Genomic DNA, 1153433 nt, shown 5'->3' on the forward strand with positions numbered 1-1153433 from the left:
TGTACTGTTATATCCAACAATGCAGCCCATGCATTTCTTTCACTATTACTCTACATTTAGCAGAGCTGTTTCTTGTCCTTGCAAAAACAGCTCATTTTGAGGTTTTATCGAAAATAACATGGCTCGAGTATGTGCACTGTTTTGAAAACTCCCATTACTTCTAATACATTCAACACATTCTCTCCCAGTAAAATGACAACAGTTAAGTTCCTTCAACTGTCAGCCATTTGTCACTCTTAAGTAAATAGAAAACACTCTACCCTCCACTTTCCCAGTGATGAGGTACCAGCATTCTGCAGATCTTACTGGAAAACCCAAATTCAAGACTAGCATTGATAGTTCTGCAGTTGAAAGTTAATTGCTTTGTCGCAATAGTGTATGCAATAAATGGCATGTTGGAAGGAAATTAGTTAGACCAATCTAGCATAGTCTCACTGTCACATTTTAGTCTAAGAGCTTTATGGGAAGTAGTATCTCTTGCTGATCCCTTTCAGGGAACAGGGAACAAAAACCACACAACTTTGGCTGCTAAGTAGCATGAGGATGAAAGTACACTGTTGAAATGCAAGGTAACTAAAAGCTGAAAGCTGTTCACTCCAAATATATTCCCTGGAGTTCCAAAATGGAGCAGTTCACATTTTGTAATCAGGGCATCTGAAAACTACTCGCATCACTCATAAAAGAATCAGAGTGGTAGCCGTGTTAGTCTGTATCAGCAAAGACAATGAGGAGTCCTTGTGGTACCTTAGAGACTCAGGCCTGGGCTACACTGGTGGGGAAAGGGGAAGAGGGAGAAAAATCGATCTAAGATATGCAACTTCAGCTACAAGAGTAGCGTAGCTGAAGTCAATGTATCTTAGATTGAATTAAAATTACTTGCTTCGCATCCTTGCGGTGCTAGATCAATGGCCGTGGCTCCCCTGTTGATTTTGCTTCCGCCTCTCACACTGCTGGAGTTCAGCAGTCGACAGGAGAGCGATCGGGGATCGATCTATCGTGTCTACACTACACGCGATAAATCCATCACTGATAGATCGATCGCTACTACCCGATCCGGCGGGTAGTGTAGACCCTAACAAATTTTGGCATAAGCTTGTGTGTTTTAGACCACAAAAGCTTATGCCCAAATAAATTTGTTAGTCTCTAAAGTGCCATAAGGACTTGTTTTTTCATACGAGTCTCAACTACATGAGCTAAAGTACCAGGCCTATTAAGTAAGAGGCAGTTACAGCTGCATTCATTAAGCTGCTGTAAGAGCCACACACCATGTTAGCATGGATTGCATACTTCCTCCGACTGGGAACATTCAACCCAAAAAGAGGTCCCCAGCGGTGCAAATGCCTGTGCTAGCTACAGTTTGTCACAATGCTGGATGGATTTAGGGTGACGCCTGATTTTGTAGGTACAGTGCTGATATTTGGGACTTTTTTCTTATATAAGCCCCTATTACCCCCTCCCCCAACCTCCTGTCCTGATTTTCACACTTGCTATCTGGTCACCCTGGCTGGATTGTCACTGGAGATTGAAACTGGAACCTTAAAGCATGAGCCTCTGCTGTTTGAGCTAAAGGAAGGTCTATTAACTGGCAGTAGCAGGCTCAGATGTGATCTAGCCTCTATAGGGGTCAAAAAGCCAAACTGTGTTATAGTATTACTCTCAAGGACACTCAAAAGCCATCAACCTCTTATTAAAATCCAAAGCTATGGGGACAAATTCACTGTTGTAAGCAGCCTGCTGCTCTCTTGCTGCCAGCTCTGAGCTTCCTGTAGCTCAGTCTCTCCACAGTGTATGTGGCCACTTCCTTACTCATGCAACTTCCCATGTTGCTGGCTCCTAGATGACTATGTGACCTTGAAAACTGAGAATATTGCCTTTTCAGGGCTTGTCCCAGTATCCATGTCAGTTTTACAAAAATTGTAGAGTGCCAGGTTTTCCAAATCTCTAAAGTGGTCATGTGCCAGCTAAGTTGAAGCTAACAGCAGGATGGCTATGTAGGTCGGCACTTTCAAGCTTGCCCCCACTCTTGCCATCATATGTTGCTTATCTGACCTCTCCCTACATGAGTCCTCAATCCAGCCCTCCCTAATGTGTACATTAAACTCCACTGAGCCTATCGCTGCACCATTGTCATATGCAGGTAGCTAAGAACCCAGCCAGGGCCAACATCACCACTCTTCCCTAATCCCACCAGAGTTGCACTCTGGAATGTGTTGGTGCAGAGAGGCACAAGAGGAAGCCTGTTTCAAGATGGGTGGGAAACAAGGAAAGGTTATGATCTCAGGAGGAGAAAGGAAAGAGGAAATAGATGGGAGGAAAGATGGAGGAGAGAGAAAGAATTGAGTAGGTTTTTGGATTGGGGTCAAGTGAGGTGAATAGGAATGTGTGGGCATGACAGGTTGAGTGAAGGAGAGCATGGCAAAGAGGAGGAGAAGTGAAGCTCAGAACTGCTGTGGTCTGACAAAGTTCAGATGGCTCAAAGTGCAGATCTTTTCTCTTCCAGGCCCCTCTCAGCTCAAGCCCCACATTTTCCATTGCTATCTAAACATAACCCAACTCACCCCATGACCCACTGCAGCCCCACTGTTTATTAGGACTATCCCCTCACCCTGGGCCACTACTCTCCTACCATGTGCACCAGCATTTATGAAACATGATACTTAAACCATGTTGATTCTTATACTGTAGATGCAGATAAGTAGGGGAGAGAAGTGGTGGACCTGCCTGATCTCAGACTGTGCATCCAAAAGGGAAAAAGCCATATTCCTGGCTTCTTGAGGGGCCCCTTTTCAATCTACTTGCTGCCCTTTTGGGCCAATTGAAAGAGGAAAAGATACCTAATAAACAGCTGACAAGTCTTAGGTCAATGTAGAAAAGAGAGCAGATAGGATTACTTAATACACATTTAATTATTACAACCAAAACATCTACTCACCCTAAGCAAATATTCACTTTTTGCAGAGAACTCAATGAGTATGTTTTTAGATTATCAGATAACTGCCAAAGAACAAGTACTGATTTTCACAGACTTATTCACCAAGGAAAACGATAACCCACTCTGAGTGATCTGTGAGACTTTCAATTTAAAAGTATATTTAAAAATAGTCTTCAACTAGTAAGTGTGTTGCATGAGAAACTGCCAAAATTGCTAGACATCATTAATAAGGGGAGTTTCTGTCTACTAATTTTACCCTGATCTATATCTTTGCCTCTCCTGGAATGGACAGGGGGATTGTTTGGCTTAGTCATCAAGTCTCGGTTTTATATTTCCTTGCCAGCAGCTGATGAGTTTCGCGGGTTGGGGGGAATTAAATCAGTTCTATAGGATTATATTGACTTGCCTTCCTGAAAATTGATATTACTGCAAGGAATACAGGCAGGGAGAGAAGCAGATGGGTAATATCTGACAAATAAAATTCTAGATATTGCCCACATGTTTCCCTCTCCACATTTCAACTTCAAAGTATTGCTGCTGTCCTAAAGGTTATTTTGGTGATATTCTTCTTTGCAATGAAAATCCACTCAAATAGGAGCAGTATTCTGTCCATGAGCAGGTGCAGCAAGGTGAGAGTGGGGTTCAATTCACAAGATGCTACATTTCAAGTTCATATGTTTGGAGATCAAAGTCTTTAGCATTCATATGATGGGCTCCTTTTATTACAAAGCAATTCTACTTGATAAACTATATATGCTTTGTGTTTGTTTTTAAATTTATTTTTCAGAAAAAATAAGACAGTAAAATAGAGAAACCAAAGAAGCATGTGGGAAAGACACTGCAGCATAACTGTAAATAAACAATGTATGCAGAGGTTCAGTTAAGAACTTATGCTTTGAATACCAATGGTGTGTTGGGCTTCCAAACACCTCTTCAGGTGTGGATGATACTCCAGTGCTTGCATTTTAATTTCTAGTCATTCTCTCTATACATTTGTATTAGTTAGATTTAGTGGCAGGCACATTTTTGAACAAAGTTATGATGTTCTCTAAAGACTTCTTTTATGAAGCAAAAACTTCACACATAATAAATTGGCAAAGGCACTTAACAGGGGCTTTATAACAGGATAGTCATATAAGGCCTGATTCAGAGCCCACTGAAATCAAAGGGACTCTTTCCATTGACTTCAGTGACTTTGGATTAGGCCTTATGCCTTAGTCTAGCAAAGCACTTATGTGCCTAACTTTAAGTATGTGAGTAGTCAATGGGACTGCATCTCACTGAAATCAATGGGACTATTCACACACAAATTTAGGCACATGCTTAAGTATTTTACTGAATTGGGCCATAGTACATTGCATCTTTCAGGATTGAGTCCTTTACTGCCTGTCATACTCTCACTAGCATCTATAGGACATTTAGACTATGGGATCAGACTCATGCTCCAGGACTACACACAAACAGGAAACTCTGTATAGAAAAGTTATGTGATCTATGAAAAACTTTTACATCTTCAGAAAAATGTAACACTGCATAAATCCCTTAATTTTATGGTGCACTTTTTACCCAGAAAAATATTTTAATTTGACGAAATCAATTGTGAGTAAAAAGATCCAAATCATTTCTAGTATTTTAATGTTAGTACTTTAATCCAAAAATGTTAGTACAGTTTGTGGTGTTGTATTTATATATATTACATTAAACTACAGTTATTTTTGTATTAGTAAGATTTACAGCTACAGAAGAAAGAATTGAACATTCAAACAAAATTAATGAGTTGCTGATTATGATGTAATTGAGAACAGAATTTGGCCCTCTGTCTTTAATTCACTCTATTGTACCTAAATTATTTCACCATACTGTGATTTGTAAAAATCACACCGCAATCTTTTAAATTACATTCCCAATAAGCATTTCACATAGATTTAATAATGCAGTTATACAAAGGATAATGTCCATGGCATTCCAATATACAAAGCAATAAGTGGCGCTTGTGTTCGATTAAACGCAGATGCAAAGCTGAGGCATTTGATCAGTGGAAAAGAAAGTGCTGTGTAATCCAACACTATTTACATTATTTCTATCTAGTGACCAGCTAAAAAAGATACAAACTACATTATAAGAAATTATGGTTAAACTTGTATATCGTTCTTTCACATTTGTTTTTGGTTGTTCTTTGTACATTTGCTAGTTTGATAAGCAAGAATGACGAAGCTTGTGGCTCAGCAAAGTGCCTAGGAATCATAAATAAATAAATAAATAATAATTTAAAAAAATAATGAATTCTTTAAACTATTGGTGAGTTTGTCAACGGACTTAGTAAATTCAGTCCCAAGCATCTCTACCAGATAGCTATGATGCCAGGAAAGAGAGCATTTTAAAAGGACATTTGAAGACATACTCCAAAACGACAGACATTAAAGTCATTCTCACCTGTTTTGGAGCAGCTTTCATGTAAGACTGCACACTTCATATGACTGTATTGGGGAATCTTGGAGAATAAAGTCAAGAGGAGGAAAGGCCTTATTGTTGCCCAATTGTATAATTATTCATTGTGACTAAAAAACACAACTGGATTTAGTTAGTTCCTGTCACAACGTCATAATGTTGCACCAACAAAGCAGCCTCCAGGTCTGTCTCATACAGAACTTTATCAGCAACCTCAATACTAGGCTTGTATATATCCCTACAGTAGCAGAAGCTCCTGAGCCAGTGAGCTTTAGTTCTTCTTGCATTCTTACTCCACTTGACTTGGAAGTTAGAAATTATTGTGGAACAGTACTACTGAATTGTTGAGGAGGAAAGACATGCAAAGGAAAGAATTCTGAGGGCAATAATCTCTCTGACAGGATGTAATGTTGTCTGCTGGTTAGAAAATGGGTCTATGACCCAGGATTTACTCTGTGATCTGGGACACACCACACTCTCTGTGGGTCATTTTACTCATTTAGAAGCTGTGTATAATATTGCTTATCTTGCAGGGAATCATGAAGTTAAATGAATTAATTTAACATGTGTTGTACAGCAGACCACTCAACCGCACAGCACCTCCTGCTTGTTGGTCCAGGAATTAGCTCTTTCAGCTTCAGAGCACCTCCCTGGCCAGTGTCTCACTTGCTGCCATCTGCTTCTCCCTTTCTTCAGGTACCCCTTTAGTTCAGGCTCCATGTCCCTCCTGGCCCACAGTGCCCCTTCTCTGGGGTACTGCCCCACAGCAGTGCCCCCACACTAAGGGATCCTCCCTGGGGAACCACCTTGCCTCAGTGACCAACTGCCAGTCACAGGGGCAAACCATAGCCTAAAATGGCTGCTCATCACTGGCAAGAGGGTTTGGGTCTGGGTCTGCTGCCTTTCCCTGGCCTAACTGCACTGTTTCAGCCTCAGTACCACCACAGGCCCTTTTAGCACAGACTCAGCCTGGGGACTCACCTGGCCAGAGTTCCCCAGAACTGCACTGTTTGAGATACCCTTCTCTAGCCAGGTCCTTCCCACTCTGAGTTAGACTCCCCCATCTAGCTCCTAGCCCTTTCATCGGGGTCAGCTGGACCCTAACTGGGTGTGGCCACACCTGTGGCTGCCTACCCAATCAGCCTCCCTCAGTTGCTTTCAGCCCCAACCCTCTCCAAGGGCCGGCTTTTAACCCTTTCCAAGCCCGAGCAGGGTCACCACCCTGCTACAACATGCTATGAAATTCTTCGATGAAAGGAATACCAATCATTAATATATTGCCACTATTTTAGCAATGTGTCAGATTTCTGGGCCTAGACTTTTAAAATAGCCAGATTAAAGTAATGTCAGTTTAAGGGAACTAAGAACCTGTTTTGTCTGGAATTTATCCTACAGTGGATTTGATGAAAACCAAATTTGTTCAAAATATTTAGCTTATATTGTGGCAAGCACAAGGCTTTACCCACAGATATAGCTATGGATCTGATACAAAGGCATTCCTTACATCTTCTGGAACTCCAAGCCAATGAAAATGTTGAAGAAACTGAATCATATGGAGGAAATTCTGCTGCTGGAACAGCTGGATAGCAAGTCATGTGCTATCTTTATGGTCCTTTATGATTGGGGCATTAGGTATATTACAAATCATTTCTTTGTGCTTTTGTTTGACAACTGGGATACTCAAGCAACATCCTAGATTTGTATACATGGTGCTGGTGACAGGACATTCTCAGAGGGATGTCAGGTCTCCAATTTGCTTCTCATACTTGGCCCAGCAGAACCCAAGTTTGTTGACCTTCAGGACGTGCTGCAAGGCTTATCTGTTCACTTGGAGTTTGTAAAAGGTGGTGGATTGAGCAGAGTATGTTTAGTTTTCCTTTATTCTAGACTCAGTTCTTCTGTGATTTTTACATCAATTATTGTTTTATTTATTTATTTATTTATTTATTGTTGCCCTAGAGAGACAGTGCTGTCACAATTGTTAATCCCTCTCCCCTCATATTTAAAGGACTTGTGCCAAATCCTTTTCTTCTTTGTGCTTGTCCTAATTTCAAGAATTTTTTTTCTGTTCAGTAGTAATTCTCTACATGGACTATAGATTGGCTAGCCCTATATCTGAACTGCAAAGAAACAGCTGTAGCCAATGAGGATCTGTGCTAGGCAGATGCAATGGCTGAAGATTTTTTCAGGATTTCTCTGCAACCGTGACAGCCTGAAAGTTACTTTTTGGTCTTGGGCTAACCAGTTCACGTGCATATGGCCTGTTAGCTGTTATTCAGATAATATGATCCTTTCCCTTATAAGTTGTGGATGGTCTTATGAAAAAAGAGGTACTCTTTCATAAATTACTTCTCTTTTTACAGATATTTGCTTATATACTGCAGATCTTCCAATTTAGAGCCACTTTTGAAACTTCTATTTTTCATGCTCTCATCCACTTACTGAGTTTATAATATATTTGTTTCTATATATATGGGTAATGAGGTATATGACATAATTAAACTGTTAGTTTTGCAGTGTTCGGTATATCCGATGCAATAGAAATTAATACAAATACTAAATGAATAATACCATGTATTACATTTTAATAAATATAAAGTATGTGTTTATATACATATTGGTGTAGTAATTGTAATACATGGTTTTAATTTTCTGTTCTAGATGTATCTGTATCAATTTTGTGCATCTCATACAGATCTCGAAGATGCTGCTAGGTTTTTGTGCCTCTTTAACCCTCCATTTTCCTGGTTTCAGCCAGGAACTTCTAGCTGGGAAGAGTGACAATGGCCTTTGGAGATCTCCTAGATCAGCGTTTCCAAAGTCGTGGGTCCTGACCCACCAGTGGGTTTCAGGAATAGTCTATGTGGTTTGTGCATGCCCTGGAGATGTTCTCCTCCCCTGCAACCATGTTCTCACTTTCCCTGGACATCAGGCAGCAGCGTGGGGAGCAGGATCTGGGCAGCTGTAGTGTGGAGGACACGGCTGGAGGCAGTGAGCAGACAGTCAGCAGCCTAGTAATGATTGTGGCTCAGCCACAGGGAGAGAAGCTGGTTGGGACAGTGAGAGCAAGGGGCTTTGGGGAGCCAAGCAGGGGGCTCAGGGGCCAGGCTGGGAAAACAAGGGCAAGTAGGGGTCTGGAGAAGGGGCAGTAGGGTAAATGGTAGGTCCTCCCAAAAAAGACAAAATGCAAGTGGTGGGCTGCCTTACTAAAATGTTTGGGAACCTGTGTTCTACAGATGAACTGCTGCAACACAATGATCATTTTTAACTTTTCTTTCCCAGGGTTGCCACCACCACACTTCTCATTCAAACTGACATGTCTCTCTGTCAAAATGTTGCCTCTAAGGCAGGCACGCACGTGTGCGCACACAAATGGAGAAATTCAACCCTGCTATGACTCCATTGATGTCAGTGGAGTCATAGCAGAGGGAAAAATTGGCATTAAACATCCTTAATGTGGAGAAAATGAATGCTTGAGGTATGTCTGTTCTTGTGTGTATGCCATACATCCATATGATTATGGAAAAAGTTTAAAAGATTGCCAGTCTGTGAGCCAGGAGAGGTTAATTAAAGCCAATAGATAATTTTAAAAGGTAAATAATTATGGCAGCAAAAATATATTGAGACGGTGAGATTTTTTAAGCCAGTCTAAGAGAAGCTGGAAGTACCTATCTTTGCAGCCATCTATCACTAGTACTAGAGATGGGACATGTCAAAGATGAGTAAATACTTGATTTTTTTATTCATCCTTCAGTGATACTCAAGCTATGCATGAGATGATATTTTCTTGCAAACAGGGCCACATTTTGATATTCACAGCAAGTTGTACCTTACTCCACAAGCAGTCCCTATGAAATCAAGGTACTATCTTGACTCTCAATCTAGCCCAAAATAAATAGTTTAGGATGTACCATGCTGGTCAAGGTGGGAAGGCCCAAGACATTAGATCTTTATGACATCATATTTTTTATTCTATCTGATATAAGTGGCCTATAACATGGTCTTCAGACAATGAGAGAGAACCTTAGGATTTGGCCAAGTGGGAATGCCACCTTGGTAAGGACTTTAGAATTTGGACTAGTGTGTACAGATTGTCACTCTCGTATGCAGTTCATTTTGGCATTTTGCATTTTGACTTAAATTTGGGACATATTTAACCTGGTCCTCTGTTGCCTCCTAGAAGTTTGGAGTCAGCTGCCAGATTCCATTGCGTGCCCAACAGCTTCATGAGCCTAACCTATTTTGTCATTTTACAGTGAAGATTGAGCCTAAGAAGTGAAAAGCAGTGAGGTTGTGAACTCAGAGGGAGTTGTGCACCAGTCTGCAGTTCTGGCAATGAGCCCTCTGCAACTCCATGCTTTAAAACTGAATAACTTCTTTATACATAATCTTTACAACCAACAATATGCCTATTGTATTATCATTACAATGTATTGTAACACAGCCTGTGCTCCAGCTGTTCATTTTGTTTACAACATTAGAAAAACCCTTCATTACAAAGTCTTGCATTTAAACAGATACCATGGTATATATTCTCCCCATGTTAGGAGTGTATAATTCTATTAACAATAATAGGAGTTACATGTGCACATTGGTGGTGACTTAGATCTCATGCTCAAGGGGCTGGGGATGAACAGACCTCCTCGCTTATGTCCTTTTTGTATTATATATATATATATATATATATTCACACTGTGACGTTATGAGTGTGATATAATATCTCATTGAAAGGTGACAGGGCCAGAAAGAGTTAATTAACTCATAGACTGACCTGACCCATGGGTGAACCTTGAGGACTGGTTAGGAAGATATGTAAATGAACAGAGCTTTGAAATGCAAGTCTGCATTGTTAGAGGTAGAAGGGGAGATGTTTGCTCAGGTCTTATGATGTAAGCAAACAAGTCTCGTCTATTGCTATAGTTTTAATTCAACGATCAGAAAAGGAATATTAACATTTATGATGATACTTGAGTGAAATAGTATTATTGTCTATGTGTCTCTTTGAAGGTTGTGGTAACCTGTATTTGAACTGTTTAATTAATAAATTACTCTGTGCTAAGTGCCAGGATATTTGGGAGAAGGAGTTAAGCCTATTGTTTTCTCAGGCCGAAAGGCTGCTGGAAATGTATAAGAACCCTGGGACACGATTCCTTCTTCATCTCAGATCTGCTTTGGGTTTCAAGAGGGGGAAACCTTAAGCCACAAGGATTGAGATCCCCAGTCACTGACTGGAGTCACCCTGAATATGGACCTTGGACTATAACCTATGGACTATTTCTAAAAGAACTTTTGGCAACTACAAGCTCCTCTCTACTGTGTATCTGAACCTCAAGAATTGAATTCAAGTCTGTCTATATATTGATCTTTTAACCAACACTCTCTCTCTTTTATTTTTTAATAAATTTTAGCTTAGTTAAGAATTGGCTATAGCGTGTATTTTGGGTAAAATCTAAGATATAATTGAACCTGGTTATGTGGCTGATCCTTTGGGACTGGAAGAACCTTTTCTTTTATATGATGAAGTAAGATTCTCAGGAATCATCATCATATCTGACAGGTGTGTCTGGACGGAGGCCTGAGGCTGGGCACTTTAAGGGAACTGCGCGGTTTGGACTTCTGAGTAACCAGTAAGGTACTAGAGAAGCTGTTTTATGCTGGTTGGTAAATCTAAGTATTGGAATAACCACCAGCGTTTGGGGTTTGTCTGCCCCGTTTGGTTTGCAGTTCACCCTGATTGAGTGACCTCAGCTGGCTCCCACGGGCAGCACCGTCACACACACATACACACACGTTCAACAATTTTAAAAATCACTGGCTTGTAAGGAAAATGTTTACCATTTACATGCTGTAAGTAGCATAGGTGGTATATTATTAATATATGGAATTAATTGCATTGGCTTTATTGTTGGAGGTTATTTGCACTCTCCTCTGAATGATAAAAAGCCAGCCTACTCTTTCCTAAAACACTATGTCAGCAAAGGCAATATGTAGAGTGCCATTTTATTTATGTAATGCTGATAAACCACCACACAATTCCTCTTCCAATCTCAGTAGTGAAGTGCTGTCATGTGTCTGATTTTTCTCTTAACAAAGAGCTTTCCAGTTTTACTAGTACATAATTACAATATATGCATAAATCCCAGTCTAGTGCCCAATGTAATTAAAGATATTTCTTCAAGAGGAAAATTCTGAGGCTAAAAAACCCTGCTGAAACAAGAAATCCTTGACTAAATGCATTTTTATGCATGAGTCAATCTTCAGAAATATTTCTGAAAACAATTATTAATGGTCTGTTTAATGGAAAACATCTTATTTGGTTTTTTTTTTAGTGTGGGAGAGAAGTTTCTCAACAGTGCCATCAAAGCTGTCCACAATGACTTCAAGACAATGTAAAAAAACCTGCAGAATGTTTGTGCACCCTAGTAAAATGGAACCAGAACCATTTTACAATGATTAGCTTTAGTAAATTTCTAACCAAACTAAGACATTCATTTAGCTGGACATCTCATGTACCCTTGTGGTAACGTTGTAAGCTAAGAAAGAAGCCTTGAGAAAATATTTCCTCTTGTAAATTAAGCATACTAGGGACATAGAAGTAATACTAACTTGTTTTTTCTCATGTTTTTTTCCTCTTCTTTTGAGAGACAGCAGTTGTGATTCTGCCAAAGTACTTGCAGATACTGTCCCACAATCACTTGAAGATAATGCAGCAACCTAATATGCCCAGTACTCAGACAAGAGTGGGTCACATGTTTAGCACCAGTGCAAATAATCAGAAAGCACTGCCTGGCATTGGACTAAGTATTGCCTCATTCCATTTACCAAAGGAGCACTGGATTAAAGAAACTCCTCAAGAGATGTACAGATCAGAAGAGAACAGAAGAAATAAAAAGATATTGTTTCTTAATTGAGTTCTTGATAAGGGGAAAAAAATCACTATTCAAAGGGAAAAAATAAAGTGATGGAACTTCTAAGCCTTGATGCATTTTTAATGTAGGGAGCAGAGGACAGGAGGGTATGGAATAAAAGTAAGTGCAAGCAGAGGAAGGCCCTTCTGATCTTCCATTTTGCAATCATCTTTGCTTTATTTATTATCACTCCTTATTTCTGATTTAATTTCTTTTAACCTTAACTTTCTTTCATTTAATCTTTGCATAATGTTTCTGCTATTCTAGTGTAATAGTAAGGCACTTTCTTTTAGTTCAGGAGCAGTGCAGCTATTCAGCCTCTGCTGAGAAAGTGTGACCAAGCTCAGCACCTGGTCGCATCTGTTCATAGTGGAAACAAAGGACCACTATATGGTTTGCAGTTTTCTTTATCAGAATATCCTTCCAATGACCTTTGGTCTAACGTTGTGTTTATATCTGGTCTTGCCTGTCATATAATCAATATTCCACTTTTTATGTCTAGAATTAGGTTCGTGATCAACTTTAAGAATTGGGCAAAAAAGAAAGTTATTGTAAAGTGTGTCACATCCCTTTACTGTCCAAAGTGTGAGAGTTTGCTTGAGTATGGGGGGGAAATGAGGAAAGATCTCAGGATTTGGGCCCGAATTAGTACCATCATCTGATAAAGTATTTCTTAACATACCCATCTGCAGTGTTGAAATCACCCCCTACCTCAAACTTTTGCTAGAGCCTGCGGATTTTGTGGAGGAAGTAATAAACTTGCTGTCCCTTACCGTGTTTGAGTTGCTAAGATACTCTGTTCTTGGCAACTGTAACCCCCACACACAGGGCCAGTCTTAGAGGCAGTCAATCAGGGCCGTTGCCCTGGACAACAACATCCAGATCCACCAAATCAGCATCTGGGAAGGGGTGGGGGCAAGTGGGAGCACTACACTGAGGGTTAAAAAGAAGAGCTGAGCAGCCAGTCAGTTTATGGGGGCTCCAAAAAAGTTTTCTTCCCTTGGCAGCAAAATGCCTAGGGCTGGCCCTGTCAGACAACACTAAGGACACCATATTTGTCATATTTCTCTTGTTTATACTCAGGTGGATGCAAGCTAGGTCTGATCTTCATTCTAGGAGTTGACATTAGGGACATCACAAGTGTCCAACTCTCCTGTTCTAACCACTGTTTCATCTAGGCAAAGATTATCCTACCAGGGAAAAGAATCAGCAGCAAAAACTTGGCAGAATTTTTTTTTAAATCATCTAAATTTTCCGCATGGTCTAGCTAGGTAAACTTCCTAACTGCAAAGCCAAGATACCAATGAGCTGGTAGAACATTATAAATCATTTTGTGATGGGGCGTCTGCCCCACACTAGCCCATAAAGGGTTAATAGAATCCTAGGGAGGCTGTGCAACAGGCAGCCAAGTGGGGAGGACCCTAGGGAGACTGCAGGAGACAGCCAATTGGAGAGGGCTATGAGGAGCAACCAATCAAGGCCAGTCTGGCCCATATAAGAAGAGCCACAGGGCAAAGCAGTTCAGTCACTCCCTGAAGCTTGGGGAGAGGGGATGAGTGGCTGCCTTGCAGGCAAAGGGCAGCAAGCACCTTGGACAGGGCAGTGCTGGGCAGAATCAGGGGAGCGACAGTCAGCTCCTGGCTGACTGCTGGGGCCCTGAGACAAGGGTGGAGAAGGTGCTGGGGCTGCAGGGACGTGGCCCAGGGAAGTAGACTGCGAGGTTTGATGGAACACAGCGTGTGACTGCCATCTACAGGGTTCTTGGGCTGGGACCTGGAGTAATGGGTGAGCCTGGGGTCCCCCCACCCATACTTGCCTCTGAGGAAGTGGCTGGACAGTGGACTATGGTTCCCCTGGAAGGGTGAGAACTGAGGGTGACACAGCTGGAGGGCTGTGTCCTGAAGAGGACATGGTGTTTGTTGGAACAATTCACTTCCTGGGGCAGAAGTGATAGTGGTGAGAAGTCACCAGATGAGGGTGCATGGGCAGACTAAGTTAGTTCCTAGGACAGCCAGCAGGAGATGCCACATTGACACACACTGCCTTCCCCAACTGAAAAGGTCATCATGGTTCACTGACAAACTGCACCAAATGAAGCACACAGACATAACAATACTATTGGTGTAAAACCCTCTCTGAACGCACTTGATATTTCTTTTGGACACTACATTGAAGGGATCCCATACAAAACCTCAAGTGAAGAGAAGCTTGCAATGCAGATGAAGATTTGATTTGTTGAGTAGGGGACAAGTGCTGCCAGAACTTGTTGGAAGAAGCAAAGATACTGGAGAATGTACTAGTCCAGATGCCCCCAGAAAGCAGCATGCCTGCTGGGGCCATCTCTCTCTCTCATGAAGGTCCCCATTACAACTGAGTCAAAGCAAAGAATCTAATATGTGATGGATGCTGCAGATCACATGTACACACAGCAATCTAACATGCATTTCAGGTTGCGTATGCCAGCTCTTTATAAGGAGCAAGAAATACCTTGGCATACACTACAAAAGAGTTGCTCATGCCCAATGTCAGTAATTACAGTATCATCTTCGTAACAGGCTCAGTTCTTGAATCATAGACACCATCTTCACTTTTTTTTGCCTGATTTTATACCCCATTACAGTCTTATCGCTCTGCACTGGTGGCAGATTGCTTGGGCTGTAATTAGACACTATGAATTAGCAAACACTGTCTTGTTCTTTTCAGAGTTTATTTCATGGAGGAAGAAGAGGAGGTAAGTGAAGAGACAGTGGACCTATGATACTGTTACCCTCACTACAATTTCTCAGACTGGCAATGAGCAGTATACTAGTCCGTGTATGTTGAGCTAAAGCACAATATTTCAGGCTTGCTCTCTCTCCCCCCACCCCTCTACATTATCAAATTTTATTATATATATGCATACATTTAATTCATCCTTGCAAAACAGTCATTAAAGTTAACCAGCTCCAGGTACAAAAGTGACTAGCCTGCCCTTTACCATTACGACGGGTGTTATTGAACAATTGAATGGTATTTTACCCACCTATTAAAAGAATTACTCACCCTGAGAGGTGACAAGTAAAATTTTGCAAGAGTGGCATAACAGATCTTTGCTATATTTCAAGCTGGAACCATCTTCCTCTTCCCCTCAAATGTGTATATAATATTAAAAAACCCTACATTGAAGTTACATTTGGAAAGTCAGATGCTCAAAAGTTAGGAAGGTCCAGAATTAAGAATGCTTGTGCAACCTGAATTTGTCCCCCATCTGTGTATGCATTATGATGCTGTCTTTAATTACATGATCACACACTTTTTTCACAGGACCCCTGCATCACTGACTGTACAAGATGGACAGTGCTCAGTGAATGGGCAGCATTTTCTTTTTATCCTCATTGTTCAGTGTGTGGCCTCATGGATAACTTACTACACACTATTCAACCCTGCACTGAATATAGAGTTATTAATTTCCTTATGGGCTTTTCTATGGTGCTTTCATAGAGGTATGAGTTCTTTACAAACCTTATTGAATTTATTATCACAACATGCCTATCAGGTGAGGTGGCATTATTATCCCCGTTTTACAACTGAGGCAGAGATTAAAGTCAAGAGTGTCAAAAATATCAACTAATTTTGGGTGCCCAATTGGAGATGCCTATGATATTATTTTTTTTCAGAGCTCTTAGCATTTATACATTCAAAGCACAGTTCATTGACTGCATTTGCAGCTGCAAGTGCTTGGCACTTCTGCAAGTCAAACCCTGGCTTCTTAAATTGGGTACTCAAAAAATGAGGAACACAAAGGGCATGTCTACATTGCAGCTGGGAGTGAGCTTCCAGTGTAGCATGGGCAGCAGCTCAGGCTAGTCTCTGAGTACATACACAGGGGAACTCAGCAGTTTTGTACTCAGTTGGTTAGCCCAGAATGCTGCCCATCCTACCCCAGCTATACTATTTTTAGCGCACTAGCTCAAGCAGAGCTAGTGCATGTCTAGCTAGAAGCATGGTCCCAGTGCAGCCTGGATATACCCATACTGGCCGTTTGTGAAAACTGTTTTATTCAGCATCACACAGAAGCTCTGTGGCAGAGGCAGGGATAGAATCCAATTCTCCAGGTAAGTATTCAGGTGCCTTAACCATGAGACCATTCTTTCTTATCCTGCAATTCCCAGATTCATTCACTACATAACCCTGATTCATTTCCAGAGCCCCATGCAGCCTGTGCACTTTCCTACCTTTGATGTACTTGACTTTGCAGCCTTAACTTTCAACACAGAGATCGAAATCTCTCTCTCGGGTGGGGGAGGGGGTGAGAGAGAGAGAGAGAGAGGAGTGATGGGATGGACAGCCAATACTCAACTTGAGCCACAGTGAAGTCATCCCTCCTCCAGTGAAGTCCCTCCTCCAATGAAGTCATCCCTTCTATGACAATTCCCAGAATAGATTCTGCTTCCTCCAATTCAGTAGTAGAGACAGAACTAATATTAGCATACAAGAGACTGTAGGACTCAGTCATTGAAAATAATATTCAGTAATCTGTTTAATATGGTGACTTTTATTATATTCCTTATTATAACATTGTGTGTGGAATATTAACAATTGCTGTCAGGTTTATAATTATCTCAATGGTTTCCTGACTGTTAGAACATCCTGTTCTCAGCCTGGACTCCATGTAATTTCTCCTCTGCTTGTATGCTTCTGCTGTCATTTCTTCCTACTCACCCTCTCCATATGTATGCTTCTTCCAATCCTCTTCCCTTACTGTTTTCTTTGTTTGTCCCACTCTCACGCCTTCTTTCACACTGTCCCTTAGGCTTTGAACAGCTTCCCACTTCTCATCTGACAAGAGCCATTCTATTCAAATCCTCCCTTAAAATCCACTTCTTTCAAGAAGCCTTCCAGTACTTAACTATTCACTGACATCCATCCCTACCATCTTGTATTAAATTATCCCCTTAATTGTTGTCTGACTGAATTACACTTTAAGCACCTAAGGGTAGGGACCTCATCTTATGTACTTCTGAAGTGCCATGTACATTTACAGTCTTCTAAAAATACAAGCAGAATAATTTTGGAAGAACTGCTTTAAGAGCTGGTAGAAAAATACTCACATTGGAAGCAAGTTATAAGGCAGCTCTCCTGAAAGCCTAAAAATGGAGCTTATCAAATGCTGCAACAACCTTTCCCCAAACATACAATCAAATGTATAATTACATTACCTCTCATCGTGTTCTATGGCTGTTTTGTATTTGCTTTTCACAATCATTCATGCAATCAAGTTTCACTTGCACACTGGCTGCAGAAAATAAATTTTAGTCACATATCTGAGTAGCCACAGAAGTTACATTTTCACTTTGCAGGCGTGAATATTTTGGCCATAAGTGTTGTATTAGGACAAAAAATACCATGTGATTAATCTTAATCACAACTAACCAATAGTGCAAATAGTGAATGAATATTCACAGGTAACTGACAGATGGGGGGGGTATGTCTGTCAAATTATAAGCTCCATTTTGTTTTGTGAATGCCATTTTGATTGTAACCTTCCCTGTAATCATTCATAAAATATAGGTTAGAAGGGATGAGTGAGATAATCTAGTCTGACCTCCAGTATAAGCTTCTGTAACATTTATTTTGCATTGTAACCTCCAGTATAGCCAGTCTTATACAGGGAGTTAGAATAGATGATCAGGTATCTTCCAGCCTTGGAATCTAGGAATCTGTGGTTAAGATTAAGGCATCCAAATGGTGTTGCAAGACAATCAAGTCCAGACAAAGACATTCTATTCTGGACATTGTGTGCTCAGACTTGGGGATGGGACAATTTCTAAAGAGTTAATGTGAAAGAGCTATTAACTCTGAACAATTCTTCTTTTTGCTGCCAGTAGGAAGCAATGGACTTGACATAGAAACCTCTCTGCAGAGTGGGCTGGAATCCCCCAGTCTAAGTAGATGGCTGGAATTTGCAGTTGCCCAGCCTGACCAACTCACTACAGAACAGAGACTTTATTGATAGAAGCTGCTTCTCTGAGAAGAGTTGTTGCAGCATGCTCCATTGTGGCCTGTCATGGCCCTGCAGGACCATTGCACTCCACACCCTGTGGGTCTTTTCAGTCAATTACCCAGACCAGATAAGTTAAACCCCTCTTCATGGGGAATGGTTTAGTCACTCAGTCTGCAGAGGATAAGTCACTTATTTAGCCACTCAAATTCACATCCACTTCAGATCCATGAAAGACTCCTGGGCAGTTTCTTTCCCTATTCTGCAGGTTCCAGGCTTTCTCCCAGGGCTGGGTTGTACTTCAGACCAGGGGTGGCTCTAGACATTTTGCCGCCCCAAGCACAGCGTCATGCCGCGGGGGGCGCTCTGCCGCTCGCCGGTCCCGTGGCTCTGGTGGACCTCCCGCAGGCATGCCTGTGGAGGGTCCCCTGGTCCCGCGGCTCCGGTGGACCTCCCGCAGGCGTGCCACCGAAGGCACCCTGCCTGCCACCCTCCCGGCAACCGGCAGAGCACGCGCTCGGCTTGCTGGGGCCTGGAGCCGCCCCTGCGTCAGACAATCCCTTTCTCCCTTTTCTTAACATAGGAGTCTCCAAGCTTTACTCCTTAGAGCTGGAGTTGTATTTTAGGCCAGCTATAAAGCCTCAGGTAACTTCTCCTTCAGCTGGCCCTTTTCCCAGCCAGCCCTTCCACCCTCACGTTAGGAGGGATCAGGAGGCAGACTTTCCCCTACTACTATCTTATCTCTGCTAATAGACGGCCCTGCAGAAACCTTCTCACTCCCTGTAGCACTTTCCTTCATTCCAGTGCAGCTATCTGTAGGCAGCATTTATACTGGCCCCTTCCAGTTTATTTCTTATTGGTTGGGTGATTCCTTCTAATTGCTAATTCTTCCTAGGACCCCTTTCCACTTTTCCCATATCTGCTCAGGTGTTGTGTATCAGACCACCACAAACTCTTAAAGGGCCATGTCACATGACAGGGAGGACTGACCAGTAAGGAGCTCCTTAAGGAGCAGACTACCCCATCACAGGAGATTATTCCACTGACACATGCAGAATAACAGGCAAAACAGGCTTAAGAGCTGTCTGTCCTAGGACTCAGCCCAAACTTGGGACTCACAAGGTCAGTGAGGTCAGACTCAGAGGGATTGCATTTAGGAGATGGTTTGTTTCCTAATATCTGTTACTCCCGTGCTGTTTAAAAGTTAATGTTTGTGGTTAAGAAATTCCTTTGCTAAGTCTGTTTGCTTGTTTGGCTGCCACAATGTCCATGAAAGCCTTAACTGGAGCTCTCAGCCAGCTGAATTCAGGGGAAGGGAACACATCTAAGGAACTCGATGAGAGGGCTAAGGCCCCAGTTCTAGGATCTAGGTGGCTGGACAGTAGGATCTCACTGCCCAAGAAGGGTATCAGACATGGGAACTGCTCCTGGGGTTATACTTGAGACCCCTAGAGCCAGAAACAGTGACCAATCATTACCCAGGGTACTTTAACACATGTGGGCTTCAGTGGTTGGATCTAGTCACAACAGATGTGCCTAAGACTAGGACAGGCCCAGGTTGCTGCTGTTCTCTGTATTACCATAGCAGCTAGGAGCCCCAGCCAAGGACCAGTACTCCTTTGTGCTAGAGACTGCATGAACAGAACAAAAAGACTGTCCCTGCTCCAAGAAGCCTACAGTCTAAGTTGTGACTGAAATCGATCGATTCAGAGGTTTAATTGAATAATGCACACATTCAGTGATATTGTAATAACTTGAGGATACTGCATGAATAGAAAAAGCTAAATTTATTAGATAAATCATGAATTGTCAACTATTCACTCATCCCTCATTTGAAAGAGGCTCTGTTGTGCTGTTGCAGAGCAGGGCCAATAAGAAAAAGTAGTAATATATTTTGATTAAGAACTAGCATGAGTGTGTTTGCCATAGGCTTCTCCCTGAAGACCTGTCAAATGACATGCACAAGTCTTTAGATGGCAAATGTCTCACTTTACTGAGATTTGTCCTTTTTTCAGGACATTTAATATATTTATGGTGCCAAAGCTATGCTCATCAGATAGAAAAACTAGACAAGAGGTAAAATTTTCAAAAGTGCTTAAGTGACTTAGGAGCTTAAGTCCCAACAAATTACTTCGAGCCAAAACATCTGTGATAAATGAAGAACATAGGTGGGGTGAGCTCCCTTTGATGGACACCCAGCCAGCCAGTTAGCTGTAAAATTCCTTGTGGTAGCTGTTCTCTACTTGCTTTACCTGTAAAAGGTTAAAAGTCCCCCAGGTAAAGAAAAGAAAGTGGGCACCTGACCAAAAGAACCAATGGGAAGATAGAACTTTTTAAAATTGGGAAAGAAACTTTCCCTTTGTCTGTTGTTCTCTCTGGGCTGAAGAGATGGGCAGCAGGAATGCTGTGTAAAGTTTGAACAAGATATGAAAACCATATCTAGAACTACTTTTAACAACCCAAATATGTAAGTAAATTATGAATGTTTAGGAAGATGCAATTAGGTTTATTTCATTTATTTTTTAAGGCTTGTGGATGCCTCTGTGCTAACCCCAGATGCTTTTGTTTGCTTGTAACCTTTAAGCTAACCCCCAAGAAAGCTATTTGGGTTGCTTATTTTGAAATTGCTCTTTTAAAATCTAGCAAAAGCATAAGTTCAAGATGTAAATTTAATAAAAAAATACCGTTAAGAACATGATTGGATTTTTGGTGTCTTAAGAGGTTTGTGCATATTTGATTAGCTGATAGCAACAGCTGATTTCCTTTGTTTTCTTTCTCAGCTCTTTCCTGGAGGGGGAGGGAGGCGAAAGGGCTTGAGGGTACCCCAGAGGGAGGAATTCCCAAGTTCTTCTTCCTGGGTCCAAGGGTTTTTTTTACATTTGGCTGGTGGCAGCATTTACCAAGCCAATGTCAGAGAAAAGTTGTAACCTTGGGAGTTCAATACAAACCTGGAGTGGCCAGTATTAATTTTTAAAATCCTTGCGGGCCCCCACCTTCTGTACTCTAAGTGCCAGAGTGGGGATTCTGCCTTGACAACATCCAAGTCATTTTTTAAAATGGGACTTAGACTCTTAAGACATTTAGGCCCAGATTTTGAAAGACGAGGGGTTGCTGTGCTCAGTGTGACAATACCCAATTGATTTAGGAGCTTAAATCTAATTTTCAAAAAGGGTTTAGCATTTAGGAGCCAAAATCCCAATGACAGTTGATTTAGGAGTCAAAATCCCATCAACTGTCATTAGGATTTTGGCTCCTAAATCCTTTTGAAGATGAGATTTAGGCTCCTAAATCAATTAGGTGTTACAATGTTGTGCACAGCAATACCTAATTACCTTTAGAAATCTGGGCCTTAGGTGCTTTTGAAAATTTTACAAGTGGTCTGTGCCCCCAAAGAGTTTGAAGTCTACTTTTAGAAAAGACTCAGAGAAGGGGCAATGTAATAGTGGGTGGGGAATGAAGGAGCAAGAGAAGGGAGTTCATCAAAAGATAATGCATTTACTCAAAGTCATTTGAAACAAGTTTACGAAAAAAAATTAAAATGATATAAGTTCTTCTTCAAATAGTGTCTCCTTTAACTCAAGTGGTATGTTTCTAAATCTAGAATAGAAGACTGAATTCTGTTCTTTTGCGCCATATAGCAAGACGGTAACCATATCAATAAAGTCACACAACTGCTTAATAAAAGGTAAAGAAATATCACTTTATGAAGTTCTGAGAAAGTTGTGAAGGGGAGATAATTTTCTTGAACATCAAGACAGTTTTTGGTAGAATATGTGATTTACATGGGAGAGTATAAAATATTTTTTTAATTTAATAACAAAAGCCAAAGAACAGTGGTTATAGATCAGATAAATGAGAGATGGCAAGTATAATGCCATAGACCCTGTGTTTAGCCCAGTACTTTTCACAGTGTATTCTAATCACAGTGATGTGGAAGATGGAATATTCAGCAAGGTCTGTGGTTCACATGAAACTGGCAGAAGTAATCAGTACAATAGAGGAGAAAGACACATGCTACTGCATTCATTTGGAATTATGGGTGCTCTGCAGCTCTGAATGTCAGGCCATTGATGTCTCATGTTGGATTAAAAAAAAGTGGACACTTTCAAAAATGTAGGCCCAATTGTGCTGTTCACAATGTGGTTGCTCGATCATACAGCAGTTGGAGAGAATCTGCTTTTGCACCAGTTATAAAGCTCACAGTACAAGAGGGTTAGGTCTCAAAGAGTCAGTTCTAAATTAATCTAATATAAGAAGCCTGACTGATGTCACCTGACTTGGTTGGATTCTTCCACAAGAGTCTTAAGTCTATATAAGCACAAGCAGAGGGAACCCATGAACTTTACTCCTAGGGGAATTCTGCGCCACTGCATATGCTCAGAATTTATGTCCCCCGCAGATTTTCTCTCTACAGAAGATACATTCTGCTGGAGAGATGCTGCAGTTATGCCCACCCAGGGCTGCTGTGGCACCAGAACAGATCACTGACAGTAGCAGCCAGCAGCGTATGGGTATGGGGCGGGGGGACAGACAGAAGGGACACACCTGGCTACTGGGGGAGGTCACTGGGGTGATGGGTTCAGAAGGGCTAGTGGAGGACATGAGCTTAATTTTCTTTTTCTCTGTGTGGCCTCATGTGTGGCCTCATACAACACTACACACACACTCCCTGCCCCTGCACCTTTATATATTATTATGGGCTTTATTATTTTTTTTCTATGGTCATTGCAGAGGTATTTTTTCTACACCTTATTATTTATTATCACAACAACATGCCTATCAGGTGTGAGGTGGCATTTATCCCCCTTACAACTGAGAGAGAGATTAAAAGAAAGAAAGTCAAAAAATCATTTTTATTTGCCCAATTGGAGATGCCTATGATATTATTTTTATTTTTTCTAGCATTTATACATATACATTCATTCAAGTTCATTGACTTTGCATTTGCAGCTGTGCTTGGCACTTGCTGCAAGTCAACCTGGCTTTCTTAATTTGGGGTACAAAAAATGAGGAACACAAAGGGCATGTCTACATTGCAGCTGGGGGTGCAGGGCCACATGGGAATGGGGGTAGGGGGTGCAGGGACAGATGGGGACAGGGGCAGATGTGCCTGACTGAATAGGAGAGACTAGGGGTCAGCCAGGGTCTGCATGAGGAAGGTTCCCAAACAATCCCTCTCCCCATCCAAAAAAAAAATTCTATTCTATACTTCTCCCACACACCCCCAACAACCCTTCAGGTTCACTCCCAGGCTCCTTCTCAGCAATTACTTCCCCCTCCTTCAGCTCCTCTGTTACCCCTAACCCTCCCCCAAGCTTTTGCACTGCTTCTGAGGCATGCAGGAAATACGTTTCTGTATTGTTGTTTAAATGAATTACTGAGAATTCTGTATTAATATGCCTAGTAAGGAATCTATTTGTCAAAAACATGTTGCTGGAATCTTTTTTGTTGTCTGTATTGTTACAGACATATTTGCTAAAATGTATTTTGAAATAAGTTACCAAAATAATTGAAACAGGCATGATTATATTGTGTTTTAACAAATAAGATATGCAAAATATTTTAAAATTCTGCACAGAAATTCCCCCAAGAGTAGAAACTGCATAAGACTTTCCACAAGTCTTGTCACAATAAGAGGGAAAAACAAAGCTCTTGTGGTTGAACTGAGTTTATTTTTGAGTATCTGTTCCTTCCTCTATAATCATCAGCACCTCCCTTCCACCCAATCACCACAACAGGGTGCCAGTATTGAAGCATCCCTAAAGCCCATTTGTGAGGTTTAATTAAAAGCATTTAAACATGCTAATATAGGTATATCGATGAAGCATTTCCCATTATCATCTAAGGACTCCTAGAACTGTGTCAGACATGGTGAGGTTAGACATCATTCCACTGCAGCATCAGCATAAGATGGCAGTGGCTTCTTCTGGAACAGCCAACCAATCAATTCCGTAGTATAAATCCAATCTTGGCATGCAGCAGCACTAGCTTTCTCAACACTATCCACACATTTCCCATTTCTGCAATTTAGCACTTGCCCAACTTATGGAATCACTGAGGCAGCTGCCTGCCTGCCTCACCCTCAGCTGCAGCAGTCTGGCATTGAGCCTTTATGGAAGTAGCTGTATCCACCCACCTGAAGAGAAACATCTGCATCAGCTTGTGGTGAGTCCTTCCAGGACTCATGCTGCACCACTCCTTCAATAACAGCTTCTAGAACACGATGGGGGTGGGCAGAAATGCTACTTGTATTTATTTCATTTGAAATGACTTAAGACAGTAGTAGAATTTGTAACAGTGCTGTTAATAAAAGAACTCAAGCACTCAGAAAAGGCAAATGAATGTTACAGCGTATAAGCCCTAGACACACAGGTAGCCAGACTCACCTGGGAAGGCCATGTAATGTGTTTTAATACCAAACTATTAGTGTATTTTAATAGATTTAATTAGCACTATTTGTAGGATGTGTTATTTTACTTATGTTGTAGTTATGTTACTGGTTGTGCTAAGCCTATGAAGCTACTCAATGTGAATGAGATGTTTCTAGAATATTCAGTCTGATGTGAATATTGATAAAGCTGGTAAGTGCTGCACCTTAGGTCCCGATAAACATGACTTCATAGTACATTATTAAACATTACACTATTTAATATGGGCCAGATTTTGACCCATGTGCCCTCAGGATCTCCAAAGCATGTACAGAGGGGAGGGTCTTCTCCCCAATTTAGCAAAGGCCACCTACCTCCTCTGCAGCCATCAAACCTCACCCCTCCCAAATTGAAATCCATGGCTCTGTGCTCCTCTCCTCTTCCTGCCGTATATTGAAGATGTGACTTGAGAAAAACTTAGAAATCCCATTGTGTGTATTGGGGATCTCCCCAGCAGAGTGACAGATGGAATGAGTGACCCAAAGAAACACTGAAGCCAACTGACTGTGCCAAACTGAACACTGTCAGACAGTTTCATTGGGGGATGAGATTATGCCCTGCCACCCCATGATTAAGGCAGCTGGGAGTAAGTGGATAAAGCACAGTCCTGTGGAAGAGACTTCAGCTATGCTTCTCTAACTGAGACCAGGCTGGATGATTCAATTGAGCTCAGCTCTTTCTGGGAAGGTACTCTGTTCACCAAGAGCTGAGAAAGGATCAGGGGGTGTCTCATTGGCTCCACTGCAAAAGAGGATAAGAAGATGAGCTTCTGTGGTGGAGGGACAGAAGAAAAGGTGGAGGAAACTGGAGAGAAAAGGAGAAGAGAAAAGGGAGCTGTAGAAAGGGTTAGAAAAGTGTAAGAATACACATGGAGATAGAATAAGGATAATCAAGAACAGGGAAAGAAAAAACAAGGCCAGGATTTAAAGGGGGAGAAGACAGAAGACAACTCAACCAGCTGGCTTGTTAGTAAAGGGGATAGCAGACCATTCAAGGAAGGCAACCTGACCTGTAACTAGCTCCCATTTAAATCTTGGGAAGAGTGTAGGTGGTAAAATAGACAAGGGCGGAGGTGGATTAGTTGTAGCCAAAGAGGATGATAACAGCTGTATTTACTGGCTCCCATAGATCAAGAAACTTGTGCCAAGACAAAGCATGAGGTTTAATTAGTCACATAGTCTTTGTTTGTGTAGCTCCAGATGTCGATGGTTATAAAATTGTCCAGTTTTACAGCCAAAGTATTTGTCTTGATGACCTCTTGCAGCAGTGAATTCCACATGCTGATTACCTACCTCCTCTCAAAAGGGGACTAGGCTGGGGCCATCTCTAGGAGTGACTGGCCCCAGTTCAGGAATTATATGAATTTACTATTTCTTTGCTTAAGAGTATAAGATTTTATGTAAATTTAGCATAATAAATATGAAATTTGCCCAAGATTACCGACACAGTTCTTTCAAAACACAACAGAAAAAGGTTTGGTCTTCCTTCCTTCCCCCATTATTTGGGTCAATGAAACAGCCTGTGGAGTTGCACTGGTGTAACTGGGAGCAGAATTTTGACCACTGATTATGAAACCAAAGCAGTGACTGATGTAGGGGGGAGGGATAGCTCAGTGGTTTGCACATTAGCCTGCTTAAACCCACAGTTACAAGTTCAATCCTTGAGGGGGCCACTTAAGGATCTGGGGCAAAATCAGTACTTGGTCCTGTTAGTAAGGCAAGGGGCTGGACTTAATGACCTTTCAGAGTCCCTTCCAGTTCTTGGAGATATACCTATTTATTATGTATAAAATGGAAAATCCATGTCCAGTGGTCAAAGAATAAGGACAAGCCTCTGTCTTGTCTATTTAGATTGTAAACTCTTTAGGGCAGGAATTGTCTATTACTATTTGATTTTAAGGCACCTAACATAAAGGAGTCCTGATTTCAGCTGGGGCCTCTGGGCAGTTCTGTAATATAAATAATAATAAAATCATTGAACTATGCTGAGCTGTATTGTCCTGTGCTATACTGGGATGTGCTCTTCACTCTGACAGATCAATGAAGGTAGTTCAATAAAGAGATTAGTCCAAAAATCCCAGAAGTTCACTAATGTATTTATTTCAGATTTAAGCATGTACCCTTCTATTCTGTCCTTCAATGTATTTGGTAGCCGGAAGGCAGGAGTCTTTGCAAAAGTGTGTCATATAATTTGCATAAAGCCACCAGAATGTCTCCATTAAAATAGGTTTTAAATGTCATCATGAAAAAGTGAAAAACATATTTTTAAATAGTCATTAAATTATTCTGCCTTACCAGACCTAGTAGTATGTAACTGGCTAGCAAGTAATCAAGGTGCCTAACCTAAAACCCGATGATGTTAATGGGCCTCTTTTCATTGACTTCAGTGGCCTAGAAACCTGGCCTAACCACAGGTAGGCAATACAGTAGTCCTGTGTTCAGAAGTATCTGATAATTCCTGAGCCCATTTACCCTTTCCCCAATGAGGATAACCGCACTAAATACTGAACAAAGTGCAAAGGGGGAGGAGGAGGTGACCAAAACAGCACTTTGATTGGTATCTTTATGACTTCTTTTGAAAAATGCAAAAATAAATCCATCTACAAGCAGTGGGCGAACTACAATTTTTCATGTAATATATCAAATGTAAAACGAACAATAAGAGTGCTGCATTTGATGTAATTCAGATTCTCAGTGAAGGGTGGTAAAGTAGTTCTTCTCCATATTTAATCTAATAAAAAAGGCTTTTAAAATGCTAATCACATGTTTCACCAGATTATACCTTCCACAGAAGGCTTAGTCAATGAATCAACCAAATGTTTTCTGCCCAGAAATGTAAATATCTACATCAACAATGCTTAGCTAGAAAGACGACATTGAATGGTACATAATAACTTTGAGATACTTAAATGGAAGGTACTATAGAAATACAAAGCACACTACATACATTGGTGAATTCAACCCAGCATTATCTCCACTTCTCAGATCTGGAGACCAGAGTTGTTGAACATAAGAAACAGAGGGACACTATAGAGTAACTCACTTCAAAAGTGGCAGCCTTGAGCCTTCATTTGAGTAAGGTGGTGTCATGATGGGAGGGAATCAAGGTACATGGAGGAAAAAATTCCCTTAGTTGATTGATGACCAATTTTTTATTTCTATTTTTCATGCACCCCTGAGATTACTCCAGGAGATTCTGATATGGTTGAGAGATGCAGACAGGCTATGGCAGTATGGGCCTTAGTCATTAGAAATATCAATAGATTAATATACTGTGACCATGAGAACTGTTTGCCAACCAGTTTGGCAAATTCACCAGACATCTAGATTACATCTACACTACACACCTCTTCTGGCTACGCATATGTAGCTACACACTGCAGTGAAAAGCTGGCTGTGTCCACACCACAGTGTGTAGTTTCACATGCCAGTGAAAGGCTCTGGCATGGAGAGGCAGCAGTGAAAGGCTTCAGTAGCTTCCTCCTGCCAGAGCTTTTTCCCTGCTGCCAGAGTCTTTTCCTGTGGTGGGGGAAGGCTCCAGCTGTGGGGAGCTGCCAGAGCCTCTCCATTGCCTCCCTGCAACCAGAGCATTTCCCTGCTGCCGGGGTGTTTCTGGGGAATGGCTGCAGCAGCTGTGAGGCAGCCAGACATTACATGGATAAAAATATCAGTGTATTTGGGGAGGCACATCTTGGATGATTAGAGACCTGTTTATGGTATGTACTTGGAAACATACCCACACCCCTCAGGCTTATACCACTGACATAGGGAGGTGTAGGAGAGAAGTCCTGGAAGTTAAATCTAGATTGCTAGGGAAAAGACTTAGGTCCAATTCCTCTATGGTACCTTTTTTAAAAAAAGCTTCCAGTTTCATGCACGAGGCCAACCAAATGGGGTGGGGAGGTTCTTCAGAGTTTCAATGAAATGATGAGAAGATGGTATAAACATGAGCCATTTCAATTTATTAGCCTGAGGAATGCTTTTTGGAGAAGGAAGAGCCTGAGCTCCACCGAAGAGGAGAGATGGGCTCCACATTAACATAAATGGAAACGCATGACTGGCACAGAAAATGGATCACTTTTGGGGGGGAAGGGGTGTATTTAAACTAGGAATTGGGAAAGCTGGCAGGTCCTGAGGAACACTCAGGTCAAAGACATCTGCCAGGGAGATAATACAAATGACCTCTGTGTTCAGTACAGGATAGGACAGATTTTACAGCTAACTGGGAGACCAGTTTGGTTACATTGGTGCAAATAAGGCCAAATGTGACCTCATGAAGTTAAATTCAGAGCTAGTATAGGTAGATAAACTCCTTAGTGAAATCAGCAGTTGCACTCACTTAAACAAGACCTTAATCTGGCCCCAAACATACAGAGTAGCTGTTAAAATCCAGATCTGCTGCTGGAAATCCTGCAGGCAGGGAAGATATAGAACACTACTAGGATTTACAAACCCCATACTGAGCACAGACAGAAGGGAGAGGAGAGTCTTCCCTGCTTACAGGCAACTAGGCTGGGCACACCCCAGCACAGCTGCCAGTACTGCCAATCCTGGAGGCATGCACTCACAGCTGGGACCAACATGGAAAACAAGCCCAGCTATAAAGGAAAGAGAACAGATTGAGAGAGCACTGGGGAGGTAGAAAGGCCTGAGGGATCGCAGAAGGCAACAGCTCCCATGCCAGAGTGACTCTATGAAACTATCTAGGAGATAAAGGAAGACTGCAAGCCCTGGAGTTTAAGGGCTGTGTAATGGCATCAGCACAACCTCTTACAGGCACCCTCTTTCTGATCAGGGGTGAGCCAGATTTTCATTCAGTTCTTACAACAGGGTGGCACCCAACTCTCACAAGCACCCATCAAGACCAGTAGTTGTACAAAGGGTCTTCAATGACTCAGTCCTCTGGCTGAGTCACACACACTACCCCCCCCCCTTCTGGGATGTATAGTCTCTAGTTCTTCCACATGGCTCTGGTATTGGGCCATGGCACCAAGGTATCCTCCCCAGTGGCACTGCCTTCTTTAATAGCCCAGCAGGACAGTACCTCAGTACCTGCAGTTCATATCCTTTTGACAGCCCTCCCTGAGCTCAGTCTTCAACCAGACCAGTAGGGCCAATCACGGTACCCTCACCTGGTCTGGCTGGGTCCTGGGCTCAGTCTGCCCAGACTGACCTGTCTATGGTCTGCTGCTCTTCCAGCCAGCTAGGAACAAAGTCTTTGTCAGCCTTCCCTGGGCTCAGTCCTGCGTCCAGTGAACTATCCATGGTCCTGGGCACCTTCTGGGCACCTAGTTCTCCCTCTTCAAGCTCCAGGCAGTAACTGACAGCTTGGCCACTGCTGCTTCCTTTTATATGGCGCCTATCACCCCTGATTGGCTGCTTCAGTAGCCCCTCTGATTGGCTGCCTGGAGGACTTCTCCTCTTCTCTTTTCTGGGGCTGGGTGAGGTAGGCCATGCAGCCTCCATCAGGGGCCCTCTGGACCTAGTCCACCCGTCACAGGCTGATTGACTCATGTCAGGTTAAGTTGATGGACAGGGCTAATTTGAGATGAATAGAGGAAAAACAGTTAGGAGAAAACTGGGACCTCTAAAGAAACTGCCTCTAGAGCTCTTGAAAATGTGGTGCTAGAAGTGGGGTTGAGTTTAATAATTGTCTCAGCAAAAAAGGGAAGCTCTGGAGGTCAATCAGCTTCTGCTATGGCTGTCTAACTCAAGCACAGCAACAACAGAGGCAGCAACAACTGTTCAAACAGATGGCATTGCACCAGCAACAGTTGTTACAATGGACGGTGGACCTGGATGGTGGACCTGGTACCAGCTGCAACTCCTCGTGTTCCCACCACTATGGGGGGTGTTTCCCCTACACTCCAGGGAACCACTCTTTCTTGGCACCTTTTGCAAGAGTGACCATGGCCTCTCAATGGCACCCAGCCCAGTGGGCAATCTGGCTTGCTCCACTCCTCGCTGTGGACACCCAAGCAGCATTCTAGGGACTTGAAGATGCAGCAGCCCAGGACTTTTAACAGGTAAAATCTACAATTTTACACTTACAAAGTTTGTGGACAATACCAACCTGGGTGGGACTGCAAGTGCTTTGGAGGATAGGATTAAAATTCAAAATGATCTGGATAAACTGGAGAAATGGTCTGAAGTAAATAGGATGACATTCAATAAGAACAAATGCAAAGTACTCCACTTAGGAAGGAACAATCAGTTGCACACATACAAAATGGTAAATGACTGCCTAGGAGAGAGTACTGATGAAAGGGATCTGGGGGCCATAGTGGATCGCAAGCTAAATATGAGTCAACAGTGTAACACTGTTGCAAAAAAAAGCAAACATCATTGTAGGATGTATTAGCCGAAGTGTTGTAAGCAAGACATGAGAAGTAATTTTTCTGCTCTACTCCGTGCTGATTAGGCCTCAAGTGCAGTACTGTGTCCAGTTCTGGGTACCACATTTCAGGAAATATGTAGACAAATTGGAAAGAGTCCAGAGAAGAGCAACAAAAATGATTAAAGGTCTAGAAAACATGACCTATGAGGGAAGATTGAAAAAAAATGGGTTTGTTTAATCTGGAAAAGAGAATACTGAGAGGGGACATAATAACAATTTTCAAGTACATAAAAGGTTGTTAGAAGGAGGAGGGAGAAAAATTGTTCTTCTTAACCTCTGAGGACAGGACAAGAAGCAATGGGCTTAAATTGCAGCAAGGGAGGTTTAGGTTGGACTTTAGGAAAAACTTCCTAACTGTCAGAGTGGTTAAACACTGGAATAAATTGCCTAGGGAGGTTGTGGAATCTCCATCACTGGGATTTTTAAGGGCAGGTTGGACAAACACCTGTCAGGGATGGTCTAGATAATACTTAGTCCTCCCTTGAGTGCAGGGGACTGGACTAGATGACCTCTCGAGGTCCCTTCCAGATTCTATGAAATGGGGGTTCGGGGAGAGGACAAAAACTCAAGAACTTCTAGACTCTCCCCAAACCTCTAGAGAAAGCAAGGCTATAAATAGTAACATTTTCTCATGGTGAATTTTGCTTACTTTTTTTTTTATCCTCCTTGCCTCCAGTTTTTAATGGTTTACTCTCACTCTCTCTCTCTCTCTCTCATGGCAAACAAGCAGGCACCATTGACAGATGTGGCTACTGTTGGTGTAAACAAACAAACCTGGTTCTGCTTTAGAGCAAGAGTTATTGTCCATGTATGCATACAGTTTTGAAGCAGATGCAACAGATTTTAAGTCAGGACATTTTTTCCCCCTATTTCCCACTCTACTGTAGAGAAGAACATATAGCGGTGTCTGGGTATACAGTTAGCATTTTGTGAAGTAGTCCAGTTGATCACAAAGAAGAGCTACAAGTGATCACCATTTAGAAGCTTCAACATGCATTTACAAGGACCCTAATCTAATTACCTCCCAGCCTAGAAGGAAGAAGTCCCAGAGAGAGAGGCAACCCCCTTCATAGGCATAATGAAGACGACAGACTCTATAGTCAATCCAGAAGATGTTGCAGAACAGCATTCCATAGGCCAAAATGAGACAGCCTCTCTGCAACCAGACCCAGAGGGGCTAACAGGCTTCTTGGATTTCTGCATGGAGCAAAAAAATTATGATACTTTGAGCCGGGTCATTGAACAAGAAGCAGTGATAGACAATGTGAAGGTGGACCTCCTGAGGGCATGGCCATACCCTCATTTTTTTCATTAAGACAGACTTGTTATATCATGTAGATAGTGTTTTGCATTTTCAATTTTCACCAATTTTCACCAATAAATTATGAGGTTTTTTTATTAAAGGAGTTTGGTTTTTACTGCTTTATACTAGTTTATCAATCTACTCAATATTTTGGGGGGTACTTTTTTTAAAAAACATGAATGCGTTATGCAATTGTTATGTCCTGGAGCTCTGAGATTGAAGCATTTCTACAGTGTAAAACATAGAGCACACACGGTGGAGGTTGGAAAAATCAAACAATATTAATATCACACTATGATTGGCTCACAAGGAGATACTGCCCACCTATTTCTTTGAGTCCATTTAGTGTGGTGCTGAATTTAAATAATCAATCCTCTGCAGATAAAGATCTGGTAAAAAGGTAAAGATGAGGTGAAAACACAAATCTATGCCTGAATATCAACAAGAAAATCAGTGCTTAGAAAATTTCAAGAAAAGTAGACTGGAGTGAAGAGGATGCATTGTGCTTCAAGTACTGCAGCATTGAGGTCAGTGCTCGTGCTGACAGAATAAAGGAGCATGTCGAAAGCAAGCTTAAAGAAGAAAGTGAACTTTGGGATAAACAGTCACTGTGGCTTTCACTGCGGCTTTAATGAAAGAAAGAGAGAAGACACAGCATGATTGTGTCAATGAATTTGTGCATGCTCTTTGTTTTGCCAGACAATCACTGTTAATTATAGAGAGGCCTCTTGGTGACTTTGTGAGATAATACTGTGCAGCAGCAAAAACTCTTCCAAATGCAGACAACCTCATACGTAAGTATCTGAAATAAAATGATGATATTTTAGTATCTAGACCGATGGAACAAACTGATGGAAATGTGGTGTCTAGTCTGATTTTTGACGAGTCTCCTGATGCTTTGGACTGTCCAATTCTTGGCCTTTTGTTTTTGATTTCAAAGTGAATAAACCTACATTGTTTTGTGCTGATGTGACATTCATCCTCTCTGCTGATAGCCATTTTGTCAATGCAGCAATAACTGACATGTTTGCTATGTACCAACTAACTTGGGAAAATCTGGCTACAACACACACAGATTCTGCTTCCTACATGGCTAAATTTGCACAGGAGATTAAACTCAATCAGAAACTGGAGCTGCTTGTACTACCTGCCCTGCTCACCTAATTAGTGTTGCACTGTCAGTAGCTACTGGTACAGAAGAAATGAAAGAGGTGAAATCTCGCATCATTGGATTTGGAGCCATTTTCAAGCATGCAAACAAGTTTAAGGCTTTGTTTTACACAGTGCGAGATGAGTGCAAAGCCAACTGCCGATTACCCCTGGTGTACCACATAGGTGAATGAGCTTGTATTTCACTGCCTGTCTTGTAAATAATGCATGGGCTGCGCTAATGTGTCTCCTGAAGCATCCTGAGTTTGTTGATTCTAAAGCAGAAAATCTGAAGCGACTTGCAGATAACCAAAATGACCACCAGATTCTGTGCACCAAAGTAACATTCATTCATTGTTGAAAACTTGGAATCACCATGTGACACACAGAAAACATTGGAGTTTTCTCTGATTGCTGCCAACATGTTTGCCAAATCAGATGTTTTCCAGATCCTGACAACCAAAATCTCAGCTGAAATGAGCACAAAAGCTTCAAGAGAAACATACAGTGAGAAAACCCAGCTGTTTTTGGAAATCCTTATGACCTGAGAACACAAGAAAACCAAAAAAAGCATTCAAAACCAATGCTCACAAGAAATGGGAGATGACTGTAGCCCATAAACTGATCCCCAAAATGTTTGGTGCCAAAGATTCTTTTTGGAATGTCATCCAGGTGTTGCACCCCTTCTTCAAGGTGAATTTTGCAGCAGACTCTGACTGTTATTCCAGAATGTTTCAACTATTTGCCACTAAAAATGGAATCTCAAATCTGAACATGCCTAACCCTGATAATATGAAACTAGATGTGCTGGCTTTTTGGACCAGTCATCAAAACACATTTCCCATCTCCAGCAAATTGGCAAGGTGAGCTTTGGGTGTACCCCCTGGATCTATTGATGCAGAGCACTTATTTTAAAAGTTGGATTACCTCCAAGACAGCAAAAGGCTCTATATGAGTGAGGATACTTTGAAAAAAATTATGCAAGGGTATACAAACCAGGATTTCTGGAAATACTCCTAGCTCAGAGAAACAAAAAATACCTTTGTACATTAAAAAAAGGTTTCAATTATACTGTAGTAAAATGTGTACATTATGAAAAGTCCCCGTCTCTCCACCCCAGCCCCCCATTTTTTTTAATTCTTGTTTTAACCTGATTTCATCCTGGTTTTAATGTTTGGAAAATAAACACTGACAAATTCCCAGAATTTTTTTACAAATAAAAACTGAAAATGCAGAACACTGCATCTAGACCAGGACAAGCAGAGGCATGAGAAATGGATGCAATTACTTGTGCCCTAGTTATATCATCTTGAGCTCCTACATTTAGTGCACACAGTCCTATGTGCAGGACACCTTGGGAAGGATAAGACAAAAAGTCTAGGATCCTGACCCAATACTTTTGCCCAGAGTCCTTAAAGAAGTTGAGAATTTATGTGTATCACGCCTCAAATGCTAACTAGTGGTCACCAAAGGAGTCCCATGGACTCTAGTAGTACCCTTTCCCTTGATGAGATCTTCTCTGAATGAACAATAATCATTCTTATATGCCCCCTAGAGAAGAGTACTTCTGGACACCAGCATATCCTTGTTATCATGGATTTGGTCACCCAATAGCCGGAAGTTATATCATTTCAGACAATGAATGACAAGACTATCACTAATGAGCTGCTGAAGGTCTTTGCCTGGGTAGGGATTCCCAAAGAGATCATGATGGACCAGGGAACAGGATTTACAATCTGGATAAGAGAGTTCTGTGGCCTACTAAAAGTCAAAGCATTATACACATCTGTAGGGTCCTACCAATTTCACAGTTGTAGGGTTTTAAAAATCACAAATTTCATGATTTCAGCTATTTAAGTCTGAAATTTCATAGTGTTGGAATTGTAGGGGTCCTAACCCAAAAAGGAGTTGTGTGGGGAGGTCACAAGGTTCTTGTAGCAGGGATTGCAGTACTGGTACCCTTACTTCTGCACCGCTGCTGGTGGCGGCACTGGCTTCAGAGCTGGGCAGCTGGGGAGCAACGGCTAGGGAGCAGCGCAGAAGTAAGGATGGCATGGTATGGTATTGCCATTCTTCAGCGCTGCAGCCTACAGAGCTGGGCCCTCAGTCAGCAGCTGCCACTCTCCAGCCGCCCAGCTGTGAAGACAGCAGGGAAGAAGTAAGGATGATATGGTATGGCATTGCCACCCTTACTTCTGTGCTGCTGCTATTGAGGCGCTGCCTTCAGATCTGGGTGCCTGGCCAACAGCCATGACTCTCTGGCCGCCCAGCTCTAAAGTCAGCGCAGAAGTAAGGGTGGCAATACTACAACCCCCCCAAAAATAGCCTTGTGACCCTCTGCAATTCTCTTTTGGGTCAGGACCCTCAATATGAGAAATGCTGGTCTTCCCCATGAAATCTGTATAGTATAGGGTAAAAGCACACAAAAGACCAGATTTCACGGTCTGTGGCGCATTTTTCATGGCTGTGAATTTGGTAGGGCCTCAACATATCTGTGTACCATCCATAGACAGATGTCCTAGTGGAAAGACTTAATCAGAAAAGCCCTGGAGGTTTTTCGCCTTCCTCTGCAGCATGGGGCACGGGTCACTTGCTGGAGGATTCTCTGCAGCTTGAGGTCTTCAAACCACAATTTGAGGACTTCAGTAACTCAGACATAGATTAGGGGTTTGTTATAGAAGTGGATGGGTGAGATTCTGTGGCCTGCATTGTGCAGGAGGTCCAGGGGTGGCTCTAGACATTTCGCCGCCCCAAGCAGAAGTCCTTTTGTGCTGGTTACAAAGTCAGATGACTCACTACATTTCTGTATAGACTTCAGAAAGGTGAACAGTTTCAGAATTTGATGTCTACCTCATGCCTTGGGTGGACGAACTCAGACTGGCTGGAAGAAGCCCAGTATATCACCACTCTGGATTTAACAAAGGGATACTGGCAGATTTCCTTAACACCAGACTCACAGGAGAGGTGACACTAAAAATCAGTGAATCCTGCAACTACACTCCCTTTCTTTTCCTTCCTTGCACAAATCCCAGGTGCTTCTCCATGAAAGTAAGGGAAACAAAATAGATATAGTTTTTATGGTCTTATGGTGTGTAAAGACTAATGTATCTTTATAGCCCTGGAATGAACAGACAGAGCTAAACAGCATTTAAAAAATTCTACTCTCTCTCCTCAGAAAAATACTATGAAATAGAAATAGTTATCAATATGCTAGAAGTTTTTAAACTTTGAGCTTATGTTTTTAAAACATTTTTTAAGTTCTACTGACCTCTGTAGACACTAAATAAGAGCAGAAAATTCTCACATCTGGAGAAGTAGGTAGTTATTTATACATATTTTCCCCTTGTTCTCTATTTAATTTTTAATAAATTATTCTTTTTAAAGTTGTTGCGCTATTATAACTCTACACATGAATGATATAATTTGGTCTAAATATGATGGGACTACTTAGCTCATGGACAATGTAATAAACCTTAATTTAACCCAGCAGTAGCCTGCTCTATTAACTTCTATGTATATTACAGTCATTTTGTTTGTATCAGTCAGTCAGTGATGCTTTTTAATGCAGTAGATTTTTTTTTTTTGGAGGAATATTTACTTGTATTGAAAAACATGCTTGCATAATTTCCAGAAACAGATTCTTGCAACCACTTGTAGCTTCTTCACGAGTGACTGATCTATGTACTTACCATAAGTAAAAGGATTTGAATTGTAAATTTCAGCTTGCAGGCTACTAAACCTCATTGACTCTGAGCAGCACCTTGAAGACCCTGGGGATGTTCCTTTAGTTTGGCATTTGAAACTGACACAAATAAAAGACTGAAGGCCAACAGACCTCATAAATCACAGCTACAGTGTCAATGCCAATCTAACAAAGGGACTAATAACACACAACTACTGCAAAAAATAAAGACAGCCAGGAAAAGATTTTATTTTAATAGCTGGTATTCAGGATGGCTTACCTGAAGCAGGCTCTTTCTTCTCTTCCCCATCGCTTTAGGGGTACACAGTCCCTATTTTTCAGGCTGGTGAAATGGGAAGGTTGCCTAGATGCTGATGAAGAAAATGTGAATTTTGCCAGAAGGGATGAGCTTAATCAGACCCACAGCGAGGAAAAAGAGGAACAAGACGCTACCATGACTCTTGAGTTTAATGTCTCCCACCAGGATCCAGAATATCAATCCAAGGCTCACATGCAAGGTGCCCAGATCAAACTGATCACCACTTGGGAAGCTGGATGGAATGTTACCAATGCTATTCAGGTAAAATGCTTACCTATTCACATTAATCATAATTCTAAACACTTACTCTGTTTTGTTTTGCTTTAACTATATCATCATTTCACAACACTCAGAATGTTTTTGATTTCATCTCAGATGGTGGATTAATTTATTACTGACATATTTAAACTTTTTTTTTTACATGAAACTCACACTTTAAAAACAGGGAACAAAGGTCAAAAGGGACCTTTTGGGGGAAGTAGGGACATTATCAAAAGAGAGAAAGATTCTGAAAATAATTAAACAAAGTGAAAATAAAGAGATGTGAACTGCTTCTGTAGGTTTGGAATTGCCTTTCCATGTGTACATTTGTATTCAGAGAAAATCACCAAGTTAAAGAAGGTGGAGATAAATCTGAGATACAATATGTAAATATCTCACAAAACCAGAGACAATGTATTTAAGACCAGTTTCATCCCAGGTCTAACTTAACTAATGACTATGAATTTGGACCAAAGAGAATAATAATAAAATAACACTTTTTATTAGATATCAAATTTAAACTTGGTTCCATAATTTTCTTGATGGAAAAAGTGTTTTTTTCATATCCATAAATTTGTTTTAAAAACTGCTTTTTCTCTCCCACCTCCTTTTCATCTGAGACATCATACAGTAAGAAACAAATGTCTACAGATATATTTCACATTTAGCATTGTTTATGCACTAATCAGTAGCTCACTTGCAAATTTTCATGACACCCTAAATATGAAAAAAAAACCCATAGTTCTTCCACTGTTGTTGAGACTCTGATAACTTTAATGGACATTTTCTTGTTCATCCTCTTCTAACCCTCCCCTCAATCTTTTTTGGGGGGAAAAAACCCCAAAACATTGTCTATGTCTCAATGAAGTTTCCATGCTATATTTAATTTAAAATGAATACAAATACAATAACATTTAAGTCAAAGTAACATATATTCTAAATGTGTTTAACTAGGAACATAGACTTGCAATCTTAATACAACAATGGAAATACATTTTGGTGACAAGTCAGTTCTTGCAGCCCCTCAGCATGGTCTGTCAATCAGCACAATGGGCTGGGGGTGAAATCCTGGCCCCAGCACAGTCAGTGGGAGTTTTGTCATTGACTTTAATGAAACCATTTCACTTCTGAGATCAAGGGACTTTGTTTCTAGACCCAGGTTTATCAATGCCTTATTGTGTGACTTTTGGCAAATCACTTAACCTCTCTGCCATTGTTTCCGCATCTGAAAAATGTAGGTAAGAATACCAGTCGCTCAAAGTGCTTTAAGACTCCTGGATTTATTTAAATATAATATTGTATTACATATTATTAATTAGTATAGATTCCAGGATAGAACTAGATATTTAGCAATACGGTAGCAATTCTACTTACATATGGCAGATTATTAAAAGATTTTTTTAAAAGGACAAAGTAGCTAATCAGTTCAGGAAGAAGGGCTTCAGTCAGGGTCTGGCTACACTGCAGTAAATATCCTGTGGCTGGCCCAGGTCAGCTCACTCAGGCTTGCGGATGACAGGCCGGGGTCGGAGGGCTGTTTGGGCTGTAAGGCAATAAAATTGCAGTGTAGACATTTGGTCTTGGGCTGGTGCCCAGCTCTGAGACCCCACGAGGCAGGAGAGTCCCAGATCCAGGTTCCAGCAGAAGTCTGAACATCATTATTGCAATTTTATAACCCCACAGCCCAAGCTCCGCAAGTCCGAGTCAGCTGACCCAGATGAGCTGTGGGTGTTTTGTTGCAGTGTAGACATACCCTTAGTGTCTACAGCTTTGAACCCTGCTACTTAGTCTGGCTTGGTCCAGTATTTAAAACAGAACATCACAGCAACAGGGGGCAAGCTACAGTTTCTGTGTTTTGTTTATGGGGGAGCATGAAGGTGGCAAAGTAGGGAATAATTATTTATTTACTAATATGGCTGGAGTTTTCTAATGGATATATTGTATGAGGGAAAGTGCAACAGAGCAGGTGTGAAATGCATTTTGTGTTTTCTTTTCTTGAACTTCTCTTCTCTTTATGTCTGGTTAGGGGAATACTATAAAATAGGTATCTAAGGCAGAAAAAAATATTGAGTTGGCACAGATCACTGAACATATAAGAATCTGAGGGAATTTCTATGCAAACCTTACAAGAGAAAAACCAGGAGTTATGAACAGATTGATTAAAGCAATCAGAATGCTCTTGACAGGTGGAAACAAGCTCTGTTAAAATGGGAATGACAGTTGTTTTTGCCTTACCCAGAGGAAAGGGCAACGGTGTTTTGCATGGCAATTAGAGATAAATGTTTAAGATGAATTTGAAAACACTCTAAGCAGTTATTTCAGTGCACACAATTAATCCACAAATGAAGTTATATTATAATCTGGAGTTATTTTAAGGATAAGTAACTTTTTGGTCATTATGAAATTCAATAAAGGGGGCTTTTTTAGATTGTCTGCTTATTAAATAGCATTTATTTGCATTGGAAATGTTTAAGTTTTTTCCTTCAACTGAAGAATGTGAAATTTTGATGACAGCATTGTTTATGTAAATGATTGTTTCAGACATTTAAAGTTTCCAAGGAAACGTTTCATATTCTTCCACTGTACATGCAAATGAAAACCTGTGTGCAGTTAAAACTACCTTTAAGAAAAGACATAACCCAAAATTATAAGATAAAGGGATGAAGAAAAGTATACTCTGGCAGAGCGGTTCAAGTTATACTTCTAGCTAGCAATAAAATGGCAAACTTTTACACTGGTTTTCACAGTAGTCTAGATTCTAACAATATGGTAGTACACCTCTACCTCAATATAACGCTGTCCTCAGGAGCCAAAAAATCTTACCATGTTATAGATGAAACTGCATTATATCAAACTTGCTTTGATCCACCGGAATGCGCAGCCCCGCCTCCCCAGAGCACTGCTTTACCGCGTTATATCCAAATTTGTGTTATATCGGGTCGCGTTATATCGAGGTAGAGCTGTACCAAAGGAGTCTTTACATACCAACAGCATGGAAGAGGAGTGTATTCAAAAGAGATGACATGGTGTGCCAAAGAAAAATAATGTCAAAATAAAAGTCCCACTAAGCCTACTGTGTCCTGAAGTAGTGCAAGCGGCCAGAAAACAGCTATGAGGAAGATGTAAAATAAAGTATCCCATCACTACTTTAACTTATAACCCAATTGAGATGGACTTCCCCAGAACTCTCAGCAGCACACACAAAGCTCAGGGCTCCAGAAAACTCATCTGCCCTACCAAACAGTTTCAAAGTGCTTTCAATAGTGTGAAACTCACTCCTTTTTACATTTAAAATATAGTTGGGATGGGTTCCCCCTGGGTGCCACCTGGAACTGGGGTATCACTGAGCCTTCTGACCCACCAGCCAGGGCTCCCTCTCACACGGTGTTGCCATGACAAATTGCAAAGCCCCTCCAAGCTTGCACTTTCACCAGCATTCACACAGATAGGGACACACCCTGCTGCAGTCACTTGCAGGCTCTCTAAGCACCAGCCTCAGACCAGTGTTCCCTCTAATTTTTTCCATCGATGTGTGGAATGAATTTTGTTATGTTCACCAATATGGAGGTGATGTGTGACGTGAGAACAACAAAATTTATGTAGAAGGTTGGGGCCGAGGGGTTCGGAGTGTGGGAGGGAGCTCAGGGCTGGTGGCAGAGGGTTGGAGTGCAGGGGCTGAGGGCTCCAGCAGGGGGTGTGGGCTCTGGGGTGGGGCTGGGGATGAGGGGCTCAAGGCTGGGGCGTAGGGTTGGGGTTTGGGGAGGTGAAGGTGAAGGTGCCATCTAGAGGTGTGGGCTCTGGGGTGGGGCTGAGGAGTTTGGCATACAGGGGGGCTCCCCAGGGCTATTGTGGGGAGAGAGGACTCCCCCCAGCCCTCTCTCCCTGCAGCAGCACCTGGGCTGGGGGGAGGGGCACCTGTCCCTTGGTAGGTTCAGGGCTGGGCTGGGTCAGGGCCAGGGGAAGGGTGCCTGTCCCCCAGCCACAGCAGGTTCGGGGTCAGGCTGGGTTGGGGTCGGGGGAGGGGCACCTATCCCCTGGTCACAGCAGGTCTGGGGCTGGGCTGGGTCAGGGCCTGGGGAGGGGCACCACAGCAGGTCCAGGGCTTGGAGAGTGGCATCTGTCCCCACCGCAGCCCTGAGCACCTGCATAGCACTTTATAGGCAACTGCATGGCTGTGTAGCCACACAGCTTAGAGGGAACGTAGCCTAGGACCCCAGAGCAGTACCATCCTGCCCTGGTCAAATCTGGCCAGTATATGGGTTTAAACCCAGTCCGCCTCTCCCTCAATGTGAAGAGGACCATACACACTAGTGGTAACCAAGCTGAGATTTTCCCTAGACACCTTAGTCAAATGCACAGTGGTTTGGATTAAAATATAAAATAAGTTTATTAACTAGAAATTGATAGATTAAGTGATTATAAGTGATAGCAAACAGATCAAAGCAGATTACCTAGTAAATAAACAAAACCACAACTGAGCTTAATATACTAGATAGGTAGGATATGAATTAGCAAATCCTCACCCTGAGTGATAAACAGACTGGCAGATTCTTAAGGCACAAGATGCCTTGGCTTTCCAGCTTGGGTTTCCCAGGTTTTCATACACAGACTAGAAATCCCTTTAGCCAGGGAACATCACTTCCCCCCTGTTCAGTCTTTATTCCTCAGGTGTTTCCAGGTGTGTTGTTATAGGAAGAGTGAGTTCCCCTTATGCTGTCTTTTTCCCCCTTTTATATTTTCTTCCCACTAGCTGGAAAGCTCTTTTGCTGTGACCTGGGTCAAACAGCTCCCATTGTATAGTGCTATCTCTGAGAGATTTCTATTGTACACAGTTCCTGGGGTAATACTTGTGCGCATTTCCTCAGTAAGCCATTGTTTGGTTTTTTTTACTGTTGTACCTGAAAGGCTGCTTGTGGGTGTTTTCAACCTCACAACATGTTTCAGTAACACATACATAGCCAAACTTCATAACTTCACATACAATGATAGCACATACAGTCCAGCAAGATATTAATGTCGAGCAGATCAAGACTTTTAGAATGATATCTCAAGGCATACTTTGTACAAAACATATCCTAATTACATCAGAATGGTGAATATTGGGGCGCCTGTGTGTCACAATTGTGTAATGTATAAATGTTCAATTACTGAAAATATATTAATCATGTATTCATAGCCAGAGCCTTACCTCGTGTAAAGTAGCACAACTTCACTGAGTTCAATGGATCTCTGCTGATTGACAGCAGCCTAAGACCTTATTCTATATGTTTTGTAAAATGTATTGATTATATTTTATACCTGTCTCATGTAACAATACATTCCAATAGACCCAGTATTAAATTGTATTACATTTGTGGATAATGATGCCATAGTCAGTATCAATTTTGTATTTTTATATCTGGTTTATATATTCATTTGAACTTGTGACTATAAATCAGGGGTTTTCAAACTGGGGGTCATGGCCCCTCAGGGGGTCGTGAGGTTATTACATGGGGGATTGTGAGCTGTCAGCCTCCACCCCAAACTCTGCTTTGCCTCCAGCCTTTATAATAAAGTTAAATATAAAAAAGTGTTTTTAATTTATAAGGGGGGGGTCACACTCAGGTGCTTGCTGTCTGAAAGGGGTCACCAGTACAATAGTTTGAGAACCACTGCTATAAAGGATTCATACAGTTATAACATCTCTAGCATACAAACAAAAGGAATCCATGGATCCAATTTTAATATTTAATGTTCTCATTAATGAGAACATAGTTTCCATATAGGGGTATATGATGATAATTTTTTATCTGTGACCTTTTATGGTGTTCACCTGAGTAGATGTGATAGTTGATATTTCTCTTTCTTCCATGGTTTCAGCTGCCTTCATCACACTAGCAATAAGGTTAAATCTTTAGAGACACTGAACACCACAAATGAAATGTGCAGAGGACCTGCACCTCCAAGGACCAGGGATCAGGTTTGCACAGACATTCAGGCCCACTAGGGCTTACCAGCTGTCCAGTTTTCAACTGGAACACCTGGTCAAAAAGTGACCCTGGAGCTCCGGTCAGTACCGCTGACCAGGGCATTAAAAGTCCAGTTGGTGTGGGGCTGGCAGGCTCCCTACTCCGCTCTGCATGGCTCCTGGGAAGCAGCCATCATGTCCCTCTGGCTTGTAGGCATAGGTGGCTCTATGTGCTGCCCCCCTCCCCAAGCACCGGCTCCGCAGCTCCCATTGGCCAGGAACCATGCCCAGTAAGCGTCGCTCGGAGCCTGCGATGCTCATTCACTCCCGCACTCCAACCCCCTACCCCATCCCTGAGCCCCCTCCTGCATCCCAAACCCCTCATTCCTAGCCCCACCACAGAGTCTGCACCCCAACCCCAGAGCCCTTACTCCCCTATTACCCACCCCCTTCCCCAGCCCTGATCTCCCTTCCCCACCCTGAACCCCTCATTTCTGACCCCACCAGGAGCCTGCACCCCTAACCCAGACCCTGTACCCCTCACACACCCCAACCCCTTTCCTCAGCCCAGAGCCCCCTCCCACACTCCAAAACCCTCATCCCTGGCCCCATCCCAGCCCCACCCCCAACCAGAGCCCTCACCCCCTCACACACCTTAACCCCCTGCCCCAGCCTGGTGAACATGAGCAAGTGAGTGAGGGTGGGGAACAGCAAGAGACAGAGGGATGGGGGATGGAGTGAGTGAAGGGCGAGGCCTCGGAGAAGAGATGGGGAAGGGGTGGGGCCTCCAGGAAGGGGTGGGGCAAGGGTGTTCAGTTTTCTGAGATTCGAAAGTTGGCAACCCTAAAGCCCACAGGGTGCCTATCTGCATTTTTAGCTGCCTTTTAAATCTGTCCCCAGGTCCTTAATTGCACCACAGAATCCCTACATGGATTTTCATCCTTAAATTCAAGTAGTTTACACACCTGGGCTTAATTTATACCCCTTAGAACTCCACTGTAGAGCTTGGCCCAAATTATTCATTTTCCATATTCAAAGTTCAAGAACAAGGGCCCACTTGCGTATTTCTGGCCAGAGCAGTAAGTAAAGCCACTGCAGCGTTTGGGCTACACACTGAAATTAGAGTAAGTCAGTCATACTTTGAAAGAACTTATAGAAGCCTGAGCAACAAAGATACAACAGCATTTCCCAACATGGGCTGGTTTTGAGAATTCAGATGGAGAGGCCTGCTGCTGATAGAAACAACCAGCTTTCCTAGAGTCTGATCCAGAAGCAGCCAATCAACAAACATTTAAGTTCCCAAAGATGGCCTGCACAAAGCAAAGCCCAAACCCAGAGTAATGTGCATGCAATGTACAGATGCCAATCAACCTGAATCTACCTCAACCAGCCCTGGCAGTATTGGCCCCTCCCCGCTTTACAGGTTTGCACTCAGAGTACATCTCTGATCAGCAATCCTAACAAAGTTTGGGGCCCGGAGAGCACCTTTCTCAAATCAGAGTTGTATTACAATCTCTGATTGAATGTCACCATTATGTAATACATTGTCAATATAACATCACTTCAGGGATGAGGGAACCGTGACTTGGGGCTGTGTCTCTGGTTCTCTTTTCCCCCTGGTGAACAACAAGCCAGTCACCTCCCAAAGCCAGGGCTCTCTCAGTCAAATTACCAAAACAGACTGTTAAGTTCAACACCACGGCTCCCTTGGGCTTGATTTATTAAGATAACAAAATATTCAAAATAAAAGTTCTCAAATCCTCATCAAGTCCATGCTCCCAGTCTTCTTGCTGTGGGTCTCCCAGGCCTTCCTTTCCTGGGGCCTTTTTCCTGAAAAACTCAGGGTCCCCTGCTGGAGTCTACTTGCTCCCAGCCAATGTTCCCTGCTTTAGCAGGCCTCTGCCACTGTTGCAGACTCTGCAGTCTCTCTCTCTGCAGCTTCCTGCAGCTCTTTACAGGAGAATCAGCTCCTCCATACCCAGCTGATACTACTAAATAAATGCCACACTCCACTGGGATGCCAGGCAGGGCTAATTGTACAGGGATGGTAAGTTCCAGGCCTCCAAGCCTTAAAGGGGCAAGCCCACCATTACATACCTTCTATTAGGGCAAGGATTCTGGACAGCTCTATGTCACCCCACAGATGCAACCAGTTCAGGGGGCATGAGTATTGTCAGGGGAAGGAGTTTTGCCAGGGTATTCCAATGGTCTGATTATTTCCAATCACTAGAGTCACTCATAAAAGCCACTACGCAGTCCTCAGGATTGTGCTACCCTGTACCATAGGCCAACTCCACTATATTCTAATATGCAAATAGGAAAGTTACATAACCCCTCCCTACACAGGAACTCCAATTATGTTCAGGGTTTGGCTTAAACCTAACCATTCCATTGGTAACTCAAATTGTTTTGGCTATGTAGTTTAAGTCAGTTATCAGAGGTCTGATAAATATTGCATACAAGTACATTGAATTTAAAATGCAGGCTCAGTTTTAAATTTGAATATCTTTATTGTTGAATTAAGACAGATCCTTTATTTTTAATGTATTTTATGTGAATAAAACTATCTAATGTTACATCTTTTTGATAGCAGTAGCTGGAAGCAGTGTTATGATGAGGGGCCTGTTGGTGTTTCTATCAGAAATACCATCTTTATAACATCATCTTTCTTCTTACTGTATGTGCAATGTGCCTCAGGCGGCATGTGCCCAGGATTCATCACCAAATTTGGTCCGCTGGTTGGATCATTAGCTTTCCCGGCCTGGGCTGGGTACTGACAGGGAATGCAACGTGAATGCTGATCCATGCCCCCCACATTATCTTTAAAATTAAGGATCTGAGTTTTAGAGGTACTGAATACCCACAGTTCCCATCAACTTCACCTGAAGCGTCTGCTACTCAGTACTCCTGAAAAGCAAGCGTATGATGTGGGCTTAGACTCAGAGTACTGGTTACTAGCCTTCATGTAATTATTCTTAGTAACAATAGCTAAAACATTGCAGTATATCGTTCCATGGCATCAAAAATCTCTTTCCAGTTTTTGATGTTTTTTGTCACGCTATAGCTAAAAAAAAACAAACTTGATTTTCAATAGACATTTTGCAAGTGCCTTGTGTTCCCTGTAAGCAGAGACCTTTTGTTGTTTGTTTACTTTTTATTTAAACGCTGAATAATTTAACTTTGAAAATCTACTACTGTACACAATACCTGGTGATGGGGTGTTTTTTTTAAACATTTCTTTCTAATGACTGCCAAGGTGCAATCTCTTCTCAATATACATACATAAATTGTGCTAATGAGAGCTGTGTGTGTGTTCCAAGAGGAGACTATACTGCAGAATCAGTAAATAAGCATATTGTATGAAATCTCATTAATCTCACTGAGACATATTAACTGCTACATCTCAATGCTGAACTGCAGTTCTTCTGCCATGGCTCACCCTGTGGTGTGTCTACACCCAAGGTGGCATGTAGAGTACATGTATTGCATGACCCCTCAGCACGGGTATAAACAGCAGTGTAGACAGCAAGGCACTGCTAAGGGGAGTACAGTAAAGACATATCTTAAGATATGGACCCTACACAGCTCTCTACATGCCAATGCAGTGCCTCCCTATCCATCTACACTGCTATTTTCAGCAGCATAGTGTCCCACTGCCAGAGCCTTTCCCTGCTGCAGTGAAAGATTCTGACAGGGACAAAAGGGACTGCAGCATGTAGCTACACATGTATCTTTCATGTAGACAAGACCTGTGCTTGAAGATGGGAAGGAGGAGACCATCCCAGGAGGCGTTCTTGAAGAGAGTGGACCTAATCCCAACTACCTTGCACTCGGTAAACTCATTTACATACAAACGGGCCTAATCAAGGTTTCATGGACAATAGGCAATGCCAGATTTTTTAACTTTGAAGTGCTTGAAGTGTGACCCATTGCAGTTCATAGCTTCTTGTGAGGAGGAATGAAAGGGACTTATGTAAAGAGCATGCTACTGATAGAACAATCTTTAGAATATCTTGCGGCCAGGATAAAGATTCCCTTTTTATATGAACACATAGTCAACATGAGAAGAGGGTGGCAGATTTAGCCCAAAATAGTTAAGGTAAGTAATGGCTAAAATAGATTTTCATCAAATGGGTGCAAAATATTGCAGTAATAGACATTTTATTCTATAGGCATTACACCATTTAAAATTGTAAAAATCATAAACAGGACAAACTAGTGTTCACGTACCATGACAAGGGTTTTGCACGACAATAAATGTGCTGTGATCTATAGACAGAGTAAGCTTGGATTGAATAGATCACTCTGTCAAAGCCCCAAACTTTAAAGAGACCCTCACTTCATTCCAAAGGGTTTCCCAACTTTGGAAACACTAGTGCAGAAAAGAGATCCTTCACTCCCTCAACCCAAGGAAAAAGCTGATCCACATTTCCGCTGCAGAAAAACAAAAGTCACTGTGATGCCTACATTTCTGGCTGATCAGTCTTTTGTAACCTTTGTAGGAAGCTGCATAAAAATGAATTGGCACTTTTTCTCCCTCTTATTCACAGTTGGCTCCAGGCTTTTTATAGTACTATAACAGGCAAGTTTGGATTTCTGTACCTGATATTTATTTTACCTGCTTCCTTTTACAGTTGTGATACTCAAGAAACTCCTCTCTTATTAAGAATGTTGTGGCCCATCTAGTTTTCTTTCAGATGAAAGCCAAAATTACAATTACTTGTTCCTCATACGCAGTCCTCCAGCTATGCTATAAAAACACCTCAGATATGTATGTGTGCACACGTGCACTTCTGCAGGCCAAAAACCACATTGGTACACAACTACATTTGATTGAAGCCATAAATCTTTTTACTGTCTGAACTTTATCCTATCTCAGAGAACTAATCTGTTTTAATGAACAACTTTTAGACACACAATTCATTCCTCTTAAGAGAGTAAAACTAAAGAATGTAGATGCCAGAAAACAGTGATAGACAGCAGAAAGGCTAGCACTTTTACAGCCAAGAATCTTTTCCTGCTCTATAGTAACACTCTCCCCTACAATTAACAAATTGTCTGTGGGAACTGGGCAGTGAACAAGGTCTTAAAATAAAGAAGGGTGACCCCTAGTGTTTGTCTAGAAATAAAGATTGATTCAAACCAATAATCTTCCCCATTACAGAAGTTGAAGTTGAAGAATTCAATGCTGTAAGTGACGTGCACCTAAATTACTACATTATCTATTATTAGTAGAATTAGTATTAGTGCTATTATTAAAAGAATTTCCAAATGGCAAAACTTCGTCCCCACCATGCATACATGGTTAATCTACAATTCACCCCAGGTGTGTAACTCTAGCAGCAGCAGATTCACTGGAAAAGGCACAAGCTCTGCCTCAATGAGCAAATGGAGCTATTCAAGAAAATAAGAAAAAGCCCCAAACACTGATTATGCACTTTATTGAGGATGACAAATTGTACTCTAGCCTCAGCAATAGTGAGCTGTATGAAATGCACCTAAAGCTAAATGGAAGAAGTCAAAGCTTTTTTTCCCGACAGTGTTTCTTACTTGGCAGAAACATATCCCTGTCTGCTTGGCCAGTAGCACCAGTTATGCCATATGGAAAATATAGCTTTTACCAAACAGCCAACTCAACATCTGAATCTAATATATACTTCACAAAAACATAAATATATGAATCCAAGTGGATGAAACAACATATATTAGCTCATATGCACATTATCTGTACATTCATTTTCTTTCAGGCTATTTCCTCCGTTGAGACAAATTATAGTACAAATAGATGTTTTTGTCAGCCCCCTCAGCTACCATTTTGGTGGCTGTATGGTGCCAACTGCTGCAAGAGCTGCAGCCCTTTCTTTTACAAGAGAGCTGCCCCTCGTGACAAACACTTTCTTATCATTCCATTTTCCCCTCCAGAAACAGGTTTTGTTCAAGCTGGGTCCACCCTCACGTACGACTCAACAGTCCCTCATATGAAGAACATCCCTTATTTTGATACCCAAATGTACCTGTGTTCCACATGGACCAGCTGTTCTCCCTTAGATTACTGTAATCTACATATATGGATCTCAGAAATCATGAATAATTCAACTGAAATGAGAAAAAAATGTGTATGGATAAAACAAAGGATGACTCCAACATCCTTTTAACTTTTCTATACTAATAGTCATCATGCCTCTCATTTTCAGTCTTTGCCCCACATTTGGGTTTTGGCACTGAGCGGGTATTCCCTCTCGATTTGTTTTAAAATCTCCTCAATATCTCTTCATGACCTTCCGCAGCTCGGTGCTCTTCTTATGAAACTTAAGAGTTTAATTGGGATCCCAAGTCTAAAGCCTGAAAAATTACTTTTCATGGGGTGTCTCATTAGGGATCTCCATTCCCATTCTTCTTGTTTTTGCTGCTTTCTGATTTTTCCACCTCTAATGGGTAGTCACCCACCCCCAATTTGTTGGTGATCATCTCAGATTTAAAATCCAACCTAAAATATGTGCACAAAATGTAGGCATCCCTCTTTGCTGCTCGGGGGGGGGGTTACCTTCCCTCTACTATCCCCTGGCTGTGGGGAGCTCCCCCCACCTTCACACGCACACACTAACTAGGCAGGATAAGCTGTTGCACTATTTGTATTTTCTCTCCATGGCCCCACACAGCCTCCTGTCTCCCATCTATCCCTACATTCACTTACTTCCCATATTTCCCTCAGTTTCCTACCCATCACGTTCTCTGTCTCTGCTATGCCACATTCCCCTGCTCCCCCAGTCTGCCTCTTACCCTCACATTCCCCTGCATCTATCAGTTTCCCAACTACCACCCATATCCCCCTCCACTCACCTCACTCATCCTCCTGCTCCATCCACTTTCCCTTGATTCCTCATAATTTCCTGTCCTGTGCCTCTCCACTCCCAGCTATACCCCTCCTCCCAATCTGTTTCCTGTCACTTTCAAAGTCTCTTGTCCCATGTCTGGATCTCATAATGCTGACTACCAGGCTACCGTCTTTCCTGAGTCCAGCCTGGCTTCAGCCCCTTTGGAAACAATGGGAGAGGGAAGCCAATGCTGGGGGCAGTCTCACCTCCACCTGCAAACATTAACGAGACATAGGAGCCAGCATGCTGAGGATTCAGTCCCAAAGACAATAATGGGAGATGACAGCCATTCTGGAGAAAGGCGAAACTTCACAAGATTCAAAGCAGACATTAGACACTAATGTGAACCCCTAAAAAGCCTAAACATTGCAAGACTGGCAATAAAATCATGAGAGCTGGCCATACTGAGGTCTGCAAAGGGGCAGATCTCCCAGCCAGACTTAGAAGATTCATCTGCATCCACTTGCAAACCTTTGCATAAAAAATTAGAATGATAGTTGGATTTGTGATGGCCAGGAAAACTGTGTGGTGAATTGCCTGCGAGGTGCAAAGTTTGTGGACCTCTTGAGACATCTAGACAGACTTATATGTAGTGCTGGGGAGGAGTTGCTGGTCATGGTACATGTAGGTAACAATGACATATGGAAAGGTAGGAGAGAGGTTCTGGAGGCAAAATCTAGGCTGTTAGGTGAGAGATTAAAGCCGAGGACCTTCATGATAGTGTTGTCTGAAATGCTTCCAGTTCCATGTGCAGGGCCAGTAATACAGGCAGAATTGCAGGGTCTCAATGGGTGAATGAAATGGGTTAATGAGACAGTGATGTTTAGAGGGAGGATTGAGGTTTATTAGGAACTGAGGAACCTTTTGGGAAAGGAGGAGGCTATACAAGAAGGATGGGCTCCACCTAAACCAAAATGGAACCAGGCTGCTGCCATGTAAAATTAAAAGGGTCATAGAGGAGTTTTTAAACTGAGGGCTGGGGGAAAGCTGACAGGTGTGGAGGAGCACACAGTTCAGATGCATCCCTTGGGGAGGAGTTATTAAAGGGGATACTCTATATCCCATTAAAGAGGACAGGATAGAAGTTGATATAGTACAAATAGATACCGAAGAGAAGCCATCAGACAAAAAAGAGCCCCATTCAATTACGTCACTTGAAGGCAGACAACTAAATACTGATAATTTTCATAAGCCCTAGTGTACAAATGCAAGAAGTCTAAATATTAAGATGGGTGAATTTGAAAGCCTTGCATTAAATGAGGATATTGATATAATAGGCATCACAGAAATTTGGTGGAATGATAATAATCAATGGGACACAGTGATATCAAGATACTAACTATATATAAATGACATAGTAGGTCACAGTGGTGGTGGGGGCGGTTGTGGTTGTGGTTAGAGAGGCTACAAAAGCAGAAAACTCCAGCTAGTCCTGGAACCCACAAGGGGAGAGGTGATTCTTGATTTAGTCCTAAGTGGCACTATCCAGGGGGTGCCATGAGGGTCCACAGGGGACTGCCCCCTCTGTGGTGGTTGTGACATCTAGTGGTAAGGGTCCCCAAGGCTGCTCTTTCTCTCAGGGCAGCAATGCCATGGGGCACGTGTCCACAGAGGCCACCCTTTCTCTCAGGGAAGCAATGCCCAGTATCAATAGTCCAAGGCATTAGCCTCTAGTACCAATACTACTAGACAGCAGTGCCCAGTGGCAAGTGCAGGGAGGGTAGGGGAACCCAAGCCCATCCTACTCCACCAGGTTCTTACCCAGGGCTCTATGAAACCAATCACCCCAAAGGAAGGTTCAGGTCTGCATGTCTCCTGACACATCCCTTGGGTTGCTTCTTACCCTTAAGCCCACCTCAGGCATCTCCTCAGCTGGTAGCAGCTCGGTGTCCCCTTCTGTCCCTGCAGTCAACTGGTTCTCGGCATCATAGACAGGGTCCTTGGTCTCAGCCATCTGGAGTCTTGCAGGAGCCTACAGCACACATTCGCTCTCCTCCTCAGCCAGACCGGACTGAGCCAAGCTGAGCTGCTTCCTTTTATATGCTCCCTCCACTGGAAGCCACCCCGTCCCAGGCACACAGAATCTAGTCCAAGAGGTGAACATGGCTGAACAGCTCATAATTGTGACCATAATGTAATTAAATTTACTATCCTTGGGGGGCAGGTGTCACTGGGCATTTCACACATTACTGGAGCCCCTCCTTCTGGCTGCGTCTGGGGATTAGCTCTGCTAGGTCAACACCCCTTCCTGCAGTTGCACCCCATCACTCTCTCAGTCTCACTCTCTCAGAATTCAACTGCTCCCACTTTCTGGCTTGGCCCTCTAAGGATATTGCATGCATCTAAGTCTTCTCTTTCATTGCAACCTTAACCATGCCACTGGGTTCCAGCTCAGGGACCCTACAAATAGCAGTCAAGGTCAGCACAATCTTATCCCTTACTACTGTATCCCTGGGCTACTTTCTACTTTGTCGTCTCACCTTGACAGTAACTGAGCATCTCTCTTTCTGCAGCCTGCTTCTACTCTCAGCTACAGAACTTTATACAGGCTCTCCTGTTCCTATCCAGCTGAGCTCCCTCATTACTCCCTGTCTCTTCCTCCAGGAGAAGCCTAGATGGTTATTAGGCCCCCTTGGCCATTTTAACCCCTTCAAGCCTTGTGTGGGGTTGGACACCCCATCACAGGGGGGAAATACCAGTGAAACCCCCCACCATAGCATTTAACTTCAAAAAGTGGAACTACACAAAAAAGAGGAGGCTAGTTAAATGGAAATTAAAAGGAATAGTCACAAGAGTGAAATGCCTGAAAGCTGCATTAAAAAATGTTAAAACACCAGAATACAGGCTCAAACTGTATGTATACCCCAGATTTTTTAAAAACAGCAAGAGGATCAAAAAAAATACCATCATGGCTAAACAGAGTACAAAAGACAGCTAAAGACAAAAAAAAGGCATCTTTTAAAAATTGGAAGTAAAATCCTTCTGAGGTGAATTGCAAGGAACATAAACTCTGGCAAGTCAAGTGTAAAAGTATTATTAGGCAAGGCAAAAAAGAATTTGAAGAGCAACTAGCAAAAGATACAAATACTATCAGATTCAGAAAGCCTGCTAAACAATCAGTGGGGCTACTGGACAATCAAGGTGGTACAGGAGCTCTCAAGGAACACAAGGCCATTGCAGAGAAGCTAAATGAATTCTTTACATCAGCCTTCACTGCAGAGATTATGAGGGAGATCCCCACACCTGAGCCATTCTTTTTAGGTGAAAAATCCGAGGAACTGTTCCAGACTGAGGTGTCAGTAGAGGAGGTTTTGGAACAAATTGATTAATTAAACAGTAACAAATCACCAGGACCAGATAGTGTTCCCCCAAGAGATCTGAAGGAACTCCAGTATGAAACTGAGGAACTACTAACTGTGTTATGTAACCTCTCACTTAAATCAGCCTCTGCATCAGATGATTGGAGGATAGCTGCATTAATGCCAATTTTTTTGAAGGCTCCAGAGATGATTCTTGTAATTACAAGTCAGTAAGCCTAACTTCAGTACCAAGCAAATTGGTTGAAACTATAGTAAAGAACAGAATTACCAGACACATAGATCAACACAATATGTTAGGGAAGAGTCAACACAGCTTTTGTAAAGGGAAATCATGCCTCGCCAATCTATTAAAATTGTTTGAAGAAACAACAGCCATGTGGTCAAAAGTGAGAGGTAAATAGCGGGGTCCCCCAAGAATTTGTACCAGGACTAGTGCTGTCCAACATATTCATAAATGATCTGGGAAAAGGGGTAAACAGTGAGGTAGCAAAGATTGCAGATGATACAAAGTTACCCAAGATAGTTAAGTCCAAAGCTGACAATGAAGAGTTACAAAAGGATCTCACAAAACTGGGTGACTGGGCAACATGGCAGATGAAATTCAATGTTGATTAATGCAAAGTAATACACATTAGAAAACAATCCCAACTCTACACATAAAATGATGGGGTCTAAATTAGCTGTTATCACGCAAGAAAGAGATCTTGGAATCATTGTGGATAGTTCTCTGAAAACATCTGCTCAATGTTCAGTGGCAATCAAAAAATGTCACAGAAAGTTAGGAAACATTAGGAAAAGGATAGATAATATGACAGAAAATATCATAATGCCACTACATAAATCCATGGTACACCCACACATTAAACACTGCATGTAGTTCTGGTCAACCCATCACAAAAAATGGTATATTGGAATTGGAAAAAGTATAGAGAAGGGCAAAAAAAATGATTAAGGTGTATGGAACAGCTTCCATATGAGGAAAGCTTAAAAGGGCTGGGGCTGTTCAGCTTAGAAAAAAGATGAGTAAGGGGCGATATGATGGAGGTCTATAAAATCATGAATGGCGTGAAGAAAATTAATAAGGAATTTCTACTTACCCCTTCACTTAATACAAGAACCAGGAGTCACCCAATGAAATTAATAATCAGAAAGTTTTAAAAAGAAGTACTTCTTCACACAGTGCACAGTCAACCTGTGGAACTCATTGCCAGAGGATGTTGTGAAGGCCAAAGGTATAACTGGGTGCAAAAAAGAATTAGATAAATTTATGGAGGATAGTTCATCAATGGCTATTAGCTAAAATGGTCAGGGATGCAACCCCATCCTCTGGGTGTCCCTAATCCTCTAGAACAGTGGTTCTCAATCAGGGGTATGCAGAGGTCTTCCAGATGGTACATCAACTCATCTAGATATTTGCCTAGTTTTACAACAGGCTATCTAAAAAGCACTAGCGAAGTCAGTACAAACGAAAATTTCATACAGACACTTACTTGTTTATACTGCTCTCTATATAAACACTAAAATGTAAGAACAATATTTATATTCCAATTGATTTATTTTATAATTACATGGAAAATGAGAAAGTAAGCAATTTTTCAGTAACGCTGTGCTGTGACACTTTTGTATTTTTATGTATGATTTTGTAAGCAAGTAGTTTTTAAGTGAGGTGAAACTTATGGGTACTCAAGACAAATCAGACTCCTGAAAAGGGTACTGTAGTCTGGAAAGGTGAGAGCCACTGCTCTAGAAGCTGGGATTGGATGATAGGGGATGGATCAGTCAATAGATTGCCCTGTTCTGTTCAGTTCCTCTGAAACATCTGGCACTAGCCACTGTCAGAAGACAGGATACTGGGCTGGATGGACCATTGCTCTGATTGATATGGCCATTCTTATGTTCTTAATTCTCTTTTTTAATTGACAAGACTCCACAGTGATTGTTTTAGAAGTAGTAGGATTTGTATTATAGTATTACCTACAGACCCCAGCCAGGGATCAGGACCATGTTACCCCTGGTGCTCTACACCAAAGATGAAAAGACAGTTCCTGCCTGAAAGACCTACGTTCTAAGTGTACTTTGACTTGAGACTTTTTTATTTTTTAAAGCAAGCCTAAGTCTTCAGCAGACATTTGATGTACCATATGCCAGAGCTGGCAGTACATAACATTCCAAATTCAAAAGGTAATAACTTTTATAAAGTAGATGCTCCGCAACCCAGTGTCCCTGCTTATGGCTCTGTAACCCTCATTCCCATTCCTGTTTGATCATTTGTTGTCCCCTGAAATTAGTTTTAAAAAAAATATTAAAAGAAAAAAAAACCCTCTACTTTGGCACTGAGTGCTAGATCTCAGCTAGGGAGTCCATTAAACTAAGTTGTATTTCTTTCCTGTTTTCTGATTATTTTTCCCCTCTTTATTTTAGGATGTTCATTTTGTTAAAATATTCAATGTTGGCCCCAGATATAACCTACCAATTTTGATGCCAATATGACTTTTTTGTTGCTTGTTGAAGGAAGAGGCCCAACACTGGGCCTATAACTCATTTGCAAACTCAGTTTAGAGCAGCTGCTATCACTCCATAATTTCTTATCCTAAAACTGTGTAGAGTAAGAACAGCTGCTGTGTTTTATTTCAGAGGTGGCTGTATTTAGTGGTGGGTGAGCTCCTGCCCTTTGAGGTCTGAGGGGGAAGAAGGAGAAGAGGATATAGAGAGCTTCTGCCCTTCCCTATTGAAATTGCACAGCCAGATCTTTCCCTAGCATTCCAGAAGAGATGTAGCAACCATGGCAGTGCATACTGACTTATCAATTCACAAAATACTTTAATAATAATTAATGGGAACAAAATAACTTTACAGCTATATGCTTTTCATACAGATGATTCCCAAAGTACTTTACAGACTGGACCAAACTCTCTCTAGCTGGTGCTGCGAGGAGGAAGAGGGATGCTGCCAGTATATCCTCTGCTCTAGGGATCATGCTGGCCAGGACAGGTTTCTACTGAGGGGTGCCCTTAGTTGGGGGGCTGTGCTGGGAAATGGAGCAGCATGGGCTGTAGCTATGCACTATATCTGGCCAGCTAACCTTTATGATGCACTCAATAGCCCATGCTGATTCCTGTCCAGGCCAGCATGGTACCTAGAGTGGAGGATATACCTGGCAACATCCATCTTCCTCCTCACTGTAGTGGCTAGAGAGGATTTGGTTCAGTCTATGAAGTACTTTGGGAACCTTCTGGATGAAAGGCATATAACTGTAATGTTATATTATTCCTATCCATTATTATATAAGTATATTATGAACTGATGAATTTGAATCAGATGAGTGGACAGTGATACCAGCTTGCTAGGTACAACTCACTTTCAAAAGTGATGGCTGTTATGGGTGTAATTTACCTTCCTCTTTATTCTCTTTTCCCTGCTTCCATATGCAATGCATAATACCATTTCTCAAATTCCTTTAGCTACACTATCTACTGTGCCTGCCTTCTCCTCTGGGACTAAGGGAAACAATGTATTCTCCTTAACAAGTAATTTGCTTGCACATTATATTTTGTGGGATTCAGTATATTCTGACAGAAAACTGGGAACTTTTGCACCACTAGCATTTTCCATGAAATCATGCAGCATTAAGCCACGAGCATATTATTTCAATTTTAGAACAAATATTTAAAACCAGCATACTTTTTTGGTGGAGAGAAATTCTTGCATTTAACAGCAGCTATCACTTCTTGTTGAGACATTTCCTTTCTCCCCCTCCCCCTTTTAATCTCAGTGGAGACTCTCACAAATAATCCTGGCTATTCATGGAAGAGCGAACTCAGTGATTATTGTATCAACCAAATGGACGTACACATTTTACAATGAATGCAGACCAAGCACAGGGCCGGCTCCAGACCCCAGCACGCGAAGCAGGCGCGTGGGGCGGCATTGTCCCGGCAGGGCGGCATTTGGCTGCGGCGGACCTTCCGCAGGCATGACTGCAGAGGGTCCCCTCTTCCCGCGGCTCCACTTGAGCTCCCGCAGACATGACTCCGGCGGGTGCGCTGGTCCCGCGGCTCGGACGGAGCTCCCGCAGGCATGCTCCACCGGAGCCGCGGAACCAGCGCACCCGCCGCAGACACTTCTGCCCCGGCCGCGGGACCGGGGAAGGGCAGCGAGTGCGCTGCCCTGCTTGGGGCGGCGTAATTTCTAGAGCCGCCCCTGACCAAGCAGCTTATTTCCCTCAATATCCTCCAATACCATTCCAAGCAGTCTATCTGCCTCATCACAATCTGTACCTGTTTACATGAGCTGAAGGACTGACAGACCAACAGTTCTGAACAATGTTCTCTCAGTACATGAAGTAATTGCAGGCATTAATCACAGAATAAACACCTGTGTCACTTTCCTCCCTGAAACTGGAAGCAGGTTTGTACTGACTGAGAGCAGAAATACCAGGAAAAAAATGGGATAGTGCTAGGAATTAAGGGTCTAATTAAACTCCCACTGAAGTCTTTCAATTATTATTAAAAAAAGCTGGATTCATCCATAAGATTATACCAGCCAGGAACAAACTGAGGTTGTGGAGAACTGCTCCTTGTGTTTTCAAACTCAAACTCAGTGTGTCATGGACAAATTGAACTGAGGTGGCAAAGAATGTGACGACATGTTTTTCAACTGCTTAAATACCAATGCTAGGAGTATGGTAACAAGCCAAAGCAATTGGAAATTCTCATTGATGAGAAGAAATTTGATATAATTGACATTACTGAGTCACATGACTGGAATGTTAAAATCACTGATTACAGCCAGTTTAGGAAGGTTAGAGTGGGTAAAAGAAGTGGTGTGTGTGTGTTTATGTGGAGGGATGACACTCTATATTAAAGACACCATTACCTGTTTCAGAGTTATTGATAAATCAGAATAATGCTTATGGATCAATATTCCCAGTAACTAAACCCAGAAAGGATACTGGTGGGGGCTGTTATAGACCACTGAATCAAACCAGAGAACAGGACGAGTTGCTTCTTAAGAGCTTCTCTGTAAAGTGTTTAAAGAAACCTGTGCTTCTTATGAGGGACTTCAGTTTGAGGGACATTCCAGAGATCTCATGCAACCAGTAGTAGAACAACATTAGAGTTTCTAAAAATTACATTTGGTAATTTTCTAACACAACGGGTGTAGCACCCAGTGTGAGGTAATTCAATTCTGGACCTCATTATGATACATGAAGATGAATTAATCATTGGCTCCGATTACATTCATTATGGGCAAACAGAGGACAGTCTCAAACAATCAAATATATATTCCTGGTACTTCCAAAGGGCTAATTCCCCAAAGCTGATAAAAATTAATAGCAAAAATGATTGGGAAGAAAAATGTCGACAGAAAAATGTGAATTAAAAGTGAGAATTGTTTAAGAAGACTTTATTAGATGGCTAGAAAGCCACAATTCCACACACAAGAAAATAACTAAAAGTCCATCCTTGTTCAGCAAGAAAGTGAAGGGGCAATTGGCTGAGGAAACCTGTGGTCTGCTGATGAGTAAAGATTGTATACTCCTTGGGGATGGGGTCATTGTTTTGTCCTGTGTTTGCAGAACACCTAGCACATTCCTGGTTCACGATAGAGACCCTAGGCACAACAGTAATATAAATAAATAAAAAACAATAATATATGTAATAAATCTTGACATAATGGAGAAATTTCAAAAAGCTGGAAGACTGCTAATATCCTGCCTGTATTCAAAAAGGGTAAATGGGATGGAATGATTCTAGGCAAAATAATGGAAAAGCTGCTATAGTATTCAATCAATACAGAATTAAAGGCTAGAAACATGGAAAACAGCTCATCAAACAAACCTGCTTTCATTTTTTGATGCAATGACAAGTTGGACTGATAAAGATAACTGTAGATGTAATATACTTTGACTTTTGTCAGGCTTTTGATTTGGTAAGGCACAACATTCTGATTAAAAGATTAGCACTGTACAATACCAATAAAGCACACAATCAATGGATTAAGAACTGGCTAACTAATAGATCTCTAAAAGTAGTTGTCAATGTGGATTAATCATTGAATGGGGTGTTTCTAGTGGGGTTATGCAAGGATCAGTACCAGGCCCAATGCCATTCAATATTTTACCAATGACCTAGAGGTAAATATAAAAAGACTGGTGACAAAGATTAGCAGAGTGGTAATAATGATAAGGACAGGGCAGTACAGATTTCGTGGTAAACTGGGCCCACTCAGACAAAACATGTTTTGATACAGTCGTATGCAAAGTTATGCATCTAGGAACAAAGAATGCAGGCCACACCTACAGCATGGGGGATTGTATCCTGTGATTCAGCGACTTTAAAAAGGATTTAGGTGTCATAGTGGACAAACAACTAAATATGAGCTCCCATTGTGATGTTGTGGCAAAAAGAGCTAATGCAAAGCCTGGAGGCATAAAGAGAAGATTACAGAGGTGATTTTACTTCTATATGTAGCCATTGGTAAGACTGATACTAGAATACTGTCTGTAGTTCTGGTGTCCACATTTCAAAAAGGATGTTGAAAAATTGGAGAAGGTGAAGAGAATAGACACAGTAATGATATGAGGGCTGGAGAGAAGAGTAAAAAAACGCAATCTGTTTAGCCAGGGCCGGCTCTAGTTTTTTTGCTGCCCCAAGCAAAAAAAAAAAAAAAAAAGCCTCCCAGAATGCCACCCCTGGAATTGTGCTGCTCTAAGCACGTGCTTGGTTTGCTGGTGCCTAGAGCCGGTCCGGTGTTTATCAGAAAGAAAATGGAGAGGTGACTTGATTATGGTGTATAGTATCTTTATGGGGAGAAAACAGCGGACACTAACGGGCTCCATACTTTAGCAAGAACTAATGGCTAGAAGTTAAGCCAGAAAAAATCATGTTGGAAATAAGGCAGACATTTTTAATAGTGAGAGTGATTAACCATTGGGACAAACTACTAAGGAAATGGTGGATTCTCCATCTCTGGCTATCTTCCCATCAAGCATGGATGCCTTTCTGGGAGTATACTTTAGTCAATACAAGTTATTGGGCTCACTACAGGAGTAACTAGGTTCTATAGCCTTTGTTACAGAGGAGTCAGACTAGATCAGTGGTTTTCAACTTGTGGGGTCCGCACTCTGTCTAAGATTTACAAAGGGGTCTGCACCTCCATTGGAAATGTTTAGAGATCTGTAAATGAAAAAAGGTTGAAAACCATTGGACTAAATGATCTAATGGGTCCTTCTGGCCTTAAAAGCTTGGGGGGAAATGAATCTCTGGAAGCTTGAGAGAGGACTACATAAAAATGCTCTTTCTGCTATTATTTCCAATGGGCACAGTTATCACTCAGACAGGTTTCTGAGTCACAAATAATGCAAGCTAAGGCAAGAATTAAATTCTTGAAATACCAGCATAGAAAATGTGTACGTATATTTTTTCTTTACAGAACTAAATTTAAAATTGCTAGTGCCCTGAGTTTCTTTTCTCAGACATCATTTTGGAGATCCAGAGTTGCAGAGCAGCCTTCATCCCTATTTAAAACAAACTAAAGAACAGGAAGGCTAAATTCAAGTTGTGCGACGTGATGCTGTTGAAGTTACTGTTTAAAAATTAAAAATAAAATAGAAAACCACAAGTCCCTCTACAATGATGATGCGAAAGCCACTGATATGTCCAAGTAGGTTGTTGAAGAGGCTAAGAAAACAAAACAAACCCAGGTACTATTGCAAATGGCTCTGTTCTAACTGCACAAGGTTAAGGGATTTGCTGTATTTCAAAACCTAGCTCTGGTTCAAATAAGCGCTTATCTATATTTTTATATAAATAGTGTGGAAGTGTATGTTTGTGTAAATACAGGAAAAATAACATATCTGAGGGGATAGCCCTAAACAACTTAATCTAGCATTGTATGACAGTATATTGGGGGGGGGGGGTCATAGGTTCATCCCCCTGCCCTTCCAAGGAGATGCCTAACCCAGATTCACATAGACACCCAAGTATATGGTTGCAGAAATATTAGGATTAGCCTATTATACTACTTCTATATAATATTTGCAAATGTTGGACGATTTATTAGAGTTAACCTAGCACCTTCATAGCATTCTGGCCTTTTTGCCATCTATTCTGATATTAAGCCAATACAGCTGATATTCTGAGCACCTGTTACTAACTAATTTATCCATTTATTTGTACTTACTTCACTTCCTACTTTATTTTTTCGTTTAATTTAGCCCTAAGGTTGAACCAATTTTTTACATCATTCTTTTTGTTCCTTTCTCACTTCATTCTCTTCCTAGCATGATTTGGTCTCTTCTCTTTCTGCCAGGTTACCCTCCCTATGAGGGATACTGCTTTGTTTTTACAGGGGTGTGGTACCTTATAGGCTGAAATGGCTTGTAAAATTAAGTAGTCAGTATGACATGCATGACAAAGCCCTGTTAAGGCTGCAAATTCAGAAATCTGGAGAGTTTCTTTAAATGACATAACACTAATTTGTATATTTGGTGAATATGTATCACCTTATTTACATAACTGACTAGGGCAAACTAGTGAGCAGAACTAATGCCTGACAAGTTTGCAGCATTGAATAAGCTGTAGGATTGCCATGCTCCTGCCTGACTCTGTCATCTCTTTGGACTGGCATCCAGCTAACTCTGACCCTGGCTACTACTTGTCCTGGACTTGGCAGGGAACTGTGACTGGGTTGGTGCCTCTGGGGGTGGCTGGGAGATCTGTCTGCTTCCTGATGGGAATGCTCTGGCTGAGCTGATGGCCCCTAGCTGGGGGGCTGAGTTCTGAGTTCCCCATGTTCCCTTGCTTTAATCAACTTTTGCTGGTCCTTGTTGCAAAGGCTGTCTAAACGCCAGTCTAAACCGCAGTGTGTATTCCACTTTATGCCTATCTGCCTATGGCCCCATTACAACAGCCAATGATCATCAGGGTTTCGAGATACACTAACCCCCTTCCCTTCCATTAGACTCAACCCCTATATGGGTGTCTGGGAAGTACGGTAGCATAGGAGCTGTTACAACACCCTTACACCATGTGAGGTTTTATTTATGTGGGAGGAATCTTCCATGGACAAGTTAAGCTTTTTCAGGTTGCTTTACAATGAAACAGCCTTAACAAATCAGAGAATCTTGCCTGCTATCTCTGCGGTTATATGACAGTGTCATTGAAAAAGTGCTTACTGGAGCTATCTTTTCCTTTGAAACTCCTATTTTTAAACTTGATGACATGTAGAAAGTGTCCTTGCAGTAATTATCACTTGTAGTGAGTTAGGAACAGTAGATTGAGGCTGAAGCCTGGTCTACACTAGGCGTTTAAATCGGTTTTAGGAGCGTAAAACCGATTTAACGCCAAAACCGTCCACACTAGGAGGCACCTTATATCGATTTTAATGGCTCTTTAAACCGGTTTCTGTACTCCTCCCTAACGAGAGGAGTAACGCTAGTATCGGTATTAACATATCGGATTAGGGTTAGTGTGGACGCTGATCGACAGTATTGGCCTCCGGGAGCTATCCCACAGTGCACCAGTGACCGCTCTGGACCGCAATCTGAACTCGGATGCAGTGGTCAGGTAAACAGGAAAAGCCCCGCGAACTTTTGAAATTCATTTCCTGCTTCCCCAGCGTGGAGAGCTCATCATCACAGGTGACCACGCACAGCTCATCAGCATAGTTAACAATGCAGTCTCCTGAGAATCGAAAAAGAGCCCCAGCATGGACCGCTCGGGAGGTACTGGATCTGATCGCTATATGGGGAGAGGATTCAGTGCTAACAGAACTGCGTTCCAAAAGACGAAATGAAAAAGTATTTGAAAGAATTTCTAAGGATATGACGGATAAAGGCCACTGCAGGGACTCAGTGCAGTGCAGAGTGAAAGTTAAGGAGCTCAGACAAGCCTACCAGAAAACCAAAGAAGCAAACGGAAGGTCCGGGGCAGGTCGAAAAACATGCCGCTTCTATGCTGAGCTGCATGCAATTTTAGGGGGCTGTGCCACAAGTACCCCACCCCTGACCGTGGATTCCGAGGTGGGGGTTGTAATCTCTGCCATGTCTGAGGATTATGCAGACGGGGAAGATGAAGATGAAGAAGAAGAGGAAGACCTAGCAGAGAGCACACAGCACTCCGTGACCCCCAGCAGCCAGGAGCTTTTTATCACCCTGACGGAATTACCCTGCTCCCAGCCCTCACAAGCAACTATTCCAGACAATGACGCCATGGAAGGGAGCTCTGGTGAGTGTACCTTTGCAAATAGCAAACATTGTTTTTTAAGCAAGCCTTTTTTAATGATTGATTTGCCCTGAGGACTTGGGATGCATTCAGAACAGTATAGTTACTTAGAAAAGTTTGTTAACATGTCCGGGGATTGAGAGGAAATCCTCCAGGGACATCTCAATGAAGCGCTCCTGTAGGTACTCCAGAAGCCTTTGCAGAAGGTTTCTGGGCAAGGCATCCTTGTTCCGCCCACCATGGTGGGACACTTTACCATGCCATGCATGTAGCAAGTAATCAGGGATCATTGCGTGGCAAAGCATAGCAGCGTATGGTCCCGGTGACTGCTGGCATTCAAGAAGCATCCGCTCTTTATCTTGTTCTGTTATCCTCAGCAAAGTGATATCGTTCAGGATAACCTGGTTAAAAATCAGGAATTTAAGTAAGGGGGGTGGCCATTTTTCTACTGGGTTCGTGGAATGCAGCAGCTTAAAAAAAATGCTTTCCTGCACGTAGTGAAGCGGGGGGAGGGGAGGAGTGAAATGCCGATGATCTTTTGTGTTTGGTCACCGGCGATCTTCCCCAAGCTACCAGACATGCAGTGGGTGGGGGGGAGGGGGAAGGTTGTTGATTAGCAGGGAGCTAGCGTGGTATTAGCCATGCGTTGGGGGGGAGGGGTAAATCACTGAGACAGTGGCTTACCATGGCTGCATGCAAGCTGAATTCTGATGCCTGGACCTGTGTCAGTGAGATCTGTAACTCCAGAGCTGCAAGCACTCACTATTAAGATGAAAAATGCGACCTTGTAGGGAAATCACATGTGCTAGGTGAATAGTGATGTTCACTGTGAAACAGTATAACCATTGTTCTGTAAAATGTATCTTTCTAAATATTTATCTCCCTCATGCAGCTGCAAATTTTTCAACCATCCCTCCTCCATCCCAAAGGCTAGCACAGATAAGGCGGAGGAAAAAGAAGACGCGAGATGAGATGTTCTCGGATATTATGGAAGTTACACGCAATGAAAGAGCTCATCTGAATGAGTGGAAGGACGTGGTTTCAAATTACAGGAAAGAGGCCAGTGAACGTGAGGACAGGAGGGACAACCGAGATGAGAGGTGGCGGCAGGAAGACCGGCAGGAAAATCAGCGGTGGCGGGATGCAACTCTGGGGCTGCTGCGTGATCAAACTGACATGCTCCGGCGTCTTGTGGAGCTTCAGGAACGGCAGCAGGATCACAGAGTGCCTCTGCAGCCCCTGTATAACCACCCTCCCCCCTCACCATGTTCCTTAGCCTCCTCACCCAGACGTGCAAGAACGCGTGGGGGGAGGCTCCGTGCACCCGCCCACTCCACCCCCGTGGACAGCCCAACCAAAAGGCTGTCGTTAGTCTGAATTTTTTTTTAATGGCCTTCTCCATCCCTCCTATCCTCCTCCCAAAGCACACCCTTACTTCTCTCCCTCTTTTTATAATGAATCAATAAAGAATTCATGCTTTTTAAATGAGAGTGACTTTATTTGCATAAGTAAGCTGTACTCGAAGGGGGAGGGGGAGTTGCTTACAGGGACTGAGTCAATCAAGGGGGTTGGGTGTTCATCAACAAACACAGCAGTCACACTGTACCCTGGCCATTGATGAAGCTCGTTTTCAAAGCTTCTCTGATGCACACCACTTCCTGGTGTGCTCTTCTAATCTCCCTGGTGTCTGGCTGCGCGTAATCAGCGGCCAGGTGATTTGCCTCAGCCTCCCACCCCGCCATAAAGGTCTCCCCCTTACTCTCACAGAGATTGTGGAGAATACAGCAAGCAGCAATAACATAGGGGACATTGGTTTGGCTGAGGTCTGAGCGAGTCAGTAATGTGCGCCAGCGCGCCTTTAAACGGCCAAATGCACATTCCACCACCATTCTGCACTTGCTCAGCCTGTAATTGAACAGATCCTGACCACTGTCCAGGCTGCCTGTGTATGGCTTCATGAGCCATGGCATCAAGGGGTAGGCTTGGTCCCCCAGGATAACGACAGGCATTTCAACATCCCCAACTGTTATTTTCTGGTCTGGGAAGTAATTCCCTTGCTGCAGCCGTTTAAACAGAGTAGTGCTTCTGAATACGCGAGCGTCATGAACCCTCCCTGGCCATCCCACGTGGATGTTTGTGAAACGTCCCTTGTGATCCACCAGTGCTTGCAGCACCATTGAAAAGTACTCCTTCTGGTTTACGTACTGGGTGCCCTGGTGCTGCGGTGCCAAGATAGGGATATGGGTTCCATCTATCGCCCCCCCGCAGTTAGGGAATCCCATTGCAGCAAAGCCATCCACTATGGCCTGCACGTTTCCCAGAGTCACAACCTTTCGTAGCAGCAGCTTAGTGATTGCTTTGGCTACTTGCATCACAGCAGCCCCCACAGTAGATTTTCCAACTCCAAATTGATTCCCGACTGACCGGTAGCTGTCTGGCGTTGCAAGCTTCCACAGGGCTATCGCCACTCGCTTCTCTACTGTGAGGGCTGCTCTCATCTTGGTATTATGGCGTTTCAGGGCAGGGGCAAGCAAGTCACAAAGTTCCATGAAAGTGCCCTTACGCATGCGAAAGTTTCGCAGCCACTGGGAATCGTCCCACACCTGCAACACTATGCGGTCCCACCAGTCAGTGCTTGTTTCCCGGGCCCAAAATCGGCGTTCAATGGATAGAATCTGCCCCATTACCATCAGGATCTCCAAAGCGCAGGGGCCCGCGGTTTGAGAGAATTCTGTGTCTACGTCCTCATCACTGTCATCGCCGCGCTGCCGTATCCGCCTCTTACTTGCCTTGGTTCGAAGGTCCTGGTTCAGCATATACTGCACGAGAGTGCGCGAGGTGTTTAAAACATCCACGATTGCGGTATTGAGCTGAGCACGGTCCATGCTTGCTGTGCTATGGCGTCTGCACAGTTCTCCAAGCAAAAAAGGCGCGAAACGGTTGTCTGCCGCTTTCAGGGAGGGAGGAAGGGAGGGGTGAGGCTGTACCCAGAACCACCCGCGAAAATGATTTTTGCCCCATCAGGCACTGGGATCTCAACCCGGAAATGCCAAGGGGCGGGGGAGGCTGCGGGAACTATGGGATAGCTACGGGATAGCTACCCACAGTGCAACGCTCCAGAAATCGACGCTAGCCTCGGACCATGGACGCACACCACCGATTTAATGTGTTTAGTGTGGCCGCGCGCACTCGATTTTATAAAATCTGTTTTACAAAACCGGTTTATGCAAATTTGGAATAGTCCCGTAGTGTAGACGTACCCTTAGATCCTGCTTTATTTGGACTCTCACTTTTCATCATTAACTCTTTTGGACGTATGGTAAAAAACTGACACCCTGCTGCCAAAGGACACTGGTGAAAATGTTTTTTAAAAGGAATGTCAGTAATAAAACAGATTCTGGAGAGACAATGGAGGCAGTGCCACTTTTTATTTTAACACATACATTATGGAAGTATCCCAAACGCTCATATCTGGTTACTAATCATCATCTGTACTGAAAAGACTACACAGCCAGTTATGGCCAGGAGGCTAGAGGCTTGCTGTTCTCCGTTATCAAGAGAATGCTAAAGGAACAGTACGTCCCTGAGTCTCTGAGCATCATCATCCATAATCATACATTTAAAAAATAAAAGCAAAAGTGGGAGTTCGGACACTATCAATTGGGGAGAAAAACTTGGCTTACTGTGGAAATGTTCAGTCTAAACTTCCATTTATCAACTCCAATCTAGCTTCAAGGTACACTGAATTGGCAACCTTTTGTGGATTATTTTAAAAAAGAGTAGACAGTTTATCCAAATCCTGATATTATTTCTGTGTATCTGTTCTGCCAGCTTTTCCAAAGAGTAATTAGGCCTGAGTTCAGAAGACAGAAAAATGTGGCCTTGGTCACAACTGTGTCCCAAGTTAGCAACCAAAGAAAAATCATCAGATATAAATAAATAGCAAGGGCATCTTAGAAGTTAGTTATGCCATGCTCTGATTAAAGTAACAGTTAAATAAAAGAAAACAGATAACTATGGGGAGAGGCTGTCAGTGGCTGTGGGATGTGATAATGTTGTCTGAAAGACTTATGCTTTAGTCTGGGATAAGGAGAGTTATATAAATGTTAATGGACTAAATTCAGCAGAGGAGAAGCTATTGTGTGGGGAAGGCCTGTTCTGATACCTACCTGTGGCTTAATTATATTGTCATCTTTTTGGGTCAGCAGATATGCTTGAAACTCCCAACTGCACCTTGGGATTCCATAATTTAAAAAAAATAATACTATGAATGCAGAAGAAAAGAGATAAGCTTATTACACACTAATGAACTAAGGAAACAGCATTGCCTGCATGCTGATACAAAAAATGACTCCATGTCTAGATTCTTCTACTGATTTTCTTATGAACATGGTTTCTTTAAGATGCTATCAGACCCATTCTGGTATTGGGGCAATCCCTGTAGATTGTTTTCATAGTCAAGGAAAATTGTTCTTTGGAGAAGTGCCTGACCTGCAGCACTCAATAAAAAGCATGGACCAGAAAGGGGCATGCTCTCAAAAGATGCTGTTGCACATGAACCTTTTGCATTTTGTGGATAGCCAGATTTGTAGTCTTTTCAATAAAGATGAGTAGTGACCAGAAATGGGGGAAGCTTTGGACATTTCCAAAGAATGTGTGTTAAATATACATAAGGGATTCTAATCGTGTTGCTCAATGTGCTTCTGGAAGTTGCTCAGGTACTATGGTAATGAGGACTATATAAGAACCTGAATAGAACTGAATTAAGACACTGACTACAGTCACTGTCTGGCTTTGGAAAGTCCTGGTGACTGTGAAGAGTGGGATGAACAGGTGATCAAACATTACAATACTTCAATAAAATGGCTTTCCCAAATACTTAAAAACACTCTCCCTCCCTCACCCCAAGTAAAGTGTAATCAACAGTCTGAGCAATAATAAGAGATGTAATGCATACACAGTTAAATACATCCTTAATTGTACCCATGTTTTAAGAGTAATCCTGCAGTCTTAATTCAATTGTACTTTAGAGGTTTCTGTACCTACAGTAAAGTCAAGTAAAACAAATACCACTGGTGCACAAAATCAGTGATCTAACTTGCTTAGTAACTTAGTGTAAAGATTCCATTGTAAGTTGTTGGCTGCCCATCTTTCTCCTTTGTTGACTGTCCCCTGTAGTCATTGACTTACAATATATGTTAGTTTATGGCTGGGAGACGAGAAGGAGATCGCCTTGTATTACTTTCAATAGTTTACCGTTAGTTTCTCTTCTCCCCTATCCCTGGACCTCTTATCTAGAGCTGTACTTACCTTCTCTTTTCTACCTTTTCCCCTTACAAATAACATACAAGTTGTTCTTATCCCACCTAAACCTCATGATGGACCTAATCCTGAGGTCTTTAAAATTCCCACTGAAATCCACAGGAGCTGGCCTGAGTAAGGACTAAGGCCCTGATCTTCAAAAGATATTTAGATGCTTAACTCCCATTGATTCCAAAGGCAGTTGGCTCCTAAACACCTTTGAGAATCTGGGTGCAAAGGCCCAATTACACTACTCTTACTCATTTTGAGTAATATCTTACTCTCAGCGTAATCACTGAGTAAATTACCACACAAACTGAATAAGAGTGACAGAATTAGGTCCTATGTAAATAATGAGGCACATATTCTGCCACTTTTACTCATGCTGAGCACAAATGAAGACCTTGATCATATAAACACTTATATGTATGATTAATTGTACACGAGACTACACATGTGAGTAACGTTAAGCATATATTTAAGCATTTGCAAACCATGAGATTTAATCTGATTACTTTGCATATAGCCTCATTGATGGCACATGACTCTAAGCAAGGATCTCATGATTTGGGCCACCGTGCCTGGTTAAATGTGTTAATACTTACATTTTACTCTCACCTATAATGCTGTAAGACATAATATAAAATAATGTAATGAATTTAGCTTTATTTTGCTTCCCTTCTATTTTATTTTAATTACCAAGAACACACAACACTGATGAGAGTGTGACAAATGTACATTGTATATCTTCAACTTTGCCACCTGGGAAAAAAGAGAAATGTCAGGAATTCCGTTTAGCTTAAACTGAATCTTTTGTATGCATGCCTATTGGGTTCAAGAATTTGTAGTTTTGTATGGATCTGAATTAAAAAGCAATAAAAACACATTTGCAAAAGACAATGAACATGGTGTTTCATGAAACTGAAGTGTGGGACTGTGCATTGGATAAAACTAATATAATCCAATTCCTCTGAGAAAATGTTCAAAGAAAAGTATGTGTATACCCACCATACATTTTTAGACATATTAATAAGGCCAAACTTTCTAGCCATTCAGCTACAAGAGTGTTCACTTCAGGAATGAATACAACAGCAAAGAACCCATAAGGTTTCAGACTGCTGCAGAAGTAACCCATTCAAACGCTAATGGCATTTTATTTCCAGATGACTGTTAACTATGACCCCGTATAATCTTTAAACCAAAGCCGCGTGTCATTATTGGATTTGCCTAAGATACTATTTTAATATTTGGATGAAATTTATACAGCAGCTGCTACAGCTGTTTGATTTTATTATTGAACCTGCTCCATTAATATGCATGTTGACTGAATAACTGCCGATGAGCCTTTTAAAATATGCTCCTAATCACATCAGCATTAAATATTAAACAGGAACTCGTCTCTACCATTTGCTTGCATTCTCTCTTTCTTAGCTTATCAGTACATGTGTGTCTGGGCGAGCAGTTATTTCTGCTGATAACTTCATTTATCCTAAACATACACTTTTTTTGCTATTGTTATTTAGAATTCTCCCACCATGGAAAAGGTGATACTCAACAGATGCAAGTTTGAAAGTGTTGCTTCTAGTAAACATTTTGCCTCAAGGTTTTTTGTCCTATCTTTTCTTTCTTTCTCTCTCTAGGGAATTTTTGTTCTAGGATTGCCATATGCTCTTCTCCACAGTGGATACAGTGGGCTGTTTCTTATTATCCTGGCTGCAATGTTCTGCTGCTATACTGGCAAAATTCTAATCGCTTGCTTGTACGAAGAAAATGAAGATGGGCACCTCATAAGAGTGAGAGACACATATGAAGACATTGCTAATGCCTGCTGTAAAAAGCGATTTCCCAGACTAGGCGGCATAGTTGTCAATGTGACCCAGGTGATGGAACTGATCATGACGTGCATTTTGTATCTGGTTGTTAGTGGGAACTTGCTGTCACATAGTTTTCCATATTTACGAGTGACAGAGAAAACTTGGTCTGTAATTGCGTTTGTAACATTGCTGCCTTGTGTGTTTATCAAAACTCTAAGCATTGTTTCCAAACTCAGCCTGCTGTGCTCCTTAGTCCATTTCATTATCATCTTCATAGTGATGAGTTACTGTCTGACACAAATACATCAGTGGTCTTGGACAAGATTTAGACTCTCCATTGAGTTTGAGGATTTCCTGGTCTCAGTGGGGGTGATCATTTTCAGTTACACTTCACAAATATTTCTTCCTACTCTTGAAGGGAACATGAAAAACCCAAAGGAATTTAGCTGTATGTTGAACTGGACTCACTTTTTTGCTTGTCTCTTCAAGACAGCCTTTGCACTGACTGCATTCCTGACCTGGGGTGAAGAGACAAAGGAAGTTATTACTGACAACCTGCCATCATCCCTGAAAACCCTGGTGAATTTGTGCTTCTTAGCCAAGGCTCTTCTGTCCTACCCACTGCCCTTTTTTGCAGTCACAGAAATACTGCATACTTGCATATCTAGCAGTAATCGTTCTAATTACAGAGCCCCTCTGTTTATTGTAGTTTTAAGAGGCTTGGCCCTCTTGTTCACTCTGCTGATGGCCATGTTCATACCACATTTTGCTCTGCTGATGGGTTTAACAGGCAGTGTAACAGGTGCTGCTATGACTTTTCTTCTTCCTTCTCTTTTCCACTTAAAACTTAAATGGGGAAAGTTAGTGTTCTTGGAGAAATGTGCAGCCATTTCTCTTTTTATTGTGGGTTTCCTTTGCAGCTTAGCGGGTATAGTCTGCTCAATAAAAGGGCTGATTGAAGCAGTTGGAAGAATGTAGAAAGGCCATCTTGAAAATCTGATAATATACTCTTGAGTATTACCGCTGCGAATGTAATTCCAAAATTAATATATCATACAGCAGAGACTTTCAAGTTTGTTTTAATATAAGAACTATTACTTGTTTTTAAAATGAGAAAAGAAAGAAAAACAACTTGGTTTACAATTGAAATATTTTGTCATTGAATTGAAATGAGAGTTTCATCTGCTCTCACGTTCAACATTAACAAGAAAAACAGAAGCACTTTTAATAGACCATTCCCACTTTTAATTCACAGTTTATTTATGAGTATATCTGTTCTAGCTAATCAGTGCAGTTTTCCTGGAAGTCAGTTTCTAAGATTCCTTCCCCTGCAATGCAATTATCCTATTGGTTTGATTACAAGATGTCTTACTATTAGAATGAAGACGTTAATCTGCAGTTCACTTTCTGTATTAGGCAGAAAATTTCTTTGATCTTTTTATTTTATCTGACTAAATTAAAAGCTGAAATGAAGTAAATCAAGTTCAACAAACAGACACATAGTTAACATCCGGTATTACTTGCCATCATCTTTAATTTTAAAAGATATTAGCTTAATAAAGAGATCAGCATTGCAATGTATTTCACTTTAGTGAAAAGTCATCATGATAGGAAGCAATCTAGTCAGGGTACTTTAATGAATACATCTCTTATTATACTAAAGCTATGCTAAGTTAGGAATTAAAGTAATTATTTGAAAGAAGAAAATTAAAATGTTCTTTATGAACAGCTTCATGCAACCCTTTATTGAGTCATATGAAAGAGAATCTGATCCAACCATATGTTGGCATGCACAAAGTGGAAACCTCAACAATAACTGTTTAACTGCAATATTTTTCTTTATAATATCTTAGCAGCAATGCTACTGGCCTGCAGGAACGACAGTGGCCTCTCAAGGGTAACTGTTCAATGATAAATGATGCACGATTAAGCTTAAGTGATCAACACTATTGATAAGACCAAGTATGTCAGTCTGTTCCTTTGTATTCTTTCTGGTAACTAATGGAATAACATACACTTGTCAAGTTTTGGGCATTAAATATAGGACACTAATGAATTATGAAAACAAAATTGCTATATAACAAAACCCCCAGCACAAACAAGAAAGCAACTAGAGTCTTCTAGCATTTGTGTATTCTTAAAAACTATGGGTCAAATTCTGCTCTCATTTGCTCCACATTTACACCAATTTAATTCCATCGCCTTCAGTTGAGTTATTCTGTATTGATGGAGGTGTAAATAGGAGAATATTTGTCTCTATCTACTTTTTAAAAGTATAGTCTTTTTATTTTTATGTAGAATGACAAAAAAAAAGTGCTGCTCACTGAAGTAGTTGAAAGGTTATTATTACCCCCAATGACATAGACAAAAGGATATTATCCCTTGGATGATGCCAATGAAAGGGTATCATTACTTTTTTATGTGGAGAACATTCTCAAATAAGTAAACATGCAAGAACGGTATTAGTTATATTTTATCCTTTATGTGTCTGAGGACATAAGAAGGTAGTTTGAAGTGTTGCATAAGAATTCTTGAGCTTAGTTTATTCAACAAATCTCCAAACCAAATTGCACAGGCTTTTTTTTTCTATCCCATTTTCTTTTATTGCTTTCTGTCTTGTATTCTTCAGAGATTTCTTAGAGTTGCCTCAGTGAATGTACCACTCGGAAGTCTTCACATGAATTTGAATATTTTAACTGGTTGGAAAGTAGTAAGATTTTTTTTTAAAAATTTACAAAACAAAACCCTCAGTTTTTCTCAAAAGGTTTTGCAAACACTTTGAAATGTTTAGTTTTTGGACAAAATGCCCCCCAAAATGATTTTGTTTTTGTTTTTTTCTAAACTGAAAATGGAAATATTATGGTTCAGTTTTTTTTGTTTTTCAGTTGCTGTTTGTGTCCCCTCCCTCGCTCTTATGTTGTCCCTGAAAATGTGTGGGGGAAAAAAGGAGAAAAAAAAACCACCCTGAAAAACCAATACACAAAAACTTTTCAATTTCAAAAAGAAAAAGTTATCTTGGTACTTACAGGGTCTATCACCATACAGCTATTTGGGACATTTAAGGGATATGGATACACTATATGTCTGTGAAATGACTAGCACACAGTCGGGCACTGAATAAATACTAATAACTAAAATCACTGCAGCTAGAGAAAACAGACAGACAGACAGACTTACTTGGTGTTCCAATCCGCTATCCCGCCAGTCTTTTATTAAAACTTGTTTTAAGAGCCAACAATCAGCATTAACTGGAACATCCATCAGAGTAAGTGATGAGAATCAAATTGCAAATACAGTCTTGAAAGGAAATATCTACCAACCCTTTTCCTCCTTTACTAACTGCACCTAGCAGCATCTGTCCGGTAGCAAGATTCCAAGTTCCCCCTTCAGTGATGATATCATTAGTACCAGCTAAAACAGTCTCTCCCTGTTAATTTTGAGATGGTTGTGGCATCATCAGCGGGTTTAAGGGAAACAGAGCCCTGAACTCAGCACTTGGCACATATACATCCTAGTTGGGGAAGATACTTAAGCACACAAAAGCCACTGGGACTACTCACATGCTTAAAGTTAGGCATGTGTTTAAGTACCTCCCAGAACTGGAGCTATAAATAGGAACAGCTTCCAAACATTTTCTTTGACTTTGTAAGAGTATTTTAATGTTTAAATTTACAGGACCCACTGAAGTCAATGGGAGGTTTGTCATTGACTTCAGTGGAGCCAGGATCACACCTACAATTCGTTAATGATGTTCTGTAACAAAAGCTTTGCAGTCCATTTTAAATCACTTCACTTCCTAACTGGGAATTGTTTTCCCCACCACTATATTTCTTTCTCCTCTTTCAGCAATGAGATGTGTTCCCTGCTGCTGCTAGTGATAACAGAACATCAGCAATAGATCAGGAAAGGATATTAAAAGGCCGGTGTTGAGGCCAGAACCACTTTATTATCTGTTCACCCCTGATTATAATGCATTTCGCTTTTCATTCTCTGAAGTGAATTCTGAATCACACATACAAAATTCATTCTACACTAATCAGTTACTCTGAAAAAATGCAAAAAAAAAAAAGCGTGTGGAGTAGAAGGAAATAAGGTATGTTGTCTGTGCATTAAAGACTAGTCTGCTACTAAATCAAATTTCAATATTCAGTACTCCCATTCATGAACTATAAAACTTTAAAAACTGGTGACTGATTGCTGAAAATCATTTACCCTGTTCTTCTGCATTATTATTAATAACTGGATGATCTATCGCTGCTAGAAAATGTTTAATATTCCAAATTTCAGTTGAAAAGGAAATGAAGCTCAAAAAAGTATTCTGATGGTATTTCAAGATTTACAGTCCTAGGAGCTCACATGGGAAATAAAATGTTAAGAAATTGACTGTGTTCTGTAGTAGTTTGTCATGTATTTGAAAATACACCATTTGAAAACTTTTAAGTATTGTTGTCCACTGTTTAGCTATCTGTAGCTACTTGTGAGCTATCCATCTAGGGTATGTATATGGCCCACATTGCTGTAGTGCCTGAGCACCTCAGTCTTTTGAGAGAATCGTAAAAATAATGTATTTATCCTCACAATACTTCTGTGAACTAGGGATTATTATCCCCATTTTACAGATGAGGGTGCAAAACACAGAGAGATTCTACGACTTGCCAAAGGTCACACAATACTCTGTGGTGGAGCAAGAAATTCAACATCCCAGGTTCCATGGGTTTCTAATGCACTAACCAATAGACTATCCTTTCTTCCAGCGGTGGGGTTCTAATATCAGAGACAGCTCCCCTTCCTTCCTCCTTCTCCTCTGACAATTTATGTCCTCCTGAGATTACGGTATATAATATGGTGGACTATATAGGAGGTTGGTCCACACCATTTATGCTAATGTTGCCCTTCCTACTCAATCTTTTCTTTTCTTGAAGAAATGAATACAAGAGGAGGCGGGAGGAAGGGTATTTTAAAGGGAAATAGGGAAGGGAGGGGAAGAGGAAAAGAGGAGCAGAAAGAAAGATGGAGAGGAAATAGAAGCTAGAAGAAATAAAGAAAAAAAGGAGATGGATAAGAACCCAGAGACCGGGAAATGGTAGAATAAAGATGATGAATGGGAGAAGAGGAGGAACGAAGAAGTGAAAGGAAGGGGAGGACAGACAGCGGGAACAAGGAGGGAAACAGAAGGGCAGAAAGGGGAAAGGAAGGGAAGAGAAAAGTGACAAAAGAAGATGAAAGAGAAGACAGGGAGCTGCCTTCAGCATTAGAATCCCACCACCCTAAGAAATTGATCACAGGTACCTGCTAGTAGTAATTCAAGCTTTGCTGCCTGGTGAGAGCTATTTCCTGTATGTGATCATTTCTCCATTTGTTCAGTCCCCCAAAGCACTCACGAGCTTGGAACTTTTAAAATAAAATCCTTGCTAGCTCTCTGAGTTGATCTCTGTGTTTAATGCTCTCTGTTTTCCAAAGGCTTTTGACAAACTGCTAAATAAAAATGTTCTAAAAATCTATATTTCTCTTCAGTCTATTATATATCCCTTCCTCCGAGTGCTCTTCCCTCTCCTCCCCACCATTATAAGTTCACAAATACCCACTGGGCCCAATTCATTGTTTTCCTGATGCACCATAGACAGCACAAAAGGACCATAAAGCAGGAATAAAGCCCCTTGCAGTGAGGCCACTGGTGCAGGGAACCTCTCTTAGCTGGGTGCAGAGCCAGCACTGCACCCCCGTAAAATCCCCGGACTTAGAGAGTGTTCTGGCCAGGCCAGGTGCATGTTGAGTGTGAATGTGGTGGTCCTATTTCTCAGATGCCACAACATCTGTAAGGGCCATGGAAGCCAGGGAACAAATTAGAGCAGCCCCTAGGGTTGTCCTAACATGAACCAAGTATTGAACTAGTCTCTAGAAGCCTCAGAATCAAGGCTGCAAAAAGCTGTGGAGGCAGGGACTAATTCCCTGCATAGAGCAGATAATATACACACAGGAGTCCAATTATATAAAGTGGTGCATTAATTCAAATGTACCTAAAGATGGTCACATAAGAATGTTCCTCAGAAACTGATGTAAGCTTCAATGTGAAGTGGAATTTACTGTGCACAGCCCTACCATAAGTTACAGTGAAGTGTCTAGGTCAAAGATACCAACCACGCAGCTCCCAGGCTGAATCCAGACTAGCTGATATATATTTATATGGCCCACATGACAGGTTCAGATGTTGCAAAATATGATTTTTTTAAAAAAGCAAGTTTCTAGTCCTCATGGTTGCAAAGTTATCCTTCCAGACATTAAGTTGCCTTCCTAAATCTGCAAACAGCCTGAAACGATGGCCCCGGGAGGTGTGAACTTCCTCATTCCTATCAGTCACGCTGAGAAATTGACTCTAAAGCATAAGGGTGACAACTCAAACGATCAGAGATTAATAGTTTATGATGAGGTGATCAAATGGAATGAGAAATGGGGTGGAAATGAATCTTACGGGGGAGGGGGAGGAATTAGGGAGTTGCTCCAGGAAAGGAAATGCAGGTGGAAGAAAAGAGGAGAGACAAAAGAAAGGTAGGGGGAAGAGAGAAAGGAGGATAAGGAAGTAGATGAAGCAAAAGAAGAAGGGGTGGTAGTTCTAATTTCCTACAGTGTGAAACTGAGTGTGATTTACCTAAAAATAACTGACATTTAATTGCTACATAAAGGCAGTATCTTACCCTTGGTCTTGTACAAAACTCTCATTGACTTCTGTGGGAGATGCACTGTGGACTGAAGGAAGTACTTAAATGTAAATTTATGCCCTGCCCCATGGACCAGCATTGGAATTCTCTCTCTCCTTAGAATGAGCTTGACACATCTGTTCTAGTCATAAAATAGTTTTCCACTCCTGGTTGAAATAAGAACACAGAGAGAAGCAGCATTACTAACTGGTAATCAACACTGAACAAAAGGCTGCAGCAGGCCAGGAACCCACAGAACACATGGGCCAGTGTCCATGTCCGCAGATTGCCACTCATTTTTGGTGCTTAGCAAATAATCAGTTTGTATAATAAATACAGTAATAATGTAATAAAAGATAAGATGAAGGCAACAAGATTAGAGGAGCACACTAAGCACACAGGCCACACTACAAGCACCAAATTCTCATTGCAGCTGCCTCAGGGATACTAAGCCTCACTTGGACAGCTGCACCCCCACTACCATCTGTGACTGGGATCTTTGTACATAACACTCAGAGTGAGCTACCCAGGTGCATGAGGAGACATAACTTCCATCAGCAGAAAATATCTACCATAGCACCTTTCAGTGGGGTTAGCCACCTACCCCAACAGATCTAGAGAGCCACACATCAACATGAGCACCCTAAAGCAGTTGCTAGTGATGTAATCTGCTGGTAACTAGTCACAGCAGGTCACACAATGCCACAGATGGGATTGGGTGGCCCATTAGGGAATCAAATGGGAGCACAGAACATGCATCAAGTCATCAGTTGTTTAGTAAACACTAAACCCACCTCTGAACACTTGTCAACTACAATGTGGGAGGGAGAATTATGATGAATGATCATTTCAATAAAAAATAGCTGACTCCTTATATCATCTCCAGTCATTCAGTAACCACTCCTTTCACCCTGCAGTGGGACCTATATGCCCAACCTATAGCATCAAGGTAACAAAACCATGTCACAGGCAAGGATTTAACTGCAGCATAGCATGACAGCAACTAGCGGATCCTTGAGCCCAGTTCTACATTGTAACCGCGTACACTAATCTATATAAGAGAAAAGGCATTTTCCACACTGGGCATGCTCCCTTTGCTGCTACTTTAACATGCTCTTTGAAGCAGAATGGGGCTTTACTTTGTGCATGCATTGTTAAAAGTTATGCATCATACAGACTGGCATCCTGCAGATATCCACACTTTGCAGGTAAGTATGACCCTCATCTGTATTCCTGTAGGTTATCTGCACAGCAGCTGTGCATTTCTCGGCAGTGCTGACTACACCCCTGATAGTCTGCACTGTGTGAACTTTACTAGCCTATTGATTTGACACTACTCAGTTTACATATTTCCCCACTGCTGAGCACCATGAAGCAGATTACACCCCTTGAGTATAAATGGAGATCCCAGAAATGTCATTTTCTTATGCTCTCCTGAACTTTCTCATTTGACCCAAATGGAAAAATCCACAGTCACTTTCACCAGTCAACATAATCCTACTGAATTTAAACCTTTGATGAGTGTCTAAGAGTTGTTCCAGGGTGGAGCCAGAGGAATAACCAAGCAAACTATGGTGTTCCTTTGTAAGAGGTCTGCTCGGTGGAATAAAAACAACACAATTCTCAGGACTGGAGGCTGCAAAACTTCCTGCTTTATTCAACTGTATCACAACAAACTGAGCATGGGGCAAAAACTCCTCCTCATGAAACAGGAAGTAAGGGAAATGTAGAGCATGGCTCCATCCCCTAATGTTCTTCATCACCCAGTTAACCTCATGATGACCACTCTTAAACTGCACGGCAAGTAAAGCCAGGGACTCTGTAGGGCTTCTAAGCACCACAGGTCAATAAGGGGCAGGGCAGAAACCAGAGATCCTGAAGAATCCTAACACTCCATGGACCGTGTAAGCAGCTCAGAAGTACATCTCATAAATAAATGCATAAAAGTAAAGTGTCAAATTGCACATCCCAAAATTCTGCTCATATATTCCCACCCTGTATACCAGAAACCCTCAAATGCCACTTCTGGGTAACGGCTTGCATGCCTAACCTCTCTGCCCATCCAGGTAAGTTGACATTATCTATGACATTGCTCCTCTGGTGCATCTCAGCTGCACTAAAGCTAGCAAATGCAGCCCAGGAGGAGCCCCCAGATGTTGTGTCAGGGGAGCCTTGTATAGTCCAGAAATGCCACAGCAGCTCTTCAACAGCCCCCATTCCAGCTCTTGTGGGGGGTTTGCCTGGGGGAATGGAGAATGACTAGGGCTTCTTTATTCCTTGGTGATCCCTTGTTGCTGGAATGACTCCTTGCAGTTATTGCCATCCAGCACAAATTAAAGACTTCACAATGCTCTCACTTGTGCCAGAGACCTGGCAGCCTGACAGCACCAGGATCAAGAGGCCACAAAGCTGGCCTTTACACTCACCTCCTCATCTGTGTGGAGTGTAGAGCTGGGTGAAATTTCTCAACTGAAACTCACCCCACCCCACCTAAGAAAACACAGATTTGGGTCGACTTAGACTTCTGCAAAATGTTTCAGCTGGAAAAAAAATCTGGAAAAGTAGAAATGCTCAATTTTGACATTTTTCTAAACAAAATGTTTAATTTTTAAAATGTGTAATGCCTTTTGTTTCAAATTGTACATGGATTTTATTTTTTTTAAAAGAAGGTTAGTAACCCCCCCCCCCAAATAATATACAATATTTTGTTTTGGTTCAAATGAAGTGTTTTGTTCAACCCAAAACAATTTTTTACTTATTTGATATATAAAATAATGCAAACAATTTTTTTTTGTTTGGTCACTGAACCAAAAAAAAAATCAGTTATTTGCACAATCCTAACTGAGGGCTCCTTGGCTGCAGCTGAGGATCTTGCTCTAAGACTTCATCTTTGGCAATGCCAGGGAGGCAGAGTCTACATGTGTTGACTTTGCCTGGATGAGTTGGAAGGCTGAGTTGAACTAATGGATACAATATTTTTCAGTCCAGGGTCATTGCATTGTATTGCTTTATGCTGTTAAACAGTTACAGTTTAAAAGATGGCTGCATCTCAGGGGTGAATTTCTAATAACTTCATTCACCACTGAACTGTAGTCCCCTTGGAATGGAACATAGCAGTGATCATAGAACATGCAGCCTTGCAACAAAACAGTTCAGGATAGCAAATGACAAAGAATATTGTATCCAATCAACACTGAAAGGATCATTTAGGAAGACAGCATGGATGTGCCCAAATTTGAATTTAGCCAGGACACAAGAGTTACCAACCCTGTTCTTACAAAAAGTGTGGTAAGATCTTGACTGTTCACAAACAATCAATACCTTGCTTTTATGTGACTGTGTATGTCCAATACCACCTGGTTAGAAAACCTATGGATTCGCCATGATCACATATTTCTGTCATTGAAGATCTCACCAAATGAAATACTACACACTGGAACCGTGAGCTCTGAGGAGAAGTCCAAAGTCAGAACTCAAAGTTGTGGAGGTCTGAGGGAATATGATGTTTCACCTCACAGTCTACCATATAAATCTTAATATTCAGAAATGAGGTTTTCGGAAAAATACAATTTCATTTCAAATATTATATGCTAGTTTAAAGCTCTTGACAAAAGCAGGTGGTGAAATTATCCAGAGCTGTTTTATAATAAAACCTACTATATGAAAGGCAGAACACAGAGCAATCTGCTGTTCTAATTATATGCTCAGAGCAAATGCAATATCCGCAGCTTCAATAAACATTGACCCTTTAACTGAACGTGCCCTAAAACACATTAATGCCCGTCTGGGAAATAATCCAATCATGCCAACAGGGGAATGAGTGTGAGATTGGCAAATGAGGGCTCATCCACTTTAGGTTGTAAAGGCTGTTCCCTATTAGCTTGTTGCTGGCACTGTGTAGCCATCATAGCTTTTTGCTTCTTATTTCAAAATTAATTTTAAAAACCAGTGGTTATGAAGTGTGTCAGACTAACATTGCCATTGCAAAATGAAGTACTCTTGGGTTAGAGCCTAGATCTACTGTTCTTATTACATCGGCACTGGCTGGCAGAGGGAGGAGAAAATTATATTCACCAGTTTATCCCTCTGAAACATTAAAAAAATATATATCACCCTGAAGAAAGGTAGGTCATTTTGCCCCTTTCTACCCTCCCTTTTGGGTATATGCTGGGTAGGAGGAATGCTTTAGTTGTGGTCAGAGCTTAACAGGATCCTCATCAATAGGGGCTGCTCAGGGGTTGTACTGAATCAGCCCATCTCCAGACTGCCTAGCCAATAGCCTCCACTGTTTGGGCTTCACTGGCCGTCTATAGCTTTCCTCATGGACTTTTCACTGCTGGCTATTCCACCACAGTCTGTGCTGATGGAAGCCAGCATAGACCTAGGAGTGAACGTTGCCCACTGACTACAATGAGAGTGATATGTACAGTGCAGCCAATGGTAATGCAAGCTTTTTCCACACTACCTCATCTGTGCAATTTACTTAGAGATGGACTTAAGCCTAAACCTTGGATTCAGATACCCTCAAACTTTCCAGTTCCAAACTTTGCAACTAGCCCCTCTCTCAGTAATGAACCAAATCAACCCCCCAGAACTTTGTGGACCCACTTTATTTGTATTAATGTACAGTACAGTACAGTAGTGCCTATAGACCTCACCTGATATCAGAAACCAATTGTGCTATACCAGGGGTAGGCAACCTATGGCACGGGTGCCGAAGGCAGCGCACGAGCTGATTTTAAGTGGCACTCACACTGCCCGGGTCCTGGCCACCTGGGTCCAGGGGGCTCTGCATTTTAATTTAATTTTAAATGAAGTTTCTTAAACATTTTAAAAACCTTATTTACTTTACATACAACAACAGTTTAGTTATATATTATAGACTTATAGAAAGAGACCTTCTAAAAACGTTAAAATGTATTACTGGCATGCGAAACCATAGATTAGAGTGAGTAAATGAAGACTCGGCACACCGCTTCTGAAAGGTCGCTAACCCCTGTGCTATACAAACACTGTACCATCAGACTGTAAGAGACAGTCCTTGCCCCCAGACAGCTGACAGTCTAATTACACAAGACAGAGAAAAGGTGAGAAAGGAAACAGGCACAGAGTGGTGAAGTGACTTGCCCGTGGTCACAGGGCAGATAAATTGAAGAACTAGGAATAGAAATCTGGTTTCCTGACTCCCGGTACAGTGCACTATCCACTTATTATACAAGTGTCTAAAATACAGCTATAGGCATCCATGCATCAGAACACACTGTCTCCAAACTCTAGACTTAATCTTTTCCAGAGGGACTACCTCTAGGGAGAATGGGAAAGCTCAGACCTTAGACCATTCAATCCACAACACTTTCATTGAGATTGCCTATCAAAGGTCACACCTGCCCTGTAGCACCCCCCTCTGACCACAAGTAGCATTGCTGAGACCTGCCTGAGCTTTTCCTTAATGCAGGCTCCCATTAAAAAGTCCACACCAGACCAAACATTCAAAACATTCCCCCAGCTGAGGTCCAGTTTATGATGTCCAACACAAAGTCTTTTAAAAGAAAATTCATATCCTCAGAAGTCTTCATCCCAGTCCCAACCTGGGCACAGCCCATCCTCCCTGATGGTCTATCTTTCTGCTCTCCCAGCACCTCTTGCCTGGAGTTTGGCCTTCTCCACAGGCTCTCTCAGCTGGTACCTTCCCCTGCTGACTCAAGGCCCCACAGAAGCCTCCTTATTCTGTGCATGGTCTGCAAGTTATAAAGCCCGGAGGCCTTCCCTTAAGCCTAATTGGGCAGTCCCTAATAGGTCCACGAGCACCGGACTCATTCTTGCAGGGGCCAGTCACTCTTTGACACTGCCAACAAAGATGTCAGCTGATGCTAACTGTGCTAATTTGTTTGAATGTGGATTGCCCACTAGGAACTGAAATAAGACAACTAACTCATTTCATGCATGCTCCCAAAAAGCCACCAGATGTTAGTTGCTTACATCGTGGATCTTTACTTTGAATGCAATGGTTGTCATGAGAGTCAAATACTCATCGGAAGTGAAAGTACAAACAAGTGACAAAGAGGTTTTTATTTTTCCTCACTTGCACAGGGATCCATCTGTGGGAAACATCCAAACACATGCCACATGAAGGCCTTTTGCTAAATCAACATTTCAGCTCCGACTCAGTGACAGCACTCCGTTGTCATATTTCTTTCCTGATAGAATTCAAAGCCCTGTAATGACACAGGGATATATAGATATTAGACCTTGGGGAAGATTGATGATTTATCTGTAGTTTGGTGCACGTTGAAAGACATTTACATCCAAACACAAGAATGATCTGGGATTTTTTTCTCATCTTCTGGTGTTAGTTGCTTGAAGAATTCTCTGCATTTGGGTTTAACTCTGATTTTATTCATTACATTTTGTGATATTTGATTGTCATGCAGAACCTTGTACTCCAACTGGGGTAGGACTGTGATCAATACAAAAACTGATGTATTACTGTTTCAAGAAAATTCTTGTTCAAATTGATGTAGACTTAACCAGGGTCTAATGAAATAGCATGAACCCTTGAGGTCCAGTATTCAGAACATGCATAAGTTCCTCTGCCCCCTATCCCAGCATCTGGCCACCTTTATACATAATAACTGATGGGTAGAGTGTGACTTGGACTTTTCACCCAGTCCTACACAAGACATATGAACTAGTAAAAATCCCCCATCCCCATTTACCCCCGTGTAGAGTATTCACACATATAGGAGTCAGCAAGTGCCCTCCACCCACATTTGAGCTGCCAATGAATGTCATGGGGTGGGGATGGGTTGATGTCATCATTTGCTGCATAGACAGAATTGAGAGCAAGATGGGTGTCACTGAAGCACAATGCCTCTCAGGACTATTCCTGGCCTAGTACAGCTTCTGAATCAGCTAAAGGTATAATTTAGCCTGACAAAAATCTCAGTCTTTTTCCTGTCTTAAAGTTAGAAGAACTCCAGTGACAGTGAACATATTACTATTTTCCTATCTCAACTTTTTCCTGATAAGTAGGGGCTAGATTGTGCAGACTCATACATGCTAGTGAGCACTACTCAAATAAGTAATCCCACTGAATATGTAAATCCTGTGGCCTGAAGTTCTAGAGGGAAAGGATCTTTCTGCTCCCTTTGGTTTGTGAGCAGGGTTAAGAAGGCTGTTGTATCAGCCAGGCAAGGTACTAACAAGCTTCAACAAGACTTGATTTTTAAAGTGGAAACCTCTTTACCAAGCTGCTGCTGCACCCTCTGTAACTCTCCCTCTGCCCAGGGGCGGCTCCAGGCCCCAGCACGCCAAGCGCGCGCTTGGGGCGGCAAGCCGTGGGGGGCGCTCTGCCGGTCGCTGGGAGGGCGGCCGGCGGCTCCGGTGGACCTCCCGCAGGCGTGCCTGCTGAGGGTCCGCTGGTCCCGTGGCTTTGGTGGAGCATCCGCAGGCATGCCTGCGGGAGGTCCACTGGAGCTGCGGGACCAGCGGACCCTCCGCAGGCACGTCTGCAGGAGGTCCACCGGAGCCATGGGACCAGCGACTGGCAGAGCGCCCCCCGCAGTGTGCTGCCGTGCTTGGGGCGGCGAAATTGCTAGAGCCACCCCTGCCTCTGCCTCCTCAACTCCTCCCCCCTCCTTCCTGTTTCCTGTCCTTTCAGACTCCCAACAGCCAGTGCTCCCAGTTCCAATTATTACAAGCAACATCTAAACACCACAAAGGCCCACAGAGCTGCTTCATCTTCATAAGCAATTTACTCAGAATTCCAGATGGACAAAAGCTCTAGAGAAGAGAATGCTCTCTGTCCCTATCTAGTGGTGAATAGGGTGAACTACGTGGCTACAAAGAGCTTCATTTGCATAAACTTTCTACACAACATGTTTCTAGTGACACTTTGGGAGCTACACAAACTCAAGACTGCTTGTGTACTGGAACTGAATGGTGACAGGAGAAAACAATTCCTACTTTGTGGCAAGGGCTCTGCTCCAGAGTTCTAGATACTACTGGTTCCCCTCCACTGAAGATCCTGAGCTGTTGAAAGGACTTTGCACAGAGAGATGATGCAGACTGAGGGCTTTGTGGTAGGAGATGAAAGAGAGCCAGAGATGACAAGAACTGGTGCAACACAGAGAAGGTTCTTTGCTGAAGTGGCACAGGACAGCACCAGAGCTGAGTGAACTCTGTTGAGCCCCCTCCTATTCAGCCACTAAATAAAGCTGAAATCCCACTAAATGAAGCTGAAAGGATTAAATGGTGGCACCTCAGTACAGGACCGGCAGCACTTCCCAGGGACTGGAGCCAGGCTTGCCTGCAAGCACCTTGGGAATATGCTACCCATAGACAGCAAACTATGAGTGGGGTTTTGCAGATGGGGAAGGGATGTGGAAAAGAGATATTTCCCTCCAAGACATTCACACTGGTGGGTGGGGAACCAACTTAATAGACTATTGCCAAAGTTAACATAGGGGAGTATTTTACTTACCCATTCATATAGGTTTACTGTAACTGTGCTTCCCTAAATTGATAGTGTATTCTGTTTGCCCCTAATAAAATTATTTGCTTCATACGCAGACTCAGTGCTTGCAAGTGGGGAGGTATTGTCTATTAAGGGAGCCCAGGGATGGCATTTAGTGATCTGAGCTTGAGCCAGGGGTGTTTTGTTAATTTTAAGAGGAACACCTAGCTGTGTGAACCCTGCCCTTGTGGCCACCGACAACACCTGGCAAAAAGGTTACAACTATAATAGAAATATTAGTGTGAGATAATTGCTCACTAATGTGAGTAAGGATTGTACAGTCTAGGCTTCATTCATATTTTAACATCTATATGAAAAAAATGACTCCTATAGGTCTAAGTGACTAACAATCATCCCCATTATTCAATAACAGTGTTTAAGTTTATCATATTTAAAGTATTTTTAAGCCACCAGACTTGGGTACTTACTTCATGTTTAAGTGTGCACCCATTAACTGAGAGACTATGTCAAGGAAAAAACCTAAATAATTGGCCTAAATACCAGCTGAACAAGGTAGGACTTTACTGGGGGAAATGTATTAGCACACAGTCAAGATGCATTTTTCCACCTCAGTCACTACAAAATATAAATTCCTTTCTGTCATTTATGCTATGTTTGCTTTTCACGCTTCAGTTAGCTTGGACAATGAAACAAAACTGGTTCATTTCATTCCGCGTTTCTAGTCAGTTTCATTTTCTGGTTCTGAATCATTAGGCCAGTTCAATGTTTTTTGTTTGGGATTACAAAATCAGAGAGGTTTTCATTTATTCACTATTTAAAAACTGTTCTTCACTGATTTGTTTTTAAAACAACTTTCTACTCAAATTAGGTTTTCTAAAACAATATCTTTTAAAAAAATGAAATTTGGAGGAAAAAAACACTTGACTGTCCCTTTTCTAACCTCATTTACCTTTTCATATGTGTTTTTCTTCTTTCCCTCACTACTTTTTAGATTGATTTATTCATAGTTTACCTTTTTGCCATGTTACTCAGCCTCAGCTCATTTGTAGTTCTGTCCATGTCTTCTTGCCCTCTGAATTCTTTCTGTCCATACTTTCGTATAAAATGCTACATTCCTCACTCTGATTTATTTACTTTCTGTAGATTGAGTCCATGTGACTGGTATTTGGATTCACCTATATGTCACTGTCGGCCCTAAATGTTAAGGAGTCAGATTATTTTGATTAATATTCAGATGCAAAGGCACTGTCATTAAGATAAAACTCTTGTAAGTTAGAACTTTTCTGAGCTACAGTTCATGTATATGCTGCAATCTATACACATAAATGAAAATCAATAGAAAGTTAATGGAAACAAAATACCTTGGGGTGCTTCAGATGCTGCATATAGCATTCTGATAGAGGAGTAGAACAAACATTTCAAGCAAATGGCTAAAAGCCATGGATTGTGAGTTGCAGAAGAAACGGTGGGTAAAATTCTTCATATGATGCTTATCTTGAACACTCTACAGACAAGATTCAGATAGGTTTAATGTGTTTTCATGTGCTCAACCATATAAAAGAACCACTGTCCAGAGAAAATGTGTGGGAAACATCCTCACTACAATGACTCACCTAGTTACAAAAAAGACTGTAGATCTTACCTTTATCAGAGTCATAGGATACAAATTTTCAAAGGGAAAGTAATGAGCTACACAATCAATTTTCTACAGAACGGCATAGCAATTTCCTGCCTAGGCTCCATACTGTAAAAGTGCTTGATATTAATTTCCAGCAAGCAAAAGAATAGCTGTCAGTGACCATTTTCTAGCCTTGCAAAATTCCCCAGAAGGCTCTAAAAGTTTTCTAATGTAACGTTGACCTGTCTAAAAACCAAGGTACGCAACAAATTTAACAAGCACACTCTTGCATACTTCTGATTAAAACAGGCAATGTTTATTTCTGTGTTATATCTCAAGAAGAATGTTGCGATAGTAAAGTAGACCTTGTCCCAGGCCCTTCGCTTTTAAAAATCAGAAAGCAGTAATCAGTTCCCTTTTCGGCTTTCATGCACAGAGCTCAACTCAGAGCATTAGAGAACCTTTGTCTCAAATTCTTAGCATATGCCCCTTATTTAAATCCTTTAAATAATAATAATAATATCCCCAGGGAGCAGAACAGAATTAGAAGTCTGTGAAACCTTAGCCCCAAGTCAATTGGAGTTATGACATTGACTCCAATGGGTCCAGAATTTCACCTTCTATTTCTCCCTTGCCCATGTTACACTGTGTGAAATGGCTCATGACCATGACTGTCTACCTCAGGGCAGACTGTCAAAAACAGGGCAGATACCTCAAATGGGTTGTATGTTCTATAACTAGATTTTACCAAGCCAGTAACAAACATAAACTCCTGGATCACGATACCAGTCTTACCATGGAGTCACAGACAGCCCCCTTAGGCTCTCCAGTCTATCTTGCAACCCAGAAAAACTGGATTTAGTAGTAAATGGTCACTTACACCCCAAAAAAGAAAAAGAAATAACATAATGTTCAGGTGCTTCCACTCCCAAAAGACCAGTCACTTACCCCAGATCAACTGGTACCCTAGATCTTACAATGACAACGCCTGCAGCCAATTCTGTAATAAGCTATCTAAAGGTTTATTAACTAGGAAAGAGAAATAAGAGTTATTTAAAGGTTAAAGCAAGCAAAAAATATGCACAAATGAGTTACCATCTAAATCCTTTATGTTAATTAAAAGGCAAATTAATATAGTCATGATGCCATAATTGTGATAATTTTGTTTTAAATTAGGAAAAAGACTTGTATACTGGGGCCCCACAAAATCTAATAGCCCCGGGCACACAGGAGAGTTAATCCGACCCTGAGTGTGTATACATATAAACATAAACACACTTATTTTGGGACCCAGATTATGAACTCTTTAAAACAGGGAGTCTATGAGATTACTCATGGAGTCACTGTACATCAGTGGGAATGAGAGATTCATAATCTGGCCCTGTAATATCAAGAAGACTGAATTCTACATAACAATTTGCAATGTTCAGACTAGGTCATTTAGATTTCTTTAATCTGTCATTCTAATTACCCCTAGACTAAGGAGTTTTTCTATGTTCCACCTCTAAAAACTGTATTCATCAGTTTTCTTGATATATGAACCATTCTTGCTTCCTCTTTACATTTGAGCAGTTTTTCTCTGCAGATCATGTATTCCCATATTCTTTGTTTTTTTCTCATTTCAGGCTTCAGAAACCATGCTTTGGCTCAGAGTGTCTGTAGTGTACACCCTTTTGCCAGAGAAGTAATGGACCTTCACATCATATTTTATACTTTTAACATCATTTTTGTGGATGTAGCTGCGCCTGGCATTTAAACAGGCTGACTATGAATTTATGGTCTCTTCCAATATGAATTACAATTATTTTATTTTTTGTCCTTAGAGAAATTAAGAGTTTTGAGCATGTGGATCTACAAACAAATATTTCCTTTTAATATCGCACATAGCTAACGAAGTTTGAAAAGAACCATCTAGAACTATATCTCACAGGTTACTAACTCTGAAGCATACTGTTTGTGCTCATGAAGTATTCACTGGCAGATTAATAGTTCTGGGTTTCAGTATTAAAATACTGAATTTTATCTAATGTATCTCATATGAGGCAGAGATTTAAACTTTTAAAAAGAAGCAACCTGTGCTTTTGTCAATGCCCATTCTATTTGCTCTTCTAGCAACTCCACTGAGGTTTATTTGCAGATGTTACCCTGGGACTAAACTATTTCAAATAATTGGTAAGGTTCATCCATTTTCTTGGAATGGAGAGCAGGCAAAGACCTGGCAGGTCACCTTTTCTACCCACCAGACAATGGCAGAACATCCCATACTTTGAATTATGTGCTACTTTCAGCAGCAGTTCAGAAAGAAGAACTATGTATCTGAAAAGCCCACAAATCCATTAAACATCACAGAGCAATTTCCATATGTCTGGGTCTCTGTGATAGGGTATACAAATGCCATAGTGGTCAACATGGGATTAATGAGCTATTTCAGGAGGTTGGGATAACTGGGCCTAAAAATTTACCCTAATTGGAAGGTCAGGTGTACAAAGATCAATCCACCCTGTCCCACCTTGCCTGTGACAGATGTCAGACTTGATGGAAGGAGCTTAAAAGGAGAGAACACTGCACAGTTGGAGGCAGGCCAGACAGAAGAGCAGACCTTCAGTCCTCAGGTCCTGGAGAAGGGTCTGGTGAAAGCAGAAGCTTCTTGAATGGCTGCTGCCTGATAGTTCCCTCCCTGAACTATACCATAGACTGGCTTGCGAGCTGGACTGAGGCCATGGCTTGCCAAGGGCTCTCTGAGGAAAGAAAGCCCTACAATGTCCATGTGAGAGTTTATTTACGTTGGTTTCTTTTCCTTCATTGACAATCCTGGAAGGGATGGATTCTGTCTCCTATGAACAACCCTGTGTGGCAGACTGCCTGGTTGTTGTGGAGCAGAGGATGGGTGAGTACAAAGGCCCTGTCCCAGCCCTATGAGTGCCCTCAAAGAGGAACACAGTGACAGTCTCTGTTGGAGGGAGGAAGGATTCCGGGGACAGTGCAGAAGATAGGGTGACCAGATAGCATGTGTGAAAAATCAGGACAGGGGTTGGGGGGTAATAGGTGCCTATATAAGAAAAAGCCCCAAATATTAGGACTGTCCCAATAAAATCAGGACATCTGGTCACCCTAGCAGGAGAGTAGTTGTGGGATATCTACACTGTGAAGCATGGTCCCTGATGGAACAGTTGAGTTTTCAAGTAGAAATCCATTCAGGAATTACTGCTGGTTGAACCAGGCAGAAGTAGCTGTCCCTGCACAGTTGCAAACCCCACTTCCAAAGGGAGGATTTTGCAGAAGCTGTCACTGGAAACTACATGGCAGCTCAGGGGGCCAACTATGTAGATATTCTTGGCTCCTACTATTTTCTAGAGATCTGAGATTATCTTGACAGAACTATGGATTCAGAGGTTGGAATCCATTACCTGCACCCCCATTATAACATTCTGAGAAAATGCCAAGAGTGTGAAAAAAAAGCATTTCCTAGCTCCTATATAAGATTTTCCTGATAGGCCCATTATATTGACCCTCCCCAGGTACTGAGGCTTGATGTGATGGGTCATGCTACAATGACCCTAAGAGCTATGCTGGTGATGATAGAACTTCTGCCAGATCTACCCAAGCCAGACAGGTCAAAGGGGAGGAACCAGGCTAAAGGAAGTCCACCAGTACTCTCGGTAGGTGGTTGTGAGTCAGGCTAACAACTTCTCCATGTAAAAATGTTACTGAAACAACCCAGAGGCAAGATGAGTCTGTGACAGACACGCAAATAGAAGCATCAGCTGTAGAGAAGCACAATCTGCTGAATGTAAAACAATATAGTACCTGGCAAACCAGCAAATCCAGCTGACACTATAATGATGGAGAATCAAAGCCACAAGAAAGTTTTTCATCTGAAATGGAGTAGCTTCACAGGTAAGGTTAACGTAATAATTAGGTGTTGGGCTGTTAGGTCACTTTAGACCACAGGTAGACTGATACAAGTTATTAAAAATTGAAAAATCTTTGGCGTAAATATACTTTTGATTGAGATGAGGTGACCTGGATGAGAGAAAATATCATCAGAACACATGATTGTTTATCTTTGGGAAAAGAGGATGATATAGGGGAGGTTTAGGATTAGTATTGAGCAAGGAAGCCACTGAAAGCACTGAAAGCATGGGGACCTATAAACTCAGGAATACTGACTGTTCACATTCTGACAAACCAGGCAAAAGTCATAATTCAGCATTATGTGAAACAAACGATAGCACCAAATGGGTCAAAGACTGTTTCTATAAAAGATTGCAGAGTGTCCTTGACAAGATCAATATATAAGACATTGTTATTCTCATGGGAGATTTAAATGCATAATACTGCATATGAACATATTATTGCCAGACATGGCATCCCAGGACAAATTGACAATGGAGAATGTCATATTAAACTTTGCAACCTATGTAGTCTTGGCATTGGGAGCCCACTATTTCCATGGAAGGAGAGACAAACTGACACAGAGATCAAATGATGGCTGCACCCAGAAACAACTTGACCATGTTGCCAATAGTAGGCACTGGGAGAAGTTCATTGTTGTATTCCAGGGTATACACGAGTGCTAATGTTAGCAGCATCACATTACTGGGAAAAACAAAATAAAACTAAAGAAGGTATCATCACACAAGGCAGAGGGTATGTATATTAGAAAGTTAGTAGAGTCAGCCACTAATGTGCATTTCAAACTACAGTTCAGTAAGAGACCTGAAGTTAGACACTGATGAATGACATAGAATAACAAACAATAGCAGTTTTTCAAAGACGCAAGGGTGAATGCAGGCAGGACCACAGTGAGGGTGAGAAGATCAGAAGCCTGGTCTACACTAGGCGTTTAAATCGGTTTTAGGAGCGTAAAACCGATTTAACGCCAAAACCGTCCACACTAGGAGGCACCTTATATCGATTTTAATGGCTCTTTAAACCGGTTTCTGTACTCCTCCCTAACGAGAGGAGTAACGCTAGTATCGGTATTAACATATCGGATTAGGGTTAGTGTGGACGCTGATCGACGGTATTGGCCTCCGGGAGCTATCCCACAGTGCACCAGTGACCGCTCTGGACCGCAATCTGAACTCGGATGCAGTGGTCAGGTAAACAGGAAAAGCCTCGCGAACTTTTGAATATTTCCTGTTTGCCCAGCGTGGAGCTCCGATCAGCACGGGTGGCGATGCAGTCCGAAATCAAAATAAAAAAAGAGCTTCCGCATGGACCATGCGGATGTGATCGCTGTAAGGGCAGGCAAATCCGTTCTATCAGCGCTCCGTTACAGAAGATGAAATTCAGAATCCTTTTTTAAAAATCTCCAGACAGACGCCATAGCAGGGACTCAGCGCACTGCAGCGTGACAAGCGTAACGGAAAGCCAAAGAATCAAATGGATGCTCATGGACTGGAGGACTGAAGCTATCCCACAGTTCCTGCAGCCTCCGAAAAGTATTTGCATTCTTGGCTGAGCTCCAAATGCTTCTAGGGTCAAACACAGTGTCCGTGGGTCAGGGCATAGCTTGGCAATCTACTCACCCACCCCCCACCCACCCCCAGAAGCGAAAGGTAAAACAATCCTCTGACTCTTTTACATGTCACCCTATCTTTACTGAATGCTGCAGATAGACGCGATAGTGCAGCACTCAACACCAAAATCCTTGCTGCCGGCCATGGGCGGCTGATGGTACAAAATGATGGAAATCCATCCTCATCATCAGCCTCAGCTGATGGTACAAAAGGACTGGTAACCGTCCTCGTCATCAGCCTATTGGCCCTAATTTTTCTGGTGGATGGATGGTGCAATATGGCTGGTAACCATCCTCATCATAGCAACAGGGGGCTGAGCTCCATCAGCCCCACCCTTCATGTGTAAAGAAAAGATTCAGTTGCCCCTGGACTAGCAGTGGGATGCTGGGCTTCTCTCCTACACACTGCTTAATGTCCTGTCTGGACTATCATAGCAGCTGGAGGCTGCCTTCCACTCATTTCTCACTAACAAGTCAGTGTGTCTTATTCCTGCATTCTTTATTAATTCATCACACAAGTGGGGACAATGCTACGGTAGCCAAGAAAGGCTGGGGAAGAACGGAATCAACAGGTGGGGTTGTTACAGGAGCACCCCCTGTGAATAGCATACAGATCATAATTTCTGCAGGCTCTGACACAGAGCAGCTGTGCTCTCTGGTTCTATGATACGGTGGTTCTCTAGTACACTTGCCTATATTAGGCAGCACTGATTCTATTTTTAGATACCAAAAAGGAGGGATTGACTCAGGGAGTCATTCCCAATTTTTGCTTTTGCCCCTGGCTGATCGGCCAGGGCACTTATGACAGCAGCAAATGGTACAAAACGATGGAAGGTGCAATATGGCTAGTAACCAATCTTGGCTTTTGCGCCCTGGCTGATCGGCCAGGGGCACTAGCAGCAAATGGTACAAATGGACTGGTAGCCATGATCATCCTCAGTTCCAATTTATGGAAGGGTTTGGATGGTGCAATATGGCTAGTAACCATCTCTGCTGTCATGCAAAAGCAAAAGCATGCTTCTGTGTAGCGCTGCTGAATCGCCTCTGTGAGCGGCATCTAGTACACATACGGTGAGAGTCACAAACGGCAAAACAAGCTCCATGATTGCCATGCTATGGCATCTGCCAGGGCAATCCATGGGAAAAAGGCACGAAATGCTTGTCTGCCGTTGCTTTCCCAGACGAAGGAGTGACTGACGACATTTACCCAGAACCACCCGCGACAATGATTTTTGCCCCATCAGGCACTGGGATCTCAACCCGGAAGTTCCAAGGGGCGGGGGAGGCTGCGGGAACTATGGGATAGCTAGGGAATAGCTACCCACAGTGCAACGCTCCAGAAATCGACGCTAGCCACGGACCATGGACACACACCACCGATTTAATGTGCTTAGTATGGCCGCGCTCCACCCGATTTTATAAATTCTGTTTTACAAAACCGGTTTATGCAAATTCGGAATAATCCCGTAGTGTAGACGTACCCTAAGAAAGAAGAACAGCTCCAACCAAATACATGGAAGCTTGTTGAACAGAGGAGAGAATTAAAGAAGAGAATTCAACAAGACTGAGACAGCAGCAAGAGAGATATTCTGCCACAAGAAGATGCAGACAAAGAAGTTAAAAGATCAGCCAGAAGAGAGAGTGGATGGAAAATAAAACAAGAGAAGCTTAGGAGGTGTACAAGACAGGGGATTCTAAAAAGCATTTTCTAGTATCTAAACTGACATTACAATTCTCAAACCATTGTGGTATTGTGAAGGCTTGAGATGGTACAACTTTAACCACAGAGGAAGGATAGAGAGCTCATTGGATGAAACATTCCCAGACTGTGCTTAACCAGCCAGAACCACTAGCACAAAATGAGTGATGTAAAGAAATACCAGACTTACCTATATCCCTAGAAGTGATTGCCTCTGAGGAGGTGACTAAGGATGGAATACTCAAAAGGAGTTAGGGTCCTAACTTTTGAGCATTCTACCCTAAGGTTATAAAGCCAACTGAAGAACAGTAAAGCACCAGGATATGATCAGATAGATACTGAAATGTTTAGATGTGTCCTGAAGACTAGAGAAGAGGGGTTACCCTCAAAAATTCTTAAAAGAGGCACCAGCTTATTTGTGATAATTGGAGAGGGGTGACACTTCTATCTAGTCCCATTTCAAAGTAAACTAATACACTGTTAATGGGTGACAGCCGATACAATATTTTGTTGCTGTGACCATAGCAAGAATTATCTATTTTTTATCTTGACTGTGCAGTGACTTGCGCATAATTTTACTGTGACAAAATTGCAGATAATAGAGAATGCTGTCAACACCGGCAGATGTGTGATTGATGGAAAAGGGTACAGAAGAGTTAATGATTTAATCTATCTTGAAAGTACAATAACTGCTAATGGCTGGCTCACTAAAGAAGTGAAGGCAAGAATCAGCAAAGCCCATGGACCATTTTCCAATTTGTCAAACATCTGGAAGAGTAAAATGAGATTGGACAACACTATTGTCCTTCCAACATTACTGTACGTCTTGGAAACGTGGCAGATGGAAGCACACAACAGGAAGCTGAAGGCACTCTACCAGCATCATTTAAGAAGAAATCTTGGGAATTCTTTGGAGAGATCATGTAAATAATGTGTAAGTGTTGTGTTGTTCTGCACTGGTCAGCAGACTGTGGCCTCAATAATCAGACAGAGATGGCTATGATGGTTTGGCCATGTCATGAGGCTACCCCATGGCAGAAGCAGAAGGAATGTCCTAGCTAGGATCCCACCTGAAGGGAAAAGAAGCCATGGAGGACAAAGAATGACCTGCCATAGAATGATGGAAAGGGATGCTGTTATGATGGAGACAACTCACAATGGAGTCAAATGTTTTTCCAGACATCAGTGGGGGAAAATGGGTTGCCTCATGTGCTACTGGGCACAGGACATTGTAAATATACATTACACACACACACACACACACACACACCTATACTCTAAACACTTTGTCCAATCTAGTCTTTATTTACTTAAAGCAATGTGGCTTACACTCCTTCCCTTGGGAGACTATTCTACAGACTGGTAGGCTGCACTGTAATTTTTCCTGTTGGACAGCTTTATTCAGTCTAATTCTATTACTACAATTACTACTACTGTGCCTTTATAGCTGGAATGTATGGTATGTTCTACTTACTATGTGTATATTGCTTACTATTATCTCAGTGCCTTCTAGTCTTGGTCATGTAAAAAGTTTATGTCCTTTTTGCAGTACTGCTAATACTGATATTACACCAAGTGCAAGTTTTATAAACTTGTATTGGCCAAACTACTGCTCAGATTTTCAACAGGTCCTTAATGTTAAACTCCTGAATCTATAAGTAGGCATTTTAAAAGTGGCCTGATTTTCAAAAGTGCTTTGGAATCAGCAGGAAGTGCTGGGTGCTCAGCAGTTTAAAAATCAGGAGTGGGAGTGGGCTCCACTATCTGGAAGTTCCAAACTCCCACCTCTTGTCTTGGGGTGGAGACCCTCTTACAGCATTTGGGGATGCAGATGCTGATAATGATCTCTGAAGTGAGGCTCCACATAGGCCTCCTCTTTAGAACTTAGGAGCCTTGATTTTTAGTGCTCATGTTTGAAAAGTTTGGCCTAGACTTTTCAGATAGAATTCTGAACAGCTTGTGACTATATGGAGTATTAGTCAACACTAAATTTGCCCCGTTAAATACAATTTGCCAAAATCCTGTGTGAGCCTCTAGCATTAATGGATTCAGTCAATTTAGCAATAACTTCTGTTTTCATGGTGGCAATGTTCTCATTTATATGCCTTAAGATTATTTGTATTCAGAAATATTGTAACATTGCAGCTCTGATTTTCTATTACTGCTATGGAACTCGACCAGATCATGCTTTTTTCTGTTGTTGTTGTTGTTGCTCCTTGATTTTTCTCACATATACTGCAACTCAATTTTTACATTCTTTTCACATCAGTCAAGTATTTTTCTAGAAAGATGTACTTCGGGCTTTATTATTGAGTGTGATGTGTTATTTAGTCTCTCCAGATCTTTTGTGGGATGTAACAGCTTCCGTATGAGGAGAGATTAATAAGACTGGGACTTTTCAGCTTGGAAAAAAGATGACTAAGAGGGGATATGATAGAGGTCTATAAAATCATGATAGATGTGGAGAAAGTAAATAAGGAAGTGCTATTTACTTCTTCTCAGAACTCAAGAAATAGGGGTCACCAAATGAAATTAATAGGCGGCAGGTTTAAAACAAACAAAAGTCAACCTGTGGAACTCTTCACCAGAGGATGTTGTGAAGGCCAAGACTATAACAGGGTTCAAAAAAGAACTAGATAAGTTCATGGAGGATAAGTTAATGGAGGAGAGGTCCATCAATGGCAATTAGCCAGGATGGGCAGGGACAGTGTCCCTAGCCTCTGTTTGTCAGAAGCTGGGAATGAGGGACAGGGGATAGATCACTTGATGATTACCTGTTCTGTTCCATCTGGGGCACCTGGCATTGGCCACTGTCGGAAGACAGGATACTGGGCTAGATGGACCTTTGGTCTGACCCAGTATGGCCGTTCTTATGTTCTAAAAACCACGTATGTTCTGTAAGTATTTCTCCTGTCCTCTTTTTCAGACCTTTCACTCTATAGCACTCTAGGAATGAGATTTAATTCATTATATGTAAAAAGTAACCAAAAATAACTGACTTCAGATTTCTTCAGCAAGTTCCTTAGTTAACGTATTATAAAATGCTCTGGCTGTTATGTATACAAAAGGCAGTACAGATCCTTTGGGACCCAAAAGGAGCCTGGGTAGGTCCTGGACCCAGGCAGCAGTGGCTTAAATCAAATCAACAAGAAAAAAGGCAGAAGCCATAAATACAACATGACTGAGTCAAAAGGCCCTTGGTCCTCAAGGCCTCCATCTCTAGCTATCTCTCTTGTACTTCCAAGAAGTTATAAGTTTCTCAGAGGAAGCCTGGTGCTAGCTCCTCTGTCAGGGAGTTGTTACTCCCTCCAAATCTCAAGCTCTTCTGCCTCTTACTGTCTGTTCCTCCCTCTTTATACTTGGCCTTGATCTCATTAGCTACAGCAGCTGGGGGCATGTCTGTAACACTTTGGGAGGTTGTGTTACCACCTGCCCTGTAGCCCGGTAGTGTTTCTGTGTTGTGTAGCTCTGACACCAGCATCCTGCTTACAGCACAATGGCCTCATCCTGACTTCCACCAGTCTGGTTACTCCTTGCAGGGTGACACCAGCAGACCGACCAGTCCCAAGTCCAGACATGGCCTTACCATGAGGCAAACTGAGGCGGCTGCCTCAGGTGCCAGACTGTGCCAGCAGACACTAGTACCTAGAGTGTAGAAAATTGTGTCTGCTGCTAGTGCATATGTATTCTCTCTGCTCTAGATGCACAGAGATGGTAGAGTGCTGTGCTGGAGGAAGGAGGGAACAAGAGACATAACAGGCAGGCAGGAGAAAAGGTGAGAGGGAATAACAGAAAGTAGCAGGAGCTGCAGGGAGAGAGAGGAGGAGGAGCCTCTTATGTACCTCTCTAGCACCCCCAGGAGCCTGGACTGATTAACACCAGCTTCTCAGGGAGCTTCCTGTTTCCTGCTGCTTCCCTGAACCCACTTGAGGAGAACAGTCAATCAACTGAAGTAGTAGGAGCCAATTAGGCCCTTCAGATGCTGATATCTTCCCTCACTGAGGCCCTGCTACCAGCCTGCTTATGTGTCCCCTTCAAATGAATGTTGAGAGCCACTATAGCTGGCACAGAACAGCAGTCATGAGTGAAAGAAGAAAACACCCCTCTGGGGCAGCATTCAGAAAAAGAAAGAGAGCAAAGGAAGATTTTCTGTCTAAGCAGGAAGGAGCTCTCCTGAGATACATAGACACAAATGTTCACAGTGAGTTTTCCGGCCCCAGTGAGGATGTGAGTGGTGAGGAGATGCCTGATCTTCAAGTTAGTCAGAGTGCAGGTGACCTGGCAGCTACTGCAGCATCCATATCTCCATCTCAAATGGATGTAACCCTGCACATTCCTGAAGAAAAGTGTAGCTCAGAGAAGAGTGTGGTGGAGGCACAAGAAACAGCTGCTGCTGAGTTTAGTTCCTTAAGTCTAGATGATCCAGGACTGTGGACCACCTTGAGCAGTAGCTGAGGGACTTCCTTGTACTGCATGGGCCATGGCAGGTGAAAAAATTCATGTTCCCCAAAGACAATGAAAATAGAAGTTTCCATCCAACACATTATTGGCATGAAATCCCCAATGGTGACAAAGTGGAGAGGCCATGGCTTATGTACTCAAAAACCCAGAATGCTGCATACTGTTTTTGTTGCAAACTCTTCCGGTCTAATGTTCCAGCCACATTGGGTTCTACAGGAACAAAGGACTGGAAAATCTGGCTAGAAGTCTGGCATGCCATGAGAAGGAAGCAAACCACCAGAGAGCATTCCATCGGTGGAAAGAACTTGAGATTAAGGTTAAAGGCCACCATAGATGATCAGCATCAAGGGAAGATTGCATCAGAGTCTCTTTACTGGCAAAATGTTCTGAAAAGGCTCATTGCCATTGTGAGAATGCTTGCTACCCAAAACCTAGCACTGCGTGGCACTTCAGATCAGCTGTATGTTCCAAACAATGGAAACTTCCTTAAAATTGTGGCGCTGATGGCTGAGTTTGATGCTGTACTCCAGAAGCATCTAAAAAGAGTCACCACCCAAGAAATGTACACACACCACTACTTTGGAGAAACAATTGAAAATGAGATCATACAGTTACTGTTAACAAAAGTCAAACAGAAGATTGTGGCAGATCTGAAGTCAGGAAGATATTATTCTGTTATTCTGGACTGCACACCTGACATCAGCCATATGGAACAAATGACTTTAATGGTGCATTTTGTAACAGCAACAGAACCTAGTGAAAATGTGCCTGCAATGGTGACTGTCAGAGAGCATTTTCTAGAATTTATTGACATTGATGATACTACAGGAGCTAGTATGACAAATGTGCTTCTTTAAAAGCTGGAAGATATGGGAATTGCAATAGCTGACATGAGAGGTCCGGTGCCAACGATAATGGTGCCAAATGAGAGGAAAGAACAGAGGAGTGCAGACACGGATCCGAGAGTTAAACCCTTGAGATTTTTTTGTCTCATACAGTTCTCATTCATTGAACTTGGTGGTCAGTGATGCAGCATCAGCTTCTGGTGAGGCTGATGAATTTTTTAATGTAATTCAAAGCATCTATGTATTTTTCTCTGCATCAACTCACTGATGGCAAATTTTGAAGCAACATCTGGGAACATCCTCTCTGACACTAAAACCACTGAGTGCCACACGATGGGAAAGTCAAGTGGAGGTGATAAAGCCTGTCAAACACCAAATTGGGAAGATAGATGATGCCATAGTTGCCATTATGGAGGATAATGCTATGACAGGAACTGTTCGTGGGAGAACAGTGGCAAAGGGAAATGGAATCGCCAGAAACATACATAACTTCAAATTTCTGTGTGGCTTAGTGTTGTGGCATGACATACTGTTGTAAGCAAGAGACTCCAAGGTGTTGACCTTGATATATCTGGAGCAATGGAACAACTGGACAAAGCAAAGTCATATCTACAGTCTTCCCAGTTTCAAAACGTTCTGAAGCGTGCACAGAAGTTGGCAGAGGAACTTCACACTGAAGCTATTTTCCCACCCATTCAAGAATACAAGAGTCACCAAAGAAGAAGACATTTTGATTACGAAGCATGAGATTATGTAGGGATATTAAAGAAGGTTTATATTAGACATGGTTTATATAAAAAATGACTTATTGTTAATTGATGCCTTATAACTAAAGGTCTATGTTAGAAGTAAATTTGTGATTCTAACCTGCAAGCCACCAGCTGTGTCTGTGTGAAGCCTGCTCAAAGAAATACTTTGTATAAAACTTGTTAAACATTAATTAACTCTAAGTAAGCCAAAACAGTAGCTGTTATAGTATATAGAGACCCCCACCCTCTGTAAGTTTTCATCTCACTTTATTTTTGATTGTTAAAAGACAGGGAGTCTCACATAAATTGGTAACACCCGAAAAGGTAAAGAGGCAGTGAAATAGATGTGATTAAGATAGAGAATGTATGTGGATCAGTGCCTAGTTTAAATAATGAATGAATGGTTAGGGAGTTACCAGCCTGAAGAATTCAGTGTCCGCGGAAGAAGGTGTCAAGTGGGATCAGCCAGATGACCCCCCCGGAGGGCAAACTGGAATCTCAAAGGAAGAAAAAACAAACATCTAACAACATGGAGCCAGCCACCTGCTGATTGATTTAGCAACAGCAAAATGAAGCAACTCCCATGAACTAACATAGGGAAAAATCCCTATAAAACTGGACTCTGAAGACTAAGGACTTTGAGTCTATGGTTCTGCTGCCAGCCTCCAGGAGCATCAGGTGCATCTGACACAGACTCAGCTCCATCCTCATGACTAAGATACCTGGCCAGTAACTTGGCATGAGCAACGTCTAGGCTGGTAACTATAACATCTATACAGAACCTGAATGAATGATTGTGTGAATGAATATATGTGTGTGTGTGTGTGTGTATGTGTATAAGGAATAAGTAGTGATAGAAATAAGTATTAAAACAACGTTGCTTACTGTTGTCTTTTGTTTTGTTATGGTATTTACAATAAATGTGGCATCTTTGCCTTATTCCTCTTAATAAGATCCTGCTGGTTTTTATTATATTGGTATAACAATAATCCCTTAAGAGATCCCAAACAACAATTCAAAGTTGAATTCTTTAACCAGGTGCTAGACTGTGCAATACAGTCAGTTGAAGAACATTTCATGCAGCTCAGGGAACACAGCAGTTTATTTGGGATGTTGTATGATATTCCAAAACTCCTCACTATACCTGAAGAAGACCTACACCAGCAGTGCAGGGCACTAGAGACAGTGTTGACACATGAGGACGTGCGCGATATTGATGCGAGTGATTTAGGTGATGAACTAAAAGCCCTTTTAAGATACATTTCAGTAGGATCAACTCCAAAGGCTTTTCTGGAATATATGTGTACAAATAAGATGGCTGCCCTCTTTCCAAATGCTTTTGTTGCTCTGTGCATACTTCTAACACTTCCTGTAACAGTTGCCAGTGGAGAACGCAACTTCTCCAAGCTGAAGTTAATAAAAACAAACTACGCTCCACAATGACACAGGAGAGGCTGATCGGCCTTGCAACCATCTCAATAGAACATGAGCTGGCCCAGACTGTGGACCTTCAGGAAGCAGTTCAAATCTTTGCAACCAAGAAGGCATGGAAAGCACCACTTTGATTATTCAAACTGATAAAAATGCCAGTGTTTACTATGCAGATAAGAAAAGTTACATTTGCTGTTCAGGTGTTTGAAAGTTAAGTGTTACTTAAAATTTTTGAACAAGGCATTTTAAATTGTTAGTTCTCCTTTATCGGGGTAGGTAGCGGAGCAATACCATGAGAGGAGTAGAACAAGAAGAAGGCAGAATTGCGACCTTTCAAAGTTTTGGCCAAAGCAAGGAGGCATGGGGGCGTCATTTGAGCTCCCCGCCTCAGGTGCCAAAATGTTGTGGGCCGGCCCTGCCCAAGTCTCCCCAAAACTGTCTTCCCTGCAGCCTTCAGTTCCTCTCACTGGACTCTCAGAGAAGTTTTCAAGTTTGCTGCCTCCAAAGAGATGGAACATGCACACACCTGTTAGTTTGGTTGAGGATTTTACCATTCATTTTGAAACACAGCAGTGAGATGGTTGTGTAATACAAGATTAAGTTTATTAATAAAGAACAGATATTTAAGTGATAATAAGTAAGACTAGAAGAGATAGGTATGGTTACCAGTAAAACCAAACAAAACTCGCTTCCTCGTGACTACAACTTAAATTTCAGCTAGTTACAATCTTTGTCTAAGCAGGTTTCTGTTCTTTAGTCAGTTTCTAGCTGCCCAGGCCAAGAAGATCCACTCTGCATGAACTCAAAAGATACTGCTTTCCCTTTGTCCCCTAAGTGATGTATCCCCAAAGTCTTTCAGCAGTTCCTTATATCCTCAAAGTTTATCTTTATTTTCAAAGTCCTGGGGGGCTCAGTTTTCTGTGTCCACCAGGGAGTTGACTCCATGTTAATTTTTTCAGTCTCCTGTGATTCTACAATTTCTTCCTGAAATCCCTGGCACAAATGAATAGCCCATTGTTCTTGGCCACACCTGGCTTGATTTGTAACTGAGCCAAAAAGGTGTTGGCCATTCTCCTTTGTCTGGAAAAAACCTGTTTTGCTTCCTTCGTCTGTTTGCAGACTCCAAAACCTAATATCAGAGAGTATCTATAATTTCACATAGTGCCATTACATACAATTCATGGTGATATTAATGACTAGCCTGTTATTAGTTTTCAAATGATATATTACAAGACACCTTTTAGAAACAGGTGTATGAGATGTATTGAGCTGGTCAGGCCAGCTGAGTTTTACTGTTACATATCAGGGAGACCCTGGCCATTAGGCATTGGCATGTGCTTAAGGTCACAGTGTCTCTTCATAATTGACATTTCTCACAGCTGAACGAGGGCTTGTTTTGCAGTCTGCCGCTAGGGAGGGTTCTTAACCCCTTCCTGCCTGTGTAATGTGGGGTTTGTAGACACACATCACAGAACCTTTCTAGTGATGGTTCTTCATATCCCATGTTCCCAACCAAAAAGAAAAGAAAAGAAACCACCAAGTGGACACCGCTCAGGAGCTCAAGGGAACAAGACTGAAACGCAATGCTAAACTTCCAGTATAGCTGTGCTGCACTGATGTACGCCCCATTTTAAGCATTAGTACTGGAGGTTGCATTAAAGTAATTACACTTGTGTTAAAATCCCCATGGTGTACAAGTCTTCTGGCCTGGAGTAGGTGAACTGCACAAAATAATGATTTAAGTAGACCAATCTGCTGCTTTTCTGAGATTCGTTTTCCAAGTTCCCTGCTGGATCTCTGGATTCCTTGAAAGCCTCCTGTTGCTAACCTGGTCCTGGGGAAAACCCTCAGTCGAATACATTTGACTCAGATAGGTAACCTAAATCTCTCCCCAGAGTGCATTTCCTAACTGTCTCCAAACAATAAGCCACAGTGTTACGTGATGTTAACTCAAACTCAAACACACTCAAAACCACACATATCCTTTCCTCCTCTGTCTGTCAGAGCTATAACCCAAAACTAATCACTTTGCCAAATTGCTTTCCAGGAGGAATTGAACCTCCCTATTTTCTAAATTAACTCATGTTAATTAAAGGGAAATTCTTATTTCTTCTTTTAGTTGACTGAAGGAAAAGTCCTTAGGCAAAATCTCTCTGGAAAAATGACTTTTTGTTTCATCACCGTCCTTCTATTGTTATTCACATTGAAATAGCAATGTCCTTCAATAATTTTCAATCCCAAAGCCCCTCTTTTAACTTCACAAAAATCTCAGAGGAGATTTGCTGCCCTCTCCCCATCTCTGCCATCCTAGCAAAATTCTGCATGTGACAGAAGGAAAACAAATTAAAGCTGCCTCGCTAATTGCGACCATCCCCCAAGAGAGAAAAGGCCCCTGCCTTGACAGTCTAAGGAATACTCACTAAACTTTAGGGTGCAACTTGAGACTCAATTGGCAATCTGAACATTGGTTCTGAGACAGACACAGTCATATCAGTCAGTGGAGTAAACAGTTAAACTTCCTACATGGTAGGCTCCCTAGAGGTAACTGACTGAAGGATATAACTTGCAAGCTGTTTCAATTCACTGGATGTGTGCATATTAAATCACTCTAGTTACTGGAGACATAGGCTGATAATGACACTTGGCAAATGTGAGTTCCATTCTGGTCTTTGAGACTGACTTTTGTACTAAGGCTGTGGTGGTATCACTGTGCATGGAGATGTCAGGCAGAGGTGTCTATGTTACATTACTCCCATTTCTACTGTAATGAATCAGAATGCTCAGGGGCATGTAAAGTGAAAAGTTCCATTCCTAATAGCTCCTTCCAAATGCTGGTGGCTTCTACGTTGTATATCCAGCAGAAAACTTTGCTGTGGTCCTATTAAAGTTTAGACATCACCAATTCTTAATCTTCTCTGTAACAGGACATTTCAACAAACTTTACTCCATGAAGCTAAAGAATCAAAAACTCCTTTAAAAAAAAGTAATTAAAGCTTTTCATTTTTGTGCTTCCTGACAAGATGGTCAGAGATGAGATGAGTAAGGTGTGGGACTGAAAATACTTTCAACTGTCTCACTACTGGTCACACAGGAAGTGAAGCAGTTTACAGGATCAAATGCTTTTTTCATTTCAACAGCTGCGTCTTGCCCTGTTTAGAATTAGAGGCATAAGGGCTATGCATACGTATCCAGGGAAGCAATATAAGCTGTTGCATCCAAGGTTTCCTACAAACATGGAAAAGACACCCCCGTAAACCTTGTTCCCAGAACTGGGCAGGAATGCAGTTCAGTGGTTAGAGCAGGAGCAATGGAAGTCAGGATTACTGGCTTTTGTTCCTTCACTTTTTTGAAGGAAGTGGTGTTAGAAGCTAAAGCAGGGAAGAATAGAGACTTCTGGGTTTAGCTTTTATATTGCATAAATATTAACTTTGAAGGAGGCTAGGACCCAGGTTCTCTCATAATAGCTGTAGCATATTTTTGCTATCATTTTTCCCTGGGACGGTATAGAGAGGATGTGATGTGAAAAGCTTAGGCCCCTCTGTGCCCTATTCACTATATACACTGATAATATAACGGATTTTTTTGTAAATCTCAAATCACTCACATCCTATTCTTTAGTAAGCCCCATGTGTTACAACCTTCTGTTTCCTCAAGCTACAGACAAATCCTATTAGAAGGAGTGGATTAAACTGGGCCTTGACAGATCTGTGCAATTCACAGATTGAAAGGGACAAATTTTCACATTATACTGAATAATGCTACACCATGATCACATTAAGGTTACATGATTTCAAAGCTTTTGGGTACAACAGTTTTCACACACACATGAAAACAGGTAAATTATGCAACTAAAAACTCAAATGGTTTTCCTTTTTGCTGTGAGCAGCCATCTAAAGTATATGCAATATAAATAAACACTACAAATGCAGACTGTGTTAATGGGAATTGGCAGATCAATGGCAGCTACCCCAAGAGACAGCAACAAATAAGGGCCTGATCTCATCCTCTGGCTCCATGCACCAAGGGGATCCTCCTTATATGGATCTGCCTCTACCCACATGGAATGTGGGGGGAGAGGGGTAGGTCTGATACCTCCACAGAAGAATTCCACTTACCCTTCCCTTAGGCCGCATAGAGGATGAACATGGGAAAAGGGGAGTGTAGTGTATAGGGAAGTATCCCTTAAAATATGTTGTGAGCCAGGTAGTGGTGCTCACTGTGTTATGTGCGTTAGTAGCTGTCAGAGCAACAGTATTTATGAAACTAGGCCTTGCATGTTTGTGTGATTTCTTCAACTTTTTGGTGTGCAAATTGAAACAAGACATAATCGGTGACAAGGATGGGATCCTAATCCAAGAATAGAGTGGAATACAGAATGACTGCAGAGGCCAATTTAAAGTGAATCTAAAAGAAAACTGTGTCCTGCAGCTCTGGAAATGTAAATAGCTTGCTCATAAGAAGAAAAAAGGGATATCATAATTGCTGTATCAATGGAGACAGCAACTAAAGATGCCAGAGAACTGCAATAGCAGCAGTGTGTAATCTGTGCAACAAATAAACTGGCGAGTCAAACAGAAAACACACCATAATATCATGCAAAGACCATGTGCTTTCATTGTGGGAAATAACAATCCAGTGCAAATGGAAACCCAATGGACTCTCCAACAAAATGGGGCACACAGAAAATGTGCCAGCTTAGCGCCCTCACCGCAAAAAATCATCACAACCACTACCTGTCATGGGGTGACTGGCCCTTGATGGTAAGATTGGGTCATGGCATTTGTGCCTGCTCAGCACACCTCTTAAGATAATTAATTAAGCCCAGAGCAAGGGCATTTGATTTGAGTACCTTTCCTAGTACCTATTGTGGCTCCAGAAAAATGGTGGGCCTAAGCCTGCCTGTAACTAAAGGACCTCCCACTTAGCTGAGGCGAGAGGGGATAGTGAACCCAGGCCACAACTGAATACTAGGGACAACAAATGAAAAAACAAGGATGGGAGTGAAGGCCATAGGGCAAAAATCAGGTAGTGGAAATGGGACACCAAGCAGAGAGCCCCCGGCAGTACCCAGTGCTCCTCAGAGTATCCTTCCAGTAAGGGAGCTTAACTGTGGTGATTAATCCCAGGTGTAGGAAGGAAGGGGGCGGGAAATACGTAAAGGGAGCTAGAAACTCAGTATGAGAGACATTGCAGAGAAGGAAGGCCACCCCTATAGAGAGAGACTGACAGGGAGCTGATCAGACTGGAGGGGGAGAGTTCCAAAATATGGAAGCTTGTTACAGGCTAGAAAGGGACCAACTAGGAGCAAAATAGGTTCCTGTAGAGGGGAAGGCCTGAAGAGACGGTTTAGGGAATCTGGTGAGGTCCTGCTGGAAGAAGGGAGTAGGCTGATAAGACTGAGGCAATTGACCTTAGCTTATCCTCAGTGCTGATTCTCCCTCACTTAAATTCAGCAGCAGTCTTTTCAACAAAAACCTATGGCATATGAAGGGGCATCATTCCCCAGCACTGCCACCACGTCCTGATTTCCTTTAGCGTCAAGCCCCTCTTATGGAGGTACTTGCTCACGGGTCTGATTTCATTCTTCTCCATTTTTCAGATCAAAAACTGGTTACTGATTTAAAAAAAATACCTGAAATATCAGCAGTTTGAACTGTGAAATCTGTTGGGTCCTAGCATGTCATTGAATAGGTCAGGCTAGATTCTTTCTGAATCACTACTACCTCTCAGATCTAATTTGTATCATGTTATATATTTAGTGATAGTTGTGTTCATATCCTTTTATTTTATAATATATAAATATATTAAAGGGGGAGGAGTATGCAGACTATAGGAAAGAGCAGTATCCCTTTAAATAGTTTGTGAGCACTTGGGAGGTGCTCACTGTTTTATGCTGCAAGACACCAGATAGAGCTGCAGTATGAATATAGCTAGCTCTGGCATTTTTGTGTAGCATGAGTAAGCATAGCTATTTTGGACCCAACTGTGCCTCTGTAGTTTCTTATTATTTGTGTTATGTAAAAAGCAAAAAACTACAAGGAATAGGTAGGGAGGGGTGGATGTACTGGGTTGAGGGCAATGTGGGTGAATACGGTCTATCACTAGCCCTTTGGAGATTAGGGAGGAGTTATAGGCTATATTCATTTTGCTGAAGTCCCTCCATCATGATGGCAAAACATCTATTGAAGGGGGCCCCAGGGATAGCTGTGGCCAAGGGGGTCCTGAGAATGGAGAAGAATTGCTGCAAAGGATGGTCCTGTGGCCCTAGGGATCTCTGAGATTCACAGGATTTGTAGCCAGATCCTTAGTTTCTTCTATGTGGGGAGGAACCTCCTCTCACTCCGAGTGGAAGATTGCAGAGGAGACTTGCTGGGGAGACCCTGCCATCTTTGTGTATTACCAGATAGAGGAACAATCTGTCCCTTGTATTGGGGTGGGAGAAGTTTGAATAGGTGACCATCAGCACAATTCATTTAAATACCTAACAGTAAATCCTTCCCCATATTTATCTCAATCCACAAAGAGTTTTCAAAATGGGATGAATAGTCACAGCTCTGTAGCTGCAATGTAAGTATGCAACACCCACAGATAAAGTGGAATTACCCAAGGATGAAATACAATCAGGATATGAAAATTAATAGCCTCCCACTGCTGTCAGTTAAGAATGAATCCCCAAAGGGGGAAGTAGATAATTTTGTTAGGTTCTTTTTGGTAGCCATTTGCTTCACCATTGCATCAGTCTGGCACATACTGTATGTACAAGGAAGCAATTTACTATCTATCTTTGAATGTGTATGCTAATTCGCAGCTATAATGTTGCATTAGTGTATTTTTACTGTATGTATTAATATCAGTGTATTTACAGTAACTATATATGCCTGCCAGCTGAGGTTCCGGCCTTCTGTGTTTACCCATATGGAAGTGTGTCATGGGCATGTATGCATACTCACTGTAAAAAGGTAAACAGATTACATTTATATGCAGTACATATGCAGCCTATGGTTTCTGTGCTAGTGACAACAGAGCCTGGGAGGAAGAGAAGAGAGTGGTACTGAGAAGCCTAAGCATCTAATTGCAGAAATCAACTCATTAGTACCAGCCGGAGCAGCAATGAGCTGATTTTTCATGTTGTTTTTTCCACTGCTTCACTTTTGATTTTTCAGCCCCTCATGTATTTTTATACAAGGAAAAATATATAAATAACTCTATATAAGTCAAGAGACAAAGCACAAATAGAATGTTAAAAGCCGGAACAGAAAGCTCAAACAAAGAGGCTTCCTTCAATGCTTGGCAGTGAGAAAATGTTTTGCAAGTATTTAGGAGTGGAAGGATTAGATTCTTATTAGTAGATGTTGGTGAAAGTTGATTTCACCATACACAAACTGAAAACCATTTCCATCTAATGAAATTTACAGACCGGCAAAAATAAGAAAAATGATGCTTGAGAACTTAGAGTTTGATTTAAGGATATTTATTATATGTTTTAACATGATGTTGAAAATTTGTATTGTAATGATTATAAAGCTTTAACTTTGTGAAACTCATTGTCTGCCATTAACTACTGGTATTTATTACCTGGCAGCTCCCCCAATAATTTTCTGCAACTGAAAATTTAAAATGATAAAAATTGAAAAAATGCTTTAAATCTGATACTATGAGCTGAAATTGTATTTAAAAAAATTAATTCTGCCAAGCCTACAACTATTGCTGGCCCACCAAAGAAAAAGTCAGGAACATATGGTTCGTGTGCCTAGAAGTGCTTTTTCTAAGCTATTTTTCTTCCTCAGGGCTGCCGCCACGAAAATGACTACTTGAGAAGTGCCTGGAACTATTCCAGTACATATCCTTTGCCATGAAGCCTACAAAAAAAACGTTAGTAGTGATTTCAGCTGGTGTGCTGTGACTACTGCCTATCATGCCAGCCAGTATCATCACATTTCCTATTACTCCCATCCGTTGTACCCACCTCTTGTCTCTCATGTTATAGATTATAAACTCTTCAGGGCAGTAGACCATTACCCTATTTGTACAGTGCCTAGGACATTGGGGCTCTGATGCATGACTGGAGCCTCTCGGCACTGATAATGCTATCTTCTTGCTATTTTCCTAATGGCCTGAAGATAGCCCAAATTCACCCTGGGTGTAACTCCATTTAAAGTAAAAGGAAGGCCCCAAAAGGGAGTTGGGTCTGCAGTGAATTTTGGCTAAAAAAAACCCTCCAACTCCGTAGTGCCTGGACCTTGTGATCCAGCCCCCCAAAAAGGCACAATCCCCACAATAATAATGTGGGGAGTAAGCAAGAGAACCACATCTGTTACTTACTGGAAGAGGATACAGAGGCAGTGCCCCTCCAACTGGAGGTGTTTAAGTTACCTAATGCTGCCCAGTGTTTCATGAGCGGACAGAACAGACACATCCATGAGTTTCCCAGTATTACCAGTCCCAAGCACTCACAACTCATGAGATTTTTAAGAACAGTTAAATTGTGTGTGTGTGTATTTGTCTGGTGGTTTTCTGAGCCTTGAGAGTGCAGAGGGGTCATGTTTTCAAGCTTTTCTCAGGAAAGCTAAAAACTTTTTTTTTTTTTTAAGATGAAAGCTGAGAATCTCACAGCAGTCTAGGAGCTGGGGCTTTAAGAAAAAAGCACCAAATATCAAAAGTACTTCCGGAGCTCAGGATCCTTCCTGTAGGAGGTGGGATGGGTGGGAGCTGTCTGCTGTGTTTGTCTAGGAACATTCACTCATCCAGTCAGCAAAATAGCAACTGAAGAGTAAGGCTGACTAGCGGAGAGCTTGTGAGGTTTCAAATTTGGGTTTTGTCCCAGTGCAGTATAAAAAACAATTGAATGTTGTTTCAGAAATAGAATTGTGTTGAAAAAAGTTGGGGTTTTTTTTAAACCTAAATATGATATTTTCTGTTTGGGACTAGAGAAGTGAGTATGCACCCTGATGGTTTAGATACTGGCCTACAATGAAAGAAACCAAAGTTCACTTCCCTGCTCTGCTTGAGTCAGTGGCATCTGGGTTTTTTTTTTTTTTTTTTAAAAACACCTTACATCTGAAATCAGCTAGAGTAGAGAACTGAACCTGGATCTCCCACACCCCAGTTTAATGCCCATGTCACAAGGATATAGAATGTCTTCATGTTTCAGTGAAATTCAGTTTAGTCAAAAATGCTCGAAGCAGCTCTACTGCAGAGCCATCATATTGGCTGTTTGTGATGCTGATAGATGAGCTCAGGCCAGAGCCATAGGCCAATTCAGTTGTGTGTGAATATCAAAAGAAGTTAAATATATTAGTATATATTCAGGGCAATTCATTTGTGCTAATAAAGATCCAAGGAGATGTTGATTGCATTGTTTTTACCTATCTATATCCTGTTGTTTACTATTACATTACATTTACATTATGCATGTCTGGTAATTAAATAACCCTGTAAGAGTGTATTCAGGTGTTAGAACTTCATGAAAACTAATAGAATGTTACTTGTATTGTTTTCACTTATCTATTCTTATTATAATGTAATGGCAAGGGTATATCCCTGTAACAAAATAACTGATCAAATGCAAATGAAGAAGAGTGCTAAATTCAAAGCAATTGGCCATTGTGTGAGTAAAAACACTTAGCAGATTGTTATCTGGAGAAGACGCTATAAATACTGATTCAAAGGAAGATCCTTTATCTCTGAACTGTTTGGGTACTAACAGGGCAGAATAACTGAACGAGAAGACGAAGATTCCCCAGAATTATTCTGGGTAGCCCTGGGAGAAACTTTTGTGAAACTAGCAGCCTGTTACATTACTGCTACTGTTTGGAGTTACAAACTGTGATTTACCTGTTGTTATATTTTACCTGCTTTAACCTCTTAATTACTTTCATTCTTTTTCTTAGCTAATAAACATATCGTTAGTTAGCACCCTGAGTGCTCATTAAGCCTGATGAGTTATCCCTCACCCTGAGTACCTGAGGCTCCATGTCAATCTATCAGGGCTCAGCCAATCCAAAGGCCAAGGTCTAACCAGGACACCCCAATGCCAGGGATATGGGCTCCCAATGAGAGCAGCTACTCCAGTCAACTCAATATCATTACCCCTTGGGAGTATCCCCCTCTGTCTGGTCATTCTGACAGACTGTGCCTGTGCCACCCCAGTCCAAGACCCAGACCCAGCTTGTGCTTACTCCTGCTCCAGCATTGTTCCAACCCCATTCTTGATTTCTGCTCTGATCCCTGACTCCAGTCCAGCCTGGCCACTAGACCTGACCACTGCTGTTCCAATCATCAGACATGACTGCTGCTGCTCAGTTTCTGAGGTAAAGAGCTAGGTAAAGACAAGCCGTTGCAAAACCACCCTCTGGGGTCAGTCAGAGAGGAAAGAATGGAGTACAGCTTCCATGTAGCTATCAACTGCAGCTAGAGGCTGCAGGCAAAAATAGATAAACCTTCAGCTAATGATATCAAAGACTGAAAAAAAAATCTAAAGGATAAGCATGAACATTCAAGCATTGTCCATAATTAGTGGGAGATAATCAACTGAACTAGTATAATCTCTAAAAGCAGCAAAGAGTCCTGTGGCACCTTATAGACTAACAGACGTATTGGAGCATGAGCTTTCGTGGGTGAATACCCACTTCGTCGGATGCATGTGTATCTCTGTGCCATTCTGAGACTTAAAGTTAGAGTGAAAAGGGACAAAGAACTCTAAGTACTTCTTATGACAACATGACCTTCTCCATAAAGGGAAAATTAGAAATAAGGCAACAGACTGCACAATTGTTATCTTGAAGAGATGACTTCTTGAGTAAGAGCCTAACTACTGCTCATTTGAGGGATGCTAGCACTTTACCCTTTTCAGAGAGACAATTAACAAGCTCCTTCGTCAGGAGATCTTTTTAGCTTTTACAAACCACAAAGGGTGTAGGTCCAGCTGCAGGTTGCAGAAAGAAGCTTTAAAATCTACCAGAGAAGATGCCACATGTGTACATACCTGGATGTGCTCAAACTTGACCACAAAAAAATGGATGTGAAAAGTGTCTATTTCTGACCCAGATATCATAGTCTGGGAACCACTCAGAACATGAAGATGATTCCTAAGTAGATAATGCTTGGAAACCACCACATCTCTGGCCAGGGACAAAAGATTATTATAATGTTCTGCCATGACAATGACAAACTGGGCTCCCAGCCATAATAATATATGGAGATATACCCATCTCATAGAACTGAAAAGTCATTGAGTCCAGCCCCTTGCCTTCACTAGAAGGACCAAGAACCAATTTTGCCCCAAATCCCTAAGTGATCCCTCTCAAGGATTGAGCTCATAACCTTGGGTTTAGCAGACTAATGCTCAAACCACTGAACTATTCCACTCCTCCCCTGGAAGGTATTCTCTCTCAAGCCTGAAAGCCAGTTGGGTCCATCAGCCTCTGTGGGTGGACCACTTAGCTAGATCCTCCACCCAAATGGAAGGAATGGTGAGCCCTGACTTCAAACTTTACCCAGGCCTAGGTGTAGAGAGAAAAATTGACCAGGATGGGTTCCTGATTGTTCTGGCAAACATAAGATCACAAACCAACTCCTGAGAGTTCACATGGCATGGATATTGAAGTCATCCAGAATAATAAGTCAAGATGACACACACACACCCTCCCCAAGGCTGGACAAACTCTCAGTCAGGAATTCAGAGGTTCAATAGGGTGTCTGGCACATGCAAACTATTCCCAACTTTGCCCCACTATGGTTCTCACACACAAGCACTTTCCAACTGTATGGTGTGGGTGAGTGTTTTTTTCCTTCTGAACTAGTAATCTCTTACATCTGAAATCATATGTAAGTGACATTGCAAGAGCACCTGTCTAACACTTAGATATTTTATTTACTTACAGAATAGTTATTTTCCAAAAGTGGAATGTAAAACAAACAGTTATTATTAGGATAAATTTATTAGAGAGTCTTTATGCTGTGTTTTAAAACTCCTTTTAAAATGCACTGCAGTGCCACTGTATTTTGGAGAAAAAAATAAACACGAGCCTCACTTGAATAAGAAAATATGCAGTGTTGTTGTACCCATGTTGGTCCCACTATATTAGAGAGACAAGGTAATGTCTTTTATTGGACCAATTTCTGTTGGTGAGAGACAAACTTTCAAGCTTACACAGAGCTCTCCTTCAAATCTAGGGGAAGAAGATAGGAATAGGGAAGTGTTGGCAGATGTAGAATCTGAATATTCAATAAATACTGAGCAGAAACAGCAAGTCTCTGTGTGGGTTTGTATGTGTGTGTTAATTATACTAATTAAAATTAGAACTTTCACCATTAAAGTTTTCTGCAGCTGTGTAGTGCTAGCTGCTATTGTTAGTGTACACAGAAAATACTCCAACAGAGGGCACTAAGAATTACTCATGAGCTGAACACCCACACAGTCTTGTCACATTAGAAAGACTGCAGACAGCATAACTAATAAAGTTATTGTTCTCTTTTGAAAGAATAATAGCATGTTTGAAGAGAGCATATTAACCCTGTTGTAGAGTATTGATTGCATTTGGTAGTAAAGGAAATGAAACAACATGGACTGTCTTTTAATTCTTACCATTTGCTCTTGCTAGTTTTAGTCTGTGCCAATTTACACCTATATCTGCGAACACTGAAAATGTATCACCCATAACCACAAAGACAGTGTTATTTTCATAGGCGTTGTTTCAGCAGCTTGATGCTTTTAAGAAAGGATGTGTACTTTAACTTGAGGAAATAACTATGGACAAGAAAGAAATCCTCATCTGGAACTACCCTAAAGCCAATTTGTCTTTTCTTTTTTTAAAAAGAAATAAAAAAGGACAAGGACACACACTCACACGCGCACACACACACACACACGTCAAATCAATACACATGTCCGAAGATGTCAGGATGATTAGGTCTAGAGATTTTCAATTAAGACCATGTTACAAGAAACATGATACAATTATTATTGCAATCTCCCAGGAAATACATTAATTCTATACCAGTGCAGTAGTAATGAGCAAAGTACCTTCTGCAACCATTTTCAGATGTTTTACACACACACACACACACACACACACACACACACACACACACACACACACACACACACACACACACACACACACTGTAATACCTCTTTATAAAAAAGGAAAGTTCCAAGAGAATGAAGCAAACATTTGGGACTGTTTTGAGATTTAACTTTTTAAAATATTTAATAGGCTTCCCATTTATTCATCAGTATATAATGCAGTGGTGGTCAGGTTAAAATAACTATATTCAGTTACTCACAACAAATTTATTAAAAGTTAACAAAAACAATATAAAATAATACTTACTTTATGCTAGAGTGCAAGTTTAAAGGCAAGAAGATGTTTGAATCAGCAGAGTGGTGACTGATGGACATTTCATACATCCGTTAGATATATACCAATATATAACAATCAAATAAAGTTTTTACTTTTAATGAACATCATTTGAAATCATCCCTTGTGCAGTGATCTAGTATATATAAACCCACTCACCTTTTCTTGAAATACTGCCTTTAAGAGTATGATTCCTTGTAGTTTTATTTCCATCCCTTTCTATAAGACTATCTGTAAAGACCTTTGGCATCTCATCAGCCAAACAGCAGATGGAGAAAGGCCTTCCTATGTGCTCTGTCAAGGGAATTGCAAATTTAGGTGGGGTTTTAATAGACATTGAGGATTTACTGACATGCCATAGATTGCACGCCTTCATTCTACCTATTATTTGTGCCTTTCTCTTTTAATGGAAGTGAAAACAATTACAGTGCAGAAAGATATAGCTTTTCTTTGTGTGTATCATACCAAACTCTGAATAGCCTGACAAAGGAAAAATGAAGTACAGTATTTACACATCAGATGATAGTAATTAAATTAGTGTTTTAAATCTTTTGCTGAGCTGATAGAAAAGTTTACCAGCATCAAGAAAACTTCAGTATGCTAATAGTAATTTTATTAAATCATAAAATGTATCTGTAAATGAGCACTGCGTTTCTGATAAAGATGGTCTTGAGAACCAAAGAATGTGCATATTTCAGCAAGGCATGTGAAATGCAAAGGATACCATAAGTAAGCTTCACTAGACCTGGTATCCAAATTGCAAGAGTTTCAGAAAATCAACATAGTTATTTCAGAAAGTCAGCATATTTATAGCCTCACTAACAGGTACTGCATATGAAATAGCAGACAAGGAGGTAGCAAAGATATTTCTCACACAGCCATAAAATAGATTCCCTAAAAGACTTTCCCAAATGGACTAGATATTTCTAATTATATAGAAGAGGCAGGAAGAGTTTTCCCATGGTTGCTGCAGATGAAGAGATGTCAGGGATGAAATCATTCTTTTGCCTGCATCTCCAAACTGGAAGGGTAGCCATTTTATAAAACTGTGTATCTGATCAGCTAGACAGTGGGGGCAACTTTTCAAAGAATTAGTTGTCCACTTGTTGGAGGTCACTTTTCTGTGCTCCCAGAAAGCTGCCAAGTTTCTAAGGCAAGTTGAAAATTTGGCCTGTCAGGAGCGTGTCCAGTGTTCAGGCATGCACAAGTGTTACGGGCACTATAACAAGGACAGCCTGAGGCTGGCTTAATAACAGAAACAGATCAAAACAGTCCTCAGAGTCCCAAAATAAAGCCCATTCCCACAGCACAAGAGTTCATACTTAGTGCTGGCATCTTCTGTCAAAACCAGTCAGGGTTTCTAACAGGATCCTCCTGCTCACTGGGCTATGGCCTCTAAATTACTCTGGCACCTGGGTCTTTTCCTACAGGAGCTTTTCTCACTCCCTGCAGTCTTGTGCATGCATATTTCTTCCCTCCTAGCTCTGCTCTCACTGAGCCGCTCTCCAACCCTTTATAACCTATGTGCCCCCTTCTTTCCTCTCTTTATAACCTATGTGCCCCCCCACTGGTCCTACTGGAAGCACCTGCTCTAGCAGGTGGACCTACTGTAATCACACGGAGATATCTTGAAAAGGGGCTTCAATATATCAGCCTAGTTCTAAGACAGGGATTGACAACCTTTGGCACGCAGCTCGCCAGGGAAAGCCCCCCGGCGGGCCGGGCTGGTTTGTTTACCTGCCGCGTCTGCAGGTTCGTCCAATCGTGGCTCCCACCTGCCGTGGTTCGCCACTCCAGGCCAATGGGGGCTGCGGGAAGCGGCGCGGGCTGAAGGATGTGCTGGCTGCCCTTCCCGCAGCCCACATTGGCCTGGAGCGGCGAACCGTGGCCAGTGGGAGCCATGATTGGCTGAACCTGTGGACATGGCAGGTAAACAAACCAGCCCGGCCTGCCAGGGGGCTTACCCTGGCGAGCTGTGTGCCAGAGGTTGCCAATCCCTGTTCTAAGATCTCTAACTCCCTTTCCCCAGGTGCTAGTAATTTCTCCTGATTCATCCTCCCTGAGAACCTTTGGACTGGCTGTCAGGTTCTAGAGCCCCGCATGGAGGTAGAGAATTAAGCTCTACCCTAGCAACCAGGCCAGGTGGATCTCAATAGCTCCAGCCCCGGAATGTAAAAGATTGAGAGTCTCTCTACAGCAAAGAGTATGTCTAGAAGATGCAAAAAAGTTTCAAGTTAGGGCAACTGAATTAGTTTAACATAAAAGAAACATCCCCCCAATATCCATCTAGACATATAATTTCACACTACTTGTCTCTTGTCTTAGATTGTAAGCTCTTCGGGGCAGGCCAGGGACTACCTTTTTGTTCTGAGTTAGTACAGCACCGAGCACAATGAGGTCCTGGTCTATGATTGGGACTCCTCAGTACTACAGTACTATAAATAATAATATTAGTTGGTCATGATGTAGCTCCTTCTTAGGCTATAACATGGCCAGCTAACATCTGGGTTTTTGGAGGAGAAGTAGGAGGTTCCAAACATGATTAACTTGGTTGAGGTAACTAAATTAATCCCACCCCACCCCCAATGATGCTAGTGCTCTCTCTGGTGGGCCTCCCACTGCATCTCCTTCCTGCCTTTTGTCTTTCATTTGCCACAGATAAAGTGTTTCCATTTTGTTCTTGACTCCCCAAGCCCTGTATGATAACCTGATGCAACTGTTAGGTAAAAAGCAAGTCCTTACTCACCTCTCCAGCACCCGAGTTTGTGCGGAGTTGGTATGGGGCTCACAAATCTGTCAGAGACCAGACAACAATTCGTTGATCAACGGGCTCACACCATCCTTAGCTTAAAAAAGCTTCGGAGTAAGTGTGGCCGGTTTATTAGGGGTGAGCATCAATGTTTATACACAGAAGTAAACAAAGTGATTAACAGATCATAATGGTCATGCATAATCAATCAAGATTCTACAGGATAAAACAGGTTAAAATGTAAATTAGAAAAGACAAAGGAGGAGATGGCTACTTAAAGGGGTGGGGGTGTCATGAGTAGTTCGCAGGTCAGAGCTTTGATTAAAAGTTTCAGATAGAGACATCAAGTCTGGGTTAAGTTTAAACTCATGAAAAGTTCAGACTCAACACAACCATCAAACCCTGTCTGCAGTCACCCTGCAACTCCCCACTGCCCCAAGATGCAAGGGACACTTTAGTGTCATCCCCCCAACCTTATCTGCTGCTTCATTTGAATGGGCCAGCCAAGCAACCAAGAGAGGGGACCATGGAGACTTTCCCTAATCTACACCTCCTGGCTTGCACTTGCCAATATTTTCCACGATCTAAATCCTCCTAAACTGGCCCTGCGCAAATCTGAAAATAAGCAATGGGTGACGAACCACCCTTTCACTACCCTGTTTGTTAACACAGACACATCAGGTGCCTCCAACCATTCCCCTTGAAAATTCTATGCAGACACATCTGCTTGCTCCCCAGATAGGTGTGCTTACTGAGATTTATAGTCATGCAAGCTTTTTAAAATCAGGCCCTAGATGTAGAGGGGAATAAGGAATAAGGAAAAAGGTACTGCAACATGAAAGGTGGCAGCATGCAAAAAAAGCAAAATATTTCAGTATGATTAATTTCACCAGGACATGAAGGCAGTCGAGTAAGTGCATTCATCCTCATGTATCATCAGATAATGTTTCTTCCACAATCCAAGAAATTTAAAATATTACCTTTTTTATGTTTTTTTATTTTATTTTATTTTTCAAATCAGGAATAGTCTTGAGGGACACTCAAGTTAGCTGGATGGCACAGAGGATTGGATATGAGACACAAAGGCTTGATCTGTAAACCACTGGATCAGATGCAGCTAAGGTCAGTATTCAATGAAAGTCACTGCACTCTGATGACTGTTCAATGGCTATGTGAAAGGAGCTGATGCTCTCAGGTATCTACATCACAAAAACTACCATCATGGTTGTGGACAGTCTCTGCAAAGGCCACAGATTGAATGGCCATGGAAACTAAAATACTCTCCCACCCCCCAAATATTCCCAGTAGCAATGCAGATGAGGGAAAACACACATTGGTAGGGCAGTTTGTGGAAGCTTGCATTTTTATTGCCCATGTTGTGGATAAACAGAGGACTTCAGTCTCCCAGGGCTGTCAATCTGTCATCTTTCACACACACAGAGAACAGGTATTGCCTTATAAAAGAAAGAATGCTGCAAATAGAAACTCATCATAAATCGGATTTATTTTTCTATATAAAAGAGTAAAAAGCAAACTTCATATTTGGAACTCTATTTCACTTCAGAAGTCATGAAAAAAGAACATAAAGTAAAACTCAGAAAGTTTGTTCTTAGAGACAGGAAAAAGAAACATTTAGGTGTCTGTATGGGATATGATGGTTGATGCAAGTTAAGTACACTAGTACAAGAAACAGTTATATGATTCACAGAGCCGGGTGTGCCATCCATCAATGCTCACTTCAAGGCACCTAGAACTTTGAACACAGCAGGATTAGGCGATCACAAACCACTTTGGAATCTGTGCACAATGCCAGGCACTCTATGTCCTTTATATCAACAATGGTAAAAACCTTGCATGTGCTAAAATGAAATAAGTAAATGAGACTACCTGGAATTTATGAATGGTTAGATAATTTTGTTTCTCTTGGGGTGTGTCTACACTGCGATTAAACACCTGTGAGTGGCCTGGATCAGCTGACTCGGACTCACGAGGCTCAGGCTGCAAAACTGTGGTGTACACATTCTGGTTTGGGCTGGAGCCAGGGCTTTGGGACCCTCCATACTTGTGAGGTCTCAGAACTTGGTCTCCAACCCAAACCCGAACAGCTACACTGTAATTTTACAGCCCTACACCACAAGCCCTGTGAGCCCAAGTCAGATGACCCAGGTGTTTAATCACAGTGTAGACATACCATAGGTCATAGCAATGACTCACTCTTTGTTTACAAGAAAGGGGTTTTCCAACTTTGCCGAATAGATGTCAATTGATATAAGCCAATCCAATAACATCTCTTCTGCAGCTGATGTACATTCAAATTTCATTTTAAATGGTTCATGACACAGCTCTGTGATTTACACACCACACACAACTTACAATAAAAACAATCTTTAACCAAATTTTTGAAAAGTAGTTTCAGGTGTTACACCTGCCACTGAGTCCTCCTGCCATTTTTTTGTAGTTTTGCAATCACATTTTCCTGGTTTTTAAACATATTTTTCTCTCCCTGTTTCTATGTAAGAGACCCCGAACAACAGGGGAAACTTGCTAGCAGTCCAATCGTAGGAACCCTCACTACCAGACTGTGACAGATATTGCAACCCTATTCAGTATCTTTGGGGACAATTGTATTAAACTTATGAATGGGTTATGTATGATTGTGTTCTACTCCATGGAGGGAGGGTTACCACAGCTGCTCCAAAAGGCGATTACCCCTGGGACTGTAAACAATTGCAGAGAAATTCCACCCCCTTGGCTGGCTTTTATATGCTTATTCAGACTGGGTTTCCAGAGACCAAGAGACAATGGGATTTGGATATGAAAAGCTGAGTTTAACTACTACTGAATTTTTTTTTTAACTGCAAAACCCAACTGATGTCAGGGGACAACTAATAAAAGAACAGGGACAGGAGTGCGGTCAGAGGGTCAAAAGGAGGGAGCCTGATGGGGACACCAAGGCCTGCATTTTGATTCAGCAGACAGACAGGACCTTTGGTATTAGGTGGCTCCAACTCTGGAGGGTTGGAAAGGACATTGGCCTACCAGATTCCCCATGTGGAAGATTGGTGACTCCTGGTATATTTAGTAAACTTATGGGACTTTTTATATGCTTTCTCTGTCATGCTTTTGTCCTTAATGTAAACATACTCTGAGAAAGAGCTGTGTGGTAACTTAGAACTGCTGGCAATACACTGTTCATACCCATAGGAGAGACAGCACAGCACAGGGGCTGGCCTTTAGGCAGACTGTGGGGATATCACAGTGCAAGGCAGGGGACTTTGTAGCCTTAAAACTACTGTTCAGATGGGAGGGAGACAAGGGTCCCTGCCTAGAGACAGGTGATAGTTCAGTGTCAAATTAGGAGGGCGTATCTAGTGGGGGCCCAGATGGGTGTCAGGTATTGGGTCTGGTACATGTATAATGGAGAGGAGACTATGCTTATAAAATTTACAGATGACACCAAGGTAGGAGGGATTGCTTGTACTTTGGAGGACAGGATCTGAATTCAAAATGACCTCGACAAATTGGAGAATTGGCCATTCAACAAGATGAAATTCAGTAAAGACAAATGAAAAGTACTACACTTAGGAAGTAAAAATCAAATGCACAACTCCAAAATGGAGAAGAACTGGGTAGACGGTAGTGCTGCTGAAAAAGGACCTGGGGCAGGGGTGTGCAAACTTTTTGGCCCAAGGGCCACATCTGGGTGGGGAAATTGCATGGAGGGCCATGAATGTGGGGCTGGGGCAAAAGGTTGGGGTGCAGGAGAGACTGTGAGGTGTGGGAGGGTGCAGTGTGCAGGAAGGGGCTCAGGGCAAAGGGTTGGGGTGCAAGAGGGGTGCAGGGTGCAGCAGGGGGCTCAGGGCAGGGGGTTGTGGTGCAAGAGGGGTGCGACAGAGGGCTCAAGGCAAGAGGTTGGGGGCTCAGGGCAGGGGGTTGGGGTGCAGGAAGGGGTACAGAGTTTGGGAGAGGGCCCAGGGCAGGGCGTTGGGATGTGGGATGCAGGAGGAGTTTGGGGTGCAGGCTCCGGCCTGGCGCCGCTTACCTGGAGTGGCTCTGGAGTGGCAGCAGTGCACTGCAGGGCTAAGGCGGGCTCCCTGCCTGCCCTGGCCCCGTGCTGCTCCCAGAAGCAGCTGGCACCATACCCCTGTGGTCCCGGTGGGGAGCAGACAGCTCCGTGCGCTGCCCTTGCCTGCAGGCACTGCCCCCCGCAGCTTCCATTGGCCAGCAACAGAAAATGGTGGCCAATGGGAGCTTCGGGGGAGGTAGCCTGGGGATGTGGGGCCACAGGGACTTGGTGTCAGCCACTTCTGGGAGTGGCGCGGAGCCAGTGCAGGCAGGGAGCCTGCCTTAGCCCCACAGCGCCACGGGGCTGGCAATCCCTTGGGCTAGATCCAAAGCCCTGATGGGCCAGATCTGGCCCATGGGCCATAGTTTGCCCACCCCTGATCTGGGGGTTACAGTGGATCACAAATTGAAAATGAGTCACCAATATGATGCAGTCAGGGCCGGCTTTACAGTTTTCGCCGCCCCAAGCAGTGCACTGATTTGCCGCCGCGGGCGGCGAGGGCAGTCCGTGTGCCCTTAGGGCGGCAGGCACGTTTCCACGGCGGCGGCAATTCGGCGGCAGCTTCTATGTTTAGCTGAAGCCGCCCTGGACAGCTAAACATAGAAGCTGCTGCTTCTGAATTGCCGCCACCGCGGAAATGCGCGTGCCGCCCTAAGGGCACACGGACTGCCCCCGCCGCCCACGGCGGCAATTCGGCGCGCTGCTTGGGGGCAAAACAATAGGGACTGCCGCCCCTTGCAGAATGCCGCCCCAAGCACCAGCTTGGAAAGCTGGTGCCTGGAGCCAGCCCTGGATGCAGTTGTTAAAAATGCTTTTATCATTCTGCGGTATATTAACAGGAGTGTCATATGTAAGACACAGGAGGTAACTGTCCTGGTTTCCCTGGCACTGGTGAGGCCTCAGCTGGAATACTGTGTCCAATTCTGTGCATCCTACTCTTGGAAAGACGTGGACAAATTGGAGAGAGTCCAGAGGTGAGCAACACAAATGAGAAAAGGTTTAGAAAACCTGATCTATGAGGACAGGTTAAAAAAGGTGGGCATGTTTAGTCTTAGGTAAAGAAGACTGAGGGGGCACCGGATAAGTCTTCCAATATATTAAAGGCTGTTATAAGGGGACAGTGATCAATTGTCCGTCATGTCTCCTGGAAGTAGGACAAGAAGTAATAGGCTTAATCTTCAGCAAAAGAGATTTAGGTTAGATATTAGGAACTATAAGGAAAATAAGCTCTGGAATAGGCTTCCAAGGGAGGCTGTGGAATCCCCGTTCCTGAAAGTTTTTAAATGCAGGTTAAACAAAAACCTGTCAGGGATGTTTACTTGGTTTACTATGTTTACTATGCCTCAGTGCCAGGGGTTGCACTTGATGACTTCTCAAAATCCATTTGAGCACTACATTTCTATCATTCTATGGCTAAAGGTCTGAGAACTGACTGGACCCTCCTGGAGTGGAGCATGGAGGGAGAAACAGGTGCAGCTACCACTGAAACTGAGACATGGATCTAGTAAGGGTGATATGGATTTTGATGGTGATTATTCGTGGTTGTAAGTACTATGCCTGATCGTGTTTACAGGATTGGGCCCTAGCTGATTGTATAAGGGAAACTATGAAAATGACTAGACTACGTGCTGTAAAATGCACAAAGTAAGCGGGTGGAAAAATAGAAGAAAAATATATTTCTCTCTAATCTTTCAGTTACAGTAATCTTGTGTGTTACTTGTAACAACAGAAGGTAAAATTTCAGACACAGTGTGATTTTTAAGTTGACTGTATTCCCTTTTGAACAGACTATTTAGTGATTCAGAATTAACAGATCTATTCATAAATGCCAGGCAATCACTTTTTATCTCATACCATGGCTAATTACACCAGTAGGGGAGGGAAGCAGGGGTGGGGCTTTCCTTGTCAGCTACGCAAGCACAGATTTTATGTGAATCCATATCTTGTTTAAATAAGGCCTTTCCACTTACCCACATGTGGTTCAGAGGAATCCTAACCTTTTGTTTTTAGGAATTCCACATTTTCTGATAATCATGATCTTCCCTCCATAGTAAGCTAGTGGTTTCCTCAAAAGCTAACACCAGTGCTGTTTCATTCTGATTTCTATATATTCATCTTTTGCTCTATCCTGTATTGCGGTTTATATTATCCAGCAGACAATGGTCCAACTCTACCCTCTTATGTTGCTGTGTATGTAATAATAACAATAATAAATTATGAATGGTAGCGTTTAGGGTCCCAGGTAGAAATCAGGACCCCACTGTGCGGGTACATCTACACTGCAGCTGGGCAGCGTGATTCCCAGTACAGGTTAGCAGACGCATGCTAGCTCTGATTGAACTAGCGTGCTAAAAATAAGAGTGTAGATTTTGCTGCATTGGGCTGTGGCTCAGGCTGGCTGCCCGATTCTAAGCCCACCTGACCTCCTGGGCCTGGGCTTGGGTGGCTAGCCCGAACCACTACCCATGCCACAACATCCACACTGCTGTTTTTAGCATGCTAACTTGAGGAGACCTAGCACAAGTCTGTCAACCCATGCTGGGAATCATGCCTCCCAGCTGCAATGTAGACATCCCCAGTGTGCCCCTGCCCTGAAGAGCTTGCACTCTATGTGTAGGAGAAGAGATAACAGGAAGGAAATGACAAACAGCCAGAGGGAGTCAGTTATCAGTCATACAGCAAGTGAAAACCACTCTCTCCCACATGCCATCAAAGTCTGCAAAGAAGGTGCACCTCTGTAATGCAGCTGAGGCACTGCAGTGTAGGGAACCAGAGCCGTATGGGTCAATGTAGGCTGGAAGTAGGAGGCAAACCTGCAGAAGTGTAAAGGTGTGCTCCGAATTAATTTACAGCACCAGGTAAGGATGATAATGTTACACTGTCTGTAACAGGTTAAGTGATGCCTACTCTGCCTGCTACAAGAAGCTTCCATTACCATAATTGCTCTTGAACCAGGGCCTTCCATTCTGCAGCATACAGTGCTGTTCCCACGTCCACCATTGTTGATTTTAAAATAGGTAATAATGTTTTAGGAGCAGTTTTCAGTATCAGATGGTGATAACTCTTAACTGACAGAAAAATTCCTTGAACATGCCATCTTACTACAGTAAGGAAAAAATATATCTAGAGTTCTTGAAATGCTATGTAAGGAAAACCGAAACCTGTGCTCTTAGGCTTAATCCTACTTCCACTGAAGTCAAAATAATTTTTAAGCCAATGGGGATATATTTTTTAGACCGAGTATACAATAGTGACTGGTAAAACAGTTTTTTCTAATAAAAGCTATCATTCCCTCTCTGCAAAAACAATAGAGTAAAATGCAAATTTCCTAAGGAATTCCACTGATTCCATTCTACAGGGCTTTTGCTTTTCAACACTCTCCACTTGATTCTGGCTCTACTAAGGTCAACTTTATTATTCAGTCTTGAATAGTTTTGGTCTTCCCTGTGCTATTTTCACCTTTATTGCTGACGCTGTGTGTCAGGTTATGCTCTAAAACATGGGAGATCTAGCAGTGTGGCAGATGGTGGGGAGGGACATTCCAGCTAAAAGACAGCATATACCTAGATTTTAGAAAACGTAAGTTTTAAATTTAGAAGTTAAAAAAAAAACCTGACAGAATATTTTTAAACGTGACTCCAATATGCTGATGTATTGCAATTCAGAGTGAGTCACTTGACACTCAGCAAATACAAAGAAGACATAGTAATTTAACTGCCAGTAACCTTATAGGGTAGAAATTACAGGGTATTTTGGATGTCAGACACACACACACACACAATTTTTTGGAGTATCTGGGACCCTTTTCAATTGAATAGTCTATTTTTAAAAGGGTTATTGAGGAAAATATTTTAGCTCTTGAAAGGAAAGAACGAAACCTTGCTCTTTAAGGCTGATATATGAAAGCCACACTGTACCTTGCAGTAAAAATATGTAGTGTTCAGGCAGTAATATTCTGAAGGCAACCAGAAAATCCTTGTTGGACCCAAAAGACAAAGTCCTTATGAATTTGCAAAAATGATCTGTTAAGACTTTCTGGACTGGAAGAGAAGTTTAGCAGTATCTTATAAAAGACTGTTCTGAGAGAGAAAGATTATCTGAAATGACATTAGCAATCACTATACAGGAAAGCAGTAATGAGTTGTGAATCTGCTGAGTATATATTAATGTGACTTGAGTTAATTTCCCTCAGGGTTAAAATCTGCCTAGAATGATAGACAAGATAGCACCCATGAATTGTTAACAATAATTTCTTCAAAAATCCTTTTATAACTTTCAAAATTTCAGTTTGTATAAGAGGAAAAGGAAGAAATAGATAAACATATTCTACATTCCCAGTGTTAGAATCTACTTAGCAGTACCAAAGAGAGCGGGGGGCACTTTAACTTAAAGAGGGTTGGCCCTTTGTATCCATCCCTTATTGCAAAATAATGGATGGAAGATGGAGTCACACTTGGACCATGGGAACCCTCCTTTGTTAGGCCACTGCTGACCAGCAGAACTGCTACAGAACACCAGTTTACAGACATGGGCCCCAGGATTGTTTTCAGCTTGTAGTCAGTGGGGTTGCACTGGTAAAATGAAGAACCTTCTGGCCCTTGTCATTAATCATGTTCTCATCCCTAGAGTATGGACTGGTGGGAGACTACAATTTTCATCCCCTGCTATCATAAGTATGTGTGAAAGTAAGACGGAATCGTACTGGCTCCTTGGGCCTCTTTTTTATTCAAATCATGGCCAACCCTTTGTTAACAGAAAGAACCTTTAAATAGATAAATGTGCCAGAGGAATGGATAATGCTTTTTATAGTGTCACTAACTCCAGCTTCTTTGTGCTCGGTGTCATTTTCTTTAGATAATTTTCTATTCAGGGAGGCTCTGCAGCTATCCTGAGATGTATCAATTTCCAATTAACCAGAGGTGGAAAGCTGAAAGAATTTGGATCTTATAAAGGAGGTCTTGAATCTGTCAATATAACTGTAACAATTATTTTAGGGAGAGTAATTACTCTCCTCCAACCCAAATCTAGATTTTTTTCATTTCACTAATAGGCTTTTAAGTTATCTATATTGGACATTTATGCCTCTATGAGCCAAACAAAGTTACTACCAATCCCAACATGCTTAAATGCAGCCAGTTCCAGTGTTACTTTTGATTCATAAGTTTTATTTCAATTTAAGGTTTACATTAAATAGTCTTCTTTTTGGAGAAGAGTTCACCAAAATGTGGTGTTAAAGACCTAATAGTCATCTCCAGAATGCTATTTGCATTAAAGGAGGAAGGGCTGACTTCTCAATTGATTGTACTGCTAAATAATTCATTTGGCCCCCAAGGCTCCTTAAAAAACTGATCACTGGATGTAGCACCACTGGATGAAATAGCGCTGTGAAAGGTTTGAGGCTATGGACAACTTCGATGTCATTACTTTCCCTCGATAAATCACACCTTTCAAATGAATGTCTCAGGATTTTTTCTTAATAATGGGGCCAGGTTGTGACACAGACAAATGCATTTCTGGTGTCTATTTTGTCTAAGATGTCACTGCTGTGATCTTGTAGTCGTTTAGACTTTATATAAAAGAGCTGTGAGAAATATATAAAAGAGTTTGACATTTCAGATTGACCAGTGCTCACAAACAGTCTACATTTTGAATGTTCAAAAAAGAACTAAGTAAGTTAATGGAAGATAGGTCCATCAATGGCTATTTAGCCAGGATGGGCAGGGATGCAAAATCATGCTCTGAAGTGTCCCTAGCCTCTGTCTACCAGAAAGATCACTGTTAATTCCCTCTGGGGCACCTGGCATTGGCCATTGTCAGAAGGCAGGACACTTGCCTAGATGGACCTTTGGTCTGACCCAGTACGGCCATTCTTATGTTCTTCATTCTCTCATTGTGTAAAACAGTGGTCCCCAACCTTTTTTGTCTGGCACGTGCCAGACGACAAGCCATGGAGGACCATGGCGGTGGACGAGCATCTGCTGAAATGCCGCTGACAAGTGGCGTCATCAGGGGTGGCTCTAGGCATTTTGCCGCCCCAAGCACTGCAGGCAGGCTGCCTTCGGCGGCTTGCCTGCGGGAGGTCCCCGGTCCCGCGAATTCGGCAGCAGCCTGCAGGAGGTCCGCCGAAGCTGCAGGACCAGCGGACCCTCCGCAGGCATGCTGCCAAAGGCAGCCTGCGTGCTGCCCTCGCAGCGACCGGCAGAGCGCTCCCTGCAGCTTGCCGCCCCAAGCACGCACTTGGCGTGCTGGTGCCTGGAGCCGTCCCTGGGCGTCATCCAGAGACATCGCTGCCGAAATGCCACCAAATTTCGGTGGCATTTCGGCAGATGCTCGTCCGCTGGCCAGTACGCAGGCGCACTTAAGATGTCCCGGCGGGCGCCATGGCACCCACGGGCATTGTGTTGGGGACCCCTGGTATAAAACATACAGAATCACTCCAATCATGGTTCCATTGAAGTCAATGGCAATGGCAACCCCCTGACTGACTTTTATGGAGCCAAGATTTAAGCCTGGTCTTCCCAAACTCAAAACATATTGACCTCTAGAATTCTTAGCTTGATGTACGGAATTTTAACTTCTTAACTGTAATAATATCTAGCTTTTATAGAACACTTTTCATCAGCCGATTTCAAAGTGCTTCACAATCTTTAATGTGTTTATCCTCACAACATTCTCCACCCCACCCCCAGAGAGGTAGGGAAGTGCTATTATCCCCATTTTACAGATATGAACTGAGACACAGAGAGACAACATGACTTGCCCAAGATCACTCAGGAAGTCTTTGGCAGAGCAGAGAATTGGACATGAGTCTCCCAAGTCCTACACTGGTGCCCTAATCAGTACACCAGCCTTCTTCCCTATAATTAGATAACTATAATTGTTAATAGGAGTTGCACAGTGAGAAGTCAAATTCATATTATGACACACCTATTAGGTCACATTTACCCCTATTTCAGCTCTGTCTTAAGTGAAGTTCTACCTGCTTACACAAGTGATAAGTATGGGAGATGAGTTTAAAATCTCCTTAGAATGCTGTTTGTCTGAACCACAATATTCTAGGGCTTAGAGTTGGATGAACAGTGCAAAACAATTTCTGAGCATATTGATTTGATTTCCAATGCATTCACTCCTTACATGTTTATTTCTAAGTTCACTTTCTGCAAACAATTCTTCACATTCTTCTGGCATGAATTTTAAATTTGCATGTGCAGGTACTTGCACAGAAATACATACACACTCATCTACTCAAGAAACAGTAACAATACCAACCAATCACAACTAACCAACACAGCTCAAACAGTGAATATCTAATATAAAATATTCAAAGACAACTTTTATAATCAATCCATAGAGTTTAAAAAATGTACACAAAAATACTTGAATAATTTTGAATAATACGCAAATTAAAAGCTATCAAAGTTTGCATATGGATATTCTGTGAGCAGAGACAATGGCTACCTTTATAGAATAAATTATCCATTATTAAGTATTTACTCAGTTGAGAGATAAAAAGTCAATGGAGTGTGACTTTCAAAGCATTCAGTGTTGGCTTAACTTTGCTCCCACTGAAGTCAATAGGATAAGAGTGGAGTCAACACTGAGTTCACTTGAAAATCCTACTCTGTATGGCAAACAAAAGAAACTTGGAGTTTTTAGTTATACTAACAAAAGTAAGAATCACAAAGGTGAAGAGTTGATTACAGTAGGAGACTGGGAATCAGGACTCCTGAATTTTACTTCTGGGTCTGCCAATGATTCATTGTGTGACCTTCAGTCACTCATTTATTTTCTCTGTGCCAATGTTTACCAAGCTGTTGTGGAGTTTAATTAATTCATGTGTGTAAAGTTCTTTGGCATCCTCCACTGAAAGGTAGAAGAGAAGTGCAAAGTATGTGTGACCCATGGACTTCTTGGTGCCAACTGACAGAGGGCTCAGAGGTGCATAGGGATTACAAGGATCTCCTGGGTCTGATATCTACATACAAGTTTCCCAAAGAGTGTCATGTAAGGTCTCTAGTGAAAGCCTGTGTCAGGCTGGTCTGTATAATCATTGTGAAATGTATGCATGGATAATATGTAAAGAGTTTTTCATATATACTGAAAATTATGTTCTGCAGACCTGTGACTTGGGGTTGGTCACCAAAAGGTATTAAACAAGGTTCTTTCAGGCAAGAGATGTTTTATCTATCAGTCTAGCTAGATGTAAATTGAGTATGGTATGGTCCACAAGGGACACCCATTTACAATCTGAGCCAAATGCTAATGAAGGGATTGTGAAATCTTCCAGAGAGGGAGTTTACAGGAAGACATAAACCAGCAGAAGGTAATCCTGCTTACAAATGAAGACAACAGATTTTTGGACTATAACTGGAGGAACAGAGTTACACTCTGCATTCTTTATCAAGAGGACAAGTTGAGAGAGCGGCTTGTTTCATCGGAAAAAAGGATCACATTCTGAAAAACGCTGGTGAGCAATACTAGATTCTAGAATGCATGTTATGATTTTATTTTATATGCAACCCTTTGTTTCCAATACTTCCATCTACTGCTATTACTTGAATCTCTGTTCTTTGTTAAATAACTTCTTGTTTTTACTATAAACATATCTAAGTGATGTGTGTTGAGCAGCGGGATGATCCTGAGATAAAACTGGTAAGCTGGACGCCCTGATCGTAGGGGCCCTGGGCGCCTGGGACCCTTGCAACGAACGCATGCTTCGGACCTGTGGGGTGGGCCGTCGCTACGCGCAACTCATGAGACGCCTAATGGTCTCGGACACTATTCGCTGGTCCAGAGACATTTACACGGAGCACATCACCGGCCACCGCCAATACCAGGAGTGAGCGGGCGTGACTCTGTGCATACGAAGGGGGGACGAGACCCGTGGACCCCCCCGTCGGACTCTATCCCCTAAGCCCCGAACCCACCAAACTGTACTCCACCATGTGAGGGTCGTCCCAACCCCATTATTCAGCCTGCTTATTCGTGCCCATGACTATCTGTAACCTGTTTGTATGAGTGATGTACCCTCACTGTTTACTGGCTGTATCTTGAACTCACCCACCGTATACCCCGCATTGGGGACATGACAGACTGTGTATATGTATATGCTGCCTAACACCAAAATGCTAACATCCCCCCACAACCTGTATGTAACCCCCAATGACACAATAACTGATGCATCAAACACTTTGTATCGTTTATTTTAAATATTCTCTAATAAAATTTAAATCTGTTCTTATCAGTTTAATATCTGATATGTCCTTTATTTGAGGACTGTATATTAAATTGATTTTTGGAACAGGGAGTTGGAATAGGAGCTTGCTCCATCCGCTCCACGCATCAGCCTGGTATTGCAGTACTTCCGGGCACGGTGCACCTCCCCCAGGGAGAACATACTGGTTTAAAAAAACAAATCAAAATTCTTTGTGCTCTGTAAAGCTCTGTGCTTCTCGGCTCTTTGAGCTCAGATGGGGTGAGTAGTCTCTTGGCCTATCCAAGGCCGTGATCAATTGTCTTGATATTATTGGTCTTTTGGCCTCGAGATGAAAACCTGGTCTGTGTCTTGGGAACCTCGAAGAAACATTATCTGAGCTCAGGTCGAGTGCGACAGACCTTAACTTTGCCATGTGAGGGTCATTCTATCCCCATTACCTGGCTTGCTTATTTATACATGTGACTGTCTTTAACTGTTGTATGCGTGATGTACCCTCACTGCTTGCTGACTGTATCTTGAACTCGCCCACAGTATACCCCACATTGGGGACATTGCACACTGTATAAGTTATGTGCTGTCCAGTACCAAAGTACTAGCATCCCCCTATACTCTGTATGTCACCCCTGATGACCAATAACTGATGTTACAAACTCTCTGTATCATCTATTCTTAAACATTTTCTAATAAACATTTAAATCTATGCTGTCCAATTCCTTTGGGAACAGCAGATCTGTCAATTCTGTGAGTACCCAGTGGAACAAGGGCTGGCCGCTCCAGAGGGATGTTTGGAGGAGTCAGGGGTTGGAGTCTACCTATTGTTACTGGTAAAAAGAGAAAGGGACTTGAGAAGGCCTGGACGGTAATGCTTGTGTTACCAGAGGCTGGTGCAGTTGGGGAATGGCTTCCTCACACTAAGGGGAGGTAGTAGTGAGATGCCTCACAACCCATGAAGGTTATTTAATTGATGGCAACATTCACCCCCCTTCTTCCAGAATCTGTCTGGTGCCTTTACATAACTGTTTCAGTCAGCCACTTTCCCTTCATCCCCATTTGTCAGCCAGACAAGATTTGTCACTGTGTGGAGATATGGAAGAAACTAAATACTACCAAATCTGTATTAAATTAAATGTTTACAATGGAATTGAAATTTCTATTTTCAACAACACATGTTCCAAAACTGAATCTTTACCACTGAAAATTAAGCCAAGTTTTGTCCAGAATTTGAAAAATGGAAGTAAGGAAAAGCCCTTAATAATCTGCAGACTTTATATTAATTTGTTAACAGCATATTAGATCTGGCATTAGGAGAGGCATATTAGTTTTGCTGCCTACTCCTTATGCAGTATATCTTCTTAAATGTAATATTACAAAATGTTATGTACAGATCTATTGAACAGTGTTTTTCATTTATCACAAATACATACACCTACTTTGCTACCCACTTTTCTTCATGGATGAGTGGCCAGAACTCTGGATGTCTGTAATATATCTAATTATACAAGAATAAAGTATAAATTACAATTTTAATTTGCCCTTTCTTGCTTCATACCATTTAGAACATTCAGACCTTTCTCTTTGTCCAGACAACTACAGCTCTTTTCCATGCCCTCACATCCCATTAGATTACCACACCTCCTCCTCTTTGATATCCCAGACAATCACTTTCTAATCCACCCAAAATGCAACTGCTACCATGATCTTCCGGGACAGAAAAACTATCTAGATCACTCTGTTATTTTAATCTCTCCAGTGGCTCCTTAGTCTTCATTGCTTCAAATGGAAATGTCTTGTGCTTGCCTACAAGACCTTGCATAACTTTACTCTGCCTTACTTTTCTTTTGTTTTCTCTCATCTTATTGGCCCTTGCCCTTCCATTCTACCAGTGATTCCAGCCTTGAGGCCATTTGTCCTTTTCTCCCACAAGCCTCTATGCACCCTTTTTCATATTGCATCCTACAGAAGAAATGCCCTTCCTGAGCTTGTGCACAAGATGAGTGCATGCCTTCAACTGAGTATCCAGTGTGATTGTATTCTAGTTATCCTCATCAATCCTCACCCCATATGGTCCCTACTTTTTGACAACCTCCCTCTGTTATATCCAGAATTTTGGCTCTGATCCTGCAAATATATGGAACTAACTTTCCTAGATAGATTCATAGATTCCAAGGCCAGAAGGGACCATTCTAATCATCTAGTTTGAACTTCTGTATAGCACAGACCATAAAACTTGCCCAAAATATTTCCTAGAGCAGATCTCTACAAAAAACATCCAATCTTGATTTTAAAATGGTCAGTATACACCACAATCCTTGGTAAATCGTTCCAATAGTTAATTACTCTCACTGTTAAAAAGTTATGCCTTATATCTAGATGGAATTTGTCTAGATTCAACTTCCAGCCATTGGATCATGTTTTACTCGTTTCTGCTAGATTAAAGAGACCATTAACACATATGTGTTCCCCATGTAGTTACTTACAGACTATAATCAAGTCACCCCTTCTCTTTTTCAAGCTAAATAGATTGAGCTCTTTGAGGCTATCACTGTAAGGCATGTTGTCTGATCCTTTAATAGTTCTCATGGCTCTTCTCTGAATCCTCTCGAATTTATCAACATCCTTCTTGATTTGTGGGCACCAGAACTGGACACCATATTGCCTCAAATAACCTTTCCTCATCTACTCAAGATTCCTTTATTTATTCATCCAAGCATTGCATTAGCCCTTTTAGCCACAGTTTTATATTAGCAGCAAAGAGTCCTGTGACACCTTATAGACTAACAGACGTATTGGAGCATGCGCTTTAGTGGGTGAATACCCACTTCGTTGGATGCAAGAGTGTTATACTAGATGCTCATGTTCAATTGATTATTCACCATGACCCCCCAAACCTTTTTCAGAGTCAGTAGAACTGTTGACTTCAATAGGACTAATCATGTGGGTAAAGTTAATCATGTGCACAAGTATTTCCGAGATCAAACTTTCCATTTATAAACTCTTTGGGAAAGGGACTGTAGCTTTTTAAGTCTTCTGTGAAGTACCCAGAACACTTTGGAGGCTATAAATTACTAAATAAACAGGAAACTAAAATGTACAGGAAGTTACATGTGTAGTTAAGGTTACAGAAAAATTGCATTGTTATATTGTGTTTGAAAAATATTAATTAAGCCCTGTGATAATCAATATGCACAAAGGAGTATACTTATATATGCAACCTTAAACTAGGCTATAACGACACACGGGCCCTCAGGGCACATGTACATGCCCCAGCACACTTGTTATGGCGCTTAGGCCCTTTTAAAACTGGGAGCTGTAGTTGCAGACAAATGACAAGGAGCAATCATGTGACATACAGGAAATTAGGTACAGTATAAGGATTCTTGCCTTAGGGGTAGGGGCAGCAGATAGAAGAAACCCAGGGTCAAAGAAGTCCTGGGTTCTCCATAATAGCCTGATAAGGCTACTAAGAGGGAAAGGTGTTTCTCCCTTCCAAGCTGATGGAATCTGAAAATACCTCAGATGGTTAGTAGCCTGTATTTTGAGTTTATTTGTTTCGTAACTCTTGTTTGAAAATTAAGTCAGCATAGAGGAAAGGGTTTGGGGCTGAGTTAGGAATTTTATTCTACCTTCCTCGCCAGTGAATTTGCACTGAATTTGTATGGGCACTTTGGATTTTTGAGTGCTTAATCATGAAAAGTTAATGCTCTATTAATGTAGTTCTTTGTATGGAATTTCCTATGTTTGTAGGGTGGTGATGGGGCGAGTTAAAAGAAAAAGACTAAAAAAACCCCATAAAAGTTTCAGTTTCCAGGGCGTTGAAGCTCTGTTGGCTTGCAAACAACTGCAAATAGCACTTATAAATTCCATAATTTAGAAGTATTTGGCAAGTCAGCACTGAAATGTCACTTAGCTAACATACCCTAGGAAGTCCACATAAGGGAGCCCCTCTCTTGCTGGTGCCTTTCCCAATTGCTGAGCTTATAATGTGCACCAGAGTGAGGCTCCTTCTGTAGAGGTCTTCCTGGAACTTGGGTGGAGGAGCAGCATTGCAATAGGGCAACCATATTTTGCAAAAAATACCTATCAGCTGTTTAGCATCTTTGTTTAGACTATTATAGCAGCACCAGACTGGTGTGTATCCTAGATCTTTGACACCGAGAAAGTGGTTTGGGGCTTATGAGGAAATTTCTCACTTATCCTTCACTAGGCATTGTGGGACAAAATTCACATGTCTATGTCAGCTTCCTCCAGTAAAGATACCTTCTAGCAAAAAAATGTTTCTGGAGGGGGAATGCAGCAGTACAAGTTATCTACAATGTCCTTTCTAGCCAGGGCAACTGGGAGATGTGCAGATCCATCATATTCCTGTTGCAGCCTCCGTTTGTGGGGCTTCTATGACACCTGTGGCAGAGATTAAAATTGCCCTCTCTGCCAAAACCCACAGGGGGAAGGCAGCAGTGGAAATTCTGCCTTCCCTTAGCCAGAGGTGGATTCCCCCACAGGAATGGTGGCCCTCACTAGATTAGAGGGTGGAATTTGCACTTCCTTGCATCAGCAGGTGGGTATGATCTAAGCGCATCTGATTTAGACGATAAGACAGGTAGAAATAAAAAGCCCCCCAGTTAGAGAAATTTGCAAGTCAACTAAGTAGCTATGAATCCACAGCCTGTCACTATACAAAGACCTCCTGCTATACACACAGTCAATGACCAAACAAGTCAATGATAAACCAAGGTTCATACATATAGTAAAGTGCTTTTTTTCATAATCAGGAAAAATATTCTCCAAGTCCTGAGATAAAGAAATTCATCCTTTGTGAAAGGGGCTATTTAAAAAAAGTTTTCTTTAGTTTGGCTGTGTCACAGTTTCCTGAGTTTCCGATTGATTTAGTGGCACCCAACAGTGCAATGGAGGGGCTTTAATGAGAAGTACGTAAAGGATGGGGAGATCCAGCAGAGTTCTGGAAACATTTAAGCTTTTTCTAGTTTGGGGAGATTTATTTTGCACCTTAGTTGGAGACTGTAATAATCTGGGATTAAAGATGGTGGGTTCCTCAGGGCTCCAAATGCAATGCAGAATCCCCCTCCAGGGGATTTTGGGGGAAAGTCATCTGAGAGTTTCTCTGCTGTTTTAGTTGACCTCAGGCTTACACTAGACATCTGGTCTCTTAGCTCAGAAGATTTTTTTAAAGAAGTGCAAGCTGTAATTTTAAACGTATAGTACTTTGCTCTTAATTCAAAGTAAAAGGCAGCAAACATTCACAGCCATAACAATGTAAAAGCAAGAATAATGAATCCATTCCCATCATGCTACTAATGATCTCAAACCTGATATGTCAATGTCAGTATTTTTAAGTGTGCTTATTACACATTAAAAAAAAAATCTCTCTGAGCCAACATGGATTTGAGCACCACAGACTCTCTGCTCATACCCTGGGGAAGGCCATATACTTCATAGTTGCTCTATTCACTGGTGACCCCTCCTCTCAGTTAAGAAGCAGAATTCATTCTGAAGGAAGAAGGTCCATTTATTGCTCCGTAACCTGAATAATGTTGACTGTTATGAAAAGCCTTTGAGTGACTGGAAAGAGAGGAAATCAGAAGACTCCACCATTGGAAGATGTGAAAACTAGTTTGGATAAATCACTTGTAAATATACTGTACTTCAGGTATTCATTGGCAGTGGAATGGATTACAGGCCCCAATCGGGCAAGTGGATCTACAAAGGAGGACCCCTGTGCTAGTGTGGCAATATGAGATCTGCCAGTATGGGTTCAGGGGTCTGCCACAGGGATCCAGCTGCAGGACTGGGGTCTAGATGATCTAATCAGTCTTTTCCCTTTACAACTATATATTATCATAATATTATCTTCAATTCAGGTTTTTGTATATATACAAAACCCTGAAATAAATAAACAAATAAATAAATATTTCAGGGTTTTGTATATATACAAAAACCTGAATTGAAGAAAATATTATGATTTAATTTAAATCAATACATTCAAAATTAGAGCTAACAAAGTGTCTTTGGTTCTCCTTGCTCATAGGAACTGCAGTATATGTACCTAAAATCAGTAGATGGCCCATTGTTTCTGCAACACCTAGAATACCAGCGCAGTTAGATCAGAAGTTAATGTGTCACGCTCATATAACTCTGAATTTCTCTGGTTCTGTCAGTTTAAACAAAGACTCAATGTTCTTTGAAGCGCAGCTATTTGTATTCCATAGAAATACATTTGGATTGGTTTTCAATCACTCCACCCAAATAAAACATTTACCTGGGCACAATAATCTGATTCCCCTACACAGTAAAAGTCTTAAAAGCCAATACCTCCTTTTTAGAGAAAAGTCTTTGTGCTGGGCTTTCTGTGCATTTCTTGAAAGCTAATAACATTAGCCCTGATCCTGAGAAGACTTATCAAATGACCAGGGCCTAGAGTTTAAATTACAGCTATACTGGTGAAGGTTAATTGTATTCCAATTCCCTTTCACAAATCCAAAGGTCAGGAAGAGCAGAAGAAATCTTGGCATTACCTCACACAGGACCTGTGAGAATATTTTATTTGATTTTTATTTACATGAGTTCACACTTTTGTGTGCTTTGTATTCAAATAATGAGAAAATAATCTGACATGTTGTGTTTCACCTGGTTTTGCTGTGAAATCATCTGTTTTTCAGGGTACAGAGGCAAACCTATCAACTGGCACAAGTTGGCTGGAAAGGGTTTTGAACCATAGTAAGCCTTTTGATGAACCTGGGCTGAATTTCGAGCCTGTAACAAAACCTGTCTGTTTTCAGTGGTTTCAGGTTTTGTTGCAATCATTTCATAACATCCCTAATTATAACTTACTATGCAAGTAGGAAAACACACTTCAGTAAGCAAGTTCACATTTAAAAATTGGGGGGAAATGTCATCTGGTGTAAATAAATGTGAACTCTGATGCCTTTACCTATCATTTCAAGTATTTTTAAAGGGCCTAATCCTGTGCCCATTCAAGTTAGTAGCAAAACTCCCATGGCATTCAGTGGTGCAGGAGGATCAGGATTTACTGCATAGCATACATTAGGTCTGGATCTTGTAAACTGCCACATTCCTGCTCTGGCACAGTCTTGTTAAAGTCAATGGGACAACACGTGGGAGAAAGGATCAGGCCCCTTATATAGTACATATGGAGATAATCGAGTAGACGGTTTATTCCAATGCCAATGCAGTTAAATAAGACTTAATGGCATTACAAGCTACATGTGTTGCCAGAGAATGTGTGTATATACACCCCCATCCCAATGATAACTGTATATAATAGACTGGCTCCAAACTGTGTCGAGCTTTGCATCTGGGGGTTTCATTGAAATAATACCCTCCTCCCCCCAGTACAATATTTATATTTTGAAAGAAGAGGAACTCCAGCCAAAGCAAATCACTGAGAGCGTGGAGTAAGGCTAACCCGTGGCTAGGATGATTCCGGTCTGCCAGTACAGGGGCGAGTTTGTGATCCAGCCTCTTTCCCCTTTGTTCCCCTTGCTGGAGAAGAAAACAAACCGCGATCGCCCGAGACAGAAGCGTTCCCCATCTCTCTCCTGCTGAAACTGCACCCGCTGCCCGGGAGAGGAGGCTGCTGCACGAGAGAGGCCGGGGCCGGCGGCTCCCGCAGCAGCTGGTGTGCCAGTGGCCGCCCGCCAGGCTGCATGTCCGCGTGTCTGCAGCAGGAGGCGCTGGCGGGCCCCGCTCTGGCGGCGTCTGGGCTCCGGGCTCGAGTCCCACATTCCCCCTGCCCAGCGCTGGGAACCGGAGGGCTTGACGTGCGCGCGCGGCTCCTCCCTCCCCTCTCGCAGAGCGGCAGCAAAGTAACTCCGGAGTTACGGGGAGCAGCCGCTGCCGAGCGTGGCCGCGCCGGGCTGGTGCTGCCCTCGGGGTGGTTCGGGGGCGGGCCCGAGGGCCGCGGAGGAGGAGGCGGGGGCGGCCGCAGCTGGCGGGGGGGTTCCCGGCGAGCCCTGCCCGCGGAACGTGCGGCTCGGGGCCAGCCCGCCCCTCTTCCCCAAACTTCTCCAAACTCGCCATGGAGCCGGGAGCCGGAGCCGCCGCCTGGCTGCCGCTGCTCGTGCTGCTGGCCGGCCGCTCGCCGGCCCGGCTCGGAACAGCCCGAGCCCAATTCGCGGCAGGTAAGTGGCCCCGCGGGGGGTGCCCTGGGGAAAGAGCCCCCCGCTGCCGCTCGGCGCCCACGAGGTGCACTGTTGCGCTGGGGGGAGGGGGTGTGGTGTCCCGCTCCGGCCCCGGCCCGGGCTGCTTCCCCCGGGGGATCGGAGCAGCGGGAGGGGAGCTGGAGCTCAGGTAAGGAAGCCCCCCGGGCGGCTGGCGGCGGCGGCGCCCTGGAGGGGGCGTTGTCTCGGGGTTCTCCCGCCGGAGCTGCGGGGCTCGTGGGGACTGGGCGATCCAGCCCGGCTCGGTGCGGGACCGCCTGGGTTCGCCTCCAGCAGCTCCCTTCCTCCTGGGCGCGAGGGGGCTCGCACCCCCTCCCAGCTCCGCACGGGGAGAAGGCAGGACTTGGGGGGCTCTCGGTGTCCAAGGGGATCTCACCGGCCTGCGCCTCCTTGCTGCGGGGCTTGGAGAGCGAGCGAGCGACCTGGGCATTTAAATGTCTCGTAAACTCTCTCCCTCTCCTCTAACCAGTTTCCCAGGTAGCGTTTGTGCCGGAGCTGTTGCTGCTCCCTTTGTTCTGGGAACTTTCTCCTCTCCGGCCCCAGCGCTGGGGGAATAGCTCCCTATGTTCTGGGCATTGGTGTAGTCTAGTTTCTTTCCTTTCGGGCTCGTTCTCTACACACAGCAGGGGATCTGGGACGTAAAAGCAGATCAGCCCGAAGTTTCCTGCGGTGGGGCTGGGCTCCCGGTCGTCTCCAAGAAGTGTGATTAGGAAGGGGTGGAAAATCCCAGCTGCAACTCTCAGCTCTGGAACGCGAAGGGGTGGTGGCGGGTATTTGACTGGGTTGTAACAATCCCAGTTTTAACATAGCTTTAGCCCCCCACGTCCAGTCTTCCCCCGAAAGAGAGGGAGGGAGCTGCCAAAACAGATTGGGCCATCGCAGTCTGATTTTTCTAAACAAAGAAGCTGCACCCTGAATCAGGCTGATTTCTTCTTTCCCCTTGCATTCGGTTGCCTGTATGTGTTGGGACAACTTTCCGAAGCGCTGTTGGTTTCTGCTGTCTGCTCCTCTGTGCGGTGGTAGCCCTCATAGTTTACCTGGTAAATAACAGGAGGGGTACGGTCCGCGCTCGTCTGCCAAACTAAGAACTTTCCTGGCCAAGCTCCCACCTTCACATGTAACCACTTGAATGGTGCCTTCCGCTCGGGGTGGGGTCGTTTGATTTTGCAGAAGAGGTAGTCAAAACGATGAGACCCTGGAAGAGTTCACATTTCAGAGGAGTGTATAGATTTTTGCTGTTCTTAGGATAACTGATGCGAGTTTACAACACCACCACAATGAAAACATGTGGGGATTGCCCAGTTTAAAAAGCAAAGCAACACCAAAAGGGGGGTGCAGGTGGGGGAACCCAACCAGGGAGAGAGAGGTGAATATTTAGGTGGCAGCACATGCACAGTATGAGGTTCAGTCAAGCAAAGATGATGAAATACAGCATACAGAATAAAGGAGATTCTGACTATGTTAGACAAGGAGTGATATATGCGGAATGCAATTGCTGTGTTTAGTGTATGGTCGGATAGTAGTATAATAGTAAACATGCTGCATGCATCTCTACTGTAAGATGGAAATCACATTTTGGGCTGGTTTCTTCTTGTGAAGCATTACATACAAGAACTGTACAGAAGATTCTTGTTTCATCTCCCCTTGTCCTCTGCCGTCTCCCCCCCCCCCCCACCGTTGGGTGCATGAGTTTGAAAAGATGTTTGAGCCCTATCCTATTGGGACCTTAGTTCATTGATGGAAAATTTGAACTAGAACATTGCTGTGATTGAAGGTATATGTATTCATGAGAATATGAAATACTGTTATCATTGCAGCTGAAGTGTAAAATTTTAATTGTAAGAGAAAGGTGGTGTTCTGTTCTCCTGAATACAGTTCTTCCTCTTTGTTAGAACCTTTGCAATTTTCTTTTAATCAAGAAAGATAAGGTGAAGATGGAAGTTGTGCTGATATGCGCGGCTTGTGTTCTATGTGACTGACTTGGAGGTGTATAATAATTTCATATATGCTTACAGAAATTGTTAGCAAAGGTAAACATTGATGTATTATGTGATAAAGGTCTTCACTGGGGAAAAGAAAAGAGGAATACAAGATGTGCAGCACTTGTTTTCCTTACAGTTGATATTACAGGGCTGGCTAAATATTATGCTAAGGCAGAAAATACCTTTTATGTATGCATCATACTATAGAAATTAGACTGATAATTTGGCTATGGCAATATGAAATGACACTGACTTGACAGTGTCATATCAATGTACTATATATATATATCTTTCTACTTCAAGACCCTTGCTTTCACAAACTTGTGTATTTGCATAGAAATGTGGTCGCTTGTGTGTCCTAGGCTCCCATTATATTTCATGTCTTAGAATGTGTTTTGGTATTTAACGGAGACCACAAAAAGTTGTCAGTACCTTAGAATTTACAGGGAGTAGAAGAGAATGTAGGATTCTGACAGTAGGTAAAGCCTGAGTGAGTTGAAGAACTGCATCTGGAGAAAGACATGGGATTAATTTATTTCATCTACTGAGTATTTCAGTAGCTAATGCCTTCACGTTCTAGTGCTAAGCATAGGATGTGCTGATGTATCATACTGATCAGAACTCCATCAATTAGAAGGCTGCTCAGTCAGACGCTTTTAAAGGTTAGAAGAAAAATAGCATGTTCTGACAACATCAGCTACAAAATATGGAAGTTTAAGATTTTATGTTTATGCATCATAATCAAGACACTTGTGGCTGAAAAGTCCTGTTAAATCACCATGTCCATCCGCCTGTCAGTGCAACTGTTTTTCCTTACTGTGTATTTCCTGTATTTTCTTAATCTAGTTTTGAATATCCCAGTTTTAGTAAACCTATACACACTTATTCTTTCGCTATCACAAGCCAATCCCTGAAGCCCCTTAATTACTTCTGTTCTCTGAATTCTCTTCAGAATTCTGACATCTTTCTTGTACCAAAGGGTTCAAACATATATGTAGTACACAAGGTGAGGGTGTACCCCTGCCATACAGACTTTCACTCTAGCCCACGATGAGATGCCTCTGTGTATGCAGCCAAAGACACATCCACTTAGCTGCTGACTAGCACCCCAAAGTTTTTAGCAGCATTACTGCTTTCTGAGTACATTCCTTTGACTGATTCCTGCTCCCCTCCCCATGTATTAGCCTGCCATTTTCAAGTTAAAGCTCATTCTAATTCCACTCCAGCTTCCTTTGTATTTGTATTCATACTTGCCGACTCATAAGAATTTAAAACAATGTTACTATTCATCCTTTCTTCCTGATTATTAATAAAGATGTTGACTCAGTTTGGGTCTGCTACCAATATCTGAAGTACATTGTAGAGGTGTCAGTGGGGTATCAGTCAGAATGATATTTTCTTTTGTTTTATGAGTCCTTCACACTGTTATGAACAGTGGCCAGATTCAAGACAGTTTAAGTTAATATTCAGGTTGGATTGTGTGATATTCTATATTACAGGGCTGGCCAAACTGTGGCCCACAATCTTGATAAAACTCCAAATGGGTTTTGTGATGCCTGCATTCCCTCCCTATGTATTCTAGAAAGCACAGGGAAAGGAGATGAGGTGGAGCAAGTTAAAGAGAAATGCAGGGAAAATGAGAACAGCAAAGAAAAAAGAGCAAGATGGATTTTGAAAGGAAATAGCTACAAATGGAAATTTTCTCTGTCATAGAATCCCCAGCCCCATCATACATAAATGACACATGGTAGGTGTCTAATTTTTTTTCTTTGCAATAGTGCAGGCAGACACATTTTTAACAATTCCTGTCCCTTAGTATGCTGTTTCTTTATGCTGATGTTTCTTTCCATCCTTCTTCTTTTTTAAGATGTAATGGGAAATGGCCCTTCAACTTGGTATGTGCCTGTCACACTCTGGGCTAAAACATTCTGGCAGTGCCTGAAGTTCACAGAAGTCTAGCTATTTCATATACAGGACATTCTTCAATCAATGATTTTTGTAGTTCAATAAGGAACTGATCAATTTTACAATTCATTATAAATAGATGCTGCTTACTGCTGTTATATAGTAGCAGTTAAGACTTCTTAAATTTTTGAAAAAAAAAATTACTGGCTTTCATCCAGCTTTAATAGCAATATAATTATATTACCTGATGTGATATCCATTTCAACAGTTTATAATTTTATATTATGTTAAATACAACACATTAGACTAAAATTCCTAGAGATGGATCAGCCTTATATGCCTAAAGCTCTGAAATTTAAAATTTTATCTCACAGAACATGTTTTTAAATAGGGACAATTAAAACAACTTAAATATAAGGTCGTTGTATTTTAAAAGGTCAGGACTTTGTAAAATATTACAAATTTAAGGAATGATCCTGCAAACTTTACATGGCAGTAGTCTCTACAAATTAGGACTCTCTGGATGAGCAAAGGCTAAATGTGTTAGGATTGCAGGATTAGGCCCTTGATTAACATGTTCATTTAAAGTTTTAATAGAATTTCTTTCTCAAAGAAAGAACTTTACTATCTTCGAAATCTGATACAGTAGAGTAACAGAAGTGTTATTTCTTTTATAAGGAATTTATAATAATCTGAGAGCTAACCTTGATATAGGGAAACATACCAAAATATTTAGCTAGGCTTAGTAAAATGAAATTGTTAATGTTTCATTTTTATCTCATTGTGTAAAAGGTTTAGGCAGTTACTAAAATATTTTTTAAAAATACTAAATTAGGAATTAAAAAGGTTTTTGAAACTAGAGTGACCCTTCTACTATTAAAGCAGCTAAAGTCTCGTTGGTATTTTCTTACTGATTATGTTCAAAGTTGTGTGTAGTATACAGTCAAATGTTATATATACACAGTCTGTATGTGTATATAACATTTTAAAGAAGATTAAGATTTAAAAAAAATAGTTTAAAAACTGATAAACTGCTTAGGTGATGTTGTCATGGACTATATTTGCATTCTCCTTTGTATGTTGGTATTTCTTGTATGTGGGTTTGTTAATCCAAGGCCCCAATCTTGCATAATTATTTGGAGTAGTGGGGCCAAAATTAATGGACAAACTATTACAATTGTGAGCTGTGGATTAAGTTCCAGAGTGTAGTTTGTATTAGCTAGACATTAGTGATACTTCCCGATTAGTTTCCATCTATTAAAACTTAAAAACGTAGATATAATCTGAAATAATGAAATAGTTGCTTTACTATTTGTGGTGCATGCTTTTTTCATTAACATAGGTCATATGAACTGGTGGATGGGCAGAAAATGAGGCATATAACATTAAAAAATAATTTTGGTTGTAAACCTTATAGCAGAAATTGTATTTCACTGATCAAGTGTAGAGCCCAAAACATATTCTTGCTGCTCCTATGTTGTACACCTTGTTAGGTGGTAAGCAGGAGGGGAGAATTATTTTCTCTGTTATTGCACATTGAGTGTATATGACTTTGAAGAACTATTAAAATGCTGTTGAAATAATAGCAGAATAAGCAATTTATACAAATGCCTAAGAATAAAAAACATGTTGCAATTAGAGTTGCCAGTTTTGGTTGGACATATTCCTGGAGGTTTCATCACATGACAATCTTAATTCCTGGAGATTCCAGGACAATCCTGGAGGCAACATTAGCTGCAATGTTTCCTAAAATAATAGGCTCTTTATGCTTGCACAGCAGCAATATTATGTTAGAGGCCAAAGTTTATAGTTCTAGTTAAACAATACCCACCCACCTCCCAGGTTGCTTGTTGAATATTTATTTAATCTTTTATATGGGTGCTGAGCAATTCAGTAGACTCTTAATCTTTTTTGAATTGTGGAGGGTAAGGTCACAGTTGACCATTGTGAGGATTGTTGACATACTTAAGGAGTTCCATTTACTTTGTTTAGCACTTGGCAGGTAGTTGTGCAATTTAGTTGCTTTTGTTTGTTCAGAATGGGGGTGGGTTGGGGAAATCGATGTAAAAGTTTAGGGCACTGACACCATGGATTGGTTTGTATCCAGAGGAACAGTGGTGTTCTTTGTTTTGCCTTTTGTTCTTCAAATTAATTTCCACAAAAGTTCTAGGTGTGCTTTTTCTTAACGAATCTCTAAGTGTGTTTAAATGGTCCATTTGCTCTGCTGTGTCCATTTCCATAGCCAAATCCCTGTCTGAGAGTCAAGATTTTGTCTTACTTTCAACAATTCACCAGCAGTTCTAAAATACTGAATAGATTGAAAGATGCTTGCTGACACAGACAAATGAAAACAAGAAAATTCAAGTTAAGAACCGCCTGTCTCCCACCTGGCAGCAGTACGCAGAGCTGAGAATACACTGAGGTTGTGGACACTATGCCTCAGCGCTCTTTGAATTTAATTGCAACCTCGTATGACCCCCAGCTGTGTAATTCTGCCTTTGGTCCATTTGCAGGATTGGGACCATTATACTATGTATTAAGGGTGAAATCCCTGTATTTTAAGAGTGAGAGTCCTCATTTCAGTAACTTTTATCCCAAATGTAAAAGTTCTTTTAGTGAGTGTTTTGGTTTATTGGCTGTCATGTTTTTAACACAAAACAAATACTTTCAGCTTTCCAGAATCAGTGAGAGATTTTATCCAGCAAAACAAAGAAAAAACCCTCAATTTTTATAGACTCAAAAAGTACTTATCAAAACTTTTAAAATTTGTTTTCTGGGAACACACATTAGTTTTTACACTTAAAAACAGTTTTAAATCTCATCTGAGAAAGACAGAATATATTGATTTACAGCTGTTCGACATGCCTTGAGAGAGGATTTTTTTTTTAATGAGTTTGGTTGACATAATACCATGGCAGTGCATATTGGCATAGCCATAACCCTGTTTTGTCAGTGAAGCAATTGAGTAACATATTTATGGAATGATTATACTATTGAGCTTGGATCTAAGCTTGCTATCATGTAAAGACTACATTCTTGGTAGTAAGTGGCTGCAGGATTGAGCCCTGAAAGATGTGAATTTGTAAGCATGTGGTTTAATACTGCTACAATTCCCAGAAAATCATACAATTGTCTAGATTAATTGAAAAATGCAATATTTTTTTCCCACTCTCCCAACTGTCTCACTTTGGGTACTTATGAATTATGCCTTTGTTTTAAAGCCAAATTTTCTCTCTTCTGTAATTTAATGGAGGCATATTCATGTTATTTTTACTGTACATTGAATACGATATTTACACTGACTGGTTGAGTTGTATGCTGTGTGTGTGTGTGAAATATACATATAGATATCACATTCCCTTACTGTAATAACAAAGCAAAACCATACTGCTGGCTTTGAAGATAACTAACTGGCAGAGAAAAATGCCATGACAAAACAAATTTGATTCTAATTAAAATAACTTCTAACAGCTTCTGATAAATTATGTCCTTTGTGGAGTGGAAGCACTAAATGTTATAAATGTAGCTTTTAATTATGATTATTGCTAAGTAGCATTTCCATGTATTATTTTTCTGTAGTTTTTAGTAGCTTGGCTTAAAATACCTATTGACTTTAAGTGCATATATCATTCAAAGGGTATGTCTATACAGAAGCTGGGAGTGTGCTGGTATGCTAAAAATGGCAGTGTGGCCACAGCGACTCAGGCTAGTCAGTTGAGCACAAACCTGAATGACCCTATGGGTAAATACTCATGTGGCTAGCCCGTGCTGCCATCTGTGCCACTATAATCACATTGCTATTTTTAGCATTCTGGCTGAAGCAGAGCTAGCATCTGCATTAGGGAGCAAGCTCCCAGCTACTGTGTAGACATACCTTACAGTTGATAAGCACAAGTGCCTTAATACTTGAACGTTTCACTCGGTGGTTCCTGATATCCCATCACGAGTGGCAAGTGAAAAATACAAAAACTGGGTCATTTTCATCCTGTATCTGTTGGTGGTAATAGAACAATTCTTCCACTTGTAACAGCTTGTCATTTGGTATCTTTCAGGCTTTGCATGGTGATTGGGGGATTAAAATCAGAATGGGAGACTAGATATATCTTTGCAATTCTTGAGGCTTCCTCCTGATACTGTCTCTGTGAGAGAGCACAGCTGAATTTCTTTCTCACCTTCTTATACAAATACAGGGATAAGTCTTTGATTTTTAGCAGTGAGACAGCAGTCAGTACTTAGAAGGGCAAGTCATCAAAACCTAGTAATGTAAAGTGTAGAAGGCAATTTTATATTTTGTACAATTGCTAACCTCCGATTTCCCTCTGAAAGCACAATTTCAGTATTTTCTCTATTTTCCTTCCTGTGGAGGAGGGCTTCTTCAGAGAGATGAATATTACCTTGTTGTAAGTGACCTGCAAATAAATATATATATAATAGGCTTCTGCCTCTTTACTGCTTTAGAGATGAAAAAGGCCTGAAAGATGTGGGTCTGTTTGTTCCCCTCTGCTTGTTTTTTTTTTTAACCTTTAGAAATACAAGGAATGACAACTTTGATCTTCCCAGGTTTTGTGGGAGGACTTCTGAAGGGCCTTGGAAGATAAATATTGTTAATTCTTGCACCTTAAGTGAAGGAAGAAGATGTTGAGTCATAGATGTCCTTTCTGTGAACTGTTAGTCACTGAAGTTAAGCAGCTATTAAATGGCAAAGAAATAAAAATAAAAAATAATTAATCCACAGTTAAGGTTGCTTGGTGATAGTTCATGCCCTTCCAGAACATGAAGTACAGCAAAACTCAAATTTATGAAAACCAGGAAATACAGAATTAAGGAACATGTCCTTGTAATGTTACCTCTGCCCCCCTAGAGCAGGCAATAAGCACTGGGAATTATCTGCATATACTGCAGCTGCATTCAGGGTGTGAACTGGTGCTTATTGAATGGTGGAGGCAGTGGGTGGAACAGGTAGCTAGAGATTTGTTTTTTCGTTGAAGAGCCGGGGATTAGCTTGAAAAGCCAGAGCTGTGATTATGATATGAAGAGATCAGGGTTTGTGCCCAGTACGTATCTGAGTAAAGGAAAGGCAGCATGGGTATCTTGACAAGCTATTGCAAAATTGTACAGGTTGTCTCCGTACCAAGGTATGGGGGTGGAATGGGGGAAGTGTTTTTACCACCATAATTAGATCAGTAATGATGTAGGATATGAGAAGTCTCTGGGTTTAGTAATGGGTAAGAGAAAGTATGGGTTTAGATGGTATCCTGTGAGATAGTGTGAAGAGTTGTTAAATTTCCCTAACATGGTATTTTGTCATGAAAGTAGACTAGGGGCAACTCTACAGTTAAAACGCTGCAGCAAAGATTCTACCTACATGGATGGGAGGGCTTCTCCCATCAGCACAGGTACTCCACATACCCAAGAGGCAGTAGCTATATTGACGGAGAATTCTCTCATCAGCCTTGTGCTGACTACATTGGAGGTTAGATAGGTTTAACTGCATTGCGCAGGGATGTGAATTTTTAACATCCCTGAGTAATGTAGTTATACGTACCTAATTTCCTAGTGTACACCTGTCCTAAGTGGTTGAGTGTAGGGTAGGTTCAGGTTGCATCTTTCCTTTACAGTGACAATGCAGAGTGAAAGTATGGGTGTTTTGGAGCTCTCAGAGAGGGCAGAGTTAAGGTTGTGTGGGTGTGTACTTTAACCCCGTGTTTCCTGGTTTTCACAAGTCTGAATGGTGTAGTTCTGGAAGGGCATGGACTAATGCTGGGCAACCTTAACTCTAGACTGTAGGCCTATTGTGAGCAAGGGCATGAAACAATGAGCAAAGCATGAATTTACAGGAGCTTTGTCAATATGTAAAAGATGTAGCTAGTTGAAAAGAAATAGTAGGATAGTAAATGTGTGATAACTTGCAGCTGTGATTTAGCATTTAATGCAGCATGTGAACAGCTCATGATCTAGGTGGGAATTGGCTAAAAAAACTGGTAGACCAACTGTAAAGTGTGTGATACGATGCATTAAATGTAGACGTTTATAAACTGATTCATGATTATGTACATTGAATGTGTGGTACATCTATACCCACCCCCACACTTGAGTCTGATTAATTCATTGGAGCTTTGCTGTATGCCAAATAAAAAATCCTGAGTGACCTAACCTGGAGTTCTTGGGAAGCTGATGGGAAAGATCTCGGAGGAAATCCCAAAGTAGGTTAATAAAGTTTTTTTTGCCATTTTAATTTTATAGTTCTGTCAGCAGACAGAAAAATGGGGTTGGTACGAGGTGGTGGTCACTGAGGCAATAGTAGTTATCATGTACGTGTGCAGTTCAGACACTCCTTTGGTAAAGTAATACCTAGTTCTTACATAGCCTTTTTCAGCAGTAGGTTTCAAGAAGAGAAACATCATTAGTTTCTCCATCTGTACAAAGAGAGTAAAGCATAGAGAGGTGAACTGACGTGGCCAAAGTCATTCAGTGAGCTAGTGGCACAGCTGGAAATAGAGCTAGGTTTTCTGAGTTCCAGTCCATTGTTCTCTCTAGTAGACCCACACAATTGCTATGTGATTCCTAAGTGCTCTCCCTTCCTTTTCTCCCCCCACCCATCCTTTGTTACAGTGGAATGGTAAAAGTGGTCTTGCTTTGAAATATTTGGAGAATGTGTTTTTCAACAGCTGGTGAGAGAAATCTCAGGTCTGGTCTACGTATGTCTCAAGAACTTGGCAGTTTTATTACATGGTGGTTACGGTAATTTTAAGCATAGAATTGTAGAAATGTAGGCTGGAAGCGACTTTAATAGGTCATCTAGTCCAGTCCCATGAACAGAGGCAGGATTAAGTATTACCTAGACCATCCCTGACAGAAGTTTGTCTATCCTGTTTTTAAAAATCTCCAGTGATAGAGATTACTAGTATCAGAGGGGTAGCCTCTGTCTCTCTCTCTGTCAAGAAGAAGCAGCAAGAATCTTTATAGACTAACAGAGATTTTTTGATGTTTTGCATGTGCTGGGTGAATACTTACTTCTTCTTGCAAGCAGTGGAAGGGGCAGGGCAGGTGTGTATATATAAGCCAGCAAGAAGCAGGCTAGAGATAACGAGGTTAGATCAATCAGGGAGGATGGGGCCCTGTTCCAGCAGCTGAGGTGTGAAAACCAAGGGAGGAGAAACTGGTTCTGTACTAGAGATTACTAGGTAATTTGTTCCAGTGCTTAACAGCCTTACCTCTAGGAAGTTTTTCCTTATGTCTAACCTAAATCTCTTTTGCTGCAATTTAAGCCCATTATTTCTTGTTTCGTCCTCCGTTTATAAGGAGGACAATTTATCACCCTGTTTATAACAACCTTTTACATCCTTGAAGACTTACCATGTTCCTCCTCAGTCTTCTCTAGACTAAACAAACCCTTGTAGATCATGTTTTCTAGACTTTTAATCATTTTTGTCACTTTCCTCAGGATTTTCTCCAATTTTTCTGTGACTTTTCTGAGGTGTGTTGTCCAGAACAGTATGATCTATTGGTGTGTGAGCCTTGGAACTGCTTGGCAATTGCCTAACTGGAGAACCAAACTTTTCAGCTAATAATGTAATTTGGCTTCCCCCAAATAAATAGTGGGTGGCATGCACTCTGTTGGGATAACTCGAGCATTTGAGACCCTGGTGTGATTATGTCAGTCCGGATGTGGTCTTCCTGTGAGCAAAAACAGTTGTGAAAACATGTAAACTTCAGGAAAAGCCGTTTCTTTCAGGAGGCTGTATCTTAGGAACCACTTAGTCAGATGGCTCCAAATTTGGATCACTAATCAAACCTCAGACCCTCATGGGGCACACCACATTTTAAGGCAGTCTGGGCAAAAAGAAAGCTTAGAAAGCTGATCTTAACCTTAGCTATAGTAGAATTGGTGCTCCACTGTAATACACAGTATGAGTGAAGCCCACTTCCCTTTTCCATTGCTCAGCTTTCTCTTCCTTGGCTCCTATGATTAAGTCACTTCATTAATTCTCTAGTTTCTTTTAAGCTAGATGGGACTTGAATTTCTGATGTTAAAAATAAAAAATAAAATCCAAGGCGGAAAAATCCCTTTGAAAGGAAATCTTCCAAAATAAACCTGAACAAACCTTTCAGCCTTTCCTTATACAGTTTAAAGAAGCAAAAAGGCACAAGCCCAACTTTTTTTTGCCCCCTGCTACAGATTACGTTATATTGGTAGTCCATCCTAAATTGTACCAGGAACTGAATTTGGTGGTAATGCACAGAACTATAAACTAGGGCCTCAATGCTTATGTACATGAGTAGTTGAGGGTGGGCTGGGCTGGGGGTGGGGTGATGGTTCAGCTCAGTAGGACTACTTGTATCAAGTTATTCACTGGCAGGATCAGGACATAGCTGTTTCCCCACTCAAACATCTTTCAATTTCTTTTTTAGTCTAAAAGATAACTCTGTTTTCAAAGCAAGGAACAACTGCTTTAGTTGTGGATGAAAGCAAAGCTCTTTTAATGAAATAACCCATTGGATTGCTGAATGGGTTGAAACAAAGCTCAGTCTGAAAGGGAACATAATTTCCTTTGTTGAAATGACATAATTAGACTGGTGCAATATAGGTAATATAGGGTGAAGACAAAAGGGAAGGAGAATTCCTTTGGTTACAAGTTTACTATTTAAGCCCTGCATAAGACCTTGGCAATGGGTAATAGGTAATATAGGTAATAGGTAGTATTTTTAGTATTGGTGGTGAGTGTCAAAAGCAATTTAAATCAATAAATATGTTAAGACTGTTTAGCCTGTTTGTTTTTCTTTGAGAAAGATGTTGGTTTAAGCCTTTATGCTATCTTGCGTAAGTGGGGGAGAAGATCCCAGGTACTTCTTAAAGAGTTTATTCTCTACCTTGAAACATTGCTTTGAAGTCCTCCTGTATCCACTTGGGCTAAGGACTGGGTGGGATTCTTTTCAGCGCCTGTTCACCGCTCTCCATGAGGTCATGCTTGAGTAGCTTGAGGTATGGACTGCTTTCATATTCACAGTCCCTCCAAATAATGAGTCAGACCCCACAACTGGTTTGTGTGCCCTATGGTTGCATAACAGCATTAGGCAGCTGGGTCAGTTTATACACCATTTAAACCACATTCAAGCATATGTACTTAACCGTTTTTTTGGGTATTCCATACTTCAGCTCTTTCCTCTATATTAGTGTGTTTCATTTCTGTGGCTATGTCTACACTACTGTAGCTGTACTGATGCAGCTATGTCGCTGTAAGATCTCTTGTATAGCCACTGTATTCCGATAGGAAATCTCTCTCATTGATATAATTAAACCAGCCCCAGTGAGCAGCGGTAGCTATGTCTGTGGGCCTCTCCCACCGACATAGCACTGTGCAAACTACCACTTATGCCGGCGTAACTTAGGTTGCTCGTGGGTGTGGTTTTTTTCACACTCCTGAGCATCATAAGTTTGCTGACATAAGTGGTAGTGTAGACATGGCCTAATTAAAGCTACATTTCTGCTGGTGGTTTATTTGCATTTCTCTCAGTTGTGGAATAAGGAATTGTGTTGAGTGGTCAGTAAGTTTTTTGGGGGTTATTATCAGAGTATGCTCATTTAGAGCAGAGAGAGTGTGCCCACATGTTTCTTACAAACATTCAATTGGGTAGACATTATTTGTAAATTGACAGAAACCTTGTATGTTAAAATCTAGAGTTTGTGGCTTGTGGGCTACATGATCCTGTGAATCTGGAAGAATTGAATATATAATTATTAATGACATTTGTGGACCTTAGAAATACTGACATAATATAGATAGATGGTTGTGCACAATAATAGTATCCAGATGCTAACTATAAACATCTCATCACTGACTACTGAGTACAGAAATGAAAATAAGTATTAGGTTTGTTTGTGTTTCAAAAGGCCATATTTCATGGAAAGTAAAATATGGCAAAATACTTTCTTACAACTATACTGTCTTGTCTTCTCTTAGTTACTTACCCAAGAAAAGGATCCTAAGATAAACTGTGAAGGTCAGCATAATTGTGACAATAGAAGTTAGTATGATTAGAAAAATCTTTAAAATGGAACAATGTGCATGGTGCATTGAGCGGAGAAATCTGTGTTTGAGTATGAAGCAATCAGCTTCATTACTGATGACTAAGAAGCTTTAGGCAATCAAGAATTGAGGAAAATACTACCAACCCCTCCCCCCCCCCCAATTTAATTAGCTTATATTGATGGTCCCTGGAGGATCCAACAAGTAATGAATAAAATGAGTAAATGTTTAGTTATTTTCTGGAAGAATATCTTGATTTGTGTTGAGGCTTTATCAGAGTGCTGGTGCTGATTACATAATAGATATTTAATTCATAGTTTTGGCTACATAGAAATCTGCAGGCAACTACATGTATAATGTTGTAATAAAGTAACACAACAAAATTGTAAAATGGAAAAAAATTCAAAGCATTATTTTGACTGAGTACTTTGAACCTCGGGACAAATAGGAATGCCTTATTTTGACTCATAACGAAGGGTTGTTAAAGCATAACAGAGAAAAAAGTTGGGGGAGTGGGAGCGGATGTGCAAAATACCTAGCACACTGGGGCCCCAAAACCTCTGTGTGTGTGTGTGTATATATATATATATATACACACACACACAGTGTTTGTCACAGCAAGTCACTAATTATTATGCAAAGTTCATGGAGTCAGGCTATTTTTAACAAACTATCTAATTTTGCAATAGAAATTATTTAAAACCATTTAAAATCCCAGTTCACTCTCCCCTATTCCTCCACACTTGCCATACATTGCCTTGTAAAATATCACTTAGCAGTGGACTAGCTGGGGTTCACAACTCATGTTAAAGTAGCACTCTTGCTTATATTTATTGAAATAAAACTGAAAGGGTTTGGAGAAGAGAGAATCTGGAATTATGAAGGGAAGGAGGATGAGACTGAATCCTGAAAATTTACTATAAAGGTCTTGAGGTAATCAATTGGGTTTTTGTCCATAAAGCACGGGTGACTAATAAGATTAAGATTTTAAAGGTGGACTGCAAAAGCAGAAACCAACGTAACTTACATTTGGGCCTGTTACTGCTCCTTTGACATAAAAAGATGGGTTGAGTACTTCTTTCCTGCCTATTTTTAATATATCAAATAACTCGTCTTGTATTACTGTGATTGTCATCTCAGTGCTCTAGAGTCCAAGAAAAAAAACACCCAGATTTTCTCAATTGTGAAGTAGAATTTCTCAGTTATGAAAATATATACCTTTTTTAGCTGGTGGTGGTGATTTTCTGTGTGTGCATTTTGAAAGTACCTAATATCTTATTTAGGTGACTCTTATCTCTCTTTTTAGCAATATAAATTTTAAATGTTGGCTATAGATCTTAAATTGGATGTAGATGTTAAGTTGTAGATTTTTAGTTTATAAACAGGCCCAGCAGCTATTTGATGGATATATTTTTTATACTTGTTAAGATATACAAATACAATATTTTTTTCAGGTATCCCTGGAGTATTCCTATTTCCTCTAACGTGTGGTTGGTAGTTTCCTGTAAATAATGGAGCAATTTGTTCTCAGACACAAAGTTAACTAATTTTGGCAGATGGGAGGAAATGTGATTCCTGTAATAGCAGAGGGAGAAAAAGTGCATACGAACAGTTGGTTAATTGTTACCCAATAGCCATTTTAAGAAAAAAGATAGAAGTGTTACACTAGCCATAAACAGAGGCTTTAGAGACAGGCTGAACTGCTGCAAAAGGTAGAATGGCTTGGCAAATTGGTAATTACAAGGACCATGTGTCAGATGGAAATACATGATGTAATTACATGAACTATTAGTCTAGTGAATAGAGAACAAATTATGTAATGTGTAACTTTCATATTGTTTTTCAAAAGTTTACATATGGAGGCTTGGAAAATCTACTTTCCCTGGTTGAGTAGGAAATGGTCCCTAGAACTTGCTCCCAGTCTCCCTCCCTCTTCTGTTTCCCCACCCCCCCCAAGCTGCAAAGCAAACTTTCCAAAGACAAAACAAAGTTTAAACTGATAGTGTCATCTGCAGACTTAGGAAGACAGACCGCTCCAGGGCCTCTGTTGTTGTTTGGACCTTTTGTAAGCTACTACAGAGTGAAGACTGAAAAGTATTGTCTGTTTTCACTGTTACTAACCAGAATTAGAGCTCGCCAAAACTTGGGATTTCCTGTTCATGAGAAATTGGAAAAAAAATTGGAAACAAACACACACACACACACTTTCCAAAATTCAATATGTTTCTGGGATCTGGGCAGCTGTTCACTGAAATTGACAAGAACCATGTAAATTTTAGTCAGAGGCTATGAGGATTACCCCAGCCTTGTTGGGGCTGCCCTCATGGGATGGCTGTCCTGGAGCAATAAACCTTGGAAGCCCATTTCAAGACTTCTGGTCTCCCAGGTCCATGGCAAGGAACTTGAGAAAACTGGTTTGAGCTGTGGAGATGGGAATTGAGTCCTGGTTAGAACAGGGATTTCTAGGGCTTCAGGCTCCCCAACAGCCTGCTAGGAAACCAAAGAAGTTTCCAATGGAACCATGCCTATGATTAGGTGACAGTTCATTGAACCTGAGATGCATCCTCAAAACATTTCAGGTTTGATGAATGGCATTTTCCAGTTAAACTTTCACTGGAATGGTCCCAACCAACTCCATTCAGAACTTTGTCAGTTTCACTACTGTCCATAATCAGGTCAGTTTTCTGTGATTTGGAAAATCTAGGAGTAACAGCCAAGGGAGGCACTGGAACAACTTACTGTGTAGGAAGATGCAAAAATCAAAGTAGGAGCAAAAGAAATGTTTTTCAGTAGCTAGAAAGCTGAGGGGAAGGGTAGAGTTGCTCCTAAATAGTGGGTGTCTCCGTTTTGTTTATATCCATCTGTGCCTGTTAGGTTTAGTCCTCTGGCTACTAGATGTCTGATAAAATTGTCCAGTTCAGGCTGGAGGTGAGAGGGAGATACTAAGTTTTAAAAAAAAGTACTGTGTGTAGTATAGATTAGGGGGTCCCTCATTCTGTAGTGAGGTCCGGGCTACTCTTTCAATTAAAGATGTGAGCAAAAAGCTCACTGATGAGAAGCAAAAAGCAAATACATGCACTGAAGTTTCTGTCCTCCATGCATTCTTCTCCCAGCGAGTCAACCTTGTGGCCTTTGTGTGAATGGTCCCTTTCCTCCCTTCTGCCACAGTTCGGATATCTCCCTGCCCACTGCGGATGCACATAAACTCTCTCCTGGGGGTTTCTTTATCTTGGGGTTGGTGGTTGGGGAAGGAGGGTGTGTGGGTGTGGAGAACTAGCCACTTCCCTGAATAGTGCTGTAAGGTCAGCTGTGGTGGCATCAGGGAGATGGAGGAAAGCTGGAATGAAGCTTCTCTCATCCCAGTGGTGGCAGGGACATGGGTAAAGAAGTTGGTGGAAGAAGAGGTCCCCTCATGCAGGGTTCCATGGTGATGACAATGGATGAGGGAGGCTTCTCGGCCTTTTGGCTAAGATCAAGTGTGAGCTGGAAGTCAGAAGTCAATGTGGTGCTGCCACCAATGGCTGCAGGGGCACAGCAAGGGGGGACAGCCTCCCTTATCCTGTATTGGCCCTGACTGGAGGAGGCTGCAATGCCACTCAAATTTGGGGCAGCCAGGTAGGTAATCTAGAGCCCTCTGCTTAGCAAAATTCTAGTTGTGCCCTGAGTGGTTGTACTGAGAGCTCCTGCTTGGGAAAGAGGGAATCTGTTCCCTGTGTGGAATCAGACATGAGCTGTTGCCTCCTTCCATTTTTGCTCTGGGTCCCTGCTATTCCCATTAGGCTGAAGCAGACAGACTGCTGTGGACTGGACACCTTTGTACATTTGAACAGGGACTGAGGGCCAAATCTGGATGATGAGTTTGTTTGACACCCCAGGAATAGAGAGAGGTTTTGTGGTGGTGAAGTGGGAGTGGAGAGAAAATGCATGGGATGAAATAGAGAATGTAGGTAGGGGTAAATAAAGAAGAAACGAACACAAGACAATTCAGGAAAAGATGTGATATGATTATGATGGCTGAGGAAGAAAGGCTGTTCCAGATCCTTTAAAATTACTTGTTTGTTTGTTTGTTTATACATATTTTAAAAACACCTTGTAAATTACACATATGGTTATCTATGCAACTTTGTATTCCTGTTTGTCTTACTAACTGTCCCCATTTTAGTACTCCCTTCCTTCTCCACTCAGCTGTTTCCTCTTGATCTTATTTACGCTGTAAGCTCTTTGCAACAGGGACTGTATTTTGCATGTACAGGGCCCAGCACACAGGGGTCCTGGTTAGGGCCGCTGTGTGCTTCCATAACAATTAATAATAATAATAATAGCATTGATCTGAAGAAGGACAATGATTCCCCAGCATTGCATCTCTGCCCACTTCACTCTCTGCAAAATCTTGTTATTGGGAACAGAGGAGAAGGCTGCAGTAACTGATATCAGATGGGACCAAGGCTAATTTTTGTATTTTTTCTTTCATATTCGTATATTTAAAATGGCCCCAAGTATTTTAAAAAATTAAGTGAATTACAGTCTTTGATATATATCTCCTTACAACATGCCTTTGAGTTAGAAGTGCTCTTATCCCCATTTTACAGATGGGAAACTGAGGCACAGAGAGGCTATATGACTTGGTCATGCAGGAAGTCAGTGGCAGATCTGGGTTCAATTTCTTGCTCTCCCATGTCCCAAGCTAGCATGATAACTAGTGAACCTTCCTCCCTTAACGAACAAGTAAAATAAAAGTCCATGTGAAATGGGGCTATGTAAAACTTAAATCCAGCATAGAAAGCTGATCCACATATATAAAGTGAGCATTATCAGAGACCAGGATAAATAGTGTCTGTGGTATAATAAGACCTACTTGTACCATATCCAGTTTAAAATAAATTTAAGGGGATGCAGACCGAGCAAATACTAATATATCAAACCTTTAAAAGGAGGAGGGAGGGGGAAGGAATTCAGTGAGGTAAATGTAGAGGAACACATTCAACTTGAAATAAGTGTATAAATAGCAGAAAATAAGAATTAAAACAAGAATTGGTTGGGGGAGTTGAGCCAAGGCATCTACAGAGATGTCCACCCCATGGAGATTAATATCACACTATATACAAAGACTGTGATCTGGAAATGAGATTAAAATAAGAATTTACCGGAAGAGGGGGATGAGCCATTGCATCTTCACAGAGGTGTCCGCCCCCATGGAGATTAATATCATATAGAATAGAGGAAATCTGATTTGGAAAGGAGATAAAGAAGCATTAACCAGAAGAGGGGATGATCCTATTGCACTTGCATAGTAAACAGGCTTTACTTTCTTTTAAAGGCTACTACTGTCCCTTTTAAAAAAATATCCCCTCAGGGTAATTAGGGCTTGTTACTTTTAGCGTGATTAAAAACAAAACTAAAATTGATTGTTAATGTTGCAAGGAAAATTGCAAGTACTTTTCTTAAGCAATGAAAGATCAATACCATTATTAAACAAATGTGTCAAACAATTTTTGCCTTCATTTTATAAACGTCTTGAAAGCATAGAGGCGTTTCAGAAATTAGAATACCTGTGGGGAAAAAATTAGGAGACTTTCTAAGTTCTCCATCCCCTGTAGAAAAAGCTCCAGAAACCTGAGTTCTGAATGTATTCGATCATATCTAAAATTTAAATGTTACATTGTACTTTTTCTAGAAAGATAAGGTTGCGCTGTATGCTTAGGCTTAATTTTGCTAAAACTTTGTTCTACTCAGACATGTCACCCTTTGTACTTTGTCACACTGGGCATGTCTACACTGCAATAAAAACCTGAGACTGGCCCAAGCCAGCTGACTTGGGCTCATGGGGCTCAGGCTGTAGGACTGTTTAATTGCAGTGTAGATGCCTGAGCTCAGGCTGGTGCCCAGGCTCTAGTACGCTGAAAGGTGGGAGGGTCCCAGAGCTCAGGCTGCAGCCCAAGCCAGAATATCTACACCTCAATTAAACAGCCTGAGTCATCTGGCATGGGCCAGCTGCTGCTATCTAATTACAGCGTAGACATACCCACTGTTACTTAAAATGTTTCTTCCTTTCCCTTTAACTCAGTGTTTCCCAAACTTGGGACGCTGCTTGTGTAGGGAAAGCCCCTGGCGGGCCAGGCCGGTTTGTTTACCTGCCGCGTCTGCAGGTCTGGCCGATTGCGGCTCCCACTGGCCACGGTTCGCTGCTCCAGGCCAAAGGGAGCTGCTGGAAGTGGCGTGGGCCGAGGGACATACTGGCCGCCGCTTCCAGCCGCTCCCATTGGCCTGGAGCAGTGAACCGCGGCCAGTGGGAGCTGCGATCGGCCGAACCTGCGGACGCGGCAGATAAACAAACCGGCCAGGCCTGCCAGGGGCTTTCCCTACACAAGTGGTGTCCCAAGTTTGGGAAACACTGCTTTAACTGATTCAGAAATGTTCATATGTAAACATTTGTTCTTTATTCTGCTCTTCTCAGTCTCTTATTTTTTTGCACAAATATAGCCAAAAGTACTTTGACACCACTTCCTTCCCAAATCCAGTTTTGATCAAGTAAAATGCTACCCACTGGCTTAACAAAAAAAACAAGACCGTTTATTCAGAAGAAAAGTTTCCTCTGACAGCTCTCCTTGAATGGTCTCAGAGGATTGGCTTGCAGCCAAACTCGTACTCGAATTCTGAGCTCTCCGATTCGCATTGTTTTATGTATGAGTCTTCGTGTGACACAGGTGCTAGCTGGGTGGTGACCTGTACATCTAGGCTGTGTCTGCAGTGTCATTTTTCTAAAACTTCTGTCCTTGCTGCAGCATCGGTACCGCTCCACCAGTAGTAGTAGCAGTGGGAGTGCTAACATATATGGAACACTGGCATTTTTACCACCATATCCTCTAACCCTTCCAAGAACATGTCTAGATGACATGGTGTAAAAATGCCTGTAACTATCCTTTAACAATACAGTGGGCTGGGAACTCTTTCCACTGATTATTATGAATTCTTGAGGCAGGTCTAGTGAGCCTTGTCCCTGGTTCTTGGGTTTCTCCTCGCTTCTCTCTCAACTGCAAATAAAGCATTTTCATGTCAAGATAGATATCTCAGGGTAAAATCTTAGTGGAGACAAGGTATGGTACTTTTCGCCTCAACATAGCTAATTGATATAATCCCCAAATGAGGGAGTATAGTGTTGACCTCAGTGAGCTATGCTGAAGTAGAAACTAGCTGTTGAAGTCAGAACTTTCCTCTTAAGGAGGCTTGAATCCAAACTTCCCAGTTGAGAGGCTTGAATCCAAACTAACTCCTCTAAGGGGAATGATTCTTGATCCATGCAGTCTCTAACTAAACAATGTAGAAGTCTGTTAAATGATTCTTGCTGTCAAGGCTGGCCTCTACTTTCTTTAAAATTACCTTTCAAAGTACTGAGTATCCAGAGAGGCCCTCATAAATCTACTAAGGTGTTAATTCTAATCTGGAGTGCAGGTGTTTCCTAAATCCTTGGAGAGGGGGGCGGGGGGAGAGCTTGCTTAGGATATTATGCTTATATTCTACAATTCAGAGATAGCTATGTGAAGTGTGTGGATTTCATAAGGATGCTCTTTCAGAGTATTCGTAAGGGAGGTTTGTCTACATGGGAACACTCAGGATGTTAGGACTAATTAACTAAAGGTGTAAAGTTAAAGCACATTTAATCTCTGAGTGTATGCTCTCATTCAGAAGTCAAATGGCCGTAGTTCACTTTAGTTTAATGCCTCTTCAAAGGGGATTACTTAATTCATTTTAATTTTTCGGTGTCCATGTGGAGATGAGAGATGAAGTCTAGTTTGAGCCATTTCTGTGGCTGTATTTTCTCTGAGGTGATTATATGGAGACATCAACATGTAAACAAGTGTATTGTATGGGGGAGAGCTAAGCTAAAGAATATACTTTTGCATGTGATAACTTAACTTGCATGTTATATTAAGACCAACTTTTGGAATTCTTCAGAAGAACAATTTCCTCATCATTCTAATGGTATTTTCAGCATTAACTATTTAGAAGCAGATGAATAATAATAAAAAATAATGTTGCAGATATATTCCAGAATATATTGTTTGGGTTACTCTGAACAAGGCCACCTCTATTATTTGTATTTTGTGGCCAAGGAATTTTTTTACAGAATTTACTCTATGCTGCAGAACTGTGCTTCAGAATTGGAATTTTCATTTAACTTCTCTTCCAACCCCAAAAGCTCCCCAACTGTTTCTAGTTGACATTGTTGTGAATGAACTGTAAAACCCCCCACAAAAAACACCAAAACAAAAACAAACTTAAGATACATAGTGCAGTGATGTCTTCCTGAGTTTGCAGAAGCCTTGGCACAATAGTTCAGCTGTCCTGTTGATTTGTTGTGATGTTAATCCTGAAACCTAACCATGACACCACTTTGAACAAATACTATCTTTCACTGCTGATCATTTTAACAGAAACGTTCAGCTAATGTGCCCATTCAGCAATCCCAAAATGTACCAAAAAGGTACCCTTGTACCAAAAGCTGCAACTGTTTCCTGCCCAGCAACCAAAGCCTCCAACTTTCCTCAAACAACATCGGTACAAAAATCTGCAGCATATTGACCACTGCAAGAGTAGGTGTGAAAGACTGACAATATCCTGTAATTTACCGAATAAACTTACGGAATTAAGCTTTGTTGAGTTTCATTAAGCCTTGTTGAATTAGGGTTAACACCTTTGGAGGACATTGTATTAAAAATACAGTTGTGTGGTGGTGGTGTGGACCTGGAGGTACTTTCTCTAGTAGGGAGGGGATGCTAATAAAGTTTCTCCATTATCAGCCTTAGAAGCCCCCTGGAGAGAGATACATATACTGGTTCAAACTGGATTCTCCAGAGACCCATAGACAAAGGGAAAGATTTTTGGCTTAACCCCCCCCGAGTTTAGGCTGACTCGGCCTTCTTCCTGATCCGGCAAACAGGCAGGACCCTTGGTCCATGGAGGACCTCAGACCATTCTGTGGGGTTGGCAGGGCTTGATCTACTGAGGCCTGATGGGACTGGGTACTAGTTCTGAGCTGAAGTTCTGATGAACTTGTAAGCGCAAGGAAGCCTTAGGGTGGGGTGTTGAAAGACACTTTCTAGAGTCCGTGTGAGATTTGGGATGAACTCTGGTAGGCTTACTAGCATGCATGCAGGTTCTTTTGTTGTTTAAATGTTTTCTCTGCAATGCTTTTTACCTTTAAGAATAAAGAAGGTTTGCCTAGAATACTAGAGAGCCTCATGGGGAGGCACTGAGAAGGGGAAATTCCTTAAGATGTGTTGGTCACCCCAAGGGGATTTTTGCACTGTCCTTAAAAATGTGTAAGACACAGGCCATGTCAACAAGAGGAACACTTAATTGGTATAGGGGTCCTCCTAGTGTGGATGCAGCTATAATGGCAGAGCTGTGCTTTGTATGGTAAGCCCCTCCTGCCGCCCCAATGAAATAAACTATACTGATGAAAGCTCAGCCTTGCTGGTATAACTAAGGCCTGGTCTACACTGGGGGCGGGGGGGATCGATCTACGTTACGCAACTTCAGCTACGTGAATAATGTAGCTGAAGTTGATGTACTTAGATCTACTTACCGCGGTGCGCCTCTCGACGAGCTGGAGTACAGGAGTCTATGGGAGAGCGCTCAGGGATCGACTTATCGCGTCTAGTCTAGACGTGATAAATCGATCCCCACTGGCTCGATCGATGCCTGCCGATCTGGCCGGTAGTGAAGATATACCCTAAGTCTTCACTAGGGACTTCCACTGGAATAGCTATGTCAGTCAGGGATCACAACTCACTGACTGGCATAGCTGTGACACCAGAAGTCCCTAATGTGTGATATACTATTCTGCAAGGGGAAGATTTTAATCAGCACCAGTCCTTTCTAATAAGGCCAATAAACTTAATATTTCATTTTGCTCTGTGCTTTGAATCCTTTTTCAAAATACTAGACCTATTATGTCTTGTAGATTAGAACACACACCTTTTAAAGCATTCTCTTGAACTGCTGGGAAAATGCTGTAACTTTAATTAGTGTTCCCTGCATTCTTTCATTTCATCTAATTCTGCAGATGCAGGCAACCTGTTCAGAAAATGTTTTGGCTAGTCCTGTAGTGGTTAGAGTAAGTGCTGTGGTTTCTAGTTTAAACTTCTCTTCACATTCCTAAGGAAGTCTCTCTCTCATTCTTGGTTTATTTAAAAGAAATCCAACAAAAACCTTTCAAGACAAGCTTTCAAGCACAGTATTAAGATTTACAACTCACTAGTGAAAACTGAATTAGTTAGCATAGTTCTAAGTTAATTCAGGTTAATTCACTGTAGTACTGTGTGTATGTATACAGCGTTGAGTACTTTTTGTTTGAATTGGTGTAGCAGCTGTATGTGCTGCCTGAATGAGATGATTAACGCTGCTGACAGTATAAGATGGAAGGAAAAACCTGAGGAGCAAATCATGTTTAAGTATGTAGCCAGTTGCAATATGATACCAGTCTTTAAATTCCTAGAGCCAGATTAGTATGATTTGGTTTATTCTTGCAAACAGGGGCCTTGGGGCTCTCTTCATTGTCAAGTGGTACGTTGAATTCACAGTTCACTATTTAGCCTTATGTGTTATGTATATTATATACAGCTGAACACGGAGGGCAAAAACATCAGAAGTGTGAAGATGTGTTTTCAGGCAAAGTTGTGCTAAGAGGCTCTTAATGTGCTCAATGTGGTAATTTACAGAGCAGTTTGCTGCTGAATGGAAAAATTTAAAAACAAAATACTGTTTAGAAACAATCCTGGCTATATGTAATTATTTCCGTTTTATTACTGGGGGCAGTAACAAAACAAGATACTTTTTAGGCTTCATATTCTTATTACTTACTTGAAATTGTAATGCCTGTTTCATGGAAGTTTGTTGCTGTGGATATTATTGTGTATGAATCGGGGAAATAAGCACCAGAATCAGATCAACTTTTAAAAATAACCTTCCTTTATCTACACGTAATCCCTGGTTCATGCAAAATGTCCATAGTAAAATGTGTGGATAAAATGCTTTCCACATGTTTCTATGAGAAAATAGATTGCTATGGTGTATATTATTTGTATTTAAAAAATTTATTTTGTATTCTGATTCTTGAGCTTTTTCCCCATTGCTTTTACTATTGAAAGGAAAAAAACAAACTGGCACCTAATCTTCAGAGTTTTGCTCACCAGGTGGGGAGTGCAGGGAGCCTAAACCACTGAATTCCACAGAATTTAAGCTTCCTTTAAAGTGTGTCAGGGAACACTTACATGTGTTTTGGTTGTGAAAGTTCGTGAATGTCAACTGAATATATGCTGGTGCAATAATGTCTTCCTATGTCTGTATTGAGAGAGCTTCAGTGGTTCTGCTACTTGGCAAAGCTATGAACAGCAGCAGTATGAAATAACTAACTCTGGTTAGTTTCACGGCTGCTCTTCAGAACCTCTTGGACAAAAGTGACATGCTTTTTGTCAGTTTCAGTTTCATGCTGCTGTTGCTTGGGAATGCTATAAGCAGCAGCAGGAGGCAGGCATTAGAGTTGTAGTTAGTGGGGAGGACCTTTCAAGCAGCAGCAGCTGTGGGTTAGGTAGGATAGCAGAGACGTTTCTCTCTTGCCTGCCTCTTTTTCCCCCACTCTGCCAGAGCAACTATGAGACTGGAGGACACCCAGCTTCCCTTTGAAGTAGCCATCAGGCTGAAGACTGAAAGCTCCCTTCTTGCTTTCTAGTAAGGGATGAGAGTGGAGTTGAATTTATTAGATTGCTGGTATCCAGAGGCAGATATGAAAGCCTGAGCTGATATGAAAGCAAGGTCCAGGGATAGTATCCATGTACAAATCCCAGCATTCTCTATTCTTCTCTTTGTCTGGTGGAGGGAGACTAGGCTTGTCTTAAAGGATTGATCCTGGAGACTAGTAGGTTTAATGCTCTCAATTAGTAGAAGCCCATAGTAAATTTCTTTGTTTACCATCTCTTTATTTGATAAGATTTGTCATTTTAAAATGACTGTGTCCTCTGCCTGCCTACCAGATTGTTTTCTTAACACCATAAGATTAGGGTATGTCTTCACTGCAGTGTTAGCTTGGGCGCTTACATGGGATTTGCCTCTAACAACCCCATTCCTGTTCACACACAAACTTTTCTCACCAGAGTCTGGTGGTGCTTACAGGGGCGGCTCCAGGCCCTAGCACGCCAAGCGCATGCTTGGGGCAGCAAGCAGGGTGCCTTCGACGGCTTGTCTGCGGGAGGTCCGCTGGTCCCGCGGCTTCTGGACCTCCCGCAGGCTCGGCTGCGGGAGGTCCGCCGAAGCCGCGGGACCAGCGGACCTCCCGCAGGCAAGCTGCCGAACGCAGCCTGCCTGCCGTTCTTGGGGCGGTGAAATGCCTAGAGCCGACCCTGGGTGCTTACAATCTGGGCTAGCTGTTTCGTCAGGGGCTGTGGCTAAAAACCCAGGTTCTGCTTTCAGCTGGGTTGGCAACCATCCACTTTGCAGTGGGGACACAGGCTAAACCACTTGAGTGATGATAGTTTTCTAGTCCCCCCCCCCCCCTGTGTTCAGGACAGACACATTCTCTCGCGATTCACTAGGGAAGAAGCGAAGCACAAAGAACCACGGGATATGCCCCGCAGAAGTCCTAGTGACACACATGGGTGAGTGAGGCACCTGAGGGGGGGACGGGACGCTAACTAACATGGGGTTGCTCACACCTGGCCTAGGCTGACCCAGTTGCCAGTCACCCAAGTTAATGTTGTAGGTGAAGGCATCCTAAACCCTGTGTTACAGCCACTGTGGCCTCTTTTTCACAGTTTATTGATGCCCCTTCTTAATTGGTTGCTTAAAAGGTTGCTGTCAAACAGTATGAAGCTTTCTTATTGGACTAAGAACACTACAAATACAGTGCTGCTGGCTTTTTTTCAGTCAATGAAATAAAAGGTCAGTGTCAGGAATTTGACTGCCCAGTTTTGGATAATTTATTTAACTATAGTAAGGCAGTCTGTTAATTATACTAGGAAATTTACTGAAAATCTTTTACTAAGGAGAGCATGGTGTAGTTACAATACCTGCCAAAATATAAACCATGGAAGAGAATGTTCTTGTCACAGCATAAAGGATTGTCTTCACTAGAGATTTTAACCTTGAATTGATTGTCAGGAACATCTTTCTAAAGGCTAGTCTGGACACTCCTCAAATGTCTGTTCTAGGATACAAACATTTGTATTTTACCCTAGGTCTGTATTGCCAGAAAAAAAGTTTAGGGAATGTCTAGAAATAGCCCTTATTAACGAGATAATTCGCAATCAATGAACATGATAGGGTAACAATACTGTGGCTAGGTCTTCATTGCAAAAAGGGCATGTCTTTCAACACTGACATAGGCCTTTTGTTAGCTATGATAAACGGTGTGTTCCTAACTCCAGTTAGCTAATTTGAAGTAAAATCCTAGTGAAGGCAAGAGTTTGTAGTAGGTTGAGATAAAAAATTCCAGGGGTGCGTAGGGTTTAACTCAACTGATAATTTATGTGAAAACTAGACTGCCTTGTCTTCATTAGGATTTTACCTCATGTTGCTAACTCTAGTTTTTTTCATAGGGAAGACAAGTCTACAGCTTGTGTGTGTACCTCAACCTTAACCAGCTAACATGTTAAAACTACAACTGCCTTTCCTACACTAGGATTTTAGCGTGTGTGTTAACGCATGTTGAAAACACTTTTACTTTTGTGGACATGACCTAAAAAGGGGGGGTGTTTGCGTTTGTGAGAGAGTGTCTTTGGCTACATCTACACTATGAGCTAGAGGTACAAATACCCTGCTTGTGTACACATACTGAAGCTAGCTCTTATTGAGCTGGCAGGAGTATAAATAGCAGTATAGCTGCAGGAGCACAGGTAGTAGCAGCAGAGATGTGGCTGCGCCATGCAGAGCACAAACCCATCTGAAACCATCGGAACCTCTGCTGCCACTATCCATGCTGGTGTGGTTACACTGCTATTTATACTTGTGCCAGCTTAACGAGAGCTAACTCCAGTATGTGTACACAAGCAGGGTATTTGCACCCAGAGCTCGTAGAGTAGATGTAGCCTTGCAGTGATCCTCTTGAATGCACAGAAATTGTTAGACATCTAGGGAGAGGGAGACAGTCTGTTACTGATGACATTATTTTTATGCTGAGAGACTTAGAAAGGGCAGGTTAAAAAAACAGTTAAATGAAATAATTTTATTTTTACAGAAGGTGATTTCGTGGGAGGCCTCTGACAAAATAAATACTTTGTAAAGGCTAACAGTGTGATTTCTATCTAGGAATTTAGGGCTAGTGTTTTTTATAATAAATAATAGGTGCGTATACAAATGTTACCCATTCTTTGTATGTTATAAGCTGAACAGAAGAAAATTCAGTGGTCTATACAAATATTAACCTGTAAGTGCCAGCTAATTGGAATAAATTTTCCTAATTACATGCTTCAGTTGTAATTATATGGCTGGTATTTATTATTGGATGGCAATAAAGATGCAAATGATCAGTGTTTATTATCTGATTATTATTCTTTTAATTGTGGCTCAGAGACTGTTGTCTGAATTCTTGGTCCTATAAATATTATATAGAGGCACAGACTACTTTTTCTAATCATTCTTCAATTTTTATGGGTTTCATGTACATTATGTTGCATAGATACAAACCAGATTCCAATTACAGTACTTCTGAACAATTTTTTTTCTTGTGGGAGGAGAAAACAGGGTAGTGTTGGGTGATAAGGAGCCACAGTCTATTAGTTGTATAGTACAAAAAGTGGCTCTTTGTAACTGTTGAGTTTTATTGTTGATGTGTTTTATGCAAAGATTTGAAGCAAACTATGCTAATTAAAGTCATTTCGATACTCCTATTAACAGAAATATGTGGAGAGGGAATGCTCCATATTGCCTTTTTGTGTTACTGGCAGTATCGTCCATTAGCATCCTACCATGATTGTGTTTACTAGAGCCATTGGGAAAAGCCATTCACCAGTGGCTGCTTTGGCCTTTAAAAGTTTACTTTACAGAAGATTAGTCAGGAAATAGCTCTTTTCATATTCACTCCTGACCTTGGTATGCATGATAGTATATACTTTTGACAAGCTACCCATGGACAACAATAAAATCACTTTCACAGTCTTGTTTTTTCTGGCTTCATTCTTTTAAAATAATATCCTGTATCGTGTTGTGATTCGGAACTTGGCATGTGACCCTATGCTTCGGGTTTCAAAGGCTTTTTGTGCTTTAAACCACCACACCCCCAACACTCTGATGTAGAAAACTAGCTGATACTTTTTTATGCCATTGGGGAAATTGGAGGTAGAATATATCTAGTGGTATGAAAATCTTTTTATTGTGTTCCTTTTGGGGAGGGGCATGAGGGTGGTTTTTTAACATTTAATTTAATGTTAATTTTAATTTTTTTTAATAAACTATAGCATCAGTACTGATGCATAGGTCTGGGTTTCAGATTGTAAATTAATGTGGGGAAGATGCAGAGCTATTTTGCTGATTCACCTTAGAAGCCAGGCCAGCTGAGTCTCTTGAGATCCAACATGGTGGTATGAGAGATTTAGTGGCTCTCTGAGAAGAGAAGGTTATAAAGAAATAGAAATCTAGCTGAGAAAAGTTTTTGTTGTTGTAAGTGCAGTCTGGCTTTTGGGCTTTCCTTCTTTAGTTACAAATAAAGGCAGACCACAGGAAGGGGGGTGAGTTTTGGAAATTCCCTATTGTGTGTGTGATGTGGGAGGGCTACTGGTTGTGTGTGACATTTAAGGTCTCCTTTACATTGGGAAAATTGTGTTAACTAACGATGCTAAATATGATTTTGCCCTTTGTTGTGTTTTTAAAACATTAGCTGGCTGTGGTGAGAGTTAATCTTGTTCTTGCCTAGTCTAGGTGCTAATTTAACCCACACACCTCCTGGGTGTGCTGTTCTGTCCCATATAGTGGCACCAAGATCACTTAGAGAGCAATTAATGAGTCTGCTCCGCCGCCTCAGCTACCAGCCAGTTGGCTTTTAGCTCATGCAGTAGAGGCTCATGCACTAAGCTCCAGAGGTCCCAGGTTTGATGCCAGCGACCGTGGTCTGTCGGCGTTACACTATGTTGTGGTCAGCAGTGTCACTGTTAAAATGTATAGTCATACCTTTAGAGACTCGCCTTTAGCGAAGATGGGCTCTCTTCCCTAAAAGCTTATAATCAGTGAAAAGATGCTGGAAATCGGATGCTGCAGGTAGGAAAGGGAACGGTGAAGTTTAGTGTGCGATAGTTAAAGCAACAAAATATCTTTCTTTAATTGTTAAAAAATGCAGTTTCCTGATAGGGCATTCTTTAACCAGTATTTCCTCAATTCTTTTTACAAAATCACTTCTAGAACTACAACTCTAGATCTTCTAAAATTCTTCTTATCTTACTTGGAGATCAAAATTACTCTGGATCTCCAGGATCCTTGATTTGAATATTGCCCAATGCTGTAGCAGGTATATTTCAAAATCAAGAATGTTAGGCTATCTTGTCAGATCTCTGTTAGCCCTGGTCTACACTGGGGACGGGGAGGGAGGGTCAATCTAAGTTACGCGACTTCAGCTATGTGAATAATATAGCTGAAGCCGACATGCTTAGATTGACTTACTGTGGTGTCTTCACCGCGGTGAGTTGACTGCTGCAGTTCCCCGTCGACTCTGCCTGCACCTCTCGCGGCGCTGGAGTACGGGAGTCGACGGGAGAATGCTCGGGGGTTGATTTATCGCGACTAGACTAGATGCAATAAATCGATCCCCGCTGGATCGATTGCTGCCCACCATATCCTTAGACTCCTGCATCAGACTTTTCTGTTGAAGAAATTCTAGTTAGTCCTTGAGGATAGAGGTGGCTCAAGGGCTACAGACTTGGGCCCTAATGTGCCTCTTCTTAGTGTCTGGGAACGGAAATTTATCTGTCTTATTTACTGGAGTCTTTTATGCTCATGAATATGGTATATGAATGATTCAAAACATTAATCAATTTGACTTCATAACACCCTTCCCTCCACCCCTCCTTGCATTTTACAGATGCGGAGCTGAGGCCCCGAGAGGTGATGTGATTTGTCCAAGGTATCACAGTAGTCCTGTGGCAAACACAGAAATAGAATTGAGATCTCCTCAGTCCAAGTCCAGTGCACAACCACCTCTTTCCTCTCAACAGGGTTTCAGTAGGCCTCACAAGAGGCAGCTGTCCTTTATTTTAATGGGCCAGTTGTGCTTTTGTTTTGGTTTATAGATTATTAATTTTTCTTCCTTTTCCCCTCCAGTTGCTTCTCATTCTCTCAATCACCCTTTGTAGCTGCTGGAGGAGGGCTGAGCTTCAAACTGCTCTAGATTTGCTTTCTGTTCCTTGATCTGTCTTTGGACGCCCTAGTTCACCCTTGTAACTTCTGCTGTTCTACAAGTAGCAGACTGAAATTTACAAGACTGTTAGGAATTTCTTGGCTACAGTGGCCTGTAACTTTTAGGTAGCAGCAGGGAATCTGATGAGATTCTATCACATTTACTCTGCTGTTTCTCAGAAATCAGCGAGCAGCCAAGACGTGGAGTGAGTCTAAATTGCATTGTTTGGCACAGATGCTACATTTACATGCTTAAACTGGCCAAACCAGTTAAAACAATTTGTGCGGATCCTATTATTAATCATTTATATAGTATTGCACATGTAAATGGCACTTTTGTAAACAAAGAATAAGACACATTCCTTTGCCCTGAAGAGTTTACTATCTGAGGGACAAACCAGTGCATGGATCAGCAGTTATCTAAGGAGGGTGTGGAGAATGTAAGTGAGGAAAATGAAGTAGGAACTGCAGGTATCTAAGCACATTAGAATTCATGGTTTTGTTTTCAGGTGTCTTCAGTATTTTTAAATAAAGTGGTGTAGGGAAACTCTACGTCCCACTGTAATGGACTATGTAGTTAGAATTTCTGTCAGGGAGTAGCAATATGTGACTTATTGGGTCAAGATCCATTGTCATTTAAAGGCCAAACTGTGTACATGCAGCAAGGGGAGTTTAGATGAATTTAGGAGCTTCTTCGCCAAAACATTTAAGGAAAAGGCTTTTTATCCTATGGTAGCTACTGGGGGACGACATAAGACAGTTTTAATTTTCGGGGGCGGGAAATGTGTGGGAAGCTGTTCTTCATGGAACAAAGTGGCAAATTTTACGGGGCAACATTAAATTTCATAAATCCTCATTAAAAGCTGCAGTCAGCCGGGCAATGATTTATAAAGAACTATACATTTTTCAGTAGACCTCCAAAGAAATCTCTAACTTCTATTCACTTCTGATTATGGATCTTTGTTTAGTTTTTTTTCTCATAGTCCAAAGATAACTCGTTCAATAATACGCTTCAGTAAAATCAACTTCAAGGCTCTGGAATATCTGTCATAAGAAAGCAGAAATTAGCTGTCTTTAGGCAGGAATGCAGAGTTGGGTTACCCATGCTATACATGTAAATACTTGTGTAGCGCCCCTCTCCACCAGGTTACCTCCTTTAATGCCAATCCGCTTACAGGTTTTGATGGACAGGTCTGGGTTCTTTTGGATCCCACCACCCACTCAGCAGGGTGAATCTTCTTTCTTTTTTTCCTATGAAATTATTTGGCGGTGCCTCCACCCCCCTCGTTCCTTCCTGGCAGGGTCACCAGGGCAGCTTGGGCGGAAAATTCTAACTCCAGAGGAATCTCCACTTACTTGCCAGATAGTTGGAGACTTCTAAGAAATAACACAAACACACAAAAATACATTCAACACAATAATTATATTAAAAAGGAGACAAATACAACATAATCGGGTGAAACGCTATTTTTAGGATCACCGGTGCCCACACTGAAAATACCCATGACTTGATTTAGCAAATGTAAAATTACTGTCCCGTTGGTACGCGTACTTTGCTGGGGCCCTTGATGACCTATAACCACAGAATTCTTCTCTGCAGTGGTTTAGCAGTGTGGCTGACTGGGTTCAGTACAGCCCAAAGGACTCACAAGTGGGAGAAGGTGGTAAATCACTCCACAGGTGTAATATGCAGGTTATAAAATCCTCAAACTCTTACTCCCTGGCTTGAGGACACAGTTCAGGGAGTAGCGTGTCCCCAAAACAGATTTCCTGACTAACTAACAGATGGTGCACTCACAAACTCCATGAATGATCCTCAGGTTTGAAGATGAAGCTGGACTCCTCAGTCACTACAGAGGGGCTGCTGTCTGCTGGCAGGGGTCCTCCTCAGGCAGGAATCAGGCTGCATCGGTCCCAGGATTTCCCCTCACCCCAGGGCTCAAGGTGTAGGTTATACAACTACACTAACATCCAAACTATAGCCTCCTAGCCCAGCCTCCAGTCACACACTCAGCAGGCAGCTTCCCTGGACTAGCAGCCAGAGCAGAGCTGACCATGTGGTGATTGGTCTCCCCTAGGGAGCTGGAGGGTGAACTCAACCTGGCTGGGGAAACTTCCCAGCAAACGCTACACCAGTGATCCCCAACCTTTTAGTCTGGCAGGTGCCAGACGAAGGACCGTGGCGGCAGTTGAGCATCCACCGAAATGCCGCCAAATTTCGGCGGTGATGCCTCTCGATGACGTTGCTTGTTGGCGGCAAGTGGCGTCATCGAGAGGCGTTGCTGCCGAAATGCTGCCATAATTCGGTGGCATTTCGGCGGATGCTGGACCGCTGACCAGGATGTGGGCGCATGGCTCCCGCGGGCACTGCGTTGGGGACTCCTGTGCTACACATTGGGAATCATCAGTAGGGAAGGAAAAAACCCAGCTGAGGGATCTGCTGTCAGGTCCCTAGAGGCCTGTTCTCAGGGGGAAACCCTGCATGCAGGCCTGGGACTCACCAGCTCCCCACACAGCCAGTCCTCCCTTGCCCTGGCTGGCTCCAGACAGACTCCAAAATGGTTTCTCCCCTTTCCTGAACTCCCTGGGAGGGTCATCTCACTCCCTAGTGGTTGCTTGGCAGACTCTGAGTTTGCCTTGGCTCCCCTTCCCTGAGCTGCCGGCAGACAGAGCTCCAGGAATCTAGGTAATCTCCTTGGGGGTTACACTTCTAACAAATAAAAGGTGGTAATACTTGGTAAGACATTTATAAATATATCTTTTATATAAGAGTTAAACAATTAAAAGAAGTTATAAGCATGTTACAGACCTGTAGTATGTGTTATGGTGATGGTAAGTACATCAGACAAAGGCATTATAGATGTTTATAAGTCAAGATTACAAGCAACCTATTGGAATTCATAAAATATACAGATTGGTCACTTATCTATTAATCATTTATTACCTTTATAGACTATTTATAAAGATAACCCTAATATTAAGTGTGACCAAAAAGGTGGCTTGGTGCATTATTTTTGTGCCACTCTTTCAGCCATCTGTTTACTCATGGTGTAGCCTGCAGAAGAATCCGATTTTCTCTTGTCAGTTCATGTTGAAGCTTCTAAATGGTGATCACTTGTAGCTTTTCTTTATGATCAACTGGACTACTTGAGAAAATGGTAACTGTATACCCAGACACACATGTTCTTCTCTACAGTAGAGTGGGAAATAGGGGAGAAAAATGTCCTGACTTAAAATCTTTTGCATCTGCTTCAAAATTGTATGCATACATGGACAGTAACTCTTGCTCTAAAGCAGAACCAGGTTTGTTTGTTTACACCAGGAGAAGCCACATCTGTTAATGGTGTCTGCCTGTTTGCCATGAGAGAGAGAGAGAGAACCATTAAAAAGTGGAGGCAAGGAGTATTTAAAAAAAAAAAAAAGGCAAAATTCACCATGAGAAAACATTACTATTTATAGCCTTGCTTTCTCTAGAGGTTTGGGGAGAGTCTAGAAGTTCTTGAGTTTTGTCCTCTCCCCAGACGCCCATTTCATAGAACTGGAAGGGACCTCAAGAGATCATCTAGTCCAGTCCCCGGCACTCATGGCAGGACAGAGTATTATCTAGACCATCCCTGACAGTTATTTGTCTAACCTGCTCTTAAAAATCTCCAATGATAGAGATTCCACAACCTCCCTAGGCAATTTATTCCAGTGCTTAACCACTCTGACAAGAAGTTTTTCCTAATGTCCAACCTAAACCTCCCTTGCTGCAATTTAAGTCCATTGCTTCTTAAGTCATCTATCCTTAGAGGTTAAGAAGAACAATTTTTCTCCCATCTCCTTTTAACAACTTTTATGTACTTAAACTATTATCATGTCCCCTCTCAGGCTTCTCTTTTCCAGACTAAACAAATGCAATTTTTTCAATTTTTCTTCATAGCTCATGTTTTCTTTAATCATATTTGTTGCTCTTCTTTGGACTTTCTCCAATTTGTCCACATCTTTTCTGAAATATGGCACCCAGAGCTGGACATAATACTCCAGCTGAGGCCTAATCAGCATGGAGTAGAGCGGAAGAATTACTCCTTGTGTCTTACTTACAACACTCCTGCTAATACATCCCAGAATGATTTTTGTGCAACTGATTGTTCCTTCCTAAGTGAAGAACTTTGCATTTGTCTTTATTGAATTTCATCATATTTACTTCAGATCATTTCTCCAGTTTGTCTAGATCATTTTGAATTTTAATCCTATCCTCCAAAGCACTTGCAATCCCCTCCCAGCTTGGTATCATCCGCAAGCTTTATACGAGTACTCTTTATGCCATTATCTAAATAATTGATGAAGATATTGAATAGAACCGGACACCGAACTGATCCCTGCAGGACCCCACTTGTTATGCCCTTCCAGCATGAATGTGAACCACTGATAACTACTCTCTGGGGACGTAAAATGCGACAGAGTCCTGTGGCACCTTGTAGACTAACAGAAGTATTGGAGCATAAGCTTTTGTGGGTGAATACTCACTTCGTCTCTGGGAACGGTTTTCCAACCAGTCTTGCACCCACCTATATCTGAATAGTTCAGTCCCAAGCAGGAAAGCAAGCAGGCACTGTCCGTCTGTCCTACTTGCTGTACGGGAGCTGCTTGTGTGGCCAGGCTGCTGAAACAAAGGCACCTGCCTTGGTAACTAGACCAGTGAGAATATCGAGAAGGAAACCAAAGAATTTAGGTGACAGAGATGTGTATCCCTCCCCATATTATGAGAAAACCATACTATATTCTCTGGGGGAGTCTTATGCTTCCTTCCGCTGCTGCTTTCTGTGCTCTGGTCTATGGACTCAGCCCAAGAGCAGGCCAACTCATTCCTTACAAGGCACCATCCTTGTCTGCCTCCTGCATTCATCTCTACCTCAGTGCACTTGGTTTTGTGTTCTCATCTCCATCTGCCTGTTTTTATTTGCATGGGAAGAAAAAAAGCTGGCAATAAGTTTGAATTTCACATTTTTTTTACCAAAGATTTTGATTTTCGTGACAAATTGTCAACTTTGTATTTTTGTGAAAACCGTTAAAATAATACAGCCTTAGTTGTGTTTGTGCTTAAATAGATCTGATTGTGGCCAGCAGGTGGCAGCAGAACACGAACACACACACGCGCGCTCTTACTTTGCTTTAACTTGTATCCCATGTACTCTGCCCCTCTCTGTTTCCACAAAATTCAGGACTGTAAAACCTCTTTAATATTTACTTATCTTTCTGATTATAAATATTTCCCCTCTTGATTTGATTACTAAATGATTGCCATTCAAAATGCTCTGGAAAACTGTCTTGATTTTTCAAAGATGGTAGCAGCCCAAATTATGAGAAGATAGGTTACAATTTATATAGAATATTCTAATAGTGTCCTGTTGCTACAAAGCATTGAACAATTCTATGAGGAAATGCTGTTAAATGTAGTTTATGTAATGCAGAGAGAAAGATAGTGACTTCAGTTAAGGTTGCATAAACATTTCCATGCTAGCTTCCCCTTCTTCCTTGATTGCAACTTCACAAAACTTGAACCTTTTCACCTTAAATTTTCAAGGCTTTGTCTCTTCCCAAAGATTAATAATTCTTAATAAAAGTTTGAGCAAAAATAGTTGAGCTGCTTTGAGTATGAGAAAATTTAGGGAAAATTATTCTTTACTTTTTATATTTTTTTTCTCAGTTTCAAAGTTGAAATAGTTCATAGAATCATAGACTCTCACGGTTGGAAGGAACCTCAGTAGGTCATCTAGTCCAACCCTGTGCTCAAAGCAGGACCAATCCCCAACTAAATCATCCCAGCCAGGGCTTTGTCAAGCCTGACATTAAAAACCTCTAAGGAAGGAGATTCCACCACCTCCCTAGGTAACCCATTCCAGTTCTTCACCACCCTCCTTGTGAAAAAGTTTTTCCTTATATCCAACCTAAACCTCCCCCACTGAAACTTGAGACCATTACTCCTTGTTCTGTTGTGTAGCTGAATTTGTGGGGGGTTGCACATGTAACCTTAGCTTTGACATATCTTGACTATGTACCTTAACATTTGCTTAACTTAGATTTTTTGCATTGAATTACATATACTTAGTAATTTTAATCACTTTAAGAAATATGCTAATGGAATAACTTAAGTTCTCACATCTGTAGAAATAGTTGAACTGTTGAGTGGCGTCTATAGTGTAATTGTTGGGGTCATGGGAAATGGTTTTTTTTTTTTTTTAAATACTAGTAAGGACTTTGAGCAGAATCTCAAGTATAATCCATTTACCTTATGTCCTTTTCCCCAGGACCATTAATAGTTTATTTGCACAAGAGCAGGGCAACTTGACACTGCAATTTTGCTAGTTACTCTTTCCTCTCCATTTTGAAATTTGAGTTGGCCCAAAAAAGGCCAGGCTTGAAAATCAGTTTACTGTATCTGTCATAGCTTAACACTTAATACTTGCTGAATGTTCTTTGTACAATCAGCTGTGGAATGTATTACTACAGTTGAATGCACGCTATTCTCAGACGTTAAATACAATGTAATGGTCAATACAGAAAAAAGGGGCTAGTTTTGCCTTGTTTATGGCCCACATTCTGTTGATATTTTTGTAAAAGATACTTTTATTTTGAAGTGTAACATTCAGTGCTTCTGCCCAGAAATGTATTCTGTACTTATCTAGAATTAAAATCCTTTAAGATTGCAACTTGATCATGAGTTTATATTCTCTTTTATAACACTTCTATTTTAAACAAAAACAAGATTTAACATTGGAGTGTGGGGAGTTGGTTTAAAACAAACATTAATGGCATACATTTAAGGATTTTAGCGATTATAAAGGTTTCAATCTGAACTTTTCTGTCACTTTTATTGTTTTTCTGCTGTGTGTAGGAAGAGTGAGTTATTGATACCTTGATATTTAATATAATATAACAATGCTGTCAGGTTCTCTACTTTCTAGGGATCTCACTGCTCTGAACTCAGTATGCATTTTCAGACAAGAGAAAAGGAATGTAGAAAATACTTTGGCAAAAAGCAAGTAACAGATATACAAACAGATGTTTTGGAATGTTAAATTTTCCTCTTTCTATAATTTACAATTCTATAATTGAATAGTAACCTTAAAACAAAGGTGAGACTCCTTTTATTCTTTATCAGCTTAATTACTCTGTTCTTAAATTTGTTTCTAGTTATCTTTAATGCTCTATCATTTGAGAGTGTGCATGGAACCCCACAACTTTTGCCTGAATATTATATAACACAACACTTTAAATTTAGTTGACCATTTTCCAGCATAAATTAAGTATTCTCATTAAGATAAATTCAACCTCTGTCACTTGTGAAATGAGAGATCCTACTCACCTCTCAGTAAAAATGATGAATGTCATTTGCAAGGAAACTGTTTCCTGTTTTTTCTCTTGTTTAGGTAAGTCCTTTTTATAGTACAAACATGTACTTTACACTTGTGCTATTGTAAATAAGGCTTTTGGTGTAAAATTGAATTGCGATAAATAATATTACCGTTCTCACTTGAATAGTTCACACCAGTTCAGATGGTGCCACCCTACCAGGAGCTGGAAATGGTACAACTTAATCTGTTGATGACATCAAAAGGATTGATGGCTCACTGCAACTATTGTTTCTGCCGCCCGCGAGTGAAGGATCAGTTCTCTTGCTGGTGGCTGGTAAAGCAGATCTAAGGAAAGGCTATATTTATCTCTGGTTTACAAAGTCTTGATGTGGATCAAGAATTACTTCTATGTGCAGCTGCTACGCAATGCACTTGTTACATTTAATCCTCACTGCAACATTAATTATGGGAGGGTTTACGGTTTGCATGTCCACAAGTACTCTTTTCCCTGACCTTTTCTTGGGTTGTTGTGAGCAATCTGATGTTGCTGTACTTAAGAGAGTCTCTCCCTTCAATTACAAATATACAAGTTAAAGTAGCATACCCTTTAATCCTGACCCATAGGTAGCTGAAACATTTAATAGCAGACCATTAACAAACTTGATCTTTCTGAATGCACTTCATGCTTTAGAGACATTTTTAATTCAGTGTGTTTGCTTGTGGGCTGCTTATTTTGGAAAATACCCTTAACAACAGTTTGGAATCTTCAAGCATTTAGTCATATACATTGTGGTTAAAACTTTGAGTGTTTAATTTAGCTAGGCATGGAAGCTGTTTGACTTCCATTTGTACAGTAACTGTAAATAGATGCAACCTTTTGGAAAAGGTTGAAAAGTACAGTTGCAGCAGGAAATGATGTACCCTTCCACTAGGAAAACTAGTCTGAGAAGAACTAATAATGATCACTGTAGTAAAGGTTGCCATAATAATAGCTAGGTCTTGCATAGTGTTTTCCAACAGTAGATCTCACAGTGCTTTACAAAGGAGGTGTAGGTATCATTATCCCCATTTTACAGAATAAGAAGCTGAGTCCCAATCCAGTGCTCTATACACTGGGCTACGCTGCCTCCCTTATAATTCCTATTATATCCCCTATTTTCAGTTGATTGTACCTTTCAGAATTTGACACCTTTTGCATGTGTGTTTGCTCAGAAATGATTTGTTTTGGAAGGTCTTAGAAAAGAAGTTCAGTTATTTCTGTTTAGAAGATAAATAGAAACATATTTTGAGTACTGTACTTCAAACAACAAAAAAAAAATCCCCAAATTGCTATCTCTGAATGAAGAGCTCTGGCACAGGAGACATTGGGAATAAATACTCTTTAAGGTGTCTGGTATAAATTTACTTTGGTTTAGCACGATATGAAAACTGCCATTTGCACATTAGTTCCTTTTTGGGACTTTTTTTTGCACTTCCATTCATGTTCTGAGAAGTCTGTGCTATGCTACACCCATATTTATGACTTACGGTTTTAAAAAAGCAGCAAAGAATCCTGTGGCACCTTATAGACTAACAGACGTTTTGCAGCATGAGCTTTCGTGGGTGCTTTGGCCCCGGGTCTTATCCAAAACTCATTTAAATCAATAGATTTGCAGGTCCAATATTTCATGGTCCATTCAGGTCTTGAAATGGGAGATTTCTTACCAGTAGAAGTGAAGATTTTCGAAGGGGAGGGTTGTCATAAGACTTGATTTTCTACTTGAAAGTTTCTGAAGTGTGGCTCTAAAGCTGATATTTATATTTATAAAAACATTTTTACCACACTATGATTTTCTCATATAGAAATATAGTGTCTATATTGGGGCTTTTTATCTGAAGAACTTAACACAAGACTTCTCAGACTTTTTTTGTATTCTGTCCACACAGAATTGTTCATCAAAGCTATATCAAGGTAGACTTCATTGTCTAAAGTTTAATCGTTAAGGGATTAATGAAACATCCCTCTGGTCTGACTTATATATTCTTTTCTTGATACTTTTTCTGCTGTGTGTTTTCTTGTCCTTGTAGTCATTGCTGGTTTTGGTCATCTGTCTAGTTTTTGAGATGAATATGATGAAACTGTACATCAATATGAAGATATTTTCCCTTCCTGCCTTTGCCTGGGGCTCTCTTGCTCTTAAGAGGTGATTTTTCTGCTGTTCCGAGTGTTAGCAAGGCACTTAAATTCTGATGGACAGAGCTATAGAAAGCTGTCTAGCATAAATTTGAGACATAGGTTTGACTGCATGAGAGCACATTTCTAGGCCATTTAATTTGTCACACTGAACTTGCTGTAAAGCTTTTTATATGAATCCATGGTGGCCAACCTAGCATTTATGTCAAATTTCATACTAACGTTATAGGGGATAGGTAATGGGATACAGAACCTTTCACCTTGAGGACACACATTCACATCTGGTGTACATTCAGTTGTTAACATGTGACCTCTGTTAGGCAGCTTATGTGAAATGAGAACACAAAAATGCCATCACAATTAATACTAATTAACAGTTTTGGTCATGGAGGCCAAGGAATGGACATGGTGGCTAAATTTCCTTCTTGCCTGTTAGGCAATCCCTTCACAAACAGGCACACTAACAAAATGGAATGGGGCAGTTTGCGCTTGCATTTCCTGTGTTGCCTTAGTATTAGAGGATAAATGGAAGACTCGTACGTGTTCTCAATTGTCAGGCTAGCCATTGTGAACATTAAATAAAATTTCAAAACAAATAAATATTGCTACCACAAAACAATTAAGAACTGGGTTACGTTAATAGCTAACACTGAATTCCAGTCTTGTAAAACTTTTATTGATTAAAACAGTAACTTTTGAATCCCAGGAAGTTTTCCATACACCAGGTATACTGAATTATTAAAAACTGGATTTGGTTTCCCTATGGAGTCTGTTTTTTGAAGATGCAAGAGGAGAAAACAAAATCAAACCCTTTTGCTATCCAAAAGCCCCGAGAAGAATAAGGAAATAATCTCCTATCTAGATACTTAGAGAGTGGACAAGAACTTGCATTGGTTCATACACAGGAGGAAAAATCGTATAGCATAACTGCCCCTGCTCCCTCTCTGCCCCGGCACCCTGAAGAACTGTTCTGTTTCCTAAAGCTCATTTAACGAAGCTATAAAGAGTAGTAATTTATGGGCTAGGATCCAGATTGTGATCTTGGGTACATAAAATATAAATTCAGAGTAACTTAGTTGAAGTCAGTGAGATCAGAATCTACTCCTAGGTGTTTAAAAACACAGCAGTTCTCCGTTGCATTAATTTTTATACTTTTTATTGAGCTCCTGTAGGGTATCAAAGGGCTTATTGGACAAAAACCTGTGTGCTCAGAGGCCCCAAGAGTAAAGACACGGAGAAGGAATATTTTGGGTATGAGAGTAGCGGTTTTTAGAATTGTTAATATACTGATTATAGATTTAATAATATAGTTGAAATAAAACTCTGTTAATGGGATATTTTTGCCAGGCTATACTCTGACAAACAGTGACCCCTTGATATGAATAAATTGCCAACTGCAATATTCCTTCTTTTGGACTTTGTCATGCTTAAACAGGAGAAGGCTAATCCAAATTCAAATTCTGAACATTAGAGGCCTTACATTAAAAAAGCTTTTAAAGTATATGTGGGAGGGGAGGAGGAATTGAGGTACCTGTAATCTGTCATGCAAATGAAGATTACTTTTGAGCTGTTTTGGTGTCCACCAGGTGAATACAGGACTCAATTGTGAGACTAGTGGTATGCAACATTTTCAAGGCCAGGGAGCTTCAATCAATATTTGAGGGCAGATTCTCTATCCTATTTTGATTGTTTTTCACCATCCAGACAGCCAAGAAGGAGTGGAAATCACTTGCATTTTCCCAGTTAAAAATTCTTCCACTCTGGGTGAATTCCTAACAGGTATAGAGCTGGCTTCTGTGCCTCCCTCCTTGCAACCTAAAGGATATGGGGTCCTCTTGGGGGTGGGGAAGAGGAGTGGGTGCAGTGGACTGTACGTTGGTTATCTCCAGCTGGCAGATGGTCCTTTGGGGGATTCAGATTAGCTGGTATATGTTAGGGTAGCTTGGACTCTGCTATACCTGCACCACAGGCAGAGTACACAAGAAGCCAAAACTGGTGGTGGTTTCTTGGCTTCTTTTTTAACTCTCTTCTGGGCTGCCCTTGATGGCTGTGTAGGGGAAGGGAGCCATCATTTGCTAAATACTCCCCAGACTCAAACAGAGCCAGTTGAGGTCATGTCCTGTTCTTCCTGCGACTTCAAAAGCCAGACCAAGGAAGTGAGCAGTGGAGCAACCAGAGCTATACTTACTCTTCTTTCTTTGTGATGTAGCAGACAGCCTGCAGAGGAGCAGCTGCAGCAGGAAAAGGACAGCAACCCAACTAGCATCAGAGTTGTTCTTGGTGTTACAGGAGAGAAGCCATGCAAAGCTGCGCCCTCGATTACCTTCCCTTTGAAATGGGATAGATTAAAAATCAGAATCTGAGGACCCAGCTCCAGGAACACATTTTAAATTGTAGTTAATTTTTTTTCTTTTTCCTAACACAATTGCCTTTGAGGGCGACAGGCTGGACCCTGTTGTGTTAGGTAGTGATTAGAGTGAGGTGATAGACTTGAAAGTTGGTTGGAATGCTTTCAAAATGGGGGTGGGAGAGGAGGAAAGGGAGGTGGTGACAGAGGTAGGAGCATAAAATCGCTTGCTCCTTTTTTGCTTTAAACAGCAAAAAGTTACCGGCAATTAGAAGTGAAACTGGGCTAGGGTGAGTGAAGGTATTGGGGGCAGTATTCTGTTAGCAGCTCTGAAGGCAGAAACTAGTGTAAGCATTCGGTATGTGTGAACAGAGTGCTCAGACATGGGATGCTCTTTGAGAATACAGTATAAAAGTTAGATATAAGTAGGATAGGATTGTAGGAATATTAGATTGGCAAGTATTTAGGAGTGACAAGTGTGTATTAGATATAAAAGTAAGGTAGAGCAGTAATGCAAGACCTACAGGCTAAGGCCTGCAAGGTTTCAGCTCAGCCACAGTAGGCCTCAGGCTTAGGCTGATTTGACATGAGTAGGTGATCCAGGGATGACCCTATGCCCATAAGATTACTGTAAAGGATGTGCCAGTAGGTGATGATCCAGGAAAATATATCACAATGTACCCATCTAGACCTCAGTGTACCCGTTCAGACTGCAGGATACCTGATTGTAACATCACAGAAAGTTCTGTTCTGGCTGGGTGTTACCATGGGAACATATGTACATAAATGTCCATGAGAAAAAGGGGAACTAACAGGACAACCTATGAAGAGCTAGGCACCCCAAGATTTATGTGGTGTGGAAGTATAGATAAGGAAAAGTAGGTTGGAATCCTCATAACAAGATAAAAGGGTTCCCTTGTATGGATAGGGTGGGAAGACCCCAGGAAGAGCCATCCCTCTATTGATGACCACCTGCTGAGAGATCCACCAGACTCTATAATATCTTTGGGTATGTGAGGATGAATACAGCGTTGGCTATTGCTTGGGATCTCTCAGGTTGAGAAAATGGGTATGTGAGTGTAACAACTTACAAGTAAAAAATCTTGTTTGCATTATAACTGTTTCTGGTTACTGTATTTGTTGTTTGTGTGTTCCTAGAGCCTCCAAATCTAAGGGTGATTTCTACCTTATTGATTTAAAACCGTAGCATCACAGGAGCTGGACTCACTGTAATTTACCACAGAACTATCAATTCATTCAATTAAATAAAGGCTACAGATGGTTTTAAAAAAATCTTTTCAAAAGGCAGTAATGAAGCAAACTTGTGTCTACATTACATTTTATGTAATAGGTGTGATGTTGCATTACAGGGTAATATGTTTTTGTAACAGTTGTCAGATTACTTTTTTCTCCAGATTTTGCTGGAAAATGCTTCTGACAGTGTTTGCTGGTACTTTGGAATATCTGTACTCTGCTTAGCTGTCATTTTTATATGCTTTCTACTGACAATTTACATTGTCATAGTAGTTACAGGCCACTTTTTTTTTTCTACCTCCTTTTTTCTTTTGGCCGTTCCCAGCCAGGAACTGTTATTCAATTGACTCAAGTTTCCAAATTGTTTTTGTTGGGATATATAAATTTGACTTGATTGCTTTACTAAAGGTCATATTTGTTTTTCGGCAGGTCTTTTAATACTCAAGATCATGGCATTGTTGCCTGTGGCAAAAGCTTAGAGAACATTTTTCAATGTAGAAAACTAACCCAGGAGAGGACCAAGAAATTGGATTTAATTTTTTCAATTCATAACCTTATGTAACCTGTGTTCTTTCCCCTTCTCCGAAAACCCACAATCCATTCTCCTGCACTTACGCTAAGAGAGTTTTTGCAGTTTTTCTGCCGTGAGTTGGATTTACTCTCCTGTTGAAAGGTAGAAACTGGTACAAATATAAAGTTAATATTTTTGGCATCATAAAGTGATTGCTTTTTGGGTGATATTTTAAATTATGTAGTGTTTGAAAGATGCTATAATGTTTTGGCTTATTAAGCAAGGTTTTTTTTGTAGTTTTATAAGATAACTATGTGAAACTGCCAATGAAGTGGTGATAGTAAGACACTAACTAAAGTTTGCGAAGGTGTCATGTTTCTCAAAAATGATTTACTACCACTCTACTTGCATCAGTTAGAATTTTACTTTGTGTAGTATTATTTTCAAAAGACTTATACTATTGTATGTTTTCACACCATTGTAAGACTTGGATATTTTACAGGCTTTCTGTGTAAATTGAAACAATGTATTTGTTCTTAGAGTTTAGGTTTTTCTTTTAATGTTTGTTTTAAATCCAACTGGACACTTCCTTTTAAAATAAAAATGCAGAAAACTGAAGCTGTTGTATCTGTAACAAGGGGCTTTTTTTCCAAGGAGATTATTTAACAATGAATAGGTGTTTTACATTCCATGCATGTTTACTTAATCTGACTGTACATCTTTGGCGCAGATTTCAATGGAGTTATCTTCCAAGAAGTTTGACTGTACTAGTGAGCTGTCTGGAAAAAGATTGCATTATCCTGCTGTGGTTATATGTAATACATCTGTCATAAAAACATTGTGAATCACTTTCCTCCCAGATAATTTGCCATTTCTATGTGCTACCCAGAAAGGAAAAATTATGTCTTCGGGTATAGGTAATTCTATTCCCAAACTAACAGAAAAACAGCAATAACATGTAGAGCTATATTGACTACAGGAGACTCACAGGAATCTTGTTGGTGGATGCCAGTATTTCTCTAGGCTTGGCCTGCAGGAGGTAGGTAACAAGAATAGGGGACAGAGAGTAGCTTTATTCATAAAAGGGAGAAATAGAAGATTAATGCTACATATGACAGAAGGCTCTTGATTAGGCTGTGGTGTGGAGGGTGCCTTTCTTAATCAATTTCTGTGTATCAGCCAGCCATAAATGTTGTGCTCTGTATAAAACAAAAGTCAAAATTTGGGGTGTGCTTTAACTGGCAACAGCTTTTGGGGGGAAAAAGGCTGCCTAGGTTCATTTGTATCCATTTTTTATGACAGAATTTTTTGTTCCTTGTTATTCTTTAAGCTTCCTCATGGGCATCTTCTTGATGAGTTATGGTTAATTAATAAGATATCCATGGCTGATTTTATGAATAGATAGGTGGTGTATATGTGGAAGACCGGTTATGTTACAGGTATCTGTCTCTCAAATTAATTGAAATGTCAATTGCCTGTCAGTTGCCTGTCAAATGAAATGTTTTAATTAAATCTAAGATCTGAGTTCTGAAGCTGAATGTTATAATTGAAGTAACTGACAATAAATGAAACTGATCAGTTTAATTTTCCTTACATTGGGCAGTGTGACTGGCAACATTGATTCTCTTTCATGGAAGGATCATGTGGCAAATGTTTTCAGCTTTCAGCAGCAAAATAATTGATCTTTAAAATGGGATCATTCTAATGTTTCTTGAAAATAAATAAAAACACATTTTAAAATAAATTCTGAGTAGCCTTTTTCGTGTAGTCCAGGTTAGTGGATACATAATTATTCAAAGCTGTGACTTACTATGGCCTTGCTGGGGGAAACTAGTGGGAGGGAAAGGAGAGGAACAGGCCAAATGACAGCTAACATCTGTATCATCTTTCATTGAGATGATCCTCTGTAGAAAATAGTGTTGCTGGTTGGTACTTTTCCATTAGTTGAGACAGCAGACAGGCAGTTGTGCTGTCTTTGCACTGAATTCTCAGTTTTGCTTTTTTTTGGTCTCACTAGCGGGACATATGACAATGTAGAATATTTGCTTCTACTCTCTAAAGTTGTGTGTGGGTCTTCAGTATATCCCCTGACCTTAGTGGCCGGGAGCTTCTAAAGTTGAGGCTGAGCGACTCCCTTCTCTCAAATCCATTTCACTGGGCTGTGATGATTATAGTTTGTTCTACACAGACTGGGCTTATGTCCAACACTAATGAATAGTTAGATGCTGTCTTGGTGACACTGGCCATATGTGTTGAGATTTAATCAATTTAGCATTTTTCCACTGCTAAATATGTACAGTCAGAATAAATTACTTGACCTTCTGTCTCTTTTCTGACAAGTAAAGGAATCATTTTTAAAGTGTCCCCAAACCTCCCAAAATAAAACAAAATGTGATTTAAAGGATGAGGAGAAAGAGGTGTTTAATTTTCAAACGTCATTGGTTAGATGATATTGTAGTCCTGAAAGTATAAACCAAGGTTACAAAACCAAACTTCTTGGAGTTCTTGGGAGAGAATACACTGTAAAGGTTTAATAAAATTAAGCATGTTGGTTTTAAAGGGAGAGTGTGAAAGATGTATAATATAATAGATGTGTAGGCATTAGTATCACATGGTGAAGGTGAAGGGTGTGTGATTGGTTCAGTTTTCCTGAAGAGGGGGACTTGCCTTCAAGAAATTTTGGGAACACTGCTTCAACACAAGTAGGGGTGCTGCTGTTGGTGGAACCAGCCTATTTCCTATGACAAGCAATGCCAACTTGCATAAATTCCTCCTGCCCCACTCTTTTTTTTTTTTTTTTTTAATATTAGTGTATGTGATTGATGTATTTTATTGCTGATTCTGACAACTGGCATTATTCTTCTGAGATGAGGTGGAGGGAAATTGTCAGATTGTGTAAGTCCCTGTGGAGCCTGGCAGCGCAGTTACATTGGAGAAAGCAGGGAATACAAATAATGGGAAGCCGATTTTTCCTGCCTTCTGCTCTGCCTGTGTCTCTGAGAATCTAAAGAAGTGTGAGGACATGGGATTGTTAGGGAGTTAATGTGCTATGTCTTAATGCTACAGTACTGGGGCTAAACAGATGGTGTCATTAGCTTACAATGGAGAGGGACTATTTTTTGTTAAGATAATAGGAAGAAGCTGTGGGTGCTGAGCCAAAAAGCTTATAAATTGATGGGACCTAAAATATATTTAAAACTGTGAAATGTATGGTTATGATTGTTCATTGCTAATTACAGCCCTTTTGATAAAAGAGACTTACATGCACCTCTGGAGGTAGCCTTTAATGACCAAAAAAAAAAGTGTGTCCAGTTATTTTTAATGTTTAAGCACAAGTGGAGGAGTAGAGACATGAAAAGCAAACACTCTTCCTTCTCTTGGCTAATAGTGATTACATATCTTTGGAGTGACAGAAAGCATGGAGCTCGCTTGCTTTTACTCCCTGCATGTGTGTTAGGAGGCTATCAGAGAATCTGGGCATCCTGCAAACATCCTTTAAGTCCGTGATCCTGTTAGTGGTTTTTTGTGTGTTTGTTTCTCACATTAACTTATTTTGAGCTTGGTTATGCCATATATAATATATAAAATATTATATTATAAAATGTAGTTCACAAAAGTTAACAAGAAAAATGTAACTAAGCAAAGGAAAATAACTTGCTCTGGCCAAGTGCTCTATTTGGACTTAACATTTAAAAAAAGAGAGCTTCTCTGAGTTAAGAAATAATTGAAAAAGAGGTGGGTAGGTGGGTGGGTGGGGGAAGACAGTGGTTCAGAGGTTTCATGCTTGGGAGAAAATCCAGTTACATCTTGATCAAGTCTTAGATCCCTTTCTCTTCCACACTTAATAAATAATTTCACCTGACACTTTGGCTAATTATCAAAGTTGTTGGTTAAATATTTTTCCTTTTGCAGCCTATCTGTGCCTGCTTGATCTTTAATTGGTCTTTTCCATGAAATGTGATGTCACAATTCCATATGTATGACTTTATAGGACATTAAATTACAAGAAATTTGGTTGTAGTTGGAAGGTTGGGAGGAAAATATGTTCAAATACATCTTACAAAAGGCAAAGTATAAGAGGGTGGGGAAAATTAGCATCAGAAGTAATTGCAGAGATTTGGTTAGTAAGCTTTTGTGATCACAGCAAGTCTCCAGACCCTGACATAGAATTTACTTATCCTTGCAGCTGGGACAACCAAGCAGTTTCTGTCATCGCTGTGACTAAGGGCTGGTCTACGCTGGGTGTATGTGGGGGATTGAACTAAGATACGCAACTTCAGCTATGCTATTTGCCGCTATTCAGCTCCCTCATCGACGCTGCTTACTCCTCCTGCCGAGGTGGAGTACAGGCGTTGATTCACGGATCGATTTATCGTGTCTAGATGAGACGTGATAAATCGATCCCCGATAGATCGATTACTACCCGCCGATCTGGTGGGTAGTATAGACCTTAGTTCCTGCCGCTATGAAAGCCATTAGCTTGTTCTGTGTCCTGTCAGCAGAGGGTGACTGGCTTTCTTCACTCGCTCCAGATCCTCTACGAAGCCTCACAAAATAGCATTTTCCTCAAATAACTGCATTCTATTCTTCTAAACATTACCTAATTTATGTATTCCACATTTGTTCCTCTTACGCTGTTTTCATTATTTTGTTTTGCTGTCTGTCTTGGGATCATATTCTTACAAGGATGGATAACTTACAACAGATCATTCAAATTTTGCCTCAGAAGTGTCCACTAGAAAAAAATTTTCTTGACTGTATTTGTTTTAAATTATTTGGCTAACTTCTGTGAATAATTTGGTCTGCAGCTGGTTTGAGCAGTTTATGATTTTCCAAACTTCTTGGATACATAATTCATATGGTATATTTCTGTCTCAGACTAGACAAATAATTCTTAAAATCAAGTTACCAGTGCATATTCTTGTTAATATTCAAAATTTGCTTTCTGTAACTATTCCCTTAGTATTTTAGAACTTGCTGCTTCTGTGGATGTTCCTGCAAGTAAACTTGTTTAATAAAATACTGACGCAAAGAAAACATGAGGAGTTTGATCACTAAGTGAATGGCTTGTCTCAGGAAAAATTACTTTGCAATATTCACGCAGCACTAGATCTGGATCAGCTGGTAAAAAGAGGAAAGATTGTTAATGCAAACTCTTTAAGTTCAAACTACAGACTACTCCTGTAAGTCTAGGGCTAGCTATCTGCTTGACATAAACTTTTGTCATGTTGATTATATCCTTTAGATAAATAGCTTCTGGGCAGTAATTGTTAAATTGCCAGGCACCCATATTGGCTTAATAAAACCTGCTCAGCAAACATGCCAAACCAGCAAAAAAGGGCAAAAATTGGGCTTGTTTTTGGCTTAATTGGTTTGTGAGTTGCCTGTTGGCTAGTTTTTGGCTTGTTGCTTGTAGCTTCTTTTTTCTGATCGGCTCCTGGCAAACAGGGGCAAGGAGCATAAGGCTGGGGAGAGAGTCGGGTGCACAGCGGGACCATTGCAGTCCCAAAATGCACACGGGGGGATCTAGTCATATAGAGCATTGGGATTCTTAGGGATTGGCTTGTTTTGGCCTTGTTTTGAAATGGGATTAGCTTGTTTTTTGGTTTATTGTGAAAGTAGGGGTGCTTGTTTACCGCGTGGAAAGTTGGCAACTGTGCTGCTCAGGTGTGACAGCACTTGCGGATAATGGAAGAAGATTATAAAGTTTATCACTTTCTATACTGGCTTCATAAATTTGTCAGAGGAGTATTCGTATTAAACAACATATCGGGGGGAAAATGCCAGTTGGTATAGTTGTCCCCTTTTACAAACATTTCCTACTTTTTAATGTTGTATATAATCAGAAATGTCATAGATATTGCTCTCTTTTCCCCTCTTATTATTGCCCCCTTATTTTGAGGGATGGGAAATACATTAAATCTAAATTAGAGTCATAGATGCTTTTGAAAATTTCTCTAAGTCACATTTTAAGTGACTTTAGGCCATGTCTACACTTACAGTCTTACCGCAGTACAGCTGTACGATACAGGTGTGCTGCTCTAAGAGAGCTCATTTTAGTCATGTTATGCCGATGGGAGAGGGCTCTCCTGTCGACGTAATAAAACCAGCTCAATGAGTGTCGGTAGCTGTGTTGGTGGGTGAGTCTCTCCTGCTGCCAGCGTTGTGCACACGAGCGCTTATGCCAGCAAAACTTATGTCGCTGGGGATATGTTGTTGCTCAGGGGTGTGAAGAAAAAGTTTTGCCCACATAGGCCATGACTACACTAGCACTAGCACTTAAGTCTCCTAAATCTCATTGAAAGTCAATGAGACTTAAGTTCTTTTGAAAAATGTTACTCAGTGCCTTTAAGTAGGAAATCTGCAACCAGTGGGGGGGAGAATGCACATTTCAATAGCTAAATTTCTCCTGGTAGGTAAGGGTTTACAAACCTGAAAATCATTTGATAAATGCATACTTATTTGCGGAAAGTACATATAGAATATTCAAATTTAGTTAAATAACTTATTTCCTTTACTGGCCTAGGAAAGAGTGACAAGGACAGAGTTGGGTAGTTTTATTGGTAGTTTTAGTGTTCTAGGTTGAGAGTCACTGCATTAATTAGACATTGCCATGACAAGCTGCTGTTAAGTCTTTAATGCTTTTGATGTTTGAGGGCATTATAATGAATTCCAATTAGGGTATGTCCTTGTATTGGTCACCTCATTACAGATGTTCTGTTTTCACTGATGAAATTGCCCTTCTGTACACAAACTCAGAATGGAGGTTTATATGTTGATAAATATTAACCAGAGAAGAATGTGTTGGTGCCACTGCTTCAGTTATTAATCTCATTTTCCAGTGTTCCATTAAATTTGAAATGAAGTTTTTATGAATTTGACTACGTAGAAAGGTGGAATATCACTGCCTATCATGCTGGCCAATTCTGTCTCTTTTTTTACATGTACTCCCCCATCTGTTTGTATCCATCTGTCATCTCTTGTCTTACACGTAATTGTAATCCCTTTGGAGCAGGGACCATCTTTAAGTTCTGGTTTGTACACTACTTAGCACCAAGGGGTCCTGATCCAGGGCTGAGGCTTCTAGGTGCTAACAATAATGCAAGTAATAATAACTGTCAGCTTGAGTATAATTTTTAAGTAAACTAATTGGGGGTGGGAGGGTGTGGGGGACATTTTTAGTAATTCAAACTGATCTTCATTTAGACCAAATGGAAAAAACACTGGTACTTCTAGTGCAACTGGTCTTTTGTCAGAGGAAGATGTGTGTCCTGTGGGCCTGTGCATGTTACCTAGTTTTCCTTTTTGCCCCATCTCCATGGATGGGCTGATTAAATGGATGTTTCTGGAGAATTTTATTGCATATCATACATTTTCAATGCAAAATGGTCAGTCCCTGTCTGACTGACTGACACTGCAGTAAATCAACCTAAGGTATGTTGACTCCAGCTACGTTATTCACGTAGCTGGAGTTGTGTATCTTAAGTTGACTTAGCCCCATAGTGTAGACTTGCCGTGTGACTTTTACTCTGGGAAGCAATTCTGTAAGAATGGTAAAGTGGGGTTCCATGATTGTGGCGTTGATTCCATGTCAAGTGTGCTCAGATTATAGGTTGTAAATTTTTTTCTATTTGTCAGCCCTACACACTCAAGTTAGGATCTGCCAGTTGGAGTGGGATCTCAACTTTCATACACAACTTCTTCATCAGTAATAAGTGTTCTGCAGGCCAAAGTAGGTTCTCAGTTACACCTCTGCAGCCCCATTGTCTTTGCATTACATATGTACATGCACAATAACTTGACCTATAATATTTTGAATACCAGTTGGCATTGATGTTGTTCCATGTATTTTTCCAATGGAATTATGGTTCCTTATGTTTCTGTCACACAGTACAAAATGGCTTGGAAGATGTTGCACTCTACTGGATTAATGATCTCCTAAAGAGTTCACATATGTTGACAAGACAGACCAGTATTAATCCGTAATTTTTGATTTGTTGTCTTTTTCAAACATTTATCTGAAATGCACTAGTTGTCTCTTGATTTTTAGTGCACAGCTTATAAGTGTCTGAGCGATTGTTTTTTTTGTTTGTTTGTTTTGTTTTTTAATTTGGTACAAAAGCCAGATAAAGCTGAAGTTTGACAGACATTGACAAAATCCAGGCAAACGTTCAGGGCTGACGCTCTGTCCTAAACTCACATTGTTCTGCTTTCCATCTCCCCCACACTCAGTACATGCATGACATGAATACAGAACCAAATTTCAGCTTTACATTAACATTTGTTAAAGGTTGTGACACACACTTGAAAAAGGCCGGGCAATTACAAGTAATTTATTTTGTATTTGATTTAATATAACATGTCATGAGACTAGAGATGCTGAAGAGCAAACGAGGGCATGTCTGTTTTTATCCCTAAGTCGTTTTATTAAAAAAAAGGTATTGTAATATATGAATGAATAGACTGATTAGCTACAAGAGTTCCAGCTTGGCAACAAAATTTGAATGAACTACATTTGAAACTCGCCTTGAATTATGCCTATGGTTGCATAATACACTTGTTTTTAATCGCTGATTGACTTTAAAAGTGAGTGCAAGTTGTCTGTTTGGAACAAACACCTGAGTGTTTTCACTTTTTTTGATATATTTACCAATCACTGGTAAATATTTAGAGCTTGTACAGCACATACATGTGTTGTCTTCAAAGTCTGCTTTTTTAGAAAAATGTGGGTATTTTTAATTCATTAGATTTCATTGCTGGCTTCTAAACAGTGATACAAAACCAAAGCTGCTCAGTGTTTTGGGGTTTTGTTTGTTTTGTTTCCGTTCAATCTGACTTCAGTCAAGATGAAGAACTAGTTCAAAAAGAGAAGACTTAGAAGTACTTAGAAATATACTATACAGAGCCAAAACTTCACAATGTTAGTTTTAAAAAAAATCTACACAAAGAGTCACCTTAAAACCAAAACAGTCCCATAAGAACGTCCCATGATTACCGAAGTCCGGAAGATGGCACATCTTTCAAAGCTGGAAATTTTAGTGAGTCACCTAATGCTTCCAGACCATGGTATTCTCCATTTACATGTGCTACTTTTGACATTTAACTGCGCTTCCATTGCAAATAAATTAGCTTACTGTATTTCTTTAACAATGTGCTTGGCACTGTGTATGAACAGTATGACGATGATTCCTGCCCCAAGTTGCTCACAGTCTAAAAGACTGACACAAAAGAAAAAAATGCAGCGAGAAGCCCAGTGGTTCATTTAATGTGGTGTTAGGGAATAATTAAAAAAAAAATTGGCTCATGTAAATGTTACTCATCTGTAATTTCCAGCCTTGTCAGGATTTTTCTATTTGACACTAGAGTAAAATTAATGTCTTTCTAGTTTGATACATCTGAAAGCTTTGAGGTTATGTATGGAAGTGAAATGTCTATGGCCCTCATCCTGCAACTGACTCCTTGTAGGCAGACTGCAGCCCAAGCTCCGTGCAGGTGTCCTCCGATACAACCCCTCATAGGCTGTGGCTACACTTAGCACTTCAAAGCGCTGCCGTGGCAGCGCTTTGAACCACTAAGTGTAGTCAAAGCGCCAGCGCTGGGAGAGAACTCTCCCAGCGCTGTCCGTACTCCACCTCCCTGTGGGGAATAATGGACAGCGCTGGGAGCCGCGCTCCCAGCGCTGGGGCTTTGACCACACTGGCGCTTTGCAGCGCCGCAATTTGCAGCGCTGGAGAGGGTGTGTAATTTGTAAGTGTAGCCAAGCCCATAGTGGAAGCAGTTATACCAGTATATGGAGGGAAGGGAAATAAACTGCTGGTGTTAGGTACTTGTCTGGGATATAACTGTGCCCACACTACAGGCGTTTGTACTGCTTTAACTAGACAGGTAAGACAGTTATACCTCCTAACTGACATGGTTACACTGGGACAAAATCTAAGCATAGCCTAGGCCCTAGTTGCAGGTTTAGGGGCTTTTGGAAGGAAATGAAGAAGCTATAGTGAGTTCAGTGGTAAGTATCTGATCTTTGGATTTCGCAATCTCTTTTACAGTGACAATTAAGGCTCACCTTTCATGACATCAACTATGTATTCCTGCCATTTGCACTTAAAGGTGATCTTCAGAGGAAAAGTCAAGAATTGTTTGTGCTTTCTTTCACCATAATGCATACAGGATTATTGAATATTTTTATTTTCTTGATGTTTGTGGAGAATATCAGGTTACGTTTACTTAGTTTTTGCTGGAGGACTCAGTGGTCAACTGTAGAACTAATGGGATTGTAATATCTCAAGAGACAAGAGTGAAACCTGCTAGAAGCAAGGGGAGATTTAGACTATTTATTTAAAACTTTTTTGCTTTATCAATGATTTAAATTTAATTACATTCCTGATGAACAGCTGGGAGAAGTCCTCCTCTTGTCCAACTGTCCAGTCTTTTAGGGTCTGAGAAGTCTTCTGGCAAAAGCGGGACAGACCAGGTATTTGACTGGCTTGCATAGTCATATGTTCAAATGGATGACGTTTCTTGGTTTATCTGTAACGTGATTGCCACATCTGATCAATTACAGTCGAACCCATTTATCTCGACCTCGGTTAACTTGCCAATCGTATTAAGTCGACGTTTTAGAAGTGGAACCGCCAAACTCCCTCTTTGTCTTATCGGTTTCTCATCGGTTATGTCGATTCTTTAATCTCGCCGAACCCTAATATCTCGAGCACAGAAGAGCGCCGAATTTGCCAATTACCGGTAAACTACTAACTCTGGCGGCGGCCCTGCCCAGCTCCTGCCCCGGCCCCGCGACTCCCCGGCCCCCGCGGTTCCCCGCGTGCCCGCCCGCCCGGCCCCGCGACGCCCCGGCCCCCGCGGTTCCCCGCGTGCCTGCCCGCCCGGCCCCGCGACTCCCCGGCCCCCGTGGTTCCCCGCCCGCCCGGCCCCGCGACTCCCCGGCCCCCGCTTCGCCTTATCTCGATCATCGGTTATCTCGACGCCTTTTGGCAACCCCCTAGGCCGGCGACATAACATACGTTCAACTGTACAACATTTCAGGGAATACTCTTAGCAGGGGCGGCTCCAGGCACCAGCACGCCAAGCGTGTGCTTGGGCGACATGCTGCAGGGGGCGCTCTGTTGGTCGCCGGTAGGGCGGCAAGCGGCTCCGGTGGACCTCCCACAGGTGTGCCTGCGGAGGGTCCGCTGGTCCCGCAGCTCCACCAAAGCCGCGGGACCAGCGGACCCTTCGCAGGCACGCCTGCGGGAGGTCCACCGGAGCCGCCTGCAGCCCTCCTGGCAACTGGCAGAGCGCCCCCCGTGGCACGCCGCCCTACTTGGGGCGGCAAAATGTCTAGAGTCGCCCCTGACTCTTAGCATCAATGGGCAGGCAAACCTCTGTTAATTTTTGTGAAAATTTTGGGGAACCTGGAAGGAGAAAATGGGAGACACATGGCGTCTGGTTAGCAGACCCATAAGCTGTAATCAGATCTGCAGTTGTCTGTAGCTCACAGGAAGTTTGACGGACTGTGACATTAACACCTTCTAGCATACTGGCACTTCCCATCTCATCTTTGTCCTTTGTCTCAATTGAGTTCAAAATATTGGCACTCTAGATGACAAAAATTAAGGCGCAACTGGGGAGGAAAGATGGGCATGGGGGAACATGGGGCGAATGGCACAGACCCCTGGCATGGCTAAAAACCATTAACAGGGAGAACAGGCATGGGGGAAATGTTCAATCAGCAGGGGGAGCCAGAGGGAGGAGAGAATGAACGAGTTTCAGTTTTCCTCCCTCCTAGCTTGCTGCCCTCCGCAAAGTCTGCTCCATGCTGTGGGGGAAAGGATGTCAGCTGTCTGTCTGTTCCTTCAGTTTGTGGGGAAGAAAAGGTACTTTGGAGGGGTAATAAGAGACACAGAGCTCTGGCATTTTGGGGGGAGGGAATGGGGGTATTGGGGAATGAAGGGGCACACAGAGCTACTGGCATGGGGGAGGGTGCAGGAGGTGGGAAAGGGGGGGGGGGGATACGAGTCCCGGCCTGAGGGAAAGGGTGGGGGTCACAGGGAGTCCCTGGACTAGAAGAGTATGGGAGAGTGGCAAACAAGGAGCTTGTGGGGCAGGGAATGGAAGGATGCATAGAGAGACCCTGTTGTGTGCAGTGCACTCAGCCTACAGAAGCAAGAAAGTATGTTCCTTTAGTTCTAAGTTGGTAAACGTGTGTGTGTGTGTGTGTGTGTGTGTGTGTGTGTGTGTGTGTGTGAGAGAGAGAGAGAGAGAGACTACCTCTATATAAAAGCAGAAAAGATGCACAGAAAACTCTGTTTTCTCTACAAGTCATCTTTAAACATCCACGTGGGCAACCATTGACTGGCAGGATGATGGAATCTATTTAGAGGTTGTTGATTAATATTGACTTGTAAATAGGTATTGGCTGTGTTTGGAAATTTTTTAAAACATTCCAACAGCTTATGAGCTTAGTTTGGATGAGTGTAATTAACATCCATGTTTGGCTGCAAGGTTGGGGTTAGTATAACTGCTGTGCATATATTTACATTGGGAAGGATATTTGAACCTTATTGCATATTCTTTTCTTAAAATTGTCTTTATCCTGCCCTGCTTGCAGAATGAAATACTTTCTCTCCATTCCCTCTGATTCTCAGCCACAAATGGTTTTTTTTATTCCTTTCAGTCTGTTAATCTTTCATAGTAAAAGAAATGAGACATAGCAAGAGAGGAGGGGAGAAACACACCAGCGCCAAATGGAGTCCAATTAAACTCAACAAATCATGGGAGAATACTCGCTAACGGAACATTAATCCACACATAGACACTTCATTCAGAAGTCTCAGGGCTTGAACAACAAAAGCATGCTTCTGTTTGGAATTCTTAAAATTGTATAAACCAACCTCAGTGCCTTCTGGAGGCATGGCAGTAGTTCAGTCAAAATGAAACCTCTCCGGCTACTCAGCTGGAGGGGAAAAAATCATCATAGCAAGATGGTGAGAACAAAACACATACTCCTCTTTAGAGCGCTTTCTCACAAAAGCTCCTCTTAGGGCTAGTCCTACTATGGCTTAAACTGTGTTAATAACAGCCATGCTGAAAGGCTACCAGTAGTCCTCTGAGGATGTCTCTGGCGTGATTTCAGAGCACTGTTAAAGCAGTAACTAAGAAAAAAAATTCCCTAAACCCCACTAGCTAAAATTAAGCAAAGTTGATATTAATCAATCTTAAACCAATCTGAGAGCATATCTAAACTATAGCTCTAAGTCGAACTATGTCCTCTGTCAAATGATGTCCACATTACACCTCCTGTCGGTGATGCGGGTCCTCACCAAGAGTGCGTCCAATGATGGAAGAGGGGCAGTGTGAGGGCCTTTCCACTCCCAGGCGGGAGCAGGGAGGGGCAGCCACCCAGGCCTCTTGCCTCCTTGAGCAGGGAGTCTCTGAGTAGCAGCCTGGCTGTAGCTGACTGGCTTTCTTGTCAATTTCACAGCATGGAGCTGTGAAATTGACAAGACATCCAACAGCCAATATAAGTAATGCAGTGTCCACACAGACCCTGTGTCACCCTAACTACACTGACAGAAGCTCTATGCCTCTCTTGAAAGTGGAGTTATGTCGGTGCAGAAGGGCACTTATCAGCAGGACAAGGCTGTAGTGCAGGGATCTCAAACTCAAATCACCACGAGGGCCACATGAGGATTAGTACATTGGCCTGAGGGCCCCATCACTGACACCTTTTCATATAAAGATACAAAAGCCCCCTCCCCGAGGCTTGTAAAAGGAAGGAAGGCCAGTTATGCTACTCATAGAGGATGAGACCCTCCATTTACATCAAGGAAATCTTTGTGACAGGAATTGCAAGTTACAAGGGTGGCGATGGGTGGCTTGCCTTTCCAAGCAATCTCAGATACAACCTGGAACTTTTACTGAGTGAAAAATTCTATTTTATTACTCTGTCCAGGAGTGGACCATTATCAGTTGAGTAATAAGCCAGTTTCTCCATTAGTGGCAGGGAGTCTTAAAATGCAGGTGAATTTGGATGGCAGTGAGTGCCTTTAAGCACTGTTTTATGGCAGTTCATATTTTGGCCAGAATATGGTCACAAACCTTTTATATTAGTGCTTTCCATTTAAGAAGAAGAAAAAAACCCACCCTGCTGATTGATTTGCTGTAAAGTGCCACTTTTCATTGTTATCTCTGCTTGTCTGGACATGTGAGTGGGGGTGGGGTTGGCAAGTGCAGTGGTTCAGCATTTACCCCCAACTGAAGCAGCAGTTAGGCTAAGAACCCATCCAAATACTTTGTAATATCCTTCATAATAACAACAAAGATGACAGTCTCCATCAATGTAGGACTATAGGCTCACATTAGGCCTGATTAAACTATGGTTTTAAATTTGATTTTGGATATTAGCATGAACAATAGGCACAAATCATGTGACCGAAAAGAATGAACTCATGAGAAAGAAGGATTGATTGTACTGTTGCTGCTTAGCGTATGTGCAACGTGCCTCAGGTAGCATATGACCAGGATTCATCTCGGAATTTGGTCCTCTGGTTGGATCATTAGCTTCCCCGACTTGGGCTTGGTACTGACAGAGAGTGCTAAGAAACTGTTAGTGACCCAATTCCAATGTTATCTTATTTAAGGTTTGGGAAATAAAGAAAACATGGTGAATTTGGCACCAGGTGCAGTAAATAATTGGTTAGAAAGGCTTCATCCAGTAGTTGGGGGGGTGGGAGGGGAATATGGCAAAGTGAGATAAGGGAAGAACCTTGAAGAGAGCAGCGTGCAGCCTTAAACTGCTTCAGGTGTTGTTAGTTAAGGTCCAATAACTAGCACTGTCCTCACTTACTTGTTATAGTGTATTAACTCCTCCCCCCCCCCCCAGGGCTTACCAGGGGTTCTTTGTTAGAGCTTTTCCTAACCCCTCTGGAGTCATACCATGATGAGAAGGTGTCTTCTGGGCCTGATCCAGTTGCGAGTATTCACCCAATGCTTATAACTAAGGCTAAGTTTTTGTCACGGTTATTTTTAGTAAAAGTCATGGACAGATCGCAGGAAATAAAAAAAAAAAAAATCATGGAAGCACAGGGGTGAAAGTAACTTAAAGGATTTACTGGTAGGCCGGAGTCCTGATCAGGGGCATGGCCTCAACCGGAAGAGGCGGGCCCTTTCAAGATTTAAAGGCCCTGGGGCTCTGGCTGTGAGCCCCAGGGCCTTTAAATCATCCCAGAGCTACCAGCTGCAGAAGCAGCTGGGAGCCTCAGGGCGAATTAAAGGGCCCGGGGCTCCAGCCGTAGTGGAGCTCCAGACCCTTTAAATCACCGTGGGAGCCCTGCCGCTGCTACCCTGGGGCAGCAGGGCTTGGGCAGGGATTTAAAGGGCCTGGGGTTATTTTAGGATGATTTCATCCCATCCATGCTCTCTGGCCAAGCCATACTGGAACAGTGTTCATAGAACCTCATTTAGAAACATGAAAGCCCAGTACAGACACATGACCATACCTGGGTTGATAGGGCTGTTATGTAACAGCAAAGTTTTAACAGACGGGGGAGTATTTGTAGCTTTTCACTATAGTCCAGTCAGGCCACTAGCAAAACTTCTGGTCACTTTTGGTCCTGTGGATAGCTGAATGATTTAAATATAAATATAATATAGTTTGCATGGCCAGTACTGATGTTTATGATAAAACAAGGCAGATGTTAAAAACCTAATTTGAGGTTTTTGCCTTACTGTCTGTTTCCCTGTCTTCTCTGCAGGCTGGGCCAGGTATTAAAGCTCTAAGTGCTTTAATGGAGGTAGTAGCCTAGGGCTCTTGAAGCATTGCTAATTTCAAACCTTGTAATTTAGTTAAATAGAAACTTAACTGTGTTTAGATGGATGAGCTGCCAATTTTCTATTCCAGCCCAAACATGCCAACCACCCGTTATTTGTTGTCTGTGCTATAGCCTCCTTGCTGTTTAAGTTTGACAGTTTGCACATGATTGGCATGGCATTACTTTCCTCAGTAACAAGGTTCTCTTCTTTTTTATTGGCGCCAGTATAGCAGTGGTGGGCGGCCTGCATGTTGCATGTGGCCCATCAGTGTAATCTGATTGTGGGCTGTGAGACATTTTCCTGACATTGACTGTCCGCAGGCACGGCCCTTCCCCAAGGAACGGCAAACTGCCACTGGGAGCTGTGGGGGGCTGTGCCTGCGGATGGTCAGCATCAGCATACTGTCTCGCGGCCCGCAGTCAGATTACCCTGATGGGATGCACGCGCCCCACGGGCCGCAAGTTGCCCACCACTGCTGTATAGGAAATAGTACATGTGTATCTGGTCATTTGGAGTTTCAGCAGTATGGGATTCACTGTCTTATTCACTGTGGGTGAAACTCTCACAAATGTGGTGGGTCTACACAAAGTCCTCAATCACTTGACCTTGGTGTGGCTGCACGAATGAGAGGGGAGAGGCTGTGGATAGTTTAGTGTAGACTGTACCACAGGGAATAGGCCAGGGAGAGGGACCACAAGAAGTGCCCCTAAGTGGATCCAGCAGTCCTATCACCTACATAGAAGGATTTAGAGGAGCTTTGGCAACTATTTCAGACCATAAATTGGATTTGTGGCAATGGAAGGGGTTATTGAAACCTTGTGGCTTTTCTCGGGATTGGCAGGAGTGTGCATGCATTCCATCTCCCAAATCCACACAGTTCTTTGCAGAAAGCCTGAATAATCTGACTGTGTTTACACTATCTTTTCTTTTCAAGATTATTACTGGTGGAGCTCCAGTGATGGTAGCAATGCTGAGAGCATTGGTGTAGACTGGGCAGTAGTGTCGTCACTACTGTGACATGTTTGTGAAAATGCTGGTGCCATGTTTGTTAGTAAAAGCAGCAGAGAGTCCTGTGGCACCTTATAGACTAACAGACGTTTTGGAGCATGAGCTTTCGTGGGTGAATACCCACTTCGTCGGATGCATGTAGTGGAAATCTCCAGAGGCAGGTATATCTAAGCAAGCAAGAAGCAGGCTAGAGATAACGAGGTTAGTTTAATCAGGGAGGATGAGGCCCTCTTCTAGCAGCTGAGGTGTGAAAACCAAGGGAGGAGAAACTGGTTTTGTAGTTGGCAAACCATTCACAGTCTTTGTTTGATCCTGAGCTGACGGTGTCATCTGCAAATTTGATACCATCAGCTCAGGATTAAACAAAGACTGTGACTGGCTTGCCAACTACAAAACCAGTTTCTCCTCCCTTGGTTTTCACACCTCAGCTGCTAGAAGAGGGCCTCATCCTCCCTGATTGAACTAACCTCGTTATCTCTAGCCTGCTTCTTGCTTGCTTAGATATACCTGCCCCTGGAGATTTCCACTAAATGCATCCGACGAAGTGGGTATTCACCCACGAAAGCTCATGCTCCAAAACGTCTGTTAGTCTATAAGGTGCCACAGGACTCTGCTGCTTTTACAGATCCAGACTAACACGGCTACCCCTCTGATGTTTTAGTGCTTGTCCCCCCCAATGAAGTTGCATAGGTGGTTGGGGGAATGCAAAGTAAAATGCTAGTGTAGATAATGTATTGAGGTGAAGGCTGTGCGTGCGAGAGACAGTGCTTCACTATTTAGAAATAGTTTCTTAAAATAGCCAGGATGTGAATAAGAGTAGCTTAGAAGGGATGATTACAAAATACCATTTATCTTTGTTTGGGAACCATAGCTTCCATTAAGTTTAATTACTTACTATACAGTGATAAATAGAGGGCAGCTTCAAAACAAAGATGCTTTCTAAATGAAGAAACATGGCATTTAAACATGTTTTTAAATGTTGAATAGTGTTTTTTTTTAATTTGTGATAGTAGTTTGAAATTAGCCTACTGCACAGTTTGTGCATTCATGACCGAACATTCCTTTATTGATCTTACCTTCGATATTAATAATCAAGGATGGAAAAGTTTGTCACCTACTAGTGGATCAGGGATGTCAAAAAACAAAAGTTTCACTGACAAAGGCGCTGCTGTGGACAGCGCTATATTGGCGGAAGACGCTCTTCCTCCAACATAGCTACTGCCACTCGTTGGAGGTGGTTTAATTATGCCGGCAGGAGAGCTCTCTCCCACTAGCATGGAGTGGCTACGTGGGAGACCTTACAGTGGTGCAGCTGCAGCAATGCTGCTGTAAGGACTTTAATGTAGACAAATCCTAGTTTGAGGCCCTGCTCAGTTTCACAGCAGGGAGCCTACCAGCAGTGAAATTGACATTCTTGTCAGTGTCACAGCTGCCTCCATCTCAGAGCAGTAGGATGGGGTTGACAGCTGGGGTGAGGGGCGGCTGAGAGCCTTGCATGGGGCTCAATTTCACAGCAGGGAGTCTACCAGCAGTGACATTGAGCCCTGTGCTGCTTCTCTCAGCTGGAAGCAGCCATGAAATTGACAAGAACAAGAGCTAGCAGCTGATGTATAATGCAGCGTCTTCATGGACAGTGCGTCACCCTAACTACACCAACATAAGCACAACGCCTCTCATGGAGGTAGAGTTACGTCGGTGTAGAAGTTCACTCACTTTGGTGGAAGTAGCATTCTAGTGTAGACGCTGACATAATTAGGTCAACATAAGCTGCCTTACCTCTGCCTAAAATCTGTAGTGTAGACCAAGCCTAAGTTTCTGCTATCTTGTCACTTTCCTTACAGTGGCAGTGTAGGCAGGAATTTAGAATTTGCAAAGTTCAGTTTGCAGCACATAAGATCCACCTCTTTGCTTCCCTCTTCCTGCCCCCCAACAACTTTGGCTTTGTTCTTTTTAAGTGTATAAAGGTTTCCTTATAATTGGGCTGGACTGTTTCTTTACACAAAATGGCCTAGAAAAAGCTCATTCGTCAGCCTATCAAATGTTGAAAGTGAATCAGCATGGATAGCCCCTGCTATGTGGTAGATGGGGCTGCTTTTGCTATGATTCTGGCTCTTCCTGGCCCATGGGCTTAGGAACTACCATGGGACTCAAAATCTTCTTTCCCATGATAACTAGGGATGGCCTTGTAAGAACTGTTACCTTGGCTACTGAATAGGTTTACTCTTTTGTAATTATTTTTAATCTATTTGAATCCTTTTTAATACCTCCCTATCATAGGTACACGAGATAGTACTTCTTCACAGGATTGTCAGTTGAGCCAATACAAAGAGAGAATCAGGACCTTAGAGAAGATACTGTGCTCACTGAAGTCAGTGGAAAAAGCAGGTCCTGAATAAACTTTCTTTGGATACAGATAACTAAATTGCTATATATACTTGTTCATTAGCATGTTCGTTTATAAGCCGACCCCCCAAGATGGTTAGGTAAAAATAGCAAAAACTGTATGACCTTTTCATAAGCTGACCCTTTATTTCAGGGGTTGGCAAACTTTGGCTCCTGGCCCATTAGCGTAAGCCTCTAACGGGCCTGGATGTTTTGTTTACCTGGAGTGCTCACATGCACGGAGCCCCTCAGCTCCCAGTGGCTACAGTTTGCCATTCCCAGCCAATGGGGCTGTGGGAAATGGCGCGCCACTGGCTGGGAAAGGCGAACTGTGGCCACAGGGAGCTGAGGGGCTGCATGCCTGCAGACGCTCCAGGTAGACAAAACAACAATGTATTAGATATTCAATTCAGGGATTCCATAGACTTTAAAATCATCAAATTTTGGTGTAGACCCGTTTATAAGCCGACCTCTGCTCTTTGATGCATCATTTTTTACCAAAAATATTCAGCTAATGAATGAGTATATTGGTAATTATGGCCTGCCAGTCAACTTTTTACACATCAGTTTAGTAATTTAAAAAAAGAATTAAGAATAACCCAGAAAAGGAAATGTAAGCCTGAACATGTCTTTAATGTAAAATATTTATCCACAAAAGCAAATAAATTGATAGTTTATGGCAATCTAAATGGAGTTTCTATTAACTGGAAGAACTGTGTGTGTGAAAGTCAGAATGCATGAGACCATGGATGAAGAATAATCTGTAAGTGTGAATTTTTACTGGCTGTTTTTTTCATCTTTATAAATTATATAAATCTGCCTTCATGTACAGTACAAAAATTATATTATATGCTTATGTATGTACATGTACCTGAACATCTGTTTAGAAGACTTAGTTAATTTTTTTTGAACATTGTTTACTATTTTGTCTGATATTCAAAATGCCCAGGAATTCAGAGACACAAAATAGGTGAGGTAATATTGTTTGTTTGACCAGCTTCGGTTGGTGAGAGTTGCAAACTTTGGACCTACGCAGAGCTCTTGAGGTCTGTTTACATGCAGTTGCTAAAGCAGTAAAAAATACTACCTCAGCCACCCTGTCTCTCTGATATCGTGGGACCAACACGTTTGCCCTAACATTGCAAACAGAAAGAATTTGTATGTTTGCTAGTTTGCAGGGTTCATCCTAAAATTTAGAAGGAACACTTTGAGTTTAGGTTAGCGTAATGTTGTTGATGTACAGTCTGACTCTGTCGTCTTCTCCTTTTGTAAAATGTACATTTGGGGTGTGTGTATGTGATTAACAGTATATAATAAAATATACCTCAAAATACACAGCATATAAATGTTTGGTCTCTGTATTGACGCTGACTTGAATTTGAATGCTTTCTACAATAAATCTTTTATTTTCAATTAGCCATTAAGGTTACTGATTGTTATTTAACGGATAGTGTATTAATGGACTCCCCCCCCCCCCCCCCACTAATTACTGAAATTAGTGCCTTGCAAATGCAGTAGTCAATCAATGAATGAATGAATGAGTGTTGGATCTTGAACTCTCTCTTCCTCCCTCCCTCCTTAATTGCCTCAACAGTTTCAGTAAATACACTACTGTTCTGAGTCCTCCCTCTCAGGCAGAGAATGGACCTTTTCACTTTAATTGTGTGGTTCAGCCATACCTCTAGTGCTGTGTTAGGACCTGTCTCTGTTCTAAATGGTTCCAAGCTGTAAATTAAATATTTTGGCACCAAATTCAACATTTTTGCTCAACTGTTCCCATTAACTGTTCCTTTCTGATGCTAATATTCATGGGAGAGCAGGAGCTCTGATTGGCATCTTTTTAAATAAACACGCAATAGTTTGAGGCTTCGTCAACACTACAGAATTAAATCAACTTAAGTTACATTGATGTACAGCCGCTGCAGCAATTAAACTGCTGTTGCACGTCCATGCTATGCTCCTTGTATTGCTAGTGTGTGTCCACAGTAGCAGTGCTTTCATCAACGCAGAGAGCAGTGCACCGTGGATAGCTATCCCACTGTCTACCTTGCTACTATCTAGCGTGGGGTGTTTTGTGAAGGTTTTGCAATGCCTCATGGGTACAAATGTATCATGAAGGGGTGGCTGGGGACATGGATTCAGTGTCTCATGATGCAGTTTTCTCCATTCCAAGGGTGTCCTATTACGTTTGACACCACTTTCAAAATCTCCGCTACCCTGCACATCTGCCATCTCTGTGAGAAGCATGGATCCTGTGCTGCTCTTCAGTATTGTGCTGAGCGTTATGATCACAATGCATCTGATCCTGCAGTATTTCATGAGCTGCGAGTCTGATGATGATTCCTTGGTGGCTGCCTTGCTTTGCATCATGGAAAGAAACAATTCAAGATTGCTTTTGCCATTCACGGAGCAGCTGCACATGGTGGACTGCTGGTCTTGGGCCTGAGGAACAAGCACTGACTTGTGGAATCTCATTACACAAGTATGGGATGATGAGCCGTGGCTGCAGAACTTTCGGATGAGCAAGGCCACATTCCTGTAACTGTGTGCGGTGTTCACCCCAGCCCTCTGGCGCAGTGACACCAAAATGAGAGCTGCACTGACAGTGCAGAAGTAAGTGGTGATTGTTTTGTGGAAGCTGGCAATGCCAGATTGCTACCGATCAGTTGGTAATCAATTTGGAATTGGTCAATCCATCTTGGGGGTTGTGGTGGTACAAGTGGGCAGGGCCATTAATGGTATCCTGCTATGAAGACTGTGACTCTGGAAAATGTGTTGGAAATAGCTGGTGGTTTTGCAGCATTGGGGTGATAGATGAAACACACATCTCTCTTTTGGCACCAAACCACTTTGCAATGGAGTACATCAACAGAAAGAGAGACTTTTTTTATGATGTTACAAGCACTTGGGGATCACTGGGGTTTTCACCGACATCAGTGTGGGCTGGTAAGGGAAGGTGCATGGCACATTGATCTTTAGGAAAACAGGCCTGTATAGAAAGCTGTAAGCAGGGACTTCCTTTCTAGATGTAAGGATTGCCATTGGTGATGTTGAAATGCCAGTAGTGATCCTGGGAGACCCTGCCTACCCCTTACTCCCATGACAAATGAAGCTGTATACTTGCCTCTCGACAGCATCAAGCAGCACTTCAACCACAGGCTCAGCAAGTGCAGAATGACAGTTGAATGTACCTTTGGCTGTTTGAAGGGTCGCTGGCACTGTCTGCTCAAGAAATTAGACCTCAATGAAGACAATATCCCCATGGTCATAGCTGCCTGCTGTGCGCTTTATAATATCTGTGAAGCAAAGGGAGAGATGTTTGTGCAGGGGTGGAGCACGGCGGTGGATCAGCTATCTGCTGATTTTAAGCACCCAGATATCAGGGCTATAAGAAGGGCTCAGTGGTGGCCGAGGGGAATGAGGGTGGGCTGGGCTGTTAGCTCAGGGAGGCTTTGAAGGAGTATTTTAACAATGAGCCACAGTAATATGTGTTGCTGTAGTATGCTGTGCCAGGCATTTTTTATTTTTTGCACTGTGCTATGAACCTTGTAATTAGTGATCTGTGTGTGCTAATATAACAATGCAAATGCAACTGTTGATGTTATCTTTGAATGTTGATCACAACCACCATATGTTAGAGACTAATAAAGATGAATTAAGTTTTCAAAAATAGACTTCTATTCTACACCCATGCAAACATACCTGTTTAAAGCAGAAATAAACTTCATATACATGGGTAAAAGTATCTTTAAAGGAGAAGGAACAGGGAATTCACAAACACTCACACCCAGCTGAGAGAGTCTACACTGGTATATGTGCAGCTGTTGTGTGTGCTCTCCCGTGCAGGGGAGTGGCTGGGGTATTGCCGTGGCCCTGGAAGATATGTGGGAGTAAGTGTAGGGAGGTCCTGGAAGGCTGTTCTCTCTGTGCTGCAAGGGGAGGGCAGCATGGCTGTGTTCAGCCTGAATTCCATCAGGGACTGCAGCTTGGTCTGTTCCCTAAGCAGCGCTGTCATCTCTTGCTGACCATTTCTCCGGCCCTCACTATCCCTCTAAATTTTGTCACTGATAGTGACCCTCCAATCCCTCCGCTTGCAACCTGAAGCACCAGAGGCTAGCAGACATCCTGGAACATGTCTTCCCTTGACCTCCTCTTTCTCTTCCTTATCTGGCCAGGCTGCTCCACTGGTGTGGATGGAGAGACCCTCAAGGGCACTTTTGCAGTTGCTAAAGAAACAATTCACAAGAGGTACTGTTGTGAGTGCATTCACTCTCCTTGATTTAAAAGCACAGCATTCCACTTCCGCTTGGGATTCATAGAACATGGTAGCAGTCCTAGCCTCATGAGTTTGGCCCAGGGAGGAGGAGGTGAGTCAGTACAATAAGTTACTGGGCGGGGGTAGCACTCGGGCATCAGTACAGGTGGATAGGGCAGTTGAACTGAATGTCTGCACTGTTTTCCAAAGGTGGTGATTTTAGCTAATACCTCACTCGTTAGGGTCACTGAGGCTGAAAGAGAACAGCTACTGCATGTGTCTGGATGCAGAGCGGGTCCATATGCTGCTAGCCTGTGTGCTGCAATGGTGCCTGCTTAAGTAATTGCTGACTGGCATGGGAAAGTGTTCTACCTGAAGGGGAAGAAGTAAGGCAGCCCTCCCAGAAACCTTAGGCAGAGGATTGCAGAGTACCTCCAGGAAAATTTCCTAGAGATCTCTGCGGAGGATTCATGGGACATCCCGGTGCACATAAACTGTTCTGCAGAGGCTCCTCTGCCTTGCTGAACAGGGGAATGAGAAGCAGCTAGCAACTGTGCCTCCAGAGGTTATCTCATTACCTCTTCTAGCCTAATTAAAAAAAAAAAAAAAAAAGTATATGAAAAGATGTGTCCCTGCTATGTTGAAGCAAACAGAGTACTTACCAGAGGTCCCCTCTCCTGCATCAGGCTCGCCAGTACTGGACTGCTGGTAATGCTTGACTGCTCAGGAGTCAAAAACAGGTCCTGGCTCGCCAGGCCACTGGATGCCTGTCCCCCATATGGTTTTGTGGTGACAGATAGTGATAAGCACACCCATTTTCGAGGGCTTTATTTTGTTCACCTTTGGGTATTTAATTATTTTTTATTTTTTTTATTTTTTATGCTTACTGACCTTTAACCCGGGGTAGCTAAAGGGATCCCATGGTTAATTTTGGGAGTGGGCTTACTTTTTATATTTTTGTTTTTACAGAGTTGGTGAGCAATTTTAACAATAATTTTATTTAATAACAAATTAGGCTTAACTGTGGTGGAAACATATTGCATTTATTTATGTTTGTAGCTGTTAAACAAGGACCTTTTTTGTTCTTTTAAAAGATTTAAAACATTTTGTGTTTAAGTGATGCTAAACTAATAATTTGCATTTTAGTACATTTTATGGCCGAGGCAGTTTTAATTTTTACTTTTATTTGTTGTTTATATAGCAGCCAGGAGATGGTGTTTAGCCACTGCCACATATTTTATGTTGCTTTTAGGTTTACCAGACCTATTTGTATTAAATTTATAGTATTATTTGCCTCTTTTTTGCAATTCTCCACCAAAAATGTTATGCTTATACAAAGCACACACGATTTTTTTTTATGGGGAGAAGGCAACACACCTCATTGATTGAGAATACAGCAATTTGCATATGCTTTTTAGTTACACATACACACACCGTACACACTGTCCCACCAGTCGATGTTATAGTTACCGTCTGGATCAACCCAGTGGCCAGCTAGGTTGATCATCAGTAGGGAGGAGCTGGGTTCCGTCGGTCGTGACACGATGCTCCGGGGAAGTCTTGGCAAACCCAAAGTTTCATGGCAAGGCACCCTGTTTATATAGTGATTTTCCTTTATTGGGATCAATGAGTTTTGCTTTGTTATGCTGTAATTAATTGTTGTTTGACAAGTGCTTGTTTTTTAATTTTTGTTTTTTATTACAGCTATTTTGTTTCCATTGATAGGTGACTGTTTTATTTTTAGGGTCATTAATTTGCCTTCCTCTGACATTTCAATAGGAACATGTTGCAGCCTTTTGGCGCCCTTGTGTCTGTCTCTGGTTCTTTTCTAGTACATTTGGTTCAGCGATGGCCTTTGCACTTATTTTTTAACACACAAATTTTTTATTTACACACAAAACAGAATTAATTTACACAACATTTTGAACAGGAACATCAAATTGCAATGCAAAAGAAAGACAATCATTGCATTCTTTTCCTGATTTTTAAAGAGCTAAACCTACAACAAATTGGTGACCCTCAAAGGTCTGTCACTGCCTTGAAATCAGTCCAGATACAGATTCTGGCTTATGTATTTCTACCAATGGTCATTTAGGCCATTCCTTTTTTTCATTCAAAAAGTTGGCTGGCAGGATATGATCAAATCACACACCAATACATGCGACATTATTCTTCTTTATTTTTTATTTTAAATTATATTAATACAAACATAAAATCCTACTACTACATATGCACCAGAGCGACTGTTTGCCTCCCTTGCCGACTGGTAGCTCTTTGTAGCTCTTCTCCACCATGCCCCAAATGATCTGGCCGTAGATGTCAAAGTTCCTACAGCTGGATCAGAGCTGTGATTGCACAGCCTTTTCTTCCCAGAGACCCTGGAGATCCATCACCTGTGGTGTAGTCAAGGCAGGAGCGTGTTTGCTGTGTGGAGCCAGCATGGTCAGCTGGGCAGTTGCAATGTTAGATCTCCATGACTAAGCAAACAGGGAAATGGAATTTCAAAAATCCCCAGGGTTTTAAAAGGGGAGGGGTGTGCACCTGTGTATCTGGCTGCTGGACAGCGGAGTTCAAAAGTGACCAGAACAGTCACAGTAGGGCATTGTGGGATATTTCCCGGAGGTTATAAAGTAGACGTAAGCAATGCAGTGTCTACATTGACATCGTGTCTCCCTAACGATGTAGATCTAAGCACTATGCCTGTCGCCAAAGTGGATTTATTATGTTGGTATAGTGGGTGAGTTAAACAGCATCAGGAGGAACATTGTAGTGTAGACAACTACACAGTTAGGGTGACGTAAGGCAGCTTATGTGTAGACCAGGCCTGAGGTCCCAGCTTCTGAAATGCTATTCGTGCTGTGTGTTGCAGATGTTGAGCATGTGTTTTGTGCTTGAATGCTTGGGGTGCATTGTTTATGCTGTCTTGGTTCTTACAAGATCCTATTTTTGGACTTGTCTGTATTTGTGCTGATGTAGCTGCACTAGTGCAAAACCCATGAACTCGACATATTGCACTGCTTGAAACTTGGATACCCTGTGCCAATTATTAAATTTTTCTGGTGTGTTGCATCTGTGTTGAGGTTTTTGCAATCGTGCAGCTGTGTTGTTGATATACTGTTGCGAAAACCCCAGGGTAGACAAGCCGTTAGGTTCAGGGCTTCTATTCTGGGCATTGACTTTTGATTTTCTTCTAAACCCTTAAGACAAGGTGGGGAACCTGTGGCACACTGCTTCATTTAATTTGGCCTGTGGCAAGTCTCTGCACCATGGGCCAGGAGCCCCGAGCCTTGGTGCCCCTGCTCCCCACCCATGGGGCTGGAGCCACAAGTGCCGGATCGCCCTGCTGTGGGGGAAAGCTGGGGTTGCCAGGTGTTAAAAGTCCAGTCGGCTCTGCGCAGCTCCCAGAACCGACTGGCATGTCCTGCGACCCCTAGGAGCAGGGGCAATCAGGGAAGCTCCGCGTGCTGCCCGCGCCCCCAGCGCCGACTCAGCAAATCCCAATGGGAGCTGCAGGGGCGATGCCTGCGGGCATGAGTGGTGCACACCGCGCAGAGCCCCCTGATCCCTCCCCCAGCAGTGTGGAGCCAGGGCAGGCAGGGAGCCTGCCTTGGCCTATTTGTGCCACCAACTGGGAGCTGCCTGAGGTAAGCACCACCCGGTCGGAGCCCAACTCCCTCGTCCCAGCTAGGAAACCGCCTCCCTCACCGTAACTCCTTCCCAGACTCCGCACTCACACCCCAACCCCCTCTCCAGCCCTGAGCCCCCTCCCGCACTCAAACTCCCTATCTGAGCCCGCACCCCAAAAGTCATCCTGCACCCCTGCCCCAGCCCTGAGCCTGCTCCCACACTCCAAACCCCTTGGCCCCGGCCTGGAGCCCCCTCCTGCACCCTGAACCCCTCATTTCTGGCCCCACCCCGGAGCCTAGGGGAAGCCCTGAGCCTCCACACACCCCCCACACACATGGGGCTTTGTGTGGCCTGCGATTGATTTTTTTTTTCTTTTTCCTGTGGGTCAATGGCCCTTGATAGAAAAAGGGTTCCCCATGCTTCCTTAAGATCGTACTTTCACTTTCAGGCAGTTTTTTCCTTGTAAGCGGCTCTGCTCGCTAACTGCTGGACCTTCTCTTTGGTGGCATCCACTGTTGCTGGGCTATCTGAGCTCTCTCAGGAGACCCTTCTTACCTACTATTAATGAATAGGCTTTGGGAGAAGGTGGATATAGACCTGCAAAAAATTTTTTTGTCCTCTTCACTTGAGCTCCCGGGACTCTTAAGGGGTGTGTGTCCTGGTTAATTAGCATGACCTTTCTAAAGCTCCATATTAGCTAGCCCTCCTCTCCCTGACTGCATTTCTCCCTCTGATTGCCCTACCCAGCCTTGTTGACTGGAATGCCTTACTGCCTTCTTCTACACAACTCCTCACAAGTTGTGTCATGAGGTCCTCATCTGCTCACTTTGATTTCATGGTAGTGAGTTCAACTGATTCATTGCTCTTCTGGGTCAACTGTTTGGCTGGAAAATCCTTCCCACTGCTTGAACTGAGTCACAAGAGAAGTGTACCTGCATATTAAGTGGGATCATTCAGTGACTGGAGTGCTCTGTTTTTTTAACTAACATGGTGGTTAAAATCCTGGAAGCTGCGAGGACCTTATCTACACTGGGGCTCCTATCACTGCAGCTGAACCACTGGTTGCACTGGGACTAGAGATGATCAAAAAAGCCTTGACTTCTCTCAATATCCTTTCATGCCACTGTCAGCCAGCTGGAAGGAGTACAAATTCTCCATATTGAATAGCCTTGGAAAAAAGGTCCCAGCTGTGGTGCAGAAGTAGCTTTAAAATAGTTCAGTAAGGCACTAAGATCCAACCTTCAAAAAACATCCATTTTCTTCTTCTGCTTTTCGGTGACTTGATCTAGATGTGCTGAATGACCTTTTAAAGAATCATACCTTTTGACTTAAACGGTGCTGTTACCCTACTTCTCCCTTAGGCTAGTTTATCCTCAGTCTGGAACAACACAACTCTTTAAGCATATCTATCAAACTAAGCCAATTTCAAGATATACCAGTAGGGGTGTTGGCGGTCCACAAAAATATTGATAGATAGGAGAGCACACACATATCCCTCAAGGCAAACACGTTCATCCTCGAATCACTTATAGTCTACTACTAGTGGGAAGGAGCGGGAGGCGGAGAGACCATTTTTAATGGGCTTTTCATCCTAAAGAAATGTGTGTTTTGTACAGGGCCTTGCTGTTGAGCCTTTAAATTTGTGTCTGCAGTATTTGTTGGCTCTTCCACATACCCTACCCTCTGATTCTTTCACATTCCCCGTCCATCCCAGTGAGCATGCCACATTGTATGTGGCCCAGAGGCCATTCCAACTTCTCAAACCTCCATCTCTCACCTGGCAGCACTGTGGTGTCATTAAGCTGGTTTTAAGATGGGCATTTAGGTCTTTTATGTGCTTCGTGTACTAAATTCAGCTTTCACAGGAAACCATTGCCTCATTAAAGGAAAAACAATTAAGCCTGGGGCACTTACATATAGTGTTTGGAGACATGGACTGACAGTTTAGTGCTAGTAGGTCATGATCTCATATTCGATAACTAGTTTCAGCAGATACAGTGTTGGCAAGCTAATGTAGTCAGTTGGAATCCAATAAATAGAACAACAGTGAATGAAATAGCAGCAGAACAGCAAAAGCAGACATGTGAAGGAGACAAGTTTGTCCTAGTTGATATTATTTGAGAACCTGTTTCAGTAACTGAGACCTTGATCTCTCACAGAAATAGAGGTATGACTTTGTGGTTAGAAACCTTTCCTGAATGTGCTTTATGGCGCAAGTAAAAGGTCTATTAATGAATTGAAATTGAGAGTTGGCTACTGGTGGGTAATGTCTCTGATGAAAGCCCCTAGGGCATCAAAGAAACTCTGGCACTTAATGAGTGAAGAATATTGTGTAACATGAAACACGACGTTAGAATATTAAGGAACAGATTTTTATGCATTTTTTGCCATGAAGAGTGAATAGGAAAAGATGGTGGTTTTAGCAGTTATTGAAGTGAAGGATTGATAACAACGAGTAGAGCCAGAGGCATAGGCAGGTGCAGTGTATACTTTTCTACCACAGCCCTGCCAATCTCTCTTGAGTCTGACCTGCGGTTTTGCATTCTGGACTGCTTAGTAATAGAGATAATCATCCATACCACAAAAACTCTCCACAGTTTGGCAGGCATCTGCTATAGATTATACTACACTGAGACCATTTAACTCTCTCATCTTTAGCTCAATTAGAATCCAGATCCTGCATTAGCTGTAACGTGCCAGCTGTTCCTAACCTGAATAGTGCATGGTTTTAATTGAATTCTTTGTCAAATTAAATTTTCGTAATAATGCCGAATACTTGACTGCTTATGGCAGCTCGCGGTACATTCTTTGTGAATATAGCAAACAGATGCACCATATTATGATGTTCATCTTCTTTGAATTGTATTTTACCTCCATATTACCTTTATGGCCTTTTCGTGGCTTAGTCTGAATACTTATCTATGGGTCCCTGATTCATGCTGAATATAGCATCCATATCTATAAAAGAATGTCAAGAGAGGGCTTGTTTAGCCAGGGATATAGATCAGCGTTAGGTAGCAGCAGAAAATATAGTTATTTGGAAAGCCTTATTCACAGCCTAAAACTGCTAATAGACATAACTGTAGACCAGTGGACTTTGGGTATTGATTTATGCACTTTTAAATTTTATTCTGAATAAATAACAAAAGAGTTTTAAATAGAAATATCCTCGTTGCTTTTCGGTGTCCTTTCAGCCACACCTTGGCTAAGTGTTCCATGAGATTGAATCTGATTAAGTGGTGCAGAAGTAGTCTCTGCCTTGTTTTTAAGTACTTTGCTATCAGACTTGTCACGAGGCTTGTACTAACAGTACTTTGGGAAAAAGACTATATTGTCAGCCCTGCAGACTCCACTTTAATAACAGTTTCTTAGATGCTGCAACCCTACACACAATATTTAAGTAATGGCAGTAGAAACAGAAAAAGAAAGTTTTCAGAAATCATGGTGAAGTCCAAAAATTAAACACTTAATTTTTTTGTCTGTAGCCAGCAGGGCATTATTAATCTTCTAATTGAGTTCTCCTATATAAAGAACTGTCACTTCACTTAAACTTTAAACTTGCAGGTTTTTTTAAAGGGGTTGTTGGGTAATTGTGCAAGAGGAGAAATTAGATTAACCCATTTTTCAATATGTTACTTTTCAAAGCTTTCACCATATGGGTTCTTTCTCTCTGTGCTTAGGTGAATCTTAAGCCTGGTAGGAAAAAACCCTCACCCATTTCTCCCTTTACCTCCAGCCCCCAGCAAAATAACTTCAGATCTTATATGGGCTTATTTTCTACTTCATTTTACTGCCTCTCCCTTGCAATGTGCCAATAAGGCAGGTTTCATTGACCTTTTACTGTTGCCAGCAAAAGGGAGCTCAGATAGCACTGTGATTCACTTTCTTTTCTCACCAAGTGATTTAAATGGATTACCTTGCCTCTGGGGCTGTCTGCATTGAGAATTTCCCAACTGGTTTTAAAACTGGCCAGAACTGTAGTATGGTCCTGGTGGTAGGCAATCTGACCTGTTTTCTACTGAAGAAACTGGTTCAGTAAAAAATGGGTAAGGCAACCTTTAAGATGGCTAGAGCTATGTTGTTAGTATGTTAGTTACCACTTTTAAATCCAGTTAGAAAATTTCCCCTGGGTAGACAGGTTTTACTTGGAGAGCCCCACCTGCTGTGGAACAGTAGATTTGCAATCACCTTGAATCTATCTTTCAGGTACTCAGGGTGGCACACCTGAATGAATAATACAATTTTCAAAGGTGGTATAGAGCATTTCCCAGAAATTGAGGGAGAAAACGCGAACTCTGTGAGAGCTGAGAAGGTATTTCATACATGGTGAGCAGGGGTGCTGGAAAATTTTTTATAGTGGGAGTGCTGGTAAGGAAACCATGTATTTGGGTTGTTATTACTACTTCAAGCCGTGGGAGGGGGTGCGGCACCTCTCCTAGTTCCAGCACCACTGGTGGCTAGTGGCTCAAATCCTTATTTTGAAGGGCCTCAGTCATAACTGGAAACTCTCTGGCCACAATAAAATTATGTGAGCAGTAGCTGCACTGATTGCTACTGGTTTCATGGTTTCGTTTCAGACCATTCAAAAGATGCCTCTTAGATATCTTGATCAAAGCATCCATCCCCACAGATAAACATCACTTACCAAGGGAACTCTTTCCTTATTAATGTATCCTCTAGAACACTGTCTGTCTGCACTCCAGCTTTTAATTGAGTTGGTAATAACTGTTGCGGGGCATGGATAGCTCTGAACTAGTTTTGTGCCCCCACATGTGACTACTACTATGTAGTGATCCTGGTGTCCGAGTGCTTTACCCCAAGACTGTTTTTTCACATGGTAATTCAACCTCTTACCAAAAGACAGCTTTTTAATGTAAATGGCAGCCCTGAGTTTTCCTGCCTTTTTTAATATGATTTGATCTTCAGGCACTGGCTTTTCATGGAAACTAGTTCTCCAGCTGAAACTGTGTTTTGTTCTCTCAAAGAAGGCTTATAGCTCCTGTTAATTAGTTAACGGGATGAACAAATGGAAGTGCGACTGAGGCATGGTCTACACTAGGAAATTAGGTTGATAGAACCGTTGCAGAGGGCATGAAAAATCCATACCCCCGAGCGGCACAGTAAAACCAACGTAACCTGCTGTGTAGAAAGCACTCGGTAGACAGCAGAATTCTCCCATCAACCTAACTATTGCCTCTTGGGGAGGTGGAGTACCTATGCCAATAGCAAAAGCCCTCCTGTCTGTGTTGGTAGCATCTTCACTGAAGCGCTACATCAGCACAGCTGCAGTATTTTAAATGTAGACACGTCCTTCTCAACTGAAAGCGATGTGTTTTTTTCCAAATAAGCTTTTGACTAATAGGGGAAGTAGTAGTCAAACTAAGGCTATGTCTAAACTACCACTTATGGCGGTGTAACTTATGTTGCTCAGGGATGTGAATAAGGCCTTGTCTACACTGGCAAGTTTCTGTGCAGTAAAGCAGCTTTCTGCATTGTAACTCCTGAGGTGTACACAGTGCCAAGCACTTAGTGCGCGGAAACTGCGCAGTTGCAGCACTGTTTTAAAAATAATAACCCACCCCGGCGAGTGGCGTAGACCTTTCTGTGTTGGGGCTACAGTGGTGCCAGTGTAGACACCCTGGTCGATTACAGGACTGTGATTGGCCTCTGGGAAGTGTCCCTCAATGCCTATTCTCGCCTCTCTGGTCATCAGTTTGAGCTCTACTGCCCTTCCCTCAGGGTGAGCCCCACTCCTTAAATTCCTTGGGAATTTTGAAAGTCCCCTTTCTATTTGCTCGGTGATGCATGCAGTGGTCTCCGTGCATCTTTCCAGGTGACCATGCCTGCTCCACGCACCAGGCAATGCCTTGCTTGGAGCAATGCCGAGCTGCTGGACCTCATCAGCATTTGGGGAGAGTAGGCTGTCCAGTCCCAGCTGCACTCGAGCCATAGGAATTATGATACCTATGGACAGATTTCACAATGCATGACCGAAAGGGGCCATGACCAGGACACAATGCAGTGCAGGTTCAAAGTGAAGGAGCTGTGGAACGCCTACCACAAGGCGCAGGAGGCAAACCGCTGCTCCGGTGCTGCGCCCACAAGCTGCCGGCTCTACAAAGAGCTGGGCGTGATACTCAGTGATGACTCCACCTCCACTGCGAAGACCACTGTGAATACTTTGGTGGCTCACATGCCAGTTGAGAGTGGGCTGATCCATGAGGAGGAAATCTTGGATGAGGATGTGGAAGGGGAGGGGGACTCAGAGGCAGAGGACAACTCAGAGGTCAGAGATGCATGCAGCCAGGAGCTCTTCTCTACCCAGGAGGAGGCTAGCCAGTCACAGCTGTCGGAGCTTGGCGAAGTGCAAACAAGAGAGGAGGCCCCTGGTAAGTGGCTTTGATTTTGGGAATTGCTGAAGCAAGTTGTTGGGGGCCGAAGGGTTTCAGAAAGCAGGCGTGTGTCTGTATGATGCGTACCACCACATGCCTAGTCTGAGCGGTGGAACAGGGTGTTGTGTGACTCCCTCACTTCATGGGCAACTGCCTCACAGATCTCCACAAAACTCTCATGGAGATACTGGGCAATCTGCTGCCACAGGTTCTTTGTCAGAGCTGCTTTGTTTCTTGCCCCATTTCGGGTAACTTTCCTGTGCCACTCTGCCATCACGGGGTGGGACACCATTGCTGCACACAAGCAAGCCGCATAAGGGCCAGGGTGGAAGCCGCAGTCTTGGAGAAGACCTTCCCTTTATTCCCTGCTGATCCTCAGCTGTGAGATCTTCCATAATGAACACAACCTGTGAAAAGTGTGGGGACAGGTCCAGCTTCCCATAGAGGCATCGCCAGTGGGCTTTTAAAGGGCCAAAAGCACACTCAACAGTCATTCTTCACTTGCTCAGCCTGTTGTTGAACGGCTCCTTGCTGCTGTCAAGTTGCCTTGTGTATGGCTTCATAAGCCACAGCATTAAGGGGTAAGTGGGGTCTCCCAGGATCACGATGGGAACAAAGTCCTGGCTTGCAGCTTCCTGAACAGGCCAGTGTTCCAAAAGATGCATGCGTCATGCACCTTTTCAGACCAGCCTGCGTTAATGTCCGTTAAATGCTCACAGGGATCCACAAGTGCCTGGAGAACTATAGAGAAATACCTCTTCCGATTAATGTACTCAGTGGCTAGGTGGTCTAGTGCCAGAATTGGAATATGCATGCCATCTATTGCCCCTCCGCAGTTAGGGAAGCCCATTTGTGCAAAGCCATCCACAATGTCAGGCACGTTGCCCAGAGACATGGTCTTTTGGAGCAGGATGCAATTAATGGCTCTGCACACTTCCATCAACACAAGTCCAACGGTTGACTTTCCCACTCCAAACTGGATAGCGACCGATTGGTAGCAGTCTGGAGTAGCCAGCTTCCACAGTGCAATCACCACATGCTTCTCCAAGAGCAGGACAACTCTTCATTCTCGTGTTCTTGTGCCACAGGGCTGGGGTGAGCTCATCACACAGTCCCGTGAATGTGGCTTTCCTCATCCGAAAGTTCTGCAGCTACTGCCCATCATCCCAGACGTGCATCACAATGTGATCATAGAATCATAGATTATTAGGGCTGGAAGGGACCTCAAGAGATCATCTAGTCCAACCCCCTGCTCAAAGCAGGACCAATCCCCAAATCCCTAAATGGCCCCCTCAAGGCTTGAACTCACAACCCTGGGTTTAGCAGGCCAATGCTCAAACCACTGAGCTATCCCTCCCCCCAGTGATCCCACCACTCAGTGCTTGTTTCCCGAGCCCAAAAGCGGCATTCCACTGTGGTCAGCACCTCTGCGAGTGCCACAAGCAATCTCGCGTCGTAGCTACTACATGTGGCGAGATCAGTGTCAAACTGCTGTTGCCTTTGTAGTTAAAGGAGTAGCTCTACTGCCACTTGTGACGTGTTAGTGAGAACGAGCAGCATATTTGTCAACAATGCGGGATCCATTCCTGAAGACCGAAGAGGCAGAGCAGAGCGCGCAGTACACAAACCATTGAAAGATGGCACCAAATGCAGACGAAAGCACAGGGATTGCTGGGATGCGAAGCAATGCATCATGGGGCATTGGGACAGGACTGAGGAGATGTCCTGTGACCCCGTCCGCCTTCCCACAACTCTTAGCAGCAGAAGAGGAAGAGATGCTCTGTCGGATAGCTGTCCAGAGTGCACCGCTCCGAATACCGCTGCAAGTGCCGCAAGTGTGAACACGCTATTGTGCAGGCAGCTGACAGTGTGAACAAACAGCTGTTTCCTTTCAGTGCTCTCTGAGCAGCGCTGTAACTCTGCCAGTGGTAGACGTACCCTAAGCCACTCTGAGTGACATAAGTTACACTGGCATAAGCGCCTGTGTGGACAGCGCTATGTCAGCAGGAGAACTCATTGGGGTGGATTAATTTATGTTGAAGGGATACATCTCTCCCGTCAGCATAGAGCAGCTCCATGAGAGATCTTATAGCAGCCCAGCTGCATTGGTACAGGCACTCCACTGTAAGCTCTCTAGTGTTGTCACAGCTTTAGAGTGCTTTATTCTGTTACCCTGATTCTGCCCTAAGAAGAAAACTTGGGCCATTTTTTCTATCACCCAAAAAAAGAACTCTGTATCAAAAGGCAAATTGTATATTAAATGAGTAAATATAATATAGTTTATTGTGTTTCTTATTAGCCAGAAGGGGCTCTCTTAATTTGAAATGCTGGGATTCCACTTAGAGGAAAGAAAGCAAAATTGCTTTTAGAGTGATTGGGGTAGCAAAAATACTTACTGCTAAAAATTCGAGTACTACTGTTTTTAACAGAAGCAGCAAAGAATCAGCAAAGAATGTTAAAAACTACTGTTTTTAACATTTCCTGACAGGCTGTCACATTTAAGAGGACTGATGTTTGTTTAATCTAATGTAATGTGGGATCATGAGAAAGTAAAGACTGCAAAAAAGTGTATTGTATAGTTGGTATAGAATTTTAAACATTTTCTGTCAAATCTTAAATATAGAAATAAAGAAATCTTAGACCTCAACTCAGTCTTTTTAACTCAGGAACTTCTAACTGAAAAAACGGGGGTACCTTACCAGTATTTTACTGTCATATTTGTGTTGAGTTGTTTGTAAGGGTTGGATATATTATTTTTCAATACAAAAAAGAGACTATATACTATTGTTTCTGGAGGGAAGAAATGTATGTTAGCAATTACTTTTTATATAGAAACAAACCAAACACAAGGTCATTTTTAACCTTACAGCTTTCACCACGTTTCCTTTAAATTCTCATTTAAACTATAATTTTCTGGCTCTGTGGAGGTTATAATCTTGTTTACGTTGTCTATTTGACAGGTCTTCAGCCACTAGCAACAAAATTGTGAACACCAGCTCCATCCTTAATTCACTCTTAGGCTGCATCTACATTAGCCTTTCTCTGAAGAGGCTACTACCTTTCTGTAAATTGAAAATATTTCCTTAATTGTGGTCCTGGAAATTTATATTGGTTATGAAGCATGTTGCACTTATAACACGTTTGATCCCCAAATCTTCAAGTATGAATAATTCCTCCTATTCCTTACCTACAGCCAGGCATATAGTAATGGTTGTTTTAACTGCGCATACTATCATCCATGGGCTGCTGTGGAAAGAAAAGGCCAGATGACCCAACCATTCTAGACTTAGCAGATACCTTTTGTTATGTCTGACATCTACCCAGGTTGGGGAATAAAGTCCAATTCCAGATATGAGCTTTGGGTGTTCTACTTGGCTGAAAGTCCATTTGGATTGGTGAATAACTTTTAACTGTGTGCAATAGTGGCTTTTATTACCTGGATGAAATCTCTAAATCTGTGGTGTATAGCAATCTAATAAGAACATAAGAATGGCCATACTGGGTCAGACCAAAAGTCCATCCAGCCCAGTATCCTGTCTACCGACAGTGACCAGTGCCAGGTGTCCCAGAGGGACTAAACCAAACAGGCAATGATCAAGTGATCTCTCTCCTGCCATCCATCTCCACTCTCTGACAAACAGAGGCTAGGGACACCATTCCTTACCCATCCTGGCTAATAGCTATTAATGGACTTAACCTCCATGAATTTATCCAGTTCTCTTTTAAACACTGTTATAGTCCTAGCCTTCACAACCTTCTCAGGCCAGGTGTTCCACAGGTTGGCTGTGCGCTGTGTGAAGAAGAACTTCCTTTTATTTGTTTTAAACCTGCTGCCCATTAATTTTATTTGGTGGCCCCTAGTTCTTATATTATGGGAATAAGTAAATAACTTTTCCTTATTCACTTTCTCCATACCACTCATGTTTTTTATACCTGGATTATGTCCCCCCTTAGTCTCCTCTTTTCCAAGCTGAAAAGTCCTAGCCTCTTTAATCTCTCCTCATATGGGACCCATTCCAAACCCCTAATCATTTTAGTTGCCCTTCTCTGAACCTTTTCTAATGCCAGTATATCTTTTTTTGAGATGAGGAGATAATAGAAAACATAGCTGCATACTGAGGGTGCCACAGAAATTGAAATATTCCCTGCCATAGTCCATGAGAAATAGCACTCTCCTCAATATTTTACAATTTTCCATAATCTGTGCCTCTTCCGGTAAGCGTCTCTTATACTAAGCAACATGCAAGGGGATTTGTGTAGATGCTGGATGTTGTAATGTAGTTGGAAGTGTTATTTGTTCGTTCTTCTCTACCATTTACTCTATAATATTAGCTATGAATCAGACTGAAAAAATTGTGTTAAGGGGTGTAATTCCTTTCTCACGATCAAAGCTCCTGTATCCTACATGCCACATTGCATGTTATGTAGGAGGGATCCCTGAATTGTGGTAGAAACCCTTACCTTATGCATAACTGTTTCTCCAGTTCAGTACAGCATCTTATTTTGATAATAAATTAAGTTTATTTTATACTGCCCCAAATTTTAATATGTTACAAGTTTTCATATTGACAATCAGTAACAACACTGTAAAAATTGTCAAAAGAAAGATGAAGGTTTTCATAGCTGGGGAGAGGGCAGTTGCTACTTTTTTCACCCAGGAAAGCATGGGAAGTCCAGTTTGGGATTCTGGAAGGCATGCATCTTTTCATTCCCTCCTCTTTTTGGGCAAGGTATAGGCAGGTTAAGTTTGATGTGAGTGGAGTTTGAACCCCTTATTCACCAATCCAGCAAACCTTGCCCCACTGTTTCCTGCCCCAGTAATTTCATGCTGTTTTTCATGCCACATCTGCTACTATTATTACCATGGTTTCTCTGCTAGAAGGCTGAGCTATTAAATAGGTGGTTGTGTTGACATTTTATAGTATTAAGCTTCAACCTACATACCTAGGTTTTTTATGTGGTGCCAGTTGTGTGACATCTGAGCACACTGGACTTGATTTTTTTATCATGTTAATAGCCCGTAAGAGTAAAAATAGAACATCCTAAATATTTTTCTGCCTTATTGTTTGTACCATTTTAAAGCCGATTAGATACTTTTATTTCCCTGGCTGCATCTTTACTAGCAAACTTTGTAGCTGTAATTCATCACTGGTACAACTCCAACGTAGTGGCTGTGAGCTGTTGTGATTAGACGTTTTATGTTCTGGCACACCAGAAAAACTGGTTACTAGCAGCAGTGTCCTAACAAGTAGCTGTTGCAGCAGTCCAGAGTTCAGTGAGTCTTATGACATACCTTGGATTCAGGATGAACTTTGAGAAAAGCAAACTGGTTCCTTATGAACAATTATTCCACCTGAGAGACTTTTTTCCCTTCAGAAAACAAGGCATGGTGTACCAGTCCCTTAGCAGAGATTGTACAAATGAACGAGTCTAGAAAAGGATAGTGCTGATGCAGTGAAGGATGACACAATTCATAAAAAGAACAGGAGTACTTGTGGCACCTTAAAGACTAAAAAATTTATTTTAGCATGAGCTTTCGTGAAGTGAGCTGCAGCTCACGAAAGCTCATGCTAAAATAAATTTGTTAGTCTTTAAGGTGCCACAAGTACTCCTGTTCTTTTTGCGGATACAGACTAACATGGCTGCTACTCTGAAACAATTCATAAAGTTGGTACTGTAGTGGACTGTAGTACAGTCCTAGCCATTACTGCACTTAGTACTAATATAATTGCTGTGGGACCTAAAGGTGAATGGAATGCTTTAAATGGTAGATCTTGGGGAAATTTTCTGACATTGTTTGGGAATTCATACACTGGTGAGAATACAAACAATCTTTAACAAGGCGTGTGTGGGGACTTGGGGGGAGAAATTATATCACTGCAGGGCCTCTGGGAAGTAATTTATACCTGATGCTGTCCTTTGGGATTGGAGTATAATTCTTGTTTTGCAGTCAACCTAAGATCCAAGCAAGAGAGGGCCACTGGACAAAATCATAGCACTAGCTACTGGAGTGAACGACCACTGACTCCTTGCCATGTGACTGCCTTGTAACTTGTAAGTGACTAATGGCATGTAGCTGAGGTCAAGAAATTTGTCTCATAGCAGCTCACCTGTGTGTGTCACTCTTACTGCACGCATCAGCCTTCTCTAACTCTAGCCTGAGCGATTTGGAATACTCCTCCCATAGATCAATTTGATAACAAGAAACTCCAGAGATCCCTTATCTTTTGCACTAGGTGCCCCTTCCTCCTTTGGGCCACAGATGCATTCATCTTCTAAGAAGGAAGCATCATGTATACCTTCTATTGGAAGTCCTTGGTACCAGTTCTTGTTGCATATCTTTCCCTTTCTGTTGCCCTCAGCTGGCCATGGAGATTTTTCTTTTTCCCTGGAGGTCAAAAACACACCCCTCATCCCATGGTTCAGAGAGAGACCTTCTTTTGTAACGTCTCTTTCTGTTCGCTGGGTTCACTTTCTGATTCAAGAAATGGTCTTCCGACATAACGTAGGTTTATCCAAAGTTGTTGTTAGTACTTTGCTGAGGTTTTTAAATCAGTGATTTAAAGGATCCATTGTAATATTTCTTCCTGGTGTTCTTGTTACCCACCAACACTGGGGTAACTTTGAGGGTTTTTTGTTCTGTTGTTCAGATCCTCTTCCAGTGTGTGAATTGGTGTAGCTAGCTCCATTCAATAGTCCTATGCCAATTCAAACCAATTGAGGATCTAGCCCTTTAAGTGTAAATTATTTTATGTTTAAGAAAAGAAAAAATCAGGATTGAGAGCAAATCCAACCCTCCCACTCCAAATTGACAACATACCACAATTTGTAATGCATGAATGATGTGATATCTCAGTGGCAGAAAACTTAAGTCTCAAATAATCTTTTGCTCTGTGGTATTGTCAGTGAATTAGCTGTGTTTATGGACTTCAGAATAAATTGTCATAAATAAAAGGTGAAATTTCTGTAAAAAACTAAAATACTGGTAATGGTGGCATGCCATTCTCGGCCAACTTTAAAATATAAAGAGCCTCAAAAGGAGGAAATTGTTTTAGGAAGGTGGTGCCTTTGCTTCTAAATGGAAGACAGCTCTGGGGGTTGGTACAGTGTCAAGCTGTTTTTAAACTAAATCACAGTACAGGAAAATTAAAACCTTCATTTACATCTAATGTCTCAAGTAAAATGTTCTGCTTTTAAAACTGGTACTGCAGATCTGGCTATACATGCAGCCCCATTAGTTTTCAGGTGCAGGCGCAGTGGCATATAGTAGTAAGCTGTTGCAGGTTGCTTAGCACTGTACATGCATTTCTGTTTGCACAGACCAGTGAGTAGGAATCATGAGGTATTGGCTAATATGGGCAAGGTGTTTTTACTCAGAAGAGTAACTGGATCCAGACCTACTTAGTACTAGGAGAGTCATAAAACACAAAATCCAAGCTGTGAGTTATTTTATTCTTCAGGTTTCAGAGTAGCAGCCATGTTAGTCTGTATCCGCAAAAAGAACAGGAGTACTTGTGGCACCTTAGAGACTAACACATTTATTTGAGCATAAACTTCATCAGATGTATCCCACGAAAGCTGATGCTCAAATAAATGTGTTAGTCTCTAAGGTGCCACAAGTACTCCTGGTCTTTTATTCTTCAGACTCATGCCCTGCTCGCCAGCGCAGCCACTACCAGCACTCTTTTTTTCCATTCCCTCCATCCCCTTTTTTCCTCATTGCCATAACATTTTGGGGGTGAACACAGTGGGCCAGATTCTCATCTACGTTAAAGCCCTTCTATATCATCCTGGCAGTGTAAATTAACCCAAGTAAGTTACTTTAAGGGCTCCTTTACAGTGCCAGAGTGGTCTAAAGATGCTACTTATGGTACATGAAAGTCTGGCCCAGTGTGTCTCAGCAACTGTTATTCCTTGCTTAATCGCTGGAGGGGTGTATCTGTGTTGGGTGGCTGAAAGTTTTCTTCCTGACATGAAAGTTTTGCATTATATACCCGGTATTTTACATCACCCCATCCTGGCTTGCATAAAGAGATGGTATCGTTCTTTAGCATAATATGTGTTCTGAATTTGTATCAGTGTTTACATTATTTAATTTTTAAAAAAAAATGAATGCATCCTGGTTTGCCTTATTAATGGCACACGTAAAAAACAAAGGAAATCAGACCAGAAGATTTTTGGTTTTGAAAGTACCAGTGAAAGCATTCGTTGACTAGAATATCACATCAGCCACTTACTGCAAATGTGTCTGGATGTTTGTTGAGAAGATCGCTGATTGAGATCCCTCTCTCTTTAATCCTGTCAGTTTACAGAAGGATGCTGCTGCTTATTCAGATGTGGAGAAAAATAAAGCTTTGTTTGGAATCTGTGGAGGGAATTTGCTACATAATCTATGTGGCATTTTCCATACACTTTCCCAGTCTTAATAAATAAAAGTAAAATTCAGCCTGTGTTTTCTTTTGTCCCTTTGCAATCAGACCATGCTGTCTTTCTCTCCTCTCCCACCCATGCTTCCTTTCAGTTTTTTAAAGTGGCTGAAGTAAAAAGAAAGAGAGGAACAAACAAAAACCCTGCTGCTCTAAAAATATGCATGTGCAGGAGGGATAACCTAGTGTTCACCACGTCTTTCCCGCTGAAAAACTTTGTTAAAAAGTTGTCATCCAATCTGGTTAGCAGTCTGCACTTATCTGTCCCTCATACCAATATTTTCTAAGCCAGGGCAACAAACTAGTTATTAATTCATGTTTTTACATCTGTAACCCTTCTGCCGGGCCGAAACGATAGCAGCAAGGGCCAGGTTCAATACATAGTGGTCCCTTCCCCGCAACATAATGCAAAACCAGCTCGAGCCCCCACCCAGTGACCTGGGAAAATCTTACACACACCCCTGGGCGCCTCGAGGAGGCAATACTTCCCCTCTTGCAAGCACAGAGTCTTGGTGTAGCAGAAAAGGTTTAATTACATGATAAACAACAAGCATTAAATTGGGAAAATACCTCAGCTAGAGTTCATAGGTCAAGCTGTGAGCAAAGACCCACCCCAGCAAATTGGGCCGTGTCCTTCTCTCGAGGCCCTTGAGTCCAGCAACGCCCAAATCACCCACAGTCCCAAAAGTCCCACGATCCAAAAGTCTCTGTCCCGGGTCAGTGCAGCCCCAGAGTTCAAGAGTCTCTCTGCAGAGGTCCCTCTACCCAGGCTGGGGAGGGGGACCTCTGCAGAGAAAGGGGCACCTTACGTGGTTTCGGGGCCAACTGCCCTGCCTCTTCATGGGGTTCTGCTTCCACTAGTCGTCCCTGCAAACAGCTCAGCTCCACTTGCTCTGGGGGCTGCTCCGCTCTGCCGGCTGCTCTGGTCCACCAGCTGTCCTGTGAGCCACTCCAGCCGTCCTCGCGAGCTGCTTGGCTCCACTCACCCAGTGGCTGCACCAACTGCTCCACTCCGCTCTGCCAGCTGCTCTGCTCTGCGGTATTGCTTCAGGCTCCCCCACTCATTAGCACAGTACTCAGTGCTCTCAGCTCAGCAAGTCCAGCTCTTCAGTGATTCCAGCTCTTAGTGATTCCAGCTCATAGTAGGGGAGCCCCAGTGCCAGTGAGTTCAGCTCAGTAACCTGTATCTAGACTCTTAAGGGAATCAAAAAAATTAACTCTGACATTCCACAGTGGAGAGAGGCATAGGGGGAACTGGTGCTTCTGGCTCACACAAGAAGCCTGCACCACCAAGTACAGATTCTGTCCCCAGCCTCTCTCTCACTTGACTGGGTTTTGGAACCCATGTCCCTTGTCTAGCAAGTGCTATTTAGTTGACAATGAAACCCTCTATCATAAGACAGTTTTGTAGTTCCTCATTTACTTAATCGGGATGACAACATTTTATTGCTCCTGCCCCAATAACAACGAAATTGGGGCTCCCATAGCTGTGAAAATAACCATCCCAGGCTGCTGTGCAGTATGCTAAGTGGGGTGGGAGTGCCAATGCAAATAACTGAAATGCTAATGCGAATACTTGAAACTTCTTTCTGCACTCCCCATAATCTACCACCAGATGTCAGGGTAGAGCTCATCCTGACTCTGCTTACACATCTTTCAACTAAAGATGAGTGACAAGATAATTCTGAATACTTCAAGGGAGAAATGTATTAGGTTCTCTGAGTGGGGCACTTTGACTTTTTACTCATCTTAATTTTGTAGCTGACATTTTCCCTTTTAGAATTCTCTACGTCAGCCACAATGCTGAAGGCTCAAATCCTGATGCAAAGCAACAGATAGGTCCAGAATTGCAAGGACACTCTTCCCCTCAGCTGCTCGCTTCAGAATGATGGTGATAATTGTGCCTATAATGTAAACGCAAAGAATAGTATGTCACCAAGTATATGGTAATTTGAGATCACACATGTGAGGTGTGCAGTTATGAGGTAAAAGGCCAAGTTCTTCCAGCAGTTACCTCAGATCATGTACACAGAGTGAGGTGATCCACTGGTTAGTTTTGTGTTGGATAGAAAGGGTTGGGCTTAATAGTTTAGAGCCATGTGGTGGTTTTTCTACAGTTGTGAAATTGGCATCTTCTTTGGCCAATCAGAGTACTTTTCCGTTATTAATCCTTATGCTGAGAACTGCTGCTGCAATTCCTGTGTGGTGGCAATGTTCATTGACAGCAGTGAGGTTTTCATTATATGCTTGGTATTTTATATTTTATAGAAGTAGTTGAACTGGTATATTTGGCTGTATTTTTCCACTTTTTCAGAAAATCTGCTAAACCTATGCTTTTCATGGATAAGGAGTAGTGGATAACTTAAGTGTCCTGTGATATCTTCTAAAAGTTGCATTTCAGAATAACATGAACTGACCATTTCTTCAATTAAAACTTGAATAATTTACAGGATGTTTGTGAAGTTAAATTCATAGAACTAAAATGGAATCCTCCTTTGCTTACCTTCCAAAACCACAGTGCCGAATTCTTTGTTTCAGCTGCTTCACTTAAAAGCAGCAAAGAAATACAAATGTTTCTATTTTAGGTGCGGTGATGTCATACAGTGTTTGGAGGGAAAAATACCAGAACCCTGAGTCAGGACTTGGCACATACATATCTTTCAGGTTAACCTTAAAAATATTTTGTTAAAGAAAATATCCACAACTCCTCCTCCCCTTTTCCCCAAATTCTAGTATTTTGAAATGGTCTCTGAATAGGATATATTTCTGACTATATATTCTTTATAGTGTGGGGGTGTTGCGTTTTCTTGCATTTCTTACATTTTGTGTATTGTGTGTGAGTGGAAAAATATTTCTTAAACTGAGTTGTGGGACTCATACAAGTTAATTATGTTTATTGGATGATCAAGAAGCATTGTAGTCTGAGACTACCAAAACTACCATTACAAAACATTTTGAAGAATTTGGTAGAATCATAATTTTCTGGAGGAGTTATCTTTCCCTTTTGTTTTTTTCCTTTCACATGAATAATTGTCTTTCAAACAGAACAGGAGGGAGAGTTACATATCCCAAGTATGATTTGAAAATATTTACTCTGTTAAGAATATTGATAGAGGTATAATGGATGAGGGTGGGAATCCATTTCTAATGATATGCTAACAAATTCTCCAGCAGTTAGTTCCCTTTTAATATATTAAGCAGTACTTGCTAATGTTACTAAAGTTAAGAATCCCTAACATACTGCATTATGCCTGAGTGTTCTCAGGAGTTCAAGCTCAAAGACCACTGTAAAAAATTTATTGTGGACTAAATGTAACATAAGAGAGCAGTTGGAAAGTGATAGTTGGACTTCAGCGTTTTTAAGCTAGACAGGCTTGGAGGGGGGCAGGAAGCAAAAAGGTGATTATAGCATTTTCACATAATTGGGCTCTATAGTTTACTAAAATAAACGTAAACTTCATGGTGTTCTTTATTTTAAAATGGCTTGTTTACACTGAAGACTGGCTACTGTATATATGCACGGTAATTAATTTAATTTCTAAAAATACACTTCTGTGTTACTCTGGTTGACTGTAATGCTTCACTATAATGAACTTGATACACGTTGGCAAAACAGGATGAACTGGGATTTCACCATTAATTTCAGTTTAATTTTACTTGTAATTTGAGGCTGAACTAATTTCTTATAGATTTATTATTAGTAAATCTTTCCCCCATATTTTTGAAACCATATGATTTATTATAGTAAGAGAAGCTAGAAGAACAAAAGCTATCCATTCCCAAAAGACTTAGATTTAAACAAACAGGAAGAATTTAAACAAACAAAGTAGGAAAATCTAATGTTCACACACATTCTTAATGTATCATATCTGAGAGAGATTAATTTCTGTATAGATGTGTGCAGGGAAAATCAGTTCATTTTCAAAGGGAAGTTGCAGCCAAACTATGTAAAAAGAAAATATTTGCTTGGAATGTTGATTTTCCTGATGTTTCATGTGGTTTTTAAAATGGAATGTGTGAGAAGGGGGTAGTGGTGGCAGGCAAAAGCACTGTTTTCAACCCCAGGCATTCAGAAGCCATGCATCAGGCCACAAGAAATCATAAGACTATTGAATAATGCTGGGTTCTTCTTATGTGTCATCTCTGTGTTGAGAGTTTTCAAGCCTTTAGGGTTCACATCTTGAAGCTTTTCTCCACAGCCATGAGGGCCAGGAGCTCTACTTCCATAATTTAAAATAACTCAGATTCTCATTTAATAACATCTCACCAGGAGATGGAGCTTAAAAAAACCCATAAAAAATCATGAGTTGACAACACAGGGAAAAGCACTCACAAAGCAAAGATTAGGTTTACTGATTAACCAGTGGACCTTGGTGACCAAGGATATCAGTTTAGCAGGATTAAAAAAGAACAGATATTAGTATGGATAATAAGAATATCAAGTGATATAATAGTAAATATTAAAAACTAAAAATGAGTTTTGGAAGGGATATAAAACGTCATGCTTTCGGATATTAGCCAACCTCTACTGGGGAGTAGAAAGACACTTCCCTGGTAGGGCACAGCATCCTATAATTGCCTAATGTGTCACGCCTTCATCTGAAGGTGCTGGCATGTTGCACTGTCAAAGAGAGAAAAGTGGATTGAATGGACCATTAGTTGCATTTAATATGGTAATTCCTATGTAGTTTAAAAATATTGAGCCCCCTTAAAATGGCTGCAGTTTCACTGAGGCCCTTTCAGAACATTCGTATCTGCTGTGCAATTCTCTGTAGGAAATTATGCTTTAATTGATGGGTTAAGAGAGGAGACCAAAGCTCATTTCTAGGGTGGTATAGAATCCTGAGATGCTGACTAGCACATCCATTGATGGCGAAGCCTAGGTTGGAATTTGGTTCTCTGCCAAAAGTTAGTGATAGTTCCTGCTCTAAGGAGTGAACAGGAAAGAGTGAATGTAGGCCTTAAAAGGAGCTGTTTAAAACAAACAAACAAAACTAAATACAAGATTTAAAAAAACATTAATGGTGACTCCTAATACATACTGCAAGCGGATGAAGCACATTTTTTTTTTAAGTATAAGTGAAACTCATTAAATATTGCAGATACATTTGATGGTGTGGGGATTTTTTGGTTACTGTTTTATTTTGTAACACCTATTTCCCCCTCCCCCCACTTTTAAACTTGGAAAAAAGGGAGAATATTTTCCAAAAATAGTATTGTTCTATCTTGCTGTTTGGTAATCAACCAGTGCCCAATCCTGCCAACATTTGTGTATATGAGTAACATTTCTTTGGTAAATTGAGTTAGTTACTCCCTTAGTCATCAACTGCCTAATAAGTAAATGTATTCCTTAGATTGGGTCCCTTATTGTTCAGAGAAGGAATTAAAATGTGTACTTCTGTTATTTTATCTTACTGTAATGCTTTGGAGCCCTTGTCATTGACCATGGGCCCCATTTTGCTAGGTGCTGTACAAACACAGAACAAAAAAGACATTCCCTTCCACAGAGAGCTTACAGTGTAAGTATAAGACAACAGTATAGAGATCTAAGTATAAGGGTACTCCATACTACCCGCCGGATCGGCGGGTAGCAATCGACTTCTCGGAGTTCGATATATCGCGTCTCATCTAGACGCGATATATCGAACTCCGAACGCGCTCCCGTCGACTCCGGAACTCCACCACCGCGAACGGTGGTGGCGGAGTTGACGGGGGAGTCGCGGACTTCGATCCCGCGCCCTAAGGACGGGTAAGTAGTTCGAACTAAGGTAGTTCGACTTCAACTACGCTATTCGCGTAGCTGAAGTTGCGTACCTTAGTTCGACCCCCCCTCCCCCCAGTGTAGACCAGGCCTGAGACAACAGATAGATGGATACAGATAAATTGGGAGTAGAAGGAAACAACGAGACAGTATTGGTCAGCATGATAGGCAGTGGTCTCAGCACACCAACGACCCTACAATTGTCAATTCTTTTTTGTAGGCATCATGGTAAAGGATGGTTTAGAAGGAGGCAGCTTTGTGGATGTTTAGGCCCAAGCGTGAGGGACAGCATGGAAGAATGCATGAAGGTGCTCTTTGAAAACTTAATAAGAATCATGGAGGCTGGTGTCAAAGGTAAATTAGAGGCAGGAGTGGATATTTCATTACTGAATGAGAGATGATTGGGCCTGGGGATCAGCTGTGAAGGATGTTATAAGTGAAGACAAGCAGGTTATGACTGATACAATGGAGTCGGAGGAGCTGGTGAAGGGATGCAAAGAGAGGGGTGACAGCGTCAAAGTATTGGGCTAGGAAAATGATCTTTGCAACAGCATTCTGAATGGATATTAGCTGGGCAAGACTGCATTTGTCAATGCCAGAGGAAAAAAAGTTCCAGTAAGCAAGACACAAGTTAATGTGAGCCTGGAGAGGAGTTTTAGCTGTGTGGATGGATAGGAATGGCCTATCATAGATGTTATATGGAAAAACCTGCAAGATTAGACAGTCTGGATTTGAGAACCTGGAGGAGAGGTCAGAGTCTAAAATGCAGCCCAGGTTCTGGCCCTGACTGACAGGCAGGATGGTAGTGATACCCACATTGGTCAAGAAAGGAATATACATTTAGACATGGGCAGTGCGTGAACCACCAGCTGGCGAGGCTAGCCTCCAGCCCCGCCCCTTCTGCCTGGAGCTACACCTCTGGAGCCCCACCTTCTGCCCCCCTCACCGGAGGCCAGAGGTTCCCCCCCCCCCGCCATTGACCTAGTCCCGCAGCTATCCCTCAGCCCCAAAGGAGAGCTGGGAGGGTGAGTGGCGTGCAGCCCCAGCCATGGAGCACTGGGGAGGATGGAGCTGGAGGACTGGAGCCACAGTCAGGGAGTGGTCACGGTCCTGGCTGTTCGGGGAGGCAGAGTCTCCCCCAGCCTATGCGACCCGCTGCCCATGCATTTAGAGCTCTGTTTTAGCTATGTTGAGCTTGAACTGATGTCTAGACATCCACGAGAAGATCTCAGAGGCAAGCTGAGCTTTTAGTTTGGACAGAAGAAAACAAGTCTGGAGTGTAGGTAGATCTGTGAGCTGTCAGCATAGAGATGACAGTTCAATTTGTGTTTGCTGGTACGATTACCAGAGATTAGGGGTGTAGAAGGAGAAGAGAAGTGAACCAAGGACAGAGCCTTGTGGAACACCCGCCGAAAGGTGGCAGGACCTTCAGGGGGAGATGAAAAGGATCCTTTGAAGGACCATGCTGAAAGAGTGATTATAGAGAGAGAGGAGGAGACTTGGGAAAGGACAGTCACTCAAGCAAAGGGAGGACAAGATTTCAAGAAGAGCATGGTTCACTGTGTCAAAGTGACCTGTTTTCATTTCTTTACATCTTCCTTCTCACGCGCCTGAGTTATGTGGTGCTTGTTGCCTGCTGATTTGGAAATACACTGTAATTTGACATGAATGAACAAGGAGCTGCCCCACCCTCGCAGCCCCTTTCACACCATTGTGTCACATATAGGATGACAAAAATCAAGCCTTTGGTCCCACTTGAAGGCTGCATGATTTTATTATATGCTGTGAATATCTTTTTGGTGCTTCAATGTGTCCGTTTAAAATCAGCACAAAGTTGTTATGCTTGCAACTCTCTTTATTGGATCTGCATTGTGTGTGTAAGTTATTAAATATTGATTTTATATTAAACATTTTTACAGCTTTTTTGGTTTCTGATCTTTATGAAGCATTTCCCTGTTATATTGCTCCATATTATATACTGTATTTTAGCCACAGAGTTGTATATTTAGGAAAACTAAGAGACTGGTTCTGTACTTTTAGACCACAGTACAGAACAAGAAGAGATTCTCTCCCAATAAGGATTTTTTATATATAGTGACAAGTAGTACAAGCTTCAGGGCACTTGTTGTCCATTGAAATAATTTTCATTTATTCTATTAGGTGAATAAAATAAAATAAAATTTTATGTTTTTCTCTCTCTCCCCATTCTCCCAAGATATTTCATTCACCGGCCCAGATGAAACTAACCAACTTTTAGCTCATTCTTGGTCTTACATATACTTCTAGCAAATATCTTGCGTTCTTCAAGGAACAGCATTCACATCTCTCCTTCCCCCAACTCCCTTTTCCATTCCCTTTTTTCAGTAGTGGCAGACAGGAAAGAAAATATTGTGGTTGCAAAAATAACCAAATCACTGCACAGTGTCAAGAGTATTTAAAAGTAGTCCTATAATATGTATGTGAACACTGGATTACTGTGTAAATTCACTAGCTAGCATGAAAACATGCCTGAAGAACAACCCCAGAACCTTGTTATTTTTTTTAAAGGGTGTAAGGAATACAGGAGGTATTAATTCTTTGCATTCCCAACAGTCAGCCGTAGAGCAAGACTTGAAATGTGACATCCTTTTCAGAGGCTCACTTACCTCATGGTTGCAGGGTAGGTGCCAAGTTACTAAGCTGTCAAGTGCTGCTTGAAAGAAAAAATACTATTATAGGTTTAAACAGTTGACTATTGCTGCTGAGGAAAAATGTGGGGACGGGTTGCCACTTCATGTCTAGTTCTTATGCCAGGGTTGGAGGAGCATTATCAGCTGAGATCCAGACAGTGTAGGGGAGACAACTCCAGGGGCATGAGGAACTATGTATCACCCCTCCACCTGCTATCCATATGAGCTGTGGGAAATCTTCCAGGGAGGGAGCCATCCCATAGACTGAAGCTGGCAGGAACAAGTGCAGAAGCACTGTTAGCCTGGACCTTTGGACAATGACAGTATCATCAGACTACTTTCTACAGTGTTTTGTTCTGAATGTTCTTCCTTTCCCCTCTGCTGCCAGGCAGCTTGCTCCTGCTACGCCTCTCTCCCCTCCCTCAGTCTCTTCCCTTCAGCATCACTTGTCTTGCCTTCCTCCATTCTTTCCTCCCTTATCCCTTTACTGGTATCTTTTTGCTGTTTGCTCTAATGAATCCCTTCCTGTGTTCCCTTCTCTTCACTTAACATGAAGAATAAAAGAGAATGCAAAATAACTAAGCCCAACCCAAACATGGTCAAACAAAAACAGGAAAGAAAAATTAAAACCTTATGGAACCAACGTGATGGTCACAAACCATTGCTTTTTTCCACATGTTTCTGTGTTCTGTCACATCCTGTGTTTGCCTTATCTATTTAAATTGTAAGCTCGATGGGGGAAGGATTCTCTTTTCTCTGTTTTTTGTCTATCATGATGTGGCCTCAGTCTTGGTTGGGGCCTGTAGGCAGTACCATCATAGGCGCCGACTCCATGGGTGCCCCGAGGCTCAAGCACCCACAGAAGAAAAAGTAGGGGGTGCTCAGCACCCACAAGCTGTAGTGGTTCCTGCCCCCCTACTCCCGAGTTTCGTCTCACAGGTCTGCTCACAGCGCATGCCCTAGCCCCAGATAGAGCTTGAGTGTGGAATTGATAAGTTCTGTGCTGCTCCCAGCATGCCCTTGGGCAGGGAGTTTGTTTATAAACAGAGGCAGGGTGATTAAGATGACAAGAGGCTTGTTATTACATTAAGTTAAGGATTGTTAGATCATCCTGAAATCATTGCCAGGCACTCCATTTAAAAGATAGGAAACAAAGGGTAGGAATAAATGGTTTGTTTTCAGAATGGAGAGAGGTAAATGGTAGTGTCCCCAAGGAGCTGTACTGCGACCAGTGCTGTTCAACATATTCATAAATGATCTGCAAAAAGGGGTAAACAGTGAGGTGGCAAAATTTGGAGATAATACAAAACTACTGAAGATAGTTAAGTCCAAAGCTGACTGCAGAGACTTACAAAGGGATCTCACAAAATTGGGGTGAGTGGGCAACAAAATGGCAGATGAAATTCAATGTTAAATGCAAAGTAAAGTAATGCTCATGGCAAAATATAATCACAACTATACATACATAATGATGGAGTCTAAATTCACTGTTACCCGTCAAGAAAGAGATCTTGGACTCATGGTCACTATGCTTCCAGAGTACTGCAAATTTATAAGAATCCTTCTCACTGTGCCTGTATCATCCTGAACTGTGGAATGCTCATTCTCCAGCTTCAAAATACTTAAAACTTATCTCCAGTCATCAATGAGACAGACACAACTGAATAATGTAGCTGTCCTTACCATGCATCAAGACCATACCAGGGAACTAGATGTAAATAAGATTGCTGATAGTTATCCAGAAAGTTACAGTGAGACATAATGTCTTTAAACTGGGACGTTAGTGAAGACCGCTTGTAGGTGATTGGAACGTTTTTAATATACTGTTAATTCATGATGATGTAATTATGTAGTTCATAAAATGTAATCATTAAAATAGTAAAGATACCAAAGATAGACACATTCAATAACTAGAATATGAAATAAGTGTATAAATATGCTGAAAATACCTTTCCCTCCCCCAAATGGGCAGTCTCTCTCCCCACCCCTCTTCAAAAGCACCCCTGGCAAAAACAAAAGTCAGTGAGTGTAAGTACCATAATACAAATAATTATTAATAATAAAGCAATGTAATGAAAACTTGCACAGTGCCTGCTCATATTGTCTAGTTTCACAGTCGAAGCTTTCAGTATAAGCATGAATAGTCACAAGGTCATCTATTAAACTACTGCACAGCCCTATCTTGACATTCTTAGAGTTTCTTCATTCAAGCAGGAGAGGGGTTAAACAGAACCTGAACCTAAATTAAAACCAGTGCTATTTCCAGTTTAGTATACTCGTAATAGTGCTCCAATTTAAACTAGACTGCAAATTTTGAGAGAAACAAAAATAGAACAAAAATTGCACGTTTTAAATCCTCCCATTTTTATAACTCCCTTGAGACACACAAAGTAACTTTTTGTCTAGTTCATGAATTACAGTAGAGCTGGGGGATTGTGGTTGTAAACCCATTTATCGGAAAATAGAGTAACAGCTTTTTATACCAATTTGAAATAGTCTGGGTGGGAAAGATCAGAAAGCTTGAGTTAAATCTCAGTACCATCATCAATTTCTTGCAACACAATCTGACACACTTCTCTCTTTCTCATCTTGCTAATTACTTGAAGTAAAAGGAGCTGTTTGTCTCACTGATGTCCTAGTTATAACATATACATGTTATGTACTTATTATGTGCATAATTTATATAATTGACCCCCATCATCCCTCCAGCTTATGAATGACATGGGATTTATGGGTGAACTGCAAAGCAGAAATGACATGTTAATCACAACTTTTGTTCTGAATGCCCTCATTAATTGGGCTTTGCAAGGGTTTCTGCACAGAAATTTTATCAGAGTTCCTAAAATGCTTTCCCTAACGCATAAAATATTTTTGGTATATCCTAGCTCATTGAAGAATGGGACATTGATGCCAGTAGTGGTAGCACATGTGATAAATGGTATATTTAATATCACTTTAGAGGATATCTTTTGTGAATTAGTAAGTACCAAAAGGGAATGAGAGGTGGGCAGGGAGATGGAGGAGTAATTTTAGAAAGATTGTCTGTTTTCGTATGCCCACAAACTGGTTAGTGTTGAAAGTCTCTGTAAAAAGTTGGACTTTAACTCTTATGCATTTGCAGTTCACATTTAAATCAGATGCTAAAATGGGGTCTTGTTTGTTTATATGTTTGCTCTGCATGTTGACTTTGAAAGCACAGTTTGAAGCAAAATTCTTCCATCCAAGTGAATCATGCCAATGACTTTAAGAATACATAGCCCTATATTTTTTGTTTTGGAGAAAATAGCTATTTTAGTACTGGAAAAATGTGTATTTAAATAGGGAATGTTGTCTACAATGATTAGAGCAGGAGATTGGGAGTCAAGGTTCTAGTCCCACCTCTGATATTTACCTTGGGCTAACATGTATCTCAGTTTACTTCTCTGTAAAATTAGGGTGCTTGCCCATCAGACAGGTGTGTTGAGATTTAATGAATGTTTGGAAAGCACTCTGATGAAAGGTGCAATATAAGAACAAAATATTATTGTATTACACCATTTACATTTAACTTTGATATTCTTAAATGAGTAGATTTGCAGTGTGATTTATTTAGAGTCCGAGAAAGAAATCCAGATTTCTTGTGCTAAAATAAGAAACTAGTGCCTAACATTGACTATGGGTGGACGTATACTTAATGCAAACTGCTCTCACTTTCACTGTGGCTGCCTGCTCCTCCTTTGTTTTGGAGACAATACATTGAAATTGTCGTGAATTGTTCTCTTGATGAGCTCAGCATTTTATAAAATTAATACCCACTTTTTCTCTTACATTGGCTTTTGTGTCTCAGTGCTTTCCTGGTTCTCTTCCTCTCCTGCTGTCATTTCCTTACATGTTTCCTCCAGTGGCTCTTAATCATCTCATCTTCTTTCCTGAACTGTTGGTGTCTCCTCAGGGTTCTGTTCTTGGCCCACAACTCTTCTCTCTCTGACCTTAGCTCCTTTGGCTTCAAGTATATCCCTTCTGCCAGTTATCCTAGCTTTCTACCACAGAACCCTCTCATTCCATCCATTTGCTTGCTTCTAGCTGCCGTCAGACACCCAAGATGAGATGTCAATCTAATATCTCAAACACAGTCTAACCCAAAGAGAACTTTTAATCTTTTTAAAAAAGATTCTCTCCTAGGCCCTTAATTTTGATGTATCTTTGACTCCTCTTTTAAAGGTTTGACGCCAACTCAGTGAGCAGAAAACCTACACTGGGACTGGGATGAGCAATCATACTTCACGAATAATGAACAGCATATAATGAATAGTTTGTTTACAGCCTATGGGCTGAAATTTGTTTTCATTAGCTATTCTGTGAAAATTTACTAATAATGAATTATTTCATAGAAATCCATTTCAATTTACGAATAATTTATGAACAGAAAAAAGGCTAAATTCTTTGGATAATTTACTGGCACTGAATAATTGAAGAAGTAAGTTTCATGGTCATGGGTACAGATTTGCTAAAAGCCAATGTGATCTTAGGGTATGTCTACACAGCAAAGAAAAACCCTGGCTGGCTCCTGGGATTATTTTATTTCTGTGCAGACTTCTGGGCCCAGGCTCTAGTCTACACAGCAATGAAACAGCCTGAGCCTTTCGACCCCAAGTCAGCTGGCATGGGCCAGCTACGGGGTTTTCTTTTATGTGAAGACATAGCCTAAGGGTAGGTCTACATTGCCCTGCAGTTTGGACTGTGGGGTGTTGTAAATAGCAGTGCACACAGAATGCTGCTCTGTAACTACCCCTTGTGGACTCTGCAAGCGTGAACTAAAAGATTCAGAGTTCATGTTAATGTAGTCTTGCTACACGTTTCCATATTTGGAACTATGGGACTGTGTAGACAACCTCTTAAAGAACTTTTTAAACAGCTCTGGAAATAGCCAGTTTTGCATTCACTGGTGTTCAGTAGGAAATTTCCTCTTTCCCCTAAACAGTGGCAGTGAAGCCATTTTTCTCCAATGTAGGCAACTGTTCAGATGTCACCTGATGCAGTGCTTTCTTGTTGAATCTGCAGACAGATCACTCCAGTGCTCTCAGTTGTAGCATAAGTAGGATCAGGTAAATAATCCTAAAAAAATGAGGGCTGAATCAAAAGTAAGGTAGGAGAGACCCAACCTCTCCACTTACTCCTTCTTTTCCATCCCCACTGACAGTGAGAAAGGGCAGTATGTCAAGATGTCTTTGTGACACTGCACCCCATATTCTTCATAGTAACAGTATATCATTATAGCATAATTTTGATGTATTTTATGAAAGATAACTTGCTAAATATGATTATCCTGTTTGTATGCATGTATCATTTTTGTATCTGAAGTTATGAATATTGACTATCTGTACTGTAAATGTAGTTACACCTGGGTGATGCCCACTAGATAAGATGCTTTCAGTCTAGTGGGTGGGGAAGGGTTTATTCAGGGCAATAGGCAATTAAGAAAAACAATAGACCTTAGGAGAAGCTTAACCTCCACCTGGTGAGCCTTCCTGATAATGCTACACACAGCCTGTAAGAAATGACTGTGATGACTCTACAAGGACATATGTCCAGGGCACATGATGCTGGACTCCATCTTGAGATGTCAGTATTTTTCCACAAACTAGTCCAGGAACCAAGCTTTGAAACACAGGGTTCCTGCCATATGCTAAATCTGTATAAATGAGGGAGTGACGTCATCTGGGGTTCTTCACTCCCAACACAAGACAACTCCTGGAAACACCTGAGAAACAAAAACTGAACTGGGGAAGTGCTGGACTCAGGCTAAAGGGATTTCTAGCCTGTGTGTAAAAGGCCTGGGGATTCCAAGCTGTAAAGCAAGTGCAGCTTGCCTCTTGAGAATCTGCAACCTGCTTGTATCATATCTCAGGGTGAGAAATCACTGTTTGGCATCACTTATAATCACTTAAAAATCTATCTTTTGTAGTTAATAAATTTGTTTTTGTTTTAATATAAACCAGTGAGCTTTGACTGGAGTGCTTGGGGAAAATCTCTGCTTGGTTACAAGTATGCATTGCTCTCTTCACATTGAGGGAGAGGTGGACTGGGTATTAAACCCATATACTGGCCAGACTTGACCAGGGCAGGACGTTACTGTTCTGGGGACCTACTCTGGGAAGCTGGTGGTTGGAGAGCCTGCATGAATGCTGGTGAAAGTGCAGGCTGGAGGGCTTTGCAGCTTGTCACAGCAGCACAGTATGAGAGGGAGCCCAGGCTGGTGGGTCAGAGGGTTCAGTGGTACCCCAGTTACAGGTGGCACCCCAGGGGGAACCAACCACAGTCTTATTGCTGCTTTTGAAATGTATGTTTTAAAAATGGAAAAGATAAGGAATATGACGTTTGACATTGTTGATTCTGAGAACTTTCTGCCCATAGTTCTACATCCATTTATTTTAAAACTTTTCTACCACTGGCTTCTGCTATGAGGTTCTGTAAGTCTGATGCCAAAACAATGTACCTGTTATGAATTCTGGCAAATATCTACTTTGTTACTACAGGGTGACTTGACAATAAGCGTTTCCTACAAGATATAAGTTATTCCACATACGGGTGGGGATTTTGTCTTCGGTTTGCTTTTACTAAATGTTATGGCATCAGACTGAATACAACCTAAGCAACACTTCTGCTTCATACATGACTTGGATTTAGAACCAATCAGTGCTCTATTTAGAAAGATGGAAAAGAGCCATTATTCTGTTCCTTCAGAATATTTTGTGTGGTGGCACAAAATACATCAAAGTAAATGTATTTATCTCTTCAGCAAACAATTTTCCTAGCTGATATCTAATTTTATGTCCGTAGGATAGTTTCACAAGCTTTGGAACACCCGGTCGAAAAGGGACGCTGGCGGCTCCGGTCAGCACTGCTGACTGGGCTGTTAAAAGCCTGGTTGGTGGTGCTGTGGTGCTAACGCAGGTTAGTCCCTACCTGTCGTGGCTCCACGCTGTGCCCTGTAAGTGGCCAGCAGGTCTGGCTCCTGGAGAGGGGGGTTGCACGGGGCTCCGCGCGCTGCCCTTATCCCGAGCACCAGCTCCACACTTCCATTGGCTGGGCGGTGCCTGCGAGCGAGAACAGCATGCGGTGCCTCCTGCCCCCCCTTGCCCAGTCTACTAGCGCTCGACCTGCTAGCTGCTTCCTGGGTGCATGCAATGCAGTGTCAGTACAGGCAGGCAGCCTGCCTTAGCTCTGCTGCACCGCTGACTGGGAGCCACCTGAGGTAAGCCTGAGCCCTGAGCCCCCCCCAACCTAGAGTCCCCTCCTGCACCCCAAAACTCTCATCCCCAGCCCCACCCCAGAGCCAGCACCCCCAGCCAGAGCCTGCACCCACTGCCTCAACCCGCAGCCCCATCCCACATTCTGAATCCATTGGCCCCACCTCCCAGCCTGGAGCCCTCTCGTGTACCCCGAACCCCTCATCCCCAGCCCCACCCTAGAGCCACTGCCCCAGCCCAGTGAAAGTGAGTGAGGGTGGGGGAAAGCGAGCCACTGAGGGAATGTAATGAGTGGGGGCGGGGCCTCAGGGAAGGGGCAGTGCAAGGATGTTCAGTTTTCTGCGATTAGAAAGTTGGCAACTTTAGATTGCTCAGGTCTAACTAAAGGTGTAAGTTGACCTCCTGAATTTATACTTGTGGTGATATGTAGGAATATATAAACTCATGTGACTTTAAGATTCCAGGTTAAGTTAGCAGGTAGTTTATATTTTTATATGTAAAATATATTACTTGGCACATTTGATCTGAAAATCATTAAGATGTTAAGTGTGAAACCCCACCATGCCCCTTCCAGTTACTTTTCAGTAGAGCCACACTTCAAAAGCATTTTATTGTTCAGAACCTCCATACCTTACTTGTTCTATTTTGGAATAGTAAAACAAACGTGACAGCTTCAAAGGGAACTATTTCTCGATAGAGATGACTGTAACTAGAGGGTTTGAATAATTTGACCTGGACTCCATTTCGACTGGGGATTCATTCTTGAGCTCAGTTTTACTGCCATGAACTGACAGCAGACACATGCCTGTTAGATTAAACTGGAGTTCCATGCATGTACATGTGGTATCACAAAATTTAATGAGTTCCTACGCAGCCAGATGGGAGGGAGGATCAAACCCTTTTTTTACATTGAAATGGAAACTTTGGGGAAACCAAAATAACAGATCAATCCAAGATTGGTATCTAAGTAGTGGTAATGGAAAATTATCCTTTTGTGCCACATTTTGTTTTGATTGTGCTTATAAAATGAGGTAGCTTCTACAAAAATGGCAAAATTGTTAAATTCCTATTTCTTTTCTAGATATGGTGCAATTCTCTCAAACTTTTTCATAGTCTGAAAACTGTTTGTATTAAATGCTCCAGCATCCTTTCTGGCAATGGGCAGTAAAAGTCCAATCTGGTTTTATATTTTTATTTACATAAGCCATTGTATCAAACTAAAAATATTTTATGTGGCTATACTGTCTTTTTCTTTGAATATGGAACCAAGGTCCGGATATGTTAAAATGCATTTCTATTGTTCAAGATGGAAAAAAAAATCTTACTTTTCTGAGAGCTATTTTCATAAATAGAAATGTCTGGTTTCTTTTCTCTCTGACCTATGGCAGAAGCAGTTGCTGATATAAACCAGTGGGCCTGAAGTGGGTGGAGTAGATTAGATGTTCTTGTGCCTTGTGACACATGACAGCCTAGTGTTTCCACTTCTGTCATATGAGTGCCACCTTACTTCATTATAGTCTGTTTCCATGACAGCAACATCTTTCTCAATTTTCGTATGTTATCTATTGCCTTCCTCTTTTTCCATCTTCCATCAAGTAGTATCCTGTCAAGGGTTTGTCTAGAAATAGTTTTTGACCTCTGTACAACATGCTCAAACCACTTCAGCCTTCTTTCTTGAATCATTGTTTCTACAGCCTGTTGGTCAGTCTTTTGCATCACGTCAGTGTAGGTGTCTGCTGGAGGGATAAAAGTAACCAAGTATTTTCCACTAGCATCTATAATGGAATGCATTCAACATTCCGGTTGTGGGCTCAAGGGGTCAAGGCGCAGGACAGGAAATATAAAAGCCCAACCTCAGAGCTTACTAGAAGTACAGCTGCTGGAGAGGCCAGACGCCTGCAGCCTAGCTCCTGGTTGGGAGACCCTGGCAATCGGCGGCCAACCCGGAGACTACTGACCTGCTGACACTGACCAGAGCCTGGAGGAGTTGCCAAGCTACCCCTCGCCAGGTACCCTGAGGATCCCATGGTGTTTGACCCCTCAGAGGACACCATCCAGACCCAGGTACCTTTAGATGGGGAGTTAGGAAGTAGCCCAGGGGCAGCCGACTCTAGTCTGGCTGCAGCACTGCCAGAGCCTATGTCAGTGTGTTGTGGCCAGGATCCCCACTGACTCAGAAGCAGGCCTTCTGCCGCTGCTAGGGCCCCGGGCTGGGATGCAGTGGAGTGGGTGGGCCTGCATCCCCCTGCCACCTGCTTGTGGGTGTCAGTCTCCCCCTCTTCCAGGCCCTTTGGAGCCAAGAGTCTGGACTTGCTGTCTACCTGCCTTTGCTCTGTCCCTGCCTGAGGGCCTAAGCCATTTATGCTCTATTGCCCCGCCTTGACCCAGGGCTCATTATGTAAGAATTGCCCAGGTCCTGTCTGAGGACCTGAGTCCGTGACTCACTACTGCCCACCGACCAGGCTTGAATAACTGTTTTGTGTTTTGCCTCTACTGCTGTCATGGCGAGAGACTCCCGTGGCCAGGCTAATTCCCCGTCACAACTGAAAGGAAGTAGCAAGGTGATGTGGTTCCCCACTGCCCCGGAGAGGGACGAGCCCCGGCCAAACCCCTCTACAGTGTCCAACAGAAAAATGTCATTTGCAAAGTCAAGATCTTGAAGTTTTCCCTCTACTCCGCATAACTCCTGTATCTTCCTTTGACATTTCTCTTTGCATCATATGATCTATCACAATGCAGAAAAGAGGTGATAAGATGCAACCCTTCTGTACTTAAGTGATTATATCAAACCAGTTGGTCTCTCCACTGTCTATACTTGCACAGCATTTTGAATCTTTCTGCAGCATCTTGATCAGTGAAACAACCTTTCTAAGGCCATATTATTGCAACATCTTCCATCGTGATTCTCTATGAATATATTGGATCAGGATGTGTGGGCCTATGGTTGTGAGTCAGGCTAACTACCCGTCCATATTTAAAAAAAAAAAAAGTCTATTTCAATTACACAGAAGGAAATCATGGCCTTGCAAACTCATTGACTCAGTGATTCTGAATGGAGATATGAAGATGGTGGATCAAAACCATGAGAGAGTTCATTGCCTGATATAAGAGGTCCTAATAGTTAAAACCAAAACTACAATCTGGTACTGGAATGTGAGAGCTATGTTTTACACTGGGAAATTGAGCATGTAGTTAGAGAAATGACTTTGTTCAGTATTAATATTTTTGGAGTGAGTGACATGAGATGGACTGGATGCTGAAGACTCCATGTAGACAATATCGCAGTACTCTATTGAGGAATGATATCCACAGAGAGGAAGTTTGACACAAAGACAGCACAACTTCTACAGGAATAGCAACTGATCAACTCACGAATTTATAAAAGCACGTTTCATTACAAATCATGCTAAAATAACTATTATCCAGTGATATACACATACCAATGATCATGAGAAGCAAGCAAAAGATGCATTCTACACTAAGGGGCAAAACACAACACACAGCTGCAGGCTGCGCGCTTGCGGGCGCCAAAGTAGTCCAAGCAGCCCAGCGAGCCGCACTCTGCTCCCCCTCCCAGCCCCCATCCCCACAGGGAGGGTGAGTGACGCTGGCTGGGAGAGTTTTCTCCCAGCAGCGCGGCTGCGCTACACTTTATGCTTCAAGCGCTGCCGCGGCAGCGCTTTGAAGTTTAAGTGTAGCCATAGCCTAAGTTGCAAGACATATTAAACCAGGTTTATGCTTATGGTGTTGGTCTGGTTATAAGTGATATGAATGCCCAACTTTGTAATGACAGCCTCAGATATGAGCATTTCATGGGTAAAAATGGAATTTGAGGGGTGTATGGACAAAGGTGAAAGATTCATTGAATTGTGCAGCGTGTATAACCTGGGCATGGGGGGGGGGCACTTTTCCTTTATTGCGGGAAACACAAACTGACATGGAAACCAAATGATGGAATTACTGAGAAACAATTGGACTACATTTCCATAAGTAGACAGCGAAGAAGATTGCAGCTGGATACATAATCTTTTACAAGCGCTGACGTAGGAAGCGACCATTATCTTGTCATTGGACAGTTAACTTATCTTTTTATTTAATTCTAACAAGAAAAGAGAGATGGTATTTGATGTGAAGAAACTCACCCATGAATCTAGAGCTCACTTTAGAGATGTCACAACTTCTCACTAGACAACTTCACTTGGACCAAGAAGATCAAGGAACAAAGAGTGGTTACAGCCCCATACATGGAAATCGAGTAAAGAAGAGACTTAAAAGAGAAGCAAGCTCAAGAGAGACAGAATGAAAAGCAATTCACGCTGTACTGGGAGTATGTAGAGAAAGACAAAGAAGCAAAGACGTTATTTTGGAAACATAAGAGATAATGACTTGACAAAAAGAGAGAACCCAAAGAACCTTCTGTGAGAGGTGGCTTTAAGAAACTGTTTCAGGTGTGTAAGCAGTTGTCATCACAATTTCTGAGTCAGTGGTATCATAAAAGTGAAATATGGAAGATTAATAGTGGAAGTAGAACAAAAAGAATGATCGTGAGAACATTTTAATGAAGTACTCCACCAACAAGAGCCAACAGTTCCACCTGATGGATGTGAAGAATTAAATATTTCACTGCTAGAAATTTCAGAAGCAGAAATAGAGAAAGCAGTTAAGCAGCTAAAAAACAGCAAAGCACTGGTCAAGATGAGATCGCTGCTGAGCGGCTTAAAGCTGGTGAGGATGTGGTAGTGCATGTGGTACGTAAACTTTGTAATATGGTTTGAGAGTGAGAGAACTCTGCCTCAAGAATTGGAAGAAAGATGTGATCTGTTAATTACTAAAGAAAAACAGCCAACTGTTTTTTGATAACTGTCAAGAAATAACATTACTTTCAATACTCAGAAAAGTATTCTGCAGTATATTGTTGAATAGAATCATATTGGTCATGGAAAAACTGTAATGAGGAAGCAGGGTTTAGACCAAAAAGATTATGTAGTGGCTTCAAACTGGAATTTTCTTTCAATAACTTTATTCTGCGGATTATCCCTAAGGATCATGGGCTGAAAGACTCGTACATTATAAACTAAACTTGTTGACTACATTATACAGTAGAGTGATTAGGTTGCTGCACAATATATGATAAGCCATTAAATATGGCTTCTTTATTAAATCTTTATTCATTTCTTTGTCTGTTTATATGCCATAACCTGTTCCAGTAAATGGTTGCTAGCTGCAAATAAGACAGTCATGAAACACATCAAAGTTCAACAGAAACTTCATCAGAACTTTTTAAGTTCTGATTTCTTTTTAACTATTAGTCTTTCTTCCCTGTCTCTAACTCACTTTTATAGGAGATCTGCAAATTGGAGTATAAAACATCATTAAGTTTAGTATAACTTGTTCAGTGTCCCAATAACATGGCTAAGATGGGCATTCTGCATAGTAGAGCTTAACTTATTTGTCTAAAGTTAAATGTAGGATAGCCACCTTTCCTTATAAGTGCAACAAAAACAAAAAAACAAAAAAAAAAAAAAAAAAATAAAATATAATTAAAATAAAAAATATAAAACAAATACTAAATACAACATACATGATAATTTAGCACATAATGGGAAGAAAAAGTCAGAGAAAGAGAAGATAGTTCTCTGAAGATGTAGATGTTGTCGTGCAGAGAGTGTGCAAAAAAAAAAAAAAAAAAAAAAAACAGGAAAAAAAGGGAGAGAAAAAGAGAGATAATATATGAGAATATATTATATATATTATATAAATCCTGCATACAGATAATGTGTGATACTGTGCTCAGATCCTCCTCAAAAAAAAAAAAAAGAAAAAAAAAGCTAGAAAAAAAGAAAGAAAAAAAAACTAAAAAGATAGAGGGGGTCCCATATGAGAGAAGAGAAAAAAAGGCTAGGACTCTTCAGTTTGGAAAAAGAGAAGAAAGGAAGGGGGGGGGGGGAGGTATATAAAAAATCAAGTGATGGTTGAGAAAAGTGAAGTGAAAGTTATATTTTTATTTTTATAATAATACAAGAAAGAAACACAAAAAAAAAAAAAAAAAGCAAATTTAAAAAAAATAAAAAAAAATAAAGTTCTTTCTTCTTCGCAGCGCACAGTCAACTTGTGGAGCTCCTGAGAGGAGGAAGAAGTAGGCTAGCTACACTATATATAGGGGGGGACTGGAATGGATGGTGGGCTGGTGGTCTATATGGCTATTTAGCCAGGCAGGATGGAATGAAATGTCCCCCCCCTCCTCTGTTAGAGGGGGGGAGATGGATGGCAGGAGAGAGATCATTTGATCATTGCCTGTTAGGTTCACTCCCTCAGGGGCACCTGGCATTGGCCACTGTCGGTAGACAGATACTGGGCTAGATGGACCTTTGGTCTGACCCAGTACGGCCTTTCTTATGTTCTTATACTTAAGGTTTCCCATTTTTTATAAATGAAAACTGGACATGCAGTGGATGTTGGCTCAGTTTGTCTTCAATTCTCTTTAAAAAGGAAAATAGTTGAGATCCAAATTCTAGTTTTTTAGCTAAAGTTAGTAATGAAAATGTTTACATGACTTTTTTTTCTTTAGCCTCAATGAATAGTTGATTTGGTAGGTTTCTGTGGGATGTTAATATTCCCCTGCAATGATTGGCTCTGAAACACTAAGTATCAGCAGAGTAGTCATGTTAGTCTGTATCCACAAAAACAACGAGGAGTCTGGTGGCACCTTAAAGACTAACAGATTTATTTGGGCATAAGCTTTCGTGGGTAAAAAACCCCCACTTCTTCAGATGCATGGAGTGAAAATTACAGATACAGGCATAAATATATATTGACACATGAAGAGAAGGAAGTTACCTTACAAGTGGAGAACCAGTGTTGAAGGCCAATTCCGTCAGGGTGGATGTGGTCCACTCCCAATAATTGATGAGAAGGTGTCAATACCAAGAGAGGGAAAATTGCTTTTGTAGTGAGCCAGCCACTCCCAGTCCCTATTCAACCCCAAATTGATGGTGTTACCCCAGGTAGATGGAAAGATGTTTTAAAAACCATGAAGTATGGTGCCCAGCTCTGCATATTTTATTATTTCAGCCTAGGAATCCTTACTGGTTTCTAAAGTAATTGGCATGGTCTTAATACATCATAGTAGCAACCAAGGGTTAGCTTAGACCTTTCTGGTTGGGAGAGTAAGTGGTGCTCTCTCTTCCTCAGTTCCTCTGATCATTTGGAATGCATCTCCGTCTTGGCTCATTACGCTCATTAAATATTTATATAACAGTAGTGCTCAGAGACTTTCATTAGGATTGGGACTTTTCTGTTTGCATAGCTTGTAGCACAAGAAAGTAGAGACAGTCCCTATCTCAAAGAATTTGCAGTCCGAGCCAGTTAGCATAAGTTGTCGTTGCCGCTGTCTGTGCCTTGATCTAAGGTACCTTATTAGAAATCCAGTAAGTACACATTAATCTTTTTAGAAATCCAGAACAGGCTTGGTTGGTAGATGTAGATGGTTCCAATGACCTTGGAGTACCAGTGCTATGTATCTCTGAAGTGCCTAGGACTTGAGCAGAGGCATTGGAACTAACACTCACAGTTCATCCCTGGCCTCAGTATGGGTGAGTTGATTCAGGCCCAGGGTAGTAATGACGAGTGAATTGTGGCATATACCTCTGCAACAACGGAAGGACTGTGATAGCTTTAGGCTATTGGAGATCAATAGGTGGTGGTGTATGCTGAACACTCAGCTCTGTTCCTAATCCACGGAACCATAGTAGCGAACTGTGAGATCACATGGCATTTGCTGTCCTGTTCGTTTTCAGCTGCTAAATGACATGAAAAGAAAGTAGGAATATGTTAAATATTTCTGTTTTTCTGTGCAAGCAGTTGCTGTTAGTTCCACAAAGAGGTGGAAAAGTGATTTGCATTCCTGAATTGGAAGACGGTGGTCCACACTGTGGGGAAGGTTGAGAGCCCCATGCCTATAATACACTTTTCACTTATATCAGCAGTTGTGCTGGAATGGGTTTAAATGTATCAATATATCTTATCAGTGACTATAAATAGTGTTCCACAACTGGGGGCTTCCTTGCCATCCTTCACCACTCCCTCAAGTACACCTTCTGTTATTTCATCACAGTGTCTTAGACAGGTAGGTCTTTTAGTTTCTATAATTACTATATTAGTGTGTGAGTGCTTGATTAGTGAACAGAGAGGGGCAGATCTGTATTTGTAGTGTCTTGGCCATATTTCAGGTCATAGGAGGTGACATGCAGGAACGGGAATAATTTCTACTTTACCTTATGGTTGTATCATAATTCATTATTGTATATTTGCATTTGACTTCTACTTTGCTTTACTCTGAAACATGTATTGGTCACTGTTAGACGCAGCATATGAGCTGAGATGGAGCTTTTCCCCTTTTGGTATGGCAGCTCTTATATAAAGTGGATTTTGTAGCAGGTTGATAATCCATTCGGATAGCTTTTCTTTCGTGTATATGATAAATGTGTACCTACTGGCTTTGCTGATGCTGCAGTGTTGTGCAAAAATGACATGGTCTGTATTGTTTGTGAACTGAGACACTAGTTATTGTTAATCAGAATCCTGATACCTAACATTAATAGCGAGTCTGAAGGACAGCAATTAAGATAATTCATCTTCCAAATGAGTCAATGTGATATCCATTGGTAGTTTAAATTTATATACCGAGGGCACGTAAACCATTAAAAAGGGTAATGGGTGCCCTGAAGGCATGTGTTTCAAAGCAGTATGTCATTTTGGTGCTGTGGCAGTAGACAATGATAACTTCGCTTTAAGGGAAGCTGCTATTCATTTATCAATTAAATGTCTATGGAAATGTTCGTGTTTGCTGTAGAATGATCACAGCAGTCTATTGGAAGTTAAATCAAAGGCTAAGATTTGTGTGTTAAGACTTTATGGCATTATCATGAGAGATGCTAATTAGAAAGCTTTCTTGGTGGTAATAGGACACTGGAGAAGAACTTTAAAAGGTATTAATGTTTCTTTAGAGAGACAAGGTGGGTGACGTAATAATTTTTATTGGACCAACTTTTGTTGGTGAGAGAAAGAAGCGTTGAAGCATACACAGAACTTTTCTTTAGGTCCAGTAAAAGATATGACCTCATCCACTTTTCTCTCTAACATCCTGGGATCAACATGGCTACAACAACACTGCATACAATTAATGTTTCTTTGACGCACACACACACAATTCTTCTTTTGTGCTTTGCCATCCCTGATAGTGACACAGGCATAGCAATCAACTCGGTGCAGAATATCATTTGTTACTTTGTTTCTTTTGTTGTTGTTGTTCATATTGTCAAAGTGATGCATGAAAAGCATAATATATATAAGGTTTCACTTAAATGGAAATGGAGCTGAATTCAGATTTGTGAACAAGGCAGTCCAACATGTCAGACAAGGAAATGAATTCCAATTTAGGTTGCCAGTAGATGATGATGATGTCTTCTTACTGCATTTTATCTACCTCTTTGGTGCTGTCCATACTGGGTGAAACAGTTTTTAATAACTGTTGGCACAAGCAGAGTCCAAGCATGATTTTGACAGATATAGAAAGGAATTTTTGTGGGGGCTGAGGGGGGCGTCAAGTTGGCTAAACTGTGTGACAGACCAAAACTTCTCCGTTCACTGCCTATTCTGATATTATGGTTTTATAACATGGGTCCAACACACAATTCTTAAAATTCCAGGAAGACTGTCTGCCCTTGTTAAAACAGACAGTTGTGAACATAGTTGTCACTAGCATGGTGATGGTCCTAGTGTGGATAAGACTTATGTCCAGGAAGAGTGTGTGTGTGTGTGTGTGTGTGTAGAGGAAGATACTACATAAGAAATACAACTAGCAGAAGTTTTTGTGTGGATAATATCTGCTACAAACCAACCAATGTCTTGAAATGTATTTGTTGTTTGCAAGGAATTTTGAGAGATAGTTTTGAGACTCTAGGTGTTTGCAAAGTACTCTCTTAAATGCGTTGTTATTCTTGTATGGCTCATCTACATTGTGTGGTATTGTTTCTAGTCACTTGTTAGATGACTGACACTTTTTAAACAAAAGCATAACAGGTAGAACAGCAGGAAACCTGGCCTCCCGGGTAGGGATTGGTTGAAAGCTTTTTCTATCAAAACTGTTTTAAGTGGAAAATTGGATTTTGCCTTAACAAATATATTTTTGCCAGAAGTGTTTGCTTTCTATGGGAAAATCTTCACTTTTCATCAAACTCTCCAGCCAAAAATTTTCAGTGGTAGGCCAAAAACACTGGATTTTTTTAGTTTTTCTGATGAAAAGTCAAGTTTCCTGCAGGAAGCGCCACCCCCCTCCCAATTTTTTTCCCAACAAGCTCTACTCCTAGGCTGTTTTTGTGTTGCAAATGCAGTAGTAGTCAGGGTGGTTTGCAATCCTTCTTTCTTTCTCCAGGAAAAACAAAAATAAAAAAAAACCAAGCGCATGGGAGGATGCCATTGAGATGGAATGGAAATGACACATTTTTCAGATAATCCTGAATTTACCATAAATGGAAACAGAGTTTTTAAGTCACAGCATCAGGTCCTGTTTTCAGTATTGTATCTGAAATACTTAACACAGACTCTATGGCCTGTTAGAAATTGTCTCTAGTTTATTCTTTAACAGCAGGGATTTGTGTTTGCAACAGTAAGAATTGTTAATCATACCAACATACTGACTCAGGCTATGTCTACACAGGGATAAACAACCCATGGCTGGCCCAGGTCAGCTGACTCAGGCTCACGGGGCTTGGTCTCGGGGGCTGAAAAACAGTTGTGTAGATGCTCAGGACCCTGGGAGGGTGGAGGAACCCAGAACTCAGGCTCCAGCCCTAAGCCTCAACACCTACACAGTGATTTTTAGCCATGCAGCCTGAGTCAGCTGACCTGGGCTAGCTGCAACTGCTTTATCCTTGTGTAGACATACCCTCAGAAGCCAATGAGGCAGATATGAGTTTGCCCCTTAAATACCTCTCACTTATTTTCAACTGCCAGATACTTTTATAACCTTCTTCCTAGGTCCCTATGGCTTCTCTTAATGGATTATATGCTGCTCTGAGTATAAAGATGGTCATGCTCTGTGTTTACAGTCTCACTATTTCTTGGAAATAATCAAAGATCATCTGTTCTGATCTTGCCTCCCATTTTCAAAGCCAAGCAGCAAATCCAAGGATTGTTTACCCTAGATGGAGATAACAGCTGCTGCAGAGCTACGTGCATGGCATCTGTTGTTCCTATTGTGAAAAATACCTCTCCTTCCCCAAAGTCCCTTTCATCCTCTACTCTCTTTCTTGTGACTCCATCCTTCATCTCTCCTCTCATGTTCTTCTGTCTCTTCTTTCCTGCCCTACTCTCACCTTTTTCACCTTGATCTTCATAAGTGAAGGAGATGATTTGAAAACCTGTTAAATAGGACCATTACCAAACAGTAGATTTTTATCATGCTGAAAACTTTGTTGTTTTTTTAAAACCCCTCCTCCCTAACTCCCCCCGTGCCCTACTCCTTCCCTTTGTCCCTTCCCCTCACAATTCCTGTAGTTTTGGTGATGGGCACTGGATAAAGATTTTAGATCCATCGTTTATGACCCTGAAAAAGAGCCTTCAATTTGTGTTGTGTTAGGCTGGGTTGGTTTAATAAAGTAAGAACATCAAATCCACTTTGAAGAAATCAAAATATTTTTTCAATTCTCAGTGACTGTAATTATACTGTCAGAGTGCTTTCTCTTTCCTGTACTCTTTCCTTTCCCTCTGCTTGAACTCTGTCGATAAGGTTTATTCACTGTTTGGACTGCGTAGGCTGTCAGTGCATCAAGGAAGTTGTTGATTGCACCTTTACTGTTATTAGCCTTGTTCTTTGCTTTGTATTTTTTTCCCCTCAGTCTAGATGACATGTCACTTTTTATGCAAACACTGAATCAGGTTCTACTTTGACTTCAGTAGCTCAGTCTGATTTCCTGCTCCTGTAGAATGAACTGTTGGGGGAATTTGGCTGTGGGAAGCAGAGAAAATTTAAAGAGAATAACACTGATGGATGAGAGGCTTGAGATTTTTAGCTTTGCACATAAAAGCTTGTGAACTATGTCATAGACTGTGTGGGCTCTATGGCAGATGTGCCTAGAAGGAACACCTCTATTTGAATTTAAAAGGATTTTTATTTGAAATAAATATAGAATTTGTAATTAATAAAATATTTGGTTTTCTTTCTTTCAGGGGGATGCACTTTTGATGATGGCCTGGGGCCCTGTGATTACCATCAAGACCTATATGACGACTTTGATTGGGTGCATGTCAGTGCTCAAGAGCCTCACTATTTGCCACCTGAGATGCCTCAAGGTGAGAGCCATGGCGGTGATGGTACAAGTTGAAGGGAAAGATTTGTGGCTTGTGTTTCTTTGTTGTTTTGAGAATTTTGAAGTTTCCTTAAAATGCGCTTACAGCCCTTGAACTTCCCTTAAAACTAGTTAACACACAAGCCTGCTTTAGGGGAAAAAAAAAAAAAAAAGGTAAATCTTCTAAGTGCTGGTCATGATTTTAGCTGGGTGGACTCCTGATTATTCCAATGAGCATTACACAGCCAGAACCTGTGGAAGCACTTTGCAAATATACCCCTTCAAATGTCAGTAAATCTGTTTGTTCAGTCTTCAGTCTTCCTTTTAAATACACACAAGAACTTAACCAGCTTCTGCTAACTCTGTCCTATTTAAAAGAAACATGACAGAATTTTACATTTTAAATGACATCTGATATATTTAGACTGAATCATTAGATAATATTAAAAGGCGAAAAAAAGATGCTTACAGAAAACTGACTGCTCATCTGAGGATAATCAGAAGGTGATTTATGGAAATATTTCCATTGTTAATTACTATTGAGGACAGGTAATGAATAACTGAAGAGGTACAGGCTAGATGACCTTGCGTGCTCACCTTTGATGAACAGCTTAATCGGTGCTTCCCAGACAGGATGGTATGCAAAGAAAATGAAAGCGTTTGAAATTCAGCTACATTTTCCAATTAATAGGACATTAAGTAATTAATCATGCAGAGGAGGAGAAAAGGTCATGGCCACTCTATTTGTAGCTAACATAGCTTCCATTTAGGCATGTGGGGAAGAGAAGGAACCTTGCCATTTACAAGCAACATAACCCTTTTACCATTTCTTCCCCCTTCATTTATTGCTTGTTGTGTTTTAATGGTGGTTATAGAGTATATGTAATTTTTACTCCTGTAACTAGTGGCTAGCTAGGCGTTCGCTGTTTCACCCTGCTGCTGTTAATATATGGGTGCACATTACCGTGCCCATATCTTGTAAAATAGGCAGTGGTGGCTCCAGGCACCAGTGTTCCAAGCACGTGCCTGGGGCGGCAGAAGTCAGGCTGCCTTCAGCGGCTTGCCTGTGGGAGGTCTGGCGGTCCGGCGGATTTGACAGCAATTCGGCGGCAGCTATGACGAATCCGCGGGACCGGGGACCTCCCGCAGGCTTGCCGCCAAAGGCAGCCTGACTGCCGTGCTTGGGGCGGCAAAAAAGTTAGAGCCACCCCTGAAAATAGGCTCATGTGTTGAGCAAGTTTTAGAGTTGATTTAACAAAATATGTGATGATGATGCATATCTGCATATAGGAGAGTAGATGTTAGTTCTTAAGACAGCATTAATTGCTGATGGTGTTTTTGTTAGTGTCCAAAGTAGTGCCCAAAGAACAAGGCTTGAAGTTGGTTGCCTGTTCTCAGCTTCATGTTGCGTGATTGCAAATATTGAGCCTTTTAAAATGGGGTGGAATTATATTACTCATAATATGTGTTCATATGGCAGTTTAAATAGCTAGGTTTTGAAAGAGTCTGAATGACAAGATAGCTCTTGTGTCTCCCTAAATAACATGTCAGCCGTACAATTTTCAACCAGTTTGACTCTTTGCTCCCTAACCTGACACCTGATGTCTGTTCAGTTTTGTGACAGACCAATTCACCCACTGCATTCCCATTGTGTGGAGTATAGTTTCCTGTCCAAATGTCATATAAGCTATAGAAGTATTTTTTTCTCCCACTTACATGTTTAAGCCCCCTTTATTTAATCAAATGATCAGGTCTTTGTACAATGAAGGGCGAGAGGTGTATCACAAAACAGGGTGATCATACAAATGCAGGCAAGACTGAGTTATACAATGCCACAGTTTAGTATGTTAGATGTTTAAAAATCTGCGGATGATTTTGGGGAATTAGTACCCAGTTTCAAATACTGGCTCTCCAATAAGGTTACTTTGCAATTTGATCAGAAGGCATAAACTAGGATTAAGTGGTTCTGATTTTTAAAAGATCTACACCACACCGGAACTCCTACACTCAAACTGTTTCAAGTTTGAAATTAACTGGAACATTAGGATTAGGGTTTTACTGTGCAGTGGGACTTCTGATGATATTCTTAAGGTATTTATAATTAAACTATTTTTGAACACCCAAGCTGCAGCCACGTTGTCAGACTGTCATACGTTCATTATTTTACATCTTTGTGGAATGTTTTAAATGCTACATCTTTTTTAAAGACAAGAACTAAAAGTACCAAAGCATATGTAATAGCAGATTGTTCATAAATATTGAGTGAGGCTAATGTGACTGAACAACTTTCTTTCACCCCTGTGTTACCAGTTAAATTTGGCTCAGGTTTCTAGAAAATAGGTGACTGCCTTGATGCCTTTTTGACGCATGTAAAATGAGTGAGTTTGATTTTTTTTTCAGTAATGTTTTTAATGAATAGATGCCCCCATCACAATAACTACCATCAAAATAAGCGAGTGTAACTAGATTAGGAGGGATTGAGGGTTTAGTTACTGAGTTGGGATAGCAAGAATATGAAGAGTCAGAATTAAAGTAGAGTGAAGTAGACACTTCTTTGGTACAGAGTGGGAAGTCAAATGCAAATGTGGCAGGTGGAGTGGTGCAAGAAACAGAGAACTTATCTTCCAGCTGGCTGAAGTTGCTGTTTATAGGAGCAGCAGGAGGTCTGTTTGAATAACATGGTTAAAAGAAGCTAACCCTTCCTTCATTGTATCCTTGTCTTGCATAAACAGCTAAGTGGGAAAGAGGGTGCTCTGCAAAACCAGTTTGCCTGGGTTACAGGTAGGGAGTAAAGGGGAGATAGAAAGAGAGGAAATAAACTTTAGTTCAAATGATGGCTCCTAGTCTATGAAGCTGTACCAGAGAGGTGGAGAAGTGGCAGTGATTCTCATTGTATCTGGCTGTCATGCTTGTAAACACTAGCAGTACGAAAAATAGCCACCGAGTTCCAAGGGCTTCTTTATTTTCTCTCATGCCGTGGTCTCACCATCAGTGAGAGTGGGTGCTAGAAATGAGCAACTAACTGGCTTTTCAGTTTGGTGGCTTAACTGAAAAATCCGGAAAAACAAATTGTTTTGGATGTTTTGTTTTGTTTTTCTCACTGAAAGTTAAAACTGAAAGAATTTAAGGTTGGGGGTAGAAAAAAAAACGTGAGTACAACAAACCATTGCTTTTGACTCCTAAGTGTTTTTTTCCACATCTTTCATTTTATTTCCAGGTGTGTGTACTCTTGTTTTAAAAATGAATCTAAAGTTTGAAATCTTTTTGAAATGAAAGGTTGAAAAAGTCACAATGAAATGGTTCGGCTGTCTTGAAATCTTTTTGGCCAAAACTATTCATTAAATTTGACCCAAATTTGCAAATATTTTTGATCAGCCAGAACTATTCATCCAAAAAAATATCATCCAGCTGTAGTGGGTGGACGAGCAGGAGATGCCAGCAGGGCGAGGAAAATGCCTCACTCTTGTCAGCATTGCAGAAGCACCCTCCTAACAGTGGTTGATACCATGAAGCACCCTGTCTGGCGTCCTTTGATGCTCTCTTCCAGTAGCCATCCAACTATGGAGAGGTAAAATAATGAAGCAACAGGAGGAGAGAGGGTGCAAATAAAGTTAACCTTCTGCTACTTATGTTTGAAAAGCCCTGCTTTTCTATAGCTCTTCACATGCCATGGATCTCTCTTAAGGGTAATAACCAGCCCACTGCTCTGTACGGTGAAAGGGTTCGATGCAAGAAAGCTGTGCATGGGGAGTGCATGACAGAGCTCTGCACAGTAAGTGAGGTGCAAGGCGAGAATCCAGTGATGCTCCGATCCTCCCAAGCTCCCCACTCTTTAGGGTATAATAAAGCTTATAACCATTGACTGAAGTACTCTTCATGGAGCTGCTCTGTGGAGTTGGGGGAAGGATACCTAATTTTTTATATCTTCACTAAATCCCACACATCTGCCAGGTGCCTAGTCTTGGCTACTTTAGTGGGTGCTTGTTTAAGGCTTTACCACCTGGCTACCTGAAAAAAGAATATTGCACATGCTTAGTGTGCAGTTTTAAGTCCTCCTGACTTTTTCAAAATGAAACATTTTTGAAACTAAGCAAAGACCAAAATATTCAGTGAGAATTATTTCCAGGCCAAATCTCAACTTTCAAACTTCTACCGTTGTTTAAGATGGTCAGGTAGAGTGTGCGTGTGTGTGGAGTGGATGGGGGAAGAGATTTTTGTTTTTTCTTCCCTCTCCCATAATTCTAATGGCTGAAGAGATTTTAGTCAAACTTTACAAAAAGCTCTCCACTGGACAGAAATCAAGCATGGAAAATTTCAGACCCACAGGCAAATGTTTTGGAATGTTATGAGCATGTAAAAACAGGTAATAATGGAAAGTATTTTGCAACCTTAACTATGGTATTTGCTACCATCACACCAGATATAATAACCTCTTTTGAATGAGTAATGCAGCTTCAGACATGGTTTTTTTATATTGATCTAGACTGCATTTTTCAAATTGTGATCAAAGGGAAAAGTCTGTTATTTCTAGTATGGGAAAATCATATATGCATAGGGTGACCAGATAGCAACTGTGAAAAAATGGGACGGGGGTGGGGGAGTAATAGGTGCCTATATAAGAAAAAATTCCAAAAAACGGGACATCTGGTCACCCTATATATGCAGCATATATAACATTTTATTAAATGTAAAGGGAATAGTTACAGGAGATGGTCACCTGCAGTTTCAAATATTAGAACTTGTAAATTGTTTGAGCTACAATTTGCATGATAAGGAATATGGACTTTATCATTAATATCAATGGGAACATTATCTAATATGGTCAACATCCAGTTACCCCTTTCTGCTTGCAATCTGTATCCTTATCTAGGATAACAACTATTTGAATAGCACACCTAGAATATTGTAGTAGTTGAGCAAGAAGGCTGGTAATTGGCAAAAATATAGGCATACACAGAATTTCATTGTGGTGCAGTCAAATGTGGGTTGTTGCTATGATTGCAAAGATCAGTATGCTTAAACAGTCTGGGCTGCATTTGAGTCATCAGGATTACTCCTTACAAAATGTAATGGGTTAGTGATATCAGCGTTGGCTCCAGGCACCAGCACTCCAAGCGTCCTGGGGTGGCAAGCCACGGGGGGCGCCTTGCCGGTCTCTGCAAGGGCAACAGTCAGGCAGCCTTCAGCAGCATCCCTGCAGGAGGTCCGCTGGTCCCGCAGATTCAGCAGCGGGTATGCCGAATCCGTGGGACCGGGGACCTCCTGCAGACAAGCCGCCAAAGGCAGCCTTCCTGCCATGCTTGAGGCGGCAAAAAAGCTAGAGCCGCCCCTGGTGATACGCGGTGTAAAGGTCTCCTTTGCAGGTTTTACACAGCTCAAAATGTGGGTGAGATAATTTTTGGCTACACTTGCAAATTTGCAGCGCTGCAGCAGGGTGTGAAAACACACCCTCTCCAGCGCTGCAAATTGCGACGCTGCAAAGTGCCAGTGTGGTCAAAGCCCCAGCGCTGGGAGCGCGGCTCCCAGCGCTGTATGTTATTCCCCACAGGGAGGTGGAGTACGGACAGCGCTGGGAGAGCTCTCTCCCAGCGCTGGCGCTTTGACTACACTTAGCGCTTCAAAGCGCTGCCGCGGCAGCGCTTTGAAGTACAAGTGTAGCCAAAGCCTTTGACAGTAAAGCATTGAGAACATAACTATTTTTCAGTGCTTCTGGACTTCTGCATTTTTTGTGTAATGTCTTACTTTATTTGCATAAGTGCAACTGCATGAAGTTGGGTTGAAAATGGGGATGGAATAAAGAGGGAGAATTCTGTGAAATGCAGGGGGCAAATTGTAAACTGACTTGTACTCCTTTAAAATAGAGAGAGAAAGATGGGGTGATCTTTTCCTTTGATCTACCTGCATGTCTTTTTATAGCTATTAAAGCAAATATTTTCTACTTGTCTATCTAGGTGAACTCTTAAGAACATATATATATATAACCATCAGCTGTATAATTAAAGTATACATTGGAAACATTAAGAGCCATTAGTGGAAGATGAAATCTGATTTCTGGATGTAGAATATTCCCCTAGTCACTCCTAGGGGACAATTCGATACACCTTGTGCTCATTATGTCTTTTTTTGTATAATGCTTTATGAACAATTGTGCTCTTTTAGTAATATGATTGGGGACATATTCCATAGTGAGTTGGGGACAGGGGTGTGTTTCTGGCCATATTATAATATCTATTGGTGCATTTACCCTTAGTCTAAAGAAGATAGTTCATTTACCACATTTGTGTTACTCATTAAGAGCAGACACACTGAGAGGCAATGCAGGGTCAGTGAGTGAGAGCCTGTAATGGACTGCTCGAGGGGAACCACTTAATGAAGGCTGGTTTTTAATGTAAGGGCTATTTCCCTCCCCTCCTCTTCTCTTTCCCCCTCTCCCCCCCCCCCGCCCCGGGATACAAATGCTATCTGAAGAATGTCTAAATTGTAGTGGGACAGGAATGGTGTGGTGAGATGAGCATCTTCTTGTATCTGGTCTTTCAGAAATATAATGTGTCTGGTTTGGATATGTTCTAATGTTGTGGAATTAGTTTTCAAGAAACATGGGGGAAAATAAGTCCTGAAATAAATTATATTTTAGAAAGAAGAAAGAGGCAAAGTATAGACAGGATTTCAGGGACTATTCCGGCACCTTTTTTACATATGCCTTAAAATCAATATCTGACCCAGAGAAACAAAATTTCTTCTTCCTGTGAAGAACACTGCAGAAATTAGTTATGACCTTTCACCATAAATTAAAAAACAATGCCGCACCCTCCCGCTCCCAACCCAAAACATACATGGCTGATTCTGGTGCAGACCAGCCACTAGCTCCATGGTTAAAAGCTGCAGCACAAGTTGATAAGTGTTGAAGATATGAATTACTAAACAGTGGAAAGGTCACTTGTTTGACACGGATGTCTAAATTTCTGAACACTTTTCATTATCCATATAAATAATGCTTTGGTATTCAAACTGAATAAAATTCATCCTGGGTGGGGGGCCAGTTGCGTGCCACTTACACCCTGTATTGGGGTGCCTAGAGGGCAGGCCACCGGTGTAAGGGAGAGCCTTTGTACCAGCTGCTGTACCAGAATCAGTCTCTTCATAGGCCCACAGGAAGTGTACTGATGGAGATATGGGAGCAGAATGGCCATGTGATCCTTGTTTACGTGGGCACACCTAACACAATTTGCAAGTAACATGAAGGGGCTATGGCTAAGATGCAGACCCAGGTGGGCAGGGGAGTAGATTTAATTTCTAGTCTCTCCTTTTACTTGCATAAAGTGCAGTTTTGTGAGGATTTATATAGGTAAAGCTTAATTTCAGCTGGCTGTGAATAAGATGTGTGGAAGGGTGAAGGGAAACAGCTCAAGTTGCTGCTCTGAAAAGTAGAAAAATCTCAACCAAGAAATAGAAGTTCTATGGAGAAAATTGAACATTTTGCAGCTTTTGAAGAGGGGAGAGAATGCCAACAGTGTCATGAAATTCTACGCCCTTCCTTAGAGACACTGATTGAGAAAATCAGACATCTGAGCAATTGAGTGCTGTGTTCTTGCTGCCATTTTGCTGCTAATGGTTTGAATTGGCCATTTAGGGGTAGGGGATCAGAGTAACTTTGTGAGAGAGTTTTATTTGCTGATCCATTTAAGTGAGAGATGCCATAGGGAAGACAATAGCTTAAATCTCAAAGTTTTATTGTATGATATTTGCCTTGGTCTTTTAACTATTAAAGAGAGAACCAAACCCAACAAATCCATGTGCTGGAGGGTTAAGAAATTTTGTTGTCTATTTTTTTCTCTTTCTTAATTGTGTATCGAAAGGAAAGGGGACATGCTTTTTGTAAACTACTTTGGTGAATTTTTGGTTTCTTTACCACTTTCAGCCTTCTCACCTGCACCATACCCCAAAAAGTAGCCCCAAACAAAACAATGTATGGATGAATTCAAATATAAATATGTATATTTGCGTATTATAGTGTGTGTAATACACAGTATGTGTGCTGATCATGTTAATACACGATAGCTTTGTGGAGCTAGGAGAATATCCTGTCAATAGTGGTCCTTGCTGAAGTGCAAAGGTGGCATGCTGCGTTTATCCCTTGTTAATTTCAGGGGGTTTGGTCAGGAAATATGTTTTGCTGGGCTTCTAAAATGATGGGCAGTTTTATGTTAACAGAATCATTAATGATTATCACATCTTTGTATTATTTGGTAGTGGCATGTTTAATAATAAACTGCCTTGTTAATACAGGAAATGAATGTCTATCAGATAAAAAACCTAGGCCCTGCTAAACATATCATTATTCATATATTATCAGGCTGGCTTAATACAACTTGTTCATCAATTTATTGTCCCATTCCTTGTAAATAAACAGCACCCAGTTTATTACTTGATATTTCAGATGCACAGTAGGATTGGGAAGGCAGCATAGCATACTACCTCCATACTGAGTTTTAATGTGCTTGAGAATAATGAAGGCCTTACAGATAATGTAGACTGAAATAAAATATCTTGCTTTGTGTGAAGATTGAATAAATCAGATTTTTCTTGAAATGTGGATATTGGAGTAGTAAATACCCTGAAGATTTTTAGTAATAGAAACAATGATGTCTCCAAATGGAATAATCTACTTGCTACTTTCACATCCAGTGAAACAACCAGATTATCCTCTCCCTAGAAAGTTACAAGAAATAAAGCTAGCAGAAACTGTTAAAAGTGCTTGGATATTATTAGCAGAATTGCTGGCTCACTGTACTTTGCACTCAGAGCCAACTGCCAAGAGAGCTCAAACCTTTGTGGATACAGAATGAAAGCTTAACTGGTTGGTGTGTAGTGTTTTTTTGAAGGTCATGGATATCCTTGGGTTGAACAGCACCTTTGTGGTTGAGTATGGATTGCCAAGTAACTGATTTGGTATTGAAACTTTATTTCCCCCTGATGTTCATGCACAGACATATGTCTTGCACTAGCATTGATTAAATCTTAAATCTGCTAGGCTGGGAATTGGCTAAGACCTATTCAAACAAAGTAACAATAGAATCTGTGCAAAATGCAACTTTAAGTAGGTAGTCTCTTAAAAGTCACGCCTCCCCACCGCCTCTTCAAGTATCCCCAGTTTTGCTCCATCTTTTAATAGATCTCCCCTGTTATTTCAGGTTCTTGGGTGGTAATTTAAGGTAGGGCTTGAAAAATCCACTTGCTGCAGGAAAAGTGTTCCAGTGCAGCAGGGTGAAAAATGACCAATCCTAGTCAATTTTCACTGTTGCTACTCAGACTCCTGACGGCAGCATTAAAACTATTGGCTCAGATTCATTCTGCCACTGCTTGAAAATAGCTATAAGTATCAGGAGAGAGAGTCACTGGAGCAATAGGATAGCAAAGGAATAGAGTAGTAGAATGAGCCTTTGTGAGGTAGGAGGAACAACATGAATGCTTCTCCCCTAGAGTAAAGGGGGCTTCAAGTTTATCAAATACTTCATTGCCAAAGTCTGTTATGCAGGCTGGAATCCCCAGGGAAGGTTGAGGTAGAGCAGCTGGGTGAAATCTCAGTGTTTTCCCAGCAGGCTGAGAATGGAGGTGCGTTTTTACTAGGGTGTTGCTCCTGAACAAATAGCCTTTCACCATTTTGTATTCAGCATTGGCTAGTATGTTTTGTTCTCCTGACTCCTAGGTGGAAAAGTTAGAAAAGAGAAGTACAGTATCTGAGTGAGTTTGGGAAAGAAAAGTGGAAGAAAATATAGGGGAGAAGAAGGAAAAGGGGAAACACATTGGAGACAACTTGCACCATGATTTCATACAGGAAAAGAGTGGCATGAAGCCAGGAATGCAAAGGAGCTATGTCACAGGGTGGGACTCACTGTTGTGGCGCCTCCTGCTGGTTGTCCAGGGAATTAGCGTTTCCAGCCTCCGGAGCACCTTCTGCAGGCCGGTGTCCTGCTTGCTACTAGGCCTGAGTCCCTCCTGGACCCCAGTGCCCCTTTCAGGCTGGGGTGCTGCCCCCTGGCAGTACCCTCACAAATCTGGGTCTCTCCTCCCCAGGGAACTCCCAATCCCCTCTATCCCCACCTCACCTCAGTCTATGGCCACTGCCAGTCATCAACTAGCCCCCATTCACTGGGGCAGACTGCAGTGTAAATGCCACTCATCATAGGCAAGGAGGGTTTGGACCTGCTGCCTCTGCCCTACCCTTGGGCTGCCCTCTGCAACCCTAGTACTTTTCTTTGGCCTTTAACAAGGTCTGCAGCCTGGGGGGTTTCTAGGCCAGAGCTCCCCAGCTCCTCTGGCCTTCTCCCAGCCCTGCTCCAGTCTCGGTACCTTGCTAAGCTCCTAGCAGCCAGGCTCATTCCTCTCCACATCTAGAAAGAGAGTCTGTGCTCCTGGCCCACTGTCCTCTTATAAGGGCCTGCTGGGCCCTGATTGGGGCGTGGCCGCATCTGTGGCTGGTTCCCCAATCAGCCGAGACTTGCTGCTTTTCCCAGGGGTGATTTAAGCCTTTTAAGGTGGGAGCGGGTGACCACCCCGCTACAAGCTATAACAAATATGAGAGATGTTAATTTACACTTCTAAAATGTATTAACTATGACATTGCCAATCAACGTTCTGTTGAAATGTTGTGTGCAGTAGGAGTTCAAGATGTTGGTGTTACAAAGTTCCTCCTTGTTTGGGGACCTGCTTACATGAGATTGTCCCTTCTCCCTGTGCTGAATTATCATGGTTGTAACTAGCTGCAATATTGAGTTGGCCTCCTCTGCTATATAGAGGGAGAAGTGCTGCGCAGGGTGTACTCTGACTTTAGAACCTGCTCCAGAGGCAAGATTTGTTAAGCTACCAGTCGCACAGCCAATCCTGTTTCTCCACCACACCCCGGACATGGCTTTTGGAGAGGAGTTCGGGTTTATTATTCTTATAGTAGACCACTATTTTCTTTCATTTACAGGGGAATGTGGCCTTTGGCAGTGTGCCGCAGCGCAAGTATGTCCCCTGTATCTAGCAAGCTTAGGCTCCAGGCTAGTAGTTTGTTAATTTTGCAAGCCTGGACTTAAGGTCATTTTTACTGAATGTTCAATGAAAGTGAATTGCTAGTTATGAATATTTGATATTCTGTGATTACAGTTTATAACCATAATCACTATATAAACTACCATAGAAGATGGGTGTATTTCTATATAACATGTTGGGTTGTGATCATATTGCAGTAGTGCCCAGGGCTCCCAAGGGGTATCTGAGCCTCACTATGCTAATTGCTGTACAAATGAATAGGGTTACACACTGCATAATAACCCAAAGAACCAGCAGCCTATTTTAAGACAGCATTCAAAAGAGGTGAGTGTAACAAACTGTAGATGGGTGGGTAGAAGGAATAAAGAGGGTAAATTCTGTTTAATTTTTTAAAATCAGGAATCCCCTTAAAGTCAACAATATCAAGGGGCAAAGAGGAAATATTAAAATAAATACATCTTTTGCTTGTATAATACAGTATCTGAAATTTTACTGTCTACTTAAATATTGATTTTTTTTCAAGCTTTTTCCTTTTTGCTGTTCAGTGTGTAATTTATATTCCTTTGTTATGCTTTTGCTGCTTGTAGGTGCTGATGCAGCATCTACTGATTTTTTTTTAAATGGTAAACATAGCTGCTGTAATAAAGCTCTACATTTGTGCAGAACCACACTTTGATTACACTGATAACATTTAAAAATGAAGTAACTTTTTCTTTCATTGACTGTGGGCTAATGAAGCAAATGTATTTGGAGACCAGTCAGATTTTAAACCTGTGTATTGTTATCCATTAGTGGTATAGAGATCTGTTAAAACTGCCGTTACTAAGCTAACTGTGTCTGTAGCGGAGTGTTGTCAGATCAGGAACATTCATTTAATACTCATTTCCCTTGCCCTCTGAGTTTTTCATTCCCCTTTCTCACCTCTGTAAACACAGATCATGTGAAAGGTGACCTCTTACAGATGAGGTCAGCCTGAACACCAGTAAGTAGGTAGGCTGTAAAAATGCCTGCCACTGCTTGGGGTTTTATTTGCCTGGCAGCAGGGTGATGTCATTGTGTAGCCAAAGAGTCAGCATGTTAATTCATGACTTAGTTGCAAGAGTATTGTAACTCTGTAAAGTCTATTTGAAATGTTGTTCTGGATCTTGGAGGGATCATAAACATGGGTATGCGGCTGTCATCTCTGACATAGCAGATCCCACAAGCATGTCCCTCACAGCTTGGTAGAGTAACTCTTTGCTTGTAGAGGAGGTTAGCTGGTATTGCTCAGAATTGAAATAAGTGAGGAATGAGAGCCAATGGGAAAGGTCAATTGTTACTGATGTAATTCAGTACGAAGTTTGTAATTATAACGTACATGGTTTCTGTACAGATATAGTGTGTGTCTGAACTCTTTATGGTAAAACTCCATTTATTTAGGGAACAAGATAGATTTCCTGTCAGCCTGTCACTTGTGCAGATAGCGATTTTTATTGGTCTAAGAGTGATGATCTAGCATAGCTGCTGTTAATGGGAATAGTCAATGCTACAGATCTGTATCTAAGAGAAGAACCCTTGGATATTGTTAATGTTTCAATCACAAGTAAGAAGTGCTGTTTTTGGTCTTTTGATACTATAAGGATTTAAATTTTATTCTCATCCTGCCCATCTGTTCCTCCTTCCCCCCCACACGCTAGGTGTACTGGTTTTGTAGATCTGTTAGGTTCCATATTTACTGTATTTATCCACACAAAACCCCATTGCCCCTATTTTACAAATTGTGCCTCAGTTCCTTGAGAGGCTGCTAAGTGATTTTGCTCAAGGTCACACAGAAAATACTTGGCAGAGCAGGGATTTTACCCCAGGCCTCCCATGTCCTAAGATACTGTCTCAACCACAATCCTTCCTCTCTGGAAAGTTTGTGTAAAATCTGATTAGGTGTATGTAAAAATAAAGGCTAAACCATAGAGAACATGGCCTAAGGAGACAATTCCCCAAGTCAAGGGAATGAGCCTGGATAATATCCATGCTACAGGCACCCAAGATGGAACTATCTGTATCAGCCCCAAACAGAAAAATACGTATCTAGAACAAGTAACATAGGGCTTAGACCTGGTCACAACAAACCTCATGCATTTCCACTGAGTCAATTACTTTCAAGAGCCATTGACAGATGAGAGCTATACTCAGCCCTCATTGGTCAAAGAGATTTTCTCCCAAATCCTTCAGCTGTCAGTTAGAGAGATAAACACGTTTATCAGCAAATCTGCTATAAGTGTGACTGATTTGCTATTCAGACCCAGTCTTTATGAGCACAGTAGCCTGGCTGTGACAAAGGAAATATTGGAAAGTTAAGGATTTCCTGAACAAGTGATTGCCCCCCCCTCCTAACTCCCTCTATTATATTTGTGTGAGGAATGAATCTAGGCATGCATGATATACGGTATAAAGAGAATGAAAATGAATCCGTGGAACTTTCCAATCTCCAGTATCTTCCACAGGAGCATCTATCTGCAAGAATGATTATTAGTTGCATCCAAGTACTATCTGAAGTCCTGAGTTAGGTAATCAGGTGCTGCAGGAGCAAGCTTTCATGCTCAGTGTCTCATACTTTATCTGTCAAGATGGCATTTCTAGTTCCCATAACTTTCTTCAAGAGGGTATTACAGTCAGAGATCAATATTGTATGATGCACAATGAGAAGATGAGTCTGAGAAGTCTGAAATGTTTCCATTCCAAGAATACACTTAACATTCCAAGGGACTCAGGGACTAGCACTTGCTTGTATTCAATCCCGTTGTATACTAAGAAGAAATGAAGGCACAACATGAGTGTTGGAGGGACAATCAAAATATACATTGTAAGGACAGAATAATTTAGGAAATCCACAGTGGTTTTTGCCTTTCAGTAAAGGAATGAAGATGATTAATGACGCAGTGGCCAGGTCAAGACACCAAGATGCAAGCAGCAAGACAAAAGTCTCGAATGAGTCTTGAAATCACAAAATGGATAGCAGCATCTTCTGCAGAGAGAGGTCTATGCACTGTTGGAGAAGAAGTGGGAGAATTTTTAAAGGTATCTGACAATTCTGCTCCACCATGGAATCATGATTTTAAACCACAGTACAGAAAAGTAGAGGATGGGATTTAGGTGAAAGTACTAACCAAAGTATTAACATGTAGATTATTAACCAGCTGTTGTAGTATTGGGTTTTTTACTGTTGTTTGACTTAAGTCTTTCTGATGAGCAGTTGAGGGGATGTTCGATTGCCTACTATAAATTGGATTGAGAAAACCTACCCATGCATATGCAACAGCCAGACATACTATATTATTTCAGGGAAAGTAAATGAAAAGTGAGGATAAACTTTTCTCTAACAGTCTTGCTGTCTCTTTAATGCTGGTTACTTCCTCTGAATGAAGGATCAGCGCACACCACACTCCAGGAGAGAGAAACTGTGCTACTGTCAGTTTCTTCTTTCCAGCCAAGTCCATGTCATCTGAGCTAACTCTTCTGCCCCTCTTTGTGTGTACATGTCCAGTGGGGTCTGTGTTTTGAGACAAAATGACATACATTTTAAGAGACCTCCCAGTAGTTTATAAACTTATTTAAAAAGCACAGGTATTCTGGAAATGAATTATAGCCTCAGGCCAGTGGCAAAATGCCCATATGTACATAGTTGATTGCTTTACATGCTTTTTGCATCACTGTTAGTGACAATGACTTGAAGCAAGCTCTTTGCAAGACGCTGGTAGGTGGGCCCTTCTCCAGGCCTCACCCTGATTGACAGTGCCAGCTGCTTTTTTTTTCCTTGAGAAGGGACCCAAGCCTGCACATAAATCATAAAATGGAGTGCTGGTGAGATTCTGTTATAGTCCACCAAATCAGATGAGGGAATAGGATTAGCAGCTCCTTATAATTTAACTATATGTAGCAAGAAAAATGGTCATTTTCAGATTTCAGTCTGGGGGTTGTGTGCTAGAATTCTCATGATGTCACTAGTAAAACATTTTTGAAGTTTCTAAAAACTATACATAATTTTGTAAAACAAAGTATTCCAACAAAATTGAGGTAGTGTTGTATATTGGACCTCATTCTGATTGGTAAAGGTGAATTGATCACCCAACTAAAAATTGATGGTTGCATATGTGCAAGTGCTTCTTGTGTACAAACTGAAATATAGTCCTGTCCAGGAACATATATGTATAGTACTTTTAAATGGACAATTTCTCAAAGCTGCAAACAATCATAAGTTAAATTGAGTAGAAGAAAATATGGATTATTATGATTATTGGGAATTGTTAAAGAATGCTTTATTAGATGCCCCCTCCCAAAAACAACTGTTCTACAATCATAAAATAATCCTTTTGTTTTTGTTTTAAGAAGGGATGTGAAAGAAGCGCTCCCTCTCTCTCTCTCTCTCTCTCACACACACACACACACACACACACACACACACACACACACACACACACACACACACACACACACACACACACACACACACACACACACACACACACAGAGAGAGAAATGGAGGAGTGATAGCAATGAGTATAAATCAGCTGTTAAGATATGCAGACAATTGATAAGGGAACCTAAAGGCATCAGTGAAAGATCTACGGACAGTAGGGTTATGGATAGGCTTAGAAGGATTAGATTTGTATTGGTATATGTTCAAAAACCTCAATTTCACCATACACACACAAACAAATGAAAAAATATTTCTATTAATAATAGGAATTTACAGATAGGCAAGGTAAGAAAAATACTGATTGAGAACATTTTAGAGTTTGATGGAAGGCTATTTACTTTTTATGTTTTGGTGTATGAAGACAATTAGTATTTTTATTATAAAGCTTTAACTTTCTGCTTCTGTGTCTACTATAATTAACTAGTTATTGTCTGATCCCCCTATAACTTCCCACAACTGTGAAAACTTGAATAGATAAATTTTAAGTTTAAGCATTTTTTTATTTTTCACAACTGTGAAAATTTAAATACATACAAATAAAATAATTCTTAAAAATAAACAGATATCTGTGGAAGTAATATAAAATATATGAATTCTGCCAAGCCTAGTTATGGACAGTAAGAAGGAATTCTTTAAATGTATCAGGAACAAACAAAATCCTATCAATAGTATAGGTTGATACTACACAAGGATGGCAAGATTATCAATCAAGATTTAGAAACAGAAGAAGTATTCAATAAATTTGTTATATATTCAGAAAAAAAGCAGGATAATATATTCATATCTTTCTATTCAATACGTAACTAGAGACGACATTAAATATCAACTATTAAACATTTTTAAAGCTACGTGACTGGCAAATTTGCACCCAAGAGTTTTAAAATTATTGGCTTAGTAGCTCTCTGAACCATTAATGTTTACTTTTAATGTAATGTTGACTTGAAGTTCCAGAGGACTGGGGAAAAGCTGAGCTTGTTGCCAGTGTTTTAAAATGGTAAATGGGATGATCATGATGCAGGTAATTATAGGCCTGTTAGCCTGATATCGATATTAGGCAAAATCATGGAAAGTCTGATATGGGACACAATCAGTAAAGAATTTTAAGATGGCATAATTAATACCATTTAGCATGGTTAATGAATGGCATAATTAATAGGTGGCATAATTAATACCATTTAGCATATTTTATCAAACAATCTTTATCATTTTTTTGGTGAGATTACAGATTTGGTTGATAAAGATAACTGTCCTGCAATAATATCTTTAGACTATATTAATGATCTATCCACAGGCTGAATATTTGAAGAGAGAGACTTCTGTTAGGTATTTTACTGATGAGGCTTTGTCGTGTCTCTAAAAGTCAGGCAGTGTAAACGCTGTTTGTCAGCACTTTTGCCGACAAAATACTTCCACCTCCTATGATTGGGGTTTGCGTTGTCGACAGGAGAGCGCTTCTGCCGACAGCACGCTGTTTACACTGCCACTTGCCACGGCAAAACTTTTGTCTTTGGGGCGGGAGGGCGGGGGGACTGGGTTTAAGCACCTGTGAAAGACAAGTCTCATTTAAAAAAATAAGAGAGGAATTAGTACTATATAAAATCAATGCTGCTCATATGAAATGGATTATAAATTTTAAGTGACCGATGGGAAAAAAAATTATCAATGGGAAATAGTCATCCTATGGGGATGTGTCTACTTGGGTCCTGTAGGGATCTCTTCTTGACCCAGTGTTATTCATGATCTTTATCAGTAATTTGGAAGAAAATATAAAGTAATTGCTGGTAAAGTTTGCAGATGACACAAAAATTGGTGAAGTGGTAAATTAATAATGAGGATAGGTCAGTTATACAGACTAATCTTGTTCCCTGGGTAAAGTGGGCTCATTTGAGCACTGTGTATTTTAACACAGCCAAATGCATGCTTGCACATGTAGGAACAAAGACTATAGGTCACACTTATAAGATGTGGAGCTATATCCTGGATAGCAGTGATACTGAGCTCTCAGTGTAATGCAGTAGCTAAGAGGGTGAATGTGATCAATATATACAAAATATCAATTAGGAATAGCGACGTGATGATATCTCGGTGGCATCAGCAAGACCATTACTGGAATGCTGTGTTCTCTGTTAACCCTTCAGAAAGGGTGTTGAAAAATTGGAAAGGTTCAGAAAAGAGCCACAAGAATGATTACAGGACTGGAAAACTTACTTTACAGTGAGAGACTAAAGAACAATCTTTTCAGTTTATCCAAAAGAAGTTTGAGGTGACTTGATCATAGCCTCCCTGGAAACAGATTTCTGATAATAGACAGTTCTTTAATCTAACAGAAAAAAAAAAAGAACAAGATCCAGTGACTAGAAGGTGAAGTTAGACAAATTCAGTGTAGAAATAAGGCATCCATTTTTAATAGTGAGAGTAAGTAACCATTAAACAACTTCCCTATGAATGTGGTAGATCAGGGATCGGCAACCTTTGGCCTGCGGCCCGCCAGGGTAAGCCCCATGGCGGGCTGGGCCAGTTTGTTTACCTGCCGCGTCTGCAGGTTTGGCCAATTGCAACTCCCACTGGCTGCGGTTCGCCGCTCCAGGCCAATGGGGGCTGCGGGAAGCGGCGCAGGCCGAGGGATGTGCTGGCCGCCACTGTGGTAGATTATCCATCGCTTGCCATCTTTAAATCAAGCTGGATATCTTTCTAAAAGATAATATAGCTCAAACAGAAGTTATGGGCTTGAGTGAGAAATTACTGAGTGAATTTGATTGGCTTATTATGCAGGAGATCAAATGAGATGATCATAGTGTTCCCTTATGGTCTTATAATTTCTGCATCTGTGAGCCCCTGGGGAAAGGATCTGTGTGTATTCCTTCTTGGAGAAAAGGAATTGACATGCTGACATATTTTACTGTGACTGTTCAGATACTTTTTCCTCCATAGTAAAATGTAATTCAGTACCTTTGTTTGTTAGTTTTCTAACACATCTAATTAAAACTCATTTTTTATATCTTGTTTTGTAATAGGTAGTTTGTCCCTCATATTTATTCACTTCCACAGGCTCCATGGTTTTCTGGCAGATGCAATAAAATCAGTAATGGCAAAATTTGAAACGTACCTTGTCAGAGGCCCACATTGTCTTCATGTTTTAGGAAGAAAGTAGATATGCCACATACTAGGCAATGCTTTCTTGATTATTGTGAATCTTTTAAATTTGATATACGTTCAGTATAATTTTAAATGTGTTTGCAAACATAAAATATCTGCGATGGCGTGGCAATGATTGATGCAAGAAGCCTCTTCTGATCTACATTATTAAACACTGGGTAAAAGCGTCCACATATTTGTCTTGAGAAACCACAAAATGCAGGCAGTTGTGTAACAAAGGCACAGGATGAAGACCTGGACTCACCTGTTTCAGACTAGTCTCTGGAATGACTTATTCCATATCTTTTTAGTAGGCTAATGTTATTTATATGTTGTAATGTGACTTAAAAATAAGTGTTCCAGTACTAGAAAATGTACAGTAAAGTGTCTGTACATTTAAGACACCATTTGAAAGAGTTTGTATCTGATCACGTTTAAGCTAAGGATGGGTAGTTTAACAAGCTGTCTTAAGCAGCTACAGCAGTCCCACTAGCTCCACCTGTCTCATCATTCTGGAAGCTCATGCATAAGTGTTTATGCAGTAAACATCTGTTTGTTTGCAGTATAGCTCCTCTGTAAGTCTCAACTTTTTCAAGGCTTTTGGGGATAGGCAGAGGAACAGACAGATATTTTCATATTAGTGTGATTTACCTGCTGCTCTTCTATGGGAAACATTAGTTTTTTTTGGTGACCAGACCTTCTGGTTCAAAGGGGTTGTTTACATATCCTTCAGATAGTGCCACAAGTGTCAGTTATCCTTTATAAGATGAATGAATTACTATACTATACTAGCTATAAAAATTGGTGGTTTTTTATTTTCTTCCATGGACAAATAAAGAAGTACTAGCTACCATTTCTTTGGGATTGGAACAGTGCTTTTGCTTGTCCTGTGTTTAGTACATTGTGGGCACTACCAAAACAGACAATAAATTATATCATCCAAGCAGAACAAGTGAACAAGGCATCTTGTGAATCTTTACTAAATGCATCATACTGACTTTTAAAGACAACAGAAGAGTCTTTCATGCTTTTTATTTTTGAGTCGTATATTAAACCTCACTGGATTGCTTTGATGCTTAAGTGACTTTTCTATTGAGAGAAACTCAAATGTATCTGACTGAAATGCAAGCATCTTTCATGTGCTTTGATAACTTTTCTTGACGTGGTAGTCTTGCTAAGTGACAATCTTTTATTTAAATGTTTGGCTCCATCTCTTTGATCCTAAATTGAAATCCTAATCCTGCATTATGATTGTATTACTTCCATTTCCATAAGACTTTGATGTCATGAGTACAGAGCTATGACTTCACTGCAATAAATAATAAGTGGAGATAATGCTGAAGAGAGAGTTCTTAATTTTGGCTAATCATGAGTAGTCAAATTGCATGGTTCAGGGATATCAAAAGTATGGCCAGCTTCATCTGGTCTATGGACTTCCCATGGATCTTCCGGCTTGTTCACATGACTCCAGAGTCCATCCTATGAGGGTGTAATATGTATAGCTCCTGAGTGTGTTGTGCTCAAACTTCCCCATGGAGAGCATGCATTTGATGTAGTCCTGTTTCAAAGGAGGTGTAAAGGGTGTAGCATACTGGTGCACTCTACACATCACTCTGCTGTAGTCCAAACTCTGGGATTATATAGACAAACCCAAAGATTCATGGGTAGTCTGTGGGCCAAAAGTGGCCCATGCCAAGAGTCAGGCCTTCTATATGAAATGAGTTTTACACCCTTGCTTGATACAGGGACTAGGAAGGAATTTTCTCAGCCCTTATACAGAACTGCATAATCGGGTAGGTACACTGTATTTGTGTTCTGTTTTGTTTTTTTCCTCCCAAACTTCCCGTGCAATCCTTGATGCTAAAGGCAGGGTACTGTACTTAAGGGTCAATGATTGGATCAGGTCTGGCAATGACAAATCTTGTGTTACTAACATGCAGATATCTGCAACAATATTTATAGTAAAAGAAGTAAGAAGACAAGTAGGCTAAACTGCTTTTATTAATCTGTTTTCCCCAAGTTTGTGCGACTGAGGCTTTTAAACTAACGTTAGATTTAAAAAAAAAAAGCAAACAAAAGAGAGAGAAAACCACACCACTTGCTGCAAAGATTAGTAACCTGTTTTTGTTTTTTAAACGCCAGAATCTTGTGGAACCCAAACCTTTAATGTTTTGGAAATGGAAAGCATAGAAAGTAGTACTCTACCTTGAAGACTTCTATAAAGGCTTTTTTTTGGAACCTGTCCCTACAAAATTTGTCTAAGGATATCATAGAAGCATTATGGTAAAGGACAGATATCCTTTTAATGGGGATGGTTAATTTTATTTATAAGGCTCACCTTTATTCATAGTTTTAACTAAGTATTATTATCTTTGTTAGGGATATGAAGGTGGTTATTGCATCTCCAAAATACTCTAAGGGCCATCCTTTTCTTCATTGCAAGTTTTCTCATGGCTCTCTGGTGGTCTGCTCAACTTTTATTAGGAATTTGGGTGTTATGATGGGGAAAATGGAAACTGATATAAGAGGGAAAAATAAGTCAATATCAGGTGAAAACAATTTTAAAAAAAGGAAGTTGTAGGAGAAGAATATGAAATTTATGACTCAGACAAATATTTTTATGTAGTGATAATTTTTTAGCAATATTTAAATAGATTTGGACATTTTTATGGATAACAGGAAGGTCGGGAGGAGTTATAGTTGATGCTAAAATAATTTTTTTTTGTAAGGGGATATTCAACTTCCACACTTCAAGGATCAAAGACAAGAATTTCATTGGGAAGATTATCCCACATCTGCCTACTGCAGGGTTGCTTGCATCTTCCTCTCATGAATCTGGTGCTGGGCCCTGTCAGAGACAGGACACTGGAGTTGATGGGCATGCATCTGAACCAGTATGGCAATTTACATGTTCCTATGTAGTGGTGTTGTCAAACTCTTTTTCAGTTCTCTGTATACACAAATACCTTTTTATATTTAATAAGTAATATATTTTAATTACCTTTTGTTTGAGAGTGCCCCTCAAGTTTCTTTGAAAATGCAGTGTATGTGACATTGGATATTAAATTAAGAATTACACTAACTTAGATATCTAAAGATAAAATGAAATGAGTGCTTTGTGTATTGGACCATGACATTTTGCATTTTTCCAGGACTGAAAGCAGTTGATGATAAACTGCTGTTCTCTCCCCTGTTCCCTCCCAAGAATTAGAGCACGCATTTATTGCCAAACATTAACTAAAAGTTACTTCTAATTGATGATTTACTGCAACAAAGCCTTCATTCTGCAATGTGTCACCAGCCTATTCGTTTTCAGCAAAGATCTGAAAGCTGTATGTCTTAAAAAGCAAACTTTGATCAAAGATCTGAACTTGAAATATGGATAGTAATACTTCCTGTGTTCGAAGTTGATCGGAAGGAGAGGAATGTTTTTTGTGCATTCAAGAAGCAAGGGGATTTTAATATTTTTTTAAAACCTAGCCTAATTTACATGCTTTTTTAACTCATGTGGCTGATTAAAATTTATAATAGGAACAAAATTTTCATATAATGATGTTTGCCTTGAACTTCTATGTTAATTACGGTGGTAGCTATCTTTAGCCTTATTTCCGTGCTAAGTATCTTTCTCTAATAAACCTTGATTTTTGTTCTCTACAGTTTAACAAAAACAACAGTATGCTTTAAACCTATCATATCTTTCTCAGCTCAAGGTCTTGTAACAGAAGGAAATCAAGGCTGAATCAAATCACTCTAGTTCAGTTCTTGAAACCTGACATTAGTTTGTTTACTCATTTCACTGGAAATCCTGTTCAAATGCAGCATACTGATACCCCCACCCCACCCCCTCGTGTGTTCTTAATGGAACAAAATGATGGACTAAAGAAGCTGAAGGTGATAGAATCACCAAGTGTTTTTCATACATATTTGCACTGCTTATCAAAAAAATTAATGGCTCAAGTTTTAATCTTTTCTCAATTTGATTAGATGCCAGCCATTCACAGAATTCTTAATTGACCTTTGAAATATAAATCAAGGAGTTAGTTCACCAATTTAATTCCAGTGGAAAGCAGTCTTGAGGGCCAAAGTAGGTTGGCATGCTGGAACACAAGTGTACATAAAGAATATATTAGCTGACCTACAGCTTGCAAGATTACTTCTCTCTCTTTACTCTGCATCCGCAGTACTCTTCATCCACAGTAGGTCAGTAGGCTACCTGACACCTTCTTTTATGTGTAAGAATTTACCAGCTGCTTTAAAAACAACTGAATAAGGAGAAGTCTGTTAACGTTGCTATTGGGTTAACACTAGCAGGTGCAGTTGTTTTTTTGGCTTCATGACCTTGTCATGGCAACCAGGGATGGAAGCACTGAATGCTTCTCTGTACTGGGAGTTCCATCTGGTAAAACCATTCCAAAGCTGGTCTCCATCTTCAGTATTTATAGGTTAGTATTGTTTAGGCTTGTGGATTAAGAGAAAACTGTCTGGATTTAAGGGTGCAAAATCCTATTTTCCTAACACAGAGAGAGTTAGAAATGTCCTGATGCTGGACAGCCTACCAGGGTAGCAGCCTGTCAGCTCCTTTTAATTAAAAAAACAAAATTCAACAATAAACACCCATCAACTGTTAGAAATGTTTCACAGCACTCTAAAAAAATATTCATTTATAAGTAAATGTTGCTTCACTTTGTCTTGTACTTCATAATTGTTTTGGCCATATTATAGCTAACACTCCTTAACAGAATGAACACTTTCTTCAGAAAGACTTCCTCATGAGGTGCTTACTTACATGTGCTCACTTAAATTCAGAGATGCTACATAGAACTTTATGCTAGTCCTGTGTTCCTTTTGAGCTGGTCTGATGCTAGTTACTCATAGTAATTTTCCTACAAACTTTAGAGTCTGAAATCTTGCAGCTCTTTGAAACCTTCTTTTCCCATTTTCCACAGTGATACGGTGCCTTTTAAGGGCTGTCTGTTCCTTTCTGGCTAGACCAAGACATAGGAGTCAGAATTCCTTTACCCCACTGAATATCATCCAGGTACTTCCTCAAATTGTTTGTGGACCCTGCAAGGAGAGGCAGATGCTCCCCGCCACCGCCATCTATATTTGTAATGGAAGCAAAAGTCCAAGCAGAAAATATTCCATGACCTATTAAAGAGCTGCTCCCACTCTGCCACCTTAGCCCTCAAGATTTGTACCTTCCTTCTCCCAGCGGATGTGATCACCATCACTCTCAATTAGTGCAATTTACGGGAAATATGTTTTTCATGTCCATGTCATTTGGTACCTCATCTTTGCGACAGTATTAGCATGATTTTTCTGTTGGGTTTCTGCCCCAGACCACATTAATTTAAATACAATATCTTAAGCACAACATGAATACCATTCTTGACAATTTTTATACTGTTACAGAAAATTTTACAAATGGTAGAATTTAGATGTTAAATTGGAGGTTTGGGATGGGGAGATGGACTCCTCTTTCTTTGTGTGGGCATTTTCATTTTATTTTTTAAAGATAATTGACAAGTAGTTCATTCCATATGTGATGTGATGATGCAGCCTTTGAGACAAATATGTATTTGTGGGATTGCAGAACCCAAGTGTAATTTTATTCTTGTGTTTGTAAAATCTAAGTCTTAAATTCGTCCCGTGATGCATATGTCAATTTTTATGTGTAAATCACAATGCAGCATGCTGTGAATTGGCATGAGACAGTAGTCTGAAATCTTTAAACAGTTTATTAGAGTTGAGAAATTGAGATTTTTTTCTTCCATCCACAAAAAAGAGAACATAATTAACGTTGGCACAGTCCTGCATTCAGAAGAAGTATGGCACATCTGGCAGTTCATCTGAGGAAGATAGGTTTGCTTGGTTATGGGAGATGCCTACAGTTGCATCTGCCATCCTGACACAGCAGGAGTTTTAGCTAATGATGTTGCCTAGCAAAGAATACATCAGGAAAAAGTCAGGGTTAAAAATAAGTGCGCATATGAAGAGAGAGGAAGACAGCAACAGATTGTAAGGGATGTAGCGCTGTTCCAAGTTGTTATAGCAACTAACATTTTAGGCCCATAATTACGTAATGACAATGCTGCCAATGTAGTGTAAATCCTAAGTAGATTGCATTTGTTATATTGTCTTTGAGGCACATGAAAGTATAAAATATTCTCCAAAATAATCACTGTTTGAAATGTTATTCACATGATTATGTAGAATCCATTATTTTTATTTCTGAAGAATTACAATGTACTACAAGATCTAGCTTAATGAAATAAATATAAACAAGAAAATAAAAATGTAGAACAGTGATTATATTCAGATTTTTGTGCCAAAGCACGTTTTTTTTTTGCATAGCAAAAATTACAAATATAAATCCTAGCTCTATTTGTTAGCTCAGATACGTTTAGTTGGGTTTTCTGATTATCTGAATTGATCATATTGTTCTTCAAAAATGTTTCCAAGCAAATAAAATCTTCTGAAAATTCAATTACATTGAAACAACAGCCATAAGACATAGGGTAGTTATTAGTGCTAATGGTGGCAAAGGGCAAAGTGAGTAAACATTATTTGTATTTACTTTTGTTGGTGCTATCTCTTGAAGCCAAACATTTAGAATGATTTACAACGAGATGAAAAGTTATACCAGAAGCTCAGTATAAAATGTTTAGAATATGCAAGACTTTTTTATAAGAAATTAAGAACCTAGTTTTAAATGATATTTTTTTTTCAGTGAGGTTTAGTTCATTTGAGGACTTTTAAAAAGATGTGGTGCAATATAAGTGGTTGTTTTTTAGAATTTAGTTTAAATTAATACTAACTTGTGGTGTGATTGAATGTAACTACTAGTGTATATGTGGGTATTTAGAAACTACTCTCAGTGGTTTATCCCTGGTTGCAGCAGTACAGTATATCATTTGCAAGTCTTGGATTGAGCCAGTACCAATGTTTTAAGCAGTAAAAAGTAACTTTAAAACACTACCTTTACTCTCCCTCAAATTTCCCATTTAATAATTTCTTCCTGCTAACAGACGCTCTGATGCTGATGTCACAGACAGAACTGCTTGCAGTTTTCTGAAAGTGGATCTGCCATAGCAAGGAGGATAGGCAGTATGATGTAAGGACAGGCGGTATGATGTAGCGCTTGCCTGATGAAATAGGAAGCATCTTGTTGCAGCTGTTCTGGGGGGATATTCCAGTTAGGGGCGGCTCCAGGCACCAGCGCACCAAGTGCATGCCTGGGGCAGCAAGCTGTGGAGGGGCGCCTGCCGGTTGCTGTGAGGGCAGCAGTTAGGGAGCCTTTGGCGGCATGCCTACGGGAGGTCCGCCGGTTCCGCAGCTTTGGCGGCAATTTGGCGGTGGGTACGCTGAAGGTGCAGCATCGGCAGACCTCCTGCAGGCGTGCCGCCGAATCCGCGTTACCAGCGGACCTGCCACAGGCATGCCGCCAAAGGCTGCCTGACTGCCATGCTTGGGGCGGCAAAATACATACAGCTGCCCCTGATTCCAGTCATCTGCTGGAAGGTGGCTACAGCAGGGTCATGAAACGGTATGGAGGGCCAGGTAGGGAAGGCTGTGCCTCCCCAAACAGCCAGCCCCCTGCCCCCATCCACCCCTCCCACTCCAGCCGCCGCCAGCAGCAGGGCAGGGGCAGGCGCGGGGGCGGGCTCGGGCGGCTCCTCGGGGGCCCGGCCGCGGCCGGTCACGGAGGCAGCCGACCGGGACGGCGCAGCAAGACGCGCGCGCGGTCCTCTTCCGGCGGCTCTGGTTGAGCTCCTGCAGGCCAGGCGCTGCGCGGCGGTCGGCCGCGTCCCCGCTCTCCGGACGCCCCGGCAGGCACGTCCGCGAGCGCGGGAGGAGCTCAACGGGAGAGGGGGACCGGGGAAGGGGGAAGAGCGGGCGCGGCGCGCGCGCTGCTGGGGGGCCCCTACTCTAGAGCCGCCCCTGCTCCCACTTCCTGTCCCCCTCAGAACTTCCGACCCATCCAACCCCCCTGCTCCTTGTCCTTGAGTAAGGGGCCCACATTTTCCTTGACTTTCTTCTTGTTGCTAACATACCTGAAGAAACCCTGAAGAAACATCCCTTGATAGCTGCAGCTTCAAGTGTGATTTAGCCTTCCTGATTTCACTCCTGCATGCCTGAGCAATATTTTTATACTCCTTTCTGGTCATTTTGTCCAATCTTCCACTTCTTGTAAGCTTCTTTTTTGTGTTTAAGATCAGCACGGATTTCACTGTTAAGCCAAGCTGAGCGCCTGCCATATTTACTATTCTTTCTACACATCGGTATGGTTTGTTCCTGCAACCTCAATAAGGATTCTTTAAAATATAGCCAGCTCTCCTGGACTCCTTTCCCTCTCATGTTGTTCTCCCAGGGGATCCTGCCCATCAGTTCCCTGAGGGAGTCAGTTTGCTTTTCTGAAGTCCAGAGTCCATATTCTGCTGCTCTCCTTTCTTCCTTGTGTTAGGATCCTGAACTCGACCATCTCATGGTCACTGCCTCCCAGGTTCTCATCCACTTTTGCTTCCCCTACTAATTCCTCCCAATTTGTGAGCAGCAGGTCAAGAAGAACTCTTCCCTATTTGGTTCCTCCAGCACTTGCACCAGGAAATTGTCCCCTACACTGTCCAAAAACTTCCTGGATTGTCTGTGCACCACTGTATTGCTCTCCCAGCAGATATCAGGGTGATTGAAGTCCCTCATGGGAACAAAGGCCTGTGATCTAGTAACTTCTCTTAGTTGCCGGAAGAAAGCCTCATCCACCTCATCCCCCTGGTCTGGTGGTCTATAGCAGACTCCCACCATGACATCAGCCATGTTGTTCACACTTCTAAACTTAATCCAGAGACTCTCAGGTTTTTCTGCAGTTTCATACGGAGCTCTAAGCAGTCATACTGCTCTCTTGCATACAATGCAACTTCCCCACCTTTTCTGCCCTGCCTGTCCTTCCTGAACAGTTTATATCCATCCATGACAGTACTCCAGTCATGCGAGTTATCCAACCAAGTCTCTGTTGTTCCAGTCCAGGGGTAGGCAACCTATGGCACGCGTGCCGAAGGTGGCACGCAAGCTGATTTTCAGCGGCACTCTCACTGCCTGGGTCCCGGCCACCAGTCTGGGGGGCTCTGCATTTTAATTTAATTTTAAGTGACGCTTCTTAAACATTTTAAAAACCTTATTTACTTTACAGACAACTATGGTTTAGTTATATATTATAGACTTATAGAAAGAGATCTTCTAAAAACATTAAAATGTATTACCGGCACGCGGAACCTTAACTTAGAGTGAATAAATGAAGACTCGGCACACCACTTCTGAAAGGTGCCGACCCCTGTTCCAATCACATCATAGTTCCTTGACTGTGCCAAGACTTCCAGTTCTCCCTGCTTGTTTCCCAGGCTTTTTGCATTTGTGTACAGGCACTTATGATAATTTGCTGATTGTCCCACTTTCTCAGTATGAGACAGGAGTCCTCCCCTCTTGCTCTCTCCTGCTCATGTTTCCTCCCGGTATCCCTTTTCCCCACTTACCTCAGGGCTTTGGTCTCCTTCCCCCGGTGAACCTAGTTTAAAGCCCTCCTCACTAGGTTAGCCAGCCTGCTTGCAAAGATGCTCTTCCCTCTCTTCGTTAGGTGTAGCCTGTCTCTGCCTTGGAACACCATCCCATGGTCAAAGAATCCAAAGTCTTCTCTTCGACACCACCTGCGTAGCCATTCGTTGACTTCCACGATTTGACGGTCTCTACCTGGGCCTTTTCCCTGCACAGGGAGGATGGATGAGAACACCACTTGCGCCTCAAACTCCTTTATCCTTCTTCCCAGAGCCACGTAGTCTGCAGTGATCCGCTCACGGTTATCCTTGGCAGTATCATTGGTGCCCATGTGGGGAAGCAGGAAGGGGGTAGCGATCCGAGGGCTTGATGAGTCTTGGCAGTCTCTCCGTCACATTGTGAGTCCTAGCTTCTGGCAAGCAGCAGACCTCTTGGTTTTGCCAGTTGGGGTGACAGATAGATGACTCAGTCCCCCTGAGGAGGGAGTCCCCGACCACTACCATCCGCCTCCTTCTCTTGGGAGCGGTGGTCGTGGAGCCCCCATCCCTAGGAATGTGCATCTCAGGCCTTCCAATCGGTGGAGTCTCCTTCTGCTCCCTTCCCTCAGATGTATCATCTAGTCCACTCTCCGCATTAGTACCTGTGGAGAGAACATGAAAACGGTTGCTCGCCTATATCTGCATTGCTGGTACATGGACACTCCTCTTTCTTCTTCTGGAGGTCACATGCTGCCAAATTTCTTCACAGGCCTTCTATCCCCACTGTGCAACCTGCTCTGATTCTTCAGAATGTTGTGCCCGTAGAAGCATATCCTGACATCTGTCCAGGAAATCTTCATTTTCTCTTATGCAACGCAGGGTCGATACTTGTTTCTCCAGACCCTGAACCTTCTCTTCCAGTATGGAGACCAGCTTGCACTTTGTACAGACAAAGTCGCTTCTGTCCTGTGGAAGAAAGACAAACATCCTATACAGGTATCAGCAGCTGAATGCTCAGCATCCAGATGAAAGCCTCAGTGCACTCTCCACAGGCAAACTCCCTCTGTTAGCCTCCGCTGTTTGCCGCTCAGCTGGTTCTCTGCTGACTGCCTTTTTATAACAGTCGGGCCCACTCAAGGCCCACCTGGAACAAAGCACTCCCAGTTCACACTTTTCAAACAATCAAGCATATGGTCAAACTGACAAACTGTCCCCGCAGCAGACACTCAGATACTCACCAACACAGCCCCCTTAATGCAGCACTTAGCGTACCTCCTCTCGGACAGATCCCTTGCAAACTCCCTTTGTTAGCCTCCGCTGCCTCCAAGGATCCCTGCCCCAACCCCCAGGACCGCACCCTCTATCCAACTCCCCACTCCCTGTCCCCTGACTGCCCCCTCCCGGGACCCCCTGCCCCTAACCGCCCCCCTGAGACCGCAGCCCCTTTCAGAATGTCGCCCTGCGAACATGGGCGGAGGACTCAGGAGGAGCAGGGGCAGCTGCGCAACCAGAGAGAAGCGGCGGTTTCCTCTTCAAAGTGCCGCTTCTCTCCGGCTGGCTGCGCGGCTGCCTGGTGCTCCTCCTGAGTCCTCCGCCTGTGTTCCCCGCACCACCTACCTGCTCCCCTGCCCCTGCAGTGCAGCCCCTCCCCCCCATTGGTGGTGCACCAGTGCTGAGCTGCCTGAGTGCCCGGCCCTGGGTCCGCTTGTTGTTGAGGGGCCCATGCCAGGGCACCCTGTATTCACTCGTAAATCTGCCCTGAGCTGTGCCGCCCGCCTGGAGCCAGCCACAGCGAGTTGAGGCTCCGGAGGTGGGGGGACAGCAGGGGAGGGGCCGGGGCTGGCCAGGAGCTCAGGGGCCTGGCAGGACGGCCCCATGGGCCGTGATTTGCTCACCTCTGTGTTAGGAGATTAAGGATACAAGCACCAGTGAGCCAAGGAGAATGCGCTCCTAAATATGTGGGTTTTGGCATTTACCTCTGAATCTTCTACAGGGCTTTTTTCTACCAAGTGTTTTAAGCCTATTATTGACAAGGAGACAGTGAGTGTGATCTTAATTTTAAGTTTTTAATATCAGGGTTGGAAGGGACCTCAGGAGGTCATCTAGTCCAACCCCCTGCTCAAAGCAGGACTAATCCCCAGACAGATTTTTGCCCCAGATTCCTAAATGGCCCCTTCAAGGATTGAACTCACAACCCTGGGTTTAGCAGGCCAATGGTCAAACCACTGAGCTATCCCTCCCCCCAACAGCAGTCTGTCTGGAACAGAAATATTTCAGGCCAGAGTATCAAATCTTTCAGTAGTATTCTTGGTGGTATGTTACTTAATAAAATCTGCAGGGGTTTCAAACTTGTCTCTGTATGAACTGTATGTCTGGAGACTCAGGGATGAACACTGATCCTCTGTCACTCGAGGAAGTCCAAAAGGCCACCTAAAAGTTATGGAATGGACATGCTGTTGGACCTGAGGGTATTCGCCCTGAGCTGCTCAAAGGTGCCTTGGGAACCAGTGAGCATCAGCCTGCATCAACTGTTCTTAAAAGCATACGCATCAGGCAAGAGTAGAAAGACATCATCATCACAGTGTCCTGAACAAGAGTATAGGGTCTTGTACTGAGTGTGGCAACTGCAGGCTGATCTCATTGTTATCAGTCCCTGGAAAGGTCTTTGCTCACATGTTGCTTGGTGGGGTGCAGCCACTCCTTAACAGTGTCACCCACAGCAATCCGTTTTACTCTTGGATGGTCAACAATGACTACTATCCTTACCCTCCACCTTCTGGCTAAGTGCACTGAAAATTGAACTGCCTGTTTCGTGTGGCATACCTCGCAGCTTTTGATTTGATTGAAGGTCAGCACATTGGTTCACACTGAAAGGAGTCGGTGTTCTGGATATTCTGCTAAATCTGGTGCATGATCTTCACACCAGTCCTGGTGTGAGTGTGCACGTTGATTCAGTCTTTTACCACATTTCTACACAAGCTCAGGTGTGCAGCAGGAATGCATTCTCACCCTGGCCCTATTTTGTTGAGCTATCAGCTGGATATTAGGACTTGCTGCTTCAAGCATTGGAATCAAGGTTGGTCGAGAACTGTTTACCAACCAAAAGTATGCCAATGCTGCTGCCTTGCTTCTGAAGAATTCAGAGAAGTCAGAGAATTTCAGACCATCCCTTCACAGTCTCCAAGTCACTGCCCCCACTATGGGGTTGAATATCTCATGGCAGAAAACCCAGGTCCAGAACCTTGGCTCTGGGCCACCAGAAAACCCTATGCAGGTAAGGTTGAGTGTCAAAGCTCTGCATGGTAATTTCATTTACCTAGGCTACACAAACAGAGTTCAAATAGTCGTAGCAAACTTTTTGATTAATAGGTTTTGCTGTTTCCTGCATGAAGTCCATGTCTCACTCATGATGCAAAAATGTCTTTGTGCTGAGACAAAGTTCAGGATCTATCAAATCTGTGTACTGCCTATATTACTGTAGAGGTCAGAAACCTGTACCCTCTTACAGGAAGACTTGGAATAGAGGCATTCTATATGCACTGTCGGTGCCAAATCCTGAACATAGTGTTTTGAGTTCTTGTGAAATGCCAGGCTTTCCTTCATTCACTCATTTTATTCAAAAGCAGCATTGCATGTTCTTCAGCCAGGTCACCAAGATGGACAACCCTCCCCCCCCCAGCACATTGTGCTTTAAAACTCTCTACCCACCCCTGAAGGAGTGCATGCCCTGAGCCTACCTGGTGCCACCTGCAGGGCCACCCCAGAGATTCACAGATTCGCAGAATTTAGTCAGATTAGGGAACTTCACTACATCATGCCTGTTCAATATTGTCTACAGTGTTCACTCTCACTGGCAGAACAGTTACTGTACATTATGGGTGCTTGATGATGGTTTCAGTGAATAGAGATCCACAAATTGCATTCAAGAGCACCTGAAGGTATGTTCAATTTTTTAACTTAGAAGATGGATTTTTGCTCAAAGGACCTGATGGAACCGGGAGAAGGCTTCTCACTTTAACCCAATCATCCAGAAATTATTACATATCTCATAAATGTTGTCTGTTTTTGGTTGTTACTCTCATATCCTGAGCTTTTACCAATGTATAACAGCTAAAAACGAAAATGATCATCTGGCCCTTTTTAGAAGTTTGGCTTCTTAGGTGTCTTATATAATACAATACCACCTAGTGTTCACATTGAATTTGCTGGATCCTAATTAAAGTCGCTAATCACTAGAGCTGGTTGGAACATTTTTGATGAAATGAAAAAGACTCAATGTGAAATTAAACCAAATTTTGAAAATTTAACAGTTGCTAAGAAAGTGAATTGTCATCTTCTGTGCAGCTCTGTGAACCACCCACATGGCAGCTAGAGCCTTTCCCAGTCCCTTGCTTACCTGGGGGTTTGTTTTACCCTCTAGCTGACAAGTTTTTCCTGAATGTGGAACAAGTCAAGCAGGTGTACTTAACTTTGACTTACCTTTACTTGTTCAAATTACTCTGCAGCTGTGCCTTTAAACATAGTTAACATGGTATGCAAGGTTTGAGTGGAATAACCCCCTTGTAAAGTCAGTAAAATCGAAGCTGCTGAAACCCTTTGTGTAACTATTTTGCAAATGTAGATTTAATAGATGACTGGACTATATTATTCCATAGCTTGTGAGAGTTGCATTGATTTCACAGCAATAACTTTGTATTTCTGATGGAGCAAGGACAAGCCCTTATTTAGCATTCCTGTAGTCAGATTGGTAGAGGTTATTTTAAATGACAGTCAAATGTGCTTGTTTTAAAGGAAAATTGCTGTGAAGTATAAGAGGAACTCTAATCTATCTACAGAAGACCAAGTCACTGATTTTTAAATAATGTTTTAAAATGAAATAATTTAAGTAAAAAAGGAACCTGCTGTCTTGATAGCCTGATAGAATAAACTAGAACTGTGAATTCATGTCCCATAAGCAACTGAGTTTCTAAATCAGCGTTTTCTAAACCATGGATCCAAACCCACTAGTGGATCACAGGAAGGTTCTAGATGGGTCAAAGGGCCCTAGGTAAACATACACGTCTCTTGGCCTGCTGCAGAAGAGAGGCCCAAGGGGAGGAGGAGCGGTGTGACCTCAGAGCACTTCAGTAGCAGGTGGCACATTGTATTGTTATGATACTTTCCCAAAACATGGCATGCGGTATATCACTGGAAAACTAAATCACTGATTATTCATATTCTTGTGTGATGTGTGAATGGTTAACCTACAAAGAGTGTGACTGAAATGTGTTCATACCAGGCATGTCCAGGGAGTTGATGAAAAGGTTTTCTCCAGATAAAGGAAGGAGGCCAGCACCTCAAATCAGGGGTGACCAAATTCAGTGGGCTATCCATTCATATCTGAGGTTGCAGGAAGAGATCATTTGCATTGTAAACATCATCAGTGGGGGAGGAACTACCATGGTGTCTTTACTTAGCAGTGGAAAGGAACTTAAGGTTACCCTTCAGAAGAATACACTTCAAAGATATACTCAGGGCCGGCTCCAGCTTTTTTGCCTTCCCAAGCAGGGAAGTGGGTGTGGGGGGGGAAGGTTGCAATCGGCAGCAGCTCTACCACGCTGCTTCATTCTTTGGTGGCAATTCGGCAGCGTGTCCTTCCATCTGAGAGGGACTGAGGGACCTGCCGCCGAAGACTCGGACGTGCTGCCCCTTTCCATTGCCCGCCTCAAGCACCTGCTTCCTTCACTGGTGCCTGTAGCTGGCCCTGGATATACTGAACTATAAAGAAGGGGAACGAACCTCTGAGATATCATTCCCCTGAAGAGACAAAGAAACCGAGCATTTTGAGCTCTGTGCTGGCTAGAGAATCTGGTCCGTCATGCTGGAAAAGAGACGTGGTGAGAAATCCTTCTTTGAACAACAGACTCTAGTTTAGTCTTAGAAGCATGTTTTTTTACTTTGCTTCTAACCCTTTCAAACTTAATTCCTTATGCTTTGTATCATGCCAACCTATGAATTTTTGTTTAATAAATTTGTTTTACTTTTACTATAAACCAATTTTGCTCTTTAATTAACTAGAGTTTGTTAATCTCAGTTAAGGTAATAAACTACTGGGTGCCCTCTCTTTTAGGGAGCAGCAAACTTAATAACTTCTGTAAGTGTTCCGTGAGAGGGCTGGATGCTACAGGGCAGACGGTTTTGGGAGAGTATTGGGATCATCCTGCAAAGAGGAACTGGGTGGTGGAAGCCAGAGTGTAACCTGACCAGTGTGCTTGTCTGCTGGCTGTTGGTGTCAAGGCTGAGAGCCACAGCAGCATAGCTTATAAGGCATCCAGAGCTGCAGGGCAGATGGTAACTCAACCCCTTACTGGTCTAAACCCCAAACAGTCAGAGGGGACTTGGGGAGTGAGTCTGCTCCACAGTCACCCTGCAGTGGTGGTTCTTGTGCTGTGAGGTTGGGCCTGTCTCCCTGCTTCATGATGGAGGGTAGCTGGGCCAAATTTGAGTGAGTGACATTGCAACCCAGTGTGCCAGCTCACAATGCCCAGAGTGGGGAGCTGGGCCCAGCCCAGTGCAGGGCAGGTTTACTCTTCAACCTCCTTTGCCTAGGGGGTGGCTGCTCAGCACTGGGCTGGGACTAGGGTTGTGGTGCCGGGGCCGATGGTGTCTGTATGTGCAATGGTGGTTTCTTCCCCCCCCCGCAAAACAAAGACAAAATGCAGTTTGTGGGTTGTCTTAGTAAAAAGGGTGGGAACCACTGTTCCAAGTAATTTCTGGGCAAGCTATTTTTGTAATGTTTTGATTAAATTAAGGGTTACTTCTCTAACCATTAATTAGACTGGAAGTTTTTCTTTTCTAAATAGAGCCCTATTTTTTTTTTGGCCTGTGTTTATACCCGCGGTGCTGTCCTGGTTCCACAAAGGGCTCTTAAAGCCAGAATAGCTGCCACAGGAGGATGCCCTGAAAGCAGAAGAATCCTTTGTTGTGCTGCCATTTTTAATAGCATCCACCTTGCTCTCCCTCTCTTCAGCTGGCATGAGGGCATGGTTGTGGGAGAGAGAGTGTCATCTCGGCTCCCTAATACCTCAGCAACGCTAGCTGCTATAGAAAAGTGGCTCCCAAAGACTTGGTGTGTGTGTGTGCACACTAGAAGCTAAGATTCCAGGTGCTTTGGCCAGATGGGAGACCCCCCGCAACCTGGGGGAAGTGGTGAACTGACACTCCCTCTTCTTCCCCTCCCCCCCCCCAAATACACAGGCCCCCCATGGCCGATGGGGGAGCAAGAGGGTAAGGAAATACAAGAGGATTTGGGATTCTGGAGGTGAAGAGGGGAAATGAGAGGGTGTAGTGAGGAAGGAATTGAGGTTCTGGGAAGAAGTTGGAGGTTGAGGTGTGATGGAGTGCGATGGGGAGCTGGGTGAAGGATAGGGGGCAGAGGGGTTGGAGGCAGGATGACGAGCTGATAGCTCCCCCAAAGCACACTAATTTCACCCTGAGATTGACAGCTTCATAGTTCCTTAGTGACACAGCAGTTGAAGGAGGCTGTCATGGAGGAGAGGTTCTGAGGTATCTTGGGCCATTTCCATGGAAGTCATTTAAGGTTAAGAGTTCCTGAATTTGATTTGGGCAGGTGTGGGGGATAGTAGGGTAGTAAACTGAGCACTGTGGTGATGTGTTCTTTGTGGCCGGTGTTGCGGAGAAGGTGGGTTGTTGCATTGTGCACTAATTGAAGCTGAAAGTACAGTGAGTTGCAAGGAGTGCTGCCACATGCTGTTTGTTGGAAGAGGCTCTCATGTCTGGAAATTTAAATATCGAACCATCTTTGATTTAGGAAAGTTTTGGAACAGCCAGAAAAAAATGACTGGCAAACTGTGTCTGTTCATACCATGAAATCTGAAACAGTCAACAGTACGTAAGCTCTCAGCACAGTTCAAAATTTTTTTTGGCAGAATAAGCATGAGAAATTTAAACTGAAAGAGGATTTTTTAACATAAATAAGTACCTGAAAATAGTTTAGAAAAGAAGTGCCTCTTCATTCCTAACAATAGCACTGCACAAGCAGTGCTAACAAAGAAAAAAATTTAGTTTTCCAACTTTTCAGAGTCTATTAAAAATATGAAATGAAAGAAAACCAATACAAATTATCTTCCTTCAGCCTTGCTTCTGACCATTACTAAATATCTGTCCTGGCACCACCTATTCTTGCACATGAACACTAGAAACGGAAACTTACAAGAAAGACGAAAAACAGAAAGAAGGCAATCTATTTTCCTTGTTAATGAATCTTTAAGAGCAGTCTTTATTTCCCATGTTGCTTTTGTCTCTTGCTTCTATCTGTCTTTGTCTATTGTTATTACTTGATTTCTTATTAACTGGAGACTGTAAAATCCTCAGGTTAAGGAACTATTTTGTATGTCTGGAAATAACGATTATATATTATATAAATAATAGTTTGGGCTGACATGAAGTAGAATCAAGAGTGCACTTTCTGTTATACTGCACAACATTTAGGGGCGGAGTTGAGCATAAAAACCTGGCATGCTCCCTCAAGTTGGTTCCTCAGTAATTTCATAAGGCCACAATCCTGCAAACACATATGTGAGTAGCCCCACAGAATTCAATAGGGCCATTCATGCATGTTTGCAGGAGCAAGATCTTAATGTACATGGCTCCCTAACCAAACTAAATGATATGTTTACTAATCAGTTTGAAATCTTCATGTTAATTTAGAAAATAAAGCTAGATTTTTATATAGTTTTTTAAATTATATTTAAACATTTGAAAAACTTCAGCATATATCCTTTTTCTGTCACTTGCAGTAGTCTGGAGGAAATCTTAGGTTCATGTTAGAGACTAGTATTATTTATGTTTGCAAGTTGTTATTTCACAGCTTCTTAATTTAGCTATTTTTGAAAAGGCTTTATCCAGTAATTAAATTTAAGCTGTAATCAATTCTTCTGTTAAATTCAAAGTACAAATCCCACAGCTGCAATTTTTTTTCTTGAAATTTGGTCACTAAGGTATCTCATGAAACTACAGTTGTAATCACGAGATATTTATTGAAAATACAAACTCTTAGATGTATTTAATAAGGACTTGAAACTTACCATGGGGAGCCTCATACTTGAAAAACATCCTATGATTCACAGGCAGGGTCCTCTATCCATCCTATTATCAGAGAGGGGAAATGGGCTGAATATTTACATCCAGTTTGTTGTGGAATGTACTTTTTCAGAGACGTTATTAGTTTGCTTCATTTAGGATTAATATGTGGGGCCCAATTCTGCTCTTTGTTACCCTTGCGTTCCTAACAGAAGCTTTGTATATCGAGTAGGCTGTATTAGAAAAGTGTGTGCAAACATTCTAAAGTTATGTCTGTACTTACGGCAGCATATTGGGTACAGACACTGCATGTCTCCCTAGCACATGTGTATATATAGCAGTTTAGACAGTGAGGCACTGCTTAGGTGAGTAGAGTGTCCTATGTTTCTGAACCCCCAGGATATGTACCCTTCATGGCTCTCTATACGCCCAAGCAGTGCCTCCCATATCTATTTTCAGTAGTGGAGTATCTAGCTGCCGGAACCTTTCTCTGCCACAGTGAAAGGTGCCAGCAGGAAGGAGGCAGCAAGGAAAGGTGCCAGCCGGAGCCTTCCCCCGCTGCTTCCTCCCTGCTGTATCCTTTCACTGTAGTGTGTAGCTATCCACCTCAGTGACAACTGTGGATGCAGCTTGCCTTTCACTGCGGTGTGTAGCAACAACATAGTGCTTCTACTCTACATGCTGCCAAAAGCGTAGGCATAGACTGAGTTCTCCACTTAAATAGGATTGTGCCCCAGATGAAGGCTAAATTATATTACATAACCCATCGTAATGACAGTGTTATGGTACTCCTACATTACCTCCTCCAGTCAGATTCTGCATGAACCACTGGTTGGTTTGACTCTTTCCTGTGTGCTGTGTAACTAAGTTAAGGGTAGGCACAAGACAATCATGCATTTGTGCGAAAACTGCTTATATAATTAGACTATTTTTTCCTTAATTGCTGAAAATCATTTGGACGATTTAATAGGGGGATTTAATATTACAGGGTCCTCTCAAGTTTATCTCTACTCAATATCACTCATTATTAAATATTTGTTACCATAGTGCCTAGAGGTCCTGATCAGGATCAGAGTCCCATTCCACTACGCACTGTACAAATACATAAGAACATACCTACCCAGGCCTGGATTAAGACGGAGGCACTATAGATCCATACTTAGGGCTCCAGCACCTGGAATTATGCAATTACATCAAAAGTAAGCTTTTAGTTTAAAAAAGTAAAATGTTTAGCCCTCAGAGGAAAGCATGGAAACACGAGGTGAGCGTAATAGCTGCAATGGCTTCTCCCTGAGTCTACAGACCGTTTAGGTCTCAGAGGTTTGAACTGTACCATGGTTTTCAGTGGGATGATAACACCGAGACCTACTGCTCTGACAGGCCCCAGCAGTGGACTGTGCACATGGCAAGAAGAAAAAAAGAGTGCAGAAGGCCCAGCCAACACATCTAAATAGATACCCCAACAGCCACCATGCAACTACTTGGCCCTTCTTGCTGCCACCCCTGCTTTTCCTCTCCAGGTTGGGGAAGGAAGTGGGAGCCCTGTTGCTTCTGAGGGGAGGGAAACCACAACTGTTTGTGGAAGTGAGGAAGTCCCATGCTGCTTGCCCCTACTTCTCAGCAGCAAAAAGGCAGCCTCTGTCACCGCCACTCTACAGGTTGTGATCATGTCACAGATTGGTACAGCAGTATGGGGTGGAGCCACATGGGGGCCGATGTCATGGTGTGCCTACAGCACCAGATTTCCTTAATCTAGCCCTGTCACTGCCCTGAAGAGTACGCAGTATAAGCCCTGCTCCAGCTATTCACTATTTATAGGGAGACCACTGACGCTGGCACCCCACTAACTTTAATGGAATTACACCCAGATGCAGGAAATTGACAACATGTTGCACACTGCCAGATCAGGGCCTACAGGTGACCAAAGCAATTGCAGTTTTTTCTTTTAACATACATTTTTATATACATTTGCTACTTTTAAAAATTAGAAAGAAAACAAGTGAGAGTTATTCCTGTCAGCCTCTCCACTTAGTCGTCATTGACAGACTGATTTCTGATAGGCATCAGTATTTTTAGAACAAATCCTTAATGAGTTGCACTGCTCAGTTCTGTATTTCATTTGACAATGACAAATCAAAATCTTTTTTTAATTTAACCTTGCATGCTGTTCTAGATATTTAATTTCTCCCTTTGCTTCCCTCCACCACCATCTTCACTTTTGGTACTGGCAAACACTCTCACAAATATTGAAAAAGGTATTTATTTATTAGTGTGACTCAAGCCCTGGTGTAGGTATCTCTCACGAAGCTCATGTCAGTTCAGAAACACTCTCTTCACTTTTTTGCCTTTATTTTCTTGAACAAGACTGTATTTTATCTTGAATACTATTTTACACTCAAGATAAGATAACCTGTAATTTTGTCTCTAAGGAAAGCCATATGGGAACCCAGATAAATATTGCCTAGATTGTAATTAGAAGATGCACATTTTCATCGGTGGTATCCAGGCATGTCCCAAGATTACGTCTTGCCCCTTAGAGTTTACATTATTTGATACGGTAAATAAAACCACTCATGTTCCAGAAAAATCCAATGTGCACCTTCCAACTACAGCACTATTTTACTACAAAAATGATAATTACAATCTCTGCTGAATTTAACTACTTGGTAAACTAACTCTGAGATTGATTAATGGTGATCTCACTGACTGACACTTGTTAGCTTGCTAATAGAGGACTTTACAGTATGCTTATGTATAGATTAATATCTCGGAACAAAGATCTCTACTTTCAGGAAGTTCTGAATGACAAAGGAGAGCATGCATGCAGAAAGGAATAAAGCCTGAATGTTGCACTCTCTTAGGCCTGGTCTACGCTAGGAGTTTATGTCGAATTTAGCAGCGTTAATTCGATTTAACTGTGCAACCATCCACACCAGGATGCTAATTAGTTCGACCTAGAGGGCTCTTTAGTTCGAATTCGGTACTCCACCCCGACGAGGGGAGTAGCGCTAAATTCGACATGGCTATGTCGAATTAGGCTAGGTGTGGATGCAAATCGAACTTAGTAGCTCCGGGAGCTATCCCACAGTGCACCACTGTGTTGACGCTCTGGACAGCAGTCCGAGCTCAGATGTTCTGATCAGCCATACAGGAAAAGCCCCGGGAAAATTTGAATTCCTTTTCCTGTCTGGCCAGTTTGAATCTCAATTCCTGGTTGGACATCGGGGCGAGCTCAGCAGCACTGGCAGCGATGCAGAGCTCTCCAGCAGAGGAGTCCATGCAATCTCAGAGTAGAAAGAGGGCCCCAGCATGGACTGACCGGGAAGTCTTGGATCTGATCGCTGTGTGGGACGATGAGTCTGTGCTTTCGGAGCTGCGCTCCAACAAATGGAATGCAAAGACCTACGAGAAGGTCTCCAAAGCCATGGCACTCAGAGGATACAGCCAGGATGCAACGCAGTGCCGCGTGAAAATCAAGGACCTGAGACAAGGCTACCAAAAAATCAAAGCGGCAAACGGACGCTCCGGAGCCCAGCCCCAGACATGCCGCTTCTACGAGGCACTGCATGCCATTCTCGGTGGGTCTGCCACCACTGCCCCACCAGTGACCGTGGACTCTGAGGATGGGATAGTGTCGACGGGCAGTTTCTCGGCGATGTTCGCCGATGGGGAAGATGAGGAAGGGTTTGTGGAGGACGAGGCAGGCGACAGCGCTTACAATACTGCTTTCCCCGACAGCCAGGATCTCTTCATCAGCCTCACAGAGATCCCCTACCAACCCTCCCCGGCCGTTAACCCGGACTCTGAATCAGGGGAAGGATCAGTCGGTAAGTGCTATAAACATGTAAACATTTATTTTTTAAAAAACAGGAATAAAAACTATATGAAAAGAAGGTCAATACATATAGGGATCGAACAGAAATCCTCTTGGGACAGTTCCACGAAGCTCTCGTAGAGGTACTCAGGAACCTCCTGCGGAGGCTTTTCGGGGAGAGGTGCCTTATTGGGTGCTCCGTGGAAGCACACTCTTCCGCGCCAGGCCATCCTGAGGTACAGTGGGAGCATTGCCTCGACCAGCATGGCAGCATAGGGCCCTGGTCTGTGCAGGGATTCACGCAGCATGCGCTCTCTGTCTCTCCTAGTGACCCGCCTCAGGGTGATCTCGCTCGGCGACTGCTGCATCTAATTAGGGGAATTACTGTAATGTTACTATTGTGAATGCTTGACTTTTCCTTTGCATAACAATGACCATCGTTTAACAGCCACGTGGTGGAGGCTGCAGAGGAAAAGCATACAGGGATCTTTCCCGGGGACAGCCGCGAGGGGCTGGAACAGGGTCAGAGTTTATGCTTTCCAGATTGCCTGCAGCAGGAGGGCACTGCTATCCATTAACTGTTAAGCAGCCTAAAGTTTACGGCTTACCAGGCCTGGCTGCTACACAGATTCTGCTGTCCTGCCCCGCTTGTCCGATCTCCAGTGCAAGACCCCAGGCAATGAAAGCGAATGCCGGAAATTCGAACTTGTCCTGAGAGCACATGAGATAGGTGCCCTGTATGGTCTTGTTCACAGAAACTGAGTAGACTGTGTTCAGTGTTCGCAAACATGTATCTTTGCAAGGAAATCACTTCCTTTTTCCCATCACACAGCTGCGGCTCTTTCCCGAACTGCCCCGGCATCCCCCTCACAGAGGCTGGCGCACATTAGGCGGCGAAAGAAAAAGACTCGGGACGAGATGTTCGCTGAACTGATGGCCTGCTCCAGAGCCGAGGCGGCCCAGCAGAGCCAGTGGAGGGAGACCCTCTCTCAGCAGCAGCGCTCACACAGCGAACGGAAGGACAGGTGGCGGCAGGAAGACCAGCAGGCGACTCAAACGCTGCTTGGACTAATGAGGGAGCAAACGGACACGCTCCGGCGCCTTGTGGATGTTCTGCAGGACTGCAGGCAGGAGCAGATTGCCCCCTTGAACTGTATCTGCAACCGCCCTCCCCCGCCACAAAGTTCTGTCCCCCCCTCACCCAAAATCACAAGAAGGAGGGGCGCTAGGGGCCGTGAAAACTGTCACTCCACCCCAGCAGAGCGCTCATGTACCAAACAGCTCTCATTCCCTAAAGTATGAGAATTGCTTCCCTTCCTGGCCCACCCGATCCAAAATCCCAGTTTCATCCCCCAACTGTGTAGTTGAGTATTAAAAATAGTTTGCTGTTCATTACTGTTTCTGTCATGTTTCTTTGCAGAAGACTTTGTGTGAAGGGGAGATAGAGGTTTGTTAATTGCATAGGACAGCCACCATTAACAGGGTACAGACATGGGGGCAGGATCAACAGCAGGTCACACACAGAGTGCAGTCACTAGGCACCCGGGTCACTCTGGGAGGTGTCTGCTGCCTCAGGTCAGTCTGGGAGGTGTCTGCTGCCCCAGGGTCCGAGCGCCTGGCATCCACAAATGGCAAGGCAGGCTGTCCTTACCATGCCCTTCCACCCTAGCCATGAACCTCTCTGATGCCCTGAGCCCCAGCCAGAGCCATCATCCCCCTACACCTACTCACCCTTCCCACACACCCCTCACCCCTTCCTGCAAACCCACCCCTTCCTGCACACCCTCCTGTAACCGTCCTCCCCCCAGAGACCGCTGTAGGAGCAGGAGCCTGTCAGTCCTCGAGTGTAGAAGCGGTCTGTACATCACTGCACACCGTACCCACCACAGTCTGCGTCCCTGTTTGAACCCTTTAACGCGAATTCGTTAGTAAAGAAAACTTTGTGAATTAAAAATGTTCCAATAACTTTATTTTTAAACGTCTGTTGGAAGGGGGGAAACCTGGTGAACGGCGTATGTAACCGCTGAAAAAAGTCAATAGTAACTGAAACGGGGGCAGGTTCAGCTTCTCTGTAAAGAGACTGGACAGTCATAGGTTACCCTGCTCTCTGAGGAACCTAGCTTTCAAAGCCCCCAGGATGCACAGCGCTTCCCGCTGGGCTCTTCTAATGGCACGGGTGTCTGGCTGAGCGTAATCAGCAGCCAGGAGATTTGCCTCAACCTCCCATCCCGCCATAAAGGTCTCCCCCTTGCTCTCACAGAGATTGTGGAGCACACAGCAAGCTGCAATAACAATGGGGATATTGGTTTCACTGAGATCCGAGCGAGTCAGTAAGCTCCTCCATCTCCCCTTGAGACGTCCGAAAGCACACTCCACCACCATTCTGCACTTGCTCAGCCGGTAGTTGAAGAGCTCCTTGTCACTGTCCAGGGCGCCTGTATAGGGCTTCATGAGCCAGGGCATTAGCGGGTAGGCTGGGTCCCCGAGGATCACTGTAGGCATCTCCACATCCCCAACAGTTATTTTGTGGTCCGGGAAGAAACTACCTTCCTGCAGGCGTCTAAACAGACCAGAGTTCCTGAAAACACGCGCGTCATGAACCTTGCCCGGCCACCCGACGTAGATGTTGGTAAAACGTCCCCTATGGTCCACCAGTGCTTGCAGCACCATTGAAAAGTAGCCCTTTCGGTTAATATACTGGCTGGCCTGGTGGGCCGGTCCCAGGATAGGGATGTGAGTGCCATCTATAGCCCCACCGCAGTTTGGGAATCCCATCGCGGCGAAGCCATCTATGACGACCTGGACGTTTCCCAGGGTCACTACTCTTGGTTAAGAGGAAGTTGTTTATTTTAGCAGTAAGACGTTACAGGGTGGAATTCATTCGTCAAATAATAAATGCCTAAATTAGATTCTGAATCTTGAGGCCAAAAGCAGACAGTCTTCTTTCATTTGAGGTATGCATTAATGATCTCGTAAAATATGCCTTATGTCATGTCTACTGATATTATAATCTGATCCTGTATTATTTTATTGATATAATATTGTCCTTAAAAATTTACTAATCAGTAATTAAAATGAATGGATTTGAGAATGGAAGGACTTACATGGGGCTCTTTTGTTTTTTATAATGTTTTTCATGTAAATATTGGCCTCTTCTCACTGTACATTTTACATAGCTTTGCAACATATTCATAAAGGATCTGGAAAAAGGGGTAAACAGTGAGGTGGCAAAATTTGCAGATGATACAAAACTACTCAAGATAGTTAAGTCCCAGGCAGACTGCGAAGAGCTACAAAAGGATTTCACAAAACTGAGTGATTGGGCAACAATGAGCATGGGAGATGAAATTCAATGTTGATAAATGCAAAGTAATGCACCTTGGAAAACATAACCCCAAATGTACATATAAAATGATGGGGTCTAAATTAGCTGTTACCATTCAAGAAAGAGATCTTGGAGTCATTGTGGATAGTTCTCTGAAAACATCCAATCTATGTGCAGCGGCAGTCAAAAAAGTGAACAGAATGTTGGGAATTATTAAGAAAAGAGATAAGACATCATAATTAATAATATTGCCTCTATATGAATCCATGGTACACCCACATCTTGAAGACTGTGTGCAGATGTCATCACCCCATCTCAAAAAAGATATATTGGAATTGGAAAAGGTTCATAAAATGGCAACAAAAACTATTAGGGATATGGAATGGCTACCATATGAGGAGAGATTAATAAGACTTTTAATCTTGGAAAAGAGATGAGTAAGGGGGCAGATATGATAGAGGTCTATAAAATCATGACTGATGTGGAGAAAATAAGTAAGGAAGTGTTAGATACTCCTGTTCATAACACACAAACTAGGGGTCACTAAATGAAAGTAATAGGCAGCAGATTTAAAACAAACAAAAGAAAGTATTTTTCACACAACGCACAGTTAACCTGTGGAACTCTTTGCCAGAGGATGTTGTGAAGGCCAAGGCTAATACACGGTTCAAAAAAGAACTAGATAAGTTCATGGAGGATAGGTCCATCAATGGCTATTAGCCAGGATAGGCAGGGATGGTATCCCTAGCCTTTGTTTGCCAGAAGCTGGGAATGGGCAACGGGATGGATCACTTTAATGATTGCCTGTTCTGTTCATTCCCTCTGGGGCATCTGGCATTGGCCACTGTTGGAAGACAGGATACTGAGCTAGATGGACCTTTGGTTTGACCCAGTATGGCTGCTTTTATGTTCTAAAAAAACAAAGTATACATAAGAGACACTTTCAAAAATTTCTTGATTAACCTAGTTGTGCCAGCACAGACACAGATCTCACTCACAGGTCTAGAAAGTGAGGTCTGTCACTTGTAGGTCACCAGTTCAAAACCAGGACAGACTAGTGGTGACAGAAATCTGTCAACATAATAATTTGATGGACTGTGTGAAATCAGTGAGCCTCAATACAGTTATCCAGGACTATTATCTGCATCTCAGAACTATCGCCAAAATTGGTACCGTTTTCAATCTCAGTAGAGAGCCCATGGAGCAAGTGAGCAAAAAGATTGAACTGCCTCATTACCCATAAAAGTGCTCGTTGATATCAGTGTGTTGTATGTAAGCAATTTAACATAGAGAAGCTTGCATTGACACTGACTGTTCTGGGTGCAGTTTGTGGATAAACAGAAGATTTAAGTTAGCACCGCTGTCAGTAGTGTATCTGTGTCGTGAGCAGTAAAGTACACTTTACAATCCTCTGGGCCTTCAAAGAGCAGGGGAAAAGATTAAACACTTTTAGGTAGTGGATTTAGTTTCCAAAGTAATTTCTCCTTCTCCCAGTGTTCCTGGACCAACCAAGAGTGGGCTAAGGACGGATGTCAAACAGAAATCTAATACAGACGCCCCCTGACTTATGCATCGTTCCGTTCTGGAAAGCCTTGTTTAACTTGAATTTTGCGTAAGTCGGAAACGTATGCCCGTACATTACGCATAAATTTCCGCAACTCGAAAATCCTATTTCTGGCTTATGGAATTTTTTCCGTAAGTGCAAATTTGCATAAGTCGAGTCTTCTGTAACCCAGGGAATGTCTGTATCCCCTAATGGGGAACGCTAAGAATGTGGTCTTCTAGAAGATTGATTTATGCTGTCTTTGCCTTCCCACCTCATTAAATGTTTTATTTTTTTCTCCAGATACACAGAATACTACTAGCTTTAAGTAAAGTTTAGACATCAAAGAATTTGCAAGCATTGCATAAGAAATTGGTTGTTTAAGTAGAACACAGCATTTGTTATGTACATAGACTGTTGTGTTAGTTTAGTGGAATGCGGTTTGGGTGTTTTCTTCTGTACTATTTCCCTTCTCACCTTTATCATTTCCAGTTCTCTTACTGCATTTGTAGTCTGTTCGTTCAGGTTTGAGGGCATTGTAGGTTGCTCCAGTGGAGCAAAGCTGTTAATGTGTTGTTGTAGGTTCATTTCAGTGGGATACAGTGTGTAAGTTTGAGGTTGCTCTTTGAATTGTCAGAAGGAAATGAATTGTGATTAGGTGGTGTGTGGTCTCATTACTATGAAAAATTGACTGTCAACCTTACTTTCATTTCTAGCTATAAACTGGGGGGAAATGTCTGTTTCTTATTTGATGCAGTGTGGTTTTCTATCCTGGTGGACTTCTCTAAATATCTTGGCCATGGTGACCCATTCTTTAGAGAGGCAGGAGTTTTTCAATGAGTTTTTATGAGACAAGTACAGAGGGATTCTCAGTTTGTTTTCCAAATGCCTTATTTTCTTATAAGGATTTGAGATTTGTAGGGAGTCAATGGGAAATAACAGTATTCAAATACCACATACAATAAGCAGTGGAAGAAAGCAGAGAATAGTATGTTGACTAGTGAGTAGAATCTGCAGCAGAGAGCAGCTAAAACCAGGAAGAGATGGAGCCAGCTAGTGGTACAGAAGCTGCAGCTGTATTAAAAAATAAATTGGAGGCATCCTGGTATTTATGCCTGGAGTGCGTCATGCCTATGTTGCACATTGCCATTCACTCTGGGAAATCATGACTACCGCAGAGCTCCACAATGCACTTTAAATGGCAGCACTTCATTTCTAAAATGACTAGAGCCCTGCACGAATACAAAATTTGTATCTGCTTCTGATCTGTGATGCGCAAATATGATCCACTGATATAAAGCAGATATTCGCAGATTTGCCGCGCTCGAGATACAAAATTTGTATCCGCATCCATCCACAAGCTGAGAACATAATCCATGGAAAGTCCGGTTGAAAAGGGGACCTGACAGTGTCCAAGTCAGATCTATAGACGGGACACCCAAAATCTAGTTACTGCAGGAACGGAGGCACCAGGTCATCACCTACGCCAGCCTCTACTTAGCTGGGGCCACCTCCTACCTAGGTCAGGCTACTGCAGCTCCCAGCCCTGGCTCTCCAAGTGAGTCCCTCCCAACCGCAGGGGCAGAGCCTCAGCCAGAAGAGACGGTGGTGGGGGGGGAGGAGAGCGTTCTGGCACTCCTGCTGGAGTATCCGCTTTTTAAATATTACAAGGTTGGAATTGTCATATCTGTGTAATGCCCTACCCCTTCAAATAAATTATTAAATTCTTAATCCCTACACTGGAAACAAGGATTTATTGGAACTTTTAATTTCCTGTCGAGAGGGATTTTTTTTTTAATTAGTGGAGCGAGTCAGAAGCAGATCCCAAATCATAGTTTAGCAACCACAAAGCCCTTGATCACTCAGAAGGCAGTAAATGTCCTGGCTGATCTTCCTGGGTTAAAGGAAAGAATTGTGGCAGAAATTAAAATTGGGTAATTTCCCCCTAGAACATGTCAGTAACTATAGTTGTGAACTTTAAAATACTGTGGCCTAGAAAAATGAAATGTATATTATCAGATACCTGGTACATGGAATCATGCTGTCTATGTAGTGTAGTGTTGCAAAAACTATTAACCCCATAAACCATATGTCATGGTGACTAGGTGAGCTGCCCTTTAGGGCCTGCTTTCGTCTTTCCCAAGTGCACCCCTTTGAGGACAGGTTTCACTGCCTTCTCCCCTCTCTTAGTCTTCCCATTCTTTGACTAGATCTCTGGGTTGTAGCTCTCTCCACTTGCCCAAACATGTTAATGTGACAGGCTCAAGTGGATTCAGCACCTGTTAGATCTTTTCTTGCAGGGGGCCTGTGAGAACAGCTGATTAAAGTAACTCAAAACCAGCTTCTTCATAACAAAGCATTATTCATTCTTTAATCCAAAGCTACTGTGCTGGCTAGGTCTCTGTGTGTAGCATCTCCACAGACAGCCCCTAAAAGAAGGGAAGGGCACCAGACTGTTGGAGTAACCCTCAGAGAAAGGTGCTTCCTGCTTGGGGGTTGGGGAAAATGAAAAGTAATTTTGTATTCAGCAGCAGCAGGAAGGGAGCTGCCTCTGTCCCCTCCTCCAATAATGAACACATGTTCTGGTGCTGACTGAGCTTGTGCCTGTGCCATTATTCCAGGGACTCTGTCGGTTGTGCTAACCCACCGAAAAGGAGATCACCTGATTATGCAGCAATATGTAGCAATAGGTCAGAGGTAAAAACAATAAAGAAAACCTGCAAGCATGACTCTTACCTAATCTTCTAACCTCTCTTTGCTTATTTAAACCAGCCCTGCTTAGTCCAGACAGCCTTCAGCCTGGGGTGAGGGGGGAGACACACCTGCACTACCTGCCTTTTGCGGCCTACCATTTTTCCAGTTCAAATGTCTTCCTGATTTCCCCCAAGCCTTCCCCCTTGACTTCATGGTACATTTTCCAAATTGTTTTATTAAAGGTAAATGTTTGAATAATTTCATACCCAGTTGTGCTGCTGCTTAATTCCTACTTTCCCACATGATTGAGCCACAGATGTGCTGCAGAGGTTGGCCAGCCTTGCCTCATGATTTAGGTCTAATGTACTGCACAGTGTAAGGGTGCTTGATTATTTAAAAGAAAATATCTCACACATCTTCCCTGTAATTATATTCTTTTTATTCTGGACAAGTTTCTTTATGAATCTATAACTGAATTTTGAAATAAGTACCTAATACATTGTGAGAAATAAATGTGCTTTATTCAGGGCTGCCCGGGGGGGTGGGGGTGGGATGGGGGGGGGCAAGTGGGGCAATTTGCCCCAGGCCCTGGGCCACACAAGAATATAGTATTCTATAGTATTGTAACTTTTTTTTATGGAAGGGGCCCCCCAAATTGCTTTGCCCCAGCCCCTCTGAATCCTCTGGGTGGCCCTGGTTTTATTAGCAGTGTGGAACTTCATTATTTTCAGCTTCTCAAAGTACTCAGGCTTTTTATTTTCCTGTCAAGCGAAGCAGTATAACAGCTTAATTGTCCCATTGGACACCTCTGGTTTTATTTATTCATTTATTTACGTTTGATACAATAATGGGGACATCGGGGATGGGGGGTGGAATTGAGGTTGCAAAGGCATAGTGACAGATTAGCTTTTTGCAGTTGTTCTCGATAGAATCTCTCTCCCACCTGCAACCATATGTTCAATTATAAACCACTATCTGAAGGACTTGATTCTTGAATAGAATAAGGCATGAGAGCATTGAGCAAGTCCATTTCTACTCTTGCCTGCCTCTGCTCTCAGTTAATTGAGGGCATGTCTACACTGCCCTGCAGTTCTGTCTATGGAGGTGTGAATAGCAGAGTGCACCAGTTTGCTTTGCTGTAACTCACCCGTGTGGACGCTGCAAGCTAAAAAACTCCTATGTTGCATTTATGTAGCTCTGTTTGAAGAGGGCTATGTTAATGTGAACTGTGAACCTTTTAGCTTGTTCCTGTGTGGGAGAGTTACGGCGCAGCTCTTCGGTGCACACACAGCATTGCTATTCATGGCCCCAAGGTCCGAACTGTGTGGTAGCATGGATGTGCCCTAAATAAGAGACAAAAGAACTGCTTTAAATATCAGTGTTATAGTATCTTGTATCCTGATGAGAACATGTTGTTTCCAGAACTTGGCAAGGTTCTCCTTGTCTCTGTGCTGTCTGTTAGAGCTCTGTATTTGCATAGACTGATGATGGACCTGAGGAATACTGAGGTAGAACTATTTCTATCCAGAAGTAGTTTCTCTTGCATTCTCTCCTTGCTCTTACGTTTCCTTACTATCTCCTCACATGAACAATAATGTGTGGTAATGAATGAAGGATTACATATTCTACTTTTGTGCAGGCCCTTAAAAAATTAGCACGCACAGAAAAGGAGGCATTCACTTTCCATGTATAATATGTTCTTCACTGTGTAGTGATTGCCATATATATGGGTATTTTTTTAGGGTGGAGAGTGTGTAACTGTGTCAAAATTATTTATTTCAGATTTATGCTATATAAAATAAGAGCCCAAGTTGTAAGCTCTAGGCATAGTCTAATTAAATACAACAATAAATAATCAAGCTGGGAGTTGCCCCAATCCAGTATCCTGACCACAGGAGAGACAAAAAGCCAACAGTTCTACCTCCTCTCCGCCCACCACCAACATACCTGTCACATGAACCATCCTCACAATTCGGAACTAGTAGCTGAAAGCCTGTGCTGTTCCATGGGTGAAACCAGTAAAGTTAAAATGGCTGAGAACTCGAAAACTGGATGGTGACAGACAGTGAAACCCAATGGTGATTCAACCTGATAACATTCTAAACAAGAGGAGCTTTCAGGCATGTGTGTGGCCATTTCTTTTGCTTCACTCTATATAATAAACTTCAGTGTGACACACAATGACAATCCTGGAGTTTTATTATAGGTGACTGTCTTCTACAATTTCACTACGTGTGAATGCCAGGAACTTTTGTGTGTGCTTGCTTATGTTTTAGATGGATGAAGTTCTTAACTGATTATATGGAAGCTTCTTTGCCTAGATTGGCTGAAAAGAGATTTTCCAGTTGGCTCTTTACCAGGCTTATGGCTATTTGGGTTGATAAGGAAGAAAGAGTCAATGAAGCTATTTTTTAGAAGCCACAGTGTCGCGATAGAAGAGTTGTGCTTTGCAGTAGATTTGTTTGTTTGATTTCCACCTCCTGGTGTTGCACTGGTTTTTTTGTTGTTGTTTGTTTTCAAAGATTAAGATTAAAGACTTTTTTGCTGCTATCTTTATCGTTAAATTACCTTCATTTGTGAGACACTTTTTTTTAACCTCCAAGTGTCTGATTTGAACATTCAAAATATTTTAAAAGCACAATTAAGATTCATCAATGGTGTTTTACTCTTTTAATATTCCTTTGCAGTTTCTGAAAATTCTGACTGTGAAAGGGAAGGTTCAAGAGGTTAAAATTATCATCTTTTCGTTCATATAGTCATTGGTTCAGTGAGAACTGTATGTTCCCTTAGGAAGTACAAGTGCAGAAATAATTTTATTTCAAAGCATGACTAAAATTAAAAAAAAAAATGAAATACTTTGCCCATCTACAGGAAATCTCAAAGCACTTTGTCAACGTTAATGAATTTAGTCTCAACACCCTTCTTTGAGCTAGATGGTTGTACCTCTATTTTATAGCTGGGGAGACGGAAGCCTGGAGATGAAATAATGTGATCAAACAGAAGATCTGTTGCAGAGCTGAGATTAGAACCCTTGTCTAAGTGTCCTGTGCTTTAATTAGACATTCCTTCCTTTCTAATAGAAGCCTAGAAGTAAAATTTTGATTTTGGGGTGTTAATGTTAAGTGCAAATTAATCACCTCATCTTAAATCCAGATCAGGTGCCAGTCTGTCAAATGGCACTCCTTTTTTTTTTTAAACAAGCTTGATCCCTCATTTTTTTGTATTCATTAGATTGCATTATATAGGAGACCCAAGGGAGAGTGTCTTGGGGACAAACTCACATACACTTTCAGTATCTCATTGGTGTTGTGAGCATTTTTAATATTCAAAATAAAGATTTAAATAACATTAACATGTATAGACTAGAACTATTAGTCAGGAGAAAAAAGATGTTAACTTTAATCTCAAATTATAATTAGTATGAACATGTAGTGTCAAGGGGAAAAGATACCAGTTTTCAGAAACTCAGATGTTTTGAGTGAACAAAAACCAGTAATGATTGTGAACATCTTTAGTTTCTTCTAAGATAGTCGTGCTTGTTTATATGTAGCTGTTTGCCCTTGCAATGCTTCCCATCATTGAATGCAGAGCACAATGATTTCTTTCAGTTTTAGTAACAAAAAATGCTAGTATTCTAGCATAATCTATTTGTATAATGGGCAGAGGCCTTTTCATCCATCTCAGGACTATTTCCCTGTAGAACAACCATGGACTATCAGAGTATAAAACCAATTGAGCCACTAATATAGCTTCTAACTTGCACTGAAGAACTTGGGACATTGTAAATACTTCCAACATTTATTATTTGCAGATGTTCCTCATATAACTTTTTTTCTTTGGCAGTCTAGTGCCATCAGTGTAGAATTTAAAACTCCCTGTGTTAGTCACCCACTAATTTCCCTTGAGATATTACAAGCATTGTAAGTCATGCTTACTAAATTGCTTTAGATTCTATTTCACAAATACATCACTAGAGCCTTAGTTAGGTGGTTGATGGATTGACCAGTGGAGGGAGGGATAGGGGTAGCTCAGTGGTTTGAGCGTTGGCCTGCTTAAACCCAGGGATTGTGAGCTCAATCCTTGAGGGGGCCATTTAGGTATCTCGGGCAAAAATCTATCTGGGAATTGGTCCTGCTTTGAGCAGGGGGTTGGACTAGATGACCTCCTGAGGTCCTTTCCAACCCTGATATTCTATGATTTATGAAGATGTTTTTTTGTTTTTTTCCTTGTTGGGCCTGTTCTGTAGTAGGTGACTTCTGGGTACCTGTCTCGCTCTATCAGTCTGTTTCCTCATTTCCCCAGGTGGTTATTGTTGTTTTAAGAATGCTTGATAAAGATCCTGCAGGTGTTTGTCTCGTTTGAGGGATTGGAGCAAATGCGGTTGTATAGTAGGGTTTGTCTGTAGACAGTGGATCATGTGATGTGTCCTGGATGGAAGCTAGAGGCATGTAGGTAAGTATAGCGGTCAGTAGGTTTCCAGTATAGGGTGATGTTTATGTGAGCATCACTTATTTGCACTGTAGTGTCCAGGAAGTGGGTCTCTTATGTGGACTGGTCCAGGCTGAGGTTGATAGTGGGGTGGAAATTGTTGAAATCCAGGTGGAATTTTTCAAGGGCCTCCTTCCTGTGGATCCATATGATGAAGATGTCATCAATGTAGCACAAGTAGAGGAGGGGCGCTAGCAGACAAGAGCCAAGGAAGTGTTGTTCTAAGTCAGCCATACTGTTGGCATACTGTGGGGCCATGCGGGTACCTATAGCAGTGCTGCTGACTTGAAGGCATAAGTTGTCCCCAAATCTGAAATGGTTGTGGGCGAGGACAAAGTCACAAAGTTCAGCCACATGCCGTGGCCTCATCAGGGATACTGTTCCTGACAGCTTGTAGTCCATCCTTGTGTGGAATATTGGTGTAAAGAGCTTCTACATCCAAGGTGGCCAGGATAGTGTTTTCAGGAAGATCACCAATGCATTGTAGTTTCCTCAGGAAGCCGGTGGGGTCTCAAAGATAGCTAGGAGTGCTGGTAGCGTAGGGTCTGAGGAGAGAGTCCAAATAGCCAGATAATCCTGCTGTAAGAGTGCCAGTGACTGAGATGATGGGGCATCCAGGGTTTCCAGGTTTATGGATCTTGGGTAGCAGATAGAATACCCCTGGTTTGTTGGTTATGATTATGCTGTCTGTAGGTGTGTATCATTTTTGTATTTGAAGTTGAGTATTGGCTATGTACTTATATCTCAGTGTGTTTGATTTTAAGTAGCCACAGTGAAGCATTTGGTCAAAAACAGACTTCAAAGAGAAACTGCAGAACTAAAATTCACTTGCAAATTTAACACCATTAATTTGGGCTTGAATAGGGACTGGGAGTGGCTGGCTCAATACAAAAGCAACTTTCCCTCTCTTAGTATTGACACCTCCTCATCAGTTATTGGGAGTAGACCACATCCAACCTGATTGAATTGGCCCTGCCAACACTGGTTCTTCACTTGTAAGGTAACTCCCTTCTCTTGTGTCAGTTTAATAATGCCTGTATCTGTAATTTTCACTCCATACATCTGAAGAAGTGGGTGGTTTTTACCCACGAAAGCTTATGCCCAAATAAATTTGTTAGTCTTTAAGATGCCACCGGACTCCTCGTTGTTTTTGTGGATACAGACTAACACGGCTACCCCTCTGATACTTTTAAATGCTTAGGATTCTTGGCCTGTGAACCTTTTGGTACTGAAGAAATCAATTATGTTTGATACTGTTTTTGTTTGCATAGTACTTGCTGTATTGCTGTAATTATATAATCGCAATCACAGGATACTATAGAAGATTTGCAGAGAAGTCCTCGGCTGTGACTAAACCTTTGACATCACACCTTGTGGGCAAAGTGCAAGGAGGGAAAAAAAGAATATCGTGATGTAGGCAAAAGCTCTCAAGAACTAATGGATCAGTGGACTGACAGCTGTCAGGAAGCCTTTGAAACTATAAAATAACTGTTGTAAACTGTGCCCATCTTGGGGTTTGCCAGCTGGAAGCTTCCATATATATATTACATACAGATGTCAGCTTGACAAGATTAAGAGCGGCATTGTATCAAGAACAAAAACAATAGGTCAGAGTAATTGCATATGTCAGCTGATGACTGAGTGCAACTGAATGGAATTATTTCTGTGCATAAACTTGAATTCCTAACTCTCAAATGGTTTGTCTGAAAACATCCATGACTATTTGTATGGAGCAAAGTTTGAGGTTGTGACTGATGATGATCCTTTAACATACACTCTAACAACTCCAATGTTGGATGCTAGTGGTTGTTGGCAGTGTTAGCAATTTATGATTTCATCATCAGATACAAGTCAGGCAAACTGAATGGGGAATGCTGGTTGAGTACAAATGCTCAGAGCTATGTCCAGGAAACTCCAGTATACCTGGACTTTGTGTTTGGAGATTAGAGAAAGATACAGAGGAAAGATAAGTCATCAGCAAGAATAATTCAAATGATGTAAGAAGGTAAAAGGTTTACAAGGGACAGGAATCTCCTGAGTTACATTTGCTAAGGAAGTGGAATCTTCTTAGATTAGTGGCTCTGAACTTTTCCACGTTACTCTACCCCTTTTAGGAGTCTGATTTGCTTGTGTACCCCAAGTTACACATCACTTAAAATCTACTTTCTTACAAAATTGGACATATACATACAGCAGTGTCACAGCACAGCATTACTGAAAAACTGCTTACTTTCTCATTTTTATCATATAATTATAAAATAAATCAATTGGAATATTATACTTACATTTCATTGTATAGTATATAGAGCAGTATAAAGAAGTCCTTTTGTGAAATTTTAGTACTGACTTTGTTAATGGTTTTTATGTAGCCTGTTGTAAAAGTAGGCCAATATCTAGATGAGTTGATATGCTCCCTGGAATAACGCTATATACCCCCATGTACCCCTGGTTGAGAAACATCTGACTAGTGAAGAATGAGGTGAAGAGAAGTCATTATTAAGTTACTGCTCCCACATTCTCATTGATATCGTACTACAAGGTATTTAGGATGAAGTTGGGCATATGGGCATAGATCAAACTTTGGCATTAGTCAGAGACTGCTACTGTTGACCTAGAATTGCAGTTGATGTCCATGGTAAATGGAGAACCTCTGAGAGATACATCAGAAGAAAAAGCTAGCACAGAGAAGGCAGCGCCTTTAGTGAATATTAAGATTTATTCACCACGGGCACTAATATGCAGAGATTTCTTAGTATTAGAACGTGGTGACTGTGATACAAGAAATATTTTGGTGGTGTCTGGTTATTTTACTGGGTATGCATATCCTACTAAAGATTAAACAGACAAAACAGTTGCTACTACTCTACGAGAAAACTTGGCTCTCAGTATGGTTTTCTGATACATAGTGATCAAAGAACGGACTTTGAATCTGAGCTGATATCTGAGCTATGCACCCTACTATGGGTAAAATGAAGAACTGTGCCTTATCACTAAAGCTACGTTTTAGTCATGGGTATTTTAGTAGAAGTCACGGACAGGTCACGGGCAGTAAACAAAAATTCATGGCCTGTGACCTGTCCATGACTTTTACTATATACCCCTGACTAAAACTTGGGGGCAGGAGCTTCCCAGGGGCACCGCAGGTGCTGGGGCAGGGCAGCCTGGTTGTTGGGGGGAAGGGCGGGTGGTGGTGTGCAGCCTGGCACCCCCACTGGTGCAGGGGTGTGTGTGCGGGTGGTGGGGCCAGCAGGCTCCCTACCTGGCTCTACGTGCACCCCTGTCCCCCCCCAGTAGCAGCAGAGTTTGGGTTTGGTAGGGGGCAGGGGGTTGAGGCACAGGACGGGGTGAGGCGGGCTCTGTGTGGTGCTTACCTAGGGGGCTCCCCGGAAGTGTCGGCATCCCCCTCGCTTAGCTGCTAGACAGAGGCATGGCCAGCTTCGCAGCTCCCATTGGCCAGGAACTGCGGCCAATGGCAGCTGCGGGGGTGGTGCATGCAGGCAGAGGCAGTATGCAAAGCTGCCTGGCCACATCTCTGCCTAGGACCTGAGCCAGGGGGATGTCGCCGCTTCTGGAGAGCCCCCCAGGTAAGCACCGCTCAGAGCCCATCTCACCCCAGCCTGTGCCCCAACCCGCTCCCACACCCAAACTCTCCTGGGAGGTGGGAGGGGGGCGGCGTGTGGTGGCCTGAGACTGCCCCAGCAGCGGCTGGTGCAACTGACGTAGGGGCTGCCTGAGCTGCCCCTGAGCCAGGTGGACCGGCTGCTGCAAAAGTCACGGTGGTCACGGAAAGTCACAGAATCCATGACCTCCATTACAAACTTGCAGCCTTACTGATCACCTATGAAGAAACTTTGTAGAGCGATTCAATAGAATGCTGTTGAGCCTGTTAGGGCAGTTGGAGAATTTTAAAAAAACCCTCAGTGGAGGAAGTATGTCAAACGATTGATTCACGCTTACAATTATACCAGAAATGACAGAACTGGAGAGACTCCATATTTCTTAGTGTTTGGCAGACAGCCATTATTACCAATTGACTTGTGTTTTGGAATTAAGCTACAAGGCAAATCTGAAATAATTCATCAACAGTATGTGAAGGATCTTAAGAGAAAACTGAAGAATGCCGATGAGTTGGCAAGAAAAGAATTGGAGAAAAGTCAGAAAGCTAACAAGAGGTGATGGGACACGAAAGTTATGATTTCACGAATCTGAAGGTGACAGGGTCCTAGTTCACAATCTCAATTTAAGAGGGAATGTAAATTGGGGACAGATGGGATCCCCAGATACAAGTTTGTGATCCAACAACTGCAGGATGATCTTCGTGTTTACTTTGTGAAATCAGAAGATAGTATTGTACCTGAAAGAATACAACATCATGATTTATTGAGGCGATATGGTTTTACTTCAATTACAGAAAAAGATGAGCTTCAATATGACAACAGTTCTGAAAGTAACTTATTGGGAGTCAGCTGGAACAACTCTCAAAGAGAAAATCTCTTAGGATTAGAGGAATCCAAAAAAACATTTGGATTGAAATGTGAAGCGTCAGAATTTACTCTTGAATATTCTGCTTTTTCATATGCAGTTGATACTTGGCAACCAGATGCTGAAAGCACAGTATTAATGGACTCATATGGCGCTGTATCATATGAGCAAGGGAATGACTGCCCAGAAGTAGAGTTCCCTTTTTACAATCAAGATACTACTTTACCAATATAGCTAGTGAAGAATTGTCTGATGTTTCTGTTGAATTTCAGGTAAAAGAAGCAGATACAGAACTCTCATCAACTAAGAAAGTTGTAGCTGAGAATTTGCTCTGCAGGTTTACATATGCCAAATTTTCAGCAATATGTGCATAGCCTGTCATGTGCCATGATACATGATGTACCTATGATACAATGTGGGTACAAATAAGTTTGTTAGCTTTACAACATTTAGAATATTAGCTGATATGGTAGGAACTCACCTGGTTGGTGGACATTTCATAGAAACATCAGGAATGAGAGTGGTTCAGTAGGGGAGAATGGAACCTATGCTTCTGTCACTGTTCCTTTAAATCAGGGGTGGGCAAACTATGGCCTGCGGGCCGGATCTGGCCCCTCAGGACTTTGGATCTGGCACATGGGATTGCCCCCCGTGGCGCTGCGTGCCCCCTGCCGTTCTCAGAAGTGGCCAGCGTCACTTCCCTGCTGCCCGTGGGCGGGGGGGCAGAGGGCTTTGTGCGTTGCCCTTGCCTCCAGGCACCGTCCCCCTCAGCTCCCATTGGCCGGGAATGGGGAAGCGCGGCCAGCTTCGGAGGAGGTACCTGGAGCAAGGGCAGCGCAAGCGCAAGCGGAGCCCTCCGCCCCGCCTCCTCCAGGGGCCGCAGTGCTTCCTGGAGCAGTGCAGGGCTGAGGCCAGGGCAGGCACACAGGGAGTCTGCCCTGGCCCGATGTGAGCCGCTGCCACCCTGGAGCCACTTTAGGTAAGTGGTGCCGGGCCAGAGGCCTTAACCGTGCCTGCACCCTGCCCCCCAACTCCCTGCCCTAAGCCCCATGCCTGCACCTCGCACCCCGCCTGCACCCCAACTCCCTGTCCTGAACCCCCTCGTATACTCCACATCCCTCCTGTACCCCAACCCCCTGCCCTGAGCCCCCTCCCTCAGTCTACACCCCTCCTGCATCCCTGCCCTGAGCCCTGTCCTGCACTCCGCACCCCTCCTGCACCCCAACCCCTTGCCCTGGCCCTGCATACGATTTCCCCACCCAGATGTGGCCCTCGGCCCAATAAGTTTGCCCACTCCTGCTTTAAATAATTTATTATTATTATTATTATTAATCAAAACAGTAGAGCAGCTGTATACTGCCTCCTGTTAGTTTGGGACTAGCAGGGGGAAAAAGGTTCACGAACCCTTGAAGCATTCTCAGTAGGGCATCACCAAGAGTGGGGTCATTTGCAATCCCAAATATTAAGGAAAAAAAAGGATGGGAGGCACTAAACTCTTCAGTTTGCTCAGGCATATCCAGAGAGAGACAGCGGTACTGGAGGAGAGGTGAAGATCTCTGCAATTACAGACCGGTAAGTCTAACGTCGGTACCGGGCAAATTAGTTGAAACAATAGTAAAGAATAAAATTGTCAGACACATAGAAAAACATAAACTCTTGAGCAATAGTCAACATGGTTTCTGTAAAGGGAAATCGTGTCTTACTAATCTATTAGAGTTCTTTGAAGGGGTCAACAAACATGTGGACAAGGGGGATCCGGTGGACACAGTGTACTTAGATTTCCAGAAAGCCTTTGACAAGGTCCCTCACCAAAGGCTCTTACGTAAATTAAGCTGTCATGGGATAAAAGGGAAGGTCCTTTCATGGATTGAGAACTGGTTAAAGGACAGGGAACAAAGGGTAGGTGTCATAAACAGATAGTTAAGGTCTCTTTTACCTGTAAAGGGTTAACATGCAGTACCTGATGACCACCTGACCAGAGGACCAATCAGGGACAAGATAATTTCAAATCTCTGTGGAGGGAAGCCTTTGTCTGTGTTCTTTGTGTAAGTGTTCGTGCTCTCTTTGGATCTAAGAGAGGCCAGTCATGTCTCCAAGTTCTCCTGGAGTAGTTCCTACTATCCAATAGTGAGTATTAATTAGAAAGACGGATTAGTCTTATAATTTGATTTCTACATTTGCAATTGTGTGTTTGCTGAAGGAAATTCTTTATTTCTGTTTGCGGTTACTTTGCTTTTACCGAGAAAGAAAGGAGGGCAGATTCTCTCCAAAAATTGATAAGTTTAAACTCTGTGTATTGTTCCATCTTGGTTACAGAGACAGTTACTTTCTTTTTATTCTTTAATAAATCTTTTCTGTTAAGGACTTGGTTGATCTTTCCTTGGGTGAATTCTCAGGGAAAGGGGAGGAGGGAGGCATCCCTCTGTAGTTGGATCCCGGTATCTCTCCTAGGAAAAGGGAGGGGGGAGGAAGCAGGGGGGAATGGTTTATTTCTCCTAGGTGTAAGAACTCCATGGATTTGGGGCTCTTGGGATCTCCAAGGATTTTGGGGAAGGACTGTGTCCCAATACACATACATTATTGGGTGGTGGCAGCTTTTACCAGATCTAAACTAGGATTTAAGTTTAGAAGGATCCATGCAAGTCCCCATCTTGTGAACCCAACAGCTCCAAGTGGGGGTGAGACCTATGACAGTAGGAATTAATGGTAAATTCTCAGAATGGAGAGGGGTAACTAGTGGTGTTCCCCAAGGGTCAGTCCTCGGACCAATCCTATTCAATTTATTCATAAATGATCTGGAGAAAGGGGTAAACAGTGGGGTGGCAAAGTTTACAGATGATACTAAACTGCTCAAGATAGTTAAGACCAAAGCAGATTGTGAAGAACTTCAAAAAGATCTCACAAAACTAAGTGATTGGGCAACAAAATGGCAAATGAAATTCAATGTGGATAAATGTAAAGTAATGCACATTGGAAAAAATAACCCCAACTATACATACAACACGGGGGGAGGGATAGCTCAGTGGTTTGAGCATTGGCCTGCTAAAGGGTTGGGTTGTGAGTTCAATCTTGAGGAGAGGGAGGGGGATGGGGGGCAAAAATTGGTCCCTAGTAGTGAGGGGGGGGCTGGACTGATGACCTTTTCAAGTCCTTCCAGTTTTCTAGAGATGGTATATCTCCAATTATTACCTTATTACCTTATTACCTATGATGGGGGCTAATTTAGCTACAACGAGTCAGGAAAAAGATCTTGGCGTCATCGTGGATAGTTCTCTGAAGATGTCCACGCAGTGTGCAGGGGCGGTCAAAAAAGCAAACAGGATGTTAGGATCATTAAAAAGGGGATAGAGAATAAGACTGAGAATATATTATTGCCCTTATATAAATCCATGGTACGCCCACATCTCGAATACTGTGTACAGATGTGGTCTCCTCACCTCAAAAAAGATATTCTAGCACTAGAAAAGGTTCAGAAAAGGGCAACTAAAATGATTAGGGGTTAAGAGAGGGTCCCATACGAGGAAAGTTCAAAGAGGCTAGGACTCTTCAGCTTGGAACAGAGAAGACTAAGGGGGGACATGATAGAGGTATATAAAATCATGAGTGATGTTGAGAAAGTGGATAAGGAAAAGTTATTTACTTATTCCCATAGTACAAGAACTAGGGGTCACCAAATGAAATTAATAGGCAGCAGGTTTAAAACAAATAAAAGGAAGTTCTTCTTCACACAGCGCACAGTCAACTTGTGGAACTCCTTACCTGAGGAGGTTGTGAAGGCTAGGACTATAACAGTGTTTAAAAGGGGACTGGATAAATTCATGGTGGCTAAGTCCATAAATGGCTATTAGCCAGGATGGGTAAGGAATGGTGTCCCTAGCCTCTGTTTGTCAGAGGATGGAGATGGATGGCAGGAGAGAAATCACTTGATCATTGCCTGTTAGGTTCACTCCCTCTGGGGCACCTGGCATTGGCCACTGTCGGTAGACAGATACTGGGCTAGATGGACCTTTGGTCTGACCCGGTATGGCCTTTCTTATGTTCTTATGCCCTGAGGGTTGATGTTCACAGACCTGCTTTTACTAATTGCAAGGAGAGGTTAAACACAAGGAAAAGAATACCAGCCTATTCAAAGAACTGGGCACCTGCTGCTTGTTCTGTTCAGGATGATGTGGAGATAAAAATGCCAAATCAGCATTGCATGTTCTAAATGCATGGAATTTGTGAACTGTGTACCTTTTGGTATTGAAGAAACCCATTATGTTTGGTACTACTGTTTTTGTTTTGTATAGTTTGTGCTGATTTCTGTAATAAGATTGTGCTTATATTTATGGGCAGTCTTATATAACCCTCAAATTGTCATTATATAAACGTAAAGATTTTTTTGGTAGCTTTACTGTATTATAGTGTCTTTATTCCAAAGTAGAACAATTCAGGGTATGGGCATCCACAACTGTCCAAACATGCATATTTAGCATGTGGCGTTCCCCGCAGGCGAGAGTTCCGCTGTGAAACTGAACCCGCTCACTAGTCCGGCAGTAAAATGAAATTACAATGGTTACTTATGTAATCAAAGTTTAGTGAGTTACACAAGCAAAAAACAACAACATTATCTGGTCTCAGTTACAGGGGATTCTTCAGTTGGTTATTATATCTGGAGCTCTGAAGGGGGGAACAAATAATCTGGTGGGGGTGGAGGGGGCGTCAAAATGTATCAGGTGACTTGTGGAAGAGGCTGATCTGTTTGCCATTACTAGCAAGGGCTAAGTGAAGTATTTTATAAATCTCAAATACTTTCAGAAGATTCTTGAGAAATATAGGGAGTTTAATCTTCTTTCATAACTTCCCAAGAGACCCACTCAAAAAACCCTAATCTGCTATTTGCATATAGTCATAATTAGGAATTGAGTTTTTCTTTAACCCTTTGAGCCTGATGAGGAGAGTTAGCATTCTCATTTACTGTTGAGTCCCGTAGCTATCATCAAGAGAATAAGCAATTTAATTTCTGTTATCACTTTCGGTGTCTTAAGGTTATGGAAATAAGAGTGTGTTTCTTAGCTTGTTTTAATATTATTCTAGTTGGATTAGTTGATAGTGCCTTAAAGATACTCTAAATGCAAATGCTGTCTCTTATGATACCTTCCTGTGTACCAGTTGAGGTCTAAATTCTATTTAGTAACAGAATACATTCAAAATTATTTTTTAGAATAGGTGGGATTTTTGTTAATGTGGTAAACAAGTGAACAATTGTTTAATAAGTTTAAAATTATCTCTCAAGTTGTTTTTTGTCTCTAAAGACAGGTTGAAAAATGGTTTCTCCAGCTAAATTTAGTTATTTGTTCGTGAAGAATAAGTTATTTATGCAGAGAAAAATACTGAATGAGTGCATTACATTTCTTAAATTTATTTCAGAATTTGTCCAGTTTGGGTGCAAAGTCTTTCTATTAAGAATGTTTTGGAACAGTCTAATTTTGACTTCTAGAGTTAGACAATCCATATAAAATTGTGCATCTGTGTGTATAGATAAATGTATGTATGGTGACAACAACAAGAGTTAAAGTTTAAACATTTGCATTCTGAAAGGTTTTTTTTTCAGTTGCTTATAACTTTGTCTAGTTTTCACCTTTTGGACTGAAATTCTTCAGACCAGGTCTCCATGTGAGGGGAATGTGTAATTTGTTTTGGTTTTGGAAACATTAGCAAATAGGATTTTGCTTGTTTTGACGAAGAAACTGTGTGCCAGGAAAACACTCTGCCATTATTTATTTAAAAAACAACAACAAAAAACCTCCCCACCCCACCCCAGACAACCTCCCTCCTTCCAAAAACAAACATTTCAGCCTGTTTAGAATAATTCTAATACCTACCAGTAATGCATGGTGATTAAAAAAAAAAAAATCTTTAGATAAGATGAAGCCTGATAAAAATCTGTTTTGTTTTGGCAGAGAGTTGTTTAAAAACCACAGTGCTGACACACTGATAGCTTCAATAACTAGAAGTTTTTTCAAAATATTTTTCTGTGTTGAAGGTTTTTACAGCCCTGTCTCATTCACAACACTGAGTCAATGTTCTGTATGAAAGACTAAAGAAGTCTGCCAAAGCCAGTTAAGCACTTCTGTATTTAAAATTTTAAAAGCATAAATGTTTTGTTTAGTGTTGGGTTGACCCGGATCAAAATGTTGGTTTGGCGAACTGAACTGAAGCCTTTCATTTCAGGTCAATTCAATAATCTGCACCTATCTGAATTGTCTTGGTGCCTTATTGGGAGTTGTAGTTTGGGTACTGTATGCTGCTGTTTTAAGGGCTGGGCTCCCTGTCTGGATTACATCTGCTATGATGTACGGCATGACTCTTCCTTATAAACACAGAACAAATACTTCTCTGTCTAGCAATACATCTTGAACAAATATTGACAGAAATGTTTTGATTAATTAAATAAAAATAAAGAATGTCAGTTATCCCAAAAAAAGGCTCCTAAAACAGATCTAGATTGAAAAAATCAGATGTATGGTCATGTTAGCTGTGGAACTATGCAATAAATAGACTTTTTTTGTCCATTAGCTAATTGCAAAAGGGGAAAACTCAGCCAAGATGTTTATAATGACAGATGACTTGGTCATATATTTAGGAAGTTTCCAAATGTATTACTTGTTCAATGCAGTCCTTTTAGAGATCCTCCCTGCCTTGGTAAAAATACAGAGGGGACCCTTCCTGTACTCAAGGAAGGAACAGTAGGATCAGGCTTGGGGAAATCCTGAAATAGGAGATGTGTTATAAATGCTGTTTCAATCACATATTAGTTTATATTTTGATTTTTACACTGGGGAGGGGGAATCTTATTTTTCCAGGAAACAGCATCTTCAACTGAAAAAAGTAACAATTTGTTTTGGTATTAGAAAATGGGCAAAAAGAAGCAGTAATATATTTAAATTCGTATGTACTAAAGCTCAGGAGGAATTGGATTTAATATACTTCTAAGTCTTATGAAATGAGTGGGTCTGCATCGTTTTGTTTTCAAAAGAATGTACACAGCTGCCACTCAAGTGTGTTTGTAGTATGTTGGAAGTAACTCAGGTTGCTACCATTATTTAAAGCAGTCTCTCTTGAAAAGGGTGATGAGAAAATGCATAGGCTTTTGAAAGGTTGGCTGGATAAGTAGTAGTTCGAGAATCATTGACCTAAATATCTGTCGCTCTGTTTCTTTTCTACTGTCAGTGAGAAGCACATGCAGAAACTGATTCAGTGTTTTCAATGCTAAATTCCATATTTCTTTGCACTATAGTGATGTTACCTTTTGAGTCTTGGGAACAGTGCCGTGACAAATAATGGATGCTCAAAGCTACAATGTACAGAGCTCTCATCTTCTGTACAATGGGTCTGCCTGCCTCAAAGTAGTGTCAGTTGTTTCTTTTCTTTTCTTTTTTTTTTTTAATATCTAACCTAAATTTCCCTTGTTGCAGATTATGCCCATTACTACTTGTTCTACTGTCAGTGGACATGGAGAACAGTCGATCACCATCCTCTTTTTATAACAGTCCTTAACATATTTGAAGACTCTTATCAGGTCCCCCCTCAGACTTCTTTCTGAAGACTAAACATGCCCAGTTTTTTGACCGTTCCTTGTAGATCAGGTTTTCTAAATATTTTATCATTTTTGTTGCTCTCCTCTGGACTCTCTAATTTGTCCACTTTTTCCTAAAGTGTGGCACCTAGAATTGGAAACAGTGCTCCAGCTGAGGCCTCACCAGCACTGAGTAAAGGAGGACAATTACTTCCCGTGCCTTACATATGACACTGCTGGTAATACATCCCAGAATTATTTTAACCTTTTTCACAATTGCATCTCATTGTTTAGTCATATTGAATTTGTGATATACTATAACCCCCAAATCATTTTCAGCAGTACTATTGCCTAGCCAGTTATTCCCCATTTTTTATTTGTGCATTTGATTTTTCCTCGCCATGTGTAGTTCTTTGCACTTGTCTGCTCTGAATTTCGTCTTATTGATTTCAACACAATTCTCTAATTTGTCAAGGTCATTTTCAATTCTAATCCTGTCTTTTTTTAAAGTGCTTGTATCCCCTCCCAGCTTGGTGTCATCTGCAAATTGCATAAGCATTCTCTCCATTCCATTATCCATTTCATTAATGAAAATATTGAATAGTACTGGACCTAGGATAGACCCCTGTGGGATACGTCCTCCCAGTTTGACAGTGAACCGGTGACAAGTACCTTTTGAGTACAGTCTTCATCCAGATATGCACCCATTTTATAATATTTTCTGTAGACCGCATTTCCGTGGTTTGCATATGAGAATGCCACATAGGACTGTCAGAAGCCTCAAAATGCACGATATATCATGTCTACTGCTTCCCCTCGATCCACTAGGCCAGCAACCCTATCAAAGAAGGAAATTAGGTTGGTATGATTTGTTCTTGACAAATCTATTTTTCTTTTTTGTATAACTCTTTTTTGTAGGTGCTTACAAAATGATTGTTTAATGATTTGTTCCAGTATCTTTTCAGGTATCACAGTTAGGCTGTGACTGGTCTGTAATTCCCTGGATACTCTTTATTCCCCCTTTTAAAGCAAGGTATAATGTCTCTTCTCTTTATTCCCCCTTTTAAAGCAAGGTATAATGTCTCTTCTCTAGTCCTCTAGGACTTCATCTATGCTCCATGAGGTCTCGAAGAGTTTCACTAATGGTTTTGAGATTATCTCATCTAGTTCCTTATCTGTGCTTGAGTGAAGTTGGTCAGGCCATGCCAACCTGAATACATCTAACTTATTTATATATTCTCTATTCTGGATTGTGTTCCTTTCCTCCTCTTGTTAATATTAATTGCCTTAATTATCTGGTCACAGTCTACCATTTTAGTGATGACTGAAGAAAAATAAGCAGTAAACACCTCAGCTTTCTTGGTGTTTTCTGTTACTCTCCTTCCTTGCATAAGTAGTGAACCTATGCTTTTTTTCACCTTTCTGTTGCTCCTAATTTATTTGTAGAACTTCTTTTATTGCCTTCTATGTCTCTTGCTAGGCCTAACTCATTTTGTGCCTTAGCCTTTCTGATTTGTCTGTCGATGCTTGTGCTGTTCTTTTGCATTTATCCTTAGCAATTTGTCCATGTTTCCACTTTTGTGTAAAATGCCTTTTTACACATTCATATAATCAAAGAGCTCCTGGTGAAGCTATGTTGGCCACTTACTATTCTTCCAGTCTTTTCTTCATTTGGGGATAAAGGCAAAACTGCAAACTAATATTGTCTCCTTAAGAAACTCCAGCTCTCCTGAACTCCTTTTTCCTTTAGTGTTTCTTCTCATGGGACCTTACCTACCAGTTCTCTGAGTTTGGACTTCAAAAAAGCAGACTTTAACATTTTCCTTTTTCTGCTGCTGTCCCTCCCTCCCTTCCTTCCTTAGAATCATGAAATCTATCATTTGATGATGACTTTTGACCAAATTGCCTTCCTCTTTCAGATTTGCAATCAATTCCTTCCTGACAGTCAGAATCAAGTCTAAAATGACTGTTGTTCTGGTTACTTTCTCCACTTTCTGTATTAAGTTGTCCTGAGTACATTCCAAGAACTTACTGGACATTTTGTTTTGCTGTATTACTTTTCCAACAGATGTCTGGGTAATTAAATTCCCTCATTCCTACCACATTTTGTGTTTTGGATATTTGTTTGTTCCACCTCCTCCCCCTGATTAGATGGTCGGTAGTAGATTCTCTCCATGACATCACCCCTGCTGTATTTTCCCATTCAGCTTCTCTCAGACTTTCGACTGGTCTGCCCCCACCTACTTCTGGACTTCAGAACAATTGTATATGTTGATGCATTATGCAGAAACTCCTCTCTTTTTTCCCCTGCCTAGCCTTTCTGAACAAGCTATACACCCCCTGTTGTGAGATTTATCCACCCAGTGATGCTAATTAAGTTATAATTTAGCTTATGTACTAATACTTCTGGTTCTTCATGTTTATTCTCCATACTCCTTGCATTTGTGTGAAGACATGTAAGGTGTTGAGCAGATTTTCCCCACTGTTTTCTCTCTCATTGCTCCTATGACCCTGTTGTAACTTTCCATTTTGCCCCAACGTCTAGCTCTCTGTTAAGGTCACTTTTTTATACCTATCTGTGGGCTTTTGTTTCCTGCCCCCTTTGAACCTTGTTTAAAGCCCTCCTCACTAGGTTGATGAGTCTGTCCCAAAAGATGCCCTTCTATTCCTTGATCATGTGAACCCCACCTCCTTCCCGGAACAGCATCCCTTGTCCAAGGAAGACACAGGCCTTCTGTTGACGCAATCTGCACAGCCATGTGTTCATCTTCAGGATGCACATGTCCCTGCCTGGCGCCTTGCCTCAATTGGGAGGATGGACAAGAACACAATCTGTGTCCCTGAGTCCTTCATCCTTGTTGCCAGTGACTGGTAGTCACTGCTGATCTCCTCAGGGTCATGCCTAGCAGCATCATTAGTGTCCACATGGATGAGCAGCACATGGTAGTTAATGGTCAGAGGGATGGAAAAGTCTCGGCAGCATTTTGGTGATGTCTCTGATGCGGCCTCCAGGCAGGCAGCTCACCCCTGAGGACATTACGTCAGGTTGGTTGATGGATACCCCTCATAAGGGATTCCCCATCCACCACAACCCTACTTTGTCTTCTCTTGTGTGTGGTGGCCACGAGCCTCCCAGCTTTGCGGTCAGGTGGCTCCTTTTCCTGAGCCGTTGGGGTCTGTTCCTTTCCTTCTGTTGCCAGTACAGCATATCAGTTCTTGATTTTAGTGTATTGGAGATCTAGATGCGGGGTGGAGCACTGTAGACATCTGAGGCTGTCAGCACCTGGTTCTCCTTCCTCCTCTGGTGCTACTCTTGTCTTTTCTGGTTGGTTAGCAACCTCCATCTCAGGTGTTTTCATGTGCATTCTGTTAATGAAGTCCTCTTGGTCCTGGATGCTGTGCAGATGAGCTACCTCCTTCTGCAGCTCTCTTACCTGCTCCATGAGGGACTCAACCAGCAGATGCCTCTCACACCTGGTGGTTCCGTTCTGCCTGGCTATCGTGGGTGGGAACATGCAGGCTGCATTCCCAGCAGGCCAAGACCCAGGACCAGGGTAGAAGCCTCCTAGGTCAGAATGCCTGTTTAGCCAGGATGTCCACAGGTGCAGGGAGCGATGGTGTGGGTTCTGTCATTGTGGGTTCTTCCTTGTAGTGTACCTGCAAGTTAAGGGAAAATAAAATCCATCTCCCTGCTGGCCTCTGCTGGTGAACTACAGTGGCTAACTCCCTTAATTTCCCAGCTGCCTATGTCTCACCAGCCACTGGGAGCTGCATGCTCTTTAAAGCCTGGGTCCTAAATGGAGGGGAATGGGTGACTCACCCCATGTCACTCAGCTTTCTTTAATCGCTGGCCTATCCAATCAGAAACTGCACTAATCTCATTTGAAAGAGCCCTGCTAGAAGTCAGGCACTAGCTCGCCTATCTGCTGAGGAACTTCCCCTAGCCAGTCAGCAACCAAGCCTAGATTTCAAATGCATCAAACCAGGAAATTAGCCAGAGTCCTACCAAACTCGATGACAAGTTCCCAGCACAGAAAAGTGCTCCTTTTTGCCCCTCAAAATTAATCAGTAGCAAGATGGTAGAAGCAGGGGCGGCTCTACCTTTTTGGCCGCCCCAAGCAGTCATGCGCGGGAGGCGCCCCGGAGCCGCGGGAGCAGCGGACCTCCCGCGGGCATGACTTCAGAGGGTCCGCTGGTCGCGCGGCTCGGCTGGACCTCCCGCAGCTGCGGATGGTTCGCAGGTCCGTCGGCTCCGCTTGAGCTGCTGCAGGCGTGCCTGCGGGAGGTCCACTGGAGCAGCGGGACGAGCGCCCCCTCCGCAGTGATGCCTGCGGCAGGTCCGGTCCTCCCGGGGCTCCGGTGGACCTCCCGCAGGCATGACTGCGGCAGGTCCGCCGGCCCAATCTGCTGCCCCCCTGGGAAAGGGCCGCCCCACGCGCGTGCTTGCCGCGCTGGGGTCTGGAGCCGGCCCTGGGTAGAAGTGCCCCAGAGATACTCACCAGCTAGCAAACTGCCTTTGTCTTGCCAGTTTCAGTATTGAACAGCAAAGACAATATTGGAGAACTCAAAGTACTCACTAGTACCTCTCCTTTCCTTACTGTACCAATGTACGGTACTTTGACTTTGCTTTGGAGCAGAGTTGTGCCATGATGGCTCAGCTGACCACTGGTTCAGGTTTCTCTATTGAGATAAGCCCTAAGTGGAGTATTTCATTCCACATCCAGTGTAGCTTAACTTTCTGAACATTATTTTGTCTATTTCTAAAACTCCCAGTTTTTATCTATTGTGAATGTAAAAAAAAACAAAACCTCTCAGTTCCTTCCTGCCATTCCTCCTCTCTGTGCTACCCCATTCTATGTCCTGTATCTTCTCTCTGTTGCAAATTCAGACAGACATTTAGTCTTGTCTCAGTTTGCATTTCGACTCTGAGAAATTGGAAGGGAACAGCACAGCTATGTTGAAATTGGTGGTTGTGGTATTCACTTTGATTTCCAGCAGCTTGTAAAGAAATTAAAACAAGGCAACAGCAATCCCTCAATGCTATGAAGAAGGAATGGCACAGCAGTTGAGAACAGGAGACAATCTTTCCTTTTCACACAGATTTCAGAGGCCTTTTGCATTATTTCCTGCAATATTAATCTTGTTAACATTGACTATTTTAAATGTTATAGAGGAGAAATCGCTAAATTTCAGGCATATTAAGATATAGGTGTGGTGATATAATGATGCAGAGTATTTTGAAAATGAACCCACTAACCTATTTCTAAATGCTTTCTTTAAACTCATGAGTGGAGATGTTCCTCATCATTGATTTGGGCAAACCTTGTGTTTCCCATATCCTTATTAATGCAAATTATTTAAATCTGAATGGCAAAAACATGAAACTGAAGTTGTGGGAAATTATATTAATGGTAAAGAAATTAATCCAGCATGGTTTGTAGCTTCCTGCATAGTGTTCTTTGGTTTATTTTCTCTTCAGTAACGCAAGTGGCAGTGGGAGTTTACCATTTTGCAAGGCAGATCGGTCATTTGTCACTGGGTAGTGTGGGTGCAGGTGTGGCAAGGCTATTTGTCCCAGCTAATGAGGATCGTTTTAAGGGCACTTGGATTTTTAATTTTTTAAAGGACATTCCTCTTACAAGAAGAACTCTAATACAAAGTTACAGTTAAACATAAGCTGAGGATATTTTCTTTAAGGTTCTAACATCAATCTCAACTTTTTCACTTATGCAAAAAGCATACATAACAATAGGGCCTTCAGCTATTTTACCTCTGCATTTGGCACTGGTGCTGCTGGAATACTTTGTCCAGTTCTGGTGTCCACAATTCAAGAAGGATGTTGATAAATTGCAGACAATTCAGAGAAGAGACACAAGAATGATTAAAGGATTAAAAAACAGGCCTTATAGTGATAGACTTCAGGAACTCAATCTATCTAGTTTAACAAACGGAAGGTTAAAGGGTGACTTGATTACAGTGTATAAGTATCTATTAGGTGAACAAATATATAATTAATGGGCTCTTCAAGCTAGCAGAGAAAGGTATAACATGATCCCATGACTGGAAGTTGAAGCTAGACAAATTCAGATTAGAAATAAACTGTAAACTTTAACAGAGGAGCCACTGGAACAGTTTACCAAGGGCAGGGGTGGATTCCCTATCACTGCCAATTTTTTAATCAAGTTTAGGTATTCTTCTGAAAGATATATTCTAGGAATTATTTTGGGGAAGTTCTATGGCCTTCGTTACACTGCATAACTTGATGCCTCTTTGTATGCACCAGAGAATTGCATTGACCTTTTCGCTGCTGTACTACATTGAGGGTGGTTATATTATGGACTGTTAATTGACTTATAAATTGGAGGGAGTACAGAGGCGAGCAGCAAAAATGATGGTGGTGTGGGATTGATTTGAGGGGAAATAAAAATTAAGTATGTGTAACTAGGCAAAACAATGCTTTAAATACGATGGGGGGAGGGATATAACTGTCTAAAAGTATTTGAGATGTAAACACCAAGAATGAAGAGGAAATGTGTAGAGATACACCAAGGCAGTGTAGTGCAATAAAAGTCAGACTGAATACTACTAACATTTTCCTGACAGTGAGATGTGATGGGCTTTGCAGTAGTCCTACAGGACAAGTGATGACAGTCTCATCATTTGGGACTTACAAAAATGGCCTGGACCAACAAGAAAAAGATACAGTTGGAAACAGTCCCTCACTGACAGGGTATGAACAGATGACTTAATATATATTCTTCACCTCTCCTTTCTGATAACCTCATGCAAAGATGGAATTAGCCACTGTGAAATTCAGGGAACAAAAATGAACACATTCTTTAATGTTAACAGAGGCTGTCTTTGCTGCCAGGAGGGGTCTCTCTTACAGCAAGATAGCTAATCTGGATTGCTTAAATACACACCTTTTTTGACAGTGCAGACAAACGTTTTATTAATGAAAACATTCAGCTATCATATATAGTTCTGCCAACTATTGTGCGTATAACTATAGCTCTATATTCTTGAGTTTGAAAATTGGCACTGCTTATTTTATGAGTCTTATGGATTGGTAGTCATATGACTTTGACCATACTTAATATTTCTGTCAGGTGCAATAATGGTCTTTGCACTGCTTCTTGATTTCCTATCCTTTCATTACTCCTTTGTTTAACATAGGAGATAGCATTGGAAGGACTAGGTCAGTGTCCCCAGTCCCCTGCTATTGCAGGCAATGCCATCATATAATCCTGTTCATAAACTTATCAAGTTCCATTTAAGACAAGTTAGATTGTTTACACCCATTACTGCAACTGGGAAACTGTTCCAGAATCTTAATCTAATTTCCAGACTAAATGTATTATACCATTTTATACCCGTTTTGTCTTGTGCCAATATTGTCCTTTACTTTCCATAGCTCCAAAGAATCCTGTGACACCTTATAGACTAACAGACGTTTTGGAGCATGAGCTTTCATGGGTGAATACCCACTTCGTCGGATGCAAGACATCTCTTGCATCCGACGAAGTGGGTATTCACCCACGAAAGCTCATGCTCCAAAACGTCTGTTAGTCTATAACGTCTGCCAGAGGACTCTTTGCTGCTTTTACAGATCCAGACTAACACAGCTACCCATACTTGTTTCCATAGCTCTTCTCCCTTCCTGGTGTTCACTCTCCTCAGATGTATTTATAGAGAGTAATCACATCCTTTCTTAGCCTTCGTTTTGTTAGGCTTAACCAGCCAAGCAATTTTGTCTTCTCTTGTAAAATATGCTCTAATCAGTAGTCAATATTTGTGTAATCTGTGTTATTTACAGTGATAATCTGAGGTATATCCTCTCTTCCCTTGCTTTACTAGTTTCACATGACTGCCAGTAATTATGGCCATTATTCATCGCCCAGTTTACTGGTCAGCATTGTTAACTGATCCTCTTAAATGTGCCATTTTTTTTATTAAAAGCAGTAATGAACTTAAATCTATTGACTTTGTAGTGCTAAAATACTGTGGATTTAACTTTCAAAGTAAGGTGTGTAAACTGTGTATAGGAACATTAGGTGCTTATGCAATTACACATAGGTTATTTGCCCCTGCACAGCGTCAGCTAGGTATCTTATTGGACCTGGGGACATGCAAATACCTGATTTATTCAGGTGCACTAATCTGCATGTGCAGATTAATGTTCATTACATACAAGTTATGAGATTTTTGAAGTTAACAGTATGTGGGAGGTGGGTGGGGAATGTTATGAATTGTTTATTACCTACTCAGCAAAGTCAACATCTTAGATATATGATAAAAGAATGAAATGATGTGTTAATATTGTTAGTTTAAAATATAGTTTTAAAAAACTGCTAGGGTTATCTTCTTTTCTAACACAATTACCGTGAGTTTCACTTCATAACTGATGAAGCTTGTGAAATGTATATTTCTGCATAGGTGTGAAGTGCCCTGATTCTGCAAGCGTGTATGCGTGCACTTTACACACTTGGGTAGTACTATTGACTTCTGTGTGTGTTTTGTTGTCTTCACTGGGGGCTGCCCATGCGGGTTAAGTTTAGGGTTGCCACCTTTCTAATTGCTGGTAACTGGACCCCTGAGGCCCTGCCCCTGCTCTGCGTCTTTCCCCCAAGGCCTTGCCCCCCCTCCCTCCCTGGATCGTCTCCACTCCTTCTCCTCCCCCAAGCTGGACTCCCTCTGCTTCAGGGCTGGGATGGGAGCTGATGCAGTATGACAAGGAGCCTGCTTGCAGGTAGAGGGCGACTCTGGCTGAGCAAGGGCTGGTGAAGGTTAATGACCCAGCGCCTTCCCTGACTCTGGGGTAGTCAGTCTTTTTGGTGCCTGACTTGACACTGCCAGGTCTCCTCTTTGACTGGACTTTCCAGTTGAAAACCGGGCTCCAGACAACCCTAGTAAAGTTAAGCACATACACGAGTGCTTGCAGGATTGGGGTCCTACAATTCATCTGCATCTGCTAATAGAGTGACCCTGCACCAGCCAATCATGTTCCAAGTTGGTGAATTAATGATTTGTTTATAACCACATTAAATGCATTTTGATCGACTTGTAATTATAAACCTTTTGAGTAGGACAACTAATATCTGTTGGCATTGTAAAAAATAGTAGTCTCCATACAGAATAAACTCTTGGAATGTGGATTTATGTTATATATTGTTTTGTATGTTGCAATCCATTGACTTAGATATTCCCCTAAGTTAATTTTTTAAGTGTTTAAGTTTAGCCTTGTCTTCTTAAGGTAGTGTGTTTGTTTGTTTATTATATTTATATATGTGTGTGTCACCTTTACAGTATAAGAATATTTAAAACAGATATCACAGCAACATTTTCCAATTATATAAATTTGATGAGGAGTTTATGTTGGCAAAGATTCCTGGTTTGAATTTCAGTTTCCTTAGAGCAGTTTAGGAAGTGGCGGTTGGAAGGTTCTATGTTCTCATGGGATAAAGTCTGTTTAAAAAGAGGGGAAATAAGTAGTTTGCAAAATGTTGAACAGATGCTTTGGCAGTGTGACAAATAGTTACAAGTGCTGTCTGGAGCATTTTATGTTGTGCTGGAGGATGAACATATGTAGATAAATGTATGCAAATTTGGTTTTAAGTACTGTTGAACGTTGAAAAATGAAGCTAAGAAGAGAACTATACAATATCTATATGCAGAAAGATTGTATGGCTTCAGAATTTACATAGACTAACGGAGGGCTTCTTAACACTGAAGAGGACAAAGAGTTAATATATTTTGTTTTTTTATAGGGCTGTTGAGCATAGCAGTTAACTCACGTGATTAACTCAAAAAAATTAATTGCGATTTAAAAAATTAATCGCGATTAATCACACTATTAAACAACAGAACACCAATTGAAATTTATTAAATATTTTGGATGTTTTTCTACATTTTCAAATATATTGTATTTTGTGTAATTGAAATCAAAGTGTATATTTTATCATTTTTACAGTGCAAATATTTGCAAAAAAAGAAATAGTATTTTTCAATTCACCTCATACAAGTACTGTAGTGCAATCTCTTTGTCATGAAAGTGCAACTTACAAATGTAGATTTTGTTTTTGTTACATAACTTTACTCAAAAACAAAACAAGGTAAAACTTCGGAGCCTACAGGTCCACTCAGTCCTACTTCTTGTTCAGCCAATCGCTAAGACAAACAAGTTTGTTTACATTTACAGGAGATACTGCTGCCCTCTTCTTCTTTACAATGTCACCAGAAAGTGAGAACAGGCATTTGCATGGCACTTTTGTAGCCAGCATTGCAAGATATTTATGTGCCAAATATGCTAAACATTCAACAATAAGCATTCATCTTTGGCCACCATTCCAGAGGACATGCTTCCATGCTGATGATGCTTGTTAAAAATAAGTGTTAATTAAATTTGTGCCTGAACTCCTTGTGGGAGAATTATATGTCCCCTGTTCTGTTTTACCCACATTCGGCCATATATTTCATGTTATAGCAGTCTCGGATGATGACCCAGCACATGTTGTTCATTTTAAGAACACTTTCACTGCAGATTTGACAAAATGCAATGTACCAATGTGAGATTTTTAAGGATAGCTGCAGCACTCGACCCTAGGTTTAAGAATCTGAAGTGCCTTCCAAAATCTGAGAGGCATGAGGTGTGGAGCATGCTTTCAGAAGTCTTAAAAGAGCAACATTTTGATGCAGAAACTACAGAACCTGAACCACCAAAAAAGAAAATCAACCTTCTGCTGGTGGCATCTGACTCAGATAATGAAAATGAACATGTGTCTGTCTGCACTGCTTTGGATCGTTATCGAGCAGAACCCATCATCAGTATGGATTCATGTCCCCTGGAATGGTGGTTGAAGCATGAAGGGACATATGAATCTTTAGCGCATCTGGCATGTAAATATCTTGTGACGCCAGCTACAACAGTGCCATGAGAACACACATTCTCACTTTCAGTTGAAGTAAACAAGAAGCAGGCAACATTATCTCCTGCAAATGTAAACAGACTTATTTGTCTGAGTGATTGGCTGAACAAGAAGTAGGACTGAGTGGACTTGCAGGCTCTAAAATTTTACATTGGTTTATTTTTGAATGTAGGTTTTTTTACATAATTCTACATTTGTAAGTTCAACTTTCCTCATAAAGAGTTTGCACTACAGTACTTTCTTTTGTTTTTTTACAGTGCAAATACTCGTAATAAAAAAAAATACAAAGTGAGCAGGGCTGGCTCTGGCTTTTTTGCTGCCCCAAGCGCGCAAAAAAAAAAAAAAAAAAAGAGGGGCGGCTGGAGCGGCAAAGCGGGGGAAAAAAAATTGCGCGGCCAGAGCGGCAAAGCAGGGCAAAAAAAGAGAAAAAAAAAAAACCCTGTGGTGTGTCCGCAGCAGCAAAGCAGGGAGGGGAAAAAAAGAGAAAAAAAACACCTGCGGAGTGGCCGGAGCGGCAAAGCCGGGAGGCAAAAAACCAGCGCGGTCGGAGCGGCAAAGCGGGGGGTAGGGGGAGGGAGCAGGGGGGAGAGAAAGAAGGGAGGCGGCCAGGGCTTCAGCGGGGCGCTTGCCTTGCGGCCCCGACCGCTGCGCCGCTCCGGTTGGCGGGGAGGGAAGGACGCAGGCTGCCAGGCTTGCTGCAGATCTGGCACCGGCTGGGGCAGACTGAGCGTGCAGCCCGCTCCCAGTGGGGCGCTCCCCTCCTCTGCACTGCGGCCCCTACAGGGCGGCTGGATTGGCGAACCAAAAAAAAAATTTAAAAAATGTGACAATAAGTTATGTCAAACTGCACTAAGCAGAAACCACCAAATGATTTCAACAGTGTCTCTGAGCTAAAAGGTAGGTTCCAAATAGTCTTTTGAAGTTTACTCTAGAGCCAGCGGGCATAACAGCTGAATGCCAGTGTGTCCATTATAGTAACAATGCTAGGAACCATCAATGCACAATTGTCTATCAATTTTAAACCATAATTGCTGGAGATTTGTAATAATAATGATCCTAAATATCCTAGTACCTTTCATTTCATTTTTAAAAATGAGCAGTAACGGTGAAGAAGCTGGCAATTAGCCAATGAAATCTTGCCAAGTTGTCTGTAAAGAGATCATAATGGCGGGTTCTACATAGGTAATCAAATATAAACTGGGCACTGAAACTGTATCCAGTATACAACTTTTTAAAAGAAGTGGTTTTATTCCTAGATCAGTTAACACAATAATAATAATTAAACACTAGTAATATATCTTTGTAAAAACTATTTTATTTGAGTCTGTAAAACATTTTTCTGTTTTGTTAGAGAATAATTGTGCAGCGCAGAATTGCTGTGCAAGTCAGTGGAAAGTTTTATCAAACAAATGAGTCAAATGCTGATTTTTCTGTCTCATTTACACATAAACATTTCTATTTTCACTGATCAATAACTTATCAACAATTTCTTGTTCCCATAGCTCATGTGCATTTTCAAAAACCTCTACACAATGCCTCCTGGTGTATAGTGTAATTTATTTTACTTACATCATACACCCCCACCCCACTGCTCCGAAGAGCTCTTTTGCTTACCAAAAATTGTCACAGTTGCTCCACTAATTACTAACAATAGGCTCGATTTTGTAGCCCTTACTCTGTTAGCAAGAATTTAGTCACACAAGAAGTGTGGCTCTGGGGCTTCTAGTGTGAATAAATGCTCACAAATGTGAGTAATGGTTGCATGGTCTAGCTCAGGGGTTGGCAACCTTTCAGAAGTAGTGTGCGGAGTCTTCATTTATTCACTGTAATGTAAGGTTTCACGTGCCAGTAATACATTTTAACGTTTTTAGAAGGTCTCTTTCTATAAGTGTATAATATATAACTAAACTATTGCTGTATGTAAAGTAAATAAGGTTTTTAAAATGTTTAAGAAGCTTCATTTAAAATTAAATTAAAATGCAGAGCGCCCCCCGCCCCCCCCGGACCGGTGGCCAGGACCCAGGCAGTGTGAGTGCCACTGAAAATCAGCTTGTGTGCCGCCTTCAGCATGCGTGCCATAGGTTGCTTACCCTGGTCTAGCTCAATATAAGGCCATTTTTCAGAGTCTTTGCTCTATAGCAATACATGTGTAGGAAAATTATGCCATTTTATGTGGTTTAAAAATATTTCATGTTTATTCATAGGGGTAAAGAGTCCAAAATGCATTTTAGTACAAACATTAAACCTTCAACCCTGACAGAAATCAGTCCCGGAAAAGCATGTTCTTTCCCCACAAAGCAACATAAATAGTTTTGAGAAGATGGCATGTATATTATTTCTGCTTTGAAAAGAGGTACCACCTCAGTTTCCCTGGTTGTATTTAGAGTCCTGTCTGCTTGCTTCATTGACAGGTTTTGCTACTTTTAATACCAGCCATTGTTATCTCTTCTGAGCCAATAGGGCCGGGAGAGACTGAGCTGGTGTCTTTCTCTCTTGAGAATTATCAGAATAATTGGAGTTGCAATTGAGGGCCAAGTTGTGGTTGTTTGTGGCTTTGGAACCTCATTGCAGAGAAGTGTGTCACACAGGTGTAACAGTGTAATTTGGACTGAAAACCTTTTTTTCTGGTGATGTATGTGATCCCAGGTTGAGATACTGGGGTATTAGTTACAAAAAACATATTTATACTTGTAAATTGAGCAACTTTTGACCCGGCAGTCCAGAGATGATATAAACTTAGACCCCCCCCCCAGTGCCATTTTTAATTTCTTTAGAGCAGAATGGCACCTTAAAATAACTGAGATCTGTAAAGCCTTTCATCCCAAAGGATCACAAAATACTTCAGAAACCATTGTACAAACAGACTATATGGTTCACTTCACTCTTCACTGAAACACAGCAATCCCTGGCATGAAATGTAGCAGTTCTTAAACAGGCAAAAAGAGTGCTACCCAAAAGTATAAGATAGGAAGTAGAAAAAAGATTCCTGTATCCATTTGAAACTGCTGGGAGAATTCAGCAAGAATGGCCCAGATCCACAAAGGATTTAAATGTTTAAGGCCCAGATTTAGTCTCCCAAATCCCAGATTTAGGATGGGATATTTTAATGTGGGTTTCTCTCAGTATCTCCTTTTGAAGCCATTCCTCTTTGTGTTAATAATTACTCATTGGACAAGAGATAGTGAGAGTGACTCTGTAGCGCAGTGGGTAGGGAACTCACCTGAGAGGTGGGAAAGCCTGATTCAAATCTCTTCTCTTCATGAGGCAGAGGCAGGGATTTGACCTGGGATCTCCAACATCCTAGATGAGTACCATAACTACTGGGCTAAAAATTATAAGGGAGACCGTTCCCCCAACCCAGTTGTTTTGTGTGGAGTTAGGCATGTGTTGCAAGAACTAGCGTAGGCACGTAAGGGACCTGACTCCAGGAGAGTGTTCCCAGCTGTGGATTGCAAGCACAGATAGATGCCACCCTATAGGCTGGATTTAGGCACCTGATGCTGTTAAATAGGTAGACCTGGCTTACATAGCACCCCCTCTAAATGTGCTGCCTTTAGTGGATTGCATTCCCAAGTGCCTCTCTTTTCCCATGTTTGTATAGACTGCCTAAGTGGCTAACTCAGTGGATTCCCCTGAGTGGCTAGTGGCCTAAATTCCTTTGAATCTGTTGATACAATCCTGTAGTCTCAATATTTTGTTTTGAATTGTATTTTAAATATGTTTGAACATTAGTACCTGCCAACCCATGTATCTTCTTTTCCTCTTTTTTAGAGTGAGCTGTTTTGAATCCCTGAATTTATCTGTCTTCAACTCTTTCTCTTTTCAGGCTCATGCATGATAGTGGATTCCTCAGACCATGATCCTGGAGAAAAGGCTCGACTTCAACTTCCTACGATGAAGGAAAATGACACTCACTGCATTGATTTCAGTTACCTTTTATATAGCAAGAGTGGAGCGAACCCTGGAACCTTGAACATTTTAGTTAGGGTGAACAAGGGACCTCTTGCTAATCCCATTTGGAATGTGACAGGCTCTACTGGCAGAGACTGGCTTCGAGCTGAGCTGGCTGTAAGCACCTTCTGGCCAAATGAATATCAGGTAAGCCTACAATACATCCTCCTCTTATTGCCAGGGTGTTAAATGTGCTAACATGTGGTGTGGCATCCATGAGACCTGATGTATTTAAAGAGCTTTTCCGTACAATTTAAAGTGTGTGTTCTCCCATTCAGTACAATACTCCTTTTGGGGTAAGGATTTTTCACATGATATTTAAATTCACAACGAATCTGTTTTGTATGATGTCCAAAACCCTACATTAAAAGCACTCTATGAAACTTGAAAATCCAGTACTCAGAAGTTAGGAAATGTCAGAGTTAAGGTTGCCTGTGCATTCGTAACCACCTCACCCTTGTGCATATGCATTAAGATATAGTCTTTAATTACATGATCACAAACCATTTTTCCCCCATTGGAGGAAGCCTGCCTTGTTCAATGCACAGGATGGATGGTGCTTGCTTAATGGGTAGCTGTTCAGTATTTGGTTTTCTCCTTATTTTTCAGTGCAGGCCCATGCCTTTTTTAGTGTGTACTATTCAAACCCTGTTTTGAAGACAGAATTATTAGTTTTGTCATGGACTTTACTGTGGCTCTCATCACTATACCATCTAAGCATGTCTGAAACACTAATGAATTTATTTCACAACACCCCGGTGATATGGGGGGGATAGTTGGGGAACTGAGGCAGGGGTTAAGATCAAAGTATCTATTAATTTTGGGTGTCCAATCTGAGACACCTAGGATCTGATTATTCAGACTTCTTACAAAGTGCTATAAAATGCTGTGTTTGAAGGACAGCTCCCATTGACTTCAGTAGCAGCTATGAGTGCTCAGCACTTTTGCAAATCAGGCTCCAGGGTCTTAAGGCAGTCACCCAGAAAATGAGGAACACACAGTTAATGACCACCTGTGAAAAGTTTGGTTTAAGTGATTTGATTGGCATCACATAACAACCCTGTGGCAGAGGCAGGAATTAGAATCCATTCTCCAGAATAGCTTTCAGTTGCAAATTTACCAGTAGTAAGACGATATTGTCAAAACAGTTAGGCTTAACACCACTTGGAAAGTTGTTTCACCTTGTTGGTATTAAAATAACTAGAAATGGACTCTGTTGGATTAGTTTGAGAGAAGGCTGCCCTTCTGGTCACTTGAAGCTGTTGCTTCAGGCTATTCAGGGATATGGTGTGAAGAACAAAACTGATGTACACAAGAATACAGCCATGCGGTAAGGAGGAATTGTGTTAACTAGTTACATCTGCTAAGAAATGTCAAACAATCCATGTCAGAGCTCTGCACAATACTCTAAGGGACTGATCCAAAGCCTATTCAAGTCAATGGGAGTTTTCTATGGATTTTAACAGGGTCAGTGTCAGACCCCAAAGGAGCTGTTCTGATTCATTGCATTAAGTGTCTGTATGAAGAGTGGTGTGTTCAAAATTTTCTAAATATCGATTATAGAATTCTATATTGCTGTCCATCACCATAGTACCTGAGTGTCTTCTGTGTAAAACCTGTAGCAATAAACAAGTCCCTAGTGGATTCTGTGTAGGTTCTGGCCCTTCACTCATTTCAGGGTTAAAACTGTGCTAGGAATAGGATTGTTGTTGATTTTATTTTTTTTTAAAGATTTTATCAACATCTCCCACCCCTTATTTTTTGATTGGGAGAGGTCTAGAGGTAGTGGTGTAGGAATTTTGTGAGTCAAAATACTTTTTCAAAGAGGAAAGTTTTGCAGTATTTCCTAAATATGGTCAGACTAGCTTCACCTCGATAGATATTTAAACAATATGTGAGTGTTCCATTATGCTTTATCTCATCGGGTGCCAGTCACAGCCATGAGTTTCTCTTTTATTGGTTTGTTTTTTAATACTGTTTTACTTTCTTTTTTTAAAGTTTAAAGGTATTTATACCACAAAATATGTTCAAATAACACAAGATTATTAACGCCATGAAAGAAAAGTTCATATAGTTCGAGTTGTTTTGGAGGGGAGAGGGATGTTTCGCTAAGAGCCTTGACATTATTTAAAAGCCGAAATGCTTTATTGGTAGTTTTTATAGCATTGATCAAGTTTTTGTATACTGCTGTAGTCAGGCTTGGCTATGAGATTGGTGGTTGGGGGTTTATACAGGTACCATAACCATTCTTCATTTATGTTATAAACTTCATATAATTTCTGTAAAATCCTGCACTCAAAAGGTCCCTCCCACTCCCAGCTCCCCAATGTAATGTTAAAATAATGTAAAATACATTGTTCAATTTTCTTATTTTTAATTTAAAAATAAGTAGGTCTGGGTGCATATTTTTGTAGGCCTGACGTGATCTATACATAAGCTGCACCTGCCCTGTAAATGCTGCCTTCCTGCAGTTCTCTGGTTCAGTCAGTTGGAACCAGTCTAATTTTATATAATTTCTTACTAAGAATGGAAAATGTATGACTGTGTGGTTTTTTGTTTTTGAATAGAATTATTTTTTTCTGTCCTCCTGTAAGAGCTTCCTTTGAGGTCTCAAGGTTAACAGCGCTCTTTCAAGAATACAGAGTTATTTACAGTGTTAGCTTTAACGTTGAGCTGTACTCCAGAGCACAGTATGAATGCCTCTTCTGTTCAGTTGCATTCTGAGCGACAATGCTGTAGTTCACTAGCTCTGTAGGTTGCCTGTCCACCTCTTGTGAGTTCAGTAAGCAGTACAGGAAGAACCTACACATGTTCAAAACAAGATTGAAGGCAAACAATTTGTTTTGAGAATTGCATTGTCATAAACTAAACCTGGCTTGGTACAGATCCCCAAGCAAGGTCACCTTTTGTTAAAGATTATAAATTGGAAAATTTATATAATATGTGCACTTTTAATCCAAGCAAACCTCCATATCTGAATTTTTGTAAAAATGTTTTCCATTTACTTCAAAAAGTCAAGTAGAAGTCAGTAATAGGTAATACACTGTATCATGGAGAATTACAGGCCAGTAAACCTTGCATACCTGGTAAATTGATTGAAATGACAATTAGTAGTAGAATAATAAAATACCTGGAAATCATGATAATATGGTCTGTTCAGCAGAGTTTCTGCAAAAGGAAATTTTCTCTCTAATGTATTAGAATATTTTGAACATTATTTAATATTAGATAAAGAGAAACCGATTGACAGAGTTATTTAGATTTTCAAACAGCCTTTGACAAGGTCCTTCGCAAAAGGCTACTAAATAAAGGAGGTAGTCATGAGGTAAGAGGCAAAATATTGTTGTGAATCAAAAATAGGCAAAGCGGTGTTTTGTTAATAAGACCAAAGCCAAAGAATGGAACAAGTTTGTATTTTATATAGTGTAAAGACTGTGTTGTAAGTGGACTGAGAAAGGAGTTTCCTTCCACTCCTTAGTATGTTGTTAAAAATCTCATCACTTACTTTTAATTGTTTAGCTGTGCTCTGTTGACCATCATATGACTGTTGCAAAACTGGCAAAGAAGAAATGCTTAAGTTCTACAAAAGCTTTGCCAGAAATCAGTGTCCTCTATTGCATTCATATAGCAGAATGTAGCATTCTATGGCAAACCCCAAAGTTCCAAGTGCTGAACGGGGAGGGATAGCTCAGTGGTTTGAGCATTGTCCTGTTAAACCCAGGGTTGTGAGTTCAGTCCTTGAAGGGACCACCTAGGGATCTGGGGCAAAATCAGTACTTGGTCCTGCTAGTGAAGGCAGGGGCTGGACTCAATGACTTTTCAAGGTCTTTTCCAGCTCTGTGAGATAGGATATCTCCAATATTTATTTATTTATTATTATTATAACTATATTGAAGCTGTAGGGCACATAAGGTGAGTGAATATGTTGCTGATAAAAAGCAAGATAAGAGGGCTCCGCTCCTGTTCTTTTGGCACTCCTGTACCACATGCATATGAGTAAGTGGTAATTTTAGAAAAGAGTAGATGTGTTTTTGTAAGAAATGTTGCACTCATTCCAAAGCATAGTTGGCATTGGCTAACTGCTCTCTGGGAAATGAAAGGGAGGCTGGCTGATCTTGCTGTGTTCCTGTGGGTGCTTTCAAGCAAAACCTCTTCCACTGTAGGTTTTATACTCCAGGAAATTCCTGAAGTTATGTAATGATATGATTTATCTCTTCTGCTACTGGCAAGATATCTTCATTTCTCTGTTTAACATGGGGATGAACTCTCTAGGAGAATTGTTTGGTTAGAGAATCCTTTGGGATTGAAGGCCCATATTTGAATTGGGTACTCATTAGTTTTTGTTTAATTTTGTTACTGTTGTAATGGAAAAAGGCCACCCTTGACTTGTCTAAAATCTATTTTAGGGAAAGGAATTTCTGAGGTTGTATTGTTTAACTCACTCTGGAGTTTTGTGTCTTTCATTTTCCACATAGGTTACTGTAAAGCAGGGGTTCTCAAACTGGGAGTTGCGAGGTTATTACCTGGGGGGTCATGAGCTGTCAGCCTCCACCCCCAAACCCCACTTTACCTCCAGCATTTATAATAGTATTAAATACAAAAAAGGTGTTATAATGTGTGAGGGGGGTCGCACTCAGAGGTTTGCTGCGTGAAAGGGATCACCAATGCAAAAGCTTGAGTAACACTGCTGTAGAGCATTAGTTTATTCTAGTTAAGTTGGTTATTTCTGTCTAACTTTGTATGTGAGTCTAACAGTGTGTCTACACTGCAAAAACAAAAAAAACCACACATGGCAGAGAGTCTCAGAACTCACATCTGCAGACTTGAGCTTGCGCAACAGCACAACAATTGCAGACCGAGTCTGTACCCCGGACTTCGAGACTCATTGCTGCAGGGGTGATGGGGATGGGGTTTCTTTTTCTTTTTTTTCCTGTCTTGCAAGTATAGAGAACCCCTAGGGGCTCTATACTAATTTCCCTTGATTTCTCTGCTGTTTGGTTGATGAGAATCATCCTCTGCTCAAGAGTCTTTCCTCCTTTGGGCTTCAAGCACTATCATTTTATAATAATAATAGGAGATATACCTATCTCCTAGAACTTGAAGGGACCTTGAAAGGTCATTGAATCCAGCCCCCTGCCTTCACTAGCAGGACCAAGTACTGATTTTTTCCCCAGATCCCTAAGTGGCCCCCTCAAGGATTGAACTCACAACCTTGGGTTTAGCAGGCCAATGCTCAAACCACTGAGCAATCCCTTCCCCCTGTTTCTTCTCTCTTGCTGACCACACTTTTTGTTTAGTATTCGCTCTTAGTTTTGTATTAACAACAAAGGGGAAGGAACACAGGCTCGAATCAGGAAGAACAGGATAAAGAATATTTAGATGAGTTAGATGTAGTCCAATCATCAGGGCCTGATGAAGTTCATCCTAGAGTACTTAAGGAACTTGTCAAAGCAATTTCTGACCCATTAACGGTTTTCTTTAAGAACTCATTGAGGACAGGTGAGGTCCCAGAGGACTGCAAAAGGGCAAATATGGTATGTGTTTAAAAAGGGGGAAAAGTAGGACCGTGGGGAATTATAGACAAGTCATTCTAACTTTGATAGCCAGAAAGATACTGGAACAAATTATTAATCAGTTTGTAAGCACCTTGTAGGTAATAACCAAACTAGGTAAATATGGGCCAGATTAAATGACTATATAAGGCTGGTGCAGAACTGGCTGAAAAACAGTACTCCAAGTAGTTGTCAGTGATTCTCTGTCACAATGGGAGGATATATCAAGTGGTGTTACTCAGGAGTCTGTCATGGGTCTGGTACTAATCAATATTTCCATTAATCAATTGGATGATGGAATGGAAAGTATGGTTACAAAAATTGTGTATGACACTAAGATTGGCGGGGTTGCAAGCACTTTGGAGGACAAGATAAGAATTCAAAATGACCTTAATAAATTGGTGAATTGGTCTGAAATCACTAAAATTAAATAAAGACAAGTATAAAGTCCTACACTTAAGAAGTTAAAAATCAAATAATACGAATACAAATTATGAATAACTGGATCTGACGGTTATAATGGATCACAAACTTAATGAGCTAATAGCTTGCCTTATATTTAGATAAAGTAGGTGTATTCAAGTAGGAAGAGCCTGATGAAATTCATCCTAAGGTACTTAAGGAACTAGCTGAAGCAATCTCAGAACCATTAGCAATTATGTTTGAGATCTCATGGAGGACTGGTGAAGCGTAGACATAGTACCTATCTTTTCAAAGAAGAATGATAGACCAGTCAACCTATCTTTGATACCTATAAAGATACTGAAACAAATTATTAAACAATCAGTTTGTAAACACCTAGAGGATAACAGGTTCATTAGGAACAACTAGCATGGATTTGTCAAGAACAAATCATGCCAAACAAGCCTAATTTTCTTGTTTGACCGGGGAGGCAGTAGTCATGATATATCTTGATTTTTGGTAAGGCTTTTGACATAAACCCACCTGACAGTCTCATAAGCAAACTAGGGAAGTGTGGGCTATAGTAACTAGATTAAGTTACTATAAGGTGGATGCACAACTTGTTGAGCGATAGGGCTGAATTCAGCAAGATGAAATTCAATAAAGACAAGTGCAAAACACTTCACTTAGGAAGTAAAAAAAAAATATGCAAAACTACAAAAGTGGGAATAATTGGCTAGGTGGTAGTACTGCTGAAAAGAATCTGGGGGATTTATAGTGGATCACAAACTGGTTATGAGTCAACAATTTGATCCGGTTGCAAAAAAGGCTAATATCTGGGATGTTTTAGCAGGAGTGTTTTTGGTAAGATAAGGAAGGTAATTGACCTTCTCTACTCAACATTTGTGAGGCCTCAGTTGGAGTACTGTGTCCAAATCGAGGAGCCACACTTTAGGAAAGACGTGGATAAACTGGAGAGAGTCCAGAAGAAAGCAACAAAACTAAGAAAAAAAATTAGAAAATCGGACCTATGAGAAAAGGTGAAACAAAGTCTTGAGAAAAGAGGACCGAGGGCAGACCTGATAAGTCTTCAAATGTGTTGAGAACTGTTATAAAGAGATCTGTGATTAATTGTTCTCCATGTCCACTGAAGGTAGGACAAGAAGTAATGGACTTAATCTTCAGCAAGGTAGATTAAGGTTAGATATCTTAAATTAGAAAATCTTTCTAATTACAATGGTAGTTAAGCTCTGGAATAGACTTCCAAGGGAGATTGTAGAATCCACATCACTGAAGGTTTTTAAATACAGGTTGTACAAGACCAACACTTGTCATGCAGAGCCTAGGTTTACCTGGTCCTGTTTCAGTGCAGGAGGCTGGTCTTGATGGCTTCTTGACATCCCTTCCAGCCCTACATTTCTATGATTCTATATGATGCTGTTGTGAAAAAGGCAAATGTCATTCTAGGGTATATTAACCGGAGTGTCCTATGTATGACACCGGGAATAATTGATCCACTCTACTTGGAAATGGTGAGGCCTCATCTGGATTACAGCATCCTGTTTTGGCAATCCACTTTAAGAAAGGGAGAGTTGGAGAAAGTCTAGATGAGAGCAACAAAGATGATAAAACCTGACCTATGAGGATATGTTGAAAGAAAGGGGCATTTCTAAAAGCAGAAAGTGTGAGAGGGAAGAGAGAGAAATGGGATATTTTGTCCATGTCCTTGCTCTCTAATGACATTGGCAGTTAAGCCACGCTGTTTCTGTCAACATGGCTTAATATAGACCACACAGAACCATTTTCCACGCCGAGTCCCTACTATTTTTTCATTATTATTTTTCAAACCCATCTAATTACTATTTGTTGGTCTCTCTTAGCAGGTCAGGTGACCAGTGTTTAAACCGTGTTAGCTGAACCCATGTTGAAACTTTGTCTAAAACTGGCTCAGTTAAGATGGTTTGATTGTTAGTTTAGAGAAGGCCTTAAAACTAGCACTTGGATATCATGGTGCCATTAAATACCTAGATAGATTGTTGCAAATGTGAAGCACATTCTTGGGAAACTTTTAGGTAGGTTTCACTGAGGAACTGAAAGTTCCAGTAACGCCGACCTGAGATGGTGATGAAGTGAAGTCTAATCAGTCAGAAGAAGTGCATTAATGAATGGGAATCAGACTTGAGACAGGCTGGCAGGATACAGATGTAGCAGTTAGAGAGATGGGGAAAGATCTGAGTGTTTTTGACCTAAGTGAGAAAGGTTCCATGTAAGAAGAACATATTCAATTAACTGAACTTTAACTATCAAAGTCAGTGAAAAATGTAGAATAAGGTATTAATCCGTCAAGAAATTCCCTGAACCAGGTACCTTTTCTTTCCCCTTGCTAGTTCATTTAAATCTAGAGGTTACAACTCAGATATAGGCAGAATTCTCTTAAACCTTTTCTACACAACCCAGCTATTCCTGCTAAGAACATACATGATGAATAATAAGCAGTGTAGACACTGTTTTCATTTAAATAAAACATACCACATTCAATTTTGAACTCCCTGATTTGCTTGTTAATGACTTGGTCTTTTGGCTAGTTTCCAATAAGTTGTCTGCAACAAACCTAATTTTTACATCATTTTGTAGCTGATGTGCAAGGTTTCCATCCTCATGTTTCAAATTAAGAAGGTTCTGAACAGAGGTTACTTCACAAATTCACCTTTAATGAGCCTTTTCCATGAAGGATTTTATCAATTTTGGGGGATCACAAATAAAGGTAAAACAGATTTCAGTCTTTTGTAATCCAGTGAATGGCTAGGGATGAATCTAGTACTGACTGAAAGAAGGTGATTGTAATAGGTGTTAACCCATTAAAGCTGATTTCTCTAGTAATTGTAGTTAGAGATGGATATCTTTTCAAACCTTCAATAATTGGCACACCCATTAGTGTTTTTCTTTCAAGTGATTCATTTCCTAGTTCTCAAATTTGGCAAAATGCAAGTGAGGATTCTGCTGTGTTTCTAAAATATAGACTCATAGTCTTTAAGGTCAAAAGGGACCATCATGATCGTCTAGTCTGACCTCCTACACATTGCAGGCCACAGAACCTCACCCACCCACTCCTGTAATAGACCCTAACCTCTGGCTGAGTTACTGAAGTCCTCAAATCATGGTTTAAAGACTTCAAATTATACAGAATCTACCATTTACTCTAGTTTAAATCTGCAAGTGACCTGTGCCCCATGCTGCAGAGAATGTCGAAAAAACCCCAGGGTCTCAGACAATGTGATGGGGGGGTGGGATTCCTTTCTGACCCCAAATATGACAACAAGTTAGACCTTGAGAATGTGAACAAGACCCAACAGCTAGACACGTGGGAAAGAATTCTCTGTAGTAACTTGGAATCCTCCCCATCTAGTGTCCCATCACTGGCCATTGGAGATATTTGCTGCTAGCAGTCACAGATCTGTTACATGCCATTGTAGGCAGTCTCATCAGACCATTCCTTCCATAAACTTATCACACTCAGTCTTGAAACCAGTTAGGGTTTTTTTTGCCCCCACTGCTTCCCATGAAAGGTTGTTCCAGTATTTCACTCCTCTAATGATTAAAAACCTTTGCCTAATTTCAAGCCTAAACTTGTTGATGGCCGGTAAATAGCTATTTGTTCTTGTGTCCACATTGGCACTTAACATAAATAGCTCCTTTCCCTCCCTGGTATTTATCCCTCTGATGTTTTTATAGATTTCAATCATATCTCCCCTAAGCCTTCTTTTGGTTAGGCTAAGCAAGCCAAGGTCTTTGAATCTCCTTTCATAAGGTAGGTTTTCCATTCCTCAGATCATTCTAGTAGCCCTTCTCTTTACCTGTTCCAGTTTGAATTCACCATTTTTAAACATGGGAGACCAGAATTGCACACAGTACTCCAGATGAGGTCTCACCGGTGTCTTGTATTCTGGTACTAACACTTCCCTGTCTCTACTGGAAATGCCTCGTCTGATGCATCCTAGGACTGCATTAGCCTTTTTCCTGGCTGCATAACATTAGCGGCTCATAGCCATCCTGTGATCAACCAATACACTCAGGTCTTTTTCCTCCTCTGTCACTTCCAACTGATAAATCCCCAGCTTATAGCAAAAATTCTTGTCGTTAGTCCATAAATGCATGACCATGGATTTAGTACTATTAAATTTCATCCAATTTATATTATTCCAGTTTACAAGATCATCCAGATCTTCTTGTATGATATTCCGGTCCTACTTTGTATTGGCAATATCTTCCAACTTGGTGTCATCCATAAATTTTATTAGCGCACTCCACTTTTTGTGCCAAGGTCAGTAATAAAAATGTTAAATAATATTGGTCCCAAGACCGATCCCTGAGGAACTCCATTAGTTACCTCCCTCCAGCCTGACAATTCACCTTTCAGTATGCCCCGTTTTAGCCTTGCCTTTAACCAGTTCCTTATCCACCTTTCAGTTCTCACATTAATCCTCATCTTCTCCAATTTAACTAATAATTTCCTATGTGGAACTGTATCAGATGCCTTACTGAAATTCAGATAGATTAGATGTGTACTGCATTTCCTTTGTCCAAAAAATCAGTTCTCTTCTCAAGAAAGGGTCTAAGAAGGGGATCATGTTGGTCTGGCATGATCTACCTTTTGTAAAATCATGTTGTATTGTATCCTTTGTTCCCAAACCTTGCATGGGTGCTTTTTTTTTTCTTTACTGTTGAAGCTTTCATCAGATAAAAGCATATTGCCTCATCTTAGTACCTAAGGCACTACTGTAACAATGATGGAAACTTACGCAGTTTTGGAAACATACCCAAATATGAACGCTTGCTTTCTTTTTAATATTGCCTAGCAGTGTTGCACTCTGGACACAACTTAGTAATCAAAATAATCATCTATTCTTCCATACAATTTACAGCAATAGCTTCTCACAGGCATATATTTTAATAAATAAACTTTCTTCGGCTCCTTTTGAAAGCCCAATACCAATGCCTTGTGATAAATGTTAACATAGATTAAAAGTCTTTTTCTAATCTGAGTATTTTTATACTCCTGCAGTACGTACACACTTGCAGCTAATGGTGCTTATCCTATTTATCATGAAATGTTTACGAATTTGGGGAAATACTAATTTTCCCTAAATTGAGCAGAGATTAATTTCTAAAAGAGTAGTTACTTCTAATAATAATATTATGCTGTGCTTTTATATAGCACTTTTCGGCAGTAGATCTCAAAGCACTTTACAAAGGAGGTCAGTATCATCATCCTCATTTGGCAGATGAGGAAACTGTGGCACAGAAAGGCAAAGTGACTTGCCCAAGTAGACCAGTGGCAGAGCCAGGATTAGAACCCAAGTCTCCTGAGTCCTAGTTCAGTGCTCTGTCCAGCAGGCCTCACTTCCTGTAGTTTGACTATGATGAAATTGTATTTCTCATGTGAAAACAATTCAAGTGCATCTTCGTACTCTTGTTTCGTGGGTGTGCTAAGGCCTTCTGACTTCTTCATGGGGTTGTGACCCATGAATCTCTTGTGCCAACTGGCAAGGGATTTACAAGAATAACTTGCTTTTAGTATGTAGAGTTTGGTTAACCAAAGTGTGTCATGTGAAGTCTTAAATAAAAGCCAGGGTCACACTGGTTGTTAATATTCTTGTGAAATGTATGTAGTGATACTATGTAAGGAATTATGTATGTACACTGAAAATACATTATTTGAAGAAGCAGGCTTCCTGTCGGATAAAAGATGTTCATTCGCCTGTTTCTCTGTTGGCACGTTAACAAAGCATTGTAAGATATGTAAGCAATGGAGGTACATTTACATACAAAATCAACAGAAGGATATGAAGTCAACAAAGGAGACATGCAACAGGGGAAGATAACCATGTCTTGAGAGAAACTTCAAAAGGTTGCTGGTCTACTTTTGGGGAACAGAGAAGACACCCCTGTCATCCTGCACCCAGGAAGTAAATGGACAGTATGTTTACATTCATGAAAATGGGAGATCAACCAGTGCTGCAGAGGACATTTGGGGTGCAATAAACTTCTTCAGACAGGTGGTTAGCCAGATAAGTTTAGTCTCCAGAAAGCATGTTATGAGTTTGTTTTATGTAACCTTTTGCTTCCATTATCCATACTGTCTCTCTAATCTTTGGCTTACAGTGAAAACAAGTTTATTATGGATCTTAATGCAGTGGCATTAAGTAAGGAGCTGAGCCTCAGCTGAATCATACAACCTGGTGTATACACTGTTCTGTTGGGGACAGCAGACCTGACAGTTGTTCTGTGAGTGTACAGTGGAGAAGGGGCTGGACATTACAGGGGAACACTTCAGAGCAACTCGGGGACTGGGATGCAAAGTAAGGGCTAGCATTGCCCAGAGAGCTTGGGTGGCTAACTGGCTCAATGAGTCAGGGAATTGACACCCAGTTGAGCACCAGGAAGTCTCCCTTTCACTGGAAGCAGGGAGGTAACAAAGTGATTCACAGTCCTGGGTACCCCAAGAACCGTCACAGGGATATTCTCAATTAGGTGGTCTATTCTCTCTCTCTCTACCATGTCACTAGAGTTACTGGAATTTGAAAAAGTAGGCAAAGTATGCCAAAGTTAACACATGTAGTGCCAACATGTAGGAAAGGGTTCACAATGCTAATTTGGTATACAATATAGCCAGTTTGTTTTACAATCCATCTCTCACATACTGTGAGGCTGTTCGTGCAATTTTTGTTTTCTCCCAAACTTGTGTTTTCTATTATGCTTATTATCTAGAAGTCTCACTGTTTCTCTCCCGCTTCCTCTGTTGAAAAGTGAGTTATTGCTAAGGAAGAAGAAAATGCAGAATCCCATTCATTGCTCTTTGAAGCTATAAAGAAAAAGCAGGGACTACAATACACCACCTATTTTCTATAGTGTCTTCCATGTAAAAGATGTCTGAAAACATCAGAGCTTCGTATCATTACAGAGATGACAACAGATGGAGAGAGAAAAAGCTAGGAAGAAGAGAAGTTTTCAGCTGAGATATGAGATGACAATGGTCAAATGTGAGAAATTTAGGAAACTGTTTTGCATAGGGGCTGCAGAGGAGAAGACTCCTGCACTACCATTGTATGGGATGACAGAGAGACGACCATTGCTAGATATATGGCGAGGGGAAAGGAGCAGGAAGAGAGGCTGAATTGAAGAGTGAGGGTTTTACAAATGAGGATGGTGATTTTTTGAACTTGTTTTTGAAATGAAAATGCCCAAAGTCTCTCTTACACCATCAAATCTAATTGTGCTAAGAACCCTGGGTGAACAGCTGGAAATAGAAAAGTAATTCATTATTATTTATTGAAATAGCCTGGGAGGGACAAATGCAATGATTCATATACATAAAGTAAACTCTTACACAGAGTAAAATTTCAATACATGGCATTCTTTGTTACTTGCAGATGCAATAAATTCACAGTCAGATCATAACCCTCTTGCACTGATAAGAAGTAGTTAGTTGCACAAGTGTTCCTACAGACTTCTATAGCACTACTCCTGAGAATAGTTGTTCATCAGTGTAAATAAGGGGGTTACAAGCTAGCCCTCAGAAAATTTGGATTTGCATGCTTTCATTTTAACTGTGACAATTACAGGACACTGCATGTTGAGTCAAGAAATCTCATCAATTTTTATTTTGTTCCTGAGGCACTGAGTTCCTACGGGCATAATTTGATTTCAAGCTTCACATTTTTTAAAAAAATATCTTTTTTTAAAACTACAATGCATATGGGAACACTGCTTATGAGAGTCATTGCCTATGCTCTCCTATGTCTTCTACAAATGAAAACATTAAAAATCATTTTAAACCAAAAAAACACCAAAACCAAAAAGCACCCCACAAGGACTCTCTTCTCTTGCAAGTTAAATAAAAATGACATACCATAAATACCAGAGACAATATAAAGACTAACTTTGTAAATTAATTCATTTGTAGAAGTATCAAATGATAAAGCTGGTCTCAATTATTAGTCCAGATTTTGTGATCTACTGCTGTAGGATATTTCTACATGTCTATTTTGAATAATAGATATTTCATTTTGTATTTGATACCTTTCCTGGTTCTTTTTTAGAATTTAAGTAAGTGTCCAAAAGGGAAGGAGACCTTTTAACACACTAAACGCAGTCAAGAGTAGACTGTAACATTTCCATCCAGCAGTTATGATATTCGTGATAGTGCTCCAGCAGCTCTTGATGCAATGCGGAAAACAGAAATGCAGATAACTACCATTTTAAAACAATTTATTGTGAAGTCATATTGACTACTGCCTTTGGTGGCTGATAAGATTATGCTTAGTTTCTTAGCACTTATTACTTTTCTGTGTGATTTGAAATTCAGTGTGACCCACTCATCCATGCCATTACAAAGACTGACTTTTCTGCATTTTAGGCTGTATGCAGTGATTTGAACAAAATATTGGTTCTATGGGGGGGAACTGACAAAAAGTGACATTTAGTAGTTAGCTTGAAGTTATTCTTTGTGGACAGCTGAAGTATCAGTTTTGGGAATGCAGTGGAAAAGTGAAAGGATGTAATTATCTTAAATGATTATAGGAGCCATGTTAGTTTTGCAACTAAGATAGGCCGAAGCAATGACGAAACAAAAACTAGATGCCTGCCATACTTGTGGTTAGTACCTTTTTTAAATTCCTTTTGATAAAATGGTTACAGAATCAAGTTATGCTGCCATAAATAAGGCAAGCTGAAATACTGACAACAGAGATTGGTCACGGAGAATTATTTCACGCACTGGCAGACCTTCCTGAGGATTTACAGTTAAACTAGATGTATGATGAGTTTGAAGATAAGACTACTTTGAAACAAGTTGTGGCTTGATAATGGTGTGTTTTGTTTCCATAATATAAATAACTATTGTACTTTGCCACTTAAATTCTCTTAGGAAAATGTCACTATATTAGCATTTCTTCTGTGATGGTTTTAAATTACTTTAGCCTATTAGAAATACAAAATCATTTGAATTTTACATTAAACAGGGAAAGTATAATAATTCAATGTCAAATAACATTCTTGATTATAAATGAGAGTTGAAAAGAAAATATTGCTCAGCAGCTAAAAGCAGCAGATCTTGTGTAAATCGGTGCCCAGAAGTGAAGGTGTGGCTTAAGTTGATGTCACCCTCCCAAGCAGAGAAGGCCTTCCACTCCACTGAATGCTGAGAACTCCACTCCAAAAGTGAGATGAGGAAAGCAAATGACCTTACTTTCTTTGCCTGTAAAAATAGCAGATCCTCAATGAGAAAGCACATATGGACATGAGTTTCCTATCCTTCCAGGCCCATCACTAGAGAGGTAGAACAGGCCAGCCTGTGGATTGCTAAGTCAGTGCAGGACTTGGGGTGCCAAGCAACAATTTACATTGCTTGTTCCTTGCACCATGAAGGAAATAGGGTCCAGAGTGGCTACCACCTAAGAGGAGACAAATCTGGCTATAAACCTTAGAGAACTGGATAGTTAAAGTCAGCGGTTCTCAACCCGTGGCTCATGGGCCGCATGCGGCTCAATTAGCACATAACTACGACCCAGTTCAGCTGTGTGCTGAAGACTAGCCCGGGTAGCGGGGTCTGAGTTCATGGCTGCCTGGCGCCGTGGAGTCCAGGCTGCCCTGCCACCCAGCACAGTGGGGTCGGGGCTGCTGGCCTGCCCTGCATGGTGAGGGTATGCGGTCAAGGCTCCAGCCCAGCCCTGCAGTGTCGGTGGTCCAGGGTCTCGGGCTGCCACCCAGCCCCCTGAGCTCCGGGCTCTGGGGCTGTCGCCCGGCCCCACAAGCACCAGGGCTGCCGCTCAGTATATGCAGCCCACAATGACAAAAAAAGGTGAGAACCACTGGTTTGTCTTTTTCCTTTCCTTTCACTCGGAATCTCTCTGAAGTCTTATGCTCCCTTGTTCTCCACAGGATTCTGAATATCATCAGTGTGTCTGACCAGAGTCTCGATGGTCCATGAAGTCAGTGAAAAGAGTCTTATTAGAATAATAGAGCCATACGGTTAGAAAGGACCACAAGGGTCATCTAGTCTAACCCCCTGCCAAGATGCAGGATTTGTTGGATCTAAACCATCCAAGACAGATGGCTCTATCCAGCCTCCTTTTGTAAATCTCCAGCGAAGGAGCTTCCACTATCTCCCTAGGCATTCTGTTCCATTGTCCTACTATTGATTTCACTGGATTTTGAATGGGGTCCTATGAGCAATAGCAAAGGCAGTGGCGCTAGTTCTCTATAGACTCAGGAAAACTTACTTTAGGGGCTCGAAACTTCATTTTTTTGGGTCAGAGGGTTAAGTTCTGCCAAAGTTTATGGTTTTAGCCACAACACTGGCCAGGGAAAGCTTTTTCTGATCATCACTAGTAAGTAGATTTTTCAGATCTTCAGGAGTACAAATGGTATAGGACTCATACAGAAGGATCAGTCAGCCCATTTAGTAGTAAACACTTCCAGTATTGCCAGTCATACACATTAAAAAGTAATAAGTTGGGCACCTCAGAACTATGAAACTGACTTTAAAATATGAATTAAAAAATTGGGCTTTTTTATTTATCGTATGATTTTTGAGTCTTAAGGGTTCACTTTTCAGGCTTTTATCTGCACCTTGTGGGATTTAGAAACCTACTTGTTGTTTTATATGAAAGCTGAGATTCTCATGTAATCACTTGACTCCAGGCACTGGAGCTTTAAGAGAAATACTGAATATCATAAGACTCTCAATAAAATCATGAGTTGGCAATGATGCACAACTTTTTCTCAACCAGTTTCTCACCAGCGAGAAACAGTGAAATTAGTGCCAGAAGTTGTCATAGAAGTCTTTCATGTATGGTTGGGGTAAATAGGTGGAGAACAGTAAACTCATGATACATGGTTCTTTGGGATATAATAGCCGAATGAGCTTAAATATGTTCTGCTGGGGGATTACCAGACTTCATTTTTTTTTTAAATATAAGGATGCTCTTCATTAACAAAAACTTCCACTTTTAAAAACTTTTAAAATTGCACCCCATTCAGCCACCCAAACTTGTGTGCCTAGAATTGATAGTAACAGAGGAATTGGGCATAAGGACCATGGACTTCTCGATGGTAAGATGCTTTGTTCAGCACTTTTGCTTCTGAGGACTGTGCTTCCAGCTGCCTGAGGAATGTTTTAGAAGGATGTCTAACTTTTTAAAAACTTTTTCATGCAATTATATTTGTCTGTTGTTTTGTCCTTCCTTTTCTACCTTTCTCAGCCAGGGAAAGAGAAATCCTCTTGGGAAATCTCTTTTCAAATAGGAGCAGATTAGAGTGTTTTTTAAAGTGTTTTCTCTTTTTCTGAGGTAAACTGTGAATAAGCCTGGGGCTGAAAATGAAGACCAAAAGCTTTTCTTCCTCCAAATGGGGATCTAACAGGAATCCTCAGTTGACTAGTGTGATTGCCCCTTATAGGAAAATAAGTGCTTCAAATACTCTAAATCTTTCCCCGTTCTCTATTTCCCCATGCACATTCTCCTCCTTCCATCATTTTAGATTTGGGTGAGGGTGACTTTGTCAAACCAACTAAGATTGTTACTCTGTGGAAGAAATAACTCAAATTTCCAAAAAAGTGCATTAATATTATTGCACCCAAAACAACTTTCAAATATACTAGTCAAAGTTCCAGAATAAAACATAACAATGATTTAAAAACAAACAAACATAGAACTATAGAAAGTAACAGCATAACTCAATTTTTCCCATTGGAGGTATTTATCATATTATAAAGAGATTTTAGGGAGATTTTTCACTTTTTTTGGAAGTGTGGAGGGAATTTATATGGCTGTTTTTTAAAAAAAATAATCTTACAGACATGTTAAAATAACTTTTAAATATTGTATCGATTTTTTTTTATCCAGATCAAAAGGGTGTGAAATGAGAGGTATACAAGGCAATACATGTTGTATAGTGAATGTAGGGAGGTAGTGAGCTCGAGTGAACTGAGCTTGAGGCTCAAACCCTCTTGTCTGGAATCTTTCCAGACTCATCATTTGGCAGGTCACTGCTTCTGTGCCAGTCGTGGAGCTAACTCACTAGGGCTTTAGCCTAATTATTTTTCATGCAGCACTTTGGAGATGTAAAGCATCATTATAAAAGTCTGAAGGGGGAGTATGTTGTTTTCCAAATATTCTTTAGTAATCCTCCATGATCTCCATGTTGGCTGCCTAGGAGAAACCCTCAGCAATACTTAGTCCTGCTTGGCAAGTCCTCTTCTCCCTCATTGTCATGTAGGATCTGAGGGTTCTGGCGTCTTCCTTTATTACATGTGGTCCATGTGACCTTTTTGCATATCCCTACTTTTTGGTTTCTGTCTCAGGTGTGGCTCTGCTGCAGAAAGCATCTTCTCTTCTCTCCTAGGGATTGTGGCGACTCATTGTGTCCTCAGTGATGGATTAGAGCAGGAAATGTTAGATGCGACACTTCACTGCTTGTACCTGAACCCAGGCACAGTGAATGGAAACCCAAAGTAGCACATTTTCCTTGATTTGCCCAGTGACAACTAGCAATGCTTTTCAACTGTTAGGCTGAGCCAGGAGACATTTTCTACTCCTAGGGGAGGATTCAAATTCTGTCACTGCAGAATAGTGAAATTCATGGGGCCGTGACACGTTGTCCTGTTACTGTACTGACTACAGTGCAGCTATTGTCTTCTTTACTAGAAGGAAATCAGTGTCCTGTCAGCATGTAGTTAGCCTTGGAAAAGTTTTTAACAGAGGTTTCTATACTGAGATGATCAACTTTCATTATCTCAGTCAAAATTATGGAGAAGTGTAGAGTGCATTGTGCTGACAGTTCATGAGTTTATCTAAAAAATCTGAGCTTTTTGAATAGTTGTATTGTCCCTTGAAAGGAAACAAAGAACTTTTGCAAGTTATTCTTTTGAATTGAGCCAAAATTAAATTTTGATTGTGCTTCACAGACCTGCATTTGAAGGCTTGAAATTTCAATCCTGCAGGTTCTTAGCTGTTCAAATACATGAGAAATTAGGTTAATGCCCTGAGCTAGTAGAGGGTCACTTCTGTTTAAGGAATAAATAATTTACAAGCCAGGAAAACAGATCCGTTCATTCCAAATAATTTGCAGCAAACATATTAAATGACTTCTCAATGATGCTAACCTGTTCTGGGCAATTCCTATTTGTAAGACATTGGGGCCTGCTAAATTCTTCTTGCATTATCCAAGAGAGGGACAGTCGGATTTGATGATAACTTCTCAGATAGCTTGAGAGCGCGTCTAAGCTTATACAACTAAAAAGTGAGGAAAAGGAAGTGCTGATAGTATATCATACCCTCCGGGTGGCTAGGGTTACCACATAGCAACCATGAAAAAACAGGAGAGGGGGTGGGGAGTAATAGGCGCCTATATAAGAAAAAGTTCCAAAAAACGGGACTGTCCCTTTAAAAATGGGACATCTGGTCACCCTACTGGTGGCTAGCTTTCAGCAACTCAGATGCTCAGATCTGGGGTTCCGGTTTGTGATCTGTTGGCTGTTGATGGTCTGCAGAGAGATGGCTGGACATACGGTGTTGGCTCTCCTCTTTGTGCTCCTTGAGGATGAACTACTGTAACATCCTTTTTTCTCTTCTTCCCTCTTCACTCAGTTTGACTGTTAGTCATAAGAACCTGAAAATTGACGTTAAAAAAAAAATACAAGCAATTAGGAAGTGATTAATTATTTTCTAATTGCTTTTCCCATGTGGAGTGGAGTGAGGATAGTTAAATACAGAAAAACATAATTTAAAATGGGTTATTCCCCATCTGCAGAAACTTCCCTCTAAAAGATTTTAGTGGGACTTTTATGTCTTTAAATTTGAGTTAAATCTACAGCAGTAGAGGAATTTGGCAAAGAAAAAGAACCTCTCAATTGGCTCTCTTTTCTATTCATCTTTCTTAAAGTGCACAAAGATGAAATGCTACTTTTGAACATTTAGTCTTTTCTTCTTTTCTCTGATATTTTTCCCCTTGGTCTGGTGGATTTAAGGCATAGTTACTTGGCCATATATTTTTTTTTTATAAGTGAATAGACCACTTATGGGTACTATTGTTTCCATCTTTTAATCTTGCAGATATAGCTAATCTAGCATTCTCAGTCATCAAGGAAATGATGAGGCAATAGTTGCAGTCTATACAAGCCTTGCTTGATTTAGGAGCTGTTTTACTTCTTATCGCACTCAAATCCTGTACTGTGTTGTCCCTTTTTGTGTTGCTTGTTCTGCATGTTCTTGAGAAATTGTGCTAAAAGTGTTTCCACTTGTTAGTCAGAGGTATTGTGTGATTCTGAACTTGGCTTTCCTCTAACTAGCTCTACCTATTACAGAGATGCAAGTTATTTAGGGTACAAGCAGTACCTGTTATGGGTGGGACACCATGGAAACAGGGAATGAGTGAAGTTAGGCTGGAAGCAACTCAGCCATATGGAACAGAGGAATGGACCAATCTGAAGGGGAGGAATAGACCCCCATATTGCAGCCTTTGCACACTGGCTGTTGCATGCAATTTTGGGAACTTGACAGACTTCCTGATTTGGGACTGGATACTCTGCAGTACTTGGGATCACCACCTTCAAGAGCAGATGCTCTGGGAAGGTGATCTCACATGAGACAGATGTTTAGGCGAGGGTCATGCAGTGGAAGAGAGAAGATGAAAGCCCTTGGAGGCACAACACAATCCGTGAAGTACATGTAAGGTTATCACCTGGTTGAAATTTGACCGGTGTGGCTGTTTTTTTATGGATTTACCAGTTGACAGAAAAATAATGTAATCTACTGTTGGGGTTTTTTTTATGTGGGTCTAGAGATTTGCATTATCATCACAATACACTGGTATGTCTAATGTTAGAAGTTCTTGTGTCCAGTTAAAGATGCTGCAGTGTTCCCACTGCCGCAGTTTAAGTGACAACAGATCAAAACTGGTGAAAATACAGCAGCTGTCTGACCACCAACACGTGTGTGAGAGAGGGTTTATCCAGTGATGAGCTGTCAGAATGTTGTTAACCGGTTCTCTACCGCACTTTGGCGGCGGGTCTTTCACTCACTCTGAGTTTTCGATGGCACTTTGGCTGCGGGTCCTTCAGTGCCGCTGAAGATCTGGAGCTAGTGAACAACCCGCCGCCAAAGTGCTGCCGCCGACCCGGTAGGGAACCGGTTATTAAGCACCGCCCGGTGAATACGAGCCCGAGACCCCCCACCCTACTTCCCCCCAGGACCCCACCCCCTACCCAACTCGCCCCGCTCCCTGTCCCCTGACTGCCCCGACCCCATCCACCACCACCCCGACAGACCCCCCAACTCCCACGCCTACCCAACCCCTGTTCCCTGACCACCCCCGCCCCAGAACTTCCGCCCCCTCCAATCGCTCCCTGCCCCTTATCCAACCCCTCCTCCTAGCCCCAGCCCAGCCCCCTTACCATGCTGCTCAGGGCAGTGTGTATCGATGCCATGCGGCCCGCTGAAGCTCGCAGCCCCACCTTCTTACCACCACTCAAAGTGGCAGGAGCTGCAGAGCTGCTCAGGAGCGGTCCGGAGCGCTGGGGCCGGGCTTTACAAGAGGGGGGAAGGCGGGGGAGGGGCCGTGGGAGCCTCCCCAGCTGGGAGCTCAGGCGGACTGGACAGGACGGTCCCGCGGGCCGGAGTTTGCCCACCCCTTTAACAACTGGTTTTAAACCGGCTTCTAAATTTAACAACCGGTTTGTGTGAACCGGTGAAAAGCGGCTCCAGCTCACCACTGGGTTTATCACCTGAGAGTGAGGAAATGTGTGATGTTGTTGTTCCTATCTACATGTGTTCTCTCTCTAGATACTGTAAGTGACTGTTGAGGGGAGGACATTGTGGATTTGTCTTGTGGCTGAAGGTTGAGATTGCAATGGGCTTGCCTTGTGGAGTGGGTTGGGTGCTATTTTTTTTTTTTTTTTTTTGCATTTCAAAGGTGGTAACCCGAAGTACATTCCATGAGCAAACAGCAAAGGTGAGTAGGTAGGCAATGTTTCATAACCATAGGGTGATTCATTTTCTGTGGAAAAAGCATGAAGTGGTAAAGGAGTGATGCCCTGCACCAGGACAGCATTGCAAGGCATGTGTCAAGTTGAACTATTATAGCAGTGTGTGCAAGAGCAGAGGAAGGCCCCGGAAAGATTGTCAGACTTGTTCAAGAGGGAGCTGGCACATCACAGCAGTAATGACATCATGACTTTCTCCTTGAGTCTGAGAGCATATTAGGTTCGGCTGTCAGGACAGGAAAGGAACAAGAGACAATACCAACTTCCCTGCATGCAACAGTAGTAATAGGGAAATGACATGCAATTTCAGCTGGATAGCAGGGCCTTCTGCAGTATGAATCCTTGGTGTGAATTAGACTCAAACAGACCTATTTACAGAAGTCAGGAGCACCCTAATAGTATACAATGAGAGCATAACGCAGCCTGTAGGAAAATGTGATTTCATAGTAACTAACCTGGGGGGGAAAAAGACAGCACCTACTGAAGTTTGTGATGATGGATGGTAAGCACCACAGACCCCTCTTCGGGAATGTAACCATACAAGTCATGGATCTGATCGGGGTGCAATGTCAGAATTTTAATAGCATGGGGAGTCCCATGGACAGTGGAGACCATTTTAAAAATTCATGGGGATGTTTTCAAAGGTGAATGGTTCCTTGAAGGCTGGAAGCATGCTTACCAGGAAGGAAAATTCCAATGCCACTATGTAATTCAGTACACAAGGAGCTCAAAAGTGTGCAAAGCAGGGGTATCATGGCATCCGTAGAGGCCAGTACAGCCTGGGTAAGCAGCATGGTGGTGATAAAGAAGCCATTAGGCAAATTATACATATGCATAGATCCAAACCCATTGAAACGGGAATTGAAAAGATGCTGCTGCTCACAATTGATGAGATTTTGTCAGAACTTTCCAAAGCCAGAATCTTTACAGTCTGTTATATGAAGAATGGGTTTTGGCACATAAGCTTAGATAATGAGTTGAGCACACCGACAACCTTGGCAACACCACTTGGTTGCTACGAATGGCTGCACATGCCGACGGGCATAAACCCAGAGAAGACTCACCTAAGTGCTGGAAGGATTGTCTGGGGTGATGATAATTGCAGATGATATCATTGCTGTAGATGAAGGGAGCAATGATACAGAGGCTGCATGAGACGATCACAGAAAACTACAAGCTTTTCTACAGCAATGGAGGGACAGGAACATAAAACTCAACCTGGAAAAAATGTGACTCAAACAGCATAAGGTGATATGCATTGGATTTTTGCTCCCAACAGAGGGACTAAAATCAGATCCCAACAAAGATCAAGGCAGTCAGCAACATGTCAACTCCAGTGGATGTAAAAGGAAATGGCATTTCAGAGGAATGGTAAATTGTCCGTCTAAGTTATGTCCCCACCTGGCTGCAGTAACAGAAGGCATATGTCAGCTCACAAGGCAGGAGGTTGAATGGAACTGGGCAGGCTCCCAGCAGCAAACATCTGACATGCTGAAACAATTGATAATATGTGTCTCTGTCCAGAAGTAGTACCAGCCAGGAAAGCCACTAGAGAATCCGGCATGATGCATCTGAGAGAGGATTGAGGGTAGCCCTTTTGTAGGAGTAGCCAGTTGCTTATGCCACAGAGTCCTGTCAGAGTCTGGAGAAGAGTATGCCCAAATACTGGCCTTGGTTTTCGGAGTGCAGTGATTTCATCACTATGTCTATGGCCGCAGAGGTGGAGGAACAGAAAGACGGGCCCCAGGCAGGATTTTATTGTAAGCCCCTTTCCTCAATGTTACTGTTTAACATGAAGTGGTGGTGTAGTTGTCAGTCCCAGGATATTAGAGAGACAAGGTGGGTAAGGGAATATCTTTTATTCTCACACCCCTTGTGTCTCACTTATTTATACACATCAAAACATGCCAATTCAACTGTTCTGTCACACATAACAGTCTCTCCAAAATCCATCTCCCTCTCTGTGCCCCACATTCAGCCCTGTTCATCCACCACTCCATACCAGCGGCCCTGGGAGGGAGTTGCCATTGCAACCTGGAGTGCATGGACCCAGGCACTCCTGCCCCAGCAGCGGTGAAATAACAGGCTTCCTTTGCCTCACACTGCAGCTGCTTGTCAGGCCGGGGTGCTGGGGACTCATTTAGGCACTACAAGCCCCTGGATGGAGTTGCCAGTGGCAGGGACCAGCATCTTGGCTCCTTGCGTCCTGGGACAGGACCATGAAAATCTTCTCCACCCTACCTAAATGGCGTTCCTGGCCCCTGTCTCCCCACTCTCTGACTTGAAGCTTTTTCTCCCCACCATTGAGAGATGTATGTACCCAGCATCAGCAAGTTGGGAAGGAGGATCAGGGTACAGACTCCATTAACATGCCGCACTGTCTCCCAGTTTCAACAACAAAGCTGATGGAAGTCAAAGAGATTATGGAAAAGGACATTTAATTACGGGCTAGTAAAGAGAACAGAAGACAAAAGCCAAGTACTGGTAGGAGCAGAACCATTTTTTTTAAATTAAAGATGAGTGCTCTGTGTGTGTCATATGGAATCATATTTTGAGGACAGAGCTGCTGTCCCTGCCTCACTTTGTATGGATGTCATGCAAAAAAATATATGCTTCACGCTCGGGCATTGGCAGCTGTTTTAGATGGGTTCAAAGGTGTATTTACTGGCTGGGAATGAATACACAACTCTGCTACTTGATAAAAGGATGTGAAACCTGCTGGTCATGTGATAACTACCGGGCAAAAGAGACTCTGTTACCATATAAACTGTCCACCGCAGGGGTGGCCAGCCTGAGCCTGAGGAGGAGCCAGAATTTGCCAATGTACATTGCCAAAGAGCCACAGTAATACGTCAGCAGCACCCCCATCATCTCCATCCTCCCGCTCCTAGCGCCTCCCAATCAGCTGTTTCGTGGTGAGCAGGAGGCTCGGGGGGGAGGAACGGGGTCATAGCAGGCTCAAGGGAGGGTGCGGGAAGGGGTGGAGTGGGGGCAGGGCTGCTGGCAGAGCCAGGAGTTGAGCAGTGAGCACTCCCCAGCACATTGGGAAGTTGGCACCTGTAGCTCCAGGCCTGGAGTCTGTGCCTATACAAGGAGCCGCATATTAACTTCTGAAGAGCCGCATGTGGCTCCAGAGCCACAGGTTGGCCACCCGTGGTCCACCCAATCCTGGGAATAGATAAGAGTGGACTTATTTACCTTCAGTGAATAGCAGTACTTGATTACAGTGGACAACTATTCAAACTTTTGGTAGTTCAGTGCCCTGCCTGATACAACAAGCAAGTCAGTGATTGGCAAACTGAAGGCCCACATTGTGAAATGCAGCATTTTGGACATTGTATTCACCAACAATGGACCCCAATTTGCATCAGAAGAATTAAAGGAATTTGCACACACATGGGAGTTTGACCATCACACCTACTCCCTAGCACACCTACAGAGTAATGGTAAGGTGGAATCAGCTGTAAAAACAGTTAAGAGACAGTGAGACAAGGCTGTTTCTTCTGATTCAGACCCCTTGTTGGAACACAGTGCAGATGCTGATGGGATGAAGGACCAAAACCCTGTTGCCAGTGAGGGGTGGAGACCAGTTGCAGCCAGAAGGATGGAGATATTGTCAAGAGAACATAGCTCACAGTTAAAGAAAGCAGGCACTATACTGTCAGCCAAAGACTTACTGGCCCTAGAGACAGGTGTTTCTGTGAGGATGGAGCCATTAGAGCAGTGTTTCTCAACCTATTTACCATTGTGGGCCGCATATACAGCTCTCCATTTGTTATGTGGGCCACATCCACATAATATGTATACTACCAGTATGGCCCAGAGGATGTCACATGGGCTGCAGCTGTGTGCCGACTGGGCCGCAAGCAGTCCGTAGGCCACAGGTTGAGAGGCACTGCATTAGAGGGACACCAGAGGGAATGGACAGAAGGCGTCAGTAGGGGTTCAGTTATAGCCAGGTCATACGAGAGATAAGAAGGACAAGTGTTCAGTGGGAATAGGAGGCACAAGCTAGCTGGCACGACATCCAGAGGGAGCCTGTGTAGGTCATCGTGGCATGGAAAAGCGGGGAACTATTTGGAAGTTGACACCACAGAGACAGTTTGCTAGACTCGGAGACAGTTGACAGGTTTGGTTGCCTGTTGAGCATCTCAAAAACTATGTAACCAGCTGATTTTGTGGTAAAGAGGAGACTCCAACTCAGCTATGTGGTGGCAAAGAGATATGGGGTTAGGGTGCCAAGTGCCTGGTTTTCGACCAGAACACCTGGTCAAAAAGGGACCTTGGTGGCTCCAATCAGTGCTGTAGGTCTAAGGCAGGCTAGACCCTATCTGTCCTGGCACTGCACAGTGCCCCGGAAGTGGCCAGCACGTCTGGCTCCTGGGGGGGGCTCCACGCACTGCCCCCACCCCAAGCACTGGCTCTGCATTCCCATTGGCCAGGAACTGCGGGCAATGGGAGCTGGGGAGGGTAGTACCTGTGGGTGAGAGCAGCGCGTGGAGCCTCTGCGCTGCACCACGCCCCCTCCCCCCCAGCAGCCTGACATTCAGGCTGCTTCCAGGGCACAGCACAGTGCCAGGACAGGCAGGGAGCCTGCCTTAGCCCCACTGCGCCGCTGACTAGGAGCCGCCTGAAGTAACCCCTTACCCCAGCCATGAGTCCCCACAAACTGGAGCCGTCTCCCACACCCTGAACTCCTCATTTTCGGTCCCACCCCAGAGCCCACACCCCAGCCCAGTGTCCATACCCCCTCCTGCACCCCAACCCTGTGCCTCAGCCCCCCACACTCCGAATCCCTCGTCCCCAGCCTGGAGCTCCCTCCTGCACCCCAAACCCCTCATCCCCAGAGCCCGCACCCCCAGCCAGAGCCCTCCCCCCCACACACCCCAACTCCCTGCCCCAGCCCAGTGAAAGTGAGTGAGGGAGAGGGAATCTAGTGAGTGGGGTCGGGGATTCGGAAGGGGCAGGGCTAGGGAGTTCGGTTTTGTGTGATCAGGAAGTTGACAACCCTAAATGGGGTAGTGGTGTGGGCCCCAATTGTTTGTTTTTAATGTTTATATGAAAACATTTGTCAAATAGCGAGGATATGTCATGATCAGTGAAATTGGAGTCAGAGGGCCTGTGTGCCCTGAAGGGACTGTGACTGACAGGACGCCAGGAAAATAGGGAATGTGGGGAGTTAGGTTAGAAACAACTCAGTCATGTGGGCAGAACAGTGCACAGTGTTTAACCAAAGTCTGGTAGTTCAGCGTAACCTCAAATCACCTTCACTCTTAGCTGATGAAACTGGGGTGCCCCCTTATTCCTAGGCATGAGTTATTTATGTGGCAGACTGCAGCGTGGCAGGGAGACTAGCATCTCTCGAGTCGTAACTCCCCCTTCTGTGCTGGTGGGTGGGCATGGTCAGACTGGCTAGAGTCTTGACTCTTCCCCGCAGTGTCAGCCAGCACAGCTGATCTGCTGTCACAAGGGGAAAATGCCAGGGATGGGTCTGGTAGAGGTTACTTCTCATTTTTGAACATGAGGGAGGGGGCAGGGAACTGAGGACCATGTTGTGACTCAGGGCAGGTCTACACTAAGGGCGGGGGTCGAACTAGGGTACGCAAGTTCAGCTACGTGAATAGCGTAGCTGAACTCGAAGTACCCTAGTTCGAACTACTTACCCGTCCAGACGCCACGGGATCGAAGTCCGCGGCTCCAAGGTTGACTCCGCCACCGCCGTTTGCAGTGGTGGAGTACCGGAGTCGACCGGAGCGCGCGGGGAGTTCGAACTATCGTGTCTAGATTAGACGCGATAGTTCGAACTCCGAGAAGTCGAACTCACCGCGTCGACCCAGCAGGTAAGTGTAGACTAGCCCTCAGTGTGCCTTTGCATCTGCTGCTTGGGTAGCATAACTATGTGCTGACCCTTATTCAGGACTTGTGGTAAATAAACAAACGCAGTCTAGCCTTAATGAGGTCAAAAGTACTGTAAGACTGACTGCAAAGATCCGTGCTTCCTCTCCCCATTTAAAGATTGTTGGCCAGTAGCTATGAGTGTGTGGTGATGATTGGTTAATACACTTAGGTATCAGTGATTATTTTCTGAAAATGTAAATCTTAACAGGATAGCTTTCTACCTTATGTAATACCTGTTACTTCTCCACAGGTCAAGAGTCTGTTTTTAATAACAATCTCTCAAAGTTGCTAAGCTAAAGATAGTGTTGACTAGAGTCAGTGCTTGCTTTGTGCCAGGGCTGAGTCCCGGCACCTCTAGGCTTGGCAGTTCATAGCCCTGGCACCTCAGGGCTTGCTGCATCAGTTATGAATATAAAAAAATTGCTTGAGCCTCAGCAATTTGCAAATTAATCACTGTCTGTAACATTTAGTTTTACTACAGTTTTTTCTTCAATGTTATGCAATGCATGAAAAATAAGAGTAAATTAATGTGTCAGACACTTCCTTGAAATTCCTCTTGAGTTACGATAAATACCAAGCAATTCACACTGAAAATAAATATCTGCAAGTTGTTTGATATAGTTACATAAACATAAGTTAGCACCAGGCAAGTTGTCATTCAACATGAAAAGCACAAAACAAAAATCTCTACCCCTGAGTGGGCAGGGTCCTATGGTAACCCATAAATACCACACACCGGAACTGTGGAGGTTTTTTGGGTTGTTTTTTTTTTAGAGAGCGAGAGGGTGTGTCTACACTGCAATTAAAAACCCTTGGCAGATGACTTGGGCTCATGGCACTGAGGCTAAGAAGCTGTTGAATTGTGAGTCTGGACTCTAAGACCCTGCAAGGTGGGAGGGTTCCAGAGCTCTGGCTGCAGCCAGAGCCTAAAGGTCTACACTGCAATTAGACAGCCAGCCTCCCCCTTAGTGTGAGCCACAGGAGCCTGAGTCATCTGGCACGGGCCAGCTGTGGGTGTCTAATTGCATTGTAGATATACTCAGAGAGGGAGAGAATGAACCCTGCAGGTACAACTAATTCCTTATGCAGAAAAGTTGTTTGGGGAGGTTGTCAGTGCATTTGATTGAGCAGTGCAAGCGGACAAAGTGAACTTCTGGTTCATGAAGAACTGCTAAGTCAGATGTACTTCTCTAAGTAGTATTGAATTCAGTTTGTGAATTTCATAAATGTTGATTTATTACTAACTTTCCCAAAGGATAATGTGTGGAATGGATAATGCATTAAAAATACCTAATCAACTACTTTTGGTTTTATATCTTATTTGATTAGGAAATCCTAGTGAGATAATATACTAATGCATGCCATGTTCTAGTTGTTTTGCATAGGTTAAATTAACACTAAACATTGCTTTAATACAGAAAATGTGTTTTGCTGTTTTTGTTTTTGTCATGAAGGAAAAGTGAACAAGGTACATAAATTCTTTCAGTTGCTCCTTTCATTGGACCATCAGTCAGGTTGCAATAATTTCAGGATACGTCTACACTGGAGAGGAAAAAAAAAAAAAGACCTGTGGCTGGCCTTGGTTACTTAAGTCAAGCTATGGGGTTAAAAATTGCAGTGTAGATGTTAGGGCTCGGGCTGGAGCCTGTGCTCTGAGATCCTGCCAGGAGAAAGTGTCTCAAAGCCCAGTCTCCAACCTGAACCTGAAAGTTCACACTGCAATTTTTAGCCCTGAGCCCTGCAAGCCTGAGTCAAGTGATCTGGGCTCTGAGACTCAGTGCTGAAGGTTTTTTGTTTTGTTTTTTTTAAACAAAAAATTAAGTTGTAAGCTTATCTTTTATGTTGAACTAACGTCACATTATCTACTTTTCACTTTCCTTATGCTAGTGTGTCAGAATTTACACAGGGATATAGCAGGGAAATTGTTTTCAATCTTAACTACAGTGGGCACAGGATAGATTTACTATTATTTTGTGCTAAAGATTAAAAGTAAAGTGCTATAGACCACCAGACCAGGTGGATGAGGTAGACGAGGCTTTCTTTGGACAACAGAAGTGTCCAAATCATAGGCCCTGATTCTCATGGGGTACTTCTATCACCCTGACATCTGCTGGGGAAGTTTTTGGAGTGTGTTGGGGACAACTTCCTGGTGCAAGTGCTGAAGGAACCAACTAGGAGCCGTGCTTCTCTTGACCTGCTGCTCACAAAAAAGTATGAATTGGTAGGGGAAGTAGAAGTGAGTGGCAATCTGGGCAGCAGTGACCATGAGATAGTTGAGTTCAGGATCCTAACAAAAGGAAGAAAGGGGAGCATCTTTGACTCCCTCAGGGAACTGATGCGCAGGATCCCCTGGGAGGCTGATTTGAGGGGGAAAGGAGTTCAAGAGAGCTGGCTGTTTTTTAAAGAAACCTTATTGAGGGCACAGGAACAAACGATCCCAGTGTGCAGAAAGAATAGCAAATATGGCAGGCAACCAGCTTGGTTTAACAGAGAAATCTTCAGTGAGGTTAAACAGAAAAAGGAAGCTTACAAGAAGTGGAAACTTGGACAGGTAACTAGGGAGGAGTATAAAAATATTGCTCAAGCAAGCAGGGGTGTAATCAGGAAGGCCAAAGCACAATTCGACTTGCAGCTAGCAAGGGATGTGAAGTGTAACAAGAAGAGGTATGTTAGCAACGAGAAGGTGGTCAGGGAAAGTGTGAGACCCTTACTGAATGGGGGAGGCAACCTAGTGACAGATGATGTGGAAAAAGCTGAAGTACTCAATGCTTTTTTTTGCTTCAGTCTTCACAGACAAGGTCAGCTCCCAGACTGCTGCACTGGGCAGCACAGTATGGGGAGGAGGTGAGCAGCTCTCAGTGGTGAAAGAACAGGTTAAGGACTATTTAGAAAAGCTGGACAAGCACAAGTCCATGGGGCTGGATGCAATGCATCTGAGGGTGCTGAGGGAATTTACTGATGGAATTGCAGAGCCATTGGCTGTTATCTTTGAAAACTTGTGGTGATCGGAGGAGGTCCCGGACAATTGGAAAAAGGCAAATATAGTGCCCATCTTTAAAAAAGGGAAGAAGGAGAATCCGGGGAGCTACAGACCAGTCAGCCTCACTTCAGTCCCAGGAAAAATCATGGAGCAGGTCCTTAAGGAATCCATTTCAAAGCACTTGGAGGAGAGGAAGGAGATCGGGAACAGTCAACATGGATTCACCAAGGGCAAGTCATGCCTGACCAATTGGATCGCCTTCTATGATGAGATAACTGGCTCTGTGTCTATGGGGAAAGTGGTGGATGTGATATATCTTGACTTTAGCAAAGCTTTTGATACAGTCTCCCACAATATTTTTGCTAGCAAGTTAAAGAAGTATGGATTGGATTAATGGAGTGGAAGGTGAATAGAAAGCTGGCTAGTAGGAGCATTGTCAGCAGATCAAGGGAAGTGATTATGTCCCTCTATTCGGCACTGGTAAGGCCATACCTGGAGTATTGTGTCCAGTTTCCCCCCCCCCCCCTCCCAAATTGGAGAGAGTCCAGTGGAGGGCAATGGAAATGATTAGGGGGCTGGGACACACGTCTTATGAGGGGAGGCTGAGCGAAGTGGGCTTATTTAGTAGTCTGCAGAAGAGAAGAGTGAGGGGGGATTTGATAGCAGCCTTCAACTACCTGAAGGGGGGTGTGACGGGTTCGGTCACAGAGACCCACTTGGGACTGTCACCTGACTTGCTGAAATTACCCCTAAACCCATCTTCCCTGCCAACGTGGGACTTCCAGAACCTGGCCTTATTAGCCTGCTGCAACACAGACCTAGGTTTGGTACACCCCCCCAAAGCTGCAGACTTAACTGAAAACAGTTTAGTAGATAACCTGCCTCCGCACCCAGACACCCAACTACCAATGGGATCCAAACCACAAATAAATCTGTTTTACTCTGTATAAAGCTTACCGGGTAAACTCATAAGTTGTATGCCCTCTATAACACTGATAGAGAGATATGCACAGCTGTTTGCTCCCCCAAGTATTAACTACTTACTCTGGGTTCATTAATAAACAAAAGTGATTTTATTAAGTATAAAAAGTAGTATTTAAGTGGTTCCAAGTAATAACAGACACAGCAAAATAAGTTACCAAGTAAAATAAAGCAAAACCACACAAGTCTAAGCCTAATACATTAAGAAACTGAATACAGGTAATATCTCACCCTCAGAGATGTCCCAATAAGCTTCTTTCACAGACTAGACTCCTTCCTAGTCTGGGCCCAATCCTTTCCCCTGGTATAGCCCTTGTTAGTTCCAGCAGACATCTTAGGTGGGAAACAGGGGCTTTCTCATGACTGCAGCTCCCTTTGTTCTGCTCCACCCCCTTTTATAGCTTTGGCACAAGGTGGGAATCTTTTCTTTCTCTGAGTCCCCACTCCCCTTTCTAAATGGAAAAGTACCAGATTTAAGATAGATTTCATTATCAGGTGGCATGGTCACTTATCCCTGTGAGACCTCATTCTTCATGACCCAAGGGTTGGCCCACACATACAAAGGAAGGCTTGCAGGTAAATAAACCATTTACAGCCAATTATCCTAGTCAATGGGAGCCATCAAGATTCTAATCCACCATTAATGGCCCACACTTTGCATAATTACAATAGGACCTCAGAGTTATACTTCATATTCCTAGCTTCAGATACAAGAATGATATATGAAGACCAATAGGACAAACACACTCAGTAGATTATAAGCTTTGTAATACATTACAAGAGACCTTTTGCATAAAGCATATTCCAGTTGCGTTATATTCACATTCATAAGCATATTTTCATAAAATGTATGGAGTGCAACATCACGGGGGTTCCAAAGAGGATGGAGCTAGGCTGTGCTCAGTGGTAGCAGATGACAGAACAAGGACCAGTGGTCTCAAGTTGCAGTGGGGGAGGTCTAGGTTGGATATTAGGAAAAAATATTTCGCTAGAAGGGCGGTGAAACACTGGAATGGGTTACCTAGGGAGGTGGTGGAATCTCCATCCTTAGAGGTTTTTGAGGCCCAGCTTGATAAAGCCATGAGCTGAAGCTGCGGGGAGGGGGAACAGCAGGGGAGGGGCCAGGGGTAGTCTCCTGGGGCAGGAGCTCAGGAGCCAGGCAGGAGGGTCGCCTGCGGGTCATAGTTTGCCCACCTCTGCTCTGGGTAGATCAAGAATGACAACTGAATGAAGTTAGAACACTTCCCCTTTTCAAGTCAAGAAAATCAGGATACCCTGCATTCTGCGCATATGTTCCACACCCATTATCAGAAAGAAGAAACAATACTGCTAATAGAAACATTAAAAACCTAGAGATTTCTTCCTCCCTGTGTAGGTGTGACACTTAATATTTATGAAAACTGTTTACATAGAAAGTATAAAAAATAAGTGAAAAATTAAAAATAAAAGGAAAAAAATGGGGCCATTTCAAACCCTGTGAAACAGAAAAAGGTTCTTCATGTATTTCTTCCTCCCCCAATGTTTTGACCAGCTCTAATAATTCCTGTATTACAGATGAGGAGTAGACATACGGAGGCATTAATGATAAGTAAGGTTACCTAGGAGTTCTGTGGCTCAGTTGGGAATTGAACATGCAGAAACTATTGGATGAATATTTTCCCAAACATTTCTTGTTGATTTGTTTATAGAGTAATAATAAAAATTAAGTTTCAAGGAAAATGGTCCAGTGATTTAAAAGCTATTAATGTTACATTACAATCTCTTTCTATACTAATTTAGATGGTCTGACTATTTTGGTACAGCTGTATTTAGATGAAAACATTACTTGATGTAATTGTTTTTATTTTTATTATGTTAGTTCCATTACTATAATTTAAATTTAGTGAATTTTCTTGGTAAGTTTGGCCTTACAGGATGCCTTAATTACTTCTGTAAATTCTTTATCTGGTTTTCTGATAAATATTACAGCTTTTATTTGGGTTGCTTTTATCTGTGTTGGTTTATGGTAGGGTTTTTACAGGTGTTATCTTCATTGAGTCAATGAATAATTTAAGAGCTAATAAAAGTTTGTGGTGTATAACTATAGAAGCTGCTTCACCTCAAAAAAAGTTGTACCTGTAAAGTTTGCAGTTAGGAGGAGGGATGGTTAAACTGGGTGCAAAACGGACGTCAGTTTCCTGCAGAAATATTTTATATATATATTCTGGAGGAAGAGTTCTTAAAAAACTCAGTCTTGCAATATACTGAAATGCAAAGAAAAACCCACAAGAAACTTCCGCAGAAAGACCCTATTTGCCTCACCAGGCCAACATATTTCAGGAAGGGATTAACACCGCTCTCAGGTGTCCCAGGTAGAATACACCCAAATCCTATGTCATGTAAAACTGCTTTTAGCCAAACTAAAAAATTACCTATTGTTTTAGTAATGGGTTCAAATGTGATACTGGTGTGTTTTACTCAGTTTTTCTTTTCATTTTTATTCTTTGTTTTGTTAGCTACTGTACTATATTTTCTTCATGTGCTGTGAGGAAACAGCCAGCGGTTACATTAAATAGGCACTATTTAACCTCAGTTACCACACCACGCAGTAGTATCAGAAATACTTCAGTGTTTGCTTATTCTGTTTCAAATATCACTTTGTGGTAACTGAGGGCAAGTGTTGTCTATTTAGGGTTGACCATTGTGCTCTGATTTCCTCCTTTTGTGGTTCTTCTCTTACTGACTTTAAAAAAAAAAAAAAGGAGGGGGGGGAACTTTCTGTTTTAGCTGCACCTCCACAATAAGGCTCCTCTTCTCTGCAATTCTACAAGGTTTGGATCTTGGCAATTTGCTTTTTTTCTGTCTCATCTTTCTCGTAATCTTATCTTCAATGTTCGGATTCACTGGCTTTCCTAACAGTGCTCAGTGTTCTGATACTCTTAATGGCTCTTAACTGAGTCATGAGCAAGTACATTCTGGCTGTGACTCTTTCTGTAAAGAGACTCCATCTTCTACAGTACCCTGATCTTTACACTGTATTTAAGACAGAATCTCAAACACAGTTTAAAGATGGTTGCAATGCAGTAAGTTTCAAATGAGTTAACTACTGTGGATAAAGGTGAACAGTGTTCAAAATTCAAATTCTAATCTAGCAGATAACATGATTTGGCTTGTCCTCTTGGTCAGCCGCAACATGCTAAAATCCATTTTTTGCTGTGAATAAGTTTAAACTGTTTAAGAATTTTTTTTTCATTCTGGCTTGAAACTGATATAGGCAGAGTGCTGCCCAATCTCCCTTTTCCTCTCCTGCTGCCATATATCACTCACAGAAAGTAGCATGCCAGAGTACTTGGTAACCTAGATCAATCATACCTGGATGCATCTGAGCAGTAAATTCCAACTGTGAACATCGTCCTGCAGGGCTGAAGCAGGGCAGAAATGTTCAATAAATATTTCAGTTCTGCATTTGGGAAAAAGCCAGATGATGTGATGTCATGTCATATATGATAACAAAATCCTTTTTTTCCAATTATTAAACAGTAGTTACAAATGTTTGGCATTTTTAAATCAGTGAGTCTGGATAAATTGAATCTGAGGGTTTTTAAACAGTTGGCTGAGGAGCTTGCTGGACTATTAATGCTGATTTTCAATAACTCTTGGAACACTGGGGATGTTCCAGATGAGTGGAAGAAAGCTTATGTTGTTCCAATGTTTTTTAAAAGTGTGAACAGGTTGATTCTGATAATTATAGGCCTGTCAGCCTGACGATGTTTCTGGGCAAGATAATAGAGCTTCGGATATGGGAGTTGATTAATAAAGAATTAAAGGAGGGTAATATAATTAATGCCAATTAACATGGCTTTATGGGTAATAGATCCTGTTAAATTACCTTAATTTTTTTATGAGTGAAACAGGCTGGTCTGTCCCTTTAAGGGCAGCAGGGCCTCCTTTTCCTCTCCTTTTCTGCTCTTGTGCCATATATTCCTCACAGAAGTCAGGCCACATAGATCTAATATCTGGATGCATCACGACTGTGAATTCTAACTATTAACATTATCCTTCAGGGCTTCCATACCACCGTTGATCTATGGTGTGGCCTCCTTAGGGTTTGGGACCCAATGGTCTAGGAAAATGAAAAAGGCGGATAAAGAGAGGAAGCAGTCCTGGGGGAATAGTCTGTATTTGGGGAAAACTTGTGCTTCTGTTCCTTTAATATCCCAGGACGAGGAGCCTTTTAGAGAGGGTGGGGCAAGACTCCTCTGTCTCCCACGAACCAAAACCAGCTCTGGGAAAGAGGGCTCTATTACAGTGGTGTGGGAGTGTCACTATAGTTAAGGTTGCATTATGACATTTTGTTTAAAGGTTGACCTTTCTAAATCCTCTAAAATGGACATGTTTAGACTCATAGACTTTAAGGTCAGAAGGGACCATCGTGATCATCTAGTCTGCCTCCTGCACAATGCAGGCCACAGAACCTCACCCATCCACTCCTGTAATAGACCCCTAACCTCTGGCTGAGTTACTGAAGTCCTCAAATCATAGTTTAAAAACTTCAAGTTACAGAGAATTCACCATTTACACCAGTTTACACTTGCAAGTGACCCATGACTCTTGCTGCAAAGAAAGGTGAAAAATCCCCAGGGTCTCAGTGAATTTGGGGGGAAATTCCTTCTTGACCCCAAATATGGTAATCAGTTAGATCCTGAGCATGTGGGTAAGACCCACCAGTCCAGGCCTGGGAAAGAATTCTCTCTAGTAACATAGATCCCTCCCCATTTAGTGTCCCATCTCCAGCAGTTGGGGATTTTTGCTACTGTCAGTTGCCGATTGGCCATGTGCCATTGTAGGCAGTCCCATCATGCTCTCCCCTCCATAAACTAAACTTAATTTAGTCTGGTTCCTTTGAAATTTGGTGTGCTCCTTTATTTAGCCTGAGTGAAGGACGTTCAGTACACCGATCAACTTTTACCAGGTCTGTGATTGATGGCTGCAATTAACACTTTCCAGCATAACTATATACACCTCTACCCTGATACAACGCTGTCCTCGGGAGGCAAAAAATCTCACGACATTATAGGTGAAACTGCATTATATTGAAGTTGCTTTGATCCGCCGGAGTGCGCAGCCCTGCCCCCCCGGAGAGCTGCTTTACCGAGTTATATCCGAATTCATGTTATAACGGGTCGCGTTACATCGGGGTAGAGGTGTATATGCAGAAAAGATAACACATAGCATGGAACAGAGAACATTATAGTTGGATCATAAGATCCATGTGGTCTTTATTCAGACAATTTCTACCTAATCAACAGGTTTTATACCAAAAACCTGTGAGGAGCTGGGAAGGCAACCATGCAAAACTAATATTGATTGTTTGGTCACTGATTGGTGTATAATGCTGATCTGTTGGCATATACTTAGGGTTTGTCTATACATGGAGTTATTCAAGAACTCCTATTCCTGAATTACTCCATGTGCAGATTCTTTTTCAAGAATGAGTGCCTTGTTCCTGTGATGTTTTGCAGTCTATATGGTTTTATAAAAATATGGTAATGAGTGAATATAATGTAACTGGAATATGCTTCATGCAAAAGGTCTCTTGTAAGGTACCATTACAAAGCTTATAATCTACTGAGTGTGATCATGCTATTTGTATAAATGTATCACTCTTGTATTTGGGACTAGAAATATGAAATATAACTCTGATGGCCTATTGTAATTATGCAAAGTGTGGACCATTAATGGTGGTTTGGAATCTTGATGGCTCCCATCAACCAGGACAATTGACTGGGGCTCTGTTTGCAAGCAAGCCTTCCTGTGAGTCAGGCTGGGAGGAGTGAAGGCTTGGGGTCTTACAGTGACATGTGATCATGTCACCTGAATTGGAATCCATCTTTAACCTGGTGCTTTTCCAGTGGGGGGTGGGAACCCAGAGAGAGACAAAGGATTCCCGCCTTATGCAAAAGATATATAAAGGGGTGGAAGAGAACAGAGTAGAGAGAGCCATCATGAACAATCCCCTAATTTTAGGTTAAGCTAAACAGAATCAAGGTACTCTTACTCCAGAATAAGTGTCTGCATGTGGAGTTATTCAGGAACAGCTATTCCTGAATAACTCAAGGCTCGTCTACACTGGCACTTTACGGCACTGCAACTTTCTCGGGGTGTGAAAAAAACATGCCCCCTGAGTGCAGTAAGTTTCAGCACTGTAAAGTCCCAGTATAGACAGTGCCTGCTCCCCTCATGGAGGTGGTTTAACATTGCCAATGAAGACGTGCCCTCAGTGTAGAGAAGCCTTTAAACTTGCCTAACCGATTTAACATATGTGATTATCCTAGTAGAGTAAGCAGTTAAGAGGTTGACACAGATGATTAAAAAACAAAAATATTTTATCTGCCCTTTTTAAAAAAAAATACACTTGGGAAAATTAGAGAGAGAATTATTGTTTGTTCTCTAAAAGTGAATCTAGATGCTCTGCTACTGTTTTTTCACATATTATGCTTTTTAACGAAGAATGTTAATGGTCTCGTGTCTTTGCAGAAAATGTTCAATGTTAACAGTTCCAATCATCCAGGACAATTGTATATATTTAGAAGACAGTAGAACATCAATCATTATTTTAAATGATTTTTGTCCATTTGAAGATAAAATGCTTAATTCTGCTGATGCTATTATAAAGATGTTAAAAATATTTTAACAATATGGTGTAGAATAGCAATTTGTGAAACAATTCATGGAGAGTTATGAAAGCTGAACCACTTATTATCTTGACAGGAGTATCATGGATAACCTCCTTGCCTTCCCCCATTGCAGCACATAGTGCTCATTGTGATGCAGTTATTCCTCAGCCCTGACTGAGCTGTTTTTCTGTCTTTTGAACCAGTGGACAGTTACCTGGATGTGATTGAGATCAGAAGGCAGTACTTAAAAGATTAGCTCAAGATTGTCTTTAGACGTACATTGATGGGCAGCAGAAAGTCTCTGGGGGTATTGAATTCTTAATAGTCACTCTGCTCTCTTCCCCCCCTCTCCCCCCCCGGAAAAAAAAAAGAGAGAGTTCTCCATTTTAGGAAGGGGAAGCCCTATTGTTTTGACTTTCATAGCAATTAAAGTGCAAAACACATTGCTGCTACTGTATTTCCCAGAGTAGTTGTGACCTGCAACCATCATTAAGCCAAGCTATGTGGGACAGCTTTCCTCTAGATCATGGTGTGTGGTATGGATTCTTGTGGCACCTACATGTTTGTGTTTTGGTTTGTTTTTTTGACTATAATGTAAGCAAATGGGTTTATACTGGCTTAGAGATACGCTCAACATTTTTCATTCAAGGGGAGGCTTGGTGTTGGGTTTAACAAAGCAGTAATGGGCAAGAGATGGAAGAAAGGGTTTGAAGAGGAGGATGCCTTTGCTCTACCTTCTCCATAAATGGAGGTATCCCAGAGAGGCCCAGCATTTGAATTTTTCATCTGGGGGCCATCATTATCCTCACACTCATCCAGAATAATCAACAGAAAAGTTAGTGGGTAGGTGAAAGCTGGCAGAAGATGGGAGGGCCTTGTAGGGTGAGACAGATATGGCAATTTGCTTCAGAGTCCTTAGTTGCATGCAAGTTGTGGGGTGATCTCTGGTAAATTTATTAGCATGCATGTAGGTTTTCATTGTTTTTAATATTTTTTTCTCTGTTATGCTTTTACCTTAAGAGTAAATGTGCTTGCTTATAAAGAGCTGTGGGGTAACATGTGACTGCTGGCAGGTACGTTCAGAGCCTTCAAAGAGACAACAAAGTGCAGATGCTGGCTAGTTTAGGTAGTCTGGTTTCTGGGGATATCACAGTGTAGGCAGGGAACTCTGCAGCCTGGAAAAACCCCAGGCAGGAGGCAGAGAGACATGGGTCTCTACCAAGAGAGGTGACAGCTGAAGAGACAGGAGCCTAGAGTGGATGCCCTTGGTGGACCACAAAATGGGGATACAGGCGCTGTTGTGCTGAACTGTGACACAGGCAAACTGGGAATTGCAGTTTTGGTTGGAGGGAATAAAGTAGTTTTCCCTCACCTCAGTCAGAAACACTACAGCATTCATCTTGAGTAGATGGGAAAATTAGGCATACCTTGTTTTTTCATGTGGAACGTGGCTTGTTTTCCCCTCTCCCTCACTCATCTTTATGTGGGTATGTGAGTCTTCTCAGCCATAAGTAGAACACTTTCCTGTGTGATTGGCAGGGAAATAATATCACCAGCTCACAAATCCACATCAGATGACCAGTTGTGATTCTTAATGTGGTGTTACACTGGAAATTTTAATTTCAGAATGTAGGGATTTAATTTTCATAGAATTATCTACTTAACTCCATGACTATGCTTGCATTATATGCAAGCTGGAAAAAAAAATCTGTTCTTGTTCAGTGGAAAAGGTAAATATAATGGGTAAAACTGAAGAAAGCACCTTTTTTACTTGAAATCTGTGCACTCGAATTTACCAGCCCATTCCAAAATATATTGCTTTATCTATCTTGTCCACCAATCCTAAATATGCATGCCTTTGTTAAAGTGCTCAAGAACTGAAGATCGAATTCCCAGTGGTTAGCTAATGACACTTGTTGATAGCTAAGTTAATAATTTCCAATGGACGTAAGAAGCTCTGGGTAGTGTTTGACAGTGTTTTTGGAAGGATACAACACAGCTTTTGGGGTTTTTTAAATTCATTTCCTTTTAGTTTAATAACTGAAACATGATTCAATGAGTATTGAAACCTAGAAATCAATTTGCTGTGGCCTGGTATGTACACTTTGTCTGGCAGTCCCCATATCAGTGTTAGGGCATGGCTACACTAGAGAGTTTACAACAGCGCAACTGCACTGTTGCAGCTGCACCACTGTAAGCTCTCTAGAGTAGCTGCTCTAAGCCAATGGGAGAGAGCTCTCCTGTCGACTTAACTACTTCAGCCCCACGAGTAAGGTTGCCAACCGGAACACCTTGTCGAAAGGGACCCTGGCAGTGCTGGTCAGCACTGCTGACCGGGACGTTAAAAGTCCGGGTGGCGGCACAACAGGGCTAAGGCAGGCTCCATGCAGCTCCCGGAAGGGGCCGGCATGTCCATGCGGCCACTGGGTGAAGGGGCAATCAGGGAAGCTCCGCATGCTGCCTCTGCCCCCAGTGCCAGTTCTGCAGCTCCCATTGGCCAGGAACTGCCAACAATGGGAGCTGTGGGGGCGGTGCCTGCGAGCAATACGCATGGCTCAGAGCTGCCTGACCGCGCCTCCACCTAGGGGCTGGACATGCCGGCTGCTTCCGGGAGCAGTGTGGAGCCAGGGCAGGCAGGGAGCCACTTGAGATAACTGCTGCCCGGACGGAGCCCGCACCCTGAACCCCTCCTGCACCCCAGACCTCTGCACCTCAACCCCCTGCCCCAGGTTGGAACTCCCTCCCAGACCCCAACCCCTTGCTCCAGGTTGGAACCCGATCCTGCACCCTAACCTCCCGCACCCAAACTCCTTACTGGAGCATGGAGCATGCACCCCACAGCACCTCCCGCATCCCAACCCCCTGCCCCAGCCCTGAGCCCTCTCCCGCATTCCAAACCCCTTGGTCCCAGCCCGGAGCCCCCTCCTGCACCCCAAATATGTCATCCTTAGCCCCACCCCGAGCCCACACCCTCACCCTTCCACACCCCAACTCCCTGCTCCAGCCTGGACCCCCCAGCTGGAGCCCTCACCCCCTCCCGCACTCAACCCTCTGCCCCAGCCCAGTGAAAGCGAGTGAGGGTGGGAGAGGGAGGGGGGCTGGAATGAGTAGGGAGCAGGGCCTCAGAAGGAGTGGGACGGGGTGGGAGCAGGGGCGGGGCAAGAGTATTCGTTTTTGTGCAGTTAGAAAGTTGGCAACTCTACCCACCTTCGACAGAAGCTATGTCAGTGGGAGAAGCTCTCCTGCCAACATAGCACTGTTCACATCAGTGCTTATGTCAGTGTAACATATGTCGCTCAGGGGGTGATTTATTCCGCCCCCCCCCGGAGTGACATAAGTTATTCGGACATAATCTGAAGTGTAGATATAGCCTTAGTCATAGTTTTGTGTTAAATTGCTCTGCTTTGAGTTTTGACTACTCTATATTGAAATGGGCTCCGGAGTGATGTTTGTTTGATTGATTTTGCTTTCTGAAAAGTTCACTAGGGTCGTTGGTGTTAGCTGTGTCAACATAATGCCAAGTTGCCTATATTGATGTAGAGAAAATAATTGCTGCTGTGTGGTTTGTTGCAGCAGAATGGTTTTAAAATGTGGTCTTAACTTTCTGCTTGTATAAGCCACTGATCCACAAATTGTCAGAATGTGGAATTACTGTTATCTAGAGGATCCCTGAAAGCCCTGTTTGTCTTGTTTGCAAAGCTTTCCTGTCAGCTACCTTTTCATCATTTATTCTAATTTTTCTCTTTGATATAAGCTTCCCAGACTACTAAATTAATCTCAGTAACAAAGGACAATAGTTGACCTTTGTTTCTGACTGGTATTGTAGCAGTGTTGGTTCCAGGATACTAGAGAGACAAGGTGGATGAGGTAATATGTTTTATTGGACCAACTTCTGTTGGTGAAAGAGACAAGCTTTGTTTGTGAGTTCTTTTGAAAAATTGGTCTGATACCCAGAACTGGAAAACTAATAGTCTGCATCTGTAGCCAGCTTAGCTTTTAAACTTGAGGAACTGTGACTGTGATTTCTCAAAAGCTGGAAGTATTAGATGTACAGGTATAGGACAGGAAAGCTGGTTTATTCATTAATCAAGCAAATTGTTGAATCAGGTTTTCAGATATGCAGGATTAAGGAGGAGTTAGATGAGAGCACCTGCAATATTTATGTAAAATTCAACATTGCCTCTTTCTAAGAAGTCAGCAATCAATAAAGGTTTTACTACCTGATTATTTGCTTTTAATGTGTGGTAACTCGGTGCTTTAAAAATACACCGGTCAAGAGATGACACCCCCCCTTCCCCAAGCAGCTCTGTGAAATAGTCTGAGACAAATATAAAGATGAGAGTTGAAGGATGATTACATTGAGAAATATTGGTCTCTAAAAGTGAACTACAGAGACTTTTAAAAAATAAAACTTGTTTGTAAGATCCCCCAGAAAAAGAGAGAAAAGAGCTCTTTTTTTTTAAAGTATCGTTATTGTATTTTAGCAAAAATTGAAACTATAATTATCTCTGCTCTTGAAGAATCTGTACAGCCAACTTCTGGGTTTTGTATTGTGTAAACAACTGCCACCACCAATACTTGCTGGAACTAGGAATGCTAGGGGTGCTGCTGCACCCCCTGCTTGAAGTAGCAATAACAACCCAAATACATGGTTCCCACATTCAGTACCTCTCTCTAAAAATTGTTCCAGAACCACTGCCTCCACCCTTCACACTCTTCTGTTCCCCCCCACCCTCCTTTTCCACACACAACCCCCCCCCCAAGCCCCTTAAAGATGTGGTCAAATAGAATCTGTACCTTCCCTCTCAGCCAGATTTTCATATAGTTATGAGCCTAGCTTTTATGCAGCTGCTGCAGCTCTATGCATAAATCTGGTACTCAAATACCTGGTTTTCTCATCAATTCCTGGTAAGTGCATGTGTGTTGGAAAATCATGCCTTTATTGTTTTAAAAATGAATGGTGTACTTCTCCTGACCAGTAGCTCATTCTTTTTAACCCTTTATCAGAGTGCAGACAAAGACTTAAATTATGTATACAAGGCCGGCTCCAGGTGCTTGGGGCGGCCAATACAAAGGGGTGGCACTTCCTGGTCTTCGGTGGGAATTCGGCGGCAGGTCCCTCAGTCCCTCTCTTCCTCTTTGAGCTGCTGCCGAAGTGCCGCCAAAGAGGAAGAGAGGGAGTGAAGGATCTGCTGCCGAATTGCTGCCGAAGAATCAAGCGTCGTGATTGAGCTGCTGCTGATCGGCTCCCTCCCCCACTCCCCTTTTGAGAATACTGAGAAAGTGAAAGTACTAGGTCAGAGTGATGATGTCAAGTCTATAGTTTAAACATCTCATATTTTGAGGGAGCTAGTGAACGTCACAACTGAGAATAACTATGCTCTTTTTCCTCTTGGAAACGTTCAGAGAAGTTAATAATTTTCAACCAAACTACCTTAAAATATCCTTGGATCTCTGATCATTGTGTCCTGTTATGATACCCTCTCTAGTGTACGGTATCTTTTACTTTAGATTTCAACTTCATTCATTTTAGTTGTAGCAACCACATCTCATAATCTTGGGGTGTTGAGGGTATTGTTACGAAGAGTATAAGGTACATTTAATTGGGGCTTTTAAAATTGAAGTTAGGATACTTTGGATGGTCCTGATTCTTTTTTTCAGTCTCCTGACACACTAACAATAATTACTTTTTTCATTTTGCTGAATCAATAGGTTCATTTCCGTGTTTTTTACTTCAAATAACAAAGTTTGTAATAAGTGAGAAATACAGGAGAGAGAAAACATATTAATTGATAGGGGAAAAAAAATTCCCATGGGATAGTTTCTAGATGTAGGAAGCGGTTCCCAGAACATTCTGTCCCTATACAAATTGCTAGCTCACTTGGTGAGTTGTGTTCAGCGGGCCAGCACATAGCCAGTCCCAGTACTACCAACCCCAAGCATTTTAAAAATTGTCAGCCTCTCCCCCAACTCATGAAATTGACTTAAAAATAAGGATGTATTAAAAATAACAAATCTCGGGTTATTCGTTTACTTTTTTTGTTTGTTTTAGAGCCTTTAGGGTTCACATTTTCAAGCTTTTCTTCGCAACAATGTGGGTTAGAAACTTTTTTAATTGAAACTGATATTCTCAGTATTGCTGACCCCAAGGTTAAAAACATCTCATACCAGACCCTCCAAAATCTGAGAGTTGAAGCAGGGTTTATGTGATACATCCATCTTGTGCTGTGCACATGGTTGAAATCACTCTCTCTATACATACTTGCCATTCTAAGTTTACCACTTAGAAATGGCTATAAAGTATTTAGCCATTTCATAGGATGGCTGGAAAAGGGGGGGTTTCAGAAATGCTCTGTTAATGCATGACAGCAGGGGAAGAGTTTATCTCTGAAAAAATAGTTTAACTTTCTTTTTTCTTTAATATTATAGCTACCAAAATGTGCGGGGGAAAAAACACTTTGTCATTGTATGTTGCCTTTGTTAATATAGAGATTCCACTCATATAATTTTCTCCTCATAAGGAACAGAAGCTCTTAAAACTGGTGGCATCAGCAGCACTGTGATAAGTGACACTTGTTTTGCAACAAAATTCTACTTGTCCTGCTCCAATAGTGCACGATGATCTTATAATTTTCCCTCCGGCCATTTGCATTTTTCTTGCCTCCTTTCCCCAACTTTTGGGGCATTTAACATATTTTTTTGCTCTGGATTTATTTAAATATTTATTTTTTATTTTAATTTTACTTGTTTTCCTGTCTACTGTTAAATTTTGCATTATTCTGTAGTTCTAGCAGCTGCTCCCCTCAGAGCAGTTGTTGAACCATTATAGGAACATATCTAATGGCAGCAGCATCGATATGAGAAGCCTGAAACAAATCCTGCCCTAAGGCAACACTTGAACACAAAAGAACTGGTTTTGGGTGGGGAGGAGGGGTATTTGTGAAGAAAAAATCATCCTCAAAGAGCCAGAAATATGATTGTTGTTTCTCTTAAACTCTGGCCTAGTCTACATTACAGAGTTAGGTAAAACGTCTACGTTACTGTGCAATTGTCTATGCTACGATGTTGCTCCCACCAGTGGAAGTCGCCCACTACATCAACTGAATAACTCCACCTTTGCGAGAGGCATAATGCTTATTTCAATGTAGTTAGCGCGATGCGTTGGCCATGTAGACATTGTGTTACTCATTGCCTGTTGGCTGTCACTCCTGAGTGGAGCTGACAGCTGGAGTCCAGCCCCCTATCCTCCTCCCCTGACAGCACAAGCTGTCAGCTGGACACCTGGCCAACATCTGGGGCTATCAGGGGCAGGAGGTGGGGGGATGGGCTCGAGCTATGAGCCCCAAACCTGGCCGACAGCTTGGGTTGGCAACACCAGGGCGGCAGGGGGGAGGGAAGGGAAGCTGTGAACCCATGGCCCATCTGACAACTCAGACTGTCAGTGCCAGGGCAGAGGGGAGGGGAGGCGCTGCATGTGCGAGCCCCATTCCTGGCTGACAGCTCAGGCTGCCATCTCTGGGGCAGAGGGGCTCCAGCTGGCAGTGCCCCACAATGCCACGCTTCAGTCGGTGGAAGCGCACCACTGATGGAGCATAGTCTGGAAGTGAACCAATGCTTTCATTACTGCGGTGGCCGTACGTCGACTTAAGTCGACATAATTTTGTTTGTGTGTGGAATGGAGATTAGAGAGAGTCAAAACTAATGTTTTATATAGCGCTTTCACTGTATGTGGTACATTAGGTGAACTCTGGCAAAACACACGGGTACCCGTACAGAAGACTAAAGGCACAGGCTGGTGTTTTAAAGTGCAATGCTATAACAAAGACATTACACCACAATTCTGGCATCTAAGAGGCTGAGCTGGACTAGTGGGGAAGAGAAGGTCACACACCCAAGTAGTGGTCAGGCCCAGACCAAAGAATTTTGGGACCCTGAGCATGATGGAAATTGAGGGGCTCCCATCTTCATTAAAGTGTCCTGCTCCATACATCCCACCGCACACAGACTCTCAAATGCCCTTCCCAAACTACATATACCTCAACAACCCTCCTCCAGCCCCACTTATCCCCACATATATCCTGCTCGCTGCATATACCCCAACACGTCAGCCCCATCAGCCCAAATCCCCCACTCACATACCCCAACCCTGCAGCCCCAATGCCTCACCCCACAGCCCCTCCCCCAGCACTCCCCACCTACCCTGTGGCCTATCAACAACTCACCCCGGCCCCTCACCCACTGTCCTTGGGACCTTCCTGGCCATTCCAGTGCCAGCCTGACTCAGCGCTTTGTTCCCAACCCTGGCTAGGGTGGCTCACTCCCATCGCACTCACACAGCCCCATGCTGCTCAGGTTTGGCCTGGTCACTCCCCCACCGTGACAGATGGGTGACCAGGCCGAGTTTGACTGTAATGGTGACCGAATGCATGGGGGCACTGTGCCACTCTGTTTTGTTTTTAAGGTGGTCAGAGACCTCCCTGCGAAGGGGGCCCTGTGCAGGTGCAGTGAGTGAACAGTGGTTAATATGGGTCTGGTGCTGCTGGCTGGAGACGTGCTTTTTAAAGAGAACTTTGTACAGCGTAATGCCTCAGAGATGCTGGAGCAAGTATACTGGGCATTGGGACTTGGTTCACCTTAGAAAAAGTGTACCTAGTCCCTCTTCAGCACATGGATGGAATCCCCTAGTTCAGCACATCCCATGTGGGTCTTCTTATACTGCTAACAGGCTCCCTCCCTCCTGAAATCCTTAATGTAATCAGCTAATTTTTGGCTGCCCCTACCACAGGTTCATTCCAGGGAAGGGGGTAGGGGTCAGGATGGTGGAGGTTTGCTATGCGTCTGCCCTGCTCTAAAACGTCTGTGATGGGTCAGTCATAATTTGAGCCACACTGCCATAGTCATAGGCAAAAGCTTGACAGGATAGGTGGGGTATTTAGAGGTTTATGAAAGAGGGACTAGAAATCTGGAATGGGCAAGACAAGGAGAGGAAAGAAGGGCTTTCCTGTTAATTGGGTGTGGGAAGTGGATTATAGGACAAAGATGAAGGCAGGGATGGAGTTGTGTAGAATTTTGGAAGTGAGGAGAATCTTGAATTTAATGACGAACATAAGAAAATGGCAGTGCAAAAATCAAGGAGCAAGGTGGTCAGAGGAGCAAGAAGAGAATTTTGGGTGCTGGGTTTTGGGTGGACTGAAGTCTGCACGAGGGAACAATGGAGATAGGGGGTCAGTAATCAGTGGAACAGTTCTGTATAGAAGGAGCATCCCAAGGAAGTAAGCCAGTTTGTTCCTCATGTGAGGCAGTGCTATTCTAGGGCCTGTTCTTTGACCAGTCATTGTTAACTGATGGCTGTTTGGTTTGTCTCTGTGAAACGGGATTATATTTACTTTATTGATCTGTAGCATGCCTGTTGCCATAGCAGAGAGGAATTTATTTGCAAAGCTAAAATATGTAACTTAAACTACACAGAATGGCGTCAGAGCAAGATCTGCTACTGCCTACAGAAATGTTATCAGCTGTGATGTTTCATTCCTTATAATGACAAACAAAACCAATAAAAGTTAACCTCAGGTATGTCTTGCATCATTCTCTGAAGCTTATTAGACTCAGACTTTGGGAGATTAGTTAGGGGAATAAAGTTCGGAGGCAGTGGTCTTCAAAGGAGAGCGCTGACCTTGCTCCTGGAAGATCCAGCCCCAGCAAGAATTTCTGAACATTGCCACAAGGCAATAGATGGAGAGATTTTTGTCTGGAATAACCAGGTTCCAGACCATTTAGTAGTAATATTGAGGGGGGCAGTTAAAGGGGCAGAGAAGGTTGAGAGACTGAGGAAAAAGCGTTCAAAAAGGAAAAGAATAAATTTTGTAACAAATTAAGAGGCTAAAGGAACAAGGGGAAACGTGGGGAATTCACTCTTCCACATAGAGGATATCAGAGTGGCTTCAGCACCAGCGAAGGGTTAGAGGAAAGAGGAAAAACAAACCTCATATATGAATTCTAAAGTGCAAGTTACATTAAGCAATATTTTTGGCATATCTCTAAATAGTAAGGAAAATTCTAGTCTACATTTTTTTTACTGTACCCTACGTAGTTCTTAGTAATTCAGTATATTCAAAAAATACAGATTAGTACTGTATGTAAAGCAATATTTATTTTTATTATACTCATTGCTTCCTTTAAAACATTTTATTCACAGTCTTAACTTTTATTCACCATCAGTTGCTGAATATTTTTAGAAGATGGTGAAAAATGTAAATGAGGAAGAGGAACGTCCTGAATTTCTTGTACCAATTTTGGGTTCTCATTTTTTGCTACACTGATTTGATAATCTCAGTCTGTTTGAAGCAGACAGATGTTCACGTTACAAAACTATCACTTTCTTCACCACTGCTATTAACACACACATTAGCTGTCCGAGTGGTGAGGATGGATTGGATATGGAGAATGGAGTGCTATTTGACTTTTGGAAGTAGCCCTTCCAGAATAGGATTGAAGGACCTTGATAGGGTGGTTTAAATGTTTTGTAGATAAAATAAAGGACATTAGTCTTCAGGGCTAATAGTCTGGTAACCTTAATAAGCTTATTTGTATAGTGCTGTAGATATACATTGCATCACTTCAAGGTAAATATTGCCTAACAAAAAAGACCCTCCCTCAAAGAGCTTATAAACTTAAAGTATGAAGTAGACTACAAAACAAACAAAGGGTAGGATGTGGTCTTGATAAGCAGAATGATTCACTGACAGGTTTTTTTAAAGTGTCTGTATTTCTGGTAACATTTGATTTGATGATTTGATGGACAATGTGTCTCTTAATAGAGTTTTCCTTTGTTTACATCGTTAGGCTTCAATTACATTTTTTTCTTCAACAGGCACTTGCCATTATTTGTAGAGTTTAAATAGTTTCTTTTGTGATCACTAGGGTGACCAGATGTCCCTATTTTATAGGGACAGTCCCGATATTTGGGGCTTTTTCTTATATAGGTGCCTATTATCCCTCATCTCGTCCTGATTTTTCACACTTGCTGTCTGGTCACTCTAGTGATCACTACCATACAGGCCTATAAATCTGTACAGTTTTATGTGCAATAATTAATTAGTGTCTCTAGCTGACAAGTGCTGGTTTGGCTTCTTATAATTAAATGGTGTAAGTTACTTACTGGTGTGTTAAATCCATTTGACAATATTTCATATGCTGTTATTTTCCTTCATCTTAGTTTGTAAAATTCAGTAACTATTTAGACACTAACTGCCATGTTCCAATTCAGTGCATTTGTGTCAAGTTGAATGACTGTGTTAGAACAGGTGATGATTGAATCTTGCAATTTCTCGTTCTCAGGAAATTTTGGCACTTTGAAATTTGGCATTGCTCTGATTTCTGCTAAAATTGAGGTTCTCTAAAAATGTCCTGTAAAGTGGAAATGCCAAAGGAAAAAAAAATGTGTGTGTGTGTGGGGGGGAAATTCAGAAACACAGACACATGGTGTTTTCAAAAGGAAAATTGCTCCTAAGGACGTTGGTTGCTGCTGAGTGTACTTGACATGATACTTGTCAGTTTCACTGCTGCCTGCCACTGAATAACAATGGTGAAACTGACATTACACCCATAGCTACTGCTCTGACTTCCATTTCGCACACCGCTTCTGGACTCTTAGGGCAACTGGGGCTGGGAGTCAGCTGACTTGGGAGTCTGGAAGCCCTGGGTGATATTGCCATGGAGCTATAGACCTGGGAAGCCCTGAGAGCTCCGGCTCGAGCCAGGGTTCTCAGGGCTTCCAAATTCCTGGGTGTGGAGCACAGAGCTGAGTCCTGGTTAGAGCCCAGTGCTCTCAGGGTTTCCAGACTGTGGCAGGAAGCCCTGCAGTTCCCAGCTCTGGGGTAGTCTGCCCAGTGTGTCTGCTTCAGAGAGTGCACTCTGGAAGCCTTGCGGTCTCTGACCCCAGAACAGTGTACGTAGCAGGGTTGCTTCAGAGCTGTGGACCTTGCAGGAGCCTCAGGTCCCCAGCAGCCTGCCTGGTGAATTGACAGGAAACCAGGCAGGTTTCAAGAAAGCATTTTGGGTTTGACAAATTAGCAATGCTTATACTCTTGTTAGAACTATCCTGTGAGAACCTCTCATTCCCTCAACTGCAGTGAGATGTTTGGTTTTTTAAATATTAACCCAGAACATTTGTGCCTCAGAATATATCTCTCCGTATAGCAAGGTCTCTTGATAAGTGCATTGCTGTCTACTAATGTGTCATGTAAGATTAATGCAATTCTGTAGCAAATGTATAAAATAATTCTATCTGCAGGTCAGAAAGAAGCTGAATGGTGGAGATTGGGGCTCCCTCTTGGATTGACAGTCCGTGAGTTGGGAGCAGTGAGACCATGGAAAGCTGCATGACCCTGGATCTAATAACCCTCTTATCCTCCAACCCCTCATGCAAATTGTGCATATGTTCCCCATGACAGTGGGTAAAAGCAGCAGGTGGCTTACAGAAAGTTTGCTCCTGTATCAGCCACTTAGCTTGGCTGGCTGCAGTGGTAGTTCAAATGTACAAGGCTGGACTCATGTGTCAGCCTGCCAAATTGAGCTGCTCTGTTCCGCTGTGAGAGAACACCCAGCTCAGCCCTGTCTCAAGGAGCCTGTGGCTTCTGGTGAACTGCGGGGAGGGAAGTGGGCTCCAAAAATTGAGGGTGGGGGGTGTCAGGAAAAAATAAGTAAAAATACAAATAAATAAAAAATATGAAAAACACAGAAAAGGAGAGAAAGAAGGCAGGGAATGGACAGAAAGAGTAAAGATGGTAGTGAACTTGACAAGGATAGGTGTGAGGAGTCAAAGCTGCAGGAGGGTGTACCAGTTTCAGTCCATTGCAAGAAAGTAGGCTGGGAATTATTCAAGTAGAAGCACAGGAGTGGGTTTGATCACTGTTATTTCGAGCCAACAGCTGATTGACAACATGGTATGTGCAGAAGAAGAAGAGGATCATTTAAATTCTTTTGCGATTTGCTGTACCCTTACAAGTTGATTATACTTAGTACATTGGTTTTGCTGTTTGCAGAGTGAAAACAGCTTGCCAAGAAGCTCACTACATTGCACAGCAGTAAGAAGTATTGTCTGTTCAGCTCTGTCCGCTTTCTCAAAGTTTATCTTTTTAAAGCGGATTAAACACTTATCTTGGAGATGTACCTGATTGCCAGACTTGTCACGGTTGCTTAGTGAAATATAGAAAGGTGTATAGAACAATGTATTGATTCAGTAACACCATGTGTTTGTGGGTCAAAGAAATGGTTGGTTAGAACATAGGTGGTAACTAGATCTATACAGTTGCCCTTAAACAAAGATTATTTATTTTTTATCTGGCTGTTAAACAAGGTATCCATCTTTGAAAAATAACTTCATAGAGCTGAGGAAGTGAAGCCCTATCGCTTAGACCACACAAAACATAGCTTTATTTCCTACAACATATTGTAACGTGGCAGGAAGGAAGGTCAGCTGAAGTACTAGGCATTTCCTGTGTCTAGTGAAGAGAAAACACATCGTCTCGTGGTTAGGAGATGAGATTTAGACCTTATTCAGCAAACCATCCCTAGTCAACAAAGCACTGAAGCATGTGTGCTTAACTTTAAACACTTGCTTAAGTCACATTGACTTTGATGGGATTTAAGCATATGCTTAAAGATGATAAGCATGTGATTTAAGTATTTTGCTGAATCATGGACTTGATATTTAGGACATCTTTCTGACTCTGATTTTGGACAAATCATTTAAATACTGATTCTCCTCCCCCCCCCCCCATCTATATAATGAAGATACTTCCCAAGTGTGCAATGAGGCAAAATTCATTAGTATAAAATTTATTGAGAGTCATGGAATGGAATGTGCTGTACAAATCCATAGTGTTATTAATGTCATGATTCTATGATTATGAACTTCATAAGAAATTTAAGATTTGGTGTTTTGTTCTGTAGTTATAGTATTTGAAACTGATTTCTCATGAACGAAAGGGAGAAATTTTAAGTAGAAGGGGTAGAAGGCTTTTAAAAATCTTTTAAGGGGACAGCATAGGTACAAAAATTAAGCTTATCTGTGTTTTTCTCTTAACCTAGTAGAAATGTAGAGACCTTTAAAGGTGACTTCTATCTTGACAATGTCTCTTTTCAATGTACATTTTAACTTGATTTGATTAGAAATGAGGGTTAACATGGAAAATACAAAATTATTTTCTTAAAAATTAGTGTTGGCACCTACACTGTCTCCTCTCGAAGTGTCTGTCTTAATGTTTAATTCTCAAATCATTTTTGGACAAGTCATTTACTATAGTATGTGCAGTAAAAGTCACCACTACTTTAGTTTCAGTAATTACTACTATTAAATGCTCTTGCCATGCTTTATTGTTGAACGACATGTTACATGGCCAAAAATATTTTTCATAGTCTCTGGTCTTGTTGTTTAAACGGTGAAAAGGAGATAAAATAATTGCAGGAGGATTAGAGTGATAGCTGTGTGTAAATTCAGATTTATGTGACAAAGGATTTGTCTACACAAGGACATCCAGGAAAGGTAATCCAAATTAAATAAAGGTGTGAATTTGAAGTGGATTAGTTAAACCACATTAAACCCGCCATTCAGAATTAAAGTGGCCTTAATTCAGTTTACTCCCAAAGTGAATTAAACTAAATTAAACTAAACTAAATTAAGGCCACTTTAATTCTGGATAACAGCATTCGCATGTGACTTTAATACAGTTTAACTAATCCATTTAAAAGTCACACCTTTAGTTAATTCAGTAAGGCATTTGATATGGTTCCACATGTGGAATTATTAGTTAAATTGGAAAAGATGGGGATCAATATGAAAATTGAAAGGTGGATAAGGAACTGATTAAAGGGGAGACTACAACGGGTCATACTGAAAGGTGAACTGTCAGGCTGGAAGGAGGTTACTAGTGGAGTTCGTCAGGGATCGGTTTGGGGACCAATCTTATTTAATCATTTTAATTACTGACCTTGGCACAAAAAGTGGGAATGTGCTAATAAAGTTTGAGGATGACACAAAGCTGGGAGGTATTGCTAACACAGAAAAGGACCGGGATATCATACAGGAAGATCTGGATGACCTTGTAAACTGGAGTAATAGTAATAGGATGAAATTTAATAGTGAAAAGTGCAAGGTCATGCATTTAGGGAGTAATAACAAGAATTTTAGTTATAAATTGGGGACACATCAGTTGGAAGTAACAGAGGAGGAGAAGGACCTCGGAGTATTGGTTGATCACAGGATGACTATGAGCCACCAGTGTGATATGGCCGTGAAAAAAGCTAATGCGGTTTTAAGATGCATCAGGCGAGGTATTTCCAGCAAAGATAAGGAGGTGTTAGTACAGTTATACAAGGCACTGGTGAGACCTCATCTGGAGTACTGTGTGCAGTTCTGGTCTCCCATGTTTAAGAGGGATGAATTCAAACTGGAACAGGTACAGCGAAGGGCTACTAGGATGATCCAAGGAATGGAAAAACCTGTCTTATGAAAGGAGTCTCAAAGAGCTTGGCTTCTTTAGCCTAACCAAAAAAAGGTTGAGGGGGGATATGATTGCTCTTTATAAATATATCAGAGGGATAAATATCAGGGAGGGAGAGAAATTATTTAAGGTTAGTACCAATGTGGACACAAGAACAAATGGATATAAACTGGACACTAGGAAGTTTAGACTTGAAATTAGACGAAGGTTTCTAACCATTAGAGGAGTGAAGTTCTGGAACAGCCTTCCAAGGGGAGTGGTGGGGGCAAAAGACGTATCTGGCTTTAAGACTAAGCTTGATAAGTTTATGGAGGGGATAGTATGATGGGATAGCCTAATTTTGGCAATTAGTTTGGCAATTGATCTTTGATTATCAGCAGGTAAGTATGCCCAGTGGTTTGTGATGGGATGTTAGATGGGATGGGATCTGAGTTACTACAGAGAATTCTTTCCTGGGTGCTGGCTGGTGAGTCTTGCCCACATGCTCAGGGTTTAACTGATCACCATATTTGGGGTCGGGAAGGAATTTTCCTCCAGGGCAGATTGGCAGAGGCCCTGGAGGTTTTTCACCTTCCTCTGCAGCATGGGGCATGGGTCACTTGCTGGAGGATTCTCTGCAGCTTGAGGTCTTCAAACCACAATTTGAGGACTTCAATAACTCAGACATAGGTTAGGGGTTTGTTACAGGAGTGTATGGGTGAGATTCTGTGGCCTGCATTGTGCAGGAGGTCAGACTAGATGATCATAATGGTCTCTTCTGACCTTAAAGTCTGAGTCTATAATTCGGATTAATTTTCCTGGATGTCCCCATGTACGCAAGCCCTATGATTTTCTTTATTCAAGTTTCTTGTGTCTTTTAATTTTAAAGAGATTGTTGTGTATATATATCAATTGCCATAAAAAGCTTTGTTTTCAAGTGGTCATTTTTAGATTCACTCAGTGGATATAAATTTCAGTAAATTGATCTGTGGGAGGACTTGGTGTGTGGTTCTTATTATAAACTCAAAGCCATTAAAATGGTATTTTTACTGGATAAAAATAGCTGTCCTGTGTTCCCCATTTTCTGTGTAACGTTCGACAGTAGAGTTAGAGATATTTACAGAAAACATATATTTCTGGAAATGCTACCTGCATTTGCAAGATTTTATCTGCATAAGTATGATGCAAACTAGAGGACGCTAGCCAGATTTGGTCAAAACCTTCTACTTGCCCCAGCTACACACCTGGTTACAAGGGTGCTTTGATTTTGGATACATTTTAAATAATGACTTTCCACTCCCTGCCTTGTTTACAATACATTGGAGGTTTTCCTCAGTTGCCATTAATGTAAGATGTGCTTTGTTTTACCATTAGCATTTGGCAAACCTTTCAAAGTGTTCAGGATTGAGATTAAGTATATTGTAGGCAGTGACATGCACATTTTTCTGTTGCACAAACTACATTAAGTGCCCAGTAGTCAGTGCTTTTTGCAATTGGTGCTTTCCATTCCTTTTGTTCATTTACAGCGGTGGCGCTCAAACTTCTCTTTTCATGCCTCCCTTACCAGTAATAGAATCTGTCCATGCCCCCCCCCCCCCCCCCATTACTGCACAGTTGGCTCAGCAGAGGAGTTTGGGCTGAAGGTGGAGCTGTGGCTGGGGACAGAGCTGGGCTGGGGGCGGATTGGAGCTTCGGCTGGAGGCAGAACTAGGCTGGGTGGTGCTTTCTTCCCACCCCCTGTGTGTGTGCACAGCGTTATGTTGGCAGGAGACGTTTCTCCTGCTTGCGGAGGTACTTTTATTATACCGACGGTAGAGCTCACCTGCTGGCATAGAGTGTCTTCACCAGACGCACTGCAGCCGCACGGCTGTATTGGTACATCTGCAGCGCTGTATATATAGACATGGCCTTAGTATTTTTTTATTCCCCCTCCAACTAAGCAGAACACTGACTTGACATCATCAGCAAATGACTGCCATTTGGTACTCACTGATAAATGTGGGTTCAGTTAATTCACTATCAAGGATTATAAACAGCAATTTAAGAAGCTCCTCAACTAAGCTGTGTTCATGTTTCTTTAATGCGTAATTGAAGTAGTGTGGTATTCGAAGGAGCAGTGGTCATGAGGAGATATTTGAACACCTCTAAGTTGTGCAGAGACGTGTTTAATTTCCTCACCCGGAGGTTATTGAATGATAACTGTGTTCCAGTCTCTTCCTTATTGCTCTCATGGAAATTCTTTGCTTCTTGGATGTGGAGCAAATGCACTTTTTCATGTTGAACAGTGAAATTTCTACAGTGTCCCACCATAAATTCCAGCTGAGCTGTACAGTTCCTGTTAATAGCTAGAAATCAGGATGATCCTTCAATCCAAGCAATTAATTATACTAGAAATAATATACAGTCTTGAATTTATCTGCCCTTTTCCCACCTTTCAAGCTTCAGTATGTTTTGTAGCTGAAATTCTTGGAACAAGTGAAGAAAATATAGTTAAAGCTATCCAGTAATACTTGACGTTTCATATTTTGCGTTGTCAAAAATGATGGTAGTAATAGACTGTCAGTAGAAAAAACAAAATATAAATACTGCGGCGCCAAACAATGAAAGCATTTTCTCTCAGTGGTGTGTATTGGATTTAAAAATTGAGGTATTCAACAACTTACAGTAAGGCAGTAAATAAAAGATAAACAGGAAGGAGGAAAAGAAAAATCATGGCTGCTAGTAAGGGATTGTTCTACATACCTTTCAAGCACAAGAGGAATTACACCTCAGTTGCCTAGATATTCTGACATCCACTAAATTTATTGTTTAACAAACGCCTTGCATTTTTATACATCCAAAGACTTGTTTACAACACTGAGATGGATCACAGAGTTTTCTTTCTTTTGGTTTGCATTTCCCGTGTTCATAATTTACTTTTGTCAGTCCTGTGATGTTTAGCTTTGTTTTTGTGTGCAGGATTGATTAGACTTAAGCCAAGGATAGCAGGATGTGTCAAGGGACAAGATCACTTATTCAATATACCAAGTTGCACCAATCATTAAAACGGTAATTATGCAGAGACGGGGGTGGGAATTAGAGGGTGAACACTGCGACTGGCCATGTCCTACATGCTGCATTCTGCGATCACAGTTTAAAAAAAAAGCAATGTGTCAAGTCACCTTAGTTATTTCTTCTTCTAAACTTTGAGAGAAGAACTATACCATCTCCAATACCATTCCGTTGTATCCGTTGGCAAATACTGACTTTAATGATAACCAATGAATATTAATGACCTGTTGGGATAAGTGTCAGTTTTGGTTACTGTAACTATTTTGTCCCCATCAGTACAGAAGATAGGAGTTGACTATCTGATAACTTAATAATTTAACCATCCTCACAGACCTCTATCCAGGATGAGCTAAATTAAAGTAGTTTCAGCAAATGATGGTAGAAGAGAAATGATACAAACAATAAAGGGCAGGTTTTGTGGTGGTGTATTTATTTAAAAAATATTTACTCTGGGAATAGTTTCTGTGTTCAAATCTCAGAAGTTGAGGTGTAAAATAAACATCAATAAAGAACTGTATCTACTGCTTAGGTTTACAATTGCAGATTGCTTTTCAGAAATAATAGTCTCGATATTTTTAGCTGACTGACTGATCCTCTGGACCATTATGCCATTATGAGATGTAGGGCTTAATCACACAATCTTTCTTTTCTTAAATTTTATAAGTATCCTTTAATATAATATATTTATTTATAATAATGTATATGCATATAGTGTATATCAATTAGTTACTCTTCAGATTTATTCTGTTTATCCTCTGTATCATTAGCACAAATTAAATTTCTCTCTAACCTGACTGAGTGATTAATGCAAAATTCAGCACTCAGTGTTTTAGCACAGAGTGGTTTGAAGGAAAAAGTGTGGTGTGTGAATTTAGCAAATATGTTCACTAATTTCTAAAAATGTATGGATTCCTCATCAGCTTGGTTCAATTTGTGTGTCTTAGGCCTTATCCTGTGACAAAATGGTGATTGCAACAGCAGGACTGACATACCCCATTAAGAGAATGATTACTGGTGCTATATAAAGAGTGATAGGATCTAGTTAGAGCCCTTAATGCTGCAATTGGTGAATGTAACTTACATTTTTTGCAAACCTGAGCTGAGATTTGGGTTCATAACCAAATGTTTGCACAACTCTTCTCACAAGCATTTGCAGCTGCAAGAGGAGAGTGGGATTGTAGCAGATAGTAATAGAAGCGAATACAGAGAGACCCTGGTTCTGAAGTTAAGTCTGGAGGAAACTAAATAGTGTTGCTGGCCAAAGTTTGCCCCACACCCCATTTACTTCAGGTGAAGGCAGAATTTCCCCCTTTGTATCCAACTATTGATGATGTGGACAGAAAAAGTGGATGCTATTCACACCTGAATGGGGAGTAGAAACAAAAATTTGAAGGCTAAGGAAAGTGGCATTAATTGGGACAGCTTTAGTGAAGAAACAAAAGCAAATTACTGCTCTCCCAGCTCCAAACTGAAACACTAATATGTAATATATAACTAAGGGGAAATCTGGAAAACTTGAACAATTCACATTACTGTAATATGAGCTTAGTGTTTTCTGAAGTGTCCTGAGTTGAGACTACACTAACGTGTGCTCAGGAAGCAGAATACAACTTGTGCGATGTCTGAAGATTAGGTTGCCTACAATGTCATATGGCCCATCTGTGACTGCTGTTAGCAAATATCTCCTGCAGCCAGAGATGGGACACTAGATAGGGAGGGCTCTGAATTGCTACAGAGAATTATTTCCCAGGTATCTAGGTCACATGCATAGGGTCTAACTGATCATCATATTCGGGGTTGGAAAGGAATTTTCCTATAGATCAGATTGGCAGACACCTCTGAGGGGTTGAGGTTAATGGAGCAAATAATTAAGCAATCAATTTGCAAACACTTAGAAGATAATAAGGTGATAAGTAACAGTCAGCATGGATTTGTCAAGAAGAAATCTGTCAGACCAACCTGATAGTTTTCTTTGACAGGGTAACAAGCCTTGTGGATGGGGTGGGGGAAGCAGTAGACATGGTATATCTTGACTTTAGTAAGGCTTTTGATACTTGTCTTGCAGGATCTTATCACAAACAAACTAGGGAAATAGAATCTAGATGGAGCTACTATAAGGTGGGTGGATAACTGGTTGGAAAACGTTTCCCAGAGAGTAGTTATCAGTGATTCACAGGCAAGTTGGAAGGGCATATCGAGTGGGATTCCACAGAGATCAGTTCTACGTCAGGTTCTGTTCAGTATCTTCGTCAATGATTAGATAATGGCATAGAGAGTACTCGTATAAAGTTTGTGGATCATACCGAGTTGCAAGAGCTTTGGAGGATAGGATTAAAATTCAAAATGATCTTGACAAACTGGAGAAATGGTCTGAAGTAAATAGGATGAAATTCAATAAGGACAAATGCAAAGTGCTCCACTTAGGAAGGAACAACCAGTTGCACATACAAAATGGGAAATGACTGCCTAGGAAGGAGTACTGCAGAAAGAGTTCTTGAGGTCATAGTGGATCACAAGCTAAATATGAGTCAACAGTATAACACTGTTGCAAAAATGCAAACGTTCTGGGATGTATTAGCAGAAGTGTTGTAAGCAAGACATGAGAAGTAATTTTCCACTCTACTCTGAGCTGGTTAGGCCTCAACTGCAGATTGTGTCCAATTCTAGTTGCCCTATTTCAAGAAGGATGTGGTCAAATTGGAGAAAGTCCAGAGAAGAGCAACGAAAATGGTTAAAGGTCTAGAAAACATGACCTATGAGGGAAGATTGAAAAGATTGGGTTTGTTTAGTCTGGAAAAGAGAAGCCTGAGAGGGGACATAACAGTATTCAAGTATATAAAAGGTTGTTACAAGGAACTCTGTTCCTGGCTTTATTGGGGTTAGCCGATGCTTGCCAAAGAATGTTATGCTTTTTCATGGATATTAACTTTGTTTTTGAAATATCCGATTGAACAGCAATGTACAGAATGTTTTCCTATAAACTCATGATGTACAGGGGGAGTTTAGTCTGCTATACTCTTATCAGTGGTAAAATAAGTGATATAGCCTTGCTTCACAGTAGTAGTATTACCACAATGCCTATGGGTCTTAGGCATGGACCATTGTAATAGATGCTGTGCAAACAAGACAGGCATGGATAGAGTCAACAACCATATTAATGGAAGAAAGAGAAAAGAGGGCAGATGAGAAGTCATTAACGCGGATGGACTGGTATTCATGGAAGGCTGATACAACAGTGTGTAAGGTGGTGGGGTGGCTGATGGGTCAGAGAGGGGGAATTCAGCAACAGAGAGATTAGAGACAGCACTGCTTGGTGAAGATCCAGTCAAGATAATGGCCATTTTGTTGAATGGGAGTGTTGAACAAGGGCCCCAGGTCAAATGGAGATGTGAGGCTGAGGAAGTGTGCAGGTAAGGGGTAGTCTGAGTCATCAACATGGAAGTTGAAGTCAGTGAGGATGAGTGTGGGAGTTTGTGAGGAGGAGGGGTGGGGAGAGAGCCACGAGTTGAAATCAGAGAGGAAGGTTGATGGGAGGAGTTGGGTGGACAAAAGATGACAACAACAAAGAGGGTGAAAGGAGAGAAGAGTCTGATGTTTACCATGTAGATCAATGGAAGAAGTTTTGAAAAAATAAAGCCACGCAGGACAGATGCTTGTCATCAGAAAGTTGAGTATGACAGCTCATCACAAAAGAGCATTAAACACTCCAGATAGCTCCTCCAGATGCCTCTGTTGCCAAGTGGCAAAAGATCTCTTCTGCATTTGTTACCACAGTGCCACTAAATGCCATCCAATATTTTACAATTCATCAGCATTCATCACTTAAGCATAATTAGTGTTCACTATGACCCAAAACTCTGCTTGCTGCACATGGTTGATGGCTGTTCCACAAGTTTAGAGTGAGTGTGTGGGTGTGTATATAAAATAATATACATGCAAGTTCATTTGCATCATCCCATCTTCTAAACATAGAATAACTGAAATGTGTAGACAGACTCCTTGCCTGTTATTTCAGATTGGTTTAAAGGCTTCACAAATATAGCAGCAATGGAAAAGGCCTATTTTACTGCAAAGTGGAACGAGGCAGGAGTTGAATTTATTGGGGGCAAACCTTTTGAATGAATGACTTAAAAACACAGATTACTGAAACATAACTTATTAATGGTTGTACTTGTAAATACATGAGAACCTCTTGAGAAATACCATAAAGGCCGTGTCTTCATTAAGAAAAAAGGTGGATTTTTTTTTTACCATACTTTAGCTAATATGTGATAAGAAACCACCTTTTTTCTTAGTATGGACATGCCCAGAAGGGTACAAAGGTCCCCTCTAAGCTTCTGAAAGACATCATGTATGTCCGGTTGAACTTTGGATATAGGGTGGACTCCAGTCTTGTGATTTTTTTCTTTGAACACTCACGGAGAATTGAAGGACAACAGAAGAAACAATTAACTGAACCGATGATAGCTTCTCGTGCATAGAGAGAAACTTTGGAACATACTTTTAAAGATGCTCTGAAAGAATTATAAATACGTATTGTGTGCAGGACTGTACATAAAATGAATCTACTTATTCTTCTGTGGTATTTGGTGATCTTTGTTTACAGTACTAGCCTGAGGTTTTGTGGATTTAGTTTATTTTGAGAGACTATTTTGAGATGAGCCGTCATTACAATGTTGTATTAATAACTTCTATTTATATAACACCCATAACTGGACACAAAATGCAATATCAAGAAAAACGAATTATTTTAAATTCTCTGCTCAGCTTGGATATTCTCTTTCTTAATCCTCTTCCCTTTCTTTTTTTTTTTCCATTTCCATTCTTGCTAATGAGGACAATCTTCTGCAAAGGGATAGATTTTGCACCCTTTGAAAATTGGCAGACTCTACATTCCTAAGGCAGTGTTTCTCAACCTTTTTGATACCAGGGACTGGCTTGCTGCCTTCCTAAACTGTCAGGGAGACCTCAGGGACCAGTGCTGGTCTACGGACCAGTCGTTAAGAAACACTGGTCTAGGGTATCAAAGCACAGCAAGTGCTTTGCTTCTAAAGCTGGTTGAAAAATGTTCGATAAAACTTTTCTCTGAAAAATGCCCTTTTGCTGAAAGGATGTTTTGCAGGCATTGATTGAGTTTGACACAAATGGTGTCAGGAAGTTTTCTCTGGTTCAGGATGTAGGGGGGGGAGCGGCGGGAGGGAAGGGGGAACCAATAGCCTGGTGGTTAGGCCACTCAGCTGGGACCCAGGTTCAAATGGCTGCTCCAAATCAGACAGAGCCAGCCCTGATTGAGGATACGTTATAAGCTAGAAGCGAATAGGGCTGGCTGGAAAACAACTATTCCATTTCATGAGGGAAAAAAATAATGAAGTTTTGACATTTGTTTTCATTCCAATGCACAATGAAATCCAGTAGTCTGGTGGTTAGAACACTTATCTCAATGGAGAGTTTGGACTTGAACCTGGGTCTCCCACATCCCCTGGGTGAGTGCTCAGCTACCAGGCCATTGGATATTCTGGAGTGGCACAATCTCTTCTTCACAATTTTTACATTGTGCATTGGAATGAAAACAAATTTCAAAAGTTGAATTTTTGTCACAAAACAGAATTGCTTTCTGGCCAGTTGTATTCGATTCTAGTTTCTGAAATATCCTCTCTGCTGGCATTTTGCATCTCAATGGTGCAGTTTTATTGGTTTCACTAACTGTCATTTACACCAAGACCTTGGTGGGAGGGATAGCTCAGTGGTTTGAGCATTGGCCTGCTAAACCCAGTGTTGTGAGGTCAATCCTTGAGGGGTCCATTTAGGGATCTGAGGCAAAAATCTGTCTGGGGATTGGTCCTGCTTTGAGCAGGGGTTGGACTAGATGACTGAGGTCCCTTCCAACCCTGATATTCTATGATCTACATTACAGTAGTTGTGAAAAGAGAATTTAACATGGATCTAAATATATTTTACTCCCACTTCAAAGCCCCCTTTTACATTGTGTAGCAATATATAGGATTATTAGTCCCAAAGTATTGAGAGTAATATAGAATTTTATGACATTAACCGTGACACATATAATCCCATCTATAGGCATGAGAAACACTTGAGTGCTTAATACAATGTTTGTTTTAAATGTACATTGTTACAGTTCAAAGAAGGAATTTGTAAATATAGTTTTATATCCTATTCTACTTGTGTTCCCTAGTAACTTGGTTTACAGTAATGGAAGGTGGCTGACCTTTGAGAGCAGAGATTGCCAATTAGCCCAGTCAATTGTGTTCGTTTTATGGTGGCATTTTGTCTACAGAAGGTTAGAGGTGAGAACACCCCTCTTGCTTATTAGTTTGGCATCGACTTGAAATACAATCTATGAGGTGATAGGTTGATATTTTATATATGCAATTTTTTCCTGCCATTTGATAACCCTTCCATCAGAAAATGAGCTTTATAGGGGCATTAAAAATACATGCCTCAAATTAAAAGTAACGTTGGTACTGTGCTTGGCCTTTAATTATATAACTTGAGCTGCTGAAGAATGATAATTGTTTGTTCCTTAATAGCTATTTTGTACAATTAGCTTCTGAAAATGTGGTGCATTTATCTTGTTGTGAAATAGCTCAGAGAACAGAAGAGTGATCAGATATAATCACACACAGTAGTATGACAGGCACTGAACTATTCCTGTCTTTCTGGAGTTAGTATTAGTTCTCTGGTTGTCATGTTGACTGTATATTTTTTTTATTATTATTATTTATTCCTAAGGAAAAAGGTGCCATCTTTTGTGGAGCAGAATGGCAAATGTCATGCGCAACACCAAAGCTCATGAACATACATTTTTAATGGCCAGCATCACCAAAACAATGGATTATAGGTTATTTTGACTGTTTTAGAGAATATGGGGAAACAGAGAATTTTCCCCTAATGTTTAGCTTCGTGGAGTTATGTTAATAATTCTGTTTTTTAAAGAGTGGTTTTGTCATTGTGGGAGGGTAAGATTTCTCTCCTTCATTTTGTTTTTTTCTTCCCCATCAGACAGGTGAAATAGGAATTTGCTTTGCAGACTAAACTATGGGGTGGTGTGTGTGTTAGGGAAGGGTTAAAAAACACACACACAGAAGTTTAGCAGGAAGGGGAAGCTGGCCCTGCCTAAGAAAAGCTGGCCCTGTTTTCTTTTGGGAGAGCTGGTCCTTTTCCCTCCCTTAAGATCCTGTATTTCCTTCCTCTTAATTGTCTCCTCTTTCCCCATCAATACTGTGATCAGCATCACCTTGCTTGCCTCCTGCTGTCATGCTACCTTTGTGAGATCAGTTGCTTAAACACATACCGGTCTCCCAGGCTTTTCCCTGCAAATGCGCAGTAAGCCAAGAACTAGCAGACATTCTGAATGTCACATTTTTTCTATTACTTTTTGATGACAAATGGTTAATTTCACATTGTCTGACAAATTTTTGGTCATTAATATAAATACACAATTCACTCCCTCTACTTGACTATTTCAACACATTTAGGCCCGGAATTTCCCTTATGTTAGGGCCATTTTGTGTATAGCTAACTACTTGGGGTTCCTCTGGTGGTGCAGAGGTGGCATAGTGGCTCATATGTGACTCCTTATTTCTCAGTCTGGTATAGGGAATGTGGCTCAGTCTGTCTTCTTCCTGATCTGTATATGCTGTAGTGCCATTAGTAGATGACATAATTTAGAGCAGCCAAAAGGGCGCTGTAAATTATGCCATAGGCAGGCCTGATGAATAGATAGGATTGGGGAAATGCAAAGGTAACTTGAAGCCATCTGTTCACACACCTTTCCCGCTGAGTTGTACTGTGCACTCCTCAGTTGCATCCCAGGATCGGGGCCTTTGACTGAGTGAATGTTGTGTGTTAGGAGATGTTTCTCTTAATTAACCTTAGTGTTAGCAATGTTCTGTACTCCACTGTAGATTAATGTGCCCCTTCAGAAGAGTCACCATTCATTCAAAATGCTCTGTGTCTCGTTTTGTGTGTTTTATGCCTTAACTGCTTTTTGAGGGAGTTGGGGCAATGCAAACTTCTGTTTCATTCAAGACTGATAAACTGAAATGGATCACAAATGTGAATGTGTAGATTTGTGGAGACAGAAGATTTATTGCAAAAAAACTGTGTTGCAACAGGAATAGAGCAGTATTCCAGTGAATAGTCTGAATGGGGAAAAGCAGCTGCGACAATGGCATAGGAAGTGGACTTTGTGAAGCACGTTATTTACTACCTGCAGAGCAAGCGGGCTCTCCTGTTGTTATGGAGGTGGTTCTGTATCTTTCGATGGCTGTTTCAAATTGTATTTGCAAATCAGCAATTTTTACACATTAATTATTTAGTCCAGCATGGACTAAAGAGTCATTTTATTGAAATTTTGCTCATCTTTGACTCAGTTGTATAACATTAATTTTGGGTTGGTGGCTGTTCATTTGTGTAACTTGAACGCAGTATTGTAAGATTCAAGGTGAACCTTGCAACCTGCCTTGGTTCTCTTTCCCCCCTTGTCTACTTCCTGGTTTTATATTCAGCACCCATTTCTTAGCCTCAGTAACACATCTGGAGTACTATTAAAAACCTGCATAAGGAATAAAAATAATAAAAAATAAAATAATAATAATAATTGGAGTGGAGGATGTAGTATTTTAGCGTGAACTGGGATTCTTCTTTAACTTGGCTAAAAGCTAAAACACCTAGTGTGTGGGTGTGTGGGATTGGTGAGCGCAGAATTGTCTTAGTTATAAATAATTTCTTCAGTTGGTGGAGAAAATACACTGGAACCAAGCCTCAAACTCCTTTGGGCTTAGCTCCCTCTGGCCTCTTTAAAAGGTTTGGCAGATAATTACTATGTCTGGATCTCTTCTGCAAATTTTCTTTCTATCACAATAAGAAGTAAAATATCAAGTGTTCAGTATTTATTCTTATTTTATGGGTGTTACTTGCTATCACTCCTGTCCTTCACTTAGCTTCTAAATAAAAGTGTGAACATTTTTACTGCAGAAGGATCAAGATGTTTTCAGCTTGGCATTGTTTTTGAATCTCAGCCTTTAGGCTCTCTCAACCTTAGACACACCCTGTGGCAGGTCTAAGGTCTTGGGTACAGAGCCTTTACAACCTATTATTTCTTCTTCTCCTTCAGTCAGTCAGTGCAGGTGGGCCTGTGTGAAAGCTTAAGATCTCCCACGTGGTGATTAACGACTAGAGAGCTAAATGCTGCTGTGACCATTTTGTGGCATGATGCCTCATGGAAACCTTTCCAAAGGTGTTTAACCATTTGCAATGATGGGTAGAGCGACTTCATGGATCAGAGAAACAGGTGGTAGAACATGGAGCTCCTTTACTCTGTCCTACGGCAAGGGTTCTCAATTTTTCATAGCATCTTAATAGAGAGAACCTCATGAACCACCTCTTATTCACAACTGTATAACACCCCTGTGGCTACTACAGCAGTTGCTCACAGGTAAAAGTAATATTAGGAATGTACTGAATCTAATTCTAGCTCTCTAATGCAGTGCAGTAGCTGACAGGAGGAGGAGGAAAGCCAGCCAGCCTCATGTGACCAGCAAGCTCTCTACAGACCATAGTTTGGGAACTACTATACTGAGAACATCACTGGGATTCTCTGCCACCACCTTGAGACCCCTGCCCTTCAATTTCATTTTTCTGTGATTCTTGCCAGAGTCACTTTTTAAGCCCTGTTTAGAGGACAAGCAGCAGCATGGGTGGTGTGTTCCTTTCTAGTGTGGAATCCCACAGGAGCATTTTAAAACCAGATCTGAAAAATGCAGTAGCTTCGTGATCCTGTGTCAGATTCCAACACCTGGTGGGAAGATTAAAGGTGTGCGCACTGGGTCTCCCTTCAGTGATTATGAGAAGATAGAAATATCTATTAATGTTTGCTCACTAGCTTTGATAACAATATTACTAACTTAACAAGCAGGTAGCTTTTGAACTCTTCAATTTTTAAATCTCAGACGATGTGAGACATGAAAAGTGACAGAGATGAGGGTGTTTCTTAACCAGCAGATTGTAAAGGGGCTAGATTTCAAAGTTTTCACCCAGGTGGTTGATTTACTGTACTGAAAATCCTCTAGGGCCCTGTCAGCAGAAAACCCTGCCTCACAGCATTAGTTAAGCATTCAAATGGAAGTAATTATGTTTTCATGGTTTCTAAATTAGCTCAGCAAAATTATCTGGAACTGTCACAAGGGAGATGCATTTTATTATGTCAACACATTTTTTACATATTAGGACAAAATTTGTTTAGACATCCCTCCCCACCTCTCTCATTTCAAACTGTTTTTCATTGCATTTCTTACTGGAAGTATTTCTCTCAACAGTGTTTCATTTTTCAACTGTTTACATTTACTTTTAGATGTAGGCTATTAATTAAAATCTTAATACCTGAAATCTCTAAACTGCTGAACCATCAGATTTAATTATATTTTTTTTTTTTTATGTGAGCAAAGTCTCTAACATTTGTATTCTTGTAAGTACGGTTTGTCTTGCCGTTTATGGCCTTTTAGCTCTGGGATGTTTGTTTTTTCTAGAGAACAACCCTGTTTCTATGGATATTCTGACCTTAACCAGTTTTGTTTCCAGTACATCTGGAGCTGATCAAGTGTTCTTTTACAAATGTAGAATAAAAGAACAAACAGACCCCATCTTCCAACCAAACAAACCTCATGGATTTATTCATGGATTTATTGGGTGTACTTTAACTTTAAACTTTTTAAATATTTTAAAAATCATTAACCTGTTCAGACTCATACAAACTGATCACAAAGTTTCCAGGATAAAGTTATTTTAGAGACAAAGTCTGTCCCCTGCACTCATCTCCAACCTTTCTCTAAATTCCAGTTTTAACTAGAATTCCCCCTTAACTTAGTTTATTTAGCCATTAGTGTAAAAATGGTGCTGGAGCTGCAAATATTAGATCAGAATAGCCACCTTCAGGATTTCAGGTAATGGACTGGAGAGAAAACAGCATGAAAAGCAAAGTTAATTCCATTCCCAAGATGAAGCACTGGATTGTTTTTATATTGTCATCTGTCATGACTATAATCCCTTCTGTATACAGTCCTTTAACTCATTTCTCAGCACCAAGTATTGGAATTGACCTGTGCATGAGTTCAAGCTTTGGGCAATTAAGCTAGCAAGAATCCATTTTTGTATGTGTGTAGCTTGACAGAAAAGTTTCTCATGTTGAATGCTCTGGTGAAGTAGTAAGGCCAATTAGATCTTTGCCAGTCATGGAATCTGCACTCAGAAATTTCTTTTTAGCTCTCGTTAATGATGCAAAGCAGAGCCTAAGGGGGAAAATAAGGTCAGTGAAAGGAAGACTTGTTGCTGTAACCAAATTTTTGTGTGTGTGTGTTAGTTAATATATACTACATACATCTAGATGTGTTGATATATTTTCATAAAGGAAAAACAAAACAAACAAAAAAACCCAGTTATTGTTCCTTAAGGGGAATCGTCCTTTAACATACCTTAACCCCACATGTTACATTCCCCACTTGTTCTCCTGTACACTAAGTTCCATACACCTCAAACATTTACTGTAACACAATGTACACACCTTATTACTCACCATCACACTGACACGTGAAGTCTTAACTCTGAGCTTAGCAGTACATGAGTAGTAAGTATTTGCATACTGGGGAATGATGTAATGTGTATGTTATATGTGATTTTTTTTTCCCCCAGGGGGATGATACTATGATTTCAGAGATAAGGGTTCATATAAAAGTGCTAGTCTCAGGTAGCTTGGTATTTCCTCTTTTAATGGTTTTATAGTGAGTTCCAATTTACAAGTCCTGCAGCGTAACAAGATATCAGACTTCTAACATGGGACACTTTTTATTAATACAAAAAATAGCTGTCACTAGTCTAGGACTGCAGAATAACACAGTTAGTTTGATTTTGACTAATTGCGGTTTAGCCTAGGCAAGATCCTACACTACAACTCAGCCAGCTAAATTGAGCTACAGGGCACTACCCTGCATCTACACTAGGAAGAAGTTTAGGTTGGGCTTAGACTGTGTTATGGTTACCTTGGAGATTTCTCTGGAGTAGGGTTTAAAGGTACTAGCTAATGTGTTCTAATTAACATGTCCTAGAAATTCTAGTGTAAACAAGATGATTCAGACTTTAGCACATTTTAAATGGGCTGAGTTAAAGCCTAGGGGTGAGTCAGGAGGACCAGCTTAAGTTGTGTTTCAGTTTGCACCGCCTTGTCTACACTATTAGTGTTATTGTAGCCATGTCGGTCCCATGATATTAGAGAGACAAGGTGGGTGAGATAATACCTTTTATGGGACCAACTTGTGTTGGTGAGAGAGACAACCTTTCAAGTTTACAGAGTTTTTCAGGTCTGGGAAAAGTACTTAGAGAATCACAGCTAAATACAAGGTGGAACAGATTGTTTAGCATAATTTGTTGACACATATTTCAAGGGACCGCCGTTCATTGGAGGTTGTTTAATTTTGCCGATGGGAGAGCTCTCGGGAGAACCGATAAGGTGCTTTTCAGAATTGTTTTACTGTTAGTGATAACTACATCATGACACATCAAATGAATCTATACCTTTTTAATAAATTCATTATTGAAAGAGGAGAAGCTGTTGGAGAAGTATTGTTGAGCCAATATGGGGTTTTGGTAAAGTGTAATGGGGAGAGTGAAGAATTAACTGGAAAGGAAATACACAAATTTCAGACTCTCTTAGTGATGAGCATCACAGTAATGAAAATGACAGGGAAAGATTCCCCTCCCCCACCCCGCCATATACTTTTCCACCCACTTTTTTGTAATTAAGGTTTCTAATGAGATTATCTGGTGGCATTTTATCCATGATTATGGGAGATTTCCAAATAGGTATATCACATCAGCCAAACAGGAAAGGAAAGGTCTCTAAAACGGTATTGAATGTGTGTCCTCCTTGCCTCTGTGATGCCCCTTTGTGGCCCAGCAGGGCATGAACTGCTCAGCTGCAGGTTTTCGCTGGTAGGTCACTGTTCTTGTGAGGTCTGAGGGAGCGGTGCTCTGGCTCTCTGACTAAGGCATGCTTCAGTCCTGCTCCTGGGTGCTATGGTCCAAAAGAAATCAGCAATTGAAAACTATAACCCAAAACAGGGTTGTCTGATGAAACTTCAGTAAGATCCCACCCTTCTATCCGGGGCTTGTCTTCAAACAGTCCGTGCATCAGCTGATCCCTCAAGGTCTCCTCATCTGCAGGGGCCCATCCAACTGGCAAGCCACCTCAGTCTCTGAGCTGCACCAATATTTCTCATATGTCAGGAGAAGCGGCACTCAGTTCTCCCTCCTAGGCAGTCCTGACCTGGGCTAGATCTCCTCCTTTTACCTCCTTTCTCCATGCCTGGCCCTTGCTGCAGGTATAGTGGGGTGGGGCCTATATGTTTCGTTAATCCTTTTGTTGTCAGCATGGGGCTTATATGTTTCATTGCAGAATACTTTTTTTTTAAACCAGTGAATAACTTTCTTCAGTCGCCACTGTCTTAGGCCATTTCAGACTCTTTCTGAACCATGCTTGGAAGATACAAGAAAGGAACTTGGGTTGGAAACTGCATCTATGCCAAGAACATGTGTGTTTGAAAACTTTAGTCTTTTAAATTACAGTAAAGTAGAAACAGAGGAGTATTCACACACTCCAGCCCCGGTGTATGCAGTAATTAGCTCATCAAGCATACAAATGCCTATGTATGCACACAGCTTGCTTATATTACATATGCAAAGCTATGTTAAAAGAATATTAAGATTACAAAGTCAAGCATTAAAAAGTCAGGCATGGCTATACTAACTTTTCCAGGGGCACAGAATGCATGACACATCTCTTAATGAGCCACTATTCAATATTTTATTTTCTCCTCATTGTTCGATGTGTGGCCCCAGGCCTTGTTATTGAACACTATTCAAACCCTGCTCTAAAGACAGAATTATTAACTTTGTCATGGGCTTTTCTGACACTTATCATTGTGGCATCTGATCGCTTCATAAAGATTAATGATTTTATTTTCACAACACCCCTGTGAGATGGGAGGTGGTAGTTTCCCTATTTATAGATGGGGAACTGAGACACAGGGAGATTAAGATCAGAAGTGTCCACTAATTTTGGACGACCAGTTTGAGACTCCTAGGATCTGAGTTTTCAGAGTACTTAGCATTGTACAGCACTTCATTCCTATGTTCAACATAAAGCTCCCAGTGACTTCAGTTGCAGCTATGAGTGCTTAGCCTCTGGGTCTCAAGTCAGGCATCTAGTTAATGAGGAACGCAATTAGTGGCCACCTGGGAATGGTTTAGTTTAAGTGCCTTGCCCAGCATCACATGGGATTCTGTGGCAGAAGCAGGGATAGAATGCAATTCTCCAGTGCAGCATTCACCTGTCATAACTGGGGGACTGTACTTTCTTCTCTTGTGCAATTCCCTTCCTCCTTCACTACACACCTTCCAACTTCTGTAACAAATGAAGCAAGGGTCCTACATGCAGTGGACTCATTCATTACACAACTCTGATTATCCACAGATCACAGCCTATCCTGTGCACTGAATGAGACTGTTCTGTGAAAAATGTAGTATTTACTCATCAGAATAAAAGATTGTGTCATAATGCACATGCACAAGGGTGCAGAATTAAGGTTGCACAGCCAACAAAATTGTTAAGTTTTCTGGTTGCGAAGATAAGAGTTTTCTGTTACAAAAGTAATATTCTTTATCTCGGTGACAGTCCTTGTTGTGTATTTGGTTGTCATGGTTTTTGTTGCTATGGCAACTGAGTTAGATTATTATTGGTTAGCTCAGCCGGTTTCAACCGGCTGTGTGAGCTCTCTGTATATCTGTAAATAAAATGGAGGTTTTGGTTAGCTGCCTGCTCTCTGGCCTCAAGTGATTGCTTCTTACACCGGCTGCCCCAAGGACATAACACTGGCGACGAGGGTGAGACTCCAGTGCTGCTCCAGTAACAGAAGGAAGTAGAAGTTAAGGTAAAGAACAAACAAAGAAAAAAAGCTGCTTGTTTGCACTGACTGTGAAAGTGAAACTAAAAATCATGGCTACTCTGACCAGGCCCCTGGAGCCTTTTGATGAGAATACAGAGCAGTGGCATGTGTATACTGAGCGTTTTGAGCTTTTTGGTATTGCAAATGACATTACAGAAGCGAAGAAGGTGCCAATATTCTTAACTGTTGTAGGAGCTAAAACCTACTCTCTGCTACACAGCTTACTGCACCCTGTTAAGCCTGAGACTAAATCTTACAGTGACATTGTGGAAATCCTGGGGTCTCATTTCTCCCCAAAACCACTGGTAATTGCTGAAAGATATAGGTTCCACAAAAGAGACCAAAAGGAAGATGAAACAGTTGTACAATTTGTAGCCATTTTAAAAAAGCTAGCAGAACACTGTGAATTTAAAGAGATGTTAAATGATGCCCTGCGTGACAGGTTAGTGTGGCCTCTGCAGTGAAGCTATACGGCAGCGCCTACTGACAGAGGCTCAGCTTACATTACAGAAGGCTGTTGATATTGCTGTCTCCATGGAACTGGCTACAAGGGAGGCACAATACATCGGTGCATCCCCTAGGGTGCAAAAAGTGTCACAAGAACTGACCCACAAAACGGTGCAGAGTCAAGAATGTTACCGCTGTGGTAAGCTGGGTCACCAGGCATCAGAATGCTGGTGTAAGGATCTGGTGTGTCGACACTGTGGCAAAAAGGGACACATTGAGTATGCCTGTAAACAAAAGAAAAAGAGGCCTGTGGTCTGGCCGACAAAAAGAGGAACCTTGCATACCCTAGAGCAGACCCAGGATGATCAAGGTGACACCTCCTCACAAGAGGAAGTGCCACTGCATGTTTTGTCTTTGGCAATGGGCTCACATGAATACTGGGTAACCCCATTATTGGATGGCAAACGTATACGCATGGAACTGGACACCGGTGCAGCCGTCTCACTGATCTCCGAGACTGTGTATAAAGAAAAGCTACAGCATCTTCCGCTTAAGGCGACAAAAACTGTTCTGAAAACGTATACGGGAGAAGCTGTGCCTATGCTGGGCACTATTGATGTTAAGGTGGAGCTCAATGGACAGGTGGCTAAATTGCCACTGTTTGTGGTGAGAGGTAACTACCCAGCCTTAATGGGTAGGTCTTGGCTTGGGAAGATTCAACTGAACTGGGCAGAAGTGCACCGGATGACTAAAGAAGAAACCAGTCTAACCCCTATACTAAGGAAACATGCTGCTGTTTTTGGAGATGATTTGGGAAGTATGAAGGGAATCACTGTGACATTGAACATTAAACCTGGCAGTCCACCAAAATATCTGAAAGCCCGAACTGTGCCATATGCCATCAGGCCAAAAGTTGAAGCAGATCTGGAGCGCCTGGTCACCAATGGAGTCCTAATACCAGTTACCCATAGCTCATGGGCCACTCCTATTGTTCCAATCGTGAAGAAAGATTTGCGGTGATTGTAAAGTCACTGTCAACCCAGTGTTGTGTGCAGAGCAATACCCGCTTCCCCGCATCGATGACCTCTTCGCAGGCCTGGCTGGGGGACAAAAGTTCAGTAAGATCGATCTGAGTCAAGCATATTTACAGATGCACGTCGATGAAAAGTCCCAAGAGCTGTTGACTATTGTGACTCATAAGGGGCTTTATCGATACTGTCGCCTACCCTTCGGAATAACATCTGCTCCCGCCCTGTTCCAGAGGGCTATGGACCAGATCTTGTGTGGCTTGTCAGGAGTTCAGTGCTATCTGGATGATATCCTGGTCACTGGAAGAAATGAAGAGGATCACTTAAAGAATTTAGAGGCTACCCTACAAAGACTGGAAGAGTATGGCCTACGAGTTCGCAAAGACAAGTGTGAATTCTTCAAGCCCTCTGTTGAATATTTGGGACACATCATTGATTCTGCAGGTCTTCATAAGGCCGCTGCAAAAGTTAAAGCTATTGTGGAGGCTCCCCCACCTCGAAATGTAAGCCAGCTGCGCTCGTTTCTAGGACTCCTGAACTATTATGGAAAGTTCATCTCACAGTTAGCCACACTGCTAAAACCACTTCATGAGCTCCTTGGGCAGAACAAGGCCTGGAAGTGGACTGAAGCCTGTGATGTTGCGTTTAACAAAGCTAAGGATGCATTGCTAAATTCTGAAGTTCTAACGCACTTTGATCCATCCTTACCACTGCAATTGGCCTGCGATGCCTCCTTATGGAGTGGGAGCAGTCGTGTCTCATATTATGCCTTCAGGAGAAGAGAGACCTATTGCTTTTGCTTCACGCACTCTAAGCAAAGCAGAAACTAACTACGCCCAAATCGAATGTGAGGCATTAGGAATTGTTTTTGGAATTCGGAAGTTTCATCAGTACCTGTTTGGGCGAAAATTTACTCTTCTCACAGACCATCGACCTCTGACATCAATTTTTGGACCCTACACAGGCATTCCCCCATTAGCTGCTAGTCGTATGCAACGTTGGGCATTGTTACTTTCAGCACACACATATGAAATCAAATATCGGAAATCCACTCTGCACGGCAATGCAGATGGCCTCTCAAGGTTGCCTTTGCCGGTCAAACACCAAGATAGTGCCCAAAAGGAAATCTTCTGCTTTGAACAGGTAGAGAATACACCCATCACTGCTACTCAGATAAAGAAGGCAACTCGCGTTGACCCAGTATTGTCCCACATTATGGACCTGGTGATGCATGGAAAATCTCGACAAACCTCTCCGGTCTCATCCGACCTTGTTCCCTACATGTCCAAGCGGACGGAGTTATCGGTCCAATCTGGTTGTTTGTTGTGGGGGAGACGTGTCATTATTCCACCACCACTGAGATCACAGATGTTGGAACAGCTACATTCCGGTCACAGTGGAATAGTGCGCATGAAGGAAATTGCACGAAGCTATTTTTGGTGGCCTGGACTGGACAGCGCTATTGAAGAGAAGGCAAAAGCTTGTATGTCATGTCAGGGTGTGAGGAATGCACCCCAGTGGGCACCCCTACACCCATGGGACTGGCCTGAAAACCCGTGGCAACGTATTCACGTTGACTTTGCTGGCCCCCTTGAAGGAAGCATGTTCTTGGTGGCAATAGATGCCCATTCTAAATGGCCAGAAGTCTCTATAATGCAGTCCACTTCTGCAGAGAGTACTATCCAAAAACTACGAGGACTCTTTAGTCGTTTTGGTCTGCCAGAACAACTTGTGAGCGACAACGGACCGCAGTTCGTTTCTCAGGAGTTTCAAAATTTTATGAAGGCAAATGGGATACACCATATCATGTCAGCACCATATCATCCGTCCACCAACGGATTAGCTGAAAGATTTGTGCAGACAATGAAAAACGCTTTGAAATCAGCAAGGGGACAACACTCCATTCAAAAGTGTCTGGATACCTTTTTACTTTCCTACAGAAACACACCTCATGCTACGACCCACGCATCTCCGGCCTTTCTAATGATGGGACGACAGCTGCGCACTTGCTTTGATCTGCTGAAACCTTCTGAACCCCGACAAATTGTGCAACATCAGCAGCAATATCAAGTCATCAGACGGGCACCCAGAGCAAAAGACCGAACCTTTAGCCCGGGACAGCCAGTTTTGGCTCGGAATTATACTTCCAGAGCTAAATGGGTTCCGGCCACAGTCATCACTCAAACAGGACCTGTTTCCTACACAGTCCGGACTGCAGAGAATCTTACCTGGCGGCGACATGTAGATCAGCTGTTGCCAGGTCATGCCAGTCCTCAGGACCCATCTGCAGTTGAGGGGGCTGACTTCACCTCTTCTGGTGAGGGACCGAATCACGAGTCACCTGTTTCTGACTGTTCTCCTCCATTACTGCCGGCGGCTGAGATACCCCTTTGCCCAGCACGAGCTGATACCACCTCCTCACCTGTTCGTGCTGCGGACCCTGAGCCCCTAGTGCTTTCGGGTGCAATAACACCAGAAGTTCGCCGTAATCCACCTAGAGACAGAAGGCCTCCTCATCAGCTGGATCTTTAGCTAGGGCGAACCCACGGTTATGGCGCAAAATAATCCCCAGGGTTTAGCCGGGAATGGAGGCAGTCTACCCTCCTTCTCTAGTCTAGTGTGTGTTTTATTTAGGGGATGTTCTTATTAGGGGGGGAGGAATATGTTGTGTATTTGGTTGTCATGGTTTTTGTTGCTATGGCAACTGAGTTAGATTATTATGGGTTAGCTCAGACGGTTTCAACCGGCTGTGTGAGCTCTCTGTATATCTGTAAATAAAATGGAGGTTTTGGTTAGCTGCCTGCTCTCTGGCCTCAAGTGATTGCTTCTTACACCGGCTGCCCCAAGGACATAACAGTCCTGTTCTGTCTTTGCATGGCAGTGGACACAGTTATATAGTAGGACTTATCCATTCCTAAATGGTAGGATTCTACCAGTATTATGACCTAAAAAGAGCATGAGTAAAATGTTTTATATTGCACTTCATGGTCATATTATCCTAAAACTTTTCAAAGTCCTGATAAAACTGCTTGGATACAGGGAGCTCTCAAACTTGACTGTTTTTAAAGGATTGGGGCAGGGATGGGGAGATGCACAAACTTCCTAAAATTTATTTTTTGCATTTTGAAATTTCCAACTTTATTCATATTCAAGAAAAAGATTATTTCTCTCTTCCCTTTCCAGTGTTAAAGTCAGGCACTTATAATGTTATGAAATGAAAGCACTACAAGAACCCTGAAGTCTGTGTATTGACACAGACACAGCGGTGAAATGGGGACAGATATATGCATGGAATTAAGCAGCAGGCCAGAACGTTTATTAAACTTTAGCACACGGAAGGTCAACCATACTCTCCTATACCAGGCATTTAATTGGTTCCAGTGCAGGGGTTACAGGGATTTTTTACCATAGAACATATAACTCGGGGTATCATAGAACCATAGGGTTAGAAGGGACCACAGGGGAGCATCTAGTCTAACCCCTTCCCAAGATGAAGGATTTGTTGTGTCTAAACCATCCAAGACAGATGGCTATCCAGCGTCCTTTTGAAAACCCCCAGTGAAGGAGCTTCCATGGCCTCCGTAGGCAGTCTGTCCCATTGTCCTACTGTTCTTACAGTTAAATTAAATCTCAGGAAGAATGTCCTAAATCTGCTATGTTGTAATTTGAACCCATTGCCTCTTGTCCTCCCTCTGTGGCAAGAGAGAACAAATGTTCTCCATCTCTTTTATGGCAGCCTTCCAGGTATTTGAAGATTATCATCATGTTCCCGCCTTAATCGCCTCTTTTCCAAAATAAACATACCCGTTTCATTCAGCCTTTGCTCATATGGCTGGCATTCTATCCCTTTGATAATCTTTGTCACTTGCCTCTGGATCCTTTCCAGTTTCTCTACATCCTTTCTATGCATTGATGACCAAAACTGGACACAGTATTTCAGTGGAGGCCTAACCAGCGCTGAATAGAGTGTTACTATCACCTCCCGTGACTTGCATGTTATGCCTCCGTTAATGCAACTTAAAATTGCTTTTTCTTTTTTTGCAGCATCACATTGTTGACTCAGGCTGAGCTTGTGCTCTACCACAACTCCTAGATCCTTCTCAGCAGTGCTGCTGCCAAGCCAGTTACCCCTAGTCTATATTTGTGCATTTGATTTTTCTTCCCTAAATGTAGCACCCTACATTTGTCTTTGTTGAATTTCGTTTTGTTGTCTATAGCCCAGTTTTCCATTTTATCAAGATCCTTTTGAATTTTATCTCTATCTTCCAAAGTGTTTGCAACCTCCCTGCTGTGTGTCATTTGCCAAATGCATGCCTTTCCATAGCAAGGCAGCAGTAGACACACTAATTACACTCTGGTCAGTTTCACTGTCTGGTATTACAAGGCTGTGGAGAAATCTCTGTGTATAGGAGCAGCCCAGAAATTCTTTGCTGCTCCTGTTGGTGGACGGTGGAATAGGAAGTAGGAGCAGATGTGAAGTTGTGAAGAAGTGCCTTTATTACTCCCCCACATCACTTTCCCTATTTCCTAGCAGGAGTGAAGAATGAAACTGACAATGATAATATCAAACTGCACCTACTTCTGTCAAAGCCACTGGGGAAATGCTACTTGCAACATCACAAGAACAATTTTCTTGTATGGAATTGTACTGCCGGGGGAGTTCAGGAATATGTGGGGAGTGTGATTCCAACTGGAATTTAAATTCCTGTTAATTAAGTTTGTAACTTGTGTGTAAGGAGATGTCTGACCCACCTTAAAATGGTACTTTCAGAGTTTAATCCTATGTATATAGTGTGAAAATAAACTTTACTCCAATGGGAACAGCCTAACATTAATTACAAGTTAAGAAACATGTTTCTGTGTTGTATCCATAAGAAGCAAATCTAGAAGAAGTCAAATATACAAATGGTATGGAACTATAGTACATTAAGTAATAAATATTCCATTCAATCATCAAATCTTGTGGAAAGTTCAGCTTAAATGAAAAAGCAACATGCCATATATCTGCACTCCCCACTGTGGATTCTGTAGAAATGAGTGTTGTAAACCTTTTTTTTTCCTTTCTTTTTGACAGGTAATATTTGAAGCCGAAGTCTCAGATGGGAGAAATGGCTACATTGCCATTGATGACATCCAGGTTCTGAGTTACCCTTGTGGTAAGTAGTGGTTAAGGGCTGCATTTTTCTCTGTCTTTTCAGGACGTGCTCAATATTGGCTCAGACTGCTGAGTTTTCATTGCTTGATCATTGATGTCCTTTGTTCCTTCTGTAGAATTTCTATTACAGCTTACATGAATGGATATTGGGGTGGCACTGTAGTGATTTCACTAGATAAAAATCTTTCTGTCTAGCAGAAATAAAGCATTGCATGAAAATAAAAGTGTAACTCTTCAGTGGTTGCCTTTTAGTGATAGATGTGGACACTAAAATTGAAATTGAAATTAAAAATATATATACTGATTTGTGCTAATTTTAAATTGGTTAGCATATTTAAGTCTAAGGCCTGTTAGGCGACTTAATAAGGGTATGAAACCTGAGTGAGAACTATATATCTTATGGTTTCCAATTATTGTCGGCCATTATGAATAGAGACAGACTGTATGCATTTAAATGTAGGTTTCACTCTCGCTCAGCTAATCCTGGAAAAAATTCTAGGCAAGTGGCGCAGTAGCTCAGAAAACATTGGACCAATGCATGTGAGAAAAAAATCATGTCTATGCAGTTCTCTCATTTGTTGCTGCTTTTCTTGTTAATTCTGTCCCATTCTACTCTACCTGCCCCTGCCCAACCACAATAGCCCTGCAATTCCCTTCAAAAGTGATACTTTGTTGTAGGGTATCCCTGGGGCTGATAACTTAACTACTTTCTCTACAGATGCACAAGTTCCTGAAGCCAATGCTCACTAAGAGATGCCAAATAATAAAGATGTGATTGCAAACTCAAATTCCCTTTATCCTCTTTCCCCACCTAAAAACGACTAAGGCTAAGAGCATTGCCCTACTCAGCCTAAGGAGCTATTGAGTCTCTTGCCTTTTTATATTTCAGCCAGCCCAGCTATAGGGACTCGCTTAAAAACAGATGCTTAAAAAAGAGCTCTGCTGGGTAAACAAGTGGTAAAAGAAAAAGGTAGTAAAATACGGTCTTGACAGCAGATTATCAACATGATACAGCATTCAAATAAACCCTGTCTGCTTAGTGATGGTTATCACATTCTTTTTTCAAATTGCTTTTTTTTTTTTTTAAAGAAAGCATGAATGAGGCTTCAGTTTAACTGGTTATGTAGGTGAAAATGTGTGTGAGGGCTATATAATGTGTATCCATCAATTGTGACCATCAGTTTTCTTAGGCTCAATATTTCAATCAGGTGGTTTTGCCATTGAGTCTGTACAGATGTATAAACTGTGTCCTATCAGCCATTGAAATGCTGCCATATTTAATGGCACAGAAAACATTTGTCTGCTGAAGAGGAAAGAACTCAAAATTACATTGCATTAGCTCTTAATACAGTATTATGAATACAACAAATTAAATCTCTCTTCCCTCCTCCCCGCCCCCAAAAATAAATAAAAGTTTTACTTGTTGTGAGGGATTACAATATGTCAGGTGGAATACAATGGAAATTCACTGGAAGAATTTTTGTGATGTCTTTCTCACATTTCTGCAATTATTTTCCTTTTGTTTTGATTTGTAAATTACTTTATTATAACTCATGTACAACATACAGTAGTAGGGTCACTGGTGGAGAGGAGGAAAAAGCTTTTTCTTGAATTAAGATGAAACAAAAATCACTTTCTTTCATATGAGATTAGTTTTAGCCAAAGGTTGTCATAATATGTATCTTTTGGGAGAAAGTAATGTGTTTTTTATTATTATTATTAGTGAGCACTGTTTGTAATTTTATTTTTCCACCTCCACAGATAAATCTCCACATTTCCTGAGGCTGGGGGATGTAGAGGTCAATGCAGGGCAGAATGCTACATTTCAATGCATTGCTACCGGGAGGGATGCAGTGAATAACAAGTTATGGCTGCAGGTAAGTCTAACTCATCCAAGTCTGTTTGAATAAAGAACAAACTTATTGTTGAAAATGAAATATTTTAATTCAGTGTTTTTTCTTTTTAAATCTTGAGCATGTAGAATCTTTCCTATAAATCAAATTTGTGATTAATTTGATTACACAGAAAAACTAATCAGACTGGAAAGATACAGGAACAAATTATTAAACACTCAATTTGTAAGCGCTTGGAGGATAACCGAATAAGTAATAGCCAACATGGATTTCTCAAGAACAAATCATGCCAAACCAACCTAATTTCCTTCTTTAACAGGGTTACTTCCCTACTGGAGAGCGGGGAAGCAGTAGATGATCTTGATTTTTAGTAAAACTTTTGACGCAAAACTAACTTTTAAGCAAAGTAGGGAAATGTGGTGTAGAGGAAACTACTAGTTGAAAGACCATACTCATTGTAGCTATCAGTGGGTCACTGTCACACTGGGAGAATGGATCTATTGGGATCTCTCTGGCGTTTGCTTTGAGTCCAACACCAGGCAATATTAATGACTTGGATAATGGAGTATAAAATCTGCAGATGACCCCAAGATGGGAGGAGTTACAGGCACTTTGGAGACAGGATTATAATTCAAAATTAGTTTGGTAGACTGGAGAATTGGTCTGAAATCAGCAAGATGAAATTCAGTAAAGACAAGCGCAAAGTACTTCACTTAGGAAGGAAAATATCAAATGGAGCAATACAAACTGGGCAGGGGCGGCTCTAGACATTTCGCCGCCCCAAGCAGGGGCGCTCTGCTGGTTGCCAGTAGGGCGGCAGGCGTCTCCGGTGGACCTCCTGCAGGCGTGCCTGCGGAGGGTCCGTTAGTCCCGCGGGACCCTCCACAGGCACGCCTGCGGGAGGTCCACCGGAGCCGCCTGCCACCCTCCCGGCAACCGGCAGAGCGCCCCCAATGGCATGCCGCCCCAAGCACGCGCTTGGCGTGCTGGGGCCTGGAGCCGCCCCTGAAACTGGGGAATAGCTGGCTAGGTGGTAGTACTGCTGAATAAGATGGGGGGTAGAGTGGGGGGGTTTACAGTGGATCACAAATTGAATGAGCCAACAATATGATGCAGCTGAGAAAAAAGCAATTATTCTGGTGTGAATTAACAGGAGTATTGTATGTCAGACATAGGAGATAATTGTTCCATTCTACTTGACACTGGAGTATTGTGCGTGATTCTGGATGCCACACTTGAAGAAAGATGTGGCCAAATTGGAGAGAGTCCAGAGGAGAACAACAAAAATTATAAAAAGTTTGGAAACCCTGACCTTTGAGGAAAAGTTTAAAAATGGGCATGTTTAATCTTGAGAAAAAAAGATCAATGGGGATAGAGGGAACCTGATAATATTCTTCAACTGTGTTGAGGGCTGTTATAAAGAGGATGGTGATCTGTTGTTCTCTGTGTCCACTGATGGTAGGACAAGAAGTAATCTGCTTAATCTGCAGCAAGGATTATTTAAATTAGATGCGAGGAAAGACTTTGTAACTATAAGGATAGTTAAGCACTGGAATAGTTTACCAAGGGAGATGATAGACTTCCTGTCATTGGAGGTTTTTAAGAGCAGATTGTACCAACACCTGTCAGTGATGGTCTAGGTATACTTGGTCCTAGACCAAGGGGGGGGGGGGGGAATAAGATAGATGACCACTTGAGGTCCTCTCCAGCCCTATGTTTCTATTATTCTATGCTAATGACTCCAAATTTTTAAAACTTGGAATAAAAAACATAAGAAGGTGCACTAGACAAATGGTTACTATGTAAGGTAACTATTAATGTATTCTCTCTACATGTAAACGTTTCTTTATCAAAACATGTAAGCAATAAATACCTATGGTTTGAAAGAAAAAATGTAGTAACTAGTAAAACGTGCTTTATTTAGTACAGGCTTAACAGAGAGCTGTCATAACTATGATGGATGATCCTATGATAGAGAGAAATTACAAATTAATCCCTTGGGATGTATGTTAAAGACAGAATTTTTAACCTGACACTATAAAATTGCCATGCCTTTGAATGATAGGAGAAAGATTTGTATAAATATACAATTATATGTTCTACAGTAAACAGTGTCTAAAATCAGAATATTGTTTGCCCCTCACAAAGCTATGAGAATTCTTTTACTCATAGCTTAGAAAAAGGCAGGTTGTTAGGAAAGATCACAGGGATATAGACAGCCTCTTCAAGAATGGTTTCTCATTGCTTGATGTAGATGAAGGTTGAAGAACTAATAAAAACGTACCCCATTATTTCGGCATGTATCTACAATGTGCCTAGTAACAAGTTTGCAGTGTGCGCAATCTTTAATTATTTTGAAAAATTGAAAATTGCTTCTTCAAGCAGAACCTTTTGATATTTAAAAAATCTGAACTTCAAAAATAGAATTTTAAAATCTAGAAACTACCAAATGTAAAGTTGTATATTTTGTAGTAAGCTGGACTTTGCCAAAATGAAACATAATCCATTTTTTTCCCAATCAGGGTCTGACTTCTAACCCAATTGAGAAGGGAGATGACCATCTTTGGGTGTATATATAGCCACGAGATGCATCTGAAGTCCAAAATAAAGACACAGGAATTTTTTCTTTTGGGTAGAATGTGAGAGAGACTGACTTCTAGATAAATAGGACACAGAAAATATTCCAAGAAAAGATAATCACAATATGCTACAGTATGAAAAATGAACACAGAACCAAAAGTGATTGCATTGCATTTCACATTAATAAGTCCTTGTAGTAAATAGATATCATATCACCAGGAATTATTTGTTTTGCAAGTCTTTCTGCTAAGTACAAACCATTATTTAAATTGAACAAATGTAAAATGTACTCATTGAGAAAGAGCAGTTCAATTTCTGAGCATTGTGTGTTTTATGTGCCCAATTTGGCAAAGTTAAATTACATTAACCTGGATTATTTTATGAGATAAGGCTATAACAATGAGAGTGTAAAGAAACAATGTAAAGCACCACTTTCAACACAGATAATTGCTCAACAAAGCCTGACAGTGAGAACCAACTGTAATTTTTCCATACCACTCTGTCCTCCAAGTAAGATAACTTTGACTGATTATCTCTTATAACTTTTCTTTTCCCTGCAAGAAAGCCAGTTAGCAGCCAAAACTGCTTGGAAAACATTTGTTTTCCCTCTTCACACAGTTAATAGATTTTACTGGATAGATCATAGAAGTGGATTCTTTCTTATCTTGTAAAATGCTAAGAATATCCTTTCATTTGTTAGCTGAGATCTTGGGACTAGAAGGGTCTTTTGCCCTTCAAATAACTTTCTTTGCTAATGTTTATAAAGTGCTTTGCAACCTTGCTATAAAAATAGCTGTTTGATAGAAGTCACCTGAATTCTTCAAATGCAGATCTCGACTCGTATTTTACTTCTCTCTCTCTTTCTCTCTCTCTCTCTAAATTCTACTAGTTCTGTCACCATTTCCTCATTGCCCATATGTTCCTTTCTCATCATTCAAGTCTTTGCTCTGTTTTCCCAGCACAGCCATGCTAATAATTAATTTTACCTGTCAGAATGCTTTTTTCACTGTTTGGAGAACATTGCTGGTTATCAATCCTGCTGTGCTCAGTTTTGAGCAAACATCAAATTGACCCATTTTCCTTGAAACTGGTATAAAGGTGGGTTATGGACCACATGGGGTATACAAGTATCTGACCTGGAAAAGGCCCACATATACCCTTTGTTCAAACTAGCAAACTCACTTTCTAAAGTTTCAATACGAAGAAGAAAACAACCAACAGATCAAATCAAATGCCTAAATAATTGTTTTTGAGAGCCTGGAGCAGAAGCATTCCAGGAATGCATCTTCTCTCATAGCAGCAAGTGAATAGAGATGCTTTATTAGCATGCTATGTTAATAAATAAATAAAAGAACCTTTTTTGTTGTCATAGTTGAATGTGAAAAGATCTTCCCTTTTTAAAACTTCGAATAAGGCATTCTACATGAGATGTAATTATATGAAATAACATTTGGGGAGACTGGGGCTGTTCATGCCAAAAATGCTCTCTGAAACAAGATCCTGTTTGGTTACATTGAAGCTGTAGAGTAGTAGTTTTGCAGACATGGGGTTATTAAAGAAAGTAATGGCTGTCTCTGTCTCTTCCAGTTCTTCGAGTATTTCTAAGTGAAAGATTAAAATAAAGAACTTTAAAAAAGAAACTACAGAACCTCCTCTGCCCTTTCACACTTTCCCATCTCCTTCAGTAAAATTAGACAAATCATTTTTATCTATTTTGTGGGATGGAGCTAGTGGTACTGTCAGCGACAGTAGCACAAACAGCAATGATGTATTTTAGAAAGGTTTATTTTTCTAACTTCAGAAATCAGAGGTGTTAGAAATTGTGCATTATGTTTATGCCACTGTATATTTTTTTCTTGCATGTGTATGTATATGTGTATATATATATTTATAATTTTAAGCGTGTACACCTTTGTATGAATATAAAAACATGAGTATAGATAGTATGTTCCAATACACCAAATCTCTCATTATATGCATATATATAATGCTGTAAGATCCAAAGGCTTTTCACAGACTCAGATTTTTGTGGGCATTACAGAAAGATGAATAAAGACTGATCTTGGCCCTTTATTGGATTTCACGTCCTTTTATTTATTTATTTATTTTTAATCAGATAGCATTTTTTTTTTCCCTTTCAATTTCACAGTCGCATTGGACTGAGGTTGGGAGAAACAGGTTTTTGGCATTGAAAGATAAGTAATGCTGAGAACAAAAGTGCTTTGAAAGGTGCAGCTGCATTAATATAAAGCAGATAGATATCTGACTAGATCAGTGGTGCTTAAACTTTTCCTGTCGAACCCCCCTCCCCCCCCATACCAGTAATGGAATTTGTCTCCCCCCCGCCCCACTACTGCACGGTTGGCCCCATAGTTTGGGGATCACTGGACTAGGTAAAGAGACTTAACTGGTTCAGTAATACATTATGAGAATATTGAATGTTAAATATGGGGATGGGAGAGAGAGAGAAACAGCTTTCAAAATTGCACCTCTTACTTCCGCAACAAGTGTGCAGCACACAATTATTACGGTACCATGGCTATTCTTTTTATTTACAGAAATAAATAAATAAATACTTTAACTGGTTAAGTTAACAAGTATAGTAGGAGACGATCAAAGGTTTGTACATTTTTGTTTTAGTTGAGCATTCCAAAATATGGATGCTTGTATAAAGCTTTCTCACATATATCTGAATTCTTGAGATGTCTCTTCTCTGTCTACCTTTTCCCATCTCACTTAAGATACTGTTGCAGGTAAAAATAATAGACATTCTGTCCCTCCCCCGCTCCCACCTACCCCCAAAGTTCCCACTGCGGGGCCTCACAGGTTTGCTAGAACACTTATTTGGATTCAGTGGTAGCCGAGGCCACTGTAGCCACTAGAGTTTCTGGGCTCAGAGATGTGATTATTCAAAACTGAGATAGTAATTTAATACCCCAGCCTGGAGGCAGAAATATTCAGAGAACTAGCACTAATGTTCAGGTTGGTTGGTGTTTTCTTGCTGAGCTTATTTCCAGCTATGGTTACATACTGTATAGGCCCTCTCCTAGTGTAATGTCAATAATCACACACACAGGGTTGCCAACCCTCCAGAATTGTCTGGGAGTCTCCAGGAATTAAAGATTAAACCTTTAATTAAAGATTATGTCATGGGATGAAACCTCCAGGAAGACAACTAACCAAAATTGGCAACCCTATCTATCCACATTAAGATGTCTGTCTTTTTGTGAAAGTTAATACCAGCACATGTTGAAATTCCTTTGTTGAAGGAGTCTAGAGGTGTACATGTGTTTAATTTTATGCTTAATGCATATTAACCATGGAGAATCATGAAAAAAGTATGGCCAGTTGTCCACTCTGACACTACCCACTTCTGCTCTGGTGCCTGTGTATTTTTCGAATGTAGTAAGTTAAGTGACTTTCTTCCCGATGCAATATTTCCTTTCCGTTGTGTAATATTCTCTTTGCCCCACTCCTCTGTTCATCTTGAATTTTTGTATTTGTTATGTTAATTTGGAAGCCCCCTTGGGCAGAGACCTTTATTTTTGTAATGTATTTATTTATTTTTGAGTGTAAAGTACCATGCACACCAGAGGAGCTATGCTAATAAATAGCAAGCAAACCCAAGTGCTTAGCTGTGCAGTGTGCCTGTTCTCTGGACACTGCTAAATGTTAGGTATCCAAGAAAATAGGCAGAGTAAAGGCAATTATTGATTCAGAGAACAAATACTGATTGTTTAAAAAAAAAAAAAAGAGAGAGAGAGAACTTATAAAAATGAGAGTTTAAATGGTCAAAATAGCATTACAGGTTTGTCCCCTTTTCCCCAGCATGGAGAAGTGTGGCTTGTGCATTAGATGCTTCAGTGTAGTACTAAGCAAGTACAGTGCAGAGGTAGACTGACTTCATATGGCTAGTCAGAATGGATAGGAAGATGACACGTGCTTTGAATATTACATATATTGTTTAGCACTTGTTCCATTAATCCAATAAGGATATCAGAGCAATAGGTTTGTGGGTGCTGGATTTTGTTTTTCTTCGCCAGAAGCAGGCTGCTTTTTGAGTTGGGAGCAATTGTGACTCCCATATGGCCGATCAGATTTTATAGTCTCTTATCAATGGCCAGTATAACTGGACACCTATGTGGAACAGAGAATAGAGCCCTTTGCTGGAACATCTGTTAAACCATATGCCTTGGCTCCAGGTTCAGTTGGAGATAACTGAAACACTAATGAGTCCATCCATCATTGCTGAGCTTGGCATTAACACCTCATTGGATTGGGCAGAGAGGCTTGTCTTAACTTTGCAGTTCGGTGTGTTTTGCCATGGTCCTGGGTGATACCATTTGCTTTGATGAATCTCAGATTAGAAGCACTATTGCATGTGTTTAGAAGTTTAAAATGTCACTGGCAATCCTGTGCAGATTGCCATCAAAGCACTGGCAATTGGGCCAATCTGTCAGCAACAGCACGAGGTGCTGGCTAACTGCCTCCTCAGTTGACTTGCCAAGCCTGGCAAGTCAGCGCATGGTTTCACCCTTGGAGAGTCTCATCAGCATTAATGCAGTGTGATACATCTCTTCTCTCAGCCAGAGGAAAATGTCATTCCTTGTGGAGTAACAGATAATTAAAGCAATTGCCTGAAAGTAATCTTTGCAGAAGTGAAATTAGAAAGCATTCTGGAAAATGGAATGCAAATTGCTGTGAAAACTGCGGTGTTATCAAGTGAGGGGCTAACTATGCAGTTGACCTAGCAAGGATCAAACAGCTGACCACATAATGTTATCCTTTTTGGAAAATGCGTATACCATAACTCACAATGCTTTTTTTTACCATCTCACTATCAGTTTTTGGTACCGTTGTTGCCATAGAACGTGGTTTGAAACAGTCTTCACTTCCCACAGGGAATTCACCAATCTGACTCATCTTCTCTCTTCGAGTGTCCTCCCCACCATGCTGCATGTACACATATCTTGGAAGATTCCTTTAAAGAGCTCCACACCTCAGGCATATCCAGTAACATTGTAGTTTTAGCTGATTCACCTGTCACCTGGAAGCAACATGCCACTGGCATGCAAGAAACCCAGAGTTGAGAGCAAACTTTAGAAGTTATGCTTCTGGGATAGCAGGTGGAGAGTCTCAATTGTGACAACACACTTTAAAGTATGGCGAGAGTGTTCCATACAGAGGGAAGAAATGCCTGAAATTGAAAGCAAGAGGCAACAGGAAGCAGGGAATTGTCAGGGAGGAGTAGGAACTCCAGAAAAAATAGGCCATGTTCAAATACTTGGCAAAATCTGTCTCCAGAAAATAACACATGGCTATGGTTAATTTAGCTTTATTTAGGGCCATTATTAATTATCAATTTACTTTTTTGTTTCTGAACACATCCTATACTTCTGTAGCCTTTCTAATACAACTTTACATTGAAATTTGAGACAGCATTACATTTGAACAGATTTTACTTTGTTTAAATAGAGTTGGGTTTTTTTTGGGGGGGTGGAGACTGAAAGATTTGCTATTGGGTACTTGAAATAATTTTTCTGCCCCCTACAGAATGACTTTATATTTTATTTTAATACTGACCTAAGGCACCCTGCGATCAGTGCAGGTTAAATTGGAATGGAATAAGCTTCCTCTTGATGCTACAGAGCATCAGTTGTTCTGCCTAGTGTTTCATATGACCCTGGACTGATAGGTGTCCTAAAGAACATTCAGTATGTTGAGACACATGGGGGCAGCTGCTGATACTCATTCCCTAAAACATGTGGCATTGTAGAACCACAACCTAGATTCTCTGCAGTTTTTATTTGACAGCCACTGATCAAGTTTGTTAATACTTTATTTTTTGTCTAATTTGTGAAGGGTTGTCTAACTCGTGACGATGCTACTTATCATTCTGAGGAGTTAAAGAAAAAATATTTTGAGTGAAAAAAAATGTCTAATGATGAACTTCTGCAGAGATCCTTGGGAGTGCTGTGTTCTCTGCAAAGGTTGCCATATGGATACTCATAGCCCAGGGAAGCAACAGGCTCCTGCAGCTTACCAATACTGTCCACCTGTTGCTATTATTGCTTAATAGATTTCATCACAGGTTTTTTATCTCGTTTTCCTTGAATGCAGATATTAATAGTTATGTGCTCAGCCAATAGGATGCCTCATTCAGCTTCTGACAATGATTTGTATCTGTCTTTACTTACTGTATTGATTGCTGTTATTCTTGGTACTGAGTGTTCTGCAAATTGCTTGAAAAGAAATTAATTCCTCTGTTATAAGACAGAGTAGCTTCATCATCTTCCATCTCACGAATTCCTACTCTTCAGGCCATGTATCAGTGTTCAGATTGGCTTTCCTAGTAGAACAGGCAGCCCTGCCGTAACTGTTTACTTTACCAGACAAGGTACACAACCTGATCTTAATTAGTGAAGCTTACTTTTCTGCTGGAAAACCGAGCTTCTGCCTTCCAGTCCATTCTTACTGTATTCCTTAGTGTACTGCTGTTACAGAACATTACTTTTAAAGATTTCTTGCTTCTTCCTGCTTTATCTTTTTCTCTTGTTAGAAAGTTAATTGACAAAAGTCCCTTTGATGTGTTTTTTCCACTATCACAAATCTTTTCCTGTCTTGAAAGCATTTAATGTCTCTTCTTGTTCTCTCTCACATTGGCACACAGTAGCCTGGTGAAACATGCTTCAGGATGTTGCTGCTGTCCTTCAGACCCAATTCTGCAAATTAGCTGGCACTTGCAATACATTCCACTTTTAAATATTACATCATTCTTCAGCAGATGTCTCCTACTGCAGACTTTGTGAAGAAAGTTTCTGTTCCAGTTTTCCTGATCGTTCGTGGTCCGCTCCTGGTTTTTCTCTATACGCAGTAGTTTTTAATTTCTTAACTTACATCTGTCAGATAGGAGACATGCCCATTCCCACCCTACTTAATATGCACACTGAAGTTTCCCATTCTACCTTTAGTCTCCCCAACTTTCCTTGTTATTGACCGCTCTTTTCCGGAGTAATGATGCTTCTGAAAGGGAAGTCAAAGAATATGTAAACACGGAAAGTAGCATTTATCTTTAAACATCTTGTTTCTGTTATCTGTGCTCTTAGCCTTTTCCCCTTATCTTTGAGTTCTTCAGTTAAGGGCGGCCGATGAATGCTATATTCTGAAGAACTGTTCCACCAAGGGAAGCCCACTGATACGCCTAAACATGTTCATAAAGACTCGTTAGCGTTTTTCATTTATTCTGTGCTGCCACACATTACTGTCTCCTATACTACTACTATATAGGACCACTAGCCACTGAAAATACAGTATTAATCCACATTTCATATTTTCTTACTAATCCCAGTCTGTTTCATGGTGTGTGATTTTTAAAATTCCTTGTGTCACTATAAATTCTATCTTTGATGCTGTCTCTGTCACTTCCAGAGCCTCTGTCCCAGTGGAATCTATTAAATAATTCTGCATTCAGGAAGTATAGTTTTCTCTCAAACACCTTTTTCTATTTTATGGCACACATTGGTCCAGACACAGTAGCTTTAAAGTGGGCAGAGGTGATAAGTGGAGAATTTCCCTGTGCAATGGAATTTTGCTGGTGGAGATGGATCTACTGAATCCTATACCATGCCTCCCATCCCAGCCTCCATAAGGAGGAGGGAGAGGCATTTTGGGGGCAGGGCATGAGCCAGAAAGGCAGGGGAGGGATAATGACAGGGCAGAGTTCCACCATGCCCAATCCTCCTCTGGTGTACAATCCCGGAAGACTTTAAGCCAGTGATTTAAGTGGTTGAGCTAGGGCCTGGTGACTGAATCAGGCAACCACAATTGGTTTCCTGTGGCCCACTCCCTTCACCATAGCATTTGAGCCCCCTTCAGATATATTGGAGAATCAGAGTCATTAGCTTTATTAAACTTAGCTTTATGGCTATGCTGATAAGGAGTGGCCATGCTCTTGTTGAACTGCTTTGTCCATTGGGTTGCTATAAATCTCTGCCCTTCTCCTGAAAGACCAGTTGTTTGAACTTTATGGGAGAAGGGCTATGTTATAGAGTGTGTGTGTATGTAATTAGAGAAGCAGGAGAAATTCTACAGAAACAGATAGAGAAGGAGCAAACAGACAGACAACGTGAACAAGCACAGTGTGCCCCTGAGAAAAGCCTAGAGGGAGAGCTGTTTGAAAGGGTTTGGTGCTATGAGCAAAGAAACTTCATCCTATTTGGTTCCTCCTGTGTTTGGAGAGACAAGGACTTTGTACGTTCTTTTTCTATATCAAAGGTACCTGACTGCATCATTAATTTCTCGTCCTACAGGAAATACCGGCAGGGCCCAGAACTTTTTCCTGCTACTTAGGTCAAAAGTGGTAACACAAATATCTCCTTCACTTTATCGATTGTGATCCAAACAATATTTAAATCAATTTTAAAGCAAAACATGTATGCTGAAAGCACTTATTTATGAAAGAGGATTTATTAAAAGCCTTGAAGTTTCTGCTCACCAGTTGTTTTTTTGAAAGGCAAGTAAAATATTTTTTTCAGTATAGTTGGTTCCTTGTGGTGAGACAAGTGAATAGATTTTGTGCAAGACTGATTAAAATCTCTATGTAGATAACTTTGCTAAAGCATAATAATAACAACAATATCCCAAAGGCCTTGTGGGATTGGGTACTCGTTGTCCTGAGTGCTGTAAAGCATACAAGGTGAAAAGTTCCCTGTCCTGACGAGCTTTACAGTCTATGTAGAAAAGACAAAATAGAGCTAGAAAGGCAACATATACAGAAAATGTTAAAAGTACAAAACTAGTTAGTTGCATTTTTTCCTTTGAGGATTTTTTTATTTCATTTTCGCCAAACCATCTGCTACCACCCTGTCCCCTGTCACAAGCCAGCCTTCCCTGTTATTGATATTCAAAATGTTCTCCTTTCATCTTACCCCCACCCTCCTGCAGTTGTATCTTTTTCCAGAATGAACAGGAACCTGAAAGTATTGGACTGTATTGTTTCCAAGTTCTTTAATCCTTTTTACCACAGAGGTGATGCTTCCAGAGGTGTGATCTCCAGCCACCCACCACTCACTGCTGCTACTGTAACCTCTGCAGAATTTCTTGCTTTCTGGGGAGGGCCTGTCTTCTCAGAGGTAATAGGGGCTGCTGCCCGGTGGAGGAGGGCAATTATAAGAACAGCCATACAGGGCCAGACCAAAGGTCCATCCAGCCCAGTATCCTGTCTTCTGACAGTGGCCAATGTCAGGTGCCCCAGAGGGAATAAACAGAACAGGTAATCATCAAGTGATCCATCCCCTGTCACTCATTCCCTGCTTCTGGCACACAGAGGCTAGGGACACCATCTGTGCCTATCCTGGCTAATAGCCATTGAGGGACCTATCCTCCATGAATGTATCTAGTTCTTTTTTTGAACCCTGTTGTAGTCTTGGCCTTCACAACATCCTCTGGCAAGGAGTTCCACAGGTTCACTGTGTTGTGTGAAAAAATACTGCCCTTTGCTTGTTTTAAACCTGCTGCCTATTAATATCATTTGGTGGCCCCTAGTTCTTGTCTTATGAGAAGGAGTAAATAACACTTCCTTATTTACTTTCTCCACACCAGTCATGATTTTATAGACCTCTGTCATATAAGACATCTCTTTTGCAAGCTGAAAAGTCCCAGTCTTAGTAATCTCTTCTCATGCGGCAGCAGTTCCATACCCCTAATTGTTTTTGTTGCCCTTTTCTGAACCTTTTCCAAGCCCGCTATATCTTTTTTGAGATGGGGCAACCACATCTGCATGCAGTTTTCAAGATGTGGGTGTACCATGGATTTATAAAGAGGCAATATGATATTTTCTGTCGTCTTATCTATCCCTTTTTTAATGATTCCCAACATTATTTGCTTTTTTGACTGCAGTTGCACACTGAGTGGATGTTTTCTGAGAACTATCCACAATGACTCCAAGATCTCTTTCTTGAGTGGCAACAGCTAATTTAGACCCCATCATTTTATATGTATTTTATGTGGAATCTAGGGAGAGCTGATAAAGATTAGAAGTGGTTGGGCTGAAATTACCTACTTGCGTTTCAAGGATGTAAACATCAAGAAAGGAGTATAATTGTGCTGGATTGTCTAAACTAATATGACTAGGAATGATGGTATAAAACCAATAAAAGAAAATCTTAAACTGACTATCAGGACAAAAATTCCTGATATCCCTTGTCCATGTGGGAAAATCATAGAGTTTAAAGAAGTGCAAAGTTTTTTACAGAATTTTATAGAAAAATTATATCGCTGCTATGAAATTCTATAAAATAACTACTAAATATTATCAGGAAATAAGTTTTTAAATTTTGTAGGTTTATAGCATATATAGGTTTCACACCTATTAAATTCTATACAGCTTATTGATGGGTGAGGTCCATGGAAGTGTCTCCCAGCAGGAGTGAAAGGAGACTCATTGCATCAATGATTTCAAACTAAAAGGGACATAACTATGCATTGGCATAGGTGGGCTTGATGTATATAGTTGGTTGTGGGTTTTTTTTTTCATCTTTGATATCTATATAATATCAGCCAAGCTAAAATAAAATAATTTGTAGCCTACATTTATCATATACATGCCCTCGAGACATTCCATCTCAAATCCAGATTGGAACTTTCCCAAAATTTGGGGCTGTTTGGATGTAGGGTTTTGGTTTGGTTGCATGACACGGTTGTGGGTTGGCTTAAACCTCACTGAAACTTCATTTAAGATAGTTGTAAGAATCCACTAAGTTCCTTTACGGAACCAGGTTCCTGAAATAGTAAGAGCCTTTGTGATGATTTGGAAATCTGTTTGTACAATTTATGAATTCTGTGGGAGATTGTGAACTCTCAGTATGTGTTTTTAACAGACTGAAAACTCCATATTGAGTGTGAGGGCTTGTTGTGTTCCCAGTAGTATCTTTACCTCCATGTTAGGCTGAAATTCCAAGGTGTAGTGGAGGGTCTATTGAAATACAAATATCCTAGACAATGGACTGGTTCCCAACAAGAAGAAATGTACTGTATTTTCCAGGGGAGAGGTTGCCTAGCAATAAGGGCACCTCTGGGGACTGACCAGGAAGTCACCTGACTAAGGATCTGATCTCTTCACTCTCTTCAGCCATTTTCACCTGCTCAGGATGACAGAAGCTGCTGCACAAGCCTTATGAGGCTGGGGGACCCTCCCTACCTGAACACAGATGTCCCCAAAGGACTCCCAGGGCTAGAGTGAGGGGCACTGGATTCATGATGTCTGTTGTTTTCTACATGATCTGTACCTTCTACGTATTTTTCATACTTAAATAAGGCACAATAACATCAGTGCTAAAGTCATGTTGAACTCTCTGCAATGCTATTCTGATGTTTTTTTCTGGGAGCTGGAACAGTTTCCTGGTACTTTCTTTTTTTAGACGTTGCACCCCCAGACCCGTCTGGCCTCCCCTCAGTGGTGGTGAAGCGGAACTGCCTCTATCCCCTGATTATTAGTGGCTTGATCTTTTAGTCGCTGCAGGAGGTGGGCCATGGCAGAGCAATAAGTGAGCAGCTGCTCTTGCCCAGCAGCTTCAGGAAGAAGGGACTGGCCAGCGGTGGCAACTTGATGGAAGGCACTGCTGAGTTAGAGCCAGCTGCTGGTGGGATGTGGAACTTGGGGCGTACCAGGCTTCAGCTCCTCTCTGGAGCTGCCAAGTACACACCTGCCCAGGGGGGAGAGGCAGGACCTAAACCGCTAGCTGCCCGGCTGGCAGAGTGACTCAGAGGATAGCCAGGGATATTAGGCTCCTGCTCCGCTCATACAAGAAGCAGAATGGACTGCAGCACTCGGAGCTGCTGCTATGCCGGTTTCCCAAGGCCAAGTCCTGGCGCTACTCCTGCTGCCTTCTGGGCACCTGCTGGTGCAAGAGCTGCCTGAGTAATCTGGTACTTCTTATTTTACATGCTGTACTTACCACATGCCCCCTGAGAGGGTTAAACTGGAATCCAAAAGGCTCACACCTTCAATGGGATTCTGGGAGAGGGTGTTTTTTTTAAAACTACAGGAAGTGTCTGAGTAGCCAGCCCTGAGCTGGGGTGTTAGGCACTTGGGGCCACGTGATCACAGCTCTCCGGAGGGGCAGCATTCCAAAAGCATGTCTACAGACCACAAGACAGGGATGGTGCCTGGACACTGTTCAGATTATGGAGGTTTAAACCTCCAGGGGATTCAATGGCACAGATATCTGGTTAATTGCCCGCAGAAGGAGCCCAGACAGATCTGTGACAGCCTCCAACCAAAACACAGGGACATGTGACCGCCCAAAACAAAGGCACATGTCAGGCTGCTCAGGAATTTGAACTCTGTGAGCAGAGGGGCTTTGCTGAGTGTGGTTTTAGAGTTAGGGTGGGGAGTGAGAGAGAGAAGTCAGAAAAACACCAGAGAAGGCAGAAAGGAAGCCCGGGATACAGAAGAAGCACTGGGAACATGGACATGAGAAAAGCTAAAAGAGCTTTGGGGCTAATTGCTGACTGGAAAGGGGCTTGGGACTGAGAGTAAAGACACTATCTCAGGCTGTTTGAGTCCTGTTGTGCTGTAAATAAACAGGATTACATTTAAAAAAAAACCCTGACAAATAGCAATAAAAAGTCCCCAGACACAGTTTGACTTTTCTCAGGAGAGAGAGAAGAGAAGAATTGGTATTTCACCACAGATTTTTGTGTTTTAGGCAGGATAGAGACTGTTGTCCAACTTAAAGGCAGATTAAACACGGCGGTGGTAAGGATGATTATATGCTTCCATTGACTCAAAGAAAAAGCATATGGCACATAAAATGGTTTAATTATCAAGATCTAGAAATGGTCCCAAAATGTATAGAACACTGTGATACAAGTGCCTGCAGCTCTGGAGTAGTTATCAAGTGCTTTAAGATAGTTGCATTTTTTTTAACCAGCTGCTTATGGCATATAGTTCTTTGCTATGTCCACCATTATTTTCCAAAAAGGAGAAAAATGCTAGCTTAGAGCATGTGGTATTTCTACATCTGACCCCTCCGAAGTGAGTGATTCAAGGTTATCAAATCGGACAGCAGAGGAGTAAAGGAATCAGGAAGAGTGCAGGGTGCAGCCAGTCCTTATTAGCATAAATCCACACTAATTTTAAATTGAGTTTTTGAAACCTAATTGAGCAGAATTTTCGAGCTCTGTTCAGAGTGAGCGACACATAAATTGAAACAATATAGCTACCATGAACCTTCTAATGAGCAGCGAGCACCGCTGCTTTTCCTTTTGCCCTTTTAAGAGCTCTGACATTAAAAAGAACAGTTCAATTAAGAGATCATTTCAAATCATTTGAACACTGTGACTGGTTAATGATGTCCCAGTGCAAGATATATGGTAAGGTGAAGCCAGGGTATTTGCTTCAACTTTTATTTTCTAAGTGGGAAATCACTTTCTGGATGCAGTGTTGAGTCCACTGGTGATTAAAATTCTTTAAAAATATAGATAGATATACATGAGGATAGGCTTTGCACACCTACTGGAGAAGCTGCATTTACTGCACTCATATTGAAGAAAAGTAACATTCAGAGAATGTTTCAACCTATCAAAATCCTCCTTCAATGAAATTTGAGCAAATTCCACTTTTTAATTTTTAACTCCAATGTAATTCTAACTTTCATCCAGCCTGCCATTATCTTATGTCTCATTTACTACAACATTCTCTTCTCTGGTCTCAATAAATGCAATTTTGCCCCTCTTGTATTCATTCAAAATGCTGTTCCAAAGATCATTTTCCTAGCCCATTGCTTTGACCATGTCACCTGTCTCTTTGCATTCCTCCACTGGTTCCTTCTTCTCTATCACCAAACGTAAACTTCGAAGGCCATTCACAGTCTATCTGCAGGATCCTTATCTCTTATATGCTATAAAGATGTCAACTTCTGCCTCTGATCCGCCAGTGGTGCTGGCCTTCATAGTCCGCTTGTTAAATTTTCAAACAAACACCTTCGTGCTTTCTCAGATGTTGCTCCTCATGCTTGGGAGGAGTTACCCATAAACAGCAACAAAGTCACCACACTGTCCTCCTTCAAAACTCTCCTTAAAACTCTTTTGCTGTGATCCCTACAACAACTTGGCAACAGTTAGGCTGCGGATGTACTGGGACCAGAGCCTATCATGCTGGCCAATATCGTCTTATTGTATCTTTGTGCTCCCCCAGGCTGTCTATAGCAGGGGTTCTCAAACTTTTTTTGCTAGGGCCTCCTTTGAAAATAATTCAGGCTGTGACACCCCCGACCCCCAGGAAGAGTGATAGAAAATTACTATAGTATTGCCAACCTTCTGTGCTGCTGCAGCGTTGCCTTCAGAGCTGGGCAGCAGGAGAGTAGCGGCTGCTGACCCAGCTCCCAGCTTTGAAGACAGCGCTGCCACCAGCAGCAGCACAGAAGTAAGGGTGGCAATACCATGCCTGCTTCAGGACTCTACCCCTACCATTTGTTTCCTGGCATTTTTCCACCCCTTCCTCTCCTTCCCTCCCTCCCCCCGGCATTGCACTCTGGGAGGCTGCCTTGCTCTCCTTGTCCTGGTTATGGCTCTGATCTTGTGACCCCCCCATAGAATAGCCTTGTGATCTCCTTTTGGGTCTGGACCCCCAGTTTGAGAAACACTGGTCTAGAATCACCTGTTTTCTCTTATACTTATATAGCGCCCCTCTCCACCTGATTACCTCCTTTACTGGCAATCTACTTACAGATTCTGATGGACAGGTCTGGGTTCTTTTGGATCCCGCCACCCACTCCAGTAGGGTGAATCTTTTTTGGTTATGAAATTAGTTGGCGGTGCCTCCACCCCCCTCGCTCCTTCCTGGCAGAGTCACCAGGGGAGCTTGGCCGGAAAATTCTAACTACAGAGGAATCCCCACTTATTTGCCAGATAGTTGGAGACTTCCAAGAAATAACACAACACATAAAAATATATTCAACACAACAATTATATTAAACAGGCAACAAATACAACATAACAGGGGAAACACTATTTTTAGGGTCACCGGTGCCCACACTTAAAATACCCGTGTCTGGATGTAACAAATGCAAAACTAGTGTCCTGTTGGTACGCGTACTTTGCTGGGGCCCTTGATGACCGATACAATTCTCTGCAGAGGTGTAGCAGTGCGGCTGACTGGGTTCAGTACAGCCCAAAAGACCCACAAGTGGGAGGAGGTGGTGAATTCCTCCACAGGTGTAATAAGTGGTAAATTATAAAATCCTCAAACCCTCACTCCCTGGCCTGAGGACACAGTTCAGGGAGTAGAGGGTCCCCAAAACAAATTCCCTGACTAACTAACTAAAGACAAGGCACTCACGAACTCCACAAATGATCTTCAGGGTTGAGGATGATGCTGGACGATTTCAGGGGCTGCTGTCCATGGCAGGGATCCTCCTCAGGCAGGAATCTGCCCTGGACTAGCAGCGCTGACCATGTGGGGACTGGTCTCACCAGGGGAGCTGGAGGCGAACCCAGCCTGGCTGGGGAAATTTCTCAGCAAACATAACAATTGGGAATCATCCGTGAGGAAGGAAAACCCAGCTGGGGAATCTGGTGTCAGGTCCCTAGAGGCCAGTTCTCAGGGGGAACCCTGCATGCAGGCCTGGGACTCACCAGCTCCCCTCACAGCCTGTTTGGCCTTTGCCCTGGCTGGCTCCAGCCTCCCCTCAAAATGGCTTCTCCCTCTCCTCAACTCCCTGGGAGGGGCATCTCCACTCCCTATTGGTTGCTGGGCAGACTCTGAGTTTGCCTTGGCTCCTCCTCCCTGAGCTGCCAGCAGACAGAGCTCCAGGACTCTAGATAATCTGCTTGGGGGTTACACTTAGATTGAAAGTTGTAGGGCAGGGACTGTCTTCTTGTTGTTTGCGTGTTCAGTGCCCAGTACAATGTGGTCTTGGTCCTGTGTGCTCCTGCAATACAAACAATAATAAATGATTGTTAGTAAAAAGTATTAGTATACTTAACAAAAAAAAAAATCAGTCATGGAGGGTCTGTCAAGGGCTGTATAGTCCATGGCACTGTGCATACAACAGGAGCCTGTAGTTTTTAGGTTGCCTGTGCTTAAAGCTCAGGGGAACACTTTCAAGGATAATTTAAACGGGCACATTTTGAGTTGGGTAATTTGACTTTAATACTGTTATGGGGATCCTGTTTTAGAGATCTAAAACACAGTGAAGGCCTAAAGGAACTGTATAAAGGAGACAGACACCAGCCATTCTCGAAACATTCTAAATCCTGGAAGATAAGGGAGCGATAACTCATTAATGCAGTCAGCAAAGACAATTCTAGATTTTGTTGTGAACAGTAAATAAAATTGTTAAGCTAAGTAAATTTCTGCGTATTGATAGTGAGGCAATTCCATAACTGTTTTAAAGTGCTTCATTATTCAATTTAAAATTAGGAGCCCAGTTAATTGTGTTTTTCTAGCATTGAACATGCAGAACAGCTTTAATAAGGGAGTTGTAACATTTGGAGACTAATTTGTTTTACAGTACAGGCTATGTAAAGTTCTTCACTGTCAAGGAGAATGAGTTTGGAGCATTAGAATTTAAAAATATTGGAGTCAAAATGAAGGAAGTGCTTTAATGTAAGGAAATTCTACTTTTGAAGCAAAAAATGCATTGCATTTTTCAGAAACCTATATTTAGGGTTTTTTTTTAAAAAAAGGGGATTAATCAGTTGTATTCTGCAGTAAAATCCCTCTGCTGGAGAAATAAATAACATTCGGGGAAAGGTAAAGAACACTTTTTAAAAGCATATTTTAACAACAAATGTTAAATCCTTTTATTTTTCCTCTTCTACTGCCATCCAACACTTTGCAGGAATAGACTCATTGAATTAGCTGAGTTGCCTTGCAGTCTTCTGTAATACCGTATTTCAAAATTTCAGTCTTTTAGTCAACATAATCTACACTTTTGTCATCTTTAGTGTTTCTTAACAAATGGCTGACAAGTGTGTACGTGCTGGGAAAGAACATGATTTTCCTTCACCTTCCTTCTCCCTGGGCTGATGATCAGAACATAGATTGTAAGGAAGCTTCGACAAGTAGAAAGGAAGGAAACTGCAGTGTAATTTATTTATTTTAGTTAATATAAAGCTTGGATCTGACGACTTAAAAATAATTTATCATTGTGTAGACTATCAAGATGTTCATTTTAAGTCTGTGATTTAAATTGAGGAAATAAACAGCTAGAGAATCTTGCTGTCAAATGTAACGAGCTAGCTACGAGGAGGAAAGAGATACGTATTGCATAGTGCCAGGGTCGGCTCCAGGCACCAGCTCAGCAAGCAGGTGCTTGGGGCGGCCAAGGGGAAGGGACGGCACGTCAGGCTCTTCAGCGGCAATTTGGCGACTGGTCCCTCTTGGAGGGAAGGACTTGCTGCCGAAGAAGAAAGCAGCACGGTGGAGCTGCCGCCGATCATGATCACGGCTTCCCCTCTCACCCACCCGCCGCTTCGGGCGGCAAAAACCCTGGAGCCGGCCCTGCATGGTGCTTTTACTGTAGCTTGAGTAGACTTTAAGTGTGTAATAGCTGTTCGGTATTGTAAGCTTTATTAATACTGTTGATAGTTTGCATTTCAATGGTGCCTTCCATCTGCAGGTCTCTTTGAAAACATTAGCAAACTAAGCCTAACTTCACCTTTGTGAGGTAGGTATTCTCCACATTTTACAGATGGGAAAACTGAGTCACAAAGAACCTATGATGTACCAAAGGTCATCTAGTGAGTCAGCCACAGAATTGGCAATAGAATCCAGCTCTCCTGACACCCAGTGCTATGCTCTTGCCACATGATACAATTTCAGATGACTATCATATAAGAAAGGGATATTTGAGAGTTGTGTTAATGTAAGAGATGGTGGCTTTAAAAAGAGAAGGTATCTGAGTATATTTTTGTAGTATTTCAGATCAGAGTTTTCTCTTCTGCTGGAGATGCATTTTTTTCTGTTTCATTCGGCACTATTTCCTAAGTTTCTTCTGCAATCTGAGCCATGCCTGTGGGGGTAGTTGGAGGTTTCACAGTTGACTCAATGCTGTCTCTGACATAACAGCAGAAAAGGAAATTAAATTGGTCTTCTCAATATAAACTTTTATCATGAAATAAGGGAGAGTCAGTCCAATAAAATTGCTGTTGATAAAGATGATGGAATGTTCTTCACACTGGAATTTTTTTGGATTGAGGGGAGTGGAAATCTGTCAGGAGCATATAAATGGTAGCTTTCAGACAAGGTTGTAATGGGGTGTGGGAAATGGTGCATTTTGACTGCTATAAGGCAGAAAAAACTAAGATTCATGTTTCAATGTGTTAATGGTTAAAAATGAATAGTTTTACAGTGAGTCTGAGGCAGAACTAACAGTTGGCTAATTTACAGCACTATGTTTTTTCATTAGGAGAGGGCAGCTCTTTATAGAGAACCTAACCCCGTACTAAGAGCATAAATGTTAGATGTAAAATGAAATGATCTAGTACATGCCAGTAGCCCAGAAAACATACATATGCAGCTTTGACTCATCTCCCCGCCCCCCCCCTTTTTTTTTTTTGGCCAGAGGCTTTAAATTTATTAAATTCCAATTTGCTGCCTTTATGGCCCAGCAATATTGCTTCGTGCTCAGAAATTCTGAGTTTAAGTTTTGGGTGGTATTTCTTATTGATTGGGAAGTTGTACATTTCTACCTGAGGTGGGGATTTGATAGGAGTAGGCAATGCTGCTGGAGGACAGATAATTGCCTCTGTTGATGAATGAGAAACGATGCTCCCAGTTTCAGAAACAGCTGCATCCACTTGTACTAGGAGGGGGATGCTGTCTATGGGAAAGAGATGGTAACATCTCTGCTGGAGCTAGAGCTAGTTCAATTTTTTTGAACTTTTGAGATTTCAATGAAATTTAAAGTTTAATTTTCATTGGGGGTGAGAAGATGGAACACAAACATTCCCTTGAAAATTTTGCAGTTTTTTTGTCACCCATGGAACTGATTTGAATTTTTTTTGATATTCAGAAATGGTGTTGAAGTTTTGACATTTTTTCAAAAATTCAAAAATCAGTAAACATATTATGAAAAATTCCTGTTTTCCATTTTTTTACAGCTTTTTTTTCCAACCAGCTCTAGTTGGAGGGTGATTGATATCAGGCAGTGCAATTTCAGGAAGTGGGTGCCTGGTGCATAAGAACTAGCATAAAAGGGCAAAACCAGTATCCAGAAAACTGTTGAAAATCCAGCAACTCTGTGCACAAGTTTTATGTAGAACTTTTGTTTACAATGAACTGATAAATTGATTTTAACTTTTAGCTGTCCCAGTGATGCAACTCTCACAATGTGATGCTGCTACTTGGAAAGCTAGGATCTCCTGTGAATAGTTCCCATTATTGAACAATGCAAGATGGATGTGACGTACTTGGCCTCTTGGGGTATGTCTACATTGCAATTAAAAACCTGTTCCAGCTGACTTTGGCTTGGGCTAAGGGACTGTTTAATTGCAATGTAGATGTTTGGACTTCGGCTGGAGACCAGGCTCTAGGACTGTGCAAGGTGGGAGGGTCCCAGAGCTCAGGCATCCTTAGTCCAAACCCTGCGAGCCTGCATGAGCTGGCACAGGCCAACCATGGATTTTAACTGTAGTGTAGATATACCCTGGGAGGGGTGGCAGACTCTGAACGCTTCCCAACTCTAGAGAGGAAACTCTTTGCTAGACCCTCCCATCATGGAAAACTCAGCATGGCGAGATTGTGTTTGGATGTTTTAAATATATTTGTTGGTATTTTTATGTCTTTGTCAAGAGGAAAAACACTCTTATAAGATACCTTTGCACTGTTTTCTCTTATTTATAGCGACGGAATGGAGAAGATATTCCAGTCGCCCAAACTAAAAATATCAATCACAGAAGATTTGCTGCTACCTTCAAGTTGCAAGAGGTGACAAAAAACGATCAGGATTTATATCGCTGTGTAACTCAGTCAGAGAGAGGCTCTGGAGTGTCCAATTTTGCTCAGCTTATTGTGAGAGGTAAAGTTGCAAATGTTTTCATTTTATGAAATTAAATACTCTGAACACCTGTGCATCATATTTACATTTTTATTTAGCCACAATAAAATTACAGAAATCCTCAGAAAATAAAACTAAGGAATGTGGCTGTAAAGTTTTGTCAGCCTCGTTTCTGACATGTGCTTTCCATAGAATGGGATTCTATAAAAAGTCCTAATAATGCAGTGCTTGTAAAATACCATATTCCTTTCCACTGTCTTCTAGTTAATACTGGTTGAGGTGAATACTGATAAACGTTTAACAAATAATTTTACAGATATGAAAGTATCTACTTTAATAAGTTAAGTTTTACTTCTTCATGTTTTTGCCTTAGGCAGCCTAGTGGTACAGAAAATAGTAGATTTCTCTGTGGCCGGAGAGACGCAGGTATATAAAAATTTCCTCAATTGTTCACCTGTCTGAGCGCTAGGTGCTTTTATGGAGATTTTGCTCTCAGCCTGTTTGTGGGGTAGGGGAGAAGCAATGGTGTATTTGCTCAACCCTCATCTCAGAATACTTTAAATGAATTTCAGTCCACTCAGAAGCATGGCAGCCTGCTGCAATGCAACCATGACTTATGCTTGGGGAGTGGGAGGGTTATGTTTTAATTAAGCTTGATGGCTCAGAAAGAAGGGTGTGAAATTGTTCTGTTTCAGTTGGCCTTTTCTGACCCTGTTTCCTGACTTCAGGTGACCTTGTTGGTTTACTTGCGCTTAGGAAGTCTGGCAGTGTCTTAGAGTTTGAGATTTGGGGTGGTGAGGGATAAGGAGGCACTTGGTCTAGTCGTGAGAACACAGGACTGAGATTCAAAACTACTCAGTTCAGTTCCCAGCTTTGCAATTCACTTGCTATGTGGTCTGGGGCAAGTCTTTTAACCTCTTTGTGGCTATCTTTACTCAACTGTTCAATTACCTACTCACACATTTGCAGTGAGGCTTAATTAATATTTTTGTAATGTGCTTTGAGACTCCCAAGTGAAAGGTGATTGACAAGTGCAAAATATTATTATTACAAAAACCATCATTAATTGGGCCCTGCCACTTCCTTGCTGAACAGCCATCGGCTTTGGTAATGTTACCTGCTGTTTTGTGCAGTAATTAGCTATATTGTTTCTTCTAGTGGATCACTATATAATTTCCTTTTTATTGTGATAAAATTAGTCCTGTTGCAACATGAAAACTAATTTTTGATATAACTCAGAAACTAAAACATTCAGACATTTGCCCTAGAAATGACTGATGTTTTTTAGTTCTTTCCAGTGCAAGAAAATAGTAAAGTAAAATAGTTTTTAAAAAGTTTTGGAAAATTCAAGTTAAAATATTGAAGTCCAGAGTAAAACTCAGCTTTATGACCTAATCTTAGCTTGATGGCAAGTAGCAATCTAGTCAGTACAGATATTTTATATATATAGATTCTATTATTTTAAAAGTTAATTTTTTTTAAAAGTATATATTGCACATTCTAGAGTTAGAAGCTGAAGAATGTTAGCTATTTTATTCTATTTTAGTTAAATTTCTTTAATTGCTCTAACAGTTTTTCTACCAATGCATTGGTCTATTGGACATCAGAATAAAAAATGAGTGGCTAGGATTTGTTGCTCACTGTTATATTTGAAAAACAATATACTATAATATATTTTCTTGTTTGTCTGGATAACCACCAAATAAATCTTGTTAGCCAAAAACATACCCTTGGGGTCAGCTACCCTGGTGTTAAAACTGTGCTGAAAATTAACCATAATGACAGGTCCTATATCTCAGTGGCACTTTAAAGCTGACATCCTGCTACATGGATACAAAAGACGGTAATTTTAAAGGAAATTTTTGGGCCACTGATATGAATTACCTTTAATAAGAGCTGGCATAGTATTGCCCATTGTCAAAGATGACCCAGGGGTAAGAGTTTATTAGTGCATTTCCTCCTAAACCGAAAGTGACAGGGCTTGCTTAGGGCCTTTTTGTTGCTGTTTGTAACAAATGAAAATTTCACTGTGGAATTCTCATGCTGAAGAGTATTGATCTATGTGTTCTCACAGCCAGAGGAAAAAAAATACGGTGAAACACAATTTACTTTGTCATGACTTTAGGATTGCTTCCAGATCATTCTGAGTAATGATAATGTCTTCAGCTTGTAGAAGCCAAACTTTATTGACAACACTGGTTATTAGCGAGCGAGAGATGAACAGCATCTGTTGCTCAGTGCATCAAAATTTTGGGGTGTGTGTGTATATATCTATAGATAGATAGATACTGTATATGTGTGTAGAATACATACTTTAATATAGATGTGTAAACAAGGTGCAGTTTACTACTCAGCAAGGTATTTTAATATTGATAATGAAAATTCCAATTTTATAACTTATTTTATGCAAATCACCATCTGCAAATCACCATCTAATTATTCTTACAAGGAAATTATCTCTAGACTTTATTACCAGATTTTTTTTGGCACTCCTTTCAAAGATCCGCTGAGAAATTCCTTCGCTATTTCATTTCACTTTCATTAAGTTTTGTTTCACAAGAAAGACCAGTATAGTGTTTTCAATTCAATTACAACATTTTACCAGAGGTATTTCCAGTCAATAATTTAATGTTGAAACCTTTACTTTGAGTTGCGCTTCAGCTCTCAGCTCAGTAGCTGTGTTGTATTGATTTTAATTGGTTTCTGTGGCACAGCTGTCAGTCTTGTGTATTTTCCTTCTACAAGAGGCTGTGTACAATTTCAGACAATAAACTTACCTAACTGAAAATGTCCCCCAGTCCCATCTTCCACTTCCACTTTCATTTGTTCTCTGATAAAATGGCCAGTGCCCAGAAGACAATATGCAGCCCTGTGCAGATCCGTGTTTTTGGGGGGTTGAGTGTAATATGGAGTAGGAGAGGGGAGAGAGCTATGAAATCTGAATGCTAGCTAGGGTGACCAGATGTCCTGATTTTATAAGGACAGTCCCGATTTTTGGGTCTTTTTCTTATATAGGCTCCTATTGCCCCCCACCCCCGACCCGATTTTTCACATTTGTGATCTGGTCACCATAATGCTAGCAAGTGGGGAGATTAGCTCCTTTTTTCCTCACTACAAAGCATATGGGTGAACAGTGAGGCTGAACCATAGGCTTGCATTGTTCTGGTTTTCACAAATAATGCACCTGAGTATCATGGTTTCTCTAGAATATTTCACATAGTATTTCTCAATTTACTTTCATTTAAACTAGCTACATATCATTCAGAAGGTTGAGTATGCAAAATTTCTGGAGCATTATTAGATGTCGCAAGATAAACAGGATTCACAATATCCTTATTTCACACAATGGTTCTTGCATAGGTTACTTTGAAGAAAATGTTGATTAGTGTGAATCTGCTAGTCATGGAAGAGAAAATTTATCAGGGGAATACATATGTCCAGCTGCAACATTTTAAACTGATCTATATATAGTTCCATCATTTGTCTGAAAGAGATTTGATGATTTTATTGAAACATTTTTAAGTGCAACTTTTACTGAAGTCCTATCCTTTGTCACATGTATAGAAGTTGTTTGTTTGTTTTTTAATGGCAAGAGTTTAGTCGATTTTTTTCCTTTCTCTTCTCTGTTCCGTCCTCCTAAATTGAGATTACTATGGGAATTCGAAATGAGCGGCTTACTTCTTGTTTCATAGCTCCAGTGTGCAGTGATGTTAACCTCCCTAGCGCCCACAAGTTAGGGACATTACAAATGTAGACTGCTTTCCTCAGGATGTTCGTTGTATTCCGACCACCTCAAAATCACTCTTTTAGAAGTCAGAACAAAGTGAATTCCTGTTTCATTGGTTTGTTTTTCATATCAATAAAGATTAAGTTTTTCCATCAACTTGTTTCGGCTCATAAAGGGGACTTCACTCCCATGTTACTAAAGAGGGAGTGATAAAGTGGTTTGAATATCTCTCTCTGAGTGAGCCTAATGGATGTTTCTCTTAAGTGTGTGGATTTCTTCCCCTAGACTTGCAACTCAGGTGAATTAAAGAGGAGGTTTGGTCACTTATATAGCAGAATTTACTCCACAGTTCAGCTCAAAGGAATCTAGTTTCCTGTTGTTGAGGCGGATTATTTCTCTAGTGTCTTTCAGGCATGATGTCTTCCTAAGTAACTGTCTAGGAATAAATTGAGACAACCAGTGGTCAGCTACTGATAAATGTCTAACAGAACCCTAGAACTCAAGGGAGAGTGGGTCTGTGAGTCTGGGCCTTGACTAACCTTTTGGTTAGGGAAAGTGTGTTTCACCCTTAGCCAAACTGATGTTTATGGAATGAACCCTTAAACATTTACAGTAATTTTTTCCCCAAAGGTTCACTGCACTGTATATGTTCATGCTAACTGGAATTGAAATGTGTATGTTGCCTTGTTGAACAATGTGAAACTTCTATTCATTTTCATTTTAACAGGATTCCTTATGAGCAGGTTCCACTATATTTGTATCCAAAACTTGGATCATTAAAAAAAAAAAAGTTACCTTATTTCCTAGGCCACGGAACTAGAGCTTGTCTTGTAATTTTATGTATTGAATTGTTGGTGTTTAGAACAGCCATGGCTGAAGTAAGGATGTCTGGATAATTCTGTCAGGAGGGAGATTGGATATATGCACTGGATTTTAGTTTCCAAAGGCAATACGTTTCAGATAAGATTCTATATGGAGAAATCTTTTAGTGGTGTGAAAACACTGTATTAGATTTCCCATTTGGGGCTGTGCTTATCTCCTAGGAACTGCACCATAATCTTTATTATGGTGAAAACAAGAGTCCAACTGTAAGATAGTTTTGTCCTTTTTACCTGAAATCCCTTTAGGGATTTTATCTAAGAAACCAGTTGTTAAAATAATGCCTCTGATGAAGCTAACACAGCTTGATGATGGGACTGGCATCTGGGAAATACTTCTCCTGGGAATATTTTTCTTTTCTCACTAGAAGTGTCCGCATTTCTTCCATGTAGGAAAGATTCACATCCACACTGGAAAGTTAACTAGTGCCCAGTTTATCTGGGGAATATATTAAATCTCTGAATATATCATTCTTTGTGTCCTAATTCTTGCCACCTGGTCTTTGTTAAGCACATTGGTAAGTTTGAAAATATTCAATCTGATTTCATGAAGAGTACTAGGTGACAGATTGAGGAAAAGACCTGAAGTGGCCTAAATGATGTTAATATACCCCCTGCTTGCAGTGGAATTAACTCCTTTAATACCAGATTGGTGCATAGAACTATGGTTCTGTTCCTCAGTGTTAAACTAGAAAAACCTCGAGCTGTCTGCTCCTGCAATAACAATTTATTATCTAACTAAATGAGGAGGGATGTGATTCAAAGATTTAAGTCCAGACGCTTCAAGACATGGCTGTTTGCATCTAAAACCACAAACTACTCTGTATTTTACATCCTAGAGGACAGGAACAACACTTCAGATGGACAAATCAGCTTTATAGTGATATCCAAATTCGCTGTCCAGAAGAGGTAGCGTGGTTGAGTGCCTAGAGCATTGAAGTGAGACTTAGGAGAACTGATTAGTCAGTGACCTTGGGCAAGTCTGTTTGTTTGCCCTTCTATCTCTTCTCTCTTTTTTCTAGTTTGACTGTAAGCTCTTCAGGGCAGGGATTGCATCTTATGTGTATGTGCACTGCCTAGCAATTGGGTCTGTCTTAATTGGGGCCTTTAGCTGTTAGTATAGTAAATTATAAAGCCAGACATTTCTGCAGAATTTAAGCTTAAGTCTGCAGACAACTCTAGTGCATTTGCTGCCACTTACAGCTTCCTCCAAAGCAGCCACAGAGTGAGGTCAGCAAGAATCTTGCCAATTTTATTGGTGCTTTTCAGTTCCTGGTGAACTCCAGTGCAGTTGTTGAGTCACGCCAATTTCTCATTGTTGCTGCTTTTGGAATCAGGAGGAAGACCAAAAAATGGAGCCAAGAGGAAGGGTACATTACCAGGGACCAGGGCCGGTGCAAGGAAGTTTCGTGCCCTAGGCGAAACTTCCACCTTGCACCCCCCACCCAGTTAACCCCCCCCCCCCCACCGCAACAGCTAACCTCTCTCCCCGTCCCCCATGGCAGTTAACCCCACCTGGGGAGACTCCCCCCCGCCACGGCAGCTAACCCTGCCTGGGGAGACTTTTCCCCCTCTCCCGCCCCCCCCCCCACCCCACCACGGCAGCTAACCCTTCCTGGGGAGACCTCCCCCCGCAGAAGCTAACCCTGCCTGGGTAGCCCGCCCCAGCTCACCTCAGCTCCGCCTCCTCCACTGAGCACACCGCTGCTGCTCTAATTCTCCTCCCCGCCCAGGCTTGTGGTGCTGATTGGAGGAGACTTAGAGCTGGGCTGTGTGCTCAGCGGAGGAGGCAGAGTGGAGGTAAGCTGGGGCAGGGAGCTGTTCCCCTGTGTTCCCAGCTTCTCAGGGAGCTTCCTGATTCCTGCTGCTTCCCTGAACCCACTTGAGGAGAACAGGCAGTCAACTGAAGTAGTAGGAGCCAGTTAGGCCCTTAAGATGCTGATATCTTCCCTCACTCAGGCCCTGCCACCAGCCTGCTTATTTGTCCCCTTCAATTGAGTGTTGAGAGCCACTATAGCTGGTACAGAACAGCAGTCATGAGTGAAAGAAGAAAACACCCCTCTGGGGCAGCATTCAGAAAAAGAAAGAAAGCAAAGGAAGCTTTTCTATCTAAGCAGGAAGGAGCTCTCCTGAGATACATAGACACACATGTTCACGGTAAGCCTTCCAGCCCCAGTGAGGATGTGAGTGGTGAGGAGATGCCTGATCTTCCAGTTAGTCAGAGTGCAGGTGACCTGGCAGCTACTGCAGCATCCGTATCTCCATCTCAAATGGATGTAACCCTGCACATTCCTGAAGAAAAGTGTAGATCAGAGAAGAGTGTGGTGGAGGCGCAAGAAACAGCTGCTGCTGAGTTTAGTTCCTTAAGTCTAGATGATCCAGGACTGTGGACCCACTTGAGCAGTAGCCTGAGGGACTTCCTTGTACTGCATGGACCACAGCAAGTGAAAAACTTCATGTTCCCCAAAGACAATGAAAATGGAAGTTTCCATCCAACACATTAGTGGCGTGAAATCCCCAATGGTGACAAAGTGGAGAGGCCATGGCTTATGTACTAAAAAACCCAGAATGCTGTATACTGTTTTTGTTGCAAACTCTTCCAGTCTAATGTTCCAGCCACATTGGGTTCTACAGGAACAAAAGACTGGAAAAACCTGGCTAGAAATCTGGCATGCCATGAGAAGGCAGCAAATCACCAGAGAACATTCCTTACGTGGAAAGAGCTTGAGATGAGCCTCAGGTTAAAGGCCACCATAGATGATCAGCATCAAGAGAAGATTGCATCAAAGTCACTTGACTGGCAAAATGTTCTTAAAAGGCTCATTGCCTTTGTGAGAATGCTTGCTACCCAAAACCTAGCACTGCATGGCACTTCAGATCAACTGTGTGCGCCAAACAATGGAAATTTGCTTAAAATTGTGGCACTGATGGCTGAGTTTGATGCAGTACTCCAGGAGCATCTAAGAAGAGTCACCACCCAAGAAATGTACACACACCACTACCTTGGAGAAACAATTGAAAATGAGATCATACAGTTACTGGCAACAAAAGTTAAACAGAAGATTGTGGCAGAGCTGAGGTCAGCAAGTTTTACTCTGTTATTTGGACTGCACACCTTACATCAGCCATATGGAACAAATGACTTTAATGGTGCGTTTTGTAACAACAACAGAACCTAGTGAAAATGTCCCTGCAATGGTGACTGTCAGAGAGCATTTTCTAGACTTTATTAACATTGATGATACTACAGGAGCCGGTATGACAAATGTGCTTCTTAAAAAGCTGGAAGATACAGGAATTGTGATAGTTGACATGAGAGGTCAGGGCTACGATAATGGTGCCAACATGAGAGGAAAGAACAGAGGACTGCAGACATGGATTTGCGAATTAAACCCTCGAGCTTTTTTTGTCCCATGCAGTTCTCATTCATTGAACTTGGTGGTCAGTGATGCAGCATCAGCTTCTAGTGAGGCTGCTGAATTCTTTAATGTAATTCAAAGCATCTATGTATTTTTCTCTGCATGAACTCATCAATGGCAAATTTTGAAGCAACATCTGGGAACATCCTCTTGACACTGAAACCACTGAGTGGAGTCAAGTGGAGCCTATCAAACACCAAATTGGGAAGATAGATGATGCCATAGTTGCCATTATGGAGGATAATGCTATGACAGGAACTGTTTGTGGGAGAACAGTGGCAGAGAGAAATGGAATCACCAGAAACATAACTTCAAATTTCTGTGTGGCTTAGTGTTGTGGCATGACTTAATGTTTGAAATAAATGTTGTAAGCAAGAGACTCCAGGGTGTTGACCTTGATATATCTGGAGCAATGGAACAACTGGGCAAAGCAAAGTCATACCTACAGTCTTACCGGTCAGATGAGGGATTTCAAAACGTTCTGAAGCGTGCACAGAAGTCGGCAGAGGAACTTCACACTGAAGCTATTTCCCCACCCATTCCAGAAAGCAAGAATCACCAAAGATGATGACATTTTGATTATGAGGCATGGGATAATCCTGTAAGAGATTCCGAAAGAACAATTCAAAGTTGAATTCTTTAACCAGGTGCTTGATTGTGCAATGCAGTCAGTTGAAGAACGTTTCATGCAGCTCAGGGAACACAGCAGTATATTTGGGATGTTGTATGATATTCCAAAACTCCTCACTATACCTGAAGAAGACGTACACCAGCAAGGCAGGGCACTAGAGACAGTATTGACACATGATGACATGCGCGATATTGATGCGAGTGATATAGGTGATGAACTGAAAGCCCTTTCAAGATACATTTCAGCAGGATCAACTCCAAAGGCTGTTCTGGAATATATGTGCACAAATAAGATGACCACCCTCTTTCCAAATGCTTTTGTTGCTCTGCACGTACTTCTAACACTTCCTGTAACAGTTGCCAGTGGAGAACGCAGCTTCTCCAAGCTGAAGTTAATAAAAACAAACTACGCTCCACAATGACACAGGAGAGGCTGGTTGGCCTTGCAACTATCTCAATAGAGCATGAGCTGGCCCAGACTGTGGACCTTCAGGAAGCAGTTCAAATCTTTGCAACCAATAAGGCACAGAAAACACCACTTTAATTATTCAAACAGATAAAAATGCCAGTGTTTACTATGCAGTCAAGAAAAGTTACATTTGCTGTTTAGGCATTTGAAAGTTAAGTGTTACTTAAAATTTTTGAACAAGGCAATTGAAGTTGTTTGTTCTCTTTTATTGGGGTAGGTAGCAGAGCAGTACCATGAGAGGAGTAGAACAGGAAGAAGGCAGAATTGAGACCTTTCAAAGTTTTGGCCGAAGCGAGGAGGCATGGGGGCGTCATTTGAGCTCCCCGCCTCAGGTGCCAAAATCTTGTGGGCCAACCCTGGCCCTACACACCAAGACCACTGGTGACCCCTTCTCTCCCAAGTCTCCCAGTAATTTAGGCCTTTGTGAGTACTTCGGATAATTGTTACTATAACTATCACAAACTCCCCAAGGGTAAAGCAAATAACACAGAGGCTTTGCAAACGCACTTTTAAACACACTTTCTTTAAAATATAGAAAATGAGAGAGAGAACTGTGGGAAAAGAGCACAAGAGATGTACAGATCTGTGGGAAATAATCTGCCTGAAACACCCTGCCTCAGTTTCCTCATGCTTCCTGGGAACCTTTTGGGCAGGAGTCCAGGACCTACATCTGCCATCCTGCTGATCAGTCTTCTCTTCTGGTTCTGGTCTCTCTTCACTGTAAACAGTGTATCCTCTTTAAAAGCAGAGTTTAATACCTTGTCTCTTTCTGTCCTTCCCCTGGGTTTTTTCCATTCTCTAACCCTTTGTAGGATGTGGCTTCTGGCATTCAGCTTTGTTGCAGTGGATGAAAGTCATTAAGAAGTCAATAAATAGTCTTTGGCTGATAGTTTCCATTGTCCTGCTGTGGCAAGGTCATCCAATAGCTGCTGGTCCTTAATGTCTCTCCATTCAGGGACAATGATCAGGTACCAGACTCCTTCCCCTTAACACAAGAGAGCTGATGCAAGGATACAGTGAAAGATATAGAGTCATAGAAATGTAGGGCTGGAATGAACGTCAGGAGGTCATCTAGTCCATCCCCCAACACTGAGGAAGAATCAAGTGAACCTACATCATACCTGATAGGTGTTTGTCCAACTGTGATAGTCTATACTGTTATGTTCACCACTTTTACAAGACTATGGTAAATTTTGTACAAAGTATGCCTTGAGGGGTATCATTCAAAACAACATAATCTGCTGAACATTATTGTCCCAGTAAAATATGTATATCAACATTGTATGTAAAGTTACAAAATTCTACTGTATACCATTATTATGACATGCTCCAAGGTTAAGAAAAGCTAGCACAAACCAGTTTTTCAGAGACACACACGGGCACCCCAGCCAGGTGTTGAATAGCTACCACCTACTCATGCAACCATTCTCTGGCAATGGGAAGGTGTAAACAAGAAATTTACATTTCATCACAGGGATGGTTCAAACCTCAGGTCGACAATGGACTATGTCACTATGACTCAGCAAGGATGTTCTAGCACAAGAAATTGCATTATAAAGACAGGGCGAAAGCACTTGACTTCACTTTTCCTCCCATTTCTCTGCTCATGAGATCAATGAATATCTGAAGGATACTGAATTAAGGGGGAGGGGTCCCAGGTTGATAGGAGACCCTGCCTGTAAAATTTACTGCAGCATATAGCATGGAAAACCTTTGCTTTGAATTCTGTCAAGTTAGCCATTAGCTTGCATTTTATCTTTTTATTTCTTTTTGTATTCAATCCTGACTTCTATGCGTCATTACTTGTAATCACTTAAAATCTATCTTTCTGTGGTTAATTAACCAAACACACTGGTTACGATAAAACAATAAGATAAGTTTTAAGTGTGTGGAGAAACTCCATTTGGGTTAACAAAGTTGGTGCATATCATTTTCCTTTGATAAATGACAGACTTTCTATGAGCTTGTATTCTTCAGCAGGGTACTGACCAGTATAAGCGACACATTTCTGGGACAAAGTCAGGGGCTAGAGAACCTGCTAGTGCTGCCCTGTATGTAATGAATGGATGGCCTGCAGAACATTCATGTAACATAGCTGGGAGCGATTTTTCATGCTAACGGCTGTGTGAACAGGCCAGGAGTGGATGTTCTGACAGCAAAGCAGTGTAAAAGGCAACCCAGGCTAGAGAATTAACTGGAAACAGCTTTTCAGAGGTCGTACCTTGGATAATGTCACACCAACTTGTGCTTAAAAACCTTCAAATGATGGGGATTCGACAGCCTCCCATCATTAAAAGTATAAATATGCAGAGAGTTAATAAAATCAAACTAGAATTCATAAGTTCACCTAGATTCATGTTCAAACCATCACACTTGGCAGTTGGAGGTACGGGTTTGACAGGCTGGCCTTTTTTAACCAGGGCACTGCTGTTGTGCTGTTCTTTTCTTTGCCTTTGTTAATTATATTAGTTATACATACTTCCAGTTAATATATTTAGTCCCTTTCTAGCAGGTATCTGATAAGTTTTCCAAGTCCTTGTCTAATCTGGGAGATCTTTGCCTTTCCTCAGAACACCATGGACCCCAGGCTCACCTCTGAGCATGCCAGTTCCTCACTCACAAAGGAAAGATGTACAGGCTCCACCGGACTCAAGAAGTCTTCTTTATTTTCACATCAGTGCTGCTTTTATGAAATTTCCTGCAAAGGTTCCACCTGGAAAGAAGAGGAGTGCTTGGTAGAATGTGACATGAAGATATTTCCCCTCAAATGTGGAAATATTACCCTTTTAGCTTGTTTTTTTGGAAATGGAGTAGTGTGAAGAGAATCGTGTAGGCTGGAATTTTAAAAAGGCCCAAAGGGGAGTGAGATGCCCAGTTCCTATTGAAGATGCCTGGGAATTGGGTGCCTAACTCCATTACGTTTTAAAAAAAAATCCCAGCCTTAGGGGTTTTAGACATAATACTTGAAACACCTAGATGCCCTGGAACTGTAAGTCTGAATACTGGCCCAGTTCACTGCATTTTTCATTCTTTGAAGATAGATACATTTACTTCCATGCCATTTGCTGCATGTCTGACTTTAAAGATCCTATGGTACTTTCAGAAAAAAGAAGAGTCTGACAATAGCGTTGCTGGTAAAAACTCATCCTCACCCACTCAAAAACCTCTTCTATCTTCTGTGGTGTGCTGTGCACCATTGTCTGGCTGCTCATTTCATCGCAGCAGTGGTTTCTTTTCAGTGGTGGTAGACAGTTGTAAATCACTTTGAGATTCTTTCAGTGTAAAATGTTGTGCTGTTGTAATGCTGGTATGTGGTTCGTACTTCATGTTTTACTGTGACAAGTGCAAGATGCAAGACACATTTTACTGTGCTCTCTTTGGAGCTGGCTTTGTACGTTGAAAAAAAATCTAGATTAATATTCATATTAGGCCAAAGCTAATCTATATACTCCACGATGACATTTTCTTTCTTGCTTCACTCCCTTCCTTCCCTCCCACCTTTTCTGTGTGTGAACAGCTGGGAAGAGGAACTGACAAAAAAGGGTGTATTTCATGAATCCCTTGAAGCATTATCACATGTGGAGAGGATGGCCGAAGGACAGGGACTTGACAGAGATGGAAGAGCCAGCTTTGTAAGGTGTGTGCGGGGGAGAAGGCTAAAGCTTTAGAGTGTACTGCTACAGTTTAGTTTACAACTCCCTGCGGTGTACTTTATACTTCCAGCATGAAGGGTTTGTCTCTGCCCAAAGAGTTGACATCACAACTCGACAAAAACAGTTAATGAAGAAATGGATAAGCAACGTGATCACGCTTATGTTAGGGCCATGCTTGGTTTATTTATTTATTTATGTTTTAAATCCATCCCCTTTCTATGCAGCACATTAGGGTTAGTAACATCCTCTTGCTTGAGACCCTTACCCATGTAACTGTAATTCCATAGACTGACCTCTGCCACCCCGACTCACAGACAAGGAGGGGAGAATGTTTAATCTCTGATGCCAAAGTGCTCCAGGGTAATGCTGCAGCAAGTTGGAAAACTACTGAAGGCTTTGGGTAGGGGATGCAGTCAATTTAAAAATCACATGTCTGCATGAGATTTTTTTTTTTTTTTGCCTACAAAATATTACAATTACCATTTAAAATTACTGGATGAGAAAGATTAATGGATCAAATAATTGTATCTCTCTCTTTCTCACTGTGTATATGAACGTATTCTGTACACTTGGTTTCATTGTTTGCCTATTCAGTTAGTTGTACCTGTTTGAGTGCATTGTTCTCACAACAACAGGAGATAGGGAGAAACACTATCATAAACCGGGAACTGCATTTGTAAAACCACAGAAATTAGCTGGCGGGGCCCACAGGGTGGGTATTTTACATGAAACTACATTTAACTCTACTAGACTTCATGCAAGGGACATCGTCCCCTTATAGCAGTGCTGCCCTATCTAGTCTCCCTTGTACAGTCTAGTTTGTCTGTATGCAGACGGCGGCACTGGCAGCTTCTTTTCTCTCTCCTGCCTCTCTCAGCAGAGCCAGGAAGTGGCAGCCTCTCTGAATTCCCTAAATCCTCTGCCGCTCTGTGGAATCCATGGCAGAATCCTTTTCTCAGGGGCCTTTGGAAAATGGAGGAACCAGGAAACAAGAGGAACTAGAGCACAATAGAGTTAAAAAGACAGTGTAAAAGATGCAAGAGAAGTTGAGTGTCAGAAAAAGGAAGAGAAAAAGATAGAAGGAGAAATTGAAGGGAGAGAGATGGTGGTGATTACACAGGGCAGGTGTGTATCTGGAAAGGGGGAGGAAGGACAGATGCATTTAAGAATTTATTTTAAAGTAGATAATAATGTCTTTAACCAAACTGTTTATTTTTACACCTAATATTGGCTAGTCACTGGTGGCAAAAAGACACAAGTGGACTACTTGAGATCTGAGAGCATGAGACAGTCCAAAAGAAACCCTAGATGGAGAGCCACATTGGCAAAGAAAAGGCATATCCTGCAATTGAATGGTCAGACCCAACCTCTGCTGATGTCTGTGGAGGCTTCTACCATCCTCTTAACCTGTCTCAAAAGGAAAGGTTCAGGATTGTGTGGTAATTAGCCAGATTGTCAGTTTCCAACTATAGTGTTTTTCTTTATTTGAGCAAGAGTCTTATGATTTCTCCTTTGAAGTCAGTCAGTCTCTCCTAAAAGTGACCCACTATATCCACCAATAATAGGCCCAATCCTTCCACCCTTCTCCCACTGGTGTTCACCAACTATAAAAGCCTGGGTCTATTTTGCAGGCTGTAGGCTGCAGCTCCCTCCCATCCGTATATTGCATCCCATTCATATACTGCACTGGGCAAAGCTCATCCAGAAGTCCACTTATGTGTAGGTGACTGCCTTTATGGAGCCAGCTAAATTAGTCTGGATGTGAATTATTTTTGTCCTCAAAGATGATGAAAAAACCCTTCACTGCAAGAAGCAGTTTTTTTTCTTCGGGTGCTTGCTCATGTCCATCCCACCCTCTCAGTTCCTTCTTACCGCCCATGACTGTAGCTGAGAACAATCCTTCTTGCTCTTGCAAGGCTTCTTTTCCAGTGGTTTGGACTCTTTTATAGTAGATTGTCTAGTTATTGTAGTTAGTGTATATAGTTCTTAGTGTTAGGGTGTATAGTAGTGTGAATAATTGTCCCTGTCGCCCCAGGGGCTGGGTATGCCCCAGTCACCAGGCTTCAAACCATATGCCTCCTGCAGCAAGCCAATGTCAGTGAGTGACCCACACTCTAGCTGTCTAAAGTGCCTCAAGGAAACTCGCGTTAAAGAGAAGTGCCGGATATTCAGGGGCTTCAGACCGCACACTTAAAAAGACAGAGACATTTGTCTGAAGATCTTATTCATGGAGGCAGCCCTCAGACCAGTCTCAGAGCTGAGCCATTCAAAATTGGTGCTGAACACTTCAGCTTCCGAGCGAAGCACTTCACTGGTACCGTGCTCTTTCGGGCATGGCTCTCAGCCCCTGGTGCCAAGGAAGAAGCATAAGAAACAGCGCACCGAGAGAGGGTGCTCTCAGGTGCCAAAGAGGGACAAGCGGGGAATGGCTAGCATAGTGAGACCCACGCTGGGCCACTCATCCTCCCCAGAGATACTGTTGGCTCTGGCAGCGCTGCCTAGAACAGGACCTGTCTCAGATTCCTGGGAGCGATTGTGGAACCTCACACCTGTGAGCCCCTTTGACTCTGGAGGCTTTCCAGAAGGCAAAGGATCTGATGTCCCTCCCAATTCTGCCGATCCTTCAAGGTGCCTGGGGATAGAAGGGATCAAGGGGTAGTGAGCTCCGTCATGGCACTGACCACTTCAGCACCATCCAGAGGAAGACCCTGCATGGTCCTGATGCAGCAATCTTCGACCCATCGCTGGTCACCAGTTCCCTGGCACTGTGCTGCCATGGTCTTCGAGCAAAGAATCCTCTTCGGAATCCAAGGGGGAATCCTTCGCTCCACCAAAGACATACTGGGACCCAGACTCTGGTACGCACCAGACTTCGGTACCAGCCCGCCCGAACCGGTGCATGGCCACCAGGCCACTGGTCAATGCAGTGGCAGTATTGGAACCTGTGGGTGTTTCATCTGGTACCAAGTCCCCCTTCCCAGCACTCAGACTTCATGGTGTCTGAGAAGTGAACCACCGTTTTTTCCCATCCGGGTCAGGTCTGACATAACTCTGAGCCCACCTCCAGGAGAACTGCTTATGAGTCACCTAGAATGGAATGGACAGGAGTAAGCACTCAAAGAAGAAAAAATTGTTTCTAAACTTTCGTAACTGTTCTTCAAGATATGTTGCTCATATCCATTACATGACCTAGTCTCCTACCCCTCTGTCAGAGTTACCGGCAAGAAGGAACTGATAGGGTGCCAAGCCGGCAGTGCCTCTTATACCAGCACATACGTGCGCAGCTCCAGGGAACACTAGAGCCAGTCCTACTGATACCACTGAGGGGAAAATCTCTGGCAACTGTAGACACAGCACACATACATCTATCATGGACTGGACATGAGCAACACATTTTGAAGAACACCAGTTATGAAAGGTTAGTAACCATTTTATCTAGGTGGAGCTGACCCATGTTCAGTGAATTCCAGTCTGCTTGGAACAGCTATTTTGCTCTAGTCGCATGGATTTTATGGTGGAGAGAGAAAATGATACTACCTATTCTGACTTCTTCCCGCACCATCTGATGTTGACAAGGGTATGAACAGGGCTTCACCATCATTGACTGTCATGCTGTTTTCCAGAATGAATACCTTTTTCAGAATGAATAACTTACTTTTTTTTTTTTTAAAAAGAAGGATAGGTTGTTAACGATCACTCAACCCCCAACCTAGAGGACCAGTGGACTGCTTTTCATCTGGTCCCTACCTTTTGACCTGTCTGGCTTGGGTGGCCCCACCAAGAGTTAAAATTCTCGCTCGCAGGGTCACTGGAACACGCAAACCTACCCACTGCGTCAAGGTGCAGCTCCCAGGGTAGGGTTGCCAACCCTCCAGGATTGGCCTGGAGTCTCCAGGAATTAAAGACTAATATTTAGTTAAATATTTGTCATGCGAGGAAACCTCTGGGAATATGTCCAACCAAAACTGGTAACCCTCTCCCAGGGAGAGATACCAAATATGTAAAATCAAGTATCAATAACTTATCTAAACTTTTTAAAAAATGGCACTTTTTAATGCAATACTTATGGATGTCTGTTATATTCATTTCACGTGACACTTAAGAAGCATGGCAAGCTGTGATAAAGTTGGCAGAGTTGAAATGAAGGAATGCTGCCATTGTGGCATAGGGACCATGGCTTGAACTAGTACGGATCATGGTTTTGCGCTCCACTCTCTGAAGTAGATAGAATGAATTTAAGCAACTTCTCAAGAGATTTGAAGTTGATTTAGACAAGACAGTCCAACGCACAAGTGTAGAAAATCTGAGATGAAGAACTTTCTTCACACTGTTGTATTCCCCCAGAATAAGCTGGTGTTTTGTTTTTTTTAAATTTTAAAAGAAATCTGTAAGCCATCCAGTTGTAAAGAGATTCTATTCTGTATTCAAGAATATATAAAAAGAGAGCGAAGACTGGGCAGTATTCAGGGTTTCTTGCTTCTTCCACATATGCTGTCCTCTTTCTGCAAACACTTCCTGAAAGTAGAGTTCTCTAAATTCATAGACATTTATACTGTAAGCACACTGTTCTGTTGTAGTGTCCCATTCTGGGAAACTATATGTGGTAACAGATTCCAATGTGTACCTCACTGCTGTGTTCTCTAGTTGTCTACAATTACCCAATTTAAGCCACGTAAAATGTACCCAGATACCCTGATGTTGGTTGCCTAATGACTGTTTGTAATTTAAAATGAAATCTATCACTTTCTCATCCAGCTTCATCAGGTGCTAACTTCAAAGTTGATTTTACTGGTGACAGTTGAACTGCTAGCATCATTAAACACTGAAAACCCGGTTTGAAATTTTGAAATATAATTATTTATGATTAGCTGAATCTTTGTTTTGCTTTAGACTCTGAGGGATCCGATGCAAACTTCCCCTATCCCACCCAGTAAAAGAAATAGCACAAAAAGGTTGTATGGTGGCAGGCAGCAATGTCCAGTTAAAAATAATAATAATAATAAAAACATCATATATGCTTGAGCTGTTGCTTTTAGGCTCACAACTCTCCCATTTGACTGGTGTATTATTTATTCCAATCTGAATTTTAGACAGTCAATACAAAACAAAAAATAGTTGACAAGTAGTGAAATTTTTTCACTGGAATGAGGGATGCCTGCCAACACTTTCTTTTTCCCCAGTAGATTTCAGTTATCCTTCCAATCTCTTCTTTAAATATATTTTCATTTAAATAAATGGTTCACTTGAGAACGGCAGCTGAGAATGTTCTGTTTCAGTCTGAATACCACTCAAAGCAGGGAGAAAATTTTTAAGAATATTTACTTAAAGGTAGACAAAGGGCTCTTGCCAGCCATTATTTTCTTGCTGCAGAAAACAAAACAAATACACCACCAGGTTTGACATCTCTGTGTATTGTGTAGGGTTGTTAAAGTGTGCTGATAACTGGATTGGCTGATGCATGGTAATAATGAAAAGGAAGGCATTTGGAATTCAGCATAGATGGCAGAAAACGCAAGATGTCAGAGAAGCTATATATTAAAGAGAATTTGAATTGGAAACTGAATCCCAACGTGCCACTGGGGGCATTTTGATCATTTTGATTTATTAAACTTTTATAACTGCATTCAGATGAAGCCGAATTAAAACACTTAGTCTTGGGTGGTTTATGGTACACAAGCCATCATGCTATTGAAGTCTTGCCATGAAGGTTGTTTTAATGATCAATGTAGACTTAATCTAAGTTTCTTTTTGAATGTAGAATACATCTGCGCTTGAAAATACATTTAATATAATAGTGTTGTAGTACTGAATCATGAAAAGTAATGTGCAGTCTAACAATCTGACATTCATTTCAGTTTGCATTTGAGCTACTTTTATATTTATATATGTATATATGTGTGTGTGTGTGTACACACACACCAATTTTATACATATATTGCATGCACCCATACTGCACTGCTACAATTTAATTGTAATATGTATACACACACACACACACACACACCAATTTTATATTGATATATTTCCATGCATTTTTATATAGCTATCCATTCATAAAAAATATTTTATAACAATACTTCACAAAAAGGGTGATTTCCTAAAAGGTATCAGAATCCTGGATATTACTGCTGTTTTTGATCATTTTTCTGCTTCAGCAGCTACAGATAGTCTTTCTGAACACTGGCTCTGCAATAAAAAGAAATCAATTACTATTAGAGTGGCACTGTGGGTTAAAGGCATTACAAGTTCACACTCAGTTTTGCAGCAGGGAGATGATACTTAGCTGTGAATTGGGAATGATGCAAAAGATGGATGAGACAGAGTTCAAGGAGCAGTAATGTGAGGGTCCAGTGCTATCATTCCAAGCTGTCTCAGCAACATGATGGATGGTTTGGTGGCAAGAAGCAATAATATTAGATGATGAAAGATTCATCTCCAGATCTTGATCCACTGCACGCAGTCTACCTGTTGGTGCTGTAGTGGCATAATGTTTCTGATTTGTTATGAGGAGCTAAATTACTGTACTTAAGCACCCAAACTGGTATGTAGAATTTAGCAATCCAGATTTTTGGCAGCTGCTAAAGAAACAAGTGGCATATCAAGCTCTCTTGCACATTGTAAATTTAATTACCTCATATTTATGCATAGTAGTTGTTGACAGGATCTTGTAAGCTATGCTAATATGGTAGGTAATTTGTTACCTCCAGAAATCACTTTCCATGTGCCTTTTGATCATTATCATGAAACATGATAAATGATCTAGCCTATGAGGTGTAAATGAAAATGAAATGGATAATTGGATTCTATGTCTAAGTTGTGGCTGGAATAGTAGTTGCAATTATAATTGAATTAATCTAGTTAAAAAATGTGCTTTGCAATGTATCAGTGACCTTTAATCATCTTGGCTTGGTGGTTTTTGAGAATAATTTTGAAGTGACTGCAAAAACTTTACCTAGATTAGTTTGGATAAATTTTTTCCCCCTCCTTAATAGCCTCAAATATTTGATTGCTTAATAATTCAGAGATGTAAACAAAACATGATTATCTCTTAGTGTAGCTGGCAAAAAGAAGGGTATTAATGGGATTATACAGAAAACAGTGAGAAACATAGCCAGTGGGTTTTTGTGATAAAGACTAAGAGAGCTTAGCTTCATGTAGAACAGAAAATTCCTTCCTGCTGAGTTGGTGAGGTTAGCTACTGCTGGGTGAATGAGGATGTGCTGGTTTGCTGGAGAGATTGTCTTTGAAACAGATAGGCAAGTGAGACTAATATTCCTTAGAGGAAGTTGGAGGAGACTTAAGAGGGATGTTGTGAAGGAAACACTTTCATTTTTATTGTCACGTATTCCCACACATTAATATGAATTTGTATTTCAGTAGTACCCAAGGTGCCCAATCGAAGAGGAAGGGATGGACTTGTGAGTAAGGCACTCAATTGGGGCGGAAGTCTGGATACAGTTTTCAGCTCTGTCACAGACTTTGGGTTTTTCTGCACCACAGCTGGGAAGTGTAATTCCCAGGTTGGGTAGATAGACATGCACTAGCTCCATAGGCACTGACTCTGTGGGTGCTCCGGGGCTAGAGCACCCACGGGGAAAAAATTGCAGGTGCTCTGCACCCACCAGCAGCCAAGCTCCCCTCCGCCCCCGCACACCGCATCCCCGCTCCTCTGCCTATCTCCCAGCACTTCCTGCCAGGCCACCGCCAAATGGCTGTTTGGTGGCATAGCGAGCTCTGGGAGGGAGGGGGAGGAGCGGAAATGTGGCTCACTCAGGGGAGGAGGCGGGGAAGAGGCAGGGCCAGGGCGAGGACTTTGGGGAAGGGGTTGGAATGGAGGTGGGGCCTGGGGCATTGGAGGGGGTCGAACACCCACTGGCGGAAGCAGAAGTCAGCGCCTATTACTAGCTCTGACTGAGCTTCCATGATGCCTGTGCTGTGTGGCCATAGCAGCATGGGCAGCATCTCGGGCTAGCTACCTGAGGATGTACCTCAGATGGGTTTGTACTTGGACAGGTAGCCTGGCCTGGTTTTGGCATGCAAACTTGATCAGAGCTAGCATGTCTGTCTGAGTTGAGTTAGGAATTACACCTCCCAGCTGCTATATAGACATACCTTTTGTGTGACCTCTAGCAAGTCACTTAATCTGCCTCAGTTCCTCATCGGTAAAATGGGGATGCTGATATTTCCTTCTTCCCATTCCTTCCTTTCTTTCCCACAAGTCTCATCTACTTAGTTAATGCATTCTTTGGAGTAAGGACTCCTCCTTACTCTGTTTCTGTCATAGTGCCTAGCACAGAGGGCTTCTCATCTCAGTCAGCCCCTCTATGTGTTACAGTAATGCAAATATAATTTTGCTGAATGCTATACTAACACAGTAAGAGAAACTCCAATTACCATTTCCTCTCCCACCCTACTGCAATATGGCAGGCAACCTTTCAGATGCTTGGGTGCAGAAATTCAAAAGCAGGAGCCGACTTTGCAGAATCTCCAAGCTTAGTTATCCCAGGTGCTCCAGGCCCAGGGGAAGCTTGGCATCAAGGACCGACTCTGAGAAACAACATGCAGAAGCCTTAAGTGCTTGAGGTGGAAATTCAGCAGCATGAACAGCAGTTTTGGAAGCTGCAAGCCAGAAATCCTTCATATTATGTCTGCACCCTCACCCCCAACGGTCTTCCTGAAGTGAAATATGGTATGCAGTTGAAGCAGCTGGTGGGTTAGAGGGATAGGAAAAACCAGTGGTGCAGGACCCTACCCCTTTATCCACAACCCCTTTCACGGTATGCTGGACATACAGCAACTGAGGCCCTTGCCCTGAAACCCAAGAGGTTTTACCTTCTGGAGTCAGAATATTCAGAGAGCTGTGTGGACGTCCTGCTCAAATTTAAAAAACTCCACAAATGTGGACATTTCAAGGAATTTGGAGTTCTCAGTCTTCATGGTACTCTTGAAAGGATGAGAATTGTGTTTTGTCTCACAACTGAGAGATATACTGGAGCCCCTTCTAGATGGACCTAGACCCAGTCAAGAGCCCTAACTTCTTGAAGGTCCAAGTCTCAGTGTCAGGAGCCTTAATCTTCCACTTCTAGCCCTTTTTGCAGCAACTTTGCAGTTCCCAGTTTCTTAAAGATAGGTCTCTATGGAGTAGACGAGTAGAATGATAGGATATTTCAGGTGATCCCTGAACCTTCTTTTTTAATGTATGAGGGGGTCTTCCTGTACTTTCTATCTAATGTTAGCAATTACATTGACCGGGAGAGTTAGTAAATTCAAGGGCCTTATTCATCTGGAATCCTTACGTGGGATTTTTTTCCTCCCTAAGCTGATGCTCAGGTCTGCATCACAATTTTCTGCCCCCAAAATTGTTTTTTACTTGAACCAATCTATTTTCTTGTTTTCAATGGGTGCCTAGTCTTTCCACTATTAGGAGAAACCAGTGTGCACATTAAATGTTTACACAGAATTGTTCCTTGAAGAAAATCAGAACCAATGTCAGGATTAGTTGTGTCCCTTAAGAAGGGGTGCAAGGCCTCCAGATACACTGTTTTTAGAGGTATACATTCATAAGAACAAAAGAATGGCCCTACTGGGTCAGACCAAAGGTCCATCTAGCCCAGTATCCTGTCTTCGGACAGTGGCCAGTGCTAGGTGCCCCAGAGGGAATGAACAGAACAGGTAATCATCAAGTGTTCCATCCCCTGTTGCTCATTCCCAGCTTCTGGCAAACAGAGACTAGGGACACCATTCCTGCCCATCCTGACTAATAGCCGTTGATGGGCCTATCCTCCATGAATTTATCTAGTTCTTTTTTTAACCCTGTTATGGTCTTGGCCTTCACAACATCCTCTGGCAAGGAATTCCAAAGGTTGACTGTCTGTTGTGTGAAGAAACACTTCCTTGTATTTGTTTTAAACCTGCTGCCTATGAATTTCATTTGGTGACCTCTAGTTCTTGTGTTATGAGAAGTAGTAAACAGCACTTCCTAATCTACTTTCTCTACACCAGTCATGATTTTATAGACCTCAATCATATCTCCCTTTAGCCATCTCTTTTCCAAGCTGAAAAGTCCCAGTCTTATTAATCTCTCCTCATACAGAAGCTGTTCCATACTCCTAATAATTTTTGTTGCACCTTTCTGAGCCTTTTCCAATTCCAATATATCTTTTTTGAGATGGGACAACCGCATCTGCACACAGTTTTCAAGATGTAGGTGCACCATGGATTTATATAGCGGCAACATGATATTTTCTGTCCTATTTTCTATCCCCTTCTTAATTATTCCCAGCATTCTGTTCACTTTTTTGACTGCCGTTGAACATTGGATGATTTCAGAGAACTATCCACAATGACTCCAAGATTTCTTTCTTGAGTGGTAACAGCTAATTTAGACCCCATCATTTTATATGTATCGTTAGGATTATGCTTTCCAATGTGCATTACTTTGCATTTATCAACATTGAATATCATCTGCCATTTTGTTGCCATTACCCAGTTTTGAGAGATCCCTTTGTAGCTCTTTGCAGTCTGTCTGGGTCTTAACCATCTTTAGTAATTGTGTATCATCTGTAAATTTTACCACCTCACTGTTTACCCCTTTTCCCAGATCATTTATGAATATGTTGAATAGGACTGGTCCCAGAACAAACTTGAAAACTGGCCATTTATACCTACCCTTTGTTTCCTATGTTTTAACCAGTTTCCACTCCATGAGAGCACCTTCCTTCTTATCCTGTGGCAGCTTACTTTGCATAAGAGCCTTCAGCAGTTAGTCAGTCCTACAACTTGTTCATAAAGGACTGATCTCTTTCTGTGAGGTTTCACTCAATCCGGCATGTGGGCCACTTCCTGTGAGAAAAGCACAGTGCTTTGTTCAAGTAACTTTGCTGTATGGCTACCTGGTCTTCAGTGTAAGCTGTTATCAATCACTTTAAAATAGATGTATCATCTTTGTCTGATATGACTTTTGGACAGAGGCTCTGCAGATTTTCTCTTGGTTTTCCTTCATTAAAACTCTTCATATGGTAGGGCAGGGTTAGGTAACCTATGGGCACGCATGCCACGAGCTGATTTTCAGTGGCACTCACACTGCCCGGGTCCTGGCCACTGGTTCGGGGAGCTCTGCATTTTAATTTAATTTTAAATGAAGCTTCTTAAACATTTTAAAACCCTTATTTACTTTATATAACCATAGTTCAGTTGTATATTATAGACTTATAGAAAGAGACCTTCTAAAAATGTTAAAATGTATTAGTGGCACGCGAAACCTTAAATTAGAGTGAATAAATGAAGACTCGGTACACCACTTCTGAAAGGTTTCTGACCCCTGTGGTAGAGGAAGGAAGAAGAAAAGAAAAATATTCCTCCTATAAGAACTTTTTCCGTTTGTTTGTTTTGTTTTGTTTTATTTTAATGATTTAGGATTCCCTCCTGTCTGTGGAGGTTGGTTTTACTGCTAACAACTTCCTGGTTGTATTGGATAATAGACCATCAGATACCCAGGAGGGAGAAAGGTAGAATTTATTACCCATCTGTAATTTTCCTTCCCTGAAGGAAATACCTAGTGCTCTGTGAGACCCCCGTTCTCAGCATCACAAAATTTGCATTAACTTCCAGTTGGAGGACAAATATCTCACTCTTTTCTTCTCTTATGATACCTTTCTACAGAGATGGAGAAATCTTGGGATTTCCTCATACTGAGATCTTACTTAGCTGAAAATCATTTCTATTTTTTTCAATAATAAATGAAAAAGCAGTTAAAAATAAAATGTCCTTCCCATAGAGGGCTAATCTTTTGTAATGTGTATTAATCAGAATTTATATTTTGCCTTCTCAGCTTGGGCATTTCTCTGGAGAGTTAGAGAGGAAATCAGTTCTCTGTATAGCTCCAACAGTTGGCAGAACATTGTGAAGCTAGAGAGAGTGTATTTTTGTTTTTTTTAAAGAGGAGCCTCCATGCTTGGAAGATGAGGAGGACTAATCCAGCTTCAATGGATCGACAATGCATCAGGTGTTCATTCAGAGAAGAAAAAATTATGGATGGGCAATTAAATTTTACCACTTATCGATAGATAGCTTTGCCATGCTTTTTAGCCTGTCTTCTCTTTGTGAAGTAGAAAATCTCTACTGAGCATGTGCAAACTGTGCTGTTCTCAGAGGCTTATTACTTGTCCAAGTTTGACTGCTTTTTCCCAGGGATGGCAAAAAGGACATCCCTGACACAGATGCTTTAAAGCATGGGGAGCGGTAGAGTTTTTCAAAGAAAAGGTCACCATATTTTCCACAGCCTCATTTCTGGAAAAAGCTGATGTGTTTTGGCTGGAATTTTCCAGAAAATTTCAGCCCAAACGGTTAATTTTTGGCAAAGTTATAAGCAACTGAAAACAGGATCTCATAATGGGAAGTGTCTGGCAACCTGAACAAGATGTAGTGCTACCAATTATGCCTATAATATATTTGTCTTATTCTGTGAGTGCTTTCAGAATGAAAACAACCAGTAGTATGTTGTGTTATTGGCTAGTTGACAACCAACTTACTGTAGTGCACTGTGCTGAGTTATGCAACTGACAGCTTTCAAAATGGCATCTCTGTACAGAACTGAAGAAAAACTCTTCAGTCTCTGAAGGCTTACTTCAAAGCAAAAGTCATTGAGGAATTCTCATGTGAAGCTTTTCTTGTGGATGATTGTGCTCTACTTAGTCATAGTGAAAGTGACCTACTGCTTATCCTTGACAGTTTCTCAGGGTATGTCTACACTACCAGAGTAGTTTGATTCTACTTAAATCGAATTTGTGGAACCGATATTACAAAGTCGAACGTGTGTATCCACACTAAGGGCAGTAATTCGACTTTGTGAGTCCACACTAACGGGGCAAGCATCGACATTGGAAGCGGTGCACTGTGGGCAGCTATCCCACAGTTCCCGCAGTCCCCGCTGCCCATTGGAATTCTGGGTCAAGCCCCCAATGCCTGCTGGGGGAAAAAATGTGTCGAGGGTGGTTTGGGGTAACTGTCGTCATTCAACCGTCACTTCCACCCTCCCTCCCTGAAAGCGCCGGCGGGCAATCAGTTCGCGCACTTTTCTGGTGAGTGACAGCGCGTACGCCACAGCACTGCGAGCATGGAGCCCACTGCGATCATCGCTGCAGTTATGGCTGTTGTCAACTCCTCGCACCTTATTGTCCACCTTTTTCACAGTCAGATGCTGAGAAATCGGGCGAGGAGCCTACGGCAGCACAGTGAGGACATGAAGTCTGAGAGTGGCACAGACCTCTCACAAAGCACGGGACCCCGCACCGTGGACATCATGGTGGCAATGGGTCATGTTCATGCTGTGGAACGGCGATTCTGGGCCCGGGAAACAAGCACGGACTGGTGGGACCGCATAGTGCTGCAGGTCTGGGATGAATCACAGTGGCTGCGAAACTTTCGCATGCGTAAGGGAACTTTCCTTGAACTGTGTGAGTTGCTGTCCCCTGCCCTGAAGCGCAAGGACACCTGGATGCGAGCAGCCCTGAGTGTGCAGAAGCGAGTGGCCATAGCCCTCTGGAAACTTGCAACGCCAGACAGCTACCGGTCAGTAGCGAACCACTTTGGCGTGGGCAAATCTACCGTGGGGGTTGTTGTGATGCAAGTAGCCAACGCAATCGTTGAGCTACTGCTCTCAAAGGTAGTGACCCTGGGAACTGTTCAGGTCATCATAGATGGCTTCGCCGCGATGGGATTCCCAAACTGTGGTGGGGCTATAGATGGAACTCACATCCCTATCCTGGGACCGGACCACCAGGCCAGCCAGTATATTAACCGAAAGGGCTACTTTTCAATGGTGCTGCAAGCACTGGTGGACCATAGGGGACGTTTTACCAACATCAACGTCAGATGGCCGGGCAAGGTTCATGACACGCGTGTTTTCAGGAACTCTGGTCTGTTTAGACGCCTGCAGGAAGGTATTTTCTTTCCGGACCACAAAATAACTGTTGGGGATGTGGAGATGCCTATAGTGATCCTCGGGGACCCAGCCTACCCGCTAATGCCCTGGCTCATGAAGCCCTATACAGGCGCCCTGGACAGTGACAAAGAACTCTTCAACTACCAGCTGAGCAAGTGCAGAATGGTGGTGGAGTGTGCTTTTGGACGTCTCAAGGGGAGATGGAGAAGCTTACTGACTCGCTCAGATCTCAGCGAAACCAATATCCCCATTGTTATTGCAGCTTGCTGTGTGCTCCACAATCGCTGTGAGAGCAAGGGGGAGACCTTTATGGTGGGATGGGAGGTTGAGGCAAATAGCCTGGCTGCTGATTACGCCCAGCCAGACAGTCGTGCGATTAGAACAGCCCAGCGGGAAACGCTGTGCGTCCGGGAGGCTTTGAAAGCTAGGTTCCTCAGTGAGCAGGGTAACCTGTGACTATTAAGTTTGTTTACAGAGAAGCTGAACCTGCCCCTGTTTCTTTACCCAGCTAATGTTGACTATCCTCTGCAGTTACATACCCCGTTCTCCCCCCTTCCAACGCACGCTTAAAAATAAAATACTTGGAACTTTGTTAATTAACACCGTTTTCTTTATTACTGATTTTGCGGTAAAGGGTTGAAACTGGGACGCAGACTGTGGTGGGTAGGGTGTGTAGTGATGTAAAGACCACTTCTCAACTCGAGGAATAACAGGCTCCTGCTCCTAGAGCAGTCCGCAGTGGCGGACTGGTTGTTTCAATGGAGCCTGCCACCCCTCCTTTTCGGGACTCTGTGTGTGGGGGCTATGTGACTTTGTGGCAGGGGAGGACAGTTACAGATCCCCTGCTGCGTGGCTCTGTGATCCAGGATAAGGACCGCTGCATAAGATCTCTAACCGCCCTCCCCCACCACAAAGTCACATAGTCCCCCGCACACAGAACATGAAAACCACCTCCCAGACTGACCAGGGCGCCTAGTGACTGCACTGTGTGTGTGACCTGCTGCTGAACCTGCCCCCGTCTCTGTACCCTGGTAAAGGTGACTGTCCTGTCTAATTACCAACCCCCTTTCCCCGCTTCAAACACAGTCTCCTCTAAAAGAGCATGACGGAAACAGTAATTAACAGAAAAGTATTTTTTATTATCAACTAGACAGTTAGGGGATGAAACTGGGATGGGGGCTTGGGTGAGGCGGGAAGGACAGGACTTATCAAAATTTTGGGAATGAGAGCCTTCTTGTACTTGAGCATTGTGCAGGGGTGGAGTGAGTTTTCACGGCCCCTGCCGCCCATCCTTCTTGGTACTTTGGGTGAGGGGGGTATGGGACTTTGTGGCGGGGGAGGGCGGTTAGAGATAGACTGCAGTGGGGCTCTGTCCTCCTGCCTCCGGTCCTGCAGAACATCCACAAGGCGCCGGAGCGTGTCCGTTTGCTCCCTCATTAGTCCAAGCAGCGTTTGAGTTGCCTGCTGGTCTTCCTGCCACCACCTGTCCTCCCGTTCGCTGTGTGAGCGCTGGTACTGCGACATGTTCTCCCTCCACTGGGTCTGCTGGGCCGCCTCGGCTTGGGAGCAGCCCGTAAGTTCTGAGAACATCTCGTCCCGTGTCCTTTTCTTTCGCCGCCTAATCTGCGCCAGCCTCTGTGAGGGGGATGCCGGGGTAGGTCGGGAGACAGTTGCAGCTATGTGATGGGGAAAAAGGGAGTGAATTCCTTACAAAGATACATTTTTGCGAACAATGAACATAGTCTAGTCTGTCTCTGTGAACAAAACCATGCACAGCACCTATCTCATGTGCACTCAGGACAAGGTCGACTTTTCGGCCTTCTCATTCAGTGCCTGGGGTCTTGCAGTGGAGATCAGACAAGCGGGGCAGGACAGCAGAATTCGTCTAGCAGGCAGACATGGTAAGCCGTAGACTTTTGACTGCTTAAAACTTAATTTATAGCCGTGCCCTCCTTTCACGGTCAAAGCAATGCTCCTAGCGTTGGCCCAGTTCCTTCATCCGGAAAGCATGAACTCTGCCCTTGTCCCACCTCCTCGCGGCCGTCCCCAGGAAAGATCCCTGTATGCTGCCCCTGTCCCACCTCCACCGCGTGGCTGTAAACCACCGGTTACAGTTATGTAAAGGAACAGGCAAGCAGTCCCAATACTAACAGTCCCCTAATTCAAAGCAGGTCACCATGAGTGAGATCACCCTGATGAGGATCAGTGACATAGATAAAGACCGCATGCTGCGTGAAAGCCAGCAAAAACCAGGGCCCTATGCCGCCATGCTCGTCAAGGCAATGATACCCGAGTACCTGATGATAGCCTGGCGCAGAAAAGTGTGCTACCATGGAGGACGCAATAAGGCCGCTCTCCCCAGGAACCTCATGCAGAGGCTTTTCAATTACCTCCAGGAGAGCTTCGTGGAGATCTCCCATGAGGGTTTCTGTTCTATCCCCGTACATATTGACCTTCTTTTCACATAGTTAATATTCCTGTTCTGTTAAAAATAAATGTTTACATGTTTAAAGCACTTACCGATTGATCCTTCCCCTGATTCAGGGTCCGGGTTAACGGCTGGGGAGGGTTGGTAGGGGATCTCCATGAGGGTGATGAAGAGATCCTGGCTGTCGGGGAAATCAGCGTTGTAAGCGCTGTCGACTTCCTCGTCCTCCTCATCTCCTTCCTCATCTTCCCTGTCCATGAACATCTCCGAGGAACCGGCCGTCGACACTATCCCATCCTCAGAGTCCACGGTCAGTGGTGGGATAGTGGTGGCGGCCGCACCTAGAATGGCATGCAGTGCCTCGTAGAAACGGCATGTCTGGGGCTGGGATCCGGAGCGTCCGTTTGCCGCTTTGGTCTTCTGGTAGCCTTGTCTCAGGTCCTTGATTTTCATGCGGCACTGCGTTGCATCCCGGCTGTATCCTCTCTCTGTCATGGCTTTGGAGATCTTCTCGTAGATCTTCGCATTCCGTTTTTTGGAGCGCAGCTCCGAAAGCACAGACTCATCGCCCCACATGATCAGATCCAAGACTTCCCGGTCAGTCCATGCTGGGGCCCTCTTTCTATTCTGAGATTGCATGGACACCTCTGCTGGACACCTCTGCTGGAGAGCTCTGCCAGTGCTGCTGAGCTCGCCACGATGTCCAAACAGGAAATGAGATTCAAACTGGCCAGACAGGAAAAGGAATTCAAATTTTCCCGGGGCTTTTCCTGTGTGGCTGGTCAGAGCATCCGAGCTCGGACTGCTGTCCAGAGCGTCAACAGAGTGGTGCACTGTGGGATAGCTCCCGGAGCTATTAGCGTCAAATTCCATCCACGCCTACCCTAATTCGACATGGCCATGTCGAATTTAGCGCTACTCCCCTCGTCGGGGAGGAGTACAGAAATCGAACTAAAGAGTCCTGTATGTCGAACTAAATAGCTTCGTTGTGTGGACGGGTGCAGGGTTAATTCGATTTAACACTGCTAAATTCAACATAACCTCCTAGTGTAGACCAGGCCTCAGAGGCAACTAGAGAGTTTGGACTCATCATCATCCTGGAAAGAACTCTACCCAGCACACCCCATCAATTACTACCACTGCATCACCATTGATGGTGCAAAAGTAAAGAATGTCAATCACTTTACATGCCTTGGCAGTATCTTCTCAAGTGACAATTTCCCAAATCAAGAAATATCAAACAGAATACAAATGGCAAGCCAGTCTTTCTGAAGACTTCACCATAGAATACTCAATCAGCATACATGAGACTGTCAACAAAACTGATGATGTACAGTGCAGCAGCAGTGATAGCATCCCTTTTATACAGGTGCAAAACATGGCCAGTTTACAAAAGACACATCAAGCAACTCGAAAAAATCCACATGCACTGTCTTCACTCTATTCTGAAGTTCCACTGGCAAGACAAAGTGTCCAAAATTAACATCTCTCAGAGAGCAAATCAACCAGCATCAAGGCAAGGATTATCAAAGATCAGTTTAGCTGGACAGGTCATATTATCAGAATGGGGAGTGACACTCTTGAAAAACGTCTTCTGTGGCAAGCTGAAACTTGGAAAGCACAGAAAGGGCAGTCAGAATAAACACTTCAAAGCAGAATCTCAATTTATGCAGCATAAATATTGATAACTTTGAAGACATGGCTAAGGACAGACCTGAATGCAGAACAACTATCAATAAAAGTTGTAAACATTTTGAGAAAGATGTGCAAAACACTGATTGAAAAATGAGCAAAGTGTCATGCCAAGTCTTTGGTTGGAGCCTATGTGACACCTGTTTACAACCTATAAAACCAGAAGGGGCAGGGTGTGTGTGTGTGTGTGTGTGTGTGTGAACAACATAGGCAGACAAGGATAGAAAACCTAACATTTAAACTGCGAAGTAGAATCCCATTCAGTGTTGTCACGAAGATAAGAAAGTTGCTGAAATATTGAGGCACCTTGGAGCATACCCCTGTGCTTAATAGAGAAAAGAGAACTGGATATAACAAAAAGGTGATTATAAGAAAGGAACTTAAAAATATGGATGGGGGCATAGGTTTGACTAAAGTAAGAAATAAACTGAAGCTTTACCTGAAAACAACATGGGCCTTTTTATGAAGTTTGAAAAAAGGTTCTTAACTTTTCTTCCCTGTTTTGCCCTCCAAAGTCTGTATTTAGTGAGGTCTTCCAGATATAGAAGGTACCACATAAAAATTTGTTAGTGCAGTGTATGTGAACAACATCCAGACATCAAGGTGCTTTTTGAACCAAGCCTTGTGGAGAATAGTCCAAAGGAGATTTTTTACTTGCCTTCTCTTTGTTCATACTGTCTATTTGTGTTAGACATATCTTCATGTATTCACCAGCTTCTAGCAGGATCTGTAGTGGCATGATGAGTGTTTGCCCTTCTTAACATATTTTAAGTAATATGCCCAGCATCATGCTCCAGGAGATGGGATAGATTAGGTGTCATTGGAAGGTGTGTCTCCCAGTCGTCATTCCACCTGTGTGCCCTTCTCCGGTCTTCTGTGATCTCTCCGGTCCTCCAGGAGTTCTCAAAGATAATTGCTAAAGGCTCTGAGATTGCTTCAGCTAGTTCCTTAAGTACCTTAGGATGAATTTCAGTAGTCCCTGCCAACTTGAATAAATGTTATTTATCTAATATTCTTTAACCTGTGCTTTCCCTATTTTGGCTTGCATTCCTTCCCCCCTGGTTGTCAATATTAATTGTGCTGCATATCTGGTCATCATTAACCTATTTAGTGAAGACTGAAGCAAAATAGGCATTAAGCACCTCTTCTTTCTTGATGTCATCAGTTATTAGCTCTCCTTCCCCACTAAGTAGAGTACACTTTCCTTCATCTTTTTCTTCTTCCTAATATATTTAAAGAACCTCTTCTTATTGTCTTATTCATATGACTCTTATTAGTTTCTCCACTCCTGCCTTTGAATCTTAGCACAAAACAGAGGCGATTTGATACTGTAATGATAAGCACCAATATAATAACCTGGACAGACAGCTCAATCATAGTATGGTAAACTGTTAAGGCAATTTTAAAACCCAACAAGGAGTAACCTAAAGCAGGAGCAGCCAGACTTAACAGAGAGGAAGGGAGAAGACTTAGGGTATGTCTATACTACCCGCCGGATCGGCGGGTAGTGTTCGATGTATCGGGGGTCAATTTATCACATCTCGGCAGGAGAAGTTAGTGGAGTCGACGGGGGAGCCGCGGCAGTTGACTCGCCGCCGTGAGGATGGCCAGGTAAGTCAAACTAAGATATTTCAACTTCAGCTATGCGAATAGAGTAGCTGAAGTTGCGTATCTTAGTTTGAAACCCAACCCCCCTCCCCCCCCCGCCACCCGCTAGTGTAGCCCAGGCCTTAAAAAAGTTTTAAAGGGGAAAAGGCATGTTTTCTCCTACAACCTAACCTCCAGACTCTCCCAGTTTCAAATACATACACAATACAAAGTATAAAGACAATAAACTATAGGATATTTTTAATATACTAAGATCATGAGATAAATTAATGGCATGTGCAGTCAGGTATAGAAACGTGAAGTGCTTAGGCTAACTACAAAAACTTGGAAAGGAAATGCACACTTGATAGTTGTCATGCCACAAACACTGAGCCTGGGGAAGCAGTAATGATTAGTGATTGATAAAACACTAAAACTTTCATCACAATACTCAACAACAGTGCAATAGTACGAAGTTGTATAGTGTCTTTCATACAAATTGAATCTCCACATGCTTCACAGCTTTGGAGAATGGTGATATGGTGGAGTGGGGTGAAGAGACATGAGATGTGCATAAAATGAACTATCAAATTTAAGTTAAAATGTGTATTCTGATGCTGATGAATATAGTGATTCTGTGTTTGGGATATTAGCTAAATTCATGTCATTTTTGTTTATATATAATTACAGAAATAGAGAATTCGCAGTAGAGGGGTGAGTAGGTTCTAAAGAATTCAGTTATTTAATAAAATAGAGAAACTAGGTTTGCATTCAGTGGAAGAGAGGGGACATTACTGGAGAATGTCATTAAGGTGTATATAATTCAAAAAATAGGGAGGATAGATATTACAAGGCAATCTGAGCTAGTGTCAAACTTAAGAGCAAAGAGTATGAACTTAAGCTAAGTAAGGGCCAGGCTAAAGGCATTTTGATGGAATTTCTTTACACAGAGTTAATATATTGAGAAAATGATCAAAAGCAAAAATAAGAACATTTCATTTAATAATGTAAGAGAAGAGATAAGTACTTTAAGGAAAATATTTTGTGAAGGTGCATCGAAAGACTGTACAAGTTTAAATGAGCTTTCTGGCTGACTTCAATTTTTTCCCCTGTGTTGCTGAGAAAGAAATGATAAATAATTCAGGCCAAACAAAGTATAAACACCACAGGGTTAGAATACTTACCAGTGGGGAACCATGTACGCTGACTGTGAAACAAAGGCTGACAGCAGGGCAAAACATTTTGTCTTGGAAATAGGGTTTGTAGACAAGTGGCAATTTTAACTTCTCCTTTCAAAGTGTTTAGTAATTGTAATCCAGTAGCACTACCGGGGTTTATTGGGCAGAATTGTCCCACAGTGAAAAGAAATGTCAAAGAGTTTATACAAGCCTATTGTACTTGATTGACTATATTTACCTTAGCTGTGTTTTTTATACACACTTAATGGGGGGGGAGGGGGGGATCATGTCTGTGTTTTGTATGTACTATGTACGTGTAACAGCTTGGTGGTTTGTCCATGTACATCTTATGAATTCTGATTGATTTTATGAACGTTATGTATAATTCTAACCCTTAGTTGTATTGAATCAGATATTTGCTAACAGGGATCTGGGTGTATATATCCCATAAACCCTGTCTGGAAGTAGCTGCAGAGCAATCAAGACTAGTTAACATTGAATGACACTTGCCCTGGTAGTGCAATGAATATGCTAGCAGCAGTTCCCAAACTTCTTTGTACCACAACATCCTTCTGACAACAAAAATTACTGCTTGATCCTAGGTGCGGTGAGGGACAGGAGCCCGAGCCTCACTGCCCCAGGCTGAAGCCTCATGCTTTGGTGTCAGCCCTGGGCAGTGGGGCTCGGGCTTTGGCTTCAGCTCCAGTCCTCAGTGAGCCCATCTGAACCACAGCCTCTTCTGAGAACGGGTTGAAGACAGGGAGTCTGCATGCCAGGACTGAGCTTCAGAAGACAGAGAACCTGCATGTGCGCGGCTCAGACTCACAGGGCTTAAAAGTACACAGGATCCAGTGATTGGTTCCAAAAACAGTATCCTGGTGAATGTGTAGTGGACGGAGCTGTACCAGGTCTGTAACAGTAATGTTTCTTCTTCGAGTGATTGCTCATGTGTATTCCACAGTAGGTGTGTGTGTTTGCCACATGCACCGGGTATCGGAAGTTTTTCTTCTGGCAGTACCCGTAGGGGAGCATCCCTAGCGACTTCTGGAGTGGCATCTCCATGGCGCAGTATAAGGGGCGCTGTGCGCTCCCCCCACCCTCAGTTCTTTCTTGCCACGAGTGAAGGAGCTTTGGAACTGCTCTGCTCCAGCTTTGCTGTAGCTCGTCCCCAGAACTCTTGTTCATTCAGTGTATGGTACCTGTAGTTTAGTTTAGGTTAGCTAGTGCGCCCGGGCCGGGGCATGCCCCGCACCCCGGTTTTAAGTTGTGCGACACTTGTAGGCAACCTATGCCAGTGAGTGATCTGCACATGGACTGTTGACGCTGTTTTGGGGAAACCCATCTCAGCGATCGCTGCAAGATTTGCAAGTCGTTTAAGCCTCGGACCGAGAGAGACATTAGGCTCCGGGCTATCCTGAATGAGTTGGCGTTGACCCCAACTCCGGCGCGTTGCTCCGAGTTGGCACCATGGTGTCGGTGTGTGGCGACCCCTTGGGGCCATCTACTGGTCGGCACCGCTGCCCGTCCATGGGGCATGCCAAGAAGGCTAAGAAGAGGCCTTCTCCGCTATGGCACCGGAGTAAAACTGAGGAAGAGGATAGACCTATGTTGGGCAGTCTTCAATCCCCATCGGCCTCTAGGCCTCTAACTCAAGCTGAGCAGAGTAGCCCATTTGGAGCAGGCTTCCCCAGAAGCATCTGTACCTGTTATGACCTGGTGGGAATCCCCTCGCCGTCAGTTGTGAGGGCACACTCGACTAGGGCGCAGGCCTCGACGGCTACCTTTTTGGCCCATGTCCCTATCCAGAACCTGGAAACAACCTCCCATACCGACCAGGGTGCCTACTGACTGCACTGTGTGTGTGACCTGCTGCTGATCCTGCCCCCGTGTCTGTACCCTGTTAAAGGTGACCGTCCTATGCAATTACGAACCCTCTTCCCCACCCCACCCCTTCAAACACAGTCTTCTGTGAAAAAACATGACAGAAACAGTAATTAACAGCCAAGTATTTTTAATAATTAACTAGACAGTTAGGGGATGAAACTAGGATTGGGGCTTGGGTGAGTCTGGAAGGGAAGGACTTCTCAAAATTTAGGGTATGAGAGCTTTTGGGTACTTGAGCACTCTGCTGGGGTGCAGTGACAGTTTTAATGCCCCCTGGTGCCCCTCCTTCTGGTTATTTTGGGTGAGGGGGGTATGGGACTTTGTGGCGGGGGAGGGCGGTTGTAGATACACTGCAGGGGGGCTCTGTCCTCCTGCCTGCGGTCCTGCAGAACATGCACAAGGCGCCGGAGCGTGTCCGTTTGCTCCCTCATTAGTCCAAGCAGCGTTTGAGTCGCCTGCTTGTCTTCCTCATGCCACCTCTCCTCCCGTTCGCTGTGTGAGCGCTGGTACAGAGAGAGGGTCTCCCTCCACTGGCTCTGCTGGTCCACCTCGGCTCAGCCCATAAGTTCAGCGAACATCTCGTCCCGTGTCTTTTTCTTTCGCCACCTAATCTTTGCCAGCCTCTGTGAGGGGGATGCTGTGGCAGGTCTGGAGACAGTCGAAGCTGTGTGATGGGAAAAAGGGAGTGAATTCCTTGCAAAGATACATTTTTGCGAACAATGAACACAGTCTAGTCTGTGTCTGTGAACAAGAGCATGCACAGCACCTATCTCGTGCGCACTCCTGCTGCAGGCAATCCGGAAAGCATAAACTCTGTCCCTGTCCCACTCCATCGCAGTGTCCCCCGACCCTTGGAATTCTGGGTTGAGATCCTAGTGCCTGATGGTGCAAATTTCATTGTCACGGGTGGTTCTGGGTACATGTAGTCACTCATTCCTTCCTCCGGGAAAGCAACGGCAGACAATCATTTCGAGCCCGTTTTCCCTGGATTACCCTGGCAGATGCCATAGTGTGGCAACCATGGAGCCTGTTTTGCCTTTTGTCACTGTCACCGTATGTATACTAGATGCCGCGGACAGAGGCGATTCAGCAGCGCTACACAGCAGCATTCATTTGCTTTTGCATGACAGCAGAGATGGTTATCAGCCATATTGTACCATCTACCATGCCATTGTAAATTGGCAAGGTGATGATGGTTACCAGTCATATTGCATTATACCTTCTGCTGCTGTCATAGGTGCCCCTGGCCGAGATCAGCCGGGGGCACAAAAGACAAAACTGGGAATGACTCCCCGAGTCAATCCCTCCTTTATGGTATCTAAAAATAGAATAATTCCTGCATAGAATATGGGGCTAGTGTAGTAGAGATCCAGTGTATCAGAGAACCAGAGAGCACAGCCGCTCCGTGTCAGATTATGCAGGAATGATGAGCTGCATGGCATTCACAGGGGGTGCTCCTGCAACAACCCCACCTGTTGCTTCCCTCCTCCCCCAGCCTTCCCGGGCTACCGTTGCAGTGTCCCCTGATTTGTGTGCTGAAGTAATAAAGAATGCAGGAATAAGAAACAGTGACTTGTTACTGAAATGAAATGAGAGGAAGGCAGCCTCCAGCTGCTATGATTGTCCAAACAGTACATTAAGCAGTGTGGGGGAAAGGAAAACAGCATCCTGCTGCTATGACAGTCCAAGCAGTACAGAATCTTTTCTTTACACACGAAGGGCGGGGGCTGATGGAGCTCAGCCCCCTGTTGCTATGATGAAGACGGTTAGCAGGCCGTCTACTTATGGGCTGATGACGAGGATGGGTACCAGTCGTATTGCACTACACCATCTACAGCAAGGCTGATGATGATGACGACAGATATCAGTCATATTGCACCGTCAGCCACCCATGAGGTGGGGGGGGGGGGAGGATGCTATAGTACAGTGCCGCAGCATCGCGTCTACCAGCAGCATTCAGTACACATAGGGTGACATTTAAAAGAGTCAAGAGACGATTTTTTTTCCTTTTCCTTCTGGGGGTCGGGGAGGGGGGTACATTGACGAGCTATGCCCTGAACCGCCGCGGGCAATGTGTTTGACCGTACAGGTATTGGGAGATCAGCCAAGAATGCAAATGCTTTTCGGAGACTGCAGGAACTGTGGGATAGCTTGCGTACTCAGTCCCCCCTCCCTCCATGAGCGTCCATTTGATACTTTGGCTTTCCGTTACGCTTATCATGCAGCAGCGTGTTGAGTCTCTGCTACGCTGTCTGTCTGGAGATTTTTTAAAAATACTTTGGACCAGGCATAATATTACAGTAATTCCCCTAATTAGATGCAGGAGTCTCCGAACGAGATCACCCTGAGGATGGTCACTGAAGGAGATAGAGAGCACATGCTGCGTGAAAGCCAGCACAAACCAGGGGCCTATGCAGCCATGCTCGGGGAGGCAATGCTCCCTGAACACCTCCTGAAAGCTTGGCGCGGAAAAGTGTGCTACCACGGAGCACCCAATAAGGCAGCTCTCCCCAGGAACCTCCTGCGGAGGCTTTTCGATTACCTCCAGGAGAGCTTCGTGGAGATCTCCCAGGAGGATTTCTGTTCTATCCCCATATATATAGACCTCCTTTTCACATAGTTCAGATTCCTGTTCCATTAATAATAAAAGTTTACATGTTTAAAGCACTTACCAAGTGATCCTTCCCCTGATTCAGGGTCCGGGTTAACGGCCGGGGAGGGTTGGTAGGGGATCTTCGTGAGGGTGATGAAGAGATCCTGGCTGTCGGGGAAACCAGCGTTATAATCGCTGTCGCCTGCCTCATCCTCCACAAACCCTTCCTCATCTTCCCCGCCCGCGAACATCGCTGAGGAACCGGCCGTCGACACTATCCCATAGTCAGAGTCCACGGTCACTGGTGGGGCAGTGGTGGCAGGCTCCGGAGCGTCTGTTTGTCGCTTTGGTCTTCTGGTAGCCTTGTCTCAGGTCCTTGATTTTCACGCAGCACTGCGTTGCATCCTGGCTGTATCCTCTGTCTGTCATGGCTTTGGAGACCTTCTCGTATGTCTTTGCATTCCGTTTGTTGGAGCGCAGCTCCGAAAGCACAGACTCCTCGCCCCACACACCGATCAGATCCAAGACTTCCTGGTCAGTCCATGCTGGGGCCCTCTTTCTATTCAGAGATTGCCTGGACTCCTCTGCTGGAGAGCTCTGCATCATTGCCGGTGCTGCTGAGCTCGCCCCGATGTCCAACCAGGAAATGAGATTCAAACTGGCCAGACAGGAAAAGGAATTCAAATTTTCCCAGGGCTTTTCCTATGTGGCTGATCAGAACATCCAAGCTCGGACTGCTGTCCAGAGCGTCAACAGAGTGGTGCAGTGTGGGATAGCTCCCGGAGCTACTAAGGTCGATTTCCGTCCACACCTAGCCTAATTCAACTTGGCCATGTCGAATTTAGCGCTACTCCCCTCGTCGGGGAGGAGTACAGAAGTCGAACTAAAGAGCCCTCTATGTCGAATTAAATAGCTTCGTGGTGTGGACGGGTGCACGGTTAATTCGAGTTAACGCTGCTAAATTCAAATTAAAGTCCTAGTGTGGACCAGGCCTTAGTGTAGAATGCCACAGTCTACTCATTTACTTCAGCCTCAGAGAAAAGTGGAGCCTAATGTAGAATGCTTTCTGTCAAGAGAGGTGATGAAAATATGGAGAATTTTGCCAAGAACTGAACCAGAGAGAAAAAAAGTCACTCTTCTCAGCAGGCGCAAATGGAAAAAAAAAATAAAAAGTGTTTTTGGCCACAGCTGCTATGTGAGCACCTAGCATCTAATAACACACATGAACAGTGCACCTGAGTATAAATTCCACCAAAACTCCATGCATCCCTGCTGGGGTTTGCAGATGCTTCATCAAAACCTCATAATCACTGGTATTAGATTCTGTGCCCACAGCACTTAGTTGTTGTTTAATTTACATTACAGATATAAGTCAGCCTGGTCCCAAAGAACATATATTGAAACAGTGGAGCTTATGAAATATATAAGACCTAAAACAACAGGTGAGGAAATAAGATGGGCAAACAAGGGTTACAAAAATAAGGCAAAGTAGTTACTTAGTTTTTATACACGTCCTGTTAAAATATTTCCTAATATGTACCAACTTCAATCCTCCAAAACTCACTAAAATCCTCATTCATGGCAAAATGGTCTTATTCTTTTCATCCCCACCACTCACTCACCCACCAACTCAGCTCTGTCCTGCCTTACTACACAACCACCCTCCCTGTGTCCTCAGTCTAGATTGCAACACAAGTCATACTGCAAACATACATTTCTCAGCTATTTATCAGTGTCCCACACCAAAGCTCCTCTCCTGTTGTTGGGAACTCCCAGAGCTGTGAAGGCTCTTTCTGTCCCCTAGCCAAGCCGAACTGACTCGATAACAGACCAGACAGCGGGCAATGGTACTGTGTGGGGTTTGCAGAGAGGTAATGGCAGAAGGGGGTTTCCTGCCTCATGTTGTGGTGAACATCGACTTGGTCTTTCTGCTGTCTGATCCATTTGAAGGTGATTAGCACAGGTGTCTAGGAATCAAACAGAAAAATATCTGGTTCTAGAGATGTCATGAGGTCCAAAACATGAAGAAGTGTTTGTTGGCCATTTTGATTCCTGCTCCAATAGTTACTGATGCCCCAGGAGAGGTCCCCCCCACCAAGCGTATACAGTTGTGGCAAGGAGGGTGTTGGAGAGCCTGCCCCTGAGGACTGGGCTATCCCCCTGCTGATGTACAGCTCTCCCCACTAGCCTGCTGGTGCACCAGCTCTGGCTGCTGTGGTTCTGGTTTCTGGCACTTGACAGTAAATTTCACTGTTCACTCGGAAACCTTGAATGGGGAAAAATCTTTTTAATCTATTAATATGTATACTCTATACCATATACAAAACTCATTTCCCTGGACATGAGGGGGATAAACTGTTATTCCTGTATAACATTTATTGTTTCTTTTAAACTGTAAGAAAATTAAATTGTCTAGCATTAAAGTCCAGATGAAGTAGTGGGATTTTAAAACCTAGTTTGCTTCTGTCATTCCCTAAAAAGTTCCTCTAAGCTTTGGAACCCAGCAAAGCCCATCTGGCATTGAGTGGGTGGGCAGCTGCTTTTTTTTGTAATAGTTCATTCATTTCTGAAATATTTATTATTTTCTTCTATTAATCACTCCATGGGAGATGCTCATGCAATCTGTTTTAAGGTTAACTTTTTCCCTCCCTGATACTCGAGCAAGTTCATAAATTCATAGATTCCAAGGCCAAAAGCAACCATTACGATCGGATAGTCTGACCTGTGTAGTGTCGGCCATAGAACTTCCCCAAAATAATTCCTGATTCAACTAGAGTACAAGTTACCTCACTTCTTCGTCTTCATGACTCAGTAGGTGGATGGGATGGAAAGTCAAGCATCTACGGACTTAGATATTCATAGTGAGATGTACAAAAGACACTGCAGATAATTTCTCAGGAAAAAATTGTGTGGTGATTTGCATTTAAGATATTTGTGGTGTTCGTGCTTGATCCTGTTTAATCTTTCTAAATAATAGTAAATTTAGCATGACAATGTATTTGTCTTGGTGATCACCATTTGAAAACAAATATACGCACTTTATTGTTCATTGGAATAATAAGGCTAATTTATTCATAGATGCATTTATCCCAAGGCTAGAACGGACCATTATGATCATCTAGTCTGACCTGTATAACACAGGACATAGAACTTCCCAAAAGTAATTCCTAGAGCAGATCTTTTAGAAAAGCATCCAATTTTGATTTTAAAATTGTCAGTGATGGAGAATCCATCACCACTCTTGGTAAATTGTTCCAATGGTTAATTACTCTCACTCTTAAACATTCATGCCTTATTTCTAGTCTGAATTTGTCTAGCTTCAACTTCCAAACATTGGATTGCATTATACCTCTCTCTGCTAGATTGAAGAGCTCATTATTATATATTTGTTCCCCATGTAGGTACATACAGACTATTATCAAGTCACCCCTTAACCTTCTCTTTGTCAAGCTAAATATATGGAGCTTCTTGTGTCTGTCGCTGTAAAGCTTGTTTTCTAATTCTTTAATCATTGTCGTGGTTCTTCTCTGAACCCTCTCCAATTTGTCAACCTCCTTCTTGAACTGTGGACACCAAAAGTAAATACAGATTTCCAGCACAGGTCACACTAGTGACAAATGTAGAGGTAAAATAACCTCTCTATTCCTATTTGAGATCCCCCTGTTGATGCATCCCAGGATTGCATTAGTATGATCCAATGGCTGTAAATTGAGGTTAGATACATTCAGATTGGAAATAGGGCATAAATTGAGACTTTTAAACTTCAGTGGGCTTGCAAGAGCCATTTACCATGCATCTTACTTCATACCACTCACACCTGCACCTTTGTAGCCCAGTTGTATCATTTTGTTGTGTGACTACAGAAGGGACCTATCTGAGATTATGCCTCTTCATCAGCTGCTTAAGAATTCAGCTCAGTCCACTCTTAATTCCATACTGATGCCATCACCTCCATGGTTATTTCATTCCCTGGCACCATCTATGGAGCTGGATTCCTGAGAATGGCAGCATGCTATTATGTCACAGGTAGAGAGCTGGCTTCATAAGTTTCCATAAACATTCAGGTACCTGTTTTTAGGTACCGTAGTTTGTTGTTTCATATGACTGGGAAATTTTGTCAACACACATGAAATGATACCCATTTTTAACAGTTTGATTCTACAAGTGATCTGTAGTGTGCACCATAAAAGTATAGAAAAATAATTATTATTCTGGAGTTAGCAACAGAACTATTCCAAATTAATGTCTGGGGGACCATATAAACCATGCAGATCTCACTCTGCTTGTTTTACTACATCACACAGAACCCCTTTATTAAAACACTGTGCTTCCTTTCTTAACTGCTGCCCATCTGTTTACCAATATCTAAGGAAGTGTTTCTAGTTAGTGTACCTTAAAGATACTTAAGCACTTGTCACCCCCAGGTATTCATTATATGGCAGTGTGTTAATGTTAGGTGTAGAGGTTTGGAATCTGTTAAGAGTTCCTTACCCTTGGCTAATTGAAAGCACCCTTCGTCTGATGAAAATATTTTTCCTACATATGTAAGAAAGAATAAAGAATTTCTATTCTATTTGCAGATAACAAACTGGAAGTAAAAGTAACTTTGTGGCATCAGCCTCTCCCCCATGCACCATGTTCACTCAGCTGTTCACTCAGCTGTTCCATGACTTCCAATCCATCACTGCTGATGTCTTCTCATCTGCTCTCAGCCTCTCCTCCTTGTCCTTTCTTCCACTGATATGGTTGTTGACTCTCTCCATTTTTCTTTCTCCTCCACGGTTGACTTGACTCCTTTTTATTCCTCTGTCCTACGCAATTCCTGTCCTGCCAACGCCCAGCACTGGCTCACAAATTCAACCTCTCCTCCTCCATTTCTGCCATTTCCCTACTAAACAGCTCTACTTCTCCAATTTAATTGAATCCCATGCCTGCAATCCCAGACACCTCTTCCTAACCTTTGACTCACTTCTCAAACTCTCCCTTTCTCCTACTTCCACTTCTCTGTCCACACAGATCTCGACAATTTTTTTCAAAAGAAAAATTGACAAAATATGGTCTCAGCTTGTGCCCTCCTACCACAAACTCTCTCTCTCTCCCCTCCTCCATCACAGATGCAGAAGTGTCTCATCCACTGGCCCTAGTGACCTCACCCCATCTCCTAAACTCCCTCATGCCCACTCTCATCCCTTCCCTTACTCTACTCCGTAACCTCTCTCTCCCCTGACTTCCCCTCACAATGCAAACATGCTGTAGTCTCACCCATCTTAAACAATACAAAAAACAAAACAAAAACCACCCTTTACGCCACTTGCCTCTCCTGCTACCACCCCATCCCCCTTTTCCCTTTATATTCTAAGCTCATTGAATGTGCTGTTTACATTCATTACTCCAGTTCTATCCTAAACCCATTCCAATTCAACTTCTGCTCCAGGCACTCCACTGAAACCACTCTCGCCAAAATCTCTAATGATCTGTTCTTTGCCACATATCAGAATCAGTACTCCGTCCTCATCCTCTTTGACCTGTCAGCTGCCTTTAACATAATTGACCATGTTTGTCTTCTTGAAATCTTGTCCTCCATTGGCTTCCAGGACACTCTCCTCTCCTGGTTTCTCCTCCTACCTCTCTAATCACCCCTTCAGTGTGTGTCCTCCTCACCCTCCCCGCCCCTTCCAGTTTTCTGTGGGCATTCCACAGGGCTCTGTCCTTGGTCCCCTTCTCTTCTCCCTCTACCGTCTCTTATTCGCAAACACAAATTCAACTACCACTTCTATGCTGACCTCTCTGGTCTATCTCTGTACTTCAGACCTGACTCCTTTTCAAACTAAAATCTTCACCTGTCTCTCTGACACTTCCTTGTGGACTTTTTGCTATCAGCTCAAGCTCAGCATGCCTAAACATGGCTTCCCCACAAGCTTTTCCCGCAACCTTCTTTCCTGATCGCTATTGATAATACCGCCATCCTGCCTGTCACTCAGACCCAAAGCCTGGGCATCATTTTTGACTTATGTCTAAATCTTGCTGATTCTTTCTACATAATATCTCCAAGATACCAAGTTTCTTATTCATCCACTTAGCTAAAACTCTCATCCAGGCTCGCATCTTGAATACCGTGACATCCTTTTTTCTGGCCATGACAAGTGCAATCTTGCTTTGCTTGTATCCTTTCAGAATGCTGCAGCAAAGATCATTCTCTTGGCTTGTCTCTTTTATCATGTCACCCCACTCTTTGCAGTTCTCCGCTGGCTCCCTCTCCTGGAACATCAGACATAAGCTACTTCACTGTCAGGGCCCTTCCAATCCCACCTTCTGTACCGTCTCTCATTCAGTGTGCAAAGGTTGATTCCTGTCTCCAGTCAGACCATGATGCCAGCCTCCACTGCACGCGAATTAAATTTTCAAACAAGCACCTTCGTTCTTTCCTCCCATGCTGTCCCACACACTTTGGAGGAGCTTCCAGTAAACATCTGCAATGCCACTTCATTTTCTCCTTCAAATCACCCCTTAAAATTGTCCTTTGCCATAATCCATACACAAGGCGTGACATTTACTCTGCTAATGTGCTGAGACCACAGCCTATCATGCTGACCAGCATTGTCTTATTGTTTCCTCTACTTCCCCATATGTCTGTCCAGCTGTTGTCTCTTTGTCTTCTGCTTAGATTGTAAGCTCTTTTGGGGCTGGAGACTGGCTTTTTGGTCAGTGTTTGTACAGCACCGAGCACAATGGCATCCTGGTCCATGGCTGGGCTCCTAGGTGCTTCGATAATACAAATAATAAATAAATGCAAATTGAGGATGTTGGCGTTGGGTTGAACTCAAGACTTAAAATTGAAACAAGTAATTCATCTGCGTAGTTCCAGTGCACAAAACCAGTGTATAGTATATAACTGTAAACCATGAGGCAAACCTTGCTGCTCTTTCATAGGCAGAACTCTGTCACTGCAGTGGAAGTTTTATCTAAGCAAGGTTCAAATTCAGAGGTGTGCCATGCCTCTTCAAATGCTGAGGGCTAAGTTCTTGTCACTGATCATGAATAAAACTATAACCCAGCTGTGGAATCTTAATGCCTGATGCTTTGTCACCATCTGCATGGTTTAATGTTTCAAACAGGACACTATTTCTGCACCTGCCCCTCCAGCTTTATTCCTCCTTTCCATTACAGGCAACTGGCAATTTGACAGCATGAGTACTTGTGCAATGGTGTATAAAATGTACTATTCTCACTCACTCCATTGCACAAGCCATGCATTAGCGGATTCTAAATCATTTTTGGGAGGTGCCAGTTTTTGAAGAAGAGATTCGATTTTGTTCTTAACCTACAATGAATGTTCCTTTCTAGCAATAACCTAAAAGTTGAGATCTCGTGCGACTCACTGATGCATGTGGAGAATGAAGTAATTGTGATGAAAATTCTGAGTTAGCTTTACAACTGGCTCATTTACACTGAACAAAATCTTCATCTTTATATGTAGTGCAGCACATTATGGTCACCACATTTTCTTTCATGCAGACCAACTGTTGTGTATTTTCATTGCTCTCTGAAGTAATGTCCTGTATAAATGTCTTTATAATACAATATATAATCTTTTTGACAAAACAAGCCATCCACTTCTAATTGATTCCTATGGTGGCATGTACTGGTATCCTAAAATATCAGGAGTGTGTCTGTGCTTACAAGATGTGGGGGAGAACATGCTTCAGTTTTTAAGAAAATCTTGTTTATTTTCATATGTACGCTGAGCATGAGCCTAATGTTGTTGTTTTCAATTTCTGCTGAGAGTGCTGAAGCAACACACTGTTCCTTTTATTTAAGGGCAGATAATAAAATGATTGCAATGGTGTTTCAAATCAAGGTGAATAAAATGCCATGATGATGCATAGGATATGAAATCACTATGCAGAAGTTAGCAGTTTCCACACTGAAATAATAATTCTTATTTCAGCACTTTGGGCGGTCAGTAACTACTGTGTCACAAAGATTAAACACTTTTATAGCTGCACAATCTTTTTTGTACTTCAGGCATAAACTTGATATATTATGCAGGTACTTGAGAGTTTGAGCTAAACTGTGACACATTCAGTATCAACATTAGCAGAGACCCTAAATTTAAAGCTGACGTTGCTGTGGCTAAATACAATGGGGTCATAATTATGCAAAGTGTCATGGGCTGCTGTTCAGTTTGCCATTTCTGTTGTGTATGTTCATACTAGCAGGATCTTTATACAACATTACTGAATTTTACCAAGTTATGTTGGGTGTTTACATTAAAATGCTTGTGTTTAAGACACATTATTTCAGTTTTCCCATTTTTGGTAATAATGACAAATGAGAATTAATGCCGTATATATAGCTCTGCCTTTTATATGAGTTGGATAAATCACTCGATGCCACCTGGTCACTAAGCAATTGCTTAGTGTTCTTTTGTTCCAGTCAACTAACTCCTTTAATTAAATAGTAACCTTTTGTAGGTACTGTGTATCCATGTCAGGGCAATCAATTGGCAACAGGATACAAGGCAGTTAAGGGTACATTTTACTTTTTGAAGTCACAATGAATGTATATCCCATATTGCATGAATAGGCGTGGCAGAATTCAATTTTTATCTTTTTTATAATATCAGTGGATATCAATCTCTACACATTTTTTATTTTTATAAATTTAAATGTTCACAATTTGGGGATAATTATAGAACAATGGAGGGGGAGGGAGTCAAACAATTAATGGCAGTAGACATTAATATTTTAAAAAGTTGAAGCTTTATAAATAGTTAAAACACAATTTGTCAACATCACAGATCCAAATATATAAATTAAGTATCCATACATCTAACTCTAAAAACTTCTCAAGCAGCATTTTTCTTACTTTTCCTACATGTAAATTTCCGTTAGTATCAATGGACATTTTTTGTTTGTGTCTGTGTTGTGAAATAAATGTTTATTGATGTTTACTGATAAAAAATACAAGCCTCCCAATCCTACATATGAAGCAGCTCAGCATGGGACTGACAGTGCTGGAAGGGCAGCTAGAACTTTGCAGTAGAGTGATAGATCTCATGCTGTTAGGTCTTTCTCAGCATAACTGAAAGTGCTGAGATGTGTTTGAACTATCTCTGTATTCATCTGAAAAATATAAACATGAGGGTTGTTACAATTTGGAAAACTTATTTATGTATAACTTTTGAATTCTGGTTGGTTTTATGAAATTGCTGTATCACTGAATGCCTCAGGTATGTAGAATCAGCCATTTATAGACAGACCTGGGCTAGAGCAGTGCAACAAGAGTCATTGACCGGGCTGGCTCCAGGCACCAGCGCAGGAAGCAGGCGCTTGGGGCTGCCAGTGGAAAAGGGTGGCACGTCCGGGTCTTCGGCAATTTGGCAGCGGGTCCCTCAGTCCCTCTCAGAGGGAAGGACCTGCTGCCGAAGAATGAGGCGGTGCAGTAGAGCTGCCGCCGAAGTGCCACCGATCACGGCTTTATTTTATTTTATTTTTATTTATTTATTCCCCCCCACCCCTCACTGCTTGGGACGGCAAAAAACCTGGAGCCAGCCCTAGACATTGAGTTCTTAACTTGGAAGCACCCTAGAACAATGAGATGTCTGCAGCTTAGGAGAAACTGTTTTTTCCTGGATTGTCTGCAAGGGTGAGGCTGGAGCAATGGAAAATCCACAGAAGGAAAGAAAGAAAGAGAAAAAAAAAGACACAAGTAGTTAGAAGCTGCTGTTGAAAAAGGACATGCTCATTGAGCTAAGGGGGAACATTTTGATCATCTAACCTGAATAAGCAAAGGGGACCTTGTTTCAGGAGTCAGAGGAGAGACCATAACCAGGAAAAGAAGACTAGGGCCTATGTACCCTAAAAAGTTTTTCTGCCAGAATTTTTGCTGCATTATAGCTTCTGAAATTGCTAAATTGCTAGAGCCACGCATGGACTTGGCTGTTCTTCCTGGTTCTGCATGTCCTCATTGTGAGAAACTATATCAGCAGATAATGTAGTTCACCATAGGTAGGCACCTCAGTGGCCCAGAACCACTATCTGTCACAATAGCTTGTTGGAATGTTTTGCAGTGCATTGTGGGATACCAGTACTGTGCTCAGGGACCTATGGGAGTTTGGGGCCAAGTTCCCATAATTTCCTTTCCTCCATCCCATAATGTTTTTTCTATCCCGTAACTTTTGTGCTTTTAAAAAAATTCCTACAGTTCCTTGTACTGACAAAAACATGGATCCTGCACAGGTCAGCAGAGTTACCACGTCTGTTTTGGAGATAGGGCATGCAATTCTTCTGTATTGGTGGAATTGCAGTGACTATCACTGCAACAACGGTTGGTGGTGCTGCAATGAAGATGAGACAGGACTCGATAAAGAGGAGGAATGGCTGATGGCAAACAATGCATGAAAAATTGTTGGGTGTTGCAGGCATTCGTTGACCAGTTGCACATGGTGGAGTGGCATTTCTGGGCCTGAGAAACAAGCAGTGACTGGTGGGATCATACTACAGTGCAGATCTGGGATGATCAGCTGAGAACTTTCAGATGCTGCAGGCCCCATCCCAGATCTGTGAACTGAGCTTATCTCTGCCATCCAGCACAGAGATACCAGAATGAAAGCTGCTTTGATGGTGGAAAATTGGGTGGTGATCGTGCTTTGGATGCTTGCCCATACTGCTGTCTCTTGGATGGCAATCAGTTTGTGGCTGAAAATACACAGTGGGGAAAGTTGTCAGCCAGGTGTGCAAGTTCATTAAGCATCTCCTAGGAGACCTGGCCTACCCTTTGCTTCCCTGGTTTGTGAAGCTGGACACTTGCACAGCAGCAAGGAAAGATTTAACTGCAAGTGCAGGTCGGATGACTTTTCAAAGTGAATTTGGTAGACTGCAAGGGTGCTGGCAGTGTCCCTTGACTAGGCTGGATCTCAGTGTGGCATATATTCCCCATTTTCATTGCTGCATATTGTGTATTACATAATATTTGAGAAGCAAAGGTGGAAACTTTTTACCGGCAAGGTGATAGGATGCAGTGGCCCAACTGCTGATTTCGAGCAGCCAGGCACAAAGGCAATTATGCGTCCACTGGGATGCTTTTTGGTTGAAGAAGACTGTAAAAGATCATTGTAACTGGGTGTCATACTACTGCTTCATGCTGCTTTTGTGTACTCCTTTCTGTGATTGACTTGAATATGGATTTTGAATTATTCATAAATGCCAGTTATGAATTCCTTTTTATTTACCTTTTTAGTTTTTGTACATTTCAAATGCACACAAGTCATATTTTCAATTATTCTTTTTTTCTGGAACTGAGGGCTAGACACTTGTTTTAAAGTAATGCTGAGCTTTTCAAGTAATCACCTGACTGAAAGCTGGGGCTTTCAGTAAAATATTGAATACTGAAAGAATTGTGAGAAAATAATAAAAAAAAAGTTGGCAACACTTAAATTTGGCTAATTGCTGCCACTAAAATAAATGTTACCTTAACTCTCCTCCCTCATCCAAAGTTTGGGCACATGTTCTGTACTGGAAGAGAGACGTAGTGGTGTGGGTGGAGGTGTGCTACTGTACGTACATGTGGACTGTGTGTGTAGTATAGGTTAGTACATAAAAGTGGACTGGGTGAATTATATTGAATAATGTAATAGTAATGTTGTAATAGGTATATTTTACATGCTAGTGCATAATGTTTTACTTTTATAATACCACTTATGATACTAAAATCATTAGTAATTTTCCTGGTTGCTTGTTTGCCCATTATATGTAATTAATTATTAACACACAATGTGTAACATTAAGGATGTGAGACAACCATTTAACAGCAAGAAAAATCAGTTAAAGTTGATGCTTTGTGCCTATTCTATTCAGTGGTGCCTAAATATCTCAGTGCATTTAATGCATAATGTGATTCAAATCCTGATTTGAACATACTGAATTACTAATAGGCAAAATGGAGATGTCATACTGATGAAATGTCAGTCTTAATTTGTGATTAACTTAGCTTTAGGCATTTTGAACTGGCCAAATACTGCAAAACATTATGCATGAACATTCACATTTTAGAAGTTTGTGCTCCTTTTATGTTTTCTTTCTGCGGACAGTCTAGCAGCCAAGTTCACTGGCAGGATTGTTCACCACAATGGCTAAGTTTAAGCAACAGTGCACAATATTTGTGGAAAGCTTATCCTTAGTTCCTAAATGAAAGTATTCACACCTGATTGCAAGATTTACACTCATCACAGAAGGGAATGAAATTACCAAGTGTGACCTATGTGAAAAGTTTGGAATTTGTTACAAATGTCTACTCAGTGATCATATTGAAATAGCCCATGAACAATCCCTAGGTTGAAATATTTCTGCATAAAAAATTGTATAAGTTTGAACACAAGACTAAAGCTAAATTCAATGAAAAAATTGTTTGCTGTGAAAAGTTCATATCTCTCTGGTCATAAGAATAGCCATACTGGGTCAGACTAATGTTCCATTTAGCCCAGTATGCTGTCTCTGACAGTGTCCAATGTCAGTTGCTTCAGAGAGAATGAACAGAACAGGGCAATTTCGTCCCATCGTCCAGGCCCAACTTGTGGCAGTTGGAGGTTCAGGGACACCCAGAGCATGGGCTTATGTCCCTGACTATCTTGGCGGATCTATCTTCCATGAACGTATTTAATTCTTTTTTTAATCCATTTATGCTATTGGCCTTCACCACATCCCAAGGCAATGAGTTCCACAGGTTGACTGTGGTGTGTGAAGAAATACCTGCTTTTGTTTGTTTTAAACCTGCTGCCTATTAATTTCATCATATGACCCCCTCGTTTTTGTGTTATGTGAAGGGGTAAATAATGCTTCCTTATTCACATTCTCCATAGCATTCATGATTTTATAGACCTCTGTTATAGCCACCCCTTAGTCATCTCTTTTCTAAGGTGAACAGATTCAGACTTTTTAACGTATCCTAGTATGGAAGCTGTTCTATACCCCTAATCATTTTCATTGCACTTCTCTGTACCCTTTCAAGTTCTAATATCTTTTTTGAGATGTGGCACCCAGGACTGCATATACCAGGGGTCGGCAACCTCTGACACGCAGCTTGCCTCTGGAAGCACTGCGGGCCAAGGGATGCGCTGGCCGCAGCTTCCCGCCACCCCCATTGGCCTGGGACGGCAAACCACAGCCAGTGGGAGCCGCGATCAACCGAACCTGCCAACGCGGCAGGTAAACAAACTGACCCGGCCTGCCAAAGTGCTTACCCTGGCGAGCCGTGTGCCAGAGGTTGCCGACCCCTGGGATATACTATTCAAGGTGTGGGTGTGCTATGGATTTGTATAGTGGCATTATATTATTTTCTGTTTTATTAGTGCTTGTTTAATGGTTCCAAACATTGTTAGATTTTTTTTTTTGACTGCCACTGCACATTGAGCAGATGTTTTAAGGGAACTATCCACTATGGCTCCAATATATTTTTCTTTAGTGGTAACAGCTAATTTAGACCCCATCATTTTGTATTTATAGTTGGGTTTATTTTTTCCTGTGTGCATTACTTTTCAAAGTGGTTTCAGCTTCAAGTGTACTTAAATGTGTGCTTATGTCATTTGAATTTTTTTCATTATCTCACAGATGTGACAAGTAATTATTAATTCTGAGATTGTATCAATCACAAAATGAAGGATCAAACTTTTTTCCTCTTTAAGTTTTGTAGTAGTATTTACTTGTGACTAAATTCTTGTATGCTTCAACAGAGAGTGAACTTTTTTTGAGAGGGTAACTTTGGGGATCCCCTCTTGCTTATCTTCATTTCTTTCCATACCACATCTTTACATTTGGACAAACTATCTTCCCAGCTCACTTGGAAAGAGTATTGCTCTTTATTTTATAGGAACTGGACCACAAGACTAGAAAACCACATGCTCCCTTATCCTGCAGGATCACTGTACTGTGTACTGATATATGCAGTGACTCCAAACTGAGAGCCCATTGATTGAGTACATCTGATAATGTTGCATACATCTGATAATGGTGCAATAGAAGTGATATCACATCATCATCATGGCCTCAGCACACCCACTAATTGTTAGTGTTATTTTTCAAGTCATAACATTTTCAGGTTACTAGATCTGTAAAAGCAAATGTTACAATTTGAAATTGTAATTGGAGAATATTTGATAGATCTGGTCATAGACTAATGAACGAGAATCATTAATAGTAAGTTAATTGGGTAACATAAAAAAAAAGTTTATCTGGTATATTGGGATTGAATGGTTCAGTTGACTCTTAGTGTACTTTAGGGATTTTTGGTTGCACCATACCTCTGGATCTGATAGTGCATTGTGTTATGAAGAATATTAATACTGCTGCAGAACAATTACTTGTTCATTTGCTAACTGATTAAAATTCATGCATAATTTATTAGAACGGGAAGAGACTTTCTAAATAAGTCTTTGTCCTCAAGAGCTTAAAAACAAAATGCATATGCTAATGTAAGAATACGCTTTACATCCAACATAAAAATTTAATATGCAGTGGTATATTAGTTTCATTAATGCATAGTTTCACTTGTAATAATCATGCTGTTAATCAAAGTATGTACTTCTAAACATAGCTTCATATTGTAGAGTTTCAGAACTCAGAGTTGGTGGTGTATCATCCTCAACAATGTTTATGTTGTTAGCTGTAAAACTGACCTTAGAATTCATTAGTTTTCCATTTAATATGCTAGTTCCACAGGAAATGAACTGCCTTCATTAAGCTATGCTACATTGCTGAGGTTTGATTCAGGTAAAGAGGCTTATGCCTAGTTTATGCCAGAAAATCGGGGGCGGAGGGGGAGAAGAAGAGAAATTTAGATGAATAATTAGTTCATATACCTGAGAGTCCTGATCGTCCTGAACTAAACTGTGTAGAACTTGTGCACATTACTGAATCAGGCCTAGGTCTGTCACTGAGGATGAATGAAAAGAATTCCAGCTGTTCCCATTCTGAGATATCATGGATTCATATGAGACCACAATTTTCAAATTGTGTAACATGAGATGAGTGCTTTGGTTGCAGGCCTTCTATGGACGCTCATGGGAAATGCCTCCCTGGCAAAATTTTGTAAATACTTACTATTTGGGCAATCTGATCCCTTCTAAAAATGGCAAGTATGCACTTCCAGAAAAAAAATATCTAGTAGCTCCAGAGTAATGTCATCTCTGGTAGAGATGCAGAGGGACAAAGAAATCTCATCCTGAACTTCACCTCAAAGCGCTGATAGAATGTAACAAGGTGTTCTTGGAAGCAGTTGAGATCCTGTTCAGGTCATCAGTGTTCTGAATAAGCACATGGTGATGATATATTGACTAACAATTTTTACATAGTCACTTTTCAAAGGTAGAACCACACTTTACTTCATTTTCTTAAACGTGTTGTGTTTTCTTTTTGGGGGGTAAGGTTGAAGGATGGTAGAGGGGTGGGGTTAGATTTCTTTTGTATGCACTTCCCACCAGATGTCTCCACCTGCTTAGAGTTGCTGTTTTGGTTCTGCACTGCTGCTGTGTGAAACCCCTGTGAAACTTGAATTTAGTATTGTTGCCTAATTAACTGAAACAAATTAGCTGAAATATGTGCCATCTGGAATGAAAATGAACCTTCCATGTTTATCAGTGGATTCATTTTATTGGAAAAATACATGTTGCTTTGATTGTTTCTTAAAATAAATTACTCCTAGGCAATGTACTACTCCATGCAGAAACATCATAGATTTTCCCCCCTCACACCTTTTCAGTCCCTTGTTGCTAACTTTCACTTTACAGCTTTGTTAAAACTATATTAAATGCGGGGGGAGGGGAGAGAGGGTGAAATGGGTACCCATTTCAGACATATGTATGCCAGGATAAGTTATTTGATTGAGGAACTATAAATAATTCCATATATTGTTGTTATAAATCTTTACATTGTCACCATCCAGTCAGTATTGCCCAGTTCTAAACATTCTGAATGGCTTTGATGTATTTCCATATTGTTCACCCTACACTGCATTTGGCAGGTTTGAAATGGACTGCAGTGATTTTTTTGGAGATGCTCTCCAGGGGGCAGTGGAACGTGACACTGAATCTATTACTGCAGGAATTGTTCATAGCTTCTCTCAATAAAATAAAATGAGTTGGTTTGGAAATTCAAAGTCCCAATTTTTTTTGTCTTATAAAATACATGAATTATCATGAAGTGATTCACAGTAGTTCAGGAAATGTTACCAGATAAGGATCTTATAAACCAGCACAGTCCTGGAGCAGGGGAATAAATAAATATAGCTTATTGCCTTCAGTGGAGCTAGAACAACTGCGAATATAGCCTCCTGTTCTTAATGCTATATTGTTCTGGCTTTACTTCCCAGTTCTGGCATCTCTACAACCGCAGGATGACGCTTCTTGTTGGGCGAGGCCTTTAGCTGTACATATATTAATAATATTATGATCTTTCTAAGTTTGGTTTTATTCACTGTGTATTTTTTAATTTCTTACAGAACCACCTCGACCAATAGCACCCCCCCAGTTACTTGGTGTTGGGCCTACATATTTGCTGATTCAGCTGAATGCTAATTCCATAATTGGTGATGGGCCTATAATTCTGAAAGAAGTAGAGTACCGGATGACATCTGGGACCTGGACAGAAACCCATGCTGTAAATGCACCAACTTATAAGCTATGGCACTTAGACCCAGACACTGAGTATGAGATTCGTGTCCTCCTTACCAGGCCAGGAGAAGGAGGAACTGGCCAGCCAGGACCACCGCTTATCACAAGAACCAAATGTGCAGGTGAGGTCTGATGGGTTTTTTTTTTTTTTTGTTTTTGTTTTTGTTTTGTTTTGTTGTTATTTATTTATTTATTTTTGCCAGTTTGTTTTCACTGTAATGATGCTGTTACTATAGCAATAGTTCTCTTTTGCTGGTACCGCCAAAGGTCTAAAAGTTTTTATGCCAGCCTGGCCCCCATATTCTGTTAGTGCCACCTTGTTGGGGTCAACTTACTTAAGCTTCCATTTATTGAACATGGAAGCTAGGAAGCTGTGACAAAATGTCTGAATGCATATAGTTAAATCAAAGGAGGCTCTAAAGGAGAGCTGTTAAGGAACTCAGGAAAGGTAAAACAGTTACCAAAACAGCCTCTCCAGTACCCAACTTCAGTGGAGTTAAAACAACAATGGCTGAGTCATCAATTGGTGAGAGAATTTACCTAGCTGGCTTCATGGAGACCTAGGATGCTTTAGTCTCCCAAGGCTAAGCTTGCGATCAAAAGACCCTGGCCAGTTAAAAAGATGCTCTGGCAGAAAGGGAGTGAGCTGAGAGAGGCTGGCCAGGATGTGTCAGGGAAAAGGCTGACAGGTCTGGCTGAGACAAGTATAAACAAAAAAGCTGGCAAACATGCTATTCAAAATTACTTTAAAATGTAGTAAGAAAAGACAGTCACATTGCTTAATTCTAAGTTGTCTATATTTATATAGTGGTGAGAGCAGTGTTAGAATGAAATGTCCATTCACAAATTAGGCATGGATTCCAACTGGACAGGTTATTCTAATGCTTGTCTTAGTATGTGTGATCATTCTGTTCAGTTACTATGGAAAAAGGTCAGTGCCAGAGTTAGGAGATAATGTTATACGTGTCCTCAACTTGACCAGGTCAGTGACTTTATATTCCAGAAAATTAGACCATCTGTATTGATACTGTTTTATTTTGAAACTAAACATTGCATTTCTTGGGAGCTGAAACATTCTGCTCATTTAATTCCCTAAACAAACAAGCTCTCAGCCTAAAGCAATTCTGAAACTGCAGGCAATTTTGAAATAGGCGATCTTATTTCTAATTTACTATGCAGTGTATACCTCTCTTGAAAAGTGAGAGGATTCATGTGTCTATCTCAGGTCAGATAACCACTATTGAAATCTAGTCCAGATTAAAGTGTCAGTTCAATTCTCTTAAATAATTTTAGACATTGCTCCAAAAATATAGTATAGAAATTTGAAGCAGCTTCTTTATTAAGGTGACACAACCTAGAATCTCTTCCCAGACATCAGTTGGGTATACTTTCTTGTTCCTAATATGTGAAAGACTTAGGCTGCCTAATATGAAAAAGATAAGGTGATAGGTCATGGTATATTAAAGGCCTGACATCCCTTTAGCTAGCCAATTTAAGGGAAGAAAAATGGTGTAATTTTTAAAGCATGAAAATATACACATTTATAAATAATAAAATATATATTCTTGATGAGTTTGTTGGAATGACTAGATCAAAATAATACTTAAAGTGATAAACATTTGTTCAAGTAATAATTGATTTGAATATTAAATCATCAAAACAATAAGCAACATAGCTTGCAATGCTTTTGATGCCACAATAGCACAGGAACTTATTTTTTAATGAAAGGTGGCAACTGTAGGCCCTGGGAGGTTGCGTGTACCTTCCCCAGGTAATAGAGTGAGTCATTGACAGGATCCAGATTAGAATATGATTTCCAGGTCTTTGCTCCATTCATCCATCTCCCATAATAGTGAAGACAGGTATTTATCTTCCAGTTGGGCTTTTTCAACTATGTTGTAGTTTTAAAACATGCAGAATCAGTATAAACATCTATCTGAAGTGTGTGTATGTGTGTGTGTCTGTTAGAAAGCGAACAACGCAATATCAGCCTCTTCCAAAAAAAAGTTTTAAAAGCCAAGAATAAAGCCAATAATGAAATAGCTAGCAGTGTGATATATCCTTTGGTAGTAGTGTTAGCTTGGTGACTATCAAGTGGCTTACTATGCTGCATTGTATTCCGCTAGCTGCAGTACCTTGTTTTGGAACATTCTAGTTTTTGTTTCAGACAAGACTGCTTATTTTTAAGATAGCTATCTTTGCTCCCCTTTTGTTAGTTTTGTCGTTCTGTATGTTTTGTAAGCTTTAGGTTCAATTTTGAAACAAGATATAATTGTTTACCCGTGTAATATCATTTATTTCCAGTCACTGTATTTGATATGTCAGTGTGAAACTGCCTTGCTTTACTGTATGAATAAGAAATGCATTACTGAACATTCACTGGATGGGTTTTAAATGTTTATGCTCTAAGTAATAACTAACACTGAATTATCAGGAATAATATGTTATTAAAATGCTATTGGCTATTTTACCACAAGAATAAACAGTTGCTTTATTTTGGGAGGAGATTGAAAATGATTTTTACACATTGTTGGTTTAGAATTTACAAATACCATGACATTTCAGAATAATATGCTATTGATCTGTTAGTCCGTGTTTCACTTCTGAACATCTTACATTTTGTGTAATTTGAAGTACAGTTGCACAAGTTTGGGCATCAAGCATTCGATGTAGTTATCAGGTGGCAAGAGTGGTTGAACGAGTAGTTGTGTCTCCTAAACAGTGAGTTAAAACAGTGACCAGTGATTTCTGGAGGACTTTTATAAGGTGCCAGACAAAATTAATTAAATTATTTGTATAGTTGGAATTTGATAGATGATTTTTCCTATGCTTAATTTTAGTGACTATATTATACTGAAAATATAGATTTTTTTTTTACCAGTTCACATCCATATGTGGATAATTAACGGTAATAATCAGCAGACAAATATATGATATGACTAAGTATTATTTTAATAACTAGACTGAGAATATAAAACACACTAACCAGAACTTGATTTTCTTTCTAAAATTATACTTCCTGAAAGCACAGGTCCAGTCTTGTTTTCATTTTAAAGCAGGTTATAGCCATTTTGCTAGGAGCAGTAATATGCTCCAAGGTGTATTTTGTGAGAGAGGTAATTACATGCCTCTGGTGGCTGAGGGCACTTGTCCTCATCTCATTCCTCACAATGCACCTGAAGTGTGTGATTCCTGCAGTATAGCTACACTGTATTATTGCTCACATAAGCATTTTAAAATAAAAGGAAGTGAGATGCTGTTTTAATAGGAAACAATCCTAATACCTAACTGCACAATAAGGCAAGGATGTCTTCCTGTGAGATTTTCCTTTTGAGGATATCATCTGGCATCAGAGCGTGTGTGCAATCTGTCTTTCCTGTGTTAGGCTGAAATAAAATATGCTGTTTTTTAAAATTGTCCACTTAGCATGCTTTAGCGATTGTACTTTAGAAATTGTTCTGTTACATTGGCTGCTGCTTCTGAATAACTGTTAACTGCTGAGCTTTCTCATTAACTGATATTTTAGTGGCAAAGAAGGTCAACAGTTCAATCTGTCCAGAACTTAATATATCTACACAGTGAGTAGAGCTCCTGCTTCACTGAAGTTCAGTGTGGTTTGTGATTTTCACTAATACATGTAGATCTGTGGAGCAAAGGGAAAATGATCTGATTTTCATTCCAAACCCTTTAAGTAAACTTGTGTCAGTGGGTTTTTTTAATAAAGCAAGGAAAGGGATGAAGCTTTTCCCTTCTGGTTACAGCTTTATCAAAACTGAAAATGGAACCATATGTATTGATTTTTTTACTATTGTCCAGGATAATTATCAATCACAGAGACTAATAATCAGTGACAATCAGCCTTGAGTCACAAAAACTGTTTTAAATGTTTGTTCAACAGTGCAACGTTGACTTAAGGTTTGGCTTTAGTTAAAGGTTCAGGATCAGGGCTGTTTTCCACTCTGTTTTTCTGAATGTGGAGTATTTGTTTGTGATTTCCATGTTACTAATTTTGAAAACAGAATACAAAGAATACCAGGATGTTGCTGAAGTTCCCATCAGCAAAAAAGCACGTAATGAGAATAAGTAGCACAAAGAAAATAATCTAAAGTTTTTACATTTTAAGTCTTAAAATTAGGCTCCAGAGATCAGTGCATTTGGGGGCCTAGTTCTTCATGGCCATCTAGATTAATATGCCATGCTAGTTATTTTTTTAAGTAAGTGTATGCACTTTTCAAATAGAGCAGTAGAGCCACCAGAAATGTTTAAAAATCACTTTTACTGAGGGCTGACTGGCTGCAAATAGTTACACTTCTCTTACTATTGATTGTCCTGTTGAAGACTATGGAGTGGGGCTGGAGATATTTGATAGCTAGAACTAATGAACCTGTCTTGTAGGGCCTGGGAGAATTTGGCATCTTGGTAATTCAGGGAGGTGGGCTTCTGAGAAGGTGCTGGAGGCAAAATTGGGTACTTGTCAGAAGGACAACAGAAAAATTTGGCAACTGAAGGGTCAAGTTGAGGATACTCCTCCTTTATATTTGTATAATTCAAGAACTAGAGTCTTTTCCTTTATGGGTTGCTTACCCACTCGTACAAAAAACTAATAAAAAACAAGCAAAAGGCTAATTCTCAGTAATTTTAATCTGGTGGAATGTTTTAAAATTTTCTAAAGGTCCAGAAAGAGAATATTTACTGCTTTATCTTAAATGCAATCTTAAGATTTCAAGCAAAATCTTTATCCTTTTCTTGATATACTGAAGAAATCTGATATCAATAAATTAGAAGGCTTATAGTATATGAAAGAGGAACTGTAATACATTTTGAGCATTTTAGTGTGTTTGATTTACCATTTTCACATTTATATTGCTATTTACAGCATAGAAACTTTTTATTAGACTAAAATAACGACTCATTTGAAATTCTGTAATTGAATATATTGAATTTTTACATTGGTCATTGCAGAATGCTCATATTAGGCCAATATTTATAAGTTTCTGTTTGTTTTTACAAACTTCTTTATCACCTGTAACTCTTGTTTCTGGGCTTTTTGCTAGAGTGAATGTCTCACTAACAGATATCACACACCATGTGCTCCTGCTCCTTGCAAATTGGCTGTGTTATGAAATCAGGATTTAAACAATTAAGAAGGATTAGGCAAAGGGTGCATCTTGCAGCTCTTTCTAAACATGGCTGGATTTGCACTTAGTCGTGTTTCTTTGGGACAGAATTCCAGAGTTGCATACTTAGCATTGAGAAATCTCTTATCACCAACATCTACAAGCTTCATCCGTGGGATGTCCAGCTCTAGCGTTCCAGATGATCAGCTGGCATATCAAACCAGTGCTCTGCACTGCTCTAATTTCCAATTGATTGGCAGATAAAATTCTATTAATGAACATATACATACTATATATGAAGTGCTAACTAACCTAGACACACAAATGGGAGGCCCATATGGAAGGCATATAGCACTGCAGAGTAGTCACACAGCCATCCCACTCAGCTAGATTCTTGTTAGATCATGCAAACTAAACAGTGGTGTATGCTGGGAAGTACTTGGCTGAAAGATCTTCAAGGAAAACTCCACTGGTCATAGGAACATAGTGTTGACTCAGTGGGCAGCTTTCCTCCCTCGGAATCAGTATTAAACAGATGACAACTTGTCTTTACTTTCTGTTTTCATTGTTGAGTGTTTATTGCATAGTCTTTTGAGATGTGGGTTGTCTCTTTGCTTTTTGAAATCTTTCTCAATAAAATGTGTGAATGTACAAATTCCAGCGTAGGCAATTGCATGCTGCTTGCCTGAATTTCCCTGCAGCTTCATTTGAATTAGATTAATTTTCTGTTCTTTTAATGGTTGGTGCTAGATTTTATGGGTCCCTACATGAAGATACTTTATACTGTGCCCTGCCCTCCTCCTTCTCCATTTGAAAGGGGCTTTGGAAAGGGAGGCCTACATAGAATCCACCTGCATAAGCTGTCAGCTGCTTTTATCTGTCACCCAATGCCAACCCATCTCTAGCTGAAATATCCTCTTCCTCCTTATTTCTAAGGTCCTTTGAATTCAAAGGGAGACAATATAAGGGTAAAAAGCTGTTCAAGTTCTTAAACAGATAACTGACTCTGAACTAATGCTTGGTACAATTGCAGATGGCTGCTGGGCCAAGGGGTCATTAAAGACTTATTAAGGGACAGGACATCAGCACTGCAAAAAATAAATGTTAAAAAGACAGGGACTTCTTGATCAATTTGGTTAGCACTTTAAAAGCTAGCCAAGGTGTGTCTACTAGCAGGTCCTGGAATCTCCCTTAAACAGCCACGCTTCCTTCAGCCTCTCCCCCCCCCCACCTGTTGTTTTCTTCTGATCCTGTGTGCATGAAGTGCAGGGTCCCTAGATGCAGAGTAGAAACCCTCCTGAGTACTTAGAAATGACTCAGATTGGTAAATAGAAGACGCAGAAACATGCATTTTCCTTTTTCTGCATCTAACTTCTGTCCATGCGAGAATGGTGTGAATCTTGTCAGCCCTGTCATAAAATGGCAAAGCTTCACTGACACCTGCTGGAGAATGATTAGGGGAAGGGATTAGTACTGAAGTGCTGAACTCCCAAGGCAGAGCAGACTGGGGAATATTGAGCTTGGAAAACCGAGGGTAGAGCCCTCATAGTGAAAGTCAGTACAGTTGTGGGAGAATGGAACCAGTAGCCAAGAGCATCCCTTCTAGACCTTGCTAGAATTTTGAGAGGGTGACCAAGAAGATAAGTGGGGTGAAGGAAGAATAATCATCTGGGAAGATGGGGGCAGAGCCTGTCTCAGTGCTGTTTGGGTGGGGAGGGACTGAACAGGGGAAGATTAGTTTATTTACAGCACCTAATATTTCCAACTCAGTGTGCTGCTCTTCTTCAGTCATGGAACTGTGACAGGTATACACTGGTCATTCCCTTACTCAAAGGGAGGCTTAGAACTTGTTGTGCATTAAAGGTTTGATCCAAAGCTGATTGAAGTCAATGGAAATATTTACATTAACTTCAGTCGGCTTTGGATCAAGCCTAAGTTTCTGGCAGAGCTCTATTATTGGAAAAGAGCAACATAGCAGCAGCTGCAAGCTAGCAGCACAGGTAAGCTATGGATTGACAACCCTCTGTTGCTCCCCTCCCCACACACACACACACACTCACACTTGCTTTTTGGTGTCCTTTGCCAGAGCAGAGAGTGCTAGCAACATTTAGACTTCAGTGATTTATCAGAAATTATGTAAGCACATTTCTGAGAGGAGCACTGTTTGTATTCCAGTATATTAATCCAAAACCTCTATCCCAGCTGTAAAAAAAGTGGATGCAGGGAAATAATTCATCTTGTACCACTTGAGAGAGCTGCCAGAGATGTGCCCAAGCCACGTAGTGCAGATCCTGGTCTTAACTTCTCCAGATCCTCACAGTTTTGGTGTGTGTCCATTTCAAGAGAAAATACCTGCAGGATGACATCTTGTTGGAAAAGTGTGGCTCTCTTAAATAGACTGCCAGTTTTTACTGTTAAATCTTTTATGACTACCATCCATTACTTTGCTTGATACTTTAATTCAGTTTGCTTTCATAATTAGGGTCATTCAACATTTTAAGTGGACAGTACCATGGTGATGGATGCATTATAAGTAACTACATACAATAGAACTAGTTTTTTTAAACATGCCGTTTTATAAAATTAACTTTTATTAGCTTGTTTTTATCATTGGATAAAAATGAAAGGAGAAACTTTAATACAAATATTTATAAACTACTGTCACTGCAGCCCTTACGCATAGTGTTTCAGAGATCAAGCATTTTGTTTTCTCATTCTTACCCAGCAGTGGTTAGCAGAGCACCAGAGGGAAGGAAAAAGATTATAAGGTTCTATGTGGAGGTGGAAAACAGACAATGCAGAGGAAAGGGAAGTTTCTTAGTCGGATCAGAGTTCCCATTCAGGCACTAATTCCTCTCCCTTCTTTATTTCTGTAAGAGTACGTCTACAGTACCCATCGGATTGGCGGGTAGCGATCAATCTATCGGGGATCGATTTATTGTGCATAGTGTAGACCAGGCCTAAGAAATACTAGAGTAATACCCTTTGTTCCTGCCACCCAAATGGCAGTCTGCCTCTGGATGAGACATGAGTGAGTTAGTCCCCTCCCATCCCCATATTGAAGGGGTGTGGGGAGGGCATCTGAAAAGCTCCCAACCCCCATTCCTGCTGACATTGTCTCATATGGTTCATGTCTATTGAAGTGGGGTATTTTTGTTTTTTGCACCTTTTTTCTCAGTCTAACATTGCTCTTTTCCCTGATTCAAACTTGGCCTTCCTCAAGCAGAATAAAATAAATGATACTTTCTCAATATTTTTTATTTCTCAATGAATTTATTTTGTATTTGGAGAAAAGGCTAGATGATATTCTCATCATATGATGATGAAATTCTTTCCATTCCAACAGTAACTAACAAAGATGTTAAAGAGCAGCTACTAAAGTTAGGAATCTTTAAATAAGAAGATTCTGATAACTTGCATCCAATAATTTTAAAAGAGCTGGCCACAAAGCTTTCTGGACCATTAATGTTGATTTTCAATAACTCCTGGAACTCTGGGGAAATTGTAGAAGCCTGGAAGAAAGCTAATGTTGTGTCAATATTTAAAAGGGTAAATAAGATGACCTAGGTGAAGTCAGCCTGACTTTGATCCTGGGCTGTATAATGGAATGGCTCATACAGAATGCAATTAATAAAAAGAATAATATTATTAATGCCAATCAACATAGATTTATTCATACATTTATAAGGCCAGGAGACATTATTGTGATCCTCTAATCTAACCACCTTTATAACACTGGAAAGAGGACGTCCCTGAATTAATTCCATTTGTAAATCAAGATGTTTTTCTAAAAGATTGCCAGTAGCTAGGTCTACACTGGGGGGAGGGAGGGGTCGATCTTAGATACGCAGCTTCAGCTACGTGAATACTGTAGCTGAAGTTGGCATATCTTAGGTCGATTTACTTGGCCGTGAGGACAGCGGCGAATCAACCGCTGGCACTCCCCCCTCGACTCCACTTCCTCCTCTCGCTGTGGCCGAGTTCCGGAATCAACAGCAGAGCAATTGGGGATCGATTTTATCGCGTCTACACTAGACACGATAAATCGATCCCCGATAAATTGATCACTGCCCGCCAATCTGGCGGATAGTGTAGACATGCGCCGTGATGAAGACTCCACTGAAACACTTGGTAAGTTGTTACTTATAAAAATGGAACTTGTCAAACAAACTTGATAAAAAGTTTTAATGAGTTTACAGGTTTGACTGATAACGGTAGTATTGTTGATGTAATGTCCTTAGCTTTCTGTAAGACATTTGATTTGGTGCCACATTAGATTTTGATTAAGAAACTAGAATGATATAAAATCAACGTGACATACATTAAATGTATTAAAAACTGGTTAACTAATTGGTCTCAAAATGTAATTATAAAGAGGAAATAATCGTTTAAAGGGTGTGTTTCTACTAGGGTTAGTTCTTGGACCTACACTATTTAATAGTTTTATTAATAATGTTAGAAAACATAAAATAATCACGAATAAACTTTGCAGACGTCACAAATACTGGGGGAGTGGTAAATAATGAAGAAGACAGGTCACTGATACAGAGTGATACGGATCACTTGTTAAAACTGGGCACAAGCAAACAATATATGTTTCAAGATGGCCAAATGTAAGGTCATGCATCCAGGAACAAAGAATGTTACTCATATTTACAGAATTGGGGAACTCTATCCTGCGAAGCAATGACTCTGGAGGAAAAAAACTTAGGTTTCATGCGGGATAATAGCTGAACATGAGCTCCCACTGCAATGCTGTGACCAAAAGAGCTAATGCGATCGTTGGATGTATAAACAGGGACTCGTGAGTAGGAGTAGGGAGTTTGTTGGAATACCGTGTCCAGTTCTGGTGTCCCTAATTCAAGAAGGATTTTGAAAAATTGGAGAGGGTTCAGAAAAAAGCCATGAGAATAATTATAGCGTTTAAAAACATGCCTTATAGTGAGACATTGTGTTCCTTGAGTCTATTTACCTTAATAAAAAGAAGGTTAAGAGGTGATTTGATGAGTCTATAAGTACCTACATGGGAACAGAAACTGGAGAGCACTTTGACAGACAAAGTTATAACCAGAGCCAGTGGCTGGAAATTGAAACTAGATACATTCAGACTAAAAATGAGGTGCAAATTTTTAACAGTGAGGGTAACTAACCATTAGAAAAACTTACAAAGGGTTGCAATGATTCTTCATCACTGGAAATTTTAAAATCAGGATTGGATATTTTTCTAAAAAATATGCTCTAGTTCAACCACAACAATGGGAATTGAAGCAGTAATTAATTCAGGTAAGTACTGTGGCTTGTATTATGCAGGATGTTAAACTAGATGATTGCAATAGTCCCTTCTGGCCTGAAAAATCTATGAATTAGTGTACCACTGAACTCATACTCTTTGGTTACATGATCCCTGAAGGTGTGATTATCCAGTGAATTCACAAAGGTATTAATTCAGGCCTCAATCCTTTAGAGATTGATGCATGTGTTTAACTTTACACATTGTGATATCAATGGGATTACTCAAAGTGCAGAATTAAGCATGTCTGGAAGTTTGTGGGGTTGGGGCCTGAATTTTTTGGATGTCTTTTACAAATTCAGCCAATTAACTAATAATACCTCTTAGGGAAGGAAGCAAAACCCCTGGCCCTCTCCTTAATAATTTAAGCTTTGTAAAAGCCTCCCAAACTGGATTCTTGAAAGCCTGCCAGATTGGTTCTCAAGAAGAAAACTGTGTAGGATCACCCTGCATTTTAGTTCTCCATCCTGTAGAATCAAAGTTGACTCTTCATATGAGAGACCGTTCTTAAGATGACAAAGATGAAATGATAGAGACTTTGGAGAAATTTTAAAATATTGAAAATATAAAACAATCTTCACCTCACTCTGTGAGGTAAACAAGTATTAGCTCCTTTGATAGGATAGAGAGCCTGTTTCTAATCAAGTGACTTTCCAAAAGGAACACATTGAGTCAGTAGTGGAGTTTGGATTGACACTCATTTGTTCCTGTTCCCATGTCCCTACTTCTGTCCTCTAGCCCAGCCTACAGCTAAAAAGCATACAACTTCTATTGAATTTTTTATTTGATATCGTTTGTGTAACTTGTTTCATTCAATATTGACTTTTGAAAGCAGTTTAATTTTCCATCCCACGTTATTAATTGCTGGAAGGTCTTTTATTACTGTAGGAAATGACCTGTTTAATTATCCTTAGTACTTGAGAGGCTGAGTCTAACAATACCATAAACACAAATTTTGTTGTTTAAATTGTATGGAATTGTGTATAACAGCAAGGGAAGGCCAGTGTTACATTGGCAAAGGATGTCACACGACTTACTGCCATATCAGACTGAAATATCACCTAGAATGTGGCTCTCCAAGAGTAGAATGCGCTGCCCATGTGTTCACTTGCCAGGTTATAACTCATAGTAGATCATGGGGTTACAAATAAATAAATATTCTAATTGCACCAAATCGCCTCCAAAAAATGGTCTTGTGGTTAAGGCACTGGACTGGAACTCAGGAGACCTGAGTTCAGTTCCTGACTCTGCCACAGACTTCCTGTGTGACCGTGGCAAGTCACTTAATCTCTCTGTGCCTCAGGTACCATCTGTAAAATGGGGATAATACATCCTTCCTCCCACCCTTTGTCTATCCTGTCCATTTTGGTTATAGGCTGCTCAGGGCAGGCAATGACTCTTACTATGTACTTGTACTGTGCCTAATGCAGTGGGACATATTGGCGGTGACTCTGAATTGCTACCACAGTAAAATAATAAATTATTAATAATCAGAATTAGTGTAATAAAGGTCAAAGGAAGTACTAAAGAATGACCCATTGAACTGTCAGCAATATGTCTATGCAATGCACACAGTGATATATTGCAGCAGTCAGGTTAAGAAAGTGAGAAAATGTCACGTGTTACATTAATATAGAAACATTCATCCTGAAGAATTGGACTCTGAAGCTTTACACGCTTGTTTGTGTGTGTGTGTGTGCGCGCGCGTATGTGTGCAAATAAACTTTTCCTACCACTGAAAAGCAGCCATTGTGCACTAGCACTACTATGTAAGGCCGCAGTCCTGCACTGTGATTTGTGCACAGTGCTTTGTTCCTCCTGTGCCCGTCATGATGCAGGATCAGGTACTAAGTTTGTAAGAAATATAGTGAGCAATTAACTTGTTTTTCAATACTTTGTTTTGTCTTTCCCATTATGAGTTTGGTAAATAAGCTCTTTGTGTGTCACAGACATGTTTGGATTCATTTCTTCATCTTCTGTGTTCTGTTTTGTGCTCAGCCATGACATTTTCACTTGGACCATATTTAGTGGCTCAGAAATATAAAGTAGTAGCTTGTGTATATGTACCACTGTCCCTCTACTGGATGGAGTCAGACTGGCTTATATGTTTGATACTTAGCTTTAGGGGACTGGTTTGTAAAGAGGATAAAATCACATTTACTACTGATAGCTAATGGAAGAAATTCTCCTTTAACTCAATTGGTATAGATGAGTGCTGACGTTCCTGAGTTTTTCCCCTTTGTCCCCCCCTTCCCCCATATGTATGTAGATTATTTCCTATTGGGGGCAGGGGAAAGTAGCAGAGGAGGTTTTAAGCACTATAACAACTATATTCTTGTACTTGGGTACTGTAGTGGATCTGCAAGGGGTCTTGTGACCTCAGCGTGAGTGTGGCTGGCTTGCATTTCTCCTGCCAGATATTCTGTGGGCCTTTCCTGTTGAGGTAGTGCTCCAGACCATGTGGTTGGAAGAAGATTAGTACCTCCAGGGTATGTGTAGAAGATAAGTGATGTCATCCAAAGGAATAGGGAGGTGTCATTGAAGTTCTTCCGTTTAAATTTTTAATAGAAGTTAATCTAGCACTTTGAATCTTAACCACTGAATCACTGAAATATTTTTCTTTAAAGGAAATAAAACTTCACATCTAAAACATTCATCAACAGTATTCACTCTGATTGTTACAGAACAAAATTCCTGTGACATAAGTTTAATTTTAATGTTTTAATTTTAGCTGAGTAAAATTCAGCTTCTCATGGATTGTAAAACAAATATCTAGCTATTTAGCAAGGGACAAACCATAATGTCCTCATTTTAAAAAAGTATTCTGAACTTAGACAGGTGATATTTAAGGAGCCTGAAGAGAGAGATGACCTGGCAGTGTAATAAGACACATCGCAAGTGACTGTCACAAAAGGAATGAGAACGAGACTGACATTTTCCATTACTGCCCAGTGCTAAGGTGCTAGCATTATCCCCTAAATAACCACATGCTCTAAGCAATAATGCACTGTCTTCTTCTGTACTAATATGAAAGTGGAATTCAATCTCTTTGACACATATTGCTTCAGCTTTTGGCTTGTCAAGTTGTTTCTGTGCTGGAGCTCAGCTAATATATTGTGAATGGGTTCTGGTACAGTGATTGAAATGGGGAAGTAGTTACTCAGTTGTGTGAAGGAAGCTGCAGTGGTGTCTAAAATAGGCTGGATGAAGAGACTTTATTTTTTATTGCCTTTATTTTATTATTTATTAGGGCTAGTCTACACTTACCAGCCGGGTCGACGCGGTGAGTTCGACTTCTCAGAGTTCGAACTATCGCGTCTAATCTGGACGCGATAGTTCGAACTCCGGAAGCGCCGGGGTCGACTCCGGTACTCCACCACTGCAAAAGGCGGTGGCGGAGTCGACCTTGGAGCCGCGGACTTCGATTCCGCGGCGTCTGGACGGGTGAGTAGTTCGAACTAGGGTACTTCGAATTCAGCTACGCTATTCACGTAGCTGAACTTGCGTACCCTAGTTCGACCCCCGCTCTTAGTGTAGACCTGCCCTTAGAAACACACTAAATCTTCAACCCCTTGAAGTAACCTACTGTTTTGGAGTCTGTACTCCAGTAGGCTCTGAAAGTCATGAAATCTGCTGTTGGTGTAGTAATCACCATTTTAGGGTAAAGAGGTAATCCTGTTTTCTTCCTCTCTCCAGCAGCGTGCATGTGGTTTTTGCTCTCAGAATTTCATATTTTTTTTAACTTTGTCCCAGTGGAAGAATATGTCTGCAGTAGCCTAATGGTAGAGAGGCTCTGCATACATCTGCATCAATCAAAATCTGCTTTTTGGGGATATTGTTATGGTATTATACATACTGATAAAATGCAGTTTGTAGTAAATTAGCTTTACTTCTGAGTGTGTTTTACCAGATATTACTGTCACAACTGAATGGTTACATTTTCTTTATGAACAGGAAGAGGTAAAGTTTACATAATATAGTATTCATCTAAAAAACCCAGTATTCTTTTTACTGTCTTTTTACTGAAATACCTAATTCTGAAAGTGATAATTAGTTGGTGCAATCCTAACCTACTGATTAAAGACAAAATGTAAGATCCTAACCACTTCTATTCTCTCTGAAGTGTGCATTTCAATAGTTTGATGAGCATTAGTGAAGGTAGGAAATTTTTTGACAAAACATTTCTTAATCAGAAGTTGCTGACTTGTCAACATTGAAATGTTGTGCAGTGGCCATTTGATTTCAACAGAGGTCTGACTGAACCCAGGTAGGGTTCTAATGGATCCCTACCAGCCAGACAGGTTTCCATTTGAAACCTACGTGGCTCCTCAGTAGCCCACCTGGTGAGCTGATTGAAAGCCATTTAGTATACATTTCTTTCAACCAACAGTACCACTTTCTTTAGGCATTATGTAGGTGGAGATGAAGTTAACTACAAAGCTAATTTAGCTGATTTAGATTGATAGACCTTTGTGAACATAGCCATCACCTGTACTGGTGTAGTCACACTACAGAAACCTAAAGCAAATTAGGTGAATTTGGCATGTACAGCACAGACTTCTTTAGGTGGAAGTCAGTGGCTGAGGAGGCAGTAAACTGTCACGGTAACATAGGTACAAACCTCACTGGAGCTATATATGCCAGCAAATTTTCTTGATTGCTGTTGTATGTTGAGTGAGTATCTTTCATGTAAATTATTTTGGTGGGCTCTGGCATACAGTAGTAGACAGTACTACAAGATGTTACACATGTAAAAATTTTCTACAACTGTAGATAAAAATATTTGATAAATAGTGTCTGATATAACGTGACTATTGCAAAGCATTCTCACAAAGGGGTAGAATTAAGGTGGCACATACAATCATAACTCTGCCATTTCTTGACTTTTGAGTGCTAAACCATGCAACTTTAATATTATCTTAGCTCGGCTTTTACACGTGTATTTTTCTAGAATGTTTTAAAAGAAACAAATGGAGAGTGTAGAGAATACAGTAGAGAATTATATATATAGCATGATGCTGCAATTTTGTCATATGGCTATCACTATACGTCTTAAATACATGCACTACACATTTAAAAAAAAATTAAAAGATCATTTTTAAAGTTGCAAAGTCAAGCTCTCAGAATTCAGAGAATGCCAGAATTAAGGCTGCCTTTGCAGCCTTAATTTGGCTCCCTGGTGGATATGCATCGTGATAGTCTTTAATTATGTGATCACATACTATTTTCTCCCCAGGATCCTTGCCTCATTCAGTGCCCAGGATGGATAGCGCTCCCAAAATGAGCAGATATTCAATATTTTGTTTCGTCGTCGTCATTAAATGTGCCTTAGTTACTCCACATTGTTTAAACCCTGCTTTGAATGCAGAATTATTAACTTCCTCATGGGCCTTTCTATGGTGCTCATCACTATAGTATCTAAGTGTTTCACAAACAATTAATATATTTTCACAAGCTGGTATTTTTATTCCTCTTTTAGAATGGAGAGTTCAGAGCCATAGACCTGGCCTGATTCTTCACAGAACTTAACATTTTGTAACATTTTTTGTGTGTTCAAAGCATAGCTCTTATTGACTTCAGTTGCAGGCATGAATGCTCAGCACTTCTGCAAATGAGACCTCAGGTGACTCAAGTTGGACACTCAGAAAATGAGGAACACACACTTGGGCACCTGTGAAAAGTTGTGATTTGTGTGACTGGTCCAGTACTACATAGGAACTCTGGCAGAGGCAAGGCTAGATCCTCCGGCATGGCTTTCAGCTGTCTAAACCACAACACTGTCCTTTCTTTTTCTGCAACCCCCTCCCTCTTTCACTACACATCTTTCTGCTTCCGCAGCAAATGAGGCAGGCGTCCTACAAATAACAGCCTCATTTGCTGCACACCCCTTATTCATTGCCTGAGCACCATCCATTCTGTGCATTGAGTGAGCCAGGGATCTTGTAGAAAAAAAGTAATATTTTACCATGTGATTAAAGACTATATCTATGCACAAGTGGGCTGAATTAAGGCTTGACAAGCAGCCTTAATTCTGGCATTTCCAAACTTTTCAGTGCCTGACTTTGCAACCTTAATGTTCCTTTAGAGAGAGAGAGAGAGAGAGAGAGTGTGTGTGTGTGTGTGTGTGTGAGAGAGAGAGAGAGAGACTTCCTAGCTTTTATAAAAAGCAAATTAAAAAACCCCAGAAATTTTATCATGTGCCACCATATTGATGCCAACATGGTTCATCAGCAGGGTTGGAACCTTTAGATGCACAGCACAGACCTCTGCCACTTGAGCTAACAGAATAACTGATACCAGTAGTAGATTTTCATCCTCTTTGTGGAAGAGGAGGCATGCATTTTACCATTAGATTGACAGCAGAGACTCGGGAATCCTAAATTCTGTTCCTGGCTCTGAGAGGAGTGTACTCAAGACCCTGCTTCTCTTTCCCCCAGGCACACTTACTTCCACCTTTGGCATCTCCATCCTGTCCTAGTCTATTTCCTCCTTCATCCTCTCCCCGCTTGTCATCCTAGTCGTGATCTTCTCAATAAAGATTACAGGCTTTATGTGCAAAGATAGTCAAACTTGTTGGTCTTTTATCTCTACTCATCTCCATCTTCTTTCTCTAGTCCAGCTACATCCCTTGCAAGTAACTTGGGCTCCTTTTAATCTATCTCTGCCTAGTCTTCAAAGCTGGCTGGCTGCTTCAAAGAGCCCCAATGGTAGCAGTTGCAGCAGAGATATGTGGGTACTAAGTCTAAGGATGGGACTCAGGCAGCTGTTTGGAATGCATCTACTTCCCCTAAAATGCATGTATGGGACAAACCTGGACATGAGAGGAGGATAAAGGAGAGCTGCAGGCATAGGCACTGAGTCCGTGGGTACTCTGGGCCTGGGGCATCCCCGGAAAAAAATAGTGGTTCAGCTCCTCTCCGTTCCTCCTGCCCACCAGCAGGTCCTGCCGATCAGCTACTTCTCCTCCATCCCCGCTCCCGCCCACCACAATCAGCTGTTCAGCAGCATGCAGGAGGCGCTGTGGGTGGTGGAAGAGGGGTGGGGGCGGAGGCTTGAGAGAAGGGTGAAGTGGGCGCAGAACCTGGGGTGCAGCAGTGGTTGAGCATGCCTTGGGAAGTTGGCACCTCAACACTACAGAAAAAGGCTGAGAAGGGAGAGATTCTGTTACTATTGTGGTAAGCATGGTATAAACTTTAATAGGCTAAGAATTTCCATAGAAATGTAGGACTGGAAGGGACCTCAGTAGGTCATCTAGTCTTCCCCTGCACTGAGGCAGGACTAAGTATTATCTAGACTAGTGGTTTCAAACTTTTTTTTTCGTGGACCACTTGAAAATTGCTGAGGGTCTTGGTGGACCACTTAATGATCTTTCCAAACGTTGTTTGTACCGTTAGCTAACTATTGTAAAGCACTTTGGATAAAAGTGCTATATATTAAAAAAAAATAACTTTTTTTTGTTCTACAGATAAAAGCACACAACTCATATTTTAATATCAGTAGTCTTACCTTTCTAACACAATGGATGTGCCCTCTCTCCCTCACCACGGCAGCTCCTGAGCTGGGGCTGGGATGGAGGGGAGGTTGCTCCCTATCTCCCCAGCTGCTGCAGCACCGAGCTGGGGCTTGGAAGGAGGGAGGTCTCTCCCTCTCTCCCACAGTGCTGCAGCCCCCGAGCTGGGGCTGGGAAGGAGGGGTCTCTGCTCCACCACAGCAGCCTCCAGGCTGAGGCTGGAAAGGAGGACTGTCTCTCCCTGGCAGCCACAGCTCTGGAGCTGGGGAAGGTTGCCTCTTTCTCTGGCCACCCAGCCTTGCACGTCCCAAATTCCCCCCACCCCCTCTTCTCACCCCACTGTCCTAGTTCTCCCAAGTCCACCCCCTCACCTTGCATGTGCGTCTTTTCCAGGGTCCAGGCACCTAATTAATGGAGCCATGCTTGCATGGTTCCACTAATTAGGTGGGTGTCCCTTTAATCTCTCATGTGTGGCTGCCCAGGTGTGCACCTTAGAGGGAACTATCGGTCCGCGGACCACAGTTTGAGAACCTCTGATCTAGAACACCCCTGGCAGGTGTTTGTCTAACCTGTTCTTAAAAACCTCCAGTGAGGGAGATTCCAAAACCTCCCTAGGTAATTTGTTCCAGTGGTTAACTACTCTGACATTTAGGAAATTTTTCCTAATGTGTAACCTAAATCTAACTTGCTGGAATTTAAGCCCATTACTACTTATCCTGTCCTCAGTGGTTAATGAGCACAATTTATCATTTTCCTCTTTATAACAATCTTTTACATATTTGAAGATTATCATGTCTCCCCTCAGTCTTCTCTTCTCCAGACTTAAACCCAATTTTTTCAGTTTTTCCTCAGAGGTCATGTTTCCTAGACCTTTAATCATTTTTTTGTTGCCTTCCTCTGGACTCTCTCATGTCCTTTTCTTTCCTGAAGTGCATTGCCCAGAACTGGACACAATATTCAAGTTGAAGCCTTATCAGCATGGAGTAGAGTGGAATAATTACTACTCGTCTTGCTTACAACTCTTCTGCTAATACATCCCAGAATGATGGTCATTTTTTTTTTTTTTGCAAGAAAGGTAGATCAGGGTTGAAAGCTTGTGATGAATGCATAGATTAAAAAGGTAGTAAAGATTTCCTTCTCTCACTTTACTACACCTCTACCCCGATATAACGCGACCTGATAGAACGCGGGTTTGCATACAACATGGTAAAGCTCTGACATGCTGCTCTGAGCAATGTGTTAAGGGTGCCGAGCCAGGCTGGGGTTGAGGGGTTGGATAAGGGGCAGAGGGTCTCGGGGGTGGTCAGGGGCTCCCCCCCCCAGGGTCTGGGGGGCAGGAGCTGTGGGAGGGCACTTTTGGGGACCCCGCAGTCCCAGAGTGGCCCAGGGGATTAGTAGGGGGGCCGGGAGCAGCCCGCTCTGCTTCCCTCACCCCAGCCTCAGCCGTGTCGCTCGGAAGAGGGGGTTTGGGGGAAGGAGTCCCATCCGCACTCACCAGCGGCGGCGGAAGCAAAGCAACCCGGCCCCAGCCTGCTCCACTCTACCAGCTCCCAGCTGTGGCGCTCCGCTTCCCGCCACAGGTGAGTACGGGGGGCGTCCTTTCCCCAACCTCCCTACGCTCACCTGCGGCAGGAAGTGGAGCGCCGCGGCTGGGAGGTGGCAGAGTGGAGCGGGCTGGGGCCGTGTCGCTCCACTTCCCGCCGCTGGTGAGGGCCTTTTGGGGGGTGTGTGTTCGGTGGATAGGGGCCGGGGGAGTTGGGTAGGGGGTGGAGTCCTGGGGGTAATTAGGGACAGGGGTCTCTGGAGGGGGTGGTCAGGGAACAAGGAACAGGGAGGGGGGCAAAGCAAGTTTGATATAATGTGGTCTCACCTATAACGCGGTGAGATTTTTTGTCTCCCAAGGATCATGTTATATCGGGGTAAAGGTGTACCCAAGAAAGAATATAGTATGTACAGTGGCTAAAATACATAGAAATAAGCAGATAGACAAATGAAACTAATATTTTCTTTTAAAAAATTTTGTTTTAAATTTGTGCATTTTTAATCCTTGTTCTATGCATGAGCTCTATAAACTATTTTTTCTAAAGCATATCCACAAAAAAACAAAGTAACCTGAAGTAATAAAAATGCATAAAAATACAGACTGTGTATAATGGGTTTATATAATACGTAGGAGGCAGAGGTTGGAGGGTCTGTCTCAATTTGAAGCTATTTTATGCCTTGAGTATTTTTCTTTCATTACTTTAGATAAATACGGTTTTCTGATCTTAAGAGCAATAATTTTGCACTTTTTAAACGTGAAAGTTTCTGCTGGTGACTAAGAGGCAAAGGCATCCAAAATGCACTGAGACATTGGCAAGAGAATTTTCACTTAAAAAGGCATAAAACATGTAATTGCTTGTGTGTGCACGTTTTAGATCAGTATTCGGTGGCTGACAGTTTTTAGAAGACTTAAAAAGCATTACCTACAGCAGATTTCTCCTCTATTTTATTTAATAAGTAGTCACTTTAAAAGAAGTAGCCATTCCAAATAGCTATTGTGCTTTACTGGAGTGCATTACTTCTAGTTTTCTGTGGGGAAGGTTAGCCAGGAGAGGGAATCCATCTGAGACACTTTTCTTTCTTGCTTGCTTTCTTACTTTCTTTCCAAGACCAGCTTCTAGTGGTATTCCTTCTGACTCAGGAAGGCTGGATTCAATTCCCTCCAAAGTTAGTCAGTTACTAAATTATTGTGCCCATGACTCCCACTTCCACAACATCAGGGCATGCAAGCAAGGTACCAGTAAATGGAATGTATAACCTAAACTGCTTTTTTCAAAAAAAGTCACCCTTTAGCCTTGAGGTCTTCAAAATATTAAACCAATTGCTAGTGTTGAAAGTTTGTCACTATGCTTTTTCCCTTAAGTTCATATTAGTCACGTTATCCATTATTAGGTATCCCTAGCCTCTGTTTGCCATAAGCTGGGAATGGGCGGATGGGGATGATTGATGATTACCTGTTCTGTTCAGTCCATCTGAGGCACCTGGCATTGGCCACTGTCGGAAGACAGGATACTGGGCTAGATGGACCTTTGGTCTGACCCAGTATGGCTGTTCTTATGTTATGTTCTTATGTACATAAAACCCATAGCTATGGAACTCCCGAAGATTTTGTGGGCATCTTGAAAACAGTTTATGCTTGTGGAGACCAGTGCTCTTTGGCTTCTGCTGATAGAATTAGGATGATTGCAAGCTCCTTTCCAGTTGTCTATCAGAGTCTTCTGTTAAGCAACCACTGTAGCTTCTCATCAGAAGGGGTACAGGTAGCCTGGAGTAGCCTCCAGGCTGAACAGGGAAATTAATTTGTAAATCCTGATTTTTATACTGTTAAATATCTGCCTTTGGCATGTTACTTTATCTTTCTGCGACTTCTCCCACTCCCCAAAAAACCCCGATACAAATACATTTAAAAAGAGGGATGATAATATTTAATTTCCTACCAGGTAAACCACTGTACACATTAAAATTTACGAGAATACACACCTTGTGCTCCAGTGGCTGGTGACCCTCAGGCCCCTGGCTTATTTGAAGGGTTGTTGTCCTTCCTTGGAATATTTCTTTAATTGTTAACCAATATACACAGATGGAGCAGATCTAACTAGCAGCAAGGTCAGCATTTGCTAGCAAATCCATCCTCCACCCTCTCACACAGATGATTCAAATATGGGACCGGGAGAAGTGGAGCATAGCAGTCCTCTGATGCAAGCGCTATCTGTTGGAGCTGCTTCACTCTGTTCAGCTCCTCTCCTCCCTCATGGACTATTTAGTTAACAGACCACATCCCAGAGTTTTCCAGTCACAGGTCAGACTGCAGGGCAGGAGGAAGTGATTGCTGTTCTTCCTTCTCCCTTTGATGAGGGCACTGTGATGGGAATGCAGTCATGTTGCTGCCTACACTGGTTCCCCAGTACCAGTGGAGGGAGAGGGAGAGACTCTTAGGAAGTAGGGGAGGTGTTGAGAAACAAATAGGGATGGGCACCTGAGATGCAATGGATGGAGCTGGGGGGTGGAAGCCTGGGAAGGAACTGTGGCAGTGGGGAGACAAAGACCTCCAGAGTAGGGTTTGGAGTCTGACACTGATAGAATGAACTGGATGTTGGGAATCTTTGCTGCTTCAGCTAAAAGGTTGTGCAGTACATATTCTGACAGACAATATTGTGCCTGTATTGACAAGATCAGGAAAATTATGTTAGGAAATAGTGAACCTATGGGAATGATGTGTATCTGATTTTCCAAGCTGCCCTTCATCTTTTTCTGGAAGATTACAGGACCTCTATGAGCTGTCTCTGAAGGAATCACTAGTAAAGCCAATGTTCAGAAATTAGTCACCTTCACATAGCAGTTAGTCAGAATAGACAACCCAGTGTGCTCTGTTATGTTCAAGGATGGGAAGAGATCCAGCTTTGCTAGGAAGCCTGCCTGTTAGATTAGTCTCATGGGGTGCTGCATGCCTCTCTCTTTCTCTTACTCTTTCCTCCTCTTGCGTATGATTTGCCATTTATCATTTACAGAGCTTGTTGGAAAATGGTAAATGTTTTTTTGCAAAAAGTTTGGAAAGAAATGAAAATGTTTCTGCTTTTTGATGGAAAGCCAAGAAGTCTTTGTTTTCAGGTGTTTTGTTGGAAAATAAGAATAGAAATTTTATTTTTTTTAAAAGGCCTCTTTTGGTTTAAAGAACAGTTTGAACAATAATATTTGACCAGATCTCCTTTAATATTTCCATTGCACTTGCACCCAGTAGTCCCAGTCAGTATTATACAAACAGAAATTGGGCAGGGTCCCTGCCTCTGACACTTTACAATCTAGAAAGAAAAAAAAGACTGAAGTATTGGACTGTATTGGAAGTATAGTGTTAAGTACAATCTCTCCAGGATTCACAGTGTGTCTGGGGTTGAATTCCAAAGTCATTCTCATTATGTACACATCCTGCTTCCTTCCTCTGTATCTCAACTCCCCAACATATCTCCATCCCCAACACTGTCTTCTCCCCTCACTCTCCACCTTCATCTCCCTTTGCAAGCCCCAACCCACCCATAGCTCTGTCAGTCCACTCCTCAGTTACCCATGTGTGTCTTGACCAGCTGATAGAAGCATGGTACCCCATAAATCACCCCATATATCTGGGTCACTGGATGTCGATAAGAACACAATTCACCAGATTGCTATATAACTAAATTCCACTGCTGAACTGAAGGGTGAAAGATGTGGTAGCAGACATAATCATAGTCAGGCTCCCTGGGGATTGCTGCTTTGGTAACATATTTTGTTCCAAGAAGGGTGTCATGAGCAGTGGGAGCACTTAAAGACACCAGGAGTTAAAGGTAAGAGAGTCTAAATGTGTCAGAGGCTATTGTTAATAGTGTTCAAACCTTCTTACAAGTGTCACATCTACTGTCTGAGAACTGTGGGCAGATCTTGCATCCAGGCACAGTATCTCTCCATTTGGCAGTTTGGATCATCAGTTCCTCAGACAATGGACACCTGTACAAGTATGACACATATCTAGTTAACCCTGAAGAAGCCCTGATCAAAACATAAAAGTTTGCTGCATGTTTCAGTATAATTTTGGCTTTTCTTGCTACTTCATTTCCTATTACGTTGGACTGTAGAGGGGCGGCTGCCCCACCCCGATGTGAGAATAGGCCAGAGCGGCTGCGCAGCAGTCAGCCAATCAGGAAAGGGATTACCGAGAGCCAATCAGGGCCAAGATTAGAGCCAGCCAATGAGGGCTAGGCTAGGCCCTTTATAAAGGCTGCATAAGAGAGGAGCAGGGAGTCACTCCCAGACCTTCAGAGGGGAAGGTCTGTCTCCTGAGTGAGGAGACCAGCACCTGGGACAGCGCAGTGCTGGGCAGGCTCGGGGGAGCAGAAGGGAACTCCAGTGCCCGCTACCTGCCAGGCTGCAGGCCCTGAGGGCAGGGCCTAGCCGGTGCAAAGGGGCCGAAGGGGGAAGCGGCCCGGGGAGAGAAGGGCAGGAAGGTTGCTACCAAAGGGTCCCTGGGTCGGACCCACTGTAAAGGGCGGGCCTGGGTCCCCTCCTTCCCCCTTGCACAAACACCCAGCCAGTGGATGTGGTGAGAGTGGACTGCACCAGATCCCTGACACTAGGGGTTAGACTTCGGGGTGTGGTTGATCACGGTGGCTGGGGCGCAGAGAAGGACTGCTGATAACACCAGACCCCCGGAAGGGGGTGAGACCGGAGCAGTGGGCACTGCTGGAGGGCAGTGTCCTGAAGAGGACGCCAGCGAGCGGGAAGCAACACAAGTCCAGACAACAGCGAGGAACAGACGGTGCGACGGGACACCACTGGCACAGGGTGCTCCACCAAGGACTGAGCTAATTCCCAGAGCGACCAGCGGGAGGTGCCACGGTGGTGAGTCCCACTCCCTCAGATGGACTGTCTTCTCCACCTAAAGAGGGCAGGCTCATCTCTAGTCTCATTCACCGTTCACTTGAACAGCTACCTATGATATCACATGCCCATGTAGGTTCTCTTTTTATACTCTTTCATGTGAAATAATTTCTTAAAGGACTGTTCATGATTTTCAAGACCTTCAAAAGTGGTTAATTGGTGTTGGAGATGTGATTTTGGGAGTGTGGTTGCTTTCTGCTCAGTGCTTCCTGAAAATCAGACCTTTTCAAGGACTTTCAAGTTAGGTACCCAAAATCACTAGTCACTTTTGAAAATCTTGGTGTTCTCTTCCTGTCTATCAACTTTTATAACTTTTGTGGTAGTTATAACACAGCCAGAAGAGTGAGAGCTAGCTAGCTTGGCTGGCTGGTGATCTTCTATATAACAATATTTCATTAGAGAGTCTTAGTCATTAAAACACTGTAGCCTCTGCTTCCCTCCCTCCACTTCCACAGCTCTTTCGGGATTATAGTGCCAGTTAATCTCCCAAGGAATATTCAGAGAGAACTAGTTATCAAAGGAAACAGAGAGGTTACTGAAGTGTGGAATTGTCTCTTCAGATTACTCTTCTCCACCCTCTGTTTCTTTGGAGTCCTCTGAGGAATCTTTGTACAAATGGAATGGACCTGTGAGAAGTGGGAACCATGGTTCTTTTTTGTATCATCAGGTCTTAATATTTAGTTGTAAGAGGTTGCTTATGTAGCACCATTGAACATTGCTTTCTGAAAGGTCCTGATTACTGTGTTACCATGGGTGCTTGCATCCCAAAGTGTAGATGCATAAAGGCAGGATACTACATGTAATCTTACTTTTCCGAGAACCTGTTTTATGACTTTTTTTCCCTCCTACTGAGTGGTGTTTAGTGATCTCTTTGAAACCAAATTCCTCCTTTACTGCTCATTTAGTCACCTGTAGGGAAACCTGACCTTGAAGTGATGATGCAAGCAATGCAGAAATTGGATTCCTGGAAGGATTCTCTCTAATGTTTGGGTTTTCATGAACAAAGATTTGTTACAAGCTTAATATTTCAATAGACAAGATGCAACTTTTTTTTTAAATTGTTTGCAAATGTATTAACAATCCCAGAGATTTGGCCACTCTAAGTACAAATTGTTGGACATAGCTTTTCAGACTTTCTTGATTTGAAAATATCTGGCATAATACATAATGAAATACAATTATTTGATGAAGCTTACAAGCTTATTTAATCTGTTTCGTATTATACTTGCAAAACATATAAGCAAGATACCATTTTTTACGCTACTTTGACCTTCATATAACAGTCTTCCCTTGGAAAAAATTCTGTGGAAGTCTAATTTATGTTGACAAAAGCAGTACAAGTGTCTCATAATAACAAAGGCTTGATAATGGTACATGGGAAACAAATTTGTATTACACTTCTGTATAATTATGAAATGTTAACTCTAGTGACTTTTTATGACAAGCGGTACTTTGGGTTTGTTTGTTTTTGTACTTCTGGAGTTGGTATAGAAATTTAAGTTGTAAAGTTTATGTACTTTATAAAAAGGTTTGCCAACAAATATGTTAATTCGCACTAAAATAGTTTAGTTTTTGTTTATTTAACTGTTGACTGCACATAATTCTGTACTTATTTTGTTGTTGATGCAGCTTATGGTATATCCACAGTAACTGCACTTCTCTACTTTGTATTTGCAAAGTGAGTCACTAAAATCATCTTCTCCCTGTTGCAGTGTCAGAGAGGTGAAAATTATTTTACAACATTACGCTGCTTAGCCTGATCTGCTCCAGGATAAATGTATTCAAAACAAAACCACCTCCACTCAGTTTCATCTCAGGTTCCACTTTTACACTTATGCTACAGAATAGCCCTTGTCATCTTCTCAGCCCTTCTGCCTTTCATCTAGCTTCTCTTGGCCATATTAACTAGCTTTACAGTCTTCGTGAAGCTAGCTGTCAGTTTGATTAGGAAGGGAGAGGGTGGCTATGAGTGAAATACTTGGAAGATTTTCTCCTCAAATACCAGTCCTGTGTCCCTTAGTTCTGGAGGGTATGACCATGCTTTTGAAAAAGCAATATCTGGCAAAGAGACCGAAAATGGGTCAGGGGGGTGCCATGCTAAGTTTCCTCTTGTTTTATGGCCATTTTCCTCTAGTATGGATGGAAATGCTGTGGAAGTGCTTTACCACTTCACATGTATATCTGATGAGAAAAACATACCTGAGGTTTCACTGGCCACCTCCATGTTGTACCAGGATTTCAATTTCCAATTAAGTACCTAATACTGAAGCTGGAAATTGAAATGCGTCTACAATAGTGAGGTACAGTGAATCAGGAGAAGTCTGCAGCTCCGTCTACTCCTTCATACCATGATGTATTTCATGTCAATACCAGCAGCAATACTTACTTTCCCCCTTCCTCACGTGTTCAGTCTCTAGCCTCTGCTACATCTTTGCTGAGTCTCCCTGCAAATATACATGATTTACAATGATGTTTTCATATTTTTTTAAAATATTTTTTTCTCTGCTGCTGTATGCGAAACAGGAACTGATAAACTTGACTATTCAGAGGAAACAAAGACATTATCTGTACCCAAGACAGACAAACAAAAATAATTCAATGTGACTGGTGATTTTGGATGTCTCAATAGTATAAATCTCCACCTGGAGATCTCTTAAAGAAGCCAGATTTTCAGAGGATGGGTTGCTCAGCATTTTTTGAAAATCAGGGCCTTTCAAGGAATTACAAACTGGCCATCCAAAATCACTGGCTACTTTTGAAATGCTGTTTTCTGACAGAAGTGTGATTTTTCTTTTTAAGTTAATGGTGCCCCTTTAAGCATAAGTAGCATGCCTAAAAGTACTCACATTGTCCAGTTTGTTTTGCAAACTGGACCTTGTGATCTGGCAGAAATGTGTCAATCAGTTCATGGTGTGAAATGCTTAGAGAATTCTGGGTATAAATAGAGCTTTACAATTGGGTGCTAGTAATGTCATGTCAAGCCTATGTCAGTTATTCCTATTATGTCAACAGGTCTGACTGTTTGGATATTGTTTTGGACACTTTATTTGGAAATTCTGTTTCATAACATTAGGATACTTCAGGCAGCATAGTTCTTGAGATGATTGCGTTTCCTTGGTGGTGAGTTACACAGCCTTTAGCTGGTGCCACAGAACATGGACTAAGATTTATAATAATCGCCCAGAAATGCATGGCCAACTCAACCTCACTGCCTACATTTGTGATGAAGGCATAGGAAATGTCAAAATAGACTACTATTATTGTTACTTAAGAATTTTTATACTTCGCCTGATAGAAAAAGAATAATTCCAAATTTGTAAAGTGTCATCTTCTTTACTTTTCAAAGGATTTTATGAAAAGGGGGTGCCTTCACTAGCTGCAATCTGAAAATATTTTGTCAGTTGGATAGCAAAAAATGGGGAAAAGTACTGAAAATCCACATGTAGCCTTTCCAAATTAAACAGTTCAAGTAGTTCATGGAAAATCACAAATGAATAAACTATTCATAAGTAGTTTGTTTTTCCAAAAGTGCATGTTACTGCATAGTGTAATTTCCAGAGAAAACATGAACTGAGTCAAGGGTATAGAATACCATTAAACCTCATTTAGTTCAAGAAGTTACTGATGTGGGTTGATCGAAAGAGAGAACTGATTAAATTACTGCAAATGTGATAGAGATAACTAATCAATCCCAGTAATTTCCTGTTAAAGATACTTGGCCTTTGAAAGATGAGGTTTACTTTTATTTTCCCAGAATGTGAAAGAGCCAAAACTCAAACACTGTTGGAGAGTGTCAAAAACAGAACAATAATTAAGAATATAATTTAGTCACGGAGGTCACGGATTCCGTGACTTTACCAGACCTCCATGACTTCTTTGGCTTCAGCTGTCAGCAGCTGCAGCCAGGGCTGTGCGCCGCCGCCCCGCGGCTTCGGTTGCAGCTGGGACTGTGTGCCCGTGGCTATAGCTGGAGCTGTGTGCCCCCATCCTGCAACTTTGTCTAGGCCCAAAGCTGGGGCTGTGCATCCCTGCCCGTGACTGTGACCGGAGCCAGGGCTGTGCATTGCTGCGGCTGGGGCTCACGCTGTCCAGTTCCCCTCCCCACTGCAGCGGGACTTGGGCTGTCATTCCCTTTCTTCACCCCCCATCCCGTCCCGTCCCGTCCCCAATTATTTTTAGTAAAAGTCATAGGTCACGGAATCCCGTGAATTGTTGTTTATTGCCCATGACCTGTCCATGACTCTTACTAAAAATAACCTTGACAAAATCTTAACCTTAATTATCAATTGTCAGAAAAATATTATTAATAGAGATAGTCAAATTAACTAAACTTTGCAGCTTTTCTTGCCAGATACCACTGCGTTGCTTGATGCCCAGAGTTTGTGGCTTGAAGACAAGCAGTGAAAAATGAGGTTATGCACAAGCAAAAACATTCTCACACACTGTCTCTGGAGAAACTGAGGGTGCAGTTATTCTGTTTACCTAACATCTCCGGCACAGCCGTGAGTGGCCCTATCCATGGCGTGTAGGTGCGGCGCCGCTACTCCCGCGGGGCTCGTCTTCCAGCCCTTCTTCTCCCGGCGCGCTTCCGCTGCCGTGCCGGCTGCGCTCGCCAACCTCAGTGGCCTAGTGTTTCTCCGGCCCGCCCGATAGCCTCAGTAGTGCCAGCAGTTAGTTCAGTTAGTTCTGTCATGTTGTATATGTATATATAGTTAGTAGTGTTAGTAGTTCAAGTTCTAGTCTTCCATAGTTTGTTATAGTTTGTAGTTAGATAGTGTTTAGTTTAGTTCTGTTAGTGTTGTATATATCTGGTTTATGCCGGTTGTTATGCTAGTTGCTCTTGTTCCGCCCTTGCCCTTGCTTATGCCCGCGGCCGGCTTCGTGCAGGCTTTGTGCCGCCGCTGCGCTTGCGAGAGATGCCGCCAGCTGAGTATTTCTGACTCGGACTCTCTGGCCTGGGAGCCTCTCCGGAGCCAGCTCCGCGAGGACTGCTGCTGGGCAGCCGCTGAGGCTCTCCGGCGCCACCTCCAGCGACCGCGGCAGCGGAAGGCCAGCCTCCCGCCGCTCCCGCTCCGGGCGAGCGCGCCCGCGGGGGCAGCGCCGCACGAGCAGCACCCCAGCCGGCCCGGCAAGGCGCGCAGCGCCGCCCGGCCGCCGCGACGCGCAGCCGCGCCGCGCGCCGCGGCGCGCCGGCCGCCGGGCCGTGAAGCCCGCCGCCGCGCGGCGCCCCCCGCCCGCCGAGCCGCGCCGCCCGGCGCGCCCCGGCGTGCCGGCGCTCCCGCCTGCCCCGGCGAGCTGCGTCGCCCGCCGGCCCGGCCCGCCGGGCCCACCCGGCGGGCCAAGAAGGCCGCGGCGGCCGCCGAGGCCCGCCGCCGCCGCGGCGCCACCGGGCGCTCGCGCGCGTCCTCGGCGCGACGCCGAGTCCGTCTATCGGGCTCGCGGTCGGCCGGCGCGTCCTCAGGCGAGCATCGGCGCCCCGGGCGCGTCGCCGCGCGCTCGGCCCCCATCATCGCCCGCGAGCGCCGCGCCCGCGACCGGCGCTCTCGCTCCACGGTCGGGCCGCACGGCGTCGGCGCCCCTCCGCCGCCGGCCCGCGCGTCCGCGTCCCGCCGCCGCGGGTCCGGCCGCCGCACGCCGCGCGCGCGGCCGCCGGCCACGCCCCGCCGGTCGCGCGCGCCGCGCCGGTCGCCGCCCGCCGCCGTCGCGCCCGTTCGCCGCCGCGCACCCGCCCGCGCCCGCCGCGCGAGGCCCCGCGCCGCGCGCTCCGCTCCGGCGCCCGGCCCCCCGGCCCGCCTCGAGGCCCAGCGCCGGCCGCCGCTCCCCCCCCCGCCCCCCGGCCGCACCGAGCGCCCGCGCCCGGGTCCAGCCGACGCGCGCGCCCCCACCCCGCCCCCGCGCCCCCGCCGCGCTCCACCTCACGGCGGCCGCCAGCGCGCCGCCGCGCCACCCCGCCCGCGCCCCAGCACACCCCGCGCCCCTCGCCCGCCCCCGCTCGCGCGGCTGTAGCCCCCCCCTGCAGCGGTTCCCTGCCCCGCAGGCCCCAGCCTTGGACCCGGCCCGGGGGCACGGCGGCACGGCACCTCCCGGACCCCACCCGGGCCCGGCCACCCCGGCCCCCCACGCCTGGCGCCCGCGGGGCAGTGGCCACCCCCAGCGCCCGGCCCGCCGCCCCGGCGCCGGCCGGCGCGCCGGCCCCCAGCGCCCGCAGGCCAGGCTCGGCTCGGCAGGCCGCCAGGGGCCAGGACCGGGAGAGAGTGGCCCCTGGCCACACTCTCCATCCAGACCCAGGGGCTGGAGGGGGCAGGCCCCAGCAGGGCGCCTCAGCCCGCCCGAGGACTCAGGGCACATCAGGAGGCGCTCCCAAGGGGGCCATTAGGGGGCCCCGGGTGAGGAGGACAGTGGCAGAGGAGGACGAGGCCACCGTCAGAAGGAGAGTGGAGTCGTCTGGCAGTCGCCTCCCAGGCACGAGCCCATTCATCTGGCAGCTGCCACGTGGGTCGCACGCCCGCCGCCCCCTCCCCACGGGCGCGCCCCCGAAAAACACCGAAGGCCGCCCCCCCCGCCCCGCGCCAATGACCGCGACCAATGACCGCCGCTGCCGCGGGCAATGCCACGCGCGACGCCACGCGACCGCCTGCGCGCTCCAGGGCGCCGCTGCGCCGGGCCGCGGCGGGGCATGCGGATCGGAATGGACCGGGCAGCGCGGGGCTCGCCAACAACCCCGCAATCTTATCCGCCCTGGGATCCAGATCACACTTTGCCTCCTCTCCAATTTGGCCGGTTCTCTGATGAGCGCCTTCTCAGAGCTTCTTGGGTCATGAGGCCTGGCAGGGCTCAAGGAGCTGAGGCAGGCTCGGCGCGCTGGGGAGGAGCAGGGCGTGGGAGGTCACGGGGAGCCCAGCAGGCGGGGCCTCTCCACTCGCATCTGGCACCGACCAACATCCCTCCACCTTTCTCACCTCACCTCCAGTCCCAGACCTCCCGTTTGATGCGCCCAGACCTCTCAGGTCTGAAAGGGGTCCACGAACCGGTCGCAGGGTCAGTCCCGTGAACATGGAGGAAACGCGGCCATGCACACGCGCCCGCGCCGCCACCGCCAGCCGCCTGCCAGCGCCCGCGGCCCGCGCCGCCAGCCGCAGCCGCCGAACGCTCCCGCCCGCCAAGGCCCCAGGCGCCGCCGCCGGCGGCGGGCCCGGGCGCAAGGCCGCAAGGCGCCCAAGGCTCCGCCCAGGCGGCCGCAAGCCTTTTCACCGCCATCCCCGCCTCGCCCATCCCATTCCCTTTGTTCATCTCCTTCCTTCCATCCGCTTCCTGCTTCAGGATCCGCCATCCCCCGCTTCATCGCCCATCATCCACTCGGGTCTCCCCATCACTCTTCCCCTCCTCGCCCCCACCCCCCTCCTCCCCCCTCCCCCCCACCTCCTCCCCCTCTCCTCTCCCCTCCCAGGAGCAGCCCCTGCAGGCCAGAGCAGCAGGCAGGAAGGAGTCCTCCCTGAGAGCAGGCAGGCGGGGCAGAGTTTCTCTCGGGAGGGGGCAGAGAGGAGAAGGGAGGTCGTCAGCGTCTCCTCTGAGCCCTCTCCTCTATCCGGAGAAGCTTCTCTGCAAGCCTCAAACCCGATGATCCTGGGTTGGTCATCTATCCTTTCCTGTCCCGGATTCCGCCCTTGCCGCCGCTTCCATGATCCCTGACATTGGGCGATTTACCCCCCCACAGGCCGGCCCTTGCGCTTTTACCCACGCGCGGACACTACGAGACCCACTGCTTTGCCTTCGGCCTCTACCTTCCCCACCCCGTGCCCCGCGCGTGTGGCCGCTGTCCGCGGTCGCGGCCGAATCCCGTCGTCGCTGATGATCGTATACCGCGCATCCGCTACTGGCTCTCGCCTCACGGCTCGGCTGATCGGCTCAAGCTCTCGGTACTGACTCCTCTGCGCTCTCTCTCGGTCTCTCGCCCTCGTGCCGAAGTGCCGCCCAGCAGCTGCCTGCGCCCTCAGCCCACGGCCGGGCCGTCCTCCTTCCTCCCTCGGCCGGAGCCTCGGCACCGCTCTCGGGGCCGCCCCGCTCGACCTTCCCCCGCCCCGCGCCACCTTCCCCTTGCCCTCTCCTGGGCTGCTGCGCCCGGCCCCGCCTTCCCCTGCGCCCGGCACAGGCTGGCGCACATGCTGGGCTGGCGCCGGTCCTGGGAGGCTTGTGGGCCCGCGGCCCCTCCCCCCCTGGACCCCTGGTGGTGGTGGTCACCCCCTCCCCCTCTCTCCAGGTCTCGCCCACCTGGTCGCTGCATCAGGGGGTCTGCCCCTGGTGGTGGCGCTGGTCGGCGCCTCGGTCTGGCCCACTGACCCACGGCGGGCACATGGGGGCTCACGGGGGGGGCCTCCAGGGCACACTGCACTCTCCTGGGCCAGGCAGCCCCTGGTCTCTCTGCGATCTCCGCGTCATGGATCCAAGCGAGCCGCCTTTCTTCCGCCTGCCTGCACACGCCGTCGCACACTGCACCGTGGCGCGTACAGTGTACGACAACCACGGTGCATCTACACTCCAACCCCGGGGCGACAACCCCCTCTCCCCAGCAGGGCGGGAGGTGATGACCTGTGTGGGACCTGTGCCCAACGCCTCCCTCGCTCGCTCGTTCAGCCTGCCACGCTGCTCAACTGGCCGCTCAGCCCGTCTCAGCGCTCGCCGCTTCCCACAAGTGGTCCCCAACCAAAGGCCACATTTCCTTCCACACCCAGGACCCATCTTCCCAGGGTGGACCTGCCAGGACCAGTTTGCCCCAGGGACCCCACCAGTTCCTCTCCTCTGCTCAGGGTCTCCATCGTCTCCCTCTCTCTCGGGTCCTTGTCCTTCTTCGGTCCCCCCTTTCCCGCCTGCGCCCGCTCCGCTCGCGCAGAGTACTGCTCAAGCACGGAGGCGCACGGGCCACAAGGCGCCCGCCTGGGCCGGCCTGGCCTGCCTGGCCCCTGCTCTGAGCTGCTCGATCCGATCTCTATCGATCATGGATCCCCCATCCCCGGATCCCAGGGTCACATCTCCTTGCAACCTCGGCAGGCTTTGTCACCTGCTCACGCTGCATCTTACAGCCTGACTGGTGACCTGTGGAGAGGCGAGCAGACCAGTTCCGCACAGCAAGCAAGTTCTCCCCAGCAGGAGCTACCACGCCGCTACCTACCTGAAACGCTACCTGGCAAAGTGGGCAGCGCGGTCCCCCCCTCCTGCCCCTCCCCTCCCCCGGTTCCCGCCCTCCTCACCCTCCTACCTGAAAGGCCGCGATCTCTCTCAAGTCCTGCCCTGCTGGCCTGGGCCTGCGCGCCGGCTGGCCTCCGCCTGCGCCGGCCTTTCGCCCTTCGCCCTGCCAACCCCATGTCGCCCCCGTTTTCACCCCACCGTCGTCCGTCCGCCCACTGGACCGACGCCTCACCGCCCCGTGGGGACCCTGCTGCGCGCCCCCCCTGCCTGCGGCCTCCCCTGCCCCCCTCGCGGCCTCTCCTCCGGCCCCATCTCACCTGGCTGGGCGCCATGGCATCCGCATCCTATCTCCCGCATCCATCCGCCTCCTGGTCCCTGGTCTCCCCGCGCGCACGCCACGCTGAAGTGCGACAAAGTGGCCGCATCCCCTCCCCCCCGGGGTGGTGTCGGCCTTTCATCTTAATTTCATCTCTTCTCTCCCTTCTTCTCCTTTCTTCCTCAGCACCAGCTCAGCAGCACCCCAGCAGCTCCACACCCTCTCGGCGTCCGTAGGGCGCCTTTTACACATTCGAACTAGTCCCTCGTCCTTCTCCAGCTCTCTGCTCGCGGTGCGGAGCGCAGCATGAGGCGCGATCTCTTTCATCTTTTTCCTCTCCTTTCTTCACATCCATCATGCTGCATGCCGAGCTGCAGCGCCGCCCCCCATGCCCGCCGACCGCGACAGACGCACGCGCGCGCCCGCCGCGCCCGCGCGCCGTCCCTCCCCACCATCCCATCATCGTCCATGCCACCTGGTCTTCCCTTCCTTTCCTTCGCTTCACTCTGGCGTGCGTGCAGCAGCAGAGCAGCAGCGCAGCGCGGCGGCCTTCTACCCTTACATCCGCCATTCCCGTCCCATTCCGCCCCACCCCAGCAGGAATCACCACATGGAATGGGATGGGGGCAATCAGCAAAGAGAAGAAAGAGAAAAGAAAAAGTAGTCACCTGTAGTGTGGTGTGTTGTGTTCTTGGTGTGTGTCCTTCTCCAAACCCTCCCCCCCCCTCCCCCTGAGGAGGAAGCCAAAGAAGGAACTGAGGCGAGGCGGGGCGGCCGGGTATATATATATGCGCCGCGCCGCGGGCGCCGCTCCGCCAGGGCCGCCCCCGAGTGCTAGGGGTAAAGGAGAGGAGAGAGGCGCGCACGGCGCGCGCACACCTACATGGGGATGGGATACAAACACATCTCGAAGAACACCAGTTACTACAGGTGAGTAACCGTCTTTTTTGAGGCTGCTGAGATTGTTTATAGCCAGTCAAGAAGAGACTTGTCATGTCTTGGTCCCATCTTAGTTCAGGGGCTGGACTAGATGACTCTCAAAGCGACTTGCAGACACATTTCTATGATTGTGTGCAACCCAGAGAGTTGGGGCATGGGTACCTTTGATTGCTGCATTTATCTTAGTGTTACATTATTGAGAGATGTCAAGGGTGCCTAAATGCTGGAATATGCATCTTTTATATTTATGAATTGCAATAAATGAATTACAAAATAATACTTATCTGTGAGAAAACTGAGACATACAGAGATTATAGATGGGCATGAGCAGTAAAGCCAGAATTAGAACAATGGAGTTCCTAGTTTACAGCTCCATGCTTAGTCCACTAGACTGTAAGTAGAAATAGTGATGCTATCTCAGATGTAACCCAGCAGTTAAGATCTGTTGATGACGACTACTACTACTACTACTTTTCTTTTAAACTTGGTTTACTCCTGGGGAATTCTGTTCCACGGCGTGCACACAGAATTCACGTCCCCCACAGATTCCCCCCCAGCCCCGCAGATAATAGATTCCGCCGAGGAGGCACTGCAATTATATCTTTAACCCACTAGGGGTTGCTGTTGCACCAGAAGAGCGGGAAGCTGGCTCAGGACCGAAGCACAGATTGGGAGGGGGCAGTGGCTGCTTTCTTCAGAGTGCCCTGCTTGCGGGGCCAGGTGAGGAGGCATGGGATATGAGGGGGACATACAGAGTTGGGCACACAGGACTGCTGGAGGTCACATAGACTGGGTTTTAGAAGGGCTAGGTGGGGACAGACTGGGAAGGGGTACAGGAGTTAGTGGGGTGACAACATTGAGGCATGAGCTGAATGGGAATTAGGGGTGCAGGGCCACATGGGGATGTGGAGGGCTGGGTGGGGGTACAGGGACATATGGGTAGGAGGTGGGTGAGTGTGGGTGTAGGACACATGGGAAGGGGGGAGGAGGGGGACTGAGTGAAGGTACAGGGACACATGGAGATGGGGGGAGGGTGTACAGGGACATGGGGACAGGGGCAGAGGTGCCTGATAGAATGGGAGAGGCTAGGGGTCAGCCGGGGTCTGCATGAGTTAGGCTCCCCAACAGTCTGCCCGCCACCAGTCCTGCCCTCCCCCCCTCCCCGTTTCATACTTCTCCCACCCACGCTCAACATCCCTCCAGGCTCACTCCGAGGCTCCTTCCCAGCAATTATTTCCTTCTCCTGGGGCGCCTCTGTTACTCCTGACTCCCCCCAGCCTTTGCACTGCTTCTGAGAGGTGTCAGAAATATGTTTCTGTATTGTAGTTTAAATGAATTATTACTCAAAGTTCTGTATTAATATGCCTAGTTGGGAATCTAGTTGTCAACAAACATTTCCTGAATCTTTTTTGTTGTCTGTATTTTTACAGACATACTAGCTGACAGGTGTTTTGAAATAAATTACCAAAATAATTGAAACTGGTGTCATTTATATTGTGTTACTTTGACGAATAAAATATGCAGCATTTCGCAGAATTTTAAAATGTGTACTAAATTTTTAATTTTTTTTGGCATAGAATTCCCCCAGGAGTAACTATGTTCTAATTTGTATGGTAATTCCAAAGTCTCATGCCTGTTTTTCAAGTTACAAAATGATCTTTTCAAACTGCAATAGATGTTAATAGAGTTGTTCTTAAGATAGTGTTTAGACATATCTAGAGGAAGGTAGAAAAATAGAGTCTACGCTGTATTTAAAAGAGACTTTGGAAAATTCAAGGTATATGAATTATTTAAAGGGATCCATTTTTCTACATTTTGGACATCATGCCTTTATCAACCCAGTTGGTAGGGATTTAGCCTGTAAACTATTGCCCAAAGCTTGTCAACATTAATTGCTGCCTCCAATTTTTTTTTTACTGCTAATTTATAAACAATAAATGTAGAGTACTCAGAATTAACTGGTTTCAAAGTAGCAGCCGTGTTAGTCTGTATCCGCAAAAAGAACAGGAGTACTACCACCTTTTCATGTTCTCTGTATGTATAAATATCTTCTGTCTGTGTGTTCCATTCTATGCATCCGAAGAAGTGAGCTGTAGCCCACGAAAGCTTATGCTGAAATAAATTTGTTAGTCTCCAAGGTGCCACTAGTACTCCTGTTCTTTTTTCAGAATTAACTGTGTATTTTCAGTCTTTATTACTTCCATTAATGTATCACATTCAGGGTTAATCTGGCTTATTCTTGGGCTGAACGTTATGCACCAGAGAGGACTACAGTACGAATTTGTTTTAAACATGGTTGGATCCACCATAGCCACCACATTCTATATCTATTCCTTTTCCTGGCTCCACAAAAGCAAAACAGAAAATCCATAAACAGATGAAAATAAACCTTTTGGAACATACTCTGGTTTTATGTTGTAATTCAACCTATACATGTTAATCTTCTGCATGCTGGAGAAAACGGGGAGGGAGGGCAGGCTTTTTTGTTTAACTTAGCATAGCTTCCTTTCAAAGGTAACTGACATTTTTGTGTTTGGGTGTGGTTTAAAACCTAAAGATGAAAACTAATGTCCTCTTTAGTGTTTATTGTGGCCCATTGACACTTACTGTTGTTTAACTACCTAATCTACTTCCCCTTCCCATTATTAATGTTAACCTTGTAAGCCCTAAACTATTTGGAAGTTAATGGTCTGTTGTACAAGTCTATAGTGAAGGGATATTAAGGTATTTAATGCTATTCACTGTGTAACTAAATCTCAACTTATAGTCATAAATAACCACACAATTTCTTAGTTTAAATTAAATACATTTATTTTTCTGTCTATGCAGTTCTCATACAAGGGGTAGTATTGTAATTTGAATCTGGTAAACATCTACATACGTCTCTTACTTTCACTGAGATAGGAAATAACTGCAAGTTATCAGATTTGTCTTTTGAAAATTGAAATTTCAAAATTAACACATTAAAGCAGATAAATTCAAGAGCTTTGTTTTCTGTCATAACTCACACATGCCCTTGTCAAGGCTCAGTGAATTTTACTTTGTTTTTGTTTTTTTAATTTTCTATGTTAAATTTGAATTGAAGTTAATGTTACTGACAAGAGGGAAATAGAAGCAATTGGTTTGCACTAAACAAGTATGAATGGTTGTTAATGTGAATGACTTTCAGGCAGTGAATGTCAGAAAACAGTAGATTACTTTCTTTACCTCGGGCATTTTAAACCATCTTCTGTGGTAGTCCTGACATTTATTTTTTTCTCTTGAACACGAAAGCAAAGTAATTGGAATCTGGTAATTTTGGCCCATGGCTGATGAAGATAAATCATAATGAGCTACTGGAATACACACTGACAACCCACATAGGTCTACTAGAACATGAACTCCAACTAATGCATTATTCAAATTGTCTCCTTCTGATTCATATTCTAGAAGGACCCCGGAACTGTTAATTATGAAGCCAAGTGCCATTTGTTGTTTTGAAGACATTTCATGTACTAAACCAATTGCTTCAAACTGTGAAGCCTTGTCTCCAGAACATCACCACAGAACTACTATTCTGTCCTTCTATTGTGTCTGTGCAATTGCTTGGGCTTGACTCACTCATTTGTTTTAATGAAACAAAATTTCAGTTTGTTTCTGTTTCTCAATCTGAAACTAGCTTCTGCTCCTTTTGACTCAGGTTGATGTGGCTCCACCCCCTTGCTGTTTAAGCTAATTCAAACCTAGTTCAGCTTCTCTCTGCAGCCTGTGCTTTCTCTCTCGTGGCTGATCACGAAGCCCAGGTTCTCTCTGTTCTTGTCTGCACTCTTCAACTTTGCACTAGAGAACCTTGAATGTGGGCATAATCTCCCTGTCCTCTAGGGTATAGCTCCATAAGGTCTTTGGGTCAGTTAGTAAAATTTAGCCTTTGCCCCTATTGCAAAGAATCCTGTAGGCAGATTAGGACTCATTTCCCTTTTCCTCAGGTGCACTTGTGAGTCATTAGGTAGGCTGACATCCTCTTGTCGCAAAAGCACTGAGGTGTTTTGTTCTACATGTCTGACCACTTCCTCTCCCCACCAGCCTCACTTCAAGTCTTGGAGACAGTCCATTGCCATTTGTTGTCTCCAGGGTCACTGAGACCTTATAGAAAGAGGGATGATTGCTTTGTCAAGAAGGAAGCCCTCTCTCCTTGTTTAAGAGCAAGCCAAGGTGTATGTGTGAAGAGGTGGCAAAAACCCTAGATATGTTCAAAGAGGGCTCCTGCAAGCAGAGGCTCCTAGGATGAGCCTGTTGGAAGAATTCCCTGTTCTGTTTCCTGTTCCAAAAAGACATGAAAGAAATGATGAATGAGCCATGAGACACGCCTGCTGCCTGCACCACCCTTTCCAAGACATTTGGCTCCCCGGATACTGTTAAGACCTGGGGATCCCTCCCACATGTAGACTCAACAAACACCTCATCAGAAAAGAAATCTGCTCTTCCAGTACAGGATGAAGTCATCCTGAAAGACTCCCTATGACAGAAAACCAGAATTTCAGTTTCTAGAGGAATTATGGATGTTTTTCCCAAACCATTCCAGCTGGTTCTACAATGGCCGTCTGTTCCAAAGTATTGTTCATCTGGCTCCAAGCCCTGGATTCTCAGGCTTGTTTCATAAAAAAAGAAAGCTGTAAATATCCAGGATTGGTCAGTTAGGGTAATTTCCAGTATCCTAAATTCTGGAAAGTCTTTGACTTACCAAACCTGTTACCACACAACAGTATATTCCACTACTGGTGCAGGGATAAAGGCTAGAAACATAGTTTTTACTGCATTTCTCAAATATTAGATATTTTCCTAGGAATATTAGAAGGGCAACTCACAAGACTCTGAGAGGACAAGATGCTTTACAGGAAATCAGCAGTCCAGTCCAGGTGCTGTCGATTGGTGATTACCAGATTCAAGAAAGTGGACACCAACTAATCTGTGGCCACTGGTCCATTACTATGCTCTTCATTGTTGCTTCACAGCCTCTGCTTCACTGAACTCCAGTTTTCTTAGATATCATTCACACAGTAGGGGGTGTGTGTGTGTGTCCTTTCCTTTTTGTCCTCCTCTAAGGAACCTGTGTCATTCATGTAGTGTTGTTAGGGCCATAAAATTCTACTTCCACTGAACCCAAGAGTTTCAAAAGTTGACGGCTTGGTTCAAGGGTGCCAAATAGCCCTTTTGCTATGATGAAGAGAGAGCCTATTTGCTTTCATTGAGGAAATGTACACTGTAGAAAGGCATCCTGTTCTAAGTTAAAGCTCACTGCATCAGAGGAAGATCCACACAGACTTCTTTATTGGATAAGATCAGTCTGGTCGTTGAGTCAGATGTTTAATAGACATTATACAGTTGATATCAGTGCTTCAGCAGACACTGCTTTTTAAATGTATTGTCATAGCAGCCATAGTTTTATTACACCTTCCTCTTCCCTTATTTATTTGTTTTTGTAGGGTTTCCAGGCATCCAATTTTTGACCGGAATGCCCAGTCAAAAAAGGACTCTGGCGGCTCTGTTCCGCACCGCCAACCGGGCGATTAAAACTCCTGTCAACGGCACAGCAGGGGCCCAGGGCTAAGGCAGGCTCCCTGCCTGCATGTCTTCATGCAGCTTCTGGAAGTGGCCACCAGGTTCCGGCAGCCCCCTAGGCACATGGGTGGCCAGGGAGGTTCCACACGCTGTCCCCACCTCGAGTGTCGGCTCTGCAGCTCCCATTATCCGGGAACTGCAACCAATGGAAACCGTGAGGGTGGTGTCTGCAGGTGCGAGGGCAGTGTGTGGAGCCACCCATGCACCTAGGAGCCACAAGGACCTAGCAGCTGCTTCCTGGGAGCTGCAGTAAATGTCTCCAGGACCCTGCACCACCTCCTGCACCCCAACCCTCTGCCCCAGCCTGGAATCCCATCCTGTACCCCAAACCCCTCATCCCGGCCCCACCCCAGAGTCCCCACCCCCAGCTGGAGCCCTCACCCCCCTTCCCCAACCCCCTGCCTCAACCCGGTGAAAGTGAATGAGGGTGGGGGACAGCAAGCAATGGAGTGAAGGGTGATGGAACAAGTGGGGACAGGGCCTAGGGAAGGGGCAGGGCAGGGATGTTCAGTTTTGTGTGATTTAGAAAGTTGGTAGCCCTACTTTTCAGTTCTATTCTGGATCTGTTCTGCTGTTCTGATATGTGTACTCCACTTCAAGACAAGGGTTCTCCTCTAGAGAAGGAGGCAGAGCCGTCCTAGGGTATGGCAAATCAGGGGGATGGCCCTGGGCCCTGCACTTTGGGGGTCCCCATTCATCCTGAGCAGGCGGGCAGGGAGGTGAGACGGGAGATGGGCTTCCCCTCTTCCCAGTGCCTCCTGCCCGCCTGCGGGCGCTACTGATCAGCCTCCACCTCCCTCCCAGCACCTACTGTCGATCAGCTGTTTTGCAGCATGGAAGTGTTGGCGAAGGGGGAGGAGCAAGGGCACAGCGCGCTGAGGGGGAGGGGGCAGAACTAGGTGGGGTGGGGGCAGGAAGAGGAGAGGGGCAGGGCCTTGGGGGAGAAGGGGTTGAGTGGGGCCGGGGCCTAGGCAGAGCTGGGGGGGGATCACCTCCCCTTCCCCGGCAGATAGAAACTTGACACCTATGTCCTGGGCCCACGCCCCTCTGAGGACAGCCCTGGGAGGAGGAGTTTGGTTTTACCTTGTAAATTTGCTTTCTGCTGAGCCCATCCAGGTAATGGTTATATTTCACGATTTGCAGGTCATTTGGTTGATTAATTAGTATTTGAAGTTACAGAAGCTTTGACTTCCATGAGCGAGTGAGTACTGGATGCAGTGAGGAAGAGGCTATGTTAGTAGGAGCAAGTTACCTAGTAATGGCTAGGAGGCGCAGTTATTTGAACTGGAGTCAAGAGGAACAGCAGCCCAGTTTTGGTAGTCTTTTCAGAAAGCAAATTTAAACGCTTTGACCAAAAATCTTGGTTTGCCTAATCATTAAATTGTTCATCTTTTTTCATTTTATTATGCAGGAAAGAAATCTTGTCTGTGTGCAGGAAAATCCCTTTTATATTGAAACTAAAATGCGAATATATCAACAAATGTTTTTCATGGCACAAGTCACAATCTAGCTAGTTGTAGAATAGTTTTGAGACTATTCCTCAGTTGTTACTTTTAAAATATTTTATTATACACACACTTTGTGATCGTTCAGTTAAATAGTATCCACATATTATATAAGAAGGCACATTTTAGTGCAGGGAGATTAATGGTAGGCTCATATATGACATCCCCTATTAATTATAATCAGCTAAATATATTGATATTTAAGAACAATATGATGATAAACAACAGAGCAAATGAAAAAAGAGTGAAAGACAGGCAAAGGAAACTCTAAATGACGTGTGGTGAACAAGAGATGGGCTTTATGCCAATTAAATATATGGCAAATCTGTTTTTTTTAAAAATTGGTAAATACTGTATTATCGCCACATTTTCCTCCTACAGATCCCAGTAATCAGGAATATAACATTAAATAATGTAGTATTTGATGTTTACATGAGGTCTGCTACCTGCTATAATAATAAAAAGGTTAATTATCCAAGATTCATTTCTGGGGAACTAAGGCAAGCAGGAATTGAGAAAATCAAATACTTACAATTTGGTTGGATATATTTGGTGATTTCCCACATCCCTAATACCAGTTAAGTTGTCGGTCTTTAAAGAGGGACTTACATGATGAGACAGACTGGTGAAAAACGAAAACCTGTATTATTTCAAATTGTTGTGTGAATAAGAGTTTTCTCACATGTATCCTGGCGTCTCCTAGTTTTTTAACCTAGCAATGGAGTAGTAATCCTGTGCTTTGACGCCAGAGATCATTGCCATGAAAATGATTGACACACCACAGATTTCCCATTATGACTTTGCTGTAGGTTCAAGAAGGAGACTTGAATGGAACAGGAACAGGAGTCAGTAGTGATAAAATATTTACTATTAAACAAGACATTTGGATAAGTTATACAAAAGTGAATGTTTTACAGTTTTAAGTTTAAAATACAATACTACATACACATTTCCTCAGTGTGATAGGCAGCCATTAAAATATATAGTCTATTCCCAATTTTACTTATCTTGTACTTTTCATACAAATTATTAACAAATCTTCAAGGATAACTGAATTCATAGTCCTGTTTCCATGTCACCAGGATCTGAAGGGCAGCGGGGGGGGGGGGGGGTTCAACATTAACCTGCCTTTGTAAATTAATTTTTAAATAACTGCTTTGCTGAAGCTTAATATACTTGTTATAACAAGCAACTTGAGAGATCTGCAAGTCAGCAAAGATATTAACCATTTAAGAAATTAATAATCCTTCAAAGGCCCCATTAACACTGGACTTTTGACTAATGTTTGAAATCCTATTTAAATACAGTTCTCTCTAACCCAGTATCAGACGTTTTTTGGCTGGTCATTGTAAATAGCTGAACTTGGCTTATATGGGGCTTTCAGAAATAGTTTTAGAGCAGTTTGGCTCAGATTGCAATGACCAACAAATGCACTGTGTCCGATTTTTGTTTGAAGTGTGCTCAGAAGACAAAACTCCAGCTGAATTGGGGAACAGAATTTCCAGTTACTTTGAAAGGTGCTATTTTCACAAATGTTATCACAGTTGTTGTATTTCTTTAAATATAATTAGCCTATTAGAAAGATAAATGAAATAGGCTTTACAGGTTGTAGTGAAATAAAATATTTCATAGAAACCATGTAAAAGGAGTGAGAGTGATTTACGCACACATCTCTGAAGATCTTGCATTCAGCTGAAAAATGGAATTTTCCCATAGATAGGGCAAGAATGTTTTTCCTCTTGCAAAGCTAAGTAGAACATGACAGGATTGGTGTGCTATATCGTTCAGTGTTCTGGGTTTGTTCATTTAATAAATGTTAAAACAGATAACTTGTAATAAAGATAGTTTTCACAGTCTTAACATGTAGTATTTAAACCAAGATTTGCTATAGTAATGCCTTACAATGCCTCTCGCTATAGTTTTGGATGTGGAAGCAAACTACTAAGGGTATGTCTACACTACGGGATTATTCCGAATTTACATAAACCGGTTTAGCAAAACAGAATGTATAAAATCGAGTGCACGCGGCCACACTAAACACATTAAATCGGTGGTGTGCGTCCATGGTCCGTGGCTAGCGTCGATTTCTGGAGCGTTGCACTGTGGGTAGCTATTCCGTAGCTTTCCCATAGTTCCCACAGCCTCCCCCGCCCCTTGGAATTTCTGGGTTGAGATCCCAGTGCCTGATGGGGCAAAAATCATTGTCGCGGATGGTTCTGGGTAAATGTCGTCAGTCACTCCTTCCTCTGGGAAAGCAACGGCAGACAAGCATTTCGCGCCTTTTTTCCCTGGATTGCCCTGGCAGATGCCATAGCATGGCAATCATGGAGCCTGTTTTGCCTTTTGTGACTGTCACCGTATGTGTACTTGATGCCGCTGACAGAGGCGATTCAGCATCGCTACACAACAGCATGCTTTTGCTTTTGCATGACAGCAGAGATGGTTACCAGCTATACTGTACCATCTACCATACCATAAATTGGTAATAAGATGATCATGGTTACCAGTCCTTTTGCACTGCACCATTTGCTGCTGTCATAAGTGCCCCTGGCTGCTCTTAGCCAGGGGCGCAAAAGCCAAAATTGGGAATGACTCCCTGAGTCAATCCCTCCTTTTTGGTATCTAAAAATAGAATCAGTCCTGCCTAGAATATGGGCAAGTGTACTAGAGAACCACTGTATCATAGAACCAGAGAGCACAGCTGCTCTGTGTCAGATCCTTCAGAAACTATGATCTGTATGCTATTCACAGGGGGTTGCTCCTGCAACAACCCCACCTATTGATTCCGTTCTTCCCCCAGCCTTCCTGGGCTACTGTAGCATTGTCCCCCCACTTGTGTGATGACACAGTGACTTGTTAGTGAGAAATGAGTGGAAGGCAGCCTCCAGCTGCTATGATAGTCCAGACAGGACATTAAGCAGTGTGTAGGAGAGGAGCCCAGCATCCCGCTGCTAGTCCAGGGGCAATTGAATCTTTTCTTTACACATGAAGGGTGGGGGCTGATGGAGCTCAGCCCCCTGTTGCTATGATGAAGACGGTTACCAGCCATACTGCACCATCTACCAGGAAAAATTAGGGGCAGGCACCCTTGATCGACCTAACTGATGCTAGTCGGCATGGTTACCAGTCCTTTTGCACTGCCCCATTTGCCAATAGGCTGATGATGATGATGGATATCAGTCTTATTGTACTATCAGCCACCTATGGCGGGGGGGAGCAAGGATGTTGGTGTTGAGTGCTGCAGCATCGCGTCTATCTGCAGCATTCAGTAAAGATAGGGTCACATGTAAAAGAGTCAAGAGAGGATTGTTTTCCCTTTCACTTCTGGGGGTGGGTGGGAGGTGCGTAAATTGCCGAGCTATGCCCTGACCCACCGCGGACACTGTTTTTGACCCTAGAAGCGTTTGGAGCTCAGCCAAGAATGCAAATGCTTTTCGGATACTGCGGGAACTGTGGGATAGCTTGAGTCCTCCAGTCCATGAGCGTCCATTTGATTCTTTGGCTTTCCGTTACGCTTGTCACGCAGCAGTGCGCTGACTCCCTGCTATGGCGTCTGTCTGGAGATTTTTTAAAAATGATTTTGAATTTCGTCTTCTGTAATGGAGCGCTGATAGAACAGATTTGCCTGCCCTTACAGCGATCACATCCACATGGTCCATGCTGGAGCTCTTTCTTTATTTTGATTTTTAACTGCATCGCCACACGTGCTGATCTGAGCTCCACGCTGGGCAAACAGGAAATATTCAAAAGTTCGCGGGGCTTTTCCTGTGCACCTGGCCACTGCATCCGAGTTCAGATTGCTGTCCAGAGCGGTCAGTGGTGCACTGTGGGATACCACCCGGAGGCCAATACCGTTGATCTGCGGCCACACTAACCCTAATCCGATATGGTAATTCCGATACTAGTGCTACTCCTCTCGTTAGGGAGGAGTACAGAAACCGGTTTAAAGAGCCCTTTATATCGACATAAAGGGCCTCTCAGTGTGGACGGGTGTGGAGTTAAATCGGTTTTACGCTCCTAAAACCGGTTTAAACGCTTAGTGTAGACCAGGCCTAAGAGACATATGTAGTTACAGTTCAGTTGAAGATTGGTGATATCTAAATTGGGTTGGGTTTTATCTTCAGCTAGAAAATAAGGCCTAAAGAACAGAATTATTAATGTTTGTATCTTATAGGACCTCTAGTAGTGAGAGTTTTGTTAAAGGCCTAGTTTAAAGGTCCGATTACCTGATAGAAGGTTTAAGTTATGAAAAGTGCAAGCACCTACATATAAATGTTGGGAGTCTTGAAAACTGTTTCCCTTGTGTAATTAGTATTAAAAGTTTGCTCAGTGTTAGTCAATACATATATGTTGGCCATAATATGTACCACATTAAAGGGATGTTATGCGCACAGTATTAAAACAGTAAAACAAAATAAAACATTTTATATATAAAAGTGCTGGGAAGTTGTTACCTGAATGTATTATGCGCTCCCCACAATTCTCTTCACCCATGCCAAGTATCCCACAATGCTTTGCAAAGCTGAAGTCAGCTTTGGCATTAGAAAATAGGAAGCCTGTCAAAGCCAAGATGCATGAATGGTGTGTCCTAGCACAAGTTGTGATGTACCTCTATGCCCAGCTGGTTTGGAATTAAGTATCCAATACAGAGCTAAGAGAAGTACAGAATAGCAAGTTAAGGAACTGCTGTGAGGTGATGGGTTGCCGTTTAATGACATGTAAGGAGTTTTTTGTAACTTGTAAAATAGTACTAAAAATACTACTAGCTGAAATGTGTATCTTTGAAGCACACCTTCCGTAGAAAGTGAACAAGCTGCGAGATAATTGTTTCCTGAAGGATTGGGGTATATATGTCTCCTTTTCTTATTATGCTGCTTTGTCTTTAAACAGTAAAATTGGCTAAAGTATGGATAGTTGGTCTCTTGAACATTTTTAAATGCAAACCACGAGCATAGTCAAACAATTGGCTACACTTTTCAGTCAGTAGATTGAATCTTTAAATTTTAATCACCTGTTAAGGTGAATTCTAGTCATAGATCAACTGTCTAGGGAACTGTCATCTGTGTTCACAAGTCTCTGCCTCTGAGCTCAACAGTTCCATATTTCCAATGGAACATATCGGTTATAGGAAGTTGTTTTTGCTGATTAAAGTGGTCTCTCAAATACCCTGGGCTGTCTCCATGCAAGTTTTTTGAATATCAGAACTGAAATGTTGAACTTGACTTTTTATTCAGTGGAATGGGAAACCAGAGCAGTGAAAGAAATATCTGAGTAATAAGTTCATGGCAGTCTCTGTTACTGAGCCGCAGGCTGCTGCATTCTGAAATGACTGATGCTTTTTTAGGTTGCCGGCTTCATTCCTAAGAATTGCCTATCCGGTGTTGTTTTCAAGATTTTTGTTCTTCTCCATATCCTTTTTGTTGGTGTCTGTACATATATCTTTTGCTACCCAGCAGAAATATTGCTTGTAAATAAAGGGTATAAAAAGAGAGAACCTAATTTGATGTGCCCTGAAGACATGCTGTCTTATGTGAAAAAAGAGGGATATTGGAAAACTAGATTCTGTTCTGAAACGTTAATACAAAAAAAACTGGTGAAGGCATACCCAGCACTTTCAGGAGAGTTCTGTGACAATGACTAATTTTCTCTTCTTCCAAGAAAGGGAGAATTGCCATGTGGAGTATTTGAGACTCCTTCAGATTTTTCCTTGTTAATCACATTATCATCCTGCCAGTGAGGAGGACTGGAATAAACTCCTTTCAGAGCCAGTCATTAATGCTCTTTAATCTCCTGGTGAAAAGTGCTGTTCAGCTAAGTGAGATGATTCTTCCTTCTCCCAAAACTCAGCATGTTATGTTTCAAGCACTCGCCTCATTTGCCTACACTGAGGAATAAGAGTCTTTGTTCTGTGTAACCAAACCAAAGTTTCTGCATAGAAAAGCGCAGCACTGCTGCTGGTTAGGTCAGAAGGCTAGAATGTGATATTGGTTATACTGTGATATTTGGGGTTTGTCTGGCTCTCCATGTTACTTGAATCTAATTTTATTCATACTTAATATTAAACCATTATTTAAATGTTCTTTGGGGATTTTTAAGCTTGTAATGGTTCATCCAGAATTCTTGGACTTTCAGCAGGAACGCAGGGGAGGAAAAAAAAAAAAACTTGACCCATACATGAGCTTTGATCAAAGGCAGGTCAGTTAAACAGACATGCACACTCTTCCAAGTAGAACATATTAGTTTTTGAGTTCTGCCAGAGGTCATTCTTTTGGAGAGAGGGAAAGGACTGTGGGCTCTTTGTTTTTGTTGGCATTTAGACTGTGTTTTGTGAAACTGCATTGTGCTTGTTAGCATTTATCGAAACTAGCTTTAGCAACAATAAGAATTAACATTTTAGGATTGTAGATTTCTCTGCATTAATCAGTGTATTGTATTGGAATGCTGCTCCTGCCAATGGAGGTCAGACATCAAAACCAGGGGCGGCTCTAGAAATCACGCTGCCCCAAGCAGCGCGGTGCGCTGCGCCGCCCTTCCCCGGTCCTGCGGCGGGTCCCTTCTTCCCGCGGCTCCGGTTGAGCTCCCGCTGCGGCAGGTCGACCGGAGCCCGGGACGAGTGGACCTGCCGCAGGCATGACTGCGGCGGGTGCCGTGGTCCCGCGGCTCCGGTTGACCTGCCGCAGTCATGCCTGCGGGAGGTCCAGCCGAGCCGCGGGACGAGCGCCCCCTCCGCAGTCATACCTGCGGCAGGTCCACCCGGGCTCCGGTCGACCTGCCGCAGCCATGACGGCGGCAAGTCCGCCGGCCCAGACTCCCGCCCTCCCCGGCGGCAGGGGACGCCCCCTACATTTTGCCGCCCTAGGCACCAGCTTGTTTTGCTGGTGCCTAGAGCCGCCCCTGATCAAAACAATCAATATAGACTGTATTGGGGTACAAATTGCTGAGGTAATCATCAAAAGAAAATTACTTCCCTTATCAGATATTAAGGGTGCATTTTAAATGATTGTTTACCACAGTTATTCAAACAGGAACTTTAATGACAAATCTGGAATATTTTGGTTTAACTGCATTATGTTCATGCAGGGAGAAAAATCTGTGACTCCAACACCACCTGTAGTTTGCAATACTGTATAAGTAACTCCTGCATATATAGTTTGCGAAGAGCTTTCTTATGGTAACTTCCTTCCAGAAGGTACTATATAAATATAAGTTATTATCACGTAAGTCATTATCCTTGATCCCCTGAGTTACTTGAAAACAAAGCAGTTTTTTTTTTAGTCTTGGAGCCAGTCTGCCTTTCCATTTGCAAGTTGAGGCTGCCTTTAAGAGAGAGAAGGAATGGAATTACATAGGAGAAAGGACAACCATATGGTAAATAAAATTTGGGACCCTCTCTGCAATACAAAGCAGCCAAATTCTTATCCTACCTAATCACTGTCTCAGAGAGTTGAACCCCTCTTTCCTCCTTCCCCCTACCACAACTATATGCTTGAGCCCCCGCTTTCATTGTAAAAGATCCCTCACTAGCTAAAGTGAAACTATTTTAAATGAGATATTCTTGTTGTGAGTTAGTACTACCTATGTTGCACAAATAAAGGTTGGTCTGTCTGTAGCAGGTATTGTATTTAAAAAGGTAATAAAGGTAATAATTGGAGATATACCAATCTCCTAGAACTGGAAAGGACCTTGAAAGGTCATTGAGTCCAGCCCCCTGCCTTCACTAGCAGGACCAATTTTTTTTGCCCCAGATCACTAAGCGGCCCCCTCAAGGATTGAACTCACAACCCTGGGTTTAGCAGGCCAGTGCTCAAACCACTGACCTATCCCTCCCAGGTGCCCATCATCTTGACTCTCCAAGAACTATTTTCGGACTCCTGGGAACAGAAAATATTGTATGCTCTCTTGTATTTATTGGCATCTAGTGCTGAACATTGTTCAGAAAATTGTGTTCTGATGGATTGGTTGACCTTTTTTGATATCATATCTGTACCTCCACTCCCAGTGGTTTGCAGGTTGGGAACTTATCACTTGGAAATATATAAACTAAGTCCCCATGTCCACTAATCATGGACATATGGCCAGAAATTAATTGGGGGGCAAAAATACAGGAGGCAGCCTGAAAAAAGAATGGGGAGAGAGAAATAGCTGTGCATGGGGGAAGAGGAGCAGGGGCTAATCCTAATACACCTGATGTAAAAATGAAATTGGGGAACTGTTCATTTTTCCCAATTCTGTATTATTTTATGATAGAATGTGAGTAACAAGTAACTATTGGTCCACAAACTGTAACTGGAAAGGTAGCAACTTTTCTGAGACGATGGAGGACCATATGAAAAAAAGTGCAATAAATATCATCAAAAGAGTAGGAAAATATTTATAATCCTTTGCCTATGATTCTCATCTTGCTATTATTAACTGTTGTTCCTAGTGGAGGAACTTGTTGCAAAATGCCAAACACAAAAATTGTTTTACATTTTTAACAAAATGCAATTTAAAATGAAATCATATTCCAATAAGCAGTAGTGTTCTACACTTACTGATGCATTCTCAGATGTTTCAAGATCCCATGCTGACCCCAAGCCATGCCCTGTTAACCCACTTTTTAATGCATACTCTATTGTAGCTTATTGCTGTATTCACAGAAATGCTCAGTGAAAATGTTCCCTGGAATACAGGACCTTTACTGTTTGATTATGTGGTTACTCCCAATTAATCTAGGAACACGTGCCTATTTTGCAATGTGCATATTAGCAGACCAGACATTACCAAGTGTGTCATATCAACACTATAGCTCAGGGGTAGCCAAACTGCAGCTCGTGAGCTACATGCTGCTCTTTTACAGTTGAAGTGCAGCTCGCGGAGCCCCCCATGCCTCCCCCATTCTCTGCCTATCCAGGCCGGGGGCAAGGGGGAGTTCAGGGCTTCTGCTCTGTATTAAACCTGCTAATTAACTAACTAGTTTATGTCCATTTCATGGATAGGGAAGTAGAAAGCAGTTGAATGCCCATAGTACAATTATGAAAAGTTAGACACATGAAGTAATTTATCTCATATCTTTAGTTTCATTGTCATATTTTCATAGGTAACCACATTTCACTCTTTTTAGGGCTTGCAGACAAGTACACTGTAGGAATATTGATAATGGAAACATGGAGTCCCAGTCCCTTACCTCCTGCCACTAAATCTTTGTACTGAGTTCCCATTCCACATCAGATACAGGAGAAACTGAGAGACTAAGAGGAAACCTCAACAGAGGCCTGAACAGTAACTACCATATATACTCGTTCATAAGCCAATTTTTTTTAGTAAAAAAGGGAAGCCCCAGAGAAGGGGGTCGGCTTATGAACGGGTATAGAGAGGGAGAGGTGGGACACAGCCCCTCCCCCCAACAGAGGGAGCAAGGAGAGGCAGCACAGCCAGCAGAGACAGATGGGAAGAGGCGGGGTCAGAGTCTCTCTGCTTCTGGCCATGCTGTTCCCCCCCCAGCCTCTGAAGCAGCTGCAGCTCCAGGGCTGGCAGGCTGTAGCCGTGCTGCTTGGCCCCGTCCCCCAGAGCAGACTGTGGCCGCACTGCCCGGCCTGCCAGAGCACTCTGCGGCTGTGCTGCCTGGCTCAGCCCGCTGGAACATGCTGTGGCTGCACCGCCCGGTCTGGCCAGAGACATCCTCCCCTGGCCCTCCCCAGATAACGTGGGAAGGGATGGGATGGGGAGAGTGTGGGGGTCCCAGGCTAGTGGTGGTTCTTGTGGGGGATGGTCACAGAGGTTACTCCCCTGACTCCCAGCCCCCCCCCCCCCTGCAAAAAAATAATTTCCCCACCAGTTGCTGTCCCAGCCTGTCAGGGTAAGCAGCTGACGCACTGGGACACTCTGTTTACTTAGGTTTACCACTGTGCCTGCGGACGCTCAAGGTAAACAAACCATCTCGGCCTGCCAGCACCTTATCCTGATGGCTTATAAGCCAAAGTTTGCTGACCCCTGAATTATAGGGTCGGCTTATGAACAGGTTATAAAAAATTTCCATTTTTACTTATCCATCTTGGGTGGGGGGTAAGCTTATAAATGAACCGGCTTATGATCAAGTATATACGGTACATTATCATTGTTTCTTCAATAGGAGTCAGGTCCCATAGTCAAATGTTTTCAGCTGTTAGTAAAGATTCTTGAATAAATTGTTAGAATATTCTGAAAAGAAAGGAACTTTTTCCAAAGTCCTGATCACTTCCCACATGGAAGAAGTTACTGATTACTCATCACTTTAGATAACTTTTGCTTTCTGCGTGAGACTGTTGCTGGACTAACTACCATGAGATCATTTATCACTCATGACTGGTCAGGAATGTCAGGATTGCCAAGGAGAGTAACAAAAGTCAGTGTTGCTTTTCGGTCTAAAAGACAACCACATTATAGTAATTAATATAGTAATTATATAGTAATTAATAACCTTGCCTATTAACTTTTTTTCCTTCCTCTTTAGTACTACATTTAGTGCTGTTTTAAAGGTTTTTGTCTTCTGCAGGATGGCAGATCAGTGTAAAATGCTTCACTTGAAACTTTTAATGGTTTTGTTAAAAATAGCCTAAATTATTAAGACTTTAGTTGAAACAGTTAATTTTATTTTTTCTAATTTGAAAAAGAAATAGGACACAAAATTATCCACATCACCATTTATCCATTCTTCCAGGTCATTCAATATTGAACAATTCCAATTCTAGTTCTGATCCCTGGGGCATCCCACTATTAACCTCTTGCCATGCTAAGAATTGGCCATTTATTTCTACTTTTTCACCGTTGGGTACCAGTTTCCCTTAAAAGCCATCTTGCCAGGGACTTTATCAAGAATCTTTTGGAAATATAAATATTATATCTACTTTTTCTTCTTTACCCAATTTTTCTTAACCTAAACAATTCTGAGAGGATAAAAAAGATATAATTTTATTCTTTTAAATAAGCAATTTGTTGCTATTATATTATCCTCAAAATAGATTATGGCATCTTCAGGCTTCAATTCTGTAAACACTTACACATGTGCTTAACTTTACTTGTTTGAATAGAAGTGACTACAATGAGACTATTGAAATGAGTCAGGTTGTGCACATGCATGTTTGCAGGACTGAGACTTTAATAACACCATTTAATTTCCTAGAATAATCAATCAGCTGTGGAGGGGTGTAATGTGCTTATGGTGTTTTTGAAAAATATTACCCCATGTAGGGTTGCCAATTTTGGTTGGACGTATTCCTGGAGGTTTAATCACACAACAATCTTTAATTAAAGATTCATTTTTAATTCCTGGAGACTCCTGGACAATCCTGCAGGATTGGCAACCCTAACCCCATGGCTTTGTCACATAAAACAAAAGCATGGAGTTTAATACCAAGGTCACATCAAAGTACTCAGTGTTAAGTAAAAAAAGATCAGTTAGGGAAGAGAAAGATGTTTAAAAATCAGCAGTACAAAAGAGATACCACATCTCTTTGATCTGTACCACTTTAAAATGGGATTTTTTAGAATGACTAATTGTTGTTTTAAAGGGAAGACCGTGCAAGTCTTTCATAACTAAGAAGCACCAGTGAGAACAGCCTGTCTGATATGTCTTCTTGTCTAGTTGGAGAACAATTCAATATGTTAATATTGAAAATGTCACAGGCCTTTCTACAAATGATGATGGACATTTTTTCCACTCTGCCATAACCCTGGGCAGCACCCTTCAACATTTAAAAATGTGACTAAGATGCCTTTAACCACTTCATTGTTACTAAATATACAATTGATGCACATGCACCCTGGTGCTATCAATCATACCTGGGACCCAGAGGCGGCTCTAGCCATTTCGCCGCCCCAAGCACGGTGGCACGCCGGGGGGGGCGCTCTGCCGGTCGCCGGTCCCGCGGCTCCGGTGGACCTCTCGCAGACATGCCTGCGGAGGGTCCGCTGGTCCCGCGGTTCCGGTGGACCTCCTGCAAGCGTGCCTGCAGATGCTCCACTGAACCCGCGGGACCAGCAGACCCTCCACAGGGACGCCTGCGGGTGGTCTGCCGGAGCCACCTGCTGCCCTCCCGGTGACCGGCAGAGCGCCCCCAGCAGCATGCCACCCCAAGCAGACGCTTGGCATGCTGGGGCCTGGAGCCGCCCCTGCTGGGACCATCCAGATACTCCACTGAATACAACTGTGCATTCTCTTCAAATGCCACAATGAAAGTCTCAGAAAGATCCAACAGTGAATGAATTAAGAAGTTTCAATACTTCCAAAATTTCAACAAACTGGGCGGGGGGGGGAAGGAGAAATTACCCCAATAAAGTTAAAGGAAGATAATCAACACATCTTGGAAACTAATTGAGTCACAGGCAGATTTACAATTATATTGGTATTTTAAAAGATTCTATGCTGGTTGAATTGGGAATTGTTATTTTAAGACATTTCAGACAAGAAGATGACTTGACATGAAAAGATCTTCTATATAAGCCGGGCTGCAAAAAAACTCTTTTATAATGGTACAAAGTTAAATTAAAGGGAGTGAAAATAGACAGCACTACCAGTCTGACAAAATTCAGGGATCAAACCACCATAGAGACCCCATTATATTTTGAAAATTCATTGTCTTCTAGAATTGGTTGTGTGCACTGTAGATCACTCAACAGGATATAATTAAGCAATAACACAGGAAAGGCATTATTTTTGGAGCATTAAAAATACTGTAGATTTTAATAAGAAAAACATGGTTACTTGTTACTGAATGCAAAATTTGTAGTTTCTACAGGTTTCTCCTGCCCCTTGCCCCCTTGGGCATACACAGTATCTGTTCTCTCTGTTGTTTATACAAAACTGTGTCCAATCATATCCAAGAAATCCTCTTCAAGCTTCACTACTTCCTTTGACCAAATCAAGACCAGTTTTGAAGACTATCGAAAAGACAGGATTCCTTTGTAGAGATCTCTGTATTAGATTAAGCATTACTGGCAATGAAAGTAAACCTCGAAGTTCACTTGTATTTGAAATATTTCTGTGATTGGGAACTCATCTGGCCCCTCTTGTAATAGTTTTGTTGTCCGCCTAACAGCAGATGGATGATCTATCATGATCTGAGCAGGAAGAGAACACAGTGTTCCTTCCCTCCAAAGATGGAGCTGAATCAATGCAAGCAGTGGTTAGACATTAACTTGAAAATTTTTGCTGCAGGTGGGCATGTGGTAGTAGTGATAACTCACCTGTTCAGAATACAATCTTATCACTTAAAAAGATATAACTGATAATATCAAAATATCCATAGCTGCATAGCTTTCCTCAGCAGTCAATGAGTAAAGAAGCATGTGGAGCAGGGTGATCCAGTGAACATAGTCAATTTAGATTTTCAGAAAGCCTTTGACAAGGTCCCTCACCAAAAACTCTTAAAGTAAGCTATCATGGGATAAGAGGGAAAGTCCTCTCATGGATCAGTAATTGGTTAAAAAATAGGAACAAAGGATAGGAATAAATGGTCAGTTTTCGGAATGGAGAGAGGTATATAGTGGTGTCCTCCAGGGGTGTGTACTGGGACCAGTACTGTTTAACATATTCATAAATGATCTGGAAAAAGGGGTAAAAAGTGAGGTGGCAGAATTTGCAGAGGATACAAAGCTACTCAAGATAGTTAAGTCCAAAGCAGACTGTGAAGAGTTGCAAAGGGATCTCACAAAACTGGGTGACTGGGCAACAAAATGGCAGATGAAAATCAATGTTGATAAATGCAAAGTAATGCACATTGGAAAATGTAATCCTAACTATACATATAAAATGATAGGGTCTAAAATAGCTGTTGCCACTCAAGAAAGATCTTGGATACATTGTGGATAGTTCTCTGAAAACATCCACTCAATGTGCAGTGGTCAAAAAAGCTAGTGGAATGTTGGGGATCATTAGAAAAGGGATAGCTAATAAGACAGAAAATATCATATTGCCTCTATATAAATCCATGGTACACCCACATCTTAAATACTGCCTGCAGTTCTGGTCAAAAAAAAATCATAATTGGAAAAAATTCAGAAAAGGACAACAAAAATGACTAAGGGGATGGAACGGCTTCCATATGAGGAGAGCTTAATAAGACTGGGACTTTTCAACTTGGAAAAGAGACAAGTAGGCGGGGCTGTGATAGTGGTCTATAAAATCATGACTGGTGTGGAGAAAGTAAATAAGAAAGTGTTATTTACTCCTTCTCACAACACAAGAACTAGGAGGCACCAAATGAAATTAATAGGCAGCAGCTTTAATAAAAGAATTGCGACTTTTAGATCTGTAATTGAGTGTCCAGGGAGGTTGAAGTGTTCTCTGACTGGTTTTTGAATGTTATAATTCTTGACATCTGATTTGTGTCCATTTTATGCCCCTCTGCCATGTACATTGGCCAAACCGGCCAGTCTCTACGCAGAAGAATAAATGAATAAAAAGTCACAATTCTTCAACAAAAAAAACTTCAAAAACAGACTCCAACGAGAAACTGCAGAACTGGAATTAATTTGGAAACTGGACACCATTAAATTAGGCTTGGATAGGTCATTACACAAACAAAACTATTTCCCCACGCTAATGTTTGCCCTACTGTTGTTCACACCTTCTCGTCAACTGTTTGAAATGGGCCATCCTTATCACTACAAAAGCTTTTTTCTCCTGCTGATAATAGCCCACCTTAATTGATTAGTCTTGTTAGAGTTGGTATGGCAATCCTCATTTTTTCATGTTCTCTGTATATATATTTCTTCCTACTGTATTTTCCACTGCATGCATCTGATGAAGTGGGTTTTAGCCCCCAAAAGCTTATGCCCAAATAAATTTGTTAGTCTCTAAGGTGCCACAAGTACTCCTCGTTCTTTTTGCTGATACAGACTAACATGGCTGCCACTCTGAAACATTGCTTTTTGGAATGCATTTGGGATGGAATTAAAAGCCCTTTCAAGTGCTAGAGTATATTGTCAACCACATTTTAGGCAATATGAAGGTGAAAAGGAATGCAGGAGAAGATGTCTCCTGTAACTTCTGATTTCCATGCTTGTGTAGATGGGCTGTGGCCCAATGCAACCTTAAATGTCGCTAAACATAGTTTTTGTTTCTATCAATTCAGTATTTGAATTGTGAATGGGCCTTGATGACAACCAGACTAGGTTTTTTTATGCTGTACTAATGTATAGTAAATGTCAGTTCAGTGCAATGAAAATAACAGGAACTATATTAATGTTAAGTATTATTGTCATACCTTTCAGGAGTTCTCATGAACATCCTATTAATTCTTTAACTTAAAATTAGCTGTTACTTAACATCTTTAGAACATAACAAAGAACTAGTCCACGGCACAATTTTTTTTGTCTTATGCCCTCAGACACATCTCTCAAATCCTGAAAATTTCTAGTTTTCACCCGGCAGACTGGATATTTCAGTCTTCCATCACATGAACCATTTGGTCAACTACTTTTTTAAGCAAGTGTTCAAATGGTTGGTTATTCTGATTCGTCAGATTACCGCAGACAATAATATCATTCACATTATGAATGCAAAGTGTTGTTATGAAGAAACATTTGATTTAGAGTATTACCAATGTTCATAACCATAAATGTGTGTCTTATTTGGAGGGTGAAAGTTGGAAGTAATGTGAAGAATTAGGGGTGAAGAATGTGTTAAAACAAATTTACCTTTGAATTGAGAACTTGAAAAGCAAGTTTCAACACCAAGTGAATTTTCTGGATCCTTTAAAATATATCTAAAAGGTATACTTGATGATTTTGTGTACAGAGTTAAAAATGGATTTAATATTCGCCTTAGATTGAGGAAATACAGAAGCTGTGCCCCCAAAAGATAACAATGGACTGAGCTAAAATAAAATTACTTGCTAATTATAACAAAACAGGAACAACACTCCCACTTCAGCCCTCCAGTGTCTGTTTTTTCAGGCGGTTCATTTGTATTGAAAAATGTTCCTTTTGGAAGCAATTACGCGATGCTTGTAGATTTTGCAAATAAGATATGAAACTCCTTACTATCGTACATTGCTCAACAGAAGAATATTAATGTATTAATTCTACATCTTGTCATTGCCTTGCAAATCATATTTGCAAATGCTGCAGTTTAAGAGACGCTGTTTTTTGCACAATTTGTCCATATGTTGTAATCTCAAAAAAGCAAAGTAAACACAATACGGGGCTAATTTGTCTCTACTAATCCACCCACCCTATAGTTTCCACAGGAACCAGTTTCTCACTATTTCTCAGCAAAGATTTAAGCATATCATGCTGTAGTAAAATCTTGTATAAGACAATTTACTTTTAAATGAAATATACTTTAGAATGTTAAATATCCTTTGAATTATTATAACCAAAATTCACTAACACTTGTTAAAAGAAAGTCAATTTCATTGCATTATCCTTGGTTGTTGTTGTTGTTCGTTTGTTAACTTGTTCAGTTCCAAAATTCAGAAATTCACAGTAGGTGATCTTTAAATGCTACAGCCTATGACAGAATGGTTGTGATGCTTTGGGGTTCAACCCAGCTCAGTAAGGGGTTGTGTCACTGCCAGCCCTGTAACCAGGGGTGTCTTTGTGTTGTGGAGCATTGGTACAGAGCCCTGGCACAAGCGGCATACTCACAGCATGCTAGCTTCACCCTGGCTTCCACCGCCCAGCTGCTCTTCGTAGAGGGTGGGGCGGGACGGGATAGGACCTTTTGAGCCCTGAGTTCTCCCCCCAAAATGGTCTTTCTCTGCAGTGCTTGGACCCTCTCACTGTAGGACACTCAAAACTTATCAAATCTGCTGCTCCTTTAAAGAGAGAGAACATGGCAGTTTATTAACTGGGGTTGACAAACCCTCCACTTCAGTCAAAGCACTGAGTTGGTTTTATGGTAAAAGTAAAACAAGTTATTAACAAAAGGTCATAGGATTAAGTGATACCAAGTATAAGGAATGAAGATAGAAAGGGTTACATGCAAACAAAAGTAAAATATGCTTCTAAGACTAAAACCCAATTTAACAAACTATGGTCTCTTGCTTAAAGAAGTGTTTCTCACCAAGTCTCTTTTCCAGCATGGCTGACACTTTCCTGCCAGGATCCTTCACAGAGCTCAAAGTGCTCAGTTCCTTTGTCTCCTTAGGTGATGGATGCTAAAATGGCTTTTTTCTCTCTCCTTGTATCATCCCAAAGTTCATTGACCCTGCTTCCAGAGGCAGGAAGGCTTTCTGCGGGGGGGGGGGGGGGGGAGGGGCGGGGAGGGAGTCTTCATCCCCCATTGAGATTAAGTGGTTGTTTTCCCCCATTTGCTTTCCTGATGGCTTTGTTTACTTTGCATGTAAATGTTTTTTTCTTTGTCATTGGTCATACCTTGTTAGAGTTACACTGGAGATACATTCAAGTAAGCAGAACAAGATTTCTTTGTCTGGAACAGGTGTGGCTTTAGGCACTGCTTGCCAAAAGCTTTTTAAAAACATATTTCCGGCATGTATCTATAAAGTTATTTGTGGGTTTACCATACATATGCTACTCAAGAATATTATTAATCAGTGAGTTATTAATTTCCCAATGATATATTACATATGTTACAATCTATAAAAAAGGGATTAAGGACAATCCAGGGAGTTACAGACTAGTTAACTTCAGTACCCGGAAAGGTAATGGAGCAAATAATCAAGCAATCAGTTTGCAAACATCTAGAAGATAATCAGGTGATAATTAACAGTCAACATGGATTTGTAAAGAAGAAATCATGTCAAACCAACCTAATAGCTTTCTTTGACTGGGTAACAAGCCTTGTGGATTGGGGGGAAGCAGTAGATGTGATATATCTTGACTTTAGTAAGGCTTTTGATGCTGCCTCGCATGACCTTCTCATAAACAAACTAGGGAAATACGACCTAGATGGAGCTATGATAAGGTGGGTGCATAACAGAGAGTAGTTATCAGTGGTTCACAGTCAAGATGGAAGGGCATAATGAGTGGGATTCCACAGGGATCGGTCATGGGTCCAGTTCTGTTCAATATCTTCATAAATTATTTAGATCAATGTTTCCCAAACTTGGGATGCTGCTTGTGTAGGGAAGGTCCCTGGTGGTCCGGGCCGGTTTGTTTACCTGCCACGTCCGCAGATCGCGGCTCCCACTGGCCACAGTTCGCTGCTCCAGGCCAATGGGGGCTGCTGGAAGCGGCAGCCAATATGTCCCACGGCCCGCGTCACTTCCAGCAGCTCCCATTGGCCTAGAGTAGCGAACCACAGCCAGCGGACCTGCGGACAGGGCAGGTAAACAAACCAGCCCGGCCCGCCAGGGGCTTTCCCTGCACGAGCGGAATCCCAAGTTTGGGAAACACTGATTTAGATAATGGCATAGAGAATACATTTATAAAGTTTGCCGACAATACCAAGCTGGGAGGGGTGGCAAGTGCTTTGGAGGATAGAATTAAAATTCAAAATGATCTGGACAAACTGGAGAAACCTTCCTAAGTAAATAGGGTGAAATTCAATAAGGACAAATGCAGAGTACTTCACTTAGGAAGGAACAATCAGTTGTATACAAAATGGGAAATGACTGCCTAGCAAGGAGTACTGCAGAAAGGGATCTGGAGGTTATAGTGGATCACAAGCTAAATACGAGTCAACAGTGTAACACTGTTGGAAAAAAAGCAAACATAATTCTAGGTTACATCAGCAGGAGTGTTGTAAGCAAGTCATGAGAAGTAATTCTTCCACTCTACTCTGCGCTGATAAGGCCTGGTGCATTGTGTCTGGTTTTGGGCGCCACATTTCGGGAAAGATGTGGACAAATTGGAGAAAGTCTGGAGGAGAGAAACAAAAATGATTAAAGGTCTAGAAAACATAAGCTATGATGTATCGAAAAAATTGGATTTGTTTAGTCTGGAGAAGAGAAGACTGAGCAAGGACATAACAGTTTTCAAGAACATATAAGATTGTTACAATGAGGAGGTAGGTAAATTGTACTCATTAACCTCTGAGAATAGGACCAAAAGCAATGGTCTTAAGTTGCAGCAAGGGAAGTTTAGGTTAGACATTAGGAAAAACTTCCTAACTGTCACGATAGTTACGCGTGAACAAATTGCTTAGGGAGGTTATGGAATCTCTGCATTGGAGGTTTTTGAGAACAGTTAGACAAACGCCTGTCAGGAATGTTCTAGTTATTACTTAGTCCTGCCATGAGTGCGGGGGACTGGACTAGATGACCTATTGAGGTCCCTTCCAGCCCTACGCTTCTATGATTCTATGCCACCTTTTATGTATATATGATGACAACACTTTGCCCACCGGCACTGGAGTGCTTGTAAGGTCACAATGGTCAGTATTGCACTGAATTAAAGATCGATAAATGTTTAATCTAAAAGATCAAAGTGGAAAGGGCAAAGGGTGCTTGTGTTTCTCCTTATTCCTAGTCTTATGACATCCTTCCCTGTGTATTTGAATCCAGTTTTGAGAGCAAGAACATATAGACTCCTTCACAATTATGGTTTTCTCCTAAAGTTCCTTTCCCAAAAAGGTGAATTTTATGGATTTAAAATATAGGTTTTTATACCCCATCCAAAACTGGAGCGAGGATTATGTGGAAATATTTGTTTTTCTCACATTCCTTTAATTAAAAAAAAAAAGTACAAAGCGTGATCCCTCTTCTCATCCTATGTTAAAATAATTGTGTTTGGTTTTAGCTCCCAACATTTTCACTGCATGTCTTCAATGTAATGAGTTTTCAGATGACAGAATGTAAAACATAATCAAACAATGTTTTTATGAATTCACATCCAGTTTTCTTGAAAAGCAGTTCATGCCATGCTTCCAGTAGGATTTCATTCTGTGCTAACAACCTGTTCTAGTCCATTTCACCCTGAAAATGGTGATATGATCCAAGACATTGGATGTCAATGTTGTGTAATATTGTAGATTTTGTTCAATAATGTATTTTAGGCATTTGAGTTCATTAAAATTTAGTATATCCCCTCCCCCCCCCCAAAAAAAAACTATTGCAAATGTACAAAGCATCCATAATTGAGTATATGTGATAATATATATCAATTTAAATAAAAATTCATTGATAAATACAATTATTGTCATGGAAAACGGCTGCTGTGAACATATGTAATGAAATATGCTTAGCTTTCACTGTACTGTTAACCTATTACACGCTGTTGAAGTAACTTAATGAATCATGAAATGTTTGCATTTCTTACTCTGGACTCTGTATATCAGTGTATCCGTTATCAAACTGCAACTACAGAAGCTCCCCGACTTACGAAAGCATTCCATTCCAGAACGCCTTGCGTAAGTTGAATTTTGCGTAAGTCGGGAACATATCTCCAATAATTACCCCCCCACACACACACACACGCGCCAAAAAAAAAAAAAAAAAGCTTACAGAACTTTTTCCATAAATCCAGATTTCCGTAAGTCCGGTTTGTGTAACCTGGGGAGCGTCTGTACCTCCCACAACCAAAAATAAATACATGGAGACACTGAAACACTTCTTAGCTCAGATTTAAAACTGAATATCTGAGGTGTGTAAGTTAGTGGTTACTATGTTTAATCAATCCTTAGCTGGCTGTTTTGCATAGGCTTAGACTGGGCCTTTTCTGGATCTAAACTCTGATTAATTGGGGCAGATTTTTCTGGTGCAAAAAGTTAAATAAAATTGAGAAGTTATCATACATGCCACTTGGAAAGTGTACAGAATGACAACTGATATTTTTTTCTTTCACTGCAGTAAGCAACCCTATTATCTGTATTAAAAAGAACCACACATTTTTCCTGCATTTGAAGCAAAATCATATATAAAGTGTGAATTTAAACCCCAATTCTGAAGAAAGCCACTCTTTTGATACAAAAAGGAATAACTAATTTATCTTGGTGATGGCCCTGAAGATAAATGCTGTGCAAAAATCATTCAAATGTCTGATATTACTGTGGTTGGATAATATACCCCTCATAAAAGCAGGCTGGGTGACTGCATCTTTTTGATGTTTGATTTTATTTTTGCTCAAGACTCGGAGAATTCTTATAATTTACACTTTTCAGTTTATTGCCTTCTAATATTTAAGATTCCCCTGACCCCCTGGCTACTTTTTCTTATTCTAGCAAGTAAACAAAGTATTTAGTTTTGCTTTCTAGTCTCTTAAAAAGTTAAAAGTATGTCATAAAACACATTCTATTTGGAACTAGAAGGCACATTTCTTGGAAATATAGTATTTATATACTCTTGGAGATATTTATATTCATAACTTTGACTGTATTTTGTGCTTTGTTTTGCTTGCATGGGTGAAAGTAATGATGGATTTGTTCACCCTAGATGATATTTATTCCTTTTACTTCATTACACATAATCCACCTGTGTTAGATCTTAAGGCCTATGTAGACTTTATACTCCACTGGAGAGCTTATCAGCTTCTCTGCAGGCTGCACGATTTGAATTTTAAAATTGAAAATGAATGCATTTGTGTTGCTTTTTTTAAACCCATATACAGAGCAACTCCTGCACTCTCCTGTTGATGTGATAACTGGAGAATGGAGAGCAAGCCTGTGGCTTGTTGTTTACAAAGGATGAAGGGTTTCTGATTCCATCCCTATCACCAGTTACTACTACTTATTTGTTTGGTTTTTGCTTTTCTGGAAAGGTTGGGGAACACTGGCAATGGCACAATCCCATACACCTGAAAGTGTGAAGTGAGAGAGAGGAAAGTACAAGGTGATACTTTTGTTTTAAGGTTGGATACAGAGATTGGCCAGGCCAAATCCTGCAGAAGCTATCATCTTGGTATAGAACATCTTGTATAACATCAAAGAATAAGTTAAACAGACAGTACTCTGCGTCCATTTCAAGTAGCTGTTAAACAGGCTGTTAAACACCATTGACATTTCTTAAAGGTAACAGAATTTTTTTATAAATAGGGACAGTCTAATGGGGGCCCAAGGCCTTGGTAAGAGATGACAATTAAAGGATCAAGCCAAGATAAAATGCCCAGGTAAGTTGAAATGGTATTAATGCAACAGAACCCACTCGAATTAATCAGTAATAAAGCACTTCAAGCACATTGTCTGCTTTAGACTATTAAAGTACGCAGGGGAGAAATTCTTGTGCTGATGCATTAACTGTTTAGGGAAAGGAACAATATTATTTTGTTCATTGAGCACTACATACATTTTCTCAGTGCAAAAGTTTTTTTTCCCTTTATCAAAACTATTTATGAAAAGATCAACTGAATAAATTTCATAGATCACCTCTTATAAGAGATCTATTTGGAACAGAAGCTACACAACTGTCTGGGTCACATAAGCAACCTGTGCTTTGCTCAGACCGTAGTGCACATTCCACACTGCCAACAGTCATGGAGCTGCTTAGGGAGCAGGAAGCTCATATGCATTTTAAATACAAATAAGCTCTTTTGCCTCCTGGGTGGTGCTACTGGAGTATCCATACTTAATCTGTCACTCCCATGCCTGGTGAGTCAACACAGAGAACGTACTGTTCAACCTCAGCAGAAGGGAAATAGGTGATCCCTAGTTGTTTTTTGAAAAGAAAACTAAAAAAAAAAACTATCAGTGTACAGAGTGGGTTCCTGCCCTGATAGCTGCATAGAATAGGTGCTTGTGTTCCTGGTGATGACCTCCATGTCCACCTGAAAACTGTTATGGGCCCACCAATGATTAGGCATCTTATCCTTTCTCCCACTCCATTAAATGTGTGTGAAGTGAAAAAGAAAGAAGTCTGCCCCAAAAGAGCTCCTTGGCTGCTCCTGTCACATAACAGAGCTGTCAGTCAGAGTTCTCTTTGGTGCATGGTGTATTTTAAAACTGTTCCTGAGCTAAGTGATTGTCAGCCAAAGAACACCATCTCTCCTATCTAGCTTCACATTGAAGGAAGTATTTAGAACTTTTGTTGCATCTCTATTGTCATTCCCAAGGCCCTGACTACAGTCAATGACAGTCAAGCTGGGCAGAGTCACAGACCCTGCTGGTGGGAATGGGGAAGGCTTGGTAAGTGTTACAAGGCAAAGTGAGGAATAGGAAAGGTTCTTTTGTGGCAGAGCTAGACAGGCCTCTGGAGCTTTGGTGTACTGCTTCCAGTACTGGAATAAGGTCTTTAATGACAGCAATTGGCTCCCCACAGGAGAGCAGTGTTTCCCAAGGAAGTGGGAATTGGGGGAGTAATTTGAAAACCACACTTTTGGAAGTGGGAAATGGGTAAGGAATGTGCCATCTTTCGTAAAGCAAGATAAAAGACAGGGATGGTGTTGAAATAGGAATAATATAGCTGAATGGGTAATCAATGAAAATCTCTAGTGATTGAGAGGAAGGATTTTCCAGCAGCTAGGGCTCTGGCCTAGGACTTGGGAGACAGGTTCAATTCCCTGCTCTGCTACAGAGTCCCTATGTAGCCATGAGTAAGTCACTTAGTGTCTTTATGCCTCAGTTCCTTATCTAGAGTAACAGCACTTCCTTACTTCACAGAGGTGTTTATGAAGATAAATACCTTTAAATTATAAAGCGCTTTTAATGTCTACTGATGGAAAGTGCTATATAGGAGCTATCTGCTGCTATTCTCTTTATTTTTATCTTTTCCATGCCTAGTACATTTCTCTGGGGGGAAGAAGCACAACAGAGAGGGGGAAGGATTAGGAATTCAAAACTAACTAGAGCCCATAATGTTTTTGGGTTTTTTTCTGTTTGACAACTAAAGCTTTTGTGCATAATATTCTTAAAATGCATGTTTTTCATTCTCAGTTTTTAGTTCTTCACAATAAATATTATTTTCCAAACAGCTTTAAATACATACAGGCTTGTCTGAGGCTGAAGCTAGTCACCATGATGGAGTGATATGATATGCTTGGTCTTCCATGGAATTTACACAACTCTTCTTACCCAATCCTGGGGAAATGCGGAGAAAAGAAGCAGTTTTCTTGAAAAATTTAAGTGTCGTTTAAATTAACACTACTAAGGTTTACAGATCCCAAATTCAACCTACTGTAGAACTATTTTGTTGCTATTGTTTAAAAGTTTGCATGAATATGAACTACTATCCTACTTTCCCAAAACATTATTGAAACAACTTTTCCACTGTGTGACTCCAGTTGGTTTGCACACACAGATGTGTGTGTATATATAGTGATCAAAGATGTCCTGCCTCTCTCCTGGTATGAAATACATCTCAGTGAATGACGTGAAGAAGTACAAAGCAGATTTGTCAAGTTTAGATCAACAGTGTCACCTTACACTTAGGTTCTTGCTAGTTTAGATCAGAAATTAAAATAAGAGTACAATGTAGCTGTGTGTATATTGAACCTTACTCACCGCATGGTACTGTGTCTCTCTTTCCCTACTGTGTTTATGTTTGCAGGGAAGGGTGTTGGTTGCATATACTTAATTGAGTCTAGTACTGTTTCAAGCTGGAACTTGTAGCCATCTTTTTGGAGGCTACAGGAGTTAGCACCCTGGATGAAATAGATACTCCATAATTAAGAGGTGTTAATGCTGAAATCAGTCTGATTATGCTGACGTTATTTCTTATAGACCACGGTGTTTGGCACCAATTTTTATTTTCAGTGCGTAAGGATTTGTAGATAGATTCAACAAAGTGAAGAAAGCTATTATCCTGTTTTGCATTGATACTTTAAATAACAATTCCTCCCCTTCACTACCGCATAATTTTGTTGGTTGGGGAAAAGTCTTGTGGTGCAATTTGTCATGTTCTGCCACATTTATAGCTGATTATTATAATTTTGCATGTGTTCGGTACAGGCACAATTAGTGAGCTTTATACAGAGGAGATGCTAAAGACCTTTCTTGCTGAGCATTATGAAACTGTGTGTTTAACTGTCATAGATGCATTTAATTTGCATCACACTGATATTGTTTATAGTGGTGGGTTAAACTGTTGCCTGTGTATATGAAAAAGGGAAGCTGTCACACGGTGTTCATATTTGGAGAACTAATATGTAGAACTTCATATTGCCAGAGTGATTTTAAAAAATTCTGTTAAGATTTGAGAGAAGGAAATGGGTGATGATGTAAGCTGGCCAAGGTGGTAGAACACATTCTTACTGGCATTCTTTTTTCAGTTCTTAGTTTATGATCTCCATTAATAAGAAGAATGAGGGAAAATCTAGTATTTGCTTCTGAGCAATCCGAGTGTGATAGCCTTACTTGCCGTGGGTTTCCCGTCCTTGCAAGTTATAGACCTACATCAGAAGATATTGGGCTTGCCGAGTAATCCGTATGCTTATTAGTAAAAGGTTGAGAGTGGCTTACATTGAAATGGATTTAATGAGACAAGAAGTGTGAAAGTTTTACTTTAAGATTGCAGGGGCAAAGAAACTACTCAAATACAAGGCCAAATTCTTTGCTGGGGTACCTTGGTGTGGTTTCACTGAAGTCAATCACATCAGCAAAGAATATGGCCCATCAGTGTCCTTCAGGTAAAATACTGAGCCTCTGATTTGATAACACTAAACATAGAAAAAATAAACTGAAACTAGTAGATCATAATTTGATAGGCCAATTTCAGGTGGTTGCTGCTGATGATAGTATTTATTCATTCTTTATATCACCATCATGCCTAGGAGCCCCACCATGGACTGAAATGTCGTTATGATAGGTGTTGTGCAAACACAAATCAACAAGATTGTGTTCCTTGAAAGTGAGGAAATGGAAGAATCAGAAACCTTTTATTCCTCCTCCTCCTCCCCCCCACCCCCTGATTTTATGAGGATGTTACAGATAGGTAATTTTCACAGATTTGATTTTCTGGGGGTAGGAGCTGTGTCCTAAAAAATTAGTGACTCTTCATTTCGCTGTTCTTTTACTATCCTGTAAGTGGTGTCACTTATGATTTTAGGCTGGGGTTTTCAAAAGAATATAGTGTTGTCTGCATGAGAAAGTTGCATTGGTTTAACTTAAATCTGTTAAAATGGTACTAAAATTGTTTGTTTTGGTTTGAATAACTTATTTCCATTTAGTTTAAGTGGGTAAGGAATTAGTTTAAGGTAAATCAATTTAAGCTTCTTTTTGACCAAAATACAAGTGTGTATGCACTGGTTTAATGAAATTTGATTAAAAATATACCTTTAGCTAAACCAGTGTACATTAGTATGTTGACAGAACCTAAGGGAGTTAGGTGCCCAATAGAGTTGGCTGAAATTTTTCCGAGTTGACCAAAACTATTCGCAAGTTTGTGTTGGATTTGCCCTTTTCGTTTCAACCCCCAAACATTTTGTGACGGTTTCCAAGCATTTTGACAAAAGAAAAGGGAAAGGATTCACAAGCCGACCAGAGGAGGTCAAGGTGCCTCCTTTGTAAACTGTATCCCAGTGATTAGGCTACTCACCTGGAATGTAGGAAACATGGGTTCAGTTTCCCTTTTGCCTGATGTGGGGGAACTAATAAATAGTCATTCGGGCAGGAACTTCTTTCTCTCATCCTAGCTGTGTGCCCTAACTGCCAGGCTGTAGAGTCATTCTCCTGGTCTTTTCCTGGCCAAATGATTGTCCATTGTCATTCATGAAGTCAAGGAATTAATGAAGCCCCAGACCAGAATATCTGTGACTTTTCAGTTTGCCAGAAATTTTCCAAAAATGCCATTTTGGGGTTTTTACACCCCCCCCCTTTTTTTTTTTTGAATTGCCAGTGAACCAAAACCTCCGTTTTTCACCCAGTTGTAATTCCCAGCTGCCATTGAAAGCCAGTGGAAGTCGGGTGCCTAACTAACATTTTGTGCCTTTTAAAAAATCTTCTCCATAATTAATATATGCTGGATCCAGCTCATAATGGAAAAGTGTGTATGTTTTTTCTAAGAGCACATTTGATAAGGTCATTTATAATACAACCTGGCTGTATTTAGTGGACTAAGAAAATGAGAAAAAGTATGTTGTTCTGTGCTGTGTGAGAGTATATTAAGGTCATGGATTTTTTCTCCCCTTCCTTTAATGTATGTTAAAACACACAACAAAAAGTCTCACAACCTTTGAGGTTGAGTTGTAAGGTAGGCCTGATGTAGTAATTTCTATTTTGTTAATTATCTTGCATTTAGTAACACAAACCATCCAGTATTCCCTTTTATTTTAAGAGGAAGTGATAAATATGTAACTCTTAAATGGTAAGCATTTGGATACCATGGAATCATTGGAGCATCCCACTGTACCTGCTCCTAAAGATCTGTTCTGCCATGTGTGTTAATGTGAAGGACTGAAGTTCCAGTGGACTTTCAAGTAATGACTTTAGTTGTGCTCCCTGAAAGAGACTGGTAGTTATCTAGGTTTTGGAGTTGACTTTGTGATGATTGGATTTTACATTGGTATATAATGTTTCTTAGGAGGGGGTGGGGATGGGGCTGGATCATGTGACTATCAATTTATCTTGGGAGGGCTGTTAATAAAAAAAAACAAAAAAAAACCCCAAGAACTTACAGGACTTCTTTTCTGCTGATCGACTTTTCCTTTCATTAGAAAGAAAAGAATCTTTCTATACTGGGTTAATTATGTGTGTAGCTTTTTGAAAAAGCCCTTCGTTTTCTATCACAGAAGGCAGGATTTCACCGGTCCAAGATGTACTGGGGTCAGACAGCTTGATTTCTTGTAAATGTGTTTTACCGTATGTTAAAGAAAGGGAAAAACAACAGTGATGATAATGTATTTGTATGTAACACAGATTAAAATGCAGAATGTAAGTATGTGACTGTTAAAAAAGCAGGAGGGAGAGTGGTCAGGCTTCACCTTCCTCCATCCCTTAGGCCATCGTGTCACTTTTGCTGTTTCTTGCCACAGAATTATTTCAGAAATAATGTAACCGATATTTTCTGTTGGATCATTACAACTCTCATGTGAAAAATGAAATGGCCATTTCCAAAACTACTGTGATATCTTTGGCTCTGGAAACATGGAGATAAGAAATGGGAAATTGGTTGTTATAGTCTGACGAGCTGCAGATGTTGTTTGTATATATCTGTGAGGCCCCATATTGAGCAGAATTAAACTTGTACTGTAAATATCAACAAAGAGCTAAATTTTTCAGCTATTTCCCCCCAGACTCTTAACCTATTGACTTGTAGCCAGCTGTGGACCAGCTTCATTTGATTTTAATTTATTGGCAGTGCAGCGACACTGAAAGTAAATCAGTGTTACAACTTACAGCTCTCCGGTTTCAAACACTAACTTTTACCGAAGTGTCAGTATGCGTTTTACAGTATCTAAGACTTAAATATCAGTCTGGAGTTGCTCTTTCTATGGGCAAGTATGGTTTTTTTCTTTTTTTTTCAAGTGCTGATCAGGGGAGTCTTTCAGTAATACATTTCAAATTATCTAAATAATGAAATAATGCATATCTAGAGATGGGAGATGTGTGTTTTGCTGGTACCTTTTAGGAAACATGTTATCAAGTGCAATTAATGCATTCAGAAAAGAAAGGCCAACAGGCAAAGCTGCTATAGAGCAGTTGTGTTGATGGGCAACCAATTTACTAAGTTGTCCACCAGGCAGCAGTGTAGTTGTTTGAGATTTTTCTGGCATAATTTTCAAGAGTACTATGAAAACTAGTGTTATAAATGGTAGGCAGAGGGATGGACAACTGTAACGTGGGAAATTACTAATTTTCAAAACTGCATAGCTTCAAAATACCTTTAGCCTTGCCCTTTAATATTATAGTTTCTTTGCTACGCCTTTTTATTGCTTTGTCTTAAATTACCAAGGTAGGATTTAACAGTGAAATGCTTTATAATTATTTGGCTGAAAAACTGTTTTGACCTTTAAAAAAAAGAATGCATGTGCATTAATGGGCCTAATTTATTTAAATATTTTATATACAAACTACTAGGCAGGATAATATTTTACTTTAGGGAAAAGATTAGAGTAAAAAAGAACAGCTAATGACACAGTTTGCAACTTCTGAATCACATTATGAAACATTATCACAGCATTAGTTGCCTCTAATTTGACATTATTAAATAGATGTGGTGAGAATTCTTTTCATGTTTAAATGGTTAATTATACTTTGTTTTTAAATTGGGGGAAAACAGACCCTTTAAAAGGCTCAGCCTAGAATTTTTCTTTAAATTATGAATAAAGTATTTGCTGTGGCACTTAAAGGATGACATTATACTCTGGGTGTCACATTTCCCCTTTTTTGAGAGAGGTGGCTGTAAGCTCTTCAGTTAGAACTGCAGTGAGGTAGGGATACTGCTGTCTGTTATAGACGGCAATTCTAAGAGAAGCTTTCAAAAGGAAAGCAGATAATTTCAACAGGCTAATTAATTGACTCTGTGCATTTAGATGACACCCCCCGCACACACCCCCACCCACACACACACAAAGCAAGATGCTGGCTGGAACATTCATAATGGCACTCCATAATCTGCCGAGGTTCCCTATTGATCTTCATTAGGTCAGGTTTCCCTTCCAACCCCACCCCCAGTAGTCCGTGTTTAGTCACCAAGGAAAGCAGTTTTTGTGTCTGGCACATCTCAGATTTGGAAAGTTGCCATAATTACAAACGTTAGCTTTTCTTCCGTTGCTTGAAAGGATGCCAGAGTTTGAACTGCATTTAACTATACAAAGGCTTGTGTGATTACACAGTCTTTTGCATAGTTTTATCAGTTGTGGATTTCTGCTTTTATGGAGAATGGATTTTCCCCAAAGAGGGAGAGAGAGACCTTACTAATCACAATACTTCATAATTTGCACATGCAAAATAGCAGTCTCTCCCCACTTCTACGCAAAGATTTAATTGCTGTGGCGAAATCTGACATTACTTTAAGACTTTTCCAAAATATGCTGCAGAATGTTTCCTGGTAGTCTGTGAAATATAAATAATTAAAACTAAACTATATTTGTCCAATAAAGAAAGTACATTTTCTGATGCATTATCTCCTGCTGTTTTATTGTCTTTGTTCACTTACTAATTTATAGACTTCACTAAAAAGCACTGGGTCTCTCCAATCATTAGCACAAATTAGTACGGTTCTTCTGCTGCCAGTTTCAAAAAAAAGTGTAATGGATTTCTGTATGTAGATATGAAAGAAATTGATAACATAATGGCAATACTGCTATACTCTTAAAGTACTGCCTGCACTTGTCATTCAGAGTAGACATGATGACTGGGAAGAATAAAATAATAAATGTCATTATTGTTCTCTGAAGCCTTGATGATAAGTCATCCATATTCTCTAATTTAGATGCTTCACCTTCGTGTGTGTGTGTGTGTGTGTACACCCTTAGGAATTCCCCACTTTCCCCTGATTTATGGGCAGAGATGACTTGGTGGGATTACGTTGGGGCAGTTCTATGCCTAAATTAGTGAGAGGGAAGACTGTTGTAAATTACAAAATATTTTTCTCCTGGCCTAAGCGTATTTTTTAAAATGTCCTTTGTAGCTCATGCTGCAGGAGACTAAGACAGAATTAGATCCTTTGTGATATTTAAAAAAAAAATCCCGTTATGCTAACCTCGTTTATTGAAAATACTTGTATAATTTTAGATAATAGGTTTAATTTAAAAAATTGAAGTATTTTTCCTTTTCTGAAGGTCAGTACAGCCAGGTATGGACTGATGGTGCTGCATGTCTCTTTTTTAAGCCTGAGAACAAAGCCCTGATTAAAAGTATCAAGTGATAAAATCCTCATTTGAGACAGAAGCACTTCTAACTTGTGCTGGAAATCTTGTCTATTTATTGGCACCTTCGTTCAGTTAGAACAGTTAATTAAAACAATATTGGCATCTTTTGTCAAAATATGTTTCCAGAGCTGCATCTCAGAAACAGAGAATAAGAAAAAGGTTGTGGATAAATGACATACAGTGCAATTAATGGAGTATATTATATTCCATCATAAAGATATCTGAAGCTTTTGACCTAAGTATCAGTTTGATTTCGAATATTTGACCTAAGTAGCAATTTGATATTTGAGTTGGAGAAGATGTAGTGTATCAGAATTAAAACTCATTTTTATAGCTTCTTGCAGTGCAGTAGTAGTGGATCTGTACATTAAGGATTGGTAAGATGCTTGCCTGAGGCTACATCTACACTGAAAGCTAGGGGTGTGCTTCCCCTCTCATGTACACATACTTGTGCTAACTCTCATTGAGCTAGTACAAGTATAAATATAGCCATGCGCAGATAGCGACAGTGGAGGTGAAGCTTAGCTGCGCCGAATACAGACTTGCTTGACGCCGAGCTGCTGCCTGTGCTATCCCGGGCTACTCTGCTATTTTTAGCTTGTTAGCTCGAGCTGGAAGCTTGCTCCAAGCTGCAGTGTAGATCTTCTTAGATGATAACAATCTACTGCTGCTTTTAGTTACTCCGTTAGCTCAAGTGGCAGAGGTAAAGTTAGGGTGACCGGATACCAAGTGTGACAAATTGGGACAGAAGGTGGGGGGTTAATAGGTGCCTATATATGCAAAAGCCCCAAATATCGGTACTGCCCCTATAAAATCGGGACATGTGGTCACCCTAGGTAAAGTGATTCTAAAAATTCCAACCTTGATAACCTAGCTGAGTGTTAATATATCACATCACTTGATGGAATTTCTGTTTTTCATTATGCTTTTTTTAAAAATCTAGCAAAGTATTTTAAAAAACCCTACATTAAAATAAAATAGCTAAGGATGCAAAGTCAAGTACTCAAAAGTTAGGAAATGTGAGAATTAAGATTGCTTGTATAAGAATTGTAATACAGGTTTTAATCACATGATAACATTTTTTTATAGGACTGGATTGTGTATACGCACAAGGGGGCCAAATTAAAGTTGCACAGACAATCTTCCTGGCATTTCCTAACTTTTGTGTGCTTTTATGAATGTAGTTTTTGTGTGTATAATATTATATAGCAGGGATCGGCAACTTTTCAGTCTTCATTTATTCACTTAATTTAAGGTTTCACGTGCCAGTAATACACTTTAACATTTTTAGGTCTCTTTCTATAAGTCTATAATATATAATGAAACTATTGTTGTACGTAAAGTAAATAAGGTTTTTAAAATGTTTAAGAAGCTTCATTTAAAATTAAATGCAGAGCCCCCCAGACCGGTGGCCAGGATCCAGGCAGCTCACGTGCTGCCTTTGGCATGCGTGCCATAGGTTGCCTACCCCATTATATAGGTTGCCATAGTGATGTGCCAGCATATGTTATGAAGAGGAAAACACGACACACATCTACTTTGTCTTATTGAAGTGGGCACCGTTACTTTTTTTAGGAAAATAAAAAGTTGGGGATATAATTCTCTTCTCAATTGAATTAGTATCCAAGAGGAAAATGTAACTAGATAACTTACCTAGGTGACCTTTAGATTTTACTGTCCCCAGTAATATAGAAAATTCCAGTAGTGTGTGATGAGGACAACTTGTGTGCTCTCAGCTTAGCCAGGTTTATGTACTTGTGTTCGTATTTAACCATGCTTTCCCTGTGCCCGCACTGACAATTGCCATTTTCTTCACTGGCTGTTTTTCTGGGCCTTGCTTTTCCCTCCTCTTTGATTCAGTGCCCAGACCATTACTTTTTCTTGTGCTCAGCTGTGTCTGAGCATTCAGTTTCCTTCTCGGCAGAGTACCCATCAGTGCTTGTTATCACCAAATCCAATTCAAATGGTCTTAAAGTGACATTTACTAGAGAGAAAGAGAAAATCAATATATTAAAAAAAGTTAAGCAAAATATAAACATTGCTAGAATGAAACACTCCGAAACATATAGCTAGGCCTGAAATCTTAGTTCCTAAATATTGGGAATGTCAGATGAAAAACCTTTATAAATTAAACCTCCTTGAGTCTTAGTTCCAAGGTAAGGGATCAGTTCCAGTCTGTCACTGATAGCTCACCTCCTTCAGACCTGAATAACAGCTCTGTGTAAACTCGAAAGCTTGTCTCTTTTACCAACAGAAGTTGGTCCAATAAAAGATATTACCTCACCCACCTTCCCTTTCTGTCTTCATGTCTTTGCAAGGTGTCTTTCCCCAGGAAGTCTGCGTGTGGTGGAGACCCTCCGTATATTCCCCTGGGATTTTGTGAATGTGGCATGTTGTAAATTACTTCAGCCTTTAATTCAGACATCAGTACACAATTTACAGCTCTGAAGATAAATTACAACATCGAGTGACATATTTGATTACATTAATCCAAATAAAACATTTAATTTCCTCCTAATTTGCGTGGAAGCATTATTTGCCCATTTTAAAGAACTCTGTGAATTTATTTAATCTGAGTGCCTGTGTAAGGGGCTAATTTCTTAATGAGAATACAAAAACCTGAAGCATACTAATAAGAGTCCATAGTCTTTACCATTGTCAACCTTCTGCTTTCAAAGGGTATCCTCCAGACTTCATATTGTCTGATTACACATCTTCCTTTGGAGGAAGGTTAACATGAGAATGAATTCTCCTGATGGATGGATGGATGTGTGTTCTGACTGATTTGTTAGCCTACTGTTTGTTGCTGATATGAAACTCACTACAATTTTATAGCAAATTCAACTGATGTCAGCCAAGTTGCCAGCTGTCAGGATGGCTATGCAGTGTAGGCCTGTTCCATATCCACTGCAGTAATGGAATGCCTTTCCTGTACTTCAGTAGGCTTGGAGCAGGTACTATGTAAGTATATAAATTGCAGAAATAGCAGAAAACTCCTCTTCTACATTTCAGAGTCCTCCTGGCTAGTATTAAACAAAATAGTGCTAGATTTCTTTACATTCATTTTGTATTTGTCATTAAGAAAAGCTAACATTTACCTAATGTCTGGCAGCTGCCATCTTGCAAGACAGATATTAACATGTGTGTTATGTGTATGCCATATCCCTTGTTCTTCTGGGTCCATATTACTGCCAGGTTACATTCCACACGCTGTCCTTCTCTACACCAAGTTCAAAGCACCAGTACAGCAGTTTGAACTTTAACACCAGCTAACTTCACCCCTGAGTTCTGGATTAATGTTTAAGCAGCAGGAGATAGATGTTTTTTAACTTCGTTGTGGGGAAGCAGATATGAACTGTATGGAGTATTACAAGCTGGGAAGGGGGGGGATGAGAGAGACACTTTCCTGTCCCCTCTTACAAGCTGACACCTCCCAGATATAAGAAAGTGCTATCCACCGCTTTGCAGTTATATGAAATATGAAACTTCGACATGTATTCTTAACTAGTATTTTAAATTTTAGTGTTACAATTAAATATAATAAGACTATTCAAGTAAAATTTCCATTAATTTTGTTGTATTTGTCCTCTTAAAAAAAAAAAGAGAGCGAGAGAGAGAAGTGAGTGCCTTCTTTTAAGTTTAACACACAAATATAACCAGTTATGATTTGAAGTTCACATCTCGTTACAGTGAAAGGGATGAGATCAAGCTTTACGTCCTGCTATTGTTATTTGCCTGGAGACAGCTTTAGTGCAGGATTACAGTTCAAACCAGTGTACTGGTAGTATATTTATAAGGAAAAACAGGAAATTTTAACTTTAAAAAAAAAAAGTTTAAAATTTTCAGAACAGAGCAAAAACTGAAGAATATTTCCTTCCTCTTTCCACCGTTTTCTCCTGTCCTTGCTTCTAAAAGCAGTTCTAGAAGAATTTTGCTGCATTTCCGGGATGCATTTTATTTTCTTCATGTTAAATTTCCTCATAAATTCCCTGAAGCCTGTCATAGTAGACAGGACATAGTAGACATGCCCACTGACCAACTTCGGTCATTTCAAACTTCTTTATTTTTAGATTTTCCCTTCAAACTACTAGAGAGACTACTAATCATTAAAGAGCATTTGTGTCACATTTCAAACTCCAGCCATTTTTGCACATACTTATAAACATGTAAGTATCTGTCTATGAAATACATATGCATGAATCTGTAATTTAACATGGGAGCTGGTTGGGACATGAAATGCTAACTCTGTGGGAAATACCAACATTTTGATATTTGTTTTCATTCTAAATCAAAGAAAAGTTGACATTTCTCAGGCAAAAAATCTGATTTTTTATTTGAAAATATAAAATAATTTTGTTCAGATAATGCTGAAATGTTATAATAAAATATTAAACCTGATATGTAATATTAAATATTATATACAATATGATGTACTAATATTAACTATAACAGACAAGTTGAAATAAAATGTTTCAGCACTTTCCCTTTGAAAATTTGATTGAAATCAACACGTTCCCACAAAATGTTTTGATTTCAGTGAAACTGCATTTTTTGACAGAAAATTATGTTGAAAATTCAACATCTCTCTCTCTCTCTCCCTCTCACACACACACACACACACATTCAGCTTGTGATAGATATTTTTGAACACTAGGTCCCTGATCATGCAAATACTTATGTCCATTCTAAACTTTGTGCATGGAGTGATCCTGTTGCCTTCAGTGAAATTACTCACAGTGAGTAAAATTACACAACTGAGTAAGTCATTGCAGAAAACAGCTCACAATATAAAATGCTATTTGTATACAAGGTAATATAATTTGTAATATATAAATTTATAATATTATAAAATTAGATAATGGGTGAGGATTTAACTCTTTTTATATACAATACGTATAATGTTTGCAATATATATGATGGACACTATATAATATACTCAGTCCCTGTTCATTTTAGCATCTGTTTATTTTAGAACAAAAGAGTAGTCCATGTATTTACGTTTAATTATTGTCCTTATTCCATTTTTACCTCTGGCTCTTACCTGCTGAAATGTTTGTGTTAAATTTGTTAAGCTGATGATTCACAATGAGTGTAGCAATTATTAATATACAGAAAATATTTCCAGTGTTACGGTATACTTATTATTTATTTAAAAAATTACATGATGGTGTGGCAGTGTTTAAAGTTTTTATTTCAGTATGCCTTTAGGAGCAAGCCTTTGATCCCATCCAGAAACCACCCCCCAACCCCTTAAGTAGGTAGATGACACCACTACATATTCATCTCTTTATTGTGTGCACTAGAGTGGAGCAGAGCTCAGCTTTAATTTATGTTGTGTGTGTGTGTGTGTTGTTCAACAAACTTTTTTTTTTTGTTTTAATTACTGCATTGTGAATTGAATTGATATATATTACCAGCTCTTTGGACTGCTTTCTCCATAAGTCAGGCTTTCCTAAGTACGCTCCTTCTGTATCCAACAACCTGGCAACCTACTTTCTTTTCTTCCCATATTTTCACCTGAGCTGTTCTTGTCTCTGACGAATGATTCATTTTCACATATTGTAACTTCCTATCTATCTGCATTACAGTTATCCACTGTTCAGCATGAGAAGCTGGTTACTGCAAACTGCCTTTTTATTTTGTGGAGCCACTGTAAAGTCCGGCCTTCTGTACAACCATGATATTTCCTTTTGGGGGACACACGCTGACCGCCTGTGTGCAAGCATAGCATTTGCAGATGCTGTTAAAAAGTTTGTAGATGTCAAGTAAATGTATATGATTAAGTAAGTGATTCAAATAGCATAATTAACAGATGGCAGGAACAATTATATATTCGTATTTCTGGCCAACAACATTTGGTAGATATAATTACTGTACAGGTGTTAACTGCCCTTCTATCATGAAATGAGACATCTCTAAGCACCAGCGGTGCTCAGCAAAGAGACTCATGCTTGTAAACTTGCGAGGAGGTTAACGGCTCTCCCTTTACATGTAAATTTGGAAAGCTAAATTTGGCTCTTGGGGTCTGATACCAAATTCTGAGGAAGTGAAACTAAGCAGAAGAGCAGGTGTTGTATAATCTCCACACTGATTGCTAGAAAAAACACTGAACATTACAAGGTGTTCAAAATTCACTTGACATTTGAAAGGTACCAAGTCCAAATAGGAAAGTCATTTAGGGAGGAAAAAGACAGCTGGCATGAAAAATTTCTTTGGCTTTGTCAAAATTATTTTTTTCCTGTGTAAAAGACTAAAATGCATGTTGTTAGGCTTTGCGAACTAGTGCAGAACACGATATTTTGCAGGAAGAAAAGGAAGGATGTTAGAAAGGAAAATGAATAAGCAGGTCCTGGTTTTATAACCGCCCTGTTTCTCTCTTGGTGTATTTGGTGGTGATGTTCTAGGAATGAAAATAATGGTTTTTAAGGGCTTTTCATTCAGAAGCTCGTGAAAATAGCAGAAAACATGAGAACAGAAGGTTTGACAAAACCGAGATAAAACCTGCATTCATCTGTTCATAATTAAAAAAATAAAGTGTAAACATGGTGTTAAAAATTACATAATTAAAAACCCAAAAGTCAGAAGCAAAAATAAAGATTCTTACAGCATCACCACTTTGGCTGTGTTGCACATTCTTTGTTTTATGGTATGCATTTGACAGCCTAATCTGTATTCAACTACACATCTGACCAGAAAAACTGAAATAGAAAATACTACATACTGCATGTATTGTTGTCATTTAAATACCACAGTAGTAAGTATCATAGAACTACCATAGGTAGATGGGTGTATACTACATATGAGTTAACGTTGCCACTGGACCCTTATCTTTTACATAGTGTTTATAGTGAATTATTCATTGAAGACACATCAAAAGTTTAAGGAGATGACCTTGTAAATGGCATTAAATATTTGCAATAGCATTTATGCCATTATGAATATACGTTGAAAAAATGTATTTAATAAATAATTGAGTCATTGTAAATCATTATAGCTAACTAGAGTCTATTGAAATACATTTGCAAGTTCACACTTGAGGTGCATGTTTAAAACGTGCACTTGCACACTGCATTGCTGATTTCACAGTTTTTGGTTGTGTGTATCTAACAGCGAATTTTCAGTTCTCTATTACTTGTAGCCAGCTTTATCCAGATTGGTTTGGGGACAAAATTGGCTTTATCCACAAATGAAGTTTGCTATTTTAGCTGTTTGGTTTGAGCAGTAGGGGTTGGGGGCTGAGGAGAGAAGCATGTGAATTCTTGGGTTGATATAATAAAATTGAAATGGGTGAAACTATTTTTATAGTCTTTATGGTTACGGAGACTAGCTTCTCACTACTGTAATACACAGCGGATAAATATTTGTGTAGTGTAAAACCATAAAAGCCTACCAAGCTTGTGTAAATCTGAAAAGCATGTGTAGTGTTCGGAACATTTTCTATAATGGTTCACACTCCATACTATGAGTTGTATGGATTACCTGGATACAGTAGATAACCCTGCACATCTCAGTAAATGCTTGAATATTGAGATGTATTACAGTTGATCACGCATAATCATTAAAATGTTTACCTCTTTCATGATTTTTCTTGTAGTAAAAATGTCATTTACATTATTCTTATTATGCAAAATCTCAGGAAAGGGCAAAAGGTTAACAATATCTAAAAGAAGTTGTCAAGATTATATGAGAATAGCTTTCACAGCCCCTTTGGCATATCAGATGTGAAGGCCTTTATTTAATAGTACTTTGTGAGCAGACTCTAGGAAGTAAAAATCAAACACAAAACAAACCCCATATCAAAGTAATTACAGGGGTCTGCGTTTAATTTTCTTGCCTTTGTGGGTTTGTTACTCTCTCTAATTCAGTCTCTTTGTGTCCACATTTTGCAGCAGCAGGTGTTTATCTCATTCCTTCAATCTCTGATCATGTGGTGGGTTTTTTTCTGTGTTTTAGAGTTTTTAAATGCCTAAATATAAGTGGGTTAGTTGAAGATAGATAATTTTTGTGTCTTTAGTGGTACTATTTTAACAGATTTTTTTCCCCCAATATATTATGAAGAGCACAGAAATCCATCATATCAGCAAATAGACATTGTATACAGAAATGGTTTAATTGACAGTATATTCTACAAATGAAAGACTGTTTTGAACATACAGAATCAGACTTCTTTTTAAAAGCTTTGTCAAACGCTATTTTAGTTACTAACTTTGCATTCAAAATAAACAGAATTGTTGACAACGCAAGTATTTTTTCATACAAAAGTACTGAGTGGGTGTCAGGTAGACAAGATAAAGTAGAACAGGAAACGTATAGAAGGTTTTTAGTTTCAGTAAGTGTATGTGTTTAAAAACTTACATCAGTGATTTTATCAAGTCATTCTACTTGGTCCTTCTTTACTCAAAGTTAGTTCCTGGAGCTTGTTGAAAAATGACAAACAATTGTGTGAAAGATCTTGACATTTTTAGTTGGAAATTTTTAGCTAAATATTTTTTGACATTTCAGTGTTTTGTATTTTTGTGGTCTTCCCTTTCTCCCCCTTTTTCCTGTTTTCCCTGAGAGCAATAAAATGTTGTCCAAGGTTGTTGTTTTAACTTTATAGTTTTTCCTTTTGCTATTCTGTAACTTTTAGAAACATCATCAAGGTTTGAAACGTTGCAGATTGGTAGTTTTACAGAGTTTCATTTTTCCTTATGTCGCATTACAACTTCTATAAAGGTGAGAAAGTTTTGAAAAGTTAATGTGTCAAAAGGAAAGAAGAAAAATGAAAAATTGGGGCACAGGGTCATCTCTAGTTTCACCATTTGTTCTATTTCATTTAGTGGCAAAAAGGAATAAAGAAAGGGGGGGGAAACAAACATTCAAAATTTTGTAATTTTTCAGTTTAAAATAATTCTGGAAAATTTTGAAAACACTGAAAACTTTGTTTCTGTTTTTAAAAATGATTATTTAACCTCAAAAAAGTATCAAATGCCAAAATTAAAGATCAGCTTTAGTTCAACTATACTTGCTCCATTTTTCTCTTTTCTTCTCATCAATCATATGTCAGTGGCTGGTATTGAGGGTAGTGGTTTGTATGTAATATGAAGTTTAACATCCTGAGATGGGCTCGTAGACTGCTAACGAGTTAAGTTTCATCACCCACCCAGAACCAAGTGGTATGCAATAGTGGCCCTAGCCAGACAGAGAAATAATTAAAATATATTTAGGTAACTCAAGATACTGTGATTTACCTCCAGTGACTTTTCCAAGTAAATAATGTTCCTAATAATTCAGCAAGGAAGGGGTCTATTTGACCCAATCAGAATTAGCAAGCACTTATCTTTCTGGCAGATACTTGTAAATACAGGACTGGAATTTCTTGCTTGTTATATGGATTCTGGTTCCTCTGAAAACTATAATGGGTTTATACTTTTAGCAAACACAGCTGACATGCCATCCTGTTCTAGTTATTAGACATAGTAGGGAAATTGATTTCATTTATGGTTTTCTTGACTTTGCATATTTTAGATAGACAGAAAACACTGAAATATATTATTAGTGAATGAGTGAAGGGTCTTGGATTCTCCCTTCTTTCCCACAGCTTTTCTATTTCTAAAGCTCTGAGCATGGGATGGGATGTTGCATATGAAGCACAATACAAGTGAAATGAAAGAGATGTCAGCTTTTGTCTTTGGAAACTATGTAAGAACGAGCACACAAATAAGACCATACCTGTTACAAAATAGCAACCTGCCCTCTGCGTGCTTGTTTTATTGGCTTGGTATGCCAAAATTAAAACTAGGCTACCACACATGGCAGCACAGAGAGGATACACAGCCTGTTTTAGTCCATTCAGAAGCAAAGCATTAGGATATTAGTAATGATTGATTAATTGCTGCACTAGCCCAGTGACTGAATTCATTTTGCAGGCAGATTATTTAATGTATATTAGCAACAACTATGCTATACTATTTTTTTTAAAGTCTTTTATTTTATTTATGAAAAATTCCTTTTAGATCTCCATCAAAACATTCTGTACCTCTCACTCTCTCCATTTTGCCAAAGTATTAATTTGTTCTGACAGTGTGATTGAAAAACATAATTTCTGTGCTTCTCTTGAGCCAATATACTGACTGAGCTGCCATGAAGATAGCACATGTCTGGAAGGAACTAGGTATGCAGTGAATGTATATGAAACCTGTGTTTTATATAGCTAATAGTTTATATAAAAAGTCCTTCAGAAAATGCTTTTCAGGAAATTTGATAACTATGTGATGGGAGATAAAGCGCTGTCATTGGTTAGAAACTGATTAGCACTTGGGCGGTAAAGATGGAAATTAATAGCTGATTCTTGGAATAGCAAGAGGTTAATCATGGAAGGAATCATTACTAGGTGTTCAATATACTAATTATGTAGAGGAAGAGGTGAATAAGAAGGTTGTCTAAATTTGATAATTATTTTGTTTAGTAAAACCTAAGGAAGTTTTGAGAAATTATAGAATCCTCTAATGAAAGTCAGCTGATTAATATATTGACAGAAGACATTAGAAATAGGCAAGTTAAAGCACAAAGAGTAATTTTAACTACTTGTACACTGGGTTATGAATTAGCTGTAATCTATGCAGCAAATGAAGCTGAGATTTTAGTGCTGGGAACACTGGGTACGGGATGTTAGCACATGCTGAAGTCCACGCCACCACATCTTCAGCACAATTATTACCCGGGCTAGCTAAATTAAAGGGTGTGCACTACTAAAGGGTATATACTACAACCACACCTTCATTTGCTGTGTAGAAATACACTCAGGATAAAGATCTATGGAATCACCAATGGATGCAGTTCTTGAATGCAGTCAAAAGTGCAAATGAGGTATTAGGCTGCCACTGTTGTCATCCCAGAACATTTAGAAATCTTGACTTGGGCTTAAAAAAATCATGATTTAAAAAACAGTCAACCGTTGTTTGGTTCTTTTGACTTGGTTTTTAGTTTCCTGAGCCTTTAGGATACACTGGTGTCACATTTTCCTGGGGACTTAGGAAAAAAATAATTATTGTGAGAGTTGACTATACTGCAGAATGGTCTAAAGACTAAGGGAAATGGCCCATAGTCAAAATGCAGACCATCTAAAAAGAGTGGACTAGAGAATGACTGTGGTGAGAGAATTGGTTTAGGGTGACGGTTTATAACTGGCGTGTGTATTATTACATTTTTAACATTTTTTTAAATGAACAGTATAGCAAAAACTACTCAGCACTCTTATTTACCTTTTGTTATAATAGGAGAATGAACAGAAACTTAATGGAGGGATGGACTTTTGAATACTCTCACAGCGCATACATTACTGCCCTTCTGTCTAGACTTTTCTAGAATATTGATTTTCTTTAGCCTCGTTGAGATCCAGTATAACTCGGGGGGGGGGGGGTGGGCGGGAGGGAATGTAGACTTGATCAGCAAACCAGTGAAGATTTATGTATGTTATTGAGAAGAACACCTAGTCTTGGCAAAGAAATTACCATCTTTGTATCCTGATCCCAGACTGTTCTAATATCAGTGTTAAATTTCCTACAGATTTTAGGATTAATTTTTAAAAGAGGTGGGAATTCAAGAAGGAATATTGCTTAGGGCATCCACCAACTTCACGTCTCTTTGTGCAATTGTAAAGGTGAAAATATTTGTTTTGCAGGCACACTTGGTTCTTGCTAGGATTTGTGGACTGTTTCCAGTGTTCCATTACCAAACGTGTTCTCTAACGGCTTGCCTACCAGTTCCTTTCTATTTCTGTACAGAGTGACACAATGCTTTTTATCTTCTAAGACAAATTCTTAAGTTGAAAAAAAAAGTTGTTAAAAATAAAAAAGCCATGTCCAAAATACTAGCTTGGTTAATGTGGTAAAGACCTGTTACATCTGAAATGGGGTGAAGACGCCATGCTTGAGCGTTAACAACAACTGCCAACCCCCACCCAGTTTAGTATCAAGTTGGGGAGGGATTTTTGTGCTCCTATATCTCTATTGCCCATCCCACACATATGGTTTAAAATGCAGGGAGGTTTTGTTTGTTTGTTTGTTTGTTTGTTTTTTGGTTAACACTTAGTTAACTAACACTGAACAAAAGAAGCATCTGTTTAACAGTTTGATTTTGATTACTCATTTGTAACAGGACAGAGGAGTATGAGGTGGCAATCCACTTGCATGTGCAGCATAGGTCTAAGACTATCCAAGCCTAAAATACACTTTCTGTGTAGTCACGTATTGGTGGAGAGCCTGGACTGCATTACTACTTTTACGGACTGCTTTTCTGAAATGCTAGTCTGATTATAGTCTCTTTCAAACTTTTTTCCACAGTTTTGTCTCCTAAACACTTAGAGATCATTAGCAGTAGGGGGAGAACAAGGTGGATGGGGCTACCATAAACTAGTAGAAGGAAGAGAATTAACTTGTATCCCCAATATTTTAATTGCATGTTGATGCTTGTTCAGATATTTGTGTTGCTTGGTTTCGAAAACAAAAAAGAGAAACAAACAAAACTTGTAGTGAAATCCCAGTCATGGATTTTCTGACCAGAAACTGCAGAAGCATGTTAAATGGGCAAGGGGATTAGCTTTCATAGAGGTGTCTTTATGTTTGGCTTGTGATGCTAATTCAAGTTGTCCTTGGGGAGGTTTGTGTGTCTTTCACTAAGACACAAGTCTTTAAGAGAAAATTGCAGGATTGGTTTTTGCATTCAAGCATGACTTCCTCTTGGTGCATGTTTATACGGGAAGACAGCACAACTCACTCAGTTGACAATATGATCCACTTTTTTATTGAACTGATAATACAATATAATGCAGACATTTTTAAATTAATGCACATAAATTTAAGTTTAAATAGTGTTAAGGTTGGGAGAACCTTTGAAGATAAGGTTACTGTCCATCACTGAATCTGCCCTGTTTCGCTTCAAAATTAAAGGGACCTAGTACTTCAATCATGCTCTAGTCTGATTACATTCCAATACTTAGATTCAATAGGAACCAGTAGGAGGGGCATATTATTTTATTAATTTGCTTATGTTGTTCAGTTTGTCAGAAATTTTATGTTGCCTATGGGCACCTTTTGTGATGTTTCTGGGTTTTTTTCTTTTTTCCTCTTGCAGTTTGAGATACTGTAGGGATTTTGAATATTAGTACCGGGTGGTCCTATCATCTGCAGTGTACACATCTAGGAACAAGAAATACAGCCATACCTACAAAAAAGGAGGCTATATCCTAGAAATTAGTGATTCTGAAAATAATTTAGGGGTCATCATAGACAAGCATGTGTGATGCTGTGACAAAAAAAGGCTAATGCAATCCTTGGATGTATAAAAATGGGGTTTATGGAGATGATTTTACCTCTTTATCCAGCCTTGGTGAGAATGACAGTGAAATACTGTTCTGGTATACATATTTTTTAAAAGAATGTTGAAAAACTGGAGAGGCATCAGAAAAGACACACACATGCCTTACAGCGAGAGACTTGAAGGGATCAGTCTGTTTAGCTTATCAAAAAGATGTTTGAAAGGTGACTGTGCAGACTGCAAAAATTCCAGCCAGAAGGGAGAGAGATGCCCAAGGGAGATGACAAGTGAAGAGCCAGAAGTTTAGAGTGGGTGCCCTTGGTGGAACATGAAGAGGAAATACAGGTGCAGTTACCTGCAATCTGTCATCTTTTGGCTTTATTACCTACACATCTCAAATGCCAAATGTTGATGGTTATAACCAGACATGTAAGTTCCTGTAAACCCTTGGGAATTTACACCCGTTCAGGTCAATTCAAAGCTCTTTAGTTTGTAGGCCTGTCAGTTCAAACTCAGTTCTGAAGAACCTGTAGAACACTTGGACTTGGGAAAGTTATTTCATAATTGATAAGACTTTGTTATATGCAGGAAAGCTTTATGGATATCACAGTTCCATCAGTGCATTGTAATCTGACAGTCTAATCAAGATAGCTGGGCAAGGATAATATTTAATGTCAACCAAACATTTCAGATAAGTTTCTTTGTATATTGGTTTGTCGAAAGAAAAATTTCTGGTTTAGTGTTAGTGAAATTCTTTATAGTAGGAAGGAAAATTAGCTTTGGAGTATTTTAAAGAAGAGTCTTAATTTTCAATATTTTTTTTAAGCTTTACCCTATATTTTGTAAGTATATTTTTCTTTAATTCTGTAGTGTATGTGTTGTTTCTGATTGTAACTATTACAGACTTGGTTAAATCCCCCTAGAGGGCAGTCACCAGTCCATTGTACTTGGATCCAGTCTTTGAATCCCATGTGCTTCCAAACAAGTTGGGGTTGGGAAGAGTCCAGGCACTGTTTCTAGGCCTGGAATTCTAAAGTATACTCTTGAGTGCAGGCCTCCTGGCTGGCACCCTTTGGGAGAGGGACTCCATAGTCCAACTGCCCTAGGACCTAAAATGTGCTGAGTCATTCCAAGCTTCCCAGACAGTTGTGCATGCTCCTCTGGAGTTCTCCCTGGTCTGGTTTATAGTTATCTCCTTGGGAAACAATGACTGGTGAAGTAAAGAACATAGTCACTGCACTGGAATTTCTAAAACAACAGTAACTTTTAGTCTCAAATGAAAAAGGGTTACAGATCTTTAGGGGGAAAAAAAAAACTATACATGTTCCCTGAGTCTATGTTCACCCCTTCTTGTGAATACTTAGGCCCAGTGCATGTGTCTGGCCCCTCCTGTATTCTGTATCCTACAATCCTTCTGTTGTCTGGTTGGCCAGTTTGAGAGAACAATCAAGCAAATTGACAGAACCTACCCTTAAAAAATCATGTGACTAACTGACCAACTTCATAGCCCTGCTAAGGTGGTTAACTGGGAAGTTCTAGCTCCCCATAGAGTTGAAACTGAGAAAACCAGCTTCCTTCATCCTGGCCGCTCTCTGTAGAAAATAACGTTGTTCTTTGCTTAGGAAGACAATTACCGCTGATGACTCGTGTATTAATCTCTTCAGGGAGGTTTCAGGATTCCATTAAGTTATCTTGGTCTTTTCTTGATGTCTCTAGGCCAGGGGTAGGCAACCTATGGCATGTGTGCCAAAGGCGGCACGCAAGCTGATTTTCAGTGGCACTCACACTGCCCGGATCCTGGTCACCGGTCTGGGAGGCTCTGCATTTTAATTTAATTTTAAATGAAGCTTCTGAAACATTTTAAAAACCTTATTTACTTTACATACAACAATAATTTAGTTATATATTATAGAATTATAGAAAGAGACCTTCTACAAACGTTAAAATGTAGTACCGGCACGCGAAATCTAAAATTAGATTGAATAAATGAAGACTTGGCACACCGCTTCTGAAAGGTTGCCAACCCCTGCTCTAGGCAGTTACAGTTACATACTCAAAATGCAAGATGCATTCTTCAAAGGGGTGGTTACAATGTCAGTGATGGTCACAATTTGATACAGATTTGTACCAGTCTGCCCCAGAAACCTTAAATGCACACACTTGGTCTGATCACTAACCAATTGTTAACTGTTGATGGTACAACCGTTAATGGTAGTAGTTGGGCCAGTGAAAGCTCCCTGCTAGCTGGTGCCGGAGGCTGAGCCATCTCTTCTGTTGAGCATCCAGTGTGATTTATGACCACTGTATAGGAGTGTTGCATGGTACAAGCGTAGAATGAATCCCAGCTCTGACAATGACTTTCTATGTTGCTTTTGTCATGTCACATAGGCCAAATGTTTCGCATTTGATGTCCATAGTTATGCACCAAAATCAGAGGTGCTGAGCATCTGCAGGGCACATCGACTTTGTAAGTTGTGGATATTCAGCACTGCTGAAAAGTTGGCCACTCTTATTTAGATGCTTAAATATTGGTTGAACTTCGTATGTCCATGTTTGAAAATATTGGCCTTAATTTCTCTCTCTCTCCTTCAGCTTCTCGGTGTAATGGGGGATGATGCTTACCTACATCAGAGGGTTTGTGATGATTAACTAGTTAATGTTTGTTAAGTCCTAGGGTACGTCTTCACTACCCGCCGTATCGGCGGGTAGCAATCGATTTCTCGGGGATCGATATATCGCGTCTCTTCTAGATGCGATATATCGATCCCCGAACGTGCTCATGTCGACTCCGTAACTCCACCAATGCGAACGGCGGTAGCGGAGTCGACATGGGGAGCCGCGGACGTCGATCCCGCGCCGTGAGGATGGTAAGTAATTCGATATCAGATACTTCGACTTCAGCTACGTTATTCGCGTAGCTGAAGTTGCGTATCTTATATCGATTTTCCCCCATAGTGTAGACCTGCCCCTAGAGAGGTCCTAAAACTCACAAGAGTTAAATTTGAGGTGTAAGCCAAAGAATAGTTTTACTAAGGGTCCCCAAAAGCTTAAAGCCACTCCTGTGCATAATTATATGATCATGGTGGACATGAATCCTTTATAGTTCTGGGGATAGCAAAAAATTGCTTTTTATGCCCATCCTAAAATGGTAAAGCTGCTTTAGGGTGGAGCTATCACAGACATATTAATGAAGACAATTTCTGTTACGTTCTTGCTATTGTGGCATAGGCATAGCAATAGTCTGGTTAACTGTTACAGTTACCCATAAAGTTTAGGAGCCAGGGGCGTAGGGTGAGGCTGGGGTTGTGTGTTTATGCACATTATGCCAGTCTGCAAAGGATTAATATTTAGAAGCAGAAAAAAATTAAAGAAAAAAGTGCTAGCTAAAAGTAATCTTGTAGAGTTTTGAAATCTTTCAGGAGTAAGCATAAAGAACTGCTGCCCCTTTTATTTTTAAGCATTTACTATTCTCAATAGTAAATCTATTATGAGTAACGTGCTGGTGTCCAATGATTAACCCATCCTTCCAAATTGTACTGCCTGAACCTATGTGGCCTTGACTTGACTAACTGGCTACTTGCTTCTTTTGCAATTCTGTTGTGATTTTTATGATGACAGTGATTCAACATGTACAACACAGACATAAAAAAAAAATGACAATAATGCTCTACTTACTCAGCCGAGCATGACTGACACCATTCCAGATTACTACTACCATAGTGCTGGGCTGAATATCACATGAACAGTTATTGTTATAACTGTGCAACCAAGACAAGTAATATAATATGACATTTTATTTTATTTTTTTAAAGCAATGTGGTGAGTTGCACTCACCACTTTGAGAGCCCCCTTCATTCAGGTGCAGTGTTATGTTCTCTTCAGTTCCAGCGCCCCCGGTAGGCTGTTAGCTGGCCTCTCTAATCTTCTGTGGCTTGGCCGTCCAGCTGGGTGTGTCAGTCCAAACCCCTTCTGGGGTACAATAAACTCAAACAGAGGAAGTTCTTTTGTCCTTCAGGGTCAGTTATAAATAAACTGGTTTCTCACCCTTCTGGGGCTTAATCCCTTCTCCAGAATTGAATCAGCAGGGTTCCTCCTGAACTCCTGCCACTGACTATGACAAGCAATGAGCTCGGGCCCTGGCCTGGCTCCTTAGGCTCTGGCCTTCAGAGCACCACTCCTCGTCCCACTGCTTCTAGCCAGGGACTACCTTGCTAGAAACAGGCAGCTCCTTTTATTTTGGCCTGCTGAACCTTGATGGGCTGTTGCTGATCCCCAGTCCTTCTGGTTGCTGGAGGCTGCTCCCAGGGCACTTTTCAACACGAGCCTGAGGTCTAATGCTCATTGCTCTTTTCTTCTCAGAGAGCTATTTCCTGGGGCAAGATGCAGCAGAAGAGGGCTGTAAGGCTTGGGTATACCCATCCCAGGGAAAATAGGGTTAAATCATGGAGTGTGATTGACAGTTTGAACAGTGCTATCTAGAATAAGTAAGCATATAGTAAACAGTACTGACTCCTGTTGCAATTAAAGAACTAATCCTTTAGGTCTGCATGTGAATGAAAACTAAGTTTGTTGTTTTTGCCTTTAATGACACCATCTGTTCTATATTTCAGTTTAAAGCAAGATCAATTGTTCATGAATTAATCACATTTATACAAAACATCTCATTTTAAAATGAGAATAACCAAGAATCAGCAGCAACTAAGGTTGTTTTCCTTACAGTGTTTCCAAAAATGTGCTGGGTTTACACCCCTTTTTTGCTGCATGTCTAAGTGCTGATCTCACTTTATATCTGGTTATGCTAGCTGATTGACAATATTCTTCAGTCATATTTCAGTAGCATTTGTGTATCTCAGGATCGTGACATAGAATAGAAATATTCAGAGTGTATTTGCAAAGAGAAAATTAAGTTTACATAATATATTACTTTTTTACATAGGGGTGAGAGGTTTTTTATATTTTCCAAAGTTTCAATTTTGACAAAAAGCATTGAATTTGTGAAACACTGGCTGACTTAAAGGAAAAGTCTAATTTGTTATAATGCTAAATATTTACTAAATAATTAATATAGTATGTTCTCCATAGCATCAGAGAAATCCCCTTTAGCATTTTCAGTATCTCCATTCTGTCAATGAGACTTTTCTCTAAGAGGCCTGCTGCCTTCCCAGAAGGATCCCACTTCATGATGTAAATTAGAGGCTTATGGATTTGATCCAGGAAACTCTTTTTCACTATGAGGAAAGCCATCTCAGATGAGCAGTGGTTTTGCAGAATCAGGTCCCAATTCCCAAAAAGGTTTCTTCAACATTTCTGTCAAGTATCAGAGGGGTAGCCGTGTTAGTCTGGATCTGTAAAAGCAGCAAAGAATCCTGAGGCACCTTATAGACTAACAGACGTTTTGCAGCATGAGCTTTCGTGTGTGAATACCCACTTCTTCGGATGCAAGTGGTGGAAATTTCCAGGGGCAGGTTTATATATGCAAGCAAGAAGCAAGCTAGAGATAACGAGGTTAGTTCAATCAGGGAGGATGAGGCCCTGTTCTAGCAGTTGAGTGAAAACCAAGAGAGGAGAAACTGGTTCTGTAGTTGGCAAGCCATTCACAGTCTTTGTTTAATCCTGAGCTGATGGTGTCAAATGTGCAGATGAACTGATCTTTGAAGGAGAGGGTTGATGTTCTTTTGGTTTTTTTATATTGCCCATTCTAATATTGTTTGTGTTTATCATTTTCCTTAGAGAGAGACTGTCAGTTTGGCGCGTACATAGGCAGAGGGGGCATTGCTGGCATATGATGGCATATATTACATTGGTGGACGTGCAGGTGAATGAACCGGTGATGGTGTGGCTGATCTGGTTAGGTCCTGTGATGGTGATCAGCCACACCATCACCGGTTCATTCACCTGCACGTCCACCAATGTAATATATGCCATCATATGCCAGCAATGCCCCTCTGCTATGTACATCGGCCAAACTGGACAGTCACTAAGGAAAAGGATAAATGGACACAAATCAGATATTAGGAATGGCAATATACAAAAACCTGTAGGAGAACACTTCAACCTCCCTGGCCACACAATAGCAGATCTTAAGGTGGCCATCCTGCAGCAAAAAAACTTCAGGACCAGACTTCAAAGAGAAACTGCTGAGCTCCAGTTCATCTGCAAATTTGACACCATCAGCTCAGGATTAAACAAAGACTGTGAATGGCTTGCCAACTACAGAACCAGTTTCTCTTCTCTTGGTTTTCACTCAACTGCTAGAACAGGGCCTCATCCTCCCTGATTGAACTAACCTCGTTATCTCTAGCTTGCTTCTTGCTTGCATATATAAACCTGCCTCTGGAAATTTCCACCACTTGCATCCGAAGAAGTGGGTATTCACCCACGAAAGCTCATGCTGCAAAACGTCTGTTAGTCTATAAGGTGCCACAGCATTCTTTGCTGCTCTTTCAACATTTCTGATCATATGCAATTGGAAATAAGAACTAATTCCATATGAATCGTGTCCAGTCTCAACCAGTCCAGTTCAAAATGCTTTTTAATAAACATTTTTGTTAATCTCTAAATTTTAAAGATTTCTTTAACTTTCCCAAAAGTAATTCTGACCATGAAAATCAGCATTTTCAATCTGATTTTTTTCCATAATGAATATTTTACGCAGCTCTATTTTTATCTCCTGTTACAGATAAGTATTATTCTCATTTTACTGAGACACAGAGAGGGTTGTGATTTATGTAAGGACACAGAGGGTATGTCCACATTGCAGCTGGGAGTGTGCCTCCCAGACCACACAGGCAGATTCACACTAACTCTGTTTGAACCAGCATGCTAAAAATAGCAGTGTGGATGTTGTGACACAGGATCTTCAGGATCCAAATATAGCTGGGTAGCCTGAGCCACCACCAGTGCCATAACGTTCACATTGCTATTTTTAGAGTGCTAGCTTGAGCAGACCTAGTGAGAGTCTGGCTACCTTGTCTGGGAGGCGCACTCCTAACTATGCATAGACATACCCAATACATCATTAATGGGTAGTCACATCTAGAATCCAGGTCTGCTGATTCTCAGGCCCATCTTCTAATTGCTCCTGGAAAGAGAAGCAACTTAGTTTTGTACTTTGTATACCAATAAATTTTGGACTTGAAAAAGCCAAAGCTAGCTTCTCTTTCTCCAACTAAAAATAAACCAACTAAAAACTGTGAAAATAAACAGGGTTTTTTTTTCCTTATTCTAAGTGCTGATCATATTCTGTGTTCCGGTAAGCTCTTTAGCAACACAATTAATTAACCTTTTTAACATTTTAATGTAAAAGGTTGCTGTCAAATGTAATACTTTGTGGTTCTTCAGGGTGGTTTGGGCATCTTTGGATATTTTTCTCCCTTCTTCATTTGGCAAATATTGATCCATGCTTTCTCCTCTGTTGTGTTTTGAAAGGTGATGGCAGCAACTTAGCTGCTTTATTTATCAAGGACAAATTTTGTATGTAGTCAGGAGCGCCGGCAGCCTTTTTGGCACCCTAGGCAGCGGAAGGTCCCACCCCCAAAATACCGCTGACAACTGCAGCGGCCGAACATCCGGCCACCGCGGTCGCTGCCCCCCAAATGTTAGCACCCTAGGTGACCACCTAGGTCGCCTAATGGGTTACACTGGCCCTGTATGTAGTTTTGTCATGCCAAACAGGACCGGTTCTAAGGGTGAGTGATCTGAAACATTTTCTGCCTTGGCTGGCAAAACACCTAGGGCCATTCCCAATGCCAAATCATCTCAGTTAACTGCTGCTATGCAGCTAGCAATAAGAAATAGAAAGCTGTGCTTTTGTACAGTCTACAAAACTGCTGTGGTGTTCATTTATGTACCAACAAGGCTAATTGATGTGGCATATTACTTTTTGTGTGTGTTTATTTAAATGATTTTAATAGAGTGTAGTAAATTTGGGCTTTAACGTAGGTTGTCATAATTTTAAACATCTTTATTCTTAGAAGGAAAACTGAACTTCATTTAAATTTAAAAATTTGGTTTAGATAAAACAATCTGATTTTTTTCATATTTTTTTTAAATCTATTTTTAATCAAACGACATCACGTTATGGCTTTAATGTAGGTCAAAATTCTTGATCTTGATAGTGGCCTGTTACCAGATGTTGTTTAACATATGTTGTTCATCTATAATTTAGATATAAGACTTATCCCAGCATCAGAGGAACTGAATTCCATGAGGAGAAGACTGAGATTTTCAATAGGACAGAATAGCATAGAAGGATGATAAAGCATTTCATGTGTCCTGTCTATTTCTGATCTCTTTGTATAATTCACATTCCCATTCAAATACACTAGAAATTCACTAATAAGGGAGTGAGATATGTAGTGTTGGCAACTTTCACTATATTATCATGAGTTCCATGATATGAAGCCACTTGTTTGTGAGGCTCTCTTGATAAAACACAGACAGCTCTGATATTTTGCCTGAGATGCTTGCAGTTTCCCTTTGTGGCCATTAGAGACTGCTCTAGCAGCTGCCTGCCGTGCCCAGCTCTCCCTATACTTTCCGTGGGTATGTCGGTACTGAAATCCAGAGATGTGATTGCAGCACATGGTATGTCAAAACTAGCTTTGATTGACACACCTTGCTAAAAATATAAGTGAAGCCACAGCAGTGTGAGCCAACAGCCTGAGTATGAACCCAGGTCCTGGGCAGGCTTCTCCTCAAGTGGCCAGCGCGTGCTGCTGCCCATGCAGCTGCAGCTTAGCTGCTACCGTTAGTAAGCTTGCTTGATCAGCACTAGCTAGGTATGCCTATGTGTGCTGCAACCATATCCCAATTGCAATGTGGACATACCCTGAGCAGGGCAGAGTGAGGGAGCTGGTGCTGCACAATGCAGTTGCCCTCTCAGAGTAACACAGCAGCGGCTTCATCGCAGTACAGAAAGGCGGAGTTAATGGACATAGGAACTCAGACATAGCCACCTCCCCTGGAAGCTGGAGGCAGGGGATAGCCCTATGGTAATCAGGATCTGCTGGAGCCTGTTGTGGAAGATGGGAGAGCTGGGGTTGAGAAAGCTCTCAGCAATGGAAGGGAGAAGCTGAAGTCTGCATTTTTTGCAGGTACATATTTTGTATGCATTTAAAGTTGAATTTTAAACCTGTAAATGTCGAACACACATTATTGGTGGCAAGGAGAGATTGAAAAGCAGAAGGCAGAGCAAAACAACAGGACTGGGTCATCGTGTTCAATTCCTGCTATTGCAGGAAATCCCATCATATAATCCCATTCATATGTTTCTCCAGATCTATCTTAAAAATAGGTAGATTGTTTGCCCCTACCTATTGGAAGCTTGGCCCATAGCCTCACTTATAATTTATTCTTTTTTCTTTTTAAACACTTGTGATTGTAGCCAATCTTGGGGAGGATGGAGGTAGGGACTCTTGGTTTTTGAACTCTTGGGGCTGTCAATACTGGAAAAGGAAAATTGCTGAATTTTGCAGATTATATGCTTGCATTACCATTATGTGTTTAACTTTTTACTCTTTGTTGTTCGTGGCGTGTAATCAATCACCTAAGTTGTATGGTGGCATTTCTGCTCTTTGATCGGAAGGCTGAAACTTTTCTGTACAGGAGAAAGAAATTCAGATTTCAAGAGGTCCATGAAGAACTCCTGTAGTAGGTCTTGCCACTACAGTAACTAAACAAGTTCACACCAATATTCACAAAATTTTAGCTTTCCACAAATATTCTTCAAAAAAAAATGTGTTTCTGAGAATGTTCATTGGAAAGGCATCATGATTGTGATCCAAGAAATTGGAAGTTCATATTCAACCGAATGTTGGTGCAGGCTTTTTGTGTAGTATTCACCCAGCAGTACTAGTTATAGTTGTTAAAAATGTGGGTTCTTTTTAGAAAGGTGACTCTTGAATTCACTTTTAATGTAGCCACAGATCTTGCATTTGTAATTCAAGGGTTATTTTTTTCTGTCTGGGATAATTTTGTAATTTACAAATGAATTTAGACAATTAATTCTTTCAAATGAATTTAGACAATTAATGCCTGTATTAATTACAGTCCTAGGCAGGTTTCTTTGGAGTTTTATAATGCTTTTGGTCACAATTTCGCTGTGTTTACTGTCGCAGCTTGATGCCTGTTGACATGCTGATTCATGTTTTATTATACCGGATAGGGCTTATTCATCTAGAGGAATGAGTTTAAAGAGGTCACACCTTATAATCATGCTGGCATTTCCACTCCTTGTAGGCTATATATCTCGTTTTAATTTAAACTCCAAAAAATGTACTGAGATTTCTGCAGCTAAACTGCAATCGATGGAATTTATTATCAAGGGATGTCTAATCTCTAAAGCTAATACAAGACTTCACAGCTATTGATTACATGAGAAGGATACACAAATTGTTAATCATCTGTGGAGGCAGTAGGATAAACATACCATCAAAATAAAAACAACAAGTAATTGTCATCAGTGCTCTTATATTTTTGTCTCTGTACTATATCTCTAAAACAAGGACAGTTACATTTTGCATGTGAAAAGAAGTGTACTAAAATATATTAAATATTCCCTCACTGCTTTTGAAACTACTTATAGTACAGCTGATTATCTGTGTACTAATTCAGATGTTTTCTCTGGGTCCCTTGGGTATGTGGTCAATAAGAAATTTGTAAGCTAACTCAATAAGTCAGTTACCTGAAGGAAAGGAGGAAGAAAGAGCTCATAGATTTTCATGCATTCAAATTATAACCTTCATTTGAAACAAAATAAATCTATAGTGCTAGTACAAGATAAATACTATCACTTAGTTGTTCTCTGTATATTTTCCACACTTGGTATATATCAGTGTCTCTCAACCAGGGGTCTGGGGGGCCGTGAACAGGTTTCAGGGGGTCCGCCAAGCAGAGCCAGTGTTAGATTCACTGGGGCCCAGGCCAGAAAGCTGAAGCCCCACCATGCGGGGCTGAAGCCCGGGACCCTGAACCCTGCCACCTAGGGCTGAAGTCGATGCCTGTGCAACTTAGCTATGCGGAGCCCCCTGTGGTGTGGGGCCCTGGGCCGTAGCCTTGCCTGCTACCCCGTAACGCCGGCTCTGGCTTTTATATGCAGAAAAAAGTTGTTGCGGCACAGCTGGGCCATTGAGATTTTATAACATGTTGGGGGAGCCTCAGAAAGAAAAAGGTTGAGAACCCCTGGTATATATATGAATATATACTGTGTATACTGTATAGATATGAATATACAGTATTTGTATTCATATTTGTATTCATTCATTGTATTCATTCTGTGTCCAGATTTTCTTGAGTGCTGATCGTGATGGATTTGGAGCTACAATGACTGTAATAATTTATGACTATGTTGGCCTGGTTATTGGGATGTTTACTGAGACTGTATTGGTTTAAATTCCCTGGGCTGGGCTGGAATAGAGGCAGAAAGGAGATGGCTTTAGTAGCCACCTATCAAAAGGCACATAAGTTGTTAAGAGACTATGCCAGAAATGATTCTTTGATGATTGTACTTCTATCTCATAGATTCCCAGACTGTGGGTTGCAACTCCAAATGAGGTCTCGCCATCAGCAGATGGGGTCACAGATACAAGGGGCAAGATGGTGCCGTCTGCCCCGAGCCTTTTCATAATGTGACCTTGCATGCACCAACCATGCAAGGCCACACTGTGTGGAGACCTCCATTTTGCAACTCGAAATGTAAGCCTCTTCGTGTGGCATTTGTGGAGCAAGTCCGGACACGTTGGCTATGCAGAGGTGGCTGTGTGGTTGCCAGTTTGGCCATTTGCACCATCTGGCTGTGCAAGCAGCCAGCTGAGGGACTTGAATGCAGAAGATCCTTATCAGCCGGGCATCTTTTATGATCGAGCTGGTAGGAGCTTGTGCTAATCTTTTCTGAGATGGGACTCTGCAATGGCTTGTAAGATCCTTAAGGGAGGGCCCATATCTTCTTTTATACCACCCTGAGTACCCTGTTGGCAGTCAAGGATAAAGAATCATTGTAAGTCACTGTGTCTGTGCTGCCCTAGTATCACCACACAGGGCCTTCCTATGTCCTGGCCTCATTTGCTTAATAGTGAATTGCTCTTTCTGTTTTGTGATAAGAGGCAGAATGGGCTCATTTTTATGCAGAGTGTCTGCTTCAACCTCCAGTAGTGAGTCTAGTGATGGAATTATGAACGCAAAACAAGAGTCCAAGAAACGTGCTCACAAATATGACAGGAAGATATAACTTTTATACTGTACAATGTGGTATAATTTATTCACTCTCCCATCCTCAGTGCACTCTTTTGGTTCCTCTCTTGTCTTCTGATTTAGTTAAGAACTCTCAAATATATATAATGCTTTTTATTTTTAAGCACATGTTTTCTGACAAAAGAAAAATTGTATGCAAAGCGGGATCTGTATTCTGCTCTCATGCTAGTGTAAGTCAGAGAAAGCTCATAGAAGTCATTGGAGTTATTCCAGTTTTGCATGGATTTAAATAAGAGTAGAGTTTGGCCCAAGATATACAAATGTCCGAGTTTTTTAATTCAGGGTAGACTTGATGGAAAAATTGCTGGGGAGCATGAATCAACACTCAGACGTGGTCATGTGAAATATTACCTATTCCCTTTTAATAAGGGAAAATAAGTGTCAGGTTTAATATCTTAAAACTGAGGGCTGTCAAATGATTTTTAAAATCTCAATTAATCGTGAGATTTACAAAAAATAGTTGATTAATCGCAGTTTTAATCACACTGTTAAATAATAGAATTTAATTTTATTATTTAAATTTAATTAAGTATTTAATACCACTTTAAATTTATTATAAATATTTTGGATATTTTTCTACATTTTCAAATATATTGATTTCAATTACAACACAGAATACAAAGTTTACAGTGCTCATTTTATATTATTATTTTTATTACAAATATTTGCACTGTAAAAAAAGATAAATAGTATTTTTCAATTCACCTCATACAAGTACTGTAGCTTAATCTCTTTATCATGAAAGTGCAACTTACAAATGTGGATTTTTTTTTTTACATAACTGCTCTCAGAATCAAAACAATATAAAACTTTAGAACTTACAAGTCCACTCAGCTCTACTTCTTGTTCAGCCAATTGCTAAGACAAATGTTTACATTTACAGGAGATAATGCTGCCCTCTTATTTACAATGTCACCTGAAAGTGAGAACAGGCAAGTTCTTCTTGATAATGATCCAAAGCGGTGTGAACTGACGCACCTTTATTTTCATCATCTGAGTCTGATGCCACCAGCAGAAGGTTGATTTTCTTTTTTGGTGATTTGAGTTCTATAGTTTCCACATCGGAATGTTGCTCTTTTAAGACTTCAGACAGCATGTTCCATACCTCGTCCCTCTCAGATTTTGGAAGGCACATCAGATTCTTAAACCTTGGTTCAAGTGCTGTACTATCTTTGGAAATCTCATATTGATAGCTTCTTTGCATTTTGTCAAATCTGCAGTGTTCTTAAATCGAACAACATATGCTGGGTTGTCATCTGAGACTGCCATACCACAAAATAGGTGGCAGAATGTGGGTCAAACCATGGAGCAGGGGAGAGACAATTCTCCCCCGAGGAGTTCACTCACAAATTTAATTAACTCAATATATTTTTAACAAGCATCATCAGCATGGAAGCATGTCCTCTAGAACTGTGGTCAAAGCATGAATGGGCATACAAATGTTTAGCATATCTGGCATGTAAAAATCTTGCAAAACCAGCTAAATTTTTCACTTTCAGGTGATGATTAATTGACAGCCCTACTTAAAACTCAATAACTTGTCCTTGGAATGTAGTACGTTTTTCTGTGTAATAGGAGGTCAAATAAGATTTCATAAAGTTTTAAACTCTAGGTATAAAAATAGGAGATGACATTATTATTACTTTTTTGAGTCTTAGTGAAGTAAGAGATTCCATATTTACTGTAGAGTATATTAGTATCTACTTTATTGACTTCTGACCTGCAGTGTTTACCAGCTTAGGTTTAGTAGTACAACTGAATAGGCTCTATTTTTGATGGCTAGTGCTCCAGCCATCTGAGTATGGAATTTCTGTCACTTTAACTGACCTCAATCGGAGCATATGCCAAGACAGAGCACCTGAGTTAGGACTTCTAGGTTTTATTCATAACTTAAATATGGGCTCTACCCCTAGTCTCAGCATGTCCCAGCACGTGTGCTTGCTTGCTCTCTCTCACTCTCACTCTCACTCTCACACACACACACTCACTCTCTCTCTCTCTCTCTCTCTGAATTGTACCATTCCTAAAGCCTGCTACAAGCATCAGTAGTGGTGAACTGCCTGTGCCATATGAGGGTTCTAGTGGTGCACACTTTCTCACTGAGACTCTGTCTTTGGCATTTGATCTTCTTTAGACATTCATCATAGCTCTAACCTAGTGACTTTTTGGGAATGCTGCAAGATGAATTTATTTCTTTTAATTTATGATTAGAGACAGCCAATTTCTCAATCACATTTCTGTCTATGTTTTTGTTTTGGTTTGTCTACTAATGTTATAAGTATGCTGAATCAAGTTAGGGAAGTAAAACTGTTTGATTTTTCTGTTTACTTTTTACATTTGACAGCAGTTTGTATATTCTCTTGATCAGTCAGTCACACTTTTTGTTAATGCACTAGAATAATGACATCATTCATGCCCTGCTCTGAAGTGGGGAGTTCAATTGCATGCTTGTCCCTTGGCTTGCTCTGCAAGAGGGTGTCTACAGGAGCAGAGCTGTAGGTTGAGATTGGACTAGGAGGTATTTTATTTTTCTGGGTCCCCTCACAAAACCAGGGAGCAACAGGTGCATGGTGGCAGCTAGAATAAACCTCTTCTTTATTTCTGAGACCCCTTCATTCAGTGAGCTAATTTCAATATTCAGCCAGGCTGTTGTTGGAAGGGCAGCTGAATACTATACTCCCTGGGACTCCTCAGCAGTTTCCAAGGGGAAGTTTAAAATTCAGGAGGCCTTACCTCAATGGTGCTACTGATGAAAGAATGGGCAGATAGGTTGTGTTCAGAGGGAGAAGTAGGGAAGAGCCTAAGAAAATGTGGTTGTGTTGCTCTTGAGTCTATCTGCTGTCCTTTGCTGAAAAGACTCTCAGCAAAAGAAGGGAAACCCATCACCTTTTAAAAAAAAGTAATTCTTCTTTTAAAATGTCAGATCACACTATTTTAAGGGGGCTCTATCAAAAAAAATTAACTTTAAGTTAGTCAATTAAAAATTGTGTTTGTGTTTTAAGAGTTTTGCTACAACCTTGCTTTTGTATGTCATTGTCTGTATTCAAAGGTCTTAGCAGCCATGGCAATAGGTGCTAAAAAAAAAATAATTATAAAACTTGCAGCCCTCAGCACTGGTCTTGTCCCAAAAATGTGTGTGTATTTGTGTAATGTATCTAGCCCCACAACCAAAGTAGCAAGAGTCCTCCAGTTTCATACACACTCAGGGCTCTCCTCTTCTTGCGTTACCAGTCAAGTCAACCCAAGCCATCATTAGCTTAATAAGAGCTGTAATGAGTATAGTTAAAATCGTTTTGGCATACCAAGTGATTATGCAACATGTTGCTCTTCAGCGTGTAGAAATTTTGAGCTGCCTTTTGATTGTAATGTCACACAAACAGAAATAAACATCTCAAGAAAAAAAAAAGGCATTGAATACGCTGTCAGTCAAGGGGCCCAGTTCTTTTATCTGAGTTTACCTTTGCTATAAAATGTGTCTTGTTGTTTTCAATTTCATACAGACAAATGTGTGTTTTATCTTCTGGTCAGAAAACCCACTTTTGTTTTTTCAGATAAATGGAATTGAAATTGTGCATTGCAATCAACCTTTAGGATTTCTGATGATTGGCAGCAGTGGCAAAGCACTTGTCATGCTTCAGTATCCTTATTTTGTGTACAACTTTGAAAACAGCTTTTTTTTTTTGTTACAAGATTTGGGGCATTTTTCCCCTCTGACTGCGGGATAATAAGTTTTATCATTAAAAATTGGTTCTGGGCAAATGCATGCTCTGCCCTTGTTTCTTTTGTAGCTGTGGAGGCTTTTGTTTTCACAACTACCTCTGAATAAATTGAGATAATCTCTACAAAGAGGCACTGATATTGACCTGTCATATCACGTGTCGCTTATCTAGCGCTAAAGAAATTGAATTTCATTCTATCTATTCTCAAGCTACTTATTAAATCATCCTGCTATTGAGAGGTGTCTGGGGGTCAACAAGTTTGGTCTTTTCCTGCCATCTATCCCTCTATTATTAACCTTTAGAGAATTACAAAGTTGTTCTTTATTTTATCTTATAAAGTTGGGTTAAATCTTTTTGATCCATAAATTATTGCACGTAAAGTCCCTGTGTGTGTAATTCTTTTATTTGGTACAGTTTTGGACATGGATTGAAGAGCCAGCTTAAATGTACAGACTTTTTTTCTCTCTCTCGCTCTCTCTCTCTCTCAGGTTTGCTATTCCTGACTATGTTTAGCCTTTGAACTGGAGATCAATATTTGGTTTAAGTAAATTAGCCGTTGACTGCAATTGTCAATTATTATAAAATATACATTATTGTAGTACTGAAACAAATCTTAAAAATCTGCTGTGTTTTAGCTGAGTGTTTAGTCACTCTGTTCCTATTATCTGGAATCATATTTCCATTCAGTTAGAAATAGGGAGGGTGATGATCTATTATTATTAACTTGCTATTGTAATATCCAGAGATCCTAAATGGCACCCTATGGTCCTGGGTGCTGTGCCTATATTGTAAGAGACAGTCTCTACCTCTAAGATCTTACAGTCAAAGACAAGACACGCCAAGTAGGAGTAACAAATAAATGGAGGACTTAGGCTAGGGTATAGGCCTGAGTTACTGAGAGAATGGAGCTGTAGCTCACGAAAGCTCATGCTGAAATAAATTTGTTAGTCTCTAAGGTGCCACAAGTACTCCTGGTCTTTCCAATGTTGACCAAAAAAAATGGGGAGAGGAAGATGACCTGTTGATCTGACTAAGTTAATGGCAAGACATCCACATGGAAATGTCAGAAAGACAAGCAGAAATGCAGAATTAGAGGAAGAGATAAGTGAAGAGATGAATGTGTGAGTAATCAGCATAAATATGGTGGTTGAAGCCCTGTGGACAGGTAAGATTACCTAGAGATTAATAAGATTTAGAGGGGCCAAAGATGGAGCCCGATGCATCCCCCACCAATATAGGAGAGGTCAAGGAATGTGTGGCCCTGAGGTTTAGCCAGGAAGAGATTATTAGAACTTTGAGAGCAGCTTCAGGGAAGTGATGAAAGGTCTAGGACAGAAATGGAGGAGAGAAACTTGATAGCAGAAAGAGGTGAGGAATTCAGCTCGAATATTTTACTTTTATCACTGAAAAAGTTCACAAGGTCCTGAGCCAAGATTAAGGTGGGAAAGAGTGAGGGAGAGGTTGAGGATGGCATCAAAAGCAGTGAATAGACAGCTGGCATTACCAGCATGGGAATCAGACTGGAGAAAGTAGTGCTGCTTGAGCAGGAAGATGGCAGAATAAATTTGTAGTGGAGGAAGTCCACGTGATCATGGAACTTTCTCCAGAGATGTTCAACAGCATGAGAGGAGGAGACGAAGCAGCATGTATTGAAGTTAAGCCAAAACTGAAGACAGACCTTGAGGTGGAAGAGAGAGTGTGCAGATAGGGGTTGAGTGGTAGCTGAGAAGTCATGGATGTTATTAGAGTGGAGGTTAGGGAAGGATTGGGTGGTGGAAAGGGGGTGGTGATATTGAAGGAGATAATGATGATTAGACGGTGTATTTTGTCCTTTTATGAAAGGAAAAAAAAAAGATTGATCTGTCTAGGATTAGTCTAGTCTAAACTATTACATGGCCCCTGGCAGCATGGTATCTGAGCACCTACTTCTCCCCCAATCTGAATCTAGCTGGGAAAGCATTATCTAAATTGAATCCAACTTCCCTCAACCCCTCACATGAACAGTTCCCTTCCACATATATACACTCTGTTCTCCCTGATTTAAAGATAAAAATAAAATCCTTCAAATCTTCTGTCACCATAATGACCAAAGAAGGTATGCTGTTGGCAATCAAAATACTCAGTTTTACTTTGCTTCCTGTCAGTTATCTTGGAAATCTTTCAAATGCCAACTGATTTTCTCTCCTCATACAGCATCTAATGAGCCACTTGAGCCCTTTGCCACTGCCCCCCATGAAGAGTTGTCCCCTGTAAGAAATGCATTTAATTTATTTTTTTAGTTCTTTGGGAAAATGACTTTTGAGTAGAACCCTTTAATGCCAAAAATCCCAAATAGTTAATTGCTTTATTTAAAGTATATTTTAAACTCAAAACCAAAAAATTTGAAAACTGTCTCTTGTTGTAGCTTTACACCATAAACAGCAGCTTGAGCTTGCAAACTAGTATGATGAACACCAAATTTGTACAAAGTTAAAAATAACAATTTTCCAGATACTTGAGAAACAGTTTCTCCTTCACTTTGCTGCATCTGAAAATCCCATTTTGATTCTTGACAGTTCACAAGTCACCTAAAATGGCACTCTGTTAACTGTGATTTGTTCAGGTCCTTGTTAGGAAAATCTTGGATGCAAAATTCACTACTTGACAAATAAGTATTGTAGGCCCTGATTCAACTAGGGTTCTTAGGCACATACTTTAATTTCCTTGCTAATCAGGGCCTTAAAGAATATCCATCTCTCTCTCTCTCTCTTTCATTTTAAATCTGAAAGTTACAGTCAACTTGAGTTCATGGCCTCTAGATGTTTTCACCGAGGGGAAGAGTGTTCTCTGTGGAGGGAGGCCTGCTGAACAATTAAACTTTCTCCTCCCTTGGGGTAATAGACTCTCAGGTTTGTCCTTCAGAGCATGCTGCAAGATCTAGCTATTCGCTCAGATATTTTCTGAAGGGAGAGGTTGAGTTTGAGATGAGGAAGGGGGGATGGGTATTGACATTGAGGGAATTGAAATTGTTTCACATAGTTTTCTTTTAAAAACTTGAACTGTTCTTGTGCCTAAAGTCTGAGGATAGGTGTAACATGTGACTCAAGGGAATGAGTAACATAAATTATTTGTCGTTAATTCTGCATAGATATTCAGTTGTTTTTTTCTTTTAGCAAAATCTTTTCTAATCCCCTTTAAAGAACTGACATTGAGGAGCAGTGGTAGAGTTATCTTTTTCATTGGGAATTAATATTTGAAACCTAAGCTTGGTGCATGTGCCACTGCTATTGTTAGCCAGTGTTATTTAACACAGATGGGAGCCAGGTACATCTGAATTCTATTCCTGGCTCTGACAATAAATTGCCTTGTGGTCTTGAGCAAGTCACTTAACTTCTCTGTGTCTGTTTCCTCATTAGTCAAATGGGAATAATAATACTTACCTATCTGACAGGGCCAGGTGTTGAGAAGATTAATATTTGTACAGTGCTTTGAAAATGGCAAGAGCTGTGTATTGTTGTTATTATTTTAGTTTCAGTTAATTGATTAAGAAATTAGAAGTGTTCTGGAAGGAGCCTTATTCCGTTCATGTTAAGCAGGGGATACCACTTTGGTATAACCTAATATAACATGGGAGCAAGTTCTGGAGTGACGTTCATGCTCTTTAGACAAAGCAGTTCTAGCTGTGATTGGAAAGTTCAGGGGAGGGAAATTACAACCACCAAGGGATGAGATTAATACATGGCTACACACCCCACCACACACTGGCTTGGACTGTGTTCCTGGAAGGATACCTTTAACTGAGAAAATAACCATCAGTTGGAATGAAATTACAGGAGAATTAAGATAATGTTTTGGGGGAAAGTAAAGCTCTGAAGGACATCATGGCAGTGTGGCTGGGGGAGGGAGCTTTCTCTTTTTCTTATCTAAAATAATTTTTTTCGTAATGAGATGCAGCAATTTTCCTGAAGCTTGCTAAGCAATTCAATAGCTTTTTATCTGAGAAAAATAATTATTGGAAGATTACTTTCTACCAGAGTCTTACAGATGGAGAATTTGTGGTGCAGCAGTTTAAAACAATTGGACTTTACCTCTAGAGAGCCCTGTTGTGAATGTTTTTCAGAGGCAGGAGTAAAATTGTGTTTAAAGCATCATTTTAGCAGCAGTGGGACAGTTGGCAGAGTTTACCAAAGCTGTTGAGAGACTCTGTAGACTTTAATTACCATCTCAGTCGTGCAGAATTGGTTAATCTCTGCCAAAGATGAGAGTGCCTGTGAGAAAGCTAGATCATGTTTGCTATCTTATTCCTCCTTTTTGACAGGTGAATAAAGGATGCTTTTTAATATCTCCTCTGATACTGACACACATTTGTAAAATTTGCATAGAATTGTAAAATACTTTTTTCAAGATTAACAAAGCGTTTGTTTTTTTGTTGTTGTTGTTGTTTCAAAAATCCTATGTAACATAGTGTGAATGCATATTAAGGTTCTGACTTGGAGGAAACCAAATCAAAATTCAGTGCATTTCCCGTCACCGGTGGGATCATTTTTAAATGAGAAAGTAATATATAAAACAAAACTTGTCTAATTACACAGACTTCCGCTTATTTCTTTAGACTTCAGATTCTCAATCAGGGTGCATAGGGATGTTTATTCCTGTTATGGTCTGTCAAGTCTAAAGGTTGTATGCAGTATTGTGGTAGCCATGTGGGTCCCAGGATATTAGAGAGACAAGGTGAGTGAGGTAGTATCTTTTATTGTACCAACTTCTATTGAGAGAGACAAGCTTTTGAGCTACACAGAGCTCTTCTTCGGGTCACCTGTAAACTCAAAAGCCTGTGTCTCTCACCAACAGAAGTTGATGTGTAATATAAGATTATCTCACCCACCTTGTCAAAGTCTAAAATGTCTGGCTAAAAAAGTCTAAAAAGACTTTGTAATTTTTTTTCCTTTTTATATTCTCCTAAAACATTGGAATATGGATTTTCTACACTTGCTAAAGGGAAAAACTGATCCTGAACCATCCCATTCTGAGGTCTAGTCTTCACCTAAAGTTTCGGTTAATTTAGCTGTGTTGCTCAAGGGCGTGAAAAATACATCCCTCCCAGAAAGACATAGTTAAGTTGACCTAAGCCCCAGTATAGACTGCCTTCTGTGGGGGTGCCTTTATTACAGCAACGGAAAAACCCCTTCCGCAGAGCTTACTGCCCTTCTTTATAACTACTGTTTTTCAGATAGATGAGCAGACCAGTAACACCCAGTGCTCACTTTCCAAAGGAAGCTTATGTCCCTCCATCATCCATCTGATCTCCATATTTCTCTCAATCCTAGTAGTTTTGTCACATTGGGCAACATGTTCGGAAGGCCACTACCCAGGAAGTCTAATATTTTTATTTTACCATGAATTTGCTAGTAACTCAGGGTACTCAAGGGTGGAAGAGAACAATTAAATTCAAGCTCATAGTGGATTTGAGAGGGAGGTGATGGGTTAATGTGAATATTAAGAAAACTAATGTGTGACTTTTAATCCATAAGTGTGTGTGTGTGTAGAAAGAAAACTAAGTAGTTTGGTTGCAGTTGTCTTGTATACTGCATGCTGAATAAAGTATATTCCTTGAGACTCTCACATGTTTGGATAGGCCATCTGTGCTTTCTACAGAACATTTGCCTACTTGAGATTCTTGATTCATAAAGGAAAATTACACAGGACAGTTGCATCCCAAAAAGAAGAATACGTGTTTCACGTATGTGTATTCTCTCTTGTCGTTTTCACCTTGAATCAGCAAAGACACAAGGTTAAAGTGTACCCTAGAGCTTGCTTTATTTTCTTTGTCAAGCAAATATATATTAAGAATGTAGAAACATTCCCTTGGTAAATTTCTAGTGCAGCTCTAGTGTATATATATATTCATGGTCATGACTTTCATTCTGTAATCATTTTAATTAAGTTTGACTATAAAAGTTAGTCTTGCATGAGGGATGAATGTGCTGGAGAGACAATGATAGATTGATGGCAACCCAGCCAAGTATCCCATGTTCTGCTGTTACTTTCTAGCTGAGTGGAAGTTCATGTGCAGATAACAGTTGAGCTTGAGTGATGGTGCACTGATTACTAGCTCAGAGCTATGCACAGGCAAAGTGTATTGGGTGGTGAAAGCAAGTAGAATATGATGTAAACATCCAAAAGTGTTTTGTAATATTTCTTGACTTTCTTCCTTGAATTAATAGCATCATTACCGAAATAATAAACGTTAATGAATATCTGCATCATTTTTGTAACTGCTAGTTTAGTACAGCAATTAGTGTAATTAGTATACAGCATAGCTTGGTGGCATGATATAAATCATACCATAGAGCATGTTGACTCTTCACCGCTGTGATATATTATCTAATTTACTCATTTGAAAAACAATAAAGGGGAAATAGGGGGAAGTTAGCAACAACAGCTGTGGTGGCCTTTTGGTCACTCTTCCTGAATTTGCCTTCTGTATTCTTAAATGCTTTGAATTGTTAGCACTGTTAATTAACATTTTATTTTTAATGTTGGTAAATCTTAATCACTGATTGAAACCTACGGAGAAGAGATGGAGCAGAAAGAAATGAAAATGTGTGGCATTTCACCTGAGGGTATTTCTTGCAAGGGGTGTCACTTCTCCAGTGATGGGTTTGTACTTGCTGGGTATCTCCGGTGCTTTGACATTTCTAAGTGTATCACTTAACAAGTCAATGTGAATGTGGGAAACGTTAACAGTGTTATCTCCATTATATTCTGTGTCTTCTAGAGCCCATGAGAACACCAAAAACTCTGAAGATTGCTGAGATCCAGGCCAGACACATTGCAGTGGATTGGGAGTCTCTGGGTTACAATATTACTCGATGTCACACTTTCAATGTAACTATTTGCTACCACTACTTCCATGGTCACAATGAGAACAAAGCAGACTGCTTGGATATGGACCCCAAAGCGCCCCAGCATGTGGTGGATCACCTGCCTCCTTACACAAATGTCAGCCTCAAAATGATCCTAACTAATCCTGAAGGGCGAAAGGAGAGTGAGGAGACCATTATTCAAACAGATGAAGATGGTATGCACAAATGCTATTATAGACATGATATCTAATCTAAAGGAGTGGGAGGGAATGGTGTAGTGAGTTAAAATATGTTTTCTGATGAACAAAAGTCACGGTCTGTTACGGGGTGGCCAAACTTACTGGTCCTCCAAGCCACATACGACAATCTTCAGAAGTCCGAGAGCTGGAGCACATCTGCCAGGCTCCAGGGCTTGGGGCTTCAGCTCTTTGGGAGGTGCCTGACAGGACTCTGGGCTTCAGCCCCACTCCTGCTGAAACCCTGAGCCCCAGAAGGAGCACCCTGCAGGGCTGAAGCTCTGTGACCCCACTCCCCGCTGGGCAGAAGGTCCTACCCCACCACCTCATTGCAAGGCAGAGGTCCCAAACTCCCCACTCCCCGCTCTCCAAGTCTGGTAGATGGAGAATGGGGGGGTGGCATGGGGAGCTCTGCAAGCCTCACTTTAATGGTAAAAGAACCTCATGTAGCTCACGAGCCAGAGTTTGGCCACCCCTGGTCTATTAATTAGTTTGTAAGAAGGTTAAATGGCCCCCAAAATTGGGGCTTTTCAAATATTTTAGTAGTCATTCTGAAAAACTAACTGAAATGGACCAACATTTAGCCCATGCCACTGTGCATAACTTTTATGTTGGAAAAAATGTGTCCTTAATTATGAAATATATTCATATAGGCACAAGGACCATTTGTGGTGTTAAGGACCTTTTTTTAGAATATTCAATGGAGGAAATTTATTCTGTACATTTATATTTAAATATTCAGTTCAGCATTGCAAGATTCTACCTGAAATTCAGGATAGCTTCAGCAGAATATGTTGCATGTTATATAGCACATATATTAGCTGACTTTTTAAAAAAGAGAAAAAGTAATTTTTTGAGACCTCTGTCTTAATGTCCCTGGTTTAAGTCCACTAGCAAGACAGCCTTACTTACATGAGGAGAAACAAAGGACAGATTTAGATGTTTATCAAGCTATTCAGTGATTGTCTGTTATGAATCTTAATATGGAATTCAAATGGCATTAACTATAGTTCCTTAATTAGATGCAAACTATAGTATGGAAATAGAGCTGGCTTAATTACCTTTAGCTGACTAACTGCCAATTCACATAATAGAGAAAGAAACCGTTTATCGTGTGTGTGTGCACGTACATGTAAGGACATAGATTAGGGCTATCAATTAATCACAATTAACTTATGCAATTAACTCAAAAAATTAATTGCGATTAAGTAAATAAATTAATCGTGATGAATTGCAGTTTTAATCGCACAGTTAAACAATAGATTGTCAAATAAAATTTATTAAATATTTTTAATATTTTTCTACATTTTCATATATATTGTATTCTGTGTTGTAATTTAAATCAGTGTGTATTATTTTGATTACAAATATTTGCACTGTAAAAATGATAAAAGAAATAGTATTTTCAATTCATCTCATACAAGTACTGTAGTGCAATCTTTTTCATGAAAGTGCAACTTGCAAATGTAGATTTTTTTGTTACATAACTGCACTCAAAAACAAAACAATGTAAAACTTCAGAGCCTACAAGTCCACTCAGTCCTACTTCTTGTTCAGTCAATTGCTAAGACAAACAAGTTTACATTTACAGAAGATAATGCTGCCCTCTTATTTACAGTGTCACCAGAAAGTGAGAACAGGCATTTGCCTGGCACTTTTGTAGCTGGCATTGCAAGGTATTTACATACCAGATATGCTAAACATTCGTATGCCACTTCATGCTTTGGCTACCATACCAGAGGACATGTTTCCAGGCTGATGACACTCATTAAATAAATAATGCATTAATTAAATTTGTGACTGCACCCCCAGGAGGAGAATTGTATGTCCCCTGTGCTGTTTTACCCACATTCTGCCATATATTTCATGTTATCGCAGGCTCGGATGATGATCCAGCACATGTTGTTTATTTTAAGAACACTTTCGCTACAGATTTGACAAAACACAAAGAAGGTACCAATGTGAGATTTCTAAAAATAGCTAAAGCACTTGACCCAAGGTTTAAGAATCTGAAGTGCCTTCCAAAATCTGAGAGGATGAAGTGTGGAGATGCTTTCAGAAGTCTTAAAAGAGCAACATTCTGATGCAGAAACTACAGAACCTGAACAACCAAAAAAGACCTTCTGCTGTTGGTATCTGACTCAGATAATAAAAATGAGCATGCATCAGTCCACACTGCTTTGGATTGTTATCGAGCAGAACCCATCATCAGCATGGATGCATGTCCCCTGGAATGATGGTTGAAGCATGAAGGGATATATGAATCTTTAGCGCACCTGGCACGTAAATATCTTGTGACACCAGCTACAACAGTGCCATGAGAATGCCTGTTCTCACTTTCAGGTGACATTGTAAACAAGAAGCGGGCAACATTATCTCCTGCAAATGTAAATAAACTTGTTTGTCTGAGCGATTGGCTGAACAAGAAGTAGGACTGGGTGGACTTGCAGGCTCCAAAATTTTACATTGTTTTATTTTTGGACATAATTCTACATTTGTAAATTAAACTTTTATGATAAAGAGATTGCACTACAGTACTTGTATTAGGTGAACTGAAAAATACTATTTCTTTTGTTTTTTTTACAGTGCAAATACTTGTAAATCAAAAATAAATATAAAGTGAGCACAGTACACTTTGTATTCTATGTTGTAATTAAAATCAATATATTTGAAAATGTAGAAAACATCCAAAAATATTTCAATAAATGGTGATTTATTATTGTTTAATAGTGCGATTAATCGCGTGATAAATTTTTTAAACGCCTTGACAACCCTAACATAGATACATAAAAGAGAAAACTGAAACAAGTGCAATGTGTTTGTATATGTGTACAAGCAGTGAAGTGAGTTGTGTAAATGCTGACTGCAATCAAAACTGGGATGTGATGGAGCACTTGTGTGTTTTTAACATATCAGTTTTACAGCAAACAGGAAAAATGATGTTTCAGACAGTGCAATAATGAAGAGAACGGTGTGGTATTTCACACTATAGCTAGAGAAGACAGGGAATTGTGGAGAACCACAGAGATTGATATACTGGATTTTTTTGAGACATACAGAATTTTAATATTTTATGCAGATGAAATTTAGTGTTAAGTTTTCTGTAGGTGGTTAGAAATATAAACCGGAGGGAATTATTGATATGCCTATGTTTTAGTATAGGGATTCATGGTTGCTGTATTACATGAGAATCAACAAAGCAATGATGCTATGCCCATGTGAATTGAGTTTCGTTCTCTGTTGCTGAGTAGTTGCCTTTTCAAGATATCCTTTTATTCTCTTCACATATCCTTTAGCCAGTTAGATTTGCAGAATTTGGCCAAAAAAACTATAACATGTACAAACCTTGCCTTGAATTTAACTTTTGGGTTATTATTGGGAATATGGAGTGTGAAGGCTTTTAGATCAAAAAAGATACTGAATCTTGTCACTCTGATCAAATGATCCACTGGTGCTTGCCAAAACACTTGATTTTCTGAATCTTCCCACCTGTATATCAGTGATCTTGTTTATACTTGGAGTTATTGTTAATGTGAGTTCCCCTCTCCTTTACTGGGAGTAATATATATTCTTTGAAACCAATTATAAAGTCATTCCAGCTTTATGTTAATGAAGTCAGAAACTGTAGCAGCACAGTTTTTCCAATTTCTCTTCCTCCCAGTCTAACCCTGTACCTTGAGCCCAGTGTTGACTGTTCTTTGTATCAGAATTAGGAAGTGACTTTTAAAGTCATTTGGCTGTGTGGCAGGGTGGACTAGGTCCAGAAGCACCCTGCTGGAGGCCTCACGGCCCTGCCTTACCCCGCCCCAGAATAAGAGCAGAGAGAAGTCCTCCAGGTAGCCTAGAGTGGCTGCAGAGGAACAACCAATCAGAGGGGCTGATGGAGCAGCCATCTGGGGCCAGAAGGGCCCTATATAAAACAAGCAGAATAGCAGAGAAGTCAGTTGCTTTGTGGAGCTCGAGGAGTGAACACTGGATGACTCCCTGGTTGGAAGAACAGCAGTACCACGGACAGCTCACTGTGGAGAGCTCACTGCAAACAGGACTGAAGCCCCATGGAAGGCTGCTGAAGAGCAGCAGGACCAGCAGAAGGTTAATACAGGAAGGCTGAAGCCCAGCGGGACTGAGCACAGAACCTGGCCAGGCCAGCGAGGGTGCTGAGATGGGTCCTGCTGGTCTGGCTGAAGATGAGCCCAGGGAGACATGCTGAAACACCACCATCTGCGGATACCCAAATGGGCCTTGGCTGGGTGGTTGAACAAGGCCGTGCCTCCAAAAGAAGCCTTAGAGCCACGGCCCCATACCAGGACTATGAGAAGAACTTGCACTGTATACCCCAGCAGGGAGGACAATGTATGTGGCTCGGCCAGAGGGCTGAGTTGCTGAAGACCTGCCGGGAGAACCATCGGCCAGAAGGGTGCTCGTGAGAGGTGGGTGCTACCCTGTGAAAAGAACTGTTTGGAGGCACTATCAGCCAGAGAAAGGGGGCACTTGCAAGAGGCGGGTGCCAACCTTGTTACAGGATGTTATTTGCATCAATGGTCAAATTGAAAAGGATACTTCTACAGTGCCATACCCATCTTGTCTGTTCTCCCATTGGTTACCTCAGAAAGTACTTTGGAACTGTGTACTGGTAGTAATTGTGTGGTGGGAGTTTGTTCTGTGATTCCCTGAGTGACCATTTTAAGTTTTTTCTTTCAAATCTTTTTCATTTTAATAAATTCCTCAGTATTTCCATTTTTAGAATTTGTATTGGGAAATATTTCTGTGAAGCTGGCTTAATTTCCAGATCATATTGTGTCTTGTAGTCTCCTATACCAGAAAGAGAGAGTTTGTCAAATCCTAATCTGTGTATTTACTATAATAAATACCGTGAAAATTGCAAATACTGCTGTTGGGTAACAGAGGTGCTTTTTTTTTTTTAAATATACTCTTTTGAAACTTTACATCTTTTAGTTTTTACATATTTAATCAGCAAGTTACTCCTAAAGTCATTCATGTATATTGATTCTCCTTTTTTTCTCTCTTTGTACATTCCCAGTTTCGCTATGCTGCTTTTTTTCCTTCTTCCACTCCTTTTTTCTCTTCCTTCCTTCATCTTACCTACTCAGTTCTTTCCCTTTCTCCATATTCTTTTGTCCCTTTTTCCCACCCCCATTTTATGGCTTTATAATCTTCTGTAGGCCTGCAGCCATAGTCTACATACACCAGAACAGTGGTTGTCAATCTTTTCTGTCCCATGAAAACCCCAGCATACCATCTCATGAACTATGGACCCTCCTCCCATTTAGTTGTATGAGAAAGGCAGGGTTATTGTGATCCCCTGACATCTGTTCACAACCCCCATAGGTTTCAGTACTTCCAGGTCAAGAACCCATGTTCAAGAACAAAAAGATCAGATACTTGAGTGAAGTTTGGATGCCATTTTCACAACCACAAAGCACTTTACTGCAAGTATTGTAAATGGATATTTACCCCCGAGTAAATGTTATCAGTTTATTGCTGGTACATATTACCTTTTTTGTACAACAAAGGAATTCTTCTTACTATAACTGTGCCTATATCTCTATATAGTGTGTGTATTTCCATGCAGCCTTCACCATGGAGTGTATCCTTAATAATAAAGAAAATATTCTGTTGACACTTTCATTATTATGTAGCAGGAAAACTGAAGCAATATGGAATCATTTTATAGTAGTTGGTGTTCTTTAAAATGTTCTAATAAAACTGATGAAGTAAATGCCTTTCCTATAAAGTTAGTGCAGGACAATATTCAACTGACACTGTTTGGGAATTATAATTTCCTTATAACTGTGATGTAATTTAATGCAAATTTAATGCTCTAAAAGAATTATTCTGATGTCAGATCAATTGATTGTGTTATTTGAATAAATTATCAGCTATGCACTATACAAGTATATAATTTCATGAAATGTCTTGTCACTAGCTCTTTTCATGATTTATGGATATCACATTTCCATCATAAATCCATGATGAAATTCCCTTTCAATTTATAGTATATTTATTATTTTTTATATTTTTTAATATAAGTTCAGAACTCTTTGTGCAAACAACTTGGGAGCCCTATCCATATTGGTATGAGACTATCTCCATTTCATTAGACATTGACAAAGCTTGTCTAAAATAAAATTGATTTATGCACATAAAAACAAGGGAATTCAGAATTAAGACTGAAGCTGTGGTCTAAGGATATGTGTGTTATAAAATGCTGGGCTCCAAAAGAGATTGAGGGGCCATTGCATAGAGGTATTGGAGGAGAAAAGGGAAGTCTGACGGAACCACAAACTCTTTTTGAGTCACCCAGGTGAATGCAGTGACTCAAAGATTAGACGTCAGCTCCAGTTTTTGACCGGAATGCCCAGTTGAAAAGGGACCCTGGCGGCTCTGGTCGGTACTGCCGACTGGGTCGTTAAAAGTCCGGTCAGTGGCACAGCAGGGGCCTAGGACTAGGACAGACTCCCTGCCTGCCCTGGTTCCATGCAGCTCCCAGAAGCAGCCGCCAGGTCCCTGCAGCCCACAGGTGCAAGGGCAGCCAGGGAGGCTCTGCATGCTGCCCCCGCTCTAAGTACCGACTCCACAGCTTGCACTGGCTGGGAACCACGACCAATGGGAGCTACAGGGCTGGTGCCTGCAGGCCCGAGGACAGCATGTGGAGCCACCCATGCACCTAGTGGCCGCCAGAACCTGGCGGACGCTTCCTGGGAGCTGTGGTAAGCACATCTGGGACCCATACCCCATCCCCCTGCCTGAACCCAGAGCCGCTCCTGAACCCCATAGCCCAAACCCCCAGCCAGAGCCTGCACCCCCTCCTGCACTCTGAAGTCCTTGTCCTCAGCCCAGATCCCCCTCTTACACCCCTATCTGAAGCCTGCACCCCCTCCCAAACTCCCCAGCTGAGAGCTCCCTCCTGCACCCCGAATCCCTCATCCCCTGCCCCAGCCCAGAGCCCTCTCCTGCCCCCTGAACCCCTCATTTCTGGCTCACCCAGAGCCCACACCCCCAGCCCAGAGTTCCTACCCCCTGCACCCCTGCCCCAACCCGTAGCCCTCACCCGCACCCCAAACTCCCTGGCCCCACCCCAGAGCCCACACCCCCAGCAGGAGCCCTCACCCCCGTCCTACATCCCAATCCCTTGCCCCAGCCCGGTGGAAGTGAGTGAGGGTGGGGGAGAGCGAGTGACAGATGGAGGAAGGGCGAATAGAGCGAGCGGGGGTAGGGCCTTGGAGAAGGGGCGGGGCAAGGGTGTTCGGTTTTGTGCAATTAAAAAGTTGGCAACCCTAGAAATAGGCCTTTGTTGCCCAGTGTCCTGCGGTACGTTGACTCTTTTTTGCATAATATTTTTGTTAATAAAACTATCTCTGAGGAAACGGACATGGGGACTGGACTTGAGAATTCAGGCTTTATTTTGACTAACCTGGTTGGTGAATCTGCCCACTGGTTTACAGATACACTCCTCTTTAGAATCTCTTTGCTTTCATATATCCCTCTCCTCACTTGCCAACCTTTGTTTCTAGGCACTTATTTTTTCCTCTACTTCCCTTCCCCCAATTTATGTGTCTGGCATTCTCAGCAGCAGAGGTTTATAATCACAGTTTGAACTTCTGTTCCAGTGCTTTTTTGGTGCCTGTGGAAAAAGAATCACGTAACTAACTAGGTTCATGTAGTACAAGTCAGTTTAACATTATTGCTGCTACCATTAAAGAATATTATAGTGTAGAAGCGCAAACTATGATCATGCAGTGCGATCAGTCTGTGGGCTTGTCCCGCTTGGGTGTTTAAAAAGAAATGTGGGAGGGTGCATGAAAACACAAGACTCCTGTAGTCCTGTGTCCAGTTTCACTCCTTTATGCAGCACAATCTCTTTAAAAATGAGATACAATAAATAATTTTTCAGGTTTCTTTGCAAACTATGTGTGGACATTGGTTTACCCCTTCCGCCCCCATGCTATTTTAAAAACTGTTTTAGCAAAATATAAGCAAGTGTGTTTGGAATTCTCTAGCTACAGTCCCATACGTTCTTATACACACATTCAGATGTAAAATGAAAGCAATCACCTGGGTCAGACTACATGCAACACTATGCTTCATTTGAGCTGTGGAGAAGAGAAGCAGCCGAGCATTCCCATGAAAAATAGACTGACGCCTATGGCAGCATCCGTGAATGCCACAAACAGCACAGAGGGGCTGTCATGGCACATCAGCCTTTATCCACTACACAATCTGTGTCAGTACAGTGAAGTAAAACAGCAGTATGTGCGTTTAGTTAACTTCTCCCAAGTCTTCAACTGACAGATGGATGAACAGTTCCTATGAAGTTGGGTTGGAGTCTCATCTGTTTACTTATGGGCTTCTCTGACTCCATGAATTTATTATTAATGTATCAAATTATGCTGCCTATCCCAGAGGTCAGCTCATCATTTACGTCTTCCATGTAGACTGAAATAAATCTTACTGTTGTGACAGGCCACTCTCTGTTCCTTGATTCTGCTAACACGGTGCATAGCACTTCCTTTGATCCGGTGATTTTTAATTTATTTTTGCCCCTTACAAAATTGCAGGAAATCTCCAGGAAATGTCATGTGTGAAGCTCATTGCATGTTGGATTAAGGGGGGAGGGAGGAGAAGGGAACTAATTAAAAAGGGAAGATAAATATATGCTTGGATATTTAAATCAAAACAAGTTGTTAAGTTGAGAGACTTTTTAAAAATAAAATCTTTCTTACATTCAGTCTGCACTCCCGCCTTCCCACCAATCTTTCAAAACATTCATCCTCAGCTCCAGGCGAGTTGCTGATGGTTAAAAAGAACCATATTGCACAAGGGGGTGTGAAAATTTTGTAAACTGAAAATGGGAGATAACTACGCACTCAGACCTAGTACTGATGTGGTTGCTAGTTATTATGAATCATACTTCAGGTAATGGGTCTTAAAGTGACTCTTCTAACCTTATTATACTGGGGATGGGGAGAGACATATTGATATAAGAAACCTTGGTCATTCTAGCTTAGTTCAGATCAAAGCTTTGAAAAACTTCTTTTATTTGAAAGATTGAAGCTGGCAGTTCTCCCTCTACTGCAGCATTAACATTGTTGTCTTGGAAAGCAGCGGTGATGGTTGAACTGCTGTTTTTTAATTACGATTTTTAGTTTTTAAAACAACAAAGCTAGAAGAGGGGGGTGACTGACACCAAAGTTTCCCAGCATTTCTATCTTTAGTAGATGCCAGGAGGAGCAATGTAACATGTACTTAATTATATGATTATGGGCCTTTGATTTGGAAGGCTGGTTTTGAGGCAGTCTTCAAAATCCTTCTGCTGAATTATTATTAAAGTTAGTGAGGTTCACTAAAGACTGAGACTGTGATGTGGTTTGGTTTTTTTCACTGTTTGCTTTGCAAGACCAAATTAATTTACCTTGTGTGACGCATATGAAACCATGTTTGGGGAGCGGTCTCGCCTGGGTGCGTTCCCTGCATACCTGGATAAGAGTACACCCTTTGATGTGCTTGTGCCTTTTTTCTGAAGTAAAAGGAATATTAATATTTAGGGATTGCATTAACTGCAGTCATTGATGGGGTATACCATCACCCGATGTTCAGTTTACTCCTCTCTCTCTCTCTCTCTAGAATTCCTACTTTTAAAAAATTCTAATTTATTTGCAGTGCCTGGCCCTGTACCTGCAAAATCACTAAAAGGGACCCCATTTGAAGACAAGATCTTCCTGAACTGGAAAGAACCTGTGGATCCAAATGGCATCATTACGCAGTATGAGGTAATAGAAAGAACATCTAGGAAGCTTAGGGTGATATTAGGGGCTTTGTCTCATATACACCACCACCCCAAAAAAAAGTGTCCCAATTTTTTACGCATGCTATTTGTTCACCCTAAGGAGGTTGGAGAGTGGGGAAATAATTACTAATGATTTTATGTGCTTATGGTTTGCAGAAAGATTCTGTTCAATTAGCTGTTACTCTGTTTCACAGAGTAATAGAATTATTGTGGTGACTAGAGTTTGTCGCAATACATAATAGTTGGTTGGCCTTGTCAAGAAGCATTTCTGTGTGGCTATCACAAATGATGGAATCCATGAGTAAGTGAAACATTAATTTTAAATCTTGTAATATTAATATACAGCCTTCCAAAGCTGTGATTTAGTGGAGACCTCGGGAATCTCATTTGTAGAAAGAGAAGGTTACACACACAAATGTGAAGAGGATTATTAATGGTGAAACTGACTTATCTAGCCTTTGCCATAACTTTGGCTACTCTCCCTTTAAGGAAGCCAGCACGCAAATTCTAGAATGATTCTTTTTTTATGACTATGTTTGAGCCCTTGGAAAAAAAACAAGCCCACAGGGAACTTGGATGCAGGCACTTTCAAAAAGTGCAGACTCCGGGGCGGAGTCTATCTTTCTGTCTGTCTCTCTTTTTTTTTTTTTTTTTTAAGTGGAGGAGGGAGGAATCTTAATGTGTACTAATTTATTAGTTCATTACAATATAAAAGTATTTGAATTTTTAGTGTGTGCCGGCTCTGACCTATGCTAATGGAGTTCTTGAATGTGTCATTGCTGGGTTTGAATATCCTAGCATGATTTTAGACAGTATTTTAATGTGACTGTTGGAAGAGGTAGAGTACAGAAGGTATGCTCCCTGCTAGCTTCTAGGTATTAAGAATGTAGGGAGATAGAAGAGGGAAAAGTATGTATAGTGGTAAAGAAGAGTGAAACAGATTGTATTTTAATACCTATCAATAAAATAACATTCAGCAAATACCATATTCTCAAGATGTCTACAGTCAGGTATCTGCATGCCATCTATCTCCTTTACAAATAAGAAAATAGATAAAATTTTGCCCATGTCTGCCAAAAGCTCTAACATAATTTTAAAAACAATCATTTTAACAGGTTAGCTATAGCAGTATAAGGTCATTTGATCCTGCTGTCCTAGTGGCGGGACCCCCACAGACTGTGTCAAAGGTCTGGAACAGTACGCACCATGTGTTTTCACATCTGCACCCTGGTACTACCTACCAATTCTTTATACGTGCCAGCACAGTCAAAGGGTTTGGACCAGCGACAGCAATCAACGTAACAACCAACATCTCAGGTAACCGAAAAAACAAAAGGCAATGGTTTTGTACAGTATGTTTCTGAGACTTTAAAAATAAGGGGAAAAACAAATAACCATGCACTCCAGCCATTTAAAGCGGTTCAACTTTACTGGGAATATTTTGGGATATATTCTCTAAATACTGCTACAAGTCCAAGGGTATGCAGGTGCATTAAAAGAAAATTATGCACCTATAATTTTCAAATGTTTTCAATTTTTTTATTTTAAATATTGTGTTTTTCATCCAGGGATTTCAGAGTGCTTTTCAGACATTAAGTCTCTCAATGGTTTATGAGTTAAGTATTACACTCGTTTTACAGATCAGGGAAGTGAGATGCAGAGAAATTAACTGATTTACCCACAGTAATTTAATGGCAGAACAGGGAAGCAGAATCAAGGAATACTGGTGCTAATTGTCTTAAAAATCTCAGTGTAATAAAAACTAGAGAATTACAGAATAAAAATATAAACAATTTGATAGGAAAATACTGGTAGATGTAATTGTGTTACCCTTCAGTATTGTTCTCAAAGAATAAGGCTGCAGTTCATAGAGCTGGCAACTAGTGTAAAATTAGTCTCAAGTCAACCTTAGAGATTAGGTTGATTATATGACATGCTAACTTTAGAACGTGACAGACAATAGAAAGATAAGTCAATTGAAAGTCTAAAACAATGCTAAGCAGGTTATTTCCCTCAACTCACTGCTGGGATTGCGCATCCTCCTGCTCAGTCTGGGGAGTAGATCACCAGGACAACACCCCTTCCTCTGGTTGCATACTATCCTTTGTCTCTTTCTGCGTCTGCAGCCCCTCTCTCATTCCATGAGCTGCTGCTGCCCCTTCATGACTTAGCCCTCCGGCCAGGTCACTCAATGTGTTTTCCCCTCCCAGAGTATCAAAGTCTTCCTTCAGCCATCCTAGGCAGTCTGCCCATTCACTGCCTTGTAGTGCCACTCCTTCAGTGGCTGGCAGAGGAACCCGGGGCCACCCTCTACTCCTAAGTTCCGGCTCAGGGATCCTGTAGCCAGCCGTCCAGGCCTGTTCCATTATAGACCTTACTGCCTTCCCCAGAGCCTTGTCCTACATTCCTGGCTTCCCTGCTCTCTGGGTTTGCCAGACCAAACATACCTCCTTTCTCCCAGGGAGTGACTGCAGACTTTCCCAGCAGCCCCCTTCTGTTTCCCATTTCTTGTCTGTATAGTCCCAGCCCAGCTTGTTCCTCCCCAGCTGGGCACCCTCACTCAGTCCAGAAATTGCTTATCCCCTAATTCCTCTTAGCTGTGGCCTGTTGGGTTAATTAGCCCACTTCTTAGCCTTCATTAACCCTTTCAGGGCAAGCATGGGGTGAACACACCATCACAGCCTCATTCTGCTACATTGATGTCTTGAGATGTTTCTAAAGCAGGGGGGGTCAATTTTTTCCAAATGTTACTCTAAATCTCTGCATGAAGCCCTCCTCATGCACTGCCCTCATCACCCTGCTTCCAAACACACACAAACAAGAGTGGGTAGAGGCAGTTAAAAGCAGAGCTCCTTGAATTATGTACCCTGTTACAGTTTAGAGGCTAGAATAGTCAGGATAGGGTTAAACTAATAGCAAAAGGGGAAGGTAAAAAGAGAGAGATTTGATTTTGTGCGGTGTTCATGATGTTGAGAACAAAATTAATCAAGAAACCAAAGGACATAAAGAGAAGAAATTCTTAAATTGCCTATACACTAAAGCTAGGAACCTGGCTAACAAACAAGAAGAATTGGAATGGCTCATTTATGAGCATAAATTCAGTCTAGTTGATATTATTGAAACCTGGTGGGTTGATTTGCACAACTGGAATGTTAAAATCAATGGCTATAACCTATTTAGGAAGAATTGAGTGGGCAAAGGGGGAAGGAGAGTGGCGCCCTGCCAAAAATGCCATTGTCTCTTTCAGAGTCACTGATAAGTCAGAAGAAAATGATCTTGAATGCTTATGGATCAATGTCTTAACAGATAAAGCAGAAGATAGGGACACTAGTCAGTGTCCGCTACAGACCTCCTTATGCATCTATCTATAATCTGTAGGGAGAAAAAATTGTGTGATCATGGGGGACTTCAATTGGAGTGACATATGCTGGAGGTCTCATGCTGCCAGTACTAAAATATCCTTGGATTTCTAAATATTATAGATGACAATTTTGTAACTCAAAAAGTGTTGCAGCCAACATGGGGGAATTCTATATTAGACCTTGTCCGAGCAGGTAAAGAGAAACTGATCACAGAACTAAAAGTTAATGGTAGCCAAAATAAATGTCATCATGATTTGATCACATTTATAATGTGTAAACAGAATACAGTCCTGACCAGGAATATATATACTTGGTACTTTAATACGGCCATTTCACAAAGCTGAAAACAATTATGAGCCAAATCAGTGGCTGATATGGGACTCAATTTATAATGAAATAAAGGTGAATAATGTAACTAATACAAACAAACATAGGTTTCTGGAAAACAGATTTTATCAAGCTAACTTGATATCTTTTTTTCCTGAGATTACAAGTGTGGTTGATAAACGTAATAGTGTTGACTCAATATACTTGGACTTGTGTGAGACATGTGACTTGGTACCACACAACATTTTGATTAAAAAACTAGAACAATATCAAATTGACATTGCACACATTAAAAACTGGCTGAGGGATCTCAAAATGTAACTCTAAACAGGGAATTGTAATCAAGCAGGTTTGTTTCAGTGGGGGACCCACAGAGATCGGTTCGTGGCTGTTTTTGTCAATGACCTGGAAGAAAACAAACAAAAAAATCATCCCTAATAAAGTTTGCAGATGACACACAAATTGGGGGATTGGTAAATAATGAAAAGGACAGATCACTCATCCAAAGCACTCCAGGTGGCTTGGTAAACTGGACTCAAGCAAACAATATGGTTTTAATATGGCTAAATGGAAATGTATACATATGGGAACAAAGAATGTAGGTCATACTTAAAGGCTGAGGGAATCTACCCTGGGAAGCAGTGACTCTGAAAAAGATTTGGGAGTTGTGGGGGATAATCAGCTGAACATGAGCTCCCTGTGTGATGCTGTGGCTGAAAGAGCTGATGTGATCCTGGGATGAATAAATAGGAACATTGAGTAGGAGTAGAGATGTTATTTGACCTTTGTGTTTGGCACTGGTGTGACCTCTGCTGGAATATTTTGTCCAGTTCTGGTGCCCACAACTCAAGAAGGATGTTGATAAATTGGAGAGGATTCAGAGAAGAGCCAGGAGACTGATAAAAGGATTAGGAAATAAGGCTTACAATGATAAACTCAATAAATTAAATCTATTTAGCTTAACAAAGAGAATGTTAAGACATGACTTTATTATAGTCTTGTAAGTATCTACATGGGGAACAAATATTTAGCAATGGGCTCTTAAATCTGACAAAAAAAGGTAGAATGATCCAATGGTTGGAAGTTAGAGCTAGACAAATTCAGACTGGAAATAAGGTGTGAATTTTTAATGGTGAGAGTAATTAATCAATGAAACAATTTACGCAGGATGGTGATGGATTTTCCACCACTGACAATGTTTACATGTAGCTTCATTTCAATTTTGAGCACTTTAATGGGCCCTGCAACAAGCCATTATCTTTTTATTTTCTAGTGAAGTATAATTCCCTTAGGAATGAACTTCCTTGTTCTCCAGCTTCTGCTAATGCAGTATAAGTTCTGAGAATTAAATAACGAATACATGTTTATTTCTTTTTAAAGTGGAGTAATTTGTCTGCTGTCCTCATTTCTCATACAACTCATCCATCCTTTTCTATTCTCCTTCCCTTGCATTCCATTTCCCCATTTAGCCCTTGGTTTTCTTTCTTCCCACCCCCACCAACCTCCCAAATGGTCTGGCTGCAAGTTTTATTTTCACTTAAAAATTTGAATTGAGAGTCTTCAAACACATCCCAATTCAATGCAATGAAGTTAAGTCACTCCAGCCACTTTTCTAATGTTGCTGAGTGCCTGGCTGGAAAAGGGAGGCAGACATTTCCCTTTAAAATGCCTCCTCAAAGAATACTCACAGGTGATACTTCAAAGGGAAACTACTGCCTCCCCTCCTTGCCCAGTGTGATCCTCGGCAGTGCTACAGAAGTGGCAGAGCAGCTTTTAGCTTCACTAGGCTGATTTAGAAGCTGTATTTTATCACTCTCCCCAATCTAGTAGTGTCCGTCTATTCTTCCGTGAAAGTAAACATGAAACTTGAAAGGATCCTAAAATGTTGTGGGCCAGAGAGAGAGATTATGGAGGCTGCTGGGGGTGGGGGTCTGAAGACGGGTGATTAAAAAGGTGAAAAGAGGAGGCTAAAGAGAGATTTACAGACTTTTTGTTCCTTTTCCGCAAAAGCCTGTTAACAACAACAAAGTGCAAATGGAGGAAGAATACATATGTAGTCACCTTCTCCCATCATTTCCACCCCTTGTCCTGTATGAACCTATCTAACCTAATGGATATGGGGATATTTACGGGGTTTTTTATTACCGCTTGTGGAGTTCCAGATATGCAACAGTGGGTGCCTGGCTGCAAAATCATCAAAAAGACTCTAGCAGCCTGTGAAAATGTGACTTTGTGCAATTTTTGTGCAGGTATAGAATCTAATGAAAATTCACAATGCTTTAGCTAATTTGATTCTTGGTGCTTCTTTTTTCCCTTAACATTAATCAGCTCCTACTTTACCGGACTATGAAGGAGTTGACGCATCTCTCAATGAAACTGCTACTACCATAACTGTATTGTTGAGACCAGCTCAAGCCAAAGGTGCTCCTATCAGGTATTTATTTAAAAAACAAACAAACAGTTTCTGTAGTAGATTGCATGTTGCCTAGCAGCTAATAGAGCAATTCATTCCTAAGTGATATTCATTTGACATTTATGTCAGGAGGTTTGTTTTTCTTGGTTAGACAAAGACTACAAATAGACCTATGGTTAATAAGAGTAAATTCTTCAGGGGGTTTTAGATACTCATTACCTGAATCATCAGCCTATCTGTTCTGTTTCAATTAGCCCACCCCCCTAGTTCAGAACCATTCATTTCACTTCCTCTCTTGGTATCTGTGGAATGCAAGGTTTGAAAGTATTTGTCAAAAAGAAAATTTGAAGATAGCACTACCTCTCCAGTATTTTAAATCAGCTATAATATAATGCATTTCATAGCTATGATTGGAAAATTGGAAGCTTGGAGGAAATAGAATAATAGTGGTGAATACAAACTGTTTGACCTTTTTTTTTTCCCTTCTCCTTCCAGAAGTGCTTATTAGAAATCAGCTTATAGCTATTAAATTTTATTTGGGGTGTCCCTTAATCATATTAAAATATTTCATGTTATATTAACTTTGAGAGACCTTTTCCTGTGTCCTCCCAGTTGAAAGATAATTTAATTCTGTTTGCAAAGATTAATCTACATCCTGTTTTAATTTCTCATTGTTGGTGGGAAATCCATGTTTGGTTTCTATTTGACAAAGACTTTTTTTTACCAATATTTTTGCTTGAATAGGACAGTATTTCATCCACATTAAGGTACAGAAAATGAGCTGTTTGTAAACAACATTTTTATTCAGAGTAAAGCAGTCTTAAGAGTAGCTTGGTACTCTAGGATGAGTAGCTTAGAATATATTTGTGTTTAGATGTTTACATCTGGAGGATTGGTCACCATTTCAGTCTTTCAGATGCCTAGTTGTACAGATAAACCAAATATGGACTAACCAGATTTCACTACTTATCACAGAGATGGAGAGTTTGTAATTCTAGAGCCTTGCTGTTGGTGTTCTTAATTTGATTATTGGCACAGGAGATAACTACTCAGATTCATTTCCTTTTTAGGAATTATATCCGTAAATAAAACTATAAACCAGGGATAGTCAGTAACTTTTTGTCAAGGTCCAAATTTCTTGGTCAAGGTATAGTCAAGGTCCATACTCCAGAGAAAATAATTTAAAAAATAACAATAATGATAAGTAAATAAAAAGATTTGGGATCCATTCAAAAGCATTTGGCAGACTGGATTTGGCCCACAGTCCACCTGTTGACTCCCCCTCCTATAAACCATTGAAATTCCTGGATAGCAACACGTGGTGTTCTTCAAGTGGTGGTCCCTATGTGTAGTCTACTGCGGGTATGCATTTGCTCCATGAGCGTGATGCTGGAGAATTCTTGCAAGCAGTGTCCACTGTTATGCACCTGCTCCCCTGCTCTCTTCTTGCTCTGCACTGAGAGTAGAAGGGGGTGGCATGGACCAACCGCTGCATGGCCTGAGTTGGAACCTCCAGTGTCCAGAGCTTGGTTTTTTATGAGTCTCCAGTTTTGAGAGTTCATTCTTAATCTTTCCATGTTTGCTGTATAAGATGTTGATCAGGTGGGTCTGCAGTTTCTTTGAGTGTGTGTGGCACAATCTGTCAGCATAGTCTGTGTGGTATGTAGATTGCAATGGATTTTTTTACCTTTAGTCCTTCTGGTATGATGTCCATCTGTTTGCTTTTGGAAAGGAAGATGATGTCTGTCTGTATCTGCATGAGTTTTTTCATGAAGTTGATGGATTTCTACTCTATACAGCTAAATTCCTAGCACTCCTAGCTATCTTCAAGACATCACTGACTTCCTGAGGAAACTACAGTCCATTGGTGATCTTCCTGAAAACACCATCCTAGTCACTATGGATGTGGAAGCCCTCTACACCAACATTCCACACAAAGATGGACTACAAGCCATGAGGAACAGTATCCCCGATAATGTCACGGCAAACCTGGTGGCAGAACTTTGTGACTTTGTCCTCACCCATAACTATTTCACATTTGGGGACAACATATACCTTCAAATCAGCAGCACTGCTATGGGTACCCGCATGGCCCCACAGTATGCCAACATTTTTATGGCTGACTTAGAACAACGCTTCCTCGGCTCTCGTCCCCTAACACCCCTGCTCTACTTGCGCTACATTGATGACATCTTCATCATCTGGACCCATGGAAAATAAGCCCTTGAGGAATTCCACCATGATTTCAACAATTTCCACCCCACCATCAACCTCAGCCTGGACCAGTCCACACAAGAGATCCACTTCCTGGACATTACAGTGCTAATAAGTAATGGTCACACAAACACCATCCTATACCGGAAACCTACTGACTGCTACTTACCTACATGCCTCTAGCTTCCATCTAGGACACACTACACGATCCATTGTCTATAGTCAAGCTTTACGATACAATTGCATTAGCTCCAACGCCTCAGACAGAGACAAACACCTACAAGATCTCTATCAAGCGTTCTTACAACTACAGTACCCACCTGCTGAAGTGAAGAAACAGATTGACAGAGCCAGAAGAGTACTCAGAAGTCACCTACTACAGGACAGACCCAACAAAGAAAGTAACAGAAAGCCGCTAGCCGTCACCTTCAGCCTCCAACTAAAACCTCTCCAGTGCATCATCAAGGGTCTACAACCTATCCTGAAGGACAATCCATCACTCTCACAGATCGTGGGAGACAGGCCAGTCCTTGCTTACAGACAGTGCCCCAACCTGAAGCAAATACTCACCAGCAACCACAGACCACACAACAAAAACACTAACCTGGGAGCCTATCCTTGCAACAAACCCTGTTGCCAACTCTGTCCACATATCTATTCATGGGACACCATCATAGGACCTAATCACATCAGCCACACTATCAGAGGCTCGTTCACCTGCACATCTACCAATGTGATATATGCCATCATGTGCCAGCAATGCCCCTCTGCCATGTTCATTGGCCAAACCAGACAGTCTCTATGTAAAAGAATAAATGGACACAAATCAGACGTCAATTATAACATTCATAAATCAGTCGGAGAACACTTCAGTCTTCTTGGTCACTCGATTATAGACCTAAAAGTTGCAATATTACAACAAAAAAACTTCAAAAACAGACTCCAATGAGAGACTGCTGAATTCGAATTAATTTGCAAAATGGACACCATTAAATTAGGCTTGAATAAAGACTGGGAGTGGATGGGTCATTACACAAAGTAAAACTATTTCCCCATGTTTATCTCCCCCCCCACCCCCGTTCCTCACCCCTTCTTGTCAACTGCTGCAAATGGACCATTTTGATTACCACTACAAAACGTTTTTCTTTCTCCTGCTGGTAATAGCTCACCTTAACTGATCACTCTTGTTAGAGTGTGTATGGTAACACCCATTGTTTCATGTTGTGTGTGTGTGTGTATCTTCCTACTGTATTTTCCACTGCACGCATCCGATGAAGTGGGCTGTAGCAACACTCTCTAAGGTGCCACAAGTACTCCTGTTCTTTTTGCAGATACAGACTAACACGGCTGCTACTCTGAAACCTGATGTAGTGTAGTATTTTATACACCCTGGTCAGGAAAGCCTTTGCTGTGATGAACTACAGAATAACAAACAGTCCCTTGCATATAACTTGCATATGTTGATCTATAATATATATCAAACCTTAAACTTAAACAACATATGCAGCTGAACATTTGATTAAAAATGAGATAAGGGGCAGAACGTTGAATCCTTTATAAAGATTATTATTGACATTAAAAAACAAAAATACCATTTTGCTTTGCCCAGTAATCAATACAAATCTGTTCTCATGCTGTCCGTCTCAGATCCAGCATAGTGTTAGCAGGTGGTGCACAATGAGCCATAGACTCTAATAATTGCTTCAAGCCAAATGCAGATAGTGAAGAGATGCCTCTGAACTGTACAATGAACATTTTGAGCAAAGCTTAGTCTGAGGTGATCAGATTTTATGGTGATGGGCATGTATAAGAACCAGGACAGTTATACATAATATAAAAATGTCTTAAATCTTTCCCACTTAATTAGCCCACTTGATAAACTGCATTAACCATAAAGAACCAACATATTCCTAAGTGGGTTAGTGTAATCAGTTATACATTACAACAGAAAATAGTAATATTTGTAACACAAAATAGAACAACTAAAACAAATTAGTTTCCAGTATAGAAAGATACATAGTAATTTATCAGAGTCCTCTAAGGCCTTTTCTTCCACTGTGAAGGTACTGTCAGCTTCCCTTGTGTCCCCAAACATCATAGTGTTTGCCAAACAAAGAAATTCGGACATATGGTCTCCACACTGAACCTTCAGTCGGGCTGAAACAGTACAAAATCCAGGCCCATCAATTTTACTCTTGCTCTTACAATCATGAGTGTTTTCTCTTCATTGAAATTAAGTATGACTATAATACAAGGAGAATATTTTCAAATCTTGAAAACCAGGCCTGCAAGTGACGTGATTTTTATTCCATATTCCAGATGAGGAGTATCCCTCCAAGAAATGCTCATGGCATTATATGGCTATCCATCCCTGAAATATGCATATTGCAATCAGTTATATATCACCAACATCTTAATACAGAAGATAAATGTAATACACTGAAAAAAGGGAGGAGGTGTTGCCTTATATATTAAAAATGTATATACTTGGACTGAGGTTGAGATAGAAATAAGAGACAGACTTGTTGAAAGTTTCTGCGTAAGGATAAAAGAGGTAAAAAACAAAGGTGATGTCATGGTAGGGGTCTCCTACAGACCACCAAACCTGGAAGAAGAGATGGATGAGGCTTTTTTTAAACAACTAACAAAATCATCCAAAGCACAGGACTTGGTGGTGATTGGGGACTTCAATGACCCAGACATCTCTTGGGAAAATAATGATCTAAAACTCAAAAAGGAGTCCTACAAAAAGTGGAAACTTCATCACATTACAAAGGATAAATATAAACAAATAGCACAAGTCTGTAGGGACAAAATTAGAAAAGCCAAGGCACAAAATGAGATCAAACTAGCTAGGGACGTAAAAAGAAACAAGAAAACATTCTACAAATACATTAGACATAAGAGGGAGACCAAGGACAGAGTAGGCCCATTATTTGGTGAGGGTGGGAAAGACAATAGCAGAAAATGTGGAAATGGCAGAGGTGCTTTATTACTTCTTTGTTTCGGTTTTCAACAAGAAGGTTGGTGGCGATTGGACGTCTACCATAGAGAATGCCAGTGAAAATGAGGTAGGTTCAGAGTCTAAAATAGGGAAAGAACAAGTCAAAAATTGCTTAGACAAGTTAGATGTTTTCAAATCATCGGGGCCTGATGAAATGCATCCAAGAATACTCAAGGAGCTGAGTGAGGAGATATCTAAGCCATTAGCAATTATCTTTGAAAAGTATGGAAGACAGGAGACATTCCAGAAGACTGGAAAAGGGCAAATATAGTGCCCATCTATATAAAGGGAAATAAGGACAACCAGGGAATTACAGACCAGTCAGCTTAACTTCTGTACCCGGAAAGATAATGGAGCAAATAATTAAGCAATCAATTTGCAGACACCTAGAAAATAATAAGGTGATAAATAACAGTCAGCATAGATTTGTCAAGAACAAATCATGTCAAACTAACCTGATAGCTTTCTTTGACAGGGTAACAAGCCTTGTAGATGGGGAGAAGTGGTAGATGTGGTATATCTTGACTTTAGTAAGGTTTTTTATACTGTCTCGCATGACCGTCTCATAAACAAACTAGGGAAATGCAACCTAGATGGAACTACTATAAGGTAGGTGCATAACTGGTTGGAAAATTGTTCCTAGAGAGTAGTTATCAGTGGATCACAGTCATGCCGGAAGGTCATAACGAGTGGGGTCCCTCAGGGATCGGTTCTGGGTCTGATTCTGTTTAATATCTTCATCAATGATTTAGATAATGGCATAGATCGTACACTTAGAAAGTTTGTTGACGATACCAAGCTGGGAGGGGTTGCAAGTGCTTTGGAGGATAGGATTAAAATTCAAAGTGATCTTGACAAACTGGAGAAATGGTCTGAAGTAAATAGGATGAAATTCAATGAGGACAAATGTAAAGTACTCCACTTAGGAAGGAACAATCAGTTGCACACACACACAAAATGGGAAATGACTGCCTAGGAAGGAGTACTGCAGAAAGGGCTCTGAGGGTCATAGTGGATCACAAGCTAAATATGATTCAACAGTGTAATGCTGTTGCAAAAAAAGCAAACATCATTCTGGGATACATCAGCAGGAGCATTGTAAGCAAGACACGAGAAGTAATTCTTCCACTCTACTCCATGCTGATTAGGCCTCAACTGGAGTATTGTGTCCAGTTCTGGGTGCCATATTTCAGGAAAGATGTGGACAAATTGGAGAAAGTCCAGAGAAGACCACCAAAAATGATTAAAGGTCTAAAAAACATGACCTATGAAGGAAGATTGAAAAAATTGCATTTGTTCAGTCTTCTCTTCTCTAGACTAAGGGGAGACCTAACACTTTTCAAGTACATAAAAGGTTGTTACGAGGAGGAGGGAGAAAAATTTTCTTCTTAACCTCAGAGGGTAGGACAAGATGCAGTGGGCTTAAATTGCAACAAGGGTGGTTTAGGTTGGACATTAGGAAAAACTTCCCAACTGTCAGAGTAGTTAAGCACTGGAATAAATTGCCTAGGGAGGTTGTGGAATCTCCATCATTGGGGATTTTTAAGAGCAGGTTGGACAAACACCTGTCAGGGATGGTCTAGATAACACTTAATCTTGCCTTGAGTGCAGGGGACTGGCCTAGATGACCTCTCGAGGTGTCTTCCAGCTCTATGATTTTATGTTGAATTGCTTCAATACAGACAAGGTCAGCTCTGCTGCACTGGGCAGCACAATATGGGGAGGAGGTGACCAGCACTCAGTGGGGAAAGAACAGGTTAAGGACTATTTAGAAAGGCTGGATATGCTCAAGTCCATGGGATCGGATGCAATGCATCCGAGGGTGTTGAGGAAGTTGGCTGGTGAGATTGCAGAGCCATTGGCTGTTATCTTTGAAAACTCATGGCAATCGGGGGAAGTCCCAGGCGATTTGAAAAAGGCAACTATAAGTGCCTATCTTTTAAAAAGGGAGGAAGGAGAATCTGGGGAGCTACAGACCAGTCAGCCTCACCTCAGACCCCAGAAAAATCATGGAGCAGGTCCTCAAGGAATCCATTTCGAAGCACTTGGAGGAGTGGAAGGTAATCAAGAACAGTCAACATGGATTCACCAAAGGCAAGTCATGCCTGACCAACCTGATTGCCTTCTATGATGAGATAACTGGCTCTGTGGATATGGAAAAAGTGGTGGACCAGATATATTTTGACTTTAGCAAAGCTTTTGATACAGTCCCCCACAGTATTCTTGCTGACAAGTTAAAAAAGTATGGATTGGATGAATGGACTGAAGGTGGATAGAAAGCTGGCTAGATCGTTGGGCTCAACGGGTACTGATCAACGGCTCAGTGTCTAGTTGGCAGTCGGTATCAAGTGGTTGATCCTGGGGCCAGTTTTGTTCAACATCTTCATTAATGATCTGGATGATGGGATGAATTGCACCCTCAGCAAGTTAATGGATGATACTATGCTGTGGGGAGAAGTAGATATGTTGGAGGGTGACCTAGACCAATTGAAGGATTGAGCCAAAAGATATCTGATGAGGTTCAACAAGGACAAGTGCAGAGTCCTGAACTTAGGATGGAAGATTCCCAAGCACTGCTACAGGCTGGGGATTGACTTACTATGAGTCATATCGCCTGGATATGAGTCAGCAGTGTGCCCTTGTTGCCAAGAAGGCTAACAGCATATTGGGCTGCATTAGTAGGAGCATTGCCAGCAGATCTAGGGAAGTGATTATTTCCCTCTATTTGGCACTGGTGAAGACACATCTGGAGTATTGCATCCAGTTTTGGGTCCCCCACTACAGAAAGGATGTGGACAAATTGGAGAGAGTCCAGCAGAGGGCTGGGGCACATGACTTATGAGGAGAGGCTGAGGGAAGTGGGCTTATTTAGTCTGCAGAAAAGAAGAGTGAGGGAAAGCTGTCTTGTGAAAGGAGACTCAAAGAGCTTGGCTTGTTTAGCCTAACCAAAAGAAGGCTAAGGGGAGATATGATTGCTCACTATAAATATATCAGAGGGATAAATACCAGGGAGGGAGAGGAATTATTTAAGCTCGGTACCAATGTGGACACAAGAACAAATGGATATAAACTGGCCATCAGGAAGTTTAAACTTGAAATTAGATGAAGGTTTCTAACCATCAGAGGAGTGAAGTTCTGGAACAGCCTTCCAAGCAGAGCAGTGGGGGCAAAAGACATACCTGGCTTGAAGACTAAGCTTGATAAGTTTATGGAGGGGATGGTATGATGAGAGAGCCTAATTTTGGCAATTAATTGATCTTTGACTATTAGCGGTAAATATGCCCAATGGCCTGTGATGCGATGCTAGATGGGGTGGGATCTGAGTTACTACAGAGAATTTTCTTGGTGTCTGGCTGGTAAGTCTTGCCCACATGCTCAGGGTTTAGCTGATCATCATATTTGGGGTCAGGAAGGAATTTTCCTCCAGGGGAGATTGGCAGAGGCCCTGTGGGTTTTTTGCCTTCCTCTGCAGCGTGGGGCACGGGTCATTTGCTGGAGGATTCTCTGCACCTTGAAGTCTTTAAACCATGATTTGAGGACTTGAGTAGCTCAGACATAGGTTAGGGGGTTATTACAGGAGTGGGTGGGTGAGATTCTGTGGCCTGCGTTGTGCAGGAGGTCAGACTAGATGATCGTAATGGTCCCTTCTGACCTTAAAGTCTATGACTCTTTGAGTGAGGGAGGAATTGATAGCAGCCTTCAACTATCTGAAGGGGGATTCCAAAGAGGATGGATCTAAGCTGTTCTCACCGGTGGCAGATGACAGAACAAGGAGCAATGGTCTCAAGTTGCAGTGGGGGTGGTGTAGGTTGGATATTAGGAAAACTATTTCACTAGAAGGGTGGTGAAGCACTACAATGGGTTACCTAGGGAGGTGGTGGAATCTCTATACTTAGTGGTTTTTAAGGCCTGGCTTGACAAAGCCCTGGCTGGGATGATTTAGTTGGGGTTGGTCCTGCTTTGAGCAGAGGGTTGGACTAGATGACCTCCTGAGGTCTCTTCCAACCCTAATCTTCTATGATTTCAGTGAACTTTACTACCAGTTTTAGTGAAGCTTCACTCTGCTTACATTGACATTGATGTTCTGTTTCCACCATAAGCATATTTCACTGTCATAATGAGCATTACTAGGTAGATATTAAAAGTTGATTAACACTTCCCCTTCTGCACCCTACTTATGTGCGCTGACTGTGCAGGGTAAGAGCTAAACTCTAGGTTCCCAGTCTCAAAGAGGACAGTGCTGGCTAGCTTATAGAGGAGTTTACTGTTCATTTTTCTTATAAACCAGGCATCCGTGAATGGTCAAGAGATGATTATATTTAATCACCTCTTTAATGTCCTCATTACTTCCAACAGATAGAGGCCCATTGTTTATAGTATACCTCCACTGATTGTGTAGTTATTTGCCTCTAAAAACACAGACAAAACTTCACTAAGATTAGGTTTTACTGTACTTCTGTCTCTGTCATAGTCCTCAGGAAACAGATGTTCCTTAATCCAACTCAAATCTACAGGTAGCTGTCAATCACTTCTTAAAATGCTACATGCTGTGGTAGTCACAGCTGTAATCATGACTGTAATCATGTCTTGCTGGTCAATTGTTGTCTCATAATCTCTAGTTTTCTTTATGGCCTCCAGAAGTTTTAAACCAACTGTAGAAAAGAAATGCAAAAGGGGAGGGGACTGCATGATTCAGAATTTGTTACAAGACGTGTAGTTTTTCATCACCAAACTAGTGGCTCAGATCCCAGTCAGTAGCAGTTAAAAGTGGTTACCTTTCAGTGGTCCATATTAAGTGATTTGTAGTCTCCTTCTACAGGGCATCCTAAACACAGCCAGTAAAAAAGTGATATTACATCACACCTTCAAATTTTATTCCACGTGTATTCAGGGGCGGCTCTAGAAAGTAGGCTGCCCCAAGCAGCGCGGAGCGCTGCGCCGCCCTTCCCCGGTCCCGCGGTGGGTCCCCTCTTCCCGCGGCTCCGGTTGAGCTCCTGCCGGCATGCCTGCGGCAGGTCCACCGGAGCCCGGGACGAGCGGACCTGCCGCAGTCATGCCTGCGGGAACTCAACCGGAGCCGCGGGAAGAGGGGACCCGCCGCAGTCATGCCTGCGGCAGGTCCGCTCGTACCGGGCTCCGGTGGACCTGCCGCAGGCATGCCGGCGGGAGCTCCACCGGAGCCAAATGCCGCCCCCCCCGGGAAACGGCCGCCCCACGCGCCTGCTTGGCGCGCTGGGGTCTAGAGCCGCCCCTGCGTGTATTACAAATAATCTATTTGAGAGACATGTTAGATATTTTTCAGGCGTATTTTTGTAATTGGAAATGTGTTTTGTATCCCTGTGGCTGCTTTCATTACACCATAAGTCCAACAATATGGGCCACAGAGGGAAATAATAAGGCAGCAATTACATCTTAGGTTAGTAATGAGCCAGACTTCCAGTGGAACCTAGTAAGGGCTTAGGTTGTAACTTGACCTGTTTAGCACATATTAAAGGAATCATGTGCCTTGTCTACACTGGACTTTTTAAATGGGTTAGGTAGCACATGTTAAATCTGCGTCAAGATATGGCCCAAGTGTGGACAGTATTTATCCACACCTAGCTGAGGGTTGGTTTTTTTTTGTTTTTTTTTTGGGGGGGGGGGAGTTTTTTGAAGGGGGAGGGTGTTGAGGTGCACTGACAGTGGCAGGCATTGAGCCCCTTAATGTGCTCCTTACTTACTGTGGCATTTTGTATGTACTGTGGCATTTTGGTTAATTAGGTCAGTTAGAGATAAGAAAAAGGGTCTCTATATGCCAAAGCTCAGAGCTACATTGCCCCCTTCTCTCAGGTGTCTCTCTCCGCTTATCTGCCCAGCTCTCATTGCCGACAATCTCAGAGCTTTTGGGCACCAACAATCTACTCAGCACCATCTCTCGCTTTAGAATAGCTCAAATCCTGTTTCACCACCACAGAGAGAGGGAGAATATTGTCCCTCATTACTTCCAAACGTCATTTCTTCTTCCTATTTATCTCTTTCTCTCATTTTCTCCTCCCTTTGTGCGCTGGCTGCCAGCAAGATGAAGAGAATATGACTTGCATCCTACAGATTTCTTGAACTCCAGACACTGGCCCATGTAAGGGCCCTCTTAGGATATGGGGCCTCACCTATATATTAATTAATATGCCAAAAAACTTAGTGGTGAAGCAGTTAGGGCTGCTGCTCAAACAACATGCTTTACTCAAACACTCAAAAGCAAGAAAATGAAAAGTTAAGTCTCCTAACCATACATACCCTGTACTCTTCCACCCACTGGCCCACACTATGCTATTATTACCTCTTTACACCCCAGATCGGACACTGCAACCTTATGGGTCTTCTCCATACACCCCTTTACCAAACTACTGTCCCTTAACAATAGTATTTATGGATGTTTGCTGTAGTGATGTGTGTTCTGGGATGGGATAGTTTTGGTAAAAGGGTGGTGTGATGTAAGGATGGCATCTTAATAGTCCTGACTTGACTATTTAAATCTCCATATGCCTTTGAGCTTTCAGTTTTGCATTCGGGCAACATTTCCAAAGACTATGCACAAGCCTTTTAAAATTATTGAGGAGAGGGATAAAAAAGTCTGGAGTTGGAGAATGGAAATAACCAATGTAAATTTTTTTCTTTGTCTGCTAATTATGGCACATAAAACTCACTTAAGAGAAATAATGCTATTTTTTTTCTTCTTAACTATAAAAAATAATTACATAACCCCAAGCATCCCAACAGACTCTGACTATATACATGTTTCTGATCTTCCTTCTACAGTTTGTAGTTTTTAAGCTACAATGGCCTGCAAAATCAGTTTTATAATATTCACTTTTGGAGAGTGGGGAGGAAGGGATTTTTAATTTATTAGAATTTGCAACTGAATTTCTGAAAATTCAAGTCTGACTCAGATGACATGCTGCACATTTTGCAGTATATTTTGATCCAAAATATCAAAAGTATTGCCATGAATTAAATAGACACTGTTAAAGTTGAATTCAGTAATATGTATCTCTTCCACCTCGCTCCCTCAGTCATATTTTTGACTAATAAAAAGAAAATATTCCCCTGAAAGTGAATAAACTCTTGACACCCTCACTCTAGAAGGACTGATATGAAACTATGTTAAAAACTCCACTTCTGAGCTGAATGACACAACAGTATATTCCAGGAGATAGTTTTCTTGCAGTCACATGTGTGCACATTGAGATGTCCTTCCACTCTCCCTGCTGGCTTTATTCATGTAAACTGGCAGGATATTGCAATTGGCAAATTTCCTGCTCTCCTGGCACTTCAGAGAGCAGAATACTTGTCAATTCCAATCCGTTGGCAGCTCACAAGAAAGGAGCTGCAGAGAATGTGAAGCAAAAGAGTGACACTTCCAAAACTCTGGTCAGTTTCACTCCTCCTGTTTGGAAGGCTTTTAAGCAGAAATAAAACTGACAATCTTGTCAAGTTAATTCAATTGTTTTTGCTCTTGCCTACAATTGGATGAGCATTTTTCAAGCTCTAGGGTACAAGAAATCCTGCCCCTCCCTCCCTTTCCCATCACTTTTTTTTTCCCCAGCAGAACTTACCTCTGTTCTTCCTTTAAAAAAAAAAACATTCTGCTTCTGCAGAACATTAAATGCTGGTAATGAGTTGGTAACATACGGTAGTTATGTAGTTTCCCAACAGGGAAAGAAGAATTATAATTACCTGTTCTTTTTAGAGAAGGTGATTTTGAAAAGTCACCAAGCTTTGGACCATTTCAAGAAAGGTATTGGCAGGTTTGGGTTGGAGTCTTAATAGGCTGAATGCCATCTGCTTCAGCAATTTGTAACATTGTATCATTGACAACTGCAGAAAAATGAAGCAGTCTATTTTGGTGGAGTGGACAGATTTCTGTCCATCTGTGCTTGTATTACAGCATGTCACTTGTATTTTAGATCTGCATAGCTCTGAGCCAAGATAGATGCCATAGCAAGGTCAAGAGGTGGAGAAGCCTGTCAGCACATTCTGTCTCTGATGATATGACAACTGCAAATTGGTGCTTCAAGCACAGCCTGGAGGCAGTCATTATGTTGGGCCTTGAAGCTGAGCTTTCTATCATAGCATTTTCCTTTGAAATGATAACTTCAAATGCTTCAGAATATCAGACAAAGAGCTTAATCTATTACAATGTCTATGGTTAATGTCAGAGTCATTCATGGGTTACTTAATAACAAAAAATATCACTGGTGAGAGGGATTTTTTGTTTTGTTTTGTTCCTTTGTATCCTTAGAAAATATGTTGAAAGAAGCAGTATTGAAAGAGTAAGAAAAAATAAAATAATTGTATGTGTAAAATAAAATCAGTGAATACCGTTTTTCTGCTCTAGGCTAGGGCTGAAAGTAGTTTATTTTTTTTAAAATGCATAACAGTAGTGTAGCGTTTGATGGCTGAGTTGTGTAGCTTCAGCATAACTTTTTTGTTTCTCTTTTCCCATCCAGTGTCTTTTTAAACTGACCACAGTGCCATTTGGCATCATGTTTTTGTGCAGTGTGAGATTTGAGAATCACAGATTACCTGATCATTTTTTCTCTCTTTAAAAAGTGCTTACCAGATTGTTGTTGAGGAGCTGCATCCACACCGAACAAAGCGAGAAACAGGCGCAATGGAGTGCTACCAAGTCCCAGTCACATACCAAAATGCTCTAAGCGGAAGCTCACCATATTACTTCGCTGCTGAATTGCCCCCTGGTAACCTTCCTGAACCAGCCCCTTTCACTGTTGGTGACAATAGAACATACCAGGGCTTTTGGAACCCACCGCTGGCTCCTCGGAAAGGCTACAATATCTATTTCCAAGCCATGAGCAGTGTTGAGAAAGTAAGTACCGACCATATTTTCCTGTTGGAAATAGCTCAGAAGGTATCCTTGGTAATGAATCTCAAAGTTCAATGTAGTTTGCATTGGTGATGGTGCTGTTTTAACCTTGCACTAGCTTCTATACTGTAACAGTGTGGCTTGAGCCATTCATATTTCACACTATGCCTGCTTCTTAGTAACTGTTACTAGCTGAGAATTTAATAATTCTCAGTAATAGTTTGAGTGAAATAATTTCAGCTGTGTGATTCTGCCTCCTCTGTAAATAAACATCCATTGTTCTCCTAACTCTCAATACTTGCACACTTCAAAACATTAGAATACTGCAGCATAAAGAGAACTTACTTGGCTCAGCAGGTTAATAAAATGATGAAAACTTTTCAGGATTCTGACACCAAACATCAGCTAAAAAGTAAAAATCCACTGATTGTGAAGTAACCCCATGCCCATGGTATATTTGTGAGCATCTTTATACACAACTCTGCTTTGATTGCTTGACTACTGTGCAGTAGTTAAGGGCCTGGCTTTGGATTGCTTTCATTGCCTCCTTACTTTTTTCATTTTTGACACAGTCGTTGAGCACTGCTGCTGATTCTGTATGTATATTGAAAAGAACAAAATGACAGGAAACTAAACTCTGAAGAGGGTTCCAGGTGTGAAAAACAACATGGCTGTTCAAACCTCATGCTGTTCTCATTGAATGATTTTCTTTTGTAAACCGAAATATGGGTGTTGGGGACTGTGTTCAGCACAGTAACGTGAGGTATTTCAATATTCAATTTATGAATTACGTTTTAGATAAGTATAGTTCTATAGGAAATTGCTACATTCTCTGTATAGAGCCCCTATATCAGCTGTGCAGGGGGGTTAAGGGAAATTGCTGGGATACGCAGCTAGATTAAAGGCAAATGATCTTCACCAGATCCTTCTGAAAGAAATAGACGCTATTTATACCCTTCTATTTGGATTTCTGCTGTTGCTAATAATAAAGAAATCATGACTATTAACTAGATCTGCCATTGAGCCTTTTGAATGAAGTTTCACCTATATCTATAATTATGAAAATTGCCCCTTCATCGTATGAGGATAGGAAAAAATGCAATATCTAATGAAATTGCACATTGGAACTACTATGGAGCTGGAGGAATTTTCTGATGAGACAGACTTTTTCTCTTGCTAGACTTAATCGAGGCAAACAACGGGAAAGAAAAGCTACCTGTCACACATTCATAGACATTTCCCTCACCTTCTACATTAACCCACCTAACAGCTTTGTTGGCTTCCAACAACTAAACTAGGTTCTTGAGGAAATTGATATTTCATACAGTATGTAGTGATTTAAAAATATAAACATAACCTATACCAAAAAAAACCCCAAAACAGATCCATGTTTCAGTTTCTGTATTTTGACAGGTTATAACCAAAAGGTGAGAGACAGGGGTTTTTTTTAGTTAAATTTGATCTTCAGTTTGAGAGAGGCTGTATGTGTTTGTGAAATGGTCTTCTCTGGTATGATGTAAAAGCTTGGGACAGATTTGGACTCTCAGTTTTCATTAGTTTTGTTTCCAGTTTTACCACAACATACATGGAATACAATTGTACACTGTGTTCCTGACCCTGCAAAATATTTCAGCACGTGCTTAACTTTAAATCAGTGGGATTACTCACATGCTTAAAATTAGGTGTGTGCAAAAGTGCTCCTCTGGGTTGGGGCCTACATTACACAATGGTTGCTGCAGAGAGTTTAAATGTAGATACATTAGCAATACCTAAGGACAGGGCTGGCTCCAGGCACCAGCCCAGCAAGCAGCTGCTTGAGGCGTCCAATGGTGAGGGGCGGCACGTCCGGGTCTTCAGCGGCAATTCGGCAGCAGGTCCCTCAGTCCCTCTCGGATCGAAGGACCAGCTGCTGAAGACTGAAGCGGTGGCGGTAGAGCTGCAGATCGTGGTCGCGGCTTTTTTTTTTTTGCTGCTTGGGGCAGCAAAAACCCTGGAGCCAGCCCTGTCTAAGGAATATGCTCCTTAGTTAAGGTTATATTGACATTTCCAATATCAACCAGTGGAGCTTTTACCTGAGCTGAAAAATGCCTCTTGATTGAAATATATCATAAATTTTTAGCTCAGGACCTCTCTTTATTAATTTCTACATCACCGATTTTCAAACTGTTCGCTTAGGCATTTTGAGTTAAATAATTCTTGTGTGTGTGCTTAAGTTTGTTGTTTATTTATTTGTTTGTTTGTTTATTTATTTAGGGGATTTTGGGGGGTGGGAGAGGAGTCAAGAAAAGAAAGAAGGAATCCTGAAGGCAATGACATAGATCCCAGCAAAGAAATGCAGCTTTGGGGGAAAAAATACAGACCTTGTTGGATTAAAATGGATTTAATCATTGTCTAATTACTTGTTAAAACAGACCTAAATGGCTTTAAGGGGCCAGCTACAGCCCATCACACAAACTTATATAACTTTTTCTTGTTTCTGATATTAGCTTTAAAACATTGTATTACACCTAAAGAGAGAGATTACACAAGAAGGCCCAGAAATTCAGTTAAGATTGAAACTGCCTCTTACTCAGTGCGCATAACCAATTCATTTCTCTGACTTTTGAGTGGTCTCATGCATTGCATGAACCACTGGTGGAAAAAAATAAATACAGTTTGTGTGTGTATGTAAATAATATATATGCAAAGTTCTTTCGTGGTAAAATACCTATAAATCTAGAGCAGGGATTGGCAAACTTTGGCCTGCGGCCCGCCAGGGAAATCTGCTGGTGGGCCAGGACGGTTTGTTTACCTGCAGCGTCCGCAGGTTCGGCCAATCACAGCTCCCACTGGCCGCGGTTCACTGTTCCAGGCCAATGGGGGCTGCGGGAAGCTGTGCAGGCCAAGGGATGTGCTGGACACTGCTTCCCGCAGCCCCATTGGCCTGGAACGGCGAACCACAGCCAGTGGGAGCTGCGATCGGCCGAATCTGCGGATGCTGCAGGTAAAAAAACTGTCCCGGCCTGCCAGCGCATTTTCCTGATGGGCCGTGTGCTAAAGGTTGCGGATCCCTAATCTGGAGAGAGATTAGGAATTGGTTAACAATTTTACTGAGATTGCCCTATCTGTAGAGACAAAATTAGTTTACTCCTCAGTCTCCACTAATATTCCTAGAGCTCTTCACTACCATATGCAATACTAATCTATAGTACTAATACTGTTTGTGAAGTGGGAGAAATTGAAATATGCAATTGACTGTATTTTCTTTAATTTTGTCCCCTCAACAGGAAACTAAAACTCAGTGTGTTCGAATAGCTACGAAAGGTAAGAGGTTTCTCCCCCTCCAAGAAAAAGGGCTATTTTGCTTACTTCAGACTTAATTAAATATGGTATTTTTGTTATGCAAAATTTGTAATTCTGCTCAGTGATATTGGCAGCAAAATATTTTGACTCACCTGGATGTCCTAACATGTAATCGTTTGCCGCTTCTTATGTTTTGGTGTTTCACCAGGAGAATACTGTTCCAGGAGTAAGCAGAATTTAGACAAAATAAGTAAAGCTCTTTTCAGTAGTTTGTATTCTCCAGGGTCTTGTCCTTGTGAACAGCTGGAGAACTGGAAGAAGCTAGTCAGCATGGGCTCAAAAGTTGAAAGTACACTTGTTTAAATCTGTCTGTCATGCTGACAGGTACTGGAGAGCTGGGTGTGGTTTTTAAATTCAAACGGAGAGATGCTAGGAAATATACATAAATAAGAGCTCAGCGACTTGTGGATAGTCTTGGCGGAGGGTTGATTTGATGAAGGCTTTAATTTTTTTAATATCAAGTGATAGCCAAGTATGAGATTGAGTTGAGAGCTGCCAGAGTCAATCATATTGACCCCACACATGGCAGCGTAATCACACAGTGCCCATTCAAGAAATTATTTCATCTTCAAATGAGGATTTAGAGTACATCTTATTAGTATCTCCTGCTCTGACTGTATTTATAATCACTCATTTCAGAGTTACTTGATTGTGTCAACAGCAGGGAGAGTGGTTTGCTAGATTCTAGCAATAAAGGATTCCGAATGCTGGAACAGAACTCCTTGGAAGCCTAGTGTTACTCAGTGTTGATAAATGCAAAGTAATGCACATTGGAAAAAAATAATCCCAACTATACATATAAAATGATGGGTCTAAATTAGCTGTTACCACTCAAGACTCCAAGATCTCTTTCATCGTGGATAGTTCTCTGAAAACGTCCACTCAGTGTGCAGCATCAGTCAAAAAGCAAACAGAATATTGGGAATCCTTAAGAAAAGGATAGATAAGACAGAAAATACCACATTGCCTCTATATAAATCCATTGTACATCCACATCTTGAATACTGCATGCAGATGTCATCACCCCATCTCAAAAACGATATACTGGAATTGGAAAAGGTTCAGAAAAGGGCAACAAAAATTATTAGGTTTATGGAACGGCTTCCGTATGAGGAGAGATTAATAAACCTGGGACTTTTCAGCTTGGAAGAGAGACAACTAAGGGGGGGATATGATAGAGGTCTGGTGTGGCGAATGTAAATTAAAGTGTTATTTATTCCTTTGCATAACACAAGAACTAGGGGTCACCAAATGAAATTAGTAGGCAGCAGGTTTAAAATAAACAAAAAGGCAGTATTTCTTCACGCGGAGCACAGTCAATCTGTGGAACTCTTTGCAAGAGGATGTTGTGAAGGCCAAGACTATAACAAGGTTCAAAAAAGAACAGGACAAATTCATGGAGGATAGGTCCGTCAATGGCTATTAGCCAGGATGCCCAGGAATGGTGTCCCTACCCTCTGTTTGCCAGAAGCTGGGAATGAGAGACAGGGGATGGATCATTTGATGATTATCTGTTCTGTTCATTCCCTCTGGGGCACCTGGCACTGGCCACTGTCGGAAGACAGGATACTGGGCAAGAGAGACCTTTGATCTGACCCAGTATGGCCATTCTTATGTTCTTATGTACTTCTGTTGTGTTTTTTTGCATCACACAGTGATATATAACATTAAATCAACTTTGGGTCTGAACAAATGGGCAGGTTCAATTTACAGTAGCATTTTTCTATCACTTCAATGATTGGTTCAGTTAAAAGCTGGTGGTGTGTTTACCTCCTATTATTTAGTATCCACAAAATGTTTTCTCCAGAACATAGAAAGGAACACGTACTTCTCAAGACAAATTAGTATAATATTTTCTTCAAATGAATTAAGATAATAAAAGTAGGGAAGTTAAATGATGAGCTAAGTCTTCTGCAAAAAATAAATCAGTGTTAGCTTTCTTTTGTTTACCTTAGAAAATTAAATGTTTGAACTGAAATAAATTATCATCATGAACAAATATTTATGTATCAATATGCATATATTGCTGTGATTTAGACATGGGGAGATCTTTAAAAGGTTCTGAAGTATCCTAGAAAATTTCAGGATGTGTTAGAAGGGGTAAACAGTCTCTTTCATAATATATCACTATGGCTGTTCTAACACAATGTGGAATTGACTCCATTGCGGGATTGCGTAGGGGAAGTGACATGGAAGGTTGCTGTCTACTTTACCATCCCCTGTCAGTTGATCTCACAGCAACATGCACCACAGCAAGATTCCCATCAGGTGGCTGCTTGTGTGACCTTCTCTCCTGTAATAAAAATCCAATGAGTGTGTGGCTCCCTAGTCTGATTATTGCCTGCATAACCATAAATCAAGTCCTCCTGGAGCACCAGTATTGCCAGCGATGTCAGCACTATACCCACTCAAAGTGCAACTAAAAGTAACATATTTTCCATCAGTTTAAACTTCTGCCATGCTTTCTAGGGTAAAATCAATGATATAGTTAGAGGTCCTTGAGAGGAAAATACTTTCACACTTAAAATATCATAAAATGTATATATATTTTTTAAATTTGTTAATATATCAGACTGTCTTTAACATATGGGTGAATAACTTGGTTAATCCCTTTAGTTTGTTTTAGCTCGTAGCCCCCAGAGAGGCATATTCAACTTTTCCAACTAAAGTATTTTCTTTCACTGAAATGAATATTCACAGGGAAATCAGAAGTGTTTCACGGTACCCAGTATGTTGCCAATAGAACCAGTGCATCCACTGTGAATTCAGTAAATTTGAACTAGATTTTGTTACAAAGGTTTGTGCAGCTCTTAGTGCTATCTCTTGTGACTTTAAGGAACCTGCAGGTAGCCAGTCAAATTGGGCCTTACTGTTGAACTTTGTGAAAAGTTTCATTTTTTTTTTAAATGACTTAAAAAAATCCATATAAAATCAAGGAACATTTCACCTACTTAAAGTTCAGGGTTTAAAGCAATGTTTCTGAAATGCAGTGAATGCAGTCTGTTAGCTAATTCAAAGGACTGGTTGAAACTAATCTTCCTGTTTTGCCTTATAGACTACGTGATCTGTCAGTTTACAGCTGTACTTTACACACTGTTGTTTTACAATATAGAGATGGGAGAAATATGGCTTCGTAATGCTAGCTATGTTGTACTCTGTTGTTTGAAGAAGTGCATATCCCTGAAAAATTTAATCTTTAATTTAACTTTCTTAGTGGAATTTATTCTAGTGACTAATTTTTTTGCTTGCGCATAATGTGATTCTTCTTCGAGTGCTGTCCCTGTGGGTGCTCCACTCTAGGTGACGGTGCGTCCCGGCGCTGTCGATCGGAGATTTTCGGTAGCAGTGCCTGGTTGGGGTGCATGCACCCAGATGGTATCTCCCGTCTAGTTGGAATCTTCCTGAGTGTGTGCGCCCCACACCCTCCTCAGTTCCTTCTCTACCGTGGAGAGTCATCTCAGTACTCCAAAGTAGAGGGGAGGAGGGCGGGGAGTGGAGCACCCACAGAGACACACATCTCGAAGAACCTCAGTTACTGCAAGGTGAGTAACTTTCTCTTCTTCTTCAAGTGCTGTCCCTGTGGGTGCTCCACTCTAGGTGAATGTGTAGCAGTACCCACTATGGTTGGTGGGACTTTGGAGATACGGCAGGGAGTACTGAAGATAGTACTGTATGACCTACTATTGTGTCTGCCGTGCTATCTTGCGTTAGAGCATAGTGTTTTGCAAACGTGTCTTCAGATGACCATGTAGCCGCTTTGCAGATATCAGGAATGGGAACGTTGTGTAGGAAGGCAATGGATGCCGACATGGCTCTAGAGTTCTAATGCCTTCGGGTGGTTGAAGATTCTACTTCATAATAATGCGCATAATGTGATTCATATTAATATGTTGCATGCCATGAATTTTGTTCAAAGGGTTTCCAGTGATGCACCATTCCTGTAACCATTGATTAAATCATTTTCTGTATTGATAACAAACTAATAAGGGTCCTTGAATTCAAACTGAAGTGTCTTCGTTTTCCTATACTCAGAAAATATTTTGGACACATCATCTTACATTTCCTACATAAAAAAATGAGGTGATTGGAGCATGAATTCCTCTACAAGATGTTGCCTCTAAAGCACCACACTACCTTTGGTATATCTTGAAAAAAGTGTTAAGATAAGATGAGAGGGTTATTTGCTGGTTGCAGTATTGAAATATGTAAGATGAACGTCTTGAATTACATAGGGACTCTGACATTGTGACCATGACCTCACTGCATGCCGTGTCAACCTCACTCACAAGGAAAAGAGTTCTCAGTCATAGTAGTTGTCAGTAGTTTCTGGGTAGTAACATACACACAATCTCCAGTTTTGGTCTTACAACTCCCTACCAAGTCACTAACCAGGAAAAAAAAAAAAAAGACAGTCTTGTAACTTTCTTAGCTGCAATGTAAATTTTTCAGGATATGAGGGAATAGTTTTCTTGATTAGGAAATGGAAGAGAAAGAAGAATGTGTGTTACAATGTACATTTAACATCAGCAAGTTCTGCATGTAATTTGTAAAAGAGAATGAGCAAGTTACCAAAATTAATTTTGGGGGCAAAGTTCAACTGTTACACAGCACTGAACATACTTATCACTGTATAAATTATAAGGAATAAATGATCCTTGAACCTGCTTAACCAAAATATTGACAAATGGATGAATAAAGGATGATTGAGTGTACATACCTCAGCTGCAGAATCAGCCAAGGCCACTTAAAACTAAGCAGTATATTATTACTGATCAGTCATATTTTAGATTTCCATACATTTTGAAGTATGAATGTGCAAAAATTTGAAGTGAACTTTCACCAGCATGCTGTGTGACGGCATTTCATTTTACCATTGTAAATAGTGTCGGCTGCAGAGGAAAGGAAACTCTATTAAAAGAGCCAGAGAAGAATGATACTTGAAATAATTTAGCATGTAAATAGACATTTAAGAAGACAAATGAGACAACTAACTGCCAATAGCCAGAAAATGGATGAGGCAGTATGTTACAGGTTGATTGTTAGTTATCAGGATGCCAAGTTTGACACTAATACTGGTATTTTGTCTAGCTTGTAAGTATTATACAACTAGGGAAAAATCACAAAATTAAATTAGGATAAAGCAACTATGTCAAGAAATAAAAAGTGTGTAAGTGGTGGGACTGGTAGTCCAGTCCCAAGAATAAATACAGTTCAGCATTCATTTTTTTTTAATATGAACTCTAACCCCCAAAATATTGCCTTTCAATTTCAGTTTGTGTTGCTAGTAGAGGCGACATTATTTGATCCCTTCATCTGTGTGTGTGTGTTCACTTTGTGCAGATAGGAGAAAATGCCTTTTGAAATAACACATTCGTGGAAATAATTAAAAAATAACAGAAAATTACGTTTTAATCTATTTTTAGAAATGAAGTCTGGGTGGAACATTGGAGCTGTAAGTGTGCATTTGGTCCACTGTGTCTAAAAGTTGTTATGCTGAATTCATTCCCGCTGCAACTGGGTCTCGATCCAAAGGCCACTGAAGTCAGTGGGACTCCTTCCACTGATTTCAGTGTGCTTTGGATCCTTAGAGGCTATTAATGTGAATACACTGCAGTTGTATCCTTAAAATTGTGACTGATGGTATTTCTGATCTTAAATGAAAATTTGTGGGACTTGAAACGCTTCTTGTAGCAGTAAATAAAAGTACTGAAGGATGCTTTGCATCAAGAGGGAGAGGGTAGAGGTTTTTTTATTAGAAAATTGAAAGATGCTTCTGAGTTACTGATTAATTCTCAAATTTCTGAAGCTTTCTGATATTGAAGCTACATGCATATATAATAGATTCCAAAGCCAGATGGGACCATTGTGATCATCTAGTCTGACCTCCTTTATAACATAGGCCATAGAATTTCCCTGAATTAATTCCTGTTTGAACTAGAGCATATTTTTAAAAAATACAATCTTGATTTAAAAATTGTGAGTGATAGAGAATCCACCACAATTCTTAGTAAGTTGTTCCAATGGTCAGTTACCATGTCTGTTAAAATTTCATGCTTATTTGTAGTCTGAATTTGTCTTGTTTTAACTTCCAGCAATTGGATTTTGTTATACTTTTGAGTGCTAGTTTGATTGTCTGCTAGATTATCAAATTATTGATCCCCATGTAGATACTTACAGACACTGATCAAGTTACCCTTCAGTCTTCTCCTTGGTTATGTTAAACAATATCAAGCTTCTTTAGTCTCTCACTGTAGGGCAGGTTTTCCAGTCTTTTAATCGTTCTTGTGTCACAATCCTACTTGAATTGTGGATACAATATTCCAGTAGTGGTGGCAGCAGTGCCAAATCCAGAAGTAATATAACCGCCCTACTTCTACTCAATAACCCCCTGTTTAAACATCCAGTTCTTCACACTGGCTTAGTTATTTTTACATCAGTGCTCCTATAATGTTTGGGGGGGGAGGCACCATTGTGTTCATGCAATGTCTAATAGTAGAAAACATTTAAACATTCCCTAACGTCATTCAAAAGGTTTGAGAACAAAAGGAGATCACCTTAAGCTTTGTCACTTCAAGCAGTTTTGCATGATATTTTTTAATCTCATGCAGGGGCAAGTTTTATTGAGCTGTTGAGCCATCCAGAGGAGGAAATGGAATTTTAGAATGCCACCATCTTGGATTTCCCTGTTCACATTTAAGATCATACCAGTAAACCATAATTAAAATTATTTTAACAAGAAATATATGATCCACCTAGTTGAATGGACCAGTATGAAATAGCAGTAATTGTAATTCAAACAAGAGCCACTACTCAGAAGCATTTTATGAGTTCCAGATGCAAGACCTGTAGTCTACTCATGTTCATGTAAATGAGATTGATATGAATATACTGGGATCTACCAGCTTACCAAATACTGATCTGAGTAAGGGATTTTTATTTCATTGATCCCAGTAGCTGTGGAATTCATTAAATGGCCTAGGCATCTGAACCTGTCTGATAGGCATAAATAACAGTACTTTATTCAAATTGATTTCAGAGGGAATATTTGCCACACATTTAATTTTAGGAATGCTGATGGGCGAGCTGTGTTTGCTACTTGTTCATTACATGCTGGTCTTCGCAACTCAAGGATTCCTTTGAGTAATGTCAACAGTAAACTCTAAATTACCTAATTCCTTTGATACTTGAAGTATTCCCTGAGGTGAGCAATGTGAAATCAAATTACTCTGATTTATACATCATATAATCACAAGCAATGAAGAGCAAGAGCCAGAAATCACCTTGCATGGTACTGTGGTGAAGATTACACTCTGCATTAGATTTGTTTCTATCTCTAATCCCCTTTATAAAACTGCCCATCAACTGAAGATGAGCTGTTTAATGTTGCCAGAGAGCACTGAGTGCATTGTGTTCTGGAATGGTTATAAGCACAAGTAATTCCAGGTTTTTTGTCCCTTCTCCCAGTGTTCAGAAAATGTGGGATTTATTATTGCATTTTTAAGCAGAACCCCCGTTTACTGCTTTTGGGTAAATCAGATTGCATTTTGAGTGAATCCAATAACTTTCTCAGGGAAATTTTATTTTTAAACAAGATGCCTAGTCAACTGCATCTTGCAGAGACACAAATTCCAATATTAAACTTGATTTGAGTTTGTACATATTAAACTTTTGAAGCACAATCCTAATGCTTACTTCAATGTATTTTTTAAAAAATCAACCCCTATACATTATGGATTACTGTATTTTGAGTCCAAATATCAATATTAGCTTTCCTTTATTTTCAAATGTTTTTTTAAACAAATTGTTAGGCAGTGTTTCACATTTTCTATCTGCTTATAACATTTTCACATTCTTAGGTGCTTTACCAGAATCAGAGAATAAGAATAAATAAAAGTAACACTACGACACCATATTATGTTGTCCTGAACGTTGACAGTGGTCTACATAGGAGCTCTAGAGTTAAAGAATGAACTTTTGGGGTTTTTTGCTACTCAGAGAAATGTAGCAACATTTTGGTAGTGTGTTTTGGCTGGGTCCTACAGGATTTTGTGATTGTAACACACGTGGCTTTAACTGAGTGACTTATTTCTCTATTGCTTTAAGAGAAGCTACTTGCAATGGTGACTGTATAAGCAGTACGGGGGCGGGGCGTGGGGGGGACAATGGAGATTTTGGTGGTTGTAGGAAAAAAATGATCGCTTTAGGATGAAGGTTTGATTAACTTTAGTTCTGGGTCTGGGCCCACCATGACAGGAAGGAAGCCACATTAAGTTGTTTAAAATACTATACCTATGACAGCAGAAATGAGGATTTTCTAGCATGGATCAGACTGGGCACTGAATGTGCTACTTCCATTGGGGTCAACAGAGGCGGATACAAAGTCATAAATGTAAGAATTTAGACATTACAAAAAGTCCCAGAGCTTCCTAGCTTCCGACTTTTCAGTGTGATAGATAGCATTTGATTCCGTTATTGTAGACATACTACTAAACTGATCTTTTGTTTCAGTATTGCTATTTGCTAGTACTTGTGAAAAGTGGTAAAAAAATAAAATATCTGACATCTTCTGTTTCCTCATCTTTCTCGTTTGATTCCCTTCCTTTACTCCCTCTCATTTTCTTTCAGCATTCCTTGCCTTTCTTTTTTTTTTCTTACATCCCTACCCTCTTTGCACCCTTGTCCATATCTCACTTTCAAAATATGGTATTCCAAAGTGCTGAGAGACTTAAGGGAGACGTAAACCATGAGGTACGGTCTGCCTAGAATACAGATTTTTCATTTGTATCCTTTAACACTGAGCAATGACAGAAAAAACACATTATTAGCTACTTTATCTCTGACTATTTTCCAGTAATCTTTGACATAGGAATTTCCTACTGGTTAGGGCCATGATTGTGAAATGGCTGCCATTTGTTCCATCTTGAAAAAATGTCTATGATTAATTCCTGTGGCATTTTAAAAGTATATTAGGTAGTTGTTTCATAAGGGTATATGCTGACCACAGCATTTTAAAAAATGTACACCTTTTATGTATGTTTGGTGTTTAATTGTTTGCCTGATTGATTACATTAGGAAACATTTAGGCCTGGTCTACACTTAGGTTGGCGGAAGGCAGCTTTTGTCGACCTAACTCTGTAAGTGTCTACACTACAGGGTTGCTCCCGTGGATATAAGTCCCCCACTACACTGACCTAATAACTCCACCTCCATGAAGCACGTAGGTTCGTGTAGGTAGGGCTATGCAATGTCTGTGTAGACACTGCATTACTTACATCGCATGTCAGTACCACGCAGAGCTCACAGTTTTGAGCCCTGCTGACAGGCATTGACAGCCTGGGCTGTGGGCTCTGTGTGGAACTCTGCTACCAGGCGATCACAGCACAGGCTGTAGGCTTCATGCGGAGCTCACAGCTTCTGTCAGCACTCGGCACCAAGCTGTCAGCGCCCAGCAGCGGGGTTCACAGTTCGGGCTGTCATTCCCCCACGCTGCCCCACTTAAGTCAGTGAAGTGCTCTGGGTGAGGACATGCACCACCGGAAGAAGGAGGGTAGTGTGGACATGAAAAGCCACAGTAGTTACTGCAGTGGCTGTACGTCGAACTCACATAGGTTGACTTAATTGTGTAGCATAGACAAGGCCTCTGTTGAGCAAACCTCAGACTAAGCCTGTGTTTCATAATTCCTCAGTTTTTGTGAAACCTGAATATTCTGCCTGTTTTAAAGTGAGCAGATTGCATTCCATGGGAGTTTGATGAACCCTAGAAACACTGGTAATTCAAGACATTATTACCATTATTTTGTAGATATGAAGAGATTCTCTGTTTAGTTATCTAACTTAGTTCTTTAGCGTCTCTCACTTTCTGCCCTTGATAAAGATCTAATACTGACTGGATTAGAATTTGACAGTTCTCCAAGATTTAGAAAGGCTGCTGGCTAGTTCCCCGTCTGTTTGCAGCTACTTGATCACCATGCTACCCAGGAGACAGAATTTCACATCTTAATCCTTCATAACTTTGCCTCCCCGCTGCCACTGGAGAGTATTACAACTGTTTGCTAAATTTTGAAGTGCTTGCGAAATGTATTGGATTGAGAGCCCTGAATACGGGAGTCCCCTATCTACAAAACAGGTCAAGCACAGGCAGTGATGGTCCAGGCATCTCCACCCTACCAATATGTCTCAACCCTCACCTGGAAGGATAATCTGTGTGTCACAGTTCAGTTCATTCTTCACTCTCTTCCTCGCTCTTCTGTGGAAACTGCCAGCATGGGTGCCAGTTGTGATCATTCATTGTTCTTATCAACTCTTGTCCACTAGGAAATGCATCTGACAAGACCATATAACACCCATCAGATATTTAACTACCTGGGTTGGATCTAACAGCTGAAACAGAGACCTAGACGTGAAAGTCTTTTTTTGCTGTTGCTAACCTTCAAACTTTCAGTCCCTCACAATCCTGTGGTTGAAGATCATCAAAATGTAAGGCTGGAAGGGACCTCAAGAAATCAACTAGTCCAGCCTCCTGCACTGAGGGTGACTCCGAAAATCTAGATCATCTCAGAAAGGTGTTTGTCTAAACAGTTCTTGAAAACCTCCAAGGAAAGGGATTCTACAGCCTCCCTTAGACTGTTCCAATGCTTGACTGTCCTTATAATTAAAGTTTCCCCTAATATCTAATCTAACTCTTCTTTGCTGCAGATTAAGCCCATTACTTCTTGTCCTACCTTCAGTGGACATGGAAGACTGTCACCAGGTTCTGCCCCGCTTTCCCCAGTCTTCTTTTCTCAAGACTAAACATGCCCAGTATTTTTAATCATTCCTCATAGTTCAGGTTTTCTGAACCTTTTATCATTTTTGTAAAAAAAAATTTTTAAAGCGTGGCACCCTGACCTGGGACCAGTACTCCAGCTGAGGCCTCCCCAGTGCCAAGTAGAGTGGGACAATTACTTCCTGTTACTTACATATCACCCTCCTGTTAAAGAGAATAATATTAGCAGATTTTTTGCAGCTGCATCGCATTGTTGATTCATATTCAATTTATGATCCAAATCCTCTTCTGCAGTACTCGTGCCTAGCTTCATCAGCGATTTCCTATTTTGTGTTTGTGCATTTGATTTTTCCTTCCCAAGTGTAGTATTTTGCATTTGTCATTATTGAATTTCATCTTATTGATTTCAAACCAGTTCTCCAATTTCTCACAATTGTTTTGAATTCTAATCCTGTTTTCCAAAATGCTAGCATCCCCTCCCAGCTTGGTGTCATTCACAGATTTTAGAAGCATACTTTCCACACCATTATCCAAGTCACTAATGAAAATATTGAATAGTGCTAGACCTATCCACTAGGTCAGTAACCCTGTCAAAGAAGGAAATTAAGCTGGTTTGGAGTGATTTGTTCTTCACAAATTTATGTTCGCCATTACTTATAACCCTATTATCCTGTAGATGCTTACAAATTGATTGTTTGATAATTTGTTCCAGTATCTTTCCAGGGATCGAAATTAGGCTGACTGATGTATAATTTTCCCAGGCCCTCTTTGTTTCCCATCTTTAAAGATATGTTTGCCCTTCTCCAGTCCTCTGGGACTTCACCCCAAATTTGAGCAGATGATTGATCATTATTGCAGCAGGCAGAATGTAGTTATAAAATAGAGAGGTCTCATTTTGCCTTGTAAATGAATGCCACCACATTCACTGCATAAAAGTGGCTGGGAATTTGGTGATAATGAGATGGCAAATTGATTCTCTTAGGATAAGAAATGTGTATGTCCCGATCATGAGAGCTGGTTATCTGGTTGCCATTATGGAGGGTTACTTGTTTGCTGTGAATGATCTCTGGAGACACACATTCTTTAGCCAGATGAAATGGTGTTATTTAAATAAGTAAATTTCAAATGCACTGTGGTTATGGTTAATTGAAGTTTTCTTATAAGCTCAAAAAGCTAAACACATTTGTATATACAGTTGTAGAGTAACAAAGGTTTTCAACCTGTTACAATTCCATTGCTGAAGAAGGGGTGGATCTAGACAAGGGATCCGAACAGAACATTTTGGAAGCTCTGGGCTTTATTGTAGTTTTGTCAAAGCACTGGAGTAGAGCAAGCTAAAAAAAAATCTAGTGTTTTCCCTGAAGTATAAACCCTGTTTTAATGTATTTTGAGAAGCCAGTGCAGAGAACTGCTGTAGATATGAGTTTGATTAAATTAAACTCTTTGATTTGCCTTAAAAACAACAAACACATACATGTATGCGGATTGTTGTTCATAGGTTACAAACAATTCTCCTCTTTCCTAGGACACAGGCATTTCATTTTATAAGTCCCTGGTAGCTTCACTGTTGGTCAGGAACCAGGATCTATGTTGAACTCTGTTATTGATCCATTATCCTTTCAAACCAGTGTTAGGATAAAGGTATCTGCGCTGAATTTTGGATAGAACTCGAAAACACTGAGCATCCTCTAGAAAGAGAGAACTGTGCTATCTTATTTATTTGTTTTTCTCAGGATTTAGAATAATTAAGGAGCGTCCATACACAGACTCAGAGCATACAGCCAATTATTTAAAATTCTAAAAACAAAATGCAGTTCCATCAGCTCACCTTTCTACCAAGTAGCAGCACATTTACCACCCTCATACATTGGCCAATAGCCCACCTACCACTCATTAAAGCAAAACAAATAGGCACTGGCGTCTACCCTGAAAGTCAGTAGATCTAGGCTATTTTGGACTAGGGTCAGGAGGAAATTCCAGAGTCCTTGTGGAGAATGTCCTGCCAGCTTCCCCCTTTCTACTATATCAAGGGAAAATGTAGCATCATTGTCTCTGTGGACCACATAAGGATGAAGAATTTTTATGGCGAAATATCCAGTCTCTTTTATTTTGAGTAGTTAATGTAACAAGTAATCCAATAATAACTTTATTCTTCAATTGCTCTTATCAGTGGTTCTGTATCTTAATGGACAGTTTATTATGTAAGTTTCCTTTATTGTTAAAAAATAAAATAGTAAAAATTAGTGATTTGGGGGTATTCAAAAGATGATTATCCTGGCACCTGATTTTTCTCTGTTTACCAGCATAAGAGGAACCTTATTCCATCACCGGTGTCAATTACTGCCAGTTGTGATGGTATTTTCTGAGACACCCACTAGAAAATTAATTGAAGTGCATATTTTCTACATAAATCATTGGCCATTAGATGGTCATAACTTTTTGTTTCTGTAGAACTGGTTTTGATTCAAACTAACATCCTAGAGGTGAAAGACTTTTGCCATTACCAATACGCTTGGCTAGGAGGAACCTGTGTGTAGCAGGGTGCTGCAAGGCCCTCTTGGCTCCTGCCCCTGCTGTGCTGACAAAGTCACTCAGAGACCCTGGGATTCAGTAACCACTGGTACTGTTTGTTTACAGATTGTGCTCCCACCACCTTTTCACCATACGCAGCATGGGTTCTAGTGTCAGGAGGGAAGAACTATTGCTCTGCTTCCACTCCCTCGCTTCCCCTCCCGATTTCCTTCCTCCCAGCCTTTTATATAACCCCAGGCTAATAGGGTGGGCAGCTGTCTCCCATTCACCACTTAGGTGCAGGTTTTCTCTAGCCAGCTCCAATTTACTTCCATTAATGGGAGCTGGCATGACAGAGGACTGCGTCACAGTTCTTGCCCAGCACCCTCTCTCACTATAATATAGTACTATGTTCTTATGTGTTATGCCATTTAAATTGTGCTATACCTTTTCTTCCTCAAGTGATAGGTTGCCCAGAAGTCCCTTACTTTTTTTCTTCTCAATGCCTAGTCTTTTTCTTTGATATTTACTGGCCATTAGAGTAGTTAGAACCAACTTACAATATCTTGAATTCTACTTGCAGAAGATTTTTAACTATCAAATTACATGTAATAATTTTGAGATAGAAACGAGAGTGACAGATCACTATAGACTATGCATACATCAGAAATTTCTCTTCGCATTAACTTTGAACTTGGTCATTTTCTTGTAAAATGATTTTTTTAGACTAACAACTGTGTCGTCAGTTAGAAGTTTTACTTACCTCACCATAGCACTAATTTTGAAAACCATATGCTCTTTATCTCCTTACTGGATGCCTAACGATGTTTTACAGCAAAGTGAGAAAAACAAGATATAATCATAATCAACACTGGAAAATGCAGCCATCAAATCATCATGTAAACAAAAGTCAGATAGAATTTAGCCTGTGATGTGAACATTTCTGCAACTTATTTTCAATTTGGTTAAACATCTTTGAAGGCATGTTGCTGTTTTTCCATGGGAAATATAAAATATTAATGCACACTTTCATGTTTTGTTGTGACATTTCTCTCACTGTCTTTCCCAAAAGCATTGTGTTCTTTGTGGATGTTTTTGAACATTGTCCACTTTAAACATAGTCTTTTTCAAGTTTTCTGATGGGAGTTCTTTACTAAATAAATAGGTCTTGCTTCCATTGTGGTCTATATCATTCTTCTAATTATTCCTGAGTTATTTTCACAGTAGATCACCATTTTTTTCTGTGAACAAAATAGCTTGTCTATTTGAGAGTGCACTCACAATATAGCTAATATTCTCACTTTATTTTCCGCAAGCACCTGACAAATCAAGTAGTGGTAGGGATTTGAAGGTGCAAAATGTAGTTCTGTTTCATAAGAGACTTGTTCTGAGCATAAGTCAGAAACCCCTGAGTTCTCTCCTGACTCTGACATGAACTTTTACCTTGCTGTTCGACAGCTCATTTAGGGCTAAAATCTTGTAAAAGGTCCTGAAGAATACAGGGAAAATGCACAGGCATTTGCACGTACATAGTGAGTACTATTATTGCAGCTGCATGTACATACTAAGTATTTGCTTACAAAAAATAATTAGCTGTCAACATTTGTGCACTGTCCTGAGGCCGGCCTGCCTGCCTTTCTTAAAGTCTGGCCTTTCATCTGCTCAGTTTTCCCATTTTTAAAATGTGGCTAAAAGTAAATTCTATGGGGATGAGTTGTAGAAAGCAGCATTTGTTATGCTAGAGGTAGACACATGGCGAAATGAATCTGGAACAAAACCTCTAGAGATGCTTCCTCCAACATAGGGTTGAAAGGTGCTATCATAGAGATATTATAGATACCTCAGACACAGGGCTAGCTCCGGGTTTTCTGCCACCCCAAGCGGCAAAAAAAAGCCATGGCAGCGTGATCACGCCTCTCCACTCTTCAGCGGCAGGTCCTTCACTCCAAGAGGGACTGAGAGACCCGCCGCCCAAGACCTGGACGTGCTGCCCCAATAGCGGCCAGAGTTCCGCCCCTTGGTATTGGCCGCCCCAAGCACCTGCTTCTTTAGCTGGTGCCTGGAGCCGGCCCTGCTCAGACAAAACGAACTATACAAGTGCAAGTGTCAGAATTATGATAAAGGGAGATGAGTACAAAAACCATGTGACAGAGTTCTGGGAAGCAGTAGCTGATGTAGCACTGTGTTCAATGCAACTACAACAAGTAGTTGCACTGGAGTAGTCTTTATTGGGAAGAGCTGTACCTAATTGTTGGATTGGGATGGGCTATGGATTGCCCAAAGGACTAATTAGCTCATTACTTCAGAGTTGGAAAAGGCCCAGGAAAGAAGTGCAAACTGGTGGGAAGAGAGAGAGGCTAGCAGGTATTTCAAAAAAGGATATCTCCCCAGGGAACATAGCTTCTGTCTCTCCCTTCCTCTCCCCTCCCCCCCCCCGCCCCGGGCGGAGTGAGCTAAGGATTACATCAGGGGTCTCAAATGACCATGAGAGCCACATGAGGACTAGTACATTGGCCCGAGGGCCGCATTACTGACACCTCCCACCCCGCCACCCTCGGCCCTGTCCCCACTCCACCCCTTCCATGAGGCCCCGCCCCTTCTCACCCCTTCCCCGTCCCCATTCCAACCCCTTCCCCGAAATCCCCACCCCAACTCCACCCCCTCCCTGCCCCCATGGAGTGCAGGTGGGGTGTGGCAGGGGCTCAGGGCTGGGAGTTGTGGTGTGGGGTGCAGGATGAATGAGGGGTGCAGCAGGGAGTTGGGGTGTGGGGTGCAGGAGGGATATGGCAGGGGGTCAGGGCAGTGGGTTGGAGTGTGGGGTGCAGGAGGGGTGCGGGGTGTGGTAGGGGGTTCAGGGCACGGAGTCAGGTGCAGGGTGCGACAGGCAGCTCAGGGAAGGGGGTTGGGGTGCGGGGTGCTGCAGGGGGCTCAGGGGAGTGGGTTGTGGTGTGGGGTGCAGGTGGGGTGAGAGATGCGGCAAGGGGTCAGGTGCAGGGTGCGGCAGGCGGCTCAGAGAAGGGGGTTGGGATGCAAGAGGAGTTCGGGGTGTGGCAGGAGGCTTAGGGCAAGGGGTCAGGGTGTGGGGTATGGCAGGGGGTCGGGGTGTGGCAGGGGGCTCAGGGCAGTGGGTTGGGGTGCAGGAGGGGTGTGGCAGGGAGTCGGGGTGCAGGGGTGCGGCAAGGGGCTCGGGGCAGTGGGTCGGGGTGCAGGAGGGGTGCGGCAGGGGTCTCAGGGCAAGGGGTTTGACTGCCATTTTTTCCACTGAATTTTTTTCCACTTCAAAAGTTATTTTTCCTCCCTTGGTATCCTGCTGTTAATTGAATTATTTCATTTGACTGACCTCACGCTTGGTAAGGCAACTCACATCTTTTTATGTATTTATACCTGTTCCTGTATTTTCCACTCCATGCATCTGATGAAGTGGGTTCTAGCCAGGGGCGGCTCCAGACCCCAGCACGCCAAGCGCATGCTTGGGGCGGCATGCCACGCAGGGGCGCTCTGCTGGTCACCGGGAGGGCGGCTCCGGTGGACCTCCCACAGGCATGCCTGCGGAGGGTCTGCTGGTCCCGTGCGGCTTTGGTGGAGCCGCGGAACTAGCGGACCCTCCGCAGACACGCCTGCGGGAGGTCCACCGGAGCCGCGGGACCGGCGACCAGCAGAGCGCCTCCCGCAGCATGCCGCCGTGCTTGGGGCGGCGAAATGTCTAGAGCTGCCCCTGGTTCTAGCCCATGAAAGCTTATGCCCAAATATTTGTTAGTCTCTAAGGTGCCACGAGGACTCCTCGTTGTTTTTGCAAATACAAACTAACAGGTCTACACCTCTGAGAGCTGCACAAGTTTGTAAAGGTGGTAGGAACAGGTTGAAACCAAGCACAAGGTGTTTGACCAGCGGAAGGTCTCCAAGCAGTTTGTGGCTGGAAAAGAGACAAGAGTGAATGACAATTTGTATGTTGAATTAAAAAACATTCAGACAAAGATAGTCATAGTGAATTAATTTTAGTGGTGGGGATGAGTAAATCCAACCTAGAGAATGCCTTAAGATTGCTTTCATGATGCCTGAAGTTAGTATGATTAATGTAAATAATATTTTTTCTTTCTCCTTTTAATGATCTCAGACCGTGCGTGCACCTGCAGTTAAACTCGCCCATGAGTAGAATCTGGATTACACACAACCTTGTGTATATTTCAGCCTTCGTGGGTTTTTATCATAATACAAATATATAAATCCTTAATGCTCTTAGTGCCATCCATATGCTGTGCAAAAATCCTCAGAAATCTGTAAAAATGAAAATCAAGAAGATAGTTATGGGCTCAGAATGCTCAAAACAGTCCTAAGCCATTCTAACAGCTAAAGATTTGTCAGCTGGATCCTAATACCCCTAAACCTCTAAAATAACAAATGCTGCCTTCTACAACTTCATCCCATTATATCTGGGCATCTTAAATCATTTTACCAGGGGAGGGCGAAAGAGAAAGCTCTACTTCTAAATTGAAAGCATAACTGTAGCATCTGTGCTACTGCCCCAAGTGCTATCATTATGTCCCGCAATCAGGAGAGCTTTTCTTAGATTTATGCTTCTGGGCATATGGACAACTGGAAGTCTTTGGAGATATTAAGGTTCTCTCTCTTTCATTATTATCATCCTTTTCTACAGTCTTTTGCTAGGAATGCTACTAGATTTTCCCTTTTGCAGCATGTGTTCATTTGATGTTTACTTTAAGCTATTTTAGAAAGTGATGATAGGCAATCAGGACTAGACACCATATAAAAATATAGAAATCCTATCTCCAGGGTAATAATTTGATTACTCACAACAATCGAATACACACACACACATATATATATATATGTGTGTATATGCCGTAAAACAAGATCCTGATAGCTGAGTCCTCAGCCTATGCAAAGAGAAAAATACACGTCTCAAGTTTTGTCATATATGTTTCTTTGCAGATATGACCCCTCTCACTGTTACGGTACCAGTCAAAGGCAAACTCTTCTCGCCCTCCTCAGGCAAAAATTTCCTCCTCCTGTTTAAACCTATACAATGTATAGGTCATTACTAGTCTTGAGACCACTGTACCATTGGGAGTAAGGATTTCTGCTAGCTACTTTATCCTTGGTTGGCAGCCTTTTAGAAAGGATTGTTTTCTTCCTTTCAGACCAGCCATTCACATCTCTGATTTTGTATATTTTTTTCACATCCACTCAAAGTAAGCTAATGCACCAGCACAGCATTATAATGAATTTTCTGTTTGGTTAGATGAAACTTGGATTGTTATGACTAATCGAATTACTCCTCTGGAGACAGAATTTCTAAATAAAATGATGAGGTGAAGCGATTACAGTTGTAACCCTTCAGAGCATAAAAAGATGTTATGCTAATCCGCTGTGAATGGGCCGAATTAAAAAGGAGAGGGGAAAAAAGAATGCATTGGAAAAAAGAGGGGATATGAAAAGACCACTGTGTCATTTATTCCTCATCCATTCAAGCTCTGTTGCTATAGTAAAAAGTAGTGGTAAACTGGGCTGTTTTACCTTTCATGTCTGTCATTCAAATTGAGAGTTTTAACTGCCTGAATACAAATCCAGAGGGAATGAGAGAGAGAGCGGTTGTGGCAAAAAAAAAAAAAGTGTATCTAAGAGAGAGAATAAGTATATATATTCTTTAAAGCTGCTAAACTTGGTGCATCCTTACCTCTAGAGTTTCTAACAATTGGCCTGTCATATAAAAGCAGCCAGATGTATTGTAAGAGAGAAAACCAAAGCATTAAGATAACTAAAATTTAAACAAAAGCCAGCAGCAACAAAACGATGTTTTTACTACATGTATTTAAGGCCTTACTGTGAGAATCATGACACCTGGGTTATACTCCCAGCTTTGTTGCAAACTTCTTGTATGATCTTCGGTTGATCACCTAATGATTTTTGTTTTAACTGGGGATACTGTACTGCTGTACGTCAGATGTGTATTATGAGGCACAAGTTAACATTTATAGGGAGTTTTGAGATCTTCAGGTGGAACATGTTATGTTAGGGTAGAGTATATTTAAATACCACCTTCGTGGTAACTACTTAAATACTGCGATGTCCTGTCCCTTTAAATGCCTGCGCACTCTTCAGTCCAGGAGGCATGAAGTCCAACAGGAGAGCAGAGAAATAGCAACTTTTCCAGGCAGTGTTGGTTTCCTTACTATTTTCCCTTTTTCTGTTTTGCCCTTCTGTAGTTTCTCTTGCCTCTTTAAGTCCCATCCCATCTCCTCTTTAAACCCAAAACTTCTCTCCCCTCCCTTACCCTAAATCACTCTCTCTCTGTCACCCTGTGGCGCTTTCTCTTTCTCTCCCTCACCTTGAGCTCCAAAGAAAAAATGAGGTGAGGATTCCTGGGGTAGGAGAAACAAGAGGACTTCAGTAGATGCTGGAAAATGGTGCCATCTCCCCAAAGCATGTGTGCACATTGTGGTCTCTGGGGTGTGCATTTTTATCCCATTCTCCCGTTATTGAAGCCTTAGCATGTATACATAGGAATCTGTTTTGCCTGTTCTTTCATGCCTTCTCCGTGCCTCTTCCTAGCTACTCTTGTCAGGTATATTTAATCCTGCCTCAGCACATGGATGATGGACCTCTTGAGGTCCCTTCCAGACTTACATTTTCTATTATTCAGTGTGAATAGGAGGAAGAGCAGGCAGGAATAGGTGAAAGCCAGACAGGAGGTGGAAGTAGAGGCATGCTTTTTAACCTTGCAATGGCCGCAACGGCATCTTCTAGCAATCTAGTAAAATGAACTGTAGCCAAGCACTCAGGGCCAGATTTTTAATGATAATGAGGCAGCTAAAGATGCAGATAGGTGCATAGTGAGATTTTAAAAAATGCCTACGGGCTGAACTCTGATTGATTTTCAGTTCCTCAGTTCCCACAGCTTCAATAATGTGTGGGATCTGAGTAGGATCATGGAAGAAAGTGATGATATTTGAGAGACACGAATTATTATGCTAGGCGATAGGTAGGCCTTTAGGCACTGATGGAGAAAGCTTGCAACAATGTGAACAGATTGCTAAAATTGGAAAGGATGTAATAGCTGGGTTGCATTCTGCAGTAGAAGACTGGGGGCTCTAAAGATACCTTCAGACAAGCTTTGGGGCAGAGAGATTGATGGAGTTTGAAGTAGGGCATTTTATATATTGTAGTGATAGGTGAAATTATTTTAAATGGAATGTCACATGGGAATGATGGACATGAAATATTTTGGGGAACCTTTTGATATAATTTTGGCATCAATATATGGAGATATAGCTATCTCATAGAAGTGGAAGGGATCCTGAAAGGTCATTGAGTCCAGCCCCCTGCCTTCACTAGCAGGACCAAGTACTGATTTTGCCCCAGATCCCTAAATGCCCCCCTCAAGGATTGAACTCACAACGCTGGGTTTAGCAGGTTAATGCTCAAACCACTGAGCTCAAACCACCTCCCCCTAAAGAATGCATTGGAGAAAAAGAGGGGATATGAATAGACCACTGTGTCATTTATTCCTCATCCAAACTTAAGAATCAAGATAAAATTTGTACCTAGGTTTTAAAAAATGAAAGGCTTGTATAGATCAACCTCCATCCACCATTTGTGCCTCCATATTACTTTTTTTTTTTTAAATTAAACGTTTGTTCCCTCTACAAAAGAGATCTGAGCTAATAGCACGACTGTTTCTTAAATGCTTGGTGAAGGAATAAGGACAGTGAAATTTGATAACTTATCCTTTACGTATTATATTCATTGTACTGTAAAAACAAATTAGTGTCATAATTAGCATGAAAAGTCAAGATTTACATTTTCATTTCTTGTTTTTCCCCCTGCATTCTAGCCATCGTTCTATTGATAAATTGTTAGTCATTTCTTACATCTAGGAAGTTTGTATTTGCACATTTTTCTAATTTTGAAGCAATTTATTTGAAATCTGTCTTATATGTTTTTATCTGTTCTACAGGAACCAGATAGCATTTTCATTGAATCTGCCCTACAGTTATTTAACATAGCTGACTTCTTTTCCCAGTCATTCCACCTTTCAATTTAATATATGCTGAGTTAAGTGCTAGGTAAAGACTCTGTTATTCATATTCAGTTGTCCTTCGTTTTCTTAAACGTTTGATGTATGCATGCAGAGTCATAAAATCCCTTGTAGAGGCAATAAAATTCTAATCCCATATTTCTGACAGCATTCTATTGCAACAAGAGTAGTAGTTGTGGTTGCAGTGGATTACCCCAAATTTTCTTTTAAGAACTATGTCTCTTCAATATTCAGTGGTCAAACAAAAAGAGAGTATCATATTTCTTATCCATAATTAACAGATATAATTGCATTGTGAGGTTAATACATTGAGGTTTCTTTAGATCAGGGGTAGGCAACCTATGGCACGGGTGCCAAAGGCGGCACGTGAGCTGATTTTCAGTGGCACTCACACTGCCCGGGTCCTGGCCACCAGTTCAGGGGGCTCTGCATTTTAATTTAATTTTAAATCAAGCTTCTTAAACATTTTAAAAACCTTATGTACTTTACATACAACAGTAGTTTAGTTATATATTATAGACTTATAGAAAGAGACCTTCTAAAAACGTTAAACTTTATTACTGGCACGCAAAATCTTAAATTAGAGTGAATAAATGAAGACTCGGCACAGCACTTCTGAAAGGTTGCTGACCCCTGCTAAAGTTTGGCCCCTAATTTTCAGAGGTGCTATGACTGCTCAGAACATCACATCTGAAAACATGAATATCTCAAAACATATTTTGGTTGCTAAATAAAGATGTAGAAGACTAACTTTAGGCATCCAAGTTTGAAAATTTTCTCCATATCTTTTAAGAAAAATTAATCTGATTCACTGTGTTATGTATGGTAGATAAGATACCCTCTGTTGATTGACTAAACTGAAGCCAGTGATATTGCTTCACTGATTAAAGTCACACCATCAGGTTTTCTGAATGTATTCCTTTCACTTTAAAGAGGAGAAGAGAAAAGTCATAGCTGGCTCTTTTCACTGAGCATGTCAGTGATGACTGCTCATAATGAAGCCTCACACTGTGGATTGTCCCTGTGTGTTTTCAACAGTAAATTACATGATAAATGAGGGGCAACTGAGCTGGGGCTCTACATGTTTTCTTGAGATCGGTGTCCCTGAAGAATTGAGTACATTTGTTCTCAATTTTAACTCTCTTAAAAACTTATGTTCAGTTTTTTGCAGAGATCAGTTTCTTGGTTCCCTACAATATAAATATTTTTTACCACCTGATCAGTGAGGGCACTTGGCATTCTCTCAATTTAGTGACTTTTCTCCTCCAAATCAATCATGTTTTAATCAGATCACAACTGGTGGAAACCCTAAGCCCAGATTTAAAAGCGTAAAAGCCATTTGAATAATCTGCTTTGCCAGGAACCCAACACATATCATAATACATATTCGCATATAGTAGTTAGCTTCATTTATTTTGGCTGCCCCATGGGTTTGAAGCTTTTGTTAAATATATAATTTCCTCTTTTGATGTAGTTGTTTTTCCTCTCTGGGAGGCTGGTTGAAAAAGTAGCAGCCCGCAGCCCTTTCCAGAACAGAGCAGCTAATTTCATCTTTGAAACAAAAACAACTAAATGTTCCACTACTATGAGCACATGCAGCCAAAGTGTCCACAGATCCACTCACAAACTTATATCTGTTACTTCTGCAGTCTGCACAACACAAGCCTACTCATAGTACAATCCTGATTGTCTTGTGTTATAACAAGCCGTTGTGCAGTAAATTCTAATTCATCTTTACCTTCTATTAACAATATCTTAACGTTCTATAGCCACTGAGGCCTGGTTTACACTAGAAAATTGTCAGCTTAGCTACATCTTTCAGGCATATGAAAAATCCACACCTCTGAGCAGCATAGTTAAGCCAATCTAACTCCCACTGTAGGTGGTGCTAGGTTGACAGAAGAATTCTTCTGTCAAACTCGCTATCATCTCTTGGGAGGGTGGATTACCTGCAGCAACAGGAGAACCCCTACCAGTGTAGGTAGATAATGCAGTGTTGCAACTGTGTCACTGCAGCATTTCAAGTGTAGACAAACCCTCAGACTCTCTATCTAATCTGGTGTCCATCTCTGTAGTATTTGAGGACTTTCCAAATAATTGAAATAACAGTCACTCTATCTTTTTCTTTCATCAGTCAGTAGATAAAATAGCTCAATTAGTTTTTAGGATTTAGGTTTTAGGATATCCTTTGGGGCAGTGGTTCTCAATCAGGGGTCCAGGGCCCCCTGGTGGGCCGCGAGCAGGTTTTGGGGGTCCTCCAAGCGTTAGACTTGCTGGGGCCCACAACAGAAAACCAAAGCCCCACCACCTGGGGCTGAAGCCTGGGGCCCTGAGCCCAGCCACTTGGGGCTGATGTCAAATCTTAAGCAACTTAACTTCATGGAGGGCCCTGTGGCATGGGGGCCCCAGGCAATTGCCCTGCTTGCTACCCCCTAACACTGGCCCAGGCTTTTATATGCAGAAAACCAGTTGTTGTGGCACAGGTGGGCCATGAAGTATGTATAGCATGTGGGGGGGGGGCTGAGAAAGAAAAAGGTTGAGAACCCCTGTCTTGGGGAAAGTGTGTATGTGTGAGAAAAACATAAGAGAAAGTAAAGTCAGAGGATGAGTGTTGCAGTTCGTTCAGAAAGTGGCTAGGTCCCTGGACATTCTTATTTCTTGCAATAACTTAGGTCCAACACCTGAGTTCTGCCTTCTCCGATTGGTTGGCAGTTTCATTGTTTCAATGAAACCTAACTATCATGGGTGGTCGTGAGCATGGAGAGAGGCAATCTCTCAGCTGCTGTGGAATGTTTTGAATATCAAGACAGAGATTTTGAACTGGACTCTAATCAATAGGGAATTAGTGCAGAAGGGAGGACTGAAGTGGTGTTTCATGGCAACCTTTGTTGCTAAGCAGACGGGCTGTTGTGTTTTGCATGAGCTGGAGGTTTTCTGTAGGGCATGTGGTTTTATTCCTATATATAAATGGCAATAAACAAGCATGAAGGTCACCATGACCAGATTTGTGTCTGATTAGACACCACTCAATCTTTCAGCCTGTCACAGATGTAAGTAGGTTGTTTGGTTTGGTTTTTTTTAATTAGGGCATCTAATAGTACTAAGGAGTGCAAAAAGACCCCAGGACTGTGGACCAATTTAATAATCTGACAGCAGATACTCTCAAGAGCAGAGGATGTTATACAGGAAGAAAGTTCTTCAGAGCTGTTCCCTCCTCCTGCCAATACCTCCTCAGACTTGCCTAGTTTCACCTCTAGCCAGCTGCTCTTATTCCAGGTGCTTATTTTGGCTAGGCTGTTTGAGTTTGATATAAAGGAGATGTACAGCTGAGTGTCATTTGCTACCTGTGGTCAAGTCACAACCTATGTCGTTTCACCAGCAGTGGGAGAGAACAAGGCCTTGAAGGACTCTACAAAAATGCTTATGGTTGTAGGTGGAGGAATAGATACCGATAGCAGAATTTTGAGTTGTTTCTGAGAGAGAAGGCCTGAGCTATTTTAGAGTGTTTCCTTTAACCCCTGCAATTTTGTTGGAGACCGAAGAAGAGCATGGGCATCAGAAGTACCAAATCTTGCAGAGAAATTCTGAAGGATGTACTTGCCTTGTCAGGACAAAAGATGAGATGAGAAAGTCATTCATTTGAGCATAGTCAACTAAAAACATCTTAAAAATTAAGATAGGCCCCCAAAATCATGAGACATTTAAAAACATTAAATTGTGTTTTCTTTGGATCTCTGAGTTTTTGAGCCTATAGGTTTGCTGTTGTCAAGCTTATCTCTACAGCCATGAGGGCTAGAAATTTGAGGTTATGCATGAAAGCTAAGATTCTCATGTAATCATATGAATTCTTGAGTTGAGCCTTTCAGAAAAACACTAAATATCACAAGACTCATGATAAAATCCCATGAGTTGGCAACACAGAGCAACCAATGCTTTGTCAGTACTATATCCTGTCTTGTAGCTGGACCGGGAAGGATCCAGGATACTGACAGCTGGTTTTGAAGACTGATTTTTGCTAGCTTATTGTTTAGCTTGTTTAGGGGGTTAAGCACTGTGTGGCAATTACAGGTCCCTGAGCCTAACATCAGCATGGGGGAAAACTGGTAGAAACTATAATGAAGAACAGAATTATCAGACATATAGATGAACGTTATTTGTTGGGGAAAAGTCAACACAGCTTTTGTAAAGGGAAATCATGCCTCACCAATCTACTAGAATTCTCTGAGGGTGTCATCAAGCATGTGGACAAAGGTGATCCAATGGTACTTGTATTTTCAGAAAGCCTTTGATAGGTCTGTCACCAAAGGCTGTTAAGGAAACTAACAGGGAAGGTTGTGTCTTGGATCAGCAATGGGTTAAAAGATAGGAAACAAAGGGTAGGAATAAATGGTCAGTTTTCACAATGGACAGAAATAAACAGTGGTGTCTCCCAAGGATCTGTAATGTTCAGCTTATTCATTAATGATCTGGAAAAGGACTGAACAGTGAAGTGGCAAAGTTTGCAGGCGATAAAATTATTTAAGATAGTTAAGTCCAAAGCTGATTGTGAAAAGTTACAGGGGGAATCTCACAAAACTGCGTTACTGGGCAACAAAATGGTAGATAAAATTCAGTGTTGATAAATTAAAATAAATGGACATTGGAAAAAATAATCTCAACTAGACATATATAAAGAAGGGTTCTAAATTAGCTGTTGCCACTCAAGAAAGAGATCTTGGAATCATGAGTCGTACTCTGAAAACATCAGCTCAATGCACAGCAGCAGTCAGAATGGCTAACAGAATGTTAGGAACTATTGGGGAAAGGATAGAAAAGACAGAAAATACCATAGTGCCACTATATAAATCCGTGGTGCGCCCACATCTTGAATAGGGCATCCATTTCTGGTCGCCTCATCTCAAAAATTATACATTGGAATTGGAAAAGATTCAGAGAAGGGCAACAAAGATGATCAAGGGTATGGAACAGCTTCCATATGAGGAAAGACTAAAATGACTGGAACTGTTCAACTTAGAGATGATTATGGGGGGATATGATAGAGGTCTATAAAATCATGAATGGTGTGGGAAAAAAAGAACAGAAAAGTGTTACTTACCCTTTCCCACAATACAAAAATCAGGGTCACCTGATGAAATTCACTGGCAGCATGTTTAATACAAACAAGAGGAAATACTTTTTCTCACAATGTACAACTAACCTGAGGAACTCAGTGCTGTGGAATGTTGTGATGGTCAAAAGTCTGAGTGGGTTCAAAAAAGAATAAGATAAGTTCATGGAGGATAGGTCCAACAATGGCTATCGGCCAAGATGGTCAGGGATGTAACCCTGGGTAACCCTAAACCTCTGACTGATAGAAGCCTGGAGTGGAAGACAGGAGTGGATCTCTCCAAATTAGTTTTGTTCTGTACAGTCCCTCTGAAGCTCCTGTACTTGCCACTGTTGGAGACAGGATACTGGGCTAGATGACCATTGGTCTGACCCAGTATGGCAGTTTTTATGTTCTTATGTTTGTATATGGTAAGTTGCATGATCTCTAGCACTAAGCAGTGTTTCCTTTAGGATTGATCTGGTGATTACGTATTTTAGGATTTCCCTCCTCAAAGGGTGAGTTGCTGACAGTCTCCCTCAATAGGGGGATGTCCTAGGTATTTTCTATTCTTAAACCATCTAGGCAGGTCAGGAGTCAAAGTTTCATGTAGTGGTCCTGATTACTGTCAGTGGTTCCATGACAACTACTTGTTTGAATACTCTAAATTATTGGAAAGGAAGGCATTATATTTCTCCTCCTCTTGGCTTGGTTTTTGTGTCTCCCGAGTCCATCCCAGGTGTGGATAATCATGTTTGCTGCTGTGTTCCGGGATTGTGAGGGGGCAGTGTGGATTTACAAAGCAATTTGCACTGCAAGAAAGTTCTTTGGGTTGTAACTTTGCACCCTCTATGGCAGAGGAGAGGTTAGCTGTCTTTTCTTCCTTCCGTGAAATTACATAGCTCTATAACAAGTTTGGAACACTGAGTTCAAGGTATTCCTTGCTGCCTGTAAATTCTTGCTTGTAATTTTTATAGGTGTTTAAATTGGTTGAAGTTATCCAATGAATATTACTTTCCGTAAAAATGGCAAAATGCAGCTGCACGCCTTTGACAGTAATAACATTTATTTTCTGTGTACTGTGTGCTCCTCTATGAACAACAGAGATGATTAAAATGTATTTCTGAGGTAAAACAATTAAACATCTTGTATGGCATAATACATCATTTTCCTCTGACGTGGAATGACACTGAAACAGTTTCTGTTGTGTATGCCATGTATAAAGTGTTGCTTTTGTAATAAAGCATGTGTCATCACCTATTTTCAGAGGTTTGAATACCAACTGTCAGTGTTAATTTTTGGGGTAATAAGTGATGTATAAGGCATTTCTAATGCTTGGGGGGGGGAGAATTTTACACAATATTTTTTTTTTTAATTATCTGAATTGAAATTAACATTCCCTTTTTATTTACAAGTGAATTTTTAAGATTGCTATTCCTTTAGTTAAACAGCTTTGTTTTTCAAATCACAGTCTGACAGGTGATTATTTCATAATGTGCTCTAATTGCCCAGATTTCTTTTCTGAAAGGTTAAAAGCATGGCTTTATTTCAAAAGGATTTACTGCACCCATTGTACATTTTTCATCAGAAATGTCATAATAATTTGAGCTTGTGGCCCTACTATCTAAGGGCAACATTAGCAATGACCTGGCTGACTTTAACAGTCTGTAGGGTCACTGATGTGCAAACTGATGAGTTGTAGAAGCTTGAGACCTGATGGCTCATAATGGCTTCAAAAGACAATTATGTCTAACAACTTGCTTTTTAAGAAGCCCAGGATGAAACATTGCAGGAGTGTCCACATTTAGGCTTGGGAGATAATACTATGGATGCTACAAAAGTGCGTAATTATATATTTACACAGTAGATCTTTAATTATTCCTTTCTGAGAGCTGTTCATTTACATTGTCGGTGCTCATCTTAATATAACTTTTTTTTTTTTTTTTTTTTTTTACTATTATCAAGCCCTGCTTTCAGAAGCAGAAAGTGAATTTGACTGGTGTAGTGCGCATCTATAAAAGTGGGATTTGTATCACTCTTCGGGTCTGTACTAATTGAATGAGCTCCACATAATTGCACTCAAGAAGCTGTTATCTGAAAGTATGATTTTAAAGCCACAAAAGCTATAATGAGCCTGATTCTGCACACACTTTGCATACAGAATTTCCCTTATTTTCGATGGGAGTTCTTAAACAAGAAGAGCCCTGACATTATGAAACAAGTATCTAATGTTTCTATCCAGCTCTCACTATTTTTATCATGTCTCACGATATTTAGTGATTTTCTTAATAGCTCAGCTTCTGAGTCCTGTGAATTTGTGAATCTCCATTTTCTTTCTTTAATTTATTTAAAAAAAAAAAGTCTCTTACTCTTGTGGTTGGGGAGAAAATTTTGAAAATGTGACCCGAGTGTATTCTAAATGCTCAGTGAACAAAGGGCAAATAAAAAGAACCCCAAGGGTAATATATTTTTAATCTCATGATCTTTGGGGACCCGACTCACAAGTTTTGCTTGCTTGGAGTTGGCAATGTAGATCCATGGAATGCACTTCGACTGGATAAGCCCTACTGCAGTGTAAAATTTTGCTCGTTGAAACCCTACTAGACATGAGAATTCCAAAGCAAAGTGCAAATCTGGCAGTGCCTGGTGACGTTAGTATCCAGAATGTCTCCAAGCCTTTTCACAGCATGCTGCTTTTGCCTAGTGACATACCAAAAGATTATATTAGTGTGCTTACACGTTCCTATACAGTATGCTTTGTGCAATGGAATTGCAGAAACCTAACTCCACAATTAGCTGTTTTATTCAAAAACACGGTAGAGGCTGAACTGGAAGCTGACAGAGTCCCTCTAAGGCCTGATCTACACTGGGGCAGAGGCAGGAGTCGAGCTAAGTCAGTCTAAGTTACGCAACTTCAGCTACGAAAATAGTGTAGCTGAAGTCGATGTACTTAGAGCTACTTACCACGGTGTCTTCAATGCGGTAGGTCGACTGCTGCTGCTCCACCATCAACTCCGCCTACGCTTCTCGCTCCGGTGGAGTACCGGAGTCGATGGAAGAGAGCTTGGCGGTCAATTTATCACGTCTTCACTAGATGCGATAAATCGACCCCTGGTGGATCGATCGCTCCGTCATATGTGTAGTACAATATAAGGGAATTTCTAGGTAGGTCTCTCACTCCCACTTGGTATGGTATGCCCGCTTGCTTGCATTAGTTTTAAATATATAATAATGCATCAAGCACAAATGTTGCTAGGGGCATGCACATCATTTCAGAAAAAAACACAGTAATGGAGGGCCCAGCTGTTTCTCCGCATTCTCTGTGTATACAGATGTTGCTCTTTTTTCATGGAAATGGTGGTTAGTCATATCCATTGCACCACCCTTGTCTGGAGATCCACATGTGGGTAGGTAGGATGTGTGGGGCCAGGGTTTGGTAAAGAAGGGATGCTTTGTGTGCAACACACACACACAACCCCCGGAAGCTAGCAGTAACTTGGCCAGACGCTGTATTAACTTTTTAGTACAGCCATCATTTAAAGAGGGCCTGGTAAGCAGCTGCTTGTCTGAAGAAGCCCCTGCAATGTTCTCCAGGAGACATAGGAAACACTGTATATAAGCTTTCTCTACAGTGATGGCCCTTCGGCTATAGTGCAGTGTTGTCCAACCTTTTTGGTATGAGGGCTGAACATGCTGTTTCAAAAAGGTCATTGGGGAGACTCCTTGGTGGGGAGCTAGCACTGCCCACAAGTATAGAGCTAGCACTGCCAGCTTCCACATCTCCTTCCCTATAGTCCTTGAAAAAGGAGTGTGAGTGGTCACAGCATGCTGCACTTTAGCTATCCCCAGCTAGCATATGGTCCCTTGGAAACCAAAACCAGCTGGCACAATTTAGGGCACCATACAAGGCACTCTAACCTGGGCTGTGATAGAGAATCAAGGAACTAATACAAGAACTAGGGGTCACCAAATGAAATTAATAGGCAGCAGGTTTAAAACAAATAAAAGGAAGTTCTTCTTCACGCAGCGCACAGTCAACTTGTGGAACTCCTTACCTGAGGAGGTTGTGAAGGCTAGGACTATAACAATGTTTAAAAGGGAACTGGATAAATTCATGGTGGCTAAGTCCATAAATGGCTATTAGCCAGGATGGGTAAGAATGGTGTCCCTAGCCTCTGTTCGTCAGAGGATGGAGATGGATGGCAGGAGAGAGATCACTTGATCATTGCCTGTTAGGTTCACTCCCTCTGGGGCACCTGGCATTGGCCACTGTTGGTAGACAGATACTGGGCTAGATGGACCTTTGGTCTGACCCGGTACAGCCGTTCTTATGTTCTTTAACTATAACTGCAGTTTCTCAGCTTCTCATCGTTCTCCTGTCCTGGGCTACCCTCATTCTTTGCTAGGCATTCCCCTAAGCTCGGGCAGAACCAGTTGAAATCCACTCCTCTGGGCTCCCACAGACCCTGGGCCCTCCCCATAGTAACGGGAACTATTCAGACACATTAGTTTAAAAATCTCATTGCACAGCTCAGGGATCACATTTTCAGTTCATTATTAAGGGGAGGAGGGATAGCTCAGTGGTTTGAGCATTGGCCTGCTAAACCCAGGGTTGTGAGTTCAGTCCTTGAGGAGGCCATTTAGGGATCAGCACAAAAATCTGTTTGGGGATTGGTCTTGCTTTGACAGGGGGTTGGACTAGATGACCTCCTGAGGTCCCTTCCAACCCTGATATTCTATGGTCAAATACAAATTTTCTTCTTAATATGGTTACCCATAAGGCCCATGATTTAGAGTCTTGAGGGCCACAGTTTAGGCACCTGTGCTCTACAGCAGTGGTTCCCAAACTTTAACAACGTGTGAACCCCTTTCACTAAAATGTCAATTCTCACAAACCCCTTCCTAAAAATGAATATTTCCAGGGATTATCTCCTTTACCTGAGTATAAATTATTAAAGCAGCAATCTTGGAAATATAAAATTTGTTTTTGACATGCCTATTATACACTATTTATTATTAATTATTATTTATCATTACAGTATTTTTATTACATTATGAAAACAACAACACTCTTCCAAGATCTCACTTTCGTAGCTTGTATCACTTTGAATAAGCCTGTTTATAAGACAAGGCTCCAATGTTTCATCAAGGAGTATCAGATGTGAAACAGCATGAAGGTATTTAAGAAGCCAACTCAAAGAGTTCCTCCTACACAAGCATTCAGGTCTTGAGCAGTCCAGGCAAACAACGCACGTTACAACAAAGCTTAAACTTGTTCTTCATCATAATTTTAAAAACAATACTAGCTGCCTATTTAATTTAAAAAAGAGCAAAAAAAAACCCACCTCCCTTTCCATTTCTTATAAGGCGTCTTGAAGTTTAAATCTCCTCAGTGTGATAGATATGCTTGCTTTGATCCGCTTAGCTCTTGGAAGTCCAGGGGCTCCAGGCTGCTGGCCCCATGCTGCCAGGGATCCCTAAGGACAGCTCTGTCCGCCATTAGGGATTTTTTTCCTGAGAACCCCCTGTAACATTTTGTGAACCCCCAGGGGTTCACGAACCCCAGTTTGGGAACCACTGCTCTACAGGGAAGGTTATTAAGCCCATGTTGATTAAGTGAACAAAAACCTCTCACCTTCCAGAAAGGCAAATAGTCTAACAATCTTTCATTCACCCAGGAAAGTCTTACAGAATACATGAGTCTTTCACACAGTATATGTGCATACAGAAGTCTACTGATACCTATTGTGCAACTGGATTCCTTCAATTCCAGTACAACTTTGCTCAGGTGTTCTCAACAGACAGTTTCATAAGAAACTTTTTACAGTAGTCAGGTAATGAATTTTTAAAGCTTTTTAAAATCTTCTTAATTGTATCAAGTATCAGAGGGGTAGCCGTGTTAGTCTGGATCTGTAAAAGCAGCAAAGAATCCTGTGGCACTTTATAGACTAACAGACGTATTGGAGCATGAGCTATCGTGGGCATATGTATCCAACGAAGTGGGTATTCACAGGACTCTTTGCTGCTTAATTGTATCATTAACATCACTCTGGAAAGTCAGTAACCAGAAAATAAAACTCAAATTGATAGAAAGCAGAGTGATTTTTCTGGTCAGATGATTAAAACATAGAGCAAGTCACTCTGAAAAAGAACTGCTCATAAGAAAAACTCGCTTGTATTTCTCACAGAACCCCCAGCCCCATCCCCCTGCCGATGATAGATTCACTTATTACCTGAGTTGTATGGAATACTAGTACTCTGATGTTACCCAATATTGGCTGTTGAATCTATTCAGCCAAATTTTAATTTTAATTAAGTTTTATAATACAAGCATAAAATCATAATGTAACACAGTTTTTCTTGATCAAATACATCTGGACTTACTCATGGTACATAGTTACACTACTACTGCGTAACATGGTGAATACTCACAAAGTAATACAAATAAAAAATTAACATGTAAACAAGGCATAACATAAACAGCAGCTTCAGTCAAACACAAGGCACAGTATATCCCACTTCACAGAGCAGGAAAGCCTATCATAAAATGCCATGAGTGTTAGAGGGTAAAACAACAGGTTAAGAGGTTATATATACAATCTTGTACAAAATCTGTGGATTTAAAGCTGGCTTTTAGAAGGATGTCTGTTCACTAATAGTATCAGATAAACTGCCTTGCAAATCCTACTTGCCTTTTCTACTTGAATAACTTTGTTTGACAGAGTGGAATATCATTATTATTTTTCCTATCACCATCTCCTTAGTAAGGGTAGGTGAATAGATTTCATGCCTAGTCTCATAAATTTTCTGACGATTGTGCAAGATTACATGTAAATACTGAGCTCCAGAAGAAAGGAGAATACAGATAAGAGATGTACTATAACTGAATCTCATACATGGTGATATCATTGAATTATTATAGTATCCAATGTACAGTTCCATTATGTAAATGGGTGTTGAATTTTGAGATGATTTTGTTGAGTATGTAATAAAAATTAGTTTTTAAAAGAAGTTCAAAGTGACTACATTTATCAGAAATTTGAGGGAAAATGTCCTTCCTCTGCTATTGTCTGTAGAAGGAAAAGTTGCCACTCTCACCAACCAGTCAGGATCTCACCATTATTTAGGGCTTGTCTTCACTGCAGGCTAAATCGGTGCTGAGATTGATGCAGTGGTGTCGATTTAGCGGGTCTGGTGAAGGTGCTATAAGTTGATGGGAGAGCTCTCTTCTGTCAACTTCAGTATTTCACCTCCCTGAGAGGTGGAAGCTAAGTTGGCAGGAGAGAATCTCTCGCCGACATAGTACGGTGTAGACTCTGTGTTAGGTTGATGTAAGGTACGTCACTTAGGGGGGTGATTTTTTTACACCCTTGAGCAACGTAACTTATATCGACTTAAGCATCAGTGTGAGGCTAGGATTTAGACAGTTGCAACACTCTTAGTCAAATACAGTTCTGCTCACCATTGAAGTTCATGGCACTGCTTGCAAAAGTAAGCTGAATAGGATTTCGCCCTTTGGTTGCTACAAGAAAATCAGCATTACAGAGGTGATAACATAAAGAAAGAATTATTGGTAGAGGTGTTGCATCAACTGTAGATGGAACTGTGGAATGTAACTGCTGTTATTGTTGGTACCATATAGAAAACTAATGGGAGAAATCCAATAAGTGTGTTGGATCTAGTTTGTCCCTCATTCTCACTAGTGACTCTTGTGTGTGTGATAACTCATCTAAAAAAAAATGCAGTCCCCTCCTTGTGGATCAGAAATAATGGGGGTTGGGGGAACAGTCCCCTTCCTTCAATTTCTTATGAGAGTAATATTTCTTCCAAGCAAATAACCCAATTGAAAGCAATGGGAATACCCTGTATTAATAAAGGTTTGCAGGATCCGGTCCAGAAATGTATAGTAAAACATATAAGATATTTAATGAAATTGTAAAAATGAGCACTGACAGGAATAAAGCTGATTAAAAGGATTAGATGAAAAATACACAGCCTAGTTTCCTATAATCATTACCCCATTACTAAATTGACTATAAAAATACAGGTTTCTCTTTAAAATTCTCACTACTTTTTCATCTGATCGGTCATCAGTATGAAAAGGGATTATAGGCACAGATTAATAAAAAGTAATTTTAAGAACTGGGTAAAAGGAGGTTTTAATACATTCAGTGAGTCTGGTAGATTTCAACCATATTAAGAAAAACAGAATCCCAAGACTTGTAATGTTTCAATATTTACAGTCAGCAAAGGCAAAAAATAGGGGTTTTTTTAGTAGTAGAAAAATGTGTCAGTGCCAATGAGCACCAAAGAAGGTTTTATATTTTTACTGGCATTAAAACAAGAAATCCGCTCTCATGAAGAAATGGGAAAGAGATGTAAGGTGAAAAATTGATACAGAAGATTGTAAACAGATATGGAGAGTAGTTGTAAATCATGGGAAGAAAAAGGTCTCCTGTGTGAACATATTGGTTTAACCAAGGGGGACACATTAGTGCTGGAAAGAAACCCCTCAAATTGGAAAAACATTTTGAGCTGTATTTACCTTTTATGAATTAGTGAAAAATAAATAGCACTCTACCAAGGGTGACCAGATGTCCCATTTTTAAAGGAACAGTCCCATATTTAAACCCTCCTGCAGGTGTCCCAACTTTTTCTTAAAAATGGACAAATTGTCCTGTATTTTCTGTATTCTCCCCTGTCAGTTTTGGTGGGTCCTGCTGCTGGCTGGATCCCTGCTTGCCAGCCATCCGCCCACCAGCAGTGAGTGAGGGGGTCCAGTGACCGACAATGGGTGTGGGTGTGCAAGGCTGGTTGCGGCGTGAAGATGCAGCAAACCAGGCCAGCTGCTCTCCCTGCTGGTCCATCAGCGCAGCCTCTGCTGCATGCCGGCTCTTGGCCAGCCCTCCATCCTGTTCCCGGCCGGCGCTGGCTACGAGCTGCGGTGGCTGGTGAGTGTGGGCGGGCACCACGCAGTGGCTGGTTACGTCGCCTCTGCTGCCCACCCATCAGCCCTTTACATGCTCCCCCTCTTGCTGTCCTCTCCCTGCTTCACACCTCCCTCCAGCCCCATGGCTCCTCCATCTCCCCCCGGTGGGGCATGTCCCACTCCCAGCACTGTGTGGTCAGAGCATTCAGCTCACCAACAGCCTGGCCGGCAGGCTCCTTCCTTCCCCCACTGCTTCTGGCTGGGTCGGTGCCCCGAGAAAGCCTAAGACCCTCCAGCCCGGGGAGCTGGCCAGGAAGAGTCGAGCCCTGCATGTGCCAAAGCCCCACAGAGTGCTGGCACGAGGAAGCCTCTCCACCCCTCAGCTAAGCTCTGGAATGGTGGGGGGTAGAGGGGAGGAAGCGATTTCCAGCCAGTTCCCGCCCTGACTCTGCAGACTCCACAGCAGCCCCCCAGACAGGGGCTTAGCATCCTCTTCACCCACCCTTCCCAAGCCCTGGGTCCTGCCCCCAGGGAGCATGGGGCTGCTCCATCCCCTAGGCACCCTCCCCTGCCAAGCCACCTCTCTGGCCGCGTTTGCTGAAGGCACCTGCAGTCAGGTTCCTTGGGCCCTGGTGCACAATGCATCCTTAGGGCTGAACCCCTTCCTGCCCACACTGCACCGGGGGACAGGAAGCGGCTGGGTTATGTCGGTGGCCAGCAGCAGCGTGGAGGTCTTAGCTGTCTTTTGACACTATGTGGGCAGGAAGGGAAAAGCTGCTTCCAGCCACATGGGAGGGGAGAGAAGAGATGAGCTCTGCAAAGACACAGGGCCAGGTCATCCCTTCCCCTCCATGGCTGGAAGTAGCTCCCATCCCTTCCCTCCTGCACAGTGCCGAAAAGCTGCTGCTGGCCACATTCTAGTGTGGACCCTTACAGAAATCTGAGGGGGCGGGGGTGTGAACCTACTTGCCTTCCCCCTCCCACCCCACGTGTTGTCTCTGAAAGACACAGCGCCAGGTGCCAGGAGAGGTGGGTCCGTCCCAGGGGCCCTGGCAGGCACGGAGGTTGGAAAGCACCACGCGGGGAGGGTCGGTCAGTCACCCACCCTGTGTGTGTGCGCGCGTGTGATCCCTCCCCATGTGAACATTAAAGATAAGTAAGTAAATAAAAAGAATCCAACTCTGCAGTATTTCTTTTTAACAGGGGCTCAGTGAATTTGATGTTAATTTGAACGCTTATACGGTATAGTTCTGATTGATTGCCATTGAACACACTTGAATACCAGTAATTTTACCAGGTGTCCCGTATTCAGAATAGGGAAATATGGTCACCCTCACTCTAGCACTCAACAAGGTTAGTTTTCCATTTACTGATCACTGATAAAAGTGAATATTATTGCCCTGTACCTCAGATGTGGTTAAGGCTGCTTTGTGCCACACCATGAACAGAATCTGACCCCAGAGCCACCAGATCCAGCCCAGGGAGGAACCACCCCAATGCAAGGGGGAATCTTAAAGGGGTATATAGAAGGTTCAGACAGGACACCACATACTGTGACGATTCTCAGTTTCAGTTGTGGCCCCTTGCAGCATTAGCAGCCAGCAGGTGCTCTAATTTACACCGCGGGGATTGACCCTGCACTCCAGGATTGCTGAAGTGCAATGATGATCTTTATGGTACCTTTGCACATGCATGCACCGCCCCACACACATATACACACACACACACACACTCTTCTTCATTCAGACTCTAGAAGCTGGCCCCATGTGTTTTGTGAGACCCAAATTGTCACCTTTCTTTATATATTCCAATACATGGAAAACTTGTACAAGCAGTTACAGTAATTATAATGACAGATTGCACCCACACACATGCGCACAAATGACCTGTTAAATGAGTAATTGGACAATTGGATGCACATCATTATTAAGATGTGTACCTGAATTTCCTTTTTTTGTATATTATTATTTGTTCTTTGTCTGGATATATACATTTAGACCAGTAAAAGCTGAAAAAATTGACAGTTGTTGGAATAAAATAAATATGGAAACTGAACTCAAAGAATATTAAACATCTGCAGTTTTCCATTCTTTTTCCTAAAATTTAATTATCTGTTATATGCAATGGTTTTATTTAAACATTTACACCCTGTTATATAAAAATATAACCCCTCTGAATTAGCCCACAATGTTATATAATTTGCACCAAAGAATACATATAATATTTATTGCTGGAAGAATATAGGGTAAAATCCTGGCCCTATAGTAGCCAGTGGGAGTTTTGGCATTGACTTCAGTGGGCCAGGATTGCACCCGTAGATTTTAAGCATTTTGGATAGAAAAGATTCAGCCTAGATATGTGCTTGATCTGTGAATTTTCCAAGTAATTTTTCTACTCCTTTTTTAAGAAAGGCTAATATCTAGTATATGGTCCCATTAGACAGTAGTCTTATTTCCTAGCATTATTGAAGTATAGAATGAGCATTATTGACCATTAGTTCAGGCTCTTTAATGTAAAAACAAAGTAAATGAACATGCAACGGATACCTACCTAGGACTTGGCAGTTGTTCTAAAGGTTTGTACGGAGTGCCACATTTTGAACAGTTACAAGGACCTGAGCTCTGATATTTCTCATGGAATATAGCCAATAAAACACTGTCACCTAAGCTAGGAAAATAGTTAAACTCCTGAAGCAATCTTTTCGTCACATTGCTTGAGAAACGTTTATTTGCTGAGTTCGTATGGTGGCTTTTGAAAATGAGAACTGCATGGCTGATGAGATACTTTTAATGAAACTTAAGTAACAAACTTGGCATAAGGGTTATTATAATAGAAGTTAATATAACTTGTTCATTCTTTCCAGTCACTCTCTTCTGCCTCCTTTCTAAGTCACCATGAAAACACCACCATCCCCTCAGTGAATCAGGCTGATATTCTACCTATCATCTTTGATGCAGCTGTCTCTTTTGATGATCACATTCATGTCATGTCTAAACTTTTCTGCTTCTTCCTACACAAGAAGGCCTTTCCTCTCATTCTGCCCAGCGAAAACTTTTGTCCAGGCCCTCGTCATTGTGCATCTTGACTACTAAAACTTCTTCCTACCTACACATGACACAAGCCATCTTATCCCACTCCAATTGATTTTTAAAAAGCTGTTGTTATTAATCTCCTTTGCTTATTGCTCTGAATACATCTCCTCCCCCACTTCATGTCTCTCGTTGCGTCTCCCTTCTCCATTGCATCAATCACAAGACACTTCTCTTTACATTTAACACCGTACAGCTCTTAACCCTCCTTTGCCATCCCTCACATCCACTCTGCCAGAGGTGCCAGACTCCAATGCCCATTGATCCAATTTTCCCTCCGTCACCTTTGTGCTTTCTTCCCATGCCAACCCCTATGTCTGAGAGGAGGTCCCCATTAAACTCCATTAAAACACTACATTATCCTCTTTCAAGTCCATCCGTAAAACTCATCTTTGTTATGGTGCCCATAAAACATCAACAATAGCTAGGCAGCTAGTGTGCTATGCTATTTATGCTAAATATGATTACTTTATTGGTATATTGTCACCCTGTCAGGGGTTGGGGGATTTCGGGTATGCTTCTGGCAGCAACCTCCTAGTGGTATTACTCCAGGTTATGTTGCCCAGCGGCAGGAGTCACTGGCCACGTTGTCCAACAGTGGGAGTCACTAGCTGGGGGTAAGAGAACCCGGGCCCTCCCTGCTCTATCAGGTTCAAACCCTGGGCCCAGTAAATAGTAGTTCAAAATGTGCGGCCTAGGGCATCAGGTGCCCCTATGCCTCCTCCCTGGGCCACTTTCTACCTCAGCTTCTGTTCCTCTGTTGGCGTCACTGGTTCGCCTCTGGGTCCCTCCTGAAGTCCTCTCTGTCTGTGCTCCAGTGGGTCTTCCTCTCGTAGTCACCTCTTGTTGTCGTTTACATCTGTGATTGAAAGGTCTGGAGTGGCTTGGTGGTGAGGCCTGGGCCTAGCCACATGGGGCTTCAGCAGCTTCTTGGCAGGAGCCTGCAACGTACAACTGCTCCCCTGGTCCTTACTGAGCTGACCTGCTCCATTTTAAACTCTGCCTCGCTACGAGCATGCCCAGCAGGGGCGTCTGGGCCCAGAGCTGCTCCTTAACCCTTTTCTTTACCTGTGTGGGGTTTGTACACCCTCTCTCACATCCCCATCCACTTCCCCATTTGCTTTGTCCACTTGTTGCGTCTCATCAGAACTGTATGCCAAGACTGTAAGCTATTGTGCACCAAAACTGTTGATCCTTGTTATATATGTTCAACTCTTAGCACCTTTATCCCTGATTGGAGCCTCTAGGTGCTAAACAATGCAAGCAACAATAATAATAGTATAAGCAGTGGACAATAAATGTGTTCTTCTGTCTATCCAGCCATATTGTTTAGTCTTGTTTGTGCATGTAAATATGTATATTTGTATATTAGAGAAACAAGGTGCGTGAGGCAATACCTTTTATTGGACCAACTTCTGTTGGTGAAAGAGACAAGCTTTCGAGCTTATGCAGAGCTCTTCTTCAGATGTGAGTATATGAAGCCCACTAGTGAGTCAGTGTTGCAGATCTCCCTCTGTGCCAGTCTGCAGAGGATATGGGTCCAGGATGACAAAATGATGAGGGAGGGGGGACTGCGCTAACCTGGTCTTGGGATGTATGCGCTTCATAAGCAAGAGGAAGGAAAACTTGGATAAGGGACTCAGGAGACTCAATTTTCTGTTCCTCCACAGATTTCCTTTGTGACCTTGGACAAGCATTTAATCTCTCAGTTCCCTATCACTACTTCACAGGCATGTTTTGAGGATAAATACATAAAAAGATTGTTAGGTCCTAAGATCCTGTGGCAATGGGGCCATATAAGATCGACAGGAAACTAGAACAGCATGAGGCATGGGGATGTGAGTGAGGGAGGTCCTAATATTGCAAAAATATAGCAATGGTTACATTAAAGTGTAGGAGATTATGAATTTCCATTTTTTATTTGAGGGATCTAGTGATAAATAATTTAAATCATCTAGTAAAAATTTATTTTGCTTTTTATTGTACAAAATTTAGATGGCAAAGTTAAGTTTGCATAAGTGTAAAATGGGCAGTGTGAGTGGAGGATATGACAATGCAAATCATGATCCTTCTAATATCCATTTTTAGGCACTTTTTGGGGTGTCTTTTGGTGGGGGGGAAATTGTTGTAAAGAAAGTATTATTGATTTTGGGTGTTAGCTGGAGTCCATAAAAACACATTTTCCCTCTGTTTTTTAATACTAGTGTTTGTTTTAAACTATATATATATGCATTTGTATATCAGGTGAATACTATGAATTATACACACACACACACACACGCACACAATACAGTGTGTGTGATGTATCTGTAGAAGTTCACAGTATGTACATCACACATGCATGTGCATATACACACACACAGAGAGAGTGTTTGTGCATGTGTTTGTGTACTGTATTAACAAAATGTAGAAACTGTCTTTAAAGAACTTTTAGCTCATGATAATTTTCCTGTCAGTGGTAATTATATGCTTTAAGTAACTTCTTTTTGGATTCATTTAGCAGCAGCAACAGAAGAACCAGAGGTGATTCCAGACCCAGCCAAGCAGACAGATCGTGTGGTGAAAATAGCAGGAATAAGTGCTGGAATTCTGGTATTCATCCTCCTCCTCCTAGTTGTCATATTAATTGTCAAAAAAAGGTAAGAATATTAAATTTTCCTGTCTCCTGTTTCTTCTATACTGAATAATCCAAGAATATTCTTTCACAGATCATTTCAGGGAAAGACAGTTGTCAGGACCAGTAGCTGAATAAAATATATATATTTCTGTTTTTGTACTAAATTTTGAGATACTGTATATGTAAATAAAATGAGGATTGCTGTCATTTTGAGGTCTAGTAGCTTTACTTTTTTGTTCTTTGTTTCTAAGTAGCTTTAATTTTAAAGTTGTAAAAGTATACAGGAGTGCATAAAAAAGATATCATTGAAATTCGTAGATTCTTTATTTATTTATTTTACCTTCCATATTGTAAACTCTATAGAGATTTGTTTCCATATGAAGTCCTTATGAGTCCTTTTTTATAAATTATCTGACTTTTCTTGCAAAATATTTTTAAAATTTTTGATATATTTCGCTCTGTTCTTGTAAATCTAGAAAATAATATATATATTTTGCAAGAAAAGAAAAATATTTTCTATATATATATATATTTTAAATCACATTACATCATTATAAAATTATCTAGTGAGTCCTTAGTGCATGAATTTTTTATTTAAGAAAGTATTAATCTGAATGAAATTCAAGTGGTTTTAGTACTTTTCATAGCCAGAAAACAAGCAATAGTGCCATCTTCTGGAATTATAAAATGATAACTCTCCACAAAAGGCTAATTTCATTTACAGAGTACTACAGTATAGTACTCGTGCATTTTAAAAATATGCTTAACTTTTCAGTACTTTCAACTCTTAACCTCCGCATAAAATTTCATAATCTATTTTTATAAATTCTTAGTCAGAACATCTTAACTATTATTACAAACAATGAGTCCGTCATTCCCTCTTTTTTCCCTACACCCAATCCTTGACCCTGATCCCTTTCAGGATGCACAAACCAGCATGTTTTGCTTTGAATGAGATCTTTTTCTTCCAGAGGTTTGTGCATTGCAGTTTCCTTCTTTCCCCCCCCCTCCCCCGCCCGAATTCTTAACAAAGAATATATTTGTAAATGTTGCATATGTTAAACTGAAATGAAGTTTTCTATTATTTTTTAAAAGTAGAAAAACATTAAAATTGTGCCTAAGATCATACTATATGTTATAATTAATGGTTTCCATTAGATTTTTTTAATTTATTGCCTCTTTACAATTACCCCTGGAGATATATAACTTGGAGAAGAAACGTCTGCATTAGAAACATTAGGTATGCTTATAGTATTCTGTGTTAGTTAGCTACATATGTGATTTTCCAAATAGTGCTTTCACTTCTCTCTGTCGTCTACCTCTGTGGCTGAGAATTATATGCATATACAAAAGATCAAGTCATAATATTTTAAAAAGACATAAATTCTTCTTATTTTCTCTATTTATACAAATTGTGAAGAGCAATATATAGATTTTTTTTCAACTTTCAGCAAGGAATTTTGCTTGATCTGTATTGCAAGATATATCGCTGGGACATATCTTTTCACCGTGGTCCCCTCATCTTTGATACAAGATTGTATGTGACTAGCTCCCCATTATATATTGCCAGTCACTTCCAAACGGGATTGGCTAATCTTGTGGGTAAGAACTGCATAAAACTTCAAAGGGTGTGTGAAAACATTCATTAGCAGATGTGTTCATTCGTACATTCCGAGCCTTCCTGAACTCTTGCTTTCACTAGATTTTAAATGAAGCTTTAATTTCTAATGTATTAAATAGCTTGATGAAGATAAATTAACGTCAGTAAAATGATACTTTAAAACTTTTCTCCCTGTCTGAAACCCTGCAAGCAATAATATGTTAGAAGTTATACTTGATCATCTGTCTAAAAATCCATAATACATTAAAACTTATGTAACATTCTGTATTCAAAATAGGTGGGAAAATTAACCTATTTAATGAATCTTTAATGTTTGGTAATTTTTCACAATGATAGTTGAATTGGTCTGTTGAATATATAATAGATCTTTCAGTTTTTTCCCCTCAGAAAAAGTGGACAATTTTTTAGATCAACCCTTAGTCAAGGTCACTTACAATAAATATATAAAACGTTAAGAGAATGGTATACACATACCTAAGTTAATTCAGTCCCTCTGGTGAATCAGGAGAATTTGTATAATAAATCCATGAACAGATGGAACATCTTTCTCTCTCTCTCTCTTGCACACACATATACACATACTCTTGCACATGCAAATACACATTTCAGTTAGGTTTGGTGGGATTGAAAATTTGATAAGTTACATATCAGCATACATATCCAGTGATTCCATAATGTAGTATCCCTTTTGATACCTGAGATTGATTATAGCTATTATGTAAAAAAATTAACAATACAATGAATTTACTCATTCCCATGGGTTTAATAAGTCTCATGTTAACATAGATCTCTAAATTTGATTAAATGTGGCTTTATCTTTTAATGAAGAAAAAAACGTGAGTGGTAAGCCGTTCTGTTCATGATTTCACAAGTCTAAGAGACGGTTTGTGCTTTGCCTGATCACTCTGTTTAAATTGCTTTACATTCAACTGGATGAAACTCTATTGGCTCTTACACAGTTTTACAAAGTAATCAAACTAAGAAAAGGGATACTGCATCTTTCAAATAGCAATGCCAGCTTTTTTTAATTGTTGGATTATTAGCAAATGTACTTCATTTCCTTCCATTTGTTTACCTTCCATATTTTTAAATGCTTAGCATGCATACATCAACATTTCTGACTATAAGATTTAAAAATATAAAATATATGTTTGCATTCAGCAAATTTGTGTATATATAGGTATCAGTATACACATACATCTGCTGTAAAATGTGTATTGTGTATGGTGTGAGTGTACACATATCAGTACATACAGTATGTTTGCAAACATATATGTACACCTGTGTACCAGTAAAGACTTTAAAATGTCTTCATTAAATTTAGTGGTTTTCTGACCAAGTATATTAATACAATCTTTAGTTTTTGTAACTGAAAAGTAAAAAGCATATTTAATGCACAGGCTTTGTACACAACTATTCCATTTATCATGACATTTAGGTAGTAATTGATCATCATACTATGCTGAACTTCATGTTGAAAATACATAATCCATTTAATTTTCCATTTTTTGGCAGTAGATTAAATGTCAGCATGTAATTTTCTCAAATGATCTCTCTGTAAAAACCAAATCATTTTTATATGCTAGTGTATTTTTTTAATTGCATGGCAAAGTAAAGCTAATCAGTGCATGAGCAAGTTGAAATGCTAACTGAAGAAACATGAATTTTTCAAATTTTTTTTAACACACATTTCTCTGCTTTGTTCAATGTGACGGAGTCACGCTTTTCATTCACCATTGCTTCTCTTTTTCCACTGTCTGTGATTTGCTTGCCAGGAGGAGCTACTATTCTTACTCCTACTATCTGTAAGTAGAAAATGGGTGACTTACTACTTTACATGTTTTAAAGATGCAGTATCCCTTTTTAAAAAAAGAAAAAATATAGTCTTTATAATTTTGCTAAATTTCAATTATTGATACATTTCCTTGGTCTGAGGGAGTCTAAAGGTTCCCTTGTGGTTTTCCTATTTTACCTTGGTTTTTTTTTTTAAAGGGATATTGTATTTATAACTGTATATTGAGATTTTTACTCTTTGCCTACCTTTTTTCCCATAATTATCATTTTAGTTAGTATAGTCACATTTTGATTTGCATTCTATATCAAACTTACACATCACACTACAAAATGTCTTGTGTAGTAGCTGTCACATAGGGAACCATGGTTGTGAATCACTATTTTTTGTCTTTATTTAACACAAATAAGTGCATTAAAGAAAGTACTTTTGCAGCTGATACTGCGTAACACCTGTAGTGTGCAAATCAGATGTAAATTTCAAACATGTAAACAGCTCTTGCATGCTGCCTGGAGGGCAGGATGTTTACAATGGTGGGAGCAACAATGGGAATTGTTTTTATAAAAATGTCTGTTGTATACAAGGTCCTTCGCTATTGCTCATTGGGCAATCTGCATACGCAAGCAAAAGTATTATTTTATATTGTATAGCAGAAACTTTGCTTCATTGTAGCAGAACTACATTTTTGTCTGTGTCAACCAGATGAATTTTTGTAAGACCTGTAATGATGTAGGCATTGACTGAGCAAAGTGCTTGAGCATGTGCTTAATTTTAAGGATGTGCATGAAGTCCCATTCATTTCAAAGGGACTAAAGCAGTGGTTTTCAAACTGTGGGTCATGATCCAGTACTAGGTCGTGGAATGGAAGACACTGGGTCACAGTGGCTCTGGTCAGCACCACCAACTGGGCCGTTAAAAGACCCATTGGCATTGCTGCCTGGCTAAGGCAGGCTAGTCCCTACCTGTTTTAACACTGTGCTGCACCCCAGAAGTGGCCAGCAGCAGGTCTGGCTCCTAGGCAGGGGGGCCACGGGGCTCTGCGTGCTGCCCCTGCCCCAGGCACTGGCTCCGCACTCCCATTGGCCGGTTCCCAGCTGGCAGGGGCGGTGCCTGTGGGTGGGAGCTGCTTGCATACCTCCGCCTAGGAGCCAGACCTGCTGTTGCTGGAGCGCAGTGCCAGGACAGGTGGGAAGCCTGCCTCTGCACCTCTGCTGTGCCACTGACTGGGAGCCACCAGAAGGAAGCCCAGGCCCCAGCCCTGAGTCCTCCCCAAACTCGGAGCCCCTTCCTGCACCCCAAACTCCTCATCCCCGGCCCCACCCCAGAGCCCTGACACCCTCCTACACCCAACCCCTGCCCCAGCCCAGAGCCCCTCCCACACTCCAAATCCCTCATTCACAGCTCTGTTGGGTCGCGGGCGTCAACAATTTTCTTCAACTGGATCGTGAGAAAAAAAGGTTTGAAAACCACTGGACTAAAGTATATGCTCAGCAAGTGCCTGATTATGGATGCCCCTCTACATTTTTGTTTAAACAGGTTATTTACTTGACTTCATTTAATAAACTGAAAAAGCTAACCAAGGTGTTGCAAACTAACAATGCCGTTCTCTGCTTCATTGTGATGAATTATAATTTCCTTGTTAAATAAGAATTGCTTCAGCCAAAGATAATTAACTGCATAGTTTCATACTATGATAGAGCACTTTTTCCCTCTTGACACCCCCTGAAACACCAACCTGCCTTAGGTTTATGCACTTGGATCCTTTGATAGACAATGAGAAACATTTATGCTTGAGTCAGTCTCAAGTACTTGCATAATAAATTGCTTAATTGTCTGACTGGATGTGCCTCTAGAAAAGATCAGGCCTACAAGGAGTCAATACATTGTAGTGCTAGAACAATGGGCCTTTTTTGAGGAAGTTGACACAGAGCAGAAGAATTAGTAGTAAACTACTGTTATACATTAATAAGTTGTAAAGCTTTTCAGTGGCTGCTGATTTATATAGCATAGCTAGCAAATTTTGTTACAAAGTGGTGCTTTAAAAGGGGGCTTAGTGTAGCTGAGAGAGTAGACTTTATAACCTTTTTTGTTCCTTTCCAGAGCTGGCCTTTAAAACTGGGAGCTTTAAAGTCTGGAAAATATCTGAAAAGCTTTGATACTAGAAAACTAGAGTCTGAACTAGAAATGCCAGTTTCAGAAAAGCTTTGACAGAATTAGAGAGCAGTAATAAATCTGGAGCATTTTCAGTTCTGGGGCTTCTATTTCTTTTTACAAATGTAAAGGTTTGTTCAGCTGGAGTATTACATAAACAAACCTTGCTAATTACTCTAAAAATGCCTGCCTGGAGAAAACCTATATCATAAAGTGTTTTAAGGAGACACCAAAAATGTATTATTCACTAATGGAATCATGTGAACATGTTTATTTTTGGACATCAAAATTCTAAATTTTTGACCCCTTGAGCTTTAATTAAAGAATAATAGTCTGAGAAGATCTTCATGATTTCCTTAACAGACTGGTGGTTGTTAGGATGAAAGTGTCAAGGAGAGGAAGGAGTTAGATCAGTCTAAAAATCTTCCCTGCTTGATTATATATGAGGAGACCAGTTCTCAGATCTGCTCTGCCTTGTCTATCTTCAACGCTTCTTGGTGGGCCTTAAAAACTGAATAAAGTTTGTGAAACCTGAGAAACAGACTTCAAAGGAATTAGTATCTAGTGAAGAGAGAGCCCCCTTCCTATTTTGGACAGCAGCGTAGATCACTTCCCTATTCTGGTCTGTCCTAAATCCTAGAACATACCAAGCTGATGGCATACATAACCTACAGTAGTGTTTTCCTCACTAACCTCTCCTGTGTAGCTGCAGAATATTGAAATTTTGCAGCCAACACTAGAAGGCTCTAACAGAACTTTCATCCCATGAAATATAAGATAGATATGCAAATCGTAAAAGCATTTAACACTATGGTAATAACATTGCTTTTGGACAGAAAAAGATCATGAAATTAAACTGCTTTTAAAAAAAATAGATTTTCAACATACAGTATTTGCTATGCTGATTACGTCTTTTCTATATGGTGCTTGTGGTTCATCCAAGAAGACCATGCTAAATGGTTATCTTAGCCAAACTGCTTTGAGCTGTAGTTGTTACTACAGTAACAATTTTGAATATTTTAACAAATTTATTAATATAATAAAATGTATGTAGATCATTCATAAAGACCTAGAGAACACTTTGTGTAATACCTTGCACATTTAAGACTTTAAATACAGTAGTCTTAAAATGATGACTATAACCTATCGACTCTGACTTCAAAGGGCAATGAGTCACTTGCAGTGCCGCATTCAGAAGGAGAGTTTATTGAACTATTTCCTCAATGTGCAGTTCATGTGCAGCGACTGTTAAATTTTGGTTTTAGCTATACAGTTCAGGGTGCTACGGCATTTGTGTGTGATACAGTCACAGTCTGTGGTTGCTCAGTCAAAAAATCTAGTGTTCTCAAACTGCATAGAATACAGATTTTTCTGAACAAAAAAGTTAGCATCAGGAACGATAAATTTCGTACCATTGTGTATGTAAAGGGAAGGAGCAGCTCCTAACATGAAATGTACCATTAATCTGCATTGAATAATTATGTTGTGTTGTTGGATTTCTTGGCTAATACAGTAATCTCAGTGGTAAAATGATTTTTCCCTACTAGGAAGAACAGGGAGTTATCCAGTTATAAAATCAAAATGTAGACTTAAATGGGGATGGTTGATAAAATTGCATGTACAGATGATACCTATTTATCATTTTAGTTAAAATATAACTGCAATCTCTAATTTGTTTATATTAGTATAATTACTCTCGGGAAAAAATTAATATCATTAGGTACAGAAATAAGAACTTGCCTGGGGATTGGTCCTGCTTTGAGCAGGGGGTTGGACTAGATGACCTCCTGAGGTCCCTTCCAACCCTGATATTCTATGATTCTATGATGTTAAAGTATTTATGCAGCATAAATATTATATTCTCTCTTTCTCTCAAAGAGCAGGAAATATAATTGCAGCTATGCTTATTGGATCATCGGCCTTTGCTTGTTGCCACCAAGCCCCACTCACATGCACCATTAATTACTATTGCAGGTGTTAATGTTTCATCAAATATTAAGGTGTTTTGGGTTTGTTTGTTTTTCTTGGCTGGGCAGCAAACTTGCTAAGAAACGCAAGGACGCCATGGGGAACACCAGACAAGAAATGACACACATGGTGAACGCGATGGATAGGAGTTACGCTGATCAGAGCACCCTTCATGCAGAAGATCCTCTCTCAATCACATTTATGGACTCTCATAACTTCAGCCCCAGATGTAAGTACAACAGTGCTAGATCCTATTGACTGTAGTTGGCTATAAGGGAATAGGAAAGACAGATTAGTGTGCTTTTCTGGTTTGTTGCGTATAGCATTGGTTCTCAACCAGGGGTATGTGGAGGTCTTCCAGGGGGTACATCAGCTTATCTCAATATTTGCCTACTTTTACAACAGGCAAAAAGCACTAGTGAAGTCAGTGCAAACCAAAATTTCATACAGACAATGACTTGTTTATATTGCTCTATATACTGTACACTGAAATGTAAGTACAATATTTATATTCCATGGTAAAAATGAAAAAGTAAGCAGATTTTCAGTAATGCTGTGCCGTGACACTTTTGTATGTAAGCAAGTAGTTTTTAAGTGTTGTGAAAGTGGGGGTACACAAGACAAATCTGACTCCTGAAAGGGGTAGAGTATTCTGGAAAGGTTGAGAACCACTGGTATATAGGACCAATCTCCAAATGTATATTTCAGTGGGAGATAAGAGAAATAAAAGTCTTTAGAAAGGAATGCTTATGTATAATGGGTTGGGAGTATTTTTCCGTAGGAGTGTGTCATGTTGTTTGATATACTTGCAGCCAGTTATAGTTAGTACTGATTAGTACACCTTCTAGAGTCGATTCCGTGTTTTTTATAGCACCTTTTTAAATTGCATTCCAAAATATTCTTTACCCAGGCAAGGGCATTGTATACCAAATTATTAAGTAATGACTACTTTGCACAATGTCTGTAACCATAATCAATTAGCTTTTATTTATTTTTTTGCATGAGCTCCAAATAAGTTTCTCCCTTTTGGAGGTGAGGAGGTTGCAACAGGGAACAATTTAACTTCCCATCCTTTTGTAAAATGCATGTTTGCTGGCATACTTGGAGGTTTGCTACATACTTTTATTTCTTTGAAGACAGGAAAGGTTACTACTGAAATGTGTAGTTTTGAGGATCAACACCCCACCCCCACCCCCCTCAGACACACACACTCCCTTACTACAGTACTTATAAGGTCATGAGTCAGGAAGGCATTTAAGTTTCACTTAAGTCAATGTTAAGCATGTGATTAAGTGCTTTCCTGAATCACGGTCTATATCAGTACTTGCAAATACTTCATGATTCATTTCAGAACTGAGTAGTAATTATAACAGTGATCTTTGATCTGTTGCATTATTGCTCCTTAATATTGTTGGAAAACATTTAAAATGTAGGTAATAATGTCAAAAATTAGTTTTTATCTTTTCTGCACTTGGAGGCCATTAGAACTCTGAGCAGAAACTCTCTTGTTGGTTTGGCAGCGTTGTCTTATATTGTGATATAGGAAACAAAATTTGGGGGTAACCTTAGATCTCGCTGTTCAGGTCAGTCCAGCTCAATATGCTGTGGAGATAACATTCTTTAAGCATCTCCTATCCAATTTCAGTTTAATACCAACCTAGCTTGCCACTTCTGTATGGAGTTAAGGTGCTATACTAGTGGCTGTGTACAATTGTGGCTAGAGTTGGAAAGAATTTTGCCAGCGACTGCTAATTCGTCAGAATCTAAACAGAACTCAAGCAGGGCTCCTATGGCAACCTGCCTGCCAGGCAAGTTTGGCAACCTGCTTGGTTTCCTGACAGCTCTCTCACCCAGCTCCTCAGCAGCCAGTCTGGAAGCCCTAGGAATGCTGACTCCCAAGCTTTCAGGGTCTGCAGCTTTGGAGCAGCCAACCAGCCAGATTGCCCAATGGCTCTGACTTTATTCCATTTTGCAAAAAAATTTGAGTTTTTTTGTTCTCGTTCCAAATCAGATCAAATCAGATTTTGAAATATTAGAATTGTCCATGAAATGGAATACATTTCTCCCAACAGCTCTAATCAGGGCCTGTAAAATCCTGCCAGTTTTAACTAAGGTATGGTTACATCAGTATGTGCAGCGTTTCCTTGTTTTTCCCCTGTACTTACTATAGGAAATACCTTGAGTACTGCAAATAATGAGGCTATTAACTGCAAATATTTATTTAGTTTTCTAAAATAATTGGCAAGCTTTTAAGGAACACCCTTTTGTTATTGGAATTGGGGTATGTGGGTAAATGTTGCACGTTAAAGGATGGGTTGGGTTGAAAAGGAAAGTCATAGTTCTGTAAAAGTGAACTATCATGTCACTGCTAATGAAGACTAGTGAGGGACCATGTCCCTTTCAAGAATAAAAGCTTATTGAATTGACTTCATTGCAAATAAGAATCTCTTCTGCTTGTATCTTATACATAGGACCATCATTGCCTAATTTAATGCAGCTGAAGTTTATTTTGTTTTAGCTATTAATATAAATTTACTGCACATAAGAGATCCCTTTTCCCCTCTGTTATGTATGATGTCTAGTAAACTGGAAGTATACAGTCTCTGTTTGCTGTAACAAAATTAATGGGAGTTTCACTGTGCATTTTATCATGTTGTTTTTCTTCTTAAAAATACACTAATTGAGGGTAATGTATTTCTTCATGAGCTTTGTTTTCCTGCAGTGCCCAATGATCCACTTGTGCCGACTGCTGTGTTAGGTGAGGACCTAGTCCTTCATCCTCTGTTCCTGCATGGATTTCATCTCCTTGCATGGTTTATAGCTCTGGCAACAAATACATTGTATACAGTATTGAAGCTGCTTGTTTTACATAATAGGTAGCCAAGCTATTATCAGACAATGCAGGTATATTCAACTCTGTACTCAGTTTATCAGCTCAGTTAAAGTTGAAATTAGTGTCAATGCAAAAAAAAAATTCTTTAATTCTTGCATTTAAAATTACTCTGAGTGCTAAGTGAATAGGAGCAAAATGATAACAGTTGTGAAATGTTATAAGTATTCACCTCCCCGTGGCACTAGGACTAATCCAGATGAATCGATCTGTGAGGCTAGAACCTGGTGGGGGAAAAAAAACAAAAAACTGTATTATGATTAGATAGCACCCCAAGCTCTATTTTCTAACTAAAGAATTAGGAGGAGCGGGAGATTAACCATCTAATATGCAGGAAAGATTAATAAAATCTTGATTTGTGCTTTCCACCCTTTATGTAATTACAGTTTTCAAATGCCCCTGAGTTGTAGGCAGTGGTGACTTTGGAGTTATTTCAAAAATTGAAGAGGTTTTGTTTTGTATTGTTTTGTTTTGTTTTATTTTATTCTATTTTTGGCTTAACAAACAATATGGAAGGACTTTGTTTGTTAGACAATGGTTTTAAAAATGCAGTGGAAAAATAAAATTTGTATCCCGTTTTCTGACTTGATACAATCTAATGAATGATATTAGAGTTCAGTCAGTTACCATGGCTGGTTTACTACTAAAAAGTCAGCAAAATTAGACTTATTGGTTGAGTGGTATTTAAAAATTGAACTTTCCCTAATGTGTTTCTTTGGGAGGCTTTTTTCTAATACGCATTATCTCAGGCTTTTACTATTCATGTAGGCCATGCCCAACTATATTTGCAATGACATTAGAACTACTGAAACTACTAATTCATCTAGGTGAAACAAATTTGTAGATAGCCAATGGTAAATCTGTTGAAACTATACTGTGACATATAACTGTGAAGAGCAAGCCCTAGGGGTTAATTGAAGGAGAGTTTAATAGTTTCTGTATGTATTCACATCTTAGCATACTTTTCATTTGTTTTTCACAGATGAGCAGTTTTTCATATGACCAGAACTATAGCAAATAAGTCTTATGTTAGCTAAAGGTTATGTTAGGTTGTAGTGGTACTAGACATATGAATGATTTTTTTAGTTCATTTTCAGCACGTTAGTGTCTCATTCCATTCTATATACATTACCTAGTAGTAAGTTACTCTGATAATTTTGGTTTTCTTAGATCCATACTATTCCATTGGATTCAGTGGGGAGCTCTATTTAAAAATCGATGGCGTGATATACTCCTTATATTTTAGAAACTATTTGAAATATTATAAAGCCTCATAACTTTTAATGCTATTTATCGTTTAGTCATTTTCTAATCTAATACAGACTTCAAATAAATTTCTTATGTTCTTGTTCACTCTTTGGTTTTTTTGCTGCTTCAATGGGTTAAAGTGCCTATTACTGGTAAGTATATTGGAAGAAACTATAGAGAACTGCACATCAAGAGAATGTTTGAAATGTGTATGGTTTAGTATGTATAATACCACAGTAAAAGTGACTGGTATATGTCACTCATGCTATTAGGGGGTTTAATGAGGCATAAATGTATTGAAATTAGCAACTCTTGTGTAACAGCTTACAGAACGAGGTTACTTACTTTAAGATTGCATTTGATACAGCATTCAAGTTGTGTGCACCTTTGGCAGAATTGTAGAGAATATTTAAATGCAGGGCTCCCTGTCCAGACCTTAAAATGCTGGCTATATTGCTAGGGCTTTCTGCTTGGTTCTTTGGAAGGGACAGGAGTGGACTGATTGCAAAGTAGCATGTATGGGTGTTGGATCTCTTATGGAATGACTTGGAATGATAAATCAGCTTTTGCCTAAGAAAACATGAAAACAGCAGCAACATACTTTGAGTGGCCAAGTAGCCAAAATCTGGTTTCTGTATTACATTCTATCTTCCTAAATACCACCTGTAATTTTAATTGGAATTTTGAAAGTTGCATTCACCTTTACTTCCTGTGCTAACCAGTCAGTAGAATTGCTGTGTGCTATTAGCGTTTCACAAAAGTTGTTGACTCCTTGTCAATAGTGTAAGAAGTGATGCCTTTATGAAGTTCATACATCAGTTTAGGGTTGAGTAGTGCTTTGGAGTCCTTCAGGAGGAGAGGATTGTTACATACTAATTTTATAAATAGTATTTCTTTCTTTACTTAAAATGGAGAATGTCCAGCTGAAATCAGGGCACATGACAACTCAGCTGTTCAGTTGAAGGATCAGTGGCACAATGATAGTATTAAAGTCACCACTTTTGTAAGTGTTGGTTCTTCATCCCAAATGGATTATGTAGGCTGAACCCTGATATGAAGATTTTTTAATAACAAATGATATATCTGTAATCTACAATGTTTGGTGGGGTGGGGTTGTTTGTTTTTTAAACTGGGATCTGAACTCACTGATTCTGGATGTAGAACCATGGTGAGCTGGAAGCACGGAAGAGCTGTCCTCATTATGTTGCTTATTTCATAGTTTTGTTGTCTTTATTAAATAAGCTTGTTTCAGAAAAGTTTAAATTTTGGATAACAATGAGAAAGTGAAGTTTTCTAAAAAGTGACCATTAAAAACTACCTTTTTAGCTTTTTAATGAAGTATACTTAGACCTTCTGTTCTACAGGAAAGAGAATCTCAGTCTTTTTAGTGTGTTTGCAATCAAATAAATAAATAAATTTAACACCCTGAGTGCGGTAGGTGCTGGCTTGCACACTCAGAAATTTTGGGGGAAGGTGAAGTGATGAGAAACTGTAAGTCTCTGTTTCAAGAATAGGCTGAAAAATTTACTGTAGTTGATTCATTTTAAGTGTATACACTAGTGTTAGAATAAATGTTACTTACGTCTCTGGGCTTTTGTAACCACAGATGAGAATCACAGTGCGACAGCCGAGTCCAGTCGCCTGCTGGATGTACCTCGCTACCTTTGTGAAGGAACAGAGTCCCCTTACCAGACTGGACAGCTGCATCCAGCCATCAGAGTAGCTGATTTGCTGCAACATATTAACCTCATGAAGACATCTGATAGCTATGGTTTTAAAGAGGAATATGAGGTAGAATTTAAGTGATTTATTTATGAATTATTCTTATCAGAAAAACCCCTTGTGAGTACAGTATCTTGTTTGCAATGAGGGCTCTTGATTGCAGAGGGATTAAACTAATTGTAATAGGATGAAAGAAAATTTGACAGTGAGATGTATTAGGTAGTGGGATAATCCCAGAATGAGGTAGGGAGAAGAGTTCTATTACTTGAGACATTCCAAATGACAGTAGTCTGGACTAAGCGCTAGATATGTCCAACAGTGAAAAATCCAGCACTGGTGGTGGAGGGTGGGTACAGATGGACAGATAGCTCTCCTCCACCACTGGCTTTGGATTCTCTGGGATGATTCTGTGAGGTTAGACTGTCAGAAACAGTACAGCCAGTAAAGTGTTACAGCCTAGTTTGCATACAATTACAACTATATTTAAAATGATGTAACGGTTTCCACTTGCTTGTAAACTTTGCTGATTAAATTTAGAGCCCTCCCCACTACCACCTACTTACGGATTTAATAGGAGAACAAGACTTAATAGCTGTTTTCATCATACCCCTGCCATTTCCCCTCTTCACTTACATGCATTTTCCCCTTTGTCAGTGTTTTCTTATACCATGCTCCATTTTAAGGCTGTGCTTCCATAGTGCACAAAGAGCAGTGACTAGTTTAGTCCCTGATTTCTACTTCTAATGAATGGCCTCCTGCTTCATCTCTCCTTTCCCTAACGTGGGCCAGTGGTGGAGAATGTGCTTTTAAGTTTGTTTCCATAGTAACTGTTCTGTTTCTGTGGTTGATCTCCCAGGTAGGGGCAGCACAACACCCAGAAAGGAAGCTATAGTGGCACATGCCTTCAGGAATTAGATAGAAGCATGGAATACAAGTTGTGGGCAATGGAAAAGAACATAGAGAAAAATCTCATCTGCCATTGCTGAGATAGCAACCTTTATCTTACACCCTTCACAATATGGAGAGGAGTTTGAAAATGTTTTGCTAGTAGTTTTAAAGTTTTAGCTTTAAAATAAGAGCACGAACAGCAAGAGTTTTAGGAGGAGTCTTCTTGGTTGCTGTGTTCAAGAGTAATGCCTGCTCCATTCTAAGAAAAATTATGGAACAGGCAGTAGGTGTCTGAATATATTATGGTACATTATAAGAGTGGGGAGGGTCAGTCTGTGTATATTTAATCTGGGATTCCTCTTCTTTTCCTTCCTCCCCACCTTGTGAAGACTGCTGAGCACTTGACCCTCCATTTCCAGCCCTCCATCAAGCCTCCATCATTCCTTCATCTATTTTGGGCCAGGAGGACTGGGTTTGAAATCCCTTTGGAAATCAGTCATTGACTGATTCATTAGCCTGTAGGGATCACTGAGAGAGACACTCTCCCTCTTCCTATAGCTACATTTCTACTTCTGCTATCAAGGAAGCTAGTGGGTGACAGATCAGATAATCAAAGCTGAGATTCTTTTATGATAGAGAACCATCAGGACATAATCATGCTATCTTAAAAAAGATGTCTTTAGCAATGTTGTTTTAAAAAATTACATAGGTTTTACTAAACTAATTTCATCTATCTATCTATCTATCTATCTATCTATCTATCTATCTATCTATCTATCTATCTAACATTATTATTATTATTATTTTTAATAGAGTTTCTTTGAGGGACAGTCAGCATCTTGGGATGTCGCTAAAAAGGATCAAAACAGAACAAAGAACCGATATGGAAACATTATAGCATGTAAGTTCCTAGATGGCTTGCAGTCATTGTTTGACAGTGCTGATATTAATTGTCATATACTGCTGTATTTATTTAACAGCTTTTTAAAGTAAAAATAAAAAATGCAGTGGCACATCTGCTTATAAAATCAAATGCTCATTATTGATCAGTGCAGAAATACAGTGCTATCTTTAGAATTTGTGCCATTGTCAAAGATTCTTTCCCTTCAGGGCTAATGTGTGTTTAATTTTATGTTTGTACATAAAATGCATGTGGAGATTAAACATGTGAGAGTGACTGAGTAACAAAATCCCTTTGAATGTTACATTAATTGTAGTTTTGTTCACCTATAATTGTATTCCAGGTTAAAGTATATCAGACTGTCCACATGCTCTTTTTGTTGTTGTTGCTGCTGTTGTTGTTGCTTGTAGCCATTGTGTCTGAACCCCAGTTGTGTAACATAGGTGTTTTTTTACATTGATGGCTAGGAGCAGGGAGTCCTGTCTCTCTCGAATCCTTAGACATAATACTTTTGATAGCTTAGAGTATGTCTATACTTAAAATGCTACAGAGGAACAGCTGCGCCACTATAGTGCTTCAGTGTACACACTACCCACTCCAACGGGAGGGCTTCTCTCATTGGTATAAGTAATCCACCTCCCTGAGAGGCTGTAGCTAGGTCAACGGAATAATTCTTCTGTCCACCTAGCACTCTCAATACGGGGGGTTAGGCAAGCTTAAATATGCCACTAAGGGGTGTAGACCAGGTCTTAGAGTCAAACACAGGGTAAACAAATTTTATTAATATTTTATATGGGAATTGTGTATGCAATAATAATGCCACTCATCACATTTAAATGATTGAAAGCATGTTGCTAATATGAACATTGCAGTTTTTTAAGGAGCTATATATGAAGTTACATGACACTGGAGCAAAGGACTCATAGTCAAGACTTTTTGGGTTTCTAGTTTACCATCTATTCCATTAACTTGTTTTGTGACTTCGGGGAAATCACACAGATTCTTTGTCTCTATTTACCGTATGTATCATTGTGATACCTACTAACTACACAGGAGTAATGGAACGTATTAACCGTTGTGAAACGCTTTCAGACCCTCAGACAAAAGACCCCTCTCTGTGTAACTATGAGGTAATCCCTCCGTTTTAACAGATTTTAAATTGTCAAGCACTAGTAGTTTCCTCAGAAGCCTTTCCAGTGCACTAGATCATTGTAATTTACAGTTGCCTGCCATTTATTTCATATTTATATTCAAGCCAAGTCTGAAGGAACTTCTATTACCTATTTTTTTTCTTATATTAAATTTACAGATGACCACTCCAGAGTGATTTTGCAACCTGTTGAGGATGATCCTTCTTCAGATTACATTAATGCAAACTATATAGATGTAAGTGGTTGCATGGATTTCTCCCTTTCACCTTGCTAGCTTCTGTGTGTGAAACTTTTTGCATGTTGTGCCTACAAAATTATTGAAAGCTTTTTTTTGTTATTAAGAACAAAATGTACACTTTCCTTGTTCTACGTCCCAGTACTCACTGACATTGTTGTGCTTTCTTTCACATCTGACTTTGGTTTGGGCTGTAGATTTGGCTGTACAGGGATGTAAGTACCACTATATGTGAATAACAGCATCCTATTGTAAATATTTGCTATAGACATTGTTCTTAATTACTTTACTTTTCTGTTTTTATTACTAGATATCAACGCATGCTTCATTTAATTTATCTCATGTAATATCTATTCTTTTTTTTTCCATTTTCTTTTGTGTAAATACTTTATGTATGTACCTGTGTTAAAGAGATCGCTTAGACTGTTAACATAGTTCTAGGTATTGTTACATAAACCGGATAAACTTCCTCTTTAAGAAAAGTTGCTGTTAACTTAAATTTTATTTTGGATGGTTTTGGTTACTAGCTTTTATTTTCCCCTCCCATTTTTATGTGAGAAGCTGGATAGTATGCTGTAAAGTAGTGGTTCTGGAAGTGTGTCGAAGTGGTGTTTCTAATAGATGGCTTGGAAAGGAGTTGGGGAGGATAGCCTTATTTATTTTCTTAAGGGCAATAGTCATCAAGCTGAATATGTAATTAATATTTGATCTTCAGGTGACAATTGGATATTATACAGTATATACACAAACATATATATTTATATTATTTTAGAAATGTAGTATAAGTTTCTTGATTTCTACTGTACATCTTTTTTCAAATTTGAATTTCCACATTTTGTCAGGAGTTCAAAAGAACGGGAATCTTGAGAGATCTCTGCCATGTATATTGGTCCAGAAAATATAACCTTGTTTAACCGAAACCTTGAGAAAAAAGAGGGTGGGAGGACAAATAATATGGAGGAAAGACCTGTAAAAATAATATCACCCAGAGTATTTACTGGGTGTGTTTTAAAGGGCTATTTTTTTCTCAACTTCTTTTATATGTAGCACCACACTAACTCTTTTTTCCCTTCCAGTAGTGGTTTGTAAAACTTGAGACTCTCTAGGATATAACGTTTCTGCTACACATATAGCACTGAATTTCTTATCTCCGCTACTGTGATGTGTAGGACCAGAGATATTTTGACAAAGGATTTCCACAAAATGTTTCCCCTGATTTGTGATAAATCCCGTTTCTCAGAGGTACTGTTATCCCATGTAGACAAAAACACCATCTCATCATAACCAAGGAGGAAGACCACAAACTTACATTGGCTCTTTGCTGAAAATATTTTTTACTTGTTCCTGAAAACACGGTGTATAAAGAGAATATAGCACTGTGTTAAACTTGTGTAATTTGAAGTTGGAGCTGGGTATTAAAACCTCATGGGGGACTGGATTGTCCTTCCCGGGGTGTTTTTTAAGAATACTGAGTAAGCCAGTCCATTCTAAAAACACAAAATGCTGTTCAGAAGGATTTTTATGAGCTGCAAAGGAAGGTAATCAATCGTTGGCAAGGATGATTAAACAGTTCTCAGAGAGAGGGTTCAAATTGCATGGATATGTGGAAATCTGTCAGTTTAGTGGCAACAAGGGGATACAAGGAGTATAAAGATCCATGATTCCTCTAATGAGTGTTTGACCCTGTTGGCTTAGTAAGACTATAACCCAGCAAATAGCTGTGGTTATTTCTCTCACATTCTCACAGAATATCACATCACTTATACCACTTCCTCTCATACTAGCTCTACTAAATTTAGTTCCTTCCTACAACCTTGATCTTTCTACCTTATTACTAGTACAAGCCTGAATAATTTTTTTATGAGTTAATTTAGTACAGGATCCATTCATCTTGCAGGTCACATGCTAATAATTGACAGTCGATAATGATGTGCAGACAAGCAAGCACTAGAACTTAGCCAGCTAGCTGGAAGGGTTCAGTTGTACAGGTTTGTTTCTCTATATGTGTGTGTGTATATACATGTGTGTGTATCATGTACAATATAATACACAGGCACACACTCTGTATAATATTGAAAACATTTTGCAAAACATTCTGTTGTACCCAAATGCAGCAGGGCGTTCATTCTACGCACACACACATTGTCCAGCTCTAACATTGGAATGTTCTGTTATTATTATGTATGGCTCTAATAGACATTTTTGTGCATTTGTAATTAAAATTATTTTGATAAGCAAATGAAAATTATATTCTTGTTTCATTGCTTATGGCAGCAAGGACTAATCACTTTTGGTAATGTGAAGGCAAAGACCATTTTCACTAAATTTAAAATAAGCCAGCCGATGCACTCAGCAGAGAAAGAGGGTGTCAAAAAAGGACTAATTAATAACCCTAGTGACCTGACTAAGCTATTTTTTACTGATACAGTACAAGTATGCTCAGGTCCAATGTTAATTTTTCCATTTTATTTGTTACCATTTGAACCTTTTCAGACTCAATTGATCTGTTTGTTATGAGCTATTCAGTGGCGGCTCTTGACTTTTTTGACAGGTGAGGCACAAATCACAAAATAGTTATTTCTACCCCTGGGGTAGAAATAAAGGTTACCTTATTGATAGTGAAGAAACAGCAGGTAGATTTGGGAGCTGGACCTGCCACCACTGCCACTGCTTCCGAGCTTGCATGGGGTGGTGGAACGTGAGGTAGGCTGTAGGGCTCAGCAGCAGCTTCTCTCACACACTCTGAGCTCACCCTGTGGGGGAGGAGGTCCATGTGTGTGCAAGAAGCCAGAGGGCCTGTCCCTTGCAAACTCCCTGCTTCCTGGGCCTAACTGCAACAATCCTGCCCGTGGCCTCACCAAGCAGTGGTTACCATAGCAACGCCTTTAAAAAGTGACTTGTGGGCGTGGTAAATTGCCATGATAACAAGGCAGCTTCCTGAAGCACAATTAGCTATACCAAGATTTGAACAGCCCTATGTCCCTCAAACTTTCTGGTACTGCATTTCGCCCCTGGGGAGAGAGAGTTGTGACATTTAAATCAAATCATAATTTGTCCTTAAATCTGTATATATTTATCAATTTTTAAAAAAAGAATATGCAAAATGTGTTTTGTACCTTTTGGGAATTCTTGATTAGGCTGTGCCTCGCTTGCCTGGGCTGACGAAGCCGCCCCTGACCTATACACAGTTCTTAGCTACTAGTCTGTTCTGAAAAGGTTTTCTATAGCTAAGCTGTCTTACAGTCCATTATGCCTTCATTCTCCCCTCCCTAGCTTGCTCTGGTTGGTATTAAAGTATAGAAACCAACTTATTTTTCTGTTTTAGGGCTATCAAAGACCAAGTCACTACATTGCAACCCAAGGTAAGAATCTTCCAGAGCAATGTCACCCAGCAAACCTGCTCCATAACAATCAGTGGACTCTGCCCTTTTATGTACAATATAAAAATGGAACCAGATTTGGTATGTAGTGTATAGTTTGCAGCAGCCACTGTTTATCCTTCTGTGCTGCAGCAATCTAATATAATTTGCCTACATGGAGCATGCATAAATTAAAACTTGCATTAATTTGTTGCACTAAATATTGAGTAACTCCTATTCCTCCTATTACTTTTTTCCCATATAAGTCTAGTCAATAGTTACTACAGTCATTTGCAATTTGAGGGTGAGTCAAGGAAGGGTTGAAAAAAAAGGAAAATTTCAGCCTATCTTAGGTGTTTGTCTTCTCATAGTACTATATGTTATGAAGCTGTGTGGTATTGGTCCAAGACCAGTATTGCTGGGGTAAATAATGACATAGTTACCACCATTGTAGCAGTTTTTTGACAAGCTGAGACCAAAGATGGGCTGTCTCTCCGGGGGAGCTTTGACCAGTGAGGCTCTTAGCAGAGAGAAGTGAGGAAAGTCTTCCAAATTCAACACTCTGGAAGGAAAAGGACAGGAGAGGAGGAGGCTTCCATTTTCTGTATAAATCAATCACTTCACACCTCAGATGAAGCTATGCAAGTTGTAGAAAAGTAAACAGATTTGACTAAATTGCTTCTATTTCATAATATAGGGCCACATTTTAAAGACTGCCTCTAATTATGCATTTGCAACCAATTGCTGGCATAAATAATATGATTTTGTCATGTTGCTACCCAATTATGGTCACAAATCAAGTAATTAGATGTCTAAATCTAATAATTTGTACTTGTAGTTGATTGTACCTGCAAAATTAGAGGCTAAATGGAAACCTGTTTAACAATTTGGCCTATAAGTTTTTGTCATATATCAGTCCAAAGTCCTTTTCTTTGGGCTCTAATGGAATCTATATATGCCTACCTACCTTTATTGATTATGTTTGCACCTGAACGTTTAGTTGTGTTTTAACACATTAATTAATACAGTTGTAAATTATTGTCCGTACAGGACACAAACATTTGTTGCCTATTATATTTAGACCTCGGCTACAGCCTATGATCAAACATAAGTAGAAGCAAGTGTTTGTGTCCTCAATCAAATGTTTGTGTAGTGTCTACACTAGAATTTACAACCACCCTAATTAACAAGTGTTAAAACAAAACTAAAAAATTATATCCACATATGACTTCTATCGTACTGTCTGAGTAGCTACTACAGCGTATGAGCACTTGCACTTTAATATCTTTCAAGTAGTAATTTGGTTAAATTGAGACGCTTCTGCCTCGATTATGAATAACATTATGGTTTAACAACGTCATCAATATAATGCTGCAATTCTGTAGGGATTATTAGATCCTTTCATATCTGAGCAAATAACTTTCTGCATATCAAATGCCTATGCTAAAAGATTTTGGTTTTAGTGTTCAGTCAGGTAGTAGTTTTATTACACAGTGCTAAATGTTTTTTTTCCAGGTCCAGTCCATGAAACAGTGTACGATTTCTGGAGAATGATATGGCAGGAACAGTCAGTTTGTGTTGTGATGGTTACAAATTTAGTTGAAGTTGGACGGGTAAGGAACTTTATTTTTAAAATGTTATATCCTAAGGATATCCTCTCAAACTGCTGTTTATCATTGCCGAAGAAAATACAGAAAAGTCTTTTGAAAGACACCCTTAACTCTGGGGATGAAGGGGAGTTCATATATCCTTGCAACGTGAAGTAGCATTATATAATATGGCTGCTTTATAAAGAAAAGACCCAACGAATCAGGCTGTTGCCATGTTATTTTAATGAATAGGGAACAATGCTGCCTGAATCCATAATACAATATAGTGCATAAGAAACATTTGTATATTACTCTGTGCTCAGATGATCACAGCTAGCTGACTAGACAACAAGTGCACATCATCTTTAACAGCAGATAGAAATCAGCAGATTATTTTGCATTTTAGGATTAGCCACTCTCTTGAGAATTACTTTAATAAAACACCTGAGATTGCTTTACAACAGCATAATTATTGAAATGGAAAACATCCCACAGCATTAATTAAAACCAGTGAAAAATATGTTTTCCTACGTAGAAAACTATAGAATTCAGATTCACTAATTTGGAAAGATAATTTGGCCTTTGTGGAAAGATGTGTAAATCAGCATGAACACTTAACGCTAACATTATGAACAGCTTTCACAGTACTTGATTGGCAGTTGGTGCATCTGGTCCACAGTAGGGTTCATATGACTACATCATTTTGAAAGTAATTGTGATAGAAATTGTTAAGTTACTATTTGGCATGCTTTCACTTTCATATGCTTTAAGGTGCCTTTTAATTTTGTTTTTAGGTCAAGTGCTATAAGTACTGGCCTGATGACACCGAAGTTTATGGGGACTTCAAAGTGACTTGTGTGGAAATGGAGCCACTTGCGGAGTACGTAGTCAGGACGTTCACGCTTGAAAGGGTAAGCTCTTTGAAAGACATCATCAGAATATTGCTACTTTGCAGTTCAGTTTGTTAAACAGCGTCTTTCACATATTCAAGTACAATACCAAATCATTCTGCCTATTTAACAATTCCATAATGCAGAATTTATTTTACCATAGGAGGAATATGTTACATCACTGGTTCCCAATCATTCATATACCCACAGCTTTTGTACTTCAATAATTTGTTTTGACTGGTGTTGTACACTTCCCTTCTTGACCTTAAAAATGAGCCTGTACGCTGGGCCCAAGTAAATTGTTCTTAACAATCTTCCATTCACTGGGACATGTCCTGACCCTTACAGGAATTAATGTTGCTCCAATACTCTGACTTGTTCATTACTTAGGGTATGTCTACAGTACGAAATTAGGTTGATTTTATAGAAGTCGATTTTTAGAAATTGATTTTATCCAGTCGATTGCGTATGTCCCCACTAAGCGCATTAAGTCGGCAGAGTGCGTCCTCACTACCATGGCTAGCATCGACTTACGGAGCGGTGCACTGCAGGTAGCTATCCCACAGTCTCCGCTGCCCATTGGAATTCTGGGTTAAGCTCCCAATGCCTGATGGGGCAAAAACATTGTTGTGGGTGGTTTTGGGTACATGTTGTCAGTTGCCCCTCCCTCCGTTAACGCAATGGCAATCGTTTCGCGCCTTTTTTCCTGGGTTACCCGTGCAGACACCATACCATGGTAGCATCGCACGGTCACACCTACCCCAGCCTACTCCTTGCTCCCATGGCTCATGAAGCCTGGACAGTAGTAAGAAGCAGTTCAGCTATGGGCTGAGCAAGTGCAGAATGGTGGTAGAATGTGCCTTTGGACGGTTAAAAGCTCGCTGGTGCTGTTTGCTGATTAGGTCAGACCTCAGCGCAACCAACATTCCCATTGTTATTGCTGCTTGCTGTGTGCGCCATAATATCTGTGAGAGTCAGGGAGAGACGTTTATGGTGGGGTGGGAAGTTGAGACAAATCGCCTGGAGTCCGATTATGAGCAGCCTGACACCAGGGTGATTAGAAGAGCACAGCAAGGCGCGCTGCGCATCAGAGAGGCTTTGAAAACCAGTTTCATGACTGGCCAGGCTTTGGTGTGACAGTTGTCTGTGTTTCTCCTTGATGCAAACCCGCCCCTTTTGTTGATTTTAATTCCCTGTAAGCCAACCACCCTCCCCCCTTCGAAATAAAGTAACTATTGTTTTGATACCATGCATTCTTTATTTTAAAAAAAAAAGAGAGATAATGGACAAGGTAGCCCAGTTGGGTGGGGGAGGAGGGAAGGACAAGGCCACATTGCTTATTGTAGCCACACTAAAAATCAAACTGTTTGAATGACAGCCTTCTGTTGCTTGGGCCATCCTCTGCAGTGGAGTGGCTGGGTGCCCAGAGCCTCTCTTCTCCCCCCTCCCCCCACGTTCTTGGGTGTATGGGTGAGGAGGCTATGGAACATGGGGAGGAGGGGAGGTGGTTATACAGTGAATACAGCAGGGGTCTGTGCTCTTGTTGTCTTTCCTGCAGCTCCAACAGATGCTTCATCATGTCCGTTAGCCTCAGCATCACGTCCTGCCTCCGCTCTTCGTGCTCACTTAATTCTTTCCTGGCTTCTGCCACTGAATGCCTCCATGCATTAAGCTGTGCCCTGTCAGTGCGGGAGGACTGCATGAGCTCAGAAAACATGTCATCGCCAGTGCATTTTTTTCACTTCTAATCTGCAATAACCGCAGGGATGGAGATGATAGGGGGAGCATAGAAGCATTCTACGCTCTACGATTCTGGGGGGGGGACTGCATGGTCACCTGTGCTGCTGAGTGCTGCTGAGTTCACCACGCTGACCAAACAGGAAATGAAATTCAAAAGTTCCCAGGGCTTTTCCTGTGTACCTGGCTAGTGCATAGGCGTTCAAAGTGTTGTCCAGAACAGTCACAATGGAGCATTCTGGGATAGCTCTCGAAGGCCAATACCGTCGATTTGCACCTGCACTACCCCAAATTCGACCCAGAAAGGTTGATTTTAGCGCTACTCCCCTCATCAGGGAGAAGTACAGAAGTCAATTTTAAGAGCCCTTTAGGTCGACAGAACAGCGTTGGTTGTGTGGACGCAGTCATTTTTAAATTGACCTAACACGACTAAATTCAACCTAACCCCATAGTTTAGACCAGGGCTAAGAGTATGAACATAAATGAATATGAGGTAGCAAATACTAGCTGGTGTGGAACAGCTATGGTCTTCTGGTACAACTGTTACACCTGTCTGCATAGGTTGGAGAATCATAATTTTATATATAGAAACATCAGTAAAATGCTTTTTTGTGTTGACTCTAAAAACTATTAGAACAGTTGGTCTAGCATACTTTAATAGCAAATATAAGTATTATGTGTTTCAGATTTGCAATACATTATCAAAATATCACACTATGGCACCATTATACTATATAAGCCTTATGGGATAAGATGCCAGGCAGTTTAGAATAGATTCTTTTTATGTATATGTGACAAAGATGAACCAGCAATTTATTAATAGCCATGTTTATATTCCATTGTAAAATCAGTTTTCCTTTAAACATAGAATGCCATGTTCTTTGCTTAAATTAGTTTGAGAAGACAGTAAGTAGATTCTAGCAGTGTTGTCATTGCTGGACTCAGAGAATATTTTGGGTGTTGAATATTTTGAGTTTAATAACCTCTTTCAAAATATTGTTTTTGTCTTTGGCAGAGAGGTTACAATGAAATCCGTGAACTTAAACAGTTCCATTTCACAGGCTGGCCAGATCATGGAGTTCCTTACAATGCCACAGGCCTCCTTTCATTTATACGTCGAGTCAAATTGTCTAACCCTCCTAGTGCCGGTCCTATTGTTGTACATTGCAGGTGTGTAGAGAAGAGGTAGATGAATTTTCTACAACTTTATACGTGAACTTGTATAGTGGTCTCTTGTGAAGTTGTGGAGTTTGTCTTTTTGTTATTTAACTTTTGGGAATGAATTTGCTCTTTCAATGCCCTGTCCACCCTGGAAGCAGAACTAGGCTAGCTACAGCAATGTATAAACATAGCTGGATTCTAGTACAACTTCCCCGATTGGTATGGACAGATATTTTTTCCTCAGAACTGTTAGCCAAACCTTGTTATAATGTAGGCTAACGTTTAACGTGCTCTATGGCAAAATTTTATGACAGAGTACTAGGATGGTATTTTGTTACAGCTATGTTGACATTTAAAATGTGCCTTTGCAAAATATAATTTTAAGTAGAATATTTCATTGAACATATGGCAACAAATAGATCCATCCAGTGAAACAACATTCTGAAATGAGCCTGGATATTGGATAGAGTGGGAACAACTAAAGAGTGTTGTTTTCCATGTAAGTTTTGCAAATTTTCCATTATGGGGCACAGTTCACTGAAATATGATCTCTGGACAAATCCATCAAATGTGTTAACTACATTCTGCACATAGAGTTAGCCAAGTTGTGCATGGAATTCACTTTTCAAATATCTATAATAGCTATGTAAAAACCCAGGAGAGACTCCCATACAATCCTGATATTGTACCGGAAGATTGTTAACTGCCTAAACCAGAGTATAGGGGAGAGTCTACATTTTACAGTCAAATTTTCTTACCTGAAATTGTCCCTTGGAAAAAAATGGTCCCCCTTAGTCTCTCTGAATAAAGAGAAGTCCTATATGTTTTGAAGTGATTCCATAAAGACCATAGTCATCCTGAAGATCTCTGTTATCTAACAAGTCTGTTACCACAGTTTTGTTACTGGACCATGAAGGAATGTTCTGATATACTAAAAAGGAATCTCACTGATACTGTTTTTACATAATCTGAGATCTGTTGAAAAGTTCTTGCTTTTGAGTTGTATACATTTCATGTCTGTTTAAATGCTATCCTGAGGAATAAAGGGGGAAACTGGAGATTCTGTAATGGTTGGAAAGATACGTATGAGAATTTAGGTTAATGTTCCAAGTGTGTACTTGTAAATGCCAAATAGAGTTTGCTAAATTTGTGAGGTAGATTTTCTGGATTGTGGGGAGTACTCTGAAATTATTTCCTAATTCTTTCCAGTGCTGGTGCTGGACGAACTGGCTGTTACATTGTGATTGACATCATGCTAGACATGGCAGAAAGAGAAGGTGTTGTGGACATCTACAATTGTGTCAAAGCCTTACGGTCACGTCGCATCAACATGGTACAAACAGAGGTATGGTAGTTTATCTGCAATGGATCTAATGCTTTCCTAGCTGCATTAAGTCAGAATTTTATTTCTGTAATCAATACAGCAAAATCCTCTTAATCAGTCACCCATCTCACCCTCCCCGCCAGTAGATGACTATTTATCCACAGTGAGAGGAATTCCTGAATAAGAACAGTACTATGGAGCCAGGAGCACACAGCACAGAGGATATGCCAGCCCTTTGCCTGCTCCCAAACTGGAGCCCACCCAATCCAGAACAATAGAACCCAGTAGCTTCCACACACTCCAGCATCAGCACAGTCCAAACCACCTTCCAAGCCTGCTGATAAAAGAGCAAAAGTCAACTCTTGTCCTGGCTCAGAGAATAGAATTTTTTGTGTGGTGCTTGACTCGACCCAACCCAGGGCCTTTCTGCCCGAGGCCTGATTCTGGACTATGTTGGACCTGATATCCAATGTTATGGTCCATCCAATTAGGACAGCTTGGGTTTTCCTCAAGCTACTGTGGCACATGATGGCATGTACTTACGTGGTTCAGCATGCAAGACTGTGCCTCAGACCCCTCCAGATCTGGCTAGCATCAGTATACTCCTTAAGCAGACACCACTTGGACTCCAGTACTTCCCTAGTCTTCGCCTCCTTGCACTGGTGGAAAGACCCAAGATCGGTAATGATGGGGTTGCCCTTTATTACCTTTCAACCATCAGTAGTTTTAATCTCTGATGCATCCGGCCTAGGGTGGGGAGCCCACCTCAGGACTCGGGGCCTCTGTTCCCAAGAAGAACTCTCCCTGTACATAAACCTCAGGGAGCTCAGGGCAGTACACTTAGCTTGCCAAGTGTTCCTTCCCCAGATCTCAGGAGATGTGGTGCAAGTCCTGACAGACAATACCACAGCCATGTTCTATATCAACAAGCAGGGAAGAGCCCGATCTTCAGCTTTTGTCAGGAGGCTATCTGTCTGGGACTTCTGCACAAAGTACTCCATTCATCTCGAGGTGTCACATCGCCCAGGAGCCTGGAATGTACTGGCAGATCACCTCAGCAGATCCCTTTCCTCTCACCATGCGTGGTCCCTTCACCTGAAGGTCACCAAGTTAATCTTCCACAGGCAGGGACCTCCCCAGGTGGACCTGTTCATTACCAGACAGAACAGAAAATGCCATCAGTTTTGCTCGCTGTCTGGGCACAGCTCAGGCTCCCTCTCCAATGCTTTCCTGCTCCCATGGACAGAGCTCCAATTCTATGCCTTTCCTCCAATCCCTCTGGTTCACAAGGTCCTCCTAAAAGTAAAACGAACAAGGCAAGATTCATTCTGACTGGTTCGGCGTGCTCCCAGATCCGTCAGTAGCAGCTCCACTCTCGCTCCCACTCAGCCCAGACCTAATCTCACAAGACCACGGCAGGTTGCTTCACCCGAACCTCGCTTCCCTGTCCCTAACTACATGGATGCTGCATGGCTGAACCCAGAAGAACAGGCATGCTCAGAACAGGTCCAGCAGGTCTTGCTGTGTTGTAGAAAGGCATCCACCAGGGCTACCTACCTGGCCAAATGGAAGCGCTTCTCAATATGCGCATCTCAATGAGCTCTCTCTCCATCTCGATCTTCCCTTCAGTCTATGTTGGACTACTTGCTCCACTTAAAGCAACAGGGCCTGATTCCTCTTGTCTATCAAGGTGCACTTAGCAGCCATCTCAGCTTTCCACCCACCGGTGAATGGCAGGTCAGCGTTCTCCCACGAGATGGCTGTATGTTTCTCAAAGGGCTGGAGAAGCTCTGTCCTCTGGTCCGTGAGCCAATCCCCCCATGGGATTTAAACCTGGTTCTGTCAAAACCTTTTGACAAAAACTTTTGTCCTAAAGGAACAAAACGGACACCGTGTAGTCAAGTACGTGGGTTTATTACACACAGCGCTGCCGGAGTGTCACTTTGCTTGTCAGTGTCTCTGAGCCTCATAAGCAATTGATTACAATAGATTATATAGGGTATTCATGGGCGGAGAGAAGCGACGGAATGGGAGGTCCCGAGCCCCTGGATAGGTTCTAGCAGCAAGACAAGATAAGCACAATAAGCCAGTAGTCTAAAAGATTACATAATGGCTCCGCCCATGGTTTTAGGTTAACATACAACATACTGTGTACGGGGGGAAGGATAGCTCAGTGGTTTGAGCATTGGCCTGCTAAACCCATGGTTGTGAGTTCAGTCCTTGAGGGGGCCATTCAGGGATCTGGGGCAAAAATCTGTTTGGGGATTGGTCCTGCTTTGAGCAGGGGGTTGGACTAGAAGACCTCCTGAGGTCCCTTCCAACCCTGATATTCTATAAGTTGAATCCTGATTTGGGGTCCATAGGAATGAGGTAGCTCTTCTGGTTGCCCAACAGGTACATTCCTGGGGGTTAAAGCAGAAAGATGTTGAAAAGTACATGGCAATAGAAATTGCTTTCAGGGTGCCCCATTGTGTTCCTAAAAGCTAACATTGGCATGAGGGTGTGGGGGATGCATCAATGGAAGGGAGGATGTCATATCTCATACTGACATGTTTGGGCCTCTCCATGAACTCTAGCCTGGTATGTGGGAAGGGTATTTGCAATCTCCTTCCTGCTGTAAGGAGTGGACATTTTGAGGCCCCTTCCAATGTTTGGTGTGTCTGTAACTTCTGATAAGGACACCAATTACTGCTCCCCATCTGGAGTTCTGCTGACTATGTTTTATCTAATAAGAAGCAAGGTTGTCTCTGGTTTATTCAGCTTCTCTTAGCCAATATTGTTCATTGTTAACGAGGCCCCCAGCTCAAACCAAAGCTTTGGACTTTGGGCCTATGTGAAAAGTTGCTGACAGAGCCTGTGGTGAGGATTTTACAGACACAGCAAATGGATCATGGCCCTTCAGGTCCCCTTTTCAAGCCGCTAGCATCATGCCCCCGGTTGCATGCCCCCTTGGCCGGAAGGTGTCTCTGAGATCAAGAGCTTTACATCAGAACCGCCTCACATGGAGTTCCTCAAGGACAAGGTCCATCCGGGCCCTGACCTGGCTTTCCTGACACAATTTCATATCAATCAGGCCAGCCAAGAGCCCAGGCTTCATCAGCAGAGTTCTGCTCTCACGGTTCCCAATCCAGGACATTTGCAGAGCCACAACCTAGTCATCAGCATAGACCTTCGCATCTCACTACACTATCACCCAACAGGCCCGGGACAATGCTGATTTTGGGAGAGTGGTGTTGCTGTCAGTGTGTCCATGACCTCTGAGCCCCCTCCTGGGGTACTGCTTGGAGTCACCTCACATGGAATGGACAAGAGCAAGCATTCGAAGAAGAAAAAATAGTTACTAACCTTTCCATAACTACTGTTCTTCAAGGTGTGTTGCTCATGTCTGTGCCACAACCCACCCTCCTGCCCCTCTGTCAGAGTTAAGGACAAGAAGCAACTGAGAAGATGCAGAGCTGTCGGTACTCTTTAAACTGGCGCATAAGCGCACAGCACCAGAGAGTGCTAAAGCTGGCTTGACAGATACCACTAAGGGAAAAATCTCTGGCAATGGTGCATGTGGTGCACAAACACACCTAACATGGAATAGACATGAGCTGCAACACGTCGCAAAGAACACAGAAAGGTTAGTAACCATTTTCTCTAATAACAAAGTAATAAAAGCTACCATCATGAAGCGTTCACACCATTGAGTCACCACACAATCTTACTGTCATTCTCATTGTCCCTTCCACTTACTCTCCCAGTTGTTTGTTACCTCTTGTCTACCCTTGGATTTTAAATTCTTTGTGGGCAGAGACTGTGTCTGTTACAAACTCTCTGATGTGACTAACATACGGTGGGTGTTGCAGGCCCACCGTCAGAAATTCTGGGGGGCCGGGGACCAGGGCAGAAGTGATGAATCTGTCACTTCTGGGACAACCCACGCTGGCCAATCGCGCCGGCCCAGGGGGTCCCCCAGAGCGCGGGACCCAGAGCAGTTTTGCATGCCTAGGAGTCCTGCGGCCCGCCCAGGCGATTTAAAAGGGCCCCGGCTGCCACCACTGTTACTGTCATCCCGAGGGCCCCCAGGCCCTTTTAAATCACCCAGGCACCTGGGCAATTGCCCCTTTTGCCGTCCACTGTCGACAGGCCTGGGGTGTTGTCTAATATTTGACAAAAGATACTGTTGGAATAGTAATGCAGCTGACTGGGGGCTGCAGACTCACAACAGGCCAACAGAATCAAGAGGCAGCATTTCCTTTATTGGCATAATGCTGAGTCTATTGCCTGCCCAGTGCTAGGTATGAGACACTAGGTATACCAGTCCACGTGCATATAAGTAGCATGAAATATGCCACATAATTGCTAGGAGCAGGTAGTGCTTGAAGCATTGTATATCCTTTCTGTATGTATCACGGAACTGAAAGCTACTATTAAGGAAGCAAATAAGCAGAATCAGCATGAGACTCTCTCCCACACTGACCTATGCACCACAAAATATCCTGAAAATTCCCCCATTAAGCAAATTAGTGTACTTATGCTCTTACTATCGCTGGACTTAAATTGGTTCTCAGGGAAACATACTGATTAACTGCATCCCAGTTAGGCAGATTGTACTGTACTTAAGGTGCTAAAGCAATATCCAATGGATTGATGGAAGCTGCTTTGAATAAAATTTATAGAGGGGGAAGATCTGCTTATCTTGAAGGAAAGTAAGATTTTATTTTGTTTTTAAATTGCTAGTTTTTTTTTTCTTTTCCCCTTTGGTAGGAGCAGTACATCTTTATTCATGATGCCATTTTGGAAGCTTGCTTATGTGGAGAAACTGCCATCCCTGTCTGTGAATTCAAAGCTGCATATTTTGATATGATTAGAATAGACTCTCAGACAAACTCTTCACATCTCAAAGATGAATTTCAGGTATTTACAGTTACTGATATCTCTTCGTAGAATAGCAACTTTTTTGCCTCTAGGTACATATAATTTATTTTAAGGAAAAAGACTTTCATATCAAATTCATAACCTTTGTCCCTTTCTTGTATTTAAGATAATATAACAGCCTTTTCTTTTATTATGTACTTTACAAGGTCACTTTTAAATATGAAATACCCTTCTTAGATTATAATTGCAGTAGACTGCTGACTATAATGAACAGTACTGACCTTGAACTGGCAGGATGGGGGGTTTATTTTGCATTTTAAGCAAGTGAGACACAGTTCATATGTGTTTCACAAGATTCTCTTCTATTTTCTTCCTTTTGGATTGCATGTTAGGGGGGATACATTTAGAGGATCCATTCAGCAGTTCCTGATGTGTCTTCATACCTGAGCATTCATTCATTTTAACTGAAAAAATGTCAAGTTTCTCAAGCAGACACATGCTCTTGTTTGCTTGTGATTTTTCATGTTTCCCACATTGCAACATTTTAAATAAAAGAATGAATTTCAAGAACACGATATATAAGATGCACTATAACATGATATTGATTCCCTCTGCTGTTTAGACCCTGAATTCTGTGACGCCTCGGCTGCAAGCTGAAGATTGCAGCATAGCCTGCTTGCCAAGGAATCATGACAAGAATCGCTTCATGGATATGCTGCCACCTGACAGATGTCTGCCTTTCTTAATTACTATTGATGGGGAGAGCAGCAACTATATCAATGCTGCTCTTATGGATGTAAGAGACTATCTCCTTTGTCCTCGTAACGTGCCATGAAAAGCTGTGTAATATGAGAGAGAACTCTTGCTGGTTAAAGAAAGGGTAATTCTTTCTTCCTGTAGTGTTCAGTAAAGTGGTCTTAACAAAGAAGGGAGAGGGAAGTCTTGGCAACATTTTTAAAATCCACTAACTTTTGTTATTCCTTTACAACATTAGATATCTCAGATGTCTCAGTGCTTCTGTGATCCTCTGGAAAGCTAGGAACTCCCCTTTTTAATAGTATTGTATTAAATCTCCAATTTCCATTCCTCCATAGTCACAATATATAGCATCTTCAAATCTGTCACTGGTCCAGAAATGAATACTGCTCATCTGAGCTTTGGGCTAACAATTTGTGGGTAGCAATTCCATATTTGTTGGGGGAAAAAGGAAGTCCTGCCAAGCCACCCCAACCCTTTCCATCTCAGCACCCATGCCCCCAAATGTGATCTGATGTAACAGTCCCACAATAGCTGATATCCCTTGTGTTGTGTCTCCTTCTTCTGCTACTTGCAACCCATGTGTTGCCGGGACTCCAGGAGCTGGAGGCTGCAGGGAGTAGATACGAACAGCCCTGTTCTCAGCCTCCAGGAGGTTAATCCCATTGCAGCCTGGTTGCACTGCTTTGTGCCTCCTCTCTGCTGCCAACCATTTATGTGCTGCAGGGCCAGAAGTCCCCCAGTGGCAGCCACATGGACTGCAGCCATCAGAAGATAGAGCAGCTCCAGTCCTATCAGGAGTATTCCAGTTGCAGTAGGAGGTCGTGCAGCCTGACTCGCCTGAGTACATCAGTAACTACACATCTGTGTCCTTACCTGTGCACCAGTTCAGCAAAATATGCAACAATGGGCTCAACTTTTAAGTGATTAATTTAAAGGGGATTTATGCATATGTGACCTGTTTTTTTTTCCACTTTAAGATATCTTATTGTTTGAATAGTTGTTCTGGTTAAAACTACTAGATTTTATTCCATTACATTGTTTTAGTTATGTTGCCAAAAGGCCCAGACTTTGCATAATCGTTGTTCAGTGCTTTCTTTACTAATATTCCCCTACTCACTCCTTTTCTTTACAGAGCTACAGGCAACCAGCTGCTTTCATTGTCACACAACATCCTTTGCCGAACACTGTGAAAGATTTCTGGAGATTAGTGTATGACTATGGCTGTACCTCTGTTGTAATGTTAAATGAAGTTGATTTAGCACAGGTTAGTGTTTGTGTATGGAGGTTTTGTGAACAAATTAATGCATCAAGATGGTTATGCTTTGTAATAGGGTGAATGTACAGTGCAGTTTCATTGCAATTACAGTGTAATTACCCTGTGGCTTTGCTTTTCAATAACTAATTAGTATTAATTAACATATATATTACTGTACTATAAAGTGTGTTATAATAATAATGAAATACTGCAATATTCATGATGCAACTTAAATTTTAATTATACCCATTTTATTCTTGTTCAGGGCTGTCCACAGTATTGGCCTGAAGAAGGAATGCTGAGATATGGTCCTATTCAAGTGGAATGCATGTCTTGTTCAATGGATTGTGATGTGATAAACAGAATTTTCAGGATATGCAATCTAACAAGAGTAAGTATCATCATAATCATAACAGCTAACTGGGCTATTGTGGATTTGAGTATTACATAATACTAAATATACAGTATTAATTCTTTGCAGACATTAAGCAGAACAGAATTAAACATTCAGTTCCTAAGATTTAACTATTTTTTTACAGCTGCCTATAATGGACACAAACAGTATTTCATTTTATAAATGTCATATGAAATTGCATGTAAGCATATCTGAAGGACACTTGTGGTTATATAATTAACACCTCGTGGGCCTTGTGGTGCAAGAACCACAAAACAAAGCAGAAGCATTATGGCATTCTACTAAATATGTGTGAAAAGACTCAAAGTTATTCTGGTTTTGGAGGTTCTTGAGACACTGCCCTGACTTACATTTACTAACATGTTCTCTCCACCTCCAGTAATGATGCAAGTCTTGATGCACTTTTCATCTTCTATCCATTACTGTCTCTGCCTTCTTTCATGTTGTCCTGCATTCTTTCAACACTCTCTAAAACCCTGCTTACCAGCCACTACCTTCTCCTTCAGATCCCCACTAGAAACTAATTTCTGCTATGTTGCCTGCATGCAATGAGTTAAAGAAAAATTTGTGAGAACCTGTAGGTTATGCTATTGTAACCACCCCCCACTTTATTACCTTCACTTGTTACATCTCATATTTAGAGATCAAGTTTGGACAACGTCTGTGAAGTACGTTGCACATTTCTAATTTAACTCATAAATGATGATGATAATGGATATGGGGAAATGAAAGGGTGTTGCAAAGGCTCTTCTGTCAGGTTTTGATTTCCCAAGCTATTTTTCATGGATAGTTCAGAACTGGGTCATGTTTTATCCAAATTCTATGCTTTGGTTGAAAGGAGTGTTAAGCAAAATGTTTTCATCTCTCCTTTTAACTCTCCTTGTTGTGTCTGGGAAATTCAATACAGTGTAGAGATATTAATACACTAAATGATTATGTTGTAGTCCTTTTTTGTTTCTTATATGTTGTAGTTTCCTTGTTCCTGTCTCTTTCACTTGTTCCATCTCTTATTTTCATTCTCTCCATTTCTTTTCTTCTGTTTTGGCTTTTTTATTTTTGTTTCCTCTGTCTCTCTTCCATCTCCCTTTCCTGTGAACCTTTCTTTCTCTCTGCACCATCTCTTTTCCTCCGAGGACCCCACATCTCTTTCCATCTTTGCCTGACCCTGCTACATGAAACCAGAGTAAGTTATTTATTCTTTAGGGCAGCCAAGAACAGGAAACCTTTTTTGAAACATTCTAAGCCACCCCAGAACACTTTGTGTCTGAAACTCAGTTTAGGAAAAGCTCAGAGATTTGCCATCAGGATATGATGGGCTGGCAAAAGGAGCAGACTCCATTCAAGCAAAAAACATATTTGTACACCACCATTGTTTGTTGTTTTATAACTGGAAATACTTTGTCAGGATAAGTGCTCCTACAGAGCCACTGCATTTCTCTGTAAGGTCTACAGATTCAACAACAGGTTGTTGTTTTTTGCTTATGTAGAGGTAGAATTTTTTTTTAAAAACTAGCTATTTAGAATCCAGAGAAATATCCCCATTAGTTTATTTAGGAGTGGTTAAATTAGTGGCCCTATAAACTTTGATGTCCTAATTGCAACTACTTCAGAACATTTTCTTCTTAAACTTTGTTCCATTGTGCCCTACTTCTGTAATACTTACACAGACACCTTTATGCTATCTCTTTGTATGTATGCTCAGCACATACATGTAATGGAATTTCTGTGCAATATATACTCTGATTTAGTTTCGCGTTGTTTTATCTGTTTAGTTTTCATAAACTGATTATAAATGTGCCATGTTAATGTTAAGTGATTTGGTTTCCATCAGCCACAGGAAGGCTATCTGATGGTGCAGCAATTCCAGTATTTGGGATGGGCTTCTCACAGAGACGTTCCAGGCTCCAAGAGATCATTTTTGAAGTTAATTCTTCAAGTTGAAAAATGGCAAGAGGAATGTGAAGAAGGGGAAGGCCGAACTATCATTCACTGTCTGTGAGTAATTTTGTTGTGGCCGACTGGGTATATGGCAGCATCTTGGATTGTTTAGCATCCAATTCATTATTTTAAGTTAAATACAGTGCTCCTATTAATACATTCTATTGTATATGTCCTATTTTGTTTTCTTTAATTTTGGCCCTGGTACTTGCACCCACTTCGGACTGGGGCCTACATACTATGGAGATGAGTACAATAGAAGTGGTTGGCTGGACAGATATGTGTTCTCTTTTGCTGGGGTTTTCTGGAGTCCTAATTTTCTCCTTTTACACCTAATGGCAGTGTTTTCCAGGTGGCTATAAATGAGGGTCCACAAGTGACTTCTGATCCAATACCATTATACTATTGAGTAATCTAACAGGATGCTTCTTTGTACTAAGTGGCAAGAGATTACATATAATGAAGCTTTTCATTCTATGTTTTGCATATTTTGAATAGTGCTCTTCCAACAAGTTTACACATCACAGCTGTTTTGTGTCATTCTGGACCAAGACTATGCATACCTGAAATCAGACGTTTTTGTTACATCTATAGTAGTGCTAGTGAAAAATAATTAATGTACAGAATGTAGTCAGTACCTGCTTTTCTAGCACTGCCATTTTAAAAAAAAGAGAGAAGAAAAAAAGCCACTGGCTCCCACCATATGTGTAATCAATTAAATGTCATCTTTTTAAAAGAGAGCTATTTTTAGGAAGATTGGGAAAACCAGTATATTTTATATTTTTTTTACATTCCCTGAATGAAAAGTGACCGATCTCTTTTCTACCATATTTCAACTTAAAGCTTCAATTTTGGCAATTGAATAAACTGCCCTCAAAAGGAGGTTTATAATTAAGTGTTCACAGATCTTGACTCTTAACTACAGCAAAATTCCAGAATGCCCATATGGTGTCCACAGATTCATATAGTTTGTTTACGTAATTTAAAAAAACACCTATCCTGGTTTCCAGGAACTTTTGGAAATAATATCAAAAAGTTACAAAAAAGATTAGCAGCATCTCTAAAGATCAAATCAACAGCACACTCCAATAATATTCTGCCACTATTCTTGTAGCTTGTGATGATTTAAAACAGTTCCCTCCAGAAACAAATGGAAAATGTTGCAGTTTATATTCATAACACTTGCTTTTAATTTCTCCTGCCCACTTAAGTTGTGTTATAGCATAACTAGGCTGCATAATGAGCTATATAGCACACCACAGTTTATTCAAAACAGTATCAAGAGTACCAGTGATGTCAGATGTTTCAAACCACATCACCTAGAGCTATGAGGGGATTGATAAAGGTCTGTCTCGTCTAATGGGTCCCCCATCTTCTATTTTTACAAAATTAAAGGTGAGATATATGTGACAGGTATATTTGTAAGTAACAGATGTATTAACTCTGTTGTTTTGCTTACATTCAGGAATGGTGGTGGTCGGAGTGGAATGTTCTGTGCTATAGGCATAGTTGTTGAAATGGTCAAAAGACAAAATGTTGTTGATGTTTTCCACGCAGTAAAGACATTACGGAATAGTAAGCCAAACATGGTAGAAACTCCGGTAAGTTACAGCACATTGATTGGTATTCAGACAGCCAGTTAGCAAGAAGGATAATATACAGTGTGTATTGATATGGCTCACTTGGGAGCACTCTCACATCGGATGCAGGTTGTTCATCATTTCACTGGTGTGACCAAAAGTACTAGATCATGAATCTTGTGCTCAAAAAACATAGTAATCCATCTACTAGAGCTAGGTGACCTGCAGGTATCACCCTAGTATAATTCTAACAGTGAATGTAATATTCTGAGTGGATGTACTGTTGTGAATTGTTACATCCTGGGTTGGAAACCTATTGCGCATAGAAGGACTACATATTGGATAGCATCATAAACAGCTGGATTGTGTGTTTTGATAGGTCATTTCTCTCCTGCCATATCGCCTGCTTTTGGTCCACTACACAGGGTTGACTACACTATGTCAACAGGAGACGCTCTCCCGTCAACTCCCCTTGCACTTCTCATTCAGGTGGAGTACAGGAGTTGATGGGAGAGTGACCTGTGGTCAGTTTAGCGGGTCTTCACTAGACCTGCTAAATCAACCGCTGATGCATCTATCGCTGCGCCTCAATCCCCCGGTAAATGTAGATAATCCCTTAGAGTACACTATAATCTTTCAAGATCACCCTATGTTCTTAAAGTAACACTATAGCCTATTTTGCTCAGACAAACCATCTTAAAAGTTTACAAGCCAAGACAGTTCTTCCTAAGAGAAATAAACTGTGAAGTGGAATATATTATATTTTGTAATTGCAATTGCTGTTTCTGGGCCTTTGTGGTAATTTGTAACGCTGCTTTCTGACAGAGCCAAAATGACGCAGGAAAACTTTAATCTTAAAACATATTTTATTTTAATAGATTAGGGGGGTTTATTGTAAACTTGTTTTAAGAAACCATAACTCTAAACAAAATGGTTTTTTTTAAAACATTAAATGCCTGACTTTGAAATACAGTCTCTCATTTTCTAGACGCAGCTTTACTCCTCACCCCCCCACCCCACCCCCCACACTCTCTCCCCAGACTGGGTAATTTACCTGTTCATGTTCCACTCTTGCCACCAAAATTGCAGACTGAGTGAAGGCCCTTTAGAAAAAATGAATCCTTAAACATTAAAGATCTTTCTTGTCATGATTAAGTATGAAAGCAGGTTGTAGAATGGCTTGGAATTTTTGCCATTTGATTCTCTTGCTGACAGCCGCCAGTGTCGCAAATACCCACACTCTTCAGACAGATGGTTGCCTCTAGCACTGAGCTCAGATATGCCAATTGAAATGAAAAATGTTCATGGTTTATATACAGTGAAAATTGCTTCTGACCCTTCGAACTTACATATTGAACAAAATCTGTGTAGTTTGCCTTTCCTCATACATCCCTTTTTCCAGGTGTCAGAATTTACTAGGCTTCAGGTGTACATGATATGATTTCCCTAATTATTGTTTGTTGCTGTCACACTGTTTGGAGTGGCTCACAACTGTGAGTGCCTAGGTGAGTGCTCACAACTGTGAGGGCAGACTGTCAGAAAACAGAGCAGATACCCCAAGCTGATAGTGTGTTCTATTATTAGATTTCATCAAGCCAGTAACAAATGTGAACTCCTGGTCACTCAAACCAAAAATCACACCACATCAGTTTTTTCCCAGTCCAAAGAGACCAGTCACTTACCCCAGATCATTTGGTACTCCGATCTTACACAAAAGATAATGCTGACAGCTAAATCTATAGTAAACTAACTAAAGATTTATTAGCTGAGAAAAAAGAATGAGAGTTATTGAGAGGTTAAAGCAGGTACAATAGATGTACAGGGGAATCACAGTTTGTAACTCCAAATGGTGACAGTGATGTAAAAAACTACCAGTTTTCCAAAAGTCTTCCAGGGCTACCCAGAATAACTCCGGGGATCTCCACTATGCATCTGGTATACTTCCCTGAAAGAGTCCAAAGGATCTTTCTTTGCATTCATTCTTATAGCTTCTTCTCACAGAACACAAGCTAACAGAGTCTCTACCCATGTGGGCTTTTCCTCTGATGACACTGACTGACGAATGCACTTTGAGCCTCCGACCTCAGGTCATCACACACAATGGCCATTTGCATTGGAACTAGCATCTTTTCTCCTTCATTAGCATTCCACAAAACTTCTTTTTGTCTGCTGTTATTTAGTTACAGGCGTATTTACGATGTAAATGTTTGCTGTTACACTATGATAGGACGCAGATAAGTAAAAACAATGCATGTAACATCCCATTAGTTTTATGAAGTTTAAACACCAAATACACTCTTCTGCAGTTAACAGTGTACTTTGATCTATACTAATACACACATGAATTGACTTGAGTACACTCTAGCATGACCTGATCTACCAGCATCATAGTTGCTTCCATCTGCCAGTACCAAGTGGATTAAATGATAGCTAGAATGTTAACAGCTGTCACGGGGAGGTTATTGAATGTATCTGGCCTACCTGTGGTCATCTTGCTAAAAGTACTATAGAGTCTATGCAGCACACTTTTGAGATGTAGCGCACAAAACTGGTGCACAGATTTCAGTTCATTGTTGAGAGTGAAAGCAGGTCAGATCACATGGAAAGTTACTTGCTGTACTTAAGTGCTACTATAAAGAGACTCCAATGTATATTGCGTATGATTCTGGTAAATTGTCTGAAAACTTCTCTTTATTTTTTTAAAAGCCCCAAATCCATTGTAGTTTTAATCTGCAGTTACTGAATTTCTGTAGGTGTGTTTCTCTGTGGTGTGCATTGTGTAGGCTTTTATTCAGAGCTCTTGAACGACAGCAGCAGCAGCTGTTGAGTCGTTAGTAGAAAACAAACCAGGAAAACCAATGTAGCATTGTCATCTGCCCTACATTCAGCAAGATCATCAGATAACAAAAGTAAGCAGCGCAATAAAACCTTTTAGATATCCCACCACTTCCTGCTAGTGGATTTTGCAACCTAAAGTAAATCGTGAGACCAGGCTCATTTCATTTAGCTTTAAAAGCTGGTAGAATTTAATCAACTTCTCTTTTTTTCAAATATTGACATTGAACAGCAACCTTGTTAAAAATAAATATTAGTTTTCCTGGCTGTACTTGCTGATCTCCTCACTTAAATGCACCTTCTGATCTATTTGACATTACATTATTTATCACAAATTCTAACACTGTCTTGAGGCCTAATGCAGTTCAGTATCATAGCTCAGTATTCCCTTGAATGATATTAAGATGCTATTGCTAGTTTACTGCTAAATACCATTTGACTTAGAAGCAGCAGCTGTCAGTTGTACAGGGACTGAAGTAGTTCACTAGAGAAACACTTTGTTAGAAAATGAAAACTACGGGTTTTATAACTAACTCAGAAGCAGAACAAATCACAGGCAAGCAAAGAGCTTATTGCATGTGTGGCCAGTTCTTCCCTTCCACTGTGGTGGTTAGGCTGAGATTTAAAATCAGAGCTGACATCAGACGTCTAATAAATTAAAAGAAAAATCATGTGAGACTGGTATGGACTAAAATGGCACAGCAGTATGCAGAGAATATAGTTGCTCATAGATATCCCTGCCCTTTAATATATTAGACAGTTTCTTTAATTTTCTCTTTTCTTTTTTTTTGAGGAGCAATATCGTTTCTGCTATGATGTCGCTTTGGAATACCTTGAATCATCTTAGTTGGAATGGATGTGACAAAGTGCACCATGTATATGAAGCTCAGTAAACTGTTTTAACAACAGTTGTTCAACCTGTGAAGAGAGATTTTAGTGAAGGGGACTTTTAAAATTTAAATGCAAACGTATTTTTCTTATGAAGTTGTGGATCTTGATAAAAGAACTCAGTCTGTTTCTATGCCTGTATACAGTATCAACATTTAATGTCACATAAATAAATTTAATGAAATCCAGAGTCAGAAGAGATTTGCTCAAATTAGGACTTTTCAGTGTTTGTATATACAGCCATCTCTCAGTTACAGTAGAGCCACCATCTGTTGCATGTATCAATATTTCCTATATGGTATTATTTTTCCTTTTCCTTTTCCTTTTGATAAATTGTTAAAGTAAAACAAAACTGTGCAGATTGATAGTAAAATTCATTCTTTATACGTTTCAAGTGTTGCAACTCTATATAACTGGCTTATTTTGTTTTAATGTGCAATGATGGCTGGATCACATAAAGTTCTTTATAGAGAAACTTCAACATAAGCCAAAGACTCAAGTGTAAATATGTCTATATGGAGAAAGCACATTGTATTTATTGTTTACTTGCATTCCTTTTTGATGGCTGAAAAAACAATCATTTTTCTTGAAGAAAGCTTTTTTTGCTGAAATCAAGTGTAAACGATTTTTGTAGTTTATTTTTTGTATGTTGTAGTGTAAGTAGAAGACATACTTTTTATGCATAGATGAGGAACCATTGGTATAGTGATTTTGTTGTGTACATGCTTGTGAATTAAATCCATGTAAACAACTCGGTAATAGAAGGTCTTTAACTACAGGACCAAAATCAAAACATTTTGCTGAAAATGTATAGTTTTTCACAGTTGCATTAGTTAAATATCGATCGAAGGAATATATAAGGAAACCGCACACATTAAAATGGCCTTGCTTATGACTTGCACAATGTTGGAAGTAGTTTTTAACCACCGTTAGTTTTAGGGGAACAAATTATTCAACAATGCTTGAAGCACAGGTCAAGAGAAGAGGACAACATGTATCCTTTCAGGGTAAGAAGTGTTTGTTTAGCAAATTGTAAAATTAAATGATGTTTATTTTGATGTTTACAGATATGTAAGCTTTGGCATCTGACAAAGCAAAATTTGAATAAATCAATGCCAGATTCTGGTTATGGTCTTGGTGTACAAAACAGCCATGTGTTTTTACTTAGTTCTTCATCCACAGTTAACAAGTCGACATATTTTGCTAGCTAATATCATTCCAGTCTCCTGTTGTTTTTGGAATTGACAGAAAATGACAAGGTGCTTATAAATACTAATGTAAAGTAAGAGCAAATTAAACAACTTTTATACAAATATGTTGATTCCATATTATTGCTTATTTTGATAACATTTCATTTATTATCATTACTAAGAAATTGTCATGTTGCTGAAGTAGTGCAATGTCAGTGGATTCCAACAGATGTCCATATTTGCTTAAAGGAAGAAAGTCACAGGGCATGCTCCCTCACCCTGGATTTATTTTAGCAAGCAGTCCCCACACACTCTTACGTAAGTCCATCACAGTGTACTTTATTTACAAGGTTGTATGCAGCTTCAGGTCCCATCACCATGCAACTTTTCCTGAGTTTCATTGTACCCCCTAGGCACAGGGTGAGAAGATGGGAAGAGAGTTCTCACCTCCCTTAGATCTGGGGGTGCTTTGTCCCTCCAGCCCATCTCCCTTCCTGTGTCTCCCACTTAACCATCCCCAGTTAGTGATCTGAATCGCCTTGTTAGCTGGTTAATCACCCAGCCCTAATCAATTATCTCCCAATTTGGGGACACTTACAAAGTGCACAGAGTAGTGATCCAGCTCTAGGCTATTCCCACTCTCACACTCCGCCTACTGCGTTTTTGTTTGTTTCTTTCTTACCAGGGCCTTTTCTCTCCTCCCCTCGGCTCTGCCTCCCCTCTGGGGGCTGCCATCCAATCCCACGAGCAGTTTCTTTAAGCTGACTTCCTAAAATCACTGTAGGAGACTTCTCCATCTTACACCCACAAAAGGTACATTCCGATGGAGGGGGTATCCACCACATCTCAGTTTTTACACTTCTGTCTTCATATCATGAGCAATCTTTTGCAGCATCAGACTTTTCCCCTGCATTTGAAGTCTCCCCATCTATTATATTGTCCAGGTTACCCTGGATTGCAATACACTATTGCTCTTGCTCTGGGTCTTTCAAGCCCTCAGCCTTTTTGCCTTTCTCCCCTTCTTTGTCCTTCCTTCCATCCTTCCCTTTTCTGTCTCCCCTTTAACCATCCCCCTTTTAGCTGTCCCCAGATTGTACCCAGCTGAATCCCCTGGGTAACTTGTTAATCACCCAGTCCTACTCAATCATCTCCCAGTTTGGCCCATGTGAGGGTGCTCACAAACCACTTAATAGATTTTTAAAAAATTTTAAAGACTTCCCAGCACAGTACATCCCATCCCATCCATCTGCTGTAGATCTCTCAACATTCAAGCACCTGCCCATAAAAATCCTGGAAAAACAGACAAGCTTTTCAGAAGATCACCAAATCTGAACTCTTGATGACCGAAGGGGAGGCCCATATAATGTTTTGTGGGGCAAAAGCTGTGCCTAACTGAGAACCACATTTGTCACTGGCTGAACTGGAAAGCAAAATCTAATTTACATAGAGAGGATCAGATTGCAACAGCCCTCATCTGCAGGGGTGGCCCACAGAGTACAGAATGCAAGTTCTAAAGTTCTGGGTTGATTTGCACAACATCCAGTTCCATCTTACTTCTTTCCTAACCAAAAATACACTGGTCAGTCATGCGATAGTGTAGTTACCATGAATGAGCAATTAGTTAACGGTGACATTTCCCATTGAAATTTAAATTTTTTGATGTGGACATGTAGTTTCTGTACACTCTTGCTGACGGGGTGACCTTGCACATAACTGATGGGTGATAAAGACTCCTCAGAAATTGTTCTCTACCAGGCCAAGGAAGAGTCCCTGTCAGGATGGCAATATCAGATGGGTGTTCTTCACCCATCAGAAATTTCTTCCTGTACTAAAGATACAAATGTAATGGAGTCCTTAAGGCTGCATATTCTGAATGAGGACTATAAAATGATGTGTAATGTCATGTCAGAACTGGCTAATGGAAGCAAATTCTGAGGGATGAATTTTCCATCACTGCACCAGCTCTCCCCCTCCCCTTCCTTTTCTTACCCAGTGGCAGCAACTGCCAACTTCACTTAGCAGCAGCACCCACTCCTTCCTCCAAGGCAGAAGCTGCTACATGGTCCCTTCCTTATCCCTGGACAAGACACAAGAAGAGAAGTGGGGGAGTATGCAGCAGCTGCCCCGCAGGGAGCAGAACAAGCACCTCAGGTAAATGAAGTGTACAAGTCCTGTGGCTGAGGGAGAGGATTCTCCTCTGCCCAGGGCACGTAGAGGAGGACAGGCTTTTTTTACCTTGTGGCTGTGGAAGAGCTACCAGGACCAGCAGCACTATCTGTCAGCTCATGCCCACTAGCCATCCATGGAAATCAAGGCTCGCTCTCAGTACTGTCCTATCTGCTCCCACCTCTTGCCTCGGCATTAGTAACGACACAGACATTGGAAGGCAAGCTGTGAACTCCCTGAGTACTGCTCTGCTCTGTTTCAGATATCCAAATACAGCCCTCCCAGTCTACCTCTGTCAGGAAGTGAAGGCAGGATTGAGTTAAATTGCTAATAGCGATGTAAAGTAAGAGAGAACCAGGGTGTAGCAATAAAGGATAATCAGTGGATTTGTGTGCTATCAATCAGAGCTAAAATGGGTGCAGTTTCTGAGTTGGCTTAATATTGCACAATGAAAACAGACCAAGAACAATAAAAGTAATTTTAACTGGATGGTAGTGCCAAAAGGTATTCTTTGGGCTAACATTTAAAACGTGATTGACCTCAATAGCCTCATCTCTATATGCTTACAGAACGAAGTTTGGTGTTGCTTTGAAGGCATCAGTAGATTTCCCATAAAGCAGTACCAAGGTCACTCACTATCTCCCAGTTTTGGTCTGAAACCCTTAACCTGAGCTTGTGTGAGCAGCCACCAGCATTTGTTACATTTGAGAGAAAGCGCTCACAGAACAGTGCTCCTGAGCTAATGATGTTTGCCCACAATATTATATTAACAAACATGAAAATAAAAGCAACTGCAGGACTTCACTTAGTTGCTGTTACAAATGGCTTATTGATTTCCATGCTATAAGTCCTAACACAAAGTGAGGGGCGCAATACTAGGTAAGTACTGTTAGTATGTCGCTAAACTCCACCCAAGTGAGTTGAAATGTTAAATTAAAAGAAAGAGACAGCTTGAGAGACATTTTTGTTACGGAATCATTACAGGACTAGGCCTCCTGGACTGACAAATGACTATACAAAGACCTTTTAAAGCCTGATTCTGCTGCTGTTTCAGAAGAAACCCTGAGATCCTGAAGTAAACGTGAAAGCTACTCTCATTCTCTACTGTACTTTTCAGTGGCATACAGAAAGGTCTGCATTGAGTTAAAATGATCCCAGTCTCACAAAGGAACCTGCATGGTGGTTTATTGCTCATGCTTTCCCTTTGTTAAATAGACAGAACTCTAACCTTTGCAGATCCACAATAGTCAAGTATACCTGCGAAGATTTACTGATGTCTTTACTGTCTCAAAATGAATGATCTGTTAATTAACTGCTTCTGTATATTGGGGTTGAAATTTTCAAAGCCGTCTAAAGGATTTAGCCAGCAACTTCCATTAATTTCAATAGGATTTTGAGGGGCAAAATCAACTAGTCTGCTTTGAAGATCTCAAACTGTAGGGCCCTATTTCTGGGACAAATTTTAACCAATTTAAATGAATAAGATAAAATAAAAAATGTTTGATCTTTTAAAATTTGCTGGATATTGATCAGTTGGGTATGACCTGAGCATGAGGGGGAGTGTATTTTGAAATAATCAGTCATCACTGACAAAAATGTTACTTTCATAGCAGGTTGTTTTCACTGAGATTAATTATTTTCCAAGTACTGAGTTCTGGTACCCAGACTGTGCATGGATTGGCTTGTGCAGTGCGAAGCACATGAGATGTTACCTAATAATAATAATACATACTGACTTTGTCTTGGCCAACCAAGAATGGATGTTTTACTGCCTGGCTGGGACAGGAAACTCTGTTTCAAAGGGATTTTGTAAGCCTCTCTAACTTCTATCTTCCGTTTGGGTCAGAAAATAGTTTATCATTTGTGAAATCAGGACTAAATTTGAAACTCCATATGCTAAGAGATTTTTCACATCCCACCAAGTAAGCATAAAAAATGAAAACTATATAAAAATATTCTCCTGGATATAACAATACTGAGAACCAAAAAAGAATAATAATTTTTGCATGCTTTGGAATACCTTACAACTTTTCAGTGGCATGCACAAAACAGCATCTGGCAAAGCACAGCGCCTCCAGATTGTGATAATACATGCACGTTTTTATGCCAGGTGCAAAACAGTGTGAGCTGTTTCCAGTCCATGATGGTTAGCTTGATTCTTTCTTCTGTGACTCTCATCATATAAAAAGCGGTAACTAGAACAAGATTCAATTTGATTTTTGAACTTCTTGCCATGTTCCTAGCATTTTAAAGAAGGCTTCAACCAAAGGAAGAAATTGTCCATTCGTATTACAGTGGGCAAACTTTAAAAGTTCCTCCCGGTTCTACAGAGATTACGGATTCCAGCAGTATTCCCCATTTTAAGTATAGGGAACATGTAACCTTTACTGTGTCTTGAGAGCATGAAAGTAAGTTACTTTGTTATAAGCGTAAGATTAAGAACTGCAGAAAAATTCTGAAAGAAAAGTTCTTTGTGTTAGAGATTGCAACTGTGCATATCAAGAACTGTGGGTTAAATCCTGGCCCTACTGACTTCAAGGACAACAGTCCCGTTCAGTAATATCGGGATATCACCCAGTATCTTTGAATTGGTTGCTAATCTACATATAAATACAATTATAAATTGATAAATCCACTGGCCCAGATGAGATATACTTCGTGTAGGCCCCAGGGTTAGGAAGATAGCTCATAGGCACCTTTCTACTCCCCCTAGCCTGTGGTTAGCCAGTTGTCAAAATGGTCCCTACTGCAAATTAGGAGCTCAAAGGCTGCTTCTATATGTTCTAAAAATGTAATTCATTCTATAAATATGTATGAGTCTGTGGTCAATGTGGAGCATGTAGAAAACAAGAGATTTAGGGAGCTGTTGTGCCATTGGTATCAAAATCTTGTTTAGGAACATCACAATAACTCTGTTGCACTGAGTCACATCACTAAAGCCTAGACTGGTGCAGTTCAAACTATTAAACAATGGGTTGCTATTTAGTTTCACCTTTGAAAATACTGAAGCTTCCATCTTAGCTTGTATTTTTTTTTAAAAAAGCAGTATTTGAACGGTAGTTCTCACAGGTCACTTCACTGACAAGCAGAAATACATGGAGGATAGAAGTAGTAGGTACAGTATAAGTTCACTGAAGGTTTCTCCTTCAGGGAAAAAGCTTTATTCATTTAGTGAGGTGATCCTCTGTAATTGTAACTGTGAAAAATAACATTGTGGTTTTTGTCTGTAGCAGAGGTTTTTTATTTCTTTTCAACTTCCTCAAAAACTTTGCTGGCTTTGTTTCTAACCTAGTGTGCTGGAGAGTGCCTTCCTTTCACATACCCCTTGAAGCACCAGCTAAGCTTGATAAAGGCCTTTTTTGGTATGACATTCCTTTTTTTAAAAAAAATCACATTCACAGCCTACTACAATATGTGCATTCAAATACAAGTAAACTGTTGGTATGTAAAGGACAGATGCTTGGGTCAAGTTTCAGGGAAGGTGACCATTTCTGGAGTGGAAAGAGGTGTAGGATTTGGTTGTGCTTTTAGAGCAAGGATTTAAGAGCTTTGAGTCAGAGAAAGAGAATTAAATTTGGAAATAGCTAGTCACCTGGGATGAGTAGCAGCACGGGGAAAGGATCTACCATCCAGTGTGAGATGACCAGGGAAAGTCCTGGTGTTCTGGAGATCTTAGAAGACAAGCTGGAGATCAGGAAAAGATCTGGTCAAAGATGTGGGGAGGGGGAACTGTGGTGTATCTGGAAGATGTAAATATAAAAGCTATTGTGCTGGATTCCCCAAGGAATGAGAAGCCAGTAATGGTTTCCAAGAATGGGTGTGATGTGCTTATGTCTAGCTAAGGCTGAAAGGATGGTTTAGAGCAGGGGTGGGCAAACTTTTTGGCTGAAGGGCCACACTGGGGAATAGAAATTGTATGGTGGGCCATGAATGCTCACAAAATTGGGGTTGGGGTGCAGGAGGGGGTGTGGGCTCTAAGATGGGGCTGGGGATGAGGAGTTTGTGGTGTAGGACGGTGCTCTGGGATGGGATCAAGGGAGTTGGAGGGCAGGAGAGGGATCAGGGCTGAGGCATGGGTACGGGAAGGGGTGCACGTTCTGGCTGGAGGTGCAGGCTCTGGGGTGGGGCTGGGGATGAGAGATTTGGGGTGCAGGAGGATACTCTGGGCTGGGATCAAGGGAGTTGGAGATAAGGGCTGGAGCAGGGGGTTGGGGCGTGGGGAGAGGCTCCAAGCGGTGCTTACCTCAAGCAGCTCCCAGAAGCAGTGGCATATCCCTTCTCCGGCTCCTACGTGGGGGTGCGGCCAGGTGGGTCAGGTCGCTGCCCCATCCACAGGCACCGCCCCTGCAGCTCCCATTGGAGCGCATAGTAGCTGGAGAAGGGGCCATGCTGTGGCTTCCAGGAGCCACGTAGTGCGGCCCCAGACCCAGCGCCGCATCTGGAGTGGGGCCAAGCCGCATGGTGCAGCCCCCGACGCAGCGGCCCGGCTGGAGCAATGGAGCGGGGCCGAGTCATGTGGTGCAGCTTGCAGGCCGTCTTAAAGCAGCTCGCGGGCTGTAGTTTGCCCATCCCTAGTTTAGAGAGTTGATGGTTAGGGAAAGGAAGAAAAGGAGAACTTACATGAGTAACGGTAACAACAAAGGAACAGTCTTAATGGTGGCTTGTGACGTCAGTGAGGGGGTGGGGGATAGGCTGATTTACAGTTGAGTTTGAGATAAATTCATGACAGGGATGAATGCCACCTAATTCTGTTACATGTGAAGCAAAATTAATTGATGTCCAGGAGGTGCTCTGATAAAACAGTGGTGGGGACCATATATATAGATTTGTGATTCTTGATCAAGGAGTGAGGAGGAGGAAAGTCAAGCTGAGGCTGAAGATGATAACATCTAGGATATTCATTTTCTGTGCTAGCAGTTGAGCATCTTAAAAGCAAAAAGTGAAAACTTACAGGTGAGTTTCTGACACCAGATCAGAATCCAACTTCCTAATCTTGATTTGGCTCTCTATGCTCGATTCTATCCTATTCTTATCCCAGATCCATATGTTGCCTCCTAGGCTAGACTTTAGTAGACTAAGAAGGAAAAATAAGATTGGGAATGATTATTAAGGTAGGGTTTTTTTGAATGGGAAGAAAGAATTTTTTCCATTTTGAATGTTTTGAAATTAAGTCAGTTCACTGTTTAAAAAAACAAATGTGCCCACCTACAACTTGGAGTATTTTTGGAGAATCTGACATGGATTTATGTTTTTCCCCAAGTTGGTATATGTGCTTCACAGTCCAATGTCAGCCAAACAAACTGAATAGGTAGGTAGAACTGGGAAGAGAGAATAAAAACTGACAATTATGTTGAAGATATATACCAGAGATTGGCAACCTTTGGCATGTGGCCCGTCTGGGAAATCCACTGGCAGGCCAGGACGGTTTGTTTATCTGCAGCATCCACAGGTTCGGCCTATCGCAGCTCCCACTGGCTGCGGTTCACTGTTCCAGGCCAATGGGGGCTTCGGGAAGCGGCGCAGGCCGAGGGATGTGCTGGCCGCCACTTCCCGCAGCCCCTAATTGGCCTGGAACTGCGAACCACAGCCAGTGGGAGCTGCGATCGGCCGAACCTGTAGATGCTGCAGGTAAACAAAATGTCCCGGCCTGCCCCTGGATTTCTCTGATGGGCCGCGTGCCAAAGGTTGCCGATCCCTGATGTATACTCTCAACTATATCTTTTCCAGATTTTCAGTCAGGCAACACATTTGTTTGATCATGGAAAGGCTCATGTCTGGGCACTGTGCCTTGGTCTAGTTCTCTTGTTGATTAACCTTAGTTTCTAAATCAACTATGATTATTAGAGTTGGTAGAGGCCACAGGTGTTTAAGAAGGACAAATCCATTTAAAGACCGTGTTCAGGCTTGAATGCTATTCAGAATAAGCCTTTTATAGGGCTGATCTGTGCAATGGCTGCCGTTGTTAGAGTTGCTTTCGTATGTGGGAGCAAGATGAAAGCTGCACCCTTGTGGGTGTCATTTCTGAAACAAGAGTCTACCTTGATTGCACCAGTAAATGCTACCCTGTTCTGGCAGTCATTTCCTGCATAGTAGTTGGGTCAAAGTTGAGCAGGCAGGTGCAGCGCCACTGTGTAGTGTGACTTCCATAGTGTATGTTATGTAACTTCTTTTGGCAAAAAGGATTTCATATGGCTGGCTCAAATTTAGGCTGGATTTTGGCAGGAGATGGGGTTAAAACTCCCTGTTCTCCAGTCTTAGAGTGGTGCCCAAACTTTTCCTCGCATGCCCCCACTTACCCGTGTTGGAGTGTGTCTGCCCCCCGTGCGCTCCCCCTGCCCCCATGTCCGGGAGTGGAGCCATGGCTGGGGTAGGGTTGCCAACTTTCTAATCACACAAAACTGAACAACCTAGCTCCGTCCTTTCACCAAGGTCCCGCCCCCCCCCACTACATTCCAGCTCCCTTGGTGGCTTGCGCTCTCCCACCCAAACTCACTTTCACTGGGTGGGGCAGGGGGTTGGGGTGTAAGAGGGGGTGTGAGGGCTCTAATTGGGGGTGCAGGCTCTGGGGTTCAGGGTGTGGGAGGGGGCTCTGGGCTGGGGTATGGAGTTGGGGTGCAGTAGGGGGTGAGGGATCCAGCTGGGGGTGTGGCTGAGGATGAGGGGTTTGGGGTGCAAGAAGGGGCACCAGGCTGGGGGGGGTGGGTCCAAGGGATTCAGAGTGCAGGAGGGGCAGAGGGTTGGGGTGTGGAGGGGGTATGGGCTCTGGGCTGGGTGTGTGGGCTCTGGGATGAGGGGTTTGGGTTGCAGGAGGGGGCTCAGGACTGGGGTAGCGGGTTGGGGCTTGGCAGGGCCAGCGCTTCCATTAGGCGACCCTAGACGGTTGCCTAGGGCGCCCAGGATTTGGAGGGCGGCATTTTGTGCGCTCCCCACAGGGCGCACGGGAGCTTCCAGTTCTGCTCCTGTCGCGACGCCGAAGAAGGACCTTCTGCCAACGTGCCATGGAAAACAGCTGCAGGCAATTGAGCAGCTCAATGACTGCCGCTGTCGCCTGCGGCATTTCGGCGGAGGGTCCTTCAGCGGCGCGATGGGAGTGGAACCGGAAGCTCCCGCGTGCCCCGTGGGGAGCGCACAAAATGCTGCCCCCCGAATTCTGCCTAGGGCACCAGAAACCCTGGCGCCGCTCCTGGGGCTTGGGGTTGCGGCGTAGGCTTACCTCAGGCAGCTCCTGATCAGCGGCACAGCTAAGGTAGGCTCCCGGCAGCAGCCAAAAGCAGGTCCAGCTCCTAGGTGGGGAAAGGAGGCTCTGCCTGCTGCTGCTTGTCCACAGGCACCACCACCTCCAGCTCCCAATGGCTGCAGTTCCCGGCCAATTGGAGTGCAGAGCTGGTGCTCGGGGAGGGGGCAGCACGCGGAGCCCCAGGGCCTCCCTGCCTAGGAGCCGGAACTTCTGGCCACTTCCAGGGTGCAGCGTGGTGCCAGGACAGGTAGGGACTAGCCTGCCTTATCCCTGAAGCACCGCCGACCGGACTTCTAATGGCCCAATCAGTGATGCTGACCGGAGCTGACTGGGTCCCTTTTCGACCTGGCATTCTGGTTGAAAACCAGACACCTGGTCACCCTAGGCTGGGGCCGGGAGCAGAGAGGGGGGCCAGGAGCGGGGCCGTGACTGGAGGCTGGGAGCAGAGCTGGAGGCAGAGCAAGACTGGGTGGTGCTCGCTCCCGAGGACTGGCCCAGGCCACACCACATTCCCCCTCCCGGTCATTCCTCTGCACCCCCACAGTTTGGGGACCACTGCATTATGCAATATCACATGGCATGTGTCAAGAGTAGCTTCCCTTATGTCTGTAACTTAAAGTTAGGATTGTGGCATCTGTGATGGGGTGTCCACCCCACAATTGCCCTGGAGGGGTTAATATAGGCAAGACAGGCCAATTAGTCATAGGCGGCAACTGGAGGGGAGCTAGGATGCAATGAGGCTTTATTGGGCATGAAGCTCACCTGGGTGGAAATAGGTGGGACTTCTATAAAGCCAAGCTGCTGGCAACAGAGGGCCTGCAGTGAGGAAACCCGCAGCCTCACCCTCTGATACAAAAGGGGAGAGTAGGAGCCTGTAATAGGAGTGTAAGAAACAGTCCAGGGAAGGAGCAGTAAGGGCTGGGAGAGAAAGACCTGAGCCGCTGGGTCCCACCCACAAAGCTCCTGATTGGGGGAGATGTGCAGCCCGATTGATTGGCTGGGAAGCACTGCTTAAGCCAGAAAGAGGCACAGGAAGTTGAGCAACTAGGTGAATCTCTGGCTGGCTGCTACTATGGATCCTGCCTACTTGCCTCACTCCTGAGCCCTGCCTCCCAGCTGGTTCTTGCCCTCCTTATCCCAGACCCTCATCTGTTTGTGATTCCTGCTGTTCTGCCTCGCTCCACATCCCTGCTCCTATGCACTACCCCGGCTCTCACCCCCAACCCCAGTTCCTGACTCTGTTAGGCCTGACCACCCACATCCACATCTTTCCACTTCCATCTAAACGGGCAGAGAGTGTACCTTGATATAAGCAACCATATGCTAGACTCAAAATATTACCCTCCGGCAGTGAGACATCTGGATTAATTTGTTGACATAATTCTACTGTATACAATCATGTTTATAAATATTCCTTAAAGAGATGCGAAGAGTGCAGCAGACTATCATTTTTCAGACTATTCATATAGGGCCAGATCACACAGGGTGCTCCGTAGCCATGCTGAAGGTAGTTGAACAGCACACACAAGGTACTCAGCACCTTGAAGAATTGGTTGAGGGCAGGGAGAAGTGTCCAAATGCTACACTGTATATATGAGGACATGTGCTAGGAACACATGGGGGAGTTGCCTAAGGGTCACAAATGTTCTCGGATGTCAAAGAAATGTAGATGCAACAAACTGAAAATGTGCTGAAGTGCTGGCAGAAGGACTTAAACTCTGAAGTTAGAGCCCCAGGATGTTTACTTACAAATTGTTTAAAACCTCAGATTATTTAAATGTAGTTGTGAAAAAGGATGAGCTGAAAGGGCTTGGGCTGGGTTCTAGCGGATGTCCCATATTTGTTTGCTGTTCCCGACCAGAAATGGACACAATGCTTGTATGCTCGTATTGCTAATCACGATACCTGAGTGAATGTGATAGTTAGCCTCCGAAAAGCTGGTGAGGCAGGACAGGCAACAAACAGTGAAGCATCATCCCTGTATTTTAAACAGGAAATTACCAAAACATGTACTGGGGAAGCTGAAGCATATAACACAAATGGTTTGCATAAGAAAAGATTGTTTTAGCCTGCCAAAGGACAGAGTATCTGCTTTGTCTCACTGACTGAATGCTAAATCTGTCCCTCAGGTACAGGTTCATCAGCCAATAAAACTGGAGAAAGTATGTGCCTTCTAGTGGTCTCCTCCTCCAAGCTCCCCAGTTCGAATCTTCAGAGGCCAAAGATTCCTTCTGCCCCAGTAGGAAACATGCTGCATGCTAGTAGGCCATGTCCTCCTCATTGTCCATCTGGCTGTTGAGCTCTACTGCAGAGCTAGCTGTGGCTCAGTAGTTTTGGGAAAGGTACTGTTTAAATGTAGAATCACCATAGGAAAAGTCATTCTTTGCCAATTGTAACCCACGGCGGGACAGCTAAGGCACCACCATATTTCTCTACACTTAGAATAGGAAATAACTGGTATATACAGTATGTGATATCCACTGGCCAGTGTTAACTGTTACTCCTGCTATTGTTAGCAAAAATTCTGCGCACAGTGAAGGAGAGAACAAGGTCTTCTATAGGGAGGGGATAATTCTCTGCTTGATTTGGAGACTCCATAGTAGTCCAAGGGCAAGCATCTGTATAACAAGACCAAATGTTTGACTAGGGGCCTGATTCAGAATCCCTTGTGCAACTAAAACTTCCTATTTCATTCAGTGGAAGTGTGATCAAAGCCTGATCCCAAACCAGATAACTAACAGTGTGATAAACAAAGGGTGGGAGGTAGCTCCCTTTGATGGACACCCAGCCAGCCAGTTAGCTGTAAAATCCCTCTTGGTAGCTGTTCTTTATTTGCTTTACCTGTAAAGGGTTAAAAAGGCCCCCCGGGTGAAGAAAAAAAAGTGGGCACCTAACCAAAAGAGCCAATGGGAAGGCTAGAACTTTTTAAAATGGGGAAAGAAACTTTCTCTTTGTCTGTTGTTCTCTGGGCTGCAGGAACACAGAGCAGCAATGCTATAAGCAGGAGTGTGGTGAAAGGTTTGAACCAGGTATTAAAAAGTATCTTCCATACCTAGAACAAATAATTTGGATAGGAAATGTTTAGTTTGATGCTATCAGGTTTATTCCTTATTTTGGCTTGTGGATCTTCTCTGTGCTAACCTCTGATGCTTTTGTTGGCTTGTAACCTTTAAGCTGAACCCCCAAGAAAGCTAGTTTGGGTGCTTAATTTTTGGAATTGCTCTTTTAAAATCTAGCAAAAGCCTAAGTTTCAGATGTATTTTCTTTTTGTTTTAATAAAATTTACTTTTTTTAAGAACATAATTGGGTTTTTGGTGTCCTAAGCGGTTTGTGCATGTTGTTTGATTAGCTGATAGCCATAGCTAATCTCCTTTGTTTTCCTTGTGAGCTCTTCCCTGGAGCGGGGTGTGAGGGAAAGGGCTTGAGGGTACCCCACAGGGAGGAATTCCCAAGTGTTCCTTCCTGGGTTCAAGGGTTTTTTTTGCTTTGGGTGGTGCAGCATTTACCAAGCCAAGGTCAGAGAAAAGCTGTAACCTTGGGAGTTCAATACAAACCCGGAGTGGCCAGTATTAATTTTTAAAATCCTTGCGGGCCCCTATTTCCTGCACTCAGAGTTACAGAGTGGGGATTCAGCTTTGACAAACAGAAAGTAGGCAAAAATAAACATTGCTCATGATATACACAAAAGACCCAAAGTAAAACCTATACGTCAGTCACTGTGATAGAGCTTAGGAAGTCCCACTAAGAACCCCTCAACCTCCAATATCATGTGGAATAAGGGATTTAGAATCACCCTTCTACCTCTATTCCTCCCCATGGCTAGACATTTTGGTGGTTACCAGTCATTATCTCGCACCATCTGTCCCCATAAAATGAGCTTTATTGCCGAATCTCAATTTTCAGCAACTTTTTTAGACTTTGTCAAAGACCTTCATCCATGTTCAACTCTCTCCCACCCTACTGCAAATACATGGCAATGAATTCCACCCGTTATTTAAACCTTTGTACTGCACCTTTCTATGAAAGAGTGGGAAACATTTGCTCTGCAGCAGTCTTGCAGAAGATAGGAAATTACTACCATCAATTTAACCAGCATGTTGAAAGTGTCAACAGCATTTTGTATGGACCTTGATTCTTTAGATGAATACCCATTTTAAGTGTTGAAATGAAATGGTATGAAGCTGCTTTTAGATTGAACTTTATACACACACTGGAAAAAATTGCAATTAAAAGCATTCCCCAGCTTTCAAAAGCCACTTCCTAACTCAGCTAACAAGATTTTGTGTGTGATGTACTGTACGTTTGGAGGAGTAATTTTTTATTATTTATTTTTAGGATGCCTGCTGATGCTAAAGAGTTGCTTGTTTTTATAGGAATAGTTAAATGACAGATTATATTTCAGTTTAAATAAGAATGGACAAATGTAACCGAGTTCTACTGCTTTACAGAATTTATTTGCAATTCCAATTGTTTTCAGCTAACACATTGGACATCTACGATAAATCAGTGGAGTAGATGACAAAAATAAAATCAAGGCAAATGTTATTAAAAATAGATGCATTTGTTGAAATTTGCTTTTCTGTTTAGTCTAAATATTCCTCACAAGGGTGCTTGCTTAAGAATGGGTTGTTGTTGTTTTCTCACTGTAACTTAGACATTAGCAAAGATGAGGAAAGTGACATGCAGTTTTCATTCTAGTTTCTTTAAAGCTCTTTGCTGTCAAGGAAAGTCAAGCTGTTTTTGCTTCCCTTCTGTAGAAAATTGTCAGTTGATAGGCAAAACTTCAAGAATAATTAGAGAAAGTACATGTGTAAATCCCATTGGGAAAATCAATCTTTCACGAATATATTTAAATGAATTCAGTGTCCTTTCCTTTTAACAGGAACTAAGTGCAAACATTTATTTTGGATTTCTTTGATGGCACCCAAGATCCTATGTTGCCTCTTTAAAAATAAATTACAGAGTGCAACATTCAAGAAACCACAGAGGGGGAGAGTGATATTTAAAATTAATTAAAAAAAACCCTCCAACATGTCCCCAGCTGCACTGAAGGTATGACACAGGTGACCAGACAGCAAATGTGAAAAATCGGGACAGGAGTGGGGGGTAATAGGAGTCTATATAAGAAAAAGACCCCAAAATCGGGACTGTCCCTATAAAATCGGGACATCTGGTCACCCTAGACTGGACACTTATTTCAAACTTTTTGTAATTTGAAGATAAATTAAGTAATATTTCTGCCCTCCGTAAACCTTTAATACTCCTCTCTCAAACTTAGTAATGTCCTTCTTTTAGGGCTTGTCTACACTACAGGACTATTTCGAATCTACTTAAGTCGAATTTGTGGAATTTGTGTATCCATACTAAATACACAAATTCGAACTTCTGAGTCCACATTCACGGGCCAGCGCGGTGCACTGTGGGAAGCTATCCCACAGTTCCCGCACTCCCGCTGCCCATTGGTGTGGGATTTCACCCCAATGCATGCTGGGGAAAAATGTGTCGTCATTGAACCGTCAATCCCGCCCTCCTCTCTTCCTAAATCTGTTCGCCCTTCTCTGGTCGGTTACAGCGCCGGACGCCACAGCACTGCGAGCATGGAGCCGCTGCGATCATCGCTGCACTTATGGCCGTTGTCAACTCTCGCACGTTATCGTCCACCTCTTCCACAGTCAGATGCTGAGAAACCGGCGAGGAGGCTCCACGGTGAGGAGAGTGGCGCAGACCTCTCACAAAGCAGCGCCGGGCAGTGGAGATCATGGTGGCAATGGGTCAAGTTCATGGTGGCGATTCTGGGCCGGGAAACAAGCACAGACTGGTGGGACCGCATAGTGCTGCAGGTCTGGGATGACACAGAGTGGCTGCGAAACTTCAGGATGCGAAGGACACTTTCCTTGAACTGTGTGACTTGCTGTCCCCTGCCCTGAAGCGCCAGGACACAAGGATGCGAGCAGCCCTGACTGTGCAGGCGAGTGGCCATAGCCCTCTGGAAACTTGCCAGACAGCTACCGGTCAGTAGCGAACCACTTTGGCGTGGCAAAATACCGTGGGGATTGCTGTCATTCAAGTAGCCCACGCAATCGTTGAGCAACTGCTCTCAAAGGTAGTGACTGTCGGAAATGTCCAGGCCATCATAGATGATTCCCAAACTGCGGTGGGGCTATAGATGGGACTCACATCCCTATCCTGGCACCAGCCCACCAGGCCAGCGAGTACATTAACCGAAAGGGCTACTTTTCAATGGTGCTGCAAGCTGTGGTGGACCATAGGGGAGTGTTCAGGAACTCTGGTCTGTTTAGACGCCTCCAGGCAGGCACTTTCTTCCCGGACCACAAAATAACGGTTGGGGATGTGCAGATGCCTACAGTGATCCTCGGGCCTACCCGCTAATGCCCTGGCTCATGAAGCCCTATACAGGCGCCTTGGACACTGAAAAGGAACTCTTCAACTACCGGCTGAGCAAGTGCAGAATGGTGGTGGAGTGTGCTAGATGGCGGACCTTACTGACCGGACATCAGCGAAAATAATATCCCGTAGTTATTGCTGCTTGCTGTGCTCCACAATCTCTGTGAGAGCAAGGCGAGACCTTTTGGCCGCTTGGGAGGTTGAGGCAAATCGCCTGGCTGCTGTTTACGATCAGCCAGACACCCGTGCTGAGAGAATATCCCAGCGTATGCATCAGGAGGCTTTGAGAGCAGGGTAACCTGTGACTGTCCACTAGATTTTAAGAGAGCCTGATCATAAACCAAGTTTCCCCCACTTCCCAAGGACGTTTTAAAACTAAGGACATGTTTTAGTAATTAATAATAAATCTTTCGTTGACTTTTCATTTCTGTTTATTCGTTGAAACATGGAAGCATTCTGTGCTGGTTAAGGTGTGCACTGATGGGTGGGTTTGCAGGAAGGTGCCGTCCTTGGATAGGGGTTACCATGACGGCTGTGGGTTTGGGCGTTGGAAGGGGTGAGGGGTGTGGGGAAGGGTGAGTATCTGCCCCTGGATGAGGTCTATTTTTGGGGCTCGGGGCACCGGGAGGATCGTGACTACGGTCCAAATGCATGTGAAGGAAGCCTGCCTTTACATTCGGGATGTCAGGCACCAGGACCCTGCACAAGCATACACCTCAAGGAAAGACCGGGCAGCATACACCACACAGACTGTCCCTGGTGCCTAGTGACTGCAGTCTGTGTGTGCCCTGCAGTTGACCCTGCAGCCAAGTCTGTAGCATGGCACTGTGGGCTATGCAGTGACATTAACAGAACAACAGAAAGTCTTCTGACACCAGAAGGAAACAGTCAGTAACACCAAACCGCTTTTAATAATGTAATACACAGTGGGGGTTTGAACTTGGAGTTGGGACTGGTTGATGCTGTAAAGAAAGAGCTTGTACAAATTTACAGTTGTCTCTAACATTATCGGTGTGCTGCGGTGCAGGGACAGTTCTCTCCGTCTTGTCACTTTGGGTGAGGGGACAGGACTTCTTGGCGTTGGAGGCGGTTGCAGATGCACTGCAGGGGCTCTCCTCCTGACTGCGGTCTTGCAGAACATCTACAAGGCGTCATTAGACCAAGCAGCGTTTGAGTCGCCTGCTGGTCTTCCTGCCGCCACCTATCCTCCCGTTCCAGGTGTGTGCGATGCTGCTGACACAGGCTCTCCTCGACTGTCTCTGCTCTGCCGCCTCCGCTCTGGAGCTGGCCATCAGTTCCTGGAACATGTCGTCCCTTGTCTTTTCTTTCAGCCAGCCTCTGGGATGGCGGGCAGTCCGGGAAGGAGGCTGTGTGATGTGAAAAAGTAGGTGATTTCCTTGAACACATACATGTTTGCCAACAGTAAACACAGTCTAGTCAGTTTCAGTGAACAAGACCAAAGAGGGAACCAAGTCTCAGGAGATCTCAGAACTAGTCCGAGATTTGAAATACGCTCTCATTGGCGGCGCCATTGCACTGGAGAGACAGCTGCATCCTCTTGCACAAAGTCCTGGTAAGCCTTACAGTACAGAGTGCTTATCAGTTAGTGCTTAGCTGTGCTCTCCTGCTGGAGGCAATGTGCAAAGCAGAAAAGATGGCGTTATGCGGCATCTCCCGCCAGTGAACGGAAAGACCCTGTATGCTTTTCCTCTGAGGCCTGCCACAAGTGGCTGTTAAGCGAGGTCATTCTTATGCAAAGTAAAACTCTGTTAGCGAGGGTCATTCTCATGCAAAGTAAAACTCTGTTAAGCGAGGGTCATTCTTATGCAAAGTAAAAGTCTACCATGCACAATAGTAACAGTACACTAATTCCACTAATTAGATGCAGCACTTCCACAACGACATCACCCTGAGGCGTGTCAGGCGCACACAGAGAGCGGATGTTAATAGAAGCCCTGCACAGACCAGGACCCTACGCTGCCATGCTCGTAGAGGCGATGGTCCCCTCTACCTGAGGATGGCATGGCGCGGAAGAGTGTGCTTCAACGGAGCACCCAATAAAGCACCTCTCCCAAGAAACCTCTTGCTGAGGCTTTTCCAGCTGCTCTCTGAGAGCTTTTGAAATATCCCCAGAGGACTATTGCTCCATTGCTGTTTGTGTAGACCTGCTGTTTGTTTAGTTTCATATTTAAAAATGTTTATATAGTATTTCTATTTTTATATAAATCCCTGTTTCTTAAAAAATAAATGTTTCCCTGTTTGTAGCACTTTGATCCTTCCCCTGATTCCGAGTCCTGATCTCTGTGAGGGTGATGAAGAGATCCTGGCTGTCAGGGAAAGCGGGAGTGGGTTCGATGTCGCCTGCGCCGTCCTCTAAAGACCCTTCCTCATCTTCCCCATCGGCAAACAGGGAGGAACTGTCGGTACACTATTCCGTCCTCGGAGTCCACCGTCACTGGTGGGGCACTGGTGGCAGACCCACCTAGAATGGCATGCAGTGCCTCGTAGAAGCGGCATGTCTGGGCTGACTTTTTGATACCCTTGTCTTAGGTCCTTCACTTTCACGCGGCACTGCATCGCATCCCGGCTGTATCCTTTGTCTTTCATGGCTTTAGAGACCTTCCGAAGGTCTGCTTGTTGGAGCGCAGCCCGAGAGCACAGACTCCTCGCCCCACACAGCGATCAGATCCTGGACTTCCCGGTCAGTCCATGCTGGGGACCTCTTTCTAGTCTGGGATTGCCCGGACTCCTCTGCTGGAGAGCTCTGCATCGTTGCAGGTGCTGGAGGCTCGCCCGATGTGCAACCAGAACGTCAGATTCAAACCGCCCAGACAGGAAAATGAATTCAAATTTTCGCGGGTCATTTCCTGTGTGGCTGGCCAGAGAATCCAAGCTCGGACTGCTGTCCAGAGCGTCAACAGAGTGGTGCACTGTGGGATAGCGTTCGATTAGCATCCACACCAAGCCTAATTCGAGCTGCAAGTGCGAATTTAGCGTTACTCCACCTGCCGGAAAGAGCCCTCTAGTTCGAATTAAATGGCTTCCTGGTGTGGACGGTTGAGCGGTTAGTTCGAATTAACGCTGATAAATTCGAATTAAAGTCCTAGTGTAGACCAGGCCTTAGACAATTGTCTCTCCATAAGATTGGCGCATATAATTTATTCTACATTTGTGACTATTTACAAAGGGCAGAAGTGTAATCTGATGGTTAAGACACTTGTCTGGGACTCGGGAAATCTGGATTTAGTTTTTGGATCTGTCACAGACTTCCTGTGTGAAGATGGGCAAGTTATAATTTCTCCTTGCTTCAGTTCCCAATACGTAAAATGGGAGTAATACTTCCTCACTTCAGAGTGATGTTGAGGATAAAATCCATTGGTGATTGTGAGGTGTTCAGATACTGCAGTGATGGAGGCTGTATAAATATCTAGATAGAATTTACAATATGATGTCATTCGAACTTGGTGAAATTTTTAGATAAAAAAATGCAGATTCAGATCAAAACACGTGCATTGGTCGATTTCAGCAAATTGTTTCCGTTGGAAATTTAAAAAACATTAGGAAGCGGTTCATTTTGTTGACATTTTCAAAACCCACAAAAAGGAGTAGGAAGTGGTAGTCCTTCTTATTCCCAACAGCCAAATGGAACAGCTTCAACAGGAGAGATTGCGAGACAGACCCAGCCCCTCCCAAAATAGCCAATGGCCTGGTGATTAGGGCACTCACTTGATGGGAGAGTTGGGTTCAAGTTTCTGCCCCAGAGCGGGGACCTGGACCGGGGTCTCCACTCATCACCTCCTCCAGTTAGTGAATGGCACCTAAGGGTACATCTGCACGGCAATAAAAGACCAGTGGCATGTCTGCAGCTGGCCCAATCTGCTGACTGGGGCTGGTGGGGCTCAGGCTATCACATCGCAATGTAGATGATTGAGCTTGGACTGAAACCCAAACATCTACACTGCCAGGTTTAGCCCTGCAAGCCCAAGTCAGCTCTCCCAGGCTCCGAGATTTGATGCCAGGGGTGTTCTAGGTCAGCGTAGTGGCCCTTTGTTTCCAAATATTTTACTTTTTATTTTTAAAAAATAAAAGGTTTAAAACAAATTTTGCTTGACATGAAATGAATTTTTTTTAATGTTCAATTCACCCAAATTTCCAAAAAGTTTTGGGTTGAGGTTGACCTGACATTTTTTTTTAATTGTCAGTGAACCAAACAATCAGTTAGTCGCACAGCTCTAGATACAGTAAGAATAGGCATTCATACTCTGCTCTGACACAGATGGAGGTCTGGGGGTTCAAATCCTGAATTAGTTTATCAGGTGGTGATAATATTTGGTGGGCTCATCTAATGCCTATTCTGCATAACTACTACTACTTGGCAGGATTGTCTTTTTGCTAGAAAGGCCCAGAAATACAATAATAATACCATATTTAGCATCTACATAACTGTATCTTCAAAGTACTCTGCAAACGTTAATCAATCTTCACAATATGCTTGTGAAGGTAGGTAAGTATCAATCCCCTTTTACAAATGGGGGAAACTTAGGTGGGGAGTTTAAGTGAGTTACCCAGGTCTACAGAGTCAGTGCAATAACAGGGATTAGAAAACAGGAATTTTTGGCTCATCGTCTACTTTTCAGATCACCCCCCTTTCTGCAGCAGATGGGTTTAGGTTTTTTTGCATTGTGAGAGCTGCCTGCACTACATGGCACTCCAGCCTTTCAGTTTCATGCATGTCAAATTCATACACAATTCTAAAACTACATATGATCCCAGATCATATGTTATGAATTAGTGCACTAGAGATACACTTCATAGAAATTTCTGGTTCATGCGAAGCCATCAACACGCATTAAAGAAACTGAAAAAGAGCGATTAACATTCTTCACTAGATTAAAGTAAATTAAAATAGCAATATCACCCACTGTGTATGGTGTTTCTTAGGAACCAATGACCAGAGAGAACTATTAACCCTCCCTTGTTGAGGACCCAGTCCAACTCCCATTAAACTCAGTGGACAGCCACTCATTAATTTCAACAGGAGATGGATCAGTCCCTAAAACACAGGAAATGTTCTATATCTAGGTGGTGGTTGTTCAGTCAAAAATAGTTTACCAAAAATGTTACTAAGTTTTAAAGTATAATATATAAAAATATGCCCGGGGGGGGTGTACACTTGATTCTTGACTGTCTATTAGAGTCAAACATTGGCAACTAGCACTCTGGGCTCAAGAACCATAGCTTGCAGACTTTCACCAAGTTCTGCTAAGCCATTTAGGTTTATTATTAAGCTAGTCTAAGCTCTCACTGCTGAACCATAAGAAAATGTCAAACAATTTCAAAATGTAGCTACTGAGAACATAACGGAGAATTCACATTATGGTCATGCTGCATCACAATTTTCATATATTTCAAGGTCAAGAGGAAACATTATGATCATCTAGTCTGACCTCCTGCATGAAACAGGCCATAAAACATAAAACTGAAAACAGTTCCCCTAGCGCAATAGAGAGTACAGAAAGGCACCTCTTCTTTACCACGATATGTGCTGGTAAGACTAGAATTCCTGTGCTAATACATGAACTGTGGGTGGCATTGCTGATTTGGATGAGTGTAAACATATAAATTTTTTGTCATGGCAACTGACAGTTGTACAGTAAAAGCTTTGTTGTCTGACATGTTGGGGGAATGGAGGGTGCCAGTTAATCAAAAATTCTGGTTAACTGAGAGTTATACTACAATGGAATACCAATTTTCAAAGAATTAGAATACAATAAAATGAATCAAGTATAAAAGAGTATACAGGTACTCACCAATCCAGTAGTGGTAATGCACTGCAGAGTGGTTGGTTTCTTGAAGCACTTAGGTGTATACAGGTAAAGTTTTCTACACAGTAGGTTATCTTATGACACTATCACTATGTGCAGCACATGGCGTATACCCAGATCACTAAAAATATACTTAACACTAAGACTATATTGAACATAATTTAATCTTTGATGATTCAAAAGGCACTTCAGGGTCTTGCAGCGCCTCAGAGTCGTGATAATCAATGTCAATAATCACTGTAGATGTAGAAGGTGTAGGAGATTGGGCTGAATCTGTAATGACCCTATGACACACCCTGGAAGCTGTTTTTTTGAATAAATCCCTGATATCAGCTTGCTTACTTGTCTTCTGCCTCTTTTGCATAAAGGTAGAGTGCAGAATGGCAATTGCATAACCTCCCGGGCAGTATACTAGTCCTGGTTACTAGATTGAAGATTTGTACTGGGAGATACCAGAAATGCCAGTTAATAGAGCTTTCCAGTTGATAAAGTGCCGGACAACACAGCTTTTACTGTATTTTGTTCCTGAGAGAAATGTACTTTATGCCTTATACATTTAGTTACTCAGGTTTAAATTACTTTTAAGCAATTTATAATTTTGCATAAATTGCTGTTAATTAGATATTCATCATGGTGCTGCATTCCAGCAAATCTGCTCTACTGATGTCAGATGAAACTAAAAAGAAATTTAGATTAAAAAAAATCAATGTCAATTTAGTGATGGTTTAAGGTGACCCTAAAGAATGAAAGCTGCCATTTAGCCGCAGACTTGGTACAGTATGGACAAGTGTGGAGCTGTTGGAAAACGTTGCCGCAGCACCTCAGCTCTGACCTGGATTGACCCCAACCTCCAAGGGCAACGGAAGAATTCAGCCAACTTCCACACTCATTCTGTCCTTAGGAAACTATTGAATTTTATGAGCTCAATCCTGCAAGGTGCTGAGCACTCTGGCCCCGATCCAGCAAATGCATGCTTAATGTCTAAGCACACGGAAATTCCCATTGAACTTGTTGAGACTACTCAAATGGAGGCAGCATTGCCTAGTAGATAGATCACTGGACTGGGACGTATTAGAGCTTGGTATTATTATTAGAAATACATAGCAGGACTGGGACCAGACTGCTCAGGACCCTGTGCGGCAGAACCCTTTATTGTGTGTCTTTCTGACTGAACTGAAAGGTGATTGGGAATGCGCATTATTTTTCCCCATGATTAATTATGTTTGTTTAATCTGTGTGTGTCCGTGTCTGTTGCTGGAAGGGAATGAAGGAAGAAGGTATTTTTATAAAGCTAGTAAATAATTGCCTGCATCTGTTTTCTAGGTAGGACAACAATAATAGCTGTCACTACGAGAACCAAAGTCCTATTTTTCATGCCTCTACCCTGCAGTGTTACCAGCTGCTAACGGTGATCTCTCCACCTGCTGCCTCGCTGCTCACAAAACCATCTGCTACATTCTGTAAAGCAACCCCTTACCCATCCCAGAATCAGATCCTCATTCCTTCATCCAGTGCCTGGTGCAGATACCCTGTCCCTAAAACTGGCTCCCATGCCCCTGGGATTTGGGGACACGAGTTGTAAACATTTCCCATTTATAAGGGACAGCTCAGACACATTATACTCGTAAAAGGCAATTTTAAAACATGTCAGAAAAGCAAACAAATTAACCCCCATCCCCAGTATTAAAGCAGGTGCCAATCATGCTCATCATCTCATTACATAGTGCAGTGCACCTGCACCTGTATTTCCCCTGAGTGGTCCAGCAAGGGCACCCACTCTCAGGCATCCAGCTCCCTGCTGTTCTCTCTTGGCTGGAGACTAACATCTCTCCACCTTCTGACACGGGAGTACGTCCAGACTGTACAGTTCCCTGCTTTCACTGTGTATTTCCCAGCAAAGACAGTCTGCCTAAGCACACCTGCTTGCTTTCTCTTCAAAGAGTGATAATGGAGTGATTAGATACAAGGTAAAAAGCATTAGATAAAACAACTGAAAACCAATTAAAGAACCTACACACAGCTAATAAACTTGCCAGACTCTCATCTGGGCTCTGGCAAGAGCAGGCTTTCAACACTCTTCACTAAGGCTTGCTGGTGCTTACAAACTCATCAGCGCTTCCGCTTGGAACTTGTGGGGCCTCAGTAGACCCCGTCCTTCCAACCCTACCCTATGGACTGGGGCCCTCCATGGACCAGGGTCCTGTCCATTTGCTGGATCAGGAAGAAGGCCCAGAGTCAGCCTAAACGCAGGCTTTTTATCCAAAAGTCTTTTCTTTGTTTCTGGGTCTCTGGAGTATCCAGTTTGAACTAGTATATGCATATCTCTCCAGGGGGCTTCTAAGGCTGATAATGGAGGACGTTTATTAGCATCCTCCTCCCAACCAGGGACGGTACCTGCAGGTCCACAACACACAATTGCATTTTTAATAAGTGTACCCCAAAGGTGTTAATCCTAATTCAATAAGGTTTAATTTAATTTAGTAAAGTTTATCTTAATCCCATAAAGTTCATTCAGGATATTGTCAGTCTGTCACAATTAAAGTAGGTGGCATCCCCTCCCCCACCCATCTGATTAAACAGCTACCTTGCTGCTTTATCCTGACACCATATAGATACTTTGGGTATGGCTACACTTGCAGCTGTACAGCGCTGGGAGTTAAACCTGTCTTCGTACAGCTGAGTAGGGAAAGCGCTGCAGTCTGTCCACACTGACAGCTTCCAGCGCACTGTCATGGCCACATTTGCAGCATCTGCAGCGGCATTGGGAGCGGTGCATTATGGGCAGCTATCCCAGTGTTCAAGTGGCTGCAACGTGCTTTTCAAAAGGGGGGTGTGTGGAGTGTGACAGGGAGCGTGGGGGAGAGAGAGTGGGTTTTTGGAGCCGACACTGTGTCAGCAGCTGCCTTGCAAATTCTGACCCCCTCCCCCACTCCTCTCTCTCTCTCACTCACTGAAAGCAAACAGCAGATGTTTTTTTCCCTCGCAGACCAGATAAGCAGCCGCTGCTGAAACGGACCCCCCCCAACCCGCTGCGCTGCTTCTCTCCTCAAGCCCTCTCCCTCCCCCTCTCTTCAAGCAAACACTAGCTGTGGAGGTTCCAAAGGGAGCCCCCTGCCTCTGCTCATTCACAGCAAACAGGAGCTGTGTTTGGTTTTTTGATAAGCAGCTCCCGGAGCATGGAGTTCACAACAAAACAAAGAGCGGCATCACAACAAAACAAAGAGCGAGACCTTCACTTAAAAGGATTATGGGAAGCTTCTGGAGGTCAGTCACAGTGTACTAAGATTATTCCCTGTTTACACTGGCACCCCAGCGCTGCAGCACCAGCGCTGTTCTCTTTATTCCTCTCGGGGAGGTGGAGTACAACCAGCGCTGTAGCCACGGAGATACAGCGCTGTATGTGCCTTGCCAGTGTGGACGGGGAGTGAGTTACAGTGCTATAAAGCCACCAACAGCGCTGTAACTCTCAAGTGTAGCCAAGGCCTCTGGGAAGAACTTGTTGTCGCTGCAGAGTGTGAAACAGGGTAGCAAGGAAGCGCCCTAATCCTACCATTAACTCTATGATTTTATGGACATACCCTATGAGCAGTGCCATTGAAATCATTGGCACTACTCACCGTTGTTACGGATAGCAGAGCCAAACCCCTATATATGAACAATGGCCAAGACTTTCAAAAGTGACTAGTGATTTTGGGTGCCCAAGTTGAGACACCTTAAAACAGTCTGATTTTTCAGAAAGTGCTAGGCACCTCCCCTCTGAAATCCAGGCCCTTTTAAGGTATCTCAAGTCAGAGCCCCAAAGTCTCTAGTTGCTTTTGAAAATCTTGGCTATTCTGCATAACTAAATTCAATTGTCATGCACAGATCCAAAGAGGCCCATATTTTTGTCTGCACCTTCCTCACTACACCACAGGAACTCTCTAAAGGCAGCAAAAGCAAAAAAACAAAACGGTTTCATTTTATATCTCCAGAGAGAGTTTGTGGTTTCTGAAAAGAGCAAATGTAAAACTATATTTTGTGCTCCAAAAATAAATGTGATTTGTTTTTCCAGCTGCAGATATTTTTAACATTAAACAAAATCCTTTCCATGTGGATAGATGACTAGTTAGTGCCTCAAGGTACCAAACCAAATAACTCCCTGTTTTAGGTTGAGTTTTGTAGAAACTCATCTTTCCTATTAAATTTGGTACCAGCTGCAACCAACATAAGCAGCACTTCGTTTAGCCTAAATTGGCACATGCTCAAGCACCAGGCAGTATAAACTTAGCAGTGTCAGTTGATACCCATTCTTGTGGTATTGCTCACCCTAGTCTTCCCTGCCCCCCACCCCTTGAGCTGCCAAAGTGGGAGGAAGTGGCGATCATAGTAAAGAAGAGAAGCGCCTCCCTCACGTCTCCTCCCCACTCCTCCCTCCAGCAACAGAAAGTTTCTGAGAGATGTCCCAGACTCTGTTCCTGTGAGAACCATGGGGGACGTCACAGGAGGTGCTGGCCTTTAGACACCAAATGTATGTGCTGCCTTGACACAGACCATGGCATCAAACCTGACAAAATTCATCCATTCCCTGGATCCGAGAACCCTCCCCAGGGTTCTCCAAATCCAGTCAGGCATCTACTTCCAAGGTAAGTTGCAGACTTTACATGGTGGGGTTCATGGACTCTGTGCTTTTCCCTCACTCCAGAGAGAGGAGATGCTGGGGAATGGAGGGAGGATGGGGAAAGATGATAGCCGCTTGGACCTTTCTGGAAAAGGAGGCTCCCCTGTGAAAAGAGAAGTGAAGTTGTAGATGATTTGGGAGGCTGGCTTGGTTAGGGGTACATTCAGTTACTTGTAGGCATAGAGATGAGATGAGATTTGGAACAGGGCACTTAACCCTCCTCCACTCCTGGGCTGTTACTGAGAGTGCCATAAGTGCCAGGGTATACTTAATCCTGCCTCAGTGCAGGGGAATGGACCAGATGGCTTCTTGAGATCCCTTCCAGTCCTACATTTCTGTGAGTGCTTAGCGCTAATATAAAGCCTGCAATCAAAGGATCTCAAGTCACTTCACAGAAGTTAATTGATTAAGCCTCACATCTCTCTTGTGAGGTAGGCAAGTAATAATACCCCTTTTTATGCACCAGAGCACTGAGGTGGGGATTAAGAGGCAGGAGTGTGGTTGGTAGTCTTGAGGCAAGAAGGAGAAAAGTCTTTCTACACAAACATTGTTCAGGACCTGTAGATCCTTTAGATGTGCTATGATATGAATGGATCATTGTGATTCTGACATTAATGTCACAGTGGTGATTTTTTGCTGGGTTTTCCCCAAGTATTTGTACTAGATATTCATGTATCAGAGGGGTAGCTGTGTTAGTCTCGATCTGTAAAAAGCGACAGAGTCCTGTGGCACCTTATAGACTAACAGGCAAATACCCACATCATCAGACGCATGGCATTCCTACTCTTGGGGCTTGTTACTCCACAAATCCTGATGAAAGGATTGAACTAGCTCCAAAGGGCTTTCGCTGGAAGGCAAAAGTCTCTACTGTATATTCTGCTTTTGTCGAGTGCGTGGGACTCTCTTGGGGCTTGTCTACACTGGCAACGTTAAAGTGCTGCTGTGGCAGCACTTTAACATGGCTTGTGTAGTTGTGGCACAGCGCTGGGAGAGAGCTCTCCCAGTGCTCTAAAAAAACCATCTCCACGAGGGGCATAGCTACCAGCACTAACAGCACTGAAACTTGCAGTGCTCAGGGGTGAGTTTTTTCACACCCCCTGAGCGAAAAAGTTGCAGCGCTGTAAAGTGTCAGTGTAGACAAGCCCTTAGATGTCAGTGGAAATTCCATGTGAGAAAGCAGTCAAGAATGTAGCAAGTCAGAGAAGGGACTGCTTCTCTTAGGGTTAAATTCACTCCAGCAGAGGGTCCAGGAAAGTCCTTCACTCCATCAGTCTGTAGTGTTGGAGTGCACAGGAGGCGGTGAGGGTGGAGTTGTCACACACTCATGCTAGCTAGGAAGAAATCTCAGATATGCTGCAGTAGAAGGGGCTTTGGGGGAATTAGCTGGAGCAGATCCAAATGCCCCAAAGGCCTGCCTAGGGTGGAAAGAGATTATATTAGCAGTGGCTGTAGAGAGACTGAGCTGCAGTCTCTTAGCCTGCTTGTTGGAGTGTGGTGAATTCCAACCCACTAATACCCAAGAGATTTCCTTTATGGAGAGGAGAAGAGGGAAGGGGTGAATTTCAACTTTAGTTCAAAATCTTCAGTTATAATCATGATCTATTGCACAGCATCTTCTCAAACTCTCCTGTTTTGACTGATCTAAAACAAAAATACAAAAGCGCTTAGTCCACCTGACAGTTTATTGGACCTAGAAAATGGCATTCTGGGAAATTAACTCACCTAAATGTGTCAGAGGCTTCTAAAAATATTATTTTTTCACTCTCTAATTTGAAATATGACCCCATTCATTGGTGGCTAAAGTTCTACATTGAAAAATCCTTTGTCTCTGGGCTGAGAACCTGAGACTCAAGTTCCAGGCTGAGATTAATTAAAATCTTGAAAAGAGGGTTTTGGGTTGAGTTGGGAAACCCAGAGGAGTGAAATCTGTAAATTGAAAGCAAAGCTCCTTAAGTGTAGGGTGAACAGATAGCAAATGTGAAAAATCGGGACGTGGGGTGGGGGGTAATTGGAGCCTCTATTAGAAAAAGACCCCAAAATTGGGACGGTCCCTATAAAATCGGGACATCTGGTCACCCTACTGAAGTGGAGGAAAGTGAGTAGCGGCGGCATCTATGTAATTCACTGGAAAATTAATATGGTTCCTGACTGGGCCTGCCCCTGGGGAAACCCACATGATGAGGGCCAAGGGCCATTCCATGATGTTTTACCTTATGGACTTTCTAACCTCTTAGTCCCTCTGGGAGGAAAGTGTTACTAGCTGACAAGGCCACAGCCTCAAATCACCACAGACACTGGGGAGCTTCAGAGAGTGGAAGCTGCTTCCATACAGATCCAGAGATCTCTGCACACAAGACTAGACTTATGGTGCTGCTCTCTTTCTGTGCTCAGGAACTGTGCTCTCATATTACCTGTGCTCTCTGTGGAGGCGCAGAGTATAAGGAAATGCTGGGATTGGCAGCCCTTGCCTACATGCAGATATCTCTTTCTTTTGGAAGAGATCATGGTTGTAATAAGCAGGTGCTTCTTGACTCCTCCTTCCCACAACGAGACCCATCTTCTGAAATACCCTGGAGCCCCCAAACTCTGGTGCTGAGGCAGGAATGACACCACAGGCTTGGAGGAAAATGGGCACCCATGTTATAATAATTGGACCTGATTCTGTATAGTGCTCACCTTCCTCAACTCCTTTGATTATAATGGACGTTCAGGGTGCTCTGCACCTTTAAGGTTTGAATGCACTGAATCAAAAGATGGTAAAGACCCTCCTTGGTCATCTAATCTAGTTCCCTGCAAGTGCAGGATTAATTAGCTCCACTGCCCTGTTCTCTGTTCCTGGAGGTCTCGTCTGACCCTTTTTACTTTCAAATACTCCCCTCCATACTGCATAGTGGAAGAGAGGCCACGGCCCAGCATGTGTATTATGACGTATACTGCATTCTCTAAAGTGAGATGGCAGCTTTAAAGAGAGTCTGATATCTACCGGTAGTCATATTGGTAAGCACGAGTGTAGACCCCTGTATACAATGTGAATTTCCAAATGGACAACAGTTCTTTGGTTTCTCACGGGATTTCCCCCCCAGAAGTCTCCATGATCTTTCTTGCTGCATTCAATTACACGAGTGATCACATGGGGTGTAGCAGCATGGCTACAGTGGTAGATTATGGATTTATTACTAATGTCGTGAAGAACAAATTAGCGTGTACGTACAGAATTTAGTAGCTATGATCCTGTTGTGAAAGGGCAACAGGCAGTTGAATCCTGTTCAGCTTAGCTTTTCTATGGCCTTTCATTTACTGTATTGTGGTTTTGAGGGATTCTTAATATGTTCTTCTATACATAGAAAAAAAAACTGGTGGTCAGTAAAGGAGAGGATTCACTTAGGGCTTATCTACATGTACTGTGCTGCAGCTGTGCTGTTGTAGTGCCTCAGTGGAGACGCTGCTACGCTGGCGGGAGAGCTTCTGTCCGCGTCATTAATCTACCTCAGCAAGGGGCAGTAGCTATGTCAATGGGAGAAGCTGCACCAGGGATTAGGTCGGTATAAATATGTTGCTCTGGGGTGTGGGTTTTTCACACTCCTGAGCAACGTAGTTATATCGATGTAAGTTTGTATCGTAGACCTGGCCTCAAAGAACATGACAAGAAATCATGGGGATTATTTGAAATTCATCAACTGGGGAAGAAATAAACCTATGAAAGAGAGTTTACAGCGGAGAGGAAAAATATTTCCAGCGGTTGGGTTTGTGTCACAGCAGCGCCAGGTATATTGTCCAAAAAGAATGTAGGATTTTCTGATGCCATTTTGAACAGCTATGTAGAATGAGATAAGATGTGAAGAAGAATCATTTAAATCCAGCCCTGAGGGGTGTGCTCAAAGCCGTAGCAAAGGAAGGGCCAGTTTGTGGTCATGAAGCCTCCGGCTGCATTGTGGAGGGGGTAATGTGGAGACAACAGGGCTTGTTTCTCCACTGCCTTTGTGCCTTTTGGAGCTGTGGATACGAAGTGCTGCTGAATCAGAATTCTCCACTCACTCACACTGGAGGTAGCCCTCTCCACACACTGCACTCAACATGAAAGCACTGCACAAGTCTGGACCTGTGACTCAACCCCAGTGCCCTTGAGGCAGAATCAATGCCCCTGGGAGTGCAGAGAGAGCATAACTCTTACTCCATCCCCTGAGAGGATGGAACATGTGTTTTTTCCATGTGGGAAGCCTGTTTTACTGGCTGTTGCAGAGATAAAGGGCAGGGCAAGGACTGGGAATGAATTTGTCTCTGGCCAGAAGCACAAAGGAAGAGGCCTCTGCTTTGCACTCCCACATAATGCTGAGCACAATCTGGTCCTTAGGTTTTAGGCACAATCTTGCCAGATGGACTTTTTGTACAGGGCTGAGCACTGACAGTATGATCAGCCCTATACGAAACTGAACATGAAAACAGCCCTTGCCTCAAACAGCTTTAGAATCACCACAGTCATACTTAATAACAACCCTTTGATGTTACAAGTTGATTTTCATCCGTCAAAATCAAGTATTTTACAAATGAGGGAAAAGTATCTTTATCTCCAGTTTGGAGCTGGGAAAACGGAGGCAGTACCTGGATCACACAGCATACTTCAGTTCAGTGTTTGTACTATCATAAATTCACTGCCCTAGTCTTAACTTTCAGTGCTACAGACACTGGATAGTTGAACACCTGAAGAAAATGGGAAGGAAGGAGTAAGCCAATTATAATAGCGAGCCAGAGACTATTTAGACACAAATATCTTGGTAATCAGCATGGATTAGAAAGGAACTACAGGACAGTCTGAAATACATGGCTGTTGAATAGTTCATTTTAATATGTCATTAAAACGATTGAACTACTGAAAGGCCATTGGAAACTGATTTGATTTATTACATGTCTGTCTTTGAATATTTCAGTAAATATTGATGTTCTGTGAGTTATGATAAGGCCATTGATTTTACTGATAGGATGGCAAGTTGGAGATTTCACTTTTATGTGGAAAAATTATGTATGTTTTAATACTGGTATAATTATTTTATGGATGATTGAATTTAATTTTCTGTGGGCTTAATTTAACCAATGTCAGGGCAGTAAAATGTCAGACTTTTATCTTGAAAAATATAGAGTTGTCCAGGATGGCTCCTTCCTATTTGTGATACATGGGTCCTAAACGTGTTCCCCAGTGCACCCTGCACACACAATGATTCTTCAGCAGTATATTGGCCTTCATCTTTCTCTAAGTGGGAGTGGAAATTTTGCAGGTTTCCTTCTAATTCTTCCATTTGGCTACGGGCTGGATTTGCCCCCTTCTCCCTTGATACACATGTCAATGATGTGGGGTTTGGACTTCTCAAAACTGTGGATCTCTGGGGATTTGCCAGAGGAAAGGGACCACTTCATGGACACTACTTGACTTCTCACTGTGACTGGTCCCAGGAACAACAGGTCTACTGCATGATCATGGTACCAGGGGCTCTCCTGATTATGATTGCCCCCTGGAAACCTATCAGGCATAATTTATACAGCTTTGCCCTACATATTTGCAGTGGGAAGAGGAATCCTGAGGGCTGGAGGTCTCATTCCCACATGCTTGGTTGAAACAGAATGGAGGGAGCACACCACAGATGTAACACTACAAGTTCCACAGTCCCCTACAGCTTGGAACTGCAAGTGTAGGTTCCCTCCACTCTTGCAAGTTGTGGGGAAATGAAGTGTCTTGTTGAAGTCCCCCACACAGATACCCCACCTCTGCCCCACCCCCTCGTGCGTGCACACATACAGAACTAATGCTCTTTGAGCAAGGTGCTATGTGGTTATGAGACTGCTCAACGCTTTCAGGTTCAGGCTCTTTTTTAGCAGTGATCCAGAAGGTTCCTCCATACCCTCTTAGCTATATCTAGGACCCCAGTACAAAGCAAGGCACTTAAGTACCAGCCTAATTTTTTAAGCCTGTGAGTAGCTTCATTTTACAGATCTTTTAGGTGATCCATAGAGCAATGCCCCCAAACAGGCATGGGCTCATCACTCCTGCTGCCTCCCCTTCATCTCTGTATATACATGACTACTGGCCGCCTGTACATTTTCACTTTCAGTTTTGCTGCTGCTGTTCCTGGTAAACACCCTCATCCAGAGCCTGTGGTGCTCATGAGCTCTTCCCACAGCCCTGCATGAGCGTGATGCAACTGACCCTCAACAAAACAGTGAAACAAACTGCGTAATGTTCTGTCAAATTCAAAAACAACAAATAAGCAAACTGACTCAAACAGTGAAGAACTTTTATTTAAAGTCTTTATTTGCCTCTGTAATCTAGCAGGAGTTACTTGTAGCAATAGTAGGTAGAAAACGATCAGATGGAAATGTTATTTTTCATGTTGATAGTAATCCTTTAAGGTAATATGGAGTGGACCAATCCTACTTGCTTTACAAATGTGAAAAGCCAGATGAATCAATGCATATGAGTAGGGTTTGGCCATATATGTCATCAATAAAATGTGTGAATAAAATAAATAGGATGTCTATTCATGACTATTAAAGAAATATTTTTGTTTTTTAAATATAACTCAAATTTAAACAAAGCCAGAAAAACAGTGATGAAAATAATTAAGGGTGTATGATTTAAAGTGGTGGAGTGTGCATTTTTTAACAATGGCCTGAGCATCTACTGAGTTGAATGCTCAGTCGTATCTATGACAAACAAACTCACATGAGAGGATCCGGGGGGCAGAAAATCTCTTGGAGGACCTCCACAGGGAGATCCTCTCTGCATCATTCCGTGGGTTGGGTGAGGGGTTGACCTCTTCATTCATGAAATAGGCCACAGGGATCAATCAGGTACTCTGCCAATCACTAGGGTCATCCATACCAAGGCCCTGAATTTCTGAAGCTGCCTTGGTCTCCACTATCCCCAGCTCTTTGTCCCAGCCGGTGTGGTGCTAATGGAATCTCCCTGTCTGTGGCTGCCCCTGGAACTCATAGGATGGGTGAGGCTCTGTGGAAAGGAAAATAAATGTCAGGCTTTGTTACCTTTTCCTGGTAATCTTTATTGGGCCAGAGAGGAGACTATGGCCCCAATTCAGCAAGGTCCATGCCTGGCTATGGGCTTGATCCTGCGAGGCACTGAATGCTCTGGCATGATCCAACCGAGAAAAATATGCTTCACTTTAAGCAGCTCCATTAACCTCTGAGTAGTTGCATTGATGCTTATAATTAAGCATGTGCTAAAGTGCTTTGCAGTATCCAGCTGCTTTATTAATGACCTTAGCACAAAGAGTAGGAGGGTGCTAATGAAATTTGCTGCTGATACAAAGTTGTCAGTACAGAGGGGATTGGAATATTATAGAGGAAGATATGGATGGCCTTGAAGACTGGAGTGACAGAAATGGGATCAAATTCAATAGTACAATGTGCCAGGTCATGCACTTAGGCTCTAGTAATAAAAATTTTGGCTACAAGCTGGGGTCTCAGAAGTTGGAATCGACAGAGGTGGCAAGAGATCTGGCAATGTGGGTCAATCACAGGATGATGATGAGGTACCAATGTGATGCAGCCATGAAGAAGGCAAATGCAATCCTAGGATTTACCAGGTGAGGCATTTCCAATAGAGATAGAGAAGTGTTAATGCCATTATTAGGGTGACCAGATGTCCTGATTTTATAGGGACTGTCCTGATTTTTGGGTCTTTTTCTTATATAGGCTCCTATTACCCCCCTCCCCACTCCATCCCGATTTTTCACACTTGCTGTCTGGTCACACTAGCCATTATACAAGGCACTGGTAGGACCTCGCTGGGAATACTGTGTACAGTTCTGGTCACCCATATTAAAAAAGATTAATTTAAACTGGAACAGGTGCAGAGAACAGCTACTAGGGAGATGGTGGAATCTCCTTCCTTAGAGGTTTTTTAGGCCCGGCTTGACAAAGCCATGGCTGGGATGATTTAGTTGGGGATTGGTCCTGCTTTGAGCAGGGGGTTGGACTAGATGACCTCCTGAGGTCCCTTCCAACCCTGATATTCTATGATTCTACTAGGATGATCAGGGGAATGGAGGGCCTATTTTATGAGAGGAGACTGGAAGAGCTTGCCTTGTTTAGCTTAGCTTGCCAGGATTATCTGGGTGCATCTCATTTAATCATTTGCCTGCCATAGCAGGGGCCTTGAGCATAGGTGTGCCTCCGTCCCTCCTTTTCTCTGCCTGTGGCACTTAATAGTCTATTCTCCTGTGGTCCGTAATACTTTGGTTTCATTTTGGTTGCTGAATTTAGCATGCAGGTGCTGGGTGGTGTTGGTGGCCTGTGACATGCAGGAAGTCATGCTAGATGATTTAGTGGTCCCTTCTGGCCTTAAACTCTATGGCTCTATAAGCACATGGGTAGTTCCATTAATTTTAATGGGACTACCCTCATGCTTTGTTAGGCCTTGATTCAGCAAGTCACTTCTGTGGATTCTCCCTTAGCCCACTCAGTCCTCCCCCTACACCATGCTGCCCATATGGTCCAGAGGAAGGGATTAGGAATATTATCATGGGTGAATGGACTACCCTTCTGCACAGTCTGTCCTGGAGGGGGTCGCCTCCTTTCTTAGGACTGGGGAGAGAAGCAATCTCATCATACAGATGTTTTTAAAAATCAAGAAGAGTTACAACTGCTGTGGCTAAAGTTCTGCAAACAGAGCTCTCACCACAGGCCAAGCGACATTACTGGTAGGCAGTTGTGTAACTTTGTTGCAGAAATGTTGACTCTCAGAGGTAAAAATAACAAAAGGTCAAAAATGTTGCATTTAGAGCTGTGGTTTTGATTGCTCTTTCCTATAACATGGGTGCAGTGTGCATCAAAGGCATGCTGCTGCATGCAAAGTTTAAGCCCTCCAAATAAATGAGAGACAGCCAAAAGTGTCATCGATCCATCAGGAAAGGAATAAATCATAAACCACCAAAGTAATTTTTTGAGAATTCCATTATGATAGAAATGGCTTAAAGCACTTGGCATTTAAAATTTCACTTTCTATGTAGAAATATAAATCTGCTCCTTTTTGTTTTCTAATGGTTCGATGCTTGCAAAATCAGCCCCTCCTCAGCCAGGGTGATTAATAGATGGGTGCCATGAATGTGTGAGGCCATCTTTACTAACAGAGCTCCCGTTGCAGGTTTGTTCAGACTAGCTGACTCAATGCAATAATTCATTAATAAGGCGCCTTAGAAAGGTCCTATCAAAGCACACAGTGTATTGCTTTGGGAGGAGGAAATGTGCTGCGTGACAGATAGCGTGACTGTAATGCACTGGAAGTGAAATTCACCACACAGGGCAGGAGCCATAGAAAACCCTGCAAAATAGTGATTTTGCTGTGCATGGAGAGCATAAGGGTGGAGTGGATGCGCCGAGGGTCTCTGCAGCACCCCCTGAATGCAGTGGTGCTGGTTCCATGCCAGCTCTAGATAGATGGGGGGAAAAAAGCGTGGAGGTTAGGAGAGAGGTGAGGGCAAATAGCTAGGAAAGCCAAGATTAGCTCACATTGGGGGTTCACAGAATTTGCAGGTCCGGTTACAGCCTGGGGTGGGAGTAGAGGCTATGGAGGAGCTGCAGGGCTATTCTAGGCCTCGCTGGCTAGCTTGGGGATGAATTCCATCCCCTACCTATACTGCCCCACACAAAGATAGTTTACCTGGGCTTAGTGGGACAGTGCAGAGGCTGAATTTCATACTGGACATGTGACTGAAAAAAGATAGTGCCTCTACTGGTGGAGATGTATGACTATGTTTACCTACTCGCTTAGCCAGAAGTATAATACTGCTGGAAAAAAGTTTATAAGCCAAAATGAAAACCTTAAAATAGATTTCAAATTAGAACTTTTTGCTAAACCCCATCAGCAGACAGCCCTCATAAAGAATGGATTTTGTTTTACTGACACTGCATATAGATACTTTGCGTACTTTGCTCCCATAGAGCTTTTAGCAGCTTTAATGAAAACAGTGATTTGAGCTGACCATGTCATATCACAAGGCAGTCTATTGTCATTCTGGCTGAGCAGGTATTCCAGAGAGAGGATCAGAGGCGGATTATGGATTGGTAGGGCCCTGGGCCAGAGCAAGTGGGTTCCTCCCGCAGTCCTCCCCCAGCACTTCCTGCATGCTGTGGAACAGCTGATTGTGGTGGGCAGAGGCACTGGGAAGGAGTGGGAGGAGTTAATCAGCAGGGCCGCTGGCAGGTGGGAGTGCTGGGGGATGGGGGAGGAGCTAGCTGCTGGTGGGATCTAAGCATCCACTAATTTTTTTCTGTGGGTGCTCCATGCCTATGGTCAGGTGGGTAGCTAGTGCACAACATAATAGTAGAGGAAAGGAAATTTGGGAAAGGACAGCAGGGAAAATCCCTATTCTTACAAAACATGCTAGGGAATCTTTAAAATCTGTGCAAAAAAGCCAAGATCACCTCTCCTCCCCCACCCCAAACCTCATTTCAAAGAGATCCCACACCACTAGCTGCATGGAATGCAGTTCATCAGTGGATGCTGTTTGGAGGGGTGAGGCTGAATTTGTCCCTCTAGGGATTCCAGCCTATAGGTCCAGAGAGTCAATGTCTGATGTTTGGGCTAGCAGATCGCATTCTGGGCTGATCCTTGTAGGAGAAAGAACAAACCAGAGATGTTTAGAAACCCACTGTGTACTTGACAGTATGGTCCAGTGGATATAGCCCTGAAGTGGGAATCAGGAAACCTGGGGTTTAGTCCCAGCTCTGTTACAGACCTACTGGGTGACCTTGGGCAAGTCAGGTTACCTCTTTGTGTTTCAGTTTTTCTATTTGTAAAATGGGAGTAATGATAACGGCTTACTTCATAAAGTGCTTTGAAGTGAATAGGTGAAAAAGGTGATGTAAGAACTAATTATTAATTGACTTAATTATGGACCTCATTCTGAGACACCATGTATGTGCACAGTTCCCATGGGAGTCAATGAACATTTCACTCGCAGAGCAGCTAGGGAACTGGGTCCTAAGTTAGGAGGGAAAAAAGCAGAAATGAAACTTCAATGGCTATTGTTCTTACTTATATTATAAAATATTGATCTCAATCATTCTGTCTCACTCCGCCGTGATGTGAAGGGTAACTTGATTCATCTCATGCATGCATTGTATTTATAATTTATATTGTTGTTTTTGAGGAGAAAATAAACCTTACTGTACATATGAGAAGAAAATCAAATAACAAATTGCTGTAGGTTTTTTTTCCAAAAGGGTGTTATTTTAGGAGAGACAGAGAAAAAAGCTATTTAACTAGTTGTTTTGGTTGCTTTGATGTGATCACAGCAGCGGCTAATATGGATTGTCAAACCAGAGATGAGTTTATAAAAGGATATAAATGTAGTTTTTGTTGAACACAGTAGCAATCCAAAAAGGTGGTTTCAAAGGCAACTAGTTCTTTAATTACAGCCTTCAGGGGCATTGTTTGATCACTGTAAAGAGGCTGCCTTATTCTAGCTTTTGTTAAGATGGTTTTGCATTGTATTCTCTCCATCTTTTCTGAGTTGAAAAGAATCAGTCCTTAAGGTTAATTGACTTAAGTTTTCAGTGTATTTTATGCTTTCTTTGTGGTTAAACACAGAGAATTGGCATGCTGACAATGAGTAATGCACGAAATATGACATTTTCCATTTTTTCCATGAGTACATAATATACTATACCTTTACCTCGATATAACGCTGTCCTTGGGAGCCAAAAAATCTTACCGCGTTATAGGTGAAACCGTGTTCTATTGAACTTGCTTTGATCCACTGGAGTGTGCAGCCCCGCCCCCCCGGAGCGCTGCTTTACCACATTATATCCGAATTTGTGTTGGATCGGGTGGTGTTATATCAAGGTAGCGGTGTATATATGGGGTTCCATGGTGCATAGATAATCATCTTCAGCAAGGGTTTTCTGATTCACATAGCCACCCTGCAGGAACTCTGACAATAAAACTAACCCTGCTGGTATTAATGGGAACAGAATTTTTATTGTCTATTTGAAAACAACTTGGTTCTACTTCTCATCAACACACACATTTGGTAAAATTAGCTGGATGACAAATCACTAAGATAACATTTTTCTTGCCTAAAATGTCACCCTTATTGTACTAGTCCAGGCAAACTGCCAGGCTAGGTTTAAAGTCAGGATTTAGGCAATTTAATTTGAGACAAATATGTAATTATAATCCATACTATATAGTTGTGCCCAGAAATGTATTTATGCTTGCAAGGGTTATTTATTTATTGTTTTTTGGTCTAAACAGTGCACATTGGGCCAAATTCTGATCTTTGCTACACTGCTGTAAATCCAGAGCAACTCCACTGAAATACAAGGATATTCAACAGAATCACTCTGGATTTACACCAATATAACTGAGATCAGAATCTGGCCCACAGCATCTTATTTGCTAACATCTCCTTGTAGACTTTCACTCACAGCCATTTGTAAGGGTTACATTTGTTCACTTCAGCTATTTGCTTATTGTGCTGTAAGAGCTCTGTCACGGTGGCAGCGGGATGAAAACATTGCTAAGAGATGGCTCACATACAGAGGTGACCCGCTCTACAGCGGCACGTCTTGTGCTGAAGATCAGGTGTGTGGAAGAGTTGATGCCCTTAGTGTCTGGAGGGAGGATCACAAGTAATCGGTCATCTCTTATATTTTTCACATATACATCGCAAACGTGTAATTTCTTCCTGAATTTTTATTTTAGATTAAGGAAAAATAAGAAAGAACAATAAAGTGTTCTCGGGGAGAGCACAGTATGGGTATTTCTTTAACATGCTGCCTCTAATGGAACACAAAAGGGCAGTTGTGTCCAGGAGATACTCTCCTGCTAGAAATACAAGTGCTGTACATAACTACCATCATAATGCACAGCTACATACCACTTTAAAGAATACAACACAAAATCTCCCTGCCATGTAGTCTAGAGAATGTCATTCATAGCAGTTGGGGGAAGCACTGAAGAGACACTTGGTCCTGGGACAAGGATACATGGGGATGACGACCAGCAATAAAATGAAGAGTTGGGTTATGCTTTTAGAGAGCAGGAAGTTTATTTTTTAAAAATTCATCAATAAACCACCCTGCTACTGTGTGATGTGTTACTGGAAAGCATTTGGTTATTTCAGTCAAGCCCCCCCCCCCACACACACACACAGACACACACAAAACGGGTTATGAAGGCAACTGCGATGTCCACCTGGGGCTCCAGTTTTACCCCACTGTGATATGGGAGGCTCAGGCACTGGGGCCAAGCTGGAAACCTTCATTAAACAAAACAGTGGAGACCACCCACCTCATACAACTGGAGGAAAAAAATTGACAGGTGAACCTCATTGTTTTAGGCATATTCCCTGTCCCAGTCATGAGAGTACCACTAAGTTGGGCCTTTCACTGGGTTATGCGTTTCACACGCTTAGCTGAAAGAAAGCTTGCTAAGAAGAGAAGGAGAAAGAAGAAGAAATTCATAGCAATCAGGTTCAGTTTGTGAACAATTATGAAACAGAAGAAAAGGCTAAAAGCCAGTTTCTCTTTCATGTCTGGAACTGAGGGGTTGGGAACTGGCTAGATTTCTCAAGCGAGGCTTTCTGTCAGTGGGAGTGGTAAATTAGGGCCACAACTAGCTAGAATAATCTGTCATCAGGCATAGGGAGTTTATTAGAGGGTTGTGGCTGGAGCACCACTACAGTCCAGCTATTCTCAGCTGGTAGTTGGTCTCTTGGGAGCTATTGCCAATTTACAGTTTGGAAAAGTGGGTGCAGCAGAGAATCTGGTCCTAAAGCTTCAATGAATAGAAAAGATACAATGAACAATGTGCTCCCTTTTACTAGCGCATTCATCATAGATTCATTTTGGGGGAGAGGATCAGAGGCGGATTATGGATTGGTGGGTCCCCTCCCCACTCCTTCTGCCTGAAGTCCCCCCTCATCCCCCAACATCCCAGCACTCCTGCTGAGGAAGTGGGGTAAGGGCATTTGGGATTTACCTTTTCTGATAATAACATTGCCACTTTTGATCTGTATACTGTATATGAAGGGTGGTGAGGTTTTTTCATCAGATAAAGAGGATTACCATTTTCACTGCAGTTTCACCTCACTCTCTCTCTAACGTGCCTGTGGAGCACAGCTAAAGCAAGGAGAGCTCTGACACTTCCTCATGTGGTCATTGGAGCATCAGGCACTGTAACCCAGAGAGGCCCAGAAGGGTGTATAGTAGTAGCTGTGTTAGTCAATGCGGTATTGCTAGGGGGGTAACGGAACAGCAAGCAGTGACAGGATTCAGGTTTGCCAATAAAAAAGACAAATTGTTCTTTTATGGTGAATCAGGGCAATGACTTTCCTGGTCTTAAATATTTAGGGCCAGATTAACTGAGCGTGGCTCAGGGAAGCATAAACTACACCACCTTGCATCAGATTGTTGTTTGTGTTGCAATAGTTTCTAAGGACCATAGCCATAGATGAGGACTCCATTGTGCTAAGCACTGTACAAACATGTAACAAAAAGTCCCTGCCTTCAGAGTTTACAAGCTAAGTAGTATGTCCCTCTGCATCGCAGGGGGGAATTCACTGTGAGGAAGTCCTGGCAGTACTGTCATCCCCACCCTCTCTCAGTGCTGTGTGAATGAAAACGTACTTCCCTGTTCTACATGAAGAGAGAAAATATTGCTTCATCCTGCTTCCCCTTGCAGGGAGCAGAAAATCAGTCCTGCACATACTCCCTGCGGGGAAGTGTCTGAGGATTGCAATACTGTAATCACTGGAGAAGTACAATAGAGGAGCAACATCGCCTTGCTGCCTCTGAAGGCACCTCAATAAGATGAGGGTGTTACTGGGAGTAGAATAGTTTCTTTGGGTTTGTTTTCACTGCAAAGTTCACCCAAGCTCTTACTCAGGTGTTACCCGTAAACCGTCTCCCATCCTCACATAAAACCCTCTTGGCTGAGTTTGGTGGTGCTTTCATTCCAGGCTAGCTAGCATGGCTGGGGGTATAGGTAAGGCTAAAGCCTGTGTGAGGATGTCACGCTGCCTGGTAACCCATGCACTCAACAGTGAGGATGCAGGCTGAAGTACACAAGTGCTCTTAGTCCTCCAATGCCTTCCCCCAATTGTACCTCCTCCCATATGCCCAGAAGCCAATGACATGTTTTCCCATATTTCACTGAGAAAGAACCACAGAATGGCTAAGCCTGTAGCAGCACAAAGAATCACGGGATATGCCACCAGAAGGCATAGTGACATACATGGGTGAGTGCAGCATCAGTGAGGACACAATAACACAGGTAGGGCTTTGCTCACACCCAGGCCAGGTCCTCATACCTAGTAGCCCATCACTCAAGTTAACTCTCCAGTGAAGACATGCCCTTCATGCCTTGAACCAAGGTGCATGTAGGTGGGGGAAGAGTTATTTCCTCTGCTCTCCCAATATGTGCTAAAGGATGTAAGGAGAGCTCTTTTTCTGGACTCTCCTTAGCTCCTGGAAATGATTTTGGGAGACAGCTCACCCCGCCTCAGTGGGCTTTCATATTCCCAGTGAGAGGTGTAGGGGAAGCTTCATTTTTAAGGGAACATTGACTATAGCCTTAATTATAGAGATGCTGCCACTTCTCCAGTGTATCTTATTTTAGCTTGTGCTTTTTTCCTCCTCTTAGGGCTCAATACTGCAGTCACCTACTACCAAGTGTAGTGCTTATTACCAAGAGGAGCCCCATGGGTTTTAAAGGGACTACTCATGGTAGTGCGTGGTTTCGTCACTGAGTTCTTAAACGATGACACCTTGAGACTGCAGCCTATCTATGAGTTTGCAACCAAACCCTGTACTGAGTGAGAGGTGTTTATTAGCCCAGGATATGGTTATGACTTGGATGCAACCTTGAGTCACTATGAAGAGAATGAAATTGCTAATAGGTAGTATTTTTGATATAGCTGTGAAGTTGAGATGGTCATTCCCCATGTGTTGGCCACCAGGTTGATGAGTTCTTCAGGCAGTGGTAAAAATCAGAGTACAGAGATTTGTGTCCTGCACAGCTATTGAAATTTACTGTATAGTTGTGGGTCCGGATTGTACAATATTCCTACTCTCTGACTGGCTGAGACCATTCTATTTCAAAGTAAAAAGATTGAAGGGGTGATCTTTTTAGGCTCTTTTCTCTTCATAATGGTATGTTGAAATGCTATCGGGAACTACATGGAGTACATGCACAGATGCAACTGATCCAAAATGCAGTGAGGTCAAAAGAAAGATTTCCCTTGACTTCAATAGTCTTTGCAGCAGGCCCATGGAGAGGAAACTCCATTGTTTTTAATATTATGTATCCTATAGGAAATACGGGGATCCTATCCCATATAGCTTATTGTATATACCCTAAATCTCAATAGGGTAAACTTTGATCTTAGATTGATTTTGATATTTATGTGTGAAATAATACCCAAGGTAGGTAGAAAACCTGATGGCAGGGTCTATAATACTGAGAGGGAGAATGAAAACCAAATAGCTGCGGAAGTTCATGTAAGTTTCACATATCTAGTTTAAATGGCTTTTAGTGTCTATGCAGAAGGAAATCTTCCAAGAAAAGCAATAGGGGTATTTTAAATTGTGCTTAAAACTTTTGCACCATCTTTCTTTCCTTTTGTCTCTCCTAAGGCTCCATTTATGAAATGTTTGGAAATGAATGCTGCCTGCCAACCGGGGAATTGATTAAGGTTACTGGGTTCAAAATTAATAAGATCATTGCAAGCATCTGCGAGAGTAATGAAGACAGCCAGTGCTCAGCCAGAATTGAATTGCCTCTGAATTTTCCAGGTACAGTATTTCATGAATATATGTTACTGACGTTTTATAAACCCCATTATCACCTTTATCTGTTCTGTTGTTTCATATGATGATACATGACTGATGTCTGTTGAGGTACTCACTAGGATGCCAAAAATACAGTCGTAATAGATGGCACTAGATAAAAGGAACTAATTTCTAAATTTTACCTTGCATGACTCTCTCATGCCTGCATAAGAAATAATATTATTATTAAAAGTGGAGCTGGTAACACTGCTTATACCTAAGATTGTCCACCAGAAGACTCATTATGATACTGTTTTCAATTACTTATGACTCTGCCAGACTTCAACTGTTTGGGCAGAAATTTTCCATGCCAGGTGTCTTCTTCAGGCTAATATTTATTTATTTTTAATGTTGCAAAAATGGTTGAGCCATTTCTGAGAATGAGATTAGGGGAAAATACAGTGTTTTGCTACTGTAAAAAAAATTCTTACTACTGTTTGGTTGAGAAGTTCTGGTGTCTGTGCTTTGGATAAGGGACTTGAAATTTGGCAGGCGTGGCCTTTGCATCAGGGAAGGATCTTGTGCTGCTTCTGTGGGGGAAAAACACCAACATTTGGCCAAGTTATCAGTCTCTGAAAAAGCTCAGCTCACACATGCTCATAAGAGACTTGTTAGAGTTTGGCAGCTGCATTTCCCAAAGATTCCATCTGCGGTGACTATATTCTAGCCTTCCATAGCTCCTACGTGCCCATTGGACTGCACACACTCCATCCCAGAGCTGAAGGAGCTCAGCAAAACTTTCTCTGCAATTGCTACTCCCAGTTGATATGGACCGTTCTGGTGCCAGAAACCAGAACTGGAGCAGAAAGACTGTCTCTCCTGTGCTCTTAGTGCCTCCACTGTGGGGGCCCAGGCACAGTGGAGGAGGAAGCAGCCAGATTCAAATTCAGAAGGGATTGGACCCAGACCTGGGGCAAGGGGAGCAGTGAAGGAAGTAGATTAAAACTGGGACTTGGTGGAGGCAGTGGGGAGGGAATTGTAACTAGCACTGGGAGCTGGCAGGGGAAACACTGGGAATGACTGTGAAACAAGGGCAGATGTGGAGACTAAAGGGTCAGTGGGAGGGAAAAGACCAGAGGTGAAAGTAAGCTGGTACTGTCCAGTATGACGTACTGGCAAGAGCTGGTGTGCCATACTGGACTGGCTTCCCCAGGTCGGTAATTTAAAGGGCCCAGGGCTCCCGGCAGCATCTGGAACTCCGAGCCCTTTAAATTGCCACCAGAGCCCCACTGCCGGAGCCCCCAGGTAGCAGAGGCAGCCGGGAGCCACGGGGCTTGGGCAGTGATGTAAAGGGCCCTGGGCTACACTGCAGTAGCAGTGGCCAGAGCCCCTGCCCTTTAAATCACCCCCAAGCCCTTGGGCTCCCAGCCACCTCTGCAGCTGGTAGCTCCAGCGGTGATTTAAAGGGCTCTGGGGCTCCCAGCCACTGCTACCGCAGCCAGTGCCCAGGGCCTTTTAAATCTTGATTTAAAGGGCCCGGGGATGTAAAGGTCCCGCCTCTTCTGGTTGAGGTCACACCCCTTCTGGTTGAGGCCCCGCCCCCCTGCTTAGGACTCCGGTGTACTGGTAAGTCCTTTAAGTTACTTTCACTCCTGGGCAAGACTGATATCAGACAAGGAGACAGGGGGAAGGGCACTGAGACACACTAGGCAAGTGGACTGGGACTGGGAGACAGAGCTTGAAAATCTTGTGCTTTTTAAGTCAGTCTCATGCTTTTGGGGGTCTGACTTGAGTTTTATATGAATAGGGTAGTCAGCACTGGCACTGGTTGAATTCAAGGAATCAAATTTACACTTGGTGTTAGAGAGTTGCACCCTTTTACACCAGAGCTGAATTTAATCCCAGGACTCTACTTCAATCTTCAGGGAGATCTGAAAACTTGCTCAACCAGTCTATTTGTGAAAGGAACTCAGGGTCAGACAGGAAAGAAAATCAATTTCCATTGGAAACATAAATCCATTATGTTGAGCCTTGTGAGACTGAACTCATATCTACTAACACCACTTTGCACAGTTACACCCTAGGTGATGGGTTGTGCTAAATTCAGCAATGTAGAAGGTAACAATGAAGCCTCTTGTTAGTCTAAGAGAGAAAACACGTTATATACCTACATTTGGGATCTCTTCTGGTGTACATTGTGCTGAAAGTTTGGTCATTAGTCTAATTTTTTTCTTATCTAAAGAAAAAATCTACTGTAAAACACCAAACAGTCCCACTCCTGACAATTATTGTTCGACTATACAATTTGTCCTTTTCTAAAATTCTAGTCTGAATGAAATTGCATTAAATGCTCTTAGCTTACTCTCCCTCACAGCACATAAAAGTCTATGCTGTATTTGAGTTACAATTCCTTTTTAAAACTCTATTGTTTGCTTATTTTGGAAGAAACATTATTTAGTTCATCAGAACTCTTGTGCTGTGTTTCTAGCATTCCTCTGGCTCCCCCTGGAAAAGAGCAAACTTTTTGTAATGTTCTTTTCAAGTGCCATTCATTGTGAATTATCATTTGCACCCAATGAGCCTGGTAAAAAAATGGATGCACTTGAGCGACAAATCAGGCCCATTGGCTTTAAACAATTTTTGCTCTTTTTCTTTGTGAACATTTCTAGTGTTTGTCTGCACAACTCTATAGAACTCCCTATTTCTTTTCCCATAAAATCTGATTCCTGATAAAGGCCTAATCTTATCCTGGTATTAGCAAAAACTACTGAAAACGTGAGTTCATATCTATGTTATTTCATTTTATCTTCATTCTAATTTGTTCGTTCATGCTTCAGAGGATCAGTCTATTCTTTCTGTGCTCGCACGCTCGACAAAAAAAGTCTTATGCTGTTATGTTAGTCGCTTGAATAGCTACATCCAGCAAATATTTCTGAACTACTCTTTTCATCATGAACAACTTGGTGAAAGCTGACAGATTTCATGACTCCTGACCTTGGTCCTACTGTTAATGTTTTCTTTGTGCTCTTTAGTCTGCATAAATATTTGTAGATTCTCTGACTGCTCAGAAGACCTGTAATAGTTTCCTTTAACAATAATCATGATTAGCATTCTCACAAAAATAGGTTAGCATTGTTATCCCCTTTTAGGTAAGGGGCAACTGAGGTACGTAGAGATGTAATTTGCCAAACATAACACAGCATATCAAGGGCAGGATTGGGACTGGAATCCCCAAGCCTAATTCTGGTTTAATTTATAATAGAGAAATGCCACTGAGATGTGTGGAGTGCCTTGACCAATAAATTTGCAAATTCATTCTAAACTTGTTCGTTCCATTGCTTGTAACTTTTTCCCAGCCCCCAAAAGTTCCCATCGGGGAAATCTACATGCTTTGATTTCTGCCAAAATGTGATTATATTTAGAAAGTCTAAGTGAAGTTGATCCAGCTGTTTTTTATTACACGGATGGAAAAAAAATATCTTTTAACACTTCTTTGCACTCAGCCTCCATGTCTGAAGTTTAGAAACTTAACTTTGTCATATGTCTCTTTCTCATGAGAATTGTTGCTATGTTAAGTATGAAAAACATCTGGATTGTAATTTATAATGATTTTAATAAGGTTCTGTATAACCGATTTTAAAAAAAATCCCGGGGGAAAAAAACCACAAATATATCAGAGCAAGCAAAGCATTATGAGAAATCATCAGCGTGTACAATGCCAGCTAGAGAACGATTGCTGTTGTTTTCATTCTTCACACCAGAATAATTTTTTTAATATTTACCTCTTATCTGTAGAGAGAGAAACATATGGAACGTTACATACTCATAAACACAAGCAGGTGGTTACTAGGTACATTTAATTCATGGGCATAATCAGTATAGGAGCAACATGCACAAGTCCACATGGTTCTTTAGCTGTCTGCTCGAGCATGCTGTTACCAAAATTAAAAAAACCCATCAGAATGAAAGATAAAGATTTTTCTCCTTCTAACCCTGACAGAGCATGAACCCAAGGGGATAATTGGATCTTTAGTTTTGTATGATTAAAGTGTATTAATTACTGTTTCATATGAAACCGGCTTTCTGACATGAGGATATTCATCAGTTTCATGGTACCAAAGCTGAATTCCAGATGGCTCACCAGTCCCAGGAAATTTAACATAGCACTAAGTTCAGTCTCAGATGGATAGAGGGGAAAGGGATCTCCTTATCTGTGGTGAATATCCTTTCCCACTCCCTTTAGATTGCCAAGGAATTCCCAGCCAGAGATGACTTTTAATCCCAGTTCATAAAGATACTCCTGAAGAGCATAGCTTTTGCCTTTGGAATACAACATATTGAAATAGCTTGCATTTTCATAGGAATGATATCCATGTTCCCCTCAACCCCAGCATTTCCAGGGGGATAATGCCACTCTTGCTCCTGCAGCCTACTTGGCTGGAACATTGGCTGGATGATAGTGTTGTCTTTGTAAGTTACACACTCATCAGGACGGCATCCCTGCAAACAGGATACTTTTTTGACATACTGTATGGAGATCGGCTTACTTGTAACTTCTTTAAATGCCTGTCAATGGTGCCATAAATTATAGTGACCCTTATTAAACCCTTAACTATGTCACATGGTACTGAAATTAAGCGTCAGACCTTTGAAACCCTTTTCTGCTGCTCAGATACTGCAAGGCAACTGGAAAGCTACCCTAATGAGCAACTGTGGATTTGCCTTACCTAGGGGAATCCCCCTCAAGAACAGCCCTTCCTTAATGTTAAAACCAAGGTTTAATCACTATTAACTGACCCAGTGCTGAACCCCATTTTTCTTGGTCTGCACTGACAACTAAGTTGTGGTCAGCATTATGTTAGCTAACTCAATTACTCTCAACCATGTTCAAACATAGCCACGTTCTGTAGTGTACACAAGGTCCATAGCTTAGCCATGTTTGTGCATCCACACCAATCATGCTGCTTAACCATGTTGGAATTCTGGGAAAAACTGACAGCTTTCCCATAGCACTTCAGCCGTGGACAGAGCGCCCAGAGGAGATGTATATACAGAGGCACAGGAGGCAGTGAAAGCTGGAATGTTTTAGCACACTGACAGCTGTGAAGACCTAGGATTCTAAAACCAGTTATACAGGCACTGTTAATGATTCCATCTCTACACTAAACCAGACAGCTTCTTACCATGCAGGTTTCTGGCAAGGACACACTTCTGTTAGTTACCATAGGTGCTAGTGGAGTATTAATCATGTTGTATGTGGATATAATCCATGTTTAGAGCCAACCATGCTCCTAACTGGTTATAAACTCAGTTACAAGCTGTAGTGTACACAGGATCTTAGTGAAGCTCCCTTTAGAGTGAAAGGCAATAACTGCTATACACACATTGCAATGTGAAGTTTGCAGTTTGTCATAGTGAAGCAATGATCACACTGAAGTGATTCTGTGACAGAAAGGACTTCACGTTTACGTTAGATCTTTGGCTGAGCACACAAGGCTGTAATTGGTTCCTTACCCCCACCTGGCTGTGTGAACTGACTGCATGCTAAGACTGACTTTGGAGAGTATCCACCTGGTGCTTTCAAAAGGATGGGCACAGGGAGTGGGGTGGGGGGACAACAGCACCTCTTGTGTGGAAGAGAGGTGCAGAATCACTCAGGAGGTGGGGAACTCATGGAAATGCACTCCCCACTGTGCCAAGCTGCCCTGTGTGACTCCCTGTCCCTTCTTTTTCTCCATACCTGGGACAGTGGGCATTTCATCTTAACTATGGCACTGAAATAGCTCTTGTGTGGTCCCAACGGGAAGTGGAAGAGATGGGCTGGGGAAGGCTCATGAGCAGAGCTTTTGGTCTGGTTGGTTGTGTTTTTTGTGGGGAGGAAAGAGCCTTGCTACCTTATTGGGAGAGGATGGCCTGATTCTAAGGGTGCACATGTGCTTGCAGTTACCACTTAATTTGGATTCATGTATATTTTGCAGTCACAACCTATGTGTTTGCTTTTGAAAATTTGGCTTAGAATAATCTATTAAACTTAGTTATAGTTTCTGGGGAATTGGCCTTTTGCTATGGCTGGCCAAAAAACCCGCAGTATAACTATTATTTAAGTGTCTGTATGAGGCAATGTTATCACTGCTGAATCTTGTGAAAAGAAAGCTTAATCACACAGCTCAACGAAACCCAACTGTTCAGTTCTCTAACCTGTCCGTTTCATCTAGGAAAACACTCACAAATATATAAATGTACATGTTTTTCTTGCTGTATGGACTTCTAATAAGACAGCTCCCAAGGGCATGATTAACATGAATTAATAGTGCCCCTAAGGATTAGAGAAGCACATATGCAGCCTCTGCCTTGTAATACTTCCGAGTTGTAATTACCTCATGATAAACCATGCTGCTCTAGTGCCTAAATACTGGTGTCATCCATCTGGTGGCCTGTACTATAATCATGCTAAGGCACATTCTTCTCCCTTGCTCTTATAATCCAGTGGTGGGGTTGGTTGTTTTAATATAGATCAATATTTACTCTATAAATCACTGAACTGCATGAAAAAGGATAATTAGTGTGAACATTTAGGACCAAATTCGTTTTTTGTATAAGTATGTGAAACTACACTGAGAACAATAGAGTTGCACGTGCTTACACCAGCTCTGGATTTGTTCCATAAAGCTTCATTTTCATGATCAGGTGTGGGGGTGGGAGGTGGGGAGCAATACATCAATTTGCCTTTTTGGAGTAGCAAAGCAACTGATTATTATTATTTTATCCTGCATGTAAGAATTGGTGGAGGATGTTTGAACTAGAAGTGTCTTATCTGGGCTTGAGGAATAAAAGTATTGCTTCTAAACTAAGAGAAGCATCATCTACTCTTTGTGCTGTCCACTCTTCAAGCTGGCCTAGAGCATGGCAAGTGCAGCCACTGATAGTACAGTTCCTAAGGTGACATGAATGTTTTGGGATCTATTCTCCGGATTTCCCTTGGGGCCTCACATGGGATTTGGAGGTTGCATCCCCCAACCAGTTCCACAAGGGCATAAATCCTGCTTCTAAGAGAGAACACTTCATCAGAAAGTCTACAAGGTTCTCTGTTTACTCCTCACTGTAGTGCCTGAGCACTTAAATTCTCTCTTTCACTTGCTGCTAGTTTTATCATGGGAGGGTTTCTTTTGTTAACATGAAGATGTTGGTAAAAACTCTGATTTCCTATCTTAGAGGAATGTATCAAGTTTGTCATAATCCTCTGTGGTTTACACTCCAACTGTACCAGTAGCAACAGAGTGTGATAATATTTCAGTGATAAGCAAAGAAAAGAAAAAATAGAGATGAAAGGGAATACTGTCATTGGATCAAATGTTGTGAAGAACATTTTAGACCCTGTTCTACCTTGGAAACCTGCATGTGCTTAACTTTGAAGCCACTGACTGTGTAAAGTTAATCACATGTGTACTTGCTGGAAGGGTTGGGGTCTTAATGTAGTGATGGTCAGAAAAGTGACACTATAAAAATGTTTTTACTCAATGTTGTTGTTTTTTGTCTGAGTCACATCAGCGCACTTTACTGAAGGGGGGGAACGTGTTTACTCCTGCACACTCTCCAAAGCCAGCATAGCTATTGTAGATGAAGCAGGATTCTATTCTACGTCATGAATCATCAACAAAACTTCAGCTAAATTCCACTTGCATAATCTTCATTCCAGGTGGAGATGCAAAAGCCTGAAAGAACACTACAGCTATGTCACTAAATGACATCATCCCCTTTCAGTTTTGTTTGCTGCACCGTTTAATATAGAAGAATCTCCTGCATGTTGCAGTGGTCGTGTCATTTTGTATTTCACCTCAGCTATGCAACATTATAGAATGAGAGACTGTTTTCTCTCTCACACTTTCTCCCATTGAGACTTTATATTCATTCTTTCTTGTTTGTTGTTTTCCTTAATCTGAAATGAAAATAATTTAGATTGAAAAATACTTCTGTAACTTTAGCGCCCTCATGGCCAAGATGGAGTCTGCTCTGCAGGCAGCTCTGGCCAAGAGAAGGCGCGTGCAGGAATGCAGCAGGAGAAATCCCTTCCACCCCAGGGGCACCTGTTCCAACCCCCCAGAATGAACACACCCACACCCACAGGAAAAGTACAATGGATATAAGAAAGGGAGATATTTATTTACAGAGGGATGAGAGGAGAAATACAACAAGGGGAAATATAGGGGGAGCAGTAAAACAGGGCTGCATCCAAGCCAAGGCCCCACGGGCCCAGTGGTAGCACAGTCTGACAGGGCAGACACTGAGCAATGTGTTTGCACACAGAGTTTAGGAGGCCTGAGCAAAGTTCCAGTCCAGTGGTGAGTCTTGGGGGCTCCTGGTTGTCTTCGGTGCCAGTGAACTTTCCCCCAACAAACCCCTCTGGTGCCCTCTCCTGCCGCTCTCTGCAAAGCCCCACAGAGCGACCACCTCCCCACTTAACTAGCTACAACCTCCCTCCTTGTTCCCAGTGCAGTCACAACCCCCAGTACTCACAGCCCCATACAGCTCTGGGCAGCCGTGATACTGGGTCCAGATCTGGCCTGTTCTTCTGGGGCGATTCCTCCCTGGCACAGGGCTCCTCCTGGCTCCTGTCCTGGGGTGTCCCCGATCGGCCTCTCTGTCCTTCCCAGGCTTCAGGCAGGTTCTCTCTGCTTCCTTTGCGAGGGCCTGCGGGCTTCTCCCTCTCTCTCCCTCCGAGCTCCAGTGCCACCCCCTGGAGTTTCCCTCCTTTTTTCTCACTCTATCTCTTCCCACTAGGAAAAAGATTTAAAGGGGCCATGCTCTCTAAACCCCCAAGGGGTTACTTCTTTGTGCATTGAAAACCTAGCAGGATGCTGCTTGATTTTCACATCCGAGTTGATTTTGCAGGGTGGTCAGTTAGAAAAATTATCTTTCCCTCTATATTTTGCACATATTTGCTATGAAAGCTGTTAAGAATTCAATGTACACATGCACAAAGTGTCAATATAGGAACTATGTGTCACTTAAGTCCCATTTAAACTCTAACATTCAGATTTAAGTGGGACTTAAGTGATGCACAGGTCTTGTGCTGGCTGGCCTTCTGCACAGGTTTGAATGTCATCCTCAGAGAATAAGTAATGAAGCTTCATGATTCTGTTTTCATAGAGCCACTTTTCTGACACTACAATCACACTTTAAATGATAAATATTTTCTTTTGTTTTGATTTTGAGTTTTTATTGGCTCCATGGGTTCATGAACTAAAAGTTGATGTGACAGTGAATGCTTGAATATTTCCCAAGTGCCCTTGTATAATATAACATTCGTGTTCTTAGGTCTTTGTAAGATTGTGGCTGATAAAACTCCATATCTCAGCATTGAAGAAATCACAAGAAAGGTTTCTATTGGGCCAACGCGACTGGGCCATCCTTGCTTCTATTGCAATGAAGACATAAAATTGGCAAATTTCACCATCAAACAAGGTGAGCAGATCATGTTCAACTCCATGGAAGAGGTCAATGGGACACTGACTGTGAACTGCGGAGTGGTAAGAGATAACCAATCTCACTCCTTTACTTTGCCACTCTCACAAGAAGGAGAGTTCTATGAATGTGAAGATGACCATATTTACACCCTGAAAGAGATTGTTGAATGGAAAATCCCCAAAAGTAGAAACCGGATTGTGAAATTTACCAATATGTTACATACATGGGACTCCTCTAATCCACTTCCTGAGAATTTTGATGGCTGTCTGATTCTAGCACCGATCTACGAAGTCCAAGGAGTGATGAAATGTAAGTAATAATCTAAGTTAATGAGCTGTATCTCTGTGCTTAGCAGCATGTTCTAAACTGAATTCAAACTGCTCAAAATATCTGTTACAGACAGTGCTTGTTTTGGACAGGTAGAAGATGGGTATTCCATAACCATATTTACTACTGCTGATAGTTTAAAAATGGGGAAAGAAGGGGAAGAATTTTTCTCCTCCTTCCTTCATCCTTTAATTCAAATACTGGCTCCATATCTTTTTATTACAATCTGCTATTGTCATTTTTACTGATACTACTACTATTAAATTATCTTTAGAGAGGAAACTTTTTTTCAAGCAGATAGAGCAGAGAACTAAGAGTTCTGGGTTCTATTCCCAGAAACTCTTATTGACTAACTGTGTTACCGTGGGGCAGTCATTTAATGTATGGCTCTATTTAGCTATCTGTAAAATAGATATAAAGGTAAGTATCTATGTCACAACAGTGTTAGGAGCCTTAATTGTTGTTTGTGAAGTGTGTGGAGATACTCTTGCACATGGTGCTATCTGAATACAAGGTGGATTATTATTATATTACAGAAGCCAACATAGGGCTTGTCTTCACTGCAACAATTAGCTCAAATTATTACACTTGAGTTACTCTGCCTGAGCTAGCCTAGCTTGAGTGAGAGCCAAGTGACTACACTGCAACTACCCAGAGTGATAGGATTAGCAGCTGATGAGATGTAACTTGAGCTTCTGTATCCCCACTACAGTACTAGCTCCAGCATCAGCAGAAAGTGAATTTCAACTCATCCCCCTGATGGGCCAGCTAGCTTGAGTTTAAAATAGTGGTTCTCAACCAGGGGCACACGTACCCCTGGAGGTATGCAGAGGTCTTCCAGGGGCAGGGCCGGCTCCAGGGTTTTTCCCACCCCAAGCGGTGGGAAAAAAAAAAAAAAGTCCACAATCGCAATTGTGATTGCGATAGGTGGCAGCTTCACCGCGCCGCTTTCTTCTTCTTCGGCGGCAGTTCGGCAGCAGGTCCTTCCCTCCGAGAGGGATTGAGGGACCCGCCGCCGAAGAGCCTGACGTGCCGCCCCTTCCCCTTGGCCGCCCCAAGCACCTGCTTGCTGAGCTGGTGCCTGGAGCCGGCCCTGTCCAGGGGCACATCAACTCATCTAGATATTTGCCTAGTTTTATAACAGGTTACATAAAAAGCACTAGTGAAGTCAGTACAAACTAAAAATTCATACAGACAAAATGAGAAAGTAAGCATTTTTTCTGTAATACTGTGCTGTGACTCTTTTGTATATATGTCTGATTTTGTAAGCAAGTAGTTTTTAAGTAAGGTAAAACTTGGGGCACATAAGACAAATGAGACTTCTGAAAGGGGTACAGTAGTCTGGAAAGGTTGAGAGCCACTGGTTTAAAGCACCAAATAACTTGAGCTAGAGATTTTTGTGTGCATGCAGTGACCCGGTTAGGAACAAAATTTGAGCTCTATCCTGAGCTAACTAAAACAAAATTTAAAAATGCACAGACTATTTTTTAGAACGCCCATGAAACAGGAAAGAATAAGTGAATCATTTTTTTAAGGACTTAAAAATTGCGGTGTGTGTTTATGTACATATGTATATAATTTTTGTTTGTAAAAAGGATTGATTTTGTCCACTGCAAGATACTGGGCAGTCAAGATTTTTCAGCTTTTTCATGAAGAAAATTACATTGTTAGCCCCAGATCCTGCAAGTGCTTATGCACACACTTGACTTTGCTACTTTGGGTGGATTAATCATAGCAGTAAAGTTGAGCACATGTGCAAGTATCTGCTGGATTGGTGCCTAATTTCCTGCAAGGTTTTTCTGCCTTATGCCTGTATCAGATACAGCTCCATGAAAATGGAATCATATTAGTATGTCATTCAGCAGCATGTTTTGCAAAAAACCCTTTACAATGGATATTTCTCCAAGGAATGATATAAGTAAATGGCTAAAACAGAGGACAAGGAAAGACGGATGGGCAGCAATTGTTTGTGCAAGACACAACATTTGTTAAATGATTGATTGGAGATATTCCATCAAGTCCAATATCCAGCTAATAGGCTTACTGTGTATCTTCACATGCTAAAATACTCAATTTTTCAAAACTGTGGCTGGATTCAGTGGTTTGGGCCCCAATCCTGCAATCCACATAGCTGTATCCCTATGCCCACTTAGATCCAAACTGCAGGATCGAAGCCCTAAGTAAAAATTAGTTTAGTTTCCTAAAAAACTACCAAATGGTTGTGAGATAATGTGAAATATGCACTTGCCTCTCAACTCCACATCCTGATGTGTGCCTTACTTGTTTTTATTTGCATTTACATGTATGTTTTTCACAGTGCATTCAATATGTAAACTACATTAAATGTCTCCTAAATGTTGATTTTAGAAATGAGTCACTCTGCACCTGGTTAACTGTTTACTTGTGAACTGCAAAAAATGGATCCTCACTGTTCGTTAGAAAACAGTGAAGCTCTCTCTATAGATTTTAAATGAAGTAAGGCAAACTCGGTTCTCAATTAAAAGATCACTGGTAAGAGGGTGGTTAATTACATTTTCAGAGGCTGTGGGCAGGAGTTATACATGTGTCCATTCTCTCTCCCCCACCCCCGACCCCACAATAACTAGATTGATGTATGTAACTCCCTCCGCAGCTCATAGAAAATGTATCCATTTGTAGACTATTGTTTTAATTCTCACTAATCACCCTTAATTTGGCAACATTTCTTCACACTAGTCAAAATGTTTGGCTCCTGAAGACGATAATATGACAAGGGCAGAGTGTGCATACACAGATGCTGACCAGCTGTCATAAATTCTTATTATATAAAATGTACATTAAGTACTGAGTTTAAAGAGTGAAGAATTAGTATATCATAACACATGAAGTATAAATGTAGGATCTGCTATGCAGCATGTGTATGTATGTACAATAAAAAACTTAACGAAGGAGGCCTTTAAATAATGTTCCTTGTTAAATTACACTGTCCTGAGAACTTGTTTATAATGAAAATAGCTAGGACCAAATTTTCAAATGACCCTTAATAGTATCCTCAGTTTTGCACCTGTAATTACTAGCACATGCAATTTTGCAAATGCAATTATAAGAACATAGGAATTGCTGTACGGGATCAGATCCTCTAGTGCAGTATCCTGTCTCTGACAGTGGCCAGTACTCGATGCTTCAGAGGAAGGCGCAAATAGTGGACAATTCTGGGATAAGCTAACCACGTACCCTGGAACATGAAGGTTTATATCTCTTCTTTTAAAAAAGCAGTGTTGGTTTTTATAATAGTTAGTGTAATTGTAGATGTTTGGTTTCATTATCCATATTAATATTATCACCTTTTAAAATCCTGCTAGTTTTTGGCCTCAGTGGCATCTTGTGGCAATGAGTTCTGTTAGTTCATTATGCACTAAATTTATTTCTGTTCAATTGGTATTCTTAGAGAAGGTAAATTGGGGCACTTTATTGAGCTTTTCTGTACATTTTGTTATTTTGTGTACCTCTATTGTCTCATCTCATTTATTTCCTCTTCCATTAGATGTCTAACTGCCTAATTGCTCCTGCAAATGAAATAGACATTTTAAATTATAATATTTGCATTGATAATTGGCAAAATTGTGGACACAATCGTTGTACAACATCTTAGAGGGTTTTTTTAAGTTGTCTCTTGGAGTGTGTATATTTCATTACAAAATCAGTGTGAAAACAAAAACTGACTTTTACCTTTTTCCTTTCAGTTCGAAGGGATATAGTTCATATCCTCTCTGATCTAGATATTGAAGTCATAGATGTAACAGACTCTTATGATATTAGCTGTTTCCTTCATCCATTATCCATGGAAGATGTATTTGAAAGGACAAGCAAAGAATTTCCTATGGTTGCTGAGGTAATAGAAGGGCCCACAGGAAGACAGCAACCTTATAATTTATTATGTCCTGGGAAGGAAATTGTCATTCACAAAAAGTACCAGGCAAAAAGAATCCTCGCATCTGAGATCAGAAGTGATTCCCACAAAAGACACTTTTTAATTCCTGCCAGCTACAAAGGAAAGTTCAAAAGAAGACCTCGGGAGTTTCTAACTGCCTATGACCTGGAGATAGCAAGAAGTGACAAGGAGCAGCTTCATGTTGTAGCAACTAAAGCCTTTGATTCTCCCCATGCAGAATTGTTTTCTGTTTCTGTTGGAGACCAGTTTCTAGTTCAACAGCGCCAGACCGGTGAAGTCATATATCAGGGAAGGAAGAAAGTGATAGATGTTTTGGCCTGTGAACAAATATTAAGTGAGGCCTATAAGGAAGTGCTTCTTCCTATGTATATGGAAGGCGGCTTTGTAGAAGTGATTCATGACAAGAGACAGTACCAGCTTTCAGAGCTTTGCAGAGAGTTCCGCTTGCCCTTTAATGTCAAAGTGTCTGTGAGGGATCTCTCCATTGAGGAGGATGTCTTGGCTGCTATGCCTGGACTGCAGCTTGAAGAAGAAATCACAGACTCTTACTTGCTAATCAGTAGTGCTGGCGATCCTGCGGACAGTTGGGAAATTCCTGTGTATCGTCTAAATATGTCTGTTCAGTTGCTCAGCAAATCTGTTGATGAAACTGTATCCTCCCCAACTAGGACTATTGTGGAAGAGATCAGTGAAGAACAATATTACATGGTGAGGAGATTTGAAAACCAAGTCCTACTCCCACCACCCAGACCTCCCAAAAAGCCAACAACACTGGAATCAAAACCTCTTCTTACTCTACCAGAGCGAAGTATGTCGGATGCACCACATGCTGTGAAGGTAGGACATTTCTTCTATTATATATCCTTTGGCATATGTTTGAGGTACTTCACAATCCGCTTCCATTTTATGTTGGCTTGTGTTTTATGTTAAACTCATTTATCTTCATGCAGCATTTGAGATGGCAGTGAACCCCACAGGATAGACAAATGAGCTGCCATACATCTTGACTAGAACTTAACATTGAGGGCTGAATCCTCCGTTGGTGTAAATTGATCTGTGGCCAGTTGAAGATCTGGCCCTAGAGCTTTGGGGTTGACTAATCCTTTGTTGCACTGGTGTATAAGTGAGGGGACAATTTGGGCTATTACACTAAATGCTTTAAAATGGGAACTACATGTTGATTCGATACATTAACAGAGAATTTTGTTCAGATAGAGATCACAGAATTTGAATTTGTATTTGAAATTTACACATAGACATTCTACAGAGATATTTTTGTTCTGAATATTTTGCATTGTATCCAAATATTAACTAGATTTTTGAATGAAAAGTATTGATTTTCATAAAGCTACTGAAGTTTCAATATTTCACCAAGGCAAAGAGCACATACAAAAGTGCCCATTATAGATGGACAAGTATGGGAGTATTTTTAGTAGCAGTTAAGCCATAACAATTGTGCTTGTCATTGGTTTTCTGCTATACGTTGAAAGAACTATATATAGAAAGGTGACTTGATGAGGACTCAGCAGGGAAACAAGTACAGGGCCTGCTCAGACTATGTGTGTATCTCTAGTTACAGCTCCCATTGCCCTCTCACTTTCCTGTTCAAATACAAATCCACCAAAAGAAAAAAAAAGACTAATTTTACATTAATTATTAATGCAGTTGAGTCTCCAGAATGTGACTAGTTACATCTTGGTGAGTATGATCCACTTGGAACGCAAACAGGAATTGATGCGTTTACATTTTTTAAAAAAATAAGGGCCATATTGTGCCTTTTGCATCCACGTTTGGAGGGGAACATCTTTGCGCCTCTCCCCTCATGTGCTGAATGTTGTTCATCTCTGTGGCAGCATTTTCTGCCTCTGTTCCTAGGACAGAGAGTTTTCCATGGGCCTGAGGATCCATGCAGAAGTAGCAAGCAGGCCCAGGGAAAAGTGGATGGGGGGAAGATACACATTGTTCTGATACCAGTCCTGTGGAATCCTTCAGATACAAGTATTAAATTAAGAGGCTATGCTGATTTCCTCTCTCTTCCCTCCAAGCTGGTGAAGCCCCTTCACTGACCTTTTTTCGGGAGGGGGTGGGGGGTGGAATGGAGGCTGAGGGGGAGCTCACAGCCAGCTGCTGTCCGGGGAGAATTCCTAATAGCAAGGATCCATTAAGCCATGCTGCCAGCTAGTGGGGACATATAGAAGGCATGGGTTCCAGAATTGGTAGAGAGGCCTGAGGCCTGTGTGATGTTGTGGTCTGAGGTACTGGATGGGAACCCAAGAACTCTTCCCGAGGTCTATTTCATAGGCAACTGAACCACCAATCAGGAGGCGGCAATCTGCCCACTGTACCAGTGTGTATGTGTGTGAGAACTATGAGCTGGTGTCTGACTCTGGATTAGTATTGTGCAAAAGATGTTATTTTACTGCAGCTAGCAGGAGGCAGTTAGAATAACAGAGATACATTATGGTTCATTTGTACATTTGTGAGCGACTGCAACCGTAGACTTCAAATACTTGGATAAAGAAACACATGTAAGCAAATGACATTTTTATGAAAGCTTGCAATAAATAAATAATAAATTAGAGTCAAAATGTTAGCTCGATACAGATTTGTAAATTTTCTTTTCCTGGAAAGGTGAAACAAGTAGATATCCCTTATTCATAAGATTAAACCCCCAAGCTCTAATATAATAGATTTAGAGTCAAACAGAATGTATTATCTCTCCATCCTGAACAGAGAGAGGCCTTTGAGAATACCTGGATCTGTGCTGATGTTTTCCTGCTTTTGCCCAGTGGTGGTGGGGCAAGGGGCAGGAGGCTACAATTTTCTTCTGAACATACCTGCTAAGTCTGAAGGTTCAGAAATTTGCCCAAATGATAAATGGCCTAATCTGCATATTTTATGACACTGCATTGCCTCATTTGCATAAATGACTGCAAACATCCAAATGAGCAGAACATAAATCCAAGAAGGTTGATGCATGGAAAGAACTTTAGGATCATAGGAATTGCCTTGGTTCTATCTGGCTCTGGTATCTCCCCAGCTGACGTTCAACTAACTCTGGCACCTCCTGGAGGCTCTGCCTCTGGTTGCTCCTTGTCCTGATCTGGGTGAAAGGCTGTCTTTTGGTTGGTGGCCCTGCGGCTAGGTGCTGCTGCCTTGCAAGGGAGATATGGTTGCTTCCTGCCATCAGCTGGTCATGCTTTGGTTGGGCTGATAGCCCCTAGCTGGGAATTCACTTTGATTGCTCATTTACCCTTGTTTCCTGGCAGGAGAGAAATGGAGGAGGCTCTAACTGCACCTGCCTGCTGCTTCCTGGCTGGGGTGGAATCACAGAAATATAGAGATTGAAGGGACTTTGAGAGGTCATCTAGTCCAGTGAAAAGAGAGGGTTGCAAGAAGCCAAAATATATAACTATAGGAAAATACTCTATCACTGGAAAACCATCTCTCCGCAATAGACATGGAATTTTATAATAAAATAAAAAAAAGGAAAAGAATGATAAAAATACAAGATATAACAAATCAATATATCTGTGGTAAGTGTGGACATTACTGTCAAATGTATATTGATGGCTCCAAAGAGGAAGCAAAAGCCCTGAATATCGGGACTGTCCCTATAAAATCAGGACATCTGGTCACCCTAACTGGGAATGATATACTTAATGAAATATTGCTGCTAACAAACAAATTAGTGCAATGCGATCTGACTGTGGTAATAGCATGGATCCTGGCACATGTAGGGATTGCTGGCAATGCATAGGCAGACAAAGAGGCAAAAAATGCTATTGAGCATGAACAAGTTGGTCTAGACATCCCATTAAGCAAATTGAATTTACACACTTAATAAAAAATGAGATAAGGAAGGAATGGCAGGAACTTGTGGCTATGTGAAATGAAGGCGGGAAGGCGGGAAAGGAGGGAATCTGTGAAGTATGCCCAATAGTTGAAAATGTTTATATAATCCAAAGACCTGAGAGGAAGAGTGAAGTGGCCCTATTCAGAATTTTAACAGGTCATTGTGGATTAAATAGTAATCTATTTCTAACAAACAAATTTAAGGATGGATTTAAGGTCTGAGAAACAATAGATCATCTCTTATGGACCTGAAAAGACTGTACCAGTAAAAGGAGATATTTATACGGAAAACTCAGAAATCTTGGAGTAATAAAATTTTCTTTGCAACACTTGTACAGAATGCAAGGAAAATGGGGCCCACTTAAAAAAGCAATTCTGCAATTTTTAATCATCCTGGGAAAGGTGACAGACTTTGTCATAACCTGTCTATGAAATCCAGTGGAGAGCAGCCATAGACTCAGGAAGTGAGCCTGCTGTGCCACAGAACCAAAGGAGAAGGGGCCTGGCAGGGGCAGCTAGTGGAGAAAGGAGGCAGTAGCTGAGGATGGTGGAGAGAGAAGGCTGGCTGGCAAGCAGTTGAGGAGGAGGAAAGGTGGAGGACTGCAGCTGGTCCCCAGCTGAAATGAGGCTGAACGTTGAACCTGACAATGGAGGTCAGTGGGGAAAAAGAGAAAATTGTCTTGGATTATGAAGGAGAAAAAACAAGGGATGAGGGATGGTCTCGGATCAGGAAAAATTAAAAAAAAATTAGCTATATCAGGTTTGAAGAATAAGGAATTCATAGAAATTTAAAAAACCAGGATAGAAGTCAGCATTTTATAACTGTTAGACCAGAGAGAGACGATGTGAAAACAGAAGATGTTGAACCCCTGAAAATGGCAGAATGGATAAAGCAAAGTGTTGGAGTCATTCAAAGAGCTAAAATAATTGCTTTGTGGTGATCTATTGATAGAGTGTACACATAAAGAACAAGCTGAAAAACTTCTAAAAACTGTAACCTTAGGGAAAGTGAAAGTTACTTCTCAACAGCCTAAATTCCTGATTGAAGTAAGAAGGGTTATGTATGAAATGCTACAAGGATTATCTGAGGATGATATCGAAAAGAGTATAGGTGAAGATAAAGTATTGTTTGTTAAATGGCTACTTAGTTATGGGGGGTGGGAAGGCCATCTATGACTGTACATGTAACACTTAAAGGTAGAACACTTCCCAGTAGGATCCAAATGGATTATCAATATTTTGGGGTTAAATCATATATTCCTACTCCCCACACTGCTGGGGAGGAGCTTTAATTGTCAAAGGTTTGGACAGCCATTTGTAAGGGTACAATGTGGTGCAGTACATGTGGAGGAAATAACTCCCATGACAAGTATATAGAAGGAACAGAACATAAATGCAGCACTTGCGGGGGAAAGCACAGTGCAGCAATAAAGGATGTGCAGTAGGAGAATAAGCTAGAGAAAAATGAAACCTGTTCACAAAGTATCTCATGCAGAGGTTATCAAAAGATACACACTGCAGAAAATAGGAAAAAAATACACAAGGAAAAAAAAAGATGTTCAGGGGCAGCAGAACACATATCTGATCAGGAAGGAGAATATAAGAGGAATGGGAGATGATGTATTGCTTGTAAGTAAAGAGAAGTGTATAGTGCTCATTATAGAAGTAATTAACTGCACCTTGCAGATGGAGAAAAAACCTCAAAGGTTTGAAATCACAGCAAATGCAGCAGAAAAATATGTAAAGACAGACAACCTCTCAATAGACCGTATTAACAGGATTTTGACTGAAGGCAATAATATAGCTTAAATAACATGATCTTAATGATCCTTAGCTGGAATGTACATGGTTTAATAGTGCATAGACAGGAATTTAAGAAAGCCATATCTAAAATGGGGAAAAACGCCTAATGTCATATGTGTGCAAGAAAGACTGGTAATAAGTAAACTTGTGTTCAATCTATGGAGGTATGATGTACTCTGGAGGGATCGAGACGCTACCAAACGAGGGGAGGATTTAGCTACATCAAAATGGATGCGCAGAAACTATGTTCTGAATATAATGCTATTAAGATTCCCATGCAGAACAAAATCACTTACATACAGATGTATAATTTTTATAATCCATGTAAAAATTAGTTAATTTAGAACTAGAAAAATTATGTAATGTCAAAAACCCTTTGATAATTTGCAGACACTTTAATAGTCATAACGTGCTATGGTGAAGTAAGAAAACTGACTGAAATGGTAAATGTTTAGAACAATTTATTGATATGCATAATGGTATATTGAACACAGTAGCACCTACTAGATTTAATTGATTGGATGGATCCTCTTCAGTTTGGATCTGGGAATTGCAACAAATAAAATAAGCTAGTAAATGGGAAATGATCACTTCCTATACTTATTGGGTATTAAGGCTGAAGAAATGTCAAAAAACATGAAAAGAGTTCTGAACTGGAATTTAAAAAAGCTAATTGGGACCCTTTCAAGATTAAGGATGATGAATATTTATGCAGTAGCTGTACAACTGACAATCTAGGAAAATTCTATAACAATGTAATAAAAAGAATTACAGCGACAGCTGATCTGGCCATCTACAAAACACCAAATTTTCCCCAATTTAGAAATTCGGTTCCCTGGTGGAATTATGATCGCAAATTAGCAATCAAGGAAAGAAATAAGGCATCCAAGCAAACAAACATATAGTGAATACTAAAGACTTAAAGAATTATAAAAGATGTAAGGTGGTGATGCAAAGAATTATCAGAATGACAAAAAAAGAATGTTGGAGAAATATATGTTGCTAGGTTCAAGGTTTTCAGAAATATATAAGCAAATTCAAAGAATGACTGGAATTGGAAGTAAAAGTCTTAAATAATGAAGCAATGAAACTAAGGTCTCCAACTTAGGAAAGGCAGACATTTTAGCAAAAGAATTCCAAAAGGTCAGTAGTGATATGAATCAAAGAAATAGGTTTTGTGAAAAATATGGAGGTTTATTGAGGATTACTGTGAACTATTAAATGGCTGGAGAGAATATGCTGATGATGTGTTAAACAAAAGTTTTAGTATGTAGGAGCTTATTTTAGCCACTAGAAAAAGGAAAAATACAGCTCCAGATAAAGATAATATAAGGAAGGACAAGATTATGTCATGGAAGTAACAGAGTCTGTGATTTTTTTTAGAGACCTTTGTGACATTTTCTGCTTGAGCCCAGGGTGGCGGGCCCATAGCTGTCAGCCCACGAGCCAGAGCTCTCAGTCGCCGTGGGCAGCGGGGAGACCTCAGAGCTCTCAGTCACTGCGAGTGTTGGGGCCCCTGGAGCTCCCAGCTGCTGTGGCTTGGGCTTAGGCTTCAGTTGTCCCATCAGTCCCTCCTCCCCCATTATTTTTAGTAAAAGTCAGACAGATCACAAGCGTCCGTGAATTTTTATTTATTGTCTGCGACTTGTAACTTTTACTAAAAATAACCGTGACAAAATCTTAACCTTAAATATAAGTAATGGAATGCGTCAACACTTGTCAGAATAAAGTCTAAAGATTCTGTTGCAGTTATATAATGATATTTTGGGAAAAAGATAGCTGCCAGTAGAATGGAAACAAGTATTGGTAATACCAGTGAGGGAACCAGGCAAGGTACATGCAAGACCTGACACTTACAGGCCCATTGCCCTCAGAATGTATGTGGGGAAGATCATGGAAAAAATGATAAATGTAAGACTTGTGGAATACTTGGAGAAAAATAATATTATAACTGACATACAAAGTGGAGAGAGAGAGAGAAAAATGCACAGTTGACCATATAATCAGATTACAAACAGAGGTACAAAAAAGCATAAGGACAAAGAACTTTGTGGTAAAAGTCTTCCTGGCCTCTTATATAAACTAGCCAAAGCTGGAATAAAAAGGAGAATGTTTTGGTGGATAAGGGACTTTTTAAGTGACAGAACCATACAAGTCATAGTGGGAACATCAAAAACCTACAAGCTTACCCATGGAGCTCTATGAGGGAATATTATCAGACCTACTTTGTTTTCTATTATTATAAATCACCTCCCAGAAAGTGTGCAGACAGGAATAGGTATTTTCCTTGTTGCAGATGGCTGTGCTACGTGGACTGAGCATAAAAGACTTCAAGTAGCTGTAGAAAAGACAGATGAGGCACACCGCACAATTTCCAGGTGGGGAAATTATTGGGGATTTAAATTCTCACTTGCAAAAACAAAAAGAGTGCTTTTATCCAGGAAGAAAATTAAGGAAAAATGGGACTTATGTCTTTATGGTGAAAAAATTCAGATAGTTCAAAAGTTTATGTTCCTAGAAGTCATGTTTAATTAAAAATAATTAACTGGGAAAGTGACATAGATAATATCATACAAAACTTACTTAAAAGTGTAGCTGGAAAAAACTGGGGTGCAGATAACAAGATACTGATGAAAATGTATAGAGCATTGGTAAGACCAGTTTTAGATTATGGATGCCAAGCTTTTGGTTCAGCCTCAAAAACAACTGTAAGAACTTGGAACTGCTCCGCACCCAAGCTCTGCGATTGGCATGTGGTGCAATGATTACAACGCCAGGGTGTGTGCTGCCAGTAGCCACTGGAGAAGTATGTATAAATCCAAGGATGAAGCTATTAGATCTAAACTTTTGGGCAAAACTAAAAGGGGAACCTGAAAATAGAAGTACACAACAGATTTATGAGGATTGCCGGGAGCTTAGTAGACAAAACTATGTAGATTGCCACAGACTTCCTCATACTATCCATGTTAAAAAAATGGATGGAGACCTGTAAAAAGAAAAATGGAGAGACCTAAACATTTTTAGTCATGGGAAATCAAATTACAGCTGCAAATTATTCCCCCATTTGAGGATTTGGAATTGTAGAGGGGAAAAACTGAGAGAAGGAAAACCCCACACATTCTGAATGAAATTCCTGAATTTATTTATGAAAAATGAGGCCACCTTTGCCAAGTTTCTACAGAAGAATCAAAAGATGACAGCACAAGTAGAGTAGGAACAGCCTTCTGTGTTCCTGGTCTTGGAATTCAGAAATCTAAAATGCTATTAAATGATGTGACCATTCTGACAACTGAACTGATGGGGATAATGTTCGCACTAACATGGATAAGAGATGTGCGATGGGCTGCAGCTGTAATTTTATCTGATTCCTCGTCAAGCATAATGACAATCAGAACAAGGACTTCAGAAAGCAGAAATGACGTAATTGAAATAATGTTCCTAACTGTAGAATTAAGCAGGTATCTGTGTTACAATACCATGGATGCTATTGCATATTGGAATACCTGGAAGTGAGATGGCTGACAGCAGCAAAACACGCTCTAAAAAATGAAGGAGTGGATATTAAGATATCCTTAAGTAAACAAGGCTTTAAAAGTGTGGCCATGGAAGAGCTTGCAAAGGAATGGCAAGACCTATGGACTAAGGAAATGAAAGGATAAAGGTTCTGTGACAGGGGTCGGCAACCTTCGGCACATGGCCCATCAGGGTAATCTGCTGGCAGGCCGTGACACATTTTGTTTACATTGACCATCTGCAGGCACGGCCCACCGCAGCTCCCAGTGGCCGCGGTTCGCTGTTCCTGGCCAATGGTAGCTGCATGAAACGGTGTGGGCCGCAGGGATGTGCTGGCCGCCACTTCCTGCAGCTCCCATTGGCTGGGAACGGGATGAAGGAAACATAGGCCAGAGGTCAGTAGCTAATAGCAATAGTAGCCACCATCGCCAATAGCAAGAAAACAGAAGCAATGTTTTTTTCTCTTCTGAATGGTTTTAGTTTTATGAAGGTGATGGCTTGACCGGTTCCTCCCCTTTGGAACTTTTCCTCAGGTGTTCCTTAGCAAATCAAAATGGGCTACTCCCTTTTGAAATCACTGGCATAAGCCAATGGGTTTGATTAAGTTACCTTTATGCAAGTAAAGAACCTATCAATTTTAATAATTTCTTGCTTGGTTAATCCATGAATCCAAAGATATATACCCAGACAGGTCCAAATATTTGAAGACATTTGAAGAAGACATGATCAGCTCCTCTTAGTCACAGGTCAGTCCACAGACATCATCTCAACCATCCTATGGCCAGAGGGAGACAGATACAACACTGCCCAGCATCACTCTCGCCATTACTTGAAGTCTATGGCTGTGAGTGGGTTGGGGAAATGTAGGCTACATCTCTATAAGTAGAATCCCCCTTGCTGTTTGTCTCTGGATGCAGCAAGAGAGAGGGGGAGCTCTAATGATACAGGTCTTGCATAGAATAGCTCTAACTTTAAAGAAACAGCCTAGATCATCTCCTCTCTAAGGCCCAGATCCAGCAAAGCATTTAGGCATGTGTTGAATTGGGGACATTCCATTGGAAGTCAGGCATGTGCTACACTGTGGCCCATGATCAGTGCAAAGAGCAGCTAAAACCTAGAGCCTCCTGACTTTGATGGGAGACTGCACCATTCTGCAGGGAATGTCCTAGTTTGAGCTGCTCTTCTCTCTGCTGATGCTGGGCTGGCAGCCTCATTGAAGAGCTTTGTCTGCATCCTACTGAAAGGGTCCCTTCATTTGTACTTCAGGTGTTTGCTGATTCTTCAGAATGCAATGAAGTCATTTTATATGGCTCTGAATCTATAGTCATTTCAAAGCTGGTTGTTTTGTTCAGTCAGAGCAATATTGGATTAAAAGTCTCTTTTTTAAAAAGTTTCACTATGAATATGACATTCTTCCTCTCTTCCTGTCCTATCCATCAAGTAGTGTTCCTGTGCTCGGCCAGAGTGATTCTTTTAATTATAGTATATTGAGATCAGATGCAAAAAACTAAATAAAGGTAATATATTATTTAAGATACTAGTGTACACTCTAGAGCAGAATTTGTCTCACCATTAGAGGCATTTGCATTTACCTTCTTCTACATGGTGATATTATCTAGCTAACTTCTTACACCATGAAAAAGATATGTAGAGGAGTCATGTAAAAATCAGAGATTTTTCAGTCCTTTCAGACAGTTGCTTTTCGAAGCAAAGAGCATTATATGTGTCCCTAGTACTGGAAAGTGATTGTGCATTGGACAGGAAAATTGTTGAACCAGTGTGATGGAGTATAACTGCAAAGGGGAAGGTGTGTTATGTTGTTTCCTCTAAGGCAACGTAAAGACTCTTAGGAGCTATTTGTTGTGCCACAGCATCACTTCTGATTGATTGTGACATGAGGACCGATAAGTGCCAAAGAGAGAGATTCATAGTCTGAGTCCAGACTTTTATAGTATACAGTTATATCTCCTGGATTTATGGCTCATGATTCAAAGTCTGTGAATGCCATGGATCTCCTGTGATTGTCAGATGATCACTATCTGTAGTTATAAGAAAGAGCAACACATGACAAGTCATGCAGTTGTGTTATAATCATCTGCCTTGGGGGAATCAGAGAGACACTTTCTCTATCATTTTCCTTATCAAATCACTTAAGGGTTGTGGGTAGATGTGATGTCACACTGTGACTTTAGCATTCTTTCTTGACTTGTTCCTTTATATCTTTCTTCTGTCAGTTTTCTTGTTGAGCAGGCTAATTGTTATCCATCGGAGACCATGGGCCAGTGTCGCAGTAGCAGCGTTCTCCCAAGTGCAGATCAGAGTTTGAGACAAAAAGAAAACCTACACACATCTTTGCACATTGAAAGCCATTGGTCTTATTTATTCTTATGCCTTACTACACAACTTGGACCGGTGATGATAAAACACGTACTGTATGCCTACTTACATGTTGTTGTTTTTTCTTGAAGCATGACTCTATATAGTGCATGTTCCAAAGTGAATTGGTTTAGTATTTCTGCTGATGGTGGTGCAGAACCTAAATTTGTAGCTATTTCTCATGATAACCATATGGGGCATAGTATCTTGTGAGCATTATGCTTAGTAAATAATTTGTCTTGGATCATTTCTAATACAGTAGTTCACAAATTATGGTTTTGGAAGCACCGGGTGATCCACAGAGAACTGGTTGGTCACATGGAACTGGATCTGTTTTTTGTTTCCAGCTTCTACTTTTGGCCAAACACAGTATTAAAAGAAAGATCTGATAAGTTTGTAAGAAAAGCTGGAAAAAAGGAGGAGGGGAAGACGAGATCTGTGTGAGATAACCCCTCTATCAAGATGTTGGTCATACTATGAAAAAAAAGTTTGAGACCCCTTGTTCTAATGCTTAGTCTTATAACCTTCCCACGCAACCAGGACTGGTGGAAAACAATCACTGAGCAATTAGGGCCTGATCCAAAGCCCACTGAAATCATTGGAAAGTTTCCTTTAACTTCACGCTCTGCTCAGAAATGTAGAAAATATTAACAATGATAAGTCTGGGTATCCTTAAAGAACGAAATCAAAAAGCCCACCTTCCAAACAGCAGGGAAAATATTCTAATTTCCTCAGGATGAATTTCCCTCTCTTCGTTTTCTATTGTGGACAAAACTAGAACTGTGCATGCGTGCACACACAACTGCTTTCTGTCAATGGCAGAAAGTCACAAGACCAGAAAATACAATGAGTTTTGTATATTTTATATATTTAGTACAGCAGGCTGACATGATTTCCAAAAACCTTTGCCAGAGCTCTGGCGAGTAAATGAACCAGACAAAGATTTGAATGCACCCTTCACAATTAGGAGCACACACAGTGAATGTGACAAAACAAAAACTAAACCTAAACTTTTCACCTGGCTGATAAATCTAGAAGGGTGTATCAGGTGAGGCCTGTGCAGTCCAGCAAGGAAGAGGTTTAAGATTTTCTGAAGATCCCTAATCCTATTTACCTGCTAACTCTACTTAAACTGCCACCCTTCCTGAGAGATTCAAAACTGCAGTGGCCCTTTTCTAGCTTTCTTTCTGATTATAAGCATACAGCACCTAGCACAATGAGGTCCTGCTCCATGACTGGGGCTTCTCAGTGCTACAGTAATACCAAAAAGAAAAAGAAAATAAATAATAACAATAATAATACTACACTTGGGAAACAGAAAAAAGTATCATGTGACCTACTGTATGTTACCAATCACAATTTACACAGCTCAGGTTTTAAAGAGTGACTATCAAATGGATTGAGAAAACTGTTAAGCATTGAGCAATAGTCTTTATTTAAAAAACAAAACAAACAAAAAACTAACTCAACAAAAAATTATCAAGTAAATTCTAATAACAAGGAAATCACAGCCTACACACGGACATCCAGTGCCTAATCCTGCCATTCTTACAACTTCATGGACAGTACGTGTGAAGCACAAGTGTCTCAAGAGGAGTAAAGTTGGCAGTATTGGGGTCTCAGTAAGCAGAGACAGGTTAAATCCACTGTTGACCTGTTTCAGCAAGGTACTATTGCATATGCCTAACTTGGGACTACTTATGTGATTTAAGTTAGGTATGTCTTTAACTACCTTGCAGAATTTAGGGCTGAGGAAGTTAATCATGGCCAGTTATTTGCTCAACTCTTGAACTGAGGAAGAGAGAATGTAATTGTACAAATTGGAATTTAGTTGAGTTATCAGTAAGCATCAGGACATGATAGTTAACTATGATTCTATGCTAAAGACCATTATAGTCTTTCAGGAAGTTCTTGCAATGTTATGATATTTCTTGATTATTTTTTTAATGGTCTGCAGTATTTTTTGAATCACAAAATCTAAAAAAATGAAAAGAAAAGTGATCACTTCCATTTGGCTTTGCAGTTCTACGGATGGAACTACCAAAATCTGTCTTTAACATATTTCTCACATCTGTATTCACAGCAGAATGAAGACTTGTCTAGAATTAAATCAATAAAAGATAAGCTGTATACTTAAGCAAATGATTTTTGCTGCAGCCCCTCCTTTCCTTTCACATAACCATTACTTTTTCTGCTTTCAGAGATATTTCTCATGAATTGTGGGTCTATATAAGGTAGGTTTAATAAAGATGTTTATGCTGTGCAGCAGGAAGCTAAACTTCCTAAATAAATATTAAAATAGAAAATGTATGCAGGGCTGCTAGGAAGAAATAGGTAAGGCCAGACTTCAAGATTCAATAATTCTTTGATATTAGAAATAAGGGGAAATATACAATTCTTAAGTAGAAAAATATATGCCCATGAAAATATAGGATCTGAGTGAGTACTGTTCCTCTCCTCTAACTTCTCGCTTGGAAAATCTACTAGCAGGCCTGCTGCCCCACAGAAGTCACCCCCACCTTTATGGATTCTCACTTTTTGTTTTGTTTTGTTTTGCACTCTTTCCCCATCTACCACTGTAGTAACCCAAAAATAAGTCCTACATAATGATAGGGAGGCAAGCAGCCTCAAGTTCAGCAAGATGGCTGCTGCTTAGTCATGCACTAAAACTCCACTGCAGTAGTTTTTACATGTGCCAGTTTAAATGAGTTTGAGAACCTGAAATCCCAGCTAACAAGTGTCTGGAAATCCTCAGATGTTTGTTAAGAAAAGCACCTTTGAATAATGAAAGCTTCTTTGTGAGCTGCCAAAAGAAGCAGCAAATTGTGGAACTCACCATGTTGCCCTCATAAACAGAATGCAATGGGGAAAGATAGGGATGTGTCTACCACAAAGGCAGACATTAGAGAATTGCCTGAAATGATATCAAGGAAATCTGCGACACAGATTCTACAGGGAATTCATAACAGATGTAGAACTCATTGGTAGAGTGAACGAAATTCAGGCAGGCATAAATGAACATTTAGATATGCTAACTGATGTTAATACCAAGCTTTAGGTGGTAGAGAGAAAGCAAATTGGTTGATCTGGAGATAAAAATGGATGGCTTGGGGAACAGGGAGAGAAGTATCATCAAGATGAAGAGGGTGTCAGGAGGAATAGAAATGGGAAACCATAGAAAAATATAGCAGCAAAGAATCCTGTGGCACCTTATAGACTAACTGACGTTTTGCAGCATGAGCTTTCGTGGGTGAATACCCACTTCGTCGGATGCTTGCAGGATTCTTTGCTGTACTATAGAAGAGTGGAATATGATATTTTAATGTCTATACATTGAAATTGATTGTCCTTGCTCCATGGATGGACATATAGTTTATTCCCATTTTTGATACTGTAGAATGCTAGTTAAATAACTTACAGATAAAGGTATTTGGTGTTACTTCCTTCATTTTATTAGTACTACTGTAGGATATAAAATAATTCTGTTAATAAATATTTAAGATAGTTTTATCACTAATGTTGGGACTCAGGTAACAAAAAGTTGGAGTAGCTGGGGAAGCCTTTAGTTATATCTATTGTGACTAGTCAGGAATAGCACCAATGGAGAATGAAAGGGAACGTCACGTGGATCCCAGTCTGGTTAAAATAGTCATAGGAAGTGGATGGGTGGTAACTGCACATGACAGAGAGAGATGGGTCCTTTATGAAAGATTGGAATGGCCATTGGAGGATGGAATTTAGAGGAGACGAGGATTTCAAAGTGTGCAGATCAGTCACCATAAAACCGACACTAAAGTTATTTGCTATGAAGTAGTAATTGTGTAATTGGATTAGCACTAAAGGGAGGAATAGGAATGACAATTTACTGCTTGACCAGATAGGGTGACAAAACGTGCGCTAGATAAACGCCAGTCATTGTTTTACTTTAAATGTTACAAGCTCAAATCATCTGAGCAAGTGAAGAATATTTACATTTGAACTTGAGCAAATGCATCCAGAAATTACTTTTTTAAAAGAAAGAACAGAACAGAAACTTGTTATAAAAATGAGCATGGTTTAAAAAAGAATGTTCCTTGTTTAGTAAAAACTGAAAAAGGCAGAATGGCTATATTTACATATACGTTGTGTGATAGACCCAGGCCAGTTGAGTACAGCAGAATAGCAGAAGGCAGATATACTGGCCACTGGATTAACAGTTTTCTGTTCCCTGACTGACCAGAGCAGGGGCTGCTCCAGGCTAATGAGAACACCTGACTCTAACTAACCTGAAAAGAGTCAGGTGAGGCCATTCAGTTAATGTGACCACCTGACTCTAATTAAGGCCCTGCTGTTACTATAAAAAGGGCTCACTCCAGTCAGGCAGGGGAGCCAGGGAGTCAGAGGAGAGGAAGTGCGGCTGGTCACTGAAGACACCCTAAAACCATCGTTAAAGGAGCCCTAAGGTAAGGGTGAAGAAGGGAAAAGCAGGAGAGCTGTGGGGAAGTGGCCCAGGGAAATGTAGCAACTCTGGCAGTGAAAGGTTGGCTACCAACAACTGCTACCATTAGGGTCCCTGGGCTGGAACTCGGAGTAGAGGGCGGGCCTGGGTTCCCCCCAACCCACCACTACAGGAACATCTCCTGGAAGGGGAAGTCAGGTCCCTGTCAGGACAGGAGGCTGAACAGAGACTGTGGGAGTTCTCTCACCAACCTCCTTGCAGCCTATGATGAAAAGGGCTCAGTAGACTGTAACTCTGGCCCTAGAGAGAAAAGGGCTATGTGGAGGGTCACAGTGAGCCACTGAGGCTAGCATAAACCGCCTAGAAGCGCAGGACCCACAGGAGCAAGGTCAGAGCTCTGCCACAGTTGTTACAATTTGAGGAGTAACCTGACAAGGGGGAAATAATGTATCCTTAATCCAACCTTTTGTCTGTCTTGGCTATTTAGAGGGCCAGACAGTGGCTTAATATATGTGGGAGGGATAGCTCAGTGGTTTGAGCATTCACCTGCTAAACCCAGGGTTGTGAAGTCAATCCCTGAGGGGACCATTTAGAGATCTGGGCCAAAAATCTGTCTGGGGGTTGGTCCTGCTTTAAGCAGGGGATTGGACTAGATGACCTCTTGAGGTCCCTTCCGACGCTGATATTCTATGTTTACACAGCACCTAGCATACTACTATAATACAAATTACAAGAATAAATAGTGGAATACCTGCTCACCACTAAATTTTAACCTCAGTTAAAAGTTTTAAGTTGAAAACTAATTTACAAATCAGATGCAAAGAGCAGGTGGCTATAAACTGGACATAGCCCAATATAGCCAAAATCCCCAAGTGTGCATATCTGAAAAGAATGAAACACGAGCATTGAAAGAGGTGTGAATGTGTCCCTTTTCACTTTACTAGGTGTTAACTTTGAAGCAGAAAAAGATATTAATAAGCTTGATATATTGCTAAGCACTTTACTGTTGCTGTTATATCACTAACATCTTAGCTGATGTGCTTATCTGTGGTTACCACAGAAGAGAAGTTAGGGCATGTCTACACTTGCCATTTAAAGCGGAAAAGGTCCCTTTTTTGCACAAAAAACATGAGTGTCTGCACTTGACAATGTCTTTTTGTGGTGAAACTCAGAAGTTTCACTGCAAAAAGAAAACCACCTCCACGAGAGGCGTACAGCTCTTACCGGTGATGCTTTTGCAGTGATGTGCAGGCGAAGACACATTCTTCCTGTTTACACAGATTTTAGTCTCCTGGGGATATCCCACAGTGCCTAGGTGACTACTCTGGCCATAGTTCTACTGCCCCAGGACATCCACCCTGCCCCTTGTAAAGCCCCAGGAACTTTGAAACTCCCCTTCTTGTTTTCTTGGCAAGTGCTCACTTATCATGTGGGCAGGTGACAGTGGCTGCTCCACAGAGCAAACGATCCCCTGCTTGGAGCCATGCCGAGCTACTGGAACTGATCAGTGTTTGGGGAGAGGAGGCTGTGCAGGGACCCAGGATGTCCCGCGATCACCCTCGCCCTCTTCCCATTGTCAAACTGGAGAGAGCTGCACTGTAGGATAGCTGCCCGAGAGTGCTGCTCTCATTGGCAATGGAAGTGCTGCTAATGTGAACACTGTCTGACACCTGAGGAATTCAGTGAGCACACAAACGAGTACTTTACTCTCACCGGTTCCCTATCACTGGTGAAATGTACAGCACAAAAACTCCGCAAGTGTAGAAATAACCTAAGTCTGCAGAGGAGAAAAGTGAGGGGGGATTTGATAGCAGCCTTCAACTACCTGAAGGGGGGTTCCAAAGAGGATGGAGCTCGGCTGTTCTAAGTTACAGCAGATGACAGAACAAGGAGCAATGGTCTCAAGTTGCAGTGGGGGAGGTCTAGGTTGGATATTAAGAAACACTATTTCACTAGGAGAGTGGTGAAGCACTGGAGTGGGTTACCTAAGGAGGTGGAGGAATCTCTATTCTTAGCTAGAAATGTTTACAGCCTGGCTGACAAAGCCCTGACTGGGATGATTTAGTTGGGGTTGGTCCTGCTTTGAGCAGGGGATTGGACTAGATGACCTCCTGAGGTCTATTCCAACCCTAATCTTCTCTGACTCTATGATTCTAGAGAGTGCTGTCCTATTTACAGCACTGTTGCCAACTTTCACATGGTAAATAAGCATCCTGACTTTCACAGTAAACCAAAACCAAGATAATCCCATTTCAAAACAAGCCAATCCCTAAGAACTCCAACACTCTATATAACTAGATCCTCCCGTGTGCAGTTTGGGACTGTGGTGGGCCTGCTTTGCACCCCTGACCCCCGCCTCCCTTGTCCCTGCTTGCTGGGAGCCAACAAGCTGCAAGCCAACAAGCAACTCACAAGCCAATTAAACCAAAAACAAGCCCAATTTCTGCCCTTTTTTTTTTTGCGGGTTTGGCATGTCTGATTTACAGTACCATCAGCTAAATATTTACTTCTTCATCTTGAAGCTTATAGGATCCTTCAGGTAGCTGTACGTTTTTCTGGATTACTGATAAAACTTCACAGATACTTTTCAGAACACCAGAGTATATTTTCTCAGTTTGGCAGACTTCTTTTCAGATGATAGCATTGTAGTACAAGCTAGACATTAAAAATGTCAATGTACAATTTAGCCAGGGTCAGGAAAGGAAGTAAATGAAGAACTGTGTAGACGAGCATAGGGACTTCTGGCCATACATGTACTTCCTTTTTATAAACGTATCATCTTGGGATAAGGTCTTACAGCAGTTAATTAATGAGAGCAGGTTGAGACAACTTGGTGACAAAAACTCGCTGATAGTTTTTGTGGGAGCCAACTGTAGCATTCGGATTGTATAGCAGTGGCACTCAATCATAGCAACTCAATGCATATTCCTTGCATTGGTGGGCCTGTATCAGTGCACAAATGATGGGAAAGTGTCAGAAAATCCCCAGCATAGACCAGGCCTGTGGGGCTCACACTAAAATTTGGGTAGAAGGGGGATTGCAGCGAGGGGGAAATTGAGAACCGAACCAGTGGAGCAGGGAAATCAGAAATCCATTTGTCCTCCCTCATATCTGAAGGTCCCCCCTTTTTGACATGGAAAAGAAGCAGTGGGATAGGGAGGTGGCACACACATAGGAAGGGGATGATGTACATTTTTGTTGTAAAAAAAAACAAGTTTTAAAAAACGTAGTATATGATGATGAGTTTTAATAAATTCAGGGTTTTTTTACATGTGGGACTCCATTTTGTGACTTTCCAGCTCTCAGTATCTTTGACCTAAAGGAAAATTCCACCTTTTTCTTAATCTCAAGATTCCTCAGCTTGAACCAAACATAAGGGCACTGGCTTTTTTATTTAAGCTCCCACTGAAGCTAATAAAAAATATCTAAAGTTTCCTTTTAAGTCTGGCAGTGCAGCTGCCACCTTATAGTTCCCAAACTTTTGGGAGGCAGAATAGAGGTTCCCAAACTTTTTTTGCTGTGCCCCTCTTCAAAGAGTCATGTCCCAGCCATGCTCCATTCTGAGCCCCTGGTCCATGGGAGCACAACAAGACCATTACGGAGGGAAGGCGGGGCTGGAGAGCAAGCCCATCCAGGCCCAGTGAGGAGCGGAGGGCCCGGGGGTAGGAGGGTGGAGAGGGGATCCTATGTCTTGTGGTGTTGGGCCTGGGGTTGAAAGTGATCCTACCCTGTACTCACTCCAGGCAGCAGTGGCTCCTGTCCCACAAGGCTGGGCCCAGCTCTCTGCTCCAGGCATTGTGAGCTAGTGCATGAGGTTGCAGTGCTGCTCAGGTTTGGCCTGGCCACCCTTCCATCATCATGACAGAGGGGAGGTGAGAAGGTTGGCTAGGTCAAACCTGAGGAGCACTGCAAACCCATGTGCCAATTCTCCCCCACCCCCAGTTAATTTTGTTTTTTAACATGGGGCTCGACCTAGCACTAGTCAGGTCCTCATGCCCCCCGGGATAAATTTGCTGCAACTCCTCCAGTTTGAAAAGCCTCTAGGGTAGAAAGCAATCTGTCCGTTGTCTGATCTGCTACCTGCAGTGTTCTAGCCATACCCTTTCCTTCCCAGTTGTTCACATCCCACACAATTAACAGCCCCAGTTCCATCCAGGATAGAAGCATTTATCCCTGCTCCATTCTTTCACTGGCTTCTGGTGTTCAAGTTTCAAGCAGCAAGAAGACAAAGACATAGCAAATAGGAGAAAAATAGAAAGCAGCAGCAGCTTAAATGGAAGGGTGTAGCTGGTATCCACAGGAAATTCAGAAATGAAATCTCCCCATGAAATTTTGAAACCACTTCTGCCAAACTTGAAAGGTTGTGTGTGAGTGGAAATCTTCCATTCATTTTTGGAGGGTAAGTTAAACCTCAGTTACGAATGCTCTAAGTTATTCAGTAACAGAATGCTAATGGTTGAAACTTGCTATTGTTGAGTCATAAGTGAAAAAGCATATAAAACATGGATTTGACATCCGGTTCATTTCTAACAATATTTCCTGTCAATGCAAGTGCTCACTATAATTGGATGTTACTTAATGGATAGATGTTTAATTGACTGGTCAGATACAGAAAAATACTGGTATCAAAATGTCAACCTAAGTGCTGTTTCCAGGAAGCGAGTCTATGTTCAGTGCACCTGGAAGTAGTCCTTGACTCTGTGTCACTTCTGGATGTAACCACAATATCATGGTAGTACCACCTGGATCCAGAGTCAGGGCTGAACAAGGGAAAGCAAGAAAAGGAGAGTAGGCAAAATTCCTCATCAGTGAGGGTGGGGTTTCTTCACCCCCAGAATAGGCTGAGTGCCATATGCGTAGAGAGAGAGAGCATGTGAGGACTATGAGGAAGACTGCAAAGGATGAAAATAGAAACTGGAAGGGGTGAAGAGGAGCACAGGAGGAGTTAGAAAAGACAGAGCTTCCTTATAGGCTCAGAGGCAGGAGGATAAAATACTAAAACATTTGTAAAGTAACAGAAATTATTTCTCAAAACAGTGGCGATATTAGCATATAATGCTTCAAAATACTGATAAATCACAGTGGCCAAAATGGATAAGCCATTTAGAGCAGTTTTGCGATGAAAAAGAACTTGTCAGTAAAAATGGTGGGACCGTGTAAGTTGCCTCGTCTATACCATAGGAGACGGAGCAAACAACAAACTGGTGACATCAGGCCTAAGTATAGCTCAGGAGAATAGGTATGAAACAGTCAAGAAACTGTTTTATGTCACTGTGGAACTTGAGCAGCCCCAATAATATATCAAAGGGGAACCTGGGGGAATAAATTTTGATTCAATGAGGTTCAGCCAAAAAGCTCAGAAAGAACCATAAATCAGAAAACCTAAACAACTGAGAAGACTTTGACGGCAAGTAACAATGGAGGGACATAAAAGGCCAGGCTCACAGGGGTGGCTGAGATGTGCCTGGTGCAGCTGAGGGAGGAGCTGATGCTATAAGACCTTTTGTGATCCCTCCAAGCCTGGGTGATTTGTGCCAGTGTGGTCTAACTGAGGGATGAACTAAGTTGTGCCAGCTGCTAACAACCCCACGGGCCATTATCATGGCCAGGGACACCAGAGCCATATTATTTTTGTAGTAGCAGTGAATATTTATATTATGCCCATAGGCCTTCCTGTAGCCATATGACTTTTAAGGGCCTAGGACCACGACTTGGGTTAGTAAAAGATTAACTCCAAGAGGTTCAGATCACCTTAATTGGCTCAAAGCTATTCAGATCTTCATTAAAATAGTTGTTAAAAATGTTCTTTACAGATAAAATGGTGAGAAGAAAAAGCATTCTGATGCAGAATGAGAATGCTTGTGCGGTGCAGAAGCATTGCTTGACCACTAGTAGGCTAAAATTAGGTTGAAAAAGAGATCATAAAGTCACTGCCATGCACTGCTTGCACCACATTGAGATGCTTTATATCGGTGCTTAGTAATTCAGGAATATCCGACTAGGCTATAGGGTATATTTTCCTCTTGATCCATGCTTGGTAATTAAATCTAACATTCACGGGAGTTTCATGCTCACGGGTAGAATACACCTTTTGTTTTTACCTTTTGCTAAGGGCTAGCTGTGCATATATTTGACCCTTTCCCAGATGCATGTTGAGGAACGGGAGTATAAGGAACTTTTGCTCACTTGCATTTCTCATAAAGAACAGGCATGCAAAAGGGAGCAGGATGCATCATAAAGGGATTTAGCAGGATCACTGAGCCAGAATGCCTCCCCCATATCCCTCTGAGTCAATGCAACTCTGCACCATCGCTTACGTTGGTTTGTGCCTAAGAGGTACAATCTAGCCCAGAGTGAGACCAGCCCTAAGTAAAGCCAGAGGAATGAGTACAGGACTAGAAAATTGAGATGCTGTGAATATTAAGTTGAGTAAAATTTTGAGTATTTGCTCTGTGGCCATTTTGAAAAACTCTTTTTTAAAAGTTGCATGAATGATTTGCTGTTCAATTTCTGAACAGCAAACGAATGAATAAAAGCAAGATCTCTTCATGGTTAATTTGTGAACATTAAGGGGAATTTCTTGTGTTGATAAAGTATTGATAATCCTCTGAGAGCACAGAAACAATGCCATGTGGCTTCAGCAACCAATCATATGGTATGAACAGTGACTGCCCGGAGCAACCAGTTTACACAACTGTTTGTGAAACAATTACAAATACCAACCAAAACTGTAAAATTAATGATGTGATTGAATAATGCATATACGAGGGAAAGGCTAAACACATCCGCTAGAGTTATTCAAAACAAATAATTTGATCAAGGGCATTTGTTCTATGTGTGAAATTACCACTGCAATTAATGGGAAATCTGTGATGTAAAAGATGCTATTTCTAAATATGTTTTCCTGATGGTAGAGGCTACAACAATAATAATAAATAATATCTAGTAGCACTTACATAGGGCTTTTCATCAGTAAATCTCAGAGCACTTTACAAAGGATATATCATTATCCCCATTCTACATTTGTGATATTTGTTAAGAATTGATATTATTTTATCAGTTTAGGAGGTGTAGACTGAACTTGTGTAGATCTTAGTTTCTCTCAAGCAGCTAAATAACTTTTTTTGTATTCACTGATTATGGTTACATATTTATTTACAACATAGAGATTTTAAAAAGTAACTTACTACAATGAACATATACACGCATGACTTCCCATTAAGGGAAAGCACTCAATTTGTCTGAGAGAAGCGGGGAGGGATAGCTCAGTGGTTTGAGCATTGGCCTGCTAAACCCAGAGTTGTGATTTCAATCCTTGAAGGGGTCATTTAGGGATCTGGGGCAAAAATCTGTTTGGGGATTGGTCCTGCTTTGAGTAGAGGGTTGGACTAGATAACCTCCTGAGGTCCCTTCCAACCCTGATATTCTATGATTATAAAACAGTGCATTTGTAATTTTCAAAATTCCCAAGTCAATCTGACTCTGCAGTGTATAAATGTGATTGCAGACAGAACTCAACTATAAGAATATGACAAAGGTCTTCAGCATTAATTTATGATTGCTACAAAAATGCATCAATTTTATCTATTTTGAAAAAGGTTTGTGCATTCCATGTACTTATTAGCTAAAATCACTTGCCTGCAATTTTATGAAAACCTGGGACATTTTAAGTATAACCACAAATAAACTTCCACTCCAATAGCAAAATGTTTGTCGGATAGTCCCTGGTTTTCGTACTTGTTCTTGTTCAGTAGGCATTACAAAACTGCTTCCTTTCTGAAAACCATACTCAGTTTTATTTGCTCAACATTTCCAGCTGTGAATACATTTTGATTCCTGGACTCTGGTTTAGACTGTCCTTACACACACATTTGGGGAGGTACTGGATATACTTACTGGGACAAATTCAGACCTGGTGTAAGCAAGCACAACTCCATTTGCTCTATTTACTGGAGATGCAGCTGCTTCCACCAGGTGTTAATTTGGCCCCTTGATTTTAATACTGGAACATGCTATAGGCTTTATTTCAGTGGCGATTTAGCATGTTTTTCAGTGACAGATGCTGTATTTACTGACAGGCACTGAATTGTATCTGCCTTTATTTCACAGTAGATCTGTGATTTCAGCCACTTGCATGAGAAATTCACCCCCCCTGTGTAGTGGGTCAGTATAAGGCATAAGCACCACTTAATTCCCATGTAGGCCTCAAAATGCGGCTTAGGGAATCTGTTCTCTCCTCCATGTACTCCCACTAAGGCTAATGGATGTTAACCATGAATACAGAAGTAAGTGTATTATACCCTTCACAGGACAGAACTGCAAAGCCTATATGATTTGTATTTTTTAAAATAAATAAATCCATTGACAGTACAATTTCTTTCAAGATAAGAATTGGATGAAAGAATTCAAAGATCATATGGTTCCGCTGAATGCCTCAGAGCTCTTTACAGCACTGGGGTATAACTGAAATCCACGCCGATAGACATTAAGCCTGTTAAGCAGATCTTCATTTTCAGCTATCAATTTGCTATTGTAGTTCCTTTATAAACTGCTGCCATGAACTGAAAGTGGTGATGTGAGGCTAATTATTTTTTTTTAATGTGAAAAAGACTGACCTCGTGGAAGAAGTGGTTGTGGTTGTGCTATCTCTTTAAGTGAGGGTCTAAGAACCCTCACTTAAAAACCAGATAATGTTCTCCTAGCAATGGAATCAAGGGAAAACTTTGTCTATATCATTGAAATCCATACTGAGTCAATTCTGCTCTCTGCACACATGCTTGCACACAGAGTTTATTAATGAGTAGTGTGTATTTTGAGAGAAAAAACTCCATAGTATGGACTGTATATTTCTTATAAAAAGACAAATAACAAGAGGTTTGTGAAGCATGCAACTTCACTGCTGGTGAATATGTTGAATATCATATTGAATTCAAAAATAGTTCCAGTGGCTTTTAATATATTTGTTGTGGCCAAACAAACAAAAAAAAAACACTTTAATTGCATCATTTACACTGAGAAGAAATGTTTACTGGTTGCACCATTGTTATGGTTTTCATAAATCCATATTCAAACATTGTGTGAGAAACATACCAGGATGTCCATATAGCTTCCATTTGAAATATTAAAGATTCATGGTTTTATCATAGTTTTACATTCTTTATCAACTCCCAAGTTCTGACAACTGTCCTTGCTGCATTTTTCTCTCCATATACAGACCTGTTGTCAGCTCATGTGAAGGCCCGCAGCCTCACTAACAATGACAAACATTTAGCTGGGAACCACTCTGGCTTACCTGTGGGTTAGCATAGTTAAAATAGATATTGGTGGTAAAAGAATGGGTTTAGTGTTTAGACTTTATGTACTGTTTGTAAGATGCTGCATGTATTAATCCTACTTATAATATCTATAGCCCATGGTATAATGTTATATTGAGTGTTTGCATTGTAAACCTTTGTAATTGTACAACTCACCAAACAGGAAAAGCATTAATTAAGGTAAAGTGCTTGTCCTGCACACAAGATGACCCCTTGAAGGCAAATGAGGCACTGTGTAGCTTCAATGGACAGATACCTTGTTGATTGTATTTCTCACTCCCTCCAGGTAGGGGAAACCTAGGCATGAACTCATCCCATCAGCTTGGAATGTGGGTTGAAGGGGATAGGAAAATCCCCGTCAAGGGGAAACTTGATGTCTTTGTCCTTTCTAGACTCTGAGGGGCAAAGATTCCTAAACATAAGCAGGAGATCACCATGCTGCTTGGCATGGGTCAGCCCTAAAAGACATATACTGCTGCTTATTATATAGGCTTATACTATCTTTTAAAATATAAGACTTTAACTCATTTGTGTGTGTATGTTTCCTGTTTTAACCTTGTAAATAACTCTGATTTCTTTTCTTAGTTAACAAATCTATAGTTAGTTTATTATGGGATTGGCTACAGGTGTTGTCTTTGGTTTGAGATCTGAGCACAAATGACCTGAGGTAACTGACTGGTCTTTTGGAACGGGATGTAACCTGAATATTGTTGTGATTTTTAATATAAAATGACCATCTATCACATAGTCCAGCTTGTCTGGATGGCAAGATAGACTGGAATGCCCAAGGGAACTGTCTGTTACTCCATGGTAAGAGTGTTATAGTGCTTTAGGTGTTCACACTTGTTACTAGGTTGGCAAAATCTAATCATAGAACATACAAACAGTGTGGGGTTTCTGCCCTGCTTTTTGACAGTCTGCCCTGAAGTTTGCACTCACAGTCATGAGCCATTCTGCATAGCATGCCATACATCATTGCACAATTGGCTACGGTTTCTTTCTTTCTCTTTCTCTTTTCTCTGAAGCATCTGGTATTGGATACTGCCAGAAACAGAATATTACATATGACAGACCAAAGCGCTGATCTGGTATAAAAATCCTATGGTTCCTGTTTCTATGTGAATATTATATTTTCACAATTATACATGGCATAGTCACTAGATGACACCATATGAGAATGTTGCTACATCAAACTGTTGTCACTTTTAAATTGTGGATAAAATAAATATTCCACAGCATAATTTCTCTCTGAATTTTTTTGTACTTCAGTTTTTAATAGCCGGCACCTTGGTCAATAATCACACAGGGTCCATATTACATTAGTCAATGTTCTAAAATAGTTTAGTTGTCATTTCATGGTACTTTCAGATCTTTTTTCCTTGACCTTTCTCTCTCATCTGAAATACGTTTGTGGTAGATCCCAATTCTAGAAGAACTTACAAAAAAAACTACACAGCACTGAAAAAACTGAAAGAAAATGGGTGCCTTTGTTCTTTATATCAATGCACCTGAAGTAGCCATGGCCTATAGATTGTAATACATTTGGATAAGAATAATTTAACCTTCTGGAAGACTTTTATTGCTATTAAATGCTGCTGTATCAGTCTACAGTTTATCAAGCTTTCATATAAGTGATAAGTTTAATTAATCTTATCAGAATTCCATAAGTTAAAATGCAAAAGTACCTCCAGATAAGCCTTTCTAAATCACCTATCCCTGTAGTAGTATCTAAGCACTGTGGTTTCATTTGGAAATAATGTATCATTAATATCCATGAATACCATGACTTCTCACTAATGATGGGGAAAAAAAGACTGATTATAGCATCATTTTAAGAAATAACTATAAGAATAGAACTAATTTGTAGATATGGATCAAGGAAGTTAGATTTTGGTTTGTGGGAGTTCAGATCTGGGTCCATTTTATGTGAACTAACGAAGTTTTCTTACTCAGAAAAGTCAGTTAATTTTTCTATTGACTTCAGTGGGATTTGAATAAATTAATATTTGCAGCTTTCAATACAATTTTTTTTACAGCTACTGGGTAGATGTGTTAGTTAAATGCATTTCAACTAGAAGCTTGATATTAATTCACACGGGGGAAAAAGTCATCTTGAATATTTCAAACACATTTTTTGCTGGTGAGAGATACCAAAGCCAGCAAAGGGGTTTTCGCTCCTTTTATGATTTACTTTTGAACAGTGTAATAATAATCACAGTACATACCTATCCATATTTTTTTGATAATAGGACAGACTAGACACTTAGCCCATGTATTAAAGTCTACAATGTATACTGCAATGTAAAATTTTGGTTCAATAAACTGATTGATATAGACAGACACCAGAATGAATCAGTTTTGCATGAGCTTGATTTAAGTTCTTTAAACTTGTTGTAAATAAACTGTTTTTCCCCAGCAAAGCCTATTTCATAAAACTACAGGAGGTAGGGATTGCTACTGACTTAATTTAGAGCAGCATGAGCCCTCTCATCAGTAAAGTGTTTTATTTTACTGTATATAATTTTCAAATGAATGCTCTTCACAAGGTTTGTTTTTTGGTGACCTCAGTAAGGCGCTTCTTATGGGAGGAAATAATGGATCATTATTCTCTTCAAATAAACTGAATTACCAGTTTATAAAAACAAGGTAATTGGTTTTTACTTCCACAGCATTTAAAATGAACTCACTGAACTGCCTTGATACACATTAGCAGGTAAAAGCACCATCCCTTCCAAAAGTTCTGGAGAAGAACAGGATTAGCAATATCACAGTGAAACTCACCAGAAGTCCCCAGGATTGTGAAGTACCTCGTTACCACCTGCCCTTAGTGTGAAGGTGTCTTGTCTGTGCCTGCTATGGATCAGCTCCCTGAAACCAAGAGCCTCTGACAGCACAAGCACTGCCTTCCAGGTCTTTTGTGAAAGGCACACACCAACCCACAAATACTCAGAGCATTCCCTGCAGTGTCCAGCCCCTTATCCACTGAACATTCACAGAATTTCCAGGTCGGCTGTTCCCAAAGGAACACACCATCTTGTAAGATTCAACTCTGGACCTGCCCTTTGCTTAACACCACAGCACTTAGAAATATTTACAGTGAAAACAAGAATAAATTTATTATCACAGATTCAAGTAAGAGTGAGTAAGAATATTGGAAACAAATGGCTAGATGTAAAACAAAACCAAACCCAACACCTTCTACAGACTAAACTTAACTAACAGGTTAACCTCCTATGTAAAGTAGTTTATCTCACCCAAAGTTCTTTGTAGCATTTTCAACCAGGGTTGGCTGAGACCCTGCTTTAACTACTGCAAATGCTGTCAATTTATTCCCTACGTGCAGGTAGGGTGACCAGATAGCAACTGTGAAAAATCAGGACAAAGCATAGGGACAATGAGGGGTAATAGGTAGCCTATATAAGACAAAGCCCCCGGTATCAGGATGGTCCTGATAATATTGGGATGTCTGGTCACCCTAGCTTGCAAAGGTGGCTTAAAGCTACCAAAGCTCCCCTCCCTGTGGGCTGGGAGTTTGGTGGTGCACTGCACAGGACGCAGCACACAATTTCACCGGAGGTGGTTTAACACCATGCTTGTAGAATCTTGTTCTGCAAACTAGATATATCACAGTTTCTGGGCAGATATTTTCAGGGTAGCATCAAAAACTAGGTGAGCAGGCTACAGCCTTCTTTTCAGCTGTCAACAATTTGTCAGAGGGTAAGTCCTGTTTATCTACCACATTTTTCTCCGTTGGTGTTATCTATTTTAGGCTATGTCTACTCGACAGTTTGGTTGACAAAAGTTATGCCGCTTTAATTAAACCCCTGTTGATGTCCATACTATGCTCCTAGTGTTGGCAGAGCATATCCACAATAGCAGCTCTTGTATTAAGAGAGAGAGCAGTGCACTGTGGGTAGCTATCCCACTGTGCAACTGGCCACAGAGTGCTTTGGTAAGGGTTTGCGATGCCTCATGGGGCAGGTACAGTGTCACATGATGCAGGTTTCTCAGTTGCATCATTTCATGGGCATCCTAGTAGACTGTCAGTCACTTTTCAACTGAAGTGTGGGGGAGTGTGTGTGACAGGGTGTGTGCTTGTGGGGGGAGAGAGAGACAGAGTGTATATTGGGAAAGTGTGTGTGTTGGGGGAGAGTGTGTTGGCATGCTGTCTCTTTAACTTTAGACAGCAGCTTGAGCCATCTCCCGCTTTTCCCTCGCCAGCAGCAGCCTGCTCTGCCTGCGTGGCCGCCTGCTGGGGAGAGCAACATTCCACATTAATGGTTCTGATTCCCCACAGCCTCCTCAGCTGCTGCAAGCGGCATCATAGGCGGCGACTCCGTGGGTATTCCAGGGCTGGTGCATCCATGGAAAAAAAATGAGTGGGTGCTTAGCATCCCCTGGCAGCCAGCTCCTCCCCCTCCTTCCCCAGTGCTTCCTGCCCACCACGGATCAGCTGTTCAGTGGCGTGCAGGAGGTGCCGGTTGGGAGGGAGGAACTGGGAGGGAAAAGGCAGGGCGGGGGCGGAGTGGAGCGGGGACAGGAAGAGGTGGGGTGGGGGTGGGGACTTGGGGAAAGGGGTGGAGTAGGGGCAGGGCCTGGGCCAGAGCAGGGGTTGATCCCCCTGAAGCAAGGAGGAACCTGGTGCCTGTGAGTGGCATCCTCATCAGCTCTGTGAGCTCTCCCTGCTGAGGAATGTCAAGTTTCTTGGAGCTTTGAAAGGGGAGGGGCACATGCCTGCAGGGCAGCCAAATTCGAAACAGTGAGCAGAGCAGTCACAGTGGGCATTTTGGGATACTGGGGGAGGCCAGTTATGTCGACATAACAAACGGCAGCATCCGCACTGATGCTTTGTCGCTTTAATTTTGCCACAAAAAGCTCTATGCCTCTCTTTGAGGCTTTATTTTGATGGCAAAATAGCAGCGTTTTGCTGCCAAAAGTAACTTTGTAGTGTGTACACCTCTACCGTTTTGTTGGCAACAGCTGCCTTTTGCTGACAAAACTGTGTAGTGTAGACAAGGCCTTAGTAAAACTATCTTAGTAAAGCTTGCCCTAACCTGGAGTCTGAGGTGGAATGATTTTGGCATCCCCTGGACCTGGCTATGGTACCTCCTTAACATCTTCCTTTGCTACTCTTACACATGGTGAGTTGTTCTTGGTCCCGATGAAATCAATTGAAGTCCATGGGGCTACTATGTAAGTAAGTACTGCTCCCCATGAGAGAAGGTTGCAGAAGGAGGCTTATAGTGCACTGTGCACACATTGAGGAAGAGGCAATCCCTGCCCCCAAAGAGTTTACAATCTTTAAAAGAAAGAAAGAAAAATTAGGGTATGTAATATAGCTGGTGTCACTGAAACTGAAAGCCCCTGTGGTCTGTAATGGCTGGCAAATGGAGAGGCTACGATCTGATCGTATTTTGACATTAAATCTTGCTATCTACCAGTAGTTACCTGCCTTACAATTTAGCGCTATTTTGGAGACCACATTGATTTCCTCTTTTAAGGAAATCGAAAACCTGCGGCATCTCAGACATCAGTATGTGGCAAATGTTGATTATTGTAATGGAGGCCAGTGAATATGGAAAAACCTTCACATAGGGCCACCTGCCATTATGCAACTTCTTGTTTCAAGAGACTGATCACTTTTAAATATTCTCAAAGTTTCCAGTACAAATTTGTTCAACTAAATTGCACTTCTGTTAGATTTTTTTTTTTTTGCTGGTCCCTTTGGTGTTTAAGGTTTCACTCAACTGTAGATATAAAAATCAGAAGACCACACTCTTTCTTACTGGCACAATGTGTTTAATCAAATTAATTCATTGTATCTGTTTTAATATGTTCTAAAAGATCTAATTTTACCAGGATTGGAAACTTTCTGAATTACAGTTTGGTTTCTAGCTCAACAAATTGTGCTTGACTTAGAAAGTGTAGAGCATTCCTGCTTAAAAAATATGATTTTGCCTAGATGGATAGTCTAATCTCAGAGTAAGGAAATTTGCCCATATCAGAGTCATAATGAATATATGATTTTATGTAGCTAATTCATAAACAGAAAGGAATAAGAGATGGGCACTCACTGCAAGGTTCAAGGTGGCAGCTGTTCAGATCTGGGGTTTTGGTTTGGGATCATTGCTAGAATAAAAGATTGGAACATTTTGGAACAAGTTAATTTCTACAATGGAAAGCTGTAGTGGTAAAACCTTTTATGGCCATTTATTATTATAGCAGTACTCAGACTAGGGTTGCCAGGTGTCCAGTTTTCTACCAGAACATCCAGTCAAAAAGGGACCCTGGTGACTCCAGTCAGCACCGCTGAGTGGGCTGTTAAAAGGCAGGATCCCTGCTTGTCCTGGCTCTGTGCAGCTCCTAGAAGTGGCTGGCATGTCCCTACATCTCCTAGGCACAGGGGCGGCCTGGGAGGCTCTGTGCGCTGCCCCTGCCCCAAGCACCGGCTCTGCAGCTCCCATTGGCTGGGAACCACAGCCAATGGGAGCTTTAGGAGTGGTGCCTGTGGGTCGGGGCTGCGTGCGGAGCCACCTGGCTGTGCCTTTGCCTAGGATATGGACATGCCGGCCGCTTCTTGGATCTGCCGGAGGTAAATGCTGCCTGGCCGAAGCCCCCTTCCCCCCCAGCCCAGTGAAAATGAGTGAGGGTGGGGGAGAGTGAGTGATGGAGGGAAGAGGATGGAGTGAGCAGGAGGCAGGGCATTGGAGAAAGGGGTGGGGCAGAGGGGGGAGTAAGTGTGTTTGGTTTTCTGCAATCAGAAAGTTGTCAATCCTAACTCAGAGGGCCATCTAAGTGCTGTACAAACACCTAGTGAGAGACAGTCCCTGCTCTGGTGACTTCACAATCTAAACAGATGAGACAGAGAAAGGGTGGAAAAGGAAACAGAGATCAAATGATTTGCCCAAGATCACTCAGCAGGTTAGTGGCTGCAACAGGATTAGAGCCCAGGTTCCCTGGGCTCAAACTATGGCCAGGTCTATACTACAGAGTTAGGTCAACATAAGGCAGCTTACATTGACCTTGCTCTGTAAGTGTCTACACCAAAATGTGGCTCCTACCGATGTAACTCACCCACTACACCGACCTAATAACTCCACCTCCCCGAGAGGCGTAACACTTAGGTCGATGTAGTTAGGTCAACGCAGTGTCAGTGTAGACACTGAATTGCTTATGTTGACTGTTTCTGCTTTTCAGAAGCCATCCCACAGTGCCCCATTGACAGTTAAATCGGTGCAAGTGATTTTGGTGAGGATGCGCATTGCCTACACAAGGAGCATAATGTGGACATGCAAAAGTGATTTAATTACTGTGGTGGCTATATGTCGAGGTAACATAGGTCAACTTAATTTTGTAGCGTAGACTTGCCCTAAATGTCTGGACATGAATATTCCTCAGTCTTTGGGAAAGGTTAGATATGGATCCAAAATGCACAGCTTGTCCCTGTATCTGTCTAGAAAGTGAATCCACAACAGCTACAATATAGTTAAATCATATGATGATTAATGAGTTGGATAAATTCTGCCTGTGGAAGTGCGCATATTGCATGAGGATGCAATATAGGCCTGGTAAGCTGCTCAGATACAATAGTAACAAGCTCAGTGTCTGTGCCTAGGTAGATTAGGTGAGAAGCATTATGTTGAAATAATCTTGTGAAATATTGTTAGTTCAGTGAGTTGTTGTCACTGCAAAATGAATTTGAAGTGGTTGGAGATCTTCACTGGAGAATTTCTTCAGTCTAGGGGGGGATTTCTACTGGTATAAAGGTGATGGTGTGGCTCTCCCAGCTCCTACACTGGAAATCCCCCTCCTCAATATAAGGGCAGGGAGGAGACATGGTATAGAAAGAGATGGGATGGAAAGATGGAGCTGGGCTCAGCTGTGCCCAGTCCTCCTTCGGCATAAGGTCCCTGACACACCTTTCATCAGGTTGTGAGTTAAAACTGCCCCCCAAAAACTTTTAACTTGTACTACATCCATGTGGCTGAGACTCGGGGAGTTGCAACCAGACCCCTGATAGCAATCTGAGCGTAATGAATTTAATGAGCAGCAAAAATGAATATGTTGATAAGGGAGGAATGTAGAGGTTGAGAGAGGGTGAAATTAAAAAAAAAGTTGGAAATGGGAAAAGAAGCAAATGTGCTGGCAGCAGAATGTCTGTCTCCTGATTCCAAATCCTGTGTCCTATTCACTGGATCATACGTTCTCTGTGAACAGTGGTGTAGACTGGCGGTTTTTTCTACCAGCAGCCAGAAGACTAGGCTCTGCTGGCGGGTATTTTCATAGCTCTAAATGACATACAATTGCTAATGAGGATAAGAGCTGAACAACGGTGCCTAAGCATGTGGTCTGACTCCTGCATCTGGAAATTACATGTCAAATTCAGATGAACTACAGGAACCTCTTGGGGGCTCCACTTTTACTCCATTGTAGCTCTGTTGATTTTTGTGGAATTATACCAGCCTAAATCTGGAGCAATACAGCAGAAAATCAGGCCCTTGTTTTTTTTCTTTGATATCTTCCAGTTAAATAGAGCAGTAGCCAGATAATTAGTAAAACAAAGCAGAAAGATATTGGGTGATCATAGAAAGTGCCAGTCAGATGAATTTCTAATAAAAGAAATGTAAAGTATATGTATATACACACCCACATATCTTTTTTTTTGTAATTGCCAGAATCTCAGAGAAGAAAAAAGTTGCTGTTTCCTGTCATGTTTAGTACACTGTTTCGGTTTGGGTCTGTCTTTATTTTTATCATAGGCAAGATGAAAGCAGCTATTTGAAGCAAAGGGTGTGTAATGCTATGGAAGACAACTGAGTGTATTCATAAAATGTACTCAGCAGAGAGCCTATTGCAGTATCTTTCCTCTCTTCTGTGCTACTGCAGAGCTAAAAGTGATTGATAATAATCTTAGTTACTGTACAATTTGGCTATGATTTTATAGTTGAAGCCATGGCATTGATCTACAGTTGAATGAGATAATGCTTGTATGCTCCCTTTCTAACCTGCCAAGAGCAATGTTCTACTTGTATCTGTAGAGTCATATAAAATGAGTACTTACTTGAATCCAGATTTTAAGAGCGGTTTTATACAGTTATATTCCTACTCATTTCAAAGAACATACTTAATTTTGTAAGGAAATACGAGACATCTTAATCTAGGTGCACATTTTAATGCTGCAGCATCTACTTTTTCACCTGTTTAATATTGCACAGTACTTTTGTTAAAATATGCAAAACTTTGGAAAGATGGTATTACTGATGTTGATGTGCTAATTCATGTGAGGAAATGTCTATGAAACATTTTATAAAATAATACATCGTCAGTCAAATGGTCAGAAACATCAAGAGAAACAGTGCTTTGAAATACAAGATAGTTTCTTCCTGCTTCTTGTAGCGTGGATCAAAATTAATGCTATTCTAGCACAACCTGGAGCCGGGTGAGTTCAGTTTTGGGTTCAACAAACACATTAAGATGTATACAAACCTTTCATGTACTTTTTTCCTGTCTAGATTAGAGAGGAACAGCAAAAAAAAAAAAAAAAATTAGATGAAAGGTTTGCCTGAAACCAGGAAGTTTGATTGCTGGAGTTTTCTTACACAATCAGCTAAACATGCAATTCTTGTTGCAAGAACAGTACAACTTGTCATTTTTCTCTGAGGTTTTTAGGTTTCTAGAAACCCCCAAACTCAATATGAAACCAGGGAGTTATGAAACCAGATAGATCACACACACCAGAAAGGTTTGCTGAAACATGTGAACACTGAAGCTGACTGGTTTCACCTACCTCCGCTTGAAAATGTGAGCTCTTACCCCACATTCGGTCAGATTCTCATTTACACTAAGGCCTCTTTACACCACCCTGTCACTGCCAAGGGGCCTTAAAATGGGATTCATTACTATTACAATCACATTAAGGTCCCTTTACACTGGCATCGTGGTGTAAAATGGCCTTAGTGTAAATAAGAATCAGGCCCATTATAGAAATGACCATGTAGATTGGGATCCCAGCTGGCATGGTGGTAAAACAAACAAACAAACAAACAAAAAACACTTGAGTGGATTGGAGTCTGTAAAGACTAACAAATTTATTGTAGCATGAGCTTTCGTGAGCTAAAGCTCACTTCTTCGGATGCATAGAATGGAACACACAGACAGGAGATATTTATACATACAGAGAACATGAAAAGGTGGAAGTACGCATACCAACAGGCAGAGTCTAATCAATTGAGATGAGCTATCGTTAGCAGGAGGAATTGGGTGGATTGGGAAATTCTCACCTGAGAAGAGGCATTGTGGGGAAGCTAACAGTGCCTGAGCTATAGCTGTTCTGTGCACAAAGAAAGGACTTTGGTTTCCAAGGTTATCAATCAAGCACCTATCATTAACACAATCTGGGGATTCAGATGACTCAGGAAGAAATAGCATAGATGCGGAGGCTTTCACCTCTAAATCACCGGTATGAATCTAGCTCAGGTCAGTAACATCTAGAACTCATTACTGTTCCACATGCTATCTGGTGACTTGTGTAAAATAAGTTAGTAATTTCAGTCCAATTCCTGGCAGACAAGGTATCTTCATCACAGAAACCATCATCACATATGACACTTCTGGCAACCTTATTGGCAGTCCCATTAGAGAAGACAATTACTGCGGGTGAGGGTCATCTGGGGTTATTATTTGTGTGTGTTATTAAGCAATGGCAGGGCACCCAGAGCATTTAGGTAGGTGCTTATGTGTTGTTTTGTACATATAAATAAATAAATTGGCAAATATGCCAGTGATTTAACAGTGAAAGGCTCTACATTCTACTTCCATTCTCCGAAGCCATATAATGAATGTTTTGAAGAAGCAAGTATATAGAGGATACTGATTTTTTAATTTTTTATTTACCGGTATTACTCATATTTGGTAGTGTCCACAAGCACTGACATCTCTCATGGAAAAAATGCCGTTCCTGTCCAATCTAAGATTTTTACAGAAAGAAATTATCAGATTATGATTTCCAAATGCAAAATTCCAGGATCTGAGTATCTGATATATTATTTGGCTTTGCCAGTGTTACACTAGTCTAGGATGATGATGTTTAGTTAGTGCCAACACTGTGCCCTGCCCTGGAAAGCTTACAGTCTAAGGTCCTGATCTGGCCAGCTCTTACACACATGCTATTGAGTAGTCCCATTGGCTTCCCACAGTAGTAAAGAAAAGCACAAACACAACTGTTAGCAGGATCAGGGCTTAAGTCTCTGATCCTGCAAACACACAGGCCTGTTTGTCCTAACCACATTGCTCAGTGCTGGGAAAAGTTTCACGCCCTGTATGACCCGGGTCAACCTAAGCCCCACTGTAGACTCAGGTAAGTGGATAGAAGAATTCTTCTGTTGGTCTAGTTACTGCCTCTTGGAGAGATGGATTACTAGCATCGATGGAAAACCCTGTTCAGTTGATGTCGGAAACATCTACACTACAGCTCTGTGGTGGTATCCACAGTAGCACGGACACACCTTTATGCATGTGTGTTACTGTACTCACATGAGTTAGTCCTCTTGACTTGAGTGGGGATAATCACATATGGAGAGTTTAACACAGAGATAAGTGTTTGCAAGGTCAGAGCCTGAAAGATCAACACAGAGAAGAAGGGATCCACAGGGAAATCCAGAGGAGGGGACAATTTAGAGGGTTTTTTTTCTTTTTCACAATAATTAAAAAAAAAACCAAACACACACCTTACTTCTAATGGGCATAGTGGAATGAAAATATCTATATACACATATATCTGTATGGGAAGGCAAATACATGTAGAGATTCAATTGTTACAAAAAGAACAGTGGGGTGACTACACTAGGAATATATTTTACTGATAAAATAACCCATTCCTCCCCCTCCACCTCCTTCTGTCCTGCTGTTCCATTCCTCACTGTGGCCTGGAGAGCAGATGATTTTGAAAAACAAAGGGTCAGATTCTGAGCTCCAGATAGGCTGGAGTAACTCCAGAATAACTCCTCTGACCTGTGGGAAATTACTGCAGATTTATACTGGTGTACCTGAGATCGGAATCTGGTCTAAAGTATTTAATTCTTACCATTGTGGTGTCCTGCTGCTTTACTGAGGCTGCTGTCTGCCACACACAGCACTTTCTGTCATTCAATAAGAGGAAGCACAGTGTGTGCTCTGCAGCTGGACTTGCAGCTTAATGTTAGTAAGGACAGCACAGCGATAAGGACTTGAAAACAATTTATTTTTAAAATCTTGCTTCCCCTTCCTCCCCTCAAGCCACAGCTAGGGGAAGTTGTATAGGATGTGTGAGGACTCTGGCGGAACCAGCACAAGGTGTGAAGAGGATGGAGTGTGGAGTAGACCTGAGAGGAAACAGCTGGAAGAGTGAGGGGCAAGTTGGGGGATCCAATCAGAGGTTCCAGCTCAGGAAGGCAGCAGCAAAAGGAGTAGGCAGAGAAAGTAACCAGTTGTAGGGCTTAGGAGGGCAGGAGCAGCTGCCTAAGGATGTGGTATCAAAGTCACTTTCCCATGCACCAAACAGGAAATTCATATTCACTTTGGCTGAATTCAATGAGAAATGTGCAGGCTCAGCACCGCTGGCAGTAAGTCAGTGTGATGTGCAGGGCTGGATTTACACCTTATGTGCCCGTAGGCACAGCATCTTCAGCGCCCCCCTGCCTAGAGCTGACCTTCGTGTTTTCCATACAAAATGAAATCTGGAACCCACGTTTAGCTTTTAGGCACCCCTGGAATGCTGGTGCCCCTAGGCACATGCTTACTGTGCCTAATTGGAAATCTGGCTCTGGTGATGTGGCAGAATGAGTACAGAGTTGGAAGCCAGGAACCCCCAAATTTGAATCCTGGCTGCCACTGACTCACTGTTGGAGGCCATGCAGAACAGACTGTTTCAGTTTATTGGGCATCTGTAAGATGAAGACCTAGTACTTACCCTCTTAACCCCCAGGTGTGTTGTGAAGATTAATTGGTTTCAGTCTTACAGTGAGTTGAATAGATGAAGTGCTATATAAATGCTAAGTACTCTGAAAAATCAGGTTAGCTGTCTCAAGATGAGTGCCTGCTCATGATTAAAACAAATGTCGGTGGGTGCACAGTTTGTGTTATGGTAAAGGCATGCCCAGGTTCATTCTCTGCTTTGCTGTGATGTTGCTACAGGATACAATGAGTATTTCTCCAAACTGCAGGAGATGTTTGAACAATTCAGTATTATTAAGCTATCCAATATATATTTTAAAGGATCCATTTGCATTTGTAAAAATAATGCCCAAAGTTTTAACCCTGACTGTCCTGAGCCTTTTAAATACAGTGTCATCACAACCCAGGTCACTCAGGGCTACCCTAGATTACTTTCTGTTCTGTTGTGGCAAACATAAGGCCCAGGAAAAAATGGCAGGAGTTAGGAGCAGAGGTCCCTTTAACCACACTGCATCTATAGCTTTTTACCCTATGGAGGCAGAGTTTCATTTCAAAAGGCGCCACATTCTACTTGGCACCATTTTGGAACAGACCCTGAAAACGGGGCGCCATTCCCACTTGGAAGTGTAGTGAAATGATTAAATACTTTCCTTGGGCAGTGAATGAGTCCAGAGACTGGGGTGCTGGAATTCTGATGCTAGCAATGGATTCTGCAGGAACGTTGGAACTGTGCACACTTGCATGTTTTTTATTGATGCAACATATTTCATGACAAAAATCTGTTGAATATTTACCCACGAGGTCCCCAACATTTTTAAGGTTGTGCCCCCCATCATCTTTGTCCAAGCCCCCGCCCCCAGGAGGTGGGACCGGGAGTAGGCTCACAGCTTGAGGCTGGGGGAGAGCTCAGACAGAGGCAAGGGGGCCAAGGCTGGGTCTGGGGCCGGGAATGGAGCTGCAGCTGGGGGCCGAGGATGGGGACAGGGATGCAGCCATGCTGGGAGGCTGCACCTTGGGGTGGGGCTGGTGCTGATGCTGGGGCTAAGCCCAGGCTGGGAGTGGAGCCACGGCCAGGGGCCGACCTGGGAGCGGAGCAGGGCTGGATGGCGCTCCTTCCCCATCCCCCTGGGGGCTGGCCAAGGTGCCCCCCCCCGAATGTTCAGGGCACACCCCACCGTTTGGGGACCTCTGATTTACCCTTTCTATGGAAATGATCTGTGAAGGGCAAAAGTGTTTAAATATGTACTTAAAACCTTTGTGAAATTTTACTGAAAAACCCTTATTGTGCATGAGCAATTGCCTCTTTTTAAAGGTTATTCTATTGGCTGGTTTCCTTCTTCCTCTCCCACTCCCCCATCCCTCCCTACCAAAATTTATTAGATCTTGGTCTGCTCAGTTTCCACGCATCAGTTTTTCACTGTTCACCATTGCACCAAGTCACAGCTGTATCTGGGGAAGAACATCCCCTCCCTCCATTTCATTCATATAGATAACTTCAACAATTGTTTTTGTTGTGCTTTTGGGAGGGGAGGAAGGATTTGGGGCAGAAAAACATCTCTGTCAGGATGAGACCCTTTATGTCACGTTTTTGCCTGCGGTGAATTTTGCCGCCGAATTATAAGCCCTTGAAATAAGAAGTTTAAAAAGGAAACGCTTAACCGGAGTTTTTTTGAATGCATCGCATAAGACAGGGAAGAGAGCCATCTAGTGGCTTCTTAACATTCCTTCCTACATTTCCCCTTTTGGTAAAGATACTAGTTTGCTCTGTTCTTAAAGGAATGCCTTTTTCCTGGGCTAGTTTATTCTTTTTCAGACAACAAATGAGCATATTTACTCAAGTTCTCTGATTTTTTTTAACCCACCTTGTCACTCTGCTCAGGGGCGGCTCTAGGCACCAGCAAAACAAGCTGGTGCCTAGGGCGGCAAAATCTAGGGGGTTTCCCCTCCGCCGGGGGGGGGGCGGCAGGCTGGGCCGGCGGACCTGCCGCAGTCATGCCTGCGGGAGGTCCACCGGAGCCCCGGGATGACCGGACCTGCCGCAGGCATGACTGCGGAGGGGGCGCTCGTCCCGCGGCTCGGCTGGACCTCCCGCAGGCATGACTGCGGCAGCTCAAGCGGAGCCGCGAACCGTCCGCAGCCGCGGGGGTCCAGCCAAGCAGTCATGCCCGCGGGAGGTCCGCTGCTCCCGCGGCTCCGGGGCGCCTCCCGCGCATGACTGCTTGGGGCGGCCAAAAACGTAGAGCCGCCCCTGACTCTGCTTATTGTGAGAAACTCTGAATGTTCAACACTCCTCTCAATTTCTCAAAGGGCTTGTCTCAGTTCCATTCACTTTTTTTGGTTTTATTTTGTAGCAGTGGGAATAACGTTAATATTCTCTTCTGGGTCTGTTGTGTTACAGGAAACAATTTGGAGTCAAGGCCTGAATAAGGTTATACCAGATCTACTGTTGCTGGTGGAAATTTATTGCTTTATTTATTTTTAACTCTAAGAAAATGCTTAGTGTTGTCTGTCCATAAGCCATTATGACTTTGTATAGCATTCCATTTTCCTGCAACACTCCACTTGTCCTAGTCCTGGGCTGCTACTGAAAATAAGTGTGAAATTGATCATGGTTTTATGGCATGGACGTGTGACAGTATACTATAACAGAGGTTAGAGGGAGAATTTGAACTCAAGTTGCCATAGGTGAAAGCCCAGAACTTTAACCAAATGGACCATCTAACTTTTGGAGTGAAGTGGCTGACAGTATATCATAACTTTGTTCCTGTCTCTCCAGGCTCTCAGCTTTCTCCTCTTTAGGCCTATATTCAACTATAGTTTATATTTTACAAGTTCTGCTGGCAAATAAGAACTATGAAGTTCCCCTCTTTTGTATGCTAATGAGGATCCTCTTTATTGTCCATGGCCTTTCTGAAGAATCTTTTAAGTAGCTTTGTTCCTTTTTCAGGCTTCCCAATGAACTGTTGAAATAAAGGCTTGTTGTCATGTGTTGGGATCTGTGTGTTTGGGGAGACTGTTAAAATTCTTTATTACAAAACCAGGGCCTCTTGTCAGTATCCATAACTGTAGATACATTCTGCCCTTGAAAAAATTATGTTAGCATGCAAGATAACTTGGCTTGCTGATGGATCATTCAAGAAGGCTGCCTTGGGATACGAGTCACAATCAAAAGGTAATTGTTTCTTTCAAAATGGAATAAATCAGTCCTGATCTTCTGCTGTTATATTTCAAGTTTCTTATGAGGTCTCACGGTTTCCACTTGTGTTATCCCCTTTATTTGAATCTGTCCTTTTGCCAGGTGTCACTTTTAAACACTCCGTTCCCTTATTCCTTGGCACACAATAGGCTAAATTTTGTTGTTATGTATACTGGTGTAAATCTGGAGCAATTCAGTTGAAACAAATGGAATTACTCCAAATTTGCAGCCCTGTCAATGGGATTAGAATTTGGTCTGCTGGATCAGTATGGTATTTTGATCTGATTCTGATATCACTTATGCTGGTTTTAACATTAGTGTGAGATCAGAATCAAGATCTATGGCTCTACGCTATAAGGATGAGAGAAATGTAGTGGCTGGAGTGAAATGAATACTGTATAGTTTAATTCCAGAAAGGGCTTTGAGGATTGTGAAAGGCCCTCTATAACAAAACAAAACAAAAAGATAAGTCTTTATCTAAGGGCTGGTCTACACTATGAGTTTAGGTCAAATTTAGCAGCATTAAATCGAATTAACCCTGCACCCATCCACACAACGAAGCCATTTTTGTTGACATAAAAGGCTCTTAAAATAGATTTCTGTACTCCTCCCCGATGAAGGGAGTAGCGCTGAAATCAACATTGCCAGTTCAAATTAGGGTTAGTGTGGACGCAATTCGATGGTATTGGCCTCCGGGAGCTATCCCACAGTGCACCATTGTGACCGCTCTGGACAGCAATCTGAACTTGGATGCACTGGCCAGGTAGACTGGAAAAGCCCCACGAACTTTTGAATTTCATTTCCTGTTTGCCCAGCGTGGAGAGCTGATCAGCGCAGGTAACTATGCAGAGTTCCTCAGCACAGGTGACCATTCAGTCCCAGAATCGAAAAAGAGCTCCAGCATGGACCGTATGGGAGGTACTGGATCTGATTGCTGTATGGGGAGATGAACCTGTACTATCAGAACTCCGTTCCAAAAGACAGAATGCCAAAACACCTACCCCAGCCTACCCCTTGCTCCCATGGCTCATGAAGCCTGGACAGTAGTAAGAAGCAGTCCAACTATAGGCTGAGCAAGTGCAGAATGGTGGTTCACTCTACCTGTAAGCCAACTGCCCTCCCCTCCCCGCTTTGATCTCTGCTTGCAGAGGCAATAAAGTTAGTGTTGTTTCAAATTCATGCATTCTTTATTACTTCATCACACAAATGGTGGGATAACTGCCACGGTAGCCCGGGAGGGGTGGGGCAGGATGGAAGCAAGAGGTAGGGTTGTTGTACAGGCACCCCCTAGAATGGCATGCAGCTCATCATTTCTGTGGGATGTCTGGGGCTCTGACCCGGAGTGGCCACTTGTATCTGTGATTCTTTAGTAGGCTTGTCTCATATTCTAGGCAGCACTGAATCTCCATTAGACAAAACTTAAAGAAGAGAATGACTTGGGGAGTCATTCCCATTTTTGTCCAGGAGCCCCCGACCGACCTCACCGAGGCCGACCAGGAGCACCCATGACAGCAGCAGACTGTACAGTATGACTGGTAACCATCATTGCCAACTTGCAAAGCAGCAGACGGTACAGTATGGGATGGCTGGTAACCATCTTTGCTAACTTGCAAAGGCAAGGAACTGCTGCTGTGTAGCACTGGGGTACCGTGTCTGTCAGCAGCATCCAGTAGACATATGGTGACAGTGAAAAAAGGTTGAACGGGCTCCATGCTTGCCATGCCATGGCATCTGCTCGGGCAATACAGGGAAAAGGGCGCGAAATGATTGTCTGCCATTGCTTTCACGGAGGGAGGGTTGACTGCTGACATTTACCCATAACCACCCGCGACAAATTTTTGGCCCCATCAGGCATTGGGAGCTCAGCCCAGAATTCCAATGGGCAGCGGGGACTGCGGGAACTGTGGGATAGTTACCACAGTGCACTGCTCCAAAAGTCGACGCTTGCCACGGTACTATGGACGCACACCGCCGAATTAATGTGCTTAGTGAGGACGCACAGGCACTCAACTTTATACAATCTGTTCCCCAAAATCAACTTCTGTAAAATCTGAGTCATTTCGTAGTGTAGACATACCCTAAGTTAGACTGCTCTCTTCCTCTCTTTTTTTTCTTTAAAAATACTTAGCTTTCAGTATTTAGGAAAGTTCAAAAGTGTAGGCTTACAGTCAGTCAGGTTTAGGCTTAGCTATGGGTACGCTGTTGTACTAATCTGTTGCAGAACCTTTCTTTGTTCTTCTTAACAACCATGTAAAAGAAGCAGTGAGAGATAAAAAGACTTCCTTTAAAAAGTGGAAGTCAAATCCTAGTGAGGCAAATAGAAAGGAGCACAAACACTGCCAACTTAAGTGCAAGAGTGTAATAAGAAAAGCCAAAGAGGAGTTTGAAGAACGGCTAGCCAAAAACTCCAAAGGTGGTAACAAAATGTTTTTTAAGTACATCAGAAGCAGGAAGCCTGCTAAACAACCAGTGGGGCCCCTTGATGATCAAAATTCAAAAAGAGCGCTTAAAGACGATAAAGTCATTGCGGAGAAACTAAATGGATTCTTTGCTTCAGTCTTCACGGCTGAGGATGTTAGGGAGATTCCCAAACCTGAGCTGGCTTTTGTAGGTGACAAATCTGAGGAACTGTCACAGATTGAAGTGTCACTAGAGGAGGTTTTGGAATTAATTGATAAACTCAACATTAACAAGTCACCGGGACCAGATGGCATTCACCCAAGAGTTCTGAAAGAACTCAAATGTGAAGTTGCGGAACTATTAACTAAGGTTTGTAACCTGTCCTTTAAATCGGCTTCGGTACCCGATGACTGGAAGTTAGCTAATGTAACGCCAATATTTAAAAAGGGCTCTAGGGGTGATCCCGGCAATTACAGACCGGAAGTCTAACGTCGGTACCGGGCAAATTAGTTGAAACAATAGTAAAGAATAAAATTGTCAGACACATAGAAAAACATAAACTCTTGAGCAATAGTCAACATGGTTTCTGTAAAGGGAAATCGTGTCTTACTAATCTATTAGAGTTCTTTGAAGGGGTCAACAAACATGTGGACAAGGGGATCCGTGGACATAGTGTACTTAGATTTCCAGAAAGCCTTTGACAAGGTCCTCACCAAAGGCTCTTACGTAAATTAAGCTGTCATGGGATAAAAGGAAAGGTCCTTTCATGGATTGAGAACTGGTTAAAGGACAGGGAACAAAGGGTAGGAATTAATGGTAAATTCTCAGAATGGAGAGGGGTAACTAGTGGTGTTCCCCAAGGGTCAGTCCTGGGACCAATCCTATTCAATTTATTCATAAATGATCTGGAGAAAGGGGTAAACAGTGAGGTGGCAAAGTTTGCAGATGATACTAAACTACTCAAGATAGTTAAGACCAAAGCAGATTGTGAAGAACTTCAAAAAGATCTCACAAAACTAAGTGATTGGGCAACAAAATGGCAAATGAAATTTAATGTGGATAAATGTAAAGTAATGCACATTGGAAAAAATAACCCCAACTATACATACAACATGATGGGGGCTAATTTAGCTACAACGAGTCAGGAAAAAGATCTTGGAGTTATCGTGATAGTTCTCTGAAGATGTCCACGCAGTGTGCAGAGGCGGTCAAAAAGCAAACAGGATGTTAGGAATCATTAAAAAGGGGATAGAGAATAAGACTGAGAATATATTATTGCCCTTATATAAATCCATGGTACGCCCACACCTCGAATACTGTGTACAGATGTGGTCTCCTCACCTCAAAAAAGATATTCTAGCACTAGAAAAGGTTCAGAAAGAGCAACTAAAATGATTAGGGGTTTAGAGAGGGTCCCATATGAGGAAAGATTAAAGAGGCTAGGACTCTTCAGTTTGGAAAAGAGAAGACTAAGGGGGGACATGATAGAGGTATATAAAATCATGAGTGATGTTGAGAAAGTGGATAAGGAAAAGTTATTTACTTATTCCCATAATACAAGAACTAGGGGTCACCAAATGAAATTAATAGGCAGCAGGTTTAAAACAAATAAAAGGAAGTTCTTCTTCACGCAGCGCACAGTCAACTTGTGGAACTCCTTACCTGAGGAGGTTGTGAAGGCTAGGACTATAACAATGTTTAAAAGGGGACTGGATAAATTCATGGTGGCTAAGTCCATAAATGGCTATTAGCCAGGATGGGTAAGAATGGTGTCCCTAGCCTCTGTTCGTCAGAGGATGGAGATGGATGGCAGGAGAGAGATCACTTGATCATTGCCTGTTAGATTCACTCCCTCAGGGGCACCTGGCATTGGCCACTGTCGGTAGACAGATACTGGGCTAGATGGACCTTTGGTCTGACCCGGTACGGCCTTTCTTATGTTCTTATGTGGCTTGTGTCAATAAACTGCTACTTCTGTTTGGAAAGAGTGAAGTGTCTGTGGATTTCAAAATAATTTCCCACAATGTTATGGTATTGGTATGTGTTTACTACTGAAAAGGTTATCTGCAGCAATTAAGTGTTTTTCAAATGGATATATAGTACTGTATATGCCAAAGCTAAGAAATACCTCTATAGTTTTAGCCTGAGTTTCTGAAGACCGTATAAATGCCACTCCAAGTCTTTAAAGATTGCAGTAAAAGGTTTATGATCTATATCTTATAGCATGTGTGACTCATAATAAATGTACTCCAAAGGTGTAGTGCTGTGTCCAGCAGTGATTGCACCAATAAATGGGTCTTCCTCTGCAATATAGTCATTTGTAACCACATAACAGCTTTACTTTCTGGCTGGAAAGGCCCAGTTTTGTCAAAATGTTTTATGCCGCTACCTCTTTCTCAACATTTCCAGAAAGCATGACAGTGGTGGGTTTCATATTTACTCCCACATTTTTCTATGGCATCATAGGTTTTCTCCTTTTTATTCTGAGCCTTCTTGACACTGCTGAGACTTAAAATAAATGAATACATAAATAAATAATAAAAACAGTAGCTTATACTGGGTACAAACGGGAAAATTTCACAAACATTGCAATGCATCAAATTACAGAATTCTTATCACACTTGTTTAGAGAGCATCCCCTACTTATTGTAGCCGAATAAAATGTTTGTACTTGTTTTCAGTGGTCACAGCTATTCTTTTTGGAACTCTCTCTCTCGCTTAGTCTTTCAATATAAAACCACTTGGGTTATCTGCAGAGCCATTTTTCTGGGTGTCGTATAACTGTAGCTACAGATTCCAGTGAAGAACTGTGCTGTCTCAAGTCACATGTGTGAGATTTATCAAGTGTCTACAATAGTTTTTGGTGGTTTCTTTCAGAAGAGTTCAGGGGTCCTAGGCCTGGCATAATATTACTGCCCATCTCTGCTGATGGCAGCTTTGGGAGGAAATGGCCTAAATAGGAGAGGAAAGGTAGTCTTGTGGTCAAAGCACAGGCTGGAGTGAAGAAATCTTGATTCTTTTCCCAGTTCTGCCACATACTTCCTGTGTGACACTGAAGTACTATAGTTTCCCCAAGTGTAAAATCGGGGTGGTAATATATACCCACATCACAGGGCTATCAATATGTTTTATTCATTACTGATTTTAAAGCACAATCATTGCCTTGCATTAAAGACAAAGCATTCTGATTTTTATTTTTTATTATTTATGCAATACGGTTCAGTAGAATAGTAAATGTTTCTGTATGTCTGGGTGCAGGGTAGGCGAGTGTGCACATGCACACTGTGTGCTAAGCTCAGTATGCAGTTGTCAGGCAAAATTTGCTTTGGTCACTTCTAGCCTCCTTTATTATTTCAGTGTCTTATATTTCATGAATTACAGATAAATTCTGTGCAGATTTACAACTTCTGAAGAATGCTGTAGCCTCAATTTGCACTAAAATGATGCATCCCCAGTACTTTGATCCTTGCATTAGCCCCCAATAACATTTTGTATTTTCTTTAATATAACGCCTCTTACTTCCTGAGGCATTATGTAGTCCCTAGCTACCTTACCTTTATGGCTTTGCACCTTTTCTTCTAAAGTTTGAGTATTAGTAGAGGTTTTTGGGGCAATTCTTAACTACTGAGGTAAAATTTTCTGGTCAAAAGCTTTTAGTTGTTATACTGGTCAGCAGGGGCGGCTCTATGTATTTTGCCACCCCAAGCACGGCAGTCAGGCAGCTTTTGGCGGCATGCCTGCCAGAGTTCCGCTGGTAACGTGGATTTGGCAGCATGCCTGCAGGAGGTCCGCTGGTCCCACGCCTTCAGTGTACCCACTGCCAAATTACCACCAAAACCGCGGGACTGGCGGACCTCCCACAGGCATGCCGCCGAAGGCTGCCTGACTACCGCCCTCCTGGCGACCGGGCAGGCCGCCCACTGCGGCTTGCTGCCCCAGGAACGTGCTTGGTGTGCTGGTGCCTGGAGCTGCCCCTGTTGGTCAGATTTGATATTCCCTCTATTTTACTGATCTGTGATCCTTTTTAACAAATTGCCATGGTCCAAATCCTGAAGATTTTAACTCAGTCCTTCCTGTGGCAGAATGCTCACTGAAGACAATTGGCAATTCCTGGCTCCGTTGAAGTCCAATGGCAAAGCTCCCATTGACTTCTGTGGAACCAAGAGTTCATCCAATTGGAATTCTTCTTCAGAGATGTCTGAGTAATACTGAATTAGAATGTCAGGATTTGACCTTAGATGTTTAGTGTAGTTATAAGCAGGGCCGGCTCCAGACCCCAGCGCGCCAAGCGTGTGCTTGGGGCGGCGTGCCGCGGGAGGGTGGCAGGCGGCTCCGGTGGACCTCCCGCAGGCATGCCTGTGGAGGGTCCGCTGGTCCCGCGGCTTTGGTGGAGCATCCGCAGGCGTGCCTGCGGGAGGTCCACCGGAGCCGCGGGACCAGCGGACCCTCCACAGGCACGTCTGCAGGAGGTCCACCAGAGCCATGGGACCGGCGACCGCCAGAGCGCCCCCCGCGGCATGCCACCCTGCTTGGGGCGGCGCAATTCCTAGAGCCGCCCCTGGTTATAAGGAGTACTTTTAAGTATTCCGTAAATCTACTAAATGTGTATATTACAATTAGGGATGCTAGAGTGTTACAGATTTCAATCTAAATTGAAATGAAAATCTAATTTATGTAACCTGGTTTATTCTTAAATGTCTGAGCTCTGTCAATTTTAATGTATTTGCAAAGTGCCTTGGGGAACCATTGCAAAGAAGTGACTCTAAAAGAGTGGTACATTAGATTGACTGATAAGATTATTGCAAGTGTTAATCATAGGCTTCAGAATTGTGGGATTTCCCCCTGCATGGCTATTTTTGACACCAAGACTTGTTTTCAGGTTATTTTGGACAACACAGAATAAAGACTATAAGTGTAACATGTTGTGTTAATTACTAGGCTTAACAAAAAAAAAGGAAATCTAAATAGAAAAGAATAAAAGACAAAGATATTTTTAAAATGTTGTTATTATTCCTGTTAGTTACATAATATGTTCTCAAGATTTTCTTAATTTTGTAAACACTGAAGAAAAGATTGGTTAAAACTTATTTCTGTGCTGAAATGTCCCCAACCATCTGAGCTCTGAGGACAACCTGTGCGTAAACTGATCTCCACTTATTTTTTTTCTTTATCATTCACCTTTAATATAAACTATACTTTTATGGAGGCTGTGACAAGTTTATTGAAAGTGTTGTACATTTCTGTTTTGAAATGTGTTAATTTTTGTCCTGGCTAAAATTTGGACATTTCTTAAAACTTTTATTAATATGATCAGGACAGACTGGTGTCACGGTGATACATGTAGACCTGGTGCAATACAAAAGAGGAAGAAGAGATCTCATTTGTGAAGAAGGGGCCCATTCTTTGCTGGTGCAAAATGGTAGAGCTCTGTTAACTTCACTGGAGCTATGCCACTATCCGCTAGCAGAAAATATGGTTCAGTTATAACAGCATATTTTTTACTTTTTTTTTCATTGCTGTTAAGAATTTCTTTTGATAATTCTGTCCTTTTTCTAATATGTTCAGCTCTATTTCTCTTTCCACAAATCTCTGAGGTCCTTGTAAATTTTACCACTGCTTCACTCTTTGCTTGATATCATAGTTCTTTCACAATCACGAACTGTACTGCATAACATTGTACAAGTTGTACTATACAACCTTGTGTAGAATCTTGTGATGCAATGAACCCCTGCTGATATATCTTCTAGTGTTTATTTCAGAAAATACAAATATAAGTAAGCCCAAGAAAGTGTTAATTGGTTTTTATGTCCCATTATTTGCTCTGATATTACAATATTTTCATTGTTATTTCAGTTAGGATTAATTTTACCTGTATGTATGATACAAGGTTGATCTTGATGAAGAGCGGCTACACTTCTTGCACAAGCAGATAGATTTTGATCATTAGCTCTTATTCACTAATTTGCATCTCAGCTGGATGTGCTGTTCTGTTTTGAATTGATTGGCATTTCAATTATACATATTTATACTTTATAAAATGGTGACTGTGGTTAGGCAGTACTCACATGCAGTTACAATGTAAATACATTGCAGTTATGGTTTTGATAATATGAATTATCAAAACCATAACTGTAATGTATTTACACTATAATTGTATGTAAGTACTGCCTAACCACAGTCACCATTTTATAAGTATAAATATATATAATTGAAATGCCAGACTTGTGTGTATATGTGTGTGTTGTATTTGTCATGTACTGAATTAATTCAATTAGATTTATTATAAGCCATACAGTAAGAACAACTCACTAAAAAGAAAAATATTTGAAAAGAAACAGATAAGGAAATCTCTCAGTCATGCATGCGCGTGCGCGAGAGGCTATGAAATATGTCTTAAATGTAATTTTCTGTACCTAGAATATCTTCTCATTCTAGTCATGTTACTTTGTGGTATACATGCCTCCAAGGCTAGCATTGTAGTAAATGTTATTTATAACTTACTTTGACAAACCGTAGATTCATGTTCCAAATCCACAGAAATGACCTAAAGTATAACTGATGCTCTTCCCTGTCACATTTGTGAAAAGTATCTAGTTTGGACTAACAATGCATACAAGAAATCAATCACACTGTTCTATGTAATTTCAGAATCTCTATGTAGACACCACTAAGAAACTGTGCTCAGATCAAGCTACTGCTGTTTCAGAATTACAAGTTAGTTGTCAAAATGATTTAGTGCACTGGGAGAATGAGGACAACGTGACTGGGACAGCTACATTACTGGACACCAGTGTGATTAAAGGTCAGTTAAGCTTTATGATTTGATTTATTAATATAACAGCGTTTAACCTCAGCCCTGATAAATGCTTGATGTGCAGAAGTGTTTTGCATGATTCAATTGGAACTTGTGGATCAGTTAAAAGAGACAAAATGTGAACCTCTCATTTCTTCCTGAATAAATGCCATAAGGCAAACTCTCAGCAGCAGCATGGTATTAAACTCAGTTTGACACTGCAGCATGAATATTCAGTGGTTTTCAGGAGCAGGCCTGCATGGAGAAGGTGCTGCAGTCAATCTTTTTAAAAGACTGATGATTCAGCCCTGTTGGCAAAGCTGAATGAATGAGTTGTGTAAAAATATTAAGCTGTCTCAAGTCATATTTTTATATTTCTTAGAAAAAATTGAACTGAGAAAATTAATTGGCTTTTATTTATTTATACTTTTTCTGTACTGTGTGTTAGGATTTCCCATGTATTTTCAACATCTGTTTTGGTGTTTTTTTTTTTTTTCAGAGCATGTTAAAGCTGAAAAGCTACATGACATGGGGCCTGATCCAAAACCTATGAAGTCAATGGAATAACTACCATTGATTTCAATGGGGTTTGGATCAGGCTCATGGCCCATCTGATGGGTCCACCCATCATATCTATCCAATAATGGGACTTCCACATGTAGCGTGTTTGCAGGACTGGGCCCTGAATGTCTGTCTGCATGCAATCAGTTGAGTGGTTTCTGCTAGTAATATAAAAACATACCTGTCATGAATAGTTAGTAAAGGGTTAAAGCATAGTACCTGGTGGGCACCTGACCTGAGGACCAATCAGGGAAGAGAATTTGAAACTCCTAGGAGGGAACTTTTTCCCTCTGTTTGGGGGGGTGTTGTCTTTGGCCGTTTGGAGTTACAAGAGTCCAGATGTTTTAATCAAGTCTACCAGCTTCCACCTTTCTGAACTAATTTCTTCTAGTCAAGATAGTGAGTATTAGAAAGATACTTTGTGTCCTCACCTAATAATCCTATGCTTGCAATTCTGTGTGTTTGTTATTGATTATTCTTAATTCTACCTGTATCGTTGTACTGAGAAAGAGAGAGGATTCTCTCCAGAACTTAGCAAGGTTATACCCTATGAGTGGCCAGCTTGGACTCGTAGAGATTCTGTATTTTCTTGTTGTTCTTTTAATAAATTCTTTCTATAAAGATTTGATTAAATCCCTTCTACTGTGGATATAGGGGATGGGGCTGAGACATTCTCTCTCGGTGGTGAGACAGCTTATCTCCGGGCAGAGAAGGGAGGGGGAAGAGAGAATTCCTCCTGGGTTTGATTCAAGCAGTTTGAATCAGGTATCTCTTTCCAGTGGCTAGGAGAGAGGGGGGGGGGGGAGGTTTTCCTCCTGTGAGTGGATCTGTATTCCCCAGGGAAAGTTGGGGGGACAGGCAGTGTGTCAGACACTTTAAACCTGACTGGTGGCAGCGACAAGGAGACCTACCCTAGGATTTTGGGGTGGGGGAAGACATGCGGGTCCTCACTTTGAAACCCCCCAGTTTCAAGTGAGGGTAGACCAGGACAATACCATAAAGCTTTTCTTTATTGCCTTGTCATTGAATGTGTGTGGCTGCCAACTGTGAAATTCAGGACATTACTTTGAAAACCTTGCATACTGCAACTCCTCCAAAAATAACATAAACAGCTTTCATAACAAGGGATTCATTATTAATGCTCTGAAAGTAATTTGTTTGAGGGGAGAATTTCAAAGGCACAAGAGGCACCTAACTCCTGTTGAAGGATAATAGGAGTTTGTCACCTAACTCCCATTTGTGCTGTCACAGTCCAAGGCAGCTGCACTTCTATTCCCCCTGGAAGGACCATCAATGGCACCTGCTCTAGGCTTCCAGCTCCTCAGCTATCACCTCTCTTGGGTGGAGACCCACCTCTCTCTCTCTCTCTTTCCTGACTGGGGTATTTCCAGGCTGCACAGTTCCCTGTCTACACTGTGAATTCCTCAGCAAAGTCAGACTGCCTAAGCAGGCCTGCTTTGTCTTCTCAGAGGCCATAAACAGTGTGATGTTACACTCCATATAATTTTATGAAAATATGCTAATGAGTTTAAATATAATGTAACCAGAATATGCTTCATGCAAAAGGTCTCTTGTAAGGTATCATTACAAAGCTTATAATCTACTGTGTGAGATCATCCTATTTGTATAAATGTACTGCTCTTGTATTTAAAACTAGAAATATAACTCTGAGGGCCTATTGTAATTATGCAAAGTGTGGGTCATTAATGGTGGTTTGGAATCTTGATGACTCCTAGTAACCAGGACAATTGACTGCAGCTGGCTTTGTTTTACTTGTAAGTCTCCCTGTATACGTGTGTGCTGGCAAGTGGGTAATGAAGTTTTACAGTGACATGTGATCATGTCACCTGAACTGGAATCCATCTTTAACCTGGTGCTTTTCCATTGAGAAGGAGGGGGTGGGAACCCAGAGAGGGACAAAGGATTCCTGCCTTGTGCCAAAGATACATAAATGGGTGGAACAGAACAAAGGAGGCAGCCATCATGAGGAATCCCCTAGCTACCACCTGAGCTGGAACAAGGGCTGTACCGGGGAAAGGATTGTGCCCAGACTAGGAAGGTGGCCAGTCTGTGAAAGAGACTTATTGAAACATCTCTCAGGGTGAGATTTTATCTGTACTCAGTTATATTACTGTATTAGGCTTAGACTTGTGTGTTCTATTTTATTTTACTTGGTAATTCACTTTGTTCTGTCTGTTACTACTTTCTGTATTTAATAAAATCACTTTTTACTTATTAATTAACCAAGAATATGTATTAATACTGGGGTTACTCATGCTAGCAGTCACATTAAAGTCAGACGACTCACATGAGTAAGGACTGTCGCAGGGAGTCTATACAGAGTAAAGAGGCACCTGTGCTGCGGCAGGTCAGGTTGTTATAACTTATGCTGAGGACTGGCCAGAACCTAGGTGGCCTTGGGATCATTAGTATTTGCATTACCGTTGAGCCCCATTGTGCTAGGCACTGTACAAACACAGAACAAAAAGATGGCCCCTGCACCAAGGACTTTACAATCTAAGTACAAGCAAAAAATAACACAAGTCATACATTTAAAAAAAAAACACCTTTATTGAACACACCATGATGAAAATGAAAACCAGGGCAAAATTTGCAAAACTTCATTATAGCACCTCGTAAAAGGCATTGTCAATCCAAACTCTCACAAAGCTGTTATCATTGTTCCCAGCATTTTTCAAACACTGCCAGTGTGCCTTTCCTATTTTGAGTCACTGGATCAGGTCCCAGGAGTGGCTCCTCTCTTTCAAATATGTCTTGTATAACTTGGCATTCTGGTGAGTGCTGTTAAGATAGGACTGGATCTCCTTTGCCAAGTGGGCAAGGAAGTCCAGGACTGCAGCATGGGACCATGTGAAAGTGTGAGGCATGGGTCCTATGACTGATGTGTGGTATATGACCCCAAGTGTGTGTACTTACCACAAGCTGGAATCCCAAAGGGACACAGCTGGCTGCATGACAGCATTTAAAGGAGGAGGTGACATCTTATCAAGATGTCCCTGAAGCTGTAGAAAGCACACAGGTAAATAGACAGGCTGATCCAGCTGTAAAAGCAGAGCAGTGTGGGAGAGCAATGGGAGGACTGCCAGAGGTATACCATTGTGAATTGAAATGGGAATGTGACCACACCTTCTCTGTTCTGGGAAAACTCATCCTGCATGCCAGCAAACTCATTTCCAAGGTGGGTTTATTAAAGCAGGGAATGAGAAATAAAAACTTTTGTCTCTGAACACAAAGCAGTTTTCCCCGAAACACTCAGATTAACTGATTGCCTTTTACGAGGTGCTATAATGAAGTTTTGCAAATTTTGCCCTGGTTTTCGTTTTCATTTTCATGCAAATGTAGTAAACTCCTAAGTAACTGGAGCAAAACATACATCTGATGTGGAGCATACCACCCTCTAAATGAGACATAGCTGAAGGGCACATCCCTAGGAAATACCAAGGCAATTTCTCATCACTTTAGACTATGAGACACCATATGTGACTGGAGTAAACTTGTATTATGGAGGCTACGTGCCACATATGGCAGATAATCTGAATTTACTGTGGCAACATTTTTAAAGAAGATAACAGGTTCTTTTAGTTTCTCAGGCCTTTTACTAACACTCAGATCTAGATCTATCTGCACCCAGACTGTTAGTGATTATACTGTATTAACAGTTTATTCACCCCCTGTCCATACTACACCAGTAACCCCCAGAAGGTTAACAGATCACCTCGTGTATGCACAAATGTTGATCTGACACTAATATATACAATCCAAAAGAAGGATTCCTAAAAGAGAAGGAAGGATGATCTCATGGATTTGGCACTGAAATGGGAATCAAAAGACCTGTGTTTAATTCTTGGGTCTGCCACAGATTTCCTAGGTACTCTTGTGCAAATCACTTAATCTCTCTGGGGAAAAATATGTAAAGTGGGGGTAATAATGCTTCCTTTCTCCCACACTTTGGTGTGCCTTGTCTGTTTAGATAGTCCCTGCCCTGAAGAGAATGCCATTTCTCACTGTGTCTGTAGAGTGCTTAACAGAATGGGTCCTCGGTCTCAGTTGGGGGCCTCTAGATGCTACCTTAATACAAATAGAATAATAGAAATGAAGGGGTAAAAAGGACCAAGACAAGTCCTGAAGTCCAGCTCCCTGTGCTGACGCAGGACCAAGTAAACCTAGACCATCCCTGACAAGAGTTTGTGTAACCTTTGCTTAAACGTCCTGTGATGGGGATTCCTCAGCCTCCTTTGGATGCCTATTCCAGAGTTTAACAACTCTTCTAATTAGTAAGATTTTCCTAAAAAATAATCTAATTCTCCCTTGCTGCAGATTAAGTTCATTATTATTTGTCTTACCTTCAGTGGACATGGAGAACAACTGATCATCTTTTCTGTAACAGCTTTTAACATATTTGAAGACATTATCAGGTCCTGCCTCAGTTGTGTTTTCTCAAGAATAAACTGCCCATTTTTTAAACTGTTCCTGATAGGTCAGGTTTTCTAAATCTTGTATTATTTTTGTTGCTCTCCTCTGGATTCTCTCTAATTTGTCTGTATCTTTCTTAAAGTACAGCACCCAGAATTGGACACACTGGAGCAGAAAATATGTCTCAGACCTATAACATGCACATGTTCCTGTGGGTTCTGAGTGGGAGAAACTATATTGTCTGACTAATTTTTAAACTTCTACTGGTGATTTCAATCCACTCCTACAAACAGCTAAACTGTTTCATATTCTAATAAGGGCATGAAATCTGTGTTGTCAGAGAAGCCCATCATGCGCACAATTCTTGCTCTGTTTCTACAGTCTGTAGGTCATAGAATATTTTTTTTTAAAGTCCATATGATTCCGGATGCATCAAAGAATATACAGATCTGAAGAAAAATGTGAATTCATATCTTTGAGTTTTAAGGCATCCATTTTGTTTCCTTGTAAGCTTCATGTTCATAAAGATGGGATTTTTAAAATTATTATTTCAGTGAAGCTATAGCTTTTTACTCCTTCACCATTCAATTCTAAAATGAATTTAGTACTGAAGGTTGAGGTATTTTGTTCTCTTATACCTCAGTTTCATTGAGTTTCAACTCATTAGAAATACTAGCAATATTTGCAATAAAAATCATTCTAGTCAGAAAATATCCATCTGAATGTCTCTTTGTTTACTCTTGAAATTAATCCTAAATGGATTTTCTAAAAAGTTACCTAATCTTCTTGCTAGTAGTTTAGAATTGTTACATTCCTTCTTATAGAAACTTCTGTTTGTTGCTGATTAGACACCATGACCACATCATCTGGTCTTGCATTTGATTAAGACCGGAGTAGAAGATCAAAATTAGCATTAAGCCCTAAAGCCCTCCAAGCTCCTGTGATCCTATAGTTATTTTTTAAAATGAATCTTTCTTCCTTTTTTATTATAATTGTAACTTTTTTCTTGTGTTTGGGGCTTGATCTCAATATTTATTATTGTATGATTGTAAGCATGTGGGACTCACCCCGGCGGCACCTCCTGCTGGTCGTCCATGGGAATTAGCTCTCCAGCCGTTGGAGTGCCCTCTGCAGGCCGGTGTCCCGCTATTGCTTGCCCCTGCGTCCCTCCTGGACCCAGTGTCCTGTTATCTGGGGCACTGCTCCCTGGACGTAACCCCTCAGTCTTAGGGTCTCCCCTCCCACGGGAACCCCCACCCTCTATCCCCACCTTGCCTCAGTATACAGCTACTGCCAGTCATTGTCTAGCCCCCGCCCCCTGGGGCAGACTGCAGTATCAGCCTACTCATCACTGGCAAGGTTGGGTTTGGACCTGCTGCCTTGGCCTACCTCTGGGCTGCCCTCTGCAACCCCCAGTACCTATTAGCCCAATGTTAGGCCGCAGCTTGGGGCTTTCCAGGCTGGAGCTCCCCAGCTCCTCTGCCTTTCCCCAGCCCTTCTCCACTCAGGTACCCTGTTTCTTGCTCCCTGCAGCCAGGCCCATCTCCCTCTACAGCCAGAGAGAGACTGTTTTCTTGAGCTCCTGGCTCAAGCCTTTATACGGCCAGCTGGGCCCTAATTGGGGCTTGTGTGGCCCCAGCTGAGCCTGCTTCCCACTCAGCCTGGGCTGTTCTGCCAGGGCTGGTTTTAACCCTGTCAGGGCCAGAGCGGGTAACCACCCTTCTACAATGATGCATCTTGAAATGATGCATCTTGAAATAAAGCAGCAAGGAAAGAAATCATAGAATCATAGGACTGCAAGGGACCTCAAAAGGTCCTCTAGTCCAGTCCCCTGCATTCAGGGCAGGACTAAGTATTATCTAGCCCATCCCTGACAGGTGTTTGTCTAACCTGCTCTTAAATATCTCCAATGATGGAGATTCCACAACCACCCTGTGCAATTTATTCCAGTTTTTAACCACTCTGACAGGAAGTTTTTCCTAAAGTCCACCCTAAACCTCCTTTCCTGAAATTTAAGCCCATTGCTTCTTGTCCTATCCTTAGAGGTTAAGGAGAATACGTTTTCTCCCTCCTCCTTGTAACAATCTTGATAAGTACCTGCATTAATGCATTGGTCAGATTTAGTGTACAGTGCACCTGACTAATCTCTAATGACCAAATACTGACTCTCTGTATTGCAGGAATAACCTGTTCTGTACTCCTACACATTTTCATTACTTATTAAATATTTATTATGTCTTAGAGTAGCAGCCAGAAGCTCCAGTCAGGGGATTGAGAGTAGAGCTGGTGGGAATTTTTTGACAAAACATTTTTTTGTCAGCAAGTACTGAGCCATCAAAACCGAAATGTTCATTGGGATAAGTTTCTCAGGTCCAGGGTAGAATTTGCTTGTCAAAATGAGAGAATCAGATTTTAGTCCCCATTGCAATGAATATTCAAATTATTTATTCTAAGTGGAACAACACTAACAGGAGCAACTAAATAAAACCCACAGTAGAATAGCCAATAGACTGGTGGTTTGGCCACTCACCTGTGATATGGGAGTCCTGGGTTCAACTTGTTGCTCCAAATCAGGCAGAGCAGGGGTTTGAACTTGGGGCATTCACAGCAGGATTGAGTGCCCTGACCACCAGACCGGGATGGGTCTTTCTGTGTCTCTCATTTTAAAAGGTCTCAGTCTTGTCCTGGAGCAAAAATGGGAAAGAATTTAAAATATTGAAAATTGTCATGAAATGGGATAGCTGTTTCCTGCCCAGCTGTACCTGGGAGTGGTTACAGGGAAGGAGATTTTTAGTTTGCTGACAACCTCATTTCAGAGTTATGTGTGGCTACATGGCCTCTTTAAAGATCTCCATGGCTGAGCGTACCTCTGATGAGGTGGGCAGACTCTGCATATGTACAGTACTTCCCCTCAGTGCTTAATTTGTAATGAAAGAGGAGCTGGGGCTCAAGCAATTTTTTTCCCTTCATAGCTGATGCAGCAAGCCGAGAGGTGCCGAGGCTACGAACGGCCAAGCCTAGAGGTGCCGGTGGTCAGCCCTGGCAAGCCCTGGCACAAATTAAGCCTTGCTTCCCCTACAATGTTCCAAAGGCTTTGGGAAAACAAGGCCACAGATTCTGCCCTTTGGGTAGCAGGTGGGGTCAGATTGTTGTGCATCGTCCTCAAGAATCCACATATGCTCTGTTGCAGGAGCCAAGTTGGGCCCCCTTTTCACTACCTTCATTGAAGCCAATAACATTGATTTCAACAGGAGCAGAATCAGATCAGTGGTGCTGGAACTGGCTTGAAGTAGTAATAACAAACACCAAAAGCCTGGTTTCCATCATCAGCACCCCCAGAATAAAAATGGTTTCAGCACCCTTGGATCTGACTCTAGAGCACATAAGCACAAGACATTTTTAACAATGTAACTGTTATTGCAGTGATAGAACAATTTAAACCTTGAAATAACTGTTTCTTATCTATAAGAAATGTTGATATATTAAAGAATGGATGGAAGAGTTATTGTACCAAAAAGAAACAATACTACAGCAGACAGAAATTCAGGACAGAAAGATTTAGATATAATTAATCAGGTAGAATTATTGGAAGTGAAGTAACAGAAAAAGAGACACAACCAGGGCATAGTAGCTACTCAAAATAAAAAAGAGAAACAGTGAATGTATCAAGCAGCTGCAGCTTTCAGCAAAACATACAATTTAAAATTCAACTTTTATTAATAATGTTTTGTATGATTCCAGCACATTGTAAACATTAATCTTTCATGTATTTAACCTATATAATATATGCTATATGTTTTTACATGTCAAAAATGATATTTTAAAAGATACTGGCTAACATCTTCCGCTGGTGTCTATTGTGGTAGCTTCATTGAACCAATGAAGCTATCTTGATTTACATCATCTGAGGATACGGCCCATTGTTATGAAATGTGATTTGTTTAGGGATTTGTATAGGGCCAGATTCTGATATGCCTTAGTCATTGATTTCCATGGAGCTCCTCAATGAGTAAAGTACCCGTGAGCATGAGTAAGAGTATCAGAATCTGGCTCATAGTAAATAAAACATGACTGGGCATAAATGCACACCTGAGCTTGCTCACAACACTCGCTCTTCAGCTTTGTATATAACGCACTCATGTGTCATTTAGATCACAACAGGGATTGAATTATCGAGTGATAATTTACAGCTACATTGTTCTATTAGGCAGGAGGCCAAAGACAGAGCACTTTCAGGGTGCCTGGATGCTAACTGATGCAACATAACTCTAGCCCTGGAGTGTCATCTTGCAATTACACAATTGTATTACAAAATATTAGTTTTAGGGCCAGCCTGGTGAGGCTGCTGGCTGTGCAGTGAGTGTCCTCAAAGGGAGCCGAGTTTGGGATTTGACCATGCTGTCTTTCACAGCTGGGCTGGAAAGGGATTTGAGTGCTATGGATACAGGAACCTCATGTTGCTCTCTAGACTTCCGTGGCCTGTCTTATGGAGGAGGTCAGACTAGATCAATGGGTCTCAAACTTTTTCACTGGTGACCCCATTCACATCACAAGCCTCTGAGTGTGACCCCCCGCAATAAATTAAACCCACTTTTTAATATATTTAACACCATTATAAATGCTGGAGGCAAGCAGAGTTTGGGGTGGAGGTTGACAGTTCATGACCCCCTCATGCAATGACCTCGCGACCCCCTGAGGAGTCCCGACCCTCATTTGAGAACCCCTGGACTAGATGATCATAATGGTCTCTTCTGGCCTTAAAACCTATGAAGAAGCCACTAACACCAATAAGGGGACCTAGGGTAAGGCCCCCCAGGTTTTTGCACTCATTCTAAATTCCATAGGCTGTGGCATCAAGGGGGCCATCACTCAACTACTTTTAAGTAGTGGCCCTGCACTAAATCAGTGTGGCTACTCCTGATCACTCCAGTTTTGTGGTTGCCATGCCACTGGAATTTGATACAGACAGAAGGGTGGCCGAACCAAATTTCAGCACATGCCATTGTGACCTGGCACACAGGGTTGCAATGCCACTCAAATTTGGCCTGACCTTGCCTCTGTCCTGGGCCAAATGGTATTATAACCTGGTGCACATGGAGTCTGTTCTTGTATGGTGGAGGGTGCAGGGGAGTCTGCCAAGAAGGTGATTTTTGGCGACACTGACTGATGGACTGTGTGGGTAAGCGAGAGGGAAGACTCCCTGGCCATGGGAGACCCAGGATCTATGTGGGAGGAAGGAGTGGGGAATGAACAGGGACCAGACTGGGGTCCCTGCTTGGGGAAGGTGGGAGCTGGAAGTTGCCCTCTCCCCCAAAGAAATATCTAAATTTGTGCCACTGGAAGGACCAGAGAAACACTTCAGAAGAAATAAAATCCAGCCTACCTCTGCAAAGAGAGTGTCCGTAGCCATTAACAAGTGGGTTGGGGTGGAGCGTTTGAGGGCTTTGAGTTCTGGGGAGCATGCCCTGCTACCCTAAGGAAGGGAATGTAATTAAAAAAATCATATAGCTGTTATGTAAACTTAGTGCTGAGGTTAATAGATTTCCAAGCAGGGAATTAAGTTGCATTGATTTTACTGCTTGAGATTCTCTTGAGATCATTCATTTTCTCATTTTCTAATGCTCAATTGAAGTGTAAATATGTATATTTCAAAAGATGTCCCACTCCAGTTTGGGATTAAAGGCTACTTCCAATAAAGTCTTACTGACATTAATCCCTTGGGATATGTTTTGGGTTAGTGCCATTAATTTCCTTTCTCCCTGCCCTGGCTGACTTAGATGTTATGATTTTGTTTATAAGCATGAGTTTGGGGAGAGAAAAAACAGAGAGCAATATCAATTCTGAGCACTTCTGTGGTTTAATTCCATATTAAGTCCAGTGAGCACAAACAATATTTCTCCTTCTGACTCCCCAAGGATTACTTTATTCCTTGTGTTGCTTGTTTCAGTCCTTAGTTTATTTTCACTGATAAGAGATGCACTCAGTTGAAAATGAATTACAAACGTAGAAATGTATGTGAAGAAAATGATGGCTGCATCACTTCTGTGTCTGAGATCTGCATTCAGTTACTGGCTTGTCTGCTCCCCAGGCTGCCAAGGTCTGGAAACACTGCTAGTTTGTTCAGTTCCAGAGAGAGGCGGATGGAGTTGTTGTTCACATTGTTCAATCATGACTGATTAAGGAATCGCAAAGGGACACAGCTGGCTGCATGACAGCATTTAAAGGAAGAGGTGACATCTTATCAAGATGTCCCTGAAGCTGTAGAAAGCACACAGGTAAATAAACAGGCTGATCCAGCTGTAAAAGCAGAGCAGTGTGGGAGAGCAATGGGAGGACTGCCAGAGGTATACCATTGTTAATTGAAATGGGAATGTGACCACACCTACTGTGTTCTGGGAAAACTCATCCTGCATGCCAGCAAACTCATTTCCAAGATGGGTTCATTAAAGCAGGGAATGAGAAATAAAAACTTTTGTCTCTGAACACAAAGCAGTTTTCCCCGAAACACTCAAATTAACTGAAAACACCATGCAAATGTAGTAAACTCCTAAGTAACTGGAGCAAAACATACATCTGATGTGGAGCATACCACCCTCTAAATGAGACGTAGCTGAAGGGCACATCCCTAGGAAATACCAAGGCAATTTCTCATCACTTTAGACTATGAGACACAACCATATGTGACTGGAGTAAACTTGTATTATGGAGGCTACGTGCCACATATGGCAGATAATCTGAATTTACTGTGGCAACATTTTTAAAGAAGATAACAGGTTATTTTAAGTATCAGAGGGGTAGCCGTGTTAGTCTGGTTCTGTAGAAGCAGCAAAGAATCCTGTGGCACCTTATAGACTAACAGAAGTTTTGCAGCATGAGCTTTCGTGGGTGAATACCCACTTCTTCGGATGCAAGCAGTCAGGTTATTTTAGTTCTTCAGGCCTTTTACTAACACTCAGATCTAGATCTATCTGCACCTGGATTCCTAAAAGAGAAGGAAGGATGATCTCATGGCTTTGGCACTGAAATGGGAATCAAAAGACCTGTGTTTAATTCTTGGGTCTGCCACAGATTTTCTAGGTACTCTTGTGCAAATCACTTAATCTCTCTGGGGAAAAATATGTAAAGTGGGGGTAATAATGCTTCCTTTCTCCCACACTTTGGTGTGCCTTGTCTGTTTAGATAGTCCCTGCCCTGAAGAGTATGCCATTTCTCACTGTGTCTGTAGAGTGCTTAACACAATGGGTCCTCGGTCTCAGTTGGGGGCCTCTAGATGCTACCTTAATACAAATAGAATAATAGCAATGGAGGGGTAAAAAGGACCAAGACAAGTCCTGAAGTCCAGCTCCCTGTGCTGACGCAGGACCAAGTAAATCTAGACCATCCCTGACAAGGATTTGTGTAACCTTTGCTTAAACCTCCTGTGATGGGGATTCCTCAGCCTCCTTTGGATGCCTATTCCAGAGCTTAATGACCCTTCTAGTTAACAAGATTTTCCTAAAATCTAACCTAATTCTCCCTTGTTGCAGATTAAGTTCATTATTACTTGTCCTATCTTCAATGGACATGGAGAACAACTGATCATCATCTTTTTTTGTAACAGCCTTTAGCATATTTGAAGACATTATCAGGTCCTGCCTCGGTTGTGTTTTCTCAAGAATAAACTTCCCATTTTTTAAACTGTTCCTGATAGGTCAGGTTTTCTAAATCTTGTATTGTTTTTGTTGCTCTCCTCTGGATTTTCTCTAATTTGTCTGTATCTTTCTTAAAGTGCAGCACCGAGAATTGGACACAGTATGATAGGCACTGACTCCAGGGGTGCTCCAGCCTCTGGAGCACCCACCAAAAAAATTTGGTGGGCACTTAGCACCCACTGGCAGCCAAACTCCCCTCCTTCTCCCAGCTCCTCCTGCCCACTGGGGGCAGGGATGGAGTGAGGACAGGCTTGGGGTGGAGGGTGGGGGTCAAGCATCCCCTGGGTAGAGAGGAAGTCGGCACCTATATACAATTCTGCAGCTGAGGCCTCACCAGTGCTAAGCAGAGTGGGGCAATTTACATCCCATCTTACATACATTCCTGTTAATAAACCCCAGAATGATATTAGCCTTATTCGCAGCTGCATCACATTGTTGAGTCATATTTAATTTGTGATCTACTATAACCCCCAGATCTTTTTCAGAAGTACTCCCACCTAGACAGTTATTTTGTAGTTGTGCATTTGATGTCTCCTTCCTAGGTGCAGTACTTTGCACTTGTCTTTATTGAATTTCATCTTGTTGATTTTAGACCAATTCTCTAATTTGTCAGGGTCATTTTGAATTCTAACCCTGTCCTCCAAAGTGCTAGGGACCCCTCCCATCTTGGTGTCATCCGCAAACTTTATGAACATGCCCTCCACTCCATTACCCAAGTCATTAGTGAAAATACTGAATAGTGCCAGACCTCACTAGATAGGCCCTCCGTGTTTTACAGTGAACCATTGATAACAACCCTTTGAGTATGGTCTTTCAACCCGTTGTGCACTCACCTTATAGTAATTTCATTTAGATCACATTTCGTTAGTCTGCTCATGAAAATGTCATGTGGGACTATGTCAAAAACCTTACTAAAATCATGATATATTACATCTACAGCTTCCCCCCATCCATTCGGCCAGTAACTCTGTCAAAGAAGGAAATTAGATTGGTTTGGCATGATTTGTTCTTGACATATAATATGACATGAAGAAGGAAGGAGAAGAGAAAAGAGGTGTTAAAGCAGTGAAAAAATGGTTAAAAACAAGGAGATAATTCTGAAGAATGGGGGTCATATAAATCCGGTGATCAGCAGACTCCCATGTCACCTCCTTACAGATATTTTATGGTTTCTTTATTTGTTACTTAGGTCCAATAAACAATATGCTTCTGGAGGAGAAGCACAGCTATGAATATGCTGATGAAAACGTAATTGAAAACATAAGGAAAAAATTCCAAGAAAGCACAGTTCACAATAAAATATATCCCCTGAAGAAGAAAAGGGAAGGTGAGTGTGTCATTCAATCACTTACAAATGTAAACAAATGCATGCCACCGTTTTCAGATCTAATGGCAGTCTTCACTTGTGAAATTGGGAGTTGTCTATGAAAGTGTCAGTCTCTACAGTAGCGTTTTCTGAGGAACAGGAGCGAAGCAAAGGAGACACTAGTAGTACAATTTATGACTCGCTGTCACTGTTTAGAGTGATGCCTTTTTCAATAGACACCGAGTCATTCGAGCTGGGTAAAATAATTTCACAATAATCTATTCACCAAAAATGCTGTTTCGGTCAACCAAAAAATATTTGCAAATTTGACACAGATGAACTGACTAGTTTTAGATGAAAAATGTTTGTCCAGTGGTGGTGCTGCTGCCCCTGCCTCCTTTAGAAGAGGATGCTCTGGGATATAGGGCAGTCTGGATTGGCTGTCTGCACTGCAACAAGGGGTGTAATTTGCAGCTTGTGTAGATGTACCCACACTAGCTTTTAATGTACCAACCTCCTAAAAATAGCAGTAAGGATGTGGCAGCATGAGCTAGCAATGCACGTATGTAGCAGGGGAGGGGGAATAGGAGCAGGCGGCCTTGTACAGCCTGCACTGAAGCCCATGCTGCCACATCCTCACTGATCTTTATAGCAAGCTAGTTAGGGTACAGCTATGTCTGCACATGCTACAGATTGCAGCCCTGCTGCAGTGCAGATGTGGCCATAACCCTCTCCGGTTGAAACTGTTCTGCTTGGTATAAATTTTTGAATAGTCACTGGCTCAGAGGACAAGTGTGCCACTGACCCTGTAGCTTGGTAGTCAGGGTACTCAGCTGGGAGGTGAGAGATCCAAGTTCAAGTCTCTGGGCTAATAACTATTTAATCACTTATACAAAGTAGAATAGCTTCAATGGAGAGATTGAGAGACCTGCCCCAGAATGTCCCCTAGCCCAGCAGTCAGGGCACTCTCCTGTGGTATAGGAGATCCAAATTCAAATCTCTTCTGCATATCAGGCAAAGGGGGGAACTGAACCCAGGTCTTCCCACAGCCTAGGTGAGTGTCCTAATCACTAAAGGTATGTCTACACAGCAGCTGGGAGGTATGGGATTCCAAGCTAGGGTAGACAGTCTCATGCTAGCTCTGCTCAAGTGAGCGCACTAAAAATAGCAGTGTGGCTGTGGTGGTGGCTTAGGCTAGCCACCTGAGTGTGGTCCTGCCACAGCCCCTGATACGTACTTGGACAGTGAGCCTGAGCAGCCACCATGCTGCTATTTTTAGCACCCTTCGTGGAGCAGAGCTAGCATGTGTCTGGCAACCCAAGCTGGGAATCACATCTCCCACTGCTGAGCAGACATACGCTAAAGGGCTAATGGTTATAAGAGAACTAGCTCTTCCTCCATCAGCTATCTTGTGACTCTAGCCCTTCATATGTTTTGCTTTTTATTTAAAAAATGCCCAAAGACAAAAAGTTTCATTCAACCCAAAATGAAATTTTTTTGAACTCACAATTTGCTGAAATTTTCCAGCATTTTTGTCCCATTGTTCAGAACTGCCACTGAAGCAAAAACCCAGGTATTCACTCTGCTCTATGTATAATACATAACTAAGCTTTGTAAAAAGCAGTAAACTTTTCGGCCCTGATTTTAATTTACACTAAGGCTACTTTCTGCTGCTCTGGCTGTGGGAAGGGGATTTAAAGCCGGAGTCAGGGGCGGTTCTACCTTTTTGGCCGCCCCAAGCAGTCATGCGCGGGAGGCGCCCCGGAGCCGCGGGAGCAGCGGACCTCCCGCGGGCATGACTGCAGAGGGACCGCTGGTCCCGCGTGGCTCTGCTGGACCTCCCGGGGCTGCGGACGGTTCGCGGGTCCGGCGGCTCCGCTTGAGCTGCCGCAGTCATGCCTGCGGGAGGTCCAGCCGAGCCGCGGGACGAGCTCCCCCTCCGCAGTCATGCCTGCGGCAGGTCCAGTCGTTCCGGGGCTCCGGTGGACCTCCCGCAGGCATGACTGCAGCAGGTCCGCCGGCCCAGCCTGCCGCCCCCACCGGCGACAGGGGACGGGCCGCTCCTCGGCTCGCAGCGGATGGATGAGCTGGGGCCCCAGCCTTTTGCCGCCCCCTAGATTTTGCCGCCCTAGGCACCAGCTTGTTTTGCTGGTGCCTAGAGCCGCCCCTGGCCGGAGTAAACAAGAATCGGGTTCTTACTGCTTAAAGCTTAATAATCCCAAATTATCAGTGCCAATTTAGCACAAATTGTACTTATATTGTTAAGCAGGGGTGGAGCTGGTGGAAAAGGTGACTGAGCTCCTCAGCTTTCCCACACTCTAATAACAACTCCTGATTTTTTCCCTCTCTAGGTTTCCCTCTTAATCTCTCTTCCCGCCAAATCCCCCTCTTAACTCCGTACAGGATCCAAAGACTAATTTTCAGTGAGGGTCCTAGGTAGTGAAATTTCTCCCACTGCAGCATGCCTGGGGAGGTAAACAGGATGCACTAGTAGATATTCTACCCCTCCCCATAGCTGATGTTTGTATGTTGCAGCTTGTATCAATTCCCATGTCTCAAGAAAGCAGCAAAGAGTCCTGTGGCACCTTAAAGACTAACAGATGTATTGGAGCATAAGCTTTCATGGGTGAATACCCACTTAGTCAGTCGCAATACATCTGTTAGTCTTTAAGGTGCCACAGGCCTCATTGTTGCTTTTTACAGATCCAGACTAACACAGCTACCCCTCTGATACATGTCTCAAGAGTGGTTTCCAGTTCTTTGCAGGCAGCACATGTGCTGCAGCTGTGAATCCTTGTCTTTCCCTCCCCACCCTTGTGGCCAGTGTTCACAGAAGCAAATCCTCTTCTCCCTTTATGCAGGCATTGTGGGGTCTGTTGCAACAGATCATGTTCTCTTCCATCTCCAAACTTCATCGCAGCAATGCCTCCAGGGGGACCGGCAGCAGGGGTTCTGCAGCCTGCCTTTTCTTCCCTCTCATCAAAAGACCATTAACTGAGATGAGGCATTTCTAATTCAGATGGGGGCAGCTGATTTAAATTCACGCTGCTTCCCACCTCCCCTGTGCCTATGCCAAGAAATAAATTTTCATGGAGCATGAGAGAAGGAGAGCCAGGAAGCAGCAAGATCACAGAGACTGGAGTCTTCTGCATGCCCAGCAGCCACAGCAGATCATGCCCAGAAGGGTGGGGAAAAAACAAGCAGCTGTCAGAAGGAAGAGGGAGAGACTGAGGACAACACTGTAGTCCAGATCTACACTAGCCAGGGAATTAGTGCCCAGATAGCCAGAATCATTACTGACCCTGTTCTGGCTAACAGGGCTGTACTGTCACGTAGACAGGGCCTAACTGGACACTGTAAACAAGGGTTACACTGGAAAAGAAAAATTTCTATTTGACTTCTTACCCATAGGTAACCTGGCAGAATGCAGCTTCAAGAGACAACATCTGCCTGAGGGCCCAGCCTCTAATTATGCCATTTACTGTTGAGGTGTCAGATCCTTCAAGCCTTTATCCACCTGCCCTTTAAACTCCCTGTCAACAGAGAAAAGGCTGCACTTTATTACTCCTCTTGTTTGAAGGCTTTAGCAAAACATGCAAGAAAAGACCTTTGCTGTCTCTGGGGAGATTGCTATCGGAGTCTTGGATTATGAAACAGTCCCATAAATGATCTTATTCAGAGGATGAAGGAGCAACCACCCACTCTAAGATCATTAGATAGCCAAAGGACATGTTGATTTTCTTCTGATCTTTTGGTCTCCTTCTGACATTCAGAAATCCTCTATTTAAGGTTTATATTAAAAATTTCTGCCTAGATTCTCTGTGTGCACATTTGTGTGTGCATTGGGAAAGGTGGATTCGATTTGTGCATGTAAATCCAAGCTTTGGTGAGTACAAAAACAAACCTGAAAGACTTTTGGCGCGCCAGCGGGGACAGCTTAAGAGACTGCTTTTGGAAAAGTCTCATAAAATCAGGTCAATGGGCCATTCAAAACATAGATGAATTTGCTGCTTTGGCCTTATTGAGAACATCTCTTATAAGCTTTTTAAGGGGAAAAGATTTACAAGAATCAATGGTTTCCTGCATCTCTGCCAAGGGTTTAATTATCCATCATATTGGTTACACCACAGGCCTGCTTCCCATTAATTTATACCATTCATTAAATTCGTCCTTTCAATTGTTCAAACATATACAAACAATCAGACTGAAATTCATTGGTGCAAATTATATTATAACAAAATTGTTAGAAAATGTTTTAAGATATTAAAAATAAAAGCAAACCCCAATAATTTAACCCTTGTCTGAGTTCAACCCTCAAAGAATGGATTTTAAATCAGTGTTTATAATCAGTTATTTAGTCGTGTATAGAGACTCCAGCCAAGATCAAAGCTCCATTGTACCAGGCACTATACCAATATATAATAAGAACCAGCCCTTGCCCCAAAGCGCTTACAATCCAAACAGACAAGATAAAGAGTGAGAGGAGAGATGGAGGCAAAGATACTTGCCCAAGGTTGCTGGTAGATTGGGGAACAGAACCCAGCTCTTGTCACTCCCAGGCCACTGCACTGTTTACTAAACCACACTGCCTTTCTATCTTTTGTACTAATTTTGATAGATTTTCTCTGGGCTTCCATATCCTTTTGTTCTTAGACAAAGCAAAATTAACTATTTATTTTATTGCTTCACTGAACCTGGACCAGATGATAAAGGCCAAAATTTTCAAACTCAGGTACCTTAAATCAGGCATCTAAATCCATATTTAGGCATTCAGAACTCCTGCTTAAGTCATTGGGAGTTGTGGGTTCCTAGCATCTTTGAAAAATCCCATCACTTTCATTTAGATTCTTAAATATGGATTTAGGTGCCTAGTTTTAGTCATTCAAGTTTGAAAACCTTTTCCATTTGGTATTTTCTCTGCTCTCCGATGGGATGACTGAAGCTTTTAAATAAGAGAATAATGAATGGTGCATGTAGGAGGAAAAATTAACAGGTAGCGATAGGGGTACTTGCATAGAAGTTGGGCAATGCAGGTTCAGTTCCCTGGTTTGCCACAGGCTTCCTGTGTGAACTTAACATGTTGCTTAACATAAACATAGGAAAGGCCGTACCGGGTCAGACCAAAGGTCCATCTAGCCCAGTATCTGTCTACCGACAGTGGCCAATGCCAGGTGCCCCTGAGGGAGTGAACCTAACAGGCAACGATCAAGTGATCTCTCTCCTGCCATCCATCTCCATCCTCTGACGAACAGAGGCTAGGGACACCATTCTTACCCATCCTGGCTAATAGCCATTTATGGACTTAGCCACCATGAATTTATCCAGTCCCCTTTTAAACATTGTTACAGTCCTAGCCTTCACAACCTCCTCAGGTAAGGAGTTCCACAAGTTGACTGTGCGCTGCGTGAAGAAGAACTTCCTTTTATTTGTTTTAAACCTGCTGCCTATTAATTTCATTTGGTGACCCCTAGTTCTTGTATTATGGGAATAAGTAAATAACTTTTCCTTATCCACTTTCTCAACATCACTCATGATTTTATATACCTCTATCATGTCCCCCCTTAGTCTTCTCTTTTCCAAACTGAAGAGTCCTAGCCTCTTTAATCTTTCCTCATATGGGACCCTCTCTAAACCCCTAATCATTTTAGTTGCTCTTTTCTGAACCTTTTCTAGTGCTAGAATATCTTTTTTGAGGTGAGGAGACCACATCTGTACACAGTATTCGAGATGTGGGCGTACCATGGATTTATATAAGGGCAATAATATATTCTCAGTCTTATTCTCTATCCCCTTTTAATGATTCCTAACATCCTGTTTGCTTTTTGACCGCCTCTGCACACTGCGTGGACATCTTCAGAGAACTATCCACGATAACTCCAAGATCTTTTCCTGACTCGTTGTAGCTAAATTAGCCCCCATCATGTTGTATGTATAGTTGGGGTTATTTTTTCCAATGTGCATTACTTTACATTTATCCACATTAAATTTCATTTGCCATTTTGTTGCCCAATCACTTAGTTTTGTGAGATCTTTTGAAGTTCTTCACAATCTGCTTTGGTCTTAACTATCTTGAGTAGTTTAGTATCATCTGCAAACTTTGCCACCTCACTGTTTACCCCTTTCTCCAGATCATTTATGAATAAATTGAATAGGATTGGTCCCAGGACTGACCCTTGGGGAACACCACTAGTTACCCCTCTCCATTCTGAGAATTTACCATTAATTCCTACCCTTTGTTCCCTGTCCTTTAACCAGTTCTCAATCCATGAAAGGACCTTTCCTTTTATCCCATGACAGCTTAATTTACGTAAGAGCCTTTGGTGAGGGACCTTGTCAAAGGCTTTCTGAAATCTAAGTACACTATGTCCACGGATCCCCTTGTCCACATGTTTGTTGACCCCTTCAAAGAACTCTAATAGATTAGTAAGACACAATTTCCCTTTACAGAAACCATGTTGACTATTGCTCAAGAGTTTGTTTTTCTATGTGTCTGACAATTTTATTCTTTACTATTGTTTCAACTAATTTGCCCGGTACCGACGTTAGACTTACCGGTCTGTAATTGCCGGGATCACCCCTAGAGCCCTTTTTAAATATTGGCGTTACATTAGCTAACTTCCAGTCATTGGGTACCGAAGCCGATTTAAAGGACAGGTTACAAACCTTAGTTAATAGTTCCACAACTTCACATTTGAGTTCTTTCAGAACTCTTGGGTGAATGCCATCTGGTCCCGGTGACTTGTTAATGTTGAGTTTATCAATTAATTCCAAAACCTCCTCTAGTGACACTTCAATCTGTGACAGTTCCTCAGATTTGTCACCTACAAAAGCCAGCTCAGGTTTGGAAATCTCCCTAACATCCTCAGCCGTGAAGACTGAAGCAAAGAATCCATTTAGTTTCTCCGCAATGACTTTATCATCTTTAAGCGCTCCTTTTGTATTTTCATCGTCAAGGGGCCCCACTGGTTGTTTAGCAGGCTTCCTGCTTCTGATGTACTTAAAAAACATTTTGTTATTACCTTTGGAGTTTTTGGCTAGCCGTTCTTCAAACTCCTCTTTGGCTTTTCTTATTACACTCTTGCACTTAAGTTGGCTTTACTTCTCTTTCTCAATTCCTCATCTGCTTTTACAAATAGGGAAGAATTCATAGGGGAAGTAGAAGTGGGTGGCAACCTGGGAGGCAGTGACCATGAGATGGTTGAGTTCAGGATCCTGACACAAGGAAGAAAGGAGAGCAGCAGAATACAGACCCTGGACTTCAGAAAAGCTGACTTAGACTCCCTTAGGGAACTGATGGGCAGGATCCCCTGGGAGAATAACATGAGGGGGAAGGGAGTCCAGGAGAGCTGGCTGTATTTTAAAGAAGCTTTACTGAGGGCGCAGGAACAAACCATCCCAAAGGGCAGAAATAATAGCAAGTATGGCAAGCAACCTGCTTGGCTTAACAGTGAAATCTTTGGTAAGCTTAAACTCAAAAAGGAAGCTTAAAAGAAGTGGAAATGTGGATAGATGACAAGGGAGGAGTATAAAAATACTGTTAGAGCATGCAAGAGTGTAATCAGGAAGGCCAAGGCACAACTGGAATTGCAGCTAGCAAGGGATGTGAAGGCAACAAGAAGGTCAGGGAAAGGGTGGGACACTTGCTGAATGGGGGAGGAAACATAGTGACAGAGGATGTGGAAAAAGCTGAAGTACTCAATGCTTTTTTTGCATCAGTCTTCACAGACAAGGTCAGCTCCCACACTGCTGCACTGGGCAGCACAGTATGTGGAGGAGATGAGCAATCCTCAGTGGTGAAAGAACAGGTTAAGGACTATTTAGAAAAGCTGGATGTGCAGATGGGTCCATGGGTCCAGATATAATGCATGCCAGGGTGCTGAGGGAGTTGGCTGATGTGATTGCAGAGCCACTGGCCATTATCTTGGAAAATTTGTGGCGATTGGGGGAGGTCCCAGGCGATTGGAAAAAGGCAAAACTTGTGCCCATATTTAATAAAGGGAAGAAAGAGAACCCAGGGAACTCATGGCAAAATCATGGAGCAGGTCCTCAAGGAATCCATTTTGAAGCACTTGGAGGAGAGGAAGGTGATCAGGAACAGTCAACATGGATTCACCAAGGGCAAGTCATGCCTGACCAACCTGATTGCCTTCTATGATGAGATAACTGGCTCTGTGGATATGGGAAAAGCAGGGGACATGATATATCTTGACTTTAGCAAAGCTTTTGATACGTTCTCCCACAGTATTCTTGTATTCAAGTATTCTTGCTAGCAAGTTAAAAAAGTATGGATTGAATGAATCAAGTGGATAGAAAGCTGGCTAGATTGTCAGGCTATCTACCTGTTTTCTATGTTAATTAAGCATGGTGGAATCAAAACAATGGAAGCCCCATTTTTATACAGGGGGATGGGAAGCCCACAGGAAGGAAAGAACAGCATGAGGTCATCCTGCCTCTTGAAACAAGTTCATTGAACTTTGAAAGATAAAAGCAAGGGCAGAAGCTATATTTGGCATCCATCACAAGACAGATATGAGGAAACAGAGCTCTTGCAAGCTGAGAAAGATATGTGTCCTTCAACCAAGGGGGAGTTTCTGGAACTGAATATAGGTGAGAAACTTGATAAGGTTAAGATCTTGCACCTAGGATGACAAGGGAAGCCTTGTACTTTTGTAGAAGGTCTTGACTGTGGGAAAGTCAGCCATGTTTGGGAAAAAGAATAAGTGGTGAGAGAAACCAGCTTGAACAAAGCCTATATCTTGCTAGATTAAGTTTTAGAATTTTAGAAGCGTATTTTGGTTTGTTTCACTTGTAACTCTTTCTATCTTCATTCCTTATATGTGAACTCACTTAATCCTATGTATATTTTGTCAATAAATGTCTTTCATTTTTACCATAAACCAACTCAGTGCTGTGTTTAAAAGGAACGGTGTGTTCACCCCAGTTAAGTTAAGGTGTGATGTGCCTTTGTGTTTTTAGAGGAACAAGCAAATCATATAATTTTTCTGAACTATCCAGGAGAGGGCTGGACAGTGCAAAACACACAGTTTTGGGAAATTCTGGAATTGGGAGTGTGTTGGTGTCACCCTGCAAGTAGTAGCCACGGCTGGTGGAAGCTTGACTGGGGCTGTAGATAGGCTGCTGGGGTCAGAACTGTTGAACCAAGGCTGTGTGGCACACAGGGTGTGACCTGCATGATGGTAGGCTAATCCTGAGCAGCAGAGGATGGGGGCTACAACAGCAAAGCTTTGTGAGGCATCCCAGGTTACAGGACAGGTGGTGACACAACCCCTCACTGGTCTGGATTGCACCTCGGAACATGACAGTGAGACACTCAGATACCATAGTAATGGGGTCATGTCTGGAAAATAAAAACAGATGGACAAAGAAGTGAAGTGACTCACATCATGGAACTGGTCAGTGGCAGAGCAGAGGATGGTGAAATCTTGGCCCTGTTGAAATCAACAAGAGTTTTGTCATTGACTTCAACAGAGTCAAGATTTCACCCAAGGTCTGTTGACTCCCACTCCTTTGCTTTAATCACCAGCCCACACTGTTTGTAGTTCCCATTCTGCAAGAGCTGAGTTTGCATTTTTCTTAGTTCAGTAGACGCGACAGGGTTTTTTCTCCTCAGTGACTGATCTGCTCCCCATCTGTTTTAAGCTAAATATTGTTCAGTCACTGTCATTTGCTAACTCTTCATTGACACACAACTGTTCACACAGCACAGCACTCATGCACCCACATGTTCGTTCACTGTGTCATTTTAAAACCAATATAAAAGACTTCCATTTCAATTTCAGCCATTCATTTTCTTTTTTGTTTGTTTTCAGAAACCTCTAAAATGGAATAATACTGAAATTAACCTGAAATGACTGGAAAACTGCATTTATTATGTAATTAGATCATCCACAACTACAATAACAGATGAATCATGAAAGAAACACCGTCTTCCTTCTGTCTCATGAAGAGCATCCAAGGCTGCAATTCAACTACACCAAGCCCCATAGAAACTAAACTACTTTCACAATCATAAATAAAAAGTCATGCACGCTAATGGTTCCCTTTGTAAACATGTATTCACAAATTCATATAATTATGCCAATTAGGATCCAATTTTGCCTTCTCAGTGCACCCAAAACACCCATTGATTTCCTAGGGCACTTACTCCAGGCCAATTCCTTATTCTAAAGTGTCCTATAATTGCAAATGTTTTGGGGAGAGAGAGTAAAGTAAATCCTTATTTAATTAAACAATTGCAAATGCTCCAGGTTGAGTTTCAGTTATGGTGTACTCAAAATTACAAGGGTCAGATTCAGCCACCTTTTCTGGTGCTGCGTAGTATCTTACTGTGCAAGTAGTACCTTGCTTCATAAGTAATCCCATTGAAATCAATGCAACTGCTCACAGAGTAAAATACTTCCCAGTGGGACTAAGGGTGGCTGAACCTGGCACAGAATAAATCATAGTATTTTGGGTTAGATTGTGTCCATACTGGGGATAGGAAGGGCTGATCTTGTGGGGTCTGAGTAGGAGCCACTAAGAATCATAACCTCTTTGTTCAGGAAGAAAGAGTTGCTCAGTCGGGGAGTAATTTGCCGAAAAGAGAACAAGGAAGCATGGGGAGGGATGAGAGCAGGTGGAGTCATGTCTCCGTCCCCCCTGTGCATTGTGAGGACGGAACATGCTGCACTTTTAAAAAGTTATGTAGCAATTGCTCTCCCATTCACTCCCAAGCACAACTGGGTCAGTGCATCTTCACACAACCTTTCAATGGGCTATGCCAAACAGGAGTCATTAGGTCTTGATTAACGCTCCACCTGTTAAAGGGTATAGCAGATATTTCATATTTTTTAAAAATTTGCTTTAAAATGTTTTCCTTTTTAAAAATATTTTTGAAAAATGAAAAATAAGTGGTTAGACAGTTCCATGAGAGGTGAAGGGTTTGCTGGATGCAAAACCTATCTGATGAGCATCTGAGGTACATTCATTGGTGCCCTACCACTATCCTCCTTAGTATTGTGGAAATAGCAATTATGGTGGGTATTTCTGCTTATTCAGCTAAGGATGCTTTTAAATCTAGCTGTGAATGTACGAGCAGACTTGCTGTACTCTCATATTACAAAGCAACGAAGCACCAAAAATGCCTACATCTTTTCTCTGTAAATATTTTTAAAGAAAAAATCGCTACGATATTAGTATACCCTGAATTGCTGATAGGAACTCCATGGAATAGTTAGTTACCTCTATGGTAAATTCATTTAGGATTTCTTTGCACTGTTTTACATTAATTTAATTAGGGTAAATCCTTTTCCTTACTATAACCATTGTCTAAATTAGTCCAATTACTAAACAGTACTTTGTATGCACATGTTTTTTATGCAACATTCGGCATATAAATAGTTAATGAGGGATAGTTTTGTCTGTGTGTCTATTGCATGTATGCACCCACCTTGTCTGTCTATTGTATACATAGGATTAATTGGATAATGTGGCCTGTGAATGTATTGATATGTCTCTTTGAATAGATTGCACAAAAAACAGTATTTCTTTTTTTTAGTACGTGAAAACAATCCAGCTTGTAACATTGGCAAACCCAGTCTTCTGCATAAATAAATGTAGTTCATGATGTATTTTACTAGGTTGTTGTGTATGTGATGTTACCATTCAGTAGGTGGTTTAGAGATGATAAGGGATCTATTACTACCAAACTCTCCTTTAGCTCAAGTGGCAGAGGTCTGTGTTTTTGGAGCTACAAGGACAAATACAATAAAACTCAAACCTGTAAGTTACTAAGTGCCTCCTATGAGGTGTTGAGCACACTCAACTGTTGTGTATGCTCAACTCATCATAGGCTCAAGCTGTTATTGTGACAATCGTAGGTTTATTTCACAGCACACGAATATATATACTGTGGTCTCTTTTGTAAAAATGAAGTCTCAGGCCTGGTCTACACTATGCGTTTATACCGAATTTAGCAGCATTAAACCGATTTAACCCTACACCCATCCACACAACGAAGCCCTTTATATCGATATAAAGGGCTCTTAAAACCGATTTCTGTACTCCTCCCCGACGAGGGGAGTAGCGCTGAAATTGGTATTGCCATGTCGGATTAGGGTTAGTGTGGCCGCAATTTGACGGTATTGGCCTCCGGGCGGTATCCCACAGTGCACCATTGTGACCGCTCTGGAAAGCAATCTGAACTCAGATGCACTGGCCAGGTAGACAGGAAAAGCCCCGCGAACTTTTGAATTTCATTTCCTGCTTGCCCAGCATTGAGTGCTGATCAGCACGGGTGGCCATGCAGTTCTAAATCCAAAAAGAGCTCCAGCATGGACCGTACGGGAGATACTGGATCTGATTGCTGTATGGGGAGACAGATCTGTTCTATCAGAGTTCCATTCCAGAAGACGAAATGCCAGAGCATTTGAAAAAATCTCCAGGCTATGATAGACAGAGGCCAAAGCAGGGACTCAACACAGTGCTGTGTGATAACTGTAACAGAAAGCCAAAGAATCAAATGGATGCTCGTGGCGGGAGGGAGGGGAGACTGAGGACTCGAGCTATCCCACAGTTCCTTAAGTCTCCGAAAAGCATTTGCATTCTTGGCTGAGTTCCCAATGCCTGAAGGGTCAAAAACACTGTCACCAGTGGTTCAGGGAATATGTCGTCAATTTACTCCCTCTTCCCCCACCCAAAGAAAAGGGAAAAAAATCATTTCTCACCTCTTTTCAATGTCACCGTATGTCTATTTGATGCTGCTGGTAGACGGGGTGCATCCCCTCCCCTCTCCGGTGGCAGACGATATGGTACAAAATGACTGATAGTTATCCTCGTCATCATCCTGTGAGTGCTCCTGGCTGGCCTCAGTGAGGTTGGCCGGGGGCGCCTGGGCAAAAATGGAAATGGCTCCCGGTCATTCCCTTCTTTAAGCTTTGTGTCCTGGAGATTCAGTCCTGGCAGATGGTGCAATAGGGCTGGTAACCATCCTCATCATAGCAGCTGGAGGCTGAGCTCCTCTCCCCCCCACCCTTTCATGTCTAATGGAGATTCTGGACTATCATAGAAGCGGGAGACTGTGCTCCTCTCACCCCCACCCTTTAATGAGTAATGGAGCTGTCCTGCCTGGAATAGCATAGCAGCTGGAGGCTGCCTCCCCCTCATTTTATCTCACTAAAAAGTCAGTGTTTCTTATTCATGCATTCTTTATTACTTCATCACACAAATGGGGGGATAACGGCCACGGTAGCCCAGGAGGGGTGTGAGAGGAGGGAAGCAACGGATGGGGTTGTTGCAGGGGCACCCCATAGAATGGCATGCAGCTCATCATTTCTGTGGGATCTCTGGGGCTCTGACCCGGATCGGCTGTGCTCTATGGTTCTCTAGTAGACTTGCCCCATATTCTAGGCAGGACTGACGCTATTTTTAGACAAAACATAAAGAAGGGAATGACCTGGGAAGTCATTCCCATTTTTGTCCATGTGCCCCCGGCCGACCTCAGCGAGGCCAGCCAGGAGCACCCATGACAGCAGCAGATGGTACAATATGACTGGTAACTGTCTCTGCTACCTTGCAAAGGCAAATGAATGCTGCTGTGTAGCATTGCAGTACCGCATCTGTCAGCAGCATCCAGTACACATACGGTGACAGTGAAAAAAGGCTAAACGGGCTCCATGGTTACCATGCAATGGCGTCTGCCAGGGCAATCCAGAGAAAAAGGGTGCAAAATGATTGTCTGCAGTTGCTTTCACGGAGGAAGGATTGAGTGACGACGTTTACCCAGAATCACCCGCGACATTGTTTTTGCTCCATCATGCATTGTGATCTCAACCCAGGATTCCAATGGGCGGGGGAGACTGCGGGAGCTATGGGATAGCTACCCACAATGCAACGCTCTGGAAATCGACGCTAGCCTTGGTACATGGATGCACACCGCCGATTTAATGTGCTTAGTGTGGCCACGTGCACTCAACTTTATACAATCTGTTTTAAAAAACCAGTTTCTGTAAAATCGGAATAATCCCATAGTGTAGACATACCCTCAGTGATATTAGCTCTTACTATAGCACAGGGGTTGGCAGCCTTCAGCACGCGGCCCATCAGGGTAATCCGCTGGTGGGCTGCAAGACATTTTGTTTATGTTGACCGTCCACAGGTATGGCCCCCCGCAGCTCCCAGTGGCCGCCATTTGCCATTCCCAGCCAATGGGAGCTGTGGGAAGTGGCAGCCAGCATGTTAAATAATAAAATAGTTGCCTTGTAAATGATTGGCATAATCCCTCACAAATATCTGCTAGTTTAAAAGCTTAATTTATTTATTGTTAATGAGCTTTTCCTTCCACTGCACTCTCACTAAGGGCCTATCCTCACATGGAGTTATTCAGAAACAGTCATTCCTGAATAACTCTACATGCAGATGCCTTTATTCAGGAATAGGAATGCCTTGGTCCTGTTTGGCTTAACCCAGAAAGTGCATTAAACAAAACAGGGGCAGGACAGCCTTATTTTGGAATAAGAGTGTCCGCACATAGCATTATTGTGTAGACAAGCCTCTAGTGAGATAGCATTTCCATGTGGATAATCAACATGCACATTTTCCATATGTTCCGCCTTTGTGCTTGGAGAAGATAAGAAAAACCTTTCTCCCAGCATTCTTCTTTAAACGCCAAAAAGCCTTTTGTTTAAATACAATGTGCTCCTTCTTTGTGTCAGACAAATCCTTATCTGCAACACTCTTGGCAAGGAGCTCTGCTGTTGATGCTTGTTATTGCTCCACTTAATGCATTTGATGCTTTAGTTACCTCTTATGTCTGCCCAAGTGCTATTTTAAATTTTTGCTTTGATGCCGCTCTTTGCAAGTATCTGACATGGTGTTAAATACTTGCAGTCTTCAAAGAGAAACCAAGTTTGCTTTCAAAGATTAGAAGCGGGGTGTAATGTTTGGTGGGGAATTGCTGGGCTGCTGGCCTGTCTCCCAAAGCTCAGGAAGGACTAGCACCAGGCCAAGAGTCTGTTCAAGCCCTTCCTTCAGGGTACTGTTTAATCTTCAAACACAAAATTCACCAACAAACACAAAGACAAGGCGGGTGCCCAGAAGCCCTTTGTTTCTCTCTTTACCCCACCCCCCTTCACTTCCAGAGTCTGCCACAGAACAGGAGCCAAACTCCTTCCTGCAGAAACCCCTTCAGCTGAGCTTGTTCAGTCCTTTACAGGAATCCCCTGACCCCTTTCCCTCCACCAGGCCCAAACACCCATTCTTAAAGGGGTTCAGCCTAACAATAGGGCTGGTTGACCCCATGCGTCTTGGCTCTTAAAGTGGGTGACCATCCCATTCCAGGAATACTTTTGTGTTTTCCAGTGATAGATTTGCCTATTTGGCTCTTCCCCTTGGATTTCATATCTCTTCTCTCTCTGTCTCCACAGGACACCCTTTCCTGTGTAGCCCTTACTTCCTCTGATGAGGAAAGATGAAAAGAGTTAAATCAATATGTGGAACATGGCCAAATGGTGACTCAGACCCTGATCCTGCAAAGACTAATGCACATGTTTGTCTTTATGCCTCTGAGTTCACCTGGATGTGGGAATGTCTGCAGCTGCTTTAGCAAACAGGTGCCAGCTCAGGCTTAGCCTCAGATAAGTAATAGAACTGGCCTTTGCTATTTTTGAAAGTCTTGAGAAACAAATTTTTGTGTCCTCCCTTTCGCATAAACATACGTGATGCCCTCATAATCCCACAAAGGTACAGAGGCAGATTAAAGGTTCTAGGAAGAGTTAGTGAGATGATTCTATGCAGTACAATATATTTAAATAACTGACTTCCTACTTGCTAATATCTAACCTAAATCTCCTTTGCTGCAGATTAAGATAATTACTTCTTGTTTTTCCTTCTGTAGACATGGAGAGCAATTGATCACAGTCTTCTTTATAACAGCCCTTAACATTTTTGAAGACTTTTATAAGGTCCCACCTCAGTCTTCTTTGCTCAAGACTAAAAATGCCCAGTTTTTTAACCTTTCTTCATAGCTCAGGTTTTCTAAACCTTTTATCATTTCTGTTGCTCTTTCCTAAAGTGTGGTGCCTGGAGCTGGACACAGTACTCCACCTGAGGCCTCACCAGTGCTGACTAGGGACAATTAGCTCCTGTGTTTATTCAACACTCCTGTTAATACATCCCAGAATGATATTCACCTTTTTTGCAACTGCATCACATTGTTGACTCGTATTTAATTTGTGATCCACTATAACTTCCAGCTTCTGTTCAACAGTACTACCACCCGGTCAGTCCCCATTTTATAATTGTGTATTTGATTTTTCCTTCCTATGTGTAGTACTTTGCACTTGTCTTTAGTGACTTTCACCTTGTTGATTTCAGACCAATTCATCAAATTCATCATTGTCATTTTAAATTCTAATCCTATCCTTCAAAGTGTTTGCAATGCCTTCCAGCTTGGTGTCCATAAATTTTATAAACATACTCTCCACTCCATTATCAAAGTCATTATTGAAAATATTGACTAGTAGAGGATCCAGAACTGACTCCTGCATGGGTTCAGTAGATACACCCTCCTAGTTTGACAGCAAACCATTGCTAACTACTGTGAGTGTGGTATTTTAACCAGTTGTACACCCACCTTATTGTAATTTCATTCAGAACTCCTTTCCCTAGTTTGCTTAGGAGAGGTGAAATCCTGCTACTTGTTCCTTTGAATTATAGTAATCATGTTACATCTATTCCAAAAGAGGAATTGTTCAATTCAACTTTGTTTTTCAAAGTGCTGAAATTGCTGATTGCCATTTAAAAATTATTAATTAATGTAATCAATGCATGTAAAGAAATTACTGGTTTTTAAAAATGTATTCTACAAATACATTCTAATTGCAATACGTAGTTATGCTCCTTGTTGATTTGTCTGGACATTTGTGTTGTCAGCTCTTGTTTTTCCCAAAGACTCCACGGGGATGTAGCTAATTTAAACACAGAAAAGGTCAAAATCTTGTTTTCAAACTTTTCTTGAACACAATTAGCTTAATATTTTAACAGCTGGAAGCTGTAGTAATTACTTTTAGATTATACACAAAATCTGTTGAAGTATAATTACTCTGATCTATGAACCAGGTAATTAAGGTAAAAACTCCTTAGATATTTTCTTAGACCTCATTAACGTATTTCTTTTGAAAATGCTTCGATAATGACAGGACTCATTAAAGCACATTAAAAGTTTATCCATAAAATGACACTGAGTAATTTAAATCTTTATCCTGGGACATTAAAGGACAGAATAACATTGAACTGCTCAATGTACTGACAAGTCTTTCTTGATTTCCAGTACAGACTTCATACAAATTTGGGAGGAAACTGGCCAATCAAACTGAGCAAGTGGGAAGGGTGCAAGAGCCCTTTTAAGTGGAAAAGGGCTGGAGCTGGGGTGAGAATCTCACCCCTGGTGTCTCTGGCAAAGATTTTGCCCTTTGTACATGAGTGAGGAGATGACGTTCCAGTTGACTATTGGGTTGCTACTGGGTTATCGATTCTATATGATTATGGGCTTGATATATTACTCATCAAGTAGTTATGGCAAGACACACAATTACATTAGGAGCATTGAAAAAGCTTCAGAAAAAAGGTGAGACATGTTTCTATTACATTATGTAGTATTTAGATGGCAGAAGTGGTATACGATATAGTTCATAGCTTTTTAGACTTTAAATTAATGTCCTGAACATGATACAAAAATGATCCTTTTTGCTTACCAATGAATGATGTGTTGAATAAAAGATAATCAAAGTGTGTTGCCTTTCATTTTTCATTACATAAAAACATCCACATATTAGGAATTTTTTCAAATTTTTTTTTACAAAAAAAGCAGCAAACAGTCCTGTGGCACCTTATAGACTAACAGAAGTTTTGGAGCATGAGCTTTCGTGGGTGAATACCCACTTCGTCGGATGCATGTCCCATGCTCCAAAACTTCTGTTAATCTATAAGGTGCCACAGGACTCTTTGCTGCTTTTACAGATCCAGACTAACACGGCTACCTCTGATACTTTACAAAAAAACAGGCTCAGCTTGACCTCTAAGTTGCTCTGTAGGAAGGTCACCCACAACTTCTTTGTTAGCTGTTGACATGCAGCTATTCAAAATGCAGGAACAGATTTTGCCCCCTCAAATGGTACCAATGGGCTATTTTTTAAGGTTGAGCTCATGGATTAATAGGTAAAATAAATGAAATACTCAAAGTCCTTATTGGTCCTCTAGCAGTAGCTGGATTATGCCAGAGAATAATATCATAGAATCATAGAATCATAGAACTTAAGATCAGAATATGGCGATCAGTCTGATATATTTAAAGAGAGCAATCATATCTCCTCTCAACCTTCTTTTGAATTCATCCTTCTTAAACATGGGAGACCAAAACTGCACACACAGATAATGGGACTAGCACCTCCTTATCTCTACCCAACAGGGATTTGACTCCATGTTATGAACTGAGGTGTTTACATGATGCAATACAGCAGATAGACAATTCATCTGATCAGTATTTAAATTGAAAAGGCTGGAAGTTTCAAACCTAATTGCTGCTGTCTTGTAAAATCTGGACTCTGCGGTAGCAGAGAAATACCAATTCAGTGCATCATCTTTGGATCGCAGATTCAAAGAGCAGTTCTAGCTGATTGTCCTGAGACCATCAGAGACCAGGCAAATTACATATTTAGCAAGACCACTGATTACAGAAAGAGAGACACAGTCAGACTGTAACTGGGTTTTATTTAATTTTTCATTAATTATACATGTGTTTATAAGGCAAATTGACTGAGTTCTCATTTATAATTTTAGCGAGCCATTTTAATTACATGCAAATGAGCCAAATAAGGACTAATTAAGAAAATTAGGCATAATGATATTGATTCAATAGGAGAGAGAGGCATTAACATGGCTACGTAGGAAATCCTGCTTCAAGGAGTTAACGTGATCAGGTCACCCGATATACTGTGGGTTAAATAGTTGAATCAATCAGGTTCATGTTGGAACTGTTTTTAAGACATGAAGTGCTGTCAAAATAGCTCAGCTCAAATCATTATTTATTCTTACTGGAGCAAACTCCAGGGCCTGTAATCAAGTTTTGAATGAGACTCCGTATCACTGCCCTTCCTGCTTCAGTAGACATAACCGTTCTCCATAGCAGCAGCAAGGCTCCACCTTGGAAAGAAAGAAAGAAACAAACTGCTACCATAAAATCAATGCCACTACAAAAGAGTAGGATGAGCTTTCTGGGGCAAGGAGGCCATCACCTCCGCTGAAACCTACTACCAAAGTGTGAATAGTGGAAGGTAATATGTACAAAACAGAAGTGGGCTGCCTGCATAATAATCATTTAAAACTATATATGGAGACAGAAACTGGTCTGTCAAATTAGGGTGTTGTGGTAGTGATAAACAACTGGGTAAGTTCTCTCATCAACCCTGCGGCAAGAAAGGATGATCAAATATAGATGTTGGGATCTTGTTTGACAAATGCGCATAGCGTCTGTGTTTAAAAGACAATGTGCTAGCAGTTATGATCACACGCTTTTTTATTTTTCTTTTAAAATCCATCCAGGTTTTGCACGGCTGCCAAGCTGAGGCTTCAAAGAGTGATCAAGCCAATGGGGGCAGGGGAGACACTAATGTTTCCATACAGCCCATCAGTTATTCCAGCTGACAGTGTGTATGTTGTGGTTCAGAAACCATACACTAACACCAATGTACAGAGTATTCACTCCTTCCTGCTGCCATCTGTGAGAAAGGAATGCTATAAAAAGGCAGTTCTCTGATACCACAGTAATAAGTACAGTATAAAAACCTAAATAGAACTGGTGCTCCTGAATGATGACATCAAGCAGGAGCTAACGAATGGTGTGGGGGGGCAATGGGGACAGCTCTATAAATATAGCTTCCTGCTAGTTAGAGGAGACTAGAGGACGGTAGGGAGCAGCCTAAACTAGGCACCTGGAAGGCAGATGTTTATACCAGGTTGGAAAAGATGGTTATGGCTGAGCATGGCTGGGTTTTATTGCCTGTTTGCATAAAGCTCCTTGTACTTTGTTTCAAATCTCTACAGCTTCTGGCAATAAAAATGTATCTAGCACAAGACGTTTATGTGGTGTTTCTTCACAAACATAGGTTGAGACATGTCCTCTGCCTGCTCCAAAGAGCTTACAGTCCAAGGGCCCAGTCCTGTGAGGTACCAAAACCCATCAAATCCCATTGACGTCAGCCAGAGCAGAGGAGACTCAGTATCTCACAGGAAGTGCTCAACAGCCTGCAGAACCAGGGTCAAGAAATGACAAGACAAGAAAAGAAGATATAGGACAAAAGTTCAGTTCAGAGAGGATGAAGACGTTATTGGGATAGAGAACAAGCTAGGAAAGATTTTGGGACAATGTCAATTTCAGCTGAGAGTTCTGAAGGAGGAAGTGGGAGATGTGTCTAATCTCCCATTTGGGGGGAAGAGACAAAGAGCTTCACCATCAGCTGTTGTCTAACATAATCCTACAATAAACTCTTCACAGTGAGGTTTCGCACCCAGCTAAAGCACTGGGATGATACTAGACATGCTGATGCTCTCCTTTAGGTACCCAGCCATGTACGAACACAGCTGAGTCTTCTGAGACACTTAACCGGAGGCTGAGCTCTCCCTCTGATCTCTGGTGTCAGACAGATCACAGAGAGTGGAGATCTGCCTCTAGAGCACCCATTTGCAGAGTGCCAAAAAGGTCAGGCTTCTTTCCCATGTTATTCAATGCAACTATTCACCCACTTGGGGATGCTGTGATCTTGAGCAGTATGAATACAGATAACACCCAACTATACATCTCTTCCACATTGAACAGGGCAGCTGCTCTGCCACCTAGCTTCCCCGATGTTTGAAGTAGATAAGCACCTGGATGAGGAGTAGCTGGCTGAAACTTAATCCAGATAAGATGGAGATGACAGTAGTGGCAAGAGCATAAAAGTATGAATGACTATCCAAAAGCACATTTCCCTCAGTAGAATGTGTCCGTCCTCTTATCAAGTGGTATGACAGACTCAGGGTCCTTCTGGACTGTTCCATCTCTTGGACACCCAAATGGCATCAGTGGCTAGAAATCCCCTGCATTATCTTTGGCTGGCAAGGCACTTTCACCCCATCCTTGTCAGAGGTGGAGCTGGCCATAGTGATCCATACTGTGGTCAATTCCAGGCTTGCTTTCACTAAAACTTGGAGTTGAAAGTGAAGGTCAGCAACTTGCCACAGCCTGTCATCTGAGTTTTAGTGATGAGGAAACAACATTTCAGTGCTCCAGTCACTGCAACGGCTCCAATCCCAACTCATGTGCAATTTAAAGTCTTAATCCTGGTTCTCAAACCACTTAGTGGGCCTCAAGTATTTCAGGGTAGATTGGCAGGTGTCCCTAGCTACAGAAGCCCTTTCCAAGCAGACATCAGACTGACCATGGCTGTCCTCATCTATACAATTAAACATAAGACCCGTTCCTATACGATAACAATCGTACAGATAGCCAACTGGTAAAACAAATTCCTACCTAGCATACACTAATGGCATTACAGGAGGAAGGACAGAAAAGACAGTCTTACTGAAAGACCATTGTTTTATGAAAATTTGTTTGTGCTGAAGTTCCATGAAGACTGGAATATCTAAAAGAAAGATCTCTATAGATAATCCGCTCTTACATTTATTCAGTGCTCTTTGAATACAAGTTCTGTGGTCTTTCTGAAAGTTTCCAGTGAGAAGGCCTTTACACCAAGAACTCTTTCTTGCAGCTCTCAAAGAAGCATCAGAATGACACAAGCACATACTGAATTCACAAATCAGAGAGCCTGGCACAGTAACAATTTTGGCATGTGTTCTGTATTGTTGTACATGAATACCATGTGAGTTAAAGATTTCTTTCAGACTTATTATATATCACTATACTTATACTGTACTGTATTTTCACTTCAAGATGCCGACATCTTTTCCTAAATAAAGAAAACTAATAAAGAGATATAAGCAGAGTAACTGTAAATGAACTGGAACTGTAGGAGCTTGTGGGTCTAAACATTGACATCAGATGATGCTGTATAACTTATTTTACAGCTTTCTTGTTAACTTTAAAAAAGACTAGAATTTATATGACACCTTTGATAATTGGGGAAAAAGCATGATGTCACTTGCTTAGATGTATGTACGTGCACACACACACTATCATCACAATGCCTAATCAAAGTTGTCTCCACACACTCTGGTTGACCCATTTACCTGTGATTTTTTTTTTTTTACTATACAGATGATGGATAAGGTGTGATATATGCACACTATATGGGTGGCTCTTACCTGTCAATTCATTTGTTTTGTGAAGAACACAAAGTGAAAGCAAGACTTTGTTCTGCTCTGGACTGAAGTCACTAATGAATGGGGCTTGATCATATTCAGAAAGCATCCGCGGTGGTAAGAAAGCCTGGAAATAGTTTGTTTTCTGTAGATCTGCAGAAAAATGTGTAGCCGCAATGAAATCCACAGCATCAGCCCAGTTCTCCCCAAAACTTGCTTCAGGGCCAGACATATATTTTAATCTGAAAGAAATAAAAACTCAAAGTTAACAGGTAAATTAATCCTAACCAGAGCTCATTAATCTACCATTTATATTGCATTACATCTAAAATGTAAAATGCCTTTATTCATAACTGACTTGTTGCTTTAAAGGACTGCATTAGTGAGACCAGAGATATGTGAAAGGGGTAGCAGGGAGAGCTTAGTCCGAGAGTCCCAATATCACTGTGCCTTAAGAGCTTCCCTGGTGCTCCTCTCTGTTTCCATGGCAGTGCTACCTTGGTGTGCAAGTGAGCTGTTTGAAGTGCCATTGCGGAGCCTTTCAAGCACTGATGCACAAACTAGAATATGGCCATGCAAACTGTAAAGAGCAGTGACATCTGGTCTCAGTAGTCTACCAATGAGAATTCTTGATGTGTGACAAGTCTCCCTCATACCACTGAGTCATTATGACTAATAGAACTGTAGCATGCAAATTAGCAGTAAAAGAAGGATGATGATTGGCTGAGTTACCTGAAGTCACAGTGGCCCTACTTAAGAGTTACCTGAGCCTGCCTGTTACCTATATAATAATAAAAACTAAGTTAATATCTTAACTACAACCAAATTTAAATGTAGCCTTTGAACAGGATTTCAGTTTAATTTTAAATATAAGGAATTTTTGAAGTGCCTGTATTATTCTGTTGCTAAGATTATTTGGGACAAAGGAAAGACTGACACAGATGCTAAACTTCTTAAAGAACCACCCAGTTTTTAATTAATTTTGGCTCACAAACTAAAGAATAGATTTGCTTGTAAATTCTCAGAAAACCAGTGATGTACTCAGAGAATAAGCATTGCAAGTTTGGGGGGGATATGCTGTATATCTCATCCTAAAGAAATACGTTGAATCCATACTTTACATGCAAAATGGAACGCAGCCTTAATTGTGGAGTCATGACCAGTGCCTCCATTATATAATTGTGTTTCTCTGATGGTTTGTACTGGCTGAAATTTTATCCTAGAATCATTTATTTTCAACAGAAAGTGGCTTTTTGACTGAACCAAACATTTTTTGTAGAAAAGGTTTATTTTGGTTAAAATGTTCAGGCCCGTGATGGGGTGTCCTCCTCACACTAGCCTTGCAAGAGCTGAATTAGGCCAGGTGGGCCCAAATTAGCTAAATTAGGCTGTAAGCAAGGGAGAGTTAGGCTGGAGGCAGCTCATCTGCGAGTGACTGCTGGAGCTTCTACAAAAGCCAGGAGATTGGCAACAGTAGGGGCTGGTGGGAAAGGCTGCAGCCACTCTCTGGGAGGAGAAAGAAGTGTTTGGAGGCTGCAGAGACCTGGAGGCTGCAGTTGCTCCCTGGGATGATGAACCCATGAATCTGGCAGTACCAGAGAAGGTTAGGAAAGAGTTCAGGGAAATGAAGCAAGGTATGGGGGAGAACAGACATTGACTGTGGACTAGAGGGTGCCTGAGCTGGATCTCTGAGTAGTAGGTGGGCCAGGGTTCCCTAACCAGCCACCGGGGAAGCGGCACTGGTAGGGCAGTGCATCAGAAGACTCTTTGAGCCTGTTTTGGAGAAGAGACTTCCCGCCCTAGAAGGGAAAACTATGATAGTGACCTAGCCAGAGGGCTGAGTCAGAAAGGGATGCAACAGCTGCTGGAGCAAGAGGCAGGCTGCAGACAGAGACCAAGGTGGAGGGACAACATGCAACAGCTGGAAGGGGCATCAGCCCGACCAAGTTAATCCCCAGAAATGCCAGCAGGTGGCGCCATCCAGTGGTGAGTAGAGAAAACCCCTTACAAGGTCTTTGGACAAAAATCCAAAAATGTTGAGTTTGTTTACTTTTTTCAATAAACTGAAAATTTTCCATGGGAAATTTCAGAAAAAAAACCAAATATTTTTCAAATTTTCCTGTGAAAAACAATTGGCTCTTTCAACCAGCTCTAATTCCTACATATGATGGCAGAATGATTAGGACTATGCATAGATATAAGAATAATAATCAGAGGGGTAGCCGTGTTAGTCTGGATCTGTAAAAGCAGCAAAGAGTCCTGTGGCACCTTATAGACTAATAGACGTATTGGAGCATGAGCTTTCATGCTCCAATATGTCTGTTAGTCTATAAGGTGCCACAGGACTCTTTGCTGCTTTTACGAGAATAATAATGTTCCAATGCTTGTTATTGTAAGGGCAGTGCTGCAAATTTCCTCTCAAGTTCACTCCTGTATATGGTTGGTAGCATTGGTGGTATTATTTCTCTAACTTGGTTTTAAGTAGTATCATGACCCAAACACTTGAATGGGAGTAAGACTTGAATGGATACTAAAATAATACTAAGAACAACAATTAGCTCTTATATAGCACTTTAATCCATAGATATAAAAGTGCGTTACAAAGGCAGTCAGTACCATTATCCCCATTTAACAGTAGGGAAACTGAGGTACAGAGCAAACAAGGGGAAAGAGTAAATTAGAGTGTGCACAGGATGAAATTATTGTGTTTAGTGCAAACCAAAGTGGTGAATATGGAGGCAGTAGATGAAAGGACTGGAGGAAGTCACTCATGAAATCTCTCTAGGAGACTAATCCAAAACTTACTGAAGTTAAGTCCTGTTGAAATCAGTGGTCTCTGAATCAGGTCCATCTTCTCATGTCCTTCCACTGAAGTCATAGTTTTTTCCAGTATTGGGCACATAATATGGCCTGGCCTGTGGCCCTGGTGAGGTCTGGCAGGATCTGGCAGACCAACAGATGTTCCATGGGTTGTGTTTTGCCTCAGTCACATGTGTCTGGGTCACCGGAGTAGCCCCACTTCCACATATTGACTTTTGAGCAGTCAACTCTTGTTCAGAGGTGATTTAAACATCTCCAGGTCAACCAACCCTACTCTGTGTCTGTGAGAAGGTGTCCAACAATGTCAATGTGCATTTTGACATCCTTGATAAGTATTTCTAGTCATATGTGCTACATTTCCAGTTGTGCGGTAGTCAGTGATTTTTTTAAGCAGTTCTGTTGCAGCACGGAAGCTTTTCCATGATTTCAGGTGGCTCACTGCCGCAGTATAGCCACAAAACAGATGTCTGGTATAGTTGGCCTGTTGTAATCGTTCCATTTTGTTTGTGACTGGTCTCCTGATATCCAATGGAGTGAGTCCAGCTAGCACATAAAGGCTATTCACGTTTGTTGGTTTTATTGTTTTTATTGTTGTTCATTCAGAACGGGATCCAGATTCTTTGCATGAGCTGATCTTTTCTACTCTGGATATGAGTATTTAGCCATTGAATAGCAAAGTGCAAGTGCAGTGGCTCTTAGTGTTGCTGGGTGGGCTTCCCATTTTGACTTTACAAGCTTCCCAAGTATGTTATTCTGTGTGCTAACTTTGCCTTTTATCTTCTCCACATGTGCCTAGCATCACTCCTAGGGAGATAGTGGGCAAATGGTGCCCCATTCCAGATGATGCTGAGTCATAGACTTTAAGGTCAGAAGGGACCATTATGATCGTCTAGTCTGACCTCCTGCACAACGCAGGCCACAGAATCTCACCCAAACACTCCTGTAATAAACCCCTAACCTATGTCTGAGCTATTGAAGTCCTCGAATCATTGTTTAAAGACTTTAAGGTGCAGAGAATTCTCCAGCAAGTGACTATTGGCCTCATGGTACCAAAAATGGAAGAGACTCACCTGTGTTTTGGCTGGTTTGGTCCACAATTTGTTCTTGGTAATAAACTGATAGCCCAGACCTTATCAATTTTAACGTAGCTCTGGGAAAAATCCTTGGCTTGGTTAGTGACACATAGGTCATGGGCATAGATACAACTTTTGTGCCAAGATGATTGATTGGTCGAAAAGTATTGGCAAGAGTCCCATCCCCTGTGGTAGGCCATTTTTCTGTTGCCATCATTGGTGGTTTTTCCTGCATAGTTTGATATAAAAATGTCAGCTCTCTAAAAGAGATTGTATCAGTTGTAGAAGGTGGTGATCTTTTGTCATGTTCTATATTTTAGTATATTTTACTCAAGATACTTAAGTTGAAAGCAGACTGAGAAGAGTTACAAAGGGATCTCACAAAATGAGGTGACTGGACAACAAAATGGCAGATGAAATTCAATGCTGATAAATGCAAAGTAGTGCACATAGGAAAACATGTTCTCTGAAAAAATCCACTCAATGTGCAGCGGCAGTCAAAAAAAGCTAACAGAATGTTGGGAACTATTAGGAAAGGGATAGCTAATAGGACAGAAAATATAATAATGCCACTATATAAATCCATGGTATTCCCACACCTTGAATACTGAGTGCTGTTCTGGTCACCCCATCTCAAAAAAGATACATTAGAATTGGAAAAGACACAGAGAAGGGAAACAAGAATGATTAAGGGTATGAAACAGCTTCTGTATGAGGAGAGATTAAAAAGACGACTTTTCAGCTTGGAAAAGAAGTGACTAAAAGAGGATTTGATAGAGCTCTATAAAATCCTGAATGTTGTGGAGAAAGTGAATAAGGAAGTGTTATTTCCTTCTTCGCATAACACAAGAACCAGGGGTCACCAATGAAATTAATAGGCAGCAGGTTTAAAACAAACAAAAAGGAAGTACCACTTTACATAATTCACAGTCAACCCATGGAACTCATTGCCAGGGGATGTTGTGAAGGCCAAAACTATAACAGGATGTAAAAAAGAATTAGATAAGTTCATGGAGGGTAGGTTCATCAATGGCTATCAGCTAAGATGATCAGGGATGCAACCTCATGTTCTGGGTGTCCCTAGCCTCTGACAAGAAGCTGGGAGTGAACGACAAGGGATGGATCAGTTAATGATTGCCTGTTCTGTTCATTCCCTCTAATGCACCTTTCATTGGCCAATATTGGAAGGTAGGATACTTTCATCCTAGAAGGTGAGATGGACTATTGGTCTGATGCAGTATGGCCATTTTTGTGTAGTAAGGAATCTTTGGTGATTCTTTGTGTCATTTGCTGCTGATAGAGCCTGTTACCATACGCTTTTCAAAGCTTGCTCTGGGATTAGTTGCTTTTCAACAAGTGGTGATAGGTGGTTTAAGATTAAATGCTCGTATAATTTGTAGAGGTGGCTTAGCAGTGGTTATAGGCCTTAAGTTCTTCAGCTCCATTTCAACCTTCCCTGGTTTAAGAGGTGTGATGGCACGTGCTCACCTCCAGACACTGGGGACTTTATATGTGGCTGAGCATGTGTTAAACAACTTGAATAACCAGCTCTTTGTTGCTTGTCAGAGGTATTTGATTTGTTCATTGTGAATGTCATCTACACCAGCGGCTTTACCATTCTTTAGGATGTTCATTCCTGTATACACTGCCCTAAAATGATAAATCTCCTGGTCTTCTTGTCACTTCAGCCATGTCTTAGGTTGTTTGGTGCCTTGCCATTTTCTTGAAGGAGTGTTCATGTTGCGGTCCCTGTCAGACTCTTTGAATATAAGAATCTTGCTGAACACATACCACTACAATATAACTAAAGACTCAGGTGCATGAGGAGCAAGCAAAAGTATAATAAACCTTGCAAATATGGTGCCTACTAATGGACATGGAACTGGGGAATTATCCCCTTTTGACCCTACTTTTGCGACTTTCTCTTACCTGTTTCTGAACTTTGGAACTGCATAAGCAATGGATGCTACATGCGCTTTCCATAAGTAATGCAATGCTTCATTTTTTTCTATTGAGAAGAAAGATGCTCTGAGCCTTTCAGATTTCTGTTCAGTGGATAATAGATACTAAAGCAAAAGCAGAACATAAAAATATTACCAGCGGAGAATATTTTAAAAAAATGCATAATACTTTGTTACTTGCAAAACAATTATTTTGGAAAATATGTTTTGTTAACTCGGGAAAAGCGCTTTTAAATAGTTAGAATGTGGTGATGTTGCATATCAATTATAGCTTAATATTTGACATGGGGGGTGGGAGGAGAATGATTAATATATTTACAGGGTGAAGTCATGACCCCATTAAAGTAAATGAGATTTTGTCATTGATTTCAATGGAGCCAGGTCAAATCTAGAAGACACAATTGGGGGCCAGGGGGAAGGGAGGGAGAAGGGGTACCATTCTGATAATCTAGTACAGGGGTCAGCAACCTATGGCACGCATGCCAAAGGTGGCACGTGAGCTGATTTTTAATGGCCCTCTGCTGCCTGCCGGAGCAGCGGACCATTAAAAATCCTGCTCGGCCCGGCCCGCTCTTCTCCACCCTTCCCCCCCACCCCATGGAGGCAGGGGGCAGAATCATAGGCGTGCGCACAGGGTGTGCCGGGTGTGCCCAGGCACACCCTAATGCAGGGATGGGCAAATGGCCCCACTCTCCTGGCACGGCAAGCCGCGGGGTCTGCGCTCCTGGGCCGGAGCGTCTGGCCAGGCACAGCAAGCTGCCGGCCCCTCCCCTCGCCCCTCCTCTGAAGCCATGCTGCCGCACACGCAGTGCTCTGGGGGCAAGGTCTGTGTGCTCCTGTGGGGCAGTGTTTGGCTCCATCGGGTGACAGACACACTCCCCCCTCCCCTGGAGCCCTGCCGCCATGCGCGCAGCGCTCTGAGGGGCAGGGCTGCCCGCTCCTGCGGGGCAGTGTGTCTGGCTCTGCGCGGAGCAGAACATGCTGCTAGGAGCCTCATGGTAAAGGGTCTGGGGCCATGGGAGTTGGATAAGGGGGGGCAGTCAGGGGACAGGGAGCAGAGTGGGTTGGATAGGGGATGGGATCCTGAGTGGGTGGTTAGGGGTGGGGAGTCTTTGGAGGGGGCAGTCAGGGAGCAGAGCGGGTTGGATGGGGCATGGGAGACCTGGGGTCTGCAGAGAAGAAGTGGGGGCAGGGCCTTGGGGAAGGGGTGGGTGGGTGGAACAAGGGCATATCCCCTCCAGCCTCCTGCCCTGACCCCCACTCACACACACCCAGCCCTCTGCTCTGAGCCCTGTGTCTGGCACAAACCCCAGGCCACTGCCCTGAGCCCTGAACCCCCCTCATACACACCCAGCCCTCTGCTTCACTCCTTCACCCCCCCACAACCCTAGCCCTGACTCTGGCACCCCCACACATCCCCAACCCCCCCTGCCCTGACACCTGCACCCCCTCACATTCCCCCAGCCCTCTCCTCTGACTCTTGCACCCCCACATATCCAGCCCCCCACATCCCATGCACCCCCTCACAGCCTGACTCTTGCACTCCCCACATCCCCACCCCCACCCTGAGCACCAAATGGGAGCTTCTGCACACACACACACACACACACACACACACACACACACACACACACACACATATTCCCACCTACACCCCTCGCACCAAATGGGAGCTGCCCAGGTAAGTGCCCCACACCCAAACCTCCTGTCCCAACCCTGAGCCCCCTCCCTCATTCTAGCTCCTGGCCAGACCTTTCACCCCCAGCCCTGTGCTCAGTGCACTCCCACCCTCAGCTCGGTGCAGAGAGAGGAAGAGAATGGGCCAGAACCAGGGAGAAGGTAGGTACCCACTGTATGGGGGCAGGGCCGGGACCCCAGACCAGCAGCAGCGTGAGCAGGTCTGGCAGCCGGGATCCCGGCTGGCAGGAGCCGGCGGATGGAACCCCTGAGAGGTAGTGGGCTGAGCCGCTCTGGGGTCGTGGCTGCCGGCCCCGCACAGCCCACTGCCAATCTGGGGTTCTGGCTGCCGGACCCTTGCCAGCTGGGGTCCCGGCCGCAGGCCTCACTCAGCCCACTGCTGACCTAGGTGAACAGAACCCCAGACCAGCAGCGGGCTGAGTGGGCTGGCGGCATAAGATCAACATTTTAATTTAATTTTAAATGAAGCTTCTTAAACATTTTGAAAACCTTGTTTATTTTACAATACAACACTAGTTTAGTTATATAATATAGAGACTTATAGAGAGAGACCTTCTAAAAAACAATCAAATGTATTACCGGCACGCGAAACCTTAAATTAAAGACTCGGCACACCACTTCTGAAAGGTTGCCGACCCCTGATCTAGTATGATCTGCTGCATAATACACAACATAGAATTTCACCCAGTAACTTATGCATCAGGCCCACAACTGGATGACACACATAGTAATTTGCTGCTAAAGTGGTGGTTTTTCTGACTCTGAAATAGTTGGATTTGCAACCTGAAAGTATTCTGTAATTTAAAATTCCTGTTTAAATGGATACATTTCATCACAGTTCCACTCTGCTTTTTAAAATATGGGAAGCTGCTGCTAGAGTTGGGGAAAAAATGCAGACTGAATTCTTCTATAGTTTGCTGTACTTGTAATGAATGATTCAGCTGAGGATATCATTTCCAAGGGGAAGACAAGAAATAAACAAGTCAACAATAAACAAAGGTTTTGGTACCCATTGGATTACCTCTTACTGCTACAGTAAGTGGACACTGATTTCTAAATTAAGTTGTGCAGTGGCTTTACTTGATTTTTTGGAATGAGGAGAGGTCCCAAGAAATTGTTAGGATATGTTGTTGTTTTTAAACAAACAAACAAACAAACAAAACAAAACAAAATGCTTCCCGTAGGTTTCCAATGTTGCCAAAACTTGTGGAGCTGAACTGGTATTCACAATAGTGGGGAATTCTTTTATTAAAAAGTCTTATTATAAACAACAGTTCCGTGTTTTGACATCATGGAATTTTCCATGCTACAATTCTTGTCTTCCTGGTCTTACTTGAGCAATCTCTTATACACTTTCAAGTGCATTGATATAGATTTTCAGGAAGTCTGAAAGAATGTTAGCTGTCAAATCTATCCTGCTAGCTGTCTTTTAGGTTAGGATTATAATTTTAGTTCCTTGATTATAATCTTCTCAACATATTATTTCAGATAAATAAACTTAAACTATCTGTAATGACTGATCCAATCATACCCTTCAGCTTTCTGGTTCATCTGTCTAGCTTACCAAGAGAATTTTTGTTTTAGACTTTGAGTCTCTGATGACTGGACATTATAATATTTGCATTTCTGGCTGTTCACAAAAAATCTGAGAGGAAGTCTAACTAAAGGAATCATTATTGAAACTTGGGATGGAGAAGAAACCGTCACCTCTCTTTTAGGGAAAAGGTGTGAAGTGAGAGGGAGAGACTGAGTACGTGTGCAGAAGAATGCCTTTCTGGGTGAAACTTTCAACAACTTTAAGAAGCAAAGGGATCATATAAAAGTAGGATAAGGGCATTTCTGAAGGAGAATACTCTGTATCACATTTCTGTTCTTTGTATAGCTATAGCACAGCTCCCAGATTACTAGTATAGGCATTAGCATAACAATCTCTTGAGTCAGATTCCAAAACATAGAATTATTTTAAGTGAAGAAATAAAGCGACAAACTTTAAAAATTCTGGATGTGATACTCCTTTCTAACTAGTTTTACATCACGGTAACTCCATTGACTTCACTTGGATTTCTCCTAACTGACGCTAGTACTAATGAGATGTGAATCAGGCTGTCTGATTTTTAAAAAACATTAATAATAACTTTAAAAAGCAATATTTTGGTATCATCCGTCACAAACTATGAACAAAAAAAAAGATGATCTACCTCAAAATAAGCCTTCCATGCATCCATGACTTTTGGAATGTGGGAACGGCAATCGGCAGTGCTGTAGCAGAAGGCTGCTCTTAGCTCTTCTGGTGGTAATATTTTTATCTCATGTTGCAACTGTCCAAAGAAACCAGCTTCCATGGCACCCAGAAATGGTATAATACCCAGATAGTAATTCACAGCTATAATAATGCATGAAAATAAAAAGAGATGACAGTTGCAAGTGAATGAAACATGCCTACCTAGAGAAAACAGTGAGATTCTGCCTCTGCTAATGTTCAAAATCACCAGTCATTTACACATGACAGTCTGATTGTTGTTAAGTCAATGGGAGTTGAAAGTGTTCAGTACTTAGCAACTTGAAAAATTAGTCCCTTAAATGTTACCATGTACAGGGCTTAAAAGTTTATCAGACACAAGCATGAGACTAAACTCACGAGTCATAAGTCGGTATGAAAATTAGCTCCATGGGCCTTATCCTGGTGAGAAGCCCAGCACCCACATTTAGCATCTAGGAAAGGAAAAGGTGCTGACATTCTTATCAGCATGCTGTCTACGGGGCTCTTTGCTTTGTAACAGTATATAGATTGTGGGTGCCTCCTGATTTTTAAGTCTCTGATCTCCATCTAGCTGCTGGAAGAAGGAGTTTTCCTTTTCTTCTCCCCACTCCCAGTCTCCTAGCACTCCTTTGCCCCCCCAACTCATTGAATTTTAGGTGCACAAGAAATTCAGGATTGACCCCAAAATATGGTTTTATTTATAAGAATATTGGTTGCCTTGGTGGCTCACTCTGAAGCAGGCTTTCTGAAATAACTAACCAGTGATCGAAAGTAGATAGTGGTAACAGTAATTGTTTTTCTGACTATTTAAGTATGGGCTCATCAAAGAGATCTGGAAGTCTGTGGTGTATTTATACTGCATGCTTAGGGTGAAAGTGGCTGAAGATCATATAGCCTCTTTCTTTTCCTATGAAGACACATTTCCATGATCTGAGAATGATGCTAGTTAAAATACAGTATGTAGTTGACTCTGCTCATGCCCTCAAGCTTTACACTCAATCAGGAGGATACCAAAGGTTTGACATTATGTCTCCTATTAGTGTGAGCCGTACTCCTGGTTTGACAATGCTCTATTACTCAGGAGGTGGGACTTACCATGATGCTGGGCATGCTATAAAAACCTGCATGGAAGGAAGGTATGCCTTACATACCTCTCATTACAAGTTACAGCTCTTCTTTTAAACTCATATTCACCTTCATACACTTATAAGCCTGATATTTTTTTTTCTGTTTACATAGCACTGAAAGTTTGCGTGGTGCTTCAGAAGTGTATTGAGATTGGAGCCCAGCACTGAAAAGTTTACAATCTAAGAAGGAGAAAAGGATGGCGATGGGGACAAATGCAACATATAAACACACACCCATACTTGCACTGCTCCACTCTTATAGGAATGGGTTTATTTGATCATCTTTTCTGAAGATAGCAAAAAAAGTCATATACTGTGAGCTCTATGTAGCAAATGTGCTGTACTATGTTGCTGAAGAGTGGTGGTGTAAGCACAGTTAAAAGTACAGTGATGTTTCTATTTCGCTAAGGTTACATGATGACATTGTGATACCCATTCAAACTGGTTATCGAAATGCAAGGTTTCTTGCACCTTTCTCTGTGGTGCTGGCCACTGTCAGAGAGAGGATGCTGGATTAGATGGTTTGATCCCGTCTGGCAATTCCTATGTTTCTTTGTAAGTTTGAGCACCCACTGGTCACATGATGTATATTTTTAGAGTCTGAATTGTTGCCAGACACTTAATTACAGAAGTCTCCACTTCTGTGGCATTTGCTAGGATGAAGTAGATTCAGGCAGCCTGCCAGCAGGTGGTGTGGAGGAGGAGGAGGGTCCCATGACAGGAAAATATGAGCAGGGGAGATTCGGGAGTGAGGGGCAGAAGTGATGGAGGAGAAAGTCTCTCCCCTTTAAAATAATCTATCAGTTGAACCTTAAAAAAGGTTATAAAAACTTGAAGATTGAAGTTTTCTGTAGGAAAGCTTGCCCTAGCTAAAAGAACGGGGTTTTTTAACAAACATTTATTCCATGTAAGTGTCTTTAAGCTCAAATAGTCATGTTAAGCTATAAAGCATGATTCTCATTTTTTTTTCTACCTGCCAGTTTCCTTTTTGAAAAAAGACATAAGATAAAATTACAAAAGCACCTATGGCCCAGCTTTTTTGAAGGTATTCAGGAATTACTCCACTCAGCGTTGCAAAGCTTAAGTGGCCTACGAGCCTAAGTCTCATATCAAAACTGCCAAGCCCATGGGGCAGAGGGATAGCTCAGTGGTTTGAGCATTGTCCTGCTAAACCCAGGGTTATGAGTTCAATCCTTGAGGGGGCTACTTAGGAATCTTGGGCAAAAATTGGTCTTGCTAGTGAAGGCAGGGCGCTGGACTCCATGACCTTTCAAGGTCCCTTCCAGTTCTAGGAGATTGGTATATCTCCAATTATTGCCTATTACATCCCATTGCCTTTCAATGAGGCCTTAGAATCTAAATCACTTAGATGCTTTTGAAAATCTTACCCAGGATATAACATAGAAATTTCTTTAAAATCTTTGAACTAGATCATTCATTTTTGGATATGGAAACAGAGAAAAGTATACTTTTTATGGTTCACTTTAGAATAGCTAAAGTTTCTGAACTGGCATGTGGGTAGCCCTCAGTGACAAACAGGCCAGTAAGAAGTTAGTGATTTCTTTTTTTAAAAAAATAGTAATAATTTTTCTTTCTTTGAGGAGTTAGGCATCAGTAGAAAGACTAGAAATACTGCCATGTAAGACCAACTCTGGGGGGGGAATGGCTATATTGTTTCAGGGTGTGTTTTTGGAGCTTATTTCCATATGTCTATGAATTAAAAAGAGAGTGGAATGGCAAATTAAGACACTCCAATCCTCAGCTGATTGCATCCTTTGTTCTGAAAACTCTGGCACAGTTATTTTTGGAAAATGGAAGATTCTGCTACATAAGTTCCTGAAACTCATAAGCCTAAAGGAAAGGGCAATAAATCAACTGCCAGTATTGAGACTCAACAAGCCTGGATGTATGTAGAGCAGAGATTTTCAAACTGTGGGGTACACCTCCCTGGGGGGCATGGAGGAAGTTGGGGGAGAGGGGCAAGTGGCGATGCCGGGCAGCTGGTGCCAACCTTGTACAGCGGGGCTTGGGGAGGGAGTGTCACTTCTACCCCGACACCTTTTTCGGCCACCCAGCGTGTGGGCCAGGGTTAACATCTGCGGCACCCGTGCCGATTTCCACTGCTGGCAGCCTCCATGCCCAGTGCTGGTTCCACCTCAGAGACCATCACATGCACCTTCTCCTGCCCTGAAATCCCAAAGAGGGAGGGGCTGGCGCAACCAACAATTGTAATTGAAAGGTGGGGAGGGTGACTCAGCTCAAAGTTTGAAAACTGCTGATGTAGGAGCAGTGTGTTTTCCCTTCCATACGAAAGTCTGGGCAGTGTTGTTCCTCCTACAGACCTGGTGGGTGAGCTGATGGCTTTACACTTTTATCTCAGAAAAGGATTCATGTACTCTGAGGGGAGGAGATGATGATAAGAGCACAGGCTTGCTTCCTGTGAGATTAGTCTACTGCTGTTCCTCCTGTCCAATTAGCCCCAGTGCAATCGTATTGACAACAGTGGAGTTGGGAAGATGCAAGTGAGGATAGAATTACTCCACAGGTTTTTTATTCTTCATGCTGGTGCATGAACCAGAAAGAACCTGGCTTGACTTTCACATCATTGACTAGCTGTGGTGCTGGCAATTAAAAGGAACAAATTGGATCTGGGGTCATTGATAGATACCAAATATGGAATCCCACGCTGCCATTTTTATTCACTTTTCAGAATACAGCCACACTTTAAGGTTGAGAATTTAAGCTTCCACAAGTTTCAGGGTTAAGAAGTTTTAATTTACTTGTGTTTAGATAGCATTCTGTGAACTTTCACTACACAGTCGTGTAATGCTGAAATTACTTTAGTGGAGTTCAAGTGGATGAGAGACTCTGAATTACCTCCTAGGTCATTACTTGTTTTCCAAATAAGAGCAAACTAATAACATGTACTTACAGGCCCACCAGCTTCGTACAGAGATGCACAGATGCTGTCCAGCACCATGGCCGCAGGTGGTAACATTGGAAGGATCTGCTAGCCTGCCTGAATCAAAACAAGATAGAATGCCAGAAGCTGCTCACCTTATTCACAGGAGCAGTCCCATTGAAGCTTATGGGACTTCTTGCATAAGTAAAGCATGCAGGATTTGGCTCAGGGAAAGAAAATAGTTACTGTTCATATAGTGGTTTAATTTCACAGTCAATGCCTCTTGTAGTGCCTAAAAGGTGCATTAATAAATTGTTTTTTGCTACTACTGCCTGTAATCTTATTTGGAGAACTGCAAATAGAGAACTGTCTGAAAGCTGGAAAACATAAAAATCTGACATTTATCATTTATAAATGCACAGTTAATACTAATTTGACAACAGAAGCAAAACCACTTATGTACCAGACACACCTAATGAACAGCACAGCATAAATATCTCACCCAGCTGCTCTGGGGAGGTAAGTACAGAATGCCAGTGAACTGAGACTCCCAAACCATGGCCTGAACTCAACAAAGCACAAAAGTGTGTACTCAATATTCAGCATCTGAGTAATCCCACTCCTGTTCAGCCAAACTCTTCAACACGTGCTTCATGTTAAACATGTTTACAGTCTCATGGTGATTCTTTGAAGGCATTTAAGGATGTAATATAAGTATCCTCTTCCTGTTTGGCAACACATTTAAATCATGTGTTTAACATTAATTCTGTGAGAAACCTCACTGTAATTCAGCATTTCACTTATACACGTGTTAAAACATGTGACATGAGTATTCATGCTTATTAAACAAACTATTTACGCATGTGCTTTGGTGAATCAGGTCCTACAATACCTGCTATTTCAGAGGTTCCCAAATGCTGGACAGCAGAGCATTTGGTATGTGGAGAATGAGTTTGATATGGTTCTGCCAGATAAATCACATTAAATGAAATCTAAAATACATTAAATCCTTTTTTATTACTATTTTCTATATAAACAATTGCTGTACTTGCCTAAGGGAAGATGTGTAATCATGAATGGTGAGATGTCCACAAGGTAATCCCTCTGGTAAGATGTGATCCGTACCACGAAAAAGTTTGGAGAGCCTTCTACTAATATATTTCCATATATTGTGCAATCAAAATGAAACAACTAGGAACTAGGGCTATCAATTAATCGCAGTTAACTCACACGATTGACTCAAAAAAATTAATCGTGATTAAAAAATTAATCGCAATTAATCACGGTTTTAATCGCACTGTTAAACAATAGAATACCCATTGAAATTTATTAAATATTTTTGGATGTTCTTCTACATGTTCAAATATATTGATTTCAATTACAACACAGAATAGAAAGTGTACACTGCTCACTTTATATTATTATTTATTATTACAAATATTTGCACTGTAAAAATGATAAACAAAAGAAATAGTATTTTTCATTTCACCTTGTACAAGTACTATAAGGCGATCTTTATCATGAAAATGCAATTTACAAATTTAGATTTTTTTTGTTACATAACTGCATTCAAAAACAAAAGAATGTAAAACTTCAGAGCGTACAAGTCTGCTCAGTCCTACTTCTTGTTCAGCCAATCACTAAGACAAACAAGTTTGTTTACATTTACGGAGATACTGCTGCTCACTTCTTACTTACAATGTCACCAGAAAGTGAGAAAAGGCATTTGCATGGCACTTTTGTAGCCAGCATTGCAAGGTATTTACGTACCAGATATGCTAAAGATTTGTATGCCCCTTCATGCTTCAGCCTCCATTCCAGCGGACACACTACCATGCTGATGACGCTTGTTAAAAAAAAATGCATTAATTAGATTTGTGACTGAACTTCTTGGGGGAGAATTGTATGTCTCCTGTTCTGTTTTACCCACATTCTGCCATATAGTTCATGTTATAGCAATCTCGGACTATGACTCAGCACATGTTGTCATTTTAAGAACACTTTTGCTGCAGGTTTGACAAAATGCAAATCATAGAATCATAGAATATCAGGGTTGGAAGAGACCTCAGGAGGTCATATAGTCCAACCCCCTGCTCAAAGCAGGACCAATTCCCAACTAAATCATCCCAGCCAGGGCTTTGTCAAGCCTGACCTTAAAAACCTCTAAGGAAGGAGATTCCACCACCTCCCTAGGTAACCCATTCCAGTGCTTCACCACCTTCCTAGTGAAAAAGATTTTCCTAATATCCAACCTAAACCTCCCCCACTGCAACTTGAGACCATTACTTCTTGTTCGGTCATCAGGTACCACTGAGAACAGTCTAAATCCATCCTCTTTGGAACCCCCTTTCAGGTAGTTGAAAGCAGCTATCAAATCAAATCCCCCCCTCATTCTTCTCGTCTTCAGACTAAACAATCCCAGTTCCCTCAGCCTCTCCTCATAGGTCATGTGCTCCAGCTCCCTAATCATTTTTGTTGCCCTCCGCTGGACTCTTTCCAATTTTTCCACATCCTTCTTGTATTGTGGGGCCCAAAACTGGACACACTACTCCAGATGAGGCCTCACCAATGTTGAATAGAGGGGAATGATCACGTCCCTCGATCTGATTGCAATACCCCTACTTATACAGCCTAAAATGCCGTTAGCCTTCTTGGCAACAAGGGCACACTGTTGACTCATATCCAGCTTCTTGTCCACTGTAACCCCTAGGCCCTTTTCTGCAGAACTGCTTCCTAGCCATTTGGTCCCTAGTCTGTAACAGTGAATGGGATTCTTCCGTCCTAAGTGCAGGACTCTGCACTTGTCCTTATTGAACCTCATCAGGTTTCTTTTGGCCCAGTCCTCTAATTTGTCTAGGTCCCTCTGTATCCTATCCCTACCCTCCAGCGTATCTACCACTCCTCCCAGTTTAGTGTCATCTGCAAACTTGCTGAGAGTGCAGTCCATGCCATACTCCAGATCATTAATGAAGATATTGAACAAAAATGGACATACCAGTGTGAGATTTCTAAAGATAGCTACAGTACTTGATCCAAAATTTAAGAATCTGATGTGCCTTCCAAAATCTGAGAGGGATGAGGTGTGGAACATGCTTTCAGAGGTTTTAAAAGAGCAACACTCTGAGGCAGAAATTATAGAACCCGAACCACCAAAAAAGAAAATCAACCTTCTGCTGGTGGCATCTGACTCACGATGAAAAGGAACATGGGTCGGTCTGCACTACTTTGGACTGTTATCGAGCAGAACCTGTCATCAGCATGGACGCCTGTCCCCTGGAATGGTGTTTGAAGCATGAAGGGACATATGAATCTTTAGCACATCTGGCATGTAAATATGTTGCAACGCCAGCTATAACGGTGCTGTGAGAACACCTGTTCTCACTTTCAGGTGACATTGTGAACAAGAAGCGGGCAGCATTATTGCCTCCAAAGGTAGGTAAACTTGTTTATCTGAGTGCGTGGACTTGCAGGTTCTAAAGTTTTCCATTGTTTTATTTTTGAATGCAGTTATTTTTGCACCTAATTCTACATTTGTAAGTTCAACTTGCATGATAAAGAGATTGCACTACAGTACTTGTATTAGATGAATTGAAAAATACTATGTCTTTTGTTTTTTACAGTGCAAATATTTGTAATAAAAATAAATATAAAGTGAGCACTGCACACTTTGTACTCTGTATTGTAATTGAAAGCAATATATTTGGAAACATAGAAAACATCAAAAAATGTTTAAATAAATGGTATTCTATTATTGTTTAACAGTGTGATTAATTGTGATTAATTTTTTTAATTGTTTGACAGCCCTGCTCGGAGCCTAATTTGAAACTGGTCAATGATAGGAGTCAAATCTAAATCAAAATTGATAGTTGTTCAGCTTTTTTAAGTGAATTAAGTGCTTTAGGAAGATGATATAGTGACAGCCCTGGAGACTATTGCTCAACTACATTTAGCTACAGATTCATAGATTCACTAGTTACCGAAGCCTCCATAATAGCACTGAAGATATTCATAGCACATTACAAAACAAAGCGATTAAAGATAGTGTCCCTGCCCTGATGAATTCATATTCTAAATTAAGACCAGAATAACGGGAGATCGCAGTGTCGATGCGTGGGAAATGTGTTGGTAATTAAAATTTTACTCTAGCTATTGTTTAGGAATTGCTGAATAACTTGTCAGAGAAGAAACCAGGTGACTGCTAAGAGTGTTGTGCGCTGATACCTAGGGTGTTATATTACTGCCCAGTATGAGGAGTTGAGCTCTGGCACTGTCCCATTCTGGCTGACTGCATGGACCATCCTAAAAGGGGCGCTCTGGCTCCTATTCTCCATTGTGGTTTAGCAGTGGGGTGCTGATCCAGAGAGCACTTGCAGGGAGAAACCTCCCATGAAAATCTGGGAGCAGAGAAGAACAGCTAGGCAGAATTTGTTACAATAGATAACTGATGCTATCCTGTTTAGCTAAAACTTTTTTCCAAATTTCCCCAATAGCACTGGGAAGATGCAAAGGCACGGCATTGTTTGAGTTAGGACCTGCTCCTAACACAGTGCAATGGAAGGCAGGGTATTTCAAAACAGGGTGATTTTTAAATGTTTACTTGAAAATTTTACCAACAATTTTTTAGCTAAGAAATTGCCGAGAAAATGTAGTCTCCTGAATGGTAACACTGGTAAATTCAGTTGTTAACACATGAAATAGGGGGAATTAACAACACCTTTAAGTGGGAGGCTTCCCTTTATCCACAGAACAGTCATACTACAGTAAGTAGCAGGCCAAGATTCCTCATAAAATTCTTAATAATGTGCCTCATATCTGACCCAGAGAGACCTTTAGGGTATGTATACACTGCAAAATGAAGATGTGATTTTTAGCGTGGTTAGGCATATCGATGCTAACTTTAAACTTGCTAGCACCAGTAACAACAGCACTGTAGACCTGGCAGCATGGGTTTCAGCATGAGCTAGCAACCCAAGTATGTACCCAGGTTCCCCGGCAGGCTAGCTTTAATCTGGTTAGCATAAGTATGCCTCCCTGTATCACATATATACTTTCACTTTGCTGTCTACTAAGACTGACAACAAGAATGACAAATCACTGAAAATAGTGATGTTGCTTGGCTTTTGTGGACTGGGCCCTCAGGTACCAGGCCTCACTGACCTACACAAACATTTTCCTGAATTTTTTCACAAATCTTTTTGTCAAAACTTGGAAATTTCAAAAAATCTCTCATGCTTTTGAAGCTGGTAAAAAAGGGACAAGTTTTGAAAATATTTTCAAAAACAAATTCATAAAAAATTAAAATTTTTCAACCCAATGAAGGAATTATGCTGAAGCTACCAATGAAGATCTCATAAGCTACCAAATTAAAACAACAACAAAAACAATCCGTTAATATTTTAAAATCAGAGTTGCAATATCCAGTATAAAATTAGATGATCAGGAAATGGTTTTTAAAGCAGTGAATTAAGACACTAATTTATTAATTTTCTACCTCTATTTTTGGCCTAGTAGGATTTTTAAAAACCATACTTGGCTTCTGATTAACATTGTATGTGGCAATATCTTCCCATATCAGCCAGGCAACTTCAAGTCCCCGTATCTATTGCTCAACAGTGCAAGGACATTGAATTCATTTCAAAAGTTCCCTTCCAACCTAGCAACTTAACTCTCTTCTGGGTAAAGCAAAATTCAGAATGCATGGGACTGTACTGGTTGCAAGTAAGAGGCCATGAAAATAACAAACCTGCATTAATCTATTAAATATTTAGTTATTACAGCCCTTTTAAGGAGAGAGTTTGTACCTGTATGATATTGCCAGCCAAGCTGAAGAGGCAAGCCCCATAGGATATTGCTAATGTTATTTGATCCAGATGTGGTGAAATATTTAGCTGAATAGTTGAGCAAGATCTTATACACTCCCAGTCTCTCTAGGTAGTTCCAGGCACTGATGACGATTTTGTTGCCATGTATTGGGAAATCCTCTATGCTTCCTGGAGCCTGATGCCACAGAGGAGGATAGACATCCTTTTTGCAGACATCCTCTTGGGTTAGTGCTACTACAGTTGCTGGACTGAGAGCAATGGCGGTCAGTAGCACAAGGAGAAGAGAGTGCTGCCCCAGGAACACACGCATGTCAGGTAGGACCATCTTATACACGTATCTGGGGCTTCCAGAGTAGGGATGAGCTTTCATCAGGGAAGGCAGGGGCAGGGATGGTGGCTCAGGCTACTTATACAGTCAGTCAGCATAGATCACCCTGCCCCTTTTTCCATGAAGCTGACGTGGCTCTGTCAGATTGGCATACCAAGAGTGATGCTCATACCTCTCCTGTTCCAATGCTGCCTTTGAGGCAGGGATGGGGAGCTGAGGGATCTCTGGTGCAGTATCAGCTCTGAGTAACTTGAACATGCTCAATAACAACAGAGGAAAGAAGCAGAAATAAATGAAGCTGCTGCCCTCTTACCATAACAATCTTTTCCTCCAACAAAATGGGGATAAAAATGGGGGGAGGAGAAGGGATTTAAAAAATGGAGGTGAGGGCACAAAAGGGGAAAAACAAGGCGGAGTGATGGGAAGCTGTGAAACAATAACAAGGGCAGAGGGGCAAAAATGAGGGAGCAGTAGGGAGGAGACTTGTGCTCCTCCTTGGACAATGCAGTGCTGGGCTGTGGGTAAATGTGTATATATTGCCCAATACCTAGACATCCTCAGTCAGGAAAACTGAAAGTAACTTCCTGCTACCAATGTTCCCTCTAAAAATTTGTTGTAGTGAGCGGGCTACAAACTCCACTGAGCAATACATTTTTGTCCTTGGGCAAGCTTATGCCTTTTTTTCAGTGAGGGGGGTTGTGTGTAGAGGAGGGGATAAGTGTGTGGTGGTGGTGATGGTGGGGAGTTGGTCCTGTCAGTAGCAGCTCTGGAGGTGTGGAGCTCTGTGTTGAAACCATTACAGTAGTTAATTCCGACAGGTAGCTGTTTCTGCTGGGCTGCATGGAGGAGGCGTAAGTGGCACGTGTCGGACCTGTGCAGTACATACAAGATTGCTGCCCAGCCAGACAGTTTACAGGGAACATTAGTTGAAACTATTCTTTATTCGTGGCTCCAGCTATCTGTACATACAGGATCCCTAAACCTTGTTTATTTTTAGAACTTGAGCTTCAATTATTTTTAATAGGGCTGGTATTTTCAAAGGAGGCTAAAGACGTTGGGGCCAAGATCCTTAAAGGTATTTAAGTCCCTAACTCCCACTGATTTCAATGGGAGTTGGGTACCTATATACCTTTGGGGATTCTGGCCAAAGTGCCAAAATATCACTGAAACTCAATGCAATTTGGGTACCTAGCTCCCTTGGCCTTTTGAAAATCATAGCTTAAGTGTCCATTTTAACAACCACATAACTTCAGGATAAATGCAGCAGGCAATTAATCCTGACCTATTAGAGGGATATGGGGAAATAGGTTTGGGGGCAGAGACAGCTGCTGGGCATGAACTGAATCCCCTCCCAAAGGTCTGTATTTGGAGACTGTTGGTTGTAGTTCAAGATAAGAACGGCCATACTAGGTCAGACCAATTGTCCATCTAGACCAGTATCCTGTCGCTGGCAGTGGCCAGTGGCAGATGTTTCAGAGGGAATGAACAGAACAGGGCAATTTTGGGTGTTCCATCCCCTGTCATCTAGCGCCAGCTTCTGGCATTTTGACTTAATGTGCCAGAGCCTCAGCTGTGTAATTCAGTGTTGCTCAACTGACTTCAGTAGAACTATGCCAATTTGCACTAGCTTAGGATCTGGCTCAACAGCAGCTGTGTCAAATCTCAAGATTTTATCATGCATCTTGTGGTATTTTGTGTTTTTATTACAGCTCCAGCTGGAATGAGGTTATCATCTGAGAATGGCTTGTGGCTATGAAGAAAAGCTTAAACATGTAAGTCCTAAAGATTCCAACATCAGAAAGCTAATAATAATAATAAAAAACAACTCCAAAGTGTTATTTCTGGGACTTGAGTCATGAGTTTAGCACTGTTGGGGTTGGCAATACTGCAAAAATCATTACTAACTTTGAAAGCTCACATATTCGTTAAGAGATGTAGCAATCTGGAAAGACTGAAGAGTCTCTATTATTCCATTATTAAGCTTATTTGAGCCATGAAAAGGTAAGATAATACTGAATTTAAAAAAAATGTTATTGTGAAATCTATTCTGGAAAAGTAAAGTCTTCCATCCAGAAAATCTGCTACAAAATTGAATTGTCCTCTGAAGAGTAACTGTGCCAAATTTGAAAACTAAATTAAATAAACTGTGAAACAGTGGAATTTCAGTCCTGCTTTGAACTCACCCTTAACTATGGAGTTGCTAGGAGCACCTCTATAATGATTTCTTCAGAGTTGCTGGTGACATTTTTATTTTCTTTTTGTTTCTCTTCTCTAATGATCCATTTTAATGTGACCTAACAAAGAGAGGGGCATAGAAGATAGTCATAATCAAGCAGTTTTTAATCATCATCTGCTACTGTTGCTACTTTTAATTGATTTTGTTGCCTAGATTCAACCGTGAAGAAGCACTAGAAACATATTAGTTATATATTATTTCTGTTTGCCTAGGGGTCTGCTGAAGACCCTTACTGGGTCCATGCAGTGAAACCGCCAGAAACTTTTGCTCTTCTACCATTTAAAAGGCACTAGAAAGTTACTTGATTTTTTTTGTATCTGTTAGTCTCTTGTGAAATGGGGTATGATCCATCTTCTTTACACCACACCATCATAAAGGGACCAGGAGCCAGGTGAATCTTGCCTACTGGGAATTCCCAAATCACAGGAACTATTTTCTGTAATGCTATTCAGGGTGTCTCTTTACAGAGCTGTGGTCATCAGTCATAAATTGGGCAGTCCCTGCAGCTGCTCTCATTTTTAGGCCAGAGGTCATGCTGTTCATCAGACCAGGCCAGAACTTTGGAAACACAAAAGAGATGCACAGCCACCATTGCCTTTCCACCTTTTAATTTATGCCCCTCACAAGGTGCAGCTCAGAACTGCTGGCTCAAAGTCTTGAGGGTCTGCTCCTCTGGATCCCTGCGGCGTTAGGAGTGTTGACTGCATATTAGCATTGCCTGCCCTTTTTGTTTTCCCTGTCTTTTACAAACTGTCATCCTTCTCTTTGTCTGTCTTGTTTAATTGGTTTCAGATTAAGATTGATGAGGCTGTTAGTGGGAAAGAAGGTCTGTGGAGGAGGGTGTGGCCATTGATAAAGAGTGTGCAGAGGATGGGATAGTGGTGACGATGAGCCAGATAGATGGAGCTGAGAACTTTATTATTCTGCCTCAGCAGCAAGCCCAATTTGTGATACAGTGCGCTGGAGTATGTCCAACATTTATCAGTATTGAGTTAGAGCCATTAAGGCTGCTTTTAATTTATATAGATCTAAATAATTTAAAATGCCTTCCTTTCATTAGCTTTTTTAAAATAGTTATTATTAATATCACTTGCTGCTGAAAAATTTGTCTCCTAAATTCCTTTGCTGACCTTGTGGAATCCAAATAAGAATAAGAGACACTTCTGTTTAACCTGATCTCTGCGTATGTTATTCCTCAACAAAAAGAAAACTGTTACTACGGAACTTTGACCTTCTGATATTTTGGAATTTTGTAATCTTCAACTGCTTTTTATCAGAAAAACAACCATTTCAGAAGAGCAGTATTTAAACAGGCAAATCCCCTTAAATCTACTTTTTTCACATGAGAAAAACGGCAAATGCTTATTTTCTTTGAAAAAACTCTGAACATAGTTTCGGTTTTGTATACATAAGGTAATATAAACCAGTCTCCTGGATTAGAGAATGACAGTGACATGAGCCTGGTGCTCCCCTATGAAAGAAATGGATGTTTAGCCCAAAATGTATTTATTGCATGCTGTAAGAAAAGTTTCCACCAGATTACATCCTTTGATAGTTATTTGCCACTTAGTATTTGTGGCTTTAGCCTTGCAAGTTATAGAGAAACAGTCCGTGTTCAACAAATAGAACATATCAGGGGCTAGACATAAGCATGTTTTGTCCATTCAAGGTGCACTCTAGTGGCCTCACATCATAGAACATGCCCCTAAATTAGTCTCTTATTTACTCTCCAAGAACAATTCAGAAAATTTTTGAATAATATTTGTTTTCAGTGAAAGAAAATGACCTACAAAGGATAATCCTGGAAATAAATGTCATATCTATTGGGGTGTAATTGAGGTAATGTGAGGATTACAAGTCACCAGAGAAAAAACAGGATGCTGCAAGGTAGAGTTAGAGGACAACTAAGATATTTCAGGAAAAAAATGGATACAATGGACATGATCTGCAAAGGGCAGAACCCCAGCACCATGAATAAAAGTATGTTTGTGTGTATATATAAGTATAATTTTCATACATAATTACCATATTTGTGCAGGCAGATCAGATATTTGCACCTTATTCACCTTTTTCAAGTTGTTATCTGAAATGGCAACAGCCCTTAAATTCTGCCCTTTAGAAAATAAGGCCCAGTGAACACCCCAATGGGCTCTAGATTGCAAGCATACAAGTATGAAGGACAAGTTTGGATAGTAGAATAGTAGGCATATAGACTGCACTGCAGGGCATTGTTGCAGGCCTTTCAGTAGTAGTATTAAATTAAGAGGGTCAGCTGATGGAGGTAGACTTTGATTCTGCACTAGGTTCCACTTATGAGCCCCTGCAATCCTTCCTGGGCATCGGAATCTACTAATTCAGCAATACAATTGCTGACAACCTCTGCAGAAGGCATAACACTATCATACACTTATCACCATTAGCAAGTTCCTCTGTGTCTGCCCTAACTCCTGTCAGCCTAGACACAAACATAAAATGTTAGCTGGTTTCCTGTAGGTCCTATGGCCAAATTGAATCTTGAGAAGGTTTGAGAGTTCTGAGAGGGTACTGAAATATTCTATGGCAGCCTACTCGTTTAGATATGAAGATATATCTTCACCTTTCTTGTAAGAAGCTATCTCACCATGCCAGATAGTCAGCTTTATATTCAGAGTCTATTCCCTTAGGCCAGAACTTCCATTCTCTAGTTGAGACTAATCCACTTTTATAGATCATCAGTTCCCTGTTTTGGAGCCTAATTCATCATGCCAGAAATTCAAGTGTCCTTTAGCAATCGAATACTCATTTCCAGATGTTCAGTCTTCCCAAATTGTGCCTAATCCATATTTCCATCTTTTCAGCTATCCACTGGGACACCAGTTCATCTTGTTAAATTTTCAGCTTCTCATTTGAAGCCAAACTCATATAGGCATGATGTACAACTCCCTACTGGGCACTTAATCTGGGTTGCCAGCTGTTCAGGTCAGGTAACTTTTTACTGGGCCCATTGTGTAACTCAACCAACCAACACCATTTTTCTGCAGCTAACTTGCAAGGTGAAACTGTATTGGTTGAAATAAATCAATGGTTGAGAGAGATTGGATTTATATATCAACACGTCCCTTTGGTAGGTTATTTGGTCCTGAAAGGTTCTGTGCTTGTGTACTGGTTTGGGCATAAACCTAGACCTTCAGCTTCCGAATCAGAACCAAAGTTGGCATGCCAGCTCTTCAGCTTCACATTCAAAGCCTAATCCAAAAGACCACATCTTTAGCATCTCATTAGAAGCCTAATCCACACTTCTAGATCATCTACTTCACCTTAAGAGCCTACTCTATCATACCAGATATTTACAACACCAGTAGGAGCCTTATCCATATTTACCAAACTTCAGCTCCTCATATGGATCCTAATCTATATCTAGATCCTCAGCATTCTAGTTGGTGCCTAATTCACATTATTAGCTGTTCTGCTCCTTATTCAGAGTCTCATCCATATTTTTAGACTTTCTGTTCCCCATTGACATCCTACTTCAACATGCCAGATCTTCAGCTCCACATTCTGAGCTGAATCAAAGGCTCCCTTTCAGAGCACAACTAATATCTCCAGCTCTTCAGACCCTTATTCAAAGCCTAATTCATCACCTCAGATCTTCAGCTCACTAGTAGGGACTAAATTCATATTTCCAGAACTTCAGATCCCCATTCTGAGCCTAATCCTTATTTTCAAATCTTCAGTTTCCTATTTAGAGCCAGATATCTAGGCAAGATCTTGAAGTGCCCACTGGAAGACTAATCTACATTGCCAGATGTTCAGATCAAGTTACTTTTAACTGGAGCTGTTGTAACATCAATGTACATCAATGAATAGTCACGATTATTGTCTAGCTAACTTATCATGTGCAGTTGTATTGGTTGTAATAAGTCAGTGGATCAAGTCCTAATTTTAATAGGGCCTGAAAGGTTCCATGACTGCATGTTAGCACTGATCTCAAGCTGCATCTTCAGAACCCTAATGACCCTACATCAACAGCATTGATCTTTGCTCCTTGTTCAGAGTCTAATTCATGTTTTCAGATCTTCACATGCATTATAACAGATCTTCGGCTCCCCATCTTAAGCCTAATCTGCATTTGTAGATCTTTATTTCTTCAGTGGAAGCCTGATCAACAAAGCCATATTTTCCAGTCAGGTAACTCTTGACTAGGGCCATTGTGATGTCAATCAAGTCCCTGATTCTACAGTTAATTTGCAAACAGCAGTTCAAATGGTTGTATGACTGGACTGACATGTCAAGACTTCTCACTGGTAGTTTACTTGTACCCAGGTGTCACAAGTGCTAAAAGATTCTGTGGTCATATACTAGTCTGCACATTAAGCCAGATTTTCTGCTTCCTCATAGAGCCTACCTCAGCATGCCAGATCTTCTGCTCTACATTCAGAACCTATTTCCTCAGGTCAAATCTTCAGGTCCCCATTTGAAGACTAATTCATATTTCCAAATCTTCAGCCTCTCACTCCGAGCCTAATCCACTAGCCCAGATCATCAGCTCCCTAGTAGGGCCTAAGCCATATTTCCGGATCTTCAGCTTCCCATTGGGTGATAAATCCATAGATAAGATCTTTAATTCTCCACTGGGAGCCTAATCTACATTGCCATATGTTCAGGTTAAGTTACTCATAACTGGGGTCATTGTGACTACATTGTAATTCAATCATCTATTGTTCTGCTTCTAATTTTCAAACTGACTTATTGCTTATAATTAACAAAGAATCCTGTGGCACCTTATAGACTAACAGACGTTCTGCAGCATGAGCTTTCGTGGGTGAATACCCACTTCTTCAGATGCCTTTAGCCCCACTTGCATCTGAAGAAGTGACAGATCCAGACTAACACGGCTACCCCTCTGATGCTTATAATTAATCTGTGGTTTGAGAAAGACTGGACTAATGTGTCAAAACTTCTTTTGGTAGGTTACTTAACCCCAATTTTCACAGTTCTTTAAAGCTTCTTTGGTCACATACTTTTTTGGGATCATCAACGGTTCATTTGGAGACTAATCCTCCATGCCAGATATTTAGGTCCCCATTAAGAATCAAAATCTCATCTCCTCACTTTCAACTCCCATTGGGATACCTAATCCAAAATGCCCGATCCTTACCTCCTATTGACAATCTTATCTGCATTTCCATATTTTCCACTATCAATCTAGAGGTGATACACCAGGCCTGGTCTTCAAATTCCCAGTAAGACCCTAATTTACCAGACCAGATCCTCAACTCCCAGCCTAAACAAAGCATAATCCAATAGTGTATGTCTTTAGCCCTACTTGTTTCTTTCAGCCTGGAGATACTTATTGCTCTGCCTGGTTATATGGAGTATTAGGTATCTATTATGAAATATTTATCTGCATATTTAGACACTAGATTAAGAAATTAACATGGGATCGCAAAATCTACAGAAAGGAACTCATAGCAGGAGGGTGCCTGGTTTCTGAATAAAGATCAAAGAACTTTTTTTATATATCTGGGGTTGCTAAGGGACACCCTGGATTCTTTCAAGAAGGAAGTAAGTTGACAGTGGGGTTGTTTCATGAACAGCCAAGGCTGGCTATAATACACTGGAAGGATTTGGGGTGATGTTTTGCTGTTATGACAATGTCCTATTAGTTAAGCTGAGGCTGTAGTATTTGTGCTATGACTTTATTTTGTGTTACCCTTTGTTTCTGATATTTCTACTTGCTCTCATTTGAATCTCTGTTCTTTGATAAATAAACTTAGCTTTTTTATAGAGAAACCAAGTGTAAGTGCTGTGTGCTAAGAGAAGCTGTGTTCTATGGTGTAACTAGGAAGCTCTTGTGTACTGTTCCTTTGGGAACGGAGGATCTGGAATTCTGTGAATGTCCAGTAGAGCAGGGGCTGGATGCTAGAGGAAATACTTGTAGGGCTCAGGGTTGGAATGTGCCTATTGCTTACCTGCAGAGGGATGGCAGAGCCCATATGAGCTGAGAGAGGAGTGCTTGGGCTGCTGGTATTAGGGAGCTAATACACCAGGCACAGACATGGCCTCCTGACGCTAAGGGCAGGTGGTAGCGAGCTGCCTCACAACCCTGGGTATCCTGGGAAGCATTTAACCTATTTCCCAAAATTAGATGAGCAGAAGGAGAATAAGAAGGGGCAGAAACTAATACAGGAAGGCAGGCGACCTGAGCCAGGTCAGAGTCCTGTATGGCAGATGCCCCACTCCCCACAATCAGATGGCATTTGACATGGAGAGTGCTCCCTCCCTTCCCCTTCAGTCCCCACATCCTTTACCAAAGGACATAAGGCTTGAGCAACTTTGCCCTTGACCACCACAGCCACCTCAGATGTTACAACCCTTTCCCCTTTTTTCATCCTTTGTCAACTGTGCCACCCTGACACCTCTCCACTCCTATGTCAGGGTCAGCCTTCTGCCCTATCTTCCTCTCTCTCTGCTGTTGCAACACTTTCTGCAGCTTCCTGCACCTAATCCCTATCATCTTGGTCCATGCACCACTGATCACCTCTAGAATGGGAGCACTGTAGGCAAGTTCTTCCCCCTCTCCTTCAACAGTAAGAGGGAGTTGTACCATCGCAGAAACACTTATTCCCCTTCCCTTCTCCTCACTCTTGTTCTCAGATGCCATAATCTGGCCTCCTACTGATTTCTGGAAGCAAACTGCCACCCCCATTTCTCTGCTTTCCTCTACCACCATCCTTCCCACCTCCATGTGCTCCCTTGGCATGGATCTCTTGCCCATGTACCTAGTTCCTCCATCATGCACATCTGGTGTAACATGGACACACTGCTGCTAAGTGTCCAGCTGCCCACAGCAGTACTGGATGGCATGACACCACAAAATGATCAGAAGCACCACATTTGTGACAGGTTCGGGGATGCCCCTCATAACTAACATACCAACATTCTTCCGTTATCATGAAAGAGCTAGGTAAGTGCAAAATTCCCCCGTCTATATCCCCATTTGACTCAGGACTTTCTCTCTGGGAGTACGGCAGAAAGGGATCTAGGGATTATAGTGGACCACAAGCTAAATATGAGTCAACAGTGTGATGCCGTTGCAAAAAAAAGCAAACATGATTCTGGGATGCATTAACAGGTGTGTTGAAGCAAGATATGAGAAGTCATTCTTCCTCTCTACTCTGCACTGGTTAGGCCTCAACTGGAATATTGTGTCCAGTTCTGGGCACCACATTTCAAGGAAGATGTGGAGAAATTGGAGAGGGTCCAGAGAAGAGTAACAAGAATGATTAAAGGTCTAGAGAACATGACCTATGAAGGAAGGCTGAAAGAATTGGGTTTGTTTAGTTTGGAAAAGAGAAGACTGAGAAGGGGACATGATAGCAGTTTTCACATATCTAAAAGGGTGTCATAAGGAGGAGGGAGAAAACTTGTTCACCTTAGCCTCTAAGGATAGAACAAGAAGCAATGGGCTTAAACTGCAGCAAGGGAGGTTTAGGTTGGACATTAGGAAAAAGTTCCTAACTGTCAGGGTGGTTAAACGCTGGAATAAATTGCCTAGGGAGGTTGTGGAATCTCCATCTCTGGAGATATTTAAGAGTAGGTTAGATAAATGTCTATCAGGGATGGTCTAGACAGTATTTGGTCCTGCCATGAGGGCAGGGGACTGGACTCGATGACCTCTCAAGGTCCCTTCCAGTCCTAGAATCTATGAATCTATGACAGTATAGAGCACCAGGGGCATGACTGTGATGAGGTAGCTGCCAGCTGAGCTGAGCCAGGCTGAAGATTTGATTTTGTACACATTTCTGTTGGACTTTAGTAAAGGACTCTGGCCACAGAAGGGGCAAGACTTTGCAAAGTGATCTGGCTGGAAGGCCAGGAAACACTTGTGGCTGGAGTTGCCCAAAGGAGAGCTGGGGAAACAATTCAGCATAACTGAGACTAATTTGTGAGATATTTTGGTGTTGCCAAATCTGTATATTTTTCCATTTTTGTAGGGGGAGGAAAAAAGTTGCCCTGCTGTTGTCTGGTGACATTAAGCCCAAAGGGTGATGCTTGTGAGGCTAACTGTATTATGGATACGGCTGCTGAGCAGGTAATGCTAGTTTAATGTCTAGAGACCTGTGGTATGAATCACCACACCCTCAGGTAACATTTACTGTCCAAGCTTTTCTGTCTCATTTTTCATGACATGCAGCATAGTTCAGGCAAATCTGTGTAAAGAATTCCTACATGAGCCCTAAGTTTAAAAATAGAGAAACCATAATAGGCGAGGTCCTCATAGCATCTGAGTTGTGAAGAATGGTATCTGCTATAGCAACATGATAATGAAATTTCAATATAGTGTCAAGCTTAGCTCACAAATTTTGAGTCCAATATGAAACAAAACCTGGTTTTGAATTCAAAGAATATCTGTCCTGCATTCAGTTTGTTTTGTCCTTGATGCTGTATATGCAGTCAGGTTATGGGTTGGCTTTATTTCAATTTTTCATTAATTATACATTCTCTCTCTCTCTCTCTCTGACAAATGAAAATTCAGTTTTTAGTGAGGCATTTTAATTTGATGAAAAGATTCTGCTTCTTTTTGCCTACTTAATCAATGGCAATTATTCATTAAGAAGAAGGCACACACAGGACTCAGGAAATCCAACAACTCCAGGTTAACTGGCCCAGATCACTAGATAAAGCATGGGTAAAATGAATGTAGCTGATTCAAACTCCTGCTGAAATTGCTCTGTGTCATTAAAGTAGCTGGTGGTCAGAAATATATTCAAATAGCTGAAGCCAGCCAGTATTTTCACCTGGTCAAACTTGGTGTGCTAATATTACTTTCATAGGATTAGGCCTATTGCCCTTCCTGCTTCAGCCATTTTCCATGATCCTCACAAAAATAAACATTTTCTTCTTGAAAGGAGAATAAAGTTGTCAGAATGTAATGCAAACAAAGAAAATTGAGCAAAGACAACCCCTGAGATCTTTACTGAAATATAGTAATGTATTGCAAATAAAAGAAGATATGTATAAAGCCAGCTGTTAGCTTATTGGCTAATTCTAACAGTTGAGGAAAAAAGAATAACACTATTGTTATTTCTAGTTGGTATTCTGTGTTAAAACTGAAGCAAACAGAATACTTTGATTCTGTTTCTTCCACAGTGGCAGAAAAGGGGACGGTGACTTTTCAGGAAAGCAGATTTCAAGACAAGGGTGGCAGAGTCTTCTTAAAAGTGTGTGGGGTGGGGGTGGGGGCCCTCTGCAGCCCTACTCCCAGCCAAGCTGGAAACCAGAACCCAGGGTGGGGTACGGCCTGAAAGCAGCCCCCTGCCCATGTTCCCACTCCCCTGGGCCCTCTGCCCAGGGCAGGTGGAGGGACCCAGGCTCCCCACAGTTGCCCGGGCAGCTATCTCCAATCTGGCTCTGGCTGGGATGCGGGGGAAGGGGCCTTGGAGCCGCAACCTGGCCATAATAAGAGCCACGCAGGTCCGGGGAGCTGTGGGGAGCCAGGGTGGACCCTCCACCTGCCCATGGTGCAGGGGAACCTGCTGAGAGCAGCCCATGGCCTGTATCCACACTCCCTGGAGCCCCCACCAGTGCAGGTGGTGGTGCCTGATTTTCAGGAGGTTAATATTATTAATTTGGATAATATGGGTTATAGGCTTGCCAATTAATCTGATTAGAAGGTAATAAGGTTTTTGTCCTAGAATCAGGCTACACAGAGTTTGGAAAGGGCCCTTGGGGGTATGACAGGATGCTTACACTGAGAAATATATTGTCTTAAAGACTTTTATTGAGCTAAATGGAATTCTGCTCAAATAGTAATTAAATGGTAAAATAACCAGAGTTACAAATGCAATACTATTATTCTAAAGATACACGTGGTATTATATACTATAAAGCTTTTGATTAATATACTCACACCCTTCCTTGATAACCTGCTGGTAAGAGACAAAGGACCAGCCTCACCTCTGGCATGCCAAGAGAGTTCAGGTCCAGGTTCCTCAGTGCTTGAGTGGGAGGTGCAGAACTTAGGAGATGCTAGAGCTAAGAGCTATCAAAGCTAACTTAGAGTTTTACTTAACTAACTGACTTAAAACTTAAAATTGAGAACTCACAGACTAATAGACAAGTAAAACAAAGAACTATGAACGAAGAAGCTTGGAACTTAGAAAACTTGGAAAACAAACTCTGAAGCTCAGAAGCTTAGAAAACCTAGAAGCTTCCTTGGCATGGTGGGTCATCCCTCTTATAGGGCATGAGCTTGAGCCCCCCTTCTTTGTCCAATCTTACTTTCCTTACCCACCGAAATGTTGGGTACACTTTCTTCATAGGCTGGTATGTTCGTACGTATTGATGACATATACACATTAGTGATATTAGATTATTCTTACGTTTGTTATTTTTGTCCTCCCAGTTATCTCTTTCCCCACCCCACCTTGTGGTGTACCTGTTTACAGCGGGTCTGAACTTAGGAAAGTCCCCTATGCTTTAACACATTCTTTATTTATCTGTGTTAAAGGTCGCAACCATATATGGACCTTATGCTTTAGCTCATCACTATCTATCTAGGTGAAAGGTCCCAGACATATGTATGCTAACTTTGTCTTAGCTCAACATACAGGATATGGCCTGTAGGTCCCTTGCGTTACAGCCAAACTACTTTAATATAAAACTCTTATAATAAAACAAATCAAAACCATAGGAAAAATAGAAACCTATAAGAAAAGATATAGGCAAGCAAGCAGGCTAGCCCTATAGGCTACAGTGGAGGGTCCGTGCTGCGGCTCCCCACAGCTTCCTGTGCAGCTCTTACCATGGCCAGACTCCAGCTCCAAGGCCCTCTCCCAGCTGAAGCTGGGTCAGGGAGAGCCACACTGAGCCAGGCAGGGATCAAGAGGGTGGGTACATGAGCCGGTGGCTGCTCTCAGCCCCCTCTGCACCATGGGCAGGTGGAGAGTCGGCGTGGCTCCTACAATTGTCAGGGCTCCATGGCCTGACCAGGGGGTAAGGTTTTGGGGCCAGGGAAAAGGAGGGGAAGTGGGTGGGGTTCAAAAAGTGGGAGGGCCATGGCCCCCTGGTCCTCCCAGTTCCAGCGACGCTGATTCAGGATCTTGTTCAGAGTAAATGCTTGAAAAAAATTGGCGAACACTAAGAATTAAATCCAGATTCATACGTATTGTGTGGTTGTCATGCCAACTATGTTTTCTGGCCTCTGCCTGAAATGTCAATGTGCAGTCTTGGCACTGCAGACCAAGAGACTGTGTGTACAATGCAGAGATATATTCAGTGAGTGGGAGATGCCTGCAAAGTATGGCTGTTGAAAGAGACCCAGAGATGTCAAGGAACACAAAGTAGGTATGATCTTGAAGTATCAATTTGAGCAGCTTATGGAGAGACATCATGTCACAGAGCAGAGAGGCAATAGTGCCTGGGTTTTTTAAACAAACGTGTGACACTTTTTTTGAAAAAGTGAGTCTGATAAATATTTCACATTGAGAGACAAAGTTGTTACCATGTCCCAGCTTCCATTTTATTTCTTTTTAGAATCTTCCCCATTCCCCAGTATTCACAGTGGCACTAGGAACTCTGGTCAGGAAGTTTCATATATGCTGTAATTTCACATGCTCCAACTCAAATTTAACAAAACCAATACTACATGCATAATGAGACAAGTGAGATACAGAGCCATATATTGGCATTGATTTGTACATGGCACTTCCCCGCTCATATCCATGGGATAGAGCAATGGCATGAAATCATCTAGAGTTGACAGCTATTCAACCGCATCTAAGACCCCTTGTATTATTCAGCACATTAGACCTAAATTGTTGCATAAATTGTGCAACAAGGCTCATTGATTTAGGGGGCAGATCTGCATTGAATTGTGTAGATTATTTGCCAAAGTTCATTACTTAAATAGTTTAACTGGTCTCCCAGCTTTGGGGCTGTGTAGTCTGGGTTGAGGCAGAAGGATGTCAAGCTCTTTTTTAGGGGAGACCAGGGGCTCTTAGGAGGATGCAGCTGCTATCTAAAGTTGGAGTAAAGCATTTTGACATGGGTTAGGAGCAGTGCAGCTAAGGAGGTCCACAGGGCACGCACCTTCCTAACATCTGCAGCGGCAGTACTCAGCTCCCCTGCAGTTAAGGAACTTCAGGATGGTATCCATTTCCTTCCTCAGGTTCTTCTTGTTCCTTCACAAACTATACTTCTGCCCTTCATGCTGCTGCATGCTTCCTGCTTGCCCACTACCTCAGCAAGCCACACAGACTCCTAAAAGAGAGAATGGACAGGCTCAGTAGCTGGGAGGTGGCAGGAAAATGGCAATTTTTGTGGATTTATGTAACATCCTAGAAAAATGGGAAATATGTGGCCCCTTGTGCGCTCACCTAAGCAGAGCAATGAGAACTTTTCTTTACTTCAGTAAAAATCAAAGGGAGGTGGGAAAGTTAACATGACCACTAGATGCACAAGGTCTCTGATGACAATTGTGCTTACTCAGAATCATGAAACTGCCAATAACAAGGGTAAATACTGTGGGGAACTAGCTTTATAATCCATTTGCCCATGTCTATGGAGTTCCCTGCCAGAAGAAATTAGGGCTGGGAGTTAGTTGCTCAATTTTCATTGACTTTCAATGGGATTCCCTTTGGATCAGCCTGGAATAACCACAAACCTTACTGATTACACGTTAGAACATAAGACCCCATTTTCTGACTATTTGGTAAGTATCTTCAGAAGGGCCATTTAGCTGAAGTGACTATGCTTCCTTCTAGTTCACATGTTAAGGAGTTAGTTGTTTTACCAAGAAGAGGAGGAGAACCTTTGCAGTCAAAAGGCATTTGTAAAAAGGCAGGGTGGCTGTCACCATATGACCTCCCTTCCACTTCTCTGCCCTGTTGGTTTGAGTTGTTAGCTGAGGTGGTCCCACTGCACTTTTAAAGACATAATATGGTATCCATCAAGCCTGTTAAAATTAAATTCACTGTTAGGTGTAGCTGTATTAAATGATGGAGGAATAAGCTGGAGCAGGTTGCTAGAACGGTGATTGTGATATGTGGAGATCTAGGTCTGAGTCTCCCCTCCCTCCCATACGTGCTCTCAAAGGAAAGAGGTGCATATGCATCTTGAGATTCCAGTCTGCATAATTTCAATACAGAATTGTGCCAGTTGTGACAGTAACAGGGCACTGGGGTCTTCTTGCCATGGATATTGTCGTAGTGATGTGGGATATGAGAGCAGTTAGTGGATATAATGATGGGTGAAGGAAAGTATAAGTGTAGGTGGTGGTCTATGAGTGAGTGTGAAGGGGTTGTTAAATTTAACAAGTGTGGTATTCTGTTGGGGAGTAGTCTCAGTGTTTGAGTGTAGGGCCAGGGCAGGTAGTACTTGTCCATTACGGTGAAAAAGCACTGAAAGTGTGTGTGTTATGGTCAGGGGCGGCTCTAAGGATTTTGCCGCCCCAAGCACGGCAGGCAGGCTGCCTCCGGCGGCTTGCCTGCGGAGGGTCCGCTGGTCCCGCAGCTTCGGTGGACCTCCCGCAGGGACCAGCAGACCCTCTGCAGGCATGCCACCAAGGGCAGCCTGCCTGCCGCCCTCGCGGCGCCGGCAGAGTGCTCAACCGCGGCTTGCCGCCCCAAGCACGCGCTTGGCGTGCTGGGGCCTGGAGCCGCCCCTGGTTATGGTTATGTTGGGGTAGAGTTAAGGTTGTGTGGGCATTTTATCTTAACTCTGTATTTCCTGGGTTTCACAAGTATTGAGTGTCATTGAACTCAGCATTCTGGAAGGGCAGCAGCTGTCACTGGGCAACCTTGACTGCATTAATGAAGGGGGTTTTGTCATTTAATTTTCTAGTTTTTTTTAAACAAAGAAAAATGTTGTTGTAGAAGTTAGTGGTCAGTTAGACAGATGTAGTTCTCACCTAGGTTTGCATTTGATTTTTCTACTGTGGCTAGGTAATAATCAACAGACCTAGATTTTATATACATGCTTTTCATTGGTAGATCTCAGGAGTATAGTACCCACCTCTCAAGTCAGTGTCAAAATGACCAAACCACGTACAATATCAGAATTGGAGATGGCCCTTATCTTAATGCCTTACCCAGATCTGAACCCCTCAAGCTTAGAAGTACTTAAAATCCAGATCCAAATGTTGTGGCTTGAGCTCATCTGCAATCAAACTTTGTAGCAATAAATTTGATATTCTGTGCTGCGTTTTTGCATATAAACAGTGTGTGGGATGACACAGCTGCTAAATGAATAGTATGCACCTTTCTTAAAGTCCACAAACACACAGCTAGAAATAATGAACTTTGTAACAAAATATATTTGCCTGAAATGCCAGCCTTGAAGTGAAATGTGACAGAACTGTAGGATGCTGTTGTTCTCTACAAGACCACTAGATGATGCCATATAATTATATTACAGCCTCTATATTGTATTTATTTCAATTGCAACTAGCAAAAAAAGATAGTAGACTAGAACCAAATTTGGTTTTAATATACTGACAAAACTGAAAATAAACGAAGTATTGTTAGTTGCTTGGGTTAAATGTGCATTTTTATCACAGACTTCATCTCTATCACAACAGACTAGAAGAGAGACCAAGGATTCAAATGAGCATGAAAACTGAATCACCCTCATCCTAAGGGAGCAATTACACTAGGAAACGGTAAGCTTTTAGAGCAGGATTAGATGATATAGTGGTAAAACTATAGTGGTTTACACTAGGGCTTATATTTTTGGTAGCATCAATGCAACAAAACATATACACTTAAAAAAACAAACCCCACACAACAGGCCCTGGGGCCTTGACTGCCACGGAACAGGGTTGAGGTATATTGGTGGGGCATTCTGCAGAAACTTGCATTGCCTCTGCCCATGCTGTGCTTGTTCTGTGGCTTAAGAGAAGACTTTGACATGATTCTGATCTCACGCTGGTGATAGGAATAACTCCACTGATGTCAATGCAGTTACACGGGTATAAAACCAGTGTGAGTTCAGAATCAGGACTGTAAATCATAAGCACTAGGTTTATTTAAAAATTCAAAGAGAAGGCATGTATGGATTTTGATACAGCAGTGCCCGGGCTCCCATCACCATGCTGCTACTATTTTGCATATCTTAATATACAACACTTCTGTACATTTTATATTTTCAAACCAGTTGCTTAGTAGCCCAGCAGAACAGGCAGTGGTCCTTGTAGCTAAGTAACACTTTGGGCCAGCTCCTAGATTAATTGGACTAGAGTCAGTGTCTTTAACAGATCTCTGCTGATTTACACCAGCTGAGGACGTCACGTGGCCCATGGTTTTAAGTCATTTTGGCGCTTGCAGAAACATGATACTACACGATTTGACTTGAATATTGTAATTTTTATTAAGGCTTCCCGCATAAGACAGACCTATATTGATTGTCAGGACTAGATATGGGCCAAGGAAGGCCACTGGCTTTCTGTGTGTTCCAGCTGATCCCATCTCATTTACACATTCTTATGTGAGTTACTGCATTTTCATTACTTCAGCTTTTATAAGGACATGCTTAAGTGATTTTGTTATTGTCCTGGATATATTTGATGGCATAGAGAAAGGGGTTATTTGTCTGCAGGAGGCATCCACTAAGAAGAGAGGATTTGTGAGTGTTGCTAATCTATCTTTAAGTGGATTTGATATTGATTTAAGAAAGCACGTATCTGATCATCACAGATCCGTAGCAAACCCCACCCCCATGCACAACAGTTTTATTCTTGGAATACAATTTACAAATATGAAAAATTGTATGTTGTGCTCATCACCTTTCAAACTCTGCTTATTCTTCTCACTTTTGGATTCCCATGTTTTCTTTTGCCCTTCCCCACATTAGGCTAGAGAGAGGCTTCCTTCCTTGCCACACTCTTTCCTGCTATACTGGATCTTCCATGGCCTCCTGCTGCTCTGGAGGCCCCACGCTCTTCTCCTGGGAGTTATTTGCATAGATGAAAACTACAAAACAAAATGAGATAAAAAATTTCTGAGCAGGAAAGGGACAAAATTCTGCTGGGGTTTATGATGTTTGAGAAAATACTTCTTTAAATATATCCCACACATGTCACAGTAAAAAAGATGATGTTATAGCAGTGCCACATGTGCCCATGTATCTCTCTCTAGTAAGATATCTGCCTCTATATTGATAGCTATCACTCATTGCAGGTGATACTTATTTACCATCGGTGTCTAGGGAGAGAGAAAATGCATATGAAAAGCAAAAGGTAAAGGGCTGGATTTAGTAGTCTTCCAGTCCCTAGATACTCTGAGCAGACTGTCATTGTGACAAATATGTACGGCAGAGGAGAAGATGAAATCTAATTGTGAGGAAATGCCTGTGGAGTAGCTGCTGTTGTTGTGGAAGCATGTGGAAGAGGGGAGGGAAGAGTCCGTGGAAGTAAAGGTCACCCTCGGTATTAGAATACTGGGCTCTGTAACTGCTCAGCCGAGCAGAGACCTGCAGCTAAGAGCTCTGTTTTTTGTGGTATTAAATGTATGTATAGTAAGAATATAAGAATTTTACTGGTGAATACAAAATTTCCATTCTTTAATAAGAACCCCAACGTACCCTCTTATAATGCTTTCATTTTCAGAGGTATTTCTCTATCTGATGTGTATTATGTTCTTCCACAACACCCTTTTCACCCTCCCCAAGTTTTTTAAACTCTAAGCAGATGAACATCTACACATGCTTCATATGAGTGCCTTCAACTCCCATTAATGCAAGGGGAAATGGAGGGTGCTCAGTACCTTGCAGGGGGCACCCAGAAGTTCAGGCCCATGATAGTCTATTCTGTCCATTAGCTAAGAGTTGCTACACTGACTTTATCAGATTTATCCAGTATGACCAACAAAATCCCTAACAATGTAATTCCCTATTTTATAAGGCTTTAAAGATGAAGCTGCTTAAATAACTTCTAGAGTTCCCACCTCTGAGAGCCCACAGCATTATTTCTGGTACGTGCCTCAGCTGGATTGCATAGACCATACTGAATTAAGTCCCATCTATATCTATTAGCTGTTGCTTTATTACACTTCTAGAGATCTCAAATAAGGCTTAGAAAATACAGCAAAAAGGCAATAAAAAAGAAACATAATTAAAATCAGATTCACACATCAGTGCTCTTATCCCTAATGGCTCACAAAACATCTCTCAATGAGGGAGACTCATATTAGGATTCATCACTGCAGCAGTGGATGACTAGGAGGAGGCCATTTATTCCTGTTAGAGAGCCTCTGGAGTCAACAGAAGTCTGTAAATATAATTTTGTGCATGTTTTATTGGTGGTGAATCTTTCAACAGCTTTAGACATTGAAAGAAGCAACAGAACATGTTAAAAGTAGGGTAAATCAACATAATTGGAAGAATGCATGACTTAATTAAATAATTTATGTAATGCACCATCAGTTAGTGAAAGGTTCCGTACAAGTACAAAGTATTATTTACTTTCATAGGACAAAATTCAGTCTCACGTCTGCCCCATGCCAAGTCAGTATATGACACCCCCCACCTCCCTGTCCCAGATAGCTTCCTGTAAGAAGAAAAATGTCATGGTGTTGCTGACACAAAAACATAAGGCTATTTTGAAATGAAAAACTGCAATTCATACATTTGCATCTGTGGCAAGCAGGGGGCTGGGAATCAGGAGACCTTGGGTCTATCACCATTTTCCCATGGTGTTGTGGACTGGGGGCACATCATTTAATCTTTTTCTGTTCTTCAGTTAAAAAAAGAGTAATATGGTTGCTTAAAGTGCTCAGTTCAGTTTCTAGTGGATAGATGTCCATATCATCACACAGACCACAACTGATACCCTTGTTGACTGTCTCTGGAGAGAGGCCAAGCCTGAATTAACCTGGAGACTGAACTCACTCCATTTCTACAGGTGTCCATCAGGTCAGATTGGAAGCACATTATCAAGACAGTGGGGGTGAAACTGAACTGCCACCACCTGTCCAGTATCAGTTCTGTGTATAAGCAGGGGGTATTCACTATCCAAAACTGTCAAAAAACATTTTAAAAAATCTATCAGACAATAGACTTTATGCATATCGAGACTATAGACTCATAGATGTTAAGGCCAGAAGGGACCATTATATTATTTAGTTGTGATGGAATGCACCCCTGTATTCACACCCTACATACTATTGTAATAATCTTTGCACAAGGCATGCCTTGTGGAGGTATCATTTGAAAACTCATAACATGTTGAACAGGAATATCATGGTAAAATGCAAGTAGCAACATTATATATAAAGTTATGAACTTAAGCTGAAATCGTGACAGAAGTATGCTTCCCAGATAAGTCTGGGGAGTGGCTAAACTAGTTTCTCAAAGATAAAGGGCAAGTTGACACTACAGCTAGATGTCAACAAAACTGATGAGCCATCACCTAAAAAGTAGCCATTATTTGGCAAAAAAAAGGCTATGTGGACAAAGACCAGAGTCTTAGCTAAGAAGCAGCATGAGGTTTCCTTCCTCCATCAGACCCCTGACTCTTAGTTCTCAGCTGGAAATGCTTTTCAAAGAGGTTCTTAAATGATAAAATGGAGGGGCAAACACCCCAAGACACTCCTCTCTCTCTCCCCTTACCATTCACTTCACCTGAGAAGGCAAAGGAATAAGGAAATAGCTGTTGGACTGCAGGGTGAGGGGCAGCCTGTCCTGAAGAGTTTGGTCTGAGTGCTGTTAGAAGCATGTGGTGAGAAACTGTTTAAATCTAATGTAGTATATTTTGTTAAGCTAGGCACTAAAAAGCATTTTATCTTTATTTTCTTGTAACCATTTCTGACTTTTATGCCTCATTGCTTGTACTCATTTAAAATCTCTGTCTTTGTAAGTTAATAAACTTTTATTTTATTATTTTATCTAATCCAGTGTGTTTGTTAAAGTATCTGGATAACTCCATTTAAGATGGGAAGCTCGTGTATATTATTCCCTTAAATGGAATAATGGACTTAATATATTTGGACTATCCAGGAAAGGGCTGCACAGTACAAGACATACATTTTTGGGGGGAAATCCAGGACTAGGAGTATGTTGAGGTCACCCTGCAGTATAAGGCTGGTGCGAGCCAGAGTGTAACTCAAGTGTGGCTGGCAGGCTGCAGTTACATACAGACATTCAAGATGTGACTTGCATGCTGGAAGGCTATTTGTGAGCAGCCCAGGTGGGAGCTACTTTAGGAAGGCATTGTAAGGCACCCTATATAATCTATTGTAATTAATTGTTCTTCAGCATCTCTGAGCCTGATAAGCAAAGTCACACCCCGCCAGTGCTGTGCATAGTTAAATTCCTGTGCTTGACTCTACACAATGTGGATTACTGTTCCTTCAATATCCATTTGTTATTGTGCCGATCTTGTCTCCAATAACTCTTCTTCCTCCCTCTGATGTATTTATAGGGAGCAATCCTATCTCCCCTCAGCATTCATTGTCTTAGGCTAAACAAGCCAAACTCCTTAAGTATCCTCTCATAAGTAGGTTCTCCATTCCTCTGATCCTCCTCATAGCCCTTCTCTGTACCTGTTCCAATTTGAATGCACCTTTCTTAAACATGGGAGACCAGAACTGCACACAGTATTCCAGATGAGGTCTTGCCAGTGCCTTGTATAATAGTAATAACACTTCCTTATCTCTACTGGAAATACCTCACCTGATGCATTCTAGGATGGCATTAGCCTTTTTTCACAGCTGCATCATGTTGGTGGCTCATAGTCTTTCTGTGGTTGACTGATACATGCAGGTCTTTCTCCTCCTCTGTCTCTTCCAACTGATATGTCCTCAGCTTATAGCAAAAATTCTTGTGTTAGTCCCTAAGTGCATGAACTTGCACTTTGTACTATTAAATTTCATTCATCCATTCTATTCTATTTCTATACTTCTCCAGTGTCTAAAGTTGTAGTCAAGGCCCCTGTACTCTGCAGTGACCTAAATTATGTGTTGATTCCTGAATCCTGTGGCTGCTAGTGGAGCAAAAATGGAAATGACATGGCATCTTCATATAGACTTTTAAAATTTATGTTAATTAATGAAATTTGAATAAGATAATAAATCCAGTCACCTTCACTTATTAATGTTAAATTAAATTTAATATTTTCCACATATTTTCAGTTTCCTTTCCATTTGAATGACCCATTGCTATTAATGAGAAAATTTATCTTTTGGAGCTATTGAAAACTCAGGAAGATAATACCAGTTTTCTTTACAACCAGAAGGGCTAGAAACATATTTTAAAAGGCTAAGATTCTGGGGTACCATTCTATGCCAAGGGCCATTCTAGTGCCACAGAACCACAAAATGCATAGGATCCTGGTTGTAATATTTATGCTATATGTTTCTATACCCTTGATGGGAATGGTAAATATGGACAGGACAAATTTAAGGTTGGTATGGGAACCTTGACTTCAAATGACTTTATTTTTTAATATTAAGTGGGATTTATTTAAAGCTCTGGGCCCAGTTTTTAAAGATATTTAGTATTTCAGTGCTCAGCATTGTAACACCTAACTTATTTAGGAGTCTACATCTCATTTTAAAAAGTGATTTAGGTATTTGAGCCTAATTCTCATAGATTGGCAATGGGATTTTGGCTCCAAAATTCCTAAATCCCTTTAAAAAATGATATTGATGCACCTAAATCAGTTAGGTATTGCAATGCTGAATGCAGCAATACCTAAATCCCTTTAAAAATCTTGACTATAATGTTCTATTAAAATTTCTTTATTGGAAAAGTATTCTTCCCTTTAACAGAGTCCATTGTTAACAACTGTTTTTTGCTTGGGGATTATGAATGAACATAGTTTTACAAGCTACACAGTGCATTGATAAATGGAATATTTTCTTTTTTTATATATCATGCACAAATAGTATTGATTAGAAAAGTGTGTTGAAATTTATATTGTTTCTGAAGATTTATTTAGTAATTAAATTAAAATACAGCAGTAATAAAATAATTTGTGAATAATCCTGGGCCACCTGAAAGCACTGATTCAGGGAAAATGACTAAAGTACCTTAGAAATCAGGGATGAAATCTTGCCTCACTGAAGTCAATGGCAAAACTCCTTAAATTTCCAGGAGGTCGTGAAAAGGGAGAATCAAGTAATATCAGTCTTCAGTACTTCCCACAAAGTAGGATTTGAACAAGGCGTATGAGGGAATCTCTGGAAAAAATGGGTCATGGTTTAGGGCAAATGGAGTTGGAGGGCGGGGGGCAAGCACATGTGGACCTTTCTGGGATCTTGGACATTTTGTAACAGCTCCCTCTGTCAGTGCTGGGTTGAAACAGTTTGAAGTCCTCTGAGATATATACATCCCATTAATATATAACCAGTTATCCAGACGGAATTAGAAATATTTTGATTGACTCTTGCCAGGCCAGGTACCAAGTTAACCCAACACTTCAGGTTCCAAAGAGAGAAATGGGGGCTATTTGCTCAGTAGACTCCTCCTTCTCTGTCAGCCAAATGTATTATCTTAAGCCCCGGTCTTTGAAAGTATCCTTGAATCAATACCCTATTCTAATTGAAAAAGGAGCATTTCAAGTCTACCATGTGATGCTTTGGTCCCCCACTAGTGACAGCATCTGCTGTCCATGACTCAAGCTCCTGTATCTGCTCAGGATCAGCTGGAGACAGAATCTGTGGGTCAGATTCTGATTTTAGTTACACTGGTATAAATCCAACATTACTCCATTGGACCTGGTTCTAATCCCACTCACAACAGCATTACACAAGAGTAAATATGTTGTGTTCAATAGAATTACTCCAGATTTACACTGACTAGAATAATATTTGACTCGTGTCTGATCTCTAGTGTAATCCTATTAGCTTCTGGGCAGTGCATAGGGGAGTCCTGCTGGGGAGGGGAACGGGGGCATAATTTCCATGGAGAACCTGCCCTGAAAGAGTTATGCTTGTACTCTTTTTGTTTATTACACTCTTTAAATGTGAACGAATGCTTTAAAAAAGGTAAAATATTTTGGTCCTCTAATTTCCCACACTCCTCCTTAAAAATGTCGCTTCCCTCTTCCTAGCCTCTCCCCCTCCCCCATGAGATAACAATTAAATTGGAAGCAAGCTAACCACTATGTGGAAGAGAGGTTGGAAGGGTTTGATGAGGTGACGTGTGGTTGATGTATCCATAGAAACCAGGACTCCGGCCTCATTCACACAAAAAACGCTTCTGAGGCAGTCCAGAGAGAGAACAGAAGCCATCGTAGATGCAATAACAGATTCCATCAAAATTGCCTATAATTCAAAACCTTTTAAAGCAGTGTCAATGTAAGAAGGGAGAAATATTTGGGGAAAACCAGTTTCTGAAGGTGCTGGTCTCAAATACAGCGGCTGAATCAGATAGTAGGCAGGTATTCTTAACCCTGAAAAATACCTACTCAGCTTGAAATGACCTAGTCGCAAACCAGCTCTCTTTATTTTATTATTTTTACATGTACCCGAACTTTTTTAACTCCACAACAGCTGCAGGAGCTGTGTATTAGATAACATGCCTAGATACAATGCAACACCTAGATAGCACAATGAATGATATGCGCATTAGGAATATTGACAGACAGCCTGATTCACCACTGCATGATTCCAATTTTTATATCAGTGTAAGTTCAGTGATTTCTAAGTACTGTACAAACACTAATAGATAAAACCTCAAGCTCTTGCTGTGGGAATGAAGAAATGCTGGGTATATGTATCTATATAGACACTGGCTACAATTTTCAAAAGCATCTAAATGACTTAGGGCCCTAATTTTTGAAAGTGACATGGCTAGATTTGTAAAGGCATTTAGGAGTCTAAAGATGTAGATAGTCACTAATTCAAAAGTACTTAGAAGCATAAATAATTTTTGCAAATGATAGTTCGCCTCCTAAGTCACACAGGTTAAATTCACAAAAGGGGACTTAGGCATTGAAATTCTGACCATAACTTTAGGCACCCTGCCTTTCCCCCACCCCTGGAAGCCACTTTAAGCACCCTGACTCCTTATACAACACACAGGGGGAACTAGGCATGGGCTACACTTAAAAATTAGCTCGACCTAGCTACATCGCTCAGGTCTGAAAAATTTCACCCCCTGGGTGCCATAGTTAGGTTGATCTAACCCCTACTTGCGGCTAGGCCAACAGAAAAATTCTTCTGCTGACCTAGGTACTGCCTTGCGGAAAAGTAGATTAGCTACATTAACAGAAAATAACTCTTCCGTTGATGTGGGAACCATCTACACTGTGACATTATAGCGCCATAGCTGTGCCACTGTAGCAGTTGCAGTGCAGACATAGACTTAGGCACCCTCAGAATAGGATTCACAAAAGCCAGCATGCTAACGAGATCCACCTAAGCTATCCAGGAGAACACGTCAAGAGGGATGTGGCCCTAATCCCTGCCCATCAATGGGATTTAGGCACCTATTTCTAGTTAGGATTCACAACTGCGAAACATTTTTGGAGTTAAGCACCTAAGCCAGGTCAGCCCTTTATTGCAAAAAATGGTGGTGATGGGGCTGTTGCTGCTATACCCTCTAGCACAGTGGCATTCTGGGACAGACCCTGATTAGGCCATTTACACAAGATAGGCAGGGGAATTTCTAGTTTTATCAGTTTGCTGGGGCCTGGGCGCTGAGTAACAGTGACAGGACTTAGGCGGCTTTGAGCCTGCTCACCAGCAGAAATGTACCATGGGGACTTTACCAGCAGAAACTTTGGTACCAAGGAATGTAGGCACCTACAGCATTTTGAACTTCTAAATTTTGGACTTCAGTGCCTAATGGGGCAGTTAGGTGCCTAAATCCCTTTGTGGATATAGCCCTTAGATACTTCTGACAATTTTATTCATTGATCTTGAAATACCAGTTGAACTGCATAAATTATTGTTACAGAGGATAATGTCAGAAAGACTCAGACAACCATGGAGAAGATCAAGCATCACAAAGAGGATGACCATTCAGGAGGAATTAATGAAAAACAAATGTGATATAGTTCCTGTCTGATCAATTAGGTGCATCTAATTATTAACAAAACAAGTTTCCCAAAATAGTATAGTGGAAATTAAAATTAAATTAATATTAATGGAAAATAAGTTATAGATTAAAAAGTAAAAACAAGTCTTCCAGCCAAAGAGATGTAGAATATTTTATCAGCTGTTTAGTCACTTCCTTCTTTTAAATTTGATTGATAGAGTGGGCACACTCTGAGTACATCATTCCTGCTATCACCCAGGCTCTTCCACACCACCTTTGAGGTTGATTGCACTCTAGGAGTGCATGAAGAAAGGATTCCTTAGTTTAGACTACATTAGAGTGCAAGTCACGGGAGGTGATAGTACCATTCTACCTGGTGCTTGTTTGGCCTCAGATGGAGTACTGTGTCCGATTTTGGTTGCCAATGTATGGAAAGGATCCAGAAATGAGTGACAAAGATGATCAAAGGGATCGAATGCCAGCCATATGAGCAAAAGCTGAAGGCACTGGCATGGGCGGCAGGTTATATATGTTTGCGGTGCCCGGGCTCCAGGAATATTCAGGGCTGGGGGCCCTGCTCCAGCAATATTTGGAGCTGGGTCTCTCCCCCGGCCCTGCCTGGATCGGGCTCCGGCCCCCGCAGGTCTCCCCCTCCGCCGCATCCCTGCCTGGAGCAGGTCCCAGCCCCCGCCTGCCACCCCTCCCCCTGCGTGTCCCCCCCGCCGCGCCGCGTCCCTGCATGACAGAAAGCAGCGCGGGTCTCTCCCCTGCCTGCTTCTGCTGCCAGAGATCGGCTCCGGGCAGAACAGCTGTCTGCTGCCCCAGGGTCCTAGCGCCTGCCCTCCACTAATGTTTGTTTCAATTTGGAACAGAAAATGGAAACTTCCCCGTGAAATGGCAAGGCAGGCTGCCCTTACCCTGTGCTTCCACCCTCGCCCTGAGCCTCCCCAACACCCCAAACCCTCATCCCCAGCCCTGCGCCCTCATCCCCCCGCACCCTGATCCTCTGCCCCAGCCAGAGCCCTCATCCCCCCGCACCCTGATCCTCAGCCCCAGCCAGAGCCCTCATCCCCCCGCACCCTGATCCTCAGCCCCAGCCAGAGCCCCCCCCCCACAGCATGAGCCCCGCAGCCCTCACCCCAAACCTCTGCCCTAGCCCGGAGCTCCCTCCTGCATCATGAACCCCTCATCCCCCAGCCCCAGCCCGAGCCCGCCTCCCCCCACACCCGAATCCTCTGCCCCAGCCCTGAGCCTCCCCGCAGCATGAACCCCTCATCCTCAGCCCCACAGCCCTCACACCCCACCCCTCTGCCCTAGCCCTGAGCCCCCTCCTGCATCATGAAGCCCTCATCCTCAGCCCCACAGCCCTCACCCTGCACTCCCTGCTATCCCCAAACTCCCTCCCAGAGCGTGCACCCCCTCTCAGAGCATGCACCACCTGCCCCGGCCTACACCCCCACCCCCAGCCCAGAGCCTGCACCCAAACTCCATTCCAAAGCCTGAACTCCTCACCCCCTCCTGCACACCCACCCCCTGCCCCAGCCCGGAGCCTGCACCCAGCACCCAAACGCCCTCCCAGAGCCTGCATCCCTCATCCCTTCCTACACCTCCACCCCCCAGCCCAGAGCCTGCACCCAAACTCCATCCCAAAGCCTGCACCCCTCCTGCACCCTAATCCCCAGCCCAGGACCTGCACCCCATACCTCCCACCAAAATCCCGCCCAGAGCCTTAGGCAGGTGGGGGCAGAGTTTGCGGGAGGCGGGTTCTGGGCACCACCAAAATTTCGACAAACTTGCCACCCATGGACACTGGGTATGGTGAGTTTGGAAAAGAGGAGATTAAGGGGGGACATGATAGCGGTCTTTGGATACTTGAAAGGCTGCCATAAAAAAGATGGAGAAAAGTTGTTCTCTTTTGTCACAAAGAACAGGACAAGAGGTAGTAGGTTCAAACTACAGCAGAGCAGATTTAGATTAAATCTCAGGAAAAACTTCGTGACTGTAAGAACAATAGGACAATGGAACAGACTGCCTGGGGAGTTTGTGGAAGTGTCTTAACTGGAGGCTTTCAAAAGGAGGCTGCATAGAGCCATCTGTCTTGGATAGTTTAGACACAACAAATCCTGCATCTTGGCCGGGGGTTGATGGCTAGATGACCCTTGCAGTTCCTTCTAACCCTATGATTCTCCCTGAATGCGGGGACCACAACTGTCCCTAGGCCTTGCCTGGGGAACACAATGAATTGAAAGGCTCTTTGCAGCCTTCTTTTTTCTGCATGCAACTTTGCTAGGGGCAGGCACAATCTGGCCCTTAGTCTTCAGGGGCAAACCAGCACCCACAAGAGTAGACCCATTGACTACTGCTGAAATGAATGGACTACTTGGCTAAGACAGAACTGCTACTCAAATAAGGGGTTTCACGATTGAACATCACCTTTGTTTTTGTACATTGGATTTATAATCTCTTCCTGGAGTCAGCTATCTCAGCATACGGGTAACATTTTTATGTCCATTTAACTACCAGGGACACTGTTTCCATTAGCTTTCAGTCAACATACTATATAAATGTGAGGATCTAATGTGCACTCTTCTCGTAGGGCTGGTTTATCCACAGAAACCTCACATTTTGGTCTCGTCATCCACAGAATTACTTACATCCTTACATTACCATTAGCTTTCTCATGTAATCAATGTGCCATAGGCACAAATACAACATCAAGACCAGTGGTTCTTGCAGAAATTTATGTATGATAGGATTTCGGTAGGTTTGTAAAGGTGCTGCTGTGGCATAATTCCAATTTCTGAGACCCAAATGTGGCACAAAGAATCAGAAGAGCCACAATGTCTATAATGGTACAGAAAGCTTTAAACAATGTGGAATTCGTTTCCTCAGTGTAAATAACATTTTTAATTTCCCAATCATGAATAATTTATAATATAAATAGTTTTCGATAACAAACGAGGGAATAGCAAATCTGCGAGGGACAGAGATGAATGTGTGGATGGCTTAGCTTGTTTTAAGGCCTGCTCAGTACAAGCAACATTTTTAAAACAATGGGTACATTTGATCACCATAGAAGAAAGGGATAGCAAACTTTCTGCAGTCCTCAGAATGAATGAAATGTCTAATAGCCAGAGTAGTGCTAACAGCATACTGTATTTTACAAACTTTGTTAATTATTAGAAATAAATTCTGGTCAACAAAGTAAAATATTAAATAATCTTCAATCATCTAATTTTATTCTCCACTGCCAGAGACAAAGATTTTTCTGTTTTTAAAGATATTTTTAATTTATAGATCACATTATTTCTTGTGAGGCTGGAAACACACACTAGATACTGGAATAAAAGGATTAGGCTTTACTTGACTAAGGGGATTACATGTAATGTGCTGTAATACCTTTAATTCAAGCAGCAAGAAATAGCAAGACATTCATTATCTCTGGGCTGGAGCCACTGGGCTAGATCCTGGCCCATGCAGACCCTTTACGCCACACCAGGAAGCAGCTCTAACTAGCCAGCTGGTGATTCCCTCAACTTGGAAGAATCCCCAATGGTATAAGCCTGGCATAGTGGATCCCAAGCTGTCACCACCCCCTGGACAGGGCTGGTTGAAGACATAGGCAAATGAGTCACATGCTTAAGGACCAAGCGTGGGTGTGGGTGTGGGTGCGTGGGTGGAAGGGTGGGGGGACGGACAGCAGGGGTAAAGTCATAGGCCATGGAAATGCTGGGGGGGGGGGCAACCACCAGAAAAAAACTTCAGTGGCTCTGCAATTCCTGTGCTGGGTTGCAATGCCAACACTCAAATTTGGCCAGGGAGGGCAAATTTGAGTGAGTGGTATTATGATTCGGCATGCTGGGGTCGCAACACCACTCAGTTTTGGCCCAGATGCTAGGGTTGCAACCTGGTCAGCTTTTCTACTAGGTTGTTGGCAGCCAGTTTTGTAACAGTGTTGGTGGACGTGCAGCAATCGACGCATGGCGCTTGGGCCTGCTGTCTCATGCTAGGCCCTCAACGTGCTGATGTGGTGACTGAGGCGCCTGCTCCTCTCAGCGCTGGAGGCTGGAAGTGGGATCAGTGGACCTGAGGATTACTAGCAGGAATGTTAAGGAGTCAGGGGGCCAGAGAGGGGGGAGGCAGGGGCTCCTGGGAGGGAATGGTAAGGGGGCTCCCAAGAGGGCTGAGACTCCTGGGAGTGAGGAGGTACAGGGGCTCATAGGCCAGCGGGGTTTGGCTGCTGGGAGGCATAGACTCATGCCTCCCAATAGTGTGTGTGTGGGACAATCTAAAGGTGATGACACATAACCGCCCCACATGTCTCTGTCCATAGGCTGCCGTGCTCTCCCCACCCCACCAGAGTTACCTGTGGGAGGGGTGGGGCTGGGGGGTGTCTCAGTCCTTCTCCTGCTATGCCTCCTTCCCACCCCTCCCGCATGTTTGGCTGCTCTTCCTGGCTCTCCCTGGGATCAGGCGGCGAGCAGAGGTGGTGGGACGGAGCCGCTTCTCACGGTGGCTGCCCAGTAGCTACCTGAGAGGGAGTCTAGCCACCGTCTTCCCAGTTAGGTTCTCACAGGCAGCCACCGTGCTGCACAGAGCAGTGACTTGGAGCGGCCGTCATGAGAAGTGTCTGGTCCTACCCCCTCTGCTCCCCACCTGGGCCCAGTGGCCGGGGATAGGGGCCGAGCATGCCAGGGGGCAGGCACAGCAGGAGAAAGACAGAGCCCGTCTCCTTGTGCTGACAGGTCGAGCAGAAATCTGGGGGGGAACTTGACCCCATATGCGTCGCCTATGTGGTAGAGGGATGCCTGAGGGGGGAAGAGGAAGGTCAAGCTGGTGCGGGGGAGAGGCCATAGCCAGTGGCCATTTTTTCTGTGCCCATTGATGGGGCTCAGTGTATGTTTGCCTATGGTCCAGTGATAGATTAATCCAGTTCTGCTCCTGGACTCATCTAGGAGGATGCAAGGGAATGTCAGTGTGTGGGTGAGGGGGAAGCGTAGCTGATATGTGCTGTTCTCTGGCCAGTTAACGGCCCTCTGGGAGAGGCATCACAGCAACTCTCTAATACTGTAGATAATAATTTGGTCAAATGGGTGTGTGAAACTCTGACTATGAACTAATCAGCAGTTTAGTGCTTCCAATGCAAGTTTCTGCTTCACAACTCCTATGGGCCTAAAATGGTATGTTACTTAATTGGAGGAACTGAGGTATTCCCATTGTTGCTCCATTTGACCTGAGTGGCTAGTCAGAGTTTGGGGCCCTGTGTTTGTGCCAGCTGGGAGTAGAAATTGCTGGTAGTCCGGTATTATTTTGATGCATTTTGTTTATTTACAGAGAATGTACAAAGCCCTGAATGCAGAATGAATCAAAATGGCAGGAAACAGTTTCTTTTGCTCCCAGCACCAATAGGACTCTTTTCAGCCTGCACCTCTGACCCAAAAACCTCTCCCTAGGTTTCTTCTAGGAACAGCCACCTGTTCAGCTGCTCCTTTAGGCTGTCTCTCTTCATGGTCTACCTCCCCACAACACACACATACCACAATATTCAGCAAAAGCTCCTGAGCAGATTCACACACTCCTTTTCCCTTAAGTAGGGCTTATTTTGACAGTTATGTTAACTGAAGGATGAGCTCACACCTATCAACCTCAATTCCATAACAAGGTTTCACCCAACTCATAACACATTTTTCCAAACTCTTATTATCCACAAAGGGCTCTTCTGTTTTACTTACTATGATTTGCTGCTGTATAGTTCTCTTATGTGCATAAAACAAACAGAAAAAGATTTTTGTTTTCTTAGTTTAAATGAAAAAGGAGAACAATAAGGAATTCACGTTTTCTTCACTTTTTTTCCAAATTACTGTCAGCCTTATAGGAGGGTTTAGAAATATGTTGGAAACTGCTTCAACTGGTGAGTTAAAGTCCTTAGAGTTGAATTTGCAGGGATTAGAGGAAGCGGACAAGATTTTTCCGGTGTACTTGAACTGTGCTTGGTGCAGTTGACTGCAGGGAGAGGAGGAGGACTGGCTTTTGATTCTGGAGGCCTCGGGGCTTCTCTTACTTGTACCAGCTGGAGCAACCCTGTAGAAATTGCCGGAATTGCCAGTGCAACACAGTATGCTCCAGCAACTTCTCCTCGTGACCTCAGCATGCCTGAACATGGGGAATCCCTAGCTGCCTTTTTAAAATCAACTTTCAGTCCCATTTGGGCCTCCAGAACTGTACAGAGGAAATGGACCAGAGTCCTACATCAGGCCCAGAGTATTCTTGATTGAAGGTCCTCAACTCTAGAAGGTGCTTTTCCTGATGGTTTAATCTGGATGGTCTTTTCCTGATGGCCTGATTTGGCTGATGTTTAGGGCATAGCGTGAGATGACTCATACTTTTGCCCAAGAGAAAGTGACTGTAGTAGGAACTGAGGCACTCTGGTGGAGAAATGTGACACTTTTCTTATTTTTCATTCCTTTAAGATCATCCCCTGTATAAATAAAATTCAAACTTACAAAAAAAGCAAATTGGACAAATTGGTTGTTTGCATACTGTCTGGTGGGCATTCCCCAGGTTAAAACACAGTTGTAATGATTACATAGTTAGTATGTCTAACTTCAGATACAGAAATGATACATGCATACAAATAGGATAATCAGAGTCAGTACATCATAACCTTTCCAATGATACCTCACATGACCCATCTTGCACAAAACATATCTTAGTTATGCCATATTCATATCATAAGCATATCGCTGAAGAATATGGGGCATAGGGTCACATCTACAATAAAAGTTAATCAAAAAGAGCTTTTATTAACATTTCTGGAACCTCCTTGTACTGGGAGAACAAGTCAAGTTGTCTCTTCTAGACAGGGTGATTTTTTTTTCTCCATTAGTAGGGTAGAAGCTAAATCTGATTTCCACTCTGAAGATGGTGTCTGAGGGGGATGGGGAACTTTCCAATGTCTCAGTCAGACTATTTACACAAGATGAGTAAGAGCTATTAGGACACATTTTAGAGATAAGTATGGGATCATCCTCTTCAAAGCCAAGAATGCAGAGTCTAACAGAAAGGATGATATGGCAGCTTAGTTCTTCTACATGAGGGCCAAGACTGTTAACCTTAGTGCTAGCCAGAAACCAGAATTTCCGTTCTATGGTAAACGCTGAAATTTTGAAAAAAAAATCCAAATATGAACAAAGAGTGGAAATTTTAAAATTTACTGTGGAATAAAAATTCCAAAAAAATTCAGTTTAGAACTATTGAAATATTTTTTTCAACAGTGTTGATTTTTTTATTTTACCTTGTCAAACCAAATCAATTCAACATCCTTGAAACAACTTTTATATAAAAGTGTTAACTATAAAGTATATAATATATAAATAAAATATAATACTAAATATTTTAATTTGAAATCAATTCCAAAATGTTATTACCTTATCAAAATGAAATGTTTCTACATTTTTTAACTGAAATGAGAAAGTTGAAATGAGAGAACGTGGGTGAAGTAATATCTTTTATTGGGCCAACTTCTGTTGGTGAGAGAGATACAAGCTTTCAAGCTTACACAGAACAGAATTTTGTCCAACAGAAGTTGGTCCAATAAAAGATATGATCTCTCTAATATCCTGGGACCAATATGGCTACAACAACAAAGCTGAAACGATTCATTGAAAATGTTGTTGAAATATACCTGTTCCCATGACCTGTTCTGATTTCAACAAAAGTGCATTTATCTGGTGCAAAATTGTTCTGTTGAACACTTTTCAATTAGCTCTAGTTGGCCCTCAAGGGCGGATATAAAGTGGCAGGACCAAACAGTGTGTGATAGTGAGTGATATGAATGGCTATCACTTTGCAGATTCAACAAGGTTTATAATCTGATTTTTCTCTGTCAGACTCTGTTCAGTATTTTGTTTGGTGCTAGACATAAGTTTAATAAGTTCATTTTACATTGTGCTGGATTTATTTCCAAACTTTATCTCCCAGAAATATTTCATGTTCATCATTCCACATTGTTTAAGCTGTTATTTTGTTGTTTGTTTTTTGCCAACAAATTTGGTGCTGGGTAAATGTTTCAAGACCTAAATTAAGTTATTAAATATAATAAATTCAAAAGGCAGTATTTCATCTTTCTCTATATTTTTATGGAAAATCTGGCCAAATTCCTATTTTCTGGAAGTTCTGTAGTAAACAGTTCTGTCTCTTATTTATATAGTTATTTGATTCAAATGGAACTCGCTAATTATTCTGGGGAATGTGTAGTAATATTATGGGTTTCTCTTTGCATCTTCATTGGCTCTGCCTGACAACCAGGCTAGTCAGAAAAGCAAATACATATTTCATTGTTTAGGGTACATTAGACTAATGCACTGCTTGCCAAACACATTTTTAAGAACACAATTCTAGTATGTATCAATTATTCTTTATATGCACCCTGTACATACATCATGCAAGAATATTAACAATGAATGCGTTATTAGTTTTCCAGTATTGTGTGCCACCTTTTGGATATATATCATGAAAACAGTGTATTAGATGTAGTGATTATGTCAGGCCTGACAGGAGTTGCTGAAATAGAATAATGAACCGCCTGTGGGTCTCTGTGTCACACCCACCTTCTAGTAATTTCATCTAGACACATGTCCCTAGTTTTCATATGAGAATGTCATGTGGGACTGTCAAAAGTCTTATTAAAATCAAGATACATCACATCTACAGCTTCTCCCCTATCCCTAGGTAAATACTCCTGTCGAAGAAGGAAATAAAGTTGGTTTGGTATGGTTTGTTCTTGACAAATCCATATTAGCTATTCCTAATTACATTGGAGGATAATAATGTCCTACAAATTGATTGAAACCTGAAAAGATATTGGAACAAATTGTTAAACAAAGTTAGGCTGACTGGCCTATAAGGCCCCTGATCCTCTTTGTTCCACTTTTTAAAGATAGGTACTGAGTTTGCCCATCCCTCAACTCCTGGAGTTCTCAAAGATGAGTCCCAGCAGTTCCAAGATTGCTTTGATAGCAGTACAAAGATTGCTTTGAATTATATGTGAAAGAAAATGTAGAATCAAATGAAGTACAAATCTTAAATGAATCCACATGTTCCACAGAATCTCTATGGATAGTAATTTGATGCTCTGATAAGAATATAACAGTAGGGATCTATTATCGACCACCTGCCCAGGACAGTGATAGTGACAATGAAATGCTAAGGTCGATTAGAGAGGCTATGAAAATAAAGAACTCAATAATAGTGGGGGATTTCAATTATCCCCATAATGACTGGGTACATGTCACCTCAGGACGAAATTCACAGACAAAATTTCTCGATACTTTAAATGACTCCTTCTTGGAGCAGCTGGTACAGGAACCCACAAGGGGAGAGGCAATTCTCAATTTAGTCCTGAGTGGAGCACAGGATCTGGTCCAAAAGGTAACTATAACAGGACCTCTTGGAAATATAATAACATTTAACATTCCTGTGGTGGGAAGAACACCTCACCAGCCCAACACTGTGGCATTTAATTTCAGAAATGAGAACTATGCAAAAATGAGGAGGTTAGTTAAAAAGAAATTAAGAGGTACATGACTAGAGTGAAATCCCTGCAAGCTGCATGGACACTTTTCAAAGACACCATAATAAAGGCCCAACTTATATGTATACCCCAAATTAAAAAACACAGTAAAAGAACTAAAAAAGAGCCACTGTGACTTAACAACCATGTAAAAGAAGCAGTGAGAGATAAAAAGGCGTCTTTTAAAAAGCGGAAGTCAAATCCTAGTGAGGTAAATGGAAAGGAACATAAACACTGCCACATTAAGTGTAATAAGAAAAACCAAAAAGGAATTTGAAGAACAGCTAACCAAAAACTCAAAAGATAATAACAAAATGTTTTTTAAGTACATCAGAAGCAGGAAGCCTGCTAAACAACCAGTGGGGCCCCTGGACGATCGAGATACAAAAAGAGCACTTAAAGACAATAAAGTAATTGCGGAGAAACTAAATGAATTCGTTGCTTCAGTCTTCATGGCTGAGGATGTTAGGGAGATTCCCAAACCTGATCTGTCCTTTGTAGGTGACAAATATGAGGAATTGTCACAAATTGAAGTGTCACTAGAGGAGGTTTTGGAATTAATTGATAAACTTAACAGGAACAAGTCACTGGGACCAGATGGCATTCACCCAAGAGTTCTGAAAGAACTCAAATCTGAAATTGCAGAACTATTAACTATGGTTTGTAACCTGTCCTTTAAATCAGCTTCTGTACCAGATGACTGGAGGATAGCTAATGTAACGCCAATATTTAAAAAGGGCTCTAGAGGTGATCCTGGCAATTAGAGACTGGTAAGTTTAACGTTGGTACTGGGCAAACTAGTTGAAACGATAGTAAAGAATAAAATTGTCAAACACATAGAAGAACATAAATTGTTGGGCAAAAGTCAACATGATTTCTGTAAAGGGAAATCATGTCTTACTAATCTATTAGAGTTCTTTGAAGGGGTCAACAAACAAGTGGACAAGGGGGATCCAGTGGACTTAGTGTACTTAGATTTCCAGAAAGCCTTTGACAAGTTCCCTCACCAAAGGTTCTCACGTAAATTAAGTTGTTATGGCATCAGAGGGAAGATCCTTTCATGGATTGAGAACTGGTTAAAAAACAGGGAACAAAGGATAGGAATAAATGGTAAATTTTCAGAATGGAGAGGGGTAACTAGTGGTGTTCCCCAAGGGTCAGTCCTAGGACCAATCCTATTCAACTTCTTCATAAATGGAGAAAGGGGTAAACAGTGAAGTGTCAAAGTTTGCAGATTATACTAAACTGCTCAAGATAGTTAAGACCAAAGCAGACTGTGAAGAACTTCAAAAAGATCTCACAAAACTAAGTGATTGGGCAACAAAATGGCAAATGAAATTTGGATAAATGTAAAGTAATGCACATTGGAAAAAATAACCCCAACTATACATACAATATGATGGGGGCTAATTTAGCTACAACTAATTAGGAAAGAGATCTTGGAGTCATTGTGGATAGTTCTCTGAAGTCGTCCACGCAGTGTGCAGAGGCAGTCAAAAAAAGCAAACAGGACGTTAGGAATCATTAAAAAAGGGATAGAGAATAAGATGGAGAATATCTTATTGCCCTTATATAAATCCATGGTATGCCCACATCTTGAATGCTGCATACAGATGTGGTCGTCTCATCCCAAAAAAAGATATATTGGCATTAGAAAAGGTTCAGAGAAGGGCAACTAAAATGATTAGGGGTTTGGAATGGGTCCCCTATGAGGAGAGATTAAAGAGGCTAGGACTTTTCAGCTTGGAAAAGAGGAGACTAAGGAGGGATATGGTAGAGGTATATAAGATCATGAGTGGTGTGGAGAAAGTGAATAAGGAAAAGTTATTTACTTGTTCCCATAATATAAGAACTAGGGGCCACCAAATGAAATTAATGGGCAGCAGGTTTAAAACAAATAAAAGGAAGTTCTTCACACAGCGCAGGGTCAGCCTGTGGAACTCCTTGCCAGAGGAGGTTGTGAAGGCTAGGACTATAACAATGTTTAAAAGAGAACTAGATAAATTCATGGAGGTTAAGTCCATTAATGCTATTAGCCAGGATGGTATCCCTAGTCTCTGTTTGTCAGAGGGTGGAGATGGATGGCAGGAGAGAGATCACTTGATCATTACCTGTTAGGTTCACTCCCTCTGGGACACCTGGCACTGGACACTGTCGGTAGACAGTATACTGGACTGGATGGACCTTTGGTCTGACCCAGTATGCCATTGTAAATATTCTAGGATGAATTCCATGAGGTCCTGCTAAATTGAATACATCTAACTTATCTAAATATTCTTTAACCTGTTCTTTCCCTATTTTGACTTGCATTCTTTCCTCCATGCTGTTAATATTAACTGTGTTGAGTATTTGTTCACCAGTAAACTTTTAATGAAGACTGAAGAGAAACAGGCATTCTTGAAGCTTTCTTGAAGTCATCAGTTATTAACTCTCCTTCCAAACTAAGTAGAGGACCTACACTTTTGTTTCAGATGGGTAGCCATGTTAGTCTGTATCCACAAAAACAACGATGAGTCCAGTGGCACCTTAAAGACTAACAGATTTATTTGGGCATAAGCTTTCATGGGTGAAAACCACACTTCTTCAGATGCATGGAGTGAAAATTTGTTTGTTTGTCTGTCTCTTGCTCCTAATATATTTAAAAAACCTCTTCTTATTGCCCTTGATGTCCCTTGCTAAGTATAACTCATTTTATGCCTTAGCCTTTCTGATTTTGTCCCTACATACTTGTGCTATTCTTTTCATACTCCTTCTTAGCAATTTGTCCATGTTTCTACTTTTTGTAGGATTCCTCTTTGATTTTCAGGTCATGAAAGAGCTCCTAATGGAACCATATTGGCCTCCTACTATTCTTCCTATCTTGTCTTCACATTGGGATAGTTTGCAGTTGTGCCTTTAATAGTATCTCCTTGATAAACTGCCAACTCTCCTGAACACCTTTTCCCCTTAGATTTTCTTCTCATGAGACCTTACCTACCAATTCTCTTGTAAGGTCTGAGGCCTTTTTCTAAAGCCATATTTGGAGAGCAGCAACCATGAGCCAAGAAGCAGAAAGTCACATCCTCACATTCCATCTAAATTACATTAAAATAATGTAATATCGGACTGTTAAGAAGGTGATCAGGTGATAATAGTACCCACCATCACCAGATAAAGAAACAGATCTTAAGATGTTTAAAGAAAACTTTGATTGTATTCAATCTGGCAAAAAATCACTTATCAACAGTTGTGATTGTGAAATCTATACTTTATTGTTTTGCCTTTATGGTCCCTGCTTCTCTATTGTTTATCTGTATGGTTTCTGTCTGATTCTTTAATTGTTTCTGTCTCTTGCATAACTAATTTTGCAAGATTTAAATCAAGTAAGTTGGTGGGGTATGATCGGTTAAAGAATTATTTTGCAATACGTTGGGATTTGTCAAAAAATTATTTTGTAATATTTTAATAAAATAATTGATTGATTAAGGTATAGTTAAGCAGGACTCAAGTTTCACTATATAAACAGGGGAACAACAGGGAAGGTCTTTAGAACCAACTAGGGGACACAGCCCAAGATCAGAGCTGCCAGACCTCAATACCCTGCCAACAATATTGTTCAGAAGCTGGAGGCTTCAGATGACCTGATCCTGACTGGCCAGAAGGAAAAGTTCATTTGCCTTATTGGGAGTGGTGAGCATTGTATGCTTAGCATGTGGATTCTGTTTTGGTGATTGTTAATAAACAGAGATTAGAATATTACTGTGTAAGGCTCTTTCACTGAACCCAGGACGGGAAAGGTAGGTGCCTAAATTAACAGAGTTATGCCTTGAGACCATGGAAGAGTAAAGGTGAGTGGCTAGAGTGTGTGGGTAACACTCTGAGTTTGTTAAAGTCTGATTTTTTTGAAGTCCATTGTTCTTATTCTGCTGCTTTCATTCCTTCCTTTCCTTAGAATCATGAAATGTATCATGTTGTGCTCACTTTCACCCAAATTGCCTTCCACCTTCAGATTTGCTACCAATTCCTCCCTCCCTGTATATCAGAATCAAGTCTAAAATGGCTGTTCCCCTGCTAACTTTCTCCACTTTCTGGAACAAAAAGTTGTCCCCAGTACATCCCAATAACTTATTGGAAATTTTGAGTTTTGCTGTATTACTTTTCCAACAGATGTCTGGATAGTTAAAGTCCCCCATTACAACCAGGTCTTGTATTTTGGATGTTTCTGTTATGTATTCTAGAAATGCCTCATCTACCTCCTCTTCCTGATTTGGTGGTCTATAGCAGACCCCTACCATGACATCACTCCTATTTTCCCTCTTTTGTCTTTACTCAGAGACTCTCAGCTGGTCTGCCTCCCACTTCCTTCTGCATCTCAGAACAAGTGTATGTTTTCTTGATGTATAATGCAACACCTCCTCCCTTGTTACCTTGCCTGTCCTTCCTGAACAAGCTATATCCCTCTATACCAGTATTCCAGTCCTAAGACTTATCCCACCAAGTCCCACCCATTGCAGAGAAACTAAATGAATTCTTTGCATTGGTCTTCACTGTTGAGGATCATAGAATCATAGAATATAAGGGTTGGAAAGGACCTCAGAAGGTCATCTAGTCCAACCCCCTGCTCAAAGCAGGACCAATTCCCAACTAAATCATCCCAGACAGGGCTTTGTCGAGCCTGACCTTAAAAACCTCTGAGGAAGGAGATTCCACCACCCCCCTAGGTAACCCATTTCAGTGCTTCACCACCCTCCTGTTTTTAAATACATGTTGATTTTTAAATGGAAAACACAATCCATTTTGGCTTTCCCTTGACAGCGTAACCGTTGATTGCATAGAGCCACCTTAAGGCTTAGTGTGGGGTACTTACTACAGCTTTTATTTGCTATTTGTTACCAAAACAGATTTAAAATCTTTTACCAAAATTTTATAACACATTAAAGTACTTTAAGGATTAAATACTAAATTCCAAAATTAACACTAGTTTCTTTTTGTTTGTTTTTACAACCCCAAAACAACACCAATTTATTATAAAACAAAGATTGTACCCACCATACGCGTTTTTAACAAAATTGACTATCTATAGTCAACAAAATTGACTATCTGCACAGACAGTCTTATTGCTTAATTTTCTCCAATAACTACAGAGTTAATTTTTAACTTTCCTTCTTTTAACTTCCTCAAACTGCGGTTGCCTGCTTGTATGGGCCCGATCCTTTTTTTCTTGCTACGTTAGTTTTTTTTATGGGCACAGGCATTGTTTCACTACCAATTTAGCAAGGAGGGTGGGCCTTTTGACTGAACCCCCATTTATTTATTTATATACAGCTATTTACATACCCACATTACATCTTGATGCATTTTATTTAATAACAACATTTTTCTGTGTCCGGACTTGATACAATCCTCTTTTGAGGCGATAACAACGCCTCAGCACCGGTACATTATAAGAAAGAATAATAGCAGGGCTACAGACAATGGGAAAGGTAGAAAAAACAACAGCATCAACAGCATAGTAAAATTCCCTTCTCGGTCTACTTTGAGAGAGGGTTTTACTACACTTTGGGAAGTGGTCTTGCTGGGTTTAGGCAAAATTTCAGCCAGTTGGGCAGCCCCAATGTGCCCAACCTGGTTGGCATGATCAGCTTACAATGCCCGCAGGGAGGGAGAGACCTTAACCAGCTGTTCCTGTTGCAACGAGGAAGGGCCGGGGTCGGTCTGCTCCCGTAGAGTATCCTTCTGAAAACCTGCCAGGACCTCATTGTGAGCGGGATCAGACACATCCAGATACACACCATTTGGTGATTACAGAATTTAATTTACAAAACAAATCTTTTTGATATTTCTTACCCTCGGGGCCTGTGGGGGCTGGGCAGCAGCTTCCTATCTACTTCCTAGGACCATAATTTGGGTATATATACGTGGCAGGAGTGCCCTTCTTTGGCATGGGAATCTGCTTAGATTCCCCCATGCCCCCTGTATGGATACCGTACAGACAAGTACAACCCAGCTGACAGGCATCCCCAAAGGGCTAAATATAAAACACCTAACAGACAGGCTAGCACAGTAGACAAAACACACAATAAAACATACCACATTTACCATGTGCCCTTCCGCCCCTGTCACCATCAGTCAGGGTGTAACTCTTAATTATTTCAGCATTCACTGACACACCTACGGGCTTTTAGCTCCAATGACTGGCAGCTAGTTTTACGGCCCCTCCACTATCTGCCTATTGCTGACGAGAGCCTTGGCCAACCTTATCTCTAGGGCCACTCTGGGGTTACTCACTTCCCCAGGGTTCATAGTGGCTTCTACCTTGGGGGTTCTAACCCCAAACCTATAACCGACACAAAACAACCTTCACAACACAGGCATGGCGTTGACAAGGAGTGCACCCCTGAGGTGTACAATCTTGTCAAGGTCAAAACTTCCCTTCAGGGGAAACTGCAGGGTTGGATCATCTCTGGTATACCAATTTCATTTCTTTAAGTATTTAACAGTCGACTGATTATAATTTAAATACCTATATGCAGCAGGCGTGCCTTTGGGTGGGAGCGGAAGGTCTTTTGACCCTCGGTTCCCCATACTCACTCCAGCTCGGTTTCACGCAAGCCAATCACACAGGGAATGCTTATTAGGACTGCCCCGGTTCTATCACCAGTGGCCCACCGACCTGCCCATGGCAGGAACACAAGGGAGCAGGTTCCGAGGCTCGGGATACCACCTCTGCCAAACCTACAGGGCAAGCGGGTAATGGGGGCGGGCTAACAGAAAAGCCCGTGGTCTCCGCACGTCTCTCTTCAGCCCTGAGCACCAGCCTTCAAGCCAACGGTGCTGCAGTAGCTTCCGAGCCAACGGTGCGGTTTCCCTGGGGCTTCCCTCCTCTCCGAGAAGGGAAGGGAGCTTATCGCTCCGGGGGGGAAACAAAGGGACCCTGCAGCCTTCGGTGAAGGCAGTGCTCAAAGAGCGGTCACAGGATCATGGGGACGTGGAGAGGGAAAAGGGTAACGGGACGGGGGACGTACATGCACCTCGACTGGTTAGCCACTCACCAAGGCCTGCCAGTCGGGGAAGCTTCCACAGTCTCTCTTCAAGCAGGGTTGTGGGGCTTGCTTTCGAGACACTCCCAATCATGAGCTTTTGCTTCGCAGAAGGTTCGGGGCATCTTCCCACAACCGACAATCACACTGGCCGCATGGCCTTCACACATACAGGCACGTTCCTGGCACAGTCGCCAGGGCGAATACTGCTCAGGTCCCTCCCAACCTGGTGGCTCCGGGACCCCCGAACCCCAAAAAAGGCTATCAGTTCCCTCGGACGAAAAGGAGCGCGGGTCCGAGGCTTGAGCTTGCCGGCACTTCCAAACAACCAAACAACTCCGGACCCGTTACCACACCGGGAATTACACGGGTCAACCCAACCTCAAGAAAAGGCGTCTGGCCTGCCTGATGTTAAAAGTTCAGATCCAGCTTGTGACTTACCCCAAGCCGGAGCCTACGGATCAGTCCTCCTCCAGACCCCTCCAGAGATTTCAAAAGGTCTCTTACCTTTCAGATGGGCCCGGGGTCTGGAAGGGAACCGCTCGCGGTCCTCCGATCCAGGGATGCCATCTGTGGATCCCGGACGAGCCCCCAAATTGTTGTGGAAAAATTGACCACACCATTGATTTTTGGATCAGGCAGCCGGAGGCACTTTTATTATAGTACAAGCATGCATGCAGGGAGAGGGTTAAGCTCCCCTCTGCCTGTTACAAATTTTACCAGGCTTATAAAGGTTAAAACCGCAAATTAGCATTTACTTAAAAGTTCCTTATTTGGGAGTATCAATTGTACCATTAGCAAGCTACTTCAGTTTTCTCCCATATATGGTGTTTCCTTTTATTGTTTCTGGGCAGTTTTTCGTTGGTGGTCTGCCAGTCTTAAGACCCTTTCTTTGTGGTTACATTATACAGGCTAAAATTCATAAAGCAATCTAAAAACAAGCTGAACACTCCTTTCTTATTTCCTTCTTTTGGTTCCTCATTTTCCCTGAATGCCCTCTGTACAGATAAACATATTAAAAGCAGAAATGCAAACCTTGGCTTTATATATAACAGTTGTCTAGACTATAGGCCTTTGGGCCTAATACAATAAATGCTGCAAGCAAATAATAACCTAGGCTGAACAGGGGGGGCAAATTTTCCCTATCACTACCAATTCCTCCCTCCCTGTATATCAGAATCAAGTCTAAAATGGCTGTTCCCCTGCTAACTTTCTCCACTTTCTGGAACAAAAAGTTGTCCCCGGTACATCCCAATAACTTATTGGAAATTTTGAGTTTTGCTGTATTACTTTTCCAACAGATGTCTGGATAGTTAAAGTCCCCCATTACAACCAGGTCTTGTATTTTGGATGTTTCTGTTATGTATTCTAGAAATGCCTCATCTACCTCCTCTTCCTGATTTGGTGGTCTATAGCAGACCCCTACCATGACATCACTCCTATTTTCCCTCTTTTGTCTTTACTCAGAGACTCTCAGCTGGTCTGCCTCCCACTTCCTTCTGCATCTCAGAACAAGTGTATGTTTTCTTGATGTATAATGCAACACCTCCTCCCTTGTTACCTTGCCTGTCCTTCCTGAACAAGCTATATCCCTCTATACCAGTATTCCAGTCCTAAGACTTATCCCACCAAGTCCCACCCATTGCAGAGAAACTAAATGAATTCTTTGCATTGGTCTTCACTGTTGAGGATCATAGAATCATAGAATATAAGGGTTGGAAAGGACCTCAGAAGGTCATCTAGTCCAACCCCCTGCTCAAAGCAGGACCAATTCCCAACTAAATCATCCCAGACAGGGCTTTGTCGAGCCTGACCTTAAAAACCTCTAAGGAAGGAGATTCCACCACCCCCCTAGGTAACCCATTCCAGTGCTTCACCACCCTCCTAGTGAAAAAGTTTTTCCTAATATCCAACCTAAACTTCCCCCACTGAAACTTGAGACCATTACTCCTCATTTTGTCATTTGGTACCACTGAGAACAGTCTATATCCACCCTCTTTGGAACCCCCTTTCAGGTAGTTGAAAGCAGCTATCAAATCCCCCTTCATTCTTCTCTTCTTCAGACTAAATAATCCCAGTTCCCTCAGCCTCTCCTCAGAAGTCATGTGCTCCAGCCCGCTAATCATTTTTGCTGCCTTCCACTGGACTTTTTCCAATTTTTCCACATCCTTCTTGTAGTGTGGGACCCAAAACTGGACACAGTACTCTAGATGAGGCCTCATCAATGTCAATTAGAGGGGAATGATCACATCCCTCGATCTTCTGGCAATGCCACTACTTATACAGCCCAAAATGCCGTTAGCCTTCTTGGCAACAAGGACACACTGTTGACTCATATTCAGCTTCTCATCCACTGTAACCCCGAGGTCCTTTTCTGAAGAACTGCTGCCTAGCCATTCGGTCCTAGTCTGTAACAGTGAATGGGATTCTTCTGTCCTAAGTGCAGGACTCTGCACTTGTCCTTGTTGAACCTCATCAGATTTCTTTTGGCCCAATCCTCTAATTTGTCTAGGTCCCGCTGTATCCTAACCCTACCCTCCAGTGTATCTACCACTCCTCCCAGTTTAGTGTCATCTGCAAACTTGCTGAGGGTGCAATCCACACCATCCTCCAGATCATTAATGAAGATATTGAGCAAAACTGGCCCCAGGACTGACCCTTGGGGTACTCCGCTTGATACTGGCTGCCAACTAGATATGGAGCCATTGATCACTACCCGTTGAGCCCGATGATCTAGCCAGCTTCCTCTCCACCTTATAGTACATTCATCCAGCCCACACTTCTTTAACATGCTGGCAAGAATACTGTGGGAGACCATATCAAAAGCTTTGCTAAAGTCAAGGAATAACACATCCACTGCTTTCCCCTCATCCACAGGTCCAGTTATTTCATCATGGAAGACAATTAGGTTAGTCAGGCATGACTTGCCCTTGGTGAATCCATGCTGACTGTTCCTGATCACTTTCCTCTCCTCTAAGTGCTTCAGAATTGTTTCCTTGAGGACCTGCTCCATGATTTTGCCAGTGACTGAGGTGAGGCTGACTGGCTGTAGTTCCCTGGATCCTCCTCCTTCCCTTTTTTAAAGATGGGCACTACATTAGCCTTTTTCCAGTCATCCGAGACCTCCCCTGATCACCATGAGTTTTCAAAGATAATGGCCAATGGCTCTGCAATCACATCTGCCAACTCCTTTAGCACCCTCAGATGCAGTGCATCTGGCCCCATGGACTTGTGCTCGTCCAGCTTTTCTAAATAGTCCTTAACCTGTTCTTTCACCACTGAGAGCTGCTTACCTCCTCCCCATACTGTGCTGCCCAGTGCAGTAGTCTGGGAGCTGACCTTGTTAGTGAAGACAGAGGCAAAAAAAAAAGCATAGAGTACATTAGCTTTTTCCACATCCTCTGTCACTGGGTTGCATCCCTCACTCAGTAAGGGACCCACACTTTCCTTGACTTTCTTCTTGTTGCTAATATACCTGAAGAAACCCTTCTTGTTACTCTTAACATCTCTTGCTAGCTGCAACTCCAAGTGTGATTTGGCCTTCCTGATTTCACTCCTGCATGCCTGAGCAATATTTTTATACTCCTTCCTGGTCATTTGTCCAGTCTTACATTTCTTGTCATCTTTTTTCTGTTTAAGATCAGCAAGGATTTCACTGTTAAGCCAAGCTGGTCACCTGCCATATTTACTATTCTTTCTACACATTGGGATGGTTTGTTTCTGCAACCTCAAGGAGGATTCTTTAAAATACAGCCAGCTCTCCTAGACTCCTTTCCCCCTCTTGTTATTCTCCCAGAGGATCCTGCCCATCAGTTCTCTAAGGGAGTCAAAGTCTGCTTTTCTGAAGTCCAGGATCTGTATTCTGCTGCTCTCCTTTCTTCCTTGTGTCAGGATCTTGAACTCAACCATCTCATGGTCACTGCCTCCCAGGTTCCCATCCATTTTTGCTTCCCCTACTAATTCTTCCCTGTTTGTGAGCAGCAGGTCAAGAAGAGCCCTAGTTGGTTCCTTCAGCACTTGCACCAGGAAATTGTCCCCTACACTTGCCAAAAACTTCCTGAATTGTCTGTGCACCACTGTATTACTCTTTCAGCAGATATCAGGGCTGTGATCTAGTAACTTCTGTTAGTTGCCAGAAGAAAGTCTCGTCCACCTCATCCTCCTGGTCTGGTGGTCTATAGCAGACTCCCACCACAACAGCACACTTTTTGCTCAGACTTCTAAACTTAATTCAGAGGCTCTCAGGTTTTTCTGCAGTTTCATACTGGAGCTCTGAACAGTCATACTGCTCTCTTACATAGAATGCAACTTCCTCACCTTTTCTGCCCTGCCTGTCCTTCCTGAACAGTTTATATCTATCCATGACAGTAGTTCAGTCATGTGAGTTACCCCACCAAGTCTCTGTTATTCCAATCACATCATAATTTCTTGACTGTGCCAGGACTTCCAGTTCTCCCTGCTTGTTTCCCAGGCTTCTTGCATTTGTGTATAGGCACTTAAGATAACTCACTGATTTCCTGCTTTCTCAGTATGAGCAGGGCCGGCTCTGACGTTTTTGCCACCCCAAGTGCAAAAAAAAAAAAAAAGTCACAATCGGCAACAATTCAGCGGCAGGTCCTTCGCTCCGAGAGGGAGTGATGGCCCCACTGCTGAATTGCTGCCAAATGGCCAGATGTGCTGCCCCCCTCTTTATTGGCCACCCCAGGCACCTGCTTGCTACGCTGGTGCCTGGGGCCAGCCCTGAGTATGAGGCAGGAGTCCTCCCCTTTTGCACTCTCCTGCTCGTGCTTCCTCCCGGTATCCCACTTCCCCACTTACCTCAGGGCTTTGGTCTCCTTCCCCCAGTGAACCTAGTTTAAAGCCCTCCTCACTAGGTTAGCCAGCCTGCTTGCGAAGATGCTCTTCCCTCTCTTCATTAGGTGGAGCCCATCTCTGCCTAGCACTCCTTCTTCTTGGAACACCATCCCATGGGCAAAGAATCCAAAGCCTTCTCTCCGACACCACCTGCGTAGCCATTCGTTGACTTCCACGATTCGACAGTCTCTACCCCTTTTCCTTCCACAGGGAAGATGGATGAGAACACCACTTGTGCCTTATACTCCTTTATCCTTCTTCCCAGAGCTATGTAGTCTGCAGTGATCCGCTCAAGGTCATTCTTGGCAGTATCATTGGTGCCCACATGGGGAAGCAGGAAGGGGTAGCGATCCGAGGGCTTGATGAGTCTTGGCAGTCTCTCCATCACATCATGAATCCTTGCTCCTGGCAAGCAGCAGACTTCCCATTTTTCCCGGTTGGGACAGCAGATAGAGGACTCAGTCCCCCTGAGGAGGGAGTCCCCAACCACCACCGACCATCTCCTTCTCTTGGGAGCAGTGGTCATGTGAGGAAGATTCCCAAACCTGAGCCATTCTTTTTGGGTGACAGATCTGAGGAACTGTCCCAAATTGAGGTGTCATTAGAGGAGGTTTTGGAACAAATTGATAAACTAAACAGTAATAAGTCTCCAGGACCTGATGGTATTCACCCAAGAGTTCTGAAGGAAATCAAATGTGAAATTGCAGGACTACTAACTGTCATCTATAACCTATCATTTAAATCAGCTTCTGTACTAACTGACTGGAAGATAGCTAATGTGACACCAATTTTTAAAAAGGGTCACCCTGAGGTGACCCTGGCAACTACAGGCCAGTAAGCCTTAATTCAGTACCGGGCAAATTGGTTGCAATTATCGTAAAGAAAAAAATTGTCGGACACATAGATGAATATAATTTGTTGGGAAATAGTTAATATGGTTTTTGTAAAGGGAAATCATGCCTCACCAATCTACTAGAATTCTTTGAGGGGGTCACCAAGCATGAGGACAAAGGAGATCCAGTGGATATAGTGTATTTAGATTTTCAGAAAGCCTTTGACATGGTCCCTCACCAAAGGTTCTTAAGCAAAATAAGCAGTCATGGGATAAGAAGGAAGGTTCTCTCATGGATTGGTAACTGGTTAAAAGATAGGAAACAGAGGGTAGGAATAAATGGTCAGTTTTCAGAATGGAGAGAGGCAAATAGTGGTGTCCCTCAGGGATCTGTACTGGGCCCAGTCCTATTTAACATATTCATAAATGATCTGGGAAAAGGGGTAAGCAGTGAGGTGGCAAAATTTGCAGATGGTACAAAATTATTCAAGATAGTTAAGTCCTGGGCAGACTGCAAAGAGCTACAAAAGGATCTCACAAAACTGGGTGACTGGGCAACAAAATGGCAGATGAAATTTAATGTTTACAACTGCAAAGTAATGCACATTGGAAAACATAATCCTAACCATGCATATACAATGATGGGGTCTAAATTAGCTGTTACCACTCAAGAAAGAGATCTTGGAGTAACTGTGGCTAGTTCTCTGAAATCATTCACTCAATGTGCAGTGGCAGTCAAAAAAGCAAACAATTTTGGGAATCATCAAGAAAGGGATAGATAATCAGACAGAAAATATCATATTGCCTCTATATAAATCCATGGTACACCCACATCTTGAATACTGCGTGCAGATGTGGCCACCCCATTTCAAAAAAGATATATTAGAATTGGAAAAAGTTCAGAAAAGGGCACAAAAATTATTAGGGGTATAGAACGGATTCCGTATGAGGAGAGATTAATAAGACTGGGACTTTTCAGCTTGGAAAAGAAGTGACTAAGGGGGGGATAAGATAGAGGTCTATAAAATCATGAGTGGCATAGAGAAAGTAAATAAGGAAGTGTTATTTACTCCTTCTCATAATACAAGAACAAGAGGCCAGCAAATGAAATTAATAGGTAGCAGGTTTAAAACAAACACAAGAAAGTATTTTTTCATGCAACTCACTGTCAGCCTCTGGAACTCCTTGCCAGAGGGTGTTGTGAAGGCCAATACTGTAACAGTATTCAAAGGGAGCTAGATAGATTCATGGAAAATAGGTCCATCAGTGGCTATTAGCCAGGATGGGCAGGAATAGTGTCCTCTAGTCTCTGTTTGCCAGAAGCTGGGATTGAGTGACAGGGCATGGATCACTTGATGATAACCTGTCTGTTCATTCCCTTTGGGGTACCTGCCATTAGCCAGAGGATACTGGGGTTGATGGACCTTTGGTTTGACCCAGTATGGCTGTTCTTATGTTCTCTGATGCCAATTAAATCATAATTTAGCTTATGTACTAATGTTTCCAGTTCTTCCTATGTATTCCCCATACTCCCTGCATTTGTGTATAGACATCTAAAGTGTTGAGCGGATTCCCCCATTGATTTCCCTCTTGTTGCTCCTATGGCCCCATTGTAATCAAACTCAGAAGGAAGAAAAAGAGGTATTTTTATTGTTGTTTTTATTATATATACTTGGGAGATACTCAGATACAAAGTGATACAGGCCACATAATGCTTGGATATGTAGACAAATCTACTTAATATTCACAAGAATAAATAAATATTTGAATCATCTTTAGTAAATTAGAATGGCACTCTTTCTATTTTTACCAAATATGTTAGGACTTTGTCAATTAAATACTTGCTTTTTTATTCAAAGCGTACATTAATTAATATACATATGGAATTACCGGTATCTCTAGCAAAGGAGAGCAGTTTGGCAGTGTCTCTCTGCCTTTACCAATTGCATTAGCAGTTTGCTAATGAAATGTAATTATGATTTTGCTATACTTGAAATGCAAATCAAGGAAATGAACAAAGGAAAATCCAGTTGTTGTCATCCTGCTGCTGCATCAGAAGGCGTCTGGCATCACTGTCTCCTCACGCTAGTCTTCCTTAAAAAGAAGAATAAATAATTGATCAGAATCTATTGTTTCCCTGGAATGAATTTTGAACGAAAATTGTCCACATCTACTGCAACCTAATCCTCCTGTTTGCCCTGCAATCCGATATTGCCATGTGCAGCTAAAGAGAACTGCAATTGAGGCTCAAGGCCGGGGCGTGGTTCTTGTCGTTTCATCTCTTCTTTTCTTTTCTCTTCCCTTTGCTGCTTCCTCCCTCCCCCACCCTCTCTCTCCGAGGCCCAGTGAGGTCAGCTCGGGAATACTGCTGCATTTCTCTGAGATACTCTGGCACAGCTTGGTACCTCGGGTGTGTGTATGCATTTTACCAGCCCAGCAGCAGACAAAGTGGTGGTGAGTAATGAGACTGCCTTACAAGAGAGCCATTGTTGGTGTTGGGTTTTTGTTTTGTTTTGTTTGTTTGTTTTTTCTTTTTCTTTTTTTTAAAGTAATGTTGAATACGATTAAAACTCAACACATTGTAAATCATTTAGGGTAACCTGCGAAAACTCCCTCTTCCTTCTGCATCCTAAAATCGGGAAAAGCCAGAAGCACCCGCAAGCTTTAATAAACACTTGCAATGTGTGCAGCACATTGAAACCTACTAGAATAAGAAGGATGTGATTTGTGCTGGGAGAGTGAACAAATTAAATGGAAGCCCCTTCTGAATTCTTGGCTGCTTCTGTCTCGGGGGATTTAGTTCCACACTGGCCGGTGAAAACTGTGAACCTCTCTTTGGTTTACTGTTGGGGGTTGATTTTTTTTTCCGCCTTGGCAGCTGTTTCCAGCAGGAAAACCTGCAGAGACGCAACCGCGTCCTGTCACCTCTTTTGACGCCACGCGATTTTATCTCTAGCGAGCTGATTCTATTGCAGTTTGTGCAGATGGGGAATTCTTATTTGGAAATGGGTTTCGGTTGCATTAAAAAGATTCTTTAATTTGTATAGAAGCCTGCCGGTGCTGGAATTTGGGACACGAAGGATTCAAGTTATATTCCTGGCAGATCTTTGCTGAACCTGATGACTTTGCTGCAGTGAAACTTCAGGAAGAAATCCAGGTAGCATGTAGGGTTACAGATTTGTTGGTTTAATTTTTAGCAACACCTAAAAGTCATAGTAATGAATAAGATACTGAAATCAAGTTGATTCCACCCGTTTTCAGCGTCTCTATATGCAGTTTTTGACTGCAAGAAAAAAGAGGCTTTTTCAATAAGAGAATTCTGAAAAAGAGCAGCTTAAAATTCTGTTTGTAATAGGCAACTGAAATCTAAAGAAACACATTTCATAAATTGTTTTTATAAAGTAATAGATTATAGCCCCACTTCTGACCATTAATATATTGGAACTTTCTGCCCAGTTATGTACTTCTGAACATTAATTTTCAATACTTCAACTAAAATCATTATTGTAGATGTCAATGCATGTAACAGTAATCCGTGCATCCCTGGCAATAAGCAGTGTCATAGCCTAGAGTATGTTCCACACTTATCTAATTGGTACAGAATATAGAATGACCTTGCCAAATTCAGGTTTCTCTCTTTACTGTTTAATGCTTCAGCTAATTTTAGATAATTAGAAATTTACTGGGGCCCCTAAGGTTTTTACTTTTGCATAAATTATCACTATAAATAAAAGTTGAATAAAGGCTATTAAATACATTTTGTTGATCACAGTGATCATTTTCAGATTATACTAAGAAGTATCTTTGTAAGGCTGCACCCAATAAATACCCTTTTTAGAATCGATTGTGACCATGGAAACTATCACTTTTCTAATATGGAAAAAAGTTGCCAGCTGAGCGTAATTTGGTAACCACAGCAACAGTCTGGAGTAGTCTAAATGTGTTCTCTGCTTCCTAGCCTTTTAAATATAAAGATGGGTAAAATTGGGTAGATAGACTTCTCATAATTAATAAATGTAATAATCACTGAGAAATAGGAGGGAAAAGTAAACTTTCACATATGACTCTTAAGAACTAGTGATATAGTGCTTACGGACAACAAATTAATTACAAATCTGGGTTCAGAAGTTAATTTAGTAATCTGAATAACAATAACCTATACCATTGTTTAAGGGCGGGGCTAGTAACGACTCCTCTGTTTAGGTGGTCCAACCCTTCGTACTACTGGGAGATCCCCGTTAGAGCTAAAGGAACTTCTGGTTTTATTTTCACGTGTGCAACCCCAAGAGCATAAAATACTCCCTTCCCCTCCCCTCTTGCAAATGTCCTTTTTGACAGCTTGGTGGGTGCTTTCTAGCACGATAGAGAGCTACATTAGCATCTCTAGCTAGACACACGGAACAACGGAGGACAAAGCAAGGAAGATGTGTGTGTACGAGACAAGTGCCACTTGCCATTCTTTACTGAATGAAACCACGAGTTCTGACATCAGCAGAAAAAAATCTCCCCTAGAGACACAAAGGAGCCAGGGTCTGATCTCAGCTACACTAAAGTTGCTCACATGATTTCAACAAAGTTACTCCGAATTTACATGGGTGTAAAGGAGACCAGACTTTGGCTGGCCATCCCAGACTGCGAGGTCTGCAAAGAACAGCAATTTTGAACTTGCTAGGGATTGAAATCAGGTGCCCGAATTCATAGCTGTATGGAGCTGGCTTGGAACAAAGCGCTCAGCCTCTGGCCTCCAGGCGCCTTCCCTCTTCCGCAGCAACGCGGCCCCTAGAGAATAGCTTGGAGGGAGCGGGCAGTATGTACATACCCCCCGCGGGCTGAGCCCCCCTCCCTAGCGCTGGGGCTGGGCGCGTGCTGCCCCGCGGGGCTCCATGCCTGGGTTTCCCTGCTAGCAAGCCCAGCTGCGGGTGTGCCGCGCTCAGTCCGGTGCGAGCACTGAGCGTGTGCGCCTCTCTCTGCCCCCCGTTCCCTTCTCTGTGCAGCTCGTTCCCCAGCTCCCAGGGAGGCGGCGGAGGAGGATGCCCCGGCTGCCTGCCGCCAGCGAGGCTCCCCGGCGCTAGCAAGCCGCGATGAACCAGCCGCCTGCCGGGGGCGCTGCAGCTGCTTCCGAGCCTCGCCAGCATCCGGAGGGGAGCAGCAGCAGCAGAAAGCAGCAGCAGCAGCGAGCGTCCTCTCCGGCAGGCCCCAGGGACAGCCGCCCCGCCGCCACCCCCCCGCGAGCCGCCGCGGCCGCCTCCAAAGGCAGCTGGGCGCGGCCGCCGCCGGGGCAGAGAGGCGGCCGGGGCCGGGGGGACAAGCCGCCGCCCGCGCTGCTGAGGGGCGCGGCGCTGCCGGGAGCTGTCCAGCCCGCGGCTGGTGCTGAAGCGCAGCCGCCCGCGGCGGGGCAGCCGCAGCCTCCCGGGCGCCGGAGCCGCCTCCCCCCGCCACGGAGCCAGCCGGCGAGGAGCCGCCGCCCGCGGGAGGAGGGGGCGGAGGAGCGGGCGAGCGGGAGGGGGCAGCCGCGCTGCAGCCGCCGCCCAGGAACTGGAGGGGCAAAGCGGGGCGGGCTCCGCAGAGGTTAGGCGGGAGGCGGCCCCGGCCTCCATCTCCATCGCCGTGTGGCGCGGGCAGGGGCCGCGCGGCGGGCGGCGGCGGGTGCTGGCGGGAGGGCTGCCTGCAGACTGAGCTCATCCAGTTCCACCTGCGCCGGGGGCTGGCGGCCGCGGCCCAGATGCAAACCAAGGGCGGCAACCACAGCAGCGCCGCCGACCCGGCCGAGGCGCCCCTGGCCTCCTCCCCCTCGCCCATGGCGGCGGCCGGGCCCGAGGGGCTGCAGCAGGGCGCTGGGGGCGGCGGGAGCCCGAGCCCGCCCCAGCAGGAGGAGCTGCAGGAGGAGATGGAGAGACTGCGGGAGGAGAACGAGACCCTCAAGGTGAGCGGGGGATGGGCGATGGGCGCGAGATCCCCCCTTTATTCCCCTGAGGAGGAAGATGGGGTGTGAACCCCGCCTCTGGGCAGTTGGGGGTGGAAGTAGGCAATGCCTGGTTCCTCCATCCCCCTAAAAAGGGGCCTAGCACATAGCATCCACCCCCGGCAGAGGTGGAGGGTGGGGCTGGGAAGATTCCTCTGGGGAGATTCGTGATCTGAGCTGGAAAGGGGCAAGGCCTGTCACCCACAACCTTCCTGGGGAGTGACGGGGGGAGTGGAAGGGGAGAGAGCGGGTTAGCCGATCCCTTCTGCTGCTCCACATCTGTGGGTGAGCAGGATGTTGCACAGCAGATACAAAGCATCATGGGCTAGATCTCTGCATGTTTCCTATTTCTTCTGCTAGCTCATGCCAGGGAGGATTTATAATAATATCAGTATAATATATACAAGGCAATAATGTGTTTTAGTTCACAGTATCTCTTTTACTGCCCTCCATTTCTCCCATTTGTCTTATTTTTTAATGGGCATGGAGGGAGAAGACCTGTTTTCCAGCTGCATTTTAGCCACATTTCCCTATGTTTTATCTGTGTATCTCTGATATTTATTTTCTTGGTTCATCTGTTTGTGTTCTCCTGTGCCTGACTGGGTGTCAGAATGAGATAGATGAGTTGAGAACTGAGATGGATGAGATGAGGGACAGTTTCTTCGAGGAGGATGCTTGTCAGCTGCAGGAAATGCGTCATGAATTGGAGAGAGCCAACAAGAATTGCCGAATCCTACAGTATCGGCTCCGCAAGGCTGAGCGCAAGAGGCTCCGCTATGCACAGACTGGGGAGATCGATGGAGAGCTCCTGCGCAGCATGGAGCAGGACCTCAAGGTACAGAAGCACCTAGTCTCAGTGTGTGGGTGGGTAGTTAAAGAAGGAGAGAACTGAGTGCTGAGGCAAAATGGTGCTCCCATATCCTAGTCTCTGACTCACACATTCTGCTCCATACCAGTTTGAAACACACATTTTCTAGACTATGCAGGGAGCACAGGGTATAGGATGACAGACTTACCCTTTGATTTGGGGGGCAGAATTTTATGGGCCATGTTTTGGGCTTCAGACGTGTCTTTTATTCAGTCTTTACTGAAGCGAATTCTTGGTGAAGTCATCAGGAGTTTAAGTAATTTCCCTGAGTGATTACACTCGGACCTTTTTAGGTCATTACAAACAAAACAACTTACACCCTATGGGCCAATTTTTGTAACCCAACTGAATAGTCCCATTGACTCCAGTGGGACCATTAGAGTATTTACTCAGGCTTCAGTGAGATTATTTGTATGAAGAAGTTATTCATAGGGTGAAATCACATCTCCACTGAAGTCAATGGAAAAACTCCCATTGACTTCAGTGGGAGACAGGATTTCAGCCATAAATCTTAAGGCCAGAAGGGACCATTATGATCATCTTATCTGACCTCTTGCATAATACAAGCCATAGAGTTTCACCAAGGGATTCCTGCCTCAAGTCCATAACTTCTGGCTGAGCTACAGCAAATATTTTAGAAAGAAAACCAATCACTTCAAGTGATGGAAGATCCACTGGATTCATAGGTAAGTTGTTCCAATGGTTAATTGCCCTCATTGTTAAATATTCATTGGGCCAAATTTGTGCCTTATTTCTCATCTGTGTGCTTTATTTCTAGTCTGAATTTTTCTACCTTTAGTTTCTATTCACCACATCTTGTTATGCCTTTAACTGCTGAATTATATACCTCTACTGTTAGAAATCTTGTCACTGTACTTATCAGCTGTGATCAAATCACCTATTAACCATCTCTTTAAACTAGATACATGCTTTAGTCACTGTAAGGCAAGTTTTACATAACTCAAATAATTCTTGTAGCTCTTTTCTGAATCCTTTTCAATGTGTCAACATCCTTTTAAAAGTGTGGATACTGGAACGGCACATCATGAGTGTGAGTGAGTGGAAAAAAAAAAATTTTTTATTTATAATACAACATATAGAAGTCTAGAAATGAAATTAATAGGCAGCAATTTTAAAGCAAATAAAACAAAAAAAAGTTCTTTCTTCTTTCACGCACGCGCTCAGCAACTTGTGGAACCCTTAGGAGAGGAGGAAGTGAGGGCTAGGACTATATGAAAAGGGGAAAGGATAAATTCAAATTCATGGTGGCTAAGTCCATAAATGGGCCAGGATGGGGTAAGAATGGGTGTCCCTAGCCTCTGTTCGTTCAGGGGAGAGAGATGGATGGGGAGAGAGAGAGAGATCATTCATGCCTGTTAGGTTCCACTCCCTCAGGGCACCTGGCATTGGCCACTGTCGGTAGACAGATACTGGGGGGAGATGACCTTTGGTCTGACCCCTGCACGCCTTTCTTATGTTCTTATGTTCTTATGTTCTTATGGTATTCCAATAGTGATGTTGGTAATGCCATATACAATGATAAAAACATCTTATTTCTACTATCACTCAATATTCCCCTGCATATACATTAAAGGATCACATTTGCTGTCTTAGCCAGTGCATTGCAGCTGAGTATCCACCATGCCCCCTAAATCCTGTTCTGAGTTACTTCTTTCTAAAATAAAGTTCCTCATCCTACAAAGGTGACTTATATTCCAGATATTTGATCTTGCATTTAGCTATATTAAAATGCATGTTGGTCAAGTGAGCATAGTTTACCATGTGATCCAGATTGCTCCATAGAACTGACTTGCCCTTATTATTGTTTGCCACTCCACCAATTTTTGTGTCGTCTACAACCTTTACCAGCAATTGATTTTATGCTTTCTTCAGGATGTGTGATAAAGACGTAGAATAGCACTGGGACAAAAACAGATCCCTGGAGGATCCCACTAGAAATGACCCCATTGGATGATGATTTTTAATCAGAATATTTTGCATGACTATGTAAAAAACCTTACAGAAGTCTCAATACATTATGTCAGTATAGTTACCTTTGTCAGCCAAATAGTTAGTCTTGTCAAAAAAGGATATGAAGTGCTATTCAGCCTCAGGGTTGCAGAATCTAGGCCATATATCTGAATTTCCTGCCATGCCTGGGCTTAGAGGGAGGGTAACAGATGCTACTTGTGGAATCCCCTATGTTGGAGGACTACCCAACTGATCAATTAAGCACAAAAGTGGGGGAAAGGAGGTCAGGATCTAGTCCTCTGACTTGATGTGATTTTCACCCTATCCTGCAGTCCCTTAGCCTAGGAATTCAGCAAAGATGTCCCCTCCCCCTCCAAGGTCTGTGTGCATATGTGTGTGTGTAAGGGGTGGGGCGTAGGGATGGGGAAGTCATTGAATGAATGCTGCAGCCTATTGTATCCGTACTTCACACACAATTGTGTTTCCTGTCATGAAAGAGTGAGGTACTAGCTTCAACTGTTTTTTGATAGATAAAATTCTTCTGCATTGCTTTCTATGCATTATTTTTTTCTTTAGAGTTCTGTGTATGGGTGTGTACATGAAATATAACAGAGTATTAAAAACATGTAACAAATATTGTATTGGCCATAAAAAGATAGAACTCTGAGCTCAGACTTAGGTAATGCAAACACCAAAGAAGGATTAACTGTGTCTTCAATTTTTAAAGAAACTAACACGTAAGATCTTTCAAAATGATTGTATCGAATTTATCGTAGCTGTTGTTGTTTACCTAAATATTTGATATATGTTATTACTATTTTAAAAGTGCCAAAAAGTTATAATATGATGTTCTGAATGGCATAATTGTCATTTACATAAATGAAAAAAAGGGATTGGGTGATGGTACATTTCCTTAAACCTTCCCCCTGTGTCTGTGCAATTCAAAATTGAAAACAAAAACCATGAATGCTTCTATGCACTTTAAAAACGTGATACTGAATTTTAGTGTTCGACACAGGAGTCTGGTCACAAAATCTAAGGCTTATCTTATTTTTAAAATTAAAGGAATTAGCAACAATAAAGACTAGATTGTGACCAACCTTGCATGCCTAAACAGGGGGGAGGAAGTGAGGAGCTGTCCCCTCATTTGTGCTTCATATGGCTGGAGAGGGTAGACCTTGCTGTTAGTCAGTGCTTCCATGGGCATTAACTGTCTGAAAGGGACATGCCTGGGTGCAGTAGGAAAGGAAGCAGTGAGTGAAGGAGTTGGGAGAACTGTCAATGCAGAATTCAGTCCCTTTCAAGTACAGTTTCCAAGGATGGTGGAGTTACTGCTTCATTGTGCACATCTGGGAGTCCAGAGATGGAGTATTTGTTTAGGGCCTAGACCAACTCCCACTGAAATCAATGGAAAGAATCTTCTTTCCTAACTTTAATGAAAGTTAGGCTGAGTTCTTAGGTAGCCAGAATCCCACTGGTTGACTCTGGCTTCTGCACATCTCTTCCACACCCTTCTGCTGAAAAAAGTCATAAGTGGTAATTCAGACAGTACTGCAGAAATACATATTTTTCATGTATGTAATTATTTATTTTTGCAAACACCATTTCATTTAGGTTGCAAAAGATGTCTCAGTAAGACTTCATCATGAGTTAGAAAATGTGGAAGAAAAACGAGCCACAACAGAAGATGAAAATGAAAAGTTAAGACAGCAGCTTATAGAAGTTGAGATTACTAAACAGGCTCTTCAGAATGAACTGGAAAAAGTGAAGGAGGTTAGTGTTATTTACTGGTGATACTTCAAAATATGTGAACTGTTTTTATTTCAACCTGAAGTTCTGAAATTACCACTGCTGAAATAACTAATATTCCATATACGTGTTGCAGTTATATGAGAGTTCTGAGGGTGCAGAACCAAAGGTGGCAAATGGTCAGGTTGAATAGCTTGATTATTGAGAAGTTGTAAACAAATTGGAGAAATTAAATGGGCTGTAAATATCATTTCAAAGACATACATAACCAAACTGTTGTCTTGCTTTTTTCTGAAACTGGGAGATTGTGGAACTGTCATAGCTAAGCTGTGGGGCTCTGAGACAGTCTGCCTATGTAAGGCAGATGCCTGAGGAATGCTATGGGGAGTTTTAGTATAAATGTGCTGAATGGTGTCCTGCATACCTGCTTTTGTAAACTGGAGTATGTGCTCCCCCAGCAACTCCTGTTAGATGCTAGCAGGCATGCAGAGGAGCTAGGTCTTGACCATGTTCCCATCCTAGCTACATTCCCTTTGAGTTTTGGAATATTAATGGGTGCACTAGCTGTCATTTCAGCCTAGTGCTCAATGAAATGTTAGGTCTGTATTGTACCTGACTTGTTCACATGTGCTAGGCTGAAGAAAATGCTCTTTATCCTCTTCCCCAGCGCCTAGGTTCAAGAGCACCCAGATTTTTCTTAATAAAAGAAAAGTCTGCAACAGCAATACATAGCGCAGCAGATTGAAAGGTAACAAAGCAAGCATTAACAAGAAACAGTGTGTGGATTAAAAATGACTATTCCAAACAGATTTAAGAAATAACTCACCATTTCAGTATATTCATTCAGTGAATGCCACTGGCTGCCATTTTAGTGAGACTTTCCAACAGTTCAGTTGCTAGTCTGATCTTGTTAGAGGGTGAAGACATGTATTTAAGTAGCTAAGTAAGGTAGGAGATTGTCAGCATTGTAGGATAAGTTCTATTATTTTTAGAATTTGTTTTGTTTAATTTAACAGTGGTTTCATGTACACAGTACCTGTGTTTTCTTTGCAGGTGTTGATACTCACACTTGTCAGTAGAGGATAAAGTGGTATCCATTGCCACACCCCCACAAACTTCCTCCCATTGCTTTTCCACCTAGTAACTGGTTTGCCAAGAACATGAAAATCAGAGCCTGCTCCATCCTCCATGCTTGAGACGCTCTTCGTCTTCTGGTTTTGTTCTGGTCTTCACCATAAAACACCACTTCTCTCAGCTGCCAGACCCATCTGCTCTATGAGACTGTGGTACTTCTCTAGTTACCCTTAGTACTTGTTGCTAGACTCAGCCTTGCTCCAAACCTTCCCCAGTTTCAGTCCATTCAGACTCCCTGGGTTGTTGTTCAGGGTTCAGTCCTACTTCTGACTCTTTTGCCCCAGTCCACTGCTGAAGGTTATGCCATGGTTAGCTTCTACCTCACAACCTGCTTCCTCTTGGTCTTTGAATTAAGATCAAATGTGGTATCAGTTTAATATCTCATACATCATCTATTAGGGAGCTACATCTTGTACATGCAGGGGAATTAACTTGATAATGGCCTTTGTCATCATTAGCTTCTATGATCTCCTCCTAAATCCTGGATCTATTCTGTATACACTTCTATCCCATGCCACTGAACCATGGATTTGCTCCTCATATCTTCCACTTCTCCCCCTGTCTTGAGTATCTGTCGCTTTCGTTCTCTGGTCCAGCAAGAAGGATCCTTGGAACTCTGGGACGAAGGAGAAAGCCAAGCTGGATTAGAGGCTGGTGCTATTCTTCTTGGTAATAGCTTCAGAAAGTCAGAGCTCACTGATGATCCCTGTTATCACAGAATGGGGACACTGGGCCAGAGAGGAGAAATGGGACACCCTTTGGAGACTGGGCACCAGAAATCAGGGCCCTGGGTACAGACACTGGTCATGAGAGGCAAAGTTGTATCTCTATGCTGAGTTGGAGTGATGAGCTGCACCCTAAGGATGGGGTAGGTTATTATTATCAGGCTGGACCAAAAAAGTCAAGAGAGAGACTTGTACCTCATCCATTTGGAGAAGGAACCTGGAGGAGGATGCTGACCTTGGCTAGCATTTTCAGCACAGGATGGGGGATATAGAAAGATGGCTGAGGAGAAGCAGTTCAGACAGAGGAGAGGGATATTGAAGAAAAGTCTAATATTATGCATGTTGCAAGCCTTTTGCCAGTTGGAAGAGCAAAGGAGAAGCTAGGGACAGAATACTGATTTCCCGTCTTGCAAACTTGAAGTTCAGCATCTGTGAAGAAACTGTGAAAGTAATGTTAACATGAAACCACCATTAGAACAATCCAAATAATTCTGAAGTATAATAGAATATACCTACACCAAATTTATCTGTCTGCTGCCTCTCATATCTTCAGATGCTGATCTACATTTCTTGTGTCTTCAGTGACGTCATCAGACTGCCACAATGGCGGCTTCCTATTTTCTTGTGAATTATTTCTCTTTGGAACTCTAGTTCCACAATCTCTTCTCATCCTGAACAGCATTTTCTCATTTGAGTAATCCCATCAAAATCAGTTGAACTTCTTTTCTGAATAAGTTCTACTCAGTGCGAGGAGGAGGCCAGATTCTGATCTCAGTTATTCCAGTTGTTATTCACTGAATTATTCACTGAAGTCAGTGGAGTTACTCTTGATTTACAACAGAGCAACTGTGATCTGAATATGTCTCAGTAATTTGAATATCTTTTATATTGCATGTCACCAAATTTGCTGGAGAAATGCAAAATCCTAAATTCATATATTGGAAAAGTATTGAGCCTCTCTGTTCTTTAAAATGCATTGAAGTGTAACTTCTGTTGGGAATTTGCTCTTTTTCTATGACAAACAGTGTGGAGACAGCAGAGATATGTGAAATGAGACACAAGAAAGTGTTGTGGAAGACTCCTGTGCTAAGTAGCATGCCCCAGCTCACCAAGCAGAGAGTGACCAGAGCCAAACATTTCATAGTAAAGATGCCAGGCCTTTAAGGCTGCTGTTAAAGAAGATGGGTTGGCCATATTGCAAGCATGTGGCATTAAAAGTACATAGGTTGTGCACAGATTGATCCAGAGATCTTCCCTGGACATTTTTACACACATACAGACATACACACATACGTGTGCACACACATGCACTTACACATTTGGTATCAGATTCCTCTCTGCATTTGGAACAGTTGAAAATTGAAGGAACCATGGCGTGTTGCCTCATGAGTGGACATTAATGTTGCTCATGGCTGCAACAGCTTGCAATCAGTTTGACATCAGAATTTAGGGAGCTGTTTTGGGGTAGCATGTGATAGAACTGTGTTTTCCACTGACTGCTCCCACCTGCAGCCTGATGATGCCCTATTTAATACACTGTGCAGATTCTTTGCTTAGCAACCTTACCACTGCATATCTCCAGATGGAAGCAGGCCAGTTAAGCTGCAGTGCAGAATGCAGGTTTTTCATGTGCACAGTGGGGCTTCAGCCTTTCTTTGTAGCAAATTACTACTAATTGCTTATATCTGTGCCCCATTATTAATAATTATCATGAATAGTAATATTTTTATTGCAGGCAGCATACAATGCTAGATATACAGGTTCTGTAATTCATTTGGGTTCTCTAGCATATTTGTTAGATTTTTAAGCACTTCAGTTCATCATTAGATATGCAACTTAATATTAAATATTTAGTAGAGGTTGGACATTTATCAAGGTCAGCAAATATACCGTATTATTATTTAAAGCTGACAAAGGCATAATAATGAGTAATTAATTACTTAGGGCTACATTTTTGTAGCCTTTATGTAGTTTCTCAGAGGTGTAGTAGAAAGTACGGATTCCCCCATCTCATGCATGCACATTAATGCCAAATTCAATTGCAGCCAAGCACTTGGATGTATAGGTGTTGCGCCCTAGATGCTTCCTGTTGGGTGAAATAGAGTAGGTATGGAGTAGGCTGGTGGCTGGGGGGAGAATGCTAAACCCCATAAATGGGTTTCAGAAATCACTTCTCCAGTGCAAAGGTAAAGCCCTGGGAGGCCTTGTCCCTTTCTGAGATGGCCGGGGGATGTGTCTTTGCCGTCCCCTTGAAAATCCATCCAAATTTGGCCGAGGTATAAGCCACTGAAAAATTTTAGCTCACACATGCTTGGTAAAGATTTGTTAGAGTTTGGCAGCTAAATTCTCAGATGTTTCCACTCACAGTGAGTATGCTCCAATCCCTCACAGATCCTTTGTGTCAACTGGATTGTGCATACATCATCCCCACAGAGTGACTGAATGTGGTCCAGCCCAGGGTTCTAGGACTGAGCAGAACTTTCCCTGTAATTATTCCTCTTGGCTGCTGGGGCTACTGTGGCATCAGAACTGGGAGCAGGGAGATTGTGCTTTCTGTGTCTCCCCCTCTCCCCCACTGGAGACAGGGGAATGGTGAGGCAGATTCAGACAGGGACAGGCTGATCTAGTTGTAGTCTCCATTCCCAGCAGTCCTAATCTCCTCCTTGACGTTCCGCATCCGAGTCCCAGTTTCCCCTCCCCCTCCCCCAGTGTCTCCCTGGCCACTCCCAATCTCCTTGACAGACAGTATCTGTCTCCCTCCACAACTCCTTGTTCACAGTCTCCTTGCCCAACCAGTTCCAGATCTCCCCTCCTGACTCCTCATCTGATCTACTTCTTTCCTGTCTTCCAGTCCCCAGTTGTCTCCCTGTTCCTCTCCGTCCTTGTTATACTCCCCCTGTCGTGCTGACTCCGTCTAGGGTGACCAGACAGCAAGTCTGAAAATTTGGGATGGGGGTAGGGGGTAATAGGACCCTATATAAGAAAAAGATCCAAAAATTGGGACTGTCCCTATAAAATCGGGACATCTGGTCACCCTAGCTCCGTCTCCCTCCCTGGATTCCTCATCCAGTCTGTCTCCCTGGCTTCTTGTCCCAGTCTCCACCCTCCTTCCTTGCCCCATTGTACCAGTTCCTTTGCCCAGCCAGTCGCAGTTCTACTCTGCACCTGGGGTCTTTGTCAGATTCACCTCCCTTGCCCCCATTTCCTCCTATTGGTCCCTAGTCTCAGGCTCCCCCGTTCCCTGCGGCTCCTAGTCTGACTTCAGTTTTCTCCACCCCCAGCTGGCTCCCAGTCTCCTCTGCTCCCTGTTTATCTCACTAGCACCCAGTCCCAGCTTCCCCTTCCCCCAGGTCACAGTCTCCTTGCTTAGTCAATGCCAGTCTCCCAGTCTGTCTCTCAACCTACCCTCTCCTGGGTCCCAGCCCCAGGTTCCTTGCCCAACATGTCCCAGTCTCCATCCCGGCTCTTAGTCCCTGTCCTTCTTGCAACTCCCAGTCACAGTTTCTTTTCCCTGCCCTTGCCACCAAGTCCCACTCTCACCAGGCTCCTTTTCCCAGTCTACTTCCTTCCCTCCTATCTACTCCAGCTCTCGTTCTCTCTGCATTCAAGTCGGGTGGCTTTCTCCCCCATGCTGTCTGTGTGCCAGCAGGCAAGAGTTACTGAAAGCACAGGGGAGAAATGTTCCCCGTTCTCAGTTCTGGTGCCCAGCCCCACTTTGATCTGGACCAGCCAACAACAGCAAATACAGGGAAATTCAGGCTTTGTCCCTGTAACCATGCTGTGGGGATGGCTTATGTACAATCTGGTCAGCATTAGGAGCTATGAGGGGATGGCACATGCTCAGCACACATGGAATCTTCAGAGATTTTAGCTGCTAAACTCTAAGAAGTTTCTACTGAGCATGCGAGAACTACAGTTTTTGAGAGCATTATTAGAATTTGGCCAAATTTGGGCAGATTTCCACAGGAACAGCTAAAAGGCACATTCTTGACACAAAGACCACTCCCTGCATTATTTCAAGTCCTTGCTCCCAAGCATGAATTAGATAAGTTCATGGATGATAGGTCCATCAATGGCGCCCCTAGCCTCTGTGTGCCAGAAGCTGGGAATGAGCAACAGGAAATGGATCACTTGATGATTATCTGTTCTGTTCATTCCCTCTGGGGCACCTGGCATTGGCCACTGTCGGAAGACAGGATACTGGGCTAGATGGACCTGTGGTCTGACCCAGTATAGCCGTTCTTATGTTCTTATGAGTGTGCTGGACCTTCTCAAAGAAAAGGTTGCCAAAATTCTTTTATATTGGCAAGACAACGTATTTTTCCTAGCCTTATTATCAGAAATGGCTGAACCATTTCATCTGAAACTTTAAAAAAAAATCAGCCTAAAGCACACCACACAGCATGGAAAACTTCAGCATAAATAGTTTGTTTGGCAAAGATATAAGCAAGTAAAACCAAGATCTAATCATTAGAGGTGTTGGTCAATCTCCTGTTGACTTCAGTGCACAAGGAATGCAACATCAGGCCTCTGGTGGCCATGCAGTGACCAGTGTAATTGGTGGAGTGCCGGGCTTATGAGGGGGGAAAAGAGAGGATAGTTGTACAAGGGCCCTGAGCTCAGGGGGGGCCCCCAACACATCTCTAACTGGGGTGAAATGGGAGTAGGTCCCCAGCAAACAATTTTTTCTCGATGGGCCTTGGTGGAGCTGATGTGGAGAATTTTGTAATCTGCTCTGTGATTGCGTTCATTTTATTTTGTTTTAGAACTGTACTTCTCACAGTTGTATTTGGGAATATAGTCAATTTTTATAAACTGACCAGTGTATGTGGAATATGTTCAATTGTGTAAATACTAACAACTTTCGGTCTGGTTCTGCCACTTTCTGCTCATACTGAGTAGTATTTCTAACACTGCAGGTAGTCCCACTGCAATGAACAGGAGGAGTATGTGCATAGTAACGTACTGTTTAATGTGAGCCCAGCTGACAGACTTGAACCAATAGTTAACAATTGTTAACTAAATACAACAGACCACGCCCAAACAATAAACACTATGGGTTAGATTATGCCCTTGTTTGGCCTACCTGGATTTTGGGCCTAAGTCTTTTGGGGAGTGCAGCCTCCGCTCTCTAGCTGTTTACCACCCTGCAAGCAGGTGGGCAGGGAAGGGGGAAAAAGGGACGGGGAATGGATGGGGACTTGGCCCTGTTCCTCTACTCACTGGCTAGAGTAGTTGGCCAGGCCCATGTTGGAACAAGTAATCTGCACCCTTTCTGGAGTTCTAATAACTTACTTGTTCCTGGCACAAGATGGCAGCAGGGGAGGATTTGTGATTCTTTCAATCACAGTTTCTTCCTGGGTCTGCTCCAGGGACAGAGGGCTCAGTCTGTCTGTATAGCAAAACATCTATCAATGATATCCCTACCTAGAGGATTTCAGTTATTGGGGCTCTCGGTCTGTCGCCTTTTATGAAAGCTTAATTAAAAATCAGAATTAAGATATTTTATTTCCAAAAGGTCTGAGAAGCAAAATCAAATCCAGGATTTATTTAGCAAAATATTCCCAAAATGCTCCCCAAACCTAGTGTTCTGTAAGCACTCTATATACAGACTGACAGACCCCGCCACTGACTTCCACTGGAGTCCTATATGTGCAGGACTCACATGACTGCCCTTCCCCCAATATTTTTCTTTTTAAAACAATGCTGAATATGGATGTTGCTCAAAGTCTGTGGGTGTGATTCTGACACCCTTGGTCACCGTAACTAATACCTTATTCTGTGAATATTCCCAATGATTTCACTAGGATCTAGGTTATCAGAATTTGGCCCCATGTAGGTGCTTTAAAGATGAGGAAACTGTCGTGTTGAAAAACAAGATAATCCCCACAACAAAATATATTGTAGCTGTTCCCTTTAAGTCTTTTGAAAATGATGTTAATGATGTGTCACAAGCAGAAAAAAAATGGTTGAGAAGTATATACCAGTGTGATGCAAACTGAGTTTATCCAAGTGGAAACTGAACAGCCTGATGGTCATTAAAAATATGGGCTCCAAACCACTTGTAAAATAGTACTGGAATATTTTTTTCAGGCTCAAGATATGCCTTCCTACAAGGAGATTTTCATTCGAAAAATGGCTAACAGGACCTTTTCAGGGTGACAGTGCTGCCCAAGTGCTGCTTGGTGTATTGTCATCAAATTGTCCCCAAGTTTACAAGGAATTTATATTAGCAGTTTTGCCTGTTTATCAGAAAATAATACAAATTGGCAAATATAATGAAGATAATATAAGTAGGATACTTTTAAAACTGAGGGAAACGGTATACTTTAAAAGTAATTCTATCGTCACCTGTGATCACCAGAATAAAATTGCCCCAGTGCATTGGCTTATTAAAGGCTGCTAGCTGTTTGAACTTGAAGACATAGTAATACTGTACTGGCTTGCCTTTCTTTCCTTCCTAATGCCAGGATAATGTTGTTCTGATTTTCTTTTTTTCTTTACTTGATATGGGCAGCCCCAAGTTTCCACATGTAGTGGTGGTGGTTGTGGATATTTTTTATTTATTTATTTATTTATTTATTTATTTAATGATAGTGCAGAGAAGTCCCAACTGAGTTCAGGGCCTCTTTATATTAGGCAACGTACAAAAGAAAGAGACAATACCTGTCCCAGAGAGTTTACAATCGAAATAGATAAAACAGACAAAGAGTGAAAAAAGGAAGCATTATTATCCCCATTTTACAGATGGGGAACTGAGGCACAGAGAGAGTAAGTGATTTGCGCAGAGTCACACTGAAAATATGTAGCAGAACAAGGCACTGAACACATATGTCCTGCTTCCCAATTCAGTGCATTAAGCGTAAGACCAACTTTCTTTTGAACCACTGTTCTCATCACTAGAGTTTCTGATGTCCACTAGAATCATTGACTCAGTGATGAATTATACTGACCCAAGTGAGGTGGCAGAGAAGTAAATCTAATCCATTTCCTTTGTGTAGGAGTAGAGGCAGCAAAACTGGTATACACAGCTGTTTATATGGGTCATGAATGGTGCAGTGGTCTTTAGTGCAGTTTGACCCTGAGCATTGAGGGCTTCAAAGATTAAGACAAGAGGCTTTGAAATGACCCCAGAAGTTAAGTGGGAGCCAGTGAAGGATGAGGAGCATTGCTGTCATGTGTTTTCAGCAATTTTTCCTACTAGAGAGCTGGTCTTCTGTTTTCAGCACAAATTGGAGCTGTCATGTTGCCACTACCTTTAGGTCCAGGTACTGTGAGTCACAGTAGTCAAGTGTGGAGGCAATGAATGCATGCATCTTTGTTGCTAGGGCCTCGTCTTAAAGGAAGGATATGATTTCCTAGAAATCTGGAAGAAAAAGAGGATAGCTTATGCTATGGTTGCCACTTGAACATCCAATAGCGATATCCAGTATTAGTGATGGACTCCATTAAGGCCCCGAGGCACTGTACTTGCTTAGCAAACAGAGGAAAATATATCTAGCTCCTTAAAGTGCATCCTTATTCCCACCAGCATCACTGCAGTCTTGCTTGGCTTCAGTTTGAACCAACTACCATGTGCTAATCTCTTGTAGGCATTGTGATAGCTTGTGACAGAGCTGAGCACATCTCCCCAGAAGGAGGTATAGAGCTATACCTCTCAGTTGCCCTTCTTGGATTCATTGGGGATCAGTTTTCAATCTTTCACTCCCAGTTCCATATTTGGGCACTCAAACTTTAGTCTTCTAGTTGCCAACTTGACTGTTCAAATGAGAAATGTGGTGCTCTAATTTAGAAGCCCAGGTCAGAAAATGGGGCTACCCTGTTTAGCTAGCTCTTCACCAGTTGTGTTACCTTTCTCATAGCTCATCTGATTTGAGTGATTTTTCTCTGCTTAACTCTCCTCAGATAATATGACCTGAATTTTTTGTCTCATCCCTGTTATCGCTGTCATTTTTTTGTCATATTGATTGATTCAGTTTATTACATACCTTTGTGGCCATTCTCTATGGGATTATGTAGAACCGTCTCAAAGAACATTTCTTTGGCACATTTCTATAGAACTGGTCTAGATCCTCAAAGAAACAACACAGAGAGGGCCAGATCCATCCTCTTCATGCTACGTCAATGACGCAAAGGGGCAGAGGGCTGCTGTAAGAAGGCCACCAGGGATTCCCTTGACATAAGGGGGAATCTCTGTGTGGCATACATTACACCATGGCTCCCCTCAACCCCAAGCATAGTGGTGTGTTGAGGGCCTGATGGTAGGGTGATCAGATGTCCTGATTTTATAGGGACAGTCCCGATATTTGGGGATTTGTCCTATATAGGTGCGTATTACCCCTCATACTCTATCCCGATTTTTCATACTTACTGTCTGGTCACCCTACCTGATGGGGGCATAATTGAAGTGGAGTCAGAGCACATTCTCTGTACATTTATCTTGCCTATTTAGACTGTAAACCCTTCACAAAGGGACCTTCTTTTTGTCATATGTCTGTATAGTGTGGGAGCTCTAGGCACTTCTGCAATATAAATAAATAATATTAGTAATAACCCTCCAGTCATTCTGAGCCAGTGGAGCAGGCCCTGTATGGATTCCAGGGTACTCACTGGCAGGGGCGGCTCTACGAATTCCGCCGCCCCAAGCAGGGCGGCCGCACCGCGCCGCTCGCGCTGCCGGGCGCTGCCGGGCGCTGGTCCCGCGCCTCCGCGGGACCTCCTGGAGACGTGCCGCTGGACCCGCACCTACGGTGGAGCTTCCGCAGTCATGCCTGCGGGAGGTCCACACGAGCCGCGCGACCAGCGCTCCCGCCGCAGTCATGCCTGCGGGAGGTCCAGTCGTCCTGCGGCTCTGTTGGACCTCCCGCAGGCATGACTGCGGAAGGTCCGCCGGACCCGCCTGCCGCCCTCCCGTTAAAATGCCGCCCCACGCGCGCGCTTGGCGCGCTGGGGTCTGGAGCCGGCCCTGCTCACTGGAGGATTATAGTTCCTTTAAAAATGTTTTGGTAATCTGGAAAAGTTAAATTCTGCACCAGTGTAATTTTTTTTCCCAAATGTATCAAAAATTGCTCCTCAACACGAAGACATTGTTTTATAGAATGAGTACACATTTCAAAATAGACTTTATTTTATTGAAAATCTCTTCAAGGCCATGAAAAATAATAGTTAAAAACTGTTTACCCCTCAACCCACTGTGTTCAACTTACTCTCTTAATGCACCCTGCCCCCCGAAGAAAAGCCTGGGAAAATAGATAGGGTTTGCAACCTGCTGCTGACAGTCGAAAAACTCAAACTCTGTCAGATCAAAGGAGGAGTTGTCATGGTTTTCATGTCATTTATTGTATCCATGGCCACTGCTAACTTTAGGACTTCTTTCTCGTGGTCTCAAGTTCAACTCTTCAGTGAACACACATTGCTAGGCCAGATTCTCCAATGCTTCTAGTAAGCATAGAACGGCACAGCACAAGGGGCTAATAAACGAGGTGATCAGGTCCCAAGTAAGAAGCCTTGAAGCTCCCTTTGTTTTGCACATGGAATTTGACAGTGTATTTTTCAGGTATCCATTTGGGTGGCATGTGGGGGTGTCAAAGCTACCAGCATTCCTAGTCATACTCCTGAAAAGCACCACAACACTAGGTTGCTTGCCATTGCCCCATGCTGGAAAATAGGATATACTGTTATAGAGGTAAGCTTTGTCTTGCTAACAGTGCTAGGAATAAGAAGCATATCACAATACGGTGCTAGGAATAAGAAGCATATCGCAATACAGATGTGTGCTGTGAGGCATGTCTTGTTCGTTCTGGGAGTATGTGTGTGTGTAATTTCAAATGCAAAATCAGGTGAAAGAAATTGGCAGGACCTCATTCAGTAATGCAGATGAGCAGCAGGCAGCTAATCCAAGTTCTGACCATTACTATATAAAGGAATTATTATGTTAACTGTATAACAGATCAACAACTTGTTCATCTGTAACTTCCTCAAAATGACCCTTTTTTAGGTTGCTAACCTCCATTAGTAAGTTACACAGTGCTTGCAAAATGAGGTAAGCTGATTGAACCTAACATAGCTGTACATACTCATTCTCAGTAAGCTACAGCCAAATGACACTGAACACTAATGACACATGGTGGAATGTGCTAATCTAGCAAGGGTCTCCGCCTTTATGATCGCAGTTTGAGTCTTTGGCTGTGCAGAAATCGTAGTCCTTTCTTTTTTAGTTGCTGAAAAAAAACTCTCCCTTTCAAAGGTGAATTAACACAGGTTATAGGTTCTGTTGCACACAACTGATAATGTAATTTGCATTAATTTCCAATGCATTCAATAAAAACAAGAGTTTGTGAAGTGTGATAAGGACATTGGTTATAATATTGGGGCTCTTTAGTTGGGATGTACTTTGTGGTCCACAATGTCAATGACTCATTTTGCACCTGTCAGAAAGTAGGCCTCTGTTCTGGACGGGGAGCAGGTTATATCTGTTAGACAGAGATACTGCAGAGGTCATTATGGACACATTATCCAAGCCAACCTTCATCACAGCCAACATGTAGAGTCGGGTAGAAGTTGGTACCATCCTACCATTATGGCATTTTTCCTAATGCATTGAGCTTTTTGTAAAGTGGTCTGCAACCACAGTAACTGTTTTGTGTGAAGTAGCTATTTATGTGTGAATGTGCTAGGAATTAAAAATCAGCTTAAGCAAATATCTTACATGTAGGCTGGCTGGCTGGTTGGCTTTCTTTCTTTCTTTCTTTCTTGAGGTATAAAGAGAATGGATAATACATGTGTCAATGGTGAATACTGCATGCAAAACAGCTTCTCTGGTTACGCTGTAGTGTAATATTGCATATAAATAATTATACAGAATTATGCATACACCTCTGTAGTGATTCTGCATTCATTACTAGCATGATATCTGTACCTTCTAAGCAACTTGCCATTCACTTCTGATTTTATTTGTAAACTGTACTTGTGATACTGACTGCAGAACTTCATGACACAGTCCGCCTTTCTTCTTTTAGGGCATTGTGATTGAGTATGTGCAGTTGAATTATGTATTTGTAGTGTATGTCATTGAACATTACGTAGAGTCACTGGGGGTATGTCTACACAGCAAAGAAAAACCTGTGGCTTGCCCGTGTCAGCTAACTCGGGCTCACAGGGATCAGGCTGCATGGCTGTTTCATTGCTGTGTAGAACTTTGGGCTGGATCCTGAACTCTGGGACCCTCCCATCCTGCAGAATTCCAGGCTCCAGCCCAAGCCCAGAAGTCTACACAATGATGAAACAGCCCTGCAGCCGAAGCCCCGTGAGTCTGAGTCAGCTGGCCAGGGCCAGACGTGGATTTTTCTTTGCTGTGTAGAAATACTGTGGGTTTGCATCAGTAATTGGTCAGACCTCTACTCTGAATTGAGTGGAATCAACACTAGTTGGGGGTATGAAGCTGCAGGCAGGATTTTTGGTGTTTGTTCATTGCCAGCTAGAGGCTTGTTTTCCACTTGTCACAGTATTCACCAGGAGGGAGGGATAGCTCAGTGGTTTGAGCATTGGCCTGCTCAAACCCAGGGTTGTGAGTTCAATCCTTGAGGGGGCCACTTAGGGATCTGGGGCAAAAAGTGGTCCTGCTAGTGAAGGCAGGGGGCTGGACTCAATGACCTTTCAAGGTCCTTTCCAGTTCTAGGAGATTGGTATATCTCCAATTATTACCTTTATTACCTAGAAATGCTGACATTTTCAGTGTCTTAGTAGATCCAGGTAATCAGAGTGCCAAACACTGCATCCATTGTTAAGAAGTAACAAAGTAAGTTTAGCCTATTAGACCAATTTTAAAAAAAATAAGTCTTTATGTCTGTGGAGATGCTTTTATATATTATGTGAAAAATTTCAGTAGTGATGGCAGCACATATGGAGGTATGTTAAAGAAACCTGTGGCTAACCTTTCCATATTGCCTTATTTGATCATACTTGTATCATTGTATTAATGAATTTAGCTATTTCAACATTAAACCCAGTTTAGGATGATAAGTACATGTTATGGATGCTTGTTTAGGTCATAGATGAATGCTTTCATTTAGATGATATTCGCGGTGCACCTGCTCCCATCACTGTTGCCTGTAACAGGGACAGGTGTGCATACATCTAGAGTGTGACTGATGATGACCATCATGGCAACCTAATTACCAGAAGCATATGGTGTTACAGGCTTGACTAAACCTTTTTAATTTTGACTGGTACTAGCAGTTTGGATTTCCAGTTAAGTGATTTATTAGAGACAGTGCACTAGTGGCAATGTGCTAGGCTCTGTTTTGAACTTCTTCTTCTTTTGTATGGCTTGGGTAGATAGCAGCAACTACAAATTTATATCTAAGTTTGATAGCCAGCACATTGCCTTCAGGCCCCCAGCAAAAGAATGAAGGGGACATTCAGATGTGATGTGCTCTATGGTTTGTGCCTGGTGACCACAGTCACATACAAGGGTTTGCCTCATTTTCCATTTGAAGAGGGTTTGTTCACATCTCCCATGAGATGTCCTGATGCGATTCAATCCGCACCTGTCTTTCCAACACAAAACCTGGTGGTTCCTCAACAGGATCAACGACGAGCTGTTTGTTTTGAGTGGTCAAAGTGCTCCATGTGACTCTCCATTGAGCCTCAGCATCAAAGTTGGGTGTAAGGATCTTGATACAGTTCCATAGAGGGTTGCAGGATTTTCCCTGAGGGGTGGGAAACCCAAGGCCAGTGATGTGACAGGCACATCATCAGACCATGTTGGTTGACCACTAATGGGTTTCCCTTATAGTGCACCATCTACAGTGAGAAGTAGCAGTTGTATGGTGACCACATTAGGAGTGAAGTGACCAGGGATAGCTCATATGTTTTGTGCTAAGCTCTTTCTCTGGTTGTCTTGGTACATCTGCTATTGTCTAGGCTGGCTATTGCATATCTGTGTACTTTTTTTACGCAGAAGAGGGAATTATTTAGTGCAGGCAAGTTAACATGATGTACTTTGCATCAGTATGCACTTGCATGTGCTTTTACAGTGATCTGTAATTTATGTTGTGGTCAGAGTACTTATGAGTATTGTATGCATGCTGTGCTGCAGTCTCTACTGTGATGGAATAAACAAAGTTGCATGAACACAAGCTGGTTCTCATCAGCAGGTGGTGAGCATTCAAACCTGGTCTATTGATGATTTTTGAAAAAACAGTATACAAAAAAGAATTTACAAGAAGAGCCTGTACAAGGAGTACAGATGGCATGCATTTTCTCAGACCTGACCACCTCTTGCTACAAACAGCTCCACTATGGAACTTCTTCGACCCAACAGTAAAATAACATGACTGCTATTTAGTGTACAGTACATTGTGGAGGATGCGATGCTTTGGTAGCAGCACAATTCTGAATCTTGTCTATCGTTGGTTTCAGTTCTTACTCACAATTACCGGCTCAGATACGCCGTCTGTTTGGTGTCTCCCTAAGTCGGGCCCCAACCTATCAGTGTCGTAGTGATACTGGTCTAGCTATGATGCAGCTATGTCACATATGCGGTAGCTATGTTGTTGGGAGAGCACCTGGGATCCCTCTCTCATTAGAATGGCTAGTCATAACTGTATACTGAACTATAGAGCATCCGGACACTTGGGATACAAGGTGAGGCATCAAACATGCCTTTGCATCCTGGCCAGTAACTGTAAATAAGCCCAGAAAGCAATGGATATGCCATACAAGAACACTCCTACTAGTCCACAAAGTCACCACAGTGAATTCCATTTTAGGAGTGACTACTTTCTCTACACGGTATGCATGGCAGTGCTACATAATCAGGAACTCTCTGTGGAGATTTGATGGAAATGGTGAGTTGGCAATGTAGTCTGATATCAGACCCATCCTTTAGTTTCAAGTTTGAACACACTGCATTCCAAAGCCCCCCCCCACCTTTTTTCTGCAGTATTCAGGTTCTGCCAGGTACCCTATTACATGTGTCTGTTCCTAATTCCACCTTAAAACAGTGTACTGTATATAGACTTAGCCTGTACCATGTGTCTGCCTTTGCATACATTGTATCACTCTAAGGCAGATCACCGGTAATGTGGAGAGAGATATTTTGATGAGTGCTACTGGACTATTTTGCAAGTGATCTGCTTTTTCAGTGACCTTTGTGGTAATAGGTGAGAAGCCAGATGATTGCTTAGGGTATCTAGGTTTGTAATGCATTACCAGTGAACAAGATCTCTACACTGAGCTGCCTATTGTCAAAATGAGCTTTTCACATTCATAGTTAGGGGAGCCCTTTACATGGTATCTTAGATTATCCTTAAGGCTGAAAGTACCACTGCTAATATGCATCTGTTTTGCACCAGGCAGGAAGGTGAGGATCTGTGTGACATCTTTTTGCACCTGACAGTACTTTGTTTTCCTGTATCATGCCCCCTGAACTCACTGTGCCAGCAGCTGCCAACCTCTGTTTTCCACTGCAATGACTTTATTGGATAGTGGCAGGATTACACTGATGCAGCAGGACAAACTGCCTACTATGCTCTGGAGAGTCTGACGCACTGTCTTGATTAGCTTAAACATGTGGGGGAAATTGCACGTTACAAAACCAGCTTGTTTTATTCCCTTTTGTTTTATGATGGAAAATATTCCTAGCTGTTCGTTTTGCCAAATCAGTGCCCTCAAAACCAAACACAGACAGCAGAGAAGACAGGAAGAAAAAGAAACAGCCAGCCCCTCCTTAGGATCAGGCAACAGGTGGGTGGTGATTGTTGTCAATTCAGGAAAGAGATGGCTCTTTCCATAGGCAAGCAGTGTCCCCTTGTAGTCCCTCTGTGCACAGTGTGGAAGGTTGAATCAAGAGGTAAGGTCCACTTCTTTCCAATTCCCACATGATAAGGAGTTCCCCTCTGTCCAGCTGTCAGGACCAGCAGGGACAGGATCTGGTGAGCAGGCAAGGATTCATACCCAGACCTATCTAGGAGGTGCTGTCAGGCCTGAGAAGTACTGTGGCTTGAAGTTCAACAGACTATGCCTTCATTAGACTCCCAACTTGGAACAGAAAATGAAGAGAAGCAAATAAAGGGAGCAAACAAAACTGATGAAAAGCCCCTCCTTCAAAGTCTCTCTCTATTTCATATTTTTTCGGTTTGTGGAAAATTATCTAGATCCAATTGCTGGCATTGGAGGATTCAGCTCTACTGGCCTTCTTGTGCAGAAGTCTGCAGACAACTGTAAGATCTATCTACAGATCTGCCTGATCTCCAATTGGCCCTGAACATGGTGGATCTCAGGCAGTTCTACTTTGTGTGTCTGTGTGTGTTGTAGGAAGCCATGGAACACAGCTTCCTGCGGCTTCCTCTTTCCTATTATTAATGATTTATTAATGTATGTATTATTGTATTTTATTATGTATGTATTTGTGTCATGGTAGTGTCCAAAGGCCCCAATGTGGGCTGAGGCTTCTTAGTGCTGTACAAATATAACACAGATGGTTCTTTTTGAGTCGCTGCAAGGTCAGTGGGTCTATAACTACATAAATTCACCAACTAGCCGCCTTGTGTAGTTTTTGACAAAGCAGCATTGTGCATCTCTGAGGCTGTATTCATCCTGCACAGTGGGTTTGATAGGCAGAATACAAACACAGGATAAAAAGATAGTCTCTGTCCCACAGATCTTATGCTTTAAGACAAGAGACAACAGGTAGATACAACAGACAGACTGGGAGAGCACAAGGAAACAAGTTTACCATAGTCTCTGTTCTACCAAGTGCCCTGAGCCAGGCATTTCATTTCAAAGGAGTCACTGCACTCTGAAATTCGGCTGTGCACTCCAGGATTAGGGGACTGTGTGGTGACCTTCAACCTTAATCTGGTTCAGTTGAGTATGGTTAGATGTATCTTTCTTTGAATTTAATCACCAGTTCTTGATCAGTTGAAAGGTTTGGTGGTCAGTTACAAGGGGTTTAGCCTCTTAAAGGAAAGAACACTTCGCTTTCACTACTGTGCTGAACTCTGCTTGATCAGAAAGTGCATAGTCACAAGCAACAGAAATCAGAATTGGGTATGCTGCATGGCTAGCACATGTACAGAGGTTGGTAAAGTTGACTTTCATGTCTCATTTCTCTGAGTTTTTGCATCAGTTTGTGAAAAAGCAGATAAAAATGCAAATGAAAGTATGCTAGGTGTTGGTGTACTATTTCATTTCACACTAACGATAGAATTTTTTTTACGTGTCTACTATCTTTGCTTATTTTATGAGTGATGCTTTACCTGTTTGTGTGACTGGCCCAAAATGTTCTGAGGGCTTTGTTAGATAGATTGTAAATTTTGCTGTATATTTTCTCCTTTTGAAATTTTCTCAATTTAATCAACAGGTGACTATGATATTCAGACATGAATGAATCTGAAAACGATAAATAAAATAATTTAAAACAAAGCACATGTAAAATATAAATAGCTGAAGAAACCCCATGCCCCCTTCTTCTGAAGTGGGATATTGGCTTCAACTAGTTTAAATGACTACATTGATCTATTTATCTCTTCCTGGTGAAGGATGCCTGCATTCTATATCCTTCTCCAGTACTGAGTGTAACATATGCCATTTTTAATATTAAGAGGACACTGATAGAGCTGTTAGGGCTATAACCAGACCTAGCAACTTTCTGTTCAGTTCCTGGGTATGAATATTCACTTGCATTTCTTAATATCCCTCTGTGCTACCTCCCTGCTTCATTCTTGTGAGCAAGCAAGGTACTGAAGTACACAGGACATTGCCCTTGGAGTAGGCTGGGCAGAACACTGGATTGGTAGGATATGTATGCTTGTGCCCATCAGAGACAAAGCAAGTGCCCTGGGTGTGTTGCTGGCAGGTTGCCCAGCATGGTGATTGAGATAGTTTATTAGGAGTGTGGCCCTTGTCTTGGAAGGCTGATAAACTTTAGGAATGAAATGGACATTTAAAAACATATTATTTTGAGGGTAGAATGTCTTTTCAGTCACCAGCCTGGAGAGGATCCATTCAGTTTCTAATACCTATTCATTTGATTTTTTTTAATAGGTGATAGTAAAGTGATTATTTCAATTCTCATGTCTATTCAGGGTCAGATCCTAGGGTCTGGCAAGAAGTGCTCAGAGCAAGTCAGGAGTTGGGGGAAGGGTGCAAAGGTGACTTTAACCAGCTTTGCATTTCCCTGAACTTGGGGCAACTTTGTGTGAGGCTGGTCAATAAGTGCAAATTAGAGCAGCCTAGAGACCAGCATGGTACACAGATGCACCAATATCGGGGAGTGCAAAGATAGCTTAAAGCCAGCTCTAACTTGCAATGGCTCCAAGAAGTTATTACAACAGCTGCATTCCTTTTTCCCTGGCCATGACATCTGTGTTAGCTGAAGATGGGAGCATGGGTAAAGATCCCTCTCTGTTATGGTGGTTTCTCATGTGGTTGGCTTCATCTGCTCATCGCTGGTAAAGTGGTGAAGTTTTACCTCCATGTCTTCTAGACTTGCTCTGAGCGGGGTTACTCAATAGGCTGTAGAAATGCTAACAGCCAGTTTAGTGCTCCCACTGTTGCTAATTCTGGTGGAGTTGCTAATCGCTATGGGAGAGTTCCCTAAAATCCTTGGTGTAGTCACCATTTGGTAGACCATATCTCAGTCTTTTCCACTTCAGATACATAATTTGTTTCATCAGGTATTCCGGAAATATCCTTAATCAATTTTCATTGTAAACCTGTCTGACAAACATATTTAAAAAATCAAAGTATACTCAATACATCTTCAAACTAAATCAATTATTTATGTAGTTTGTCATCTTTTTGGATCATAATTGTTAAATACAATGGTAGATTTTTTTAAATGATAGTTTTGTGTAACAGACCCTGACTACGTTTTAGCTAAAGTACACTTGAAAAATCTTGAGGGGCATGTTAAAAAAAAAGTTCAACTGGTTTAATATTTTCATTAGCAATAAACATATTGTTAATTCCCTATAAACAATAATATTTGTTGTTTTAGGGAAATATTTTGTTCTTGCTATAAGAATGCACAAAAATATTGAGTACAGTTTTCAAATTATTGAGGAAAAAAATTTTGAGCAAAAAAATTACATTTTAGACCAATAATGTTCGAAACCAGGTTTGAAATATTAGTGGTAGGTCTGTTGCTGCAGTTGAGAAGCAGTTGGGGGTGCGATTTGGATGCTGCTGCATTGCATCTTGTGGTGATGTAATCAAGCCAAAGGAAAAGAATGGAGACAAGTAGAGAAATATATCCTAAAGGAATTCATGTGCATAACTATTGTGGACAAATAGATTTTGCACATGAAAATTCTGCACATGGAAGTGACAGAATCTATAATCTATCTTGTCAGGTGTTAGTGCACCAAAAGTGCATACATAGGGTATATGCATAAAATCTTATATGTGCCAAATGGAGGTCATAGTCTGAAAATCAGGCTCCAAGCGTTTCCATTTGTTATTTTTTTATTTGCATTGCTCTTAAATGTATTTTTCCTTTTTCTGTTTTGCCCTTCTGTATTTTCTCTCACTTCTTTCAATCCCAGCCCATCTCCTCTTTTACCCAAAACACTCTCTCTGCTTCCTGACCCTAAATCACGACTCTTTGTCACCGTGAGGTGCTTCACCCAAGGTCTTTCTCTCCTTCCATTTGGAGCCCAAAGAAACATAACATGAGGAATCTGATTCCATGGAGAGGGAGCACATTTTTAGTTTGTCCAGTGTTTTTTATTCAGTCCCTAATTATTTTATGTTCAGTTTCCATTAATTAAAATATCTGTTAGCAGCAGTAGATAATTTCACACATTGAAAATAGGATCTGTGTTTTTTAAAAGTATGAAATATGAAGATAAAATGATGGCAGGTATGCATAGACATTCTAAATTGCTATCTATCTCTTTGAAAAATCCTGTTGAATTTATTATTCAGGGACTGCAGGATATAGTGTTTGATAGTCAGTAGATGACATTCTCTCTTCAGAGTCCATATTGGATCAATGCTCTGACATGTTATTAGGGCGCACTGTGTTTTTTGAAGAGGTCAGCTTTGGATCACATGATGATTACCTGTTCTGTTCATTCTCTCTGGGGCACCTGGGATTGGCCACTGTTGGGAGACAGGATACTGGGCTAGATGGACCTTTGGTCTGACCCAGTATGGCCATTCTTATGTCTAGAGGACATATAAAACTGAGGTTTTGACCTCCTGTGGTCATTAAATTCCCCATGGTACTTTTCACAGGAGAATGGGTGTTAACCCCAGTGTCCCACCCAAATTCCAATTGGGCACAATCTAACTACTCAAATCACTCCTCCAATTTTAATTGTATATGTGGTATTCTTTGTTGCTTTCTGCTATAAAATTATATAGTGTTGCTGTGTGCTGTTAAACAGCTGCTTCATTTCAGTAGCGGACGATATGAGCATTGGGTATAGTTAAAATTTGAGAAGAGCAGAATGAAAGGCAATATATAAAGGCAAGTTATTGTTGTTATTCAAATGTTAGTATCCTGGCTACCAAAAATAACTTTAATGTTTGTTAAAAATTTGAGGCAACAAATTTGAGTCAAAGCCCTACCACCTGTGGCTGAAGTCCAGGGCCCTGAGCCCTACCCCCCGGGTCCGAAGCTGAAGCAATGTAGCTTTGTGGGGGCCCTTGTGGCATGGGGCCCCAGGCAACTGCTCTGCTTGCTATCCACTAACGCTGGCCCTGGCTTTTATATGCAGAAAAGCAGTTGTGGCACTGGTGGGCCATGGCGTTTTTATTGAATGTTGGTGGGGGGGAGAATGGGCTCAGAAAGAAAAAGGCTGAGAACCCCTGGTCTAGATAATACTTAGGCCGTGTGTGCGCTTCAGAATTAAGTTGACTTAACTTATCTTGGCATACAGCTGCTGCAGTAATTACATCACTTGTGCATGTCTACTTTGCTCCTTGTGTCAGTGGTGTGCGTCCTCACCAGGAGTGCTTTTATGTATTGTACTGTCAGTGTGGGGCATTGTGGATGCCAGTAACTGTCAACATAAGCGATGCAGTGTCTACACTGATACTGCATCAACCTAACTACATCAGTCTTGACTTTGCTTCGCTCATGGAGGTGGAGTTATTAAGTCCACGTAGTGGGGCAGTTACATTGGTGGGAGCGAAATTTAAGGGTAGACACTTCCATAGTTAGGTTGACGTAAGCTGCCTTGCATCGACCTAACTATGTAGTGTAGACCAGACCTTAGTTCTGCCTCAGTACAGGGGACTGGACTAGATGACCTATTGAGGTCCCTTCCAGGCCTACATTTCTATGATTCTTGTATTTAAAAGCTTCCAGTTATCTGATCAGCCAGAAGAAAACAATATCATGTGACTTTGATGACCCATCCTACTCTGTGAATAGTGAACCATTTGCAAACACTCTGCTACTTGAAAATTGGCCAGCTAGACAATTTGGTTAATACCTGTGACTAATTAATACTTTCACAGACATCAGGATTGGTTTGCAAACAAACAGTGAACAGAAAAGAGGACTAAGCTCATCAGATAACTGATTCATAAATTATTTCACCAACTCTAGTGTTAATTTTTTTTTTAAATGAAAGCAGGGAGGCCTAATTTCCTGATCACTGGGAACTGCCTGTTTCTGATTCCTTCTTTGGCCTCGGGCAGAAGTCACTTAAGCTCCCTGGGTGAAATCCTAGTTCCATTGACGTTAATGGCAGAACTTCATTGACTTCAATGAAGCCAGGATGTCACCCCTTGCCTCAGTTTACCCATTTATACAATATGAGTTATAATGATAAGTTTGTTACCTGCCTCGTGGGGATGTTCTAAGCATTTATTATTTGATGTCTGAATATTGAAAAGGCAACCAAGAGTGGTTACTATTTTACAATGCCTTATATAGCATTTCTGTTGTGTTATTTTAAGATAGAATTATTTCCCTTGTTTGTGATATTACAGGAATTAGAAGAAGCAGTCCAAATAATTGTATGTGATTTGGTATTTATTAGAAAAGGGGACTGAATTAGATACATGGTTAGTGACATGTTCAATGTATCTCATTTTTTTGTAGCTGTCGTTGAAAAGAAGAGGGAGCAAAGACTTGCAAAAATCAGAAAAAAAGTCACAGCAGACACCCACTGAGGTATGTTGAGGTAATAACAGCCCAGATCCTCAGCTTGAGGCTTCAATGGAGCTACACCAATTTACATGAACTGAGGATCTGGCCCTTTGTTTTTGTTTTTAGTTTTGATGTTTAGTATTATATCATACTGCTGTATGGGATATAGGGATCTTGGGCCCAGATCTGCAGTCTTGACAACTGACCCAATCCTGCACTGAGAACAGTACAAGTGGACCTGTGAATTGACTGCAGTAGGGTGCTGCATGGGCTCAGAAGTCCAATTTGTAGGATCCGGATGAAAGGCAAAACTCCCATTGAAGTCAACAAGACTTTTATCTGATCAGGACTCCGGGACTTGGCCCTTTGGCTGCAGACTTTGAGACTCTTTTCTATATATGTTGCCTTATTTAACTGACTTTCAATTTTGGTTTTTCAGCCTTTTGGGTATGAAGCTTAGAAAGTATCCTCTCACTCTCTTTTCACTTTCCACACATCATGAGCCAATAAAATCTTAGTCTTTCATGAAAGGGTGCTGAAAACGCATGTTTTCTGGGAACAGTTCAGGCTTTCATAGCAAAGAAAGAAGGCTTTTTTGTCTTAATCTCATCTTCAGATGTAGAAAAATAATTGTTATAATTACATTTTAACTTCTGATGGTATTTTGCTTTTATTGTTAACCTTTTGATTTAAAGCTGTGTTTGATTTCAAATGGTGCTCTTTGTTGACATAAAATTATTTTCATTTTTTTTTTTTAAGGAGGACAATGAAGATCTGAAATGCCAGTTGCAGTTTGTTAAAGAAGAAGCTGCCCTTATGAGAAAAAAAATGGCTAAAATTGATAAGGAGAAAGACAGATTTGAACATGAGCTTCAAAAATATAGATCATTTTATGGGGATCTAGACAGTCCCTTACCGAAAGGTGAAGCTGGAGGACCACCTACCACAAGGGAAGCAGAACTCAAGCTTAGATTGAGATTAGTAGAGGAAGAAGCCAACATCCTTGGAAGGAAAATAGTAGAACTGGAAGTAGAAAATAGAGGACTGAAAGCAGAGCTTGACGATTTAAGAGGAGATGATTTCTCAGGAACAGCAAATCCCCTCATGGGGGAACAGAGCGAATCTCTCTCAGAGTTACGGCAGCATTTGCAGCTAGTTGAAGATGAGACAGAATTGCTGAGGAGAAACTTGGCTGACCTGGAGGAACAAAACAAGCGCATCACAACAGAGCTAAACAAATACAAATACAAGTCTGGCACCCATGAGAGCTCGAGGCACCATGATAATGCCAAGACAGAAGCACTGCAAGAAGAGCTAAAAGCTGCCCGAATGCAAATCAATGAGCTCAGTGGCAAAGTCATGCAACTTCAGTATGAAAACAGAGTGTTAATGTCCAACATGCAGCGCTATGACTTGGCCTCTCACCTCGGGATCCGGGGCAGCCCCAGAGACAGTGATGCTGAAAGTGATGCAGGGAAAAAAGAAAGTGATGATGATTCTCGCCCTCCCCACCGCAAAAGGGAAGGTCCCATTGGAGGGGAAAGTGACTCTGAGGAGGTACGCAATATCCGGTGCCTGACTCCCACTAGGTCTTTTTATCCTACACCGACTGGGTGGCAGAAGAGCTTCACAGATCGGCAGCAGATGAAGGACATCCGCTCTGAAGCCGAGCGACTGGGCAAAACGATAGATCGACTGATTTCTGATACAAGTACCATCATAACAGAGGCAAGAATTTACGTGGCCAATGGGGATCTGTTTGGACTCATGGATGAAGAAGATGATGGCAGTAGGATTCGGGAGCATGAGCTTCTTTATCGAATCAATGCACAGATGAAGGCATTTAGGAAAGAACTCCAGACTTTCATCGACAGACTAGAAGTTCCAAAGTCGTCAGATGACCGAAGTGCAGATGAACCTTTGTCAGTGAGTCAGGTAGTTTTTTACTTATTACAGCCTAGAGGTAAAAAGACACTGCCAAATAGTTTAAGCCTTTAATTTTCTCTACAATGCATTAAAATTATTATAATCTGATGAGCAAAATCTCTGGTTCCAAAATATCTATGATTTAATTTTAAATCCCCCAGTCCATCACATAGGACTTGATCCTCCTACTGGAGTCAATGGGGCTACTCATGTGAGTAATGACTATTCACATAAGGAAGGGTTTGTAGAACCGGGCTCCTCAACATTAAAAAATAAATAAACAAAATACTGTAGCTACTATTATTGTGGGAGACACAACATTCTTGCTTTGCAGCAGTGTTTGCCAGAGTTCTTCTGACATCACCAATAATGTCAGTGCACAAATGTTCTTTGGCCTGAGGGACTGAAATGGAAGTGTAATCTGGGTGATGACCAAAAACCAACTGTAGAATAGAATACAGCAAGTGTTTGAACAGATCAGATGGTTAATGAAGTATGGTATATGGCATCTAGAGTGACTCAAGCCTATGCTGCAGTGCAAAGAAAAGAAACAAAAAACAACAAAACTCCATACTACATGCAGTGTTGTGCCATGCTGAATTCAGGGAGATAATGCCTTCCTGGCCCCTGTGAATATCATCTTATGCCCTGAAGAATAATATTTAATTACCCTTATCTTAACACGAATCACTTCAAATGTTGCTATTGGTCCTAAACTTCTCCAGACTTCGTAGTAAGTCTCATATTAGGTTATATTAACGTTGTATAGTACTTTTAGCCCTACAGTCAGAATTGTTGCCAGGTAAAGCTGAAAGCTATTATTTCTTACTCATATGTTGATTAATATGATTGTTTGTTCCCTTGTATCAGAAAGTCACAGACACAGTCAATTGCTATAAGTGTGACAGGGTGCATTGCATCTTTTAACAAAAGGAAAAGACATTATACCATATTCTCATGCAGATTATGGGCCCGATCTGGCATTTATAATCATAGAATCATAAAATTGTAGGGCCGGAAGGGACTTCAAAGAGTTAAGTCCAACCCCCTGCACTAAGGCAGGACCAAGTAAACCTAGAACATTGCTGACAGGTGTTTGTCCAACCTGTTCTTTAAAAAATTCAATGATGGGGATCCCACAACCTCCCTTGGATGCCTATTCCAGAGTTTAACTACCCTTATAGATAGAATTTTTTTCCTGATATCTAACCTAAATCTCCCTTGCTGCAGATTAAGCCTATTACTTCTCATTCTACCATCAGTGGATGTGGAGAATAATTGATCACGATCCCCTTTATAACAGCCCTTAACATATTTAAACTTTGTTATCAGGTCCCTCCTCCCCCAGTCTTCTTTTCTCAAGACGAAACATGCCCAGTTTTTTTATCCTTTCCTCATAGGTCAGTTTCTAAACCTTTTATTGTTTATGTTGTTCTCCTCTGGACACTCTCCAGTTTGTCCACATCTTTCTGAAAGTGTGGCGCCAAGAACTGATCACAGTACTCCAGCTGAAGCCTCACCAGTGCCGAGTAGAGTGAGACTTACATCCATGACTTACATCCAGCACTCCTGTTAATACACCCAAGAATGTTGTTAGCTTTATTCACAGCTGCATCACACTGTTGACTCATATTCAATTTGTGATCCACTATAAATAGGGTGACCAGATGTCCCAATTTTATAGGCACAGTCCCGATTTTTGGGTCTTTTTCTTATATAGACTTCTATTACCCTCACACACACACCCTCTGTCCCAATTTTTCACACTTGCTGTCTGGTCACCTTAACTATAAACCCCAGATCCTTTTCAACAGTTCTGCCACCTAGCCAATTGCTCTGCACAGTAGAAACTCCCATTAATTTAAAAGGAGACCTGTGCATGGAGCATTTGAAGGATGGGCTCACACTGCGTAAGTGTGTAACTTAGTATTTTCTAAACAAACAAACAAATATGGTATTTAAATCAGTAATTTGGGGGCATAGCCCTGCAGGCATTCTGCATGCAGACCTCCCACTGAAGCCAGTGGGAGTTCAGCACAGCACCTTTACAGGATTAGACCCTGCTTCACTGCTTATTCTGTTGAAATGTTGAGCTTTCCTTTTTATTAATTAACTGTTCTCTGTGTCTTTGTATTTACTTTCCCAGATGTTCCAGCCTATCATTTTACTTATTCTCATCCTTGTGTTGTTTTCATCCCTTTCTTACACAACAATATTTAAACTTGTCTTCCTTTTTACACTATTTTTTGTATTATAAACCTTTAATCATTTACTGTTCATTGTAGTATTATTTTCAGTTTGTTCATTTTGTCCACCCTCCAAGATAAGAAGTGCAAGAGATATAGTTTCTGTAGTAGCCACTGCTGTAAAAACACTGAAGACTACTTGTTTGCAAAAAAAGAACAAAACAAAATGAAACAAAAACAAAAAGCAAAACAAAACCTAAAAAAGCCACCCAGTTGAATGAGAATTCTCCTCGCCAAGGTATTCCAGGTAAGCTAACAGAAAATAGGTTTTTTAAAATTTTGTCTTAAGAAAATTGTTTTATACTTTTATAATAAAAATGTTCTTGAGAAAATTGAGCCAATTTAGCTAGTATTCATTCATTTTTATGTATTAGAATTGATAGGGTCATTTGTTTTCTTTATTTCAAAATATTTGTATTGCAATTCCAAGTGAACAGTAAAATCACCTCTAGTGTGTATGTTACAATTGTTTTTCACTGCTTTTGTACATTTTGTGTGATGGTGGACCCATTTGACAGTGGTATTTTTCACCACTGTGTGGTGTGAATTTGATGCTCAAATCCAAATGATAAGAACAGGAAGTTTGCATTTAGTCTGCTTCACATGTATGGCCTTCTCCTGAGCAAGAATGGACATCCACAGCTTCTGTTGATATCACTGAGAGTTGTGGATGCTCAACACCTTTGAGGATCAGGCCTTTAGAGTGGACATTATGTCCTATCCTGTTTGAGGTCCTTATCCCTTCAGTGGTGAATGGTAGGGAGGAGGTGTCAAAGTTAGAATGGTGTGTAATAAGACAGTTTTGTATGAAAACACAGATTGAGAGGTGGCACAGGGATACAAAAACTGTGCAACGTTCACCTGGTCTATCTCTCTGACCCCATACTGATCAGCTCACCAGCCTTATCCTGTCTGTCCATCCCTCTTGGCCACTAATCCTAATTTGCCTCCCTTCTTTACTGTAAGATTTGCTGGCTCACTCTACCCTGGCCAGAATTTTCACCTCCCCACATCTGGTTCCTGGCTCGAGGAGGAAGTCAGGAACTGGCAGCCAGTGGAATTGAGTCAGACATGGAGAGCGAGCACATCTGGCAGGGGTAGAGCCCTCACTTGAAGAGTCCCATAAAGCTCAATCCTCTCCCCTGTATTATTCAACCTGGGACACGGGGACAGCTGGTGGGGACAATATGGTCTGAAGTGACACCAGTACTCAGATGACACCAGTCTCTACATCTCTTTTGTGTCAGATCTAAACAAAACCATCTTCCAGCTTGCTGTGTTCTTAGCTAAATCAGCCCTTAGATAAACAACAACTGATTAAAACTGAGCTCCAGTAAGATGGAGGTGATGCTACTGGGAAGAGGGACATACCTCGAAGAATTGACCTTCTCTGTAATGTACCCCCCACTGAGGCATGTGCCCTCAGTTTGTTAAATCAGTCTTCAACCCTGGAGTCTTTTGGACTCCTCACTGTTCATAGTGTCAAAAAGGCTACTTCAATCTGTGACCAGCCTAAAGGCTGCAGCCCACCCTTTTGGCCATGGTGGTCCATGCATTTCTGATTTTTAAGAGCGATCATAGCAACTAAGTATTATCTAGGAATGAAGCCACACATCCTGAAAAAGTGTCAACTAGTATAAAATGCAGCTGCCTTTCTGCTTAGCAACATAGGTTGCCATGGACCTATCACACCAGTGCTCTGTTATCTGCACTTGCTACTAAATAAATAAAGTTCAGGTCAGTGTCTCTGTCCTAGTATTCAAAACCGTCCTGGGGATTGGCCCCAGCTAATTGAAGGAATGCCTTTCAGTGCTAGAGACTCAACTTTCATAGGAGCTTGAACCTAACTTGTGGAATTCATTCCACAGGAGCTAAGAAAGTAGCAACTTCATAGAATTAAATGGAAACCTCATTTCTTTGATTGAGCTTTCTCTCAAAAGCTCTTCTCCCATAACAACATAAATAAAACAAAACAAATAATCGACCAACTCTAATCAAGAAATTTAATCCTATCTTTTGTGAAGAAAGCAAAAGAAACTGTCTTTGTTATTTCATTTTAAATTATTGAGAGGTGTGCAGATGCGATGGTAATGAGCACCACATAAGGAGTAGACCCAGGTTCTCAGCCCTTGGAGGACCTGCTAGTGTGTTGCTCGAAAAAGTGACCTTAACCCATCTTTATTCTGGGAAAGGATAGGACTTGGCCTGGTCCCTGGAGTAAGTCAGAGTACCGTGAAGGCTTCTCTAATTCATGCCCAGTTGCTCAAGGGACCATTCCATCAATCAGAGATTAGTGGGGCTAGGGATGCTATGGCTAGGTATCTTCCCCCCAAGGAACGCTCATAATCTCCAAAGGGACATTCACTTATTGCTTGGTGACTTTCCTTATCCACAGCAAGATCACTGAAGAAGAAAGCCCTTGCCTTCTCCCCCTTCCCCATCCCCAATCATCAGGATTTCTCAGCACTTCCTCAGAAACTTCTGTTTCCAGAGAGTTGCAATGCTGCAATTAAAAAAAAATATTTCTCCAAGCTAAAGCTTGTCATATAAAAATTTTAGCACAAAGGGATTTTTGTTTGTTTGTTTTTAAATCTCCCTTGAGGGAAAGATCAGTTTGGCACTTTTAAATGTTACCAACTCAATCAATAAAAGAGGAACATTCAGATCTGAGCCTGGAATGCTGGATGTGGATTTTAACTCATACTTTTCTATCTTCTATTTAATAAGGTCCCAATTTTAAATTCCCTCACACGAGTTTAAATCCAGAGTGAGTCCTTTGAATTCAGTAGAGTCATTCAACTTGCAATGGTGTGAGATCAGAATCTGGGTTAACTCTCAATTATCTTGATTTGTGTGTATAAATGTTCCTGTAAAGTTATACCCTGGTGCAATATGTTTATTAATTTATAGTGGTCCAAAATTCTTTCTGTAAACAATATGACTGGATTTCTATAGGGGTTTTATGCTTTACAAAAACTAACTTTTTAGTAGCCCTACTACAATAAATCATTCACACAGAACAGCTTTAATCCGTCTGTAAAGGTGTTTGCAGGGATTTGCTTCTATCTCGGAATTCAGCAGCCGCGATGGGTCCAATAATACCCTGAAATTGTGACATCTGAGTCAAGAGGTGGGAATACCTCCGCATAGGACAGAGAATTTATAACCCCATCAATTTCTTAAGATGCCTTCCCTTGCCTGACAATGTCACATCTACTTTTTTCTGAACTGAGTTGAACTCTTTCAGTGCTCTAAGTTAGGCATTGGGAAAGCAGACCAGAGTCCAGGTTCCATGGACTTCAGTGGAACTGTGCTGATTTACATCAGCTGAGTATCTGCCCCAGACAGCTGAATATCATCAGCATAGCATATGGTACTGCAACCCAAATCATATCTCAATCTCCAGATGCCTTGTGTCGATTTTGAACAAGAGGGTTGACAGAATGAAACTCTGCAGAATAGGGCCTGGTCTACAATAGGAATTTAGATCGGTGTGACTACATCTCTCCGGGGGGGGGGGGGGAGAGGAGGATAGGACTGAAAAATTCACATTGCTGAGAGACGTAGCTATACAGTACACCCTCACTATAATGAACCCATCAGGATCCAAGCTATTTGTTCGTTATAGCCACGGGTTCGTTATAGCAAAAGAGCCCTGCTGCTAGGGTGGGAGGGCGGCTGAAAGCTCCTCCAGCCAGAGGCGGATTAAGGTTTTGCCAGAGCAAATGTGGGGCCCCGCTTCTGCCTGCAGTGTTGCCCCTGTTCTGACCCTTCTGTCAGCAGCCCTGCCCACAGCGCCCACCCCATTCTGTCCCTTTCCCCATACTGTCCTGCCCAGTTCCACTCATGGTCAGCCTCATTCTGCCCCTGCACTCTGGCCCCACAAACTTACTCCTTTCTCTCCCCCTCCCCATGGCCCCAAGACTGGAGAAGCTCTGTCTCCTCCCACCCACCATGGCCCTGGGCCACAGTGGGGAGTGAGAGTTCCTCTAGCCCTGAGGCCGCAGCAGGGAGTGAGAGTTCTTCCAGTCCTGGGGCTATAGGCATAGTTTGACTGCTATATTTGGGGGGACAAAGCATGCCCATGCACACACGCACACACACACGCATGCTGAAGTCAGTCCCCTTGGTTCACTGGCTCTCTTCCTCTGCCTACAGTGGTACCTGGGCTGCAAGTGCTGGGGGGGACAGGACGGCATAATGGGGGAGCCCCAGCTGCTGCTGGCAACCACTCTGGCACCGGCTGCTGCAGTGATGTCACTGTTCTGGCGCTGCTGCTGTTGCCTCCCTGCTGGGGCTGCTGCTGCCCAGAGTATGCTACATGCTGGGCTCCTGCTTCCCCCTAACCATTCCCGTATCCCCTTCTCTTCCTCATCCCCTCCCTCTTCCTCTCCCCTTCTCTTCTCCCCCCATCTCCATTGCTTTGCCCACCCCAGTCACGGTTGTAGAGGAAACAGGTGGGCACTAGGACCCAGAAGGCTGTGTCCAGCTGCTGAGGCAGGACCCAGAGCGCAGGGGAAAAGCTGCTCCGTCCTGCTCTGTCCACATCCCACAAGCCAAAACATGCAGGGGGCGGGATTTAGTATGGGAATGACAAAGCCCCTCCCACCCCAGGCGAGCAGAGCCAGGGAGCAGGGTTGGGTATGGGGGTGCCAATTTTTCCAGAGCCCCCCAATTAGGGTTACCAGGCATCTGGTTTTTGACCAGAATGCCCAGTCGAAAAGGGACCCTTGCAGCTCCAGTCAGCACCACTGACCAAAGTCCAGTTGGCACGGGGCTGGCAGGCTCCCTACCTGGCTCTGTGTGGCTCCCAGAAGTGGCAACATGTCCCTCGGCTCCTAGGCAGAGGCGCAGCCAGGGGGGCTCTGTACGCTGCCCCTGCCATGAGCGCCGTCTCCGCAGCTCCCATTGGCCGTGAACTGCGGCCAATGGGAGCTGCAGGGGCAGTGCCTGTGGGTGGAAGCAATGCACAGAGACGCCTGGCCGTGCCTCTGCCTAGGAGCCAAGGGACATGTTGCCACTTCCGGGAGCCCCTCGAGGTAAGTCACCCGGAGCCTGCACCCTGAACCCTCTCCTGTGCCCCAAACCCCTTCCCCAGCCCTGAGACCCCTCCTGCACCCAAACTCCCTCCCAGAGCCCACACCCCAACACCCTGCCCCTGCCTGGAGGCCCCTCCCACAGCCTGAGCCCCTCATTTCTGGCCCCACCCCAGAGCCTGCACCCCCAGCCCAGAGCCCATACCCCCTCCAACATCCCAACCCCCTGCCTCAGCCCAGAGCCACCTCCCACTCTCCAAACCTCTTGGCTCCACCCCCCAGCTCAGAGCCACCTACTGCACCACAAACCCCTCATCCCTGGCCCACCCCAGAGCCCACACCCCTGCCCCAGCTGGACCCCTTTCCTACACCCTGAACCCCTCATTTCTGTCTCCACCCCAGAGCCCGCACCCCCAGATGGAGCCCTCACCCCCTCCCGCACCCCAACCCCCTGCCCCAGCGAAAATGAGTGAGTGAGTGAGGGTGGGGGAGAGCGAGCGACAGAGGGAGAGGGGTGGAGAGAGCGGGTTTGGGGCCTCGGAGAAGGGGCAGGGCCTAAGGGCAGAGGGAGGGGCAAGGGTGTTAAGCTTTGTGTGGTTAGAAAGTTGGCAACCCTACTCCCAATTGGCCACGGCTCCTTGGCACGGGCCCCGTCAGCCCAGTAGCTAATTCTCCACTGCCTCCAGCCTCGCTGCTGTAGCACTGGCTGGAGGATCTATCAGCTGCAGCCGCAGTGTTGGAGGAACTATCAGCCCCTGCTGTAGTGGTGGTGCTGGAGGGACTGGGTTAATTATAGGTTTGTTGTTATGAAGAGTGTTATAGTGAGGGTGTACTTTACCTACCGCATCTTCAGTGTAGACAGTGGTAGACCTCCCTTGGAGGCTGGGCCGGCTCCAGACCCCAGCGTGCCAAGCGCGTGCTTGGGGCAGCGGGCCGCAGGAGGGCGGCAGGCGGCTCCGGTGGACCTCCCGCAGGCATGCCTGCGGAGGGTCCACTGGTCCCGTGGCTCCGGTGGATCTCCCGCAGGCATGCCTGCGGAGGGTCCGCTGGTCCTGCGGCTTTGGTGGAGCATCCGCAGGCATGCCTGCGGGGGGTCCACCGGAGCCGCGGGACCGGTGACCGCCAGAGCGCCCTCCCACGGCGTGCCGCCCTGCTTGGGGCGGCGCAATTCCTAGAGCCGCCCCTGCATGGAGGTGGATTACCAGTGCTGATGGGAGAATCTCTCATGTGGGCGTAGGTGGTGCCTACACTGAAGTACTGCAGGGGCACAGCTGTGCCACTGTAGCCTTTTAAGTACAGATGCCCTAAGGAAATGTTCTTCATTGCTCACTAAATGCCATACTGGTGGAGGTAGAGTTAGCCCTAGCTGAATGAAACTGGAGTGTAGCTTACATTTTGTTCAAATGAGGCATAAGCAGGCATGGAAGAGAACCTGTTTTATTAAAGTAAGTATTAATATTAGTCAACATGATTGTATAACATATGCTTAGATTTTATTACAAATCTGGCTTTCATGTTAAAGATGGCTGCAGCATCATCATCATAACCTACCTCTATGTACTAAATTTCACCTCAAAGGAAACCAATTCACTTTACAAATTTACATAGGAATCACTTCGCCAACTGTTGAAATGCAGGCACAGGTGTGGTAGAATGTTACAGCTGTTTTAGCACCAAAATACGTGCAAACACTACCACGCATAGTGCTCATTGTCGTGAGTAGTCCCATCCAAGTAAATGAGACTATTTATGGTAGAAAGGGATACACCCAATGGTAATCATTTGAAGGACTGGTTCTTAAAAAGTGCACAGAAATGCTACACTACAGTTAAGGCAGGAAATGAAAATTAACATCTGTTTGAAGCTGCAGAAGGAATTTTGGTAGGTAGAATGTAATTAACACAAATTTGAATTTGGGCGGAATGGTGGGATTAACGTCCTGCTTTTGCAAAAAATGCCTTGGGATTTGACCACAAGGACCTCCTGCGCTTTATATCTGTCTGAAAGACAGCTCCTCCTGCAGCACAGTGCCTCTGGAGCATTCATTCAATATTGCCTCAGAGGGAGGAGTCCCACTACATAGGCCTAATTCTGATCTCACTTACAGTAGTGTAAATCAAATAGTGTAACGCCAATGAATTCATTTTGAGAATTGAATCCGGTAATATTTATTTGTAATAAAAATAATAATATAAAGTGAGCAGTGTACACTTTGTATTCTATGTTATAATTGAAATCAATATATTTGAAAATGTAGAAAAACATCCAAAAATATTTCTAATAAATTTAAATTGGTATTCTATTATTGTTTAACAGCGCCATTAAAACTGCGATTAATCACAACTATTTTTTTTAATCTTGTGGTTAATTGCGATTATTTTTTTAATCGTTTGACAGCCCTAAAGATTACTGCCATGCGTGCACCATTATGGTAGCACTGTAAAAAATGGACATTTAAGGTCATTCTCTGGCCTTCACAGATTTCCCACCAGGACAGATTTTGAATGTATTTTTTCTTGGAATACAACCAGAGAAATTTAGTCAAGTCAAGTCTTTTAAGATCCAGATGTACATTCTTTTAAATAATAAATGCCTCTAAAATGTTTTCTAAATTGTTACTGCAAAGTAACTTACACATATGAAAATAAATGGTAGTTTGAAAGATCTTTTTCAGGGACAAAGATATTTCTTTCATCTGAAAATATGTTTGCCTGAAGCTCCAGATTACAGATATAATAAGACATGGGTCTGCTGACATCTGTCACCAATGCTTTAGAATCAGAACTGGAAGAGAGCAGGTGCCTGTATGAAGCAAAAATATACCCAGCAGTTGAATAATAGAAAATTGCCAAAACCATAACTGTCTAAATATGTATGATAAAAAAAACAAATGAACTGCACATGAACTTCAAGCAGAGCCTTTGAATATAACATGTCATTTCTTCTAATCAGTCCAGAATATAATGGGCTAAGAGGGTGATTTTCAAAGGCAGAAATGTCAGGTAGGCACCTAACACCTACTGACTAAAATTTCTGACACTCTTATTTTCTTTTAGGGGAAACAATATGCAAGACCAAGTTCTACCATTAGATATGGAGTGCTTATTGGTAAACTATGCTGTAATTTAGGAGAGTAAACAAGTTGTAAATGTCTGCCATAGATTTCCAAGTTGCATGATGTAACTGTGACTATGTTCCCCCAACTGTAAATTGTGGATAATATTTCCCTCCCTCATAGAGGTGTCCGTGAAACCAGAGGGGTTGCACAGAGTTTGTATTTTCCACCAAACCCCTTTTGTAGATGGCTTTTAGTTACTAAGACTGCTGATATATAAAAAGTAATAGAATACAAGAATCTTTTTTGTAGCCATGTTGACTCTCGTGCTTACAGTAGTAAATCTTTATTCTTGTCACTAAGGGCTAGATCCGGGGTAGGCAACCTATGGCACGGGTGCCGAAGGCAGCACGTGAGCTGATTTTCAGTGACACTCACACTGCCTGGGTCCTGGCCACTGGTCCGGGGGGGCTCTGCATTTTATTTAATTTTAAATGATGCTTCTTAAACATTTTAAAAACCTTATTTACTTTACATACAACAGTAGTTTAGTTATATATTATAGACATAGAAACAGACCTTCTACAAATGTTAAAATGTATTACTGGCACGCAAAACCTTAAATTAGAGTGAATGAATGAAGACTCGGCACACCACTTCTGAAAGGTTGCTGACCCCTGGGCTAGATCATGCCCAGAATAGGGCACAGTGCAGAGTAGAGTTGCCAACCCTCCAGGATTGGCTGGGAGTCTCCAGGAATTAAAGATGAATCTTTAATAAAAGATTGTCATGTGATTAAATCTCCAGGACTATGTCCAACCGAAATTGGCAACCCTAGTGCAGAACTGCATGCCTCAGTGAGAGTTTGAGGAGGCACATAGCAGATAATAGCAGAAAACTTCTCTGAGCTCTCCAGCTTGTAATGGGAATATGCCTGCTATTACATCCCTTTCTTGGGTGCAGTCTGCTAGCTGGGTGTCCCCATTCTGCTTTGCAGGCTGGTTGGGAGGAAGGCCATGGTGCTGTCTCTGCTTTCCCCCCAGGGGCATGTTGTATGCCCCCAAGAGAATGGGAATTGAGGAGTCCCTGCACTCCCCCAGCACAAGGGCTGCAATTTTGCCTGGCCTTTAAACAGGTTGCAGACGAGGTAAGGCTTCTCATGCCCTCCCAATCACAGCATGTCCATGTAAGAGCCGGATAGACTCTGCCAGCAGGTGCCAGTCACACAGGGATCTTGTCAATCGAATAAGAAGATGCCATTTGAAAACAGTCATTTTCAAGTAGAACCATACTTTAAAAATAAAATGTAGGGCTCAAATTCTGCCCTCACTCAGGCAAATACCCCACTTGACTTCAAGGGGAGCTGCATATGGTCCTTGCAGACAGGGCCGGCTCCAGGGTTTTTGCCACCCCAAGCAGCAAAAAGAAAAAAAAAAAGCTGCAATCGCAATCTGCAGCTCTACCGCCGCCGCTTCAGTCTTTGGCAGCAATTCGGCAGCTGGTCCTTCGCTCCGAGAGGGAGTGAGGGACCAGCCGCCAAATTGCTGCCGAAGACCTGAACATGCCGCCCCTCACTGTTGGCTGCCCCAAGCAGCTGCTTGCTGGGCTGGTGCCTGGAGCCGGCCCTGATTGCAGAGGTGGGCTAGAAACGTATCTCCTTTACAGTCCCATAAATTTTCATTCAAATCTTCTAACGCTCTTAACTGAATCCAAAGCAGCTACAATCCTTATACACCTCTTTCTGTGGCGCTCACAAGGCCTTGTTATGATCCAGTGCCCATTGAAGTAATTTGAAAGATTCCCAGTGACCTCAGTGGGCCTGGATCTGGACTCCTACTGAGTAGCATCATATTATTCACAGGACTGCCTCAGAAGCTCTTGCTCTGCTTTTAGTCAATCCTCACTCAGACTGAGGCAAATCTCAAGTTAATTAAAACTGAGTTCCGGATTTGGCTGAGTCTGTGTTTTAATATTTTGTTTCACAGCACTTGGATGACAACAGGCATTAATTTAGTAAAATTTAATTAAATAAATTGGAATTATAGTCTATATTTAAGGAACTATAGGAGTAAACATTGATAAGATCGTATTCTGCCCTCATTTACCCAGGTGCAACCTTGTTGACTCCATTGAAGTTGCAGTGTTGTGAGAGGAGGGTCTGATCCATAATCCCTGGTTAAGGGGCTCAGTCCTGCTCTGCTTTACATAGGCACAGCTATTGAGGACAGTTGGGTTGCCTGAGTGTAAGAGTGTTCTGAAGGCAGAAAGTAGCTCTGGGGTTTTTACAAAAGAAGGATTTCTAAATGAATGGGCTGAGGATTTTCCTCAGGGACTCTCTGTCCTTCAGTCATCTTTGTTCTTTTTTTAAATGGCTTTTGAAACTTGTATAAACAGTCCGAGTCCCATTGCATATCTTTCACAGGGGCAGAATAAGCACCCAAATAATGTCTTCACTGGGACTTACTCACTGACCATATAAGGAGAAAAAATGTATTTTCCCTGCAACCTACTTGGGTGTTTACTGTAGAATGCACCCTGAGCTGAAACCTTTCTACTGTACATATGTTTTAACATAGGCACATCTTGTCGTTCCAAAGGGGGAAAGTGCTGAGTAAGCAAAGCAGCACCTAGGGCAGACTATGTTCTTGATCCCACAAGCAACTCCTATTGTCTAGAAGATGGTCAAATTCTACTCTTGAGGGCATGAACATTGTTTCCATTCAAGGAAATGGGAATTGCACTCACATGCCTGATAGCAAGTGCCCATCTGTCTTCTGTTCAGCACAGACAGAAGCTACCACACACAGCTGGAGATTGGCCATCCACAATATGAGTCAATGCAGGTGTGCAAATGGGTCAGAGCACAAAATGTCTTAGCCCCCAACCTCAATCAGGGGGCAATCTCAGTTGCAGTCCCTCAGCACAACTAAGCTACAGAACTACTACTGGCTAAAGAGGGAAATGGGGGCAAGAAAGAGACATGGCTCCATTCCCCTGATGCTTTTGCTGATGGCAAAGTTGTATGCATGCCCACCCCTTTCTCTCCCCCCCCCGCACACCTCGGTGCTCCTTGGGGTAGATGCCTGCCAGAGTTCCCTCTGAGGTGATGTAGGTCCACACTATATCCAGCATAGACCAATATCAAGTGAGCATGGAATTTATAACCTACAGTGCAGTGCAACAGTACTATCCAATTAGACATGCAAATAAAAGGATTTGTCACAGTGGGCTAGACACTCTACCCTGCTCCACTCAGACCCCATGGAGAGTAGGGGCACAGTGGTTGTTCATTGGTTGTAGCTCCTTGATTCTCTGCTGTCTAGCTCCAGCCAAAGCATTGCAGGGTAGCAGCTCAAACTTACTGTATTGGTGTAAGGTCCTTCTCTCATGTTATACCTGTGGAGGATTTTTTGTAGCAGAACTCAATTTAGTCACACCCCTTCTTTGCCCCAAGCCAATCTTGTATATATCCTCCATCCCCTTGTGCCAGGGTTGAGGGGTGCAGTTGTAAAAGGGGACATCTCCACCATCTCTGCCAGGTTTCTGCCAGTGAAGAGCTCCCCTTTGCAGGGAGAGTCTCTGCTGGCTACTTCTGGCCAGTTTCTGTGCTTCTAAGTGGTCCAAAAGTAGACTTAAAAGACCAATATCCTTATAAAGTAGCAAAAATGTTAGTGTATATTCTGAACAAGCCATTGTCAGCATTCCTAGAATACAAATAAAATAAGATTACACAATGACTAGTAATGTCTTATTACAGAAGTGATAACATAATTGAATGCAAAAAGTAAAGATTTTAGTATGGGGGGAGAGTGGGTGTTTTAGGGGAGTTGTGGATCGTGAAAAGTTGCCCTGATAAACAAATGTGGTTTAGCTGCACAGCTCCTAAAGAACTTAAAATGTATCCCTCAAAATTGGGCGTGGAATGTAGAAAAGAATCCTTCTTTAAAACACAGAGTTCCCTTTAACTAATAAAAGAAATCTAAAACTGTCCATTGTCATAGCTTTAACTTTAACATTGGTTGCTTTGGCAAGCTTTAAATACTAGCTGCACTATAAAACCTAAAAATGTCCTGGACTTGAAGTTGTTTACACAAAATGTGAGCAGATATAAAGTTACAGAGCTGGGGGCTGGAAGAGGTGGCTTTAAAACCATCCTCCATGTACTGACGTCACATGGAACCCAGCTGCCGGGATGATGCCAGACAGAATTGTTTTTCAGTTTGCGAAACTGAAGTTGTGAAGTTAATCAAAGAGAGTTGCAAGCGCTGCTCTGATTGAAAAATTATCTCTTTCCTGGTTTCTTGTTTTCTTTAAGGATCAGGATTCACAGAACTGGAACTCTTTATCCCAGCTAGCTATGCATTTCACTGCTTTCACTACTACACTGAAAAATGGACTGAAAAACTTCTGAAGGATTGTTTACTTCAAAAAGGTAAGTTCTTTTCTTTTCTTTTTTTCTTTTAAAAATCACAGTGGTTTTTGAAGAGTTGTGGCCTTATTTGTGAAATAGAAAAGAAAGTTAACCATACACATTATTAAGGCTGTAAACAGTTTGACTAACGGATCTTGTAAACATCTGCCTCATTTTGATATTTGTATCTAGACCAATAATAGTTTTAAAGTGTGATGGTGGTTGTTTATTCTCAAGGAAAGGCTGTTAAATGGTTCAGTCAGTGTTTCCAAACTATGGAATGATTTATTAACAAGAGAGAGATGACAGCCCATTTTTGCACATTCGATTTTTTTGTTTTTTAAATAGTAGAGTGAGACTCTGAGAGTTTCTTATAGGTTTAATATAAAGTTTATAAAATCTATGATGCCAGCCACTTCTTTAAAAAAATAGAAATAGACCCATCCAGAAGCCAGCACCTTATCTTACTGTGAATTAATCACTTGTAAAACAGAGGAAGATCAGTTTACCTGAATAGCTGTGCACATCCACGCTAGGTAATCTCTGTTGAAAAAATAACACCTCCTCTTCTGATGTCACAGCAGATTATTTTTAGAAGTTGTCATATTCCAGCAGAGATTAAGTTCAAATTATTTTGCATTTTTTCATATGAACATAGAGGGGAGGTAGAGGGAAGAAAGAGTAACATTAGAGACCAGGAACAGGTTAAAACCTTTTTATTTGAGAGGAAAGAAGGGTACAGTGAAAGGAGAAATACAGCTGATGTTGACAAAATTGATTATTTGTTTAAAGTTGATTGCTGTAATGAGCTTTTGACCTTGTCTAGGGCATGTGGAAAGTGCCAATACAGCCAGATTTCAGACACTGTACTGCTCCACAAGGCAAACTAAAATCGTGGTTGTGTTGGGGTGATAGGACTTCACATGTGAAAGTAAAAGGTATTTTAATAAAAAAGAAACAGTGGCTTTTTACATTTGTTTGTTATGCTCAAGCCATGTGGAATACCTGTGGGAACAGCCCAGTGTTCTATACAAACAGTGAGTATATTAGCAGTATTAGAGATTGGGATTTTATTCCTGTCTTCCATGGAGAAACAAGCAGAGAAAGAGACAAAAATAGGGACAGGAATCAAAGTCCTCTAAGGAATTTAGCCACTATAGCAACAGCAGTAGCAGCATATGGTCACCCAGCCATCTGAGCAAACATCAGCAATCATGACCTTCGCTATGGGTATGTCTACACTTACATTTTATAGTGCTCTAACTTGCTGTCTCAGGGATGTGAAAAACCACTCCCCTGAGCGCAGCAAGTCTGAGCGCTTTAAAGCGCCAGTGTAGACCGGCTCCAAGCTCTGGGAGAGCTCTCTCCCAGCGCCCGCGTGCGACCACACTCACACTTCAAAGCGCTGCTGCGGGAGTGTTCCCGCGGAAGCGCTTTGAAGTTTCCAGTGTAGACATACCCTATGACTATTTGCATCTTAAGAGGAAATTTGAAGGGCATAAGAAGTGATATGAACAGGAAAAGAAATCATGGATGAAAGAGAGAAGCACTTTTGAGGGAAGTTACAGTTACAAGTAAATAGCTGCAACTAACTTTTTCCAGGACTTGATTGCATTTTGATGGTCTCCATTCTATTTTTATAAATGGAATCTTGTCTGAGAGGCAGATGTACATTTTGAAGATGGGTGTAAGCAAGGGAGTAATACCTGATAAGTAATCACTCTAAAAGAACATCAAGAGTCTTTTGACATGCTAAACGGCTTTGCAAATGTGTACATGACAGGAGCACATTCAGTAAATATTAAGCTGCAATGTAGGCTTTCAGATTGGTTCCAGTAAGATTTACCATTTGCTTCTGATTGAATCACAGTTGTTATTCCTAATGTCGCACTGACAAAGGCTTGTGCAAACAATAGGCAAAACGTATCTCAATCTGTCTCTAGTTTATGCCTTCACACTGTTCTTTGCTACATGCATTTGAATCATTCCAGAGAAGTCAAATGAGTAAATAGATCAGTTTGGTTAATTCCACTGAAGTTTCTTGAATAAGTTAAAAAAGTCTATTAAAAGAGTAAGTATAGCAAAAGAGTGAATTACTGCTGTACCTCCCTCCCTCCATAAAAATACAACCTTTGTAGTAGTGAAGTGAAAAAAATATTGATATGGCTGTAGATGTTCCATGAATAGACATTTCAAATGCAACAGATCTTCAGTGCATGGAATTCTTATATAAGAAGTTGTTTTTCATCAACATTTACTGCAATCCCTGGTACTGAGCTAGAACCTTGGCCCTTGAGAGGGGCCAGCTCCATAGACTGGTTGGCTTCAACATGAAGCCAGGAGCCTATCTGAAACAACAACCTAATAGCGGACTTATTTCATATTAAGAATGCTGAGTTGTCTTGGAGCAGCTCTGTTAGGGCTAGTCTACACTTACGAGCCGGGTCGACGCGGTGAGTTCGACTTCTCGGAGTTCGAACTATCGCGTCTAATCTGGACGCGATAGTTCGAACTCCGGAAGCGATAGTTCGAACTCCGGTACTCCACCACTGCAAAAGGCGGTGGCGGAGTCGACCTTGGAGCCGCAGACTTCGATTCCGCGGCGTCTGGACGGGTGAGTAGTTCGAACTAGGGTACTTCGAATTCAGCTACGCTATTCACGTAGCTGAATTTGCGTACCCTAGTTCGACCCCGCTTCTTAGTGTGGACCAGCCCTTAGTATCAGAGATCTTTATTTGTAAAGCTACCCTGAATGTTTCTAGGTAGATGAAAACAGAAGTGTTTTGCTGGATCTGAAGTCTGTTTTGGAAGTGGTTCAAGCCATAGGTGCTGACTTTTAGTTTTCCCCAGGAGTGCGCCATCGCCACTCTGCCCTGAGGCCCTGCCCCCACTCTGCCCTTTCCCCCAAGGCCCCACCCTTGCTCCACCTCTTCCCGCCCCTACTCGAGCCCCTTGAGGCCCTGACCCTGCTCCACCCCCTCCCTGAGCCAATCAGCTGTTTGTCAGAGCCCCAATTAGCTGATCGGGGGAGCACCAAATAGCTGATCGGCAGTGCCACTGAACAACTGTGGCTGGTGGGCGCTGAGCTCCCACTATCTTTTTCCTGTGGGTGCTCCAGCTCCGGAGCATCCAGGGAGTTGGCACCTGCTCAGGCAGAGCTAAAGAAGGAAGAGAAAAGAAGCAGCTTTTGGCAGTCTCAGTGTTCCAATGACAGGTCTCAGAGGGAGCTTGAAAGAGCTGAGCTCAAATGCTGCATTGCACAGGTAAATAACTCTGTGGTATTACTGTGATCTTGAAAGGGAGCGACAGGGAGGTTCAGTGAAGGGAGTTCCTGCCCTCTTAGGCCCCAGTCCAACTTGCACTGAGTCAGAGGCATGACTGCCATTGGCTGTGGTGGCAGTTGAATCAGGCCCTAAGTGCTTGTCAGTTGAGATGTACTGTATCAGGACTTCATCTAATACACTGATGCAAGTAACCTGTTGGTCCTCAGCTGAGCTCACAGCTCACTTGTTAATGAAAGAAGCTGAATCTGAATTAGATGTCAACTTGTCAGCTGGCTGGAAAAAAAACGGACAGTGGTAAGCAGTGATCATGTAGCAGCCACAGCTGAATCAATCTGCTTTGCCCAGTAAAAGGGTGAGGAGAGCTTTGTATGAGGCACAAAAAGGTAATTACAAAATTAGATGTAAACTAGTAATCACAAACATGTTCAATAAAGGGAGTAGTTTTTGTGACCTGACAAATAACATTGACACAGCCTCTGATCACAAAACAATGCAATCTGCAAGCTTATTGTGAACGGTTATGAATATCTACGTTCACCAGATTAACACAACAGTCTGATTTGAAACCCAAATTTAAGGAACTCACACAACTGTGCATACAGTACATCATACTATGTCAGGCTACCAAACTCTTGCTCCCAAGAATGAATTAATGGGTGTTATTCTGACCTCATGTTGTTGTAAATCAGCAGCAAATCTGCTGATTTTTAGTGAGCCACTGGTGTAAAAATTGAATGAGTGAGAATCAGGTCTATAAAATCTATCCCCATTGCTCTGCTGGCAGCACTCATTTTTTTTCTCCCCGATATTTTCTTCATCTCATCTGGTCACCCTAGTCAGAGTTGGGGATAGAGCCCTGTTCTGCTGTCTTCCAGCCCCTTGCCATGGGACTAATATATTTATTTAGATTTGTAAAACCAAAATACATTAAGCTTTTATACTGTGTCTGATGTATATTTATGTGCATAAACGATTTATGGTTTCCCCCCATAACTGCATGTTTTCTTTAAAAAGTATACATATAACACTAATGTTTTTAAATGTGCCAGTGTAAAGTCTCAATTGTTCTGAGCAAACTTCCTATCTTTAGATTTCTAGTTGTCTTGTGAACAGTTCAAATATAGCACACAGACAGCATTCTTGGCCATTCTGCCTAAAGGTCAGATCTTGGAAGGTTCCAAGGCCTTGAACTGCAATTCACTACAATGGGAATTGAGGGTGCTCAGCATCTTGCAAGAGGCTCTCAGTATCTTGCAGGATCAAGTGCTGTTATAGCACTTCTGCTTCATCTAAAGGAGAGCATATTTGAATATTACCCATTTGTAGGACTATTCCCTATGTGTATGCTATTTAGATACAGCATGTAGAATGACAGACTAAATTTGTTATCAGATACCACTTTTGGGGGGGGGGAGAAGGAGTTGGAACTCCTTTTTCTGTTGTGTATTCCAGTTCGTCCATACTTCTATTGTAGTGTATATGTTTATCATTATAATCCTGATACAGATAGCAAGTTTTGATACAATTGAAATTAATGGAATGCGCTGTCTGTTATATTTTTTTTCTCTTCGTTTGAAGCTAGAATCAAAGACAAGAAAGACTTATTCTAATAAAATCAATCCCAGCTTCCAGGAAACATTCAGGAAAGAAGAGGAGCAGAAACACCTTTTAGTTGATACTCATAGTGCAGCAATGAACCTGCATAAGCAACTGGAGAATACGGAGAGGAACTGGACCAAAGAGAAGATGGAACTGTTGGAGAGATTTGACAGTGAAAGGAAGGAGTGGGAAAGTCAGTGGAAGGTCATGCAGAAGAAAATAGAAGAGGTACTTTGGATTTTTGAGTGTAAACAACACTGTAAAAATGAACATTTTTCTAAAGTCTTATCTGGTGGCCCAAGGCCACCTCATGGTTTCTCTCTCTGAACCATTTTCCATTTCCGTGTCTGCCACTGTTTAATGGTTGATGGCAGGATTCAAGGTCTGAGCTGTGGGAGTATTTGAGGTATTGTTAATTTTATAACCATGGATAGAGAGTCAAAACTTGAGATGTTACTTTGAAGCATTGGTCTTAGGTCAAATTTGCTGGCAGTATTTACCATAGCCAGAGATTCTGGGCACAGTGTGCATCGTACATGCATTTTAAAAAGTAGCAGACATGTCTGTATGGGGCTTAGGTCATTGGCTCTCAACCTTTCCAGACTACTGTATCCCTTGCAGGAGTCTGATTTGTCTTGTGTACCCCAAGTTGCACCTCACTTAAAAAGAACTTGCTTACAAAATCAGACAAAAATAGAAAAAAGTGTCACAGCACACTATTACTGAAAAATTGCTTATGTTCTCATTTTATCATATAATTGTAAAATAAATCAGTTGGAATATAAATATTGTACTTACATTTCAGTGTATAGTATATAGAGCAGTATAAACAAGTCGTATGAAATTTGAGTTCGTACTGACTTCGCTAGTGCTTTTTATGTAGTCTGTTGTAAAACTAGGCAAATATCTAGATGAATGGATGTACCCCTTGGAAGACCTCTGCGTGCTCCCATGGGTATGCATACCCCTTGTTGAGAACCACTGGCTTACGTGAATGCATGTTTATCAACAAAATTCTAATACAGGCATTATAAAATATACCTCTCTGGCTGGGATAAATTATGCACTACTTTATTCGTTGACATCAAAGGGAATTCCATGAATCAAAGAATGAGTTGCTCAGGAAATGAGAAATTTATTCCTGCAAGGACCTGCTATATTTACTGACGACATTTATTAGAAAAAAGGATTACAGTAAGCAAAGGCTTGACACAAAGAATATTTACACATGTTAGCGATCATTTACTTTCTATCAATTCTAATTCACTTCCTTTCAAGGATAGCGTAAGTAATTTATTTATTATTCTTTTACACCAAAGTTGTCATCTGAACAAAACCCTCTGCCACTTGCTAATGCACAAATTTATTCTAATATACACATGAAAATATTCTTGCTTGCTTTCTGCAACCACTAGGAATGTAAGGAAGAGATTGTTCGCATGAAAGGAAAATAATAAAATGGAAAAGGAAAATGGAGCCAAATGACTCACAAACATATGCTGCTCTCAGGCGCCAATGTAACTCTGTGATGTCTGCCTCCTAGGTTTCAGCTGTGATTTCTATTGGATTTGAATATAATATTCTTCTCCACTTCCTGCCTTAAATGTGGTGATGTTGCTGTGATTTGTTAACTAGTTGCCTTGTTTTGCCACAGAAGTGACTACATTTCAGTGGTTAGTAACGTGAGCCCTATATGTATATATGTGCTGTTTGGGGCAGGAATCAGATTTCCTTTCTGTCATTTACAGCATCTAGATCAATGGAGCCCCAGCCTGATTGGGACCTTTATATGTTACTGTAATATAAATAATAAATTATTATTACAGTTAATAATCATCTGCTATTTTGTTAGTTGGCTCCATGGTGTTGGAGATGATGGGCCTAATTCTCAATTACACTAAGGCCCTTTGGCACAGCTCTTGCAGCGTAAAGGGACTTTAAAGTGAATGTAATTGTAATTTACACACACTGTAATGCCCTTTTATGCTGCCAGAGCAGTGTAAAGCAGCCTTAGTGGGAGAATCAGGCCTGATAGCTTTTGAGTGAGATGTAATGACCGCTTGTGGTCATTAACAAGTCCACCTCGCTTTTCAACTGAAAATAGGAATGTGTAAACCTCAGTGACCTAGCCAAATTCCCAACTCTAGTAATTGCACTTTACCTACTCGTATTTGCTATGCAGTTTCAAGCAGATGCAGTATTTTTCTTTTCTGTCTGTCCTAAATTGTGTTACAGACTGTGCTGTGCACTGTTAAAGAGCAGGTGTGTTTCAGCTCAGAAACGGCTATATCCCTTGTCTACCTCACATGGGTGTTGTGAGAATTAATTAATGTTGGTAAGGAGCTTTGGGATCTTTGCATGCAAGGGACTGTAAATGGAAGCCTTTGTATTATAATTCCCCAAATTAGAATATGCCAGGACACCTGAGTTAACAATGCCTTTGCTTTCACTAGTGGAGGCAGAGGATCTCAGGACCTCATCAAAAAGACACCAGCACATTGCCATCCAACACCATCCTGGAATTTTGATTCAGTATTGATTCATAGAGAGCGTGTCACTTGTTTAAGACCAGTAGAATGTGCTGGAGCACATTGGTGTTTCCTAGCAATTTACCACCTAATTACTGACCCAGCTCACTGGTGCTTAACTTGTGAGATCTTCTGGAACCCCATTCCATAGCTCTAAGCCATAGATTAAAATATAGCAAAGATTTGGGGAATTATAACAAACCGTCTTCACACCTTGTGACAATAGAATGACCATTGGCCATTCCACTTAGGACTCAGCATCTCTTAGCTAAAAATACATATCAAGTCTTTCAGCCCACAAGTGATTTTACTGAATGAATGCTTAGGAGCTTTGTAACACAGTTTAAAACAGACGATAAATATGGTCCTTTATCCTACAAGCTCATAACTCTACTTTGATTAAATAGGGTGTTTTATTGCCTTTTCAGCTTTACCAGGAGGTAAAACTAAGGCGGGAGAGTAATATGAATGTCCGGGATAATAAAGCCATTCAAAGCAAGATGCTGCAGCTATCTGTATATTCCCCTGCTTCAGAACAGAGTGACACAGCAGAACTGAACTGTCGACACAACTTGGCAAATGACTGGATGGAAGAAAAGAGTTTGCTCAGTAAATCAGAACAAGAATGTAAAGAAACTAGAACTCAGAGGAAAAACAGTGTTTTATTAAGGAACAGTCTGGCCTTTGACAATCAGGAGAAATATGAAGACCTCCTCAGCTTGAAAACTCCTAAGAAAGATACCAGTAGTTACGCTGGTGATCTCAGTGCAGTAAGTACGAGAGTAACAGTCTTTCAGCAAATGTGGGGAACATGATGAAATCCTTCTCTCTCTACCCAAAGTATATGTCCTCTGAGTCTCAGGATGCAACAACTTCCCAGCCGGGGAATGTTTCCCCTTCCCCTTCAGTTTGTTACTGTTGAGTATATAAACTTTTGTTAAATATACTAGTGCCATGCTATTTACCTTGGTCTATAACTTGGAGACTTTTCTGTGCTACTCCCTTCTGCACAGGACTCTCCTGTGTAAATCATCATTGGGTGTAAAACAATTCTGGAGATTATTGTTCATGCTAAGGTAACATTATTTATATTTGTAAAGGCTCTTAAAGAACTGGCGAAAGTTAGCGAAGAGTTATGCAGCTATCAAGAGGAAATTCGAAAGAAGCCCAACCACAGAAGGTAAAAACACATCTGGTCTATTTATGTTAGGGGAAGAATGGCAACAATGGGCCTATTCCTGAGCCCATTCAAGTTATAGGGAAATTTGTGATTGAATTGGTCAGGAGCTGGATAGGGCCCAGTGCTCAGTTTCTCAGTGCTCAGTGTAAGGAATCCCAGTGAAAACCAAAATATGTTTCAAACTCATATTTTAGTTGCAAAAAATGCAGTGTGCTTCCAAAATATATAAACTGATATCTGTACTTACATAGGGCTAGATTGTGCCTAGCCCTAACACAGTAGTGGAGTAGACAGGACGAAAGATTTTTGTTCCCACTCTGTGTCATGTTAGGGTTACCTAGATCTCAGCACTGGATGCTGGAGGGACTGCAGGGGATTTGCACCAGATACTCCCTACAGGGAGCAAGGGGGCAGGGAGTGACTTCCCTCCCCCACCTCCCAACTTTGCGCGCGCGCACACACACACACACACACACACACACACACACACACACACACACACACACACACACACACACACACACACACACACACACACACACACACACACACACACTAGAGGAGATGGCTGGCCACATCAGGGAGAAGTAAGCTGCATGCTGAAAAGAACAGTAGCAAATGATTTTTCCCCTCCACCAACACCCCATCCACTGCAAACATAGTGCCCTTGGGTTCCTCATGGGGAAATACTGCTAGGGACCGGTCCTTACACAGGGATGTACATAAAATGCACAGAGGGCTAGATTGTGCCCTTGGTGTGACAGGCTGTCTGGCAGGGGTTTGGTGGGGACACATGGCAGCCGAGTACCCAGAAGGTTTTTTGGCTGATTCTGCCAGAATTCCTCCTTGGGACTCATGGGAAGCCCACATTTGTGTGGCAGCTACACCACTCTTGGCGAGGATGCATTGTGTTTCCCTCTCCATGTTCAGCAAACTCTGATGAGCACAGACCTGATCTCACCCTCTCATTTTCTAGGCAGCTAACACCTGTCGCCTTGTAGATACATACACACATTGTGCCAGGCTCTTGCTGAGAGGTTCAGGAAGTACAGAGGGGTTCCTTGGAGTCTTCCCCCAGCACATCCATGCATGGGCAGTCCTCAGTCTTTTCCACAGTGTATGATTACTTTAACATCAATATCTGTGAAGGAAATGATGTACACTTTGTGAATGTGTGCTGGAAAATGTGATTATTGCATGAAACATAAATGACACATTTGTGCTCTGACCGTGAATATTAAGACATTTGCACAAGCCAATGACTACATGCAAAGGCTCTCCTCACTCAAATACTCATGCCAACTCCCACTGAACTCAGTACAAATTAGAGGGCCCGTCCTCCTTCCTACAGTAAAACCTGTTAGAGGGGACCTAGATGGGGGCGGGGGGGGTGGAGGGGAGGAATACACTGCAAGATTCCCTTTGCTGAGGTTCCTTCAAACTCTTCCATCATAGGGTGGGACTTCTTCCCTGTGTACATAGCAGTGGAATTGCCCCAAAATCTTTTCAAACATCCAATCTTAAAGACCTTCTTCTGGGCACCTGTGTACTGGGAGTGGGAAGCTGTGCTGGGGTTAACCCTTTGTTCTGCTTAGAGGTCAGGCAGTGCCCTTGTGCTCTGTCACATGCCTATGGGTTAAGCCTTCCCTTCCTTTTCCCCAGATGACTTCTTAGGACGAACATGCTCATCACTTGTCACTAAAAACGCCTCTTCTTTTATGTACAGAATGAAGTCACTTCCTTTTCTGGATGAATTTGAAGAAACCCAAAACACAGTTATTATGCCTGAGATGAACTGCATGTCCAGCAATGAACCACAAACTTCTTCCCTCACCTTTGAAACAGAAGGACAAAATAACAGGAAGAACTTGATGAGTGCCAGCAAGGAGTTGAAAGATTTGCCTTGTAGCTCTCTTACTGGTGATAGAGGAAGCGACTTCATGCCCTGGCCAAAAAAAGAAGCCCCCCCAGTTCCTCCACGGAGCACTTCTCGACATCTGACAAGCTCACTTTCTGCAGCTGTACATGTCTCTGAAGTACCCATAAAAGATTCAGGCAGCAAAAGCAACTATAAGGTTCAGGAGGGTAGGAATGGAAGGAAATGTATTAATCCTTCTCTTGCAAAACAGAGTGAAGCTCCAGTGGCACATGTAAATGAAGGGAAGTCTGTGAAAGGTGGTGCAGCGGTAACTGCTTCAGTACCTATAGCCAAAAAAGAGAGAGTCTCTGAGTGCAGTGTAGCGGCAGGTTTTTGTCACAACACATGGTCATGTGATGTGGGCAAGCTTGGAAAAGGTACTCAGAATGGATCTTCCCCATTGTCTGCCCAGAAAAGCTGTTCAGATGGAAATATGGTGCAAACAGAGAATGTGCACAGGAGACATTGCCCTAAATCTCCTAATGTTCTACAATATGGTAACGACTCCTGTGACCCTGCAATGCTGCCAAAGAAGACCCAAAGAAATGAAACATTGGCAGCAAAGATTGATGAATTTAACAGGACTGTATTTCATACAGATAAATGCAACAAATCTTTGCAAGAAAATCAGAAGCTTCAAACACCAACTGGAGATCATAAACACTGTGGCACAGGCTGTGACTGTATGGTTAACAGAACAGAAGCTGTAAATGCATCTTATGTTTCAAATCCCAGACTCTCTGCAGCAAAGAAACAGGATCCCTGCAATCCAACCAAAACTGCCAGAACAACAGGACAACAAAAGCAAATAAATGGACTTCTAAGCACCAGTGGCTACCGGCATATGCTTCACGAGCATGACTGGAGACCAATTAATTTATCTGGTCGCCCGCGTTCAGCTGACTCAAAGTCAAACTATGGAGTTGTTGAAAAACTTTTGAAAAACTATGAAAAATCAACAGTGACTTCTTTGTATAATTCTAAATGCTGCAAAGATAAATGGACACAGTCAGATTCTGAGTTCACAGATGGGAGTTGTGAGACATTGAGTCAGTATTTCGAAATGCTCCAGATAGACCAAGGAAAGCAAGAGTTTCATAGGAATTCAGCCAGGTGTGTTGGGAAGCAAGTCAAACAAGGCAAAGAGAGACAGAAGTTACCAGAGGTAAGATTTATACCCAACTTCAGAAACAAGCCACTTAAATGGGACAGTCCAAAATATCTGTTTATGTAATATTAGACACTTTGGGTGTGATCCTTATCTCATTTACACCCATGTGAATCAGGAGTGATTCCATGGAAGGTAATGGGCTACATTAGTGTAATACAGGAGTCCTATGGGACCAGATTCTGATCTCAGCTACACTGGTGTAAACCTAGAGTTTAACCTCAGTGTAGTTACTTGAGATTTGCACTGCTATAAGTAACATTAGAATCTGGCCCATTCCCCCCCTCCCCCAATAAGACTTTTCAAAAACCTATTCAAAGGACTTTAACACAGCCACCCATGGCAAAACCTACAGGGGCTGAGAGAGCAGTCTCCAGAATGATTGCTGTTGCTTGTATCCTGAAGGTGCCATGCTGGGGCTTCTATAAGTTCCAGTAACGGAGGATTCTCACATATTCTTCCAGCAGACTACTGGCTGGAAGCCCGCAAAGGAAAGGATGTAGAGAAACTGGAAAGAATCCAGAGGTGAGCGACAAAGATGATCAAAGGGATGGAATGCCAGCCATATGAGCAAAGGCTGAAGGAACTGGGTATGCTGAGTTTGGAAAAGAAGAGATTAAAGGGGGATATGATAGCAGTCTTCAGGTGCTTTTGAAAAGCTGCCATAAAAAAAGTAGAGAAAAGTTGTTCTCTCTTGCCACAGAGGGCAGGACAAGAGGCAATGGGTTCAAACTGCAGCACAGCAGATTTAGATTAAATCTCAGGAAAAGCTTCCTAACTGTAGGAACAGTAGGACAATGGAACAGACTGCCTAGGGAGGTTGTGGAAGTTCCTTCACTGGCGGTTTTCAAAAGGAGGCTGGATAGAGCCATCTGGCTTGGATGGTTTAGACACGACAAATCCTGCATTTTGGCCAGGGGTTAGACTAGATGACCCTTGCTGTCCCTAGTAACTTCTATGATTCTATGATACCCTCATTAGCTCCTCACAGAAATGGGGTAGACTCACTTGGAGCTGTGAAACCCCATAGGGAAAAAAAGCATGTCAGATCGTCAACTGGTATAATTCAAACTGGCACAATTCCATTGACTTCAGTGGAGCCACATTGATTTTAACAGCTGAGAATTTGATCCTATAGATTTTCTTCTGACCAAGGTCTGAGCCTAACATAAGGGTGTTTTTGTTGGTTTGGGGGTTTTTGGGTCAGCTTCACCAGTGTGCAGCAGTGGCATTGGAACACTTTTCCAGTAGTGGGGTGCTGAAAGCCAGCCCCTTACCTCTGTCCATGCCGCCCCTAGAGCTGGGGCTGGGAGCAGGGCTGTGTCTCCGGGAGTGGGGGAGTGGGTAAAGGGGCTTAGGCTGGGGCCACAGCTGGGGGTGGGAGTGGTACCAGGAGCAGAGCCCCACGCATGGGGCTGGCAGCCTGCATCCCAGGGGTGGTGGCAACGGAGCCCCGGGCACAGGGCTGGCAGCCGGGACCCTGGAGTGGATGAGGCAGCTGGAACCCCACATAAAACCTGGGGGTGCTGCAGCACCCCCTGCGCCCCTAGTTCCCGCGCCTATGGTATGCAGCTAGTTTTCAGTAGAAACAACTTTGCTCTACCATAGCCAGAAAAATAAAAAAAAAAATAAAAGAGAAGAGAAGTTTCTGATTTTTTTGCTCTGTGCAAATCTGATAGGAAATTTCCTCAGTGAATATTTGGCGCAAGAACAATGAGCCAGAGTCTGATTTTATTTTTACTGGCATAAATCCAGAGTAAGTCTACTAAAGCCAATGGCCTTGACTCTCTGCCGTCTTGCTCCTAATGTAGTCATTTATGCCTATGTAAAGTGGGTGTAAAATACTAACTAATCAGACTGGCAGCATTTTAAACCCACCTGCACTCACTTTGCAAAGGTATAAAGAACTACAGATGGCACAGTGCAGAATGCACTGAAGAATCACATCTATGGTAACTACTCGGTATTTATACCACTGAAACAAAGAACAGAATCTGGACTGTTGTCTTTCATGTGTTTGTGAAGCTCTGCATGCAGCTATGACACTATATTAATAAATAATCATTATTAACAATTTATGAAGTACAAATATCTACACGTAACAGTAATGGAAACACAGTCCTGTTTAATGAGCCGTGGCTGTTACAACAGGATCCATCAAATGATATCTGAAAGGTACATGGAATCCTGTTTCAGTTAGTGTTGCATATTGAGTTATGTTTATGAACCAGCACAAGAGTTCATCCACATAAGTTCCAAAAATGAAAAAGTGCCTGCAGGCTCAATTAATTTATGCTTTGCATATGGGTTAAAATCTTATATCTTCCCTTGTATCTAGCATCCATGTCAACATATCTCATGCTGCAACTAATGTAAGAATTCCTATATATAGAAGTGTCTGTTCCTTTGCATTCTATACATTGCTATGTAAATACATCCTCACGTCCTTTTAATAGCCCAAGACCACCTGTTCTGAGGTATGCCACTTCATTCCTTTTACATTCCATGAACGACTGTTATAACTTGTTAAGGCAAGTAAGGCAAGTAGTTTCATTTGTGTTCTAGATATCTGTGCCAGCTAAATGTTCAACTGGGAAAGGCTTCTCCCGGCCAGCACGACCAGCAAATCGACGCTTACCTTCCAGGTGGGCATCCAGATCACCTTCAGCACCACCTGCTGTGAGAATGACTGCACACAGTTATTCTTTCTCACTTCAGTCAGAGACGGCAGTTGTCTGAACTCAAGGATGAATTTGATGATGTTGTGAAATGTGAAAGCTCTGCGCCTCTTTATACCTGTGTGTTCTGTGGTTGTGATAGCAACCAGTTCTACACTGTTGTATATCATCCAAGAGTAATCCTGTCACTTGACTTACTGGGCAAAGCATTTTCAATCTTAGATCATCATCGCAGTCTTCAGTGTTTTTATTGATGAAATAATTATACCCCTAGTTCTTTCTTTCTTTCTTAAATGGCTCACAAAGAATTCCTTTTGAATGACGTCCTCCTTGGTTTGCCAGTCTTTTGAGTTGATACAATGTATAGTTGTGTATATTCTGACTTTGCTGCAAACAGCAGAAAGTAAAGCTGTATGCATGATCATGTGTTTGTAGGTGCATGTGTTGGAATAGGAAGTATACAGGTCTGTATTTAGAAGAGACAAACTCTGTGCTAGTGTTGACACTGAAATTACAATATATATGCCTATATATACTTTGTGTTTATTTAAAAATTTTGAAAATATAAAGTCCTAATGACATTTATATTTTGTACATCTTTTATATAGGTTCAAAGGTGTAGTGAATACACTTTTTTTTTTACCATAATTGCAGCGACAAGGGCTTGCACAATATGTATCAGAAGCAGACTAGCTTAGTGGATTCCTCAGACATGCTTAATGGCATACTTGTTTGGTTTTTCAACCTTTACGATGCTAGGGTCAAGGTAGATGGGCATATTTTTTCTGAATTAAAATACTATATGATTAGTACTATATTAGCCTTTTTCATCACCTGAGATATTCCTAAAACGTTCCGCTGCCTTAAAATGCTTTATATGTGCCATTTAATATAACCCACTGTAGGGAATTAACTCCTATAGTTTCAGCTATATTGTAATATACAGTTTATGGAGGAAGGAAAAGGATGGTAAGCATGGCAATTCTTTCAAATTTGTTTTCTTTAAACACTGTATTTAAAAGTATAGCTACATCAGAGAAATTTAACCTGTTTACTTTCAGTGACAGCAGGAGAATAAGGAATGCTATGATTACCAAATGCTGTAGTTATGCTTTCTTACTTTGATACTGGACTTCATAGAGTGTAAGCCACCAGCTAACTTACTGCTCCTGTGAATGGTATAAGTGGCAGTCAGTTATGAAGTTTACTTGCATTCTGGCAACAGCCGACGTACAGTACATAAATATTGCCTCAAGAGCTGAAGGAGATATGATCATTGTGTGCCAGGAGTCCTAGACTGATGGCATTAGAAGTATGTTTTTGCTCTCATCTGTCTGTATATTATTGGCCGCTAGAATACTTTGTGTGTAGGCTGGCTTATTCCCTTCCCACCGTTTGAATGAAATATTGACACTATTCAGCATTTTTGTTCAACTTTCATAATGACAGTGTTCTCCATTCCAGAAATTTTGTACCCACCATAAAGTTGCCAGATGCATAGTGTAGCGGGGTGATAATAATTTTCCTTGAACAACCAGTTAAGATATTTCTTCAGTTTACTGATATTTACTGCCTACTTTTGATCATCAGCTTGCTGAATAACATAGAAAGGAACAAAAACCTGCTGTATTCCTTGGTGCATGTAACTTTAATTAACAGAAAGTTATGGAGGTAAACTAATATGTCAAGGACAAGTCCATTTTGTCAAGATCTTCTGAGTCCCTCTAGTACATATACTTTGGTTTTGACATCTAGAGATCTCAGTAATTTGTGCACTATAAATACCCTAGAAGGCTATCTGGACATATTGATTTTAGAAATATACAACTACGGCTGTTTAAAAATGAAGTTGTCTTTGCAGGAGTAAGCACGGCAGAGCCAGTTCCCAGCATTGTGATAACCACAGCTTAGCAGCTGTCTTAAGTAGCCTTAGTGATATGACATATGTTCTTACTTGCTGTAGAAGGGAGGAGTACTAGTTGGCTTTCCAGTTTCCCCAACATGAGCTAAGATTGAGAAGAGCTGCCATGCTGGAGCTTCTGAAGGGACAGAGCCTCCAGAACAAAGAAATCATAAATCTTCAGAGTGGGACATAACTTTTCTCCCACACCTGATTTCACCAAATGAAGGGCTCCACTGCTTTTGTTTTGTGAGCCTACTGTCAAAATGACAGGTTGAATGTTATGTGTTGGTTAAAGTCTTTGTGTAGATGTACACTCTTTTTATTTACTCTCTGGACCACTTTGAGATTCTTCATACTGCTCAGACTAGGAACATGACTATATTTTACTTTGGCCCTAAAATAAATCCAGTAGAGAGTCTGCAGAGTTCTAAAAGCCTAACCGGCAACAGTTAAATAGAAACTCCTCAGGCACAGTGGAGTTCGCTGCCAACCCAAACACTTACCAGGTATTGAAAATATGTGAATGTCACTATGAATCCATTGCCTCCCCTCTTTGATGCTCAGTTATTTGTATTGAACACAATCACAAAGGAATTGTGGCTTTGTCTACACATAAAAGTTGTATGAGCTTAACAAAATCAGTTTGTACGCCAATTTGGTTAAATCAGTGTAAAACCTATGTATAGACCAGGACTTCAAAATAAGAGAGAGACACCACCCCAGCCAACTTCCCTTGGCTGAAAGGACTGGTTGGCCTGATACAGAGCCTTTGGGCAGGGGGAGATGGAATAAAAAGGTGAATCTCAGAAGAAATGCTCATATATCCTTTTGCCTCTAGCTCATCATTCACCGTCTAGTTCTACTTAATGTTTTATCTTTGCTCTATAGTCTTAGTTATAGTCTTCCTACAAAGAGTACATTTTAAACGATGATAAAGGAATGAAACCAATACTTTGCTTATTCTCTGTGAGCCACAGAATTAGTGTATTGACCTTTACACATACGGTAGTGGGGGATTTGGCCATTATCAGAATAAATTGCCAAGCTGTGTAATCTAATTTTTCAATGTTCTTTTGAGCACCAGTTACTTTCTACTGCCCTTTGATTCTGTTCAGTATGTACACAATTGTCTATTTAAGAATATGTTTCTGCTGAAACTGTAAATAGGGATCTTGTATCGAAATGGCCTCAATATTATTCTTGCAAAGTTCCACAGCATTCCAGCAGGCTGGCTACCTACATCCCAATTTTAAGTTATGGACTAAGTATAAATTCCTTAGCATGCAAAAAGTATGCAATTTTCGCAGTGTTGCTATGAAAAGAATTTCTTTGGCATTGAGGCCTGCAATATACAATTCTATCTAGTATACTATCATTATTCTTTCTTGGAGTAATCTGTAATATTCTCTTTGACTGTGTACGTCCTCTTTTAAATGAAAGGCAGAAGACATTTACTTTTATTTGCTAAATCTGAAAACCTTTTTTGCATCTGGCCTTTCCACCACTTCTTGATTCCCAGTGGATGTATGTTTTCTGTGTGGTTCCTTGCCAATGGTCCATATGTATTTGACATAGTGTAGGATTTTCTGTTTGTACTGCACTCAAGATTTTTTCCCCAATACATCTTGTTCTTAAACCTGTTGATACTGTTGCCATCCATAAATATATTAGATCTTAATTTACTGTTTTGCGTCATTTGAAATGCACTTTCTTCATCAACTGTTAATGTCATATACTATATAAAACTTGTTAGTCTTATAGTTTAAGGATGGTTAATCTGTTTCCGAGGTTGCTTTTTTTTTCTTTCTATTTATAAAGCATTTACATTAGCAGGAACATGTTCCTAATGTGCATTGTACAATCAGCAGCTATGTGACTATGACATTTCGTACTTATAGTGCCTTGATAGGATGTTACTCTGAAAAGTATTGTACTGGAACTTCCTTAGAGTAACACAGACTGAACCCACAATATGAACAAAGTCAAGTGTATGAATGAAAATCAGGAACATAACAGAAGAATCAAATATCAAGGCGCTACACTTGGAGTAAATGTGTGGCTAGTTCTTTGTTTCTAAGGAAACATCCCATTGTACTGCCTGTAGCGTATCCTTTGAAATTTCCAGTAATGTATTTTTTTTCACCTGTGCTTTGTGGATACCAAATTCCAGTTTTTCTGCTCTATGTGCTTTATAACAGCAGTTGATGTTGGCGATTTCAAATTCTCACCCATTAATGCTAAAAAATATTCATTTTTGCTGAGTGTTTATCAGCATCTGTATGGTTTCACATGTTAATCCTTCTAGTGTCATTATTGTTTTACCAGCAGATATGCTATAGCACTCATGATTTGGACATTATGAAATTTATGACCTATAGTCTCAGGTCATCAAAGGTGTTTAAGTGCCTAACTCCCAATGACATCAGTGGGAGTTATATACTTAAATACTTTGGAGGATACGGGCCAAACACCTTTCATTCACACACAAATCCCAACACTTGCAGAGAGAGGAGCCCTGCAATACTGCTGAAGTGTGGCTATCCCTGTAAGGTGGAATGTGACTGGTATTTCCCTCCAGCACACCATGGGCTATGATGTAACTCCACCCCCACCCCCCATTGATCATGCAAGTTGTGGGGACTGTCTTCAAGCAGCTTTACTCCCAATCCAGCATGTCTTCTCCCATACAGGGACAACATTGCAGCTCCTGTGCTCTCTCTGTTAAGGACCTGCTCTCTGTTAACACTCCCAGGGACACGGGACCCCCAAATGGGGCTGGGAGGAAGCAGGGCCTGTCATGGGAGGCAAAGCTGGCTCGCTGTGCAGGGGGTACATGCTTTACTCTGTAAGGGCCCAGGCAGGGTGTGCTCTCCCCTTAAGTGCCTCCCAGAGGCCGTGGTGCTGGAACAAATGTTATAGTGGGGATGCTGACAGCAGAAACCCTGTATTTGGGTTGTTATTACTACTGCAAGTCAGGGGGTGTGGCAGCACCCCAGCACTCGTAGTTCCAGCACCTATGCCAGGAGGTGCTGACGCACCACCTTCTCTAACTTGTGTCTACACCTTCATGGGGTAGTCTGACCCCACATAAGAGTAAGGGTGGGAAGAATCTAATGAAGGTTTTTCTTATGTAGTTGAAATGATAGAAAAATTACACAGGCCCGAATCAGTGGCATTTAAAGGAATTCAGCCAAGATGCGGTGTGTATGCAGGGGTGGGAACTCCTGCACTTCCAGTAAGGTACCATGGGACTGAATGGTTTGCAGAGGGGAAATCATCACATTCAAATGGCAGCATCTGCCAGGGTGACAGGCCATATTTTAACTAATGATTTGAATAGGTACGTTGCAAGTACGTTGCAGCTTGCACTGGTGTTAAATTCCCTGCTATTTGCTAGGGAAAGGGAGAGTAAAAAGGCAACTGTGTAACTGTAACATGGTGGCTTAATGCATGTTACTAGGACTCCACGTGTGGCTGAACTTCTGCAGCTTTTCTCTCCCACCACTCATCCTGCATTCTCCTCAGTTCAAACTGGGTCTTGCTCTGTAGGTACTTAAACCTCTCCTTCTTTGAGATGGAAGTGAGATCATTCTGCTTGTCACTTTGGAGTTTGGAAATGTCCTCATTGTTCTTGTTGAACCAATCCTGGTGTACCCTTTTCTTTGGCCCCAGCACTGATTTAACTATCAAGAATCACACCTTTGTAGTTCCATTTTTCTGTTGGGTTTCCAGAGATTGGTGGCCATGAAGAAAGCTTGTCATCAAGTGACTGCTGAGACTGCACATGATGGGTGATGTGTTTGAGCTAGGGCTGTCGATTAATTGTAGCTGACTCACGTGATTAACTCAAAAAATTAATCGCGAGTAAAAAAATAATTTAGCTGTTAAACAATAGAAGACCAATTGAAATTTATTAAATATTTTTGGATGTTTGTCTATATTTTCAAATATATCAATTTAAATTACAACGCTGAATACAAAAGTGTACAGTAATCATTTTATATTATTTTTATTACAAATATTTGCACTGTAAAAATGATAAAAGAAATAGTATTTTTCAGTTCACCTCATACAAGTACTATAGTGCAATCTCTTTATCATGAAAGCACAGCTTACAAATGTAGCTTTTTTGTTACATAACTGCACTCAAAAACAAAACTATGTAAAACTTTAGAGCCTACAAGTCTTCTCAGTCCTACTTCTTGTTCAGCCAATCGCTAAGAGAAACAAGTTTATTTACATTTACCGGAGATAATGCTGCCCACTTCTTAATTAAACTGTCACCTGAAAGTGAGAACAGGCGTTCACATGGCACTGGTGTAGCTGGCGACGCAAGATATTTATGTGCCAGATGTGCTAAAGAGTCATATGTCTTTTCTTGCTATGGCCATCATTCCAGAGTACATGCTGATGATGCTTGTTAAAAAAAAATGCATTAATTAAATTTGTGACTGAATGCCTTGGGGAAGAATTGTATGTCTCCTGCTCTGTTTTACCTGCATTCTGCCATATATTTCATGTTATAGCAGTCTTGGATGATGACCCAGCACATGTTGTTCGTTTTAAAAACACTTTCACTACAAATTTGATAAAATGCAAAGAAGAGTCCAATGTGAAATTTCTAAAGATAGCTACAGCACTCGACCCAAGGTTTAAGAATTTGAAATGCCTTCCAAAACCTGAGAGGGACGAGGTGTGGAGCATACTTTCAGAAGTCTTAAAAGAGCAACACTGTGATGAGGAAACTACAGAACCCAAACAGCCAAAAAAGAAAATCAACCTGCTGCTGGTGGCATCTGACTCAGATGATGAAAATGAACATGTGTTGGTCCGCCTTGCTTTGGAGAGTTATCAAGCAGAACCCATCATCAGCATGGATGCATGTCCCCTGGAATGGCGGTTGAAGCATCAAGGGACATATGAATCTTTAGCGCATCTGGCACATAAATATCTTGCGTTGCCAGCTACACCAGTGCCATGTGAACGCCTGTTCTCATTTTCAGGTGACATTGTACACAAGAAGCAGGCAGCATTGTCTTCTGCAAATGTAAACAAGCTTGTTTGTCAGAGTGATTGGCTGAACAAGAAGTAGGACTGAGTGGATTTGTAGGCGCTAAAGTTTTACATTGTTTTGTTTTTGAATGCAGTTATATTTTGAACATAATTCTACATTTGTAAGTTCAACTTCCATGATAAAGAGATTGCACTGCAGTACTTGTAGATGAATTGAAAAATACTATTTCTTTTATTTTTATAGTGCAAATATTTGTAATAAAAATAAATATAAAGTGAGCACTGTACACTTTGTATTCTGTATTGTAATTTAAATCAATATATTTGAAAATGTAGAAAACATCCAAAGATATTTAAATAAATGGTATTCTACTAATGTTTAACAGTGCTATTAATTTTTTTAATCGCTTGACAGCCCTAGTTTGAGCTTTGCTATGTTGAAAGCTGTTCAGGTAAGCCTGGGGCGCTTGCATTGTGAGGGGCTACATGCAGGTTGAGCATTGCTCTTACCAATCTGTAGTCTGTCCAGCATTCTGTGTCATGCATGGCTCTGGTAATTCTGACATCATGGATGTCTCACTGGCGAGTGATAACAGTCAATCAGGTGCCATTGTTTGGACCATGGGTGCATCCATGTCGTTTTATATTTATCATTTTGCCTAAAGACAGTGTTAGTGATGAGCAGACAGTTCTGCACATTTACCCAAGAGGAGTCCGTTGCTGTTTCCCACTCCATGTCATCCCATCACACCTCTCCAGTCACTGCTTTCTCTACCAACTCTAGCGTTGAAGTCTCCCAGCAGGAGTTGTCATATTCAGGGGTTGATCTGATGATGGATTCCAGGTCAGAGTAGAACTGCTCCTTCCTTTCCTCTGTGCTGGTCAGTGTAGGCACATAGGCACTGATGAAGTGACATGCCACAAAGGATTCACGGGGAGTCAAAGTTTCATGAGCCATTCATTCAGGCCAACGGGGAGATGAGGAAGTTGTTTCAGGAAAGATGTCCTAATTGCAAATCCAGCTCCATGGATCTTGTCTTCATCCTCTGCTTTTTGTTTCCAAAATAAAGTAGTAGCCTCCTAGATCACTGATGGAACCTTCTCCGGCCAGTCTAGTCTTACTCAGTGCTGCAATATCAATATTATAGTGGGCAAGTTCTCTGGAGACAAGAGCTATTCTTCTCTCAGGCTTTTGTGCATTGCCTCCATCCATAAGGGTGCAGACGTTCCATGCTTCTAGAATGTTTATTGGTTTTTGACCCACCGTAGGATGATCTGTCAGCCATCGTAGTCTGACCAGATGTTATAGGGCAGGCAATGTTTAGGGCACCTTTTCTAGCCCCCTCCTTTAAAAGGGTGAACACAACCAGCATGGAGGAAATGCTATTGAGAGAACAACTTAGGTGGACGTGACATGTCATCAGAGTGGAAGACCACTGTCTCCCAAAATAGATCTTGTATAAGGAGCTGAGTCAGGGCAAAAGAAAGAAGAGTCATCCATCTAAGCACTTTAAAGACAGCCTGAAGAGCAGTGTCCAGTGGGCTGGTATTAATCTCAAAAAACTTAAGCAAATGGCTCAGAACAGTACTCACTGGCTATCTCTGACAAGATCAGCATGTAACAGACTTGAGTGGGGTCCACAAAATCATCTTCAGGCTGCATCATCAAATATCATAGATATGGACTTCCCATGACCTCAGTGCGGCCAACTCTGTGCATCAGGGTTCAGACTTCAGAGTCATATGCGTAACCAGAGATGAGAATTGTGAAAATATCATTGTCATCATCAGCAATGGGCTACCAACATTAGGATTCCTCCCAGTGGCTAACCACGGGTTACTATTTTCTTTTTTAGCTCAAGTGGTAGAAGCCCATGTTTTTTGTGCTGAAGACCCCAGAGTTAAATCCTGGCTTACGACTGATGTGTGTGTCAGTGTGCGCGCATGTGCACACGCAGCCATGACTCGTTACAAAACAGCACTCCAGGTGGGACATGAAATCCTGTGCACTTCATAACAATGGTCTCATGGTTTAGAGGAGGGGTCAGCAACCTTTCAGGAGTGGTGTGCCGAGTCTTCATTTATTCACTCTAATTTAAGGCTTTGCGTGCTGGTAATACATTTTAACGTTTTTAGAAGGTTTCTCTATAAGTCTATAATATATAACTAAACTACAGTTATATGTGAAGTAAACAAGGTTTTCAAAATGTTTCAGAAGCTTTATTTAAAATTAAGTTAAAATTTAGATCTTATCAGTTTACTGTGATCCTTGCCCTTGCTTTTCCTTGCTGAGTTTTCCAATGTCTGGTGGCACGTATTTGGATACTTTAAGCTGCACACAGGCTTCTGAGTGATCAGTTGTTAACCGGCTCCTAGAGGGACAGAGGACAGATTTCATGTGTGAAAATACCTGTTCACACAGGTATGTGGATCCAAATGCTGAAAGCATTGCAAATGCAATTTTCTTCACACAGTTACATTTCACTGGCAGGGACATCCAGCAGGTCAGAATTGAGACCCTGTGATCTCTCTCAGTAGCTTTAAGTGCGCTCCGCAGATCTACAAACTTTGATGCCCACAATTCTGAGCTTTTTAACTGAATGAGCTGCATTTCAAAATCTTCAACACCCATCCACTGAAATACAGACAAATCCAAGTCACTTTTGTTGAACTTTTCAGGTTTAATTAGAAAAAAAACATTGGGCCAAGTCGCTGGAAATCTTGAAATCTGTCTGTAGACGGGTCGGACTCACCCCTGCGGCGCCTCCTGCTGGTGACTCTGGGAATTAGCTTATTTTCCAGCACGGAGCGCCCTCTGCAGGCCAGTGATCCGCCTGTCCTCTGGCCCGAGTCCCTCCCTGGACCCGGTGCCCTTTTATATGGGGTGCTGCCCCCAGCAGTAACCCCTTTCTCTTAGGGTCTCCCCTCCTTGGGGAACCCCCACCCTCTATCCCCACCTTGCCCTCAGTATCAGGCTCCTGCCAGTCATTGTCTAGCCCCACGTCCTGGGGCAGACTGTAGTATTAGCCTACTCATCACTGGCAAGGAGGGTTTGGACCTGCTGCTTTGGCCTACCCCTGGGCTGCCCTCTGCAACCCCCAGTACCTGTTAGCCCTCTGCAAGGCCGCAGCCTGGGGCTTTCCAGGCTGGAGCTCCCCAGCTCCTCAGCCTTTCCCCAGCCCTGCTTCACTCAGGTATCCAGTCTCAAGCTCCCTGCAGCTAGGCCCTTCTCTCTCTGAAGGCAGAGAGAGACTGTCCGTACTTCTGGCTTCCCTGGCCTTTTATAGGGCCAGCTGCGGCCTGATTGGGGTGTGGCCCAGCTGCAGCCACTTCCCCAATCAGCCCAGCTTTTAGAGCAGCAGCTCTCAAGCCCTGCCAGGCCCCTTTTAAACCCCTCAGGGCAGGAGCAGGGGTCCACCCTGCTACACTGTCAGAAAATTCTGATTCCAATTCTTGCATGTACTTTCCAATCTCATCAACACTGACAGTACAACGTGTCGATAGCTCTTTTATGTGTTGGAAGTAGCGGAAAGTAGAAGATTGAATAGCCCTGGAAAAAACTGCTAGTTTCACAACTAATGTTTTCCAGGCTTCATAAAGATCCAGAACTGTTTGCTCTGCACCCTGGAGACAGAGGCTGAGTTCGTTTAGGTGAGTGGTGATATCAGTTAGAAACATGAGTTTACACAGCCATTTGTCATCATCCAGTTCAGGGTAGTTTTGTTCTTTTTCTGACAAAAAGGCCTTGATTGCCTCAAAACAGTTTACAAAGTGCACCAAAACCTTGCCACGACTTAGCCACCGAATGTTGCTGTGAAGTGGGATGTCGTTATAAGCACTGTCCATCTCTTCTAGCAGTGCTTGAAATTGTCTGTGAGTCAATGCAGATCGAGCAATAAGGAAATTCACAATTCGCACCACTGTATTCATCACATTATTAAGCTCTGAATTAGCACACAGGTGTTCTTGATGGATGATACAGTGAAATTTGACTGTCGGATGGCCAATTTGATCTTCAAGTAACTTTACAAATCTCTTCTGTTTTCCGACCATGGCAGGAGCACCATCTGTTGTCACACAAAATATTTTTCTGATGTCAACTCCTCGTTCTTCAAAATGGTTTACAAAACTTTCCAGTATATCTTCACCCTTTGTTGTGCCATGCAGGGGTTTTAGGCAACAAAGTTCCTCTTGGATTTCATTGGAAGCACGATATCTTGCAACAATTGCCAAATGTGGAACGTCTTTTATATCCATGCTCTCATCAACTGCAACACTAAACACTGCTGTGTCTTTCAATGCAGTCATCTGCTTTTCCTCAATGTTTTCTGCCATTTCATTTATGTGTGTCTCAACTCTTCTGGCAGAGATGGGCAGTTCTTTTATTCTAGATATGATTGTATCTTTATTTGGCAAATCATTGAACAAAATCTTCTTTTATATATTTTCCATCTGTAAACAACTTTCTGTTTTTTGCAATGCACTGTGCAATCTTGTAACTTCCCTTCTGTAGCTTGATTTTTACTTACACTTAACCTTTTAAAAACACTGCTTTGCTTCTCATAGACTGCCACTTCCTTTTTGATTGATTCAGTCTTGTCTGCTTCGTCAAGAAAGGTTTTCTCGTGCTTGTTTCAAAATGTCGTCGAACACTTGATGAGCGACAAACAACACTTTCATAACAGAAAGCACAAATAGCACGGTCCTCCTTTTCAATAAATCCAAATGTGTCTGTCCAAGCAGGCTGAAATGATCCGATATCTAGCTTCGCTTTCTTAGGAGCTGCCATTTTGTCAAATGTTCCTTCAACTCTCAGTGGGAAAAAAAATGGTGATAGAAGGCAGGCACAAGGTCAAATGCAGTGTGGTCTGAGATAAGCAATTTTAAGATGGTGGTGCTGAGCTGCACCCCCTCTTGCCTGGTGTGCAACCCTCACTGTCCCAGGCTGGGGACAGTGGGCCACAGCGGGGAGGCTGAAGAGCACTGATCCAGGGCCAGAAACAGAGCCCAGGGTGGTCTGCTGGGACTCCAGGCCAGAAAGCAGGCTGAGCAAGGCTGGAGATCCAGACCCCGGCTGCAGGAGGTCAGCGGCTGGAACCCAAGATTGGCAGCTGAGGTGAGTGGAGCTGGCAGCTGATAGGTAGGTTGCCGACCCCTGTTTTAGAGAAAGTTACATTGGTCCTATGAACAGTTAAAAGCCAGATATTCTTTTCCAAGAGATGCCATTCAGTATTAGCACATCTTTTTTTGTCTAGACTGTCCTATTTAAATAGGAGAAATACTCTAGTAAGCCCTGGAGATGTAATGCTGGAGGCAGCACATTGATGCTGCATGATATATGAGAAAAGAATAGTTCAGTAATCCAACGTGCTGCCCCCCCAAGTACACACACACACACACACACACACACACACACACAAACAGATTTTTTCTACCCTTCCCCCTAGCATTTCCACTTTTAGTCAGTTGTGTGGGAACTCTAATTAAAGTCAGAATGTTTTGACTCACAGAGGGGCCTGAGTGTTTTGAATTACCAAGCAGCCGTCCGAGAGAGTCTAAATGTCAGTAATACACAACGGAGCCTGACAGGGCCAAGGCGATCATGGCTGGGTCACAACAGAAGGTGAATTGCTGTGTTCCCTGAATGTATTGACATCTTGCCTCATCTGTTTCATAACCTGGCTGTGAACAGAAGAAGCTGTCTGTGCTCCTGTTGATCAAGCAGCTTGACTGTTAACAAGAAGAGAAGGGGAAAAAAATCTCTATTTTTTTTAAACAGGTTGTAATGTGACAAACTTTAAAATGATTCCATGATATGAATGTGCTAAAAACTGTAAATCCTGTAGGTCTGAATCCTACACTGAACTGCCTATGGATAAATGCCTGTGCTGAGCTCTGCATTGACTTTTATTGGGATTCCACTCAGGCATATGGGTCTGCCCATGCAGAGCTCAGTGCTGGATTGAGGCCTTACTTTCTCACAAGATCTGTTGGGACATGCTGTCAAGAACCACAGACTGGGGCCTGCAAATGTATTTCAGAAGCATTTTCCTAAACTATATGTTGCACTCAGAGCTGGCCATGTCCTTTCTCATGAAAATATGTTCACTTAGGGATATTTGCTTACACTGACAATCAAAGACAATGTATTCTAAAATAAAAATGACAACTCACAGTCGCAAAACAGACTCATAGGAGTCCAGAGTTGGTTTTACAAAAGAGAAGAAAAATGAACTTAGAGCCTGATCCAAAGGCCATTGAAGTCAGTGGGTTTCAATTAATTCACTCAGGAGCTTTGGATCAGGTCCTTAGTGCTGTCGAAAGGAGACCCAATGACCTCTTTGGGGGCTGAACCCCACTGTTTAGCCACAGTATGTGTTTGTACCCATGGGTAGCAGCAGCGCTAGCTTCTTTGCCTTGCTCTGTCTCACATGCGCACCAGTGTATCTCCACTAGGAATGCTGGGAAACTTTGTGATTTTCCTTCACAGCAGTGGTTCTCAACCTTTGCAGATTACTGTACCTCTTTCAGGCGTCTGATTTGTCTTGTGTACCCACAAGTTTCACCTCACTTAAGAACTACTTGCTTAAAAAATCAGACATAAAAATACAAAATTGTCACAGCACAGCATTACTGAAAAAATGCTTACTTTCTCATGTTTACCATATTATTATAAAATAAATCAATTTGAATATTAATATTGTACTTATATTCAGTGTATATTGTATAGAGCAGTATAAACGAGTCATTGTCTATATGAAATTTTAGTTTGTACCTACTTCGCTAGTGCTTTTTATGTAGACTGTGGTAAAACTAGGCAAATATCTAGATGTGTTGATGTACCCCCTGGAAGACCTCTGTGTACCCCCAGGGGTATGCGTACCCCTGGCTGAGAAACACTGTTTCACAAGGTTTCATGAAAATGTTTTTTTTGTGCCATTTTGAGTGTGTTTGAACCTTGTTCCCTCTACCATGAGTTTTGACTGTGAAGAGAGGTGAGTCACACTGCAAGATTTGGAGCCAGAGCTAAACTTTTCCAAATTTAGGGCGCTTGGTTGCAGAGTGTTGGTTCAGTCCATTACTACACCGGAGCCACCTGGAAAGATCATATTCACATTTAGAGAGCCGAACCGCTGCATAATTTGGAAGGAGCAGAGTGTTCAAATCCAGGACTGTAGCTCACGCTCATCTCTAGTTTTGTTTTTGAACCCACCCAACACCTCAAAGGAAAACTCAAGTGAAACTGCCAAGTTTTCCCTACAGAAACTGAATTGTACATGATTTTGAAGTAAAATTTAAAAAATTGACATCTGTTGATGAGTAATTTCATATGGTTAGGGTTCATTGCAACCATTTCACACCCTTGGCCTGACCTGCAAAGCTTAACTCCTAAAATAATATACATTTGCGGCAACATCCCAGGTAAGAACAGAATGAAAAAGAAGTGGCAGTACTCGGCCCAAGCTCCCCTTGCATTCTGGGTGTTTCTACTAAAATTATCCACAGTGAAGTAGCTAACAGTGTTGACATTCCAATGGTTATTGTTAGGCTTCAAAGTTAAGAATATATCACTCTGGATAGCAGCTGAAAGGGAAAGGCATTGTACTGAGGAGTGTTAGTGGAACCACTCAATAGGTCCTATTGAATTCCCAGCATTGCACCAAGTTCATAGTGTGAGAGGAATGGCTTGTGGATCTATAATGAAATGTGCTCTGTGGCACTAAGGAAATGCAAAGTGGTGCCCCCATAAATTGGCACTCTGGGTGACTGCCCTGCTCACCTGCCCTAAGGCCAGTCATGCAGAATCCACTGGGTCCAGAATCCCATTTTCCTGGAAAGAGAGACAGCTGAGTGAAGAAAGATTTTTTTCCCCACTGTTTAAGTAACTTAAGGTTACCTGAAGGTGAACAGTAGCTCCTTCCTTTTCTGCTGCAGTAAAGAAGCTAAAATTCAACCTCACCTCTATTGTTGTTGAATTTCTTCCTTTATGTGCTCTTTAACACTTGGCAAAGAAGAAAAATATTGATTATGACAGGAACGTTATCTAGTATTCGCTAATTGAGTATCACAGAAAGGCCAGCAGTAGCAGGACAGGAAGAAAGAAATACCATTCCTGAATTTCTCATTTATTTGGCAGAGATTTTGCATAGGGCTTAATCTTCATTTTCTTTGGCTGTAATATGGATAAAAACCATATTTGCTTTTTGCTTCCTGTTGGATAAATATGAGCAGAGTGTTCTTCCATTTCCATAATTTCTTAGACAAGCTTTGGATTGCAAAATTCTTGTCCTGTATCACATGAGTATGTAAGAGCATAAGAACGGCCATACTGGGTCAGACCAAAGGTCCATCTAGCCCAGTATCCTGTCTTCTGACAGTGGCCAATGCCAGGTGCCCCAGAGGGTATGAACAGAACAAATAATCATCAAGTGATCCATCCCCCATCGCCCATTCCTAGCTTCTGGCAAAACCGAGACTAGGGACGCCATTCCTGCTCATCCTGGCTAATAACCACTGATGGACCTATCCTCCATGAATTTATCTAGTCCTATTTTGAACCCTGTTATAGTCTTGGCCTTCACAACATCCTCTGGCAGAGTTCCATGGGTTGACTGTGCATTGTGTGAAGAAATACTGCCTTTTGTTTGTTTTAAACCTGCTGCCTATTAATTTCATTTGGGGGCCCCAAGTTCTTGTGTTATGAGAAGGAGTAAATAACACTTCCTTATTTACTTTCTCCACACCAGTCATGATTTTATAGACCTCAATCATATCTCCCCTTAGTCGTCTTTGTTCCAAGCTGAAAAGTCCCAGTCTTATTTATCTCTCCTCATATGGAAGCTGTCCCATGCCTATAATCATTTTTGTTGCCCTTTTCTGAACCTTTTCCAATTACAATACATCATTTTTTAGATGAATCGACCACATGTACATGCAGCATTCAAGATATGGGTGTACCATGGATTTATATAGAGGCATTACGATATTCTCTGTCTTATTATCTCTCCCTTTCTTAATGATTCCCAACATTCTGTTCACATTCTTGACTGCCGCTGCACATTGAGTTTTCAGAAAGCTATCCACAGTGACTCCAAGATCTCTTTCTTGAGTGGTAACAGCTAATTTATACCCCATCATTTTATATGTATAGTTGGGATTATTACTTCTAAACTCTGGACTTCGTTTTGAAGATGGAATAAATTACTATTGTCCACAGCTGAGTCACAAATTTAGAGCTAGAAAAGACCACTGGATCGTTGAGTCAGTCTTCCCGCAAGGACAGGTTACAGAAGATAAATCAGATATTAGATCATAATGTTATGCCCTTACATATCATTTTTCATAATGTACAAATATTAACTATTTATGGCCCCCTCACTCCAATAAGGCAGGTAAGTATTGTTATTGCCATTTTTCCTATGGATAAACTGAGGCACAGAGAGATGAAGGGGTAGATTGTGCTATCCGTACATCACTACTCAGGGAGTAAGGCACTATTCATTGTGAGCAAGGCTGAAAGAATCTGGCTTTTAGTGATCTGCCAGGGTGTGAGTGTCAGAACCCAGATTAGAACGCAGGAGATCCTAGAATCCTATGCTGTCAAATCTATCTAAGTTTTTATACCTTGCTTATCACCATGGTATGTAAGTGCCTCAGACCTCTCTCTCCGTTACTATATATTAACATTACATTACACATTTAGAAAATATATATTGATGCTATACTTTATTTCAACCAAAGGAATAGATTAGTAGAGTCCAAGAGCAGAAGGGACCATTGTGATCATCTACTCTATCCTTCTGTATAACACGAACCAGAGAACTTCCTCAAAATCATTCTTAGAGCAGATCTTTTAGAAAAAAAATCCATCCTTCATTTAAAAATTGTCAGTGATGGAGAATCCACCACAACCCTTCATAAATTGTTCCAAAAGTGTATTACTCTCACCGTTAAAAATATATGCCTTATTTCCAGCCTGAATTTGTCTAGCTTCAACTTGTTATACCTTTTTCTGCTAGTTTGAGGAGACCATTATTTAATATTTGTTCCCCGGGTTGGTATTTATAGGCTGTAATCAAGTCATCCCTCAACCTTCTGTCATTTAGCTAAATAGATTGTGTACCTTGCATGTGTCATTCTCGTGGTTCTTCTCTGAACTCTGTCCAATTTTTGACATCCTTCTTGAACTGGGGACACCAGAACTGGACACGGTACTTCAATATATTTTGGATCAGGCCCTATATGCGTAAGATTAGCTTTCTGCGAATATTCCTCTCAGTACATTTGTTTGTTTGAATATTGGCAGGAAGTATTCACAAAAGGGACATGAACAGAGGTGAAAAGAATGCAATTAATCATTTTGAACAAATGTTTCTGAATAACCTTTTTACAAGATTTGCTCCACTCAAGTTCTGGTACTGGGAAAATGTTTAGGGTATCCCAAGTGCCAACTGATAGCCTCTAAAGCCTTTTAAAGGAATTTCCAATTAAAAGGCTATTAGGGTACAGATAGCAAAGATTATTAAATTGGTCACATAAGGAATATTGAATTCAAAGGTGAACAGTTCTGCATATGTCAGTAGGAGTTGACAGAATCCATGCGATAGGTTCCAACTCCGCAATATTTTATTCTCCTGCCCTGATTCAGATCTTGGGTCCACACAACACATATGTAATTGTTTGTGAAAACTCTTCTCAGTTAAAAGCCCTTATTTAATCAAGTGCTTGGCAGCCACATTTACCACAATCAGAGGTTCTAATGAAAGAAAAGAATTTGGAGCTATTGCCAGCAGAGATCACGCATAAACAGCCTAAAAAAGGAAGACAGGCTGAAGGCTAAAAATGTTTCTATCTCTTTTACTCTCTGTAAACACCCCCTTGCCCCTTCTTCCCCATTGACATTCCCTAACTCAAGAGAAAGCCAAATTGTATATGGTAGCAGGGCCTGCATGAACTGGAATTAGACAAGGAAGCTAGTATTTGTATGAAACGTTGGATCAGTGACAAATGAGAATGACCTGATTATTCAAGCATGGTAAAATATAATGCCACACTGCGTCTTGTGATTTTGCCATGTGATCCATATACACTTTCTGGGCAGGCTAAAGGATCAAAAAATACAGCATTCCCCTTTTCCTCTTACTACACTTGTTACAACTGTTTGGTGCTCTACGTGCAGTTATGTCCAAACTTTGCTAAGCCAAAAGCTACAGTAACAATTTGCTGCGACATTGAGGCCTAAATCTGGTTATGGTCACCCCCATATTCATTATTACAGCTGGTCAGGACTTTTGGATGAAACAGAAAATGCCAATTCATCGAAACCAAAGCTATTTGCAGGAACATACCCAGTTCAAAGAAAGGTTTATTGAGAGAGATCTCTGAGGTCCAGGTCAGAATCACACACAGATACCCACCAGGCAGTTACAACACTCATGGGGGAGAGCCAAGTTCAAGTCCATGCTCCAAACCAGGAGCTTCAACCCAGGCCTTCTACATCCTAGGTGAGTGCGCTAACCAGCACCAGACTGTTGGCTACTCTGGTTGGATATTTCTCTGTATGTAAGTGTGTGTGTGTGTTTTGGTTTGTTTTGGTTTTTGGTTTTGGGGTTTGTTTTGGTTTTTTTGGTCAAAAACTTGAAAAAGTTTGTGGTTTGTCCTAGTGCGTAATGGGAAAAATTTCCAAACACTGATAAAGAGCGATCTGGATCTCTTGGTAAGTGGGTGTGTGGTGGGGTGTTCACTCCACACCAGCTCTGAAAGGGTTAAGGAAGCTGATAAAGGGCAAATTAGTGTGATAAGCCACACATGAGGGGCTTAATCTGGAGAAGCAACCCCGATTGGAAGATGAAGCTCAACTGAGCAGGTGTGGGCTGGGCTAGTATAAAGCCAAGAAGCTGGCTAAAGAAATGGTTGTTGTGAAGATGTCTGCAGTTGTTCTCTGTGCATTAGAGAGAGAAGGAGCCCAGGGAAAGAGTAGGACCCTGGGGAAGGGTGCACCTAGAAGAGAGAAAGGTGGAGAAGAAAGCCTGTGAGAGGAAGGTTGGAGGAGAGAGCAGCAAGGTTGGGGACTGAGCAGACCTTGGCTGCATGTTGTAGAGTCCCTCAGCTGGAACGTGAAGCAGTGGGCTGGCCTGAGTTCCCATATCAGCCACTGATGGAATGGTATTGCCTGGACAGTGAGTTCAGTGAGAATCTATACCCTGGAGGGAAACCACATAGTGACCTGGCTAGAAAAAGGAAGCTGCAGCTCCTGGAATGAGAGAGAGGCCATAGAGTAAGATGGAATACTATAGTTGAGAGACTGAATGGAGAGGCATCAGACCAGGAAGAAAGCTACTCCCCAGAACAGCCAGGAGGAAGTGCTACCTGCAGTGAGTGAGTACCCTGCGACAGTATGTGTTTTGGTATGGTTAAATCTAAATGTATAGATCTAGGAACAAAGAACACAGGCCATACTTACAGGCTGGGGAACTCTATCCTGGGAAGCAGGGACTCTGAAAAAGATTTGGGGTGCGGGCGGTGACTAATCAGGTGAAAATGAGTTTCCAAAGCAACACTGTGGCCAAAGAGCTAATGCAATCCTTGGATGCATAAACATGGGTATCTGGAGTAGGAGTAGAGGTTATTTTATTTCTGTATTTCTGTATTTGGCACTGTGCTAGACAATTGTGGCCAGTTCTGGTGTCAACAATTCAAGAAAGATGTTGGTAAATTGGAGAGAGTTCAGAGAAGAGCCATGAGAATGACTAAAGGATTAGAAAACATGTATCAAAGTATAGGCTCAAAGAGCTCAATCAAGTTGGGGAAGTTCTATGGCCTGTATTATACTGGAGATCAGACTAGATGATCACAATGGTCCCTTCTGGCCTTTTCCATGCCTTTAATAATTCTCTGAATCCTGCCTAACTCTATCCTCTTTAAAATGGAGTGGCCAGAATAGAACTGAACAAAGTATTCCAGGGGAGGTACATAAGCTGATTTGTATAATAACATTATAATATATTCCATTTTATTTTCTATCCTAGTTTAATGAATCCTACCATTTTGTTTGCTCTTTTGACTACTCTGCACATTGAGGCAGAGGTTTTCAGTGAGCTATCCACAGTGATGCCCATGTGTTTTCCCTGAGTCGATACTGTTAATTTAAATCCATCATGGTGTATTAGCACTTGAAAACTCTCCACTATCTTACACGTGCACACATGACAAAAGAGATTAGATTTTCTATTAAATTTGCAAAATAAGGGTAGAAAGAGAGTGGAGGAAGGGATTGTCCAACTTGTGAAATGGGATCAGAAAGGGTCAGCATCAGCTAATATCTAGAGTGCTCTGAGACTGTTAAACACTTTCACAATCTGAAAGGAAAGGTTCTACGTATACTTTGTCTGGATATACATTTGCAGGGCAATTGCAAGTATGGTATGTACATAAGTGTGACAGATTGAATCCTTATAGTCACCCTTTTTTTTCAAGACTAGGATACATTTTAAGATCCATACTAGGGGGAGGGATAGCTTAGTGGTTTGAGCATTGGCCTGCTAAACCCAGGGTTGTGAGTTCAATCCTTGAGGGGGCCCTTTGGGGATTGGTCCTGCTTTGAGCAGAGGGTTGGACTTGAGGTCCCTAAGGATCTATGATTTTGACCAAAGTATGCCTGGTGAGGTATCACTTGAAAACTCATAATTTGCTGATCATTATTGTTCTGGTAAAATGTGTGGCAACATTGCATGTAACGTTATAGTATTCTACTGTATTATATTACTAAAAACAAGTTCTGTGTCTGGGGGAAGAGTCACAAACCAGTTCCACAGAGACAAAAGGTTAGCTGATGCCTCAGCTAGGTGTCAACAAAATCAAATGAACTATCACCTGAGTAAGTGGCCATTCTTTGGCAGGAAAGAGCTGGAGGTTCCCATGCCCACACATTTTCTGTCTCCTGAATCCCAGCTGGAGATGATTCTCAAAGAAGGGGGTGGGGAGTACAAAGAGTGGAGAACAGATGCCCCCAAGTTATTCCTTCCTTGCTCTCTACCCATGGCAGCCACAACACCCGAGAAACAAAGAAACAGCTTTCAACTAAGGGAGGTATCCTGCTTCAACATGTAGTGAGAGAGACTTTTGCTTTGAATTCATTTAGCTTGTTAAGTTAGGTATTAGTTGCATTTTACCTTTTTATTTCTTTGTAACCAATTCTGACTTTTATGCCTCATTACTTGTAATCACTTAAAATCTATCTTTATGTAGCTAATAAAGCTGGTTTAAATAAAACAAATGTTTTGGGGAAACTCTATTTGAGATAACAAGATTGGTGTATAGCATTTTCTGTTAATAAATGATGGACTTTATATGAGCATGTGTTGTCCAGTAAAGGGCTGGGCAGTAAAAAAAACACATTTCTGAGGGGAAGTCTTGGGACTGGGAGTTTGCTGGTGTTGCCCTGCAGAGTTATTCATGGGTGGCTGGCTACAGTACTCATACAGTATAGCTGGGATTAATTGACATGTTAGAGGCATGTGTGAGCAGACCAGGAGTGGTTGCCCTGAGAGCAAAGCAGTGTAAAAGGCACTCCAGTTGGAGAATGGAGGGGACACAGCTGTTCAACAATTCAGATTGTACCCAGGATAATGTCACAATAAGGCTCTAGCAACATCCATCAACAGTTAAGGGCAAGTACTGATGGAAAAACTGGGAAACACTTCTGTGGCAGATTAATAGAGATCTGTCATCTGCCAACTCCACTCTGTTTTGTGAACATTTGACTGTAAGCTGTTCTCTGCTCTTCACTTTTGCACTGTATCCTCCAGCTTGTGCTGGGACACCCAGGAGATGTCAGGAGACACACTAGCAGAGAGCCTAACAATGGGAAAGCCATCTAGAATGATCAACTCTCAACCTGGTGGACCAGGGGGCTGCTTTTGATGTGGTCCCCGTTCTTGGATTTGTCCAGCTTGGATAGTCCATACAGGAGTTTAAAACGGTTGCTGTTTGGGGCCTGAAATTTAAATTATAGCTTTCTTGAAGATTAGGTATTTCCAATAGGACTCAAAAAGCATATCTTAATAGAATTGGTAAATCTGTTGAACAAAAGATATTAGGCAGTCCATCTCATTTCAACACTACTTAATCATGTGATCAGCACCTGAGACCTTGTTAACAAGCCCTAGAGGTCTTGCAGAGCTAGTCAGCACTGTGGGATGGTTTCCCTGTCGTACAAGTCTCATTATAGCCCACTTAGCTTTTATATTTTGTTTCTCTAGAAGTTCATTTAACAGGCAGCAAAATTACCCTAGCTATTCATTATTTATGTAGTTAAAAAAACATTCACGTGAAAGGACACGGTCTTTTTTGCTTTAAATAAACTTTCATTTCATTTTGTATATTAGCAAGCAGTGAATGCTAATGAAACGCTAAGAACCATATTACAAATTCAATGATACACTTCTTCCTTGAGACTCATTCTGCTTCCATTAAAGTCCACAGGGGTATTGCTGAAGACTGGTAGAAGTAACATCAAGCCCCCTGACACACAAGCAATAAAATATACATGGGGAAAATAAACTGAAAGCTACACTTTAAAAAACAACTATTTAAACAATTAGCCCTGTTCATAAGGGATGCAATGTGTCTTCAACTAAGTTTAAATTGTTTTTGTTGAACAAGTGCTTTTGATACATTTCTATACAAAATAAACAAAACAAAATGCAGTAAACAGCATCTAATTACTTAGGTCTTGATCCTGCGAGGCGCTGAGGACTGTGGCCCCAAGCTAGCAAAGCATTGAAGTATGTGTGTGCATTTAAGCATATGAGTGCTTTGCTGGATCGGATGAGAGCACTTAGCACCTGCAGGATTGAGCCCCTAGAAATGTAATACAATTCAAAATGGTGGTTTTTGAAACTAATAAACTCCCATATTTGATATGACAGATTGTCAGAAAGACAGATATAAGTCAATAATGCTACGCTGATTTACAGCATCCGAGAATCTAGCCCAATATATACGTGTGTGTATATATACAGTGCAGTTAAATATTTTCTGCCATTTCACAGGTAATAAATAGGAGTTGAGTGTATTCAGCACTGCCCAGAAGCAGATCTTACAGACATGAACAATATAGAGCAATAAAATGGATGGAGAGAGGAATGGTCTTGTTCTAATGCTGAAGGTTTTCATTCTGGACAGAATTAGATGGAAACTATCCCTGTGGAAGACAAGGATCTGAAAATATAAATCTACAATATGTATAACTAACACTTCCACCAATGCCATAACATATGATTACACCAAGAGGAATCTTGTATCCTGCTACTCTTAATATTTTGTTTTCATAATTGTAAAACACTTTGATGCAAAGTGAGATTAAATTTCTTCAAAATTAGCTCAGACTTGACTTAAATTCAAGAGCTCAACAATATCCCATTTTGGGATGACCAAGTAATAGTAGATGTATTGAGAGTATCAGGTGTGATCACCTCATATCCTCCTGGATTTACATATTTACCTTGGTGATATTGTTTCCATAGCTGTGGATGTTCTGTCCCCAGAGTACCTATGCAGGCATAGGTACTGCATGTGCAACCTATGTTTATGCATCAAACATAGTATGTGCCATCATTTAATGTCATGGATACTTTATAGTACCTGGCACTTATATGGCATTTTAGATCTCTTAATACGCTGTGCAAATGTAGATTAAAAGTTAATTAACATTAGTTAATTTAGAAATCTCCATTGTTCGACACTCAAGCAAAGTGTAATGGTTGCATAGCAATACGTAGCTTTCATAACTATATAACTACTACTAAAAGTTCTCTGAAGGAAAAAGTTAGTTTCTGCCTCTCAGTGTGGCTGCAGTAATACCTAAGTCTGATTGAGGAGCCAAAAATATATCCTAGCTGCGCAATTCAGGCTCTGGGTGTTGGGCACACCCGAGGCTAACATGGAACACAACTCCCATGTGTATCCTGCACTCTCAGGCATGGACTAACCTGCCAGTCCCCTGGCTTATGATGGTTATAGTGCTTGATCTACTTTTATCCATAGGCTAACAATGTCTAGGAGACAAATGACCTTGTGCTTTCATCTTTGATTCTACCTCACATCTTGTGCCCAGAATCCACCCGTGATGTTGGCAGACCAGGTGCCTGCTCATGCCAAGGTCCATGGGCCTCACTGACCATTTACAAATGTCTTGCTTATCTGTGTGTTAACATTATCAAAATAGATTTTAGAGTTATAACAATGTGTTTAGTGTTTATGGAACACTTGTAGGATACTGCATGTATTAATCCTACTTACAACATCAGTATCCCATGGAATAAGGTAATGTTTACATGTTTGCTCTGTAACTATAAAAATGTTTGTAATTTCCCCACAGTCAGGGGAGAAGTGTTACCAAGTGTAAAATATTAATTTACCCCAAGAGGTGTTATCTCCTGTCCATCAGGAAGGACTGTAGAAATCAAATGGGTCATTGTGGAACAAAGACTTTGTCGATTGCTTCCCCTCCCACCACCCATGAAAAGGTTACTTGCAGGAGCATGCGTCCCATCATCTTAGATTCGGGGAGTGGGAGATTAAATATCCCTGACAGGGAGAAACTGGATCTTTTATGCTGTCTGGACTCTGAGGGGCAAAGATTCCTAACCATAAGCAAGAGATCCCCATGCTGCTTGGCATGGGTCAGCCCTAAAGGACACACAGAGCTGCTTATTATAGAAGCTTATATTACCTTTTTAAATCCAAGACACTGTCTCATTTGTGTATGTGGTTCCTGACTTAACCTTGTGTTTCATGTCTTAACTCTCATTTCTTTTCTAGTTCATAAATATTTAGTTTATTACAGGATTAGCTACAGGTGTTGTCTTTGCTTTGAGATCTGAAAACAATTGACCTGGGATTAGTGACTGGTCCTTTGGGACTGGGAGTAACCTGAATATAGTTGTGGCTTTGGTGTAAAGTAACCATCTATCATAGTCCAACTTGCAAGATAGACTGGAATGCCTCAGAGGACTATCTGTGACTCCATGGTAAGACTGTTATAGGGCTTTAGGAGTTCACGCTTGTTACTGAGTTGGTGAAACCTAAGTATAGAATATACAATCAATTTGGGGTTTCTGTCCTGCTTTTTGATATTCTTCCCTTACGTTAGCACTCTCAGTCATGAGTCATGTCAGACAGCATGTACTACCTTCCTTCTCTCTTTTCTTTTCTTTGTCTTTACCTTGTAGCAGACAAAGAAGTGAGGGCACAAGAATTGTCTTGGGATTTGCCATATTATTTCTTTTGTTTTCATGTGCCATTAGTTGCCATAGCAACCATCTTATAGCTGGCCATGCTTTCCTGTAACAGAAAATACATCCTGACTCCTTACTACAGTTGGTCAGAAAACGGATTTTCCGTCCCGCAAAATAAATGTTGAGATCTCAAAAAAGAGTTGTCTCAAATCACGACACAGGCAACACTTTTAAAATTTTCACTAAATTAAATTCTTTAAAAAAATTCATTTGTGGTTAACTGAAACATTTAGTTTCAATTTTGACACTTGATTGTATATTTAAATTAAAAATTAAATTAGATTTTGAAAGTCATTAAACAAAAATCAACATTTTTAATTCCAGAAGTGTTGAAATGGGAACTTTTTTGACATTTTTCTAATTTCAATAACAATATCAAATCTTACGTTGAAATCAATATGATTTTGCCAACAATTTTGATTTGGTCAAAATGGCATTTTCTGACAGAAAACAATCAACCAAATCTTCCACCCAGCTCTACTCCCTGCTTCCGTCACCCCCCAACAGGCAATTGCCAGAGCAATGTGGTCTTTAAGAACCACATACATAAATGGTGCTATGCAAATATGCAGAAATTATATGATCATAATAATTGTTCATACTCACTGAACTACAACTCATGTTTCCAACTTGTTCCTACCTCTTCATGAAGGTGATTTTTTTTTATACATTTGAGCAAATTCCCTTAAGCTGTTTGGAAGCTAAACAAAAAAAATACATTTTCCCCAATGTTAAATAATTCTAGTCACATTTCTGATGAGGGATGCAGCAAAACTGGCTGGCGTTTGAAACAAGTTTGTGGGCATGGACCTCACTAAGGACTAGTGCCCTTGTTTGGCTTGCTATAGCAAAGTGATGAGCATTTGAAAACTGCACGCTGAGCATGTACTGCAGATTTCCTCAAGTCTACAAGTGCATATTTAAAAATAGATGCATTCATTGATATAGTGATTCCCAGTGCAGTGACTAGGTCACTGCACTGGGAATCAGGAGACCTGGGGGGTCTCATCACAGCTCTGCCACTGACCTATTGTACAACCTTGGGCAAATTACTTCACCTGTTGTGCTGCTGTTTCCCCTCCCACCTCTTGTCTGTCTCGTCTTTTTCGAGTATAAACTCTTCAGGGCAAAGGATTTGAACACTGTTTAAAACAATCGGGTGCTGCTTTTTGCAGTGGTCTCTAGGCGCTATCATACAAATTAATAATGAGGAATGTATGTGCATGTTGTTGTGCACCCACATGGTTCAAAGACCTCAAACATATCCTAGGGAAGCCAGGAAACCTTGTAAACTACACAAGTAGCTTTGGAGACAGGCACCTATTTATTGCACCATTCATTGTTGTTGCTCCAACGCCTGTGCACAAAGGCAGGCCTTTAAAAACAGTAGCCATTAGTATGAAATATTATTAAATAAATTTGATCCCTAACTGAAACATTGCTAGAAATAGAGCCAGTTCTGAAATATAAAGACTCCTCTGTCAGATATAATCAGAGACAGACTGTTGATTAGAATGCATTACATTAGAAAGCATCCTTTTTATATCTATTTATAGGGTGTATATCATGTGACAGTCTATAAAGCTTTTCCAGCCCAGTTACACCACAGTGAACAAAGCATTAGAAACACATTCCAGTAAGTACACTAATGCCGGCCTCTAAACAACAGGGAGTAAAAACACTCATTAGGAAAGACATTCTTTCAGGTATGCTAACTGAGCCTACAAGGTGACATAGAGTTTGCTGTGGTAAGTTATGTGGTTAGCATTTCTGCGAGGTTTTTGCTCTTACTGTATGTTTAGGTATATGAATTTATATTGACAAGACATTTTTAGGGCAGATGGCCCTCAATGAGTCTCTTTTCTTTGCAGAAATGACTCTTTGCCAAGCTCAGCAGTTTTCCCTACAGCAACTTGATGAACCTGCAGTCACAAGGGAAATATTTCTGAAATATGATTGCAGCAGAAACAACAGACTTGTGCTTTGCCATGTCTGTTACATATTTAACTCTAACTAGGAAATACGGAAACAAATATTGGTTGACTATTGTGTATGTAGTAACAGAATGCATAATAGCTAAGTACCTTTAGGCTAATGCAGTGCAACTATTGACCAATTCATGTCCTCTTAAGGTAAGTTCCCTATGCCTCAGTTCAAGTGCTATCAAGGGTTTCATTTTTAAAGCAGCCGCAACTGGGACAGATTGGTAGTTCAGTAGCAATGCTATGCCAGTGATTTAGATCCTGCATGGAGAGATCGTGAAGTTCAGTTCCTGAGCCTGGTAGTTCATGCCTCCAAGTGCATGACTCAGCCAGGTGTGCTGCCAGGGCAGTGTGTGCAGTACCTAAGGGGAAAGAGCACCTTGAAATGCTCTCTAGCAAATTCCTTTGGGGTACTGCTTAGAGCAGTTCTAATTGGCTCCAGAGGGAGGGCTAGAGAGACAGTATAATACAGAGAAAGCCCTTTCTAGTGATGTTGGGAGAGTAAAGGGTTAAGGCCCCAGTTCAGCAAAGCACTTAAGCACATGACTAGCTGTTTAAAGGGCTTGGCTGAATTGGAGTCAAATAGATGTCAGCAGAGCACTCAACGAAAACACTGTCGTACCTTGCTGGATACAGTTAAGAAAACCCTTCACAGTTCCTAAACTTAGATAAAGCTTTCTTCTTACCGTTCTGTCCTATAGCATAGCGGTGCCCTGTTAAGCAGTTGGGACTCACCTTACAGGTGTCTAAATTTGGTAAGAGGGGCTAGGTACGAGTATGGGGCAACTTATGATGATGATGATGATGATGATTCTTAGTCACAATATCTTTCAGACAGATCTGAATTTATCAGATGACGAGTGGACAACAGCAGAGGATAAGCGACACTGAAAGACAAGTAAAGTCACTTGCTAAAGAAATGAAACTTGCTCCAGGTTTTACGTCCTTCTGCTGTATTAGAGCCCAGTCGTGAAAGTATTTCTGGAGCACAGGGCTCTCTGTTGGGATTAGCACTGGGAGGTTAGACAGGGTGGGAAGCTGCACGCCACTTGGTAGTAAATGTTTTCAGGTTCAGGCCCTTCATTTGGCCGTTCATGGTATTGTACATTATATTTACATGAAATATAGTTTGACATTTGGGGCCTGGTTCTCAGTTACACTAAAACAGTCCTCTGACCATAAAAGGGCCTGACATTTGGCATAAATATTCATCTACTTCAAGACCTTTTTATACTGCCAGAGTTTAAATGAGAATTGGACTGTTGGTGTCAGTGTCCACAGGTGGTCAGTCATGTTTCTCAGCATGGCTTTGTCTGCTTGACACACCTGATAGAATCCTTATTTCCCAGTGTCCTCACTCATATTTGTGAGCAGGGCCAGTCCCTGATGTGCACTGTCTCTGCGGTATGTTTAATGATTGTGTTGCATTTTGAGTTTCTGGTTAAGATGGCTTCAGGGTCAAGGAAACAGATACATTCAGATGAAAGAATGCATGTCATTCCTGATTCACACACAGAAATGGGATACACCCAATAGGATTGCTTTCTGTGGATGCTGGTGGGGGAGGGATAAGAGCCAGTGTACACATTCCCACATCACACATACATTGCTTCCTATCAAGGGTTAGAGCACAGGCACTGCCCCTGTGTAGAGGGCAAGCATGGACTTGCCCTGCTCCAGGAAGAGCCCAAGGAAGGATTGTGCCTCAGGATAGCGCTCTCTACTCTGGCTAATTCGCTTAACTCACGTCTGGCCTCATTTGAGGCAATATGTGCTAGTGAGGTACATCAAGGGAGCAGTTCCTGTCCTCTCCAATCTACAGGGACTGCAGTTACTCCTGGTGTCATGGGCAATCTGGTCCCAAATAAGGACAGGGCAGGTTGGTGTTGAGCAGCAACAGGAATCTTCCATTGGATCCAAGCCTGCAGCAACTGGAGTCAATGGCAAAACTTCTATTGGCTTTAGTGGGAGTATGACTGGGTCCTTGCTAGGCAGCAAGCTCCTCTCTGGGCCCAAACTCATGGAAAAAAAGGCGGGGGGGATCTGTATTTGTTAGCAAGACAGGAGAACAGAACGTCTCCATTTTACTAGCAACTCCTTGACACCCCAGCAAGCCGTCACAAGCACTAGCAGCATCCAGCAATTGAGTAAAGGAAAAGATCACCCAGGAGGGCAGCCAAAGGGACAGACACAGTTCCAGATGCTGCCGCTGATATCAAGCGCATTCCAGCTGACATATGAATCCCTGCAGCTGCCAGACATATCCCATGTGGAGCTGAGGGTCCCTTCCAATACTGGACCAGTGAACGAGAAAAAAATCAATAGTGGCAGCAACAGGAGGAAGCATTGCCAAGTTAGGACAAAAATAATGTGTATGAGCCAATTTGCTCTGTAGTTTCTTTTCTTTGTAGATGAAGCTACATTATGCCTTCAAGAAAGGAAATCCATATGTCCAAATGCCCAGAGCAAGATGCTGCTCTCATTAGCACTGCTGTAAATCTGGATTAAACTCCATAGACCTCAGATGTGTTACTCTGGATTCATGCTGGTTTAACTGAGAGAAGAATTTGGCCCACGGTGGTAATCTCTGACAGTTGTAGCTTTACCAGGTGGGCAGTCAGAGAGAAGGAGGCTGTTGATTTAGATATTCACTTCAGACTACACTAGAGAAGTAAGCAATAATCAGGAAGTACCTTTTATAGATCCCCTAATAATCTAGGATCCCAGCCTTCTGGGTCAGCCCAAAAGCTATGATTCACTGGAGCAAGTTGTGGTCTGCTTCACACTGCTACATGTGGTGTCCCAGAATATAAGCTTCCACTTCTTAAATTATACACTGTTGTCTAAAGCAGTTTGAGAAAGCTTAAAGTCTATTTTTATCTTAACTAAAACCTTAGGGATATTTTGCAATGAATTTTAGTTAGAACACTTAAGATTTTTTCACTTCTGCTCAGTATAACAGCAGGGTGTTTACTTTCACCTGTCTTGGTGCAGGGGTGACTATAGTGTTGAAATAAAAGGCCCTTCTTCCCTGGGCAGAGCAGTTAGCCAAACTTTAAAGCCTTGCTGGGCTGCTTCTCTTAGGATAAGAAATCAGCTATATGAGTCAGGTATAATCTTGAATGTAATCTTTTTTTATTTATAAAAAATGTACACACAGTCCTGTTTCCCTGAACAGGGCAGAAATAGGGTGACCATCCATCCCATTTTGGCCAAGACAGTCCCTTTTTTAAGCTCTGTCCAGGCCGTCCTGACTTTTTTGGCAAAACTCTGCATTTGTCCCGCTTGCTCTTGCTAACTGATGATCTGTTGGCAATAGCAAACGGGACAAATGCAGTTTTGCCAAAAAAATGGGGTGTGCCCCCCTAGCAGGGCACAGAGGAACGTGGGGGCGGGGGGGCAGAGAAGCAACGCCAGCCCTGTAAGGGAGGAAGGGCTTGGGAGAGGGGCTGGGCCAGCCCTGTGTGCAATGGGTAGAAGGGGCCTCAGGCTGGCCCCACATGAGGGGAGTGGGGGGCCTTTGGCCAGCCCCATGTGGTGTCCCAGTTTCCCTTTGGGAAAATATGGTCACCCTAGGTAGAAACAAACAACAGGCAGTTTCCTTGCTCAGAAATCCCCAAGTCTGTCACTCCAATGAGGTCTGTGTCCTGCAAATCTTATCTCTCTGCTTCCTCTCAGGACCACACTCAGAACTCCCCCAGCACACACAGCGGCAGCTCCAGGCACCAGGCTCCAAGCGCGTGCCTGGGGTGACAAGCCGGCGGGGGGCGCCCTGCCGGTCCCTGCGAGGGCGGCAGTCAGGCTGCCTTTGGCGGCTTGCCTGCGGGAGGTCCACCGGTCCCGTGGATTTGGTGGCAATTCGACGGTGGGTACGCCGAAGCCATGGGACCGGGGACCTCCTGCAGGTGCGCTGCTGAAGGCTGCCTGACTGCCGTGCTTGGGGCGGCAAAAAAGCTGGAGCCGCCCTGAGCACACACAGCCTGCAATTGATAACCTAATCCCTATGCCTGCAATCAGGAAATTCCTCTGTCCACACAGCTTAGCACTGACCTGCCATGTAGCCTACTGCCTTGGGGACGGGGGAGGGGAGCACTTCCATTGTCTGCAGCTGCTTGTACTACATAATAGGGCTTCATGCTATTTCTGTTGAGCCGGCAAGAGTTTAGCACACCCTGTGTCCCAGAAACATCTTCATGCCAGATGGCAAGGGGGCACAGAAGGGATGTATAGGAGTCACAAAGATCTCTTGTGTCTGGTATTCACAAGGCACTCTTTTGGTGAACTAGAGTATAAAGTAATAATAGTCTGTGTCACACTGATTATCAGTATAAACTCAAAACACATGTAAGGATGTTGTGTAAGGAGTTAAGTATATACACTGAAAATCACATTCTTAAGGTCTGTGTCTAGAGACTGGTCACCAGGAAAGCTGAAAAACAAGCAAGAAATGTTTATCTGGCTGTTTACATGTAAGTATTGTATGGCTTACAATCGGCCTCCTGTCACCAGTCTGAACCAAATGCTGATGGATTGTGAATCTCGCCTCAAAGTTAGGTAAGAGGAAGAATTAAACAGTGGAGGGGGAGGGGAGGAATGAGGAGGACTCTTTCTTGAGGTGCATATGAAAGGTTTGTTCTGGTATATTTAGGGGATGAAGAAGACAACCTAGGAAGTAAATGGCCAGCCAGTTCTCTTCATGACAAAGAGGTCTCCTCCAGGCTTGCTTGAAAATGCTGGTGAGAACTTTGGGTGACACAAGCTTCTTTATACATGAGGATAACTTGTTAAGTTTAGTCTCTGTAACAGTGGTGGGCAACTGCAGCCCGCGCCGCTTCCCACAGCTCCCATTGGCCGGGAACAGTGAACTGCGGCCACGGAGAGCTGCGAGCGGCCGTGCAAATGTAAACAAACTGTCTGGCGGCCTGCCAGTGGATAACCCTGAGGGGCCGCAGGTTGCCCACCACTGCTCTAGAAAGTGTTTATGATTTTTGTTTTATGTGTAACCATTGGTTTCCAATGCTCTTACTCACTATCAGTTGAATATCTATTGGGTTTTTTAATCTTAGATCTATTTATAGTGAAAAACAAGACTAATCTGCTGGTGTGTAGTGTTCCTTTTGGAACAGCAGGCCTGCTAATTCTGTGAGTGTTCTGTGGGTAAGGGACTGGACACTACAGAGAACACGTCAAGGACTCTGAGTTTGGTGTGTGTCTATCACTAACCTGTAAAGAGGATAAGGCCTGGAGGGCAGTGCTTGTCTTGCCAGTCGCAGGTGATTTGAGGGACCTGACCCCTGGCAGACACAGACACTAAGGGCAAGTGGTGGTGAGGGCCTCACAACCATGGGTACTCCTGGGGAGTGTTTCTCACCCAGTGGTTTTAATCTGTGATTGTCTTTGGATCCAAAACTCCTTAGTACCTTTCATCCTGTCGATACATTTTCCAAGGATTAGCCTGATTCCTCTGAAAATAAATGTCAAAAGATTGATTGAGAACTTTAGGATTTGTATTCCCAAATGGATCTACAGGCAGCACCAGTGGAATAAATCCCAGATCTAAGCATAGCTCCAGGCTCTAGGGCTGAATTATTTAGGCTCCTAACTTCCACTGGTTCCAAAAACTCCTGTTGAGGATCTGGGCCTAAGTGTCTGTCTGCAACAGCAGATGTTGCACTTAATCCCGTGTACTTGTATCAGCTTTTGGACTTGTACAGGCCTCTTATTTAAGGCTGCTCACCTCCATAGCCAGCTGCTAGGCGCCACCAAACATAGCCCATCTCTGGCTCCTCTCTTCTAGCTTTTGTTGTGCACCTTTGTCTAATTGTTTGCAGTTTTTTCTGTATTGTGTTAAATGTTTCTTTTCAATCTTTGTTTATGGGTTCCCAGCTCTCTTTTTGTTTGTTTGTTTGTTGGAAACATTTGTCTCATTTCCCCTTTATTACCATATTAACTTTGTTAGCCATCCTGTGCATAATGACAGGCTGCTTTCAGGGAATTCATAATGGATTCCAGTGGAAGGAAGGCAACAGATTGATGGATGTTAAATTGCCAGGAACGAAGGGCACTGGCCAAAATCTTTCCCCAAAACTCAAATGGACTCTGAGCCAACAGCTTTTAATAATGCTTTATCAGAAAAGGAACTCTTGATATTGGAAAGTTTTTGATTAGTTTGTTTTTTCCATTATGTTCATTGTTCTGTCTAGTGCCTGAGGATCTCTCTGCTTCTGCCCCTCAGGTATTTGTAAAGGGTCCATCACTTAGCATTTAGGCATCTAATGAGTAATTTCAACAAATCATTGATTGCTTGTCTGTGAAGCAGCTATTCATTCTGATTCTTCTGGAATATCGAGGGTGCAGGTCTTCAGAAGTGAAATCTCATATCTGCATGTGCACGTACGCGCACACACCCCGATGGAGTGGAGGGAGACAGGCTTACTATTAGGGGCAGGCCTTCTCAAAGCAATTCAGCTTATAGATTTTTGCTTCTAGATTCAGTTTTTGAAAACTGAAAACCTTAATACAAAAGGTTTCAGGTTTCAGCTTTTTGTCACAATAAACCTCCAAAATCTGCTCTGGAAAATACATTTTCTGAGCAGCTCCCTCTACTCCCCTGTGTCCTGCTTCTTTGCTCACCAAGCCTCATTCTGACTTGCAGGGCCATGTCTCCTGTGTGGAAAAGACTTGAGTAAGGCTGATGTGTGACTTTGGGAAGATCAATTCCCCACTCTGTGCACTAGATGTTACCTGATGTGAAAAGAAGATGACACTACCCACCTCCCAGGGGTGTGCTGAGGATTAATTCATTAGTGTCTCTACAGCCCTTTGAGCTACTCAGATGGAAGGCACAATAGAAATACAAAGTACTATTACACTCACTACATTCCCCCAAAGCAGCCTGTTTCAAAATGCTGCCAAAGAAAAGCCTGACTGGATCAATGGTTGAATGGGATGCTCTGCCCTCTAGTGTTGGGCTAACAACTAAGAAGTTCAAAAAAGATTGCAGTGGGTGTGTAACATTTGCCATTCTTCCAGATCTGATATTGGATCTGATGTATGTGTTGGAAGAGGCAACTTCTCCTAATCCCGCAGTATTGTTTTCATTATGAATTGCCTTCCAAGAACAACACTGCAGCTTGCTCTGCTTTGAGACGGCTGGCTCTGAAAGCTTTTGCACAGTGCAATAGGAAGGTGGAAATAATACAAATATAAAAATGAGCAAATTTCATTTTGCTCCAGAGCTTCAGGATTTCAATACTATAGCAATTCTACTTCTATCGCATTAGGGCTAAATGACCTCTACACAAACAGAGTGCCACATCATTACAAGTGTTGCGTGAGTGAGAGTTAGTGGTTAACACTATGGGACTGCAAATCACGTCCGCTGGGTTAGATTCCTGGTCATGCCACTGACTCAAAGAAACAGAGGCATTTGGACTGGTATAACAGGGGAAGGGGAAGCTGGATGAGTGACCAGGGAAAGGAACAGACAGAGGAAAGGAACAAACAAGGGAGGATGGTGGTTGTTAGAATGGGGTTGAGCAGGGGGAAGGGAGAGAGTTGCAATGGCAGAGTGGGGGTGGGGTGTTGGGAAAGGAGAGAAAGAAAATGGGGCATATGGAAGTGGAGAGAAGAGGGAAGGATTTGAGAAATGGATGGGAAGGAGGTCTGACCTAGGAAGGAAAAGGGTAGGGGGAGGAATAGGGAGAGAAAATGATTGGACTCAAGGGAAGGATATTACAGGTACGGAGAGGGAGGGAAATGGGTTGGGCAGGAAAAGAGAACGGGAATGGGAAAACAAACTCATTGAGGAAATTGCATCATAGGCTTAAAGATATTGGGGGGTCAGATGGAAATGGATGGGCAGAAGAGAAACGGGGTTATAGCTAGAGTAATGGGAGGAGAAGCATAGAGGATGAAGAAAGATGGTGGGGAGAGAAAATGGGAAAAACAGGAGAGGGGAAATGGAGGGAGAGAAAATGGAGAATTAAAGATAAAGTGGAGGGTTAAAGAAAAGGCAATAAAGACTGAACCGGAAAGAGCAAGGGAACACAGGCAACTTTACAACAGTTACATTTGATATTTATTCATATTCATTCCTGCCCATTTCTTACAGCTGGCGCTCAGGATATTAATTTTCTACTCCTAGCACTCCAGTGCTCTGTGACAGATGAGCCCTGCTTGTAGGAAAGTTTCCTCTAATATGGAGCAAAATGCCTGCAAATTGGCATATTTCCTGGGAGACACCGGAGATATGAAGAAAGGGAAACAACAGATTCTTCTGCAAATACAATAATTATAACCACATGTCCACACAGTAGTCAAAGGCATTTTAAAAATTATTCTAGTATTTGTCATTTTAACTGCCACTGGGGAGGAAAAGGAATTTATGATTGTAATGAACTGGATGGTATGTATTTGTACCACTGGCCTCTACTGCATGAAATTACAACTGCTCGTTTGTGTCATAGGCCTTATACTGCTAATAGCAAATTGAGAGTTTTCTTTACCTCATGTAGTGTACAGGTCTGTGCATCAAGGCCTAATCCAAAGCCTGCTACTGAAGTCATTTTGGACTAAGCCCTGAGTTGGAGGATCTGATTTCTATCCTTGCCCACTGACATTCCAAGTGCCCTTGCTATGCAATGCACTGATAGCTACCAAGTTCTTATGTGGTTGTGGGTTTATTACACTGTGCTATCAAAGCTACAACCCAAAAAAGCAATGTGATATAAAAATGTACATTGCAGCGTATTACAGTTTGGGGAAGCACATTTGTTTTGTCACAAACTTAGTTACAAATACTTTTACTTTGTAGGCTGGGCCTGTGAGTCAGTTTGAATAAAAAATAACTGTTTTCAGTGCACCCTCTAGAAGAGCAAGCATAGGTTTATATTATGAATGCAATGGGCAGACACAGTGGATTGGAAATGACAGCTGACCAATCCAACAGGCCTGGTGGGGGACTGTGAGTAGGAGAGAGCAGGGGCATATGTAAAACAAGACATTGAAGGGATTCAGTTTGCAGACAATTACTGTGTCAGGGAGCCAGACAAGTTTAGGCCAGGGGCGGCTTTAGGATTTGCGCCGCCCCAAGCAGGGCGGCACGCCGCGGGAGGCGCTCTGGCGGTCGCCGGTCCCGCGGCGCCGGTGGACCTCCCACGGACGTGCCTGCGGATGCTCCACCGGAGCCACGGGACCAGCGGACCCTCTGCAGGCACATCTGCGGGAAGTCCACCGGAGCCGCCTGCTGCCCTCCCGCGGGACGCTGCCCCAAGCGCGCGCTTGGCGCGCTGGGGTCTGGAGCCGGCCCTGGTTTAGGCATTTTGAATGCTTAAAAGAGTCGAGTGGCGTATGTCCATTCTCGGTGTGCTCCACTGAGGTCCTGCAGTGGAGAATCATATTGGCAGTGGATCTGGCTGAGAAATGTCAAATTTAGAATGTTTCCAACAAAAAACTGCATACACTGTTCATGAAAACATTTGTGAAAAATGTGTCTCTTTTTTCCACCAGCTGTAGGTGCCAACGCCTCTCCTTCACCACTCAGAGGAGCTGTCACCCACCCAGTACCCTTGAGAACAAGGTCCTTCTCACCTCCTTAGCAACCCTGCTAACTATCAGAATATCTCACTACTTCCTTCATCACACTGATAGCCTCATGCTCCCCAGTTATTTCTCCTCCACCATCATGTCAGCCCTATTGAACTGAGCTGCTCCATTTCACTTACTTCTCTGCCCCAGCCCAACCTGCCACTCCAACCTACCTGCCTACTGTAAGTGAAGATGAGAGGAGAGGCTGGGGAAAGAGGGAGTTCTGAAAAGGGGGGAGGCTGGAACAAGAAGACACTTACCCTGTCTTCATTAAAGCCTTAACCTGCTTTGCATCTCAGTCACTAGAAGTCCTCCTTTCATTTCATTCCTTCCACAGGGCCAGGCAATCTCCCATCTGTAAATAAATTAGCTTGTTCCTAGGTGACATTCACCTGGAAATTAACTAGTTTCCAAAAGATTAAGGTTCCTATTTGGCTTCTCCCATTTCAAAAGTCTGAAAAAAGTAAGGGAAATCAGAATAAAAGGGCCCCAAGTTCCCCTGTCCCTAGCTGAGATATTGCCGCATTCTCAGAGAACACACCCTGTAGATATCAGCAGTGCTGTAAGAAACTAATCACCATGGCGCAGCTTTGAATGTCCCGCACTGTGAGTTTTACACGTTCCCTAAATGCTATTTTAACATTGGTTTTAATCTTGAATATGCTTTAAAGCATTGAGTGGTTGATCTTCAAATGTTTAATTCATATCCTATGAATAGAGTGTGAGAAAGAAAGATCACATAAAAAGACAAATGTTTGCGGCAATTTTTATGGAGGATTGGTTCAGTTCTTCAGCCACTGTCTAGAGAAATACTCAATACTCAAAAAAATGGGAAAAAAAAAAAAAAAAGAGAGAATAAGAGAGTGTGTGTGTGTGAGAGAGAGAGAGAGAGAGAGATACATAACAAAGAGATGACAAGCTTATCTGAGTGATTACATTGCAGAAAAAACTACCAGTCACGGTAGAGCACAAATGATCCATAACCCTTTTTCATAACCATTGTATTGTGGTTTTCCTAATGGCTACAAACAGGCATATTGCCAACAACACCAATCATACTTTAGGACTTTTGAGCATAGGCTGTTTATGATGCCTGGAATGAATGAAGTCAACAGATGGTACCGTCAGCTGACTTGTACTACAAGACTCAAATTGCTCAAAGGCACTTCTCTAGTGAGTAGAGTTATACTGCTATGGAATTACTGTATGTTTGATGTGTTGAAATGATAGCTTTAATAAGTACTAGCAAATTTTATAGATAATTACTCTTCAGATGGGGGAAAAAAACCCAGTTTTTTATTTAGAATGTTGTTTATTTTATGCTGCAGCTACTATATAGTGATTAAAATTTTAATGTTACCTCTGAACCTCATTTGCCTATTTTAAGAAATATATAAATAAATATGTATTGAAATATATGACATACGCTGTGGAAGAGAATATATACAATGAAAACATTCACCAAGGCAGTAGTTAGAATCCACTTTCCAAAAGGAAAGAGGTGCAGCTAGAATATTGCTAGCGTGAGGACCCTGGGATAAATACCTTTGTAGAAAGGGTTTTATATTGTAAAATTCTACATTTAGAAATCACTTTTAAATCTTGTTTGAATGTGTGTTTGTGGTTGTACTTGTATTGAGTGTACATTTGGTAATAGATGTAGCAAGTAGGCTAGTTGAAAATTTTCTCTCAGAACTTTTATTTGTGTGTTTGATTAAATGAACACTTTCATAGAAATTGTCTGATTTCCTTGAAAAAAAAGTTTAAATGGAAATTTGAAAACCTGAAAAGCAAAATATTTTCAAGAGCTTTTTTTGGTTTAGGACTGACCTCTTTTTGACATTTAGCCAAAATTCGCAACCGGTGGGGGAGGGTCCAATTTTTTGTTTTTCAAGCAGTTTTCAATACGTTCTAGTTCCAAGTATTGTGTAATTCAGGGCTGTGTGAATAACTGGGTTTTTTTTTCCCCATCAACAGTTCCAAAAAACTGGTGGGGAGTGTGTCACTTTGGGTTGACCCAAAACATTTTTTTAAAACCTTTTTATTAAACTGAAATGTCAGAAAAATTAGGTTTGGATTGAACTAAACATTTTGTTACACCTAAAATGAAATGTTTGCTTTTGATTTCAAGCTTTTTTTACATTTTTTTTTAATAAAAAGGAAGGACATCTTGAAATAAAAAGTTGGCTTGAATTGAAAAATAAAAAGGGTTCACTTAGAAAATGTCAAAACAAAATGTTTTGATTTATTTTTCAGAATTTTTTTAATGAAATAATTCAGTGATTTTAACATGAATTTGCAAAATGTTTCAGCTGACTGAGAAAAAGTTTCAGTTTAAAAATTTCGCCCATTGAATGGAAGTGTAGGAATGGCAGCTACCTCTTTAAGAGAGGGTGAGGCACTTTTGCTGCTGATGAGAAACCCAACTGCCTCCCTCTCTAGCATGGGGAAGCTCCAGCCTGTAGAAAGCTCCATTAAAAGAACAGTCAGAACTCATGTAATAAAATTATTGTTCAAGGGCCAGATTTTCAAATGGTCTCAGCACCTCGTACCTCCCAATGTGAAATCTGTGGTCAGTATGCTGAGCTCCTTGAAAAAATCTCCATGAGAAACAAAATTTCTTCCTTGAAGGTGTGACGTTAAGCCACTTCCCAGCATATAAACTGTACTAAGTGAATTATAGCTGAGATCAGGGCTGGCAAGGGGGAGGGGGGGAAGCCGGTACAAATTACCGGGGCCTGGTGGTCCAGAAGGGGGCCCGGCTTCTCCGGCTTTGTTAGCCCTGTTTAGCCGGACCGCCCTTGCTGGGGGGCCCCCAAAAAAATTTTCACCGGGGCCCGAACCCACTCTCGGCAGCCCTGGCTGAGATAAAGGGACGAATGGGAAAAGAATGGTAACAGCAAAGGAGCAAGGTTAACAAGAGGGGAGAGAGGAAGGAAGAACTTTACCCTTTGATTATGTCATCTGGCTATGTTTGGCTCCTTAGAATCACCTCTGTTTACTGACTCAGAAATAGCTTTGTTCACTTAATAACACCGAAAAGGTTATTGGGCCTTAAAATTACCCCACCACAAGATTTCATCCTGGTCTTCTGGATCTTTCCTTAACAATGTCAGCAATGTTAATAAACCATCTGGGCTCCAGTGCTACATTAAAAATAAAGCTCGCCTGACTGTCTACTGACTGTAAATAAACCTGACTGTACTCGTGCTGTCTCCTATCCCCAGATCCTCACAGTGAAGTACATGCGTACACCCAGTCACGTGCACATACACAAAAATGCACACTTATTCACACGCACATCCATGAACGTGCAGAGGCCCTGATGCTGACAGTGGATGCGCGCCCATGTATGTACACGAGTACATGTGTGCACATTCATGTGCACACAAGTAAAGAATGAAAGCCATATGGGATGATTCCCAGAGGTCCTGAGCACAAACAACACCCATTGACATCAGTAGGACTTCTGAGGTTTCAGAACTTCTGAAAATCAGGGCACTAATGTGTTGCACTGAAAAATCAGTCAGCCTGGCAAAAGCAGCTCTCACCTGACCAACATCCACTTTCAGATTCCATGGGCCTTCCACAGACCTTTACTTCCGGTGATGCGTTCAGAATTTGAACCCACTCTGTACTGCAAAGACATGCATTTTCCTGCTCTGATCTAGCTGTGCTAGTCTGGTTGTCACGTATTTATTGATTATTTGTATTGGGCTGCTGTGGAATTTGCCCTATTTCAATACTTCTCATGCCTACTTATGCCGCTCTGCAGGCTTGCACGTCCAACTATCATATAGCTTTTGTCATCACAAACTGACCTGGCTGTATGCCACAACGGCATCTTCTTTGCTTGTACAAATCGCTGACTTGAATGGGGCTACCTGTAAGTCACAAATGTGCTTAAGTGCTTTGCCGGACTGGGGCTCGGGTCTGCCATTGCCACATTCCTTCCGCCCCAGGCTTTTAGTGCTCCTGTTTCTGCACAGGACATGAGAGCGTTTGGCCCATAGCATACATGAGGCAGTTTGCACAGGAAATCACATGAAGCAGGCAAACTACACCTAAAACACCTAGACACTATAATTGTACCATGTTGGATCATGGACCAGTTGTCTTTTAGCTGAATGGGGGCAGAACTTGGTGCAGTAGTAAGTTTGGACAAGAACAAATTGTTCATCATCATGTTAGCTAGCTGAAATTAAACCTTCAATGTTAGCAAGAGAACAAATAAAGCTAAAGAAGTCAGATGAATTTCACTCTCCTAGTTGCAAGCACGCTGATAAAACTGGCAAAAATGGTGGGATGAAGCAGAAATTCTTTACTGAGGCAATTAATGCTCTTATTGGGTTTCTTGTTGAATCACAACAAACTTTCATGGGTTAAAGAAATAAGAAGGGATAGTGTAGAAAAAATATTTGGAGCTCGATATTACTGGCTTCCTTTCTTGGATTTTTATGGAACTGTGCGCATAAGTATGTTAACTGTCATCAACACGTTGGGATGTCTGAAACAGATGGGAACAATGTGATCCTAATCATTCCCAACCAAAGCTGATTGCAACACACATGGTCTTATATATTTCAAAAGTATGTTTGGATTCTATAATTCATCCACGGGAAAGAGGAGCATGCAGCCTGAATGGATTAATCTCAGTTTTCAAAGGGAGATCGTTCAGATTTTAGATTTATTTGACAATCTGAAAATCATTAACTTGGTGAAGATTTTTTTTTCTGGATTCTAAATCTTTGTTTTTCTGTTTAAAAGCCCATCTTTAAATCATTTCTGAGAAAAAAATTTAAATGGCAAACAGCTTTTCAGGACCCACAAAATGTAATTGTGTGCGATTTCTCTTTCTTGGTTCTGCAATATTTAATTAACCAGTATAAACCCCAGTGCTATGATGACATCAATGGGTACATTGGTGTGCTGGGAAATAATAATAGTAATTGGTTTCTGGATGATGGAGGAATTATGGGATTTTGCAGGAGAGATTGTGGGAGAGTTAAGAATTTGACCTCTTCTTCCGCAATCCCTGGGAACAATTGCAATACTCCAGTTGGAAGCAGTGCTAGGCACTCTGGGATGCATGCCCAGAAGGCATTCCCGCTTAAACAATTGAATGGAGCATGAGTGTGAACCTGGGCATAACATAGAGGGTGAATACAGTATGTGTGTGCAATGACTGCTAACTAGCACAATTTAAGTACCATCAAGGTAATTCTGGAGTGTGGAAACACACTTTCATGCACAAACAAGGGGATTGGATTGGGCATTACTTTTGTGTATGTATTAATGGTGGAGGGGGGGGTTTCTTGGTTACAATCTGTCCCTGCAAGCTGCATAACAGCTCAGAGTGCAGCAGCTGAAAGAGCAATAAATACATTCTAAGTTGAGGTCGTTCTTTAATTTCACTTCTTCTTTGCTTTTCCCCAACCCTGTTCTGCTAGTTCACATACAGCAGCACGTGGCAGGGATGGAGGGGGGTAGGGAAGTGCAGCAGCTGGAAGTAGAAGAGTTGAGCAGGGGGAAAGTGTGTGTGTGTGTAAGGGGGGTGATCAGAGGGAAAGTGGAACAGACATTAGGAGTGGGACGTAATCAGCAAATAAGGCGGGATGGGGAAGAAAAACGAGAAGCAGCCAGGAAATAGGATGAGAAAGGGGAGTGAAGATGAACCAAAGGATGGGAGACAAGTAGTTAAAATTGGTGATGAAAAAGAGAAAACATAATACTTTGTAATGTCACAGTGGCTGTCATCCGAGGATCTCAAAGCACTTTAGAGATATTAATGAATTAAGACTTATAACAACCCATGAGGAAGGTAAATATTATTATTCCCATATTACAGATAGGGAAACGGGTGCAGAGAGGCTAGGTGATTTAGCCACGGTCACACAGAAAGCCTGTGGCAGTGGTGAATACAATCCAAATTTCCTGAGTCCTAGTTCTGTCTCTTAACCACAGGAATACTGCCTCTGCTAGGGAATGAGGATGGGAGCTTGGGGAGTGATTATCTCTTCTCTCTACTTCCCTCAGGGATGGGCAGATGAATTGTTGGTTGGTGAGTGGCGGGGGGGAGGGGGCAGCCAGAGTTGTGGGCATGGGTTGAGAGGAGAGAACATAGAAAAGGCCACAATTGATAGAATAGACTTCAAGTTTTGGGCCTCAGGGGTCACACCCAAAGCTTATGGCAGTCACTGACTTCCATGGGCTTTGGATCAATATCCCTAAAGGGGAATTAGAAACAGTGGAAAGGAAAAAAAAACCTTCAATTCTCTTTCTAAAAGTACATGACAGTGTTCTTTTAAAGGACTTTGCCCTCATAATACCAGGAGCTTGAAGTGCATGAGAAACTTTTTCATTTTATTGCCCTTCTCTCATAGAGCCTTTGTCCTTCATTTTTGTATGCAGAGTTGAGAAGTTGTGATCTGAGTACAAAGGAGGCCAAGTGCAAAAAGAACATCTGAACACATCAGTAAAATAAAAATAGACCAGGTAACAGCTTGGTGTGGGGGGACACTGAAACCCTCCAGTCTTATTCCTCGAACCTCTTAGTTCAGAAAATCGTAGACATTTGAGATGAGGGGGAAATACTTCTGTATATTCTGTCTTACAAACATCATGCAACGAAAAGGATACTGTTCCTTTACAAATGTGTATCTAGTGAAAAAGGAGCCACTGCAGTAAATTGTGTGTCGGTAGAGATTATGAAGTTTTGTTCAGTTTTGTTTTCTTGAAAATATTATGATATAGATGTACCAGTTATTTCTCTTGCACACTTATAGCGTATTAGAGAGAGAAAATACCAGTGAAGTCACTTACTCCATCCTGATGGCAATGAGGCATATTCTATAGTACTCTCCAGTGCTTTGGTTTTACATTTCAGGCCACTGAACTTCCACCATGTCCAGTTGAGACGAACTGACCCAGCTGCATCCAGATTTGGATCCGTATGTTGCAAAAGCTAGGATTCAGGGCAGGGATTTTTATCCGAATCCCAACAGCAGAGTGGATTTGAATTTGGCAACAGAATGAAAATGATGTAATCCCTAGCAATTGTGCAAGGGCTTCTGGAACTTGTATTTCCAACAGGCAGCAACTGTAATGATTCCTGCCCTGTGGGAGGGTGTGAAGGAGGGCAAGGTGAAAACAGGTATGTGTGTTTAGTAGGCTACTAGATCCCAGAATCTCCCTATGTGATTGGACAGCCCTGGCCTGGCCTAGAACCTCTCAAAGCAGCAGGCAGTTGGGACCACTGAATAGTTCTAGAGATAAGTGGTTTCACACTTGCATGCCCAGATTTTCCCAGCTTGATCTGTGTGCCCCATTTTAGAAGATAAAAATGGTGAATGAGGATGAGAGCAATGGTGAGAGAGGGGCCTGAGTAGGGTCTTTTTCGGTTTCTGAATTCTGGTTGTGAAACTTGTCTTTTTTCAGGTTTTTAAATTGATTGTAGTTAAACCTGGAAGATGGATCTGGTGTTTCTGATCCCAACCCCCCCAAAGTAAACATTTTTAGATTAGAATTCCAGGACAGGCTTTACTTGGGAGATTGTTCCATGGAATGACAGATCTGACTGTCAGGAAATTTTTCTTGACTTTCAGCCTGATTTTCTCTTTTCTTAATTTCATCTCTTTATTCCTGGTTACATTTTTAGCTGTGTTCCATGTTGTTAGTATCACATTGTTGAAAAGAGAGAGCAGGGGATTTCCTTCTACCACCTCCTGGATTACGCAGAAGGACAGACAAACTTCCTTGAGCAGGAAGAATATGTCCCATCATGAATACAGTGCTGTTGCAGGTTAAGAACCAAAATCTGTCCCTAATCTTGCCATCCCAGCCAGTATGTACAATATTGCTTTGCTAGGCATGCAAAATTATAACAGAACTATCATTGCATACTTTTTAGAGCTGGGAGTAATACACCATGGAAAGAACAAGCAATGGGAATATGGTTAAAATGAGGATGGAAGGAACTGGGGAGGAGAGAGAAGCAGGACACTGATAAAAATCAGGTTTCCATGTTAGCTTGTTTTTCATTACACCTCTGGGAATATTGCTCTAGTTCATTCCTGCAGTCAACAGGAAGATTGTAAACATATTTGTTTGGGGCATGGAAAAATTATGGGGAAAAAAAGCCAAACAAGTATAGATTAGACCAAAATATATTAGTGGGTTTCCCACTAACCACCCTTTTTGGCCTATGACAACGGGCCATTTCACCTTGAATGGTCCCTATTTATGCTAAACTATCTGTTCGGTCTTGTTTTTAGCTGTGCCATTCCTGGTATCTTTCCCAGACCTGAAGAAGAGCTCTCTGTGGAGCTTGAAAGCTTGTCTCTATCTCACAAATAGAAGTTGGTCCAATAAAAGATATTACCTCACCCACCTTGTCTCTCTAATATAGACCAGTGGCATTTAGACATTTAATTTGTCTAAAGAAAATGACCTTGAAAAAGAGTTATCTTGATGAGGGAGGTGTGATGGTGGCAGACCAGGTGCCAGCTCTTGCCAAGGCTTTAGGCCTCAGCCAACTGCCGCTGCTCTCCCGCTGCCCAGCTCTGAAGTCAGTGCAGAAGTAAAGGTGGCAATACTATGACCTCCCTTAAGTAATCTTGTGGCCCCCTGCAACTCCCTTTTGGGTCAGGACCCCCAATTTAAGAAACGCTGGCCTCCCCCCTGAAATCTGTATAGTGTAGGGTAAAAGTACACATAAGACCAGATTTCACAGTCTGTGACACATTTCTCATGGTCGTGAATTTGGTAGGCCCCAAAATATAACTCACCAAACAAGAAAAAACTTTGCCTAGTGCTAAATGCTAAATCCTTATGAATTAGTATTTTCTCTTGCCCATCAGGAAGGACTATCAAAACTGAATGGGCCACTGTGGGACAACACATTACAAAGACTTTTGCACATAGCCTTTGCATGGGCAATTAGCAAAGGGCTTGTCCCATCAGCTTGAGTTCTGGAAGAAGGAAATAAGATAGCTGGCATGAAAATGTTTCTTCTCTTTGCTGCTTGGACTCTCTCAGTGTGAGATCTGAGGTACAAATTGACCTAGGATAAGTGACTGGTCCCTTGGGACTGGAAGCAACCTGAATCTTTTGTAATCTTTGGTACGTGGCAACCAACAATTACCAAGTCATAGAATCATAGAATCATAGAATTCAAGATCAGAAGGGACCATTATGATCATCTAGTCTGACCTCCTGCAAGATGCAGGCCACATAAGCCGATCCACCCACTCCTTAGCAAGCGACCCCTGCCCCATGTTTCGGAGGAAGGCGAAAAACCTCCAGGGCCATTGCCAATCTTCCCTGGAGGAAAATTCCTTCCCGACCCCAAATATGGCGGTCAGCTGAACCCCGAGCATGCGGGCAAGACTCTCCAGCCAAACCCTCTGGAAAAGGTTATATCATACCATTGACCCATTGTACTATTTACCAGTGTGGCACTTAATTGACCTATTGACTAAGCCCGTTATCCTATCATACCATCTCCTCCATAAACTTATCTAGCTTAATCTTAAAGTCATGGAGGTCCTTCGCCCCCACTGTTTCCCTCGGTAGGCTGTTCCAGTATTGCACTCCCCTGATGGTTAGAAACCTTCGTCTAATTTCAAGCCTGAATTTCCTGACTGACAATTTATATTCGTTTGTCCTCGTGTCCACATTAGCACTGAGCTGAAATAATTCCTCTCCTTCCCTGGTATTTATCCCTCTGATATATTTAAAGAGTGTAATCATATCTCCTCTTATCCTTCTTTTGGTTAAGGAAAACAAACCGAGCTCCTCAAGTCTCCTTTCATACGAAAGGCCTTCCATTCCTTGGATCATTCTAGTGGCCCTTCTTTGTACCTGTTCTAGTTTGAATTCAGCTTGCCTAGGTGGCAGGATAGAATGGAATGCCCAAGGGGACTGTCTGTGACTCCATGGTAAGACTGTTATAGTGCTTCAGCAGTTCACACTTGTTACTGGGTTGGTGAAATCTAGTTATAGAACATACCCCCAGTTTGGGGTCTCTGCTCTGCTTTTTTGACAGTCTGCCCTGAAACTGGCACTCAGAGTCATGAGCCCCTCCAGAGAGCAGTACAGAGGTTTGTGTGCTCTGCTGGACAAATGTATAAAACAGGCCACACCTGTGGGCAGGGGACATGGGCCTAGCTTGGAGGCGCTCTGGGAGTTTTACTGCGTATTTATGTTCCCTCGTACCTGAAACTGCTCCTTTCTCCTCTTAATGGCTACGTCGTTGTTTTCTTGGTAACATTTATATTACAATGGGCATTCCACAAACCAATCACATGCTCCATACTCACCTTAGCACTCTTCATGCCATGTTTTACTCCTTTGCCCCATAATGCCCCCTCAGTCTGCCACACTAATTTGCTCCTCTAACATGTAGGGCTTTTCTATAGCATGCTGATACTACACTTTAAGGTTTCCTCATTCATTCATCCATCTCTAGCTCTGCCAAACCTAAACAACATTCATCAAACATCTAAAGACTCCTAAAACTATCACAGAATATCTCTGCCCAAAGTCTCAGCTGGTATAAATTGGTGCATCTCCCTTGAAGTCGAAGACTTGCACCAACTAAGGATCTGGCCCCTTCTCTTTACCTGTGTGTGGGGCAGTGCAGAGGCTTTCCCCCATTTCCTCCCCCCAAAAAGGATTTGATGGATGGGGGTAAGTCTGGGCACCACCCTCCCAGGATTCACCTGGTAACATCAGTATCTGACAATACCTGATAGCCAGGTACATGGTGGTCACACCTGAGATTTTCTGGCACTTTTACTTAGGTCCTGTTGGGGCCATTCTCTGTGTGCTTTTCTCTCACTTAGGGATGAGATCACTCTGCAGCCTCTTCCTTCGTTCTACTGAAAGCTTAGCCAAGACAAAGACACAAAGTTTACAGATGTAACCCCTCTATAGTAAATGACATCTCTATTTAAAATCAGGTGATTTATCTAGTCAGACATCTGTGATTTGGCATTATACAGCCCATGGATAAATGCCAAGTAGAATTAACCACTCAGAGTACAATAGCTCCCTGAAACAAATTGACTAGGGTGTATTAGTGATATTATGACATCCAGAAATATAAATACATCAGATAAGGTGCACTGTCTCCCTCTAGGTATACCTAATAAGGCTGTAAATCCGTCAGGGAGTGATGGTGTTATAACAAGCCATGATGCAATGTCCCAAGGACCCCTCAGTAGAATCTCTGTATATTTTGGGGCTATATCTTTAATTTATGTCTTTTGTCTTCCTCCTCTTTCTCCCATGTCTCTGTCCCCATTCTTTGTCTCCCTCACACATTTCTGATTCTTGACAATCTAAATGATAAACTTATTTAAATTCCAAAAAAGTACATAATAGGCTTCTTGGGATACCTTTTATCATGCCAGTATATATGAATAATAATGTTAGAAGCAGATGTTTTTACTGAGTCGAGTGCAGCCTTTTGCTGCGGAACTGAAAAACGGTCAGCCAGCACCAATTGTGTCCTAAGGCCGAAAACCATTTCATAACTCATATTTAAGGACTGATGGCTAAAAGTGAGGAGAGTCTTCATAGCCTTCCCATGCTGAATATAGGGCAAGCAGGTCAGTTTCTATGAACATGCAAGCATGCCTACACATTTCATTTTGTTCCCAGAATATACCCCCACATATGTCCATACATGACTCTGTATGCACTGAAACAGGCCAAAGACAAGCATTTGTTCTGATTGAATATTTGTCCCAGGACCTGATTCCTGTGCAACTATTGCTAATGCTATTGGTAAAAGTCCTGAGATTTATTTAATAGATTCATAGAGTTTAAGGCCAGAAGAGGCCGTTTGATCATAAAAACACAGGCCATTAAATTTCACCCAGTTTCCTCAGTACTGAGCCCAATAAGTAGAGTTTGCTTAAAGCATATCTTCCAGTGTGGCATCGAGTCTTGATCTGAAGATATCAAGAAAAAGTCACTTGATAGTTTATTCCAACAGTTAATCACCCTCACAGTTAAAAATTGTGCCTCAATTCTAACTTGAGTTTGTCTGGCTTCAACCACTGGTTGTTATTATGCCTTTCTCTGCTAGATTAAAGATCCCTTTAGTATTCAGCATTTTCTCCTTAAGAAGGTATATACACTCTGTGATCAAATCACCTCTGAATCTTTTTGGATGAGCTAAAAAGATGAACTCCTTATGTCTCTCATTGTAAGGCATTTTCTCCAGCCTCAAATCATTTCTGTGGCTCTTTTCTGCACTCACTCCAGTTTTTCAATATCCTTCTTAAAATGTGCACGGCAGAACTGGACACAGTATTGCAGTATTGCTCTCACCAATGTCAGATACATAGGTAAAATCACCTCCGTACTCTTACTCACTGCTCCGATGTTTACATCCAAGGATCACATTAGGTCTTTTTGCCACAGTATTGCACTGTGTGATGGGAGCTCAATTGTTTGTCCACTGGTATCTCTAAATCCTTTTCAGAGTCACTACTTTCCATTCTGTAGGCATGACCTGCATTCCTTGTGCCTACATGTATAACTTTGTATTTGGCTGTATTAAAGCTCAGCTTACCAAGTGATCCAGATCATTATTTACCACTCTGCTAATCTTTGTATTATCCTCAAATTTTATCAGTAGTGATTTTAATATTTATTTCCAGATCATTGATGAAAATGTTGAACAGTGTTGGGCGTAGGACTGATCCCTGCAGGATTCTACTAGAAACCCCTTCACCTGCCATTCAGTGACTAGTTCCCATTGACCCACAACTTTTTGAGAACTATAAGTTAGCCAATTCTTAATCCATTTAACATATGCTTTATTGACATTGTATAGTGTTCATTTTCTAATCAGAATGTCGAGTGGTATTAAATCAAATGCCTTACAATAGTCTAAGTATATTATAACTACACAGTTACCTTTATCAACCAAATTTATAATATCATGAAAGAATGAAACCAGGTTTGTTTGACAAGACCTATTTTCCATAAAGCTATCTTTGCTGGCATTAATTATATTCCTGCCCTTTTCATTCTTTATCAGTTGATCGTATATCAGCTTGTCGATTATTTTACCTGACATTGATGTCAGGTTAAGCGTCCTCTAGTTACCCGGGTCATGGTTCTTGCCCTTTCTGAATATTGGCACAACAGTAGCACTCTTCCAGTCTTCTCAACTTTCCTCAGTATTTCAAGATTTATTAAAAATTAACATTAGAAAGCCAAAGGTTTCCTTAGCCAACTCTTTTAGGAATCTTGGATGCAAGGAAACTTAGTCTCAAAAATACACCCTTTCGTGTGGTAAGATGGAGACATTTTTGTTTTACTAACACATACAGCAGCAGGTATATCCATACAGCAATCCATGACTGCAACCTATAGAGCAGAGAAATGTGGTGGGTGGGTGTCAGTTGTTGTTTGTGAAGTCCTAAAAGGTAGCCCCCAGCATGCATCAGCTTTAAAACCAAGGTGCAGCCATAGCTGTAAATTGTTCCATTTTTAATTAGATATTGTCTTTGGTCCTCCTAGTGTGGGAGAATCCTTGGCTGGCATCGAGGGTGTGATGGGATGGGGTGAGACGAGGAGGCATGTCAAGGATGGGAGATGGTGAGACCAGAGCATAATGTGCTTCAGCTGTTCTGATTGGTGGAGTGGCTCAGGGCTGCCCAGAGGGGGGGCAAGTGGGGCAATTTGCCCCAGGCCCAGCAGGAGCCCCGCGAGCCCTGGCCCGGCGGCGGTCTGGGTCTTCAGCCAGCATTTCGGTGGCGGGGGACCCTTCAGCACTGCCAAAGATGCGGAACGACTGAAGGGCCCCCTGCCATCGAAACGCCCCGCAAGTCCTGGCCCGGCAGTGGTCCGGGTCTTCAGTGGCATTTCAGCAGCAGGGGGCCCTTCAGTCGCTCTGGATCTTCGGTGGCATTTCGACGGCAGGGGGCCCTTCAGTGCTGCCAAAGACGGCGGAGAGACTGAAGGGCCCCCCACTGCCGAAATACCACCGAAGACCCGGACTGCTGCCGAGTTAGTACAAGCATCGCAGCTCCCCCGCTTTGCCCCAGGCCTCCTGAATCTTCTGGGCGGCCCTGGAGTGGCTCACTGAAGATTCTTAGTGCAAGTTAGAGCAGCCCTGAGGCTGCTCTGACCAGTGCCAGGAGCTCCTCCCACAGCCCTCAGGATCGTGGGGAGAAGAAGATAGTAGAAAGTGCTTCTCTGACAGGCCTGGGGTCCAGCCCACAGGTTACACCTCTTCAGGGCCGGCTCCAGGGGTTTTGCCGCCCCAAGCAGCCAAAAAAAAAAAAGCTGCAATCGCGATCTGCGGCAATTCAGCAGGAGGTCCTTCGCTCTGAGCGGGAGTGAGGGACCCTCCGCCGAATTGCCGCCAAATACCTGAAAGTGCTGCCCCGCTCCGGAGTTGCTGCCCCAAGCACCTGCTTGATAAGCTGGTGCCTGGAGCCGGCCCTGCACCTCTTTTTCAGACAGGGGAAGCCATAGCTGAATTTCTGCCTTAATTTCATGAGGAAAGTGGTCAGATCTTTGTACAGCTTGTTTAATTGCCTCTGTTTCAGGATTCTGCTGGGGCTTTTGAGAGTCTTGTCCCGGTGTTGTGCCAAGCCATCTCCCATCCCATATATCACTTCCAGCATGAACACTAAAGGGTGAAAGCTTACATTCTCTTTTCAGAAGTATTCTTGCAAGTAAAACTCCATCAGGTGAATGCTCTTGGAAAGTGAACCCTAAAGTGGCAGGAGCATGGTTGGAGTTAATCCATTTTTAAATTCAAGCAAATACTCATGGATATTTTTTGCAGTATTAACTCGACTCTAGTTACCTACTGAGATGAGAAACATTTCAGACTGTCTTGCCCATTTAAGCTCCAATAGCCTATTCATTTCCTATCACCTTAAATTCAGTGCTGCTTATTTTTTCTGCCTCTGCATTCAAACCATTCTATCAGCATCTCACAGGAGTTTGGGAATGTATTGGGTTATTTCAAAGTAATTTTGCTCACAACATTCCATTACTTTGACTGAATTGAACTGCTCAGCTATCCAAGAGCACCCAAATTACAGTTTCATGCAAATACATATTTTTATCAAACCAACAACATAATAACAAAAGCATACACAGCATTTGCAGCTGATGGATTGCATGGTTGTTATTCTAGCTACACTATTATGCAGTCTTGGATTTGGCTGATGAACTTTTTAAAAAAGGAAATCATCCCAGCATTAATATTTTACTGCTGAATTTTATGCTAGCACTCAGAAAAGCTTTCTTTAATAACCAAACTCTGCTACTGTTTTTTTTAAAGATCTTGAAATTTGTGAGTCCAATGCTCACTTACACCATGGCCCTTTACACTGCTACAGAAGTGTAAAAGGACGTTAATTTAAATGAGAACCAGTCCCTATGAGACTGTGGAAACCTTTACTAAGATTTTGTCATTAGACCCCTATGTCACCCCTGTTCTGTCTCTTTACACTGATCTACCATTGAAATCAATGGAATAATTGTCAAAACTGGAGCTGTACAAAAACTTGGCACAAACCTACTTGGTTGTATTAATTGGCACAAATGGTAAACTCAGATCAGTTCTCAAAGCGTAAACCTATGCCTGGGCCTGTTTTTTGAGTGAACTCAGGTAGATTTATGGTTTTGCACCAAAATCACACAAAAATTGTCAGTTTCCCTCATCTTGATATAAAACTCTGTGAAACTTGAGAATTTGAATGACTTTTCCTTTGATCCAAACAGACCCTTATCTCAGTCTTTCCCTTCCTCCCCATTCCCATTTCTGGTCAAAGAATATACTGAGCAATAGCATTTTGATCTGACTGAATTTTAGCAAACAAAATGGTTGTGTAGGAATGCTCTAATGCAAATAAACTGTTACTCTTCTGTCATGGCATCTCCTGCAAAATCATGATTATGATACCTTCAGCATCCATATTTTGAGACTCCTAAAAATGCAAATCCATTCATGACATATACAGATGTAGTGATCCTCAGCTACTATAAAATGCATGCATGTAGCACTGGAGGCAGAACACGGACGTTTAGAACATAAGAATGGCCATACTGGGTCAGACCAAAGGTCCATCTAGCCCAGTATCCTGTCTTCCAACAGTGGCCAATGCCAGGTGCCCCAGAGGGAATGAACAGAACAGGTAATCATCAAGTGATCCATCCCCTGTCGCCCATTCCCAGCTTCTGGCAAACAGAGGCTATAGTCACCATCCCTGCCCATCCTGGCTAAAAGCCATATCCTTCATGAATTTGTCTAGTTCTTTTTTGAACCCTGTTATAGTCTTGGCCTTCACAACATTATCTGGCAAAGAATTCCACAGGTTGACTGTGCGTTGTGTGAAGAAAGACTTCCTTTTGCTTTTTTAAAATCTGCTGCCTACTAATTTCATTTGATGACCCCTAGTTCTTGTGTTATGAGGAGTAAATAACACTTCCTTATTTACTTTCTCCATACTGTCATGATTTTATAGACCTCTGTCATATCCCCCCTTAATCGTCTCTTTTTCAAGCTGAAAAGTCCCAGTCTTTTTAATCTCTCCTCATACGGAAGCTCTTTTATATCCTATAATCATTTTTGTTGCCCTTTTCTGTACCTTTTCCAATTCCAATATATCTTTTTTGAGGTGGGGCGACCACATCTCATGAAGTATTCAAGATGTCGACGTACCATGGATTTATACAGAGGCAATACGATATTTTCTGTCTTATTATCTATCCCTTTCTTAATGATTCCCAACATTCTGCTAGCTTTTTTGACTGCTGCTGCACATTGAGTGGATGTTTTCAGAGAACTATCCACAATGACTTCAATATCTCTTTCTTGAGTGGCAACAGCTAATTTAGACCCCATTACTTTATATGTATAGTTGGGATTATGTTTTCCAATGTGCATTACTTTGCATTTATTAACATTGAATTTCATCTACCATTTTGTTGCCCAGTCACCCAGTTTTGTGAGATCCCTTTGTAACTCTTCACAATCTGCTTTGGACTTAACTATCTTGTGTAGTTTTTTCCAGATCATTTATGAATATGTTGTCAAAGGCTTTCTGAAAATCCAAGTACACTATATCCACTGGATCACTTTTCCACATGCTTGTTGACCCCTTCATAGAATTTTAGTAGATTGGTGAGGCACAATTTCCCTTTGCAAAAACCATGTTGACTCTTCCCCAACAAATCATGTTCATACACGTGTCTGATAATTCTGATCTTTACTATAATTTCACCATTTTGCCCTTTACTGAAGTTGCGCTAACTGGCCCGCAATTGTCGGGATCACCTCTGAAGCCTTTTTAAAAACTTGGCGTCACATTAGCTATCCTCCAGTCATCTGGTACAGAAGCTGATTTAGGTGATGGGTTACATACCACAGTTAGTAGTTCTGCAGTTTCACATTTGAGTTCCTTCAGAACTCTTAGGTGAATGCCATCTGGTCCTGGTGACTTGTTACTGTTTAGTTTATCAATTTGTTCCAAAATTTCCTCTAAACACACCTCAGTCTGGGACAGTTCCTCAGATTTGTCACCTAAAAAGAACGGTTCGGGGTGTGGGAATCTCCCTCACATCCTCAACTGTGAAGGCCGATGCAAAGAATTCATTTAGTTTCTCCACAATGGCATTATCATCCTTGAGAGCTCCTTTAGCATCTCGATCATCCAGTGGCCCCACTGGTTATTTAGCAGGCTTCCACTTTCTGATGTACTTAAAAAAAAATGTTGCTATTACTTTTTGAGTCTTTGGCTAGCTGTTTTTCAAAAAAAATTTTGGCCTTCCTAATTATATTTTTACATTTGCCAGAGTTTATGTACCTTTCTATTTTCCTCATTGGGATTTAACTTCCACTTTTTAAAGGATGCCTTTTTGCCACTCACAGCTTCTTGTACTTTGTTGTTTAGCCACAATGGCACTTATTTGGTTCTCTTACTGTATTTTTAAATGTGGGATATACATTTAAGTTGAGCCTCTTTTGTGGTGTATTTAAAAAGTTCCTGTGTAGCTTGCAGGGATTTCACTTTTGACTCTGTACCTTTTAATTTCTGTTCAACTAACGTCTTCATTTTTGTGTGGTTCTCCTTTCTGAAATTAAATGCTACCATGGTGGGCTGCTTGTATACTCTGGGGGTGGGTTTATATCAGCAAAGCTACACTGGAGTTTGAAAATGGTGCAAGTTATTTTTTTTACACCAATGGCAGGGTATCTACACTAGGGGGATGCCCTGGTGAAGCCTGTAAAAAGAGGCTCCATGGTGTAGCTATGCCAATGGTTAAAACCCCAATGTGTACTAGCAAGCCCTAGGACTTGTGGCTCCAACGTGGTGGTGCAGCAGAGTTCCCAGAGGCCATTTTGGTTTCCTGAGACACCTCGCCTCCTTGTGCTCCCATAGAGGCCATTTAGTTCCATTCAGCCCTCAATGAGCATAGCAAATAGCTGCTGCATTTTGTCCCTTAGGGTAGATGCACTCTTTTTAACATCCTGTTATACCCAGTTCCCATGTCATTCATTTAAGTGGCTTCAGTGTGGCTCAGTTGGGGTGCTGACATTTGATACGCTGTCAATGAAATGAAGATAGAATGCCTGGCGGGAGTTTGTTCATCCTTCTAAGTTGCACCTGTAGTGACAATGGCTGCATTATTCATCGGTCATTACAGAGAGCCTGGAAAGATTAGGGAGATTGTGATTTCAGAGGAGCGGCAAGTACTTCCAGTTTGCAATTTGGTGTAGTTCATTTTATGTGGTTACCCAAACACAATTCTGAAAAAGGCTTTTCTTGCCACTTTTTTTTCCTGTGGTGGCCTGACGTCATAAATTGGTATGACACACAATTTTATTTCTCAGTATTTATCATCACCGTTTAATATCAGCATCTCACGTCATACCCTTTCTTTATTTGTTTTAGCTTTTTTGGGTAGCTGATCAAAAAGGAAACAGAGTTCCTGGACTGGAGAGGGAATGTTCTTGTATCATGTTGCAGCAGTTCTGTTTGGCAGCTCTGGTTCTTATTTCACTCCCAGCACTTCTCCAAGCCCCATGAGTGGTATTCAGTGACACTTCGGTGACCTTGTCATATCAGCGTGCAGCTGTCATGGTGGCATAATAGCCATCAGAGGTGGTTCACAATAGACATACCAGTTATTTAACACTTTGCACTGAAAAGAGAAGCACTTAACCTTTCTGTAATGTCTTTATGACACCTTTACCTAGCCAGACTGATGCTCTGATGAACTGGTGTCTCCCCACTATGCAGCTTTCACTCCATATTGTTAGCATGGCAGGGAACACATCCCACCTCATTTCCTCCCGTTTTAAGGAATAAGGCCCCAGAACTATTTCTGCTCCTAATAGTATGAAAAAGGCTTCAACAGCTCTTTGCAGTCTGTTCCATAGGCTGCCCCCAAACCTCCTTGCAAGCTGCCTCTAGTGCACCAAACCAGCACTTTTGTTTTTCACTCTGGGCCTTCCAAGGGAGACGGGTAGCAGCTTCACATTTGATTTTCATGGTGATTGTATGGGAGGGAATAGAATATTCCCCTGTATAGTAGGGGAACAATAGTAGCACAATAGTACAGTGATAATAGTAACTGCTGACTTTATGCTGAGCAAACTCCCTGCAATCTCTGCCACTGAAGCTCTCCCACAGATCCTTTCCCACAGTGAGGCTTTTTCACTCTTTCTTTGGATTCCCACACAGGCCTAGAATATCTTATTAATTCTTTGTTGAGATTCACCACTATGCTTGCAGCCACTTGGCACTGCACCACCCACACACAGGCGATATAAACCCTAGGCTTAGTGTAGAGCTGCTTTGCATTGCTGGAGGTCTCAAGTCCTGAACAGAATATACCTGTACAGACTTTGAGGCTTGGGTTTGGATGCCCTGGGGCATAGGAGAACATTCAGGGACCTGGGCCAGCCCCCATGGGAGGCAGGGAGGAAGCACCACTCAGCCCCACTCTGCCCCCAGCTCTGCTTCTGCCCCAGCCTGGGCCCCCAGCTCCTGGCCCTGACCACAGCTCCTCTCCCAGCCCCAGATATCAACCACGACTCGGCCCCTGGCTATGGCCACCGCTCGGCCCCCGGTTCCCAGCCACAGCTCCCAACTGTGGCTCCTGAGGGGACGCGGATAGATTCAATTACTGGTGTGTGTGTGGTGGTGGTGGGGGACTGCATTAGACAGCTTGGACGATTCTCAGCCTAAAATGACAAATACCGTAGATTTTTTTAATGTTTGAAACTAAGATTGTCATTCATTTTCCAGCTAAAAGCATAGAATTCAGAGATCTGTATTTCTCCAGACATAATAGCATATAGCAGCTGAAGCAGTTACAGTGATCCTGCCTTCTTACATAGTTTTAGGTTATGAGTGAAATAATCAACAGAATCTTGAACTCAGATCTTGGCAGGTAAAAAGCCTTCAGTCTGTTTGTGAACATGAATATATCAGCATTGGAATCCTGGACATTATGCATCTTGGGCCCAATCCTTACGTACCCAAAATTCCCATTGACTTCTTTGCAAGATTTGGTTGCTCAAAGAATGTTTGATTTGGCCTCCTTGAATTAATTGCCAAGTTCTTCAGAATTGATTTATCGTGCTTTGCCTATAAGTTACCACGGTATCATATTGTGTCAAAATGTCATGTATGTGTAACTGCTGGGCATGGAGGGTCATCAAGAAACAGTAAATATTATACAAGTAAATTATGCAAGTGAATTCCTGAGACATTAAGGTGTTGATAATTCCAACTGTGGAAAGAACCGTACACCTTCTTTCTGTCCCTTACCTGTGTCTGTTAAGTTTATTATTTTATTTCAATAAGGAGCGATGGTTTCCCTGAATTCCACTTCTCATTCTAACAGTAAACATCTAAACGGCAACTAATGTGCTTGTGCTGATTTATAACTTTTTTCCTTTCTCATCTTCTAAGAAGGCCATGTTGCCAGCTGTTGCAATTTTAACATGTCTTGTGATATTTGGTGTTTTCCATAAAACCCCAGCTCCTACAATCATGTGATTAAAGTCAGAAGCTCAGATTTCTATTTTCTTTTTAAGTAATTTTCTAGCCCTTAGGGTTGCAGACAAAAACTTGAAAACATGTACTCTAAAGGCTCAGCAACCAGAAGGCAAACACAAAGAACCTGGCATTTATTATTTTCAAGCCAATCTCATGATTTTTGAGGTCTCAGTCATGAGTTATGAATGTTTGGGGTTACCAGTGCTGAGAAGGTAAAGATTATTGTTACACAGTATTATGATGGACAGAGACAATCTGCTTTGTGTAACTGCAGGCATCATGAATACTGTAACAGTTAATAATATAGATTCCATATTGGTTTTACAGAACACCAGAAAGGAGAATACAAAAGTTCCATCATGTGCACAGCAGGGCTTCAATTCAGAAGCTATTTGTGGATATGGGTCTGTGAACAACCTCTCTCCTCTGAACATGCCTGAATTTTAGCAATGTTTGTTGCTCAGCCCTATCACAAGTATTGCTGCATAATATCATCCTACTCAACACCAAATGCAGGACAAATGAAACTAGGAGTTAACTATGTATCCGAAGTAATGGCGCATCAATTAAAATGCTATCGTGGTTGTTAACTTCGAATTTATACTTCTCCTTCTGCCCGAATATCTTTCTCTTATCTCCCAAGAACAGTACTTTGGAAAAGTAAAGCACTGTTATAAGCACTAAGTGGAGTGCATATTCTAGTTTGGCACTGTGAGCTTTACAGACATATTATCTTCCTAATTATTATCTCCCCTCCCGCAAGGTATTCCAAAACACCCGCATAATAGGTGTGCTGAGGGAAGGCTAATTTTAGAGCAAACTCATCTTAAAACTATCAGATACTTTTTGGATTGTCTCTACCACTCCCCTTCACGTGGAGACTCAAAGTAGCCATTGCTGCATTATGTAAGTCTATAGCAACTTTGTACCCCCAGGTTATTTAATGGGTTGGTCCCCTTTCCAGCATAGTGCATACTGGAAATAACTGGCCATGAACTAGTTTTTGGGCACTGTTGGGACAATAGACAAGAAACATTCTCCCAAAACAGAAATAAAGACCATTTAATGGATCTTCTATTGGATGGCATCTGAGATCCCTCTGAGTATGGACTGAGCTATCACCAGTCTGATAATTACACCCAGACCAATCCAATTATGCTGACTTAATGCTTTGCTGTCCAGCTGCCTGACTATGACTACAGGAGTGAATCAGGAACAGCCAACTAAAGCTCAGATTGGACAGGTGAGAGATACTATCCTGTATTACTGTTGACTGCAGAGACATATCGGATGATTCTCACTTGTTTGGTGGCTGCTTTATCTGTTGATGGATTTGCCCTTGCCAACTTAAGACAATGCTTATTGACTTAGGTTTCATTAAAAGTAACTCTAGTCACACGTGCACACGCACATGCTTGCACTGAAATGTTCAGAAGTACCTGCTTTTTCTCCTAGACTCACAAATATGGTACAGTGATATGTGCCTTTTGGCCTCTAGGCTGGACTACTGTAATGTGCTCTATTTGGGCTTGCCCTTGGAAAGCACTCATAAATTCATAGATTTTAAGGCCAGAAGGGACCACTAAATCGTCTTGTCTGAGCTCCTGCATATTCCCGGTCACAGAATTTCATCTAGATAGCACTGTATTGAGCCCAATAACTTGCATTTGGCTAAAGCATATCTTCCACAAAGGTATCCAGACTTGCTCAGAAGACCTCAAGAGATGGAGAATCCACTACTTCCTTGGGAGTTTGTTCCAGTGGTTAATCACACTATTAAAAATATATGCCTTATTTCTAAATTGAATTTGTCTGGCTTCAGCTTTCAGCCATAGGTTCTTGTTCTGATTTTATCTAGTAGAGTGAAGAACATTTTATTGCCCCAATATTTTCTCCACATGAAGATACTGATACACCATAATCATGTCAAGTCACTTGTAGATTGTGGCTAGTGCCGAATGCAGCAGTGCAACTTTTCAAGAGATTTCACCCGTGAGTCAATGCTGCCCAAGCTTCACCACCTGGACTGGCTGCCTATGTGTTCAATGAGGCTTTTCAACTAGTATTGAAGCCTTAAGTAGTATAGAACTAATCTGCCTGAGGAAATTGCTGTTATCCTAACTGTCCTGATAACTGAACTCAGTGGAAATCCCACAGTATAATCTGGAGAGAAGAGGATGGGAGGCAGGGCCTTTTCCATCAAGGGTCTGTATCTCTTGAAGTGTATAGCTTGAAATAAACCTCTGACTTCTTTCCATGTAAGACTTTGTTATTTCCCTCTTACAGTGTGTCTGTTCTGTGTGCACTGGCCTAGCTTCTGCTGTATATCAGCATAGCTCCATGGGCTTCAGTTGTATCAATATACACCATCTGAGGGTATGGCCTAATGTAATATTTTACTTTGTGCATTTATTGTTGTATGGATACCTGGATTTCCAGTTTCTTTATTTCCCCTTTGGACATATGTTTGGGCTTGTTGCTGTACGTAATTTATGTTTCCGTTATGTTTTGTTAAGGCATTGATCAGAGACTTTCAGGTGCCATACATTAACGATTATTATTTATTAATAATTATTATTGTTCTGCAAGAAATATTGAGCCACCAGGCAATTCCTTCATTTTTTAAAAAAGTAACCAAATATTTATTATCACAATGGTTCAACTACTGGCACTAGTGGAATCTGAGGTCCTCTCTGTTTCTTGCCTAGCTAAAGTGCGGGCAGTCGCACTGGTAGCTTTCCCACACTGTCTACAATTGCTGTAGAGTCGTCTCTCTGTGAAGCTGAGGGGTAATGCAGTCTCCATGCCAGATAAGATTTAGGCTGTGTCTAAGACCAGACTACATGGTGCATTTAGCAATGAATCATCTTGTTTATATGATCTGAGAGGCTCTGGCACTAAACTGAGCCTTCTCAACTCATTTTCCTTAGCACCGCAGGATGGCACATAAAGGACATAATCAGTAACATTAACTAACTGTGTGTTCCATTCTATGCATCCGAAGAAGTGAGCTGTAGCCCACGAAAGCTTACGCTGAAATAAATTTGTTAGTCTCTAAGGTGCCACAAGTACTCCTGTTCTTATTAACTAAGTGGATGCTTTTTAAGTCTATCTATAACTAAATCTAAGATGATTCTTGAACACTGTAAGTCTGACTTTCACTTCTATCCTGGAGCTGGCCTAAATGGGACAGGGGACTCACCACTATCAAAATGTGTCACTCTCAGGAAGAAACATACAAAGGCACAGCTGGTCCACATTTCTGTTATATTTTTATCAGTGATCACATCCTACTGTGTCCTCTAGGCAGGTCACCATTTTGAGAAGAAATGTGACATGCTAGGTAGGTTCATTTTGGTTTTCTTACTTAAGTGTCTTAATTTCTGACCTAATTCAAATAGCCATCCCAATGAGAAATTGGCATTGATAGATGATGATGATATTATTAAGCAGTTAAGATTTGCTTGGGCAGACAGATTCAGCCACTGCAAACTTTAGGATTCCTTTTTTTGCCATGGATCCAAACTAATGATTCGTCAAAAACAGTGGCAAATGGATTGGAATATCTCATTTGGCCAGGCTGAAACAAGAACTGTCTGCACAGCACAGCAATCCACTTTCACCTCCCACCCCTTCTTTTTTTCTTTTTTTTTGCTCTTCTGACACTTACCTTCTGCCTTCACTACATAAACTTGCCATTATTATTAATGTTTCTTGCTCCTGTTCTTCCTTGGCTTTACTATATATGGAAAGAACAAAGAAGGAGCTCCTTGGAAAAAAAAATGTTATTACTGTTCAGGGATGAAAAACTCACTGCTTCCACGTTGCAGCCCGAACAGTGCAGCTGTACTTCCCAGGCAAAGAGAGCTCAAGTGCAGGCGTGTCATGTGAGCCATAAAATCTGCTAAAGCATGGCAGGAGTTCAGAGAGAGAGTTCTGAATGTCTTGGACAAATGTTACAACAATAAAACTCCTCCGTGAGCACATCCTGCTCATAGGCAACGGCTATGTAACAATTGTATGCTGGTCTTCTGTGTGGTAGATCAATGCTGAAAGGAGCTGCTTATTCCAGAAATGGTGCAAGTCAAAGTACATTATAGAAATGGCTTTGTAGCAAAAAGTCTCGGTGCTGCCCTTGGATACAAATAACTGTAAGCGACAGATGCCTCTAAGCCACAAAGCTTGGATGTGGAAATGAATCCCAAAGTACCCGGGGATGTGAATGAGCCCCTCCAAAACATATTGCCACACCATGGAACTCAAGTGGCAAAAACTGTCCATTAATATGTGAAAGAGGTTGGCTTTGTGTTAGCTTTGGTTTCCCTCTTTAATATGTTTTCTCATTAAGAGTTCTTAAAATGCTGTTGTTTTTAAACTGCTATGTTTCTTTAACAGACCAGGAAAAAAGAAGATTTTTGTTTGTAACCCTGGCTGGCCATATACCTGTATGGAGAACACCTGTAAACTCTATAAGCAATGGAATAAGCTGTCTGATGGAGGCACTAGTGTAAAAAATAGTAATAATAGTTGTTCCGGGCAGAAGTGAGCAGGAACGCCAGCTTCTACTTCAGCGAGGCTTAGTGAAACTTCCTTTTTGCAGCCCCTTTTGAACTTACGAGTGTATTTCTTACAGGTTTACTACTATGCAGAGTTGACACTTTTTGCAAATTTGTCACATGGCTCCTAATATTTCCTTTTGCTTTGCCTGAAAGCCCCAGCTTCTGCCATCTATTTATGTGAGAATCTCAGCTTTCATTTTAAAAAATAAGTTTCTAGCTCTCATGGTTGCAGAGAAAAGCTTGAAAATGCCCTGAGTATGACCTATGGGCTCAAAAACCAGAAGAGAAATAAAAAGCATTCAAGATTTATTATGTCTAACATAATTTCATGATTTTTAAGCTAATCTCCTGATTTGGGGGCCTGCCCCATGATTTTTGAACCATTGGGGCTGACAGTACTATGCCAGTCAGGGTTATAAAACCTTCTTTTCTCAAGGCCAGTGTGACAAGATAAAGGCACTGCAGCCCGTAACGGGTTAACAGGCCCTGGCTGGTCTCATGGCTGCTTGAAGGCAGAGTATAAAAGGAAGGGGAAGCTGGCTCAAAGGGAGGCTAAGGGGTGGTTGGAGCAAGGAAAGCCTGTGGCGAAGCATTGCCTGGTTGTTTTTCAGTTGATTTGGTTTCGGTTTTTGTAGCTGTTTGGTGGATATTAAACAAGCCCTGGGGAAAGGGCCTTAAAAGTACTGAGGCTTGGAGCTTTATTTCCAATCCCTGGCTGGCGAAACTGTCCACCAGCTTCCAGTCATGCAGCTACCTTGTGCTCATGGATAGGAGCCCTGCTAGTGGATGCTGATGTGAAATTGGGTGATTCAGATTACCTGCCAGGTGCCCCATCCAGGCTCTGCCACTTTGTAGGCTCATTTGAGGTTTTTGGCCAAGCAGGATGTTCAGGCCGTTGGTGTTCCAGACTCCGGGCAGATTTCTACCCCTAGGGGGCCACAGCCTAGCTTCCATCAGTGCAACCCAAGCTGTGTATCTGCACATGGTTTGGATTAAGATGCATTTAAACATGTTTTAGTTTGCCGTTTTCTTAAGGAAAATTTTATTAAGCTCCCACCTACCTATTCCTGCTTAAACAAGAAAAGAATGAGTTCAGCACAGCATGACATGCCTGAGTCACAGAGCTGTATCAATGCAAATATATTCCATGAATATCTACTCCGATTTTAGTTTTAACAATACCTAGCTCTTATATAGTGCTTTTCCTCAAAGCACTTTACAAAGGAGGTCAGTCGTATTAGCGCCATATTACAGAAGGAGAAAATAAGGCACATTTTAAATGCATTTGATTTAGCTGTGCTCTCCCCTTGGGAAAAACCCTTCTATTCACTCTCTGTGAACATTTATGTATTCTAGTCTTATTGGTATAAACGTCATCAGAAGCTCAGGACCAGATCCTCAGCTGGTGTAAACTGGCATAGCTCCGTTGGCTTCATGTGGATTTACACCAAACGAGGATCTGCCCCCCAAACTTCAAATTTGCAATTATAAGCACTCATGTCAGAATCCCTGGTATGCTCATGCAATCAAGCAGCAGAAACAACATTGTAATTTATCTGACCAACCACAATGAACCAACACATGTTGGATAAAAAAGAAATACTTGCAGAGAAAACTTTGCCCAACCCCCCTCCATCAAATCTCTAAAATGATGAATAAATTAATGGAAATTGCAATCTGCTCACAGATTTTCCATGAGTAGAAAAATAAGTGAAATTAACTGGATGCATTATTCAGCGTGAATTATTTGTTCACCTCCACAGAGTTGTAAGAAGCTTGTGAAAATTGCTTTCTCGGTTTGATAGTGTGAAATAAGTGTTACCTTAGAGTCAGAGAGACATTGCGCAGTAAGTCTGGATGCAGTTCTTAAATGACCCTGTTAAATTCTATTTTGTTTATGTATGTTTTGAGAATTTATGGCTAGATGTGTTAAAGCAACATGGTAATCTGTGCAAATATGTTTATGCTATATCTGTCTGCTGTGCTGCTAGCTGCTATCCCTAGGCTAGCAGTGTTTTGAGATGGAGTCCACGATAAAGCCCTGGGAAAGGCCATTCAAATGCAGAGTCAAAATCACCCTTGACATAAGAGCAACCCTCTGTGTGGCACCTGCTTATGCTAGGGCTCACTTTGGCCCACAGTGTGAATTATTTAGTTGACGCAGCAGTGCTTTTGTGGCAGTGATAAGGGAGGACCAACCAGTTACATATACCACAATTAGATTATATATGCTTGGACTGTTGTTATCAAACAGAATCAGAATGCCCAGAAAAACCTCACAGGTACAGGATCTAGTTGTAATCCTCTTTACCTATTATTTCATCTTGGAACATCTACCTCCAAAAGTTCCATTTGATTTTGTAGATCAGTCATCCATTTGTTAAGTATCAGAGGGGTAGCCATGTTAGTCTGGTTCTGTAGAAGCAGCAAAGAATCCTGTGGCACCTTATAGACTAACAGACGTTTTGCAGCATGAGCTTTCGTGGGTGAATACCCACTTCTTCGGATGCAAGTCCATTTGTTATCCCTCACACAACAATGAGACACAGGACAGCAAGAGAAATAAAAGTATAATCTACTTATATATGAATGGCACTTACAGGAAAACAGGTTTGTTCTAGCTACAAAGGCCTTCTGCTCTTGGTTTTATTTCACAGCTACAGACACTGAAAGTTGTGACATCATAATTATAGTAACCAGTTTGGAAGTCATAGACCTATAGGATTATAATTTCATTTGAGGAACAAATTGCAGAAGCAGATTAATTCCTAAACAAAAATATTTTAATGTTATTGAGTTTTAATATGAATAACCAGGATAATTAATAACCAATTTGTTTTCTCGTGCAAAACCAACAACAGGGTAGGAAAATACAGCAAATCTGCCTACACTGATTTGTCTCTAAATAAAACCTTTTAGAAAGTATTTCCTGGGATGTTAGCAATTCTTTAATAGTATTAAAAACATTTTTTAACTCTATACCATAGGGACAGTTAAACCTATTCCTATTAACAGCATGCTCCTTTTAATGCTACAACATTTCCAAACACTGGGCTTCTACATAACAACTACTGCATGATAGGCTTGGAGCCAAATCCTCAGCTGGTGTAAACTGGAGTCACTCCATTGAGGTCACAAAGAGAGGGCTACAGCAGTCCATGGAGCTACGCTGATTTACACCAAGTGAGGATCCAGGCCTACTTCTTTTCAAAAAAATGAAGTGATAAGCGTTCCAGTATTGCCAACTTCAGGAGATCAAAGATCATGAGATTTTGTTAAAAAGTTGATGTTGTGTTTTTTAGGTCAGTCTCTTGATTTCTGAACTCTCCCAGATGTACTGGGTAAGGTGATTTTGACCCCTGCTGTAGGAGCTCTCACCCCCACATCTGCCTGTCTCCTGCCCAGCAATGAATCCTGTCCCCCATCATTTCTGTCCCCACCCAACCCCCCCAATTCAGCCCCCCATCAGTTCAGCCCCCCACCCCATCAACCCCCACCGCCCTCAGTTCACCCCCAGCACTCACCCTGTCTGCTCAGAACCCACCATCAATACCCCACCCCCCACATCAGCTCCCACCATACTCACTTCAGCCCCCCTGCAACTCCCAAACCGTAGTTCAGCTCGCCCAGCCTCACCTCTGCTCCTGAGGGTTCTTCACCCTCTGCAGACCCAGAGGGGCTGCAGTGGGGTCCTCTCTCCCACTTCCAAGGCTGACAGCGAGAGCCCCGGCTGCCCCAGAGCTGGGGCTGACAGCGGGAATTCCAGCCAACTGGGACTGGCTGACAGTGGGAGTCTCTACTCTTGTTGCCCAGGGATCCCACTGTCAGCCCGCCATGCAAGGAAGGGCTCCGTGGTCAGCCCCAGGTAGCTCTGGCTCCTGCTGTCAGCCCCAGGGTCAGCTGCGTCTGAAAAAAAAAAATCCTGACATATGAGAGTTCTGTCCTGCGATCATGAGTCAGGCTTCATTTTACTTAGAAATCACATCTCTCACGATTAATTCATGAGAGTTGGCATGTCGGTATATCGTGAACACATCTTGTTCAATTGCAGGGGCCAAAAAAGAAGAACGATGAAGCTAACAATGTTACTTGGTTCATAAGTGCCTGTTGACATTGTTTCCTTTTTATAAAATTTGAACTATGGAGATAATAGAAACAAAATAAAAGTGAGCAGAAAAGAAAGGAACACAGAACAACAAAGAGGTAGGAAACGAAGGGAATATGTTAAGAGATTTTTCAGTTTTGTCACTGTTAGCGACCATCTCAGTATCACAGAATTTTTTTTTTTTTACCATTTTACCTGGAATTTCTGAACCTGGCAGGGGAGTAGGCTAGCACAATAAAGCTGTATGAAAATGCCTCAGTTCTTAGTATTAATGTAAACACTTTCCTGCTGCATCCCAAGCAACTAGCACTTTCATATAATTCAGTCATATGCCATCTAGTGACCTTTCTAGAAGTTACAACATATCATTTATTAAAAATGCCTACATTAGACAGGTAGCCGTGTGGGTCCCCAGATATTAGAGTGACAAGGTGGGTGAGGTAATACCTTTTATTGGGCCAACTTCCCCTGGTGAGAGAGACAAGCTTTTTGAGCTACACAGTGCTCTTCTTCAGGTCAGGGAAAGGCACTCAGAGTGTCATAGCTACATACAAGGTGGAACCGATCGTTTAGCATAAGTAGTTAACATATTATAAGAGACCATTCAAGATGAAGTGCCTATTCACACCTCTGTAGTCATCACACACAAAAATGAGAGCTAGAGGATTACAGATTGTTGTAATAAACTATAAATCCAATGTCTTTATTAAGCCCATGATTTTTTGTGTCTAACACAGTTATGAATTTAAGCTCCTGTAGTCATCTTTTGAAGGTGTTGACATTAGACATGAGAATGTCTGAGATGTTCTTCTCTGCAACAGTTGATACAAAACTTTTTAAGGGTTCCGCTCAAAATTAGTCATAGTAGAGGAGATCCATATGCTAAAAGCTCTTATTGTAAAATATATTTTGTTTTTTGTTCATGTGTTTTAATATTGTTCATGCAAATGCTATAGCACTGGTGGTGTTTTGTAGAGCTCCAGATCACTAAGGCCCCACACCTACAATGAGCCTACCCCAGATGGACCCCATTGGGGATTGGGACCTAAAACCTTAACATACAGATAACTGTAATAACTGCTCATTAAAAATATTTAATAAGCTACCAGGAATGGAATGGGGTATGAAGGAAGGAAATTTAGCAGGCAGAAGGGCCCTGATTCCAAAAGCACTTAAGCATATGCTTAAATTCCACCAGAATCAATGGGACTATTTATGTGCTTAAGTGCTTTGCTGAATCAGGACCAAAGAGAGCAAGTGAGGATGGGTAGGTGGTAGGAGCTTTATATAACTGTAGTCTGGAGCATCTGGATCTTCTGTCAATGCATGTGCACCCCTTAATAAATAATTGAGGCTCATGAAGATTTCAAAGGGAGAGCATTTCGTACTCTATATCCCTGACACTGTAAACGCTAAAGTCTATGGGCTGTGTTACTCACAAAAGTAGTCCTATTATCTTGAGTGGAGCTACTTGTAAGTAAAGTTACACACTTCATTAAGTGTTTGCTGGATCAGGGCTGTATTTTGTAACATGTTGTGTTTGTTCATTTTTACTAAGGTTATATAATTTCTATAAACATCTGGATCTGATATTAAAGCGTTCTCTATTGTAATGATGTTTTTTATATTTCCAGGGTAACATTTATTTTAAGTACCCTTTACCATTAAATGACAGAACAATGTCTTTGGTGAGTTACAAAATGTGTTAGCTTTTTTCAATTGTGCTTTTTATGTGCAATTTGGAGAAAAAAATCAGACAAATCAAAAATAGCAAATGAATCGACACCTTGTTATTGATGCAGGAATGTCTGCAATAATGATCTTATTTACTGGTTGGCCAGAATGCATAAAGAGGATCTGTACTTGCCCTAATTAATGGCCTATTTTCAGGGAATGCTTTTAATTAAAAAGTGACATTTATGCAATGGAGCAAAGTGATGCATGATTATCACTTGGCCTATTTCTGTGTGGTTCTAATGCTCTTGAAGAAAAAGGTGGGGTGCACTTTTTTTCCTGAAAGTTTTGTAGAACACAGAAGGAGAAGTGAGGAAGGAGGAATGAGATGCAGGAGACACAAACTTGGTGTATATGTTTGTATGTATTTTAATGTGCTCAATATATTTCCATACAGAATGATGACAGTCAGTGTCATCCCTAGTGAACCGAATATGGTAATGTGACTGGAATCCAGAAATTCCTGAGATCTTAAAATGTCATTCTAAAAACGTCTTAAAATGTCATTCTAAATGATGAATCCTCATTGCGTGGGTGTATTTACAGTGGGCTCCTGCAGGGATTGGTTCTTTGCCCTATTTAACATTATGACTTGGAAAATATGAGATCATCGCTGAAAGTTTGCAGATGACACAGAAATTGAGGGAGTGGAAAATAATGAGGAGGACAGGTCACTGAGAGCAATCTGGATTGCTTGGTAACCTGAGCACTATCAAACAATATGCATTTTAATATGGCTAAATGTAAATGTATACATCTAGAAACAAAGAACGAAGGCCATACTTACAGCATGGGGACTCTATCCTGGGAAGCACTTTTGAGAGTTGTGGTGGATAATCAGCTGAACATGAGCTCCCAATATGACAATGTGGCCAAAAGGGATCCTGAGATTTATAAATGGAAATCCCAAATAGGAGTAGAGAGGTTATTTTACTTCTGTATTTGGCACTGCTGGAATACTGTATCCAGTACTGGTGCCTACACTTCAAGAAGAGTGTTGAGAAATTGGACAGGGTTCAGAGAAGAGCCATGAGAATGATTAAAGGTTAGAAAACATGCCAAATAGTGATAAATGCAAAGAACTCAGTCTATTTAGATTAATAAAGAGAAGGTTACAGGATGGCCTGATTAGTCTATCGGTATCTACATGAGGAACAAATATTTAATAATGGGCTCTTCAATCTAGCAGCAAAAGATGAAACATGATCCAATGACTGGAAGTTGAATCTAGACAAATTCTGGTCTTGGTCTAAGCCTGAATCTACCACTGTCTTGCTATGTGAAATAGGGTTCTACTCTGAAAAGTGACTACAAGGAATAGCATTACAAAGTTCCATGTGTTTTGTAGTTCAATAATGTTTCTAACTGGCAGCCTTGCAAACTCCGCCTGGGATCTGAAAGTCGAGCTTTGTTCTTTCTGGCTGGTATGCCATCAGCACTAATAATGGAGATGCTCAGGTGTAAGTGATGGTGAATTTGGCCCTGCAGTTGGAATTTAGTTAATTGAGATGATGACTTCACTCCCATAATTGTATTGGTTTTGCAGTGTGAAAAGGAGAAGATGGGAGTATAGAAATCAATGGGACTACTTGCATGAGTGAACAGCTACACACACTAAGGTCAGATCCACATCCTTTACTACCCTATCTGATGATTTTATTGTTTTAGAGAGTCTCTCTTGTCATAATACAATGTACAGAAAATAGATACAAACCTGCTCAAGGGACTCTAAACTTGAAATACATCAATATCTTAAATTCCCAAAACAGGAGTGCCATTAATTTCTATCCACGTTCCTCCATTCCTAATTCCATTATCTGCCACCTAGTTCTGTACGGGACACAACAATACCAGGACCTACCAGACTACCACAGAGTATTGTTTATGAAGCAATGGTCAGGTTTGTGCTACTTACCCTAACTGCTGCTAGGTGGCAATATGCTACCTAGAAAACCATGAGATTTGCAGTTTTCAGGATCTCTTTGCTTAGGCGTAGCTCTCACTTTGCCATAGATCCTGTCCTATTTATTTATTCCCTTTCCCATTAGCAGGACCTACAGAAAGCCACATCCCACTCAGGAGATTTCTAAATTAGGAGAACTGTTTTCCAGAAACAGATGTAGAACTAAATGCTGTAGCTATGTCTATATTAATGGGGGGAGGGAGGGAAATACCCTCAGAATGGAAGGGGAAAGACTCCCTGAAAACAAAGAAGGGGTCATAGGCCCACTGCTGCAGTATTTCCCTTTCTACTACCAGAATTAATAGGAATTAACCCTTTGGTTGTTGGAGGTTATTACAACTTGAGACTGGGCTATTTCATGATTCTACTGTTCTCTTTAAAACTTCCTAAGGGAATTCTATAGTGTTCTCACCAGACCTAACTGGTGCTTTTTAACAATACAAAGGCTTTGGGGGTATCTATTCAGATGAGAAAAAATTCTACCCAAAATGAATTCAAAATGCACAGTTTCACTGAAGTCCCTTATGATTTGGCCATTTTGTGTGTCTTCTCCGCAACATCCATTCAAACTTTACACTACTCAAATCAACATTGAGGTAATATTCAATGCCAAAGTATCACCTACGTATGTGTTTTAAATCACCATATTTTAATTAACAAGACCAATGTCAGGAATGTTTGTATTTGACACCTGGACTGAAAAACTGTGTTAAAAAATGTGAAGATAAAGTAGATGCAAACCTTCCACCAAAACAAACACATTAAAATTATAAGGAGAATGGGGAGCTGGGGGGGAGGGGAAATATTGGTAGTATGTATTAGCACAGCTATAAAGGGACATTGGGAGAATTAGCTCATGTTTGCTCAACACTTCGAAAATGTAAAGTACTATATAAGAACTAAGTATATGTATTTTCATCTCCAGTACACACACATCTGAATACAAAAGGATTAGATTGTCTCTTTACACTATGTGTAAATCATGTGAATTGAAGTGAATGGAGTAACACTGGTATTAACATCAGAATGAGAATGAAACCCTAACATCCCAGTGGAGCAATATTGTAGTGACTAATGAACAGTTGTTTCACTTCTGGGCTGTGTTCTCCATGCTGAAATAAGTATCATATTCTGAGCTAGTTGCACTATTGTTCTGGAATGAAAGAGAGATTAACCCCTTTAATTAAATTGACTTTGTATTGAAATGTGGTTATATTTAGTAATCCAGATTGCTAGAGCTGCAAAAAGTATTTCCCATCTAAATGCTTATCAATCTGGCATCTAGTAAATGTCTGCTCTTGCTGAAACGTTTTATTCTAGGCTGATTTTATAATGCCTGTGGGTATCTGTGTGCAGATACCATTATTGGGATTATATAGCCTGAGCAATATCAATTTCTCTTGTTGATGTCTTGCCACCTGTTTGTTTTATACATGTGTATATTTCTGTATTGCACTTTGAAAACATTTTGGGGTTTAGAAGTATTTTTATTGAAAAAATACCTTTAGTCCTCTCCCCAGCAAATATGAACTGAGAAACAGAAACATTAAACGATTAGATCAATTAGATTTTCTATTAACTTCAATTTAGACAGGATTTCACCCCAAAAGTTATTTTAGAAAGCACCTTCATTATGCCAAATCAGATGTGCACAAGTCAGTGAGAAGATAGGGGAGAGGGAGGTTGCATTAACGAGGCAGAAGGCTAATTTACACTGTGTTAGAACATGCTAACCAGCATTTAAGGTTTTGCCATATGGGTATATTACATGGCAGTAACTTTAGTTAGAGCTTGTCTACATTTAAAATGCAACAGTTGCACTGTGCTGCTGTAGCGCTTCAGTGTAGACACTACCTATGCCAATGGGAGCGATTCTCCCATTGCTGTAAGTAATCCACCTCCCGGAGAGATGATAGCTATGTTGACAGAAGAATTCTTCTGTTAACCTAGTGCTGTCTACACAAGGACTTAGTTTGACTTAACTGCACAATTCAAGGGTGTGGATTATTCGCATCCCTGAGTGATGTAGTTATGCCGACCTAATTTTCTAGTGTAGAACAGGCCTTAGTTGCCTTGAAGTACCTTGCATCCACACACCACCTTTTTTTTTTTAAAGCAAATTATTTGGCCTCTGGGGTTGCAGTATGTAATCCTCCTTGGAACAGGAGTAACTCAACTTTGCAGTGTGTTTGTTTGCATTAAGGCTCATGTGGACCCATTCCAAATTATTTAGCTTCTGGCAGTCCTCCAACTACAATCTCTACAGTGCATTGCTTCAGACCTAGATCAACCTGTCTTTGTACCTGTGCATGCCCTCAACTTCTCTGGAATCATCTTAACTGGATGCCATCTCTGGGTTTCAATCCTGGCACTAGTGAATTCACATACCCATTAGAGTAGCCATCCCCCCATCCCCCGTACTTCTATGTGGACCCCTTCAGAGGTCCTGGACTTGACGGCTGCCTTTGGAGAGCTGCATGTTCAATCCCAGCCGTCATCAGAATGCAAATATCTAAAAGTTGAAGTCAGAGCACACGAAGGAGAGGGATCACTCCTGAAGCTGGTCTCAGTGCCAAAACAAAGCAAACAAGTTCTGACACAAGTATCTGTGGAAAAGTGACCAGAACAGGGCCTCGGGTATTGCAAAAGTACAGTCCAGGTAGTGGGAGCAAGTGATACTAACACCGAATCAAAGAATGATGTGGTAGATAGTTTTCCACAAAGCCCTGCAGACAACTTGGCCAGCAACCCAAACCCTCTACCCATGTATTCTATGGGACCCAACCAGAAGGAGATTTCACAGGGCAGCCAAGAACAGTATGAACCAGGAGATGTGGAGATTATGCAAGAGTCCCAGCAGCCAGCCTCAAAATGCTGCAGAGGAGATCTGTATGTGTAAGTATTATGTGCTGGATTATATTACTACTGCATAGGGGAAATTAAACTACTTTTCTGGGTATACGCTGTCCACTGCTATGTTGGGCAAAGCCAAGGGTCTCTCTCCACCTTTTTCAGCATTTAACAAACCCCCAGTGTGCTCAAAATGGAATCTGTTTTATTTCCCTGTCATATCAAATTCCATAGTGTGATGGAATGCACTCCTGTATTCACACCCTACACAATATTGTAGTAACCTTTGTACAAAATAGGCCTTGAGGTATCATCTGAAAACTAATAACTTGCTGGTCAATAATATCATGGTGAAATGTATGTAGCAAGATTCTATGTAAAGTTATGAACATAAGCTGAAATTGTGACTGAAGTGTGTTTACCAGAAAAGTCTGGGAAGTGGGTAAACCTGTTTCTCAAAGACAAAGGACAAGTTGACGCCCCTAGCCAGGTGGCCTATCAACTTTGATGACATCACCTATCAAGTGGCCATTCTTTGGCATCGGAGTGGGGTAAGGCAAGTGGCAAGGGAGGTCAGCATTTCTGAATGCACAGGTGAAAAGAAACAGCACGGAACTGCCTCTACCAGATTCCCTGTTTCTTTGCTCTCAGCTGGAGAGAACTTTATCTAGGGGTCACTTTCAGGAAAATGCATTTTAAAGGGAAACCGGACCATAAAAGTGAGGGGCAAAACCACCCCAAGTTCTCTATCCCAATCTCTCTCTCTTTTTCACATAAGAGGCCAAAAGATGCAGCCATTGGACCTTGGGAACACATCCTGGCCTGAGAGTTTGGTCAGCAATGTTACTTGAACATGTGGCAAGAGACTTCACTTTGAACCGAGTCTAATTGGTTAAGTTTAGAAAGCGTTTTATCTTTATTTTTCCTGTAACTATTTATGACTTTAATGCCTTATACTTGTACTCACTTAAAACCTATCCCTTTGTAGTAAATAAACGTGTTCTATTCTTTAATCAAAACTAATCCAGTGTTGGACTATGTGGGTAACTCCATCTGTGGTGGAAAACTGTTGTATCATAATCCCCTTAGAGGGGCAATGGACCTAGGAGAGGGCTGGACAGTGCAGAACATATGTATTTTTGGGGGGAAAAACTTGGGACTGGGAGTGTTTTGTGGTCACCCTGCATGTGGTAACCAAGTCTGTTGGAAGCCAGAGAGTGACCGGAGTGTTTGCTAACAGGTTGCTGGAGTCAGAAATGCTGGACGAGGGTTGTGGCTATACAGAAACTCTTAGTGTGACCTGCATGCTGTTTGATTGTTTGTGAAGGGCCCAGGTTGGGGGCCATAGCAGCAGCGAATTGCGAGGCACTTCAGGTTGCAGGACAGGTGGTGACAGAGCCCCTCACTGGTCTGGATCGCACCCTGGAATGTCATATACAGTCATTGGATATACTTGCCACCTCCATTCTTCCCCAGCCCAAATTGCTGCCTGCTCACTCTCCCTCCCTCATCCCCCTTTTCCATGGCCTTCCTCCCCCTCACTCCAGATGTCAGCACCATGGGGATTAAAAAATCAAACGTGCTACATGGCAAATGTGTAGCAGCAGATACAGAAAAAGAAAAAGCAATAGGAAACAGAGAAGTTACCTTGGCTAATGGTTTCATTAATGCACTCAGTTTTTAGCACAGTTGAAATTTCATTAGGTAAATGGCCCAAATGAGGCTACAGAGACATTTCAAGCGGCAGAGAGATCTTAAGCTATTTGGGTTTAGAACAGTTACTGCAGAATTGTATTACAGTTGAACCCTGTTATGTTGCTGGCCTAGGGATTTGCCAAAAAGCGTCGAGATAACCGATGATCGAGATAGCAGGGACCGGGTAAGCGGGGCCGGGCGGGCGGCAGGCGAAGCGGGGACCGGGTATGCGGGCCGGGCGGCAGGCGAAGCGGGACCGCGAAGCGGGCCGGGCGGGCAGCGGCGGGACCGGGTAAGCGGGCCGGGCGGGCAGCAGGCGGCGGGACCAGGTAAGCGGGCCGGGCGGGCGGACGGCAGGCGGCGTAAGCGGGCCGGGCGGGCGGCGGCGGGCCGGGCGGACCGGGCGGGCGCGGCGGGACCGGGTAAGCGGGGCCGGGCGGGCGGGCGGCAGGCGAAGCGGGGACCGGGTAAGCAGGGTCGGGCGGCCGGGGACGCGGGGAGCCGGGCGGCCGGGGACGCGGGGAGCCGGGCGGCTGGGGACGCGGGGAGCCGGGGACGCGGGGAGCCGGGTGGCTGGGGACGCGGGGAGCGGGCGGCTGGGGAACCGCGCGGCTGGGGAGCCAGGTAGCGGGCGGCTGGGGACACGGTGGGTCGGGGACGCGGGGAGCTGGGCGGCTGGGGAGCCGGGGAGCTGGGCGGCTGGGGAGCCGGGGAGCTGGGCGGCTGGGGACACGGTGGGTCGGGGACATGGGGAGCCGGGCGGCTGGGGACGCGGGGAGCGGGCGGCTGGGAAACCGCGTGGCTGGAGAGCCAGGGAGCGGGCGGCTGGGGACACGGTGGGTCGGGGACGCGGGGAGCCGGGCTCGAGATATTAGGGTTCGGCGAGATTAAAGAATCGACATAACGGATGAGAAACCCATAAGACAAAGAGGGAGTTTGGCGGTTCCACTTCTAAAACGTCGACTTAATAGGATTGGCAAGTTAACCGAGGTCGAGATAAATGGGTTCGACTGTAATTTTGCAGTGAACTTTATGCTGATCTATAGCATAAAAGAGAACTTAAAGCAAAGATAGTGGCACATGCACTGGAAGGCAACGTGTCTTGGGACTGCCCACATAGCTAGTGATTCCTTTTCACTCCTGCACCAGCTCGGTGGACACCATCCTGGTGAATAGCAGCACTGCATATCTTGCTGGCTTGCCCATTACCTTTTTAAACAAGACCCCTCTGTCTCCTGGGGACTTGCCTTTGGGTAACACCATCCAATGAAAAGGCAGATTGCTGGGGGGCACATGCAATTACTAACCTGCAGACGGCTGCCTCCCTCTCACCTAAAACCAAGACAGCCACCCAAATGTCCACCCACTTTTAGCCCTCACCTATCTGAAACCAACATAGTTACCCAAACATGCATCCTTTGCTGCAGGGACCCTATGCAAGGGGGAACTAATCTGGAAAACATCTTACCATTTGGTGGGAAAAGAAACATTATATCATTGTTGGCATGGAGACTGGTTTTGGGACAATAAGTACTTGTGCTTTTTCTGATTTCCCTTAGCAATTGTAATGCCACACCCCGTGAGCAAAGAAGAGTCTGAAAGCTCTCCGATTAAACAATCAAAAGGCAAGAGAAGATATGCTCCAGGAGCTAGTGAACTCAACCCAAAAGACAGTCATTAAGGCAGACTTGTGGAGGGATGGTTTCCTGGAGCAGTCTCAAAGGACTGAAATGGAGTGCCTGGCTCTGGAAAGGAACATGATGCAGACAACTCAGAAGCCAACAGCTGTGATAGAGCATGTTGTGTTACAAAGGCCAAGCCTCCGGCCATTCTGATGTCCTGCAAATTGTAGAGAATACACCACACTGTCTACCATTTCAGTAACTCTAATGACAAGCCCTTCCCACAACAATCAGCCCTCCAGGAAATGAAGGAGAACCCTTTCTGCTGTATCACCTGCAGGGGTTTGTGAGCACTCCTTAAGATGGGTATGCCATAGTTCCATTGGTTTTATGTTTGCTCCACATTCTTGTTTGATTGTTTTTGTTTTTATCCAAGAAAAAACGTGTTACTTATGTTTTTTGTTAACTCAGTACATTCATTTCGGTACAACTCTACTGAAATATGTCATCCAGGGTATGTCTACACTGCAAATAAAAACTTGTGGCTGGTCCATGCCAGCTGACTCGAGTCCGGCTGGGGGCTGTTTCATTTTGCAGTGTAGACGTCTGGGCCCAAGCTGCAGCCTGAGCTCTGGGACCCTCCCACCTTGCAGGGTACGAGACCCTAGTATTTGCAGTGTACTCCAGCCCACGCCTGGAAGCCTACACTGCAATTAAACAGTCCCTTAGCCCAAGTCCCGTGAGCCCAAGTCAGCTGGCACAGGCCAGTTACGAGTGTCTAATAGCAGTATATTCATACCTTGAAATACCATAAATGACAACAAATTCCTCTCTTCCTCCCTTTCCCACCGCAATTCCCCATAAAAATCAAACCAACACATTTCCTTGGTTACAGTACATTCATTTCCATAACTACCCCCCTGGTTTCACAGAAGGAGCACAATATATCCCTGACCCTCTTTCCTTGGCCACTTGAGACATTTTCCAGAGGCACCCTCTCTGGGTGTCCATAACATTCAAAAAGTCTCTCCACTCCACCATCTGCTCCCATCCAGCCTCCATGGCCTCTGCCGCCAGCTTCCCTTAGGTCTTCCAAAAGATTCCCCTGACATTCTGCAACAACTCAGGATAAAGTTAAACTGCTTCTTTCTCTTGTCCAAGCAGCCAATGAAAGGCTTCACAAATCAGGGAAGCAGAAAGCAAGCTGGCTCTCCCAAACTGACCGGAGGAATCATAACTCCATTAACAGCCATAGGAGTCTGGGGAGCACACACTCCCTTGCTCATCAAGCAAACAGGTGTGAATTTCTAAATATCCTGACATTAGGATTGCCAACTTTCTACTCACACAAAACCAAACAGCCTTGCCCCGCCCCTCCTCCAAGGCCCCACCCTTGCCCTGCCCCTCCTCCAAGGCCCCACCCCGCTCACTCCATCCCTCCTCCCTCTGCTGCTCGCTCGCCCCATCCTCACTCAGTCGCTCATTTTCACTGGGCTGGGAGGGGGAGGGCTCCAGCTGTGGGTGCAGGAGGGGGATCTGGGCTGGGGGGGATGTGAGGGCTCTGGCTGGGGGTGCAGACTCTGGGGTGGGGCTGAGGGGTTTGGGGTGTAGGGGGGGTGCTCTGCGCTGGGACTGAGGACTTCAGAGGGAGGGAGGGGGATCAGGGTTGGGGCAGGGGGTTGGGGCGCAGTGGGACAAGGCAGGCTCCCTGCCTGCCATGGCTCCACGTGGATCCCGGAAGCAGAGGCATGTGCCCCCTCCAGCTCCTACGTGGAGGCACGGTCAGGTGGCTCTGCGCGTTGCCCCATCCGCAGGCGCCACCCCCCACAACTCCTGTTGGCCGTGGTTCCCGGCTGTTGCAGCGAGGGCAGCGCATGGAGCCCCCTAGCTGCCCCTACGTGCAGGAGCCAGAGGGGGGACATGCCGCTGCTTCCGGGAGCCATGCGGAGCCATGGCAGGCAGAGACCCTGCCTTGTCCCACTGCGCCGCCGATTGGACTTTTAACGGCCCAGTCAGTGCTGCTGACCGGATCCGCCAGGGTCCCTTTTTGACTGGTCATTCTGGTCGAAAACTGGATACCTGCCAACCCTACCTGACATTATGGACCTTTCCAGACCACCGCACATTCACCAAGATTAATCTTCCACAATGATCAACCTTGCAACACTATATGAAATGCATCTTCCTAAAGTCTTTGGCCTGGTGTGGGGGGCAGAAATAGGCATGCATCCTCTGATATTAGTCCCTGTGGGAATAGCATCCTTGGCAAGCCATCGGTAACCTCCTGTGCATTACTGTACTTTGTGACACGATGGCACCCTCCTCATAGCATCACAATCCTCCATAACGACAACCCTGTCAGTTGATCTACCACCAAATTGGTTAGCTACTGACTGGTAATTTCCACCTGGGGATGGCAACATGCTGCTTCATGCTGAAAGGAGCTCTCATGTTGGTGTTCTGGTGCTGAAGCTCCAGGGACAGCTCTGTCCAGGTTTCCAGGAAAGTGTCCTTTGTCATCCTGAAGTGCTGATACTACTGCTGGTCAGTCCAGTTTTGAATCACTACACTGTCACACCAGTCACTTCTAGTTGATTGAACCCAGAAGCAGTGCTCCACTGAGTAAAGATGTTCCAGATAAATACCCTGCAGAACTAACTGCTCAATTTCCTCCTCCTCCTCTATTAGCCATATCCATAGCATCAATAGCACTATGAAATCACCGAGCAGCATCCACCCATCAGTCTGACTGCAAATGCGTGTGCATCATCCTGTTTGTATTAATGACTGTCATGATCATAGCGCTCAGCACTGGATCCTCCATGCTGCCTGACAGCAGTTTGAAAATGGTAATGTCAAAATTAACCGCTGCCAGGAGAGGAATCATGGGAGTTTGTTAGTCTGTTCCCCAGTTGCAGAATTCCTGTAATTCCCAGTAGGCATCCTGAAAATCCATTGCATGAAAAATCACAGAGCATAGAGCGAAGTTACACTGTGAATTCAACCAGTGACCTGGAGAGATAAATGTATAAACTGCTAAAGCTTGAACTAAAGAGTCAAATCTCTATAACAATGCACATTCTCGGCAGAGGCAGATTGGCACAAAGGAGGCCCTGTAACACACATTCACAAGTAGGTTACGATTGCAGCAGGGGATATCTGTCCAGGATGCTGAGTGGTTAATTTTAAAAAGCAGAGCTGTGTAGATGCAATGATTAACAAGGAAAGTACCTTAAACTGGTATAATACCAGCATTGCCTAGTGGAGAGAGTTCTGCAGGGGTTCTATCCTTGGTCTGTCACTGGCATGTTAGAGTGGGTTGACACAGCAATTAAACACTCATGACTGGTCCATGTCAGCTGGCTCCGTCTGTTTAATTGTGGCATCGACATTTGGGCTTTTGCTGAAGCCCGGATTCTCGGGTCCTCCAGCTTCGCAAGCTCGAGTCAGCTGCCACAGGTATTTAATTGCTTTGTAGACATACACTGAGATGGCATTGGGTAAATCACTTATCCCGTCTACCTCATGTTCTGTATCTGTAAAATGGGGTTAATTATAGTGATTTCCTTAGTAGATCTCAAAGTGCTTTACAAAGGGGAAGTACTATCCAAGAGCTAGGTATTATTCAGCTTTATAAAGTTAAATTGTACTTTAGAGCTAATCCAGTGTAACCTCCTTATGTAGACATGGCCCCTGTGTAAACAAGGACTGTCATGTTTAACATTGTATTCCCACCTTGAACCACAATCATTTGATATAATGGTGAGCACAGGAGTTCCTCTCTATACCGAGTGATAAATCACATTTAACATCATGTTAGTTGCTATGACTCCTCAGGGTACTGTCTCACACTGCGAGAGATAATTCAGCAAGGAGATTTAAAAATAAAATGATGTGTGAGACTAAGTGTCCACTTAAATCAGACACAGAAAAATGTCCTTTTTTCCCAGCAAGACACTGTAAAAAAATATAGCAAAATGCCCCTCGCTGCCCCCCAAACCTCAGTCCCAAAAAGGGATGTGAATACATATAGCAAAATCCTGGTGGGCAAGGGAGAAAGATGGTAACACAAAGAAAACTGATATCGCTGTCACATATGTGCACAACAAACATGTGCAAACGTATTTAAGCAAAACTACTTACAGATAGTGTTATATTTTGAAGGACTAAATAACAGAATGAATGAATAACCAAAACTAAGGAGGGAGTCATTTCTATTAAGCCGAACTTTACCGTAAATGTTCATACTTTGACAAACTTACCTTTGGTCCTGACAAAATACTGCAAGCATATTGAGTACCCCGCACACAATTCAGTGGGCGAGGGTGACATCACTGATGGAGAGTGGGTGTCCCATATGTCCCAGGCATATTCTCACTAAGCAATTAGTGATTTGAAAATATGTCTCATTTGGGGCAATCTGGTCTATCCCAAAGGGAAAATTATTGCTCTCCAGAAGTAGTGTGATGAGCCCCACAGATAAGCGCTCTCTTAACAGCATGCACGCAGGAACAGGATGATCAAGCAGAGGCAGGGTGATCAGCCCAAGGCTCCCTGTAGCTGGGTGGCGGCATTTTAACACCTCTCCACTCCAGATCACGAGTGGGTCACAGCCTCCCGCCCTGCGGTACTGACTCCCTGCCTTCCCCTTACCCCAGGCCTAGTCCCTGTGCCACACTCAACATCAGCAGAGTCCCTGCTCCTCTCTGCTGACCTGACTGGGCCCTTTTACACACGGTGCTGGTTTCCGGAAGGGGCCTCTTTCCCCGATGCACCCTGTGCTGTGCTGCTCGTCCTGGAGCTGGAGCAGCAACTTGCTGCAGGGAGCAGAACCAGGTCGGTGACTCGCTGGGCTGGAGCTAATGCACCCTCTGTTAACCCAGGAGTAGGGAATCTCAGCTCCTGTGGGGTGGCTTCTCTCCATACATCCTCCAATCTCTCTCCTCTGCCCCATGATTATTAATTAACCCTGGGATTGTAGGTTCTCATCTGTCCTACCCTATCCCTGATATTAACCCCCTCCAGGTTGGCTTCTCTTCTCCTTCCCCAGTGTGAACCCCTGGAATTTGGGTTCTCCTCTCTGTCTCGCTCCCCCTTGCTCCAAGGTAAAATTAGTACCTGTTTGGTTCTCATCTCTTTCTCCCCCCCCCCCCATATCATATTGTCCCCCTAAATCGTAGTCCTTGATGTTGATATTTAACTCCCACCCAAGTAATACTGGTCAGTTTGCTTTCTCTTTCCCCTCCTTGGCTATATTTATATATATTTTCCCCGTGGAGTTTTAGAAAGTACTTTAGTTTGTTTTTCCTGCCTTTGATAATTAAAAAGGCAATTGTTACGGTGATACAAAATGTGAGGGTGGGTTGGTTGGTTTGATGGTGGGTTTTTTTTTGTTTTGCCAAGCTGTTTGGAAGACTGTTGTAAAAGCATTTAGAAATCTGACACGTGATTTGATAGTGAAATGGGAATGTGCAATATTCACAGAAAATTAGGCAGCTTCAGGCACCATTTAAAAAAAATCAAACCCATTATTTTGGTTCAAATCAATCTGTGATTATTCTAAGACTTGCCACAAATCTTTGTTTGTTTCTCTTCTCCCATCTTTACAAACTGCAGGTTAAAATGGAGCTAGGGTAGTAAATATCTCTTCATTACTTAAGAGAAAAATCCTTCAGAGGAGCTCCTAGTTTTCACAGAAAGTGAATATTACCTGAATAAATTCAGAGCTAAGGTTACACTTCTAATCAAACACTAGAAATATATGCAAATGCACAGTCAGGGTCACCTGGACCATCTTAAACCTTCCTAGTGTTAGGATGGGGTTTTAATCTTAGTTGCTGGAGTGGATCAAATGCTGTGAATTTTGAAATGCTAGTGACTTTTCCTTGGTTCTCCCTGCCCCAGGAGATTTTCTGGTATGAAGCTGTCTGTAGTCTCATGAGGCTGCTTGTTTTCTGTCTAAATGTTACTTAATAGTGTTCAGACCCTATTCCTTTTTAATGCTAAGCTCTGATGATTATTAACACCATGTTTAGGAGCTCTTGCCACAATATAATATCTGTATCACTGGCTGAATTGCTATTTCACATACACATTAAATGCAAAACAACAATCTTTTGAAGAAGGAGGGTTTGATAAGGATTTTAAGGTGTTTGCAGGCTGTAGACATTTCAAATCCACTTAGAAGGTGAGGAGCTCTGGGGTACGATGAAGTGGGTTTTAGCCCACAAAAGCTTATGCTCAAATAATTTGTTAGTCTCTAAGGTGCCACAAGTACTCCTGTTCTTTTTGCTGATACAGACTAACACGGCTACCACTCTGAAACCTGGTATAATACAAGTGTATCTAGGATACCTAAGTGTAATCTCACCTCGGTATGTGTCTGGCATGTGAGCTATTAAATTTTTGTTAGAGGCTTGTAGTTCTAGATATAGCCGCTATATATCTATACTAAGTGTCATAACAACATTTGAAGAAGAGCTCTGTGTAGCTCAGAAGGCCCTGAAAAACTCGTGGGGGCCCTTGCGAGGCCCGGGGCAAATTGCCCCACTTGCCCCCCCACCCCCACCCCCCCGTGGGCGGCCCTGTTCTGGGAACAACGCTGCAAATAACAACACTTTTACATTTGATATTATGTGGGGGAATTGTCCTGAATTATTGTCTGGAATCCAGTAACTTTTGGTGAAGAGTTGTAAAACCTGTCACTTTTTCAGAAATGTGTGTTGTGTTAACAAAGGCAGGAACAGTTTGGTGTATCTTAAATAGGCAGGTGCATTTAGGATTAAAGGGACACTTGTCTGGAAAATTACACTTCTATCTGAAAAGCTGTACCTACTGTTGTTACAGAACCTCTGAGATTAGTTGGGGATTGGTCCTGCTTTGAGCAAGGAGTTGGACTAGATCAGGGGTCCCCAACCCCCGGTCCGCGGCCCGGTACCGGTCCGCGGCCTCTTAGAAACCGGGCCGCGAACCGACCCAGTGGAGCTTCCGCAGGCACGACTGCGGAGGGAGCGCTCGTCCCGCGGCTCAGCTGGACCTCCCGCAGGCACGCCTGCGGAAGCTCCACGGGAGCCGGTGGACCTCCCGCAGGCATGACTGCGGACGGTTCGCTGGTCGCGCGGCTCAGCTGGACCTCCCGCAGGCATGACTGCGGAGGGTCCGGCAAATGCCGCCCTGGGGGGCAGGACGAAACCGGTCCCTGATCCTAAAAAGGTTGGGGACCCCTGGACTAGATGACCTCCTGAGGTCCCTTCCAACCCTGATATTCTATGATTCTATGATTCCTAGAACAGAGCATGGAGAAAATACTTATTTTTCTCTGGTTTTTAAATTTGTATACTTTGTGCAATTTGGCAGTGTCATTTTTGCAGATGATCAGTTGAGCCGCTGTCAGGCAGTGCATGACAGCGGCTCAAGTGTATACTCTGCAGGCGACAGCCTTGCGTGGGGGGGAGGGGGACGCCTCCCATTTTCTCTTTTGGAAATATGGTCACCCTGCATCTCCCAGCCGCTGTGGGCTGAGTGGGGAACCCCACAGCTTCCAGCCCGCAACAGTGGTGGGGAAAACCATGGCTCCACAGCAACAAAAGTCAGACAGGTCACGGCTTTTGTTTATTGCCTGTGACCTGTGTGTGACTTTTACTAAAAATAACCATGACAACATCTTAGCCTTATTGATAACCATCACCAGCCATTGCTGTAGATATATGTTAGTGATCACTTGTAATATGCCAGAGCTCTGACAAGTTTAAAAACATGCTAAAAATACTAATAGGCCACAAAGCTAATTACTCCTGTGTTGACCACCTGTGACTTCTACAGGAAAGTTTGTCATTGAAAAAGTTATTCTATAAACTGATTATGGTACAGATAATAGTGGAGCGTAGCATACCCTGTTAGACTATACTTCCACTAACAAAGTCCTAGTCAATCTCACGTGCTTCTGTGGCCCCCACCATTCTGAGCACCTGCCAATCTTTAACGTAGTTGTCCCCATTTTACATATGGGGACGCTGAGGCACAGCAAGTCTTAGTGACTTTGTTTACAGTCAGTGGTGGAGCAGGAACTGAACCTGGGTCTCTCAAGTTCTGTTGGGCCATTCTATCTTCTTGGCCAGTTTATTCTGTATAGTCATGTTATAATCCGAGAATTTAGCAATTTTACTGGATTGGTTTAACAGAGAATATTTATAATTAAAGAATCCAAACAGCATTTGTTATATTTACTCCACTCTGTTGTATTCTTACCATAAACAACCTGCAAAAATCAATTCCAGCCATTCCGTGGGCTGCAAGTGCTCCACGCTGACTGAAATTTTGCTTTTCGTTTGTTAGAGATCAACAAAAATCCCTTTGGTATGAAAGAACGAAATGCTTAAATTCCGAGCTTGTCCTACGTGGTCTCTCAAGTCCTATTGTCCTAGGTGTTTGTCTAAGTGGTTATCTTTCTCAGATTGAGCTATTAAAAAATCTCTTTTCATTGAATTAAAAAAATGTTGTATAGTGACCAGTATTATGGAGGATGGTGACAAATTATTCCATGATAATACCTTGTCTTGTATGAGTCATTAATCATGACTCATGATCAGCAGGCAATGATGTCCAATTTGTTTTCTAATCCTTCACTTGCTGATGCTCTTTATTGCCATAGCAATAATAGTAACAGAGCCTGTTAATGCATACAGCACACAGAATTTAAATTGTCAGATTTTTTTTCTGGAATAAAATTTCCACAGCTTGAGTCTATTTTGCTCTTAACTTATTTTTAACAGGCAAAATTTAAGAAATATCAAACGTGATCATACAGGTATAATTTGGCAGTGAGTTAAACTAATAAAAAGAGAGGTTTGGGGGTTTTGTGTATGCTTTGGAGGCAGTCACTGACTGCACTGACAGTTAAATGTAATTTATTGTTTTTTGTGGGGACTGCAAAAATTTTGAGTCTGTGAAAGTGGGGGACTAATAGCACTGCAGTAAGTCAAGCATAATAAACGAAAGCATAGTGCAAGCTATCCCACACAGCTCTGCTAACACACCTGGATCATTCCTGCTTCTCTAGTCTGTCCTCCTGAGCAGAGACTAGCAGCTGTGGTAGCTTTTATTATGTGGTAGCATGTCCAGTATAGACTATAAAGGGTCAGAAGATTGAGATCAACCTATTTTCATCTGTGAGCTCAGGTTGCCATAATGAAAAGCTAGTGAATTAGTCCACTTTGTCATTATTGTGTGTATGATGTATTCTTCTTCTTTGTCTTATGGTAGTCCTGAAAGGCCTGTTATGCTAGGTGCTGTGCAAACAGAAAACAGAAGATCTATCAAAAAGACCAGACAGAGAAGCAACTTAATTTAAAAAAAAAACAGCTTTGGAAAACTGTTAAGTTTATACTTGGAGCAGAAAAATAATTTAAACAGTTCTAAAAGGTGATTGTTGAAATGTCATGGGCAGAAGGAGGTGTGTGATTAAATAGAGTTTGGAGTTATAAACAGTATAAAAAGATTGATCTCAGAAAAACAAGTACAAATGAATTCATCACCAACTTGGTAGCTTTTTTTTTTTAAACTCTCTCTTTCTCTCTTACATTCTAATGTAAGATGGAAATAGTCTGTAATGGATGAAGATAACACCTTGTACTTAGCAAGTAGTTCTGTCTTTGGAGGTATTTTAGGGGAAGCTTTCCATAGCTATCCCTGTAAAATGTACCCTTTCCCTGCTGCTGTGCGTGTCATTACAGAATATACGGGTGCGCGCACACAAACACAACCTTTTTTTTTTATTTACGCCTCTACTCCGATATAACGCTGTCCTCGGGAGCCAAAAAATCTTACCGCGTTATAGGTGAAACCGTGTTATATCAAACTTGCTTTGATTCACCGGAGCACTCCCCCCACCCCACTCCCCACCCTCAGAGCACTGCTTTACCACGTTGTATCTGAATTCGTATTCTATCAGGTCGCGTTATATCGGGGTAGAGGTGTATTTGGGGTAGAAGATGCAAACACAAGGTTTATGGCCTCAATAATGGTTAGTAGTCTTACAGCTATTTACAATATACCATGAAAAGTCAGAAATCGACCGAGAGCTCACAGGTGAACGGGTGTTGGCCACTCAGTAAAGGGTGACATTGCTGGCTGCAAAACATAAAATCTTCATTGATATAGTTTGTGGATGACACACAAATTGGAAAAAAAAAGTGGTAAATAATGAAGAGGACAGCTCGCTGATACAGGGCAATCTGGATTGCTTAGTAGTAAACTGGTCACAAGCAAACAATATGCATTTTAAAACAGCTAAATGTAGATGTACATATCTAGGAACAAAGAATGCAGGCCATATTTACAGGATTGGGGGGGCTCTATCCTGGGAATCAGTGACTCTGAAAAAGCTTTGGGAGTCATGGTAGATAATCAGCTGAACATAAGATCCCAATGTGACCTTGTCGCCAAAAGAGCTAATGCAATCCTGGGATGCATAAACAGGATATTCTTGAGTAGGGGTAGAGAGGTTATTTTACCTATGCATTTGACATTGGTGTGACATCTGTAGGAGCAGGATTTTATATTTGTACTATAAGAATTAATGTATGATTTGACTTCACCCTGCCAGCCACCCTTTTTGAATAGCAGAAAGGAATGACCCTATGTGTTTTGATAGAAACACATCTGACAGACTGCCAGTGTCTATACTGATGTTAAGGCAGGGACAGACCAGAACAATCCTTATGACTGATTAAGGTCACCCTTTTGTTTTAGGATAAGTTATTATGTCTACTATGGTTTCCTATATGTATTATAAATTAGGCACTGTAGTTAAATATACATTTCTTTGTTTTGAGGTTTAGTAAGAGACAGGATCTTTTATTGTGTCTATGTTAAGGAGATTAGAGGAATGTTGAATGCCCGGGCCACAATGTGAACTGTTTTGATTACAAGATTTAGTAAGGTTTAATTTACAATGCCTTTCTTGCTCAACATAAAAACTGCTGTATACCTTTGAAGGTCTCTGTAAAACACTGTTTGTGTGAATGAGGAATGCATGCATCAGGAAAAGATAAGGTGTGAAGGCCATTGTTAAAGTCAGATTGTCAAAGAAGGAAGAGTGAAGAAACTTAACGACACCAGAGAACCATCAATGCACATCCATAAGTGAGGAAGGGCACATTGACGACCCTGAGCTGGAGGCTGGCACCTCTAAAGACAAGACAATTGATTAAATCGAAACCAGGACAGGATGACCCTCTTGGAGGTGTTTTGGAATGTTAACGTCAAAAGATAACACCAATTAATGCTCAAATAAATTTGTTAGGGCTTGGCTACACTTACGGTTTGAAGCGCTGGTAGTTTGCAGCGCTGGTCATCCAGCTGTGTAGGAGCAGCGCTGGTGTATGGCCACACTCACAGCTACTAGCGCTGGTGTGTGGCCACATTTGCAGCATTTCCAGCGCTGTTGGGAGTGATGCATTATGGGCAGCTATCCCAGCATTCAAGTGGCAGCAACGTGCTTTTCAAAAGAGGGGGGTGGAGTGGGGTCTAGTGTGACAGGGAGCGGGGGGAAAGAGAGAGGGGATTTTTGGAGCCAACACTGTGTGTTTAGCTTCCTGACTTGAAAAATCAGAACATTTCTCCGACCCCTTAGTCTTAACTCTTAATTGCAAACAGCCTGCAGGCAACACAACTCCCTGCTGTTTCCCTGCCTGCCTCTCATTTGATTGTTTACAGCCAGGTACAGATGATCACAGCAAACAGGAGCTCTGTTTGTTTTTTAGATAGCAGCAGCGGCAACGGAGGAGCTCCACAGAGCTGTTCACAACAGGGAGGAGGATCTCATTTGATTGTTCACAGATTGATCACAGCAAACAGGAGCTGATAAGCAGCTCCGGTAGAAACGGAGCTCCGGAGGTTCACAACAAAACAAAGAGAGGCTGCATAACAAAACAAAGGGAGTAATTTAGTTAAAAGCATTCTGGGATATCTCCTTATTCCCTGGAGGCCAATAAAAGCGCTGGTGTGTGTCCACACTTGATGAGCAGCGCTGGATCACCAGCGCTGCAATCGCTACACCCCAACCTGGCCAGGTGTACAGCCAGCGCTGCAGCCAGGGAGTTGCAGCGCTGGATGTGCCTTGCAGGTGTGGACGGGTACTAATTGCAGCGCTGGAAAGCCTCTACCAGCGCTGCAACTTGCAAGTGTAGCCAAGCCCTTAGTCTCCAAGGTGCCACAAGTACTCCTGTTCTTTTTGTGGATACAGACTAACGTGGCTGCTACTCTGAAACCAATTAAGGAGTAACTGGTCACAAATCCATAGACTTCAACAGAGAAAAAAAGACTATAAGAACAGGATCCTTGGCCATGTGACTTTGGGTTCGTTTTGCCACAACTCCAGGAGCATCAGATCCCAACTGACAGAGCCCAGCTCCCCTCTGTGACCAATCTGGCTGGCCACTAGATTGATCCAGACTCTGGACTAGTAACTATAAACATTAACTGGCAGGACTGTGTGTGTGTGTGACTGAAAAGCATATGCTAACTGCTGTATTCTCAATAAATGCGGCATGCTGCCTTCTCCCCTATAAAAGATCCTATGTGCTTTGTTTAAGCATAACACATCTGCTGGAATACAGTGTTCAGTTCTGGTTCTCACAATTCAAGAAGGATGTTGATATACTGGAGAGGGTTCAGGGAAGAGGCATGAGAATGATTAAAGGATTACAAAACATGCCTTACAGTGATAAACTTAAGAAGATCAATCTATTTAGCTTAAAAAAGAGAAGGTTAAGGGGTGAGTTGATTACAGTCTATAAATATCTACTTGGGGAACAAATAATTGATAATGAGCTCTTCAGGCTAGCAGAGAGAGGTATAACAATCCAGTGGCTGGAAGTTGAAGCTAGACAAATTCAGACAGGAAACAAAGTGTAAATTTATAATGGTGATTCCAATTAATCATTGGAACAATTTGCCCACGGTGGTGATGGATTCTCCATCAATGGCAATTTTTAAATCAAGATGGGATGTTTTTCTAAAAGATCTGCTCAAGGAATGATTTTGGGATTGTTCTATGACCTGTGTTATACAGGAGGAAAGACTAGATCAGGGTTTCTCAACCCCTGGGTCAGGACCCGAAATTGGGTTGCCAAAATGTTTCAGAGGGTCGTATGACAGCAGGTCCATAACCAGGGTAGGACAAGTGGGGCAGCCACTCATGGCGCAAAGCTGGCTGGATGAGAGGGAATGCCAAAAAAAATGCAATTAGGGTAGAGCCCTGCAGCGGGTATGGTATTGCCACCCTTACTTCTGTGCTACTGCTGGCAGTCGTGGCGTTGCCTTCATAGCTGGCTGGGGCGTTCATGTTGTTTGTGGCACAGGAGGACTAATTTTTTAATTCCACTCCTGCCCCACCCATGCAATACCCACGCCCTCCCGCTCCTGCATTGTGTGTTGAATTTTTATCCCCCTGCCATAATAATTCAACAAACAATGAGGGAGCAGGTGGGAGTGGGTATTGTGGGGCAGGAGCAGGATTAAAAAAATAGTCCCTTGCAGGGCTCTAGTAGGGGGCGCAAATATGCTTGCTCGCTGTGGGTGCTAAAATGCTTAGTTACAACTCTGCATGGCAGCTCTCCTGGCTTCTGTCCTATAGGGCGGGCTGGGCTCGCCTCCTTACTCCAGGCACTGCAATCTCTGTGGTCCCACTGCTACTCAGGCTTGGCCCAGCCATCATGATGCCAGTAGTCCAGGTAGGCCAAAGTTAAGTATAGGGCAGTTCAACCCCATGAGCCAGGTCACAATTCCACTCTCACAAATTTGGTCCAGTGTGGGGGAGTGGGGCCAAACCTGAGTGGTGCTGCAACCCTGGAGGTTGCAATGCCTAGAATGGAGAGCTGAGCCCAGCCTCCACAGCACAGGAGTTGCAGGAACCACCACTGTGGGGTGAGTGCTGGGCAGGACCCCCGCCCCCCAGATGCAGGACTTGACTGAAACTGCCCCAGGGCTTCCGCCCCCAGACTATTTACTGAGTCACAACAGATCATAAACATTTACAAATGAGCCCAAAAAGGTTGAGAACCACTGGACTTAGATGATCACAATGGCCCATTCTGACATTGGAAGCTATGAATCCATGAAAGACAAACCTGCCAGTAGCAGAATTGTTCACCCTTCACTCTTTTTATTTAGGTTCTAAAAAGTGCATGTGCATATATAATTATTAATTTGCTCTATTTTTAACAAACACATGTCCATTCACCCTACACGTGACTTAAAAGCCAGCTATCAAAAATTCTCTTTATTATGAGTAAATTTTGGTTCGGGTTCAAATCAGAGCTGCTTTCCAGAAAGAACCCTTAGGATTGACAAAAAATTCCTTTTGGCTTTTTGTCCTATTCTGACAACAGAAACATTGCAGAACATCTCTCAGTGGTCTTTCTTAGGCTATGTCTACACTAGCACTTATGTCGCTCAGGGGTGTGGACAGCGCTGTCGGATGGAGAGCTTCTTCCGCCGACATAGCCACTGGTGTTGGGGGTGGATTAATTAAGTCAACAGGAGAGCTCTCTCCCGTCACCTTAGAGCGGCTACACGAGAGATTACAGCAGCGCAGCTGTATGGGTGCACCTACACTGCTGTAAACTCTCTAGTGTCACCATAGCCTTAGTCTCTTATGGTCCTCTCCTTGTTCCCTTTTTTGGTTCTTGTCTAACAGTCATCTGTGGTTTTAAAGGCACTGGCACAAATGGTATAAACACGTATTATGTCTTCTGTGTGGCAACGGGACACTCCAGAGTTTTCTTGGACAGGACTGGGCTAGCAAGTTATAAAGCAATAATCATACTGAAACCCTTTCCTTAGATCTCCTGGGAACACTTTTCTTGACCTCATATGACAGCATCCAACAGACTTTTTCCTCAGGTTAGCTGCCTCCAGCTAACACAGATTCTCCGCCCCCCCCCCCCCAAGTCCTTGTGAAATCATTTGTGGACAATTATGCCCTGTTAGAACCTTCTCTCCATGGGGAGGAACTTTCTGTAATTTTTAGATTTTGATCTCGGTCAGTTAAAATACAGGGCTACAGTAAAGTTACGGTTGTAACTATCTGGTTATTTTTCACATACACGAACACAACAAAGTATAGCTCCCAGGAAGAGACACTCTGCATACCAAGATTAATTGGCAAAAACTCTTGCAACCAATAGGAAACTTGTAAAACTAAGGGTTCATCACAGAAAGAGCTGATATATCCATAACAATATTGATGCATTTGTATGCCACTATAATTACGTATATATGGTTATTCGTTGTTCTGGAAGAGAAGTCCTTTTCCTCACACTGCTGCAGAGTAAGCAGCTAGAAAACATCAGTAATTAACTATGTTTCTTGATCAGGTCATTCCGGCCTCATCCTCAAACCCTCTTGGGTCTCATCTAAAGGTTCTTTAATTACTTTAAGAGTGGAATTTCCAAACGTACTCAGCATAGGCCTAACCGTTCTCCCATTGAAATCAGTGGTAAAACAGGAGTTGGGAGCTGAATTAGACCAAACCCGAGTGCTTTTGCAAATCTTATCCTAAGTATCCAGCTTCAGGTCTGTGGCTTTTCTGTGACTGTTACACTTGAAAGGTTAATCTTACAAGATCCCATTTCTCTGTTGCAGGACTAGATTGGGTCTGAAAGGGAGAAAATACCTGAGGTGTGATCATTTTCTGCTGTGTGTTTCCTTCCAGAAATGGCAGTCGCTCTTTGGAAAAGTTTACTGCAAACCACAAAGAGTAGACTGTTCCTGCAAAGAGGTATGTCACTGTATAACAGTGCCCATGGCTTTGAGGAAGAAGAGATAAAGAAAAAACTTCAGCAGTTTGGTGGTGGATCCATCAACCTTTCTAAGGAAAACAATGGCATTGGAGTCCTGACCTTGAACAACCCAAAGCTAATGAATGCATTCACAGGTACTGACAATGTGTGAGGATTATATATATATATAGAGAGAGAGAGAGAGTGAAGTTGCCCTAGATTTTTGCTGGTCTCATTTACATTGATCTTGTTTCTGTTGTTGGATTTCGTGTGCAAGTGCTGGGGGGACTTGGTGGCCTGTGATATACAGTAGATCAGACTAAATGGTGTAGTGGTCCCTGTATGACTCTGAAAAATTATGCCCATAACTATGTCATGGTTAGAAATAAGAAGTCATGACTTTTGATTAGAGATGCATTAAGTGATTACTGTTCTGCACAATAAAACCATAATAATATGTTGTTATAAATGTATAAATAAAAACACAAGAATCTTCAGACACCGGACAAAGCTATCTATCTGAACATGCCTGCCCTTTTTTCAGTCAGCTCAGTCCTTTCTCCCTGCTCTTTCTCTTTATACTTTGTTCCTTTCATCCATCCCAGCTATTCTAGAAGCAAATAAAAATAATCATGTCTTTCAACTCAAAACACTTTACAAATGTTGGCAGATATCATGATGCCCATTTTGTAGATTGGGAAATTGAGGTGCAAGAAGGGCTTGAACGTAGTTCCTCCAACTTGCTTTCTACTCTCCATCACCCAGCACCTTATAGTTTGGCCTTTTCCAACCACATATACCAACCTGTCCACCCTTTCTTCTTCCATCAGTTTGACACCTTACGTATCAACTTATTTACTAAAGGATGAACATTCTGAGCCCAGTTAGAAATATCCTTAGAGTTATTTTCATATATCCTTATGATCTGTCTGCCCCTACTCTATCGTAGAACTCTGGATTCTCCTATGAGGAACTTTCCAGTTGGGCAAATTAATTGCAGATTATACTCTTTATTCTTAGATTAGTTAATAAAGGGAGTTTTCAGACTAAAACCTACGGTTCTCAATATCTCCAGCCTACATCAGTCAGTACCTACAACATATATGGTATTATACCTATAGTATGTCTGACATCATATGAACAGGTCTGTATGTCTATTTACTTGATCAATTTAAGCATATTTAAAAACAGGACATTCTAGTGATGCTGCTCTAGTGGATAATACAGGGAACTGGGTTAAAGATCATGGACTTTATTGTAATCCCTGTCATTGACTTTCTGTGTGGCCAATGGGCAAGTCATTAATCCTCTGTCTGAATTCCCCATTTTTAAAATGGGGATATAAATCCTTACAGACTTACTATATCTCTTCTGTCACTTGCATTCCATGGGAAAAATTTGGGTACATGCCAGAAAAATAATAATCACATGAACATTCTAAAGGCGACCCACATCACTGCAGAAGCAGTAGCAAGAGCCATAATTCTGGGAATGCCTGGGAGCTGCTGAAGGATCTCTAGTAGCAGGAATAGGCGATAGAGCAAGAAAATTAGGAGAAGTTAGGAAATGCCAGTTTTAAGGTTGTCTGTGCAACCTTAATTCATATCAGGATCCTGATACGGGCATTCAGGGCTAATGGTCAGAGCAGTGTCAAACCCGGGCCTGAGAGTGGTGAAGGAGTTAGTAGTCAAGTGCCAGGCCGAGGTTGATATCAAGGGTCAGAGTCCAAGTCAGGGTCAGGAAGTGAGGTCCAAATTAAGCCAAGGTCAAAACCAGGAGTTCAGAGCAGAAAGCAATAATGGTCATCGCAGCTACAGAAGATCCGCCCTGTTGCCAGACACTTCCTGGAACACCATTTGGGTTTATGTAAGGCAGGGAGTCAATCAGGAGGCATGAAGCTACTGCCTGTCAAATCCCTTGAGGCAGGACTTCCTGTGGTTTGTGTATGTAGATAGTCATAGATAGTGGAGCGAGCAGTGACTGCTGCTGCTGGGTGGCAGCGTGGAGGTGTTTGCTGCCTGACAGCTCTGTAGCCTTAGCTTTGAGACCTGCAGAGCCTTACAGTTCAGCCCCCTTATGTGAATACATCATGGTACAGACTTTAATTGCACAATCATGTGCTGTGTTTTCCACAGGATCCCTGCCTCATTCAGTACAGCCAGGATATACAAGGTGGCTGACTTAAAGTTGTACGGGTACCTGTAAATCTGGCATTTCCTAATATTTGGTTCTCTTTATTTTTGTATGTAATATACCAATGTAGGAACATTATGTTTATTTTTAGCCCATTTAATATGCATGAAAGGTTCTAGACTGACAGCCTTGGAAATTTGTATTCATCCATGAAAGAGGCGCAGCTAGAAAGCTTCCCCACCAGTGTGCTTCAAAATCCTCACCTCAAGGAAGACCCTCTAGGAGATGAGATGACAGTTAATTCATTCTCTGTGTTAATTCAGTCCTTCGCCTTCAGCTGAGTGGAATATGTTATTGCAGCACCTTAATTCACTAGCTATTTGCTGATCACTGCAATGTTTTATTATAATAGGCAGGGCTGATTGTTCTACCTATTATTAAGTTTGCCAAACATTCCCCATTATAAGACACTTTTTGGTTGCTTGTAATTTTCCTTGTCAGCCGCAGGCTGAATTATTATTATTATTAATTTTATTTTTGAAAATTTCAGTCAAAGCAATGACTCAGTTTCCGAGAATGAAGCTAGGGAAAAATGTTGTTTTGTCCACATTATTTTTTTTTAACTTTTTTTATTTGAAAAGTTCTCATGCCTGCATGCTTTTGAGTAGGGACTTGAACTACAGAGGAGGATGTCAGGATATGCCTTTTGGTGTCCCTGTTAAAATCCACCCAAATTTGGCTAAGTTATAAGCCTTTTAAAAAAAATGCAGTTTGTAAATGCTCAGTAGGGATTTCTTAGATTTTAGTATCTAAATTCCCCAAGGATTCTGTCCACCCTGGGCATGCTCCAGCCTTGAGATGAACAGAACTTTCCATGCAATTTCAGCTCTGGGTAGCAGACCATGCCCGGTCTGGGCATCTGAACTGAAGGCAATGGAGCCTTTCTCTCAGGTGCTCTCAATGAGACCCTTCTCTGCCTAGGCAACCTGGAGGAGCTGCATGATTTGGAATCGGGACAAAGAGTAGGAGCTATGGAGGGAAACTGGAACTGGAGGCTGCGGGTGAGAAAAGGTGTGGGAAACTGGGACTTGGAATTGAGTTGGGGGAGGCTGAGACTGGCTGGGCTAGGAGACTGGGACTTGGGAGCCAGGGAGGGAAATAGTGTTTGAAAGCCAATAAGTAGATGGAGAGACTGAAATCAGATGAGGAACTGGGGGGAGACTGGGATGGGCTGAGCAAGGAGACTAGGACTGAGAACCAAAGGGAAGGGAGTAAAGAGGAGGGAGTGGGGAGGGGAGACATATCTGATGAGGAGATGGGATACATAGGTAGAACTGAGACTGCCTGGGCAGAGACTGGGTCAAGGAGCCATGGAGGGAGTGGGGGACACAGAAGTTGGACAAGGAGCCTGGGGGAAGAGAGTGAGTCTAGGAGCCAGTGGACAGGGAGAGTGTGTATGTGCAGGAGCGTAGGGCATATAATAAGAGGTCAGGGTGGGCAGGCGAGATCGATCAAATGAGGATCCGAGAAGGAGAAACTGGGAGTGGCTGGGAAAGGAAGCTGGGGACAAAGATCTAGGAGATGGTGGAGGGAATTGGGAATGGCTGGACAAATGGACTGGGATGAGAAGCCTGACAAATAGAAACTGGGCCTACCTAGGTGAGGAGAATGGGACCAGAGTGGAGTCAGAGATGGGGAAGAGAGAAGGCTGGGACAGCAGCTGCTTAGAGAGGACAGAGAAGAAGGGGTGGGAGAAAAATGGGCAGAAGAATCAATAGCCACTAGAGAACACTCCCCTTCAGGGACTAGAATAAAACCCAAGATTCCAGTGTTGCCATTCCTCTTGTATCAGCAAATACTGGTGAAAGCCACTTTCAAAGTGTCCTGTCCCCCTCTAGTGCCAGTCCACGTAGAGCAGTGATTCTCAAACTTTTGTACTGGTGACCCCTTTCACCACTTTGTTTGACTAACCTGCTCTGAGTGCCACCCCTCTTATAAATTAAAACACTTTTTAATATATTTAACACCATTATAAATATTGGAGGCAAAGTGGAGTTTGGGGTGGAGGCTGACAGCTTACGACCACCCCCCCCCCACATAATAACCTCACGACCCCCTGAGGGGTCCCGACCCCCAGTTTGAGAACCCTGGATGTAGAGGATGACAACCTATTACACTGCTATCAGTTGCTCTGTTAGTGCAAGTGGCTGAAGTTTGTGTCATGGATCTAAAGGTTCCAACCCCACTGATGACCGACGTCAGTGGTAATATGATGCCAGCATGATACAATTTCTGTGGGTTTTTTTTTCTTCAGTTTTTAAAACCTTAAGAAATTACACACACAAATCTACATTGTTAAGGTTGCAAAATCAAGCACTGAAAAGTTAGAAAATGCCAGAATTCTGCTTGTCTATGTAACTTTAATTTGGCCCCCTTCTGCATAAGGATTATGATACATTCTTTGATTACATGCTCACATATTTTTTCCAAATTTCATTCCAATTTTGTGTGTGTCTGTAATTATTTATATTATGCTAGTGCATAGAGTCGTCAAGAAACCAGTGCCCATTGTGCTAAGCAGTGTACAAACACAGTAAATTATAGTCCCTGCCCCAAAAAGGTCTTGTCAGAAAGAGCCTATTCTTGGATACCTGGCTTCTCTGAATAGTCATACGTGTGTGTAATATATATAAAATGCACACTTTTGTTAGAAAGCTTAAAAATATCACTAACAAACTGTAGCATAAAAACTATTTGCCAAACTTTCACTTTATACAGCAAGTTTTTTCTCTTAGGAACAATGTTTATTCTATGCTTGAACAACTCATGGAACAGAAAGCTGAGCAAGAATATGTTGGCAAATAGCTGATGGACAATATGGATATAGTCTTGCTATTTTTTTTTCTAGTTAGAATCTGATAGCCTCCTGTTTGAAATGGTCTTTGGAAACAAATGCTCATAACATCAGTTTAAGCCTAGTGAAACCAATTTCAGCAGCCCACACATCTTGTTGAATTCTAGTTTGACCAAATTTGAAAGGGAAAGGAGAGAAACTCTAAGGACTGAAATAGTTTTTAACTGTCTAGACTCCAAAAATGGTATCCTATTTGCATTTTTTTTAAGTTAACACTTTGATCTACTCTGCTGCAAAATAGGAGTAGGCCAGTGTTCACCAGGTGACTTTTAGTGCATAGTAGCAGGGACCACATGCACAGTTAGTGCACAACACGCTAGTGCTCTGTAGACTTACACCTCAACTTACTGCACACTAACTGTTCACCTAGGCAAGACCTGAGTTATTAACAATGAATTCTGCTTATAACCTGGCCTCTGGATGTTCATTTACCAGTTAAAACATATTTGCTGTATATATGTGCTGATCTTTTTGTACCTCCATTCTAATTTCCTTAGGGAGGAAGAGAGGGTCCACGTTCACCATCACTAGCTTCCTTCTTCATGATCTCCTTGACTTTGTCTGTGTGTTTCTTCTTTCATCTGTTGACTATGGCCCTGGTCCATGAAAGCACTTAAAAGCTTAATTTTAAGCATGAATAGTTCCAATGAAGTCAAGTTAGTCTTTCTGTAAATGCAGCATGAGCATTGTGGAAGTCTCTAAAAATTCCTCAGGACGTCAGAAACTGAATCTTCCACTAAAAATGCTATGCATGTCATTACTTCTCTGGGAAAGTGAGTATTGCTTTGATGTCATTTATAACATGTGCTTAATATTAATCTCATAAGAAGTGCCTTACAAGTCACCACTCAAAGTTAAGCATGTGCTTAAGTTCTTTGACGGATGGGACCAATATGCCAGACATTGACCCAACATCTCAAGGTGTTGTTTTACTTTAAATGTTTCCAACAATCATTTACTACTTCCCTGTTGGTATAAGGTATTCTTGGTGATGCACAATTTAAATATCAAGCAGTACAGTAAGATTACACTCTGATTGTGTCCCCATTGACACAGTTGTGCTTTTCTCCCCTAATGACAGGCACTATGATGCTAGAACTCCAGGAGAGGGTAACTGAACTGGAAAATTGGAAGGATGGGAAAGGTCTTATCATCCATGGTGCAGAAAACACTTTTTGCTCAGGATCTGATTTGAATGCTGTCAGAGCAATGTCCAGCCCACAGGCAAGTTTATTATTATATTATTTATTATTATTATTATTTAGCACATGGGAACCTCTTTCATGGAAGAGCACCTCATTGTTCTAGGCACTCTACAAACACAGAACAACAGAATGATCCCTGCACAAAGATCTTATAATCTTAACTATATGATGAGACAGCGGATGGATACAGACAAATGGGTGAGCAAAGAAACAGTGATTAAAATATTAGCATGACCAGCAGTAGTATCAGCACATAAGTGGCCAAGTGATTAATATACATTTCATTTTTGGTAGAAGACGCAATCTTTGATGTTTTGAGGAACTCTTTTTTTTTTTTTTTTTCAAGCAAGGATGTTCCACAGTGCTCGTGCTATGATTATACATAGAAATCTCCATTTATGTCACACAAGTGTTGTTATAATAAGTAAAAAGTAGCTGAGTCTTTGCAAACCAAATGTATGCCAACTTGTTCTTGTAATTTGCAGATTAAGCTTTCCCTTTGAATTCCATGTTTAATCATTCTCGATGAAGTGTCTATTTCCATATAAAGTCTCTTTGACATTCAGCATTCTGTTTATACAAACTGGATCCACTGCAACAGGAGGGAAAACGGATGTAAAATGGTTCTCAGTAGACTTACTGAGAGGAATGGAATGGATAGGTATTCATATGACATTGTTCAAAGAAAGTACTTTCTCTCCAAGAAGCCAAATCACATACAAGAACTAAAATAAAACCATGAAAGCCACAAGAAGTGGCCTGAGAACACTCCAAATACACTTTTGACCTTGGCTGTATTCAAACCAATTATTCAGATATGAGAGATTCTTTAAAATTGCCGATCCCTGAAACATGCATCCACTGGGATTTAATATCTCTGACAACACTAAAGCTGTGTAGCATGAGAAATAACATTTGCTTTTAATCCAACATGCAGAACTCTACTCTCTCACTCGTTGATGGAGGGTGGAACATTAGGTTTTTGATCATGCTCATGGTGAAGGTCGCACAATAGCTTTTGTGTCTGGGCTGGTACCTTTTCATTGTATTTTTGCACAGTGGCTTTTCTCCATGGCATTGTTGTCTTCATGCAATTATTGAAAAACACATTTTTATTTGACTAATTTGCTGATTTTTTTTCCTGTGATTGTTCATAAATCCAGCACAAATCTTGCATTTCTCCTCTGGTACAGAGAGGCAGAAAGATGGCCCAGAAAACTGAAGGATTTTCACGCCCTCTAGTGGCTCCTCCTCCCTGCCTATTTAATCTCTTCTAATCTGAAAATAAAAAATGATAGCACAGAGGTAACGCTGGCTAGGAGACAGCCCTTGTTCTTTCCTGGGACAAAGTGCTTTCTGCATGGGTGTCATTGGCTTGTTGTCCAAATCACAGAAAACAAATGAGCAGGAATGGTATGTTTAAAAAAAACTTGTTTTTCTGTGACTTTGCCTGCAGGAGCAGACCCTAGCTTATGAATAGCAATCCCCTTACTTTTCAGTAAACCACAGAGATACAGCTAACTGAAACAGAGGGGAAGCTCTAGCTGGGACAGGTGAGAAGAATGGAGGAGACTCACACCTCTTCTTGATCCCTCTCTAGAAGCTGTAAGGTTCCTGATCTGCGATTTGTAGCCTACCGAGCACTTGCCAGTGGGCTGTGGAAAGCTTGTTGTAGCTGAGACTATAACCTAGGTTGTTTGACGCTTAGAAGAGCAGTGATGTTCTAAGGCCATCAATATGGTTTCATATTCTACTTTCTCTGTGAATGGGGTTTTCTTTCCCCCAACAAACAAACTTGTCTTTGTACCATCAGATGGTTCACTCCTATATATATATATTTTATTTTTTTTACTTTGTGCACTTTGATTAGTTTTCTTCTTACTCTGAGGATACTATTATAGCTGAAAGTGTGATTGTTCCTAAGTCTCCAAAGAACGTGTTTCTTACTCTGATAAAGTACTGTGTCTGGTAAACTACTTTTTCTTTTCTTTCTGTCTTATCAGAAAAGCCTGTAAATATAATCAGTCAGAGCTGAGATAAGGTTTTTGAGAGTTCTTCTCATAGTCTTTCCATGTGAAATAGACAAATCTTTCTACGCCTGATAGTTATTCTGAAAAGCACTGGTAGGAAGAGATTTGTTTTTGTCTACTGAATCACAGAAGTGTTTCATCAAAATGTTCCACCCGATTAATCTTTAGTTTCCATTTTGACTCAGCATGAAATTAAAAGTGTACAAAAGTGCCAATTTGAATGCAAGGACTCCACTTTGGTGTGATAAAGTATAAACAAATTCCTCCAGGACAATTTGTTTGGCTGCATCCTGATGATTATTGCATATAAAATGCAGCACTCTGGTCTGAGCCTGAACATTGTCATAACATAAGTATCTGCAATCATTTTGAATTTTTTCTTCTTGCACAATAATACTAGACATGATCAAATAGGGGCTTACTCCTGCACCAGCTGGGAATGGGAGAGCTGCCATTGACATCAATAGGTGCAAGATCAGCCCTATAGTAATAGATAAAAATCTGATATTTTTAAATACTGTCATAAATACTGTGAAATGTCATTTCCAAGCAACCTTTGAGTTGTTATGGGATAGAGCCACATAAATGGACTTAAATGGAGCCATGACAGTTTACACTAGCTAAAGATCTGTCCTAAAATATTAAACTGCTAGTTGGCTTCATATCAGTGATGTCATGTTCTGCTCTCCGGTTTTAGAAGCGTAAAACCGATTTAACGCCACACCCGTCCACACTAGGAGGCACCTTATATTGATTTTAATGGCTCTTTAAATCGGTTTCCGTACTCCTCCCCGACGAGAGGAGTAGCGCTAATATCGGGATTAACATATCGGAATAGGGTTAGTGTGGCCGCAAATCGACGGTATTGGCCTCCGGGCGGTATCTCACAGTGCACCACTGACCGCTCTGGACAGCATTCTGAACTCGGATGCACTGGCCAGGTAGACAGGAAAAGCCCCGCGAACTTTTGAAATTCATTTCCTGCTTTCCCAGCGTGGAGAGCTCATCAGCACAGGTGACCACGCACAGCTCATCTGCACAGGTAACAATGCAGTCTCCTGAGAATCGAAAAAGAGCTCCAGCATGGACTGCACGGGAGGTACTGGATCTGATCGCTATATGGGGAGAGGATTCAGTGCTAACAGAACTGCGTTCCAAAAGACGAAATGAAAAAGTATTTGAAAGAATTTCTAAGGCTATGACAGATAAAGGCCACAGCAGGGACTCAGTGCAGTGCAGAGTGAAAGTTAAGGAGCTCAGACAAGCCTACCAGGAAACCAAAGAAGCAAACGGAAGGTCTAGGGCAGGTCGAAAAACATGCCGCTTCTATGCTGAGCTGCATGCAATTTTAGGGGGCTGCGCCACAACTACCCCACCCCTGACCGTGGATTCCGAGGTGGGGGTTGTAATCTCTGCCATGTCTGAGGATTATGCAGACGGGGAAGATGAAGATGAAGAATAGGAGGACGACCTAGCAGAGAGCACACAGCACTCCGTGAGCCCCAGCAGCCAGGAGCTTTTTATCACCCTGACGGAATTACCCTCCTCCCAAGCAACTATCCCAGACAATGACGCCATGGAAGGGAGCTCTGGTGAGTGTACCTTTGCAAATAGCAAACATTGTTTTTTAAGCAAGCGTTTTTTAATGATTGATTTGCCCTGAGGACTTGGGATGCATTCGCAGACAGTATAGTTACTTAGAAAAGTTTGTTAACATGTCCGGGGATTGAGAGGAAATCCTCCAGGGACATCTCGATGAAGCGCTCCTGTAGGTACTCCAGAAGCCTTTGCAGAAGGTTTCTGGGCAAGGCAGCCTTGTTCCGCCCACCATGGTAGGACACTTTACCACGCCATGCATGTAGCAAGTAATCAGGTATCATAGCATGGCAAAGCATAGCAGCGTATGGTCCCGGTGATTGCTGGCATTCAAGAAGCATCCGTTCTTTATCTCGCTGTGTGATCCTCAGCAAAGTGATATCGTTCAGGATAACCTGGTTAAAAATCAGGAATTTAAGTAAGGGGGATGGCCATTTTCCTACTGGGTTCGTGGACTGCAGCAGCTTAAAAATCCTTTCCTGCACATAGCTGCGGGGAGGAGGAGTGAAATGCCGATGATCTTTTTGTGTTTGGTCACCGCGATCTTCCCCAAGCTACCAGCCATGCAGTGGGGGCGGGGGGGTGGGAAGGGTGTTGATTAGCAGGGAGCTAGCGTGGTAATAGCCATGCATTGGGGGGGAGGGATAAATCACTGCAGAAGCCGAAAGACAGTGGCTTACCATGGCCGCATGCAAGTTGAATTCTGATGCCTGGACCTGTGTCTGTGAGATCTGTAACTCCAGAGCTGCAGGCACTCACTATTAAGATGAAAAATGCGACCTTGTAGGGAAATCACATGTGCTATGTAAGGTGAATAGTGCTGTTCACTGTGAAAGACTATAACCATTGTTCTGTAAAATGTATCTTTTTAAATATTTCTCTCCCTCATGCAGCTGCAAATATTTCAAGCGTCCCTCCTCCATCCCAAAGGCTAGCACAGATAAGGCGGAGGAAAAAGAAGACGAGAGATGAAATGTTCTCGGATATTATGGAAGTTACACGCAATGAAAGAGCTCATCTGAATGAGTGGAAGGACGTGGTATCAAATTACAGGAAAGATGCCAGTGAACGTGAGGACAGGAGAGACACCCAAGATGAGAGGTGGCGGCAGGAAGACCGGCAGGAAAATCAGAGGTGGCGGCAGGAAGATCAGCGGTGGCGGGATGCAACTCTGGGGCTGCTGCGTGATCAAACTGACATGCTCCGGCGTCTGGTGGAGCTTCAGGAACGGCAGCAGGATCACAGAGTGCCGCTGCAGCCCCTGTATAACCACCCTCAACCCTCATCATGTTCCACATCCTCCTCACCCAGACGTGTAAGAACGCGTGGGGGGAGGCTCCGTGCACTCGCCCACTCCACCCCCGTGAACAGCCCAACCAGAAGGCTGTCGTTAATGTGAAATTTTTTTAACGGCCTTCTCCATCCTTCCTATCCTCCTCCCAAACCACACCCTTCATTCTCTCCCTCTTTTTTATAATGAATTAATAAAGAATTCATGATTTTTAAACGAGAGTGACTTTATTTGCATAAGTAAGCTGTACTCGAAGGGGGAGGGTGAGTTGCTTACGGGGAATGAGTCAATCAAGGGGGTTGGGTGTTCATCAACAAACACAGCAGTCACACTGTACCCTGGCCATTGATGAAGCTCGTTTTCAAAGCTTCTCTGATGCGCACCGCTTCCTGGTGTGCTCTTCTAATCTCCCTGGTGTCTGGCTGCACGTAATCAGCGGCCAGGTGATTTGCCTCAGCCTCCCACCCCGCCATAAAGGTCTCCCCCTTACTCTCACAGAGATTGTGGAGAATACAGCAAGCAGCAATAACATAGGGGACATTGGTTTGGCTGAGGTCTGAGCGAGTCAGTAATGTCCGCTAGCGCTTTTAAACGGCCAAATGCACATTCCACCACCATTCTGCACTTGCTCAGCCTGTAATTGAACAGATCCTGACCACTGGCCAGGCTGCCTGTGTATGGGTTCATGAGCCATGGCATCAAGTGGTAGGCTGGGTCCCCCAGGATAACGACAGGCATTTCAACATCCCCAACTGTTATTTTCTGGTCTGGAAAGTAATTCCCTTGCTGCAGCCGTTTAAACAGAGTAGTGCTTCTGAATACGCGAGCATCATGAACCCTCCCTGGCCATCCCACGTGGATGTTGGTGAAACGTCCCTTGTGATCCACCAGTGCTTGCAGCACCATTGAAAAGTACCCCTTCCGGTTTACGTACTGGGTGCCCTGGCGCTGCGGTGCCAAGATAGGGATATGGGTTCCATCTATCGCCCCACCACAGTTAGGGAATCCCAGTGCAGCAAAGCCATCCACTATGGCCTGCACGTTTCCCAGAGTCACAACCTTTCGTAGCAGCAGCTTAGTGATTGCTTTGGCTACTTGCATCACAGCAGCCCCCACAGTAGATTTTCCAACTCCAAATTGATTCCCAACTGACCGGTAGCTGTCTGGCGTTGCAAGCTTCCACAGGGCTATAGCCACTCGCTTCTCTACTGTGAGGGCTGCTCTCATCTTGGTATTATGGTGTTTCAGGGCAGGGGCAAGCAAGTCACAAAGTTCCATGAAAGTGCCCTTACACATGCGAAAGTTTCGCAGCCACTGGGAATCGTCCCACACCTGCAACACAATGCGGTCCCACCAGTCAGTGCTTGTTTCCCGGGCCCAAAATCGGCGTTCAATGGATAGAATCTGCCCCATTACCATCAGGATCTGCAACGCTCCGGGGCCCGCGGTTTGAGAGAATTCTGTGTCTACGTCCTCATCACTGTCATCGCCGCGCTGCCATATTCGCCGCCTCCTCGCCTCGGTTTGAAGGTCCTTGTCCTGGTCTGCACCCTCACTTGAAACTGAGCCACTCTGGAGAGATTTCTGATTCAAACTGCTTGAATCAAACCCAGGAGGACTGATTTATTAAGAGAACAAAAAGAAAATACAGAATCTCAGTACAAGCAGAATTAGAATAAAAAAATACAAACACACAGAATTGCAAACATAGGATTATTAGATAAGGACACAAAGTTGATTGGTCCTCAGGTCAGGTGCCCACCAGGTACTATGCTTTAACCCTTTACTAACTATTCATGACAGTCCTGGTTCACCATATACTGCACGAGAGTGTGCGAGGTGTTTAAAACATCCACGATTGCGGTATTGAGCTGAGCAGGGTCCATGCTTGCTGTGCTATGGCGTCTGCACAGTTCACCAAGCAAAAAAGGCGCAAAACGGTTGTGTGCTGCTTTCAGGGAGGGAGGGGTGAGGCTGTACCCAGAACCACCCGCGACAATGATTTTTGCCCCATCAGGCACTGGGATCTCAACCCGGAAATGCCAAGGGGCGGGGGAGGCTGCGGGAACTATGGGATAGCTACGGGATAGCTACCCCAGTGCAACGCTCCAGAAATCGACGCTAGCCTCAGACCATGGACGCACACCACCGATTTAATGTGTTTAGTGTGGCCGCGTGCACTCGATTTTATACAATCTGTTTTGCAAAACCGGTTTATGTAAATTCGGAATAATCCCGTAGTGTAGACGTACCCTCAGAAGCCCAGAAATAAATGTCAGAGAAGCTGAAATGTTCTTCCACCTAGCAGGTGGATTCATTCTAGTTACTAGTTAAGACATGTTGGCAGGGCAGTATGAAATAAGCTTGCTGTGAGTAGAAAACTTCAGTCAACACAGCACCTTTAACTAGCACTAAAACTGAGTTTGCAAAAAATACATATGTAAGCAAAATGGAGCTGTTTATTCATGGCATTAAAATTTGTTTTACTTGAAAGACTGAAGCAAAAATCTGTTTCCTTATCCACAGATTTGTTCCGGCTCATCCACATAACTACAGGACTAACTAGTGTGCTCACTCTCTCTCTCTTAAGCAGAATTGAAACATTTGTTCTAGAAATACATATGTTCAATTCAATTAATAGACTTTGCAAGCTGATATAAAAGGGGAGACTAGTAGATGTTGTCAGAATTTTTTAGTTGAAACATTTTCAGTGGAAAATTTTCATCTCAGTCTAAATTTTCTGGTTTTTTGAAAAGCAAAAATTTATATTGAGAACTGAAAATTTACACCCAACATTGAATTGAAATCTTGGGGTTTGGTTTTATTTATTTTATGGAAAAAACAAATAAAAAATGTCCTGTGAAAGATAATTTGGCATTGTTTGACTATCTCTAAATATTTTGAGTCTATTAACTTTGACAAATATTTTGTTGCTAACTTTGATAAATATTTTGAGTCTACTAAATTTGACAGTCTCTTATCAACACTGTTCTTAATTCTAATCTCACATCAATATAAATCAATAGCAACTCCATTGATATCAGTGGAATTTCACCATAATAAACTAGTTTGAGAGCAAAAGAATTTTCTCTACCTTTGCTGTATCTTAGGGTGGTTTAATCTGTTTTTTTTATATTTCTATTTTTTTTATTGTTTATAGGATGGAATGAACATCTGCATGTTTATGCAAAACACCTTAACCAGACTCAAGAGGTAATATTTTCTCTTTCTTCTTCTCCATGAAGAAATCATGCAAAGACTGCAGTGCATTTCTGGCTACATTTTCAGAAGTGGCCTCTAAATTTACATACACAGTTTATAATTGTGCAAGCTTTTGGAACCCAAAATCTCATGTTTATGTGTGCAAGTTGGGTAGTGACGTGTGTGTCTCTAAATCTGATTTGCACGAACAACTCTGAGTTTTAGGTTCTGCAAAAATTTGCACAGATAAAATTGCAGGCCTTGATTTGGAGGGCAGGCTGAAGTCACTTTGAAAATCTGGGCCTTCACGTTTTCTATAGTTAACTCAGTGGAGGCTGATGAGCTTTCAAAAGTGGGAAGGCAAAACTTACACAGACTACCCAAGTGTGGTATTTTATTTTTTTAGGTCAGCCACTTCATGGAAGGAACATGTGCAGATGAGGGGTATATTAGTTCACTTTTACCACTGATAGGTTTTCATACTTGGTGTTTGTTCTTTCTTGTTTGTAGCATCCCTTTAGAAATCAAGAAATAGCATTTCTAATGAGTCTGTGCTGTGGATTGTTTCTGTCCTTTATTTGTCATTAACATTTTTCAAGATGTTTGTTGGGGGCACTTGGAAGATAAAAAGGTTCTATATTTCCAAACGATATATGAGAGAGCATTGATATGGGTTAACTGCCAAGCTCCACATCTTTTTGTAAGCTTCCCCAGGAGATCGTAGACCTGTTGTTTGTATAACAGTAGTGCCTAGATATCTCAGTCAGAACTGGGACTCTATTTGCATGGATGCTACCTAATACAATCAGAATAGACAGGACAGACAAACGATGGCATAAAGATATTATTTAACTGAAGCACAGAGAGATGAATTGATTTACCTAAATTCTCACAGGAAGTTTGTGGTAAATCTAGGAATTGACCCCATATTTTCTGATTCCCATCTGAGTGCATTAACAAGACCATCCTTCTTCTCCAATAAGCTCCTTGTGCCTTGTCTCTGTGAATGCGAGACATACAGGCATGAATGCTTCTCTAAGGGATGGCTCCTAGGCGTTGTTGGGGGCTGAAAATTGTCCCTGCTACTGTGGTTTTATTCCCTGTCTACCCACGATGGAGAATTCTGAAGTTTATTTTTGAATCTAGGTTTCTTCTTTAACCTCACAATAAACTGCCCATCGACTCACTGAATTACCTTTAGTCAGGCAATTAGACACAACCTATTGTGTAGAAATGTAAACAGGTATTGACCAATTGCTTCAATTTCCTGGTAGGCCTCAAGTTAGTTAGTGTGATTAATGAAAGTATTACTGACCTTGAAGTAACAATGGGACGAGACTCCCCCCAGCGGGTACAGGTAGATACGGCCATCGTAAAGGCTACAAATTGCTTCTGCCCTTCAGGGGTTCTGCCAATGAAGGGCAGTTTCATTGATGAATGAGACTCTATAGGAGATGTGCAGGCAGAGGCTGCCTAGAAACCATTCCCAATCACAGAATTCTTTCGGTGTCCTAGCTACACTCCACCTCATCCAGCCCTGCCCACTTTCTGTACTCTGCTGGATGACTTCAGATCAATCTAGTGTTGCTGACCCCACCACTACTTCCTAAAGGCAGACTTTTTGCCACAGAGGCCCCATAGTCCAGGCTTCTGCTGGTAGAAAAGGGAAGTGGATCAAATTCAGTATTTTAAAAAATCATCCCAGCCTTCATGTAAAGCACCCTCAACCAAAATCCTCAGGATGTTGTGATAAATGAAAGCGGGGAGGGAGAGCTCCCTTTTATGGACACCCAGCCAGCTAGTAGCTATAAAATCCCTCTTAGTAGCTGTTCTCTAATTGCTCTACCTGTAAAGGGTTAAAAAGTCTCAGTGCAATGCAGAGGTAAAAAAGGAAGTGAGTGGCCACCTGGCCAAAAGAGCCAATGGGAAGACTAGTACTTTTTAAAATTGAAACAAGACTTCCCTTTTGTCTATCTGTCTGTCTGTTCTCCCGGGGAGAGGCAGACAGGGAGCAGTTATGCTGTGAGAAGCTTGGGCCAGGTATGAAAAATTATCAGTATTATATCTAGAAACTACTCATGTAAAACTCTAGATATGTAAGTAGATCAGGAAATGTCTAGGAAGACGCAATTAGGTTTATCCCTTTTATTTCTTTATGGCTTGCGGATTCCTCTGTGCTAACCCCAGGGTGCTTTTGTTTTGCTTGTAACCTTTAAGCTGGACCTCAAGAGAACTATTCTTGATGCTTAACTCTTGTAGGTTTGTTTATTTATTTATTTATTTATTAAATCTAGCAAAAGCCTAAATCCGGGATGCATTTTCTTCTTTTTTTTTAATTAATAAAGTTTATCTTTTTTAAGAACAGAATTGGATTTTTCTGTCCTAAGAGCAGGGTTACTCAAACAGGGATCGCCGCTTGTGTAGGGAAAGCCCCTGGCGGGCTGGCCTGGTTTGTTTACCTGCCGCGTCCGCAGGTCTGGCCAATCGCGGCTCCCACTGGTCACGGATTGCTGCTCTGGGCCAATGGGAGCTGCTGGAAGCGGCGTGGGCCGAGGGACATACTAGCCACTGCTTCCAGCAGCTCCCATTGGCCTGGAGCAGTGATCCGTGGCCAGTGGGAGCTGCGATTGACCGGACCTGTGGACGGGGCAGGTAAACAAACCGGCCTGGCCCACCAAGGGCTTTCCCTACATAACCGGCGACCCCTGTTTGAGAAACCCTGCCTAAGAGGGTTGTGCACATGTTGTTTAATTAGCTGGTGGCAACCACTGATTTCCTTTGTTTTTCTTCTCAGCTCTTCCTGGGGAGGGAGCGGGAGGTGAAAGGGCTTGAGGTTACCCCACAGGAAGGAATTCCCAAGTGCGCCTTCCTGGGTTCTCAAAGGGGTTTTGCACTTGGGTGGTGGCAGCATCTACCAATCCAAGGTCAGAGAAAAGCTGTAACCTTGGAAGTTTAGTACAAGTCTGGAGTGGCCTGTATTAATTTTTAGAGTCCTTGCGGGCCCCCCACATTCTGCATTCAAAGTGCCAGAGTGGGGAATCAGCCTTGACAGATGTGCATGTTATTTTCCAAAAAAACCCAAATGACCTTTCTGTTGTAACCCATGTCCTCCGTTTCTCTTACCACCACTCCCAATGCTTGTAATCATCTGTGAGCACATTAGGTCTCCACTTAATCTCACTGAGGTACTGGAATGGACTTTTATTTGTTTCTATGCGCACTTACGTGGCTAGATAAATAATTAACAATATTTTGTATAATTCATTAGCAGATACGTTTCACGGTAGAATAGTGGGTTGTTTCACTAATGAAGATGACTCTCATATACTTTAAAGCCAGAAGGAACCATTGTGAACATCTAGTTTGACCTCCTGCACATTGTAAGTCACAGAACCTCACCCACCCACTCCCGTAATAGACCCACAACCTATGGCTGAGATACTGAACTCCTCAAATCATGATTTAAAGACTTTAGATTACAGGGTATTTAGTTAATACAGCAAATGACATATGCCCCAGGCTGCAGAGGAAGGCTGCAGGATCCCCCAGGATCTCTGCCAATCTGACCTGAGGGAAAATTCCTTCCCAACCCCAAATATGGTGATCAGTTGGACCTTGAGCATGTCAGCAAGACCCACCAACGAAACACCTGGGAAAGTATTTTCTGTAGTAACTCAGAGCCCTCCCTATCTAGTGTCCTATCACCAGCCACTGGGGATATTTGCTACTAGCAGTTGTCGATAGGCCACATGTCACTGCAGGCAATCTCATCATACCATCCCCTCCATAAACTTATCAAGCTCAGTCTTAAAACAAGTTGGTTTTTTGTCCCTGCTGCTCCCCTTGGAAGGCTGTTCCAGAACTTCACTTCTCTGATGGTTAAAAACCTTCATCTAATTTCAAGCCTAAACTTGTTGATGGCCAATGTATATCCATTTGTTCTTGTTTCAACACTGGTGCTTAACTTAAATAACTTCTCTCGCTCCCTGGTATTTATCCCTCTGATATAGTTATAGAGTTCAATCATATCTTCCCTAAGCCTTCTTTTGGTTATGGTAAACAAGCCAAGCTCCTTGAGTCTCTCTTGTAAGATAGGTTTTTCATTGTTCTGATCACTCTCGTCGCCCTTCTCTGCACATGTTCCAGTTTGAATTCAACTTTCTTAAACACAGGAGACCAGAACTGCACGCTGTATTCCGGCTGAGGTCTTACCACTGCCTTGTATAATGCTACTAACACTTTCCTGTCTCTACTGGAAATACCTCACCTGATGCATCCTACGATTGCTTTAGCCTTTTTCATGTCCACATTGCATTGCAAGCTCATAGTCATTCTGTGATCAACCAATACATGCAGGTCTTTTTCCTCCTCTATCACTTCCAACTGATACATTCCCAGGTTATAGTAAAAATTCTAGTTGTTAGTTCCTAAATGCATGAAATATTAAATATCATCCCATTTCTATGACTCCAGTTTACAGGGTCATCCAGATCTTCTTGTATGATATTCCGGTCCTCCTCAATATTGGCAATACCTCCCAACTTTGTGTCATCTGGAGATTTTATCAGCACACTCCTACTTTTTGCACCAAGGTGATGAATGAAAATGTTAAATAAGATTGGTCCAAAGACCAATCCTGGAGGAACTCCGCTAGTAAACTCGCTTCAGCTTGACAGTTCACCTTTCAGTATGACCCGTTGTAGTCTCCCCTTTAACTAGTTCCTTATCCACCTTACAATTCTCATATTAATCACCATCTTTTCCAATTTAAGTAATAATTTCCCATGTGGAACTGTATCGAATGCCTTACTGAAATCAAGGTAGATTAGATCTACTGCATTTCCTTTGTCTAAAAAATCAGTTATTCCGTTAGATGCTTTGTTCTCTTGGTGTTCCAGCATGGTATAAATATTGCAGCATAAATGCAGTGATCAGTTTTGTTCTGTTTACATGTATAGATTAAGAGATTGAAGGCATTTGAATGATATGACTTCTGTTTACTTCAGAAATATAATGCCTGAGTCCTTTCATTATTTGTACATTGGTATTAAAAATATACACTCTGGGTATAAAAATCCTCTCTGTCTTTCTCTCCTGTGTAGGCTGCCTCTGATTAGTGTTGCATTAGTTCAAGGAAAAGCTCTGGGAGGTGGAGCAGAATTTACCACAGCATGTGATTTCAGGTAGGATTAAAATCTTGTTGAATAGACTCCAGACAAGTGACAATGACTGAATGGTTGTCTCTGTGGGACATGTCATGTTTAAGGTATTATATTCCATTGCTGATCACTGTCTTAAAACCCATAGGGAAATGGCTTTCTACTAATTAGCTAAAACCACCAGTTATTATAGAAATCTGAGGAATTAATAAATTCATGACATCTGCATATGGATTCCTAGATTGCACCAGGACTCATATCTGTGAACCCCAGGGCATTTATAATTTTGCCTACTTGCTGTGTAAGTATACTAGGGTTACCATATTTGAACATTCAAAAAAGAGGACACTCCACAGGGGGTGTTGGCCCCGCCCACAGTCCTCCCCTGCTCCGCCCCCACTTGGCCCCGCCACTGCACCTCTCCTCACCCCCGGGCCCACCGCTGGCTTGCTGTGTCCCTCCTCAGTCCCTCACCCACTGCTCGCCTCCTCCCTCCTGCCACTCACCTACTCACTCCCCTGCCAGAAACCCCCATGCCCACCCTGAGAACTCCCGCCTTCTGCTGACTCACCGCTTCTTGCCTCCTCACCCCCGCCTGCCCACCCGCCGCTGGCTCCCTCGCTGTTCGCCTCTTCAACCCCCACTGCCCACCGCTGGCCTTCTCACACACCCCGCTCACCTACTTAACCCCCGCTGCTCACCGCTTACCTCTTCACCCCACCCCGCTTACCTACTCACCCCTCCTGCCGCAGGTCCCTCTGGCTCCTAGGATCAGGGGCAGCCGAGGGGTCTCCATGTGCTGCACCTGCCACAAGCGCGAGCTCCGTGACTCCCATTGGCCGGGAAAAGCGCCAATGGGAGCTGCTGGAGCCGCAGAGGGCGGCTTGCAGGCACCGGCAGCGCGCAGAGAGCCCTCCGCCCTCCCTCCCCCAACCCTAAGAGCCAGAGGGACCTGCTGGGGGATGAGGTGGGGAGTCTCGGTGGTGCTTACCTGGAGCGGCTCCCGGGAAGCATCCGACAGGTCCCTCTGGCTCCTAGGGTTGGGTTGGGTGAGGGGGGAGGGCTCTCTGCCCGCTGCCGGTGCCTGCAAGCCCCACCCCCGCAGCTCTGATTGGGCAGGAGGGAGCCAGTGCAGCACGTGGAGACCCTCTTTGCCTCTGTGCCTAGGGGCCGCCCACACTGCAGGCTCCTGCTGGCAGGCGGGCGCCGGGAGCTGCCCCAAGAAGCGCCACCAGCCCGGGGACTTTGTTAGGGTTACCATATGTCTGTATTTTCCTGGACATTTTTTAGATATTTAAAAATTCCTCCCGGACAGTGATTTAAGAACTAAAAAGCCAGACATGTCTGGGAAAATACGGATGTATGGTAACCCTAAAGTATACCATGTGTGGAAGAGAGGTTTGGGTTTCCCGACATTAGAAAGAGGAGAGATACTTTACATAGTATTCCAGACTGGAGATCCTGATGCGGGGGAAGAACATAACCACCACTGAAGCCAAGCCAAGCATCCCACACTGGGCAAACAAGGAAGCATCTCTTTATTCACTTGATGGGATCAGATATCTGTGAACAGGATAGTATGCCACCTCAGTGTTATGCAGACTACAACACATTTTGGGGTAAAAAGAGCTCAGCCTTTAGTGCTTCTTCTGCCACATGACCTCTCTCATCTGCACTCTGGGCTCTGGTTTGTGTCGGTTACTCAGTGAGTACCCTCAGATGCGCTGCAGCAGTGACTTTAACCATTAATTCTCTATGTTACAGAAGGGTTAGCTCTAACTTCCTGTTAGGGGCTTATTCCTTCACCCGCTCACTTCCCTGGTCTTTCTCGCATGAACAGAGAGCAACAATACCCGAAGTCTGAAGGTGCAAACAATTCAGTGTTTATTGGGGTGAACTTCCAGCAAGCATGATTCCAGTTTTTCTTCAGTGTTCCCCTTCCCAGCTCTGACACCACAGAGCCTTGCCTGTGTCCCTGTTCCCATTCCCGCTCCCCATAGCAAAACATGATTCCAATTCCCTGACCCTCATTCCCTGTTCCTATTCCCCCCTTTACTTCCTGATTGACTGCAGGCTATATAGTAAAACTTGAGTTCTGCTTAGCTATACCTTAACCAATCATTTTACTGAAATTTAACTAACCAATCCTAACATATTGTAACATGATTATTTAACCAATTAACACTTCCCCTCCCTGATTTGTAAGTGTGATGAGTGCCACATTGCGTATCACCTTACGTCCCTACCTAGCTGCTGAATTTTTGTACCCTTAAAATGTACCCAAGCTGAGGAATCCAGTTGCCATAAGTAAAAGGAATTTGCTAAGTCTCCGTTTCTTTGTAATGTGATATGAAAGGTTACATCCAGGGTTGTTTTATAAGCACTTGTTTCCTGGACTGTACTACTGGGGAGCTGCATACAGTTTTTGGTGCACCAGTGTTGGAAAGATGCCAGCAGCTGGAATTCAGGGGATAGCAAATGAGGCTCCAGTCCTGCAAGCTGCGCAGGGGTCTGTCAGCATGAAGCAGTCTGCAGGAGCAGGGCTTTCATTATTAAGAGGCTGAAGGCAGAGTGGGGACTGAGAGACTAAAATAACGGTATATTTGTCATTAAGTTAAATGATGTTTAACAGGGATGTGAAAACAGTTTGCTGGCACAAGGAGCAAAGGGATAACACAGGTGGCTCCCTCTGAAATCAGTGGGAATTATCCATGTGCAGCTAAAGGGAGGAAGACATAAATGCCTAAATGGAGGGGCTTAGGACAGTCCGGAGAGGCACTTAAAAGCAAAGGTAATGGTATAAAAATGAGCAAAGGAAAATACATGCTGGATATTAGAAAGCACCTCCTGGCAATCAGTTCTATAAGAATTTAGAATAGGAAAAGGTGGAAGCCATTTCACTTAAGCCACTTGAAACTAGAATAAACCATGTCTTTATAAGTATCTATACAGCTCTTAAAAAAAAATGAGACCCCAGTTCTGAATATTTGACATATAAAACATTAACAGGAACATACACTTAAGAGGACCTAAGATAAGGTTTTTTTCGTTATATCAATGGATCTATAAATGTACCTGCTTTAAATATCCTTAACATTAATTTGGCACTCTGAACAATATGTAATATAAGTCAGTCCCATCTGGTAGTACAAAACACATCTTTTGGCTTTCTAAAAACAATTTAATATTCTCTAGTCTTACTGCAGCGATGCAGTTTTGACACACTGTACAATTATAATCACTGTCAAGTAGTTTCTGTTTATATGAAGTGGGCAGCTGGAATTCCTTTCATATTCTGCCATAATTCTCCTTATAGCTGTAGCTGTGGATCCATCTTCCATCACTTTCCAACATCCCAATCCAGTACAACTAAATAACCAATGCAGGAGCACCAGGTGGGATTTTAATTAATAACAAAGGCAAGATCTTGATTGGGGGTTAGAGAGAGAAACAGAAACTACTGCAGATACTCCTCTGGAGTTCTCTCATGGGAAGAAAATCTAAGGGAAAAAGTGGTTCAGTAGAGTTGGCAGCTTCTCTAAGAGACAATATTAAAGGCACAACTGCAAGCTAGCCCGATGTAAAGGAAAGATAGGAAGAACAATAAGAGGCCAATATGGCTCCATCAAGAGCTCTTTAATTACCTGAAAATCAGAAAGGAATCCTACAGAAAGTGGAACCATGGACAAATTGCTGAGGAGGAGTAAAAGAATAGCATAAACATGTAGGGACAAAATCAGAAAGGCAATGGCACAAAATGAGTTACACCTAGCAATGAACATAAAAGGCAATAAGAGGTTTTTTTAAAATATGTTAGGAGCAAGAGAAAGATGAAGGAAAGTATGTGCCCTCTACTTAGGGGGGAATGAGAGTAAATAACTGATAACATCAAGAAAGCTGAAGATTTTAATATCTGTTTTTCATCAGTCTTCACTAAAAAGGTTAATACTGATCAGATACTCAACAATTAATATTAACAACAAGGGGAAAGAACGCAAGCCAAAATAGGGAAAGAACAGGTTAAAAAATATTTATATAAGTTAGCTGTATTCAAATTGGTAAGACCTGATGAAATTCATCCTAGGGTACTTAAGAAACTTGTTGAACAATCTTGGAACTGATGGCAATTATGTTTGAAAACTCATGGAGGACTGGTAAGATCCTAGAGGACTGGAGAAGGGCAAACATAGTACCTCTCTTTAAAAGAGGAAAGATTTGAGGAATTATAGACCAGTCAGCCTAACTTTATTACCTGGAAAGATACTGGAACAAATTATTAAATAATCAATTTTAATAATAATTGGAGATATACCTACCTCCTAGAACTGGAAGGGACCTTGAAAGGTCATTAAGTCCAGCCCCCTGCCTTCACTAGCAGGACCAAGTACTGATTTTTGCCCCAGATTCCTAAGTGGCCCTCTCAAGGATTGAGCTCACAACCCTGGGTTTAGCAGGCCAATGCTCAAACCACTGAACTATCCCTCCCCTCAGTGCCTACAGAAAAATAGGGTTATAAGGAATAGCCAGCATGGATTTGTCAGGAACAAATCATGCCAAACCAACATAATTTCCTCTTTGACAAGGAAACTGGCCTAATGGATTGGGGGTGGGAGGGTGCACATGCTTTAGGAAAGATGTGGACAAATTGGAGAGTGGCCAGAGGAGAGCAACAGAAATGATAAAAGGTTAGAAAACCTGACCTATGAGGAAAAGTTTAAAAAAAAAATTGGGCCTGTTCAGTGTCGAGAAAAGAAGATTGAGCTGAGACCTCATAAGTCTTCAAATGTTTTAAGGGCTGTTATAAAGGGGGTGGAGATCAATTGTTCTCCATGTCCACTGAAGGTGGGACAAGAAGTAATGGGCTTAATCTGCAACAAGAGAAATGTGGGTTATATATTAGGAAAAAATCAAGGGTAGTTAAGATCTGGAATAGGCTTTCAAGGAAGGCTGTGGAATCCCCGTCCATATAGGTTTTTAAGAACAGGTTGGCCAGACATCTTTCAGGGATGATCTCGGTTTATGTGGTCCAAGAGGGCTGGATTTGATGACTTCTCAAGGTCCCTTCCAGCCCTAAATTTCTTCACTGAAGTCAGTGACAAAACCTGGGTCAAAGAGAAGCTTAAGGACATTGAAAACTAAGAGTTTTATTCATTTTCTCAAGTAAACTACCTGTTCCTTCTTTCTTTTTTGTAATTAAGTTATAGCACTTGGCATTTGTACAAGCTAAACCTGAAAGTTGCAAAGCTGTTTCCATTTTCAAAGTTACTGAAACATTCACTACTCAACTAAATTTTTCTCTGTATGTTGTCTGTCCAAAGGCCTTGTGTACACACACAAGTTGTACCACTTAAAGTATACCAGTATAGTTAACAGTGGGACAACCCCCTAGCGTGGATGCAGTAACAGCAGTATAAAGGTGCTTATGCTGGTATAGCTTTTTCCAGTAGGGAAGGGGAAGAAGCTATGCCAGTATAAGGCACCATTATACTGGTATAACAGTGTCCACACTAGGGCTGGTACAGGTTAACTATTTCAGTTAAAAAAAAAAATCACACCCCTAACCAACGGAGTTATATTGAAACAAAAATAGTTTTTAGACCAGGCCTGAAATTGGTTTCTGATGTTTGAACAAAATCCCTTCATCTTCTTTATGTGATGGAAACTGAGGAAAATAAATGCTTTTATCACTGTAATAAGAAACAAAATTCTAGTGTCCCCTCACTATTGTTTTAAGCTGAATTACCTCAAATAGATATGTGTATGTGTGTGTGCACACATGTGCTCATTGGGCATCAAAGATTTTTAGTTTAGTCTAATGAAGCTGGACTTTCTGTGACATTATTGCACATTTTCTTCAGCCAATTTGACAGGCCTGAAAGTTGCTGTTCCCAAGCCCTAGCTGAGTCAATGTGCATTTGCAATTTTACATGAGATTGTAGCACTCATTGAAAAACACGAATGATTATCTATTGTCGAATCACCTAAAAGCCCTGATCAATGCATTTTACAAAAGACATGCAAAATGAAGACAAGTCCCTGTCCCAGCACTGCAGAGACTTAAGCGTATGCTTATTATAAGCGCTATTCATAAAGTAAAGCACAAACTTTACAGGACTGGGGCCCTGGAAAGCGAATGATCTCTGATTATGACACGATGCATCAGGTGGATAAACAGATAAAATGGAGGTAGGGTGAGGGACAAGCTAATAGTAAAGACATGACGATTTGCACAAATTAGTAGCCTCTAGGAACATAATCGCTGCCTTAGGCAGCTACAGTGAGTAGCAATTTGTAAGCACCATAGTTCCTGTCTTTCATTGACTTTAATGGGAGTTAGGAGTTTAACCTGCTGAAGAACTTTTGGAAATCCCAGTAGCCACCTACCTGCATCCTGAGGCCCGTTTGGAAATCTAGCCCTAAATTGCTTTTGAAAATAGGTTCCTATGTCACTTAGGGCTTGGCTACACTTACAAGTTGCAGCGCTGCATTGTGGGCAGCTATCCCACAGAGCACGCCATTGTGAGTGTCTTTCTGTTACTCTCTGTGAATCGCGATTTCTGTGGCAAATGGAGCCCGATCTGCTGAGGACTCTGCTGATGAGTGTCACCAGCACAACCTGCCCCACCTGGCAATACAGGGAAGCCCCTCCATAATATTTGTGAAGGGGAAGGTGAAACAGGCAGTGAGGCATGACCACCGAGGTTCAAGTCCTGAGGCTGAATATGCACAGCCAAAGAATTTGAAAAGCCAACAGTAATGTGTTTGCTTTGCATGGGAGTGTTGCATGGGCACTTACTGCTTACTATCTATATATAATAATAATAATAATATCATTTGCTTTTTCTTCTTTACTTGGCGTATCTATCACTATCTGCTATAATAAATAATGTTTTCAAAGCCAAGAAAATTTTTATTGAAAAGAAAAAAAACTTCCTTGACAGACAGACACCACACAACATTTTCATAACACAAGAGGGCAATGCTGTGGGTTGGTGAACTACACAGAAATGACAACATTTAACACGGCATTGTATCCACTATCTTCAGACATGAATTGTTACACTGAGGGAAGATGCAGATGAACAGATGCCCAAACACTGATGAGGTCCACACCTGGCTGCAGCAAACAGGAAGGAGAATTGCAGCAGGCATTTTTGAAAATTTTGCCCCGTCTTATCTCCTTCCCTAACACACACACACCGCCCCCCAAAGATACTGCAGTCATAATGTACATAGATGTGCCAGTGCCCTGTTAATCCAGCCTCAGAGAAACTGTCTTCAGACAGATGACAGCAACAGCAAAGGTTGGAAATCTCCCATTCTCATAACATTGACCTGAATTTGGTATAAAAGTCTAATTGTGATCATTTAAATGCAAACATTACTAGGCACCACTAAATTCTTTTCATTTTGTAAAAGAAATAAAGGAAATTAAACAAAACAGTTGTTTAATGTAACATTCATATTGCACAATTAAAATTACAAGGAGCCCAATTGTAATACCATTACTTTGGGTGAGCAGTATCTTGCCTCGTAAATGATACCGTTGATTTAAAGAGGGACTTACTTGCTGAGTGATCCGTCTCTTCTGTATGAGTGATAGTAGCAGAATCTGGCCCAGAGCCAGAAAAAAATAATGGTAATATCTTATTAACAATGTTAAATCAGCCAAGTTCCATGTATATGGTGTTTTTTATTCCTGTATTTCTTGTGAAATATGTAGCTTAATATATTATTGTTTATGGTATAAAATGTGCACCATAAAACATAATTCTTTGCTCCTAAGAAAGCTGTAAAGACATTAGTATTCTGAAGCAAGCTTTTCCAAGAGTAGGTTTCATAGTGTTAGAACACACTAAATTAGCTTCTTTGGAAACTTTTTGCCTTGTGTAAGGATTTCAGCTTGTATTTCTATCAGAATAGCGTTTAGGTAAACAAGATACTTTTTATTTGAAATAGTAGCTCTTTTCACAAGGCAGAACATGACATGAATTTAACAAAGGGCATTCATATATTCATGAGCTCTTCTTGGGAAGTCCAGGCTGACAAAGTACTTTTAACCAGATGCAGTACATTTCCAGGGTGACCGTTGGGGTCCAGAAATATCCGAAAAATCAGTGGACATTTTCAGGAAAAGGAAAGTTGGTTAAATCTAGGCATGGATTCTGATAACTTTAGCTGTTTGTTTAATATTCCATAGGTCAGCTGATTTATTTTAACCATGTACATATTCTTAAAAAGTCAGTGCACAATTTTAAAATTTCACTGAACATCCATGCATCACAGCACATTTTTTTTAAAAAGCCCGGGAGCTTTGTTAGTACAATTTTCTGACAGATTTTCAAAGAGCCAGTTTATAGTGTTAGAAGTTTCAGATTCTTCAGAGTTCCAGGAAGCATTTCCCTCAGACTGTTGTTATTTTCCTTGGTCTGGTACATTTGACTGCTGCTTAAATAATCACAGCAGTATTAAGGGCGGGATTTTTTTCCCCCTGAACTACCAGTCTTAATTTAATTTTGTTGTAAGCAGGTTAAATGCCCATTTTGCTTGGAACAGTTTATACACACATTGTCTAGAGTTCCAATATATTCCATTCTCAGAGTTTGGTTTTAATCGGGATTTAAATAACAGCAAAACATAAACTTCATTCTATATTTTCGTTCCCAGCTTGGTTGTTCCTTGTGGCACCTTAGAGACTAACACATTTATTTGGGCATAAGCTTTCGTGGGCTAAAACCCACTTCATCAGATGCATGAAGTGAAAAATACAGGAGCAGGCATAAATACATGAAAGGATGGGGGTTGCTTTACCAAGTGTGAGGTCAGTCTATGAGATAAATCAATTAACAGCAAGATACCAAGGGAGGAAAAACTTTTGAAGTGTTAAGAGAGTCGCCCATTACAGACAGTTGACAAGAAGGTGTGAGTAACAGTAGGGACAAATTAGTATTGGGGAAATTAAGTTTAGGTTTAGGTCATTACATAGGGATTGTAAGAACAGTTAACTTAAACTGTAACATGAATGTGATTTCTCATGTTGGCAGTAAGCCTAGCACTTTGACCTGGATGTTTAGAAGAAGTGCCCAAAACATTCTGTACTTGGGACTGTTAGGTAGAACTTTCTTTTTTCTTTTCTTTTCTTTTTTTTTTTTTGGCTCCTGGATATCATTTTAACTTATTTAACTTTTGATAATGAGGCTATTATTTTAATCACTGATAGAATTTGAGGACTGTACTGTCCTGTTGGTTTATTAAAATAGTAGCTGAGACCTATCCCTTTTTTTTTTTTTCAAGACTCGAGATTTCAGCTGCTCACCTTTGTGAGTTGTATATTGTAAGCAGGAGAGAACCTGAGTTTGCAGAACCTTTTCTTCATTGACCTAAAATTTGGTATTGTAGAACTGCTTGTGGAGCTTGCAGTTAAAAATATCCCTGGGTGTGAGGTAGGTTTGCTGAAGGCTTTTAAAAATATATATCTTTGTAAATTAAATTTTTGGCATAGTTTTATTTTGAGTGGTTACCATTATCATTTTCTGCCAAATGAATATTTGTGACCAGAAGATTTTCAAGAAAAGCAAAGTTGGTTTTGCTTTGTTTTTTTAGTAATACCAGTCTTCTCCTTAGATAATCAGCAAAACTCTGTAGCAGAAACCTTTTGTATATCAACATTACAATATTTTCACAGTAGAATTCTCACTTGGTGTTGCAAGTAAAATGGACCTGCGTTGCTTCCTGTCATCCCCAATGGTGAAATAGCAATTGTTGTAATGCATAATTTCCTTATCCCTTTTCCGCACTGAGCAGAAACACAAAGGACTCTCCATAAGACAGAAGAGTTAGGGGGTTTATTCATATAGTTGAGCATTTGTGGCTGACAGACATCCGTAGTATTGCTGCAGTTTGAAAACCTGCTAAATGTTAATAACGGGGAGCTGTTGATTGGCCCATAATTTGAATGTATAATCAAGGCTTTTGTATCCCTTTAGAAACCTATCTAATTATTCAATTAAAACTGAAAAGAAGGTGAAATTGTGATTCACTTTCTTTAGGATGAATCTCATGCAGTTATCTGTTGTGAGAAGAAGGGTCAATCTTGATTGATCGAGTGTAGGGTTATATGGACAAATTTCAGCAAAATCTGTGGATGGTTAGATAATCTCTGTACAGAATACCAGGATAATGAATTGAAAGTGCAGGTAGGAGAAAGAGACTGAAGGAACACAGCAACATGCAGGTGTAGAAGGAATAATTAGTCCCAATTTGCTTTTTAAAGGAGACTCTTACCCTGGAGGGTTGAATTCTAACAGCATCTCGACCTCTGTCATTAAAATCAAAGTGAAGGTTGCAAGCTGCTGATCAAATGCTTTGCTGACTAGATGAATTATTTTAGTGTAGTACTGCATATTTGTATAACATGTTTCCTGCTGCACACTGCTACTTCAAAATTGATCAAAGACTCCAAAAATCACTGGATTATACATTTCTTGTCCTGAGGTAAAATTTCATATAAAACATTCTAGGTAATGTAACCACAGAGGGCTTTTTAATTGTTTTTGTAAGTAAACGGCCCCAGTAATCTAAGTATAGAATTCCCTGGGCCAGCTATATGACAGGGAAGCGTTACCAGGCAGACCAGCATTCTAATGGCAGAGTATCTTGCTGAGATGCAGGGTAGTCAGATTTAGTCCTTAGCTGGACTACTCCCATTTTGGATGGGCAGGGGCTGGGAATACTCCAGAAAAAATACTCAACCTATGACAAAAGAAACCCCTCACACAGCTCTTAAATAATCCCAACTCACTTGGCTGATGCTCAGAGCAGCAAGAGGAATGCCATTGCTTTAGAGGTAAGGGCTGACTTTGAATGAAAGTTTTCAACTCCAGCCCTTTTCCCTTCTGTACATGTGACATGTGCCCCTGCAACAAGGAAGATATGTTGACTCCAATAAGAGCATGACCTCACAGGGAAGCTGTGGTGAAATAGCTATTCCACACTAGCTTTCCATGTTGCCACTCTTATTCCTCATCATTAAGCACCTTTTTGCTTTAGCTTAATCCACTTCCAAATTGGATTAACCTTTGTGGTTATGACCTGCTGTCATATCCTCAGGTATCTCCCAGACCAGGAACAGTGGCTCCAATTCAGATGAAAGCACCTCGGAACAATGGGATGACTGAAGCATAGGGAAACCAGACCAAGAAATTTGAAAAGAGGGAAATCCCCCAGTGAGTGAACAAAGAATTCAGGTGTTAACACTGGTTCTTAAAAGCCACAGAACCTGAGGCATGGTCTACCCCACATAGGGCAAATCTATGCTAAAGCGTTATATCGGCGCAGGTGCGTGTCTGGTGAAGTCACACTATGCTGATGGGAGAACACTCTCCCCTCTGCATAATTACTTCACCTCAGCGAGAAACACAAGCTATGTTGGTAGTAGAGTGGCACTGGTGTGGACAGCACAAAACTTGCATCACTTGGGGATAGGGGTGGGGGGCTTTTTCACATCCCTGAGCGACATAAGTTAGATCAACTTAAGCGGTAGTGTAGACCTCCCATACTTACTTTGGTATAACTATGTCATTCGGGGGTGTGAAAAATCAACCTTAACCGCCTGGCTTCTCCTGCCAAAATAGCTACTGCCTCTCAGCCCTGGAGCACCCACAGAAAAAAAAAAGAGGGGTGCTCAGCACCCACTGGCAGCCCTGTGATCAGCCCCTCCCCTGCCCCCCCAGCACCTCTCGTCCACCCGCAGCCCCACTGATCAGCGCCTGCCCCTCCTCCCCAGCGCCTCCCGCATGCCGGTGATCAGCTGTTCAACGGCGTTCAAGAGGCGCTGGGGGGAGGAGTGAGAGTGGGGTGTGCTTGGGGAAGGGGGAGAACAGGGCAGGAAGAGACAGAGCAGGGGTGGAGTGGGGGCGAGGCCTAGGATGGAGCCAGGGGAGCACCCCCCAGCACATTAGATAATTGGTGCCTCTGCGGGAGAGCTATCTCCATTCTGCTTAGAGTGGCTTCACCAGACATGCTACAGCAGCACAGCTGCACCAGTGCATCTGCTCTTATGTAAATTTGCAGTATAGACATGCCCTGAGATACTCGGAGGGGCTCACAGACGCACGGGCAGCTTGGGCAGGACAGAGGAATTGAGCAGCATGCTTTTGTAGTAGAGGGGTCTTTTTATCTCTGGGGCCAGCGGAGGAGGAAGGAAACAGGTTGCAGAGCAGGGGGAGAGAGACTCCATGATTCAGAGGAGAAGCTTTGAGCAGGAGTGGGGATTCTGCTCCTTAGAGGACCTGAACTAAGCCTGAAGAATGTAGGGTTACCATATGTCTGTGTTTTCCCAGACATGTCCGGCTTTTTGGTTCTTAAATCGCCGCCCAGAAGGAATTTTAAAATATCTATAAACGTCTGGGATTTTGCCACATTGGTTGAACGCACTTTGTCCCGATATCGGGGACTACTCACCTCACTGCGTGCACCAAGGTCCCGGGGCTGGCGGTGCTTCCTGGGGCAGCTCCTAGCGCCCGCTCACCAGCAGGAGCCTGCGGTGTGGGCGGCCCCTAGGCACAGAGGCAAAGAGGGTCTCCGCGTGCTGCACCGGCTCCTACTGCCCAATCAGAGCTGCGGGGGCGGGGCTTGCAGCGGGCAGAGAGCCCTCTTCCACCCACCGCCCCCCGAACCGACCCAACCCTAGGAGCCAGAGTGACCTGCCGGATGCTTCCCAGGAGCCGTCCCAGGTAAACACTGCCGGGACTCCCCACCTCACCCCCCAGCAGGTCCCTCTGGCTCTTAGAGTTGGGTCGGGGGGGGAAGGCGGAGGGCTCTCTGCGCGCTGCTGGTGCCTGCAAGCTGCACTCCGCGGCTCCAGCAGCTCCCATTGGCACTTTTCCCGGCCAGTGGGAGTCACGGAGCTCGCGCTTGTGGCAGGTGCAGCACATGGAGACCCCTTGGCTGCCCCTGATCCTAGGAGCCAGAGGGACCTGCGGCAGGAGGGGTGAGTAGGCGAGTGGGGTGGGGTGAAGAGGTGAGCAGTGAGCCAGCAGCGGGTGGGGGGATGAGTAGGCGAGCCAGGGCAGGTGGTGAAGAGGTGAGCGGCGAGGGAGCCAGTGGCCGGCTGGTGGGCGGGTGGGGAGGGTGAAGAGGCGAGCAGCGAGCCAGTGGCAGTCAGGGGGCAGTGAAGAGGTGAGCGGAGAGGGAGCCAGCAGCAGGTGGGAGGATGGGGAGGCCATATCACTTTTTCTTATATATTCTCAATATAGATGACATGTAGTGCACAGCATGTATAACAGTATAACAACACATTAATACAACGCAAGTTGGTAGATACTGGTGCAAATACCCACCTGTGGAATTTCTTCTTTTTTGGATGTTCAAATGTGGTAACCCTAGAAGAATGCTGAAAAGTGGTGAGGAAACTGAGGCAGGGAAATGCATCCAGAAGTTTCATTGTTTTGTCTAGATCAGAATATTCCTTGTGCTAGCTATAGTAAAGATTGATTGTTTTTAATTTTTACAGAGCCTGTCTGTTTGCTTCAACTATCATGTGTCTCTGAAGAGGTGACCTATAAACCCAGAGTTCCCATGAGGTTGGAGCTCTGGGAAAGGGTGAACTCAAACTACTGGGGAGTCTGGGGGGTCAGCACCGGTCCTGGGGAACTGGGCCATGTGGTCCCATCTGCACAAAAGGGTAACAGTGAACATGTAACCAGGAAGTGTGCCATAGAGGCCAAGAAAAGAGACAGTGCTGCAGCCTAGTTAGATCATGGGACGCATAAGAGCAAACAGGCCGAGTATGGTTGGACCCAAACACAGTAGTCTGGTGAGTATCCAGCAAAGGGAGTTTTACCAGGGCTGTGTGACAGCAGGCAAAGGATATAGGGTCTGATTTCCAACTTTCAGAGGTGCTGAGTGCTCACAACTCCAGCTGAAGTCAGTGGGAGCTCAAGCCCGCGGTGCTTAGATAGGTTTCTATCTGGCATTGGGAGATTCCAGGCGCAAGAGGCTTAAGCGGCTAGACAATATATGTAAATAGCACGCTATCCAGTTGTACTTTACTGTTGGGATAAAAAACAGTAAACATTGCTCAACTCTAATGTGGGACATGTAAATCACATATAGAGATTAACACTGAATATTTTTTTCTCACTGATAGGTTAATGACTCCAGGAAGCGAGATTAGATTTGTCCACAAGCAAATGGGTTTAGTACCAGGCTGGGGTGGAGCTGCCAGGCTAGTACAAATAGTTGGCAGTGGCGCTGCCCTGAAGCTGCTCAGTGGTGCTCTCAAAGTGGATCCTGGCAGAGCAGTACATCTCGGGCTGGCTGAGGAAACTTTGCCGTCTTCAGATGAAACCAGATCTTTAGAAGAAGCCCAAGCATGGCTAAATCAATATACAAAGGGTCCGGGCGAAGTGATTCAGGCTGTGAAAAAGGTGATCACAGCAGGAAGAGAGCTACAGTTAGAAGCTGCTTTACGGGCAGAGAAGGACATTTTTGGAACCGTTTGGGGCGGGCCTGCCAATTTGCATGCCGTCGCTCAAAGCACAAAACACAAATGATGAACTGTCAATGCATAAGAAAAATGTTTTTCATCTTTTGCTAACAAAGCCTCTGCTAAAGCAGGCGTTTATTTGAACCATTTAAGAATTTGTTCATTTAAACTGGCACTAACATTCCTAGCTTGCATATCATGGAACCATATTTGGTGTGCTACCATAGAGAGAAATCCCCAGTGGATCCTTTGCTGGTCTAATCACAGGTAGAATGGAGATCAGTGAAATTAAAGGTAAATTCTGTGTTGGGAATTGAACTGTTACCCTCTCAGAATGGGGTTGAAGACTATATTCTTGTTTTGTTTTGAATTATTCGCTTGTGAAGGTGCTAGGTTGACTGCACTAGAAATAGAGCCTATTCATCAACCGAACAAGTGCATCCCAGGCAGGAAAGTACACTTCCCCCCAACTTGCTGCCAATGTGCCTCAAAGCAGTTTTGGTGGGACCACCACTAAGGTGACAGGGACGTTTATTTTCCGTCTTCAATCAATTCTTGGCCTCTCTGCTGAGAATGCAAACCAGGACGCTAATTGTGGTGATGGTTTTCAGAGGTGAAGGACTCCACTAGCACAAATAACTTCAAATAAGACAGCAATTTTTGCTTTCTGTTGGCATTCTTTGAAATTCCAGCATTTGGTTTTGGGAATTGTTTGTTAACTTGCCCCTGTTCATAACTTTTTTGTGATTAATTTTTCATAATTTTCATAAAGAAAAAAGAATAAAAAATACAGAATTGTAAATGACTTACAGCTTATAGACTTCACCCAATACTGCACATTTCATTGGATTGCCAATAGAATTATGCAGTTAAACAACTTTACAACTTGTCAAAGCTGCAATACAAAATCAGACAATGTTACACAGAGATAAGATGTTAGAGTGGAGGTAATAATAATAATTAATAATAAAAGATGTACACAAATGGGGAAAGAGAGGGAGGAATGTGGAGGTGAGAAATGGGAGGGGAACAGTGGAGACAGGTGGAAAGGAAGTCTGATATTTGAGCTATCTCAGTATTCTTTATCCAAATGTATCTAGAAATGGGGGACAAATTTCAAATTCATATAATTGCTCTCTACATCTATAAGCTTTCTTATTCTTTCACTACTCAGCCGGTTCAAAATATCACTGCTTTAATCTGGGCATCAGCCTACTCCATTTTTATAAAACCATCTGCTTCATAATCATTGCGGTTCTCAAGAACCAAAGTGTTTGTGGTGGAGTTCAACCCAGCATAGCAGGTACATAACCTAGGATATAACTTTCAGCTGAGGTTTGGTTGCTGAAGCCAAGTACTGTTTTCACTCTTGTGTCCGCCTCTTTTCCACAGCTGCCTGACTATTGGACAGTCCCATAGCATGTGCACTAGGGTTCCTTTCTCCTTATTTACAGCACCAACAACATCAGAGGACAAGGCCCTCGTCTTGCACAACGTTTGTGACATCCAGTACATGCCGAATAGAATATTTCGCTGTATCAGATGTAACCTGAGTTCCCCCAGAAACATTTTTAACCTTCTGTAATATGCTTTGCCACTAGGATCATTCTGAGGGCTGTGATAGCCCCTTTCTCACTCTTTCACAAATAACCCCAGACCAGTCAAGTTCCTCTTCATTAGTAAAGTAGACCTAGTGGACATGGGCCTGGGGAGTTTATGAAGCATTTCCAAGATTCCCAATCGCTCTAGAGCCTCTGACAGTCCTAGGGCATCTGGACCAATCTGATAGTTAGCAAGTGTTTTTGTTGTGAACACTGCCACTCTGCTGAGGGTGTCAGTTTATAGCTTTGCTTTAGTGTTAGAAAAGAGGCAAAGCCCTCATCCTTGACAAAATGGGAAATTATGCCCTTGCTCAGACTGTTCTTCCATATTATATCGTTTTTCCCAATTTGCTAGACTGGATTACCCTAAACCGGTGCTTTTGCATGATGGTGAGGATGAAAGTCCTGAAGACCCAAAGAGCTAGATCCTCAGAAGAATTTAGGCACCATAGTGCTGAGTATTGCAGCATGTAACTTTAGGTGGCCTGCTCCCCAGTAGAACTCCCAGCCCCAAGTTAGGAGCCCAGGCTCCTCATGCACTGTACTCAGTACCAGATTTGCCATGGCGCCGTGCCAACAGTCCAAAGGGACCCCGGCCCACTCTTCTAGCCCCCCACCGCCGCTCGCTCCTGTGGGGGCAGAAGCTTGATGCTGCCAGCTCCTGCTGCAGCAGGGCAGACTCTGCTGGCAGCCAAGCTCCTCCCCCGCCTCTTCCCCCAACGTGCTACGTTCCTTCCCCTCCCCCTCTCCCTGTTGCCGATCAGCTGTTTGCCCGCAGGAGGAAGGGAGAAGAGCCTCAACATGCTCGCTGCTCCGGGCGGGGGGGAAGGAGGAGAAGAGGTGGGGCCTTGGGGAAGTGGCTGGAATCGGGGCATACCCCCTCCAGCCCCCTGCCGTGAGCACCCCCACGACCCCAGCCCACACTACCAGCCTTCTACCCACCCTGTGCATCCCCCTCACACACCCCCACCCTGACCCCTGCACGCCCCTCACACCCCCAACCCCCTGCCCTGACCCCTGCACCCCCTTACATCCCCCTGCACCCCATCACACACACCATGCTCTGACCACTGCACCCCCATACCTCCCCAGCCCCCTGCCCTGACCCATGCACTCCTCCCACACACCCAGCCTCCTGAACCCCCTCACATCACCAGTGCCCTGCCCCTGCCCCCTCACACCTCCCCAGCCCCTGCCCAACTTGTGCACCCTCACACACACCCCAGCCCCCTGCCCTAACTTCTGCACCACCCCAACCCCCTGCCCCGACTCCTGCACCACCTCACACCTCCCAGCCCTCTGACCCGCAAACCCTGCCCTGACCCCTGCACCCCCCACACACACACCAGCCCCCTGCCCTGACTCCTGCACTCCCCCATCCCCAACCCCACCCTGAGCACCAAACGGGAGCTCCTGCACCAGTAGAAAACAGGACCTGAGTGTCCGGTTAGCAGTGCTGACTGGAAACTAAAAGTCAGGTTATAGGAGTAACCACATTAGCCTCCGCTCCTCCCGCTCCCACCACACACCCCAGAGGGCTGGAAGAGAACCTGTTCTGCTGCTGCAGGAGGAGGGGCAGCTCAGTGCAGAGAGAGATGAAGAGAATGGGCTAGAACCAGGTAGGTAACTGCTCTGTGTAGGCATGGGCTGGGGGGATCCTGGTTACCCCCTCCGCAGCCCTGCTGCACTTGTAGTTTACCCCTGGCCCCTCCCTTGCTCCAAGGACCATCCCTAGCTCCCACCCCATTGTGTGCACCTGCAGGGCGTGCTGGAAAATCACATCTCTTCCCACCCCCTACTAAAGTTTTTGAAACAATGGGATGTCGGATGGTTGGGGTATTTTCAGTCTTTTCTGTTTATAGTTGGATGGTTAATTCATTCTTGTTACTGGTGAAGACTGACAACTGGATTTATTTTTGATGTATGGTTTGCATTAGTAAATAAGTGTGAAACTGCCTAGACCTTCAGACAGGCATTCTTTGATTTAGGTTTACAAAAAGGAAAAGAATTATTTTGACTTTCAGATGTCAGGTGGTTGTTGCAGGGCCATCCGTTACAGTTTGTGTGGAAGTGATGCAAATAAGATATAGATGCGATTGAAAAACAAACATGAAATCCCAGGATCCCATATTTTATTAGCTTCAACAATGGATCCCTGCAGAAAACTATATACAAGAAACTCAGAGATCACCACAGAGCCCGTAACCACCCCAAACAAACCAAGAAATTTGTGGTCTACAGCCAGATACTCAGATACTACAGAATATGCTCCAAGGAGAAAGTCCAGAATACACACACTTTACCAAACAAGGACACTTCACTAGAGAAGTAGAACTTGTCATGGAATGAGCCACCCAAATACCGTAAAAGAACCTGCTTCAATATGAGGAGAAGGAAACCTCTGACCAACACCCCAAATTGTCAAATGCCACCTCATGCTGGAACCTGCACAGCACATTATTAAAGAGTTACAATCCATACGCAATGGGGGCCACATCCTGAAAGAAATCTTTCCCAAACTCTTTCTTCCAGCCTTCAAACAACCCCCACAACCTCGTCAAGCTCATCAGCTGCAGCAAACTCCCCAGAGACCAGGACACACCAACTCAAAGCGGTACCAGACCCTGCCATAACAGCAGATGCAAAATCTGTAGACATATCACCACTACTATGACAATCAGTACCTCCCAACAAGATCCAGGGATCCTACATATGCTTATTACGTGTGGTGCACCACATGTACTGCATTGAATGCCCCAATAACTATGTGGCTGAAACAAAACAATTGCTACACTCTCAAATGAACTCAAACAGAAAAATGACAACAGACAAAAACGCCCATGGGTGAAAACTTTTCACAGAACGATCACTCCATATCTGACCTCTCAGTCCTTGCCCGTAAAGGAAACCTGCACACCTTCAAAAGATGATCCCAGGAACTTAAATTCATAAGTTTGTTCAACACTAAAAATCATGGACTCAGTGAAGACACTGGATTTATGGCTCATTACCAGAGTCTATAACCCACTAACTCTCCTTTGGCCTATGACTGCAGAGATGTTTGCCCAGTTCACTTTGAGTTGTCTCTTACAGCATGTTAATTCCTTATGCTAAACAATCTTTCACCTTGTACTTAGCTGTGACACTGTGGGTACCTGTTCCAGACCTGAAGAAGAGCTCTGTGTAAGCTCGAAAGCTTGTCGCTTTCACCAACAGAAGTTGGTCTAGTAAAAGATATAATCTCACCTAATATTTTACTTAGTCACTTTTTAGACTAGAGCTCTGCTATAACAGTAAATTGAACATTATTAATCCCCCAAAAACCTCTTTCTATTTGAGAATACAGATTATCAACTTATTCTTCATTTAAGCAGGTACAAAAAAGGGTGTGGTTAGCAAAAAGTATCAGAAGCCACAAATTTATTCTAAGAGTTGAGTGAATATCTACAAATATATGAGTAATTAGGACACTTTCAACAAAGGTCTACCAGAACCCCAAATTTACTGATCAACAGAGTAGACTGCAAGGTATCTGCCTCACCTTGACTTTGGGCTTTGCCTTACTTAAGATAGGATGGGGCAGCATAGGGAGACGAGTTTGTGCTATTCACTGTGAGCAGCTTAATACGATGTATTTGATCTACATTCACACACTGTTGTTGCCAGCCTAAGATTGAGTGTGAGCCTTCAGTGAGCATTAGGATGCAAAATAGCCTACCGTACTAAATTGCCATAGATTCTCATAGATTCCAAGGCCTGAAGGGACCATTGTGATCATCTAGTCTGACCTCCTGTATAACACAGGTCATGGACATCCCCAAATCATTCCTAGAGCAGATCTTTTAGAAAAACATCCAGTCTTGATTTTAAAATTGTCAATGATGGAGAATGTTACAGTTAAGGGAAACTGCAGGGCTCAATCCAGCATAAGTGTGCAGAGGCTGCCTACTCGATCAGGCACAATACCATATAATTTTTAGCTCAGTGGTTAGAGCCCAAGTTGTGAGAACCCCACGTTCACTACCCCCTCCTTCCCCTCCCTCCCCCCCGCCACCTGACATGAAGAAGAGTGACCTCTGGGTGACGCTGAGAACCCCCTCAGTGCCAACTGGTGAAATATTCACTGTTCTGTAACAGCAACCCTTATCTGGCCTGCCGAGCTCATTACACCTAACATACTGCTTTCATAGCATTTATCCCTAAAGAATATAACGTAAGGTATCTCATAAAAGCTTATGTCATACTCATCTTCCTAATCGTTGCTAGATGTAAGTATGGATGATATTTAAAGAATTGTGTATATATACTGAATTCTGTGTGCAAGGTAGAGCTGACAAACAAGATTTGGGTCAGACAAAGGACATTGATTCACCTGTCTGTCTGTTGGCTATAAGTATTGTAAGCCCACACACTGGAAGCCAAATCTGCATACGTAGTAAACAGGAATGGGAATACACCAGAGGCTAAACCACAGGGGGTTGTTCTGTCTTTAGGGTGCAAAGACAATGAACTTTGGGGATATAACTAGAAGGCAAAAAGGACACCATGTTATCCTTCACTGAGGAAGCAAAAGGGACAGTGTTTTTTTGCTTCCATGAAAGTAGGATCCTAGCCACATTGCTTAGCGACACAGTGAGAAACTACTTTAGACAAGCATTTTGGCCTGTTAAAATTAAGTTTATATGTGAAGTGTGTTACACATTTCGTTTTATATGTAACCATTTCTGTCCCCAGCTGCTATCCTTGCATACTATCACTTACATCAGAGGTGGCCAAGCTGGGCCTGAGTAGGAGCCAGAATTTACCAATGTACATTGCCAAAGAACCACAGTAATATGTCAGCAGCCCCGCATCAGCTCCCCAGCACCTCCTGGCAGCCCCCACCAATCAGCTCCTACTCGCCTCTCCCACTGCAATCAGCTGTTTCACATGTGCAGGAGGCTATGGGGGGAGGTGGGAGGAGTGAGGGCATGCAAGGCTCAGGGGAAGGGGCAGGGGCCTTGGGGTAAGGGGTGGAATGGGGGCAGAGCAGAGGGTTGAGCAGTGAGCACCCCCCAGCAAACGGGAAAGTTAGCATCTATGGCTCCAGCCACAGAATCAGTGCCTAGGTCAGGAGCCGCAGATTAACCTCTGAAGAGCTGCATGTGGCTCCGGAGCCACAGGTTGGCCACCCCCGGCTTTGATCTTAGTCTTCAATCGTAAACTTATGATTGTTGTCACTATAAACATAGCTGAGTGTTGTGTGTTATAGAGGACCTGTTCCTGAGTTGTACACAAACCCAAGCACCCTTGCCCCACCCCCTGCCCTGAGGCCTCGCCCATTCTCTGAGGCCCCCTTCCTCACTCACTCCATCCCCCCTCCCTCCGTTGCTTGCTCTCCCCCACCCTCCCTCACTTTCACCGGGCTGCTGCAGCGGGTTGAGGTGTGGGAGGGGATGCGGGCTCTGGGCTGGGGGGTGGGACCAAGGAGTTTGGAGTATGGGAGGGGGCTAAGCCTGGGGCAGGGGTGCAGGAGGGGGTGTGGGGTGGAGGCTCTGGGGGCTCAGGGCTGGGGCGGGGGGTTGGGATGTGGGCTCTGGCAGGGAGTTTGGGTGCACAAGGGGGCTCAGGGCTGGGCCAGGGGGTTGGGGGTGTGGGCTGTGGGAGGTGGCTCGGCTGGGCCAGGGGGTTGGGGGTGTGGGAGAGAGTTTGGGTGCAGGGGGGCTCAGAGCTGGGGCAGGAGGTTGGGGTGCAGGAAGGGGTTTGAAGTGTGGGCCCTGGGAGGGCATTTGGGTCTCAGGGCTGGGGCAGGTTGTTGGGGTACGTACAGGAGGGAGTGAGGGATGCAGTCTCTAGCCGGGCGGTGTTTACCTCAGGTGTCTCCCAGGAAGCAGCCAGCATGTCTGGCTCCTAAGCTCAGGGGCAGCCAGGTGGCTCCGCGCATTACCCATGACTGCAAGCACCACCCCTGCAGCTCCCATTGGCCGCAGATCCCAGCTAATGAGAGCTGCGGAGTCAGCACTTGGGACGGGGGCAGCGCGCAGAGACCCCCTGGATGGCCCTGTGCCTAGAGGCCACTGCCGAACATGCTGGCCGCTTCTGGGAGCCACACAGAATTAGGGCAGGTAGGGAGTCTGCCTTAGCCCCACTGCGCCACTGGGCTTTTAGTGGCCTAAAATCTCTGATTGGCTTCAGTAGCCTCCGGGAGATCAAGCCCAATTCATGGAGACTCCTGGCCAATCTGGGAGGGTTGGCAACCCTAGCTAGCTATGTGTATATTGTTCCCTTAGGGACAGCAAACATGGTAAATGCCCAGTGCTTAAAAAGCTGGATACGGCAGGGGTGGGGGAGGCTTCAGAGGAGCTCAAAGACGGGGCTCACCTAGTGTTAACCTGCTAGGCAAATTTAGGACTGGCATATACCCAGAAGAGCGTGAGTGGCTGAATGGCTGGTAGTGTCAGGGAGCTTTCATCCAGCTACAGGAGACTCCCTATTGCTGGTGGAAGGGGGGTAACAAGATGAATCAGTCCTGGGCACCCTGAGAAAGCATCTCACCCTGTTCAAATCCTACATTTCAGGGGAGTACCCTACCTAGGGGGCTATGGGACAGTCTGATGGGAGAGGGCAGTGTGCTCCCACAAGGTCTACTGTTGAAGCTGTTACACTTAGGATAAATAAAAGGGTCATTGAGGGAGAGGCCAGAGAAGAGTGAGAATGTCTCTATAACCTTGTGGTTAGGGAGGTGGAAGACTGAGGGTCCAGTCCCCCTGCTCCAATGACTAATCATTTACAGCAGAACAGTGTCAAGAGGACATATTGAGAGAGGCTCACCCCGATCAGACTATCCCATAGCTGACTGGTTAGCAGGCTTTTCTAAGAGGCAGGAGATACCTGTTCAAATCCCTTCTCTCCATCATCCAGATGGGAGTGGTGCTTAGGAAATACCTCTGACATCATTATCAGTTCTTGGCTAGTTTAGGTAGGAAAGTGATTTTTGTGGCTCACATTCTTAGGCACATATGTCTCCGCATTCCTAGTCTAAGAAGACTGGACACCTACTAAGGCTTTGTGGAGTCTAGTGATTTTTTGTCCCCTAAGTGCCTAAATGTCAGGTTTGATACAGCATTGCAATGCCTAAGTCGCTTTGTGGCTCTGGGCCTCATGGGAAGCTGTATTGCTCTGCTGCATGCAGGGACGGCTCTAGTAATTTCGCCGCGCCGCGGGGGGGCGCTTTACCAGTCGCCAGTCCCGCGGCTCCGGTGGACCTCCTGCAGACGTGCCTGCAGAGGGTCCACTGGTCCCGCGGTTCCGGTGGACCTCCTGCAGGCATGCCTGCGGATGCTCCACCGAAGCCGCGGGACCAGTGGCCCCTCTGCAGGCACGGCTGTGGGAAGTTCACCGGAGCCGCGAGACCAGCGGACCTTCCGCATGCATGCCTGCAGGAGGTCCACCGGAGCCCCCTGCCGCCCTCCCTGCGGGACGCTGCCCCAAGCGCGCGCTTGGCGCGCTGGGGTCTGGAGCTGGCCCTGGCTGTATGAAAAGAGCCAACAGGCACCTTCATGCTCCTTGTGTTTATGGCAAACTGTAAAATTCACTTTGGGCTAGATTCACAAAGCTACTGAGATTCCTAAGGCCCAACATTTAAGGGCCACTGACATTCTCAAAGCCACTATTCAGCTGCTGCCTAACCCAACAGGGGCCTACCTTTCTGCTGGTACACAGGCACAAAGCCCCCAAGGCCTGTTGCTGCCCCACTCCTAACCAGCTACTCCGATCCCTAGCAAGTTTCTCAGGCTAGGTCTTTCCCTACCTGTCCCTATAGGAGGTCTCACAGCATACCTATGGGACCTCACACAGAAGGTGCCTGGGGGTCGGTGGCTGTGTCCCATACTACGCACTGGTTTGAGTTCTCCCCTCCGCCTGTTTTGAAACAGAGACTTGAACACAGGTCTCCCCTCTCAGCGGTGAATGCCCTAATCACCAGGTGGGGCTGGGTCACGTCCATGCTCTCCTGCTGAAATTTTTGCACTAAACATACATAAAGCCAGAGAGAGCCTCTCTAGCCTAGTGGTTAGGGTACTCAGGTGCACAGCCTTGCTCCAATGAATAGTTATTTATAAACAATGGAATAGCACTAACAGCTGAGCTTGAGAAAGCCCAACTAACCTAGCCAATAGCTTGGTGGTGAGGGCACACCCCAGGGATTTGGGAGACCTGTTCCCCTCCAGATAGAGCAGTGATTTGACCCCATGGTGTTCCCCTGCCAGATGAGTAGTACCCTACTAATAGGCTGTAGGAGGGCTCTCTTTTGCTTTTCCTAAGATAAGGCATGGGCTACCTATGGTGCTGACCTGGCTTAAGTGTCCCTAGACATTGAAACACCTTGTGATGTTGCACCCCCATAATGCTTTATAGAAATATGCTCATGAGTGTAAATATGACATAAATGGAATGTGTTTTATGCTAGATATGCCATGTAACATCTCTGCAAAGGTTATGATCTACTAAATATAGTCATCCTATTTGTATGCATGTATCATTTTTGTATTCAAAGTTATGAATATTGGCTATGTACTTGTTTGATTTTAAGTCGCCTCAGTGAAATATTTGGTCAGCTTCTTGAGAAAAGACTATTCTCAGTAAGTGCCCAATCAAGAAATGCTTAAGCTGACAATGGACTTTGAAAGCCACCAATCCACATCAGAGCTTTCCTGAAAATGTGGCATCGGCCTGTAAAAAATTGACTCATGCATGGACATGTGACTTGCCCATGTGACTGCAAAACTCCATCTTGTGGATGGGATTTTACATAGGAGAGGCGAAGGGGTTTCCACCCACAAGAAAGTCTATTTAAGCCCCTGGAAACCCCTCCATTTTGTCTTCAGCTGGCTCAAGTGATAGTCTCCCCACCCCAAAGGATGCCTGAAAGAAACCGGAACAAAGGACAGTAACTACAGGGGTGTCAGTGATTGCTGGACCCAGACTAGAAGGAGGCTAGTCTGTCAAAGCAGCTTATTGGAACATCTCTGAGGGTGAGATTTACCTGTATTTAGTTTCCTACTGTATTAGGCTTAGACGTGAGTGTTTTATTTATTTTGTTTGGTGACTTACTTTGTTCTGTCTGTTATTACGTGGAACCACTTAAATCCTACTTTTTGTATGTAATAAAATCACTTTTTACTTATTAACCCAGAGTAAGTATTAATACCTGGGAGGGCAAATAGCTGTGCATATCGCTATCAGTGTTATAGAGGGCAGACAGTTATGTTTACCCTGTATAAGCTTTATACAGGGTAAAATGGATTTATTTGGGGTTTGGATCTCATTCGGAGCGGGGTATCTGAGTGCTGGTGACCGGAGCATTTCTTAAGCTGTTTTCAGTTAAGCCTGCAGCTTGTGGGGGACGTGGTTCAGACTTGGATCTGTGTTTGCAGCAGGCAAGTGTGTCTGGCTCAAACAAGACAAGGTGCTGAAGTCCCAAGCTGCCAGGGAAAATGGGCTCAGAGGTAGTCTTGGCACATCAGGTGGCAGTCCCAAAGGGCTTTCTGTGACCCAACCCATCACACACCTAAGGCCCTTTGTCAATCTAGATTTTGGTATTTCTCTCCCCTCTTCCCTTGGGATGTATCTAAACAGCCAGCAGAGAAGGGCAACTAAGTGCTTGATGCTTCACTGGGTAGGCTTGCAAAAGTGAGCAAGAAGAAATACTGCCCTCAGGTGGTTCTGAACCGGAGATCGTTATGAATTTGTAACCACAGGGAAACACGTTGTGGGTTTTGAAGGACTGATAACTACCAGACCCTGAGAGTGAAGTTGGGGTGGCTTCTGGTAAGCTTTTTAGCATGCATGTGGGTTCTTTTATGGTTTTTAATGTTTCTAGAATGCTTTCACCTTAAGAATAAATGTGCTTTCTTATAAAGAGCTATGTGATAACTTACAACTGCAGGTCAGTATGCTGTCCATAGCCTCTGGCGAGAAAGCAAAGTGCAGCTGGTGGTCTCATTAGGCTCTGTGGCTTGCTGGGAATATCACAATATAGGCTGAGAACTGTGCAGCTTGGAAAATTCCTGGTCAGAAGGAAGAGAAACATAGGTCTCTGCCCAAAAGAGGTGATGGGAGCCAGGATCCTAGAGTGGGTGCCCTTAAGGGACTATTGAGAAGAAACACAGGTGCAGCTGTCCTGAATTGTAGCAGCCACCATCTTAGGTATCACAAGCCTTTCCCATAGCCCAGGAGCTTCCCTTCCGATTTACTTTGCCACACAAAATTTAAGGGTAGCAATGTCAAAGAGAAGTTGTAGTCCTTTTATTCCTCTAAATTGCTGTATGTGCATCTTTCCAATCTTTCCTTACAAGGTGAAAATCTCTTAATTAACTCAGCTAGAGATAAGAGTGATACATTGTGGCTGCAGCTTAGCTAAAATTGGCAGGAAAAATACCCTTCCCCCTAGGGTGACCAGATAGCAAGTGTGAAAAACTGGGACAGGGGTGGGGGTAATAGGTATCTATGTAAGAAAAATCCCTGAATATCGGGACTGTCCCTATAAAATCGGGACATGTGGTCACCCCACTTCCCCCAAAAGGGTACTTGTTGTGGTAACCAGGAAATCCACCCCCTCAACTGCAGGGGAGAAACCACTGAGCCCAGCTCACAAATGACTTCTTGGGACAAGTAAACAAACAGAAACAGGACTCACCAGTTAAAAATCAGGGATATAGAAGGGGACACTGACCAGAGAACACTCTGAATAGTGCCCATCACTCCTCAAAGGTGTCTAAGGAGTCAATGGACACTACTCAGAGAGACTCTTCCAATTCCTTGTCCAGTCATGCCTCCAGGCAATTGGCCTGAGAGTCACAGAGCACCCCTTCATCAACCTTAATTAAAAATGGATCAGTTGATAAGCCAACGAAAAAATTAAACCTCCTGTCTCCTCTGACGAAACTCCAGGCCATATCCCTTAAAAGAATAGAATCAAGGAACCCTGTTTTGTGCCATGTGGTGCCCAAATTAGGAGAAAAAAAATACACATCTTCCCCAGTCCACTCTACCACAGGTGTCCTTTTGCAATTCCTTCCTCTTCTGTCAGTCTCTGGAAACTACTCACCGGTGTGCTCAGATAATTTTAATCATATCCATCAATTTTTGGTATGGAGACGAATGGAAGGCAAATTAGTTTCTACAGGAGGTCAAATTCTCCTTTGTTTCATGTTCTACCTCAGTTTCCTAAACAGAAGCCAGACAATGCAATAGAGACCTGCATGGTCTTTGGATCTCTTTCCCTCACAAGTGTGCACTTCAATTATGGCTTACAGAAAAACAGGAGGATTTGAGTATGTGGGCTTCAATCTTACAGAACAATTCTAAATCAGAATGGACCTCATTACAATCAAAGAACTGAAGTCCTAGAGAATAAAAACAGCATCTTTCAGCTGAGGATTTTAAGTGTTGTATCCAATTTCTGTACAATTCAGGTATCATATTTCTATCATAACTGTATATGAAGTGTGTGGTTTGTTTTCCAATGACTTACATTAAGAAGGTGAGATGTTAATAGATGCTTTCTTGTAATGTCTTAGTCTGTACATTTTTATTGCAAATATGGCCATGTCCTTTCCCTCCGATCAAAGTCTAGACTGAATTAACTGAAGTGGTTTCTTAATGAATTTGGAAAATTAAAAGCAAATGCAGTACTTACGAGCTCAAGTCAGCTCAAACTATTGTAAGCTTCTCTGAAGTCATAGGGGGGAAAAGGCTTATCCTGTTTTTTGACACTGAGGCCAGCAGTAGAGCCACATCTCCCACTATGGCCATGTCTACGCTACAAAATTATGTTAACCTAACTTACATTGGTATAAAGCTGCCAGAGTAATTACAGTACATCGCACAAAGAACGAGGAGTACTTGTGGGACCTTAGAGACTAACACATTTATTTGGGCATAAGCTTTCGTGGGCTAAAACCCACTTCATCAGATGCATGCAGTGGAAAATACTGTAGGAAGATACATATACACATAGAGAACACGAAAAAATGGGTGTTGCCATACCAACTCTAACAAGACTAATCAATTAAGGTGGGCTATTATCAGCAGGAGAAAAAAAAACTTCATGTGTACGCTTTGCTCCTTGTGTCAGTGGTGCATGTCCTCACCAGGAGTGCTTGTATGGGGCATTGTGGGACAGCTCCTGAAAGCCAGTAACAGTCAACGTAAGCAACACAGTTTCTACACTGACACTGTGTCAACATAACTACATTGACCATGACTCTTAGCTGCTTGTGGAGGAGGAGTCATTAAGTTGGCGTAAGGGTCAGTTATGTCAGCAGAAGCGAAATTTAAGTGTAGATATGTCCATTATTAGGTTGATGTAAGCTGCCTTGCGTCAACCTAACTCTAATGTAGACCAGACCTACGACAACCTCAGGAGAAGCATGCCCCACCCTTTGAGAGCATAGAATTAGATTTCTAATGGTATATAAACAAGTGGAAATGTATTCCCTAATATTTGCATACCTTAACTTTGCTACAACCAGGGCCAAACATTTAAACTAGTTGCTTGTCTAAGATGAAATATACCCAGATAAACATACTTGCTCCACTACTGGATGTAACAGCTATAGATCACCTGTGGTTTTTTCCTGCAATCCTTTATTTCCCCACCACCACATCAAAATGAACTGAGCAGTCTTGAAATCAGAATGCATGGCTTCTGACACCACAGTTAACATTCAGTCAGCCAGAAGGATGTGCTCATACCAGTCAGCAAACTACATGATAACCTGGTCTGGGAAGCGAGAATTTCAAGATCCCTCAAAGCCAACCCAAGACTCCCTTTTTGGCAGTATAGCATACCTGCTTCATGATCCCTTTGTCTAAGTGCCCCTTGGTACAATTCAATCAAAATCCAAAGACACCACAGATTGTTAAAGTGTAGTTTTTATTAAATTATAAATTTTGTAACAAAAACAAGACGGATCAACAAAGACCTCAAAAACAAACTACAAGGACTAGACAGCAAAGCCAATGCAAACGCAATGAAGTGTGTACAGATAAGAATTTTCAACGAAAGTTAATAGCATTTTTACATTTCCATTGCATGAAGATAAAATGATTGCTTTGTCTAATAAAACACATCTTAACTCCAAACTCACATATATTTTCTCACATTAAATTAAGCATCCTGCTCATACCCAACATCTTGTCTGTTCCCACATTGCTTTAGTGTTCTTTTCATATATCAATCCATGCAGAAAGTAGTAAGACACTTAATGCAACAGTCAGATAATGAAGACAATCTGAGTTGTACAGTGGATATACATTGGCCAAAAAGGGACTGAGTATCTCCACGGGTAAAATGCTACAAAATAAACACAAGAGACATTTTCAAGAAAACTGGGTATTGCTAAGTAGCTTTCAAACCATTAACAAGACACCCCAGTTTCTTACATTTAAAGAGTCTTCCAGCTGAGACATGTTGAGACTTTAAGTTAACAGGCCAAATCTGTTTCTCCCCTTCCCCCCTCCCACTTCAAATACACTGCTAGGTTTGAGTGCAATGCCGGCATGGACAGAAAATTTACAGATACTGGTCTGAGTTTTTAAAAACACATGGCTCTAAATTTAAACTTCAGTTACCGTGCACTGTCCATCAGGCCTTCTAGATCTTACACTGGTGCTTACTGCCCCACCCCCTGCCACTGGTCTCTCTATTACTGATTGGTTTGCATTCGCATTCAAGTGTCTTTGCTGGGTAGAGGACGTGTGTTGCTGAAGTTGAGCATACACATCCTCACTATCGCTGCTATCATCCGATTCGGTTTCCTCAACGGAGGTATCAGGGGCTGGCACCCTACCAGAAGATGATGACTCATGGTCTTCCTCTCCCTCTCCCCTATGACTTCTTTCAGACATGCTGTCTCCGTTTATTTGTAAGTGGGCAAAAGAGTTCTCTAAAGAAGTGCTTGCATCAGGTGATGGCGTTGCAGGACTCGTCAGCTGACCATCTAGTGAAGTTAGGGGTCTAGCAGAAACGGATGCTAGAGGCTGCGCAGCAGCAGCCCCCAGAGCCGATGTACTGTCTGCGCCATCAGCAGAGCTCTCTCTTCCTAGATTGACAGTGTTAGAATCACAGTCCAACCTAAGCCCGGCCACTCCCTTCTTTGGTATATCTATTATGTCCCGTTTTATTTTCCTGCGACGTCCATGCTCATTTCTCCTATACTGAACCATGTTTTCGAGATCTGCTACATACAAAAACCCAGCAATTAACATTTCAGTACTCTTTTTACCTTTGGAAAAGGCATCTTCCAGCTCCCTACTGGTACGTTCATCATATTGCCACCAACCATTTCTACCTTCATAGTACCAAGCATATTCCCCATTGCCTCTGCTTGCCACTTTGAGTTCTTCTGGCGATAGTAAGGTTGGCTTGTCAAGAAAGTCCTCAGGAATCTCCTGCCGACACAGTGCACATCGTTTTCCAAGCCAGGAAGCTCCCTTCACACACAGATAGCAGAAAACATGTTTACAAGGCAGACTCACTGGGTGGACACATGTTTGCAGACAGATAGCACATTCAGGGACTGTCAGGGAAGGTGTTGCATTGGAACATGACTCATTTGTCTTCCTATTAGTGGGAAGCATGTTGATCGAGTGATCAATTTCACCACAGCCAGCCATCCTACAAAGAATTAGAAATAGATTTAAGTCAGGTTATAAGTATTAAGCCAAATCAGTACCTTAACTCACCTAAGACAATACTAATCACAGAAGAAATAAAAGCTTTCCATGAAGTTAAACTTTTGGACAATCAGATATGAAACAAACTGAACATTTTAAAATATTTAAGTTTTATAGGTGCATAGTTCAGTGACATTAACAAAAACAATGGCTTCCAAATACCAAGTCCAGCATCCCAACCTGGTTGTCTATTTCAGTTTTAGTATGCCAGTTCAGACTAATTGGTTTGCAGTTCCTTCTGTGCTCCCAGGCAGGGTGTTAGCTGATCAATAAGGAATTTTCTTTCGCGCATACTCTGGTGCAATAGCTGCTTGAGTGCATTCAGTCAGTCAGCTGCTTATATGCCTCCAAGAAACGAACAGCAGCTGAGAATTTGTAAATCTTGCTTTCATGACAGAAAATCCTCAAGAAGTGCTCTGCCTGTAGGCACCTACGTGAAGCAACTTATAGGGCTTGTCTTAATAATGCTGATGAGCATCAACTCAGGAGTGTAGAAGTTGGAAATACCTATTCAGCAGCCTTCTCCCACCCCCACAGCACTCTATGGGATGCTCTCATGAGGGACTTTCCTTCCTTCCTCTCATCTAATAGCCCTCAAGAGTCAGCTAGGCACCCAGGCAAAAGAAGTAACTTTGTGATTAATGGGGAGTGTTGTAGAGCAGTGGCTTTCAACCTTTTCAGACTTCTATACCCCTAATCCTTTCAGGAGTCTGATTTGTCTTGCATAATCCCAAATTACACCTCACTTAAAAACTATTTGCTTACAAAAGACATAAAAATACAAGAGTGTCACAGCACACCATTACTTAAAAATTGCTTACTTTCTCATTTTTATCATATAATTCTAAAATAAATCAATTGGAATATAAATATTGTACTTAAATTTCAATGTATAGTATATAGAGCAGTATAAACAAGTCATTGTCTGTATGAAATTTTAGGTAGTACTGACTTCGCTAGTGCTTTTTATGTATCATAGTGTAAGAATAGGCAAATATCTAGATGAGTTGATGTACCCCTGGAAGACCTCTGCATACCCCCATGGGTATGCACTCGTTGAGAACCAGTGTTGTAGAGTGCCCAGAGAGAACCTGCATTATAACTCCTTCCAGACATGGCTGAAGCTAGCAGTGATATGTGTTGGCAACCATATTAACTCTAGATTTAGGCTTGACAACAGACACCATTCCAGCTGCTTCTTGCCTGAGGTACGACCCTCCCTTCCCAAGTGGGTAACTATCAGTTTCTACTTTGCCTCTCCAGCCTACCATCTTTGGAAGGTGTTCTCAAAGTAAAACTGTCCTTTAAAATATCTTCCCTCCTCCGAACAAAATATTAGCTGCCTCAGGGTTGATACTAGTATTCTTTACAATATACAGACTGCTGTCTACCAGACCCTTTCTCTCTTGGAGCAATGTATCTTTCTCAGAACCAAACACCCCAAAAGTGTGAAAATTTCAGAAAGTTAATGTTAAGGAATTTTCATGGGGGAGGAGGGGACCCAGATTGAAAGCTGTGTGAGGTTAGAAGGGGAAAGAACTGTTTCACCTAGGCTGTTAGGCATTATTTATCCCCTACAGAATTCAAAGGAAAAAGGGAACTCTAAGGACACAAAGCAGGCTATATGACAATACAAATCTGAAGATCAAACCTCTCTTTCTTAGATTTAGATAGGGTCCTTCATATAGCTCCCATGACTCCAAAAGAGCTACCTGAAAGGTTAAAATAATATTGGTGAGAACACTAATAAAGGGATCTTTCCTGTTCATTCTGTTGTGGAATCCCAAGTGCTCTCTTTGGGAGAATCCTAATTCAACACGATCTTCCTCCTACTAAATTTCCTCAAGATAAACAATCTTGCTTTATCAAACTACCTGGGACTCGGCTCCTTCAGGAACCAAGAAACTCTTTTCTTCCCCAGAGGATGTGCAACCCCTGCAGAACTCAGAGACATAGATAAGGATTTTAAAAGGATTAGGTATGCAGCAGCATCTCAGGCCTTTTATTTTAGTGCATTCCTATCTGCTAGGTAACATAGTTGGGTACTATTGTCATAATTTTCTTCTGAATGACAGACACTAATCTCTTCAAACCACTTCCTGGTCATCAATTTATGCTTGCTAAAAGCACTACAACTTGAGCACTTAGCAGATCATGTGGATAACTGTACTCACCTATATTTCAGTTTCTTATCTGAGAATTTCCCCCTCCCTTAGGCAAGATCAATAACTAAACTAAAGATTAATGGAATCTTTTTAATAGTGTCTGAATTGACATGCCAGAATGCAGAAGTAGAATTACCATCTGGCAGTTGTCTTTCTGCACAGTAATATATGCCAAATTGAGTGATTCACCCTAGAATGATCTGAGAAGATACTGTACCAGTTAAGTTACAGATTTTCCTCCAATTAACTTGCTTTGTAGCTTTCTCAGACTTTTGAAGTTATGTTTTGGAATAGAATTTGTTTAGATTCAAGTTAGTGTTTGTGCTTGAGAGTTTATTACAGAGAGACACAAGCTACTGATTTCTCAGATTACCCACAGGATGTAATGGAGCTGGTATTTCCCAGGGAAGTAATTGAAAGAAAAACCCTTGTACTGATTACCATATGCCAACAGTTGAAGAGGAGAGCAGGAACAACAGTTTCCATAATGGTGTATTACTGTCCAGAAAGATGGTTAGGTAAAGATTCTTATTTCCCTACTAGTTTTACAAGAGACTCCCTTCTGAATGCTTTTTTTAAAATTGTCCTCTCTTTAGAGGAGTGGAAGAGGTTAAACACCCTTTGTGTATAAATAATTTTCCATACAAGTTTCATATCACACCTGATTAACACCTCAGAGAAAGCCGAGACTACCAAACGCTAAGCACAAATGCAGCTGGTATTGGAAAAAAATCACAAATTCTGCTGCCACAAATTGCACTTACTGGTAACCTCCAATGACAGGAGATTCAAAGTTCCCACTCTTTAGTAATAGCAATGCAAAGAGCATTAGCACTTAGACACTCCGATCAATGGTTCAAATGAGTTAATTTATATGTTTACTGTTACCTATGTTACTTCCAATTTGCCCTGTGCAAGCATGTGGGTGAAGTGGGGGGGAAGCTAGACTTGCCTTCAGTCTTAGAATGCTGGCTGGTGGGAGAGAAACTGAGACATTCCTAGTTTACACAGATGTGTGTAGTCTCTAGAAGAGATTGCCAAACTAATCAAATTCTGCTTCTTGACTTCCAAGTATGGAACTGGCTTATCTAGGACTTTTTGTTTATTCACATGGCTTGAGCTAAGAGAGGAAGACAATTATTTGGAGGGGGAATGATTTCAGGTAGATAGGGCATGACAATCTTATCTCAAAATTCAAACAAGCACTGTTATTCCATAACTTAGAGCGATAAAAAAAACCTGTTTTTTTAATTAACGAGGCTAAAGGTTTAATCCATTTCTCCAGAGGCCCAATCAGCTTCTTGGTTCCTATAACAGCTGAGGTCAACTGGAGTTGCATATGCACAAATTAGAGGGCAATTAGGCCCCAGAACATTTAAATTCAATAAAACCAACACCATCTAAACATGTCATTTTTAGAAGATCCTATCATTAATGGTTTTTCTTTAATAATCATGTTCTACAGGTTTACTTGATTAATCAGATCCAGCAGGACAAACAAAAAACATTTGTTTTCAAAATTAGTAAATGGCACTTCAAAAGAAGGAAAAAATATTTAGAGACCACAGTAGCAATGGTCAAGTTATGGTTCAGAGGGCGCTTTCATTCCAAGCTTACTTTCAGGTACTCATAAGTAAAGGATAGCTTACTCTGGGCTGAAATTTCCCTTTTTGTTCTTAGCCCAATGGTAATTTTTTTTATTTTGAAGTTTGATCAACAACTAATTGGGGTCAATCTGTAGGACTGCCTTTATTTTTAATTGCTTAAGCTCTATTTTCACTTTTTAAAATGGCTGATAAACAGGAAGAATTATGTTTCTTACCACTGTTGCAGAAAGCAGCCTAAAATATACATAGTTCATTTCAAACACCGCTTTTAAAAATAAAATTACCTGAAACATTTGGACCAAAAATTCAGGTGCAAAAAGAATGCTCAAAGAACACTGGGCATTTGAACCACATTAAACAATGCACGTTGAAATGCAATAAACCACTTAAGATGGACCCAACCCACACTTCTGCCAGACATCTGTCCCTGTTATCCCTATTTTTATAGGAATGTATTATCATTAAATCATACATACAGCCAAAGAATGTGTGAAATTGTATGTCTGGAAGTGTCCTCATTAGCACTCAAAATTTGGACCAGGTGATGCAGGAGATCTAGATAAAAAGCCTTCAGGCATTATGGGTCCCTTCAAAGAGAGAAACTGTATTTACCCCAGTAGATAATTATTTTTGTTAATAGTAAAGGCCAGATTTTGAACCTCAATTCAGTATCTCTTTAAGTAACTGATAAATTCAAGTCAATTAACATAATAAAACAATTATGTTGAGCTTACTTTTTTAGTATGGTTCCTGCTGACGCATGCCACAAGACTAAAATTGTCCTCTTCAAATGTATCCAATCAGAATATAGTGTACTCTTTCCCACTGTTGGCTCATTCTTCTGCGCTGCACAAGAGAACACTACTAGCGTTTCAACTTCTCTGCAAGTTGAGGAAAAGAAAACATCATTATTAGAGCTACACTGAACAGAGTTCCCTTTCATTTAGCAGTCTAATAGCAAACAAAATACAGTGTTATGTTCTCATTACAGCAAACAGAAGAATACCACCCTCTTTTACCATTTTATGCAGGATATTTTTAACATCTAGAAATACAGTTATCAAACAGGTGGTCGTCTTGTTTTAAAATCCCCAATTTCTACCTGCATTTTGTGATATCAAACTTCAACAAACCTACCTCACTTACTAAGGTATTTATAAAGGCAATTGCATTGGTATATAAGAACTAGGTAACTGCAGGTGAACAGTGATTCTTAAGACTGCAGCTTACTATGTAATGACAAGCAGTGGAGAAACAAGAGCAACTATGTTCATACCCAATACTCGTCTCTCTACTTCCCAAGCCTTTCGACACATTACATAATTCTAGGAAGTTGTGTGATCACAAGTCCCTTCTTAAACTCAGGGAGTTTGGGAAGGCAGAGGGGCTTTAACATTCATAAAATGTTTTGGGAGTCATTCATAATAAATTGTGTGTATGCATTTTGTGAGAGAGGATGAGAAGGTAGTTCAGTTTCCATAACCATTTGGTCAAATGCCTCCTTCAAAGTGCTAAGGGTACCAGTTAATGCCAGTCATGATACACTTTGCAATGTGTGATTTGTTCAGCAGAAACTAGACTGACACTAATTCATGTCACACAAGCCAAATAGCCATCAGATGATAATAACTGTCTTACTAATGACAGAAGCTGGAACTGAAGCAGTGACCTGTAAGCAAATAACTCTAAAGCAGGGATCTGCAATCCCCACGAGTTCACAAAATAATACCAAGGTGTCAAGATCACATTGTCCCCATACCCTAACTGGGATCAAACAAGGTCCTACTATAAAAAAAGGGAGATGAAATATAGAAATAGTTGATAACTCTTAGGGTATGTCTACACTACCCATGTTACAGCGCGGCCGCGGCAGCGATGTAACGTGGACAATGTAGACATGCTTTATCATCAGGGGAGAGCTCTCCTGGCAATAAAAAACAAACAAAAAACACCTGAATGAGCGGTGGTAGCTTTATCGCACTGTCTATACTGGTGTTTTTCAGCGCTAAAGCTTTTGTTGCTCAGGGATGTGTTTTTTCACAACCCTGAACGACAAAAGTTTTAGCGCTGAAAGTGGGAGTGTAGACACAGCCTTACTTGTGCTCTAAAGCATTACCAGTCCTATGGGTAGGGCTCCGTGTCTGTCACAGAGCTCGCAGAAGTCATGGATTCCGTGACTTTCCGCAACCTCCAGCACTTCTGCAGGGGCCAGTGTGGCTGATCTCAGGGGTGCCAAAGCAACTGGCCCCGGGGACTGCCACACCAGCCACCGCTCCGGCCGGCCAAAGCAGCCACGGCCTCAGGCAGCAGTCCGCAGCTGGCCAGTCGGAGCAGCTGCGGTCCGCTGACCCCGGCGGCTGATGTTGCTGGCCTTGGGTGCCCCCCACCCAATTTAATCATATGTATTTTTAGTATAAGTCATGCACAGGTCGCAGGCCGTGAATTTTTGTTTATTGCCCATGACCTCTCCATGACTTTTACTAAAAATACACTGACTAAACCGTTACCGTACCTATGCCTATGAGTTATACATTCCTCCTCTGCTGCAGCTTTTAAAGCACTATTAAATCACATTTACTTAACCAATTTGCGCTACACCTTTCAACTGTTGCATCATGTATTACATTTGAGGTTCATTTTAAAGTGTACGTGAGGAAGTGTCATATGTTTCCATTCACTCAAGAAAAGAGCTATTTCAGTGAAATTTTAGTGCACAGATCAGACTCATATGTATGCAGCAGCGTGAAGTTAAAAAGTGATAGGTCCCTGAGAGAGAGCTGAATACTTAGCATAACTGTAGAACATACATCATTGATAACAGCAGACTGTAAATGTTTAGATGACTTTTTAGTTAACGTGTTTGAGTAATAAATCGCCATACTAAAGTTATTCTCTGGCTACAACTGAGTATGGGACATTTTAGAAATTATTCCTAAGGAATACTGCCAAGGTCAACAGGCCTCAACATATGTCCTTACACCCTTTTAAAGGCAACGGTTGTTTTCAGTGTCTCTCTGGTCGTCCCCCACCCATTAGCTTCCAAAAAGAAGAGCTGCAACAATATGAGGATATGGCTACACTTGAGAGTTGCAGCGCTGGGAGTTACAGCGCTGGTCGTCCAGCTGTGCAGGGACAGCGCTGGTGTGTGGCCACATTTGCAGCATTTCCAGCGCTGTTGGGAGTGATGCATTATGGGCAGCTATCCCAGCGTTCAAGTGGCAGCAACGTGGTTTTCAAAAGAGGGGGGTGGGGTGGAGTGTAGTGTGACAGGGAGCGGGGGAGAGAGAGCGAGTGGATTTTTGGAGCCAACACTGTGTATCGGCTCCCTGACTTGCAAAATCAGAAACTTTTTCCGACCCCTTACTCTTTAACTGCAAAAGCCAGCAGACCAGATAAGCAGCTGCCGACTCCCTTTCTCGCTGCTGGTCAAGCAAAAAGCAAACACTCAACCCCTGTGAATCACGGAAGGAGGGGGATATCTCATTTGATTGTTCACAGATTGATCACAGCAAACAGGAGCTGTGTTTGTTTTTTTAGATAAGCAGCTCCCGGAGCCCGGAGCCGCTTCACAACAAAACAAAGAGAGGCTGCATAACAAAACAAAGGGAATAATTTAGTTAAAAGCATTCTGGGATATCTCCTAATACCCTGGAGGCCAACAACAGCGCTGGTGTGTGGCCACACTTTACGACCAGCGCTGCAGAACCAGCGCTGCAATGCTTATTCCCCAAGCAGACCCAGGTGTATGGCCAGCGCTGCAGCCAGGGAGTTGCAGCGCTGGATGTGCCCTGCAGGTGTGGACAGTTACTAACTGCGGTGCTGGAAAGCCTCCACCAGCGCTGCAACTCTCAAGTGTAGCCATACCCTTAGAATTCCAGCTCTTCCTTAAGCATCCAACAGACAAGATATTGGGTTTACTGTGACCAAAGACTCAGTTGTAACAAAACTCAAGGCCCTGAGTGTGGTGTTTGATCTATCACCTTTCAGAAGCTGGCATTGAATTACGGCTGCTGCATCTCATTTAAAGAAGCTTTTTGTCTAACCCTTTTCCAAATCCACTGTCAGAGGTGATACACATCATAACCCAAATTAATTAACTGTGGAGTGGGGAGAAGGAAAATAAGTTAGGTCTTTCAATTCTTAAAAAGAGTATGCTCTGGGAGTAATTATCCCTAAAAAAAAATCTAGTCAGGGATATAATTATAAGGTTAAGGTAAAGCAGCTTTTTAACTTCTCTGTACCTTTAAAGTGAATTAGTTCAGAAACTGACTTCAGGAAACCTCTACATTTCATTAGATTGTTATTTCCACATTAAGCAAGACTTGAAAAATTTACCTGGCCAGGATCAAAGATGCCTGTGCTGAAACACGCACCCTTCCCCAAACTGCCCCTGCTCTGAATTTCTGTATGTTTTAAAATAATTTCTCACCCTATGCACCTAACATTCTCTTCCCCACCTCTACCACCCCCAACTCTCCCATTACACACATAAAACCTCATTTCATTCACCAATTATCTCACACACAGGGGCTGAAACATTTATTCAACACCTACCAGCCAAATTATTAAACTAGAGGAGCAGCTCCAATGGCCAGGAGCAACATCCAGATGAGAGCTGCATCCTACACCAGCTGCTGTGAAAGTGAAAGGTGCTGGGATTCCTACCAAGCTGATGTCCACGGTCTATACTCAAGGGTTCCATCTTTTGAAGTGTCTGGCTAGCAGGTGTCTCCTGAATCCTTCAAAACCCTGCTGGTTGTTGCAAGAGTGATGGTGGGGTTCTCTCAACAAAACCATCATCCCCCCTACATCTGATTTTGGCACCCTCCTCTACTGCTCAGAGCTTTTCCCAAATTGAAACAGAGGAAAATTGATTATTCTTGTCAGTTTAATTGCTGCCCACAGAGTACTCTCTAACAGCAGTGAAGACTGGGAATGCTCTGGTCAGTTTTTGCTTGGATGCTGCTTTGGAGTTCTGAACAGCAATAGAGGAACTAAAAATCTGTGGATTTAGGAAGACAGAGCTTTCAGTTTCTACTTTGTTCATATTTGGAAGATGATCTTCACAGTCATAAGGGCTAGAAACTTATTTCCAGATAGAAGCTTATATTTTGCAAAAGCAGATAGAAGGAAAGCTTCCTGCTTGCCAAAGGCTAGTGGATGTTTAAAGCCTTGTAGTTCTGCCAACCTTGCAAGTACTGTACCACTACACAGAGTACTCTGAAATAATTAATACAATTAAGACGTTGATTAATTCATGAAATTAAGAATTAAGATTGCCCCTATATTCTTAAAAAGATATGAAATCCTCATTCAATAACTTGTCAATAAACATAATTTAAGATGCATAAAAATTTTTCTTCTGTAAATACAGCTGGCTCTACCAAAAGCCAATTTTAGAATTTTTCATTAGGCTCCCTGACTCAAAAGAAGTCAAACAAAACCCTGTCTGAATAGTGCCTCTGCTTAATACTCAGGAACCAGTTATAAAAATTGCAGAATTTTTTTAAGATACTCCAACTTAAAAAATGAAAATTATACTGCCGTCTAAAAATTTGTTACTTGCCATTGTTACAATTAACACATGATATTACTATAACTGAAATTAGTTTGTCTTCTTTGTGCATTTGACAGCACACTGTGACAGACAGTTTCACTGTCTCCCCCATATAACCAGTCACTTTCCCATGTTTGCGTGAACTCTTTCGCAAAGCAGTGGGAAAGATTTAAAAAGATATATAGATATAGTGATGGGATTAGATTTCAAGTTGATAGAGTCCTTTTATGCATTCCATGATCAGTTAATAAAAAGGGCTGATGTTTAGTTACCAGATACATCCATTCACTATTATATCACAGTGAAAAAAATTAGTATAAAATGGTCAAACATTTTTATCAGAACTGGTGAAGAGATGTTAAAAATAAAAGTTTTCCTCCTCTTATTCTGCTAAAACTGGAACCTTAATTCTAAGCTCCAGTTACGACAGATGCGTTACAGAAGTTTCAATTTCATAGGATCATAGGAACGTAGAGCTGGAAGCGTCCTCAAGAAGTCATCAAGTCTAGCCCCCTGCACTCAGGCAGGACCAAAGTAAACCTAGACCACCCTGGCAGGCGACTGTCCAACCTGTTCGTGAAAACCTCCAATGATGAGGTTCCCATAACCTCCCTTGCTAGCCTATTCCAGATCTTAACTGCCCTTATAGGTAGAAAGTTTCCCCTGGTATCTAATCAAACTCTGCCTTGTTGCAGATTAAGCCCATTACTTCTTGTCCTACCTTCAGTGGACATGGAGAGCAATTGATCACAGTCCTCTTTAGAATGGCCCTTAACATAGTTAAAGATTATTTCTAATATTGGATAAACAACTGCCAAATTTAATAGTCCTATTATGGACTTATTTCTAATATATCTAAACTTTGATTCACCATTCATAACCAAAACAATGTAATATTCATTAACTCCAACAGGAATTTTGCCAGTGATGTCCATGGAAGCAGGTTTGAGCCCCAAATTACCATTGCTGTGTAGAGACAGGTGCTGGATACAGCAACACCTTTATAACTTTGATTAAAATGCACAGCAGAGAAAGAGTATGATTCTGTTAAGTTGGCTTTCTACCACCAATTCTAGAAGTCAATTGTTCCTGTACGCTTTGAAAATTCTGTAGTTCTATCTTGGTAACTGACAGTTCAATTACAGCTAAATTGATGCTGCATAATTTGAAGATGCAAGTTAAACCATATTTCATCAATTGATTTACACATTAGTAAAAAAATGGGCACAATTTCCTTCCTTCACTCAGCACAGATTCTGCACCATATCAATATAGTCAGAGTAGCATTTTTTATTTCTTACGACTACTGTAATTGTTAGCAATTTAGTTCTGTCCAACAGATTGTAGAGTAAATTGCTGCAAAATTATCAGTAAATAAAAGTCATTAAATAAAAGTTACTCTCATTTTAACCAAATCAAGATTCAGATTTTACTGTTAATTCAATACTATCTGACAAAAGCTTCATTCTGATAATCCATTTTAGAGAGCAGTTCCAAAGACCAGTTTTAAACAAACTGTCAACACTTGACTGCTGCCACTGTGCTTTTGTTTTCAAACTTGTATTTGAGTGCAATATTTCCTTTAAGATATCAAGTTTGAGAAACACAAAAATAAATTCTGTACCTTATTCCTCTTAACGATTACTAAATATTCTGGAATTTGTTTTAGCAGACAAGCAAAAAAACAACATTTACAGTCTGCAAAATAGGAAGACTACCATGAGATTCAGTCAAATAGTAAACATTTTATCCTTTTTATTGTGAACTAAAAACACTTTCAATTTGTTAGTAACCTATATTGGCATGATCTATCTGTTGCTCTTAGATAAAAATTATATTTACCAGATATTCCTGGTAGTCTATTAGTTTCAGTGGAGAAGCTGTGTCATCTGTTCTTTGTACCAAAAACTGGGCCACAGATCTATTTTCACCTTCCATTTAAACACGCTAAAAACAATGGAAGGAAATCCCAGGGCCCAAACTATTAGTTACCAAAAAAAGCATTTTCGTGAAAAGTTTTTGGGTGCCCCCTTTTTAGACCTCCTAAAGTAACGTAAGCATTTTGATATAATTTCCTAGCTCAATTTTTTATTACAATAATGAACGTTACAAGCTACAGAGATGACATTTTGAAAACAGGATATATAAAATACTGCACAGCATTATTTAAAAGATATTAAAAATTAATACTTCTCACTTACACAGTTCCTTTGCTCTGAGGAGCAGCCATGCACTCTCCCTTTCCCCCTTGCCCCCAACATTCCTCCGTGCCTCCCTATAGGGGCACGCCCCACAGTTTGGGAACCTCTGGTCTAGAGTTTTGAAACTTAGATATATTTTAATATTTGCAAGTCAATTCTGCCTCCACTAACTGTTCAAAATACCCAACCACAGAAGAAACTGTGGAAAACACTACAAATACCTAAAACAAAGCAAAATAATCCTGTGTGAAGTCATCAAAAGACATATGAATGCAAGATTTGGATGAAAGATTATCAGCTATTTCTCAAATGTCTGGATATTACTTATATCTAAGCTTGGAAGTAAGATTTTTATCAGTAAATGTTGGTAAACATCAATTTCACCATACACATAAACCCATGAAAAATATTTCCATCAATAACTGAAATTTACAGAGACAAAATAAGAAAAATGCTGCTTGAGACCTTCTTAGAGCTTGATTTGAGGACATTTAGGTTTTATGTTTTGACATGAGATGTTGACAATTTGTGTTTTGAGTTATAAAAACATAACTTCTTGAATCTCAGTGTCTACTGTCATTAAACAATTGTCTGAACCCGTCTGACTACCAATAATTTCCCACAACCATGAAAATTTAGATCAATAAAAAATGCAGAAAAATAGACATGGGTATTTTCCGAGCAAATCATAAAACAACCACCATCACAAAATTTCTCCCAAGCCTGGCTACATCACACCCCACCCTGGGCTTCCCACCTGTCAGGAGACAGGTCCCTTCCCCAGAGGGCTTTCAAAGCACGTGGATAAATTATAAATTTACTGCGAGTTTGGTAGTTTAAGATTTTTTTTTTAAATACAATGTTGAGCGGGGTCGAGTTTCCCCGATGCGCTGCCCCCCAGCCCCAGCCCCAGAGGCCGTGGGCTGAGCTCGGAAGGGGGCGCGGGGGATAAATTAGCACAGTTCCCCCCCCCCCCGGGGGGGGGGGGAGAGACACACACACCGGCGTCACGTGACCGAGGGGTTACGCAGTTGCCAAACAACACAGCCCGATCCCCCGGGGGGGGGTGGCTGCCAGGGGCTCTGCCCGCCCCGCTCCCTCTCGGCAAAGCGGTGCGGGCCCCGCTCCGTCTGAGGGGCGGGCGGCCGGGCTCCTGCTTCTCCTTGGCCAGCTACCACCCGCCCCGCCCCGGGGGCTCTGTGGCCTTTTGTCCAGGGCCCCGCACGGCGGCCCCGGCATCCGCTCCAGCCCCCGGGGCGGGGAGGCCCCAGCGGGAGCCGCTGTGAGGAGCCCGCGGGGCGGGTGAGCGGAACCCCCCCGCGGGCGGGCGCGCGCAGGCCCCCGGCTCCCGAGCGGCGGGATCTAGAACGCGGCGGCGTCACGGACTCACCCGCGGGCCCGGCTCGCGCTGCTCCGTCCCTTCACCGCTGAGCGACGAGCAAACACCCGCCCGAGCCACCGTCACCTGCCGCCGCCGAGAGAGCGAGACGCGACGACGTCAGCGCGCAGAGGGGAGGGGGGACGCACCGTGGCGAGTGGGGGGAGCGGTCAGAGACACTCTCCCACGGGGGAAGCCTGAGCGGGGGTGGCGACAAACCACACGCCCCCCCCCCCCCCCCTGGCGCGCGGCCAAGCAGCCTCTTCCGCGCGGTGTCTCTCTGGTGAGATTCCCCCTCCCCCAATACTCACAGCCGCCTTCCTACTGCTGCGCGTGTCCGCCGCGCGCTCCCTCTCGCTGCTTGGGCCCCGGCGGGGGGCGCGCGGCCCCTGGGGCGCGCGCCGCGGAACGTGCCTGAGCTGGTGCCCAGCAGCCCGGACCCGGGCGCCCCCCAGCACCAAGCCCCGCCCCCGTGCTCCGGCGCTGCAGGCAGGACCATCTGCTCGCGGAGTCTGACCTCGTGCGCGGCGGCGCCCGGGCAGCCCTGCAGGTCCCCCCCGCGCCCCCAGCAGGGTTTGGCCACAGCGCATCTTCCAGCTGGGCGGGCAGCCGGCCTGGATCTGCAGGCAGCAGCAGCAGCAGGGGGAGAAGCTCGTAGTTCGCCGTCAATGGCGACTCAGCTTCACTGTTACTTTGTACCTAATGTTGCTTGTGTCCGGCTTGAGCTCCCAGCCCCTGGTTCTTGTCATGCTTCCTGCCGCTGGATTAGCGAGCCCCCGTGGACTCGGGATTGTCTCCGTGTGCGCTGCGGTCTTTTGGATCGGCTGAGCTCTTCAGGTCTCTTGCTATAAGGCATTTTCTCCAGCTCTTGGATCGTTTTGGTGGCTCTTCTCTGCACCCCTCCATTTTTTCAGCATCCTTTTAAAAACGTGGGCACCAGATTTGTATACTGTGCCGGTATCGTCCTCACCAGTGCTATATACAGGGGTAAAATCACCTCCTATGCCTACTCACTACTCTCTTTACACACACCAGAATGTGTTAATGCTGTAGGTGCCGCCACAATATAAATGTTATATTATAATCTTTGACAGTTATGCTGCATAATGAAAATCAGCAGCGCTATAAATTACATGGGCTGAGTCCCGAAGTGCATCCTAGTGCTCACAATTTTATTCTGAGTTTCACAGTATTTGGTGGCTTTCATAAAGCCACAGCTCCTGGACTGAAGTGATTATGCAATAACCTCAGTTTTGATTAAAAAGAGGTAAATTTCTAGCCAGAGAATAGCTTCAAAACACAACCTGAGAGTATGATGATAGCCCCACAACCAAATAAAAAGTACCCATATGTACTGTGTTTTAAAATCTCATTCTTTTTAAACCACAGTCAAGATTGGTGGAGCACATGATTTTTGAGCACTTGAGGTTGTACCAATCATAACACTACTGAACTGGCAAGCACATGTGTGTGTTTGTACTACTTGGCAGGATGGGATCAGGAGCACCCTGCCATGAGTAATACCATACTGTCCTGCAATGCTGACTACAAAAGGGAACTTGCCTTTAGCTTAAGTACTATTTTTGCACCAGAAGGAAATGAGTTCTGTTCCCATTGCCTCCCTGAAGTTCTCAGCAGCATACATAAGGCAGCCCCAACTCCCATGGGAAATTTCCTAAGTAGCAACTGATTTGTTACAATATTTTATGCTGAAGTTGTGAGTCCAGACCAGACCATGGATCCAAACATCTAAAATTTTGAGAAATTCTGTTCTGAATCTCAAGTATCAGAGGGTTAGCTGTGTTAGTCTGGATCTGTAAAAGCAGTAAAGAATCCTGTGGCACCTTATAGACTAACAGACATTTTGGAGCATGAGCTTTCGTGGGTGAATACCCACTTCGTCGGATGCAAGTAGTGGAAATTTCCAGGGGCAGATATATATATGCAGGCAAGAAGCAAGCTAGAGATAACGAGGTTAGTTCAATCAGGGAGGATGAGGCCCTGTTCTAGCAGTTGAGGTGTGAAAACCAAGGGAGGAGAAACTGGTTCTGTAGTTGGCAAGCCATTCACAGTCTTTGTTTAATCCTGAGCTGATGGTGTCAAATTTGCAGATGAACTGAAGCTCAGCAGTTTCTCTTTGAAGTCTGGTCCTGAAGTTTTTTTGCTGCAGGATGGCCACCTTAAGATCTGCTATTGTGTGGCCAGGGAGATTGAAGTGTTCTCCTACAGGTTTTTGTATATTGCCATTCCTAATATCTGATTTATGTCCATTTATCCTTTTCCGTAGAGACTGTCCAGTTTGGCCGATGTACATAGCAGAGGGGCATTGCTGGCATATGATGGTCGGTAGGTTTTCGGTATAGGGTGGTGGTAATGTGACCATCACTTATTTGCACCGTGGTTGCTGAGCTCTGTGCCTTTATCCTCACACACAACTATTTCAAATTTGATGACAATATATATCTCCAGATCAGTGGCACCGCTATGGGCACCCGCATGGCCCCACAATATGCCAATATTTTTATGGCCGACCTGGAACAACACTTCCTCAGCTCTCGTCCACTCACGCCCCTTCTCTACCTATGCTACATTGATGACATCATCATCATCTGGACCCATGGGAAGGA

At 42.1% G+C, this 1153433-nt stretch overlaps 8 protein-coding genes, 5 long non-coding RNA genes and 1 other non-coding gene across 35 annotated transcripts; 8 read left to right on the forward strand and 6 right to left on the reverse strand.

Annotated features, from left to right (window-relative positions):
* Positions 1-37497: 37497 nt before the first annotated feature.
* On the forward strand, positions 37498-72267 carry LOC120401149 (vesicular inhibitory amino acid transporter-like). Its single transcript, XM_039530811.1, has 2 exons — positions 37498-37806; positions 71116-72267. The coding sequence occupies exons 1-2, from the start codon at positions 37498-37500 to the stop codon at positions 72265-72267; spliced, it is 1461 nt and encodes a 486-aa protein (XP_039386745.1).
* A 59895-nt stretch (positions 72268-132162) lies between these two features.
* LOC120402454 lies at positions 132163-132347 on the forward strand. The gene has a single exon (XR_005597244.1). It is a non-coding gene; the product is annotated as a U2 spliceosomal RNA (small nuclear RNA).
* A 3312-nt stretch (positions 132348-135659) lies between these two features.
* PTPRK (protein tyrosine phosphatase receptor type K) lies at positions 135660-717655 on the forward strand. 8 transcript variants are annotated; one of them, XM_039529026.1, is made up of 32 exons: positions 184358-184401; positions 233170-233303; positions 255076-255198; positions 335077-335348; positions 413806-413887; positions 415648-415763; positions 438169-438343; positions 492894-493187; positions 601595-601897; positions 611600-611709; positions 612842-613043; positions 617744-617849; positions 631636-631909; positions 635173-635209; positions 676185-676323; positions 679698-679727; positions 683902-684062; positions 689578-689762; positions 691395-691482; positions 692792-692868; positions 696194-696230; positions 697743-697840; positions 698611-698727; positions 701459-701613; positions 702814-702949; positions 707681-707830; positions 708414-708587; positions 709683-709814; positions 710071-710196; positions 712052-712215; positions 713624-713759; positions 717367-717655. In XM_039529026.1, the coding sequence occupies exons 1-32, from the start codon at positions 184373-184375 to the stop codon at positions 717418-717420; spliced, it is 4416 nt and encodes a 1471-aa protein (XP_039384960.1). In that variant the 5' UTR covers positions 184358-184372; the 3' UTR covers positions 717421-717655. The 8 variants fall into 8 exon arrangements, with proteins under 8 accessions (XP_039384966.1, XP_039384965.1, XP_039384967.1 ...); XM_039529032.1 differs by lacking the exons at positions 184358-184401; positions 233170-233303 and adding an exon at positions 135660-135699 and having other exon boundaries at positions 701459-701628; XM_039529031.1 differs by lacking the exons at positions 184358-184401; positions 233170-233303 and adding an exon at positions 140000-140336 and having other exon boundaries at positions 701459-701628.
* Positions 161228-184145, reverse strand: LOC120400451. Its single transcript, XR_005595819.1, has 5 exons — positions 184048-184145; positions 183365-183504; positions 174476-174554; positions 173023-173043; positions 161228-161321 (listed from the first exon to the last, which is right to left on the reverse strand). It is a non-coding gene; the product is annotated as an uncharacterized LOC120400451 (long non-coding RNA).
* Positions 717656-744695: 27040 nt separating the features above from the next.
* THEMIS (thymocyte selection associated) lies at positions 744696-851691 on the forward strand. 2 transcript variants are annotated; one of them, XM_039533081.1, is made up of 7 exons: positions 744696-744906; positions 761589-761747; positions 771039-771497; positions 775238-776283; positions 825920-826073; positions 839940-840077; positions 849887-851691. In XM_039533081.1, exons 1-7 carry the CDS (start codon positions 744816-744818, stop codon positions 849904-849906), a joined length of 2067 nt encoding a protein of 688 aa, XP_039389015.1. In that variant the 5' UTR covers positions 744696-744815; the 3' UTR covers positions 849907-851691. The 2 variants fall into 2 exon arrangements, with proteins under 2 accessions (XP_039389015.1, XP_039389016.1); XM_039533082.1 differs by lacking the exon at positions 761589-761747.
* Positions 851692-858804: 7113 nt separating this feature from the next.
* Positions 858805-882454, reverse strand: C3H6orf58 (chromosome 3 C6orf58 homolog). 3 transcript variants are annotated; one of them, XM_039533023.1, is made up of 6 exons: positions 882049-882454; positions 876278-876364; positions 872157-872341; positions 868229-868365; positions 862410-862648; positions 858805-859253 (listed from the first exon to the last, which is right to left on the reverse strand). In XM_039533023.1, the coding sequence occupies exons 1-6, from the start codon at positions 882437-882439 to the stop codon at positions 859132-859134; spliced, it is 1161 nt and encodes a 386-aa protein (XP_039388957.1). In that variant the 5' UTR covers positions 882440-882454; the 3' UTR covers positions 858805-859131. The 3 variants fall into 3 exon arrangements, 1 of the variants encoding a protein (XP_039388957.1); XR_005597213.1 differs by lacking the exons at positions 868229-868365; positions 872157-872341; positions 876278-876364; positions 882049-882454 and adding an exon at positions 862904-863055; XR_005597214.1 differs by lacking the exons at positions 868229-868365; positions 872157-872341; positions 876278-876364; positions 882049-882454 and adding an exon at positions 862765-862904.
* A 10155-nt stretch (positions 882455-892609) lies between these two features.
* On the forward strand, positions 892610-921821 carry LOC120402398. Its single transcript, XR_005597216.1, has 4 exons — positions 892610-892707; positions 899194-899274; positions 899987-900098; positions 921668-921821. It is a non-coding gene; the product is annotated as an uncharacterized LOC120402398 (long non-coding RNA).
* On the reverse strand, positions 899957-925870 carry LOC120402397. The gene is made up of 2 exons (XR_005597215.1): positions 925689-925870; positions 899957-900583 (listed from the first exon to the last, which is right to left on the reverse strand). It is a non-coding gene; the product is annotated as an uncharacterized LOC120402397 (long non-coding RNA).
* Positions 925871-935948: 10078 nt separating this feature from the next.
* Positions 935949-968774, forward strand: SOGA3 (SOGA family member 3). Its single transcript, XM_039530813.1, is given in 7 exon segments — positions 935949-936270; positions 936273-936790; positions 937440-937664; positions 941283-941441; positions 964341-964412; positions 965148-966323; positions 968461-968774. Coding segments are annotated over 7 exon segments (2583 nt in total). The 3' UTR covers positions 968572-968774.
* An 11902-nt stretch (positions 968775-980676) lies between these two features.
* KIAA0408 (KIAA0408 ortholog) lies at positions 980677-999002 on the forward strand. Of its 3 annotated transcripts, none has more exons than XM_039530297.1 (6): positions 980677-981083; positions 985925-986173; positions 988902-989243; positions 989574-989653; positions 991380-992736; positions 995305-999002. In XM_039530297.1, exons 2-6 carry the CDS (start codon positions 986039-986041, stop codon positions 995476-995478), a joined length of 2088 nt encoding a protein of 695 aa, XP_039386231.1. In that variant the 5' UTR covers positions 980677-981083; positions 985925-986038; the 3' UTR covers positions 995479-999002. The 3 variants fall into 3 exon arrangements, with proteins under 3 accessions (XP_039386231.1, XP_039386232.1, XP_039386233.1); XM_039530298.1 differs by having other exon boundaries at positions 985929-986173; XM_039530299.1 differs by having other exon boundaries at positions 985972-986173.
* LOC120400942 lies at positions 989234-1103380 on the reverse strand. Its single transcript, XR_005596180.1, has 3 exons — positions 1103248-1103380; positions 990663-990794; positions 989234-989388 (listed from the first exon to the last, which is right to left on the reverse strand). It is a non-coding gene; the product is annotated as an uncharacterized LOC120400942 (long non-coding RNA).
* On the reverse strand, positions 1061569-1076444 carry LOC120400943. Its single transcript, XR_005596181.1, has 3 exons — positions 1076043-1076444; positions 1073873-1074792; positions 1061569-1061717 (listed from the first exon to the last, which is right to left on the reverse strand). It is a non-coding gene; the product is annotated as an uncharacterized LOC120400943 (long non-coding RNA).
* On the forward strand, positions 1074557-1122377 carry ECHDC1 (ethylmalonyl-CoA decarboxylase 1). Of its 3 annotated transcripts, none has more exons than XM_039530301.1 (6): positions 1074557-1074629; positions 1087496-1087717; positions 1093691-1093833; positions 1101892-1101944; positions 1107035-1107115; positions 1121241-1122377. In XM_039530301.1, the coding sequence occupies exons 2-6, from the start codon at positions 1087498-1087500 to the stop codon at positions 1121644-1121646; spliced, it is 903 nt and encodes a 300-aa protein (XP_039386235.1). In that variant the 5' UTR covers positions 1074557-1074629; positions 1087496-1087497; the 3' UTR covers positions 1121647-1122377. The 3 variants fall into 3 exon arrangements, with proteins under 3 accessions (XP_039386235.1, XP_039386234.1, XP_039386236.1); XM_039530300.1 differs by lacking the exon at positions 1074557-1074629 and adding an exon at positions 1076481-1076616; XM_039530302.1 differs by lacking the exon at positions 1074557-1074629 and adding an exon at positions 1076667-1076885.
* A 13700-nt stretch (positions 1122378-1136077) lies between these two features.
* On the reverse strand, positions 1136078-1151008 carry RNF146 (ring finger protein 146). 8 transcript variants are annotated; one of them, XM_039532260.1, is made up of 4 exons: positions 1150819-1151008; positions 1142405-1142551; positions 1139550-1139610; positions 1136078-1137839 (listed from the first exon to the last, which is right to left on the reverse strand). In XM_039532260.1, exon 4 carries the CDS (start codon positions 1137836-1137838, stop codon positions 1136780-1136782), a length of 1059 nt encoding a protein of 352 aa, XP_039388194.1. In that variant the 5' UTR covers position 1137839; positions 1139550-1139610; positions 1142405-1142551; positions 1150819-1151008; the 3' UTR covers positions 1136078-1136779. The 8 variants fall into 8 exon arrangements, with proteins under 8 accessions (XP_039388194.1, XP_039388195.1, XP_039388188.1 ...); XM_039532261.1 differs by lacking the exon at positions 1139550-1139610 and adding an exon at positions 1141016-1141183; XM_039532254.1 differs by lacking the exon at positions 1139550-1139610 and having other exon boundaries at positions 1150819-1151006.
* Positions 1151009-1153433: the final 2425 nt, after the last annotated feature.

Source organism: Mauremys reevesii, linkage group 3 (assembly GCF_016161935.1).
Source record: "Mauremys reevesii isolate NIE-2019 linkage group 3, ASM1616193v1, whole genome shotgun sequence".
NCBI lineage: Eukaryota > Metazoa > Chordata > Testudines > Geoemydidae > Mauremys > Mauremys reevesii.

Coding starts and splice junctions, on each gene's coding strand:
- LOC120401149 (XM_039530811.1), top strand. CDS start 37,498: ATGGCTTACCTGAAGCAGGCTCTTTCTTCTCTTCCCCATCGCTTTAGG. Junction 37,807..71,115: donor ATGTTACCAATGCTATTCAG/GTAAAATGCTTA, acceptor TTCTCTCTCTAG/GGAATTTTTGTTCTAGGATT.
- PTPRK (XM_039529026.1), top strand. CDS start 184,373: ATGTGGTGTGGAAGTATAGATAAGGAAAA. Junction 679,728..683,901: donor TATTCTTACTCCTACTATCT/GTAAGTAGAAAA, acceptor TTGGCTGGGCAG/CAAACTTGCTAAGAAACGCA. Junction 713,760..717,366: donor CAAACATGGTAGAAACTCCG/GTAAGTTACAGC, acceptor TTTTTTTTTGAG/GAGCAATATCGTTTCTGCTA.
- THEMIS (XM_039533081.1), top strand. CDS start 744,816: ATGGCATCAAACCTGACAAAATTCATCCATTCCCTGGATCCGAGAACC. Junction 744,907..761,588: donor GTCAGGCATCTACTTCCAAG/GTAAGTTGCAGA, acceptor GTCTCTCCTAAG/GCTCCATTTATGAAATGTTT. Junction 840,078..849,886: donor CCTGAAGAAGAAAAGGGAAG/GTGAGTGTGTCA, acceptor GTTTGTTTTCAG/AAACCTCTAAAATGGAATAA.
- C3H6orf58 (XM_039533023.1), bottom strand. CDS start 882,439: ATGAAAGCTCATCCCTACTCTGGAAGCCCCAGATACGTGTATAAGATG. Junction 876,365..882,048: donor TGGCTGGCAATATCATACAG/GTACAAACTCTC, acceptor GTTTTGATTCAG/GCAGGCTAGCAGATCCTTCC. Junction 859,254..862,409: donor CAAAACAAATGAATTGACAG/GTAAGAGCCACC, acceptor TTTCTTTCCAAG/GTGGAGCCTTGCTGCTGCTA.
- KIAA0408 (XM_039530297.1), top strand. CDS start 986,039: ATGAACCTGCATAAGCAACTGGAGAATACGGAGAGGAACTGGACCAAA. Junction 989,244..989,573: donor ACGCTGGTGATCTCAGTGCA/GTAAGTACGAGA, acceptor ATATTTGTAAAG/GCTCTTAAAGAACTGGCGAA. Junction 992,737..995,304: donor AGAGACAGAAGTTACCAGAG/GTAAGATTTATA, acceptor TTTGTGTTCTAG/ATATCTGTGCCAGCTAAATG.
- ECHDC1 (XM_039530300.1), top strand. CDS start 1,076,550: ATGCACCCTGTGCTGTGCTGCTCGTCCTGGAGCTGGAGCAGCAACTTG. Junction 1,087,718..1,093,690: donor GCTAATGAATGCATTCACAG/GTACTGACAATG, acceptor CCCTAATGACAG/GCACTATGATGCTAGAACTC. Junction 1,093,834..1,101,891: donor GAGCAATGTCCAGCCCACAG/GCAAGTTTATTA, acceptor TATTGTTTATAG/GATGGAATGAACATCTGCAT.
- RNF146 (XM_039532253.1), bottom strand. CDS start 1,149,457: ATGGCTGCTCCTCAGAGCAAAGGAACTGT. Junction 1,142,552..1,149,428: donor CCTCAGAGCAAAGGAACTGT/GTAAGTGAGAAG, acceptor CTCAACTTGCAG/AGAAGTTGAAACGCTAGTAG. Junction 1,137,840..1,142,404: donor GCAGGAACCATACTAAAAAA/GTAAGCTCAACA, acceptor AATTCTTTGTAG/GATGGCTGGCTGTGGTGAAA.